The 941,957-nt window shown below is 35.3% G+C and overlaps 25 protein-coding genes and 2 long non-coding RNA genes across 43 annotated transcripts; 13 read left to right on the top strand and 14 right to left on the bottom strand.

Moving 5' to 3' along the window:
* The first annotated feature begins 10,293 nt into the window (after positions 1 to 10,293).
* On the top strand, positions 10,294 to 453,570 carry Tbc1d22 (TBC1 domain family member 22). 2 transcript variants are annotated; one of them, XR_015071133.1, is made up of 4 exons: positions 10,294 to 10,980; positions 12,817 to 13,299; positions 15,527 to 17,100; positions 452,397 to 453,570. XR_015071133.1 is itself a non-coding variant. In XM_085950125.1 (3 exons), exons 1-3 carry the CDS (start codon positions 10,390 to 10,392, stop codon positions 15,941 to 15,943), a joined length of 1,491 nt encoding a protein of 496 aa, XP_085806251.1. In that variant the 5' UTR covers positions 10,294 to 10,389; the 3' UTR covers positions 15,944 to 18,665. The 2 variants fall into 2 exon arrangements, 1 of the variants encoding a protein (XP_085806251.1); XM_085950125.1 differs by lacking the exon at positions 452,397 to 453,570 and having other exon boundaries at positions 15,527 to 18,665.
* Positions 30,267 to 72,948, bottom strand: LOC147069427 (uncharacterized). The gene is made up of 19 exons (XM_085950724.1): positions 72,757 to 72,948; positions 70,967 to 71,080; positions 69,272 to 69,407; positions 64,631 to 64,752; positions 62,083 to 62,233; positions 59,794 to 59,902; positions 55,794 to 56,067; positions 54,157 to 54,263; positions 52,573 to 52,737; positions 51,800 to 51,901; positions 44,471 to 44,612; positions 41,940 to 42,077; positions 40,320 to 40,467; positions 37,726 to 37,860; positions 36,621 to 36,808; positions 35,205 to 35,407; positions 33,121 to 33,275; positions 31,053 to 32,310; positions 30,267 to 30,334 (listed from the first exon to the last, which is right to left on the bottom strand). Exons 1-18 carry the CDS (start codon positions 72,946 to 72,948, stop codon positions 32,186 to 32,188), a joined length of 2,706 nt encoding a protein of 901 aa, XP_085806850.1. The 3' UTR covers positions 30,267 to 30,334; positions 31,053 to 32,185.
* On the bottom strand, positions 208,943 to 218,591 carry LOC147069426 (uncharacterized). The gene is made up of 3 exons (XR_015071134.1): positions 218,314 to 218,591; positions 212,285 to 213,001; positions 208,943 to 211,753 (listed from the first exon to the last, which is right to left on the bottom strand). It is a non-coding gene; the product is annotated as an uncharacterized LOC147069426 (long non-coding RNA).
* wus (TM2 and DnaJ domain-containing protein wurst) lies at positions 223,483 to 235,901 on the top strand. 5 transcript variants are annotated; one of them, XM_085950131.1, is made up of 7 exons: positions 223,483 to 223,537; positions 224,706 to 224,969; positions 225,753 to 225,900; positions 230,400 to 230,604; positions 232,479 to 232,622; positions 234,520 to 234,643; positions 235,027 to 235,901. In XM_085950131.1, the coding sequence occupies exons 2-7, from the start codon at positions 224,709 to 224,711 to the stop codon at positions 235,243 to 235,245; spliced, it is 1,101 nt and encodes a 366-aa protein (XP_085806257.1). In that variant the 5' UTR covers positions 223,483 to 223,537; positions 224,706 to 224,708; the 3' UTR covers positions 235,246 to 235,901. The 5 variants fall into 5 exon arrangements, with proteins under 5 accessions (XP_085806257.1, XP_085806259.1, XP_085806256.1 ...); XM_085950133.1 differs by having other exon boundaries at positions 223,494 to 223,537; positions 224,674 to 224,969; XM_085950130.1 differs by having other exon boundaries at positions 223,505 to 223,824.
* Positions 254,941 to 262,379, bottom strand: LOC147069424 (apoptosis-inducing factor 3). 6 transcript variants are annotated; one of them, XM_085950367.1, is made up of 4 exons: positions 262,159 to 262,379; positions 261,454 to 261,532; positions 257,494 to 257,831; positions 254,941 to 256,558 (listed from the first exon to the last, which is right to left on the bottom strand). In XM_085950367.1, the coding sequence occupies exons 1-4, from the start codon at positions 262,228 to 262,230 to the stop codon at positions 255,260 to 255,262; spliced, it is 1,788 nt and encodes a 595-aa protein (XP_085806493.1). In that variant the 5' UTR covers positions 262,231 to 262,379; the 3' UTR covers positions 254,941 to 255,259. The 6 variants fall into 6 exon arrangements, with proteins under 6 accessions (XP_085806493.1, XP_085806494.1, XP_085806495.1 ...); XM_085950368.1 differs by having other exon boundaries at positions 262,087 to 262,244; XM_085950369.1 differs by lacking the exon at positions 262,159 to 262,379 and adding an exon at positions 261,908 to 262,037.
* LOC147069423 (uncharacterized) lies at positions 283,639 to 366,841 on the bottom strand. Its single transcript, XM_085950122.1, has 8 exons — positions 366,452 to 366,841; positions 293,868 to 293,978; positions 292,981 to 293,298; positions 291,236 to 291,576; positions 290,722 to 290,960; positions 288,989 to 289,173; positions 285,741 to 288,006; positions 283,639 to 285,219 (listed from the first exon to the last, which is right to left on the bottom strand). The coding sequence occupies exons 1-8, from the start codon at positions 366,611 to 366,613 to the stop codon at positions 285,158 to 285,160; spliced, it is 3,684 nt and encodes a 1,227-aa protein (XP_085806248.1). The 5' UTR covers positions 366,614 to 366,841; the 3' UTR covers positions 283,639 to 285,157.
* Positions 369,849 to 382,580, top strand: LOC147069422 (CDP-diacylglycerol--inositol 3-phosphatidyltransferase-like). Of its 2 annotated transcripts, XM_085950137.1 has the most exons (5): positions 369,849 to 370,073; positions 370,156 to 370,290; positions 380,222 to 380,539; positions 380,629 to 380,757; positions 381,393 to 382,580. In XM_085950137.1, exons 1-5 carry the CDS (start codon positions 370,034 to 370,036, stop codon positions 381,401 to 381,403), a joined length of 633 nt encoding a protein of 210 aa, XP_085806263.1. In that variant the 5' UTR covers positions 369,849 to 370,033; the 3' UTR covers positions 381,404 to 382,580. The 2 variants fall into 2 exon arrangements, with proteins under 2 accessions (XP_085806263.1, XP_085806262.1); XM_085950136.1 differs by lacking the exon at positions 381,393 to 382,580 and having other exon boundaries at positions 380,629 to 380,939.
* LOC147069421 (CDP-diacylglycerol--inositol 3-phosphatidyltransferase-like) lies at positions 388,923 to 395,745 on the top strand. The gene is made up of 4 exons (XM_085950659.1): positions 388,923 to 389,088; positions 389,170 to 389,304; positions 393,396 to 393,713; positions 393,807 to 395,745. Exons 1-4 carry the CDS (start codon positions 389,049 to 389,051, stop codon positions 393,965 to 393,967), a joined length of 654 nt encoding a protein of 217 aa, XP_085806785.1. The 5' UTR covers positions 388,923 to 389,048; the 3' UTR covers positions 393,968 to 395,745.
* CCT6 (chaperonin containing TCP1 subunit 6) lies at positions 403,052 to 407,472 on the bottom strand. Its single transcript, XM_085950658.1, has 5 exons — positions 407,246 to 407,472; positions 406,339 to 406,538; positions 405,757 to 406,044; positions 404,301 to 404,494; positions 403,052 to 404,147 (listed from the first exon to the last, which is right to left on the bottom strand). The coding sequence occupies exons 1-5, from the start codon at positions 407,380 to 407,382 to the stop codon at positions 403,371 to 403,373; spliced, it is 1,596 nt and encodes a 531-aa protein (XP_085806784.1). The 5' UTR covers positions 407,383 to 407,472; the 3' UTR covers positions 403,052 to 403,370.
* On the bottom strand, positions 410,474 to 414,526 carry unc-45 (unc-45 myosin chaperone). The gene has a single exon (XM_085950189.1). The coding sequence runs from the start codon at positions 414,255 to 414,257 to the stop codon at positions 411,426 to 411,428; it is 2,832 nt and encodes a 943-aa protein (XP_085806315.1). The 5' UTR covers positions 414,258 to 414,526; the 3' UTR covers positions 410,474 to 411,425.
* Hsc20 (iron-sulfur cluster co-chaperone protein HscB-like protein, mitochondrial) lies at positions 414,781 to 421,150 on the top strand. The gene is made up of 3 exons (XM_085950138.1): positions 414,781 to 415,289; positions 419,279 to 419,364; positions 420,269 to 421,150. Exons 1-3 carry the CDS (start codon positions 414,868 to 414,870, stop codon positions 420,568 to 420,570), a joined length of 810 nt encoding a protein of 269 aa, XP_085806264.1. The 5' UTR covers positions 414,781 to 414,867; the 3' UTR covers positions 420,571 to 421,150.
* On the bottom strand, positions 428,605 to 503,677 carry Usp32 (Ubiquitin specific protease 32). Of its 3 annotated transcripts, none has more exons than XM_085950114.1 (26): positions 503,485 to 503,677; positions 503,162 to 503,399; positions 484,494 to 484,667; positions 483,126 to 483,264; positions 482,748 to 482,976; positions 481,163 to 481,750; positions 480,792 to 481,016; positions 479,716 to 479,867; positions 479,262 to 479,402; positions 479,075 to 479,174; positions 476,921 to 477,081; positions 475,720 to 475,940; positions 474,667 to 474,790; positions 474,238 to 474,363; positions 472,286 to 472,495; positions 471,359 to 471,445; positions 465,959 to 466,061; positions 465,316 to 465,642; positions 464,134 to 464,222; positions 455,547 to 456,271; positions 449,814 to 449,959; positions 448,234 to 448,511; positions 443,031 to 443,216; positions 441,277 to 441,846; positions 438,756 to 439,012; positions 428,605 to 428,807 (listed from the first exon to the last, which is right to left on the bottom strand). In XM_085950114.1, the coding sequence occupies exons 1-26, from the start codon at positions 503,540 to 503,542 to the stop codon at positions 428,726 to 428,728; spliced, it is 5,736 nt and encodes a 1,911-aa protein (XP_085806240.1). In that variant the 5' UTR covers positions 503,543 to 503,677; the 3' UTR covers positions 428,605 to 428,725. The 3 variants fall into 3 exon arrangements, with proteins under 3 accessions (XP_085806240.1, XP_085806241.1, XP_085806242.1); XM_085950115.1 differs by having other exon boundaries at positions 464,188 to 464,222; XM_085950116.1 differs by lacking the exon at positions 428,605 to 428,807 and having other exon boundaries at positions 438,619 to 439,012.
* A 3,206-nt stretch (positions 503,678 to 506,883) lies between these two features.
* CBP (sarcoplasmic calcium-binding protein) lies at positions 506,884 to 551,380 on the bottom strand. Its single transcript, XM_085950113.1, has 6 exons — positions 551,045 to 551,380; positions 522,881 to 523,132; positions 516,171 to 516,332; positions 512,633 to 512,773; positions 509,913 to 510,032; positions 506,884 to 508,749 (listed from the first exon to the last, which is right to left on the bottom strand). Exons 1-6 carry the CDS (start codon positions 551,153 to 551,155, stop codon positions 508,639 to 508,641), a joined length of 897 nt encoding a protein of 298 aa, XP_085806239.1. The 5' UTR covers positions 551,156 to 551,380; the 3' UTR covers positions 506,884 to 508,638.
* A 13,580-nt stretch (positions 551,381 to 564,960) lies between these two features.
* Positions 564,961 to 581,674, top strand: LOC147069414 (epithelial serine protease-like). The gene is made up of 7 exons (XM_085950751.1): positions 564,961 to 565,011; positions 566,352 to 566,400; positions 572,482 to 572,635; positions 575,547 to 575,704; positions 577,499 to 577,597; positions 579,284 to 579,429; positions 581,477 to 581,674. Exons 1-7 carry the CDS (start codon positions 564,961 to 564,963, stop codon positions 581,651 to 581,653), a joined length of 834 nt encoding a protein of 277 aa, XP_085806877.1. The 3' UTR covers positions 581,654 to 581,674.
* A 6,668-nt stretch (positions 581,675 to 588,342) lies between these two features.
* On the top strand, positions 588,343 to 608,165 carry LOC147069413 (epithelial serine protease-like). Its single transcript, XM_085950750.1, has 6 exons — positions 588,343 to 588,352; positions 593,047 to 593,200; positions 596,062 to 596,219; positions 598,340 to 598,438; positions 601,920 to 602,065; positions 607,963 to 608,165. Exons 1-6 carry the CDS (start codon positions 588,343 to 588,345, stop codon positions 608,137 to 608,139), a joined length of 744 nt encoding a protein of 247 aa, XP_085806876.1. The 3' UTR covers positions 608,140 to 608,165.
* A 5,159-nt stretch (positions 608,166 to 613,324) lies between these two features.
* Positions 613,325 to 629,320, bottom strand: LOC147069412 (epithelial serine protease-like). The gene is made up of 7 exons (XM_085950265.1): positions 629,254 to 629,320; positions 628,581 to 628,629; positions 627,343 to 627,496; positions 617,818 to 617,975; positions 616,794 to 616,892; positions 616,021 to 616,166; positions 613,325 to 613,830 (listed from the first exon to the last, which is right to left on the bottom strand). Exons 1-7 carry the CDS (start codon positions 629,302 to 629,304, stop codon positions 613,654 to 613,656), a joined length of 834 nt encoding a protein of 277 aa, XP_085806391.1. The 5' UTR covers positions 629,305 to 629,320; the 3' UTR covers positions 613,325 to 613,653.
* An 8,853-nt stretch (positions 629,321 to 638,173) lies between these two features.
* Positions 638,174 to 646,977, bottom strand: LOC147069411 (epithelial serine protease-like). The gene is made up of 5 exons (XM_085950749.1): positions 646,970 to 646,977; positions 645,828 to 645,943; positions 643,342 to 643,487; positions 642,654 to 642,819; positions 638,174 to 638,265 (listed from the first exon to the last, which is right to left on the bottom strand). Exons 1-5 carry the CDS (start codon positions 646,975 to 646,977, stop codon positions 638,174 to 638,176), a joined length of 528 nt encoding a protein of 175 aa, XP_085806875.1.
* Positions 646,978 to 686,238: 39,261 nt separating this feature from the next.
* LOC147069410 (epithelial serine protease-like) lies at positions 686,239 to 697,177 on the bottom strand. The gene is made up of 5 exons (XM_085950747.1): positions 697,140 to 697,177; positions 693,163 to 693,320; positions 691,686 to 691,784; positions 689,164 to 689,309; positions 686,239 to 686,415 (listed from the first exon to the last, which is right to left on the bottom strand). The coding sequence occupies exons 1-5, from the start codon at positions 697,175 to 697,177 to the stop codon at positions 686,239 to 686,241; spliced, it is 618 nt and encodes a 205-aa protein (XP_085806873.1).
* Positions 697,178 to 704,271: 7,094 nt separating this feature from the next.
* On the bottom strand, positions 704,272 to 713,667 carry LOC147069409 (epithelial serine protease-like). Its single transcript, XM_085950746.1, has 4 exons — positions 713,511 to 713,667; positions 712,258 to 712,356; positions 710,086 to 710,231; positions 704,272 to 704,986 (listed from the first exon to the last, which is right to left on the bottom strand). Exons 1-4 carry the CDS (start codon positions 713,665 to 713,667, stop codon positions 704,810 to 704,812), a joined length of 579 nt encoding a protein of 192 aa, XP_085806872.1. The 3' UTR covers positions 704,272 to 704,809.
* A 25,745-nt stretch (positions 713,668 to 739,412) lies between these two features.
* LOC147069408 (epithelial serine protease-like) lies at positions 739,413 to 756,455 on the bottom strand. The gene is made up of 7 exons (XM_085950444.1): positions 756,400 to 756,455; positions 752,575 to 752,623; positions 751,759 to 751,912; positions 749,489 to 749,646; positions 748,712 to 748,810; positions 745,233 to 745,378; positions 739,413 to 739,759 (listed from the first exon to the last, which is right to left on the bottom strand). The coding sequence occupies exons 1-7, from the start codon at positions 756,448 to 756,450 to the stop codon at positions 739,583 to 739,585; spliced, it is 834 nt and encodes a 277-aa protein (XP_085806570.1). The 5' UTR covers positions 756,451 to 756,455; the 3' UTR covers positions 739,413 to 739,582.
* A 20,373-nt stretch (positions 756,456 to 776,828) lies between these two features.
* Positions 776,829 to 793,826, top strand: LOC147069407 (epithelial serine protease-like). The gene is made up of 5 exons (XM_085950744.1): positions 776,829 to 776,900; positions 787,508 to 787,556; positions 788,778 to 788,931; positions 791,783 to 791,940; positions 793,714 to 793,826. Exons 1-5 carry the CDS (start codon positions 776,829 to 776,831, stop codon positions 793,824 to 793,826), a joined length of 546 nt encoding a protein of 181 aa, XP_085806870.1.
* A 109-nt stretch (positions 793,827 to 793,935) lies between these two features.
* Positions 793,936 to 798,437, top strand: LOC147069406 (epithelial serine protease-like). Its single transcript, XM_085950743.1, has 3 exons — positions 793,936 to 793,942; positions 796,031 to 796,176; positions 798,261 to 798,437. Exons 1-3 carry the CDS (start codon positions 793,936 to 793,938, stop codon positions 798,435 to 798,437), a joined length of 330 nt encoding a protein of 109 aa, XP_085806869.1.
* Positions 798,438 to 841,254: 42,817 nt separating this feature from the next.
* Positions 841,255 to 855,060, top strand: LOC147069405 (uncharacterized). Of its 2 annotated transcripts, XM_085950112.1 has the most exons (9): positions 841,255 to 843,416; positions 844,453 to 844,600; positions 846,473 to 846,646; positions 847,168 to 847,365; positions 849,192 to 849,298; positions 849,712 to 849,870; positions 852,011 to 852,130; positions 853,116 to 853,173; positions 853,632 to 855,060. In XM_085950112.1, exons 1-8 carry the CDS (start codon positions 843,252 to 843,254, stop codon positions 853,125 to 853,127), a joined length of 1,083 nt encoding a protein of 360 aa, XP_085806238.1. In that variant the 5' UTR covers positions 841,255 to 843,251; the 3' UTR covers positions 853,128 to 853,173; positions 853,632 to 855,060. The 2 variants fall into 2 exon arrangements, with proteins under 2 accessions (XP_085806238.1, XP_085806237.1); XM_085950111.1 differs by lacking the exons at positions 853,116 to 853,173; positions 853,632 to 855,060 and having other exon boundaries at positions 852,011 to 852,632.
* LOC147069404 (uncharacterized) lies at positions 844,596 to 862,164 on the bottom strand. Of its 2 annotated transcripts, none has more exons than XR_015071132.1 (2): positions 861,561 to 862,164; positions 844,596 to 845,875 (listed from the first exon to the last, which is right to left on the bottom strand). It is a non-coding gene; the product is annotated as an uncharacterized LOC147069404 (long non-coding RNA). The 2 variants fall into 2 exon arrangements; XR_015071131.1 differs by having other exon boundaries at positions 861,572 to 861,867.
* A 23,357-nt stretch (positions 862,165 to 885,521) lies between these two features.
* LOC147069403 (epithelial serine protease-like) lies at positions 885,522 to 897,701 on the top strand. Its single transcript, XM_085950742.1, has 6 exons — positions 885,522 to 885,566; positions 886,065 to 886,218; positions 887,807 to 887,964; positions 895,625 to 895,770; positions 896,338 to 896,503; positions 897,688 to 897,701. Exons 2-6 carry the CDS (start codon positions 886,130 to 886,132, stop codon positions 897,699 to 897,701), a joined length of 573 nt encoding a protein of 190 aa, XP_085806868.1. The 5' UTR covers positions 885,522 to 885,566; positions 886,065 to 886,129.
* A 4,336-nt stretch (positions 897,702 to 902,037) lies between these two features.
* Positions 902,038 to 940,324, top strand: LOC147069401 (uncharacterized). 2 transcript variants are annotated; one of them, XM_085950109.1, is made up of 9 exons: positions 902,038 to 902,504; positions 928,170 to 928,475; positions 929,921 to 930,111; positions 931,368 to 931,515; positions 933,851 to 934,027; positions 936,718 to 936,939; positions 937,673 to 937,779; positions 939,338 to 939,496; positions 940,057 to 940,324. In XM_085950109.1, exons 2-9 carry the CDS (start codon positions 928,178 to 928,180, stop codon positions 940,105 to 940,107), a joined length of 1,353 nt encoding a protein of 450 aa, XP_085806235.1. In that variant the 5' UTR covers positions 902,038 to 902,504; positions 928,170 to 928,177; the 3' UTR covers positions 940,108 to 940,324. The 2 variants fall into 2 exon arrangements, with proteins under 2 accessions (XP_085806235.1, XP_085806234.1); XM_085950108.1 differs by lacking the exon at positions 902,038 to 902,504 and adding an exon at positions 923,851 to 924,012.
* On the top strand, positions 907,038 to 923,842 carry LOC147069402 (uncharacterized). The gene is made up of 8 exons (XM_085950110.1): positions 907,038 to 907,049; positions 908,236 to 908,383; positions 909,797 to 909,970; positions 912,613 to 912,717; positions 913,993 to 914,190; positions 920,387 to 920,493; positions 921,992 to 922,149; positions 923,284 to 923,842. The coding sequence occupies exons 1-7, from the start codon at positions 907,038 to 907,040 to the stop codon at positions 922,025 to 922,027; spliced, it is 780 nt and encodes a 259-aa protein (XP_085806236.1). The 3' UTR covers positions 922,028 to 922,149; positions 923,284 to 923,842.
* Positions 940,325 to 941,957: the final 1,633 nt, after the last annotated feature.

Raw genomic sequence — 941,957 nt, 5'->3', positions numbered from 1 at the left:
CGGACGTATGAAAAGAAATTGTGATTTTTTTAAATGAAATATAAAGAAAATAATGTACATAGATTGCGAAGAACCTAACCTCAAATTTTGATTGGCCCGTTTCTTATTTTTTACACGTGGTAGCATGATAAAAAAAGTCGCCAATCAAATATTCTGAGTCTTGTAAAAATATTGTTTGATTAAATTATAATGAAAAATGCTTGGTGATTATAAAATGTACTATTAATGAATTGTTATTTATATATTTTTAGAGTTAAAAAAAATTTAATTCATACTTTGTGTGTTATATTTTGTTTCACTTGTTATTTTGAATTTTAATATAAATTAATAATCAATATTTGTGTATCATTTTCATGTCCGAGCAGTGGTATATTATTATAGTTGGAATTTTATTATCGTATTTAATTAATTATTATTCATAGAATGCACCCATTTTATTTATCATTCGTTCATTCCCTTCGCTCATTTTTCAAATGCAGGTTTATTAAAATTTAATTAGAGTAATATAATTTATTTGACACAATACGTGGGGTGAAATTGTACCATTTAAAATAGTGTAAAACGCTCCTTTAATATTGACAAGATTGTATGTCACAATTTCTCTATGATCGTGCTATAACACTGTTCACAAAAGAAAATACCGTTGGCGCTATGAATTTATTAAAAAATATATGGCACAAATTCACCCCATTTTTAAAACAATTCTGAACATCCTGAATGGAAATACTATAGTATATAATAATCAAATCGCATTAAAAACAGTACAAATCAAATTATTGACTACACATTTTCGTATAAAATGTATTAAAAATTAACCCATGTAACTGTGAAACGATTTTAGAATTATTTATTTATTTGCTTATGGCAATATTTGAAACAGATTTAAAATTGAAATTTGAACTGCTGTCATATAATGGGTTTGTTCCTCCCACACGCAAATCGGAAACTGCTCTCAACCAGTTTGGTATTTATTTTATGATCATATTACACTGTTTTAATCTTGTTTGGATTGCTGTTGATTTGGGATATACATCACCATGTTCGATCCCGAGATGATCGTATGAGCCTCCGCACAGTAGACATATGTACAAGAAATGTATGTTAGTCACTTGCTCGACCTATTAGGTCCGTACTCTTGACTCCAATCCCGCATTGATAAACAATGTGTAAATTTGCCAGACACGGTATTTAAACCCAGGACCGATAATACTATCAGCTGACATATTACCGCTCAGCCATTGTGTCAATAAACAATTCAGACACTTACGGGAACAAACCTAATAAGACAACCTCTAAAATATATTAATATGCTTATTGAAAATGGCTGTTGGTTTCGTGATTTCAAAATTTATTGGTGTTTTTGTAATGGTGATAAACATACTTCTTTGTTAAGGATGCAGATTGCAGTGGACATGCATAGACGTGCATCGACGCAGGGTCTTAGATTCCAATTGCAACCGATTAGATTCGTTTTATTCAATTGGTGATTCAAATCGGATGCAATTAGAATCAAATAAGACCCTGCGTCGACGTATGTCCCCTGCAATGCCGTGTGTCTGCAGCCTTAATACGTTTATTCTAAATCCGCAGAATTTACAAAAAAATTTGTTTCAAGAAAAAAAAAATTCAGAATATTCCTGTGATAGTAAAATATTCTTTTTATTTAGTACTTTTGAAGACATTCTTTATTTATACCACATAGTAAAAACACTGTTTAATGTTTTTTTTTTACATACTATTATGTATATTTGGCTTGGATTATATAAATTAATATTACATTATAAGAAATTAATACATATTGTACCCTCCCCCCATGCTTTTCGGATAATAACACAATTATAACCTCGCATTTCATCTGTATTGTTAATATTTTCATTTTATATGTTATAATATATATGTTACATTTAAATTATATGGATTTAATTCACAAGTCCGCTACTGTATTTTTTTTTGTAAATCACTGTTGAAATATAATATAATAAAATCAAAATTGTATGTAAGATTTATAGTTATTATACTTGTATATTTCATTACGATTATTAGTATATTACATATTATTATTGAGAATTTTTCTTTTCCCCCGAGCCCGGGAGAGTTTCTCTGTCTGATTGATTGAACGTAATAATAATATTGAATATAAAAACATGAATTATTATTATTATATATTATGATGTATATTTAAAAATGTTGTTTCTTGATTAACTCTTGTACGGAGAATGACATTTTGAACAGATAATAAATGATATAACTGAATAAGTAATGCAGAGTTTTATTTAAATAATTACCTTTTCTTCATTTTAAAACAGGAAAATAATCGAACATGTATTTTCCGACAACAAGAAATCGCTGTAGTCGCATAAATAAGACTTTTCAGTGACGTGTTTAAGTAATATATCGGCTCTCCTTTTAGATACGACTCTTTTCCTTCTTCGCAAAAAACCTAAAGTTAACTACTAATAATTTTAACATCACTCCTGATTGTTTTAGACATATTTTTACTATAAAAACCTTTAAATTACGTAAATTGATAGAATCGTACACCGCTGGAGCGTAAAATGAAATTATAAATTTGGAGGCGTTCCTCATTTGAAAACGGAAGTGTGATTAGCTGTACTGGAGGGGATTGTTAATTCACAGTTTTTTAACACATGGGCAAGAAATTCTTGTTTGACAATATTTATATCCGTGGGGCTACTGCTAAAAATTAATGTTAAGGAGTTATTATTGCAATTTGAAGTCTGACATGCCATCTATATCGTATAATGTTAATTTCTTTGTGCTTTATTTGCATGTTGTATATCAGATGACCTTCAATTTTTTCTAGATATACCTAGACAATCCGTTGTTTAGTGCATAATCTATTTAAGTACTTACATTTAGGATTCAAGTTAATCATACAATGTAAAGCTATTTTATTTAAGTACTTGTTCAAATCGTGAGTGGAGAACTACAAGGCTCTAAGTGTTTGTCCTTGAAGAAACAAAAGTAACAATGAGGCAGCTTAGAATACTACTTTATTGTTGGGTTTGTTTTCTCAAGGACGAATACTTAGAACCTTGTAGTATTAGGCTCGCGAAATGCAAACTCGTGTTTAGTACGCGTCGGCGGGGAATTCACCTTTGGTCGTCATTTACACATGGTGACCTCCGCTAACAGACGCACGAGCCGAGTATCAGATTGATTAAAAAGCACATTCGTCAGAATTTCTATCTTACGATGTATCACGGAACAATCGAATTACATCTTTTTAAGCGAATTCCACTTGTAAGCAAATATGAAAACAGTGTCTAGACTTTTGACCGCAGGCGAGTTTGTTCATCGACTCAGGCGTCGCCTCGAGAGATTCCCATTGTATTCAAGCAATATAAAAAGGCGGGGTGGGGTTTCTACCCACTTTTTATCAGTGTCAATCAGTCATCCACATCTTGTCGATGTAACAACGTCTGATCGGTCTAGTAATTTCCTAGAAACGATATCATCGAATCGTATCTTGTAAACACTGTCTGTAAAGATTATTTATTGTTGGTGATAATAAATGGGGTACAACTTGTAATCACGCAACCAAAGCCTTCTCATTCTTGGAGTCAACTAAACCTACCTTTCCCCTCTCCACGTTCATTCTTTACAATAACTCTAAATACCTAATTCATCAACTTTACAATCCCACAATATATTTTATAGAGATGGAGCCTAAATGAATGAAATTTACACAATAAAAGGGCCCCTGCAGAACTATAGGGTAATTTTGCCGCAGAGGTGGCCATGAACTTTTATAATTATTTATTTACGTAAACAGTTTATTCCATGTAGACAATTATAATAAATACCTTTTTCTGTCGGTGCATCGGCTTTTCGATCCAATAATCGTTAATTGAAAATTTGAAATTTTCATACTTACATTTTGATACACCATTATCACTAAATAAGATAATAATATATGAGGTAATATTAGGTTAGGTTAGGTCTAAAAAGAAAGTTGTAAAATCTCATGGCCACCTCTGCGGCACATTTACCCCGGAAAAGATTAGGGAATCAAGTAGAAAACTTTGACGCCGTAATTGCATATTATGGGTAATAATGTTTTATTAGGTGGATATACTTCACAATTTGATCCAAATTCTACACATCGTCATTAAGACGCCAAGCTGTCTGCAAGACCTAGCAAGACAGCTGGCATCGGTGGAGATGGAGATACAGGCGACTACGGCAAGAGAGCTGGGAATTGATGTGTAGGTTGTGATGATGTAATGTGGTTGACAGATGACCGTTCTCTTGCCCTATTCGCCATGTACGATCCGTCTGCGTCCAGGCTGTTCTCCCACTCAATGCGGCGATCATCAGCCACAGACGCAAACGCCACAGGGTTCTTCACAACCTTCATGCGTGTAGGCCTACAGTCCTCATAAGACTGGCTCTTTCGGCTGTATCCGGCTTCCTGGTAATGTACCGCATCTGATTCCAAAATTTCCTCAATGCGTAGTGAGTTCGCTGAAATTAATGTGTTCATTACTTGGTTTATCTTGAAATGCTCCGTAAAGAAAAGGGTAAAGATATACAATAGTTTTTGTGGTTGTGGTCTTTATTGGCAGAAACAAAGCAAATCTAACAACACTGTAGATATTATAGGAACAAATAATAGCAGTAGGTTTTGCTGGACGACACTATATATTATGCATTGCCGCTTTACATGATAACGAAAGCCATGTATCTACCTATATTAGATATAAATTGGTAATAGGATTGATATGCTTTGTAATATTTACTGGTGTTACACCAGGCATGGAGTTAAAAAACGCGGCAATTCTTTCCCATGCGGCATGTTTCGTTTCGTTCGATTCTCCATCTGTTATCCTTGAATTGATGACATGTTTTTCCCTTTCCACACAAACAATGAGGGCAGATTTCTCCAGCCCTGTAAATTTCGCGGCACGCTCGTTCATTTTATACATATTTATAAATTATTGTGTTATAAAAATAATGATCCAGCACGAGCAAAGTGGAGTCCATAGACTAATATACTTTTGAAGAAGGTTTTGGCGTTGTCCAGTGTTGCCATCTTTTCAAAGTGGAGTTATAGTACAGAGCCTCCAAAATTATAGTATTTGGAGAAAAGGTATAGTACGCGTTGTCATCTGTTGAAAATGTATAGGGTTTTTGTTTCTCTCAGAAAAAAAAATAACGGAGAATTTGAGCAACTCCGAGACCCTTTTTCATTTAGGTACCTCTTCCGACCAAAAATGCTTGGCGAAGAATTCAAGAAATTTCATTTTAAACCAAAGTCAAGAGTTTTTTTACGTTTTTCGAGCAATTGTTTTCCAAGTTCTCCAAATCTTTTTATATTGCGAAATTATAGTACTTTGCACCAATCTATCGAACGAAAATATCAAAATTTTAGTACTTTATACATACTTTTTCCGATATTCAAAATTATAGTATTTTGGGAGTACTATACCCAAGGCCTGAACAAAAACGATGCATGAGCGTGAGTGAGAAAGTATTCGGCACCCTTACAATCTTTGCGACACGCGCTAGAGTAAGATAAAAGGTCTACACATGTGTTGGTTAGTTTCCAACAATGTCGCTGGAAAATCGTGGTGAAACGCTTCAGAAAGCGTCCATAACCGCGAGCTCGTGTTGCTATAATTGCTGTTTTTTGTGGTAAACATAAAGTCAGTGGTAAATATTTTTAGTTAATTAAGTAGAAAAGATGGTTTTGTGTGTTGTCTTAAAATGTGGTAGCCGTACTGATAAGCAAGAAGATGGTATTACGTTTCATAGGTAAGTTGATACATGTTCGTGATAATTTATTTGTATATTATTATATATTTTAATATCAAGTGACCTAGTGTTTTTTTTGAAATAACTTTAATTATGCATATCTTTATCTAATGGGTTGCATTTTCACCGCTTAACAATACTATATAATGTAAAAAAATAGAAAATTATATTTTAATGTTTAACGTCTAGTGCGAGCACTTTGGGCGAGCACTAGCGAAATGATTATTCATAGGCGTCCGCAAAAAGTGGGCATGTGGTTAAAGTAGAAGTAACAAAAAACTGAAAAAAAATATTAGTAAAGATTACCTATAGTAGGCAATCATTTTATTGTTTTGCTAAAGAAATGGAATTTAGTATACATGTTGAAAAACTCCCGAGGAATAATCGATTTAGTGCCCTGTTTGTTAACATTTTTGCTTCGTGATTTCCTAAATGTAATTGGTTTATGAATGTTATTGTAATGTTGCTCCCTAATGGATTACAGATTCCCAAAATATTAACCAAAAAGGCAGGATTGGATAAATCAAATACATCGTGTCAATCCTTCCAGCTGGGCTCCGACTTCCAGTAGTTGTATTTGTTCCAAACATTTCGAAGCGGCATATCTTAAAAGAACGAAAAAAAGGGTATGCTTAACGTATGACGCATTGCCCACGCAATTTGAAGGATGCACGTCCTTCAACTTGTGTTTTAATAATCTGAATTTTTCAAAGTGATTTTCTTTGATCCATATTTTGTATTCGATTCGCTATTGTGCATGTCTATTTATATACTCTGTAGGTATATATTTTTACATGATGTGATTTCATACCTTTGAATTATTGATACTTGTAAATTAATATGATAATTTGTCAATTTAATATTGATTATACTCACGTACCTACTTAGTTATTTACTTTGTTAATTTTAATGTAAGTACCATATTATTATGATAATTAAATAATAATACATTTTGAAGTTTCTGTATTTATTATATTGAAGATATCCACCAATGAACATCAATGAATATTAATAATTTTAATAATATTCCGTTTCTCCCGCACGCCTATAGTCTCAAACGTTTGTATACGCATATGTCCACTCACTCACACAACCAAACACACGGCACGCAGCTTCACTTACCAAGGCAATGTGAAGCGTCTATCTGTATCTATTGTCTAAGACTATACCTGTTTTATATCGTACATAGTACGCGGACCAAAATTATAGTACAAATACTATAATTATAGTACGGTTGGCAACACTGGTGCACGGCTTGAAACTTGAAGCTAGTGTTACCATGTTAAAAAAATATCTCGTGGTGCATGCGAAATCACGTTTAATGACTGATAATGGAAAAATAAGAGAATTATAATTAAATATTAGTTATGTATATATAGTTGTAGCATTAATAAAGTGTAGTTGTCATATTTTTGTCATCGTTTAACAATTACAAAATAATTTACCTAAACTATAGGAAAGAGAAATTTTAAATATGGTATTATTTTCAATTGTAAAAACGAACGAAGCGTTTAAGACGAGGTGATAAAATGAACGAAGCTTTGAAGACGAGGTGAACCATAGACAACATGATCAAAAACGCGATGCTCAATCGTCTGTCATAACTAAAATTTATTTACAACAAAACACTATCCAGAAAGCCTTTCATAGTTATGATCGAGTTGTCTATGGTCTACCAGATCTGCAGAAGCTTCGTTCTGTTTTTCTATTGAAAATAATACCATATATAAAAATTCTCTTTTTCATAATTTAGGTAAATTATTTTGTAATTGTTAAACGATGACAAAAATCTGAAAAATATACAAAATAAATTCAATAACTATAAATATACAATTAATATTTAATTAAAATGATTAAATGTCTCCGCAATTAGTGAATAATATAAGTTAGTTTTTGACCCATGTTTTTCCCGATACGGTAACACTTGCCGTTGAAATGTCAGATTTTGTCATTTACAATTATTGCAAATATGCCATGATGTGAATAATTATATAGAGTGATTAAAACTAATATTACCATGTTGGTGTGTATGTAACTAAGTACTTATATATTTCAACTACCTATCTATTGGTTTAATATTACATAAATATCTAAATCCGAATAAGAAAAGTTAATTCATAATTCATTGACACTGACATTTGAATAATTCGATAATCGGTTTTACTAAATTAAGACATGTACAGAATCAACGAAAGTAAAGGAAAATATGTCGTATTAATTGTCACGGATATTTAATAGTTGTTCAATACCCATATTGAGATCAATTGTTAAATGAATTTGAGTGTATGGGCTGTTTTATAGACACGTAAATTTATTTTGACAGCAGCTGTCAGTGGTAAATGGTAATACAGAAGGGGGCGAGTTCATAACAAAAGTAGTCTATGATTAAGGATTCCTTATCTCTATAATCTATAGTTAACAGATGGATTTCGGCTACTTACCAATTTTACTGTAAGTTTGTGGTAAATACGAATTGAGCATTACGCCCTAATATTATCGTAAGTTTTGTTTTTCAATCGAAAACAAAAGATCTCGGTTCTCTATTATCGAGATTGTCCAATATCGGCATTTTGCGCGAATTCTACATGCGTACATCATTGCTCGCAATAACTGCAAACTCCAATATGCAATATCCATATTGAGATCAATATTGTTAAATGAATTTGAGTGTATGGGCTGTTTTATAGACACGTAAATTTATTTTGACAGCAGCTGTCAGTGGTAAATGGTAATACGGAAGGGGGCGAGTTCATAACAAACTTAGTCTATGGTTAAGGATTCCTTAACTCTATAAGCTATAGTTAACAGATGGATTTCGGCTACTTACCAATTTTACTGTAATGCCAGCGCTCCATTGGCACGCAAGTCAGACGATTTACAGTCTTCGGACTTTTTTTTCGCGTGGAGCACCCCAGATCTGCAGACTTTTTAATCCGCAGACCAGGCTCGCTGGATTTCAAACATGTTTGATATTTTTGCCAGACTTCGTCAGTCGATCACTAAGCGAATTCGATTTGTCATTAATACGCAATCATTCGGACCGGAAAAAAATCTGTAATTGTTTTAAACATTTTTATTGATTAATTTGTTAATTTACACATTATAAAATGAGAGATTTACAATTAATTTTTTTATTTGTATTTATGAAATTCATAAAATAAATCGTAAAACTTGTGTTGTTTTCACTGCTATATTATTTTATGCAAGTCTACATATAAATAACACAAAATTATTGGATTATCGGAAGACATTACGAGAATCATAACTTTTCACTTTTGACAGCTCGACTTTTTTATTCGTTCGTTGATCAGTAGCAGAGCATAGACAAATCGGACGATTTATTGTCCTCGGACTTTTGGCTCGCCAATGGAGCGCTGGCATAAGGCCTACCGCGCATGAACGATTTCCTATCGTACGGTCAACAATCGAGGAGTTGTAACCATCGTATTGCAATGCAACCCCGCACATGGACGATCGAGCGAACGGCCGAATTAAAAATCTGTGTTCAGACACAAAATTTTACACCAATTCGAACCGGCCGAGGTCCCATTGGCAATGCTTTTAAATGAGAGCCCGCACATGACAAGTCATGGCCGGCCGAGAGTGCACTCATACATGCACGCACAAGTGACGCGGTCGTATGTAGCGTACGCATACATCGAACCGCCACATTTGACTTGACAGTTCATCGATGCGTACCTATTGGCTTTGCATGCGCGTACCAGTCCCATTTTTTCAGTTTCTTTCTTCATAAATTAATAATATATACACCCACGTTTTAAAACAGTTTGATAATCTATACAAAACCTCTATATATTATATAATATAAGCTCTACAAAATCCATTTTGACGTTTCTTATATTGCGTCCGCCATTTTTCAGTGCGGAAGCATATCTTCAGTGCGCGCGCATTGCCTCCGATCTATATCACGCCATGCGCGCTCAAACATACTGCCCGGTAATAATTTATTTGGATCATGCCCGAGCAAACCAACGATTGTCCGAATGCTACCGGCCGGTTATGTAATCGTCCATGCGCGGTAGGCCTAAGTATGGTAAGTACGAATTGAGCATTACGCCCTAAGCTTATGGTAAGTACCAATTGAGCATTCCCTTAGCTAAGGACGATGTGTGTGCATAATGTTTTGTCCTGAGAAAATCTTAGTTAAGACAAATATTTCTGCATCAGGCTCTAAATTTAACAGCAGCCGGCGGTTATTCTACCTTGTCGTCATAAAATCTCCTGGGTCCCCGGGTTTGAAAATAAAAGATTAATAAATCAGTAGGTAGCTACCTACACTCGCAATAGTTCATATTTTTTAGAAGTTTGGAATGAACTGGTTTATATAGTATCAAAAGATTATACATTTTTATTTATGTTTTTTCAAATTTATTTAGATGTTTTTTTTACGGTGTACACATTTTTTTGTGTACAAATAATTTATTTTTTTGAGCGAAAATCAGGCGGCCTGTTATTAACCAGAGACACGGTTTTGTATTGTTATGCACTATGCTCAATGTTTTGTGCTTATGACAGGTCACCATACAGACTTAATAATGATGAACTAATTCGCTGGCCATCGGAGAGCCGAACGAATGGAGCTTGTCTGTTATGGAGGGAAGAGTTGGAGAAAGTTATGAGCAATATCAGAAGAATTCGTTCTGGAAGAAAAACAATCGCGCCGTGCCCGGCAGACTGAGTCCTCGAAAAGAAGGCGTTCGACTGGGAAAGGTTATGTCGGGGTCGTCGTCTTTCCAGGACTTCCAGGCGTCCGTGAACGACGCCTGGGACGCCGGAGACGATGATATCGTCTCAGGAATGGCCAACACTAAGATATCCAAAGATATATCGCAATCTGCGGCTTTGAACGTTATAAATACCCACAGGAGTGAGGTCAAATCGAATGCTTCTACTCCGAGAGGGGAGTATGTTAAAAATGTTGAATCTTCAACGTCTGGGGGGTCGGTTTTGGATAATTCAAAAGCGAAACAGTTGTCGCCGAGTCGAGCTATGCCCCCGATGTCTCCGACGGCCCCGTTGCGCCACTATCCCGGCAGGCCGAGGGCTGTCAAAATTCCGACTCTCGCCGCGAAGGAGGAAAATTACGAATCTAAATTGGAGAGATTCAATCAATTAAGCGAAAGCGAGGTTTTGGATTTGAATGAGCTCAAGAAGCTCTGCTGGTCTGGTGTTCCAGTCAAGGTATTTATATAAACATATTAATCCACAGAAATTATCACTACATTATTATTTAGATAGGAACCTACTTACTTCTTTTGACAGGCTTTTTGTTGTTGACATAAAATAGGTAGGTAAATTTTTTACATGCGGTACAACAACCCGGTAGACTGAATCCGCCTGATGTGTAAACGAAAAAAAACTTGCTTATTAAACTTGATAAGGTACTGTTCGGTTAAAGCGGATACAGCGGAAAACGCATTTTGAAAATAGCCGATAAACTGGATTATTTGTTAGTTTAGGTTAGGTTGGGTTAGGTTAACCTAACAAATAATCCAGTTTATCGGCTATTTTCAAAATGCGTTTTCCGCTGTATCCGCTTTAACCGAACAGTACCCTTGATAATTATGCACATACATCTTACATAATCGTATACCGGTGCTTTTTACTGGTTCTCCGTCGTCTCTATCTGTCAGTCGCCATTTTGGAATTCAGCTATCTTTTTGACATCGAATTATAGTACGCGGTCCAAGACATTATAGTATTTCGGCAAAAATTATAGGACGTGTTGAAAATGTAAGTTTTGTTTTGTCACATAAACATAACGGAGAATTCAAGAAATTCCGGTGCCCTGCTTCATTAAAACACCTCTTACGACCGAGAAATGCTAACACCGGCCGCCGTCATTAACTGTCACGTTAGTTTTTTAGAGTATACAACGCAAGACTACGTCCATAGACTAATATCGCACACTGAGATCTTATATTATTTATATTATATAGATTATACTTACTACGTCCCTCGCTTCACGTTATTACTAATTGCTGTGATTGAAGTACGAACATTTTACGGAACTTTAAACGTCGACAATATAGACAACTTTTAAACGTAATGAAATAAGCAATGGGGAATATTCGCACAACCGGCGAATTCAATTAATTCCATTTTTCAAAATACGCGGACGAAAATGTTACTTTTTTAATAGTACGCGAACCAAAATGTACTATAATTATAGTTCGATTGGCAACACTGCAGTCACTGACAGATGACAGTGAGTGGTGGCGGAGAACCAGTAAAAAGACCCTAACTTGTTTATTAAACTTGATAATTATACACATACATCATCTGATGATTAAAAATTGCTAACTATCTTCTTCCACCTTTTTTTTGACCACATCCGAGCCTAATAGGGCTATAATATAATAATAATATAATAATATGGGCCTCCACTGAGTGGAGGTTTTTGTATTAACATATTTTGTTTTTACGAGAAATGGATGTTAGCCACTTGCTCAACCTATTAGGTCCATACTCTGACTCATGCACAAATTGAAAAACAATATGTGTACTTGCCAGACCCAGGATGCAAACCTGAGACCCACGACATTATAAGGCCGTTATAAGGAGAAATGGTAATTCGTAGGGAATTTTCCATAGTTTCCATTGAAAAGCATGACTTGTGCTTATATTTTATTATCGGTAATGACGTTTCACATAGGTATGTTGTCCCAAAAGGAATTATGGTTACCAAAGCTGCTTTTGCAATAGACAGATGTTTTTGCTGTCGCTCTATTCAAAATTCTGAAATACTTCTTTCATTAAATTCCACTTTAAGCAAATTATTTAACTTTATATCGGATCAATTCTTTTTGAACGAACTAGCAAATGGCATTCTTATCCAATTGTACTTTTTTTGACCCTCATTGTAGTTTGTGAAATATTTTTTCAAAAATCGAGATCGATATTTTCTCTCAGGGTGCCGCGACCCATGAGTTTCGAAAGCACTGGTTTATTGTGATGTGTGAAAATTTTATTCTGATAGTAATATTTACATTGACAAATTATTATTTATGTCCACAGATCAGAGCTATAACGTGGCGTTTATTATCCGGATACCTCCCGGCGAACGCGGAACGTCGCCAGGAAGTACTCCAGCGAAAACGCCTGGACTATCTCCACCTGGTGAAACAGTATTATGAGGCGGAAAGAGATGACGAAACCTACCGACAGATACACATAGACATACCGCGGATGAGCCCACTGGTGGCTCTGTTCCAGCAAGAAACTGTCCAGATAATGTTCGAGAGGGTTCTGTACATTTGGGCGATTAGACACCCCGCCTCGGGGTACGTCCAGGGTATCAACGATCTCGTCACTCCGTTCTTCATGGTCTTCCTGCAGGAGGTGGTGCCGATCGGGGAAGATCTAGACAATTGGCAGGTCCATACGTTGACGGAACAGCAGCGGCAGGTCATCGAGGCTGATTCTTTCTGGTGTCTTTCCAAGTTCTTGGACAGCATCCAGGATAATTATATATTTGCACAACTCGGCATACAACACAAGGTGAATATCTCCTAAGACTACGCAATGCTCGCGAAATCATTGGAATTGGCCTATGCCCTGTCGAACAACGCAGACGAAAGGCGGGCAATGGAAAAGGCTTGGACGATACTATAGCCAATATAAAATAGTCTCAGAATACTGCAATAATCAATGTAATTTTGAAGTGAATCAAAAAACAAAATGGTTAAATATTCTAACGATATAGTAGGTAAAAAAACTAGATGATTATTGCTTTTATTTCTTCGATATTGCGATACATTTGGGAACTATTTGACATTGAGTCCAGCGCATCTAAATGAATGTATATATATTCAAAAAATACACCGCTGTAAGCACTGGAGGGCACTTTAGGCTTAAATACCTACAGCGTCAGGTCACGTGATAGTATGACACTGGTTTGGACATTGTGCATGTGTTTTTTTTACAATATGTGTCTAATTGTATGTATGTGTTGTATTTGTGTCGTGTACGTGTCGGTCTGGTTAGGAAGCGGACAATCAATTCGTAATACATACTTACAGACAGATGTCGTCGGTAAATTATATTATATTTTTTAAATATGAAATAATTATTTAAATATGTTATTCGACAATTAATATATATATTTTTGAAGATTGGCTTTAAATAATCGCCCAGTATGGGGTCTTCGCCACTGTAAACTATTTAATATTCGCATAAACGTATTTATCGTTTGAAAGAATCATATTTTGTTTTATTCTTCAGTTCTTTGTTACGAAAATGCGTGTCTCGTGACATTGTATTTTTTTTTGTGTTTCAATCGTGTATCGTCTTTACCATTTACAATATTCATTCATATTGATAAGACAATTTTATTATTGACTGATAAAATTATTTTGTGTATTATAAATATTATTTATCTCTCTTTTTTTAAGTTGATTGTTATGTGGTTTTGATTATTTTATTTATTGGAGTGTAATAAGAATTACTTAGCGGTCGGCTTATCACTGATGGATGATAATTTGTAAATATTCTTTAAATTCAGAAATAATGATACATAAACAGTGATAAATTGCTAAAAACAAAAGTTAGGCAAGTGGTCTTCAACTGATTCCTGATTTAAATTATGTATTCCAAGCGTTAAGTATCTTGCAGTGGCGAAGGGTGGAGGTAGGCTGTTAAGATTCGCTATAAATAGTGCACACTAAACTTTGTTAGTCATATGTATTTGTTTTTATTGAACTAAGACTACAATTTACAGATGGTGTTAGTTAGTTTTTGAAAATCAATTAAACCCTGCCCAAACGAAACCATAATAGTTTTGGCCTAATTTGGGCGATACGACAAAATTGTGCATACTTTTTCATTCATAGTTATTTGTTTTCGTTGGATTAAAAATACATATTACACATATTGTTGGTTCATTTTTTTTATTTCATTAAGCCTGCCTAAACCAAACTATAATAAATAAAAAATATTATTCTATCTATAAAATATTCAAAGTTATGTATGATTTAATTGCATAATTTTAGATATTTTATAGATAGACATGTATTTTTTGACTATTATCTAATATCGCTTGGTTTCTCAGGGTTTAATTTAATTTTAAAAACTAACTAACACTTTCTGTGAATTGTAGTCTTATTTCAATGAAAAAAAATATGTATGTCTGAAAAAGTTTAATGTGCACTATTTATGGCGGATCTTAACAGCCTACCTGCACCCTTCGCCACTGGTATCTTGGTGCTATGAAACATCAAAAACAATATGTTTGTTGACATTATCTCTGCCGGCCGCGTTAATTAGATAAGCCAGCAAGCTGTCGTTATTATGCAAATCAAGACTTCACAGGAAAGGTGGAACATGAGTATCAACTTAAAAATTCGCCTGATGCCTTGCTATTAATTATTTTAGATACGTCTTGCACACAGAATACATCCTTAACAATGAGGTTATCTGAGATTCAGACATATAACAAAAAGGTGTTATGATGTTACGTGGTTGGAATAGATCTGCGGAAGTTTTCAGTATTACAAATGCCTACCATGTTTCAATGCTGCACCACTAATTCAATCACTTAAAAAATATTCTGGAACCACTATCGAGTGTTGTAGTCATGAATTGTGTGGAAATATGATAGAAATTTCTGCAGTTTTGGACAGATGCGAAAATAGTTAATTTAAGCAGTAGACTAAAGTGCTTGTAGTAGAGAAAATTTTCGTCAATGGCTTAGTAATAAATAATCGAATGTATGTTTGAAATCTTTCAGGTAAACCAATTGAAGGAACTGATCCGCCGCATAGACTTACCTCTACACCAGCACCTCCAGGCGCACGGAGTAGATTATCTTCAATTCTCGTTCCGCTGGATGAATAACCTGTTGACGCGCGAGCTTCCACTCCCCTGCACTATCCGTTTGTGGGACACGTACCTGGCGGAATCGGACGGCTTCGCCACCTTCCAACTGTACGTTTGCGCCGCTTTCCTACTGCACTGGCGCGAGAGACTGATGCAAGAGAAAGACTTCCAAGGCTTGATGATACTGCTGCAGAATGTTCCCACTCACAGCTGGCAGGATTCACATATCGAGGTTCTCGTGGCGGAGGCCTACCGGTTAAAGTTCGCCTTCGCGGACGCCCCCAATCATCTGCAGAGCCCGGAGAATAACCCCGCTGCTTCAAGATGACGTGCGCATTCTTCACCAGGTTGTGAGATTGTGTGGCTCCGTATTCCGATTATATTTTTGGATCTGCTGTCGCTACTTATGTATGTGAGCCCCGATGACACGCGGGAATATATCAACTCGTGAACGGCTCGAGATTTTTTCGTTTGAATTTAGTGATATTCTGGGCATATCAACAACTCTGGAGTTTCTTCAATACTTAGAGCGCGATGCAGAACCATACTTAGAAGCGTAAGTTTCTAAGATAAGCATATATCTTTAGGAGACCAATATCGGCAACTTAGATTGCGTCGCCTGCGGTATCCATACATAATAAGTCGTCCTATAACAGGTAGTTAATGTACAGAAAAAAGACAGTGGCCCAGAACGAAATTATTTAAAATATGGTCAAGACACATCTAACTAAGTCGAGTTAAATTAGCAACTCTGGATGGTGTTTATTGTTAAGTGCAACTTAGTTAATTCAGACGGTTCTGCATCACGCTTCAAATGTCACAGTACAACAGCTGTATAAGCATTATCATTTCTTAAGTGGAACTATCAGTGTGTATAGTGATTAAGAGCTCCAAGTTGCCGTATTTGCACTGCGTTAACGCGGATACTCAATCTGTCTGCATTAATAATGAAATACACATCTGGCTAAACCAAACTGACATAGTATCTTAGCCCTAAAATATCAGCCATAATCTATCCACTTCAGAGTGAAAGCGTATCCAAGCTGATTTCACTCTTCACAGTCCATTATGTTGCCATATACTTCTGCAGAACTTCGACTACATTTTCGTTACAGCGGTTTCTGGGTCCATGTGAGAGATCTGCTCAAACTCTTCCTAACCACACCTTGGCTACTCTCCTGTCCACTTTCATATCTTCTGGTTACTCCGAAACGCAAACATCTATTCTCAAAGCTCTTTACATATGCGGTTGCTCTGGACCTTTATTATCCGAGTCCCCGCAGTTACGAATTTGCAGAAAAATGCAAAAAATTATATAAACACAAGCGTAATAGCACACAGTCGTTTACTGTCACTTTTAATCCGACACTCCTATGCTATTTCTGTCTTGCTCACGTGTCTGTGTCGCGACGACACGAACGTGTCCCAATTAAACCCATTTACTAAGTAATTTTAGTCTCCGTTTAGTAATAATTTGAACGAAATGTGCAGTCGAAAATCTTCATTTATTGCAAAAAAAATTTATAACTAACACTACCATTGTAATTCGCAGTTCAGTATAATACCGCCTGTACACGTGCATGGATTTACTGTTGACAATAAATATTATCGTGGCCATAAAAAGAAAATGTATGGGTGAACATTTATTATCCTGCAGTACCATTGCATCTAATAATATTATATGCAATGGTAAGACTGCAGTAATTAATCTAATATTAATCTTGCCATTGTATGCATGAATCAAAAAAGTTTGGAAGCTTCTGAATTTTCATGCGACAGTAGGATTTTTTCGATTTGCGCCTGCGCATTTGAACGATAGTGGCGAACCTGCCGGCAAAAAAACAAACTATGAATGAATTTTCAGGTTAACCGATTTTCACTATCTGTCAAATAGTACCATAAAATGACAACATCGCGTCTCGCTTGCTTAAAGAATGAATTAGAGAGACAGTCAGCACTTTTACGTGTAAACAGTTATTATCATGATGTTTAAAATACTCACTATTGCTGCCAATAAATCCATGCACATATACAGGCGCTATTAAGCTTGAATATAGTTGGCCTTGTTTGCACGCATATGTGGTACACACTGTTTGCGTTTTAGGCACAAGACAGGTCACTTTGAAGATATTATTCTTGTGGCCAAAGCCACTCTTCTTCTTCTTTCGACCATGTCCGATCCTAATAGGATCATATGGGCCTCCACAGAGTAGAGGTTTGTATTAACAGACTTTTGTTTTTTTACGAGAAATGGATGTCAGCCACTTGCTCAACCTATTAGGTCAATACCCTGACACACACAAATTGAAAAACAATTTGTGTACTTGCCAGCCCCAGGATTCGAATCTGGGACCCACGGCGTTATAGTCCAACGCTTAAGCCGCGCGGACACTCGAACCCGGCTTTATTCTGCGAACAATTTCATCGAATATACATACATCCATATATTGACACCAGTTGTCCGTGTAGTGTGACAGCGTAATATTAGTAAGCAAATGTAACTTCTACAGGTGAATAAAAAAACCAATCATTCTTTACAACCCGTCAGTCAAAACTTCACCATTTTTAGAATTACATAACTGTGTGCAATTATTAGTTTGTTTAAAATTAAAGTTATCGTCAATTATTTTATAGTTCTTATAGCTAGATAAAAAATGGTTTTTTCGATTTTGTTTGTGTTAAAAGAAGATCTACATTATATATAATTATCTGCTCTCTTAAATTAAATAACTCTTAACAAATATTAATCCATTAAATGTCAGGAGGCAGTGGCGAAGAGCGGAGGTAGTCTGTTACGATACAACATAAATAGTGCACACTGAACTTTGTCAGTCATACGTATTATGTTATCATTGTTTAGTTTTTAAAAATCAATTAAACCCTGCCTAAACAAAACGATTCTAGTTAAGGTATGCTATGGGCGATCTGACAAAAATAGTGCATTCTTATTTGTGTTGAATTAAAAATAGGTACATATTACAGATAGTGTTGGTTAGTTTTTAAAATTCAATGAAACCCTTACGTGAACTAAGCCATAATAGATAATAGTCAAAAAATAGTTGTCTATCTATAAATTATCTAACCTAACACGACCTTCGACACAAACCAACACATATCAGACCTCCCCTTATGATGTGACGTCATATATATATATTATATAAGTATATTATTTTTTTATCATGTTCGATCCAAAGTGTAAGGCCTGAGTGGACAGCATTCGGTGGGGCGGCGTGCGCAACTCAAACATATAACTGTGAAATGTTTGTAGAAAATGTCTTTTTTTGGTTATACGTTTGAGTTGCTCACGCCCCGCCGAACGCTGTCCACTTAGGCACACTAAGAAGATCAATAATGTGGAGGTTGTATTGATAAATTTTGGTTTTTCGAGAAATGAATGTTAGCCATTTGCTCCATACTCTTGGTCCAAACACACATTGAAAAAGAGACCCAAGACATTATAGGCCGACACGTTACCCGCTTGGCATGGGGGCCTAAACCCTAAGATAAATGAAATTAAACACTTTATCACTTCTATTACTATTATAACACTATAATTAATACATAACAAACAAACCTAACTCCATTTTGACGGAAGTGTTAGTTGAGGCTATTCATTTTTTGAGGGCAATATTTGGAATACTCTGTTGTTGAATTCATGAATGTCTTTTTAATTGAAATGTGATTGAAAAGAGTCCCAACTTTGTTGTTGCGTACGTACGCATGCGTGATATGCAACACCATTTTGTAAGACACTTCACCATGGCCATTAAAGAAGACGACTCGATATGATTTCACATAACGAATACTGTTGCATAGATCACATGCGTTGGGAGTTTACGAGTTGATATAACATAATTAGCGATCGCAGAACTAAATATGACGGAAGATTGTTCGTAGAGAAGTTGTCATAAATGATCTTTTCCAAGACCTGATAAATACATATTTATAGAAAACCTTCCCCCATGAACATAGTAAAAAAAACTGAAATTTGGTGCGCTGCTTCTAAACTATATTTGCATTGTATTGTGAATCTTTTTAATGGAATTGTCCGTTCGAGTTAATCTGAAATTGTGTTGAAACACTTGGACGATAACATTATTATACGATTAGTACAAACAAATCCGCAGTGTGAAAAAACCTATTGCCAGTGGCGACGAGTGGAGGTAGGCTGTGGATATCCGTATTGTGCATACTACACTTTTTCAGTCATACTTATTTGTTTTCATTGAACCTAGAATATAAATTGCGGATGGTATTGGTTAGTTTTTAAAATATCTATTATAGCCTACCTCCACACTTTGCGACTGCCTGTTGCTAATTTAAATGTTATTCTATTAGTATTTTTTTTTTCAGATTCACTTGTGTGTATTTAGATTCCGTCTGATAGCGAAGGTTTTCTTCAATTTGTGGTTTGCTTACGAGGACAAATTTACACCGTAAGTGAAGCGCCAAATTTCAACTTTGTGCTCTGTTTGTGGTGACAATAAAACCGCATTTAGACCAAGCGAGCGAATGTTTGTTCTTCCTCTACTCCAGTGAAATTATCTTGACGTAAACGCTTTTTGTTGAGCGAGCATAAGAATTTCGCTGGTGTGGGGGAAGAACAAACATTCGCTCGCTTGGTCCAAATGCGGCTTAAGGCTTACGATTGATAATAAGATTAGTAAGAATACTAGAATCTAAGTGTAAATTACACAACCAAACTCGCAGATCCAACGTCTCACTCTTGACTGTCTGCCAAATGTCATTTTGAATCATGTTGCCTGGAGTCGTGGCCGAAACAGAGTTATTTCTATTTTCCGGAACGATTGAATCAACAACCGTGTGACAATTGGTTCGAAGATTACCGAGAACATATGAAAATATCAAAAGAAGGCATAAGATTCCTGCTTTCGACTTGTCCAAATGCAATCTTCAATAGTTTCCATTGGTATTTAAAGTTAACAACATTACATTGCATTACTATGTTCGATCCTAAGAGGATCATATGGGTCTCCACAGGGTTGAAGTTGTATTAACAGATTTTTGTTTTTACGAGAAATGGATGTTGACCACTTGCTCAACCTATTTGGTCCATATTCTGGGATTCATATTAAAAAACAAGATGTGAATTTGCCAGACCCGGATATCGAACCCGGTAACCATGGCGTCATAAGCCGTTACATTACCGCTCCGTCATCGTGGCAAGTATCACACAATTTTGAAAACAGGCTTATTTAACATCATATCTTTTCACTGTCTCGATGACCTCTGAGCTACCGGCCTAACTATGATTCAAGCAAATTAAATCTCATATATTATAAAGTATAACAATCTTCCAATGGCGAAGGGTGGAGGTAGGCTGTTAAGATCCACAATAAATAGTGCACACCAGTGTTGCCATATTTTTCGAAGCTGATTATAGTACAAAGGTGTAAAAATTATAGTATTTCTGTAAAAAATATAGTACAGGAACATTTTTCGGCTCGAATCCTTTAAAATTATAGTATTTTGGCATATTCGGCGTAAAATTATAGTATTTTATATTTTTTGCAGAATCAAAATTATAGTATTGTACTATAATTATAGTATGGCAACACTGGTGCACACTAAATTTTATCAGTCACATGTATGTATTTGTTTTCATTGAAATAAGACTACAATTTACAGATGGTATTGGTTAGGTTTTAAAATTCAATTAAACCCTGCGAAAACCAAGCCATAATAGATAATAGTAAAAAAAATACTCGTTTATAAAATATCTAAAATTATGCAATTAATTAATACATAACTTTGGATATTTTATAGATAGAATAATATTTTTATCTATTTTATTTTGCGTTAGGCAGGGCTTTAAATTTAAAAAAAAAATAAACCAATATGTGTAATATGTATTCTTAATTTCAGGGTTTAATTGATTTTTAAAAATTAACCAATACAACCTGTAAATTTTGTTGTCTTAGTTCAATGAAAACGAATACTTATGACTAACAAAGTTTAATGTGCACTATTTATGTCGGATCTTAACAGCAGCCTCCACCCTTCGTTACTGCAATCTTCACCAAGTTATGGTAACCGGCTTTGTAATGAAATTGAGATAATCATTATCAACACAATTTATAGCCAGTGCTAAGCGGTTAAGCGAAATTATTTATGATGTCTGTATAAGAACATTCTTAAATTTTTTAAGTAGTAAGTTTTTCGTTCTGTGTATCGCAATTTAAAGTTGTCAATTGATGTGAGTCGGATCTGCGTGCTGTCGGTGTAATTGGGACTTTATTAAGACACTTTGTAATAAATACTCAAGGCCGGTGGCTAATCTTTTGAATGTTTCAACTGAAGCTGTCTTAATCTCACTTTGTAATAATTTTATTATTATGTGTAACCATCACAAAATGGCCATAAAAATAACAAATAATTGAGAAAAAATTGTAATTTCTTTGATATTTTTATATATATTATAATTATTATTATATAATACGATAATTAATGATTATTATGAGACTAAGCATAATCAAAATATTTATATATTATACACTGTTCATATATTATTAATTACCTGTGCAGTTTTGAGGCCAAAGTTCATTTACTGCCGCATGTGTGAGGTTGTCTGAAATCATGGACAAACACCAATTTAGTATATTTTTTAAATTCGTTTCGCCTTTTTGTTTTCGTGTTGTTTTTCCCCACACTGTTTATTATAATTTTTAAGAAATAAATATATGTTAAATAAATGATAAACATGACTTTTTTAATGGCTCCGAAATAAAATAATTCAGTGAGTCCTCGACTTAAGTGATTAATTCGTTCCGAAGATTTTCGTGTAAGTTGAATAAAACTAAAAATCACACATTTTTTAAAATAATATGTGTTAGTTTCCAAAGATAAGTGAAAATAAAATAGATCATTTAAGAAAACATTATTGATTGATGAAGTGGTTTGATTTTGCAATCCCCAGCAGCATTTCCATCAAGTAAAAGAGTTAGCCTATCTTCAGACATCTTAAAATCTGGCATAGACTTTTCTAGTTGGGATATATTATTATAATATGACTGATCTGGCATTTTTTTCCAATAAGCCCAGTTTCGTCTGCATTGAAAATTTGTTTTGGCAGGTAATCCTCATTTTTATGATTTCTGCTAGACTCTTGATAAAATTCATAGCTTCCTCTGTATCTGCATAACTCGGCAGCCTCACCTGTTACTTTGAAGTTGTGTAGTTTTATTACGGCTTTTAAATTTTTGAAACCGTCCGTGGCTTGCAGTGAATGTATTAGTATCAACACTATCATCATTTTTACACTTTATGTCTTCAAAACGACTCAAGGCTTTATCCTGTATGAGTACAAGGCTTATTGGAATTTGTTGTTGCTGCATATCTTCCATCCATATAACCATTATTTCCATTTCTTCTATTAATATTCTTCTTTTATTGGTAATTATCGTAGATTGCATAACTACTATTTTTTTTACATGATCCATATATAACATCTATCTATCTAAACACAAGCGCAGAGAAACAAACTGCAGCAAAAAGGCATGTTTTAAAAAATCATATAAGTAAGAATTCACGTAAGTCAAGGACTTACTGTAAAGATATATTAATTATTATAATAATTGGCTACTACAATCCTATGCGGATCTGGGTCACCTCACAAAATGTATTCATGACAGATTTTTGTTCCACGAGAAATGGATGTCCACCACTTGCTCAACCTATTAGATTAGATTATGCTCTGGGTCCAAACACACATGTGAATCCTCCAAATTCGCGACTTTATAAACTGGCACGTTACCTTTGCCATTGTGGCCCAAATTCAATAAATAAGGCACTCTGGCATACTGTATCGTCTTTTTCCTAACATACTGAACTAGACTCGGGATCGTCCGTATACTACATCATGCCCTAAGGGAGATATAATGGTGATATGGATAGGTGGGACTGTAACAACTTTACTATTTCATGTAAATCGTAAACAAATGGGGAGGGAGCTCTAGAATGGCACGTAATTTAGATAGGGGGTATAAGATTTAGTGACAATGGGGGGAGATGGGTCAAAAAACACTGAAAGTCATTTGACATCAATCATAGACTACCATGTCATGCATTTTTTTTTTGTATTACTAATAACCATGTCCTTGCTTTTTCGTACAAGGTTGTAGTAAGTAATTTTGAATAATCACAAACACCCAGGCTTTTGAGAAAAACACATAAATATTGTGTCCTCACCGGGAATCAAACCCAGAACTCTCGGGTGGAAGGCCAGCGCCTTACGCACTGAACCACGAGAGCCGCCCCTGGAACATACGGCAAACATAAATTCGCCCCATTTCTATCAGTTTGACAGTATGGTCCCTCACCTGTATGGTGAATAGCATGGCGACAGAATCTGTTGCACTCTCGGCTGGTATCCGGAGTATATATCACATCTGTCACAATATAGTGATGTGTCAGTTCACGAAGTTGAGTGTTTGCAACGTGGTGTTTTCAGTGTACTCTAAGTTTCATTGGACATATTGATTCTCAAAGTTGTTTAAAAAGTCGAAACGCCATGCCTCACAACTATACAGACGTACAATTTAGGACACACGTATCGAACAACCGTTATTAGGTCATTATGGAATTTATTGATGCAAGTACACTGTGGTGCTGTACTTGGTTCGAACATTTGAATAATTCCAAGAAATTTAAATGCAAATGTTCGATCACTTGTTTCTTTTACTGAGTGTCAAAGCTCTTTCTGTTGTCTGAGAGATACGCCTAAACTCTTCCAAACCATGCCTTAGTTACCGAGATGGCTGGATCAACGGTGCAGCTAGTTGGAACGAGTGGACAGACCATCACATGTTCCGCAGTTTAAAGGATCATTGGAGTATCAAAAGCTTTGATTCTGGTTCTATTTGCAACGATTTTACCTTTGCGAAGATGGGTGTTCAGTTATGGCTTTAATTAACACCACATATTGCTTAAAACTGAATGTGAAATGACAGTTAGCTGTGTCTTTTTCGATTCTATGATTTGAGAAACTGTGTTGGACAACATTTCACTTATTGCTATTTTTAGAACAGCTGTTCAAGCACTGTGACCAAGACGGATGGACACTACTGCTCCCAGAACGGGTATGTCACTTGTCATCCAGCAACACGTCATTTGCGAAGCTATTCTAATATATCACTTAACACCCAAAAAGAACTAAATGTGATAAATATATCACTTTCTATTATACAATAAGTTAACCGTCTGAACTGCCAAAAAGTGCTATTTTTTAACAGCCCTCTCTTGTGTTAACTTTTAGAGCGAGATAGAGTATGTCAATTACATATTGAGAATTGAGATGCAAGATGCGGCTGTTTTGAAAAATAATTACATCACGGCCGTTAATTGTATTATTGATTAATATCGAGTGACTAGTAGTAACATAATATTTGTTTTACTACATGCTGTAATGACATGACTAATAAAATTGTAGGTTATGTTACGTTTCAATCAAAATTTTGAGGTTTGCGTATGAGAAAAACGTAAATACATCGACACGAACAAAATAAACAAAATTAACTAAATAGAGATATATTTCACACTCATGTGTACTAACCTAAATTTTCAGCGTATTACGAATTTACCAATTATTGTAGACAACCATCGTTAGCTACTGATAACTGCCTTGTGAATTGAATGGATTCCGTGTTAATTTGGATGTAATGGAAATGGGTACAAGTCGGTTATGGGGATGCCAGCGGTAAACACATTTTGAAAATAGCCGATCTACTGGATTGTTTGTTATTTTGGGTTAGTTTAACTCATTTAGTGCTGACAAAGGTGGCCATTCGATATAATTATCATGCTATTTAAATGTGGTAATTAAAAAGTAATTATCTAGTCAGCAGTCAATGTCAAATTCATGTTATTTAAATGTGGTAATTAAATATTAATTAACAGGTCAGCAGTGATTGTGTTAAGTTAGGTTAGGTTTTCATTCTTGAATTTTGCCCAAAACCGAGTATGACAATTAGCGTGGTTCCCGCCTGGCTTCGCCATAACCAACTTGTACCAAGAAATGTGCTAAACTGGTAAGACTGTTGACACTAGATCTCTGTAAATACTGTCGTCAGTTTCTGCTACAGTGCTTGATCAACTAGCTTTATTAGATACATTAAGGGCACCGTGAAACAAACAATATTAAAAGTCTATTGGTATAAATATATATTTTTTTTAGTGGACTGTATGAACGGGGTTAGGTCAGTAGTGTGGGAGCACGAGCATTAACCCTGATGTTGTCTATGTATGATGAGAATCTCATTATGTCCTTTTCGCTTATAGTTCACTGTCAGAAGGCAGATCAAACTGTTAATAATTATAGATGCATACATGACGTATACATGTTGTGTTAACTGCCGGTAGAACACTGATTTAACATTGCACTTGTGTGAAGATTTTTATAGTGTATTGTTGTACCGCCGTGAAGATAATAAGGAAGTTGGACATGTGTATTTGGCACAAACAAACGGTAGGTAATAATTAAATGTGATGGTAAATGAACTTTGGCTTTTAGTTAATTTAGGAACGTCGAAAAATATGAAAGTTTCAATCAGTGATATAATCGGATTCAGGGAACACCTTTAGTAAAAAAAAAAATGATTCGCAGAGAGTTAGTTGGTTATATATTATAATGTGTTGTCCCTCTAAAATAGTAATGCGTCTATTTTGTTGTCGTTGCTCCCTCAGCCCGATTTATGATAATAATATCGCACCTCCGATAAAATAGAGTCATAACTCAAAATTAGATTTTTCTTTAGAGCAACGCCCATGTATTTATATATTTGGATTCGTCGTGAAAAATGCTATGTTACATTGTAAAAAAACATATCTTACAGAAAGAAAATCGTGAAAAACTTGTGTGAGTGTGAGTTGTGACTCTTTTTTGAATGTTTCAACAAAAAATATTCAATTCGAATTATGACAATATAGTCACTTTCCACTTTATGACTATATTTGAGATACAAAATACAATACGTGCACACACCGAAACGTCGTAAAGTAAAAAATGACGCTGATCGAGAATGAACACGTACAAATTAGCCTCAATGTAATACCATCACAATTCTATCTTTTAAATTAAATATTAAACCTAAAATTATGACTATTTTTTAGCAGATGGAGATTTTTTTTGTGATTATTTCTGTATACTTAACTCAAAATCATGTTTTTTAAATTTCACGTCAGATTTATACTTTTCAATGTCATCTATTTATTATATTTTTACAACGTTTTTATTAGCTCGTATTCTTGTTTGTCCGGTGGTTGTTTGTCCAGTACAAATCTTGCATCGATTTTTAACTAACTTCCCGACTAGCTAGACATTTGAAACTTTTAGAATATATCAGAACACGAACGATGCCAATGCATTCTTTTAATACTTTTAGCCATCTTTAAGCAGAATTGAATTCATTTTCAGTTAATTCTGTTTTGTATGGAAAGTTATTTCAGAAAAATCCGTAAAAAGTAAAAGACTATTATTGGTTGCTAAGGGGGTGGTCCTAGCAACTAAAATATATATATATATATATATATATACGTGCGTTATTATGGAAATCAAAATGAAATGTCAACATGATATTTCAGTATTCTATATTTGTTCGTTTTTTATTTATTTCAAATCAAGTACAAGTTTCAGCATATTGAGCATAATAATTCAACAGAAAATATAAAAACGTTGTAATAAAAAGTTCTTTTTATCTTGTAATTATTTTTTGTTTATTGTTTCTGTGATTAACATTTTTTTGATTTAATTATAATACGAGTATTATATAGTGCATACAAGAAAAATCCCATGCAGGTTTTGTAAAGTTTTTTTTCTGTGGAGGAGGCTCATTAGTGTTTTAATAAATTATTATGATAAAGATCAGAGACTTTTATTTTTAACCAAAACTTCTATACTTAGGTATCTAATAAAAACTGTCAAACCAAAGAAATTGGACTGTAAATAGAAATGATGTCATGTCGTCGCTATAGGAATGGTTTGTCGAATATCCGTTTTTGTCGAAATCGATCTTTTAATGCAGAATGATTTTTTTGTATCTAAATGGACCAGAACCATCCTTTTCTTTAAAATACTTACTGTAATGAATACAGCATTCATATACCCTGTAAAAACAAAAATTTAAATAGGTATTTAACTATAGGATAATGTAATTTGTTTTTCGTCTCCTGAACAATTGACATTTTGGTCTATTCGACAAACCAATCCTACAGCGACGATGTGTCACACCCCTAAATTGTCCCAATTTGGGGATGTCTCCTCTGGGGGCCTAAGAGGCCCGAACCATTTTCGAGCGGACCCATAGTAATATGAGCAGGAGTCGATTATGAGACGAACCAATTTCTAGTACGAACATTTGTTGGTTTTATACCTCGCTGTTGCTGTTTGCACGCAGGAGAAGGTGTACGCTTCTTGCCTGCAGCGGGGGGAAGGGAATACAAGAGACACGTTGATTGTATTGTCGCGAGATATTTTTTTGGAGGCAGAATCCTCTTCTAGAGGTATGCAAACTATAAAGAGTGTCAATCTCGCTTTCCCGCAAGTCCTAATATATAAGTGTATAAAAATGTAATTTTTTAACCAGTATTATGTAAATAAATCTCGCCGTTTTCGAAACCATCATCCGAGGTCTTTATTTTGTTATTACTCCGAAGTCTCCAAACAACAGATGATGTGCTCAACCACCCAACTAAGCGAGATGGTAAACGCATATTCTCCTTGCTCTGCATATTCTGCATACTCTGGATCCGAGCCACCTGCAACCCACAACATTATAAGCTTGACGTGTAGCCTTTCGGCTCTCTTGGGCGTTTATTCAACATCGTTTGTTTTTCATAATTTACAAATGTTTTAAATCACCCCGATAGCTGGTAACAGCAACCTATCGCCTTCGTCTTCGTCCTGGTGCTACAACCCCATGTGGATTTTACCACCTATAGTATCTGCCTCCATTCAGGTCTATCCAAAGCAGCTACTCGTCAGTTTTACATCCTCACCTATCTAAAAAGGTCTTTATAGTAAAAAAGTCATCTCGGGGGACTCGTAGGTGAAATCCAAAATCGGTGTTGCCAAATGCGTGTGGGATATGTTAAAAAAATAAAAATAGTTTATTTACTGTCCAAATATTTAATTTTTAATAATGTAAATTTTATATAAAAAAAAACAACTTCTAACAACAAATTACGGTAAATTTCACATGACAAAAATGGTAAAATTCCAAAAAATGGTGGTGTTTTATTTTCAGACATAAATTATTCTACTGACTACAAAATAGTAACTATCAATGTCATAAGATAAGAGTCGAGAAACTAAATTAAATAAACAACTTGTTGCTTTAAAATTTAAATCGTAGCATGTATATGACACCTTTAACCCCTCCACTATTAATGCGATTGAGGCCACACCATGGTGACCATATTTTTATTGATTTATATCAACCCCATATCGACGTGTCATGTGGTGTTGATTGAAGAAAGTGGCCATCCATAATTTTAGAGTGTAGGTGTAAATAGGGCTCCCAGGTTGTTTAAATTTTTTATGTCATGAAATGCTGATGTAATGAAATCTGCAATTCCCATTGATAATTCCCTAAAGAGGAAGCTTTGCATAGCATAGCACTAGTTGTGCTACTGCCGCAAATTCAAAATTTCACACTTTTCCCAAAGTTTGGTAACCATTGCTGAGATGTAATAAAAATTATTCCTATTCCGAAAGTGTATTTTGTACCACTCTTCAACTTTTACTTTTAACATTTTAACATTAGGCATGACTGAAAAATTAAAAATCGTCTACCAGTTTCCAAGATGGCAGCCGTAGCATAGCAATAAATGAGTATTGATTTTAGGCAAGCATATGCAAAGCGTCGTCTTTAAGGGAATTACTTCCAGGTAAGATTTTAAATCTACCTAGAGACTGACAACAATAACTTGAGATGCGGCACTTTTGTGAACTAATAGCTCGCAATACAATGGCAATACATACTCACATCGTGACACTGGCGCCAAGATCACGCGTCAAGTTATAGTTGTTGGACTGGAAAATAATTCGAATTATAAATTCTCTCGACGAGATATTTTTCACACATATATCAAGTGTTCAAAAAAATTCTTTTATAAAATATCATACAGCTATACATCTATCGTGTTTTACTCGAACGGCAGTTATCGTAGGTAAGGTTATATTATGTGCATATTATATTTATAATATTATATAGTACCTACCACAAACCAAAATTTAACAGCACCTTGCAACCAAAATTCAATAAATAAAACACTGGTATTTTTATCGCCTTTCTAACACAATGATATTGTTAACATGACCGTACAGCTTTGCGCTTATAAATTTGGCGCAATTAAAACCCATCGACTCTGTCTATGTGCTTCAATTGACGTTCACAAAACACACGTAAATTACAACGATGCACAGAGTTGATACTGCATTATTTGTTGGAAAAAACGGCAATTGTTCACGCATGCAACAAAGTTGTCAGGTGATTAGCAAGGTTGTCGCTTTCGGTGAAATAAAGAATCAAATTGACAGTCGCTGTCAACAGCTGTTTTATAAACAGATATAGTACCGATTATCGTTGCAAACACCAACCAAAAAGAAATGAATAATTTGATGATTTTTTTTTTTTCATATCGATGAAGTGAACACACTTTATCAGTGGTGTATGCATTTACAATTAAAATACTGATAAAGTAACTGATACACCCCTGTTACAGGCGGGCTTCTCCCGGTGTAAAATAATCGTTTAGTAGTCATAAGTCGAAACGTAACCCTGACCTCTAGAAACGGCTTCATAAAACATCTAATCTGATTCCTTGCTCAACTACGTAATTTTATTTTTTTTATTCATGAGTAAAGGCCTTCGTGCGGTGTGTGAAAATCACATACTGGGCGGAGGTGTAATTAAGATAAATTTAATTTGATTTAAAAAGTATAAATGATGATGGATGAGAGAGATAATTTTAAGACTAAAAAATATAAGTATTCATATATAATAAATTTTGCCGCGCTTGCCGGCAACGTTAAAATCTCCACGCGCCTGCGCCGGGGTGGTCCTCGTGATTCGTCAAATCAAAAGCATCACGCGATAAAATTTGGCCAATCACGAGAGTCCTTTTTGCTGGACGGCGTGGGTACGGGGAATGTGAAAAGGAGAAAAAGAAAGTTAGTAAGCGTCCTTTGTAAACCGTGTACGGACCTGCGTAACTATTTGTAAAAACAAAATATGTAATGGACTATAAAGTAACGTTGTCCAACCAAATATTAAAATATATGACGCTAAGACCGCACGAGAAAGCCTTAGTGTTTTATTTAATTTTACCAACATATATAAATCCTGTTTTTATCTTTTTTTGTGAATCCGGGGTTCGATGGACACCTGAGCTAGCCGCTGGAACCCCGGGCATCTCATAACCATTACATTATTTAAAGTTTAATTTTCTTAACATCAATTATTTCGTGTGCGGAAATTTGTACGTATGCAGTTCGCCGTATTACACTTCACCATGAAATGTTGTATCGGAAATATATGGCCGTATATTAAAAACCGTCCAACCTCTTTGGGTCGTATAGTACTGACATAAAATTCATGTCTAAATAAAACACAGTTCTTGTCGGTTTACAAAAAAACCAGCGGCAAACAAATTTTTAAAATAGCCGATATACTGGATGGTTTCTTAGGTTAGGTTAGGTTTTCATTCTTGAAGGAACATTATTGTCTGCAATGCTCCACGAAAAATGCATATTTTTTTCATCTTGGTGCTATAGAGATGACCGTATAGTATACGGTCTCTACGATAAGAAAGCTCACAACGAACTGTGCTACAGTGAAATGTAATACGTACAATTTACATGTAACCCAATAATTTATGTATTATTCAATTTATATGATCCAGTTTTCATACGTTTATTGTTTGTCTGTCGATTAAAAAATATTTTAATAATCTCCGAAAAATCGTGATTTCAAAAAACACTTCTAATCGTGAGAAGCAACGTTGTCATATTAACTTGTTTTGCTTATCCGTGATTACACTGTCTTCTTTGCATAGCGTTCTTAACCTTTTCTATGCCTCACGATACACTACTATGGCAGTATCTGACAGGCTGCAGATTTTTGACGACAAACTTTAAATGTAGAGTGAAGCTCTTACTACAATCGTTGTACTACCGATAATTTGTGGCTTAGTATTTCATTATTACTGCATATTATTGCAAACAGATGTCACTGTGTGTTTAATTTTTTAGATTATGCAAATCAATCGACAGTGGCAAGTAATTTGGTTTTAAAGTCGGACGAGATAACTCGCGAAATTTGTATGTTGCCTGTCGATCACGGCCTCATAGAGCAAGAAAACTCGCTTAAGGAATAGAACCGGTTAACTAATCAGTTTTATATAATGTCGATAGTCTATGCATCCGGCCCTAAGGGTCAGAGGTATGAGGCATGAGGCAGTGTACACAAATATTATTAAATTACAATTTTAAAATGCTACTAAAATTCGGTTGGTAAATAGGTACAACGACAAAACGGATGCGTAGATTAATCATTTATTTGGTTTGCTTGGGTCGAAACGATTTGGCAGAATACAAATGGCGGGGAGGGCGAGCGACGGCAGGCGGAGCGGGCAGGGAAGATTCCCGCCATTCGGCTTCCAGGCGGACGTACACGCCACCTTAAAACAAGACAAAAATTTGCACTGCAGAAAAAATAAGTATAACTTGACCAGACCTCAGATACAAACTTATAACAATTTAGGTTTTCAGCTTGATTAGAGAGAACACTGATTGTATAACTCCTGCACATCTTATACACAAGGCTGCTATTGGCGGCTATTGAGGATAGTTTATCATATTTATGTATTGAGGTATTATAATTGTTACAATAAGTTAGCCGTCAAAACTTTCTATCTCGTTAACACAGCCAAGAAAGGTGCTGTTAAAACATATTACTTTTTGACAGTTCAGACGATTAACTTATTGTAACAATTAACCGCCTATAGATAAATATGATAAACTACCCTCGATAGCCGCCGATAACTGTCATGTGTATAGAATAGATGTGCTGAATATTAAAAAATAAAAATAAATAATAGAAAAGAGGGTGCTGTAAGCTAAAAGGTATTGGAAGAAGGTAGGGCACTTAGTATGCTCAAAAGGGCCAAAAATTGATGTCTCTCATCTTCCATCTGAATTAATTATCTTATGTATCTTAGCGTCCAGAAGTCATACGATATTTCTTCATGAAACGTATAAACATCTCATTTAATTTTTTTTTCTCCTTTATACGTAATTGTAAGTGTTTTTAAGTGGTGAAACCGTCTGCTTGTATTTGAAAAGAATCATCAACATTGAATTTAAATAGTTTTTCACCAGTATGTCTCATTTTATGTGCGGTGATATGTTTCTGCTTCTAACCAGAAAAGGTTTAGGAAACTCCCAAGAGAAAAAACATTATATTACAATATGTTTTATAAGGTGGATACCTAAAGGCTGCGATTGTTTGGGGTGGTGGTGGGCAGCCCGGCGCGCCAGCAAAGCTCTCATCTGGCGCGCAGCTCTCTCCTCAAACTGGCGCTGCTGGTCTTGGTTGCTCCGGGCCGACAGGGCGGCCGCCCACTGTCTGCCGCATCCTGCCCTTCTGACAATCAAACACAAATATTTCCTTTACAGGGGGCTCAAAGCTCTGGATGCTTACCACATGTTTATCTTTAAACTTATGAGGCTTAGGAATAGGCAAAACATATCAGCGCCACAGCTCTTTTTCATTCCTAAGCAATGCATGACCTGCCGTACCCCCCTGGGACATTACTGCTACAAAGACTTTGAACTAATAAAGAGTTAGCCTGACAAAAATTAAAAAAACGTTCGATAGAAAACTATAGAAACATCATTATTCACTATGGTGGCAACACTGCGCGAGCCTAATACTACAAGGTTTTAAGTGTTCGTCCTTGAGAAAACAAACCCAACAATGTAGTACTATTCTTAGCTGCCTCATTGTTACTTTTGTTTCGCCAAGGACAAACACTTAGAACCTTGTAGTTCTCCACTCGCGAGTGGCAACTAAGTACAATAAATTGTCTGTGAATAAAATTCAAATGGCGGCAAGCTGTATCCTTTTGCTTTGGTTACATAATAATATGTAGCAGTAGCGAGGGGTGGAGGTAGGCAGTTAAGATCCAACATAAATTGTGCAAACTAAACTTTGTTAGTCACACTTTTTTATTTTCATTGAACTAAGAATACAATTTGCAGATGGTGCTGGTTAGTTTTTAAAATTCAATTAAACCCTGCCTAACCAAACCATACTAGTTTAGGTATGCTATGGGCGATCCAACAAAAATAGTGCATTTTTTTTCAGTATAGAATTGAGAATACATATTATTACAGATGGTGTCAGTTAGTTTTTTAAAATTTATTAAGCCCTGCCTCAACCAAACCATAATCGATAAAAAATATTCTTCTATCTATAAAATATCTAAATTTATGTATGGTTTAATGGCACAATTGTAGATATTTTATAGATGGCTTGAATTAGGCTTAATTAGGGTTGAACACTATCTACACATTGTAGTCTTAGGCCCTCCGCCGACGCAGCAACTAAAATCCACCGGAACTGAAACTCCAGTATCTAGAAACTGGCCTGTGGGAGTGCTTTGCACACAGCGCTACTGAAACTCTAATATCATAACCTCAAACTGTCAAACTGGGCCATCAGCCTGTTTTGTACACGATGCCGGTGTTGCAAATCGTACCAAAAATTCGACAACACGCACGCTGACGCAATTACTAGAATACATCACTCTCTTTAGTTTATTATCCTGTCCATCGAATATTTTATAAATAATGTCTTCGGTACGATGCTTTGGTACTATACCAATATTACAGATACAGTAGACAAAATAAAAGAAGATTTTGGATACATCCTTATATTATTGCCTTCTTCGACGTCTTGGTTTGTAATCTTGTATAATTTGATGGTTTATGTTTATGGCATGACGTTGTTAGAAGTACTACCAATTTTGGTAAGAAAATATGATTTTTTTCATCGAATCTACAGATATTGGTACCACTGTTTAATAGATGACTGGCAACTGAGAGTCTGGGAGCCTAGCATGTCGCGTTTCTTCAAGTTCAGTTGCGGATACTTTGAAACTGAGAGACTCCAGTCTTACCGTCAGCGAGCCGCCATTGAAATAGGTACATTAGCTAGATACTAGAGTTTCAGTTCCGGCGGATTTTTGTTGCTGCGTCGGCGGAGGGCCTTATGCAAATTATTCAATAAAAATAGAAGACAAGCTGTATTTCTCTACCTTCTTCTTTCCCATAAATGAGAAATAACGAGAGAAATAAAAAATGTATTATTTCAATACGTATAGATTGTCATTTTCATGCACAATCTCAGCGGTCAGGGTTCTTTTATTTTAAGACCTCTGTATGCCATATGCACTTCTTATTTTCAGAGACTTCAAATAATGTTTTTTCTTTCTTCCTTATTTTTAACACCACAACAGGTCATGAGATCCAGTGACATTAGTGAAATAGATATATCTAACCCAAAACTAACCTTCTGGTCAAAAACCTGGGTCTGTTTCTCAATGGCACCCTCCGATTGGGCGGCGACCTTGGTGGACTGCTCTCCTCGCTGTGGCTTGACTCTGCGCTTGAAGAACTGGATTCCTCGACATCTCCGGCATCTGACGAAGAATCGTCTTTCGATTCAGTCGTAGTTGCCACTGCTTGATCCTTGGTTTCCGCCGCCAACGGAATCTACAATATGAACAATAATATTATGTTATGCATTTTTATTACAGCAAAGGCATTTTCAATGATAAAATTACATCAACTATAATAGATAATGATCTCTCACACACAGTGACGTCCCCAAGTAAAGTGCCGTTAATCTAAGGCGTAGGTGAGCACCAGAGACATTACAGAAAACTGTAATGATATGGCATGGATCTCGGAGGGTCTGCCAGCATTATAATGTTTTAATGCGCCAACATACAAAATATGTTTCAACGGCTACCAATTCAACTAAGTATACGAAAACTGTTCCAAAATTGCCATAACATACTGTAATACTTAATGTTCATAAGGCTCCCTCTTGCGATATTGTTTTAGTTTTTTCTTAGCAGCAACGTGTCAAAAGATGTCGTGATCATGTCATTGTTCCATTGAGAGAACAGGCAGACATTTTTTCTTTTTATACCATGTCAGTGACGTCCCTAGACAAAATGCCACCCCATTACAGAGTATTTTTTATTATCCTTTCATGACTTCAATATCTAAGAAATACATTATTAAATACATTATCATATGAGTCCACGGTTTCAAAAACATTTAAAAATACACCTGACAACTTTCAAAACTCGTGAATGACTGGTAAAAATATTTGGATAAATTAATTAGGTACCTAAGTATGTACCTACCTATAATTCAAATATAATTCGCAAATCTGCACATGTCATTGCTGGTCATCAAGGAGTGATGTCCAAAGACAACGGAAGTAAACTAGACATCGCGAACACGACGAAAAAAATACAGTCCTGTCAAACCGTTTATGCTAATTAATAGGTACATTTTGTTTCCAACCAGTGAGCTGAATATTTTAATTGAAACATATTTCCGTTATTACTAATGTTATGTATCTATTCCTATATATATTTATTGATTCTCCTCGATTTTCCGCCTTTCGAGTAACTGCCGCCCCCAAGCGACGCTCAATCTGCCTACCCCCACGGGACGTCACTGTACCATGTCCAATCCTAAGATTATATGGGTCTCCAGAGTGGAGGTTGTATTAAAAGATTTTTTTTACGGGAAATGGATGTTAGCTACTTGCTCAACCTATCTCTATACTCTGGGTCCAAACACACACTGAAAAACAAGACGTGAATTTTCTTGACCCTGGATTCGAACCCGGAACCCATTGCCATTGTGGGTGTAATTTATTTTTATAATTGATGGGATAATAACTAACCTTAGCCACTGGTTTAGGCTCCTGATTTCCATCACTGTCGGGATTATTTATTCCATCGGTCTGATTGGAAGAAGGCGAGACGCAATTCGTCACCTGAGTTCCCGCCACCGGAGATATGCCGATTTGGCCTGGGGCTCGACCCGCCGAATTCAAAGGTGCCGCCTCATTTCCTGGAGGCTTATTTCCAGCTAAAAGCATAAGAATAACGTACATTTAAACTCTTTCTCTACAGAAAAAAGTTTTTTCAACATCTTTATGATAATAATATCGTCACTGTTCTGGCAGAAGACACTAATTCAAAAAAAATGACATATTGAGTTAGTTATACCAAAATGTTCCTTATTTCAAACTTTACCGTCTGGAAACCTTCTTAATAAATAAACAGTCTTTATTTTAAAGTCATCCTTCTTACGATTACTTAATAAACTCACATGATAGACCATTTCAAACATTTTAACAACTTCAAAGTCAAATAACTCAAAACTAGTATTCTCCAGTTAGTGTGTTCTGCCAGAACAGAGATGATATGCACTTTTCGATAATTATTTGGCAATACCCAGGGGCATTGCAAACATCGTTTGATAACATTAAATAATTTTAAACAATATCATAATACATCATGGTGATGCACGATCGCAATGATAGACATCATTGTTGCATCAGTTTTGAGACCTCCACTGCTTCCTCTCGCGATATAAATATCTCATTTTAGCAAGAAAGATAATACATACAGAGAAGTTTGGAAGTGGAAGTAGTTACAGTGACGTCCCATGTGGCTATGATGTTGCTTGGGATTGGAAAATTGATGACAAAATACGAACTATATAACTTTGAAGAGTAGATTCCGTTGAGTCAACAAATTTTTCGCCTACAACTAAAACATAAATAATCATGAAACTCCAAAGTTGAGCAAAATTGAGAAGTCTTGCAAAGCCTGCCCACTTCATAAATCATACACCACCTGATATTCTTGATCGACAAGTGAAATTCATGCTGTATCCACAGCATCGAGACTTTCTTTTACTGGTCCATACCTACATTACAAAATGAAGTAGAATTTACTTAATATTACTAAAACTATGACGACGAATATAAATGTACCTACGTTGTATTTTAGGAGTGGGTGTCCCTGAGTATAGTTTACCGAGAAGTCCGAGGGGTTGCCTAGGGGGCGCCAGTCGAAGCCCGTCCCACCAGAAGACTTCCTTGCCTGCCAGCCTTCCGCTCTCATCACCCATCTCTGAACAAACAATGTATTCAGTGAAACTATTCCATGACTTGATCTAAGAATTTGCAAGTATATTACCTATGTAAATAAAAATAAAGTAAACTAACATATTCGATTCTAGAGTGGAAATTGTATTTTCAGTGGTTTTTAAGAGAAATAGTTAACCATTCGCCCAAACCATTGGGTCGTCGCACTGGATCAAATACTTTTCTTTTATACTCTCTCTTCTATACTATCTTATAGTACTTAATGCTTTTATACTATCTCTTACTTTCCTTTCATACCTTCCAGGCCATTGCACTAATAATACTCGCGCAAGTGACAACAAACAGTGTGAAAGTCAAAGCCTTACAAGCCGTCAGCACAAAAACTACTCACAAAACCAGGAACAAATACAACGGGGTAATTCTAAATACTGTCAACCAAATATGACGACGGGATTAGTTTCCACATGGAAGTACGACATAAATAAAAGAATATTTCCAATATAATACATATTCTTCGATCTGTAAACTAAGCAATGATTGGCCAATATTATGAAATGATTATAATATTATTATCTATATAATTAATTATATATAAGGATATTATCAACTGTCGATTAATAGGCAGAGCGACAGCACCGGGTCAGGAGAAAAAACCGAGACGGTAGCGTGTTATTTCATGTCCCAATGCATGACTTCATGATCACTCCATCTGTATTATTATTTAATCCATGTACTACATAAAATATGTTTTTGTGATTTTATTAAAATAATTATGTATTTCCAACGTAAGAATTTAAAAAGTCAGTCAAATTCTAAGTTTTATGTTAAATAACAGGTATATCCAATTTCGAACAGGCTTCTGATAAGTTTTGTTCTTCTTTTGGGTATTCATCGTCAAACTATTAATTCTCCTACTATGCTAAAAGCCTACTGCGCGATGACAGAAGAAACTACACCTCAATTTTTAAAGCATGTGTATTCACATTATCTCTTTCTTTCACTTCTGGCAGCAGTCTGTGAATAATACAATACGAATCAAGTGACACGACGAGGTCACGCGGGCTTCTTCACGGTTAATTTGAAAAAGACTTTCACATAAGCCGGTAAGGAAATAAAAATAGGAATGGTTAATGCTTCCCCTTCTGTCGATGAAATCATATTACATATCTATATTACAATTGAATCCACACGCTTTATACATTTTCACAATTCAATTTGTATTCTTATTTCAATTTATTTTTAACATATTGTGGACATTACAAATTATAAGTTTAAGACGTTCACAACACGACATTTAGAAACAAAGAAATATAAAACAGTATTACATAAAAAAGAGATAGATCAGTATAGAGATAGATAGTAAGTTATTAAACAGTAGAAATGTGTACATTCAAAAAATATTAATTAGATAGGTACAAGGAAGTACACCGGATGAGTTAAGCAGACCCTATTTTAAGAATTTATAAAACAACGTCCACCTATACTCATTCTCACGTAGGTGGAATATATCAACACCCAAAGCAATTTCGTTGAACATAGTTATCACCCCCCTCCCCCAATTGGCATTACCAGTGGCAGGTTGGTTCTGCACCTTGGGAGAATAAACAACTGATGCTCTCTATTTCTCAGATAGTTATCAGGGACACACAGGTCAACACTGCCCAGAATGCCAGAGTTCTCATTTATATCTCGTATAAGTCGAAAAAAATACATAGCTAAATAAAGATTTCTTCTAAATTGCAGACTGCAGTATGTAAGCATGCCTAAAAGAAAGTCAGTTGGATAAAGCCACGGATAGTATCCATACAACCTCAAGTAAAGGAGTCTCAAGAATTTCTTCTGAACCCTCTCCACCATAAGGCCATACTTCAACTGATGCGGTGCCCAAACAATAGACCCACTCTCAAGTCTGCTTCGAACTAAAGAATTAAATAAAAGTTTTAATACCGTAACATCCGAAAATACCCGGGAAGTACGCATGACGAAGCCCAACATTTTAAGCGCCTTGTTACAAATGATAACTATATGGCTAATAAATGTCAGTTTACTCTCAAACGTAATGCCAAGGTCCCTTACAGATGATATTCATGACAGAACTCTGCCATGCATCGAGTATTGGAAAAACAACACTTTTAAGGCTCTGGTAAACAACAAAAGATTGTATTTATCAATATTGAATTCTAGTTTGTTACGCCTGCCCCAATCGAATATATTATCTATATCAAGTTGGAGCTGACGACAATCGTCCAAGGTGACAACTTCCAAAAAGATTATAGAATAGTGCCTGATTACTCGACATTCTGGACGTATAAAGCGCCAGGTCTGTGAGATTCTATACCTATGCATACGGAGATCTATATTTCAATTAATGTCACATAAGAGCTTCTTCATTTTAATGAATGCCATTTTAGACTGCTCTACACGGCATTCTGTTTCTTGGCTATAATCCCATGCGTATTGAAAATCGAGTAATAATATTTTTACCTCTTGCCATCAGTCGTGTGAGGCGCTCCGGAAAGATGAGCTGGGGTGGCTCCAACGTGATAATTTCTTTGAAGTTATTGTAGATAGTCAGCACGGCTACATCGCAGTCTGATTTCTGATCAGGGGTGTGCTCGCGGAACTGACAGCCCTATATATATGAAACAAGACACATTTACTATCAGAAATCTAATATTTACTAAGAATAATATAATAATTTATTTAATTGCTTAATACATAGATATACACAAGGTGTGGAGGTATTATGCCCATCCAGCCAACTTGCTTTACCAATTGATCCACCTGCGCCCTACTTAATAATTATAACGAAATTAACTAGCTGTACATAATATACAACTGAAGCGCTTATCAAATTGTATTAATATTGGCAATTGACTTTCGTGGTTTAAATCAAGATACCAATGATACCTCGATTCTTAGCCGACATCAGGATCACTCCAAATTGAAGATATTGGCATAAAATGCCATAAAACATCAAATGTCCACTTTTTTCCATTTTCATTTTATTGCATTTCTATATTCCCTGTGTATGATTACATACAACTGTGCAAAGATATATTTAAAAAAAAAATCATAAGTCTCTCAAATCTGCTCTCAAAAATACGCCACTTTTCTATTAAAATCGCAATAGTCCAGGCATTTTAGTGTGAAAACAGCAAAGGTCCAGTAGTTCTACACTTTTATCACCAGGCGGCGTTAGTAATGTTAGTATACATTCCATACTATTGAGTGTCTGAGCTGTCAAATTATCTTTGATTAGTTTAATTATTGCTTTTTATAACGTTTTCTTATGATTGTTTTTATATTGTATCATGGATATTACTAGCATAGACATCTGAAACGTCTCGAAAGAGAAAAACTAACAAAACCAAGCAACGTTTTTACCAAATAACGGTTACTTTCATGATTGTTCAGCAATGCAAGAAAAACAATCTTTTCAGACGCGCCAGAGGATTGGATAGGGTGGTATTGGATGCAATAAGGAAAATTCTGGGCCCTTCATTCTAAAATCTAAAGAGACCGGAGAAAAAGATTTTTTTAATGTCAAATATAGGTTAAAACTTTGGCAATTTTTCCCAATCTCTTTCTTTACACATATTTTTCCCTGTTTTTTCTTTTTCTTTTTCTTTCGACCATGTCCGATCCTGATAGGATCATAAGGGCCTCCACAGAGTGAAGGTTTTGTATTAACAGATTTTATTTTTACGAGAAATGGATGTCAGCCACTTGCTCAACCTATTAGGTCTATACTCTGACTCATACACAAATTGAAAAACAATATGTGTACTTGCCAGACCCAGGATTCGAACCTGGGACCCTCGACACTATAGACCGGCGCTCAAGCCACGCGGCCATCGTGGGTGTTCCCTGTTTTAGTGCTTGATAATTTTCTTTTGATAATAGTTATTTCCATTGTTTATAATTACTTTAAACATATTATTATGTAATATGATTTATCCTCATTTTTTGCGTGACATGATCGCTGTGGACTTTCTTTCGTCAATAAGGAGGTTCACGGATACATTCCTGAAAAATTTTATCTCCTTTCCTCTCATCTCATGTGGCACCACAAATGAAAAATTGCATCAGGATTCCACAAACCGTGTTATTACTGAGGACTTGAAACCGGTACGCCCTCTCGCTGCAGCAGGGATATCGTCCGATGGGAAGACACGTAGGCCTGGCCGGCTCCAGAGTAAAGAACTGGGGCACGTCAGCGTGGTAACAGCACCATTCCATCTGAAACGTGCACATTTAATTGGTGGCCCATTACTAATACGACACTGTCTCTCGGAAGGGAGAAGAGGGAGCTGAGGGTATTTGCTGAAATCGTCTTATTGCGTTTTTCAATAAAAAAAAATGGTGTATAAGTTACAGCATGGCCCCCACATCCTGAAGCGGGCCCCCAGGCTAGGATCTTTGGCGGGCCCCCCTACCTATCGCTAAATATAACGGTAGTGTGACGCTCTACAGTAGCGTTTTCCAAATGGTGTACGCGGTAAAATTAATGTGTGTATTTAATGTTTTATTATGTATTTCAGTATATCCATTTGAATTACCTATAGAGTTCTCGAGTATTGATAAACAATTAAAAATTGTATTGTACAGCCCCATAAATTTTAATATTAATATTATTTGAGGAGAATAGCGCCTAGCGACTTTTTTTTACAATTAAAGTAAATTTGTGATGTGTGTTTATCTCACTTATCTGGTCGACTCGCCTCACTTCGCCGGGCCCCCAGGCTAGAGCCCTGTCAGCCCCCCCCCCTTGTGGGGGCCATGAGTTACAGCGTATTTGCTAATAAAATATCTGTAATATTGTAATTTCACCGACAAACACTGCTGACGTGTTGAAAGAACTGACACCAACTTCGATCTCATCTTCACAGAAAAATCTGTGAGTGATTAAAAAAATAAATGCAGAGAGTCAGTCTCTCTCTACCTGCAGTCTGGAATGCCCTATCTCTTTACACTCTGATGGCAGGTCTTTACCACCTTGTCTGCATCCAGAAATTTCTTAGAATTTCGTCAGAGCTTGACAAATTATTTTGCCAGACCACATTATTATTATTACTTATTACTATTTAAAAATCTATGTATTTTATAAAATCTTTTAGACTAAATACATTGTTTTTTTATGTTATGCCTCCTAGTTAACCCTGCTCATATTGGTATGAGTCATCTCGACAACGATTCCGGCATCTTTAGGAGTCGGGAGTAGATTTCTCTAACGGATTAATGTCAATACAATGGCTCCGAACTTTTTTGTGCCAAGACTCCATTTTGTAAGAGCCAAGTAATTTGCAATCTGCAACATTTTACCATGATCACTGGTTTGGGAACAACGTTTTTATTAGTTTTAGGAAGGCCGCTAAATACTATCAAGATGGTTTATTCATCAAAGCAGACCCGGGATGTTTTCAGAAGACCACCTTGAAGCACCCCGTAAAGGCGTATGCTCCGCGCAGGAAGAGGACAAATACCCAGTGGCGCACCCAGGGGGGGGGGCAAGTGGCCTTGCCCCCCCCCAAAAACATTGAAATTGAAAGCCAATAGATTAGACAAATAAAAACACGGCAAAAAATGATTCAAAATTCTCCAGCACCCTCTTTAGAAAAATTTCTTAGATTTTAATTTCTAACACAAAAATTTTTAGAAACTCAATCTCTAATAGAAATGTCAAAAAATTCTCGGTGTCCACCCGAATTCCGGAGTGGTTTACACCAGTGGCGCACCCAGAGGGGGGCAAGGGGCCCTGGCACCCTCCAAACATGAAAATTATCAGAATGATTTTAAACATTGACATCGAAAGCCAATAAAACACGGCAAAAAAATGATTTGTAATAATTCTTCAGCACCCTTTTTAGAAAAATTTCTTAGATTTTAATTTCTAGCACAAAAATTTCGAAACACTAATTTCAGGTTTTTTTAGAAACCCAATACCTAAGGGAACTGTCAAAAAATTCTCGGTGTCCACCCGAATTTTGGAGTGGTATAGGTCATGGCTGGGGAGGGCTGACAGGGCTCTAGCCTGGGGGCCCGGCGTGTTGGGTTGACCAGATAAGTGAGATAAACACACATCATAAATTAGCTTTAATAGTAAAAAAAAGTCTATTACACTTAATGGCCATGAACATTTTCAATTACTTATATAATTGTGCAATATATTTTTTGATTATTATGTCTCGATACTCGACAGCTCCATTATTAAAGTAGATGTATTAAAAATCGCCAATAATTCACTGTATAAGTACCGTTAATTTGAACTAAAACACAATTTGAAAAAAGTTAATGTAGTGTTTCACACTGCATTTAATCTTAGCGGTAGGTAGGGGGCCCGACAAATATCCTAGCCTGAGGGCCCGTTTCAGGATGTGGGGACCATGGTATAGGTACACCGAGTGCAATGGACAAAAGACCGATAAACGAGAAATTAGGCTGTGAAGAAGAAAAAGAGTCTATGGGACTAATTTACATTCTCCTCCTTGCCCCCCCCCCAATATTAAATCCTGGGTGCGCCACTGCAAATACCAATAGTAGATCATTGGACTTCTTAAATGTTAACCAGACACTCAGTACGGCCGAGATATAATAGCAGAGATGTAAAAAGAGAAAATTAAAAAATCACTCACTTGATAAACGGGAAAATAGTTATCGCATGTGCTGCATTTAAGGAAATGACACTCCCCCCACAGCCTCCAGTAGACTTTGCGCCAGGATTTCATCTCCGTGTGCAGGCTGCTTATGTATTCGCTCAAATTCCAAGTTAGGTCCCTGAAAACATCATTGGTAATAAAGATAATCAATGGCTTGACAGTTTTTAAATAATACCTAGGTGTCTAGGTACTCCTTTTTGGTTGCAAAATCATTTATTATTATTTAATCAAAATAATTACCATCATTTACGTTAGGACTAATGCGGATGATCAGGAGAAGTAAAACAGTGTGTAGCAGTGTTGCCATCTTTTCAAATTGGAATTATAGTACAGAGCCTTCAAAATTATAGTATTTTGGGAAAAAATATAGTATGCGTTGTCGTGTGTTGAAAACATGGTCCCCACAAGGGGATGACTGACAGGGCTCTAGCCTGGGGGCCCGGGCTCAGGAGGGGCCCGGCGAGGCCAGTCGTCCAGATAAGTGAGATAAACAACAAAACACAAATTTGCTTTAATAGTAAAAAAATATTATTAATTTATTTCTATTTTCCTTCAATAATGTTATTACTTAAAATTATATGGTTATACGAAAAATGTTTAATAATTGTGTATCGACACCGTTTGAAAAATGCTACTGAGGAACATCACACTGCTTTTATCCTTAGAGATAGGTAGGGGGCCTTCAAAGATCCCTGCATTGGGGCCCGGTTCAGGATGTGGAGGGCCATGTAAAAATGTATAGGTTTTTTGTTTCTCAGAAAAAAAATAACAGAGAATTTGATAAACTCCGAGACCCCTTTTTATTTAGGTACCTCTTCCGACCAAAAATGCTTAGGTACCTACTTCTAGAAATTTCATTGTAAATCAAAGTCAAGGATTTTTTTTTACGTTTTTCGAGCATTTTTTTCCAAGTTCTCCAAATCTTCTTATATTGCAAAATTATTTAATACTTTGCACAAATTTATCGAACGAAAATATCTAAATTTTAGTACTTTTTACATACTTACAAAGTACAAAAAAGTACAAATACTATAATTGTAGTACGGTTGGCAACACTTGTGTGTAGTAGCTACGAGCGTCACAAAGTCACAAGAGAGTAGTACAGAGCCTCCAAAATTATAGTATTTGGAGAAAAAATATAGTACGCGTTGTCATTTTTGTTGAAAATGTACCTATCGGTTTTTTGCTTCTCAGAAAAAAAAAATATAACAGAATTTGAGAAATTTCAATATAGTACCTACTATCTACCTATATTATATTTCGTGACAATGAATGTTCATTCTTTCGTCTCGGCGATTCAGTCGCAGGTATATCCGAAACATTTCTTAAAGCGATATGAAATATACTTAGAAATCCCATCTTCTAGAATCTAGAATCTAGAATCTCGAACATAGGTTGGTACCATAGAGGTATTAAATAAAAAAAGGGGCAAGCAATCGGCTTTCTCATACAACTGAATGAAGCAGGCGAAAAATAGCCGACAACTTATGAGAAGTAGCAACGCGATAAAAAAATGCAGGGCATCACGGAGGATTTACTTTGGTCATTATAACGTACCCATATAATTAATAATGTTAACGTTAATTTTGCCGCAAATCGATTACCAGCCTGCCTCACCATACTTTTTTATATAACCAGCCTAGGTACTTCACCATACTTTCATATAACCTGCCGCCCCTAAGTTGGTACATATTCCACTTCCACAAGATTTTTTTGTGAATCATTAAGTAGGTACCTACCTACCTAATTCATGGCTCCCACATCCTGAAGCGGGCCCCAAGGCTATGATCTATGTCGGGGCCCCCTACCTATCGCCAAGGTTAACGGCAGTGTGACGCTCTACAGTGGCGTTTTTCAAATGGCGTTCACGGTAAAATTAAGGGTATTATTTAATATATTTTTAATACTTACATATCATTGCTTACAACCACTTGAATTATGGAGTTAATAATTATTATCGTGTACCTAATGACACAATTAAAAATTCAATCGCACAATCACATATACTAAAATATAATCATTATTAAAGGAAAATACCGCCGCAGGCGACTTTTTTTTACTATTAGAGTAAATTTGTGATGTGTGTTTATCTGACTTATTTGGTCGCCTCGTCGCGCCGGGCCCCCAGACTTGAGCCCTGTCAGCCCCCCCCCCTTTGGAGGCCATGACCCAATTAGTAAATATTTTTTTAAGTTCCGATGCCCCTACTAATTTGGATCCCTAAACTATAGCCCCTTTAGCCTAATGGTAAATCTGAACCTAATTCCGAAGCAGAGGTAGGTTTTATAACTTTGCACTTTTCTTTTTAAAACATGTCCGATACTAATAAGATCATAATATGGGCCCCCACAGAGTGGAGGTTTTGATATCAACAGATTTTGTTTTTACGAGAAATGGATGTCAACCACTTGCTCAACCTTTTAGGTAGGTACCTACCTAGATACTCTGACTCATACACAAAATTGAAAAACAACATGTAGGTATACTTGCCAGACCCAGGATTCGAACCTGGGACACACGACGCTATAGTCCGACGCTTAAGCCGCGCGGCCATCAAGGGTGTTTTTACTACACTGATAAGCCTCTTTGACTGATTATCTTGTATAAAATTAGATCAAATCGTCACTGTTCTGGCAGAAGACACTAATTCGAAAAAATGACATATTGAGTTAGTTATACCAATATGTTCCTTATCTCAAACATTACCGTCTGGAAACCTTCTTAATAAATAAACAGTCTTTATTTTAAAGTCATCCTTTTTACAATTACTTAATAAACTCACATGATAGACCATTATTTCAATCATTTTAACAATTTCAAAGTCAAATTACTCAAAACTAGTATTCTCCAGTTAGTGTGTTCTGCCAGAACAGAGACGAAATGATATTCACTTGAAGAAAATAAACAGATAATAATTATATCTAAAAAATATATGTAGGTAAATCATTTTCACCCTAGAGCGGAAGTGCCAAGTTATGAAGTTATGATGAAGTAGCAACTCTAGTGGGCTAATGCTTGTAACTTTATCATATCATTATAATCAAATCACTGATCACAGGGTCAAACCAATGACATTTGGGTCAAACACATAAAAATCGTGTGCAGCGTACGCTAATAATTAAGTATACCTACTGGAGAATAGATTCATATTACATTTCCTAAAATATTAAATCAATCACTTTTATCAGACTACATATCAATAAGTAGGTACTGTATTATTTATTATGGGCTATGGTATTTTTACAATCCAGCATGCGAAACAAAAGAATATATTATACTTAATAAAAATAATGTCCAACAGCATGCTTCAAACAAAAAACACTCTGGAAGGAACAATCGGTGCATTCCAATTATTAAAATAATCAAACAGGAATCAAATTACGAGATTACAGTAGCATACATTTTAGCAGGTTTGATCGAATTATAAAAACAATCTGCAATATAGGTAGGTATTGTATTCTTAGTTCAATGAAAACAAATTTAAATAAGTATGACTGACAAAATGTGCATTATTTTCGTGAAATTTCCACGCTGTATCTTATACTGTTATTATGGTTTGGTCTAGAGCAGAGGAGGGAAAACTGCGGCCCGCGGGCCGCATGTGGCCCGCCGGGTATTTTTTTGCGGCCCGCCATCATTAATTGTACTTCTGATTATGAATAACTTTTTTTATAATTTTTTAAAAAATATTGACAATAGATTAAAATTTGAAGAATTTGTTGTTTCGTAAATGTATTATCTCAGTACGTCTTCCTTGCGTCTCGTCTCACACTATGTACCTAACCACTATTTTCTACGTTGAACATCGATTTCAATAGATATTGATAGTGTACCGACAGAGCTACAACTTGAGATTATTGATCTGCAGTGTGATACTGATTTAAGAGAATTGCATCGTCGTGAAGAAATCTCCAAATTTTACAATGTCATTAATTCAGACAAATTCGACCAACTTAAAGATTATGCAAGAAAAATTTTCGTTATTTTTGGATCAATTTATATATGTGAACAAACATTTTCGATCATGAACCTCGATAAAAATTCTTTACGATCAAATATCTCTGATGGCCATTTACAAGCAGTTTTGAGAATATCAACAACAAAATTAACACCTGAATTTAAAAAAATGTACAACAGTTTCATTCTTCTCACTAATTTTTTTGAAATGTTTATTTTTCGTGATAATAAATAGTAAAATGGTATTTTACTTGCGGCCCGCCGCTCATTTTGAATTCTTGAATTTGGCCCTCCATCCAAAAAGTTTGCCCCCTCCCTGGTCTAGAGTCTAGACACTACTTATGTCGGATCTCTACGGCCTACCTCCACCCTTCTCCACCGGAGCGGGCGAAAGTAAATGAAATCTAAATTTTAGCTAAAGCCTAATCAAGTGGAATAGAGTATATTCTGCTATGACAAGCCACACGCAAAGAGCACGTGACGTAACAGTGTCAGCGGATGCAACGCTGTGGCGTAGAGACTCGACGTAGAAATAAAATTGGTCTATAAGCAAGTGATAAGTGGCCAAATGGAACATTTAATATTCCGATTTTTATGACCTCATACTTTTGCCGAATCAGTTAATAAAAATAAAAAACTTAAACTAGATTAGTCGTAATAATATGTGGCATACTATCCAATCTGCATACCTACCCTCCAGAGAAAATATGGTAAGTATTATAGTTTGCACCGAATAACTTAGGGCCGCATGTGGCCCGCCGGGTATTTTTTTGCGGCCCGTCATCATTAAGAATAACATTTTTATAATTTTTTTTAAAATATTGACAATAGATTAAAATTTGATGAATTTGTTGTTTCGTAAATGTATTATCTCAGCACGTCTTCCTTGCGTCTCGTCTCACACTATGTAACCACTATTTTCTACGTTGAACATCGTGACACATTTAAATACTTTTAACTCCGCGTTGCAAAGAAAAAAATATGTGCCCATGATATGATAAAAAGTTTGAATGGATTTCAATTAAAACTCAAGTTATTCCTTCGACAAATGTCGAATAACAACGTGGACCATTTTCCATTTCCCTGAATGACGATTTTTCATAAAGATTTGGTGACTTCCGAAAAATTGAGACAAGTTTAACAATAGTGCGCGATCCATTTTCAATAGATATTGATAGTGTACCGACAGAGCTACAACTTGAGATTATTGATCGCAGCGCTCAATATGGAAAATTTTACGAACCGGAGCGCTCAATAATTTTACGAAAATATCAACTAAGGTGAGTTAGGGTAAGTGCGTCTACGGGGTAAGAGCGTCTATAGTCAATAACTTTTTAGTGTTTTAAATATAAGTTGTGACATCTGTGGGTATCTATTACACATGTAAATACACACACACCATCTAAAGATGGCAGTATAATAGCATTGTTTAAGGTCAGTATGACATTTCAAATATTGTCAGTTATTTGAAGTCAACGGCCGAGATCGACACGTTTTTTTAATCGATCTGTATCTCGACAATCTTTCGTCCTTATTCGTCCTCCATTATACCATACTACATTAATTGTAAAAGTGATTTATAAAAATAAGGGTGTTATTTTTTATTATATGAAATATCTAGCTCAGACGGTCTAATTAATATTTCCACGAGACGGAGCGATAATTTTGTGGATTTTATGAACCAGAACAGCGCTCCGGTGCGTTCCGGTCCATTTCGAGCCCTGCATCGTCGTGAAGAAATCTCCAAATTTTACAATGTCCTTAATTCAGACAAATTCAACCAACTTAAAGATTATGCAAGAAAAATGTTCGTTATTTTTGGATCAACCTATATAAATGTGAACAAACATTTTCGATCATAAACCTCAATAAAAATTCTTTACGATCAAATATCTCCGATGCCCATTTCCAAGCAGTTTTGAAAATATCAACTACAAAATTAAAACCTGAATAATAAAAAAAAATGTTAAAAAATGTAAGTACAACAGTTTCATTCTTCTCATAGTTTTTTTTTGTAATGTTTATTTTTCGTGATAATAAATAGTGTATATTATCTAAAAATGGTATTTTACTTGCGGCCCGCCGCTCATTTTGAATTCTTGAAGTTGGCCCTCCATCCAAAAAATTTTCCCCCCCTCTGGTTTAAACTTTGCTTTTCCTTGTGATTTTAGTGCTTACATCTATTATTTTTGTATATTTTTCTGATTTGAAATACATAATGTTCAATATTATTTAATTTTTTTTTATATTATAAGTAAGTAATTACCAATCTATTCACTAACTAATTAAATAATTAAACGTAATAATTACAAGATAAAAAGAACTTTTTATATAACACGTTTTTAAAATTGTCTGTTGAATCATATAAACTTGACAATTCTGTGTATTAATAAATACTTTTTTGTGTACTTACTTGATAGAAATACTGAATAAATATTAAGTAGGTATAGAATACTGAAATGTCATTTTGACATTTTTATATTGATTTCCATAGTAACGCACGTATATATTAATAATTTAGTTACTAGGACCCCCTTAGTAACCAACAATAATAACTTTCCATACAAAACAGAATTAACTGAAAATTAATTCAATTCTGCTTGAAAATGGCTAAAAGTATTAAAAGAATGCATTGTCGTCGTGTTCTGATATATTCTAAAAGTTTCAAATGTCTAGCTAGTCGGGAAGTTAGTTAAAAATCTTCAATCGTCCAATACAAATCTTGGACAAACAAGAAAAAAAATGTACTGGACACACAATAAAAAATCTGTACCGGACAAACAAGAATACGAGCTAATAAAAACGTGGTAAAAAATATATAACAGTTGCATTGATATTATTTATTAAATTTTATCACGTTGAAGTTAACGATATTTAAAATAGTTACTGACAGAATGCATTAAGTCAGCGGTCACATTAAAATTACATTGTAACTTATCGACATCGAATCTTATGTTTTGCATGCCGAAAAGGTTATTCTAATCTATATTATGTAGAAAAAATATTTTTAAATCATAAAACAATCTACATATGAGAACGCTTTGAAAAAAAAATAAGTCCTTTTTGCGATTATATCAAAACTTGTTTTAATGACTTAATGCTTTTTGTCAGTATACCCTCGAATTAAAAAAAAAACCTTATTTTGTCCTTATGGATTTATTGTTTGAGTAATTGCGGATTTTTGAATATATTTAATATTATTAAGTATAATATATTAATATATTTAAGTAGTGAGGATTAGGCCCCACAGATTTCGGTACAAACTTAACTTATTATCGACAAAATTGGTTCTCGAGACACTCTTGCTCTGTAAATGCACGCGCTGATTCAATCAATTAAAGCACATACCTTGTATGAGAGCTCAGGATATTTCCCCAACGATCGATGCTCATGCTGGAAGGTAGGCAGGGAACTCTGTCGGCCGTCTGTCTTGGTAGGATTTTATTGCACCTGTAATTATTAAAGATGCATTATGTCAAATCGGATGCAATTGGAATCAAATAATACACTGCGTCGACGCACGTCAACTGCAATGCCGTGTGTCTGCAGCCTTAGGACGAAGATACAAATCGATGAAGACTGCGGTGCCACAACGCAGGCCTTGCTTGATTCCAAATGGATCTAAATGAAATGAAGCAAGAACTATCGTAATTCGCATAAATTGGATACCACGAATTTACTTTTATTAGATTTATATAAAGATTTTGGCATGCAAACTACCTACTCTACTTGGTGCCAAGTCAAAGGAAATTTGTGCCGGCTGAAAAAAAGTGTTATTGAAAATAATTCGTCTACCGCATCAGATATTGCTAATTCGAATTTGGCCGTGGCCTATGACACCATTTTACAAAAACCCTGGAAAATTCTTCGCGCAATGCGGTGGTCGGATTTCATACATATTTTACAAGGTAGGTACGTCGGTAGTTGGAATGTACCTATATTTATTTATTTCATTTTTTATCGTGGAAATCATTCAGTGCATCGGGCATCCACGTCCCTACACACGCCACCGCACGCCGGGATATTGCGGCATGAATGACGATTGTGATGATTTTGTTACATACTGAAAATAAAAATGTCGTAAAATGGATTTTAAATTAAACATCATCTGGCGCTCTTACTTGCTGCACTTGAAAATGGTGGCCAGCGATGAGTAGTGTCCCCGAAGAGTCTCGGAGACAGGCTCCCCCAGGGACATGATCATCTTGCAGAAGAGGCGCGATTGAATCTTGTCCTTACGATCCTTGATTGCTTCTAGTTCAGAGTTCGTGTACATAGCTCCCAGTCTGCAATCATTTTCGTAGGCACCTAATTACTTATATCCCTGTCTACATTCGAACATTCTTTCGTTCGCTAGATGAACGCATCGCAGTGCACACTAAAGCCTAGTACCAATGCACGTTCTTACTCGATGGTTTTGCTCGATCGAGCATGTGGACTTGGAACATTGCCGACTCAAGTAGAAAGCCGATACATTCACAACGACTGGTCTTACTTTTTCCGCCCCTCCCGTTGTTGTCTATGGATGACCTGTCATTGTTCTATAGAGTGCTCATACTGATGCATCTGTCATGATCACACAGGGAATGGTTTGATTTGGATATGTGAGTTACAGGATAAATAATACACTAGCATTAACACACCTTCTACAAATGTAATGCATATATCAATGCAACATATTTTTTGGAAATCGATGTTACCACCGGTTTTTGTGTGAAGGACTAGTCTGACTTTGACAGCTGATGAATAACAGGAATGTATATTATTTATAAATAACATTGATGGTTATTATTTATTTGATTTGAGAATTTTTTATAATTCAATTTGAAACGAGAAAGAGCGAATCAATATGTCAAACAATCTGGGATCTGATTTTGACAGCTGAACAGTGGACCACCGATTTTAGCAAAATTAATGAATTCAAGAATGAAAAAAAACCTAACCTAACAAATAATCCAGTATATCGGCTATTTTTTAAAAAAAATGTTTGCCGCTGGCTTCCTGTAATCCGACAAGAACCGAGTTTTATTTAGACATGAATTTTATCTCAGTACTATACGACCCAAAGAGGTTGGACGGTCTTTAAAATATACGACCATATATTTCAGATACATTCTCCGATACACGGCGAACTGGGACACGGGGGAATATTATATAATATGAGAGCAGCGAAGTGAAATACTCTGTGAAAGTTTTGAAAACAACGAAAAAATTACCCAAAGAATAGAAGATATGCCTTCGGCTAGAAAAACGATGAAAGACTCAATCTCAAGAACTCAATAATAATTGTATTTTTTTAACTTTTTCAATAGATTTCTTACAAGCTTTTTTTTCCTTATGAAAAACTGGTCGGTACGTCAGACAGTCGAAAAATAATATTTGGGAAATTTTGCGCACGCAAAGATTTTCGTCAAAAGAGTAGATGGATAATAATCGTCACTGTTCTGGGAGAAGACACTAATTCGAAAAAAATACATATTGAGTTAGTACCAAAATGTTCCTTATTTCAAACTTTACCGTCTGGAAACCTTCTTAATAAATAAACACTCTTTATTTTTAAGTCATCCTTTTTACGATTACTAAATAAACTCACATGATAGACCATTAATTAGTTCAAACTTTTTAACAACTTCAAAGTCATACTACTCAAAACTAGTATTCTCCAGTTAGTGTGCTCTGCCAGAACAGAGACGAATGTGGGATACCTTGTCAAAATCGTGTCGTTGAGGCACGCCAGGTTAGTATTAGTCTTGACAATATCACTCATGTGGCTATGACAGTACATCAGGCAGTCGTGAAGCAAAGGATCCATCTGACAAAAGACAAAAAATTACCTCAATCATTCAATTTTTTACAATATTATTGACTGATATTGTACCAGCAACTAGAACACGTATGGCATAGGTATGAATATTTTTTTAAGAAAACATAAGACATTTTGTTATTCTCTTTCCTGGGGTGAAGAGTACCTGTTGGAGGTAAATAGGCCATAGGCTACCGAAACAAAGTGCTATGGATATGGGTACCTCTTAACAGGACTTTAAGTTTAATATTATTTCATCTTTAGTATTTTACTGATACAATTTAAATTATATCAATAGGGGGCGGATTTATATGCTAATGCATGTTTTGTTAGGGTGTATGCACAGATGCACAGAAATCCGTTTTGAAAGACACAGAATCCAAAAATAAAATTTTATTGTGCATATAAATGGATATTTGAGACGTTAAGCATATTTGAGACGTTAGTGCATATTTCATAAATAAATGCATATTTTAGGGCTTTTGCATTTGTAATATTTTTTAAATTATTTTATCGAAATATAACTAAATTAGGTAGGTAGATAGTTTAGATGTACTTGCATTTTTAATGGCATCCCAGAAAATCAACTCGGGCACCTTTATTTAAATTTTGCCAAATCACCCTTGTGTGTTTGACGTTGAGAGGTCGTTTTCCGCATAGAAACAAAATACTGACAGATTTTCGGAAAAATTAAATGTCTAAACATACTGAAAAAAATATTTTAACTTAAAAAAACAGCAAAAATAATATTTAGGAATACCTAGTTAAGTGTGTCGTTTTTGTTTTTTTAAATGGTGTTTAGTTTACATTGCATATCTTATTCAATCATTTTTAGTTAAACAAACTTTTTGAAAATTGTAATTGATTAACTTTATATTGATTATTTCTGTTTTTTTGTTATTGTATTATATTGATTAGGATTAATAATTTGTTATTCGATTTTATATCAGTACTATTGGGTGAAGTGAGTATTTATAATTTTTTTCATAAAAATGTCAATTTTTAACTTCATATTTCTTCGGTTTTAGTGCATATTTTAATGATTTTAAGTGCATACCTGCATGCATATAATCATGTTTTTTGTTGCATATAAATCTGCTCCCTATATATCACCATGACTCTACACACATCACTGAAAAACATCAAGTGAATTTTATTACCTGACCCAGGATTCGAACTTAATGAAAACATATTATTCTTACAGTATTTATCAAGGTAGGCTCTCTAAATAATCGCATTTGGGTTAAGACACGGGACAACGTTAATGCCATTAGTCAAAACATGTCTTACATGATTCCAAATGTATTCAATTGTAATCAAGCAAGACCATTCCAATTGCCTACAATAATTCCAATTGAATTTATTTGGAAGCAAGTAAGGTCTGCTTTGACGCAAAAACATGTGTGTGTGTCGTGTGTATTACCCCCTTCACACAGATTGTTTTTTTGCAGTATGACGGTGTCATACACTTGTTTGGTGTTTTTGAATGTCAAATAATATAACCTTCTTAAATTACTATGCGAAACATTCAAGACTCGCCTGAAGAAAAGATGCAGACACCAGAATAGGAACGACATTACTGGGGTCGAGCAGGGGCCAGTCGGCGACGAGGATCGAGTCCTTCTTGACCCACCGCATGAGCCAGTCGAAGATCTGAATGTCGCAGTGCACAGAGATGTCCATCTCCTCCAGCTTCTGGCCGGACGTGACGTCCGCGAAGTAGCCCATCTTCGACACCAGCAGCTTCTGCGGGCAGCGGAAGTCTCTCTTCATCCCCTTCACCTCGTCGCACACGTGGATCTCCACTTCGCCACTGAAATGGATTGTCACAAACTACTGGCAAATGGAAATGGTGCCTCATTAAGACTAGGTATAACTTTTTTTCAAAGTCTTCTGATAGTTGATAGCAGTAGTGAAGCTGGGGAGGTAGGCTGTTAAGATCCGCCATGAACAGTGCGCATTAAACTTTGTTAGTCATACGTATTTGTTTTTATTGCACTAAGACTACAATTTACAAATGGTCTTGGTTAGTTTTTTATAAATTAATTAAACCCTGCCTCAACCAAACCATAATAGTTTTGGTATACTTTGGGCGATACTACAAAATTGTGCACACTTTTTCATTCATACTTATTTGTTGGATTAAGAAAACATAGGTAGGTATTACACATAGGTATTGTTGGTTCATTATTTTAAATTCATTAAGCCCTGCCTAAACTAAACTATAATAGATAACAAATATTATTCTATCTATAAAATATCCAAAGTTATGCATGATTTAATTGCATATTTTTAGATATTTTATAGATATAATATATGAGTATATTTTGTCTATTACAGATCACGACACTAAAGCGCAAGATGGAAGTATCGTGCGTAACTGGGATCATCTACTAGACACTGTTGTAGAGTTTTACAGCGCTCTATACAAAGATGACACTGACATCAACTCAGATCTTCCGGTGAACGGAGAATATGGAGATCCTCTTCCCGAGGTTACTACCACAGAGGTGGAATATGCTATAATGTGCATGAAGAGTGGGAAAGCCCCGGGAGAAGATGGGCTGACTATCGATGTTCTCAAACGGGCCGGGAGGACGGTGAGCGATGTGCTCGCACGTCTGTTCACGTCTTGTCTGCACGAAGAGAACATCCCAGAGTCATGGAAAAATGCCTCCATTATTATTCTCCATAAGAAAGGAGACACTGAAGATCTGAAAAACTATCGACCAATTAGTCTACTGCCAATTCTGTATAAGGTTTTCACGAAAATACTCTCAAACCGTCTCGAAACCGTTCTAGACGAGAACCAACCAAGAGAGCAAGCCGGATTCAGAAGAGGCTACAGTACTATGGATCATATACAGGTCGTCAGGGAAATCATAGAGCGCTACCAGGAATACAAACTGCCATTATATCTTGGTTTTATAGACTATGAAAAGGCGTTTGATTCCATCAAAAAATTCTCAATTATAGACGCCCTTAGCAACCAAGGAATTTCCAGACGCTATATAAACATATTGAACAGTATGTACAGTGATGCCACAGCATGCGTGAAACTCCACAAACGGTCGTGTAAATTTCCCATTAACAAAGGTGTCCGGCAAGGTGATACCATTTCACCTAAACTATTCACCGCTACTCTTGAGGACTTATTTAGGAAACTTGATTGGAAGGAAAAAGGTGTTCCAATTAATGGGGAGCACCTCAGTCACCTGCGCTTTGCATATGATATTGTTATACTCTCACAAGACCCGAAAGAACTCCAAGGTAGAATGCAAGAACTCGCGGATGTCAGTCAAACGGTCGGTCTAAAGATAAATGTCTCAAAGACAAAAGTGATAAGGAACTGTTTTTCGGACCCTGCGATTATCTGTATTTCTGGCACCCAACTCGAGCAAGTCAGCAGCTACGTATATCTCGGACAGCAGGTGTCCATAGACGGAAGCATGCACGATGAAATTGCTCGAAGAACAAAGCTGGGATGGAGTGCTTTCAGACGTCTGAATATTATCTTCAAGAGTGACCTACCATTATGTCTTAAGCGTAGGGTGTTCAACCAATGTGTGCTACCCGTGCTCACGTATGGCTGCGATACGTGGACCCTCAACACGAGAGATGTCCAAAGGCTAAGAGTCACACAGCGAGGCATGGAGAGGTGCATGTTGGGCATCACGCGAAAGGACCGTAAGAGGAACGAATGGGTTAGGAAGCAGACAAGAGTACGCGATGTAATAGACGTTGCCAAACAGCTGAAATGGAGATGGGCGGGGCACATTGCTCGCCGAAAGGACGGCCGCTGGACAAATGCCGTCATCCAGTGGTACCCAAGGGGTACGAAACGGCCACAGGGTCGCCCTAAAAGCCGCTGGATTGACGAACTGGTAAAGTTCGGCGGAAATACGTGGCAGCGAACGACACAGAACCGAGAGAGTTGGAGAAAGCTTGGGGAGGCCTTCATCCAGCAGTGGATTGACCCCGGCTGATGATGATGATATATTATGGCTTGGTTTCGCAGGAATTGAATTTTAAAAACTAACCAACATCATCTGTAAATTTAAGTCGTATTGCAATGAAAATAAATATGTATGACTGACAAAGTTTAGCGTGCACTATTTATGGCGGATTTTAAAAGCTTACCTCCACCCTTCGCTACTGGTTGATAGCTATGCGTTTAAAGATGAAGCGTTGTTTTATTAAACAGAAAAATATACTTCCACTTTATTCATTGGCGAACTACCATCAAGGGATGTTTCTGGTAAACGAAGTCCTGGCAGAAAAAGAACGTAAGAACGTGTTAAGAAACTCAGAGACTGGTTTGAACCCATTGCTCCATCCTGTTTAGAGCATAGACGACACCCAGGGAAAACATATGCGATGATTTTATAAGAAAGAGTAGGAAGACATTGGCCGCCTTTTCTCGAAATGAGAAAGTCTACATTAAGACGACGTCAGGAACTGTGGAATTTACGAGGGAAATTCAATTGAACGACAAAAATCGCCGCATGAGAACGCGGCATTAGGTTAGGTTAGATTGCGTGGATACGGACAGTCAGATTCATGGCCCCCACAAAGGAGGGGCTGACAGGGCTCTAGCCTGGGAGGCCGGGCTTGAGAGGGGCCCGGAGTAGCAGGTCAACCAATTAAGTGAGATAAACACACCATAAATTTATAAACTCTAATAGTAAAAAAAGTCGCCTGCAGCGCTATCTATAACATGGATAGAAATTTATTTTATAATTACTTTAGTGTGTTTCCTGACTAATAAAAATGACTATTTATCCAACATGGCGAAGGGTCACATGTAAACTAAAACAAAAGTGGTACTAATTCGTGTTGTGGCACCAGCGGTACTGGTGGGAGTATTGGAATGTGGCCCTTTCTACCACTCCCACTACCCCTCCCCCCACCCCCACGCACCATCTGGAACATTGGGCCCATTGACCGTAAAGTCTAGTTTGTAACCCCAAACTGTTTATTTGTAAGATCTTAAGTTTATTATTGTATTTCTTCTCATTAAAGTTTGATATTTACTAAAACGCGTTTTTTCGAATACATATATACTGTTTTCAACAGCAATTATCTCATAAATGGTCAGGTCAGAAAAAAACGTATTATATAAAAAAAATTAGGAAATTTAATATGCTTTAAAATTGTATATAACAATAGTTTTGCTACGACCGACCGTTTTTGAGATATAAGCGAAAAACCAAAAAAAAACCAAAATTTTGCGGTTTTTTGCCCGCCAAAAATTGTGCCGAAGTCATCCGAATTGGCAAACTCGTTTTTTTCTTACTCATTATCATTATATACAAGAAGGGAAAAAAATCTTCTACCCCACCTTTTGCAATTTTTTCGGTGTAATTTGACTGGACTAATAACAAAAATGAGCTTAATATAATACAAAACAATACGGACATTGACATACAAAACTATGTCAAGAGATCTTCACGTCCGCAATAAGATGTATGTAAGTATGACCAGCATCTTGTCATTTCATGAACATAACAGTTGGTTATTATTTTTGGTGAATACTTACTCTCCCTTGGGCATGGCTTTCTCTCCGCCAGTGGAAGACTTCCTGCGGCCAAGTTTGTCGCGCGATGGTATGCCGAGCTTCTCTTTGGATTCCCTCTCCGTCAGAAACCCTAAAACAGGAAATTAATAATAGATTAGTTTAAACATGCCAATTTCAAAATAAACCATTACGCACGGTAGCACGTTTTCTTGTTCAAACAGTGACGTCCCGTGGAGGTAGGCAGATTGAGCGTCACTCGGGGACGGCAGTTACTCGAAGGGCGGCAAATCGAAGAGAATCATTAGACATATATAGAAATCTGTACTAAAACTTAGTAATAACGGAAATATCTTTCCATTAAAAAGATCAGCTTACTGGGTAGAAACAAAATTTATTAATTAACATAAAAGGTTTAACAGGGCTGTATTTTTTTTTATTGGGTTTATAATGTCTAGCTTACTTTCGTCGTCCTTGAACGCCACGTTCTTGATGACTAGCAATGACACGTGCAGATTTGCGAATTATAGATACATACTTACCTAATTAATTTATCCAAATATTTTAGCCAGTCACTCACGAGTTTTCAAAGTTGTTAGATGTATTTTTTAATGTATCTAAAACCGTGGAAACTCGCAATATTGTCTATTGAAGTAGAGGTGACATTTAAATTAGATTTAGTGATATATATTTTATTAGTATTGTATCTTACACATTTTATTAGATATTTGAATCATGATAAGATGATAAAAATACTGTATAAAATGGGGGGGGGGGGGCATTTTGGCGCTTCCTAGGGGCGGCATTTTGTCTAGGGACGTCACTGGTTCAAATACTATCATTCATGTTAGTTCACCAATTTCCAGTCCAGGGTGGATTCTGACTAGTAATTTAACGCCCACACCGCAGGTAGGTACGTCAAATTAACGTTTTTTTTTTTTAATTACATACGGATAATTAGTTATAAAACGTTGATTTGTTGGAGCCCCCCAAAAAATTAACTCGTCGAAGCATGTATGTCGTGTCAGGCCATGGACGAGTTAATTCGCACGTTCTTATAAACGTCACAACTTCTGAATGTGTATATTTTCTAAACAATATTTATCATTTTAGTGTGAAAATATTCACGATAAACTCGAGAAACAATACCTCATGTTGATTTGGTAAGTTTTCACAAATATTTATCATTCTGTTCTTATTTCATATTTTTAATGGATTTATTTTATTCCAAAAATAGCCGGCTTACAAGTGTCCACCTAGTAAAAATTGGCTTGCAGTGAATAGCTAAATACCGATAGGAGTAAAGATATTTAGCGGATGCCTTCTTCCGGTAGTGGATGGTGTTATAATAAATAAACGCATTGCGCAAACAGCACCAGTATTTTGCGAGGGATTGAAATGGCAACCTCGTTTGATTTTACGATAATTATGATAATTATCGTAAAATGTAATGAGGTTGCCAGCAACTTGTTGCCAGTGTAGACACGGCATAATAGGTTGAGCGAGTGGCTGACATCCATTTCTCGTAAAACATAATCTGTTAACACAAAACCTCCACTCTGCAGCTATTTGATGTTATTAGGATCGGACATGGTCGAAAGAAAGTAGGGGGTTTCAGTGACGTCCCGTGGGGCTAGGCAGATAGAGCGTCGCTTGGGGGCGGCAGTTACTCGAAGGGCGGCAAATCGAGGAGAATCATTTGGTATATATGGAAATAGCTACCTAAACTGAGTACTTAATAACGAAAATATCTTTTCTTTAAAAATTCCGCTCACTGGTTGGAAACAAAATGTATTAATTAACATAAAAGGTTTAACAGGACTGTAATTTTTTGGCGGGTTCACGATGTCTAGTTTACTTCCATTGCCTTTCGACGTCATTCGTGACCAGAAACGACACGAGCACAGATGATAAAAAATATTGTATAAACAATGTGGCGGCATTATGGCGCTGCCCAGGGGCGGCATTTTGTCTGGGGACGTCACTGGAAGGTTTAGTTGTCGCAACGTCCGCAGTGAGGCCAATTGAGGACCACATAATATTAAAGTCGCACTGTACTGTCCAACAAGAAGATTTAGGCACAACTCGGAAGTCGCTGTCGTCAACTAAATAGAAGAAGCTTGTTCAGTTCACAGTTTTAACAGGTGGACAACTCGTCGCTAACCGGAAGGCGCTATAATCGAAGTGCGGTTAAAAATGGGAGGAGCTTGTTAGTTCACAGTTTTAACACGTAACCAAGAAGATCTTGTTCGACATTACATAGGTACATGCTTCATGATTACTTATTTAAAAATATGACTATAATATGTCTACCGCTGAAGCTGGCTGGTTTCTTGACATCGACACTGGTGGAGAAGGAGACTGGCTTCTTGATGATGGACTGATGACTGCTGCAAGTCTTGGCCAGCTTCGCGTGTCCCACCATGTACGGCAGTACCGAATCCAGTATTCCTTCATTGAGGACCTAGCACAAAAGATAAAATCATAATAATATGACATATTTAATTGAACATACATACATAATTTTGAAAATACATTATAACCTCTGAGAAAATATATTATAACCAATAGAAAAAATCTTTTTGAAAAAAGCAAGATATAGTAATAGAGTAATTAATAAAGTAAGAAAGGATCGAACCTGCATCTCTCGAGTATCGCACCCACGCACATAGATAACTTTGCTAAAGGCATGGCCCCCACAAGGGGGGGGTGACAGGGCTCTAGCCTGGGGGCCCGGGCTCAGAAGGGGCCCAACGTGGCGAGTCGACCAGATATATTAGATAAACACACACCACAAATTTGCTTAAATTGTAAAAAAGTCGCATGTGGCGCTATTTTACTTCGATTGTGTGATTATATTAAAATATATGGTTGTGTGATACAATTTTTCATTGTGTGTTGATACTCGGCAACTCCATATTTCAAATGGATGTATTAAAATACACCCTAATTTTACTGAATACACCATTTACAAAATACTACTGTAAAGCGTCACACCTACTTTACCCTTAGCGATAGATAGGGGGCCCGCCAAAGATCCTAGCCTAGGGGCCCGCTTCAGGACGTGGGGGCCATGGCTAAAGGAGTCATACATTTTAACTAATTGCTTTTAATATTCTCTGAAGCGATTTCCAAATTGAGCTACTATTGGCGATCGGCTTTTGTATTTTAAATCAAAGTAGGTATTACTTTAATGACTAACGGACGTTAAGGATCACTCCAAGATTCTTTGTTGAAACTTACTTGAACTTGCTAATAATTGTTAAATAACTATTTTGTTGCGATATGTAGTTGTGGTCGTTGTGGATACATATTTAATTGTTTATTTTGGACGCTATATTTGTCATATTTTTCAACTTGGAGATGTGAGGATATATAGCGAACGACCCTAGTAAAAATGTAACTCTTGGAAAAACAATATGAATAAATTATGAAATTTTTTTGAAAATAATCGAAAAAGCTTATTCCAGTATCTGCTAAACAGCTAAACTGTATGCCGCAAAAGGGCCGCGAAAGGAGAATTATATTCTTCTTTTATCTACATCTACATTTAGATTGTAGGTACTGTAAATCGGTGCGTAGCAAAGAGATTGGACTCCTCCGTGCGTAGCAAAGAGATTGGACAGTCTTCCAATCTCTTTGGTGCGTAGCATGTATTACACCAGCTATGTATTTTACATGCCATTTTACGTCATATTAGTATGGATGCATAAAAAGGCAACCACAGACGGCGTTAATGGGCGCGCACTATATAACCAAAAGAAACACTTTCAGAAAAACGCAATTTATGATTTTTCAGAAATTTTAAATTTTTTTGTTTTAGAAAATTCAGGCTTGTGTTATAAAAACCTATTGGCTCTTGAATGGTGAATTGGCTCCCAAATATTATGTATGATACAAAATGTGATACACTGGCTCTGCGCATCTATTCCATACACAAGGCTGCTATCGGAGGCTATTGGCAGCTATCGAGGATAGTTTAAATTGTTAAAATAAGTTCACCGTGTGAACTGTCAAAAGACGTTATGTTTTAACAGCACCTGTCTTGGCGGTGTTAATTTTTAGACCGAGATAGACAGTTTAGACTCCTAACTTGTTGTAACAATTATAATACCGCAATAGATAAATATGATAAATTACCTTCTATACCCGCCGATAGCAGCCTTGTGTTGTGTACGTATAGCATAGATGCGCTCAGGTAGGTAAGTAGGTTTTTGGTTATACCCCGTTTACGCGTGCGTGGGTTTACTGTTGACAGTAAGGATTATCGCGGCCATAACAAGAAAATGTATTTATTATCCTTCAGTTACGGCTCGTCTTACGTGAGCGACGTCGGCAAAGCGATGAGCGGCGCGCGCAACTCAAACGTATAACCGTATAAACGTTCAACCAAAAAAATACTGTTTACGAACATTTTCACACACGGTTATACGTTTGAGTAACGCGTGCCGCTCAACGCTTCGCGCGCCTTCGCCCACGTAATACGCCCCGTTAGCAAGATGCATGAATCAAATAAGTTTGGAAGCTTCTCGATTTTCATACGACAGTGGGATTTTTTCGATCTGCGTCTGTGCAGTCGAACGATAATGGCAAACCTGCCGGCAAAAAACGAACTACGAACGAATTTTCAAGTTGACTGCTTTTCACTACCTGTCACATAGTACGAAATAATAGGTAAGTATCATAAAATGACAACATCGCGTCTAGTCACTCTTAAAGAATGAATTGGAGAGACAGTCAGCACTTTTACGTGTAAACAGTTATTGTTACGATAGTTTAAAATACTTTTGCTGTCAGTAAATCCATGCACGTGTACAGGCGCTATTACATTTTTTGACCATCTCACAATCTCCCAACTTACGTCTGACAGCTTAGTTTTGAGAATGCTGTCAATCTGATTCTCGTCAGAGTCAGCTTTGGAGTCTCTTCGATTCGTGTATGATCTTCGGCAGAAGGTGCTCACAGAGTTTCGTCTCGGCTCTCCTGAAACCATTAAGAAAGACATTTCAGATTAGATATTTCAGTTCCCATTATTTCTGAGTTCCCTGGTATTTTTATTTGATTTTTCAATCGATAACAACAGTTCGATACAGGCGTGCGTCTCTCTCTGGCCATATCTCGCCTCACCCGTCCACCGCTACAATATGAACACTGTACTTAAAGGCCTAATTACACCACTAGCAGACCCGGAGACCCAACGAGGTTCAACGATCGTCGTGGTGAATCGTCGACTTAAAATGGAAATTACACAGAACGATTCCGCTACCAACTCAGATGTATTGACGCTTGATTTGATTTGTTCATAATATCCGTTCAATTATAAGTTATAAGTAAAGTAACACTGATTTGAGTTGCCCCATCTCCACCCGCCATGTATATGCAGCCGCGGTTTTTGCACGGACGCTATAAACGTGTCAATATGAAAACATTTTAGTGCCACACTACCTTGTCTCGAATCGATGCTGCACGGGACTGATGTAGCAGTTTTAGAAAATAAAAGGAATCTTGACTTGCTCTGCTGTCATTTATCTTTCCCTGCGGATCTATTTTATACACATACAAGCCTGCTTTCGGTCCGCTACGGCAGCTAAATAGGGTAGGAAAGTATCGAATTATTAAAACGTATTGTAACAATTACAATTATTTAGTTATAATTGTTACAATAAGTACTTACTTACTACTTTTTAATAGCACCTCTCTTGTCTGTGATAAATTTTAGACCGAGATAGATAGTTCTGACAGTTCAGCGGCTAACTTATTGTAATTGTTACCGATACTTTCCTACCCTATCTAGCTGCCGTAGCGGACCGATAGCAGGCTTGTGTATAGAATAGACCCGCTAGTTATTTCAATGAAAACAAAATAAATACGTATCGTATGACTAACAAAGTTTACTGTGCACATTTATAACAGTCTACCTCCACTGAGTTATTGACGTTATTGTCAGCTTATTATTAATAATAATAATTGTAATCTACCAAAGTCGGCAAGCTTCAATGCTTCAACTTGTAACCGATCCATTATATTAAGAACATAAAAGCATACCCATTTATTTTATTAGTATGTAGGCACGCAACAAGGCATAGTGCAGGATCCCATAGACTTTTCGTATACATAATATGCGGAACGCATTCTGACAATTGGAATGAGTTTTTGGGGTCACAAAGATATATAATGTCGATGTTGCCGTGCGATATTAGTGGTAATTTTTTTTTTTATTAAGGTTTTAATTTTTTTTCTTATAATCCACCAAAAATTGTTCTGAGTTCTTCAATAAAACCAAAACCAAATCAGGGATTGATTGAAAATGCAATAATTGTACCATGCTATCGGCATGGTCGTAGAATGATGCCATTTGGCAGCTGAATCTCTTGGCGAAAATATTTGTAATATTTTGCCAGCATTACATTCTTTAACCGTCTGCGAGAGCACTCGTCGCATAGGTACAAAAAAACAGGCTTTAACCATCTCGTCAATGAGTTTTGTTCCGGAATTCAGGATGCACTTTCAGCTTTAGGAAATGGTTTGTTGGAGACCACTGCAGTTTCAAGACTTGTAAAAAGTTTGCACTTTGACAAATGACGAATGAACCTCTACCAAATTAAGCCAATTTACCAAGTTAAGCCATGCAAATGTAATTCTAACTGCCGTACATTATCATGTAGTTATAAGAAATCGGCTTTGACATCTATATCATTGTGCAAATCTGTAAGTAGTGTTTGTAAAAACTATGATCATGATACTTAAAGCAGTTTGCTTCTTGCTTCTTTTTTTGAATAAAGTGCACTTATTGTGGTTAGTGGTTATCGTGATTTCATTTATTCACCTACCTATATGTGCAACCTACACTGTTTCTGGATTGACCATTATACTAAAACGAATGTCATATGCATATATATGGTAAAGAAACCAATCTGGGTGATTCTATACAAAAATATTACTTAATAAAATAATTTAAGCCGAGGATCCTAAGATTCGATAATTTTGAACACATTGCACTACCCGCTATTTTTATTTTTTCAAATGGGACGAACCGTTCTACGACGATGCCAATGGCATGGTACAATTATTGCATTTTCAATCAATTCCTGATTCGGTCTTGGTTTTATTGAAGAATACAGAACAATTTTTGGTGGGTTATAAGAAAAAAAAAATTAAAACCTCAATAAAAAAAAATTTTACCACTAATATCGCCTGGCAACATCGACATTATATATCTTTGTGACCCCTAAAACCTATTCCAATTGTCAGAATGCGTTCCGCATATTATGTATACGAAAAGTCTATGGGATCCTGCACTAGCACGGACGGTGTCACTGATTAAAAAAATAAGAATTGTTATTTTATTGTGCAAGAACAATCGCAGTAAATGCAAATGCTATCAAAACAAAAGCCCCATGCAAAAAATAGTATTTGTTTTTTATAAAATCATTGTTAACTGAAAGCAGATAAAGATAACTTTACTGTCGCGCGCCACAAGCTATGAAATCATAAAACATAGGCATTTTTACTACCTGATTAGTAATATAAATATAATATGTAGGTATATGGGTATCAGCGGCGAAGGGTGGAGGTAGACTGTTAAGATCCGATATACTTACCTACCTACTTAAATAGTGCTCACTAAACTTTGGCAGTCACTCGTATTTGTTTTCATTGAGACTACAATGTGTAGATAGTGTTTGTTAGTAGGTAGGTACCTATTTAAAATTAATTACTTAAACCCTGCCTAATTCAAGCCATAGTAGATAATAGTCAAAAAATATTCGTTTATCTATAAAATATCCAAAATTATGCTAAATTTGAGATATTTTATAGATAGAAGAATATTTTTTATTGATTGTGGTTTGGTTAGGTTGATGGGTTGATGACTTAAAAAAAACTAACTAACACCATCTGTACCTAATTGGTAGGTACATATGCATTCTTTTCAACGAAAACAAATAAGTATGACTGACAAAGTTTAGTGTGCACTATTTTATGTCGAATCCACCCTAGGGGTGGCAGGTTATATGAAAGTATGGTGAAGCCGGCTAGTATGGCGAAAAAGTATGGTGGGGCGGGTTGGTAATCAATTTGTGGCAAAATTTGAACGTTAACATCATATTATTATATGGGTACGTTATAATGACCAAAGTAAATCCTCTGTGATGCCTTGATTTTTTTTTATCGCGTCGCTATTTTTCGTAAGTTATCGGCTATTGTTGGCCTGCTTCATTCAGCTGTATGAGAAAGCCGATTCCTTGCCCCTCTTTTAATTTAATACCTCTATGAATCCACCCTTCGCCACTGATACACATTAGTAATATGTATATAGGTACTACTTATTATATCATCATCAGCAGTAGCGGGGTCGATCCCTTGTTGAATGACGGCTTCCCCTAGCTCCCTCCATTCTTGTCGATCCCTAATTCATCGCTGCCGCCTAGTCATAAAGTTCGATGGGGGACATGAGGTAGGTAGTGTGTGCAAGTGTGGCACTCTTTGGAACACGTCATGTCCCAGCCAAGTAAGTTTAGCTTGCACTATGCCGAATCTTAACATCCCACTTCAACCCCTCGCAATTGATTATTTGTATACCTACTTAGGTACCTATATTATATTATTTATTGTATAAAAACATCAGTTGTTTATACTTACTTACTTAGTAAACATAATTACAAGATAAAAAGAGCTTTTTATATAAGTACTTATACCTATAACGTTTTTAAATTTTCTGTTGAATTATTATGCTCAATACCTATGCTCAAACTTGTACTTGATATGAAGTAAATAAAAAACAAACAAACAAACAAAATAGGATATAGAATACTACTGAAATGTCATTTTGACATTTCATTTTGATTTCCATAGTAACGCACGTATATATTAATAATTTTGTAGCTAGGACCACCCCCTTAGCAACCAATAATAGTCTTTTACTTTTTACGAATTTTTCTGAAATAATTTTCCATACAAAACAGAATTAACTGAAAATGGATTCAATTCTGCTTAAAGATGGCTAAAAGAATTAAAAAAGTGCATTGGCACCGTGTTCTGATATAGGTACCTATTCTAAAAGTTTCAAATGTCTAGCTAGTAGTGAAGTAAGTTAAAAATCGATTGCAAGATTTGTACTGGACAAACAAGAATACGAGCTAATAAAAACGTTGTAAAATAGCATAGAATTATAACGCTTATTCATTTTATAACATTATAAATTATAAGATAGGTACAAAACATTGCCCAACAATGTATTAAGTTAAGTAGCTACTGCATTATTTAGCTAGGTAGGTACTAACTTGCATTGTAAAAATGTTCATTGTTTTGAAAATCGAACACCTACCTAAGTAATTAGTTTAATCTAATTTATTAGAATGGCCATTCCGCGATTTCACATGTTATTTTACATGCCTCGCCATCGACCACCCCGAGACGAGCTAAAAATAGACATTCTAACTAACCGATAGTGTGCAGGTGTCAAATTAATAATAATATCACAGACGATCGGCAAAAATCAAACCTTTCTTCGCCTTGTTGTTCTGCTGTTCCTTCTGTTCGAAGTCGGCCGACGTGAAGCGTCCAGGGGCGCAGTCGGAATGCTCTGCTATCGCGCCGCCCTCGGATCCGCGACGGATGCAAGAGGGATCGTCCGCTCCCTGCGATCGCCGCCACATACGCAAAAACGATTATTATATTATTATCCACACTACCCATTAAAAATATCGACCGTGTTTAGGAAAAAGGAAGTAACCCTTACGGAACAAATTTTACAGGAGGGGCAAAAAACGTTTTTTTTTAATGATTTTGGTTCAATAGGTATTACAAAAAATGGCACAGATATTGGGTGCATGATGATTGATGATTTGGTGTAATATCTTTTAATAATAATTAGAGAAGTTATTACAGAAAAACCATTAAAATTAGGGTAAATGCTTTTTTCCTTAGGCTATACTTTACCTGGGGCACGGTCTAAAACGATCGTGACCACGCGACGCGAAGATTGTGCAAACGACGCGTGCAGAACAAAACATAATTTGTCATAACAATTCAACAAGCGTCCATTAATGTTATGTTTATTGTTATATTAGTAATAATAATATATTCGTTGACATGTTTTCTTTTTCAAGTAAATGAGTAACGTTTTTAAGTCATCTTTACACGATTTAAGAATTAATTCCCCCGACGCCATCACAAAACAAATAGACGTGTTCACAGGTCGACTATCGCTCTCCGACTGGCAGCGAGTCCGAAATTTCGTCGCACCTATAGTTGAAAATTATTTGAGGTTTCACTGAAGTATGCTCTTGAATTAAAAGTTAATTAAAGCTCAATTAAAACCTGAAATTAGATTCTAATAGTTCGGCATTTGCTTAGTTGTATACATTGTTAATATCTAATAAAACGACTTTTCCGAAAAATCGAGGGTTACGCCCTTTTTCGTAAACACAGTCGATATAATGAGCTGATGAGGATTGTAGTAATACAAGTGCACCAATAAGTATACAAGCCGATTAAATCGACTTTAAAGTTTAAATAATATTCAATTGTAAATGAGTATTGAATATAACTACTTAGGTACATACTTAATTTGAAAACATCTCATACATATACACACTAGAACAGATCTTTTTGCAGAAAAAAATACGACACCCGACGGGATTTGAACTTGTATTGGCTGGATTCGCGCCAGTGTGCTTTCCCAATTAAGCTACGGGCACCCTAATTAATTACAACGATTTTACCTAGTAGTTGTTATGTGAAAATGTGTCGTATTTGAATTCTTTAATATCAATTAGATGGAAAACGGTTAGTTGTAGTCATACACACACCTTTATCCACACCCATCCCAACACTCCACCGTTACTATCTGAGTAGATACTTTATCTAAATACTTGTAATGAATTGTTGCACGTGCATTTTTTATCAACAAAAGTGTGATTATTTATTTACCCATACAAATTATAATCATAGGGTATATTCAATTATCTACAAAAAAGATCACATCTCCACAGACGCCGAGAAGATAATTGTATGTACCACCTATGTCATTACATGGTGGGTAAGCCATACTCATCATAACCATCCGCTGCTAGATGACGGCCTCCACAAGCCTTAAGCTGTAGGCATCACTGCGTGTTCTGCCCTGTGGCCGTTGGTGCGCATCCAATGAGGGCACTACTTGAAAGATGAAAGGATTTTAAAAATAACAACTCGCCTGAAGATTAGTATCCATCAGCATTTTGATTACTGCGTTCCTCTCCAGATCATCCCAGTCCACCCTCATGCCGTTGGGGATATCGTCCTCGTTGCCCTCGACGCATTCATATACCTGACAATCATATATATAGGTTTTATGTAATAAGTGCACTAACAGAACCAGACTACCTACTTATTATTTTGGATTTACTCGGAGCTAAGACAGGGGTTCCCGACGAAAGTCTGGTTTACTTTTTACTTTCTAGCGTGAAACAATATGAGGTTCTGCCGACCCGGAATCATGGCCCCCACAAGGGGGGGGGGGCTGACAGGGCTCTAGCCTGGGGGCCCGGCGTGGTGGATTGACCAGCCAAGTGAGATAAACACACATCACAAAATTGCACTTATAGTAAAAAATGTCGCCTGCGGCGCAATTTTACTTCAAGCTTACTAAAATTTCAAAATATGTACTTGGGGGATGCAATTTTTGATTATTAATATTCGATGTGGGTGTATTAAAAAATACAAAAATCGCTATAAAATACCGTAAATTTTATCTTGAAACACAGCCTTTCAACTTAGAGATAGCTAAGGGGGCCCGCCGAAGATTCTAGCCTGGAGGTCCACTTCAAGATGTGGGGGCCATGCCCGGAATATTGCCTTTATCAATCCTGTGTATAAAGCTTTCATTGTCCCCTCTTGTCGTGCAGTTGTGCAGCAATAATTATTAGCCACAATGGCCTCGGACAAGGCGATGCACTCGGGTGCTTACTATTTAATGTCGCACTCCAAAAATAAATACAATCCGAAACTACAAATTAATTATTCCTTTATGACCATTTTCATAACATAACTATTTATAGCTTCTGGGGTACGCGGATGATGTTATTCATCTCATCAGTTAATTAATAAAAGATGCCATTAACGCTTTCGTTGTTCTGCAGCAAACCAGGGTCTATGACTAGTCCAGATCAAGTCATATCGATTTGGTGAACATTGAATATTGTAAACTGTTCTAAAGTTATATTAAACTTGTTTTCCGAACATTTACGTACATAAGTAAACATTGTTCATATAATATCTACTTACATTGTTTTTGGTCTCTAAGGTTGATTAAGTTTTACCTTTCCAGTTTGTATACTAATCAGAGGTCCCAGATGTCCTTTTATCCTCATTTTCATATAATTAGGCTCCGTGTATAGGGGAGTCTGTCTCCCACGTCATTGAATTTGACGATTTTTTACGCGCTCTATCATAATTTACAAACCATAGTTGTTTTTAATTTCAGATAAGATCGTGGACCGTCGACATCCACGATGGCCGCGTGGCTTAAGCGCCGGCCTATAGAGTCGAGGGTCCCAGGTTCAAATCAGATAAGAACACATATTGTCTTTCAATTTGTGTATGAGTCAGAGTATGGACCTAATAGGTTGAGCAAGTGGCTGACATCCATTTCTCGTACAAATAAAATCTGTTAATACAAACCTCCACTCTTTGGAGGCCCATATGATCCTATCAGGATCGGACATGGTCGAAAGAAGAAGATCGTGAAAGACAAAACTAACACAATTCCAAATAGTATAGTTTTGATAAGTATTATTAATCAAAAATAACATAAACAATGATTGAATTATTTCATTGCAAGAACTCCACATAAAAAAGTTGACAATCACCGAGATAGCAAAGTATACGATAAGATAACAATAATTAGACAATCAATTACATGACATTAGTTTGGATTTCGCTGGAGATCGAGCTCAGAACTCTCTACACACTGGTTAGGTTAGGTTAATTTATTAATTTATCTACCTGATATGCAGTTTTCATGAAGTCAAAAAAATCCTTAATCGTGATATCAGAGGGTAATCCATTTTGCGATGACCCTTTTGTCTGTCCGAATTGTTGTTTTTCTTTGGGCGCCTCGTGGTTTTTGTGCACTTGTGGCTTTTGGATACCAAACAACATAGCATTCAGATTATCCTGAGTGTTTTGATTAGCCATTTTTATAAATAAAAACAACTAACTGATTTCCCACCAGAGACACGCCGAGAAAATGGTTCATGAATCTGTCAAAAATTCAAATAAAGAACACGTTTATGAATTGTTCATAAATAAACTACTTTTAATCGTCAAATTATTTAACAAATCGTAAAAAATATTTTCTTCCAATATTACGGGCCCAAATGCCCAACGTAGGTCAAAATTGAGGTTTTATGGTATTTTTAGAAAAAAAATCGTTTTATTTTTTTTAAACATGATCTGACTCCCTACTTCATTTATCGTTTGTCAATTTAAGGCTAATGCCGTATGTTGTAGCTTAACCACTGGGAAATACTTCAAAAAAATACTACCTATCGTTAGGTCAATAATTATTATAAAACAAGCGGTATTCGTAGGATATTTATCACATTTGAATGGTCAAATACATTGCTTATAATCAGTACCTTTAGAATTATCTTCAAATGTGTAAATCGTGTCCATTTTTTGAATAATAAAATGCCTAATTCCTGTCAAATTTGGGAACACAGAGATTATAAAATATATTTTTTTATCGTAAATATTTTACTATAATAATGTCAACATAAATTTTACTAATGATTTTATATATGCGTTTAAAAATTAATAAATCTAAAAAATCTTAACACCACTGCAATGGATGTACCGAAATAGGTATGACTATATTTTAAATGATTAGATCGAGTGAAAAGAATACTATTTTATGTAAAAAAAATACTTTATACAGTCATCAAATGTTTACAATAAATATAAAGGATAATAAGGCTTCAAAATTGTATAAATAGATTATCTACAAGGTTTAAGGAATGTTTAGGCTAATGCTTTGAAAATACCATCAAATTTCCATTTTGACCTACGTTGGGCATGTGGGCCGTTACACTAGTTTAAAATAAAAATAGTAATATTATATAAACAGTAATATTTACGATAGCACGTGTTAAATATTGTGGTTTTTGACAGCCTAATGATCTAATCATAACAACAATATTGCACAAACACACACCATTATAAAATATAAAATGTCACTGAAAATTTCTTCCAAAAAACCACGAGTTCCATCGAGTTCACGAAATATTTTAATGCCTCCAATAAAGCAGGGCGTGTGTCTGGTTTATTGGAAATTATTGATCAAACAATACTACATATTATTGCCAATCATATGCGATTTGCGAAATCAGTGAGCAGGGAGAATGAAAGATTTTAATATAACTAACATTGACATGCGATTTTCAATTCAAAGTGGATAACAACATGACAACATAAACAAAATGTCAGTTTTGTGGTGGTATTGAAAATGAAAACAATTTAGCTGTTGCTAAGCAACGCTTGAACTAATAAATGTGTTTATTGTAAAATAAAAAGTTACACTTTTTAGTAATAGCATATGGCAATTTTTTAATTAAAATTAACTTAACTGTCATTGTAAAAAATTATAATATCAATTTCGACAATTTTTCATTTAGCCAAAAGCTAAGCCCTGGATATTAAAAACGTTAGTTTGAATATATGTAGACATTTTTGAGATAGAGTATTATGACAAAATATAACCATTTTATTCCCGATGTAGTTATTATTTTCATAGCAACCGTAAGTAATTTGAATCTTTTGACTTGCCCAAGTCACTAAATACATTAATCTACACACATAAATCTCAATATTTGATACATATATATCACCTAATACAGATTATTTGACAAGGTTTCATTTAGAGCTTGTCCAGATGATGCGTGTCTCGCCGAGAGAGCGTGTGGACAGCTCTTTGAGGTCACATATACCTTGACCGCGCGCGAGAAGTGACACGCTGCGATTATTATTATTATGGACGGCTCAATGATGTCCCATGTACTACTAATGCGAAAGAGGCAACAGTTAAAATGCAGAATTTACAATCGTATATTATTATTGAAGTATATATATTATATACAATTTCGTCATCGGTGCACTTGTTACTTCAGTGCTCCAATATTATATTTCTATTAGGATATCTAGCGACATCAATCATTCAAAAGAATAATAAATAATATACTTTTTAATTCGATTAAATTTTAATTTACGGTTTAATCTTAAACGTTCATATAATGTCCGTTCGTTGAATTCTCTTTTATTTATATAGGTATCTTGTAAATAAATTAATAACAATTAATATAATTGTACCCACTCAAAACCAGTCTGCCTCAAGTCAGATTTTGACGATAATAAATGAAATCCAGACAGATTTCCACGGAAAATTCTCATTTTGAGTCTTATAGCTATCGCGGTTCCCCAACACTTCTTTCTGTGTGTCAAAGAGATTTTTTTAATAATTTATTGATTTATGTAATGTATTTATCTATTTAATTCAAAAAAAATATCGACCTTTGGTATCTACTTATTATTACTAAACTCGATTCTATGCCTATATGTAGGTACATAATTCAAGAAAGGACTTGAAGTTATAATAAAGATGTTGAATTTTCTTCCAGATACCTATAGCCCTTTTCTACTTCTTTTCATGCCATCACCTATCGGACGCCGGCTACCACCAAGGCGATCTTGCTCCGGTTACATGTGAATTGTACGTATTACATTTCACCGTGGCACAATTCGCCGTGAGCTTTCTTATCGGAAAGAGATGACCATATGTGTCGCTAGATTTCAAAATCAGTCAAGTCCATAATAGATGAAACGGAGAAAAACAGCTTTTTGTTTTCTCAAATACACAGTCACAAGGGTGAAAGTTTATATTATTTCCAATATAGAATATTTAAACTTAATAAATTCCATATTTTGATGATGCAGAAATGTTAGAAAGCAGTAGTTCTTCAGCAATTCACAAAAAAGTCAAAAATACCTAAAGGTGGACTTGGCTGATTTTGAAATGTAGCGACACATATACTAAACGGTCTCCAATTTTATTGCATTCAATATGAACTTTAATTCAATTTTCATAGCTGATTTTGGCAAAATTCATGAATTCAAGAATGAAAACCTAACCTAACCTAACGAATAATCCAGTATATAGACTATTTTCAAAATTTGTTTGCTGCTGGTTTCCTGTAAAATGTAAACCGACAAGACATGGATTTTATGTCAGTACTATACGACCCAAAGACGTTGGACAGTCTTTAATTGACGGCCTCATATTTCCGAATGTGGAAGGACGGAGAAGTTCTACGTAGTATCAAAACCAGGAAACTACAGTACCTCGGCCACATTAGCAGAAGTGAAAAGTACAGCATTCCCCAACTTGTCATTCAAGAAAAGATCAATGGTAAGCGTAGCAGAGGACGGCGCCGCATTTCGTGGGTTAAGTACCTCCGTGATTGGTACGAGTGCAGCTCCACTGAACTGTTCCGGGTAGCAGACGACAAATTTAAGATCGCCTTGATGGAAGAAGAATATTTCCGTTACAATTTCACGGAGAATTGTGATACCTACAAGGGATTACACATGGTAGGCAGCGTGAGTAGGTGTTTTAGTTTTCTGGTTATTATACTACGAATAACTAATCGGCTCTTTGCCATTCGTTTGAGAGTATGAATCCCATCTTCATGGTATATTTAGACTCTGTTTATCTGTATTAAAGGTTTCTCCAATATATCTGGTAGGTTGAAAAATAAAAGTAAATGCCACTTCAACATCATAATGGGAGATTTCAATGCACGTATTGGATCATACCAAAGAGATGACGTAGCGGTCGGACATTTCGGACATGGCTCAAGGGATGGTAGAGGGGACATGCTTGTGGAGTTTGCTGAAACCAACAATCTTCACATCATGAATTCCTTTTTTCAACATAAACCTACACGTAAATGGACGTGGAGAAGCCCGACAGGAAGGACCAGCGAAATCGATTACATCCTCACTGACAGAAAATATACATTTTTAAACTGTAAGGTGATCAATCAGTTTAACACCGGCAGTGATCACCGGATGGTGAGATGTAAGATAAGATTGAACGTCAAATCAGAAAGATCCAAACTGCAGAAGAAGTCAAATGCTCGCGTATACCTGCAGAACAATACTGAATTCCAAAATGAACTCAAAAATGCACTATCGGCTTTCTTAGATGAGAACGAAACCGTTTCCCTATCCAACGCGGAGGATATAACGAATATTATTCTACAATGTGCAGAAAAAACAGGCGTAAAAAGCTCAGAAGTTACACCTTCCACCAAGCTTTCGAAGGCAACATTGAATCTTATGGAGCAGAGAAGGAAAACCAAGAGCGATAGACAGGCGCAAAACGATATGGAGTTTTCATCACTTTGCAAAACCCTCCGAAGGAAGATTAGAGAAGACCTTCGTAAATTCAATGTAAACCTCATACAAGCAATTGTGAAAGCAGGCAGAAGTTTAAACAAAAACAAGCAATGCTTGTCGATAGGAAAACGTCAAATCACAGCACTAAAAGCAAAAGATGGTTCTATCGTCAGAAATTGGGAACACTTGTTAAGCCGAGTTGAAGAGTTCTACAGCGATCTCTACAGTGATGACACTGACAATACGACTATAGACTTAGATCTTCAGAGAAATGGAAATTCGGAAGACCATACTCCCGAAATTACATCCTGGGAAGTAACCCATGCTTTAAATTACATGAAAAGTGGGAAAGCCCCCGGGGAAGACGGTTTAACGATAGATATCCTCAAAAAAGCAGGAAAGGATGCAAATGAAGTACTTGCACAATTGTTCACAGCCTGCATATGCAAAGAGGATATCCCAGAGGTATGGAAAAATGCCAGCATTGTCATTCTTCACAAAAAAGGTGACAGAGAAGACCTAGCAAATTATCGTCCAATAAGTCTACTCCCTATTCTCTACAAGACGTTCACAAAAATTCTCTCAAACCGTCTGCAAAATGTACTAGACGAGAACCAACCGAGAGAACAAGCCGGATTTAGAGGAGGATACAGCACTATGGACCATATCCAAGTCGTCAGAGAAATCATAGAGCGGTACCAGGAATACAAACTGCCACTATGCATGGGTTTTATAGACTATGAGAAGGCGTTTGATTCGATAAAGAAATGTTCAATACTCGACGCACTCAGAAAACAAGGAATCCCTGGACGCTATATAAATATTTTCAATAATATATACAGTAGCGCAACAGCATCTGTAAATCTCCATAAACCATCGCGCAGATTTCCTATCAGCAAAGGAGTCCGACAAGGTGATACAATCTCACCTAAACTATTTACAGCTACCCTTGAAGACTTATTCAGGCAACTTGACTGGAATGACAAAGGGATCCCCATAAATGGAGAATACCTGAGTCATCTGCGCTTTGCCGATGACATAGTAATTTTCTCGCAAGACTCAGAAGACCTCCAAAGCAGAATGCAGGAACTCGCTGAAGTAAGCAACAAAGTAGGTTTGAAAATAAATGTAACAAAGACGAAAGTCATGTTCAACTGCTTTGCAGGCCAAAAAGAGATCCTCATCAATGGCACTCAGCTCGAACAGGTGAAAAGCTACATCTATCTGGGACAACAAGTATCTATAGATGGATGTATATTTGATGAAATTGTTCGCAGAGTAAAGCTAGGCTGGAGTGCTTTTGGCCGCCTGAATAATGTCTTCAAAAGTGACCTTCCACTGTGCCTAAAGCGCAAAGTGTTCAACCAGTGTGTGCTTCCCGTGATGACATATGCGTGTGAAACATGGACCCTAAGTAAAAGAGAGATCCAGAAACTTAGAGTAGCACAACGTGGTATGGAGAGGTGCATGCTGGGCATAACGCGAAAGGACAAAAAGAGGAATGAGTGGATAAGGAAGCAGACAAGGGTTTGCGATGTAATAGAGTTTATTAAAAGCCTTAAATGGAGATGGGCTGGACACATAGCTCGAAGAAGAGACAATCGTTGGACAAATCTAGTCATCCAGTGGTATCCAAGAAGTACAAAACGTCCACAAGGTAGACCTAGAGGCCGCTGGATCGATGAAATGATAAAGTTCTGCGGAAGTACGTGGCAACGCAATGCACAGGACCGAGAGAAGTGGAAGCAACTTGAAGAGGCCTTCATCCAGCAGTGGATAGATTCAGGCTGATGATGATGATGATGATGATGATCTGGTAGGTCAGAGGGGGGGCAAACTGCGGCCCGCCGGGTATTTTTTTGCGGCCCGCCATCATTAATTGTACTTTTGATTACGAATAACTTTTTTATATATTTTTAAAAAATATTGACAATAGATTAAAATTTGTTTAGCAATAGTACGCGATCCATTTTCAATGATATTGATAGTGTACCTACCGACAGAGCTACAACTTGAGATTATTGATCTGCAGTGTGACACTGATTTAAGAGAAGTCGTGAAGAAATCTCCAATTTTACAATGCCCTTAATTCAGACAAATTCGACCAACTTAAAGATTATGCAAGTAAAATGTTCATTATTTTTGGATCATCCTATCTATATATGTGAACAAAAATTTTCGATCATGAACCTCAATAAAAATTCTTTACTATCAAATATCTCTGATGCCCATTTACAAGCGGTTTCGAGAATATCAACTACAAAATTAACACCTGAATTTAAAAAAAATGTAACAGTTTCATTCTTCTCATTAATTTTTTTGTAATGTTTATTTTTCGTGATAATAAATAGTGTATATCAAAAAATGATATTTTACTTGTGGCCCGCCGCTCATTTTGAATTCTTGAATTTGGCCCTCCATCCAAAAAGTTTGCCCGCCCCTGTGGTGGGTGATAGATATTATTATTCTTTAGAATAGTCAATAACAGGTAAATATTTATATAATATTATTCATAGCTTACATTTTAATTTCACATTCTTTCTCCACCCCTGGTGAACAACTAGACAGTTTTATTTTTTTATTTTTTGTGATTGCGACATTGATTATCGAATGCATGTATAATCTTTTATTATATTGTGCGCGATAAAAAACCATTCATTGGTTTGCAGTTACAATAACTACTAACTCGATGTATTAACTACACGAAAGAACAAAAGATCACATCACGTAAATCAAAACAATGTAAACTATAATACATAAAATCATTTGAAATTTCAACTAGATATTTAATTTTTAAGTAACTTTATCACGTTGTTTTTATAATTTATCTATGTTACATACTGGAACATTCTCTTGGCAATTAAATAAAATCAGAGATAGGAGTGATTGCATGTAAGACCGACTAAGACGCTATTTTTTTATCTGACCCTTGAACTTCCAGGAAAAACAATGTGCTTATGTACCTATAACTTTTCACTGCACGCGTGTTTATGCACACACTCACACTTGTATAATTGATATTTTTGAAAAATATGATGACCAATACGTATAGTTATTTGGGAATAGTTCAATTTCGATGGAGAATTCCTAATAAGACTGGCAACTGTTTCGGGTCTAGGACGATTTGGCGCCGGGACAACTGGACCCCACGAAATTCGAAAATAAATAGACGTTAGGTACTTATACGTACTTAAAAAATATACTTATTTAATATTATTATTTATATTTAAATTATTATATTATGATTTAATAGCTGGTGAGAATTTAAATATGCACACGAAAATAATGATTTAATCGTGTATATCAGCGCTCCGCAACCTTTTCTCACCCACGGCACACTAAAGGTCTTCCAAGAATTCCGCGGCACACCACACGTTAAACATTTTATATATCAAAACATGGAAACCAGGCCAGATTATTTGCCCCCCCCCCTACCTATCGCTAAGGTTAAAGACAGTGTGATACTTTAAAATAGCGTTTTTTAAATAGTGTTTGAGTCAAAATTAATCGTATTTATTCTATGTATAGCGATTTTTTGTATTTATTAATACATCTACTTGAATTACGGTTAGTTGTAAGGTTAACAATAATTATTTGTAGAGTATTGACACAATAATAATAAATTGTATCCCACAATCGTATGTGTTAAAATATAAATGCCAACGAAGTAAATCAGCGCCGCAGGATACTTTTTTTCTATTAGAGCAAGTTTTGTAATTTGTGTTTATCTCACTTATATGCTTTACCTGCCATGCCGCCCCCCCCTGAGCTTGGGCCCCCAGGCTATAGCCCCCCACTTTTTGGAGGACATGCACCAAAATTACATTACATACTTATTTAATAAATATTTAAATATACATAACACACAACGAAGAACCAAATGTTCATATTCCGATGTATTGTATTATCAATAAAATAAATAATTAATATGACACCTGACTTGTTTCAATGAACGTAAAAAATTTTAGCCTTAGTTTGGTAAGCCTTGTCAGAAATATGAGGATATTCTTTATTAACCGAAATCCAGAAAGTAGCATAAACGCTTCTATAGCATTTTCGGCATTGGTTGCAAAAGGGTTTCGAATTCAGTCGTATTGATTGTATGAAAGTTATGATGAAATTTCTTTTGAAGCAAAGTTAAATGTTTTTAACGGACGGATCCAAAATTAATTGCTTGTGTTCATTTGTGGTATGGTAGGTCCTTTCGTACATTTGTAAAGATCCTTGTCTTCTCCTTCTAATTTATCAGATCACGTCAATATATTTTCATTCTGACCTAGCATTGTTTTAAACTCATGGAGGTGCTCAAATGTATTAACCAGCCATGTACGCAATATGGCTATTAAGTAAGTATTGTACTATAATATACAAAATTATTAGTGTTTTTTTTAAACCAATGCTCCGCGGCACACCTAGCATCGTCTCGCGGCACACCGGTTGCGGAGCACTGGTGTATATATTTAAATTCTAACTAAAAAAGAGTTTTTTATTTTTATATAAAGCTTAGGCATGGTAATTCTCAATCCGCAATAAAAAAACATTATGTTAAGAGTAAAATGAATTAAAACTACCAAGTAGTAGATAGAAACTGATTAAAATTCATCGTTTACGTTCTGTTTGCGGGTCTACGACAGTGCGGCGTCCATTTTTCCTGGGGTCCAGTTGCCCATTCCCACTGTCTCGGTTTGATCAGGATCGTTCCGGATTTGATGACCTTATCCTTGTCCAGGATACCGACGCATAATATCACGGATTTAAGAATAAAACACCAATAAACGGAAATTCTTTAATTTCCCGGAAAAAAATCAATTCTCATCGTGGACCGTGGAAATTTAAACATTCCGTGAAATATATTTTGGCCGGAATAGCTTTAAAGCTCTTGACTCTCACCTTGGCCGGAATTTTCGTGAAATAATATTCTTTATACTTAATTCTTTTTAACACTACCACAGGCTATACGGGTGTATGTCCAGCAATCCAATAGGGTAGAAGAAGAGGCAGGCCAAAGATTAGCTGGTTGAATGGAGCTGTCAGTGACTGCCGTATTCTGGGGATACTGAATTGGAAAGCGGTCGCACTGGATAGGGACAGGTGGACGAAGCTGTTGGAGGAGGCCGAGACCCACACCAGGTTGTCGCGCTTCTGATGATGATGACAGGCTATACGGCCCAGTGACAGTATAATTATTCGTATTAAAAGAGAAATAATCACAAACACCCAGGATTTGAGAAAATTACAAACTTAAATATCGTCACTGTTCTGGCAGAAGACACTAATTCGAAAAAATGACATATTGAGTTAGTTATACCAAAATGTTTCTTATTTCAAACTTTACCGTCTGGAAACCTTCTTAATAAATAAACAGTCTTTATTATTTTAAAGTCATCCTTTTTACTATTACTTAATAAACTCACATGATAGACCATTTCAAATATTTTAACAACTTCAAAGTCAAATTACTCAAAACTAGTATTCTCCAGTTAGTGTGTTCTGCCAGAACAGAGACGATATGTTTTGATCTCGCAGAGTCGAACCCGGTGCCCCGGGGTGAAAAATCATCGCCTTATGCACTAGACTACGAAGGTATCTCTATTTGCTAGTGCATACCAAGATACCAAGCCTACATATTATGTGCATGAACGTTGTATAAAGATACGGTAAATGTGCCGCAGAGGTGGACATGAGATTTTACAACTTTCTTTTTCGACCAAACCAAACCTAACCTAACCTAACCTAATCTAGCCTACCCCGACCGAATATTACCTCATAATATAATCTTAATTTGTGATAATGGTATATCAAAATGTATGAAAAATTCAAATTTTCAATTAACGATACTTGGATCAAAAAGCCGATGCGCCGACAGAAAGAGGTATTTATTATAATTGTCTACATGGAATAAACTGTTTTCGTAAAAAAAATATATAAAATCTTCTGTCCACCTCTACAGCACAATTACCAAAGATAGTTTAAGAACATTTAAAATAATATCTTGATACGAATGTTCATTTAATTTCGTTGACAGATGAAAAAAATGTGCAAAAAAATACTGCAAGCGTACTAAGCGTACAAACCGAAACGCAATTTTCAAATTTTCTGATGCGGTCCATTTCAAACTCTGGATAAATGTCGAATTATTTCAAAGGATACTTTATTTTGTTCATTTCGCTTTGGTAAGACTTAGTTAGGTTAGGTCGGCAAACTCATTAGTCAAAAGAACCAAATATCAATATTACAACGATTGAGAGTTCTTTTGAGAGCCAAATTTCTTAAACTTAAACTATATAAATGTGGGTATACTGTTTATTAACTTAATAAACTTTAATTAAAGTTTTAAATCTTAATTAAACTATAAGTACACTGAATAAACTTTGATATCCTACTAAATAATGATCTTATTTATTGATAAAAAATAAATTGTAAGTAAGGTATCCATACAATTAAATCATGACAAACACTTAATATCCATCTTCTTGAAAAGTTTGGGGAAGTCAGGTCTGTGTGTTGTTGTTTTTAATTTTAGGCACGATTCCATCAATAAGACACCTTCTCAATTTACTCTTGATGCTTGAAAATGATTATTCGCATGAATATGTAGAACCGGAGAGGGAAAGTACAGCAAACGCTTTTTCAACTGATCATATGAGTTAGGAATACTATTCCAGGTGTTAAAAATCATCATGTCTTCCTTCTCCAGGTCTTTCAAAGCAGATTACTTGTGCTGTGAACCATGTTCATATTTGTTTTTCTCCAATATGTCCATATCAGCACAGAGACGTTCAAATTTAGACTTCCATAATTCTTTATTTTTAAATCCAGCAATTGCAATTACATTAAGGGGAGAAAAAATTAATTCTTTTACCGCAGGATTAAGAGGTTTTTTTTAACAAAGACTGATGTCGCTTTGCTGTTTCTGAATTCCTGAAACCTGTTGAGAAAAGCTTCCCTCTTATTTAAAATTGTTGTTTTGAAATAGCAAATGTCAATATCATAATTATTTTCTTGGCGATGTTTCAGCAGGCTTAGTTAGCAAAGATTCTCTTCAAAATCTTGAGCAAAAAGGGATACCTAATTTGTTTTCGAATGAAATAACTTCTAGCATTGAAAAAAAATGTGTTTCTGTCCCCTCGCAGTTTAAAATTGAGCTGATTTAGATGAGACGTAACGTCAACCACGAAATAAAATTTTTGGATCAACTGATCGCCCGTTATTTCTGGATAATGAACACCCTTCTCAAGGAGTTAATAAGGAAGCGAAACATTTAAAACGTTTCCTCTTGATAACCAACGTACCTTGTTATGCAGCAGAAGATCTGCGTACTCACTCTCCATTTCAACTAAAAAATCTTTAAATTGGCGATGATTAAGAACTTTAGCTATAATGGAGTTGATAATGCAATTTTCTTCTGGAAATGTCTGCTCACAAAGCGTTTCTTGGCGAATGATCAATGGTAAGCAAGTATCTCGTGATTATTTTTTTCTTTCAAATAGTAACAACCCTCTTTCTTACGCCGGTCATACTTTTCGCCCTGTCTGTTGAAATTGACATCATTTTATCGAGAGGAATTATGATGTTTTTCCATTCACTCAATTACAGCATTTGCAATATCCTCCCGACGTGCTTGACCTTTGAGTGGCAATAATCCTAAAAGTTCTTCTTTAAGACCAGTAGATGAAATAAATCGTACAAATTTGTGCTGTATCATTTATGTCACAAGACTCGTCAACTGCTATTGATAAAGCTGAAACCAATTTAAGATCTTCGACTTGCTGGTTGGTTATATTCAAACTGTTCTTATATTTCACTATTTTAGACCGAACGTGGCATTGATATACTACTAGATCAGTGGTCGGCAAACTCATTAGTCAAAAGAGCCAAATATCAACAAAATAGCAATTGAGATTTCTTTTGAGAGCCAAATTTTTAAAACTTAAAATGCCGCCCATGGGGAGCGGCAAAATGTCAGCCCATTTTTTTATACAGTATTTTGTATCATCCGTGCACGATGTCGTTTCTCGTCACCATGGATGTCGAAAGCCAACGGAAGTAAACTAGGGATCGCGAACTCGACAAAAAAATTACAATCCAGTTAAATCTTTTATGTAAATTAATACATTTTGTTTCCAACCAATGACCTGTATTTTTTATTAGAAAGATATCTTCGTTATTACTAAGTTTAGGTAGCTATTTCTATATTTACCAAATGATTCTTCTCGATTTGCCGCCCTTCAAATAACTGCCACTCCCAAGTGACGCTCAATCTGCCTACCCCCACCGGACGTCACTGGGTACACCGTACATGGTACACTGTTTATTAACTTTATAAATCTTAATTAAAGTTTAAAGTCTTAATTAAACTATAGGTAGGTACACTAAATAAAACTTGATATCAGACTTAATAATGATCTTATTTGTTGTTAAAGATTAAATTATTAGTAAGATATCCATAAAAATAAATTATGACAATAACTGACATACACTCAATGTGAACAATGGCCTTGCATCTCCTTTGAAAGTTTTAGTAAGTCAGGATTTTAGGTTGTAGTTTTCAATTTTAGGCACGATTCCAGGTTCTCATCAACTATATACTATTCCAGGTGTTAAAAATCATCATATCTTCCTTCTCCAGGTCTTTCAAAGCAGACCACTTGTGCTGTGAACTAAGTTCAGATGTATTTTTCTCCAATATTTCCATATCCGCATAAAGACGTTCAAATCTAGAGCTCCATAAATCTTTGTTTTTTAAATCCAGCAATTGCATTTTAAAGTTGCCAATGTCAACATTAAAGGGAGATAAAATTAATTCTGTTACAGTAGCATTAAGAGGTTTTTTAACAAAGGCTAATGTCGCTTTGCTGATTCTGAATTCCTGTAACCTGTTGATAAAAGCTTTCCTCATATTTAAAATTGTCATTTTGAAATAGCAAATGTCAATATCAGAATTACTTTCTTGGCGATGTTTCAGCAGACTTGGAAAGTGAATCAAAGTTTCTCTTTCAAAATTTTGAGCAAAAAGGGATAAGTAATTTGTTTTCGAATGAAATAACTTCTTCTAACATCGAAGAAATTGTGTTTCCTTTCCCCTGTAGTTTACGATTAAGCTGATTTAGATGTGTAAAGTCTACCATGAAATAAATTTTTGAATCCACTGATCGTCCGTTAGTTCTGGATAGTGAATACCCTTCTCAAAGAGAAATGCTTTAATTTCTGTTATTATTCCTTATGGAAGCGAAACGTTTCAAAACGTTTCCTCTTGACAACCAACGTACGAGGGTGGGTCAATAATTCCTTAGAAAAAAGCATTAAAACAGTTTTTATTTTTGTATTTTTTTTTTTATTTCTCAACATAATCTCCTTGGAGCTCAATACACTTGGTTAGACGTTTCTCAATTTTTTTTAAACCGTCAGAAAAATAAGTTTTCGGAAGGTCCTCAAAATAAGCATTTGTCCGATGGATAACTTCTTCATTTGAAAAAAAACGTTGTCCACTTAGCCATTTTTTTAAGTTTGGGAAAAGGAAAAAGTCACTGGGGGCTAAATCTGGCGAATACGGTGGGTGGTCGACCAATTCGAACTTCAATTCTTCAATTTTAGCCATTGATCGTAAACATGTATGAACACGGGCATTGTCCTGATGAAAGAGGATTTTTTTCCTGTTTAAATGAGGCCGTTTTTCTTCAATTTTGTTTTTTAGCTGGTCCAATAAAGATGCATAATAATCCCCTGTTATTTTTTTTCCTTTTTCCAAATAGTCAACGAAAATAATTTCACGTGCATCCCAAAATACAGTAGCCATAACCTTACCAGCTGATTTTACGGTTTTCGCCTTCTTTGAACATGGTTTGCCTTCGCAATCCACTGCTTTGACTGTTCTTTCGTCTCGGGAGTATAGTGGTGTATTCATGTTTCATCTACAGTCACAAAGCGACGAAAAAATTCATCCGGATTGCGTTGCATGAGCGACAACAGGGCTTTAGAGGCCACCACCCTATTGCGTTTATTGTCGACTGTGAGCAAACGCGGCACCCATCTTGCAGAAATTTTTTTCATGCCCAATTTGTCATGTAAAATAGAAATGACGCTACCTTTTGAGATCCCTGTAACCTCAATTATCTCACTCAACTTTAATCTTCGGTCACTTAACACCATATCGTGGATTTTATTGATCATTTCTGGTGTAGTCACTTCTACAGGACGTCCTGAGCGTGGTTCATCTTTTGTTGATGTACGACCACGTTTAAATTCATTTAACCAGTTATAAATAGTTGCAAGTGAAGGAGCAGATATGCCGTGAACTAAATCCAACTCATTTTTTATTTCCTTTGCTGTTAACCCTTTTATATTAAAATGTTTAATAACAGCTCTAAACTCAATTTTCTCCTTTTTTTTGTAAACAAGCAAATTTTTTTTTAAATGTACGAGAAACACACAACATCCCGACCAATCTGATTGAAACTTCGCAGCATACTGAATCGGTAGTGCCGCTGCATGAAAACAAACCGCTTACAGTACTAGTCGCGCCACCTGTCGGCTTTTCTAAGGACTTATTGACCCACCCTCGTACCTTATTTTGCAACAGAATATCTGCGTACTCACTCTCCATTTCAACTAAAAATTCTTTAAACTGCCGATGATAAAGAGCTTTAGCTATCTATAATGGAGTTGATAATCTTAATCACGAATTCCATAACTTTGCAAATTTCTTCTGGAAATGTCTGCGCACAAAGCGCTTCTTGATGAACGATGCAATGGTAAGCAAGTATCTCGTGATTATTTTTTCTTTCATAATAACAACAAACCCTTTTTTATGCCGGTCATACTTTTCGCCCCGTCTGTTGAAATTGACACATTCTTATCGAGTGGAATATGATGTTTTTCCATGCACTCAATTACAGCCTTTGCAATATCCTCTCCACGTGTTTGACCTTTGAGTGGCAATAATCCTAAAAGCTCTTCTTTAGGACCTGTAGATGAAATAAATCGTACAAAAAGTGAAACTTGCGCTGTATCATTTATGTCACAAGACTCGTCAACTGCTATTGATAAAGTTGAAACCAATTTAAAATCTTCGACTTGCTGGTCGGTTATATCTGAAGACATTTTGGCTATTCTATTTTTGACTGTTTTAGCAGACAATGGTAACTCTTTATTTTTTTTTAGAATATCTGCTTTGTTATTAAAATCCCGAAATAACTTTTCGGATGCATGTATAAAACAGCTTTTTATGTATTCGCCGTCTGTGTATGGTCTTCCTCTCTTGGCAATCTCTTGACTAACCACAAAACTTGCAATATTAACATTGTTGGGTGATTGTATCCAGTAATTAAATACAGAACTTAATTTTTCTTGACTCTTCTGAAGTTCCGCGACTGCTTTCTTCCTTGCATCACCGACAGGATATTTAGCGCTAAATAACACGTGTTTAGTTGTAAAAAGTCTCTCCAAATTTGACTTCTTATTATGCGCCAATTTTTCCTGACAAATAAGACAGGTCGGAGCTCCATTTATGTTTTGAATAAACGCAAAAGTCTCAGTCCATTCAACTTTAAATTCACGGCTTTCGTCATCCGTTTTTCTTTGCTTCTTCTTTGTAGCCATGTCAAATAGGGAAAAAGTCACCAACACAAAATAATTATAATTTTTAAATTGATTACAAAAATACCTGTAGGATTTGCAGTTTGTTGGAAGAAATAGGTAACTTTATGCTTCGAGTAGGAACTTTTCCTCTGTGCCACGTACCCATCACCCGACCGATCGACACCCCGCGCCCGCACGTGGTCATTTGTCTCGAGAGCCACACTCAAGGGGCCAAAGAGCCACATGTGGCTCGCGAGCCGCGGTTTGCCGACCACTGTACTAGATGATGAGTTCCCATACAAGTGTCATTTTAAAAATGTACCACAAAATAAGATATTACGAATATCGTCTTATAATATTTCCTTGTAGGTATAATGCGTTAAGACCGTTAACATGGATTCCCGAATTTCACCCGTATTGCCCTGGCTGTAAAACTAAATTTGCGTTCTTGGAATAGTGATCCTAAGGGTGTCTGCAACCCAAAGCTTGCAAGCTACCAAAAATTCATGTCTGAGCGGACAGAGCAAGTCGTCATGCGCTGACTATTAGTTAGAGTAAGATGCAAGCTAGATCGGGCTTCATCATAATTATTGCCAGGTCGTTTTCGAGACAAATATTAAGTGAGCTTATATCTACTTAAGTCCGCTGACATTAAAACAGTAAGTTTTAACACTGACCGAGTCGCTGAAAATCGGGCGTCATTTTAAGAAGCATATGATTCATCCAGTAGTATATCAATGGTACGTGGTAATTCATGGTAGAGCCAGACTCAAGGGGCCAAAGAGCCACATGCGGCTCGCGAGCTGCAGTTTGCCGACCACTGGGTTAGGTTGTAGTATTATTTTGAACTCATTATATCCATATAACGTTTGAGACTTTCGCGGTTGTTTTTTTTTATCGTAATAGATTCATGGGGTTTCACCGCGTGTACTTCTTCCTTTTTCCCTCGACGTTTCAGGCTCGTTAAAGGGGCTATTCAAGAGAGATCAAGAAAGATCATCTCTTGATAATGGCCTCTGCAACGAGCCCGAGAAATCGAGACAGTGACGTCCCTAGATAAAATGCCGCCCCTAGGCAGCGCCTGAATACCGCCCCATTTTGTTATACAGTATTTTTATCATCCTTTGACTCCAGTATCTGAGAAAGGTGTTGTATGGATACATTGCTAACAAAATATACCACTAAACCTAATTTAAATGCCATCTCTACTTTAATAGACTCTCAATATTGAGAGTCGACGGATTTAATACATTTAAAAATACTATACCTGACAACTTGCATGTGTCATTGCTGCTCACCAACGACGTGTCGTCTAATGACAACGGAAGTAAACTAAACAACACGAGCCCGACAAAAAAATACCGTCCTGTTAATCCTATTATCTTAATTAATACATTTTGTTTCCAACCAATGAGCTGAATTTTAGCTAAGCTTAGGTACCTACCTATTTCTATATATACCTAATGATTTTCCTCAATTTGCCGCCTTTCGAGTAACTGCTGCCCCAAGCGATGCTCATTCTGCCTACCCCCACGGGATGTCACTGCATCGAGAAAAGAAGGAATAAGTACACGCGGTGGAAACCATCATCATCATCAATCATCATCAACCAAGATCATTAATAATCCATTGTGTAAAAACAACTTTTTATTTTTTAGTTAGGTACATGTAAATTGTACGTAAAATATTTCACCGTGTCACAGTTTGCTGTGAGCTTTCTTATCTGAAAGAGAAGTCCGTATACTATACGGTCTCCAATTTTATTAGATTGAATAAAAACATTAATTCAATTGTCATCGTTGATTTTGGCAAAATTCATGAATTCAAGAATGAAAACCTAACCTAACAAATAATCCAGTATACCACTGGCTTCCTGTAAACCGACAAGAACCGTGTTTTATTTAGACATGAATTTTATCAAAGTACTATACGACCCAAAGAGGTTGGACGGTCTTTAATATGCCGTCATATATTCCCGATACAACATTTCACGGTGAAGTGTGATACGTCGAACTGCATTCTGTACCATAATATTTAGCCAATATTAAGGAAGTCAAGTGATACTTAACAATATAATAGTTTATTACTGACACTAAAAGAAGTCCCGGTATGTACACAGCAAAATTTTATAATGGTCACCCTATTATAACTGAATCCGCGGCAATCTATCCCCTCCCTATAGATCGCAATCCACTCTGGTCGAGAGCGAATTATGAAATTATGATTTAAAAAATTATTACACCCTCGAATTAGTCGCTCTCTGCGCTTCGAGTTGATCGGTTGCCTTAAAAAAACAAACTGTCTTTTCTAACATGGCATCTCTGACTTATACCCAAGTGAACGGACAGAGAATTTATTCTCCATCATCCCAATGGATCGGCCAACCTCCAGAAAAAGGCTCTGAAATCTTCGTCGGACGCTTGCCCAGGAATAGCTTTGGAGAAGAACTTATTCCACTATTCTGTTCTGTGGGTGAAGTCTATAAATTACGATTGATGATGGATTTTTCCGGATACAACCGAGGATACTGCTTTGTCATGTTCAGATCCAAGCGACAGGCTATGGACGCCATCAAAATCCTGAACGGTCATAATATTCGCCCCGGTCACTCGATCGGGGCATGTATTTCCATCGACAATTGCCGGCTGGCAGTCAGCGGTATACCGGACGGTGTGCAGCTATCGGAGATCATCGCGAAGTTCCAAGGGATGGTCAGCGGTGTGGTCAACGTTGATTATCCAATCGGTGAAGATCGGTCTGCCGTGATTAAGTTCACCGATCACATGGCGGCTGCGATGGCGCGACGTACCCTCATCCCGGAGTCGGTCACTGGCTGGGGACAGAGCTTGCAGGTCGACTGGGCCGAACCGGAGGAAACCGACACGAATGTGAGTAGCCTTTTGTGATTTAAACTATTGTAATATATTTTCATGATGTTCGCGATTTCTAACTGTTGCTGTGATTGCTCAATGTACCTACTTATCAGTGGCGAAGGGTGGAGGTAGGCTGTTAAGATCCGCCATAAATAGTGCACACTAAACTCTGTCAGTCATACTTTCTTGTTTTCATTGAAATTAGACTACATTATTACAGAAAAGGCGATGTCTTTACCTACCAGAGGCACCTAGCGGAAAAATACGAAGCTTACAATTTGAGACATTTTTTTGATATTTTACAATTTCAACTGTATTAATGAATAAATATGTATCTGAAAACATTAAAAAGACAAATATTTTTTATTTTAAGTCAAAGATAAACTTACAATTGTAAAAAATGTAATAAAATGTATATATTTTATGGTTGTATTTATTATTAAAATTTAGTTTATTAAGTTTTCTAAGCATCACCTAAGAGATTTTGGACTAATTCATAGGTGATGCTGAGAAAACTTAATAAACTAAATTTTAATAATAAATTTGACCCTAAAATATAATATAGGGTGCGGTCCGATTCAACAAATTCACATTTTATTACATTTTTTACAATTGCAAGTTTATCTTTGACTTAAAATAAAAAATATTTGTCTTTTTAATGTTTTCAGATACATATTTATTCATTAATACAGTTGAAATTGTAAAATATCAAAAAAATGTCGCGAATTGCAAGTTTCGTATTTTTCCGCTAGGTGCCTCGGTGCTTTTTACTGGTTCTCCGTCATCGTAATCTGTCAGTCGCCATTTTGAATTTTAGCTATCTTTTTGTCATCGAATTATAGTACGCGGTCCAAGCCATTATAGTAATTCGGCAAAAATTATAGTACGTGTAGAGAAAATGAAAGTTTTTTGTTTGTCACAAACATAACGGAGAATTCGAGAAATTCCGATGTCCTACTTAATTATAACACCTCTTACGACCGAAAAATGCTAACTTCCGCCGCCGTCATTAACTGTCACGTTAGTTTTTTAGAGTAGGTATACAACGCAAAACCATGTCCATTGACTAAAATCGCACACTAAGATCTTATTTATGCTATTTTTATAGTACTTATTCCACTTTAATTAATATATTAGGACCGGTTTCGTCCGCCTCAGTGGGACATTTTCAACGTTGAAAATGTCCCACTGAGGCGGACGAAACCGGTCCTAATATATTAATTAAAGTGGAATAAGTACTATAAAAAAATAGCATTTTTTTAATTGTGGTATTTTTGACGTACTATACTTTTTTAATAGTACGCGGACGAAAATGTAACTTTTCGAATAGTACGCGAATCAAAATGTACTATAATTATAGTTCAGTTGGCAACACTGCGCTCACTGACAGATGACAGCGGCCGGTGGCGGAGAACCAGTAAAAAGAACCAAGCTTATTACTAATTCGCCATGTACTAATCATTAGCACTAAGAGCGGAATGCACAATCTAAGATTTCGTTCCTAAGGATAAGTCGCCGAAAAGCATGACTTAACTATAGACAATCCTGAGTATAGAGTTAAGGAATCCTTAACCATAGACTACTTTTGTTATGAACACGCCCCCTTCTGTATTACCATTTACCACTGACAGCTGCTGTCAAAATAAATTCGCATGTCTATAACACAGTCCATACACTCAAATTCATTTAACAATGTATCTCAATATGGATATTGAGAGTGTTAATTCGTTTGGCATGTACTTGCAGAATATTATTTTATTTTTATACGCCAGCCCGCAGAAATACAAAATACCAGATGAAGAATGACACTTGATGCTAGTGTTACCATGTTAAAAAAAAATCTTGTGCCTGTGGAATCACGATAATGACTTATAACGGAAACATAAGAGTATTATGATTAAATATTAATTGTATTTATAGTTATTGCATTTATAAAATGCAGTTGTCATATTTTTGTCATCGTTTAACAATTATAAAATAATTTACCTAATTTACCTAATGAGAATTTTTAAATATGGTATTATTTTCAATAAAAATGATCTTAACTAAGGACAGTGTTTCTGCATAGTGTTTTCTGCTAAGGAAATTTTAGTTATGACAAATGTTTCTGCATTCCGCTCTAAGCCTGTACAAACTAGCTGCTAGTGAGTACTACTGATTCGTACTAAGTCTGTGAAAACAAGCTTGAAATTTTTGCTATATTCTGGAAAACGTTGGTACCTACTTTTAAATACCTAACTATTTATAATCGTGCGGACATTCCGGACAATATAATAGTTTCAATATTATTGTCCTGGTTTACTGCTTGTGTTCATTTTTCAAAGGCCATAATCCTCCATATAATTTTTTTAATCAAGTATTGACGAGTGACATCTATCTATCTGTGTTTCTATCAATTAATATGTATTATTGCAACCAAATTTTATCTTGCGCGCGAATGAAACTGTTATTTTGCAGGTAATATGAAGTAAGTTATCATAATTAGTGTTTCATATTTCGGTACTGTGATGGCAAACGGTTGTAACTGCGGTTTTTTCACTTTTAAAATTTTCTTCCATAATATGTTCCAAATTTTATTGTACATTCTTTGATGTGGCAAAATATTAGAGCCGCAACTTTATTGGTCACAAAGTATCTTTATAAGATATCAGCAACTGTAAAAAAAAGTTGATATGGCAAAAAGATATAGGTATCTGCTTAAAATGCAAGATACATAAAATTCAACCTCTTTCAAAGAATTGACTTGAAGTTTGTGTTGGAATGCAAATTCCGCTTACTTTAATATCAAAATATCTCATAAACTAACCCTTGTCCGATTGATTTTAAAACATGTTTTTACTGTTCTGTAATTATGTAAACAGCAGTTGTAATCGTTTGTCACCACAGTACCGATTTGTTATATAAAATGACTTTTTGGTTTTTAATATTCTGGATTGTCACATATTCTTACTGTTTTCTTTTATATAAATATCTACCTATTTACTGTCTTGAGTCATGGCCCCCACAAGGGGGGGGCTGACAGGGCTCTAGCCTGGGGGCCCGGGCTCAGGAGGGATCCGGCGAGGCTAGTCGACCAGATAAGTAAGATAAACACAGCACAAATTTGCTTTAAAAGTAAAAAAAGTCGCCTGCATAATAATGTTATTACTTAAAATTATATGGTTGTAAGATAAAAATTTTAATTGTGTATCGACACTCGACAACTCCTTAATTCAAATGGATAGGTATTAAAATATACAACAAAAAACACTAAATATACACATTAATTTTACCGCGTCCACCATTTGGAAAACGCTACTGTAGAGCATCACACTGCCTTTATCCTTAGAGATTGTTAGGGCGGCCCGCCAAAGATTCCAGCATGGGGCCCGGTTAAGGATGTGGGAGCCATGGTCTGGGTATGTGGGTTTTGTACAATTTTGACTATAAATTGAAGGGGCTTTAGAAAAATTATCTCATGAAGCATGGTGAAGTTCAACAATCAATATTGATATCGGCTCAGTTGCCATTTCGAGTTGTTTTTATACAAAATGGCTGCCATTTTTTATGTTCATTGTGATGACCATGGCCCCCACATCCTGAAGCAGGCCCCAAGGCTAGGATCTTTGTCGGGCCCCCGTAACTATCGCCAAGGTTAAAGGTAATGTGACACTCTTCAGTAGCGTTTTCCAAATTGCGTTCACGGTAAAATTAAGGGTATTTAGTGTATTTTTAAGCAGACTTAAGCAGACAAGGGTTTGCGATGTAATAGAGTTTATTAAAAGCCTTAAATGGAGATGGGCTGGGCACATAGCTTGAAGAAGAGACAATCGTTGGACAAATCTAGTCATCCAGTGGTATCCAAGAAGTACAAAACGTCCACAAGGTAGACCTAGAGGCCGCTGGATTGATGAAATGATAAAGTTCTGCGGAAGTACGTGGCAACGCAATGCACAGGACCGAGAGAAGTGGAAGCAACTTGAAGAGGCCTTCATCCAGCAGTGGATAGATTCAGGCTGATGATGATGATGATGAGTGTATTTTCAATACTTACATCCCACTTGAATTACGGAGTTATCAAGTAATGACACAATTAAAAATTACATAACACAATCACATATTTTTAAATATAACCATTATTAAAGGAAAATAGCGCCCGCAGCTGACTTTTTTTACTATTAGAGCAAATTTGTGATGTGTGTTTATCTCACTTATTTGGTCGACTCCAGCGCAGTTATAATCGGTTTTACACGATTTTTTTCCGGAATGTTTTGACTAATTAATAATCGTGATTAGTTTAGTGGTGCCCATTTCTATCTCATCTACTATACTAACTATACTCATGGCGGATTGTTTTTTATAGCAGTGGCGAAGATTCTATACTAGGCGATTATTTATAGCCTACCTCTTAAGAAAAATATTTTTTAATTGCATATTGACGCATTTTATAATCACTTGATTATTTTATATTCTATAAAAATAATTTAATTTACCAACATCCTATATGTTGGAATGTATTGTACAGATAACAAAACAATCTGCAAATGTTTAAAAATATGCGCTATCTGTCTGATGTAAATAAATGTCAGATTATTTCTCAAGGAATTGTGATATTTTTTCATATGGACTTTACGTCACGTAACCTCAGTCAGTATATCGAATTGTATGAAATATAGTAGGCTCCCATCGCAGAGCCTACCTTCACGCATAATATTATTGACTGCACTTTGTCCAAAATAATTAATAATAATTAGATAATTTAAAAAATAATTTCTATGTTGTTTAATCGCATATCTAAGCTTAAGCGTCGGCCTATAGCGTCGTGGGTCCCAGGTTCGAATCCTGGGTGTGGCAAGTAGCATTCAATTTGTGTATGAGTCAGAGTATGGACCTAATAGGTGGAGTAAGTGGCTGACATCCATTTCTCATAAAAACAAAATTTATTAATACAAACCTCCACCCTATGGAGGCCCATAATATGATTTTATTAGGATCTGAAATGGTCAATATTAGGTAGATATGTAGATTGATTTAAAAATAAAAAGAAATTTTATCTAATGATTTTTTATGTGTATAAAATCCCCCTAATCAGCATCGTTTGATGATGACTTGAAAGTATTGACACTTTTTGAAGGTTACTTTGACACTTTGATACTTCGACGTTGATGCTTTTCTTCCGATATGATAATGATTGCAACCACTGCTATAAATCCTCTATTTCACATTCATCTCTATTCCCTTATCTCCTGTAACTGTCAGCTCTAACTACCTCCATACTGCGCTATGATGTGTCAGCCATGATATATGCGTCGGATGTTGCGTTTATTTTGTTGCTATTTTCTGTGTAGAAGCGAATTTCAAGAAGAACAAGAAATAGATTTAAAAAATCGGCACCTGTGACCAAGACTGCAGAAATGGTAAAGAGTAACGTGGATGTTAGGACTATCCCGAGCACGTTACCACTCGACGAAGATGTTCTCCTAAAAAAGTTATGGACCCCACAAACTCAACTTGACCTGACTTGCCGATAGTGAGATCTTTTTTATATTTTTCCATCAGTTTTTAGTTAATGTGAACGAATTTAGTTATATAAAATGTCCCCAGAAACCAGTCCAATCTATTAAATAATAAAAGTAGAATATGTACTAAAAGTTTTTGCATTTTATTAAATTAACCAATAATAAATGTCAATAGTAGTCAATAACATTTAATAGATTGCATGTAAAATGATCTTTCTATCGGAAAGAGATGACCGTATCAGCGGTGGCACAAACCGTGGCGCATGTAGCAAACCTGCCGCATTGGATGATTACAAGTGGCGCATTGCATATTTGCGCCTATTAATTCTTTTGAAATAGGCGCCATAACTGAATCCATCTTCATATTTTCAACACCAGAGTGCACTCAGTCCAAGTTGTACAGCCTTCTTACGCATCAGTTCATCCCATTTTTGGAGCATTACACAGACGAGAATTCGGAGAGTACTGTAAATTGTTAGATTTGGAATATGGTGAACTTGTCCTTCATTGTGAGGTGCGCTGGCTTCAGTGTTGCCAAACGTACTATAATTTTGATTCTGCAGAAAATGTAAAATACTATAATTTTACGCCAAATATGCCATAATACTATAATTTTAAAGGATTTAAGCCGAAAAATGTTCCTGTACTATATTTTTTACAGTAATACTATAATTTGTATGCCTTTGTGCTATAATCAGCATAGAAAAAGATGGCATCACTGGCTGTCTTTCTAGAGGACAGGGTCCTGAGTAGATTTTGGAAATTGAAAAATGCTGTTTCTAATTTTTTATAACAGGAAAATGAACTAGGTACCTGATGAAAGAACCCTATTAGTTGAAAACAACTGGCTATTTGATTTGGCATTTTTTAGTAGAGATTTCTAGCCATCTCAATGATCTAAATTTAAAAACTATAAAGCAAGAATAAATAATTTCCGAGCTTGGTAAATAGCATCAGTTCATTTAAAATGAAATTAAAACTGTTCATCTCTCGGTTAGAACATGAGGATTTGAGTCAATTTCTACACTTGAAAGAGCAGAATGAATGTGCTGCGGATAATAGCAATTCAAATATATTGAAAAAATTAAGATATTGATTTAAAAACATATTAATTATTGAAAATGAAATTTGATGAGCTTTATCCAGATCAAAATGCTTCTGACATAATTAATTTCTGGTGTTCATTACCCTGTGAACATTTCCCAGAGCTTTTTTTAAAGTTATATATGTTGCTTTGGATCAACATACAGATGTGAACAAGCATTTTCATCCATGAAATCTGTAGCACCATCAGTGGGGTCCACGACAGCGTTCACCCTCTCGTCCAAGAGATCATTTCTGACTATTGTAGATTGGTGCTCCAATAAACATGTGTTTTTTGAATTGGAATAAATTAATTAATTTAATTGCGTGATTGAGTTATTCCTTTTCCACCCCTAAGCGAAGCAGATCTTTCCCTCATCGTAAGAACGTAAGAAGGTAGAAAAGGTGCTCGAGTTGTATGGAGCATCTGAACTAGTCTGTGAAAAAAATGAAAATAATCCAGTATATCGGCTATTTTCAAAATTTGTTTGCTGCTGGTTTCCTGTAAAATGTAAACCGAGAAGACATGAATTTTATTTTATGTCAGTAGTATACGACCCAAAGACGTTGGACGGTCTTTAATATACGGCCTCATATTTCCGAACGGGGAAGGACCGAGAAGTTCTACGCAGTATATCGGCTATTTTCAAAATTTGTTTGCTGCTGGCCTCCTGCACAGTGTGAGCCGACATTAAGACATGAATTTTATGTCAGTACTATATGATCAAATATATTTCCGATATAACATTCCACAGTGAAATGTAATACGGCATACATAGAAGTTTCTGAATATGACACTAATATTGCGACTTGCAATCATCATTCATCTTTCCAATGCCAACTGTATGATTGTGTTGGAAATTCATGTTTTTTTTTTTTTGCTTAGCTACAATTGGGGAGATCCAGTATATCACATAACCGCCGCAGGAGAGTACTACGGAGGATCAGTGGTGTGCCTGGTGGGGAAACCGCTTCACCCGATGTTGGTACAATACGGCCCGTTTTCCGCCAATAGTCGATGCAGATTCCAGTCAGACGTGCGTGTGCTTGCTGCAAATCATGCGTTGCGCGCGATTAACGTAAGTTTAATGGCCAACTGAGGTGTATATTCTTGAAAACCGCAAAGTCCACACATTGAATATAATATTACGAAACCTGCCATAAACACATGAAAGTATTGTATTGAACATCTATTGGCTTTAAAATCATACAAACAAATGTGATAATACATCCAATTTTCTTATATTTATCAGCTTTAAATAAATGTGTTTATTTTACCATTTCCGCCCCTCAGGAACAAAGAAACATAACCTCATTTTTTCTACTTTCTAAGAGACACCAAACAAGTAAATTACATTCCACTGACAAAAAGAAGGAAAGTCTTTTTAGGAGATACATATTGAACTATGTATCAGTGATATCTGAATACCGGAAACTTAAAAGGGTGTAAGTGCTATGGCATCAGTGGCACTTGTACCCTTCTATAGGACATTGGCCTTGGCACATGATATCCATTTCCTAAATAAAACCATTTTCATAATTTCTCGCACTTACAGCTTTTTAAGTTTCCGGTATTCCTGTTGATTTTTTTGATAAGTCTATTTGTCACTTAACATAATAATGTTATTTTAAGTCCACGTAACTTAAAATTGGGATAAGTTTCTTTGGTCTTAAGGCTCAACTTTAAAAATCAAAACGGTGTGAAAAAATATTATCTTTCGAAACAGCAATTGCATGAACCACTTACTTGTTGTTTACCATTAAAAATATTGAATCGGGGGACATTACGGTTTTTCGGAACAGAGCCTCCTTTGATTGTCTATTTGATTGCGCTTGCTTGCTAATATAGCGAATTGCAGATTGACATGTCCTCTGGGAGTTTGAAAGCGATTCGAAAATCAAACCATTCTGATTTGGTTTCTACGCCAGTCGACTTTCCAGCTTTTAGAATATTTACGGTGCGGCGTTTTAGGGTAAATGAAAATGTTGCATCTCACCGAGGATTGACCTTGAACAAATGAATATGAACAGGAATCGCATTTTAGGTTGTCCCTGCAGCCCGATTTCCTAACTATCGTCTCGTGTGGCACCAGACGACATGACGTAATTGTGACGTCAGCCAATACACGCTCGAGCGGGCGGCATGTATTGGCTGACGTCACAATTACGTCATGTCGTCTGGTGCCACACGAGACGATAGTTAGGAAATCGGGCCCCTGGGCCACTACCAATGCAACTTTCAAGAGCACTTGATTGCCTGTTCTACCATGGTAATGGTATAAACACGTGTCTTTATTCCGAATTATTAGAAATTAAATATTACAGTAAACTACCGATTATCCGTGAGCGGATTATCCGGTTTGCAGATTATCCTGTTTGCAGGGATTATCCGTGCATGAATTTAATTTTAAAAAAATCACTCGCTTTCGTAAACATGAACCATTGCTTAGGAAAACTAATGCAAACAAATTAAAATCACAGATTTTCTCATTTAATAAAGAGTATTAACCCAACGCACCCTATCGGCGCAATTTGGCGATGGTGTTACAGGATGCAGGACATGATGAAATTCAAAAAATTTTAATCATATTTTGATTTTTTTAAAAGTTGAAATTACTTAATAATATATGTAGCTATCATTTTATGATGTTAGTTATATACAGTCCAATATATTTTTTTAGAAATATTTGATTTATAAAATCTATTTTTATTTAAATTTGTCAAAATAATGATCAGTTCGCTAGGTATGATTGTTTGAGACAGCAAAAAACAAAATGGCCCTCCATCTTATAAACAACTTTAAGAGTATTATATTTAGCTCCAGTTTTAGCATATCTTCCTTTTATTATTTACTTCTATCTTGGACATTTTATCTATGTCATTTTGTATAAAAAAAGGCTAAAAAAACCCAAAAAAACTATATTTGACATTTTTTTTTATTCCACTTATACACAAAGTTTACTTAAAATGTAAATACTTAATAGAAAAATTCAAAACCTATAAACATTTAAAAGATTTATCTGAATTGAATTTTAGTAATCAGTGTGCCTTTTTAAGTGATCCTGAAAAATTAATCCTGTCTGCAATGGGTTAAACATGTTAAAATAATATTGTCTGCTTTAGAAGTGTATATTATGTGATATTTAAAAAAAAAAACCATAGTGCGGATTATCTGTGTTATTCGTCTATCCGTGATGCCTCTCCCCACCATTAGCCTGGATAATCGGGAGTCTACTGATACGGCGAAAAGTGAACATAGACTATGGAGATCTGACATAAATAGTGCACACTGAACTTTGTCAGTCATACTTACTTATTTTTATTGAACTACGAATACAATTTACAGATGGTGCTGGTTAGTTTTAATATTCAATTAAACCCTGGCACCAAACCATAATGAATTTAAGCTAAACAAATATTATTGTAAGTGTAAAATATCTATAATATATTTGTCATTAAATCATAGGTCATTTTAAATATTTCATAAATGAATATTTTTCTATTGTGGTTTAATTAATTAGTTAATTGTTTAAAAACAGCTAACAAATACAATCAATTATTTGCATTCTTAGTTCAATTGGTAAACAAATAAGTGTTTGTGTATTATATATGTGAGATGTTGACAGCCGCCTACCTTTGTTTAGGTTATCCCACCTAAATTGAATTTTAAAAACTTATACAATCTGTAATTTGTATTATTAGTTCAATGAAAACAAATAAGTTTGTTTGACACAGTCTAGCATGCTCTATTTTTGTCTGATCTCAGCAATGACATTAATATGGACGAAGCATCTGGAAAAAAAATGACTCACTTTTTTGTCGGGTCTGCCGAATGGCATAATCTGTTCTAACACTCCCTTAGCTCTAATGCTAATAAATAAATTCCCGATGCTTTTTGTCGGGTCTGCGCAATGGTTCGGTTCGAACGGGTTCGCTCAAATGAACATTGACACTAGAAACACTGTTCTAATGGCATTACAATAAAAGTGATATTGCTATAAATTCCCGATGCGTGATATCGCATAATGGAAATTGCGTGACATCTACCTATACATGTGCGAATGTCGCTATGAGCGAATTTACTTGCTAGCTACTGTATTGAGTGCGTTGTCCATTAATAATGTCATTGGATCTCAGCCTATTTCAACCTTTACCACTGTTGCGTAGAATTACAATAATTGATGATAATTGTTATGGGAAAAGTGTATTATTATGTTTGTCTTATTGCGCCAAACTTACATTGTTGGAACGTATGTGAATAAAATGTACCTGCAGCTCGCCTGCGATGACCTTTCAGCCCTAGATAGACATGCTTTTGACTTTTTTAAGGTATCAAATTGCATACCAGGAGCATGTGTATTTGGACAAAACCCTCTATTGCCTTATCTTTCCTAATCATTCATAGTGTTACCCTTTAGCAATGATATTTTTTTGTTTATTATGGCTTTGTTTTGGCGGGGTTTAACTGAATTTTAAAAACTAACCAGCGCATCTTCTAACACAAGGCTGCTATCGGTGGCTATTGACGATAGTTTATCATATTTATGTATTAAGGTGGCTAATTGTTACAATAAGTTAGTTATAATTGTTATAATAAGTGGTATGTTTTAACAGCACCTCCCTTGGGTGTGTTAATTTTTAAAGCGAGATAGACAGTTTTGATGGTTTAGACAGCTCCCTTGGGTGTGTTAATTTTTAAAGCGAGATAGACAGTTTTGATAGTTTAGACAGCTAACTTATTGTGACAATTATAATACCTCAATACATACATATTATGATAAACTACCCTCGATAGCCGCCTTGCGTATAGAATAGATGAACTGGGTAACAATTTCTTTGTGATGTGACGTGATTGTGACGTATTTGTAGAGTGCTATCGACAACACGCGTCAACGAAAGTACCCATGCAAAATAGTATCGTGGAACTCACGAGTATGGCGAATAAGTGTAGTGTATTAACAACGATTGACTGTCGAAACCAAAAGTGAAAAACTATCCCAATTGTACTCGTATTGCGAGAATAATTGATATGTTATTATTTTATATATTGCGAAGGTATTGGTACATATTATCGTAGGATCCATTCAGTTGTAAAAATGGCAATTCAAGAAATAAGGTGCCTTGCAGCAGTTTTGTGATTACACCTAATAATCCGTCACACCGCCCACAATGGCCGAGTGGCTTAAGCGTCAGCTTATAATGATGTCGTAGGTCCCAGGTTCGAATCCCGGGTCTGTCAAATACATACATTATTTTCTAATTGTGTGGACCAAACCCAGACTTGTCCAACCCACAATTATTCAGTTCTGAGATAATTAGTGTTATATTCATTGAAAAAAAACTAAATATTGTTTCAGCAAAATGCCTTATTATGTATCAGATGAATCACTTGAAGGCTTGTATTCACTGTTATCTGTTGAAAAATATTCATCTGTTTCTTCCAGAAATTCATGATTGTCAGACTTGTCCGCCATTTTTATGTGGAATAGACAAATATGGCACTCTTAATGAATTGTTTTATGTGATTGCAAGAAATTACTGTAGATGGTAGTGTCATAAGACAACAATTTTTAGTGATAGTCATATTTGAATCTGACAAAAAATGAATGTTTAAATCACTATTAGGATTACGAGATGTCTAACTCAGTTTTATTCATTTTTGTGGGTTGGACAAGTTTGGTTCTGATCCATACAATTTGTGTTTTGAGTCAAAAGTATGGACCTAGTAGGTTGAGCAAGTGGCTAACACCCATTTCCCGTAAAAACAAAATTCTGTTAATACAAACTTTCACCCTGTGGACGCCCATATAATCCTGTTAGGATCGGACATGGTCAAAAGAAAAAGAGTATTATCCATCAAACAGATATAATGCTTACTCTCATTGGCGGCTTAATCCGGAATAAGCTAGCAGGTCAATTTTGAATATATTATTTTAATTTACTTTTTCGTTGTATACTGAAAAGACGTATTGCAAATTGACTTTTTATACATTATAGAATAAATGCTAGAAATTGTTATAGGTAGGTACCTACTTACCCTTCAAAAAATGTCCGTTTTTCATAACGCCAACCCATCGTTAACCGAAATTGCACACAACGCGTTATAATTTTTTGTAAATTAGGTCCACTTTTCTTTCTTTGTTTTTTGAAAAATCATCAATCACACGATTATAAAAATTGTCTATTTTTCCCACATATTTTTTTTCAATACTGAGCATTGCAAGAGCGGTCAGTCTATCCTGGCCCTATTGCGTAGAAAGGTTTTTATTATTTTGAGAGTGGAAAAACATCTTTCACTTTCAACTGTTGTCATTGGTATGACGCAAATAAATTGGAGAACTTTGATCGACTCGGAAAATGTTTCGTTGAAATTATTGCTGAGTAAAAAATGTAGAAGAGAAACTGCACTATTAGCACCATGCAAATCATCTCGTTGATAAAACACCAATAATTCATTTTTTAACTTGATTATGTTTATTTCTTCAAACAGTTTTACCAAATTTACTTGACGTGTGGGAAAATTATTTTTAAAATCAGTGTAATTTTCTTTATTGAACAAATCGGATATAATGAGATGATCGTTGGATGCGAATCGTGCTTCCATTTCCATTATAATTGTATCACAGACTTCAATTGCTACTGCGTGCGTACTAACTGCTTCACAAAAATGTTATAAATCACTAAAAACCAAACGTTGTGTGTATATGCAATAATTGCACCAAAAACTCCTTACATATGATTAAAATAACCAAAGGCATTCGTCAAAACCTGTCAACGAATCCGAACCGCATACACAGTTGCGTCTTGAGACCAATTATCTAGTCAGTGTTATCATTCTGTTTCATTTAATTAGGTGAAAAAATCTTTTGTCTCACACTCGGGCATTGCCGATATTACAGTAATTCACGCACCGTTACAAGCTTCGATCGTATTTTGTGTTATATCGATCTCTGTTTTATGTATGAGAAACGAGAGAGAAAATTTTATAAAAATATTCAATTTGGGTCAATTTTCAGACTGCCGGCGAACACAATATTTTTGTTCGGGGAATTATCGCCCAAACAAAAAAAAACCCAATAGACTGGGTCGACACAATATCGCGCGCCCTATAATTTCAAATCCACTGATTATTATTAATATTATTATATATGACATTGCACATATTATTAATATTATTATGTCGATTGTAAGGTATTTATTTTGGCAGGTCAATGACCGAATGACCTAAGCAAGAAGCCGCCAGTGCTTACTCTATCTTTGCAACCTAACCTAACCTAACAAATAATCCAGTATATCAGCAGACAAGAACCGTGTTTTATTTAGACATGAATTTTATCTCAGTACTATACGACCCAAAGAGGTTGGACGGTCTTTAATATACGACCATATATTTCTGATACTTACAACATTTTACAGTGATGTGTGATACAGCGAACTGCATACGTACAAATTTCCTAACACAATGTTACTTATGCTTCAAATACATTATCATCACGTTACGTGCTGTCACATTAAGTTGCCGTTACGGGAAAAAATGTGTAATGTCGTTTTTCATGGTATTTAAAATGATATCAGACTGATTATCCCATCCCGTAGTACATTTTGAACCTTTAAACGAACATTGTTTGTTAATTTAACAAAAACTGCCGAAATCACCATTACAACAATGCGGTCACCTCAAGTGTATCGCGCTTCATCATGAACTGCACTAGTCAGTGAACGTTTTTTCTATAATCTGCAGGCCTACACATTTTCGACTTGCGTTTTTTGTTTTTAGTGGTTTTCTCCGTGGAATTTCTATTAAATTATTTTATATGTCTGCTGTTAACGTCTATTATCTATGGTTCCGTTTAAAATATTATCTATGGATGCAATATCGCAAGTTATTTTAACGTACGCACACGTAGAAACTATTAAAATTAATTGAAATTAGCATGAATTATGCATAATAATTCAAAATACTAATTCATTAGATTTGGCACTCTCTCTCATTGAATTTATAGAGAGAGTGATCATTCAAAATATTCTACAGAATGACAAAACCATAGACTTAATTTTACACATAAGCACATAAGGTGATGATAATGTATTGGAAGCATTACTGTCTACTCTGTTGTTTTTGGTTGAATTGTATTAATGAATTCAAATTATCGTTTGTAATAAATATTAAAATTTGTTATTGAAAAGCATTATGTCCATTTTATTCAATCTTGTTTTACAGTGTAATAATATATGGTTTTGAATTTATGTGAGGTTATTTTCTAAATAGCTATATCATAACCATAGATGTCTATTTTGCCAGATTCGCCCTTTTTCTAGGACAATTCTGGCGACGTTTCCAATTCGTCGCGAGTTAAATAAATCCTATTCTAGTACGTCCGGTTCCTTGACTGAAGCCTTGACTGCAAAACGTATTTGGCAAGTGTTCAGACAATACACCGATCAAGAGTTGCGGAATTGATACCCAGCGCCATCTGCAATTTGTATGCTTAATTCAATATAAATAAATAAGTATGACTGAACTTAAGTGTGCACTTTTCGAAGTTGATGTAATTTTGTACAGACAGTATCATAATACAGGCATTTTTTTCTAAAGATTGTTTTAATTATTTCAGGACTCGTTCCAACAGATGTGTTCTGCGGAGCCACGTGCAGGGTCGAGTCTAATTCGGACAGTAGCAACGAATATGATGACTACCATCGCTGAGACACTTCCCTGTAGAGAAGTCTCGCAGCTTCAACGACCGGGTGGCACTTGGACATAAACAATTAATTTTAGTGATTCATTTTACATTGTTGTCGATCAGGCAAGTCAGACTCTTTCAATATGTTTTTAGTTTAAAACAAAATTTTGTCGCCGACTTGAAGTGAACTGTATGAGTTTAATCAAGGTTTAGAATATGTAATCTTTACCAGTCATAACCCATGTCCTTTTAACGACTGCCTGAGCGGGGACAATGTACACCCGATCCTCTTTTTGCACGGGGATACGTTCCAAAGACTACCGTGCAAAAAAAGATAAGGTGTCCATACAAAAATGGTAGATGGGTTCCATTACAATCAACTCAAAATACGAAATTCTTTCTCTCTCAAAATCTCGAAAAACTCAAAAATAAATCGAATTTATTTATTATTTACGCTTACATAAAAATACATAGTTTTCGAATTAAATTAAATTTAGCAGAGAGAAATATATTCATTAAGTGTCACTACTTGACAATAAACGTGCCCGTTTACTGCTGTTTTCCGCTGGCGAAAAATCACTCATCGCTGGAAATATTTAATGACGCTGACTCCGAAGCACGCGGCACGTCTCTCGTATCGAACCCGAAGTGACTGACTAGTGGCGCCATGTATGTACGTACCTATGTATATCTGGGCGGCATCCGGTGACAACATATGTATGCACCAGTGGCGTGCGGTCCATTGCAACGCAATTTCTTGATTAATATGTACATACATGCGTATATTTATTCTTTCAAACCGTATTAAAGCGAAAAAAATAATCACTACTTTTTTAAACCGTGTTATTTCGAAACCGTGCAAAAAGAGGATCGGGTGTATTATATCGATAATTTTTTTTTTCTTTGTTTCAATATACAAAATTAGTATTGGTTTGATTTTCTTTTCAGGCATTATGTCGGCTATCAGATATCACAACGACACCGCCAATTTTATAGAATTAGTTACATTTTTTAATATTAAATTTAATTACCTATTGAATAACGGCTGTCTACCGAAGAATTAACACCCAAAGACACCGCTGTATTGGTGAATCTTTTAGAAATAGTTACGTTATTAGTATGTGACTAAAAGAAAAAGAATTAAATTAGAAATGTACCTACTGTTGGATTATTACTGCTAGATTATTTTATGAAACAATGTAGAGATATATTTAATAATGATATTATATAACTATATTCAGAATATTTAAAAACCTAATTGTTTATAAAATCAATTGTGGGACTGGGAATTTTACTCACTATATTGAAAAGGCTAAATTGTACAAAATGAACTTTTTTGTGTTGGTGTAACGTCGGGTCAGGAAAGAATTGAATAAATTTAAAGTACAGATAACCCCCTGTTCATCGCCGTGATAAATTTTGGACGGTCTCGATAAGCGAAATTTCCCCATCAACAGAGGATTTGAAAAGCAAAGTAATTTAAAATATGAAAACACTTTATTAATACACAAAACTGTTTTACAAAAAATAAAAGTAAAATAACTTTACAATAAAAATGAATTTAAATAGTTGGCACTAGGGATTCCAATCCCGGGATCCCGAGCTATTTTCGATACCTATGAATCCCGGGATTGATAAACATAATCCCGGGATTTCGGGATTAATTTTTTTTATCAATTTTTATGGAAAATGAAATAAAAGCGAAAATATAACAGAAAAAATACTTTTAATAAATTATATTTTTAGAAATAAACTGAGTTTAAATGAAGTTTGATTGATACCCATGTGTAGGTTGTCGATTCATTTTATTTTTTCACATAATTTATAAAAATGGAAAGATTGCAAAAAACAATGCTTCGCACTTCTAACAAAGTAATTCCACCATGATATCATACGTTTTACGGCAGTTTCATATTTGGCTGACTAATTAGATTTATGAAGCGGAAAGGCCATAAGTACGCCATGATTATTTGCTTTACTATTTTAAATCTCGCTAATCCATTCATTAAGTCTTTACTATCAGAAACAGCAAACTCCTATTAAATTCACATTATTATTTATATTACAATATTATTTACTCCATTAAACTTGTGTATTTCCAAGATTGAAAGTATACAATATTAACAATAAATGTCTTAAATAGTATAAATTATACTAGATTTATTTTTGACCGATTTTATCAATGTTATTTGTAAATATAAAAATTTTGTATTAACAATGGAAAAAAAGACAATCCCGGGACCAGTCCCGGGATTGTCAAATTGTAATCCCGAAATCCCGGGATCAGAATTTTGGCTCGGGATTGAATTCCATAGTTGGCACTGCTTGGTCTGTCTGCACTTAAAAGTTGTCAATAATTTATTAATGTCTAGTAATCTGCCAATGTCAAAATAAGTGCAGGAGGAAACAATAATAATTTAAAAAAAATAGATTGCAATATTGTGGGGTGGTTGCTGCCAAACGAATTTGCACTTGCCGAGGTCGCGATGAACGAGGGTTACCTGTATTACTAAAGCAAACTTATTTCCTACTGTAAAATACAGTTGTATGATATGAAAAAAGGTTAGACGAATGGGTTAAATTTAAAGTAATGAGTTTTTTAAAATTAATATTTCGTCTAATAATGTTTTGTAAAAAGTAATACAAATTTCGTATATATTTATAACTCCTGAAACGGTTTTACGGCTGGATGCTCTTTTTGATGGCATATCGACTGTTTAATCTGCGAACTGGCTAACTCCATAATTTTTAACTATCGCTCGGAATTGAACAATAAATTCCGTAAATACACTTGGAATTTTACAAATTTGATGAATTATTATATATATTATGAATTAATACACTAGTTTTGCTTCCCTTTTATATATAAAGAAAATTTATATAAAGAGCGGAGTTATTCGATATTGGAAATTTGGCACCTGCAGTTGGCTGTTTTATTTGAAGAACGATTAACGCATTTATTCATATGTTTAGGAATTTGAAATTTTGTGTGAGCATAGAAAACATGATTTATAATAAAATGCCATCAAAATTTCATTTTTAGTCAAAAGTGCAGTTAGCTGGTTTCAGATTAAAAAGTCGATATGGAAGAATTAATATTTTGTAAAGTAAAAGTTCACTCTAAGAGGCCATCCATGGACTGAAACCGTATACGGTTTAGATCCGTGTGCCATACTAAACTTATGATTTTTGATCATGAAAATATATTTTCACTAAATTTGTAAGTGTAAGTGTATGGTATGAACGGATACGATCAGATGCTTATAATATACTTTGTGGAAAAATATTTCCATGACCAGAAAAGATAAGTATCATAAAACTGATCGTTAAAAAGCACCTTTACTTCCCATTCCCTTCAATCTCAACTATAACCTACAAGTTGTAGATGTAAATTGTTGCCATATTATTACTTATTGATTCCAATAGTTTTGCTTTATATGGCTAATAAAAGACTTTAAAATTCTTAAATTCAATTATTAGAATATCTGGTAAACCGTTTCAGGCTAATTTTGGTGCCGACTGTCACTTTTATCCCTCGGTGAGAAAACCCACAGGACGCGGCGTGGTTTACGAGGCATTCCTCAAACACACCAGATACTCTCACGCTGCTCATGTCAGTATAAAAGTAGTGCAGAATTTGCCTGTCATTATTTCAAAAAGTATCATAGCATATATACATATTTTTTACATTCGCATTGGAGCAATTGGCAAAAGATTCCAATCAATAGTAAGACCGATAATTAAAATGATGTAGCAGTCTGGGTTTTGTAGCCCACCTAATCGATCTGAATGATCTGTCTGCCCCGCTGCTTCCCGTGGACAGTATTATTTGTTTGTATTGGACAGTATTTTTGTTTTGAGTCCACATGATTTGCGACTTGAGAATTGCATTGGGTTCATGAATTAACCACGAAAATTACCTTATTGATTTGATTTTATACCATCACAAATTACCTGGACAATTTATATTAATGGAAATTTATGACATTTATTGTGTCACCACGAATGAGGCTATTCATTTCAAAGTTCCCACCCATTTTTTCTTATATTTTCCTTGATTCTGTTTTTCCAAAATACTTCATGTGTATCATAAACTCTTTAATCCGGCTCCCTTGATTTTGTTATTATTGTATTGATGTAATAACTACATATATAAATCAAAATGTATATTATAATATTATCCTCAGTGTTCAAGTCAAGCTGTGTTATGAAATGTTTTAAATTTCCAGTGTATTGTCAAAATATGTTGAGACAAAATTTTAGCTTATTCTTTTTTCTCATGAGTAGGTATGCAAAATTATATAATATTATATTAAGATGTCATTTATAATTTGTGGGTAATTATATCTACTGGCCATGCAACAAGAAAACATACGCCTAAGATGGCCGAGCGGAAACTTCACATGTTCAAATAATTTATTGTAACACCCATCGGTATTAATTAATGTTTATTGTAACCTACAATTTATTTTAGCAGTTAAGTATTTGAAATTTTAATAAACAATCTTATCTTACCATTGGTGTTTCATTTTTTTTATTATTATTCATTGCAGTTAATATGGCGATTGCCGGAAAGCTGCTAATTTTTTAGCAAAAATAAAATCTAATAGAATGTATTTTGGATGTTATCATCACTGTACAGGCCAATAATAAAGACATTTTTATGGCAATGGACTTATTGCATACTCGTACACGAACTGGCCAAGTATCATAAATCCCAAAAAAATATTTCAAAACTATTTTTGTAGCCATTTGTAACTTGACTAAAAATATTCAAACAAAATGCTGTAACCCCTAAGCGCAAGCCACCGGTGTGTTAATAAAAGTAAATTCTCAATTTGTAATAAAATAATAAGTAAATCCAATGCCCATAGTTTTTTTCACTTCCTGAATTGATATTTGAGGGTTACGCCAATTGGCCTGTACAGTGACAATATAATCAAGACTTGCCAAATAGAAAATGGCCAATGTAATATAACATGTCGAGTTACGTGTTCACTATAGAATTATTAGATTATTATTAACACATAGTTCCTTGTCTGCTCTCCGAAACACCTACCTTATTGGATATCACTATGTGATGCAGAGCATGAGGTTCTCTCTCAGGTGGTGGCTCCGCGCTCTGTCCAAAGCAGTGAAATCCACGCTAGGAATTAGTTTCCATGGTGTGGATTCCCAGACTCTAAAGGAGTCTGGAATGAGTGTTGCATGTTTTATCGACCCTTGAGGCGAACTCTATCCTTTTGGATGAGCGCCAGGTAGTTTTTCTCTAACTTAGACCGACTCAAATGATTTGGAAGAACAAAGGTTTGAAATAACAAGAACTTATAAGGATCAAGTCGCTATATTGAACAAAATAACACTTTAAATACAGCGACACATTAATTAATTTAGAACAGGGTTGACATGGACAGATTTCGCCCCGCACGCTTCTCCGTCACTAACTTAACAGTAATCCTAGGTAATATTTAACATTGATACAACATATCGTCTCTGTTCTGGCAGAACACACTAACTGGAGAATACTAGTTTTGAGTAATTTGACTATGAAGTTGTTAAAATGTTTGAAATGGTCTATCATGTGAGTTTATTAAGTAATCGTAAAAAGGATGACTTTAAAATAAAGACTTTATTTATTAAGAAGGTTTCCAGACGGTAAAGTTTGAAATAAGGAACATTTTGGTATAACTAACTCAATATGTAATTTTTTCGAATTAGTGTCTTCTGCCAGAACAGTGACGATATATATATTTACAAGTGCCCACATACGGAGGTATGTGGGCTCCACAGCCAACGTAAAATGGAGTTCTAAATACTGACTCAATTAACTTACCAAATAAACAATGTGTCATTTGTACTGCCATTCACCAAAAAAAGGGCTAGTATAATCCATCCAATATCAATATTTCGCACCATCCTTGTGACGTTCATATCAGCTTACGAATAAGATCAAACTTGGACAAGATTGAAGTAAATTGCTCACCAAACCACACCAGCGCATTTATTCCATACACAAGACTGTTATTGAGGGTAGTTATGTATCAAGTATTAGCACTTGTTGTAACAATTACAACTAACTTATTGTGCTATGTTTAAACAGCACCTCTGTTTGGCTGTGCTAAATTTTAGAGCGAGATAGACAGTTTTGACGGCTCACTTATTGTAACAATCATAATACTTTGATACAAAGATATGAAAAACTACTCTCGATAGCAATCTTGTGTATAGAATAGATGCGCTGGTGTGGTTTGGTTACAAAATAAAAGACTGCGTTTTTTAAGAGCTTCCAAGGTAACGCTATCTAAAATTCTCCTTAGGAGATGAAGGCAGATTTCCTCAAGCATGGAATAAACTTTTGGATGACCTGAGATTTATGAAAAAAAAAGCTTTTAATGTCTACACATATATGGCAGTATGCTCCTGGTATGAGTGCTTTTAAACTGGAATTTTATGGATAATGTAGCTTGCATGAAATCTGTATTGTCATGACTCCTTCCACAGAGTTGATACGTATGGTTGCTTCCCCAACTCATATTCCCTCTGGTGGATTCCACACCACTACCACTAAATACAATGGGGTGTTGCAATGTCTCAAAAAGGTCAAATAAAATAATATATTAATATAAAGAAAAAAATGTTTCCACACCCCAGTAAGCAGTTTATGTAATTAATTCTGCCTTTCACTGATAGATGGCAGTATATTGCGTAGTTATCATTTATGCATTAAGAGATTTTAATTCACCATCTGCAAGATTGGAAGTGACCCGATAGGACAATAAAGCCAAAATTAAGGTAGTCAGACATAATTAATTATCTAGGAAAGGCTTGGATCCACAGCATGGCCCCCACATCATGTAGCAGGCCCCGTGGCCATGATGTTTGGTGGGCCAAGGATAGGGCAGAGTGTTGCCCAAATGGTATTAGGTGTATTTTTAAATAAATCCACTAGAATCATCAGCATTCGGCATCATATTATGAAGTGCTGATCGCTGCACACTTTTGCGATAGCCAAGTAATATGCGACCTTTCGCCATATTGGATAAAGACATTTTCATTAGTCAGGAAACACTAAAAAGTCTACTCGTGAAATAGTTCCGAAGGCGACTTTTTTTTCTATTAGAGCAAATATGTGGTGTGTTTACCTCATTTAACTGGTCACGCCGGACCCCCAGGCTAGAGCCCTGTTAGTCCCCCTCTTGTGGGGACCATTATCCACAGTTATGGTATTAAAAAGAATATAATATTAAGAGTGTGTTCTAATTGATTTATTTAGATTGAGCTTGATTGAGACCTAGGGAACTAAAATGCACTCGGTATTGATAAAAAATATTAAACTATAATAAGGGTATAATGAGGGTAAGTGTTGCCGCTGTGGAGGTCTAGGATGTATTGTTGAAGCACCTGCTAATCTCATATTTGCAGCTGATTTCGAACATTGTTGATTTATCTTCGAAAACAGTTTGGTCAAAAATAAGATTTTTATTAAACACACTAGTAGTAAAGTAAGACATCAGTTATCCGAACTAATTGGCGATGAACATAGTCCGGATAACGATAAATCCTGATAATCGAAAAAAAAATGTGAAATGTCTATATCGCTGGTGTCAAAAATTGGTAAGTCGATAATTTAGGTACGTATGCAAAAAAAAATTCAAAATCATCCATCCAATATAATTTTATTATAGAACATGGGCACAAAGAAATTAGCCTGATTAGGTCATGTCAAACTTTCAAATAATTGCAATTATTGTCCGGCAACTTCATCTTGGCTACGTGGCAAATCTGTGAACTACAATCCACTCCAGTACAGCTAATCGAACTTCCGGTTTCAAATAAGGAACGCCCCAAATTATTCATTACATTTTTGACACTTCGTATTGGACGCATCTTTCTATTTACCTAATTTGAAGCTTTTTATATTCAAAAGATGTCTAAAACAATACGAAATGATGTTCGAATTATTATCAGTAAACTTTTGATTTATTGCGAAGAAGAAAAAGAGTCGTATTTAAAAGGCGAGCCTATACAATACTTTAAACAAGCCCATATTACGGGTTCCTGTCATGTCAGGTATGTCAAAATTCAGTGTTGTAATACTAGAAATATTTCCCCAAATGCTGGTAATTATGTTTGTATATTATAAATTTATGTGTATCGTAATCTATTTTATCAATATTTTTAGACGTATAAATGATCATTAGTTAGTTAATGAATTGTCCTTGTATTTTTAAACCGATAAGTAGGTACATATTGTTTTAAAATTTATGTTAGGTGGATATAATTTAAGTTATAGAAAATTATTTTCACAGTATGTGTTTCTACAACAATTTTACTAAAAATACGATATAAAGACATCATTTGTAAATTATAAAATATGTGATTGGGTCATCAATATAATATTGAATATGTTATATCTTTCATTTCTACTTATTTAGTCATAATTTGTGTTCTAATTATTTAATTAATAAATACCTGCAGCAATATTATCAGTTAATGTGGGTTCAATGATACATTTCCTTCCAAATTCAATAATTGAGAGGTGAAATTATTTGAAAAAAAATTTCTATTGATATTTATTGAACAATAATTAGACTTATAAATTAATGTACTTCTAAACTTACTGAGAATAGAATTGATATAAACTTAAAACCTAATTTCGCGGGATTCGTTTTCTCAAAAAATGACAACACTGAGAAATATTCAATACGCGACTTCCTGTTGTCGCCTAAATAATGTTGTCGTACAGTACTCCATAACATGATCTCGAGACTAACCAACTTTTGGCACTTCCAGAATAAACATTTTTAATAGTAATTTATGGAAAAAAAAAATTTTTTTACTTATTCTTATAATCATAATAATTTAGAGAGTGGGTATTGTTCAGCAAAATAAAGCTGCGTTTCAACTATGAAACGTTATACCATCGTGTTGTTTCTCAGTACGGCTATTAATATAAACTAAGGATCTATAGTAACCAAAGTGATAAGTACTTGAAAATGACACAATATATTGCACTTGCGGTACATGAAATAAGGCTGCTGGTTCCATTTGTGATGACTTACCTTTGCGAAGCTGGATTTTCGGTGGAAACTGCAACTGAAGCCATACAGTGGCGCACCCAGGATTTAATATTGGGGGGGGGGGGGCAAGGAGGAGAATGTAAATTAGTCCCATAGACTCTTTTTCTTCTTCACAGCATAATTTCTCGTTTATCGGTCTTTTGTCTATTGCACTCGGTGTACCTATACCATGGTCCCCACATCCTGAAACGGGCCCTCAGGCTAGGATATTTGGCGGACCCCCTACCTACCGCTAAGATTAAATGCAATGTGAAACACTACATTAACGTTTTTCAAATTGTGTTTTAGTTCAAATTAAGCGTACTTATTATTGGCGATTTTTAATACATCTACTTTAATAATGGAGCTGTCGAGTATCGACACATAATAATCAAAAAATATATTGCACAATTATATAAGTAATTGAAACTATTCACGGCCATGAAGTGTAATAGCGCCGCAGGCGACTTTTTTACTATTAAAGCTAATTTATGATGTGTTTATCTCACTTATCTGGTCAACCCAACACGCCGGGCCCCCTGGCTAGAGCCCTGTCAGCCCTCCCCAGCCATGACTTACACCACTCCGAAATTCGGGTGGACACCGAGAATTTTTTGACAGTTCCCTTAAGTATTCGGTTTCTAAAAAAATCTGACATTAGTGTTTCGAAATTTTTGTGCTAGAAATTAAAATCTAAGAAATTTTTCTAAAAAGGATGCTGGAGAATTATTACAAATCATTTTTTTGCTGTGTTTTATTGGCTTTCGATGTCAATGTTTAAAATCATTCTGATAATTTTCATGTTTGGGGGGTGTCAGGGCCCCTTGCCCCCACTTGCGCCACTGGTGTAAACCACTCCGGAATTCGGGTGGACACCGAGAATTTCTTGACATTTCCATTAGAGATTGAGTTTCTAAAAAACCCGACATTAGTGTTTCGAAATTTTTGTTAGAAATTACAATCTAAGAAATTTTTCTAATGAGGGTGCTGGAGAATTTCAAATCATTTTTGCTGTGTTTTTATATGTCTAATCTATTGGCTTTCAATTTCAATGTTTTTGGGGGGGGCCAAGGCCCCTCCCTGGGTGCGCCACTGAAGCCATATATCATTCAAAATTCAACGCGGAACGGGGGCAGTATTCAATTAGGTTCTAAGATTTGTGGTGTTGACTCTAGTGCATAATGGGGCATACTTATCCTATAAATTTTTATTCTTTTAGGAAATAAAAGTTTGAAAATTGCCAGTGTAAGTATATGAATCCAGGTCCTTGGCGGTGGTAACACAGGCGGTCCTCGACTTCAGATAATTGATTGATGAAAATGTGTACATAATATGTTGAATGTGCGAAAGTAGAGCAATGTAAAAAAGATCAGTGTATTTAAAAATATTTTTGACTTTAAGGCCTTCCCCGCTCACGATACATTCCTGCCAATATCTAGTTAAGGGCGGACTTGCTCAGCGTGGGTCAAAATGGAGCTTTTTTTCTATTTTCAAAGCATGATCCTGGCCATTCCTTAAACGTTGTAGATAATCTATTTATATAATTTTGAAGCCTAATTATCCGTAAAAAATCATAGCACCACTGCACATTTATGTACTGAAATATGACTATATTCTAAAACATTAGAGCGAGAGGTTTAAAAGAATACTATTTTATGTAATAAAAATACTTTATGCAGTCATCAAATGTTTAAAATAAATATAAAGGATATTAAGGCTTCAAAATTATATAAATAGATTATCTACAACGTTTAAGGTATGTCCAGGATCATGCTTTGAAAATAGAACAAAAGCTCCATTTTGACCTACGCTGAGCATGTCCCCTCTTAATGTATTTCTAGTCTCCCAGTTTCCAGTCACCCATAAAAGGTTTGATGAAAAATCATATTTTCCTACCAAAATTGGTAGCACTGAACTGAACCGAACAAGCAATAAGAAGTCGAGACTGTTTAGGTTAAAGATGGGTGAACTTATTTTTAATTTAAAATTTGTGGCAGAAGTTGAGAAATACTCCTGCTTGTATAATTACAGGCTGCCAGAATATTCCCGTAAAGATATTACGGAAAAGGCTTAGAATGAAGTAGGAAAGACTATGGGTATGACATTTTGAGGTTATGAGATTATTATTGCAAGTTGGTTACAGTAGCGCCGTGTGCGAAGCATCAGTCATTGGCCAGTTTATGAGTTTCATCAGCGACCAGTTTGTCAGATTTTAGTTTCTCCATGAGCGAACGGCCAAAGGAGAGAATTGATTTGCACTGGCAGCTTCTCCAGTGAATTTTATATTATGTACAGAAAATCTGTTTAAATTTGTCAAACAAACCTTTATTTGTTTGACAAAATTCAATGTAAAATCATCTTTTAATTGAGTCTCAATGCAAACTAAGAACCTTAGCTTGAATAACTGAAAAACTCAAAAGGGACATCTTTTTGATGTTGACCATCTATCCAAGATGATAAGATTTCACTATTTCATCCATCGGTATGCCGTGTCTTTTGGAAACAATCTTTCAAGATATAATTCCACAATTTTGAAAATATTTCTTAATAGTTTTTTTTTTGAAAATTGAATGTATCGTAGACTGACTTAAGTCGTACGAAGGGCTATTGAAGCAAAAGATTCTCCGCTTTCAGAACGCCTAATTATTTCCATCTTCGTCTCATTCGTATGAAGCTTACGAGTCCTTGAGTTCTTTTTGTCCATGTCAACACTGTAGTTTCTCCGCTTCTCACTCATGTTTATAAATCTAAAAGGGTTAATATTTACACACACATAAACAAATAATGTTTATTTGAGAGGTGACAGGGAATGAAGGATAGGGGAACGACTGCATGGTGCGTGACTACGATTCAAGTTCATTATAATAAATTATTTTGGGAACTTCATACTGAGCTATTTATTATCACACTGACTATGATTAGGTTTACTTTGCACATTTAATTTCTTTTTTAATAGTTATCCATAAAAGGGGAAATCCATGTACCTACCAGTGGCGAAGGGTGGAGGTAGGCTGTTAAGATCTGACGTAAATGGTGCAGCACACTAAACTTTCTCAGTTATACATGTTTGTTTTCATTGAACTAAGACTACAACTTACAGATGGTGTTGGTTAATTTTTAAAATTCAATTAAACCCTGCGAAAACCAAGGCAAAATAGATAATAATCAAAAAATACTCATCTATCTATAATATATCTAAATTTATGCCATTAAATCATACATAATTATGGATATTTTATAGATATAATATTTTTAATGGTTTGGTTAAAAGCAGGGCAATGAATTAAAAAAAAACTAACCAATATGTGGAATAAGTATTCTTAATTCAACAAAAAAAAATCAAGTATGTATGAGTGTCCACAATTTTGTCAGATCTACCAAAGCATGCCTCCAGTACATCCTTATGGTGATAGAAAGTTATGAAATATTTATTACATCAGATTTATATTATAAGAAATTAACACATCAAAAATAAAACCAGAATTAATATGTCAAACAGCATTTAATTTATTCTTATTAGGTACATACAAAATTAAAACAAAAGATTTAATAGAAACAAGAGAAGAGATTTAATAAAACTATATTTATACAAGACAGATTGTTGTCTTCTTTATGGAACATGTATTTGGAACACCTCACAACACTCAGGTTATGTATCTTTGGAAAGTTTCAGCATGATTAATGTAATGATTACATCGATACCTTAAAATGGTAATGCACAGAGCCTTAATTACGATGGCCCCATTTTCGGTCAGTCCCATTCAGTATAGATATATTACTAATAGTATTCACGAAGAGACGCTTCACGTGGTTGCGGTACAATCTCAAGGGTCCCGTCGCCGACGCCTTCCCCAATCTGCAGCGGTGCTACAAAAGCAATATACGTATACGCTGCACGTCTCACATAGCGGGAGGCGCGTGACATGGCAACAGACCGAGGTAAGTGTACTTGCCGTATGCTCGAACACTCGGGTGTGACAGAGTGAAGTAATAGTATTCAATTTTATTGCGAGATGTTCCAAATTATCAATTAAGATGCCGAGTTGTCATAATATACTCGTAATGAATAGATTAGTTTGGAGCAGTTATCATTGCTTGAAAACAGGATACGAATATATCGACACCCCCTACATATAAGGTCGGAACTGCAAAACGATAACTTTTCAGTAATACGATTACAATAAATTTTAATGACACCATAATGTCAATTCAAATGCTGGAAATGCTTATTTTTGATATACTAACTGTTTTATAATCTTTAAAATTATTTAATAAAAGTCAACTAAGTCAAAAACGCAGTTCCGACCTTTTAAATAGGAGGTGTCAGTCGATAACACTAATTGTTTTGAATGATGGTGTATAAAATGTTATTATTGTCATAGCAACCATATATAATTTGACTCTTAGAGTACGGACTGAGTGGACAGCGTTCAGCGGGGCGTGAACATTCAAACGTATAACCAAAAAAAGACATTGTCCAAGAATATTTCACACACGGTTATACGTTTTGTGTTGCGCATGCAGTTCACGCCCCGCCGAACGCTGTCTACTCAGGCCGTACACTTACTCTTTCAAACAATATTTTTTCATGGAACAGTAAATAATGAATCATTTGCAAGCGAGACCTAATTTACAATTGTATATTTAATGAATTAATTAAAATGCTCAGCTTCCTAATAAAATTGCTATAAAGATACATATTGTGATAATTTAAAAAATGCAGTACATATCCATGTTTCAGTTCCATAGTACGATAAGTTAAAAATTTCAAATTTTGGCTTATAACTCAAAAGGACCGATGTTTTAGTTAACTATCACGTCAGTTTAGATGAGTCAAAACTACTAATTCCTAGTTGTAGCACCATGGAACTGAGTCATCATTATATATATTAATTTTAGGATGTAAGGATTTTCTCACTTCATTGTAAAACAGTGGCGATGATGGGCGGAGGTAAGCTAAAGAGATCTGACAAAAATAGTGTACACTAAATTTTGTCGGTCATTGTTTACATCGAATTAATAATATAAATTTCAGACACTGCTGACCAGTTAATTACCACAATTTAATATCATGTTAATTCAACTACTGCTAACGCGCCAGTCGCATTGTTAGCACTAAATGAGTTAACCAAACCATAATAGATAAAAGAATATTTTTTATCCATCATGGTATAGTATGACTGACAAAGTCGTAGTGTGCAGTAGTCATGTCAAATCTCCAACGCCTACCTTCGCCCTACGCCACTGTAATACAATGATATTCACTTTTAAGTTGTTCAATATAACACCATAAAATAAATTATATAATATATATTTATTTTAACAATATGTTTTCAACAATTTAAACATTATAAAATAAAAACAGTAATAAACAGGGCTTATGTTACAAAAACAATATTGAAATCTTTAGATTGTTTCAGTGTTGACCAGGGGTTGACATAGCATTTGATAAACAGATTTATTTAATTGTAAAATCTTAATTTTTTGTTTTCGTGTATTTTTATTTATTTACCATTGTAACTCCATATAGAAGACAATATATTACAGAACTCCAATTTTGTGTCTAAAATCGAAATAATAACATTTTATTCAAACTCCATTAATGCTTAAAATTTTTGTTCCATAGTGTTCAAACTCCGTGAGCAAATAATGACACGTGACTTTGCCTATTAGCCTGCTGTCAAAACGGAATAAAATAATTAAATGTGTGATAATATTGATTATTTGTCATCTTTAGTCATAGTAGTAGACGCACATATTGAATTCATTGATCAGACAATAAAAGCGTGGAATACTGTCATGTTACATTTCACGTGACATGTCTACATTTCAAACGCAGACTTAAATAAATAATGTTAATTTAATTAACAATAAATTTGGCACAACCTTGTTAAAAGTATGTGTCAACCTTGTTTCTAAAACAATGACGGTTAAAAATAGGCCAATGAGGTTTCTTCCCGCCTTTTTGAAAGCGTCATATCAACAAATAACTTATTTCCGCCCAGAAGATTTCACTCCAAGATTAGATTCAGTACTGATCGGACGTGCTCGTTTAACATAATAGAGACAGTTTCAACGCAGGATGACGCTTCTTTCTTTCGGACGGGAAGGTAGAAGACAAGGCGGCAGATTCCAGCCATCACACTTTAAACAAAGCTAAGTAATTATTACCATCTTAAAAGTAATAATATTCTAATTAGCGATTCCAATCCCGGGATCCCGGGATCCCGGGATCCCGAACTATTTTCGATACATATGAATCCCGGGATTGGTAAACATAATCCCGAAACTTTCGGGATTGGTTTTTTATCAATTTTTATGGAAAATAAAATAAAATACTTACTTACTAATAAATAATAATACTTTTAATAACATAACTACATTAATCTGAATCATTTCTTTGGCGGCACATGCCTACTTACATTCTAAAATAATAATTATTTTAATATTATTATTACTAATTTGCAAAGACTTTGAAAATATTGCAAGTGCACATGTTTTTTATGGATGCAAAAAGCATTATAGTCAGAACTCTATCATCCAGAAGTTAATGCATTTAAAAAAACAGCATCAATAAAAACGTTATTTATTATCTCTCTTTTTAAAATAATAACAATTGAAATTATGACGAATCAACAAAAAATCACTCCTTTCAGATACTATATAAATAATCTGGCATCATTTTTTATTTCAATCAGTTCTAAGATCGCACTTCAACAGGACACCTACAGAAAAATGAATGAACAATTAAAATATCGCATTCACAAGAAAGATGGTGATATCAATTCAATATGGAAATACTATTTGACATCAGTTGATGGAGCTACAGCTAAGTGTAAAACATGTAATGTGGTGTTAAAAACTGGCGGAGGAAGTACCAAAGGACTGCACACACATTTGTTTTCAATACACAAGATGAAAATTTATGATCCAACTTCTGTCAATAATTCTCTTCCATCAAGCACATTCAATCCTATTACGAAAACCACCGAAACTCCTGAACGACCGCTGAAGAGAAAATTTATATCCGATTATTTTTTAACCAAAGAAGATCAATCACTTGACGCTGTGCTGGCACGGATGACATCGCGAGATGGTTTGCCATTCAGTGTTTTTACTACATCGATTGATTTGAGATCAGCTCTGTTGGCTAAAGGATACCAGTCCCTCCCTTCTTCTGCTACTTCAATAAGAAACCGTGTAGTAGATTACAGCAAGAAAATTCGAAATAAAATTATCGAAGAAATTTATGAATATAAGAAAAACGGAAAGCGTTTTAGTTTGACATTGGATGAGTGGACATCGGGGGCCAATAAACGCTACATGAACATTAATGTGCACAGTGAAAATGGTAAATTTTGGAATATTGGTTTATCCAGAGTGTATGGATCAATGCCAGCCGATGCTTGTGTAGAATTAATAAAGAAACGCCTAGAAAAACACCGTATTTCATTGGATAATGATATAGTTTCCATAGTAACCGACGGTGCAAGCGTTATGGTGCGCGTTGGAAAGCTTGTCATCTCAGAACACCAATTATGTATCGCTCATGGAATTCACCTTGCTATTTCTGAAGTCCTTTATAAAAAGATTCCAGCTCAATCCACAGAATCATGCTCTGAAGAAAATGACGAATTTACTGATGGCTATGAAGAAGGAGGATTTACCATAGCTCACTGTGAACCGGAAAATATTATTTTATCGGAAGAACACTCTATCAGCGATATAGTAAATAGAGTCCGAAAATTTGTAGTATTATTTAGAAGATCACCCTCTAAAAATGATGCTCATTTACAAAAATTCGTTAGAGATGAACACGGGAAAGAACTTTCACTTATATTAGACTGTAAAACAAGGTGGAATAGTCTTTATAATATGCTGGAGCGATTTATATATTTGAAATCAAGTATACAAAAAACACTAATAGATTTGAGGAATTTCCCCGTGACATTTCATGAAAATGACTGGATGAAAATTGCAGAAATTATAGAAGTCTTGAAACCCTTAAAATTAGCTGTCGAAGCACTCTGCCGACGTGACTCCAACTTGTCCGCAGCCGACGCAATTTTAAATTTCAGTTTCAAGCAATTGACCGAGCTTAAATCTGCATTAAGCAAAGATATGTCAATTTCTCTAAAAAAACACATTCAAAAACGAAGACGAACCGATTTAACTGATACACTTAAATATCTAATAAATCCTCAATCATTCGATGATAATGAAAATGACAAAATGTTTTCGACAGCAACTCCTAAAACTATGAGGGAAACAATTAAAAAATTAATTGAAAGATTAGCTGAAAAAAAGGAACAAGGTATGCTGCAAATACCAGAGCCACTCGATCGTACAGCATCTATTGAACCCTCTTCAACACAGTCATCTCGTATAGAATCTTTATCAAGTGAACAAATAACGATGAAAGAACAGTTACAAGACGCAATAACAAAAAGCATGATGACGTGCGAACCGAAAGTTCAAAATGATACTGGCCTCATGTCTGTAATAAAAAAAGAAATGGTATTATTTGAAAATGGGGGTTCACGTGGTCATCACCTTGAATTGGTATATAAATATCTGATGACGATACCCCCAACGAGTGTGGAAGCTGAACGTGCTTTTTCAGCAGCAGGCTGCCTGGGTACCAAAATTAGATCCAGATTAAATGACGAAACAATTGATGCGTTGGTATTATTGCGGGCATATTATCGGGAATAATGTTTAATTTCTTAAATCTTTAATTTTTTTAAATTGTTATTGTCGACACAATATGTTATTTTAATTGAACTTGTATTTCTATTTGTTATCTTTTCATAAATAAATACAATTTTTTTACTATGACATTATTATATTATTACAATATTATTTACTCCATTAAACCTATGTATTTCCAAGATTGAACCTACACAATATTAACAATACATGTCTTATTAAATAGTATAATTTATACTAGATTTATTTTTGACCGATTTTATCAATGTTATTTGTACATATAAACATTTAATATTAACTATCGAAAAAAATGCCAATCCCGGGACCAGTCCCGGGATCCCGGGATCGTCAAATTGTAATCCCGAAATCCCGGGATCAAGATTTTGGCTCGGGATTGGATTCCCTAATTCTAATGTACCGTACCAAAGAACGCTTCTCAAATTTGTATTAAAATTTGTACCTATTTGTTTTCGTATCATTTTAAATTTCAATGTAAATTGGTTGTGTGTAATTAAATAACACTTTTAACGATTAGCTGTGTTCTTATTTTTATACTGTTATATTTAATTTGTAAATACACACTTTTAAGGCGCCCAAAAATTATAATTTAATATTTCAACGAGTTTACAAATGACATTTTATTTGAGGTAGATAAATGATTTATAAAGCATTCTTTACAGAAGGTTAAGTTGGCAGAAAGCCGAATCTTATACGCTGTGAGATTAATAGTACTAAATATTTCATGTTTTATTGATTGAATTAGTTGGCACTCCATGTTTAACGATTGTGCATTACAATTATTAAACTTCTTTTACTATTATCATTCTAACGATACTATTTACATTTTACACCCTTTCCATTTTTTTAATTTGACAATACTTGTGACGTTGAAAGAAATGAATCATCATTACCAGTTGTACTCAATAAAGGAAGAGACGATTTGAGGTTAGATTTTACGTTTTCACATGAAAAGGAATTTAGAATTACCAATAAAGCCATAATTACTTTTCTAACAATATTCGTAATAAGTGTAACGTTATTTATAACCACAAATAATTATGAATACGTTACTAACTGGCAATACCAAAAACTAACGCAAAGCAACGGCAGTGTTGGTAACTTGTAATATATTTTACTTTGGCTGTCTTGCGCCTTGAAGAAGAAACAATCGGTCACGCGATCGATGGCGTCACTTGTACTCGGACGACAGCGGGAAGCAGTCTACTAGTGATTTGTGCTCCGTCTTATACTGCCGCGCGGTAGGACGAGTGGCTTTCTCCAAAATGGACTGGGGTTATTTTGTATCACAAACTTTTATGGTGCTAACTTCTTTTATTAATTAACATTTCCATCACCCCCCACAAGTTTCAATAGAGAAAATGGATTTAGGATTTTGTTCATTCTTCGCTTCGAATGTTTTGTGTTCCGGCTTGTATATTCTAAATGTTACAATACACGCCCTTGTTTCGGATAACTCTTTACTAAATTCTTTTCTTATTTTATTTCTTAATTTGTCCCATGTGTCTTGTCAATAGGGCTCTACGGATAGATTAAGATGGTGCCCGGCATACTCAATGATAGGAGTTGTGTTGCATGTATTGTTCTAGAATTCACCGCAACTAAACATGTTCCCACGCCCTTCCTGCAAATTTACTCCTTTGTCTCATTGCTCTGAGTGGTTGGTTTGCTAGCGAATAGGTGCATTTTTTCCTCTCTTACACACTCGCATCTATAAGACGAGTACCTTTTTAACTATTATTCACACCACGCACCGTTTTGTTACACGAGGCCATTTTTTAACAGGGATTATCAACGCCTGCTTAGAACTCCACTACTTTCCAAATGACTGGAAATTAGCGGATATCATCCTTCTACAAAAATCCAAGGATCACACCCGCTCCGAAAACCACAAGCATATCAGTCTGTCTCCTCCCTATGATAAAGAATTATAAACTCCAGGTTTCAAATCACTATCAATGAGAAAAAACTCATACCAGACGAGCAGCATGGGTTTAGGGCTGGTCACGCCACTAACCACTAGCTGCTGCACGTGACAGAATATATAACTGATGGATTCAACCACCACAGGCACACATTTGGCTTGTTCCTAGATATTGCAAAAACTTTTGACAAAGTTTGGGTCGAAGGCCTTATAATTAATCTCTCAGAGGCCGCAATAGACCAGCCAACCATTAGGATACTGCACTCATTTCTCATCAACAGACGCTTCTCAGTCAAACTGTACGGAGCCAACTCTGAAATCACACCAGCCATCGCCAGAGTCCCACAAGGATCAGTACTCACCCCATCCCTGTGTAATCTATACATCCGGGACATCCCAATTCCTCTTGATACCTCAGCAGATACATGCATATAAGGACAATATGCAGTCGATACAGCCATCCTCTCCCGATCGCTGAATAGGAACAGAGTTACAGAATTAGTCCAAAAATCGGCCGGTCAGATGTCCGCCTGGTGTGATAATTGGCGTATAAAAATAAACGCAGACAAAAGCAACGCCATCTGCTTCGCGCGCCGTCACAAAGGACAAAAGCACCCCATAGACGACCTGATAATGCATAACTCTAAAATGCCTTGGACCAATTTTTAAGTCTTATCTTGTTCTTACTGATACACCCCTGTTACAGGCGGGCTTCTCACGGTGTAAAATAATCATTTAGTAGCTATAAGTCGAAACGTAACCCTGACCTCTAGAAACGGCTTCATAAAACATCTAATCTGATTCCTTGCTCAACCACGTAAGTATTTTTTATTCATAGGTAAAGGCCTTCGTCCGGTGTGTGAAAATCGCATATTGGGCGGAGGTGTAATTAAGATAAATTTAATTTAATTTAAAAAGTAAAAATTATGATGGATGAAAGAGATAATTTTAAGACTAAATATAAGGATTCAAAAATAATAAATTTTGCCGCACTTCCGGCTACGTCGAAATATCTGCGCGCCTGCGCCGAGGTGGTCCTCGTGATTCGTCAAATCAAAATCATGCGATAAAATTTGGCCAATCACGAGAGTCCTTTTTGTAGAATGGCGTGGGTACGCGAAGTTTGAAAAAGAAAAAAAAAAAGGTTAGTAAGCGTCCTTTTTCCAATAGGATAGGACCTGCGACTATAATCGTAAAAACCCAGATATAAATTTGTGAAACTAAAAATCATAAGAAAATATAAGACCACGTCACTAACACGAAAGACCGAGTTTTATTTATACTCCAACCGTTTAATTTTTTTTTTGTGAATCCGGGGTTCGATGGACACCTGAGCTAGCCGCTGGAACCCCGGGTATCTCATTACGCTAGACAAAAAACTCACCTTCTGTACACATTGGCGGAAAAAAAAGGCCAAACCGATATAGTTTTAGCCAAGCTCAAACCCATGATAGGTAATAGGAGCAATCTTGCCATCCGCAGGAAATTGCTATTATACACAGCCATCAACAGCCCCATCATGACCTAAGGCCTATGGTCTTATGGACCTATATCCAGATCATAAAATGGGCCTCGGATCGGTCGCGAAGCCACCGAGGTCCAATAAACACAGAAGAGGTGAATAAAAACCCAAAATGCTATACTTCAAATACCCACTACATATAACGGGGATAGCTAGTAATAGCTGGTGCCCCATAAGTTTAAGCCAATATCCCAAGCAAGCAGGTATTTACTTGTCTGTTATAGATATCTCGCAAACATGAACCGAATTTCCATCCCACCGGGCGTCGACACGTTCCGCGGCTGTTACCTAGAAACCTGGAGAAACGGGGACCTGTAAAATCAAGGACGGGGAGTCGATTTATCTGGTCTGCTTCACCTTGACGATACTCAACGCAACTTGATAGCTCCCGGTGCCGCCGAAGCCGACGTAGAAGACAGGAATGACAGGAATGCGGGCTGAAACAGAACCCATTCACCAACCTCCCATGCAGCTAGATGACCAAAGATTTCGCCCGAGGACTCGACTGACAACCTAAAAGGCCCTCTTCAGGGCCGCAAATACTTTCTTAATTCGACTGGTACTCATGTCCGATCTCCAGCATGAGGCCAACCTAAGGATTCACGAAGCCAGCATCTTGGATCCCCCTGACAAACAACGAACGAGCGCAGCGCCGGTTGAACGACCTTAGCGGATGCCCACTTTGATGACCTGACTATCTCTACCTAAACCTAACCCTATACCAAGATGAATGACCAAATATTATAAACAAAAGCCCTAAAAAACCTTATTAAAGCCTTGCTGGTTGAACCGCCATAACACAATCATGAAAAACCTTATAGTGCAGTAAATGCCCCTACAAGGCTAAACAACAATACTGCATCAAAAAACATGAAAAGAAGCCATAGTGCTTAACTTTCATAGAACATTAATTCAAATGTCAAAATAACTAGATTTGTCTGTTGGATAGCAACTGGAAAATATTACAAATTGACAATAAATTGCTTCAGTTAACTTATTCAGAGAACCAAAGAAGGCTCATGGGCGTCGTATATACAACTGGGATCTACCGGCACTTTCGTTGGGACATTATAAATATCATTGACGCTCAATCATCCGTATTACGCCGCATTTAGACCAAGCGAGCGAATGTCTATTCTTCCCCCACTCCAGCGAAATTAAACCTTTTTTGTTGAGCAAGCTAAAGAATTATGCTGGAGTGGGGGTAGAATAAACATTTGCTCGCTTGTCTAAATGCGGCTTTATGGAACATCTTAAGGCAAACCATTTAATTTTGGTATTAAATGTAAGTTACCGCATTGCAGGGTAAGAGCTACCTATTATGGGCCAGCTTCAATTATTGGCCACTTGCAGATAAAATCTAGTTTTTTAAGATATGTGACACTTCACGACGCGACGACAGCTGTACCGGTAAAAAAGGGTAGGCGAACCGAAAACCGGATAGAGAAGCCAAAATGCGTCATCGATTATAATAAATCCATGGGCTTGGTATTAGTAGACAAAGCGGACATGATGCTGAGTGGAATGAGTTGCATGCGGAAATCGTCGAAGTGGTATAGGAAAGTTTCTTTTCATATATTTGATCTGCTTATACGAATCATGTGGCAAAATCAAGCTCAAGTGAAAAAGTTGCTTCTTTCTATGCGCAGGGTCATGTTTCTCTATTCGGCCGACCCAGTAGACTTTGAATAGAGTTTTATAGTTACGTGAAGTAGATGGTAATACCGACAGAACTGTCTACGGCCCCTCTAGGGTACGAAAAGACCGGATCATCGCCCTCCAGTCTATTAGTCAGCTGGTCTTGAATAAGTAAGTAACCCTCCTCCTAGCTACCATTCAAATATAATAATAATATTAAATAAGTAGTATTAATTATATTAATATTAGTCAGTCAACCTTAAAGGGTTAGATACATCGCATGATGTATACAGGTCGATCGGGATTGGTTGAGATACCTCATACGATATGTCGCATAGCCTGTCGACGCTCCAAGGACAGGAGCAAACAGGATAAAAAAAATCAAAAAAAAAGCAGTAGAAAAAAGACCTTTCGAGCGAGATGACGTTATGTTAAGAAGGAGTTGTTAAGTTGCGAGTAAAGATAATAATGTTAAAAGATAAAGCTATTGTATTAAATTTAAGTTATTGTGAAGTTATTTTATATTTAAATATAACAGTTTTAACGTACGCTGAGTTATTTATTGTGAACCCTTCCTTACTCCCGGCGAGTTAAGAAATAACGGGAAAGATGTATAAAAAAAAAAATGTGGTGAAATGTACGAGGTAGCAGTGGGTATTCCCTTAACTCACTGAAATGTGTAGATTCCAAGCATATCAATCAACTACTAAAAAACACGGGAAAACAGCTAGAATTCAGAAACATCACTGCCAGGATGAAGAAAACTATTGTTTATGTATGTAATTATATAAACCTGTACCTAGCCAAACCCTACAAATGCCAAAATCACAACCGAGACCAAGGAGATAGGGGGCCCAGCCCCGGAGCTCAAAATTTATGTATAAGGCTATACACAGAAGAAGAAGTGAGGTGTGCGAGTCGATGTGAATCGTGCACCGTGGCAGCAGCCTCCCCCTTTCTTTTATCATCCATGGTATACTTGTCGTTTATAATGTACCCTGAGATGTAGATGGTATTGAAGAATATATGTGAGAATCGGAGAAATCTACTGACGTCTTATGATCTTCAGTGGCGTACAGTGACTTTGGTTGATTATGCTTTAGAGTCCAGTGTTCCCCAACCTTTTTATACTTAAAAGAGTATTTCTTGGCCGGACCTTGAAATCACAAAATGTATTCCGCTTAAATATTCGAGTCAGCTGGTCCTCGTCGCGAGAGGAAATAAAATAAGAGATTGTGTTTAGATTAAAGTGTAAAACACTATTAAAAGATTCATAAATTAATGATTACTCGTGATTAATATCCTTGTTAAATTAAAGCATTTGCATATTTAATTGTAAATGTTGGGTATATCATTGTAATGTAAAAAACTTTCCTTTCTCCTGAATGCATAAAAATGTACAAAATTAACTATTTTTGGTGAGTCATTCTAAATGCGTATTTACTAGACATGTTCCGGAGGCTATGAAAATAACCACGGCCGACATATAATTTTGCAAAAATAACGTAAAGTAAATTCAGCTCAACTTTATTGAAAGTTGTCTCTATTCAAAAGGTGTCTTAGATAAAAGATATACCGAAACTGTATCTTGGGCGAAGGGTGCGCGAAAGGGACGGATTCGCTGTGCCTTTCGGACTATTTCTTACTGGACTTCGATCCAGAGGGTATAAAAAGTGACCCTTTTCCCATACAAGCGACAGTTCACCAGTTCATCAGCTCTCAAGTCGTCGATCGTAAGACCTCCACCGGAGAGGCGCAAATCGTACGCGAAGTCGAATTTAAAAGTCCTTCTTTCGAAAGGAGGCGAGTAATAACGGGAAAAACCGGATACCAGTTAACGGTTAACTCGTGACGTAATCGGCGGAGTAATTCATTTTTCATTCCGTTCCGAAGTGAGACGCGGGGATTTTTGTTTCGTATTTCTCAGGATGACGTAATCGAAATAAATCGCGCCAGAGTTTGTTTTGAAATAAAAACAAATTAATAAATCGAGTTTGTAATAATAATAACAAACTTTAGAAACTATTTTATAGTTATAATAATAAATTTTAGAAACTATTTTATAGTTATAATAACAAATTTTGAAACTATATTTGTAAATAATAAACAAACTTTCTGTCAATAAGTTTGTAAATATAAATAAACTATTAGTGAATAAGTTTGTAAACATTAATAAACTTTTAATAAATAAGTTTATAAATATAAATGAACCTTTTATAAGCGGTTTATGAAATAACAACTATTTTTCAAACCTGATATTATGTGAAAATAATACGATTGTGACATTGTATAAGAAAATATTTTACGAAATAAAAATATTTATCGAACATTTGCGTATACTTTCCTCAGATTGAGTGTGACATTTCGGAACTTTTTGAAAGGTTTCGCAGAGGTTATATAATAATCAAATAAATAGTTTACGGACATCTTTACAAGTTTTAATTGTTTGAACAATAACAAATAACTTAATTGTGACACTGTGAACATTGAACCTGAATAATATCACACCAACCAAGAGTTTTATTTACGGATAATCAAAAGTTGTGTTACCACAAGGGAGATCCACCCTCCTAGTTCATCCCTAGTCTCCTTAGTGACGGCCCGGTTACATTAATGAGCTAGCCGCGAGCCGGGTCACGTCACCACGTAACTATAATAAGATCATCCTAATTTCTGATGGTTGTAATTACCAAAATCGGAATCGAATACTGCAAGAGCTTTAAGTGACTACTCAAAAATGACATCAGTCACTGTAGAACAGATATTAACGGAAGAATTTTATTGAGAAGTATTTTCGCGATCTGATTCGTGCTTGGGTATCAATTGTGCAATGGTCGATTGAATGTTTGTGATAGTTTGTTGACACTTGATAGCTAACCTCAAAATGGACATTCAGTTGAATAATGTAATTCAGAATTACAAAACCTAACCTAACCTAATAATAATATTATTATATTATGTCCAATTATAACCAATAAAACTATCTGTATTAAATTTACTTTTTCTTCTGTCATGTTGACAGTTCAAGAATTCCATACCGTGGCGAATTCATGTACTTAGCAGAAAAATTACCTAATTCATGAATAAGGCAACAGGCTTGACTATTACATGAATTAGCCAAAATTTTGCCCATTTCATGTAATAGTCAATTTCGCACATTCGGTGGAACATATATATCAATATTAGTTTACAGGGCCGCCAAAATTCTCTCGATTCGACCGTTTGCGACTCTTATGTTGACTTTTAAATAAAGTCATGTCATCATATTCTGAACACAATTAATTCTTTCGTTAATACATTTTTTATTTATTAACAAAATTAAATAAACGACCAACCCTCAGGACCTTTAATGACATAACAATTCAAATGGGTAGTGAAAATAACGTTATTTTGTCTAAGGTCATATTGCTAAGCAATGCCAAGAAATTGGCAGCTGCGAGACTTCTAAATCCGTGTTATAAGAATTTTGGTTTTATTGAAGACAAATCCTACGAAATTGCAAAGATAACTTGACAAAGCTTCCGAGAAATGCTCCAATAAGGTCTGCCGATATTACTTCAAATTTAGTAATTTCTGAATTAGCTGCTCCCCCTCTGGAAAGCTCTTAAACGATATGGGATGATTTCGATAAGCAAGTAGCCAAAGTAAACTAAGACGACCGTCCACATGCTAGTGCCTTAATCAAAGTGAATCAGTATCTGAAAGAACCACTCTTAAAATGACATTGTGCACCTCTCGAATGGTGGTATAAAGAATTTTACCCTGGACATAGGTGGGTTGGACAATTAAAAAAAACAGTCAAAATAACAGTGACACGAACCCAAAATGCTGACCTTCAGTTAGCATTCGTGAAGTATATTTTAACGACGCATCCATTTTAATTTGGCCTCCTAGTCAACTCCACCACTAGATAATAGAACGCCAACCCCATGACACGGCAAAAATAAAATATATATAAGTCCCATAGCCAAACTGACAAGTTAAAACAACTTCTCAGAGTGAGCTACGGATGGCAAAACAGTCCGCCAAAAGGCCATGAAGAAGCAATACATAAGTATAATCACTTAGTGGTTAAGAATAAAAATGTTTTATTAATTGCGTTAAGAAAATATTTAATATAAAAATATTTACGGAAATAACATATAAAATCAAAAGTTACACCTTTAGATAGTAGATAATTAGCATCAGTGATCATAGACGTTGACATAGTCAATCAAAAATCTATCTGATGTAATTGATCAAAAGAGCTAGTGGTAATCGATTTAGATTTCATACAAACTAGCAGCTCAGTTATAGTACCCACCAAGGGGCTGGGCTGGCCTAGCATCATCAACTTGGCCATTCTCCGTAATAAAAACTTCATACCCATCATTCGAACGGTAGATGAATTGAATTCAGATCACAAACCGGTCCTAGGATTTACAGAAACCATATGGAGGAACTATTAACTAAATTTGTCTTAGGGTAGGGTGGTACAAGAGCGCGCAGTTTTGGGTTTCAGAATTTGTGCAAATAAAACTATACATTTTAGGAAAACAAAAATAAGTTTATTTCAACTCTTGGTTATCTATCTATTACAAGAAAAAATAAGAATCGTCTAACTCTCACCTATTACAACACATAATAAAAAAAGTAAAAAAACTTAATGTGCGCACTCATGTGCACCCTGCAGCCCAAGAGTGCGCAGGAGGGTGTACACCAGTGCGCAGACACTATATGATGGGATAATCAGAGGCAAAGATCACAAATATAATCTCCAGATCCCAAATAACCAGTGCATTTCTCGTGCCACTATTCTTGGCATATTTTGCACTGAATCCAGTCCTCAACTGTAAACAATAATAACAGTAGCAATTAACGTATCGTGCAAGAGTGCGCGCGTACTCCTGCACATTTCGTCCCAGCGCACTCATGCACAGCAGGCGAACATTTCGTCAAAAAGATACTACTATCGCCATCTAGGGCAAACTGTCAAACTTTTGTCGTGTAACTGCTAATTAAGTAGATTTGTAATATAAATAATAATACAAGAACACTCTATTGCAATGGACCTCCATGTGAGAGAGTTTCCAGAACAGTTAAATATTATAACGAACAAGCAAAAAAATGATTTTGTTACCTGGAATCGTAAATAATCGCCTAGTTACACACAGCTCGCGACGGCGACACATCACAACTTCACGCTAGCATATAGCGACTGAATTTATCAGCTAACGTCAAATGCGGTAAGTTTAAAACGAATGCGTACTCTTGCACACTGCGCGCTCTTGTACCACCCTACCCTATTTGTAATTTTATTATGCGACCTAATAAGTTATTTTTAAACAATCCTCTCTTTTGCAAATATTAAACATCAATAGATTATAATTTTAGTCTATTTTTTCGAATTTTGACAGCCATAGATAAAATTTAATACGATTGATTACAAACGTCAAAGCGTGGCTCGAGAGGGGTCTGAATAATAATTTACGTACACTAATAAGACGATTTTGCTTACAAGATTACTTCCAACATGGAAAACGGGAATGGAAAGGTATGAATTAATTACTTGATAAGATGTTAGTGAAGTTTTGCGTAAATGAATACACAATCGCCGATTTTTTTTACCCGATCTTCAAAATATATGAAATTCAAAAGCTCGAAAAGAATTCTCATTTACTATATAGCTAAGCAACAGAATTGTTTGTAAAGGCAAATCCCGCGACTGGTAGGTAAATATTTTCCCAGTAGCTTACTTGAATTGTTTTTCCATGGCTTGAATGTTTCCGAAATATACGAATCATGGGAACAGTGTTGAACACTACTTATTCACTCTTGTGCTTGTATAATTAGCCAGCCCATAGTAAATTTAGTAAAAGGCGAAGAAAACCAACGTCTTGAGTAATAGCTAGCACCTGTCCTGATCCAGATTTCCCTCTGATTAGCGACGGACAAAACATTGAGAGCGTCGACAGCTTCAAGTACCCGGGGGTGCACATCATGGGAGATGGCATTTTGCAAAAAGAGTTGGCTATCCGAATGGGAATGGCTGGAGCAACATTCAACTCGATGTGGAATGTCCGGGTCTGTACGATTGTACTCGGTCAAAACCAAATGCCGCCTATTTGACGGTGCTGTTTTACGGTAGCGAATCATAGCACCTTACGAAGGTTCAGAGCAACCGTATACTGAGCTTCGAAAACAAATGTTTGCGACGAATACTGGGTGTGCGGTGGTATGACTTTAGGAGCAACGCACCGAGCAGTCTCTCATCACGCTGAAAGTGAAGAGGAGACGTTGGACCTGGCTTGGCCACGTGCTGCGGATGCCAGAAGAGAATTTCAACCTGGCTTGCTGTTCTTCAAGCCGACCGGATTCCGGCGTCCTGGAAGGCCGCTAAATACAATCTACAGTGTGTATACGGCGGAGCTACGGGATGCTAGTTTAACCTGGAACGAAGCAAGAAGACTGGCGAGCGACAGGGATTCTTGGAGGCGCCGCGTGGTGTCCATATGCTCCAGTTAAGGGGCAGATATGGCAAAAGAAAGAAGAATTGTTTTTCTATATTCAAAAGCTGTTTGATAAAAAATTGTCTGGTAATATTTATCATATTGATATCTTCTTCGCCAAATTCCATATTGTAAAATGATGCTTCATTCGAAATATTGTATTTTATGCTACATAAAATTATGTGATCCGAACTGGGTAAAAACTATTTAACAAAAATTTTGTCAATACTCATGTCATACATGCAATTGATTTTTTAATCCTTTTGTTATAATTGGAGTTACTGATTAAGACCTTATAAAACCAACAAATAGCACAAAATAAATATACAATTTCTGGCGCTAATTTCAGGGTAAAATGTTCGAATTGCACTAACATGTGGCAAAATCAAGGTTGCTTCTTTCTACGCGCAGGGTCATGTTACTCTATTCGGCCGACCCAGTAGACTTTGAATAGAGTTTTATAGTTTTGATTATTCAAAATACTACAAAATAAATAAAAATGATATAACTTCGATAGAACCATCACAGGAACTCCAAGCTATATTTATTATTATTTTTTTTCATGGCTTGAGAATGAATTGCTCAGCTATTGGCAGAACGGCACCATACATGCGTAGGAACCGAAAAAAAACATCAATTGATTGCAAGTTACATAATTAAAATACACACATATTTATACATGAAACAGGAACCAAAACCCACAGCTATTTGATGAAATCAACAGCTTGTGGTAATTTACTACGAGTTTTCATTCAAACTAGCAGCTCAGTTACAATACCCAACATGTTCCCACCAAGGGGCTGGCCTAGCACCATCGACTTGACCATTCTCTATAACTCTCCAACAGTACAGTAGATGAATTGAATTCAGACCACAGACCGGTCCTAGTGTTTTTCGGGGGTCTACTAGACCAGTGTTTCCCAATGTGGGGCATACGCCCCACCGGGGGGCAATTTGAATGTTTTGAGGGGCAATGTGCAAATCATTGATATCTTATAATTTTTTTTTTGTTTTGACTTCCCGAGAAAATTATGGCTGGCATTCCATAATAATAATATAATATTTAGCGCTGTAAATGATTTGTTACTAAAATAAAAGAAATTGTTTTGATATCACAAACTGTGGAGATTTAAGATTAAAATTGACCAAATTAGTACCTCATATAAAAGCTCTTTGCAGCTCACATCAAGCACAAGGATCACACTAATTTTCTTCCGAGTTGTACATCTAATATAGGTACTTAATAAACATAGGTACTTACTTACGAAAGTTAAAATAAAAATAGTTTTTGCATAATGTGCATAATTTGCAATATGCATTTTTTATTTGATGCAATTCATTTTTTTCAGAATTTGTAAGTTAACTATGAAATTTTGATAGGGGGGGGGGGGGGGCATGGAGATTTTTGAAGCGTTGAAGTGGGGCATGGCACAAATAAGGTTGGCAAACACTGTACTAGACCCACTATTAATCAATTAATAAGCCACCATGGCTCGCCATTTAATTGTAATTCATCGCATTTGGAATTTTTTGGGGGAAAACAGGTAAATTTTAACACAACTTTTTTTATCCAATATAATCTTTGCAGTAGAAAATTAAAATTATATACCACTGAAATAAGCGAAAACATAATGTATTTGTGTGACGCATTTGTTCCCAGTATAATCGGTATTGGCAGTGGATTTTCAAATCTGGAAGAAATGTGTTCAACAATTGACATACCATCGATCACAACAAGAGGATACAGATGGAGTCGAAGGTGTACGAGTGGTTTGAAGAAACCAAAAATAAGAGTATGGAAAACGCTGCGAAAGAACAGCGACAACTTGCAATCGAAAATGATGACGTTGATTCTTCTGGTATTCCCACGATATCAATTGTTGCAGACGGCTGTTGATCAAAACGTTCATACAGATACAAAGTATCTTGGGAAGACTTCGGAAACCATACGGAAGAACATGTCACACTCTCAACAGACCTAACCACTACAAATAAAATAGACCCCGCAGTGAGGGATTTGACGTCCCCAATACAAGAGGCCGTCAAAGGCACCTCACTTTGATCAGCCTGGCTGATAACTACGAACGGTAGATGAATTGAATTCAGATCACAAACCAAGGTTGCTTCTTACTACGCGCAGGGTCATGTTACTCTATTCGGCCGACCCAGTAGACTTTGAATAGAGTTTCATAGTTTTGATTATTCAAAATACTACAAAATAAATAAACGGTAGATGAATTGAATTCAGATCACAAACCGGTCCTAGGGTTTAAAGAAACCATATGGAGGAACTATTTAGTAAATATGTCGTATTTGTAATTTTATTATGCTACCAAATAAGTTATTTTTAAACAATCCTCTCTTTTGCAAATATTAAACATCAACAGATTATAATTTTAGGCTATTGTTTCGAATTTTGACAGCCATAGATAAAATTTAATACGATTGACTACAAACGTCAAAGCGTGGCTCGAGAGGGGTCTGAATAATAATTTACGTACACTAGTAAGACAATTATCATCACAAGATGAATTCGAACGAGAATGGAAAGGTATGAATTAATCACTTTATGTTCGTATCTCGATTACATCGTATGGCAGAGCGGACTGAATCTCAACAAGTCAGGTTGGGTATGCTGAACTTGATGTCGCAAAAAACATTCACTTCACCAAATCCGCTTTAGAACCTCCGCCACAATGTAGGGGTGACTATATTAGGGACACTAACTTCATACCCAACATTCGAACGGTAGACGAACTGAATTCAGATCACAAACCGAGGTTGCTTCTTTCTACGCGCAGGGTCATGTTACTCTATTCGGTCGACCCAGTAGATTTTGAATAGAGTTTCATAGTTTTGATTATTCAAAATACTACAAAATAAATAAACGGTAGATGAATTGAATCCAGATCACAAACCGGTCCTAGGGTTTACAGAAACCATATGGTGGAACTATTTACTAAATTTGTCTTATTTGTGATTTTATTATGCCACCTAATAAGTTATTTTTAAACAATCCTCTCTTTTGCAAATATTAAAAATCAATAGATTATAATTTTAGTCTATAGTTTCGAATTTTGACAGACATAGATAAAATTTAATACGATTGACTACAAACGTCAAAGCGTGGCTCGGGAAGGGTCTGAATAATAATTTACGTACACTAATAAGACAATTTTGCTTACAAGATTTTTTGATACCTTGTTCGTATCTCGATTACATCGTACGGCAGAGCGGACCGAATCTCAGACAAGTCAGGTTGGGTATGCTGAACTTGATGCCGCAAAAAAACATTAACTTCACCAAATCCGCTTTAGACCCTCCCCCACAATGTAGGGTGACTATATTAAGGTATACTATGTGGCACACTAACTTCATACCCATCATTCGAACGGTAGATGAATTGAATTCAGATCACAAACCAAGGTTGCTTCTTTCTACGCGCAGGGTCATGATACTCTATTCGGCCGACCCAGTAGACTTTGAATAGAGTTTTATAGTTTTGATTATTCAAAATACTACAAAATAAATAAAAATGATATAACTTAGATAGAACCATCACAGGAACCAAGCTGTTCAACGTCTATTAATGAAAATAAGTCTACCAGAATTATTGCGAAGAAATTATGCTTTAATAAAATTACATTAATTCCGCGGAAAATGTCAAGAGACAATTGTTACGTCTGTTCCCATTTAATATCAGACAGAACTGATTTTATTACACTGTATGTAAAAACAAACATAAAACGATTGACCCTACAATCGAACATATAGTTTTTCGCCGATCGTAACCGAAACAAGATGGGATCTCAACAGACAAAGAAATTCCTGACCACCCAACAATATTTTATTAAAAAAAATACCTTCTCTGATTCTCCTTTAGCTGATACAATATCACTCCGGCGAACAAAATTGACAGCCATACTAAAAAAAAGTAATTTCTCCATTTTAAAAAGACAACTTGGCAAATATTCTCAGACACACCAAATTTAGTGTATTGACTGATGAGCCCACCGATATTTCTTGTCAAAAAAAACACCGTGCATCATAGTTAGATTTTAGTTTTAATTTACTAATTGATTAATGAACATATATAATTTAGAAAAACACTTTCCGAGTTCCGATTCTTAAATCTTGTGAATTATTTCATTTGAATAAAAGAAATAGTTAATTATAATTGATTAATTTTTAGAAAAACGCCGGACTGGTAAAGTGATAAATAAATTTACTACCTGTGGGAGTTGATACAAGTTTTTCAAGTACAACAGCAGAGAGTTTGTATAATTTAATAATAATTTCCACATATACAAGCAGAAATATTCTGATGGATAATATTGGATTTGCATCGGACAGCTGCAATAATATAATGTGAAATTACAATTCGGTGGCGACTCAGTTAATGGACGGACAGCTGCTTGGGATCATCATTTTATTTGCCACTCTGCACTCCTTAGTGCCAGTGAAGCCTCCAACTGGTGTCTGCCAAGACGCCGTCAAGGTTTAGCTTGAAATATTTACAACCATTTTAAAAACAGTTCAATACGTCAATAACAATTACGGGGATCCCAACACTTTTTGACTGTAAACGTCCATAGAATGTAACATCCAGCGCAGACCCGCTGGCATGGCGGGGGGCCCCAGGCTCAGTAGGGCCCGGCGTGCCGAGTCGACCAGTTAAGTGAGAAAACACATACCACAACATCGTGATATTTTAAATTGTTTTGTAGCAGTTACTGAAGACTTTTTGTAAGTTTTAATACCTTCAAAAATTTTATACTTTCTGTTACGACTGAAGGGTATTTCGATACGTTTGGCGGAATCGTCTAGCAAATTACCGGCGTACGTCGAAATGTAATACTTAATCTTTTTTAAGAAGTGGGTGGAACCATGTGTTTCCAAGATGTATATTTTTATAGCCTGTAAAGATGCTGATGACGAGAAATCGACATTTGACCATTGAGCACTGGTCGACAGATCCGCTTCTTCAGAGTCCCATTTTCGGACATAATATAGGGGGATCGGACTTCAGATGTGTTTAAAAAAGGGCTAAAGAGGCTACAGGTCCGGGACCTTAAATTAGTAGGTCCCCGGAACCTGAAAATAGTTTTGCATTGATTGCAAATGATTTTGCAAAAATGAGTAGTGTACCCATTTAAAAAAAAAACATTACTACATTTTAATGTTGTATTGGGGGGGGGGGGGTAATGTGTATTATTAGCGCAGAGCCCCTTAAAGTATAAATGAAACCATGATTATTAGGCATATCGCCCTTATGAGTTTAGAACTCATAAGCCTTTAATTCAAAGCTTCATATAAATATGAAACCTCTAACTGGTATTATAATACTTGCAATAATATTAAGGGTGGCTTATGCTTGTAAAATTCCCAGAGTTGTGTCGAAGATTCCTAAAGATATTAATTATTGTATATTTAATACACCAAATAGTTATGGAACAATTCTGCACAAGAAACTTTGCAAGCTTAAAAGTAGTTCATTATCGGGATGGATAGGAGAGAACAAGAAAGATCCACATAATTTAAAGGATAATCAGTGGTTCTTTCAACACTTCCCATTAGATTCATTGGATTACCCTATTTTTGAGCATACTTTTTTAAATGAATCTATAGGCTGCACCCATTATTCGGAATATTATATAAGAGGATATTCTCAAGGCTATACATATGATGAATGGTTGGCCAGACTTAAAGATTGTAAATTTTCAGATGCTATTTATGTGCATTCTTGTGTTTATATGGATTCTCTAGCTACAAATTGTGTCTCCACCTTATCAACTACTCAATTAACAGATATAGACCCCATAGGATGTATTCCAGGGGAAAGTTATGTTGTGTGTTGCCCCCTGAGGTTCAATACCTTTGAATCTGATTACCAAGTAAACTATCCCAGAACAGTATGGGTTCAAGTTCCTTTACAAACGACATCTATTATAAGTAATCTTAGTCTCTCTCTTAATAATAATAAAATCGATAATATGGTAGCTTTTTATAGAGCTGATGGTGTAAAGAAAAAATGATGAATCGCATTACAATTAGATATAAATTGTAAGAACATTTAAAAATTTATGGCTCAAGAGTTTTTGTCCGAATTCCGGAAATAAACAGAAAAAAATGGGACGATAAGTCACAAATCGGAGTACTCGTAGGATATACACATTTCGGGTACCGAGTTTTGGTTAAAAATAAGGTGATCGAGGCAAGACACGTGCAGGTTATCGAAAAAGGTACAAGACTAATATGCCTAGAAAATCAGACTAATGAAAACACTTTCGACGGAAATAACGAATCACAAAACCGTGTAAGGGCATTTTCGCCAAAGTTTGTACATGTTTGAAATTTGGGTAATATTATTTTTTCACTCAAATTAACCATTTTTATATAGCTAGCAGATTCCTTGTTCTATTGCTGAATTGGTGATAGCAATTTTTCAGCAAAATATTGATTAATACAATATTTATATCATTTTTATTATGAAATTGGGCATAAGTTTCCGTTCCGTGACTACGAAACTTAGCTTTTAAAACATGAATGAAACACTTTTTATCACTTAAAAGAGCTCTATTAGATTAAAAAAACCATACACTTCAAAATAAAACTACAAATAGTCAAAAAATATTATTGAATTTTAATTCTTGGGCACATTTCGTTCCCCTCCGTTACCCTATGTCTATAATGGCAGAGCATTTTTCCTTTAGTATTTGAAAAAACCAATCAATGTTCGTTCTGCTATTTTTTTAAAGACAATAATCACTTTTACTAAATTTTATTGGAAAAATAAATAAGTTTCGTTATTTAATAATCAAATGAAAAATAGTTAACGTTCAACTTTTTTGGGGACATTTTCGGAATGGAACGAAATGGTAACGGAGTGTAATTTGTAAAGCTTAAGTTACATGTTACCATAAAAACAAATTTTTGTTTTATGAAATTTATTTGAATTTTTTGATAGACAGATAAATATTCAACGTGCGTCAAAATAACAAAACAAATCAAACTTAATCACTAAAATAGACATATTTTATAATAAATTTCACAATACTTGTAAAATAAGGTAGGTAATAATTTTGACACACTATACATTACCATAACTTTATTTGGCATTTATATTATTTGTAACTCAGATAAAAAATATTTTTAAGCAAATTAACAATATATGAAAAAAAAAATCAGCAAGGGATTCAGACGCGAGTTCCTAGCGCGGCACGGAGTATATAACTTTTACGAAAATAATTATAGTCAAACTCGGTTATTACGATCTCGGACATAGCGAGATCTCGGATGTAATAACGAAACATTTGTTGACAATTGGTTTATGATTTTCGCCATACATTTAATTTTTTCACTGTTATAACGAGCAACTTATCGGATATACCGAGCTAAAATACTGTTAATGTGTCGACCGTTTTAAAACATTTCGACCCTAAGCAATAAAATCCGATTGGACAGGATGCCGCCGGGGTCGGATTACGTTTATGACACTAGTAAAGTGTCTAAGTACCTACCTTATTGGTGTTTCACCGACAATAATAAAAAAGTATCCACGCATATGGTTGAAAAATCCAAGGTTTGTGAAGTCCGTAGGTACCTACCAGCGTTAATTACAATAAACAACTTCTTTTGTAGTTTATGAATGCCATGCTCGTTTCGGGGATTATTACGATGGTTTCCAAATTTTTTATTTTCGACTTTTTGTGTAATGTGACATGCTCATTTAAAAATACCTATTCTCTGATATAACGAGTAACGCTTATAACAAGCAAATTCAGTCGGTCCCATCTTCCTCGTAATAACCAAGTTCGACTGTATGTTGTCTTGAAATTTACTTGTATTCATCAACATAAAATGTAGCTATACAGATTGATTGTAATCAAGACGTACTTTTCTGACATTTCGCGAATACCTACAGTTCCAGGTATTAAATCTAATAGGGTACACATTTCTGTTAAACGTGACAAAAAAATACTTTTTCATACATTTTTATAAATTTCTATGCCTAAAATGTATGGAGAAGTTTTAAAATTTTGGTGGCGTATAACAGAAAGAGTATGACAGAGCCAGTGCCTGTCTCGCAATTATTTCAGTCTGGTGTTTTTTCTTTTCCTTCTGTTGTTTTTTTTTATCTCCATACTTTTATGTGCGCTATTTTTGCGTATTCAGACATATCACATACTTTTTTAATCTTTATTATATTATTATATTATAGTCAGGTTATTTTCTATATTTTTTAATGAAAATATTTTTGTTTTTCATACGAACAGACAAAATAAAATTTTTTATAATCTATGAAGAACTAAACACACACTGTAAACCCAACTTTATGCATGCCATTTCGTTACTTTTACATTCCACATATACGTTACCACCAATATAGTTTCGGAATGGAAGTAACGGATTCTGTTTCAGAAGTGTTTGAAGCCAAAATTTAGCTTAGTTTTATTGTTAAACCTGCTATATGTTTTATTATATCTGTAGTATGAAAGATAAGCTCCATATGTGTAGTATGTGAAATAGAAATATGTGTTTTCTTACCTTATAAATCGTGGTAACAGTAGTGGAACTTCTTAAATGACCAACCCAGAAAGCAACCTGTTCCGATAGCGGTACCGACACACACCAACAATTTAAAGTGTACATGGCGATCAGTGTTATACAAAAATGTTGCTACATTAAAAAAAAACATATTTATAGTGAAAATTTTTCGCCTTCATGCTAAAATCGTGGTAACGGAATGTGGAGTTCCACTTTTTCAAATATCCCGGGACACACTTTAAACGTGATTTTTTTTCAATATTGGTACAAATTTACGAAAAAACTATATATTTTCCAAAAATATATAATGTAAGCTGTTGAAAACACTACGAATTTAATTTTACACACTCAAAATTAATGACGAAATCAGACTTTGTTTATTTGAATTTATGGGTGGGACATGGTAAAAACGCACTACCTTTCGATCTAAATAATCAATTAAAAATATATACAGGTCAGATAGTTGTATTTAACTGATTGAATAGAGTAAATTAATAAATTTGCATGTTAAAAGTACATAACTTTCCAACATTTTATAATATAATAACTATGAAAAAATCAATCAAAGTCATGGGACATGCCAAAAACGCAATGTACAAACTTTGGCGAAAATGCCCGTAAACATTGATCTAAATGAGCAGGGCTCGGAGATCGAATTGAGCGAAAGTGAAAATGAGCGTGAAAATGATAATGATAATGAAGTATTTGTTGAAAATGAACAGGCGAGCGAATCGGTCAAAGTTAAAACTAGACGAGTATCCACACGCGAAAAAAAGACAGTCGAGCGTTACGGAAATCCTATAGCTCACTGTATATACGTAAATTACATAAACGCAAATGCGCCAAGTACATATGAGGAAGCTATAACCTCGAAAGACTCTGACCATTGGCGAACGGCGATGGATTCAGAAATAAACTGTCTAAATAAAAACAAAACATGGCGTCTAGTCGATAAGCCGACTGATAAGAAAATAATCGATGTAAAATGGATATTTAAAAGAAAGAGCGATGATACATATAAAGCGCGTCTAGTAGTACGCGGCTTTCAACAAAGAGAACACTTGGAAAACGTTTATTCCCCCGTGGGAAAAATGTTAACTTTTAAAATTCTTGTGAGTTATTGCACAATGAATAATCTCTTCATTGACCAGATGGACGTTGAGACCGCATTTCTCAATGGACCAGTTAAAAGCGAAGTTTATATTTACCAGCCAAAAGGCTATCAAAAAGAAAAAAATAAAGTCTGCAAACTAGAGAAAGCGTTATATGGTTTGCGAGAAAGTCCACTTGCGTGGTACGAAACATTCGATGAATATGTAAAAAAATTAGATTTCAAGAGAAGCGAATACGATAATTGTCTTTATGTAAAAACCGAAAATAAGGAATCAATATATCTCCTGGTATTCGTAGACGATCTGTTGATCTGTGGGAAAGACAAATTAAAAATTGACTTAATTAAGAAAAGTTTAATGAAAAGATTTACGATGAAAGACCTTAATGAGGTTAAAAGTTATATAGGCATCGATATTGATTACAATAAAGATCAAAACAACATGAAGCTAAGCCAAACAAAATATATCGAATCCTTAGCCTCTAAATATCAGTTAGAAAATTCTAAACTATACGAAACTCCAATGGAGACAAACCTAAAAATCGATCAAGCGAGCGAAACAGATGAATCAATAAAATACAGAAACTTGATCGGCGAACTTTTATACATAAGCTCAGGCACTAGACCTGATATCGCGTACAGCGTTAATTACCTAAGCCGTTTTCAAAACTGCTACGACAAAACCCATTACAAGTATGCGATGCGAATTCTAAAATACTTATTTAAGACCAAAGATCTAAAATTAAGATATGGCAAAAACGAAAAGAACGATAAAATTGATTGTTACGTCGACTCAGACTATGCGGGCGACAATATAGACAGAAAGTCGACGAGCGGTTACGCAATTCGACTAAACGGAAATTTAATTTTTTGGAAGTCAAAAAAACAAAATGTGGTTACAAAATGCTCCACTTTCGCGGAATATATAGCACTGTCAGAAGCAGTCACAGAAATTTTATTTGTGAGAAATATATGTAACGAAAGTTTTGATTTAAAAGTAAACACACCAATCAAAATTCACGAGGACAATAGCGGAGCGGTCGCTATTGCAAAGTTTGGAAATTTTACAAAAAACTCTAAACACATTGAAATTCAATTTCATTATGTAAACGAACATTACCAAAACAAGACGATTGACATAGTAAAAGTTGATTCAAAAAATAATATAGCGGACATCTTTACCAAAGCATTAGATAAAACGAGCTTCCTGGAAAATCGTCAAAGACTGAAGTTAATCTAATGTACAAATACAAAAGTAATTAAACGGCTAAGAGGCGTGTTGATATATAGCCGTCTAATATAATAACATAACTAAATATTATAAGTAATAATTTAAGAATATTATTAATACGTTTAACTATGGCACTGGCTGTCCGCCAATGCTAAATACTAATTAATACTAATTACAGTTCTATGTTCACTTGGGTATCCGGCGTGACAACAGTGTGTACTCGAAGGTCTATTGTAACGGTCGCATAACAAAATGTAATCTATTACTCTGTATATTATTATTCATGAAGTTGATAATAATAAAGTTAATCATTCAAATAAAACTATGTTGATAATTTAACATCCTCTAAACGATCCATTATTCTCAACATATTTAACATAATTTGACATTTTTGAATGATTATTCAGCGCTCCGGTTCGTAAGATTTTCTATTTCGAGCACTGGAAAGGGCATTAATGTACTCACAAGACCCAACCCTAGAAATAATAGTCAGGAAACAGAGGTCTGCCTCGCAGAACTCACAAGGTCTTAGTTAAAAGAAAAAGTTGAGGGGAAAATTAAAAAAAAATTAAAATACATGATTCATTCGCGCTCCGGACCCGATACGAACAACAAGGTAAGCCTACTACGAGACTTGAGCAATCTCCTTCGATCAGCATCCTGCCTGTCGTCTTGTCTGAAAAAAAAACCTGTGTGGCAACTCAACTGAGTCCTCAGTCGAGTCGCCCGAAGGGTACAGCCGGTTGATCTGCAACGGAAGCAATCCGCCGCAATCGCCAGTACCGCCGCGAAATACATACCCAAGTTGGTTGCCCTGCGACGGTAGCAATCCGGGATTACCGCAATTCTCTAAATTGAAAAAAGGTGAGATTGAAACATTCAGTAAGGGACCATTACTGGCATTGGAATGGTGTGATAAACACCATGTTCACATGATCACCACACTTCACGACGCGACGACAGCTGTACCGGTAAAAAAGGGTAGGCAAACCGAAAACCGGATAGAGAAGCCAAAATGCGTCATCGATTATAATAAATCCATGGGCTTGGTATTAGTAGACAAAGCGGACATGATGCTGAGTGGAATGAGTTGCATGCGGAAATCGTCGAAGTGGTATAGGAAAGTTTCTTTTTCATATAATTGATCTGCTTGCCACTTATACGAATCATGTGGCAAAATCAAGCTCAAGTGAAAAAGTTGCTTCTTTCTATGCGCAGGGTCATGTTTCTCTATTCGGCCGACCCAGTAGACTTTGAATAGAGTTTTATAGTTACGTGAAGTAGGTGCTAATACCGACAGAACTGTCTACGGCCCCTCTAGGGTACGAAAAGACCGGATCATCGCCCTCCAGTCTATTAGTCAGCTGGTCTTGAATAAGTAAGTAACCCTCCTCCTAGCTACCATTCAAATATAATAATAATATTAAATAAGTAGTATTAATTATATTAATATTAGTCAGTCAACCTTAAAGGGTTAGATACATCGCGTGATGTATACAGGTCGATCGGGATTGGTTGAGATACCTCATACGATATGTCGCATAGCCTGTCGACGCTCCAAGGACAGGAGCAAACAGGATAAAAAAAATCAAAAAAAAAGCAGTAGAAAAAAGACCTTTCGAGCGAGATGACGTTATGTTAAGAAGGAGTTGTTAAGTTGCGAGTAAAGATAATAATGTTAAAAGATAAAGCTATTGTATTAAATTTAAGTTATTGTGAAGTTATTTTATATTTAAATATAACAGTTTTAACGTACGCTGAGTTATTTATTGTGAACCCTTCCTTACTCCCGGCGAGTTAAGAAATAACGGGAAAGATGTATCAAAAAAAAATGTGGTGAAATGTACGAGGTAGCAGTGGGTATTCCCTTAACTCACTGAAATGTGTAGATTCCAAGCATATCAATCAACTACTAAAAAACACGGGAAAACAGCTAGAATTCAGAAACATCACTGCCAGGATGAAGAAAACTATTCTTTATGTATGTAATTATATAAACCTGTACCTAGCCAAACCCTACAAATGCCAAAATCACAACCGAGACCAAGGAGATAGGGGGCCCAGCCCCGGAGCTCAAAATTTATGTATAAGGCTATACACAGAAGAAGAAGTGAGGTGTGCGAGTCGATGTGAATCGTGCACCGTGGCAGCAGCCTCCCCCTTTCTCTTATCATCCATGGTATACTTGTCGTTTATAATGTACCCTGAGATGTAGATGGTATTGAAGAATATATGTGAGAATCGGAGAAATCTACTGACGTCTTATGATCTTCAGTGGCGTACAGTGACTTTGGTTGATTATGCTTTAGAGTCCAGTGTTCCCCAACCTTTTTATACTTAAAAGAGTATTTCTTGGCCGGACCTTGAAATCACAAAATGTATTCCGCTTAAATATTCGAGTCAGCTGGTCCTCGTCGCGAGAGGAAATAAAATAAGAGATTGTGTTTAGATTAAAGTGTAAAACACTATTAAAAGATTCATAAATTAATGATTACTCGTGATTAATATCCTTGTTAAATTAAAGCATTTGCATATTTAATTGTAAATGTTGGGTATATCATTGTAATGTAAAAAACTTTCCTTTCTCCTGAATGCATAAAAATGTACAAAATTAACTATTTTTGGTGAGTCATTCTAAATGCGTATTTACTAGACATGTTCCGGAGGCTATGAAAATAACCACGGCCGACATATAATTTTGCAAAAATAACGTAAAGTAAATTCAGCTCAACTTTATTGAAAGTTGTCTCTATTCAAAAGGTGTCTTAGATAAAAGATATACCGAAACTGTATCTTGGGCGAAGGGTGCGCGAAAGGGACGGATTCGCTGTCCCTTTCGGACTATTTCTTACTGGACTTCGATCCAGAGGGTATAAAAAGTGACCCTTTTCCCATACAAGCGACAGTTCACCAGTTCATCAGCTCTCAAGTCGTCGATCGTAAGACCTCCACCGGAGAGGCGCAAATCGTACGCGAAGTCGAATTTAAAAGTCCTTCTTTCGAAAGGAGGCGAGTAATAACGGGAAAAACCGGATACCAGTTAACGGTTAACTCGTGACGTAATCGGCGGAGTAATTCATTTTTCATTCCGTTCCGAAGTGAGACGCGGGGATTTTTGTTTCGTATTTCTCAGGATGACGTAATCGAAATAAATCGCGCCAGAGTTTGTTTTGAAATAAAAACAAATTAATAAATCGAGTTTGTAATAATAATAACAAACTTTAGAAACTATTTTATAGTTATAATAATAAATTTTAGAAACTATTTTATAGTTATAATAACAAATTTTGAAACTATATTTGTAAATAATAAACAAACTTTCTGTCAATAAGTTTGTAAATATAAATAAACTATTAGTGAATAAGTTTGTAAACATTAATAAACTTTTAATAAATAAGTTTATAAATATAAATGAACCTTTTATAAGCGGTTTATGAAATAAAAACTATTTTTCAAACCTGACATTATGTGAAAATAATACGATTGTGACATTGTATAAGAAAATATTTTACGAAATAAAAATATTTATCGAACATTTGCGTATACTTTCCTCAGATTGAGTGTGACATTTCGGAACTTTTTCAAAGGTTTCGCAGAGGTTATATAATAATCAAATAAATAGTTTACGGACATCTTTACAAGTTTTAATTGTTTGAACAATAACAAATAACTTAATTGTGACACTGTGAACATTGAACCTGAATAATATCACACCAACCAAGAGTTTTATTTACGGATAATCAAAAGTTGTGTTACCACAAGGGAGATCCACCCTCCTAGTTCATCCCTAGTCTCCTTAGTGACGGCCCGGTTACATTAATGAGCTAGCCGCGAGCCGGGTCACGTCACCACGTAACTATAATAAGATCATCCTAATTTCTGATGGTTGTAATTACCAAAATCGGAATCGAATACTGCAAGAGCTTTAAGTGACTACTCAAAAATGACATCAGTCACTGTAGAACAGATATTAACGGAAGAATTTTATTGAGAAGTATTTTCGCGATTTGATTCGTGCTTGGGTATCAATTGTGCAATGGTCGATTGAATGTTTGTGATAGTTTGTTGACACTTGATAGCTAACCTCAAAATGGACATTCAGTTGAATAATGTAATTCAGATTTACAAAACCTAACCTAACCTAATAATAATATTATTATATTATGTCCAATTATAACCAATAAAACTATCTGTATTAAATTTACTTTTTCTTCTGTCATGTTGACAGTTCAAGAATTCCATACCGTGGCGAATTCATGTACTTAGCAGAAAAATTACCTAATTCATGAATAAGGCAACAGGCTTGACTATTACATGAATTAGCCAAAATTTTGCCCATTTCATGTAATAGTCAATTTCGCACATTCGGTGGAACATATATATCAATATTAGTTTACAGGGCCGCCAAAATTCTCTCGATTCGACCGTTTGTGACTCTTATGTTGACTTTTAAATAAAGTCATGTCATCATATTCCGAACACAATTAATTCTTTCGTTAATACATTTTTTATTTATTAACAAAATTAAATAAACGACCAACCCTCAGGACCTTTAATGACATAACAATTCAAATGGGTAGTGAAAATAACGTTATTTTGTCTAAGGTCATATTGCTAAGCAATGCCAAGAAATTGGCAGCTGCGAGACTTCTAAATCCGTGTTATAAGAATTTTGGTTTTATTGAAGACAAATCCTACGAAATTGCAAAGATAACTTGACAAAGCTTCCGAGAAATGCTCCAATAAGGTCTGCCGATATTACTTCAAATTTAGTAATTTCTGAATTAGCTGCTCCCCCTCTGGAAAGCTCTTAAACGATATGGGATGATTTCGATAAGCAAGTAGCCAAAGTAAACTAAGACGACCGTCCACATGCTAGTGCCTTAATCAAAGTGAATCAGTATCTAAAAGAACCACTCTTAAAATGACATTGTGCACCTCTCGAATGGTGGTATAAAGAATTTTACCCTGGACATAGGTGGGTTGGACAATTAAAAAAAACAGTCAAAATAACAGTGACACGAACCCAAAATGCTGACCTTCAGTTAGCATTCGTGAAGTATATTTTAACGACGCATCCATTTTAATTTGGCCTCCTAGTCAACTCCACCACTAGATAATAGAACGCCAACCCCATGACACGGTAAAAATAAAATATATATAAGTTCCATAGCCAAACTGACAAGTTAAAACAACTTCTCAGAGTGAGCTACGGATGGCAAAACAGTCCGCCAAAAGGCCATGAAGAAGCAATACATAAGTATAATCACTTAGTGGTTAAGAATAAAAATGTTTTATTAATTGCGTTAAGAAAATATTTAATATAAAAATATTTACGGAAATAACATATAAAATCAAAAGTTACACCTTTAGATAGTAGATAATTAGCTAAGCACAGTGATCATAGACGTTGACATAGTCAATCAAAAATCTATCTGATGTAATTGATCAAAAGAGCTAGTGGTAATCGATTTAGATTTCATACAAACTAGCAGCTCAGTTATAGTACCCACCAAGGGGCTGGGCTGGCCTAGCATCATCAACTTGGCCATTCTCCGTAATAAAAACTTCATACCCATCATTCGAACGGTAGATGAATTGAATTCAGATCACAAACCGGTCCTAGGATTTACAGAAACCATATGGAGGAACTATTAACTAAATTTGTCTTAGGGTAGGGTGGTACAAGAGCGCGCAGTTTTGGCTTTCAGAATTTGTGCAAATAAAACTATACATTTTAGGAAAACAAAAATAAGTTTATTTCAACTCTTGGTTATCTATCTATTACAAGAAAAAATACGAATCGTCTAACTCTCACCTATTACAACACATAAAAAACTTAATGTGCGCACTCATGTGCACCCTGCAGCCCAAGAGTGCGCAGGAGGGTGTACACCAGTGCGCAGACACTATATGATGGGATAATCAGAGGCAAAGATCACAAATATAATCTTCAGATCCCAAATAACCAGTGCATTTCTCGTGCCACTATTCTTGGCATATTTTGCACTGAATCTTGTCCTTAACTGTAAACAATAATAACAGTAGCAATTAACGTATCGTGCAAGAGTGCGCGCGTACTCCTGCACATTTCGTCCCAGCGCACTCATGCACAGCAGGCGAACATTTCGTCAAAAAGATACTACTATCGCCATCTAGGGCAAACTGTCAAACTTTTGTCGTGTAACTGCTAATTAAGTAGATTTGTAATATAAATAATAATACAAGAACACTCTATTGCAATGGACCTCCATGTGAGAGAGTTTCCAGAACAGTTAAATATTATAACGAACAAGCAAAAAAATGATTTTGTTACCTGGAATCGTAAATAATCGCCTAGTTACACACAGCTCGCGACGGCGACACATCACAACTTCGCGCTCTTGTACCACCCTACCCTATTTGTAATTTTATTATGCGACCTAATAAGTTATTTTTAAACAATCCTCTCTTTTGCAAATATTTAACATCAATAGATTATAATTTTAGTCTATTTTTTCGAATTTTGACAGCCATAGATAAAATTTAATACGATTGATTACAAACGTCAAAGCGTGGCTCGAGAGGGGTCTGAATAATAATTTACGTACACTAATAAGACGATTTTGCTTACAAGATTACTTCTAACATGGAAAACGGGAATGGAAAGGTATGAATTAATTACTTGATAAGATGTTAGTGAAGTTTTGCGTAAATGAATACGCAATCGCCGATTTTTTTTACCCGATCTTCAAAATATATGAAATTCAAAAGCTCGAAAAGAATTCTCATTTACTATATAGCTAAGCAACAGAATTGTTTGTAAAGGCAAATCCCGCGACTGGTAGGTAAATATTTTCCCAGTAGCTTACTTGAATCGTTTTTCCATGGCTTGAATGTTTCCGAAATATACGAATCATGGGAACAGTGTTGAACACTACTTATTCACTCTTGTGCTTGTATAATTAGCCAGCCCATAGTAAATTTAGTAAAAGGCGAAGAAAACCAACGTCTTGAGTAATAGCTAGCACCTGTCCTGATTCAGATTTCCCTCTGATTAGCGACGGACAAAACATTGAGAGCGTCGACAGCTTCAAGTACCCGGGGGTGCACATCATGGGAGATGGCATTTTGCAAAAAGAGTTGGCTATCCGAATGGGAATGGCTGGAGCAACATTCAACTCGATGTGGAATGTCCGGGACTGTACGATTGTACTCGGTCAAAACCAAATGCCGCCTATTTGACGGTGCTGTTTTACGGTAGCGAATCATAGCACCTTACGAAGGTTCAGAGCAACCGTATACTGAGCTTCGAAAACAAATGTTTGCGACGAATACTGGGTGTGCGGTGGTATGACTTTAGGAGCAACGCACCGAGCAGTCTCTCATCACGCTGAAAGTGAAGAGGAGACGTTGGACCTGGCTTGGCCACGTGCTGCGGATGCCAGAAGAGAATTTCAACCTGGCTTGCTGTTCTTCAAGCCGACCGGATTCCGGCGTCCTGGAAGGCCGCTAAATACAATCTACAGTGTGTATACGGCGGAGCTACGGGATGCTAGTTTAACCTGGAACGAAGCAAGAAGACTGGCGAGCGACAGGGATTCTTGGAGGCGCCGCGTGGTGTCCATATGCTCCAGTTAAGGGGCAGATATGGCAAAAGAAAGAAGAATTGTTTTTCTATATTCAAAAGCTGTTTGATAAAAAATTGTCTGGTAATATTTATCATATTGATATCTTCTTCGCCAAATTCCATATTGTAAAATGATGCTTCATTCGAAATATTGTATTTTATGCTACATAAAATTATGTGATCCGAACTGGGTAAAAACTATTTAACAAAAATTTTGTCAATACTCATGTCATACATGCAATTGATTTTTTAATCCTTTTGTTATAATTGGAGTTACTGATTAAGACCTTATAAAACCAACAAATAGCACAAAATAAATATACAATTTCTGGCGCTAATTTCAGGGTAAAATGTTCGAATTGCACTAACATGTGGCAAAATCAAGGTTGCTTCTTTCTACGCGCAGGGTCATGTTACTCTATTCGGCCGACCCAGTAGACTTTGAATAGAGTTTTATAGTTTTGATTATTCAAAATACTACAAAATAAATAAAAATGATATAACTTCGATAGAACCATCACAGGAACTCCAAGCTATATTTATTATTATTTTTTTTCATGGCTTGAGAATGAATTGCTCAGCTATTGGCAGAACGGCACCATACATGCGTAGGAACCGAAAAAAAACATCAATTGATTGCAAGTTACATAATTAAAATACACACATATTTATACATGAAACAGGAACCAAAACCCACAGCTATTTGATGAAATAAACAGCTTGTGGTAATTTACTACTAGTTTTCATTCAAACTAGCAGCTCAGTTACAGTACCCACCATGTTCCCACCAAGGGGCTGGCCTAGCACCATCGACTTGACCATTCTCTATAACTCTCCAACAGTACAGTAGATGAATTGAATTCAGACCACAGACCGGTGTCCTAGTGTTTGTCGGGGGTCTACTAGACCAGTGTTTCCCAATGTCGGGGGGCAATGTGCAAATCATTGATATCTTATACATTTTTTTTTGTTTTGACTTCCCGAGAAAATTATTGCTGGCATTCCATAATAATAACATAATATTTAGCGCTGTAAATGATTTGTTACTAAAATAAAAGAAATTGTTTTGATATCACAAACTGTGGAGATTCAAGATTAAAATTGACCAAATTATAGATCTACCATCGTAAGTTGGCAGCCGGTCGAATTTGAAACTAAAATTGTCAATCGAGGATAAATTTGTCACAAACGCCATTTAATTGTACAACATGTTTCTCGAATTATGGATTGCGCTTGCGTTTATTTAACTCTCATGGCGTCAAAATATAAAAAAACACATTATATTTAGTGTTGATACATAAAATATACTTACAAAATATAAAAAAAGATCAACAAGTAAAAAAAACTTTTTCCTTCTAAATAAGAAATGTACCTAATACATAATTTTATATTTGATATAGTATTTTATAATCAAATGTGTGTTTGTTTTTCTTGCTCGCAAGATTTTTATTGTTTGTACATTTGTAAACATAAAAAGAGCATTTTAGATTATTAATAAACGAATGTGACCTTATAATATTTGACATTATTCGATAGCTACTTAGCACCAATTAATTTGTAAGTATTTGAAGTAAGCTATATTTTAATATAATCTACAACCAATCATAATGTCTCCACGAAAAAATGAAGCAGACAAAGCACAATCTAAAAATAACTCAGTAGCGTTTACTGATTGGACGTTATGACAAATTTATTCCAGACGGAGTCAAATGTTTACATTGTCAAACGTCAGCGTGCAGAATTCGGGATATATATTTTGTTATTGAAAATACAGAAGAAATAAGTATAGTGCATAATGGCAAGTAGTTCTAAAACAGTTCGTGGGAATGCCAGAGACATAATTCTAAAAGTATTGCAGTTCTGCGATGACGAGAAAAGACAAAAGGGATTGATTATTCCTATTGATAACGCGATACAACGGGTAGCGGCCATGACAGGTAAAGTGTTATTTTCAGTGTTACCAAGTTGCATTTATATTACAACGCAAGTAATTTATTCTGTTTTTTAGTTTTGTTCAAAGTTATGATATAAAAAAATATTAATGTCGGATAGCAATATAAATTAATACTTATTATTTGTGAATGTAAACGGATTTACAAAATTTTGTATATTAATTAAATTGACATTTACAAGTTCGAATTCCATAATAACGCCTCGACAGAATTATCGACATGTATTAAATTACGATACTTAGATATATATTATTATTCTATATTTCAGGTGTATCAAGTAGGACAATTAACCGAATTAAAATTGAAGCATCTAAGACGACAGATGAAAGACCGAAAATTCCTACGCCAGGGAAGAAAAGGACAAGGAAGAAGATAATAGAGCTGGATAGCTTTGACCAATGTGCCATACGCCATAAAATACAAGAATTCTATTGTGTCAGAAAAGAAGTGCCAACATTAAATAAAATTTTGGCTTCTATAAAAGAAGATATGGACTATAAAGGAGAACGAGAGACGCTCAGAAAAACGCTTCTTGCAATGGGATTTAAATTTCAAAAATGTCAGTCCAAAAGAAAAATTTTGATTGAGAGATACGATTTTTGTGCATGGCGAGCAAGATACCTAGACATTTTACGTAAAAATAGACAGTTAGGTAATCTAAAGCGCCCAGTAGTATATATTGATGAAACTTACATTCATCCTACATACGCCGTATCAAAATGCTGGCAAAGTAATGAAGTTCACGGCGTTTTAGCTTCTGAATCTGTCGGGCAAAGATGGATAATTCTGCATGCGGGTGGAGAAATGGGTTTCATCAAAGATGCTTTATTAATTTTTAAAGCAAAATCATCCACAGGAGATTACCACGATTCCATGAATGCTGACAATTTTAAAAAATGGGTGACAGAAAGACTTTCACCCAATTTACCCGAAAACTCAATCGTTGTAATGGATAATGCATCTTACCATTCGGTGCAGCAAGATAAATGTCCAACAATGGGTAATCGCATAGGTGAAATGAAGAATTCGCTTCTTGAACATAGAATTCCAGTTGTTGACGAAATGTGAAAAAGCCAACATTATGAATTAATTTTGTCCCACAAAGGTCCAAAGAGATACGTCATTGACGAACCGCTTGCCAGTCATGGTCACACGGTAGTAAGACTCCCACCATATCACTGTGACCTTAATCCGATAGAATTAATCTGGGCCACAATGAAACGGAGGGTTGCTCAAAAAAATGTAGGACAATTGAATAGCAATATATGTGGATTAACGGAAACAGCCTTTGAAAGTATTACCACAGAAGAATGGCAAAATGTGTGTAAGCATGTCATAAAATTGGAAGAGCAATATTACGCCAGAGATGCTATTATGGATACAGAAATGGATGGTTTTATTTTTACCGTAAACGGTCCTGAGAGTGACACAGAATCGGATGATAGTCTATCTGGAATTGAACCATTATAATAGTAGTTATATAATTTCTACATTGTTTGTGTAATTTATAGTTTGTTATCGTGTTTTATTTAAAATTCCATTGATTTTGATACTATTTTACTGTCTTTAGAGTGAATTTAATTTATTTTCGCCTTTTTTATTATATTTTTTCCATGACTAAAATATACACAATACTACTTTATATTTTACAATTTATGATTTTTCCAACTATGCATTTCTTCCTCATGGTTATAAAGAAAGTAACGCGTTTTTATTTTGATTGTGTTTATTTTTTATTTTAATATTTTTGTACATAAATCTACTACCAATAAAAATGTATAAATAACCATTTTTTTGTTAGTTATGGCAACATTCTCAATGTCATACTAGCGCCCTCGCTGAAACGCCAATTTATGATGGTAGATCTATAGTACCTCATATAAAAGCTCTTTGCAGCTCACATCAAGCACAAGGACCACACTAATTTTCTTCAAGTTGTACATCTAATATAGGTACTTAATAAACATAGGTACTTACTTACGAAAGTTTAAATAAAAATAGTTTTTGCATAATGTGCATAATTTGCAATATGCATTTTTTATTTGATGCAATTCATTTTTTTCAGAATTTGTAAGTTAATTATGAAATTTTGGGGGCATGGAGATTTTTGAAGCGTTGAAGTGGGGCATGGCACAAATAAGGTTGTGAAACACTGTACTAGACCCACTATTAATCAATTAATAAGCCACCATGGCTCTCCATTTAATTGTAATTCATCGCATTTGGAATTTTTTGGGGGAAAACAGGTAAATTTTAATACTACTTTTTTTATCCAATGTAAACTTTGCAGTAGAAAATTATAATTACAGTATAACCTCGATAATTCGAAATCCAAGGGACCCTGAAAATTTGATTTCGAAATAGCGAAAATCGCTATAAATCGAATTTTTCGAAAAAAAAAAAAAAAATTTCATCAATTTGTATGGAGACGATGTAGTATTGTTTGTGTTACGTGGTATTTACCAGTGAAAAAAGTAATTCAATGGTAAACTAGGTCGAAATATGTGTTTTTTACACTTTGTAATTAAGTACTAATTACTGAGTAATCAGACATCCAGTTTGATAGGTACCTACCAAGAATAAAAATTCTTAAATAAGAATGTTGTTCCTTACGAAAATCTAATCCAGATTCATACAAATTCACAGTAAAAACGGGTACCTATCAATGTAGGTGTGTATTGTATTTAAAATAAAATTCTTATTCTATAAACAATAATAAAAATGTCAAGTGAACTCATCAAGTCAATTAGTGAACTAGTCCTGTCAAACAAAGGGTCACTGTGTATTCATTATTGCCAGTTTAATCTAAACATTCAGTTGTTCTCAACTTAAATTTTAAAAGAAAAGAAACTCATTGTTTATTAAAATACATATTAAAAACGTAATTCTGTCAGTTATAAAAAAATGTCACAAGTTAGTTACCTACTTAATAATTACAAAATTTCGTGAATAAATGTTTTTTTTCACTGAAAACCATTTGATGGCTATGTGCTAAGATAACCTTGTAAAACAATATTTTTCACATTAATAAAATAATGGATTCTGAATTTACATGAATGACAAGTAAATGAACCTTGATTGACATCCACTGCAATAATATTGATGCTTGGATAAGTCATTTGTGTCATAGTACCTACATTAGGAGTTTTTGGGCTTTTCCACAAATTAAACTTTGGGTTTTGCCTCCCATCAGTAAATTTGCAGGTGTTTGCCTACTTAATTACAGTCATGAAATTTAATACTTTCCAAGAAAATAAGTATTTTACTATTATTTATTTCGATTTATATTGATAAAAATGGCCTTTGGGACCAAATTCCATTTCGAATTACGAAATAACGAAAATTTCGATTTATAACAAACTTTTTGTATGAAAAATGATTCTTGGGGGTTAAAATTGAGGAAAAATTCGAAAAACGGCGAAATTCGAATTATCGAGGTTCTACTGTATATACTACTGAAATGAGCCAAAAGAAAATGTATTTGTGTGACGCATTTGTATCCAGTATAATCGCTATTGGCAGTGGATTTTCAAATCTGGAAGAAATGTGTTCAACAATTGTCGTACTATCGATCACAACAAGAGGATACAGATAGAGTCCAAGGTGTACGAGTGGTTTGAAGAAACCAAAAATAAGATTATGGAAAACGCTGCGAAAGAAGAGCGACAACTTGCAATCGAAAATGGTGACGTTGATTCTTTTGGTATTCCCATGATATCAATTGTTGAAGACGGCTGTTGATCAAAACGTTCATACAGATACAAAGTATCTTGGGAAGACTTCGGAAACCATACGGAAGAACATGTCACACTCTCAACAGACCTAACCACTACAAATAAAATAGACTCCGCAGTGAGGGATTTGACGTCCCCAATACAAGAGGCCGTCAAAGGCACCTCAACCTTGATCAGCCCGGCTGATAACTACATACCTGGAGAAAACCCCTAAATTTACAAAAAAATTACACAAACCAAGGTTGCTTCTTACTACGCGCAGGGTCATGTTACTCTATCCGGACGACCCAGTAGACTTTGAATAGAGTTTTATAGTTTTGATTATTCAAAATACTACAAAATAAATAAAAATGATATACCTTAGATAGAACCATCACAGGAACCAAGCTGTTCAACGTCTATTAATGAAAATAAACCTACCAGAATTATTGCGAAGAAATTATGCTTTCATAAAATTACATTAATTCCGCGGAAAATGTCAAGAGACAATTGTTACGTCTGTTCTCATTGAATATCAGACAGAATTGATTTTATTACACTGTATGTAAAAACAAACATAAAACGATTGACCCTACAATCGAACATATAGTTTTTCGCCGATCGTAACCGAAACAAGATGGGATCTCAACAGACAAAGAGATTCCTGACCACTAAGGCTAAAAGGCTAAAACCAGTATGTTCAAGTATATGTGCATAATATACTAGAGGACAAAATACTAGAGGATTCGAAGACTGCATTACAGATACTGCATATGAAATTTCGCGGAAAATGCGTTACTCTTCTCAGCACCATTGCAGCCACCTTCGGAGTATTAGCTACGGAGATTTCTTCTTTAAAATTTTTAACATCGATCGTTATTTCTGAATACTCAATCACCCCATCATGGTTAACATCACTTGTGGGTGAACGGCCATGCGTTTCACTATTTACATTGATATCAATGTGAATAGTTTTATGTATTTTTAAAATACTAGAGGATTCTAAGACTGCATTACAGATACTGCATATGAAATTGCGTGGAAAATGCATTACTTTTCTCAACACCGGAGTAGTTTTTGTTGATAAAAAGAGCCATCTGTGAACAGCATCCTAGATGTTCCGTACCGTCGGGTCCCAGGGCGAGGTATCAACATTATAATCCTGAGAGTCAGTTTGTTCTCGTTCATGAGGAGCAATAGATGTGGTTTCCTGAGGAGGCAGTTCTTCATCCCATGAAGGCTCATCAATCCACTTGTGATTTTTCAACTGTAGTGTCGAGTTCAGGAGTAGTTTTTGTTGATAAAAAGAGCCATCTGTGTGACATTAAAATCTCAATTTCGTCAAAACTGGAGTTAGTGACTTCTGCCCGTACGCCCACGACATTGTCTGTTCATCTTGTAATATTAAAGTATTTTTGTCAAAAATGAGATTTCAATTGATTATATGTACCTACCATTACTACTGTATACGTTATACAATTGCATTATCAGGGGATTACAGATCTTTTCGTGACTATTGTACAACTTAAATATCCTGGGTAACGATAGACCAATAAATGATAATAATTTGAGATTTCTTTGTGAAAAGTGATAATTTTGTAAAATTACAAAAAATACATCTAAAATACATAATTATACTTTTTTTTGTTCTTTAAAATGACTATTCAAAAGTAACAATATAAAGTTAGCTTTTTATACAGTTAAAGTTTTATTTTGAATTACCATTCAATTTGTACAATATATCAATATTAGTTTTCAGGGCCGCCAAAATTCTCTGATTCGACCGATTGCGTCTCTTATGATGACTTTTAAATAAAGTCATGTCATAATATTCCGAAGACAATCAATTCTTTCGTTAATACATTTTTGATTTATTAAAAAATTAAATAAACGACCAACCCTCAGGACCTTTAATGACATAACAATTCAAATGGGTAGTGAAAATAACGTTATTTTATCCAAGGTCATATTGCTAAGCGATGCCTTATAGAAATTGGCAGGTGCGAGACTTCTAAATCCGCGTTATAAGAATTGTGGTTTAATTGAAGACAAATCCTACGAAATTGCAAAGATAATTTGACTAAGCTTCCGAGAAATGCTCCAATAAGGTCTGCCGATATTACTTCAAATTTAGTAATTTCTGAATTAGCTGCTCCCCCTCTGGAAAGCTCTTAAACGATATGGGATGATTTCGATAAGCAAGTAGCCAAAGTAAACTAAGACGACCGTCCACATGCTAGTGCCTTAATCAAAGTGAATCAGTATCTGAAAGAACCACTCTTAAAATGACATTGTGCACCTCTCGAATGGTGGTATAAAGAATTTTACCCTGGACATAGGTGGGTTGGACAATTAAAAAAAACAGTCAAAATAACAGTGACACGAACCCAAAATGCTGACCTTCAGTTAGCATTCGTGAAGTATATTTTAACGACGCATCCATTTTAATTTGGCCTCCTAGTCAACTCCACCACTAGATAATAGAACGCCAACCCCATGACACGGTAAAAATAAAATATATATAAGTTCCATAGCCAAACTGACAAGTTAAAACAACTTCTCAGAGTGAGCTACGGATGGTAAAACAGTCCGCCAAAAGGCCATGAAGAAGCAATACATAAGTATAATCACTTAGTGGTTAAGAATAAAAATGTTTTATTGCGTTAATAAAATATTTAATATAAAAATATTTACGGAAATAACATATAAAATCAAAAGTTACACCTTTAAGCCTCAATTACATTGAGCTTTTTTACGAGCTGTTTATTGGCGAATTTATAATCTGCCTGTAAATTCGCCCAGTGTAATCATCGAACAAGCTAATAACTTCACCGAGAAAAGTTGAAAGCCGGTCAACTTTATAAGCTACATGCAGGCTTGCGGGCGTACCGCGTCTGCACAGTAGAGCGTTGGTGGCGGGAAAAATGAACTACTCATTTTGAAATTTACCGTTTTGACGTTTAATGGAAACATTGTTCGGCAAGCATTTTTGCTAATTTTAACTAACTACAAGCAGTTGAATTCAATACATTACATACAGTATTATATTATACAATCAGTAGTACCTTTTCAAAATGTCGACGGAAGTAATTCGCACGGGAGTCATTATTTTAGCTCATGCTATCAAAAAGGAATTAGAAAGGAAAGAAAAGCAGAAATTGAGGCACAAAAGATTGTGGGTAAAATCATGGATAGAAAGACGTGAGAAATATGGTGCATTGAGCAATTTACTGAAAGAGTTGAAAGACGAAGATCATGTGGCTTATCGAAATATTTTGAGATTAAACTGTACTCATTTTGACGATTTACTGCAAATGGTAGATGGAATGCTCAAAAAACAAGATACGAAAATGAGGATGGCAATCCCAGTAGTCACAAAACTGGAAGTTACACTACGTTATTTAGCAACTGGTGATTCATTCAAGTCTCTGGAATACCTGTTTCGAATTCCGGAACCAACAATATCGAAGTTTTTGCCCGAAGTGCTTACGGCGATTTCTCGCGCCCTTCAACCATTTATTGAGGTGAGTGAAAATTAATTTACTACGAATAATTATTAACAACAACGAAATAAAAATATTTATCGAACATTTGCGTATACTTTCCTCAGATTGAGTGTGACATTTCGGAACTTTTTGAAAGGTTTCGCAGAGGTTATATAATAATCAAATAAATAGTTTACGGACATCTTTACAAGTTTTAATTGTTTGAACAATAACAAATAACTTAATTGTGACACTGTGAACATTGAACCTGAATAATATCACACCAACCAAGAGTTTTATTTACGGATAATCAAAAGTTGTGTTACCACAAGGGAGATCCACCCTCCTAGTTCATCCCTAGTCTCCTTAGTGACGGCCCGGTTACATTAATGAGCTAGCCGCGAGCCGGGTCACGTCACCACGTAACTATAATAAGATCATCCTAATTTCTGATGGTTGTAATTACCAAAATCGGAATCGAATACTGCAAGAGCTTTAAGTGACTACTCAAAAATGACATCAGTCACTGTAGAACAGATATTTTTAACTATCTATATTTCGATAACTATGATAGAAGCCGATAATGTCCATTGGGTGGTTCACGGTGGTATTTTTTGCAACTAAACTAAATGTATCAAATGCTCATGGATTGGTCAAAATGTACATTTATATTATCTATGGTCAAAATAGATGATCGCGCTCCGTGGTGTTTTTTGCAACTAAACAAATGTGTCAAATGTCATTGATTTGAATGACGTTCATATCCATTTACTATGCGCAAAAAAATTCTAGAACTATAATATGATAACGGAAGAATTTTATTGAGAAGTATTTTCGCGATTTGATTCGTGCTTGGGTATCAATTGTGCAATGGTCGATTGAATGTTTGTGATAGTTTGTTGACACTTGATAGCTAACCTCAAAATGGACATTCAGTTGAATAATGTAATTCAGAATTACAAAACCTAACCTAATAATAATATTATTATATTATGTCCAATTATAACTAATAAAACTATCCATATTAAATTTACTTTTTCTTCTGTCATGTTGACAGTTCAAGAATTCCATACCGTGGCGAATTCATGTACTTAGCAGAAAAATTACCTAATTCATGAATAAGGCAACAGGCTTGACTATTACATGAATTAGCCAAAATTTTGCCCATTTCATGTAATAGTCAATTTCGCACATTCGGTGGAACATATAAATGCTGACCTTCAGTTAGCATTCGTGAAGTATATTTTAACGACGCATCCATTTTAATTTGGCCTCCTAGTCAACTCCACCACTAGATAATAGAACGCCAACCCCATGACACGGTAAAAATAAAATATATATAAGTTCCATAGCCAAACTGACAAGTTAAAACAACTTCTCAGAGTGAGCTACGGATGGTAAAACAGTCCGCCAAAAGGCCATGAAGAAGCAATACATAAGTATAATCACTTAGTGGTTAAGAATAAAAATGTTTTATTGCGTTAATAAAATATTTAATATAAAAATATTTACGGAAATAATATATAAAATCAAAAGTTACACCTTTAGATAGTAGATAATTAGCTAAGCACAGTGATCATAGACGTTGACATAGTCAATCAAAAATCTATCTGATGTAATTGATTAAAAGAGCTAGTGGTAATCTATTTAGATTTCATACAAACTAGCAGCTCAGTTATAGTACCCACCAAGGGGCCGGCCTAGCATCATCAACTTGGCCATTCTCCGTAATAAAAACTTCATACCCATCATTCGAACAGTAGATGAATTGAATTCAGATCACAAACCGGTCCTCGTGTTTACCAACCAGAAACCATACGGAGGAACTATTTACTAAATTTGTCTTATTTGTGATTTTATTATGCCACCTAATAAGTTATTTTTAAACAATCCTCTCTTTTGCAAATATTAAACATCAATAGATTATAATTTTAGTCTATTGTTTCGAATTTTGACAGCCATAGATAAAATTTAATACGATTGACTACAAACGTCAAAGCGTGGCTCGGGAAGGGTCTGAATAATAATTTACGTACACTAATAAGACGATTTTGCTTACAAGATTGTTTGATATCTTGTTCGTATCTCGATTACATCGTACGGCAGAGCGGACCAAATCTCAGACAAGTCAGGTTGGGTATGCTGAACTTGATGTCGCAAAAAACACTTACTTCACCAAATCCGCTTTAGACCCTCCCCCACAATGTAGGGTGACTATATTAAGGTATACTATGTGGTACACTAACTTCATACCCATCATTCGAACGGTAGATGAATTGAATTCAGATCACAAACCAAGGTTGCTTCTTTCTACGCGCAGGGTCATGTTACTCTACTCGGCCGACCCAGTAGACTTTGAATAGAGTTTTATAGTTTTGATTATTCAAAATACTACAAAATAAATAAAAATGATATAACTTCGATAGAACCATCACAGGAACCAAGCTGTTCCAACGTCTATTAATGAAAATAAGTCTACCAGAATTATTGCGAAGAAATTATGCTTTCATAAAATTACATTAATTCCGTGGAAAATGTCAAGAGACAATTGTTACGTCTGTTCCCATTTAATATCAGACAGAACTGATTTTATTACACTGTATGTAAAAACAAACATAAAACGATTGACCCTACAATTGAACATGTTTTTCGCCGATCGTAACTGAAACAAGATGGGATCTCAACAGACAAAGAAATTCCTGACCACCCAACAATATTTTATTAAAAGAATACCTTCTCTGATTCTCTTTTAGGCCCTGAGGACAAAGAAATGCCCCATAACTCCTATGAAAGGTACATCTCTTCTCTTATCCCTGCACACCAGTGATATTATTAAAAAAAAAAAAAAAACGCATTCTACTAGTACTGTAGGATCAAATGTACTACTTATATTATAATATGTAGTGACCGAAATAGAAAACGAAAGCAAACTATTAAAAACTTTTAGTGAACATGGATTTTGGAATATTTTTATATAGACTTTTTCCAACTTCATAACGAAGCATTTCGCCCTATTGTACAGCCTCATACACCAGAATGTGATAAATTGTAACTACTACCAACTAGTACAGGAGGACCTCGACTTTCGCACATAATTGGATCCTAAAAGTGTGCGAATGTTAAATGTTCGGAAGTAAAGGGAAGTAAAAAAATATTTAAATTGTGTGTATTTTGAAATATTTATTTATCAAGTAAATATAAGATGTTTAAGAGACATGTTTAAGTGGGGTTTGCGGGTGTTTCCCTTAAAAAGTAATCAAGAGTTAACTGTTTGCCACTCTTCTTTTTCATATTTTAAATGGTAAATTATTAACTTTACAATATTGCTTAACTGCTGGCACAAAATTTAAAGTGAACCAACCTTTAAATATTAACGCAGTAACCCAGGGGCCTTATGTTAGAACTTGCGAGTCGTGTGAAACAACGTAGTCATTCGCGAAAGTGACATAGGTTATCGAAATAAGGCATGTCGAAACTTATCACTACCTGAATTAGTCATAATCTGTGTCGACAATATTACCCATACCAAAGGGCACTCGTGACCATAGTCCCCCATACGAGTTGAGTATGTGAGCATGCGCACTGATGTCTCGCGCCGATAACGCAGTTTAGTTTTCAACTGTCAAATAAAAGTGAAAGGTTAGGCTGCGAAAAGGTAGTATTTTATTATTGGGCTCGCGAGAATAATTACCTACATATTATTATTTTATATTTCGCCAAAGCATTGCTATAGATTTGTATCGTTCACCCAATTATTGTAAAATATGTCAATCCCATAAATAGTTACTTTTGCGGCACTTTTAGGATCACGTAATCATCCGCGAAACAGATCAAATAATTATGTTAACTTATTGTCACCACCTACCTGTAGGTAGGTGCCTTCGCATAATAAATTGATTAGTAATAAGCCGACATGTAAACCTGATCTCTAACTATACGGCTTAGTAAAACGCCTAAAAACGCTTCCTTGTCGAATCACATATAAATTGTTTATCTGTTCACAGGTTTTTACGCTACCCGTTCGGTATGTAAACGTATCGAACGGGGCGTCGATAGCTACGAACAAGGTAATATGGTATGCAAGAATGATGTATGTTAATTGCCTTGTTCCATAAGATAAAACCTGTGATTATGTAATATAAAATGTTAGATATAAATTTATTATGTAATTGTATATTAGTATAAATGGGGAAGAAGGATTGCCAACATAAAGACGAGGAATGCCGTCGCGAGAGATTATTATAAGAGTGTATAAGTGTAATTAATATATTTTGTAATAGTATGAAAGACTGTTAACATAAAGAAGAAGAACGCGGTAGCGAGTGATTAGTATTAAAAGTGTATATAAATAATTAATATGTCTTGTGGGACACACTAATCGAATAATATTTCAATCCGTAAAATCGTTAATATTAAATTAATAATTATAGAATCAATGTATAACATGGCAACACCAGCCAACGCGTGGGTATGTGTGCACGTCGGTGTAAGTATGCGAGAATGCTGCAAATGGCCATACTTAATGTATAACATGGCAACACCAGCCAACGCGTTGGTGTGTACGCAAAAATGTCTCGCGCATAGTAACAGAAAGCCAAACATGTCGGGACATGTTCGTATCGTAGATACACGGGCATAGCAACGCACCAACAGCCGGCCGATACATTGGTATGTGTGCATCGGCGGGCCTACGCAATAACTTCAGTAGAGTCTCTTAAATTTAATTTTTATGAAATATTGTTCGATTGTTGTGTTCATAATTAATATATTTACCGTCTGTAATATAAAGTATGAGGAAATTCGCATATTTAAAAACGAGTAAATTCTTGATGGCAACGAGCGGGAGCTTCGCCAATTTCTGATCAAATAAATTAAAATCATGACTTATATAGCTGCGCGGGAAAGAGACAGCGATATAAATCGGGCAAGGTGGGGGCATATCGCCGGTCGATATACTCTTGCACATTGACACCGGATTTCCTTTGCCAGAAGTAGTATTTTGCTATTTTTTGGAAATAGTAAAATATTATTTCGTATTACTATATAAGACTTAGTTTTAAGAATAAATTGTTATCATTGTAAATGAATAATTGTTAAAGGTCAAGGCAACAGACAGGTTTTACGTCGTAAAATCATAAATGTTTATGTGTAGGTCGATGGATAATAATTACAGGGCCTATTATTATGTCAATAGGTACCTAGTAAGTAGTTGTAAATGCATGTAATTTAAACGCTAATCAAATCGTGTGTTTACTCCTGGCATAAGGCTAAAACCGTGAGTTTATGCCGGAGATAGCTATTTAAATGCTCTAAATAAATTCATATAAAATCCATAGAATTAGATAGACGATATTTTATAACGTCAATATATCCATCCACGTGCACAGAATATATCATCTCTTGATACTTGGTCCTTCTGACAAACCAGTAAATTCTTATTAAATAAACAAGAGATATTACGCAGTACGAAATTAACGGACACAGTAGAATCTTTGGTCACCCCTTCTCAAACTCTTTGGACCAATTAGAATAAGGGAGGCTGCTATAAAAGAGGGCGCATCCGAGAGATTTTTATCAGTCTACCGGATCTTCTCTCAGGAACAACATCTTCTCTACTAGCAGCCTCTCTTCAAACACTCTGGACCAGTCTCACCAGTTTTGCCACGCATCTCTTCGCTTCTTGAACGCCAAAGTACTCCCCGGTGAGAGTTTCACATCCCGTTTACCTACGGGTGGGAAATATCTCTCGCGTTCGCTGTAATCGGTCGTCACGTTACTTGTCTGCCGCCTTCACCTACATTGGCCTGTAAAAATATTATCTACTGGACGCTACATACTGAAAATAAACCGAGTCATTACCGACTTTTTCAAAAGGAAACAGCGTTATTATTAATAACCCCTCACCGACTGAGCTAGGAAAATTAATCAACGAAGTGCGCAGTGGCGTATCGTTGAGGGGGTGTTGTTAATTTGGCGCCAAACGTTTACGGGCTCAGAAAAAGCTTCTTTTTCTCGAATCCACGACCTGACGACAGATACGAGGAATATATATATATATATTTCATATATATATTATATGAGAACTAGATCGCAGACAAAGGACCCACACACATCTAGCGAAGAGATGGCGGACCCTCCACTGGTGGAGCCGATCCAGAGGAATGAGGAGATGGAAGAAGGTATGCAAATACCTGAGCGCAGTATACCAGCATCCGAAAACATGGATCCATGTATCAGACAAGGACAGATTCCACACGTGACGATGCTAAACACCACAGGAGGCGGTCGGCTGGTAATCTTCTAATACCAGGCGCACGCACCATGCACGTGCCAGGAGCATGGTCACGGACGCCCTGAGCCAAGAGAGAGCGGTGAGGAGACGAGACTGGACGAGGACTATGAAGAGGCCACCTGCCTGCATTGGCGAGGAGTCACCATCAGGAGGTGCTGAGGATGAAAAGGGGACGATGCCGAGATCCTGCAGTACTGCCTCGGAGGACCCCGGCTGATGAAGAAGAGGGCTGATCCAGTGGGTGATGTGTTGGAACGATCTTCTGTCGTCCATAAATAAATAGTGTGTAACTCTCTTCAAGAACCACAACAGTTTTATGTATTAATCGTTAGCCCTAGTGGCTGTATTATAAATGCATCCACCGTAAAGCAAGGTTGATCCGCTTGTAATGCACCGGCGAACAGAAAAAGCGAGGAGGTAAATATAACGGTTACGCAAAACGAGACGTTACGTATATTGCATAACGGCCAGTGGCGTAGACAAATTTATAGCGCGCGACAGCGGCTAATTAATAAATTATCTTGCCGGGCATATTAAGTGAAAGCGATCAACTTTGCTCAACGGTGTGATTAGAATTTAGAATAAATGGTTGTATAACAGATGATGAATGTGTAAAAAATGGTTCAGCGGCAGAGAACTCCGTAGATGCTGGAAAAACTGTAAGTACCTACTTAACCGACTCTGGTAAATAATTATTTAACCAAAAAAATTAGCCTTTTAAAATAAGGAAGAATTTTAAATAATGTAAATAATAACATTCCTTAAGAACGTTAAGATTTTTAATATTTTTAAAGGTTTAATATTTAATTAAACCTTTTAGATACCGAAATAGATAAATAAATAGTATGTATTTAATAATAGGAACAGAAGGCGATGCTGCCAACGTCCGCGATTAAATTAACTACTTAAATATAAATATTGATAATAATATAAAAGGGCTCGCGGACATGCACGCCCCTGCAAATAAGAATGCATAAACATCAGTGTTGCCGTGTCTACATAAAATTCAGGAAGTCTACTGAATTTCCGTGTCGGAAGCTACTGAGATTTTAAATTTTGACTTGGCAACGCTGCATAAAAATAATCGGGTAGTTTAATAACTTATAATATAAATTGACCAGATGGAGTGACCATATTGCGACGTATAAAAATATGCTATCTCGTCACTTATCATGGTCAATTGTAATAATAAATAAATATTAATATAAAACTGTGTCAATTATATAGTTAAATATTAGTGTATATATAGATAAAATAAAAGAAGTGAATAATAGCGTAATAAAAGTGTGATATATTGAATTATAATAGTTACCAAGTGTGATTAATAGTGAGAAATATATTAATGTAGTAATAAAATAAAGTCAGTAAATAACACATTGCGGGTTAGAATCGTGTATTAAAATATTTCTTATAAACTAAATAAACACAAAATAATCCGGGAAAAGACTCCGACAGAATCTCTTGGGACGTGATGGCCTGATGGGTGGACCACTCCCTGTACGAGAAGCCCACTTCTTGGACCACAAGACCGTAGGAAGGCAACATTTGACCTTCTGCCGATCGCTCTTAAACCCTGAGGGGGTTGACTTGGAAGGGTTGGGGTGGGGTTATGCCCTCGCTTGAACTACCCCAAGAGAGGAAGACGAGCACTAGCGCGAAAAGCACATAGCAAACATAATTATGATAGTGATGCAACAGCGCAAATGGAGACTTTACTCGAGAACCTGATACTCTGAGTGACAACCTGGACGGCTCGCGATGCCTGAAGATGTGGAATTGGTATGTGCAACGCCAAACCACGTTAACACGTCGTGAGTAATCCAGGGACAGCACATCTTGAATCATCGGGGAAAACGAGGAAGGGTGCTCCGGAAACATAACCGCAAGGAAGGAAGAAATAGCAGAAATGGAAAAAAGGATATACACTCTAAGAGTGATATCTAGTATCTGTGAAGAGGCGATGCCGTTGACTAGCTAGAGCCGAGCTCAGCTCATCAGCATACGACCTACTCACCAACATGGGAACGGATGTGGCCACACCTATCCCTACGGACATCCCTGGATAACAAACATGCGGCCCCGCGATGGTCGATCGAAAGTTATACCAGTGGATAGTCCAGCTATAGAAAAGAAATCGTCAGAATAAAGAGGATCGGACGTCTTTGGGCGTACCACCTCACGAAACTGGCTAGCGAAGAAGTCGGCGATTCAAGCAACGCGACATTCTATCGACTAGCACAGTAAAATAAAAGGACGAAGGCGGAATAAATAAAAGGAAGAAAAATCATAAATATGTGCTTAGTAGCAGGGGTAAAATTTTATTAAAACGAAATGTAATACGGACCCAGACAGTATGACAAAACAATTGCCATCTATCTGGAAGACATGAAACGAAAACCACCCATAAAATTAAGTTAATTACTGTAACGTTATTTTTCACAAGACTTGTGAATAATAGACGTTTAAACACTTGCAACATTCAATGAGGATTTTTTGAGACGTCGCTAGATTGGCGATACTGTGAACGGGAGAACTTTTAAGTTGGCAGCTTGGCCACGCGTGATTAAATAGGCGTACGCTTTACTCTGAAGATAGCGGACAGTTGATAGTGAGGCACGAGCAAGGAAAGACGTTTCTCGAGCAGGCTGCTCGGCGAGCCTGCCAATCAAGATGGCGACAAGATTCTACGGTATTTATAGTATCGAATTATGTTTAAAGGACTAGACTCCTATCTCTTAAATTGTATTAACCTTCCCCCGGTATCTCTGGTAGTGTGGTTAGGGCTTTTGGCATTGGTTACGAACCTAATAATGTAATTTTTATATTGTTACCTCGGCCTTGGCCGCGTGTTTTTTTCTAGTACCAATAAATTGCTTAGTGTCCATTTTGGACCATCCTCAAAGGAGTTTATTATTTTTCTTGCCCTGATTTGTTCCTTATATAGTAATATGCCAGGAGAGGAGTCAGGCCAAGTGGCGCCCCTATAATAATTTGTGATTAATTGATTATTTCCTCATAATACTAAGTGCTGGACGCTGGAAGATTTATAACCAAAGACTGCGTGGAAGCCCACGACCAACTGTTGGTAGGTATTAAAAGCCTACGGAGATGAGATTCTCATGTTTTTACCGCTGTTTTGCATAGAGCTAGATCCGGATGTGTTAAACGTACGATTAATATCTATTTTAGCCATGGTAGATGTAAGGTGAATCTTTATTACGTTTCATTACGTAGTTATAAATATTAAAAATACCATAAATAGTAGTGTTATAGCGTAAACATATTCTGAAATATGGCCCGATGTGTACAGAACGAACGAATAATACTCCCACAACGGGCACAGAAGCGAATATAAGCAATCCGAGGCTGGAAAATTAAACTAAAATAAATATCATATGTGTATGATGGTTAAACAAGGAAGGTATAGGCGGCCGATGAGGTCAGGCTGTACATGTCAGCTTTCATCGGAGGGGGCGAATTGTCACCACCTACCTGTAGGTAGGTGCCTTCGCATAATAAATTGATTAGTAATAAGCCGACATGTAAACCTGATCTCTAACTATACGGCTTAGTAACGATGCTCGCTGTTCGGCGGCCAATAGAAGAAGAACCTTTTCGCGCGTGTTCAACCGTCAGATTCGGCGTCATCCCGCTCTCGGTCGCGAACCTCCCTGTTTTACCGACAAATTGACCGGTGGCGGCGCTATCGGCAGGCCGCGTCTGTTTTGGCGGGATTCTGACGAATTTGGATTTTTGATTTCGAGGCGGGCTCCGCTCGGCCGAGAACCGCGAAGAGTGTACGTAGGCTGTGGTGTTCTGGGAAAGTTGATGGTTCGGTCCGCCCTTTGAGGTAGTCTCCTGTGGGAGACTTTCATCTGGTATCAAACTGCTGTAACATACTATTGTACCAACCATTACGCTGCAAATAAAACTCGCTCCTGCATACATCTTCGACCTCTCTATCAGAAGGACAACACCCACAGTGGTGAAACCGACTTCACGCAACCTTCTGACCAAGCAGTTGTGACATCACGACATCGACATCATCACTAGGACAACATGGGCTTACAAAGGCCTTCGAAGTTAACCAAGCCGCCGGACGCATCCCACCCTTCTACCCCGAACCAGCATCAGGAGCAGCAAACTTCACTTGGCGAACCAAGAGCCAGATGCAGCCACCCCTACTCCAGACGTAGCCACATCACACCATGATGTGAGCGACTGTAAGAGGATTCCAAACATTGCACATCGACCGGCATCCGAACATTAGGACTTCAGCACTAGTAGCAGCACCGATTCGGAAACTCTTCAACCCTGTACTTCCACGAACCATAATGCCGCATTTTCTTACTGATTGACTAATACACATACATTCACACTCTAGTACACAAACAGACTTCATCATTCACAGTCTAACTTCCGCACACAGGCAGTATTATCAAGATCACTGACATGTAGAAGCAACTGACCCATGACCTTCGTCCATTAAAGCGATGGATCTTCACTAACACTGAGATTTCTGAGACACTTTGATATTCCAAACACGAGATTCTTGACACAACCAAACATTTTTCCCGTTCTTCGTAGTTTCGATAGCTCACGCCGAAGCCACCAAGCCTCATTTTGATAAGTACATACATCGTCGCATACGTACTAACATCCTTCCAGACTACTGGCAACACATGCCGTAGTCTACAATCTCTCTAGTACTTGTGAACCCATGCACAGCTAGAGATACCTTTCCACACTACTGGACGCCGGAAAAAAATCATTTCACGAGCAGTTGAGCACGTGTTCCCTTGTACAAATGTCTTGATGGCCCAGCAAACGCAATTCATTGGTTATACGGACATCTACATTGGATACACATCAACGCAAACAATCTGTGGATGCGGTTAGCCATATAAGACTGACTACCATTATAATAAAAGGCCAGGACTACATCTTCTACATTATCATCATTCGATACATGCCTCAACTAAAACAAGTAGAAGTCAATTAGCGAAAACACAAACCAGGAAGTGCTCACACAACGACCGTGCAAAAATTCCAAAGTGCTACGAAATATAAATAATATCGTTTATACAGTAGTCAATCGTTTTAGGTCACCGTGTAATTAAAACCAGCAAGAACCAGGTATCCATGTTTTTTTGCAGAGAAAAAAAACTCGTCAATATCTTGAAGCAATTAGAAATTAGCTTAATCGGGGTCTCTCTGGTATTCTTCATCTTATTCTTGGTATTCATATTAGCTAGGTGGCTTATTTGATATAATTGTATTTTATATTATATAATTGCAATAGTGTCGAAATTTCGTTATTTCTGGGAAGGGGGTATGTAGCTGGCAGTATATTATTGATCAAATATCTATTTTTAATGTATCAAATTATTTGATGGCAATAATAATTTCTCAGCGACTCACATAACGGTTAAACAAGTTTACTGTTTAGCTGGATCAGCAGATTGATTGGCAAAATGAAATACATAAATAAATATATCGCAATGGAAAATTAGTCGAATAATCCTTTCCCATAGGAACGGGAAAGGAACATATGTTTTATACCATGTGGACACATTGTGTCTTGCGCACACTGTGCGATTTCCATTACTGAATGTCCTATTTGTCGTCGACCGTTTAAATAAATATATCGTAATGGAAAATTAGTCGAATAATCCTTTCCCATAGTATCATATTATTACGACTGTAATGATAAATAACATTCACAGGTACTCGAATTTAAACCGCTGACTCTTCCAAGAATAATTATGTACTAGAATATAATGTTTATGTATTACTTTCGACTGTATAAATTACGAATAATGATTTATCAATTCTCACTCAAAGATACGTTTCCAGTCTGTTACCATCGCAGTCTCTATATCGCTTCGCCCAACATCTGATTGTAACAAGGTGCGGACCTCGGATCCGTACCTATCATAAGTTTAGAATTGTAACATGAACTGCTACATCTTCGACTTCTTCATCATCATCCACAACACCCAAATATGTATGTATTTATAATTAACACTGAAAAAAAATATGAGCAATGTGAATATGCACTTGCAATTAAATAAGCTTCCACCCACTGAGATTTTTTTTTCTCTTTCTTTTCTTTGGAATTCACCAGAGATAGTGCGACAACCCAATACCCTGAGCTAGCTGTGCCTGTTATCCATGTAAGTTTGGATAGCAGTGTTGGTGGCGAGCTGGTCTGATGATACTAATAGAACACCCGCATGCCTAAAAAAGCTTTCAACCGATACGTAAATCTAATGAAACAGCGAAAGGAAACAATTAGTCATATTCAAGTATCAAACGATCCCAAATACTCTACCCTTTGCAAAACTCTCCATAAAATACAGGCTACTGTGACATTGTCAAGAGAGTGAACGAAGTGCTATCTCGGCTGTTCTTACAACCTGCCTGAGCGAAGAAAATGTCCCAGAGCCGTGGAAAAGTGCCTCGATCATCATCTTCTATAAAAAGGAAGAATCAGCTTATTGCCAATTCTGTACAAAGTCTTTAAAAGAATACTCTCCAACCGCTTAAAAGAGAATCAACCGAGAGAGCAAGCTGGGTTCAGAAGAGGCTATAGCACGATGGATCACATCTAAGTCGTCAAAGAAGTTATAGAACAGTATCAAGAATACAGACTGCCACTATACCTTGGTTTCAATGATTATGAGAAGATCATTTAAAAACGTTAGTATCATAAAACTATATTAGACGCATCGACAGGGAGAAGAGAGAAATCCTTATCAACGGAGAATACCTCACTCACCTGCGCTTTGCAGATGACATTGTTGTCTTCGCGGAAACTCAAGAAGAACTCGAGGGCATGATGCAAGAGCTCGCAAATGAAAGCTTGAATGTAGGTTTAAAGAATAATGTCTCAAAGACAAAAACCACTTCGCTGATCCAAAGTCCTGCATAGTGGCGCAGTACGCGGATGACACCGAAATCTTAGCAAGATCAGTACGGTAAGCTAGACCTTACCGTAAAAAGGCGCCCAGATATTGCAATGCCATATACCGTGCCTGGAACAGCGCCAGTATTACTTCCCGTGGCAAAACAATCTACAAATTTACCCAAGACACGTCAATGTAGCAAGTCATAGTAGCTCCATCAGAAGCCACCATACGTGTCCCAGGACGACCCCCCAACGCCAAAGACTTTGCAATCCTACGGAACACTAGCTGCATACCTATAATTCGGGTAACTTAATTCAGATCATAAAACCATCCTACTGAATTCAGGAGACCCAGTAAACGATTTCGCCACACTGCCGGATACCAATTCCCGAATGAAGCACTACCGAAGTATGGTCGAAGTGAGTATCAAACCTGCTTCATAATGCGATCGTGTGTTCTCTGACGCTTTCGCGGAAGTATACAGCTTCGCCCAGTGTCCAACAATGCAACTAAATTATCTGTACAACATCGCCAAAAATTGGGTGTACATTTATGATCGCCTAAGAGTTTGCATTATATTTTTGTCTATGCCCTCACTGACAGCAAAATTTGGCGCGCAGAAGTTTTATATGAACAGATACGTCGGTAAGTGAACATTTATTCCAGATATATTGCGTCTCTTTTATAGAATAGTATGTAGAAATCATACTAAAAGTGTATTTATTTATTCCTTTACAGAATTTACAAATACAGAAAGAAAAGATACAGAAAAAAAAGATATAGAAAGAAAGGAAAAATGGCAATCGCAAATCGAGTGCAGATGGAGATGCCTATAGAATTAATGGAATGTAAGTACTTTACACAAAAATTTTATTCATTTCATTGTAAACATATCTCATATACTTGTAAGAAATGTACCCTACTAAAATAATGCCAACATGTGGTAGTTAACACAGTTCGAGACAGCCTGTATCATTTTTCTCATACAGCCAAGTATGGTTACTGGTGAGCACATTGAACAGGGGAGTTTCTCTGGGGTAGGTCATTCATAAAATGCTATATTGATTACCAGTATAAAAGGATTTATCTGTCGCATGTTTACTTATGATGATTACATTTAATTTACAGTTGCGTCATGATGTTCGGCAACAGCATGCTGAGAGAGCACCCTGCAACTCTTTCTTCTACATAAGAATGGCATCTGCAACAAGCTCAAAACGTCAAGGAAGGAAAGAGAACGGAATAAGCATGGGTGTAATATAAAAACAATATGATATATTAAATCTCATGGGTATAAATAATTTTATGAAAAAAATATATGTGAAGAATGCAAATTCCTTTCATTCACAAATTCAATTTTTTAATAAAAAATATTTTTTGAGAAAAACCGCGTTTATTTATTTCTTTTTATTAAGATAATAAGATATATTTATTTATAACCAGTGCATGCATCTTAAAAGAAAATTTATTTAAAATATAAACAAATCAGTATGACATACCTACCTACATCAATTAATAGAAGTAAAAGCGATAAGACAAAATACACAGAGAACATTACTATCAGGCAAATTAATAATATCGACACTTCCTACGTCAAGTATTGTAACTTCAAAATCAGAACATTACTGGAGAGCGGTTCAAAGATACAAAAGCTTGGTATAAGTCGACCTTTTGAATGTTTTGCACCAAATTTGGGATGTTCCTTGTCAATTATAAATAGATTTGTTTTGCATTAAAGGATATCTAATATTTTTTGTGGTTTATCTGAAAATGCTGTTACAACATTATACTGCAGAAAAAATTTGTTCCAAGTATTGTATGAAGCACATACAATAGTTTACGGCTGCGTACTGAGTACTCGGGCAACACCATACAGAGTCGGAGCTTGGAATATGTCACCATGTCGAGTGACATATTCCGAGTCATCAGATGCAGACATGGAAGACCCCGAATGTGCAATCTTTGCGACACCACGGGTCACCGCTGGAACTGTTGCACAAGAAGACAGTGCTGCTACACGTAAAGGCAGTGCTGTCTTCCTAGTAACAGTGAGAAACCTGCAGGCTCTCATTGTCCCAAACTTCTGTGGCAACGCAGACGATGGGTCCGGTGCCCATGTTGAATACCATCCTTGAGAGTTGCTGCGTTCAAATCTGAGATTGTGGCTCTCAGCATTGCAACCAGGTCAGAGATGCAGGCTCTCAACGTTGCAACCAGGTCAGAGTTGAGCGCACTAATGTTAATGCTCGGTGCAAAAATAGACAATCTGGGCAATGCACCGTAATCACATCTTTGGGGTGGTTGTCACTATTTCGGGGGTTTCACTGAATCATAATTACCGTGTTGAGCCGAATATAAAATAAGATTTTACAGCATAGTGTATCTCAATATAAGTCGTCCCATGTTTAATCAGAACTTATGTTTAATGCATACGGCGATATTATGCTTGTTCACTTGTTACATTTTAAACCATGCATGAAATGCATTTAAACCATGCAAATGCATGAAACTCTGCTGCCTATTCGTCATCAGAAATCCTGACTGCAGCTTCGTCTGGGTGGCAATTCTCTCGAATCCACAACAGAATACCTTCAGTCCAGCCGATATGCAACCAAGCCACCTTGCCGGTACATACTTTGGGCGTTAACCCATTGCATCCCCGAGGTGCAGATAACCCATTGCGGCCTACGTACTGATTCTCGCCTATACCCAATCTAATCACTCAGATTTTGTCGTTAGCTGTGTGGTTGGTGAAAGTATTTGGCTGGATACCGGAGGGTCGTACTGACACACCGATTCTGCCGAATGAATGAAAAAATTGCTCTCACTTCCGGGGCTAAGGGCAAGGAGGGCCTTGCAGGTTTTACTGCCAGACGATAGGCTTCACGAAAAACCGGTGGACTTGATTGACAACCTTGATCAACCCGGCCGATAACTACAGATTAGGTTTACCAAGCGCCACTAGATTAAAAATCAGAGAAAAACCGCATTAGAAAGATCGCGATCAACCCTCTGATACCCAGTTTGGAAAAACATTGGAAAATAACTGGAATAACTCAGGGATCTAGAAAAGGGTAGTGACTCCTACTGGAGACTCTCTAAAGCCCTGAGGACAAAGAAATGCCCCATAACTCCTAAGAAAGGTACATCTCTTCTCTTATCCCTGCTCACCGGTGATATTATTTATCAAAAAAGAAAAAGAGGAAAGTATTTTACCGGTACTGTAGTATCTAATGTACTACTTATATATAGCATCTGTCAGGATACTGTTGGCATACGTGTCGGTAGCACTCTATGGTAGTACACCACTGTGTAGTTGTAGTATAATAGCGATCAAATATCTATTGTTTAATGAATCAAATTATTCTGCAATTATATATTCCCAGCGAATCAATTTCCAGCAAACGACTCTTAGCTAGATCAGCAAGTTGATTGACGATATTAGATACGGTATATTATTACATCATATCACAGCACATTATATCATTACTGTGTATTAGCCGAATAATCATTTTTCATGGTATCATATTTTCTTACGACCGTAATAATAAATAATATTTCACAAGATACTTGATTTAAAACGCTGACTCTATAATTAGTCCAATATGATTGTGTACCAGAATTTTATGTTAATGTATTACTTTTTATTGTATAAATAATTTATCTAAATGTCACTCGAATCCAAGTACCTAGCTCATAACTATCTCAGTAGATTATATGTACTATCATTGTATAATATACTATTGTACCGATACGCTGCTAATAAATCTCAGCCTGCTACATCGTAGACTTCATTATCATCATCCTCAACCCACACACCGCATACCAAAATAGTGACCCAACAACTGGATTAGTTTATAGACGCCACCCGGTATTAGAAATATGTCAGAAATCGTATGTATTACTATTATTTTATCGGTCACCGCGTAAATAACATCGCAGAACAGCTGTCCACTGTTACGGTCGTGAAAACTCAAGTTCAATGTCACCGTAAACTATTATTGGCCGAGATCGGGGCCGTATAGTGACACTAATTATTTTTGGATGCGCTAAGGGTTTACATATTATGTAGTGACCGAAATAGAAAGCAAACTGTTTAAAACTTTTAGTGAACATGGATTTTGAAATATTTCCCGGGTAAGAATACCCACCGCCCTCTTTATCGCGAGTGTAATGCACGACGCGACCTCCTGCGACTCGCTGAGTATGCTGGCCGCATCAGGACTCAGCTCCTCTTGAGAAGTAGACGCCGATCTCAGGTAAGGTTCAGGTACAGCGTAAGTACGGTACGGTGGCGAAACACCGGCCGCGTAACGAAATTATCACTAATAACTACGTAAAGTTTGTGTCTTTTCACTTTGTTTCTTTAGTGTGTACGCACTAACTGCCCAGTGGCGAGTAATATCGTCCTTAGGGTTTAATGGCTCGCGGCCTTAAGCCTTCAGTTCACTTTCACTTTTGTCAATTGTCTATTGTTATGGCACTTATTGTTTTTGATCACGTAACAAATATTAGAATATAGAAGATAAAGCATTTCGCCCTGCCGTACAGCTTCATACACCACAATGTGATATATTGTAACTTCTACTAACTAGTACTACTAACAGAGATACATATAAGTGGTCAGTAGGTATAAAAAGGTTCACTACCCCTGATCTATATGAACATACATTGCATTTATTAGTAGCTTGACTTCGATTCACAACTCTATCCGTGTGAACCATTTTGTGACTTTTTAGAGCACTAATAATTTAGAGCACAAATAAAATTATATGAGAAACGTATTACTCTTCTCAGAATAGGTCGAAGTTGCTTCGGAGGATCTAGTTTAGAGTTATTTTCATCTATAGTCACTTCTGAATACTGTATCATTCCATCGGGTGATGATTGTTGACTAATATCTGTATTGTAACGCCTTGTGAAAAATCGTAGAAAAACCATATTAATCCAAAATCAAATGCATAAAATACACTTTCATACAAGTTACATACATATTAGACTCGAGAAGAATTATAAACGAGAAAAATCTCATACCAGACAAAGAGCACGGGCTCAGAAAAGTCCACTCCACCAACCAACAGCTGTTACGTACCACAGAGTAGGTACATTGCAGACGCACTCGATCACAAGTTCACATCATGATTGTTTTTAGATATTGCCAAGGCCTTCGATAAAATCTGGATCGAAGGCTTAGTAGTCAAACTATCGAGAGCCGAAATAGACCCCCACAAAAAGACAGTTCTAAGAAAGATACGGCACCAAATCCACCATAATGACTACCAATGCCTGAGTCCCGTAGGGATCAGTACTAGCCCCTACGCTGTACAACCTATTTACCAGAGATATACCCATCTCTCCAAATAGTCCTTCATAATGGCGCAGTACGCGGATGATACCGCAATCTTAGCTGGATCAGTACGGTAAGCTAGACCTTACCGTAAAAAGGCGCCCAGATATTGCAATGCCATACACCATGCCTGGAACAGCGACAGCACTGCTTCGCGTGGCAAAACAATCTACAAATTTACCCAAGACACCTATTCAGTCATAGCAGCTACATCAGAAGCCACCATGCGTGTCCCAGGACGACCCTTCAACGTCATAGACTTTGCAATCCTACGGAACACTAGCTACATACCTATAATTCGGGTAACTTGATTCCGATCATAAAACCAACCTATTGAATTCGGGAGACCCAGTAGACCAGGGGGGGGCAAACTTTTTGGATGGAGGGCCAAATTCAAGAATTCAAAATGAGCGGCGGGCCGCAAGTAAAATATCATTTTTAGATATACACTATTTATTATCACGAAAAATAAACATTACAAAAAATTAATGAGAAGAATGAAACTGTTTTAATGTTGTTGTGAAAATGTTGTAATGAAATTAATGAGAAGAAAATTTTTTTTTTTTTAATGAGAGAGGAATGCAGAAACATTTGTCATAACTAAAATTTCCTTAGCAGAAAACACTATGCAGAAACACTGTCCTTAGTTAAGATCATTTTTATTGAAAATAATACCATATTTAAAAATTCTCGTTAGGTAAATTAGGTAAATTATTTTATAATCGTTAAACGATGACAAAAATATGACAACTGCATTTTATAAATGCAATAACTATAAATACATATTAATATTTAATTATAATACTCTTATGTTTCCGTTATAAGTCATTATACGTGATTCCACAGGCACCACAAGATTTTTTTTTAACATGGTAACACTAGCACCAAGTGTCATTCTTCATCTGGTATTTTGTATTTCTGCGGGCTGGCGTATAAAAATAAAATAATATTCTGCAAGTACATGCCAAACGAATTAACACTATCAATATCCATATTGAGATACATTGTCAAATGAATTTGAGTGTATGGACTGTGTTATAGACATGCGAATTTATTTTGACAGCAGCTGTCAGTGGTAAATGGTAATACAGAAGGGGGCGTGTTCATAACAAAAGTAGTCTATGGTTAAGGATTCCTTAACTCTATACTCAGGATTGTCTATAGTTAAGTCATCCTTTTCGGCGACTTATCCTTAGGAACGAAATCTTAGATTGTGCATTCCGCTCTCAGGTGTTAATTTTGTAGTTGATATTCTCAAAACTGCTTGTAAATGGGCATCGGAGATATTTGACCGTCAAGGATTTTTATTGAGGTCCATGATCGAAAATGTTTGTTCACATATATAGGTTGATCCAAAAATAACGAACATTTTTCTTGCATAATCTTTAAGTTGGTCGAATTTGTCTGAATTAAGGGCATTATAAAAATTGGAGATTTCTTCACGACGATGCAATTCTCTTAAATCAGTGTCACACTGCAGATCAATAATCGCAAGTTGTAGCTCACCAAAAAATCTTTGTGAAAAATTGTCATTCAGAGCTTTAATAATTTTACCATATTCTTCAAATTTATATTCAGGTATATTCAGCAACTTCAAAGTTGGAAAGTGGTCCTCGTTGTTATTCGATATTTGTCAAAGGAATAACTTGAGTTTTAATTGAAATCCATTCAAACATTTTACCATATCATGGGCATATATTTTGTTTCCTTCCAACGCGGAGTTAAAAGTATTTAAATGTGTCACGATGTTCAACGTAGAAAATAGTGGTTACATAGTGTAGACGAGATGCAAGGAAGACGTACTGAGATAATACATTTACAAAACAACAAATTCTTCAAATTTTAATCTATTGTCAATATTTTTTAAAAAATATATAAAAAAGTTATTCGTAATCAGAAGTACAATTAATGATGGCGGGCCGCAAAAAAATACCCGGCGGGCCACATGCGGCCCGCGGGCCGCAGTTTGCCCACCCCTGCAGTAGACCCTTTCGCCACACTGCCGGATGACACCAGATTCAAAGTATTTGAGAGAAAAAAATTGTCAAAATCAAAGATTGACACATATCTGGAGAAACATCCCACACCACTCTTCTCAACAACGAAATAGATATAGATTCGACAATTGAAGATCCAACTACTACACTACAAGAGGCTATTAAAGCAGCCTCTACCCCGATCAGTACAGACTACAAATACAGACTAGATGTACCCAAACACATAAATTAATTCACTGTTTACTTGCTCGTAAACTTCATCCCATTGAATTTGATAGCTTAAATAGGGAGTTGAGATATTGTCATGTTATTTACACATGACACTTTATTTATGATGCCAACACAACGCAAAGGACGACCTCAGTATGCATGCGCACTCCGATAGTTACAACGCAGTTCGTCTAAACTATTTCCGGCGCTAAAAAAGCAAGGCGGCTTTTTAACTTCAAGGCGAAGCGAAATTCTCTCTCAGTTCTAATCGTTCGGACGAAGCAGACGTGGCTCTCAGTTCTGAACATTCGTGTGAAGAAGACCTCTCCCCGAAGACCGCTCTTAAGTTACGAGCCTCGGACCGGGGCACATGGCTTTCATTTCCTGACGTTTGGAGACGATTATTATGGCCAACCGAAGGACGTCCCTCTCAGGCCAGGAGATCGAAGGAAGCCCATGGTCCCGAAACATTTGAAGATGCACTCCTCGATTCCGCCCTGGAAGGAATCGAGGGCGGCGAACAGCTGAGATCATATTTGTATTGTGGTATTTATTGTAATTTCATTACGTTACGGTCCACCGAATTAGCCTTTTATTTGTGTTCTAAATTGTTTAAATTATACTACGCTAGGCGCTCGTAATCGATTAACTTATTTTACACGTTTATACACTCTCGCCCACTAGTAATTTTTATATCTTAATTATACTTCTGTTAAAATTCTTTACCCGCGTTTTATTTAAATTACCTTTATCATTGTCTCTATGCATTTCATAGAGTGGCGCTCAAACCGAGATATTCATCATTGCATTTCTATGTCTTTTATTATTACAGGAATAACCGAATGAGTAAACAAGCAACCGGACAGGTAACTGAGGTTTTAGAGGTAATGTCCCTAACCCTAACTACCCTGCTTCCCCTAGTCTCATGCTCTGCCGCACCCCTATCCCGTCCCATTCCATATCCCATCCCCACGCTCCCCGTACCCAGGCGCACCTGCCTATATTTCCCCTCCAATTCCCTTCCTATCCATACAATCCTACCCATCCCTTTTCTTATATGACAATATGTTTCAGTAATAATCCAAGCCAAATACGAGAAACAAGCTTATAAATTAAAGAAACTTATAGATGATAAATTAAAAATTAATAGTGAACGTGTAACTCACACATAGAAGTAATTCTTAATTTATTGATATTGGGACAATTGCTTACAATATATGCCAATTGTGTTGCTTTTTTAAGTTCTATGATTTCAACGACTGTGTAGCAACCAGCATGACCAAAACTAAAATAGAATTTTTGGATAGAATAGTTAACCTTTCAAATATTAATCTAAATAATGAAGAGACATCCGTTTTATCTAAAGGTCCCAAGTATTGTCCGTTATCAAACAACCAAAAGTCAGATTTTGAAAACTTAGCGATTGATCTGGAAATGGCCTTACATAAGGATTTGACAGGTTAACAGATTTGTTCCAGAATTTTGAAAACAGATTGTAAAAATGCCAATGAGAATAAGCATTTTAATTCAGAATTAGTGACACTTAAAATATAAAAGGAGGTACCATGTAAGAGTATTATTAAAGACATGTCCAGGATCATGCTTTGAAAATAGAAAAAAAGCTCCATTTTGACCCACGCTGAGCACGTCCGCCCTTAAAAACTCTTCGTTCAATGTATCTGCCTCTGGTATCTCAATTATATTTTTTTTCTTCGCATGATTTGAGTTGTCCAATCTAGATGGTATATTATATGAAATGTTCAAACTACTTCTAGAGCACGTCTCTCTTCTTCAGTTGTCTGTTGGAAACAAGAGTAAAAAAAATTTTATCTCTGAAAAAATCTACCTCATGAGAGATCATTCTTAATTAGTCTCCTTTTCTTAATAAAAATTTTCAATTTTATTTCAGTTTTTTAGCTGTTCCGGTTGCTTGTTTTTGTATTTCTTAATTTTGAAAACCACCAAAGACAAATGGACGGTGTTATGCAGTAACCAGTTAAGCGACACTTTTGTGTTTTTGCGTTTTTCGTTTTAACAACAATATGAATATGTTTTCTACGTTTTGCAAAAAAGATCGTGGTCAAATTCGGTCTGTAATGCCATCTATGAGACTTTAAAAAAATGTGTGTATACAATAATAAAAAAATCGATTTTGCAGTAAACAGTCATCCACCAAACAACATGGCCGCTGTTGTGAAACTGGGATGTCAAACGTTGTAGTTTTTTGCATTTTCTTACAATATCTGCCTAGTTATCGTCGCCCCACTTACTTAAATTCATTATAATTATTGTTTTATAAGTTACAGTGGAAATATAAGGCTAAGACAAGCTGAATTGAATAATAAAAATGGGTTTTTTAGAATGTGTCACTTTCAGCCTTCACTAAACTGATTATTGCAAAAATTATGTTCCCACTTTTATGGTGCATAATCAGTTGCTTAACTGATTATTGCGAAATGTGATTCGCGTTTTTCATTTTATTTGGTGCTTAACTGGTAGTTGCAAAATGATTTATTGAAATATTTGGTTGATAGATAAATATTGCCTTAACAATAAAAATATTGTCTTGAACAATTTATTAGTGTACTATAAGGAATTTTTTTATAAAAATAAATTTATTTATAATATTTGGTTGATAGATAAATATTGCCTTAACAATAAAAATATTGTCTTTAACAATTTATTAGTGTACTATAAGAAATTTTTCTATAAAAATAAATTTATTTATATGTATGTAAATGGGGATTAATGGTGGTAATATATTTTTTCCCTTATTTCCAAGATGAATAGAGGCAAACTCATGGTTGCTATGGCATGAAATGAAATGGCTTTGAAAAATAGAAGAGACATTACCAGCTCGGCAATGATTGAAGAAGATATTGTTGTATTATCAGTATATGATAATGTAATTGAAGATGCCGTTTTTAGTTTTGGAGGCACATCAAATTATAATAATACATTAAATAGAAAAATTATCAGCAGAAAAAAAAACTGATCTAAAAAAATTACTAAGCTTGGCCAAACCCTTCTACCAATTTCTTAAAAATGACGGTGCTGATTGTACTGACAATGTAGAAGGGTTTGGATTATCTTTGGATTTTGAAATCGAATAGAATTCATATTTTGACACTAATTTTAAGTTTTACATTTATTTTTACTGCTTCCTTTTTTATTATTACTCTTAGTGTGGTAATATTTAATTTAGAATAGTACTTAGTTTATTCAGCTATTCATACTATATTGTAATGAACACATAATTTTGTAATAAATATTGTATTATTGTTTTTTTAATAAGCAAAACCAAATTCGTAAATAATTGATATCGACCGTGTTTAGGAAAAAGGGCGTAACCCACACAGAACAAATTTTACAAGAGACAAAAAACGTTTTTTTGAATGGTTTTGGTTTAATATTAATAAAAAAATAAGCACGGACATTGGGTGCATGATGATTGATGATTTGGTGTAATATCTTTTCAATATACTAATAATTAAAGTTATTACAGAAAATCATTAAAATTGAGGGTAAATGCTTTTTTCCTTAGATTAAAACTTAATTAATAAAGCTCAATTAAAACCTGAATTTAGATAATAAATCGGCATTTGCGGCTTACTTCCTTTTTACAGAACGTGTATTTAGTTGTATACATTGTTAATATCTAATAAAAGCACTTTTCGAAAAATCGAGGGTTACGCCCTTTTTCCTAAACACAGTCGATATGTTAATGGAAAATCAGTTAGGTCACACTTTTGGTGCATAGTGGAAATACTGCAAAACTAATATATTTTTTTTTGCAACGATTACAATTTTTGAATAACCATTTACCTAATATATTATAAACAATGGATCATATTATTAAAAAAGTCTTTGTACAATCACAAGGTACGTTTTCAAGTAATAATTTACAAAAAAAATTATAGCTATTCATTATCTTGACTAAATGGTGTACGTTTTAACTTCAAATGCTTATAGCCCAAAACTCCATTTTGGTGGATAACTGGTTACTGCATAACACCGTCCAAATGAGAACTGCTTGCGAACAGTATACAGGACCAATTCACTCCGACCACATAAGACACACACACTAGACGAGACGTAAACTTAGAGAAGCCAGCGCAACCGTCAACGCCACACCTAGTCCTCCACCGACACCACTAGAAGCAGTCTCCACAGGAGAACAGAATATCTTATAAAACGACAGGCAACAATGGGATAAGTAACCTTACCCTGATATGGCTCCCAGACAAAGGCATTAATTCACTAAGAAGCATCAACAATGCCTGCCTAGAACAGCAATATTTTCCAGACACCTGGAAAAATGCTGATATCATACTCCTGCCCAAACCAGGCAAGAACCTAAAACTCCCACAGAACGATTAATTTACACTCTACAATGAGTAAAATTCAAAGAAAGATATTATATTTTAGAAAAACCTCATACCAGATGAACAGCATGGATTTAGACAAGGCCATTCCACCAACCACCAGCAGTTAAGTGCCTCAGAGCACTCTTAATCCCCTTAAGCCTTTTAATCCATTTAATATACTTTTTTAGATCCACAACTCAGGTATATGGGAGATAGTTTTAAGTTAAACAGTTTATTTTGGGATAGCAGTTGGTTTTGTTTAATTTGTTTTATTGCAGAGATACAAACATCTCAAACAAATAAAATTTTGACGTTTGCGTTGTATACAATATTACATGGACTGCGAAAATTATATCTTGAAGTGTCATGGCCGCTGTTGTGGCGCTGCGATGTCAGATTTGGGAGACTTTTTCAGATTATAGGAAATGAAATACAAAAAATTTATAAGTAATAAATTTAAATTTCTGCACGGCATAGGTATCCGAATAGTGTCTTCAGATCCTTTTATATTTTTTGTTTACTTGTGACAAGACACATTTCCTCTGACCACCCTCCTCAGCCCTTCGTTACAAATCAACACATTATATCAGACCCCCCCTAGAGCGTGACGTCATATATGGCTCCTAAACAGTTTTATAAATTAATATAAGTTTAGTATAGTAAAAACTATAGTACTTATAGATATTTCCGCTATAAATTAAGCTAACTAATTCGCTGGTAATAATTGTATTAATATAACAATGCTTATGTTCCAAATTATAGTAATACAAACGAGTATGCAAAAAAAAAAACTTAATTAAGTGTCATAAATGTGTTGATGTAAGTGATAAATAAATGTAATTGTTTTCTTTGACCTTATATTATTACATATTATGAAGATAAGTTCACAATGCAAGAAATAATATGTTAAGAAAATTCATACAAAAATGCAGTTTAACAAAAACTTGTTATGGCAACATTTTGAACAGGTTATTGAAAACCACATTGTATTGCAAAGTGCAATGCTGTGGTAATTGAGGCTATTAGTTTCAAAGTCACGTTGTTGTTGTTGGACATTTGTCCCACTGAGGCGGACGAAACCGGTCCTAATCTATTGATTAAAAGTGGAATAAGTACTACAAAAAAAAATGCGTTTTATTAAATAAAAACAACAATACCTTCGTAAAATTAAAAGAAAAATTAAAATCGTCTTTCATCAAATTAAACTAGATAAAATGCTACTAGATAAAACTGCTTGTAAATGTTTATCGGTGATGCTTGATCGTAAATAATTTTTATTGAATACTACGAATTAATTGAAAATGTTTATTCAAATAGATATCCCACAGGTTGTTCCAAAAATAACCAACATTTTTCGAGCAGATTCTTTAAATTATTCGAATTTGTCCGAATTAAGAGTGTTGTAAAATTTGCAGATTTCTTCTCGACGGTGCAATTCATTCAAATTTTATTTTTAATAAGGTTTCAACATGTAGAAAAAGTAAACTTTTTTTAGAAGTTTTACGATTAAAGCTCGAGAGCCCCACAGAAATACTTAGACGAGTTTTAAAGATATCTGAAAACAACGTAGGTAGTGACATCGCTTACAAGGCACCACCCCTATGGATGCATTTCTAGCTCACTCTCGCTCGTAAAGCCGATTCGCTATTTTATTCTGTCCCCCATAGGAACATAATATTATAGTTTCAAATCAAAACAGACCTCCCAGTATAAAGCAATGTGACATGTTTTTGACTTAGTTACACGCGTTGTATAAACATAATAAGTACATATTATACATACATTTCTATTGTATCAATAAATCATTTTTACTAAAACAGTGTGTACACCGTGACATGACTATGATACAACCGAAGAAATTCTGCAGCAAGCGATCCAAATTTCTCCGCAAATAAATCCGTCTCCAATGGGTTAACATCGAAAAAAACTAGTATAATGTACCTACCTATCTACTCTTTATTTTATATCATCAAATTTATCAATTCCCCACTCATTACATTTGTCTCTAATCACCCCCCCCCCCTCGTCATCTATTCTATCTACAAAGCTGGGTAAATAGAGTCAAGAGACAAAATAATTTATTTAATATAAAACCTTACAGTAAACACCATTTTTTTTAGCAGAATCAGGTAAAAGGGCATTAGAAACAAATATTAAATAAATGATGTTTACAAAAATCATCTTAATTAACACCACTGTCTCAAAGTATCAAACCCGTCTCTATTCCCCCCAAAGCACGGTACCTTACGGCTAGACGGCAGCGACTTGCCTGTGCGGTACAGTTTGTGCGAAAAATACGGAACACTTCATGATGTCCACACACCACAAAGAAGTTTGCGCCATTCTCACTACGACGGACGTCATCGTCATGGAAATACTGTTTCGCAGTCGCAGTTCAAAATTGCAGTTGGCAAGTGACGCGTTATTCTATTGTTTATAAGTTAAAAGATAAATAAACGCTGAATCCAATTGCGCCATACAATGGCTATTAAAATAACTCCTCCCGTATCAATTTACTCAACGATTCAACAGAAGTTCCAGCTGACTGGTGGAATTATTTAGGAATGGATGAAAATGCATATAATGAGTTATGACATTTGGACACGCCTTTAATTGAACGACAGAGCACTGTGATGCATGAATCTACATCTTCTCATGAATGATTGACATGTACTTTGAGGTTTCTAGCTACTGGAAGAGCATAAAAGGATTTGTCATAAATTTAAACAACCTGCCACTTACGCATTCTGTTCAGGGTCTCCAAAAACACCTGATGACAATGGAAGGTGTCAATTCAACTGGACCAAGAGTTATTGCAGCTCATTTGTACTTATGTAATTTATCAATTTTAGGTGAAAAAAGAAGACTTGCTGTAGACAGAATGGAGAAGGAAAACATCTCAGCTACCTTTTATAGAAGATGCGAAGCTAGTGATCTCATGGGTGCCAGTGACCCCGAACCAAGTCATTTACCATCATTAAATTCTCTGCGCGTTGCAAAGAGTTTATATTTAAAACAGAAGACACTCCACGATGATCCAATAATTGCACTTCCCGTTATGAAAAACCAATCGGCTGCTAATATCATAAGAGACATAGGGGGTATGCATTCTTTGTCCATTATTGGAGATCACTACAAACAAAAGTTTACAATTAATCTTATGCGTCAAATTCTGAGACTACCAGAATTAGCATTGACGCTACTGGGGGCGTAGTGAAAAAAATATCTTCATTGTGGGGAAGGCAGACAAAAAATATCTATTTGTATGAAATCATAGTACGTGATCACATGTTGGATTTACAGTATCCAATTACACATATGCTTTCTGAACAGCATTTTCCACTGGTTGATGGCATAGCAACTCATCCAGCAGACTCAAAGATCGTATCGGAACCAGCTCATTACTTTGGGAAAAAGGTAATATTGTCATTTGATACTCATCGTTTAAACTGACAAGCTTCATGTGGTGCCGGATAAAATCCCAGGGGTGGAGGAAATCCAATGCCAATTCCAGGACCACACAATGCATTCATAAATAAAGAAATATATTATGTAATCACAATTTAACTCTTAGCACTCTGTTGGCCACACAGTCTGGCCCGAACGATTCTAGAAGGGAGCTCAAAAGGCCAGGGGGTCTGGCCCAGAGCAGGTATACATTTACTCCCCGATTTATCAAAAGCGCAAGCGAATTCTACAAAATATTATTGTCAACAAATCCAAACTTTTTTTACGTAAAACGATCATTGAGTATTGTTATGTTACATATCCAGTGACAAAAGACCAAAAAATATTAAAATAAACTAGTTTTAAGTATATTTTTGTTCCAAATCCATAAAAATAATACAAACAATTGCATTGGTTTGTTCCATATCCGGATATAGAACAAACCAATAGTATTAATTTGGTATGCTATATTATAAGTTGTATTGGTTTGTTCCATATTCTTTTCGACCAATGGCATTGCGCATTTTATCTGGAAGAATGTGGACAAAGAACAAAACAATACCTAATTTAGTCAGTTTATTTAGTCATAGCTACATTTAGTTACGTGATGCATAACGTTTGACTGGCTTTAATTTGTTTGTGATTCGTCTTGTATTATCATAAATAGATGTTTTAAAGTAAATAATGGATTTTTCTCCATCTCCCCGTAGAATTTCTGATAACATTTGATTTGGAAAATGTTTTTTTTCTCTTCCAAAGGCAAACGTTTTTTTCTCTAGTCTAAGCTACAGCTTATTGCAATATAAATAAAACTGATTACGATTGTATTTGGCACGAATTCCTGAATGGCAGGTCAGGAAATATTTTAGAAATACTGACGCAGATCATTCGTGACATTCCAACCATAAATCATATAGGTACTTAATAATTTTGTGGCCGGATAAAAATGTGTAGGTACCTCTTAATAAAAATTCCTGCTCTCCTTAATATAGGTATATTCAAATATTAACGTAATTGAACAAAAGTTTTCTGAACCTGGGCATGGAACATTACAAGAGGTAGATACTGCTCATAGCATAATTATTGAACGTTTCCTAAGAAATTGGGAGGTTTATTCTCCATTTTCATTGATTCGGTAGGTACTAAGGTATATTGAAAATTTCATCGAAAAAAAATGTTTTTTTTTAAGTTTTACAGATTTTAGAGGCTGATTTTTTAGACTACCTCCCAAGCCATTGCAGCAGCCTCTTATGCTTTTACCAATATTCATTTCACAAAATTAAAGCATTTAAAATAGGAAAGACAATCTCTTCTGTCAAATGTGAAATGGTAAATGGATTTCAATGACGACTTCATTGATTGATGATTTGTCATAATATAATTATCCCTCCCAGTAGCTCTAGAAAAAAAATTGGTTCCACTTCCTATACAAAATAGTAATTGCATTATTTTACCTCAAATTCCTATTTAAAAAAAATATGTTCCAACAGGAAACAAGAAAATCGTTAACATTAAGTCACAAAATGATAAGGATTTCTTCAAAGCATTATTTGCATTGCATGCAATAGAATTTTTCTTTTTCTTTTCTGGAAACGTTCAATTGCGTTATTTCCCTTTATATTTCTTATTTTTTCGATGATATTGTATTATAATTTACATTATGTCCCTTTTCTATCATTTACCAAGATTAAGTATTTTAATATTCTTATTGTAACAATTTTTCTTATCGCAATTAGTGATAAATATAATGACCTAAAATGTGTCTATTATTATTGACGAAAACACAGTAACAATGAAATATCACGCGCGTTTTAACACAAAAATAGGAAAAAACATTATCTTGGTTTGTTCCATATCCACAAAAACGAAAAACATTTTGCATTTTGTGGATATGGATGGAACTTACAAGAATGTGAAGTAAAGCATTACGGGAATGCGTACACATTTTTTTAATTATTTTATATATCCGTGTTGAATAAATTCATGGAAAAATTGATGTATCTATTCACCTGATTAAATATTTGCATTGTCAAAATATTTTTGAGACAGTCTATCGTAATATATTTACTGACTTTTAATGCTTTTCCCACATACAGTGACCATATTTGTTTGTGAGTTACACTTCTCTTATCAATCAAAATATCTAACAATGCACTGCATATGATTATTTATAATCTTAGTACCTTTTCAAATTCAGTATTGTCTCGACCATGATCGTAAATACATGCATCTAGTAATGGTTAAGAAATAATTGTCCCAAGAGAATATAATCTATTATAATTATTATTAGGATGCCAACCAGCTGCTAAAGGTCGGGAACTGGAAAGGACGTGCGGAGGACCGTTCCGGCTGGAGGAGGCCAGGGCTCGACTTGAGCTGTAGCGCCATCGAAGAAGAATAATTATTATTACATTCTAATAAATCCAGTTTAATTAATATAAATTCGTGTTTAATGAAGTTCATCTCGCCCTTCCATAACAGTACCTAATAATAATAATTATAAATATCTACAGTAAATAACGTGATTAAGAAAATAATTAAATAACAATCACCATGGAAAACACCAAAAAAAACGATAGTGATCATTTCGATACAAGTGACGACGAAGATTTGTATACTTTTGATAATATTGATTTTGATAATGTTGAGCGTGTATATAATCGAAATTCAAGAAATATCGAAAATAGTCATAGAGACGCGGATAGTGGAAGTGTCATTATGAAGAAGAGAGTTTGATCGGGAGGGCCGTTAATTATCATAATGATACAGATAGTGAAAGCGATATCATCCCGCCCAAAAGGAGAAGTGCATATCTCAGCGATGATAGTGATGAAGAAGATATAAGACATTCAACACTCATCAATCCAGATACCACCAACCCAACACCCGTTAATCCTACCACATCATGTAACTCAACGAAAACATGATACTCATTGTCTACTATCATTTCACCTAAAAAAATCAACTTTTCTATCGGAAATAGAATAGTTGGGCCGAATATACCAACAAACTGTTTGGAGCCCATAGACTATTTTCAGTTATTTTTTACAAGTTCCTTAATAAGTAAAATTGTTGAAGAAACAAATAAATATGCATCCTCCAAAATTAAAAGAATTAACCCAGGTAATAATTCGATGTGGAATTCGTGGGAAAATGTGGGCGATGAAGAATTTAAAGCCTTTTTAGGTGTTATTTTAAATATGGGGATTCAACCGCATCGTTCCCTACAAGATTATTTCTCCACAGCATTTACAGCGTATTCGCCATTTTTTCGATTTATTTTTAAGAGAGAGCGGTTTCTTCAGATATATTGGATGTTACATTTACATGACAACCAGGGAACCAACCGCGAGGATGGAAGTCTTCAAAACAGAATTAACAAAGTGGATATGTATATGAAACACATGGATGAGAGATTCCGTGAACACTTCTTTCCGGGAAGAGAAATAGTTGCTGATGAATCTGTCGTGAATTTTAAAGGGAAAATTTGTTTCATGACTTATAACCCAAATAAGCTGACTAAATGGGGTATTCGTTTATATGTATTGGCTGATTTGAGTTGTGGTTATATTTATTCTTTTATTCCATATTACGGGTCACTTACAACGGAGAAACTAATTAGACCTGGTCTTCAATTTACATCCAGAATAGTTTTACAATTGTATACAAATCTATTGAAAACTATTTCGGAAGCAGAAGGCTATCACATGTATACCGATCGGTTTTATACCAGCCAGCGCTTTCAGATGAACTATTAAAGTTGAAAACACATTTAACAGGGACGATAATGACGAAATTCTTCATAGTCGTAAAACGTTGATTCACACAAGTAGGTAGAACAAAACAACGCCTTCATTTCATTTCGGAGTCCAATAATAAAATATGAGAGGCAAATTTATAAATATGATAAATTATCCTACGCGAGCTACCGGTAGCTCGAGAGCGACCACTTGGCGATCACTGGTATAGACCTAAATTGACAGGTTCCCGACTCCGAGGCCTGAAAATAAATAACCAAGATCGTCTTTTATCAGATTTGTCTAAAATTAAATAGGTACCACTGGTCAACATTGATCATGTCCATTTCCTCTAATGTCAATAGACTAAAATTTTTTGGGACAAAAAATAAAAATACCGCCATTACTCTAATAATACCTATAAGTGCGTAGGTATTATGTACCCACAATATGTGTTGGCCCCTTAGGCAAATGCGGTCCTGGATAAGGGAACATACTAGGCACATTGATTAATAATTAAAATGACATCAATTGAAATCAATGTCCAAAAAAGCAATATTTTGAACATAAATCTATGTAAGTAACTAGTTATGATGCAGACTGCCTAGAATTGGATTTCAATTGGTTTCTTATTGGAATCGTGATGGAATTATATTTATAATATTTTTTTAAGATTCTAGACTATATATTTATAAAGTGGCAGGTGTAGGTACCATCTTCCACACAGTATTTATAATTTAAACAATAGGTACATAGAGGTAGATTCATATTGATTAAAACAGCGTCCAAGTTTGAAGTTCATCTCAACCGTATGGAGTAATTCTAAAAATAGCAGATAACAATATCTACAAAATAAAGAAATATATCATGTCAACGAAGTTTTTTGCAGTTTTTGGGATGGGTAAATACTACATAGCTATGCCGTAGTAAAAGTTTGTCCATATTGTTTACACAAAAATTGGCAACCGCCTACCAAAGAATTTGTTGTTTTGCTTGACGTTACATCTACCTGTTTATCTACCTATAACATTGTGACAGGATGCGGGCGTAACAAAATAAACATTATCTCACTGCATACGAAGGCACAAAGTGTGAAACGACTGTATTTGGACACAATAATAAACTAATTAACCAACACATGGATTCCTACACAAACATACTATAAAACTAAATCAATGTTAAACGAAAATTTTCCAACAGCCATAAAAAAACCAAAATTAAAACAAAGTGAAGTATTATCATATGGAAGTGATGACACAATGGTTCTTGCGTGGACAGATAAAAGAGTTGTGACAATGTTAAGCAATTGGCATTCTAACGAAACACGCGTAGTAAACCGATTCAAAAGAGGTGGAATAGAAGAAGAGATTGTTAAACCAGAAGTGGTTATTGATTATACTAAATATATGGGAGGTGCAGATAGAGCAGATCACTATACTTCAACATACTGCTTCCTGAGGAAGACATTAAAATGGTGGCGAAAGCTCTTTTTTTGGGGTTTAGAAGTTTCGGTGGTCAATTCATATATTTTATACAAAGAAAATAAGAACAAAAACAATGAAAAACCATTGAGTCATCTTCAGTTTGTAGATAAGCTAATTAATCAGCTGGTCGGAAATCATAGAGAAGGATTAAAAACAAGAAGAGGAAAACATTCAATAGATCTAGAACAGCAGTTAAATCACATCAATCTACATGTCATTATACCTGATGTACAGAAAAAATATAGGGATTGCGTTGTTTGCGGTTCTAATAGGAAAGAAAATCAAAGAAAACTAACAATATATTATTGTAAAACTTACGATAACAAACCGGCACTTCATGTGGGCGAATGCTTTGAAAAATATCATACTTTAAAAAAATATTCTGATTAGTGCAAAGTTACATTGGTTTAAAGTTTAAATCGTTAACTATTTTTATTGTTATAACATTTAAAAAAAAATATCATTAATTAAGTGCATTGTAAATGTTATGTGTTAAACACCGTGTACAGTGATCAAAACTTGTGGAATAGCTTGTTTATACTTTCTACCCAAAGATACGCCCCTTTTACGTAAGTAACCTATAAAAAATTAATACAAGAAGTCATCTTGAATATTACAGCCAATTAATAGTTTGCATGCGAAAGAAATCGCACAAGAGTCACAGGATAATTAAAAAGAAACCGCTGCAAGAATTTAAGTACCATTTACGGTTATATTACTTGTGTTCTGAACTATTCACATAATATATTGATAATTAATATATGACTATACAACATATTAAAAGCATATGTATTACTTTTAGTAAATTTAAGTCCCATAAGGCATTTTTTTTGCGAACCGTAGCAAAAACCAATAGCATCGGTAATGGTCATACGAATCGTCAAACACGGTGTCCAAAATCTAATGAAATTTTTTTTTAAATATCAAATTTAGAAAAAATAGTTTTTCTTGTATATTCAGCTACTACAGACAAATTTATTGACATTTTTCACTTGCTGGATCAGTATTAAGTCATTATTTAATATAAACATCACATGTTTTCTACTTTAAACATGTAGAAGAAAGTCACGAAATTAGATCAGAGTAGCTAATACGTTTTGAAAAAAGAAGTGGAAAAGGTTAAACATAAAGATCCAATTAAAATTTTCAATTAGAAGTCATTACACAGATTGTTAATAAAGAATTTACTGATGAGGAAAAACATGAAATTGGTAATCGTCTATCTAAGATAAAGATAACATTAGATATTCTTTTTCGCCGACTTTTTGGCTTTATTTTTAATTTTGCAAATTGTTTTACTTCCGGGTGATTCCAATTCCATCACTGATTTATGATTTTTTTTATTTTTCAACATTTTCTTACATTTTCCTTTCCTTTCATCCAATGATAAAACACCATTATCACTATACACTCCATCTTTACTTCAAAGAACGTTGAACTTGTAGCTTAATCGTACGTTTCGTTTTTAATGAATTTCTCGGTAAAACATTTCTTTGTTAAATCGTGTGCATATTGGAATCTTAGCGGAACCCTCCGAGTAAACACCAATTAATGGTTTCACGTTTTTTTTCCAAACACGGCTTCTTTTTGGTTTCTTCATTAAGTTGACTGAAAAGTGATGGTTTTTGGCAAACATTTCAGGGTTCTTATGGTCTCTGGAAAAGAAACGGGAGACAATACAATACCAATAGGCTATATTTAGGTGAAAATTTTCAACAGGATGTTCTCCATATCAGAAAATATGTATTGATGAAAGTTTACCGTTATTCAAAGGTCGACTGATTTTTACCGACAATTCATTACATCTGTGGGCAGAACAAGATTTCTCAGACAAAGCGCACCGTGTTAATTAGCATTTTAAGTCATAGTTAAAAGCCTAAAAATATGTACATTATAAAACTAAATCTTAAATGTCTCTCAAACCAATAATTGTCAGTAATATAATTTTACGGACTCGATTGTGTGAAAGGAGCAAGAATCAATGGAATGTCAAAGCATCAAATTTCACCCATTGTATTACAAGTAATCAGTGAGTAAATAATGCATTTTCTGCAACATTGTAACAAGAAATACATTATTTAATTGATAACGTTTTGTCATAGTCAAATTTCACAGACAAATTTCTAAGAAATGATCCACAGGGTGTGAACCCATGGTCAATCACCCCACGCCGACTCCGTATTTCCTTTGTCTTCATTTACTATAAAAACGAATGTGGCAATACATCAATAATTAATATCTTAAAATCGTTCAAACTAGCTACAAGCATCTACGCTTCGACATTAGTAATTTTATCGCAAACACAAATCTCCGTAATTATTATTGTAAAATTCACATTGTACGAACTGCACTAGACTGCAATTCACTTAAGTCTTTTCTACGCATCGTAACCTACTGCGTCATCCCTTACCTTCAGCGGTGACCCGTAAAGTAAACTTCTCATTGTACGAACTGTATTACGATTGTATCTTTATTGGCTAAGGAAAAATAAATTGGGCTACTTTATCACGCAATAAACCCTTCTACTCATTTGAACATACCTACCCATCATCGGCTCCCTTACCTACACATCCAAAGCAAGTCGTTTTGGTAAAAAATTATTTGTTCTATGCGATTGCATAACCGGTAATGTTCTCGATATAATTGTGTACACTGGAGCAACAGAGTATGGATATAGGGCTAGTAGGAACTATTGTCATGACTCCTATCAAAATATTTAGATGCTGGCCATACTGTCTACTTAGACAATTGGTACACAAATCCCAAATTATTTCAAACTCTTCATGAGAAAAAAACTAATGCCGTCGGTACAGTACGTACAAATCGCATTGGAATGCCTACATTTCCAAAGATGTTGAAACAAGGCGAATCAATAGCACTTCATACTGACACTATCTATGATGGCTCAAACATGGAGAGATAAACGAGACGAGACAATGCTTTCTACTATTCATACCGCAGAATTCGTTAAAGCAGGGAAGACTAACTATAAATCTGGTGCTCCCAAAACACAACCAAGTGCTCCAGATTAAGTGATGATGATATCATTCGTAAAATCGACCAGAATAACCATGAAATGGCATAAAAACTATTTTTGCATCAGATAGACTTGTCGATGTTCAACGCTGTACATGAAGAAAAGTGGAACACTGGGATCATTTACACTAAAATCCATCAAGCAATTGCTACTGTTTTGTAATAATTGTTTTTCAGCCATTCATAAAACCTATCCAATAACTGTTGTGTATGGTGAGGATTCGATCCATATACTTGTGGGCTGAACAAGATTCCGCAGACAACGTGCACCGTGTCAACTAGCATTTAATTCATAGTTAAAAGTCTAGAAATATGTACATTTTAAAACTAATCTTTAATGTATATCAAACCAATAATTCCCAGCAATATAATTTTTACGGTCAGTAAACTCGATTGTGTGAACCGACGCATTTACATTTCCCGCAGTTCAATGAAATGTCTACGCGTCAAATTTCATCCGTTGTATTGCAAGAATCAACCAGTAAATAATGCATTTCTGCAACATTGCAGCGAGAAATACATTATTTAATTGAAACATTTGTGTCATAGTCAAATTTTACAGACAAATTTCTAAGAAATAATCCAAGTGGTGGGAACTACGACGGTCAGCCAACCCACGCCAACTCTGCATTTCCTTTGTTTTCTTTTACTATAAAAACAAATGTGGCAATACAACAGCAACTCGTATCTTCAAATCATTCAAACTAGCTACACGCATCTCGCTTCGTTAAATAATTTTTATCGCAAACACAATTCTCCATAATTATTATTGTAAATTTCACATTGTACGAAATGTAATTATTGATTGTATCTTTGTTGGTTAAAGGGAAAATAAATTGGGCTACTTTATCACGCAATAAATCCTTCTACATCCCTTACCAATATACTAATGGAGTCGATGGAAGGTGGAACTCTGCAAGACAGTGTTAAATTCAATTAGACTTTCGAATTTTAGAATTCAACTAAATGAGAGGACTGCGAAGACAATATTTCGACATATCACACTCGCAATTAAATATCTCCACAGTCATGGAGTAATGCACCGGGATTTAAAGCTAAAAAGTGATTTAAGGTTCAAATACATTATGATCACGTTATGTGCTATCACATGCTGTCACAGTAAGCTGTGGCTGAAGCCGTTATGGGAAAAAAGTTACGAAAAAACTTAAGTTAGTTTAAAAGGTTAAAAAACCCGAACCGCGTTCTATTTTACCGAGCTAGCTCGTGTAGTAGTAGATAAACACATGGCGGCTTCACAAGAGTCTCGCGTAAAACAATAGTGGTCTCAGCGTGTCACTGTTAGATTCATTGAATTTTAGGAAGCGGAAGAGGTTATCTGAATCGTAAACTTGTACGATTATAGAAATAAAGAGGCTTTTTAGTTCTCCAGCCGGCGACTTTTGAGTGACAAAACTGTCACCATGCCTGGACTTTTATATGGGCGCACGGGTGAGAAATTGTCGCTCAGCGACGCGTCCGCCGCTCAGTTCAACACACTACGCTGTGACGGGAGGACATAAAAATGGCGTAAAATTCTTCATAAAATATAGCTCACGTAGGTGAGTGGTATGTTGTGCCATAAAAACCCACCAAGATTGATTACATCTGTAATCACATGAATCGCATTTGAAAGGCTTTTCATCAATACAAACTATTTTATGGACGAAACTTCAAGCACAATCTTGTGGTTTATTAGAATTTTTTCAAATGAGAAAAAAGCGAAGCACACGCCGCATACAAAATTATTTTCATAAAATAAAGCTCACGTAATGAGTGGTGTGTTGTGCCGTAAGAACCCACCAAGAACATTCAATTTACCTATATCAAATTCTACAGGTTTAGTTAATCTTATTTTGGGGACAACCAAAATACCTATTGATTAATAAACCAACATATCGATGGTAACCAAAGCAGGATGGCGCGCTAAATCCAAGACTACCTCGGAGAAGTATACAACCACGACGTATCATCATGAGTTCTGGATTCTGTATGCACATCTGTTTTTGGAAATTTCCTTTTCAACAGATCTTTTGCGCTAACCAACGAGGAACGAGGGTTCAGTTTGACGTAACGCACTATCAGTGCCAACCTTACGATGAAGCTGAAACAACCGCAGACATTGATGCAGATACTGGTCTGCGTATAATTTTTTGATAATTTTCAATTTCAACTGTATTAATTAATAAATATTATGTATCTGTAAACATTAAAAAGAATTTTTTCTTTTTTCTTCTTTCGACCATGTCCGATCCTAATAGGATCATATGGGCCTCCATAGAGTGGAGGTTTGTATTGACAGATTTTTGTTTTTACGAGAAATGGATGTCAGCCACTTGCTCAACCTATTAGGTCCATACTCTGACTCATACACAAATTGAAAAACAATATGTGTACTAGCCAGACCCAGGATTCGAACCTGGGACCCTCGACTCTATAGGCCGGCATTTAAGCCACTCGGCCATCGTGACTTTAAATTTTAATTTTAAAACTTTAAATAATTTCATGGTTACTTTATCAGTGTTTTGATTGTAAATGCACGCAAGGTGATAAAGTATACCTTCATTCATTGACATGTCAAGATATTGTCAAGATAGAGAACCTTTTTTGACACCTACAGTTGATGAATTTTAAACACAGCAAATTTTTCAGTGATAAAGTTACCCCATCTCATAACGTACATATCTACATAAATCAGTCATTTAATAAATAAGTACAAATATCACCAACCAGTTAGTTTTTTTATTAAAGTTAATTTGTATGTACGGAACAATATGCACCTATATTTTTTTAGTGTTATTCAATTGAAAATGACCGTTACGATAAAATATGTTGTATATCAAAATTACAAAAGTACAAAAAAATTTAAAACTTTCATGCTTTAAAATGCAAAAAATGCATACATAAAAAAAATGCAAAACTTTCAGGAATGTGTCTAGATACCTGACGTTATATATCATGAATCGTTTTTTACACTTTATATGCATTTAAATCAAATAATAATACCTAAATACATGAATAAATGGGCGTGTCTGGAAATCTGTTGGTACATAATATGCAGTTCGCCGTATCCGAAATATTGTATCATATTGTATTGGTAATAATATATGGTCGTATATTAAAGACCGTCCAACCTCTTTAGGTCGTATAGTACTGAGATAAAATTCATGTCTAAATAAAACACTGTTCTTGTCGGTTTACAAGAAGCCAGTGGCAAACAAATTTTGAAAATAGCCGATTACTGGATAATTTTTTGTTAGGTTAGGCTTTCATTATTGAATTTATGAATTTTGCCACACGACATCGACTATGAAAATTGAATTAATATTCATATTGAATCTAATAAAATTGGATACCTTATAGTATACGGTCATCTCTTTCCGATAGAAAGCTCACCGCAAACTGTGCCACGGTGAAATGTATTACGTACAATTTACATGTAACCTTAAATGGGACAGGCGGTGACTTTTTTTAAAATTAACGGCAACCTACATTTTATCTACTTAAGGTTTTATAGCTAATTTAATCACGGTACTAAGTAGTAAAGTGTGTGGCATTGCGGATTAGTAGCTCTGTAATATTCTAAATCTAAATGTATTAACGTAATATTTATAATGAACGTAAGTGAAAATCTGAAACATTGTTATATTGCAAAACCTTTAGAACAATGCAATTACGGCTGATGCAATACACAATATGTTATAACATGTATTATAATTATTCAAACGAATATTTCCAGAGAACCTATTGTTTTGATACTATACACATACTTGGTAATGGTATCAATATGATACTTTTAGAATATTTCAAGATGGTCCACGGACAAAATCTTTCAATATTTGTAGGTATCTAATAATTAGTATGTGTATGTATAGTAGTTGTACGTACCTATGCAAAAGTTCTTACGAGATATAATTATTAAAACATGTATTTTACACGCATTGTATAAAATGGTTCACTATTGCTTACAATACAATTGCTGCAATAAAAAGAACAATAAAAGTAGTCACCCTGAGTATTTTAATTGCTCCCCGCGAACATCAATACTTTGCAATACGCCGCTCAGCTAAAATTATTTTCGCAAGATAATTATGGTAAGTACCTTCGCACCTGAGCTGGCAGAAAAAACAACTGACAAATTGTAGAAATCCATACTAAGAATAATTAGGGCAAAATTCTCCTTAGGATATTGGATTCGTCCACCAATTTAATGTGTTTTTTTATGGGTTGACGGTTAAAAACGTCAACAATCCGGCGTCTACTTATTACGAAAGAAACCGAAAAAAGTGAATGCCGCATGTTATTAGTACCTACGAACTTGGGTAATTACGATCATTAGGTATTTACATAGTAAAAGTAATCATTAACAATTATCGTGTAAATAAATATAACATTTGATGTGCGTACTTTTGACCACTCAGTAATCCGTGGGCCGTGCAGCAATACGCTACGGTCTTAAATCCCGAACATCCTTGTTTTGTGTCAAATATCCATTATTCTGAGAGAGCGCTAAAAATTTCCCGAATATCCATGAGTACTTGTAAATAAAACGCATTTTCTGTGCATTCAATGATTTATACCAGTATATTATTCTTGGAATCTATTCTTAGATAATGTTGCAATCATACAGTGTAGAAAGAATGATTGATACATCTACTGATATGTAAATATACGACAATGAAATTTGTTTTTCGTCTCCTGAAAAATTGACATTTGGTCTATTCGGGAAACAAATCCTATAGCGACGATGTAACACACACGCAGTTCCCGTGGAACAAAACAACCAGGTAGTGAATATTATGCGCATCAATGGAAAAACACTGAATGCAACCATAAATTTTACAGGAGAACACTTTTAGATAGTGTATAATATAATATGATGATAGCTACAAGATATCGTCATATGTAATAATATTTAACCAATCATTAAAGATGAAGAAATTTTACAGGAGAACGCTTTTAGATAGTGTATAATATAATATGATGATAGCTACAAGATATCGTCATATGTAATAATATTTAACCAATCATTAAAGATGAAGAAATTTTACAGGAGAACGCTTTTAGATAGTGTATAATATAATATGATGATAGCTACAAGATATCGTCATATGTAATAATATTTAACCAATCATTAAAGATGAAGAAATTTTACAGGAGAACGCTTTTAGATAGTGTATAATATAATATGATGATAGCTACAAGATATCGTCATATGTAATAATATTTAACCAATCATTAAAGATGAAGAAATTTTACAGGAGAACGCTTTTAGATAGTGTATAATATAATATGATGATAGCTACAAGATATCGTCATATGTAATAATATTTAACCAATCATTAAAGATGAAGGCGCAATCCAGTCTTTTTTATAGAACTCTCTATATAACAACAATTATGGAACATCGATTTGCTTTTAATTTCAGACATGGTTATAAACATCTGAGCATGCTGCAAAGAGATTATAAGACAGTTCGCATTATGGCGCTCACAGCCACGATAACTCCTCGTGTCCAGCGCTATATTTTTGACCAGCTCGGAGTTTCAACCCGCGAGATGTTCCTGTGCTCTGTTGACAGGAACAATTTAAAATTCAAAGACAGGAAAAAATCTAATGTCAACTTCCAGATCGTGGATCGTGTTTTGAGGCCAATTGCATTGTCGGCCATCTGAGTGGTTGCGGACAGACGCCTACGGATTTCTTTAGATACAAATGATGTTTTATGTTGTCTTTTTACCACAACGTACATGTCTGTTCTTGTTAAATAATTAAATTTACACCCGAAAGTGGTTTTTTTCAACGTGGTTTCAGATAGTGAAACAATCACAGATCCGATCGAACAATTATTGTGAAAACCGCTTGCCTGGAATGATGGATGTTTCATCGTAATTCGCGATCCTACCCTCTAGGAAATTTCCCAACCTATGGTTCGCCAAACTGATTTAAGACTTTTAGGAGAAAGATGTTTGGAAGGGGAAAAAAGTAGGACCTGTCTAATTTGCGTGCAGGAAAAAGGAGTCAAACCTCATTCACGGCATTATTTATCCTTCAAGTGATATTTGACGGCGTGGAAAAAGGCGGTAAGCGGCGTACAGCGTCCATGTATCAAAATAACTCACTATTTACAGACCTCCGCCGGCCTGTTAGGAAAGGTTATCGCGCCGACTCACCGACTGGTTGTAAGCCACTTACATTACTTATATGAAATATTATTTCAAATATGGCTATATGGAGATTGTATATGGAAGAAAGTATTCACATTTGAACATTCCAATTATGAATCGAAGAAGACCAACATCGCTAACTAGGTGAAGATGGAAAACAATTTTTCAATTTTCCATCTGCCAAGCCACTATCTTTCAAAGCAAGATATTACGCACCACCTGCAGAACAAAAGTTACCACAGTTACATCACGCAAAATATAATATTACAAATAATCATACATATTTGGTTTTGCGACCCGGCTGGACCAATGTTATTTTTGAACATTTTTGGTTGTTACATCACTCAAAATATGATTTTACATATAATCATACATATTTGGTTTTGCGACCCGGCTGCCCTGCACTTTAAAATTTGACCACGCAGTAATTACTGTGGCCGGTACTAATTATCTATAATTATAAGAGTACTTTCAAAGGAACAATCGAAAATATTCCTTAAGGGTTCTGATAGATTGCTCGTATTCTGGAATTTTTAAATTGTGTACATTTGGTTTTGCGACCCGGCTGGACCAATGTTATTTTTGAACATTTTTGGTTGTTACATCACTCAAAATATGATTTTACATATAATCATACATATTTGGTTTTGCGACCCGACTGCCCTGCACTTTAAAATTTGACCACGCAGTAATTACTGTGGCCGGTACTAATTATCTATAATTATAAGAGTACTTTCAAAGGAACAATCGAAGATATTCCTTAAGGGTTCCCGGAAGGGTTCTGATAGATTGCTCGTATTCTGGAATTTTTAAATTGTGTACCTATTATGCTGCGAAACGTCTATTGAAGGGAAATATTGGGCACAGATATTGTATTTTTTTATAGGTCACCACAGGGTGAAGGTTATATTAGCACACCTTTGTTCACAGGGAATGGTTATTATTGTTAATCATTCCCCAAACCCATCAGGTGCTTAATCTCTACCAAATTATCCATATTGCTACCTACTTTATCAATTTATTAATACGGGCTCTACCAAACCATTTTATTAGCCAGTAAAGGCAGTAACATAACGTATGTTAAAGATATAAAACATGTTATGAGCCCTTTGTTCGGGACTTGATAAATGCCGTATCATTAATGAAATATTTTATTATTAAACTGACGTTTATTATGTTAAATGTTATAATTTTTAGAGTTCATTATTTCCGCGGTAGTTGGCATGCAGCGCTCCCTCCACCTTTGCATTGCCGTGTTGGGCTAAGGCTTCCCGATGAAGCCATTCCCAAACAATATCCACCGTTGTCATGTTACATTTCATTGTGAAATGTCTACGATCATTTTTAATGCTCCTTTTTACCAAATACCGTTCAACTAGCAATAATAATTATTAATTGACACATCCTTGTTAATAATGAGTGTCAACCCTGCATAAAAAATATCTGTTATAAATAAACCAATAGGGAATCTTCCCGCCAGTTGTGGCTGAAGCAATAAATCTGCAAGTGGAAAGGGTCACGGCCAGTTGGTTGCTTCCGCCCAAATAATACGTTGATACCAGATGGAAGTCTCCCACAGGAGACCACCTCAAAGGACGGACCGAATCATCAACTTTCCCATACCCCACAGCCTACGTCCACTCTTCGCGGTTCTCGCAACCCGAGCAGAGCCTGCCTCTTCAAATCTGAATTCAAATTCGTCCACGGTCCCGCCAACACAGACGCGGTATGTCGAAAACGGCCGCTCGCGCCGCCACTAGTCACTATATTGTAATTGTGTTGTATTATTAAACAACCACATTGTGTTTTCTTTAAATGTTCATTTCTATTTGTAAAAAAATATACTTTCTAAAAGCGCCCAAATATAATATTTTTATAACACTTGAGGTTACGATGGGCAATAATTAGTCAATTAAAAAATGAGGCATCCTATACGGAAAATTTAAGTTCACAAGATTAAAAAGTACTATTTCTTTCATGTTCTATCGACAAACTAGCAGACATTTCTTTTTAACTTTTATTCTAATTTAACACTAAATTTATTTCATTCCACCAGAAATGGAGCACCATAGCAAATTTATTGCCTTGTGAAATAGTGTTTTCTAAAAGTGGTCAAATAATCTGTGAGACATGATGATAGCCTACAAATAAGTGTTTTAATTAAAATCACTCAGTACCTGGAAAAAAAAAACCATTCTCGAAATGAAATTACGATCCTCTCAAATGTGGTAAGTTCGAGAAGAATTTACTAACAAAAAGCCCGTCAAAAAGCGAGGAATAGTGTTTTCTAAAAGTGAGACAAGACGAAAGCCCATTGTAAAAGGGTTGATTTGTTAGCGATATGCAGATGGATTATTGAAACACGTAAGCGGATCCACTTCAGGCTTCGAGAACATTAGGTGCATATCGGAAAAGCCCTGTTGAGTGAGTTGAGAAAAATAGGTATGAAAACAATATTCCTAAACGAGAAAAAATATTGCAGACCTACTACAAAAATATAGAACTAAAATAAAGCCCTTTACCAGATATTGTCATGTTACATTTCACGTGACATGTCTACATTTCAAACGCAGACTTAAATAAATAATGTTAATTTAATTAACAATAAATTTGGCACAACCTTGTTAAAAGTATGTGTCAACCTTGTTTCTAAAACAATGATCATTAAAAAATAGGCCAATGGGGTTTCTTCCCGCCTTTTTGAAAGCGTCATATCAACAAATAACTTATTTCCGCCCAGAAGATTTCACTCCAAGATTAGATTCAGTACAGATTGGACGTGCTCGTTTAACATAATAGAGACAGTTTCAACGCAGGATGACACTTCTTTCTTTCGGACGGGAAGGTAGAAGACAAGGCGGCAGATTCCAGCCATCACAATTTAAACAAAGCTAAGTAATTATTACCATCTTTAAAGAAATTATACTCTAATGTACCGTACCATGGAACGCTTCTCAAATTTCTATTAAAATTTGTACTTATTTTCGTATCATTTTAAATTTCAATGTAAATTGTTTGTGTGTAATTAAATAACACTTTTAACGATTAGCTGTGTTCTTATTTTTATACTGTTATATTTAATTTGTGAATACACATCTTTCAAGGCGCCCAAAAATTATAATTTAATATTTCAACGAGTTTACAAGTGACATTTTATTTGAGGTAGATAAATGATTTATAAAGCATTCTTTACAGAAGTTTAAGTTGGCAGAAAGCCGAATCTCATACGAGTGAGATTAATAGTACTAAATATTTCATGTTTTATTGATTGAATTAGTTGGCACTCCATGTTTAACAATTGTGCATTACAATTATTAAACTTCTTTTACTATTATCATTCTAACGATACTATTTACTATTTTACACACTTTTCTCCCTTTTATTAATATGACAATATGCCGAGCAGTTTCACTTGGCAGGTGGAGAACCGCTGGACAAATATGGTCCTACAGTGGTACCCGAGGGGCACTAAGCGTCCACAGGGACGCACTACAACCGGTTCGGTGGACAAACTCGTCCCAAGTTTAATTATTCTATTCCTAAATTGTTGCGTAACGCACCTCCATGCGCAGAAATACCAACTCTGCCGCTGTAGAGCTACACTTGCTACGTTTTAAATAGAATATTCACACGTTTACACATATAGTAGATGATCACATAGTTAACCGTCATTCCCTCGATGGAACACATTTTTTAATTTATTTAAATTTAAATACTTTCGATCTATTTTTCTTATTCCACATTTACCCACTTTAAAGTGGCTTAACTCTCAAATGACGAAATACTGACGGAACTCTCTCTTATATATTCAACTGATGGATATTACATAATCGGTAGGCTTGACTTACTTTAAAAAAAATATGCCTTTCTGAATGTAAAACAACCTGTAAATATGACAACGCACATTATTCATCAGACCTAAACACACAATTATTAAAACATTTGTCAACCCCTGGTTTACATAGATATAATATAGTAAACATAGGAAAATAAAACAAAAACATATATTATAAACATGTTAGGCACACAAGGTGTTAATTAACTTTAGACGAGTTTCACTGCAAGGAATATATCACAAGATTGTATGACCCAATTCTCATTAGTGTCCTCCCATTTTTCTTAGCGTTCATATGAACATCAACAGTAAATAAATGAAAAGATCAAGTTACTAAAAATAATATGGACTCTCAGTAAACAAGTCCAGACACTCGGGATAACACGGCATAACCCGTAGAGGACAAAAGACAAAATAAGTAAGTGGATAAGGCAACAAACAAGAATGTGTAATGTAACTTTACTTAGAATCATAAAGCAGGACGGACAGAAAGAAGAAAAAAACATTAGACAAATCTACTCCGAAAGCTAGACGTAGCGATCGACGAGATAGTTTGCTGAAATAAGCGCCAGTGCAACGCACATAACCGAGAGGAATGCAATCAGCTTGGAGAGGCTGTAATCCAGGAATGGATAGATTCAAGTTGATAACAACAATGAATTTAAGGTCATTTACAGGATAAAGGTGTCTATACCTGGTACCCCGAACCCACAAGAGGGTCCCAATATTACCGATCTCATTTTGAAGCAAACGTGACGTGGGTAGGTACCATACAACCTTGGAATTCCGAAGCAGTGACACAATATCGTCAAGTCAGACATTGAATCCACATTTATTTCACAAACTTGTATGAATAGATGCATCAGTCCGCTTCTGCTTCCTCTTCGTCGTCCGGCACGGGTGGGATTATGTGGTACTCGATGAACATCTGGTGCTGCCCTTCCTTTTCAATCATCTCCTGCACCAGCAACACTCCTCGGGAGTCACACTTCATAGCCACCTGAAAGTAAACAAAAAGCTCAAAAACTGTATCTACGAAGAGCATTGTGAAGTTTTGTACTCGGTGGCATATCTGCACCTTTATACTGCCTGCTGTCCAACATAATAAAATCGAGGTTCTACTGTGCGTTATACGCAAGAAACGCGGCTTCATTTTGATGAAAAATTGGCGCAGCCATTACTCTGAGGTTGGAACTGATCCTATCGAAATAATTGTATGGATTTATATGGATGTGATTTGTCATGTGGCATTTTGCTTTACGGCGCCAACCTTCCAGTATAGTCCTAATTCTTCACTCAATACCAAATCCATTTTTAAAATGATTGGATTAGTCCAACCTTTCTGCTTTTATGAAAATAATAATGATATTTAATACACAATGTCATGTCCATAGGATATACTGCAAGGTAGCTCAAATGCCTAAAAAACGTATATCCTTTCATACATAGCAGTTATATATGTTTGAATCCTGATCAATGCATACATGAAAAATGCCCATTTAATATAATATAATTTTGAATACTTACTGACCTCTTGAAATTGATGGCCTTCAGAACAAAGCAGAGCATCTTCACATCGTCGAGAAGCGCAGTAAAAATGTATTCAGGACCTCCCAGAAATTCATCTTGCGTATCAAACACCATCTTGATGTTTTATAAATTGTCTATTATAATCTCTGGTGCGATAAAAAAATATTTTTGCTTGTGGATACTTCGATTGTTTGTAAGATATTAAAAAAATCAGAACCAAGTAGTGATAATGTTTTTTTTAAATTCTGAAGCAAATCATCAATTGCATATTATGTATATAGAATTCATTATGGTATCGTACTGGATCTGCGTAACGCTCTGCTCCACGCACTTCCCGATACTCATTCGAGCACATGTTCACATGTAAATTCCGACGCAGACGTCAACACTTGGTATTGCAATGCGGGACACGGGAAGTAGTTAATCTTCGGAACAAGTCGGTATATTTCGTCTGAGTGTCCCTTGATTTCGGCAGCGATACGCAGGCTGTCTTCTAGCAAGTAAACGGTGATTGCGTCGGGTCTATCGATGATCTCGCACGCGCGTTCAAATATGCTGCTGAATGTTGAATAGAGCAGAAGGACATCGTCGTCAGAAGGAAGACCCGGTAACTGGAGAAGTGTGGCAAGAGACCGGAGTGAGTGGAGAGCGGTTGTGAAGGTGGCCAAATCTCACCCCGGGATGTAGCGCCGTGGAAGAAGAACATCATCATCAGATACTGAAAAAAAAATGAAACAAATCCAAATTACTTGAGTTTTATAAAAAATTTTATTTTTATAACAGCTTCTAAATTCCAACATCGGGAAATTTGTACGTATGCAGTTGGCCGTCACAATCGTGAGATGTTATATTGGAATAGTATAGAGATGTTATATCGGAATATAGATAACTGTATACCTAGTAGAGATCAAAACCGTAATAAAATGGAAAAACAGAAGAAAATAGATAGATACCAAGTAAATTAGAAATACAATAATATCATAAATTTATATAAAATTCTGTTAGGCGCTCGTAAGTATCAAGTTGTACCTGAGTACCAAATATCTGATAATGAGTGCATCAGATATCTGATACCTACCTACTAATCAATACTAAATTAATGTTCTTATTGAATCTAATAAAATCGAAACTGTGCAATACTCCATGAAGAATGCATCATTTTTTATACCTATTGTGATGCACCAGGCTTGGCTACCGCAAACCTGCTGGTGGTCAACAAAAAGAGGAGTCAGGGAGTAGTGCAGCTGATGATGAGGCGTGGCACATTCATAGTATAAAACTTTATTATTAAAAACATAACTTTTTAACTAAGCATTTTCACCGGTTTATTAGGTCCACGTTGTTCACACGAAGCATATAAGTAGCAAAGAATGTTTATATGGTTTTTAAAAAAGTTTGTCAAGAGACTATAAAACACAATTTGGTATTTTCACCAATTTATTACAGTCCACGCAAATAAGTAGCAAGAATGTTTTCAATGTCAAGACGAAAATTGACGGTAAAGTTCATAAATATTGGTGTCTGTTATCACTGCGTACTGACACGAATCGACAGGAGACGAGAGTTTGCCGCCGAATATTTGCGCGGGCTTAATAATTAATTAAAACAACATTTTAAAAAACAAAGGCAGTTAACGGCCCAGGAGCAACTCATATGTTGAACCCAAGAAGCGCTGAGCCATACTGCCTGAATTCCCCCAAGGGACCCCTTGGGTTTAGTTTTTTTGATTCTAAGGGCTTGCGCAGACAGAGAGCGGTCGGAGTTCTGCGTTCAACCGACCGTTGACCGCTAACATTCAGGGACAGCAGACAGGTGGCGGTCAACAATAAGCGTTCCATTTGTTTACAAACGTTGTACTGACACAAGCGCTGCATAATGCTTGACCGCTATATTCCGACTGCGAGTGGAAGTGAGAAAGCACTGCTGTTGCGTACTCACTCCCCCGTGTGGTTTCGCTCTATGTTGTGTGACTGCTCAGCGGAGGTACGGCGTTCTTTGTAATTCCGGGCATAGAACTCCAGCGTTCCAATTGACCGGCGCGGTCTGACCACCGGCTGTGTACCCATACAGTACAAAGAACGCCGAACTCCGAACGCGGAACGCAGACTGCCTGACCGCGCTCTGTCTGCGCAAGCCCTAAGAAATAGTGTGTGTGAAGAAGCCAGATGGCAATTTTTACCCAAAATGAACAAAAAAAAATGTTTTACCTTACAGCAATCAGATATTTCTTAAAGCTAATAGATCAAGTTACTAACTATTTATGCAGAAATGAGGAAACAAAAAAAAAAAAACTTATGAATAACATATTATTATCTCTTACAGCCAACAGACCAAGTATCATATTCCTCTGTCTGTGGGAATGTGTCAATTTATTTTTATTTATAAGTTGCTTTGCCAAGAGCCTGCACATTTATGCAGGTGGGATGACACATGCTTACATTAATAATAATAATAAAATGTAACATAATCCTGAACCCAAGGATTTGTAAACAGTGCAATAATTCTGATTGTGGAATTTCCATTAGAAGTTCTGGAATATTAAAAAGCCAATAGGTACATATTTTAAAATGGATCCAATTCACACAATGGCATGATATCATTGAAATGAATTCCAAACAATATGCTCTATTTATAGATGTGATGCAGGTCTCAGACCAAAGTTTGCTGTTTTTATTTTATTACCCATTGTAATGGTCTCAGAAAAGAAAAGAATTCTTGGTTCAAAATAAAATAAGAACATTCTCGAAAAAGAGTGGAAAGAACATGTAAACATATTTTTATGCTTACATGTTCCCCATAACCAATTTGAATTATCCCGTTTTCAGAAAGAGAGTAACCCATGGAAACATTGGACATACAGTCGAACTCGGTTATTACAATCACGGATATAGCGAGATCTCCTATGTAATGAGGAAACATTCGTTGACATTTTAATTTATGATTTTCTCCCTACATTTATTCACTTTTATAACAAACTAATTATCGGATATACCAAGCTAAAATATCGTCTTAAAACTGTTACATGACGTGACCATCGTTAGCAATAAAATCCGACGGGACAGGATGCCATCAGGATCGCATTACTTTTATGACACTAGTGAAGTGTCAAGTACCTACCTGATTGGTGTTTTCGCCGACAATATTGAAAAAGTACCCAAGCATATGGTTGAAAAATCCAAGATTTGTGAAGTCCGTAGCTACCTATCAGTGTACATTACAATAAACTTCTTTGTAGTTTAAGAAGGCCATGCTTGTTTCGGGGATTTTTACGATGGTTTTCAGATTTTTAATTTTCGACAAATTCTAATTGTTTATTTTTGTTTAAATTGTGACTTTTTGTGTTATGTGACCACTCGTTTAAAAATACCTATTCTCTGATATAACGAGTAATGCTTAAAACGAGCAAATTCAGTCGGTCCCATCTTCCTCGTAATAATCAAGTTCGACTGTAGGTATATGAATGGGTAATTTTAACCAATGGATGTATTGATTGAAAAGGAATTTATTAATAAAATTATTTTAACCAAGATATAGAAGTATAGGCTAGCCGCGGCGGCCTGCCGCCTATCGTTTTTTGTATGCAAAGTGCGATATGCGGCAGGCCGCTGCGGTTAGCCGGCATGCAAAATACGATAGGCGGCCTGCCGCAAGTGCGTATGGGCACAAAAGCATTGAGTGAGATGGTACATACATGTTCGAATGAGCGTAAAACCATCGCGTAGCACCTGTACACATGCATGAAATTATTGTCGGCAATTGTGCTTATTTTTAACTGTCATGACAATAACTGTTTACACGTAAAAGTGCTGACTGTCTCTCCAATCTCATTCTTCAAGAGTAAGCGAGACGCGAGGTTGTCATTTTATACTACTGTCTGACTGGTCGTATTGAAAATCGGAGCTCAAAATGAGAAGTTCATTTGTTTACCGGCATGTTCGCTCTACTTAGATCGAAAATAATCTTACTTGCTCGCAATAAATCATCACAATTTGGAATCTTCCAATCTTATTTGATTTACGCACGCAATCTTGCCAACTGCAGGATAATACATGTTTCCCCATACATTTTCTTACTGTGCACAGTACATCCATGCATGTGTAAACGGGGTATCAAACAAGATTGGAAGATTCCAAATTGTGATGATTTATTGCGCGCAAGTAAGATTATTTTCGGTCTGCGCCTGCGCAGTAGAGTGATAGGGGCGAACATGCCGGTAAAAAAACGAACTACTCATTCAGAGCTGCGATTTTCGACTGAATACGACCTGTCAGATAGCAGTATAAAATGACAACATCGGGTCTTGCTTAATCCGCGTTGACACGGTTTTAAGTACATTTTGACCGAGTGCCATCCAAGTGACAGCTTCATACCAATTATTCCTATCCAAGCTACTTGTCCGCGTCCTACTCATCCAAGTTAGCTTGGATAGGAATAATAAGTATGAAGATGTCTCAAAAGAGTGCACTTGGATGACACTCGGTCCAAGTGTACTTGGGACCGTGTCAACGTGGCTTTACTCTTGATGAATGAGATAGAGACAGTTAGCACTTTTACGTGTAAACAGTCATTGTCATGACAGTTTAAAATAAGCACAATTGCCGACAGTAATTCCATACATGTGTACAGGCGTACAGGATCGGGGAATTTCGATTGCCACAAAAATGATGCTTGTGCAAACATTAGTGTTCTGGATATTTCTATACGGACCCTGAAGGCAAGAGAACGGAAGGCAAATGCTTCGCATTTCTTGGACGGAGCACAGGACGAACCAGTCAATCATCCCGAGACTGAAGATAAAGGAACGGCTCTCGACGATGTCTGAGAAGAATTCTGCAGTTTTTTGGACATATTGTCAGGCGCAGACCGGACAACCTGGAGAGACTGGTAGTTTTGGGTAGCTTCCAGGGATGGACATATTGTCAGGCGCAGACCGGACAACCTGGAGAGACTGGTAGTTTTGGGTAGCTTCCAGGGAAGGCGAAGCAGAGGAAGAGCGTCTGCGCGATGGAGCGACCAAGTGAAAGAGCTGACTGGGGGCACCATCCATTCTGCATTGAGAGAAGCGGAAGATCGAGAAGGATGGAAAGTCTTGGTCGCTCAAAGGATGTAGAAATTTAAATGTGGTCACGATCCTCAGCCATGAGTGCACGACCACGAAGTACAGGCGCTATAACATTCTACAATTTTCGCGAAATCATTAAGTTAATAAACAATGATGTCATGTTGAAAAGATGTGCAAGGTGTGCATTGGTAAAGAGAGTTGTGGCCTAGCACCTCAATCACGAAAAACGGCCATTTTGAAAACGGTTTGAAAAACGCGAGCATGGTGGAATACGGGGTCAAGTGTTGTGAGACCAAAAACCAAACCAAAGTTACAGCAGGTTGTTAGGTTTTTGGTGTTTGGTCTCAAAAGACCACATCACAAAATGATAATATAGAGTAAGTACCTATGTATTATAAAATTATCGGCTTTTCGTCCACCGACACGAGGGCCAGTCGCTGCAACACGTCGCAACGGCTTGTGGATGGACTATTTAGACGCACCCGTTCGTTCACCTACGATGTCTGATGCAATTCATTCACTGTCGAATACAATATTAATATTACTTATGCAGCGGGACCCCGCTTTATCTCTTAATACCCAGATAATAATTATATATTACGTAGGTATACACACACTGCGTTTAAAGAAGCCCAACAGCAATTACGACTCGCTTACGACGCCATCGCGTTGGCGTCGGTAGACAAAAATGGCGGGAATTACCGTTTGGGATCAGCTAACGTTGTGCATTTGTGCAAATTTAGAACACCGGCAGTAAAATACGACGCGCCCCCTAACAGACACAACGATAAAATCATTAAAAATCAAGAAACCGTTAAAACTAACCTCAGTTTTTTCACCTTAGCAGCACTAATTTCAAACTGACCAACGGCCGTACGAAAGAAGCCGATGGCATCACAGTTTCCATAAATAGGTAAAAAAAGACTACAAAAAACAAAAGGAATGCATTTAAAATGGTGGTAACTTACATTTGGAATCGGGCAGCGATTTCTTCCCCAAGGAATTCAGAACACCGGCAGCGTCTGCTGTACTGCAAAATACGACGGGGCGGTCATCGCGGCATGATTCTATCGGAATATGACTATTTCAGTTATTCAAATAAGTTTAGATTCATATGAACACTGTTAAAATATACACAGATAAACAAAATGCGACTTATTATAATAATATACAGAACAATAACAACGCCAGGGTCCGGACGCCGGACTGACACGTCCGCCCACTCGGACTGTTTTGTTGTTACCATAGACTAATATGGTTTGTTTGCAATGTTTGCATTTGAAGCATCCGGTTTTAAGGCCGTCAAGAGAAAGTATCAATACTTTTTAATCGGTACTTCAATACTATTGAATCGATACTTTGATACTTTTATACTTTTCTTTCAATGCGATACCGTTTATCGGTTTAATCAGAAGAAAAGAGCAATAATACATGTTCTTTGAAAAAAACCACGAATAAAATAATTACAAGATAAAAAGAACTTTTTATATACCACGTTTTTAAATTTTCTGTTGAATCATATAAACTTGATAATTCTATGTAAGTAATAATAAAAACTTTTTATAGTACTTGATAGAAATAGGTACTTACTGAATAAATATTATAGAATACTGAAATGTCATTTTGACATTGCTTATTGGTTTCCATAGTAACGCAGGTATATATTAATAATTTAGTTGCTAGGACCCCTTACCAGCCGATAATAGTGAGTAGTTTGACACCCACGGTGGCCGCTCGGTTTACGCGTTGGACTATAAAGCCGTGGGTCCCAGGTTCGAATCCTGGGTCTGGCAAGTACACAAATTGAAAAACAATATCATGTTATGGTATGGACCTAATAGGTTGAGCAAGTGGCTGACATCCATTTCTCGTAAAAAACAAAATCTGTCAATACAAATCTCTACTCTGTGGAGGCTCATATGATCCTATCAGGATCGGACATGGTCGGAAAATAGTGAGTAGTAAATATTACTTTTATCGATTTTTTCCGAAACATACAAAACAGAATGAACTGAAAATGAATTCAATTCTGCTTAAAGATAGCCAAAAGTATTAAAAGAACGCATTGTCATCGTGTACAAGACTCTTCGAAATCTAACGAAATCCTATCAACCCAGATTAAACTCCTATAGTGAAGGACAAATGCTGATCGAAAAGGAGGACATTATGGAAAGATGGAAAGGCTATTTTACAACACTTTTAAATCAGACTTATAGTAACGGTTATGAGGAAACGGAAGAAGTATTGTACCACACTGCTGAGGAATTTATTGATGAGCCTCTATTGACTCTGACTGAAGTAAGAAGAGCATTAAGAATGCTGAAAAACAATAAAGCACCTGGAACCGACAGGATAACAGCCGAGCTGATAAAGAGTGGTGGCCCAACACTGGAAGCAAATTTAATATCCACAAGAAAATTATCAATATTTAAGAAAAAGAAATTCTACCTGAGGAATGGAGGATGGGTATAATCGTGCCTATTCTGAAAAGGGGAGACATAACAATGTGCGATAACTACAGAGGGATCACAATTCTAAACACAGCTTATAAAGTTTTCTCATCTGTACTGTATAGCAGGTTAATGATCTATGGTGAGGAAATCCTGGGAGAATACCAATATGGCTTCCGACCAAATAGATCCACCACAGATCACATCCATCTCATGAGGCAAACTATGGAGAAAACGCACGAATACAACCTTACACTCCACCACCTGTTTATTGATTTTAAACAAGCTTTCGACAGCGTGAACAGGGATAAGATGCTGCAATTTATTATTATTTATTATGCATATTATTATTTTTGGGTTGGCTATGAGATGAATTCCTTCGCTTCAACGTCATTAAAATTATTTAATTATTGTAAATACATTGGCGGGTCACGTTGAAATTTTAATTTTTTTATTAAATGCGCCCAAAATTGAATTGAAATTTTATCTGGTGGCTCTCTGCTTGATTAATGAAAACCAGAGAAGAGGTTTCACACTATCTAAACATGTGTGAAAAACATTTGAAATCAATATAAATTAATATATTAATCACACACCCACGATGGCTGCGCGGCTAAAGGGTCGGTCTCTATAGCGTCGTGGGTCCCAGGTTTGAATCCTGGGTCTGGCAAGTATACATATATTGTTTTTCAATCTGTGTGTGAGTCAGGGTATGGATCTAATAGGTTGAGCAAGTGGCTGACATCCATTTCTAGTAAAAACAAAATCTGTTAATACCTTTACTTTGTGGAGGCCCATATGATCCTATTATGAATGGACATGATCGGAAAATAATCTCTTGATAAGTGGTGAGAACTATTTCTTTCCAAAAGCGAAAATCTATCATTTGACAGTGTTGGCGATCATTTGTGAAAACCTTCCATTTCCGATGTAAATTTTATCTTTTTCAATGTTGTCGTCACTTTGTGAAAACAGTCTATTTTAATGCCATGCCCACGGTGCCGAGCGGCTTGCGCGTCGGTTTATGATGTCGTAGGTCCCGGGCTCGAATCCTGTGCCTGGCAAATACATAGTTTTTATATTGTTTTTCAATTTGTGTTTCAGTTTATGGATCGAATAAGTTGAACAAAAATGATTAACATCTATTTCTCGTCAAAATAAAAATATGTCAATTTGTGGAGGCCCATAAATGATCGTATTAGAATCAGACATGGCACAAACAATACATAGGTATATTTATATTATATACAAAAGTACCTACCCAAATTCCCTCTACAAAAAAGGCATAAGTATAATAAGTCAAAATGGGAGTTGGTTCAGTGATTTTATAGGAAAATCGCCGAAGACGTTTGGAAGAAGATTCAACTTCTACGTCTTTGGTACCTAGGTACCTACAATCTCTTTCCCCGCGGACATGAATTATATTTTGATATCAATCCTTTGGCATCGATATTTTTCTTTAGAACGCCCCTAAACCGGATATGATATCTTTTTGTGGTTGCATTGCTCTATTGCCAACATGGTGACGAAAATATTTGATAAAGAAACTCTTTGATGTGAAGCTGTTTATTTTTCATTATCTATTAACATTTCAATTTTACCTCGCGTCTGATTCATGTGAAGTTCAGAGATTGGAAGTTTTTTTTTTGCACCGCGGATAGCAAAATTAATATTGTTTACGTATCTACCTAATAAGAGATTATATTGATCTGTATTAGTACATAATAATTGGTGCACAGTAAATTTCACAGAGTTTGGATGTTACATTTTTATTGAAATCCATCAACTTGTGATTTCAAGATTAAAAACATAGGGTGAATGCTATAGTAATGGGACATTTAAGGAAATGACTTAATGACCAAAAGCATTCATTAGAAATTTTTATTCTTCGAAAAAAAATGAGAAAACATAGTAATAAGACACCTTTGACATAGTAATGGGACGCCAGTGGTACAGTTATGGGACACAGCATTTAAATCAAACTACAGATTAGTTTAGATACCTAAAGTCTTAGCATGAAATAAATCTTGAAGGCTATACCTAAATATATACTTAATTAAATTTTTCACACTTACAAAAATAAAACACATTTGATGACAAAAATTATAAATAACCTATGTTGTAGAATCGAAACTCAATAAAAAAATTGTTTTAGTAATGGGACAGTACAGTGTTATAGTAATTGGACACCCGATCAATAACTGAACGCAAATAGTTAATCAACTGAAATTTTGTAAATAAGCTAATAATAAATAAGCACGAACCATTAAAGTCCACAAAAATTCATTATTGTTAAATAAATTTAAGTAAACACGGTAATCGAACAGGCTGTCCAATTACTAAAAATATTAAAATCTGTTCTAGTAATTGGACACACTTACCTTTAGGGTTATTTTTCGAGCTGATAAGTAAATCTCAATGTATATATATATTTCGTAGTCCCTCGCACTTCCCTGATAAGTTTCTTCCCGAAATTCACAAAACATGCATTTAAAAAATGCCACCGAATGATCACCGTTCCTTAAGGGGGTACATGCTCGTCGTAGGTCAAAATTGAGTTTTTATTGTATTTTCAAACCATGATCCTTGATACTCTTTAAACGTTGTAGATAATCTATTTATATAATTTTGAAGCCTTATTATCCCTCATATTTATTTAAACATTTGATGACTGCATAAAGTATTTTTGTTACATAAAATAGTATTCTTTTAAACCTCTCGCTCTAATGTTTTAGAATATAGTCATATTTCGGTACATAACTGTGCAGTGGTGTTAAATTTTTTACGTTTATTAATTTTTAAACGCATTTATAAAACCATTAGTATAATTTATCATGAGATAATTTTTGTAAAATATTCACGATAAAAAATTATATTGATAATCTCTGTGATCCCAAATTTGACAAGAATTAGGCATTTTATTATTCAAAAATCGGCAAGATTAACACATTTGAAGACAATTCTAAAGATACTCATTATAAGCTATGTCTTTGACCATTCAAATAAATTATCTACAACGTTAAAGGAGTGTCCAGGATCATGGTTTGAAAATACAATAACAACTCAATTTTGACCTACGACGATCATGTGGGCCGTTAAAGGAAGTGATAGTACAAACGCGTGTTTTTGCGATTTTGAGGTGACTTCAACTAAGAATTATACTTTGTAAGTAGAGCCAACAACTAGCGACGGAAAAATACAAATGCAGTCATATAAAGAGGTAATGACAGAATAGATCTGTTTCCTTTACACTTACAGAAATGCTTAGGTAGCTAATCTTATTTTGGGAGTTTAAAATTGAGGTGTCCCATAGCTAATCCTGTCCCATTACTATAGTAGTCACCCTATTATAAATGATTTTTGTGTCGATTAAAATCAACTCTTTCTCTTTGGATGATGCTAAATTTATAAAATTAATGCATGAACTGATAAAAAATAACTTCACGTAAAATACGAATCAAAATAATGGAACGAATAATGTGAAAATCTGAATCAGTCAAATGCGTGGAGTGAACCTATAGTATTATTAATTATTTTAATCATAAAATTTCCATTTTACAAACGTGAAATATATAAATACGACAAAACGGCAGTTATACCTATTATTAATTTACCTACCTACCTATTTGACGTTTATTCTTTTCTCTATGTATTTTCCGCGAAGCTATGACGTGTATATTGATGTTTAGTCTATGGTTGATGTAAAGCTGAATATTGAGAGAAGTAGGTTATAAAAGAAACGGTAAATTCATACATTCCAATAATAATAAGACATAACAATTATATAGTCATCATTTAGATGTGTTTCAAATTGACGATATGTTGACTAGCTATCTTCAAACTGTCATAGTTTATTTATTTTACATGGAAGAAGCATTTAACAAAAAGTATCCAGTGAAGCCAGTATAACCGAAACATCCTTAAATCGCACAAATTAAATTGTCGTTAATGTAAAATATTATTCTCCGTGTCTGAATTTTAATGTAGATTAGATTGTTCGCTACGTAATCAGTGCGACGGAAAATTAAGGTAATTTTGACCTACCTAATCAAACAGTGAGTCGTAAATCCGTGAGATAAGAGTTTTATAGAAGGCTTATTTTGTTTTTAATTAATTTTCTGACTGCGAAGTTCACTGCAAATACGTTATATTGTGATAAACGATGTGTATTAATTCTCTTGAATTGATTTTATTTCCGTGTTTTGAGTTTATACTCGATTTACCGGCGAATTGAATCAACTAAACTGCGACCGGGCAGTTAACGTGACCGATGCCGCCGGGATCGGAATACGTTTATGACACTAGTTAAGTGTCTAAGTACCTAATTGGTGTTTTCGCCGACAACATTGAAAAAGTATCCACGCATATGGTTGAAATTGCATGTAAAAAATACAAGCTTTGTGAAGTCAGTAGGTACCTACCAGCGCCGGCACAATATCTTTTTATGTAGTTTATGAATGCCATGTTTGTTTCGGGATTTTTTACGATGGTTTTCAGATTTTTTATGTTCTATGCTTAAAAAGAATGTGGCGCGAAAAATGTTATGTAACGATATAACGAGTAATGCTTATAATGAGCAAATTCAGTCGGTCCCATCTTCCTCGTTCCAAGTTTGACTGTAATATAAACCATTCGTGAATACTAACGAAATATTTTTTCGAATTCTGATTTAGCCATCCAATGCTCAGAAGTCACTGTACTGTTTTAAAAAAAAATATCAAATCAATCACAACACCGAGTAGATCTCGTTTTTCAATAAGCTCCAGCACACCCTCAAAAATTTCAACTTAGAGAATCACCGGCCGCCACTGCTAATGGCGTCGTGCCATAAATTGAAACAATTTGAAAACTAACGTAAACAATATTCATTTTTTCCAGATTATCTAAAACATTTTGATCATATTATTCAGGAAATGGGGTACACCAAGAGTCAGATTAAGGGCGAGAAGAGTCTTGTGATAACGTTTATCTTGTGGCTGTTTGGAGGCTTATTCGGACTTCATCATTTTTACTTGCATCGGGATCGGCAAGCCTTTGTCTGGTGGAGTACGCTGGGCGGGTGTGGCTTGGGTTGGTTCTCTGATCTCTTCCGGCTTTCGCGATACGTCAGGGACGCTAATGAAGACCCTAAATTTATATCCGAGTTCATCGTGCATCTCCAGAAGAATAAAAAGGTTTGTATGCAAATTAGACGGAGCGAGCTATGAGATACTGGCATGAAAGGGGTTCTTAAAGCTTACAGCTAATTTTATCATTAACTTTTGTAACGCAATCATTTGCAGTGTTTCATCTAAATTCTAAACTATATAATCATGCGAGAGATTCATAGAAAAGGGAGCGCATTTGAGAAATATATTGCCTGTGCTATTTTCATTATATCGTGGGCCCCGAGATCGAATCCCGGATCTGGCAGATTTACATGTTGTTTTTCAATGATTGTTTGGACCCAAAGTGTTGAGCAAGTGGCTAACATTCATTAATCGTAAAAAACAAAAATCTGTCAAGGTTCTACCTAAGTTGAGGCACGGTCTAAAAAGATTGCGGGTCGCGGGTGCAAATGACGCATGCCAAACGAAATATAATTTGTCAAATAAATCCAACATACGTCCATTTTATGTTCTGTTTATTGTTCTATTAGTAACAACAATAATATATTCATTGACATGTTTTCTTTTTAAAGTAAATGGGTAACGTTTTTAGTCAAATAATACGCCCGTCGCCATCACGAAACAAAGTGACTTGTTCCAGCTCGACGTTCTCTCTCAGAATGCGAGCGAGTCCAAAATTTCATCGCGCCTATAGTTGAAAATTATTTGCCATTTCACTGATGTATCACCTTAATACAACCTCCACACTGTGGAGCCTCCATATGATCTTCTTAGGATTGGAAACGGTTTAAAAAATAATCTTTCTTATTGTCAACCGATATTTTCATTTTTGTGTGGGAATGATTCCAGCCGCCATTCTCGGGGAACCGCTTCTCAGCCGCTATCTTGGTTGCCTACTCTTGGGGGCAGATGTTCATATCAGCAGTGCCCATCGATGACTTCGCCGGAATCAATTGGAAGTTTCTCTACTGGCTTACTCCGTTACCTGTGGCGTTAGGTATGTCACATTACCTAAATATTACCATCATTTCGTCACCGTTCAGGCAAAAGTCACCAACCCTCAAAAAGGCAGCTTTGAGTTGAGTATGTCACCCGAAACGTAAAATTATATTCTTTAAGAATCAAAAGTCACCACGGTACATTAGTTAGTAAAATGTTGCTTAAATCCGAATTATTTGATTCTCACTGAATGACTTTCGATAAAATCTCAACAAGCATAAGTCATTATAAGCGGATAGACAGTATTGACACTATAAAAAATAAATCCTTCGTTGTAAACATAGAAGCAAAAGTCACTAAACTATGTATGGTGACTTAACTGATTTGTAATTTGAAAATTTCTAATACTCGTCTGACACAGGCAACAATAACTAAACAGGAATAGTTACTTTAGCTTGTCATAATAAGATCGCTTTGGTCCAGGTTATTAACAAGCAAAAGTCACCAAACCACATTTCAGCCATCTTGCCTCTTTCAAATCTTTCCAGATGTATTAATTAGCATCAAAAAGTAAAATTAACCTAAATAACTTATTAAGAAGACATGAGAAAATTATGTAATGTAGATAAAACCTTAAAAACAGAAAAATCTGACATTTCCTTCATCTCCAAACGTTCAAATTACGATATCTTGAAATGATGTTTTTTGGGTTGATGACTTTTGCCTGAACGGTGACGATTTGTATATTGCAGGGATGGCGAACCTACGACGCATGTTTCACCAAAAGACGTGGACAAAGCTCAAACTTTTAAAGTTTAAATCGAATTGATTTTTGAAAATAAAAATTTAGTAGGTATGGACATAATCGTGGTGGCCAAAAAATTAGCAGACAATAGTATGACATTATTTGAGTCAACATAATGCTTGTTTAGAACTATTTTTATAGATAGATTATGTCCAATTTTTAACAATTAAACCTTGCTAAACCAAACCATAATAGTTTTGGTATACTTTTGGCGATATGACAAAATTGTGCACACTTTTTCATTCATAATTATTTGTTTTCGTTGGATTAAGAATACATGTTACACACATTGTTGGTTCATTTTTTTAAATTCATTAAGCCCTGCCTAAACCAAACTATAATTGATAAAAAATATTCTATCTATAGAATATCTAAAGTTATGTATGATTTAATTGCATAATTTTAGATATTTTTGCTTGGTTTTCGCAGGGTTTAAATTGAATTTTAAAAACTAATCGACACCATCTGTAAATTGTAGTCTTATTTAAATGAAAACAAATATGTTTGACTGACAAAGTTTAGTGTGCACTATTTATGGCGGATCTTAATAGCCTACCTCCACCCTTCGCCACTGGACTATAGAAATAGTTTTTTTTCAGGTTCGTAGTGTATGCATAAAATATTGCTATAATTTTATTGCCTCCTCCGCATCTATTCTATAGACAAGACTGCAATCGGCCGCTACCGGCAGCTATCGAGGGTAGTTTATCATATTTATTTATTGAGGTATTATAATTGTTACAATAAGTAAGCCATCTAAACTGTCTATCTCGCTCTAAAAGTTAAATTGTAACTATTGCTAATTAAAAGTTAGGTAACTTTGAAATTAATTCATAGCGGTCAATAGCAGTCTCGTGTATAGAATAGATGCGCTGGTTAGTCGCAGATAATCATCATCATTATCGTCTTCTTCCTATAGTTTTTGATGTTCCAATTAAATGACTTCAACAATTGCATCATCAGTCTTCATTTTAATAATGGTTAATGTGTATTGTGATCTTAATTTTACTGCCCCAATTAAGCATATAATATATATCACTGTTAGTTCCTTGGTTTGGTTTCCGTTCCTTCAGATTTGACCAAAATAAACAGCTGCCCCAATTAACCTGTGGCCCAATTAAGCAGAACTTCATTATATTGGTGACTAACGTTTTTCGGTACAGTTCGGTTATGAACTAACTAACTAACTAACCCAAACTAACAAATAATCTAGTATATCGGGTATTTTCAAAATGTGTTTTCCGCTGTATTCCTCATAACCGAACTGATGACGAAAATCAATAATATTATCTGTATTGTCGATTTCCTGGAAGTCGAAATGTGATCACTCACACAATCTGCTATTATTTGTAGATCTCCAGTTGCATAAATATTCTTTCTTTACAAAGGTGAATTTTTCAAACACTTGCACAAACATATTAAACTGACATATAACTATGTACTGATATAATATACTTACTAATCTTGAAAACATATTACATATGAGTCCACAATTATTATTTTGTAAGTTTTTCAATTTCTCACTATGTAGTATTTAAATTTTAGGTAAATTTTTCCAAATACAATCGATTCCGTTTAATTGGGACACATCGGAACCTGGTAATTTTCCCTCAATTAAAACCATTTCTATGCCTCACAATATTACTATGGCAGTATCTGACAGGCGGCGGAGTATTAACGACACACGTTGAATGTAGAACAAAGCTCTTACTGATATAACTGTAATATCGGTAATTTTTGGCTTAGTACTTCATAATTATTCAAATTAATATTTCTTCCATAAATAATTCTTCCACGCCGCTACATCCCGGGGTGGGATTTGGCCTCCTCCACAAACGCTCTCCACTCACTCCGGTCTCTCGCCACACTTCTCCAGTTACCGGGTCTTCCTATATGAAGCCAGTCCACTTCTACGGCGTCAGCCTATCTCCTTCTTGGACGGCCTCTGGGTCTCTTCCGTTGGGGTAGCCACTTCTTAATGATTCTTGGCGCTCTAACTTCCGGCATTCTCTCCACATGTCCCGCCCATCGTAGTCTTTGGTACTTACAGTATCTTATGATTGTTTCCTGTTCAATCAGCTCTTCCAACTCGTGGTTCATTTTTATTCTGTAGTTTCCATTTTCCAACGTGGGTCCAAAGATTTTTATTTTATATTTTGCATTCGAAAACAGCACCAAGTCTCACAGCCATAAGTGACCACTGGCCTTATAATTGTTTTATATATTAGAATTTTCGACCCCACCAGTCACTTGTAGGCCTGCCAGCATTTATTCCCGGAGATAAGGCGGATTTTTATCTCCTCTGCTACCTTATTTTGGGTATTTAGGCTGGATCCGAGATACGTGAATTCAAACAGAAATCACTGTGTGTTTAATTTAATTAAGTAATTTGAGTTTAAAGTCGGACGAGATAACTTGCGAAATTTGTATGTGTGGCTTGTCAATCACGGCCTCATAGAGAGAGAAAACTCGCTGTAGGCATAGAACCGGCTAAGCGAATTCCACATAAAATTAAACAATGAATATTTTATATACATATTTACCGGAGAATAATAAATATTAAAACAAAAATAATCAGTAGGTACCAATGGAGATGGGTGGAGGTGGACTGTTAAGATCTGACATAAATAGTGCACACTAAACTATGTCAGTCATACGTATTTGTTTTCATTGAATTAAGTCTACAAATTGCAGATAGTGTTAGTTTTAAAAATTCAATTAAACCCTGCGTAACCAAGCCTTAATAGATAATAGTCAAAAAATATTGGTCTATGTATAAAATGTGTAATGCCATTAAATCATACAACATTTTAGATATTTTATAGATGGAAGAATGTTTTTTTCTATTATGGTTTGGTTAGGCAGGGTTTAATGAATTTAAAAAGACTTACGAACACCATCTGTAGTATATATTCAACGAAAACAAATAAGTACAGTAAAACCTCAATATAACGGACTAATGCGGGTGAGGGGAGGGGGTGTCCATTAAAGCCGAAAGACCGCTATATTATACAAACACATACAAAATCCTGTTTATTCGCTTTCTTCGTCTTCGTCTGGCGAAATATTCAATATACATAATATTAATGCATTTTGCAAATTGGCCCCTATTACAATGCAGGTAGAGTTTATTTTTCCAACACTTTCGTCTGTATTTATATGTTTATTACAAAAGAATAATATCCCGTTTACACGTGCATGGCTTTACTGTTGACAGTAAGAAAATGTAAGAGTAAACATGTATTATTCTGCAGTTGGCAAGATTGCATGCATGAATCGAATAAGTTTGGAAGCTTCTGAATTTTCATGCGACTGTAGGATTTTTTCGATCTGCGCCGTCGCAATAGAACGACAGTGGGGAACCTGCCGTCAAAAAAACGAACTACGAATTAATTTTCAGGTTGACCAATTTTCACTACCTATCAAACAGTACGAAATAGTATCATAAAATGACAACATCGCGTCTCGCTCAAACTTAAAGAATGAATTGGAGAGACAGTCAGCACTTTTACGTGTAAACAGTTATTGTCACAATAATTTAAAATACTCACTATTGCTGCTAGTAAATCCATGTACGTGTACAGGCACTATAAAATTTGTATCAGAGGATTGTGGCAGACTGAAATGTATGCGGCGTGATGTCATTTTATTTGTCACAGACTTCGTCCGTATTATAATACGACAATGTTTCATGCGAACAAAGTTATAGGCTTATACGCTAGTCACGTCATATAATTGTTTTTTGTTGGCAGGCGTGTGGACAGTGGGCAACATCGGGCGTCAGAAGGGTTCCCTGAAGTGGGCACTGGTGTCAGCATGCATCTGCCAGCCGCTGCGCTACTTCATCATCGACGACACCGTGTGGATCACCCTCATGGTGTTCTGCTCCGCCCTCGTCTTCGATACCTACTCCAAGGAGTGGCGCAGAACACCGCCCAAGCGGAATAGAATGCTTAAGTAAGTGTGGCATATTGAGTGTGGATATTTTCACTGCTAGGTACTTTCACAAACTGGGTCTCATAGCTCTCCTTTTTTATTTCTCCGAAAATGAGGTACCTACTGCTCATCCCCATATCTCAAGTTACATTGATGGAGCTGCTCCTCACACGGTCTGTAGTGCCGCTCAAAGGTCGGTAAAGATAGCCATTTCCGCTGTGTTTTTATTTATATATTATTAGGTGGTTGGGCCAAATATGGTGGCCGTCATTCCTTATTTCCCCACCTTACCTCATACCCTTATAATTATTGTCACAAGACCAAGTGATCAGCAGTTACGGGTCATGAATCGACCGTGATTGCAAATAACATTTAGTTATCTCAAGACAATGAATAGTTTACAGCGCGTTAAATACCGAGTGACGCAAAATGTATCTGTTCGACCTTCGTTGCACTAAATCTGTTACGGTCTGAGTAAACGTCGCATCTATATCATCCATCGTGAACTTACCATCATCATTCATCAACCTCATATATCATCCATCAAAGTGTACCGTCCGTTTACCACTGCATGAGTGCGTGAGTGCGTGAACACCGAACTGGCCCAGTTTGCGCCAGCCCTCAACATAAAAGCTGGCATCCTGTGTAAACGACCCCCTCCCTAGTTCTGTAATCCATCCACCATCACCTTCAAATTACAGTCCACTGCTAAAAGCGCCACTATTAAGCATTGACATCTGCCTTCTATTCAACGCTATATAAATCATTAGTAGCCTTTTGCCCGATCACACATACTAAATCGTCTCGACTACGACATGGTCATAAAGCCGGCAATGTTGCAACACTTTTCCACACACACCGGTGGGACCGTGCCGGGATAGTGACATCACGCGGCTAGCCGATACGAATGACTGAACGTGATAATTGGCATTTGCGCATGCGCCGATGCTACATTTTGCTATTGTGCTTGTGGCACATGTCAATTGAAATTTAGTACATTAAGTTACATGTGCTTTGTTAATGACAATAAAATCACATCGACAAATTTGACGTGTTCCAGTCGAGACTAGTTTGTATGTGCGACCGGGCTTATAGTTTCCGAGCAATAGTTTTACGTATGAGAAATTCTGCATATATCCGGGAAAGAATGTAGTTATACATTAAAATGAGATGAAAAGATTCACTTTATAAATTAGTAGATATTATATCGATGGTCTACCTTTATGACGTAAATGACTTTGATGATATAAACAACAAAAATACTGCCCATCGACTGCGAAATTCCCATATCTGTAGTTATTTTAACAAAAATGATACACCCATTTTAGTAATTTTCCGTATCTGAACATTGCAGGAATAAACCTGTAATAGTCCTTATCTTGCCTCTAACGTGTGTTGAATTCAGCTTCAAAATGTCACTTTCGAATTATTTAAAAGGTAAAACAGTAAGTAAGTTAACAAATTTTGATGCTTATCATTATATTAAGCGTTATGTCCTTTGCTTTACCACTTTTTACGTTACGTGTTATTGGCATGCTATGTAGTTACAATATGTGTGAACTATAAACAGTCAGATACGGGATATTAAATATTTACTTTTTTTAGCTTCCTGCTCAATTTGTAAAAAGTCACGTACGGGATATTAGCATTATGCCATCGATAGTTCATTGTTATGGTAGCAATGGAGTGCTGCTGCCCTGTTTAGAACAGCGACAAACAGCAAGATGATGGGAGATGTATTACAATTTAGTCACCAACGCTGAACAGAAGACAGCATAATAAGAAGAAGACTATGTATTAGTAAACGATTCTTTTCGTTCACTAATTGTTTCAATCGATCAGACATGCAATCTACTTGTGCTAACTTAATGATTTTTTTTTGTTTTACCTTACAGGAGATTAACCATATTAGGATTCTGTGCGTGCCTTTACATGTCGTTGTGGGTGGGTTTCTTCTTCTTCAACGGAACTGTTACGGACAGCGAGGGAGACGAGATTCCAATACACGAAGCCGTCTACCACTTCTTCAATAGTCCTTGGTAAATAAAATTACTTTGATAGTATAAATACCACTATTCAACGGAGGATAAGAAAGCATCCTTAGTAGAGGTGAGTTAGAAATACTGTCACCAGTTTGTGTACTCAAGTCTCGGCATGTACTACCCATACGAAGTACGTGTGGCCCAATATACTTGTTATAACATACTTAGAAGTTCGAACGCATGCTATGAGATCTCGCCGTCCGCTAGCTAGTTGATACTGTTGCTACATATGACATCATCACCGCGGACGCAGCAACTCACTTATGTATATCGTAAGGAATAAGGAGTGGAGAGGTAGGTTTGGTTGATTCCAAGAATGAGAAAGCTTGGTTGCGTGATTATAAATTATACCCCATTTATTAATCCCCAACAATAAATAATATTTACAAACAGTGTTACAAGTACAATTCAATGATGTTATTTCTAGAAAGTTACTAGACCAATCGGACCGGGTAGAGGGGTTACCCGATGGTCGTGGTTACGTTGATTGACTGTGAGTGCTGAGTGATAAGAGAATGATAAAGTAGGTAGAAATACTTCCTTTATATATTGATCGAATGCAATGGCATGTATCGAGGAAACACTGTGGTCAGCAAATTCTTTTTGTCGCCCGGAACCAACTTGTCAGAGGTCTGAGTATATATATATATCTTCATATTGCTTCCGAAAGAATTCGTTTACGAGGTGATATTTGATTTGTTCAATTAGATTTGTTTCAAAAATATATTGTAATAGGATGTCGCGAATTAAGCGATTTGATAAAGAATCTGCAGACTTGCGTCTGAAGCAAATGTCACTTTGTGTAGATGACGACAAAGGTGACTTCTGGCGTACGTGTTCAAACATGATTTTGATGAAGGGTACATAAATGATATAGTTTACATTGTAGGTTCAATTTAATGCTATGTAGGTATTACTTAAATAAATTAGGCATGTTTGACATTCACGATGGGCAGCCACATGTATAGACAATAGGTGATAAACTTTGTGACCATAGGCCTATTATGACAGCTCAAAACATGTTTGAAATAAAAAAAATCATTGTATATTCATTCAAGAATATTATAACCTAAAATAAAAACAAAAATTTTTAAATGTGTTTAAAATCGGCTCAGCGCTCAGTGTATTTTTAGCGATTTTATTAAAGCCGATAGCCGAAGCCGATTCAAATCGTCATTTCTCTCTCTTTCTCCCCAATTGTAAAGTTGATATAGTGAAGGACAGAAATGGTGACTATACTGTAATAATATGGAGTGAGTTTTAGTTCCAGTTTAGTATCTATTACTAGTATTTTGGAACAAGTTTCGATACTAAGTATTTTTTTATACTGGTAGTAAGTATTAGCAAGTAATATACAAGTAATACATTAAGTAAATTAGGTAGTAAGCGGCACCCACGGTGGCCGCGCGGCTTAAGCGTTGGACTATCACGCCGAGGGTCCCAGGTTCGAATCCTGGATCTGGCAAGTACACATATTGTTTTTCAATTTGTGTGTGAGTCAAGGTATGGACCTAATAGGTTGAGCAAGTGGCTGACATCCATTTCTCGTAAACAACAAAATCTGTTAATACAAACCTCTACTTTGTGGAGGCCCATATGATCCTATTAGGATCGAACATGGTCGGATCGTAAGTATAGGTATTTAGTCTTCAAAATCTACCAGTTTTCCCACTTCTAATCCTTAGGGCTAAAGCTGTGGGATAACCCTGTGGTGTACAGAGGATTTTGGAGAAGATTCCTGGACATATTGTAGACTGATTTTAACTGATTTTCATTGCTTTTAAACAATTTATAGTACTCGTGATTGTAACGGCTTGAGTGAGTGAGTGTTCAAATATTTTTATGTATAGGTATTTTTAAAGTTGGTTTCTTCACATTATAAATCATTTTTCAGGTGGGTCGATTTGCAACAGTCTCTCTACGACACCTACCAATACGCTCAGCATCACGGTTGGTACGAGATATGGAAACAAATTATAGATCTATCGGATCCCTCGGGAGAACAAAACGCTTATAAGGTGTGTATATTCGTACAATGTAATTTTGTGAGTCTCATATGGAAATGGTCAATGTATGTATGTAGTAATTAACATGCATTGCAGATTCATTGCAAGAAAGAAGCTTCAAACATATCATTCTCTGAGACTCATTTCCCAAGTTCACTAATTTCTATAAGTTTAGTTCTAACCTAAATAGTTTTTTTTATACAATTCACCAACATTATTTAGATGAATAATCACATAAAATTGCGATTAAGACTGCAAGTAAAGCTATCTTTTTATCCGAAAACAATGCCATTCTATAACCATACTGAAATCATTCGGTAAATGTATAGTAAAATCTCTCCATAAATTTTGAATCTAGTTTCATATAAATGGTCACTGTCCAATTATTATTACAGGTCCTCGGAGTAGGAAGAGACGCGAGTCAGCAAGAAATTACCGCAAAGTGGCGGAAGCTGTCCAGGGAGTTCCACCCTGACAAGGAGCGGGAAGCGGGGAAACGGGAGCAGCAACAGGAGCAATTCCTCCAGATCCAGCAGGCGTATGAGATCCTCTCCAATACCAAGTCCAGGCGGAACCGGAAGAATAAAAAAGACAACGCTGAGTTTGCTCATTAGTATCATGTCTGCCAAACTTGTCAAATTATAACATGTACACTGTATTGTTAGATATGAGAAGAAACTTCGAAAGAAACCTTTTCTACTAGACGGAAGCTAAATATGTGAAAGTGAAACTGTAAAAAAAGGACTACTCACTACTGTCTGTTTCTGTCAAAAACGTTTCAACAAATTTTAGATTCATTCAAAAGAGTCAATTCCATTTATTATTAAGGGACTAATGCGAAATTGGTCCACGTTTTGTAAAACTAACTCATTGTAAAGCCTCTGGTTGACAGCTAATTAAAACAATAAACAACATGGCAACATTATTTTCCGCAATCTAAAGTGTTGCCATAGTTAAAATTACAATTTTCTGTAAATTACAGAAATGTGTTTTTATTGACATGCAATTATTGTAAAAGAATAAAAACTGCACAGTATGAATTGAATTATTCTAAATGATCAGTTAATATAAATTTTATATATAATTTAATGGTTGCTTTGACTTGACTTAGGATCATCCTTCAGTAGTTATGGGGCTCACATACGTTAAGCATTATCCCCTTCGTCTCTATTATTTGGTCGCTGGTGAAGGTTTCTCTGAATTTACGTGTGCGATTTTACTCCGGGTCTTGAGGAGACCCGTTTATTACGGGGTCTTGAAGAGACCCGTTCGGGTCTTGAGGAGACTCGGGTGAGGTTTTTAGATCCTCTATATTATGGCAAGGGGTGTTGTTTTGAAAATGAATTTAATTTTAATTTTTAATCTTAGTTAAAAATGAGAAAAGTTTTTAACTAGTGATGAATATATTCGTTTAGCATTCTCGCTCGAGCCACAGCCCGGACCTCCGTCTTCACCGTCCGAGTTTTTTCCCATCAGCCGACCATCAACCGCCAAAGGCCAACGGCGGTATTGCCTTCTTGTTTGATTGAAGACGCCAGAGGAGGAGGAGTTTGAGTGTAGCATCGGGACATCGGAATCATGCACGGGGCGGAGTTCATCGTTGTGAGTCCGCCGCGCCAGCTTGTCGTCCCATCCGGTTTTAGCGGGCTTGCCAGCACGCCATCTCAGGAGGCCTGTCATGCTCGTTCCGAAGCATACACCACACCAGTCCAAGCGAAGTTGAAGAAAGAAGAAAGACAAAAACGTTAACCCATCGTATAGGGATGTTAAGCCCATCGTGTTTGCTCATCAAAATTCGAGCCGCGGTGGGGTGAAAAACTCCGGGAGTGTTTGTGAGACTCTCCCGGCCAAAAACCCTGCCGCTGTGATTTGTATCTGTAAGCTTTATTGTAAAAAGAACAGGTTAGTAAGAAGAAAGAAAAGGTTGCGATCTGTGCGTTCGAGAGAGGTGTCATCTAGTACGAGTCTTGGGCTGCTACCCTCTAGTCATCCATCTATGTGGGCTGTGCCATTTGACGCTCGGCTCAGAGTTTTGAGGGCGGTTCGCGGCAGCTCGAGACGACAGAGAGGGGCAGCTTTGGATCTGTATCTGTAATCATAAGTGACATTTTTATATTTGTTATATTTATTATCTGTTCCTGCGTCGTAGTTGTTTGTTTTTGTTTTTGTTTATGCTGGGTCCTGCCTTTATTCTCCTAAGGAAGGACCTGGGTCTGTCATGGTCCATGACTGTATTCTCGTCGTAGTCGTTGAGATTTTTGATTATAGCGTTTGGATGATTATCCATTGACGCGTAGAATTTTATCGCTAGTTTTCCTATGTGCTCTTCTAGCGTTTCCATTTCTAGGTCTCTATGTAGTATTTTATTGCGGACGTAGTTTGGGGCGCCTGTAATCGATCTTAGGACTATGTTTTGAACTACTTGCAGCTTCTTGATGAGGTTTGGGCTGCCGTGTGCCCAGATGGGGCAAGCGTAGGTCATGATGGGTCTAATTATCGCTGTATGTAATAGCAGTTTGCCTCTCATGGAGACTTTGCTGCGCCTACCTAGCATTGGGGTTAGTCTGGCTTTTACTATTCTAGCTTCTCTGTCTTTTGAGTTGATGTGTTTAAAGAATGTAAGATTCTTATCTAAGTGAAGTCCTAAGTATTTGACCGTGGTTGACCACGGGATTAGTTTGTTGCTCATGACGAGTTGATTTCTGATTTTACAGAGCCTATCGCCCCTATGTCTGAAGATAATTGCCTCGCTTTTGCTGGCATTTAGTTTGATGCGCCACTTGTCGCACCATTTAACTATTTGGTTAGCTGCTAGTTGAACTAATTTAGTGGCCTGGTTGAGTTGGATAGATCTAGCTAGTATGGCGGTGTCGTCTGCGTATTGAGCGACTATACAGGATCTTGCGGAGGTGTTGCTTGGGATGGGTATGTCTCTGGTGTAGAGGTTGTATAGGATGGGGGCTAGTACCGATCCTTGGGGAACTCCAGCTTTAATGCGTCTGATGGAAGATTTGATTCCGTGGTATTTGATAGAAAATTGTCTTCTGGTTAGGAAAGAGTTTAGGATCTTGATCATCGGCAGTTCGATTTCTGCTCTGGAGAGTTTGACGATCAGTCCCTCGATCCAAACCTTGTCGAAGGCCTTCGCTATGTCCAGGAACAGTCCTGTGGTGAATTTGTGGTGGTTGAGTGCATCTTTGATGTACTCTGTGGTGCGTAACAGCTGGTGGTTCGTGGAGTGGCCTTTTCTAAAACCATGCTGCTCGTCTGGTATGAGTTTTTTCTCATCTATGGTGATTTGAAGTCTGGATTTTATAGCTCTTTCTAGAATTTTACTCATTGTGGGGAGTAAACTAATTGGCCTGTGGTTCTGGGGGAGTTTTAGGTTCTTGCCTGGTTTAGGCAAGAGAATAATGTCAGCATTTTTCCATGAGTCAGGGAAGTACTGCTGTTCTAAGCAGGCGTTGAGTATGTTGGTTAGGTACTCTACGCCAGTGTCTGTGAGATTTTTAAGGGTAAGGTTACTTATCCCGTCTATGCCAGGAGCTTTGCGGTTTCTTAGTCGCTTAATTAAAAATTCGGTTTCGTCTATTGTGACGGCTACCATTGGTGTTGGACATGGTTGCTTTGTTAGTGTTTCATTGAATAAATAAATGCACAGCGTACAAGTATCCCATGTATTTTGACAAATTATTCTTCAAGAATTACAACTTTTGACTAATGTGTATAGCTGATATCAAACTGGTTTCAATTGTTTGAATTTTATGAAAAATGGAATGTATTACTGATAGTTTTTCGTATTTTCGTAGATATTTTGTTCAAATTATATTTACTTGATTTCTGTGTTTAGCTAACCCGAAAAAGTGGTGTTTAAAAGAAGTAATTAAACATGCAAAAAAATTGTAAACCGGTTTAATTAAGGCGCAATAGGTAATTCCTGAAACAATTTACCATTTTATGACAACATAACAACAAACGTTGTTAGCATTTCTCACTGTTATTATGAACAATGAAAAATATCATTGTTTAGCATTCAATGTTGTATTGCAATATAAATGCAAAACTGCTACTTTGCCGATTCTAAGTTATCTACCGCAAATGCAGTGTTTGTTTATATCGACTCTAGAAAGCAGAAAGTACATAATCCACATAAATTAAATTTAACAGGAGGCACAAAAACGTTTTAGTTATGGTTTTCGGTCAAAGTTAAAATACAAAATAGACATAATTTTGAAATGCATGATAATTTATAATTTGGTTTTTATATCCTTATTCTGATATTAATTAATGAGTTAATTAAAGAAAAACTAACAAAAATGATGGTTAAGTCATTTTTCCCACTTCACTTCTTTTTTTAAAAATTGCCCGCTAAATTTAGATAATTAGTCGGCATTTCGCGAGTGGAGAACTACAAGGTTCTAAGTGTTTGTCCTTGGAGAAACAAAAGTAACAATGAGGCAGCTTAGAATACTACTTCATTGTTGGGTTTGTTTTTTCAAGGACGAACACTTAGAACCTTGTAGTATTCGGCTCGCGATTTGTAGCTTACATCCTTCGGACACAACATGTATTTAGTCGTGTACAACGTTATTATCCAATAAAACCTATTTTGAAAAACTGAGGGTTATGTATGTCCTTTTTCTTTTCTACAGTCGATATGTAATTGTTAAAAAATAACATTGGCAGTTTTGCGTGCGATGTCTTCAGTTATTTTAAAACACCCCCATACTATGTGAACTCTCCTTGTCAAAACTATACGAATTTAAAGTAGACATAAATAGTCATCTTGTGTACGGATACGGATTCTAGCATATCAAAGATAATATTGTATTTTTTGTATTTTTTTAAAGATGTATCATATCTTATCTAGTGTTTGTAATTACTTTAACTCAATACCTCTAGCATTTAGGTTTGTTTATGATTGTGACTACATGTAATATGTGTTATTTGTAAATTTTAATATTTATTTAAGTATTACATATTGACAGCTTAATCTGCATACCGGCTAACTTCACAATTGTTCAGCGCATGTGTTCTATACACAAGACTGCTAACGGCAGCTATCGAGGGTAGTTTTTCATATTTTTGTGTATTATCACTTGAATACATGTATTAATTAAGGCGCTAAGTACCAAAAAAATAAAAACTGACATTTTTATGGAAAAATGTTCTATATACCAACGCCAATAACCTATGGTCTAAGTCCCTCAAGCAAGTCAAAAAAATACAGCAAAATATTTAAACCTGTCGACGTTGTAAGTCCGTTGGAGTGTTTTATTTATAATGGTGTAAGTACCACTGCAGTGGTCAACGGCATTCAATATAAAATGGCTGACGATGGTGTGTTGACACTCGCGGGTTCTTAATACCTAAAATTATGGAAGCTGCCGTGATTGCTTCACACTGTGAAACCACATTTTTCATAAGATCTGCTTCATGCAATTTTACTGCAATGACTCGGTATTTTGTAACTACAGGCAATACTACTTTTTGGTACTTAAAGCCTTAATTAATACACGTATTCACTTATTGTAACAACTACACTAAGGTAGTTGTAATTATTAATACTATCGACCGAAGGTACTTGTACTATTCTATTTAAGGAAATCAAATGACTCAAATGGAATAGTAAAAAACTTAAATCCATTAGAATTCTAGTTGTAATTTTTACAATAAGTGCTATGTTTTAACAGCCCCTCTCTTGGCTGTGCTAAATTTTATAGCGAGGTAGACAGTTTTGACTGTTTAACTAATTTATTGTAACAATTATAATACTTCGATACAAACATATGAAAAACTACCCTCGATAGCAGTCTTGTGTATAGAATAGATGCGCAGGAAGGAGAAAAAACTTAATATTTTAACTATCGAGCGGAATTTAAAATTCCATAAATACACATAGAAATTATTATACAAATAAGCTGCACTATGAATAATTAATACACTATTTTAGCTTCCCTTTTATATATAAAGGAAATATATATAAAGAGCAGAATTGTTCCATTTATGATATATATAAAGGAAATATATATAAAGAGCAGAATTGTTCCATTTATGATATATATAAAGAGCAGAATTGTTCCATTTATGATATATATAAAGGAAATATATATAAAGAGCAGAATTGTTCCATTTATGATATTGGAAATTTGGCATCTGCAATTGGCTGTTTTGTGTGAGCATAGAAAACGTGCTTTATAACAAAATGCCATCAAAATCATATTTTTGGTCAAAAGTAAAAGTGCAGTTAGCTGGTTTGCAGATTAAGTAGTCAATATTGCTTGTTTCTTTAAAAAAACAAATGCACAATTCAAAGACTTTTATGTACTTAATAATGTAATTTTATGATTCAAGAAGAAAATAGGTATAGAAAATGCCACATCAAGAGTCTGGAGGCATTTTTCTCCCAGTCTCCCAGTGCATCGTTATCCCTTCGACTCTATTGACATTAAATACTTCAACGCTGATGTATTATTCATCCTTTCCATGTATCACACTCAAAAATATCAAAACATAATTCTTTTTCATCTTTAACTGTGTCCGCCCTTAGCATATGGACACCACAGCGTGCTTCTAAAAATCCCTGTCGCTTGCCAGTCTTTTTGCATTATTCCACGTTATACCAGTAGTTTTGCTGTATTTAGCGGCCTTCCTGAATGCCAGAATCTGGTTGGCGTAAAGAATAGCAAGCCAGGTTGTAATTCTCTTCAGTCATCCGCAGCACGTGGGCCGAGCCAAGTCCAACATCTCCTCTTCACTCTCAGCGTGATGAGAGATTTCTTGGTCCGCTCGCTTATCTCCTAAAGTCATACCGTACACCGAGTATTCTGTTCTCAAAGCTCAGTATACGGTGGCTGTGAACCATCGTAAGGTGCCTTGACTCACTACAATAAAGCAGCACCGTCAGCGTTTATATCAGCATTTATTTCATTCATATTTATGATCCCGGAGACTCATTAAAATATGTTATCGTCCAGTAACTTAATGTGGGTAATAGTGCATGATGCTTTCCCTAGAACCACCAGTGCGTGGCGTGGCGATTGTACTTAGTAGTGATTGTCAAGAGTTGCTATCACAAATAGACTTAAATAAAAAAACGTGTGTCAAATTTTTCACACGGATATTGTATTGTTAAAATGTATGTTTTGTTATTTTATAAATTGGTCAATTTTCTACGATACAGGATTATTAATTTTAACCTAGTTGTTGATATTGTATTTATAAAATATTTATAGTCCAGTGCGTAAGATGCCGGCCTTTTATCTGACAACTCCGAGTTCGATTTCCAGTGAGGTCACAATTCATTTAAGTGCTTTTCTAAAAGCCTAATTGTTTGTAATTGTGTCATTTCTATTATTGATTCACTGCACTACTGTCATATTGGTCACTTTATACGAGACTTTGAAAGATACTTTAAAATAATAACAATTATATCGCGCTTTTAAGGCCACTAATCAAATTTTTATCAAGTAAAATTGTTGATTTTTATTCATTTTTGTACTCTACCGAATATTTATAATTTCATCTGGCAACGTTATGAAATACTCAATACACTAGACTAATATTTAATAAAGGGTAATGTCGTGCTATTACTTTTTATAAAATATTACTGTATAAAAGATTTTATAAAATATTCTTCATAAAAGATATTTGTCAAAGATTTTTTATAGTGGTCCAACAGATAGCAATGTTGTTGTTTGTTTGAAAATTTAATGTTTGGGCGTAACATTCCAAATTTAGATAAATATGTTTTATGAATTAAGTAATTTATATTGGTTCAGATCTTTTGATAAGACAAGTAATAAAATGATTTTTAATCTTAGTTAAATTAAAACGTCTATGTACGATGGTGAATCAGGAGTGAACTAAAAAGTTTCACTTGTATCGTTTGCGTTTGTCACACTCATTCATTTTTTAATGCATAACCTTCTCGTGACATCAGGTATAAAGAATAAAGGCTCTGGCACACAGAACGCAATTTGTCGCGGCGGGCAGCGATCTCTGCTGGCTCGCTGCGACAGATCGCCCTGTCTGTAGCGGGGATGATGCAATCGTTGTATACAACTAGATCGCGTTATGTGTGCCAGAGCCTTAAAAGAGATAGAATATCAAGTATGTTTTATTTATTGAATGATGGTTGTGCGGTGCCAATCAAATTATCTCAAAAAACAGTTTTAACTATGTAACTGATATGTTATATTTATTAAACTTAGCTGTAGGGTGCCAAAAAAAACTGTTTCAGCAGATCTATTCCAATTACGTAGCACTATTACAAACTTTCCTTATTATTATGTTTCTGAGATAACGCCAATATGTTACGTATGTATTCAAAGTGTGCAATTGTTATCTAAATTGTGAAGTTAACACCTGTCAACTGAAAATGCTCATTTATTACAGTAAGATTTGGCTGAAGCGGTGCTGCGTATGCGTAGTGCCTTTCTCTTTTGTTACTTGACGTTTGGCTATCCTAAAAAACTATCATGCATGTGCAACGCAAGAAACATGCTGATCTATTTATGCCTTCTTTATTTCAATATTAATGAAATTCGGTGTTATTTGGGCATAACCTGTAAACTGCAAAATGTTGAATTTACAAGAAACCAATTTTATTTTAAGCTTTGAATTGCGCACATTAATCTCGGTTCATTTTTTTGTCTTGTATTGAGAAAACATTCAAAAATAAATAACTGAAGATGAATGTGACAATAGTTCGATTGTTAATTATTCCACTAATTAGGAAAATAATGTCACTTATCAGTGATCAAACTATGATAAGGTCTTTGGTCATGTTTTGACCAAACTAATCGCTGTGTTTGTTCACATATCATATTATTACCATAGCGTTTTGACCATTTTAAATGAAATATAGATATTGAGTTATTATCAAATGGAAGATAATACTATAGAGACCCAATTTTTATTCTTGCCCAAACACGATCGAATTAAATCAGATTTTGATGTCGCGTTTAATATAATATTATATCAAAATATGAATATAAATCCACATAATTACGTCAATGACGAGGTACATTGCCATTCTAATCTGTATAAAATGACTACTCACCGTTATCAGAGGCGGTGTTATCAAATGTTGACATTTACTAACCCGGGATACTTAACACTTGGAATACATCATAGAATATTTATCAGAACTCTTATTGATTTTGATGTGAAGAGTTATGTTGGAATAAAGCTGTTGATAATGTGTAACACATTCCCTGTTTGTTAACTGTTAAAGTTTTTCATGATATTATAATGTATGTATATTAGGCAATTAGACGACATTTTATTAGTATATAGGTATTAGATAATATACTTATTGAATCCTTCCATTAAAAGATATTCAACATCTTGACTGTACCAATGTTAAGATTAATTATTATGTATTTTGATAAAATATATTTATTAAAGAATTGTTTTAAGAAAAAAAAACCTTGTTTTATTTTATTTATACATAGTGCAATTTAGAAATCGTGACAGATTGTCATTTCATACTAGGGCTTCGAACCGGAACTGAACCGAAAACGGAAAAAACTGTTATTTATTAATAGTTAAAATTTGTCGCAATTAGTATGTCACTGCGTAGCATATTGGTAAATACGACGGATGGGGTGTAAACCCGGGAGATACAGGGTTCGATTCCCTGTTGGGGTGGCTTACTTTTTTCAAAAAAGATTTTATCTATTGGTTATAATATACTCTCTCAGAAAGTGTTTTTTCAAAATTATGTATGTTCAATAATTAGAATGATACATTCTTAAATCTTGTGAATTATTCGTTGAATAAAAGAAATAGTTAATTATGTTATTTATTTAAAAAAATATCAGTTTTTTCGGTTAGGTACATGTTCAAACACATGCGTTGACACGATCTTACTCCCCACTTCAGTTATCGTAGGTAGGTCATATGTATCAAATTCAAGGTGCAAAGAAATCATTCACGATCGTGTGACGCATCTTGACATACCTAATTCTTATAAATTATATCTAAAAAGTTATGGCTACGGCCATGCGTTGTAGCATAACCGTTGGTTTCGGAGCATGGCGCCGGGCTATCATACAAGTACCATAAAATGTTCTCAGTTCTGGTAGAAAATATATATCACTCGGAGCTGAACAGAAAACCGAATCCCGGAACGAAAAATGGAACTGAACCAATATATATATTTTTTACTTGAACCGAAACGAAAACCAAAATGAAAGAAAATTACGGTTCGAAGCCCTGTTTTATACGCAATGCAAATTGGCAACTAAATCTAATAGCAGTAGTGTGAAGTCTTGTAGCTAACTTAATCGGTGGAAAGCTATCCAGGTCCTTCTTTTGCTACAATTTCATACATTTAGAGTCAATTTTTATAGAAGAAAATTGTTCGACATCTTTATACTTCGTTTACACGTGCATGGATTTACTGCTGACAGTACGTATAATCGCAGCCGTAACATGTCTTCTCGTGCATGTTGCAAGAGCTTCTGAATTTTCATGCGAAAGTTGGATTTGTTCGATATCTGCACCTGCGCAGTAGAACGATAGTGGCGAACCTACCGGTAAAAAAAGCAACTACACCGTGCAGAGACTCATTTTGGGGTTAACCGATTTTCACGACTGACAAATAGTACCATAAAATGACAACATCGTGTCTCACTTATTCTTGAAGAATGAGATTGGCGAGACAGCGAGTATTTTTACGTGTAAACAGTCATTATCGCGATAGTCTCATTTAGTGCTGACACCGCGGCTGGCGCATTTGGATTAGTTGACCATTAGATATAATTAACATGATATTTTAATGTGGTAATTAAATATTAATTAAAAGGTCAGCAGTGATTGTGTTATTAAAATATACACTATTGGTGCAAGTAAATCCATGCATGTGTACAGTACTATTAGTTTTACCTAATTTTTATTACAAATCGATTTATTAAAAACATATTTACGGCTTTGAGGTCAAATATTATAAATTTTAGGATGTTTTTGTTTTCTTTTTTATATCAAACCAACAATCTATAAAAAATAAATGTAATATAACATATTATAATGTTGTGGTTATAATGACCAAAAATGTTAGTTTTTAATTATTTTATTAATTAGAAGATTATCTTAAATGTTGACTGTTTTTAAGGTACCTAGGAACTAGGTCATTGTTTTCGATAACAATGATAACCACATTTAATTACTTTAACGTAATACACATAATATCGAAAATAAAATATTGTGTTATAGTATTTGGCTACAGCGGTGAAGAGGCTAGAACATTAGTCCCTTGTTACAACTGTTCTCAGTATCAATCCTAAAAAAGATTGAGGGTTTGGAGCAAGGCTTGATCAAAAATGAACCATAAGTGTTTGTGAGAAAGCATTCGGCACGCTTATATCTCCGCAGTATGCATTAGAGTAAGATAGACTTTCTCGTGTCCGGAAACTTGTACGAATGCAGTTTGCCGTATCGCACTTCACTGTGAAATGTTGTATCGGAAATATATGGCAGTATATTAAAGACCGGCCAACCACTTTGGGTCGTATAGTACTGACAAAAATTCATGTCTAAATAAAACGTGGTTCTTGTCGGTTTACACTTTACAGGAAGCCAGCAGCAAACAAATTTATCTCATTTCTTCTCCATCTCAAGTCTTCTCAGGTCAACTCTTTCCGATAAGAAAGCTCACGGCGAACCGCGTGTCAAGGTGAAATGTTTTATGTACAATTTACATTTACAATTTGCTTTAACAAGCCTAGGCGCGTCCGCCGTTTTGTGGTAGCTTGAGCTAACTATAATGTTCTACACGGTCGACTGATCACCCGTAACTAAGCTGTACCAGGATTTGTGTCAATAACTGGGGATTTGAGGTAAGAGGAAATATAGGGATGAAAGCGACCATAATTGGCCCAACCACCATGACATATATATTCAATATAACAAGTAAGTTGTTGTTTCACATGAAATACACAGTTTTAAACATTGTAATAGGTATGTATCGGTCATACATTTGTTTAAATGTGAACTTTCAAATTTCTAACAGTGTATGCATTCCATGATGGTCGAGCGGCTAACGTGTTGGCTAATAATGTCGTGGATCCCAGGTTCTAATCCTGGGTCCGGCAAATACATTTATTATTTTGCAATATGATACAGTGGTACTGCAGGGTTACTAAATAACCACACGGTTATACTGAATCAACAGATTTATTAAGTTCGATGACAATACAAGTGAAAAGGTGTAAATCGTTAGGAGTAGGAGTTAAGGAGAGGCCTCACAGAACATAATATGTTAATATTAATAAATAGAATGCCTATAGGCTATATACTAATACAGTAAATTTTGACGCAGGCAGCACTCGAAATAGAAAATTTTACGAACCGGAGCGCTTGATAATTTTACTAAAATATTAACATATTGTACGACAACATCTTCTTGGCTACGCTTCTAGGCGCTGCTGTCTACTAAATGGGAGGAGCTTGTTAGTTTATAATGGAATTCCGGGTAAAAATGGGCGGAGCATGTTAGTTCACAGTTTTAACACGTAGCCAAAAAGATGTTGTCGTACTATAGCTATTTAATTTTATCAAAATAAGTATGTTAGATTTGTTGTTATATTATACATGGCATATCTAGCTCAGATGGTCAAATAAATAATTCCACGAAACGGAACGATTGTTTTGGGGATTTTATGAACCGGAACGGCGCTCCGGTGCGTCCCGTACATTTCGAGCCCTGGACGCAGGGTTTTGAATGTGTGAGTGTCCTACAAAAATGAACCACACATTATAGATGTGCAATAATTTTTGTAATACACCAATATTAAATGAGCATCAATGCATAAACCAAGAGAATGATACACCCCTGTTACAGGCGGGCTTCTCCCGGTGTAAAATAATCATTTAGTAGTCATAAGTCGAAACGTAACCCTGACCTCTAGAAACGGCTTCATAAAACATCTAATCTGATTCCTTGCTCAACTACGTAATTTAATTTTTTTTATTCATGAGTAAAGGCCTTCGTCCGGTGCGTGAAAATCACTTACTGGGCGGAGGTGTAATTAAGATAGATTTTAAAGTATAAATGATGATGGATGAAAGAGATAATTTTAAGATTAAATATAAGTACTTATTCATATATAATAAATTTTGCCGCGCTTGCCGGCAACGTTCGAATTTCCACGCGCCTGCGCCGGGGTGGTCCTCGTGATTCGTCAAATCAAAAGCATCACGCGATAAAATTTGGCCAATCACGAGAGTCCTTTTTGTTGGACGGCGTAAGATAATACCAAGTTACGCACGAGACAGACGTGGTTTCATTTAATTTCTCCTCAATTTAAAATATCTTTTTTTGTGAATCCGGGGTTCGATGGACACCTGAGCAAGCCGCTGGAACCCCGGGTATCTCAAGAAGTTGTCAGTATTCGACGTATCACGTATTCTTAACACGTGTTTAAATTTATCCCGCATTCTTCCTTATTCGAGATCGGTTGACTGCTTCTCCTTACCCGTTAGGTATTTCAGTTCCCATTATTTCTGAGTTCCCTAGGAGGCCTTCATTCAACAGTGGATCAGGTGGAAAAGAAATAAAACATTTTCAAATATGCATAAATAAGAAATTATATATTTATATAATTTTACAAGATATATTAAAAATTATATTACACATCGATGAGGCACTGTCAGTTTTTGACTGCATAATAAAATGAATATAGTATTTTTATGTTATAAAGACCCAAACTCACTCTTCTAACAGATACTGTGTTCATCTCAAATGTATTTCAGGCATGGCTTCAGGTATATGATTTCTAGTCAGTTGAGTGGGGCTGTGTCTTTGATATATAACACATTTATAAATAAATAAATTAGACAGTATAATAATTATTATAGAAAAATAATAGTTTTTTGAACAATCTTTAGTTTTGTCAATACATATAATCTCATTTTATGAATAAGGAAAAATCTCTATGGTCATTTTTTCTTTACAATACCGTTTTATGAGCTTTGGATTCCTAAGTATAGTCCATGCCATATACATATACCTGCACACAAATTATATAACGGTTTACAAAACCTGCAAACATTGCAATCAAATTAAATGTATTTTGGACAGTCCACATTGCACGCTTTAATTAAAACAATATAACAAAACACCACGCGTTGCTACTCTTGGTGAATTAGTACAATTTTTCTCACAAATATGACCAGATTTGGTTTTTTGTGCTGTAAATTTTATACAATTTTTTAATGAAGTTTGATTTTTACGCTGTGTTCATTTAAACGTCTTTACAAACAAAAATCGTACAATGCCCACCTTCAGTTTGGAGAAACCCGATATAAAATCGCATTAGCTGGAAACCAATTCACACTAATCAGTCGTTACCGCATTGGTTGCTAACCGTCTAATACTAATCAACGACCAATGAATGGCTCCGAATGCTTCAGAAACTGTCAGAAATCTATATGAATTTAGCTGAAGGTAATCCTAGGCAGATGTAACATGGTTTGGACAAAACATTAATTTAAAAAAAATTGTAAATGTTAACTTTATGGACGTAACATCTTAATGGTAAATTGTGCTTTTCCTTAATGTAACAAAACGGTAACAGACAAAGGTGAATGGATAATAAATTATTTGTAACAACCTATTGAAACTAATATATATCACATTGTAAATTGGTTTAATAAATAAATGGAATTTATTTTAAGATTCTTGTAAATAATATAGTAAAGTTAATTGTGTAAATACTGGCTTAATCCATGTATTAATTCACATGGCGGCAGGTTGACGATAACGAAAGAAGCAAAAACACTATAGTAAATAACAAAAAAAAGAAACTACAGAACTGAAAATAATGCCTTTTCACAGTTAAAATAAAATGCGTATGCAAATTGAAATTAAATAGAATTAATATTACTTTGTATTGGTAACGTTAATACGTTAATACATTAATGTATTGGAGTTATATTGCTATGGCTCCACGGTTCAGGGTAGACCACGACAGTAGCGGAGGGTGGAGAGTATTTGTTTTTATTGAACTAAGACTACAATTTACAGATGGTGTTGGTTAGTTTTTAAAAATCAATTAAACCCTGCTTAACCAAACCATTATTTCGTATACTTTGGGCGATACGACGATAAGTTGTACACACTTTTTCATTCATACTTATTCGTTTTCGTTGGATTAAGAATATATATATCGTTAATTTTTTTAAATTCATTAAGCCCTGCCTAACCAAACTATAATAGATAAAAAATATTGTTCTATCTATAAAATATTCAAAGTTACGTATGATTGAATTGCATAATTTTAGATATTTTATAGATGGACGAGTATTTTTTGACTATTATTTATCATGGCTTGGTACCGCAGGGTTTAATTGAATTTTTAATACTAACCAATACACTCTGTAAATTATTGTAGTCTTATTTCAATGAAAAGAAATACGTATAACTGACAAAGTTTAGTGTGCACTATTTATGGTGGATCTAACAGCCTACCTCCACCCTTCGCCACTGGACCACGGACATGCCAAGCCGGTGAAGTCTATATGTGGTAGATATTCAGACTATCGTAGGAGTTTTATTTTTATTCGAATACGATGATGTTAGACTCATTAAAAGATTTTATAAATAAACCTCACGATTATACCAATTAACTAACATTGGAAAATAATTCTTAATTCTAGTTAACATTTCATAAAATATTAATTCACAACAAAACGACATAGAGTTACTTTTGATATTTCAATATTGAAAATTTTTTTAATATACATATTATTACAATACGTGAAATATATTTATATTTTGATTGGCGACAGGAAAATCATTGAGTGTTGACAGTTTCAAATGGGGTACACACATCACGCGGAAGATGGTAGATTCCAAAGAGTGCTCGTTACTGAATGGGAATGATTACAGCAACATTTAATGCATTGCGGAGTAGGGACTCACGACTGTACTCGGTTAAAACCAAATGCCGCTTATTCGACGCTTGCATTTTGACGGTGTTGATTTACAGTAGGTAGTGAATCTTAGGCGTCATATTTTTTTCAAGTGAGTATACTGCCCTTGCAAGGAAGAAGGCAGTAACTCGCAAAATTTGCAAATTTGAGCTATGAATGTTAGGTAATTTTAAAAGCTATATATTCTGTTTACTTTAAAATCAGTATTATCACTAAAATACTATTTACGATAATTTGCGGGTCACGACATTGAAAACAAAATATGATATATTTACGTGCGGATTAGTAACGCATTAATAAACGATGCAGCGCATTTGCAGGTAGACATATTACGACAATTGTTACATTATAATATGTATTGATGCTTCTCTTGGTCTTATTATATCGTATATTTTTTATTAAGGTAGGCTTTAAATAATCATTAACTGGATGGCTGTCAATGACGTCTTAAGACGTCCCCGCTTTAAACGGGAAACGGGGGTAAATCGGAAATCAATTATTTTAAACATACAAATATGTTGAACACACAATGACATATTATATTGGGAATGTCGTCACATACTCAGAATTGAAACAGAATTCGTTTTTACCACTTGAAGCAGTAAAAAGGTTATGAGTCTTAAACACTGCATTCAATTATACCAATGTTTCAAATCGTCAGATTTCTCTACCAGCAAAGTGTAGATGTTTGTTTTTAACACAGTTTTAAATAATTCTAAGTACAATCGAATAAAAAATACTATTAACTTAAAATGCGTTGTATGGAATTAAAAATTTAAGAGAATGTGTAAAATTTTATTTCTATTATCCACAGTTATTATTATCAGTGGTGAAGGGTGGAGGTAGGTTATTAAGGTCAGACATAAATAGTGCACACGAAACATTGTTAGTCATACGTATTTTTTTTCATTGAACTAAGACTACAAATTGCAGATCGTATTAGTTAGTTTTTCAAATTCAATTAAGCCACACGTAAACCAATCCATAATAAATAATAGTAAAAAAATATTTTATAGATAGAATAATATTTTTTATCGATTATGGTTTGATTTAGGCAGGGCTGAATGAATTTGAAAAAACTAACTAACACCATCTGTAATATGTATTCTTAATCCAACGAAAACAAATAAGTATGACTGAAAGAGTGTGCCCTATTTTTGTCAGATAGCATACCTAATCTATTATGGTTTAGTTTAGGCAGGGTTTAAATGAATTTTAAAAACTAACCAGCACCATCTGCAATTTTTACAACGTTGTTATTAGCTCGTATTCTTATTTGTCCGGTGGTTGTTTATCCAGTACAAATCTTGCAATCGATTTTTAACTAACTTCCCGACTAGCTAGACATTTGAAACTTTTAGAATATATCAGAACACGATGCCAATGCATTCTTTTAGCCATCTTCAAATAGAATTGAATTAATTTTCAGTTAATTCTGTTTTATATGAAAAGTTATTTCGTAAGAAATCTGTAATCCAATCCACTATTATTGGTTGCTAAGGGGGTGGTCCTAGCAACAAAATTATTAATATTACTATGGAAATCAAATAGACATTTCAGTATTCTATATTTGTTTTTTTGTTTGTTTGTTTTTTATTTACTTCATATCAAGTATCTACAAGTTTGAGCATATTGAGCATAATAATTCAACAGAAAATTTAAAAACGTTGTATATAAAAAGTTCTTTTTATCTTGTAATTATATATTATTAGTTCAATGAAAACAAATATACATAAGCATGACTGATAAAGTTTAGTGCGCACTATTTATGATCATAACAGATCATCACAACAGTCAGATCGTAACAGGCTACCTCTACTCTTCGCCAAACAAAAAGATGAGATTTGTACACAATAAGACGAATAAAAAATAATTCTACTTTTAATCCATAAAATACAATATTAAATAATCTTACTGTAAGTAGAAAAAAATAGCAAAATATTGATATAACATTAATGTTATTTGCATAAAGCCGTGTTTACACATGAGCTAAGCAGTGTACATAATGACGTAACATACTGTAATACTCAGTATTTGTACAAACACAACATTTTCTATATCTAATGTTAAAATTAGTCATCATTAAACACGCCCTATGTAAACTACTCTAACTGCATGATTTTGAGTTTATACGTTCACGATGAGTAACTAAAACGGTAAAGCAGTGATCCCGCGGAATTTTACCAAAATCAAAGTGAAAATTGGTATCATTCCTAATTATTTATTTACTTAATTTTTGAAGTCATACTTCTTTAGGCGCATTTGGAAAATCAGATCAGAGTGTATTTTTGGCGTGTGACATGTAACACATAATTTATTTTTTCACACAAAAATAAACGCACTCGATTGGATTCGAACCACGGATTGTTCGGTTATCAGCCGAACGCATTACCTTTACGCCACAGTATGATACTCCAATCGTGGCGATTATACAGTATAATATTATAGTTTAGAATTGTTCCGTTGCCTAGGCAGTGAATTTATTATTGTCGGCCATTTGCAATTCCTTACGTAAACAAACTATTAAACGTCATAGTGGCAGTTGTTACTTTAAAAATAAAAACAACGATAAATAATTATATAATTTAGTAATATAAGTTAAAGTGTATAGAAATAAACCAACGGCGTTTCAATAAGCGGTCCTTTTTCTTGAGTGTGTAATTTAACAAGATAATTAAGAGCTAGTCGTTATCACAAGTTTTTGTTATGTTACGCCAAAGAAGTATAACTTCTAACGCGCGTACATAAGTACACACCGATTTTTTCTATATTGGTCGGCGCGTATTTTTGACTTTGCAAGTGGAGAATAACATAGTTCTAAGTGTTTGTTTTCGTCGAAACAAAAGTAGCAATGAGGCAGCTTAGAATACTATTTAATTGTTGGGATTGTTTTGTCAACGCTGAACACTTAGAACCTTGTAGTATTAGGCTCGTGACTTGTTTATCCTATAAAATTCTTTCAATATTGTAAATAGATTTGATAGTTTCGTCTTGTAGGCCATCAATATAAGTTAAATAGCTTTTTAAGTCCTCGATGTACTTCATAGCATTTTCTAATACGTGCTCATTCTGCATCTTAATTTTAAAATATTTCAGGCGTAAATTGCAGGTGTAATTTACAGTGTCGGCCTATAGTGTCGTGGATCCCAGGTTCAAATCCTGGATCTGCCAAGTACACAGATTGTTTTTCAATTTGTGTATGAGTCAGAGTATGGACCTAATGGTTGAGCAAGTGACTGACATCCATTTCTCGTAAAAACACAATCTGTTAACACAAACCTCCACTCTGTGGAGGCCCACATGATTTTATTGGGATCGAACATGGTCAGAAGAAGAAATTGCAGGAAACAATTTTAAATTGGAAATTAAATCAACTTATGTGAAACAGGTCTGCAGAAACAACACGCAAATAGTGGAAAAACATGATTACAACGTAAAATCGGGGTTCCACTATTGTATTGTTTCGAAGATTGTCACATGACATGTTTGCGTTTCAAAAAGTGAGATGTGCTTATATTTAGTCTCTGATCTAGATTTCAAACCCCTTGCGACAAGTGACAAATCGTTTAAAAAATCTAAAATATTATTTTCTCTTGATAAAGAAGCCCTCGGATGAAAAATACACACAACTGCTATTATATAGAATAGGCTTAATCTTGCCTGTTCCGTGATGTAAAGTCACATTACAATTCTAAAATATTGTATATTTTAATTAATAAGTAATATGTACTATATTCGCCAGTGGCGAAGGGTGGAGGTAGGCTGTTAAGATCCGCCATAAATAGTGCACATTAAATTGAGTCAGTCAAACGTATATGTTTTTATTGAAATAAGACTACAATTTACAGATGGTATTGGTTAGTTTTTAAAAATCAATTAAGCTCTGCCAAAATTAAGCCATAATAGTATTTGTAAATTTTAGGGGATACGACAAAATTGTGCACACTTTTTCATTCATACTTATTTGATTTCGTTGGATTAAGAATACATATTACACATATTGTTGGTTCATTTTTTTAATTCATTAAGCCCTGCATACGCCATACTATAATAGATAAGAATTATTATTCTATCTATAAAATATCCAAAGTTATGTATGATTTAATTGCATAATTTTAGATATTTTATAGATAGATGAGTATTTTTTTACTATTATCTATTATGGCTTGGTTTTCGCAGGGTTTAATTGAATTTTAAAAACTAACCAATACCATTTGTAAATTGTAGTCTTATTTCAATAAAAACATATACGTTTGACTGACAAAGTTTAGTGTGCACTATTTATGGCGGATTTTAACAGCCTACCTCCACCCTTCGCCACTGATATTCGCATATCTTTTAGCTATTTCGAGAATTAAAAACAATTATTTATGTAGAAACAGTTATGAAATATTTGCCAAAATCAGCATTTTTATTTTAAAATATTGTCATATCATTAAAATAGTACGGTAACACAATGTGACAGAATTTATTAATACAGTAAGAGAAGGGTTAATGAAGTCATAAAGATGAGACGTAAACAGAATTATTTACATTATGATTTCAAAACGGACAACGTTAAAAACATTATCTAAGTAGTCTCTTGTAAAGCAAAAGAAACTTAGACATTTTAGAGTAGGTACTTAAAATAGGGCGCAAAGAATTTTATTTTACCATGTTTACTACAATGCTTAAAAAATACAGATCGACTTAATTCAAGTAATTTTTGGTCCACGCAAACGGATCTCCGAGCAAATCATCAGCGCATAGAGATTTACCCTGGTTCAACAGCTCTGCGAACTGTGCCACGACCGGATCCCTCTGACAGGAAGCCATCGCTATGACTTTACCGCCGGCGTCAAAGTAGAATGCCACAAACTTGAGACCTTCCACGTCGCCTTCGATTCTCAGACTGGCGAATTTACCGTGCCCGCAATAACGGATCGATTTACCGAAGAGCAGAGTCCAGAAGAACGGCGTGGCTTTGAGTGGGGTGCTGTTGCCGAGCATGTTGAGGGCGGCGATCCTCCCGTGGTGATGCGCGAGTCCGATATGACCGATGGCCGCGTGGACACCGCCGTGCGAATACACCGGAGCATGCGCTATGTCTCCGCCCGCGAAAATGCCGGGTATATTCGTTTCGAGTTTATCATTAACAGAAACGGCGCCATTCGGCTCTAAATGAATACCAGAACCTTTCAAGAACTCTGTATTGAACGTGGATCCGAGCCCTACGATTAAAACATCAGCAGGTAAGATACTACCGTCGTTTAATTCGACGGAGACAAGTTTACCGCAGTCTCCGATGCATGTTTTTATGTTGGTATTCATTTTAAATTGAACACAATCGCTTTGTCTTTCAAAAAGCCTCATAATACTACCGCCTACTTCTGTTCCAAATGCCGATTGGAACGGCACATCGCCTCGTCCAATTATGGTAATGGTTTTTACTTTGTTGACGCAGTACGCGGCAGCTTCCATACCGATGAAACTGACACCGAGGACAACAACATTCTTTTCAGGACCCAGGTGAGCGAAGATAGCGGCACCGTCTGCCACGTCCCGCAGAGTAAAAATACCATGCAAATCGCTGCCAGGAATACTCAACTTGCGCGATTTTGATCCGGTACCTAAGAACAGCGAAGCATAATTCAGACATTCGCCATTCGAAAGAGTCACGGTTTTATTGCTCGGGTTGACGTTGATAGCTTCGACTCCTTTGTGGACTTCGATATTATTTTTTGCGTAGAATGCGTCGTCTCGGAATTGTAGCTTCTGAGCGGTGAGATCGAGACCTTTGGAGATCTTGATTCTGTCGTAAGGGAGGGCATTCTCTTTGGCGACCATGACCACGCGGCCGGGGCATCCATTTTGGCGGAGCACCTCCACACAGGCGGCGGCGGAAGGGCCTCCTCCCACCACTACAAACATTGAAGAGTCTTTCGGGCAGCCCTTGAGGGATTCTTTCACCCGCCGGTTGGCTGCCAGGTCTGATTTCTTGCCCTTTACCTGAAATTAAATATAAGAAATTCTTTAATGACAACATCCGATGGTAAGGTCACAAAGATTTTGAGGAAAAACATTTTTTATACATGTAAACCTTTAGTGTACGTCCTGAGTGGCAGCGTTCGGCGCAGCGTTGAGCGTTTTGCGCAACTCAAACGTATAACCGTATAAATGTATAACCAAAAAAAGACATTATCTACGAACATTTTCACACACGGTTATACGTTTGAGTTGCGCAAAACGCTCAACGCTGCGCCGAACGCTGGCACTGAGGCCTCACACTTAGGGCGAAGTGTAGTGTTTGTAACTGTAGATTTAGTGGAGGCACCTAGCAACAACACGATAGGTGCGATTTAATCAAAGTTGTTGAAAAAACCTTCTTCAATAGAGATAGAGCGTGGATGTATGAAATTGAAGCAAAAAGAGGACCACTCATTAATTAAGTTAGAGTGCGAACATTGTAAGTGGAAGTGTCATGGCGCTGCGATATATTGTGAAAGGATTATCAGTATTGTAGTTCTCGAAACGGTAACGCTTCTCGGTAAACTTGCCGCAGTCTAGCTATAAATGACTTTGCATTGTAGGTTTATTTGAAGAGAACTTCACACTACTGCTATGACATTTATTTGCCAATTTGCATGGCATCACAATGAGTAAATAAGCACTCAATAGTACTACACGTTGGGATAATTATTTAATTGAAAAATCATGCCATAATCTGTTTATAACTGTTTATCGATTTGCACTCGAATAATTAATACTAAAATCAGAATGGCAACTGAGAAATTGGTGTACCAAACTGGAAAGCGGCCGCTAGCATAAGAACGGAGAGAATGGAGAGAGTTGCTGGAGGAAGCAAAGACTCACCCTGAGTTGTCGCGCTCCCGATGATAAAGTTGCTATATGGAGTAAGACGGTCATAATTATTGACAACTCACCAAGACATTTCCGTCCGGCATCACATTGACCTCGTAGCAGGGCACAGAATCGAGTCCAGGAGAGTCTTCGATGTCTCCGGTGGTTGCGTTGAAACAGGCCCCGTGCCACGGGCATCTGACCCGGTTGTTTCCGAGAGCTCCCGTGTTAAGGGGCGCCCCGTAATGCGAACACTTGTTTCCGATGGCGCTCAAGCATCCTCCCTGCTTGATGAGGAGGATCTTGGTGCCGCCCAGGTCGAAGGCTTTCATCTCATTGTCCTTCATCTCCGACTCGTGGCAGACCACGCTTTCGATGTAATCTCCGTGCGACGACATGCCTTTCGGTTCGGGGGTACCGGCTGAATGAAATTGAACAATAACAAACATTAACAACCGATTGGGAGATGATAAGTGTTAATTAAGCTGAATTTCGTGAATTTAAACTGAGTCGTAACTATATTATTAATGAAATTGATATTTGGCATGAACCGGATTGATTAACATGAACCAGTTGACTCAGCTTATCTGTCTATTACCTTAATTAAGACGTTGAACACGAGTATGATAACACATTCAATTCGTAACTCCAACTGATTTCTAAATAATTTATTAATATATGTATTCCAGATGCGCTCAGAGTATAAATGCCTGTGATATCGTGCACGCTTGATGCAAAATACATCATGCGGGTACATATTGTAACATACTGCCAACACACATTGCATAGAAGAAGGACAAATTCTTGTGGCATTACGAACTCCAACGAAATCACTTTGCAACGGTGTTATAGCCCGTTTACACGGTATATCACCATACAATGACAACAACGCGTCTTGCTTACATCTAACGAATGAGATTGGCGTAACAGTTACCTCTTAACATTATTGCAATAGTTTAATTTACACGCTATTGGTGACAGTAAATCAATGAACGTGTACAGGCAGTATTATACCCCATTTACACGTGCATGGATTTTATGCTGACAGTACGTATTATCGCGGCCATAACAATAAAATACACGTGTAAACATGTATTATCATGCAAGTTGCAAGATTGCATGCATGTATCAAAAAAGTTTGGAAGCTTCTGAATTTTTACACGATAGATTTGTGCGATATCTGCGCCTGCGCAGTAGAACAATAGTGGCGAAGCTGCCGGGCAAAAAAAGAACTACGCCGCACACTCATTTTGGGGCTAACCGATTTTCACAACTGTCAAATAGTATCATAAAATAACAACATCGCGTCACGCTTACTCTTGAAGAATGAGATTGGAGAGACAGTCAGCACTTTTACGTGTTAACAGTTATTATCGTGATAGTTTAAAATACACATGATTGGTACAAGGAAATCCATGCACGTGTATAGGCGCTATTAGTGCCATTTGAAAGAAACAATACCAACACCTAAATGAGTCACCGGCACTGCCGGAAGAATCTGACACCATTCTACCAGATGTATTGTAGCTGTTAATAGTTAATTTAACAAAGTGTTATGTAGATAAAAGATAAATAATTAATATAATAATGATGCTATGATGTTTGAAGTCCTGAGAATTAAAGACAGGCCCTGTGTTTGGATTGGACTGATTAGGCTTTTTTCTCTAAGGGGCTTGAAGCAGAGTAAGTAATCTTGATATATTTACAAAATATCGAAAATATTGTAAATTTAAATAAATAAGTAAGTTCCTACTAATCTCACTGTTGCAGTCAAAATAAGGGCCTCGCACTTGTTAGGACCGGCCCTGGTTAAAGGTGTACAAGAGACATATAAGTAAAAAAAGAGACGACAGTTTCCACATCATGGCATACCTATGTCTTCTTGAAAAAGGATTCGACCGTGTAACTGGTTTGTATAAAAATTATAATAATTTTATTCCTACCAAGTTCTCAATCGAATGGGGAAGTACTGAAAAGTTCTACGTAGTATCAAAACCAGGAAACTACAGTACCTCGGCCACATTATGAGAGGACAAAAGTACAGCATTCCCCAACTTGTCATTCAAGGAAAGAACAATGGTAAGCGTAGCAGAGGACGGCGCCGCATTTCGTGGCTTAAGAACCTCCGTGATTGGTACGAGTGCAGCTCCACTGAACTGTTCCGGGTAGCAGACGACAAAGCTAAGATCGCCTTGATGGTGGCCGACCTCCGATAGGGGATGGCACAACAAGAAGAAGATTCCTACATAATTGGATTGATGTGTAAAAAAATAGTATTATAGGAACTTACTTATTTAAATTGAAGGTTTCGGATTGACTTATACGCCTTACAACACTAAAAACACCAATGAACATAAAAAAATATCAATATTTTTGTTTGGCATGTACCTAGTCATAGGTAGGAATAGGTAATGTTGTATTATGAATTTATAATCACATTGGAGTTAGCTCGATTACCTTGGATCCTTTGACTCCTTGAGAGCTTCTAATTTATTAGGTAGGTACGTAGGTATTATAGTATTAACGTGCCTATATAGGTACTATAATATTTACTTTTATATAGGTAGGTAGGGAAGAGAAAATTTCTAAATGACTGCTGTTTATCTTTCAATAATTCTAACGTTTGATCTTAAAATCAGATAACAATAACTATTTCTATAATATTAATCGTAGATAACAGAAAACATTAATTTCAATTAAAAGCGGTACCTTTAGAAAATATGATATTAAAAATCAAACAATAGACATCAAAATTCACGAGACCGTTCAAATATTATTCGATTTCGAACATCGAATGGAATTCTTGTTTTTTTGACAGCTGCGCACAGTGGTGGCGTCCCTATTTCACATGCGTTAACAATGTGTAGGTAATAAAAATAATTAACTTAATGAAGGTCAACAGTACGAAACGCACACCTGCACGCCGACTCCGACAAAAGTCTATGCAAACTGGAAGCCAAATACACCATAATCATCTTATAAAAGTCGTGAGAGAATTTTTAATGCGGTAATATTACAACATCGCGGTTTGACTTCCTGTCAACCACTTGAAATAATAGAATACTTAAGGAAGTTTGTGTTTATTATGTAGATTGTTATTCCCTTTATTACTAAACTAATCATTGTCTTAATCTTAATCAAACAATTCAATTAATTATCACGATTTTACCATTATTTACGGTTTATTGGTGATTTATCAAATAATAAACATTAGGTAGGTAGTTATTATGTTTGCGGTTGAAAAACAATTTTTAAATTCTATGATTTAGGCCAAATAGATAACTCTCCGTAAACAGATACCGAACTAAAAAAATACCCATTTGTATATATATCTATCTCATGATTTGATTCAATCGAATGCCCAATACTAATTATAGGTATATTATAATTAAACATTTACGACGGCAAGGTCGTGTTCGGTCTGTTGCACTGCTAAAATAAAAGATGTAATTACGTGGCAATCGATTTACATTTATGACACTTTTAAATTAATGACACTGCAGTGTAGATTGAAGATAAATTTGGGGGAGGCCTTCATAGTGGATAGACATAATGCATATTGTAATAAATGACTATAATTTTATATTATTGAAAACCTCTCCCCCACACAAAAACATACCTACGACCCTGAACAGGATGTAAATAAATTATTTCAAGGAGTAAAATGGCGGTAAAATTGAACATTAGAATATTCGCCCCCCAATTTTTATTTACGTAAAATTTTATGATATCGACACGAGATCTTAAAATAAAAACAATCTTTTGTATTTCTGGATAAGGTCAAGGAGAGCAGTTTATAATATATGCTTGAATTTAAAATAAGTAAGTATAAAACAATTAATTATTAAAAACCCAGTTACATGGTACCTACTTATTGTGAATTATTATTGTTTATCAAGACTCCCTAAAATCTGTGTCGGATGTGACCATAAACATAAACAACACCCACCTGTTATTGTATTAGTATGATGTCATAGGGACTTGATAATAAATAGGTAATAGGTATAAGAATTCACTGGAGAAATAAATTAGATAAATCTTACCTTTGCCCGATTTTCCGGATGCCGAATCATTAGGGCTTTGGTTTAGGGTGAATGATTTAGTATTTGAGGACCCCATTTTCTGAAACACGTAATAAAAACGATACAGCTAATAACATATAAAGTGAAAAAATGACGTTTACTACAAAATTAGATTCGGCAATTTTATTTGCAAGTCGTGTTTATACAAAAAACGCAACAGTTGGTCATGTGCGCGACAATGTATGACTCACTTCACGTATTTCCCACTTTTCGGACACAGAATTTAATAATCAATAATGTTTAGCATAAATTACGTAGGTTTTGTGCGAAAAATTCAAACTGTGTGAAGTAAAATATTCACACTGTTTTGAAACGACAAATCGGATGCATTTATCCAGTTGTAGCAGGAATTGTATCCTAGTTTGACAAGTATAAGAATAAAACTGACTCTAATAATATTATATAGGTAACGAACCTATTTTGATCCTCGAAGTAAAATTAATATTCTACGTGCAACTGTACCTATTAGTGACTGAATTATTTAGCAAACATGTCACACTTTCTATTTCTTCGGCCGGCTCAGCGCTCAAGGCAATAATACGCCGACCGAATCGAAAGGGATATCATTGACCCACAGAATTTAATATGACAGACCTAATATTCGTTTATTTCTTGGAATGGCGCTCGTTTAACTGGTTAACGAAATTTTTGATAAAGTAAACTCACTGCACTTGTTGGAAAAGTTGCACGATAAGGAGATAATCTAGCGATCGTCAGATAAAAATGTCTCATGAACATTATTTTTGTGATTCATTTAATGCCTAACGTGCAAACATTGTTATCAGCTATCATTTAATTCTCTTCACTGAATAAAAACAGATTTTTCTAAAAATATTCTTTAGGTTATAAACTGTCATCTGTCAAAGTGAAATCTTACCTTCGTTTGTATCATCTATGTTTGTATCTACCTAATTATCTATACATACCTACCTAGATTGAATAATATTATTATTAAAACCAGCCAACGTATGTATGTAATTTAAAATACCTATAGGTAACACGCAAGTAAAATTCAATAACGACATTAATAATGTTCCAATTATTAATTAAACTACAAAACTATCGGCAATGGCATTGGCATGCATTATTATTTTGGGTAGTAGAGGAAAGAGTTGTACATTGGGACACTTGCTCTAGAAATTAAACCACTATACCTATAGCGGCGACAGTAGAAATTACACATTGTGTTGGCAACTTGTTCTCGTTTAAGTTTCGGTTATTTTATGAAGCGCCTAGTCTCAATTATTTACTTTTGCGCTAGGTATGTAGGTACATTCGAAGGACATTTTAACTACCTATCATTTCCGAAACGTACCTATAAAAACAAAGTACCTAAGCATAATTATTAGGTATCAATATTTTCTTATGTAGTACTGTCGCAGCATTGTTTAAGTAAGCAATCTATCAAATAGGTATGTAATTTGTTAAAAAAATTATGTCTATATTGGTTAGGAAATTTACTTTGTCACATGTATGCTTAGTCGTACCTTGAGACGCTATTCTGGTTTTACCTTGAGACATGTCTCAATGTACTGTAAAATTCCTAAGAAAGCAAAGGACTCATTTTTTTTACGTACCTTTTCTTTTAACTGAGACTTTGTGATGTCTGAGAGGCAGACCTCGGTTTCCTGACTATTATTTCTAGGGTTGGGTCTTGTAAGTACATTAATGCCCTTTCCCGCATGTAATCTGGCTAAGTATTGAGCTGTTGAATTTACATTTACCTTCGCTTTTCAAACAAGTCTTTCGAGGGAAAACAGTTAAGAAAAACCCTCTTCCGAATATTGTCCTTATGGGTCTAACAAACAAAAAGTTCATCCTTTAGCGGGATGTTCGGCTTGAAATTATGATCGTGTGTGGATCATTTTATAACATCAAAGATGTTTGCCCAGTCCCTAGCGGGTATACCCCGTTTTCTGTTTTCTACAAGTTTAGCTCTCACCTGGGCTTTGAGCCCGAGTCTCATTCTGATGTACATTCTAAGGCTACCTAGTTTAACTCTTAGGGTTTCCAAACATTCTTTTACCTCTACCGCTAGACCCTGGAAGGGATCCGGCGGGGTCAGAGTACTGCCGGCCGCATCCGCTGTGGAAGAGGTACCTGTAATTGAGTGAGGAGGGGGTGGATCATCAGGATTTGGAGAGTCAGGGGGTATCATCTTATGACGGAGCCTAGCTTCCTTGCGCTTGTGGTTAAAATTTTGAATTTTGTTGGCAAATAGTGTAGGTTTCTTATGAGGCCATTCTGTCAGTCTATTCAAGAAGGTCACTCTGTATTTAGTTATGGTTTCGGCAATGTCGATTCCATCGTGTTTCGCATTGATGTGTTTGATGTTATGATGAGGCTTGAGTTCGTAGACGATTCGAAGGCATCTGTTCTCTATTGTTTGCAGCGTCTTTAAATTGGATTTGGTGATGTCAGTAGTCCAAATTGGGGATGCATACAGCATGGTTGGTTTAATAACCATGCTATATGGTGCCTTTTTGTTTTCTTCTGAGAGACAACTTCTACGGTTGAAGATGGGTCTAAGAACCCCCATCTCCATAAAGGCTTTTCGCCTGGCTTCTAATAGGTGAGGTGTCCAGTTCAATCTATGGTGAAGGTAGGTATACCCCGAGGTATTTCACAGTGTTACTGAATGAACAGGGGATGTCACAAACAGTAATTTTTCCTTTATAGGATTTTTGGCTCCGCGAGAAGAGAATCGCCTCCGTTTTCTCCGCGTTAACTTTAAGTCTCCAGCGAGTGAAATAATCAGTTAGCTGTCGAGTGCCCTTTTCTAAGTTCCTAATCGCCGTGTCAGTCTGGCGGCTGGTGGAAAGGATGGCTGTGTCATCTGCGTATAGCGCCAGTGTGCAGTTGGCGGGGTTTGGCATGTCACTTATGAAATTATTGAAGAGCCTGGGCCCCATCAAACTGCCCTGTGGTACCCCTGCATCGATAGTGCGGTGAGATGAATTCTCCCGTTTGACCACTGCAAAAGCGCTCGACCGCTCAGGTAGTTCTGGATGATTTTTGTGATGTACACGGGCATGTTCGTAATAAAAAGATTGTGGATTAGACCGTCATGCCATACCACATCAAATGCCTTTTCGAGGTCCAACAGAACCATACCAGTGGTCTTGCGCTGCCTCATATCGGCCATCGCAATCCCGGTAATTCTGGAGAGTGGTAGGGTCGTTGATAGACCCTTCCTGAAACCATATTAAGTGTCCGGGAGGACTTGATTGTGGGATGGGAGAAAGCGGCGAAGGATCACTTTCTCGAAAAGTTTGCTTATGCCATCTAGTAGACTTATAGGTCTGTAGTTTACAGCAAAAGAGTGGTCCTTCTTGGGTTTTGCTACAGCGACAACGTGAGCCGTTTTCCAGGTCTTTGGAAAGTATCCGCCAGCAGACATGCATTAAGATATTAGCAATATGTATCCGCGCCTTCTCGGGAAGTCGTTTTAACATGTAATTTGTGATATTGTCTCGTCCGGGTGCCTTTCTGGCGATCAAGGTATTGATAGATCTAGAGATCTCGCGCGGTTCAACAATTTTAACATCATCGGGATCGATGTCTTCTTTCGCAAGTGCAAGAATTGAGTTGTTCACCAAGGCTTTAGTAGCTGAATCGGTGTCCGACTGGATTTTAGTATTATTGACGAACGCATCGGCAAGTGCGTCTACTTTTTCGAGATCTGAGTATACGAAATTTCGACTAGTCGCAGTCTGTCTGAGGGGCTTTATGACAGACGGGTCCGTTTTAATCGCTCTGGATAGTGCCCAGAGCGAGTTCCGCGGGTCGTCTGTATACATTCTGCAGTCCTTGAGTTTATTGTCCCAATGCTCGGCTTGTAGTTCTGATACTATCTTCTTGATTTTACCTTGCAAAGTATTGATCTCACGTTTGATGAAGTGATTTGTACGTCTAGTTTTGTTCCAGTCCTTGTGTAGCTGGTTTCTAGTATTGATGAGCTCTCTGACCTCATCAATAAGATCCACCGTGATGGGATTTTTCTTGATTTTCGGAATATAGCGACGTCTCGCTGTGAGAATAGTCTAAGTGAGTTCGACGGCCGCTGTCTCTATCTCTACCTCTGTTTGAAAGGTTCTAGGCGTGAGATCAATGCATCGATTAATATGCCTCTTGAATAGGTGCCATTTGGCTTTATAGTAGTCAAATTGGATTTTACTTTCTTTATCGTATTCGCCTCCAACGTCGAAATAAATTGGCAGGTGATCCGACTTCAGAGCATTAACAACTCTCGGGACACCGGATTGAACTTAGAGGTTAGAACTGCGGGGTTTCAACGAGCTTGGACACGAGTCGGCTCGTCAGGATGTGAGATTGAGAAATCGTATTTCTCTGTAATCTTTAAGAGGGCATTGCCACGGGCGTTGTTGGAATGGCAGTTCCAAATCTTATTATGTGCATTAAAATCACCTGCTAGGATGACTGAGCCTCTGAGGTTGGCAAGGTGGACCACCTCTGCCTCGATCACTTTTTCTTTGGCATGCCCATATACCCAATTTATGGCATGTATGCGTCCATTTAAGTTTACTTCAACTGCCGTGGCTTCAAATCCAATGAGTGGCTTAATTGAGATGTGAGCATGTTTTAAGTCTTGATTGACTAGTATCATGATATCCCCCACCCTTCGCTGGGAGAGGGCGGTCCTCACGATAGCAGTCAAAACCGAGAACGGAGAAACGGTCTTTTGGTTTAAGCAGGGCTCGAAATCGACCGGAACGCACCGGAGCGCCGTTCCTGTTCGTGAAATCGGTAAAATTATCGCTCCGTCTCGTGGAATAAATAATTTGACCGTCTGAGCTGGATAGGTCATATAATAGAAAATCTAACACACTTTATGAAGAAAAAAAAGACATAAACTTTGATAACTTTACTATGTAAAAATCTTCAGAAAACTGTCGAGCGCTCCGGTTCGTAAATTTTTCCATTTCGAGCGCTGGGTTTAAGGAATGTCTCCTGAATTGAAGCAATGTCCACGTCTAGCACCCGGTGTAGGTTAGTCAACTCCGGTCGCTTATCGCGCTGAGCAATGCTGCTGGCGTTCTAGGAGATTATTTTTAGTGGGCGCATGTTGGCCATTTAGGGCAACATGCCGCATTTATTAAGCAGAGATTCGGCTCTGTCAAGCCTTTCCTCCATGGACAGGGTAGGCTCTGTTCGAATAGAGCGAGTCATTTTGATATATTCCAGTATGGCTGGAATGTCATCTATGGTGACACCATCCTCTCCGTGAATTCAGTGCTTCCACCAGAGTTGAAGGAATGGTCCTACTGTGGGGGCTTGACTGATTGGCTGCTGCGAAAGCAGATGTTTGCGGTCCCGTGAGAGCTGCCGTGTATGATAGAGTTTGGGGGTCTGCAGCTCGGAAGTCTGATTTGTGCGGCATGGCTTTGGTCTTAGGAGTCGCTGAGGCTGCTTTGCGAGCTGCTATTGCCTTTTTTTCCGACCATGTCCGATCCTAATAGGATCATATGGGCCTCCACATGGTAGAGGTTTGTATTAACAGATTTTGTTTTTACGAGAAATGGATGTCAGCCACTTGCTCAACCTATCAGGTTCATACACTGACTCACACACAAATTGAAAAACAATATGTGTACTTGCCAGACCCAGGATTCGAACCTGAGACCCACGGCGTGATAGTTCAACGCTTATGCCGCGCGGCCACCGTGGGTGTGCTATTGCCTTAGCGTAGGCAATACGCTTAGGGCATTGACCTAAATTGGCTGGGTGGTCCTCGCCGCAGTTGCAGCACCTGACTCCTGGGGAGCCTATGGCACTACCTTTAGGGCGGTAGCATTCTTTGGATGCATGTGCATCCATACATTTGACGCACCTTGCGTCTTTATTGCAATTGTGAGCCGAATGACCGAACTGTTGGCATCTATAGCACTGAGTGCCTCCATTGTTTGACTTACCCCTGAATTTCTCCAGGGACACCTTAACATGACAAATTTCTCTAACTTTGTTTGACATATACTGCATGTCGGAGCCAGGGGGCATTTGCACCAGGAAGAGGGGATTTCTGGTGGAGGTCGGATTTCTGGATCTCATTAAAGAGACTGATTTTACCTCAAAGCCGTTCGCTCTGAGGTCCTCCGAGATTTCTCTCGGTTCTATGCTGGGAAGTCCCTTTATAACTCTTTGCAGGTTCTATCTTCTGCAAGGGTGAATGTATGAAAAACGGCTCCAGAATCTCGTAGACCGTTTACAAGCAGTTTGTGCGCAACTACTGATTCCGTTTGCACGGAGTAGTTTGGTCCTCTAATTTGGATGGAGCATTTATTTTCACCCAGGAATGTATTGAGACTATCTATTGCCGTCTTATGGTTTTCTCCCATTACTGAGAGAATGACAGGAGGAACTCGGGTTTTGCGAACCTTGGAAGGATTTGCAGAAGAGGGGAGGAGTTTTGGTGGGGCAGTTGGGAGTATTTCCTCTGGGTTTAATTACATAAATTTGTTCGCTGTTGGCACAAATGTTAGGGAAATCGAGAGCGGCCGTCTTGGGGCCTTTGCAGTGACTCTCTGCCACTTAAAAGGAAATTTGGGAACCTGAAGTTCCGGAAATTCCGTCTCCATATCCTGGGAGAGGCTATTGAGGGTGGCCTCAATAGGGTGTCCTCAATGGGGGCTAGAGACCTTGACGAAAAAGTAGGGGTTATGACTCTATCATGGGGTTTTATAAGAGGGGGTATTTCGAGGGGTTTCCGCACTGAAGATAGTGGTGCTTTTTTCAAATTTTTCTCCATCGTAGTTTTTAGAGATCTATCCTAACCGGCAGCTTGCTAGGCAGGCTACCGGTGAAGGCGAAAGGGGGAGGAAATGTGCCATTGTATTCCACAATGTTGACGACATCATCGTTGGTCGCAGTGGTATAGTCACAGTGAAAGTGTTGCCAACTCCAACAATCCGCCGCGGATTTCATTCGTGTATTCATTCAGATATCACACACGATCTAATTTTAAAATAAACTAGGTGCAATAAAAATGCAAGATATTATTTACCTAATAAGAACATTTATTCGGTACCTACTCAAGTTCTGGTTCATTTTAACATCATAAAAACTTCAATGTCCCTATGTCCCAAGGTATAGGTACATACCTAACCATTATTGTGCCCAACTTGTGGTAAAAATAACCAACTGGTTCAACGGTGAGTAGTTATGTGAGCTTTGATGATAGCATAAAAATGATTGTTAGCTAAAAGCTACCTACAGCTACTGCCTATGCAGGGCCAAAAGGTTTTCTTACTCGAACAAAAGATGGCCGTACAATAATTTAAAAAATGTCCCAAGGTACAACCCTTTCCCCTACCTATATAAAAGTGCTGCATTTAAATTTCCTATTACAGATCAATAATTTCGATAGCATAATGCGTCGATAAGATTAATGTATTATTTAATTAATCTATGATTACATATTATAATACCTATATAGATATCCATGTAGGCAATTCAATTGTTTACGATTTCGCGGTATGATAAATCAGTGCTGGGGAAATCACCAAATCACCACAAAAATGGAAAATCTGACAAATTTACTAACATACCTACCTACATTAATGTCATTATCTATTTGATCGTAAGATAAATAAAACCTCACTTCAAAGATAACACTGTGTGCCAAAGACTAACAAAAAGTGTCATATTATTATTTTCTAATAAGATTCAGTCACGAATCTAATTGGCAGGTAACAATTTGGATTTTTGCTAAGGTGACTTTGAAGGGAATCCAAATAGGATTCAATTTTACTTATAAGTAACTCCACAATGTTAATGTTTCAGGATTTAAACTTAGAACAGTTAAATTTTCAGTCCGAATGTATCTACCTACTGTCCAAAAAGAACTTCTTGGCTACGTGTTAAAACTGTGAACTAACAAGCTACTCCCATTTTTAACCGCACTTCCATTATAAACTTACAAGCTCATCCCATTTAGTCGACGACAGCGCTTTTGGCTTGTGCCTAAATCGTCTTGTAGGACAGTACTAGCATAAAACTATATTACTCGACTATAGATATATTTGCTTAGGTACCTGTTGGCTCATTCGTTATGCACCGAAAATGTTGAAGAAACTTGTTTTATGTAGATTTAGCTATTATCATAGATTAAATAAAATTAGTAGTCATTTATCATTGCAGATTTATTAGTATAACAAAGATTAGGGCCATACTGAAATCAAGACACCTTGCATAAGTGTTTCAAGTTTAAGAAATTCACAGAGTAGGTAGAGGTTATCTCAGCAATCATTTAGTAGATAAAGTTGAAGAGTGTTGATACCTTCTTTTGACCATGTCCGATCCTAATAGGATCACATGGGCCTCCACAGAGTAGAGGTTTGTATTGACAGATTTTGTTTTTTTTACGAGAAATGGATGTTAGCCACTTGTCCAATCTATTAGGTCCATACCCTGACACACACAAATTGAAAAACAATACTATGTCGATAGGTACCTATGGTACTAATATTTTGGAAAATACCTACTATCAATCACCCAAAAATATTGAAATCCAGTAGATTAGACAAATAAAAACACGGCAAAAAAATGATTTGTAATTCTCCAGCACCCTTTTTAGAACAATTTCTAACACAAAAATTTCGAAACACTAATGTCAGGTTTTTTTAGAAACCCAATTCCTAATGGAACTGTCAAAAAATTCTCGGTGTCCACCCGAATTCCGGAGTGGTGTGTCATGGCTGGGGAGGGCTGACAGGGCTCTAGCCTGGGTGCCTGGCTGACGAGATAAACACACATCATAAATTAGCTTTAATAGTAAAAAAAAGTCGCCTGCGGCGCTATTAAACTTAATGGCCATGAACATTTTCAATTACTTATATAATTATGCAATATATTTTTTGATTATTATGTGTCGATACTCGACAGCTCCATTATTAAAGTGGATGTATTGAAAATCGCCAATAATTCACTGTATTTATTACTACACCCTTAATTTGAACTGAAACACATTTTGAAAAACGTTGATGTAGTGTTTCACACTGTCTTTAATCTTAGCAGTAGGTAGGGGCCCGCCAAATTTCCTAGCCTGAGGGCCCGTTTCAGGATGTGGGGACCATGGTGTAGGTACACAGAGTGCAATAGACAACGAGAAAAGAGCCTATGGGACTAATTTACATTCTCCTCCTTGGGCCCCCCCAATATTAAATCCTGGGTGCGCGGTGCGCCACTGGACTGCTCCCTCTCAAATGGTATGGATATACCATCATAAATCATCAGGTGTTCAAATTTAGAACTAAGCTCATGTCAGTATAAAATGGCATGTTAAATTTAGCATGTGGCGCCCTCACTCAGCAGACAGTTGGGTCTGTACGATGCGGGATGTCCAATAATACTTACCACAGTTCAGCTGTTCTATTTTACCACATTTTTATTAGCTCATATTCTTGTTTGTCCAAGATTTGAATTAGACGATTGAAGATTTTTAACTAACTTCCTGACTAGCTAGACATTTGAAACTTTTAGAATATATCAGAACATGATTACAATGCATTCTTTTAATACTTTTAGCCATCTTTAAACAGAATTGAATTCATTTTCAGCTAATTCTGTTTTGTATGGAAAGTTATTTCGGAAAAAAATCGTAAAAAGTAAATCACTATTATTGGTTGCTAAGGGGGTCCTAGCAACTAAATTATTAATATATACGTGCGTTACTATGGAAATCAATATGAAATGTCAAAATGACATTTCAGTATTATATATTTATTCAGAATTTCTATCAAGTACAAAAAAAAGTATTTATTAATACATAGAAATGTCAAGTTTATATTATTCAACAGAATATTTAAAAACGTGGTATATAAAAAGTTCTTTTTATCTTGTAATTATTTCTAGTAGCTACAGTGACTAAACACACAATTTAGTTTAAAATTATGGAAATCATCTTTGAAGATTTTTTAAGCTAGACACATTTCATTGAGGTTTAAAAAGGCACTCATTAAACGGAGATGGACAAGTCAAGTAAATCTTCAACTCGATTGGGAATTGAACCCAAGACCTCCTAGTATGCTTAACACAATCACTGCTTTTAACTTTTAATTACCACATTTAAATAACACATTAATTATATCTAATGGCCAAGTACACCAAACACGCCGTTAGCACTAAACGAGTTAACTAAATTGTGAATCAGTTGACCGATAAAACCATTATCTATGCTGAAAGTAAGTAATAATTTGAAAGTGGGCTGGCAACATGGTGTATAATAACTTCTAATCTGTGTTCAAGGGGTCATCCATAAATGATGTCGTATAATTTTCGATCTTTGAACTCTACACTATTCGTTTAAAATGATCAATTATCACATTATCTACAACTAACAGGCGTTGACATCATATTAATATGGATGACTCCTAATAAAAAGGGTGTATTTCTACCGAGTTATAGCCATTCTATATGAACAGGTTTAGCTGTTACTTACAGCCCTTAAATCATAAAAACTACACGAGACTGTTGACACAGCATATTATGAAGAGCGGCTAAAATGTGTGCGCTATTCAACATGGGCAGTCAAATCATGTCCATTAGTGTTCAATAAGGACACGCTACAGCAGTTGTCTTGTACAAATATTACTATTAAATGAAATACTCAAACAAAATTGCCAAGTCACATTAGCCTCATGTAGTTGGAGAATGACTCACCAGCCGGCCGCTTCTCGAACACCTCCTCCTGCAACCAGTAAAACTCATTGATTCTGTATTGACAGTATCAGTCAGTAGTGACTGAATCACGGCTTTTCACCTGCTTTAACGGCCCTTGTGAAAAATTGTATTCTGATATATAACATAACAGACGCCATTCCATCAAACATATTAACACAATGCTTACGGGCCCTTTTAATTAATTTTGTAATTAACGTGTTAATTTGCATTTGAAAAGTAATTAGCAAAAACACAATTTTGTGCGGCCCGTAAGCATTGGGTTAAGATGACTCGGACACAATTTGCTTTGCTCCTATAATTTTTATAAAACAATTTTGTACATATAACTCTTGACTTTAAATGTGCTTAATCTGCAAACCAGCTATCTGCACCTTTGATCAAAAATGAGATTTTGACGGCATTTTGTTATAAAGCATGTTTTCTAGGCTAACACAAAATTTCAAACTTCTAAACCGATAAATAAATAAACGTAAACCAGACCACCATTGAAAACAAGCAATTAATTTTGGATCCGTCTCAAAAATATTTAACTGTGCTGCAAAAGAAATTTCATCATAACTTTCATACAATCAATACGACTGGATTCGAAACCCTTTTGCAAACAATGCCGAAAATTCTATAAAAATGCTTCCCTATAAATTCGAGAGGAATTGGTTGAATTGAGAAACGACAGGACGCTAAAACTGAACTTCGCCGATGTTCCATTGGCTATTTTCTGGATTTCGGTTAATAAAGAATATCCTCGGATTTCTGACAAGGCTATCGCAGTTCAGCTCAGTTTTTCAACAAGTTATAATTAAAAATAATAAGCAGTCTTCAACTTCAGGCTGCTCTTAAAATATCAAGTAAAAATATGTAAAACTTTTATGTTCATTGAAACAAGCTCAGGTATTACATTAATTAGTTCTTCATCGTGTTTTATGTATATTTAATTATTTATCAAATAAAAAAACATAAATCAATGTAATTTTGGTGCATGGCTCCTACAAAGGGGGTGGCTGACAGGGCTCTAGCCTGGGGGGCCAGGCTCAGGGAGGGCGGTGTGGCAGGTCAACCAGATAAGTGAGATAAACACAAATTACAAATTTGAATAGTCGAAAATCCGCCTGCGGCTATGTTATGCTTTTACCATGCTAGTATTAATATTTTAAAACGTGTGATTGTAGGATACAATTGATTATTATTGTGTCAATATTCAACAAATAATTATTCTAAACCGGACAACTAACCATAATTAATTCAAGTGGATGTGTATTAATAAATACAAAAAATCGTTAAACATACAACCAATACCATTAATTTTACCTCAAACACCATTTGAAAAATGCTATTTTAGAGTATCACACTGTCTTTAACCTTAGCGATAGGTAGGGAGGCCCGCCAAAGATCCTGGCCTTGGGTCATGCTTCAGGATGTGGGGTCCATATTTTGGTGTATACATTGTTTTACATGTGTGCCACGGAATTCTGGGAAGACCTTTGGTGTGCCGTGGGTGTGAAAAGGTTGCGGAGCACTGGTCTTATGAGTAGCAATGTAGATTCTCACAATCTCGTATCGTCAGTCATTCATAAGAATGGAACCTGAAATGACTTTAAGACCTTAAGAATACAATTACCCACGACAAATAGTCGTTCGTTGCAGTGTCTTAGAATGGATTTCAAAACAAAACTGCTTGTTTTATTCAGTTTTATTTTATTCCCCCAAGCAGATTTTTTTACATTTTTCTTTTCAAAATGTTGAACACAGCCAGTAGCGACAGAAGTAAATAAAAAACCGCCACATTGGTTTCCTTTCGTAATGTTTTTATTTCTCTGCTGAGAACCACCGCCCGGAGGGGTCACGCCATCCCCGCGGCCGCATATTGCACCCTTGCCACACGGCGAGTGCATTCTCAACGGCTCGCGGGGATTGCACATTCCCGTCCGGACCCACTCATAATATATACCAAGTGTCAATATATATGTATATTTATGTTATATATATATATTTTATAAGATTTTTTTTTTTAATAATCTATTGTAAAGGGCGTTTCAATGATATGCAAAAATATCAACATCAAATCAAACTTGCCACCATAGAAATTTTGTAAGATAATCATGCACACTTTGAGATATATAATATATTTGAAACGTTGAAATAATAAATTACAAGAAGCAACTCACAATGTCTAAAATGTTACATAATATCTTTTGAAAACGTTACAAATTTAAAAAATAATAATTATAAGTCGTCAATCTAAAAAATGAGAAAAAGAATTAATTTGCTACCTTAGTTCAAGAAGTCATTAAGTAACAGAATGATTTTATAAGGCATGGCTATTAAAAAAAAGAGTCGTTCGACACTTCTTTCATTCGTGGATTCCCATAAAAAAGAATGTTTATTATTATTCTTATAAGTACAACTAGTTAAGGATAACTCAACGTCGATGTCTTTGCATTTGATCATTAGAAACTAAGAACTCAGATTTCACCAAAATGTCACTTAGTGACTTCTTGCACTATGGTATTGCTCTCTCAATTTAAAACTTCTTGAACAGAATGTGTTCAAACTCATATAAAAAAAAAGAAATAATCTTTTCTGTGTTAATTAAATATAAATACTATTGTCACAAGAGTTTTACACAAATTATAAAGTACAATATTTTAACATATTAGAAAGTCATTATGTAAAAAATGTACAATTTAACAGATGGATGTAACTCTGAATTGACAATACAGAACTATTGACAGATTCCATTATAAGCTAGATGTCATTATAAAAACCATCTCAAAGTGTGCTTGCCAATAATAAATCAACCGGTGACAAAATGATCAGCTCAACGAAATGTCGTATATTTACATGTTTACAAATAGATTATCCCACATGATGACGGTTCGATTAAAGTAATCGATACATTTTTTTTGCTTCTCGTAAAAACGATTTTAAAAATAAAATGCAAAAGAACAATAATACAATATAGTAATTAAATATTTTTTTTTCTGAAAAAAAAATGGAGGCGGGAGAAGAGCACAGAAAACGGTGGGGGCAGGGTATCATATATGTACGCAAGCGGGCTGTGTCATCATGTTGGAAATTGTTTTTTTTTCTCTTTCAAACATAATTCAAAAATATCAACAATTACTATATTATGCACTTATTTCATCTTTTCTATTGGTAACATTTTTGATGTGTTTCTCTCTCCGTTTATTATTATTATTATTTCACATATTATTTTTTATAAACAATTAAAAAAAAAACATAATTTTGTATACACAGAAGCTGTTTGGATAATACAGTAAACAAATAGTTACGATAATAATAGTAAGGTAGTAAATAATAATCTGTCATGTTGAGAGGAGAGATCGCCTATTGTGAATCGTAAATTTCAATATGTATTGTGTCTTTTCTTAGGAAATTCGACAATGTCATGTTATCGAAAACTCTTTCAAAGCATTATTGATTGTCTATATAAACAAATAATAGCATATGAAATTTATAACTCACTCCGACTGTACTAACAATTCAATAATTTTGTCATATAAAGCTCTACTGAACCAAGGAACTAAGAACTAACTTTTTGTGAAAATGAATTAACATAATATAATATTATATTGTTCGATGTTGCAAAAGCATACAACTGCAACTATTATAATATTTTAAAATACAAAATGTCTGACAAAAGAATTTAAATTCAATTCTTCCATAAAATGTGGTTATATAAAACTGGATGCTAATTATGATGGTCATCTTGATATTGAGTGCTCTTAAAACTCTATTTTTGCTCTACTGTAGTAAAATAGCATTCAAGCCATATAGTTACAGCCATTTGCAAAATGTGGGATAGCTCAGTAACGCTTTACACGGCCTAAATAAATACATTTTTATATCACCACCCAGGTGTTACCAAAACCATACATCTCTAAAAACACAGATATCATGAGTCACAAAAAGCATTTATCTATTCGCCAAACCAAAGAGCGCACGTGTCGCAAGGAAAGAATAAGGCTTTTCAAGTCATAACAATCAATTAATTCCTTTCACAGTTTTCATTTGCGATTTATGTTTGGCGATGAATATTGGTACCTATATGACTTATTCAGGTATAATATATGAATATCAAATAATGAGAGAATTTTCATTTTTTTTTGTATGACTATTTTTATATTTTCATTACAATATGTGGGTATTAACTATTCTTGTCCAAATATACTGCATGTTGTAATGAAATCATTATGTACATAAACATTTCTTCATAATAATAATTGTATACTGTGTTTTTGTGGACATACAGACTTATTTCGACAAAACAAAACCTAAAAGTAAAACATAATATTTTTGTAAGTAGATTACAATAAAAACTCAGTAAGTGGATGGAATAGAAATGATAATAGTACAGATTATGTATAGAGTTCTTTAATGCCGTTCAGTGTCACTTACTGAGTTTATAATCATTCATTTTTAATTTCATCCGTTGAGACTCTCCTGACAACATGACAGAACACAATATAGCCATATATTTCGGAAACGAAAAAAATCAAAAGATTTGTTTTTTTTCATTTTATAATATAATTAATTAGTTATAAATATAAACATTTTTTCATAATAATTATAAGAAAAAGAATAAAATGTTGAGGAGAATTTTTGTCACTTTGTTAATCAATAATTAATTAAACTAAGTTTCCCGATGTTTACAAATTTACACATTGGTTACCTTTCATAAATATTATTATTTTTGTCTATACAAACACGGCCCTTAGTAATTTTACACAATCTCCTCTTTTCACTATATATGAGACGAGAGAATCAATAAAGGTGCATCGGCAAATATATATATACGTATATACATACAGAGGGGTCCCCCAAATTCATCGATTTACATTGTTGCGCGCTGCGGAGGCGCCGGACCCTTGCCGTCTTTTAAATATCGATTCTACCAATCGCACTAATCCACTATTGTTACGCGTAGCGCATCAATCGTCAGTCAGCGTTGTCAGTATTTGGTTCGACTTGTCCCTTACCGATTATAGACTTGTAAAAACTATAAATGATGAATTTCATTTTGTAAAAATGGCTTAACTGTAATATCATTCAAATATACAAATGTAAAAATAAATTGAAAAATAAGTTGATACCAAATATCATATTACAGTGTAAAACTCATTAAGTACAATGTTAAACTAGTACACATAATCTGTTTTACCCTCCGATATTATATTTTAAACTAGGAGGGCAGTTTACTCAAAACTCTGGAGTTACTGTAACTTATCAAATTTCCCCTTGTTAGATTTACTGCAAATTAAAAAAAAACGTTTATATTGCAATTTAATGGTTTTAAAAATTTGGATTTATCAAAGATATAGAAGAACATAAAAATAGGCATAAAAAAAGGATGTTTTGAAATAATTTATCAAATGAGTATGTATATGTTTTTCATATAAAAATCACATGTCAATACGTGCTTCAGTGATTTTTATGGGAAAACCACAGAAGACTTCCATTTGGAAGAAAATCCAAAGCCTTTGGTATTTACTGACTTGCGACAGTTTTGGTTAAAATATCGAATTGATAGTTTGATACGTACATGGGTGGTTTAAAACAAAGTAATGTGGTTTTCTTTTGTCCTGTAATTCAGTAAGGAACGTGCCGAGTGCCAATTTTTAAACGGACCAATAGCAAAACTCTGATCGCATGCTGCCGAACGTTACGGCAGCATTCTCAGCCCGTTCAATCTTTATCCTACAGTGGCAACACTGATGATGACGAGTCGTCGCTACATTTTCCATCACAGCAAAAGTATACTAATTGAAGGTTCGGGTGATACAAAAAGTACTTAAGTTTTAATAAATTAACCTTATTCATTTATGTCCCGGATGCAAAGTTCAATTTGGATATTTTAAAACTCCACTTTAATTTTTAGAGTAGCCTAATAATAAGAGATGCCGCGGTAGACTATCGATTTTCCAAAACTATTAAATCAAGCACGGAACCAATCATCAAACAAAAATCTATTATTTCCACAATAATTCGTAAAATGTCATAACCTATATTCTGCCGTAAGTGAAAAAGTGAGTTTATATTATATAACTTTTAGAAAACTATAAATGTTCGATATTAAGCAGAATGCAGGGGTTATTATCAACAGACCTGTTTTAATGATGAATGGTTGTTAGCCATTCGCATGATCGATCAGGTCATTGCTCTGGATCAAATATATGCAGTTTTTTATGTGTTCAGCTGTGTGATCGAGCCCATGACCGACGACTTCTTGGCTTATAACACATCTTTCATTTGTCATTTTAATAAATATTAGCAAGTTAAAGGATGACACAACTAGTAATTGGAGCGATCCTGACGCGACTATAAATCATTATTAGAAATGCCATCACTATTGAGTTATGAAGACGGTAGGACACTGTTGACGGAATTTGAAACATTCCCACTGGCTAAAGCACTAATTGTATTAAATATGCGTTAAAATCCTAATAGACAGGTATGTTTCTGAGACTGACAGGTTATGTATTTTAATTATTATTGAACAGTCACCATTCATAATAGCCTAAATTAAAGATATCGTTGGTTTCTCTACCAAGTAGCACAAATAATTAGTAATAAACTGAATCACAGCATTAACGGGTCAAAAGTAAATACCAATATAAAAAAATAACTTATGACTGCCATCTGTCAAAAATATTGATTCGTGTTTCATGGGAGTTTTGAATTAAGTGCCATTCCGAATATACGGTTAACTAATTTTAAGGCAGGGCATCATTGTATCATGTTTTTATTTTATTATGACATTTTGATTTAGTTATAATAATTATGTAATAAGCTGTGAAGAGTCTTGCAAGTATTTCAATGTTTTTCAATGGCCTACGACGGAAAATCGACAGTCTACGGCACATTTCGGTTTAAAATGAACTTAAAACGATAAAACTGTACAGATATGACAGTCTTCGACTCGGTTTCCTAAAATAAATTATACCCACTTAACGCCATTTCCATACGAAATGCTTTCGTAAAATATGCAGAAGTATAGCAAGCAACCTGAAGCTGGCTCACTTCGACAGACGGAAAACAAAAAAAACTTTTACAGAACTAGAATCGTAATATCTACCCAGCCGCATCTATTGACAGTTAGAAAAGAACTCGGTGTAAGGTCACAGTGAAAAAATACAAACAGTTGTTTGATTGACTTGTGATCACCATAGATATGCAATTTTTATGTCATCACAGATGTCAGAATTAGAAACTGACATAACACAAATTATGCTACCCTGGCGATTAGTTCAAATGATTTTTAACTGTATTCATAACGCAGCTATCAAAAAAACAGAATACAAGATATAACTATCATCTGTGTAATCCAATATGGTGGTATTTTACCAGTCTATTATTTAGTATTTATACATTCTGTCAGTTGTATACTTGACACATAGAGCCTGAAGATGCCGAAAGGTGAAACCGTGATCGATTAAACCATTTCCAAAGAAATAGTACAAACATCTCGATAAGAATTCAAAGTATACAACAAACAAACATGTTTTGCCAAAAAAAATAATTATATTTTGAGAAACATAAAATCAAAATACACGTTTCGTCAATGACAAGTTTCCATTACGAAAGGATGCGAATGGGTCGATATACGTTTACATACAATTTTATTCGAGGAACACAATATTATATTCAAAATGTATCTGGGAATATTAAAAATAGGCTAGTAACATACTTACAGTAAAACTAAGCGATGGTTTATTGGTTATTATTATTGCGTTATTGAAAACATTATATTTGACAGGAATATACAAATGGTATGTGGGAAGTGTTTGTTTGGCTTATTCTGTTGTCTTTTATTGAAACAGATTGACGAATCATTACGAAATCTATTAATTCGTTGTGAATATTACGAATGAGATTACAATTTTAATATTGAAACGCAAATAATTCACGTTAACTATGCAATTTTATTTTGCCAGTATTTGAAATTGGCTTCGATTAACGTAAATACAAATTAGTTCGATTCAATTAATCTTGGTTATAATAATTGATAATTTTATTGTTAATTTAGTCCGATTTTATAACAATATTCAAGTCTAAAGAGATACAGAACAAGCCAGTTTGTTTACATCGATAAAACGATCAATGGACACTATTATCGAAAGATCAATATAATACAGTGGAGAGTTATATCAAAATTCCAATATTGTCCTTGGATTATTAGGGAAAAGAAATGTCAGTAAAGCGGCAACAATTTCAAAACTTGTGTAGAAAAAATATATAATATATATTTTTGTCACGGCGATAACGCCAGTTTTAATATTTTGGTGTACACATACTTTTGTTTATTAATTTAATTTATATCAGTGCGCTGTTATGAGATGCTTGATTAAAATATTAATAACAATTAGAAATATGTGCATGTTGTTTATTACAAAAAGAAATTGACCTATAAACAATATATATATAGCAAAGGATACTTGAACATGGGTAACCAACCCTGTATGGACGACACACTTTAAAAAGACATAAGGAATTGTTTTTTTTTTGTTCATAATTTAAATATATGTACACACTTTTACTAATAAACAAAAATTCTCTACCGAAGTCCATATTATTCCTACGAAGCCAGTCAAAACAATGTACTTTCTTTGTATTAGTGACGACTGTAACATTTACATTCTGATATACACATCAAATGGTGAAAGTACAGTAATGTCAGTCTTCATAGTTACAATATGTAATTCTACCAAGCACCCTCAAGAGTTACTGTTATCATTTATTACTACGTCAAATTTTCTCGATTATTACCAGCAACAATTCTACAATTGGACCTCGTTGAACCATCATTCGTGTTTATTTTTTTAATTATAATAATAATTAATTAAAGACAATATTTACTTTTACAGGGCAACCCTTTGCGGAATAGGAATGTTTACGAGAAATTGTGCGCTTATCGTTCAGTGTTTTTTTATTGCACTTGTTCATAAATGACTAGGCGGGCGCGTTCGTAGGCTCCAAAGTTTACAAGATAAAAGCGAGATCAATTCTTGAACATGTTACACAGAGGGGGATCTTTGAAAATGTTCCTATTTCAGTTAGACACGATTTGAATAATTTACCTGTTTTAGTACGCAATGCAACATTGTTTCGATATAGAAATACTCAGCGTTAAATATCTCGTAAGCTAACCCATTTATGCACCTACAATACAAATAGATAATAAGTCATTTATTTTTATAGATGAAATGAGAATGTTGCCATTTCTAATCTGAGATAATTGTCCATGGATTATATTAATTTGTTTTGTAGGCACATTTTACATGATTGGAATAAAACAAAGAGGTTTTATAAATGATTTTGTAGTTTTTTTCTTTATTTAATTAATTCTGATTGTGCGATATTATATATTAAAAATGGGCGACAGGATACAACATATTTCGATGGTTGTTTTACAGTTGAGAACAGATACATTTTGAATAAACTGTAAAAATAAAATAAAAAAACAAAAAAATGTGAAAGGAGAAAAGATTTAAATGTCTTTGTTAAAAAAACACAGCGCGCACACACTTATGAAGCGTTTTATTTTTTATGGATGTTTTCCAATTTAATTTTTTTTTGTTTATATTTAAATTAATTCGCCCCATATCCACGGGACAGACGCGCGTCTGCCCCGAACACGCCGGCTGGGTCCTTACAGTGATGGATAATCATCGGCAATCAACGCGCCGTTTCCGCGACCAGGGAAACGGCCTTGATATATAAGAATAAATATACACACAATATATATATTATAATTATCATCAATGATAAAGAGACCAGATATATATTATATATAACATTGTTTTGTTTTCTCACGCCCGCGACTGATAAAACAGTTACTTCACTTTCACGTTTAAAAACTATTCGAAACGCCAAACGTGACAATCCGGCACGAGTACCGCACAGCGCCTGACGTTATTATTTATTGTTCCTTACGCACTCAAATGAAAACTTATGCATGAGTAAACAAATTGATGGTTTACTTAGGTTACCTCCAGAAATGCACTTGTTTTAAAGTTAACCATCAGAACGACAGAAAACATTTATACAATTTTTGTTTTTTTGCTTATTTGAAAATTAAACACATTCACTTGTTTTGTTTTTTTACCTGTTTAGTAAATGGAGTCCGTTTCAATTATTTAAATTGTTCAATTAAAATCGCACACGCATTCATTTAAAATTTTTAGTCCATTCAATACGCAATAAGTATTGAGAGAAAAAAATAATTTATGTAGTATGTTCAGATAATATAACAAACCTCATATTATTGTCGATATACGAATATATATAATATATATATTATTAGAAACACTATTTATAATTATTTAATGTTTAACATCGAAATTATGTTACAGGTTTTGACAAGAGGATTATTAAATTATTATTTATTTATGCCTTGTATTTATTTACAAGAAGCGGGTGTTGCCATTACATACAGATATATTTTTTATACAAGGCAATTTTTAAATTACAGCTTTAAAATAACATATTTAAAAAAAAAAACATACTTCAAGCATGAGGAACTAGGGCATCCATTTGCATTATCATATCGCGCCTCATCAACAACAAAATGGAGTGTGACAAAAACGGCCTTAATCAATTACAGTAAATCCCCGTCGACGAAAATCGACGCTATCGAAAATCGAATTACGAAAATACAAAAAGTATGGAAAAAAATAATAGTACCTACATAAACTTTTTTATTTTGTTTCAAATTTGTAATATTATTTGTTTCCATTTCTTAGATGATGTGGATGCGGAGCATGCCCAGATATACTGATATGACAATATATTTAACTATGCAATCGGGTATGGTATATTAACAGCACTTTGTGCATAATTTTGTGACATCCATTTTGATTTTCTGTTTCCCAAATGATGTAACTGAATATAATTTTATTTACAAACCCAGAGAGTTCGAGAGTGATGATAATATGTAATAAATGTGTTTTTCCAACAGCATACGCACGAGCAAACCTCACCGCACGCCACTGTGATATAGATTCATTTGATTTTGAAAAATGTGATTATTGTTGTGTTAAATAAGATAAAAATGTATATTGATCAAGGAAACAATTGAATCGCTAGAAAGCTGATTTGAAATACATGTAATTTGAATTAAGTAATTTGATTTTTAAAATGACCTCCATTTTGCAGTAATGCCAACACGCGTCAATAAATAAACAAATATCATTTATCGACTTCGCAGTTATATATATAAAAAAAAAGTATAATATTATATAAGATTAATCAATCAAGGTAACAACAAACAAAAATCAACAACGGTGCAAAATAATAAATTTAAATAAAAACCAATTGACAATAATATTAATAATAACAATTGCTAAATCGAACGGGCCCCCCTTGTCTATTCTCTCTTTGTCTCGGCCATTTTTTGCTTAAACATAATTATTATTTCAATATTTACTTTTTGATATTCTGCCGCGCCGCGCCACTCACGGCCGACACTTTTCGTAATCACAGACCGTTTATTATCCAAAACACATTATTTTTTTTTAAATCACATTCTTTATACTATGCGTCCACATGGTCATGTTATTTACAATGATAATTATATTCCCCGGTTGAGGTATTAAGGAAAGGTCGACACATACGGCATTTGAACGCGGCGGTTGAAGCCAATTTATTGTTCCACAAGCGTCCATCAGACGACCGTAACCTAACCCATACCACTAACGAGACGCAGTTTTGGCGGTCTATTTTGATTAGATTTGCCAATATTATGTTGTCACTTAAACAAACAATATTGCCACGTAGAAAAAAACCTTCAAAATATTAATAATAGTATTTGTGATAATTTTTATTAAGCTGAGCAAACACACAATGTATACAGTAGCCAAATGGACACACCGCTTTGACATGTGCATAATTAATAAAATGGCAGTAAATTCATGAGGAGAATTAACCCATACAAATCGGTGAAAACCGTATGAAGACCTAACAATTACATGTATTATAGATCCCAACGAAAGAAATAATCATTCAAAAATGGTAATATAGGATGTAGACTGTAGTATCTCGAAAATCATTGAATTAAAACAATATTTCCTATCGAATGCGTGAAATGATGTCATTTTAAAAATCTTATTTCTATTTGTAACTGAACCTGCCATGTTAAAATTGAATATCTCAACTGGAATACCCAAGATGTAAATGAGATCTGAAAAAACATTAAAATATAATATTATCTATTGTTGATTTTCAAACTGCTACAACAGCATAATTCATTTATCATGATAAATTATTATTGATTGGGTAGATTAAAAAAAAATATAAAAAATGTTAACTTCTTATGGTAAAAACAATTTTAATGCAATTAATTTTTGATATCAATGATACGAAATGTGAAACCGGGAAATAATCAATCACAGTCGATAACGGCCAATCAGAATCCAATAATCACCAGCCCTCCGTTCGGCCGCCGCGGACGTCCACTCCTGCGGCCGCCAATAATTTATCTACACTCTAAAATCGTCCAGACGCCGACGGCCGGGAATTCAAAATCCACGCGTTCAAAGTTCCCGCCGCGGCGCATTACTACACGACGCGCTCGATAATTTAAATTTCACTACGGTCCTCAACATTTTACGCGCGCGCGAGACGCGTAACCGACACGCTAGAGTATCGTCAGTCGTACAAAATGATAATATATTACAAATTGTTAATAATATAACATGTGAATATTATTACAATCGTCCCGTCCGAGGGTTACGTCGGATCTGCGTTTTTCGTTCACTTAACAATTAATTTATCATCACAATAGGTTTTGATTTTTGTTCTTGCGTTTTTTTATATTTTATGTGTTCACTTTGGTCGTTAGTAGTTATTATAATAATATATATATGTCTTGATATATACAGATTATTAAATGGATCTATTTTATATTATATGCATGTGGGGCACACGCGCGGGAGCATCCGGATGAGCTGGACTACTGCTGTTTGCTGTAGTAGGGCATCTTGCTGCCTGACGACTTCATGATGTCCTCCCAAGCTGGAAATATGCAACACGGATAATATTAGGTATTTGAGGGGCTGAGGCAGTGATGTAAAAAAATGTGTGGCTCATTCACAGAAGTAAAAATAATTCTTGATGATGAAAATCAACCATTTGAAATGAGTTGAAATATTAAAAAAAAAATCATTAGTCAAAAGTACAAATAAAACTTATTACCTATATTCATAATAAAAATTTATATTTAATAAAAAAAAATGTTAATGACTGCATTGGTATTCCCACACCGAAGAAAGATTTATAAGCATTGTTGTCACAATAACTTGTTTTGTATGTTTATAAAGTTTGGCTTTATTTTGTCAGATATTTTCAATTCAGAATCGAATAGATCCTCGCATACAGGGCTGGATTTACCCTTAATAAATACTTATCAGCGACTCCAAATATACATATTGCTAACCTGATACTTGAATAAGAATACCGTGGCTAAATTGTATAACTTTAAATTACCTATGTATAACAGTTTGGGAAACAAAGAAATGGTAAAAAATTTCTCTCACCCATTCCAACGTAGCGCACGATGTTCTCCAGATTGTAAGCATCCTTGGGGTTAGCGACCGGCGCCACATACCTCAAAGACTTGGCTTGTCCCACCAGCACGTCTTCCTTGTGCCCCTCTACATCGGTCTCCGTCGTCTTACTGCCTCTGCTCTTCGCCTGGGGCTTCCCGTCTTCGGCGGGCCCGGTCGGTGACTTATCCTTAGCCTCTTTCCTGCTGCTGCACTTTTCATTGATAGCCGGGAATTCAACGTTTAAATTGTACAGGATCGTGACAGATCTATCCTCACCGGACGCGATCGGAGTGTCGTCGATTCTCGGCTGGCCGTTGTCAGTGTTTATCGATACATCTCCGTTCAGTAATTGCTCGTTGATATCGAAACCGAAAGTGATTCCGTCTATATTGTGAATGCGTTCAGAAGATTTCTTCAATTCCTCGTTCATGATGATAACAGCAGGTCTGTTATCTGCCTGAGGTAATTCCGTTGAAGGTAAGATGACATCGGGGGGTTTCCCGGTGAAATTGTCTAATTTACCAGCGATGAAACTCACTTTGGCAGCGTTATTATTGTCACTTCCGTAGGCTGCATCGGTTGCAGTGACGCTGTTCGTTCCGCCACGGTTCACAATTGTCAGATAATGTTCAGAAACCTTTTCAACGTCTTCGTCTACGGCACTCTCTTCTATCCGCGTCTGTTCGTCTTGCGCTGTGATACTTTTCGATGATGGAGATGTTTTCTTTTCAACAGGAGGCGACCTGACCCTGACTGCGGCGACCTGCGATGCTATCTTGCCGTTTCCATTATTATTATTGGCCACGATTGTCGAGAGTTTAGTTTCAATTTTACTTTTAGAGTTGGCTATTTTACCATCGACGGGACGAACAGATCGGGGCTCGAGTGCAGGATACTGTTCATGATTATAAATAGGATTCGAAACATCCGTCGGCTCAGTTTGCATGTCTCCTTCGATCGTAACCCCGTTGTTTATCTTTGTCTTGACGGAATCCATCGCCAATCCTTTCAGTAGCAGATTTTTAGTGTTCTCTGTAGAGACGTCCAAGTATTTGTCCTGCGACTGTCGATCGTTAGGATAATAATTGCAGGATTCGATGAGGTCCGGAAAGTTGCGGTGTCCAGCTGGAGTAGGCGGCGAGACATTCGAGTGGTTTTGAGCGGCAGGGGGCGGAGGAGACGAAGCAGGCGGCGGTCTGACAGGTGGGGGCTGCGTTGCGGCTCGCGCCATGTCCGCGTAGGAAGCTTGCAGTCTCTCCCCTGACGCTTCGGCGGGAAGAGAATGTACAGAGTCCAGGTCGTCGTTCGAATCGTTGCTTTTATCGGAAGGAGGGGAAGAAGCGGAGGGGTGCCTCCTTTCAGCAGAGCCTGCCCTGCCGAACCTCCTGTATAAGCCGTCTCGATCGTGAGCGGTGAAATTGTTGCCAAAACGTGGCGGATTCTTGCCGTATGAGTTAGGATGGCCGTGTGGGTTGTTGGAGCGACCGCGACTATCGTCGCAGGGGCTGTGTCTCTTTCTGATCTTTTTCTTATTGGTGACAGTTTGAAAGTCAGAAGTTTCAACAGCGAGCGGTTCTGTTACCGCGGCTTCAATATCACCACCGGAAACACGGGGGGTTTTGGGCCTCTTCGGTTTGACTGCTGTATTAGTAATAACAGAAGAAGTCGATCCGTTGGATGCATTGGCGGAGAAACTGTCGTCGGCGTCATCCGAAGGGCCGTTCTGTCGGCCGTAGTAAGAATCGGAGCCGTCGTTTCCCCAGGATCTCCTGTCAGTTCGTTTCGCATCAACGTCCGGCTGCCTGAACACCGTTCGCTTATCGATGTGATCGAATGAAGGATCGGCCGGTTCGTCGGTCAGATCGTGCAGCTTGCTTCTAGATAATTCCTCCATGGAATTAGCCTTCTTGAGCTTATCATTCTTGGTGTCCTTGGATCGACGTTCCGTAGAGCGTTTTTTGGCCGCCTTATCGTGCGCCGCGTCGTTGTCGTCGCGAGCCTTGCCCTCTCTGGTGGGGGGTTTCCCGGCCAAGCCAGGGGGGTTTGGCTTGGCCTTGCCGTTCTTGGCGCCTCCCTCAGTAGACTCGATGAACTTGAGAATGACGTCAAGTGTTTCACTCCCCCGGTAGCCGACGATCTCGTTGGAGATGGTTTCTGTCTCGTTCTTGCATTTCTGTTTCCGTTTGTTGTGTCCCTTCTTGTTATGCTGACTGCTGCCACCCTGCACAGTGTTGCCGTTCTCGTCAAATGACTTCTGAAATTAAGCATTCGAAACATAAATCTAGAAACGTTTACTATTTATACTAGAATATTGATTGTCATTTACTCAATATGATTGTTATAATAATGATCACTGAACGGTTTTAGTCAGTATACAAAACATAACGACAAATTAATATTCACAAGCATTTTTGTCTAATTACAGTTACATTAAGTCTCACTGACTGCTAACAATTATCATGAGAAGTCATTAACCTTAAACACCAATTACATCATGGAAATATCAGGTAACAATTGGATTCTATAGCGATCAATCGTTTTCCCCTTAATTACCCTCGACCAAAGGATTTAAACTTTACCTAGAGGTTCAAATGACATTTTTTGTGTGGTTTAATTGATAATAGAAAAATAAATATCCCAAGCCTTGGCAGCATTGAAACATGGTAGCATAAAAAAGACTGCGGACCTCAGAGTAATCATATATAGAGAACGGCTATTTTTCGGCATAATGAAGCCGTGTTTCTTGCGTATAACGCACAGCAGAACCTCAATTTTGTGATGATCAACTTAACTATGAAACATGTTGCTTCTCAGTACGGCTACCAAAAAACACAACATAGTAAACAATAATAATATGTTCTACTAAATACTAAAATAACTAAAAATAATCACCACTAACTTTATATTTAACACAAAAACAATAAATTTTAGTAACACATGCTCGCAGTTTTTAAATGAATGTCATCAGTCTAATCCATTTTTACTGGCGACGTTTTGAAAAAATATTTAATTCAGCCGTAGAAATTCCATCTTACTGTAACGCATAGTGCGGACATATAAGCGTGTCGAATACTTACTCACTCGCACTTATGGTTCCTTTTTGTTCAAGTCTTGCTGCTATGACGTTGTGTTTTGGCTTGAATCACTATATGAGATTTTCTTTAATGTCTTTACATAGAAACTAGTTAATTCAATGGGTCGGCGGCTAATAAATGAAACATCATCCATAGGAGTACCTTCAAATCGGCGTGATCGTGTTTAGGCGTGCAGGCCAGCCTGGAGCACGAGGTGATGTACGAGAGCTGCGAAGAAGTCCCCGCTTGCCCGCCGCTCCCTCCCCCTCCGCCGCCTCCCGCAGAGCTGGAGCCACAGGAGCTTGACGAGGAGGACGGGGAAGCCGTTATGCCGACCAGCGACGAGTCTGCAACAAAGGTCAAAAGAACTCATTTAACCGGATCGCTGCCAATGACGTCATAAGACGCGAACTTTTCTGTGAACGGAACGCCGCTCATACAAAAATGACATCTTTGGACGAACGCCGCTCATACAAAAATGACATCTTTGGACGTCCCGCTTTAAACGAGATTTTACATAAACGTTTAACGGAAATCAATTATTTTAAACATACAAATATGTTGAACACACAACGACATATATTGGGAATATCGTCACATACTTAGAATTGAAACAGAATTCGTTTTTACCACTTGAAACGTAAATTGATTTAAATTTTTTAATTTTGCAATAAAATTTGCGACGTGCAAGGTACTGCCATACATACACCTATCGGCAATAAAATTTGCGACGTGCAAGGTACTGCCATACATACACCTATCGGCAATAAAAAGGTTAATAATACATTTTTGATGCAGATTCTTTCATACATAACGTGCTATGTAATTGGACCTCATTACGTGACACAGTGGCACATGGGGAAAGCCAAATGCAGTTTTTGACATCATTTAAAACCAACTAATTATGAACCCTATGCTTGACACTTGATTTAGCAAAACAAATAAATGACATGGCAATATCGCCCCTCTCACAATCTGAAAATCCCAATTTTTCATAAATGTATTTTTTTTTAAATTTACATACAATGGTGGCTAGAATTAATATATAAATTGAATATAAAGGAAGAGTTAATTTGTATAAACTTTTAATAATGTAATGGTCGCTTTGGCAGCGACTTATTTGAATAAATGGATGCACCACGGATACAGTGTGCCTAGCATTCTTTTAATTTATTATTAAAATGGCAATTCACTCGTCGTGTTCATTAGGTCGTTTAGGTCGATAATTGGTGCTCAAAACTTAACTCAAGGCTTATTTATGTTCGTAATGTTTACTTGATTCCTGATTACAATACGTATTTATTTGACACCGTGTGACTTTAATTTCAATTTCACCAATGGGGGAGCCACTCATGCGCTTGAAAAATGGCTACATAATACGGACTTATGTCCGCATCAAACATTAAATACAACCGAACCCATAGGCATTAATCAACCGTAAACATGAAGAAAAAAATACATCAAAACCCCCAGGCATACAAAACTGGATTTAGCCGCATCCCCCTCCAACTGCATCCTACCGCCATATTGCTCTAGGCACATATACAAGGAAGTAATCGAACATTGAAAAATCAATTACGGTTTTTCTAGACTCAAAAGTCTTTAAAATTTGAGCGTTGCTTGCCTTGACATTGCAAGTCTTCGCCACTCCATATTCTGTGCGGGAAGATATCGTTGACAACTGTGTCCAAGCAATTGTTTTCTTCTTACTTCCCCCAACCGAGCTAGTCTCAATGCATAAGCCCACATTTAGTATATTTTAGGCAAAAATATTTTAGTTTAAATTGCTCCGCATTGACTGTGGGCGCGCTTTGGGTAGTTTTGTCATTCTATCAGAATACTATTTGTGTATATTATAACGCAGAAAAATCACGAATTGATAAAACACTACATACCTTTGGAGAAGTTGACAGAAGCGAGATGGGAGGAGGGCACGACCTGCGACGAGGATATGCAGCCGTGCGAGGAATCCACATACGAGGTGGAGCACGTGGATGAGGAGGCGTGCGATGAGCCCGCCCCCGAGCTGTGGTTGGACGACACCGTCAGGGTCGTTATCGACGAGGAGGTGCCGGACGACCCAATCTCCAGGGTCGTTGTGTAGTTCACAGGAACGCGGGGGCTCTTTGGAGATCTGCAATCGAATAGAAATCACATTAAGTACTTCTCTCATTGAGAGGTTTTAATATCACTGATAATCCATTATATATTATGGTATACTTACTAATTATGTCATTGTATTGGGTATTTAAGTGGTGATAAATTATGCGTGTACAAGAACAGAGAACACGTTTTAAATAGCTTTGCTTATAAAAATTAAAATGCTCTAAAGACAGCGTGAGTTTGAAAAGTTCTGGGAATTATTGATATGGATGAATAAAGAATCACATAATGTGACCGCTCGGGTACCTTATCTCCAAGTGTGAGCCGCCGAGACGGAGATGGTCATCAGAGTCGTCATAGTAGCAGGTGGCGTCGTGTAGGGGCAGAGGGGCGGGTTCAGTGGGGAGGCTGGCTGAGGCGGCGCGGGAGTGGGGGGAGCGGTGCGGCGAGGCGGCCCGCCGGCTGCCCGGGACTTCCACCAGCATGTAGTCCAGTTGGCGGGGGGAGGAGGAGGGGTAGGGGTGGGTGTGAGAGGGCGGCGCGTCCTTGCCCAGTGGGGGCGGGTTCACGCAGCACACGGTGGCAACGTATGCAGGGCTCACGTCGTCCAGGAAGTTGCGGCCGCCCTCCACCCCGCCAAAGTTTTGCTGCAAAGAACAAAGTAACATTATAACTCCAATATTGTTATGGAATGGTTTCGTTTATTTAAAACATATTAATATGGTAGTTCTCTCATTGTTCCTACCATGGTCCCCACAAGGGGGGGGGGGGGGCTGACAGGGCTCTAGCCTGGGAGCCCAGGCTCAGCAGGGGCCCAGAGAGGCCAGTCGACCAGATAAGTGAGATTAGCACACATCACAAATTTGCTTTAATAGTAAAAAAAAATCGCCTGCGGGCGTTATTTTCCTTCTTATAATATTATTATTTTAAATTATGTGGCTGTACAATACAATTTTTAATTGTGTATTAATACTCGACAACTCCATAATTCAAATGGATGGTATATATACAAAAAAAAAACCAAATATACACATTAATTTTACCGTGTACACCATTTGGAAAACGCTTAGGTCACACTGCCTTTATCCTTAGCGATAGACAGGGGGGCCCACCAAAGATCCTAGCCTGGGGGGCCATGGTTCCTACATTCGGTGAGAATCTTTCTTTATGAGAAATGGACGATAGGCAATTGGCGAAAATTTTAAAATAAAAGGATTTTCAGAATTTTGATTATTGAAATGTCTAGAAGTGTTCTGGGCATAAGAATCTTACACAGAAATGATCTTATCTTTTACTAAAAAGGGATTTATGAGTTTTACAATAGTATTACATGTGTTGATTGATATAAAATCATATTTGATTACATATAAAATTGAGGTTTGCCTAATTTAAAATCATCATGGACTACATATTATATCGTGGCAAATATAGATCAAAATTTTAAAAATCACCTGCCCCGATAGGAAGTTTTTCCGACTATATTTTACAGAATAATGTATGGCCGATTGATATCTTATGAAAATAAATATGGCTTCATTCTGAAGTTGAGAACAAAAAGGTTTAGACTAACAATAATTTAGAAGATCCTAATTAATGAAGTGAATGTAGCGGTCTTGGACTTTCGTACATAATTTTGTAATATCTCCAGTGAATTAATAAAGAATACCTAGGTTAAAATTTGTCGACCCAGTCTTTATTTACTTAAAATTTTATGTTAGAATCTTCGTTTAATTGAGTCTTTCAATCTTCATGCAAACTGAGAGCCTTAGCTTGAATAATTGAAAAACTCAGAGTGACTTGATCATCAATCCATGATGACAAAAATCTCTCCATGTCATCCATCATTATGCCATGTCTTTTGGAAACGACTTTAAAGATATATTTCCATCGGAGAAGGGCTTGTCTTACGAACCGTTGATTGAAGCACGCTTAATTATTTCCATAATTGTATCGATCGCATGAAGGGAGTTCTTAATTCATTTTTGTCGGTACCAACTCTGCAGTTTCTTCGTTTCTCACTCATCTTTATAAATTTATACCTGATAGTATACCTGATCAACATTAGCGGGCAGACTGCCCCCCTGCAGTGACCTGGCGGAGACGGGCACGACGTTGTGGTGAGCGTTGGCCCGACGGCGGTTGGAATGGGGAGGTGCGTGCTGGTGCAGGGGCTGGTGGAGCGAGGAGGAGAGGGATAGGGCCGAGTGGGCTAGGGCCAGGTCCTGCAGGGAGCCGCTGTGGGCCAGAAGAGCTTGTGGGCCTCGCCGCGACGCACGCCTCCGAGAGGACGCACTGGCGCACGCGCGCGCTCCCCACGCGCAGGAAGGCTCGCCGGCCCCACCGTCCTGTTCTACCTCCAGAAGCAGCTCCTGTAACCGACAAAATCTCATTAATCCCTAATATTTCAGGCCGTGCAATATGTTTGGAAAACCACTGGACCAAGTATGCAACTCTAAGCCTGGTCGCGCACTAGGCAGCCAACATGATCTTCGTATTTGAATTAAAATGTATTCAAGCGAACGCACTAGGCAACCAAATATCGTTAGCTTATTGTGGTTGCTGCAGCCTAACTGTCTACTGCGCTACCAGGCTAAAAGTTACTTTGTTGATGGACCGACGTAAGTGGCGCGAACTTGTGCTTGCCAATGCTGGGGCATGACAGGGTAAAATAATATTTCATCTGTCACTCATACAAATAACAAACTGCACATGACTTAATTGTCAAATATTAATATGGACGTCAATAACGTGTGGTATTTTTCCAATTCTAAGAAAAATCTCATCATCCAATAATTAAAACACAATAATTATTCTGCTGTCACTAATTGAAATAGAATTACGAATTATACAATTATGATTTGTCCAAGTGCGAGTCATAACTGAGGTTTTAATGGGTATTATTTGAACGATTGAAGAATAAATGAATGTCGGCTTGTACCTTGAACAGTAAACTCTTCCCTTCCCGGTCCTTAGGTCGCTTGTAGTTGACAGCTTCGTCGAGCAATGCTTTGAGCTGACCCTCGTCTAGGCTCTCCAGCTGCCCACTCTCCTGGAAATCAAAGAAAACAACATCGATTAATCATCACAGTCAATCAACACAAATCGAAACAATGTCAGTTCTATTACATAGGAAATTTTTGGTCGATATCACCATTGCATTGAGTCATTTAAATGTAAAAAGCGTATACATTCCAGCTGCAATATAATACGATAGCATTGATATTATGAAGAGATCCTTAGGCCTTAGGGACCACATTGTAACGCTTATTCATATTGCGTCATTCACGACCCTGCCGCAAGAGTAAAAGAAAGCGAATATGTAAATGCCTCGCTTTCAACTGGGGCGTAGTCTCCCTTTACTATTGCGCATTAAGCTCTTTGCACCGTATGAGAATAGTTTAACGATGAGTATAATGAGTGTCCAAAAGAAGACGAATCGGATATTAATTAATTTCTTTATGGTGGTAAAAGACAAATTTAATGTTGTATACAAATATAATATGTTTATCAAGTAGATTAATAATAATGGGAAGTGTGGTAGATCCAGTAGATCTACCATCTACCACCAGATCCATCTACACCAGATCCACTACCAATTATTATACTGGATACTAGATCACAGCCTTCTAGAAGTTGGACATGCCTGGATTAGATGACAATATTTGGGATATCCACATCAGAGATGAAAGTTTCCATTAAATGAGGGTTTGGTGTATTACAGGTCTTTTTATGAAAGACAGCAAAATAATTGTATATTGAAAGGCAAGATTCTTATGGCTCGAACGTGACATTAGTCTTGTTGACGTTGGTTACACGTAATAATGAACGAATTGTCAACTGCAATTAAAATTGACTGCGGTAATATGAGTGAGATGCTTGATAAGTGAGCTGACCATGCGACTTCTTCTCAAATTATTTACCAAGCTTTTGGAAGGAAAGGGAATAATATTTAGTAAACTATGGGTGATGGCATGACCTGGAAAGAGACAGGTATACATATCGCACCGTGAGTGTAAAACCAAGGCAAGTGCAAAAAGACATATTTTGGATATATAAGGGTTTGAATACCCAAGGGTTTGATCACCCACGGTGGCCGCGCAGCTTAAGCGTTGGACTATAAAGCCGTGGGTCCCAGGTTCGAATCCTGGGTCTGGCAAGTACACATATTGTTTTTCAATTTGTGTGTGTCAGGGTATGGACCTAATAGGTTGAGCAAGTGGCTGACATCCATTTCTCGTAAAAAACAAAAAAATCTGTCAACACAAACCTCTACTCTGTGGAGGCCCATATGATCCAATTAGGATCGGACATGGTCGAAAGAAGGGTTTGAAGTCTTCGTTTTGTTAGGACAAATAGTTTCTAAAAAAAAAACAATATTTAGTTTATATCTACATTATATTGCATGTCCTTTCAGTTACTTCACTTTTACATTATCAAGTTTACGACTTTTGCAGTTGTTTTGCATTTAATCTCGAAATTGAAAAATTTGCAGATGCCTTGGTTTTACACTCACGGTGCGATATTATCAGATTGGAGACTAATTAATGCAGTGGCAGCATATTACTTTTAAAATAAAATATTTGGTAACTGTCAATAATAATTATTGCTTCTTGTTGTCTACATATGAAAGAGCTTAGTTACACACCTAGTTTTCACCTGACACCCTTCCACAGGTGTTTACTGTGTTATAACAAACATTATTCGCCCTTCGGTTGGCATGCGCTAGCAGTAGTGTACATAATTCTTAAGCCTCGGTTCAGACACGGCGGATTGGACCACGCGGAGTCAATTTGAACTAGCTCTGCCTCGGACAAGTGTGAACGAATATATAGAAGCTAGTACAAATAAATCTAACTCGCATATTGCGGAGGTATAAATGTGCCGAATGCTTTCTCACTCGCACTTATGGTTCGTTTTTGTTCACGCCTTGACCTGACTACTGTCCTTTGGAAATCAAAGTCACAATGACTGACATATGGAGACACACGCATGCCCATAAAATACGATCGGAATCTTACAATTTGTCACATATTGCCGACAGATGCCTTTAGGCCAAGCCAACAGAGCTTGTGACAAAACCGTGGTGTCCGGTGAAAAATTTAGAAGTTCAATGGTCTGAAATTTTGGACTGCCAAATTTCTTTATGAAGGGGGGAGGGAGGGATGAACTCAATTTTACATTTTACTTCCCTTGCAAAAAACACAATATACGCTCAGTGTGTAAATAATACATTATTACATTGTGTGTGCGAATAACAGCCAAGTTAGCTAAACTACGAATAAAAAAATATAAGATTATGTATTTTGAAAGCAACCTTGCAAACTCATTGCACACAGCAAAGTATTAAAATGATAATTTAGTCAAACCATGACGGCCCGGTAATTAATTTACAACACCCAGTGTTGTGTATTTTATTTTACCCAACGTTACATAACAATAATTCACAGTGCTTAATTTTAATTCCTTTAATTAGCAACATAATACATATTAAGTCGGGCTACAAATTGATTTTTCTGCGACACAAGCGATGAAATGAATCGCCGAATTTGGCAGGTGCTATTTTGGTTTCCGATAGCATATTAAGAATAAGGTCATCCTCAATCAAAACATAAGACAACCCTCCCGATATCAACAGACCAGCAGCTTTATTCTAGCTATATAATACCAAAACAACAAAACCTAATTTTTCGGGATCCGACATAATACCCTGTGTACACATGTACTACAAAGTACTAAATAAATATAAAAAAGTACAAAATACCAAGTAATGTGGAGTAGTAATAGAGTAGCAATAAAGAAATGTAGAAAAAAAAATGTTTTTGTTTTAAATACTCATAATATGCAATTGAATTAAATCAAAACCACACCAGTTTCCTGTTTGGAATGAATTAATACAATATCAAGTTCGTATCATTGAACCTGAACTGAACGAATCAAATGGCACGTTGGATTTATTTGATTTGGAACCGTTTGGTAGAATGTCCACGGAAACGCTTTTCTGACAACTAATTAGTGTTGCCAGTACTTAAAATTAATTCATAATATATTAGTCTCTAAAACAGAAACATATTTATTGAAACGTCAACTTGTTCTAAATTCTAACCTCCTATCGTGGTTTACAATAATACAAATTTAACAAACTGTCGTATTCATTCATTTTAAATATACAAATATACATTCATGAATAGGTAGCCATTTAGTTAATTTATAGGTATGACGAGTTTTTAAAAATTACTTTTGATTAGAGCTTTTCATAATTGACTACTTGTTCATGTCGACAGTATGATATTGTGACTTAGACAACAATCGAACATATTAAATTCGTTAGGTAATATAAAGATCATTCCTATATAATAATTATAGTAACTAATGATATTAAATCGAACTCTTTACATAGAAAACATGGCTGGATTTTGAGATAATAAGACCAAAAGCGGCGTCTTGTTCGCGTATGGTTACTTATGAATAATAGGTATTGATTATTAATCTATAATATACATAATTCAAGTGAACTCCTATGGTGTAAATATCCGACACCTCACGATATAATATAAATGCCGAATAATGCTTATCAACACTTCGACAGATTGCCATTAGTCTATGGATCGTCCGAATTGGTTTGACGTTTCATGTCAAACCATTTCTGATGGTCCGAGAACGGTTTGATTTTCAATGATACACTGAACCAAACGTCAAATCTCAAACCATTTCCGTTCAACTACAATTTGTATGTATATTGTCTATGGTTTAATTTGATTTGTTTCGTTCAGGTTGAAAGAAACGAACCTATCTTTTCACCGGATGATTTGTTTTTACTCACTCTCCTGAAAGGTAGCTAAACACGAGATACGCAGTGTTATACTCTAAGTGACCTTATACTCCCCCGTTTACGTAAATAAAATGAAGTAAAGTCATAGTGTTACAATAAGACCTTTGCAGTGTGCAAGCAATAATGGTGATTTCTGTTTGATATTGGAAGGAAATGAACAAAAGAAAATATTTCCATTTGTTCAGTTGACGACACAAGTCAAACTGTAGAAAAACTTTGACCTTTGCAACAATAAATTATTTAATATTAAGTAGGTACTAACCACCGAGAATATTCCACAGGCAATGATTGCTTACCTACCGTTAGTACACTTTTATATTAATAAAAGCCGAGACCATCTTGGACATCGCAAATTCTTTTAAATACCAGTAGGTAAGGATATAGCAGTAGTTATGATGAAAGACATTGAAAAAACCTTCTATAAAGATAGAGCCTAAATATATGAAATTGAAGCAAAAAAGACCTCTCATATGCAGAGAACTTCACACTACTGCTATGACATATATTAACCGATTTACAGGGCGTATAAAAGACAATCCGTTACGGTGAGTAAATAAGCAGCTAATAATACTACACTTCGGCATTATTATTTGATTGAAAAATCCTGTAAAATTTGTGCTGAATGATTTATAACTGCGTCGTGTAAGTAATCACAGTGATCATAAAAATGGCAGCCATTGCATGTGTCAGAAAATCGGAATGGCAATAGAGTGATGTTAATATTTGTGTGGTTTACCAACTTAGCCATACTTCATAGGTTTGCTAAATAATTGTAAATGTCCTTCCCCTACCTCAGTCATAAAGAGTGGAGGTAGGCTGTGGAGATTCGGCATAAATAGTGAATACTAAACATTGTCATATTTATTTGTTTTCATTGGACTGCGAACTTGCAGATGGTTTTTAATAGTGTAGTGTGAACTATTTGTGTCGGATCTCATTGGCCTTCCTCCACCTTTCGCCACTGGTGCCCATGTAATTATCTAAACGGGTGAATCTGGAATAATAGTGGAATGTCATAGTAGAAGTGTAAATTTCTCTTCAAAAGAAACTGAAATATGAAATTATTTGTAGTCAACCTAAACTGGAGATCCCTCTTGCTTGAATGTCATTCGTCTAGGCTCCATCTTTACAGATAGAAGAAGGTTTTTTCGACATTTTTACACTGATCACATATTTTTATGACTAACTGAAAATTTTGAATTCAGAAAATTGTTGAGACACTATTAATATGTTGGCCTATTGTCAGCTGACAGGTAGGTTCTGTGCATTTAAATTTACAAATAAATACGTACCTACCTGTCAAAGCCAATATGGATTTGCTGTTCTTTCGTTATGATGGTAATATTGCAGCCATAAGCCAAAAAATAAAGGCTAGTGTGGGAAATTAAAATTATCTCTCTGCTGCATGTGTATATTTTTTGCACAACAATGTCGGGGAGTTTCAAATTTCGAATACATGGAACAATATCCGCAATAATTGACGTTCTATTTTCAAATCGGCGAGCCGAATATTATCGCATAATAAACAGCATTAAAATGCCTACAGGCAGAGATCGCGAACGGCGATACGGAAATAGTCGCCCGACGTAAAAATGACATTTGATGTAGGTACGTTTTATTGCGTGAAACAACAACCCGTCAATTGCGATTTTAATATAAATAGATTCGGGCGAAATTCATTCGATGCGAACGTATTTGATTGATTTAAAACTGCACACAATGTCAACATAACGATGACAACACGTTTTGCGAGATGATTCGCAAGAATATTAGCGGCGCGCTATCGCAATAAAGGTATAATTTAATCGAGGAATCGGGGACACTCGTCATCGAGCGAAAATTAGGAAGTAAAATATTGCGAATAGGAACGTTAAATGAATCTACACAATTGGGAGACGGGTTTAAATGTTGCGAGGGATAGTTTGTAGGGTCATCGGAAAATATCCAACTGCATTTCGTGACGTAATTGGATCTTTGCAGATTTCGTGGTGGTGTATGTCCGCCATCGAAAAACGTCATGTCATCATGTAACTAATACGCCTGGACAACACTGATTAAGCGTACAAATGAATATCTACCTTTGAATTAGGATCGATTTTGAACTTTCACAATAACCGGAGACACATTTACGCCGGCACCGTATTCAGGAATGTTAAATTCGACGTTCTAAAAAACATATTGCATGGTCTGAGAACGTTGAAAATATGCGAATGTCACTGGCGAAACGTCCAAATAACTGTCTTTTTTCAGTAAACTTATATAAAACACGACAAAATTGCACAAATTAACACGTAATTTAGCGAATAAACTTCTGACTGATACGTTTAATGTAAAGACACTCCGGGATGAATTGCGGCGGCCATGTACGACAGTTTAACAATTCTTCCGACAGAGGCGCTCCGAATTGTTGTGTTGCCAAGCGGCGGAAACAAAATATAGGGAACCGTTTTTTCAGGAACAGGAAAATATTTTATTTACCCTTTGATAGACTTATATTATTTTGTCGTCACAAGGTTAGATTATACAATTCCGAACTGATAAATTACCGTATCGTTATAAAATGTAAATAGAGTATAAACAAACAACCTATTCGTGTATAAATATGTTGAAGGCTCATAATATTATTATTCAATACTTTAATAATTCGCATTGCAAAGCGGTCAAAGGTTAAATTATATACATAAACAAAATACAAGTAACGATTTCGAAGAGATCGACCTTAAACTAAATTAATCTCATTATCAATATGCATGCATGTTATAAATAACTCCCCGATAATATATTCCAGGTAACGATCAAATAAAAAACAATCCAATGCCATTTAGTAAAATAATCTGGAAAATGGATGTTGAACGTTGAAGAGAACCTTCTCAACTAGACGAAGCCTGGAATATGCCCTACATAGTATGTAATTGAGGCATTAGAAATGTATTGGCGGTCTAGCGGTTAAATTTAACTGTAATTAATCTCGCATTGCGTATTAGTTTGCAGCAAACCGTAAGCAAATCAACAAAATGTCAATACAATTTTAGATCCAACACCCATCGCCATCCAATGTCGATATTCGAGTATTAAGACGGCATATGCATGCACATGTGAGACACAGCCTATCCTGAAATTGTTGGGTCGGTGCCTACCTAAGCTCTAGTCTAATCCAATGATACCTATCAGGTAAGGGATTCATTTGTTAAATGTATTCAGCAATGTGTATGTATATAGAGATGATTTAGATCAGGGTTGGGAAACTTGTGGCCTTGGGGGTGCATTCGGGCTTGTAGATCAATAAGTGTGGTCTTTCGAATGTATCAATTTTTTAAAGGTTATTAATATGTAAATAGGTACATATTCGATTTAAGAAAAATAATATATACATATTTGAAGTTTATCGAATGCGGCGTTATTGAGAAAGACGAAGGTTATAGGTATACAAAGCCACCAAGTTTCAAATCCATCGACATACAAATTTTCAATATTAATCTGGCTACCAAATCAAACCACGCTGAAAATATTCCAGAAATCCCATCGCGTGTTTTAGTCATGTCTCCATTATGGTCAGTCTTTGAAGTTGTATCCCCATGTCGCTGTTATTTATAACTTGGAAACAACCGAGAACCAATAAACTGGTCATAAAATGCTATTAGTCAATTAAATTGCTAAGTGATTATGGGATAATGTATTGATTTTTAGGATCCAGTCGTTTCGATTACTTGTATATCGATAATCTTTGTCATTTTTGTAAATATTAAAACGTGTGCTTTGGAAAAGTGGTTGGGAGGGGTTAAAAACTGCGATCCGGTAAAATTTTAATTAGCATCACACCACTGATAACCACCGATATAGCTAACTCACCATGTGAGTTACAATAATTTACTTTGAATATTTACTGGAATAATGACATAAGAAAAAATAAAACATGGACATAGATATTCTACTCACGTTTCCAGACAACTGCACCAATGCTATCCACATAGCGTAACTCGATCAAATGCGAAATTAATTAAATTAAATTTGATAACATTATAATAACATTAATTATTTCACACGTCTATCACACAAACAGCAACGTAATGAAATAATGTAAGGCACCCGATCGATTACCTATAATAAACAAAAAAAAACAGTAGGCCGACCACATAGCGATATATTCAAAGAATGCGATGGTCTGTGTAAAAAAATCTGTAAACTGTGAAAATAATAAATTCGTTGAAAACGAGAAACAGAAAACATCTGGCATTCATTTTACTCTTCGATTAGTAGGTAAAATAATACAATTAAATACCACTATTTTAATTCTCGTGATAAATATTAGTGTTGTATTAACAATTTATCAACATAATAATATGTTTATGATTATTTTTTCGACACAGAAGCCAATTTGACAACTTGACGCGGGTGTTGATTATTTTTTTAAATACAGAATAGTAATATTATAATGAGATGGTGGCTGTCAGTGGCGTGGGCCGTGGGGTCCATCGATGCTGTAGATACGAAGCACCCCAGAAATTAATCGATAAAGAGTAATGTAACAATAGTATGTATTCGTTTATGGCGTGTTTTTGGTTTTAGTGAAATGAGAACCCAAGTTTTAAACTACCTTTTCTCTTATATTACGTAAAATTATTTGACTGTTTTGACAAATACTCTAAATATATAGACAGTGTCTATGAACTTGGGTTCTCATTTAAGTAAAACCAAAAACTTTTTACTTAACAGTATCTTGACTTTGTCGAGCGCGCCATCGCTAAGTTCGTTCGTTTGTTAAGCTGCAACACTCAACTGATGGTTCTTCCTTAATCATATTTCGATTTTTTGATTGACTGCATACGTCGCCTAAGGTTACCGTAGATTATAGCAACGTATCCCTAATTTAATTACTAAATTAAGTTGGCGATGGCCCGAGGGAAGTGGCGTGAACTTGTGATTGCAAGCCGTTGCTTACCGCAAGCCACTGGTAGCTGTGACGCGCACAGACATTTGGGGCATGAGTTCTAAAGACCATCCATGGACTGAAACCGTATGCGGTTTAGATCCGTGTGCCATAGTAAACTTATGATTTTTGTTCATGAAAATATATTTTCACAAAATTTGTAAGAGTAAGTGTATGGTATACACGAATACGATGAGATGCTTATAATATACTTTATGAAAATATATTTCCACAAACAGGAAAGATATGCTTAGTATGGCACACGGTTCGAAACCGCATACGGTTTCAGTCCATGGAAGGCCTACTAGTCCCAGCTGGTGATATTTCACACGCTGTTCTTTTTTTTAACATAAAATGTCATACATATCGGTACGTAATATAGGGAGGTTCACCTAGGCCAGGGGTTGGCATAAGTGGCTCGCGAGCCGCATGCGGCTCTTTGCATATACGTTTTCGGCCCTTCAGATATAAACTCCAATTTCACCTCATCTCAAGCAGCCTTATAACTTATGAGTTTTGATTTATCAGCACAAGTGGACAGCTATAAAACAACTGCCTAAAATAGAAACAATAATATTTGATACAAGGAATAGTTTGCCTGAAACATATTACGAAGTTTAAAAAAAACCAGCTTTTGGTATTCTCACAATCTTTGGCTCTACATAACAAACATTCTCATCTATGAACAAAATAAAAAATTAACTTCGAAGCAGAATAATGGATGATAATTTACAATCATGTATTCAATTAAAAATAAGTAGCTATTTGCCAGATAATAGTAAAGCTATCAAAAACGATGTATAGACGCCGTTATTTTCCCCCCTAAAATCTATATCCATAATCATACATAAATGTATATTACATAATATATGCGGCTCTCTGGTAACTTTGTAATCCTGTTTCCTTGACAATTTGGCTCTTCTCACTTGACAAACTGCCGACCCCTGACCTAGGCACTCACGGTATCAGACTTTCGCGTTAATATACCATTGGTCACAGTGCTCCTCGTCTACTCCGATTAGAGCAATGGACGACACATATATTGTAAGGTGAGGAAAATGCCTACACACTTAAAAAGATTCATGGAAAAACTTAACATTTTAAAATATGTGTAGGTACTTAGATTTTTTAAATAATTATTTTTAGTGTATATCCTGACTAATAAAAACCGTCAGTGGCGCAAAGTGTCTGTTGTAGTAGGTAGCTGTGGGCCCGGCGAGGCGAATCGACCAGATACGTGAGATAAATACCATCACAATTTTGCTTTAATAGTAAAAAAAAAAAGTCGCATGCGGCGCTATTTTCCTTTAATAATGTTATAATTAAAAATTATGTGGTTATACGATAAAATTATTAATTGTGAATCGATACTCGACAACTCTATAATTCAAATGGATGTATTAGAAAACACTAAATATACACATTAATTTTACTACGTACACAATTTGGAAAACGCTACGGTAGAGCGTGTGCCTTTATCCTTAAGCGATAGGTAGGGCGGCCCGCCAAAGATCCTAGCCTGGGGGCCATGGCAGATATATTTATATATATTATATATTTATAACATAATATATAAATATATGCTATGCTAGCCAAGGTGCGACTCTAGGATAGCAAAAATATTTATCAACCGATCGATATATTTTTCTCACGCTTTTTGGCGCACTTGGGTGCGTGCAAAAGTAATGTTTGTAAAATGGTAAAATAATCATCGAAGCGGTAAGGTAACCCATTGGCAACAATAGAAGCCGATCGCTTATTGATTGGGTGTGTACGTATTTTCGATCTGGGGGCGTTCACCATCTCCTAGCACTATGCCATATAGCAGGGATGGCGAACCAGTGGCACGCGAATGTTTCATTTTGAAAAGAAAAGAACTATTACTATTTTTTCCTATACATATTTGAAAAATGTTTCTTTTATAAAAAAAAGTTTTACAAATTTAATATTTATTATACTTACTTAAGCACCTACTTATAAGTATATAATATTAAAAAAGAATGACGACATAGCCATGTGTATTTTTTTCTGTTTTTCATATTATGTTTAGGTACCAATCGATGCGCAAACGGAAACGACGAAATTCATGCATAAATAATGACAAATCGCATTGTATAAAAAATTGCAGGCAAATCATTTTAATGAATAATCATTACATTTAATGTAAATATACGATTACATAGGTCGGTCTTTAGGATCGGGGAATTAAACATAAAAATATAAAATTAACAAACATTATGACATTAATTATCGGCAGTCATTCAAATATAATCATCATCATCATCAGCCGGGGTCAATCCACTGCTGGATGAAGGCCTCCCCAAGCTTTCTCCAACTCTCTCGGTCCTGTGTCGTTTGCTGCCACGTATTTCCGCCGAACTTTACCAGTTCGTCAATCCAGCGGATTTTAGGGCGACCCTGTGGCCGTTTCGTACCCCTTGGGTACCACTGGATGACGGCATTTTTCCAGCGGCCGTCCTTTCGGCGAGCAATGTGCCCCGCCCATCTCCATTTCAGCAGTTTGGCAACGTCTATTACATCGCGTACTCTTGTCTGCTTCCTAACCCATTCGATCCTCTTACGGTCCTTTCGCGTGATGCCCAACATGCACCTCTCCATGCCTCGCTTCAAATATAATAACTCCTTGTTATTTTACCTCAGACAATTTCTAAAAATGGAAAACCGCTCAGTGATGGAGAATATAATATGAAAGAAGAGTGAATTGTTTAAATGCTTCCACGATGTCTAATTTGAAAACAAGAAAAAAATATTCAAAGAATAAAACATATTCTTCGGCTAGAAATACGGTGAAAGGTATAATATCAACAAATCAATTGTAATTTTTAAACCATTTTAATAGAATTCTTTTATTTTTTTTTGAAAACTTGAAAAAAATCGCCATAAAAAAAGTGCTTGGCACGTCGGACAGTTGAAAAATATTATTTGGGAAATTTTGGCACGCGTACTTAAAAAGGTTCGCCATCCTTGCCATATAGGCATCCCTGCTGCGCTCATACTGCCGTGCTGTTACAGCCGTTCTCAACATTCTAAATAACGAGAAAATTGCTCACAATTTAGTGTTCGTAAGCACGCTTTTAGATAAATCGCAATGCAAAAATACTGCCGTGTTTTCTCTCATCATGAGCAGGTTTAGTCTAGAACAGTTCCAGTCAAGTTTAGTGTTGACATCAATAATTCCATGTACTTACTCATGCGCGCACACAAGGGGGGGGGGGGGTTCGTGTCCAGACACAAGGAAGAAGAAGACGTTGTAAAGTTAATTAATTGTGGGGGGGGGGGGTGTGTAAATTTACCGCACCGGGTGACACCCCTAGTTATGCCACTGCTCAGATGCGTTGATGATCCGCAAACACAATAGACAAATTAGAGGGAACGTTGGTCGTGATTCGTGGAGGCGGAGAAATGAGGAGGCCAGGGATGAATATACGCGCGGAGTCCTTAATGAGGGAGTATGAAAATCAAACATAATAATATACGCAGTGTCCAAAATGCGGGAGTATGAATTATTACGATTATTACGAATGTTATGATAATTCGCTGCGACATGGCCGATTGGGCGCTGTGGAAGCCAGGGTACGTTAGTAGGTGGGGAGCTAGATTACGCGAGAAATGCCAAGTAACATACTTTTGAATGAATGCAAAGCTTCGAAGTTACAATTTTTTAAACACGCGTGATTGCGTGACGGATTCTTTCGAAGATTCATATTAAAAACGAAATAAAATTTAATTATTCGGTTACATAAAATAATTTTAACGTCCTTGCATCTAATGACGGCAAAGCATGTCAAAAATATCATGTGGCGTGGTAAAGTTTTTAGAAGCGAACGACGCACTAATTAGAGCAAGCGTTCCCAACAGCGCGCACCCAACCTATTTCAATGCGACCATTATGATAATTATATAACATTTTTAATTTCGTATTAAATATTGTACAACTTCGTCAAAATATAGCATATTATGTATATATATATATATAGCGATACGATATGTGACAGCGAAGAAACAGCGACCAAGAGGAGTGGAGGGAGAATACATCAAAGTGGCATGTGGCACTATTTTGCTCGATTCTTAAAGATCTTCTCGATACTTCAGCTGAGGCATGGTTTAAAAAGATCGTGACTACGCGACGCGCAGATCGTGCAAACGACGCGTGACGAACAAAACATAATTTGTCATAAAAATTCAACATGCGTCCATTTAATGTTATGTTTATTGTTATATAAGTAATAATAATATATTCATTGACATGTTTTCTTTTTCGAGTAAATGCGTAACGTTTTTCAGTCATCTTACACGATTTAAGAATATATTCCTCCGACGCCATCACAAAACAAATTGACATGCTCACAGCTGACTATCGCTCTCCGATTGGCAACGAGTGCGAATTTTCGTCCCACCTCTTGTTGAAAATTTTTTGCCGTTTCACTGCTGTATGCTCTTAAAAAACAGTGATAGCTTGATCAAAAAATAAACAAGGCAAATTATTCGTAAAATTGTGGACAATGTTTTTGGGAGAAGGTATTTTTGGTGTGAGACTTTCGAGCTGCCTATTAAAAGTTTCTCTAACAGAATCAAACGTAGGTCGTATTTTATCCGTCTCAATAATTGTGATACGCGCATCACAATTTGGGAAAGACTGGACTCTATGGTACGCATTTCAGTTAAAGTCGCATGCGATTAGCTCGATTAAAAAAGTTGTGATTTTTCAATTACCCAGTTTACCTGTCGGGTTCAGATATACACATTTTAATTCCTTTTTATGTTTGCATGGACAGGGCTCAGTTGCTATAGCGGCAGTCACTGACAAGGTGGGTCCCGGGTTGTATGCTGCGTCTAACAAAAAATGCAAGCAGTTTTTCAATGCGTGTTTGATCCAGTGTAACGCCCCAGTGGGCCGGGCAAACGTCCAACACTCGTTCATCATAAAACTTCACTCTGTGGAAACCCATATGCTTCGTTCATGTACAAAAATGATTAATTACTTTTTACTTAATCTACATAACAACAAACCACAGTGCTGTATATTGTCGAAACAAAACAATTATTGTCAGCACTTAGTATTACATAATCCACTAAATACCGGCAGCACAATAACAATGTCCACAGAATAACCGTGTGTTCGGTTGGATTGTTGCCGGTAATTCTATGATCGTGTTTCTGGCATAAATATTGATAAAGCGTCAATTACATTGAGCTTCTTTACGAGCTGTTTGTTGGCGAATTTAAAAGCGGGCGATTCAGCTACTGCGATTTGATGATTACACACAAAACTTTCCATTCGCTGAGAAGCCACAAGCCAGCGACTATTTTGACAGGACGTAGTTCGTTTTTTTACCGGGAGGTTGCTACTGCGCTCTACTGCACAGACGCAGAAGGCCCATACGCCGGCGTGTAGCGTGTAAAGTTGACCGGCTTTCAACTTTTCTCGTTAGAGTGTTTACAACCTGCTTGTTAGCTTATTCGATGATTAAGCCTCAATTACATTGAGCTTCTTTACGAGCTGTGTGTTGGCGAATTTATAATCTGCCTGTAAAGTCGGCCAGTGTAATCATCGAACATGTTAGCTTGTTCGATCCAATCCTTGTAAAGTATTGAACTCCCTTGAATATTAATGAGTGAGTGAGTCGATTTACATTTTTTTTAAATTTATATAATAGAACTTATAAGGTTGCAGACACACAGCACACTATGAGAAATAGAGCTCACTGATTGGTTATGAGTTATGACACCAACAGTCAACTTTGTCAACGATTTTCATATGGTTTAAAGTGACTTTTGATGGCAAACTATTTTTCTTCATGCGTCCTCACACAAAATCTGTTAGTACAAACCTCTACTCTGTGGAGGCCCATATGATCCTGTTAGGATCGGACATGGTCGGAAAAAATAATAATAATACTGCAACAGCCCATGAGGACCAATGACACACTCAGGCTTTGAGGAAATCACATATTATGTAGTGGGAAGTGGAATCAGCTTGGAGAGGTCTTCATCCGGCAGTGGATAGATTCAGGCTGATGATGTAACCATATTCAACAACATTGATATTCCAGAACAATGTGATTTTTGAATGTGTGATTTCGTATGAAGACATACGAGTCACCTAGAGTCGTAACTCACATTTTGCAATTTTGTCATTTTTTAGTATACCAAGTGATTCTAAAGGCATTAATCTAATAAAGAAAAATAGTTTGCCATCAAAAGTCACTTTAAACCATATGAAAATCGTTGACAAAGTTGACTGTTGGTGTCATAACTCATAACCAATCAGTGAGCTCTATTTCTCATAGTGTGCTGTGTGTCTGCAACCTTATAAGTTCTATTATATAAATTTAAAAAAATGTAAATCGACTCACTCACTCATTAATATTCAAGGGAGTTCAATACTTTTCTTCTAATTACAAAAAACAGTGCCCAGGTAGTTTATTGCGATTATCTCAAAACTCGATTTTTGGAATACATAATAATATGTGAGTTATGACTCTAGGCAACTAACGCATATTGATTTTAGCTATTTTTGTCTTTACGAATGCCCGTAGACGAAAATGTTGTGTAGGGATGCCATCGCAGTCGGTCGCTGAAGCCGAAATGTCGGTCACAGCGGCGCGACACCACACCGAAACATGGTTCAATGACATCTCCCATTAGCGCAAAAACAAGCGAAAAATAATATGTATCTAACTATGATATTGGCAAGTGCTGATACATATTGTTTCAATGAATCCCGGAACAATAAATACCGGGTATGCTGCGGCCGGTTATTCTAATACCGGAAAACCGATATCGAAATGAATATTTTCACGTTTTCATAGACATCTATAAAACTTATTGATATTTCAGCGGTAACCAACGTATTTGATGTTCCGATCGACGTTTTATACAAAAAAATAATTTCGAACAGATTCGCAGAATTTATAAAACTAACCTCGCTAGGTATACAGGGTGGGCCAGAGATTTCTGATATTTTCACATGGTTACTTCCCACTCAGTCACCATTTTGATAACAGTGGTAGTAGGGAGGGATGCAATACTTCAATCAATGTCATTTTAACTGTGGAAGAACTTTAAATTTCGGTTACTGTCAGCAGCTTTGCCTAGTAAGTGACAATTTCTCAAATTTTTGAGAATCTCGTTGTGGGTTTCTTGCGAAATGAGGATTATCGAAATTTAGGAAAATTGATTTCTCGACATTCGAAATTGGCCTTTTTTGATTATTTCTCTAAAATCCTCGATGCGAGATTTCTCGATCACAACCTCTAGTTGCGAGTTGTAATGGTGCATGTATAATCAAACATTCCGCTGCTGGTCTGCTGTACCTAAATCCAAGAGAGCACCATTGTCGTCCTCTTCATAGAGGAAAGGTGACTGTGGGATGTAACGCAGTTTGGACTAATTGACTGTTATTTTTTTTCAAGGCGCAGGCGTAGTTGTTACACCAAGCCGTTACGCTACTTGGCAATTCTTTGGAACCACAGTTACGGCGGTTGAAAATTTGCATGGACCCCATGTGGTTCCACATACAGCATGAGTGTAAATTTCGGGAGGTCAACTTTTATGGAATAGCGATATCAACTTACATTGTCTTAAAAAAATATAGCGTCCGCGACTACTCAAAACACGCACAGCGACTGAATGTCGTTTGGAGAGGGATTCAGTGGTAGAGGTGAGCGTTTAAAATGACGGTGGTATCAGTGGACGGTTTATGTAAATAATTATTTTTTTAAAATAAGCTTCTATTATGTCCGCGATCGATCAGCTGGCGATCCAAGCGGACGAAAATGTTGACCGGCGCTGCCATTTCGCCCGCCCGCTTTTGCCGAAATGTCGGTCAGAGTGGCGCGACAGTGGTTCAATGACACCACATCGCACAGTAACGCGAAAAAAACGTCAAAAATGAGCGTGTACCTAGCTAAAGTATAGGTAATCGCGATTATGACGAGGAGAGAGAGTGAGAGGTATGCAGGCATTCGGTATTACATTATAACCACAGCGGGTGGACACACGCGCGATGTGAGCAACTGCTAATTAAAAATCGAAATCAAACACACGCCCACATGGTCTTGAGTTTTGACTCTTGTGGCATGGAAGTAATGTCCAATTGAAAACATACACAATGTTTCCCACCTGCAGCGGAATAAAAACATTTTACATGTTCCTATACAAATGTGTGTAAACATTTTCTATACAACTTTTGTTGTATGTATATTTCTTGATCTGAAATTTGATTGTTTTTATACGCAAGCGATTTGCAAACTACAAATAAAATATATAGTCTCCAGTTTCAGTTAATGTAGTAGTCGCAGCGTGGTTACACGTGCTGTACGCAAGCTTGTATAAACATCTGTTGTGTTTTTTAATCTGTGTGTGCATTTCGATGTTATACGCATACTTAAAATAATTGGTATTTAAATGCACCATGAATTTGGTTAGTTTTTTAAAAGGAGCTTAAAAGAAAAAATATGGCTACCTACTTGAAATTGTGCTATATTTACAGAAACTGAGAAAAATACAAGGCAATAAATAAATAAAAATAGATCCGAAGCAATGGAATCATTACTGCATGAGGTTACATTATATATTATGAAAAATGTCACTTTCAATTATTTAAAAGTATGTATCTGTATGCGCTTCGCTAAAATGTTTGGGTTCTGGTAAAAGGAATGCTGATATATGGAAATTGTTGCTTTCAATACTGCAAACCTAGGATCCCGGTCGATTTCTACATCACAAATCTTGATGTACCTACATGCACTTTGCACATACACATGATGCACATTCCGCCTAACGAAATACGACACACATTAACTAAGCATACCCAGCAATATGAATGAATAAGACCATAATTCGGTACTATCAGTAATATATTATATCAGGTTTGAAAACATTGAATCTTCCTAGCAATGTCATGACACCGGACGCAATATGTGTCGCCATCTGGACGTGCAATATTGCATCTGAAAGTAGCAGTGTGTTTTTGGTGCACATGTACTTGATATATCGCAATGGGCAGGTTTCTAATTTGATATAATAATGAATTAACTTACCGGTGGGCTGTTTCGTGAATTGAGTACATCAACATTATCACTCTGGATAATTTTTTGGTATTAATTAATTGTTGCGCTAGGATTAGGTAATGCCGCCTGACACCTACACAATATAATATAGAGACACACTTGCATTTCCAATTACCCGCCCCTTTCAAACACGGCGTTGCCAAAATATTGGAGTTATATTATGTATACAGGCGAGCACACAATGGTGGGGTTTTCAAGTCCTGACCCCCCAGTGTCGAAAAAATACAATTTAGGGCCCATCGATGGCCACGTAACCAAATTTAGTAGAAATATAGCGGAGGGATTTTCCAATATTATGCCGTCTTCAAATAACACAATTTGTTTCTTGTGCGGTTCTTTAAAATTTATTTTTAGCTGTGTTTTGAAATAAGAATATTGCATACGTTAAATCGAGTCGCACATTTTTATTGCAGTGTTATTATAAACCCTAGGTAGGCAAGTATATCTATTGCATTATTTTTAGAACAAATCCCATACTTGTGCATTAGAAAGCAAGCAATATCTGATTTATATTGTAGGGGTCCTAATTTACATTATTTCTGTTTCACCATGCGCTTATCAAAAATAAAGTTTTTGTCCATCGATGATTTAGGGGCGAATAGAATATCATTCTTTCTTCCACTTCGTCAGGACCTCATGACCGAGGATCGTGTCCCGAATAATTAATTTAGCTGTCGAAAAGTCTTCTCAACGGGTTGGCCTCACTCATTTTACCATTCTACGACACGCAAGGCCTGTGGTCACTGGAAGACCAGTGGCATTCATGAATCGGTCCAATGTTTGCTTTAATATTCCGATATCTAAAAGACAAAACAGCGCGGACGACACAAACGGACACTAACGATCCTAATAATTATGACTGTTAAGCCACGCGCATTCGATAATCAGTTATAGATGCGACAGCTGGCAACAACTCGTAGATGAGCATCTTTAGTTATACCCGTAGGCCAGATGTTCATCAATAGACGCAGAGTGTCTGGGTATGGAGAATGTACCCTGAAACGCACGATTGAAGCGACGAGAAGCTTTAAATGTGGAAGTTAACCACACCCTTCCTCCGCCTTAAAAATAATAAATACATTATTTTGGATATTTTTTTTAATGAACCCCCCAAACCATTTTCTTTGTGCGCGCCTGTATGCATACATTACAATTAATTGAGGGGAGGACTACGGGTGACCGACGTGTTGTGACAATTTAATTCCCGTAATGCACCTTTAAAAATACAATATGTATGGGTGGAACTGGGGTGGTTCATGACTCCCCCCATGTTCGTTGGCCCCACGGTGCGGCTTTGTATGAAAACAATTTAAACATTTAGTTTCTAGCAGAGGATTGTTTTCTATGCACTCTAGTATCTCTCTCTCTCTCTTTTCTTGGCTGAGGATCATGACCACCTTGAAATTCTGTAATTTTTTGAGACCGAGGCTTTCCACAGCTCTCGATCATCTGCTTTTTCTAAGGGCAGAGTGGATGTTGTACCCAGTCAGCTCCTGCGTGCCTGTTCTTCCTCGGCGTTGCCTTCCATGGATGTTACCCACCAGTCTCTCTAGGACATAGGTTATCCGATCCGCGCCGAAAAATATGTCCAAAAAAACAAACATATTGTCGAGAGCCGTTCCATTATCTGTAGTCTCTGGATGATTAACTGGTTCGTTCTATGCTCTTTGTTCAAGAAATAAGAAGCATTCGGAGCCAACACCACATATTTTCGAAGGCATCAATTGCCTTCCACTCCCTCTAGTATAAAATAATTTTACAACTCTAATAAACAGATTATTTACTATCGGTTGAAATAGGTAGCATCTTATTTTATGGGTAAGAGATGAATAAAAAATATAACTCCATAGCAACTGTAGTTTTATTATGGAGTTGGTTTCACGGTTGGCGAACGTGCATTCAACCTGGGGTCTTTAGCATCTCACGTTTCCTATAAAAAAATGCATTATTATTTTTATTGCCTACATTTTTTATATGTATCAATTATTACCAAAATTATAAAATAATAATCAACAACGAGAAATTTGTTATATAAGGCGTGTTAAAAGTTATGGGCGCATCCGGTGGTCGTTATTTATTTTGTTATACATATATCAACCTCAAACACAGGCTTTCTTCTTCTAAATTAATATATAGTCACTGTACAGGCCAATAATTGTCGTAACCCTCAAAATATCAAATTGTTCAGAAATGAAAAAAACTGTGGGCATTGGATTACTGATTATTTTATTACAAATTGAGTGGCTTACTCTGTACCTACCCTGTGGCTTACTTTTAGAGAGGGTTACACTCAGTTATAGCATTTGGCTAGAATATTTTTTGTCAAGTTACAAAGAGGCTTAAAAATAGTTTTGAATTATTTTACTTGGTAAGAGTATGCAATAAGTCCATTACCATCAAAATGTCACTTTGGTGAAAAGTGAGGGTTACGGCAATTGGCCTTTAGTGACAATATAATATACCTATGTATATATCAGTGGCGAAGGGTAACTTTTGGAAAGAGGTAGGCTGTGAAGATCTGATAAAAAAATACACTTGTCAGGTATACTTACGAGAAATAAGAAGATAATACGATATTACTACTAATGAATAGGTACACACTAATGACAACGACACACTATTTTAATGAAACTTCAAAAACTCACTGACAACATAAAATTAAGCGATCAGTTTAAATTACGTATTTTTTCAACACACATTCAATACACATCAAAAATCATTAGATAAAAGTTCTTTTTATTTTTCAAAACAGTCTATGTTTATTAATATTCGATTAAACACCATAGAATTTTTTGTTCGGTTTTAGGCTTTGCGATCAGAGCTTACCTTAGTTCATACAATTCGATAGACTGGGCGGGGCTACGTGTCGTAAAGTCCATATGAAAAAAAATGAGAATTATTTGAAACATAATCCGACCTTTATTTACGTCGAGATAAATGGCACGCTGTGGTATATTTTTTAAAACCTTTGCAGATTGTTTTTTAATTATATGTGTAATACATTCCTACACATACGGCATCTCTCGTTGGCAAAATAAATTATTTTATAGAATATAATATAATCAAGTGATTATATAAATAAGTCAATATGCAATTAAAAAATATTTTTCTTAAGGTAGGTTTCAAATAATCGCCTAGTATGGAGTCTTTGCCACTGGTATATATGTACATTATATTTAAACAAGCCAACACAACAGCAGGCCATAAGGCGTTATGAAAAATGTGCACAAATTATCATTAAAATGTTAAAACCTTAAGTTTTTAAAGTAAATGTGTTTATGTTTTATTTAGTTCTAATGAATATAGCAATGGATAATGGAATTTTACAGTTTAACAAATAATCAACCCAGACATTCCCGTTTCTAATTGAATTAATGATTAATCGTAGAAAGGGTTAATTGATTTTATGACCAGTTGAAGAAATTTTAGATTTTTTTATTGAATAATAAAGAAAAGGCCTTTCTACATCGAATGGCATTATTAACACCTTGATTTTTTGAGTCGTATAGAACTAGACCCCAGGGCAGTGATGGCGAACCTGTGGCACGTGAATGTTTTATTTTGAAGAGAAAATTTACAAAAAAATAGATTAAGTATATAATATTAAAAATATAATGACGACATAGCCATGTCCTTCATCATTCAAATATAAACAGCTGATTGTTATTTTGCCTCAAACATAATCGCTAAAAATGGAAGACGAAAAGAAGAATATATGAAGGAAGCGTGGTTAAAATGCTTCCACGATCTCTTTTACAATTAATAAAGAGGACAAAAATATTCAAAGAATAAAAGATAATATATACATTCGTCTAGAAACACGGCCGGCGAAAGATAGAATCTCAAGAACTCAATTGTAATTTTCAAACGTTCTTAATCGAAATCTCCTTTTTTCAGAGTCGAAAAATAATATTTGGGAAATTTTGGCAAGCGTACGTAAAAAGGTTGGCCAACCCCGCCCTAGGGTATCGAAAGGTCGATGGATGCGTATATCAGATTGTTTCCCATGTTGCTATAAAGAGTACATGAAAAAAAAAATTGCCTAAATATAATTAAAGACTTATACTATAATATTGTAGGACCGTCACTGGACTGGCGAGTTTCGCGAACACGGAAAATAGAGATGAAAAAGAAAACAATCATTTAGGTACCCACCCCTACCGAAAGACAAAAAAATATTTTGCTTATCCAAAGAAATAAGACAAAATAAAATACGAAGGCTCCCGAGATAAGTTAACGATAATTGCATTGGATTATATTATTAGACGTGGAAGAAGTTTGGACGCAGGCCTCTGGGGGAGTGAAGTATGTAATGCTATTACATACTGTATAGCTGTTCGTCACGAAGGAGACTACCTTCCCTCTACTGACTACTCTAATAAAATACGTTGTATAAGCGCCACAATGTTATAGCCTCGCAACTTTGAGCCGATCTTTGTATTCTTCTCAAGTATTAATAAGCAGCAAAATGAATGTCTGGTAATGCGTTTGATAAAGATTTGATTTATCGCACCATTATTTTTATCAATCTTATAAACGTCTGGAATGGAATGCATGTTTATCGCTCGTTGGTTCAAACTTCTTTCTAACGGATATTGTTATACATAGGTATATAATTCTATTATCAAACTAGAACGTCTGAGAATCAAAATAGCTTTTTAATCCAGTTTTAATTCAACCTTTAAGAAGGACGCATCGACTGCATTCAATCGCTGTATCAAATCATACTGTTGATAAGTTATTGTCTAAATCTAAAACATAATCTATTATATAAATATATCATCGGTGTTTTGTAAAAAGGGAGAATAAACCAAAATGCTAATAAATGAACTAAATGATTTTTAACTTTTTACATTAATTGATTATAAACGTCTAACAAGTTTATAATATACTTAGCTTAGAAAGAATTTCCGACCATGTCCGGTCCTGATACGATCATACGGGCCTCCACAGAGTGGAGGTTTGTATTGACAGTTTTTTTTTTACGAGAAATGGATGTCAGCCACTTGCTCAACCTATTAGGTCCATACCCTGACACACACAAATTGAAAAACAATATATTGTGTACTTGCCAGACCCAGGATTCGAACCTGGGACCCACGACTTTATAGTCCAACGCTTATACGGCGCGGCCACCGTGGGCGTGGGCGAAAGAATACTGTCCTTATAATAAGCATTATAATAATAATAATGCCTATTATAAGGACATAAAATAATTTATATTTTAAAGGGCCTCTAATATGTCACATGCGCTTTTTATTCGTAATAATACTAAGTGGATATTCGCCCTTACGACTATTGTTTTTAGTACTCTCCTGTGGAAAAACAAATTCGCCGTTTTTATACAACAATGCTAGTGAGGTAGATATTGTTATTTCATTAAAATCTCGATTACGCCAAAATGGTTGATTCGCCCTTTTTACAAAACAACGACGATATATTACCTTCTAATAAAGCTAGTTTAAATATAAAAGCTGTTTATATGAAGTTGATCCCGTCGTTCCATAACAAATAGTGCTGTCCGGGAATTTCCCCAAACCGACAATACTTTACCGATCGGTTATTACCCGGATACGTTCGCGGTTACAATACCCGGTATCAATTACTACAATCAAAATACAATTATTGAAGAGCCGGTTGAAGGGGTTTCTAAGTAAAATTGGGGCGTTCTGGTGGACAGATCTTTTAGAATGGCTACATATTATGTATTTTAGTCCCGGATACATGCGAGCAGTCGTCAATCCTTGGACTTGGAGGTGTAAAGAAATGAATCATGTTGAAAAAAACTGTTTTATGTTATTATTTTACCTATTCTGATTCAAAATGGCCGTTTTTCGTGATGAAAATGCTAACGTAGCTCCATCACTTGTGGATTTCTTTTCAACATCACGATTCACGTCACTGTTACTTGACAACTAATTGAGGGGAACAAAAACAAAGACAGCAATCTCCCACTTTCATGTTTTTGAGAAAAAGCACAAAAACTTATAAATATTAAAGGAGATTTCGTCGGAATCTAAAAAAAATATATGATTTTAGTATTTTGATATCAGGGAACAAATTCATTCTCAGTTTTTCTTTAATGTGAGTCTATAAAAAGATAATTAGTATTTAAATCTGGATATTGCTGCTTTTGCTACCACGCGGTGGAGATTGCTGCCTTTGCATCTTACAAAATTGGAGATTGCTGTATTTGCCATAAAACTTGATAAACTGCAGAAAGATTTGTTGTGTTAATTAGCTCGAAGGAAAACCTCATAACTTGGAATGGGATATTAAAAAGATTTTAAATTAGCACCGACAAAAATCACCGCCAACTGCATGTTTAGCATGGAGCGTCCATCCTGTGACGTGACATTCCCTTGCATTTGATTGGTTGAAATGGAGATTGCTGTGTATGCTTTTGAAAGGATATTACTGCCTTTGCTTTAAATAGCGATTTTCTAAGATGCGTTTTGACGAGAGAATGCTGGGTTTGCCACTAAATATTGAATTTATTTGGTTCACAATTATAATCTCTATGGAACTGTATTCACAACTTTTTTTGAGTTTTCGTAGTTTGTATTAAAATCAGCATTACAAAATTTTACAACACTGTTTTCCGTGTAAAATTGAAAATTGACATGGCAAATCTACCCAGTGTTAAAACCATAATTAAAAAAGTTGAACTGAAGTGGAAGATGGAGTGATCAAATGTAGACATAGTTAGATATCTATTTTGTTTTAATGTAAACTCGATGTCCGTCAGACCGGTATCGGAAATGTGAATCCAATCTGCGAAAATTATATAAATGTAGCTCATTTACGTGCTGTAATTTAACCTAACCTAACCCGACCGATATTTTGGTCTTAAATTGCATACATATTATTTAGTCAGCTGTTCATGAGCCTCGTGATTAGGCACGTACTTGCCTGCCAACGAATTTGACTTAAGTTACAATAGCCAGTAAAGCTTATAAGGCGCAGCTACTCAAGTATAACCCACCATAGTAAGAGTTAATGTTAATATTATATTACAAGAACAGCCGGTCGCCGATCGAGCCATATATGACATAGTGGCTGGCAGACGAGAGACGAAAATCGATAAATCACGACGCAATCAAAAAGTGGGTCGCCAGGTTTGTTTTCTCGGAAAAGAGGAGATCATAATCTGGGACAAACCTCAGTGAGATGATATTATCAGGCTCAGTTCAATATTATTATAAAATGATTGTTCAAATTTCATTAGTTTTAAGTACTACGTGTGTACAATCAATGTTGTAGATTCTCAGGCCAACCGTTTGACCCGACCGTTTGCCATCCGATCCACCCGATCGTGAAAAGTTACTTTCGAGTTTGTTCCCCGGAGTCGTGACCGAATTGGAACAATTCATATTTTTGAGCACCGTTCGAAGAATACCGAGAACATACGAAAATATCCGAATTAACCTTGAGCTTCCAAGTGTGACCGCATGTAGCGTGTCCTGTCTTGCGTTTGACATAACAAAACAAATTTGACATTTTCATAATGAAAGCTGCCTGATTTTATTAATTATTTTAACAGACAATAATAATAACAACTAGCTACTTGTATTAATTCCATTTGTTGCTTTACTTATAATTGTTCACACAAGCAGCTGGGCGTATATTATGAACCAATAAATTCAAACGTCAACACGATTGAATTGGCAGCTGAATCGTTCCGTGCAATTGCTATTTAAAGTCGACTATTGCTCACGACGATCGTTGACTCTTTGGGTCTCCTGGTGTAATTAGGCCTTGTCTTGGAATGGTAATTAATTACTAATAATGAATCATTTGAGAACAAATAAGACCCCATGTACCTACAGTATGTTAACGCGTACTGTCACGGCGATAGATTTAGTCTATGGTTTCGTCATTTTGCTGAATATTTTGAACGATCACCATCTCTGTAAATTCTATGATGGAGAGTGCCAACTGCTATTAAATGTATCAGTATTTTGAATTATTTATTCATTATTCATGCTAATTTCAATTAACTATAACAGCTTCTACGTGTGCGTACGTTAAAATTACTTACGATATTACATATATAGATAATATTTTGAACAGAACCCAACCTGCAGACTATAGATAATAGACAACATTCTTATAGAAAATACATAGTGCCAACCGCTAAAAACAAAAAACACGCGATTTTGACATGAGTCGAAAACGTGTAGGCATGTAGAAAATGATAAAAAAACGTGCATTGAGTCATGCAGGTGTCGATGCAGTGCTGTACAACGTGAGATGACCCCATTGTTGTTCTGGTGATTTCGGCAGATTTTGCTAACTGACAATGTTCGTTTATTAAAGGTATAAAATGTGCTACGGGATGCGACCATCAGTCTGATAACATTTTAAGGGCGGACATGCTCAGCGTAGGTCAAAATGGAGCTTTTATTGCATTTTCAAAACATGATCCTGGACATTCCTTAAACGTTGTAGATAATCTATTTATATAATTTTTGAAACCTTATTATCCTTTATATTTATTTTAAACATTCGATGACTGCATAAAGTATTTTTATTACATAAAATAGTATTCTTCTCTCGCTCTAATGTTTTAGAATATAGTCATATTATTTCAGTACATGCATGTGCAGTGGTGTTAAGATTTTTTACATTTATTAATTTTTAAACGCATTTATAAAACCATTAGTGTAATTTATGTCGACATTATTATAGTGAAATATTAACGATAAAAAATTATATTGATAATCTCTGTGATCCCAAATTTGACAAGAATTAGGCATTTTATTATTCAAAAAAAAATGGGCAAGACCGGTTCACCCCAAACACATTTTGAATTCAAATGATTTCGAATTGACAATGCACGTAAATTTACAAGTGCGTACTAATAATTTAGTGACCAGCCCCGCGGTCTATTAAATCGAATCGAATGCTGTCCCCAGGGCCGGGTCATGCGAGGGAGTCACTTCACCCCCGTCGCCCTTGGCCCGGCGTACCCCATCGCGGGTCAGGGGCGCCGATAGCGACCCCCCTTTTCCGACGACGCACGGCAAGGATTGCATCCTTCCCAGACGACGGGGAATCAACCAGTGGCATTTTCCCGGGAGGGTCGGAGGGCTGGGTACACGCGGGAGCCATCTATCCCCGGCGCGGATGGCATTGGACGTTGCATTGATCGATGTCAACGCGTACATGTACATATTATTACATCTAATAACAGGTTACGAGCACTATCGACATGTCAATTAAATAAAGTCAAACGGTATCCTGGAGGGAATAATAACTTGGAAAGCTTTAAGGTAGCCACTCACCGGTGCGAAACGTACGCAAATACTCGTATCCGGAAACTTGTACGTATGCAGTTCGCCGTATTGCACATCACCGTGAAATGTTGTATCGGAAATATATAGCCGTCTATTAAAGACCGTCCAACCTCTTTGGGTCGTATAGTACTGACATAAAATATTATGGTTACATGTAAATTGTACGTAAAAAAATTTCACCGTGAGCTTTCTATCGGAAAGAGATGACCGTATACTATACGGTTTCCAATTTTAATAGATTCAATACGAACATTAATTCAATTTTCATAGTTGATTTTGGCAAAATTTATGAATTCAAGAATGGAAACCTAACCTAATCTAACCTAATAAATAATACAGTACCTAAATCAGCTGTTTTCAAAATTTGTTTTCTGCGGGCTTCCCGTAAAGTGTAAACCGACAAGAACCGTATTTTATTTAGACATGAATTTTATGTCAGTTCTATACGACCCAAAGAGGTTGGACTGTCTTTAATATACAGCCATATATTTCCGATACAACATTTCGCGGTGAAGTGTGATACGGCGAACTGCATACGTACAAGTTTGCAGACACGAACTTTTATTACTCTTTACAGCAAGCCAGCAGCAAACATTTTTTGAAAATAACTGATAATATACTGGATTAAATGTTAGGTTTTCATTCTTGAATTAATGTTCATATTGAATCTAATAAAGTTGGAGACCGTATAGTATATGATCATCTCTTTCCGATAAGAAAGCTCATGGTGAACTGTTTTTTTATGAAAGTATTGCGCTTGCATTTGATGCGAATTTCGTCTTTGGCATAATACCAATGCGTCAGTTTCGCAGCCATAGTAATATTATAATACATTTTACGTGAAGTGCGTAAAAGTTATAGTAATTCTGAAAACGCTGTAGTGTACGTATATTTTTCATATTTAATTCATAAAAATTATAGAATATCAATATTATTTACTATTTAACATCTGACGCAGGAATACAATCATTTAGTATAATATGACTGCGAAACTGCAACCAGAAGCGCTAGTCCTTAAGATGAGCATCTATCCTTAAGAGGCCGATAACGACATCGGAGATAGCGTCATCTACTCACTACTGTATCCATACATAATAATACGCCATATAGAATATATACAATGTACGGAAAAAGGCAGTGGCCCAGAACGAAAGACACATCTAACCAAGTCGAGCTATATTATTTGCAACTCTGTATGGTGTTTATTGCCAAGTGCGATTTAGGTTAAGTAATCCAGATGCTTTCGTATATTGTGAATAAGATTGTGGATTTATTCTTTTGATCAAAAAATCATTTACCTATATTAATCCAAAAACAAAATGGCGGACGACCAAAATTCAGAACGCGTAGGTACATCATTGCACGTTGTTTCATTTTCGATCTTGATTTAATGCAACAGCTGCAACAAACAAAAAATGTGACATCTACATAAATATAAAATATCTAAAGTGTAATTGAATTTTAAAAACTAACCAGCACCATCTGCAAATTGTATTTTTAGTTAGTAAATACAGTGAAAACATTCCTGAATGTTACAAAAGGAGTTTTAACTTTAGGTCTAAATATCTAAGGATCAATTTTGATGGACTTGATCAATAATTACTATTGTGAACCACTATTTCGACACCGTAATGGAATGTAAATGTGAATTACAGCAGAATGCCAAAGAAGTGACAAACACAAATTTCCTTTGTGCTAAAAATAACATAATATAAATGCGATGCAATTTTCGCGGGGGTGAGACGTCACAGGACCGCGCGAGGAATAATATTGTAGGCATTACAGTCATAGCAGTGACGGAGGGTGCGGTAGAAGGGGAGGGTCACAGGGGGTGCCGTAAGAAGGACTGTGACGTCACGCAAGGCAATTCCCCGGCCCACCCCTCGCGGCCCTCGACTCACGCGTGACCGATATAATCGGGAAGGGACGGGGTCCCTCGGACCGAACGAGATGAACTGGGTCGACTGGTGTGTCAATTTTGCGATGCACTATTCCACTAATGCGTTATCGACGACTGAACATTGGTGAGATAATTATCCAACATAAAAAACATCAACTTTTGTAAACGGCTTCCGCGCGCGGTAGACATAAAGCTTGATAATGAACATTGGAGTGAAAATTATTATCTAACCATTTCAAACAAAATACGAGTTTTGGTGCGATCACAATATACCAAATCGCTCAAATCAATATACCTCCATAAATAGGATTTTAAGTACTATAAATTCATATTTTCTAGAAAACAATTTTAATTAAATAAAACATATGATATGAATTACTAAAAAATCTACCTTCGAAGCAAGTGTCCAAGAGAATTTATTATTTAATGATACCATCATCATCATCAGCCGGGGTCAATCCACTGCTGGATGAAGGCCTCCCCAAGGTTCTTCCAACTCACTCGGTCCTGTGTCGTTCGCTGCCACGTATTTCCGCCGAACTTTACCAGTTCGTCAATCCAGCGGCTTTTAGGGCGACCGTGTGGCCGTTTCGTGCCCCTTGGGTACCACTGGATGACGGCATTTGTCCAGCGGCCGTCCTTTCGGCGAGCAATGTGCCCCGCCCATCTCCATTTCAGCTGTTTGGCAACGTCTATCTACGTTCTGGCCTCAATGAAGTATGCTGATGCCAATAAGCCTACTTCTATAAAATGTTGAGTTGCTACCCATTCACGAACCGACAAATCCTATTTCTGGCCTCCCCGCGGCGTCACCCGGGCAATGTGGCAAGACAATGCAGTAAATCCATAGCTGACAGAGAAGGGTGAAAGGTGAATCTCTGGCGCCTAAAAACGAGAGACCTTTGGCTATGGGATAGAAACCCAGACAAAAACCGCACACCAACCCGTCTGGACAGCGTCGTGTGCTTTGTCCGAAAACCCCCGGATGAAAACCAACAACAATATTTAATGATATAAATATAATTTCTTTTATTTTGTTAACTGTCAATTCATGGCGGAACTGCATTGTATTGTTGTTTTTATTTAATAAAACGCATTTTTTTTGTAGTATTTATTCCAAATTTAATCATCATCATCAATCAAATTTATTGAAAATGTCCCTCTGAGGCGGACGAAACCGGTCCTAATCTATTGATTAAAAGTGGAATAAGTACTACAAAAAAATTTCGTTTTATTAAATAAATACAACAATATAAATATAAATAAATAAACATACAATAAATGTAAAAATGAAATGAATTTTTAATTAACTATTTGTTTTATTCAACGAATATTTCACAAGATTTAAGAATGTAACATTCTAATACGGCGCGATACCCGGGAGACGCAGGTTCGATCCTGCGGGGTGTCTTACTTTTTTCAAAAATATCTTTTCTATTGCTTATAATATATTTTCTCAGAAGTGTTTTCAAAATTATGTATGTGAAATGAATTTATTTAACAAACACATTTGCTTCAGTATTCTTTCTAATTATAACTCTATACGTATTAATTATTTAAAATGACGATTTCAAATTGCAATAAAATTTTCACATTTATTTACTCGCTGGAGGCATTACCGGCCGCTTCGTTCAAAATGTTCGTTTACCTCAGAATCGAATAGTATCTTCCCGAATATAGAAGGTGCTGCATTGACATTTTTTGTGACGAATTGTAGTCTCATATCCCTTTTATTTTGGCGATTTTATACTAAGTACATTGGCTAAAGAAACATTAGGTACATAAAAAAACAATGGAAGCACTCTCAAACTGGAAACGTAGGGTTGTAGAGTATGTGCTTCGTAACTTTGCACTCCGGCTCTAGGATGAAAATTATGTAATATATTCTAAAAATACGTTTTTTTACATATATTTATCTACTAATTTATTACTACATATGTATAAGTACGAGTAAATAGTATATTATGTTGGTACAAGTAAATATCATGTGATCTAATTTTAGTTTAAATAGTTTAGTTTAAGAGGCGAATCAGTATAATAAAGAGTAGAAAAAAGTGCAAAGTTATAAAACGTAGAGTAGTGAGTCTAGCTCTAGCATGTCAAATATTAAAATAAAACACTATGGGTATAATATTATTTTAAACCGAATGCAGAAAGGTTATTCAACAATTATTGCAATTAGCGAACAGAAATTAAATGCCATTTCTCGAGATATTTATTAGTATTAAAAAAAAAATGTCAAATTCAATTCGAATCTCCCAATCTAAAAAAGTGTATATTCCTGATATGTATTTAAATATCGAATTCCAAGATTTTCATTGATTTCAAAATATTTGAAAAAGTCTAGAGAAACGAGAATCAATTTTCCCCTCATTTCTAGAGAATTCAAAAGAAAAAGTGTCGATACCAAAAAGTATCAATTCTTTTTTGACGGCCCTAAGAAACAACCTTTATGTATGTATATATTAGTAGCGAAGGGTGGAGGTAGGCTGTTAAGATCCGCCATAAATAGTGCACATTAAACTTTGTTAGTCATACGTATTTGTTTTTATTGAACTAAGACTACAATTTACAGATGGTGTTAGTTAGTTTTTAAAAATCAATTAAACCCTGCCTAAACCAAACCTTAAATTGTTGGTATATTTTGGACGATACGACAAAATATTGTGCACACATTTTCATTCATACTTTGTTCTTTGTTTTCGTTGGATTAAAAATATTACAGATATTGTTGGTTCATTATCCCCTGCCTAACCAAACAATCCAATATATAAAAATTAATATTTGTGTGTTTGTTTGTTCGTATTTAATGCGCAGCCATACCGTTCATCCGATTGCGATAAAACTTTGTAAACTTATTGCTTGCACTTGCGGGAAGAGTATAGGCTATACTAATATATAAAAATGAATGTCTGTCTGTCTGTGTGTCTGTCCCGTATGCGTTCCTATACCATTCATCCGATTGCAATGAAATTTTGGTGAGTGGTTGCATGCACATCCATGAAGGTTTCTGAATTAGAAAAATCATCATCTTCTTCTTCTTCTTCATTATATTTTCTTTTATTCGTATGGTTCCTATACCATTCATCCGATTGCAATGAAATTTTGGTAAGTGGTTGTATGCACACCCATGAAGGTTTCTGAATTAGAAAAATCATCATTTTCTTCTTCTTCTTCATTCTATCTTCTTTTATTCGTGTGGTCCCTATACCATTCATCCGATTGCAATGAAACCTTCGTCAGTTGTTGTGGTAACACCCGCGAAGGTTTCTGAATTAGTACAACCATCTTCTTATTCTTCTTCTTCATTCTATCTTCTTTTATTCGTATGGTCCCTATACCATTTATCCGATTGCGATGAAACCTTCGTCAGTTGTTGTGGTAACACACGCAATGGTTTTTGAATAAGTATAACTATCTTCTTCTTCTTCTTCTTCTATTCGTATGCGTTTCTATTCCATTCATCCGATTGCAATAAAATTTTCGTCAGTAATTGTGCCAACACCCGCGAAGGTTTCTGAATTAGTACAACCATCTTCTTCTTCTATTCTATCTTCTATTCGTATGCGTTCCTATACCATTCATCCGATTGCAATGAAATTTTGATCACTGTGAAGTGTTGTGCTCACGCCGCAAAGGTTTCTGAATTGTTACAACTATTTTCTTTTTCTTCTATTCTATCTTCTTCTATTTGTATGCGTTCTTATACCATTCATCCGATTGCGATGAAATTTTGACCAGTTGTTGTGAGCACGCCCGCGAAGAGTTCTGAATTAGTACAACCATCTTCTTCTTCTTCTATTCGTATGCGTTCCTATACCATTCATCCGATTGCAATGAAAATTTGATTAAGTGTTGTGTTCACGCCCGCAAAGGTTTCTGAATTGATACAACCATTTTCTTCTTCTTTTTCTTCTATTCTATCTTCTACTATTCGTATGCGTTCCTATACCATTCATCCGATTGCGATGAAACTTTTGTCAGTTGTGTGCGCACACCTACGAAGGTTTCTAAATTATTATTATATAACATACAAAGTTTGTTGTTTGTTTGTTCCATCCAATTTTGATTTTTTTTTACTACATATTAATAACATTAATAACGTTTTCATATTTTGGATTCGATTTTAATTTAGTGTTCTTATATTTGACTTTTACTGCTATTAGAATTATTTTCATATTGCCATATTGTATTACACAGATATTTTAATATTAAAAAAATAATTACCTCTTATTATTTTTCAAATATCTAAGATAAATATAACCACGAAGCGACCCTGTGCGAAGCCGGGTACTTCAGCTAGTAGTCGATAAAAAATATTATTCTATCTATAAAATATTCAAATGGCATAATTTTAGATATGTTATCGTAGTGTTTTTAGACTATTATCTATTATGGCTTGAATTTCGCAGGGTTTAATTGAATTTTAAAAACTAACCAAAACCATCTGTACGGTGGCTCTCGTGGTGCAGTGGGTAAGGCACTGGCCTTCCGTCCGAGAGTTCTGGGTTCGATTCCCAGTGAGGGCACACTGTTTCTATGTTTTTCTCAAAGCCTGGATGTTTGTGATTGTCCAAAATTACTAACAACCACCTTGTACGAAAAAGCAAGGACATGGTTATTAATAATTCTTAAAAAAAAACACCATCTGTAAATAAATTTAGTATTATTTCAATGAAAACAAATACGTATAACTGGAAAAGTATAGTGTGCACTATTTATGGCGGATCTTAAAAGCCTACCTCCACCCTTCGCCACTGGTATGTATGTATGTACTTGTTGATGACACGTTGGAAACAGGATAATAATATGTATAAAGCTCCACGATGAAGCCCACATCTCTAAGGCATACAGATAATGCAATCAACCCTTAACCGCAATTGAGATCTTTCCGGCTCCGATAAAACAAAACACTACACGTTCCACCTAATCCAGGTGAGTATGTTCATAGAGAATTGCGTGCGTGGAGAAGGTGGGCAGATTTGCGATCCTCGGTGAGTAACAATAGCCCCAATCTATTCGGAATGAATATTTCAAGGGGCGAGCGGTCGGGGTGGGTCCACTCACCGGCGCCTCCACCCCCCTTTAGCACCAACCCCTTCGCGTTGCAATAATAATGAGAGCCCTGCTAAAAGCGGAAGATGACTCAGCGGCTTTCGAATATGACGCGTTTTAATTAAATTTCGCAATGTTTACTCAACTCGTTCATTCACTCACTCACATGATGACAGGCTGTCACCGACAAGAGATACAGTAGATCTCGGTTATTACGATCACTGATATAGCGAGATATCGGATGTAACGAGGAAACAATCGTTGACATTTTAATTTATGATTTTCTCCATACATTTATAACGAGCTACTTATCGGTTATACCGAGCTAAAATATCGCCAAAAAAATTCTTAAAACTGTTAATGTGTCGATCGTTTAAAAACATTTCGACCCTAACCAATAAAATCCGACCAGACAGGATGCCGCCGGGTTCGGTTTACGTTTATGACACTAGTCAAGTGTCTAAGTACCTACCTAATTGGTGTTTTCGCCGACAATATTGAAAAAGTATACACGCATATGGTTGAAATTGCATGTAAAAAATCCAGGGTTTGTGAAGTCACTAGGTACCTACCAGCGCTCATTACAATAAACATCTTTTGTAGTTTATGAATGCCATGCTTGTTTCGGAGAAAAATTCTAATTGTGTATTTTTGTTTGAATTGCGAGTTTTTGTGTTATGTGACCGCTCATTTAAAAATACCTATTCCCTGATATAACGACTAACGCTTATAACGAGAAAATTCAGTCGGTCCCATCTTCCTCGTAAGAACCAAGTTCGACGTACATGAAAAACTAGTGGTAAAACAGTGCTTTTTAAAGTCTGTGCCGTGACCACAGAACAGAAACCCCCAAAAAGTATCAATATAATATTACTTGAACAGACGTTTACGTGATAGAACTCCATTATAATGGTTTTGAAAAAAAGTTATATATTTTGTTAATATTCTACTTCAATCAAGTCATTTACGTTGACAGTTATTTTTCGCTATAAACCCATCTTCCGAATGGTCGTACAATAGCTATGTTATGCTATGAGTGCAGAAACAGCTATCAACGTAAATGAGTCAATTAAAGTGGAATTAACAAAAATAACTCTGTTTCAAAACTGTGTTGTGCAATTTTTTTCGAAAAATGCAAATGACAAACGTTAACGCATAGTACGCGACGTAACTATCGAAATAACACATTCTTGAACACGTGTTTATCACATAATTATCAACATTCGAGAATTTAACCTTGTTTCAGCCTTACCCAAAAGACATTATTTTTGTGTTTCCTGTCCGCGACGATTCTCCAAAGACCCTGCAAACTGTTTTTAATACCTACAGACAATTTAAATTTAATGAGCTGTTCACAACAACATGCATTGCAAAGACAATAATAATTAATATGTTGTTAGAATTTTTTAGGCATCTGACTATTTTTTAAACTAAGATACTTCCTAATGAAGCGGCCGTATCATCAATCAAAAGTTGTAATATTTGTATTCGTCTCTTTATTCGCCGCCCCTGTGCAACGCATGACCTGCTTCCCCCACGGGATGCCACTGTATGTAAAGATGATTTTAAACTATATTCATCCTTGCTTATTAATTGTTTGTGAAAGAATGAAAAGTATATGACCAGAGTCGTTTTGTGAGGGGCTTTTTACTCTTCGCATTATGCTGCGTCCATTAGCAGGTCAATGCTGCTAACCAACTAACAAAGGAATAATACTATGTTGTGGCACATTGAATAGGTACCCACCTTCAGGGGGAAGTAGGGAGGTCCATCACTGTCGCCTCTACCCTTCCGCTCTGTAATAATAATGAGACCCGAAAAAAGGTAAACGAATAAGCCTTTTTTAACGGGTTTGTTTTTCGAACAGTGAGTGTTCAGAAATTTATTTATTTTATTTTGCCTTACATAATTAAAAAAACAGATACCCGAGTTAGGTACTACGTTAATTATGTATTGTCTATGAAAGCCGGCGTAAGGGTCTTTGCACACGCATGGATTTGCTGTCAGACAATACTCACTGGCGCGCCAGTAAAAAATAAAATGGAGAAACAAACACTCACTGAGTGTATGTAAATGTTGACATTGCATGCAATAAAGTTAGCCGTCTTCTAACCTCTTTCTGTCGCGAAAGTTCAACTTATCAGCACTGTGGTAATGCCCCTGTAGCGATCATGCTACTCTGCATACACACTTTAATATGTAGGTTTTGTTTTTAAAACAAAACATTAACAATAATAATTGTCAGCATTTCCTTAATCATAGCCAGCAGTGTTTGTTTTGATTTAAAATTACGACAACATCTGTGTTAATATAAATAAGAAGAACAATCTATGAACTAGCACTCAACTCACCGAGTCCGTCACAAGACGTGCTGCTATTGTCACGAGTTTCTTCACTCGACATAGTACATCCGTTATTCCACTCGAATCAAGTCTCTCGGTGCATTCTTATAATTAATCACTTGCTCATATCGATCTCATCAATACACCATTACCTCACGATTATAATCTTACGTCATCATCCCTATTATTGTATCAACCAATAAACTCTCATCTCAACAACCAAGCAACAACGACTCTTCATACCTCCAAACCCCGTTACCACAAGTCTTCCCCTATTTATATCAGATGTCACCGTAAACTCTTGGTGATTGTATTCGTACAAGTAACAAGTTGCTTATTGTATGACACACTAGTTGACTAGCATAATATAATGTTTCTTATTATAATGTATTGTCTATTCTATTCGAATAATTTATCAAGTCCGGCGACTAAGGCCTACCGCGCATGGACGATTACATAACCGGCCGGTAGCATTCGGACAATCGTTGGTTTGCTCGCGCATGATCCAAATTATTACCGACCAGTATGTTTGAGCGCGCGTGGCGTGATATAGATCGGAGGCAATGCGCGCGCACTGGAGATATGCGTCCGCACCGAAAAATGGCGGACGCAATATAAGAAACGTCAAAATGGATTTTGTAGAGCTTATATTATATAATATATAGAGGTTTTGTATAGATTATCAAACTGTTTTAAAATGTGGGTGTATATATTATTAATTTATCAAGAAAGAAACTGAAAAACTGGTACGCGCATGCAAAGCCAATACGTACGCATCGATGAACTGTCAAGTCAAATGTGGATCTCATAACGGTTCGATGTATGCGTGCGCTCCATACGACCGCGTTACTTGTGCGTGCATGTATGAGTGCACTCTCGGCCGGCCATGACTTGTCATGCTCGTCTCTCATTTAAAAGCATTGCCAATGGGACCCCGGCCGGTTCGAATCGGTGTGAAATTTTGTGTCTGAACACAGATTTTCAACTCGGCCGTTCACTCGATCGTCCATGCGCGGAATTGCATTGCAATACGATGGTTACAACTCCTCGATTGTTGGCCGTACGATAGTAAATCGTTCATGCGCGGTAGGCCTAATAGTATCAGGGCAAACGTCTACATGACAGCACAGAATGTCTTCGAGCCAATCATTGGCCTCGGTAGTCGGGTTGGTTACAAAATAAATTTACTAAGCGAACAATAATTCAAAGTCGCGTGCCTCGGCCGGATCAGACGGTCTGTGGGATCGGCCAGCCTGTTGTGTAATTTGGCCATTATAGGGTAAGGTAAGGTAATTTGGCAGTATTTTGAGTAAATGTAAAAAATGAACACTTTATAAGAAAAAGTTTTATTCTTTTTAAGGAATGGCATAAAGATTATAATGTTAAAAATGTATGAATAGAAGAAAATATTGATAAAGTTATTTGTTTAAACGTAATATTAAACTTATTAATGTATCATCAATGGCTAGGTAATTTGTCAATAGAGGGGGTTAGGTAATTTGGCACTATGATAAAGTATACAAATATTTAAAATATTATTTCGTTTATAACTACTATTCATCATTATCCGAATTCATGGATCCACTGCACTTATCACACATGAAAATATCTTCTTCTGTGGACTCGTCTTGGCAACGTACATGATAAGGAACATAGCAAAACGAACACTGAATCCATGAAGTAATACTTTTCTTTCTGACATCTGAGAGATACTGGGTATGAAAAATCTCAACCATTCTTCAAATAGTTCAGCATTTTATTAGAATTAGGCAAAAAAAAATTGTTATGCTGAAAAAAAAATAGCAAATGTGCGTAGTATAAACATGATAGGTAATTTGGCAATAGTCTTATTTAACTCAATTGTGATGAAATATCATTAAATATGTCGTAATACATATAACAGTATTTTATACTATCTAGAAATTAAATAAAATCGATAAAATTTTACCTTTGAAAAATTATTATATCGGGCACTTATAATTTTGAAGTTAAAAAGTTAATATTTTCACACTATTAGCTAAGCAATCACAGTAAAACACTAAATGTTACAAACAAAATAGTTTCATAACAAAAAAACTACGTTTATGTCTTAATCGCACTAGTATAAATTGATTTCAGTTGTAAAGGTCATGACATTACAGTAAATTAAATAAAACAGGTCTCTACGAAATCAACAAAATACGTATGTTTCAACAAAACAAACGCTTTACTGTTTGTACGAGCGAAGACGCGTGTGATAATCGTCGTCTGTAAATTATTTTAATATTATTAGATATTTTTCCATCTATCAGTGAGTCTTTGAAGCATATATAGCGATAGGTTATTTAGCAGTCATTTTTTCAAAAACTACTGCCAAATTACCTATACTGCCAAAATACCTTACCTTACCCTACACACGATTTAACACCCACCATGTAGAATTGTAGATATATAATCTCTTCGTATTTCTAATCCTGGGTTCAGGAGGAAGGTTGAATATTTCAGCCAACCCGGGTTGCCTACCGAACACCTTGCCGGCCACAAAGTATGTCATCCGAGTCAAGATAGAGCACCTCTCGTCTCTACCTCAACTGCCTGCCGGAGGAGTCAGGTAATTGAGGTTTGATATATTTACGAAGCCTATAACGTCAGGTAATACTATCAGCAGGTAATCCATCAAGTACCTATTCCCTTTCAAATATCCTGCGATACATCGTTAATTGTTACGGTACGAAGTTCTCAATGATCACGAGATTAAATTTAACGTCTGATCAGAATAAATCATATTAATTTAACCCATAGAAAAGAGGGGATTCTCAACAGTTGGCACAACATATTCGATCAAATGTAGATGCTCGCAACAAACGCTTACCGCAGTAATATTAATTGAAGCGAATTTTAACATTACAACATAGGTACTTCTTTATAAGAAAAGTTATAAGCATTGTAAACCTAAAATTCGATTAAACTCCACGAACGTCATTGTATAAAATGCAATTTTCATAGCATTCTTCTTTCGATGTCCATACCATGTCCGAAACTAATAGGATCATATGGGCCTCCACATAGTAGAGGTTTGTAGTGACAGATTTTGTTTTTTACGAGAAATAGATGTCAGCCACTTGCTCAACCTATTAGGTCCATGTCCATACCTTGACACACACAAATTGAAAAACAATATGTGTACTTGCCAGACCCAAAATTCGAATTCCCTGGGACCCACGGCGTTATAGTCCAACGCGGCTACTCTACATAATATGGATAGTTTTTGCATGGTGAATTCAAACACTAAAAACCAAAAACACCAATAAACGTAAAGAAATATTAATATTTTTTAATTAGAATAATAATAAAATAAGTAATGAATCGTTTGAGAACAATGGCCATTTACAGAATGTTAAAAACAGTAAAGTTAGGTATGTACAATTTACAATTGATTAGGTAGGTATTTATTTTTTAATTGAACTTATACAGAAGTGCACTTATATTCCTTCAATCCTAATTTCGTCAATAATTACTACTTTAATATTGATAACAATAACTTAGGGCCAGATGCATGGAATGTTACGAATCGTTATTAGCTATTTAGTCGTAGGTAGGTATATCGTAAATTAAATAAAAAGTTTTGAATGTAACATATTATTATGTAACACTTATGAACCGTACCTACCTACTAGCAATATTAAGTAAATACGTCTATTATTATATTAATTTTTACTATCTAAAACTTATATAGACAAAGGAGCCATTTAAAAAAAGTGCACTGTGAAAATTTTCTTGCCATATTAATAATAAAATAATTACAAGATAAAAAGAACTTTTTATATACCACGTTTTTAAATTTTCTGTTTAATCATGTAAATTTGACAATTCTATGTATTAATAATTTAGGACAAATAAGGCAATTGTCAATAAATCCTTTTTTTTGGTATTATGCAACAAACAAATATAGAATACTGAAATGTCATTTTGATTTCCATAGTAACGCACGTATATATGAATAATTGAGTTGCTAGGACCACCCCCTTAGCAATCAATAATAGTGGAAAGGATTACGGATTTCTTCAGAAATAACTTTTCATACAAAACAGAATTAACTGAAAATGAATTCAATTCTACTTAAAATAGCTAAACGAATTAAAAAAAATGCATTGGCACCGTGTTCTGATACATTCTAAAAGTTTCAAATGACTAGCTAGTCGGGAAGTTAGTTAAAAATCGATTGCAAGATTTGTACTGGATAAACAACCACCGGACAAAGAAAAATACGAGATAAGAAAAACGTGGTTAAATACGGGTTAAAAAAAACTTTATCTCACTAGGAATACTGTATCCACAACGCGTGATAATTCAGTTAACCACTGATAAAGCGATTATTAAATTATTTAAAGTTTATATTAACCATTAATTTTATATGGCGCCGTTTGTATATTTTTATCATTCTTGACAATTAAAAAAATCAGGAAATCAAGATTTAAAACATGGCTAATAGTTACATAATAGTTAAATAGTTAATTATAAATTATTAGCAAGTGCAAGTAGTTACATCTAAAAAATATTGGAGAAATTCCACGACGTCGGTTAGTAATCGAAGTAATAGTGAATAGTTACCTACTTTTATTTAAGAAACAAAAATCGATTGCTAAAGTAGCCTGATTTGGAAGAGCGATGATGAGTAGGTATTAAAATTGACCAATAGTTAAAATTTGTCGCAATTAGTATGTCACGCCGTAGTATTTTGGCTAAATGCGACGGATGGGGCGTAAACCCGTGGAGATGCAGGGTTCGATTCCCGGCTGGGGCGGCTTACTTTTTTCAAAAAAGATTTTTTCTATTGGTTATAATATACCTACTGTCTCAGAAAATGTTTTTCTAAATTATATATGTTAATTAATACATTTTGTTTCCACTTTCAATACCGAATTACCGGTATTGTCCGATTTTTAAAATCGGTATTTCGGTATCGAAAAATACTGGGATACCGGTCTTGGAATAGCGGTATTGCAATCCCTAGTAATAAGTAATAACATTGACTATTATCAACTTTACTCGGTGACAGCCAGTGAACACAGGAAGACTGCCATATCACATTACGAAGATGTTCATTATGGCAGATGGATATCATGGCTGTAAGTTTAAAGTCGTAACTTACAACACTCAGTAAGTATATTGGAAATTTGATAATTAATAGGAACATTGCGTAACAGCTTTTAGTAAGAAAAGCAATATGCCAACAATATGCAAATGGCAGTCATATGAAGATACGAACACATAGTAAAGAGATAAACCTTATTAACCCAGTTTTACACTGAGTGAGAAACCTGGCAAAGGACGACATCTACAATAAATTTACATATAAACTACACACTCTCGACCGGGGATGGCGAACCTTTTCTACAAGTGTCCAATTATATGGAAAAATGTTGAAAAACATAGTCGCATACCAGAGTTATAATAAAAGAATTACAAGATAAAAAGAACTTTTTATATACAACGTTTTTAAATTTTCTGTTGAATCATATAAACTTGACTTGACTAGCTTAAACGATCAAAAAAATTTGCACTTGATAGAAATAATACTGAAATGGCATTTTGACATTCATATTGATTTCCATAGTAACGCACGTATATATTAATAATTTAGTTGCTAGGACCATCCGCTTAGCAACCAATAATGGTGTCGAAATAACTTTTCATACAAAACAGAATTAACTGAAAATGAATTCAATTCTACTTAAAGATGGCTAAAAGTATTAAAAAAATGCATTGGCATCGTGTTCTGATGTATTCTAAAAGTTTCAAATGTCTAGTTAGTCGGGAAATTAGTTAACAATTGACTGCAAGATTTGTACCGGACAAATAAAAATACGAGCTAAGAAAAACGTTGTAATATACTTCACTATTTTTATACAACGCTCTACAGTAGATTTACAAAAAAAGAAGAAAGTAGATACCATATCGCCACCTCAATACTACAACTAGATAACTTGATTTTCACTGTTTTTGAGATAGCTATTGTATATGATTCTACATTTCATTATCTATAAAATGATAAAACTAGATACCTAAGTCAGAAGTTAATGGGAACTGTATTAATTTTGTGTTTGAAAATATTAGATAACTTTAAAACCATAAATGCATCAAATAAATAAAATAATATATGTACATAATAATATATCTACAATATTTTTTCATACAATTGAACATTATTAGACAAACACACTTTTTCATTATTTTTTTAAAAATAATAATTATAACCTAGATTTACTTTTGTTAATCAAGTTAAGTTTAAATTTCATTTTCCCAACAATGGCCAAATAGGAGTTATCTAGTTGTAGTATTGAGGTGACGATATATTCCCCAAATTTACAAGCTAAAATACACAAAAAAAAACGTTTTTATGGTCGACATATTTGCTGTTTGTCTGATGTGAATTCATTTATTTGTGCGGTAATTGAAGACTTTTCGAGGATAACTGAAGATGCGGTCTATAAGAAAATTCATTACGAGGGCGATGTTTTATTTTCGATTTGAAATAATTCATCGACAAAAATAGTTGTTCGCAGTCAGCCGATTTTTTTGCATCATCAAATGAAACGTATCGAGCAACGAGTTCCATTACGACTGCTTAATATGTAAACCAGCCAACTGCAATTCTGACCAATAATGAGATTTAGGTGGCATTTTGTTATAAAGCATGTTTTCTATATAAATATCTACCTATACATAACTGCGTCATCGTTCTTAACAACAAGAAAAACTTAAAACGTTACCGTAGATTTGTAGAGCGTCACACTGCCTTTATCCTGGGCGATAGGTAGGGGGGGGGGGGCTAAAAAGATCCTATTTTATAAAAGGGCCATGATTGTGAGTACCTATAAATATATATTATCAAGTCGCAGATGGTAGGTATACTGTCACCTAGCAACGGTGGTAATAGAGGGATTTACGAGATGCAGTGTTGACGTGCGAAGACATGCAACAAATGGCACTGCACCGATGGGAATCGCGTGACCGTGAGTGAGAAGATTTTTTACATGGGTATTGTGCTTTACATTTTGTTTTTTTGACAGTTGGCGGGAGGGTTGTGTAGTACAACAATTTGCACAAATTATAAGGGCGGATCGATCGAAAACCTTCACAACTGGATTCCTTCAGGCGTCGGCCGAATATTATATAACGACGTTGTGGCATTTTTAATGAATTCAGAAACGAATACTAATGCCACAACTTTATAATATTTAACATATTAATAATATTATGTCGGCATCGATGCAATCATTAAAGTCAGAATTAGTCGTATCTATGACGACGACGCATTTACAATAATTTCAGCTTCAACTCAATATGATATAGGTACTTAACAAAGTTGTAGCATTTTTAAGAAGTACAGAAACGGATATAAATGTAAATGTCACAACTTTATACTTAACAAAAATAATTATGATGTCGGTACTAATACAGTAAACCAAGACAGACTCCACATCTATGACAATGATGCATTTATGATGCGTCTATTATTTGTTTACATTTAAAATTGATCTCAATATTTATTTGACATATTGTGATAATATATTATGGTACTGTTCGGTTATCAAGAATACAGCGGAAAGTACCTACATTATTATTAATGTAGATCACTTTCTAACTTACAAACTTTTAACTTTCTGATTTATTAGTTGTCTTATATACTATTCGTGAACTTGAAGTGTATGTATACCAGTGTTGCCATCTTTTTCTATACTGATTATAGTACAAAGGCGTAAAAGTTATAGTATTTCTGAAAAATATGTAGTACAGGAACATTTTTCGTCTTGAATCCTTTAAAATTATAGTATTTTGGTATATTTGGCGTAAAATTATAGTATTTTACATTTTTCGGGTAATTAAAATTATAGTACTGTACTATAATTATAGTACGGTTGGCATCACTGATGTATACCAATATGATTGAACATAGTACAAAAAAATCATAAAAAAGTTTTGAAAAAATCATGATCTTTTATTTTATTTTATGCAAGTAGAGAAATATATTAACTACGGAGCCTATTATAAAAAAATTATCTTATGTTATTAATTAAATGGTTTTCCTTACTATTTAACTCCGTCCAAGACCACAGATTCTCTGACTTTAGATATCGCGGGCGGAACACTAAACAAATCGCGGGTAATGCAAGAGCTGAACAATGGTTACATGTAAACTGTACGTAAAACATTTCACCGTGGCACAATTCGCCGTGAGCTTTCTTATCGGAAACATATGACAGTATACTATACCATCTCCATTTTTATTAGATTCAATATGAACATTAATTCAATTTTCATGGCTGATTTTGGCAAAATTCATGAATTCAAGAATGAAAACCCAACCTAACCTAACAAATAATCCAGTATTCCTATCGGCTATTTTCAAAATTTGTTTGCTGCTGGCTGACTTCCTGTAAACTTGTAAAGTGTAAACCGACAAGAACCGTGTTTTATTTCGACATTAATATTATGTCAGTACTATACGACCGAAAGAGGTTAGACGGTTTTTAATATACGGTCAGATATTTCCGATACAACATTTCATGGTGAAGTGTGATAAGGAGAACGGCATACGTATAAGTTTCCGGACATGAACAACAACAGGGGGGAAACTGTATGTTATCTGTATGGGAAGTATTTATTATGTGGCAAAAAAGGTAAATGAATAAAACCTCAGTTGAAATTTTCACGTGTAGGGAAGGTTTCCCATTGTACAGTTAAAAACGCGATATTATGATTAAAACATACGCATATTAAAAAAAACACACTTTGTTTATTTTATCGATAAATGCATAACATATTCTAGATATTATAAAAAGTTTGAATGAAAAACGTTCTGCCTACTATAGTTTAATACTTATCTCTTAACACAAAGCATAACTAAATAATTTAAGTGACGTTTTATTTTATAAAATCGTGAGGAGTGCAGTGCACTTGAATGCCATTACAGCAGCCGCCACTGTCCGCAGGTATATAGTTGAAATTTATATAAATCTGTTGAGATGATAAAGCGCAATTAAAAGGAATCGACAGATTACAAACAAATTTCATAAAAAATCTATAATATTGGAGTGCCGAGCTTTGCGAAGCAGTGGCGTGCGTCGCGGGTTCGCTCGAGCGGGCGATCTCGTTAGCTGTGGTCAGTGGCGCGCGCCGCCCGGCAATTAACACAGTGTCTCCCGACGGCCGCCGGCGATAAGAGAGAAATAAAAAAATGAGCCACGGCCGCTGAATAGGACCATTCATCGCTGCCAATGTACTGGAACAAGCCGCGTTTCGTTTTATTACGCTATTGTGATTCGCGAATTAAAACCAGCGCGCGCCAGACAATTTTATAATTGAGTGTATCAAAATAATTTCAACGCTTTCTTAAAATATCGTGATCTATGATAGAACTATCACCCAGCTAATTGTATGATCCAATGGTTTTCACCATTATCAGCCGGAGTCAATCCACAGCCTTTTCTAGTCACTAGCTTTTCGCTGCCATTGGCTTGACGTCGTATTTAATCGATCCAACTGGGTTTATGGTGACCCTGTGGCTGTTTATTATGTCGTTCATTGCGATATTTACGATCCAAAAATCGGCAAGAGAGTATTTAGTTATAATGAAGAAGAGTTGAATATAGTCCAGACCCTGACCAACAAACATGTGCCCGTATACAAATTAACATTATATTAAAAAAAAAACTGTTTCAAGTTTTTCGTAGAAATTACCGCTTTTTCGCCCCGGATGGAAGACGTGTGCAAATAAATGTACTGTGAAACAATCGAGTGTGGCCATATTTCAGTTTTTTTTACTGCTTCATCGGAAGTAGCGACACGTCGTCTTGTGGAATGTTTTTTTATTAAAGTGCGCAAATGTATGCGACATGGGCTGCCCAATTTGATAGCAATGGCATCAGCACCGCGATTTCCTAACTATCGACTCGTGTGTCACCCGACGACATGACGTAATTGTGACGTCAGCCAATACACGCGCGAGGCAAGCCGCCCAACACAGACTGCTCACCATAGATATTATTATGATGAAACACCTATTTGTGTATGGTGACAATGAATAACGCCACTGTTTGACCAGCGTTATTTTCTCGAATGCTATTACCACTCCGGTAGTACGTCACAATGGTGTCATATGACGTCATGTCGACCGGGCGGCTTGGACTCGCAAGTTCTAACATAGGGCCCCTGGCCTAGAGATGCGTTGAATTTCAACCAAATCAATTTATACGCGCATTTGCGTAACCACGAAGGTTTACAAACAATCGTATCACTAATTGTGTGCGGGCATATGTATGTACGAGGGTGGGTCAATAAGTCCTTAGAAAAGCCGACAGGTGGCGCGACTAGTACTGTAAGCGGTTTGTTTTCATGCAGCGGCACTACCGATTCAGTATGCTGCGAAGTTTCAATCAGATTGGTCGGGTTGTTGTGTGTTTCTCGTACATTTAAAAAAAAAATTTGCTTGTTTACAAAAAATGGAGAAAATTGAGTTTAGAGCTGTTATTAAACATTTTAATATAAAAGGGTTAACAGCAAAGGAAATAAAAAATGAGTTGGATTTAGTTCACGGCATATCTGCTCCTTCACTTGCAACTATTTATAACTGGTTAAATGAATTTAAACGTGGTCGTACATCAACAAAGGATGAACCACGCTCAGGACGTCCTGTAGAGGTGACTACACCAGAAATGATCAATAAAATCCACGATATGGTGTTAAGTGACCGAAGATTAAAGTTGAGTGAGATAATTGAGGTTACAGGGATCTCAAAAGGTAGCGTCATTTCTATTTTACATGACAAATTGGGCATGAAAAATATTTCTGCATGATGGGTGCCGCGTTTGCTCACAGTCGACAATAAACGCAATAGGGTGGTGGCCTCTAAAGCCCTGTTGTCACTCATGCAACGCAATCCGGATGAATTTTTTCGTCGCTTTCTGACTGTAGATGAAACATGGATACACCACTATACTCCCGAGACGAAAGAACAGTCAAAGCAGTGGATTGCGAAGGCAAACCATGTCCAAAGAAGGCGCAAACCGTAAAATCAGCTGGTAAGGTTATGGCTACTGTATTTTGGGATGCACGTGAAATTATTTTCGTTGACTATTTGGAAAAAGGAAAAACAATAACAGGGGATTATTATGCATCTTTATTGGACCAGCTAAAAAACAAAATTGAAGAAAAACGGCCTCATTTAAACAGGAAAAAAATCCTCTTTCATCAGGACAATGTCCGTGTTCACACATGTTTACGATCAATGGCTAAAATTGAAGAATTGAAGTTCGAATTGGTCGACCACCCACCGTATTCGCCAGATTTAGCCAGTGACTTTTTCCTTTTCCCAAACTTAAAAAAATGGCTAAGTGGACAACGTTTTTTTCAAATGAAGAAGTCATCGATCGGACAAATGCTTATTTTGAAGACCTTCCGAAAACTTATTTTTCTGACGGTTTAAAAAAAATTGAGAAACGTCTAACCAAGTGTATTGAGCTCCAAGGAGATTATGTTGAGAAATAAAAAAAAAATACAAAAATAAAAACTGTTTTAATGCTTTTTTCTAAGGAATTATTGACCCACCCTCGTATAATGTTATCAAATTAGTATTATTGATTTTTAAACGTCACAACAGCCATTTTTTCGGATATTTACAAAAATTGAAATTTGTGTTCAGTGTCGTCTGGCAAATCATCGAAGGATACACAGTTGTACAGAGTACTTACACAAATTTCGGACATTATGTAATTCTATATTGGTCTGGATTAAACCTTTTGAATATTAACCCCACACACATCGAGGTAAACAAAAACAATTTACCTATCTCAAGGTCAAGATTGAATAAATTAAGCATTTAAAAAGTCACGCATGCTATAATATTACTAGCAAACAATAATAATATTATACAAAAGCACGTAAGGCCCCGGTAGTCCAATGCGTATATCACTGGCTTCGCATCGGGGGTTTCGGGTTTGATTACCGGTAATTTTAGATAATATTTTACGAGTATTTGTTCAATATTATTTATTAAGGCTATACTTCAGCTGAGGCATGGTCTAAAAAGATCGTGACTAGGCGATGCGCGGATTGTGCAAATGACGCGAGCCGAACGAAATATAATTTGTCATAAAAATTCAACATGCGTCATTTTAATGTTATATTTATTATTATATCCGTAATAATAATAGTATATTCATTGGCATGTTTTCTTTTTCAAGTACAAGCGGAACGTTTTTTAGTCATCTTTACACGATTTAAGAATATAATCCTCCGACGCCATCACAAAACAAATTGACGTGCTCACACCTCTACTGTCAGTCTCCGATCGGCGACGACTGCGAAATTTCGTTCCACCTACTGTTGAAAATTATTTGCCGTTTCACTTATGTATGCTCTTAAGGCTTGGAAGTTCGCAGGGTTCAATTGAATTTTAAAAGCTAACCGACACCGTCTGTAAATTGTAGTCTTATGTCAATGAAAACAAATACTTATGACTGACAAAATTAAGTGTGCACTATTTATGGTGGATCTTAACAGCCTACGTTCACCCTTCGCCACTGCTTTACCATATGGCTTGTATATGTACATTACATGAATGTATATGTACATGAAATAGTGCACATTAAACTTTTCATTGAAATAAGACTACAATTTACAGAAAGTGTTGGTTAGTTTTAAAAATTCAATTAAACCCTGAGAAACCAAGCCATAATAGATAATAAGTCAAAAAATACATGTATATCTATAAAATATCTAAAATTATGCAGTTAAATCATACATAACTTTGAATATTTTATAGATAGAATAATATTTTTTATTTATTATAGTTTGGTTTAGGCAGGGCTTAATGAAATAAACCAATAATATGTGTAATATGTATTTTTAATCCAACGAAAACAAATAACTATGAATGAAAAAGTGTGCACAATTTTGTCGTATCGCTCAAATTAGACCAGAACTATTATGGTTTCGTTTAGGCAGGGTTTAATTGATTTTTAAAAACTAACTAACACCATCTGTAAATTGTAGTCTTAGTTCAATAAAAACAAATACATAATATGACTAACAAAGTTTAGTGTGCACTATTTATAGCGAATCTTAACAGCCTACCTCCACCCTTCGCCATTGTTGTATAAGCAATAACTAGCACTATCATCGTAATTCGAAATTCAGTGCCACGGTTTGAATATAGTAGACCTCGCTCCAAACCGAGGAAATTCATGTATTCTGTCTTATAGCGGAAATTCCATTTTCTCATTCGTTTCCAACGCTGAAGCGTATAATAATAATGCGTACACATCGATAATTGTATATAGACCAATTCTAAAAAAATCCGAATGGCGCAGTTTCCACCGCACAACTCTGAAATACGCCTACGGGGCTGCGACTAACTCGAAATGAATGCGGATGTATCATAATAATATCATCAAAAAAGTAATAGGTATTTTTTCGTTCGCAGGCAGCTTTCAATGAAAAACAATAAGGGAAGCGAATAAATAGGGTTGAAAGGTCATCGGACGCCCCCTAATAAATAATTAATAACTCACCCCGAGATGGCTTCCAAAAACTAGTCACGATTAGGGAATCCAATCCCGAGCTAAAATTCTGATCCCGGGATTTCGGGATTACAATCTGACAATCCGGGGATCCCGGGACTGGTCCCGGGATTGGCATTTTTTTCAATTGGTAATATAAAATTTTTATATTTACAAATGACATTGATAAAATCGGTCAAAAATAAATCTAGTATAATTTATACTATTTAAGACATTTATTGTTAACATTGTATACGTTCAATCTTGGACATACCTACACAAGTTTAATGGAGTAAATAATATTGTAATATAAATAATAATGTGAATTTAATATGAGATTGCTGTTTCTGATAGTAAAGACAAGATGAATGGATTAGGGAGATTTAAAATAGTAAAGCAAATAATCATGGCGTACTTATGGCCTTTCCGCTTCATAAATCTAATTAGTCAGCCAAATATGAAACTGCCGTAAAACGTATGATATCATGGTGGAATTACTTTGTTAAAAGTGCGAAGCATTGTTTTTTTCCAATCTTTCTCATTTTTAATAATTTATGTGAAAAAATAAAATGAATCGGCAACCTACAAATGGGTATAAATCAAACTTCATTCAAACTCAGTTTATTTCTAATGTAGTTATTTTTTATTAAAAGTATTTTTTCTGTTATATTTTCGCTTTTATTTTATTTTGCATAACAATTGATAAAAAAATCAATCCCGAAATCCCGGGATTATGTTTATCAATCCCGGGATTCATAGGTATCGAAAATAGCTCGGGATTGGAATCCCTAGTCACGATAATAGTATATTATTATAAGAGGCTGTGTTTCTCTAGCTAGAGTCTAGGTTAGTGGTTTCCGCACACTTGAGGGGGTTGGAAGACTAGAGAGTGATAAGGGGGCACCTAGGCTAGTGAAAATTGGCAATAATGCGATCCCTCCGGTTTTTCCCATGTGCATATTATTATGAATAATTTGTTTTGGCATCATGAGACATGCATGTAAAAGAACAAGCATAGCATTTACATAAATGATTTTCCTCCAGTATGTGTGATTCGATGATTCGATTTCTCCAGTAGTCATTTTGGCGGTCAAAGCTTCTGCCTGTATAGTTAGTAGGTACCTATACGTTTTATCACTTTGCACTTTTTGCATTCTTTACTATACTGACACACCTCTTTGCCTGATTACCTCTTACCTCGTATAAAATTAGATTAAATGATATTTGCTTGTATTATGGTTATGTAGTAATAAATAATAAACAGATAAAATATAATAAAAAAATATTTTTAGAATATATTAGGTACATCATTTTCATCCTAGAGCCGGAGTGTAAAGTTATACGGAAGCATATACTTTACACTTGCGAAAAGACATTGAATTAATGAGGTCTCGCCAGCATCTGTCATTTATATATTTTCAAGTGGTGATGGTATATAGTTTCAATATTTATTTTTTAAAATAATTTTTGCCTGACTTTGTGGTGGTCCCCGTTAATGAATTATAATATGCTCTAAATGTCGCGGGATTATGAAAAGACACTCCGTAAAGATATAGATTGAAGCCAGTAGCAATTGAGATTCGAAGTTTGATATTAACGGTGTCAGCGGAATCTGACAATCTGGCTTAGTCACATCCTATGACAGTTGCAATCAAACTACCTCTGTACTATCTACCTACAAACTTATCTGAATAATGGGATGGGGGAGCCACTGTCGAAAACTACCCAATCAAGACTCGTAACTGGACAAGATCTGACATTCGAATTACATTTAAAAAATGGCGTCCTATGGTAGTTCGTAGTTCCATTTTTGGCCATTCTACAGATAAGTTTGTAGGTCTGTAAGTTTGACCGACCTTCAGTTGGGCCGATCTTCTATTGGGTTTCCTATAGTTTCCAGTAGGGACAATTAATTAATAATCATAATTTTGCAGCGTCATACGATGTAAGATGTTTCATCTTCAATTCTGGCTTCTTCCCGACATTATTATTTGTCCTGGCCCTTTAAAACACGGGGTTCTTATTAAATATAAAATTCTTGAAAAAACTTCAAAACAATAATTTTCTAATGAAGATAAGTATTATTATTCAGAATTGAAAAAAAATGTTCAAAATTACCTCATTAGCATCATCGAAGATGAAGTACAAAACAATACCTATTGTTGGTCGAATAAAAACAGCCAGACTTTTGTTGTCTTGCAATTTCATCTGTTGAGCAAGTCAACGGTAAACGTAGCAAAGGCTGACGGCACATTTGGTGGCTTAAGAACATCCGTGATTGGTACGAGTGCAGCTCCATAGTACCATTCCGGGTAGCAGATGATAAGACAAAGACCGCCATCATGGTGCCCGACCGCCACTAGGGGATGACGCGTCCTTCTCGGTAGGATTATTTTTAATGTTATTCGTAATTTTTATTCTAATTAATATTAGGGTTTCTTTATTTTGTGGTCCAATAATTGACACCCATCAATTTTAGGGATACATATAAATGTATTATCACGAAAACCGTTCAAATCTACACTCTAACTGAGTCTAATGCCGGGTCCACACTGGCAACATGTCGCCGGCAACCTCGTTAAATTTTACGATAAGTATGATAACTATCGTAAAATTTAACGAGGTTGCCAGCGACATGTTGCCAGTGTGTACCCGGCATAACATATATTATTAGATACATGTGAGATACCAAAAAACTGAAGTAAAAACATACTATGTAATAATTCTTACCTGGATGAGTGAGTACCTACAGCGTTCCTAACGGATATGGCAAGAAATTTTGAAATATGGGCTCACTCTGTCACACTGTTTACAAAAACATTTGCCATTTTAACCGTTTGGCTCACAAAGAAATGAGTTTTGAACATAGAGGTATTAAATAAAAAGAGGGACAAATAATCGACTTTCTCATACATCTGAATGAAGCAGGCCAACAATAGCCGACAACTTACGAGAAATAGCGACGCGATAAAAAAAAATTACGAGATAAAAAGAACTTTTTATACCTATACAACGTTTTTAAATTTTCTGTTGAATCATATAAACTTGACTTGACTAGCTTAAACGATCAAAAAAATTTGTACTTTATAGAAATAATACTGAAATGTCATTTTGACATTCATATTAATTTCCATAGTAACGCACGTATATATTAATAATTTAGGTGCTAGGACCCCAGACCCCTAGCAACCAATAGTGTTTTACTGTTTACGGATTACTTCCGAAATAACTTTACATATGAAACAGAATTAACTGAAAATGAATTCAATTCTACTTAAAGATGGCTAAAAGTATTAAAAGATTGTATTGGCATCGTGTTCTGATATATTCTAAAAGTTTCAAATGTCTAGCTAGTCGGTAAGTTAGTTAAAAATCGATTGCAAGATTTGTACTGGATAAATAACCACCGAACAAACAAGAATACGAGCTAATAAAAACGTTGTAAAATAAACCAACACCATCTGTAAATTATTGTAGTCTTATTTCAATGAAAACAAATACGTACCTATAACTTTACTAACAAATTTAGTGTGTGTGTAGGCATGCAGAAATGCAGGGCATCACGGAGGATTTACTTTGGTCATTATAGCGTACCCATGTGAGTAAGAATGTTAACGTTAATTTTGCCGCAAATTGATTACCGGCCTGCCTCACCATACTTTTTTTATATAACCTGCCTGCTTCACCATACTTTCATACAACTTGCCGCCCCTAGGTTTTGACTGATTCATCGCAGATGCACGTGTGCATATTTTTAAGCTATTTTCGAATGGATACACGCAGTTTTTTTTTTTAAATCTTAATTAATATATTCCATAAGTATCAACCATTAGTGCCGTTACCATACCTATGTTATATTTTTATCTTTTTATGTCTTTATTGCGAATGCTATTATGGTCGATTTTAATAAATAATTATTTAAGCACACCGAAGATTATTTACGATGGTAATACATTTCTTTAATGTGTTCCGTAAGTAGATTTGAAAACAGCTGATCTATATAATATAGTTACGTAATTCAAGGTAAGCAGTCTTTTTTATTATGACGCATTCATTAGTGTGCGCAGTTTATAACTTCGTGATAAATTTGAAATGCAAAACGTACAGGTAGCCATATAGTCTGGCCAGTTTCCCCAGTCTAGACGTTACGTGTGGCGTACTCCGCCGCACAGTCGAGTCGCAACGGGGGGGTGATAAAAGTATGGGAGGGTGTTTTGGCGCACTGCACATTACCGACTACTTACCCCCCCCCCCCCCCAAGTACACGCCACTGCAAGCTGAGTGGACAGAAATTTGGCATGGTTTTGGGGGATGCCCGTTTTATAAAGGGGGGCTGCGGAAAAAATGACCTGATTGACATCGAAAAGAAGTGAATATTAACACATTGCACACATGATAAAGCTTATGGACTATGGAGTTTGGACAAAGCCCACACCATGACTTTCGACTGATACATTTTGAATGCTAAACAATGATATATCGTTGTTTATAATACCAGCGAGAAATGCTAACCACGATCCTTGCTGACGTCACAATGCACATTGCAAGTGCATTTTTGCGGGTTAGATGATAAATATTTTTTGAAATTGAAGTTATTTATAGAAGGGGAAATCCATGTCTCAGTGGCGAAGGGTGGAGGTAGGGCTGTTATGTCGGCCCTCGTAGTCAAGTGCGTAAGGCGCTGGCCTTTCATCAGGGGCTCCGGGTTCGATCCGGTGAAGTCACAATATCTCATAGTCTGGGTATATGTGATTTTTTCACTTCTATTACTAACTACTCTACCGTATTTGGACAGTGTAGTTTAAAAAAATTTGCAGTGGCGGAGGGTTGAGGTAAGCTGTGAAGATCCGACATAAATAGTGCACACTAAAATTTGTCAGTCAAACGTATTTTTTTCATTGAACCAAGACTACAATGTATAGATAGTGTTTGTTTGTGTTTAAAATTCATTTGAACCTTTCCTAATCTAAGCCATAGTCGATAATAGTCAAGAAATATTCGTTTATCTATAAAATATTTAAAATTATACCATTAAACAATTCATAATTTTAGGTATTTTATAGATAGAAGAAAAATTTTAACGATTATGGTGTGGTCAGGGATTATTTAATTTTAATAGATTCACTGTCACCATCTGTAATATGTATTCTTAATTCAACGAAAACAAATAGTACATTTATTATGACTTAAAAAGTGTACACTGTTTTGTGTCGGATCACCTAAACTATTATCGTTTGTTTTAGGCACGGCTTAACTGAAATTCTAAAAACCAACCAGTACCATCTGCAAATTGTATTCTTAGTTCAATGAAAACAAATAAGTACGACTAACAAAGTTTAGTGTGCACTATTTATGTCGAATCTTAACAGCCTATCTCCACTGCCATGTATGTACCTACGTCGTATCAAAACGCGACAATTAATAATTCTTTGCACTTGAAAAGTCATTGCTGTTATCAATGTTACGACATATCTATTATTATTATTAGTATTATGTCGAATTCTGGATACAATACAATCAAAACGTAAATAAATAACGTAATCAATTAGTGTAAATAATCTTGAGGTTATTGGCAATTATTATCTAAAGGTTCTAAAGTTTAGATAATAATTGCAATAATTCTTAACAATGCGGTCGGATGCTCCTGGGAATTTATTTTCAACATAGACTAAGAATGACCTTCGAAGAAACTTTTCGAGTCGAGCAAAGAAAATATGCATGTGTGACAAATTATAAAAAATAGCAGAAGCGTGAACAGGGAATGTAGATTCATCTACCCTCAAAAATTGACAAAAGTTTTCAGGCAATCCAATCTATCGCTAAGTATTAAAATAATAATCAGCTAACAATCAATAAGAAAAAGGTTTTACGCTATAGTCTAAGGTTTTACGCATTATCAACGTTAATAATAAAATTATAAATGATGCATTTCTCTAGCAGCCAAAGGGGTTTTCTTAAATTAATTATTAATAGCCATGTCCGTGCTTTTTCGTACAAGGTGGTTGTTAGTATTTTTGAACAATCGCAAACGCCCAGGCTTTGAGAAAATCACATAAATATTATTGTCTACTCACTAGGATCGAACCCAGAGCTCCCGGATGGAAGGCCAGCGAATTACGCACTGCACCACGAGAGCCACCTGCAGCTACCAAAGGGTTATTTAACAGTCACTGTATATGTGTTTGTTTGTTAATTCTAAGTATATTTAAAATTTGACAGCTGTTTACTTCACTTGGTCATGTAAATTCAGTCAAAGCACACTTGAGTACGTGGCGACCTAAGTATTGGATGACTGTTCCTGCGGCATTCCCAGTCATAAAAATACTAATGCTTCACAACAAACGCAGGGTCCCTGATACGCCCAATTAAAACCGGATGTAGTGCGAGGCATATGTGGTTTGATGATGTCATTAACTTCAATGATATCTGTGTCGGGCTATAAATAAACACATCCTCAAAACGATTTAAATATGTATAAATAAAGCTAATATTCAAATAGCAAACGTTCACGGTGAAATTTATGCTGGAGGCTGGTGTGCTGAGAGTCTCGTGGATGGTCAAACTAACCAATTCTAGCATCGACGAACTAAAAATTTGAGACTATACCTATTCTCATTGGATTGCCTACTTCCGGACTGTAAATGTTTGGTTATGGTCTAATCACTCTAATCTAATCTAATTATTATTCTGTGGACGGTGCGCTATTGGCGGTTACATGTAAGTTGTATGTAAAACATTTCACCGTGGCACAGTACGTCGTGAGCTTTCTTATCGGAAAGACATGAACGTATAGGTACTATACGGTCTCCAATTTTATTAGATTGAATATGAGCATTAATTCAATTTTCATAGCTGGTTTTGGCAAAATTCATGAATACAAGAATGAAAACCTAACCTAACAAATAATCCAGTATAACGGCTATTTTCAAAATTTGTTTGCTGCTGGATTCATGTGAAGTGTAAACCGACAAGAGCCGTGTTTTATTTAGACATGAATTTTATCACAGTACCATACGGCCCAAAGAGGTTGGACAGTCTTTAATATACAGCCATATTATATTCACGATGAAGTGTGATACGGCGAACTGCATACGTACAAGTTTCCGGATACGGCTATCGGCCGGGCAACTCATGCAGGCCACGACCCTCAATCATGAAGTCCCGACGAAGAAGAAGTAATAGGAACAGGTCTCACTCAACGTGAGATCATTTAATAAATTCTATCATCATTGCCAGTGCGTAAATATATATTCGAGTAGTAAAGGTGAGTTATATTTTGTTACATAAATATATATACACGGGAGGGTGAATCATTTGGGTTATTATCGCACTTCCCCGCTACAAAGTATGCGATAATATTTTATAATAGCATTTCTCCGTCTGGCCGTCAGGAGTTTTCAAATGCGGCCCTACCCTAGCAATTTTCAGCGTGGCAGCGGGATATTAAAAAACGTTGAAAGTAGATACATATCGTGAAATCAATTGCCCTGCCCTTCAGTGTCAAAGACCGCCCGTTGGAAGGACCACCGTCATCTTTAGATTAATAAAGCCTGAACATAACTTTTTGCACAAGCAACGAGTGGTCCACTGCCATACTATTTATTGATACGTACTTGCAAGCAGAGTTTGGTATTCTATAATGACTGAAGAGTATAAATAAGTTATTAGTAGTTATTGTCGTTTAGAATCGACTGTCACATTGACAAACGTCGTAGTGTATTATGATATTATTATACACAGAAGAAGTTTACTTACTTCGATCGTCACAACACATAACCACGAAACCAGATGAACTCCAAGGTCTCCAAGATACGTTAAATTAATCTGAAAGAAATCTGAAACTAAAAATACTCCGACAAGTGAAAACGACAGACGCGTCAGTATGAGCACTCTATAGACAATGACAGGTCATCCATAGACAACTGGAAGGACGAAAAGAAGGACCAGTCGTGTAATGTATCGGCTTCCTTCTTCAGTGGGCCATAATGGAAGGACGCAAACGAATCGTAATGAAAAAAGAACAGGTAACACATGGAGAGTAATGAACAATGATTATTATTTTAGGAAATACAGGTAAGTAGGTACTATACCGATGATCTGCGCATCTATTCTATGCACAAGACTGCTATCCGTCGCTATCGAGGGTAATTTTTCATATTTTTGTATCGAAGTATTAGCACTAATTGTAACAATTACAATAATTACAAGATAGAAAAAACTTTTTATATACCAGGTTTTTAATTTTTTTGTTGAATCATATAAACTTAACAATTCTATGTATTAATAATTTAGGACAATTAAGGCAATTGTCAACAAATCATTTTTTTGCTATTTTGCAACAAACGAATATAGAATACTGAAATGTCATTTTGATTTCCATAGTAACGCACGTATATATTAATAATTTAGTTGCTACGACCACCCCCTTCCCTTAGCAACCAATAATAGTGGATTGGATTACGGATTTCTTCCGAAATAACTTTTCATACAAAACAGAATTAACTGAAAATGAATTCAATTCTACTTAAAGATGGCTAAAAGTATTAAAAGAATGCATTGGCATCGTGTTCTGATATTATATTCTAAAAGTTTCAAATGTCTAGCTAGTCGGGAAGTTAGTTAAATATCGATTCCAAGATTAGTACTGGATAAACAACTACCGGACAAACAAGAATACGAGCTAAGAAAAACGTGGTAATAAATTAGTTATAATTGTTACAATAAGTGCTATGTTTTAACAGCACCTCTCTTGGCTGTGCTAAATTTTAGAGCGAGATATACAGTTTTGAATGTTTAGACGGCTAACTTATTGTAACAATTACAATACTTCGATACAAACATATGAAAAACCTACCTCGATAGCTGCCGATATCAGTCTTGTGTGTAGATTAGATGCGCTAGCAGTAGTCAGGGAAAAGAAGGCACATATCGTAATTCAAGGGGTTGCAGTCAAAAGCTGGAAAGTCGACATTTTAGGTATTTTGAGTTAACATCAATTACACGTACCAAATATTTATTTATGTCACAAAAAAAACAATCTCATCCGACCAGAGGTACTTTTTTAAGTACAGGGGGCCCTCGACTTTCGCACGTATTGGTTCCTGAAAATGTGTTCGAATTGTGAATGTTCGACTTAGGGGGATGTAAAAAAAATCAAAAAGTGTACTTTAAAATATTTATTTATCGATGAGTATAATAAAGTTAACGAGGAGTAAGTATTTTAGCAATCGGGTGTTTTCTTTATAATCTTGTCAAGAGATAGTTGAATACCACCCTTTTACGTAATTGAGGTGACGGGGAGCGGAGGGGAGACTGCATGGAATCGCACAGTTGTTGCACTATCAAAAAAATTCTAAATTTTAAGAAATTTACGAAATAGCGAATTATGCGAACGTAGAACTTAAGTTTAGCGTTTACTATTTATGTAGGGTCTTAACAGCCCACCTCCACCCTTCGCCAATGCGCGATGGTAATGTGTGCTCTAGCTTATAAACTACAAACCGTTGCAATATTATGAACGGTACGGTGCAGCGATGATGAAATACGTGGCACGCCAAAAAATAAATTCCTTTTAATTTTTAATATTCAATATAAAAATATTAAAAGCATGGAGAAGCATGCCTGATACTTTAATTTAATATCTGTTAAAAACTGGCAATCTTGTTGTTGACCATTTTTTCTTCCACGTACTCATGTGAAAGAATTTTTTCTACATTGAATCATGTACCTACATTCAAAGACTATATTAAGTAGGTTGACAAAGGAAGATTCAGCAGAATACATATTGTATGAAGTTGAAATCAACGACATTATCAGCCTGATATAAAAAGTCTCGCAAATAACACGAAACAAACATTAGTGTGTTATGAATGTTTTTATATTTCCTAAGTTTCTTTAATTTTATGTGTACCTATCAATTTTTTATACGTTTAATAAATGTGATTTAGATATCATGTGTAAGTACACCTAAAAAGGAATGGCACGCGCCACGAATTAAAAAGAAATCGGCTTATTTTGGCACGCCGATCAAATCCAATTTGCCATCCCTGGTATAGTGTGACCTAGTCGTACTTATACCTATTATATGTGTATAATACACCCCGTATACAATGTCTCGTTTAAATATGCTAATTTTGGGATTAACTGCTTTAAAGAGCTAAACACGAAAGAAAGGTATGTTTCAACGTATGTTGGGTAGAACACTGCCATTATTGATATGTGTGCCCCTGGTAACTAACTGTCTATGAAATCTTTTGTTAAATTCAACTTATTACATTTTCGGTCGATGGCACGACCATTATCAAAGACCAACTCGATAACGGGACGACAACCGAAATGTAACACAAAAGCCGATGAAGTAACAAAATAATTAAAGTGTACAAACACTGTATAAATAATATGCTACAATACATCCGTGGGTATAGAATATAATAGATAGACTCACTCAGTAGGTGTGGGTTTGCATGTCATATAGAGTTATAGACCGTGGGGTTTCAAAGGAATTCGTTTCTAAACTGACCCAAGTTTACATGAATTCGATAAACTCAGGGCGCGTGCATTCCATGGACTGTTAAATGTATCGAAAAATTGTACGCACCGCCAGCCAATTATGATAAAAGGGTGATTAATTTGCTTTGATACTCAATAAAATAGTGCCCACCGTTTAGTAGGTACTCAGCGCCAAGTTGTAGGTTTGGTATAATGATGGCTTAATTAATCATTAAGTGACGTAAATAACAATATGTATTTACAGTCATAAACGAGTAGGTACATTCCTATTCATGAACGACACACTAATTGAGTTAGCATTTTGATACATTTTGCAATACATAGTCAAATAATGGGAGGTCCACATACGTACTGTTCTAATGGAGGAGTTTGAAATGAGTATAATATTTTGTGACAAAGGCCCGTTTCAGACGGGACACCGGTGTCGCGCTCGTATATAATAAGGCGGCCTTCGTATTCGAATAAAAGGGCCTCTGTATTATGTTTATGAACGCCTCGAGCTAATGAGTCAAACCGTGTCCGGTACACTTTTCCGTCGGCCGCTATGTTCTCAAGCCGCCGATACACATGTTTTTATGACCGCAGCCAGTTTTACCCCCGTTTCAGACGGGACACCGGTGTCGCGCTCGTATATAATAATGAGGCCTTTGTATTCGAATAAAGGGGCCTTGGTATTGTGTTTATGAACGCAAAGAGCTAATGAGTCAACGCATAATAATTTCGCAATATAAATTAGAACATAAAACTGGCTGCGGTCATAAAAACATGTGTATCGGCGGCTTGAGAATGTAGCGGCCGACGGAAAAGTGTACCGGACACGCTTTGACTCATTAGCTTGAGGCGCTCATAAACATAATACAAAGGCCCTTTTATTCAAATACAAAGGCCTCCTTATTATATACGAGCGCGACACCGGTGTCCCGTCTGTAGCGGGCCTTATGTTCTAATTTATATCGCGAAATTATGCGTTGACTCATTAGCTCTGGGCGTTCATAAACATAATACATAGGCCCCTTTATTCGAATACAAAGGCCTCCTTATTATATACGAGCGCGACACCGGTGTCCCGTCTGAAACGGGCCTTTGTCACAAAATATTATACTCAATTCAAACTCCTCCATTAGAACAGTCCGTCAAGTTTATATGATTCAACAGAAAATTTAAAAACGTGGTAAGTATATAAAAAGTTCTTTTTATTTTGTAATTATTTATTTAAATATTGTTAACACTTACACTTATGTTACTTTATGTCATGCCGTGAATGCTTTGAATTTGAAATATTATGTCATGTTCATTATATGTAAAATAAATTTGAATTGAACTGAAATTAGCGTGGATCATCGATCGGAGTGGACATGAAAAACTAAATGCCGGAGTTAGCGGCGTGTGGTGGACATGACAGGGCGCACGCGTGACCGACAGGACGCGGCAGGTGAGGCCCGGGACCGTTGCCAAAAACACCTGCACGAAGCATGATGAACCAACTTATTCCGATCCATACCGACTCCCACACATGCAGTATGACATGATTCGAGATAGAAATAATTTCATACTTATGTGCAACGAATTGTATTACTTATTCATTTTTGCTTTCACCACATCCGTTCTTATACAATACACACCAGGCATGCCCAACATTGAGTAGGCTGCGATCTACTATCCAGTAACAAGACTGTCGTGATCAGGGAACACAGAAATAATGGGAACTGAAATACATAACGGGTAAGGCGATAGCAGGTAATTGACTCGAGTAAGGAATAATTCGGGTTAAACTTACACACGTGTCAAGAATACGTTATACGTCGAATACTGAAAACTGCTCTCGGTTTATGCATTTACGCTCATTTAATGTTGGTGTATTACCACTATTGCACGTGCATAATGCGTGCTTCATTTTCGTAGGACACTCACAAATTCAAAAACCCTGCATCAACATGCGGCGTATTGAATATAACCTATCGGTATTATATTTATAATCTGTTCTGTGGTCGTGACCTACCACACTATCCCACTGCCATTCATCGAATTAAATAAATAGTAAATATAACTCAATTTGGAAAGCGCTTCAGAGTATTAAGAGCCATTAGTCGGTATTCTATAAACTGGTGAACACGTCACACGGAAAGCATTGTGCCATCGCGTTCAACTGTTGCAAGTTTGCAATGCTGCGAAACTTACTGGATATCTGGCTCAATTTTTGTGAGGAACAAACGAAGGTCTCCTCCTTTGTAAATATTTAGGCGGTTTCTTTCTTTGGTCAAAATATGATTAAGGCTATATCTCAGTTGAGGCATGGTCTAAAAAGATCGTGGCTAGGCGATGCGCGGATTGCGGGTGCAAATGACGCATGCCGAACGAAATATAATTTGTCATATAAATCCAACATGCGTCCATTTAATGTTCTGTTTATTGTTCTATTAGTAACAATAATAATATATTCATTGACATGTTTTCTTTTTAAAGTAAATGGGTAACGTTTTTAGTCATCTTTACACGATTTAAGAATTAATACCCCCGTCGCCACCACGAAACAAATTGACGTATTCACACCTCGACGTTCGGTCTCCGAGTGCCAGCGAAACCAAAATATCATCGCGCCTATACAGTATCGCCTTAACAGCACTAAAGCCTGATTCCACAAGATATGAGGTAGGGAAATGTATCAATGAACTGAATATCCTTTTCCACATATTTGGATATAAGACAGGCATTTTTTTTTTGCCATAGGTTTTCATATCCATCACTATCGAATTTATGTTTACTTTCTTCAGTGGCGGTAGGGACCAGGTTGACTACCCCATCATTAAATAATAGTTTGGTACTGAATTTCGGCCACTGCTGTCGAGCAACGGCATGATAATATTTTTAACGTAGAAAATTTATCCACAGATGTCGATAAGCCCGTTTATCTTTCCATCTCGCGGAAAGCCAACAATAATATAACTTATGATATTTTTTTACGATGATTTGTGTCCGGCGGCTGTCCGGAGAAATTCCTGGCTATTTTTACCACGAAAAAGTGATAATGTGGAGTATCCATCGAACGGCATTGACGAGATTTTGTAGACAGCCGGTTACAAAGTATGAATAATATATTGTTTTAAATTCACCCCGCTTACAAATTTATGAAGATCGCGAAAATGTATTAACTTTTTATCCGAATTCTGCGTATATGTTACGCCGAATGTGCGCTATTGACTATTACATGAAACGGGCAAAATTTTGCCTAAATCATGAAAAATGCAAGCCCGTTGCCTTATTCATGAATTAGGCAAAATAACTGCCGAGTGCGTGAATTCGGTAGTCATTTTTCTGCCCAGTTCATGCATTGGGCAAATTAGATAGTAGCGCTACGGTGGTTATTTTTTGCAACTAAACCAAATGTGTCAAATGCTCATGCATTGGTCAAAATAGATGGTCGCGCTCCGGTGGTGTTTTTTGCAACTAATCAAACTAACCAAATGTGTCAAATGTCATTGATTATATAAAAATATACCAATCAATAACTACAATGACGTTCATATCCATTTACTATGCCCAAAAAAAATCTAGAACTATAATATTATGATAACGGAAGAATTTTATTAAAAGGTATTTTCGCGATTTAATTCGTGCTTTGGGTATCAGGCAATGGTCGATTGTTTGTTTGAGATAGTATGATTTGTTAAGTTTGTTGACATTTGTTAGCTAACCTCAAAATGGACATTCAGTTGAATTCAGAATTACAAAATCTAACCTAATAATGATAATATTATATTATGACCAATTATAACTAATAAAACCATCAGTATTAAATTTACTTTTTCTACTGTCATTTTGACAGTTTAAGAATTTCATACCCTGGCGAATTCATGCACTCGGCAGATAATTTACCTAATTCATAAATAAGGCAACGGGCTTGACTATTACATGAATTAGGCAAAATTTTGCCCATTTCATGTAATAGTCAATTTCGCACATTCGGCGTAACATATACATAGGTACTGTATCCAATATAAAGATAACGAAGAAACTCTACTGTCAGATTGAGCCTTATGCGGTTTCTCTATCAACGTTTAAATTGTCCATAAGTCCCATCTATCAAGGCAACAAATCATTATGAAAATTATTAGACAGGCAGCCTTATTTCAACCTAATTAAGTACACAAACTAATTAACCTTATCACGATTCAATATTCAAATCGTTTGCAAGAAAAGTGGTGCATATCGATGATTAATACAATGAATACGTCACAGATTGACTGTACGTTATATAAAAGTATGTTGTCGGGATATGAAGCACCATTTTGAAAATTAAAATTTGCTCGATTCAAATTGGAGACATTTCGGGAGTGATATAAATCTAAGTGAAGGTGTTAAAAAATCAACAAATTGGCATTCGGATAAGAAATTAATATATTATTTAAGGACATCAATCTCGTGGTGCAGTGCGTAAAGGTTCAAATAGACTATATTATGACGATCGGGCACATATATGCTAAGAGCGTTTTAGTGTATATGATCAAATCTATGCCATTCCGACATTTATACGTACATATTGTATGACAGCTATGACATCGTATTTACACTCTGTGACACCCTGTGACACAGGACGCCAACATAAGAAACGGGTTTTTCGACATATATATGACCGATCGTCATAGAGTGTATTTGAAGCATAAGGCGCTTGCCTTCCAGCCGAGAGTTCTGGGTTCGATCCCGGTCAGGACACAATATTTATGTGCTTTTCTCAAAGCCTGGGTGCTTGTGATTGTTCAAAATTACTAACAACCACCTTGTACGAAAAAGCAAGGACAAGTATTAGCTATGTGAGTAAATTCACACGATGTGTGCTTTAAAATGGAACATGTTTTACTCATAATCTCCGACGCAAAAGCGTTACGAAAAATAGACGTAGAATAACTATAGACGCGCAGGCCGCCCCGATTACATACGCGCGCCGATTATTTTAATTTTACGTTCAGTAGCCTACATTCTGTGCGACGTATTGTTCGTCTGTCATTTATTATTATTTCTTTAGTTTTATTATTGTAATTAATAATTTTCAGAAAACTAAAATTGTTTGAATCCTTTGGATTCGGTTACTTTGACAAATAAAATTTCTTTCGAATTTGGACAACCAGCATTCAGAGAATCAGTAAGCGAAGCTTGTTCCATGTTTAATAATTTTAGCCGCCGTGGTTTAAGTAACCATTATCTGAAGGGCCCAGGGGGGCAAAGCCCCCCCCCCCCGCCCCGCGAGGCGCAATGCGCCGAGTTTTTTGTTCGTTCTATATACCAGATGCGTACGCAGAAAAATGGTATGGGGGGTCCATTTCAAAAAAATATGTTAAATAATTTTATTATTGACTAAGACGGCTGGAGCGGTCGGGGTAAACAAAATCTTGCTTTTTGCAATGACTTCCGCATTCACCCCGCTTTCTACATTTAGCTTTTCGTCATTTCTACTTCAAATCATTCGAGGTCATGACGAAGAAGAAGTAGTAGTAATATTCCATTCATAGTTTAAATTTTTTCGTTCCTGGAGGGATCCAGACCCGAAAACCCCACTTGTGTGCGCGCCTGTTATATGCCAAATAAGAGGCGTTTTTGGCTTATCGACAATGAGTTATGTTAGGTACATATTTTGGAATACTTATCTCTGATACGTGTAAACAATGTAGAAAACGCACATGTTCAAAGGATACTTATACAGAAAAAAACATCAATAATCTAAAATTGGCTCAGCAACACCAGCTTAAAATCAATTAATTATCAACCAATATTATAATAGTGAGTGTCTGAGACGGGCACCTAATAAGGAAATACATTCAAAGAGGTAAAATGCAGTCGCTGTTATGTATGCACTTGAAAGGATTGTATGAAGTGTTTGAGGAACACTAATTAACGTAATAAAAAAGTCAAGTACCTATACCTATGTATTTATTTTTATTATGTTTACATTGTCATCTCATATCTCATTTTACTAATGTGTTTGAACATGTATCTAACCGATTTTTTTTTTAAACGGTACATGTTCAAACACGCGCGTCAATATCATTTTACTCCCTACTTCAATTATAGTTTGTCAATTTATGGCTACGGCCGTATGTTGTAGCTTAACCACTGGGGAATGACAAAAGAAATGGCGTATTTCAAAAAAACACTACCTTATTCATAGGTCAATAATTATTATAAAGCAATCATTATTCATAAAATGTTTATCACACTTGAATGGTCAAAGACATAGCTTATAATAAGTATCTTTAGAATCATCTTCAAATGTGTTAATCTTGCCGATTTTTTGAATAATAAAATGCCTAATTCTTGTCAAATTTGGGATCACAGAGATTATCAATATATTTTTTTATCGTGAATATTTTACAAAAAATATCTCGTCATAAATTATACTAATGGTTTTATAAATGCGTTTAAAAATTAATAAATGTAAAAAATCTTAACACCACTGCACAGTTATGTACCGAAATATGACTATATTCTAAAACATTAGAGCGAGAGGTTTAAAAGAATACTATTTTATGTAACAAAAATACTTTATGCAGTCATCAAATGTTTAAAATAACTATAAAGGATAATAAGGCTTCAAAATTATATAAATAGATTATCTACAACGTTTAAGGAATGTCCAGGATCATGGTTTGAAAATACAATAAAAACTCAATTTTGACCTACGACGAGCATGTGGGCCGTTAATAAGAAATTAGAAAAAATTGACATAACGTTGTTTGACTATCATGTAGCCGTAAATGTAAAATAACGTTATAATCGTTAAAACACTTTTTTGTAGATAACGTTGTCTGACTTTAAGCACTCAATATCTTGGTAAAATAACGTTATCTCAAAAAAAAAAAAAAAAAACACTTTTTTGTAGATAACGTTGTCTGACTTTAAGCACTCAATATCTTGACACGCTATCACACTGAATTGCGAATTGTGATAGTAGAGCTAGTTATCATTGATTATCTTCGAATGCAATGCGGTAACCTGTTAGTAATAATTGAAGATTTTATATTGCATATTTCGTTAAAATTAATACCATTTATTGCAACAATCATGATTTTCTACCGTTCTTGGATCATTGAAATCCAGCGGCAAACAAATACTGAAAATAGCCTATATACTGGATTATTTGTTAGGTTATGTTAGATTACGTTATCATTCTCGAATTCATGAATTTTGAACAAACTTGTACCTTTTCTACAAACAATTAACCATATTATTACATTCTTGAAAGTATAAGCAATAACTGGCACTATCATCGAAGTTTAAAGTTTCTTGCCACGAGCTGAATATAGTGGGACATGGTTTAAGCTTTTTAACCTATAACGAGCAGATTGATTGATCTTTGCATTTGATCGCTTTGATTTTCCAAATCCACGATCCAGATTGGACGTGCAGGATTCAACTCATGCAACTTCGTGAATTTAACCATAAAATACAATACTAATTCATCGAATCGAAAATTGTGTCAAAATTCCTGCGGTTTTCACAGGCGGGAGAATATGTTAGTTTGCTACGAAATTAATTGTAATCAAATAAAACAGAAGTCCATGGGTTTATTTTTCAGCTCATTTCCGGTAGAGAATGTTTTCGCCGCGACGTTTTGGGTGACCATCCGTTTATTTCGAGAATTTCAACCCGGCTAGCCTGTTCTTCGAGCCACTCGGATTCCGGCGTCCTGGAAGGCCGCTAAATACTATCCACATAGCAGTGGCGAAAGGTGGAGGAAGGCTGTTAAGATCCGACATAAAAAGTTCACAATAAACTTTGCGAGTCATATGTATTTGTTTTCATTGAACTAAGAACAATTTATTTACAAATGGTGTTGGTTAGTTTTTTTTTTTAATTCAATTAAACCCTGCGAAAACCAAGCCATGATAGATGTTAGTCAAAAAATAATCGTCTATCTATAAAATATCTAAAATTATGCTGTTATACCTTACAATGTAAGGCTTACATAATTTAGGATATTTTAAAGATATAATATTTTAATCTCCTATGGTTTGGTTAGGCAGGGCTTAATGAATTAAAAAAAAAAACTAACCAAGACATGTGTAATAATTAATATGTACGTAAACGTAAGTATTCTTAATTCAACGAAAACAAATAAGTATGAATGAAAAAATATGCATTATTTTGTCGAATAGCCCATAACACAGGTACGAAAACTATTATGGTTTGATTTAGACAAGGTTAATTGATTTTTAAAAACTAACCAACCGCATCTGTGAATTTTATTGTAGTCTTAGTCCAATAAAAAACAAATACGAATGACTGACAAAGTTTGATAGGTACGAGGGTGGGTCAATAATTCCTTAGAAAAAAGCATTAAAACAGTTTTTATTTTTGTATTTTTTTTTTATTTCTCAACATAATCTCCTTGGAGCTCAATACACTTGGTTAGACGTTTCACAATTTTTTTTAAACCGTCAGAAAAATAAGTTTTCGGAAGGTCCTCAAAATAAGCATTTGTCCGATCGATGACTTCTTCATTTGAAAAAAAACGTTGTCCACTTAGCCATTTTTTTAAGTTTGGGAAAAGGAAAAAGTCACTGGGGGCTAAATCTGGCGAATACGGTGGGTGGTCGACCAATTCGAACTTCAATTCTTCAATTTTAGCCATTGATCGTAAACATGTGTGAACACGGGCATTGTCCTGATGAAAGAGGATTTTTTTCCTGTTTAAATGAGGCCGTTTTTCTTCAATTTTGTTTTTTAGCTGGTCCAATAAAGATGCATAATAATCCCCTGTTATTGTTTTTCCTTTTTCCAAATAGTCAACGAAAATAATTTCACGTGCATCCCAAAATACAGTAGCCATAACCTTACCAGCTGATTTTACGGTTTTCGCCTTCTTTGGACATGGTTTGCCTTCGCAATCCACTGCTTTGGCTGTTCTTTCGTCTCGGGAGTATAGTGGTGTATCCATGTTTCATCTACAGTCAGAAAGCGACGAAAAAATTCATCCGGATTGCGTTGCACGAGCGACAACAGGGCTTTAGAGGCCACCACCCTATTGCGTTTATTGTCGACTGTGAGCAAACGCGGCACCCATCTTGCAGAAATATTTTTCATGCCCAATTTGTCATGTAAAATAGAAATGACGCTACCTTTTGAGATCCCTGTAACCTCAATTATCTCACTCAACTTTAATCTTCGGTCACTTAACACCATATCGTGGATTTTATTGATCATTTCTGGTGTAGTCACCTCTACAGGACGTCCTGAGCGTGGTTCATCCTTTGTTGATGTACGACCACGTTTAAATTCATTTAACCAGTTATAAATAGTTGAAAGTGAAGGAGCAGATATGCCGTGAACTAAATCCAACTGATTTTTTATTTCCTTTGCTGTTAACCCTTTTATATTAAAATGTTTAATAACAGCTCTAAACTCAATTTTCTCTATTTTCCATTTTTCCATTTTCCACAAGCAAATTTTTTTTTAAATGTACGAGAAACACACAACAACCCGACCAATCTGATTGAAACTTCGCAGCATACTGAATCGGTAGTGCCGCTGCATGAAAACAAACCGCTTACAGTACTAGTCGCGCCACCTGTCGGCTTTTCTAAGGACTTATTGACCCACCCTCGTATGTCGAATCTTAACAGCCTACCTCCACCCTTCGCCACTGCCACATAGTAGGAGCCAGTGGCGCACCCAGGATTTAATATTGGGGGGGGGGGGCAAGGAGGAGAATGTAAATTAGTCACATAGGCTCTTTTTCTTCTTTATATAATTATTTTTACATATTTTCACAATACACGGCGGTATATTTGTACAGTTTCTCATAGTATTTTTTATTAAATTGGAGGCATAACGGCGGTAACCGTTGAGCGTGTCATCAGCGACTGGCGGATTGGAAGTGATTAACAGCGACCATGCTGGACATGTGCGCCTAGTATGCCAAAACATTACTCAAATATTATCGGCTGTGCTACCCGCTTGGCCCAGAGAGCTACAATATGTATGCCGAATTCCACTGGGGAAAAAAATGTTCTTTTGACTTACACTACCACCGACTTCTTTTCGCCGAATGTTTATCATCGATTTTTGATTTTTTAATATTGAGGTTCCAAAATATTAATTGAAAATGGACAAAAAAAGTATTAGTGCATTTAACTTATACACAAACCTACTCAACACAACACAGACTAATTTCTCGGCCCCCTACCTACCGCTAAGATTAAAGGCAGTGTGAAATACTACATTAACGTTTTTCAAATTGTGTTTTAGTTCAAATTAAGGGTACTTATACAGTGAATTATTGGCGATTTTTAATACATCTACTTTAATAATGGAGATGTCAAGTATCGACACATAATAATCAGAAAATATATTGCACAATTACATTATCTAAAATGTTCATGGCCATGAAGTATAATAGCGCCGCAGGCGACTTTTTTTTACTATTAAAGCTAATTTATGATGTGTGTTTATCTCACTTATCTGGTCAACCCGACACGCCGGGCCCCCAGGCTAGAGCCCTGTCAGCCCTCCCCAGCCATGATCTACACCACTCCGGAATTCGGGTGGACACCGAGATTTTTTTGACAGTTCCATTAAGGTTAGGTTTCTAAAAAAACCCGACATTACTTAGTGTTTCGAAATTTTTATGTTGGAAATTAAAATCATTTTTTTTTCGTGTTTTTATTTGTCTAAGCCCGTCCATATGCTCCAACTAAGGGGCGGACATGGTCGAAAAACACTGTGCCGTAATTATACAGATTTTTTTCTATACATAAGAAATACATTATTAATTATCTTTGCCAAATTATCTTATCTAAAGACTATCTAAATTATTAAGTATGGATAAATGACAAGATAACATCTATAATTAGTTGCATCGCAGCCTTATCTGTTATGACAATTGTAATTACATATTTCAATTACTTATCAGCATTGAATAAATTGCTGTTAATAGTACTTACCTACATAATAATAATATTACAACATTGCGAAAACCTCTGTATTGCAAAATTTTACTATTGGGACATCATTATAATAATTAATAGCCATACATAAAAAGGAAAAAAAATATATAGGTAGGTAGAATAGAAAACAACAAGATGGCCATTTCTGATTGCGCTGACAAAACAATAATAAAATTGGCTAATAATATTATTTATTACATTCTTTTGTTAGATATCAGGAGAAAGATACAATATTATGGGATGTGTTGTAAATATTATTTTGGCAGTTAATATCCGACGTCAATAAATTTAATGTTAGAGAACTTATTTGATGCAATGATAAAGTCGCGCGATAAATAGAACATAATAAAAAAACTTGCTGCAATAAAATGTATATTTTATTATTGGAATAATGGGTAGGTAATTATTATAATATTCCGTTAATGGGAGGATATTTTTTAGAGGATGGCAACTGCCAAAAAATCGACTACCGGTGTACACAAAAATTAAATTTGTATTTGATGATTCGCTAGGTACAAACATGAATTCATGAATAACAAAACTTGTTTATTGCCCATTTGAGATTTTATCGTCTGACGGAGATATGCTATTTGCATAGGGATGAAGCAGTGCGTTTTTAATAATAAAAAATACTCGTAAAAACCAAATAAATCCGACTTGCGCATTCATTATTTTAGTGGGACAAAGAGGCGATCTATGGCTTTAGATGATTTTTATAAACAACGGTGGGTCATTTTTATCCAGATGACATAACCTTGACCTTCCAGAAGTATGCAACCCTTATCTCTGTTATCACTCCATAGGGATGGAGACCTGTAGCATGTGATAAAACCTTCAAAGGGAAACGAAAAGTATACCTATCTTAGCACAGACTGTCGTATGGCCGTATATCGCTAATTGGCTACCAGCCATCGTTATCTGGCAAAAAATTCAATAAACAACTAAGAACGCACACCGGGCATCGTTGCGTGCGGAAACACTATCGCAAATTCCTCGAAACACCGCAAAAACTGCGATAATTTCACAAAAATGGCTGCATACTTCAACAATCGAACACAACGTTATAAAGAGGTCAGGGAATAAGTTACCTCCGTATCGGCGCTAGCTCCGGGGGCGGCGGGTATGGTATCCGAATTTTGTTGCGTTTCTGACACTTGCACTAGATTGTCACCAGAATTATTATCACTGGGCTGGGAATGGCCTTTGTCAGGTGCTTTTGGCTCCTTATCGTGCTCTGGAGAGGGAGCCATTTTGGACGAAGAACAGTCAGATGACAAGTCTTATGACCTTACTGCACCCTGCGCTCTTTTGGCCCCCGCACACCCGTTTGCCACCACCAGCCGACACTTAGGGAATCATTTTGTTCACTTATTGTTAGATTTGATTCACTTTTCTTTTATATTTCTTTACGATCATGATTATTTTGGAGGAGAACCGACCATCATTTTTCACTACTTGCAAATGTGCCCTCTACAGGTAAAATTTGGAACTCACAACTGTAGTTATATCAGACATACGTCACCTTCTAATATATTATCTACCTCTTTTACGCATCGACTTGTTTTTCGACGTACGCTAATTTGTATTCAGGCAGTGTTTATCTGTCATTTTATATTGGTATTACCAGAAGAAGACATTTTATACCGATACAATTGTATTATCACTGCTTGTAGCATTACGAAATTATAATAATTTTATCTACAACACTATAAGTACGGATACGAAAGTTATATTGTCGCTTTCCTCCTATAGATTGTTGAATATAATATTATTTATGCACGTAACAAATATTATACCGTGAAATCATCCAACTTTGCCCACTTTTTGAATATAATTGTTGATTTTTACCAAAAAAAATATGGAACGTCGGCATTTTTATTACAAAATTATCACTAATTCTATTATTGGTTTGAAAAACTATTTAAAATACAAAACAACCAATTATTTAGGAAATGTTTGAATTTTTTGGAGCCAGCAATATTATCAGCTATTGCTGTCAACATTGCCCATTGATCTTATTCAAGTCAAGTCTACACTCGGGACTTTTCCGTACGTCTCACGAATTCAACACAGGGCATGCGTCGTCGGCCCTCAAATCGGTTTCAAAATGGCCGCCATTTTGTGATGAAAGTACTAACGCACTGCTATCCGACCGCCTTGGATTTCTGTTCAACACTCCAGAAACTTCGTCTTTTTTCGGGAAGATTCGGGTTGTTCGTGGAGTTGCTAGTCGATTTAGTCGAAGTAGACAATTTAGTTGATCATAATTATTATTGGTAGGTAATAAAATAAGATTTTTTTTAAATTTCAAAATGTCGTCTAAGATGACATTTTAGCTTTTATTAAAGAATACAGGTCACATTGCGCTTTATGCGATATAGGTAACCCATAAAGACTACACTAACAATCTCAAGTGAAATGATGCATACCTACATACTGTTGGCAGGAAGATTTGGCATGTCGATAATTGGGGTTAAAAATAAAATTAAGAGCTTGAGGTCGTATTTTTCAAAGGAGTTCCACAAGACTAAAGAAACAAAGAGTGGAGCTGGGGCTGACAGCAAACATGAACCCTCGTGGTTTGCATACGAGTCACTGTTGTGTTGTATTGTATTTGAGGCGTCTAATTACAAAAAGCGACAAGTCCAGAATTCAATATTTTCGGGAAACAACGTTTTTATGTTTCAAGTTTCAATTATTTGTATTAACATGAGATTATTTTTTCCGTTGTATTCTATGTCGAAATTAGAACCAAATGGCCATTTGTTTCAGCTGATAAACTCTTAAATGTAATAAATAAAAAATCAACCAAGTTTTAAATATTATGAAACACGGACTTGGCGCTTTTTGTAATACATCGAGACTCAAAATATTTTTTTTCTTAGGGTTATGTCGCGTTTTGGAATTTATAGATCAATACATATTGTGTAAAATTATACTAAGAATACGAGCGTATTTTTTTCTCGATTTTGACCAAATATGGACTTATCGCTTTTTGGAATTAGACGCCTCATTTATATTATCTAGTTGTAGTATTGAGGTGTCGTATTATGTACGTACTTATAGAGACCTATCAATAAACCAATTACCTTGACGTAATCTTTCAAACATTCAATTACCTATTGCTTTTAGCACCTCTGGAAGTATCGAAATAAACTGCTTTGATAGGTACTTTAAATAAATACATAAGCGACATGAAGGAATCACCGGTAGGTAGCCAAATACCGAAGGGTGATAGCCAAATTTCTTCGGGCGGTATCGCTTCCCTTAAACGAGTATTTTGTTTTTCTATCTTTCCTTTTACCATTGCCAACATGTCAAAGTTTGCCTTCGACATTTGTGTAAAGTTCTGAAAAAATGACGTTTTCATTGGATTCTATACCCCTCATTATTGCGAACAGTAGTCAGAAACATTATATCATTAAATTTAAATCTCTTCAACATAAATTGATGTAATTACAATATACTTAGTATAATTTTTCTATTTATTTTGACAATCAGATGACGTTCGGGCATAGACAATTTTATTTGCGAGGGTGAATATGCATACAAGAATATTTTTCATTAATGTAATACAAAGTACACCGATAGATGGTACTAAACTCTAGATCCATGACTGATTTTGTCATTAGGACACAGTCAATTATACTTATTTTTCATAAATATAATTGTGGCAATAAGTTAAAAAAATAGGTAATATTATTAAGTATTTGTAAGTCCAAATCTTACTGTTTTCTTTTAACTTTTTACACTAGTTTTCCAAGTACGCTCCGTGGTGGCGCTGTATTACCGTGAATAATTTTATTAATCACTTGCGAATCTAATTAGGTGTATCATCTATGACTTCACGAAGTGAAAGCTGTGATGAACGGATGTAGACAGTAAAACGGATTCATCTCCTTTGCGCATGCACTAAACTTCTAAGTGTAAAACCAGAATTTAAAAGTTGAAGAGGAAGTGGGTGATGAAGTGACTAAATGTGGACTGATTAGACTAATATATCTGTCCAGACGAGTCTAGATTAGGTAGTTTTCGACAGTGGCTCCCCCATCCCATTCTTCAGCTAAGTTTGTACTGTTTGCAGTGTTGCCTGTTAATTATAGTATTTGTACTATAATTTTCGTCTGCGTACTATGTATGATATAAAAAAGGTATAGTATGTACGCCCAAAATACTATAATTTTGTAAATTCGGAAAAAAACGTTGGCAATTGTAGATAAAAAAATAGCGCTAAAGCTGTTCGGGAGAACTAAAATACTTAACTTTTGCGTTTCTGTCTAAAAAAGGAGACGTTACTCACTTCACATTGAATATTTTGTCTAAAAAAAGACATATCCATTTGAATTTTTGCCTAAAAAAAGGTGACGTTAATTATTACTTTCCGCGTAATTTTTTTGAAAATGCAGAAAAGTATTAGTCATTCAATGCGTACTATATTTTTGCCGAAATACTATAATTTTGGAGGCCCCGTACTATAATTCCACTATGAAAATATGGCAACACTGACTCAACTGACTGTTTGTAGGTTTGTAAATGGAGTTTTGAATAATATACTGTAGCGTGAGTGTTTCGTCGAAATTTGGCCTCGTGGAGATTTGCGCTTTGGGCGTGGAAAAAATTGACCTTTATATCCAATCGAACCCGTGTTACGACATAAAAGAGATGACACAATGTCTGAGAACATCTTCCTCTTCGTTCCAAACATAATCGGTGAGTCTTTTGACAGTTCTAAACACAGAAAATGACACTAATTGAATTAACGTGTTTCGGTTGTAACGTAGTTTGTTTTCAGGATATGCTCGAATTATCTTGGCCCTCATATCCTTCTACTTCATGCCGACAAATTATGCCGTGGCCTGCTGGTGTTATGTCTTATCTGTCTTGTTGGACGCCGTCGACGGACCTGCTGCAAGATACTTTAATCAATGTGAGTTTATTGTTATTTTTTGTTTTGATAATTTATTGACAAGTCGCGGGCTGAGGATCAACATATCGATGGTGAAAAATGGACTACTCGTAACCCAGTTTCGCGTTAAAATTGACCACTCGTAACCACCATTGGGTCTTGTGATTGGATTACTGGTTATCCGCCGTCCAGTGTTGCCATATATTCAAAGTGGAATTATAGTACAGAGCCTCCAAAGTTATAGTATTTGGGGGAAAAATATAGTACGCGTTGTCATCTGTTGAAAATGTATAGGTTTTTTGTTTCTCAGAAAAAAAATAACGGAAAATTTGACAAATTCCGAGACCCGTTTTTATTTAGGTATCTCTTCCGACCAAAAATGCTTACCGAAGAATTCAAGAAATTTCATTTTAAACAAAAGTCAAGGGTTTTTTCCGTTTTTCAAGCATTTTTTTTCCAAGTTCTCTAAATCTTCTTATATTGCAAAAGTATAATTTTGCACCAATTTATCGAACGAAAATATCGAAATTTTAGTACTTTTTACATATTTTTTCCGACATTCAAAATTATAGTATTTTGGGCGTACTATACCTGTTTTATATCGTACATAGTACGCGGACCAAAATTATAGTACAAATACTATAATTATAGTACAGTTGGCAACACTGCCGCCGTCGCGCACTGCCATCCGTCAGTGAACGCAGTGTTGCCAACCGAACTATAATTATAGTTCATTTTGGTCCGCGTACTATTAAAAAAGTATAGTACGTCAAAAATACAACAATTTTGAAAAATGGAATTATTTGAATTCGACGGTTAGGTTAGGGGGAGGGGTCATATGACTTGTACGCCGTCGGGCGACGCCATTAACTGTCACACGTAATTTTTTCGTTATTCGTACTTCATTCACAGCAAATCGTAATAATGTGAAGCGAGGGACGTAGTAAGTATATTAGTCTATGGATGTAGTCTTGCGTTGTATAGGTACTCTTAAAAACTGACGTGACAGTTAATAGCGGCGGCCGGCGGCGTACCGCCGGTTAGCATTTTTCAGTTGTAAAAGGTGTTTAAATAAAGCAGGGCACCGGAATTTCTCGAATTCTACGTTATGTTTACGTTACGTCACAAACAAAAAACTTACATTTTCAACACGTCCTATAATTTTTGCGGAAATACTGTAATGTCTTGGACCGCGTACTATAATTCGATGACAAAAAGATAGCAGAATTCAACAATGGCGACTGTCAGGTAAAGATGGCGGTCGACCAGTCACAAGCACCCCACCATTTTCACTACTTTAAAGCATTAAAACTGAATAAAACAAAAAGTATTGAAAATAAAGCAAAACCTAAAATACGCATTGCTTAAATAGTGAAACAATGTTTTTATTTATCAGATAATGTTAACATTTTGATGAAACATAGAAGTTATTGACGAAAATATATCTTACGAGGTTACAATATACGACAAAAGGAGCTTAATTCTATGATACGAGGAAACAGTTCATACTAAATGGAACCTCTCAATCCCATGTCAATCAGTTTAATTTATTGTGATGAGGGAGACTATCAGAGAATGTGTGACATTCATTCTACAGGTATTATATTTTTTAATTCCTGCAAATCTTGAAATTTTTAAAACACTTTGAAAAAACTGCCTAACGTGTCACATACGAGCTACCAACTTTTAAAATGTGTCATTCTACAATGCAATTAAGATATAATTATAATGTTGACACCTCGTAAGCCGTATTGTTGGTTCCTCGTAACTTAAACTTTTTACAGAGCAATGTTCCCTCTAATTTTTCTGTTGTGTGTGTGCATCATCAACGCATTTCAGCAGTGGCGCAACCAGGGATGGTGTCACCCGTCAGTGACGGGCCGTCACACGGGGCGGTATATTTACAACACCACCCCCCCACAAACACACACACAATTGTTCATTAAAACTTATATTTTAAGTTATTTATTAATTTCAGCCTTCCGCCTTTCGAGAAATGAGTCGAAGAATTGTGCATGTGATGGTTTCGTGCATTCGAGCAAAACTAAAATCTGGCAAAGGAAACGTTCTTTTACAATATTTTAAGTTGAGGACCGTGCGGGGGATGCAAACATGTGTGCGGTCACATTTTGGTAGGTGTGCACACGCGCACATCTTACAGGGAACATTGGTTACGAGGTAACTACTTTTGTTATTATGATCAGTTTTATGACGTTTCTTGTAACATTGAGTTAACAGATAGGTAGGTATTGAAAATCTGAACAAGTTGGCATTCATACTCCATTTTGGCCAAAAAAATGGTTACGAGGGGTCAACTTTAACGCGAAACTGGGTTACGAGTAGTCAATTTTTCACTATCGATATTCTATGTCCATATTTCCAAATTTTACACCAGAGCCATTTCAATATTTCAGAGCTCAAATTTTTCAAACAATACACGATATCTCTTTCATTTTTGGATAAATTGTAATTTAAATTAATTCTTAAGGCGGGACATGCTCAGCGTAGGTCAAAATGGAGCTTTTGTTCTATTTTCAAAGCATGATCCTGGACATACCTTAAACGTTGTAGATAATCTATTTATATAATTTTGAAGCCTTATTATCCTTTATATTTATTTTAAACATTTGATGACTGCATAAAGTATTTTTATTACATAAAATAGTATTCTTTTAAACCTCTCGCTCTAATGTTTTAGAATATAGTCATATTTCAGTACATAAATGTGCAGTGGTGTTAAGATTTTTTACATTTGTTAATTTTTAAACGCATTTATCAGTATAATTTATACAATTATAGTGAAATATTTACGATAAAAATTTATATTGATAATCTCTTTGATCCGTGTTTTCGCGTGTTTGAACATGTACCGTTTAAAAAAAAAAAAATTCGGTTAGGTACATGTTCAAACACGCGCGTTAACATCATTTTACTCCCTACTTCAACTATAGTTTGTCAATTTCACTATAATAGTATTGAACATACATAATTTTGAAAACACTTCTGAAAAAATTTACTATAACCGATAGAAAAAATCTTTTTGAAAAAAGTAAGACAACCCGCAGGAATCGTACCTGCATCTCTCCAGGTACCGTGCCCGCCGCGCATAGACCACTATGCTAAAGCTGTCGTACTAATTATGACAAATTTTAACTATTGGCTCTTATAATACTCTCTGAAGCGCTTCCCAAATTGAGCTCACTCTTTTACTGGCTTCATAAAAATGTACTGCCGCAGCAAAACCTACATTTGTTTTGACAATCTTTACTCACTATTATCGTTCTTTGCGGAATTTGAACACCTTTGTCTTTATGTATTTTTACCAGATTGTTGGAAGCGTTTTCCGTTGATTTATTTTCCACCAGTAGGAGTCCTTTTTCTTTTACGGCTATTCTTTTCTTCTTCTCAGGATGTGGTCATCTTGAAACATTAAAAAGTAGCGGATTTAATAATAAACATTACAGTTATAGTTGATATAACGGTTTAAAATCATTAATCAATCAAAATTATCATGGACCAACTGTCATTTCAAAAGCAAACATTTATAAATAACTCACAATGCTATCAGCTATGAAACTATTCATTTTATAATAAAGATGTAAAATATGTATTTGAAACTTACCCGACAAGGTCGAAAGATGAAACTTTCACTTCATATTCCTTTGTATTATCCATAACAGGTTTTTCTTTTTAACTAAAAATGCATGCTCTCTTGCAAGTTGAACGCAGAATGATCGAGTTGTCACGAATCATGTTATTCCATGTCTAAAAATACTGAGTGCTGATTGGTCGATGCACAAAGAATAGGTTGAACTGAACGAAAATGTTAGGGGTAATCTTATTTTTTTCAAATAACATTGTATAGAGCATGGTTTCCCAAACTATGGGTCGCGAGCGAATATTGAGTGGGCCCTCGCCACTGTATACATGGATTTAAAAAAATAGTGATAAATTTGATATTTCATTCAAAAGCAAGTGAAGAACTCATTGATTTATCAGAAGATACGTCACTGAAAAATAGTTTCAATCGTAAACAGTTAACGAAATTCTGGCTCTCAGTTGCTGATAATTATCTTTGCCTGTTCGATGAAGCTATGAAAGTCCTCCTCCTCTTTACTTCCTCATATCTATGTGAGGTGGGATTTTCGGCTATGGTTAACATTAAAACTAAATACCGAAATAAATTGGATATATCAAACTCACTGCGATTAAAAGTAACTAAAGTTGAAGTTGATGCTAAAACTGTAATGAAGAAAAATAAGAAACAAATACACCCTTCCCATTTAAATAACTTCGTAAAAAAACCTTGCAGGTGTAGGTATGTAAGTAATATTTTTTTATTTATTTAAGTTGTGTTTCTTATTTCAACAATCTTTCATTCGTATTGGTAACACTTATAAAAAAAAAAAATATATCAATTAGAACAAATAAGACAGCATTAAGTAGTTCCTCGACTCGCCACTAGGGAATCTGGGCATTACCAATATTTATGCCCTCTTTTCTCTAAGACAGCTAAGAGGTGGGTCCCAAGATTGGAAATTTTTGTTAGATGGGTCGGAGCCCAGCAACTTTGGGAACCACTGGTATAGAGCATTCATGGACATAGGATAAAATTACTGCCAGGAAGAGTTTTCAAAGCCAAATAATCCTGCATTCATAACTTGTTTTTGATAAAAAGTGGACATAGAATATGTTGATCCTCACCCAGCGAAGTGTTGGGTTACAAAAAAATGGTATGTTTGTTTCCTTATAGGTCTCATTAAAACTAAATCAATAAATATTATAGTGCAGCAGATGACCGCATCACCGTTTACCATTTTTTTTGGCGGAAACAGTTTATCCCATGCAGACAATTATATTAAATACCTCACAGAGTAATAATATAAAGAGAGTGTGTAATGTTTAGCTATATGAAGCCGTGTTTCTTGCGTATACCGCATAGTAGAATCTTACTTTTATTATTATTAACTTAACTATGAAACGTTATACCATCATGCTGCTACTCAGTTCGGCTACCAAATTTAAACACAACATAGTTAACCATATTTTTTACTAAATTCACTAAAAATAATTACCACTAATTTTATATTTAACATAAAAACAATAAATTTCAAGAATGCATGCTTGCAGTTTTTGAATGAACGGAATCATTAAAACTAATATTTACCAGCGACGTGTACAAAAAATATTTAATTTAGCCATAGAAATTCTCTTAACGCATATTGTGGAGAATATAACCGTGCCGAAAGCTTTCTCACTCGCACTTATGGTTCGTTTTTGTTCAGGCCTTTTTAAATACCTTTTTCTGTTGCAGGAGATGCTTTTCGATCCAATATGAATAATAATAATAAACATTTGATATATTCATACATTTTGATGTATCATTATCACACACTAAGATTAGGTTAGGTTAGATTAGGTTGGGGTAGATTAGGTTAGGTTAAGTTAGGTTTGGTTTAGTCTGGTCTAAAAAGAAAGTTATAAAAAGTCACGCAGATGACCGCGGCACCATTACCAATATTTTTTTTGCGAAATGTGTAATAATTAATAAGGTAATTTTATTTTTTAAAATGATTTTTTCTAATATGTATAGGTATACAGTGAAACCCCGATCTACCGGTCTCGCATAAATCGTTTTCCCACATGGATCGTTCTTTTTTGAAAGTCCCGCTAAACACCCATAAGAACAATGTTAAATAATCCCGCATTAACCGTTCCCCGATTTATCGTTTTCCTCGATATATCGTCTAAATTTTATGGTCCCGTCACAAAAATTATCCCGATTGACCGTTTTTCTTGAATATCTTTCATTTCGCTGTCGTAGAATTGTTTATGATGCATTGAGTGCAAATATTATAGTCCGGTCCAGTGGCGGCCGGTGGTTTCCAAATTTGCTTTCATTGGGGGTGCACTAAAAACTTTCTTACCTTATTTAAAAAGAAGATCAATTCGTTGTTTCTGCTTAGCGAACACCTCAATCACTTTCTCATTAAAGTCTGGAACTGTTTGTAAAAATTTTTTCTCGATGCTTAACACAGATAGACAATTAAGTCTGTCCTGATTCATGGTATTTCTTAAAAACGATTTAATTCTTTTAAGAGTTGAAAAACACCTTTCACTTTCACTCACTCTTCTGTGAACGAGTCCCTTCGACCGACAGCGTCTGCAAAATGCAATAAAAAAATTTCGCCCGTCAGCATTGTTAAAAATGTGACAACATGGCAAAATAACATAGTAGCTGACATATTATTTTTTTATAAATTATATTCAAATATTTGCAAAAATAGAACGATTTAAGAATCTATCGTATCCATAATATTTATGTTGATAATCAATTTGTATTCAATATCAGTCTATATCCAATGAATTTATATGAGATTAAAATTTAAAAAAATCTATTTTTTTATCAATCCTGCAAAATCTTGAAAAAGCCGAAAAAGTTTGAGCGACGACCCAAATGCCCATAATATTTTAATGTGTTTATGTGTTCGGCTTGCTTGTAGCGTTATTACACTATACAGTATTAATGACAAACTAAGATCAATATTAGGGCGCTGACCACGTTTGCACGTTTTCGATGACTGTTCAGTATATTTTGTACCAAAATGTAAAATTGTAAATTTGTACCAAAAGCATGTACCCATGCTTTTGGTACAAATTTACATGGATTAAATTGCGATAATCGAGTGATGATTTATGAATAGCAATGATGCACATTGAGTGATGTTTTAGAAAATGGAAGGGGTGCAGCGCACATGCATGATGTTAGAGAAGCCACCGCTGGTCCGGTCACAAATATTATCCAATATTATCCCGATTGACCGTTTTTTTCATTTCCCTTTCGTAGAATTGTTTATGATACTTTTTATTATGCTTTTTTTGCACAGATCGGTCGGCTTTCAATCTTGCCTGACCTTTCAGTGATTCAGTCGCATTGCTTTGTTTGCACAGCCAGCTCAGGCTTGCTTGGCATCTTGTATCACGAATTTTTATAAGTCGCAACTAAAATGCATATGTAACTTAGACTATAGATACATCTAGACGCCACCCATTGTATTGCTAAATGAAGCTGCGTGCCGTGCGTTTGGTTTGTGGGCGAGCGAACGCATTCGTACAAAAATGTTTGAGACCATAGACCATTTCGCTAGTGCTCGCCCAAAGTGCTCGCATTAGACGCTCAGAATTAAAATATAATTTTCTATTTTTTTACATTATATAGGATTTTTAAGCGGTCAAAATGCAACCATTAGGTAAAGATATCCATAATTTATGTTATTTTAAAGAAACACCAGGTCACTGAAATTAAAATATTTAATAATATACAAATAAATTATCACGAACATGTATCAACTGACCTATGAAACGTAATACCATCTTCTTGCTTATCAGTACGGCCACCACATTTTAATACAATACACAGAACCGTCTTTCCTACTTAATTAACTAAAAATATTGACCACTGACTTTATGTTTAACACAAAAAATATCAATTTTAACAACACGCGCAGTTTATCGACGCTACGTTAAGCAACATACTTAGTTTTGGCGGCGACACCACAACAAATCATCTCAAACATCTGTAAACCTTTTATCTTACTCTAGTGCGTGTCGCAGAGATTATAAGGGTGCCGAATACTTTCTCACTCGCACTTATGCATCGTTTTTGTTCACGCCTTGATATGTAAGTATTTAAAAAAAAAAAATTATATTTAAAAAACCCGCATTTATCGGTTTTTTTTAGGGTCCCTTGAAAATTGTAGAATCGGGGTTTCACTGTATTTGGTAACAACAGAAGGCCAATTCTTGAATGAAGCAGTAAAAAACACCGCTTTAATGAAGCATTAATGAAGCACGTAAAATTTTTAGTTTTACAGGAGATATTGTGTATATACAGCTTCGAACGACTTGCATTCGTGCGAGTGAGAAAGCATTCAGCATGCTTATACCTTATATCCATGCGTTAGAGTAAGATAGAAAGTAAACATGCCAAAACGTACCGTTTGTGAATTGTTGAAGTACGTAGCCAATTAATCAGTTATGTCTCCAATATAACAATATTACAACACGGAATTTCCGTTGTATTTTGCAAACAAACCTGTGTGTTTCTGTATTACAAAATCACAATAAATATTTAAGTGAGAATTTAAACACAAACTAATACTTTCAGCGGTAATAGTTGTGTAAATGATAGAAAAAATAGAATAACAGCCTGCTCACTACGTACAAATTTTTGACGTTTAATAATATGTCAAAGTCAAATGGAGAGTTACTAGCGCCTCTATCGGCAAAGCGTGTATAGTTAAATTGCATACTGTAGTCGACACCACCGGTCGACATTTTATATACTTCGTTGTAGCAGGTTTGCGCTTAGGTTGTGCAACCGGTAATACTGCTTCATTCAAGAATTGGCCTTCAGTGAGACTCCAATATTCTGTTTTTGAAGGAACTAACAAAAACAATTATTATAAATATAATGGGAAAACGTTACTGGGAGTTTTGTAAAATTAAAAATAAAATCTTAAAAAAGCATAAATTGGAGCATATTACGTCAATGTGTTCTTTCACTTTTTCGAGAACATTGCTCTTCTCTTGAACTGATAATATTTTTCATTGGCATTATTTTAACGAAAAGCCGGAAAACAGTCCGGTTGCGTCACATTGGTCTTACGCACTGCAGACATGCCTATAAAGTAGAAATGCATGCATGTATTTCATTTCAATGATTACCATGCATTGAATGGAATGTGTTTAAGTAAATTGAATTTTTAGTTTTAATACGTAGGTAGTTTAAATTTAGTTTTGAATATTTCAGACGTAATTTACCGGAAATATAAACATACAACTGAGAATTAAACGCACTGAAATGTGACGGGATTGCAGAAATCACATGCAATATCAGAAAAATGTGAATTCTTTAGTTACTATTAAATAATATTGTAAAAGTGTGTGATTTTGAAATATGTACTTATCTGCTTTTTGAATGTTGGGTTTTGGCACAAAATCCAGTTTTTTGAAATTGTTGTCCGGCTTAGACTATAGATACATCTAGACGCCACCCGTTGCATTGCTAAATGAAGCCGCGTGCCTTGCGTTTGGTTTGTGGGCGAGCGAACGCATTCGTCTACAAATGTTCGAGACCATAGACCATTTCGTTAGTGCTCGCCCAAAGTGCTCGCACTAGACGCTTAGAATTAAAATATAATTTTCTATTTTTTTACGTTATATAGTATTTTTAAGCGGTCAAAATGCAACCATTAGGTAAAGATATCATTTTAAGACAACACACAGAACCATCTTTTCTACTTAATTAACTAAAAATATTTACCATTGACTTTATGTTTAACACAAAAAATATCAATTTTAGCAACACAAGCTCGCAAGTTATCGACGCTATGTGAAGCGTTTCGCCCCAATTTGATGGCGATACTTTTGGAAACTAGCTAACACATATGTAGACCTTTTATCTTACTCTAGCGCGTGTCGCAGAGATTGTAAGGGTGCCGAATACTTTCTCACTCTCACTCATGCATCGTTTTTGTTCAGGCCTTGTTGTCCGGGTTTTTTTTGTTCTGTTATAAGTCAAAAATTACTAAACCAATACTGATAGAACTTGCACAGCGTATTGCATTGGTGATAACAAATTTTGTAAAATTTTATATCAATGTCTCAAAAGGTTCCGAAGTTAGGCTTCTCAAAAATACCACACTTGCAACAATTCATAATGAGTAAGTCTAGTGGTCAGATAGCAGCGGTGGAGTAGTGAGCTGAAGTGCTGGTAGAGAAGCGGGTGCCAACCAACCGCCCAATTGTTGTTTATATAGGTGGAAAAATTACATTACAATCGAATAAATCCTATTTCTTCATTGTGTTTATTCATCTACACGCAGACAAAGTCTCGGGCGGTCATTGTTGGAATGTAAAAAAATATGTATTCATTACTAATTATTTTCAGGTACCCAATTCGGAGCCATGCTCGATCAGTTGACGGACCGCGTCGGAACCATGTGCCTCTGCGTGACGCTCTCCGTGTTCTACCCTCACTACATGTTCTTGTTCCAACTCTCCATGACCATCGACATAGCCTGCCACTGGCTGTACCTCCACACCACCAACCTCCAAGGGAAGCAGTCTCACAAGTTCATCGACATGTCCGGTAATCCCATCATGAGGCTCTACTACAACAACGAGCTGGTGCTGCTCACGATGATCTTCGGAAACGAGGCTTTCTACTCCTCTCTGTACCTGCTGCATTTCACCGAAGGACCACTCAGTAAGTTAGCAGATTCACTTAACACTAATCCGATGTAACTATATATTATATAGGATTTGTTCCATTCATCTTTTTTCTTATTACAACAGTTGCAGGATTTGGTCTTTTCCGTCTGGCAGCATATATATCCGCACCAGTGGCCATCGTGAAGACACTGATTTCAGTCATCCACGGCTTCGTGGCATCCATGAACCTCGCCACCATCGACGTAAACGAACGTGCCGCCATTGCTGCTAAACATGCCAACTAAATGACGCCGGTTAACATTAATCCTTATTAAGTTTTATTATTTTTATTTTGTGTTGTGATTATAAAATATCTCTATTTTCTCACCTTGACCATATTGGCTCGTTAAATGGGACATATTATGGTCACCTCGTATGGTTCAAGAAGCTCTGTCTCTCGGCAGTTTTCCAGTGCCAGTGCATACGCATAGTTTCATCAAAAGTATGACTGTATTTTTGCGAATATCTCCGGAATAATATTGAATCCAGATACAACAGTTTTTCTGTTGGATAGAGGATTGAAAACTGATAAAAGTATTATAGTTAACTCAATACTGCATTTTTTTGAGATACTACAGTCTGGTTCCAGGACGGCATTATGTATATTATGTGCATTTTTGGCACTTTTTACACGTTTAGTTTATAAAAATAAAGGTACTGTTCGGTTATACGGAATACAGCGGAAAACACATTTTGAAAATAGCCGATAAACTGGATTATTTGTTAGATTAACGTAACCAAACCTAACCCAACCTAACCTAACCTAAACTAACCCAAACTAACAAATAATCCAGTTTATCGGCTATTTTCAAAATGCGTTTCCCGCTGTATTCCGTATAACCGAACAGTACCAAAATAAAATATGAATAATTATTGTTCATTCCTTTTCTTTTTGTATACAATTATTATATCTTGTTTTTTACTTTTGAATGATTTGATTTGATGTACTTTCTGTATAGATAGATTTTGAATATGTACCTGTTTATTAGGATTTGCGATCCTGGAATTAGTTTTAACATTATTCGTGTCGTAAAACAATTTTTATATCTGGTGAATACCAAGTGATGAAGAAGACCTTCTTCTTTCACCAAAAGATATTACGAACGACTTAGTGCTCTGATCTTCATGCTTTTATATATATTGTCACCTCAATTAATACTACAACTAGATAACTCTGATTTGGTCATTGTTGGGAAAATGAAATTTAAACTTTACTTGATTAACATAAATCTAGGCTATAATTATTATTTAAAAAAAATGGAAAATTGTGCTTGTCTAATTGGGAACAATTAAATAGATAATGTTCAATTCTAGGGCGGCTCTCGTGGTGCAGTGCGTTAGGCGCTTGCCTTCCACCCGAGAGTTCCTGGATTCGATTCCCAATCAGGACACACAATATTTATGTGTTTTTCTCAAAGCCCGGGTGTTTGTGATTGTTCAAAATTACTAACAACCACCTTGTACGAAAAAGCAAGGACATGGTTATTAATAATTCTAAAAAATAAATAAATGTTCAATTGTATGAAAAAATATTGTAGATATTTTATTTTATGTATTTTTTAGAGGTTTCGTATAACTCTACAAACTGTCATGTTGTCTGTGGTCATTGATAGACCACAGATAACAACGCAACGATAATCAAGCAGTTGCATTTTGGCCATCGACTAATATACTTTTATAGATCGGCCACTCAGGTGTACCAAGTAATTCAAAGTTTCATTAATTAAATGCCTTTTTAAATTTGTGCAGCTGGTGTGTTTTTTTAATAATCTGCGGTGCATTATAAGGGTAATAAAAAAAGCCATGAAATTAATATAATTATTGTTTTTATTGCAGACATACAAATCTACAACAAAAAACAATATTACATAGCATGATAAATAAATAATATTCTAGACATGGTATATAACAGTAGTTTCCAAACTTTATGTTACTACGCCTCCCTTTTCAAAAATTCTAATCTTGGCGCCTCCCCCCATCCCCCCAACATTAAATAATACAGACATTTTTTCAAATAGTCAACAATGTACTAATACAAAAATGAAAAAGGTATCACATCAAATTGCAATGCACAGCCACATATTTAAAATAGTTAATAGTCCTGAAACAAAGCAGCGCCGCAGGTGACTTTTTTTTACTATTAATAAAATAATGTGAAAAGTGCATTAGCAAACGAACCAAGAACTCATACTTAAATAAATTTTTGTTTGCTTTAATATATCTGGCGCAGAAATTTATAAGTGGAAACATGGCGAACTTATTTTTTTTTGTAATTTTGATTTCCAAAGTTCCAATTTTTTATGAATGCCTTCACTTTGTCTTTTTAAATCAGTGAATGCCTTAGTGGTCCTTGCATTGATTTTTTTACTCAATTTTTTTTAAATTTCAACCGAACAGAACAAGCCTAACAACAAAATTATCGTTCCTAAACAAATTTCCCTCAGATTTCAACATTATGATTTGACCCTTTTATTTCATTTTTCACGAGATAGCCCGAGCGCTTCACAATAGTACAGAAGTGAGGTATTATAAAATTAGTCTCCATATTTTCAGACAGGTTTGCAACAACCTTTTATAGGACTGTTTTTTTATGTAGTTTATAACTAGCGGCCGTTTTATAAACTATGCATTTGCAAACTGAAAACCTGTGGCTACATTAATAATAATCGTGTAAAACTTTTCGCGCCTCCCTTTGCAACACTCCGCGCCTCCCAGTTTGGAAATCGCTGGTATATAATATTACATAGCATGATAAATAAATAATATTCCAGAGATGGTATATAATATTTCATAGCAATATAATGCAAACGGGTTACAGAAAATTAAATACAAAGAATTTATGAACCAAAGTATGATCAAAATAATTATTTGTTATTGTATTTAGATGGTATATTTCTATTTGTAATAGTTAAGTAATAGACTACACTGTCATACATCTACAGCTGGTCGGAAAATATTGCACGTAGAATAATAAAATTTCATATATCGAGGGTATACTGACAGAAAGCATTAACTCATTAAAAAAAGTTCTGAGATAATCGCAAAAAGGACTTTAATTTTTTTTTCAAAGCGTTCTCCCACTTAGATTTTTTTATGATTTAAAAACAGTTTTTCTACATTATAAAGACTAACCTTTATGGCAAACACAATATACGACATGTTACAAGTCCTGTATTTTGTATACGCAGAACGCGTTAGGTCATTATCATGCTTTCTATCAGAATAAAAAAATAACAATATGATTTAATAATGTTTCTATTTTCTCACCATTATATCCTATGCCTTTGTGCTTTTTACCAGGACGTAGAGCGTAAAATTGTATACATTTTGGCATTCAAAACAGAAAAACAGCAAAAACTGAAATAATGCATTCTGGCAGTATACCCTCCATATTATTGTCAATACCTCAAGTAAAGTTATCACGTAAACTCAGAATAAGTAATTATTATATAGAAGTAAAAGGAAAATTACTATTTTAACCTCGATTGTTTGTTTAAAAATGAATAATATCAAAATATTGACGGCAGCTGCTTATTATTTAATATTGTCTAATTTGACTATTTGGTTGCTCTGCATTTTTCGCTAAATGATGATATCTTATTTCTAAATATTTTTTGAAACTAGTTTGGTTTGTTAATGGTGAAGTATCATACATATTGTGATCATCTAATTCTCTAAATATCTATCTGCTATTAACAAAAAAAATTAAAAGTTTATTATTTAAATATTCTAAACTAAAGTTTGGATGCATACTGTATGCCTCTGCTTTGATGCAGGGCTTCTCTAAAGATTACAAATTTGCTACATAATAATATTATACTCCATTACATACTTTATATAAATACAATTTTTTTGTTTGGTATTCTTAAAAATATATTTAACTCTGAAATGAAAATTTGTGTAATGTAAATAATGTAAATGTAATGTAAATATGTAATGTAAAAAAATAATGTAAATAATGAATGTCATTAACTAACACTATCAATTTTTACTTTGAAAAATGAATCGTATATTTTGGGTTCAAAATAATATTATGCCCTGGACATTTTTCACAATAAACAACCATATTTTAATATTTGTTGTAAAAGTTGTGAATTTTTATTGTAAAAGATCTTTTAAGATAAACTATCAATGTATAAATTAATAGTATGCATATCGTCACTGTTCTGGCAGAAGACACTAATTCGAAAAAATGACATATTGAGTTAGTTATACCAAAATGTTCCTTATTTCAAACTTTACTGTCTGGAAACCTTCTTAATAAATAAACAGTCTTTATTTTAAAGTCATCCTTTTTACGATTACTTAATAAACTCACATGACAGACCATTTCAAACATTTTAACAACTTCAAAGTCAAATTACTCAAAACTAGTATTCTCCAGTTAGTGTGTTCTGCCAGAACAGAGACGATATATTGTTCTGAAATGCTGTTACTCCTTTGTATACTTCCATTAATAAACACTTTTTTAGCCGAATAGCGTGTGGAAAATATATCCGGTATCTGCCATGTTTTTTTTACGACACAATCGTCTTTCGCAGACCGCAGCTTCCAGTAATAGAGACCGAAAAGTTTAACGTGAGGCAGTGTTGCCATATTTCCAAAGTGGAATTATAGTACCGAGCCTCCGAAATTATACCTAGTATTTCGGCAAAAAATATAGTACACATTGAATGGCCAATACTTTTCTGCATTTTCAAATGGTGTAAGGTTTTGATGTCTCGTTTATTTGGCCGTGTATTTTCCGCAGTGGGCTGCAGACTGCTCTTTTTCTCAGGTGGCTCGTTTTTTTTATGACGAGAATTCCACGTTGGGCCGCAGTCGGCTCATTTTTCCCCTTATTTTCCGAAATTTTTAAATTATAGTACGCGGCCCCAAATCATAGTATTTTCAACCTTTATATCGTAAGTACGCGGCCCTAAATTATAGTACAGTTGGCACTACACCAATCCGTCAGCTACGCAGCCATAGACTAAATAAGTTTATTTCCGAAAACAGTTAATAATATTAATATTTTACGCCAAATATTCTATAATTTTTATGAATTAAATATGAAAAATATACTGTCAGATTTGCTATAACTTTTACCAACTTTGCGTAAATTGGGTTTTAAGTTTTTTTTATCAATAAATAGTATGGCAGTGGACCACTCGTTGCTTGTGCAAAAAGTTATGCTCAGGCTTCATTAATCTAAAGATGGTGGTTATTTTGTCCATGGTAGTGATTGCTTCAAAATGAATTGTGTTCATAGATACTGTGTTTATGTCAGCATTTTTGCCTATAATATACTGATATATATAAAGATACGGTGGCCGCATGGCTTAAGCGTTGGACTATAACGCCATGGGTCCCAGGTTCGAATCCTGGGTCTGGCAAGTACACATATTGTTTTTCAATTTGTGTGTCAGGGTATGGACCTAATAGGTTGAGCAAGTGGCCGACATCCATTTCTCGTAAAAACAAAATCAGTTAATACAAACCCCTACTCTGTGGAGGCCCATATGATCCTATTAGGATCGAACATGGTCGAAAGAAAATATATAAAGAAATGTGAATGATGTTTAGGCAAAGGTTGCATCTACATCGAAACAAACATTGAGGTGTAATGTTCCAGCTGATTCAGTAGAAGAGTATTTCAGAAGAACTATCTTTTTTCCATTTATTGACCAATATTAAATCAGCTCAATGAACAATTTTTCATGCGACATCGCGAAGTACTGAAGCAGTTTTTAAATCTTCTTCCAAACCGAAAAGATGCTCCAACAGTAAGTGCATTCGGAGAATTTCGTGACCTGTGCAAATTTTATGACCGTGATATGCCTTCTACAAATCTTGCAATTTTGAACGCCGAATTGAAATAATGGTATAAAAAGTTTGATAAGTACCTAAATCAAATGCAGTCACTCCATGCAGAAATGCTGTTGATGCCATTTCAAAATGCGACAAAATGATTCACCCCAACATCTTTAATTTAGTTAAAATATTTGGAACACTTCCCGTCACAACATGCGGTAGTGAAAGATCATTTTCAACCTTACGCCTTTTAAAAACATACCTAAGATCTACCATGACGCAGTCAAGATTAAATGGACTAGCATTTCTTTATATACCTATACAGAGAGATTAAAGTAACCGCGGCCGGAGTAATTCAAGAGCTTTGTAAAAAGAAAATAAAACTTGATTTTGTTCTGTAAATAAAATTTTCAAATTCTACTGTTTTTTTTCATTTGCATGAAAAATATATTTTAACCCCCCCCCCTCCTTCTTGGCTCCCCCAAAATATTAAATCCTGGGTGTGCCACTGACCTAAATAAACGAAAAAATCATCTTTTTGTTTAATTCTTTTCGTGTTAGACACACTCCCTAATAGCATCAATATAATATATAAATTCTTTTATATCACCTGAATAATGAGATATGTATCAGTTTTTCCCTTTTTCTGAAGAATGGGCAAATGTGGACAAAATACGATTGGATAAGTTGCTCCTCATATATGAGTTTAATTACCGATTAGTAAACATAGATGGATTATATTTTCAGTATAAGTACCTACTTCTTAATTGAACTCGGTTACGTTAATTAATACGAGGTGTCATGATTGCATTAATATATTTGGAAAGTTGAAATAAGTATGTAGGTACCTCACCAACATTGTAATATTTAGTTAAAAAATTTAAATAATCGTGCGAATCTGCATTTTTTCCAAACGATTAATGAAATATTGGCTTTCGAGTAGTATTTTCTTTAAATGATACATTGTTGTTATCTAATCGATTACGTAGAGTTTTATTATAAACTATGTCAAAGAAGCATCGTTTACTATCAGTGTTGTCATTCATAACACTTTATTTAACTTATTTTGATCGATCTACAAAATTTATAACTCCGACCGAAACTTTGATAAAATAATAATTACTCTTTATACTAGTTTTCATATTTTAAAACAATCGTACTCTAAATTAATACTAGGTATGTATGAGAGAGAGAGCCGCCAAAGAGTGCGACACAGCCTCAAGGGTTCCGTTGTCGTGGCCGGCCCTCCCTTACCCAGCAGCGGTGCTACAAAAGTGATCTACGCGCTGCAGGTCTGGCATGGCGGGAGGCGCAAGAGTTGGTGATGGATCGAGGGAAGTGGTGCGAATTTGTGCTTGCCCTATGCCCCAACACTGGGTCGTGACAGGGTGAAAGACGAAGAAGAAGATATGAGAGTAGACATACTAGATTTTTTGAAACCAATTGATATTTTGTTCGATAGGCTACCGGATACCAAATAATGTTAATCCCTTCTTATATAATATTATTTATCTAGATTCGAATCTCTACCATGAGATGTCATGGAGACTTGAAGCTTTCGAGATGTAGCTATATAGACACATCCTCAAAATTCCTTGGACTGAACGTGTGGCAAATTTTGAAGTTCTCAATCGAATGGGGAGGGACCGAGAAGTTCTACGAAGTATCAAAACCAGGAAACTACAGTACCTCGGCCACATTATGAGAGGACAAATACAGCATTCCCCAACTTGTCATTCAAGGAAAGATCAATGGGAAGCGTAGCAGAGGACGGCGCCGCATTTCGTGGGTTAAGAACCTCCGTGATTGGTACGAGTGCAGCTCCACTGAACTGTTCCAGGTAGCAGACGACAAAGATAAGATCGCCTTGATGGTGGCCGATCTCCGCTAGGGGATGGCACAATAAGAAGAAGATCTAGATTCTAGACAACAATAATTATTGCTTCATAAACTGACTGAGTAGAGAGTATTACAGCGGTATTGGATGTTGTGCAAGACTCTTGTCAGGACCTTTCGTATGGATGCAGGTGCTTTTTAATCGGGATATTTTGACAGGGCACTTACAGAAATTACAAAAATGCGAATTTTTCGCGTAAATTAAATGGAAAAACAATAAATTAATAATATGCAATTCATTATAAATATACATAATCGTATGCAGTTAACAAAAAAATCAATTTTTTTCAAAATTTTATTCAAAAATTTACTTTAATTTTTTTATTTACAATTTTATTGAATCCTTAATTTCATCAGTTACAAACTCTACGGAGTGTCAATAAACATGGTAGGTATTAATTATTATTATACATAGGTACATACCCTTTTGATTATATAAATAATACAGTTTTTTACGCAATGTTTAGGGCCTCCACAGAATGGAGGAGGTACGACGAATCAACAGATTTTTCTTGTTACCTACGAGACATGGATGATAGCCACTTCTATTAGATCTATACCCTGACTCCAAATACTTTTACTTTTGTAGTTTTCAATAAATACATTATTCAGGAATGTGACATACCAAGTATCAATTGCGTATATAATTTGTAAATGTCAGGGAATTGAAAATACACACAATGGCAGCCCTAATTCTATATGTCAAATTTGTCCTGGGACCTGGAAATTTGCGCTTTGGGGGTGGCTGGAGAGTACACAAATATTGACCTTTATATCCAATCGAAGTCGTATTACGACATAAAAGAGATTACACAATGTCTGAGAACATATTCCTCTTCGTTCCAAATCTAATCGGTGAGTTTTTGACTGTTTTAAACGCAGAAAATGACTAATTGAATTAGCGTGTTTCAGTTGTAACGTAGTTGTTTGTTTCAGGATATGGTCGAATTATCCTGGCCCTCATATCCTTCTACTTCATGCCGACGAATTATGCCGTGGCCTGTTGGTGTTATGTCATCTCTGGATTGTTGGACGCCGTCGATGGACATGCCGCAAGATACTTTAATCAGAGTGAGTTTATTGTTATTTTTTTGTTGTGATATTTTATTGACAAGTGTGGGGATACAAAATTGTTTGTTTGTTTCTGTATATCATATTCCGGAAATCAATAAAATATTCATAGGTCATCTGCGGCACAATAATATTTTTTTTGTGAAATGTATATTATCGGTTAGAACAGAGATACTCAACCTGCGGCCCGAAACACATTTATTATCAGGAATTTCGTATATCTTGAGATTCGTTTCGACTTTTTTGACACCTGAAGAGGATTGTCATTATGGTCCACATCAGATCTGGTATAAGAGTGTTGCTATTGCACACGATTAATTTAAAAAATACGCATCATTTTTAAAATCTCAAAAATGTTTTATAAAAAAGGGGGGTTTTGATACACCCCTGTTACAGGCGGGCTTCTCCCGGTGTAAAATAATCATTTAGTAGCTATAAGTCGAAACGTAACCCTGACCTCTAGAAACGGCTTCATAAAACATCTAATCTGATTCCTTGCTCAACCACGTAAGTATTTTTTATTCATAAGTAAAGGCCTTCGTCCGGTGTGTGAAAATCACATATTGGGCGGAGGTGTAATTAACACTATACGGTCCGCGAATTTTCGCGAAGAACCTACGCCAATATCCGGTATTTTTTAATGAAAATCAACAAATTTCGATCGCGAAGTTAAAAATGATATAACTTTTGAACCTATTGATATATTTCAATAAAATTTTCAGAAAATACTTAAAATATATCAATGCATCAAATTGTGTCATTTATTCAACACTTGTCAACCTCTGGCCCGCGTTCCATAAAGGTAAAGTATATAATTTGTAAATTTTCGTATATTATTTATTATATGTTATTAGATTAGTTCAATTTGTTAAATATAATGTAAAGGAAACAGCCTATTGATATGAAGCATCACAATATATTATTTTTTAATTAAAAAATATAATAAAATATTCAAATACAAAATGTTTTACACCGCTATAGAATACGTATCAATTCATTTTTAGCGCTAGCTACTCATATCTCTGATTATCAAATATAATAAAATAACAAAGACTTCACACAAACTGTGAAGTGTTTAAAAATAAATGCACATTCATTCCCGAACTAACACTTACTAGTGATTTATTGGTTTTATGGCCTAGCCGATAAAGGCAGTGGCAGTGGCGTGCATATTTTCGAGTAAATTCAAATAAATAAAATGCACGCATATACATTCCCACCGCTTATTAAAATTTGGTATTATTGTAGGAATCGAGACAATCCAATAACAGTGCAGAGGCGTGCGTAAAAAATTCATATAACAAAATCTATGAGCAATAGAATTGTAAAACAAACATCTACATTCCACAAAAATATTTGAATCAACACTCAATCTTATGGATAATACCTTTAGATAACTGGCTAGGCACGAAATAATTATTATCACACTAAAGCTGAAATTATTTGAAATAGTTTATAAAACTATGAATGTAAAATGAACTAACAACTAATACACTTTTTTTTAAATTATACGAAGAAAACCAATTACCAATATGTAGATGTAGAGGTACTTTTCACTCTTTGGACATGTAAATAGTTTCTTTTCGAAGTTTATGTGAGGAACACACTTTACACTTTCTTCTTAAACGTTTATTAGTTGCGGAAATCCCCGGAAATATTTGATTGTGATTGAAAATTACACTAAAATCTCCGATATCTTCAGTCACTGGGAATATCTGACATACAATCCGCATAGTTTTCCTCTGTTTAAAAACGAATGGTCCTCCATTTTAAAAAGTTTTTTTGGAGATAAAACTAATAAAAAATATATATCCTAGCTAAAATATACTTAGATTAATTATTTTTTCAATGAAATTAGTGCAATATAAATAATAATAGCTATTATTTATGCAGTTACACAAGCAATAATCTGCCGAAAAAAGCGAACGAAAATGACAACGCGATACAAGTTCACATTTATAACTGTTCTCATTTTCAAGTTAAGATTTCTATCATGGATGATGAAGCATGGTGGATGTTTCATGGGTAGTAAACCATTAAAGACAAATTATCAAATATGATGCAATTTCATAGCTAAAAATCGCGTTCATTAAAAAAAAAAAGAATGCAGGTTCATAAATGGTAGACTACCACTGAAAAGGGTCGACAATTAAATTTCGAAGTTGAAGTGACGACACTGGAATATAACATTCGAGTGTTTATTACCTTTTTTGTTTACGTCTCGTGATTCACCCGTCTAGAAATGGGCTTGTAACTAATAAAAAAAAATGGTATAGGTACGAAAAAATACTGAATGGTTTACGTCCGCCATCTCTGTAAAAACCCCGAAATATTTTTTTTCCATCATGCTTTTACTTCTTGCACATGTCATTCAACCATCTGTCGATAGATCTTGCAACCAAATATTAAATTTCATATTTATTTTTCACAGTAAAGATATGCCTATGTGAGGACGCCACGTAGGCGTCACCGGATCGTAACGTTCGGCTTGCAAAGGACGCCAATGTGGCGTTACCGGACCGTAAAGTGTTAAGATAAATTTAATTTAATTTAAAAAGTGTAAATGATGATGGATGAAAGAGATAATTTTAAGACTAAATATTAATATTCATATATAATAAATTTTGCCGCGCTTGCCGGCAACGTTAAAATCTCCACGCGCCTGCGCCGGGGTGATCCTCGTGATTCGTCAAATCAAAAGCATCACGCGATAAAATTTGGCCAATCACGAGAGTCCTTTTTGCTGGACGGCGTGGGTACGGGGAATTTGAAAAAGAAAAAGAAAGTTAGTAAGCGTCCTTTGTAAACCGTGTACGGACCTGCGTAACTAATTGTAAAAACAAAATATGTAATGGACTATAAAGTAACGTTGTTCAACCAAATATTAAAATATATAACGCTAAGACCGCACGAGAAAGACTTAGTGTTTTATTTAATTTTACCAACATATATAAATCCTTTTTTATCTTTTTTTGTGAATCCGGGGTTCGATGGACACCTGAGCTAACCGCTGGAACCCCGGACATCTCAGTTTCATGATTTTTTTCGTCACACCAGTAGTGATGCGGCCCGCGTTACTTTACAAATATGTGTATTTGGCCCGAAGAAAAAAAAGGTTGAGTATCATTGGGTTAGAAGATGCCGTCGAAATATATAAAATACAATAAGTAATAATTAATAAATCTTCACGGGTAATTTTATTTCTGGCAATAGTGGCGCAGATGCGCGCATGAGCTTTTATAACTTCCTTTTTAGACCAAACCAAACCCAACCTAACCTAACCTAACCTAACCTACCCCAACCTAATATAATCTTAGTGTGTGATAATGTTCGAAATGTATGAAAATTTCGAATTTTAAATTAACAATATTATTGGATCGAAAAGCATCTGCGCCGACAGAAAAAGGTATTTAATAATATACAGTCGAACTCAGTTATTACGAGGAAGATGGGACCGACTGAATTAGCTCGTTATAAGCATTACTCGTTATATCGTTATATGACATTTTTCGCGCCACATTCTATTTAAGCATAGAACATAAAAAATCTGAAAACAATCGTAAAAATCTCCGAAACAAGCATGGCTGGTAGGTATCTACTGACTTCACAAAGATTGGATTTTTTACATGCAATTTCAACCATATGCGTGGATACTTTTTCAATGTTGTCGGTGAAAACACCAATTAGGTACTTAGACGCTTAACTAGTGTCATAAACGTGATCCAATCCCGGCGGCATCGGTCTAGTTAACTGCCCGGTCGGATTTTATTGCTTACGGTCGAAAATGTCGTTTTTAAACGATCAACACATAAACAGTTTTGCTCGGTATACCCGAGAAGTAGCTCGTTATAAAAGTGAATAAATGTATGGAAAAAATCATAAACTAAAATGTCAATGAATGTTTTCTCATTACATCCGAGATCTCGCTATTTCCGTGATCGTAATAACCAAGTTCGACTGTAGGTGGAAAAAATACATTAAAATCGAATCAATATATTTCTTCGTGTTTATCCATCATTTTTGATTTCCATATTCTCGCAGACAATGTTAGAATGTAAAAAAAATATGTATTCATTACTAATTATTTTCAGGTACCAAATTCGGAGCCATGCTCGATCAGCTGACGGACCGCGCCGGAACCATGTGCCTCTGCGTGACGCTCTCCGCATTCTACCCTCGCTACATGTTCTGGTTCCAACTCTCCATGACCATCGACATAGCCTGCCACTGGCTGTACCTCCACACCACCATCCTCCAAGGGAAGCAGTCTCACAAGTTCATCGACATGTCCGGGAATCCCATCATGAGGGTCTACTACACCAACAAGCTGGTGCTGTTCATGATGTGCTTCGGAAACGAGGCTTTCTATGCCGCTCTGTATCTGCTGCATTTCACCGAAGGACCACTCAGTAAGTTAGCAGATTCACTTAATACTACATAACCCGATGTAATTATATATTATATAGGATTTGTTTCATCCATCTTCTTTCTTTTTACAACAGTTGCAGGATTTGGACTTTTCCGTCTAGTAGCATATATATCTGCACCGGTGGCCATCGTGAAGTCACTGATATCAGTCATCCACGGCTTCGTGGCATCCATGAACCTCGCCACCATTGACGTGAACGAGCGTGCCGCCATAGCTGCTAAAGCTGCCAACTAAATGACGCCAGTTAACATGAATCCTTATTAAGATTATAAATTATTTTGTGTTGTGATTATAAAATATCTTTGTTTTCTCACCACGACCATATTGGCTCGTTAAATGGAACATATGGCCACCTCGTATGGTTTTCAAGAAGCTCTGTCTCTCGGCAGTCTTCTTGCCTCATCCAGCATTCCGTTGCTCCGCTGAATACATCCTGGCGGTGATATTTAATTGCATTCTATAGTTTAAAGACTTAATGAAGAGATATGCAAGGTGGAGTCTCCTTTCTTGCTTTAATTACAAAAGTAGACTCATGCCAATCGTCATTACTCATTATATATCAGACATGTCCAACTAATCGATCGTATTGTAAATAAGAATTGAGGAATTGATGGCTCAGTTGTGATTTCTGTAACAATGACCGTATAATATAGTTAATTTTGGCAAAATTCACGAATTTAATAATGAAAACTTAACCTAACCTAACAAATAATCGAGTATATCGACTATTTTCAAAATTTGTTTGCCACTGGCTTCCTGTAAACCGACAGGAACCGTGTTTTATTTAGACATGATTTTTATCAGTACTTTACGACCCAAAGAGGTTGGACGGTCTTTAATATAAGACCATATATTTTCGATACAACATTTCACGGTGAAGTGTGATACGGCGAACTGCATATTATGTACAAATTTCCGGACACTGTTAGTTCAAACACTCGTGTGATTTTGATATAATTATGTCACAAGCGACACTACGCGACCATTCCAGGAGTTATATTGTCACATTAGAACGTTGTGTTGAAAAAAGATTAGTAAAACAAAAAATATCTATTGGTCAACTTGGTGACTAAACTAAACAGTTTTCCCTCATAATTTCTTACTTGAAATCGCTGTAAATGATTGAAGATTGCATTTACTTTGTCTGTTAAAATAATAGGTAACTATCATTATAAAATCAAATGTAAAATTGACAGCGTTGACAAGCTCTTCAAATTGACCCCAATTGGTGAAGATGAATCGGGCAAAAATATATATTATTTATTCCACCCGCAACATGAAATTGTGTGAAATGGCTTTTCTCGATCGGGCCAGACGGTGTGAGTCTGCTCTTGTAATTTATGCTTCGCTCATCTATCGTAACTGGGAACAACGTCAAATCGTTTTTCCCAACGTTACAGGAGGCTGCGTGTTCTTTGAAAACATCTAATATTGAATATTATTTTGAAAAGTTTACTCATCATATTTTGCCAAGAACAAATCTATGGAGATATGAATATCTAGGGGTTTATTCAATTTAGTTTAAAATTCAGAAATAAGTAAGTATTGTACGACAACATCTTCTTGGCTACGCGAAGGAGGGCGCTGTTGTCGACTAAATGGGAGGAGCTTGTTAGTTTATAATGGAATTGTGGTTAAAAATGGGAGGGGCATGTTAGTTCACAGTTTTAACACGTAGCCAAGAAGATGTTGTCATATAGTAGTTTGATTCGTTTGAGATGTTTCCAAATACTGGTATGATGTATCCACAATTAAATATTTGTATAAAATGACATTGTTGGATATCACAATAATTCCTATTTTCTGTCATATTGTATTTTGAAATTAGAATAATATTCCTATTTTTACTAGCGGATCAACCCCTAATTACAATTTTATTAATATAAGCATAATACAATTTGATATATTGGCATTCGTTTGAATCTTTTTAATTCATAATTTTCTGTCGCTTAGTCGTTAAGTTTTTAAACATTTCTCTTTTTGTGTTATTTGATTGGTTTTGGAAGTTTTATATTAAGGCGATACATCAGTGAAACGGCAAATAATTTTCAACTATAGGAGCGACGAAATTTTGTACTCGCTGCCATTCGGAGAGAGAACGTTGAGCTGGGAACACGTTAATTTGTTTTGTGATAGAGACTATTAATTCTTAAATCATGTAAAGATGACTAAAAACATTACCCATTTACTTTAAAAAGATAACATATGTATGAATATATTATTATTGTTACTAATACAACAATAAACAGAACATTAAATGGACGCATTTTGGATTTATATGACAAATTATATTTCGTTTGACATGCATCATTTGCACCCGCGACCCGCAATCGCCTAGCCACAATCTTTTTAGACCGTGCCTCAACTGAGGTATAGCCTTAATCATACATACAGAATATGTACGTACAGTAAAATCCTCGATATAACGGACTGATGCGGGTGAGGGGGTGTCCGTTATAGACGAAAGTCCGTTATATGAAAATAGGTTTTCCGAATGCGTTTTTTTATTAAGAAAATAAACGGCACAATACAAGGCCAGTGAAGTTTCAATAAACGAATTGAAAGTATTATGTAATTTTAAACAATAGAAAGAAAATACACTATTTGTATGTAGGTAACGATACAGTTTGATTTCTTATACCATATTGTTGACATATACGAGACACAGATACTCCAACTTTTGTATGTCTTCTAGTTAATAATTTAACGTTCAATTAATTATTTACCGTTTATCCGTAGTTTAAGATTAGAATTACGACGATGTGTTTGATTGTAATTTACAGTTTAAACTTATTGAGTCGAGTAATAAATGCATCCATTCACTTCGAGTAAATAAATTATACTGCTGAGCAGCTGTGTGAAATAGCGGCCAGCGTTGCAAACGTCAGTGCTACGTTTAGTCTACGAGCAGGATGGTATTATGACTCGGAATTATCATGCGCAGAACATTGTTTACAAGCAGTGACACTTTGATTTAAACATGTATAACATTAACAAGATGTTTTAAACAATTTTCACATTTGACTGGCCTTTATACATATCCGAAGTCTGTTATATCGAGATTTTACTGTATTTTTGATAGATTTTGGTAATATTGTTAGACTAATATGTGGACTTTATTGGCAATGGGTACTAACCCATCATTTAATTAAATTTAGGTTTTTCTAACTGTTAAATTAATTCGTTTGCATAATAATATTTTGTAGTTTATTTAGTTGGCTATCAAGTTGATAGCATAATATAAGTTTCTGCAATGTTATACCGTCGATATTATGCAGTGGCGAAGGGTGGAGGTAGGCTGTTAAGATCCGCCATAAATAGTGCACATTAAACTTTTTCAGACATACGTATATGTTTTCATTGAAATAAGACTACAATTTACAGAAAGTGTTGGTTAGTTTTTAAAATTCAATTAAACCCTGAGAAACCAAGCCATAATAGATAATAGTCAAAAAATACATGTCTATCTATAAAATATTTAAAATTATGCAATTAAATCATACATAACTTTGAATATTTTATAGATAGAATAATATTTTTTATTTATTATAGTTTGGTTCAGGCAGGGCTTAATGAATTAAAAAAATGAACCAACAATATGTATAATATGTATCTTTAATCCAACGAAAACAAATAACTATGAATGAAAAAGTGTGCACAATTTTGTCGTATCGCCCAAATTAGGCCAAAACTATTATGGTTTCGTTTAGGCAGGGTTTAATTGATTTTTAAAAACTAACTAACACCATCTGTAAATTGTAGTCTTAGTTCAATAAAAACAAATACATATGACTAACAAAGTTTAGTGTGCACTATTTATAGCGAATCTTAACAGCCTACCTCCACCCTTCGCCACTGATATTATGTTTCGTTTCGCGTTGTTCTCGGAATACGTGTCAGTGGTGAAGACTGCCTTTTGGATGAGAGGTAAACAATTTGAATTTGAAACAGTTAAATTATAGGTTGGTTACCTACCATAGGTATCATAATTATTAAAATAATAATATAAATATTATTACATACTGCTAATTGATGAATGTGTAATACGACATATAAAATCTATGTCTCTCAATTTGTGTTTCTCTTGTGACTACGTATATCAAATTGTACTGGCGATTTTGTTGCTCATTTCAGGTGAATGTGTGAATTACATTCGAAATAATCTATAGAATCTATTGACATCTACAGATGTCAATGTTTTCTCGCGTTGCTTGTAATTTAAATACAAACTATTTGAAGCATTAAATGGTGGTAGTAGTTAATTTCTTTACATAATCAATAAATAAATATTTGCCATCGAGTTTTCACCACTGATACGTGTTGTAATATAATAAAGACATCCCGAAATGAATATATTGACAGTTGAAAGGCAAAACCACACATGTGATGACTATTGGTGATATTACAGTAGAACGAAACGAAAAAATTCCATTATAATCTGAATTTAAAATCATATTATTATCTGTTAATTCTTATAGTCAAAGCTTACTGGAAGCGACGTGCGCGGTGCAGGCGTAGGTGCTTTAAACCGCAGGAGCAAACTAAATGATGAAGTGTGTAGTATAAAAAGTGGTTTCGTGGGAACCGACGTAATGACATCACAGATGAAGTTAACAAGAAAATAACATCAGCGAACAAATGCTAAAAGTCCCGCCTGCTATCTGACGAAACTAAAAACACGCTTTATAAGCCATTTGTCAAGCTAGTGCGTACGTACACCTCGGATACATAGACATTAACTTTGCTAAATCAAAGATGGTAACAATTGGTAGAGAAGAAACATTGTTGAGCTCTTTTTAACTGTCTGTACGAAGATTACCTGTCATGTTCACCATATTAACGACACTAAACCGGCAAAGAGAGTACTTTTGTGCAATACTGTAGGTCGCAGAAGAGGCAGGCCAAATATTCCCTGGTTAGATGCAGCTACCGATGATTACCGTATGACTGGAAAGCGGCCATTATGGAATTGTGGGAGAAACTAGGATCTTCACTGCGTTGTTAAAATCAAGGAAAAATCGCAAAAATCACTTGTACCTACTTGCCTTTCAGCAGTCCATATATTATTACTTAATAATCATTTGAATTATTGTATAATTTTACATTGTTGATAAAACTCTGTATGTATATTATGTGAAAGTTTTGTTGCATTTGTGCATTTCTGGCACTTTTTACACGTTTAGTTTATAAGAATAAATTATGAATAATTGTTCATTCCTTTGTTTTTGTATAAAATTTTTATATCTTGTTTTTTACTTTTTGAATGATTTGGTTTGATGTACTTTTTGTACCTATAGATAGATTTCGAATACCTACATGTTTATTAGGTTTTGTAATCCTGGAATTAGTTTAAACATGATTTTTGTCTTCATCTTTAATAAAATCTGTGAGCAGAACACGTGTCGTAAAACAATTGTTATATCTAGTGAATATCGAGCGATGAAGAAGACCTTCTTTTTTCACCAAAAGATATTATGAACGACTTAGAACTCTAACTTTCATATAGACTCTGAAATGAGAGAGTTCTTTTATATATCGTCACCTCAATACTACAACTAGATAACTCTGGTTTGGTCATTGTTGGGCAAATGAAATTTAAACTTGATTAAAATAAATCTAGGCTATAATTATTATTTAAAATAAAAATGGAAAATTGTGCTTCTCTCAATTAAATAATGTTCAATTGTATGAAAAAATATGGTAGATAATTCGTGGGTATTCTGCGAATAAGCATTAAGTCAAAAATACTAGTTTTGAGATAATCGAGTTTGAAAGTTTGGACGGTCTTAACTTTTTTTATATATATAAAAGGCAAATTCCTTTCTGCGATATTGCTTTGAGTATGACTTAGTGCAGTTTCGCACGCAGAATTTTGTGAATATAGCCTGAGAATGAGAGAAGCAAATGCACTAAGTCCATTTAGTGCTTTTTCTCTGAATTTAGATGTATGTCTTTTTGACTTATAACATAAATTATCTTCACCAGTTTTATAGATATGACTGTGTGTGTTTTTGTAGACTATAGAGCGTATTCATAATAAGATTACCTCATCATTAAGTCAAAACAGCGAAATTTTGACTTAGTGCTTTTTCGCAGAATACCCACGAATATTATTTTATTTATTTAATGCATTAATGGTTTATCTTTATTAGTTCTATCTATCTTATCATTAGTTATCTTTTTCAAACACAAAATTAATACAGTTCCCATTAACTTCTGACTTACCTAGTTTTATCATTTTGTAGAGAAGGAAATAATGTAGAATCATATTATTCAATAGCTATCTCAAAAATAGTGAAAGTCAAGTTATCTAGTTGTAGTATTGAGGTGACGATATTATTGTATAAAACAATGCTACATAATTCAATCCGGAACGTGCTTAACAATATTTATAGGGAAAACCACAGAAGATTAAGAGATGATTCAACGTCGTTGTGCTAAATACATTTTATAAATTATCACTAACTAAAGCCGTATCATCTGATTCCAATTTTTTGTGTGTGCGATTGCATCCCGATCGTGAATCCAGGTTGAGAGAATGATTGATGATTATTTCTCGTAAAAAAACTGTGAAGATACCTCTTCGGGAGGCAGTGATGATGAAATGTACTCATACATACATTGTAACGTAATTAATTTTTATTTTACTGTACTGCCAGTTTTAATTAAATAAAAGATAACGCTTATTATGTATAAATCTGTCAATTATTATTACCTACCATTCAAAGCATTAATATTTCTGTTTAATGGGGTAAATCTTTATTTTCATATTGCAACATTTCAGATTTCATATGCATGCTTGCCATAAGTTTCATGATACAAAAAACATAATATGTATACATATTATTAACTTATTATAGTGGAACAATTTAACCTTGTTCTTCACGTGCGCAGGAATTAGTCAGGTGTGAATGCTTATATAAACATTATTACAATTGCTATTCTCGACTGTACTTAATCAAGCCTATTGCATTGCTTTCTCTCAATGTCTTGCTTTGTGGCAAAATTGTCGAACCTCATGTTAATATGGTATGTTATTAATTAATAGCTGTTTCGGTAATCACACCATTACCAAGAATGCAAAAATAAACGATATGTCTCTGCTTATGTTAATTATTTCAGAAATGATACCTTTATAATACGTATTTTTGGAAACCATATTAACTTAATTACAAACAATAAGTTCGCCAGAATCGATTAGATTCCAGATATTAGGCATTTCTTGACATTAATATATAAATAAATTAAAAATTATAGCATAAATCTTGTGTGATTGAAAACTGTAATATTGTCATTCTTGTAAACTTCGTAAATTCAAAACCTTTTATTTTTCAGGAGACAGTAACACCCGTCTAAATTTAGTTTTAAATAGACTTTAGAAATTTAAAAAATGAATAGAAATTGCAACCTATAAAAAATGAAAAGAATTCCTGGCACACATTTTACGGGGTGCAAAATTCTTAGACAGGTGTAAGAATGTATTAATCAATAAAAAATCTCATTTTTGACCAAAAATGGATTTACATGTTTAATAAGATAAATTATGTATGTATAGAAAACGTTGGTGAAATTATTGATATGTTGTGAATACGTTATGTTTTATATATTAATGTTTTTTTGTTTTAAAATATATTTTTAATATACCTACACGTTTATAATAGACACAACATTAAGTCGTAAACTCACACCGTTCATGCCACTTGCGCCAAAAAAATGTGCAAGTTAGCAGTTACATAATTTGTCTGAAGCCTGACTATGATAAATGTTTATATCAGGAAAGTCAATAAAATTAGTCTATTGTGTAGCTAATAATTTTTGTTATAAAAAAATTTACGCTTGTGCAATTATTGTATTATGACAGCCTTTGCATTATATAGACGCATGCGACTAATTTGTGATTGTTTTAGTGCAGTAGAAATTGTCACCCCTGCCAAATATATAATATGCTATATTATACTGATTTCCTGTGTATACATGTACTTATTGACGATAATATGTTATTGTTTTTCGTTGTTCGAGACACAGGAATTTTAAAATAAAAATTTAAAAAACTTCCTCTATTTTATGATATGTCTAGTCTGATATAATTATTATGAACACATTTGATGTACAATCCCTAGGGCCAAAATTAATAGAATATACCTATTATAATAAAAATATATTGTTTATTGATAATTATTATAACGATTGTTTAATGTTGTGCCCCAACACCATTTGTGAAAAAAGTATAAAAATAAAATGAGATATATACTGAGAAATAAATCTTTCTTTAATCATCCTTCATTATGGTGTCCCCTGTCCCCACTCATTATTGATGTCCAGAAAGGGGAGCCACCTGAAATTTATCCCCTCAACAAAATGGTGGCCTTGTTTTCCAAATTGTCCCGCATAAAATTTTAACTGTTTCAATATGCCAGTATCAAATTATCTAATGTTTGAGACTTTCTAGGAATAGATTTTTGGGTATCCACCGCGTGTACTTCTTCCTTCTTTCCTCGACATTTCCAGCTCGTTGCAGAGGCCATTATGATCAAGAGATAAATGTGTTAATCTTTGGTCGTAACGATTGACACATTACTCTGAGCAACGTTTGTTCTTAGCTAATCGGATTCCTTTTGGCATTCATACACTTCATTATAACACATTTCTCTTGATTATGGCCTCTGCAACGAGCCTGAAACGTTGAGTGAAGAAGTACACGCGGTGGAAACCCAAAATTTTATTATGATCAAATTATCTGTTTTCAGAGTTCAAAAAAATGCTTTAAATTTTGTTGGAAGTCCATAGGACGAGATATCCAACATGGCGACCAAAATTACGAGTGTTTTTTTAAAACGTCAGCGTTATAAAAGATGGTTTTTTTTCCTTACCCGTAAATGCCGAAAGGGAATGTAATATTATATAGCAATCTTCGTACAGCTTAAGATTTTTTCATGGCATCCAAAGATACAGATATTTATTTCAACCAAATAGACAAGTTTAAAAACAAAATTATCGTTCCTAAACAAATTTGCCTCAAATTTCAACATTATGATTTGACTTTTATTTAATTTTTTCACGAGATAGCTAGCGCGCTTCATAATAGTATAGAAGTGAGGTATGTATTATAAAATTAGTCTCCATATTTTCAGACAGGTTTGCAAACAACCTAATAATAAGAAATAAGAAACAAATAATCAAAAATTTTTAACTATTTTACGTGAAACTAGTTGGTGATCAATGTGTTAATGTATTGACCCCCTTGACAGAACTTCTACGATACATTGAGGTTTTACTGTACACAGGGAAGGAAATTCGAGGATAAGTATCAAAACACAGTTCTTTATTATTAATCAGTGTAGTTTATTAAATTAAAAGCATTGTTAAAATATACTTAATATAACATAAAGATGTGTTAATTACGAATACTTTATAAATCCAACAGGCATTGTGAATTTTAATTTCCAAATATCACTTCTAGCAGATTAATAATTTTGTAATCGGAGGCTTTGATCGTGTAGTGCATTCTTAATTATTAATTACGAAGGAGTAGGCATTGGGTGAACGGATAATAATCATTCATATTATCATATAAAAATACTTGTGGAGATATCATTAAAAAGCAAAATAAATGCAAATGGGACAAGAATAAATCCGATTATCCCTTCAAGCTACTCATTCCAGCTCTCATTACTTCATCGACTAGGAGTAGGTTACAGGCGATAACGGAGCAAGAATTAATAATCTGCTTCTTAACGATGTAGTTATCGTAAACGCCTGCGTCGGTCGGTTTCATCGGCTCGCCGGTGCCCAGATCTACTCCGACGGGATCGGGACTCAGCCGCGACTCTTCTTGTAGTTTCACAATAGTATCTTGAACGTCGTACCCTGAATTAACAGCCAGAGTCTTCGGAATTACCAGCAGAGCTTCGGCGTAAGCCTGCACGCCCAATTTGGCTTTGCCTTTCACGCTGTCTTTGTATTTTACTAATTCGTTATAAGCCTTGATTTCGAAAGCGCCCGCGCCTGCAATAATACACTTGTCTTCGATAGCATTGTTGATAGCTCTAAGTCCGTCCCTTACGGCGTCCTTAATTTGAGTGAGAGTATGTTTATTGGGTCCCTTAATCAGAATAGTAACGGAGAGTGGATTCTTGCAGTCTTCTACGAAAGTGAATTTGTCTTCTCCGAGGATGTGTTCGTACATGGATCCGGCGTAACCAAGGTGGCTCTCTTCGATCTCGTCGACCGAGTTAAGCGCGGTGCCTCCGCATGCTAATGTGAGTCTCTCCATGTTGCGTCGCTTGGCGCGTCTCAAACCGAGGATACCTTCTTTGGCGAGGGCATCCAGAGACATGGGATCGATGCCCTTCTGGTTGATGACTGCGAAAGTCTTGTCAGTGCCGTCGCATAGTTTCTTCTTCAGGGCAATGATCTGGAATGGGAAATTGAAAATATATTATTTAAATTGTTCCAACACAGTAAAACTCCCGTTAATTTCAGACTGAGTAAATTGGTTCTGTGCGATGATTCCGATTGCATGAAGAACACTAAAATTTTTAGTAATGTCAGATGTCTATATACACACCTTCTTTACTCTCTGATCGATGAAGTCTCTCTCGGCAGCAACGAGCTTCTCCCTGTCTTCAGCAGACTTGTAGAAGAAGCCAGAGTTGACTTCAGACTTCTCGTACTCGAGGGAGACATTGCAGGTGAGGATGTAAGCATTCTTCAGACTCTTTGGCATGTCAGGGTGGCGGGCTCCGTGGTCCATGACAATACCTGGACACAACATCAATTTAATTTTAATTCAAATGCATTTGATATTCAGCAAACCAGAAACACGTTGGCTGGTTGCTATCTGATGTTATGAGATGATCCATAATACAATTCGTTATTATGACTCAAATAATCATTTTTGGTACACATAATCAAATCAAAAAATCCTTTTGTTATTTGTTATTGTTATTTTCGAGTATCGATTGTAATGGTTTATTTTTCGAGAGCAGTTTAACCATTCAGTTTACGATATAACGAACAAAAAAAATTTTGCTTCTGTGATGCTGATTGAAAAATTCAGTGAATTGCATTGCAATTAATAATAATGTCTCAGCCATTTAAAAAAACACGATTACCATTTTTATTTCTTCAATATTTAGATGCAAACTTTTGATATTTCGTTTGACATGGCAGCTTTTAAAAATAAACCTCCAAATAACCATAACTAAAGGAAAATTCGAAAAAAAAGAAATATTCATGGAAATATATTATTATATAACATTTGAGAATGTAACATTATTTATTGAACATACACAACAATGTGCTCTACCAACCAAGTTATGTGCGTCCCATCTAATTGAGACAAAATTAACTAGTAGTTTTTTACATCTCTCTAAGGCGTTGACACAACACAAATTGTGTTAATTTTGGTAGTCGGGTTTTGTATTTTAAATCAAAGTATTATGTAATTACTTATAAACTGGTGTCATGATCTCTCCAAATTTTAGTTATAATGTACCTGCACTTACTAATAAACAATTATTTTATTCAACGAAATTCGAATCAAATTTGCATTTCAGAGCATACTTCAGTGAAATGGCAAATAATTTTTAACTAAAGGTGTGACGAAATTTCGGACTCGCTGGCAATTGGAGAGCGAAAGTGGAGCTGTGGACACGTCAATTTGTTTTGTGATGGCGACGGGGGAATTAATTCTTAAATCGTGTAAAGATGACTAAAAAACGTTACCCATTTACTTGAAAAAGAAAACATGTCAATGAATATAATATCATTATTACTAATAGAACAATAAACATAACATTAAATGGACGTATGTTGAATTTTTATGACAAATTATGTTTTGTTCTGCACGAGTCATTTGCACAATTTTCGTGTCGCATAGTCACGATTGTTTTAGACTGTGCCTGCTGTGAAGTATAGCCTTCACTGAAGTTTCCACTGAATATCAATTATGTCATATATAATTATGTAGTAGTTAGGATAAATTTCAAACAAATAATATGTCATTGAAAGTAAATACTGACCTCTGACAAGCTGTGTTTCAGTGGCAGTTTTATGCTGCATCTCCATCAGTTCGACCATGTGAAGATCGACAGGCTTGTCGTCGTGCCTGATTGCCAAAATGGCGTCCACGCAAGCCTCCGTCAGCACGTCAGCCAATTTATGGTGGACCTTGGTCTTTAGAGATGTCCGGGCGACATCCATGAGATTCTCTTTCTTGATTTCGATTGGGATCTTCATGGTTTCAAGGATCTCCAAGGTCTTCACGCGGGCCATGTCGTACCCTTCAGTCAGGATTCTTGGATGAAGACCTGGAAATTGCATTTGACACTAAGTTGTTGCAAATAGTATTTTGATTGATAAGACACGTCGTGTTGTAAACAATTTTGTCCGAACTCGGTATCATTTCATTAGAAAGATGCCATAGATCTACCTTATCTATTGCTAATGGTTATCAACTGTTCATATCACGGCACCACTGCTTGAAGAAAACTGAGAATCTATGTTGAATAAAGAATGCACGTTATTGTAAAAAATTTCACGTATCCCGTGTGATTGGGAAGGCGCACACGTTGAAAATTTCTGGTAAATGCAATAATCACTACCTTCAGAAATGAACAGATCAGCCTGCTTGAGAAGCTCTCCAATAAGCAAGACAGTGGAAGTAGTGCCGTCTCCGGTGGAGTCGTCCTGCGCAGTACTGGCTCGGGCGATGAGGGAGGAAGTGGGATGCTGGATTTGCATCTCGTGAAGCAGTACATTGCCGTCTTTTGTGATTTTGATGTCGCCAGCCCCGGATACCAACCTGACAAAACAAATTATGTTATTATAAGATTATGTCATTCGAGTGCATCGACTAATAAATTAAAATATAGGTACTTGAAAGTCTACCAACTAGCGAGCGACTCTTGTGATCTCATCGCATGCATTCGGACAAGTTTTTTGGAACATGTTTATTGGGCCACATGTACTGAGTGTGGGTAGTTTGCATCCGAGACTCGAGTACCTACACAACTGGTGACAGTATTTCCAACTCGTCTCTAATACCTACTCTTATTTGCTTGGTATAAAAACCAGAATACAATCAAAGAAACGGACGACGATGTAAAAATAAAGTGAAGAAATATAATAATATTGTTATCAGGGATTTTTACAAAAGACAATGCAGTGAACATGAAAACATGCCTTAAAAACGTTAAAAAAACTAATACACACGAAACCTTACACGAAAAGCAAAGTTTATCATATAAATTCTGCATTACAATGGGAATAATACTAACTTTGTGTTGAAATGTAGGCAAAAAGTAAAAAATCGGATCATAAGGTGTGACAAATCACTTTTGGTGTGGGTGTATGAGGTTAACTTCTTCTACGCCAGTCTTAGAAAATATAATGTTATTTACACGTATATCTTCATTTTAATATACTTAAATGTTCTACAATGGTTAACAACTGTTGTGTAGATTAATTAAAGTCAGATCTGGTGCAGAATAATAAAATAAAACATCATACATTTTCATGGTTCCTTTGGGTCCAAGATTAGTTTTCATGACATCCTGAATTCCCTTTGCGGCAGAGATATTGATGGCCAATGCCTGGGCGGCGCGAGCAACCTCGGCTTTAGGATTTAACAAACTTATAGCCGACATTTTCTTTGATAAAATGAAACAAATTCAATAACTTTAAAAAACTACGAGAAGGTTCCACTGACTCAAGCACGAGGTAAACGAAACGACGACAGGCCGGTTTTTTGTTGCCAATCTATAAAAATCAACAAAAAGCATACCAACTAAAAGGTTAAAAACCCCGAAAAAAAATATTTCAGTCAAAAGTTATTGTTGATACTTGGACTTGGCCGCATCTATTTTTCACTATTTTTATTTGAATTTTTTAAATCAATAATCTAAGAGATTCGTTTGTCAATAATAAACTAGCAATCATTCCGCACAATTTAAAATGTAATGCTCGAAAAACCCTCCTTTCTAATAATATTGACAGTTTCTTCTAAATCAGGGTTTCTAAAACCCTTTAGACGAGACCCTCGAGGCGTTTTCCCTATTCTATGTAATTCGAGATCATTTTGCGAAGACTAGTAATTCTCCACGATGGCCGAGTGGCTTAAATGCCGGCCTATAGAGTCGAGGGTCCCAGGTTCGAATCCTGGGTCTGGCTAGTACACATATTGTTTTTCAATTTGTGTACGAGTCAGAGTATGGACCTAATAGGTTGAGCAAGTGGCTGACATCCATTTCTCGTAAAAACAAAAATCTGTCAATACAAACCTCCACTCTGTGGAGGCCCATATGATCCTATTAGGATCGGACATGGTCGAAAGAAAAGAAAGAAAGTAATATAAAAAAATATTATTGTTATTACCCCGTTTATACATATATGGATTTTACTGCTGATAGTAAGTATTATCGCGGCTGCAACAAGAAAATGCAGGTGTAAACTCAGAGATTGGACAGTCTAATCTCTTTGTGTAAACAAGTATTATCGTGCAAGTTTGCATGCATGTATAGAAAAAGTTCAGAAGGTTCTGAATTTTTACACAATAAAATTGGTACTTGCATGGTGGTGCGTATGCACAGTAGAATGATTGTGACGAACCTGCCGGAAGAAATACAAGCTACACCGCAAAGAATATTTTTACCTTTACCGGTTATCTACAAACCTGTCAAATAGCACCATATAATGACAACATCGCGTCTCGCATATATCACCAGATTGGAGAGACAGTCAGCACTTTTATGTGGAAACAGTTATTATCGCGATAGTTTAAAATACACACTATTGGTGCAAGTAAATCCATGCATGTGTACAGGCGCTATTAAGTTAAAAACTAATGATTTACCATAATATGAAATAGGCATTTAGCTAAATGCACATAGATTTGATGTGTACATAAATTCCATCAGTTCAATATGCGATTGGAGCCATTCATCCGTCGGCTTAGTGGTATCAAATGATATGCAGCCAATGAGGTAGGTATCGACTGATTAGTATGGAGTGGTTATGAGCTAATGAGATTTTATATCGCGTTTGACCAAACTGAATGTAGTCAATGTGCGATTTTTATTTGTAAGAATGTCTCCGACAATTGAACTCGGGGCCTCCGTATGAAAGGCTACCGCATTACGCACTGGACTACGAGGGAAGTTAGTGGTTACGGATAACTGAAATTTAAATGAATAATCACAAAAAACGTGCATGTGAGTAAGTAAATAAAATGAAATATTGAAACAGACAATATCATTTTTCTGGTTTACAAAGAATGCTATCAAAAAAGAGAATAAAGCCTATTATAAACAATATGCTCGTTCCACCGGTAAAAAGTGTGTAATGTCATTTTACAAGGTATTTAAATCTATCTGAACTTACTCACGTACTGAAGTCATGTCATGCGGGTCACGCCATAGTGACAGCCTCATACACGGTAAAACATTTATTATTTTCTGGAAATTTACACATTTTCGACTTAAGTGATCTTTGTTTTTAGTGGTTGGAAGGGTGCTACGAATGACAGGTAATTATTGACAAAATGTTTTTGTGGGTTTTTAGTTTTTATTATTGAAATGGATGTTCACATGGTTCTAGCATGAGCTTACGTGACCTGCTTATTTATTCTATACACAAAGCAACTATCGAGGGTAGTTTATCATATTTATGTATTGAGATGTTAACAATTATTGTTACAATAAGTTAACCGTCTGAACTCTATGTTTTAACAGCACCTCTCTTGGCTGTGTCAACTTTTAGAGAGAGATAGACAGTTTTGATGGCTAACTTACTGTAACAATTATAATACTTCAATACATAAATATGATAAACTACCCTCGATAGCAGTCTTGTATAATATAGAATAGATGTGTTTCTGTCTTTATATTATTCTACACTTACCAATTGTTCTGGGGCCCCTATGTCATATGTAAAAAAAGTTCTATATCAGTGGGTCTATTCTATACTTATCGACCGCTAAAGTGATAAATAGTATGAAACTTAGGGTAGTATTGTAACAATTACAATAAGTTGGTTTTTATTGTAATTGTTACAATAAGTGCTAATATTTTGATAAAAACCTACCTTAAGTTTGATAATATTTATCACTTTAGCGGTCGATAAGTATAGAATTTAAAAAAAAAAAAAAAGTATAGAATAGCAATAGACCCACAGAAGGGCTCAAAATATTTGATTAACATAATTGACTCATAGTTCGAAATGTGTAATAAATAATAAAGATTGTGTATTCATTTATCCTGGAATTTTTTTGGATACCATATCGAGACTAAATCAAAACCAATATGTATTTTAATTAAACGAGGTAAATATGATATTACTTAAGGGCGGTCGTGCTCAGCGTGGGTCAAAATTGAGCTTTTTTTCTATTTTCAAAGCATGATCCTGGACATACCTTAAACGTTGTAGATAATCTATTTGTATAATTTTGAAGCCTTATTATCCTTTATATTTATTTTAAACATTTGATGACTGCATAAAGTATTTTTATTACATAAAATAGTATTCTTTTAAACCTCTCGCTCTAACGTTTTAGAATATAGTCATAATTCAGTACATAACTGTGCAGTGGTGTTAAGATTTTTTACATTTATTAATTTTTAAACGCATTTATAAAACCATTAATATAATTTATGACGAGATAATTTTACTAAAATATTTACGATAAAAAATTATATTGATAATCTGTGATCCCAAATTTGACAAGAATTAGGCATTTTATTATACTATATTGTAACGTTTAAAAAAAAAAGATTTTTTTTCGGTTAGGTACATCATCAAACAAGCGCGTTAACATGATTTTACTCCCTACTACAGTTTTAGTTTGTCAATTTATGGCTACGGCCGTATGTTGTAGCTTAACCACTGGGGAATATCAAAAGAAATGGCGTATTTCAAAAAAACACTACCTTATTCTTAAGTCAATAATTATTCGTAGGATGTTTATCACACTTGAATGGTCAAAGACATAGCTTATAATTAGTATCTAGAATTAATGTGTTAATTCTGCCTATTTTTTGAATAATAAAATGCCTAATTCTTGTCAAATTTGGGATCACAGAGATTATCAATATAATTTTTTATCGTAAATATTTCACTATAATAATGTCGACATAAATTATACTAATGGTTTTATAAATGCGTTTAAAAATTAATATATGTAAAAAATCTTAACACCACTGCAGATGCATGTACTGAAATATGAATATATTCTAAAACATTAGAGCGAGAGGTTTAAAAGAATACTATTTTATGTAATAAAAATACTTTATGCAGTCATCAAATGTTTAAAATAAATATAAAGGATAATAAGGCTTCAAAATTATATAAATAGATTATCAACAACATTTAAGGAATGTCCAGGATTATGCTTAGAAAAAACAATAAAAGCTCCATTTTGACCTACGCTGAGCATGTCCACCCTTAATTTTTTAACAGATTGTGTATAGGTATTATTTTGTTAAATCAATAATAATACAAGTCAAGGTAAAAACTTTATTAATTAAAACTACTAATATTCCATATGGATTAAACATCATATTTTTTGTCGACATATCATTGTTAAAATATCTTTTTATTACAAATAATATATTTGGTGTAAAATGCCAATATTTAACAATATAATATATATCCAATTAAGTACGAATCATACACAGTTCATTAAAAAAAAAAACTTCTATTCTATGTCATCCTCATCGTCTTCATTGATTTGGCTGGTGGATGGAACGGGCGGCGCGTCTTCAGGTTTCTGAATCAATTTAAGCTCCTCGGCAGTCTTCAGACATCTCTCGGCGTATTCCTTCACGACGTCCCTCGTCTTATCTTCAATTTTCGTCAACGCCATTAGCAATTCCATAATGTCAGTCGATATAATCTTTTCTGCGTTTTCTCTGCCGCTGTTTAAGACATTTGACAGGATGTAAAGGCCTCGGTGTTGAACCTGCACGCTCGGATTAGCAAGAAGGCAATGGAAGATTTCGAGCCACGTTTCATACTCGAGGATTTTTTTGCAGCATATTTGACTTTCGGATGTCAGCATCGCCAACGCTCCTGACGCAGCGATTGCTGTATCCTCATCTTCTTCCTGTGTTAAAATACAGAGGAATTTAACTTTGTCATTTTCTTGTTCGTGTATTTTAACAACGTCTTCTGACATAACCATATTTGTGATAACTTGCGTTGCAGCTCTTCGTAATAATGTGTGATCTTCTGATAAATGCGCTTCTACTCTAGCCAATCCACACTCTTTAAGTATTCTCTGTCTCGTAGTTTCGTTCAACGCTGCCAAATTGCACAGACACATTAACGCTTCGAAATTTTCTAACGCTGAAAGATCGGCGTGGAGCAATGCCGTAAGAGGCCTGACAACTTCTAGACTTCTCTGACCGGGGAACGCCACTTCAGGATTGATGGTTATGCCGATTCTCGCCAAAGCCTGCGCGGCTTGGTTTTTACCTTTTGCCGTACCCTCAATAGCCATCGGTAGCAAAACTTTAACGCCTCCCTGTTGCACAACGAGACCCCTCAACTCTTGCTGGCTACACATTGCGTTGAAAACTCTGGCGATTAACTCTTTAGAATTATGGCTTTCGGTTTTGGACAGAGCTACAAGAGCCGTTGTTGCGTTTTCTTTTGCTAGAATGCAGATACGTTTATTTACGAAATCTGGATCGTCCAATTCATGCTCTTCAGGTATGTGATGTTTAGCGAATTTCGCGAGTTCTATCATCTCCGGTACAAGTTCTTGTTTTTCATAAGCGTTACACAAGTTTACTAGAGTCGTGACTACGCCGTATATCGCTGATTGGTCCTCTGTCTTGGCCAATTCTACCAAAGCTTGTATAGCGGCTTTGTCTTCAACAAGTTTTTCTTTTACATCGGCATCGAGAGTTAAATAAGAAAGACCTTCTGCCGCCCAGCGTCTCATATCTCGATCTTTGGCTGGGTTAATCAAGAATCGTCTGCAGGCTTCGGCCAGTTTTGTTGTGGATCCGTCGGCAAACGGTCTGATGGAAGCGTCCGAACCTCCAGAGCTGCCCAATTTGCACAAACCGACGAGAGCTCGTACTCTAATACTGTCATCACTCGACTTGTAAAGCCTCTTCAAAATACCAACGCCTTGGTTAATAATCGCTTTCGCTTTATCTTTCTTGGATGCCGCAGCAATTAAACATTCACAGGCAACTTTTTGCTGAAGATAATCTTCCGAGCCCGCCATTACAAGGATCATCTCGACGATACCTTCTTTAGAAATGATTGCGTTACCGACATCCAATGGTCCAAGAAGGAGGGAGGTAATAGCTACAGTGACACGTACTTTTGATTCAATATCCGGTGTAAGCAGTTTTTCTTTGACGAAATCATCGACTTGCGTTGTGAACCTCTCCCTGGCTAAATCGTAGTACATGTTTTCGTAAATCTTTGAAAGACAGACGGCAGATATGGTTCTGGATGACGGAGATATCTTCATGGCCGATTCGTATTTATATTCTTCGAGTTCACTGCAGACATCCAAGAGGCGAATAAGTCCTCTAATTTCAACGAATCGTTCGGCCCAGCTGAGTGCGGTGTAGTGACAATTCTTCATGATCAGTTCAATGATCGCGTCTCGTGCGAGGCCGCTGATTGTTCGGTTAGTGATGGAATACGTCAAGCAAGTTAGCAGTGTATCGATTTCGCTTTTGTGTTCATCGCAAAGTTTCTGATCCGGCTTACTATCCGGTTTATTATCCATTCCTGAGAACGTGTTGAGGATGGACTGCATGCAGTATTGCGCCGCGTTGACTCTGTCAGACTTTTCAGAGTCAATTATCTCCAAGAACCAGGGAATACCGCAGAGTTTTAAGACTCCTTGCGCTCGTTCTTCATTCTTCTTGCAAAGCTGTCCGATAATTCTCACGGCATTTAAATAAATCTGATCGTTCTTTTCGACTTTTAAAAGCTTAAATACCTTTTCTGCGATCCCCGTCTTAAACATAACATCAGCACCTGCTTTTTCTTTTGATAATACCAAGAGATTATTCATTGCCATTTCTCGTTTCTCTGTATCGGCTTCGAGATCAAAAGCTAGTTTGAACATTTGATCAACCTTGTTGACAGTTTGCGAATTTTGTCTTGACCGTTCTTGCACAATATTGAACAGTCTTACCAGCACGGGTTGTATAGCTTTGTTAGTCGGTTCAGCATTTAATACACCTCTAGCGTCCCTGTAAGCTTCTTCGAATCTCTCCAGACTCTCCAGGGCTTGGGATCTCCTGAAAAGTGCCTTGGGATCCTCTGGCACAATCTTCAAAGCGATGTCGCAATCTTTGATGGCTTTATCGTACTCCTTCATCTTGAGATAGGCGGCTGCTCTGTTTTTCAGGTAAACGCACAAATCCCTGCTGTCTTTCTCGGCAATTTTGATAGCCTTCGAATAGAGGCTGACGGCGTCGTCGTAGTTTTCCGACTTAAAGGCGTCATTGCCTTTAGTCTTGTAGTCTTCGGCTTCGATATTCATGACAACCATCGGACCGCGGCGAAGCCTAGCAAGTTCAAAAAACTGGGTCGACTTGTTAACTTTGAAATTGATACTCGTATCACTTAGAGCGCGCGAGCTGGCGGCGTTCGGGTTATATACTATCCCACATGCTTCAGGAAGCTTCTAGACAGGTCGAAAGCATGGAGATTAAAAATAAACTCGGTATTTATATCACAGTCAACACAGACGGCATACATACAAAAGTAGATCTTCGATTTCGAGGTGTGCTGCTAGAAATTCATACAAAATAATCCTCATACCAATCTGTCAAATAATGTTGACAAAAATAGTTTCCCATTTTGACCTACTTTGAGTTAAAAAAAATTATAATGCAAGGCTTTTATTCCTTGATAAAAAAAGGTAAATTAAAAAAAAATGTATTTAAATTTAATCGGTAATTTTATAATCATTATAATAAATTATTTCAAATTATTGTTTCTAAACAATTCTAAAAGTATGATTATTAGTGTTTACGAATCTAGCAATACTAGAAGAAATACGCTAAACAACTGTCAGTGTCACGGGTCAAAACATTACGTTTTATCAAGGAAAATTCTATATCTTATTTTGGGAATATATAATTTAACAATCCATTATAATGCTTGCCAGCTCATGCAGAAACGTATTTCGTAATGCTCTTAACCAAAACAAATGCCAGAGAATGTTGGCGTATACAACAAATCCTTCAAAATGTAAATATTTAGATTTGGAAAATGCTGGTGGAAATATTATTAATTTAAAATACAAACCATATCACAATATAAAATGTCCCAAAGAATCAAACTATACAAAACGATTCATGAGTTCGTCCGGCAGCGTAAAATGTTGGGATTGTGGTAAATCAAATGATATTGCGGCGATGTTTTGTGCAAATTGCAATGCTTTACAGAAACCGAATTCGAAATTAAATTATTTCGAACTCATTGGAATAGCAAAGAGTTTCGACGTAGATGAAATCGAAGTCGCAAAGAAATATAAAAACCTTCAAAAGTTACTGCATCCAGATAAATTTAGCAGCAAGTAAGTATTTGTAATCGATAATATAAATTCTCTATGCATTACTGCTTACTTATAGAAATATCTATAAGATTGTCATGCTAAATTACGACTTAATTCGCCATGGTAATAAACATAATTGCAACATAAGCTATGTCTTCATTTTCGGTAAATATGCCGCAGATGCCCGCATGAGATTTTATAACTTTCTTTTTAGACCAAACCTAACCTTAGTTTGTGATAATGATGCATCAAAATGTATGAAAATTTCAAATTCTAAATTATTGGATCGAAAAGCTTCTGCGCTGACAGAAAAAGGTATTTAATATAATTATCTACATACAATAAACTGTATATGTTAAAAAAAAATTATAAAAGCTCATGCGTGCATCTGCGGCACAATTACCCCATTTTCTTCCTCTATTTCAACTTTTTAATTCTGCTGTTTATAAGTGCCTGTACACATGTACGGATTTACTGCCACCAATAGTGTGTAAATTAAACTATTGCGACAATTACGTAATAGTGCTGACTGTCTCGCCAATTTCATTCTTCAAGTGTAAGCGAGACGCATTGTTGTTATTGTATGATGCTATTTGACAGGTTGTGAAAATTGATAAATATCAAAAATGCTCTGCACAGTGTATCTCGTATATTTTCCGGCAGGTTCGCCATTATCATTCTACTGCGCATACGTCATATATAAGTTCCAACTAGCATGTGAAAATTAAGAAATTTCGGAACTTGCACGATTTCACGTGCATTTTCTTTTATGGCCGCGATAATACGTACTGTCAGCAGTAAATCCATACACGTGTAAACAGGGTACCTAAAAACAATAATATTTTTGTAAGTGTATTTGTGTAAGTAATAGGCTGGATTTAATGCCAGATGTAAAGTTTTCTCTTCTGACTTTAAACTTTTCTGGCATAGAAAAGGTTAAGGCTATGGTTCAATTGAGGCATGGTCTAAAAAGATCGTGGCTAGGCGATGCGCGCATTGTGCAAATGACGTGTGCCGAACGAAATATAATTTGTCATATAAATCCAACATGCGTACATTTAATGTTCTGTTTATTGTTCTATTAGTAACAATAAGTACCGTCTTAAGTGTTTTGCATTGTTTTCTCTCACAAAAACTATGTCACATTTTCTGTCAAAACGATCGAACATCGCGCTAATGTGGTTTGTTTTTAGTTGGCAACACTGTCCGAAAACATGTCCAAGCCTCTGTAAGATGTTTTAATCTCTCATGATAAATACTACAATAAAATTGTTAAGATGATACATCAGTGAAACGGCAAATAATTTTGAACTTTAGGCGCGACAAAATTTTGGACTCGCTGGCATTCGGAGAGAGAATGTCGAGCTGGTAACACGTCAATTTGTTTCGTGATGGCGACGGGGGTATTAATTCTTAAATCGTGTAAAGATTACTAAAAACGTTACCCATTTACTTGAAAAAGAAAACATTTCAATGAATATATTATTATTGTTACTAATAGAACAATAAACAAAACATTAACCTTTTCCACTCGAAATTTTTTTTATAGGTACATACCACCCACTCGAGACTTTTTTCCGTAAAAAGCATAATTTCAATATAAAACATTTAATTGGTGAAAAAAATGTAAAATTTTTTTTTTTTTATTATTTCTGTAAAATAGATTTATAATGAATATACTGTACTTATTTTTAGTTTGTTTATAATTCTTCATTGTTTGGTATTTCACAAAGCAATCTCCAATATGTAATCCTGGCTTATCACAGAATCGTAATGAAATAGCGGTATGTAGAGAAGTGGCTATAAAGTGTAAATCGTCCATACATATTATAGTTACGACTGTAAATATGATCCAAATGATTTGCCTTCAAATACACTTGTAATATAAGCGGCCGTCTCGTAAATTTCCTAAACTAGTTTCGGGCTCATAACAACTCATTCCCAGTGCGGTACCTACACATTACGAGGGTGGGTCAATAATTCCTTAGAAAAAAGCATTAAAACAGTTTTTATTTTTGTATTTTTTTTTTATTTCTCAACATAATCTCCTTGGAGCTCAATACATTTGGTTAGACGTTTCTCAATTTTTTTTAAACCGTCAGAAAAATAAGTTTTCGGAAGGTCCTCAAAATAAGCATTTGTCCGATCGATGACTTCTTCATTTGAAAAAAAACGTTGTCCACTTAGCCATTTTTTTAAGTTTGGGAAAAGGAAAAAGTCAATCTGGCGAATACGGTGGGTGGTCGACAAATTCGAACTTCAATTCTTCAATTTTAGCCATTGATCGTAAACATGTGTGAACACGGGCATTGTCCTGATGAAAGAGGATTTTTTTCCTGTTTAAATGAGGCCGTTTTTCTTCAATTTCGTTTTTTAGCTGGTCCAATAAAAATGCATAATAATCCCCTGTTATTGTTTTTCCTTTTTCCAAATAGTCAACGAAAATAATTCCACGTGCATCCCAAAATACAGTAGCCATAACCTTACCAGCTGATTTTACGGTTTTCGCCTTCTTTGGACATGGTTCGCCTTTCGCAATCCACTGCTTTGACTGTTCTTTCGTCTCGGGAGTATAGTGGTGTATCCATGTTTCATCTACAGTCACAAAGCGACGAAAAAATTCATCCGGATTGCGTTGCATGAGCGACAACAGGGCTTTAGAGGCCACCACCCTATTGCGTTTATTGTCGACTGTGAGCAAACGCGGCACCCATCTTGCAGAAACTTTTTTCATGCCCAATTTGTCATGTAAAATAGAAATGACGCTACCTTTTGAGATCCCTGTAACCTCAATTATCTCACTCAACTTTAATCTTCGGTCACTTAACACCATATCGTGGATTTTATTGATCATTTCTGGTGTAGTCACCTCTACAGGACGTCCTGAGCGTGGTTCATCCTTTGTTGATGTACGACCACGTTTAAATTCATTTAACCAGTTATAAATAGTTGCAAGTGAAGGAGCAGATATGCCGTGAACTTAATCCAACTCATTTTTTATTTCCTTTGCTGTTAACCCTTTTATATTAAAATGTTTAATAACAGCTCTAAACTCAATTTTCTCCATTTTTGTAAACAAGCAAATTTTTTTTTTAAATGTACGAAAATAAAAAACAACAACCCGACCAATCTGATTGAAACTTCGCAGCATACTGAATCGGTAGTGCCGCTGCATGAAAACAAACCGCTTACAGTACTAGTCGCGCCACCAGTCGGCTTTTCTAAGGACTTATTGACCCACCCTCGTATCAAAAGATTTCTCAAAAAATAATAAATCGATACGTAATAATTTTCATTTGACTCATTAGAGTATTTCACATTATATTTGTAAGGTTCCGAATCGGCATAATATACTAGTAAGTATTGTCATCAAAAACAGTCTATTCAAATATAAAACTGTAAACTATACGAGACGCCCCTGAGCAAGCGAGAACCAATAAAAAATATAAACACACTTCAAAATCATGCGTGACAAACACTTCAGTTCACGGAACATTCAATAAATAAAATTTATGTGACAAAAAAACATTGCTTGCAAGCGTCGACCTACGAATAAAAAAAGAGAAGATTCCGATAAAAATACTATATTGAAATTACGCACGCAGTATTCTTTTGCCGACTTCTTTCTCAGATAAATGTAATAACCTATTATTATTCATTCTAACTTGATTGAAATCGCATTATAAAAATTTCTGAAAATATTACAAAAAATGACTTTATAGGCGTGCCGCCGCTACGGCGGCACTCGAGTAATACGGGAAACTTCTAATGCCGCCGATATGGCGGCACTCGAGTGTTAAGGGTTAAATGTACGCATGTTGGATTTATATGACAAATTATATTTCGTTCGGCATGGGTCATTTGCACCCGCGACCCACAATCCACGCATCGCCTAGCCACGATCTTTTTAGACCGGGCCTCAACTGTGGTATAGCCTTAACATCTAAACTAATCTGAGTGACACCTGACACATTTTATAAAGTTTATCTTTGCTTTCTTCAATATTACAGGAAGTCATCGGAGCAGGAAATATCTGAAGAATACTCATCCCTGGTTAACAAAGCTTATACAACGTTACTGAATCCACTTTCGAGAGGTAAAAAAATACACTTAAGTCTGTGAATCTTCCGTGTCCTTTGTGTATTTTTGGCGTCTTTGAATATTGTTAAAACACGACAGGAAAAGTGACAAATAGTCGATACTTAGACGTTATTATTTAATGTTCATCTTGACTTGTAAAACTAATTTAGATAGAATTTTCTAGACTCATTACCTACAAAGCATTTGTGAAGAGATAGAGGTCGTGATCGAGAAAAGCTGATTCTTATTTCTAAAAATGATTTAATATTTGTTTGGACAATGGGTATTTTAAAAATGGCATCAGTCTTGATTAAGGAATGCGACATTGCTTTGATAATTAAGTTTTTTGGATTTGTCACTCTAGTTTATATATGTGTGGGGTCGACAACCCTAGGCCATGTCAGCAAAATAAATGCTCCGTGGTTACAATGCGAATTGCCCAATTATCGCATGACTTCATCTACGGCCATCACATTCTGCAAGTGTGACGTATGTTGGTGAGGGTTGACGACTCCAAGTCTTGTCAGTGAAACGTTGTGAGTTAGCAGCCGGCATATTACCCAATTACGACCGACATCAATAATAGCTTATTGAATATTCATTTCAATAAATAGCGGGTCACAATTGATGGGACATGGCACTCTACCAACACGTCTCGGACTGAGCCATCTTGTCTTAATGGTCTTACAAATATTTTGCTTTCTGTGTAGGTATATTATACATTTAAATTTAAAGCATAGCTTTAAAATATATGTATGGTGTTTGCCACCCCACATTGAGCGAATGGTTAACAACCGATCATCGCAATATCACTGCTATAATATTCCAGCCGTGAATTGATATGTAGAAATAAAGCTGAATTATATCCTTATATATTTGGTTTTTTGTTCATAGATTTATAATATATCATTTTTCACCAGGTACTTACATGCTGAGCTTTCATGGTTTGGAGCTGCCAGAAAAGACAGAGCTGGAGAATAAGTTCCTGCACGAGATCATGGAGAGGAATGAAGAAGTGGAAGAAGCCGACACTCCGGACGCCATCCTCAAAATTAGCAAAGAAAACAAGGAGTTGATTGCTATGACGGTGGAGCAGCTGTCGAAAGCGTTCAAAGCCGATGATATGGACGGAGTTGTTAAGATATTGATCAGGATTAAGTATTACGTCAGTATTGAAGCCCAAATTAAAGGGATTATTAGGAAAATGGGTATAGTTGAATGATGTAATTAAATAAATAGGACTATAAGAAATCAACATGTACTGTACAGGCTTATATACATATACATAACTTACCTGAAATTCTTCATTTTTGACCTTTATACGGAACTCTGACTTTTAAACAGTAATATTGATTAACTAGGAAAAAAAATTATTTAAGAATAATAGCCCGTTTACACGAGTATGGATTTACTGCTGGCAGTACGTCTTTTTGCGACCTTAACAATATGATGCATGTGTAAACAAGTTGCAAAGCTCTATACATGGTTTAAAAAAATTTTGTGGCTTCTGAATTTTCACGTGATATCTGTGTATGCATAGCAGAACGATAGTGGCGAACCTGCTGGAAAAAATATGAACTACACCGCACATTACAGAAAACACACCCGCAACAATAACCAATGCGTTTCGCTTGAAAAATGAGATGTGCGCAACAATTAACATTTTTGTGTGTACACAATTATCGCGGTAGTTTAATTTAGTCTATTGCTGGCAGTAAATCCATGCACGTGTACAGGCGCTATGAATTCAAGTGTGTATATTTTGTGATACAAGAATATAATATATTAAACTAGGTATTTTAAAAATAACTATGAGTGTTATTATTATTTTTATAATATCCTGTCCACGCAGCCACATTAGCTGATATCGTAGAGCAGTTGTCTATTGAAGCCAGTGGCGAAGGGTGGAGGTAGGCTGTTAAGATCCAACATAAATAGTGCACATTAAACTATGTCAGTCATTCGTATTCGTTTTTCTCTTATTCTTGCCCACTGATTGAAGCCATCGGTTAGGTGGAAATATTGCACGAGTAAAAGTTGGGATTGTATAGAAAGGGCACAAACCAAAACAAACAATATTGACTAAGTAAAAGTAAGAGAAGCTAAAAAAGGGGAATTTAAAATAGGGAAATGCAAAAAAGGGTAACTTAAAAGGGGGGTAATTTAAAAAAAAGGGTAAATAAAATAAAATAATCATGTTATCAACAATATATAACAACTCAGACTGAGTATGTGCAGTATTTTTTTATTTACATAAAATTCACATTGCAAAACATATTTCCAACACAATGTACAATATACAATAATAATATAAGTCAACAAGATGGATTTGCATTTTAAATATTGCACCATTAATTAAAACAAGAAAGGAAAAAGAAAAAAAATGCTACAAAGGCCGACTTATTTTACAATACTCAAATGTATTAAAAGATAAATTATAATAATAAAAATTAATAAACAATATATTACAGTAACGTAAAAATAATGGTTATTGACAGTTGTTATTAATAATAATATTTTATAGTTAAAAATTATATTATATTTCGTAATGTTGAGAATCTTTCGACTCTTGATAGAACATAGTAAAGCGGTTACAGTATTCAGAGGCACCGGACGATGACAGAAATTAAATTCAAAATGGCGTGTTAACCTAACAGCAGATAATATTATATAAAGATAAAAATCGACATTGCAGTTTTTATCAGTATTTTAAAGGTTACATCCAATAATTTTTAACGGCACTCGACCCTCGAGTTATGCTGTAAAATAAAGATGCCATTTCGGATTGCATTGTCGATATCGCCGCGGTGTATTTAAAAAATATTAAACTATAAAGCTACATAATAAACAATAATAGCTTTTAATAATTAAAAAATAACATGATTAAAACCGGTAATTCAATCGACCGATATGATTATTTATTTACGGTACAGCTAAACTTACCGATAATTGAAAAATGAAATAAAAGGTAAATTACGATTTCAGCTCATAGACAGAGACAATTATTGGACTTAGAGTGGAAGTAAGTATTGACCCTTTTTTATGAAGAACGTGTCTATGTCCTGGATCTAAGGTCGTAGATAATATAGAAAAACATGTGGATTTGACACAGCAGTAGCAGGATTTGAAGCCGCAAATCATTGATCAAAAAGTGAATATCTAACACACTAAAAACTATTTCAATTAAGATTTTTGAAATTATTTGGACATTATCATGGGTGCAAGAAACTTATGACAGAGGTAAATAGTTGATAATATTTTATTCAATAAAAATCTATTTGTTTGACCAAAATGGGATTTATGAGTTTAGCGCATATGTTTTTGTTAATGTTCAAACCTGTCTATAGTCAGGCCGCGGCACTACATTACGAGTTCCAATGGTAGTGCTAGTTATTGCTTAACTTTGTTCGCAATAAATGAAGATTTTCGATTGCATTTTTCATTCAATATATTATCATTTATTTAAATATGTAACGATCATCATTATTTATACAAACAGTTTGCCGTATTGCGTAATATGACGTATGCGTAATAACTAGCATTACCATTGAAGTTCACAGTTTCGTGTCACGGCCTGACTGTAATAGGCCAGCCACTGTTTGGCTTCTATATATTGACATCTACGTCATGGCACTGTTTGCGATTTAAGTATTACGCCACGCACTTTTTGCATGCTGGCGGTATTGCAACGGTTTTAGCTCCAGAAACGGCCAATGCACGTCTCGATATAGAAGTCGAAGTCTACCAAACATTACATTTTATTGTTACAATTTTCATACAAATACCATATCCGCCGATCAAAAAAAAAAACCTCCAACGTAACATAGATTATATTAATCAAACAGTTTAAACCTATCTATAAATTAAACAATATGATATGGCCAAAAAATAATAAAGACATTTCTTAATAATAAAATATTAACAATGGTAATTTATTTAAAAAATAATTAATTTTTAATACAGCTAGTTGATTATTACAACAGTTTTGCAACCAAAAGTAGAAAACCGACTCGCCAATCCGCACCTCTATTCAGATCAGTCTTTAAAACTAATTTATAACATAGCACCTCAAACTGTTAACGCTCATACACAATACATTGTTAATAATACAAATTTTTAATATTTAATGATTACTATCGCGGCCTGTTCGCACATCTCAGTTCTAGCGTGGCACATTTCGACACCCCAGTAGTGAATTGATCTATTTGCTGTATGCAAAATTTGGAGACACGTGGCGTTTCACAATAGGCGCACAAAAATGTTGTTTACCACTAACATTGAATTGGGGTCGTATCAATTTTTGTACTTTGATGCCTCATTCGTGGGGTTGCTGCCAAAAGTTGGTAAGTCAATAATTTAGGTACTTATATGTGTCTATATATAAATATGTATGATAGAAAAAAAAATACGAGGTGATCCGATATATTATTCAACATGCACACAAAGCCTGATTTTAGAGGGCATGTCAAACTTCGAATTGTAATTACTCCATAACATGATTTAGAGACTTTTTGACTACTTTTGGCAGTAACAGCACGATATGGGCATTTGTATATTTTAAATCCTACTTAACACGAGCGGCGAAGAGTAGAGGTAGGCTGTTAAGATTCAACATAAATAATGCACACTAAAATTTATCAGTCATACTTGTATATCGTCACTGTTCTGGCAGAAGACACTAATTCGAAAAAATGACATATTGAGTTAGTTATACCAAAATGTTCCTTATTTCTAACTTTACCGTCTGGAAACCTTCTTAATAAATAAACAGTCTTTATTTTAAAGTCATCCTTTTTACGATTACTTAATAAACTCAGGAAATAAAAACTAGAATTGAGATCGCAAGGAGCGCCTTTCTCAAAATGAGACGCCTCTTTAGCAATCAAGATCTTAACATAGGTCTGAGACTGCGTATGGTACGTTGTTATGTGCTCTCAATTCTTTTCTATGGTATGGAAGTATGGACGCTAAAGAGATGTCACGGAGACTTGAAGCTTTCGAGATGTGGCTGCATAGACGCATCCTTAAAATTCCTTGGACTGACCGGGTGACAAATGTTGAAGTTCTCAATCGAATGGGGAAGGACCGAGAAGTTCTACGTAGTATCAAAACCAGGAAACTACAAAACCTCGGCCACATTATGAGAGGACAAAAATATAGCATTCCCCAAATTGTCATTCAAGGAAAGATCAATGGGAAGCGTAGCAGAGGACGGCGCCGCATTTCGTGGCTTAAGAACCTTCGTGATTGGTACGAGTGCAGCTCCACCGAACTGTTCCGGGTAGCAGACGACAAAGATAAGATCGCCTTGATGGTGGCCGACCTCCGCTAGCGGATGGCACAATAAGAAGAAGAATAAACTCACATCATAGACCACCATTTCAAACATTGTAACAACTTCAAAGTCAAATTACTCAAAACTAGTATTCTCCAGTTAGTCTGTTCTGCCAGAACAGACGATATTTTCACTGAACTTATAAAACTAATAACTGCAGATGGTGTAGTTTTTAAAATTCAATTAAACCCTTAATTGGTAAGGCATCCAGAGGATGTGGGTTCGAGTTACACTGGGCGTTCTAGTATCTGCATATTAAGTGTTTTCAAATTATGTATAATAAGATTTAATTTAGGCAGGGTGTTATTAATTTTTAAAAACTAACCAACATCATCTGCAATTTGTATTTTAAGTTCAATGAAAACAAAATGTAGGTATCACTAACAAAGTGTGCACTATTTATATAGGATTCCCAGTCTATCCTGGAAGACGTTCACCTCGCCACTTCACCTACTTACGATGAATTGTTGCTAGTGAGTTATTTTCAAGAAGTCTTTTTTATCTTGTAACTTCGGAACTTTTTGAGATATCGAGATGATAGCTTTTACTAAATTAGTACCAGCAATATAGTCTATAGACTGTGCAAATTTCATCAATATTGGTCTGGTAGTTTTTGAGTTACAACGGAACAGACACAAATAAAAAGAAGTTTTGTCCTTAGGTATCATGGAATATTGATCAAAGGGCAAACATTTCAAAACGACAGACAGATATGTCATTTTATAATTAGTATAGATTGAACGTAAAATATGCAACAACATGACAATAGTGATTTTAAGCTAGCACTGAGATGTGTAAATAGACCATTGTTAAGTTGATAACTGATTAGCTTATAATCGAAACGGTTATTCAAAAACCACAGACAAAACCGGTGCTATTTTTATGGTCATCACCAAAGCCGACATTTGAAGAGCATAGCCTAAAACAGTATCAACCTTCAAATACTTAGTTTCACGAAAAAATTGAATTCATTTTACGCTCACGAGGCGTACAAATTTATTTACTCAATTTGAAGTTTTTTATAATAAAAATATGTCTAAAATGATCAGGAATGATGTTAGAATTATTATTAGTAAACTTTTGGTTTATTGCGAAGAAGAAAAGGAGTCACATCTAAAAAGAGAGCTGGTAACATTATTTAAATACGCTTCTAGCACACGTTGCCGCCATGACAGGTACGTCACTGAGAAGTCTTCTATATGCGACTACAGTAACTTCCTATTATCGCCGATTTCTTGTTGTCCATCTAGAAAATTTTGTCAGGCAGTGTTAACGAAAATGGGGGTTGATACTATTATAGGCCAGGCAATTCGTTGAACATCAGCAAATTATCCAATAATGTAATTAGTTCTTTTTACGTGTTGCCGCTTCAAAATTAAAATATGGATAACAAATATTTTAATACGTTAATATAGTACAAATTAATTATGTTAACTTTTTATAAACAAAGCATGATTATATAGTCATCAAATGTTATAAGTTTATCATTATGGTATCCAAAAAAAAATAATTTTCACTTGAACAATTACTGATACGCCATTCTACACGAGCAGGTAAAAAGCGGCTACTGATTATCCTTTAATTTTACATACGACACGTGACTGTCAAAAAGCTGCAGTGTTACGCTAGTATTTTCGTCGAGTGGCAAGTAATTTAGTAACTAAACGTGAATGAACAGATAAATTTTGTTGAGTAATTTATTAAAATCAATCCATTTTGTTTTAATTTTTCGGTCGAGTAGTGATCCTCACCACACCTCACTAAATACCAAATAAATCTGAACACGTTATCTTTAGTCAAGTTTGCAATTAGTGAGTGTCAGTCGAGTAAAATAATAGCATTCAACAAGACTTACGAGTGCCAAAATTAACACAGTAAATTAAACAAAAACGATTGTTTAAGCAAAACAACCGCGAAAATCTCTATCTCATGTAGTTAAGTTCACTGTTTTCCAGCCAGTAGGAATAGTGCCTATCAAGGCATCTCATCCGCCGACCACTTCTCTTTGAGATTGATAAAATACTCAACTAGACAAGCCGATTCTATACAATTGGTTCTGTCTGATGACACGGTCGATGCCGGCTAATTTGCTGATTTCTACCTGCTCATGCAGAATGGCCGTAGATAAAACATTTTTCACTTGTACCTGTACCTCACTATACAGTTTTTAGCAATAATGCCCATTTTAAATCACAGCGCAAACATTGAATAAAGAAAATACTGCATATAAAAAATTATGAAATTGTGACACATGACGAAGACGACAGTTGAACTTTGAAGGATTTGTAAAAAGCGCTTTCTTATTTCGAACACAAAGAATGAACATCCCTACGAAGACTGCATTTAGTATTGCATTGGAAATGTGATTTTGAAACAAATAAAATGCGATTTCAACTGAAAAATATGAGATTTGGCAATAATTGTTTTCTAAAATTTGAAACCGATCCTATTAAAATTGTGTGAAAATATATCGTCGGTGTTTTGTAAAAAAGGGGAATCAACCATTTTAGCAAAATCGAGATTTTAATGAAAATACAATATGTACCCCACTAACTTTGTTGTAATACTTACATACACTAATTTGTATTTCCTTAGGAAAGTATTTAAAAACGATAATCGACTAAAATTAAATTAATTAAAATTACGAATAAAAAGCGAATGTGACCTTCTAGGCCTTTTAAAATATTATATAATGATACCTATTATAATGACAGTATTCTTTCTAAGCTTTATTATAAACTTGTTAGATATTTATAATCATCCACAGGTCAATAGTTAAAAATCTTCCTCCTATAAAATAGCATTTTGGTTAATTCACCCTTTTTACAAAACACCGACGATATGTAAACTGGTTATATGCCTTCAACGAGTAATCTCGCTCTATGAGGCCGTAATCTACATGCGGCACATACAAATTACGTGAGTTATCTCGTCTGACTTTAAACTCAAATTACTAGCCACTGTCGATTGATTTGCATAATCAAAAAAATGAAATACACAGTGACATCTGTTTGAATAGTTATGAAATACTAAGCAACAGATTGAACAAATATGGTTATAGCATTTTGAATTACAGCAATTTTCCAGGAAAGTATCTCGGCTGTAAAGTGAGGTACATAATAATATTTATTAATTAAGAAAATATTTGATGGATTTGTTGTATATAACAACACCTTATATACAACTCTTGAGTAATTTGAATTGTTTCTATTGCACTATGACTCACATGGTTTTTGATAATATTTACGTACATATATATATATATATAAATAATATATGAAGTATGTTATATTATCATATTAATACAGACACATAAGAAATTCATTATCGTTAAATAGTTGAAAAAGAATGTACATAATACAGGTATCAACAGTTGTTTTATCGCCATGGTCTTTCATAAGGAATGTATAAATAATAAGCTAAGTGCCTGATGTATAGAACATCAGTGTTATGTAAATCTAATTAATTAAGATCCTTATGCATGGGTAATAAACAGTTTATTTAGTTACTGAATAATTAATTAAAAAATTATAATAATTTAATGGTTACTTTATCAGTGTTTTAATTATAAATGCATGCCTTGCGGATTAAGTATTCCCAGTGCGGTTTTTATTTATTATTGAAATGGCAACACGCAATCGATTAAATGCTTGCAAATTATTCATTCTTTTCTAGTTGGTAGATAGTCGGTATTCAATACAATCATGATTTGTCCGGAAGCTGTCAATATTGTTTTAATATTTTGCCGCCACTTAAGCTGACTTAGTTATATATTTGCTACTATGCATAGGACTCGTATTATTTTTGCAATTGATGGCATGACTCTAATAATAAAAAAAATACACAAACACGGTGATTTTGTTCCGGGTGAGTTACTTTTTCTCGGGAACGCTTGTATACTTTAAGAGTTAGGAAATATACTGATAATAATATAAGAAATGACAGTGCAGTATATTGATTTGATGAAATAATAATAAACAAAAATCTTGAATTAATTACCACATAAAGGATTCGCCAAACCGATGTGTAATATTGCACGTGTTCACACCGACGCAAAGATGTGCGAAACGATTTTCGACAGCGTTCCCGACGCTGATTGTGATTGAGTTGGCGGTAATTTTTTACTGGAAAACAAATGAACAACACTTTTAATTTCGAGTGCTTTTAAAATTACCAAGAACTACTACTTTACTCAGTTTTAAAAAAATAGTTCTAATTGATATGAGTGCGCTGGATTGATCATAGAATGTCGAAGGAGTTGCCTACAAGGTTGGGCTTTGTACGCATCCTTTTGGAGGAAGTGAAGACCTAGATGGCTGGACTGCGCCACGCGTCAAAGCGACTGCAAATCACCCTGGATTGAAACGGTTTTTGGAGGAGGGTAGAGTCCAAGTGTGATTAGTAATTGAAAATTAATATAAAATCATTCATAATACAATTTAAATGAACTGGGAATCGAAACATAACACTTTCCATGCTCTATAGAATTACATAATATTATCATGTTACGTTTTATAATTAAAAAAACAAAAAACCATGGCTTTCAACAAGATTGAAAAATACCCGACAATTATTTTATATTAAGTTTATATTATAAGAAACAGTCAATATCAGTTGTATGTACTTATTTCACAATTTATTTATTATAATATTGTAAGATCTAAGTATTTAAATTTAAAAATTTAAATCTTTAATTCATTAGTTTTTTCAAATCCTTTTTTTTTTACCGTGAATAAAGTTTTAAATAAAAATTATAAAATTGGTCCAATGAGCATTCAGTGGAATTTTTTTAAATACATTTGTTATTTCGAATTGCAAAATTCATATGAAAATGATATAATATTGTCATATGCTTATTTCCAATATCCGCTATATCTCTGCAAATACCAAAGATAATGAAAAAACTTTCTTCTGTATACACGAAGCCTAAACATGAAATGAAAATGAAACAAAAAAAAAATGGATCCCCAGTCTACTGATTAGGTTAGACTCTAACCGTTAGAGCCTGTCCAGATGGCGCGATTTGACTCACGTGTTTCCCAGAAATAGGTGATTCTATTGAGTCGTTTTCGTACAAAACGCAAGCATCAGGCTCTCGAGTACGCGTGAGTTGTGGTACTAAGGCGATAATAATTGCCGATAGTTGCATCTATCTATTGAATACTGTCTAGTATAGTAAACTCACGCTTATGAAACAACATATGGACGCAGCACACAATTAGTACTTGAGACACGCGCCATCTGGGCAGATTCTTAGCTACAAGTGACCGCATTGTAGGTTCATTTGAAAACAACTTCACACTCCTAATATGAGGCTTATATGCCAATTTGCAGGGCTGATGAAATAGATGCCACGATGAATAGATTATAAGCCAATAATACAATGGATTTACTGGCAGCAATAGCGTGTAAATTAAACTATCGTGACTATAACTGTTTACACACAAAAATACTCATCGTCTAACTAATCTTATTTTCAAAGTGTCAGCAAGATGCGATGGTTGTTGTTGTGTGCTGCATACATTTGTTTGTATAGTTCACCACGATCATTCTACCACGCATGCGCCCATGTAATGCAAATTGCACAACAATAAATGTTTACATTTAAATTTTATTGTTATGGTTGCGGCAATACGTAATGCCAGCAGTATATAAATGTATAAAATTGTTTATAACTGTGTAAACACAATGAATATCAAAATGGCACAGACATTACTTCAGGTAAGAAATTGGAATTGTCAACATTGCCATGTTATTATTTATACGTTTTACTATTTTAACCATCCTAAATAAATGCATTCTATTGTCATAATAGAGAAAATGTACAGTAAAACCTCGTTAGTAAGAACACTGATAATTCAAAATTTTCCCGTAAAAAAAGTCCCTTGAACATTATTTTCATATAAAACCATACCTTTAATTCGAATTTCGTAATTCGAAATGTTTTTAGAGTCCCTGGCATATAAAAATATTCAATAAATTGTAATAAAGTACACTATTTCATTAGCCAGTCATTGAAAATTATGACAGACTTTTCGTAAAACATCAAAAATTACTTATTTTTTGATGGTAATAAAAATAATCCTGACATTTTATGACCCAATTCGGTAGGCACATCTATGATCAGAAACGAAATTAATGAAAATCATTTTTTTTTCTTCTTCAAAATATTAATATTTTTCCCCCATACATTTCGTAAGTCGTAATTCGATTTTTTTTTCGATTTTCGGTCCCATGGAATTTGTATTAACGAGGTTTTACTGTATAAGACTCCTTCTATATAGTTAAAATTCTTCGAGAGATACAGTTTTACAAATAAAGGTTTAAAAAATCACAGTTAATCCGCCATCCGGTTAACATGAACGCAGTGAAGTCAAATATGTTAAGTCATATCTGAACAAAATAGATTCATTCAGTTTAGAATGGTTTTGTGACGATATTGATTGTTGGTGGGTTTAGCAGACATTGGAAATATTCATTAACAAAGTTATTGTGGATAGGTCAGGGATGTGTAATTTAAATTACTAATGTTGAAGTCTTAATGCCGTTACATACGATAAAACTATTTGCTCATCACTGAATGTTGTTGAATGCTTTGACTGTATACAGACACAGGTGAGATAGACGATTTCGTAACTGTCACTTTCTGTTAGATAATAAAAAGAAAATTGTAGTCAATTAAAATTTTTATAACATTAAGACTTCAATAGTGGCCCTTCCGAACAACGCTCCCTCTGAGGTGTGCGCGCGCAAACTTAATTTTGCGCATTCTTTACGGACTCATTATTTTATCACAGGACGCGAATGTTGTCATGTTATAGCGCATGTGCACGTGCATGGATTTACTGACACAAATAGTATGTAAATTAAACAATCGCGATAATAACTGTTTATATGTAACAGTGCTGACTGTCTCGCCAATCACATTTTTCAAGCGTAAACGAGACGCATTGTCGTCATTGTATGGTGCTATTTGATAGGTTGTGAAATTGGTAATTGCCATTATTGTTCTACTGCGCATGCGCATACATCATGCAAGTTCCAACTATCGCATGAAAATTCAGAAACTTCTGAATTTTTTTTTAGTTTGTAGGCTTCGGTCGTAATCGATTTACATTAAAAATAATTAATTCATTGTTAGGTAAGCATTTTCTTTCATGGCATAATAATTTGACGGGTTCATTTATCTACGCAAATAATTTTCTTGTACAACATTTACTGTTTAATTCGCACGCACGAACAAAAAAAATTAGAGGGAACGTTGCATCCGACGTTTACATTGATAATCAATTTGACATATTCAATTAATAAATGCAGTATTAAAATTACACAAGACAATAGCGTGTTTGACGAGTAAAGCTTTAATGTTTTCAGTATACAGTCTCACATCGGTGTATATTTATGTAAAATGCAAAACTTCCAGGCACTTAGCCGTTACATTCAAAAAATCCTCTAATATTATAATATTTTTTTATACAAATCAGCATTTACAATAGAAATGCTTGTACGTGCAACATCTATTTACACAAGTTTTATGATCACACTGCATGTACGTATGAAAAAGTTAATAAATGGAAATACAGTCATCTCTATAGGTACTATAACGATGTAGTTAGCAAGTTTTAAACATACATGTTTTTATCAAACTTTAAGCATTTGCCACAAAAATGCTTGATACACTACGACTTAGCGATTGATTGCAAGGGCTCAACTTTGGAAAATCTACTTATTATTATATAACGAACTTCAGGCTTTAACAGTCACCCCTTCGTTTGAATTAGTCTGTTACGTCAAGGTTTTAGTGTACGTCCACAGTGGAACCCCGATTTCGAGTTGCAGGTTTTGCAGTCTCAAAATAAAAATTCAATTTGTTTTAATACATTCGATTAAATGCATTTAGACAGACGCATTTATATACACATTTGCAGTGCCCAAGGCCAAGGTTACACGTTATTGGTAGGTGCTCTTTTATTTTACAACGTTCTTATTTGCTCGTATTCTTGTTTGTCCGGTGGTTGTTTGTCCAGTACAAATCTTAAAATCAAAAAGCTAGACATTTGAAACTTTTAGAATATGTCAGAACACGATGCCAATGCATTCTTTTAATACTTTTAGCCATCTTTAAGCAGAATTGAATTCATTTTCAGTTAATTCTGTTTTGTATGAAAAGTTATTTCGGAAGAAATCTGTAATCCAATCCACTATTATTGGTTGCTAAGGGAAGGGGGTGGTCGCAGCAACTAAATTGTTAATATATACATGCGTTACTATGGAAATCAAAATGAAATGTCAAAATGTCATTCCAGTATTCTATATTTGTTTGTTTTTTATTTAATTCATATCAAGTACAAGTTTGAGCATATTGAGCATAATAATTCAACAGAAAATTTAAAAACGTATATAAAAAGTTCTTTTTATCTTGTAATTATTAACCAATTAGGAGTGGTCATTGTTCGTTATTCCGCGTTTCGGCTCGAAGACATATGCGCCGAACCTTGAACTTGAAAGATTTTTTTTTAATAAAAAATAAATAAAATTTTCCAATATGCCCAATTTACAATAACATAAAATCGGAGTTTCACTGTATTTACACATATTCAGAGAGTTTTTAGACATTGGTTTTTTTTTTCGAAACAGCATTCACAATTAAATGCTTGTATTACAATATTTTAATCACATATTATAATTAGACAGTTATAATGCCAAAATTTGCCATTAGCCGTCTCCACGGACAGCGGATTATGAAACAACCCCCAACGTCATCATTTAATTTCGTCTTGAGTAAATACATTCAACTTATTTTAAGTATTGAACACGATAATACTGTAAAATACATTGCGTATCCAAGTAAAATAACACTATTCGAACAAAGAGCAACTCTATTTTTGCACTTCCGAATGACAAAACAGTTTTAGTCACAGAATTCTTCATTCACATAAATGCAATCAACACGTAACATAATATTGAATAATGTGAGATATATCATTTTGATCTCCGTATTTTTTAGGAATGTAATACGTCAACAGTAAAACCTCGTTAATACGAACACGGTTCATTCGAAATTCATATTATAATTTCTTTATAGCGAGATTTCCATTGATTCAATGTAGGGTTTGCAATACCGGTATTCAATTATTTATCGATACCGAAATACCGGTTTCAAAAATCCAAAATACCGGTATTTTCGGTATTAAAAAAGCATACACGTTTATGTTTTTCAATAAGAATTTAATGTTATTCTTTCATTACTTACTAATATATTATTGTATATTAAATTTAGTGTATAAATTTTATGATGCCAAAACGCAAATATATTGACTGAAACCAATGACATTAATATGGACGAATCATATGGAAAAGAAAATGACACTTACTTTATTGTCGGTTCTGCCGAATGGCATAATCTGTTCCAACGCCATTACAATAAAGGTGATATCGAGGGTATACTGACAGAAAGCATTAAGTCATTAAAACAAGTTCTGAGATAATCGCATTATTAGCTTAATTTTTTTTTCAAAGCTTTCTCCCACGTAGAATGTTTTATGTTTTATATATTTTTTTTCTACATTATAAAGAATAACCTTTTTGGCATACAAAACATAAGATTTGATGTTGATAAGTTGTATGGATATTTTTTTAAAAATGTAAATGTAAGTGACCGCTGACATAATGCATTCTGTCAGTAACTATTTGCTAACTTTGACATATTATTAGATAAATGACAATGCATTATTGTTATATTTATTTATGTTAATGATTAGATTGGTACATAATAATACAAATAAAAATAATATTTTTAGTGAAAATAACATTATTTATTTCAAATTAGAGAAATATAGAAAAAATACAATGAAAATAATAATAAATCACAATAATTTTTAAACAGATTTTTTTTAGAATTAAATTATTTACCGTAAACTACAATAACATTTCTCTGAAGGGTATGCAGATTGGATAGTATGCTACATATTACGACTAGCCTTAATTCTGATTGACATTCTTTGCACCTTGCACTTGCACATTGCACTTATTTATGAAAACAATTAGATTAGTATCAGTATTAATATTAAAAAAAAGAATGTTCATTATTATTTGTCGTTTTTGGCATCGGAATCATTTATATCGGGCTCCGGAAGTAAGTCTGGATGGCTGTTATTCTCGGCAGATAATTGTTGAAACCACCAATGAAAAATGTCCAGTATTACACTTTTTTCACACAAATCCTTTTTTTTTGCACAACTTATTTTTAATGGATTTTTATATTAGAATTGTGGAATGTTTTCGATTTCTACAAAACAAATTTGGTTGATACGCGAAGCATTTCTAATTTTTAAAACGTTTATTGTTTCGTACACATCACTAAAATTATATTTATATTGAATGGTAAATGGTTTTTCCTTTTCATATTTAAGACATTTCATTTTTAGCCAATTTACGCCAAGTTTTTATTTTTTATTAACTGATTCGACAAAAATTTGAGGTCATAAAAGTCAGTATATTTTAGCTCGCTTGCTTCGTATGGTTTCTTTTTCGAAATGAAACGAGACATTTAAAAATCATTTAGTCATTGGCACAATAAATCGACGCAAACTTTTGCCTGTTTTCTATGGCACTATGCATAGAATCGCATTCCATAGATTCAAGAAAAGAGCAGATACTTGCAAATTTCTATTATGGCCTCCGCATGTATCGGAGAAGAAAGATATTTCAGTTACACTCGATGGAAGCTGCTTGAGATACCACATGAGACAACTTCCTATTTCGCAACTCCCTCGTTTTCCATTTATTTCGGTCCAAGCCAAACAAAATCCTTTATTCGGCTTTGGACCTTCGTAAATAGTTAAGTTAAACATATTTAATTTTCTTTTATAATAGAGCAGTGAAACCTCTGTGGATAGTATATGTAACACACTCTGAAGATAGTATGTTACAGTCATGAATAAGGACTCATTATTAGACATATCCTTATCTTTTTCTTTTTCAGAATGACATTCATTTTTCCTTTTCAAATGACTCTGAAAATCCTCTTCCATTATGATGTTGTCTTCGGGGCAACTTACTTTGTATTTATTACAAAATGTGCACTGGTCCTTTTTTGGTTTGAAAAACGATAAATTATAATTTTTGCAGAACACTCTATGATAGGTTATCTGTGTCAATAGTCTTTACACAGGCTATACATTTTGCAAATTGTTAATTTACTGTCTAAATATTACCTTATATATATATGTCCTTTCTCGTGTAGTGACTCCATAAACGGGAAGGATTCTATGTGAGACTTTATATGGATTAAATTCTCATTGCTTGTTTTGTGAATAGGGGGATGTTTACCTCTACGATCGTGTAACGTAAACTGTACTTCCACGTCTTCTTGTTCTTTAAATGCGTGAATTACTGATCTATTTGAAATGTGTAAAGTACTCTAAAAAAATATTTCAGACTCTGACTTTTTGTCCACTCTTGAAAAAGAAATAACTCTTTAGTTTTGTCTGGATTTCCTTTTTTCATTCCTTGGTTTTCTATCAACGGGAATTTCAATCTCAACATTTTTTAGAATGTAATCTTTTTTGCGATCATAAGAACAACTCCAACACATCTTTAATATATTATGTTTAGCTCTTTGAGACGAAGCCATTCTAATAAATTCTTCAAATGGTTCAATGTATTGTTTCACTAATCACTAAAGACAGATGAATTAAAATTGCAAAGGTATGGCCTATGCCCTATGGTGACATCTATTGACAAAATTTGTACTGACAGAATGCATTATGTCACACTTAATGCATATGCCATGTTACAAGTCCTGTATTTTGTACACACAAAACGCATTATAGGTCATATAATGCTTTCTGTCAGTATAAAAAAATAACAATATGACTTAATGCAGTTTCTATTTTCTTACCAGTATATCCTATGACTAAGTGCGTTTTACCAGAACGTAGAGCGTAAAATTCTAAGAATTTTGGCATTTAAAACAGAAAAACAGCAAAAACTCACTTAATGCGTTCTGCAAGTATACCCTCGATATTGCTATAAATTCCTGATGCTTTTTGTTGGGTCTGCCGAATGGTTCGGTTCGAACGGGTTCGCTCAAATGAACATTGACATTAGAAACACTGCTCTAACGCCATTACAATAAAGGTCATATTGCTATAAATTCCCGATGCGTGATATCGCATAATGGAAATTGCGTGACGTCTACCTATACATGCGAATTTACTTGCTAGCTACTGTATTGAGTGCGTCGTCCATTAATAATGTCATTGACTGAAACCAACAAAAGTTAAATAACATCATTAAAACAAAATCCCTCAAATATACTTATTGAATTGTTCGATGAATTAACGTAATATTTCAAAAAAGAAAACATTCGTAGTAAATAATTCCAATTATTCTATTGATCCAACGTTGAATTTCAGAGAGATTTTTCTTTACCCGGACTTATAGGTACTATTTGTAAAAATTAGCAGTTCTAAAATATTATGATCTATGCATATTTACAAAGGTCAACATAATAAATGTAGATAGGTACTTTATGTTGCTATAAAATAGTGTTCGAAATAGATTTTAATGGTTTTTGACAAATACCGGTATTGATATATTCATTCGGTATTGCAATCCCTAATTCAAAGAATGAACCATAATAGGTCCCTACTGTTACAATATAGGTATACAATGTTACAAAATGTTTTACTGTTTTTTGTAATACATTCGGTATTTTATTTCGTAATTCGAATTTTTTTCCATTTTCGGTTTCGCAGATTTCGAATTAACAGGGTTTTACTGTACTAACCTACAAAAAGCCAAGCATTTTATTCCATTACATACATATTATAATATCAATATACCTACAAGATTGATAAAATATAATTATAATTTAAAAATAGCAGATTAATAATATTTACAAGGATAAGAGTAGTTTGAATAAATCTTGCCATACAGCAAAAATGTAATATTACCTAAAAAACAAAAGACAGTAAATCCATTTCATCTAACGTTTCACGTTTGATATATTATTAAATATGCAAATAACATGTTTCATCATAAATGTCCGTTCACATTAGACGGCCTAAACGACATAGTTTCGATATTTGGCGTTTACTGGTATACAACAATAATTTGAAATGTACATGCTTAACAAAAAAAAAAAACTTAACAAAAATCAAAATCCGCCAAGTCCAAAATATTAAACGATGGAAGCAAAAGATCAGCTCAGATACCGACAACTATAATTTGAGACGCGGCGGTTCGAAAAAAAAATGTTCTTTAGGGCACGACGTCCAATATCAGTAAAAGAAGTGAAACAATCACTTAAGACACCCAGGCCTTTAGAAGATCACGTAAATGTATCGTGACCTCACACGGCGTCTCTGGATGTGAAACCGGTGCATTACACACTGGACTACGATGGTCACCTAATAGGTCGCAATACACTGGCAATATTCCCATCGCAACACTAGTGCTACCGTGTCTAAAATTAAAGTTGTCAGTATCTAGATATTTTATTTCATCAACACATGACCTTACTCTTCCAGATAAAATCTGCAGGATACCGATCAGATCGTCAGTAAGTGACATCCCATATTATATCAGCTGAGAGTGAAGAGAAAAAGGCTTTGAATGAACTACAGTATTCTACATTAAACGGGTTTCTTTTCATCAAGACAACGTAACAAGAGTAAGTTGTCCCATGGACATACCTGGCGCAATTTGAAGGAAGCTGCATGTTTATTATGCTACGGTATACACACAGCATAATGGGTAGCAATGGTAGAGCAAGCCAATATAATTAATAGCTATTGTCAAACTGCATCCTTTATAACACTGGAATTTCTTGGCTCCGAAACCTCCGTAAGTGGCTCAATATCTAAGGTGATCTGACACGATTGAGCGAGTATAGTGAGATGTACTTCAATTTGTTACGCCGACCTTCAATAGAAGATGGCGCCAAGGGAAGAAGGTATTTCAACAAAGGTTTAAAGTGTAAGAATATTAACCTGACAATATAACGCAGGTGTATGATATAAATAATAATAATTATAAGGCAACATTCCAACTACGCAATTACGCACATTTTTTTAAGGTCACTATTCTCTCCGTCTGAAGGATCCGAAAGTCCTGGCACTGGTGTTTTCCCCTCAGTATCTGGCAGGTACGGTTTGTAGTCCAGGCCTGTCCTCTGGTAGAAGAGCATATAGGCGGAGCTCGGGTCGATGGATGGCGGCGACGCAAGGTCCTTGCATGAGCTGTCATTGTAGCAATACCACGTGCCGTTCGGGTTCTGCGCGTACGCCACGTAATGGCCCCCGTTCATCATTCCCGAGTGACTCTAGAAGATTTTTAATTCATTAGTAATTATAGTGGAGCAAAGATGTCGAAGAGAAACATTCTTCTATGAAAACGGTGCTAAAGATAATGATTAAATTTTGTCACACTTTCCAACACAACTGTACCTGTACAACACGTAATTAATATGAACAGGCTATATTAATTTCCGACAGACATACCGTTTACATTGAACTAAGAATACAAATTGCAGATGTAATTGATTAGTTTTTAAATTTCAATTATACCCTTCCTAAACCAGTAGTGTTTAGCTCGAAGATATTCTGTGCTGCAGTGGCGAAGGGTGGAGGTAGACTGTTGAGATCCGTCATAAATAGTGCACATTAAACTTTTTTGGTAATACGTATTTGTTTTTATTGAACTAAGTCTACAATTTACAGATGGTGTTGGTTAGTTTTTAACCCTTTCCCGGCGACCGTATTCCAGTAGGATACGGCTAGTACGTAACACATGGGCGACCGTATAGCAGTCAGATACGCAAACCTTGACCTGTGGATAACGCAAGAAATATTTTTCATGCGGCATTGAGAATTTTATTAAAAAATAGCCCGATCCATCCGCCTACTTCCACTTATATAACTTTGTCAAAAATATGTTGTTTTAATTTCATAATCATCGATCTTTCGAACCCTCTCGATATATTGAGATTCGCCGGTACGATTGCATCAGTTCAAATCTACGCGGTATTTTACAGCGCCTGCGCACTAGGCATACAAAATATTTTCATTCGAGTTGAGTGTGCGCCGAGTGATTTATCGTGTCAAGTTGAATATTCACCGCGATCTTTACAACACCATGTTTGCGGAAAAAAAGACAACCAAAAAACCGAACCGAAAACAATAAATAATGTGTGTCGAAATATTTCTAAATATGTACTTGAACTTGTGTTCTGGATTATGTCATTTATTTTTATTACTCATGGTCATGTCATCATGTGTCACCCCAATTGTTTGAAAGTCATAAATCGAGCTCATTATTGAAAGTCATAAATATTTGTAAAGATGCGTCCACACGGAATGAAAAAATATAATATATTATTTAGTTAGGACGATTGCGAGTTTTACCAATAAATTACGAATTACTATGAAGGAATATATAAAGCGTATAAATAAACGTAAGTATAAAAAAAACACACGGGTATACAACATAATATAAAATATAAATCATGGAATATTGACTTTTCAACTATATTACATATTATCTTTGCATGCAATTTAATGTTTATAAAATTTTAAAACCTCACGCAAAAAATGTTTTTATAGCACTTAAGAAAAAATTACGCAGATTTTACAAAATAAATATTGTTTTTTTTATAAAACATAAAACAACAATCACTAACATAACACAATGCTCAATAAAACTGAAAAGTTAAATCTAGTAAAAATCCAAATTTCACTCAAAAAATAACAAAAGAAATTATTATAATATTTCAACCAGTGTGGACTCAACTTTACGCGAACCATAAAATATGTAATAATATGCGACACACACATAAAAGCTATTATTTTCAATATTTTTAATGGCATTTTTAAGTGTTTCTAACATGAGTAAAATATTATAGTGAGTGATTTATTAATTTTTATGGGCGCACAAGCGTGTCTACGTCATCAAACATGGCTCCGTGATTTTTCAATACAAGGGACTATCAATGATTTTATTGAAGTATACACAGCTAAATTCAACAATCGATTCTATTTTTTAGTGTGGCACTTCGAACCTTATGTATCTAGGCATGATAACAGTTATACCAGCTATTTTTAATTGCCGTATTTATCATAATACAGCGAAGCACAGCATTTACAAAAACATTACCGCAGAGCGGGCTTCTTTCATATTGAAACTGACGCGGCGGCCGGGTTAAAAATCAATTAAACCCTCCCTAAACTAAACCATAATAGTTTTGGTATACTTTGGGCGACACTATAAAGGCATGGAGCCGATTAATTGAATTTTAAAAAGTAACAAAAACTATCTGCAATGAAAACAGCTGCTGACAAGGTTTGGTGTGCACTATTTATGTCGAAGATCTTAACAGCCTACCTCCACCCTTTGCCACTGATTTCCGGTAAGCAAAACCGTGGCGGAAGAAGAATGTGTTGGTTCAAGAATCTCCGAGACTGGTTTGAGCTCCGAACTTCAATCCTATTTAAAGTAGCAACAGACAGGGAAAAGAAAGCCAAAATCATCGTCAATGTGCAATAATAGGTAGGTATGGTACAGAAAGAAGAAGCTATATTAAATACTCACCACGACACTGTATAGCTTATACTTCAAATCAAACGGATCCTCGTCAGGTTTCAACTTATGCTGGTGATAATCCACGAAATTATCATCGATAATCGGTGTTCTAATCAGGCTCGTTGACTCCAGTCTCTCCCGCGTAGAAACAACGACAGATCCTTTTCGATTACCACTACCGCGCCTCAATTTCTCCGGGACACTCGAAGCTATACTCAAATCCTCGTTGATCTTACTAAGAGTATCAGATTCTTGGTCGTTGGAGTTGACGGACCGCTTTGGTAAATTCGACGACACGTTCGATATCGAATCGTAGTTTTTGTTGGTAGTCAATTCGCAACTGCTGGTGATTTCGCCCTCGGAGTAGTCCACTTCTTCGGTGGACTCTTCGTTCTCGTTGGGCGCCAGCAGGAGTTTGTTGGCACGGTGAATGGAGAGGTCTGCGTGCCTGAGGATGGTCTCCTGGGGTACGGAGGCCAGAAACGCTGTCGGGTCGAAGTCTTCGTACGGGAAGTTTACCACTTTTTGAGATTTTATCCATTTGTTATTTACATACTGGAAGCGTTTCAGATGAATTATCTGCAAAAAGAAGTATTAGATATAATTCCGCCTATTTTTTATTTTAATAAAGCACATTGGCGCGAATCCTGTGGTTACAGGTTCCAGTCCCATCAAGCGTCATATTTTTTTCTAGTAGGTATATATCTGAGGTGTTTCCAAATGATGTATATTTCTTATTTTCACAACTGCCAATACAAAATCACCATTTTTTATCTGATGCACAATAATGTGTCCGGAAAATTGTATGTATGCAGCTGTATCCATTGATATACTACTAGATGAGGAGTTCCCATACAAGTGTCATTTTAAAAATGTACCACAAAAGAAGATATTACGAATATCGCCTTATAATATTTCCTTGTAGGTATAATGCGTTAAGACTGTTAACATGGATTCCCGAATTTCACCCGTATTGCCCTGGCTGTAAAACTAAATTTGCGTTCTTGGAATAGTGACCCTAAGGGTGTCTGCAACCCAAAGCTTGCAAGCTACCAAAAATTCATGTCTGAGCGGTCAGAGCAAATCGTCATGCGCTGACTATTAGTTAGAGTAAGATGCAAGCTAGATCGGGCTTACTCATAATTATTGCCAGGTCGTTTTCGAGACAAATATTAAGTGAGCTTATATCGAGTTAAGTCCGCTGATATTAAAACAGTAAGTTTTAACACTGGCCGAGTCGCTGAAAATTCTAAGAAGCATATGATCGCATTTTAAGAAGCATATGATTCATCCAGTAGTATATCAATGACTGTATCACAGTTCAACGTGAGATGTTGTATCGGAAACCGATGGCCATTTAGCATTGAGATCAAATTCACGTCTAAATAAAATAGCTAAAAATACGTAATAAAAAGCACAGGACTACAACGGAAAGACGGAAAAAAATAGGTAGGTAAATGCAAAATTCTGAATGATCCAAAAGTAGGTTAGCCATAAGGTGCTTTTAAGTATCACAAATATCCAATTGAATCTAGTAAAATTGGAACATTATTGTCTGCAATACTCCACGAATAACGCGTCATTTTTTGATATCAATGCTATAAGACCATCTCGTACTGGTACGACAGCTCATGGTGAACTGTGCTACGGCAAAATGTAATACGTACAATTCACAAGTAACCGCACAATGACGTCTATCCTACCTACCAAATAGGGGACTATCTATGTATTTTGAAAGTAAATCCGACGATTTATTGACTTACCAATATAGGAGGAAGCCGCCATATCTGAAGTTTTTTGGTGGCGGGTTGGTGATCTTGGCAGATGGCGCATTTGTATCTCTCCTCCAGCCGTTCCTCGGAGGTGAACGCACGCAGGCAGTGCGAGAGCTCAACAGGCGCAGTGTGGAGACGCCGGCATTCGCTCACTGACTTGTGGTCTATGTACGCCTGGAATAACAGAAAAATACATATCAGTATCAGCCTTATGGTGGAGATGGTGCAGAACTAAGAGCTTGACTATGACAGGAGAGAGCTTTATAGAATTCAAGATGACATGTAACGTTCTTGGTGTGGTTGAAATGGTATCCGTGTATGATTCATGCGAATTATTTCTAATGACTACACCTTCCAATCGGCAGAATTTGAAGTACCTCAGATAAATTGTAGTAATTTGAAATAGTTTGCATCAATCATACACCGATCAATAGCTTAAAGCAGTGCTCCTTAACCTTTTCTCACCCACAGCACACTAAAGGTCTTCCCAGAATTCCGCGGCACACCACACATAAAACAATTTATACACCAAAACATGGACCCCAGGCCAGAATCTTCGGTGCCCCCCTACCTATCGCTAAGGTTAAAGACAGTGTGATAAGTCAAATTAATCGTATTGATTCTATATTTAACGATTTTTTGTATTTATTAATACATCCACTTGAATTATGGTTAGTTGTCGGATTAACAATAATAAATTGTTTGTCGAGTATTGACACAATAATAATAAATTGTATCCCATAATGTGTTAAAATATTAAGGTTAGCGAAGTAAATCAGCGCCTTTTTTGCTATTAGAGCAAATTTGTAATTTGTGTTTATCTCACTAATCTGCTTGACCTGCCACGCCGCCCCCCCCCCTGAGCGTGGGCCCCCAGGCTAGAGCCCCCCACCTTGTGGGGGACATGCACCAAAATTACATTACATACTTATTTGATAAATAATTAAATATACAAAACGCACGACGAAGAACCAAACATATTCCCATGTATTTGTATTATCAATAAAATAACTAATTAATAATATGATACCTGAGCTTGTGCCAATGAACGTAAAAGTTTTTAGCCCTACTTTACTTAGTTTGATGGCCTTGTCAGAAATACGAGGATATTCTTTATTGACCAAAATCCAGAAAATAGAATAATTAAGCGCTTCTATAAAAATTTCGGCATTGGTTGCAAAAGGGTTTCGAATCCAGTCGTATTGATTGTATGAAAGTAATGATGAAATTTCTTTTGAAGCAAAGTTAAATGTTTTTGACACGGATCCAAAATGTATTGCTTATTTTCATTGGTGGTCTGGTAGGTCCTTCGGTACATTTGTAGAGATCCTTGTCTTAACGCCTTCTTATTTATCAGATCACGTCAATATATTTTCATTCTGACCTTGCATTGTTTTATGAAGTTCATGCAGGTGCTCAAATGTATTACCAGCCATGTACGCAAACTTGGCTATTAAGTAAGTATTGTATAATATACAAAATTATTGGTGTTTTTTTAAGAAATGCTCCGCGGCACAACTAGCATCGTCTCGCGGCACACCGGTTGCGGAGCACTGGCTTAAAGCACGGGTTCCCAACCTATGGGTCGCGAACTGAAATGGGGTCGCAAGTGTTTTTTAACCAAATCGCACCCCTAATGACAACCAACCAATAAAATTTACTTTTTGAGTTAGTGTTCGGAAAGTATTTCTCTTATCTATAATTACGACATGTTTTATTTTGTTTCTGTATGTTGAATCTGAAGGTGCCGGTGTCGTAGATAGGAATTTATCATCTCGAATCCCTTGAAAACAAACTCCAGCATAGGGATTGCAATACCGAATGAAAATGTCGATACCGGTTTTTCAGTATTTCTTGTTGAATACCGGTATTTCTTAAACATTAAAAAAACAGAGGTAAAAAACAGAGGTAAGTGCTTATCAATAAATATAGCTATTAAAATCTTATTTTATAGCAAAAACCTACATACCTACATTTATTATGTTGACATTTAAAAATATATACTGATCATAATTGTAGAACTAGTGATTTTTTACAAATTATTTGAATATATTGATAATTTTAACTAAAGCCCTCAAAAGTTCATCAAGTGCAAATAAGTTCGGCTGCAGGAAAAGCTTCTTAAATTCAACGCCTATACAGTCATCAATAATTACAGAATAATTGTTTTTGTCACGATGTTTTATATTTCGAAATAATATTATGATAATTCATCGCGACAATTACTTATATAAATATATTTGCATTTAAGGGGGGACATGCTCAGCGTAGGTCAAAATGGAGCTTTTGTTCTATTTTCAAAGCATGATCCTGGACATTCCTTAAACGTTGTAGATAATCTACTTATATAATTTTGAAGCCTTATTATCCTTTATATTTATTTTAAACATTTGATGACTGCATTAAGTATTTTTATTACATAAAATAGTATTCTTTTAAACCTCTCGCTCTAATGTTTTAGAATATAGTCATATTTCAGTACATAAATGTGCAGTGGTGTTAAGATTTTTTACATTTATTAATTTTTAAAAACATGTACCGTTTAAAACTTTTTTTTTAGGTTAATAATTATTATAAAGCAATCATTTTTCGTAGGATGTTTATCACACTTGAATGGTCAAAGACATAGCTTATAATTAGTATCTTTAAAATTATCTTCAAATGTGTTAATCTTGCCCATTTTTTGAATAATAAAATGCCTAATTCTTGTCAAATTTGGGATCACAGAGATTATCAATATTATTTTTTATCGTAAATATTTCACTATAATAATGTCGACATAAATTATACTGATGGTTTTATAAATGCGTTTTAAAATTAATAAATGTAAAAAATCTTAACACCACTGCACATTTATGAATCAAATGTTTAACATAAATATAAAGGATAATAAGGCTTCAAAATTATATAAATAGATTATCTACAACGTTTAACCCTTTATAGGACAACTTTTTTTTTTAAAGATATGTGCTTAAATTTTTTTTTTATGTATTCTATATTTATTTTGATGAACAGAAAAATATTTTTTTTTTTGAAATGTATATAGTTTTTTCGTAATTATCGATTTCCCAGCGGTCAGTTTTCTGACCGGTGTCCATTTAGGTAAAAAAAATATTTGTTCACAAAAATTTTTTTTAATAATTTTTTTTACGAAAAAATTATAATTTCATTTATTTCTGTAACAATAATAATTACTTTATCAATTTTACAGAAATTTCTCAAAATAATAAACATTTCTAAGGCCTTGTTGGCTTTTTCTTTTGTTCAGATAATTGATACGGCATAAAACACGGTATGCAAAGGGATACTTTGCAATTTGTTACTGAGCTTCGTATCACTTTCAGCATAGTGCTGCAATAACCACATCTACGAAGTGTACATTTTTCTGGATAATGATTTGAATTGATATCGTCAGGAAATGGAGGTCGACCAACCCTTTTTCGTGAAGTAAAAGATCCTATCAGCTGATCAGCCAACTTGTTTCTAAAGTGAAGATGTGTAATAGGTTTTTTTTTCATTATCCAACACACATTGGTATTCTGTTATTCCTTCAAATAATCTCAGGGATGCGTCTTTACCCATGTCTTCAAGGTCTTTCGCACTAAAACCTCCGCTTCTCCCATTTTCCATCCTCAGACAATAAAAACAAAATTTTGTTCTGCAATATAGGCTTCTACTTATACATATAACATTCCATAACTATTTTATTTCATTCTGAGATATGTATTTCAAAAAATTATTACAGTTTGAATGAAAACAAAAACAATTATTTTTACCCGCGATTTTTATGGAAAACATTTTTTCAAAGAATGACACATATCATCAAATAACTCGATAGCGACTAATTATGACGTATTGTGGTTTAGAAATTATTTTTAGTGTTTATATTATGTAAATCAAAAAGGATCCAAATTATACAATTTGAGGTTAGATTTTCGACATGCCACTCAATAATTTGATATTATTTTACTATAACACATACAATTTATAGGTGAAATACAAAAAACTATATATTTGTATGTATAGTATAAATGTGCATACTTTGTTTTTAGTAAACAAGTCACAATTTTCAAAAAACAAGAACTTAAAAACACTGTTGTTGAAAAACTGGCAGCTATCATGTCGCTAAATGGACACCGGTCAGATAACTGACCGGGATACATTTTTCGTAATATACTCAATATGTGCGAACTTCAGGGCGATTGGTCAGATTCAAGACCTCTGTGCATTATCTGAGAATGATTAAAACCCATAAGGGTGTTTATAACTTGTAAAATTATAGAAATATAGACCTTAATGTTGCTGGTCTCAAAACTATCCGTTTTTCGCTTATGACCTATAAAGGGTTAAGGAATGTCCAGGATCATGCTTAAAAAATCGAAAAAAAGCTCCATTTTGACCCACGCTGAGCACGTCCGCCCTTAAGCAGCACATAACTAATAATTCATTTTCAAAAACGTGAACGATTGTGCTTTCTTAATACCGAAAATTCCGGTATTGATAAATACTGGAATACCGGTATTGCAATCCCTACTCCAGCGCTACTTCTCTGAGCTGACAGATCATGAAGAAGCTACACTGGGACGAAATCCATTTTTTGCTTCCCTTGATGTATGTAGCAAGTAACAAATCTACAAAATGAATTCTTGGAACTGTAAAATGATTCCTCGGCACGTAACGTATTCCATGAAAAAATTATGAATCAATTCTGGTGTGCCATGTAACAGTCATATCCAAATGTTACCATGCCTTTCGAGTTTTACTACCATTTGCTTATACGTATCTCTGTGAGAGTGGATTTTTAACCCTTTTTCATTTGAAAACCAAAACAAGAAACAGATTAAATATTGAGAATGACATTAGGTTGGCATTAACAAAAACTCAACCATGAATTTTCAAGCTAATTATATTACACTGAAAATCTATTTTCGATGCGTTTACTTTACCCTATTACAAAGCCTTTTTATAATTATTTATCGAGGTCGCCGGTCACTTGGGTTCTATAAAATGGGGTCACAACCGGAAAATGTAAGACATGAGCTCCAGTCCAACTAAGCCTAATTTTTTTTGAATATTTTATGTTGATTGCTTTTTTTGGCTATAACTCCATTTGTAAGATTGATAAGTAATTTTGAAAAACACAAACTGAACGCTAGCAACATCAAATAAAAATTTTTGATCGTCAACATACCCTCTCCCGGTTACTCTGATATCTCAGATGCAGAGCCGTGGGATCCCAATCAATAGCGATCAGAGTATCGCTCCCTTTATCGGGGAGCTCCGCAAAGTCCAATCGATCCAAGATGGACTCCTCGGGACACCTCTCCAGCTCCTCATCGGTGGCTGTTTGATCGGCGACTCCTTTAAAGCCCTTTCCGCCGGGGTAAGGCCTGCCAAGTCTTGGAGACGCGGGGGTGGATGGCGGTTGGTGCAGGGTGTCTGATGCAGTGCTCGGGGTGACCGGTAATCCTGCAAAGTGAGTCGCGGTTATGTAAAAAGGAAAGTGAGTAGAAAATTGAGTCCAAAATATTGTTGATATCAATTTTATGGTTGGATCTTTTCCAAACAGATATTGCCGGTGTATAATGCAGTGATCTATACTAATGATAAAATTAGTGTCTGTGATTTTTAAATATTTGCCTTTTACCAAGGCCTGAACAAAAACGAACCATAAGTGCGAGTGAGAAAGCATTCGGCACACTAATATCTCCACAATATGCGTTAGAGTAAGATATAATTTCTACGGGTGAATTAAATATTTTTTGTAAATGTCGCTGGTAAATACTGATTTGAATGACTACATTCATTTAAAAACTGCGAGCAAGTGTAGCTGAAATTTATTGTTTTTGTTTTAAATATAAAGTCAGTGGAAATGTTTTAGTAGAAAATATGGTTAACTATGTTGTGTTTAAATTTGATAGCCGCACTGAGAAGCAACAAGATGGTACAGCGTTTCATAGTTAATTTAATAATAACAAAATTGAGGTCCTACTGTGCGTCATATGCAAGAAACACGGCTTCATTTTGCCGAAGAATACCCATTCTCTTTATATTATTACTATGAGGTTTTGACTATTTTCGAGATTCCTGTTCTGTTCAGGAGTTTCACCTCAATATCTCAAAAGATTCCAGATTTACTATTTTTTTATCATGATTAGGTAAAATTGTCGGATAGCAGTAGTGGTGTGGTGAGGTGAGGTGTGCGTGCCTGCATCTAACCATTGTCAATCGCACGGGTTCAAAGCATGACACTAACATACGTAAGCAAAGAAGCGAACTGGATACTCTTAGAAATGGAATGACACTTTAAAGGGGTTGCACAAATGAAATCAGAACATTCCTTTAATCATTTTATTTCTGTATTTTACTCGGACAAAAAGTATGCAACGATAAGTGAGTGTCGTTGTCGAGTCCATACGGGTAGGGGACAGGGGCCTTATGTTCTAACTTGTGACATTAAGTCACCTGCCGACATGACGTAATTGTGACGTAAGCCAATACACGGTCGAGGCAAGCCGCCCAACGCACACGGCTCAAACATGCTGAAACACCTATTTGTGTATGGGGACAATGGATAACGCCAGTGTTTGGGCAGCGTTAATTTCTCGAATGCTATTATCACTCCGGTAGTACGTCACAATGATGTCATATGACGTCATGTCGACCGGGCGACTTGGACTCGCAAGTTCTAACATAAGGCCCCAGGAGACATATGTGAGTCGCTTATTAGTTGAGTGTAAGTTTATAGCTGTGATCAAAGAGATTTGTTACCGTCGATGTTGAAAAGCAGCGGTTCATCGGTGCAGGGCAGGGCGCATCCTCGACAGAAGCGGGTCCATGGACACACGGCGCACCGCCCTCCGCCCCGACTGACCACCCTCAGCGTGAACGGAAAGGTGTAGCCCAGGCTGTCATCACTGGAATGGTACCGAATACAGTACATTTTATATGGGGCCCATTTTAACTAGGCGAGTCGGTCTACTTTGTGCAATTATTACATCCATGTCCTGCTCGTCTATTCTATACATAAGGCTGCTATCGGCCGTTATCGAGGGTACGTTTAAGTTAGTTGTAATTGTGACAATAAGTGCAATGTTTCAACAGCACCCCTCTTGGCTGTGTTAACTTTCAGAGCGAGATACAGTTTAGATCAGGTGTAGTCAACCTGGTCCTTACCGCCCACTAGTGGGTGTTCGAACTTTCATGGTGGGCGGAAGGGGTTTTAAAAACATTTTTATAGCCAGATATCCAGTATTTAGTTTCGCAGCATCAGCCTCAGGGATCGCATTAATAATTAAATTGATTAAATGGAATTTCATCAGACTTCATGCTTCTATGTATGCAAAGTATAAATAAAAAGATAGATTTAACTACAGTAAGTTGTTTTATAAAGATTTAAACTGCCAAACTTAGCAAAAGTCTTACATAAAGTATTTGTATTTGGTAAGTAATTATTATTATATCGTCGTTGCGCCTGCAAAATCCGACAAACATTTTTTTTGCGTTTTTACATTTTTACGCTATGTGATAGAATGAGACGCGACGGACGGGCCTGTAAAACCCGTTTTCTAATATCAACGCTAGTTTAGAAAAATGCAAAATAAGCTATGTATTTTCACTTAAAAATGGCTTGCAAAATACGCTATGAATATTCCGGTCACATATCACATTTTAAAGTAAAAAAAGTTACTATTAATTGCGCCTGTTAATGACACATGACGGAGTTTGCACTGACCTTTACTTCAGAATGCGCCTTTTACTACAAGCGCTAGTGCACATAGCGGATTATTTAGGTTTGTCGACAAATAATATTTAAACAATAAAAAATGTGAAATTACATTACATTGCACAATCATTTGTGTTTACTTAAAGAAGAGTGTTAATTTTAAAAACCCGATAAGTAGGTTGGTTATACAATTGTTTATTATAATCCAATGTAACTTTCTTGATGTGCTATAATAAAATTGTTTAAGGGGGGACATGCTCGTCGAAGGTCAAAATTGAGTTTTTATTGTATTTTCAAACCATGATCCTGGACACTCCTTAAACGTTGTAGATAATCTATTTATATAATTTTGAAGCCTTATTATCCTTTATAGTTATTTTAAACATTTGATGACTGCATGAAGTATTTTTGTTACATAAAATAGTATTCTTTTAAACCTCTCGCTCTAATATTTTAGAATATAGTCATATTTCGGTACAGAACTGTGCAGTGGTGTTAAGATTTTTTACATTTATTAATTTTTAAACGCATTTATAAAACCATTAGCATAATTTATTACGAGATAATTTTTGTAAAATATTCACGATAAAAAATTATATTGATAATCTCTGTGATCCCAAATTTGACAAGAATTAGGCATTTTATTATTCAAAAAATCGGCAAGATTAACACATTTGAAGATGATTCTAAAGATATTTATTATAAGCTATGTCTTTGACCATTAAAGTGTGATAAAAATCTTATGAATAATGATTGCTTTATAATAATTATTGACCTAAGAATAAGGTAGTGTTTTTTTGAAATACGCCATTTCGATTGTCATTCCCTAGTGGTTAAGCTACAACATACGGCCGTAGCCATAAAATGACAAACTATAATTAAAGTAGGGAGTAAAATTATGTTAACGCACGTGTTTGAACATGTACCTAACCGAATTTTTTTTTATTTTTTTTTAAACGGTACATGTTCAAACACGCGCGTTAATATCATTTTACTCTTTACTTCAATTATAGTTTGTCAATTTATGGCTACAGCCGTATGTTGTAGCTTAACCACTGGGGAATGACAAAAGAAATGGCGTATTTCAAAAAAACACTACCTTATTCTTAGGTCAATAATTATTATAAAGCAATCATTATTCATAAGATTTTTATCACACTTGAATGATCAAAGACATAGCTTATAATAAATATCTTTAGAATCATCTTAAAATGTGTTAATCTTGCCGATTTTTTGAATAATAAAATGCCTAATTCTTGTCAAATTTGGGATCACAGAGATTATCAATATAATTTTTTATCGTGAATATTTTACAAAAATTATCTCGTAATAAATTATGCTAATGGTTTTATAAATGCGTTTAAAAATTAATAAATGTAAAAAATCTTAACACCACTGCACAGTTATGTACCGAAATATGACTATATTCTAAAACATTAGAGCGAGAGGTTTAAAAGAATACTATTTTATGTAACAAAAATACTTCATGCAGTCATCAAATGTTTAAAATAACTATAAAAGATAATAAGGCTTCAAAAGTATATAAATAGATCATCTACAACGTTTAAGGAGTGTCCAGGATCATGGTTTGAATATACAATAAAAACTCAATTTTGACCTTCGACGAGCATGTCCCCCCTTAACCTTTCTAACGCGGCAACTGACTTTAGTCAGCCTATACGCGCGAGTCATCCGCGCGTCAGCTGACTAAAGTCATTTCGATTTTCGTTTGCCTAGTACTGCTTTCCGCCAGGCGCGAATAATTCGAATATTGATTTAATTTATTCAAAAATCATCCTTCTCTTGACATCTGTCAATGGATAGCCTAAACTTTTGTTCTATCTAATTTAAATAAATATTTTTCGGGAGCGTGTCTTGAATAAAAATATATCAGTCATCGGGCCAATTCAAATTTGCCGCGTATATAGTGTCTTATCGCTTCTTAGTGCATGTGCGCCGAAGACATTTGACTGACGTGTTTGTAACGATACGAGTTTGCGATATAATAAGTTATATTGTTTTTTAGTGATTGAAAAACTATTTGGTGCGTAAACTGTTAAATAGAATATTCGAAAGTTACATTGATCAAAGTGAATTTACAAAATATTTTTACAAAAGGAATGCTTTTGGAGATTGCATTCATTCGCCTATCTGCCAGTATATTATCCGCGAGTTTATAGTTTCGGAAAATAATTTGAACCAGGTGTCATTTAAATATACCTAGAAGTCCGCGATTTAATATGTCTCTTTGTTTATCATTGATTAACATTTTTAAATACTATTTTCTGGTTATAGTATTACCTAGGTGAAACAGACAAAAATTATTTATTTACCCTAGTTATCAGCCATTTATAAAGAAAAGACACGAACACTCAGACGCCCGTTCCCGCATAAATGCGGAAATTGTCGTATTACGCAAACACCAGGTCCCGCGCTACTGAATTTTTATACACTGCGCGGCAAATCATCGTCTGCTGGTGTGAGACAGACACTTGAGAATTATTTTTTTCGTAATACTATTCAAAAGGGTTTGATTCATGACTACTATTTTTTTTATGTAGAATTCTTCTTATATTTATAGTCGAAAATAACTCGAGTTACTTACTATCACGTCATTATAATAAAATAAGAGATTACCTATTCTAGTACCAGGTTATTGAAGTAATATAATAAAAAAAAAACAAATGAACTTGAAAATAAAATTGTGGTGACTATTAAGCATTTAGAAGTGCAAAAAGTGTTTGAAATTTAATATTTTACGAATTGTAATAGGTATTCGAAAAATAAACCATTTTGTTATATAAACTATGTGTCATTCGATTCCATTCAGTTCGGGGTCAATGGTAGGTACAAACCAGGCACTGGTGGTAAGTACATCACTCTCAAATAGCCAGTAGTTCTCAAGGATGATTTATTTATACTCGGCCTGCAGTGCTGCAATGTGTATGCGAGTTCAAACAAAAGTTACACAGTTTGAGATGTCCTGGATGCTATAAAAATGAGTTATTTATGACTGATATTTTTTCAACACACTCAACAAAAATGCTCATAAAAGTCATAAACCATATTATTATTCATTATGTGTATGACATATTTGTCGAAATGGTAGCCGGTAGACTATAAGAATACTGAACTGTTCTTACACTTGTTAATCTGTCATCGACGCATTAGTCCAGCACCATTTCGTAAGTGTCATGGCGCCGCTCGAGTAAGCTGGCATTTTTTCAATGAAGAAGTCTTGTTCGTGATTTCTTATCAGATTTAGGCGACGAATGTTTATTTTTAGAGTCACATAAAATATTAGGTTCTGTCATAATCATTTTTGAACTTGACTCCGATTTTTTACTACTCTATTTGTGTATGTTTGACTGACATTTATTACGATTTATTGATGCTTGAAATCACAACGCGCACTGTTGTACTAAGTCGGGATTCGTAACGCTTAGAAAGGGTTAATTATTTATCCATCTTACTCTGGATATTTTTATTTCCCCTTCACTCGATAATTATTACTTATTTATATGTCAAATTTTGGCTGGGAAGATAAAGGTTTGTTCGATACAGACTATTGGCTTGGTTAAAGATGTTTTACGCATAGAATTAATATCATTAAATTATGCAATTATCATTTTTTACCCGGGGCAAAATCCGCTATGTCTAAAATACGCGTTAATTTAAATCCGCTATGTGCTGCCTCAACCACAAAATGGATTTAAAGACCCAAATAAAACAAGCTATGTGCCTTTTAACCACAAAAAAAAAAATTACTACGACTAAAGTGTTAAATATTGTATTATAAAATATCATTTATACTGAATCCGAAGTAATTTTCAGTTTATTTGCTTTTTAAATAACGTAAGGCATTGTTGAGTAAATCAGTTTTTTCCTTCTCCTGAAAAATTGTGTTTTATTACATAGCGGATTTTGCAAGCGCGACGACGATATGCTTTAACTTACTGTAACTCTGCTTTATAAATTTTATGAAGTAAAGTAACTTCTTTACTTTATAAATACCATTACTGTGGAACCGGTGGGCGGTTAGAAAATTTTACTACTAACAGAGACACAAAAGTGGGCGGTAGGTATAAAAAGGTTGACTACCCTTGGTTTAGACGGCTAACTTATTGTAACAATTATAATACCTCAATACATAAATAAGATAAACTACCCTCGATAGCAGCCTTGTGTATAGAATAGATGCGCTGGAGCCAAATATACGCATCGATTGGCTAACATAATATGAATATCATGATGTTATCAACATACTGTCAATAATTCTTGGTGTAAACAGTAATTTAATAAAATATGGAAGTTTTGTCTCCTTCAACAGATAATGTCAAACAGTGGCGAAGACTTGGTACCAAGCGGTAATTTAACGTTAATCTTAACTAATAAAAACAATTAATAATACAAAGTATACTCAAAGCCTAGAAGTGAGGATACTCAGATCCCATTGCAGGCAAAACCCCTAAGAGATTATGTGAAGATTCGATAAGTCAGAGAGAGAAGACGACGTTTTCCCCACATCGTGGTGCATGGAAGACCATTACTTATTATTCCATTATTATCATTATTTATAAGAAATGTAATCACTGAGTGAGAATCTAGCGATAACTTTACATACTCTGAAATTATTGGGGCTGTAATAGTAATTAATACTTGTATTATTATACCTATTAGTTTTCATTGAACTAAAAATACAAATTGCAGATGATGTTGGTTAGTTTTTAAAATTCAATTAAACCAAAAAATGATTGTGATATTAAAAGACAACTAACCAATCAGTAGCGTGATTGGCTTGATCAGGCGGGACCGGCGGAGGCGCGCTCAGAAGCCTTTCCACCTGCCTCCACACCCCCGAGTACAGACTCCTTCCGCTGCAACCGCTCCTGGCCTCAACGACCAACGGACACCCGAACACCTCCCATCGCCGCTTATGCTGAGACAGAAAGTACAACTCCTGCCTGGACTGCTTGCGGTGGACCGCCATCAGGAAACACTTCTTCGAAATCCTCTTTAAATTGTCACCCATTTGTGACAATCTAGACGCCGAATTGTTGGTGCTCAACGCGGGTTTTAACTCGACTCGTAAAACAATGTCTTTTGCGGATTCGTTAATGAATTGATCCATTCTCGACGCAGTATCACCGCCGAAAACTCTGACATCTTCTCTAGACAAATTCTTATTATTATTTCCCGTCGATATTTTGTTAAACGCATTCCCTAATTCACCATTTTTTGTAAATTTCATTTTGGCGTTAGGACTGTTTGTTTTGTTAGCCAAATCTCGGACGATAGGCAGTGGGGAACCCCTAGGGCTATACTTCCTAGAGTCGTAACTGTTAAGTCCTTTGTTTTCGACGGCGGTTTTTTTGGTTGCATTCTCATTGTTGTTTTGTCCGGGTTTTTCCTGGATGGAGGTGTATCCCGGTGATCCGTTGCTGGTGGGTTTTATGGTCTTAGAGTTTCCGTTGTCATTGCTTTCGCTTGAGGAAGAGAGTCGCTGAAATTTGAAAGTAATGTATAATTCGGTTCGCAAATGTTGCACTGTCAAATTATATCAATCGGATGATTTTTAAAACAACATATAGGTACAAACACCACATTAGAATACAAAATGAATATTGAAGGAAATTGAAATTACACTCAACAGAATCCTTTCAGTGTTTCCCAAACGTGCAACACGTTTATACTTTTAGATGAAACAGTGGTTTGGTCGGTGTGGAGATAATGAAAATACAATTGAGCGTAGTTATGCACAAAGCAGCCGAGCCACACAAACTTCAAACAGAGATAGAAGCACTTTTATGTAAATTGTGTTTATTTAAATCAGCAAAGCCTCTGTATACTGTTTATACTTATTGAATGATAGATATTATACATATATATGATATTTTATAACTTTTGAAGAGATAAAAGCATATAATCTATGAAATTTTGGTGTTTTAGCAGTCCAGGGTGTTTTGTGTAAAACGATTTTTTTTAGAATGTTCATTCTGCAGAATGCAGCCATCTCTTATTTTTGTAAGAAAAGTCTTTATTTTTGATTATTTTCTTTAAAAATAGCCTTCTAAGTTACTAAATTATTATGGGAATTTCAAAATTCTGAAAATAATTCAAAAAACTTGTAAATTATACATCAATATTTAGCTGCCTGGCACTATTTTTTATATGAAAAATCTGTATATTATAATATATATAATAAAATGTAATTGAGAAAATAATATTTATTAATTGAATGTAGAAAAACACACCTTACAGTCACGATTTTAAAAATTAGGTAAGTACATAATATTATCCACTGTCTGCTTTTTGCAGAACGAATATGGCACATTTTTAGAACGCATTTATATGACATTTTTGTATGACAGCAGCTTGGTTGCTTTATGCAAATCGAAAATGTCATATTCTGCGATTTGCGAAATCTTTAAAACGCATTTATATGAAATTTTTGTATGACAGCAGCTTGGCTGATTTGTGCAGAACGTAAAACAAACGTGTGAGATTATGGAAATCACAATAACTCATTTTTTTCAAAATTGTGGCTTGGCTGCTTTGTGCATAACTACGCTCAATTTAGCTACTGCGCATCCAGCTTAGTAGAGAAGGGGTGTGCATTCGACAGGCAGTTAAAATTTTCTTTCTATATTTTGTAACGTTAAAATTATTTTTTCGATTTTAAAAGTACAAATAGTACAAAAAAAATTATTAGTGTTCTTTTTTGATATACTTCACATAGTATAATATGCCTACCACAGATGGCAATATTGTGTGAATCACTGTAGAATCAAATATTTTTATGAAAAAGAAAATTCAACCCCTTCATATCTCACGCATAACCACAGTTTGGGAAACACTGAGTTTTATTTCATTGATAAAAAAAAATGTATATTTGTGCACAATTTTAGCCTACAATATAAATAATGAATTACAGAACTGCTCTTTTCTCTACACACTAAATACTGTTTGAAATACGTAAAAAAGAACTACAATCGCTATTCAAAACTAAACAAAATGTATGGAGATTCATAGTTTCTATCGATATAGTTATATATAAAACCATCTATAACCTATTTGAAGAATTATAGCTTCCGAGTAATTCGGCTGCTCTAAATATAAACACTGTATATAGACAAGCAGACTCGACGACTCATGCCGATTGTCAACCTTTAATAACAATTATACTAACGATTCAGCTACCAATTCGATTGATAGGTTTATATAGTGTGTTGCTTGAGGTCAAAATTATAAGGAAGGCAAAAAATATCTATATATATCTAATATCTAATATTTTAGGTATACGTGCGCGTGTTTGTTTTCAATCTCTGCTTCACTTTTATAGAAAGTAATATATATGTACCTGATTTTTGGTTTGCATAGACTAAAAACTTATCAACATTTTATTACCTCTTGGAACATACAGTGTTTTTACTTGGAATAGCTGAATAGCTGTAGTGAAATTTTCTTTTTCTTTTTTCTATCAATTTTTTTTTCGAAATAACGTTATATTTTCGGTTAAGGTGATGCCTTTACTGAGCCTGAGAGGTACCTAGCGGAAAAATACGAAGCTTGCAATTTGAGACATTTTTTTGATAATTTACAATTTCAACTGTATTAATTAATAAATATGTATCTGAAAACATTAAAAAAAAATATATTTTTTATTTTAAGTCAAAGACCTACAATTTACGAAAAATGTTATAAAATGTGAATTTGGTGCAGGGTCTCACGTTATTTTTACATAGTTTATTAAAAATATTTTCCTTTTTAATGTTTTCAGATACATATATATATTAATTATAATTAATACAGTTGAAATTGTAAATTATCAAAAAAATGTCTCAAATGGCAAGCTTCGTATTTTTCCGCTAGGTGCCTCTTTAAAAAAGGCTCAGTAAAGGCTTCACCTTAATAACAGTTTTAAGCTGAAATATGTATCAATTTAAACGTAGCTAATTTTGTAAATATTTCATTATTTTTATCGTGAGAGTTAAAACCTTGTCAACTATGACTTTCCAGACAGTCTTGTTTGTATCTACTTAAAAAAAATGTTTGTATACATGAAGACGATCGCTCATTAAAAAAAATGTGTACAAAAGCGAATACATATTTTGAAAAATAAAATTTTAAAACAATCCATCTACCGTGTACGATTTTTATCGTAAAATTGACTATGAGTGTTTCTAGCATCATAAGAGTGTAACTACAAAAACAGTCAAATTTAATATGTATACTTGATGAAGATTTTTTTTTTACTGAATACTGAATGGATATATTTCAAGAATATTAAATTCTTACCTAATCAAAAAATTTGTCGCTTTACCTCGGTGAAATTTGATACAGGTCCGACGGCATAAATATTTGATTTAATCCGGATGAGTCATAGCTCAAAAGACAAAAGCGCCCAGCCGAACAGTGAAAAATTTAAGATTAGAGTCCCACTTGGTCTACCTTTTTCATATTAGGATTTTTCCTAATATGTATGTTTTCTGCGATATATATACATTTACCGTTTTCGTGAAAGTCCATAAGTGCCTGTACAGCCATTACGCTAAAATCTAAGCACGGTCTTGGAGAAACACTACTTTGATACTAGAAAATTATAACTGAAAATACCTGACCACCAATCAAAAAACATCTATATACAGGAAGACATCAGTACATATTGGATTTATGTAATAAAAGATATTTTAGGTACATAGTTCGTTATTGCACATTGTTGGTTAGACTTTTATTGCGTATCAGTAATTTCGATTTACAGTGTTATACAAAATAATTATAGGATTTTGCGTATTGACAGCATAATATTAATCCTAATCGTAAGTAAACAATTATATACAACATAAATCGCGTCAGCCGATCGCATTATTACGATGATTTGTTATTCTCAACACTTATTAACGCTACATTAATAACGAAGTAAGAAAAAGTATTATAGGTTATTATTTTAACCACGGTAGTAATTATTTTTATGTTATGCAACGGGCTTGGCAATTTATTTAATACGATCAACGTTGACAGTCTTGCACGGGTTTGGGTGAATTAAGTATTTTGAAGTGAAGTATTTATTAGAAATGGCAAGTAAAAGTAATTAATATTGATTAGTTTACAGTCACTTAGTCCATTCGATCAGGAATAATTCATTAGTTATATATATTAAATCATTTACACTTTCTTCTGAGCCTGTTCCCAATTTTGCTATTGCGTTCAAAGAACGTGATTTACGCACGTCAGTGGTCTTCTTCGAGGGACATTTTCAATTATTAACCACTCGACTGTTTATCCCGAGTGTGACTCGGGCGCGGATTTACTTCACACACTGACCAGCCCGAGTCTCACTCGGGCGTTTTTTTTTTCTTCTTGACAGGAATGTTTATCACGAGCTACATTCGGGAAGATCGTATTTCAACTTGTCACACAGTTTATTATTTGTTTTGACTGGTTATACCAAAATGTTCCTTATTTCAAACTTTACCGTCTGGAAACCTTCTTAATAAATAAACAGTCTTTATTTTAAAGTCATCCTTTTTACGATTACGTAATAAACTCACATGATAGATCATTTCAAACATTTTAACAACTTCAAAGTCCAATTACTCAAAACTAGTATTCTCCAGTTAGTGTGTTCTGCCAGAACAGAGACGATATTAATGTACACATTAAATACATCAACGTTTTACACGTGCGTCAGTGGCGAAGGGTGAAGGTAGGCTGAAGAAATTAAAGAGTATATTTACGGTTGCATATCACTCGTGGATCACATATGTTGAACATAACGGCGAAGTTGGGAAAATACGTTGTATGAAATTTGTACAAATAAAAAAAGAAATAATTATCAAACATTTTACCCTCTAGTAACCCAGGAAATAATTATAATTATAAAGTTACAATACCTCCCAAGCGACACATGGTAAGTGTATATTATTATTGTAATCATCTTTTATACAGTTATTCTTTACCGGTATTTTTGATGTGTAGATATCATCTGTTTTTCATTCTACCGTCGAATTAGGGGGTCCTAAAGCTTCTTTACAATCATGGCAATAATCAAATTATAATAAACCGTTACATAAAATTTTTCACATGAAATAGTATATTATTTTTAGACGAATTCATTAATATTTCAGTTATTGAGGTGCCAAGGATGAAACGGATACAAGTGACATAATTAAAAAATAAGTTAGGAGCAGTTTTCACATTACACACATTGCATGTAAATTGTACGTACAACATTTCACTGTGGCACAGTTCACCGTGAGCTTTCTTATCGGAAAGAGATGACCATATACCATACGGTCTCCAATTTTATTAAATTCAATATGAACGTTAATTCAATTTTCATAGCTGATTTTGTCAAAATTCATGAATTCAAGAATGAGAACCTAACCTAACAAATAATCCAGTGTATCTGCTATTTTCGAAATTTGTTTGCCGCTGGCTTCCTGTAAAGTGTAAACCGACAAGAACCGTGTATTATTTAGACATGAAGTACATGTTAGTACTATACGAATCAAAGAGGTTGGATGGTCTTTAATAGACGGCCATATATTTCCGATACATTTCACGGTGAAGTGTGATACGGCAAACTGCATACGTACAAATTTCTGGACACGTAAAAATATATAAGCATTTTATTTCCAACATTTAAGAACGTGCCGTAGAAATGACGTATACAATGTCATAGCAATCTTATACAATTAGAATGGTTTGGGTTGACTTGTCCATCTTCAGACATAACGCATAAAAGAAAATATTTTTATCTTTTTTCTTGGAATAGCGACAAGGAAAGAAAGGAGTTGAGACGAAACCTCATTCACGGAATGTTCAAAACGGTTATGTAAAAATTTACAATCGCACCCAGATTGGTCACCACCAGTGCACTTGTATTCGTTCAATCCTCAACATTTCAATTATCAATAATAATGTCATGACATTATATTCAAAGTTGAATTTTAAATTACACGATAAATTATGTTTATTTCTATATAAATGAAACAATTAAAATGTTGCACACAATTAAAAAACAAATTAAGTGCAAAAATTCATTTAAAAGTTACAAAATAATAACATAATGTTATGTGTACCAACTTTATCAAATCCTTGCTCTGTCAAAAGGACACGGGACAAAATTCCATTCACCAACGGTATATTCCATCGGTCCATCTTGCAAACCTCGCAAATCCGTTTCACTTTTGTTTTACATAGAATTAAAATTTAAAAATATGAATAAAAAACAAACTCTTAAGGCAACGATTCCAGGCATTTACGAACATTATTAGCCAGTCCAGAGCGTAAAGCGCTGGCCTTTAATCCGGGGGCTCCGGGTTCGATCACGGTGAGGTGAGAATATATTTATGTATATATATAATTCGAAAACACCTCAGAGAAATATATAACTAATAGAAAGCATATTTTACAAAAAAAAATTATACCCAGCGGCACTTGAACCCGCAGTGTGTTTTCAAATTATGCATATTCAATAAAAAAAACATTCTCAAAACTTGTGAATTATTCATTGAATAAAAAAAAAAGTTTACTATATTAGGTATGCAGGTATGCATGTATATTTATGTGATTTTCTCAAAGCCTGGGTGTTTGTTATTGTTTCACTTCAATTACTAACTGCACTACTGTTTCACTACACTACTGTCATTGGGCCTCGTGGCCTGGTGTAGTGTTGACAAGAATATAATATATATATTTTTTTTTACTAAAATTTAATTCAATTCAAATAGGCACCTTATTAAAAATGAATGGTTTGCAAATTTTGATTGGATTGATTTTTGAAACGGTTAGACGTTGTTTTCTGTGCAAGAATCTTAAACAGACATAATATTAACTTATTCAATAAAATCGCATCTTTACGAGTTTTACAAGATAGAACGATGAAGTCAACTTGAAAATACACTATGTATTTGTAACTCTACATCTATGGTATGAATATGAAAACAATAATATTATATGAACCGCATAAATGCAAAATCACCTATGTCCATGGATTTGTCATTAGAGAAACAATGTGAACAGACATGTGTCTTGTTCTAGTGGCGAGGGGCAGAGGTAGGCTGTTAAGATTCGACATAAACAGTGCACATTAAACTTTCTTAGTCATACTTATTTGTTTTCATTGAATTAAGAATAAAATTTGGAGATGGCGCTGGTTAGTTTTTAAAATTCAATTAAACCTTGCCTTAACCAAATCATAATAGTTTAGGTATGCTATGGGTGATCCGACAAAAATAGTGCACACTTTTCAGTCACGCTTAATTGTTTTCATCGAATTAAGAATAAATATTACAGATATTGGTTAGTTTTTTAAAAGTCCTGCTTACCAAACCATAATCGATAATAATTACAAGATAAAAAGAACTTTTTATATACAATGTTTTTAAATTTTCTGTTGAATCATATAAACTTGACTTGACTAGCTTAAACGATCAAAAAAAATTGTATTTGATAGAAATAATTCTGAAATGTTATTTTGACACTCATATTGATTTCCATAGTAACGCACGTATATATTAATAATTTAAAGTGGATTGGATTACGGATTTCTTCTGAAATAACTTTTCATACAAAACAGAATTAACTGAAAATGAATTTAATTTTACTTAAAGATGGCTAAAAGTATTAAAAAAATGCATTGGCATCGTGTTCTGATATATTCTAAACGTTTCAAATGTCTAGCTAGACAGGAAGTTAATTAAAAATCGATTGCAAGATTTGTACCGGACAAACAACCACCGGACAAATAAGAATACGACATAATAAAAACATTGTAAAAAGTATTCTTCTATCTATAAAATATCTAAAATTATGTATAGGGTCACGGCCTAATTTTAGATATTTCATATTATATAAATGAATATTTTTTGACTATTATCTACTATGGCATGAATTAGGCAGGGTTTAATTGAATTTTAAAAACTAACAAACACTATCCAGTTGAATGAAAACAAATATGGTTGACTGACAAAGTTTAGTGTGCATTATTTATGTCCGATCTTAACGGCCTACCTGTATCCTTCACCACTGTCTTGTTCGATAGCTCACGGGTTTGAATCATAGAATCGGGTGAAATAAAAATGTGTCTTAATTAAATTGCCTGAATGCATCCAGCATACATAACCCCACAATGCAGTTGTCTGTATGTTTTTATGCTCTTGGATTAGAAATGGTGAGTAACCACCTTCACTGGGAAGATTTCTACGATAAAGTCGACAACGTAATGATGTAATTGCATAATATCATATTGCAAGTTTCGATCATAGGTGATTTTGCAGTTGTGGCCGATTCGGACGTGTGAGAGTGACAGCGAGATGGCGGGCGTTGGGTGAGTGAGTGAGCGGGAGGTATGATAAATACCTTGAAGCAGAAAAGAGCAGGCATGCACAAGGAGGAAGTGTTGGGTCTTCTTACCTCCGCGGGGGGCTCTCCGACAAGCGCATTCGCATCTGGAAAAGACAGGAGATAACCAATCAACAATCGATAATACTGGATGAGAGATGACTGGTAAAAAAATGGAATGCATTGGCATATCGATGTAACGGATTTTTATATATTTTGGCATCAGACTTAACCCTTTGGCTGTTACGATGTCATGAAAAATCCGGTCGAGGATTGCTACCAATAATTGTCGATAAATTAAAGTATTGTATTATTTTTAGACACCTTACCACTCTAATTGATTCTGCGAAATCGGAATATTATGAAAACACGTTTCGTAATTAATTTATTGTTTTGAATAGATGAGGCAATTAGATATCCCGAGCTGCATCTACTGTTAAAAGTAATTGACATATCTCTTTCTCACTCGATCATATGGGCGATCGCGAGAGCGAGCGAAATGCACGATCCGCTCACAGAGTTTTGATTTTTACCAGTTACTGGAAACAATCGGTTATCCCACACGAGTACATAAAAAGTAGTGGAATTAGGAAACTACGAAAGAAAAATTTTGCTTGGTGGCCTCGTTAAAAGATCTCGTACAATATGCGTGATTTGTGAAAAAAGTCTTTATGGTGTTTGTTTATTGGAACATTTAAAATATGTATTGCAAATGATTTTATTTCATTATTTTTTTATAAATGAAACTGTTTTTATATAGCACAAATCCACTTTACTTAAAACACTGAGTTGAGTAAAAGACTTTCCCATTGTTTCAAATCCATAAAATAAAATAAAACATTGTCCTTCCACCAAGAATTTGACTGTAAACAAATTTTTATATTGTAAACTCAAATTTGTATTTGGAATTGTTTTTATTATAAAAAGGGTGATGCCATGAAAAAAATATACAATAGTTATAAGTTCTAAAACCTACCCAGTCACAAAACATATATGAATCGGGTTATATTACACAACAATAAAACTAAATAGATAAAACCATGTTTCGTACCACTGGTGCAGTAGTATGTTCCCAAATCAAGTTAACATTTCAGGCATCAAAAGCAAAACGACAATCGTTGTTAGCATTTCTGACCATTATCAAAAACAATGATATATCGTTGCGTAGCATTCTATCGTAATAATCAATCGTAATGTTACCTATACATTCGTCCTCATTATTGGTACCGGAGGCGTCCCCTGCCGCGCCCGTATCGTCCGGTGCACCAATAATGTCTCCCCCTTCATCGAAGAGCTCGTCTTCATCCGGCAGTTCGTAAGCCAATAATCTCCCGGCGCTGTCGGGTTTGACTCGGCTGGTGTCGTTTGGCGATTTGAAGATGGCCGCGCAGCCGCCTTCGGCCAGCAGGAGTCGGCTCGGAGCGACGCTGCACATCGGCGACAGGTGGAGCTTCAGGTTCCGGTAGCTGTCTTCGGAATTCAACCGAATGCCGTATTTAATCGGGACTGATCCGTCGAGAAGAATTACTGGAATGTGAAACGAGAATTTGGGGTTTATGTTATTGAGATGGGCCTGGGTTTCCAAGAATCTATAACTTTTAAAAGTGAGTAATCGGATGGATCGTCAAGCTGGAAAACATGGGCTATTTTTTTATGTAAAGGAAGCGTGTGATACAAACATAAAAGATGTAAAATAAAGGAGTCTTTTCCAATTGGAGAACTATCAGGACTCCCCTTTGTCGCAACTGTCAACTGATGAATTGCCAACTGCATATTTTGCCTTACCATTGTGACTGATGGTGAAGAGTCATCTGTTTAGAAGTAGCTTGCGATGGTGACTTACCCAATACTTCCACCAGGATATAGCTCTCCATTGGCAGCGGTAAACTGAGCATGTTGAACGCGTCGAATCTGACTGATTCGTGACCGCACGATGCACATGTCACCTGAAATTTGACAGATCTTTATTATCACTATACTCACACTATTCACACGTTCCATCTTCGATCAGAAATGCTGATTCCCCTTTGTCAATAATATACTAAAATTTCAACATAGTGGTATCACAATTAGATATCGTTCACCAACCAAATTCTCCTCGCACCACACAGGTCTAAATCTGGCGTATCCCGAGGAGGCACAAAGTGTTGTGATTTAGAGTTGTCTATGTGTGGGAGTGTTTCAAGAGCAACAACCAGCAAAGACTTTGCCATGAGAGGTCGCCATGCACTCGAGTGGGTTTTAAAGAATTTATTATTATACGCCGTAAGAAGTCAGATACCTAAAATTGACACACTGTCCCTGCTTTTTGACATAATATGTAACATTGTATCTAGGTATCTTTGACATAATAATATGACAATATATCGTCGGCTTAACTAGAAAACTGCTTATCTACAGTTTAGCAAAATGTTCAGGAGAGCATAAAAACTGAATAAAATCAGTTGTAACCAATATCATGTTGTGAATTTTACATATGTTACGTAAATAATAATTTTTGTTGATTTGGCATTCAAATATTAAGAAAAATTTTAACCTGTCTCCCAAAAAACACAAAAAATGCAGATACGTATTATTCTCTTTTCCTTACCAACATAAAATTTGGAGATACGCAGTTTGCGTAACTTATTTTAAGTATGCAAATTTAGTGTGAGGATACTAATACTAATATCACACCCACGGTGGCCGCGCGGCATAAGCTTTGGACTATCATGCCGTGGGTCCCAGGTTCGAATCCTGGGTCTGGCAAGTACACATATTGTTTTTCAATATGTGTGTGAGTCAGGGTATGGACCTAATAGGTTGAGCAAGTGGCTGACATCCATTTCTCGTAAAAACAAAATCTGTTAATTCAAACCTCTACTCTGTGGAGGCCCATATGATCCTATTAGGATCGGACATGGTCGGAAAAAAAAAAAAAAAATACTAATATTACCCAATTATCAACACACAATGAATGTAACAGCATGATATAACAAGCTGAAAGAAGTACCTACATAGCAAGCTTTTCTCCTACCAAGTATAATCATAGGAAAATAAGTTTGAACTATTAACTTATGGAAGAATAATATTTTATTAAAATGTTAACATATAAAATTTTTACAAAAATAGTTTCTTGCACACTCTGACATATCTATTTCTGCATTTTAAGGATAGCACAGTGGAAGTTGATCTTCTTGATGCTTTTTTCGTACTGGTTTTTCTATTTGTTGCATTAACTGTTACAAGCGTATTAACCAACACTTTCTTTTCTGCCCAAGATAACTTCCAAAAAATCATTAAACATAACTCTCCTCTCTTCTGATATCGACTGATATTTTATAACAGAGTGATCTTTCTTTGAGGAACTGCAATTAAACCTTTCTTTCAGTGTTCTTTTCTCTTTGCCGATGCCATACTTCCATTTTCCATTTATTTTCTTTTTTCCTTTGTAAGATTCACCCTTTTCTCTCTTTTTTGCGATTGCCCATTGGTTTTTATCCATCTGACCCGTTTGAGATCTTCGTTTATCAACTGTGTTATCTTCAGTTGACAGACTAGCATTAATCTGTACCTCCTTTTTTGTATGTATTCCTTCCACCTGCTCTGCAAAGACTAACACATCGTCTAGCGAATTGTTATTCGAATCCATTTGGATGTAGTTTTGAGTCTCCACTTGCTCAATCAAACAATGAGTTGTCTCTAAAATGTTATTTGACTCCATTTGGATATAGTTTTGAGTCTCCGCTTGCGCAAACAATGAGTTGTCTTTTCTTCATAACCATTTTCCACCTGTGCTACCGAAATGCAAATTTCACCTAATTCAAGATTGTTTGAATCAATAATTGTATTTACAGTCCTTGTCTCCACTGGCTCAATTTTCTTTGTGAGACTACCATCATCATTGACGACGTAATTTTTAAGGGCATTCATAATTTTATGGGCTCTTAACGACGACATGGTTGATTTCTGTAACATAAAAATTCAATGTGTCACTAACCCCTTCCGTGAATTTTAATAAAACAAGTAAATAACCATAATAATATTTATTATCAAACTGTAAATTATTTTCTATACTTTTGTAGTGTCAGTAATTAAGTTTTAGTACAAGAAATGGGATCAACAAAAATAATAATATCATATTAATCGTATTACAAACGCCCGCAAACTGCGTATCTACTGACACACTCTTATGAGAAAAGTAGGTATCTACCACAGTGAATTTAAAGTTCATTTTAAACATGTAAACAGCACTTTTTCATATAAACTTAATATTTAATGATATTATAATGACATAACATACCTCGAATAATGTGAAGATTCGTTTAAAAACACCAAATTTGAGCAATTGAACTAGTCTGAACAGGAACGTTGCTCGCTGCTCGCCAAACTTAGAGCGAATGAAAGCAGATACGCACTTTTCTTGTCACTAATATGATGTTAGAAGTTACGCATTTTTCTAAAGCGAAGATTGTGCAAATGCCATATTTTTTTTAATTATACATAGTTTGCAGTTCGATGACGTATAAAATTCTCTACAAAATGGCGTTCTCAACTTTTTTTCGACCAAATACGTAGATAAGTAGTTTTCTAGTTAAGCCGACGATATATTATATAACATCCACAATCAGACAATCACATAGTTTAACCCGATCGGCGCGTTAAGTTTCCATACAAAAGATGTGCTGTCCGCGGTAGGTTTTTCGAAATGTTATTCTTCGCTGTTTTATAATAAATACGGCAGTTAAAAATTGTGGGTACAACTGTTATCATGCCTAGATACATAAGGATCCAAGTGCCACACTAAAACACATAATAGAGTGTTGAATTTAGCTGTGTTTACTTTAACAAAACTACTGTATTGCTTTGTTCGGATAAACTCTGTAGCCATTTTCGATGACAAAGCACTTGACTTCAAAACAAGTGCGCCGATGAAGACAATTAATCACTGACTAATTTTATTTTACTCGTGTTAAAAACACTTAAAAATGCCATAAAAATTATTGAAAATAATAGCTTTTATTGGTGACTTATGAATTATTGTTAATTAGTGTAAGTTTTATTGATGACAAATCCATTAAAATTGGATGGTAGTCACCAGTTTTATTTCGTGGCATAGATTGTGTCAGCATTTTACATGTTTTATGGGCCATTATAATTTAAGCGTAAAGGTGAGTCCACACTGGTTGAAAATATTATAATAATTTTTTTGTTTTTTTTTTAGTGAAACTTGGATTTTGTAGATTACTTTTCAGTTTTATTGAGCATTGTGTTATGTTAGTGATTGTCATTTTATGTTTTGTAAAAAAAACAATATTTATTTTTTAAATTTCGTAAATTTTTCCAAGTGCTATAAAAACTTTTTTTTGGGTAAGGTTATAAAAATTTATAAGCATTAAATTGTACGCGAAGATAATATGTAATATAGTTGAAAAGTCAATATTCCATGATTTATATTTTATACCTACCCGTGTGTGTTTTTTTAGCAAAAATTTATACGTTTTATATATTCCTTCATAGTAATTCGTAATTTATTTATAAAACTTGCAATCCTCTAAAATATAATAATATATATTTTTTCATTCCGTGTGGACGCATCTTTACTAAATATTTACGACTTTCAATAATGAGCTCGATTTATGACTTTGAAACAATTAGGGAGACACATGAGTAATAAATGACATAATCCAGAACACAAGTTCAAGTACATTTTTAGAAACATTACGACAAATTTCTTTTCGTTTTTTGGTTGTCTTTTTCGTATTCCCGCACATGATGTAAAAATCGAGGTGAATTCAACTTTACACGGTAAATACTCGGCACACACTCAACTCGAATGAAATATATTTTGTATACCTACTGCGCAGCCGCGAAAAATACCGCGTAGATTTGAACTGATGCAATCGGACCGGCGAATCTCGATAGATCGAAGGGGTTCGAAAGATCGATGTTTATGAAATTAAAACAACATATTTTTGACAGAGTTATCGATATGGCGGTACGAACACGAATCAGAGCATTTTTCAGTACAAAAATTAATACTATGCGTGAAGTATTTCCTACTTTACCGACATTTCAATTTTCGATATCAACAGTTGCGACATCCGCCCAGTATCAGAGCTTATGTAAAAAACAACATATGTCCCATCCGCGGCGATCGGGTTAACTATGAATTCAAATTCATAATTTGTTTCTTAACAATCGGTCTAATTATCAGAACACAGCTCAAGAACACTACAAATAAAAAAATAAAAAACTGTTTAAAATTAAAATGCCACTGACGCTGATAAAATGTTATATCGTATTGACAGATATTGTTATTAGATACCACGTAGTACAGCACTAAATTCTATTGTTCATTGCATGAGGGCAATATTAAAGCGGGACAGCATGTATATTCCAGCTTTTAGCCACCCTAATTCGGATAGAATATTAACAGAAGAAAAAGAAAACAAAAGGGGGTGATCGAGCCAATTAAAAAAAAATCGGTGTGTGTACTTATGTGCGTGCGTTAGAAGTTATACTTCTTTGGCGTAACAAAACAAAAACAAAACTTGTGATAACCTAGATTCTTCGATTAGCTCTTAATTATCTTGTTAAATTACACCCTCAAGAAATACAACCGCTTATTGGAACGCCGTTGTTTTATTTCTATACACTTTAACTTATATTACTAAATTATATAATTATTTATCATTGTTTTTATTTTTCACGTAACAACTGCCACTACGATGTTTGTTTACGTAAGGAATTGCAAATGGCCGACAATAATAAATTCGCTGCCTAGGCAACGGAACAATTCTAAACTATAATATTATACTGTATAATCGTCACAATTGGAGTATCATACTGTGGCGTAATGGTAGTGCGTTCGGTTGATAACCGTACAGTTGGTGGTTCGAATTCAATGAAGTGCGTTTATTATTAAATTATAAATAAATTATGTGTTACATGTCACACGCCAAAAATACACTCTGATCTGATTTTCCAAACGCGCCTAAAGAAGTATAACTTCAATAAGATCCCATATGACATTCCACAAATTTGAATGCAGTAAAATAGTCGTACCACAGTAATAGTAAAACATGCGGAATCCATTTATTCCCATGCGCAATGACTCGCTGGAATTTTGAATATGGTTACATCGCTTCTGTCGTATCGTGTCATCTTGCTCTAGGTCTTATTACCGCTCGGACTATCTAAACACGTACATCGTGGTACAAGACTATTAAAGCAGCTCTTGCAATGTTAAAACTATCTATACCTTTGATTTAAGTTGGCCGTAGAACAGTTCGGTGATGATGGACTGGTTCCTGGAAGTGTGCTGGTCCCAGGCTTCCTGCGCCACAATCTGTAATGTACATTATTGGAAATGATCTCATTATTGCAAAATCTGATCAACGACGAAGTGATGATTTAATATTGTTATGTTAGAATCTAGAGTTACTCAACCATTATGTATGTCTGTCATTTTAGGTCTGTCCTGAAGTATCCATTTTCACATTGGGTGTCACCACTTTAGCGTAGTGACACCTGATAAATAATATGGTAACGATTAAGGAATCTAAGATAGATGTTTACCGTTTGAGGCGCGGCGCGGAAGAATGTATATCCAATATCTAGCGATCAGCTATTTATTGACGTATGCAACAATTGAATAATGCGAATATTCGACTGTCGCGCAGCGTTCGCACACTGCATTCCAGTCTGTTGCCTGCATCTCTTATCTTATAAGGTAAAGTCCGAGTGCATCAGCTCGTATATATAGTAATGCATGCAGTTCGACTGGCGTTTGCTGACCCCCACATTAGTAATATAAGTCCTATAATTTCATCATATAAACAATTGACAAAGTGTGCACTATTTTTGTCGGATCTCCACAGCCTATCTCAACCCTTCACCACTGGCATACACATACATACCTCATCAGAATGACCAAATGTTGGCTACAATAGAGCCTCATCTGACTCATTCTGGCATAATATTCAAGATGCAAATGATCTTGAGAAGAATTTTTGTAATAATACAAGAAAATGGTGTCGGGCCAATGACACTATCATTCGAATGAATGTACCCTATCACTTGTGTGTGGAGCTTAACATAGCACATTTTGTTGTCTGTTGTGTAACCAACCCTAAGAAACAATTTCAAGTCATCATTATGGCAAAGGAGCATTGCAGTCTGAACCCACCTCATCAGGTCTACCGTCAGAGTCTCTCAGCTCGGCGTAAGGCATCCCAATGGAAGAGATCCGGTTGAGGTCTTCATGGAGGGCGTCCAACAGCCACGCAAGGAGCTCCTGAGAGTCGTGTTGTCCCCCTCCGCTGAAACGGGATGCGTGGCGCGCCACACACCAGCGCACGCGGATCGGGGCCACGGATCTAGCGCCGGAACTCCACACCTGGAACAGTTATCATTAGGTTTTGATTCTGCTACCATTAGGATAGATATATATATCGGATCTATCTTGTCACTAATGATACTTTTGGACCATTTATCTTGATCCAAAATAACACAGATATCACTAGGGGCAGTTTCGTATACAAAGCTCTCTACAAAAATTGGTAACACAGTGATAAGCGAATATACCGCATCTCTTTTTTTGCAGTGCTCGGCTGATTTCTCGTGAATCCGTGCGAAGCTTCGTGCATTAGAATCTATGGTGTTGAGTTGAGGCAGCGACTGTAGTGCTAGTGTTGGAAATTAGTGTTAACTTACAAAATCGCCACATCTCATTTTTCAATATGTAATTGTCATATTCTATCTCGCTCTAAACCAGTTAACGCGGCCATCTCGACCAGTGTTAAAGATTATCACACCTGACAGTTCATATCCCGGGATAATTAACTGTCGGAATACGACATATTATATTTAACACTATTTATTAGAATTGTCCTGCTACGAGGGTGGGTCAATAATTCCTTAGAAAAAAGCATTAAAACAGTTTTTATTTTTGTATTTTTTTTTATTTCTCAACATAATCTCCTTGGAGCTCAATACACTTGGTTAGACGTTTCTCAATTTTTTTTAAACCGTCAGAAAAATAAGTTTTCGGAAGGTCCTCAAAATAAGCATTTGTCCGATCGATGACTTCTTCATTTGAAAAAAAACGTTGTCCACTTAGCCATTTTTTTAAGTTTGGGAAAAGGAAAAAGTCACTGGGGGCTAAATCTGGCGAATACGGTAGGTGGTCGACCAATTCGAACTTCAATTCTTCAATTTTAGCCATTGATCGTAAACATGTGTGAACACGGGCATTGTCCTGATGAAAGAGGATTTTTTTCCTGTTTAAATGAGGCCGTTTTTCTTCAATTTTGTTTTTTAGCTGGTCCAATAAAGATGCATAATAATCCCCTGTTATTGTTTTTCCTTTTTCCAAATAGTCAACGAAAATAATTTCACGTGCATCCCAAAATACAGTAGCCATAACCTTACCAGCTGATTTTACGGTTTTCACCTTCTTTGGACATGGTTTGCCTTCGCAATCCACTGCTTTGACTGTTCTTTCGTCTCGGGAGTATAGTGGTGTATCCATGTTTCATCTACAGTCACAAAGTGACGAAAAAATTCATCCGGATTGCGTTGCATGAGCGACAACAGGGCCTTAGAGGCCACCACCTTATTGCGTTTATTGTCGACTGTGAGCAAACGCGGCACCCATCTTGCAGAAATATTTTTCATGCCCAATTTGTCATGTAAAATAGAAATGACGCTACCTTTTGAGATCCCTGTAACCTCAATTATCTCACTCAACTTTAATCTTCGGTCACTTAACACCATATCGTGGATTTTATTGATCATTTCTGGTGTAGTCACCTCTACAAGACCTACAACCTAAAGCCAAAAGTCCATGATAATATAATATAGTAGGTTTTCCGAATGCGTATGTTAAAAAGTTAAAAAATTAAATAGTTATCTTCTTTTTAATTTGTATTACAATGTATGACTAAACAAATAAACAATCTTGTTAAAAACAAAACAATATTTCAATTCCATTGACACAGAAAAAAAACAATTAACACATCAAAACATTGGCCGGCACGCATTAAAACTACTGCAGTCACGCCACATGACAAGGATCCAATAAACGCACACAATGCTGTGTGAACAAGTCAATCGTAAGGCAAAAAAATGACTTGTAACCTGTTTGCATAATTCCCCGTATCTCTGCGCCAGCGCACCGCCTGTCCCGTGATGGTTGTCCAGGTTCAGCTCGTATAGATGCATCTCATGGATGAAGTACATCGTCAGCGGGCCAGTATTCCACACCTAAACCGAACCATAGATATCATATGTGAGTAAAAGGTTCTTACAAATCTGTAGGAAAATGACGAACCTACATCACAATCTAGTTGAAAGGTTACCAATTAAGCTACCATGTGTGTTAAATATATAGAAATTAAGACATACAGTAGAACCTCGATATAACAGACAAAATATCCGGTCAATATAAATATTAGTCAATATAATTATAGTAATAGAAATATTCTAACAAATTTCTAAATAAAAATAATCCGACAATAACTATTCTGGTATCCATGAGAAAAATATCAGAAGATTATTGGTACTAACGGCTTGTAAGGCGGCATTCATGAAGCAAGTATTTCCGAGGTTATTGAGGCCAGTGGCACCGGCCGGGTGCAGGGCACTCACTCCCGACCCTACCGGCAATCCTCGGTTCTCTACGGCCTGACGACTGAAACACAAATACAAATACAAATATTATTAAATTAAAATCCCAGGTGAGACCGTTCGATTTATTCCCTAAATGTTAAGCTGGTAAAGGTAAACCACCATTTATACTATACGATTGAACAAAGTAACCTTTACAGTGTAGAACAGAGATTCCCAAAGTTGACTGAGCCGCGACCCAGTAATGTCTCACTGGTATATATGCCTATAAGAGTAAATTACATTCATTGTTTACATTAACCAATAACTTCGAAGAGAACGAGATGAATCTCAAACTCGCCAGAAGACAGGGAATGCGGTGTTTCGTAATAAAGGGTCTATTCATGTCCAAGCTGTTGTCAAAGAAGAGGAAATTCCGGGTATACCACGTGACAGTGAAACCAATTAGTTCTATGTGGGTGTAAAACTTGGAGTTTAACAGATAAACAAGATAAGTCTATCCAAGAAGTATTCGAAAACAAAATTCGTCCCACATTTGTATGAACGCTCAGTTTTTCGAACATTGGAGTTAATGGCCCTACCAAACCTCACCCGGTCTCAATCAGGTGTATCACGGGACCCTATGTTATATAGTTGTAAAGCACCAGTATTTTTTTTGACTGAAAATGTCTCAGGAGCAGTTACCCAAGACTGAGGTCGTTATGCACTCAAGTGTGCTTTACATGAGTTTTCATGGCTTCAAGTTATGAGTGCCCATGGGAGAGAGGAGCACATAGAAGCAAAATTAAAAATTGTAGTAAATAACAAAAGCTAATACAAAACTGTTTTTAGAGGTTTTAAAGAGAACTACACTCTCAATGCCCCCGAACCTGCTTCAGTTCTTTATACTGCATGTTTATACTATGAAATCGTAGCCAAGACATGTTGGTTGTAGAATACATTTAGAAATCATCTGGACAAACTTTCACACAAATGAATTAACACTATACGCACCTCAATGCTCTCAATTCTTCCGGCCACGTGAGATCCTTGTTCCTGACTTCGACGAGCACTCTCTGGCCATCAGCCGCATTCAGTTCACTCAGCGTTATGGACTCGTCTTCCAGTAGCTCGCCAGCTGATCCCCCTATCGAAGTGCCTGAGCCGGGCGGTACCATCCACAGACGGACGTCCTCACGAGCCAGATGGAGTTGACTGCAGATGAATTCGCACACCTTTGAAAGCAAACATATTTCGATAATGTGATATACAGTAGGCGTTCGGTAATCCGGTACCCATATTTTTTCACCTATGCCGGATTGTCGGAAATGCCGGATTATTGGATTTCTATAGGAAATAATTTTATCACAGATTTGCACAGTAAAAATCTCGACTCTCCGCTCTGTAATCCGGCAGTTTAATGTGAAACCTGCCGGATTATAGAGCAGGCGAGCAGAGTTGCAAAATGCCGGACTATTGGATGTGCCGGATTGGTGAATGCCGGATAACCGAGCGCCTACTGTAGTCCAAAAAGTTAAGACTAAAATAAGAAAGTCTTTTAGGATTCTAGTGTCGAAACATTTGATGGCGTTTCTGAACCACTTCGCTTATAGAAACATCTTGCATCAGTGTTGCACATAGGTGGGTGACCTCGGCTCTCGCAGAATCAGACTTTCGGGTTATCTATGTTTATGCATAGTGCAGTGATCGATATATCATTTGAGAGGTAAGAAATATGCCTACACCAAAATGGTGACCAAGTCAAAATCACTATCCAACACATTTTAATGTTATATGCTAACAATTTTTTTTTAGAAAGTTTTAATGATGCCTAATGCCACTGTAACTAATTTTATTTTGCAGGTTTACATGCCGAGACTAACTGCCACACAAAAAAACTAACGAAAACAAAAGAAAGAGACAGAGTGAAAAAATTAAATCTCTACTATACGGTTTACATCTTTCTTTTTTGTCATTCTCTTAGCAAAGCATCCAAAACATTTAAAAACCCGCCAACAAAGATCATCGATATTTAACTTGTCGGCGTGATATTATATTATGTAAAATAAAAATATATCGTATGTCAAAACAGGCCGCAAACTTGTTTGTAATTGACAATTATCAAATTGCTTAATGGAGTATTGTAATAGAAAATGTTCATATGAACTCCCTCTAGTCGTTGGAAGAAGAGTGTAAGTTAAGATGAAAATACTACCTGTCTGACGGTGGACAGTCGTGAAAATGCAGCCGTATAAGCGAGGTATCTGTTGGGAGTGGCAGGGGCCGAGTTGGGGTAGGAAGCCATTCCGACACTGGATAGCGCTGCGGCTCCATATCCACCCACCATTCCTGACCACGATGACCCTGACCCAGAAGCTGAAAGAAGTTGTAGTATATCGATCGATAAGTAGATCATGACATTGTAGTTTGTACATTTACAGTTTGGTATATTTCGGTTTAATTTTTCAGAATAAAATGTTCAAGTTATTTTAGTAGTACAGTGGAACTTCGATATAACGGACTAATGCGGATGAGGGGGTGTTCGTTAAATCGAAAGTCCGTTATATAAAACGACAAACTCCTGTTTATTCGTCTTCGGATGATACCACACACCCATTGTGGAGTGATGTTAATGTTCGATGTAGACACACTTTTTTCGGTAATCCTGCTTTGAAAAAAGTATCAAGTTTTGTTTGCACTTTTGAAGTCTGCTGTTTTTTTTTATAATTAACTCTCCAAAATTACGAAAATGCATGTAATATAGTTGAGATACCATCTTATCATCGATAACTTTGTTTTTTGGTGTGTTGTATCTTCTTCATCGCTATCTTCAATTCCATCCTCATTTTCCAAGATCATAACTTCATCTGCTATTTCACTTTCATTCATGGTATGATAACCATTGTAAACTTATTGTTTGGAGTAATAGATGCATCTATTCACTGTGAGTAAACAAATTAACGTGCCGTGCAGCTGTGTGAATTATCGGCCATCGTTGAAACGTCAGTGCTACGTTCAGTTTACGAGCAGGACGGCATTATGACTCGGAATTATCATGCGCAGAATATTGTTTACAGGCGGTGACACTTAGATTTAAACATGTATAGGGGAGCGTGGGGTAATGGGAGCGACTGCAAAACAGGTACCATCTAACACTAAAATGACTCGGAAATAACCAAAACATCTTCGTCAATCATCGGCTAAGCCCGTCGATCGCTGTCGGCTACTTAGTGGCACGTGCACGCGCGTGGCGAGTGGAAGTGTGTTTTGGGCTAGGTGCTTATATAAATTTACAATACATAAACATCAACGTAAGTACTTAAAATTTTACTTATTTTATCATATTTTGTGTCTATTGTATAGCTAGATACATGTATTTTTGTTTAGTAGTTTCAGAATCAAGGTTTAAAATGGTTTGGTTATGTTATTTATCAACCTTCAAAGTGGTTGACATTCGGGTAATTGGAGCCTAGGTGGCTCCCATTACCCCTATATAAATTTCACACCTCTTTTACTAGTAGACAAGATTTTAATTGTTCCAGATGCCCAGAAATAGAAAGCTGACGACTTTCAAGGCTGGTTGGACGGTGACTTCGTTGGAAAATGCCCTCCGAAACCAGAAAGATTATATTTGTGTTTTTTGCTTAGTTCCATCACATGACGTGTTGATTCTTTTGATATTTTTAGTACTAGAGCATATTTTTGTTGAATTACATTAGTAAATATTTAACATTTTATTGTACCTATGTCTGTTATCATGTGTATAAGTGTTTGTAAGCATATTAAAATATGAAGCTCCCATTACATATTTGGTAAATTTTTGGCTCTCATCACCCTACATGTGGGGTAATTGGAGCCAAATATGTTTTTTGGGAAAACGTTTTTTTTGTACTTTAGTTATAGAATTTTTGAGTGGAAATTGCAGTAATATTATTACTATGTAACCAAAGGACTCATTTCAAGTCTTAATAATAAACGATTAGAACATTTTGTTACTTTTTTTCAACAATTTCCTTAGTAGGCTCCAATTCCCCCTTGCTCCCCTACCATTAACAAGATGTTTTTTTAACAATTTTCACATTTGACCGGATATTTTGTCCGTTATAACGAGATTTTACTGTACATATTTTTCTTAAATTGTTTTGGAGCTTAAGATAATAATGAGTAAATGGTTTCCAAAAGTAACATAATATGCTATTCATATGTTGAATTATTTCAATATTTTATACATGAATAGAATAATTGAAAAAATCTACTTTCCAACAAAGTATACAGATTGTTTAGGCTCCACAAGTTATCCGAAATCCTTCATCTTAAGACTTTTACAAGGCATGTGGGCCCTTAACAAAAAAATATTGGGTTGCCTTACTATTGTTATTAATTGGTTCAGGAGCCGTATGCCGGAGGAGTCTCAGGATCCTCGGATAGAGTTCCAGCTCCACATCATCAGAGTTCGGCGGTTTGATAACCTGCAATTAAAATAATATAAGCCAGTGTAAAAAGTTTTATATACACAGTGAAGTATTGTTTGACATTAAACATTTGAGTGCAGTAACCTGTCTTGGAAGTGGCTGCGGTCCTCCGTACCAGTGGGCCAAAGCTTTCCACAGGGAGTCAGGCACCAGCTCAAAGTCATGGTGCTGGGACAGCGTTAGATCTGTGCGCAGGTGACCTCCTTCTCCAGTTAACGTCTTCACCTGATGATAAAACATTATTTATTTTTATTGCTGGTTCGAATTCAGTATGATACTGTATTTTTTGCATATTATGTTCAATAAAGACTGTTACATTCTCAAATCCTGTGACTATAACTGAGTTTTGCCAAAAGCGCTTCAGAGAGTATCGTAAAAATCACTAGATAACTTTGTCACAATTAGATAGGACACGTATAGCTTAGTGGTCAGACCACATGGGCGTGAATCCTAGGGGGCACAGGTTCGATTTCTGCTGGGTGCCATATTTTTTCAAAAAGATTTTTTCTAGCGGTTATATATATCATGAATTCGTCACCTGGTAGGGATTTCTAGCCAGTAATCGTGAATTGTCAATGTGTCCAGGATGTCGTGAACTCTTGGAACTGCTGCTACTCGACACTCCACTACTGCTCGATCCACTTCCTAGAGAACCAGTCTCCGCCCGCCCTAATAGATCTCCCATCGACTCTGTATGTGATAAACAAGAAAGAAGTGTTAGGGCCAGATGTTTAGTCATATTTATGTAAATAAGTGGTCTTATGCGAGCCGAGGTGCCATGTTGTAATAATTGAAATTTGCAGGTCTACTTCAACATAACATTTAACTCTGAAATAATACAAAATTGTGATAAAGTTGCTATGATGTATTTGTTTAGTGTGAAATGTTAAAAATCGTCTCCAGAAACTTGTACGTATGCAGTTCGCCGTATCACACTTCACCGTGAAATGTTGTATCGAAAATATATGGCCGTATATTAAAGACTGTCCAACCTCTTTGGGTTGTATAGTACTGACATAAAATTTATGTCTAAATAAAACACAGGTCTTGTCGGTTTACACTTTACAGAAAGCCAAGAAAGAGCAAACAAATTTTGAGAATAGCCGATATACTGGATTATTTGTTAGGTTAGTTTTCATTCTTGAATTTATGAATTTTGCCAAAATCAGCTAATAGTATACGGTCATCTCTTTCCGATAAGAAAGCTCACGGCGAACTGTGCCACGGTGAAATGTTTTACGTACAATTTACATGTAACCGTAAAATAGAACACTTTTAATGACAGCCACGCCGGGCCTGTTAATTAGAACTCCTCGAACTGTCATTTATTGTCACGTTAGAGATAGCTCAACGTTAAACCATGCACGAGTTCGAACGAAGGATGAAGCACAGGTACTGACTCAAAGATTTGTCTTTTTGATAACTGTTTTGCACACAGAATACATAATGGGGAACTGGTGTTATTTGGGTGTTATGGAGTTACATAGTTGGAATAGAAATATATTGAAATGTATCATATACAAAACACTAATGATTCTCGGATGCTCTAAATGTTGTTCATATCCTCAATCTAACTATCAGACATGGACAAAAGAGAAGAACCTTGATTCTTACCGGCCGAATTGAAGCTCTCATCACAGACGATAGCCTCGTCGAGGGCGTGTGTTCCGGACGCAGTGGCATTCCTTGCTGCAGCCCGACCACACGCCGTACACGCAGTGGCCGTCGCTCCACTGTTAGAATAGTTCAGCCACAGCGACCACCACTCTGTCGATACCAGGTACCAGAACTGCCCCACTGAGTATCCGCGTTTCACTTCACGCAATAGCCAACCGAGAACTAGAAAGAGACAGATAATTAATCAACAATCGAACTGGATTTAGATACATAACTGAATTTGGATTTTATAAGGTAAGTCAGTAAGACATTATGATGATTCTAGGATAATAATCCTATGTAATCAAAAAAATTAAGTAAAAACTCACCTATATCCTGTTCCTGGTGTTTACACTGCGGTCTGAGCCCCAAAACAATATGGCAGACCTCAAAGATAAGCTGCAAGAACGGGGCGACGAGAGCCTCCGCCCTAACAACACTCCAAATCAAGAAATCCTCCTGCGAAAGCCCCCATTCTTTCTCGCTATCTTTCTCGAGTTCCGCTTCAAAAGATTCCTTTTCCCGGAACTCCAGAGCTCCTTTACTATAGTCCAGCCTCGCGGCGTAACCTAGCATGGAATCACCACTCGATTCGATATCAATAAAGTCTTTTGAGAATCGCGAGAAATCTTCGAGGTTTCCAACATTATTAATCACTTCGTTCGTAATATTTTCGTCCGCGTAATTGTTGGTTGTTTCCGTGCTGTCGCACCTGGCGTTTTTGTCATTGTTCTCATTGCCGCATATCCGCTGCCGCAAAGCCTCGAACACGACGGCAGGTTGGTAGAACTGCTGCGTGTGAGTGTTTTGGTTACGTAGGGACTCGTTGGCCACGAAGCACAGTATGTTGACCATGTGCTGGAGCTCTGACTGGTTGAGGAAGCCGTCGCGGTCCGTGTCAAACACTTTGAAGCAGACTAGAAAGAGAAAATAGCTTTTATAATAATGCCCTTTTTATATGAGCAGACTTGTAGACTCAATGACTGACGCTGATCATTGTGAGCAATCGTCAACCTTAAATAACAATTACACACGAGTACCGATTCAATTGCCAATCTATCATGATAATTTGCCGGTAGATGACATGATATATTTACATACAGATTATTAGTCTTTGAGTATTGATGGAAAATATACAACGCAACGCATCTGTAGCAGCGGCAGCCAGTGATTGAGGGTGGGCTGGTAGAGTAAAATCTATTCAAAAAATTTATTCAAAAAATCTGAGTTAAATTTTACACAAACTATATATTGACAATTTTCGCTCAGATGGCGTATGCAGTGAATAGCAGTGGTGAAGGGTGGAGGTAGGCGGTGGAGATTCGGCATAAATAGTGCAAACAAAACTTTGCCAGTCAAACTTTTTTTGTTTTCGTTTGCTTTAGGCAAGGTTTAATTGAATCTGAAAAAATAACCAACACCATCTGCAATTTGTATTCTCAGTTCAATGATAACAAATATGTATGGCTGACTAGTGTGCACTATTTATGTCGAATCTCCGCAGCCTACTTCTACCCTTCGCCACTGATGAATACTGACTGTAAATTTAATATTGGTGTTCACCCTACAATAACTGAGTGATGATATTGAAACCCTATGAAAAAAAATGATCCACGACGTTAGGTGATGTTTCAAAAAAATGCAAGCAGTGCAGTGCACTTGTATGGTGTTAGACCAGCCGCCAATGATCTGTAGGTAGATATATTGCGACAACTATTACAATATGTACATTTTGAATTGACACTTATGTTAATCTGTTACTAATGTACATATTGCAATATAACATTTATATTTATTTAGGTAGGCTTTCAATAATCGTCTATTCGAGTCTTCATCACTGCTTCAATGCTTTCATCACTGTCAACCAGTGTTCAAATCAACTCCATAAACTTGCTTGAGAGAAATTCAACTCACATTTGACTCGTTCACATGTGGGCCCCCGGCACGCCGCGCTAAGCCCGCAGCACAGTTCCTTAAAATCAATATGACCGTCCCGGTTCTCGTCTAAAGCCAGTAGGAGCCCACGAAGAGCGGCACGTGGCACAGGCGGGGACAAAAGGGGGGCAAGGACTTCCGCATCCAGCTGTCCACTGCCAGCCCTGGCTCTTAGGCCCCAAAAGCATTTCTCTAAGGCACATATATCCTGGAAATTGAATGAGTATTTAAAAAATAAATATCCATGTTCACTTCTAAGTGGTAAATATGGGCCTATGCAGAGTACATGTTATGTCAACACACACATACTTGTAACGCAGACTACATTCATAATAGAAAATTTGTCTTTGGTCTTACCCTTTCTTCTAAGTGCGTCACTCCAGCCAGCGTTTGATAGAACGTCGGCGTCTCCAAATCTGACGTCAGACTGACGCATGGCTCGAGTAACAGCCATCTTGATAATACTGTAGCATCCTTCCTCATCAGCAACCATGATCTTAAAAACATGAGAAAATAATAAATTAAATTTATTCAAAACATTGACGCCCACATTGGCCAAGCGGTAACGTGGCCCGTGGGATCCCAGGCTCAAAACCAACGTAGGGTAAAAAAATAATATGTTATTTTTTTTAAATATAGCCATAGATAGTATGGACCTGATATGTTGAGCAAGTAGCTAACATTGATTTGTCATAAAAGCAAAAATGTGTTAAGACAAATCTTCCACTGATGGGCCCATATTATGATCTTGTTAGGATCGGACATGTCGGTCTATTCTATACACAAGTCGGGTATCGACGGTAGTTTATCATATTTATGTATTTTTTTTTTTTTTTTAGAATTATTAATAACCATGTCCTTGCTTTTTCGTACAAGGTGGTTGTTAGTAATTTTGAACAATCACAAACACCCAGGCTTTGAGAAAAACACATAAATGTTTTTGTCAAGACTGGGAATCGAACCCAGGAACTCTCGGGTGGAAGGCGAGCGCCTTACCAACTGCACCACGAGAGCCGCCCATATTTATGTATTAAAGTATTATAATTGTTACAATAAGTTACCCGTATAAACTGTCAACATCCACGGCATAAGCGTTGGACTATAAAGCCGTGGGTCTGGCAAGTACACATATTGTTTTTCAATTTGTGTTTGAGTCGGAGTATGGACCTAATAGGTTGAGCAAGTGGCTGACATCCATTTCTCGTAAAAAACAAAATCTGTCAATACAAACCTCTATATATACCACAGGTCAAAAAAAAGTACACTATTTTATTATGTAAATAAATAAATTTGAAATCTTTCCCGACACCCTGAAACACCATCAGTTTCTGACAATCACTGGAGCACAACATTTATGTGACAGCGTTGGTCCCACAAAAGTGTTGTCTTTTGATTTAAATTGTTTCACTCTGTGGAGGCCTATATGATATTCTTGGGATCAGAAATGGAAAAAAAAACATGTCATGTATGTTTGTGTGATCTACTTTTCCTACTATTAAATTTGATTCAAATAATTTCTTGAAGTTTGCCTAGGTTTTTATGTAAGTTAATGTGGCCGGCTTTAAAATTAACTTGGAATATGTACTCAATAAGTTGCTAACACGATTTATAAACAGTGCTAGGCGGTGAAGCTAAATTTATTTATGACGTCTTAACGAAATTTCACATGGTCGACTTACGACGAAAAGGGCAAAACATGGAAGAAGAAAATAGAGCAATATTCACCTGAATTGATCCTGGTCCACTCTCTCTCCTCTGCCGAACAATGCGGTGAGCGAGTCTGTTGTGATCCACGCGTGGTTTGTCTGCAGTGATGTGCTTTCGGCTTGCAGCGCTGTTATCAGGTCCCATTTTACGATGTGTGTGCCCGCCTCGTTGCAGTACAGTGTCCATAGGAATCTGGAATTGACGAACGATATAAGATTACTTCCGTAAGTGGAATTGAGACTGTGGTTTTCAAATTTTTTCACTTCGCGGCGTCTTCAATGCAGGGGTTGTTGACATGTGGGATTTAAAATTAAATCGATTGGCATATTGTGAGTGGGTCTTGAAATACTTTCGAATAGCTAGAATATTTTTGAGATAATAAAATAAAAAGAATTTGAAGTTTTTTTTTATAAATAAATAAAAAAAAATATTAAAACTATGAATTAGTCAAAAATCTCTTTGATACATATTAAAAACTTAATAAACTAAATTTTAATAATAATTATGACAATAAAATAATATGTAATAAGATAGGGTCTTTTTACAAATTCACATTTGACTTAAAATACAAAATATTTTTCTTTATAATGTTTTCAGATACCTACATATTTATTAATAATTAATACAGTTTAAATCGTGAATTTAAAAAAAAATATCTCAAATTGCAAGCTCCACATTTTTCCGCAAGGTGCTTCTGGTAGGTAAAGGATTCGCCTTAAGGAATTAAAAAAAAACTAACCAACACCATCTGTAATAATATGTATTCTTAATTTAACAAAAACAAATGACTGTATGTATGACAAGTATGACTGACAAAGTTTAGTGTGCACTATTTATGTCGAATCTTAACAGCCTACCTCCACCCCTCGCCACTGCGATATACCATTCGTACCAAAATGAAAATCTAACCCAGAATCCTCCGTGATGCTAATTCAAATTAAATTAACCACATCCCGTCTGTCATAATAAAAACAATAATTAGTTTTATTTACATTATCAAATGTGCTCTTCAGTTTTAATCAAACAATCGGCGAATATAGCAAGTGCGAGACCGGGCCGTTGTTGAGATAAGCAAAGCTCTTTGATAAGGCTCTACGGCCACACAGATTCTCCACTTTATGGCGACATTAACATCACTGTAGTGAGATGCAAATAAATTACCCGATTCATAGGATTCAAAAAAAAGTTTTTTTTTTATGCCTAATAGCGCCTGTACACATGCATGGATTTACTGGCAGCAATAGTGCATATTTTAAACTATTGTGACAATAACTATTCATACATAAAAGTCCTGACTGTCTCTCCAATCTCATTCTTCAAGAGTAAGCAAGACATGATGTTGTCATTTTATGGTACTATTTGACAGGTAGTGAAAATCGGTTAGCCCCAAAGTGAGTTTAGTTCGTTTTTTGCTGGCAGGTTCGCCACTATCGTTCTATTGCGCAAGAGCAGATTGAAAAAATCTCTACTTTCGCATGAAAATTCAGAAGCCACCAAACTTTTTGATTCATGCATGCAAGCTTGCAACCAGGATAATTCATACAGTCAAACTTGGTTATTACGAGGAAGGAGGGACCGACTGAATTTGCTCATTATATTGTTATATAACATTTTTCATGCCACATTCTATTTAAGCAAAGAACAAAAAATCGGAAAACCATCGTAAAAATCCCTGAAACAAGCATGGCATTCATGAACTACAAAAAAAGTTGTTTATTGTAATGAAGTGCTGAGCCGCCGGCGCTGGTAGCTAACCTACTGACTTCACAAAGCTTGGATTTTTGACATGCAATTTCAACCAAATGCGTGTATACTTTTTTAATGTTGTCGGCGAAAATACCAGTTAGGTACTTGGACACTTAACTTAACTAGTATCATAAACGTAATCCGATCCCGGCGGCATCGGTCGGATTTTATTACTTAGGGTCGAAAATGTTTTTACATGATCGAAACATTTTGCTTGGTATACCCGAGTAGCTCCCAAGTAGCACCCAAGTAGCTCGTTATAAAAGTGAATAAATGTATGGAGAGAATCATAAACCAAAATGTCAAAGAATGTTTCCTCATTACATCCGAGATCTCGCTATTTCCGTGATCGTAATAACCAAGTTCGACTGTAGTAGTATTCACATATTGAAGCGCGTTAATTTTTAGCAATCAAATTTTGTGACTAGATGATACCACTTGCCCGTTCTCAAAAGTCACCGCACGCCACTGTTGTGTATGCCCGTATACGAAACGAATGGCTTTCGGCGAAGAGTTGCATCTGCACATGCGCTGTTGAAAAATGGCAAGTGTGGCAGCAGATATTATTTTCAACCAAATACAATAATATTTTGTAAATGACAACAAAATCAAAATCATCGACAAATCGTCGGTAATTTACAACAAACAAGTATCTCAAAAAAACTTTTCAGGAGAGGCAAATAACAACTTTATTCTCTTAGTTTTTAATTTAGAAATAAATTTTCTTCTATGAAACATCCATTTAGTATAGTTACACATATTATCATGAAAAAAATGTTATGATCAGTCATATTGTCGAAAATACGAGAATGTGTTGCAACTAAGGATTCCAATCCCGGGATCCCGAATCCCGCGCTATTTTCGATACCTATGAATCCCGGGATTGATAAACATAATCCCGGGATTTCGGGATTGATTTTATTTATCAATTTTTATGGAAAATAAAATAAAAGCGAAAATAAAACAGAAAAAAATACTTTTAATAAAAAATAACTACATTAGAAATAAGCTGAGTTTGAATGAAGTTTGATTTATACCCATGTGTAGGTTGCCGATTCATTTTATTTTCTCACATGAATTATTAAAAATGAGAAAGATTGGAAAAAAACAATGCTTCGCACATTTAACAAAGTAATTCCACCATGATATCATACGTTTTACGGCAGTTTCATATTTGGCTGACTAATTAGATTTTGCAGGTTGAGCAAGTAGCTGACATCCATTTCTCGTAAAAAAAAAACAAAATCTGTTAATACAACGTCTACTCTGTGTAGGCCCATATGATCCTATTAGGATCGGACATGGTCGAAAAATTAGATTTATGATGCGGAAAGGCCATAAGTACGCCATGATTATTTGCTTAACTAATTTAAATCTCGCTAATCCATTCATTATGTCTTTACTATCAGAAACAGCAATCTCGTATTAAATTCACATTATTATTTATATTACATTATTATTTACTCCATTAAACTTGTGTATTTCCAAGAATGAACGTATACAATATTAACAATAAATTTCTTAAATAGTATAAATTATACTAGATTTATTTTTGACCGATTTTATCAATGTTATTTGTAAATATAAACATTTTATATTAACAATGGAAAAAAATGCCAATCCCGGGATTGTCAAATTGTAATCCCGAAATCCCGGGATCAGAATTTTGGCTCGGGATTGGATTCCCTAGTTGCAACTTTACTGTGAATATTACTGCAGTAAACACGTATCTTGACTTACGAGAAAGAGCTTCAGTATAATCATCTGAGTTCAGTATTCTGTATACTTACAAACACGTAACTCAAGATACGAATTTATAATATTTATAAAAGTCTTTTATTGTGATACAAGTTTTTTGTCATTGCTTAAATCTATTATGTCCTAAAGTATATTTTCAGATACGTGTAAGTGGAATATGTGCGTATTCAAATTCTGAATTCATTACATCAAACAACTCAAAACTAACAAAAAATGAGATACGTGTTTGTAGAAAATTAGCGACGAAATTCAACAAGTTGCAATCGGGACGAGTTCGTGTGTGCAAGCCGTCTTAGCAGTTTTTGCGCAGTAAGCGTTTTTTGGCATATCCGAAACATCTTAAGCACCACTTCATACATTTCCACGTCGAAACGAAAGATAAAAGTAAAAAAAAACCATAGTTTGAAAACCTTTCAAATCAGAGATAAAATTTAATAACTCTTTTATTTATCTCAAAGTCACGGTGGTTTTATAGCCGACTGCCTGCTTATATTTTTATAATGCGCGGGTCAAAAATGGGAAAGAAATAAATAGTTATCACACATTTCACTTTATTACAGCAATGTCCTTGTGAGGAATCACTAACTGATTAAAATACATCACTTTCCGAGAGAGAAAAAACACCAAAAAGTGTCAAAAGAATTATCTCGGAATATCACAAACAAAAAGTTAACAATTTCATTTAAATATATAAACCGAACAAAAATTGATAAGATGCAATGTATTGCATCAATAATTGGTCAGTTGAAGATTGACTATATCCGCTCCTCAGTCAGAGTATATGGACATCACATGACAATGGCGAAGGGTGGAGGTAGGCTGTTAAGATCCAACATAAATAGTGCACACTAAACTTTGTCAGTCAAACATATTTGTTTCTATTGAACTAAGACTACAATGTGTAGATAGTGTTAAAATTCAATTAAACCCTGCCTAATCCAAGCCATAGAAGATAATAGTCAAAAAATATTCATTTATCTATAAAGTATCTAAAATTATGTCATTAAAGTATACATAATTTTAGATATTTATAAATAGAAGAATATTTTTTATCGATTATCGTTGGTATAGGCAGGACTTAATGAATTGTAAAAAAATAACCAACACCATAATTATGTAATATGTATTCTTAATTCAACAAAAACAAATAAGTATGACTGAAAAAGTGTGCACTATTTTTGACAGATCACCCATAGCATACATAAACTAATATGGTTTGGCATAGGCAGGGTTTAATTGAATTTTGAAAACCAACTAGCACAATCTGCAAATTATATTCTAATACCTCGTTTACACGTGCATGGATTTACTGTTGACAGTAAGAAATGTATGGGTAAACATGTATTATCCTGCAGTTGGCAAGATTGCATGAATGAATCAAAAAGGTTAGGAAGCTTTTCATGTTACAGTAGGATTTTTTCGATCTGCGCTGCGCATTAGAACGATAGTGGCGAACCTGCCACCAAAAAAATGAACTATGAACGAATTTTCAGGTTGACCGATTTTCACTACCTGTCAAATAGTACGAAATAGTATCATGAAATGACGACATCGCGTTTCGCTCACTCTTGAAGAATGAATTACAGTTATTGTCACGATATTTTAAAATACGTACTATTGCCGCCAGTAAATCCATGCACGTGTACAGGCGCTATTAGTTCAATGAAAACAAATAGTTAGTATGACTGACAAAGTTTAGTGTGCACTATCCACCCTCCAACCCTCGCGACTGCCACATCCAAGAATTCCTGTCGCTTGCCAGTTTTTTTGCGTTCTCCAATAACGAAAATCATCGGGGGGATGGCCGCGCGGCTTAAGCGTTGGATTATAACGCCGTGGGTCCCAGGTTCGAATCCTGGGTCTGGCAAGTAAGTACACATATTGTTATTCAATTTGTGTGTGAGTCAGGGTATGGACCTAATAGGTTGAGCAAGTGGCTGACATCCATTTCTCGTAAAAACAAAATCTGTTAATACATACCTCTCTACTCTGTGGAGGCCCATATGATCCTATTAGGATCGGACATGGTCGGAAGAATAACGAAAAAAAGAATTTTTCTAAATGATAAACTTACCTATTCACAATAATTATTTTTCCGACCATGTCCGATCCTGATAGGATCATATGGGCCTCCACAGAGTGGAGGTTTGTATTGACAGATTTTGTTTTTTATGAGAAATGGATGTCAGCCACTTGCTCAACCTATTAGGTCCATACCCTGACACACACAAATTGAAAAACAATTTTTGTACTTGCCAGACCCAGGATTCGAACCTGGGACCCACGGCTTTGTAGTCCAACGCTTATGCCGCGCGGCATAAGAAAATACTTAAATTTACTTAAGAAAATAGGAGAAGTACTAAGACATGCATAATATTTTTAGATACGTAATTTGTGATAACAAGTGTTGTGTAAAAGTTAGAGTATTTTTTTTAAATTAATAGATAAAAAAATAGTAAAATCAAGATACCAGATAGTGTCACATTTTTACTCTTAGATAGATAAAAGAAATGGGTACACAACTCACTCATTTCAACGTATTTGATGAAAAACTGGCTTTTCCACTTTTGTAAAATAAGGGAAGATATTTTAAGCCGGGAAGAAAATGTCTGTTTTGGTTATTTGTCCTATCTAATCAATTCGTACCGTGAGTGTAAAACCAAAGCATCTGCAAATTTTTCAATTTCGAGATTAAATGCAAAACAACTGCAAACGTCGTGAACTTGATAATGTAAAAGTGAAGTAACTGAAAGAACCTGCAATATAATGCAACCAAATATTATGGTTTATATATGCTCTATTTCTCCTAACAAAACGAAGACTTCAAACCTTAGACTATAGATACATCTAGACGCCACCCATTGCATTGCTAAATGAAACTGCGCGCCGTGCGTTTGGTTTGTGGGCGAGCGAACGCATTCGTATACAAATGTTTGAGACCATAGACCATTTCGCTAGTGCTCGCACTAGACGCTCAGAATTAAAATATAATTTTCTATTTTTTTACGTTATATAGTATTTTTAAGCGGTTAAAATGCAACCATTACGTAAAGATATCCATAATTTAAGTTATTTTAAAGAAACACTACGTCACTTGATATTAAAATACATAATAATATACAAATAAATTATCACGAACATGTATCAACTTACTATGAAACGTAATACCATCTTCTTGCTTATCAGTACGGCTACCACATTTTAATACAACACAAAGAACCATCTTTGCTACTTAATTAACTAAAAATATTTACCACTGACTTTATGTTTAACACAAAAAATAGCAATTTTAGCAACACGGTTATCGACGCTGAGTTAAGCAACAAACTAAGATTTGGCGGCGACACTAGAGCAAACCATCTCCCACATCTGTAAACCTTTCATCTTACTCTAGCGTGTGTCGCAGAGATTATAAGGGTGCCGAATACTTTCTCAATCGCAATTGTGCATCGTTTTTGTTCAGGCCTTGCTTCAAACCCTAATATATCCAAAACATGTCTTTTGCAGATGGTCCTGATTTCCATCGGATTCCGAAAGCTGCTGCTTTACCAATTTTGCCACCTCAACCGCAATTTCATTTTAAATAACACACGAAAATGCAGGTTTTACTTGATTTTAAATATATCCAATTGGAATGATCACTAGGGACCATCTGTGGCTTTCTCTTAACATCGCATACACTGCGGAGCTCCCTCTTGTTTCCAATTGGATACATTTGGAATCAAGTAAGACCTGCATTGCCGTGTGTCTTGGTCCTAAGATGCATGGTTTTTAAGAAATGTTGGCACGGCTAGTATTTGAACCGGTAGCTTAATTTGTAAAGCTGCTGACGTCGAGGCGATAGCCGAATGATAGATTCATGGGTCATATTGTTTTTGAATCTGTGTTTGGAGTCAGAGTAGGACGTAATGTGTTGAGCAAGTGGCTAACATCCATTTCTTAACGTAAAATTTAACTGAACATGTTGAATTCAATGGCAAGACAAAAGTTTTTTGTTGTTTACACCAAAAAAAGAAACATTCTCAAAAAGGTGAAATAACACGTTGATATAGTTGAATATAGGTATATACTCCAATCGAATTTGTTTGAGTAAAGGCATTCACAAAATGTAAGTTAAGATTTATAAATATGCTGTGATCCCATTGTTCTGGACTTGATATCTGGGTAGCGAAGGCAGGACAGTATGTATGACGGAGTGCCCCAGATCCTTGTCGATTTCCATTATACCATATAATTAAATACCTAATGAAACTACTTATTGTAACGAATGTTAAAATAACTTGCAATTAAAGCATGTGATTGTGAGTTCATTTATTACCACAATAGTTCACATGCAGCGTTCCTGTCACCCAATGCTTCAAATACATTATCAACACGTCACCTTTTTGTCACAGTAAGCTGCCGCTACGGGAAAAAAATGATGTTTTTCTTGGTATTTAAAATGTTATCAGACTGATGCTCCCATCCCGTACGTATTTTGAACCTTTAAACGAACATTGTCAGTTAGCAAAATCTGCCGAAATCGCTAGAATAACAATAAGGTCACCTCACGAGTATCGCGCTACATCATGAACCGCACTAATCAGTGAACTTTTTTCTATTTTTTGCAGTGCTACACTTTTCGATTCATGTCAAAATCACGTGTTTTTAATGGATTTCTCTGTGAATTTTCTATTAAATTATTATCTATGTGTAGTGTCTACGTCTATTATCTATGGATGCAATATAGTACGTAATTTTTAACATACGCACACGTAGAAACTGTTAAAATTAATTGAAATTACCATGAATAATAATTTAAAATACTAATACATTAGAGTTGGCACTCTCCATCATTAAATTTATAGAGATAGTGATCATTCAAAGTATTCTGCGAAATACGAAACCATAAACTAAATTTGTCAATGTGCCAGCACATGACGTGATCATAATGTAATCGCCGCTTTAGTGTTGCCGTGTTGGGCTAAGGCTCCCAGATGAAGCCATTCCTAAAGGCTATACCTCAGTTGAGGCACGGTCTAAAAAGATCGTGGCTAGGCGATACGCAGATTGCGGGTCGCGGGTGCAAATGACGCATGCCAAACGAAATATAATTTGTCATATAAATCCAACATGCATCCATTTAATGTTCTATTAGTAACAATAATAATATATTCATTGACATGTTTTCTTTTTCAAGTAAATGGGTAACGTTTTTAGTCATCTTTACACGATTTAAGAATTAATACCCCCGTAGCCATCACGAAACAAATTGACATGTTCCCAGCTCGAAGTTCTCTCTCCGAACGCCAGCGAGTCCAAAATTTCGTCGCGCCTATAGTTGAAAATTATTTGCCCGTTTCACTGATGTATCGCCTTAACAAGAGCTATCTTTCGAAAAAATCATATTTTGTTCCATCCATATGACGTTTGCTAAGAAAAATACCATCTCGAAACCCTGAGATCATCAATCGTGTATCACACGTGTTTACTCTTAATAACGGAATCAATAGATCGATGGAAAAACAACAATAAAACATGACAAAGCGTTAAGCCATTAAAAGTGTTATAAGGTGATAATTGACTGGACGCCTGATAACGTGACAACTCAAAATAAGCAGGTAACATTCCTTTATCTTTGAACATAATTATCAATTACATACGTACACCTCTGAAGATAGGAGATAACAAAAAAAATAATAATATGGCCATTGCGAGCAGGTGACAATTTTATTGTATAAGCCCCGCAATGATAATTACCATATTCATGATGTGCACCGGTTGTGAAGACTGCCTGTTAAAGGCCTGTTAGAGGTAAACACTTACAACGGAAAGAATCAATACAATTAAATCTCTAAAGTCTCTTGGATAACACACAAATTTCTAATTTAAACGACACTTTGTTAATTCTTTACCACGTTCTTCTTAGCTCATATTCTTGTTTGTCCGGTTGTTGTTTATCCAGTACAGATCTTGCAATCGATTTTTAACTAACTTCCTGACTAGCTAGACATTTGAAACTTTTAGAATATATCAGAACACGATGCCAATGCATTCTTTTAATACTTTTAGCCATCTTTGAGTAGAATTAAATTAATTTTCAGTTAATTCTGTTTTGTATGAAAAGTTATTTCGGAAGAAATCCGTAATCCAATCCACTACTATTGGTTGCTAAGGGGGTGGTCCTAGCAACAAAATTATTAATATATACGTGTGCTACTATGGAAATCAAAATGACATTCCAGTATTCTATATTTGTTTGTTGCAAAATAGCAAAAAAATGATTTGTTGATTATTTGTCCTAAATTATTTATACATAGAATTGTCAAGTTTATATCGTCTCTGTTCTGGCAGAACACACTAACTGGAGAATACTAGTTTTGAGTAATTTGACTTTGAAGTTGTTAAAATGTTTGAAATAATGGACAACCATGTGAGTTTATTAAGTAATCGTAAAAAGGATGACTTTAAAATAAAGACTGTATATTTATTAAGGAGGTTTCCAGACGGTAAAGTTTGAAATAAGGAACATTTTGGTACTAACTCAATATGTCATTTTTTCGAATTAGTGTTTTCTGCCAGAACAGAGACGATATGATTCAACAGAAAATTTAAAAACGTGGTATATAAAAAGTTCTTTTTATCTTGAAATTATTTAACATAGTGTTCGCACTTCGATTTATGCAGTTCCGATATTTATTCAATTTGAATACAAGTATATTATTATTCTTGCAGAAATTGACATTTTCAGAGATGCATCATTTAAAAAATTGTGCTTTCTATCCGGCACTATTTTGATATCTTTCTGTGAATCCGTCACAAATAACAATTATTATTTTAGAAAACTATTTAAATCTGAACTCGGGGCACTGACGAATGATAAGCTTTTAACCATAAAAAAAGGATAATCCCTCACTAGGGAATATAATCTGTCATGTCGGAATACATCGAAAATTATTGTAACGTTTTTATTAACGTAATAATAATCAATTTAGACATTTATCGTAATATGAGTATATCATATTCATATAAGTCACTAGTAACATGGATTTACTGGCACCAATAGTATGTAAATTCGCGATAATAACGGTTTACAAGTAAAAGTGCTGACTATCTTGCCAATTCTTCACGCGTAAGCGAGACGCGTTGTTGTCATTTTATGGTGCTATTCGACTGGTTGTGAAAATTGGTAAATGTCAAAAATGCTCTGCGCAAATATCTCGCAAGTTCCAACTGTCGCATGAAAATTCAGAAACTGATAAACTGTTGTGATCCATGAATCTTGCAACTTACACGATAACACGCGATAATAATGTTATTAGATCCTAACCTAACCTAACAAATAATCCAGTGTATCGGCTATTTTCAAAATTTGTTTGTCGCTGGCTTCCTGTAAATCGACAAGAACCGTGTTTTATTTAGACATAGATTTTATGTCAGTACTATACGACCCAAAGAGGTTGGACGGTCTTTAAAATACGACCATATCGCTTTCCTACTATGCAAACCTTCTATGTTTGTTTTATATAAATGTTCAGGAGAGACTTTTATAAATAAAAAAGTTTTAAATTTATGATATATCAAAAAAGAGTGTACTTTAAATAATATCGTAGAAAAAACTTTTTTTATTTATAAAAGAAATGTATTAAATAATACATTTTAACTCTCTCCTGAACATTTACACAAAACAGACAGACAGAAGGTTTGCATAGTAAGCCGACGATATATTTCTGATACAACATCTCACGGTGAAGTGTGACACGGCGAACTGCATACGTACAAATTACCGGACACGACCTCCGACTACTTACTTTAGACCAATTTCATTTTACAGATACGAGTTATTGTAATTTTGGTAGCAATGATAAGAATAATAACACGGTTTTTATTATGTTATTGTTACAGATAAGCGAGAGATATGATAGTACATAATTATAATGACAGGTCTGTGCGAACAGTTCTAATAATAAAACGGAATAGATTCTTTGCAATACAATCATGTTATCAATTTTCACATTAGTCATCTATGGTAATAATAATTATATTAATAGCGCTACAGCCTAGAGCAGACCCCAGCTGCTTCGAACATTGCTCTCCACCATCTTGTCTCACATGTCGTGGAACACCAGTACGACGCACCGAGTCTGGAGGTCCTTTTTCACAACGTCGTCATCTGGCTTTGTCGATGTTAGTTTTTAAGCTTCCATTTAACACTGCGTAGACCAAATCATAATCAATTTTTTTTGACCATGTCCGATCCTAACAAGACCACGTTAAAACAAATAATTGAAGCTTGAAACATAAAAACGTTGTTTCCCGAAAATATTGAATTGTGGACTTGTCACTTTTTGTAATTAGACGCCTCATATTATATAATATTATGACGTACTAGATTAATGATATTAATACTGAATATAGAATGCCGTATGTATATAAAAGATCAATATTGTAACGGTGACACATCATCTTTGATTTTTGAATTAATCAAAATGAATAATTAGCCAGATTATTGAAATCACGTAAACCTTGAAGTCTCTCAATAACAATCGCACAAAGACAAACAATGACAGTATTGTAGCCAGATATTCACGGTAAATTGATATTTTTTATCAAGTCATAAAATTACTAAACATTTGCCATGCGTCAAATGACAGACAATGTAAAAAATATATATAATAATATGTATGAAGGTGATAAGAATATTCGCAAACGTAAATAATGATACCGAAAAGCAGATGCGATGACTACTTTATCTATTGAACATACATAATTTGAAAACATCTCAAACATATTTTTTTCCAACCATGTCCAATCCTAATAGGACAATATGGGCCTCCACGGACTGGAGGTTTGTATTAACAGATTTTGTTTTTACAAGAACTGGATGTCAGCCACTTGCTCAACCTATTAGGTCCATACTCTGACTCATACACACATTTAAAAAACAACAGTTATTATCACGATAGTTTAAAATACAAACTATCGGTGCCAGTAAATCAATGCACGTGTACAGGCGCTATTAGACTAGCTATTTCTTTTATTCAACAAATAATTCACAAGATTTGAGAATGTAACATTATATAATATATTGTACATACATAATATGAAAACATCTCATGCATATACTGCCGTACTAAGCACAGAGGCCGTAACTGACGTATTTAGGTATTTTCATGTTTTTAGATATTTGGATTCTGCAGAGTTTTTGTATAAGATCGGTGAATAAATCCAAGCCGTAACTGCTATAGTTACGGAGAAATCAAGGGTTTTAATAGCCGTATCTACGGAGTTTGAGAAATAAAATCGATAAATACTAAGCGATTTGGTTGTAACTATCATTTACTAAGGCATATTAGCCGTATCTGACATATATATGGCTAATATCAATACATAATAATAATAATAATAATAACATAAATCAAATTTTCAAGGTATGTAAACAAATCTTAAACCAAAATTAACTATTATAGGCAAATAAAATAAATAAAAAGTTCCCCAGTATTAGCAGGAAAAGTAAAATAATATGAAAGCTCAGATCTCCCACTTGCCTAAAATGCAGATACGGCCTCTGTGCTTAGTACGGCAGTATACCCACTAGAAGAAAATCATTTAAAAAAAAAATATGACACCCGACGCGACTTGAACCTGTATCTAGTACTCATGTTTATAACCATTATAATAACAACCTTAGTGGTCGGTGTGTAACGGAAACTTGTCCACTTTTGAATGCCTTAAACTCCAAGGCAGCGGAGAGGACTCCATACTAGGCGAATATTACAAGACTACCTTCCTAATATAAATATTTTTTCATCGCATATTTATGAAAGATCATTTGCAGTTGATTCACTCAACTTGGTAACCGGTGTAGTGACAGAGGTTGCCAAGCTGATGAAAAGGAAATGTAAACCGCTGGACAAGTGCAATACAGTGGTAACAAATGGGCACTAAACGACCACTCAAACTCAAATGAAACTCAATAAAGCTGTGCAGATGTAAGTGGCGGTGAATAACTAGGGACCGATAAGAGTGAAGGGGAGGCTTTCATCTGTCAGTGGATCGTCTCCGGATGACAGTGATGAAGTAATTCACCCAATCGTCAAAAAGAGAAGTAGTGATTAATCATCCAAGTAGCGATTTCACTTGATATCTTCCAACAATAACAATAATTATCGATGTCATATTCCTTGTCAATACTGATATGCTTAGATATATAATATTTATATATATTTGTACCTTAGAGCTGTAAGCCTGGAAGTCACATATTCAATATTTTGCAAAAGAGCAGTTTTAAAATAATTAATCTAATCTAGTTAAAATACTCACTTGCGTTCGGACTAATACCCCGTATGTCGGACTTCCGCACTTTTGCAATTAATCTTTTTGCTATAGCTCAAAGAAAAAATGACTTAATTTGGACATCCACTCTTTCAGCTCTAAAGTATAATAATTGGATTACCATCGTTTTAGAAGTATTTTGAAAACCGTGTGACATTGGACTCCCAAATTTTCAGCATTAAGAGAACGTGAATACACATTTAAATCTGCATACTCAACTCAAAAATAATAAAAATGTGACTTCCGCACTTTTAGATCTAAGGTACAGATATGTTTTGCCGTGTTATCTATGCCTTGTACCGATTCATTCAAGACCGAATCGGCAATCATTACGGAACCATAAATAGATCAGGAGATAACAATAGTAAGATACGGGGTATCATGCATAGGCTGACCACATCTCCTGTTTCGTTATTATTATTGCAGCGGTGACAAACTTATGGCATGTGTGGCACGTTCAATTCACTAATAATTATCATGAACAACGTACCGCTACAAATTACAGCGTTGCCAACTGTACTATAATTGTAGTATTTTATAATTAAACTCATGTGGGTCTATTCCAGACGTGGGCAAATGCGGCTCTCCGTTGGGTTAAGTGCGGCTCCCAATATCTTTTGATAAAAATATAGGTATTTTCTTTCCCCATTATACTTGTATTTTCGCGAGTTTTCTTATATATGTATTTTTATACTTTATATAGTAAATAAGATTTGTGTAGAAATGTAATTAAATTTGAATTTGTGTATTTAATACTATGTGACAACGTGACTATGGTGTGGCTCCTTATATATATATATATGTAAATCCAGAATGTGGCTCTCGTTGACCTCATCCTCATGTATGCCTTTCCATAGTCTATTCTATACACAAGGCGGCTATTGGCGGCTATCAACGGTAATTTATCATAGATATGTATCGAGGCGTTATAATTGTTACAATAAGTTAACTGTCTAAACCAGGGGTATTCAACCTGGTCTCTACCGCCCACTAGTGGGCTTTCCAGCTTTCATGGTGGGCGGTAGGAATTTAAAAAAATACTTAAAACTACTTTAAAATTTACTTCCCTACTTTATAAATCACCATTACTGTGGAACTGGTGGGCGGTTAGAAAATTTTACTACTAACAGAGCTATAAAAGTGGGCTGTAGGTATAAAAAGGTTGACTACCCCTGGTCTAAACTGTCAAAACTGTCTATCTCGCTCTAAAAGTTAATACAGCCAGGAGGGGGGCTGTTAAAACACAGCACTTTTTGACAGTTTGAGACGGTTAACATATTGTAACAATTAACCACTCAATACATAAATGTGATAAACTACCGTCGATAGCCGCCTTGTGTATAGAATAGCTTCAGATCCTAATGCTGTTTATCAGCATCAAAGCACCCATTGAAAAAAAATATATTCAAAAGTACAAGACATGGTTAGATACCAAATATAACAGAACTTTATATAATACCAGACCAGAGATTCCCAACCTGGTTTCACGAGAATTTCGACAGATTGCTAAAAAGTATAATTCAAATGTTATGGCCAAAATTTTCCCAGTTATATCAGCTGATTTAATTGATTTTCAGTGTACACTGTCCCAATGCATGAACTCACTCTATCTGTTTTATATTACAACGTTTTTATTAGCTCTTATTCTTATTTGTCCGGTGGTTGTTTATCCAGTACAAATCTTGCAATCGATTTTAAACTAACTTCCCGACTAGCTAGACATTTGAAACTTTTAGAATGTATCGGAACACGATGCCAATGCATTCTTTTAATACTTTTAGCCATCTTTAAGTAGAATTGAATTCATTTTCATTTAATTCTGTTTGTATGAAAAGTTATTTCGACACCATTATTGGTTGTTAGGGGTCTGGGGTCCTTGCAACTGAATTATTAATATATACATGCGTTACTATGGAAATCAAAATGACATTTCAGTATTCTATATTTGTTTGTTTGTTTTTTATTTACTTCATATCAAGTACAAGTTTGAGCATATTGAGCATAATAATTCAACAGAAAATTTAAAAACGTATATAAAAGTTCTTTTTATCTTGTAATTATTTTAATCTAAGCATGATGAAAACACCGTATAAGTTTAGTAAGCCCCATGACAATTTTGTGAATTTTATTTGACAGTAGAAAATAAACAATCGTATTGGGACTGGACAACAGAGCTGTTCCATTTTAGTGAAAGCAAAATATGGTCGGAACAATCGTACAAATGTGGGATATCTGAATATTAACCCTTAAAATGCTACGCAACGATATATCGTTGTTTTTGATAATGGCCAGAAATGCTAACAACAATCGTCGTTTTGCTTTTGATGCCTGAAATGTTAAGTTAATTTGGGAACATACTACTGCACCAGTGGTACGAAACATTGTTTTATCTATTTAGTTTTATTGTTGTGTAATATAACCCGATTCATATATGTTTTGTGACTGGGTAGGTTTAGAACTTATAACTATAGTATTTTTTTCATGACATCACCCTTTTTACAATAAAAACAATTCCAAATACAAATTTCAGTTTACCATATAAAAATTTGTTTACAGTCAAATTCTATGTGGAAGGACAATGTTTTATTTTATTTTATGCATTTGAAATAATGGGAAAGAATTTTACTCAACTCAGTGTTTAAAGTAGAGTGGATTTGTGCTATATAAAAACAGTTTCATTTATAAAAAAATAATGAAATAAAATCATTTCCAATACATATTTTAAATGTTCCAATAAACAAAAACCATGAAGACCTTTTTCACAAATCACGCATATTGTACGCAATCTTTTAACGAGGCCACCATGCAAAATTTTTCTTTTCAGCCGGGTAGTTTCCTAATTCCACTACTTTGTATTATCTCTCGTGTGGAATAACCGATTGTTTCCAATAACTGATAAAAATCAAAACTCTGTGCGCGGATCGTGCATTTCGCTCGCTCTCGCGATCGCCCGTATGATAGAGCGAAAAAGAGATATGTCATTTACTTGCCTCGTTATCTATTCAAAACGATAAATTAACTACGAAACGTGTTTTCACAATATTCCGATTTCGCAGAATCAATTAGAGTGGTAAGGTGTCTAAAAATAATACAATGCTTTAATTTATCGACAATTATTGGTAGCAATCCTCGACCGGATTTTGCACAACATCGTAGCAGCCAAAGGGTTAAACATAGATATACCAAGGTTTTGTTTATTGACTCACTTATCTTGCATGATGCTTCCTCAAAATTTAAGATAAAACAATGATTTCGGATGACAATATAAATATGGCCACCGACAACAAACTAAGCAGTAACTCACTTTTGGTCATTTTGCAAGTGAATCATAATAATATATTACTAACAGGGTTTGAAGCCTAAAAAAGTACCGACAATCAAATGAAATAATGATATACAGTCGAACTCGGTTATTACCATCGCGGACATAGCGAGATCTCGGATGTAATGAGGAAACATTCGTTGACATTTTAGTTTATGATTTTCTCCATACATTTATTCACGGTACTGTTCGGTTATACGGAATACAGCGGAATATGCATTTTTAAAATAGCCGATAAACTGGATTATTTGTTAGGTTAACCTAACAAAACCTAACCTAACCTAAACTAACCCAAACTAACAAATAATCCAGTTTATCGGCTATTTTAAAAATGCGTTTTCCGCTGTATTCCGTATAACCGAACAGTACCTTATTCACTTTTATAACGAGTTACTTATCGGATATTCCTAGATAAAATGTCGATCGTTTAAAAACATTTCGCCCTAAGCAATTTTCACGCGACAATTTGATTATGCAATATCTGCGCCAGCACAGTAGAACAATAGTGGCGAACCTGTCGGTAAAAAAATGAATTAAGCCGCGCAGAAACTCATTTTGTGGTTAACCGATTTTCACAACCTGTCAAATAGTACCATAAAATGACAACATCGCGTCTTGCTTACTCTTGAAGAGAGAGACAGTCAGCACTTTTACGTGTGAACAGTTATTATCGCGTTAGTTTTAAAATACACACTATTGGTGCAAGTAAATCCATGCATGTGTACAGACACTATTACATTTTTATTTCCCCCTTTACTTCTGAAATATTTACTTACTACCATCGATAATGTACATGAAAAAACATTCAAATTAATTTATATGTTGTATTGAACAAGCCAAAAATATGCAGGCATCAAACCAATTCGGTATGGTTTTTTTAATATTTTTTCTTTCAATGCTCATAATATTTTTTCATAATATAGGTAGGTACACAGTTACATGATTGAATTTTAACCTTGAACCTTACTCATTATTTTAAAATTATATGCCACTTGTACTCGTTTAATCCTCAGCATCTCAATAACTGTTTTTGGTATGAATAGAAAATGAAGTCTTGCAAAAATTATTTAATTTGAATATTTTGTTTGGTACCTACCTACTTAATAATATTTGTGTTATTATTAAGTATACCAAAATGAATTTTATGATAGCAAATAAAAAATAGCAAAGAACAAAGCTGTGAATATTTTGCAAGAGTTCTTTTTTTGAAACTGACATTTTCAATGACATAATAATATGGAAGCTAAATTATTATCACACACAAGTCAATAATAAAAAAAACATGTTTCTAGATGTTTACATTTGACATCAGGCATTTGAGTAATTAACTGTTTTGCATAATAAAATTATACCTAGTTATTTCTAACTGTTCTCAAATGCGAAATAAAATGACTTCCCACAAAACCGGTTAAAAAGGAAAACAATAAATAAATTCAAATTAGGAATCATTGTCACGTACCTACCTGCTATAATCGTAAAAAAGCATGTCATTTTTCAGACTGACGTATTTTCAAGTGATTTTTAACGTATTAATAAAAAGACGTACTTGATTCTTTCTTCTTGCGTTCCCTTCGTCAGCACCACAAGTCCGCACAGTAAGTCTTTGAAGGCGATTCCTCGTCTGGTGCCCCCGCAAGGCGCAAAAAGCCTGTCTCCGACGATAGCTGGTACTCCGTCGCCCAAAACGTCATGTATGAAGGCATCCTTGCTCAGAGGGACGTCTGTGGTGGAGCCGGTAGACTTCTTGAAAGCCTCTCTGATCCTCCTTAGCTCGCTTTCAGAAACTGTAATCACAATATATACAAATCATTCACTCACTGTCACTTCTGAGATCGAACGCAATTGATTTGATCGGATATAACTACAGACCGCGTTTGACAGCTTCGTCGTACGTGATAAAGCACGGCTTGGAGTCTTTGGCACCCATTTCCGAAACTTAAATTTACGCCAATTGCACTTGGCATTAGTATTTTGTGATTTTTAAACAATAAAATAACCGTGACAGCTCAAATCTCATGATCGCTAGTAGACATATTTACGTCGTCATAATCCTGGTAACACAGTCATTATCGGAAGATGAAAATAGTCAGTGTTGTATGTGGAAAGAATTCAATCAAGGTTGTCGAATAATCTAGCTGTGAATACTTGGTATATTTGTATTATTTCGACCACTTAAAAAAAATAAGGTAGGTAGGTACCTATTAATATTATTTTAATTAAAAAAATCTAAAATATTTGTTTTTAATGAATTTTTAAAAATCAATTATTACGAATGTAGGACACCATCAAAGAGATGGAGATCTTTGGACACCATGCTTTTCAATTCTTATTTTATTTATTTGCCAGTTAGAAGTTAAAATTTTAAATATCAAGCGTCTCCAAAAATATTCTTCATTCGTTTTATTGCATTTTTCCAGGTTATGCCAGCTCCTCACAGTTCTGCTGTATTGTGAAACTGTGGATAGTATTTAACGATCTTTCATATCGCCAATCAATTTGAAGAAACAATAGATTGAGACTCTTTAAGGCATATTTTGTAACACGTCTAACATTTATTATATCTTCATCTTAGACGTGACAAGACGCAGCATGATCCACTCTCTTAATTCTTATCGTTGCTGACAAACTCGCTCTTACCCTTCGTAAGGTGTCAGGATTCACTACCGTAAAGCAGTAGTTGAACAAGTGACATTATTTGCTTCTGCGTACCTACCTGCCTATCGAGATAGACATAATTAAGTTATCATCCTTTGAGAGCTCATCTACACAATATGTATAATTTGTTGCAAAAAGCCACCTAAGACAACAAATTAATACGAAGATAATATTATATTCAACGTTTTGGACAGGTTTTTAAAATCCATTGATTTATTATGGAGTGAATGCATTGAATACCTCCTACCTTCAATGACTGGTTCAATCAATAGATATGTATTGTTCATGATTGAGCTGAAATAAACGCCAATGTGTACACATTCTAGCGACATTTTCAATAAAAAATGGGGTTGCAGGATTAACTTCCGCGTTTCAAGGCCCTGTACGCGGCGGCTTTTTTCTGCAAAAACTGTCCCCGGGGTGCAACGGGTTAAATCTGAAATTCGAGACCCCGACCACGCACTCCGGCACATCGGCCGCTGTCTACTGTCCAAATTTTGTCGAAATCCGACTGCGCGTGTGGATTTTTATAAAGAAAAACGGACACGACGCGACGGTACAAATTATAGTATAGATAATAAAATGTACCTACCTAACATTTGTTGGACTTCCGTGTTTATGGAATTATTATTAATGGTTTATTATCATTTTCTTAGAGCATAAACATCGTAAAAAGGACATCCGTTGTTCATGCCCTAAAGATAATTGGACTTCAGTGATTTTTTAACTAGTTATATCGGTTAATTTACTATTTATGGACTTCAGTATTTCATTCATTTGTGTAATGAAATAAAATAAAATTTTCTGCATATTTAATTCAGAAACGGTGAAAACTGGACTTCCATGGTTTATCCTCTAATGCAGGATTTCCCAAACTATGTTCCGCCGAAACTGAATAGGTGCGACCTTTTGGAAAGGTTTTATACACTGCAACACATTTAAAGATCTTAAGTAAAATAAGTAAAACCAAAATAATTAAAGAATCTACTTCATATTGAAAGGCGAGTGATGGTCATGTTTAATGTTTTATGTCGATGGTGTGCCATGGGAATTTGGCAAAGTGTGCACCGTTTTAGTTTTTTTTTATAGATGCCTTTGTCAAACTATCAATGTTTTTTTAAGGATTTTAATACGCAAACTACTCTAGTTGATACTAATTCAAAAGGAAAAGGTCGGTTTAAGGGGTGGTTCAGAGCTGCTGACCCTCCCTTGTGTGAGCATCTGTTTTCACCTAATCAGCATTCTCTTTCTGCTCCTTTTAAGCAATTGACTAATCAACGCTTTCTGGGCCTCAGCGAATAGTGTGTTCAAAGAATCACATACAGTGGATTTTTGATCTATTGCTTTCACGTATTTCTCTAGATTAATTATTGTTTTAAATATGTACATACTGGGGTACAAAAACAATAAAGGTTTTTATTTGCTCTATAAACTGAAAATATAGCTGTCACTGACTTCTCACATCATTAACCGCAGTCATCCATGTTGTAAACAGCATATTGATTGATATCTCGTGGTTTTATCAAGTCATATTGCATCCACTCTCATCAAACTCCATATATTAATACAATAGGTTTTTATTGAACAACTGTAAATTGTCAAGTAGGTACATGTTATAGGAGAACCTCTATTATCCGGACTGATTGGGGGTGAAGACAGTTAAGATAATGATAAATTCGGGTAATTGAGAACTAATATGTATGGAAATCTTTCTATATATTTTTTAAGACTCCCATTACTGTCATGTCACCTTAGGTTACCCAGCCCAATTTCATTTAATATGTACTTAATCTTAATATTTTAACTATAACTAGAATCATCAATATAACATCCAATTAAAATCGATAGCATTATCCAGGAAATACATAATATAATTTTATTGTTAGATATCAGTCAGCATTCATTTACCATACATTATAAATGCACATTGTAAATAGAGCGTTGTATTCCACTTCAAACAAAAGTGATAGATATAGGTACTCAATTGTGACCAAGAGATACAAAAGTTAGCGGTGGTGTGATCAAGACAGTATTATGATCCGCCTTTTTGTAGGCTGTAAGAATAGAAATATTCATATGATTGTAATTAAGTTTTGATTCCATTTTATGGATAAAATAAATAGTAAATAACAATGATGAAAGATTATGAGACTTATCCATGTTGCCAAAATAGGCATTTCCTTTTTACTTACTGTAATATTATCAACTCTTCTACGGTAGCCGAAGGTGACATCACGGGAACGAATGGAATTTATTAGCATCGTAGAAGGAGGGTTAAATTACAAATCCGGATAATCGAGCTTCTACTGTACAATAAATAAAAGCCGGAAGATTTTTTAAAAAATTTATTTTAATAAAAAGCATTATAATAATATTTTATACAATGATAAACGTTATGAAAAACACTTAACAGCCATATTATCAATCACCGCTTATACAAAACATATTATTATTCGTTATTACTAACTGGTCCCATTTGAGATCCTATTAATCAGATCTTTAATGTGTAATTAGGGTTTGTCCACACATGGCGTCACCCCCTATTGTCACATTTCATCGCAAGACTTCTACCCCATGTCTAAATTATGTCACATTTTCGACCCCTTTCTGTTTGCTGAAATATTCTTGAAAAAAAAAACCACTTTATATTTTCTTGGTTTTGTGCTGTCATATTTTATACCCCCTTATCCCCCTTCCCGTAGGGATTTTATACAATCGTCATAAACAAACGACCCCTTATTTTATTGTCTTCATTCAACAGTATTCGAAAATTAATTATTTAAAAAGAAGGCTGGTAGTGAATGATATCCAATATTCATAATATAATAATGTGTTAGGCAAATAATGGCAACCATTCCTTGCATAAAACAGTCCCATATATTCCACTTAGGAGAGAGCATGATTATTAATAATTATAAAGTAATGGATACGATAGAGTAGTCAAAGAATTACATTAATTAAAAAATGTATCGTTGGTGTTTTTTCAAATGTCAATGTTTGTTTTAATTTCCCACAATCTGGGAACACTGCGCTGATGTTTGGTGAGAGAATAGAATTGTAAAGGTCGTTATGTATCTTTTGTACTGTAATTATGAAAGTAACATTATAAATTTACATAAAAAAATACGCTACAGCTAAGACCGAGAGGAGTGGAAGTTGATAAGGTTTGCTTTTATCCAGCAGTGGAATCAACTCCGACTAAAGATTGTTTTATTTTGTTATAATTCTGTTAAGGTGTAGCTAACACCGTGTCAAAGAGTGTAATTACATTTATAAACCATGGTATACCGAATAGTAGTACTGTCAAGATTACCACACTAGCATCCTAAACGGTAGGTCACGAGTTTGAATCTCAGTATGCACTCGGTAGACTAACTGAATGTAAAAGTAAATGTCCAAGGAATGTAGCATCAAAACAGAAGTGAAGCAGGGATGAGACACTTTTGAACTGTAGTGCTGTAGGTACATGTTAAGAGTCTCATGGACAGATGTGAATGTCACTGAGTTTAACGGCATTTACATGTGTGACACATTGATTTATACACTACAGTACAGGATTTACGCATAAGTTACTTTATAGTGTTTTGTCATGTAGATAGGATGCGTGACTTACGTATGGTGAGAAGACTGATTTTCGGGCAGTCAAGAGAGTCAATAGAGAGCCTGTTGTCCATGTATAAGATGGATGTACAATTTTAGAGTTGGAAAGTATTGTCAGCAGGCATTTTTTGATAGACCTGGATGAATGTTGAAATGTTATGTTCTATTAAGAAATGTCCCGCCTACTATCTTATCAAACCAAATCACGCTTTGAAAGATACTTTTATAACCACCTGTACTCACCTACGTCTCAGAAATTGAACTGAAAGAGCTGTAAGGATTCTCAAATTGCCTATCATGGACGGCAACAGTTTTACTGTAGGAGAATATATAATGCTGAGTTCTAGTCTGTACGAAGATTGCAGTGCAGTTTGATGAATTACGATTAAGAGACTACGGCTAGGTCATATTCACCGTATGGATAACAATGAACCAGCAAAGAGAGGTAAGTCGAGCAATCCAATAGAACACGGAAGAGGCAGGTCATAATTTGCTGGCTTGCTTTGGATAGGGACATATGGAGAGACATTTTGGAGGAAGCTAGGACCCATCCGGGTTGATAGGACTGTAATGCCAAGCGAAGAAGAAGATATGCACATCACCGGTTACGAGGAAGATATACACAGTATAACTATAGAAAGTATAATTATTAACACAATATTATATTAATGGTCAGCGAGTATTCAATGTCAAAAACACATTAAATAGATAGCCGCCGTGTTGTCGAGTTAAAAAAATAACATATTTCAGTATGAAATAAACATGAAATCAGTGGGTGATGAGAGGTCCCCAGAACATCTTGGAGACACGCTTCTCGTCTTCTGTGAAGAAGAAGTCTTTGCCCAGTTTCACAAACTCTTTCAAGGTCAATTTTCCGTCCTGGAAGAAAGAGAAACATTCAAATTAGTTCATTTCGTTTAGGAGTAAATGGTTACATTACGTAAATTGTACGTAAAACATTCCACCGGAGCACAGTTCACTGTGAGCTTTCTTATCGGACAGAGATGACCGTACACTATACGGTCTCCAATTTTATTAGATTCAATATGAACATTAATTCAATTTTATTAGCTGATTTGGGCAAAATTCATGAATTCATGAATGAAAACAAAACCTAACCTAACCTAACAAATAATCCAGTATATCGGGTATTTTCAAAATTTGGTTGCTGCTGGCTTCCGGTAAAGTGTAAACCGACAAGAATCGTGTTTTATTTAGACATGAATTTTATGTCAGTACTATGCGACTCACGGAGGTTGGACGGTCTTTAATATACGGCCATATATTTCAGATACAACATTTTACGGTGAAGTGTGATACGGCGAACTGCATATGTATAAGTTTCTAGACATGAGAGTATATATGTAAGTTGTCACTCTGGGACAATAAATTTTTAACTGTCATAGTAGCAATAGGAATCTAAAAATACTTTATAATTTTTGAAAAGTTAACGAGTGCATTTAAATATATATATATATATTATTTTATTTGCATGTTAAAATTTCTGCCCGGAAAATTGTACATATAGAGTTTTCCGTATCAAAGTTTATCGTGAGCTGTTATAGAAACAAATGGCTGTATAGGACTGAGATCAAATTTATGTCTAAAACACTTATGTCTATCACAAAATATGACGTCTAAATTACAAATACAATCACATTGAGAGAAATCAATCATATAAGAGCACATATTTTGACTTAAGTCGAAAATGTGTAGCATGTAGAACATAATAAAAAACGTTCATTGAGTCACACGGTTGGCGATGTAGCGCGATACGTGTGAGGTGACCTCATTGTCTGGCCATTTCGGCTGAATTTGCTAACTGACAATGTTCGTTTAAAGGTTCAAAATATGCTACGGGATAGGAGCATCAATGTAACATTTTAAATACCAAGAAAAACGACATAACACATTTTTCCCCGTATCGGCAGCCTACTGTGACAGCACATAATGTGATGATAATGTATTTGGACCTTAAGTTGCAGGCGATCATTAGTCGAACATCTAGAGCCCAAAAGAGGCTTAAAAAAAGTGGCACTCACTCCATTTTTGTCAATAATGGCAAATGAGACGGCTGCAGTCTCTTCGGTGAGTCCAAGACATTTGAAGAACAGTTTGAATTCAGCAACGGCGATGAATCCAGAGCGGTCTTTGTCCACAGCCTTAAACATAAAAAAAAACGATAAGTTTCAATGAATAACCTCAAAACAAGGGGTCAGAAAAACAGACTCTATCATGTTCGATGAAAGAAACCATATTGTCATTATTAAGATTCTCTTTAATTTAGTTACATTAAGTTAGATGTGTTTTGTGGATACCAACAAAATCACATCAACGTATTCAACATGTTGGAGTTGAGACGAGTTTAGATGACGATTACGATAAATAAAAAAGTAGTGCAACGAGGCATGGAAAGGTGCATGTTGGGCATACCGCAGAATGGATAAGGAGGCAGTATGCAACATGATAGAGGTTACTAAGCAGATAAAATGGCAATGGACTGACTACGTCGAGTGGACAACTGCCGGACAAATGCCGTCAGATAGATGTACCCAAGGGGAACTAACTGATTGGATCGACGAACTCATAAAGTTCTGTGGATGTAGAGTATACGTTTTATATCTTTGCACTTTTTACTACACTGATTCGCCTCTTTGCCTAATTACCTCGCATAAAATTAGATCAAATGATATTCACTTGTATTAATAAATGTAGTAATTAATAGATACATCTCTATCTCTATATATATAAAAATCTCGTGTCACGGTGTTTGAGGTCGCATTCCTCCGAAACGGCTCGACCCATGTTTATGATTTTTTATTATGTATATTTGTTAGGTATGAGAATAGGTCATAAAGTATATTTCATACCGCTATGTGATTAGGGTATCTCTATCCAGAAAAAATTTTCTTTTATTCTTTTGACAATTTTTTTTTTATTTGGCATCAAAAAATACCTATAACCCTAAATTTTCACCCTCCTACCCCCACCCTCCCATTTTTTAATCGCGATTTTAGTATTGTTGTATGAACAAATTTAACCGTCGTTCGTATTTCAAACAGAGCGAAATTATTTATGTTGTTGAATGACAGATGGCGCTACGTCCGAGAAGAATTCAAGAGAAGCGTCGTGTCATTTTGACATTTCATTCGCATATCACAACGCAGTGCATGCAAAATTTTGTACGATTTATTTTATTTTATCTATTTGTGTGCGTGTATTACAGTGAACAATGCCAGCTAGACGCAAGGGGGTCTATTTGGGCCGTCGAACGAATAAAGCAACAAACATGCGAAATAGTAGAGCAGAAAGAACAGATGAACAAATCCAACAAGATAACGAAAATGTGCGTGTGAGCATGTCGCAATTGCGTGCATCTTAATCACAAGAGGCACGAGCTGAACGAAATCAACAACAACAATTGGAACGGAGCCAAGCGCGCCGGTTCGTAGTTAACACACGCAGAGCAAATGACCGACAACGCCAACAAGTACATCGAGCATTTACACCCGCTTCGTTCCTTTGTCTCGCATTCCAGTATGAGCCAGATATTGAATATTCCGCTCATCCGAAAGTGCTGATTGGTGCTATGGACAAAGAATGTCCCCATTGTCATGTGCTCAAATTCAAACATGAGTCAGCCGGGATGTGTTGCGCATCAGGAAAAGTGCAACTACCAGAAATTGAGACACCACCAGAACCATTGAATGGCTTGCTCATCGGCACTGTTCCAGATTCAAACCTGTTTCTGAAGTCCATTCGCACATTTAATTCATGCTTCCAAATGACTTCGTTCGGAGCAACAGAAATAGTTCACAATACTGCGGCAATGGTCAACAATTCCATTCTACGTTCAAAATCAAAGGCCAAGTGTACCACAAAGTAGGCTCATTGCTGCCAATGCCAAACGAACCACATAAATTTTTACAAATTTACTTCATGGGTGGTGAAGACATCAATCGTGTAGATGCACGTTGCGGCTACAATAACCTCAATTCGCTTAATGCCAGGCGCATCGTCGGCGAACTGGACGCCCTATTCAATGAGCACAATGAATTATTGAAATTCTTCAAATCACACATGCACGAATTGCAAAGTGACAATCACGCTATTGCCATCAATTCTGATAAAACACCAGCTGGAGCTGTTGTTGACAACGTTGCTGGAATCATGGTTGGCGACCGCACATCTACGCGAGAAATCGTGATTCGAAGAAGAAAAAATAGTCTGAAATAGGCTGACACACGCCGTTCATACGATGCTCTCCAATATCCGCTAATTTTCTGGAAGGGACAAGACGGATATTGCATAAACATTAAATAACGAGATCTCGCCGCAGGTAATTCATTCATTATGAACATCATTACTCATTTTGAATTGAGAAAATGAATGGTTGGTGTTTTTTTGTTTTTATCGGCGGTCATCGTCTACAGCGCTCCATTCCTCATTCTGTCATAGATCCCATCCCCACACACTTACAATACATTCGTTATTTTTTATTTAACAATCAAAATATTCACTAAAAATAATTTATATGGCAGAACAACGTTTGCCGGGTCAGCTAGTAATAATATATTATGTAAAACAAATATTATTAGAATATATTACATCATTTTCATCCTAGAGCCAGGAGGTCAAAGTTATGAAGAAGCAACTCTACATGGCGACAAAGAATTAATGACTGAGAAGAGTGGAAGGAGATAGGGTGGGCCTTCATTCAGTAGTGGATCGGCCCCAGCTGATATTATGATAAAATTCTCACCTTAAATAAATATGGAAGGAATGTATACGCCCTCTCCTTGAGGGCTTTATCACTGAGGATATGGTTCATGTCTGCTAAGTACTGCTCCACTGTCACCAGATTGTAAGGAGTTATCTCACCCCATAACTCTTCCCACGTCAACTGCAACAAAATGAAAATGAAAAAAAATAATTTAATTAATGGAAAACAAATCATAATAAGTATAATGTTCTATGTATTAACTTTTCAATTTACGCCACTGCTTTCAAAGGTTGTAATATTCATATTCGTTTCTTCATTTACTGCCCCTAAAGGCCTAATTATACCATTAGACTCGCAGACCCAACCAGACTCAAAGATTGTGGTCAGCGATCGTCGAGTTAAAATAGCAATTACAAGGAACGATTCAGCTACCAACTCAATCATGTTAGCGCATTTAATTGATTCATAGTATACGCTCAGTTGCTAGTGTGAACAATTATAAGTAAAACAACAAATGAAATTTAAACATGTAACGATTTGCTGATTGTATTTACTAGGGTAGTATTTTTGTTTTATATCATTATTGTCTTTTAAAATAATGAATAAAGTAGATAGCCTTCAATATGTAAACGTCAAATTTGTGTTGTTATGTCAAATGTAAGACAGGACATGCTCGCGCGGCCACTCTTGGGAGCTGAAGGTTAATTCGAATATTTTCGTACATTCTCAGCACGGAACACAAAATTAATGGCAACTGGCTTACCCTACTGGGTGTGGCATAACAGACTACGGATCTCGAGTGTGGACAAATATGGGATAAACTTAAACACGTGTTAAAGAATATGTTGTTTTAAATATCTGTATTATAATAATATGCATTTTAGTTTGTCACATAAATGTAACATGCTTTCAACATTTGGGGACAGTCGAGCCCCCGACCGTCATAAAGTACCTTGCTTTAAAACCTTGCTCCATGGCAATGGCTTTTACATTTCTATCATATTAATCTGTTCTGTGGGTCTTGGTAATCTTTGACATGATCGTGCTGAAAAAATAGGAATTGTTTCAATTCGGTGATGACTCAAAAGTGACTTCTCACTGGCGACTGGCGATCGTGGCAGACAGTTGGCCCGAGAATCTGCCAATTTAATTTGTGCTTAAGCAACGCATGACCTGCCTACCCCCACAGCATGTCGATAGTTTTTACAATTATCTTTGAATTGTAAAAGATCTACTATTAGAAGCAAAAAACATTTCGCAGTAATAATTTCATCGCATAATACGTATTATGTTAGTTTACGCAGTTGTAAAATGCACATCTGTTTCAATGACATAAAAAAACAAAAACAATCAAAGGAATGTTTTTTCACTTTGGTATGTTACATTCCGAGGTGTCATATTTAACCATATGTAATTAGAAGGTAAGTACTGATAACTCCTCCAAACTGGATTCAGTGTAAGGATCCTCAAGTCCTTCATTTTTGGTATTAGAGTGAAGGGGGGGTGTAAGGGTATTATGGCCCCAACATCATGAAGTGGGCCCCTCTACCTATCGCTAAGGTTGAGGGCAGTGCGATGTTCTACAGCAGTGGTCCCCAAATGGTATTCTGCAGAACCCCAGGTTTTCACGAGGTAAAATTAAGGGTAATCCACGTATTTTTTGTATTGTTAATTAAATCCATTTGAATTACTGAGTTGTTGGCACTCGTCATCATATTATGAAGCACTGATCGGCCAAGTAACATGCGACCCTTCGCCATATTAGATAAATAGCCATTTTTATTAGTGGCGAAGGGTGGAGAAAGGCTGTGGAGATCCGACAAGAATAGTGTACACGAAAATTTATCGGTCATACTTATTTGTTTTCATTATTTTGGTTTGGTCTACGAAGGGTTTAATTCATAGACTATAGATATATATAGACGCCACCCGTTGCATTGCTAAATGAAGCTACGTGCCGTGCGTTTGGTTTGTGGGCGAGCGAACGCATTCGCCTATAAATGTTCGAGACCATAGACCATAGACCATTTCGATAGTGCTCGCACTAGACGCTCAGAATTAAAATATAATTTTCTGTTTTTTTACGTTATATAGTATTTTTAAGCGGTCAAAATGCAACCAATTAGGTAAATATATCCATAATTTAAGATATTTTAAAGAAACACTAGGTCACTGATATTAAAATAAATAATAATATACAAATAAATTGTCACGAACATGTATCAACTTACCTATGAAACGTAATACCATCTTCTTGCTTATCAGTACGGCTACCATATTTTAATACAACATGCAGAACCACCTTTCCTACTTAATTAACTAAAAATATTTACCACTGACTTTATGTTTAACACAAAAAATAGCAAACTTAGCAACACGAACAACACGCTACGTGAAGCGATTCAGCACAATTTTCCGGCGATATTTTTGGAAAACAACTTAAAAATATGTAGACCTTTTATCTTACTCTAGCGCGTGTCGCAGAGATTATAAGGGTGCCGAATACTTTCTCACTTGCACTCGTGCATCGTTTTTGTTCAGGCCTTGGTTTAATTGAATTTTCAAAACTAACCAATAATACCATCTACAAATTGTATTCTTAGTTAAATGAAAACGAATAAGTATGACTAACAAATTTTACTGTTCACTATATTTCTGTCAGATCTCCACAGCCTACCTTCACACCGTCCGCAATTGTGTTCTAATGAAGATGCTACGTTCCAAGGCATTGAGTCGACACTTGAAATACATCTTCTACGAAACACTAATAGGACCAGATATCATGTATGACTTGGAAACCTGGTGCATGATCAAAAACATGGAGGTAAAGTGATGGGCGTTGGTCACTTCAACAATCCATCAATGAGATGGTCAGGACGGAGACAAAGATACAAGAATGAGCTGTATGCTTTATAGCCCACACAATGTACAGTTCATGATATCAGGTCATCTTAGGTGATTGGGCCATGTACATAGGGTAGATTAGTCATGCGTAACAAAGAAACTGACATTAAAGAAGCCAGAAAGCAAAGACCTGGTCGACCTCGCATAAGATAAAAGGATTGTGTAGAGTTGGAAAAGACGTTGGACGTCCCAAACTGGATAGTAGCAGCTTTGGGCAGACCTGGATGAAGGCAGATGCTGGAGGCGGCCAAGACTCACATAGGGTTGTAGTGCCAGGAAGAAGAAAACAATATAAACAGACAAGCCAAAGTCTGCAATATTTTTCTGCTAGATTTTTATGTCACTATTTTCACTTACTTCCCGTATACCTAGACATAAAATATAGTAAACAGCTGCTAATGCGGTGTCAATACATTACATTATATTAAAATTTGGGGGCGGTTCGGTATTTCAAACATGGGGTCTCGATACAACATTAAAGAAAAAAAACTAACTTTTCCTCTAATGATCCTATCGATCTGAAACCTTCACTGGAGAAATGAAAAAAAAAACATGAGTATCGTCGATCTGCTTTTAGAGATAATGAAACTTACAGATTGTATTAGTGCACAATGTCGTTTTGCACGAGTAGCAAAGGGCAGCAAATGCTTCAATAATAAATGATAATCCTTACCCTGACGACAGATCTGAATTCCTCGGCTTGAACCTCGTCAAGGTGCCCCAGGTCGGCGAACCTAGATGCCAGTAGTGTGAAGTCGTCGTACGAGATCACACCATCCTTGTTGACGTCCAGCAGGCCGTGGAATGTTCGTATCTTGCGGCGCCAGAACTCCGACTGGAAGGTAGAAGAAACTATTTAAGAATCAGTGTTGCCAACTGTCATTGACAAAAATATGTCAGACGGAATAAGAAAATAAACTAGGTAACGGAAAATGACAAACTTTCTTGCATTTTAAACAAATACGTCACAAATATGAAAAACAATGTTTCGTAGGTAACTGATGGTTCCATATCTTCACCCCTGCCGTGAATATATACTATACAGGGTCGCCTTCCATGACACTTAAAACGTGTCTGTTAGAAAAGATTTTACATGCTCACTCTGCTATCAGGATAGGGATCCTTCGGTAGGAAACGGTACCAAAAGAAGAAGTACAGCTTTTATATTTTGGCCAACACGTCATTGTACTGTATGTAGAGGGTGGATTTGGAGTTTAGTTAATTTCTCGCATGGACAGGACAGAAGAAGAAAAAACTAGCCAATTCGTCAGCTTAATTCTCTATAACTCCTTAGTTAGAAGCAGACTTGAGAGTGGGACTATCGTTTGGGCCCCGCATCAGTTGAAGTACGGCCTTATGGTGGAGAGAGTCCAAAAGAAATTTTTAAGACTCCTTTACTTTCGACTGTATGGATGTTATCCGTGGCTCTATCCGACTGATTTTCTCTTAGGGATGCTTACATACTGTAGCTTAAAATTTAGAAGGCATCTTTATTTAGCTACATATTTTTTCAGACTTATACGCGGCGTAAATGTGAACTCTGCCATTCTTGGTGGTGTTGGCTTGTGTGTCTCTGATAATTACCTTAGGAATCGAGGGCATCCGTTGTTTGTTCTCCCACGGTGCAGAACTAACCTGCCATTAGTAATGCCAATTGGGAGGGCAGTGACCATGTTTAATGAAATCGCTTTGGATATTGATATATTCCACTTACGTGAGATGAATTTAGGTGGACGTTGTTTTATAAGCTTTTAAGATAGGGTCTATCAAAGTTCACTTTGTGTGCTTCCATTACTTTTATTTTGTTACTTATTTTATTTATTTTCTTATTTTATTACTTATTCTCTGTATTTTTATTTTTAAAAATTATTAACACTTATTTTATGTCATGTCGTGAACGCTTTGAATTTATAATTTGTTATGTTCATTATATGTAAAATAAATAAATTTGATTTGATTTGAATTTGATTTGAATGCAGAACTATTCTAACTTACATTTGAAATTTTTGAGGAGAGTTTTTTGAAACCACTTACTGAAATTATTTATTATCTTTATGGATAAATGGATGCATCATATTTTAGTAGGATTATTGATGAAAAAAATGGTGCATATACTTGTCCATATAAATAATAAATAACTGAAGTAGGCTGTTTCAAAAAACTCTTCTGCAAAATATTTCAAATGTGAATAGTTCTGCATTCAGCTGATGAAATATGAAAATACTATAATTAACTAAACTTGCTTATGACTGTTATTGTTTACATTTTTTTTACATTTCGTTGCGGTCATGGACTGTCAGTGATTTTCAAACTTTTTCGTTTTAAGGCGCCATTGGCGTATAAAGAATTTTTAACGACGCCTTAAAAAATCTACCATTTAGATCAGTGTTTCTCAACCTTTCTACATCTGCAGACAACAGAAAATAGAATAAATGTTTTACGGACCACTATACAGAAATAAAAATATATTATTTATAATAAAAAACGCCTGCTTGCAGTTGATTTTGTCACGTAAAGCTATTAATCTATTTTAAGAACAAAAACACTTGCAGGTGCACGGGTTATGAAGATTTTATTGGAATTTTTAGCATATTATGCGTTTGGACGCCGAAGATTCGCGGACCACCCAATTGAGAAACACTGATTTATAGGAATGGGTGTGCGCCTCAGGGAAATGTGGTATAAACTTAAACAGGTGTATAGACTGTTATTTTTAATAGTTACGCCTAATATGCATTAGGTAACTACAGTTTGTCACTTAAACGAAGCACGCATTCAATAATATATTTGAGAATATTCAGCGGGCCTTGTATTTCTTGCGTTTTATGCCCGGAGCGTCATTAAATCGTAAAACAAAAATGGTTTCTACACTAACTTATTGATAGTTTAATAATTTTTATCTTTTATTCAACGAATAAGACACGGTTTCAGAACGTAACATTCTATATACTGAATAGATATCATAATTTGAAAACATCCAAACACCAAAACTATTATGGTTTGGTTTAGGCAGGGTTTAATTGATTTTTAAAAACTAACCAACACCATCTGTAAATAATTATTGAAGTCTTAGATTAATAAAAACAAATAAGTATAACTAACAAGGTTTAATGTGCACTATTTATGGCGGATCTTAACAGTCTACCTCTACCCTTCGCTACTGGTGTGACCATTATGACAGCATTTAATTAAGATTACCTGGGTTAATCAAAAATGTGTCGCTAGATTTCAAAATCAGCCAAGTCTATAATAGATGAATAGGAGAAAAACAGCTTTTTGTTTTCTCAAATACACAGTCACAAGGGTGAAAGTTTATATTATTTCGAGTATAGAATATTTAAAATTAATAAATTCCGCATTTTGATAATGCAGAAATGTTAGAAAGCAGTAGTTCTTCAGTAATTCACAAAAAAGTCGAAAATACCTAAAGGTGGACTTGGCTGATTTTGAAATGTAGCGCAAAAATATCCTGCGGCCCATGTTTGAGCAACCTCTGGCCTAAGTAATAAAACGTGATTGCAACGTAGTTATTATGATGAAACAATGTTTTTTTTTTCATTTTACTACGGTGAGAAAAGCAATCCATTTACAAATAGAACTGTTACAAAATAGTTTATTCATTCATGAATCTTCAGCACCAAAATTACTTTCGAGAACAACGCCATAAAAATATTTAATGCAAAAAATGATTTACTGAAATACTTGTGTAGTATTTTTTTTAAATTGTTGTCTAGACTAGACTCTAGTATACGATCTGGGCATTGCCGACTGAAGAAGAAAGCCGATACATTTCACGACTGGCCCAACCTTTCCGCCCCTCCCGTTCTCTATGGATGACCTGTCATTGTCTATAGCAGGGTTTCCCAAACTTTTTCTGCAATGGAACACGTCGCAAACCCGGAAATTTTAACGGAACACAGCTTATTTTTTAGTTTGGGTAATTCCTACAAGTGCATTTTTTAAAAAATTAAAACACAATATTGATTTAGTAATTATTTTTAAACATACAACTCTAATATAATATAAACAAAAAATATGAATAAATAAAGCACTTAACGACTGATGATTTTGAGTCCTTGAATTGCATTCATCTTCTTGATATCAGGCACACTATTGGTAAGTTGCGTTCTAATATCTGGTGTGGCGTCTTTCTAGCCTGTTCCTGCACTTTGACTGCAGCTTAAAAGCAGTATAGTTGCAGCATAAAAAGAAAATCCCACTTCGCATAAATAGGTCGTAGAAAACGGAAGTAAAACAATAATAGTTTGTTTTGAAAAATTGGGTTACCCTTTTGACAAACTCGCCCAGAAATTATTTAAATGCTGATCTTTGTATTTTCGTTTCAAATCAGAGTCACTAATTAAATCAATTAGATTTTCACGGAAAACGGATTCCGAATCCAGGAATCGTCCTTACTAGTTTCTTTACTTATTTTACTTCTACTTAGTAGAAGATCTTTAAATGTGTTGCAGTCAATGACATTTATACGGACGAATCATCTGGAAAAGAAAATGACACTCACTTTATTGTCGGGTCTGCCGAATGGCATAATCTGTTCTAACGCCATTACAATAAAGGTGATATTGCTATAAATTCCTGATGCTTTTTGTTGGGTCTGCCGAATGGTTTGGTTTGAACGGGTTCGCTCAAATGAACATTGACATTAGAAACACTGCTCTAACGCCATTACAATTAAGGTCATATTGCTATAAATTCCCGATGCGTGATATCGCATAATGGAAATTGCGTGACGTCTACCTATACATGCGAATGCGCGAATTTACTTGCTAGCTACAGTATTGAGTGCGTCGTCCATTAATAATGTCATTGGTTGCAGTGTATAAAACTTGTATAAAACCTTTACAAATTGTCGCGAAACACCTATTCAGGTTCGGCGGAACATACTTTGGGAAACCCTGGTCTATAGAGTGCTCAAACTGACGCGTCTGTCGTGTTCACTTGTCGGAGTATTCTTAGTTACAGATTTCTTTCAGATTATTTTAACGTATCTTGGAGACCTTGGAGTTCATCTGATTTAGTGGTTCTGTGTTATTAATAATTGGAAGTGACGATCAACGTAAGTAAACTTCTTCTGTGTATAATAATATCAATATCATAATACACTAGGACGTTTGTCAATATGACAGTCGATTCTGAACGACAATAACTAATAACTTATTTATAGTCTTCAGTCATTATAGAATATCAAACTCTGCTTGCAAGTTTTTTTTATTAATAAATAGTATGGAAGTGGACCACTCGTTGCTTGTGCAAAAAGTTATGCTCAGGCTTTATTAATCTAAAGATGGCGGTGGGCTGGGCCATACCTATTTGGGGACTCCCTTTCACACCCTTCCCAGGGGGGAGGTACTTACTAACTCTTGTTTAGAATTAGGGCGGTCTTTTATCGGAATTGAGGATCGGATTAATTTGATTTAATGAGGAAACATTCGTTGACATTTTGGTTTATGATTTTCTGCATACATTTATTCACTTTTATAACGAGCTACTTCTCGGGTATACCGACCAAAACTGTTAATGTGTCGATATGGTGTCGATCGTTTAAAAACAACATTATCGAATAAAATTCGACCGGGCAGTTAACTAGACCGATGCCACTGGGATCGGATTAAGTTTATGACACTAGTTAACACTATAGTATGACACTATGACCTAATTGGTGTTTTCGCCGACAACATTGAAAAAGCATCCACGCATATGGTTGAAATTGCATGTAAAAAATCCAAGCTCTGTGAAGTCAGTAGGTACCTACCAGCGCCGACGGCTCAGCACTTCATTACAATAAACAACTTATTTTGTAATTTATGAATGCCATGCTTGTTTCGGGGATTTTTACGATGGTTTTCATATTTTTTATGTTCTATGCTACGCTTAAATAGAATATGGCGCGAAAAATGTTTTATAAGGATATAACGAGTAATGCTTATAACGAGCAAATTCAGTCGGTCCCATCTTCCTCGTAATAACCAAGTTCGACTGTATATTAGGAAGGTCGTTTTTCAGTAGTGAGTGTTGCATACCACGCAGTGACGTCCCGTGGGGGTAGGCAGATTGAGTGTCGCTTGGGGGCGGCAGTTACTCGAAGGGCGGCAAATCGACATTTGGTATACCTACTGTCACCAGACGAAAAAAACCCCTGGTCCGCAGTTTCAAATCACAAATCCACAACCTAATCAAACGCCCCCGAATTAGGGTTCACCACCCCTGATTTACGAAATAACACCGTCACGGCGCATTTCGACAGCGACGAAAAGGGAAGTACCTGAGTCCAGCTACCAGGAAATGGTAACTTGCCGAGAGACAAACAAAAATTTACCGTAATTTTGTTTCATCCCTTTGCCCCTCCCTCCTGTCTCATCACCCATAGATCCGTCGTAGATAATTGCTGGCAGTACAAATTCTCCCGGGAGAGTGGAAGATGTCTAGGACCACGCGCTCGGCGTGGCCTGGCCGGCCCTCCTCAACGCGAAGTGCAAAGCCACGCTTGTCTCAATATGATAAATTAGTGAATCTCTTTCCCCGTTATTGTGTTAATAATAATCCCTATAACCACCTCAAAACCACGCGTCGCGTCCTCGATAAAACGCTTTCGCGCCAGTTTGGCTAATGTGTTCAAACACGTGCTCCCACATAGTGACTGTGCGATAGCTAAATCTAAGACTCCTTTAAGTGTAATTAATAATGTAAAACAATCGATGTCCACCCTAATGTTATTACAACCCACGCTTGTATAATTTAGTGTAATTAAATATATCCTCTGCGCGGAGGTTTTGAATCGAAGTTTCTGTGTTATAATTATGTCCTATGATGTCACACCTTTCCCCCTGGTCTAAGTGATGCTGATGAAGGATCCCACCAGCCTACATGTGAGTCCGACCATTCTTATCGGTATCACTACTTATAGAAATAGCTAAAAATATTTTGTTTACATGTTGTACCTACCTAAAAATGGTGTGGAAATAACAAATCTGTGTATTGCCAAATGGTACAAACCAAATAATGTGTCAGAAATATCAACCAAATACGATATCAGACTTTGATGACTTGGGTAAGTGTCTAACCTAAATATATTTATTCGCTTTTTATATCTAAATTTAATTTTGTATGCTTTATTGGTGTATATTTTGTAAATAATGTATCAATACAACACATTTCTTAGATACTGTAGTCATGAAGGGTGATAAAAATACTGTATACAAAATGGGGCGGCTTTTTGGCGCTGCCTAGGGGCGGCATTTTACCTAGGGACATCACTGATACCACGTGGTCACAGGCTGAGGGTGTTAAATAAATGCTTGAATCAAATAAATAAAGCATTATCGGCATATCTAGGAGTGTTGGTGTATTTCTTTAGACACCTACCCTCTCTTTCCCCTTGCACTCGGTATCCGAATCCGAGTCGGACCCCGAGTCACTGTCCTCTTGCCTTCTCTTCCCCTCGGCCTCCGGTCTCTTGCTGAAGTTCCTCCTCACCATGTGGGTGCTGATAGAGGAGGGCGCTGATGACGCGAGGGTTCCAGACAGGCTGGACCTGCGCAGTGAACTGCTGAGCCTGGAGATGTCCAGCGGACAGCTGATGCCGTTGCAAAGGCAGCTGTGCGTTGGGAAACTCCTCTGGAATAAAGATAAATATAACAGTATTAATAATTATTGTATAGGAACACAAGTTCTAGAATCTAGATCAGAGGTTCTCAAACGTATTTCTACCGCTGCCCACTTTGAGATTTAAAAAAAATCTAGTGCCCCCCCATATTTTTTAACTTACCTTTTTTACATTACCATCTGTTGCGTATCTTAAAAACAGTTATTGTAAATATAATTTTTAAGCATGCATTATTATTTGGATAGGATAGATAGAGTGTGTGTGACCCATATCCTATTTCTGAAATCAAAGAATGTTTCAATGAGAGGAAACAAAACTTATACTTATTCATATTTAGAAGTATTTTTATTAACATTAAAAGAAGGCTTTGAATTTCAAACTTATCTAATGCGAAGGATGAATCTGATGCATTTCGACGAGCTCATTAATATCAGGTTCGAATTCACCTAAAAACAGCCGAAGTCATCGCGCGTTCAGTAACTGGCTGGTACAGAGAGATAAAAATGTGTCAAACGTTGTCTAAAATTCTCTATAGTCGGGCTGTGGCACGAAGCTGAATTTAATCGTAGTGCTATTTGTTAACTATACAGTATTGTAAACTGTTTGTAGAAAATGTGTATTGTTTAATAAATGAAAAAATAGTAATCTTCCGAATGAAATATGCAATAGAAATCTTCATTTATTGCAAATGGGTCACGGATACCGAAGAAGATCCTCGAAGGATACCCAGGGGGGAAAAGGCCAGTGGGAAAGCCACACACACGATGGGGTGATAACATTGCAAAACATGCCAACCAGCTGCTACAAATCAGGAACTGGAAAAGACGTGCGGAGGACCGTTCCGGCTGGAGGAGGCCAGGGCTCGACTTGAGCTGTAGCGCCATCGAAGAAGAAGAAGTTGTTGACTATACAGTATTGTAAACTGTTTGTAGAAAATGTGTATTGTTTAATAAATGAAAAAATAGTAATCTTACGAATGAAATATGCAATAGAAATCTTCATTTATTGGAAATGGGTTACCGCATTGCATTTGTAGTTAAACAAACCATAAGAACTTGTGATTTAGTGCCGCGGCCCTGACTATAGGTATATATACGGTCTTTTATGAATACCAGATGATTTCGTCGTAATTAGGAAGGGCACAGGTGGCTCAATTGGTAAAGCACAGTGCTGCGAATCCCCATAAGATGCTCAAATCAGTCTAATAAACTGTTGAGCCTATCGGATTGTCCGACCTGGTCGCCACAAAAGGCCAATTTTGTTGCGTTTAATAAAATGCGGCATCTTATTGCGGAAGTGAAGATCTCTTCACTTGGTTTTTTAAGCTATGTTTTTGTATATGTGCCAACTTAATATTAATTAACTAGAATTATTCTTTTAGATAGTTCACTGTGCTCCTCTCTCACATAGGTACTTTTATTAGAAATCAGTCTTAGGTATCTGCTCCTGAGACATCACCGGGCGAAAACAACTGCTGATGCATCACACAAAAGTAGGGCCTTGTGGTACGCTTAATTAAGACCGAGTATGGTACGGGGCGGGGTTGGTTTGTAGGCTTCTTTGTTTGTGTTGGTATGTATATATCTGAGGTGTTTTCAAATTATGTATATTAAATAAAGAATGTTATATTCTCAAACATTGTGAATCATTCGTTGAATAAAAAAATAGTTTTAGTGTTATAATTTATAATTTAGAGTATTTGGTTCATTTACATATTTATCGTCAATTGAAATGTAAAACTCACTATGTGACTTAAAAAATATGTATCTACCTATATCTAAATCTAAATGCTTTGATGAAATCGTATTCTCAATAGAGAATATGGGTCAAAGTTACAAAACACGAGTTCGTATCATGTACATATCTGTTTATCACCTCAAGAGAACAATAATGTACCTATTGAGAAATTAAATTATATTCATCTCAATAATTTAATATTGCACTGTCCGGCCTTGGTGTTGAGTTGTTATCCATCTGGCAACATTGCACGTTTTGTAGTGCCTTGGTCAGTTATGCTAGATGACATTTCCAATATTCAATATATAGTAATATTCTTCAATTTCTTTTATTTTGTTAACTGTCATTTCATGGTGGAACAATTTTTTTTTATAGTACTTATTCCACTTTTAATCAATAGATTAGGACCGGTTTCGTCCGCCTCAAAGGGGCATTTTCAACTGAATACATTTTTTTAAAACAATATTTATCAAACAAATTCCAAAGCGATAGAAATAATAATATAACAATAGGTACATAAATAATTATCCATTATAGGTTCTTTCTATCGCTTTGGAATTTGTTTGATAAATATTGTTTTAAAAAAATGTATTCGGTTGAAAATGTCCCTTTGAGGCGGACGAAACCGGTCCTAATCTATTGATTAAAAGTGGAATAAGTACTACAAACAAAAAATGCGTTTTATTAAATAAAAACAACAATGTAATATTCTTCATTGATAAAACATAGCTTTGCATAGACACAGAAACTGGCGAGCTCACAAGGGGGAGGAGTTTCAGGTGCGTAGCCCCCCGAAACGAAAAAATACAAATTACTTGGGTGAATAAAATATTACTTCTTCTTCATCAAGACCTCATTACTAATAATTATTATCGTGATTCGGACAATATGACTGTCGAACAGCCTTCTCAATGGATTGACATCAATCCTCTCGGCATTTTACGAAAATCGACATTATATTATACGAAGGCCCATGGCACTCATGAGTTGTTGCAACCTTCTGGGGCATCCAATTTTTGCTTTAATATTCTGAAGCGGTATATCTAGGGTCAAAGCACACTGCGAGTAGCCATGCGATGCGCGCGTGGTGCGAGACGCGTAAAAAGCAAGTGTTGTGAGCTTTTAATTTTTATCGATTGTTGTGTACCTATTCATCAGTAGTAATATCGGACAGTCCCACGATGGCCGCGCGGACGACTTAGCGTCGGCTTATGGCTTCGTCGGTCCCAGGTTCGAACCTGGTTCTGGCAAGTACACATATTGTTTTTCAATTTATGTATGTGATCAGAGTATGGACCTAATAAGTTAGGCACGTGGCTGTCGTTGTCATTAGTGTGTAACCTATTCATCAGTAGTAATATCGGACAGTGACTATGGCCACGCGGCTTAAGGGTCGGCCTATAGCTTCGTCGGTTCCAGGTTCTAATCCTGGGTCAGGCAAGTACACATATTGTTTTTTAATTTATATATCAGTCAGAGTATGGACCTAATACGTTGAGCAAGAGGCTGACATCCATTTCTCTTAAAAACAAAATGGTCGAATAAATAAATAAATATCGGATTATCTTTTTCTATTATTTCCCATAAGTATACCTGACAATTAGTGTACCTTCTCCACAGCCTACCTCTTTCCAAACGTCACCCTTCGCAACTGCTATGCGGTTTAAAATGGGAGTCAACTGTTTGCGGACTGGCGGTTGAGAAATACTGGTTAATAGACAATCAATTTTATTGTTTATGATCATATTTATAGAAGTTTTGCAGAGAAAATGAGAGAATAGAGAAATAGAACAAACATCATTATTATTTCTAAAGGGTTTACTAATATTCCCTGGTAGTATGAAATGAATAAGTCATAATGATTGTTGAATAATTTTGATATAATGTTAAAACCCCTTTGTGTTTATATTTTTCTTCTTATGGGATTGTTTTGATGTCTTTCAGTTTCCAATGACACGCAGTTTGTTTACCCTTTCATGATTCACGGGAAAGCGCAGTCACCTGTTTTGTTTTGTATTCGTTTTGCACGCATGCAAAAATGCATTTTTAACCCACGCAAAGTTTACATTATTATTAATCATAAGAATAAACGTTTGTAGAATGCTGATAAATAAAACAATATAATATGGTCACATTTGTAAAATGATTCTAAGTGCACGCAGGGTCGCGACAAGTGGGGGTTCGCAGTACCCAGGCGGCAGAATTCAGGGGGCGGCAAAATACCCAAAAAACATTATTATGTTAAGCCGTGTCCACATTGGCAACAAGTTGCTGGCAACCTCATTAAATTTCGATTAAAATAATATTTGGTCAAACAAATTTTGATAATTATCGTGAAATTTAATGAGGTTGCCAGTGTAGACACGGCATTATGTATTAAGTACCTAAATATTAACAAATATATTAAATTCAATTACGAATAAAAAAAATTACAAAATTGAAATTGGCGTGTATGACGCACAACAGAAGAGTTTTTAAAGTTGTGTTAGAAGTAAGGGCATTCGGTTTATTTTGAGCGATGTTATGTAGTTTTAATACAATATCTACTTGAATTATCAACACAAAACATTCATATTGCATCTTACAACCTCAATTTTTAAATGTTAATATTCTTTTCGTGAAATAGCGCCGCAGGCGAGTTTATTTTTACTATACGAGCAAATTGTAATGTGTGTTTATCTCACATATTTGATCGACCCGCCACGCCAGGCCCCTAGACTAGAGGCCTGTCAGCCCCCGCTTGTGAAGCCTGTTCGGAAACTTGCACGTATACACTTCGCCGTATCACACTTCACCGTGAAATGTTGTATCGGAAATATATGGCCGTATATTAAAGACCGTCCAACCTCTTTGGGTCGTATAGTACTGACATAAAATTGATGTCTAAATAAAACACGGTTCTTGTCGGTTTACACTTTACAGGAAACGAGCAGCAAATAAATTTTGAAAATAGCCGATATACTGGACTATTTGTTAGGTTAGGTTTTCATTCTTGAATTCATGAATTTTTCCAAAATTAGCCATGAAAATTGAATTAATGTTCATATTGTATCTAATAAAATTGGAGACCGTGTAGTATACAGTCATCTCTTTCCGATAAGAAAGCTCACGGCGAACTGTGCCACGGGGAAATGTTTTATGTACAATTTACATGTAACCCTTGTGAGGGCCATGATTGTAAGCCTAGTTGCCCTAGTTATTATTATCATCATCATCATCATCAGCCTGAATCTATCCACAGCTGGATGAAGGCCTCTTCAAGCTGCTTCCGCTTCTCTCGGTCCTGTGCATTGCGTTGCACGTACTTCCGCAGAATTTAATCATTTCATCGATCCAGCGGCTTCTAGGTCTACCTTGCGGACGTTTTGTACTTCTTGGATACCACTGGATGACTAGATTTGTCCAACGATTGTCTCTTCTTCGAGCTATGTGTCCAGCCTATCTCCTTTAATAAACTCTATTACATCGCAAACCCTTGTCTGCTTTCTTATCCACTCATTCCTCTTTTTGTCCTTTCGCGTTATGCCCAGCATGCACCTCTCCAAACCACGTTGTACTACTCTAAGTTTCTGGATCTCTCTTTTACTTAGGGTCCATGTTTCACACGCATATGTGATCACATGAAGCACACACTGATTGCACACTTTGCGCTTTAGGCACAGTGGAAGGTCACTTTTGAAGGCATTATTCAGGCGGCCAAAAGCACTCCAGCCTAGCTTTACTCTGCGAACAATTTCATCAAATATACATCCAACTATAGACACTTGTTGTCCCAGTTATTATAACTAGTAGGTATCCCTAATCTTAATTGCCAAACAGCGTCTGGAGATGGAAGAACGGAAATAAACAATAATCCAACTGTCTCTCATTTACGCCTGCGATCGCTATACAATATGCATATATTGTAAAATTACTCCATGCAAGGAAATGCAGCAATGCAGTTCAGTACATTGACATGGCCGCACACGGGTCGTACGTAAATTACACGATAAATAAAATGTCTGCTCACTCGCAGTAATAATTTTTCATTTCCTGACGTAACGATTGGCTAGCCTGGCACACTCTCATTCTTATCATGGAATAATAAATTTGTTTTATGATTTTGAATTTAGTTTACAACACTGTCCATTATAGATACAATTTGCTGTTGACAATGCATTTCTTGTCTATTCATTTGTGCAGAGACGTCCCGTGGGGGTAGGCAGATTGAGCGTCGCTTGGGGGCGGCAGTTACACAAAGGGCGGCAAATCGCAGAGAATCACTAGGTATATATAGAAATAGCTACCTAAAAATTCCTTAAAAAATTCAGCTCACTGGTTGGAAACAAAATGTATTAATTAGGCACTATAAACGTTTTAAAAGGATTTTCTTGTCGGGTTCGCGATGTCTAGTTTACTTCAGTTGTCATTGAACGTCACGTTCGTGGTGAACAGCAATGACAGGCGCATTCCTAATTTAAAATGTATCCAAAAATATGTTTGCCAGTCACTCACGAGTTTTGGAAGTTGTCAAGTGTATTTTTAAATGTACCTATCTGAAACCATAGACTCCCAATATTGTCTATTGAAGCAGAGATGGCATTTAATAAATTAGATTTAGTGGTTTATAATATATTGTTAGTAATGTATCCATACAACACATTTCTTAGATATTGGAGTCATGAAAGGGTGATATAAAGTACTGCATAATTAAATGTGGCGGCATTTTGGCACTGCCTAGGGGCGGAATTCTGTCTAGGGACGTCACTGCATTTGTGGCAAGGTTAACGCATTAATTTCAGGGCCGGGAGATAAAAACAACCAGTGTAACCATTAGTGTTACATGCATGAAAAAGGGTTTTTTAAAAAACATAAATATACCCTATAAGAAACACAGACCAGATTAATAAATAGAATTCCGATAGGCTATACCCTGATATTGGGGGTTACATGTAAATTGTACGTATTACATTTCACCGTAGCACAGTTCGCAGTGAGCCATCTCATCTCTATATATATATAGATGAAAAAAATACGCATTGTTCGTGGAGGATTGCAGACAATAATGTACCTAACCTAACCTAACCGAATAAATAATTTAGTACATAGGCTATTTTCAAAATTTGTTTGCCGCTGGCGTCCTCTAAACGTAAACTGACAAGAACCGTGTTCTATTTAGACATGGATTTTTATCTCAGCACTATACGACCCAAAGAGATTCGATGTCTTTAATATACGAACATATATTACCGTCATTACCGATACAGCATTTCACTGTGAAGTGTGATACGGCGAACTGCATACGTACAAATTTACGGACATGGATACACTACATTTTGACTCAGGGTTTTGAATGTGTGAGTATCCTACGAAAATGAAACAGACATTATAGACGTATAATAGTGTGTGTTCCAACCTTCAAATAAACCAATATTCAATGAGTGTCAGTGCATATACCGAGAGCAGTTGTCAGAACGAAAGACAAGCGTATTCTTTACACGTGTTTAAGTTTATCCCATTTTCTTCCACACACGCGATCGGTTGCTTGTTACTCCACAGTCCACACCCGTTAGGTATTTCAGTTCCCATTAATTCTGAATTCCATGAACTGTTGTTTATTCAACGCCTGTTTGATCCAGAGCAACGTCGCAACGGCTAACAATATAATTCATCATATATATAAAGTGTCAAAAAAATCTTCATGTGCCCAGGTTCGAATCCTGGGCCTGGCAAGTACAGAATATATTGTTTTTCAATTTGTATATGAGTCAGAGTATGGATCTAATAGGTTGAGCAAGTGGCTGACATCCATTTCTCGTAAAAAAACAAAAATCTGTTACTACAAACCTTTACGCTCGCTTCACATTAATACCATCACACGGCGACATTCTTTTAGTGGCGTGAAGATCTTGTTGCCGATTCGGATTTTGACTTTTCGGTTTTTGCCGTACGACCAAAACCGTATAGTGTGAAAGGAGGGTTACTCTGTGGAGGTCCATATTATGATCTTATTAGGATCGGACATGGTCGGAAGAAAAGATTTTTAATAACACCATATTATCTACAATATTGTTAAACACGATACATGTCTATAGTGTATTGTTAATTGATTTTTCAATCATTTATAATCGGTAAAATTTCCTAATGTAAAATACTAGATAGCCTAAAATGTACGTAGATATTATTTAGTCATTTAGATCAATGGCTTCAGGGGTAAAGCTATAAAAGATCTTCATGATGTAATTACAAACAATAGGAAATATCAATAATTAAAATGCAACAGCGCAAACCCGTATCTAGACAGAGTCTGCCATTTTATCAAACTGATGACTTGAACCTTGGGTTGTATTTTTTTTTATTTTTATTACATTGACTGCGTTCGAAATTCGAATGCATTTCTGTATGCAGTTTTCAGCTGATGAAAACCTGTGGCATATTTCCGACCATGTCCGATCCTAATAAGATCATATGGGCCTCCACAGAGTGGCATATTGTTAAAAGTAAAGTTTACATAATTTTTAAACAACTCAGATATACATACTATCTAGTAGCGGCATGCATAATCTAAGATTTCGGTCCTAAGGATAAGTCGCCGAAGAGGATGACTTAGTATAGAGTTAAGGAATCCTTAACCATAGACAACTTTTGTTATGAACACGCCTCTTTCCGTATTACCATTTTACCACTGACAGCTGCTGTCAAAATAAATTCGCGTGCTATAAAACAGTCCATACACTCATATTCATTTAACAATTTATCTCAATAAGGATATTGATAGTGTTAATTCGTTTGTGCATGTACTTGCAGAATATTATTTTACTTGTATACGCCAGCCCGCAGAAATACAAGATACCAGATGATAAAATGACACTTGACGCTAGTATTACCATGTTAAAAAAATATCTTGCGGTGCCTATGGAATCACGTATAATGACTTATAACGGAAACATAAGAGTATTATAATACTTACTTATCGTGTCCGGGATCACACCGCTCCTTTCCAAAACGTTGCAGCGGAGACCGCCCTGTCATTGGCCTTCAACAGGTCCTCCTCAACACACTCAATCCCAATTCGAGGGCAAACCAACATATGCTTCGCATCCTGCACCTCCCCACACTCACATGAGACATCCTCGCCGGTTAAGACACCACACTTCTTGAGGTTTGTCTTGCACCTTGTGACACCGACTCTTAGTCTGTTCAGTGCCTTCCAGACATCGAAGGGAAGTTCGTGTCCCGGCGAGGGTTCCTCTGTTGGCTCTATCCAAGGATTGCAGAGTCTTTCTTTCCATTTCTGGATACGACTCTCTTCTGGGAGGCAATCCACTTCCGTTGTCCTTTTAAGGAAGCTTTTTCTGGACTTGAGCCTTGAGGTCTCTGCTTGATGTCCATGGAGTGGATGTCTGGGATCATGCGTCTGCTTCCTTCTTTCGACATTCGCCGCTACTTCTCTTCGTATATCGGGAGGAGCTATGCCTATGATGGGGTATATTTTATCAACGAGGGTCGGTCGCAGGCATCCCGATATGATGCGACCTGTCTCGTTGATTGATATATCCACATGTTTGGCATGCACAGATGCGCTCCATACTGGTGCCGCATATAATTAAATATTAATATGTATTTATAGTTATTGCGTTTATAAAATGCAGTTGTCATATTTTTGTCATCGTTTAACAACTATAAAATAATTTACCTAAACTATAGGAAAAAGAATTTTTAAATATGGTATTATTTTCAATAGAAATGATCTTAACTAAGGACATTGTTTCTGCATAGTGTTTTTTGCTAAGGAAATTTTAGTTATGACACAAGTTTCTGCATTCCGCTCTAGAATTTGAAAAAATATGTCCAGCTGGGCGTCGTATTTTAATATGTGTAATATTATTTACGTTTAAAATTATGTAACATATTCAATAAAATAATGTTATATTCTCAAATCGGTACAAGTCGGTTATGGGGAAGCCAGGCGGGAACCGCACTAATTATTGTCATAGCCGATTTTGCAAAATTCATGAATTCAAGAATGAAAACCTAACCTAACAAATTTAATAATCCAGTATATCGGCTATTTTCAAAATCTCACCCTCAAATCGAGGGCTTAGTGTCAAACAACACTATCTACAAAAGTGCAACTTTACAGGAGAGCCAAAAATCGTTATTTTAGATTCTTGTAACTCAACAAGGGAAATGTTTATTTAAAACCTAATGTTAATATTTTATAATTTATTGTGTATTGTACATTTATCTTGCTTATGATGATGTTAAAATTTATAGGGATAGTTTAAAAAAAATATGAAAACAAGGGTAACTTATGTAGTTAGCGTTAAACTTTACTGACGATTTAATAAGAAATTAGAAAAGAATGACATAACGTTGTTTGACTATCATGTAGCCGTAAATGTAAAATAACGTTATCTCAAAAAAAAAAAAAAACACTTTTTGTAGATAACGTTGTCTGACTTTAAGCACTCGAAATATTCTGAATTATTCGTTAAATAAAATAAATACTTTATTACATTATTAGCAAGTGCAAGTACTGACGTCGGCTAGTAATAATTAATCGATTTAAGCCACAAAAATTGACGCAATTTGTTGATCACTTCAATAAATAAATACTATTTGTTAATTTCGTCGTAATTAGATAGGGCTCATATGGCTCAATTAATGCGAGTTCATGTCCCGCTTGGTTAAAAAAGATTTTTCTAATAGGTGTGTATATGAGGTGTTTTCAAATTTTGTATGTTCAATAAAAGAATGTTACATTGACAAATATTATGAAGTAATCGTTGAATAAAAAAATACTTTGTTAGGTTCGCACAAAAGTAACAATAAAACCTATTGTACATCGACTTGCCGTTTATGCCATGGCAAATAGTTTTCACTTTTAACTCATGTAAGTATCAAATATTTTTTACAACGTTTTTATTAGCTCGTATTCTTGTTTGTCCGGTGGTTGTTTGTCCAGTACAAATCTTGCAATCGATTTTTAACTAACTTCCCGACTATCTAGACATTTGAAACTTTTAGAATATATCAGAACACGACGTCAATGGATTCTTTTAATACTTTTAGCCATCTTCAAGCAGACTTGAATTCATTTTAAGTTAATTCTGTTTTGTATGTAAAGTTATTTCAGAAAAATCCGTAAAAAGTAAGACTATTATTGGTTGCTAAGGGGGTGGTCCTAGCAACTAAATTATTAATATATACGTGCGTTACTATGGAAATCAAAATGACATTTCAGTATTCTATACTTATTTGTTTGTTTGTTTGTTTTTTATTTAATTCATATCAAGTACAAGTTTGAGCATATTGAGCATAATAATTCAACAGAAAATTTAAAAACGTTGTATATAAAAAGTTCTTTTTAACTTGTAATTATTTAAATAGTCAGTTTTAAAGATTATTAAGTGAGTCTTGGTATATTAAAGAATTCGGAACGCCCTTGAGACTGGCAAATGAAATCTTGTAAGGTGAATGTATAAAATAGTGTGGCAGTTTAGTATCTCTCTCCCGTCGGTTGCTTATCGCTGAAACAGATTACGAACGAACGCGCTTATATAGAGGAGAAAACAAAAACATGATTAAAACAAGTTAACGCATTCGACGTTGCCAATATTAAAATTATAATATTATTATTATACTTGCGATAGCCCGCGACTTTGTAAGCGTGAGAAAGGAAATAAGAAGTCGACATAATAATAAGTACCTACCTACATATAGCTCTAGTGCAGTGTTTCTCAACCTTATTTCTGCCAAGCCCCACTACAACGCTTCAGAAATCTCCATGACCCCCTATCAAAATTAGTCAATTAGCCAGAGCGTTGTAGCGGAGCTCGGAGCAGGAGCACTGGAGCAATGCGATTTTACCCTGAGCAGGAGCGAAGCCGGAGCACCGAAAATTTGTAGTGCTCCACTGCTCCGGGTGTTTTTTATTATTAAAATGTCGTCCTAAAATCCAATGAAAACAGTATATTTTGACACTAGAATTAATAATGAAAATGACGATTATTTTAAAACTAATTATTTTTTATTTTATTTAACATTTGTATACATATAAGTACTTAATACTTATTAAAACTTTTTACCCGGAGCGGAGCCGGAGCAAGTATTAGGTCCCGGAGCGGAGCAACTCAAAAAAGGATCCGCTCCAACGCTCTGCTATCAGCAACCCATCTCAATACTCCATTGCTGTTATCTGACCACTTTACATATTCGTGATTCGATTTCATTATTAGCTCCGACTAAGCCCGTGCGATTGACAACGGCTGGAGCTAGTCGAGTCCTTTCTACCCGCACCCCACCTTACCATTCCACCGTTGCTATCTAACTAATTTCGTGATGAATTGTTGCAAGCGTTATTTGCGTTATTTTTGAGAAATACCAATAATGTAGTCCAAGCATATCCAATTATTATATGCCTATAGGAATGTGTACATTCAGTTGTAATATAAAACGATTTTATTGAGGTTTTGAAGGCAAAGCATTTACCATCTTCATTTTTATTTCCAGCTTACGTGAAAGTCATTTTAAAATTAATCCTTCCCCTCTCCAAATCTTCTGACGAATCGATCGCGTCACCTGCGTCAAAGAAAATCGCCACTAAGAAATCTTGACTCGGGGCAGAGTGCAGACACGCTTACATTAGACTTGGTCCTTACATTAGAAAACAACATGATAATATCGCAAATATTTAATTATTAAAAAAAAATAGCAGGCGACAGTGCCACTTGTCACCGTTACATGTGAAACTATGGTGTATCCTATCATTATTGTTTTCTTTCACGACCCAATTAAAATAAACGATTCCTTTATTAACAATTGTGAGTCAGATTATTTTTCAAATTTAGTATTTGCGTTGATGTGTAGGTACCTATGTTTTCTACCACATTACCCATTTTAGTATGTCTTATCCCTGTTTCGCTCTCTCCTACACGTTTACACATTATGTGGTCTTTCATATTGTGTTACCGATAAATTAAGACCACAGAACATATTAATAAATATAATTCCGATAGGCTATAATACACTACATTTTGACGCAGACTCTTGAATGTGTGAGTGTCCTACGAAAATGAACCACACATTATAGACGTGCAATAGTGTCTGTTGCAACCTTCAAATAGGTACACCAATATTGAACGAGCTTCAGCGCATAAACCGAGAGCAGTTGTACTTTTTACTTTACTTTTCATTCTGTTTTTGTGATACTTCATAATATATTTAATTCTTCTTTACACTATTTAATACCATTTCTTTGTTTTTAAATGTGCTGTTGTGAACGTCTTAAATTTATAATTTGTAATGTTTATCGTACTTATGTAAAAATAAATAAATTTGAATTTTGACGCACGGTTTTGAATGTGTGAAAAACGAAAATGAACCACACATTATAGACGTGCAATAGTGGGTATTGCAACCTTCAAATACACCAATATTGAACGAGCGTCAGTGTATAAACCGAGAGCAGTCGTCAGAACGAAGGACAAGTTTAGAATGACGTATTCTTGACACATGTTTAAGATTATCCCATATTCTTCCACACTCGAGATCGGTTGCCTGTTGCTCCAAACCCGTTAGGTACTTCAGTCCGCATTATATCTGAGTTCTCTGATCAAGATATATACTATATTATAATATACTGAAGAGCGTACTTCAGTGAAACGGCAAATAATTTTCAACAGTAGTTGCGACGAAATTTCTCACTAGTCGCCAGTCGGAGACAGACAGTCGAGGTGTCCGTACGTCGATTTGTTTTATCATGGCGTCGGATGAAAATATTCTTAAATCGTGTAAAGATGACTAAAAAACTTTACGTATGTACCTACTTAAAAAAAGAAAACGTCAATGAATATACAATTATTATTAGTAATATAACAATAAACATACCATTAAATGGACGCATGTTGACTTTTTATGACAAATTATGTTTTGGTCTGCACGCGTCATTTACACAATCCGCGCATCGCCTAGCCACGGTCTTTTTAGACCATGCCTCAGCTGAGGTATAGCCTTAAGACGATACATCAGTGAAACGGTAAATAATTTTCAACTATAGGCGCGACGAAATTTTGGACTCGCTGGCATTCGGAGAGAGAACGTCGAGCTGGGAACACGTCAATTTGTTTCGTGATGGCGACGGGGGTATTAATTCTTAAATCGTGTAAAGATGACTAAAAACGTTACCCATTCACTTGAAAAAAAAACATGCCAATGAATATATTATTATTGTTACTAATAGAGCAATAAACAGAACATTAAATGGACGCATGTTGGACTTATATAACAAATTATATTTCGTTTGGCATGCGTCATTTGCACTCGCGACCCGCAATCCGCGCATTGCCTAGCCACGATCTTTTTAGACCGTGCCTCAACTGAGGTGTAGCCAATGTAATAACGTAATTAAATTTTATTGTTTATGTTATTAGAATCATTATTGATATATTATTCTATTTACGAATCCATTTTGTATCTATTTTTGTAATGCGATACACTGAATGCACTTGATGATTTGTAAACATTGCAATATTATCATAATAATAATATTGTATAATTTGTTTACTATAGGTACGCACTATTTATAAAATAATAATATGCTAGTCGTCTTTATGGCGATGGACTAATTTTATTATTGTTTTTATTGCTATTTATAGAACATTTAAAGGGGTTACTTTGGTTTATTCACTGTCTTGACTAGGGAATCCAATCCCGAGCCAAAATTTCGATCCCGGGATTTGCATTTTTTTCCATAGTTAATATAAAATTTTTATAAATACAAATAACATTGATAAAATCGGTCAAAAATAAATCTAGTATAATTTATACTATTTAAGACATTTATTGTTAAATATTGTGTACGTTCAATCTTGGAAATGCATAGGTTTAAAAGAGTACTTAAATAATATTGTAATATAAAAAATAATGTGAATGTAAAGTTTTATTTATTTATGAAAAGATAACAAATAAAATAGTTTCAATTAAAAAAAAATATATATATATTGTGTTGAAAAAAAATAAAGATTTAAGTAATTAAAACATTCTGAATAATATGCCCGAAGTAAAATCTCCAGAATAGCATTTTCTGGTAGTGTGCAATGAATGGTTTACTTTCTGTAAAAAGAAGACAGCTTAGGCATAAAGTCCACTAAAGCGGACTTGCGGGGCGCTAGCGCATATTCTATGTGAATCATCGAAAATACAACGTAATCAAATACGCCAGCGCACACTGGACTTGACGACGCATTGTGCCCGCGTGCCCCATGATTCATTGTTTTTTGGCTTCTCAGCGATACGAATTAACGAAAATACAACGTTGTCCATTCATTGAACACGGCAAGCAAAATCACGCTCCTTGAAGCGTCGTAGATAGACGGGCGAGAAGCCATTATTTAATAACAGTGAACCCATTGTTTAGTTTGCTGCGTGTCCAATATTTCGCTGGTAGAATGATGTCATCGTGAATATTAATTACAAGCCCCGAGAAATAATATAATATTTTTATTGCTTTGTTATGAGAGACGCTGATAATAATAATTATTTTTTGCTTCTTGGGCCCCTTATTACATAGGTGAAGGGTAATGCGCGGGTGGGAGGGGGCCTACTCAGTAGTGAGCGCACCGAGTGCTTTTTTGGTGGGCTTTATGCCTTTAAATGACTCAAACGTCTAACTAAATGTTTCTTTTTTTATTTATTCTATTTCTCAAATTCATTTTACGGATGTTACCTGCATCGTACATATTATCTGGAATTTTTAATGTGTATTAAACTATTTACAAATCTAAACGATTTACTGTAATTCCTGTGTTAAAAGTGCGAAGCATTGTTTTTTCCAATCTTTCTCATTTTTATTAATTTATGTGAAAAAATAAAATGAATTGGCAACTTACACATGGGTAATAAATCAAACTATATTCAAACTCTGTTTATTTCTAATGTAGTTATTTGTTATTAAAAGTAATTTTTCTGTTATATTTTCGTTTTTATTTTATTGACCATAAAAATTGATAAAAAAAATCAATCCAGAATGTTTCGGGACTATGTTTACCAATCCCGGGATTCATAGGTATCGAAAATAGTTCGGGAACCCGGGATTGGAATCCCTAGTCTTGATGACATCGTGTAGGTAAGTATTAGTACAGACAATGACATTAATATGGACGAAGCATCTGGAAAAAAAATGACACTCACTTTTTTGTCGGGTCTGCCGAATGGCATAATCTGTTCTAACGCCATTATAATAAAGGTGATATTGCTATAAATTCCCGATGCTTTTTGTCGGGTCTGCCGAATGGTTCGTTTCGAACGGGTTCGCTCAAATGAATATTGACACTAGAAACACTGTTCTAATGCCATTACAATAAAGGTGATATTGCTATAAATTCCAGATGCGTGATATCGCATAATGGAAATTGCGTGACGTCTACCTATACATGTGCGAATGTCGCTATGCGCGAGTAGCTTGCTAGCTACTGTATTGAGTGCGTTGTCCATTAATAATGTCATTGGTTACAGATAACTGATACCTTGCACTCAGCGAACTCAGAAGTAATGGGAACTTAAATACCTAACAGGTGTGCAGTAACAGGCAACCGAACTCGATTGTGGAAGAATATGGGATAAACATAAACTTAAACACGTGTTAAGAATACACTTGTATTTCATTATAACAACTACTCTCGGAGTATGCAATGACGCTCATTCAATATTGGTGTATTTGAAGGTTGTAACACACACTATTGCACGTCTATAATGTGTGGTTAATTTTCGTTTTTCACGTATGCAAAACTGCGTCAAAATGTAGTGATATGCCATCATATTACATTGTACGGTGTTCGAATTTAGAACTAGCTTGTCATAGTATAAAAGTATTACATCGTATGTCAAATGTTAGCATGTGGCTCCCTCACTCAGCTGACAACTTATACTGGTGGATCATAGCAGTGGTGCACAACCCACTTCTCACTTAGCGAATACGAATAATCAATCATCATAATTTCCATCCACGGGTTGTTCGATACAAAATTTTATGAATAAAGACACATAGGCACCAAGCGACAGTCGCGCATAAGCTCTGTTTAGTACACTGACACTGTTTAGTAATTGAGGTACATAATTATTAATACTTTGATTTAAAATGCACAACGAAATAATTTTAGAAATATTTTTTTCTAGTGATTATATTATATTTCTCTGAGGTGTTTTCAAATTATGTAATACTATTGACTTTTTAAAATACAAGGAAACGAATTATCTGTCATACAAGTATACGCACCCACAGAAATAGCGAAAGAAGAATAAAATGATACTTTTTATACACATGTAAACAAAGCTATAAATAATGGGCTACCTAAATGAAAAAATATGCCAACCCAGACAAGACGAATACTTAGATACGAAATCAAACGGGCATGGAGAAAGAAACCAGAGATGCCAGAGATTATCACTTTGGAGGAGGCCTTCACCCGAAGAGGGGTTCTTACAAACCAAACAAACTAATTACATACCATTGTTCAATTTATAAACATTATCTAATAGTATTATTTACAAAAAATAAAAGAAATCTTAATATAATGTATTATACAAAAAATATAAAAAAAAATAATAATTAATATTATATAAACTAGAAAATAAGTAGATAAAACAACCATAGATAGATATATATATGCCACAAAAATGATGCTTGTGCAAACATTAGTGTTCTCGATATTTCTATACGGGGTCGAGTCGTGGACCCTGAAGGCAAGAGAACGGAAGGCAATTGATGCCTTTGAGATGTGGTGTTGGCGCCGCCTTCGCATTTCTTGGACGGAGCACAGGACGAACCGGTCAATCATCCAGAGACTGAAGATAAAGGAATGGCTCTCGACGATATGTCTGAGAAGAATTCTGCAGTTTTTTGAACATATTGTCAGGCGCGGACCGGACAACCTGGAGAGACTGGTAGTTTTGGGTAGCCTCCAGGGAAGCCGAAGCAGAGGAAGAGCGTCTGCGCGATGGAGCGACCGAGTGAAAGAGCTGACTGGGGGCACCATCCATTCTGCCATGAGAGAAGCGGAAGATCGAGAAGGATGGAAAGTCTTGGTCGCTCAAAGGATAGCGAAATTTAAATGTGGTCACGATCCTCAGCCATGAGTGCACGACCAAGAAGAGATATATATTTATTAGATATAGTCATTTAACTGTCATTTACTTTTGTTTGTAAGAAATAAAAAGGCTTTTTATTTTATTTATTTATTTACTATTGACATAATATATACTAATCGACTATTAATAACTTGCCGGTGATTGTAGATTGTTGAATATGTAGAAGCTAGTACAATCACACCGAGCGACTTGTATTTTTAATAAAAGCATCGATCGGGTTTATCCGAAGTTGACCTCCGCATTTTTTTACATAATCGAAAAGTTATTGTAATGTCCAGATTACCATAGACACAATATGTGTACTCTCTTTTCGGCACGTATACCACGATCAGCTGTGGCAGAAAATATGGCGAAGGTTGTCTATGAGCAACAATTTGTTGTTTTGTTATTGTTTGTAATCTGTTTATCCGAACAGCAGCGTCTGACTCGATTAATTTATTTACAATGTGACTCCACGCAATGTGTGTCTGGAAATGCACGTAGGTACACTGTATTTTTTACCACCAACCTACTGGAGGTAAACTACTTGGCCACGGTCCACACTTCACAGCAAGACTTCCGGATTCTTAGAGACGGTTACATTTACATGCACTGCATATCAGAGCTGTTTTTATTATTATTTAATTTTACCGAAGCTTTTGTATTAATGCATCTACTTCTCTGAGTGAGGATTCCATGTTCAGACCCTTCCTTCAAATTTGTTAAAGAACTTTTCGACTTTACGGAGCTCATCTGTCTATTCCACAGAACAGATAATAAATAGAATTCCGATAGGCTAATACCAATACAGTAAAGTTTGACGCAGGGTTTTGAATGTGTGAATGTCCTACGAAAATGAACCACGTATTATAGACGTACAATAGTGTGTGTAATACACCAATATTAAATGAGCGTCAATGCATAAACCGAGAGCAGTTGTCAGTATTCGACGTATGACGTATTCTTGACACGTGTTTATATTTATCCCGTATTCTTCCTTACTCGAGACCGGTTGCCTGCTTCTTCTTACCCGTTAGGTGTTTCAGTTCCCATTATTTCTGAGTTCCGGAAATCTGTACGTATACAGTTCGCCGTATCACGCTTCACCGAGAAATGTATCGGAAATATATGGCCGTATATTAAAGACCGTTCAACCTCTTTGCGTCGTATAGTACCTACTGACATAAAATTCACGTCTAAATAAAACACGGTTCTTGTCGGTTTACACTTTACAGGAAGCCAGCAGCAAACAAATTTTGAAAATAGCCGATATACTGGATTATTTGTTAGGTTAGGTTTACATTCTTGAATTTATGAATTTTGCAAAAATTGGCTATGAAAATTGAATTGACGTTCATATTGAATCTAATAAAATTGGAGACCGTATAGTATACGGTTATCTCTTTCTGATAGAAAGCTCACGGCGAACTGTGCCACGTTACGTACAATTTACATGTAAAAATAAAACCCAAGTTAGAAAAAGCATCACGACTGTCCCCAAATATTTAAAGCACGTTGCTTAATGTGACTAACTAAAATGCATTGTAGGTATTACTTATTATTATTATAATACAGACGTAAGTATTTAAAACAACATAATCTTTAACACGTGTTTAAATTTATCCCATATTTTTCCACACTTGAGATCCGTTAGCCTGTTATGCTACACCCAGTAGGGTAAGCCAGTTTCCATTAATTTTGTGTTCCCTGCCAAGAATGTACGAAAATATTAGGATTAACCTTGGGCTTCAAAGAGTGGCCACGCGAGTGTATCCTGTCTTGCATTTGACTTTGAGTGACAACACAAATTTGGCATTATATGACCTGCCTGCTCCGTAGGACGTCACTTGGAAGATGATTTAGTTTAGACTTTAGAGAGAGGGTTGTTCAGCGTATTTGATAATATTTCACAAGTGGGGCAACATTCACCGAATACGTGGCCACCATAATACTGTTTACATCGGACGTGGTGAAATGATATAACCAGCATACTCACAACTATATAAGTAACTACATCGAATCGAAGTAAACAAAGTCGTGGTACATATTTGTTATCTACCTATCCACCGAGGTCGTTTCTCTCACTCGAGTCTGCAGCACGACAGAACACCGGGCAAGTAGATTGCGTTTCAACGGAGCGGTGTGAATAACCTGAGGAGGCAGTCGTTGCGAAATGCGGCACGCGGAACTACATGTAGTATGTATAATAGGTATGTGCCAATGTAAGTCATCGATTGGTAGACTTTGTGATATAAAGTCACTGCTATTAAAAAACATGTCTGCAATTGAGTGTAGGTACACAACATATTATTCATTTAGTAAATACAACGCAATAGTATGATAAGATTGCGTTTTATTTAAATGAATAATACAATGGATTTCCACCACGAATTGACAGTACAACATAATAAAAAAGTGCATAATAGAATTTGACTAAAATCACACAAAGAAAGATAGATTTCACATCTAGTAAATATATTAGACATAATTAAAATTCATCATACATGTCGTTCGACAAACAGCAATAATAATATTATGTAGTAACTCACCAATTTGGATAAATTTACATTGTTGTTGATTCGAACATCAGTGTAAAATATCAAAAAGTTTTGAAGAATAGCTTTAGAAATATATTTTTAAAGTACTTAAGCCCAGTTGTCCCGGCGCCGAATCGTCCTAGGACCTAGACCAGTGGTTCTCAGGTGAAATTTAACTTTGGCCGCACATTGACAGTTCTATGGAAACGTCCGGTGGCCACATCAAATCTCTCTTTTGTTGTGATTGAAAAAATTAAAGCTAAATTTTATTTACAAAAAAAAATGGATCAATTTATTTATAGACAAGTCCATTTAATATCCGCGGCAGCATATACACGGTGGGTGGAGGTGGGGCAACTCAAATCAAGTGCATTTAATAAAATACATTTTAACAGTTTAGTACATACTATCTATTTATTTAAAAATAATTCAAACGGAAATTCCTCAATACTCCTTTTTTCCAATGCGAGCCGCATGGCTGCTTCTAAGTTTACATCATTCTGTCAACTGGCTTCGATATTTGTTTTTTTATGAAGTGCATTACACTGAATGATCTTACACAGTATACAGTAGTAGGAAAAATTGACATTAATAAAGCAATTGTTGCCAATTTTTTGAATTGACTTGATTATTGGTCAACGTATGACTTCGTCCAAAGATTTTCAACCGTGGTATTATTAGAATGGTTTTTGAGTACTTGGTCATGACATGACTCATTTCCAATAACGCATATTTAACGTTAGCCCAGTTAATTAAAATAAATACTGAAAATTATGTTAATCTCGTTTGTAGTCGTAGTCCTATGAAATTTTATCTGAAAAGTTACGAAAGAAAGAGTTTTAAAAAAATCAATTCTTTGAACCTTTTATCAAGTTCCAGATTTAGAGATTGAAGACACTCTATTATTTTAAGCTTTAATTTTAATTTAGAAGTTGTGTTCGTAATTTTATCTATGAAATCGCTAAAAGAAGATAAAATAGAAAAAATGTAATTTTCAACATCTGACAAGAGAATTTTCACTGTGTTTTTTTAATGATGAACACGGTTACTATTATTGTTAGATTACTTTTTTGTAGTTGTTTATTTATCGAACTATTATTCTGTAAAGCGCTGGTGGCCGCACATGAGAACCACTGATCTTGACCCTTATCCAGTTATCGAAATTGCAGTTTTGTGGTTTTCATTCTATTTTCGTTTCGTCATTATCATATTATGCATATCGGGCTGATACTAAATTATTAAATGAAAAAAGATTCGCAATGACTGGTTTCTTGCACCAGCTTCAATGAATACCTAATAGCTGCATCGTAGCAGTTGCATTACTACCCACTGACGCTATCTTTAAATAGCCTGAATGCATTATCAACTAACCGCCAGTGCGTGCATTATTCTAATATTAGTGCACAATGCATACGTATTATACAACCACAAGTGTTATTTTGATCGATGTAACCTTGGATAGAATCGTGAGTGGTCTGGTGGTGATATAACATTGCAGACACCCATTTAAGCCATTTAAGGCATAATCATCTGCTCCAAAGTGGGCCTATTGTTTGGGCCCCGCATTAGTCTGCCTCATATTGAAGAGTGTTCAACATAAATTTTTGAGACTCTTACTTGATGCTGTATGAATCGTGAGCAGTTGTCAGAACGAAGGACAAGCGTATTGTTAACACGTGTTTAAGTTTATCCCATATTCTTCCACACTCGAGATCGGTCGACTGTTACTCTACAACCGTTAGGTATTTCAGTTCCCATTGTTGGGGACATTTAATAGTTTTTGTTGGATACCAGTATGATTGCAACTTTATAGCGATTTGGGTTTCTGTCGGAAAAAAATATATGCTTAATATAATGTTTTAAATCAATTAAGTGTCCTAATTGTCCCGTAGGGCCTTGTAAAAAAAAGATTTTTTCTAGTGTAGATAATATTATATAGATACTTATCTAAGGTGTTTTGAAATTATATAATATATTTATAATATAACAGTATAGCAGGCATAACTTCGAAAAGAGACCCATAAATGGCGCGACCCATTGACTAGACATCGCAAGCGCTATGTAGACAGATTAGGATTTAGCTCTATGTTGAGTCCGAAATTGGTTTCTCTCACACGCCAAGTTTAGTCTGATTAGCTCTGACCCTTTTGATCATACAGGTCCTCTATTTTGAGACTAAGTACCTTACACTATCGAGATTCGTTTCTAGTGATAAGTGTGGTATCTCGTTTTCAAATGTGATACTTACCTGAACTGAACTAAAACTTTGGCAAGTTCATCTGGTTATTTAGTCGAGCGAGTCATCTACTTATCTTGTTAATCTATTTTCGTGTACCGTTTGAAGTATTCTCTGTTATTGTTGATTATTCTCTGTGATCTGTGTTTCTATTTTACAACTAAAACATATTATAACTGGCGACCAACGTGGGCCCAAAGTGTTTCTAAATTATACATAAATAAAAACCATCATATAACAGTTTATTTCTTGCAATGGCGTCCGTGCAATATTATGCATAATAATTATCGATCCAAGTGACCTTCTCTTGTGTTATATCTACTTACGTGAGTAGATAATTTCAACGAATGCAAAACACATAATATGCGTTAAATTAAGGACATTGTCCCATTTACAGTTCAATGGTTGTTTACAATATTGTTCGATTTATAGTAGTTTTACTCACCGAGGTAATAGTGAAATCAATTAAACGAGTTTGTGGTCAGCTTGGTGTAAAAGCATTTATCAACACCAGTACCTAGTGGTGAATGGTGCCTGTTGAAGGCAGGCAGACTGTAATAGATAATTGAAAAAGATCCTAGCACAGACATATTTACAAAACTTAGTTGAATTTTATTCATCTTCAATATTTTACTGAACAAAAAATATTATATTAATTATATCTTTTTATGATAGATGTTTCATGAAAAAAAGACAACACGCACGATAATGGATATAAAAAAGGTAATGTGAAACCGTACTAGAACTGGATACATGTAAATTGTACGTACAACATTTCACCGTAGCACAGTTCGCCGTGAGCTTCCTATTGGAAAGAGATGACCGTATACTATACGGTCTTCAATTTTATTAGATTCAGTATGAACATTAATTTAATTTTCATAGCTGATTTTGGCAAAATTCATGAATTAAGGCGTCTAATTACAAAATAAAAAGTCCACAATTCAATATTTTCGGGAAACAACTTATATTTCAAGCTTCAATTATTTGTTTTAACGTGAGATTATTTTTTCTGTTGTATTCTAAGTCGAAATTAGAACCAAATGGCAATTTGTTTCAGCCGATAAACTATTAAATGTAATAAATATATGCAAAATAAAATTGGACGTAGCGCTACTTGTACCTCACTTTTTAATTTATTCCGCTTAAGGCACATATTTCCGTGGCACTGTCATGAGTTTACCAGATGCTACAGCATGGGAGACGCCCTTTTCAATATTGAACGTTCCCTTATTGGTTGACTTAAACACGAGCGAAATAAACCTAGCTTTAAATAATATGAAACACGGACTTGGCGCTTTTTGTAATAAATTGAGACTTGAATTATTTTTTTTCGTAGAGTTATGTCGCGTTTTGGAATGTATAGATTAATACATATTGTGTAAAATTATACAAAGAATAAGTACGTGCGTATTTTTTCTCGATTTTGACCAAATGTGGAATTATCGCTTTTTGGAATTAGACGCCTCAATTCAAGAATGAAAACCTAACCTATCCTAACACATAATCCAGTATATCGGCTATTTTCAAAATTTGTTTGCTGCTGGCTTCCTGTAAACCGACAAGAGCCGTGTTTTATTTATACATGAATTTTATGTCAGTACTATACGACCAAGAGGTCGCACCTTCTTTAATATACGGCCATATATTTCCGAAACAACACTTCACGGTGAAGTGTGATACGGCGGACTGCATAGGTACAAGTTTCCGGACACGTTTAGAGCTTGGGCTAGAAAATTGTACCGTCACGAGACTATTTGGGATCGAGCCCAGCACGTCTACATAATATATGAATATGTATATATATTTTACAAAAATTACATCGCTGTAAGGACCGGAGGGCCCGTTAGGTTTTAATACCTACATCCTCAGGTCACGTAATAGTATGACACCGATACGTGTGTATCCGTTGATTTTCTGGATACAAAAAGTCAGCGCCCATGTAAACGAACCTGCTCATACCAAATTTTATTTATTCGTCAACAGATGAATGTGGATTATTACAAATTCGCATTTAGGCCGTTGAGTTATTTTGCTAACGCGCTCTTCTGTCTAATAGTTATGTATTGAGATTTTTTATATAAGGATATTTTGTCTCTCGTATACGTGAATGGATATCGCTTATTGAAATTTATGTTTTTATGTGACAACAAACTTAAACCTGCTTATATTATTACAACAGATAGGTACAAGTCAAGTTTTTGTGATCAAATTTCAGGGTAACCTATTTCTTCAAACGGCATCCTTGACATATTTTCAAATTTGGAACACACTTAAAATTTGAAATTCAAATTTATTCCGAACAATGTTTCTATTAGTAGTTTTTTTTTAACCAAGAGGTTGTGACGAGTTAATCTTATATTTATAATAGAGCGAGAGAGAGAGAGAGAGAGAGAGAGAGAGAGAGAGAGAGAGAGAGATTTGAACCATTATGGCGAATCCTCTACCTACAAGTGACACCTAGCGGAAAAATACGAAGCTTGCAATTTGAGACATTTTTTTGATAATTTACATTGTAAATTGTAGACTGTATTAATCAATAAATATGTATCTGAAAACATAAAAAGAACAAATTTTTTGTGCCTCATTTCAAGTGCCTCTGGTAGGCTGAGGATTCGCCTTAATATTGTCCATTTATTATACCAATCATTGTCCACAATTACTGTTACAAATTTCAAGACGATTAGCAGAAAACGTCATTATATTCAGGATACAAAGATTGCTTTCAAAACAACCCAAATCCATAAATATGATTGAATTTCACAACCTAATCAAATCCAAATTTTGAGTTTCAGAACCCATCTAAGTGCATTTTAAAACACTAAATAACCTTTTAAAAAATGCTTCCACAATAAAACGAGACGCGAATGGTGTCATTATTTATTTTATTTCTTCATTCAATATTTTTAGCATTTATATTATTCCTATTTGTCAACAATCTGGTTAGTGGAGTTGGGCAGGTTTTGATAATAAGGTGTTCATAATAAAATAATATTATACATATTGGGCAGCGGAATAATAATACTGTGATAAGATAAACAGTTATAAACAAAGCTTAAAAAATATTCGTCGGATGTAAAATTTTAAAGATAGACGTTTTTTTAATAGGCAATACAATAATAGCGGTTTTTATCATTAAAAAAATAATCAAATAGCAGACTGGGATATGGGTACAAACGAGTCGATAGCGTTTTTATCACCACCCTCGAGTGATAACTAATGTCAAATGTGGAAACGTGATAAACTATGACCCCGGGCGACAGGTTTGCACATTTACTGCGCATGTCCCGGTCCCGCAAGGTAAATAAGATAATATAATACAAGTGATACATTAACAATAATATTAATATGATAAGTACATAAATAGATTCTCGATGAAAAATACTGTTAATTATTTATCATTGTTTACATACGCATGTGCCACAATTTTACATCGTACTTAATATCACTTGTTATTTCTGTTTGTTTCTAAAACCGATGTTTAAATAAATAGAGCAATGACTATAGAGTATGAGGTATTATTATTTATGACTATTGATTACGCTTTATAACAACACTCTATTGAAGCTTATATGTTGCAAATACAAATACATAATGGGTACTAATACCAATTATTACTGGGTGTGTTACAGGGAGGAGTGGAGGTAGGCTGTTAAGATTCGACATAGACAGTGCATACTAAACTTTGTCAGTCATACTTTTTTGACGTGGCGAGTCGACCAGATAAGTGAGATAAACACAAATCACATATTTGCTCTAATGGTAAAAAAATGGCGCAATTTTACTTTAATGGCTCATTCACTGCGAACATGTTAATTAGTAATTAATTACCACATTTAAATAACATGCTAATTATATCTAATAACCAACTAATTGGAAACGCATCTGCTGCGTTGGATGCACGGAATGAGTAAAGTTAATAGTAAAATACAAAAAAACCGCTAAAAATACACCTTAATTTTACCTCGTAGTACCATTTCGAAAACGCTACTGCAGTGCGTCACACTGCCTCTACCCTTAGCGATAGGTAGGGGGGCCCGTTTCAGGATGTGGGGGTCATGCTTATTTGATTTCATTGAAATTAAGAATACAATTTGCACATGGTGCTGGTTAGTTTTTCAAATTCAATTAAACCCTGCCTAAACCAAACCATAATAGTTTAGGTATGCAATGGGCGATTCGACAATAACAGTGGACACCTTTTCAGTCATATTAAGAATACGTCATACTATTACAGATGGTGTTAGTTAGTTCTAAAAAAATCATTAAGCCCTTCCAACCAATCCATATTCGGAAATCCATATTTATAAGATATTTTATAAATAAACGAAGACTTTTCTTCTATGGCTTGGTTTTGGCAGGATTTAATTGAAAGAACCATCAATAATGAAAACTCTGTAACCGCATAAATTGGGGTTCCGGTTCGGGGTTCTCAACATTCAAAATCAAAAATTTCGGTTCCGATACTAGTTCGAAAATAATGAAGGTTTTCAGGGATCGGTTCCTGTTCCATTTCCAACTCTGATTAAGAAAGATGCTGACTATTTGACTTGTTTTAATATAGGTATAAAAATGCTATCTAAATTATAGGAGTAGGTAATAATTAAAATTATAAACCATTGACATTTATTTAGCTATGCTGGAACATTTATCTTTCTTTGGGCTTTTTTTTAATATTTTAAACTTGTTTGCAAACGGATTAAATACTTGCGTTTCGAGTTTTTAGCAGTTGACAACTAACCGGCTTCGTGTTTTGAATATAAAATGTCGATTGATTGTATAAATTTAAATTTAAAAAAAAAACTTCGTACCTATGCCGAATTTAGACTGGCAAAAAAAAACAACAAAGGCGGGATATTTGAAAGTTACGAATAATATTATTAAGTTGCTAGGTAGCACAATACCTATAAAACGTATTTTTTTTATCAAGCGGCCGGTTACCAGAGTTTAAGGGTTAAGTCAGATAAAGATGAATAACGTAATAGCCATAAATAATATTTATATTGTCTTAAGTGCGGTAAATAAATATTGCCAAATATTTGAAATTCGAACCTGGAACAGACTGGCTGCCAAAATGGCGACTGAAAAATTGACACCTCGTCAAATATGATAATAATAACATCAGCTGATAATATTATTTGTATGCACGTTGCACTTCGAGCGAAAGTTTCGAATTTCGAACGTAAAATATGTCGAAAATAATAAATAAACAATTTAATTATGATGAGTCAAAATTAGTAGTTGGGTGAGATGTTGATGTGTAAAAATAGGCGTTATTTGAAGGGGAATAAGGGTTATTTGTTTACCTTTGGTGTCGTGTCAGTTATGTTGCTAATGGCTCCCGTGAGAGCGCTTCGTTCCATGGCCGTCCCGAAGGACGACGCGCGCGACCCCAGGCGAAGGAGTGAAAACGCCATGTTATTATTTTACTATTCGCAAAATAACGATTAATATTATTTGAAACACTTCGATAATATTGCACGCACGCACGCAATTATGAGCACTCTGTCACGTAGTTCACAATATAGTCAAGAGAAGCCGGCCCGCGTGGTAATGCGGCCTGGACTGTTCGTTGAGAGCGCACTCGATTTACGTCCGCACCATAAGCCGTGCAAGAAAGTTTTGAATCGAATGTTTTGACTAAAAACTTTTGTAAACAACTCCGGGCTGCATATACCAACCCCCTCCCTTCCCGGCAGCCATTGTTTTCTTGTCAGTTTAACCAACATTAAAATAGCGTCAAATTTACATTTTAAATTAATTGATTTATTTTTATTTATTATTTAATTTATTTTATTAATCCTCCAGTCTGAAAAAAATATGGAACTACAAAAATTAAGGTAGCAAACAGTGTTGCAATCTTTTCAGAGTGGAATTATAGTACAAAGCCTCCAGAATTATAGTATTTAGGAAAAAAATATAGTACGCGTTGTCATCTGTTGGAAATGTATATGTTTTTTGTTTCTCAGAAAAAAAAATAACGGAAAATTTGAGAAACTTCGAAACCCCTTTTTATTTAGGTACCTCTTCCGACCAAAAATGCTCACCGAAGAATTCAAGAATTTTCATTTTAAACCAGTCAAGGGATTTTTTTAAAGTTTTTCGAGCAATTTTTTTCCAAAATCTTCTTATATTGCGAAATTATAATACTTTGCACCAATTTATTGAACGGAAATATCGAAATTTTAGTACTTTTTACATATTATTTTTTCCGATATTAAAAATTATAGTATTTTGGGCTTAGTATACCTGTTTTATATCGTACCCCTACGATACAAAAGAGAATAAAACCACAAATTACACCATTTAATCCAGTGCTCCGCAACCTTTTCCAACCCATGGCACACCAAAGGTCTTCCCAGAATTCCGCGGCACACCACACGTAAAACAATGTAAACGCCAAAACATGGACTCCACATCCTGAAGGGGGACCCCAGCCCAAGATCTTTGGCGGCCCCCAATACCTATCGCTAAGGTTAAAGACAGTGTGATACTCTAAAATAGCGTTTTTAAAATAGTGTTCGAGGTAAAATTAATGGTATTGATTTTATGTTTAGCGATTTTTTGTATGGTTATATTCTATTTATATAATAATTATGGTTAGTTGTTGGGTTAGGAATAATTATTTGTCGAGTACTGGTACAATAATAATAAATTGTGTCCTACAATCACATGTTTTAAAATATTAATACTTACTAGCGAAGTAAAATAACACTGCAGGCGACTTTTTTTGACTCGAAAATGGGAGCTGAACTGCGATAGCCTTGTCGGAAATCCGAGGATATTTTTTATTAACGAAATCCAGAAAATAGCCAATTGAACATCGGCGAACTTTTTTAGCGTCCCGTCGTATATCAATTCAACAAATTCCTCTCGAATTTATAGGAACAGCGCTTCAATAGAATTTTCGGCATTGGTTGCAAAAGGGTTTCGTATCCTATCGCATTTATTGTATGAACTGATGAAATTTCTTTTGCAGCAAAGTTAAATGTTTTTGAGACGGATCTAAAATTAATTGCTTGTTTTCAATGGTGGTTTGGGAGTTCCTTTGGAACATTTGTAGAGATTCTTGTCTTAACTCCTTCTGTCAAAGTTCCATTTTATTTTTGACTTCTAATTTATCAGAGCACGTCAATATATTTTCATTCTGACCTTGCGTTGTTTTATTAAGTTCATGCAAGTGCTCAAATATATTACCAGCCATGTACGAAAATTTGAATATTGCACCGCGGCACACCTAGCATCATCTCGCGGCACACCGGTTGCGGAGCACTGCTTTAATCAACATGAATTATGATTGAGAATGCCAGTGATGTCACATAATACTATTACTTAGTAGTTGTTACCCGTTGAATGTTAGTTGATGGGATTTTACAATGTTTTAGTTTAGGCAATATCTTATACCTACTCATTCTGGGAAATAGGTAAGCAGTTTTTTAAAAAGACTGGTATAATTTAATAATTGTATTGAGGGCCTTTTTTAAATATTCTGATGAATCGATTGTCAAAGAAAATGCCTGCGATATTGTGTGAAATGTAAATAATCTTAACGTGAGTAAATGACGCACGTACAATGTGTGATGGTACTTATAAACTGCATTGAGTACCAACTGCAAAAGTGCAACCTATAGTCTATGTGTGTAGTGCAACAGTTCGATTAATAGGTATGTAATATTAAAATACCTATAGGTACATTAAACGGTGGCGTCCTCAGATTATTTGAGAGGAGGAAGTACAACACGTCATAATAAAGAAACTAATCATTTTCATCAATAGTTTTTAAATTTTTATACCCATTAAGTAATTAGAATGCTGTCCCTTTCATTTTTAGTTTCAAATTGCCTACACTCCTAATCACCTAATTTCAGGGCTCTAAATGGACCGGAGCGTACCGGAGCGCCGTTCTGGTTCATAAAATTCCAAAAAACTATCGCTCCGTCTCGTGGAAAAAATATTTGATCGTCTGAGTAGATAAGCCATATAACAAAAAATTAACACATTTATTATTTTTCTTTCCTTTATCTGCCGCATATAAGCAGTGCATGATTTGTCTACCCCGCGGGTCGTATAATGTATTATTTATGAACGTTTAATTAGTTAAAATAGTAATGCCATAGAATATCAACAGACATGTCGAAGAGCGAATCCTCGATTTTTTTTCTCGACCATGTCCGATACTAATAAAATCATATGGGCCTCCACAGAGTGGAGGTTTGTATTAGATTTTGTTTTTACGATAAATGGATGTCAGCCACTTACTCAACATATTAGGTCGATACTTTGACTCACACACAAATTAAAACAAAACAATATGTGTACTTGCCAGACTCAGAATTCGAACCTGAGACCCACGACGTTATAGGCCGACGCTTGTGCCGCGTAGCCATCGTCGAATACTAAACCCAAATTCTATGGAATGTTACAAAAACCCCCATTAATCAGAATTTATATTATGCCTAATATTTGTATCAAAACAATCTTATTGTTGCATGTAGAAATAGGTGTAGGTATACAACATATTATATCATGTTTAATATTAAATTTTATTAAAAAATGTATGATTTTCATAACAATTCCCGAACCGGAGACAGAATGGTAGTCTCGAAAATTTCAGGAACCGCAGGAGTTACACTCCGGTGCGTTCCGGTCCATTTTGAGCGCTGGCTCAAACAGTGGTGTCTTTAGGTAGAGTTTGTGGTACTGGCAGATTTGAAGGTTCCCTTGTGAAAATGTTGCCTGTGTGATAAACCGCCATTACAATATGTAGGTATTACATAAGCATCACAATACAACAATGTTATCAGGATTTTTTATACTTCGATAATTTTCTTAAATTAAGACGTCTTTACTTTCTAATGAAGCGTCCATATTGTCACTTCATGTAAAACCTCCACAGCTTTCAAAAGTATTAATATTTATATATTGTGTCCCTCCATTCACCACCGTTTATAATATACCGCCCCTATGCAACGGATAACCTGCATAACCTCAGGGGACGTCACTGTACCGGTCTACTGATTTTATTAGGTATCTATTTATTTTCGGCTAACTTTAATGAACAACTGCAACAAAAATGACAAACACATCATCGGTTTTAGATCATTTTCACAAAACGTATTAAAAAAGAACGGTATTTTAGGTACGTGGAGGTCTCAGACGCAGACAGATTTAGAAGCTCCTGGTAAAAATATGTCTATAAAATAAACCGTCATTAGGTATTACAATACAAAAATAATGTTACCGGAATTTTTTATGATTCCATTATTGTATGTATAACTAAGGCGCGATGCAGAACTGTTGACGTAAAGAAGAAGCCATTTTAAGAAGAAAAATACGTTACATGTTCTTTCTCTCTTCCACTTAGGCGTTTTAATAAGAATAACTAAATTCGTCGAAATCGGCCCCTTAAAGTTAGGCGCGTAAGTCCGTAAGTATGGTTCTACGTCGGCACTTTCAACTATTTTATAATGTACCACGCCTTAACAATGCATGACCCGCCTACTCCCACGGGACGACACTGTACATGAACCCGGACCAAGGGCGCCGCATTTTTATATACGGCGGTTCTCGACTTTCGTACGTGAAAATGTGTATGAATGTGAATGTACAAAAGTAGAGCTATGTAAAAAAAAGCATAAAAAAGTGTTCAAGACAAGTGTAATTTAAAATATTTATTATTAATGGTATAATAAGGTTAACGAGGCGTATTAGCAATCAGGTATTTTCTTTATAAATTTGTCAAGATATAGTTGGATACCCTTTTTTACGTGTTTGAGAAGGTGACGGGGAGCGGAGGAGAGGAGCGACTGCATGGAAGCGCACAGTTTTTGCACTATCAACAAAAAGCTAAATTTTAAGAAATGTACGAAATAGCGAATTGTGCGAAAGTCGAGGACCGCCTGTACTACGTGTGAAAGAATCTTTATACGCTAAGTGCGCCGTGAATAGAAACAGTTTGAAAACCATTTGAAGTAGGCAGTTCATGAATAATGCCATGACGACTGGAACCCTGGACCATGGGCCCCACATCATGAAGCGGGCCCCCAGGCTAGGATCTTTAGCGCCCCCCCCTACTTATCGCTAAAGATAAAGGCAGTGTGACGCTCTACAGTAGCATTTTCCAAATGGTGTACGCGGTAAAATTAATGTGTATGTTTAGTGTTTTATTGTATATTTTAATACATCCATTTGAATTATGGAGATGTCGAGTATTGATAAACAATTAAAAATTGTATCGTATAACCACATAACTTTAAATAATAATATTACTGAAGGAAAATAGCGCCGCAGGCGATTTTTTTTACTGTTAAAGCAAATTTTTGATGTGTGTTTATCTCACTTATGTGGTCGTCTCACCTCGCCGGGCCTCTCCTGACCCCGGGCCCCCAGGCTAGAGCCCTGTCAGCCCCCCTTATGGGGGCCATGCCCTGGACACTTACTAAACCAATTTTATTTTATGACAGCGACTATTAAATACATTAGTCATTACTCTTTAGTGTATTAGGATGTTGTGTAGGTTTTTAAAAATACGATAAAACGGATTTTTGATCAAAATTTAAAATATTACCTAATTTCAAACCCCGCTATAACACTTTTTTGAAATAATGAAGATATATATATATCGTTGGATTCGTTATTAAAATCTCTAAATGAAAATTTTATCGCCTCTTTCAGATCCGCTACGATTAACTGTCATTTATGAAACAAAATCAATGCGTCTATCAATCCCCGCTATAACACTACTGAAACATTCAAAAACCTTTTTGGTTCAAAAACTTTTTATTGATTTTCTCAACATAATGAAAAAGTGTTATAGCGGGTTTTGAAACTCAGCGACACCTATATCCCTTGCAATGATTAAAATTTGGACAGTCGATTGTTTATGTTTATACTATTGACAACTGCCATCTGTGGAGGAAACAATGTAATGTTACGACAATTTAGATTTTTTCCATACTAAAATAGATTGAATTTAATTCGACATCTATGATTTTTTTCTGGCAACTGTTTTATCCGAGAATATTTTTAATTAGTAATCATTAATTACATTCAAAGTATAATTTTTATTTTCATTTTCAATAGCGTCTCGAAAAAAAAATTATCGTGACAATCTTATCGACATAATATTATATCATCTAATTAAGTGATGGCCACAATATTGGAACTCGATTTGATATAAATAAAAAGGATTTCGTGTGCCTCTGCTGGGTGAAGTATTCACCTTTATTCAATCTAAAAATGCGATAAAGTAAGCAGGTGATAAGTTTTCTATCTGCAGTCGATATAATATATTAATATTCGGTTATTTTTACGATAGGGTGAAACAATTAAGTCTCTCAGGACCAGGAGCGCAACTAGGTATTATACCGCCAAGGGTAGTAAAAATTTATCTCCAGCTCAACAGAATTATCTGTAATATAATTGAAGCATTGGAACTCACATAATATGTAAACATAGTTTAAATTAAACGGTAGGTACCTATAGTAGCATAGGTGGACGCTGAATTCTCCTCCATGATTGGTACGAGTTAAGCTCCACAGAGCTACTCCTCATAGTAGACGATACAGTGTAGATCACTCGGTCACATCCCTAGGTACAATGCTGCCCTTAAGCAGATCTGGTTATCCTTTAATTTTTAGTCTCAGATTGTATGCAAATTTGTTAAGAGCGTACATAAGTAAGTGAAACGGCAAATAATTTTCAACACTATGTGGAACGAAATTTTGGCCGCGTTGCCATTCGGAGAGGGATAGTCGACCTGTTCGCACGTCAATTTCTTTTGTGATGGAGTAGGATGAATATATTCTTAAATCATGGAAAGATGACTAAAAAACGTTCCGCATGTACTTGAAAAAGAAAACATGTCAATGAATATACTATTATTATTACGAATATAATAATAAACATAACATAAAAAGGACGCATGTTGAACTTTTATGACAAATTATATTTCGTTCGGCTTGGGTCATTTGCACCTGCGACCCGCAATCCGCGCATCGGTGTTTTTTAGACCATGCCTCAGCTGAGGTACATAATAATATAGCCTTAAGTATAGATATTATATCAACATATTTTATTAGTCATCCGATTAGTCCACGAAATCAGCGGTATTTTTAGGTACGCAGAGCAGGGTTCGAAATGGATCGGAGCGCACCGGAGTGCCATCCGGTTCGTGAAATCGGTAATATTATCGATCCGTCTCGTGGAAAAATAATTTGATCGTCTGAGCTAGATATGCCATATATAACAAAAAATCGAACACACTTAGTTTAGGTACAATTTGATAACTATGAAAATTGTCGAGCGCTCCGGTTCGTAAACTTTTCCATTTTGAGCGCTGACGCAGCGGTCTGAGTCGATGACAGGTTTGGAGGCCCCCTTTAGATTTTGTTTCCTTGGGTGTGTGCTTCTGAGACATTCCCAGACGTTAAACTGCTGATGCTTCACAACAAACATAGGGCGTAGGTTATTTGGAGGGGTCTATATGTTTGTGCTGTTCTGTGAATATCACGCATTATAATTGTATTTATTTTTTGTAAATTACATAATTAAATTTTGAAAATGCCACTCCCAAGATCACTTTCTGGATCCCCCAGTGATTTGTGGTGGGGGACTAAGAACTCACAAGTTAAAATTATCTAAACAAAGAGAGATGTTTACGTATGATATTAGATTAAATATTAATTCCATAGATATATTGAGATTATTATCGTATTAAAATTAAGATTAATATGAACAGATGTCAAAAAGTTATCAAGACACAATATGCGTTGGATTTGAATGTCAGACAGGATTCTATTTTGTATCATTAATAAAGTAAATAATAATAATCTTTGGGTTTCTTAGGATGGCAACACTGTAGTAATTGTTATATTGATTAGATAAGAATATTAGTATGATTATTGATTTGGCAGTTCAACAATAAATAATTATCACGTAATAGGGGAGCAAGGGGGAATTGGAGCCTACTAAGGAAATTGTTGAAAAAAAGTAACAAAATGTTCTAATCGTTTATTATTAAGACTTGAAATGAGTCCTTTGGTTACATAGTAATAATATTACTGCAATTTCCACTCAAAAATTCTATAACTAAGGTACAAAAAAAACGTTTTCCCAAAAAACACATTTGGCTCCAATTACCCCACATGTAGGGTAATGAGAGCCAAAAATTTATCAAATATGTAATGGGAGATTCATATTTTAATATGCTTACAAACACTTATACACATTATAACAAACATAGGTACAATAAAATGTTAAATATTTACTTATGTAATTCAACAAAAATATGCTCTAGTACTAAAAATATCAAAAGAATCAACACGTCATGTTATGAAACTAAGCAAAAAACACAAATATAATCTTTCTGGTTTCGGAAGGCATTTTCCAACGAAGTCACCGTCCAACCAGCCTTAAAAGTCGTCAGCTTTCTATTTCTGGGCATCTGGAACAATTAAAATCTTTTCTACTAGTAAAAGAGGTGTGAAATTTATATAGGGGTAATGGGAGCCACCTAGGCTCCAATTACCCGAATGTCAACCACTTTGAAGGTTGATAAATAACGCAACCAAACCATTTTAAACCTTGATTCTGAAACTACTAAACAAAAATACATGTATCTGGCTATACAATGGACACAAAATATGCTAAAATAAGTAAAATTTTAAGTACTTACGTTGATATTTATGTATTGTAACCTAGCCCAAAACACACTTCCACTCGCCATGCGCGTGCACGTGCCACTAAGCAGCCGACAGCGATCGACGGGCTTAGCCGACGATTGACGAAGATGTTTTGGTTATTTCCGAGTCATTTTAGTGTTAGATAGTACCTGTTTTGCAGTCGCTCCCATTACCCGCAAGCTCCCATTACCCCACGCTCCCCTACTGAATAAATCTTTTGTGAAGATGAGTAAAAATGCAAGAAATAGGTGGATAACACGATTACTAAACAAGACTAAATTATGACATTGGCTACAACATTTAAAATTTCAAGTCCATTTGTACAAAGATTTTAACCATAGAGGTATTAAATAAAAAGAGGGGCAAGAAATCGGCTTGCTCGTATAACTGAATGAAGCAGGCCAACAATAGCCGACAACTTACGAGAAATAGCAACACGATAAAAAAAATGCAGTGCATCACGGAGGATTTATTTGGTCATTATAACGTACCCATATAATGAATGATGTTAACGTTAATTTTGCCGCAAATTTATTACCAGCCTGCCTCACCATACTTTTTTTATATACCCTGCGTGCTTCACCATACTTTCATATAACCTGCCTCCCCTAGATTTTAACACAGCGATGGTTTAGTGCAGGGATCGGCAGAAGCGGCTCTTTGCATAGACGTTTGCGGCTCTTCAGACATAAACTCCAATTTCACCTCATCTCAAGCAGCTTTATAACTTATAAGTTTATGAGATAGAGCCGCGGAACAAACGTAAACTCGTACGGCATACTCTCGACCACTCTTTACTCTACTCATATTTTGGTTCGCTCCAGAAGCAGTTAATAGATTTAAAAAACAAGAAACTGTGGAGCAACAGATTCACAGGTCTGACCAGCCGCTATATATGCGAATAAGCATTCTCATCTATGAACCAAATAAAACATAAACATAGAAGCAGAATAACAGATGAAAATTTACAATCATGTATTCAATTAAAAATAAGTAGCTATTTGTCAGATATAGTAAAGCTATCTCTGGTACCTTTGTTATCCTGTGTTCTTGACAATTTGGCTCTTCTCACTTGACTTGACAAATTGCCGAAAAATCGAATTTTAAGATTTAAGATGCATGAGAAATGGACATATTATATATTTGAATCATACAATATCTTCTCGAATATCCTATGTTGACGTAATATATTTTTACAGTATAAATATACGATGGAGACGAATGTTTTGTGAATCAATTTCAACAAAAACTAGACATACAATATCTTCGCATTAAGCCATCGATCATCATCATCATCATTTATGGTACTACAACCCTTGGCTGGTCTTGGCCTCCTTCAAAAACTTCCTCCATCCTGGACGATCCAGTGCCGACACTCTCCAATAATTGGTTTGACCGAGCATTTTTAAATCTCCCGTAGCACAGTTCAGCCATCTCAATTTCGGCCGACCAAGTATTCTCTTGCCATCAGGGGTTGCATACATAGCTCGCCTCGCCGGTATATCCTCCGGCATTCTATGCACGTGGCCGATCCAGCGCAGTCTCTGCATTTTCATATGCCACGTGATATTTTCGCCCCCATAAAGTGTGTATGGCTCCTCATTATACCTTGACCTCCAAATGCCACTTCCTTGAACAGCCCAAAGATTCTTCTCAAAAGTCTCCTTTCAAAGATATCCATATTTCTCTCATCCTGTTTGCTGAGTGCCCAGCATTCTGACCCATATGTTAATACCGGGCGCAGGAGGGTTTTAAGCCTTTTTTTTCAGGAGAGGGTAAAAACATAATATTATCTTGGTTGTCAAAAAAAAAAATTATTAATCTGACAATGAGAAATTATAGAGAAACCGTATATGCACTATATGAATGTAAAAAAAATATTAAATTTATTTCGGTTAAATAGATATTTAAAAAAGAATGAGTGTGACATTTGCTGTTTTTACACAATTTTTGGACATTTGTTGTTTTTATTGCAAAATTGAAAAGATCGAAATGTAAATAGTATGACTAAAACTATAATTTTATTAAATAAAATAAAGAATATATATTTCTGTTAATTTTTAATCATAATACAACTTTTAATAAGGTTTGGACATATTATTTACCAATTAACAAACGACTTCAATGTTTCTAAAAAATCAAGAATTAAATATTTGAAAAAATGTTTTAATCATGTGCGGGTTTATACTGATTAGCTTCATATTATTATTGTTGATTTAATTTAATAAAACACATTTTTTAGTATCTACTTATTCCACTTTTATTAAATAAATCTGGACCGGTTTCGTCCGCCTCTGTTTTTCTGCCAACTGTTTTCAACAGTTGAAAATGTCCCTCTAAGGCGGACGAAACCTATTCAGATTTATTTATTAAAAGTAGAATAAGTACTAAAAAAATGTGTTTTATTAAATTAAATCATTAACACAATGGATTTCCACCATGAATTGATAGTTAACACGAAAAAAGAAAACCGATAAGCCTCGTCTGACACCATCACTATCAGCAAATTAAACGATACATTTATTGGGTTTTGTAAATATTTAACTAATTTAAAAATATTTTTTTATTTAGCTCCTTTCAATGGAACTAATCCACTATATGTTGTTTTAAATGCAATCGTGACTTGCATTTGATTTTTATTCACTACATTGAATCTATCCCACAGCCTAGAGAGAAACTGAAATGTTCGCAAAGCACTTCTCCCTTACTAGCCTGGTCTAGTTTGTACATTATAACTAGCCTACAAATTTTTACCGAAAAATGCCAAAGTTTTAACCTATATTTCATATTAAAAAAATCTTTTTCTCCGGTCTCTAGATTTTATAATGAAGGGTCCAGAATTTTCCTTATTGCATCCAACTGAACAATAATGAAAGTCACCGTTATTTGGTAAAAAAGTTGCATGGTTTTGTTATTTTTTCTCTTTCGAGGCGTTTCAGATGTCTATGCTAGTAATATCTATGATAAAATATAAAAACAATCATTAGAAAACGTTATAAAAAGCAATAATTAAACGAATCAAGGATAATTTGACAGCTCAGACACTAAATTGTATGGAATGTATACTAACATTACTAACGCCGCCTGGTGATAAAAGTGTAGAACTACTGGACCTTTGCTGTTTTTACACAAAAATGCCTGGACTATTGCGGTTTTTAGAAAAGTGGCATATTTTTGAGAGCAGATTTGAGGGACTTATGATTTTTTAAAAAAATATATCTTTGCACAGTTGTATGTAATCATACACAGGGAATATAGAAATGCAATAAAATGAAAATGGAAAAAAGTGGACATTTGATGTTTTTATGCCAAGATCTTCAATTGTGATGATGACACACAAAGCTTTCCATTCGCTGAGAAGCCAAAAAGCTAGCGACTATTTTGACAGAACGTAGTTCGTTTTTTACCGGGAGGTTGCTACTAAGCTCTACTGCGCAGACGCAGTAAGCCCATACGCCGGCATGTAGCGTATAAAGTTGACCGGCTTTCAACTTTTCTCGGTAGATTGTTTACAATATGCTTGTTCGATGATGACGCTGGGCGACTTTACCGGCATATTGTAAATTCACCAACAAGCAGCTCGTAAAGTAGCTCAATGTCATTGACGCATTAGACGCCGTTCCCGGGATTCACGTGTATCGAAAATTGTCCGGGATCCCGGGATTCGGATTCCCTACATATTACTGATTTATCGATTGCTAAATATACATATAAGAGATTTTGTTATACCGTTTACGTTTACATAATGTCATATTGTATTATTATTACTAACTAAGTATAAGTACATATTTTATTAACGATGATCACAATCAAAATTATCAATAAGATGGTAAACAGGTGATAAAAACATATATAATAAGGTACCGAGATTATCAATCACTTTTTAACAGAGTAGGGTAAGGCAATTTTATACATAATATTATCTGTAACCATTAATAATAAATTTAAATATATGTTTAGTAGAGTTCCAAAATTTATCGAAAACAAAGCACTTATATCTATTAAGAGATTGATTAAGAGGGTTCAGAAGAAATTCTTGAGACTCCTTTACTTGAAGTTGTATGGATACTATTCGTGGCTTTATCCAACTGACTTTCTCTTAGGCATGCTTACATACTGCAGTCTGCAATTTAGAATAAATCTTTATTTAGCTACGTATTTTTTTCGACTAATACGAGGTATACATGAGAACTCTGCCATTCTGTGTGTCCTGTGTGTCCTTGATAACTATCTTAGAAATAGAGAACACCAGTTGCTTATTCTCCCAAGGTGCAGAACCAACCTGCCACTGGTAATGCCAATTGGGAGGGAGATAACTATGTTCAACGAAATTGATCGGGTGTTGATATATTCCACCTACGTGAGGATGAGTATAGGTGGACGTTGTTTTATAAATTCTTAAAATAGGGTCTGCTTAACTCATCCGGTGTACTTTCTTGTACCTATTGATACCAAATATCATAATGCCTAAATCCCCCATCAAAAATCATCTAATCGAAAGAGTTGGGAATATAATGATAATATTATTGTAACTGTAAATGAGTCAAGGCTAGACCAGGATGCACAGCGAAACAAACAAAAAGAAAGTTACCGTTATCTGTTTCTGGGCGGACGAAGGATCGACAGTAGGTATGGTACGGGCAGTCGGTAACCTACCCTTGAGCCTTGAACATCGCCTTTAAAATACAATTTGCTACCTTTTTCGCGCTAAAGCGTGCGTTTACAAACGTTATTAGTAAAAAATTGTTACTTTTCAAGCGAATTATACGTAATGTCCCTGAATCAGTGTTTTTAATAAGTGAAAAGTATAAATCAACACCCTACGTAAACCCATATACTCATCACTATCTAATTTATATTTTTTGTATGTACATATTTCTACTGTTTAATAACATACTATCTATCTCTATACTGCCCTTCCAAAGAAGAAGGCAGTAACTCGCAAAATTTGTGAAATTGAGTTATGAATGCCATCCGTTAGGTAATTTTGAAAGCTATATATTCTGTTCACTTTAAAATCAGAATTATCACTAAAATACCGTTAAAACCCTTAGTGAAAAAATGGACATCTGCTAAAATAATACAAATTTCTTAGCAAAAAGCCAGTAATTGCACCTATTTATTGCAGTTACTGCTTCTTTATTATTACTTTATTTGTATTTTAACATCCTACTAATAAAAATTATCACCGTTTTTTATTAATTCACAGTAGGTACTAAAGTTGGAACAAACCACATTATATAATTTATCTCGAAAGTGTGTGAGAGTCAGTTACTACCTTCTTCCTTAGAATGACAGTATACTGATCTATCTCTTTTTTTTTATGTAAAACTGTTTTATATTTCTTTGATTCTAAATGTCATGTTGTGAACGTCTTAAACCTATAATTTGCAATGTCCACAATATGTTAAAAGTAAATGAATTGAATTAATAATTCGAGTAATGGCAATAATATTCCCGATGCCTTCTCTGTTATCTTAAACTTGAAATATATAAATAATAGCACATATTAATCGATTCCATCAGTCATTGATTGCAAAATGTCGAGGTTTCATAGTTTGGGAGTATTGGTGTTTTTGACCTTTTCACAGGTAAGCCAGATTTTCATACAATCACAAGTGTGTTTTTTTGCCGAAATGTTCTTATATAATAGGCACAGTTTCCGTCCGGCAGGTCTATTCTATACACAAGGCTGCTATCGGTCCGCTACGGCAGCTAAATAGGGTTGTAAAGTATCGAATTACCACCAAAAACCTTAAATGGAGATGGGCTGGACACATAGCTCGAAAAAGAGACAATCGTTGGACAAATCTAGTCATCCAGTGGTATCCAAGAAGTACAAAACGTCCGCAAGGTAGACCTAGAGGCCGCTGGATCGATGAAATGATAAAGTTCTGCGGAAGTACGTGGCAACGCAATGCACAGGACCGAGAGAAGTGGAAGCAGCTTGAAGAGGCCTTCATCCAGCAGTGGATAGATTCAGGCTGATGATGATGATTGCAACAATTACAATAATGTAGTTATAATAATTGTTACAATAAATACTATGTTTTAATAGCATTTCTCTTGGCTGATAAGTTTTAGACAGTTTTGACAGTTCAGAAGGCTAACTTATTGTAATTGTTACAATACCTAAGTGTTAATAATTCGATACTTTCATTTCATACCCTATTTAGCTGCCGTAGCGGACCGAAAACAGGCTTGTGTATAGAATAGACCCGCAGATGTATCGAAAGCAAAGCTACGAGAAGAAGCATTTTCTAAAGAAATTGCGACGATTCGAGAAGTTACAATGGGAGAAGAAAAATGAAAATATTTATATCAATCATCATTATATCAACATTTAAGAGTGTAAATAAAGTAAAAGTAGAACTGTAGATATACGAATTATGTTACCTTCTTGGTCGTTCCCTCATCATGGCTAACGGTCATTATTACCTTGAAATTCTGTTATCTTTTGAGCGACCAAGACTTTCCACCCCTCTTTATCGTCTGCGTCTCTCAGGGTAGAGTGAAGGTTGCCCCCAGTAAGCTCCTTCACTTGGATTTGATATTTGGCCGAACTATAAACATCTCAAGATTAAGTGGTAATTGATAATTTGGATTTCTTAATCATGGCTGACGGTCATTACTCATTAGTACCGTTAAATGCTGATATCTTTTGAGCGACCAAGACTTTCCACCTCTCTTTATCATCATCTTCTCTCGGGGTAAAGTGAAAGCTGCGCCAGTAAGCTCCTTCACTTGGCTTTGATGTTTGGCTGAGCTATAAACATCTCAAGATTAAGTGGTAATTGATAATTTTGATTTCTTAAATCTTCAATAAGCCTTCATATTTGATCACCGTAAAACGGAAATTGTGTTTGTGGTTTCAAAGGACGTAAACAACTTTTTATATTATTTATATTTAAAAAAATGTAATATTTTTCAGGTCCTGGCGGGAAATGGAGGAGCCACATTTTTGGAATTCGTGAACCGAGGTATTTTCTTGATTAATATTTCATTTCAATAATGTCTTGCATTTATTTTATTATTATCTGCTTACCTCCAAATATAAAAAAACTCCATTTTTTGCAGTTGAGATTGTTTAGCCTACGATCACACATTAGATAGTGTTTTTATCTCAGAGTAAAGATATATAGAGAGCGTCTATTTTTCGGCAAAATGAAGCCGTGTTTCTTGCGTATAATGCACCTCGATTTTATCATTATCAACTTAAATATGAAACGTTAGTATTTAACACAAAAAACAGTAAATTTCAGCAACACGTGCTCGCAGTTTTTAAATGAATGTAATCAGTCATATCCATTTTTACCAGCGACGATTAGGAAAAATCTTTAATTCAACCGTAGAAATTATATCTTACTCTAACGCAGTGGTTTCCAAACTTTATGTTACTACGCCTCCCTTTAAAAAAAATCTAATCTTGGCACCCCCCATTATTTCATTAAATAATACAGACACCTTTTTAAAAGACGAAAATGTACTAATACAAAAATGAAAAAAAAAATAATAAAAATAGACAAGGTTTTACTACTTATATTATATTCATTTTAAAATTAATTTGTTTTTCATGCGATGAATGTGCTTGTTTATTAGCGCAATCAATTTCAATAGTAGTCAATCCAAAATCGTTAATTGACAAATGAGTTCTATTATGGGCCCCACATCCTGAAGCGGGCCCCCCCAGGCCAGGATCTTTGGCGGGCCCACCTACCCATGGCTGATGTTTAGGGCAGTGTGGTGCTCTAAAGTAATGTTTCCTAAAGTATACACGGGAGTTATCATTTAAATATAATAATCATGTATCACATCAAATTGCAACGCACAACCACATATTTAAAATATTTAATAGCTTTGAAATAGAGCTGCGCCTTTTTTATTATTAATGAAAATAATGTGAAAAGTGCATTAGCAAACTTACCAAGTACTCCAAATAGTTTTTTTTGCTTCAAATCTGGCGCGGAAATCATTTAAAAGTGGCAACATGGCGAACTCAATATATTTTGTAATTTTGATTTCCAAAGCTCCATTTTTTTATGAATGCCTTCAATTTGTCTTTTTAAATCAGTAAATGAATTATTGGTCCTTGCATTGATTTATTCTCTCATTTTTTTAAATTTCAACCAAATAGATAAGTTTACCAACAAAATTATCGTTCCTAAACAAATTTGCCCCAAATTTCAACATTATGATTTGACCCCTGTATTTCATTTTTTTCACGAGATAACCAGCGCGCTTCACAATAGTTCCTATAGAAGTGAGGTATTATAAAATTAGTCTCCATATTTTCACACAGGTTTGCAAACCTTTTATATACTGTTTTTATGTAGTTTATAACTAGCGTCCGTTTTATAAACTAAGTATGCATTTCCAAACTGCAAACCTGTGGCTACATTAATTATGTTAAACTTTTCGCGCCTCCCTTTGCAACACTCCGCGCCTCCCAGTTTGGAAATCGCTGCTCTAACGCATACTGCGGAGATATAAGCATGCCGAATGCTTACTAACTCGCATTTATGGTTCGTTTTTGTTCAGGCCTTGCTTTATACACATTAAAATGATATGACGCGATAGAAAATAATGCGTGATTTTGGGCACATTCTAATATAATATTATCAATCTAAGGTTATTTCGTTTTGTGTTATTTCCCCCCCGGATTATGTTCTATATTGTCCGGTCGGGTTTTTCGAATACACAAAATAAACTAGATTTCTGCTTTACCATTTTTTGAATGAAGTTTGCTTGTTAAAATTTCTGTAATATTCTGTTAAACATGTCCTATCTACTTAATATCTACAACACAACAAAACAACAATGACCATGTCCGATCCTAATAAACTCATATGGGCCCCCACAGAGTAGAGGTTTGTATTAGAAGAATTTTGTTTTTACGATAAATGGATGTTAGCCACTTGCTTTGCGAAGGGTGGAGGTAGGCTGTTAAGATCTGACATAAATACTGCACACTAAAATTTGTCAGTCAAACGTATTTGTTTTCATTGAATTAAGACTTCCATCTGTAGATAGTGTTTGTTAGTTTTTAAAATACAATTATTAAACTTTGCCCAATCCGAACCATAGTACGAGATAGATAATACTAAAAAAATATTAGTTTATCTATAAAATATCTAAAATTATGCCATTAAAATTAAACCATAGATAATTTTAGATATAGGTATTATAGAAAGAAGAATATTTTTTATCGATTGCTGCTTGGTTTAGGTAGGGATTAATGAATTAAAAAAAACTAATCAACACCATCTGTAATAATATGTATTCTTAATCCAACGAAAACAAATAAGTATGAATGAAAAAGTGTGCACAATTTTGTCATATCGCCCAAAGTATACCAAAACTATTATGGGTTGGTTTAGGCAGGGTTTAATTAAATTTTAAAAACTAACCATCACCATCTGCAAATTGTATTCATAGTTCAATGAAAACGTAAGTATTAGGTACTGACAAATTTTACTGTGCACTATTTATGTAAAATCTTATCAGCCTACCTCCACCCCTCGCCACTGAAACTCAAACACAAATTGAAAAACAATATACCTATTGTATTTGCCAGACGCAGGATTCGAACCTGGGACCCATGACGTTATAGGCCGACGCAAGCCGCTCGGCCATCGTGGGCGTATATCTATAGTAGATGATTTTCACAGGAATTAATAATAATAGGTCTTTATATTTTACAACATCCATGACGATATCTTGGGTGTAAAAAACATATACTTACCGATAACTTTCATTTGTTATACTAGAGTAGTAAACCGCCATTTTATTACCACGTTTTTCTTAGCTCGTATTCTTGTTTGTCCGGTGGTTGTTTATCCAGTACAAATCTTGCAATCAATTTTTAACCAACTTTCCGACTAGCTAAACATTTGAAACTTTTAGAATTTATCAAAACACGATGCCAATGCATTCTTTTAATACTTTTAGCCATCTTTAAGTAGAATTGAATTCATTTTCAGTTAATTCTGTTTTGTATGAAAAGTTATTTCGGAAGAAATCCGTAATCCAATCCACTATTATTGGTTGCTAAGGAAGTGCTCCTAGCAACTAAATTATTAATATATACGTGCGTTACTATGAAAATCAAAATGACATTTCAGTATTATATATTTGTTTGTTTGTTTGTTGCAAAATAGCAAAAAAATGATTTGTCGACAATTGCTTTATTTGTCCTAAATTATTGATACATAGAATTGTCAAGTTTATATGATCATGACACTAAAAGCGCAAGATGGAAGTATCGTACGTAACTGGGATCATCTACTGCAGTGCTCCGCAACTTTTTCTCACCCATTGCACACCAAAGGTATTCCCAGAATTCCGCGGCACACCACAGCTAAAACAATTTATACAACAAAATATGGACCCCACATGCTAAAGCGGGCCCCCTACCTATCGCTAAGGTTAAAGACTGTGACATTCTAAAGTAGATAGTGTTTTTCAAATCGTGTTCGAGGTAAAATTAATGGTATTCATTGTATGTTTAGCTATTTTTTGTATTTATTAATACAAACACTCCCCAATCGCATATTTAAAAATATTAGTAGCAGCGTAGTAATATAGCCATTAGGGAAAATTTTATTTTGTGTTTATCTCACTTATCTGGTTGATCTGCCACGCCCCCCTTGAGCCTGGCCCCCCAGACTAGAGCTCTGACGAAAGAGAAACCCGAAGTTCTTATCATTTTTAATTATAGCTTGAGTTGAAAAAAGTTGCTCACATAGGTATATGTCGTATAAAATGGGGCTGAACTGCGATAGCCTTGTCGGAAATCCGAAGATATTCTTTATTAACCGAAATCCAGAAAATACCCAATGGAACATCGGCGAAATTCATTTTTAGCGTCACGTCGTTCCTCAATTCAACAAAATTCCTTACGAATATAAGTATAGTGCTTCTATAGAATTTCCGGCATTAGTTGCAAAAGGGTTTCGAATCCAGTCGTATTGATTGTATGAAAGTAATGATGAAATTTCTTTTGCAGCAAAGTTATAAGTTTTTGGGCCGGACCCAAAATTCATTGCTTGTTTTCAATAGTCGTGAATTTATTTAATACTCCTATGGTAGCGAAGCATATCAATATATTTTCATTCTGACCTTGCATTTTTTTTATTAATTTTATTCAAGTGCTGAAATATATTACCAGCCATGCATGCAAATTTGGCCATGAAGTAAGTATTGTATAATATACAAAAATATTTGCATTTTTTGACACAATGCGCCGCGGCACACCTAGCATAGTCTCGCGGCGCACTAGTGTGCCGCGGCACACCGGTTGCGGAGCACTGATCTACTGGACACTGTTGTAGAGTTTTACAGCGCTCTATACAAAGATGACACTGACATCAATTCAGATCTTCCGGTGAACGGAGAATATGGAGATCCTCTTCCCGAGGTTACTACCACAGAGGTGGAATATGCTATAATGTGCATGAAGAGTGGGAAAGCCCCGGGAGAAGATGGGCTGACTATCGATGTTCTCAAACGGGCCGGGAGGACGGTGAGCGAAGTGCTCGCACGTCTATTCACGTCTTGTCTGCACGAAGAGAACATCCCAAAGTCATGGAAAAATGCCTCCATTATTATTCTCCATAAGAAAGGAGACACTGAAGATCTGAAAAACTATCAACCAATTAGTCTACTGCCAATTCTGTATAAGGTTTTCACGAAAATACTCTCAAACCGTCTCGAAACAGTTCTAGACGAGAACCAACCAAGAGAGCAAGCCGGATTCAGAAGAGGCTACAGTACTATGGATCATATACAGGTCGTCAGGGAAATCATAGAGCGCTACCAGGAATACAAACTGCCATTATATCTTGGTTTTATAGACTATGAAAAGGCGTTTGATTCCATCAAAAAATTCTCAATTACAGACGCCCTTAGCAACCAAGGAATTTCCAGACGCTACATAAACATATTGAACAGTGTATACAGTGATGCCACAGCATGCGTGAAACTCCACAAACGGTCGTATAAATTCCCCATTAACAAAGGTGTCCGGCAAGGTGATACCATTTCACCTAAACTATTCACCGCTACTCTTGAGGACTTATTTAGGAAACTTGATTGGGAGGAAAAAGGTGTTCCAATTAATGGAGAGCACCTCAGTCACCTGCGCTTTGCAGATGATATTGTTATACTCTCACAAGACCCGAAAGACCACCAAGGTAGAATGCAAGAACTCGCGGATGTCAGTCAAACGGTCGGTCTAAAGATAAATGTCTCAAAGACAAAAGTGATGAGGAACTGTTTTTCGGACCCTGCGATTATCTGTATTTCTGGCACCCAACTCGAGCAAGTCAGCAGCTACGTCTATCTCGGACAGCAGGTATCCATAGACGGAAGCATGCACGATGAAATTGCTCGAAGAACAAAGCTGGGATGGAGTGCTTTCGGACGTCTGAATAGTATCTTCAAGAGTGACCTACCATTATGTCTTAAGCGTAGGGTGTTCAACCAATGTGTGCTACCCGTGATCACATATGGCTGCGAGACGTGGACCCTCAACACGAGAGATGTCCAAAGGCTAAGAGTCACACAGCGAGGCATGGAGAGGTGCATGTTGGGCATTACGCGAAAGGACCGTAAGAGAAACGAATGGGTTAGGAAGCAGACAAGAGTACGCGATGTAATAGACGTTGCCAAACAGCTGAAATGGAGATGGGCGGGGCACATTGCTCGCCGAAAGGACGGCCGCTGGACAAATGCCGTCATCCAATGGTACCCAAGGGGTACGAAACGGCCACAGGGTCGCCCTAAAAGCCGCTGGATTGACGAACTGGTAAAGTTCGGCGGAAATACGTGGCAGCGAACGACACAGGACCGAGAGAGTTGGAGAAAGCTTGGGGAGGCCTTCACCCAACAGTGGATTGACCCCGGGTGATGATGATATGATTCAACTGAAAATTTAAAAACGCAGTATATAAAAAGTTCTTTTTATCTTGTAATTATTTTTATACGGAAACATCTCTTTCAAATGTTTAAATGTTTGAAATACATTTGATTTTTTAATGTGGTAATATGTTGTTTTATTTAAGGTGAACGCATCATTCTGGGCTCTCCAGCTGCCCAGAACCAGTTCCCCCATCAGGTGAACTTGGAGATGGTGACGAGCACTGGATCGAGGTCAAGATGCGGAGGATCTCTTATCAGCCCGAGATGGGTGCTCACGGCAGCCCACTGTGTTATTGCGTAAATATTCTAACTAATATGGCATGGCTGTGCACATCTTTTCTGTGTTACTTTATTACATTTGTGTTACTATTATCAAAAACGGCCAAATGCAAAGATGTGACTAACTAATTATAAACTCTGTGCATTATTGATAGTTTAGCAAAACAATATTATATACCGTGGCAATGTCGCTTTTGACGTTCGAAAGTACATACTATCATTTTTAAATTCCTCTTTTCCATGAATTTATAAAATATTTTTAATTTATATGCAATAGAAAAAGTATGAATAATGCACAATATAAATATATAATTATAAATTTGTAGAGATAAAGGACAACAATAATTATAACTTGAAGTGCGGTGATTTGGAAAATGAACGGTTTTGAAACAAACATATTTTTGTTAATTCTACGGGTCATTTACATTGACAGGTTTTTCGGTCTATAAAGCAATATTAGAAATAGTGAACTGTAACTTAATTATAGTTATTGAAGATGGGTTTATAGCCTGAAACAGATGTCAACATAAACGACTCGCTTAAAGTAGTATTGTCAAAAATAACTTTGTTTCAAAACCATTATAATGAAGTTTTACCACTTAAACGCCAGTTCAGTGATTAAAACTCATCCAATGGCCCCGAGTTCGATTCGCGGTGAGTTCCCAATATATCGTCACTATTTTGGCAGAAGACACTAATTCGAAAAAATGACATATTGAGTTAGTTATACCAAAATGTTCCTTATTTTAAACTTTACCGTCTGGAAACCTTCTTAATAAATAAACAGTCTTTATTTTAAAGTCATCCTTTCTACGATTACTTAATAAACTCACATGATAGACCATTTCAAACATTTTAACAACTTCAAAGTCAAATTACTCAAAACTAGTATTCTCCAGTTAGTGTGTTCTGCCAGAACAGAGACGATATTTAAGTAGGTAGGTACCTTACCTATATGATTTTCTGAAAGTCTGGGTGTTTGACATTGTTTCTCATATATTACTAACGATACCACTGTCATTGGACCGTATGGCCTGTCGTAGTGTTAAAAAAGAATATATATTATATAATATACGAATAGTTCTCGTATTAGACGTTTTAACAAATTTATTACGAATTTAAGAATTTTAAAAAATGTAAAAAAACGCCCACGATGGCCGAGCGGCTTAAGCGTCGGCTTATAGTGTCGTGGGTCCAGGCTCGAATCCTGGGTCTGGCAAATACACATATTGTTTTTCAATTTGTGTTTGAATCAGAGTATGATCCTATTAGGTTGAGCAAGTGGCCAATGTCCATTTCTTGTAAAAACAATATTCTGTCAATACAAACTTCCACTCTGTGGAGGCCCATTATGATCTTATTACGATAGGATATGGTCAAAAAAATAAAATAAGGATTACACAGGTAGTATGGACAAATCTGAAGGGTTTGCTTGGAACCAGTAATACTGAATACATTCAGCTAGTCTTATTATAAATAATTACAAGATAAAAAGGACTTTTTATATACCACGTTTTTAAATTTTCTGTTGAGTTATATAAACTTGACAATTCTATGTATTAATAAAAACTTTTTATTGTACTTGATAGAAATACTGAATAAAATAAATATATAATACAGAAATGTCATTTTGACATTTCGTATTGATTTCCATAGTAACGCACGTATATATTAATAATTTAGTATGCTAGGACCCCCTTAGCAACCAATAATAGTGTTTTACTTTTTACGATTTTTTTCCGAAATAACTTTCCATACAAAACATAATTAACTGAAAATGAATTCAATTCTGATTAAAGATGGCTAAAAGTATTAAAAGAATGCATTGTCGTCGTAACCTGATATATTATAAGTTACAAATGTCTAGCTAGTCGGGAAGTTAGTTAAAAATCAAATCTTGGACAAACGAAAAAAATTTGTACCGTACACACAAGAGAAAATCTGTACCGGACAAACAAAAATATGAGCTAATAAAAACGTGGTAAAATGTCATGACTCGTATTCATGTCGCAAAAATTACTCTAATATAAATTATATATGTTACGAGGAATGTGCGAAATTGAATATTAGATGAAATGGGCAAAATTTTGCCTAAATCATGAAAAATGCAAGCCCGTTGCCTTATTCATGAATTAGACAAAATATCTGAAGAGTGCGTGAATTCGGCAGTAATTTTTCTGCCTAGTTCATGTATTGGACAAATTAGATAGTAGCGCTACGGTGGTATTTTTTGCAACTAAACTAAATGTATCAAATGCTCATGCATTGGTCAAAATGTACATATATTATCTATGGTCAAAATAGATGATCGCGCTCCGGTGGTGTTTTTTGCAACTAATCAAACTAAACAAATGTGTCAAATGTCATTGATTATAATATAAAAATATACCAAACAATAACTACAATAATGTTCATATCCATTTACTATGCGAAAAAAAAATCTAGAACTATAATATGATAACGGAAGAATTTTATTGAAAAGTATTTTCGCGATTTGATTCGTGCTTGGGTATCAAACGTGCAATGGTCGATTAAATGTTTGTGATAGTTTGTTGACACTTGATAGCTAACCTCAAAATGGACATTCAGTTGAATAATTTAATTCAGAATTACAAAACCTAACCTAACCTAACCTAACCTAATAATAATAATATTATATTATGTCCAATTATAACTAATAAAACCATCCGTATTAAATTTACTTTTTCTTCTGTCATGTTGACAGTTCAAGAATTCCATACCCTGGCGAATTCATGTACTCAGCAGAAAATTTACCTTATTCATGAATAAGGCAACAGGCTTGACTATTACATGAATTAGCCAAAATTTTGCCCATTTCATGTAATAGTTAATTTCGCACATTCGGTGTAATATGCGTATATCTTAAATTCTATTATTTATTATAATATTCGAATTTTTGTTCAAACAGGATGAAGCAGATATTCGTGCGGCTCGGCCACATCAACACCAACACTCCTCAGGTGTTGGTCGACACCAAAACATTCTACTACCACGAATTCTATAACCCACTCAACTTCAACAATGACATTGGTTTAGTGGACCTAGGAGGCGATATGCCCTTGTCAAGTAAGCAAAAATTTCTTCTTTCTAAATGCTTTATACGCCATCCATGCACTGAAACCGTATGCGGTTTCGATCCGTGTGCCATACTAAGATTATCTTTTCTGTTCATGGAAATATATTTTCACAAAGTATATTATAAGCATCTGATCGTATCCGTTTATACCATACACTTACACTTACAAATTTAGTGAAAATATATTTTCATGAACACAAATCATAAGTTTAGTATGGCACACGGATCTAAACCGCATACGGTTTCAGTCCATGGATGGCCTCTTAGTTGCCAACGTTTTCAGCAGCCTAATAGGTACTTAAATGATAATTCACCTGTAGAATTTTATTTCATAATTTTTTTCAGTGTGTTTTCCTGATTATAACAATAATGGCTATTTATCCAATATGGCGAGGGGTCGTATGTTATTTGGCTTTTGGGTGGTTCATATTATCGTATCTGGAAACTTGTACGTATGCAGTTCGCTGGATCACACTTCACTGTGAAATGTTGTGTCGGAAATATATGGCCTTATATTAAGGCTATACTTCAGTTGAGACATGGTCCAAAAAGATCGTGGCTAGGCGATGCGCGGATTGTAAAAATGACACGTGCCGAACGAAATATAATATGTCAAAAAAATCCAACATGCGTCCATTTAATGTTATGTTTATTGTTATATTACTAATAATAATAGTATATTCATTGACATGTTTTCTTTTTTAAGTACATACGTAAAGTTTTTTAGTCATCTTTACACGATTTAAGAATATTTTCACCGACGCCATGACAAAACAAATCGACGTGCGGACACATCGACTGTCGTTCTCCGATTGGCTACTAGTGAGAAATTTCGTCGCACCTACTGTTGAAAATTATTTGCCGTTTCACTGAAGTACGCTCTTAAAGACCGTCCAATCTCTTTGAGTCGTATAGAACAGACATAAAATTCATGTCTAGATAAAACAAGGTTCTTGTCGGTTTACACTTTACAGGAAGCCAGCAGCAAACATATTTTGAAAATAGCCGATATACTGGATTATTTGTCAGGTTAGGTTGGGTTTTCATTCTTGAATTCATGGATATTGCCAAAAATCAGCTGTGAAAATTGAATTAAGGTTAATATTGAATCTAATAAGATTGGAAACCGTCTGATATACGGTCATCTTTTTCCGATAAGAAAGCTCGCGCTGAACTGTGCCACGGTGAAATGTTTTACTTACAATTTACATGTACCTAACCACATATTATTATGATGCCGAAAACTCAATTCTTCAAGTGTAGTAAAACTACAAAAATAGACAGAATACCTTTAGTTTTACCTGCAGACTACCAATCGAGAAACGCTGCTGGAGAGCATCACACTGTCTTTAACATTAGCGATATGGTGCCCTATGTTATAGCTTGTGACACGATGTCACCCGACGTAATTGTGACGTAATCTCAATACACGCATCGAGGCGAGCCGCCCAAGCACACGGCTCACCATAGATATTATTATGCTGAAACACCAATTTGTGTAATGTAGAATATGTGTGAATAATGTATGAATAACGCCAGTATTAGAGTAGCATTAATTTCTCGAATGCTATTGACTCATTCCGGTAGTACGTCACAATGATGTCATATGATGTCATGTCGACCGGGCGACTTCAACTCGCAAGTTACAACATAAGGCCCATGTAGGGGTGCCGACAACATCGTGGCCTGTGGGCCCACTTCAGGAATCCTCAGGATGTGTGGGCGATGACATTCTTCATAGATATTGTAATTTTTTTGTTATTTTATTATGTTTTAATTTTCAGATAGCATCAAAGTCATTCGTCTTCCGAAGAGATCGCAAGTCTCTAACACTTTTGCTGGACAGCAAGCCACAGTCAGCGGTTGGGGTTTCACGAAAAATGGTAATCATTGGTTACTTTATTTAAAATAAATGTGTTAGCTACACCACGACATCTACCAAATACTTTAATGGGTAGTTTTTTACTCTGCATCGCAATTCTTTTGACTGCACTCACACTTACCCACCAAATCAATTCGCCCCGCACCACACTCGGTCTTAATCGAGCGTATCACGCGATTGGTAATATTAGTATACCTCGCTGTAACTCTTTGAAGCAGAATGAAACGTATGTAAGTTTGTACCTACTACAAAATAAATTTTTAATTAAATCATTTAAAAATATATATTTTTCGAACTTTTGCTGCCCCCTCAATCCTAACACCCACGTATTTTACATTCCCAACACCCCGCATGGCGCACCCCTTTAAGAAAATATCCTCATGCCCGAACTGTCTTTGAAATATTCACTTAGGCTGCTACATCCTGCGATTTGATATTTGTCTTATATGATATTTATAGATGCCATTCAGTATTTTATTAGGTACTTACTTACACCAAGTAGCGTTTTTACTTGCTGTGGATATTAAATAATTGCCACTATTTATTAAAATACTAAGTACATATTATATACTATACTCTAATAATTAGAAACATTCAAAATATAATATATACTTAAAAATATCAAGTCGAAAACTAATCTAGAATCCTCGAGAATTAAATATTGTGAAATTATAGAATCTCGAGAACCGAAAAAATTCGAGAAATCCTAAACTCTAGTTACGATTGGTGATAGGATTGCCCACACCAGCGCAGTTATTCTTTAGTTAGCACTTTAGCACGTTTCCGTTATTTTCATTGGTCCAAATTAACACGAAAGGCATTCGATACACAAGAGGGTTATCGACGGCTATTTAATAGTTATCTACAATAATTGGTTACGAATTTACCAATTATTGTAGAAAACCGCCGAAAATACGGCGAAAATTCAGATTGGTAGACATGTCAGTAAAATTCGGGTATGTTCGTGCTGGCGGGTACGTCCGAACCCAATTGTTTTATTGAAACGTCAAACATATTAACATAACATACAATTTTATTAGCCATGTCATTACGATTGCAACATGTAGTGAAAACAAATATTAGGTTACTACTAGCTGCTATAAGCCACTCGATATTTGACAGCTCGCAGGGAACTATAAATTAAGGCGGCAGTCGTGACGTAATTATTTTTCAAAACAGTCGGATCTTGCGTCTCAATTTTCAATATGTAAAATCGCTCTTAAAGTTAACACAGCTAAGAGAGGGGGTGTTAAAAGATAACACTTTTTGACAGATGAGACGGTTAACATTTTGTAATAATTGACTGCCTGAATACATAAAGTGATAAATGTGATATATTTATCACATGCTGGTCTTTTGGATTTTAAGTAATATGTTAGAATAGCCTCGCAGTCTGTATTCTATAAACTGGGGTACAGGTCACACCGAAGGCATTGTGATATCCCGTTCAGCTGTTCAAGTTTTCAATGGGAGGGAACGAGATGGATGGTGAAGCGGAGGTAAACTGGCACGCCAGCTTACAGAAGGCAGACTCTAGCTGATGAGAATGCGAGTCTATCAACGGACATATTGTATGCTCGCAGCTCGCTTCTATCAGATAACTTCAAAACAAACTTTTTAAATTGGTACCCATGTGTATTATAGTTGTTTAATAAATTGTGAGTACAAATGTCATTTAAAATTTTAGAAGGCCCAGTGTCAACCACTTTGAACTTCCTCAAAATGAAGGTCATCACCAACGACCGCTGCAAAGAGGACTACAACTCTGGCTTAATAAAATCATCCACCATTTGTACATCAGGCATCCAGAGTCTATCTCAGGGAACATGCTTTGTGAGTAATCTCTTTCGTAATTATTTATGGCTAGTCTAAAAATATTTAACTATGCCACGCAGGACACGAATGGACGTTAAGTTTATAAATTACCTATGTTAATTATTGAAGTTCCTTATAAGGGTATCAAAGGGAGACGGAAACGACAGACCAAATCATAAAAAATACTAGGACGGGAGGTTATCCACGCGTGAAGAATGTCGATGGTCTAATGTCAATACCCCGTATCTGACCTATATGCCGAAAATGACTTTTTGATGTACTAAAAACAACAAATGTTCTGTAATATGTAAATACATTTTTAAGTACTATTAATAACACCGCTTATAACATTAGGAATATGACGTGTATGCCAAAGATGTTGAAAAAACCTTCTTCTATAATAGAGCTTCAAATTTATATTTTTGCGCATTGTCACATAATGCCGTATTAAAGTAGATATTTGAATATAAAATTTAGCTGTATACTCCCTCGTAAATGTATGTAGGTATAAGCGGCTAACGCGTCGGTTTATAATGTCGTGAGTCCCAGATTCGAATCCTGGGTCTGACAAATACACATTTTTTTACAACGTGTGTTTGGAGCATAGCCCCCACAAGGGGGGGGGGGGGGGCTGACAGGGCTCCAGCCTGGGGGCCCGGCGTGGCGGACCGACCACACATCACAAAATTTCACTAATAGTAAAAAATGTCGCCTGCTTCACGAGTATACTGACATTGATTATTGTTTGTCGATATTCGATAACTCCACAATTCAAGTGGGTGCATTAAAATACAAAAAATCGCTATGAAATACCCTAAATTACACTATTTGTATTACAAAACTGTAGATCGTCACACTAATTTTAACCTTAGCGATAGGTAGGGGGGCCGCCAAAGTTTCTAGCCTGGGGCCCCGCTTCAAGATGTGGGTGCCATGGTTTGGAGTATTGACCTAATAGACTGAGCAAGTGGCTAACATCAATTTATCGTACAAATAAATCTTTTAATACAATCCCCACTCTGTGGATACCCATTAATGATCTTCTTAGGATCGGACATGGTAAAAAATGTGGATGAAGATCAAAACAATACGTTGGGCAATATTTCAATGGTAAATCTCGTAAAACACCGAGAAATATGTGCATAGATTATGTAAACGTACACGAAGAAACAGATTTCAAACCAGAGCCGCCATTTTGATTTTGACGCTGCCAATATAAGAATAAAATACTGAAGTTGTTACCAATATAACCACACGCACTGTCGCTCGATTCGAAAATCGAATTACATTCAAAATTCCTAAGGCCCCGTCCAGGGTAGGCGCATTCGGCGGAGCATTGAGCGACACGCGCAACTCAAACAAACGTATAACCGTGTGTGAAAATGTTCGTAGACAATGTCTTTTTGTGGTTATACGTAGGTATATGCGGTTATACGTTTGAGACGCGCAGATCCAACCAGATCCAACGATCGACGCCGACCGTCGTGACCAACGTCTTTACACTATAAGCAATTACACGCAACGATTCGGTCGCATCATTGCTTTATATTCGTTTAAAATAAACATAGTGTTGCTATTATTAAAAATATAGGCTGCCCGAAAACTATTGCTTCGTTATATTGGTGGCTACACTAAGCAGTTTTCCTTCGCAATTTTATGTCAAAACTAATCTATCAAACTTAATCTCGCACGCGGGCGGTATTTTCGTTCGTTCTCGGCAATCTTCGCTGGTATCTTCATGAATCGCAGCAGAAGGAAATATGATTGGTTTCAATTTGCTCACGATCGTTCACGATCCCAGAAAACCATAGATATATAGATTTTGGCAATCGTGACAGACGATCGGGCCAGACGCAATCTGTCAATGTAATTTGAGCATAATACGTAATGGTGCAAGACTCCTTATAATATCTAAAGTTCAATTTCTTTGGTTTTCATGTGTAATAAAAGTAGAGAAATTCAAAGGATCGCTGGTGCAGAGAGACAAAAAATACCTACGTATATGGATGCGGCATCCCTGATCATCTAAAATTATCTAATCATTTGAATTGTTTTTCTTATTCAGGGAGACAGCGGTGGCCCCCTTATTCTGAGGGAATCCGATGGCTTGGACACACTCATCGGAGTCGTCAGCTTTGTCAGTAGCTATGGATGTGACGCCAACTATGCGTCCGGATTTGGCCGAGTCACCAGCTTCTTGGATTGGATCACGTTGCGTACCGGAATTGTCATCAAGCCATAATTTCGACTTATGCCTTAACAATAATCGTCTACTTTAAAACTGTGTTATGTATTGAATTTTGTTTAATAATAAAACACCTTTCAAACATTATCTGACCTAGTTATTGAAGATTTTAACATGGAACCTGTTTTACTCATGATCTCCGACGCAAAAGTGTTAAGAAAAATAGACGTAGAATAACTATAGACGCGCATTCTACCCGCGGCCCGCACCCCGCCTTACATTCAGTTGCCTACATTCTGTGCGACGTATTGTCCGTCTGTTATTATTACTTCTTTAGTTTTATTATTGTAACTACTTTTTTAGAAAAGTAAAATTGTGTGAAACCTTTGGATTCGGTAACTTTGACAAATAAAATTTCTTTCGAATTTGGACAACCAGCATTTAGAGAATCAGTGGGCAAAGCATGTTCCATGTTTAATAATTTTAGCCGTCAGGGTTTAAGTAACCATTATCTGAGGGGCTCCGCCCCCCTGTGAGGTGCAAGGCGCTGGGTTATTATGAAACTTATTTATATATAATTAAATAGTTTGTATCTGTTGCACTATAATTCAGAAATACTAAGATTTTAAATTAATTCATTTTGCCCTACCTGACGTAAAAATATTCTTTGTAATTATTACTAACCATCTCCTTACTTTTTCATACAAGGTGGTTGTTCGTAATTTTGAACAATTATAAACACTCAGGCTTTGAGAAAATTACATAAATATATTGTGTCTTCACCGGGTCGAAGTCAGAGCTCCCGGATGGAAGGCCAGCGCCGTACACACTGCACCAATTGAACATTGGAATGCATTATGCTTTAAGTTTGTCGACAAGTCCAGGTTTATCATATGAGAAAACGGTTTAGGGGAGAGTGGGGTTCATTAAAAATATTTTTTAGTATATTTAAGATGGCGGGGTTAATAAAATCTAGAGGGCGCCACTCACCTCCATATTTATCCCACCTACTACTTATAGCCTCTCGTTGCTTCAACTGAAAAATACCGCACTTTTCCGGGTACCTGTACCCAGACCCTCCACACCTTGAGTATATCAACACATATCTGCAGATATAATAAAGTGTACCTATGAGTTATTGCGATCTGTCGCACCCACATGTGGTTATCGAATGCGCGTGGTTAAACAGTCATACTGAGTCCATTTGTGTCGTCCATGGTGTTTTGTCTTTTGGAGATATAAATAATAAATAAATAAAAAGCCTCTATTTCTTACAAACAAAAGTAAATGACAGTTAAATAAGAGTTAAGACTATATCAAATGAATATATATATATATAACCTATGAATATATTTATTATGTATATATATCTATCTATGGTTGTATTATCTACTTATTTCATAGTTTATATAATATTAATTATTATTATTTTTTTTTTTAAATATTTTTGTATAATACATATATTAAGATTTTTTATTTTTGTATATAATACTATTAGATAATGTTTATAAATTGAACAATGGTATGTAATTAGTTTGTTTGGTTTGTAAAAACCCCTCTTCGGGTGAAGGCCTCCTCCAAAGTGATAATCTCTGGCCTCAATTGTTTCTTTAGTCTTTAGGCGCCTCGTTTGTCTTTTGGAGATACCGTATCGTAATATTAAAGCAAACATTGGATGCCCCAGATAATTGCATTTCCACAGATCTTGCGTGCCGTAGAATGCCGAGAGGAGTTGGGCCAATCAGTTCAGAAGACGACAGCCAAATCATCCGAGTCACGATCCTCAGTCTTGAGGGACTGATAGTAAAAATACATTTTCTCAGAAATGTTTTCAAATGTTGTATGTTCAATAAAATAATCTTAAATCTTGTAAATTAATTATTGGTTGAATAAAAAAAAATAGTTTATTAAATTATTAGCAAGTGCAAGTACGTTATCACAAAAATTTGGAGTGATCCTGACACCGGATAGTAACTAATTAAAGTAATAATTATAATACCTACTTTGATTTAAACTACAAATATGCTGATTGACAAAAAGTAAGGCATTTGGAAATTGCTTCATATAATATTGTAAAAACACTAGTTAACTTCGGTCAGGGTACATGGGCGCGGATCCCGGGGGGCACAGATTCAAATCCTTCACTATGTTGTATTTTAAAATATTTTTTCCTTTAATGCGTTCTTATCTACTATAATATTTTGATTAGATAAATATAGGTTAATCAGTTGGTACAGCGACACCGTGGGCACGGTAAAAGAGCCTTGAAGTTGTAGTAGTATTGTTTGCTAGAAGAAACAGGCTGTGCATTAAACACTTCATATACTCGTACGAACCATATATGGTACCCAGTAGCGAAGGGTGGAGGTAGAGTTGGGTTTCGGGAATTTCCTGACGGGAATTCTCGAGAAATTTTAGAGATTTTCCATCCCGAATTTCGAGAATTGAAATTTTTAGCATTTCGGGAAATCCCGGATCTCGAGAATATTTTCTCGGGATTCGGGATTTTTTTATTATCAAATATTAATTGAAAAAAAAAACTATTTTCGATATGAAAAAAGTGGACAGAAATACAAAACGCTCAGACTGGTCGGGGCATTTAAAGCAATAACTTAAACTAACGTCGACTCAAAATGAGCGCAATTTTTGCAGCATCAGGGAATTTTGTGTGTCAAAAGCGTACGCGATTGTCAGACGCAGTGATTGAGTCTGTGTTTTTTTAAAATTCTATTTTAATAAGCAATGTGTTGAATTATTTTTGTTTTCCTACTTCTATTTTGTATGTCTTATTACATAAATAAAAAAAAAAAACATTTTTGGAATTAGTTTTTACACTGATTTTAGGATTTTCCAGGTTTTTTAAATTTCCCAATATCTCGAGAATTCTCGAGAATTCTTTTCTGGAAATCCCGAATCTCGAGAATTCAAAATTTCATCATTTCGGGAAATCCCGAATCTCTCGATTCTCTCGGGAAATACCCAACTCTAGGTGGTGGAGGTAGGTTGTTAAGATCCGCCAATAATAGTGCACACTAAACTTTGTCAGTCATACGTATTTGTTTTCATTGAAATAAGACTACAATTTACAGATGGTGTTGGTTAGTTTTAAAAGTTAGTAGTTAAAACCAAGCCATAATAGATAATAGTAAAAAAATACTCATCTATCTATGAAATACCTAAAATAATGTAATTAAATCATACATAACTTTGAATATTTTATAGATAGAATAATATTTTTTTATCTGTTGTAGTTTGTTTTTGGCAGGACTTAGGCCCGTTTCAGACGGGACACCGGTGTCGCGCTCGATATACTATAGGAGGCCTTTGTATTCGAATAAAGGGGCATTTGTATTATGTTTATGAACGCCCAGAGCTAATGAGTCAATGCATAATTTCGCGTTATAAATTAGAACATAAAACTGGCTGTGGTAATAAAAACAAGTGTATTGGTGGCTTGAGAATGGGCAGTTCACTAACATCATAAACATCATAACATAATACAAAGGGCCATTTATTCGAATACAAAGGCCTCCTATAGTATATCGAGCGCGACACCGGTGTCCCGTCTGAAACGGGCGTTAATGAATTTAAAAAAATGAACAAACAATATGTGTAATATCAAATTACGATTGAAGTGGAGAATTTTGTAAAACTCTTTACCGGAATTCGATTATATGTGGGAGTACAGGGCGGCAATATATTTTTTATCAAGATTTTTTATAATAGAGATGTTTCTGAAGTGTTTCTGAATTGTGTATAATAAATAATTGATTTTTTTTCGATTTTTGTCGATTGCTAGATATTCATATAAGAGATTTTGTTATACAGTTTACGTTTACGACATATTATGTCTTAATTATTGTATTATTATTACTAAATTAGTATAGGTACATTTATCTACAATGACCACAATCAGAATTATTAACAACATGGCAGTGGCGCATGGTGACTTTTGGAAAAAGGTAAGCTGTGGAGATCAGAGAAAACTAGCACACTTGTCAGATAACTTACGGGAAATAAGAAGATAATACTTACTAGATAATACTGAACATGCACCGTTTAAAAAAAAAGATTTTTTTTCGGTTAGGTACATGTTCAAACACGCGCGTTAACATGTTCTTACTCCCTTATTCAGTTTTAGTTTGTCAATTTATGGCTACGGCCGTATGTTGTAGCTTAACCACTGGGGAATGCCAAAAGAAATGGCGTATTTCAAAAAAACACTACCTTATTCTTAGGTCAATAATTATTATAAAGCAATCATTATTCGTAGAATTTTTATCACATTTGAATAGTCAAAAACATGGCTTATAATCAGTATCTTTAGAATTATCTTCAAATGTGTTAATCTTGCCCATTTTTTGAATAATAAAATGCCTAATTCTTGTCAAATTTGGGATCACAGAGATTATCAATATATTTTGTTATCGTAAATATTTCACTATATTATTATAATGTTAACATTAATATAACTAATGGTTTTATAAATGCGTTTAAAAATTAGTAAATGTAAAAAAAGTAAATGTACTGAAATATGACTATATTCTAAAACATTAGAGCGAGAGGTTTAAAAGAATACTATTTTATGTAATAAAAATACTTTATGCAGTCATCAAATGTTTAAAATAAATATAAATGATAATAAGGCTTCAAAATTATATAAATAGATTATCTACAATGTTTAAGGAATGTTCAGGATTATGTTTTGAAAATGCAATAAAAGCGTCATTTTGACCGACGCTGAGCATGTCCCCTCTTAATACTCGTATATAACTGCCAGTTAAAAACGAATATTTATCATATAAATTGTTGTGAAAATGTCTAATATAAGTTTTTTTTTGCTGTATTCAAATCTAAATGAACCCTTGGAAGGTCAAGCTTTAATAATTTTTGATTTTTGAAGAAACGTCAAACTCGGGAATGATCGCACAAAAATTTTCAACTTCAATCGGAACACTTGACAATTTAATAAATACTTATTATATTTAGAGCACTGACGAATGATTTCGGTACAATATGAGATTATTTATCCACATTCAAAACACAGTAATACACTGAATTTTGTAGAATAAAATAAAACTTTATCACCGTCTTTGAAATGTCAATATGACATGAACTGTGAAAAGCATGTTATGTTTGTCTATGACTGAAGTAACTACATAATAATCACGAAATACAATATTTATTTTTAATAACAATTTCTAAATTATATCTGATCGAACACAATAGTATTTTTTTTAATCATCCCTATTATTTATTATTTGCTTAAAAAGATAGTCATCGACAATAAACAAATCAACATAGAGTATAAGCTTGTCCTGTAGCGCTTATAAGTCTGGAACAAATATGCAGACATGTATGAAGCAGGCGACGGAATCGCGGTAGAAATAACGGCGATGATTATGTTCGACATAATCCTAAGCACTAGCACTCACGTCTGTGACCTTATTTTTGATTCGAAACTTGACTAAATTAAACGCTCTACTTCTAAATCCTGACGATAGATGACACTCAATATTTTAATTATATTACCTAGTCCTAGACAATATAGATATTTATTTATTTAAATTAAATACTTGAAAATATAAGGTAAGCTTTAAATAATCGCTTAGTATGGAGCTTTCGCCACTGCAACATGGTAAACAGGTGATAAAAACAATATAATATATAAAAAGGTAGGTACCTAGATTACCAATCACTTTTTAACATAGTAGGATAAGGTAATATTATCTGTTACTACTAACTACTAATAATACAATGTAAATATATGTTTAGCAGAGTTCCAAAATTAATTCGTCACGATTATTGGCAATAATATTCCCCAAGCCGTCTCTGTTATCTTAGACTTGAAATATATATATACTGGCACATATTAATCGATTCTAACAGTCATTGATTGCAAAATGTCGACGTTTCTTTGTTTGAGGTTATTCGTGTTTTTAACCTTTTCACAGGTAAGTCAGATTTACATATAATCACAGGTGTATTTTTTTGCCGAAATGTTTTTATATAATATAGGTACAGTTTCCCTCCAGATGTACCGAAAGCAAAGCTACGAGAAGAGGCATTTTTTTAAAGAGTTTAAATAAAGTAATACGTAGAACGTATGTTACCTTCATGGTCTTTCCCTCATGGCTGACGGTCATTATACATTACTACCTTTAAATTATGTTATCTTTTGAGCGACCAAGACTTTCCACCCCTCTTGATCATCTGCTTCTCTCAGGGTAGAATGAAGGCAGCCTGCAATAAGCTCCTTCACTTGGCTTTGATGTTTGGCTGAGCTATTATAAATATCTCAAGATTAAGTGGTAATTGATAATTTGGATTTCTTAATCATGGATAACGGTCATTACTCATTACTACCTTTAAATTCTGTTATCTTTTGAGTGACCAAGACTTTCCAACCCTCTTGATCATCTGCTTCTCTCAGGGTAGAGTGAAGACAGCCCCCAATAAGCGCCTTCACTTGGCTTTGATGTTTGGCTGAGCTATAAATATCTCAAGATTAAGTAGTAATTGATAATTTGGATTTCTTAATCATGGCTGACGGTCATTACTCAATACTACCTTTAAATTCTGTTATCTTTTGAGCGACCAAGACTTTTCACCCCTCTTTATCGTCTGCTTCTCTCAGGGTAAAGTAAAGGCTGCCCCCAGTAAGCTCCTTCACTTGGCTTTGATGTTTGGCTGAGCTATAAACATCTCAAGATTAAGTAATAATTGATAATTTCGATTTCTTAATCATGGCTGACGGTCATTACTCATTACTACCTTTAAATTCTGTTATCTTTTGAGTGACCAAGACTTTCCAACCTCTTGATCATCTGCTTCTCTCAGGGTAAAATGAAGGCTGCGCCAGTAACCTCCTTCACTTGGTTTTGATGTTTGGCTGAGCTATAAACATCTCAAGATTAAGTAGTAATTTATAATTTGGATTTCTTAAATCAATGAGCCTTCGTATGTGACCACCGTAAAACGGAAATTGTGTTTGTGGTTTGTGTTTGTATTCAAAGGACGTTAATAACTTTTTATATTATTTATATTTAAAAAAAATGTAATATTTTTCAGGTCCTGGCGAGAAATGGAGGAGCTACATTTTTGGAATTCGTGAACCTAGGTTTTTATTCTCTTGATTTATGTTTCGTTTCAATAATTTCATGCAAACCGTCACTGTTCTGGCAGAAGACACTAATTCGAAAAAATGATATATTGAGTTAGTTATACCAAAATGTTCCTTATTTCAAACTTTACCGTCTGGAAACCTTCTTAATAAATAAACAGTCTTTATTTTAAAGTCATCCTTTTTATGATTACTTAATAAACGCACATGATAGACCATTTCAAACATTTTAATAACTTCAAAGTCAAATTACTCAAAACTAGTATTCTCTAGTTAGTGTGTTCTGCCAGATCAGAGACGAAATATTTTATTATTATCTGCTTACATCCAAGTATTTTAAAAAAAATCTCCATTTTACGCTGTTGAGAATGTTAACCCTACGATCACAAATTAAATAGCGTTTTTACACATTAAAATCACATGACGCGATACAAAATAATACGTGATACTGGGCACATTTTAATAAATATTATTAATCTAAGGTAACCGTTCCTTATTACCCCCCCTCCCCGGGATTATGTTCCATATTGTCCGGTCGGGTTTTTCGAATATACAAATTAAACTAGATTTCTGATTTACCTTTCTTGGATGAAGTTTTCTTGTTAAAATTAACTGTTGACAGTTAACTGTTAAACGTTTTCTATTTACTTAATATCTCTAACACAACAAAACAACAATAACCATGTCAGATCCTAGTAAGCTCATAAATGGGCCCCTCCACTTACTTACTTTTGATATTCCTTGGATTCCCGGGGTCCTAGGGCACCTGGGTTAATCCTGCATCCTCTCCATCTTGTGCTTCTGTCTGGAATGTAGGTTTGAATGATTTTACGTGGATATTTTTTCCCGGTTCTTGACGAGGACCGGAAGAGGCTGCTGCCTCCAATTCAATGGTGTTGTTTTTTATTCTTCATTCTTCCCTGGCCATCCATTTGGATTCGCGTTGTATGTTTATCGTCTGTTCTTTCTTCTTTGCCTCTTCTTTTTCTGTTTTGATGATGATTGTTCTGGATCTGTGTCTGGTTTAGATGGTGCGTCTTCTATGTCGGGATCCGGTTCAGTTGGGGCGTCAATGTCGTGTTGTTGTTGGTTTTCCTTGATCATTTGGCGACTGAGTGAGGCTTGTATTAACAGATTTTTGTTTTGACGAGAAATATATGTTAGTCACTTGCTTGGAAAAGGGTGGAGGTAGGCTGTTAAGATCTGACATAAATACTGCACACTATAACTACAACTATGTCAGTCAAACGTATTTGACTTAAGATCTTGAGATTGGCTTTGATCTTAAGGATAAGTTTCAGAAAAGTATGACTTAACTATAGACTATATAAGTCAAGGAATCCTTAAAGCTATACCTCAGTTGAGGCATGGTCAAAAAAGATCGTGGCTAGGCGATACGCAGATTGCGGATCGCGGGTGCAAATGACGCATGCCGAACGAAATATAATTTGTCATATAAGTCTAATATGCGTCCATTTAATGTTCTATTAGTAACAATAATAATATATTCATTGACATGTTTTCTTTTTCAAGTAAATGGGTAACGTTTTTAGTCATCTTCACACGGTTTAAGAATTAATACCCCCGTCGCCATCACGAAACAAAATGACATATTGACACCTCGACGTTCGCTCTCCGAATGCCAGCGAGTCCAAAATTTCTTCGCGCCTATAGTTGAAAATTATTTGCCGTTTCACTGATGTATCGTCTTATGCGTCAATTACATTGAGCTTCTTTACGAGCTGTTTGTTGGCGAATTTATAATCTGCCTTTAAAGTCGCCCAGTGTAATCATCGAATAAGCTAACAAGCAGGTTGTAAACACTCTACCGAGAAAAGTTGAAAGCCGGTAAACTTTACACGCTACACACCGGCGTGTGGGCCTACTGCGTCTGCCCAGTAGAGCGCAGTAGCAACCTCCCGGTAAAAAAACGAACTACGTTCTGTCAAAATAGTCGCTGGTTTGTGGCTTCTCAGCAAATGGAAAGTTTTGTGTGTAATCTAATCATCAAATTGCAGTAGATGAATCACCCACTTTTAAATTCTCCAATAAACAGCTCGTAAAGAAGCTCAATGTAATTGACGCTTTAACCATAGACTACTTTTGTTTTGACCGCGTCGCCACCGACAGCAGCTGTCAAAATATCAACGGAAGCAATGAAATTTGATTGATAATATTCGCTGCGAGAAATATATCTAAGGCATAAAGCCCATTGATGCAGCGAGTGCGGTGCTCGCGCAAAATTTCTACAAGTGGCGCGTAAATCATCGAAAATACAACGTGATCAAATACGCCAGCGCACACTGGATTTGACGATGCCTTGTGCCCCGCCTGCCGCATGAGTCACCGTTTTTTGCTTCTCAGCGATACGATTTAACGAAAATACAACGGAGTCCATTCATTGAACACAGCAAGCAAAATCACGCTGCTCGAAGCGTCGTCGATAAGACGGACGAGAAGCCATTATTAAGAACAATGTACGCTTTGTTTAGTTATTGCGTGTCCGATATTTAATTACAAGCCCCGAGAAATAATATAATATTTTTATTGCTTTGTTATGAGAGGCGCTGTAATAATAATTATTTTGTGCTTCTTGGGCCCCTTATTACATAGGTGAAGGGTAATGCGCGGCAAGAAGCGTGTGATTATGGTTATGAATATACGCTTCTTACGCCGACTTCGCCCGCTTGTCCGTCTTGGTGGGCTTTATGCCTAATATGTACGAATACTTTTCAGGTTTATACTATCTGGGAAGCAGTAGAGAATATAATAATTATTATTATTATTATTATTATATAACTAGTGTAGTAGTTATTACGTGATAATGAATTGGTTAGATGCAGCGCTCGAAATGGACCGGAGCGCACCGGAGCGCAGCTCCTGTTCGTGAATATATCGAGATTATCGCTCCGCTCCGTCTCGCGGAAAAATGAAAAATTGCATCATTTACGTATTTAAATATAATTTTTAAAGTTTATACGAAACCGAAAACTTAACTCAATTTTCATCTACCTTGCCGACAACATTATGCCCAAATCTTGCATGCCACAAAACTGTCCCAGCAAACCGTCTAATCTTGGCAGGTATATAACAAAACATCTAGTAAGTACAAACACTCTTTTTATATAATCTTACATAAATATTTTAATATTTTCGGAAAATTATCGAGCGCTCCGGTTCGTAAAATTTCCCATTTCGATTAAATAATTAGCGATCACAGATCGGACACCTCGCAAATAGAGAACAGAGATCTTTTGTTCTCGATTTAAATACATTACTTACGATAATATTATGTCAATAATTGTCAACAGTCGTTAAATCATAAGGTAGTAAGTACATATTATTATTATAATGTTATGATTAGGTGCTTGAGTAGGTACAACTTCATAACATAACATAACATGTCGACAAAAAAGTCATTGAAAAAGATTAGGTACGTTGGTAGGTAGGAATACGATATTTTAATTACCTATTGCAAATTAAAACTGTTGAACAACTATTAAATATCCGTGAAATACGTCATATTTTCCTTTACTTTTGTTGATTCTGTACATGTCTTATTATGATTTTTTTTTTTTGAAATATGACAATATTTTCACTAGAAAAAGCGAACGAAGCCATTTAACCATCATAGACAACACGTTCATAACTAAGACGGGCTACGATAGTGTTTCTGCATAGTGTTTTGTGCCAAGGAAATTTTAGTTATGACTGTGATTATGATGGGGCTGACAGGGCTTTAGCTTGGGGGCTCGGGGTCAGGAGGGGCCCGGCGAGGCCAGTCGACCAGATAAGTGAGATAAACACACAGCAAAAATTTGCTTTAATAGTAAAAAAAAAAACGGCAGGGTTTAATTAAATTTAAAAAACTAACCAGCACCATCTGTAAATTGTATTCATAGTTCAATGGAAACATTTAAGTATGACTGATACATTTTATTGTGCACTATTTATGTCGAATCTTAACTGCCTATCTCCACCTCTCACCACTGAGTTGCTCAATCTATTAGGTCCATACTCTGACTCAAACACAAATTAAAAGAAACAATATTGTGTATTTGCCAGACTCAGGAATCGAACTTGGGACATACAAAGTAGATGATTTTCACAGAAGTTAATAATAATGGGCCATTATATTTTAGAATACCCATGACGATATCTTGGATGTAAAAAACATACCTACGTACACCTATCACTTTCACTTCTTAGACCAGAGTAATAAATCAACTTTTTTATATGGATACCTATATATCTTTCAAATATTAATTAAATATTTGAAATACATATGGTTTTTACTGTGGCAATAATAAATGTTGTCTTATTTAAGGTCAACGCATCATCCAGGGCTCTCCAGCTGCCCAAAATCAGTTCCCCCATCAAGTGAACTTAGAGATGGTGGGGAGCAATGGATCGAGGTCAAGATGCGGAGGATCCCTCATCAGCCCGAGATGGGTGCTCACAGCAGCCCACTGTATTATTGCGTAAATATTATAACTAAGTACCTACAACTTTTCTGTGTTACTTCTTCTATTCTCAAAAACGGCCATATTATTATGCAAAGATGTGACTAACTAATTATTATAAACTCATTTCATATAATTAATTGATAGTTTAGAAAAACAATATTATATACCGTGGCAACGTCGCTTTTTGAGTTCGAAAGTACCATTTTTTAAATTTTTAAATTTACAAAATATTTTTAATTTATATACAATAGAAAAGGTATGAATAATTCACAATATAAATAGATAGTCACAAATTGATAGAGAAAACAACAATCATAACTTTAAATGCGGTGATTTGGAAAATGAATGTTTTTGAAACAAAGCTATTTTTCTTAATTATACTTTAATTGGGTCATTTACGATGAACTGTAACTTAATTATAGTTACAGTCGACCGTTTTGAAGATGGGTTTATACCACGAAAGAGCTGTCGATGTAAATGACGGTATTAAAGTAGAATTAGTAAAAATAGCTTTGTTTAAGAATCATAATAATGGAGTTCTACTATCTCAATAATTAAAACACATCCGGGGTTCGTGCTCGGTGAGTTCACAATATATTTAAGTAACTAAGTACCTATATGACTTTCTGAAAGCCCGTGCTTTTTTCATTGTTTCTCATATATTACTAACTATACTACTGTCATTGGGCCACATTGCATGTTGTCGTGTTAAAGAAATAATATATACCTATACATATGTTACGCCGAATGTGAAATTACATGAAATCGGCAAAATTTTGCCTAATTCATGAAAAATAAAAGCCCGTTGCCTTACTTATGAATTAGGCAAATTATCTGCCGATTGCGTGAATTCGGCAGGGTACGGAATTCTTAAACTGTCAACATGACAGTAAAAAAAGTAAATTTAATACGGATGGTTTTATTAGTTATAATTGGACATAATATAATATTATTATTAGGTTAGGTAAGTTTTTGTAATTCTGAATTCAACTGAATGTCCATGTTGGGGTTAGCTAACAACTGTCAACAAACTATCAAATCATACTATCACAAACAATCGACCATTGCCTGATACCCAAGCACGAATCAAATCGCGAAAATACCTTTTAATAAAATTCTTCCGTTATCATATTATTGTAGTTCTAGTTTTTTTTGGGCATAGTAAATGGGTATGAACGTCATTGTAGTTATTGATTGGTATATTTTTATATAATCGATGACATTTGACACATTTGGTTAGTTTGATTAGTTGCAAAAAACACCACAGGAGCGCCACTATCTATTTTGCCCAATGCATGAACTAGGCAGAAAAATTACTGCCGAATTCACGCACTCGGCAGATATTTTGCTTAATTCATGAATAAGGCAACAGGCTTGCATTTTTCATGAAATATGCAACATTTTGCCGATTTCATGTAATACGCAATTTCACACATTCAGCGTAACATATATAGATATAATATGGTTATATTAGACGTCCACAAATTACGCGAAATATTTTTAACAAATTACAAAGATACCTAGTGACATAATTATTACGAAGTAAAGAATTTGATGGCTCCACGATGGCCGAGCAGCTTAAGGGTCGTGGATCCAGGCTCGAATCCTGGGTCTGGAAAATACACATATTGTTTTTCAATGTATGTTTGAGTCAGAGTATGGACCTATTAAGATGAGCAAGTGGCCAACATCCATTTCTTGTAAAAACAATATTCTGTCAATACAAACCTCCACTCTGTGGAGGCCCATATGATCTTATTACGATCGGACATGGTCAAAGAATAAATAAAATAAGAATTACATAGGTACTATGGAAAATCTGAAAGGTTTGTTTGGAAATATCGTACATTAACAAATATGCACTATTAATAAATTCAAGTAGTCTAACCATGCCGAGAAAATGACTCAAATATATTTGGCGGGTATGATGATCATGGCCCCCACATCCTAAAGCGGGCCCCCAAGCCACAATGTTTGGCGCCCCCCCAAAATATCGCTTATGTTAAGGCCAGTGTTATGTTCTAAACAAGAACTCCAGGATTTCGTGTATTTTTCGAGATTTTTGGCGTTTTTAAATAAATCCATTGTCGGCACTCTGTATCATATTAAGAAGCACTGATCGCGACCCCCTTTTGTGATAGCTAAGTAACATGCGACCTTCACCATAAATAGCATAAATAATAATTTTTGATAGTTAAGGAACCCACTAAAATTAATTTAAAAATACAACTATATTTGTGAATTAGCGCCGCAGGCGACTTTTTTACTATTAGGTCGAATTTGTGATGGGTGCTTATCTCACTTAAGTGGTCAACCCACCACGCCGGGCCCCTCCTAAGCCCGGGCCCCGAGGCTAGAGCCCTGTCAGCCCCCGCTTTGTGGGGGCCATGATGATGATGTTGGAGGTAGATGAAGAGACGTTGTTGCTTGGTTATTGAGATGACGGTTTAGTGGTTGATACAAGAATAATAATAAGGATTATAATCGCAGGGCAATGAAGTATTGATGTATTATAGATGAGATCGACATGATCAAGAGATTAATTATAATTATTAACTCCACTGAGAGACTTAATTCGAGTGAAGAACTCGTGACGTGACGATAGCAGTACCTACGTCTCGTGACAGACTCGATGAGTGGAGTAGTTCATAAATTGTTCTTCTTATTTATATTAAATGCATATTGTCGTAATTCTCAATCAAAACAAACACTACTGGTCTAGTTATGGTTGAGCAAACGCTGACAATTATTATTGCTAAAATTTTGTTTTAATAAAACTTACATATTATTGAAGTGTGTCACTAATTTAATGCAAAGTACTATGCATGTATAAAATTCTATTAATTATTATATTATTTGCATTTTTGTTCAAACAGGATGAAGCAGATATTTGTGCGGCTCGGCCACATCAACACCAACACTCCTCAGGTGTTGGTTGACACCAAAACATACTACTGCCACGAATTCTATAACACACTCAACTTCAGCAATGACATTGGTTTAGTAGACCTAGGAAGCGATATGATCTTGTCAAGTAAGTACCCTTGTTCTTTTTAATGTTCTTAAGGGCCCACATGCCCCACGTAGGTCGAAATGGAGATTTTATGGTATTTTCAGAGCATAAGCCTGGACATTCCTTAAACGTTGTAGATAATCTATTTATATAATTTTGAAGCCTTGTTATCCTTTATATTTATTTTAAACATTTGATGACTGCATAAAGTATTTTTATTACATAAAATTGTATTCTTTTAAACCTCTCGGCCTAATGTTTTAGAATAGAATAGAAGTGTTACCTATAAATTAAATTTATAATTGTTTTTATCATTTTACTTTAATATTTACATAGTGATAGGTATGGGTTTACGTAGGGTGTTGATTTACACTTATTAAAAACACTGATTCAGGGACATTACGTAAGTATATTTCGCTTGACAAGTAACAATTAATTATTAATAACATTTGTAAACGCACGGTTTGGCGCAAAAAGGTGGCAAATCGTATTTACAGGCGACGTTCAAGGCGCAAGCGTAGGTTACCGACTGACCGTACCTACTTTTGATTCTTCGTCCACCCAGAAACAGATAACGGTACTTTCTTTTTGTTTGTTTCGCTGTGCATCCTGGTCTAGCCTTGGCTCATTTACAGTTACAATAATATTATCATTATATTCCCAACTCTGTCGATTGGAGGATATTTGATGGGAGATTTACGCATTATGCTATTTGGTATCAATAGGAACATACTTTCTTTTCTATATTCTTGTTATATTGGTAGTTATTCGTAATTATATTTTGTGTTTATATACAGTGAAACCCCGATTTACCGTTCTCGCATAAATCGTTTTCCCGCACGGATCGTTCATTTTTGAAAGTCCCGCCAAATACCCATAAGAACAATGTTAAATAATCCCGTGTTAACCGTTCCCCCCCGATTTACGATTTTCCTCGATCTATCGTCTAAATATTAGTGTCCCGTCACAAATATTATCCCGATTGACCGTTTTTGCTGAATATTTTTCATTTCACTGTCGTAAAATTATTTATGATACATACTATTGCAGACTTTCAGTCGCGTCGCTTTGTTTGCACAGGTCGGTCGACGCTCAAGCTTACCTCGCATCTCGTATCACGAATTTTTATAAGTCGCAACTAAAATGCCCCCCATGCAGAAAACTAGAACTCTAGCTAAGAAACTGAAAATAACTCAAGACGTCGAAAAATACCAGGAGAAAAACGAGTTTTTTTTTTAAATTGTATATCCCGCATTCATCGTTTATTTCTAGGGTCCCTTGAAAATCGTTGAATCGGGGTTTCACTGCATTATGTATTATAATATAATATTATGGAGCATTAAGCATAATATGTTTTTTCGAAATAAATTTAAAAAATATGTCGCAGGGGCGGATTCAATCAATACAGAGGACCCTATCTGAAGTACCATTTTCCCGTACACTCTCAGTAATCCGCCGCTCGATTATCCGACAACTACTATAATCCTCCCTTATTTTTACTAGTTGAAAGCACAAAATCAAGCTCTATAATTCACCGGTATTCGATTCAACCGGGACACACAAAATGAAGCTTTAGTCATAGGGAAAGCCAGGAATCCTAAGCCATTCAAGAATATCTGCCTCACTGAAAAACTGGTTGTGTCAAGTGATTCACTGTGTAATATTTAGTTAATATACTTAGTTTATAAATATGTATAATTTAGTAAATAAGTACTTGATTTTGATTATAAATAAAACCGTACTTTGCTAGTACAAATTTCTCAAAAAAAAACTATTTTTACGAAATACCTGTTTTAATTTTTACCATATTTTGTATGTATGCACTATAATCCGCCGCTTTCACTAATTGGACACTTGTCTGGTTTTTGGGGTGGCGGATTACTGAGAGACTACTGTATTTATATTTTAAATAAAATTTATCTGTTTTATGAAGTTGGCACAAAATCCGCACTTGTCAAAATGTTTTTTTTTTTTTTTTAAATCGACGCATTTTAATATTCTCTGAATAATCTAATTTATTTTGCCGCATTCGCATTATTAACATAATATGCAAAATGATGTGAAATTGCCCAATATCGGTCTGAAGAATTTCTTGTTTGTGATTTTTTTGTTATTTAATATGTTTTACTAATTATTTTCAGAGAGCATCAAAGTGATCCGGCTTCCGAAGATATCCCAAGTATCGGATACTTTCGCTGAGCAGGAAGCCACGGTCAGCGGTTGGGGTTTCAAGGCAAACGGTAATCATTGCATACTTTATTACTTATTTAAAAAAATGTATTAATTAGCTAGACCACGACACCTACCAAATACTTCAATGCATGGGTGGCCAACCCGCGGCCCGCTGGGTGTCAACTTGTGGCCCGTGGAGCAGTGAGAAAATAAAAATAATATCAAATGCTGCCGCTAGATGTGCTAATTTCGCAAATTGAGATTCGATATTGGCTCAAGATTTTAAAAAGCACCGTGTGCTTTTTGCTGCATTTATAACGCCATTCCCCGTAGACGTGAATTTATTACCGGGAAATTACAAATGGAACATGATGAAATATGTTGCGATGAACATTTAAAGGAGATATTCCATCTGGTTGGTTTGAAAGAGTTTTACAAAACATATTTGGACAAGGAGAAATGTGTCGCTAGATTTCAAAATCAGCCAAGTCAATAATAGCTGAATAGGAGATAAACAGCTCTTTGTTTTCTCAAATACACAGTTTCACAAGGGTGAAAGCTTATATTATTTCGAGTATAAAATATTTAAAGTTAATAAATTCCACATTTTGATAATGCAGAAATGTTAGAAAGCAGTAGTTCTTCAGCAATTCATAAAAAGGCAAAAATACCTAAAGGTGGACATGGCTGATTTCTAAATGTAGCGACACAAATGGCTGGCTCAGGACCAGACATGACTATCCCACATTAAAGTGATTCTGAGATAATAATTTTTATTTTTAATAAATACAGAAACATAAAAGTTATAAAACATTAAAGTCACTAACTTTTTTTTGCGTATTTTTTATTTTAAATTTTAATGAAATAATGTGGGTTAGTCATGGGTTAGTCATTTTTGGTGTTTCAAATATTTTGTTTTCTACTGTTGGTCACTTTTACAGGTTTATTTTTTGTGATAGAATTTTGAGAACCCACGGCTATTATAATTGTTGTTCTTCTTCTTCATTATGTATTACATTCTAAACCATCACCCAGAACTGCATTGTTGCCTTTTAAATTGTTATAAGAGTTGTGATGAATCGCGGAGTAGGTATGTAATGTAAATGGAAGTAAATCTTTTCAGTTTCAAATCCCTGCCAATATCCTGCATTTTACAAACATGCTCTAATGGTGACTTTGCTATTTGGAAATACTTTTAAGTCGGATGAAGCATTTCAACTTTCAAAATTAATACCACATTCGGTATTAATCTAGCGTATCACGCGATTGGTAATATTAGTACATGAAAATTCAATATATGTGTATTTCGAACTTCTGCCTCCTCCTGAATCCTACCGCCTTGATGTATCACACTCCCGACACCCCCACTTGGCGCATCCCATCAAGAAATATCTTTATGCCCGAACTGTCACTGAAATGTTTACTTAGAGCCGAGCCACACCGGGCGACTCTGACCGATGTATGCTTGCTTGCGCGACTACTAGGCGACCAGGTGTGGCATGGTCCATATAACTGCATACATCGGTCTGGCCTCGAGACCAGAGTCGTCCGGTGTGGCCCGGCTCTTGGATCGCTGGAGTATACGTAACTTTGCACTTTTCTGCACTCTTTACTAATAATACTGATACGCCTCATAGCCTGATTACAGCGCATTAAAGTTAGTTCAAATGATATTCACTTGCATTATTATATGTAGTAATAAATAAATACACCCACGATGGCCGCGTGGCTTAAGCGCCGGTCTATAGTGTCGAGGGTCCCAGGTTCGAATCCTGAGTCTGGCAAGTACACATATTGTTTTTCAATTTGTGTATGAGTCAGGACCTAATAGGTTGAGCAAGTGGCTGACATCCATTTCTCGTAAAAATAAAATCTGTTAATACAAACCTCCACTCCTTGGAGGCCCATGTAATCCTATTAGGATCGGACATGGTCGAAAGAAAGAATAAATAAATAGATAAATAATATTATATGTAAAGTAAATATTTTTAGAATAAGTATATTACATCATTTTCATCCTAGAGCCGGAATGCAAAGTTATGAAGCATAATATACGCTACGTCAGGGTTGGCGAACCTTTTCACGTATGCGTGCCAAAATTTCCCAGACTATCTGACGTGCAAAGCAGTTTTTAAGTTTTCTTAAAAATTAGTTTTTAAGAATTGCATTAGAAAAAGTTTCAAATTACAATTGAGTTCTTGATATTCTATCTTTCATGGTATTTATAGCCGAAGGCATATCTTTTATTCGTTGAAATCTTTTTCCTTGTAAATTAGTCAAAGAGATCGTGGAAGCATTTAAAACACTCTTCTCTCATATTGTATTCTCCATCACTGAACGGTTTTCCATTTTTAGAGATTATGTTTGAGGCAAAATAACAAGCAGTGAATGATTGCCGATAATTAATTAATCATTTTATAAGGTTTGTTAATTGAATATTTTTATTTTTAATTCCCCGATCCTAAGGACCGGCCTAGGCAATTGTATACTTTGCATAGCTGCAATTTTTATACAATGCGATTTTTCATATTAAATTTATGCATGAATTTCGTCGTTTCCGTTTGCGCATCGATTGGTAAACATAATATGAAAAACCGAAGAAAATACGCATGGCTATGTCGTCATTATTTTAAAATAATTATATTAGTAAGTACCTGCTTATTTAAAAAAAAAAAAACATTTTTTAAATAAACATAAAATAGTAATTTCTTTTCACTTCAAAATTAAACATTCGCGTGCCATGCAAAATCATCTCGCGTGCCATAGGTTTGCCATCCCTGCTCTACGTTCTGCGATTTGATACTTGTACGATATTTATACTTGCCTTTCAGTATTATTTATTTTTATTATTTCTAAATGGTGTTTTTACTTGCTGTTGATATTAAATAATTTCCGCTATTTCATTAAAATACTTATCATATATTATTATAAACTTACGAAGAAACATTAAAAATATAATATATTATTATATAAAGCCAAAAACTAATCTAGAATCCTCGAGATTCAAATATTCCGAAATTATAAGATCTCGAGAATCGAAAAAAGGCTTGCCGACACCAGCGCAGTTATTCTTTAGTTAGCACTTTAGCACGTTTCCGTTATTTTCATTGGTCCAAATTAACACGGAAGGCATTCAATACACAAGGCGGTTATCGACGGCTATCGGCGGTTATCTACAATAATTGGTAAATTCGTAATGGCAAAAAATTAGGTTGGTAGACATGTCAGTCAAATTCGAGTATGTTCGTGCTGGCGGATACGTCCGAACCTAATTTTTTTATTGAAACTTCAAACATAATATTAACATAACATACAATTTTATTAGCCATGTCATTGGGATTGCAGTATGTAGTAAAAACAAATATTATGTTACTAATAGCTGCTGCTAGCCACTTCCAGAGAATACATGATAAATGTGATGTATTTATAACATGCTGCTCTTTTTGGAGCTCGCTTCTATCAGATAACTTCAAAACAAACCTTTTAATTGGTACCCATGTGTCTAGTTGTTTATTAAACTGTGAGTAAAAGTGCCATTTAAAATTTTAGAGGGCCAAGCGTCAACCATTTTGAACTTCCTCAAAATGAAGGTCATCACCAACGAACGCTGCAAAGAGTACTACAAATCTGACTTAATACAATCATCCACCATTTGTGCATCAGGCATCCAGAGTCTATCTCAAGGAACATGCTGTGTGAGTAATCTCTTTCGTGATTATTTATGGCTAGTCTAAAAATATTTAACTGAAAGAACTAACTATGTCATGCAGGACACGAAAGGACGTTACGTTTATAAGTTACGTAGGTTAATTATTTAAGTTCCTTATAAGTAGAGTTGGGTATTTCCCGAGAAAATCTCTCGAGATTCGGGATTTCCCGAAATGATGAAATTTTGAATTCTCGAGATTCGGGATTTCCAGAAGAAAATTCTCGAGAAATCTTGAGGTATCGGGAAATTTAAAAAAAAACCTGTAAAAATCCTAAAATCAGTGTAAAACAGACAAATTCCAAAGAAATATGATTTTTTTATTTATGTAAGAAGACAAACAAAATAGAAGTAGGAAAACAAAAATGATTAAAAACATTACTTATCAAAATGGAATTTCAAAAAACACAGATTGTCAATCGCTGCGTCTGACGATCGCGTTCGCTTTTGAGACACAACATTCCCTGATGTTGCAAAATTGCGCTCATTTTGAGTCGACGTTGGCGTAATTGTGTTAAATGCCCTGATCAGTCTTTGAACGTTTTGTGCTTTCTGTCTACTTTTTTCATATAGAAAATCGTTTTTTTAATTAATATTTGATAATAAAGAAATCCCGAAATGCTAAAAATTTAAATTCTCGAGATTCGGGATGGAAAATTTCGAAAATTTCTCGAGAATTTCCGAAACCCAACTCTACTTATAAGTCGACATAATTAAAGGTATCAAAGGGAGACGGAGACGACAGACTAAATCACATTGGCGAAGACTCCATACTAGGCGATTATTAAATAATTCAGAAGGTAGGCTTTAAATTTTAAAGCCTACCTTCTGAAGAAAAATATTTTTTAATTGCATATTGACATATTTATATACTTAATCACTTCATTATTTTATGTTATATAAAAATAGTTTATTTAGCCAACGAGAGATGACGTATATGTAGGAATGTATTACTGTATTACACAGTTTACAAAACAATCTGCAAAGGTATTAAAAAATATACCACAGCGCGCCGCGCCGTAAATAAATAACAAACGCCGCGACGTCTCGATGTAAATAAATTTCCGATTATGTGTGAAATAATTCTGAATTTTTTTCGTATGGACTTTACGTCTCGTAACCTCAGAAAGTCTGCTGATTTGTACGAAATGAGGTAAGCTCCTATCGCAGAGCACATTCGCGCATAATATTGTTGTCACGACTGCGCACTTTGTCCAAAATCATTAATAATTAGATGATTAAAAAAATCATTTCAACGGCGTTTAATCGAATATTAATAAATAAGTATAGATTGTTTTTATAAATAAAAATAAATTTTATCTAATGATTTTTGATGGGTAATATGTTTTGAAAAATACGTATTTTAAACACATCGCTCATTTTTATGTCATCAATGTGTTTTTGAAGTTTCATTGAATCAGTGTGTCGTTGTCATTTATTAGTGTGTACCTATTCATTAGTAGTAAATATCGTACTATTCTCGTAAGTATACCTGACAAGTGTGCTCTTTTTATCAGATCTCCACAGCCTACCTCTTTCCAAAATTCACCCTTCGCCACTGCTAAATCATATTATATACTAGGAGGGAGCGGGGGGGTTAGTCCACGCGTGAAGAATGTCGATGTTCTAATATCAATCCCGTATCTGACCTATATGACGAAAATGATTTTTTGATATACTTACTGAAAACAACAAAAATACTGCTCATCGACTGCGAAATACCCATATCTGTAGCTATTTTAACAAACATAATACAGCTATTTTAGTAATTTCCCGTATCTGAACATTTCAGGAATAAGCCTGTAATAGCCCGTATCTTGTCTCTAAGCCAGCGGTTTCCAACCTTTACGCTACTACGCCTCCACGAAGAATTTTTTTTTCCGCGCCTCCCTTACCTTTTATTCTTTTAATAGATTAAATAATATAGAAACGTTTTAAATAATAAAAACTTTATTATAAAAAAAAACTGAAAACTACAATTAACAGAATAATAACAAGGTTTAACTATAACATCCACATACGTGTAGATTTATTTTTTATAAAAAAATATTTATTTGAACCAACTACATTGGCTGTGGCCCAGAAATCTTTTAGCAGTGAAGACATGTCCAACTCATTCTTTTGTAAATTTGACTTCCATAAATTCAACTTTTTAATGAAAGCTTTTACTTTGTCTTTTTGAACAAGTGGATGCATTTGTGATCCCTGCATTGATTTATTCAAACTGCTCAATTTTCCAAAAATTTCAACCAAATGGACAAGTTTAACAAGGAAATTATCGTCCGCCTACAAATGTGCCTCTTCATGGTGATTTCCTTCGAGAAAGGTTGCTATTTCTTCTTCGAGTTCAAATACCCTTTGAATCACTTTTGCACGAGATAGCCAGCGAACTTCACAATAATACAGAAGTGAGGTATAATTAGCTTCCATATCTACACACAACATTGCAAACAGCCTAGATCTCAACGGACTGTTCTTAATGTAGTTTATAATTTTTGTAAAAATGTTGTTAAGTTCCTCGCTCATATTTTTTGACACTAGAGCTGCTCTATGAAGCATAAAGTGCGTCCAGATAGCATGTGGTGCTTTATTTTCAACTAATGCTTGAAGACCTGCTATGTGTCCGGACATTGAGTGAGCACCGTCAGTACACAGTCCAATGCAATTATTCCACGTTATGTCGTTTTCTTCAAAAAAACTGTCCATAATATTAAAAATTTCAATGGATGTGGTCCTTCCAGGAATGGGTTTGCAAAATAATATATCTTCTAATATATTATTTTCCCCAACATATCGAACATATGCAATTAAATGGGCATCTTTAGCTATATCAGTCGCCTCATCTACTTGTATGGCGAATTTCGAAGTACGCAGCCGAGAAACTAATTGATCGCAAATATCTTCAGATATATCATTGATTCTTCTTCCGACTGTATTATCAGCAAGCGGAATTTGTCGCAACTGTTTTGCATATGATTCGCCGAACATTATTCGAACCATATCAATAGCTGCTGGTAAAATTAGAGTTTCTCATATTGTATGTGGTTTCTTACATTTTGCGATTCGGTAAGAGACATGGTACGAAGCCAATAATAATGCATTTGGTGTTACAGAAAATATTTTTTTGAACGTTTGCTTTTGGTTATTAAGCTCATCCAATTTTCTTTGAAAAAATTCTATGGGCTTATCAACATATTCAGAATGTAGAGTTTCATGGTGCCGTTTTAATTTGACTGGTCTCATACTATCTGAAGCCAAAACTTTCGAACACAACAAACACATTGGTTTTTCCAAGCCATCTATACTAACACTAGTGAATCCTAATGATAAGTAGGATGAACTGTATTGTCTTTTCTTGGGAGCTTTACTTCCTTGTTCTATTCCAGTTTTATTCCCACTAGTATCAGCATCTTTTCTCTTACAACCACTCAAAAATGTATCCATTCCACTAAAAAATATTTTATTATTATATTATATTAAAGAAATCACGTCAAAAACAATTTAAAAAAACAATATCACACCCTGCCTACACGCTTCAGTTGACACTTTAGCTACGAGTGACATTTAAATTTGAGGTTATTGTTTTCATGCAACCAGCGGTCGTTTTGTGCATTACCGAAACAGAGCGTTTCCAAAAGCGCCATTTTTAAATTTCTCCGCTCCAAATATTTTTTAATAGGATTTAAATATATGTATTATGTATTATATATTAAAATAAACATTCATGCACTGAATTTTCACTGTTACGTTAAGATATGAAGTTTTATTTATTTGTAGATATTATGGTATAAAAATTAATTTATTAAAAAATTTTGGCGCCTCCCCTGGCAATAGATCACGCCTCCCCTGGGAGGCGCGCCTCCAAGTTGGAAACCGCTGCTCTAAGCTGTTAAGCGTGGTGCATGACGTGAGTTGAATTCAGCTTTAAAATGTCACTTTCGAATTATTTAAAAGGTAAAACAGTAAGTAATATAACAAATTTGGATGTTTCTATTTATATATAAGTATATAAATCACATTTAATTGGATATTATATTTTAAAGCATTTTGTACTTCTTCGTGGGTTCATTTACAATCCGTATAATATACTTACTGGCAAATATTAATTTTCATGTTCCCACCAATATCACTCGTAACTCTACGGTCTTCAAGATACCTCGTTGCACGACAGATGTTACGTTTCATGATGCTGTGTATCGTGTGATTAACTTATTTGATGGCACCATGAAGGTTGATTTATTTTTTATTAAGTGTATAATATTTGTGGACGTGTTAAATAGGTTAAATTTATAATTGTATATATTATCATGTTTCTTTAATATAACACTATAACTACTGCTATAAACACATGCTGTCTTTTCTACTTTCTTGTTATATTAGTTGTTATTTGTAATTAAGACATTTTTATAATTTTGTATTTATTATGTATTATGGCGCATTGGCCAATCGCTGTGATGTGGACATTTCTGGATTTGATTTCATCTGATCCACTATTTCAGCCAATTGATTTCCTATAATTTGGTTATGAGTTACGAGAAAATAATTTGTATCCAAGACAAAATGACGAATGAACCTCTACCAGATTATTTAGTTTAGCCATGCAAATGTAATTATCATAATATAGTTATAAGAAATCGGCTTTCACATGTATATCATTGTGCAAATGTGTAAGCAGTGTTTGTAAAACCTGTGCTCATGACACTTAAGCAGTTTGAACACTTGATATATTGTTGTTTCTTATTTTTTTTAAAATAAATGTGTACTTAGTGTGGCTTACGTTATTTCACTATATATGCAACCTACCCTGTTTCTGGATTAACCATAATAGTAAAACTAATGTCATATGCATAGATGTAGTAAAGAAACCAATCTGGGTGTTTCTATACAAGAACGTTACTAAATAAAAGAATTGAAGCCAAGGAGGATCCTAAGAATCGAAAATTTCGAACTCATTGCACTACCCGCTATTTTTATTTTTTCAATGGGACGAACCGTTCTACGACCATGCCGATGGCATGGTACAATTAATGCATTTTCAATCGATCCGTGATTCGGTCTTGGTTTTATTGAATAACTTAGCAAAATTTTTGGTGGGTTTTAAAAAACGGTGTGTGTACTTTTGTACGCGCTTTAGAAGTTATACTTCTTTGGCGTAACAAAACAAAAACAAAACTTGTGATAACCTAGATTCTTCGACTAGCTCTTAATTATCTTGTTAAATTACACACGTAAGAAAACTGGCCGCTTATTGAAGTGCCGTTGGTTTATTTCTATACACTTTGACTTATATTACTAAATTATATAATGGTTTCTCGTTGTTTTTATTTTGAAAGTACCAAATATCACTCTGACGTTTAATAGTTTGTTTACGTAAGGAATTGCAAATGGCCGACAATAATAAATTCGCTGCCTAGGCAACGGAACAATTTTAAACTATAATATTATCCTGTATAATCGTCACGATTGCAGTATTATACTGTGGCGTACAAGTAGTGCGTTCGGCTTATAACCGAACAATCAGTGGTTCGAATCCAATTTAGTGCGTTTTTTTTCTGTGAAAAAATAAATTATGTGTTACATGTCACACGTCAAAAATACACTCTGATCTGATTTTCCAAACGCGCCTAAAGAAGTATAACTTCAAAAAATTAAAAGCTCAATAAAAAAAATGACCACTAATATATCTTGGTGACCCCTAGAACCTATATCAATTATTGTCAGAATGCGTTTCGCATATTATGTATACGAAAAGTCTATGGGAACCTGGTCTATAAGGAATGAATCATTCGTGAAGACCACAGATTTAAAGTGTCGCTGGTGAAGAGGAGTAAATTACGTCTATGGACCCCTGATTATCTAATCATTTGAATTGTTTTTCTTATACAGGGAGACAGCGGCAGTGCCCTTATCCTGAAGGAAACCGATGGCCTGGACACACTCATCGGAGTCGCCAGCTTCGTCAGTAACAGTGGATGTGACGCCCACTATGCGTCCGGATTTGTCCGAGTCACCAGCTTCTTGGATTGGATCACCTTGCACACCGGGATTGTCATCAAGCCATAATTTAGACCTAGGCCTTAACAATAATTGTCTACTCTAAAACTGTGTTATGTATTGAATTTTGTTTAATAATAAAACACTTTTCAAACATTATCTGAGATAGTTATTGAACATTTTTTTTGGTAATTATTAGATACTAACCAGTCCTTACTTTTTCATACAAAGTGGTTGTTTGTAATATTGACACCCAGGCTTTGAGAAAATTACATACAATATATTGTGTCTTCACCGGGTCGAACTCAGAGCTCCCGGATGGAAGGCCAGCGCCGTACGTACTGCACCAATTGAACATTGGAATGCATTATGCTTTAAGTTTGTTGACAAGACCAGGTTTACCATATGACTAAACGCAGGCGCGCACAGAGAGAAAACGGTTTGGGGAGAGGGGGGTTCATTAAAAATATTCATAATATTTTTATTATATTTAAGAAGGCGGGGTTATTAAAATCTAGCGGGCGCCACTCACCTCCATATTTATACCACCTACTACTTACAGCTTCTCGTCGCTTCAACTGAAAAATACCGCACCTTTCCGGGTCCATTCCCTGTACCCAGACTCTCCACACCTTGAGTATATCACATATCTGGACTGCAGGTATAATAAAGGGTACCTACGAGTTATTGCGATCTGTCGCACCCACAAGTGGTTATCGAATGCGCGTGGTTAAACAGTCATAATGTGTTCGTTTGTGTCGTCCATGTTATTTTGTCAAACATACCGTATCGTAATATTAAAGCAGACATTGGGTGACCCAGATAATTGCATTTCCACAGACCTAGCGTGTCGTAGAAAGTCGAGAGGAGTTGGGCCAACCAGTTCAGAAGACGACAGCCAAATCATCTGACGAATAATAAGATGATGTAATTTTCTATAAACTTACTTAAATAATATATATTTTTTATCCGTTTATGGGGGGGGGGGGGGGCAGAAAAATAATGTATATTTCTCAAATTATGTATGTTCAATAAAATAATGTTACATTCATAAATCTTGTGAATTATTCGTTGAATAAAAAAAATAGTTTATTAAATTAATTATTAGCAAGTGCAAGTACGTTATCACAGACATCTGGAGTGATCCTCACACCAAACAGTAAGTAATTAAGGTAATTATAATACCTACTTTGGTTTAACTACAAAAGCTAAAAAAGTAACGCAATACAATTTAGAAATTGCTTCAGAGAAAACTGTAAAAACACAATTTAACTTCGTTGCAATTAGAAAGGATACGTAAAGCTTAGTGGTCAGAGGAAATGGCCACGGATCTCGGGGGGCGCAGGTACGATTCCTCTTCTGTGTCGTATTTTCCAATATTTTACCTTTAATATCTATTATAATATTTTGAACATACATAATTTTGAAAAATACTTTCTGAGAAAATATATTATAACCAATAGAAAACATCTTTTTGAAAAAAGTAAGCCACCCCGGCAGGGAATCGAACCCTGCATCTCCTGGGTTTACGCCTCGTCCGTCGCATTTACCTCTATGCTACGCAGTGACATACTAATTGCAATAAATTTTAATAAACTATTTAATAAATAATTTCAATAAACTAATATTAAATTTTTTCAGCATGTGATTATTTATGCAATTGTTTGTTTGAAACTAAATCCTGCAATCTAGGCTCAAATTTTGTGGTGTGAATAAGACACTTCCAATACTCGTGCGAACCATCTATGGTACCCAGTAGCGAAGTGTGGTAGTAGGTTGTTTAGCATATCCGTAAATTTGTACGTAAACAGTTCACCGCAGGACACTTATTCGTGCGCCGCAGTACGTGAACCGTGAGTTCGTGTAACATTTAATCAAATGACGAGTTCTTCGTTGAATATTTCATCGTGGAGTATATTTGTACGTATGCTACAACATGTGGCAAATTTTATGAGATGTATTCACTAGGTTAGGTTAGGTTAGGTTAGGGTGAATCAAATCCGAACAGTACTATTTGCAAACTATCGCCTCATTTTGTAAGATACATACAAATGTATTCCACGGTGAAATGTTCAACGAAGAACTCGTTAATACGAACTCATGTTCCACGTACTGCGGCGCACGAATAAGTGTCCCACGATGAACTGCATAGGTACAACTTAAATGTAACCGGTTGTTAAGATCCGCCAAAAATAGTGCACATTAAACTTTCTTAGTCATACATATTTATTTCAATTACAATTTACAGATGGTGTTGGTTAGGTTTTCAAAAACAAATAAACCCGGCCTAAGCCAAACCATAATAGTTTAGGTATATTTTTGGCGATATGACCGATTGTGCTCACTTTTTCATTCATACTTATTTGTTTTGAATCCGAAATATTACACATTTTGTACATAAAATTTTTTTTAATTCAATAATCTCTGCCTAAACCAAATTATTGTAGATAAAACATATTATTCTCTCTACAAAATATCCAAAGTTATGTAGTTATGATTTAATTGCATAATTTTAGATATTTTATATAGATAGACGAGTATTTTTTGACTACTATCTGTTGTGGCTTTGTTTTCTCGGGGTTTAATTGAATTTTAAAAACTAACCAACACCATTTGTAAATTGTAGTCTTATTTCTATGAAAAAAAATACGAATGACACTAATGGTATCACTGTATACTGATTTACATAATATTATATCTTTTTGAATAGCAGTAGTCACTGACCGTTGGAAATTGTGGTATTTTATGTAAACGGATTGGAATTGTTGACCGCCCTCCTGCAATGCACATTTCGCATATGCACGCTGTGGGCCTGATCACCTGGAGAGATCAAATCTCACATTAAGACAGTGGTTTCTAAACTATATGTTACTACTAATTTTAGCGCCTCCCCCCTTTATTTCATTAAATAATACAGACACCTTTTTAAATAGTCAACAATGTACTAATAATACAAAATTGAAAAAATAAAATAAAAATAAACAAGGCTTTACTACTTATATTATATTCATTTTTAAATTACTTAATTTGTTTTTCATGCGATGAATGTGCTTGATTATTAGCACAGTCAATTTCAATAGTAGTCAATCCAAATTTATCATCGTTCATTGACACACGGATTCTATCATGGGCCCTACATCTTGAAACGGGCCCACCTACCTATTGCTGAGGTTAAGGGCAGTATAGTACTCTAATGTAGTGTTTCCTAAATTATACACGGAAGTTATCATTTAAGTATATCAAACATCATATGTAGGTACGAGGGTGGGTCAATAAGTCCTTAGAAAAGCCGACAGGTGGCGCGACTAGTACTGTAAGCGGTTTGTTTTCATGCAGCGGCACTACCGATTCAGTATGCTGCGAAGTTTCAATCAGATTGGTCGGGTTGTTGTGTGTTTCTCGTACATTTAAAAAAAAAAATTGCTTGTGGAAAATGGAAAAATGGAAAATGGAGAAAATTGAGTTTAGAGCTGTTATTAAACATTTTAATATAAAAGGGTTAACAGCAAAGGAAATAAAAAACGAGTTGGATTTAGTTCACGGCATATCTGCTCCTTCACTTGCAACTATTTATAACTGGTTAAATGAATTTAAACGTGGTCGTACATCAACAAAGGATGAACCACGCTCAGGACGTCCTGTAGAGGTGACTACACCAGAAATTATCAATAAAATCCACGATATGGTGTTAAGTGACCGAAGATTAAAGTTGAGTGAGATAATTGAGGTTACAGGGATCTCAAAAGGTAGCGTCATTTCTATTTTACATGACAAATTGGGCATGAAAAATATTTCTGCAAGATGGGTGCCGCGTTTGCTCACAGTCGACAATAAACGCAATAGGGTGGTGGCCTTTAAAGCCCTGTTGTCGCTCATGCAACGCAATCCGGATGAATTTTTTCGTCGCTTTGTGACTGTAGATGAAACATGGATACACCACTATACTCCCGAGACGAAAGAACAGTCAAAGCAGTGGATTGCGAAGGCAAACCATGTCCAAAGAAGGCGAAAACCGTAAAATCAGCTGGTAAGGTTATGGCTTCTGTATTTTGGGATGCGCGTGAAATTATTTTCGTTGACTATTTGGAAAAAGGAAAAACAATAACAGGGGATTATTATGCATCTTTATTGGACCAGCTAAAAAACAAAATTGAAGAAAAGCGGCCTCATTTAAACAGGAAAGAAATCCTCTTTCATCAGGACAATGCCCGTGTTCACACATGTTTACGATCAATGGCTAAAATTGAATAATTGAAGTTCGAATTGGTCGACCACCCACCGTATTCGCCAGATTTAGCTCCCAGTGACTTTTTCTTTTTCCCAAACTTAAAAAAATGGCTAAGTGGACAACGTTTTTTTTCAAATGAAGAAGGCATCGATCGGACAAATGCTTATTTTGAGGACCTTCCGAAAACTTATTTTTCTGACGGTTTAAAAAAAATTGAGAAACGTCTAACCAAGTGTATTGAGCTCCAAGGAGATTATGTTGAGAAATAAAAAAAAAATACAAAAATAAAAACTGTTTTAATGCTTTTTTCTAAGGAATTATTGACCCACCCTCGTATCACATGAAATTCCACCACACAATTACATATTTTAAATATTTAATAACCCTGTAACAAAGCAGCGCTACAGGCGAAGTTTTTACCATTAATAAAATAATGTGAAAAGTGTATCAGCAAACTAACCAAGAACTCAGTAAATAGATTTTTGTTTGCTTCATATGTCTGGCGCAGAAATCATTTAAAAGTAGAAACATGGTGAACTTATTTTTTTGTAATTTTGATTTCCAAAGCTCCATTTTTTATGAATGCCTTCACTTTATCTTTTTAAATCAGTGAATGCATTAGTGTTCTTTGCATTGATTTATTCACTAATTTTTTTTTAATTCCACCCAAATAGACAAGTTTAACAACAAAATTATCGTTCCTAAACAAATTTGCTTCAAATTTCAACATTATGATTTGACCCTTTTATTTCATTTTTTCACGAGGTAGTTTTGAAGTGAGGTATTATAAAATTAGTCTCCATATTTTCAGACAGGTTTGCAAACAACCTTTTATATGACAGTTTTTTCTGTAGTTTATAACTAGCGGCCATATTTTAAACTATGCATTTGCAAACTGCAAACCTGTGACTACATAATTGTGTGAAACTTTTCGCGCCTCCCTTCGCAACACTCCGCGCCTCCCAGTTTGGAAATCGCTGCCTTAGGATATGGTACCGAAAGCGAAAGAAAGAAAATACACTGATATATAAAATGGCACATACATTTTATTGGTTCATAATTTAATATTATGGTGTAGGTAAAAACAATTCATAGATCAAATTATTTTCGTAATAAAGAAATTCTGTCAAATGAATTTTAGCAATATAGACAGAAAGTCTTATTTTTGTCTCGAATAAGTTATTTTGTTTCACAAATTAACCATTCAGTTAAAAAGAAGCGATGTATCTCACTTTTGATCTTAACCAAAGAAGATCAAGGAGGTAAAATTCACTGCATATTATTTATTGGAACCTACATAATATTAGTTTTAGATTTTTGTAAACACCAATATGATTTTAAATATGTCAATTTTCTTAAGGCCTGACTGCGATTCCAGTCTTCTGTTGGATCCAGTCCACGAAACTGGATGTGCGGGCGAATCCTGATGCAGAGTCGGCTTCGCATCCTGCTCCGCTGACGAAGCTGACAACACCGATCTGGGTGTCCAAACCGTCGCTCTCTCGTACGATCATTGGACCGCCACTGTCACCCTGGAAAGAAGAAGAATATAATCATTAAAACAACGGAAAACATGCACTACTTTGGTATTTTATTAGATTTTAATTGGATTACAAAATAAAGTTAATCGTACTACTATGTCCCTCGGGAAGGAAGGCGAAGGAAACAGGTAGCTTGGGTTGACAAGAACCTGATGTGGCGTGATGGTACAAGTTATTGCTCTCGCAATTGACATTACCAATAGCAGGTTAACTCTGCACATTATGACAACCAGTGTTTCCATCTTTTCGAAGTGGAATTATAGTACAGAACCTCTACAATTATAGTATTTGGGGAAAAAATATAGTACTCGTTGTCATCTGTTGAAAATATATAGGTTTTGTGTTTCTTAGAACAAAGTAACGGAGAATTAGAGAAATTTCAATGCCTTTATTTATATAAGTACCCCTTCCGACCGTAAATGCTTAGCGGCGAATTCAAAAAATCCATTTTAAATCAAAGCCTAGGATTTTTTCCCCCTCTTTTGATGAACTTTTTTTCTCGGCTCGCCAAATTTTCTTTTATTATAAAATTATAAGACTTTGCACCAATTTATAAAACGGAAATTACGAAATTATAGTACTTTTGGCTATTTTTTTAATGTTGAACTTAAGATAAGAATACATTTTTTCCGATATTAAAAATTATAGTATTTTGGGCGTACTATATCTTTTTTATATCGTACACAGTACGCGAACCAAAATTATTGTACAAATACCATACTTATAGTACGGTTGACAACACTGGTGAGAACAAACCACTGATGCTCCCGATTTCTAAGAGCTTTATCAGACACATAGGTCAATACTACCAAAAATGGAAAAATTCTCATTTTCACCACGTATACGTCAGAAAAAATACGTGGCCAAGTTTTAAACCACAGTATGTAAGCATACCTAAGAGAAAGCCAGTTGGATAAAGCCACGGATAGTATCCATACATTATTTGTTATTATTATTGTTATTTTATATATATTTCTTTTTCTATATTCTCTTCTCTCTTGTGAGGGTAATGTTTGACTTATAATGTAAATCTCATGTTGTGTACGTCTTGAATTTAGATTTGTTATGTCCACAATGTTTTGTATTCTTAAATAAATAAATAAATAAATAAATTACTGGTGAACTCACTCCATAATAAGTAGAGTTGGGTTTCGGGAATTTCCCGACGGAATTCTCGAGAAATTTTCGAGATTTTCAATCCCGAATCTCGAGAATCTTTTCTCGGGTTTCGGGATTTCTTTATTATCAAATATTGATTGAAAAAACGATTTTCTATGTGAAAAAGTGGACAGAAAACACAAAACGTTCAAAGACTGATCGGGGTATTTAACACAATTAAGGGCGGACGTGCTCAGCGTGGGTCAAAATGGAGCTTTTATTCTATTTTCAAAGCACGATCCTGGACATTCCTTAAACGTTCTAGATAATCTATTTATATAATTTTGAAGCCTTATTATCCTTTATATTTATTTTAAACATTTGATGACTGCATAAAGTATTTTTATTACATAACATAGTATTCTTTTAAACCTCTCGCTCTAATGTTTTAGAATTTAGTCATATTTCAGAACATAAATGTGCAGTGGTGTTAAGATTTTTACATTTATTAATTTTTAAACGCATTTATAAAACTATCAGTATAATTTATGTCGACATTATTATTGTGAAATATTTACGATAAAAAATTATATTGATAATCTCTGTGATCCCAAATTTGACAAGAATTAGGCATTTTATTATTCAAAAAATGGGCAAGATTAAAACATTTGAAGATAATTCTAAAGAGACTAATTATAAGCTATGTCTTTGATCATTCAAGTGTGATAAACATCCTACGAGTAATGATTGCTTTATAATAATTATTGACTTAAGAATAAGGTAGTGTGTTTTTGAAATAGGTAATTTCTTTTGGCATTCCCCAGTGGTTAAGCTACAACATACGGCCGTAGCCATAAATTGACAATTGAATTCTTTACTGGAAATCCCGAATCTCGAGAATTCAAAATTTCATCATTTCGGGAAATCCCGATCCTCGAGATTGAGATTTTATCGGGAAATACCCAACTTTAACCATAAGGTCGTATTTCAACTGATCCATCATGTGTGGTCGAATGAGCCAATATGTACATTTTGACTATTGTATTAAGTAATGAATGAATGAACAATGAATGTACTACTCACGAAGCAGACTCCTTGGGCTCCACTCTTGATGCCCTCAGCGCAAATGTTGGAATTGATGATGTAGACTGGTCCAAAGTATTCGAGGCACTCGGCGTTAGTGATCACGTTTAGGTTTACGAAGTTCAATAATGGAGATACTGGGCCATCTTCAAGTAGAAAATGCAAACATAAATAAACAACCCTACATAATCCCTACGCAGTGACATCCCTAGATAAAATGCCGCCCATAGGCAGCGCCAAAATACCACCCCATTTTTTTAATACAGTATTTTTTTATCATACTTTCATGACTCCAATATCTAAGAAATGTGTTGTATGGATACATTACTAAAAATATATATACAACTTAAACTAATTGAAATGCCATCTCCATTTCAATATACAGTATTGCGAGTCCACGGTTTCAGATACATATAAAACACATCTGACAACTTTCAAAAGTCGCGAGTGACCGGCAAAAATATTTGGATAAATTAATTAGGTAAGTATGTACCTACCTATAATTCAAATATAATTCGAAAATCTGCACGTGTCATTGCTGGTAATCAGAGACGTGACGTCCATGTACAACGGAAGTAAACTATACATCGCAAACCCGACAAAAAAATTACGTAAGAGTGCGTAACAGAAAGTGCAACGCATCATTCTTAATCTACCCATGTTGGCCACTATTGGATTTGTTACACTTTTTGTTATGCTTGGATTTCTATTAAACGATCTTACACAAAATTGTGACATAAGATATTTAACTTTGCAAATCGCTTTGAACTTACTATTGTTGGTGAATCCCCAGCCGCTGACGGTAGATGTTTTACCAGCGAAGGATACAGTTGCTTGAGATCTAGTCGGGAGACGAACGGGCTTGATGGTGTCTGCGAATTTTAATACATAATCGAGTTATAAAAACGTAAAAATCTTAACTTAAGGGTTATTATTGTGAGCTGATACATCCACAAGTGGTTATCGAAAGCGCGGGGCATAGAGCCTGTCCACATGGCGCGTTAACAAGTTGCCCGTTCTCCAGGTATATGTGACCTCAATGAGCCGTCCGAATGATAGTGATAATATTATCATGTCTAGGGAATCCAATGCTGAGCCAAAATTCTGATCTCGGGATTTCGAGATTACAATTTGACAATCCCGGGATTGGCATTTTTTCCATTGTTAATATAAAATTTTCATATTTACAAATAATATTGATAAAATCGGTCAAAAATAAATCTAGTATAATTTATGACATTTATTGTTAATATTGTATACGTTCAATCTTGGAAGTGCAAGTCTAACGGAGTAAATAATATTGTAATATAAATAATAATGTGAATTTAATATGAGATTGCTGTTTCTGATAGTAAAGACTTAATGAATGGGTTAGCGAGATTTAAAATAGTAAAGCAAATCATGGTGTACGTACGGCCTTTCCGCTTCATAAATTTAATTAGTCAGCGAAATATGAAACTGCCGTAAAACGTATAAGATCATAGTGGAATTACTTTGTTAATAGTGCTAAGCATTGTTTTTTTCCAATCTTTCTCATTTTTATTAATTTATGTGAAAAAATAAAATGAATCGGCAACTTACACATGGGTATAAATCAAACTTCATGCAAACTCAGTTTATTTCTAATGTAGTTATTTGTTATTAAAAGTATTTTTTCTGTTATATTTTCGTTTTTATGTTATTTTCCATAAAAATTGATAAAAAAATCAATCCATTATGTTTATCAATCCCGGGATTCATAGGTATCGAAAATAGCTCGGGATCCCGGGATTGGAATCCCTAATCATGTCGTCTTACTTGACACTGGGACATCGCGTCCAAGATCGATGACTCCGACGTCGTTGTTGAGAGTGGTGCCACTATACTTCTCGTGGTGGACGAATTTGTTCGACGAGATCAGTATCTGAGGAGTGCCAAAGTTCACGGAGCCCAGGCGTACATTAATGCTCGCCTGGCTGAAAGAATGAAAGAAGAAAACTATTAGGTAACGCTTTGTTCACATTATACTGTTTTGACCGTACGGGAAAAATCAAACGGCGACATTCTTTTAGTAGCGTGAAGAAAAGCATGGCCCTTTTCACATTACACGGCGACGGTTAATAACCGAATCGGCGCCGTATAGCAGCCGTTAAATGTCACGAGGGATTGCAATACCGGTATTACAGTATTTATCAATACCGAAATACCAGTTATAAAATTCCAAAATACCGGAATTTTCGGTATTAAGAACACTCGTTTACGTTTTTGAAAATGAATTATAAGTTATGTGCTGCTTAAGAGGACGTTCTACAGAATTGGCCTTGAGAATTGAAAATATGATTTTTTAACATGTGGTCCATAATATCTGGTCTACTAGTTAATATAAAAAGGTCGTGTCAAAGTTGTTTGTGTTAATAAATTTGCTCTGTGACTGATCCGACTCATATTTCACATTCATTTCATCAGGGCTGTCGAAGACATAAATCATAATATATATTTATAATTTTAAATTTCTATTTATAATATATATTATTTAAGTTTTGTGCATCTAATGCCGGGTCCACACTGGCAACAAGTTAATTTGCTGGCAACCTCGTTAGATTTTACGATAATTATTGTAAAATTTCTTAAGCAATTATGGTAAGTATCGTAAAATTTAATGAGGTTGCCAGCAACTTGTTGCCAGTGTGGAAATGGCTTAATATCCACTGTGGTTCACGTAGTGGCATGGACCTGGGGTTAGCTAATTCAGGAAGTCAACACCCATGATAGAATTTTTTCCAGTTTTGGTTGCATTATATTCCAAAACTCTTCTGTAAAAATCGTTTCCGAGTTTATAAATGGAAATTTCTCGGTGTACATAGTAAACAAACCTACGAATAAAAAAAGACAAAAAGGAACATACTGATTCATCGCAGTAAAATCTGGTAATCAAATTCGCCATTTTGAAAAGCGACGATTTTGCGTAAACAAATATCACGTGGTCTGTACGTGTGCGGCAAACTTCGATTGTGTTTGTAATTTTGTGCAAAGTGCGAATGTAATGTTTTCAAATAATTGATATGGATTAATTATACCATCGTATTATTTTCTCGAAATCATAAACATACTATAATAGTATTTGAGTATCAACCTATGTTCAATTTGAATTGGGTTATAATAATAATATACCCGTATATATATCAATAGTATGTTTGCTACAAAATCCACCCAAGTTATCAGTACGTACTTGCACAGGTTTGATTAAAAACCATGATGAAATTAACATTTAAAAAATATGAATGCTTAATATTATTTTGACAGCCCTGTTTTCTGATCGGCTTCATCTAGCAGGTGTTCATAAAATAATAATAATTCTCCGCGCGGCAGAAATTATCAGTAATAATAATAATATTTCTTGAAATAAAATCTCCGATGATTAGTGATTTTTGCGAAAAGATCGATTTAAATTGACGTAGTTACGACGCCGAGGTCCTTTTTATACTAAATTATATTTGAACGGCGGGCTCTTCAGCGGGCCCTTAAATGCAAATATATTGTGTGAATCCAACAGAGGTGAACAAAATATTAAAAAAAAATTCATCAAATATATTTATATAAGTATTATAAGTAATTGTCGCGATGAATTATCATAATATTATTTCGAAATAAAAACATCCGTGACGAAAATGTTCTATTCTATTTATTGACGACTGTACAAGCGTTAAATTTAAGAAGCTTTTCCTGCAGCCGGACTTATTTGCACTTGATGAATTTTTTAGGGTTTTTGTTGAAATTATCAATATATTCAAATTATTTGTAAAAAATCACTAGTTCTACAATTATGATCAATACATATTATTAACTGTCAACATAATAAATGTAGGTGTTTTTGCAGTGCTCGAAATGGAAAATTTCACGAACAGGAACGCTGTATAATTTTCCGAAACTAAGTACTTATGCTAATCCTTTCTTTACGTACGTACGTACTTTTGATATAAAAATGCAACAATAAACTTTAAACTTCTTACGTGGATCTATATTGGGCAGGTTGGTAAGGATTGTCAGCGCCGCAGGCGAAATAATCTTGTTTTAACAAAGTATACCGTCAAAAATTGTATTATTCTTTATTTTTACTTTATCTACCACTATAACCAGTGCATGATACCTCTACCACCACTCGTCACTGATTATAACTTACTGTCTCATTTGGGATAGATAAGTTTGTAATTAATTAGTCATAACAAACAACATATCCACATAAGTACCTTATAGATTCAAATTAAAAAAATATTTACGTAGTTATAGAAAATTTTACAAATTCCATTTAAATACGAGCACAGAATATCAAACATCAAGAAATAGTATTAAAATAGTGTTTAAAAAATAAAGAAATAGTATTAGAAAAAACAGTAAGTGCCTACCTATACCAAGAATTTATAAAATAGCGTTCACATAAACTCGTTCTCACGCAGGTGGAATATACGATTATCCGAAGCGATTTGGTTGAACATAGCTATTTCCTGCCCAATTATCATTAGCAATTATTGCACCTTGGCAGAACAAACAACTTAGATTATCAAGAAAGTTATAAAATAATATATAATAAAATCAATACTAAGTACCAATAATGGCAGAGTTCTCATTTGTACTGGGTAGATATAAGTTGGAAAAAGTACGTAGCCTAAATACCTAGCTCTCTTTTTAACTTTCAGAATGCAGTATGTAAGCATACGTCTTGAGAAATCAATCGGATAAAACCATGGATAGTATCCACTATCCACACAGCTTTAAAGGATTCTCAAAGATTTATTTTGAACCTTCTCCACTATAAGAAGGCCGTACCTACATCTAATAAAAGTTTCAAGTCATCCAAACAACGTAAACATAGCATTATTTGTAATTAAATTACCAATGGTGTGTCATTTTCATTTATATAAGATAAAACATGACGGAAGGTGAAACTCAGGTTGCTAAGCGCGATTCTTATAGAATAATATAAAATTGTCATTAATTAGTACCTACTATATTCAACATTATAAGGACTAATATTGTATTGTATGCATGTTATGTTACAATGGTGATGCTTTGGTTACAATTATTGTAATATACATCTACCACCGTATTTATTTAATAATCTATGACTAACACCACCTAAGATAATTAGATGTCCGCACTGGACACATAGGTACCTAATTTGTTAGTACCTACTTATTCTAAACGATTCAATCTATATTGTTTGTCCTTCCCTACTCACGTTATTATTGCCATGGAAATGATAATAGGTACCTACATACAATACAGATATTATGATAGTCGTACATTTTTATTAAAGGATATTCCTATATTTTTTTTAAACAAATTTACAAACAAAAATTAAGTAAAAGTTCTCTCCACACTACCTATGTATTATTTCTATTATTTTTAAAGTCACAAGCTACAATGCATGTAATAATAATTGTAATACAATAGGAACGTCCCAAATAAATAAACTCTGCAGAAGGCTATTCAATATTTTCTGCCCAAACCATCAATGGCCCAAACACATTTTTGTAGAAAAAATCATTCATTATTCATTGTGAAAATTGGGGTTTACGACTTATCATAAATATTTTTTTAACACAAGTCAAGTTGTTGAGATAATAATAATTATTGAATCACAGAACAGATGTTGCCACTGTATTGTCCACCGGAAAGAATTCCTAATGTTTTAGCAGATTTACACGAAGTACCTACTACGTAATTAAGCCTTCATTATTTTTATAAATATCCACAAAATTATCAAATTGTGCGTGTGGCCAGAATTATCTTAAATCAGTTTGGATACCAGCGACAATAGTATATAGGTATATATGTAATAATATAATTAAGTATGTAAAAATGGCGAATTTGTATCCCACAGGAAAGTACTTATTAAAAACGATAATTGTAAGGGTGATTATCCACTTAGTGTTACGAAGAAAAAGCGAATTTAACATAATAGACTTTTAAAAATATTATATTATAAAGCCTATTATAAGGAAAGTATTCATCCACAGGTACTCATCATGACCTATGGCAAATAAATGAATGAATGTAGTAGTTATATCACAAGATTTATTGTACTATAGTCGCAATTCAACAATAATGTAAATTACAAAACAAATGTAAACATCGTAAAAAGAGGGGTTTACGACACGTCATAAGCTTTTTTTAAGAAAAGTTAATTGTTGAGATGAATACCATCTGTTGCCACTTCAATGGTTATTGGAGTGAATTCCTAATGTAATGTAATGTGGTTTTAGCAGATTTACACGAATTACCTACTACTTTATTATACCTTCATTATTTTTATAAATAACCACTCAATATCATTTTTTAAATGATCAAATTGTGTAGGTATGTGGCCAGCGTTATGCCGGGTCCACACCGAAAACAAGTCGCGCGACAACTCGTTAAATTTTACGATAAGCATGATAATTATCGTAAAATTTCTTAAGCAATTATGATAATTATCGTAAAATTTAACGAGTTGTCGCGCGACTTGTTGCCGGTGTGGCCGCACTTTTACGTTACCTGCGACAAAATATTTTTCAATAGTTTCGGTTAACACGATTCGCCTGATGACATTTTTGACCAACTTTTAGAACAATTTTTTATTAAAAAATCAAGTTAAACACACAGTTAAAATTAAAACACAAAACTTACTAGAATGTAGCAAAAAAACACCAAACTAATAATATAAACAATTTTGTTTAGAAACGTATTTATATCTTAAATAATACAAAATATTTTAAAAGGCAACTAATAGGAATATTATAGCGGATTGCACGAGTCAAATTATCAAACTTTTTTGTACTAATTTAACCATCGAAAACACAATTCATTCACCCGAAAATAAATGGCGAAGTAATAATTTTTGTCACTCCGAATAAAATAATATAATAAATTAGTAGGTAAGTAAATTAACAATGCGTAAGTCAAAGGCAAGATTGTATTGAGATTTGAAATGTTTCATCCTTTAGAAATTATTAAACAATGTATACTTTATTTTTCAAGAGTTTTCAAATAGTGTCAGCAAGGCACATTTTTTTGGGTAATAAAGTAATTTACGCTTGCAGCTGGTTGTTTCTTGTTATTTAGACAATGCATTTAGGCATGGACATATCGACACAAAATAAGAAGGTTGAAAGAAATTTAGGGATGTCATAATTTTTATTTTTAACCCTTGCACGCCCGGCATAACATAACTTCGTTAATTTTTAATTTTGAGAAAAACTTTAAAAGATACATTCATATATAATTATCTCAATCTAACGAACCGCAACGCAATTTTAAATGAATCCACGAGCCGGAACGGTATATTTTGGAATTCCACGAACCACAACGGCGCTCCGGTGCGTTCCTGTCCATTCCGAGCGCTGTGTTTTTGTTATAAAATAATATTTTTAAATGATTTTATTAGCTATATTTTTATTGATAAGCACGTACTTCTGTTTTATTTTTTACCACGTTTTTCTTAGTTCGTATTCTTGTTTGTCCGCGTGGTTGTTTATCAAATACAAATCTTGCAATCGATTTTTAACTAACTTCCCGACTAGCTAGATATTTGAAACTTTTAGAATATATCAGAACACGATGCAGATGCATTCTTTAAATACTTTTAGCCAACTTTAAGTAGAATTGAATTCATTTTCAGTTAATTCTGTTTTGTATGAAAAGTTATTTCGGAAGAAATCCGTAATCCAATCCACTATTATTGGTTGCTAAGGGGGTGGTCATAGCAACAAAATTATTAATATATACGTGTGTTACTATGGAAATCACAATGACATTTCAGTATTCTATATTTGTTTGTTTGTTGCAAAATAGCAAAAAAATGATTTTTTGATAATTGCCTTATTTGTCCTAAATTATTAATACATAGAATTGTCAAGTTTATATGATTCAACAGGAAATTTAAAAACGTGATATATAAAAAGTTCTTTTTATTATTTATTCTTAATTCAACGAAAACGAATAAGTATGACTGTAAAAGTGTGCACTATTTTAGTCGAATCACCCATAGCATACGTAACCTATTGTGAATTGGATTAGGCAGGGTTTAATTTAATTTTAAAAACTAACAAACATTATCTATACATTTTAGTGTAAGTTCAGGGGTTCACAAAGTGTGTCCCGCGTGACTTTTTGATGTGCGAGATTAATTTATGTTATTTTTATTCTTCATATGTTCAATGAGCATTAATAAATCAAATTTACGATCAAAATTAACAGATAACTATATCGCATCTGTTTTTGCGTATTCACACCATAACATTTGAGCCTAGATTGCAGGATTTAGTTTCAAACAAACAATTGCATAAATCACATGACGAAAATATTGAAATATTATTTTTTAGTATATTAATAAGAGTAATAATAATGTATATTTAGTTAAAAATATAAGTTTACACAATGAAATAATTTTTTATTCTTTAAAGTTTAAAGAAAAAAGGCGGCTCGCCAAATATTTTTGAATTCAAAATAGTCCCTTTGACGAAAAAGTTTGTGAACCCATTTAGTTCAATGAAACAAATATGTTTGACTGACAAAGTTTAGTGTACACTGTTTAAGCCGCGTTGCCACGATCCAAGTTGACTTGGACCGAGCGCACTCGTACGAGACATCTACATACTAATTAATCCTATCTATCCAAGCTACTCGTAACTTAGATGAGTAGGACGTGGTCCGAGTAGCTTGGATAGGAATAATTAGTATGAAGCTGTCTCGTACGAGTGCGTTTGGATGGCGCTCGGTCCAAGTGTACTTGGATCGTGGCCAGTGGCGGCTCTAGCATCTTTTAGTAAATGGGGTCAGATGGCGTGAAATATCTAATAAGTACATATCTAGTCAATGTTAATCAAAGCGTAGAAAACATATCTTTTGTAGCTATTAGATTTATTATTATTTGGACCCCAAAAGTATCGTTGTATATGTACAATGTAGGTAGAGCCAAAACTCACATAGTGCATGAGGGTTGGGCCAAGAAACAAGAATCAATGATGGGCAAACGGTACAAATAAAATATATACTTAATTAATATACACAAAATCAATGTATTGTGGTAGGCACGTATAACATGAATATTCAATTGAATATTGACTACAGAATGATGAGGGGACCGGGGTCCGTCCCTTTGGTACCTTAAGGAAGAGCCACCTCTGATCGTGGCAACGCGGCTTTATGCTGGGATCTTAACAGCATATCTCCACACTTCGCCACTGATACATACCTATTATGCAATAATATGATTCTCATAGCCTGCCTAAGTCAAATAACAATAGGCACTCCATTTCTACCTATCAGTAGATTTAAACAATGTTATCTAATATAATTATCTTATATAGTTATACATTATTATTTTGTTTGTCAATCAATAATCTTCATACCTACATGGTTAGTTAAGCATATTTGGCATTACAAGAATAATCACGGATATAAAATGAGATTGAACACAATTTTATTAATCCGATAATTGATAATAATTGATCAATATTATCAGCAAGTATAACCTTTTACTGTTGTTATGGCATTTTGTTATACTTATCAATGGTGAAGGGCGACGTTTGGAAAGAGGTAGGCTATGGAGAAAGGAGAAAAAAATACACTTGTCAGGCACACTTACGGGCAATAAGAAGATAGGGTACAGTTCGGTTATGAGGAATACAGCGGAAAACACATTTTGAAAATACCCGATATACTGGATTATTTGTTAGATTAGCCTAACCAAACCTAACCTAACCTAAACTAACCCAAACAAATAAATAATCCAATATATCGGGTATTTTCAAAATGTGTTTTCCGCTGTATTCCTCATAACCGAACTGTACCGAAGATAGTTCGATATTACTACTGATGAATACAATAATACACTGACGATATAAAATTGAACGATGAGTTTAAATTTAAAATTATGTATTTGCCTAAACATTCATACACGCAACATACGCTCTTAAGGTGAAGCCTTTAGTGAGCCCTTTTTTTAAAGAGGCACCTAGCGGAAAAATACGAAGCTTGCAATTTGAAATTTTTTTTTTGATAATTTACAATTTCAACTGTATTAATTAATAAATATGTATCTGAAAACATTAAATAGAAAAATATTTTTTATTTTAAGTGAAAGAGAAAACTTACAATTGTAAAAAATGTAATAAAATGTGAATTTGTTCAATCGGACCGCATCTTATTAAATCATATATTTTATATTATTATCATATAAAATCGTATAATCGTAAGTCATATTTATTATTAAAATTTAGTGTATTAAGTTTTCTAAGCATCGCCTAAGAGATTTTTGACTAATTCATAGTTTTAATATTTTTTATATCTATTTTAAAAAACATCGATTTAAAAAAAAATATAAATGTGTATAACTTGAAATCTTTTTTAATTATTATAGTTAAAATTATAAATTATCAAAAAAAAACTCAAATTGCAAGCTTCGTATTTTTCCGCTAGATGCCTCTTTAAAAACGGTTCAGTAAATGCTTCACCTTAATATGTTATATTTGAAAAAAGCCGTCGTTATGTACCTATCTGTTCCACAATTATACCAGTATTACTAGATATTTTGAAATATTTATATATTTAAAGCATTGATGAATGACTTATGTACAATATCAGATAATTTATACACATTCAGAAAACACAATAATACGCTGAATTTAGATCACAGATCAAAATAATGTTCATCAATATCTCAAGTCTCAACTGACATAACTGACTGAATAAATTACGTTAGTCTATGACTGAACTAACTGATAAATAAAAATCACGAGATACAATTATTTTTTTATTTTTAAAAACAATTTATAATTATATCTGATTGAACCCAATATAAATTATTTTTTTAAATCATCTTATTTATTTATTATTTGCTTAAAACGGCAGTCATTGACAATAAACATATCCATACAGAGTTTAGGCTGTTCGCCTATCGCCTATAAACTCCATACAAATTTCCAGACATTTCTAAAGTCACGTAAGTGACGGGCCATATAAAATAGACCTGTAGGTCTATTCTATACTTATCGACTGCTAAAGTGATAAAGTGATAAATATTATCAAACTTAGGGTAGGTTTGTATCAAAGTATTAGCACTTATTTTAACAATTACAATAAGTTGGTTGTAATTTTTGCAATAAGTGCTATATTTTAACAGCACCTTTCTTGCTACCATGTCTAGCACACAATACAAAGATTACTCGTATACCGAATGCTTTCTCTCTGGTAATTAATTATATTAAAATTTTGTTTTTGTATTCCAGATAAGACTTTCTTTATTATCTTTTGAAGCGGATAATATGAAGTAAATGATAATGCGAGTGGTTAAGGAGTCCTTACCCGACAAGACAATGTGCAGCAGTGAGCACCCATCTGGTACTGATAAGGGATCCTCCGCATCTAGATCTTCCGCCGCTGGGGTTTATCATCTCCAAGTTCACCTGGTGGGGGAACTGACCCTGGGCCGCGGGAGAACCTTGGATGATGCGCGCATCTGCATCAAGAAAACAAAATTAATATTGAATAGTTTTAGTTACAATTTCGCCCATTTCCTACGCGATAAACTACTATTGTGGGTTGAAAATATGTGTAGCAATAGTTGGTTTAACCATTTTTTTACACTCAAGACTGTAAAAATATAAGTAGAGTTGGGTTTCGGGAATTTCCCGACGGGAATTCACGAGAAGATTTCGAGATTTTCAATCCTGAATCTCGAGACATTTTGGGAAATCCCGGATCTCGAGAATCTTTTCTCGGGAATCGGCATTTCTTTATTATCAAATATTAATTGAAAAACGATTTTTCTATACGAAAATAGTAGATAAAAAACATAAAACGTTCACAGACTGGTCGGGGCATTTAACACAATTAAGCCAACTTTGACTCAAAATGAGCGCAATTTTTCAACGTCAGAGAATTTTGTGTCCCAAAAGCGTAGGTACGCGATTGTCAGACGCAGCGATTGACAGTCTGTGTTTTTTGAAATCCTATTTTAATAAGTAATGTTTTGAATTATTTTTGTTTTCCTACTTCTATTTGTTTGTAACACACATTTACATAAATAAAAAAAAAATCATATTTTTTTGGAATTTGTCTGTTTTTACACTGATTTTAGGATTTTTTACAAGTTTTTTTTAAATTTCTCGATATCTCAAGAATTATTTGCTGGAACTCCAAATCTCGAGAATTCAAAATTTCATCATTTCGGGAAATCCCGAATCTCTAGATTGAGAAATACCCAACTCTAGTTATAAGGTCTTGTTACCAAGTGAACGCCTCATTTGCTTCACGAAGAAACGGTAGTTGTATTAGGGGGATGGACGTTGGGTTGTTCTTACCCCCGATGTTATGTTTAATCGACAAAGGTTGCTTAATGTGTGTGTGACGTGGTATGTTCGGGCAGTGATGAATAATACACGGAGTTGGTATTTTCTTGGTTTTATATTGTAATAATAAAGTTTGGATAAACACGGCATAACGGCTCCAAAGAACCAATATAATGCTATTTCAAAGGTCTTATGTGGTTTAATTTGGCAGTTAACTATCAATTTTATATAGACATTTAAAATTAAATTTACCTTCACCGAAGGACTCCAATGTTCTGATTCCTGGATTCCTCGACGCACCCTGGAATGATATAAAGGTAACGATGTATCAACCAGTGGCGAGGGGTGGAGGTAGGCTGTTATGATTCGACATAAATAGTGCACACAACACTTTGTCAGTCATACTAATATGTTTTCATTGATTTACAATGTGCTGGTTAGTTTTTTTTTTAAAATTCAATTAAACCCTGCCTAACCAAACCGTAATAGTTTAGGTATGCTATGGGCAATCCAACAAAATAATGCATTAATTAATTAATTAAGAATTTATATTACAGATGGCGATCGGCTTTTGTATTTTAAATAAAAGTAGGTATTACTTTAATCACTAACCGACGTCACGGATCACTCCAATTTGGAAAGCGCTTCAGAGAGTATTAAGAGCCATTAGATAAAATTTTTCGCAATTAAGAATGACGCCTACAGCATAGTGGTCTATGTGCATGGGCGCGAAACCGATTCCTGCTGGATGTCTTACTTTTTTCAAAAGAGATTTTTTATTGGTTATAACATATTTTCTCAGAAGTGTTTTCAAAATTATGTATGCTCAATAATTAGAATGTTACATTCTTAAATTTTATGAATTATTCGTTGAATAAAAAAATAGTAAAGGAATTTAAAAATAACAATAATTTAAATTACTTACCTGTGACAAGGCCACGAAGGCTAGTAGCCCCAACAAAACGAATTTCATCATTGTAATCAAAAATATTGACTATAAATAAACAGATTCGATTGTATTTATATAGTCACACACAATAAGCAGGGTCGCAGTAGGAAAGAATAAAATGCCAAATCGATTATCTATATGTGTAATAATACTTCCAGGTAACCTTACTCTGTTATCGGAAGTTAGCATTAAGTTCAGCAATTTCTCCCTGTCCATCAATTTTTCAAAGTACTAAATTTATTGTTCTGTTCACCTGTTCATCGATTTTAAGGCAGCTTATGATAGCATTAATCGAAACCGGTTATACGAAGCAATGCGAGAATTTAAAATTCCGACGAAAATAATTAAACTTGTAGAGATGACAATGACACCAGTACAATGCCGGGTGAAGCTTCAAGCGGAAATATCTGAGCCATTTATATCACTGAATGGCCTCAGGCAAGGTGACGCTCTGGCATGCCTTCTTTTCAATATTGCACTAGAAAAGGCGATACGGGATGTAAAGATTGATGCCCGTGGCAGCGGCACGATATTTACTAAGCCTGTGCACCTGTTGGCGTATGCCGATGATATCGACATCATTGCCATATCAGAATTGGCACTGAAAAAGGCATTCACAGCACTAGAAACCTCTGCCAAAAGAATGGGTTTACAAATAAACGAGGCAAAAACTAAATACATGCCTGTCTATGTCACACCACGAGAAGTCACACCAAAGTTAGATATTGGTGCATACAAGTTTGATATGGTCGACAATTTTATATACCTTGGTTCTCTTGTAACTCGACATAATGATATTACAGAAGAAATCAACAAGAGAATCATATCTGCGAATAAATGCTACTTTGGCCTGTTAAGACATTTTAAGTCCCACATACTATCTCGCCGAACTAAAAGCACTCTTTACAAGACACTTGTGAATCCAGTGCTCACCTACACATCGGAAACCTGGACATTAACTCTGCGAAATGAACGAGCCCTGAACATCTTTGAAAGAAAAATTCTCCGCCGTATATATGTACCAATCAGGGACGGCACCAATTGGAGGAGAAGATAATATAATGCTGTGCTTTACGGGCTGTACGAAGATTGCAGCGCAGTTCAATCAATTAAGATTAGGAGACTGCGATGGCTAGGTCATGTGCACCGTATGAATGACAATGAACTGGCAAAAAGAGTGATGTCCAGCAATCCAATAGGGCGTAGAAGAAGAGGCAGGCCAAAGATTCGCTGGTTGGATGTTGCTGCCAGTGACTGCCGTATTCTGGGGATACCGAATTGGAAAATGGCCACACTGGATAAGGACAGCCAGCCCTCAGCCCCCTTTGTGAGGGCCATGCGGAGCATGCATCTGTACATCCACATTTCATAAGCTAAAAGTTTTCTGAACGTCGTTTCTGTGAGTGTCCACGCCTTCATTCCATATAATTGGACTGAAAGACATTGTATCTACTAAAGCCCCGTTTAGATGATTCACTTTTGACGGTCATCGCGGAGGAATCATCCCCAGTGACCCGCGTGAACGCAAATTCGTCAACGAATCATCGAAAGTGATCATCCGGAATCAAAAGTGAATGAAGTTAAGCTTGTTCGACTTTTGAATCATTTTGTGTTCACTGCAGATGATTCCAAAAGTCCTGCGCATGCGCACTTCGTCCCTGAGTACTGTCATCATATCCCCATGGTATTACGTCGCATTACCCATGTATATTAGTCTATGGTTTTATCCACCAACGACGCTTTTTTCTATTTGTCTTTCTCTTGATAAAATTTCTGCATTGATATAACATACAATCACAAATTGTTTGCATTCCAACCTGCAGCGTAATTTCACTTGACGCCATTTTGGATGAATTGTGTATTTCACTTTCAGTGATACGTCGTATTAACAAAAAATGAACGTCTGCATTCAATTCACTGCGGATGATCATCACGGACTCGTCTAAATAAGCCTGTTCGTATTCTGAGTCGCAATCGAACAATGCCCACTTAATAAAACTAGACTGTCTGATTTAACGTCTCCGTCTTTTCCGTTATAACCCAAAACTACTGGACCAATATTGATGAAACTCCCATAGTTATATCCACATTTTTGACCATGTTCGATCCCAAGAAGATCGTATGGGCCTCCACAGAGAGGAGGTTGTATTACCATTTTTTTTTTTACGGGAAACGGATTTTAGCCACTTGCTGAACCTATAAGGTACTCTGCTCCCTCTCGCTACATCTAAACAAAAAACAAATATGGATTTTTTTTTAAAATTGACTCCCCAAACGATTTTTCTGTGTTTTTCTGTTTGCAATATATCAGCAACAATATTAAAATCTGTCTGTAACGCAGCACACAACCTGTCTCTCCGCCTTCTCCCTTTTTGTCTGCGCACTGTACACAGATCAAAAAACTGTATTCAATTCATTAGTGGCCATTATTAAAACGATCTTATTAAAACAAAACACAAAATTATGTAGGTTAGGTAGTAAATATTATCGTTACGTATTGAAATTTGGTATTAAACTGTGGGTAGGTAAATGCATATATTAAACATTGAGCGCATCGACAACAATTTTGACAGGTGGCACTGCTACCTAGTATTTATTTATAGTGAAATATAAAAGGTAACCAAGGCCATCCGCTCACGCAGAAACTAAAATCCGACAAACTGGTTGCTGATGGAACTCATCAACTGACCAGTGACTGATGCTTCGCACACGGGGCTACTGGAACCTATTATTCTCATAACCTCAAACTGTCAAACCCATTGTCTTCCTACTTCATTCTAAGCCTTTCCCGTAATATCTTTACGGGAATATTCTGGCAGCCTGTAATTATACAGGCAGGAGAGGGAACACCTGCCACATATTTTAAATTAAAAATCGGTTCGCCCATCTTAAACTTTTGACGTCTTGACTTGTTATTGCTTGTTTAATTCAGTTCAGTGCTACCAATTTTGGTTAAAAAATATGATTTTTCATCGCATCTACTAATATTGGTATCACTGTTTTATGGGTGACTAGAAACTGAGAGACCGAGAGACTAGCATGTCGCGTCTCTTCGATTTCGGTCGCGGACATTTTGAAACTGAGAGATAACAGTCTTGCCGTCAGCGAGCCACCATTGAAATACATTAGCAAGATACTGGAGTTTCAGTCTCGTCTTTTTTGAGTATTCACGTGAGCGGATGGCCTAAAAGTAAAAAGACCGCATCACGTCAACGACGAATAAGCATAGAACAGCATTTATGACTACGGAATGCTTTGAATGATTTGCATAAGAAATAATTAATATATTAATTAATTACAACGTGAATCCGATCCTGAATTGAATGTTACCTATTGTTGTTTATTGATATAAATCTTCTGTTATCGTCCAAGTGTTTAAAAAAATATATCAACGACTTACAAAATATAAAACCCACTCGATCATCGAGGTAATCTTTGTTAAACCGATTACAATAGAATCCTGTCTAGATTATCGATCTTTACCTGCCAGCCAGTGTGTCTTAAGTCCAAAAAGAACACAAGGTGTTTCATGCCCTTAGCCGGCTCTCGCATCTAAACTCGCCTAGTCTGCCGCACAGCCATAAATCAAACCTTCCAAGAACGTCGATCCGGTATTGGATATGAAGATCGCATACATCTACCTAGCGACAGTCGCACGTAACCTTCGAAACGTATAGATATTTGGATGCGGCGATCGGCGAGCTGGTATAGGAATGACCAATTCCGAGAAGCATGCGACTTGTCGATTTTTTTTTCTAGACGCCTTTATGGATACCTCGCATTTACTATCGAGGTTTCTTAAGAACTTTGGCACGCAAACTACTCTACTTGATGCTAGTCAAATGAAAATTGTGCCGGCTGAGAGAATATGCCTTATTGAAAACTATTCTTCTACCCGCATCGGGTATTGCTAATTTGAATTCAGCCAGGGCCTATGTAACCGCCTTGCAAAAACCCTGGAAAATTCTTCGTAGCGCAAGGCGGTGGTGATTCTGATGAATATTTTGTCATATTCATTGGGAACTGAGGACTGCGATTTGTAGTCGAGTTTTTTCCCGTGGTAAAAGAAATGTCGCATAGGACTGATATTCTGAGCATATACTTATCCTATCTTATATGATTGCAGCCACTGGATCTGAAAGGCATGAATTATCATTACATGTCACCATTTATTATTTTTATTACATCAATACTGAAATTAAAAAGTGCATCTCTTCCGGCCTCGTTTGCCATGGTCCCCGGAAGGTCTCGAATGTCTGCATCTGCCATCTGTAATAAAAAGTTCAGGTTGTGCCGCTCCTTGCTAAAGGTGCTTGCTAAAAGCTTGCTCCTTGCTAATTTGACAATCTAGGAGTAAATGTAGGACGTCCTGGTCGCTTCCGTCGTCGCATGGACACTTTCCATCAGATGTTATTTTAAACCGGTGCAGGTATGCTCGCATGACTCCGTGACCTGTAAGAATCTGAGTCATCTCAAAACACAGCCCTTTATGCACCCTGACGTCACGTGCTGCTGAAATCGAAGGTAAAAACTTTCGGGTCAACTCCCCTGTCGATGAGTTTATGTATCGTGAGTTCCATTCGTTTTTCACCATATCTGAAATTGTAATTTTCGCGTAGCACAGAGGAAATTTGTCATAAGCTATCGCGGTCTTGGGTTCAGAGGCACCATGCCGAGCCAATTTGTCGGCTCTTTCATTTCCTTCTATCCCGGTGTGTCCCCTTATCCACTTGAAGTGCACCTCGGGATCCCGAAGGCCGAAATCCCGAAAAATAATTAAGAGATTCAGAGAGATAAAAAATTGTTTTTTGCCTCTCCTGTAAAAAATTGCGCAATCGTAACACTTATCTTGAATTGCGAAAATTTTACAAGAGAGGAAAATAATTAAGAGATTCAGAGAGATAAAAATGGTTTTTTGTTTCTCCCGCAAAAAATTGCACAATCTTAACACTTTTTGACACTAACAAATTTTAAAAGAGACAACAATCACACATTTTGTAAAATTTGCGCAATTTAAGATAAGTGTTACGATTGCGCAATTTTTTGCCGGTGAGACAAAAAACTATTTTTTTATCTCTCTGAATCTCTTAATTATTTTTCGGGATTACGGCCTTCAGGATTCCGGCCATTCGGGATTTCGGCCATTCGGGATTTCAGCATTCGGGATTGCGGCCTTCGGGATTTCGACCTAAACCCATCTCATCTTAATCAATATATATAATATGTTCAAAATGATTGGGTGACTAGGTACAACGAAATAATGACCTAACTTAACCTAACCTAACCTAAATAGATTCCACATAAATTAATGTTTAATTTTTCCCCTGGCTGTTCTGTTTTGTCACTGTTCTGTTTTGTCACTGTTCTGTTTTGTCATGTTCTGTTTTGTCATGTTCTGTTGTTCATGTCAATCGTCATGTATATCGCTAGGACAATTTTAATTTAATTATTAGTTAATTCAATTATGATAACGAGAGAAATAATATATTTCATTAAATACATCATTATAAGTTTGTTAATGATTTACAACAGTACTTTTCAAACTGGGGGGCCGTGGAGCTCCTGCCAGGGAGCGGCGATATATTTCAGTATTTGAAAAAACAAAAATCATAACCTGATCACTGGACGATTCTTCTTCTTCTTCCACCCTGTAATGTCCCAACATATGGGCATAGGGCAAGCACAAGTTCGCGCCACTTCCCTCGGTCCATCGCCAACTCTTGCGCCCCTCGTCATGTCAAGCCTGCATCACGTCAGTCGCTTTTGAAACACCGCTGCAGGGTGAGGGAGGGCCGGCCACGGTGATGGAATCCTTGAGGCTGTGCCACAAGGGTACGAAGTGTCGCACTCTTTGGCGGCATCCGAAATACGTGCCTCAGCCACGTAAAGCGTCTCTTCGTGATAACCTCAATCACCGAAGGCTGCTGTGTCTGTACACGAACTCGAGTGTTTGTAATGCGGTCGTACCAATGTACCCCTAAGATTCGGCGGAGACATCGATTCTCAAAGCTCAAAAGCCGATACTCTTGAAGCTTAGTAAGATGCCATGTCTCACAGCCATACAAAAGCACAGGTAACACGCACGCGTTAAACAAACGACATTTGGACCTCACAGAATACAGCCTTGACCTCCATGCGACTCCAGGTTGGTTGAATGCGGATCCCGCCATACCCATGCGGATTCCACGCTCACTAGAAATACCACCATCGTCGGCAACCGTGGCACCCAAGTATTTGAACCTGGACACCAGCTCGACGGGTAGACCGAAAACTGGACGATACCTGATACAAATCAGTCAAAATCTCAAGGTCGAATTTTTACACGATCACAATATGGATAGGGATAAGAATTGTAGAACTTAGTGATGAACTTCGCCTCCTCTTTCTTCATGACACAAAATTAGACCTTTCTTCCCACTTTACTGATGAAAAATGGATGTGCTTTGTTTTATATTTGGCGGATTAGTAAATTAATTGAATCTTTCTCTTCAGAGAAAAGATATCAACATTTTAATTCTGAATATCAAACTTCAAGCTTTCTAAAAGAACTTTCTTCGTGGTCAAAAGGTATTAATCAAGGATGCACTGACATGTTTTCATGCTTGATTGATAGTGTCTTACTACCAATGAAATATCACTCTCGACTTCAATAAAAAGTGTTATACTTGATTACATTCTCGAATCACAACAATGTTTCAACATATATTTCCCAAAAATGAACACCAATAGTACAATTATTGCATAAGAACACCATTTGCTAAATCGTTAAAATATGATCATATTACGTGGGCAGCTCAAGAAGAATTGGTTGATATCAGATCAGATAATTCCCTTAAAGTCGAATTTAATGAAAGAAGTCTTGCAGAATGTTGGATAAGGCGACAGGAAGAATATCCGTCAATCGCAAAAGCAGCATTGTTAATCATAATTCCTTTTGCGACAATATACCTTCCTATGCGAAACAGCATTTTCCATTACTGGTAATAAAAAAGAAACACAGGTCGTATCTTTCAACGGAGACTTTGGAGCAAACCCTGCAAATTTTTGGGAAGGGGAGCCTTGGATTTATTTTTTATGATTTCGGGGGTCGGGGTAAGAAAAAGTTTGAGAAGCACTGGTCTACAATGTAATTTCGGACAAACACAGTATTCGTAGAATGACTATTCAATGGAGAGATTATTATTGTGAACTGCTTGATTGAAAGAATTGATATCGACTAATAATTATTATCTAATACAATATAACAAGTTTAAGTGACGAGTACTCAATTATCCAATCTCAGGAAATAAAAACTAGAATTGAGATCGCTAGGAGCGCCTTTCTCAAAATGAGACGCCTCCTTAGCAATCGAGATCTTAAGCTAGGTCTGAGACTACGTACCTATGGTACGTTGTTATGTTCTCTCAATTCTTTTCTATGGTATGGAAGTATGGACGCTAAACCAAGAGATGTCACGGAGACTTGAAGCTTTCGAGATGTGGCTGTATAGACGCATCCTCAAAATACCTTGGACTGACCGGGTGACAAATGTTGAAGTTCTCAATCGAATGGGGAAGGACCGAGAAGTTCTACGTAGTATCAAAACCAGAAAACTACAGTACCCCGGCCACATTATGAGAGGACACAAAATACAGCATGTCATTCAAGGAAAGATCAATGGGATGCGTAGCAAAGGACGGCGCCGCATTTCGTGGCTTAAGAACCTCCGTGATTGGTACGAGTGCAGCTCCACTGAACTGTTCCGGGTAGCAGACGACAAAGATAAGACCGCCTTGATGGTGGCTGACCTCCGCTAGGGGATGGCACAATAAAAAGAAGATTCAATTATCGTCTGAGATAATTTGTTATATTTTATGTTGATAAATGTTACTGCAGTGTCTTTCTTATAATAGATACAATAAGATAATTAAAATTATTTCAAAAGCATATTAATGTATTCAAAACTAATTACCATTGTATTTCTACTTTATTTCAGAGCATAAAACAAATTTTGACTAGTAAATAAATAATGTTTGAACTTTATCTACACTTGTGATAAAAAAACAAGACAAGAAATAGACAAGGGTATTCGATGTAATAGAGCAGTGATTTTCAACCTTTTTTGGATGGCGAAACCGGTGGAGCATTTTAGAAATCTGCAATAATAATTGTATTTTGTCTAGAGAGAAACCACACGGACGCTGCGTACGCGCTGTGTCGCGAGACCGCTGTATTCCGACTGCGAGTGGGAGTGAGTACTAGAGGTGAGTTGGAAATACTGTCATCAGTTTGTGTAGGTACTCAAATTTCGGATGAAACTACCCATACTCAGTATGTGTGACCCAATAAACTTATTCCAAAAAAAAACTTGTAATGATATCATCACGAGTCGCTGTTCTGTGCACTCGCCAGTTGGTAGACTTTCAACACTATTGACATTAAATGCGCGCGAACGAAATAGCACTTGAATATTGGTATATTTTAATTTATTAGTCTATTGCGTTCGAATGTTTGAATAATATGTCATAAATTTTGTGTCGCAGCACAGTGGTGAGATGACGTACAGGCTTAGGCTTGTTATACGACCGCTCAAAACATAAAATTTAAAAAAATCACTGTTATTCATTTTTGTTAACAAGAATATTGTAACCTAACAGAAAAACAACTCATAAATTTAAAATGTGTTTAAAATTTTATAATAAATGGGACTTTTCGACAAGCGGAGCTCAGCGTATTTTTAATGGAGTTAGTTTTAATTTCAGTTGAGTATGAAACTTTTGTCGCATACGCACGCCAAACGCTCTATATAGTATTCCAAATACTAGTAAGTATTTTTTTATACTCGTAGTAAGTATACTTAGTCTTCAAAATCGACCAGTTTTTCCATATCTAGTAAGTACGCAACAGCGGTGCGTTCTCACTTCCTCTCGCAGTCGGAATACAGCGGTCTCGCAGACGCAGCGCCCGTGTGGTTTCGCACGTGTGACATTGAAACATATATATCGCTGGCTGAGAGCAACAGTGGGATAAGTCTAAAATACTAGTTTCGAGATAATTGAACTTTAATGTTTATGTCAAACTAATGAAATAATTAAGTATGTGGTTATTTGTTTTGTCTGTGGTTTATAATAGATGATAATGGTAGTGTCTTTGGTTTTCATTATTAACAGTGGGAAATCTCAATTATCCCACTGTCGGTTTGATATTACAGGTCAATTTTAATAAATACAACAGTGGATTTTTTCTTTAAATTGGGTGCAAGCGACCTGCATTCCACGCATCGCCTAGTCACGATCTTTTTAGACCATGCCTCAGCTGAGGTATAGCCTTGTCAAGTTTACATGATTCAACGGAATTTAAAAACGTGGTATATAAAAAGTTATTTTTATCTTGTAACTTTTTTAGTTTCAAATTGTCTGCAGGATTGTTAGGTATGTATCTATTTTCCCATACTCATTCTGTATTTTCGGCTATCTTAATCAGACAAATACACCAGGAACCTTCAATGAACATACATGTCATCAACTGAGAATTAGAGCATTGCCACGAAACCACCTCTCAAACATATATGATTTTTTGGTAGATACGTGATGGTCTGTGGCTTGGAGGCACCCTTGTAAAAAAACCCCAGTGCGATTAACCGCCATAACTATTGTTGTATTATAACGGGTGTCATAATACAACAACAGTTAAGTTTTTTTTTTGTTTTTTCCACCATGGGATCATATGGGCCTCCACAGAATGGAGGTTTGTATTGACAGATTTTGTTTTATACGAGAAATGGATGTCAGCCACTTGCTCAACCTATTAGGTCCATACCAGTGGCGCACCCAGGATTTGATATTGGGGGGAGGAGAATGTAAATTAGTCCCATAGGCTTTTTTTCTTCTTCATATAATTATTTTTACATATTTTCACAATACATGCCGATATATTTGTACAGTTTCTCCTAGTTTTTATTAAATTGGAGGCATAGTGGCGGTAACCGTTGAGCGTGTCACCAGCGACTGGTGGATTGGAAGTGACTAACAGCGACCATGCTGGACATGTGCACCTAGTATGCTAAAACATTACTCAAATAATATCGGCTGTGCTACCCACTTGGTCTAGAGCAGTGTTTTCCAAAGTTTGGTACGTGTACCCCCTGGGGTACGGGAAGTGTTTGCTGGGGGTATACGCTGCACCGAGCTATGGCTGCGCCTGGTGCAACAAGCATTAATACAACATCCATGCTAGAAGGTTTATCGCATGCGGAAGAAGAGCGATTGTTGGAATTATTAGCTTCAGAAGGAATCTTGCAAAATAAATATAAGGAGTGTACTTAAACATCATTTAGGTTGCAATTGCAACATGTGTATTAACCAAATTACGATGATAATAACCATTGATGTTACGAGTATTTTTCTAAAAATCGTAAACTGTAATATCCTTAAGGCAGTGAACAGGCTTAGTGACATACCTAATTCATTTTTGAATCTGCATAAAAAACAAACGCGAGCGCGAGAAGAAAGGCCAACAACCCTTGCCATTGTCCAACCTAGGTGACGTAATTTAGTTTAAAATGACTGGAAAACTGTCAAATTGCGCCATCTGGACAAGGTTTTAAGGAGCATATTGTAATCCCTAAGATGCGCACCTATCTTTAGGAGGCCAATATCGACAACAGATTGCGACACCTACATAATAATACATCATATATTTTTAAAGCCATGTTTGATCTTCAAACACTCCCAATACTGTAATCAGAGTCCTTGAGAGCGCTAAAGCGCTGAACACCCACCAAATTTATGCGAAAAGAAAATATATTTTTTTTAAATATTTCATTTATATTTGATTTGATTAAGTCATTAATTCATATACAAAAACAAATTCTAATATGTGTTTTAACCGGCTATTTTAAATCATATATACAATGTCCATGGGAGCGAATTTTCAAAGCGCTCCAGTAGCCCTGATTTGAGATAATGAGAATGAGTGAAATAGCAATACTCATAATATTTCCATAGGTGAATTTGCTTATTGGGAGCACCGCTCTCACCTTCGAATTCGGATTCGTATTATGTCGTTAAGTCTCGGCGTCAAAACAAGATAGAGCCCGTATTACACACGAAGACCACAAGGAAATATAATTCCAACTCCATTTTTTGTATAAAATTAACTGTTAATGCCATCTTGTGGAGAATTTCTTATCGTATTTTTCTGTGTATAAACATTTTCGGGAAAATAAATCTTTGTCCTATAAAAACTTGGTCAGGAAAAGACCATTCCATTTGCATGAATACTGGGTAATATGTATTGTATTTTGTCAATTGAGTAAAATTTTAATATACATGGTAGTGTTTATTAATCATATTTTAATGTTACCTAACACTGTATCTCAATAAAATATAATAATTAAATAATAAACAATTGAAATATAGCATTTTTTGACCGATGTGACCTTTTTTACTTTGCATAATAAATAGATTTTTATCCATAAATACACTTTTGGAATAAAGTAGATACTTACATCTAGACATGATTGCCCATTATTTTTTTAACTGGAAAAAGATTTTTTTGGAAATGGAAATATTATATAATATTTTTAAGTGATTGTCCTATTATGCAATATAATCTAATATATAAAAATCAATATTTGTTGTTTGTTTGTTTGCTTGTTTGTTTGTTCGTATTTTATGCGCTGCCATACCATTCATCCGATTGTGATAAAACTTTTTCAACTTATTGTTGGCACTTGCGCAAAGAGTATATATAGGCTATATCTTATATATAAAAATGAATGTCTGTCTGTCCCGTATGCGTTCCTATACTATTCATCTGATTGCCATGAAATTTTGGTAAGTGGTTGTATGCATACCCGCTAAGGTTTCTTAATTAGAAAAATCATCATCTTCTTCTTCTTCTTCATTATATTTTCTTTTATTCGTATGGTTCCTATACCATTCATCCGATTGCAACGAAACTTTCGTCAGTTATTGTACGCACACGCGCAAAGGTTTCTAAATTAGAAAAACCATATTATTATTCTTTTTCTTAATTACATCTTCTTTTATTTAATTTAGTGTTCTTTTTTTTGACCTTTACTCCTATTAGAATTATTTTCATATTATATTACACAGATATTTTAATATTAAAAAAAATTATTACTTCTTATTATTTTTTAAACATCTTAGATAAATATAACCACGAAGCGACCCTGTGCGAAGCCGGGTACTTCAGCTAGTAACAAATAAAAATCATTTAAAAATTATAGTGAAAGATTAATTGTAGCAAATATTCAGAGTTTGAAACTTTAAAAATCGATTTCCTCAAAATGATACAGCTGACGTAACATAGAATGATATTTGCTTGCGGTTTTCATATTGAGTCCCGCGTTGGGAACTATTGTACCGTGTAAAACGAACTTGACATCACATTCACATCGTAATCTTCACTCACAATCTGCCAGCTTCAGCTTATAGGCCATCCATGGACTGAAACCGTATGCGGTTTCGAACCGTGTGCCATACTAAGCTTATCTTTTCTGTTCATGGAAATTTATTTTCACAAAGTATATTACAAGCATCTCATCGTATCCGTTTATACCATACACTCACACTTACAAATTTTGTGAAAATAAATTTCCATGAACAGAAAAGATAAGCTTAGTATGGCACACGGATCTAAACCGCATACGGTTTCAGTCCATGGATGGCCTCTAAGTCTGATTAGCTCTGACCCTTTTCATCATACAGGCCCACTATTGGGAGACTAAGCACCTTACACTACTATTGAGATTCGTTTCTAGTGCTAAGTGTGGTTATCTAGTTGTCAAATGCGATGCACACCTGAAGTGAACTAATCCTTTAGGTAGTTCATTTGCTCATTGGGTCGAGCGAGTATCTTATCTTGTTAATTTATTTCCGTGTACCTTTTGAAATATTCTCTTTTATTGTTGATCAATCTCTTTGAACTTTGAATAAATATGAAAATCGGAGGTGTTTCTATTTTTTTTTAATAAACAATCGTAATTATAACTTATTTATGTTACAAAATAAGTATTTCTTCTTTATCTACTGTCATATTGTCAATCTCGTACGGTAACCTAAGGTGACATTATCGGAACGGACGGAATTTATTAGCATCGTAAAGGAACGTTAAAAAGATACTTATTATATTTTATTCTACACATGCATTTTGTTGAAAAGATTTAAAGTAAATAATAAATTTTAATTAAAGATAATTAGTTACAGTAACCACTGGACATTATCTTGGATTAAAAATACAATAACAGTTTACTAATATATTAATTTATACAAACTCATGTGATTATATTTAATAGCTTAATATATTATTTATTAAATAAATGTAGATGAAACATAAAAATAAATTTCCAATGTTAGATGATGTTTGTTGACTTATGGAAGGAGTATTTTCAGAGATCCAATCCAAGTGGCTAGTGACGCGTTGGAAGCCTGATGGCAAAGCCTTGTCGCAACCCACGGTCGCAACAAAGCTGACGACTCCGATGAGGGTATCTTTGCCATCGCTTTCTTTGAGGACGAGAGGTCCGCCGCTGTCACCCTGGAGAAAAATTTAAACAATTAATTCATGGTTACATGTTAATAATATGCTGTCAAATACGACATAAATAGTGCATACAAAACTTTGTCAGTCAAACGTATTTATTTTCATTGAACTAATACTATGAATTTTAAATAGTGTTGCTTATTTTTTAAAATTTATATATACCTACCCTCCGTATACCAAGCCATACGAGATTATAGTCAAAAAATATTTTATAGATAGAAGAATACGTTATATTTGGTGGTACGTTGAAATACGTTGATTAGGCAGGGCATAATCAACACCATATTTTCATTTTGTAATATTATGGTTTCAATTCAACGAAAATAAATAAGTATGACTGAAAAAGTTTGCACTATATTTGTCGGATCTTAAAAGCCTACTTCCACCCTTCGCCACTGGTTAAAACATGCCATAATATTTATGAATCTATTTACGTAAGATAACAATAATCCAACTGGCATTGGTCGAGAAAGCAGCGGTAAATTGATCTAAGTAAAAAATGAAGGTTGTATTTACAAAGCACGTTCCTTGGGATGGGTCCTTTGCACCAGCAGCACAAAGAGTCGAAGCGATAACAATACTATCGCCAAAGTCCTGTTTGCATCGTTCATTTGTGATGACGTTCATATCGACCCAGTTGAGTGTATCAGATACTGGACCGTCTGCAATATTTAAAACATTTATAGGTTTGGTATGATTACTAGAAAACCACTTGTACGCATTATCCAATAAAAATAATTAGAAGCATGCTTTATAATGGAGAATTTACACAAGCGATATTAGTGCTATTTTGGACAAAGAAACATAGCGGACTGACATGCCCATGAACTTCCCGTCTTAATGGGAAGTCAGAAATAAGGTTTTGTAGGCCTAAAGTGCGGCTCTTGATCTCCTAAGTCAATTAGCGGAGCAGAAAAAAACCTATGATCGTATCACTTGGTTGTCTAGTAGGAAATTGTGTTTTTTTTTTATTTCAGGATGAGCCCATATTAAGTTTTAGGAATGGTGAAATTGTAATTTACCAGTATGCGATTTAATATGTAAGCTTAGACTATAGATACATCTAGACACCACCAATTGCATTGCTAAATGAAGCTGCGTGCCGTGCGTTTTATTTGTGGGCGAGCGAACGCATTCGTCTACAAATGTTCGAGACCATAGACCATTTCGCTAGTGCTCGCCCAAAGTGCTCGCACTAGACGCTCAGAATTAAAAAAATATTTTTCTATTTTTTTACGTTCTATAGTATTTTTAAGCGGTCAAAATGCAACCATTAGGTAAAAATATCCATAATTTAAGTTATTTTGATGAAACACGGTCACTGGATATCAAAATATATAATAATATACAAATAAATTATCACGAACATGTATTAATTTGCTTATGAAACGCAATACCATCGTCTTGCTTATCAGTACGGCTACCATATTTTAATACAACACACAGAACCATCTTTTCTACTTAATTAACTAAAATATTTACCACTGACTTTATGTTTAACACAAAAAAATAGCAATTATCGCAACACGAGCTCGCAGGTTATCGACGCTAAGTTCAACAAGCCAAGATTTGCCGGCGACACCTTAGAAAACCATCTCACACATCTGTAAACCTTTTATCTTACTCTAGCGCGTGTCGCAGATATTATAAGGGTGCCGAATACTATCTCACTCGCAATTATGCATCGTTTTTGTTCAGGCCTTGTTTGTAAGATTTAGAATAAGAATGTACCGTATAAGTCGGTGTACAAAAAACAGCCAGAAACGATTTTAAAATCGGTCATAATTCAGCGAGCTCGTAATTTTCATGGTATCTGCAAACGCAATCTCTTCTGGATTAAAATTGCTTATTTTTTAACACCTCAACGAGCTGATTCGGAGAAGGTTCATTTTTTCGGGATGTTTCGTCTGATTTTCAAATCAGTACACCCACTTATATGAAGGAAAACAAAAAAAACTACGGCCTTTAGAAGGGTCGGGTTGCTGCACAAAGTGGAGAAAACAGCTCAGCATTTTGTAAACACATGGCGTGTTTAACGGTCGCTTTGGAATCGACCAATCACAAGACCGCCTACTTTTTTTAAAAATAAAACAGTTATAAATTACCACTCAAAGGGAGACCACGTCTTTTTTCTCCAAGAAAGAAAAGAAAAACATCGCGGATATTTTGCACACCCGCCACATTCGTCGTATAGTAAAAAAACAAGCACCTGTCACTTGTCACATCGACAGTTCATAATTTAATTACTTTCCGTTATAAATATTCGTGTTGTTAAATATAAATTTCTATAAGCGAATAAAGACGATTAAGTTATTGATAATATTATTAATGTAAATAAATAATAAGATTATAAAGTTAATCTGTCGCGGATAAACATAGTTTCAAATTTAATAAATATTAAAATACGCTGAAGGGTAAACGATATAATATTAACCAGCGGTTTCTAACTTTGGCTCCACACTGTAAAGGAGTTAAAATTTAATAAGCTATGACAACCTAACCATAATAAATACGAACATTTTAAAAGTGTAACTGTGGGAGTAATAAAATAAACAGAAAAAAGTTGACTTCTAAAGAGTTTTTTTATTTCTTTAAATACCTGAACCTCTCTGAAAAACTTTTATAAAAATATTTGTGCTATCGGGAGTTCTAAAACAAACCACCTGAGCTAGCCTAGAACTCCGAGATATGTCACGACACGTCTTATCGTGTTAACTAGTTGGAATAACCTTGCTGGTTGTATTTATAGTATCCGTCGTTTCTCATTCCCGCCATTCCACGAAATCAATACAGTCCACTAATTTTATCAAATATTATATTGTAGTATTCAACAAACTCTTAACCCTTTACTATTGAACTACAAAATTGAACAAACAGTATGTATGGGCCAATAGTCGAGCGAGTTCATCTCTTCCCTACGGTGAGCGTAATATGCTGTAAATTGAATGAAATTTAATATAATGGTGAATCAATAAACTAATATGATTGTAATAAAAATTTACCATTATTGGTGTACCCAAATCCGCTGACAATGACAGCTCGTCCTGCGAAGGAGTCCGAAGCTTGGGATTTTGTTGGAAGTCGAATGATTTTGATGTTATCTGTAAAGTAAAAAAATCTGTAATCGAATTCATTTATTTATATGATTGCACAGATATTCACATCAGGCAACACTAATATCACGAAGATTATCATTTCCGATTTTGTTTATATTCATACTACCGTCATATATATTAGGTATATCACGTCTGAAGGGCTATTCTAACATATCACTTTTCTCCTACACCAATAAAAAATGATAAATAATTTGATAATTCTTCTTGTCCTGATGTCCGATCCTAATAGGATCATATGGGCCTCCACAGAGTGGAGGTTTGTATTGACAGATTTTGTTTTTACGAGAAATGGATGTCAGCCACTTGCTCAACCCATTAGCTCCATACTCTGACTCATACACAAATTTAAAACAATATGTGTACTTGCCGGATTCCTTTTATTATACATTAAATTACAGGATTCGAACCTGGGACCCACGGCGTTATAGTCCGTGTTAATTGATAATACGGGATAATTATTATCCCGGGAAGTCAACTGGCTGTCAGGGGTGATGTCTTTTTTTTTTTTACCATGGCCGATCATGACGGCGACAACAGCGAGCTGTCAAACGTCGTTGGATAGTACTGTAAAATATTATTAACACGACATACTAATTATTCTAATCGTATGAATTTTGAGAGCAAGTAAGACCCAGTGCCGTGTGTTCATAACTATTATAGATAACCGCCATGTTGCGATAGTGTCGTCGGCTCGTACCGTTTTTGGTACCAGAAGGAGTGAGCAGCCAAAGTGGATGTCCGACGAAACATGGGATGAAGTTAGAAAGCGAGCCAGGCTGAAAGCCCTGAGAGATGAGGAGACAAACCCCGACCGTACCTAGGACCGCCGGACTGACTACCAAACACAAGGCAGGGTAGTCAAACGATCCGCTCAAACTTGGGGCCATTGCTGTTCATGATTTTAGTACTACATGAGTAATTAAAAGTGCTATGTCTTTGTTGTTTGCTGATGACTTGAAACTCTTCATGGAGGTTGTAACCTTGGACGATTGTTGTCAACTCCAACTTGATATAGATAATATTGATACCTCCACATTTCTACGTGGATGGAAGACCCCTTAAGGGAAAAGTACGAGCGAAGATATAGATGCCACATTCATGGTTCTTATAGTCCGCCAAGCCAAAGTCCTTCTATCGCCGCTGTATGAATAGGATGCTTTGTATTAATTAACTATAAATGTTGTTTCTTTTGGGCTCAATTCTTCGAAATCGCTGTAACTTTCAACTACCTGACAAAAAGGTGACTTGGACGACCCTTACGGTAAAACCCAGGCAAAGGCCAAGCATTCTGATGCGGGCAAGAATGACAGAGAGGGATGAGCGTTCAGGGGTAGATTGACAGGGACAGCGATAAAACCAAAAGAAGGACACATGGCCGCGGCACGCAGTAGGTGTCCAGGCTGGCAAGGCAGTAAGCCCGAGCCTCCGACTCAAGACGGACTTTGTGTCTCGCTGAAAATCAACTTCGCGAAGAATATAATTTGTTGATTGTGTACCTACCTTTTAAATCGATATTTGTATCGACAGGAATCGATCAAGTTAGCCGAAACCTCCGATACGCGACGTCGGCGACTTTGTGTCACGTTGATTCTTAAATTTTAATTGTCACAGCCTACGGCGCCCATCATTAATAAATTTAGGGCTGTTGAAAAATTATATACCGTGTAAAATTTAATACTGTGTATCTGTGTGTTATGTACGTACCTTTTTTTTGTGAACTATAAGTTAAAAATAAAACTTTATGCTACGAACAACGTGTGTTTCATTGTGAGGATCCACCATAATCAACTGTCAAGGCTTAACCTTACACTGAACGTGCTCTACCCAAACACAAAACCCAGCTTCTATTGACCGCCCTAAACTATTTAAATCACTGAGCTAGTCGAAGGGTGGAAGCTGGTCGTGTGACTCCCACGTACCGACCGAAGGCACGCTACCAGGGCGTCATCGGACGTCGGACGGCTGTGCGGCCCCGACTCCCCTCCCTACCCGGACTTCCGGGGTGTCAATATTATATTATATTGGGGCAGGCGTAACAAACTGTACTTCAATATTGATAAATGCAATGTTTTATCGTTTACTTAAGTCTCACGAGTATTGTTTTTCCAGTATTCGATGCATGGCAGAGTTCTCTCGCGATTATCATCTGTAAGAGATCTTAGCATTACGTTTGACAGTAAACTGACGTTTAATGGTCATATAAGTACTTTAAAATATACTAAAATATACTTTAAGATATTTGTAAAAATGCGCTAAAGATGTTGGGCTTTGTCTTGCGTACTTCCCGGGTCTTTTCGGGTATTTTCTCTATAACTCCTTAGTTAAATTCTCTACAACTCCTTAGTTAGAAGCAGACTTGAGAGTGGGTTTATCCTTTGGGCCCCGCATCAGTTGAAGTGCAGCCTTATGGTGGAGAGAGTCCAAAAGAAATTTTTGAGACTCCTTTATTTTCGGCTGTATGGATATTATCCATAACTCTATCCGACTGATTTTCTCTTAGGGATGCTTACATACTGTAGCTTAAAAATTTGAGGGGATCTTTATTTAGCTACATATTTTTTCAGATTTATTCGTGGCGTAAATGTGAACTTTGCCATTCTTGGTGGTGTTGGCTTGTGTGTCTCTGATAATTACCTTAGGAATCGAGGGCATCCGTTGTTTGTTCTCCCAAGGTGCAAAACCAACCTGCCATTAGTAGTGCTAATTGGGAGGGCAATAACCATGTTTAATGAAATCGCTTCGGATATTGATATATTCCACTTACGCGAGGGTGAATTTAGGTGGACGTTGTTTTATAAGTTTTTAAGGTAAGGTCTATCAAAGTTCACTCTGTGTGCTTTCATCTATTTTTTTTTTGTTATTTATTGTTATTTAATTTCTTTTCTTTTTTTCTTATTGTATGTATTATTAACTGACACTTCTCTGTATTTTTATTTTTAAAAATTATTGACACTTATTTTATGTCATGTCGTGAAAGTTATGAATTTATAATTTGTTATGTTCATTATATGTAAAATAAATAAATTTGATTAAAAAATTTGATTTGATTTGATTTGATCCGTGCGGCTCGACAAGCAAAAATTCATGAACCGGCAAATTGAAGCAGCAAAGGAAGCAGCAAGCAGAAATTTAAATAACACTTCTGTAAAATAATTCAAATGTGAGTTAGAATGGTTCTGCATTGGCAAACGCGTTGTCAGTTTTTTAACACTAAAACAGGCAATGAGGCCTAATAAAAGTAGTATAGTTAGTTAGTAATAAAAATGAAACAATCATAAACGACTGATTACGAAAAAATCACACAACTATATTGTGACCTCACCGGGAATGGGGAATGGTCGCGATGATGGTGAAAATAACGTTATAGCATTACGCTGACGAGCATTGGTAGTGAGGTAGTAGTATAATAGTAGTGCATGATTAGATTCCAAGTCTTACCTGATGTTGTAACGTTTCGGCCAAGGTCTATCAGACCAACGTCGTTGTTGAAATTTTTGCCATTATAATTCTTGTGGGACATGAAGGCTTTCGCTTTGATTTTCAAATCGTAGTCCTCGTAGTCGATGAGGCCGAGCCTGACGTGAATTGTCTTCATGCTGTTTTAAGAATAAATTATATACGAATTAAAAAAGATTACAATTGAAGTGTATTGTAGATGTGTGATATTCGTGCACGAGTCAGAATCTACCAATTAATCAGTCATGCTCCGTCTTCTATGCATGAATCATGACGCCTTTGCAAAAAAAAAACCTCGTTTTCCATAGCCAGAGTCAGACTTGTGAATGCAACACACAGTTTCATGCCGTTGTAATCAAGTTTTCATGATTCATGACTTCATAGTAAGACGTCATGAATGATGAAGATAATAAAACAGATTCGCGCGTTAAAATACTATCGTGCAATACGATCGTATTTCCAATTGATTCAATTACATAATGACTTAAATGAACTAACTAATCAGAACGAATCATTACCTCTAATTGAACGAGTCTCCAAGTCATTACTGAGTGACTTGATTCTCATGGCTACATTACAATAGATTACTATTGTCGTAACTTGCAGAATCGGTTACGTCTGTATTATTTTCGTTGTTTAACCCGTACATGTAGGTACTGTGAAAGTCTGAACGACCCCCTTGTATATTTTGGCTGATGATGGTGTCTTCAGGGCAGAATTGGGCGATTCAGTCTCAAGAATAAGTTCGACAGACAGCATGTACGCCGTGTAAAAGACACGATGGTCAAGTCCCATAATTTTAATACAACATATCACATTTATGGCACTACAATCATTGGTGGGCCTTGACCTAATTCAAAAACTTCCTCCGTCCTGAAAGATCCAGCATTGACACTCGCCATTTGCTTTTGCTTAGCATTCTTAAATCTCCTGTGGTTTAGTCCAGCCATGTCATTTTTGACAACCTATATCATCTTTTGTCATCGGAGGTTGCGTACATAGTATTAGTGATATCTCCAGTATTTTATGTACGTGGCCGATCCAGAATAGTCTCTGCATCTTCATATGCCACGTGATCTTTTCGCCCCAATTAAGAGTGTATAGCTCGTCATGTGACGTGACCCAGGATGCATGAGCGATTGGAATTCCAGATAGGAACAAAATTACGGAGGATAGACCGCACTGGGTAATACGACTTAAAAAGGTCAGGACGAATGATACCTAATGATAGTTTTTAGCAGTCAACTTTCAATTGAAATCACACTCGGTGGCTTAAAACCAAACGAAGATGGGATGTGATAATACGTACCCAAAAACACAATGCGCCGCAGTAAGAATCCATCGTGTGCTGATGAGAGATCCTCCACATCTTTGTTGGACTCCGTTCATCGTCTCCATTTCGAGAAGCACTTGATAAGGGAATTGTTGCGGTTTGGCTGGCAAACCATGAATGATGCGGGTATCTAAATAAATAAGATTTTGTGTCAATAAATGTAGCAATAATGGGGAACGTCCTTACGACTGTAAAATCAAAATAATTTTCCCATACGTTGTCTCCTCGATGTGCTTCCAATACAATTCTTGTACACACAAGTTATCTTCTTATTATTATGCATAATATGCTTAGGCACTCATACAGAGAAATGGTTTGGGGAGGGATACATTTAGAAAAAAGTACTTTCACATAATTCACTGATTTCAGCGCGGCGGGAGGAGGTGGGGTTAATAAAATCAGCAGATTGTCATGTTACATTTCATTGTGACATGTCTACATCTTTTTTAACGCCATTTTTAATAAATACCGTTAATTAATTAACAAATAATAATAATTACACAATATCCTTGTTAATAATGAGTGTCAACCCTGCTTAAAACAATAACCGTTATAAAAAATCAACCAATAAGAAATCTTCCCGTTTCTTGTGGATGATGCAATAATCTTTACATGGAGGGGGTCAAACCCAAACCACTGTTTCCGCCTAAGAAACATGACACTCCATAATTGGTATTGCAACAGGACGGATGTCTCCCGGTTAACTTTAAATAACAGTTATACGCCATTTTGATGATTCCCTTTCGGACAGGGACAAGTTAGCAAACCAGAGTTCCAGACAAGCTGAGTATGCAGAATTCAACATAAATTAAAGTTAAGTACAGTTTAAAACCAATAAGTCTCAATTTCACTGTACCAACCGAATATATTTCATCGTTGTATTATTTTTTTATTTTTCTGTATCATTTCAAAATTTAAATGTTGTATCTTATTGTGTTGTATAATTAAATACTACTTTCTATAACAAATCTATGCAGTGTTCTTATTTAATTGTTCATTTTTATTTGTAAAAAATACACTTTATGAAGGCGCCCAAATATTATATTTTAATATTACAATCGAGGTTACAATGGGCATTTTATTAAAGTTAATTACGGGATGAGGCATTCTTTGCGGAAAGTTCAAGTTAACCGAAAGCCGAGTCTATACGCTTTGAGATTAAAAAGTACTATTTATTTCATGTTCTATCGATAAACTAGCTGGCATTTCATTTTAACTACATTACAATTATAACACTTTATTTAATCGTAACCTTTCAAATTCCAAGCATACCAAGGTGCCAATGATTTACAAATTCATCCACCTATTTATTCCCGGATACATTCCCCATACCCAGACACTCTAAACTTTGAGTAAAGCAATAAACACCTGGCCTGCAGGTATCACTAAGAGCGCTCATCCATGAGTTATGGCGAGTTGTCGCATCTAAAAGTAGTTATCGAATGAGTATAGCTTAACGGTCATCATTATTAGGATCGTTGGTGTCAGTTTGTGTTCTCTGTTAGACAATCAATTGGTTATTTCAGAAGATATTAAAATGCATGTCAAATACTTACTATTTTGCAGTCTATCGGGGGACATAATTCCTCCATTGTTACCTGGAACCTAAAAATAAAAAAAAAGCACAAATTATATTATAAGATTAGATGAATCACTTTTTACTTACCTAACCGTTTTTTTTTAAACGGTTCATGTTCAAACACACGCGTTAACATGATCTTACCCCCCACTTCAGTTTTAGTTTGTCAATTTATGGCTACAAGGGGGCCCATTTGAGCCGTCGAACAAGGAATAAAGCAACAAACATGCAAAATAGTAGAGCAAAAAGAACAGACGAACAAATCCATCAAGATAACAAAAATGTGCATGTGAGCATGTCGCAATTGCGTGCATCTCAATCACAAGAGGCACGAGCTCAACGAAATCAACAACGACAATTGGAACGGAGACAAGCGCGCCGGTTCGTAGTTAACACACGCAGAGCAAATGACCGACAACGCCAACAAGTACATCGAGCATTTACATCCGCTTCGTTCCTTCGTCTCGTATTCGAGTACGAGCCAGATATTGAATATTCCGCTCATCCGAAAGTGCTAATTGTTGCTATGAACAAAGAATGTCCCCATTGTCATGCGCTCAAATTCAAACATGAGTCAGCAGTAATGTGTTGCGTATCAGGAAAAGTGCAACTATCAGATATTGAGACACCACCAGAACCATTGAACGGCATGCTCATTGGCACGGATCGAGATTCAAACCTGTTCCGGAAGTCCATTCGCACATTCAATTCATGCTTCCAAATGACTTCGTTCGGAGCAACAGAAATAGTTCACAATACTGCAGTAAATGGTCAACAATTCCATTCAACGTTCAAAATAAAAGGCCAAGTGTACCAAAAAGTAGGCTCATTGCTGCCAATGCCAAACGAATCTCATAATTTTTTACAAATCTACTTCATGGGCGGTGAGGACATCAATCGTGTAAATGCACGTTGCGGCTACACTAACCTCAATTCGCCTAATGCCAGGCGCATCGTCGGCGAACTGGACGCCCTATTGAATGAGCACAATAAATTATTGAAATTCTTCAAATCACACATGCACGAATCGCAAAGTGACACAGAGCGGGACAAGGTGAATTCTTTTGTTTTTGGATGCATCAGGTGGAAATACGTTGAAATAATAGCATCGCATTGGCCATTGCATCATTTGGCATTGCAGTAACATTATTAGATGGAGGCAGAACAGTTCATTCAGCATTTAAGCTGCCACTGCACGTGCAACATAAAAAAACAATCGTCCATGGCCACAGTGCTGAAAAAATGCAAAATTATCATCTGGGATGAATGCACTATGGCATACAAACATTCTCTTGAGGCGTTGAATACTCAAAGATATAAAAAAAAACAACGACAAACTATTTGGCGGCACTCTGTTACTCCTTTCAGGTGATTTCAGACAAACACTTCACATCATTCCACGTTCAACGTACGCTGATGAGATCAACGCTTGCAATAATCGCCACTGTAGCGTAATGTTCAAAAAGTCTAGCTAAAAATAAACATGCGCGTCCAAATGCTTCGCTGACATATTCTCGAACCAATTGTTAGATATCGGCGATGGAAAAGTTGCTGTCTATGAAAATACTGGATGCATTAAATTGCCCACAAATTTCTGCACAATCGTAGATTCGCAAAATGCTCTCATTGACCGCATATTTCCGGATGTACGCACACAATACATGGTTCTATGACAAAACAGAACATCGATAAATATAACTATGACCTTTCAGGAAAAATATAAATTTAATATTGAAATTGTCCTATCTCTATTATGTTGATAGATTTTTAAAAGCACAGATTTTCAATACGGCATAATAAATCAAATTATATACAGTGTTGCCGTACAGTATATCGTCTCTGTTCTGGCAGAACACACTAACTGGAGAATACTAGTTTTGAGTAATTTGACTTTGAAGTTTTTAAAATGTTTTGAAATGGTCTATCATGTGAGTTTATTAAGTAATCGTAAAAAGAATGACTTTAAAATAAAGACTGTTTATTAATTAAGAAGGTTTCCAGTCGGTAAAGTTTGAAATAAGGAACATTTTGGTACTAACTCAATATGTCATTTTTTCGAATTTGTGTATTCTGCCAGAACACTGAACAGTGACGATATATAGAGTTGCCGGCAAGCTTAGGACATCTCATCTTAATCAATATAATATGTTCAAAATGATTGGGTGACTAGGTTCAACGACATAATGACCTGACCTAACCTAACCTAACCTAACCTAAATAAATTCCACAAATATTAATGTTTCATTTTTCCCCTGGCTGTTCTGTTTTGTCATATTGTTCTGTTTTGTCGGGAATAGGAGACTGGGTATGCAAAAACTTCAAAGAAGGAAATTTAGGAGAAATTCTAGGGGAGGTTCTGCAACAAAATGGATAAGAAAAAACAAATTAGGATTTTACAATGGAATGCCAGAAGTATAAAGCAAAAAAAAGAATGATTTAGAACTTTACTAAATAAGACAAAAAATAACAATAGCATTAATCTCAGAGACTTGGCTGAGGTCTGAATTAGACTATCTGAAATTCAATGATTACACGATGTATCGAAAATATAGAGGGGATGGATACGGAGGAGAACGATTCTGGTGCATAAAACACTGGCGTCTAAAAAAGAAAGAAAGAAAGACGGAAGAGCTAGGCAAAATAACTATAAAGTATTTAACAGAATAGAAGTGAGGACCTGATCGACGGATCCCCTTCTGGAAGAGAAGAGGCGATATGTCAGCGAGTCGCAGTCAAAGCCTCGGTAAAATCACAAAAAAAAAATCAGTTTCTATCTACTACTTAGTAGTTTAAATTCATTTTATTCTTAACATAATGTATTCTTTATCGCGGATTGAGAATTACCATGCCTAAGGCTTTATATTAAATAAAAAACTCTTTCTTCGTTGGAACATATACACGATTAAATCATTGTTTACGTCTGCACATTTGAGTCGCTTAGAATCATAACTCACATATTGCAATTTTGACGTTTTTTAGTTAAATATGCCAAGTGATTCTAAATGAATTAATCTATATACCGAAAAATAGTTGAGTATTAAAAGTCAATTTAAACCATGTGAAAATCGTTGACAAAGTTCATTGTTGGTGTAATATGTCGTATATTTCAAAGAATAGAGTTTTGTCACCAACGCCTTCCTAACCAATCGGGGAGCTCTATTTCTCATAGTATGCTGTATGTCTGCAACGTTAGGAGTATTAGGATGATAAATTTTGGAAATTTCGACATCCTTTTTAAAAAAACCCACTTAGGGTTTTCAAAGTATTAATAATATTACAATTAATAATAATGTAAAAATTCATAATATTGCTGGAACGAATAAGAAAATGTATTCTGTCTCTATCTATACACGTATAGTATTTAAGCAAAGGCAAACGGCCTATCTGAATAGTCTTGATAATGGTGTTACAACCGAAATAGCTATCGACAAACCTTTTTAAAAAAAAAAACCTGTAGAATTTAATATTAATTATATTTTCATTTCTTGTTCAATACTGTTCTTCTAATTACAAAAAATAGTGCTCTGTTGGTTTTTAGCGATTATCTCAAAACTTGATTTTTGGAATATGTGAGTTATGATTCTAAGCGACTCATTTACATTCTCACCAACTTATAAATCATAGTATAATCATTGAAATATAAATAATAATATTGAATATTTTTTTTAAAGTACCTATAAGTACATAACGTCTATTTATTTTCGAATTCCGTGGCGTCCAGTTGTCCGGTGCCAAATCGTCCTAGACCCGTTTCGTCCCGTTACTATTATAATGTTCCATGCTGATAATTCTATAAAATGGAGCTTTGGAAGAAATACAATGAAAAAAATCTGGTGGATGATTATGTTATTATACAGTGGTTGGAGATGAGATAAAAAAAGCATTTAGATATTAAGTTAAACTCACCTGTGAAATGCTCAAGAAGGCCAAAAACCATACATGCAAAGTGTTCAACATTTTGCACTTCTGCCAAAATAAAATAGATTATTCACATTTATATTATGTAAACTTATATTATCAGTGTCAGCTTTAGAGTTAATTCTGCCCATTTCAAAAACCATACTAGATATATTAGGGAGTATTTCAGTAAATATTTATATATTATAACTTGAATTCATAATAATTAAGTAGTGCAGTTTATTTGTTCTTCAAATGACGTAGATTTTTGGAATTTCGAAAAGATCGCTATCCATTATTACTTGATACGGAATTTAAATAGAGACATTTTTGACGTCGAATAACGTCTTCACATAATTTTGTTGATCCGTTAAAGATGTAACCGGTTATTAAAGAAATATAAAATGATGCAGGTACGGTCATAAATTCAAATTTTGATAATATATAGGAGATTTTAAATAATGTTCATATCTCGTGAATTAAATAAACCACACAGCAACCCCAAACTTGCATGCATGCATAGAAGTGAACACAGCTAACAAGCATATTACCATAGCAACATGCGTGTTAGCCGTGTTCACTTCTATAGGATAACAACACGTAAACCGGTTGATGAGAACGGTAAAGTGAGCTAATGACTTGGTTCACTTCACCATTTTACAATATAATACGTAGCTCAATGAATATTTTAATTTTAACAATAAAACACTATTTTAGTATATATTTACATAGCTCACTTCACTTTTATGATAGTTTATGACATGTAAAATACCATAACGCACCTAACTCATTTAAAAAAAAATGTCGGTTGGCTCACTCGACTTCTCCTTGGCTCATTTATATCTAGATCTGGACCTGACAATATTTTTTGATGATTATAAAAGATATTATTATATGTTTGAACACCGACCGCTTATCAGAATCTATATATCTAAACTTTATCTGATTACATATTAATCATTAAAGTCCATTAGGCAATTAATAATTACAGGAGAATCCAGTGGCGTCTGGCGAAGGTAGGCTGTTAATATCCGCCATAAATAGTGCACATTAAACTTTGTTAGTCATACGTATTTGTTTTTATTGAACTAAGACTACAATTTACAGATGGTAGTCTTATTACAATGAAAACAAATACGTATGTCTGACAAAGTTTAGTGTGCACTATTTATAGCGGATCTTAATAGCCTACCTCCACCCTTCTCCACTGGTAGAATTTCGATTATCCGGATTATTTTCTGAAATGTTTATTTTTGTGATTCAAATATTTATTTTGAATAATATCGATATGCTATCGAAAAGAAAACGGGCTGTACTGTCATTAATTAATAAAAATACAAAGTGGATATTGTATTCAATGCTTCAATTGCAAGGATTCCAAGTTTTGAATGATGAGGAAATAATTATTGAGGGACTATCTGCCTTAGAGGAACAAAATCGAGAAGACAAAGAGAAGCTTCCCGATAGGGAAAATATTGGTCCTACACATTATGAAGCTTTCCAATGCTTAGGTATCGCCATGAAGTGTTTTGGAACCTAGAAGAATGTAACTCAAGATAACCTATATGTCTGAAAAGCACTATTGATTTGGCACATTCGAAAAGGACAGGTACTTTAACACATTGACAGCTTAGTAGATAATTACTTTTTAATTATCACATTTAAAATGCATGCTAATTTCATCGATCGGCCGCCTGATTGTTACGCACCAGGTGCGTCTTTAGCGTCCAATGAATTTCCCACTAAAAAATAATTACAAGATAAAAAGAACTTTTTATATTACGTTTTTAAATTTTCTGTTGAATTATTATGTTCAATATGCTCAAACTTGTACTTGATATGAAGTGAAAAAAAAAAAAAAACAAACAAACAAACAAATACAGAATACTGAAATGTCATTTTGATTTCCATAGTAACGCACGTATATATTAATAATTTAGTTGCTAGGACCACCCACTTAGCAATCAATAATAGTGGATTGGATTACGGATTTCTTCCGAAATAACTTTTCATACAAAACAGAATTAACTAAAAATGAATTCAATTCTATTTAAAGATGGCTAAAAGTATTAAAAGAATGCATTGGCATCGTGTTCTGATATATTCTAAAAGTTTCAAATATCTAGCTAGTCGGGAAGTTAGTTAAAAATCGATTGCAAGATTTGTACTGGATAAACAACCACCGGACAAATAAGAATACGAGCTAATAAAAACGTTGTAAAATATTTAAAAATGAAGCTAGTATATATAACAATAAAAATTGTTCATACAGAATGTAATGTTCTTTCCGTAACAATTGTGATTTTTTTCGATTATCCGGATTTCTCAATAATACATAATATACAACAACGGATATTTTCATAGATGATAGGTAATATATTTTGAGCGTATGTTAAGTTTATAAATGTTTAGTAAAATACATAAGTAATTCAAACTGATTGATTATTTTTATGAAGTGATTATAACAAACCAATTAAGCTTTTGAAATTTCTTCGTTTTAGCGTACCTATTCATCAGTAGTATAATATTGGGTTATCTTCTTATTTCCCGCAAATATATCTGACAAGCATGGTTACTCCCACAGCCTACCTCTTTCAGAAAGTCACCCTTCGCCACTGGTACCTATGATAAAAATATCTACAACAATGGATGTAAAAATAACAATATTATATAATATTAAATTATATGAACTGGAAAATGTATTTTATAATTTATTATCTAGATTAGATGTAACGTATAATTTTGATATCGTATCTATAAAAAAATATTTATTCATAGAAATTATAATATTAATACGATTGATATGTTTTTTTTTTAGATGATTATTATCAAATACTTACTTACAAACATAGATAATATCGATTAGCTATATTTTTTATTATTGACGTTTTTTTCGGAGAAAAGATAAGGAGATAAGAGTAGGTATTGTAAAATTACTCTTAAAATCAGACCCAGATTTACGCTTGAAAGGGATATAGACTAGGGATTCCAATCCCGGGATCCCGAGCTATTTTCGATACCTATGAATCCCGGGATTGATAAACATAATCCCGAAACTTTCGGGATTGATTTTTTTATCAATTTTTATGGAAAATAAAATAAAAACGAAAATATAACAGAAAAAATACTTTTAATAACAAATAACTTACATTAGAAATAAACTGAGTTTGAATCAATTTTGATTTATACCCATGTGTAAGTTGCCGATTTATTTTATTTTTTTCACATAAATTAATAAGAATGAGAAAGATTGGAAAAAACAATGCTTCGCACTATTAACAAAGTAATTCCACCATGATCTCATACGTTTTGCGGTAGTTTCATATTTGGCTGTCTAATTAGATTTATGAAGCGGAAAGGCCATAAGTACACCATGATTTGCTTTACTATTTTAAATCTCGCTAACCCATTCATTAAGTCTTTACATAATAAAATCAATATTATAAAAATATCTTAAGGTGAAGCCTTTACTGAGCCGTTTCCAAAGAGGCACCCAGCGGAAAAAATAAGAAGCTTGCAATTTGACTTTTCATAAATTATTAGTGAGATGTGAATAAGGACGGACATGGCAGCAAGAGCATGTAAATATTATTTCTGTATCCATGTTTTAGTTATAAGTATTATGATTGTTAGTATAGTAGCATATCAGTGTGCTAAGGTTAGTCTTACAATGTTTTCCCCTTGTAGCTTAATATAATATCGCTGTATTTAATTTGTACTTTCTTTTGTTCAATATAGTGACTTTATTTAATCTAAATCTTCTTATTAATTCCTTGAAATATGCCAATTTCTTATGTCGGGCTTTTGCAACTGTTTCCACGTTAAGCGTCAATTACATTGAGCTTCTTTACGAGCTGTTTGTTGGCGAATTTATAATCTGCCTATAAAGTCGCCCAGTGTAATCATCGAACAAGCTAACAAGCATGTTGTAAACACTCTACCGAGAAAAGTTGAACGCCGGTCAACTTTACACGCTACACGCCGGCGTGTGAGACTACTGCGTCTGCGCAGTAGAGCGCAGTAGCAACCTCCCGGTAAAAAAACGAACTTTGTTCTGTCAAAATAGTTGCTGGCTTGTGGCTTCTCAGCGAATGGAAAGTTTGTGTGTAATCATCAAATTGCAGTAGCTGAATCGCCCGCTTTTAAATTCGCCAACAAACAGCTCGTAAAGAAGCTCAATGTAATTGACGCTTTAGTGAAAAACTCACTGGCGCTCAACTGGTATTGTAAGGCTGGCTACAGGTGTCAGTAATTCATGCAAACACTCATTCCGGACTCATATTAGGTTGCCATAGACGTACAGTTTGAGTAACAGGTTGAACATGCCAGTTAATACGTAATGGCGGCCATACAGTTATTTTTGGTAGATAATCTGCTGCGCCCATAGACGGACAGATTTCAACCTGCCAGATGTCTGCCAGGCTCAAACTACCGGCGACCCCCCACTCCCGTGTTTTTGTAAAACTGTTGGAATTTCGACTCGCCGAAAGTTCTCGGTTGACGCTAGATGTTCATGACCTTAAGTAGAATATACCGCGTAATACAGCTGCGGCTGGTGTTGCTTGTTATAAAATACAAATTCATTTATTATTAATAATAAAATAATATGTACGCGGAGATCGAAAATATTTTATTTTATTTATTTTTACGAGGGTAAAACAAAGTTATAATTAGTTATGTAAACATATTATTTTATAAGTACAAAATACTATTAATGTTAAAATTTTAGAGAGCGTTATAAATATTAAGTTATTGTGAAAATATAGACTAATAATTCAGTATTCAAATTTTATTTATTGTATGTAGTGAATATTACAAATTATTAATTTAAGACGTTCACAACAAAAATTAGTATACCTAATTGTGAATGACAATGTCGGTAAATCTAAATAAAATTTACGTAGGTATATATTTTAATAATATCATAGTAATTAATTATTATACTGATGATTGATGTAAATATAATTTTGTGGCATGTTTAAATTTATTGTATATAAAATCAATACCTATATAAATATTACCGTATTCTAAAAATATGACCAAATAGATAATTAATACTGTCCATTAAAGGGAATAATTTATTCAAAAGAAAAGATTATATTTTATATTTACACGAATGTGTATAATATTGTTTCGGCGAATCGATAAAATACACAATCCACTAGCAAAAAAATGATTTATTTTACCAACGTCATTGGTGTGTATTTTATGTCAATTTTTTTCTAATAAAAACAATTATAATCATAATAAATTCAAAGTAAAATTATTCGTGTATCAATATCGTTCAAGTATACCCTAATTAAAACTAATTTAAACACTGCTCCTGTATATTATCTCCGCGAACTTAACCTCCATAGTCTTTGACACTTGCTCTGCCACAGACAATAACTGTACGTATATGGGCACATCTGTTGACAGTTCGACAAATTTAAATGGGGTAGTTAAACTGATCTGTGATGTGCCCACTAACGTACAGTTATTGTCTGTGCCATGATCAACCTGCTACTCAAACTGTACGTATATGGGGAGCTATTGAGTCTGGAAGTCCACACCATGGAGATTAGTTCCAGGTGTGGGTTTCACTGCACTGAACAGAGCATGTACGCACCACCTGAGAAAGCTAGTCTCGTGCTCTACACCACAGGTGGTGGCAAAAGGGTAGGTGAGTTGGAGGTAAATTCGATAGTATTGTTAATATTGCAATAATAGGGTTCAGGACTTCAAATGCTCGCTTACATTTGAATTTTTATATTTGTAAATATAAAAATGTTATATTAACAATGGAAAAAATGCGAATCCCGGGATTGTCAAATTGTAATCAAGAAATCCCGGGATCAGAATTTGGCTTGCAATTGGATTCCCTAATATAGATCCCTATCGGGGAACCAAAAAAAAAGTTTTTTAAGATAACACCCTTTCTCTCCCACATTTCTTTTACCACGGGAAAAAACTCGACTACAAATCGCAGTCCTCAGTTCCCAATGAATACGACAAAATATTCATCAGAATCACCTCCGCCTTGCGCTACTAAGAATTTTCCAGGGTTTTTGCAAGGTGGTTTCATAGGCCCTGGCCGAATTCAAATTAGCAATACCCGATGCGGGTAGAAGAACAGTTTTCAATAAGGCATAGTCTCTCAGCCGGCACAATTTTCATTTGACTAGCATCAAGTAGAGTAGTTTGCGTGCCAAAGTCCTTAAGAAACCTCGAAAGTAAATGAGAGGTATCCATAAAGGCATCTAGAAAAAAAAAGTTCCTTTGTGCATAAATCTCTTCTGGGCCCACAACAAGTAACTGAACGACTTCGATGCTGCGCGTATCTGATTTAAGTTCACTCTGTTGGCTATTAGTTGTTCATACGTAACATTCACTCATAGCACCCATAGTGAAGCGCTTGCCTGCGACATACAATACCTGGTGAGTGCCTGGGTTCTTCTCACTCCCAATACATACGAATAATACATTCCACTTATTGTCAAACCTCACTTAAGAGCGTTGCGACCTCAGTCTTGGGTATCTGCTTCTGACACATTACCAGGCATAAAAAACTGCCGATGCTTCACATCCAAACGTAGGGCCTCGTGAGACGCTCGATTAAGACCGAGTTTGGTGCGGGGCGGGTTGGTTTGGAGGGGTCTTTGTTTGTGTAGTCCACTTATTAATTCATCGCCCCTGTCTGTTTGTTTGCAAAATTACGTACTATTTTTAACATTATTTTTTTTGACTATGTCCGATCCTAATAAGATCATCTGGGCCTCTACCGAGTGGAAGTTTGTATTAAAAGATTGTTTTACGATAAATGAGTGTAGCTACTTACTCAACTTAGGTCCATACTCTGACTCCAAACACAAATTAAAAAACAAAATATGTATTTGCCAGACCCAGGATTCGAACAAGGGACCCACAACATTATAAGTCAACGCATAAGTTGCTTGGCCATCGTGAGGCCGAATAAAGTTTATCATTTAATCTTATTAATCGAGGTAGCATTTACGTGGTAGAATTTTATTGCGTTTTTTGTGGATTTTTTCAATATGTTGTAATGAATGCATTATTAAAATGACATTTGAAAGTACAGATGAAGCAGCCATTTTGAATGGCGTGTGACGTCAGATTGCTTACGTCACAAACAGTGCTAAACACTATCTTTAATGTGTTGGTGAGAGATGCATGTGTGTGGGTTTTGATATCACATAATATTAGGCATAAAGTATAGTGTATGCACACAGCAATTTAATTTGATAGCGCACCGCGCAGAGCTACATGGAGGTAAACATTAATTCAGCATGACTAAGGTAAATTGTAGTTATTACAGGGCACATGATTGGTGCTAAAAATCATTAAATTGGCATGGGTTATGGGGGTTGATTATTTAGAGGCACGTAACAATTGATTGATTTGCATTTCATTTGCATTTTTGCGCGGCACGGCCATTTTAAGGGGTTGGTTCGTTTTGGTACCTTGCGGTGTTCACTTTTTATCACTAAAGGATTGGTTTCACTATATCGTTGACGGGTCACTTTTAAGGGTGGCTAGGTGAATTATTATTAACACAATAACGGTAAAAGGGGTTCGCTGATTTATAATATTGAGACAAGCGTGGCTTTGCATTTTGGGTTGAGAAGGGCCGCGCTCGGTGTGACCAAGTGGTACTAGCGTTCCACTTTCGCGCCGAATTTGTACTGCCTTTCTCTTTGGTTTTTCGAAAAGGACTCGATATGGGGTGATATGAGAGGGTTGTGGGGCGGGTTACTTGTTAAAGCTTCGAAACCTTAACTGTAAATTTTGGCTCGATGTCTTCTCAGTCGGAGTCCTTTCCGAGAAATTCTCGGTTTGGAGGCGCATGGAAATGTGCGTTTGTTTTTGGAAGATATCGTTTTCGAAATATTGTTTTAGTGATATCTCTCAGGGGTTGAAAACTTGCGGGGTATATAGTGATTTTACGGGACGGTAGTCGTTGTTTTATGTAAGGTTTCTGATATGGGATTGGAGACGTCACTTCGCGAGGGGTTGTATTTGGTATCAGTAGGTAATAAGTTTTTTTCATTCTTGAACTGTATTAATTTATTGTATAAACGAGAATTAACTGTAGCCGTTGTTAATGTAAATTTACCATTGGTGAATGCACACGGTGTCTGAAGATGCCAAAAGACGAATCCTGGTTCAAAATTGATGTGGATGAAAATGCATATTTGGATAAGTTAAGGCCTGACTGCGACTCCGCTGTACCGTTCAATCCAATCTAAATATTTGGAGGTTCTAGTAAATACTGAAGGATATCCTCTCTCACGATGGAAACCAGCGATTCCAATCTGTGTGAGAGTATCGTCTTTTTCTCTCACCACAAAAGCTCCACCATCGTCACCCTGCGAATTTTAAAAGTTGTCATTAGATGGACATCATTTTGAAAAACCTCAGTAACAAAATATCAAAAACACATAAATATATTATAATATATTATTCTAAGGGATTTAAGTTTTGTACTATTCCATTTGAGTCGTTTCTTGCGACCCGGGTTTAGCCTTTCGGCATCTTCAGGCACTGTGTACATTCACCAACAGGCAAATAAACACTGACAACGAATACTATTAACTCTAACTTATATAACAAATCAATACAATAAAGTAGGTAAAAACTCATCTCCCACCTATTAAGTCAAGGGTCATAATAAAAAAATATAATTATAATATAATATATTATTGATAAGGAAAGAGGTTTTTTACAAACACTTCAACTAGTCATAATTTGTTTGTTATATTTTTAAATTGTGAATATACTATTTGTGTATATTTTCTAAACAATATTTATCATTTTAGTGTGAAAATATTCACGATAAACTCGAGAAATATGGTGATTTGGAAAGTTTTTACAAATATTTATCATTCTGTTCCTATTTCATATTTTTTTAAGGGATTTATTTTATTCCAAAAATAGCTGGCCTACAAGTGTCCACCTAGTAAAAATTGGCTGGCAGTGATAAGGTTAACACGGTTAACACGTTTTACTTGATTCGAAATGGAATCTTTAGAATCTCCAATAGGACGTTTTTAATCAAATCTAAAACTCTTATGTGATGCATTTGGAATTAAATAAGACGTGTTAATTATTGTGCTAACAAAAACAATATTGTAGATAACTGCCTTGATTATAGAATTGCTTCGAGTGCTATCTGTAATATTTTGTAGTAGGTACCTAATAAAATTAACGGAAACGTGTTACCGTGTTAATTATTTTAAATATTTCTGCAGATCTACCTAACTGAGAGTCAAATAGACTTTAGAATAAGATAGAGTAAACAAATCTTAGGTACCTCTGAGAATCCTGGTTCCGGGTTTGGAATACCAGCTCCGCAAATAGTCGTATTCGTGATCAAACCTGGCCCAAAGTAGCCGACACACTTCTGGTTCGTGATTACTTTCAGTACGACATAATTCAATTGCAACACCGGTGGGCCATCTATGAAAATACAATGATATTTTAGGTTCGTATCTTTCAACCCGAATCAAACAAATCAAACTAAACCATAGACAATATACGTACAAATTGTATGAGTAGAAAGTAGACCGGAAATGGTTTGAGATTTTACGTTTGGTTCAGTGTATCATTGAAAATCAAACCGTTCTCGGACCATCAGAAATGGTTTGACATGTGGGTCTATTCTATACTTATCGAACACTAAATTGATAAATAGTATCAAACTTATGGTAGGTTTGTATCAAAATATTAGCACTTATTGTAACAATTACACGAAGCTGGTTTTTATTGTTGCAATAAGTGCGATATTTTAACAGCACCTATCTTGCTGCTGTTAAAATATCGCACTTATTGCAACAATAAAAACCAGCTTCGTGTAATTGTTACAATAAGTGCTAATATTTTGATACAAACCTACCCTAAGTTTGATAATATTTATCACTTTAGCGGTCGATAAGCATAGAATAGACCCAATGATACGTCAAACCAATACGGACGATCCATAGACTAATGACAATCTGTCAAAGTGTTGATAAGCATTATTCGGCATTTATATATCGTGAGATGTTCATATTAATATGTTAGGCATTTACACCATAGGAGTTTACTTGAATTATGTATATTATAGATTAATAATCAATACCTATTATTCATAAGTAACCATACGCGGACAAGAAGCCGATTTTTGTCTTATTATCCAAAAATCCAGCAATATTGTCTATGCAAAGAGTTCCATTTCATATCATTACCATAATTATTATGTTAGACCAAGAATTTATTTTCATTTTATTCATATTTTGTAACGGAGTTTCTAAACTACAAACTGTTTACCGTTTAAAAAATTTTTTCCGTTAGGTACATATTCACGCGTTACCATCATTTTACTCCCTACTTCAATTATAGTTTGTCAATTTATGGCTACGGCCGTATGTTGTAGCTTAACCACTGGGGAATGCCAAAAGAAAAGGCGTATTCCAAAAAAACACTACCTTATTCTTAGGTCAATAATTATTATAAATCAATCATTATTCGTAGGATGTTTATCGAACTTGAATTGTCAAAGACATAGCATATACTAAGTATCTTTAGAATTATCTTCAAATCTGTTAATCTTGCCCATTTTTTGAATAATAAAATGCCTAATTCTTGTCAAATTTGGGATCACAGAGATTATCGATATAATTTTTTATCGTAAATATTTCACTATAATAATGTCAATATAAATTATACTGATGGTTTTATAAATGCGTTCAAAAATTAATAAATGTATAAAATCTTAACACCACTGCACAGTTATGTACTGAAATATGACTATATTCTAAAACATTAGAGCGAGAGGTTTAAAAGAATACTATTTTATGTAATAAAAATACTTTTTGCAGTCATCAAATGTTTAAAATAAATATAAAAGATAAAAAGGCTTCAAAATTATATAAATAGATTATCTACAACGTTTAAGGTATGTCCAGGATCATGCTTTGAAAATAGAACAAAAGCTCCATTTTGACCTACGCTGAGCATGTCCCCTCTAAGTCAAAATATTTGCATTTTGGCATCATAAAACTTATAAAATAAATTAAATATTCAATATAGTAGCAAGTAATGAAAAAAATCATTAAATTCATCTGCGAAAAATATAAACGTATAGGTATCTACTTATGTTTTCTTAATACCGAAAATACCGGTATTTTTGATTTTTTAAACAGGTATTTCGGTATCCTTAAATAATTGAATACCGGTATTGCAATTCCTAGACTTAGCATGACTTACCATTTTTTTTAGTTTCAAATTATCTGAAAATGTAGGTAGGTACTGACACCTCCAATAAGTGTTATCCCCGAAGGATCTCATTCCTACAGTACCCTAACCAAACACAGCAGACGATGGCAGCCCCTCTCCCCCCCTTCGGAGGTGATAGTACCTACTCGTACTTAACTATTTTAGGATATCTTAAACAGACATATTATACACAAAAGCATTACATTGACGTAGGTACTCTGAAAAATTGAGCACCACAAGCCTACTTTCGAATATTGGTGATATAGGTACGTACCATTATGAAAATTTTTCCCGTACAATAAGCCTCCATTAGAATATGTACTTCATGGCCCCCACAAAGGGGGGCTAATAGGGATCTAGCCAGGGGGCCCGGGCTCAGAAGGGCCCCGGCGTGGTGAGTCAACCAGATAAGTGAGATAAACACACATCACAAATTCTACTATTTTTCTTCAATACTGTTATTTAAAATTATGTGGTTGTACAATACAATTTTTAATTGTGTATCGATACTCGACAACTCCATAATTCAAATGGATGTATTAATTAAAGTATACAAAAAACACTATAATATACACATTAATTATACCGTGTACACCATTTGGAAAACGCTACTGTAGAGAGAGCATCACACTGCCTTTATCCTTAGCGATTGGTAGGGGGGCAAGCCAAAGATCCTAGCCTGGGGCCCCGCTTCAGGATATGAGGACCATGATGTACTTATTACAATATCTATTAAAATACAACAATATATTATGTTGTCAGGATTATTTATGTTTCGATTATTTTTTAAACTGAGTTGTCAATTCTTTTTAACGAAGCCACTATACCGTTTCTTTCATGGGAAACCACCACTGTTATCAAAAATTTTAATATTTCTATTCCTTCTTTCATTCGCCGCCTTTTATAATGTGCCGACCATATACAACACATGACCTGCTAACTATCATGGGTCGTCACTAATTTTCACGTAAGTTATATAACTGACATTTTTGTTTCAGTATTATGGTTACTTTATTATTGAAGTATATTATATATATTCGACTGTTTAATCTGCAAACCTGCTAACGTCTCTCTTGTAAAAGTGGCGCAATTCAAGATTGCGCAATTATTTATGTATTTTTATTTTTTGTTTTTTTATATTTCCAGAAAAATTGGGCTTTTGTCTCTCCTGTAAAAATTGCGCAATTCAAGATTGCGCAACTATTGATGTTTGTATTTTTTATTTTTTGGGATTTCAGCCATTCGGGGTTTCAGCGTTCTCGATTTCGGTATTCGGGATTTCGGCTTTCGGGATTTCGGCTTTCGGGATTTCGGCTTTCGGGATTTAGGCTTTCGGGATTTCGGCCATTCGGGATTTCAGCATTCGGGATTTCGGCCTTCGGGATTCCGGCCTTCGGGATTTCGACCCAAACCCCAAATTTCCAACGACATTAATATGGACGAAGCATCTGAAAAAAATTTTGTCGGGTCTGTCGAATGGCATAATCTATTCTAACGCCATTACAATAAAGGTGATATTGCTATAAATTCCCGATGCTTTTTGTCGGGTCTGCCGAATGGTTCAGTTCGAACGGGTTCGCTCAAATGAACATTGACACTAGAAACACTGTTCTAACGCCATTACAATAAAGGTGATATTGCTATAAATTCCCGATGCGTGATATCGCATAATGGAAATTGCATGACGTCTACCTATACAAGTGTGAATGTCGCTATGCGCGAATTTACTTGCTAGCTATTGTGTGAGTGCGTTGTCCATTAACAATGTCATTGAAAATTTCCAATATCGTACATAGAACAACTCCGCTCTTTATTTAAATTTTCTTTATAAAAGGGAAGTTAAAATAGAGTGTAAATTCGTAGTGCAGTTTATTTGTAAATAAAAAATGTTACCAAGTGTATTTTTGGAATCGTTGAATTCCGCTCAATTGTTGAATTATTAAGTTTTTTATATTTTCTGAACAATTTTCCCAAATGCAGTTAGCCGGTTTGCAGATTATGCAGTCGAATTACAACTTGCAATAACTAATAATTATTGTAAGTATTACTTAATGTGAGTAAATAAATTAACACAGTGTTCATGGAAATATTGTTGTATTTTTGATTCTATGTTTCTAACTGGCTCACGCGGTTCGTAACATTATGTTGGGTGGATCGACTTGTAACACAATGGAATCCCATTCGAACATATGGTGACCCCGACGTGGTTAAAGGCATGTGGATCATTATAGTTCATTGGTATCGTTGATATCTCTTCTATAAAATATTACATAATAAATTATGTGTAACTTACTCTGAACGATCCTTCCCCATCCACTAATGATGGCTTCTTGGTCGACAAATGACTCATTTACTTGTGACTTCTTTGGTAGGTTAACAGGTTTGGCTATGGCTGTAAAAAAGACGATTTAGTTGAGCGGTTTCAAAGAACTCTTCTGGAAAATATTTCAAATGTGAGTTAGAATAGTTCTGCATTCAGCTGACGCACTGATCTACACATAGGCCTTTCTGAATATGACATGGTTTTACCTGAAATTGCGATAGGATTTTCTGTTTTCAGGAGTGCGATGTCATTTTTTCCGGTGAACGGGTCATAAAAAGCATGTGGAATGATGTATACGCCTTTGACGGCCAAGGTGGATTTGTAGTCGAGGGTTCCGTAAGTAATTATGACTTGTGTAACAGTTCTGGAAAATGAAAAATTGATTAAAATACTTACTGAAGCCTATATCATTATCATCTCCAGCCTCGAGGACCTGGACAGGCACACATATTTGTTCTTTCCGAATCTACAATGGCGATTGGAAATAATCAAACTGACTCCTGACCATTATATCAGTCAGTTTTTGACAAGTCATGGTGGATTTACTGTCAAGCTCTATTAGCTTGGACTTGCTACCAGGCCAATATGTCCATGTGGCGGAGAACTCCAGGATGCAAACCAAATCCTCTGGGAATGTCCAAGAACGTGCTCCGAGAGATAAGCGATTCTTAAGTCTGTCCAATTGAATTGAATTGAATTGAATTGGTCTATTTATTATTATTATCAACCTGGTCGCCATAAAGGCCAATTATATTGCATTTTAAAAAATTGAGGCGTTTTATTGCGGACGTGAAGATCTCTTCACATAGTTTATCTGTCCGTATTGTTTTAGCTTTGTTTTTTGTATCTTATATATAATTCGTCGCGTGGATCCCAGGTTCGAATCCTGGGTCTGACAAATACACATATTGTTTTTCAATTTGTGTTTGAGTCAGAGTATGGACCTAATAGCTTGAGCAAGTGGCTGACATCCATTTCTCGTAAAAACAAAATCTGTTAATACAAACCTCCACCATGTGGAGGCCCATATGATCTTATTAGGATCGGACATGGTCAAAATATATATATATATATATTGTGAGGGGAAGAGGAGGTTGATGGATATGGTAGGTAGATGGACTTCAATGAATCGAAGGTGGATGCGTGTTTGAGTAATTACCAATTTATTCCCTTCAACAATACTTGATACAATTATTACAGATAGATATTTATGATTAATATTAAATTGACAAATTTAAATTACGATCAGAGATTCGACCTTAGGTTAGCAAGAATTTGCGTCGTATGATAACAGATTTGTCCCGCTCCGAGCTTTTATATGAATTTATAACAAAGGAAATTCATCATAGCTCAGGAGAAATGACCTGTGACTACATGTCACTTGTTTACTCCATGAACCGCCTAGGTTCACGCAAATCTGACACTTCAGCACATTTCCGGATTGCCTTTTATGATAATGAAATACTTAATCGAGACATTATTAGCTACAATGTTGTTGAGCAAGTATTATGAATAATTACATTTTATCAAGAAAGCGTTGTTATTATGAAATTTGATGACTGGCAAATTGCTGAGTTGGTTGACTGACCTCTGGTTCGTGCCGTCAAACCAGATTGAATGAATTATGAAACACGCCTTTCTTATCAATTAGTTTATATAGTAGCATACATTATTTGGTACTTAAATAGATTATAATAACTTATATACTATGGTGAGATTACATGCTAACCTCACATATATATAATTAAATTCATTTATTTCTGACAAGTCTCCGTGCGTTTCTCTCCCGTGGCACTTTTTATTAAATTACGTCTTTAAGTAAACTCAGTCAAAGCTCACTTGAGAGCGTGGCGTTCTCAGTCTTGGGTATCTGCTCCTGAGACATCCCCATGCGTAAACAACTGCTGATGGGAGCCCAATTTTTGAAAACAAGCAGCAGGTATCTTTGGCTTTTAGTCGTCGTTTCACGTCAGGACGATTTGAAGATCAGAATGTTGCATGGATGTTTGGAGGAGAGTTTTTTTTATCGATACAAGTATAAATAAGTATAATTTTAAGATGACTGCGTGATTGTTATCGCGAGTAATGGTGTACTGGTAAGATCGATGTGATCAAGGATTGGTCTAGATTGAATGCAGAGTGGTATGATTGCTACACATACCCCATTCCCGATGGTCGACTATGTCGAGTGAAGGACTCATGACGATAGTAGTGCGTCTCGTGACGGACTCAGTGAGTTAGTGAGGATTCACGCATTGTCCTTCCAAATATTATATATATATATATTTATTACAAGAGATATTGTCGCAATTAACAAATCATAATAGACCCTACTGATCTAGTTATGATTTAGGAAATGCTGACGATTATTATCGCTCTTTTGTTTTGTTTTGACAATAAAACATACATATTAAAGTGTGTCACCCATTTAATGCTGAGTGGCATGATTGCCGCAGATATTATAATTAAATGTGTGTATTTCAAATACTTATATATAAAATCCTTCCAATATCTAGCAAGATTTTTCAAATGGGTGTAATAATCCCTAAAGCTGACACTGGCCTCAACTTACATATAAATATAAATATTTTTTTAACTGTTAGCTAAGCTATTTAACAACAGTGGTTCAATTTTGTATGAGAAATTTTATTTCTGATTTATACAACTGCATCTGCCGTGCTCAAAGACGTGTAGGCTTTCAGTTTCACACGCTCTTCCGGTAGAGGCACTTTAGTTTGTCGCCGGCGGTAATTCATTTTAATTTTTACAAATCGAAAACAAATTAAATGTCATAAATAGGTACATAGATATTATATTAATGTTAGGTTTGTAAAATTCATCGGGAGTTCTATTTTTACAGTCTCGTATTTACCGTTTTGATATCAATATTATAGGATAAATAACTGATTTATATTGATTGAAGTAGCTTCTGTAAGGATAAATAAATTAGCTACGTACTTACGCACGAAGAATAACTCGTTTTAATAATGCTACTATAATGGTTACTAATAAAATATGATAATGTCATTGTCATATTTTAGGTTATTTTCTTGTTTACATGTTAACTTTAGCTGTCATGGAGTCCATAGACTAAAATATAATGCAAACTCTTACGTGACCATAAATTTACGCCAATATTTTAGTGGCATTTTCTGAAACCGTTTGAAGCACCGTGCTTACTTTTCAAGCTATTTTGCGTTTGAAAAATTGGTTTTCTGGCAAAAGGGCAATTTTTGAACGAAGCAGTACGGAAACAAGAAGAAAAACGCGACAGTATCTTCAAAGGAAATATAGTGCTTCGAACGGCGTCCAATAATGCAACGAAAATATTGAACGGACATTTATGGTCGCGTATTATATAATATTATGTCTATCACTCAAAATTAATTCATTTTCGCACACGCAGACGCGAATTTAACCGGTCGTGTGAAAATTTTAAAGAAATTCACAATAATTAAAATATGCAATCTTCAGCACTTACCGATCTAAGCAATGCGCTGCGCTGAGCACCCATGAGGCGCTAATGAAAGATCCCCCACAGACCTTGTATTTACCACCTGTCAAATGAAGACCCACTTGGTGGGGTAGGACTTTAATGTTGAGTAGCGGAAAACCTTGGGTGATGCGTACATCTATCACAGAAAAAATGTCATCGAAGTGAATTATTACAGTGGATAGTGTTACACCCACGATTGGTTCCCATTTAGGGATGTCTCCTCTGGGGGTCTAAAGAGGCCTGAACCATTTTTAAGCCGACGCATAGAAAAAAAAAATAATAAATAACAGACAATATTTTAAAGATAGATATTATGTGACGTTATTTTTACAAATAATTACAAAATAAAAATAACTTTTTATATACAACGTTTTAAATTTTCTATTGAATCATATAAACTTGACTTGACTAGCTTAAACGATCATAGAACACTGAAATGTAATTTTGACTTTTCATATTGATTTCCATAGTAACGCACATATATGGTAATAATTTAGTTGCTAGGACCCCAGACCCCTAGCAACCAATAATAGTGTTTTACTTTTTACGGATTTCTTCCAAAATAACTTTTCATACAAAACAGATATCACTTCCCTCCATTTTGAGTGGAGAATGATTTTCAACTGTCACTTTTATTTTTAATTTCTGGTTTATCGTCTGCGTTTTAGGATTTGGAGGTAGATAATTGATACACCGGAATTGTGGCGGGAAACGGCGAGTTTATTTACGTTAATATACTATATGGTTACATTTTTTAATAATTTTATTCTACGGAGGGCGAAATGTACGCGTTCGTGATTTTGCTGCTTGTCGCGATCTCCGCGCCATCTTGTGATTTTTTCCAACGAAACCGTCGTCAAAAAGAAAGCGACGTTGCAAATCTCCAACGGTTTTACAAAATTTACGGCATTGCCGGCTGGGCTCTTTTATTATTATTTATTTTCGTAATCAGCGCCTTATTATTTGCTGGCTTCGATACCGATTCGGGCGTCTCCAGATACACAAAGACATCCCCAAATGGGGACCATACGGGGGTGTCACAAGCGCACCTCTCCGGAAAGGCCCGAATGGGGATCGGGCCAACTAAGGGCTGATTACGATAGCGTGTGTAACTGGACAGTGCGGCGGCTTGATAAGGGGGGGTTGCATTTCTAGACGTTGAAGGATCGAAGCCCTCCCGGTACGTCGGCGGCTGGAGAGACTCGGATGCAGCACTGTAGCATAGTGGTTCGCGGTTCCCAGGCCTACCGTAAAGCTGCTGAGAGAGGAGGGCGTCGCGCCCAGCCCTCTCAACACCCTCGGACCGTCGGCAACCGGAGAGTTTCGGATGCAGCACTACGCCGCTTTGTGGGCGTAGTGGTTCGCGGCTCCCCATGTCTACCGTACGGGCGGATGCTGAGAGAGGACGTCGCACCCAGCCTTCCCAACAGCGACCGTCCGAAAATCAGTCGATCCCTCACGAAAATGCATACCGGCGCATTACTCGACCCCCTTTTTTGCTCGCTTGCCCTGCCGCGGCTATCGAATTACACGCACTGCACTGATATTATACTAATATAATATGCGAAAACTTAATTTTATACTTAAAATGGCTTTAGAGTTTATAAAAATAATTTTAAAAATATATCAGGGCCCGAAATGGACCGGAACGCCATTCTGCCTCATACAACCGCTCCGGGTTGTAAAATTTTCCACTTCGAGCACTGAAATAACTTATTATACATCGCTTCCAAACACAAAACACAAAACACTTAAAACTAACTAATCTATGATGCTAATGGCTGAGGATGCTGCTTGGCTGCTATCTGCTGATGAAGGCTGCTTTGCTCAGCTGAAGAAGGCCGCTTTGCAGCTCTCTTCATCCTGGTGCATCTGGGCCAGGGCTGATTGCAAGGCTCACAGACACGCTGCTGTTGACGAAGAGGGCTCAAGCGGCTGATGATGCAGGGCATTTGACGCCGTTTTCCCTCGTTGGAGCCAGGGTCTTGGCCGATACACTCGTCCGTGGGCCAAGTTCGCTGGCGGATGCAGTTGGTCGGGAGTACATCGGGAGCCATGACTTCGCAATCCGGGTGTTTCTGCTCTTTTCTTCACTGGCTTGGCTTTGGCAGCATCCTCTTTCTACTGTTTATTATTATACTTTTGTTGAGCGCCACCAGAGGCAAGCCTCTCGATGTTTCTTCCTCGCCGTTTCCTATTCCGGTGTTTGGATCTCAGGGTGTGTGTCCGGGTGAAAGAAATTTCACCTGCTTCTTGATTCCAGACGATTAAAATCAAGAAGCGTAGTCCCACGTTGACTGGGGCCACTTATCACTTCCCTCCATTTTGAGTGGAGAATGATTTTCAACTGTCACTTTTATTTTTAGTTTCTGGTTTATCGTCTGCGTTTTAGGATTTGGAGGTAGATAATTGATACACCGGAATTGTGATGGAAAACGGCGAGTTTATTTACGTTAATATACTATATGGTTACATTTTTTAATAATTTTATTCTACGGAGGGCGAAATGTACGCGTTCGTGATTTTGCTGCTTGTCGCGATCTCCGCGCCATCTTGTGATTTTTTCCAACGAAACCGTCGTCGAAAAGAAAGCGACGTTGCAAATCTCCAACGGTTTTACAAAATTTACGGCATTGCCGGCTGGGCTCTTTTATTATTATTTATTTTCGTAATCAGCGCCTTATTATTTGCTGGCTTCGATACCGATTCGGGCGTCTCCAGATACACAAAGACATCCCCAAATGGGGACCATACGGGGGTGTCACACAGACTTAACTGAAAATGAATTCAATTCTACTTAAAGGTGGCTAAAAGTATTGAAAAAATGCATTGGCATCGTGTTCTATTCTATTATTATTCTAAAAGTTTCAAATATCTAGCTAGTCGGGAAGGTAGTTAAAAATCGATTGCAAGATTTGTACTGGACAAACAACCACCGGACAATCAAGAATACGACCTAATAAAAACGTTGTAATTTTAAAATACGTGGAACGTTGTTTGTCAAAAAAAAATGCAACGCCGCAATTGTATACCACTTTTAGCGGAAGAGATCACTGAAAGCGCTATCAAAAAAGGCGCTTCTCGTTGTAACGGGGTGTTTTATGTGGGCAACGTCGGCGCGGAGCGGAGCGGCGCGCGCAACTCAAACGTATAACCGTGTGTGAAAATGTTCGTTGACAGTCTTTTTTTCGCTATAAGTTTATACGGTTATACGTTTGAGTTGCGCGCGCCGCTCCGCTCCGCGCCGACTTCGCCCACGTATGACGTTGTGTAAACGACATCGAAAACGCCTGTTTTGCCGGACAGACGCTTCTAGATATCGACACTATAAACACGTGTCAAACTCGTCCTCCTTAAAAATGATTAAAAATAATTGTATTAAAAAGTAGCACCAAATAGTATTTTTTCTGAATAAAAATGGCCGAATTCTACAATTCCGAGGTGTTATTTGTTGACAGATGACAGATGATGATCAGCAACCAGCATACTGAGCGAGGAGAGGAATGCATCTTCTCGCCCCCGACTTGGTTATGACAATAGGTAGTCCATCTTTTTTAGTAGATTTTTTCCCAATATATTGTATGTTTCTGAGGTATACACTTTATGTATAACATTGGCGAGTAGTGGAGGTAGGCTGTTAATTAAGATTCGACATAAATAGTGCACACTAAATTTTGTCAGTCATACATATTTGTTTTCATTGAACTAAAAATACAAATTGCAGATGGTGGTGGTTACTTTTTAATATTTAATTAAACCAAACCATTATAGTTTGTGTATGCTGTGGACAATCCGACAAAAATACTGCACACCTTTTCAACAATACTTATCTATTTTCGTTGAAGTAAGAATGCATATTACAGATGGTGTTAAGTAGTTTTTTTTTTAATTCATTAGCCCATGCCTATACTAGACCATAATTTACTAGAAACTATAAAATATCATAAACTATGTATAGTTTAATGACATAATTTTAGATATTTTATAGATAAACTAATGTAAATTCTAAAGGATTTAAGTTTTGTACTATTCCATTTAAGTCGTTTTTTGCGACCCGGGTTTCGCCTTTCGGCATCTTCAGGCGCAGCGTACACTCGCCAAATACACTGACAACGGACACTCTTAACTCTAGCCTATTATAATAAATATGATCTATATTAAGCTTTGACAATTTAATTTAATGATGCTTATCGAGTTATGGGGTTTTTACTAAATAGGTTTTTTACTAACACTTTAACTATGCATAATTTGTTTGTCGTAATAGTTGTTTTTTTGAAAATACATAATTTTGAAAAACGCTTCTGAGAGGAATAGGTATATTGTAACCAATAGAAAAAATCTTTTTTGAAAAAAGTAAGCCACCCCGGCAGGGAATCGAACCCTGCATCTTTGGGTTTACGGTCCGCGCATTATCCTCTATGCTACAAGGCGACGTACTAATAGCGATAAATTTTAACTATTGGCCTTTTTAATACCTGCTCATCAGCGCTCTTCGAAATCAAGCTACTTTGGCAATCGGTTTTTGTTTATTAAATCAAAGTAGGTACCTAATCATGGCCCCCGTATCCTGAAGCGGGCCCCCAGTCCAGGATCTTTGTCGGCCCCCCTACCTATCGCTAGGGTTAAAAGCAGTATGACGCTCTACAAAAACTTTTTCCAAATGATGTTCCAGGTAAAATTAAGGGTACATATTCAGTGTATGTTTAGCGATTTTTTGTATTTTTCACACAATTTTTTTACACAAATTTTCGAATATCGACATACAATAATCAAAATTTGCATCACACAATCATAATATATTTTAAATGTTAATATTCTTAGAGGAAAACAGCGCTGCAGGCGACTTTTTGACCATTAGTGCAAATTTGTGATGTGTGTTTATCTCATTTATAAGGTAGTCGCGCCACGCGGGGCTCCCAGGCTAGAGCCCTGTCAGCCCTCCTCTTGTGAGGGCGATGTACTTAATACTTTAATTACTAACCGACGTCGCAGTTTTTTTTTATTGATAGGTAGGTAATAGAGTTTTTACCTACTTTATTGTATTGATTTATTATATAAGTAAGATAAGAGTGTTCGTTGTCAGTGTATGTTTACTTTTGGTGAGTGTACACTGTGCCTGAAGATGCCGAAAGGCGAAACCCTGGTCGCAAAAAATGACGAAACAGTACAAAACTTAAATCCATTAGAATTTAAATTCAAATTCCATCAAGTACTTTCGGTCGATAGTAAAGTGTGTTTTTTTTAGAGGTATAGAACTTTAATTGGCAGCCATTTTGTCAGTTGTTAAGTGATTTATGTTTAGTTTGGTTTGGCATTTCAACATGAATAGACTGACGCCTGAACAACGCTTCCAAATTGTGAAAATTTATTTTAAAACAAGATTGCCGTTGATCCCGATTTTCATAAGCGAATTTTGTTTAGCGATGAAGCTCACTTTTAGTTGAATGGATACGTCAATAAACAAAACTGCCGTATTTGGAGTGATGATAATCCTCAAGTGTATGTTGAGACACCGTTACATCCAGAAAAATTGACTGTTTTTTTGAATGAAAAATTGTTGTTTGTTTTTGTGTGCTTTATGGGCTGGTGGAATAATTGGTCCGTACTTCTTTAAAAACGATGCTGGCCAGAACGTTACAGTCAATGGTGACCGCTATAGAACCATGATTACTGACTTTTTCGTTCTTCAATTGAACAACCATGATGTGCAGGAGCTGTGGTTTCAACAAGACGGCGCAACATGTCACACAGCTCGTGCCACAATTGATTTATTGAAGGAAACGTTTGGTAACCGCATAGTTTCACGTTTCGGACCCGTGAATTGGCCTCCAAGATCGTGCGATTTAACGCCGCTTGACTATTTTCTGTGGGGATATGTGAAGTCGCTAGTCTACGCCGATAAGCCCGAAACGATTGACCACTTGGAGGACAACATTCGCCGCGTTATTGCCGATATACGGCCACAAATGTTGGAAAAAGTCATCGAAAATTGGACCTCCAGATTAGACTACGTCCGAGCCAGCCATGGCGGTCATATGCCAGAAGTCATATTTAAATTATAATGCCAGAAGAGCATCTTTCGAATAAAGTAAATGTCATGTCAATATCGAGTGCTTAAAGTCAGACAACGTTATCTACAAAAAAGTGTTTTTTTTTTTTTTTTTGAGATAACGTTATTTTACATTTACGGCTACATGATAGTCAAACAACGTTATGTCAATTTTTTCTAATTTCTTATTAAATCGTCAGTAAAGTTTAACGCTAATTACATAAGTTACCCTTGTTTTCATATTTTTTAAAAACTATTCCTATAAATTTTAACATCATCATAAGCAAGATAAATGTACAATAAACAATAAATTATAAAATATTAACATTAGGTTTTAAATAAACATTTCCCTTGTTGAGTAACAAGAATCTAAAATAACGATTTTTGGCTCTCCTGTAAAGTTGCACTTTTGTAGATAGTGTTGTTTGACACTAAGCCCTCGATATATAAAGTCATCTTTGTTTTATTCCATTTCAAACCTCTAAAAAAACACCTATTATTATAAACATTATATACACTAATATTATAAACTAATGTTTTTGACTCTTATCTACTCTGGCTTAGGTTAGGCGGTGTTTAATTGAATTTAAAAAAAACTAGCAGACAGTATCTACAGACTGTAGTCATAGTTCAATGAAAACAAATACATTCGACTGGCGAAGCACTTCTTGTATCCAATCTTTACAGCCTACCTCCACCCTTCACCACTGATGTATATTCAGTATTGAAATAAAAAATAATGATAAGTTAATGGTTTAAAATTATTACATATAATTTTAAAAAGAAACAATGAATAATATACACAAAAATATACCTGGGCCCGAATTTTCCAACTTGAATCCTGGACTAGTCGCCGCAACCTAGAATTGAATAATATGTAAATATCATTGAAGAGAATAGAATTATGATCAGGCTATACCCCAATACATTACATTTTGAAGTAGGATTTCGAATATGAGTAGAGGTTTTGTATAACCCTACAACTAACAACTATGGTCATTTTTAGACCATAGACAATTACGTAACGGAAATGACACAGTCGTTATTGAGCTTTACAAAAATGTAGTCGACACGCGCCGCTCGTCCGTGTCTCTTTTAATATCTAAATTCTAAAGTGTAAATTAAACCTTTAGACTCAAACTAGAATGACTGTACTTCGTGGTGCCGATGTTGTCAAGAAAATACGAACTCGTGTTTCCATTCATCACTGCCCGAACATGTGTCACACATACGCGACGCAACCATCAGAACATATACGTATCACATCTTATTACTTGGGAGCAAGATTATATGCAACAAAAAACATGATTGCATGCATGCACATATGCACTTAAAATCATTGAAATATGCAGTTAAAAATTGTCATTTTTATGGAAAAATATTGTAAATACCAATTTCACCCAATATTACTAATAAAAAATCGAATAAAAATTAATAGTCTTGAGCAATATAATACAATCACAAATAATCAATATAAAGTTAAATTTTCAAAATAGTTTGTTTACAAGTAGGTACAAATAATTGAATAAGAAATGCAAAATGTAAATGTTAACTATGGAAACTAAACACAACTTAAAAAAACAGAAACGACACACTTAACTATTCCCAAATACTATTTGCTGTTTTTTTGTCCGAAAAAATAAGTTAGAATATTCTCTGGCATTAAATTTTCCGCATATCTGTCAGTATTTTGTTTATATGCGGAAGATGATCTTTCAGCGTCCACAGAGGTGCTAGCGCAAAATTTAAATAAAGGCCCAAGTTGACTTCACATTTCCTGATAAATTAATGAAATGCTCGGGGATGCCATTAAAAATGCAAATGCATCTACCTGATTTAGTTTTGTTTCGATAAAATTATGCAAAAGCTCAAAATATGCATTTATTAATGAAATATGCACCAATATCTCAAATAATACGCTCTAACGTCTCAAATATGCATTTATATGCAAAATAAAATTTTATTTTTGGATTCTGCGTCTTTCGAAACGGATTTCCCAGATACCCCAATGACATTATTAATGGACGACGCACTCAATACAGTAGCTAGCAAGTAAATTCGCATGTATAGGTAGACGTCACGCAATTTACATTATGCGATATCACGCATCGGGAATTTATAGTAATATGACCTTTATTGTAATGGCGTTAGAGCAGTGTTTCTAATGTCAATGGTCATTTGAGCGAACCCGTTCGAACCGAACCATTCGGCAGACCCAACAAAAAGCATCAAGAATTTATAGCAATATCACCTTTATTGTAATGGCGTTAGAACAGATTATGCCATTCGGCAGACCCGACAATAAAGTGAGTGTCATTTTCTTTTCCAGATGATTCGTCCATATTAATGTCATTGATATACCCTAACAAAATATGCACTAGCATATAAATCCGGGCCCTACTTATTACATCCCCCCGATGCAGCAAAATTAGTACAAAACAAAAACTATGAGCTAATAGAAAATAAAATCGTATTTTTTTTAAATATAAACTTACCAGGGAGATGGTCAAGCACGAAACTATTAGTACAAATAATGCAAACTTTGTCATTTTAAAATTTGTTTATTGTACCAACAAAGTAACTGGCAATCGAATCTATTTGTACTTAGTAAAGCCACATATAGAAGCAGAATACTTATAGTAATATGATTTTTGTGAAGTTTGTTTTTTATGCTGTGCAAGCTTATCAGTCAGTGACGTCCCTAGACAAAGTGCTGTCTTTAACCAGACGTAGAATGGCTTACCCTTTCATTTTTAGTTTAAAATTGTCTGTAAATTCGTTAGGCGTCTACGTACTTACCACAGAACAGATAATAAATAGAATACCAATAGGCTATACCGCTATATTCAATACGTCGCCTGGTGAAGCAGGCTTTTGAATGTGTGAGTGTCCTACGAAAATGAAGCACGCATTATGCACGTGCAATAGTGTGTGTAATACACCAACATTAAATGAGCGTAAATGCATAAACCGAGAGCAGTTTTCAGTATTCGACGTAAAACGTATTCTTGATACGTGTGTAAGTTTAACCCGGATTCATCCTTACTAGAGTCGGTTACCTGCTATCGCCTTACTCGTTGTGTATTTCAGTTACCATTATTTCTGAGTTCCCTGGTACTTACCTATTTTATTAGGTGGCATGTAAATTGTACGTAAAAATTTTCATCGTGACACACTTCGCCGTGAGCTTTCTTATCCAATTTTATTAGATTCAATATGAACATTAATTCAATTTTCATAGCTGATTTCAGCAAATTCGTGAATTCAAGAATGAAAACCTAATCTAACAAATAATCCAGTATCTATATCGGCTATTTTCAAAATTTGTTTGCTGCTGGCTTCCTGTAAAGTGTAAGCCGACAAGAACCGTATTTTATTTAGACATGAATTTTATGTCAGTACTATACCTACGACCCATAGATGTTGGACAGTCTTTAATATACAGCTATATATTATATTTCCAATGCAACATTTCACGGTGAAGTGTGGTACGGTGAACTGTATACGTACAAGTTTCCGGACACGATTTTATTACGCATAATGGCATCTCACCAAAATAAAATTGTTAACTTTGATCGACAATATTACAGAAGGTAAAACAGTTATCGTATCTATGCCAGTCGATAGTGCATTTTTCTACCTAACTGGGCATGTCAAAGGTTTTCGTTAAAAATACATAGATGCCACTATAAAAATAATTATTTAAAAACACGCGGAATAACGGAAATCTCCGGACGCTGTACTTTGCGTAATGTTTGCTAGTCCAGAAATTTCCGTTTGTGGTCCGAGCGTGTTAAGCAAACACATATCCCAAAAATATTTAAATTGAAAAATACACTATCTACTGACAATTAAGAGCATTTTTACGAAATCCAATCTTAAACAGTGGTTTTTTTAGGTACCTACGTGGATGTATATGGCGCTTTCAGGTCGGGGGGGGGGGGGGGGGCACTTTTATGAAAAAAATGCTTGTGCGATAGATAAGCCGCCATCACAATATTATGTATTATAATGGTATTACAATACAAAAATGGTTATGTTGTCAGAATGTTTTATAATTTACTAGTGAGTACACGGCATGCGTTGCAATGCCACTCAAAGGAAGAAAGTGTTTGTGTTTTAATTCTGTTTATTGAAGTGTTTTTGAATGCACAATATTTTTTGTTTTTCCGTCTGATGCGTACACGAATAAATCAGAAGGTTTTCTAATAGTCCACAAACTTGTAGCGATTGTCCCTATGCTTTGTTGATGAACGTTGCAAATTTGATATGAATTTGTTTAAGTCATGTACAAAACCTTAATGCAGTCCTGAAAAGGAATTGAAGCCAGTTATTAATTATTTCAGCTACATGTCTTAAGTATTTTTTCATAAAATTTTTGTTGTTTTTCTAAAAAAAATCGTTGATAGTGAAACAATTATTATTGAATGTAGGAGCTTTGACAGTACATTACAATCCATGTTATTATCGTAGATATTTTCACGTTTTCTAACACCAGTGACTAAGGATTCCAATCCCGGGATCCCGAGCTATTTTAGATACCTATGAATCCCGGGATTGATAAACATAATCCTGAAACTTTCGGGATTGATTCTTAAAAAAAAATATGGAAAATAAAATAAAAATGAAAATATAACAGAAAAAATACTTTTAATAACAAATAACTAAATTAGAAATAAACTGAGTTTGAATGAAGTTTGATTTATACTCATGGATAAGTTGCCGATTTATTTTATTTTTTCACATAAATTAATAAAAATGAGAAAGATTGGAAAAAAACAATGCTTCGCACTATTAACAAAGTAATTCCACCATGATCTCATACGTTTTACGGCAGTTTCATATTTGGCTGACTAATTAGATTTATGAAGCGGAAAGGCCATAAGTACACCATGATTTGCTTTACTATCCAGAAACAGCAATCTCATTAAATTCACATCATTATTTATATTACAATATTATTTACTACATTAAACTTATGTATTTCCAAGATTGAACGTATACAATATTAACAATAAATGTCTTAAATAGTATAAATTATACTAGATTTATTTTTGACCGATGTTATTTGTAAATATAAAAATTTTATAATAACAATGGAAAAAAATGCCAATCCCGGGATTGTCAAATTGTAATTCCGAAATCCCAGGATCAGAATTTTGGCTCGGGATTGGATTCCCGCAGTGCCGGGGAGGAGATAGGAGTGTCTACTACCTCTATTAATTTACTTACGTAATTTTAATACAATTATGTCATGGGTAGGGAATACAATCCCGGACAATTTTTGATACCAATGAATCCCGGGATTAGTAAACATAATAAAGAAGCTTACTGGATTGATTGTTTTATCAATCACAATCAATTGGTTTGTGTACAAAATCATTATTTTAATGACGTCTCTCATGCATGGGAATCGCCCACAGAGCAGAATTTTAAATATAATACCGATAGGCTATATTCCAATACATTACATTTCGACGCAGGTTTTTGAATGTGTTAGTGTCCTATGAAAATGAACCCCGAATTATGGACGTGCAATTGTATGTGTTGCTATCTTCAATACACCAATATTAAATGAGCGTCAATGCATTAACCGAATACAGTTGTCAGTATTCGATGTACGACGTATTCTTGACACGTGTTTAAGTTTATCCCGTATTATTCCACACCCATTAGGCATTTCAGTTCCCATTAATTCTGTGTACCCTGGTAAATATATTGTTAATTAAAGGTATGTATTATTAGTTAAAGGCTAGATATTAAGTCATAAATATACATTGGATACATACATACGATTGGATTCTTTATTCATGGGTAATAATAATAATAAAAAAACTCGGCGCTCGCCTCTCGGGGGCCCCTGTCCCCCTGGGTTCCTGCCCCCCTGGGCCCCTCAGATGATGGTTACCCGATGGGGGCCCGCTTTAGGATGAGGGAGCCATGTCCCAAGCCATTTCGTTGAACAGAGATATTGCCCGCCCAATTGGCATTTCAAATGGTAGGTAGGTCTGCACTGAGAACACAATTAATGTTGACCCGATTAAGATAGTTATCAAAGACACACAAGTCAACAATATCAAGAATGGCCGAAATCGCATTTACAGCCCGTATTAGTCGGAAAAGTACTATTTAATTACTAATAAATCTCTTCTTACTTTTAGACTACAGCATAAAATGTCCCTCTGAGGCGGACGAAACCGGTCCTAATCTATTGATTAAATATGGAATAAGTACTACAAAAAAATGCGTTTTGTTAAATTAAAAACAACAATACAGCATAACAGATTAACTAAGATAAACTCAGGGGCTCGAAATGGACCGAAGCGCCGTTTCGGTTCATAACATTCTCATAATTATCGCTTTGTCTCGTGGAAATATTAATTTCTTCACCATCTGAGCTAGAGACATGTCATATTATAAAAAATCGAACACATTTTTGTAAAATACACATACAATTAGATGTTACAACTATGTTAATATTTTCGTAAAACTATCTAGCGCTCCGGTTCGTGAAATTTTCCATTTCGAGTGCTGCTCAGTTGGATATACTCCAATTACGTTCAAGTGACACGTCTTGTACCTATATGTACCTGGGTCTCACAATAATTATATTAACCTATGCCAGAGCGAACTATTTGATAGAATGGTATACATTTAATAAATAAATATTAATATAAACAAATAATTGATAATTTGGTAAGTACTGCACTGTTATTTTTATTCGATAAGATAGATATAATATATAGATAGATAAGATAGTCTTCCATTAAAAATATACATGGCAATAATATAATATTTATGTTTACTGAATTCGATTAACAATTGTATTAATTATTTAGATTTTGATTAGATAAGAATAATGTTGCTATGTTTTTTTTATAAAGCATAAAGAAATTCTTGTGTAACATTAATTACGGCCTGATGACGATTCCAGTATTTTGGGAAATCCAATTCAAGTAGCTGGAGACACGTTGGAAGCCTGACGCGAACCCTTTATCGCAACCCAAGGTCGAAAGGAAGCTGACCACTCCGATGAGGGTATCTTTGCCGTCGGCTTCTCTAATGATGACGGGACCGCCGCTGTCGCCCTGGAAAAAGAAAAAAAAGTATTGATGTACAATTCACGGCCCTTCCTGCTATTCGTTGAAGCACACTGACAAAATCACAGGTTCCCAACAGTTTCCGGGTCATGATCCTCTTTTTACAATAGTAAAGTAACCATTTTCTTATCGTGCCATCCCCTAGCGGAGGTCACACATTACACTTTGTTAGTCATACGTATTTTTTTTTTTTTTTTTAACTAAGAGCGGAATGCAGAAACATTTGTCATAACGAAATTTTCCTTAGCAGAAAACACTATGCAGAAACATTGTCCTTAGTTAAGATCATTTCTATTGAAAATAATACCATATTTAAAAATTCTCTTTTCTATAGTTTAGGTAAATTATTTTTAAATTGTTAAACGATGACAAAAATATGACAACTGCATTTTGTAAATGCAATAACTATAAATACATATTAATATTTAATTATAATACTCTTATGTTTCCGTTATACGTCATTATACGTGATTCCACAGGCACCGCAAGATATTTTTTTTAACATGGTAACACAGCGTCAAGTGTCATTCTATCATCTGGCATCTTGTATTTCTGCGGGCTGGCGTATAAAAGTAAAATAATATTCTGAAAGTACATGCCAAACGAACTAACACTATCAATATCCATATTGAGATACATTGTAAAATGAATTTGAGTGTATGGACTGTTTTATAGACATGCGAATTTATTTTGACAGCAGCTGTCAGTGGTAAATGTTAATACAGAAACGGGCGTGTTCATAACAAAAGTAGTCTATGGTTAAGGATTCCTTAACTCTATACTCAGTATACCTAGTCTATAGTTAAGTCATGCTTTTCGGCAACTTATCCTTAGGATCGAAATCTTGGATTCTGCATAGGGCTCTAAGACTAAAATTTACAGACGGTATTGGTTAGTTTTTAAATCAATTAAACCTTGCCTAAACCAAACCATAATAATTTTGGTATATATTGGGCAATACAACAAAATTGTGCACACTTTTTCATTCATGCTAATTTGTTTTCGTTGGATTAAGAATACATATTAGGTACCTACACATATTGTTGGTTCATTTTAATCTATTAAGTCCTGCTTATTATATTGATATTTTATAGATAGGCGAGTATTTTTTGACTATTACCTGTTATGGCTTGATTTTCGCAGGGTTTAATTGAATTTAAAAAATTAACCAGCACCATCTGTAAATTCTGTAAAGTCTTATTTCAATAAAAACAAATACGTATGACTGACAAAGTTTAGCGTGCACTATTTATGGCGGATCTTAACAGCCTACCTCCACCCTTCGACACTGCGTATACTATACGGTCTCTGATTTTATTAGATTCAATATGAACATTAATTCAATTTTCATGGCCTATTTTGGCAAAATTCATGAATTCAAAAATGCAAACCTAACCTAACATAACAAATAATCCAGTAAATCAACTATTTTCAAAAATTGTTTGTCGCTGGCTTCCTGTAAACCGACAAGAACAGTGTTTTATTTAGACATAAATTTTACTGTATGACCCAAAGAGGTTGGACGTTTTTCATAATATACATCCGACACAAAATTTCACGGTGAAGTGTGATACGGCGAACTGCATACGTATAAATTTCCGGACACGAAGAAAAAATGTCCACCGTTTTTTAAGCCACTCGCTATGACAAATTGAATATGTGTTTGCGCCAATTATCCAAATTAATCTTTACTTCTAGTTTTAGTTTCTTTGCTGATGAACCTGTGCCTTACAGATGTTTATGTATGTCGATTGGTTTTACATCTTATAACTATGTAAATTAATTGGAATAATGGAATAATTTTTGTTAATTCTCAGTACTCCTCTCGCCCATGGGCACTTTTTATTAAATTAAGTCTCAGTAAACTCAGTCAAAGCAAACTTGAGTGCGAAGCGTTACTTGGATATCTGCTCCTGAGACATTCTCATCCGTAAACAACTGCTGATGCTTCACAACCAAACGCTGGGCTTCGTGATACGCTCGATTGAGACCGAGTGAGGTGCGGGGCGAGTTGGTTTGGAGGGAACTGTTAATTAGTGCCCCACAGACCTCGAGACCGTCTACAGATCAACATTCAAATGGTAAACAACAGAGTGCAGGGTGATTTACCCACAGCGTTGGAGCGGAGCTTGGAGCAAGAGCACGGAGCAGTGGAGTAATGGGGTTTTACCGGGAGCACCGAAAATTTATATTGCTCCACTGCTCCGGATGTTTTTTTTATTAAATTTTCGTCCTAACATCCAATAAAATTATTATATTTGACACTTTGCAACACTGGAATTATTTGACACTGCCGCGTGATAAATAACCTCACTTATTTGACAGAAGAGGCAGATAATGAAAAACGATTTCCTGTCGGTAATCTTGCTTAATAGAATTAATAATGAAAATGACGACCCGGAGCAGAGCAGACCCTGTAGCGAAGCTAGAGCAAGCATTAGGTCCCAGAGTGGAGCAACTTAAAAAACGATCCGCTCCAACCCTCTGGATTTAACAACATTAAAGCCGCACGCATGCAAAGATGGTTTAGTGAACCCTATGTGAAGGTGTGTGACTCTTGCAACGATGCTTCAGAGAACTCGGAAGTCGGAGTGCTTACCAACAACTTAAGGCGAGTGCCCAGGGTTCCCCAGCCTACAATACCCATTCAAATAATTTAGTTTTTTAGCACCTAAGGACAAAAGGGGTATAAGGGTTTAGTAAACTAACGCGAAAACTAAACCTGAATATACTTACATAGCATGTTCCTTGGGATGGGCTTTTGGCACCTGCAGCACAAATCGTGGAATTGATAACAACACTACCGCCGAAGTCTTGCTTGCACCGTTCGTTGGTGATGATAGTCATGTTGACCCAGTTGAGTATATCGGACATTGGACCATCTGTAATATTTAGAGCATTTTCAGTGTGTTATAATTCACTATAATTATTATCCCATCAACGATGGCCGCGCGGCTTAAGCGCGAATCAGTTTATGGTGCATGTCGCTGACTATCACGGGACGTCACAGTAAGCTGCCGCTACGGGAAAAAATGTGTAATATCGTTTTTATTGGTGCTTGAAATGGTATCAGACTGCTGCTCCCGTCCCGTAGCACATTTTGAACCTTTAAACTAATATTGTCAGTTGGAAAAATCTGCCGAAATCACCAGAACAATAATGAGGTCACTTCACGTTGATCTGCACTGCATCGACATCCGCCTGACTCAATGAACGTTTTTATCATCTTCTACATGCCTACACTTATCGACTGTCATGTCAAAATCACGTTTTTTTGTTTTTAGCGGTTGGTACTATGTATTTTCTATAGGAATGTTGTCTATTATCTATGGTCTGCAGATTGGGTTCTGTTTAAAATATTGTCTATGGATGTCATGTCGCAAGTAATTTTAATGTAGGTACGCACACGTAGAAACTGTTAAATTTAATATAGCATGAATAATTAATAATAATTCAATATACATTAGAGTTGGCACTCTCTATAATTAAATTTAGAGAGCTGGTGATCGTTCAAAATATTCTGTAAAATGACAAAACCATAGATTAAATTTGTCGCAAAGACAGAGTGACAGTGACGTGACATGCATCTCATATTGATCACAACCAACCTACCTAACGTACCTCCGCACACAGCTCAAATACGACATTTAAGTTTGAAAAAAAAAACAGCTGGTGTCGCAAGCAACAAATTTCGCTTGACATAGTAATGGGCGCCAATATAAAACCAAAATTTCGCAACGGCACATGCGCAGGGATTACCTTTTCATTAGTTTTAGCTACCTCCCCTGTGTCATCACAGGTAAAAAACCTACTGATTCTTTTCATCAAAACGTATTGTCTCCCGATACGCTCGATTAAGACTGAGTATGGTGCGGGTAGGCTTGGTTTTGAGGGGTGTTTGTTGGTTCCATGACAAAACAGAAGTGACAAAACAGAACATGACAAAACAGAAAATGACAAAACAGAAAATGACAACAGAACAACGATAAATATAACTATGACCTTTCAGGAAAAATATAAATTTTATATTGAAATTGTCCTATCTCTATTATGTTGATAGATTTTTAATAGCACAGATTTTCAATACGCCATAATAAATCAAATAATATACCTAATTTCTGTATTCCTAATCGCTAGAAAGCCTCAAATAAACGGAACTTTGTCGGCAAGCTTATGATATCTCATCTTAATCAATATAATATGTTCAAACTCATTGGGTGACTAGTAGGGAATCCAATCCCGAGCCAAAATTCTGATCCCGGGATTTCGGAATTACAAGTTGACAATCCCGGGATCCCGGGAGTGGTCCCGGGATTGGCATTTTTTCCATTGTTAATATAAAATTTTTATATTTACAAATAACATTAAGAAAATTGGTCAAAAATAAATCTAGTATAATTTATACTATTTAAGACATTTATTTTTAATATTGTATACGTTCAATCTTGGAAATACACAAGTTTAATGGAGTAAATAATAATGTGAATTTAATATGAGATTGCTGTTTCTGATAGTAAAGACATAATGAATGGATTAGAGAGATTTAAAATAATAAAGCAAATAATCATGGTGTACTTATGGCCTTTCCGCTTCATAAATCTAATTAGTCGGCTAAATATGAAACTGCCGTAAAACGTATGATATCATGGCGGAATTACTTTGTTAAAAGTGCGAAGCATTGTTTTTTTCCAATCTCTCTCATTTTTAATAATTTATGTGAAAAAATAAATAGAATCGGCGACCTACACATGGGTATAAATCAAACTTCATTCATACTCAGTTTATTTACAATGTACTTTTTCTTTATTAAAAGTATTTTTTTGTTATATTTTCGTTTTTATTTTATTTTCCATAAAAATTGATAAAACAAATCAATCCCGAAATCCCGGGATTATGTTTTACAATCCCGGGATTCATAGGTATCGAAAATAGATCGGGATCCCGGGATTAGAATCCCTAGTGACTAGGTATGTACAACGAAATAATGACCTAACCTAAATAGATTCCACAAAAATTAATGTTTCATTTTCCCCTGGCTGTTCTTTTTTGCCACTTTTCTGTTTTGTCATGTTCTGTTTGTCATTTTCTGTTTTGTCATGTTCTGTTTTGTCCGGTTACCGTATTTGTTTGTGTTGTCCAGGCATGTCCCTGCTTGTGCGGACAAAAGACAGTTGCAACATTGTGTCCGATTTTGTGACTTATTTTAGACACTACTCTTTTGACATTTAACTACATATTTTACTGAATCAAAATTTTACCATTATCGGTGTATCCAAATCCGCTGACAGTTGCAGCTCGTCCAGCGAAGGTGTCCGAAACTTGGGATTTTTTCGGCAGGCGAATTACTTTGATGGTATCTGTAATAAAAAAAAATCTGTTTAAATTCGAATTCAGTTATTCGTATGAAAACATATTATTATAAATAAAAGCTTAAAATGTGAATGCTTCGTCCACCAGAGGCACCTAGTGGAAAAATACGACGCACGAAATTTGAGATCTAAAAACATTAACAAGAAATATATTTTTTATTTGAAATCAAAAATCTTACAATAAAACAAAGTTATAACATGTCAATTTGTCAAAGGATGACATATTTTTATGGTCATGTTTACAGTAGCGAAGGTTGGAGATAAATTATGCTGTTAAGATCCGACATAAATAGTGCTTACTTACGAAACTTTGTATACTTACTAAACTTTGTCAGTTAAACGTATTTGTTTTCATTTAACTAAGACTACAATTTACAGATGGTGTTGGTTAAATTTTAAAATTCAATTTAACCTTGCGAAACCAAGCTATAATAGATAATTATAGTCAAAAATACTTGTCTATAAAATATCTATAATTCTGACATTAGGTAAGTCATATATAATTTTGGATATTTTACAAACAGAAAATTATTACAAGTTTTTATTAGCTCGTATTATTATTTGTCCAGTACAAATCTTGCAATCGATTTTTAACTAACTTCCCGACTAGCTAGACAATTGAAACTTTTAGAATATATCAGAGCACGATGAAAATGCATTCTTTTAATACGTTTAGCCATCTTTAAGCAGAATTGAATTCATTTTCAGTTAATTCTGTTTTGTATGGAAAGTTATTTCAGAAAAATCCGTAAAAAGTAAAAGACTTTTATTGGTTGCTAAGGGGTTAGTCCTAGCAACTAAATTATTAATATATACGTGCGTTACTATGGAAATCAAAATGACATTTCAGTATTCTATATTAATCGTTTGTTTGTTTTGTATATACTTCATAATTATCAAGTACAAGTTTGAGCATATTGAGCATAATAATTCAACAGGAAATTTAAAAACGTTGTAAGTATATAAAAAGTTCTTTTTATCTTGTAATGATTATAACTAGTGTTGTTGTTATTAGTCTCCCACACGCAATGTGTTAATATTATCAACATTACAATGGTTGAATTTCTTACTGGAAACATCATAGCAGCTAAATGTTTGTTTTCAAAGCTGTTGTAAATTAATTGTAGTCTTAGTTCAATACAAACAAATACGTATGACTGACAAAGTTTTATGTGCACTATTTATGTCAGATCTTAACAGTCTACCTCCACCCTTCGCCGCTGGTAGTTATATTGTGACCTCACCGGGGATAGGGTCGCGATGATGGTGAAGATAAGAAGATATGGTTGTAGCATCACGCGGGACGAGCATTGGTAGTGAGGTAGTAGTATAAATTAGTAGTGTATGATTAGATTCCAAGTTGTACCTGATGCTGTAACGTTTCGGCCAAGGTCTATCAGACCAACGTCGTTGTTGAAATTTTTGCCATTATAATCCTTGTGGGACATGAAGGATTTCGCTCTGATCTCCAAATCGTAGTCCTCGTAGTCGATAAGGCCGAGGCGGACGTGAATCGTCTTGATGCTGTTTTAGAAGAAGAAATTATATACGAATTAAAAAAGATTATAATTGAAGTGTATTGTAGATGTGTGATATTCGTGCACGAGTCAGAATCTACCAGTTAATTAGTCATGCTCCATCTTCTATGCATGACTCTGACATCTTTGCTAAAAAAACCTCGTTTTCCATAGCCAGAGTAAAGTAAAGTAAAGACTTGTAAATGCAGCACACAGTTTCATGCCGTTGTAATCAAGTTTTCATTATTCATGACTTGATGACATGATTGTTTCTTTGAGAATAGTAAGACATCATGAATGATGAAGATTATAAAACAGATTCGCGCATATTTCGCATATTTTCAACTGAATAATCTTTATACAACAAGCATTAAATCAAAACAAATTCAAAAGGTGACACAAATAATTTACCGATACATTGAATTGTCGATCCAATAATATTCTGACAATAATAATTAAATTTAAAATAATGAAATTGGATGCCGATGATACTGTGCTGATTGCTGATAGTTTAAAGAGTTTAGGTCAACTGGTAGAAAGGCTTAATGAGGTCAGTAATTCTTATGGTTTAAAAATGAACCTCAAGAAAACAAAACTATTACTAGTATCAAAAACAGCGACACCAGACACCAACACAAATTTTGTCATTAACAGCGAACCAATCGAACGTGTGACCCATTATAAATATTTAGGTACATGGGTCAATGAGAAATGGGACCAGTCTCAGGAAATAAAAACTAGAATTGAGATCGCAAGGAGAGCCTTTCTCAAAATGAGACGCCTCCTTAGCAATTGAGATCTTAACCTCGGTCTGAGACTGCGTATGGTACGTTGTTATATGCTCTCAATTCTTTTCTATGGTATGGAAGTATGGACGCTAAACCAAGAGATGTCACGGAGACTTGTAGCTTTCGAGATGTGGCTGTATAGACGCATCCTCAAAATTCCTTGGACTGACCGGGTGACAAATGTTGAAGTTCTCAATCGAATGGGGAAGGACCGAGAAGTTCTTCGTAGTATCAAAACCAGGAAACTACAATACCTCGGCCACATTATGAGAGGACAAAAATACAGCATTCCCCAACTCGTCATTCAAGGAAAGATCAATGGGAAGCGTAGCAGAGGACGGCGCCGCATTTCGTGGCTTAAGAACCTCCGTGATTGGTACGAGTGCAGCTCCACCGAACTGTTCCGGGTGACAGACGACAAAGATAAGATCGCCTTGATGGTGGCCGACCTCCGCTAGGGGATGGCATAATAAGAATAAGGATACCTATTTTTAATATTTCGAAAAAAAGATGAAAATCTTTTCAATGTAACTTTTCACAATACACAAAGTTTGAATTCACTACTGGTTAATACTAAAGATAAATTAGATAGACTTAGCTAAAGTGTACTATAAATTAAATTAATAATACTGTCATATTGTCAATCCCGTACGGTAACCTTGAGTTAGGGATTGCAATACCGAATGAAAATATCAATACCGGTTTTTCGGTAGTTTTTCTTGAATACCGGTATTCGTTACAATATATAAAAAAGCAGAATTATTTATCAGTACATTATAGCTATTAAAATCTCTTCAAAACATTATTGGAGGTGTAGCAAAAACCTACATACCTACATTAATTTATAAGCTGACATTTAAAAATATTATATTGATCATAATATTGTAGAACTGGTGATATTTACAAAATAATTTGAATATATTGGTGATTTTAACTAAAGCCCTCCAAAAGGCTAGTTTATCAAGACTAGTGCAAATAAGTCTGGCTGCAGGAAAAGCTTCTTAAATTCAACGCTTGTACAATATGTCACGGATGTTTTCTATTTCGAAATAATATTATGTTAATTCATCGCAACAATTTTAAAAATATATTTATTTTGATGTATTTGAGGAACTGGAAGGAATAAAAGCCCGAACAACCGCTGCAAATAAATCGTACTTCTCATTGCTGCCCATATTCAAATCCAGAAATGTCCACAGAAAAACTAAGACCCGGCTCTATAAAACCGTCATACGCACAGTCGTTGCATATGGGTGCGAGTCATGGACACTAAATATGAAAGCAGCTGAAATGGTGGACTGCTTTCAGAGAAAGATCCTGAGGCGGATATACGGACCCATGAATGATGGTGGGGAGTGGAGAATTAGGTAAAACACGGAACTATACCGCTTATACCAAGATTCAAAACTCTCCACCTTCATAAAACTCCAGAGGCTAAACTGGGCAGGCCATGTCCAGCGCATGCCTGAGTCACGGATACCGAAGAAGATCCTCGAAGAAAACCCAGGGGGGAAAAGGCCAGTAGGAAAGCCACGAACACGATGGGGTGACAACATTACAAAAGATGCCAACCAGCTGCTAAAAATCATGAACTGGAAAAGACGTGCGGAGGACCGTTCCGGCTGGAGGACGGCGGTGGAGGAGGACAGGGCAAGAAGAAGAAATTTGATGTATTTTGTTTCATTACTATTTCACCTTGATTTAGTCAATATATTTCAGTTTGTCATTTTAGCAGCACATAACTTATATACCTTCTCAATTGTATAGTCAAAACAGTACAAAGTAATGGAAAATAACATTAAATTCATTTTCAAAAACGATGAGTGTGTTTTCTTAATACCAAAAATTCCGGTATTTCGGATTTTTAAAACCGATATTTCGGTATTGATGATTACTGGAATAGAATATAACAGATAACAGTACAACACAGATGTGCGCTTATGCTGACGACATAGTAATTACAAGCAGATCCAAAGATAGGATGATCGACCATGGTGGCACTATGAAAATAAAAGCAGAAGATGCTGGGCTGCAAATAAACCAGTCAAAAACTAAGTATATGGTCAGCACACGCGATCAGGTACCGCTGCAGAATATAGACATAGGACAGCATGCATATGAAAGGGTGGACAAGTTCACGTATCTCGGATCCAGTCTAAATACCCAAAATAAGACAGCAGACGAGATAAAAATCCGCTTTATCTCCGGAAATAAATACTGGCATACCTGCAAGCGACTGGTGGGGTCGAAAATTCTAGGCCGAAGAAGTAAACTTCTAATTTATAAAACAATTATAAGGCCAGTGGTCACTTATGGCTGTGAGACTTGGTGCTTAACTCAAAACGAGGAAAACAAATTAGCCGTCTTCGAGCGCAAAATACTCCGAAAAATCTTTGGACCCACGTAGGAAAATGGGAACTACAGAATAAAAATGAACCACGAGTTGGAAGAGCTGATTGAACAGCAAACAATCATAAGGTACTGTAAGTCCCAAAGACTACGATGGGCGGGACATGTGGAGAGAATGTCTGAAGTTAGAGCGCCAAGGATCATGACGAAGTGGCTACCCCAACGGAAGAGACCCAGAAGCCGTCCAAGTGATGACGCCATAGAAGTGGACTGGCTTCATATAGGAAGACCCGGTAACTTGAGAAGTGTGGCGAGAGACTGGAGTGAGTGGAGAGCGGTTGTGGAGGAGGCCAAATCCTACCCCGGGATGTAGCGCCGTGGAAGAAGAATTACTGGAATACCGGTTTTGAAATACCGGTATTGCAATCCCTACTTTAGGTGACATCACCGGGACGGACAAATTTTATTAACACCGTAAAGGGAAGATTAAAAAAAATATACAAGTAGCATGAGAGGCACTTGTCATTTAACAGAATCTCTACAGTCAAAAGATATTAAATGCATGAACGATTTGTCCGAAGTACGTACCCAATAACGCAGTGAGCTGCAGTAAGAACCCATCTTGGGCTGATTAAAGAACCACCGCATCTCAACCAGTCTCCTTCCAGAGTTTCCATTCCAACACTCACCTAGTGAGGGAACTGCCCCGATACAGCTGGCAAGCCATCAATAATGCGCGAACCTAAAAATATAAGATTTTGATAAATAATCGGAACCTACACAACCCTAGTCACGACAAAACATCTGGTTGCATTTTTTCAGTGTGATGTGGTGTCGGCACCGAATGCTTCGTATTTCTTGGAAGGAACGGCTCTCGCCAACATGTCTGAGATGAATTCTGCAGTTTTTTGGGCATATTGTCCGGCGAGGACAAGACAACCTGGAGAGACTGGTAGATTACGGATGTAGGGGGGAGGGGGGGTGTTAACAGGATGCCAGACACCGAGTCTCTGTTAATTATATAATATTTTAAACAGAACCCAACCTGCAGACAATAGATAATAGACAACATTCTTATAAAAAATACATAGTGCCAATCGCTAAAAACAAAAAACACGCGATTTTGACATGAGTCGAAAATGTGTAGGCATGTAGAAAATGATAAAAAACGTTCATTGAGGCATTCGGGTGTCGCTGCAGTGCAGTACAACGTGAGGTGACCTCATTGTTGTTCTGGTGATTTTGGCAGATTTTCCTTGTTGATAATGTTCGTTTAAAGGTACAAAATGTGCTACGAATTAGGAGCATCAGTCTGATCATTTTAAACACCAAGAAAACGACATAACACACTTTCTCCCCGTAGCGGCACGTCACGTGATGTTATGCGACGTGCATCATAATATAATCACAACGAACCCAAGGCCAAGACCCAAGGCGTAAGACGTGTTGCATCTACGACAACTGAACAACAGATGAAGTGGGGAGTAAGATCATGTGCGTGGTTCTGGTTTTTGTTCCGATAAAAATAACGGGTTTTCCGATTTTCGGTTCAGTTTCGGCTTGAAGCCCTGACATATAATATACATCAAAGGGTTGCCATCATGCATTACATTTAAGGGTTAGGGTAGACAATAATTTTATCTGCCATCTATACTTGTTATCATTGTTGTAGTCGTCATATGAGGATATCAGGAGACCACAGTGAAATCTCGTGATAGGCAGGTCATGCGTTGCTTTGCGGAGCAGTGAGAGCAGTGGTAGCTCTTTCTATGAAGCAGACAATTCGGTGTCTTCATTAGAAAGTATCTACGTATTAGTTTAAAAAATGATAGAGGCATAAAGAAATCTGACATCATAACTGTTGTATAACATATTGTAATGCATCATGTATAGATAAGGATGTGAGTAGGTAAGGTCGGAATTGTGACAATTGATAATAAATAATAATAAAGATAAATAAAACGCGTGTAAAGAACTTTAACAGATGTATAATTAATATATAAAATTTACTAGCGGGCGACAGTGTATAAAGGTGTAAATTAATCAAATTAATTACGAGCGCCTAACGTAATATAATATTCAGACAATTTAAAATACAAATAAAATGCTAGTTCGGTGGACCGTAACATAATGAAAATATTAATAAATACCACAAAACAAATAATATGATCTCAGCTCATCTTCAAATGTTTCGGAACCCTGGGCTTCCTTCGATCTCCCTGGCCTTGAGAGGGTCTTCCTTCGGTTGGCCATAATAATCGTCAGGAATGGAGAGCCATGTGGTCCGGCCCAGGGCTCAAAACTTAAGAGCCGTCTACAGGAGGTCTTCTTTGCTCGAACGATCGGAACTGAGAGACGTATGCCTCGTTCGAACGATAAAAACTGAGAGACTTGAATCCCGCCTCGCCTTGATGTTAAAAAGCTGCCTTGCGTCTTTAGCGCCGGAAATAGTTTACGAACTGTCTTGAAACATAACGTGGTGCGTATGCGTACTCAGGGTGTCCTTTGCCATTTTGTTGCCATATGAATAAAGTGTTTCATGTATAAATAACATGACAAATGGCAGTTTATCGCACAGGTACAGACCGTGTCCGGAAATTTATAAGTATGCAGTTCACCGTATCACACTTCACTGTGAAATGTTTTATCGAAAATGTATGGTCGTAGGTATATTAAAGACTGTCCAACCTCCTTGGGTCGTATAGTACTGAAATAAAATTCATGTCTAAATAAAACACGGTTCTCGTCGGTTTACAGGAAGCCAGCAGGAAACAAATTTTAAAAATAGCAGATATACTGGATTATTTTTTGTTAGGTTAGGTTAGGTTTTCATTCTTCAATTTTGCCAAAATCGGCTATGAAAATTGAATAATTAATGTTCATGTTGAATCTAATAAAATTGGAGACCGGAAGTGGAGACCTATACGGTCATCTCTTTCCGATAGAAAGCTCACGGCGAAATGTGCTACGGTGAAATGTTTTACGTACAATTTACATGTAACCATAGGCAAAATTTTCACAAGGGTGCTCGCAAACCTAGCAAAGCAATAATTATTGCAACCGACAATTTTAATATTTACAATGATATTTCAAATAAAAAGATAGATTAAAAAAATGCTTACTAATTTGTTCTCTCCAGGGAGACACGATTCCTCCATTGCTTCCTGGGACCTGAAGATAAAAATAATTACAAGATAAAAAGAACTTTTTAAATACAACGTTTTTAAAACTTTTAACTGTTCTAAAAAATAATATTGTAATGACAGTTTATCGCACAGGTAACATTTTCACAAGGGTGCTCGAAAATCTTGCAAAGCAATAATTGCCACCAATATCTATTTGAAATGGTATTTAAAGTAAAAATACAGATTTAAAAATGATAACTAATTTGTATTTTCCCGGGAGACACGACTCCTCCATTGCTACCTGGGACCTAACTTTTAAATTTTCTGTTGAATCATATAAACTTGACTTACTAGATTAAACGATAAAAAAATTGTACTTGAGAGAAATAATACTGAAATGTCATATTGATTTCCATAGTAATGCACGTATATATTAATAATTTAATTGCTAGGTCCCAGACCCTTAGCAACCAATAATGGTGTCGAAATAACTTTTCATACAGAACAGAATTCACTGAAAATGAAATCAATTCTACTTGAAGATGGCTAAAAGTATTTAAAGAATGCATTGGCATCGTGTTCTGATATATTCTAAAAGTTTCAATTGTCTAGCTAGTCGGGAAGTTAGTTAAAAATCGATTGCAAGATCTGTACCGGACAAAAAACCACCGGACAAATAAGAATACGAGCTAATAAAAACGTTGTAATTATATATAATAAAATAAAACATTCGCTAGGGGTTGATAACAGTTTTAAAAATGTGCAATGCCTAGGCATCAAGTTATAGGGTTAGACTCACGTGTGAAATGGCCACAAAGACCAAGACCCCTAAATGCAAAATATTCATCATTTTGCCTTCTGCTAAAAATAAGAAAAATATTGATATTTATATCTAAGTTGAGGTCAGTGTCAGCTTTAGGGATTATTATACCCATTTCAAAAATCTAGCTAGATAATGGAAGGTATGTTTTATAGATAAGTAATTGAAATACACACATTTAATTATAATATCTGTAGGAATCATACTACATCATTTATTACATGAGTGACACACTTTTATATGTATGTTTTGTTGTCAAAACAAAACAATAGAGCGGTAATGATTGTCAGCATTTCCTCAATCATAAATAGATCAGTAGGTTCTGATACGATTTGTTAATTGCGACAATATCTCTTGTATCAATCCATGAATCCTCACTCACACATCGAGTTCGTCACGCACTACTATCGTCACGAGTCCTTAACTCGATGTTCCACTCGAATCGAGTCTCAGTTCATTAATATAATCAATCTCTTGATCACGTCGATCTCAGCAGAACATCCGTATCCGCGATTATAATCTCACACTGTCATCCTTATTATAACAATTATACAAGAATAGACTCTCTCCTCACAGCATCCAAGCAACAACGACTTTAACTCCTTTACTTGAGGTTGTATGGATACTATACGTGGCTTTATCCAACTGACTTTCTCTTAGGTATGCATACATACTGCAGTCTGCAATTTAGAAGAGATTTTTATTTGGCTTTACTTATACGAGGTATAAACGAGAACTCTGCCATTCTGGACAGTGTTGACCTGTGTGTCTTATATCTTAGAAATAAAGAGCATCAGTTGTTTATTCTCCCAAGGTGCAGAACCAACCAGCCACTGGTAATGCCAATTGGGAGGGCGATAACTATATTCAACCAAATTGCTTCGGGTGTTGATATATTCCACTTGCGTGAGGGTGAGTTTAGGTGGACGCTATTTTATAAATTATTAAAATAGGGTCTCCTTAGCAAACTCGGTATACTTCTTTGAACTACTATATATGTATAACTGCGTTTGTATGTTTATATTATGTTCTCTTTTTATATTTTAATTTTTATCCCTTTTATTACTTTTCTTTTTTTTCTTCTTTATAATACAGTTTCATGTCATGTTGTAAACGTCTTAAACTTATAATTTGTAATGTCCTCAATATGTAAAATAAATAAATTTAATTGAATTTAATTGAAACTCCTAAACCTCATCTACCATCGAATATTATTTACCTATATGCAGCGTTTCTGTACTCGATCCGAATTAGGATAGCATATAGCCCACGAAGGACGAGAGGCTTAAGCGTCAGCTTATAACGTCGTGGGTCCCAGGTTCGAATCCTGGGTCCGGAAAATAAACATATTATTTTTCAATTTGTGGTAGGAGTAAAAGTTTTATAGGTTGAGCAAGAGGCTAACACATATTTCTAGTAAAAACAAAAATCTGTAAATACAAACCTCCACTCCGTGAAGGCTCATAATATTATGATCTTGTTAGGATCGGACATGGTAAACATATAATACTTATATATTATTATGATATATTTTTTTTAACACCAGACTCTCACATTGAAATCTCGCTTAGGGACTCTGCCTGTCACGTGAAAGGTAACCGAAGTCGATAAATTATTATAATACGTAAAAATGATAGATAATATTTATATTGGACTTGTTTGGCTTGTCAATGATGGCGCTTTTAGCAGTGGACTGTAATTTGAGGGTGATGCTGAATTGGTGGAATACGGATCTAGAAGGAGGGGGGTTTACACAGGATGCCAGACACTGACCTTTATCTTGAGAGGCCTGGAGCGCACTTGGGCCAGTTCGGTATTCACGCACTCATGCACTGGTGAACGGACGGTACGCTTTTGATGGATGATAAAATATGAGGTTGATGAATGATGATGTTCAAGATGGATGCTATAGAAGCGACGTTCACTCAAAACGTAACAGATTTAGTGCAATGAAGGTCGAACATATGCGTTTTGAGTTACACGGTAGTTAACGACGGCTAAGCTATGACGCTTGCCCACGTCCGCTTTCTGGATATCACTTGAGCTAACTTTTGAAGCAGTCTGTTTAATTAAATTAGTCAATAAACTGTGGTTTAGCGGTAACAGGCATACACGCACCTGTTGTCTTGAGCCAACTGAATGTTATTCAATCACGGTCGCCTGATGATCCGTAATTGTTCGTCGTCTGGTCTTGTGACACTAAAGCGCGAACCAAATTGAGGTGCATGTCATGGTGCATGTCGCCTACTGTCACGCTGTCGCGGCGACAAATTTAGTCTATGGTTTCGTCATTTTGCCGAGTATTTTGAACCATCACAATCTCTGTAAATTCACTGAAGAATGACACTGATGAAAAATGCCTACTATAATGTATTAGTAATTTGAATTATTACTAATTATTCATGCTAATTTCAACTAATTTTAACTATTTCTACGTGTGCGTACGTTAAAATTACTTTTGACATGACATCCATAGATAATATTTTGAACAAAACCCAACCAGCAGACCAAAGATAATAGACAAAATTTTTATCGAAAATACATTGTGGCAACCGCTAAAAACAAAAAAACGTGATTTTGACATGAAATTCGAAAAGTATAGGCATGTGGAATATGATAAAAACGTTCAAAACGTCATGCAGGTGCCGATGCAGTGCAGGTAAACGTGAGGTGACCTCATTGTTGCTTTCGTGATTACGGCAGATTTTGCCAACTGACAATGTTCGTTTAAAGGTTCAAAATATGCTACGGGATGGGAGCATCAGTCTGATAACATTTTAAACACCAAGAAAAATGACATTACCCACTATTTCTCGTAGCGGCAGCTTACTGTGACGTCACGTGATAGTCAGCGACATGCACCTCAATTTGGGTCGCGCTTAAAAAATAAGGGATTTGGAAGTAAATGAGAAGAGGGCTAGCATATTTGGCCCAACCAGTCTATTACAACTTGACGATGGCCATTCTCTACCTAAGTTAGGATCTGGAAATAGATTCTTTGATCACCGATCGATGATCAGTATCAATTTATCTTATCATTATTCGATTACATAGTAATCATTGAAGTAGGTACATTGACCTATAGTTTCAATTAGTCACGTGTGTTAATAAATATTGTTATACCATGGGTGGGTAACCTTTTTAGAATAATGAACCTCATCATTTTATGTTTGTATTCATTTTCATATAAAATCAGTGACGTACGAATCTTTTCTTACAATTTTAATGTAGACACCAATAATAATAATATAATATATTAAATCAACTATAAATAGAAGTTTTGTAAGAACAATACTTTAATTTTAATAAACTTTTAAATAAAAAATATCCATCAAGTTCATCTGCTCATTTGGTCGAACGAGTCATCTTATCTTGTTAATCTATTTCCTTGTACCGTTGGAAGTATTCTCTTTTTTTGTTGATCAATCTCTGTGAATAAATATTAAAACCAGCCAAAATAGGTATTTATGTTTTTTTAACCATGTCCGATTATAATAGGATCATATGGGCCTCCACAGAGTGGAGGTTTGTATTAACAGATTTTGTTTTTACAAGAAATGGATGTCAGCCACTTGCTCAACCTATTAGGTCCATACTCTGACTCATACTCAAATTGAAAACGAAACGACAGAATTCAAACCTGGGACTCACGACACGAAAGGCCAACGCTTAAGCCGCGCGGTCACCGTGGCCAATATTGTACGGTAACCTAAGGTAACATCATCGGAACGGACGGAATTTATTAGCATCGTAAAGGGAAGGTTAAGAAAATACTTATTTTATTATATATTTTTATTCTCCACAAGTATTTTATTGGAAAGATGTAAGTAATAATATATTTACATAGTATTTCATTTTATTTTATTTAAAGTTAATTAGTTACAGTAATCTTTAGACATTATCTTGGGTTAAAAATACAATCAGTTTACTAATAATCGTATATTAATTTTGTATACACATGTATTTTTATTAGATTATTAATTATTTATTAAATCAATGTAGATGAAACACAAAAATAAATGTCCAATGCTAGTTGGATGGTATTATGCAAGAAGGAACCAACCCTCAACATGTTACAATATGAGTTAGCACAATAAGAGTCAATTTGTTAGGAAAAAAATGCCACACGAGTAAGTAAGTGAACGTCACTGCCATCAATCATTGTAAGAACCAACCAACATTCATCTATTTAAATATTATTACTATTAAAAATGCATTAATTTCCCCAAATAAAGTTAATAAGTCAAATAAATTAATAAATAATTACTTTCAATCTTTTTGAAATCTCAAAATATTTGTTCATCAATATCACTTTGTTTACCAATACATAAAACTTAAAGGCATTTATCTCAGAAGTAGATTTTTGTGGATTGGTTCTTTGTTGCATAATACCGCCCGTTTGATGTTTATTCACTTATGGCTTGATGACAATTCCAGTATATAAAGAGATCCAATCAAAGTAGCTAGTGACGCGTTGGAAGCCTGATGCGAAACCCTTATCGCAACCCTTGGTCGCAACGAAGCTGACGACTCCTATGAGGGTATTTTCGCCATCGCTTTCTTTCAGGATGAGGGGACCGCCGCTATCACCCTGGAGAATTAATTCATGGTTACATGTTAATAATATGTAGTGATGTCCCTTGACAAAATGCCGCCCATAGGCAGTGCCAAAATGCCGCCACATTTTTTATACAGTATTTTTATCACCCTTCCATAACTACAATATCTAAAAAATGTGTTATATGCAAGGCCTGAACAAAAACGATGCATGAGTGCGAGTGAGAAAGTATTCGGCACCCTTACAATCTCTGCGACACGCGCTAGAGTAAGATAAAAGGTCTACATACGAAAATCGGGGCGAAACGCTTCACATAGCGTCGATAACCTGCGAGCTCGTGTTGCTAAAATTGGTATTTTTTGTGTTAAACATAAAGTCAGTGGTAAATATTTTTAGTTAATTAAGTAGAAAAGATGGTTCTGTGTGTTGTCTTAAAATGTGGTAGCCGTACTGATAAGCAAGAAGATGGTATTACGTTTTATAGGTAAGTTGATACATGTTCGTGATAATTTATTTGTATATTATTATAAATATTTTAATATTAGTGACCTAGTGTTTCTCTAAAATAACTTCAATTATGGATATCTTTATCTAATGGTTGCATTTTGACCGCTTAAAAATACTATATAACGTAAAAAAAATAGAAAATTATATTTTAATTCTGAGCGTCTAGTGCGAGCACTTTGGGCGAGCACTAGCGAAATGGTCTATGGTTTATTTGTAGATGAATGCGTTCGCTCGCCCACAAACTAAACGCAAGGCACGCGGCTTCATTTAGCAATGCAACGGGTGGCGTCTAGATGTATCTATAGTCTAAGGTTATATGGATAGGTACATGGTACATTGCTAACAAGATATATACCACTATCTAATTTAAATGCCATATTTTCTTCAATAGACAATATTGCAAGTCTACGATTTCACATATGTACATTTAAAAATACACCTGACAACTTCCGAATCTCGCGAGTGACTAACAAACATATTTGGATACATTTTAAATTAGGTTAGTATATTATAATAATTAAAATATTATTTGCAAATCTGCACGCGTCATTTCTATTCACAAAGGACGTGCCGTCCAAGGACAACGGAAGTAAACTAGACATCGTGAACCCGACAAAAAAATAAGTCCTGTTAAAACATTTATAGTAATTAATACATCTTGTTTTCAACCAGTGAACTGATTTTTAAATGGAAAGATATTTCAATTATTACTACGTTTAGGTAATTAGCTATTTCTATACATATATAATGATTCTCCTTGATTTGCCGCCCTTTGGGTAACTGCCGCCCCCAAGCGACACTCAATCTGCCTACCCCCACGGGACGTCACTGATAATATGCTGTCAAGATTATTTACTTTCATCGAACTAATACTATATATCAGCGATTTCCAAACTGGGAGGCGCGCCTCCCTGGGGAGCCGCAGACTATTGCAAAGGGAGGCGAAACAGGATTATGACTCTGGATTGACTACTGTTGAAAAGTAGAAATTGATTGGATTATCATGCGATATTTCGTTGAAACAAAAATTTCAGATTTTCACCCTTTTCACTATGACAATTTTGGTTGAATGGAAGTGAAGAATGTAATATTTTGTGAAGCAAAGTACAAAATGCAAGTACTGCTCCCATTCGTAACATCATATTTATGCGAAACGGGATTTTCTGCATTAGCTGCAATGAAATCCAAATATCAAATATATCGTCACTGTTCTGGCAGAAGACACTTATTCGAAAAAATGACATATTGAGTTAGTTATACCAAAATGTTCCTTATTTCAATTCAAGCTTTACCGTCTGGAAACCTTCTTAATAAATAAACAGTCTTTATTTTAAAGTCATCCTTTTTACGATTACTTAATAAACTCACACGTTAGACCATTTCAAACATTTCAACAACTTCAAAGTCAAATTACTCAAAACAAGTATTCTCCAGTTAGTGTATTCTGCTAGAACAGAGACGATATTTAGTAGAAGATAAAGAGCTATGAGTAGTACCATTGCCGACTCAAGTAGAAAGCCGATACATTCACAACGACTGGTCTTCTTTTCCCGCCTCTCCCGTTGTTGTCTATGTATGAACTGTCATTGCCTGTAAGTGTTCTATATACAGCTCATACTGACGCGTCTGTCGTGTTCACACAGGGAATGGTTTAATTTGAATAGATAAGTTACATGATAAATAATACACTAGCATTAACACACCTTCTACAAATGTAATGCATAGATCAATGCTACTATTTTTTTGGAAATCGATATTACCACCGGTTTTTGTTTGAAGGACTAGTCTGACTTTGACAGCTGATGAATAACAGGAATGTATATTATTTATTAATAACACTGATAGTTAATATATTTGAATTGAGATTTTTTTATAATTCAATTTGAAACAAGAAAGGGCGAATCGATATATCAAGTAATATGGGATCTGATTTTGACAGCTAAAAAATGGACCACTCGTTGCTTGTGCAAAAAGTTATGCTCAGGCTTTATTAATCTAAAGATGGCGGTGGTAGTACTCTTCTCAATGACACCTAGATGTGATAAACAGTGTGATAATAAACAAACACATCCATCATATTAAAAAACAATTAATTTAAATATGAGTATATGCCAGAGCTCGAAATGGAAAATTTTACGAACCGGAGCGCTTGATAAGTTTACGAAAATATTAACACTGTTACTTATCTAATTCTATACATATATGTATTAAAAAAAACGATAATATGAAATATCTCACTCAGACGGTCAAATTAATATTTACACAAGACGGAGCGATAATTTTGGGGATTGTATGAACCCGAACGGCGCTCCGGTGCGTTCCGGTCCATTTCGAGCCCTGGTATATACCACATAATGTATACAACGTTGCTAATAGGTGTGTTAAAACTTTTATTATTTTTTGTGTTGATACATTTTTTATCATTTAAAATGGGGAGGCGCCAAAATTAGTTTTTTTTAAAGGGGGGCGTAGTAACACGAAGTTTGGAGATCACTGCTGTACATTGTAAATTGTGTTGATTGATTTTTTTAATTTCATATAAACTCCGCGTAAATAAAGCCATACTAGATTATAATCAAAAAATATTTGTACAAAAAAAAAAAAATCGGTTAGATACATGTTCAAACACGCGCGTTATCATCATTTTACTCCCTACTTTAATTATAGTTTGTCAATTTATGGCTACGGCCGTATGTTGTAGCTTAACCACTGGGGGATGCCAAAAGAAATGGCGTATTTCAAAAAAACACTACCTTATTCTTAGGTCAATAATTATTATAAAGCATTCCATATTCGTAGCATGTTTATCACACTTGAATGGACAAAGATATAGCTAATAATTAATATCTATAGAATTATCTTCAAATGTGTTAATCTTGCCGATATATTGAATAATAAAATGCCTAATTCTTGTAAAATTTGGGATCACAGAGATTATCAATATAATTTTTTATCGTAAATATTTTACTAAAATTATCTCGTCATTAATTATACTAATGGTTTTATAAATGCGTTTAAAAATTAACAAATGTAAAAAATCTTAACACCACTGCACATTCATGTACCGAAATATGACTATATTCTAAAACATTAGAGCGAGAGGTTTAAAAGAATAGTATTTAATGTAATAAAAATACTTTATTCAGTCATCAAATACTTAAAATAAATATAAAGGATAATAAGGCTTTAAAATTATATAAATAGATTAGGTACTGTTCGGTTAAACCGGATACAGCGGAAAACGCATTTTGAAAATAGCCGATAAACTGGAGTATTTGTTAGGTTAACCTTACCAAACCTAACCTAACCTAACCTAACCTAACCTAACCTAACCTAACCCAACCTAACCGAACCTAAACTAACCCAAACTAACAAATAATCCAGTTTATCGGCTATTTTCAAAATGCGTTTTCCGCTGTGTCCGGTTTCACCGAACAGTACCATAGATTATGTACAACGTTTAAGGAATGTCCAGGATCATGGTTTGAATATACAAAAAAAACTCAATTTTGACCTACGACGAGCATGTGGGCCGTTAAATCATATTATATAATTTTAGATATTTTATAGATAGAAGAATGCGATGTATCTGATACGATTTGATTAGGCAGGGCATAATGAATTGAAAAAAAATAATCAACTCACTATCATTATGTAATATTATGTATTATTATTAATTTAACGAAAACAAATAAGTATAAGTGAATGTCGGATCGCCCATAGCATACCTAAAATATTATGATTTTGTTTAGGTATGGTTTAATTGATTTTTAAAAACTAACCAACACCATCTGTAATTTGTAGTCTTTGTTCAATGGAAACAAATACGTATGACTAATGAAGTTTAGTATGCACTATTTTTGTCGGATCTTAACAGCCTACCTCGACCCTTCGCCACTGAAGCAAAGAAGATTTGATCTCGCTCGAATAGTAGTCCATGTCCTACTCATTCGAAACATGCTGTTTGTTCATTAAGGGTTAGCTGAGATACCTACCTCAATGTTTGATAAAATTAGTGGACTGTATTGATTTCATGGGATGGTGGGAATGAGAAACGACGGATGCTATAAATATAACCAGCAGGGGTATTCCAACTAGTTAACACAACAACACGTGTCCGAAATAACACGAATGTCACTCGTGTACGTTCTAAGTTATAAAACATGTTTCTAATTGTTTTTATTGGATAACGCGTACAAATGGTTGTCTAGTCATCATCATCATCAGCCTGAATTTATCCACCGCTGGATGAAGGCCTCTTCAAGCTGCCTCCACTTCTCTCGGTCCTGTGCATTGCGTTGCCACGTACTTCCGCAGAATTTTATCATTTCATCGATCCAGCGGCCTCTAGGTCTAAACTACTTAGGTCTAACTAAAAACTAACCAACATCATCTGTAATTTGTAGTATTAGTTCAATAGAAACAAATACGTATGACTAATAAAGTTTAGTGTGCACTATTTATGTCGAATCTTAACAGCCTACCTCTACCCTTCGTTACTGATTAAAACATGCCGTAATGTTAGTATTTATCTTTATCAGCGCCGAGATGAAAATAGTCCAATTGGCAATGGTCGAGAAGGCAGCGATAAATTGATTTAAGTAAAAAATGAAGGTTCTATTTACATAGCAGGTTCCTTGGGATGGGTTCTTGGCACCAGCAGCACAAATCGTCGAAGGAATTACAGCACCATCGTTAAAGTCCTGTTCGCATCGTTCATTTGTGATGACGTTCATGTCGACCCAGTTGAGTGTGTCAGATACTGGACCGTCTGAAATATTTAAAATATTTGTAGGTTAGGTTTGATTAATAAATGTAACAAAGACGAAAGTCATGTTCAACTGCTTTGCGGGCCAAAAAGAGATCCTCGTCAATGGCATTCAGCTCGAACAGGTGAAAAGCTACATCTATCTGGGACAACAAGTGTCTATAGATGGATGTATATTTGATGAAATTGTTCGCAGAGTAAAGCTTGGCTGGAGTGCTTTTGGACGCCTGGATAATGTCTTCAAAAGTGACCTTCCACTGTGCCTAAAGCGCAAAGTGTTCAACCAGTGTATGCTTCCCGTGATCACATATGCATGTGAAACATGGACCCTAAGTAAAAGATAGATCTAGAAACTTAGAGTAGCACAACGTGGTATGGAGAGGTGCATGCTGGGCATAATGCGAAAGGACAAAAAGAGGAATGAGTGGATAAGGAAGCAGACAAGGGTTTGCGATGTAAGATAGTTTATTAAAAGCCTTACATGGAGATGGGCTGGACACATAGCTCGAAGAAGAGACAATCGTTGAACAAATCTAGTCATCCAGTGGTATCCAAAAGTACAAAACGTCCGCAAGGTAGACCTAGAGGCCGCTGGATCGATGAAATGATAATGTTCTGCGGAAGTACGTGGCAACGCAATGCACAGGACCGAGAGAAGTGGAAGCAGCTTGAAGAAGCCTTCATCCAGCAGTGGATAGATTCAGGCTGATGATGATGATGACTAGACAACCATTTTGTACGCGTTATCCAATAAAAATAATTAGAAACATATTTTATAACGTAGAATTTACACGAGTGATATTCGTGTTATTTCGGACACGTGTTGTCGTGTTAACTATCTGGAATAGCCCTGCTGGCTATATTTATAGTATCTATCGTTTCTGATTCCCACTATCCCATGAAATCAATACAGTCCACTAATTTTATCAAACATTGAGGTAAGTATCTCAGCTAACCCTTAATGAACAAACAGCATGTTTCGAATGAGTAGGCCATGGACTACTAGTCGAGCGAGATCACGTCTTCTTTGTGGCAGTGGCGAAGAGTGGAAGTAGACTGTTAAGATGCAACATAAATAGTGCACGTAAAACTATGTTAGGCATATGTATTTGTTTTTATTGAACCAAAACTACATTTTACATAATATGGTGTTGTTTAGTTTTTTAAAAATTAATTCAATCCTGCCTAAACCAAACCATAGTAGTTTTGGTATGTTATGGGTGATCCGGCTAAATAGTGCACACTTTTTCATTCATACTTATTTTATTTTCGTTGAATTAATGATAAAGATAATTAATTTGTTTAGTTTTTATTAAATTCATTAAGCCTTGCCTAACCAAACCATAATCGATAAAAAATATTCTTCTATCTATAAATATCCAAAATTATGTTTGATTTAATGGTATAATTTTAGATATTTATGAGAACGAATATTTTTTGATTATTATCAATTATGGCTTAGGTTAAGCAGGGTTTGATTAATGTTAAAAACTAACAAACACAATTTGTAAATGGTACCTAGTCTTAATTCAATGAAAACAAATACGTATGAATGACAAAGTTTATGTGTGCACTATTTATGTCGGATCTTAACAGCCTACCTCCACCCTTCGCCACTGCTCTGCGGTGAGCGTAAGGCCCGTTTCAGACGGGACACCGGTGTCACGCTCGATATAATATAGGAGGCCTTCGTATTATGTTTATAAACGCCCCAGAGCTAATGAGTCAACGCGTGTTTGGTACACTTTTCCGTAAGCCGCTACATTCCTGATCCGATACACTTGTTTTTATTACCGCAGCTACTTTTACGTTTTAATAATTTATAACGCGAAATTATGCGTTGACCCATTAGCTCTGGGGCATTCATGAACATAATACATAGGCCCCTTTATTCGAATACAAAAGGCTCCTATATTATATTGAACGCGACACCGGTGTCCCGTCTAAAACAGGCTTAATTTGGTATAGATTGAATGAAATTAGAATGGTGAATAATTAATATATTATTATGATTGTAATAAAAATTTACCATTATTGGTATATCCAAATCCGCTGACAGTGACAGCTCGTCCAGCGAAGGAGTCTGAAACCTGGGATTTTGTTGGAAGTCGAATGACTTTGATGTTATCTGTAATGTAAAATAAATCTGTAATCAAATTCGTTTATATTATGAGTGTACAGACGTTCACAATACGAGGCAACACTAATATCACGCACACTATCATTTCAGATTTTGTTATTCTTACTGACGTCATACGAACTCTGCCATTCTTGGTAGTTTTCCCATATGTGTCCCAGATATTAGAAATCGGGAGCATCAGTTGTTGGTTCCACCAAGGTGCAGAACAAACCTGCCATTGGTGATGCCAATCGGGAGGGCAATAACTCTCTTCAACGAAATCGCTTCAGATGTTGATATATTCCATCTACGTGAGGTTGAGTATTATATAGGCTGGAGTTGCTTAATAAATTCTTAAAACAGGGTCTACTTAGCTCATTCGGTGTAACTTCGTTTTATCTACTTTATAATTTTTGTATTTACTTTTTCTACTGTTTATTAAATACCGCATCTATTTCTTTGTTTTTTTTTAAACTGTTTGATACTATTTATTTGTTTTTAAATGAAATTTTGTGAATGTCTTAAATTTATGATTTGTAAAGTTCACTCTGTAAAATAAATTTGAATTTGAACAAGCAGGGTTATTCGAATATTTATCACTTAATTCCAAAATCAATAAAAAGTGATAAATATGATAATTCAGTTAATTATCCTGGGAAGTTACCTAACTATCAGGCGTGATGTTTTTTTAACACGGCCGGTCATGACAGCGTTCACAGGAGTTCAAACGTCGTTGAATAGTACTGTAAAATATTTTTAGCACGACACACTAATTCTAATCGAACGAATTTTGAAATCAAGTAAGTGCCGTGTGTTACTATCACAACTATCAATTGTAAATAACCCCTTGTTTATGAAATTGACTGGAGTGATATCCTTGTTATTTAGGAGTAATAAAAATAACAGAAACGTGTTACGCTGTAACCATTTAAAATAGCTCTGCAAAAAATTCAGAAATAATATGTATAACATAAAAGCGTGTTAGTTAAAGGTCAATAAATTATGTCTTAAATCTACTTGCAGATAAGAGGTTATTATTACAAATGAAACACTCATAATGACTGCTCCTTGGTTCGGCCGCTATTTTGCGTCGCAGACATTGCACGCAGGTTCGCAGCACTCCTGGTTGTGCATGAACAAGTTTCAAGATATTTGATTTTTACCTGATGTTTTAATGTCCATGCCAAGATCTATGAGACCGACGTCATAGTTGTAATTCTTGCTGTTGAAGTCCTTGTGGTGGAAGAAGACCCTCGTTTCGATTATCAAATCGGCTGAGTTGTAATCGATGAGGCCAAGACGGACGAACATCCTCTTCATACTGCGTTGGAAGAAGGAGAAAAAACGATTACTATAAAATCATCTGAGAGTACACCCCATAAGATGTCAGTTGAATGGAGAAATATCTAACCCGGTTGAAACTCGGTTGGACCGGTTGGTGTTTTGAACTTAATTTTTATTAAGGACAGCAATAAATACATATTTGTGGCTGTCTGACCACATTTATGGGGTATCCATCGAAATAAGCCAAACCGAATCGTTTATTACCCTCCAAACTTACGCTGTTTCCGTTTACAACCATTAACTAGTCGAGCGTTCACGGAGCTGCGTACGAAACCGTATACAGAAATCGCTTTGTGTTCCATAATGCTCCATTCAAATAATGGTGTTTGTACATGCACATCTATTTGAAACAAGTATTCCTTATATAAAAAAAGAAAAATATTTTTCTCTATGGTCACTTTTTGATGTCTATGGGCGCTTAACTGTCAAATAAAAGATAAATTTTTGCGTTTTGCCGCTAGATTCTCTACTCCCTAGTGGTCCCTATATGTTGAACTCGCTATTACATACTTTCATATTTCTTTTATTTTTCTATTTAATACTACATTATGGCCGGATATTCCGAATGCCGAATAAATGTTATTGAATAAATATAATCATTACAATATTTATTTATAGGAAATCTCTTAACGTGGAGGGTAAAAACATAAAAGTAAATGGTTATCGTGATAGTGTACCTACCTACCATATAATTATTATGCATACGTCTATATAGGAGTCATGGTATTATGGATGAAGAAGTCGTCAGAAGGAGAGATGAGAAGTCGAGATTTGGTGGTTGCTCTGATGGATGGAGGAGCGAGTTTTATTTGCAGTTTTGCAGAGTATGTTACAGTAATTATGTTATAATACTTATGATACTGTTCCGAGGTCTGATCTCGGTAGAATGAGATTTTGTGCGGAGCGATTCTGAGACTGAGATACTAACTATTTATTGACGTACTCACAATCAAAATAATTTCTTGAAAATAATATTTAGGAAATAATTATTAGAATTGAGTCAGCTACTATATGGAGTTTACGTCATCGGATATAGCTGACTATGTGTAAAAATGGATATCGCGGAAACAATCATTGCAATCAGCTATCTACTGAGTTGCCATAATTGGACACTATGGGAAATGGGGGAAAAATAAAAAATGCTTATGAGGTCAGTGCTCATATTATATGGATCAGAATTTTGGGTCGTCAGCGATAAGTCTGAAACGATCTTCTGATGTTCTAACAAATGTTGCTGAATGAAGAGTCACAACCGCGAAGTCTCCTATAGATTTGGGGAACTCAACATAACCTAAAAAATGCCGACTAAAATGGGTCGACCAGTCCGAAAAGTTTTGATGCGAAGCCGTTTGTACGGATCTGTGTTAGGAAACTCAAATTACGGTTGTTGGATGACGTGAGCCAGAATGAATTCCAGATAGGAAGAAGATTGCGGAGGATGGACCGCACTGAGTAATACGATATAAGAATGTCAGGAAGAATGATAATGATAGTTTTATGTAGGCTTTCTGTCGAATCGAAGATAACCTGAAGATGGAATGCAACAATACGTACCTACCAACACAATGAGCCGCAGTGAGGACCCAACGTGTGCTGATGAGTGACCCTCCACATCTTATCCAGCCTCCGCTCATCCTCTCAATTGCGAGGTTTGCTTGATGAGGGAATTGGTGCGATTCAGCTGGCGAACCCTGAATTATGCGGGAACCTAAACAAATAAAATTTTTGTGTCAATAAATTTAACAATCATGGGGTAAATAAATGTAACATTACGAGGGTAAAAGTCAAAATATTTTCCCCATACGTTGACTTCTCGATGTGCTGCCAATTGCTGCTACATCGTCCACACACATAGCACTCGTCGCGAGCAGACGTCCTTACATGCGCTCCGATACCTGCCTAGAACTTCAGCCGAGACCTTCACTCACAACAAGATACCGCATAGAAAGCAGCCGACAAAGAAAATTATTACCTACTTTCACCGCCGCAAGTGACCAGCCAAGATACTTACCCGCTACCAACAGCAATTCATCCACACGCCAACCGATCAACATACCTACTTGCCACCAACAGCGCAAATGTATAGACGACCATCCACCGACTTCACAATGGAGCAAATCTGCAGCGAGATCACCAGACTAGCTGCATACAAACCTACCAGACTACGCGACTTCATGACACTACACTTCCTGCTCTTGACGGCGTATCAAGACGAAGCCGCGGTAACTATCCACGCCGCGTTGCCCGCCCTACCTCACACCTGGAGGACAAACAACGCCAGCACCATATCATCACACACATGGACCAACAAGAGCAGGAAACACCAATACAGACCACCATCCCGCTACTACAGATCTCCATCACACCCGCCGATCAAGGAGGCAGACCCCGTCATATACACAGAACAAGAAAGCGACCGGATATCCGTCGTTATCAGGGGCCTCCCGATCGGCGTACACACGGAGGACATCACCAACGACCTCCTCCGCAAAGGCTTCCCGATCATCAACGTCAGGAGGATGACCCGGGGCAGGAGCCAGCACCCGATGCCTCTTGTCCTGGTCAGCCTCCTCGACAACGACAGAGGGAGGCTGATACACAATCTACATCACGCACTTCACCGCAGAATCACGATATAACTGCCGAGAGGGAGCAGTAACACACAGACTGAGCCCCCAATACGCAACCACGGACAGGAACATATTCGGAGCTCCCCAGTCCTCTCAGATACTCACTCACCGACCAGATCACACAAAGCCAGCGAGCCCAAGGAAATACAGGTCGCCAACATCCCGGCGCCAACTGCATCCCCACATACCGCCAACAATGAAACACAGACGGATGTACTTCCACCGGACAGCCCCATGCCCACATCACTTCAGCTCTCAACCACCGACGACTCTAACAACAAACTCAACACAGACGAACCCACGGCTGTGCCACCCTCGCCCATCCAACAACATGATGACGACCCTAGCAGTGACGAAGGGGAAGCCTTGTTCACTCCGGCGAGCTCCCCTATTACGTCGCCTACCGGAACAACCCAAAATACCGAAGAGACCTTAGACACAGACGAAATCCAGGAGTGCTATGACGTCGTGTTGGAACTAATGAAAAAACGCGAACTCTCAATACAACACGATCCCTCACAATCAGAAGCTCTTACAAATCAATTTCTCCAGGATGCATACGATATCGCGCACAAATGCGTGACCGATCACAATCTCCAACACATCACAACTCAAGTCAACATCTCAACCAGCCCCGAACCGAGCACTCCAACACGAAAAAGAAAACCAAGAAGAAGGACAAATCGACGATAACCAGATACAATAACGAAGCTCATGATCTCCGCCCATACCATAACTGACCACGGAAATAGACGACACACCAACCAATCCAGATTCGGATCCAGAAACAGACGCTGATCCGGATCTACACTCTGCAACCAGGAGACAAAGAAGAACGAAGAGAAGATAGAAGAAGCCGACAGGACAGAAAAGGTCGCGAAGCAAAAGAAGCGAACGAGGTGCCGAATGGATTGTCGAGATCGCAGGAGTCGAAATTAAACTAAATTCAATAGAATCAACAACACTTGACCTTGGGGGCGTGCAGCCTCTCCTGGTCATCATCAAAAACCGGGAGCAAATAACATCACCACGTAGAAGCAGCCAAAATCAACAACACTTGACCTTGGAGGCGTACAGCCTCTCCAGGTCCTCATCAAGAACCGGGAACAAATAACATCACCACGTAAAAGTAGCCAAAACCAGCCTACAAGATATAATTACAAGATGAAGTGGATGTGGGACTATCCCGGGTGCCCCGAATTCATGGAATATCAAAAGTCAAAAGGTGCTTACACATACAAATGGTTGGGGGGGATTTTAGCGCGGCGGGTGAAGATGGGGCTAATAAAATCTAGCAGGGGCCCGTGATTTACGCATTCATCCAATATTTCCCCCCGGATACATTCCGCATACCCAGACACTCCAAACTTTGAGTTCAAGTAAAAAACACCTGGCCTGCAGGTATAACCAAGATTGCTCATCCATGAGTTATTGCGAGCTGACGCATCCACAAGTGGTTGTCGAATGAGTATGGTCCAACTAACGGTCATCAGTATTAAGATCATTGGTGACCGTTTGTGGCATCCACGCTGTTTTGTCGATCACAATCAATTGGTTATTTCAGAAGATATTGAAATACAGGTCAAATACTCACTTTGCATTCTATCGGGGGACACAATTCCTCCATTGTTACCTGGGATCTAAAAATAAAAAGGACACACAAATTACGTTATAAAAGTAGATGAATCACTTCTAAGGGCCGTATGTATGAGATTCCCAAATTCTTTGTAAGCTATTTAACCGATTTTCCATCATGTAGCGTATAGCACTGTTTGTGACATAAGCAATCTGACGTCACACGTTATTCAAAATGGCTGCTTCATCTGTCACTTTCAAATGTAATTTTAATAATGCATTCATTACAACAAACGTTTGCTTGGGGCCCTCGTTCATTTTGTAGACTCTGTAAAACATTTGCGAACTAAAATGCGAGCGAAAAATAGGTAAGTACCTATTGCTGTATCTGCCATTAAAATATGCAATTGGAAGCATTCTGCATTCTTCAAAATATCATGGTACTCGTACCTACCTACCTAGTTAATTATTGTAAGATAACTGTAATAAACAAGGCACAACTCTCAAATACACTGGAAACATCAATAGTGTCATACGGTGATTGGTATAAATGAAAATATTATACAGAGATCATTACATATTATTATCTAAATGCATTTGCATTTCTGTCATTTATTCTTATTCTGTTTTGACATCTTATAATTGAAGTGAAGTTAGTCGTAATAATATGTATGTATTCAGTATTGTCACCAAATGGAAATGTTTACTGGCAATACTTTATCCTTTCGTACAGTAGAATTATAAAATAAATGTGATAAAATAATTGATAAATTATTTAAAGTTCATAATAATTATTCATGTATAATTATTAAATTTATATGGTACCGTTCGCACACTTTCGGACACATTTACAATTTTAAATTAATGGCCGGGGAATGAAATTTTATAAGCTTGCAATTATTTTGATGCCATGACACATTATGACGTCACATCGCTAACCAACAAATTACATTTTGCACTCATGCATACAAATGAGCAGTATATAGCCTATAAAGTATTTGGGAATCTCATGCATACGACCCTAAGCCAGTAAATTCTGTTAATTAACGATTATATTATTAAATTGGATTTTTTATCCCTTAAATTTTTAAACCTTCCGGGAAATCGGGACTATCGACTCCCGGGTTTAAAACACATTTAAGTGATTGAAACAAAAAAATGTCTATTTACCCTGCATTTGTTTGAATCTGCACACTATTAAACTAGAAACGACTGATTTATTTTAAGCTTAACAATGAGTTTAACAACGAAGTAAACAAATAATATAACAGTTTCAGCTTGGAGCAAGTCAGTGTTTGAAATTTAAAAAAAAGTACGAACCGGAGCGCTCAATAATTTTCCAATTGTAGGTATCAAAGTATATTAGAATTATTACCACGTTTTCCTTAGCTCGTATTCTTGTTTGTCCGGTGGTTATTTATCCAGTATAAATCTTGCAATTATTAATATATACTTACGTGCATTACCATGGAAATCAAAATGACATTTCAGTATTCTATATTTTGTTTGTTTGTTGCAAAATGACAAAAAAATGATTTGTTGACAATTGCCTTATTTGTCCTAAATTATTAATAGATAGAATTGTCAAGTTTATATGATTCAACAGAAAATTTAAAAACGAGGTATATAAAAAGTTCTTTTTATCTATATTGTATAATATATCCTTTATTGCCTTCATATTACCGTAATAATAGACAAAACTCCAACATGTTCAATACCCATTAATAATAATATTTTTATGAAGTCACAGGTTATTTAACAATCATTACAAGATAAAAAGAAATTTCTTTTTCACTTTTTTTTTTTAAATTCAAATGTCTAGCTAGTCGGAAAGTTAGTTAAAAATCTATTGCAAGATTTTTACTGGATAAACAACCACCGGACAAACAAGAATACGAGGTAAGAAAAACGTGGTAAAAATCAAAAAAACAATGTCGGTTCACTGAAAGCCAAACTTGAATATAAATTTTAATCGCCTAAAAAAATGTGGCAAAATAACACAGAAGCTCATTATTTTTTGTAGAAATAGGGATGCATGACATATAAAATAATAATTCGTGTTAAGCATTGCGAAAAAATATCTATGTAAAGTAATTAATAGTGTATTTAAGATTTTCTACGAGACGGATCGCTAGTATTGAGGACTTCATGAACCGGAGCTGTGTTTCAGTCCAATTCAAGTCCTAGGTCATGTTTATTTATGTCGTGTGAATTAGGATTAGAACCCATGAGCTATAAGTACAAGAAACGAGTGTTTAGAGTCTTATCGACGGTGGGCACAAGATAGATAATGATGGAAAAAAAATAACAAAAGCTGAAATATTTTGACCATTCCACGAGAAGAAGGGGCCAAAGCAAAGACGAAATAGTTTCATTTGAATTGAAAGCCATAGTATATTATAATATGTTCTAAGGCGAAATGGAGTTATGGAAGAAACACAGTGAAGAAAATCTGGTGAATGATTATATTAGTATACATATTATACACCAATGGTTGATGATGAGATGAAAGAAAGGATTTAGATATTAGGTTAGACTCACCTGTGAAATGGCCAAGAAGGCCAAAAGCCCTACATGCAAAATATTCACCATTTTGCACTTCTGCCGAAATACAATGGATTATTCACATTTATATGTTAACTTATATCAGTGTCAGCTTTAGAGTTTATTCTGCCTATTTCAAAAACCATACTAGATATTATATGAGGGAGTATTTCATTAATAATATAACGTCTTGAATTCATAATATGAGCCAAGGAGAAGTCGAGTGAGCCAACCGACATTTTTGAAAAAAATGAGTTAGGTTAGGTTAAGTGAAGTGAGCTAAGTAAATATATACTAAAATAGTGTTTTATTGGTAAAATAAAAATATTCATTGAGCTATAGTATTATATTGTCAAATGGTGAAGTGAGCCACGTCATCAGCTCACTTTACCATTCTCATCAACTGGTTAACGTGTTGTTATCCTATATAAGTGAACACGACTAACACGCATGTTGCTATGCATGCTTGTTAGCTGTGTTCACTTCTATGCAGTCATGAAAGTTTCCCACGTAATGGTGAACACGACTAAATTATCTAACAGTGAGCCAAGTACTATTAGTATGTAGATGTGAACACGACTAACATAGGCTAAAGTGAGCCTAGTGACATTAAAATTAATAATAAGTAAAGGTGAAGTAAACTCACCCCTTTTATTATGTTATTACAATCAATATTATCCATAAATACTTTTTTCTATTTGAATATGTAATAAACTTCCATTTAATATAAAAAAAAATGAATACAGCTCCATACAAAAAAATATGTAAAAAGTTCATTAAACTTAAACCTTCAATAAGAAAATTTCACCATTTTGTCACTTGGCCTACTTCACTTCTTGAGGGCTCATATAAACTAGTCCAGTTCTTTTGCTGTTCGAATGATGTATATTCTTTGAATTTCCATTATTACTTGAGTTGGAATTTAAATCAAGATATTTTTTTCATGTCAATTTTGTTGTTCCGTTACATATGCTATAGGGATATACAATGAAGCAGGTACGACAATAAATTCAATTGTTGATAATATATTTTTTCCGACCATGTCCGATCCTAATAGGATCATAATATGGGCCTCCACAGAGAAGAGGTTTGTATTAACAGATTTTGTTTTTACGAGAAATAGATGTCAGCCACTTGCTCAACCTATTAGTTCCATACCCTGACTCACACACAAATTGAAAAACAATATGTGCACTTGCCAGACTCAGGATTTGAACCTGGGACTCACGGCGTGATAGTCCAACGCTTAAGTCGCGCGGCCACCGTGGGTGAAATTTTAAATAATGTTAATATCTCGTGAATTAAATAAACCACACAAAACCCCGAAAATATATGCGTTGGTGCTAATTTTTGCAAAGAAATCTTCAGTAAACAATTTAGTGCATAAGAGCCTGCCATTTTGGAGCATTTGAATCCCAAATAAACGTTGTATTTCATAGGATCAGTTTTATCTTCGCTGAATTTACTGTCGATCAGAAACTAAATACATTATTTTAACATAGCTCACGGTATGATATAATTTTAATTGGTTAAAAACTAAAGCATGGCATATTTATATCTAGATCTGGACCTGTCAATAAATTTTTTGATCAACATAAAACGTGTTATTATATTTTTTTGAACACCGACCGCTGATCAGAATCAATCTATGTTAAATTTATCTGATAACATATTATCGTGAAAGGGCATTAGACAATTAGTTATTGTTGTTTTCATAAGACGCTTGTGTAAATAAACATAATACGTAATTACGTAACAACATTAAACGTTGACCCTTTTAATAATTCACCTGTTTCATTTAAACATGCTACGAGGGTGGGTCAATAATTCCTTAGAAAAAAGCATTAAAACAGTTTTTATTTTTGTATTTTTTTTTTATTTCTCAACATAATCTCCTTGGAGCTCAATACACTTGGTTAGACGTTTCTCAATTTTTTTTAAACCGTCAGAAAAATAAGTTTTCGGAAGGTCCTCAAAATAAGCATTTGTCCGATCGATGACTTCTTCATTTGAAAAAAAACGTTGTCCACTTAGCCATTTTTTTAAGTTTGGGAAAAGGAAAAAGTCACTGGGGGCTAAATCTGGCGAATACGGTGGGTGGTCGACCAATTCGAACTTAAATTCTTCAATTTTAGCCATTGATCGTAAACATGTGTGAACACGGGCATTGTCCTGATGAAAGAGGATTTTTTTCCTGTTTAAATGAGGCCGTTTTTCTTCAATTTCGTTTTTTAGCTGGTCCAATAGAGATGCATAATAATCCCCTGTTATTGTTTTTCCTTTTTCCAAATAGTCAACGAAAATAATTCCACGTGCATTCCAAAATACAGTAGCCATAACCTTACCAGCTGATTTTACGGTTTTCGCCTTCTTTGGACATGGTTCGCCTTTCGCAATCCACTGCTTTGACTGTTCTTTCGTCTCGGGAGTATAGTGGTGTATCCATGTTTCATCTACAGTCACAAAGCGACGAAAAAATTCATCCGGATTGCGTTGCATGAGCGACAACAGGGCTTTAGAGGCCACCACCCTATTGCGTTTATTGTCGACTGTGAGCAAACGCGGCACCCATCTTGCAGAAATATTTTTCATGCCCAATTTGTCATGTAAAATAGAAATGACGCTACCTTTTGAGATCCCTGTAACCTCAATTATCTCACTCAACTTTAATCTTCGGTCACTTAACACCATATCGTGGATTTTATTGATCATTTCTGGTGTAGTCACCTCTACAGGACGTCCTGAGCGTGGTTCATCCTTTGTTGATGTACGACCACGTTTAAATTCATTTAACCAGTTATAAATAGTTGCAAGTGAAGGAGCAGATATGCCGTGAACTAAATCCAACTCATTTTTTATTTCCTTTGCTGTTAACCCTTTTATATTAAAATGTTTAATAACAGCTCTAAACTCAATTTTCTCCATTTTTGTAAACAAGCAAATTTTTTTTAAATGTACGAAAATAAAAAACAACAACCCGACCAATCTGATTGAAACTTCGCAGCATACTGAATCGGTAGTGCCGCTGCATGAAAACAAACCGCTTACAGTACTAGTCGCGCCACCTGTCGGCTTTTCTAAGGACTTATTGACCCACCCTCGTATCTCAAAAATTTTGTAAAAATAGATAAATATAATGTATTTACTTATACATATATATTAATTCTTTTATTTTTTATGTTACTTTTTTATTTTTCTTTTTTATCTTTTGTATATTATTTAATTATTCATTATTCTTCCTCATTTTTCTCATGTAATCTTCTTATGTAATTTCTTTATATTTATGTTATTTTAATCTCTATCTCGTTAGGCTTAACTATATTATAATGTATATATGGAAACTTTGCTGGTTGCATTAACTTTTTATTATTATATTATAAATTTCTGTAATCAATATGTAACTGTTTGTTTTCCTTAATAAATAAAATAAAATAAAAAATAAAAATATAAAAATATTCCTGATTTATCTTGCATACTTATAATATTACCTAATAATATATTGAAATATCTTCTCGTAGAATTTTATTTTGTTAATAACAATGTCAATCAGTGGCGGGGGGTGTTTTCCAACATTCATGTAACTGGGAGTGCACTGAAAAACCTATTTCATTTTAAGGGCCCACATACCCAACGTAAGTCAAAATGGAGATTTATTGTTTTTTCAGAGCATAATCCTGGATATTCCTTAAGCATTGTATATAATCTATTTATGTAATTTTGAAGCCTCATTATCCTTTATATTTATTTTAAACATTTTTGATGACTGCATAAAGTATTTTTATTACATAAAATAGTATTTTTTTTAAACCTCTCGATCTAATGTTTTAGAATAAGTAATATTTCAGTACACCCATGTGCAGTAGTGTTGAGATTTTTTAGATTTATTAATTTTTAAACGCATTCATAAAACCATTAGTAAAATTAATGTTAACATTATAAAGTGAAATATTTACGATAAAAAAATATATTTATATTCTCTCTGATCCCAAATTTGACAAGAATTAGGCATTTTATTATTCAAAAAATGGGCATGATTAACACATTTGAAGATAATTCTAAAGATACTGATTATAAGCTATGTTTTTGTCAATTTAAATGTGATAAAAATCCTACGAATAATGATTGTTTTATCCTAATTTTATCCTATTGACCTAAGAATAAGGTAGTATTTTTCAAGTGGGTATTGTCATTGATGCCAGGGATGCTGAACCCCATTAGGATGACATAGAGTTATGGAATTTCAGATAAATTCTGTATTGTGTAACGATAATTATACTTGATACCATAATGCATGGTTTCCCAAACTATGGGTCGCGACCTACCAGTGGGTCGTGAGCGAATATTGAGTGGGCCCTCGCCACTGTATATGTACATGATTTTTTTTTTCTTTATTTGGAAGCAATTGAGCTCTTCTCTGAATGGAAGGCTATTCTGCTTTACAATGGTTTACAAAAGTATACATACATTTTTTTTTAACGACAGGCATAAATAGTTACATTATTAATGATACAGAATTACATTTTTGTTACACTATACACTAGACATTTACGTTACATTTTTGGAGAAATTCATGTACAATTTTCATAACTGAAATATTTGGTTTTGCCAGCAACGAATTAATCGTAAAAGGAGGGTATAACCTGCATTTCCCCAACTTATTCAATAACACTTCTCTCTCCTGGTCATAGGCATCACATTGCCAGACAATGTGGTTAAGATCTTGAGTGGGATGTCCACACTGACACTGAGGGCTATCTACCACTTTAATTTTGTACAATGATTCGTTGAGACTGTAATGCCCTGACCTGCTTCTAGCTATTGTCACTATTACATCTCGCTTTATTTTACAATGTTTACTAAACCAAGTTTTAGGAGATCTACTATAAAAGTTTTGATAGTAGTGTGTTCCCCTTTCTTTCCCAAGATTTTCTAAATATTTACCGTTATTTTCGCTCATTGTTTGTTTAAAATGGGCTTTAAAATCTGTGTATGGAATTCTTATATTTTCTGATGGGTATTTTACAGATTTTTTTGCCAATTGATCAGCAATTTCATTGCCATTAATTCCTTTATGTGCTGGAATCCAGTATATCTGTATATTTGTACCGTGTTTGTTACTATTGCTAAATTTGGAAATGTTGGTTCTAATATTAAGAATGTAGTCATTAGTTTTGATAATGAAATTTGGATTTTCGAGCGAGTGAATCAGACTTAAGGAGTCAGTGAAAATGTTGATATTTTTATTTTTGTAATTAAGTGCAATTTTAGTGGCTTCGCATAAGGCTAAGCACTCTGCTGTATAGATGGAAGTGAATCTGTGGATACTTTTGGCAACCGAAGTGTTGGATTGGGGGAAGAACACTGCTACACCTACTGAAGGTGAATCGGGAATTTTGCTTCCATCCGTAAAAATTTGGACTACATTTTGATTGCTAAATTTGGACTTGAATAATAAGTCGGGAGAGTCGGAGTGCGATAGCTCCATTCCTATTTTTGTATTAGTCAAAACGTTATATATAATATCTTCATAGGTATAATTAAAAAAGTTGTAGAAGTCTCTTTTTAAAATCAGATGATCAATACAATTTACAGCTTGGATACTTTCTTTTAAAATTTGAAATCTCTTCGGAGTACGATCTCGCGTTATAGTTGTTTGTAGAAATCTGTTGACATTGTATCTCGTATTAGAAGTACGGTTTGACATACATTTTACCAAGAAGTTTTTACATAGAAATTTAGATCTTTCTTCTAGTAATGTTATCTTGGCTTCGGCAAGTAGTATGTTAGTAGGTGTACTTTTTCTTAGGCCAAGAGCCAATCTAATAGCTTGGTTCTGTAGTCGTTCTAACTGTAGCTTTGCTCCTTTATTTTTTGGGAAGTAAATATAGCTTCCATAGTCCATTATGGATCTGATGTAGCTTTTATAGAAAGTTATTAGAGTGGAAGGGTGTGATCCCCACCAAGTACCTCTGAGGAACTTTATAATGTTGGTGGCTCTATTGACTTTCTGGGCAATGTAATTGACATGTTTATCAAAAGAAAGCTTGAAGTCAAAATAAATACCTAGAAATTTGGCTGAGTCAGTTGATTTAATCATCATATCATTCAATTTAATTTGAAATTCTCCCGGCAGTATTTTGTTTTTGTTGAAATGTACAAAAACCGTTTTCTCCGGAGATAGATCCAAGCCCAGTTTAAATAGATTATTTCTAATTGTTTCTAGTGCACATTCCATTATATTTTTATCCTGATTGGGGTCTTTAGTTTTAAGGAACAAAGATATATCGTCTGCAAATTGGGAGACTGTTATAGCTTTCGGTATATTGCGAACAATGTGGCTAACGTATATAATGTAAAACAGCGGACTTAAAATTCCTCCTTGAGGAACGCCTTTATACAGTGTCCTCGGGAGATCTATGTTTGAATTAGTATAGATTAATCTCTCGTAGACAAGAAAAAAACAGAATTTAACGAGTTTAAAGGGGCACCCTATTTGTGCCAATATTTCAACGAGAATATCTGATTGAACGTTATTGAAGGCTCCAATCACGTCCAAAAAATACCTAGCGTATGTTTTTTTTCATTAAAAGATTCTTCAATATACATTGCAACATTTGTTAGGTTATCCGCACAGGAGAAACCTTTCCTGAATCCAGTTTGTGTATCTGGGATAATTTTTTCTCTTTCCAGCCACCAGCGAAATCTATTTGCAACCATGATTTCTAAGATTTTGCAGACACATGAGGTCAGTGCAATAGGTCTTAAGCTATCCGAATTAGGTTTATTAATAAAATGTATAAATATGCTTTTCCATTCGTCAGGGAATTCCATGCTATGAAACATGAGGTTAAAAATGTCAAGGAATATATGTTTTATTGGAGTGGGAAGCATATTAATGACTTCATACGTTATCCCGTCCGTTCCAGGTGCGGAATTATGTTGACGAGAATTTAATGCTATGCTGAATTCTATGAAACTAAAGTGAGTGTCGAATAGCGTGTTATTTTTGGTAACAGGGAAAATGTTAGGGTTACTTGGAACCCACGGTGGGCATAGTTTTTCAAGAGCAGCTTCAATTTTCTCTTTATTTTGCATATTTTGTTCAATACTATCGGGTCTAATTTTTATCCATTTGTTTTTAGAAATTTTTGCTTTTTCCCATGTATACTTAAGGTCTGTGCTAAAATTGATGGTCTCTGCAAATTTTCGAAAGCAGTCACTCTTTTTCTTTTTAAAAGTTTTTTTAGCTATGGCAGCATTCTTTTTGTATTCAATTAAGTCTTTAAAATCTAAGGTAAATTCCCATTTTTTTAAGGCAGCTTTTCTTTTTCTCTTTACCTTATCACACTCTGAATCCCACCATTCTACTGGATTGCTATGGCGAAATTGAGGATTATTCCCTTTTTTTGGGGTGCAGTCTATGACTGCTTGTGTGATTTTTTTAATGAGGAATTTATACTGCGAGACTGAACTTAAACTGAGAAAAGAATCTGTTTTGAATTCATTAATATTTTCTGCCATTGTATTTTTAAATTTAACCCAATTGGTTTTTTTGGTCTGCAACTTGAAAGTCTTTTTGAAATAAATTGCTTTTTGTACAGATAAATTAATACGCACTGGATAGTGATCCGATCCCCGGGGGTCTTCATCTATATTTAATACAATCTGTTGTAGAAGATTAGGAGAAGAAAAAACTAAATCAATATTTGATTTTGTACCTCGTCGCAGATCAATACGGGTTTTAGTATTATTGTTTATAAAAATTATATATACTATACTTTAGCTGATTCTAGAACCATTTATATCATTTCTATTGCAATTCCACGCGACATTGTGGGCATTGAAGTCTCCCACCAATATGGTTTTATCATCTAATAGAGTATTACTAAAAACTTGATCCCATTCCTGAAGCGACAGATTTGTATTATTTCCGCTATTGCTCGGGGGCCTATAAACTGCAATGATATTAATTTTATCTTTAAGGTTAGTCAGTGTAATGCCCAAAACTTCAGTGGATATGTTCGGAATGATGAGGTTGTTAATAGCTTTGTAAGCTATAGTATTTCTAATAATGAAAATTATACCTCCTCCTCTGGCGTGGGTCTTGTCTCGCCGAAGCACCATAAAACCTGGGAAGCTAATAACTATGTGAGAAATGGTGTCGTTTAACCATGTTTCCACGCCTATAAAAATATCAATTTCATCTAGCATCACTCTAAGCTCCTCTAGTCTATTAAGAATGCTTCTTGTATTCCAGAAAACAATACTTATATCAGATTGAATAAATTGGTTAACTTTGTTGCTGGAATTATGCATTATGTTATTGTTCCTCTTGTCCTTCCAACGAACTAATATCTTCACTGGAAACTTTTAATTGTGGATTACTGAGTCTTTTCTTGATCCTTGTTATGCGACTTTTAATGCTGCGTTCTTTTAAATGACTATAGATTTCTGTTAACATGTTATTAAGAGCTTCTATATCAGTAGTAAATTCATTAACAATCATTTCGGTATTGGGATTTCCATGTGTTTTCACAAGGAAACTGAGTAATGTTTCATAATCAATTGGAAATCTATGACGATTACTTTCAACATGTTCCTTGGCAGGTAACAAAAGTTCATTTGTATCCTCAGTGGATACTTTTTTTTTCTTTTTTCGATTTTTTTGGTGTCTGTTGGAGTGCAGAAATGCGTGAGATTGCATTATTTTTCACTGTATCTTCAAATTCAAATTCTACGCTGCTGATATCAGTTGGACTGGTCAACGGCCTTTTTGAACCGATTGGCGTATCCTTGTTGATAATAGAGTTGTCCGACTCTATATCTGCGGCTAGTTCATCCTCCTGGAGTGTATTTTCTCTCTCTAACGAAAGAGAGGTTAACATCTTTGGTACATTGAGAGAGTCAGGCAATTGTACAGTGTGAGGTTCATTATTTCCAGTTGTTTTACAATATTTGGCCAGATGGCCCTCTTCTTTGCATATAAAGCATGTCAATTTTTCAGTGGAGAAGTAAATCCAGTACAGGGTATTATCAAAATTTATTTGCATCGACTCTGGCAGTTTAATTGTGTCTTCTGGGTTTACATAAACCTGTCTCCGGAAACTTAAAATATGTGCATAACCCGGTTCGTTAATACCAGCTCTGATGCTTGTAATACGTGAAGTAGTTTTTATGTTTAATTCGTTGAGTTTTGATTCCAGAACGCTGTGTGGGATTATAGGACACACGTTTGATATTATTATCCTCTTTGATTTGGTGATCAGCGGCCTGATTTCTAGTACGTGGTTTCCAATTTTAACTGTTTCTTGATTTACTGTTAATTTATCTGCTTGTTCTTCACATCTCAAGTATATACATATTCTTCCCTGGGAAATCCTAGATACATATCTTATATGACATGGACCTACCTTATTCCCGATTGACAGTGTATATTCTCGTATAGAGATGCCATCGATAGCATCTAGAACGATGGCTTGCTCCTTCTTCGGAAATTGCATTTTTTGAGCAATTGATGCATAAGACATTGTTTGTTGGGTTTCTTTTTGGTGATCCATTGCTGGCAACGTTGTATTTTTTGATTTTTAATAAGCGCCCCTGTAGTCAGAGACACTTAAATGTAAACAACTTTGTAACAATAATTTATAGTTACGCCGCACGCACAACTGGTTATTATTAATTTGTAAACACTCGCTATCTCGTTATTGGTGACGTCCGACTGTCGTCGAGCACACGGAACAACTGTGATACATGAATTTAAAAAAATATAAAAATTTGATATTTCATTCACCTATTTATAATTCCTAAAAATTGAAATAAACTTAAGTTACGGAAAATATTATGATAAAATAATAATAATTTGAATTGCCAATGCACTACAGATGGCAGCACAGTCGCGGAATATCGCCAGCTAGCGCCAGCCATACTGACAGCTCAGTCGGCGACAGCGCGGCGAACGAAACACATGTTGTGAGCCTGTCTCTAGCAAAACGTCCCGAGCGAGACGGATATTTCAATTAGAACAAATAAGACAGCATTAAGTAGTTCCACGACTCGCCACTAGGGAATCTGAGCATTACCAATATTTGTGCCCTCTTTACTCTAAGACAGCTAAGAGGTGGGTCCCAAGATTGGAAATTTTTATTAGATGGGTTGGAGCCCAGTCAACTTTGGGAACCACTGCCATAATGTATAATCATTACTAACGTCTGGCAATACTAAATTACGCACCGCGGCCTTATTTAGAACTTTTCGGACTTGTTATGTTGCCTGTCCTCGGACGACGTGTCGAGACAGCGAGACTTGACTTCATCATTGACCGGTAACATAGTATCGCCATTAAGGTGAAGTCTTCACTGAACCTTTTTTAAAGAGGCACCTAGCGGAAAAATACGAAGCTTGCAATTTGAGACATTTTTTTGATAATTTACAATTTCAACTGTTATAATGAATAAATATATATCTGAAAACATTAAAAAGAAAAATATTTTTTATTTTAAGTCAAAGATAAACAGCTTACAATTGTAAAAAATGTAATAAAATGTGAATTTTTTGAATCGGACCGCACCCTAATATTACATATATTTATTATTAAAATTTAGTTTATTAAGTTTTCTAAGCATCACCTAAGCGATTTTTGACTAATTCACAGTTTTACTATTTTTTATATTTAATTTTAAAAACATTGATTTTTATTAAAAATATAAATGTGTATAACTTGAAATCCTTTTTATTTATATCAAATTTTATTTATGTATGGTCCCAATATTGAAACTTGATTTGATATAAATAAAAAGGATTTCAAGTTATACACATTTATATTTTTTATAAAAATCGATGGTTTTTTTAAATATTAAAACTGGGAATTAGTCAAAAATCGCTTAAGGGGGGACATGCTCGTCGAAGGTCAAAATTGAGTTTTTATTGTACTTTCAAACCATGATCCTGGACACTCCTTAAACGTTGTAGATAATCTATTTGTATAATTTTGAAGCCTTATTATCCTTTATAGTTATTTTAAACATTTGATGACTGCATAACGTATTTTTGTTACATAAAATAGTATTCTTTTAAACCTCTCGCTCTAATGTTTTAGAATATAGTCATATTTCGGTACATAACTGTGCAGTGGTGTTAAGATTTTTTACATTTATTAATTTTTAAACGCATTTATAAAACCATTAGTATAATTTATTACGAGATAATTTTTGTAAAATATTCACGATAAAAAATTATATTGATAATCTCTGTGATCCCAAATTTGACAAGAATTAGGCATTTTATTATTCAAAAAATCGGCAAGATTAACACATTTAAAGATGATTCTAAAGATACTTATTATAAGCTATGTCTTTGACCATTTAAGTGTGATAAAGATCTTATGAATAATGATTGCTTTATAATAATTATTGACCTAAGAATAAGGTAGTGTTTTTTTGAAATACGCCATTTCTTTTGTTATTCCCCAATGATTAAGCTACAACATACGGCCGTAGCCATAAATTGACAAACTTTAATTAAAATAGGGAATAAAATTATGTTAACGCGCGTGTTTGAACATGTACCTAACCGAATTTTTTTTTATTTTTTTCTAAATGGTACATGTTCAAACACGCGCACAAAGCTTATAATAAATATCTTTAGAATCATCTTCAAATGTGTTAATCTTGCCAATTTTTTGAATAATAAAATGCCTAATTCTTGTCAAATTTGGGGTCACAGAGATTATCAATATAATTTTTTATCGTGAATATTTTACAAAAATTATCTCGTAATAAATTATACTAATGGTTTTATAAATGCGTTTAAAAATTAATAAATTTAAAAAATCTTAACACCACTGCACAGTTATGTACCGAAATATGACTATATTCTAAAACATTAGAGCAAGAGGTTTAAAAGAATACTATTTTATGTAACAAAAATACGTTATGCAGTCATCAAATGTTCAAAATAACTATAAAGGATAATAAGGCTTCAAAATTATACAAATAGATTATCTACAACGTTTAAGGAGTGTCCAGGATCATGGTTTGAAAATACAATAAAAACTCAATTTTGACCTACGACGAGCACGTGGGCCGTTAAGTGATACTTAGAAAACTTATTAAACTAAATTTAAATGATAAATATATCCATAAAATATATGTAATAATAGGGTGCGATCCGATTCAACAAATTCACATTTTTTACAATTGTAAGTTTATCTTTGACTTAAAATAAAAAATATTTTTCTCTTTAATGTTTTAGATACGTTTAATTAATTAATATACTTAGTTGAAATTGTAAATTACCAAAAAAAAATCTCAAATTGCAAGCGTCGTATCTTTCCGCTAGGTGCCTCTTTAAAAACGGCTCAGTAAAGGCTTCACCTTAATCACGTGTTTTAACTTATTTCTATTCTAGTTCTTGGCCATCCACAAGATAATTCACGAGGAAAATATTAGAGTTTACGTTCGTTCTCCGTCTAGAAAATGATTGTGTGTTTCGGTGTTGTTGTATAACTTTTCTGTGCTAATATACGCCATTGTCTGGACTTTACTGTACAATTTTTTTTAATTTCTTATTTTATCCCTTGATACTCGTATATTAATGATGACAGGTTAAAATAGGTGACGCCAGCAACTTGATATAAATAGGTATTTGCTCTGATTCTTTTAGAAGCACGCGGGATGAACAGGTTTGGCACCACGACGATCAGTTCCAACAACCCTTCCATGAATCTATACCCATCCTAGATTTCATACCCTTTTAAGTCTCATTGCTCTGCTCGTTTCACGATTAGGTGGAATGTAGCCTGAATTAGCTGATTGTTTGTGACAAAGTTTTCTCGCGGCATTACCCGAGCCGCATTATATTTCTCCCATACTTCCTTGTACTCTCTTACTACTCGGGCTTTGTTTCAACTGTATATAGATTGTCTCTTTTACAATATTTCTTAATGTAAATGTTCTGCCTACTAGAGTACCTACTCAAACAAGTATTTTTCAATTGGCTTTCTTCAAGGCATGCTCGCCTTTCATTGTCTTGAAGATCGTAGGTCACCCTGCTCTCATGTGGTATGGTTTTCAATACTGATAATCTGGAAAATTTGAATTCGTATGCACCCGTCGTAGCCGTGACTTCTATTGGATGAAAACCGTTTCCTCGTGTCAGGCTTTTCTCGTATCAATAGCGAGGGCTATGCGGCTGGTCAATGCACACCCTAGAGACGTATACATTTTTAATGATGCGCTATGTATTTTGTTTTAAAATTCTATTCTATTGTTTAATTTGTATTTTTATTGAATTATTGTTATTTTTTATTTAATTTTTTGGCTTGCTTTCTCTCTCTAATAACTTGATTTAAGTACCTGTTATTTTCATTCTAAATTTCATATTGTGAACGTCTTGAATTAATAATTTGTTATGTACTTACTTAATAAGTTTTTAATAAATAAATAAAACACAAAGTTTTCAATTTAATACAATTTATATTTCTATGGAGGAATGAGTGGATAAGAAAGCCGATAAGGGTTTGCGATGTGATAGAGTTCATTAAAAGCCTCAAATGGAAATGGGCTGGACATGTAGCTCGAAAAAGGGATAATCGCTGGACAAATCTAGTCATCCAGTGGTACATAGGATGTACAAAACGTCAAACGATAGACGTAACGGCAAGTGGGTCGATGAAATGTTTAAGTTCTGCGGAAGTACGTGGCAACAAAACGCAACGACCGAGAGAAGTGGAATCAGCTTGGAGAGGCCTTAATCCAGCAGTGGATAGATTCAGGCTGATGATGATGAAACAAATAAAATATAAAGTTTGCAATTTAATACAGTATTTATTTCTAAATTATCAGCTTTTAAATGTCATCATCATCATCAGCCTGAATCTATCCACTGCTGTATGAAGGCCTCACCAAGCTGCTTCCACTTCTCTCGGTCGTTGCGTTTTGTTGCCACGTACTTCCGCAGAACTTTATCATTTCATCGATCCAGCGGCCTCTAGGTCTACCTTGCGGACGTTTTGTATTTCTTGGATACCACTGGATGACTAGATTTGTCCAACGATTGTCTCTTCTTCGAGCTATGTGTAACAGGGGCTATTTATTACAAATTTAATAATATGCGTTTTGATGTTATCATTTGTATGGTAAAATGCCTACAACAATGGATGTAAAAATAACAATATTATATGAACTGATTATATGGCTGCGAGACGTGGACCCTCAACACGAGAGATGTCCAAAGGCTAAGAGTCACACAGCGAGGCATGGAGAGGTGCATGTTGGGCATCACGCGAAAGGACCGTAAGAGGAACGAATGGGTTAGGAAGCAGACAAGAGTACGCGATGTAATAGACATTGCCAAACAGCTGAAATGGAGATGGACGGGGCACATTGCTCGCCGAAAGGACGGCCGCTAGACAAATGCCGTCATCCAGTGGTACCCAAGGGGTACGAAACGGCCACAGGGTCGCCCTAAAAGCCGCTGGATTGACGAACTGGTAAAGTTCGGCGGAAATACGTGGCAGCGAACGAAACAGGACCGAGAGAGTTGGAGAAAGCTTGGGGAGGCCTTCATCCAGCAGTGGATTGACCCCGGCTGATGATGATGATGATAATAACTGAAAAATGTATTTAATAATTTATTATCTATATTAGATCTAACATCTAACGGATAATTATTGATATCGAATCTATAAAACAAAATATTGATAAGAATCATAGAAATAATAATATTATTATTATGAATATGATTGAAAATTTAGATAATTATTATAACATGGGTACTTACAATCTTAGATATTATAATTAATTAGCTAATTTTGTTGGCATTATGTGGAAAGAACCCATCCCACAATAACTATTGGTTTTAAAACGAATTGAATTGAAATTTTTCGGGTCTATTAGGCACCATTTGGCACTAAAATCTGGACGCCGCCATTCTGAGCGCCATCGACTGGGCGGCGCCGACTGGGTAGCATAATACGAGTAACTGAACGACGAGAAGCTGGCGTCACACATACAAAGACGTCCCATGGGGGTAGGCAGATTGAGCGTCGCTTGGGGGCAGCAGTTACCCAAAGGGCGGCAAATCGAGGAGAATCACTAGGCAATATATCGTGGGTTTACTGCAAAAAAGCATTAAGTCAAAAATACTAGTTTTGAGATAATCGAGTTTGAAAGTATGCGTGGTCTTAACTTTTTTTATATATATAAAAGGTCATGTAGTTATGGATCTCAAATTACAGATCGTTTTATTGGCTACAAATTTTTGAATGTGGTACCTACTAAAAAATAACCTCAGGTTTGATACTTTTTGGAAAAAATATGAAGGTAGTACTTGACTTAGTGCATTTTTGGTGACAAATTAAAGTACAAAAAGAGAAAACACAGTATATGGCGACCATGTCATATATTTTTTTTCAAACAATTTTGCAATATTTACAATGGTTTCACAAACATATTTTATCAATAGTATAAAAATCAGAAGAAAAACATATTTTTGTCCCTATTAGTAATATTTTTTTATACATGTTTGTTCAAAAGAAATACTATTTACTTAACTAACCTTCCTTTAATCATTGTTCTCATCCTCGTCAGATACTACGTTATCTCTGTTAATTTCACTACGGATGGAACGGATCTTTCCCCTTCTTTTCTCAATCTACGAGATTTGGGATCTTCACTCAAAACATTTCGTTAAAATGAAATCCTTTTTTCTCTCGTGAGATACAATGGCCCAATACATTTTAGATGCATTCAGACGCTCATTTTCTGAAAAATTAGCAGAACACTGATAGCGGCATTTAGCACAATCGATTGATTGTGCTAAATGCCGCTATTGTAGTATTACCTATATGCTGAGGTTGGATAGACGGATCATTAGAATTATTATCTTCAGCAGTATAAATCATAGACATAGGTACCATGCTCTTGTTCGTCAGGTTGAACAATAGCATTTCCAGAATTATTGTCTTCTATGCCATTAAAGGATCCAAAGAATCAGATGGGCATGGAATGTAATCTTCATCAGCAATATCATTGTCACTAAAGTCTACAAATGTTTCCATCATTGTTAAAACCTGTATTTGGCTATCATCCAACAAACTATCTTCATTAATTGGCAAGTCCATTGAGGTGCTGTGTACATCTAAGACAGATTTTTGTAGTTATAATTAGTTTATTTCACAAAAAGATTTTACAAGAAAATACATAGTGTTAACCGCTAAATACGAAAAAACGTAATTTTGACATGAAATTTGAAAAGTGTAGGCATGTGGAATATGATAAAAACGTTCAAAGCGTCATGCGGTGCAGTTAAACGTGAGGTGACCTCATTGTTGCTTTAGTGATTTCGGCAGATTTTCCCAACTGACAATGTTCGTTTAAAGGCTCAAAATATGCTACGGGATTAGAGCATCAGTCTGATAACATTTTAAATACCAAGAACAACGACATTGCCCATGTTTTCCCGTAGCGGCAGCTTACTTTGACGTCACGTGATAGTCAGGGACATGCACCTCGATTTGGAAGTAGGTGGGAAGAAAGTAATAAGAGTTAGCAAATTTGGCCCAACCAGTCTATTAAAACTTGACTATGGCCATTCTATACCTAAGCTAGGACATGGAAATAGATTCTTTGATCACCGGTCGATGATCAGTATCAAATTTTCTTATCATTATTAGTTTACATAGTAATCATTAAAGTTGGTACATTGACCTATAGTTTCAATTAGGCACGTATGTTAAGAGTGAGCTGAACAGGGATAAGGTCATTCATAGTTTAGTCGGAAAGTAACCTCAGCGTTGAAAAGACGTCATTTTAATTCAGTCTTACCTCAAAAACCATCGGGGATTTATTTTAAGAAACGCAATAATTATTAATTACAATTCTCGGTTGAATGAATAATCATTATTATTATTATTATTACCTTCAAACATAAAATGTACACAACGTAACCTGTCGCCGGCCAAAGAAATACAGGGCTGTCAAAATAATATCAATCTTATGGTACGTTTTAAAGAGTTACAAATTTAAAGTTAAAAATAGCTTACTGTACAGATGGAATAATTACATATTTCCAAGCGTCAAACGGTATACAACATTCATCTAAAATAAGTATGAAAAGACTAGCTGATTATGTTTTGTTATTTTTGTATTGTTATTATTTTTTTGCTTATCAATATATTTCACATAATATTATCTGATGATGTGTATTTTGAGTATATCGTAATATGTATCTTGTGTCATTAAAATTGCTATTAAGTTGATATAACATAGGAAAATCTGTAAATCATTAAAATGTTAATTTAGTTATAGTTTTTAATTAAACTCGTGCAATTATATATTAGATTTAAACACTGTTGTACTGTGTGACTTTTATAATATCAGAGATCTTACGCGAGATGGGCAAGATAAAAAATAAAACTGTAGGATGTCGGCAGAAGATTAAACAAAACCCAGCTCATTGGATAACCGAATGGTAAGCAACTGTATATATTATATTTTTCCGCCAAATTGCACACAATTAAAAACAACTTATCATAAGAATAAGTGATACGTGACAGCCCTGGCGTGATTGAATTGTCGGTACCTTTGTTATGTTTTCAGCGCTCCGCTAGCTTTGAATACAAAAATAATCTGTGGGTGCCTCTACGTTAATAATCATTTTTTATATAAATTATTTCTTGCATTGGCTTTACTCACCAACAAAATACAATAATTATTGTACCTACCTCTTGTTTCACTAGGATAAAAGTTGCGTTACTTGTTTGTAAAAGTGTCAAACTAAATTTAAAGCAATCGGTAAGTAATTAAAAGTCACTTTCTTTTTATAATAAACAGACATCACTATATTCCACGTTTTTTTAAAATATGCATTAGAATTAAACAATATGTACCTATTTTTTTAATAATTATGTAATAGGTCTTACACATTCAAAATAAATACTATTCATTAATAATGTTTTTTGGATAGCACATGAAATAAAAATGTAGGTAGATATGTATTTCAACATCCTTCGTATGTTTAGTTCTCGGATAATTTCAGGTTAAAACGTTATTAATATATTATTAAGTTTATATCGTGGCTATCCATCATATTGGTTGCAAATACTTCCCACCTAACAGCTGATTAACAAATTGAATTTATTAACATTTACTTATATTAGAAGAAATCATTTTTTGGTCACCCCATACTTTCTTCACTTCGACAGTGTTTATGATTTAAATTTAATTAAGAGATCATTATTTACTTTTAGACCAAAGCATTGTCGGCGACCTTTGAATATTACCAGTAGAGCAAAAATTCCGGACCACATGTAAAAAAAGTCATATTTTCAATTCTCAAGGGCAATTCTGTAGAGCGTCCCCTTAATTACCATTATACCATGGGTGGGTAACCTTTTCAGAATAATGAACCTCATCATTTTATATTTGTATTGATTTTCATAAGAAAATCAGTGACGTACGAATGTTTTTTTACACTTTTAAAGAAGACACCAATAATAATAATATAATATATTAAATCAACTATAAATATAATTATGTAAGAACAATACTTACTTATAATAAAATTTTAAATAAAAAAATATCCGCTAAAATAACCTTTGGCAAGTTCATCTGCTCATTAGGTGGAGCGAGTATCTTATCTTGTTAATCGATTTCCGTGTACCGTTTGAAGTATTCTCTTTTATTGGTGGTTAATCTCTGTGAACTCTGAATAAATATTAAAACCAGCCATAATAGGTATTTCTCTTTTACCTACTGTCATTTATTGTCAATCTCGTACGGTAACCTAAGGTGACATTACCTGAACGGACGGAATTTATTAGTATCGTAAAGGGAAGGTTACGAAGATACTTACCGCGTGGCTTGAGCATCGGTCTATAGCGTTTGAATATAGGTAAAATAATATATTGACATAGTATTTGAGGCGCTGAGTCGCTAAACTAGCTCCTGGCGATTTTTCGATAAAATTAGTTTTGAATGTACATAATTTCATTTTATTTTATTTAAAGTTAATTAATTACAGTAATCTTGGGTTAAAAATACAATCAGTTTACTAATAATTATACATGTTTATTTGTTTGATTATTAAATTAACGTAGATGAAACACAAAAATAGATATCCAATGTTAGTTGATGTTTGTTAACTTATGGCCTGATGACAATTCCAGTATATTCAGAGATCCAATCCAAGTAGCTGGTAACGCGTTGGAAGCCTGATGCGAAACCCTTATCGCAACCCTTGGTCGCAACGAAGCTGACGACTCCTATGAGGGTATCTTCTCCATCGCTTTCTTTCAGGATGAGGGGACCGCCGCTGTCACCCTGGAGAATTAATTCATGGTTACATGTTAATTGACGGTTAATTAAAACCAGTGGAGGTGCTGCCAAGATCCGACATAAATAGTGCATAGGTACGAGTACAAACTTTGTCAGTCATTCGTATTTGTTTTCTAATTTGAAAACACTTCTCAGAAATATATCAGTGGCGAAGGGTGACTTTTGGGAAGAGGTAGGCTGTAAAGATCGAAGAAAAAGAGCACAATTGTTAGGTGTAATCACGGGAAATAAGACGATAATATGATATTAATAGGTACACACTAATATCAACGTCACACTAAATCGATGAAATTTCAATTGCTCACTGACGATATAGAATTGAGCAATGATTATAAATTATGTATTTGTAAAAATATATTATCGGTAAATATAGCGGTATCAACAACCCAATATGACAAACAACTGAAAAAAAAATATACTTATATGTTAGTCTATGACTGAATTAAATCCCTATATAAATATAAAAATCTCGTGTCACGGTGTTTGTGGTCGCACTCATTTTTATGATTTTTTTTTATGTATATTTGTTAAGTATGAGAATAGGTCATAAAGTATATTTTATACCGCTAGGTGATTAGGGTATCTCTATCCAGAAAAATTTTTCTTTTATTTTTTTGACAATTTTTTTTTGTATTTTTTTTATTTGGCATCAAAAAATTTCTTTAACCCCAAATTTTCACCCTCCTACCCCCACCCTCCCATTTTTTAATCGCGATTTTAGTATTTTTGTATAAACAAAATTTAACCGTCGTTCGTATTTCAAACAGAACGAAATTATTTATGTTGTTGAATGACAGATGGCGCTACATACGACAATAATTCAAGAGAAGCATCGCGTCATTTTGACATTTCATTTGGCATATCACAACGCAGTGCGTGCAAAATTTTGTACGATTTATTTTAATTTATCTATTTGTATACGCGTATTACAATGAACAATGCCAGCAAGACGCAAGGGACCCCATTTGGCCCGTCGAACGAATAAAGCGACAAACATGCATGCACAAACATAGTAGAGCAGAAAGAACAGACGAACAAATCCAACAAGATAACGAAAATGTGCGTGTGAGCATGTCGCATTTGCATGCATTTCAATCACAAAAGACATGAGCTGAACGAAATCAACAACGACAATTGGAATGGAGCCAAGCGCGCCGGTTCGTATTTAACACACGCAGATTAAATGACCGACAACGCCAACAAGTACATCGAGCATTTACATCCGCTTCGTTCATATTGTCATGCGCTCAAATTCAAACATGAGTCAGCCGGGATGTGTTGCGCATCAGGAAAAGTGCAACTACCAGCAATTGAGACACCACCAGAATCATTGAACGGCTTGCTCATCGGCACGGTTCCAGATTCAAACCTGTTCCTGAAGTCCATTCGCACATTCAATTCATGCTTCCAAATGACTTCGTTCGGAGCAACAGAAATAGTTCACAATACTGCGGCAATTGCCGGCCACAGACGGACAGTTCTCGTAACAGGTTGAACATGCCAGTTAATAACTATACAGTTATCTTTGGTAGATAATCTGCTGCGCCCATAGACGGACACTTTTCGACCTTTTAGATGTGTGCCATGTTCAAACTGCCAGCGACCCCCCACTCCCGTGTTTTTGTAAAACTGTTGGAATTTCAACTAGCCGAAAGTTCTCGAGTGACATTAGATGGCGGTAACGTAAAGTAGAATATACCGCACGATACAACTACGGCTGGTGTTGCTTGTTATAAAATACAAATTCATTTATTATTAAAAATATAATAATATTATGTACGCGGAGATCGCAAATATTATATTTTATTTATTTTTACGAGAGTAAAACAAAGTAATAGTTATTTATGTAAACATATTATTTTATACAATATAATATAAATGTTAAAATTTTAGAGAGCATTATGAATATTAAGTTATTGTGAAAATATAGACTAATTTTATTTATTGTATGTAGTGAATATTACAAATTATTAATTTAAGACGTTCACAATATAAATTAATATACCTAATTGTGAATGACAATGTCGCTAAATCTAAATAAAATCTAAGTATATATTTTAATAATATCATAGTAATTAATTATTATACTGATGATTGATGTAAATATAATTTTGTGGCTTATTGTATATAAAATCAATACCTTTATAAATATTACCGTTTTCTTACTTAATTAATACTGTCCATTAAAGGGAATAATTTATTCAAAAGAAAAGATTATATTTTATATTTACACGAATGTGTATAATATTGTTTCGGTGAATCGATAAAATACACAATCCACTAGCGAAATCATGATTCATTTTACCAACGTCATAGGTGTGTATTTATGTCAATTTGTTTCTAATAAAAACAATTATAACCATAATAAATTCAAAGTTAAATTATTCGTGTATCATCGTTCAAGTATACCCTACCTAAAACTAATTTAAACAATACCCCTGTGTATTATCTCCGCGAACATAACCTCCATAGTTTTTGACACTTGCTCTCAGTGTTGCCATATCTACTGAAATTTCAGTAGATCTACTGATATTTTTTGACAATATACTGAATTTTTGATTTTTTTTCGAAATTCAAGAAATCTACTGATATTTGTGTTTCTCCATAATTGTAAGTTTACTGATGATTATTTTAATAATAAACTTGAAATGATTTACGCACGATATATTTTAATGTGTTACACTTCTAAATTGACGAAGAAAGCATTGTAACTCTACCCAAGAGCGCCATTTTACCCATTAATATCATCATTGTTTACAATAAATTAATATTATTAGTTATTTTTATCCTTATTAGTTTTAAATTATATCTAATATACTACATTTTCCAAAATCTACTGATATTTTATGAAATCTACTGAATTTTTTGTGAAAATCTACTGAAATTTTAATTTTTGACTTGGCAACACTGCTTGCTCTGCCACGGACAATAACTGTACGTATATGGGCACGTCTGTTGACAGTTCGACAGATTTAAATGGGGTAGTTAAACTGATCTGTGGTGTGGCCACTAACGTACAGTTATTGAACAGTTATTGTCTGTGCCATGTTCAACCTGTTACGAGAACTGTCCGTCTGTGGCCGCCTAATGGTCAACAATTCCATTCAACGTTCAAAATCAAAGGCCAAGTGTACCACAAAGTAGGTTCATTGCTGCCAATGCCAAACAAATCACATAATTTTTTACAAATCTACTTCATGGGCGGTGAGGACATCAATCGTGTGGATGCACGTTGCGGCTACAATAACCTCAATTCGCCTAATGCCAGGCGCATCGTCAGCGAACTAGACGCCCTATTGAATGAGCACAATGAATTATTGAGATTATTCAAATTACACATGCACGAATTGCAAAGTGACAATCACGCTATTGTCATCAATCCTGATAAAACACCAGCTGGAGAGCACGTGCGTCGATTCGATGCGCCTGTTATTGACGACTTTGCTGGAATCATGGTTGGCGACCGCACATCGACGCGAGAAATCGTGATTCGAAGAAGAAAAAATAATCTGGAGTTCATCGATGACATACACCGTTCATACGACGCTCTCCAATATCCGCTAATTTTCTGGAAGGGACAAGACGGATATTGCATAAACATTAAACAACGAGATCCCGCCACAGGTAATTCATTCATTATGAATATCATTACTCATTTTGAATTGAGAAAATTAATGGTTGGTGTTTTTTTGTTTTTATCGGCGGTCATCGTCTACAGTGCTCCATTCCTCTTTCTGTCATAGATTCCATCCCCACACATTTACAATACATTCGTTATTTTTTATTTAACAACCAAAATATTCACTAGAAATAATTTATATGGCAGAACAACGTTTGCCGGGTCAGCTAGTAATAATTAATAATCACGAGATAAAATTATTAATTATTTAAAAAAAATATTTTATCTTTATATGACGTGATTGAACAAAGAAATAATTTTTTATATTTTTTGCATTATTAATAATTATTATTTGAATAAAGCGCCAAAGCGACAGTTTTCGACACTAAATATATAAGCTTTGCCTTTTCAGCTTAGAGATTCGTATGAATAAAACCAAACAACCCTAATGCCCTTGAGGTGCAGTTCATACAATAAGTATTTAAATACTTTCTATCTTCTTTTATTAGAAAGTAGGCATCAAATAATCGCCTACTATGGAGCCTTTGCCACTGAAATATATACATATAACCAAAAGAAAAAATCATTTTTGAAAAACATACGTCACCCAGCAAGAATCGAACCTGTCTCTGATTCACGCCCACGCACATTAACCACAATGCTATAGGCATCTTATCTAATTGCGACGAATTTTAACTAATGGTTCTTTGGCAATCGGTTTTTGTATTTTAAATCAAAGTAGGTTTTAATAACTAATCGACGTCTCGGATCACTCCAAGATTTTTTTTTTGTAACTGACATGAACTTGCTAATTTAAAATTATGTGTGTTCAATAGAAAGAATGTTACATTCTTAAATCTTGTGAATTATTATTTGGTGAATAAAAAAAAGTATTTATTGTCATTGAACTAATACTATAAATATAAATTGTAAATAGTGTTGAATATTTTTTTTTAATTCATATAAACCCCGCGTAGACCAAGCCATACAAGATTATAATCAAAAAATTATTCGTATATCTATAAAATATTTAAAATTATGCCATATCATCCATAAATTTAGATATTTTATAGATAGAATAATATTTTTTAACTGGTATGGTTTGATTAGGCAGGGCATAACGAATTAAAAAAAATAATTAACACCATTTTGTAATAATATGTATTATCAATTCGACAAAAACAAATAATTACGAATGATAAAATTTGCAAAATCAAGTGTACTATTTGCACTATAAGTGCAGTCGAGTATCAGTCAGGTATCAAGTATCAAGTCAAGTGTCAAATATCAGTTGGACCGTCATAGCATACTTAAATTAAAATGATTTGGTTTAGGCACGGTTTCAAAAACTAACCAACACCATCTACCTTAGTTCAATGAAAATAAATACTTATGGCTGATAAAATTCTTCTTCTTCGACCCTATCCGATCCTAATAACATCATATGTGCCTCCACAGAGTAGAGGTTTGTATTAACAGATTTTGTTTTTACGAGAAATGGATGTCAACCACTTGCTCAACCTATTAGGTCCATGCTCTGACTCATACACAAATTGAAAAACAATATGTGTACTTTCCCAACCCAGAATTCAAACCTGGGACCAACGACGCTTAAGCTGATATATCACTGTTAAAGTTTAGTGTGCACTATTCATGTTGAATATTAACAGCCTTATTTCAACCTTCGCCACTGATTAAAACATGTCGCATTATTTGTGAAGGTGTTTATATAGGTATTTCATTTATCTTTATCGGTGCCGAGATGAAAATAATCCAACTGGCATTCGTCGAGAAGGCAGCGCTACATTGATTTAAGTCAAAAATGAAGGTTTTATTTACATAACAGGTTCCTTGGGATGGGTTCTTGGCACCAGCAGCACAAAGCGTTGAAGGAATTACAGCACCATCGTTAAAGTCCTGTTCGCAACGTTCATTTGTGATGACGTTCATGTCGACCCAGTTGAGTGTGTCAGATACTGGACCGTCTGAAATATTTAAAACATTTGTAGGTTAGGTTTGATTACTAGACAACTATTTGTAATAAAAATAATTAGAAGCATGTTTTATAACGTAAAATTTAGACGAGGGATATTCATGTTATTTCAGACCCATAAACATAGCGGACACATTATGTCGTGTTGACTAGTTGGAATGGGCCTGTTGGTCATATTTATAGTTTCCGTCATTTCTCATTCGCACCATCCCATGAAATACTCCACGCATTTTATCAAAAATTGAGGTAGGTATTATATTAATACTATCGACCGAAGGTACTTGATGAAATTTGAATTTAAATTCTAACAGCGCTCGAAATGGAAAAGTTTACGAACCGGAGCGCTCGACAGTTTTCTGAAGATATTTAATAGTTCTCAAATGTTATGGGTATTTCATAAAAATAAGTGTGTTAGATTTTCTATTTTTGGCCTATCTGGTTCAAATGGTCAAATTATTTTTTCCACGACACGGAGCGATAATTTTACCGATTTCACCAACAGGAACGGCGCTCCGGTGCGCTCCTGTCCATTTCGAGCCCTGAATTCTAATGGATTTATGGCGAAACTATAATTTTATGGTCAATGGTAGGTATTGATATATGTACAACATTTATATAATATATATAAATGTATGGATGTGTAAGTTTGTCAATTGACTTCCGCTTACCCCGCACCCCATGGTGCAAAGATCTTATTTGAAAAATAGTTTTGTGGGACAGTTGCGGAAACTCTCCGCCAGGTAAAACACGATGCTTCGGGCATCGGCCCTTCAAAAAGTTAGCTTCCCGCATTTACTACCCTATAAAGTTCAAAATAAAACCTTTTGCTTAATAAAATACATACATTGCCGTGTGACGCCAACTACGCAAGATCGTAATAAATAAAAGTTGTTCCGTGAAACAACAAGTGAATACTGTGGAATGTGACAAAAATAAACCCACCCTTGTAATGGCATTGCCGTGCGAAGTGAAAGTTCTCGGCAGACCGTTTTAAAAATCAATGTTTATCCTAATGTACTAATACGAATACTTGTCCATACTTAAGTGTAAATAAATCCAGCTCAGCGTGGAGCTTTCAAATTAAAAATCTGCTTTATCAATATTTGTACATGTTATAAAATGAGTAACATAAGCTTGAACTGCGATGTCACCTCAACCCACCAAAATACTAGGACCCAGGGAACTCAGAAATAATGGGAACTGAAATACACAACGGGTAAGGCGATTGCAGGTAACCGACTCGGGTAAGGAAGAATCCGGGTTAAACTTACACACGACGTGGAATACGTTTTACGTCGAATACTAAAAACTGCTCTCGGTTTATGCATTTACGCTCATTTAATGTTGGTGTCTTACACACACTATTGCATGTGCATAATGCGTGCTTCATTTACGTAGACACTCACACATTCAAAAGCCTGCTTCACCATGCGGCGTATTGAATATTGCCTATCGGTATTCTATTTATTATCTGTTCTGTGCTAGGACCTGAACAGAATCATCACACGTGAGTTCATCGTCTTCCCTCGGAGTTAAAAGATACAATATTTATGCCGAATTGCACTGAAAAAATGTTCTTTCGATTTACACCACCATCGACTGTAGTGGGTGTAGTCATTCTTTTCGCCGAAATGTTTATCGTCGATTTTTTTTTTTTTTATTGAGGTTCCAAAATATTGATTGAGAGCTCTTGTCCGGAATAATGTTGTATCCAACAAAATTATCGATGTTGAGTTATTGATTGAGCATCGTATGACAAAGAAAATACATTTAAGCTTGTGGCAGCATTTTAAAGTTATTGGTTTGTGGAAGAACGTTAAAATGGCTTTGCCGTCCGTCAATATCACGGAGAGTGGTATAATTCACTTGAATAAAACTGGAAAATATCAAAGCTAGGAAGCTGAAAGATGTAGAGAAAGAGTATTTTTCCAGAAAAAATATTATTAAGCCTGCAATTGACCCGTCGAAATAGTTTTGTGGAATAATGTTGTATACCATTTGACAGTTCTGTTAATCTCATGAATAAAATTATTATGTCGAACGTTAATCGATTGTATTCAATTGATTTATCCATATTATTATTGGAAATGTTGTTTAATAGTAATGCTAGCATTATAGTACTCTTTATATTATAACTAAATCTAATACCGTTTCAATTTTTTAACCGTTCCTAGTTCTATTTTGCAAGGTCGCATTTGTGCCAAAAAAAAATTGAATCCGGGATGTGTTCTCGATTTTAATATCAAGACAAATAATCAACTAGCATTCAGGTTACTGAATCACAATGAACAAAGTCATGATCTCGTCTCATGTATTGATAATCGAATGTCGGACGCTTAGATTATAGAAAAATATAGATAGAGCTATTACATGTGTTTGTCCTTCAAAACATGACGAACTTTTTCACGCACTTACCTCGCCCCCTTCACGCTTCCTCCGCGACCCTTTCCTGGGTTATTCGAAAATATGTGTGACAGTGTGCGTGTCGTAGTGTTGCCAGATATCGAATATTTATTCCAATGTTATAATTTTACAAGCGATGTTTTTTTAAATTATATTATGGTAACACTGGCGTGTTGGCTATGCACTTGGTAAAACATTACTCACTAAAATCGGCTCATGCGGAGGGCTTGGTCGGACGCTATGTTTAGAAAGCAGACGGAGATAATTTTTAGCTCAAAGACCTCAATGACATATGTGAATTCATGTTAGATGAGCATGTTGCTTTTTTAAGGCACTCTTGAATTGAACTGGTTTAATTTTTTCCATTTTTCTCAAAACAAGAATATTGTTGGATACAACGTTATTCCGGGCAAGGGCTCGAATATGGACAAAAAAAGTATTAAGTATTGCATTTAACTTATACACAAACGTGAGTGTCAGTGTTGCCATATTTTTCTATGCTGACTATAGTACAAAGGCGCAAAAATTATAGTATTTCTGTAAAAAATATAGTACAGGAACATTTTTCGGCTCGAATCCTTTAAAATCATAGTATTTTTGCATATTCGGCGTAAAATTATAGTATTTTACATTTTTTGCAGAATCAAAATTATAGTATTGTACTATAATTATAGTACGCATGGCAACACTGGTGAGTGTACACAGTACCTGAAGATGCCGAAAGGCGAAACCCGGGTCGCAAAAAATGAGTCAAATGGAATAGTACAAAACTTAAATCCATCTGAATTGAGGTAGGTAGGTATTTCAATTACCAATAGTCGAGCGAGATCACCTCTTCTCTACGGTTAGCATAATTTGCTGTACATTGAATGAAGTTTAATAGAAAAGTGGATATATTAATGTGATTATAATAAAAATTTACCATTATTGGTGTATCCAAATCCGCTGACAGTGACAGCTCGCCCAGCGAAGGAGTCCGAAGCTTGGGATTTCGTTGGAAGTCGGATGATTTTGATGTTATCTGTAATTAAATTCGTTTATATTATGAGTGCATAGATGTTCACAATACGAGGCAACACTAATATCACGCACATTATCATTTCCGATTTTGTTTATATTCATACTGACGTCATATTATATATATATCACACCTGCGCGTCTATTCTATATACAAGACTGCTATCGGCCGCTTTCGACAGCTATCGAGGGTAGTTTTTCATATTTTTCATGGGACAATGTATATGATATCAAACTAGCACTGCATATGTTAATGCGTGCATGAAAACTAAAGTGTTTAGTACAAACTACTAGTTGTAAACTATTTTTAATTGAGAGGTTTAAACAAATACTATTTTATGTAATAAAAATACTTTATGCAGTCATCAAATCTTCAAAATAAATATAAAGGATAATAAGGCTTCAAAATTATATAAATAGATTATCTACAACGTTTAAGGAATTTCCAGGATCATGCTTTGAAAATACCATAAAAGTTCCATTTTGAGCTACGCGGAACACGTGGGCCGATAAGCTTAATCTATGGTCTTAAGTCTACTTGCGATAAGAGCTTATTACTACAAATCAAACACTCGTGATGACCGCTCCTTGGTTTGGCCGCCATTATACGTCGAAGATATTGCACGCAGGGTCGCAACGCTCCAGGCTGTGCATGAACAAGTTCAAGATATATGGTTATTACCTGATGTTTCAATGTCCTCGCCCAGATCTACGAGACCGACATCATAGTTGTAATTCTTGTTGTTGAAATCCTTGTGGTGGAAGAAGACCTTCGTTTCGATTATCAAATCGGCTGAGTTGTAATCGATTAGGCCAAGACGGACGTAGATCCTCTTCATACTGCGTTGGAAGAAGGAGAAAAAACGATTTCTATCAAATCATCTGAGAGTACCCCCTCCATAAGATGTCAGTTGAATGGAGAAATATCTAACCCGATTGAAACTCGGTTGTATCGGTTGGTGTTTTAAACTCAATTTTTATTAGGGACAGCCTTAGATTATAGAAAAATATAGATAGAGCTATTGCATGCGCTTGTCCTTCAAAACATGACGAACTTTTTCACGCATTTGCCTCGCCCCCTTCACGCTTCCTCCGCGACCCTTTCCTGGGGTATTCGAAAATATGTGTGACAGTGTGCGTGTCGTAGTGTTGCCAGATATCGAATATTTATTCCAATGTTATAATTTCACAAGCGATGTTTTTATAAATTATATTATGGCAACACTGGCGTGTTGGCTATTCACTTGGTAAAACATTACTCACTAAAATCGGCTCATGCGGAGGGCTTGGGGACAGCAATAAATAAATATTTGTGGCTGTCCGACCACGTTAAGTGTTTTTGTTATTATAATTATGCAGGCACTTTATTCCAAATCATGGCATACACGGGTGACCTAGACATAATAGGCCTATTGGAAGCTGACTGTACGAATACATTTGAGAAACTGGTATACAAAGCAGAGAAGGTTGGCCCCAAAGACGAAATATATGATATTCTCCAAACTCATAAACCCACCATTAAAATTGAACGATTCAGAATGATTCGATAAACCCTAGAAAATCACTTATCTGGGTTTCATTGTCAGCGACAACAAACCATGTAAAACCATAAATCAGAAGACAAATACAGTTAACCAACAAATTGGAAAACACTTTGTAATTTGTAAAGATCTAACATTCAAAGTGTCATCTCAGAATACAAAATTCCAAACATTTAAAAGGCTAGTGAGGTTGGTTACATGTAAATTGTACGTAAAACATTTCACCGTAGCTCAGTTTGCCGTGATCCTTCTATCGGAAGGAGATTACCGCATCCTATACGGTCTTCAATAGATTCAATATTAACATTAATTCAATTTTCATAGCCGATTTTAATTCATGAATTCAAGAATGAAAACCTAACCTAACGTAACCTAACAAATAATTCAGTATATCGGCTATTTTCAAGATTTGTTTGCTGCTGGTTTCATGTAAAGTGTAAACCCACAAGAACCTTGTTTTATTTAAACATGAATTTTATCTCAGTACTATACGCCCACGATGGCCGCGTGGTTTAAGGGCCGGTTTAGAGTGTCGAGGGTCCCAGGTTCGAATCCTGGTACAAGTACAGAAATTGTTTTCAATTTGTGTATGAGTCAGAGTATGGACCTAATAGGTTGAGCAAGTGGCTGACATCCATTTCTCGTAAAAATAAAATGTGTTAACACAATGCTTACGGGCCCTTTTAATTAATTTTGTAATTAACGTGTTAATTTGCATTTGAAAAGTAATTAGCAAAAACACAATTTTGTGCGGCCCGTAACCTATGGGTTACAAACCTCCACTCTGTGGAGGCCCATATGATCTTATTAGGATCGGACATGGTCAAAGAAGACTATAAGACACAAAGAGGTTGGACGGTCTTTAAGGTGATACATCAGTGAAACGGCAAATAATTTTTAACTATAGGCGCGACGAAATTTTGCACTCGCTCCCATTCGGAGAGAGAACGTCGAGCCGGAAACACGTCATTTTGTTTCGTGATAGTGACGGGCGTATTAATTCTTAAATCGTGTAAAGATGACTAAAAACGTTTCCCATTTACTTTAAAAAGAAAACACGTCAATGAATATATTATTATTGTTACTGATAAAACAATAAACAGAACATTAAATGGACACATGTTGGATTTATAAGACAAATCATTATTCGTTTGACATGCGACATTTGCACCCGCGACCCGCAATCCGCACATCGCCTAGCCACGATCTTTTTAGACCGTGCCTCAACTGAGGTATGGCCTTAACATATGGCCGTATATTTCCGATACAACATTACACGGTGAAGTGTGATACGGCAAACTGCATACGTACAAGTTTCCGAATACGCAGAATAAATGATAATGATTGAATGAATTGAAATCACACTCGGTGGCTTTACATCCAATCGAAGATGGGATGTATCAATACCTACCCAACAACACAATGGGCCGCAGTAAGGATCCATCGTGTGCTGATAATAGATCCTCCACATCTTTGCCAGTCTCCGTTCATCTTCTCCATTGCGAGGTTCACTTGATGAGGGAACTGCTGCGATTCAGCCGGCAAACCCTGAATTATGCGGGAACCTAAACAAATAATTATTTTGTGTCAATAATTAACAAGTTATCTTCTTATTATTATGGACATTCTCATTTTCTTACACATAAAAATGGTTGGGGGGGGGGGCATTTTGAAAAAATACTCATAATCTATTATTGATTTTAGAGCGGCGGGTGAAGGTGGGGCTAATAAAATCTAGCAGGTGCTCGTGATTTACGCATTCATCCTATATTTCCCCCCGGATACATTCCGCATACCCAGACACTCCGAAATTTGAGTCAAGTAAAAAACACTTTGCCTGCAGGTATAACCAAAAGTGCTCATCCATGAGTTATTGCGAGCTGACGCATCCACAAGTGGTTGTCGAATGAGTATGGTCTAACTAACAGTCATCATTATTAAGATCATTGGTGTCCGCTTATGGCATCCACGCTGTTTTGTCGATTACAATCAATTATCGGTTATTTCAGAAGATTATTGTTGTTTTAATTTAATAAAACGCAATTTTTTTATAGTACTTATTCCACTCTTAATCAATAGATTAGGACCGATTTCGTCCGCCTCAGAGGGACATTTTGTTGAAAGTTGAAAATGTCCCTCTGAGGGACTCTGCAGTTCCACCATGAATTGACAGTTAACAAAATAAAAGAAATTTCAGAAGATATTAAAATACAGGTCAAATACTCACTAATTTGCATTCTATCGGGCGATACAATTCCTCCATTGTTACCTGGGATCTAAAAATAAAAAGGACACACAAATTACGTTATAAAAGTAGATGAATCACTTCTAAGCTATATCATTCTGCTAATTTAAGATTATATGTTGGATTTTTAAACCTTCCGATTGACTATCGAATCTCGGGATTCAAACGAATTTAAGTGATTGAAACAAAATTATGTCTATTTGACCTTATAGTATGGTTTGAATTTACACACTATTGAACTAGAAACGACTGATTTATTTTATCCTCAACAGTGAGTTCAACAACGAAGTAAACAAAATATAATATAACAGTTTCAGCTTTGAGCAAGTCAGTGCTTGAAATTTAAAAAAAATACAAACCGGAGCGCTTAATAATTTTCCAAATGAAGGTATCAAAGTATATTAGATTTATTACCACGTTTTTCTTAGCTCGTATTCTTGTTTGTCCGGTGGTTGTTTATCCAGTACAAATCTTGCAATCGATTTTTAAGTAACTTCCCGACTAGTTGAAACTTTTATATGTATCAGAACACGATGCCAATGCATTCTTTTAATACTTTTAGCCATCTTTAAGTTGAATTGAATTCATTTTCAGTTATTGGTTGCTAAGGGGTGGTCCTAGCAACTAAATTATTAATGATAATATATACGTGCGTTACTATGGAAATCATAATGACATTTCAGTATTCTATATTTGTTTGTTTGTTGCAAAATAGCAAAAAACTGAATGGTTGACAATTGCCTTATTTGTGCTAAATTATTAATACATAGAGTTGTCAAGTTTACATGATTCATCAGAAAATTTAAAAACGTGGTATATAAAAAGTTCTTTTTATTTTGTAATTATTGTTATTTATATCTGTGGCATAGTGCTAGAAGTGCTTATGTCAGATTTTAGCCATTTTGGGTTAAGCATGCGAAAATACTTTAAAATGTTCCTTCTTTCGATGCTAGAAATGCTTATGTCAACCAATGTAAGATAAATAAAATAAGATTAAGTACATATTTTAAAGTGTATGTAAAAATAGTGTGTCGGCATATTTTAGACCAAGAAATGCCTATGTTGACAATTGAATTTTAATATTTATTCATTTTCCAGTATATTCAAAAAAAAAACTGTCTGATTATCTGCCTTAAGTTTATTGGTTTATATTTTTTTTAACCAGGGTTTTATGATGTGTATTGTAAAAAATAATAATATTAATTGTTGATGAGAAATAAACAATCGCCTGTACTGAACAATTGATATTATATATATATATATATATATATATATATATATATATATATATGACATAGGCATTAAGCCCGAGATAATATATATATGTATATATTTTGACTATGTCTGATCCTAATAAGATAATAATTACAAGATAAAAAGAATTTTTTATATACAACGTTTTTAAATTTTCTGTTGAATCATATAAACTTGACTAGCTTAAACGATCAAAAAAAATGTACTTGATAGAAATACTGAATAATGAAATGTCATTCCATATTGATTTTCATAGCAACGCACGTATATATTATTTAATAATTTAGTTGCTAGCACCCCCTAGCAAACAATAATGGTATCGAAATAACTTTTCATACAAAACAGAATTAACTAAAAATGAATCCAATTCTAAAGATGGCTAAAAGTTAAAAAAAAAAATGCTGGGCTGCATATAAACTAGTCAAAAACTAAGTAGGTATATGGTCAGCACACGCGATCAGGTCCCGCTGCAGAATATAGACATATGACAGCATGCATATGAAGGGGTGGACAAGTTCACGTATCTCGGATCCAGCCTAAATACCCAAAATAAGACAGGAGAGGAGATAAAAATCCGCCTTATCTCCGAGAATAAATGCTGGCATGCCTGCAAGCGACTGGTGGGGTCGAAAATTCTAGGCCGAAGAAGTAAACTTCTAATTTATAAAACAATTATGGTCACTTATGGCTGTGAGACTTGGTGCTTAACTCAACACGAGGAAAACAAATTAGCTGTCTTCGAGCGCAAAATACTAAATACTGCAAGAGACCGGAGTGAGTGGAGAGCGGTTGCGGAGGAGGCCAAATCCCACCCCGGGATTAAGCGCCGTGGAAGAAGAAGAAGAAGAAGTAACGCACGTATATATTATTAATAATTTACTTGCAAGGAACCCCTAGCAAACAATAATGGTATCGAAATAACTTTTTATACAAAACAGAATCCAATTCTACTTAAAGATGGCTGAAAGTATTAAAAAAATGCATTGGCATCGTGTTCTGATATATTTTAAAAGTTTCGAATGTCTAGCTAGTCGGAAAGTTAGTTAAAAATCGATTGCAAGATTTGTACCGGACAAACGACCACCGGACAAATAAGTATACGACCTAAGAACAACGTTGTAATAATTATGAGCATCTACAGAGTGGAGGAATGTATTAACAGATTTTTGTTTTTACGAGAAATGGATGTCAGCCACTTGCTCAATGCAGGTCCAGACTCCAAACACAAATTGAAAAACAATATGGATATTTGCTAGAACCGGGATTCAAGACCTGAATCCACGATATTATAAGCCGATGCGTAAGCCGCTCGGCCATTTATATATAACAGCATTTAAACATCTAACATTAATGTAGACAAGGACTACAAATAAAAAATCTTATTTCTATGAAATATATCAAAATGGTATTATTATCTCATTTCCATATCTACAAACCATGAGAATGCAAAATATTATACACTAGGGCATGGGATGTCATTGCATTGTATTTTTAAGTAATGTATTCACTTATATCCTTTATTGCCTTAATACGAGTATTATCGTAATAATACACAAAACTCCAATATGTTCAATACCCATTAATAATAATATTTTTATGAAGTCACAAGTTATTTAACAAAAATCAAAACAACAATGTCGGTTCACTGAAAGCCGTACTTGAATATAAATTTTAATCGCCTAAAAAAGTTGTGGCAAAATAACACAGAAGCTCATTATTTTTTATAGAAAAGGTGAGTATTATATATAAAATAATAATTCGTGTTAACGGCCCACATGCTAAGCCTAGGTCAAAATGCATAACCCTGGACATTCCTTAAACGTTGTACACAATCTATATTTGAAGCCTTATTATTCTTTATATTTATTTTAAACATTTGATGACTGCATGAAGTATTTTTATTACATAAAATAGTATTCTTTTAAACCTCTCGCTCTAATGTTTTAGAATATAGTCATATTTCAGTACGTCTATGTGAAGTAGTGTTAAGATTAAGACCTTATTCTTAAGTCAATAATTATTATAAAGCATTCGTAGCATAGTTGGGTGTTTTGTAAAAAGGGCGAATTAACCAAAATGCTATTTTACAGGGAGGATTTTTAGCTTTTGACATTTATTTGTTTATTACCTCTGGATGATTATAAATATCTAACAAGTTTATAATAAAGCTTAGAAAGAATACTGTCATTATAATAGGCATTATTATATAATATTTTAAAAGGCCTAATATGTCACATTCGATTTTTATTCGTAATACTAAATGGATATTCGCCCTTACGATTATCGTTTTTAAGTACTTTCCTGTGGAAAAACAAATTCGCCGTTTTTACACAACAAAGCTAGTGGGGTACATATTGTATATTCATTAAAATTTCGATTTCGCCAAAATGGTTGATTCGCCATTTTCACAAAACACCGACGAATCTTTCAAGGCGAAATGAAGTTATGGAAGAAACACAGTAAAGATAATCTGTTGGATGATTATATTATTACACAACAGTGGTTGATAATGAGATGAAAGAAAGCATTATTTAGAGATTAAGTTAGACTCACCTGTGAAATGGCCAAGAAGGCCAAAAGCCCTACATACAAAATATTCACCATTTTGCACTTCTGCCAAAAGAAAATGAATTCTTCACATTTATATGTAAACTTATATCAGTGTCAGCTTTAGAGTTTATTCTGCCGATTTCAAAAACCATACTAGATATTATATGAGGGAGTATTGCATTAAATATATTATTATAACGTCTTGAATTCATCATATAAACTAGTCCAATTCTTTTGTTGTTGGAATGATGTATATTCTTATAATTTCCATTATTACTTGAGTTTGAATTTAAATCGAGATATTTTTGTCACGTCATGGACAAGACAATTTTGTTGTTCCGTTACAAATGTAGCAGGCTATAGGAATATACAATGAAGCAGGTACGACATTAAATTCAATTGTTGATAATATATTTTTTCCGACCATGTCCGATCCTAATAGGATCATATGGGCCTCCACAGAGTAGAGGTTTGAATTAACAGATTTTGTTCTTACGAGAAATGGATGTCAGCCACTTGCTCAACCTATTAGGTCCATACCCTGACTCACACACAAATTGAAAAACAATATGCGCACTTGCCAGACTCAGGATTTGAACCTGGGACCCACGGCGTGATAGTCCAACGCTTAAATCGCGCGGCCACCGTGGGTGAAATTTTAAATAATGTTCATATCTCGTGAATTAAATAAACCACACAAAACACCGAAAATATATGCGTTGGTGCTAATTTTTGCAAAGAAATCTTCATTAAACAATTCAGTGCTTAAGAGCCTGCCATTTTACAGCCTTTGAATCCCAAATAAACGTTGTATTTCATAGGATCAGTTTTATCTTGAATTTATTGTCGATCAGAAACTAAATACATTATTTTAACATAGCTCACGGTATGATATAATTTTAATTGGTTAAAAAATAAAGCATGGCATATTTATATCTAGATTTGGACCTGACAATATTTTTTTTGATCAATATAAAACGTGTTATTATATTTTTTTGAACACCGACCGCTGATCACAATCAATCTATGTTAAATTTATCTGATCACATATTAATCATGAAAGTGCATTAGACAATTAGTTATTATTATTTTCATAAAACGCTTGTGTAAATAAAAATTATCATAAAAATATTCCTGTTTTATCTTGCATACTTATATTACCTAATAATATATTGAAACATCTTCTTATAGAATTTTATGTTAATAACAATGTCAATCAGTGGCGGGGGGTGTTTTCCAACATTCATGTGACTGGGAGTGCACTGAAAAACCTATCTCATTTTAAGGGCCCACATGCCCAACGTAGGTCAAAATGGGGGTTTTATGGTATTTTCAGAGCATAATCCTGGACATTCATTCAGCATTGTAGATAATCTATTTATATAATATTGAAGCCTTAGTATCCTTTATATTTATTTTAAACATTTTTGATGACTGCATAAAGTATTTTTATTATTTAAAATAGTATTCTTTTAAACCTCTCGATCTAATGTTTTAGAATAAGTAATATTTCAGTACACCCATGTGCAGTGGTGTTAAGATTTTTTAGGTTTATTAATTTTTAAACGAATTTATAAAAACCATTAGTAAAATTAATTTTAACATTATATAGTGAAATATTTACGATAAAAAATTATATTTTATAATCTCTGTGATCCACAATTTGACAAGAATTAGGCATTTTATTATTCAAAAAATGGGCACGATTAACACATTTGAAAATAATTCTAAAGATACTGATTATAATCTATGTCTTTGACCATTTAAGTGTGATAAAACATTCTACGAATAATGATTGTTTTATAATAATTATTGATCTAAGAATAAGGTAGTATTTTTTTTAAATACGCCATTTCTATTGGCATTTCTCAGTGGTTAAGCTACAACATACGGCCGTAGCTATAAATTGACAAACGATAAATTAAGTAGGGAGTAAGATCATGTTAACGCGCGTGTTTGAACATGTACCTAACCGATTTTTTTTAACAGCATAAAAGCTCCATTTTGACGTACGCTGAGAATGTCAAAATTAAGGCCTTTTTTCATGTTAAATACACGCCTAAAAAGACACCAAAAGCACATGTTTTTTCACGTTAAAAATATTTCATGTTGAAAAAAACCCATGTTTTTTCACGGTTGAAATACATGCGTTTTTGGGAGTCATTTTAGGCATTTTTTTATGTTAAAAAACGCCTAAAAAGATACCCAAAAAACGCATGTTTTTCACTTTAAAAATACATTCGTATTTGGGATTCTTTTTAGGCCTTTTTTTCGTGTTAAATACACGCCTAAAAAGACACCAAAAGCACATGTTTTTTCACGTTAAAAAGCGTTAGCTCTGTCGTCATTTATCTTTGATGACATGAAGTATTCTCTGTATCCGTGAACTGAAAGTCTGCCGAAACAGAGGAATCAGGAGTTGAAAGTGATGAATCTAAGGAGGGATCGGAATATATAATATTCCGTCCTCCGTATGACGCAGCAAATTTTTCAAATGCCTCAAAGTTGGCCTTGGTTGATATCAAGTTGGCGTGGCCAATCGGTCCATATGAACATCAATGGTTTGTGCCTGGATTGAATCCCTGTTAAACCGCTCCCCCGTCCACCGCATCTAAATTCCAAGCCATCTCCCTTCCTACAGTCCACTAAAAAGCGCCGCCATATTATATCGGTTACATGTAAGTTGTACGTATGCAGTTCATCGTGGGACACTTATTCGTGCGCCGCAGTACGTGAAACACGAGTTTGTATAACATTTTATCAAATGACGAGTTCTTCGTTAAACATTTCACCGTGGAATACATTTGTACGTATCTCACAAAATGCGGCGATAGTTTGCAAATAGTACTGTTCCAATTAGATTAACCATAACCTAACCTAGTCTAGTAAAGACATCTCCACATGTTGTAGCATACATACAAATATATTCCACGGTGAAATGTTCAACGAAGAACTCGTCATTTGATTAAATGTTACACGAACTCATGTTTCACGTACTGCGGCGCACGAATAAGTGTCCTGCGGTGAACTGTTTACGTATAAATTTCCGGATACGTATTATATCAATTTAATAATTTCCAATAATACGCATTTTGAAGTTACAATTCCAACGCCAATGATTATATAATACTCGTATCTACAATCATAAGATTACTATGAATTAAAAAACGTTTTGAATGGTTGAATATGATTTTAATCTATTGAATCTTTGATACTGAATCTATATTAAAAGATGATTCATTGATTATAATCATATTAATGAAGATATTATGAATACGACAGAGAGATATTATTGAAAGTATTATCTGAATTACTTCGTAGGTATATTATGACAATGATACAAATATCTGACGTGTATTTTTAACATGATAACCATATAGGGATATTCTGAAAAATTTGAATTCGTATGCACCCGTCGTAGCCGTGACTTCTTTCTGATGAAAACTGTTTCCTCGTGTCAGGCTTTTCACGCACAAATAGCGAGGGCTGTGCGGCTGGTCAATGCACACCCTAGAGACGTATACATTTTTAATGATGCGCTGTATTTTGTTTTTAAAATTCTATTTTATCGGTTCATTTGTATTTTTACAACGTTTTTCATATCTCGTATTCTTGTTTGTCCGGTGGTTCTTTGTCCGTTACAAATTTTGCAATCGATTTTTAACTAACTTTCCGACTAGCTAGACATTTGAAACTTTTAGAATACATTATCAGAACACGATGCCAATGCATTTTTGAATACTGTTAGCCATCTTTGAGTAGAATTGAATTCATTTTCAGTTAATTCTGTTTTGTATGAAAAGTTATTTCGACACCATTATTGGTTGCTAGGGGTCTGGGGTCCTAGCAACTAAATTATTAATATATACGTGCGTTTCTATGGAAATCAATATGACATTTCAGTATTATTTCTATCAAGTACAAATTTTTTGATCGTTTAAGCTAGTCAAGTCAAGTTTATATGATTCAACAGTAAATTTAAAAACGTTGTTAGTACTTATATAAAAAGTTCTTTTTATCTTGTAATTATATAAAATAATTTTTGGCTTATTTTTTTTCTACAAACTTAATTTACCTATTCTTTTCATTCGAATTTTCACGTTGCGAACGTCTTGAATTAATAATTTCTTATATACTTACTCAATATTTTAATAACGGCCGCATGAATAATGACCTCCCACTGTGCTCAAAGCGCAAAGTGTTCAACTAGTGTGTGCTTCCCGTAATCACAATATATGAGTGTGAAACATGGACCCTAAGTAAAAGAGAGATCCAGAAACTTAGAGTAGCACAGCCCGGTATGGAGAGGTGCATGCTGGGCATAACGCGAAAGGACAAAAGGCGGAACGAGTGGATAATGAAACAGACATGGATTTGCGATGTGATAGAGTTCATTAAAAGCCTAAAATGGAGATGAGCTGTACATGAAGCTCGAAGAAGGGATAATGGCTGGACAAATCTAGTCATCCAGTGGTACATATGATGTACAAAACGTCAAAAGATAGACGTAGAGGCCACTGGATCGATGAAATGTTTAAGTTCTGCGGAAGTACGTGGCAACGAAACGAAAGGACCGAGAGAAGTGGAATCAGCTTGGAGAGATCTTCCTCTAGCAGTGGATAGATTCAGGCTGATGATGATGATCATATTTCTAAATTATCAGATTTAGAATGTAACAGGGGCTATTTATTACAAATTTAATAATACATGCGTTTTGATGTTATAATTTGTATGGTAAAATGCCAACAACAATGGATGTACAAATAACAATATTATATATTATATTATTAAATGAACTGAAACATTTATTTAATAATTTATTATCTACATTAGATCTGACGGATAATTATTTATATCGAATCTATAAAACAAAATATTGATAAGAATCATAGAATTAATAATAATATTATTAAGAATATGACTGAAAGATAGATCTGTTGTTTTAGATAATTATTATAACATGGGTACTTACAAACGTAGATAGTATTAATTAGATAATTTTATTGGCATTATGTGGAAAGAAACCATCCCACAATAACTATTGGTTTAAAAACAGTTGAAGAAGATTGTGGACAGTAATTTAGAGCCGAGCCACACCGGGCGACTCTGGTCTCGAGACCAGTCGCCGAGACCAGACCGATGCATGCAGTTATATGGACCATGCCACACCTGCAGCCCTATGTTCTAACTAGTGATATGAAGTCACCCGACGACATGACGTAATTGTGACGTCAGCCAATAGACGCTCGAGGCAAGTCGTCCAACGCACACGGCTCACCATAGATATTATTATGCTGAAACACCTATTTGTGTATGGGGACAATGGATAACGCCACTATTTTAGTAGCGTTATTTTCTCGAATGCTATTATCACTCCGGTAGTACGTCACAATGATGTCATATGACGTCATGTCGACCGGGCGACTACAACTCGCAAGTTCTACCATAAGGCCCCTGGTCGCCCAGTATTCTTGCGCTCGGTCTAGACCGGTAACGATGTGTGAAAACATATAGCTATGTATTGAGTGCTGCCACACTAGGCGATCAGTCGCGAGAACCACGCCGCGTAGGGAACGTATTTTTTGCATACTTGCGTAGGTACGTACATTCATTATTATTATTTATTGACTGCCTCTCGCCGGCAGAACGTATTTTTTGCATACTTGCGTGTACATTCATTTTTATTTTTATTATGGTCGCCGGCAAGTCGCCCGAGTAAATCGCCCGAGGAGACCAGAGTCGCCCGGTGTGGCTCGGCTCTTAGGCCATCCTCCCACGGCGCAATTGAAGTCCGACGGAACTGAAACTAAAATTCCAGCCAGTATCTAGCTAATGTATTTCAATGGCGGCTCGCTGACGGCGAGACTGGAATCTCTCAGCTTCAAAACGGTCGCGAAGAGACGCGACATGCTAGTCGCGCGGTTTCTGAAGTTTCCGGTCACCGTAAAACAGTGGTACCAACATCATTAGATTCGGTGAAAAATCATATTTTCTTACCAAAATTGGCTGCACTGCGAACATGTGTCATGCTATAAAAATCATTAACAACCCAAAACGTAAAAAGTACAAGATAAGCAAAATTGAAATAATTTAATTCTATTTGAATAAACGCAGCAGCGTGCGTGTTGTCGGTTTTTGTACAAAACAGCTGATGATTCAGTTTGACAGTTTGAGGTTATGTGATTATTATTTCAAGTGGTTTCAGTAGCATCGTGTGCGAAGCATCACATTGGCCAGTTTATGAGTTCCTTCACAAACCAGTTCTGTCAGATTTCAGTTGCGCCGTGGGAGGAGGGCCTTAGTATCGAGCCACACCGGGCGACTCTGGTCACGAGACCAGTCGCGCAACTGGTCTCTTCGGGCGATTTACTCGGGCGACTTGCCGGCGACCAGAGAGGCAGCCAATAATAATAATAATAATGAATGTACACGCAAGTATGCAAAAATACGTTCTATCCACGACGTGGCTGCCGGCGACTGGTCGCCCAGTGTGGCAGCGCTCAATACATAGTTATATTATGTTTTCATACATCGCTACCGATTGCCCGACCAGAGAGACCACAGAGACCGGGAGACCAGACCGAGCGCACGAACGAGATTTTACTGGTCGCCCGACTTTATTGCTTGCGCGACTACTGGGCGACCAGGTGTGGCATGCTCCATATAACTGCATGCATCGGTCTGGTCTCGGCGACTGGTCTCGAGACCAGAGTCGCCCGGTGTGGCTCGGCTCTTAATGTTTGATGGAAAACCTGGTAAGGCATTGGGATATGTTTTATTGAGAGGAAGCTAAAGCCGACGGTCGTTGGATCTGGTTGAGTCTGCGAGTCTGCCGGTGTAAGTAGGCCTTTATACTGATTCTTTAATAATACTGTACTGACGCTGAAGTCTGTAAACAGGACATTACAGTAATCACTGTAAACACTTGATAATTTAATTCAAATGAGCGACGTTTATCCGAGATAACACTTTCAAAGATAAGAGAAGGTATTGTAAAAGTACTCTTACAATCAGACCCGGATTTACGCTTGAAAGGGACCTGGGCCCGGTGGCGAAGGGTGGAGGTAGGCTGTTAAGATCCGACATAAACAGTGCACACTAAACTTTGTCAGTCATGCTTAATTATTTGTTTTCATTGAACTAATACTAAAATAATTACAAGATAAAAATAAGTTTTTATATACAACGTTTTTAAATTTTCTGTTGAATCATATAAACTTGACTTGACTAGCTTAAACGATCAAAAAAAATTGTACTTGATAGAAATAATACTAAAATGTCATTTTGACATGTCATATTGATTTTCATAGTAACGCACGTATATATTAATATTAATAATTTAGTTGCTAGGACCCACTTAGCAGCCAATAATAGTTTTACTTTTTACGGATTTCTAACTTTTCATACAAAGCAGAATTAACTGAAAATGAAATCAATTCTACTTAAAGATGGCTAAAAGTATTAAAAAAAATGCATTGGCATCGTGTTCTGATATATTTTAAAAGTTTCAAATGTTTAGCTAGTCGGGAAGTTAGTTAAAAATCGATTGCAAGATTTGTACCGGGCAAATAAGAATACGAGCCAAGAAAAACGTTGTAATGAGTAGATGGTGCTGATTAGTTTTTAAAATTCCTGTCTAATCCAAGCCATAGTATATAACAGTCAAAATATATTCGTTTATCTATACAATATCTAAAATTATGCCATTAATAGTTTTGGATATTTTATAGATAGAAGAATATTTTTATCGATTATGGTTTGGTTTAGGCAGGGTTTAATAAATTAAAAAAAACTAACCGACACCATCTGTAATATGTATTCTTAATTCAACGAAAACAAATAAGTAGGTATGAGTGAAAAAGTGTGTCCAAAGCTTATCTAAACTATTATGGTTTGGCTTAGTCAGGGCTTACGTTAATTTAAAAAAAACTAACCAGTATCATCTGCAAATTGTATTCTTAGTTAAATGAAAACAAATAAGTATGACTGACAAAGTTTATTGTACACTATTTATGTCAAATCTTAACAACCTACCTCCACTCCTCGCCACCGGTGTGTAGTGGGTGAAGGAATAAAAAATAAGAGACAATAAATTTAAAAATTGACAATAATGTTTAGTGTGCCATATTTGCATTATTTATGTCGACTTTGAACAGCTTACTGCCACCTTGGGCCGGTGTAAGGGGAATTAAAAACATGTTATTAAAACGAAGGTAATTTACAAAAAATGTTGTTTTTTATAAATATCAATCTTTCTTCAATTCCCATTTTAAGTTCCTTTGTCCATATCTCTACTGGGTTCACAATAAGTGACGACTTCGATGCCGTATCTGATTTAACTTCACCCTGTTGGCTATTAGGCACATAACATTAACACCATACAGTGTGATACAAAAAAAATGATATAAACTGTGTGTGTGCGGCTCTCATAGTGAAGCACTTATCTACCACGTACAATACCAGGTGAGTGCCTGGGTTCCCTTATTAATTCACCATACAAATCCAAAACAGTCCACTTATTGTCAAAGCTTACTTCAGAGCGTGGCGATCTCAGTCGTGGGTATCTGCTCCTGAGACATTATCAGGCGTAAAAAAATGCTGATGCTTCACTTCCAAAATCGTGATACGTTCGATTAAGGCTGGGTGTGGTGCGGGGCGGGTTGTTTTGGATGGGTCTTTATTTGTGTAGTCTAACGACCTTGCTTGTTAGCGTGCAAAATTACGAATCATTAAATTCTTTTTTTTTCTTTTGACCATGTCCGATCTTAATAAGATCATAAAAGTGTCACAAGAGATCACAGAGTACCTAAAGGTTGTATTAACAGAGTTTTTTTGTTTTTGTTTTCGAGAAATGGGTGTTTGCCACTTTCTCAACCTATTAGGTCCATACTCTGACTCCAAACCGAAATTAAAATAAAATGTGTATTTGCCAGACCCAGAATTCGAATATGGAACCTACCACATTATAAGTCGACACGTAAGCCACTTCGCCGAACGAAGTTTATCATTTAATATAATTAATTGAGGTAGCAGTTTCGTGGCAGAATTCCATTCCGTTTTTGGTGTTTTTTTTACACCATGCTATAATTTGGAAGCCTTGGGAGCCCATTTAGCCATATGGTAAATTCGACCCTGTTTACAATAAATCGTAATCAGTAGTCAAGCCCTTTAACTTTGCAAATGACTATATAAACGTATGTTAATAATCGCAAATAAATAGTGTCATCTTGTATTATATTTTAGGAAAATGAATAAATTATTATTTTTTATAGTTACTGTTTGTTCGTTGGTTGCTTTTTGTGAGGTATGTCTTTATTTAAATCATTAATTATATCAGTGGCGAAGGGTGGAGGTAGGTTGTTATGATCCGCCATAAATAATACACATAAAACTCTATCAGTCATACGTATTTGTTTTTATTGAAATAGGACTACAATTATTTACAGACGGTGTTGGTTAGATTTTGAAATTCATTTAATCACTGCGAAACCAAGCCATAATAGATAATAGTAAAAAAAATACTTGTATATATATAAAATACCTAAAATTATGCCATTAATTCATACATTACTTTGGATATTTTATAGATAGAATAATATTTTTTATCTATTTTAGTTTGGTTTAGGCAGAGCGTAATGAATTTAAAAAAAAAATAAACCAAGAATATGTGTTCGCAATCCAATGAAAACAAATAAGTATGAATGAAAAAGTATGCACAATTTTGTCGTATCGCCCAAAATATACCTAAAAAAACAAACCAATACCATCTGTAAAGTGTGGTCTTAGCTCAGTAAAAACAAATAGGTATGTATGGCCGATTCGCTGAATGCTAAATTTTGACAGAATATTCTCTTGGCTACTGCTCCTTAAGTGAGTCAATGTTCAATGTATTGGTGATCTGATACGAATGGCACAAAATCCACAACTTGGTTTTTTTATATATAGATTAAAATATCCGATGGATTAAAAATGATGGTTTTGCAAAAAATCTTGATGTCATGGTGATGGAATGATTTGGCGCCACCAAATAGACTTCGATTTACTTTTCGACGCCCAGACAACTGAATTATTATCATCTTATCATAGATTTTAGAGTCATGTCTCAGACGGCCACAGAACATAATTTCTGAGTTCCCTGCAGACGGCCATACGAAAAAATGCAACCGCTTCAGTCGTTTTCCTGTCCGTTCTATCCTCTGTCCCGCCCAGTCTCGTATCTCACAGCGACCGTGCTGGACATAGCACACAGCATGCTATATCATTACTCACATAACATTGGCTGTGCTACCCGCTTGCATCTTATATACCGCCAATTTTTATAATAAATTTCGACACTTAGACTCGTTTCTCACGAGACACATGTGGCAAGCCACCCGCATTAACATATAAATTATCGCAAAACTCGTGTGTCCCCATCTGAACGCACCCATTCAGTTATGTATAAATGCAGCCGCTTGCCACATATGTCCAGCCACTGGTGTGTCGAGATGCCGCATTTACACATAACCGAATGGGAGCTTTCAGACGGAGATACTCATGTGTCGCGCCATGGACACACTTTCCCGTGTCGGCGCGTCACTCATCCAGCCGCCGAAACACTTTATATTACCACAGCCAGTTTTATGTCTCCATCTAATATATAACGTGAAAATATGCGTTGAATCATTCGCTACAGAGACGTTCATATAAATAAAACAATAAAGGAAATGTGACATGTGCAAAACCGTGGACATGTAATTTTCGCTCAGACGCTAGAGACAAATTAGCTATTCGGTGGCTGCAATCGCCACTGCAGTGTCGAGTGGCTGGATACTTCGGTGTCTAGATACCGGTGTCCCGTGTGAAACAGGCTTTAGGTGTGTCGATGATGCATTCGAAATACAACAAATTTATTAATACTTACTCAATTTATTTTACTACAGGCAACTGGCAACACAAAAACGCTTCTAGGAAAAGATGGTAATGTACAAAATTTACTAAAATAATTATACTATGTAATTTGATCAGAAATGTCGAACAACCCAATATAACTACTGAGCCTAGGGCTTATGAACATTTTTTCCGACCTAGTCCGATCCTAATGAGATAATAATTTATGTCCTTGGTTTGTATTAAGAGATTTCGTTTTTACGAGAAATGGATGTCAGCCACTTGCTCAACCTATTAGATCCATATTCTGACTCATATACAAATTGAAAAACAATATTTGTGTACCTACTTGTCAGACCCAGGATTCGAACCTGGGAATCACGACGCTATGGGCCGCCGCTTAATACTTTGGACGCGGAAGACGCATACGGCGCGTAATGACCAGGCGGCCGATCGATGTAATTAACGTGCATTTTAAAGGGGGCAATTAAAATCTCATTATCTCTTCAGCAGCGAAAGCGTTAAGCCTACGAACCTTTCAGGGCCAATAATATTAGAATATTAATTTTGTTGAGTATGTACCTACTGAATAGTCCCAAATTTTAAGTATATTATATTATTCTTACTGCAATACCTCAAGAAGCGTATGTTATATTAGATTTAAATCGATTCTCTCGTTTGGACATGACACTGAATTTCAGTTTGATTCCAATTCTTTCATCACGTATTATTTTATTTTCCAGTGTCTCGTATCATTCAAGGATGGCCAGCTACTGATCATCAATTTCCTTATCAGGCTCACATTCTTTCGGTGTCCAACACTGGAGGCTACGTTGAGTGCGGAGGATCACTCATCAGCCACAACTATGTCCTGACATCAGCGCAATGTATTGATTCGTAAGGAACTTAAGTTGTGATTATATTGAGATGCACGTCGCATACTATCACGTGACGTCAAAGTAAGCTGCCACTACGGGAAAAAAGTGTGTAATGTCGTTTTTCTTGGTGTTCAAAAAGTTATCAGACTGATGCTCCCATCTCACATATTTTGAACCTTTAAACGAACATTGTCAGTTAGAAAAATCTGCCGAAATCACCAAAACAACAATAAGGTCACATCACGTTGTACCACATTGCATCGACACCTGCATGACCCAATGAACGTTTTTTTTAAATGCCTACACATTTTCGATTCATGTCAAAATTGCGTGTTTTTTTGATTTTAGCGGTTGGCTCTATGTATTTTCTATAAGAATGTTGCCTGGTCTGCAGGTTGGGTTCTGTTCAAAATATTATCTATGGCTATAATATCGCAAGTAATTGTAAAGTATGCACACGTGGAAACTGTTAAAATTAATTGAAATTACCATGAATAATATTCAAAATATTAATTAGAGTTTGCATTATCCATCATTGAATTTACAGAAATGGTGATCCTCCAAAATATTCTGCAAAATGATAAAACCGTAGACTAAATGTGTCGCCGTGACAGCGTGACAGTACGCGACGTGCCGGTACTTTAGAGAAACTAGACAACTTTAAGTCATTGGACGCTAAAGACGCACCTAGCGCGTAACGATCAGGTGGCTATTCGATGTAATTAGCATGCTATTTAAATGTGGTAATTAAAAAGTGATTATCTAGTCATCAGTCTAAAATGCTTAATTCTTGTCAAATTTGGGATCGCAAAGATTATAAATATATTTTTTTATCGTAAATATTTCACTATAATAATGTCAACATAAATTTTATTAATGGTTTTATAAATGCGTTTGAAAATTAATTATTCTAAAAAATCTTAACACCACTGCACATGGATATACTGAAATATGACTATATTCTAAAACATGATCGAGATGTTTAAAAGAATAATATTTTATGTAATAAAAATACTTTATGCAGTCATCAAATGTTTAAAATAAATATAGAGGAAAATAAGGCTTAAAAATTATATAAACAGATTATCTATAACGTTCAAAACTCATTTAGTGCTAACACCGCGACTGGCGCATTTGGAGTACTTGGCCATTAGATATAATTAACGTGCTATTTAAATGTGGTAATTAAAAGGTAATTATAAGTTCAGCAGTGATTGTTTTAAGGAATGTCTAGGATTATGCTCTGAAAATACGATAAAATCTCCATTTCGACCTACCTAAAACAAACTAGGTATAATCGATGAAAAAATATTCTATTTAAGTAATAATATTCAAAATTTTGTGATTTAATTGCGTAATTTTAGATATTTTATAGATAGACGAGTATTTTTTAACTGTTATCTATTATGGCTTGGTTTTCGAGGGGTTAAATTGAATTTTAAAAGCTAACCTACACGATCTGTAAATTGTAATCTAATTTAATTTCAATGAAAACAAATACACCCGACTGATTCATGTTTACTATTTATAGTGGATCTTAACAGCCTACGTCCACCCTTCGCCACTGTATGATAGGTGTCAAATAAATTGTATTCTAAACAGAAATCAAGTAAATATAGTTCATATTATGTAACTATTGTTTCCTCGTTCCAATGAGAATATTTTTTTTCTAGAAAAATATGGGCGTTCGTTCGACTGGGACATTCGAACATGACTACTCCAGGGCTCGTATTGCAGGTTAACAAGTTTACGAGACACCCTAACTTTGATAAGTATTCTTTTTTAAACGATCTTGGAGTAATAAACCTGGATAGATACGTACCCACATCAGGTATGTGTACAAATACTAACATTTTTTTCTAATGGATTTAAGTTTTGTACTATTCCATTCGAGTCGTTTTTTTGCGACCCGGGTTTCGCCTTTCGGCATCTTCAGGCACTATGTACACTCACCAAAATGCAAATATACTCTAAAATTTACTCCCTACTTCAATTATAGTTTGTCAATTTTTGGCCACGGCCGTATGTTGTAGCTTAACCACTGGGGAATGCCAAAAGAAATGGCGTATTTCAAAAAAACACTACCTTATTCTTAGGTCAATAATTATTATAAAGCAATCATTATTCGTAATATGTTAATCACACTTGAATGGTCAAAGACATAGCTTATAATTAATATCTTTAGAATTATCTTCAAATGTGGTAATTTTGCCCATTTTTTGAATAATAAAATGCCCAATTCTTGTCAAAATTGGGATCACAGAGATTATCAATATAATTATTTATCGTAAATATTTCATTATAATAATGTCAATATAAATTATACTGATGGTTTTATAAATGCGTTTAAAAATTAATAAATGTAAAAAATCTTAACACCACTGTACATTTATGTACTGAAATATGACTATATTCTAAAACATTAGAGCGAGAGGTTTAAAAGAATACTATTTTATGTAATAAAAATACTTTATGCAGTCATCAAATGTATAAAATAAATATAACGGATAATAAGGCTTCAAAATTATATAAATAGATTATCTACAACGTTTAAGGTATGTCCAGGATCATGCTTATAAATAATAGAAAAAAGCTCCATTTTGACCCATGCTGAGCACGTCCGCCCTTAAGTCAAGGATCATAATAAAAAAATATATACAACAAACAAATTAAGAATATTAATGGCTTTAATAATATTTATAATATGCTTATCGAGTGTATTATTATTAATAAGATAGGGGGTTTTTTATTAACACTTCAACTATTCATAATTTGTCATATTTTTATTGTGACCTATGACTTGATAGGTAGGTAATGGAGTTTTTACCTACTTTATTGTTTTGATTAGTTATATAAGTTAGATTTAATAGTATTCGTAGTCAGTGTTTATTTGCCTTTTGGTGAATGTACACAGTGCCCGAAGATGCCGAAAGGCGAAACCCGGGTCGCCAAAAACGACTCAAATGGAATAGTACAAAACTTAAATCCATTAGAATTTAAATTCAAATTCCATCAAGTACCATCGGTCGATAGTATTAATATTAATATAATAAAAATAAGAATAGTTGAAGTTTTTGTAAAAAAAAAACCCCTAGGTACCTTATCAATAATAAATAATACACTCGATAAGCGTATATAAATCGTCAAAACCTAATAATAGATCATTAAAAAAACTCACAAAAAAGACTCAAATGGAATAGTACAAAACTTAAATCCATCAGAATTTCAATTCAACTTCCATCAAGTACCGTCGGTTGATAGTATTAATATTATAACATTTTTTCTTTTGGTATTGAGAACTTTCAGTAGAATATCCTGTCCTGGGTTAATCTTATCAACCCCCAATGCCATGGATATTAAGCGGAGACTTTGACTTTATCTTCCCCTACATTATGAGCAGGGCTCGAAATGAACCGGAATGCACCGGAGCGCCGCTCCGGTTCATACAATCCCCAAAATTATCGCTCCGTCTCGTGTAAATATTTATTAGATATTAACAATGTGTACACCTAAATACACGTTCTATAAAAAGGAAGTAAGCCGCAAATGCCGAATTATTATCTATTAAATCTACTAAATTCAGGTTTTAATTGAGATTAATTAATTTTTAATTTATGGAAAACTCATTTATCCGCAATTTTATTGATTTTTCTTAACTTCTTTAATTATTATTAGATCGAAAATATATTACACCAAATCATCAATCATCATGCACCCAATGTCTGTGGCTATTTTTTAAAAAATATTAAACTAAAAACTCTCAAAAAACGTTTTTTGCCTGTCCTGTAAAATTTGTTCAGTGAGGGTTACGTCCTTTTTCCTAAACACTGTCGATATGTCTACAAATGTTAAAAAAATAAAAAAGTAGATTTCAGATAAACATCATTTTCATTAGGTACCTACCTATTAATCCTATTAAACAAAACCGACAGCAAATCGTCTCTCATTATTTGCCTCTTCTATCAAAAAAGTGAGATTATTTATCACTCGGCAGTGTTGGCATAATATTTCAAATAATTCCAGTGCTGCAAAGTGTCAAAATATACTATTTTCATTGGATTTTAGGACAAAAATTAAATAATAAAAAAAATATCTGGAGCAGTGGAGCACTACAAATTGTCGGTGCTCTGGGTAAAATCCCATTGCTCCAGTGATCCGTGCTCCTGCTCCGAGCTCTGCCCCAACGCTCTGTTAAAATCTCAATAATTGAACTGAATTAATGCTATGCCTTTTTTCAGGAGGTCCTTCTACAGAATATCTTAACTACGTGGATTTAAGAGTAATTTTAAACAAACGTTGCGTAAAATACTACTATCCCAGTCTTATCAAAGACACCACATTATGTGCTATTGGAACTGGGACTGGAACCGAAGGAACATGTTTCGTAAGTATCCTCCAATAAATCCTTTTCTCTTTACAATATTTCAGCTCACGCCACGAGCGCAATTTGATAAGTAGATAATACCTTTAGCAGCTTTATACCAACTAGAAACTCTACAACATCTATTCACTATTTTTATCGATTCGAGATAATTCCGGTAACTTCTAGAATCTAGACTAGATCATACATAATTTGAAAACATCTCATGCATATACACAATAGAAAAAAATTTTTTGTAGAAAAAAATACGACACCTGATGGGACTCGAACCTGTAGCTGCTAGATTCGCGCCAGTATGCTTTTACAAATTAAACTACGGGTGGCTTAGATAATTACGACGATTTTAACTAGTAGTTGGTATATGAAATGCTTATCGAATTGCGTTATAATGGTGGCTATAAATAGGTTTTAGTATATTATCAAATTAAAGTAGGTATCAATTAATTCCTTAATTACAAACCGACGTCGCGGATTACTCCATTATTTAGTTTTTATAACGTACTTAGACTTGCTGATAATTAAACTATTTCTTTTATTCAATGAATAAGCCACAGGATATTGTCGTATTTTTTTCTAGTGTGTATATGCACGAGATGTTTTCGATTTATGTATGTTCAATATATAGAATGTTACATTTTAAAATCTTGTGTCTTATTTATTGAATAAAAGAAGTAGTTTATTAACTTCTAAATCAATTATTCTGTTTACAAGGTAGTTCCCTAAAGTGCAAGTTAGCACTTAACACCTATTAACATAACCTGAAAATAGTAACTGTTTAAAGGAAGCATAATAATATGTATATGTTACGCCGAATGTGCGAAATTGAATATTACATGAAATGGGCAAAATTTTGCTTAAATCATGAAAAATGCAAGCCTGTTGCCTTATTCACGAATAAGGCAAAATATCTGCTGAGTGCGTGAATTCGGCAGTAATTTTTCTGCCTAGTTCATGCATTGGGCAAATTAGATAGTAGCGCTACGGTGTTGTTTTTGAAACTAAACCAAATGTGTCAAATCTTCATTCATTGGTCAAAATAGATGGTCGCACTCCGGTGGTGTTTTTTGCAACTAATCAAACTAACCAAATGTGTCAAATGCCGTTGATTATATAAAAATATACCAATCAATAACTATAATGACATTCATATTCATTTACTATGCCCAAAAACAATCTAGATCTATAATATGAACGGAATAATTTTATTAAAAGGTATTTTCGCGATTTGATTCGTGCTTGGGTATCAATCGTGCAATGGTCGATTGTTTGTTTGTGATAGTATGATTTGATAGTTTGTTGACACTTGTTAGCTAACCTCAAAATGGACATTCAGTTGAATTCAGAATTACAAAACCTAACCTAACCTAACGTAATAATAATAATATTATATTATGTCCAATTATAACTAATAAAACCATCCGTATTAAATTTACTTTTTCTACTGTCATGTTGACAGTTTAAAAATTCCATACCCTGGCGAATTCACGCACTCGGCAGATAATTTACCTAATTCATGAATAAGGCAACAGGCTTGACTATTACATGAATTAGCCAAAATTTTCTTTTCGATGAAAATTACTGCCGAATTCACGCACTCGGCAGATATTTTGTATAATTCATGAATAACAATGGGTTTGCATTTTTCATGATTTAGGCAAAATTTTGCCCATTTCATGTAATAGTCAATTTCGCACATTCGGCGTAACATATACACAGTTTTATGTGGAGTGCATTGCAACCATTGTTGTTTTAGCGTGACACCGGTGGACCAATGACAATCGTAGACGACGATGGTGAGTTAACTCAGATCGGCATCATCAGCTTCGCAGCAGGACATAGCAACTCAGCATGCGCTTCCAAAATACCATCAGGATACACCAGACTTTCATATTATGTTCAATGGCTCGAGGTTATAACGAAAATTCCAGCAAGACCTTAAACTAAACTACTGTTTATCGACTAATTTAAGTTATATGCATGTTTCGCACAATATAATAATAGTCAATGGCGAGGGTTGAAGGTCGGATGTTAAGATCCGACATATTAAACAGTGCACACTTTTTCATTAATACATCTTTGAACATACATAATTTTGGAAAACACTTTCTGAGAAAATATATTATAACCAAGCCCTCCGCATGAGCCGATTTTAGTGAGTAATGTTTTACCAAGTCCATAGTTTAACACATCATAGTTTTAACACGCTAGTGTTGCCATAATATAATTAATAAAAACATTACTTGTAAAATTATAACATTGGAATAAATATTCGATATCTGGCAACACTACGACCGCAAACAGTCACACATATTTTCGAATAACCCAGGAAAAGGTCGCGGAGGAAGCGTGAAGGGGGCGAATGAAGTGCGTGAAAAAGTTCGTCATATTTTGAATGACAAACACTTGCAATAGCTCTATCTATATTTTTCTATAATCTAAGATTATAACCAATAGAAAAAATCTTTTTGAAAAAAGTAAGCCACCCCGACAGGGAATCGAACCCTGCATCTCCTGAGTTTACCGTCCGTTGCATTTACCTCTATGCTACAAAGCAACGTAATAATTACGACAAATTTTAACTATTGGCCTTTTTAATACCTACTCATCCGCGTTCTTCTAAACCAAGCTACTTTGGCAATCGGTTTTTGTTTTATTAAATCAAAGTAGATACCTATTATTTCAATTACTAACCGACGTTGTGGATTTCTCCAATATTTTTTATGATGTAACTTACTTGAACTTGCTAATAATTTAAAATTAACTATTTCTTTTATTCAACGAATAATTCACAAGATTTAAGAATGTACCATTCTGGTTATTGAAAACCCCTTTCTGAGAAAATATATTATAACCAATAGAAAAATCTTTTCAAAAAGTGTTTTTCAAAATTATGTATGTTCAATAATCAGAATGGTACATTCTTTAATCTTTTGAATTATTCGTTGAATAAAAGAAATAGTTAATAATACATATTTGTTATCGTTGAATTAAAAATACATAATATTACAGATGTTGTTGTTTTTTTTTTAAATTCATTGATCCCTGCCTAACCGAATCATAATAGATAAAAAACATTCTTTAAAATATCTAAAAATATGTATGCTTTAACGATTTTGTTCACTATGATGTATTATGGCTTGATTACGCAGGGCTTAATTGATTTTTAAAAACTAACCACCACTATCTACAATTATTTGTAGTCTTTTCAATAAAAACAAATACATATGACCGACAAAGTTTGGTGTGCACTATTTATGTCGGATCTTAACAGCCTATCTCCACCCTTCGCCATTGATATTAGCTTCAAGTATGTGTACCTCGATATTACGTGCCGTAATTTATGTTTTCCCGCTATTTGTGTACAATTTTACATTTAATTCCCAGTTTTACGTTTTATTACGTTAATATTCAAAATAAATAAAATTAAAAATTTAATTAATTTGATCACATTCAGTTACGTGTGTATTATAGTAAAATCATTCAACATAAAATAGAACTATAATCTCATACGATAATTAAGTATTCATCAATCGAACTCTTCATATTCTATTAGTCGATATCAAACCTTTCAATCGATCGTTCACAAAAAATATTCTCCGAGTTGAACAATAGTTCCTTGCATAATGTGTTTGTCCATTGCCGACTCAAGTAGAAAGCCAATACATTCACAACGAGTGGTCCTTCCTTTTCCGCCCCTCCCGTTGTTGTCTACGAATGACCTGTCATTGCCTGTAATTGTTCTATAGACTGCTCATACTGACGCGTCTGTCGTGTTTACACAGGGAATGGTTTGATTTGAATAGATAAGTTACATGATAAATAATACACTAGGAATAACACACCTTCTACAAATGTAATGCATAGATCAATGCTACATATAAACCACCGGTTTTTGTGTGAATGACTAGTCTGACTTTGACAGCTGATGAATAACAGGAATGTATAGTATTTATAACTTATTAATATATTTGATTTGAGAATTTTTTATAATTCAATTTGAAACGAGAAAGGGCGAATCAACATGTCAAGCAATCTGGGATCCGATTTTGACAGATAAACAGTGGACCACTCGTTGCTTGTGCAAAAATATATGCTCGGGCTTTATTAATCTAAAGATGGCGCTGGTTTGTTCGAAAATGTGAAACTATTAAATACTAAATTCACATATAACTAAATTATTATTATCTAAATTATAATATAAATCCTCAAAATGTAATACAGTGTACAAGACCATAAAATAAATGACCGTTAAAAACAGTTCTGTGTTATCAATCAAATTTGTACCCTCATGAAAACAGCTACAAATGGTTCAGCACATGGCTCTGGTGGAGAAGACATCAAAGGTTGAGAGGATTTATCCGCACACGCTCGTCCGGGTAGGAAACCAACATGGATTTCCTAATGATGTGCATTATTGGATCATTCCAGAAAACTTTGTGACTAGCAGATGGAAATTAAGCCACACATAATTTTTTGAAATTAAATTATTATGTTGCCTCTAGCGGCAATTTTAAAACTACATTCTAACCTAAGGCTTGAACAAAAACGATGCATAAGTGCGAGTGAGAAAGTATTCGGCGCCCTTATAATCTCTGCGACACGCGCTAGAGTAAGATAAAAGGTTTACAGATGTGTGAGATTGTTTGCTATGGTGTCACCGCCAAATCTTAGTTTGTTGCATAGCTAAGTGTCGATAATCTGCGAGCGCGTGTTGCTAAAATTGACAATTTTTGTGTTTAACATAAAGTCAGTGGTACATATTATTTTTAGTTAATTAAGTAGAAAACATGGTTATGTGGGTTGTATTAAAATGTGGTAGCCGTACTGATAAGCAAGAAGATGGTATTACGTTTCATAGGTAAGTTGATACATGTTCGTGATAATTTATTTGTATATTATTATATATTTTAATATCAAGTGACCTAGTATTTCTTTAAAATAACTTAAATTATGGAAATATTTATCTAATGGTTGCATTTTGACCGCTTGAAAATACTATATAACGTAAAAAAATAGAAAATTATATTTTAATTCTGAGCACTTTGGGCGAGCACTAGCGAAATGGTCTATGGTCTCAAACATTTACATACGAATGCGTTCGCTCGCTCACAAACCAAACGCACGGCACGCAGCTAGGGGCGGCAAGTTATATGAAAGTATGGTGAAGCAGGCAAGTATGGCGAAAAAGTATGCTGAGGCAGGCTGGTAATCAATTTGCGGCAAAATTTACACCTTACCATTATAATATATGCGTACGTTATAATGACCAAAGTAAATTCCCTGCATTTTTTCTTATCGCGTTGCTATTTCTCGTAAATTGTCGGGTATTTATTGTTGGCCTGCTTCATTCAGTTGTATGAGAAAGCGGATTCCCTAGCCCTCTTTTTATTTAATACCTCTATGGCATGCAGCTTCATTTAGCAATGCAATGGGTGGCATCTAAATGTATCTGTAGTCTAAGTCCCAACCTCTAATTTTTTGTCGACAGGTGTTGCTATAAATTGATTTAATGTAATCTCAATCAGATTGAATTATCTATTTTTAATCAATCTAAATAACATATTTTTCCATTTAATCAACGGCTTAAAAATGAAACCATCAGAAGCTGATCGAAATAATATAAAGTAGAATGAAAAATCTCCCAAAGAAATAATGCTCCATGAAACCTCAGTGTTTTGAATGCATACATAATTTAGTAATAACGTACAAGAGGTATGTCCACATAAGTATCATAAAAATGTTGGTAATCTAATAGAAAGTTATTTAATTATTATAAAACCAGAAAGGCCCGGCATGGTGGGTCGAGCAGTTAAGTGAGATAAACTCACACCAAAAATTTGCTCTAAATGTGCTTTTGAACTGACGCATTGCAAAACTGAAGCGGTTGACTGAAACCGAAACTGAAACGAAACAGGATGGGTTTTCAGTTATCGTATCCGTTTTTAGAGTTGCCAGCCACGTTCACACTATTTTTTCTATTGTGCGTGTGAATCATCAGCGCATCTGAACAGTGGTGTAACTAGGGTCGGTGTCACCCGGTGCGGTAAATTTACACCCCCCTCCCCACAAACACACATATACAATTTTTCATTAAAACTTGTATTTTTAAGGTACATGTGTTTGTGGTACAGGTTTGTGCCTGTGATAGTTTCGTGCATTCGAGAAAAACTAAAATTTGGCAAAGGAAACTTTATTTTTCAAAGTGTGAGGACTGTGCGGGGGATGAAAACATGTGTGCGGACACATTTTGGTAGGTGTGCGCACGCACACGCACACACATTAGATGGAAAATTGGTTGCCAGTTAAAGTGACGTGTACGTGTACACGGTGGCCGCGCGGCATAAGCGTTGGACTATCACGCCGTGGGTCTCAGGTTCAAATCCTGGGTCTGGCAAGTACACATATTGTTTTTCAATTTGTGTGTGAGTCAGGGTATTGACCTAATAAGTTGAGCAAGTGGCTGACATCCATTTCTCGTAAAAAACAAAACCTGTCAATATAAACCTATACTCTGTGGAGGCCCATATGATCCTATTAGAATCGGACATGGTCGTACCTAAATTACTATGTTGCCGTATTTTATACTACTTCTCTCATTTATCTTTAATACTATTACCATTTCTTTAATTATAGATACTGCATTATATCAACTAATGTGTTTAGAAAGTTTAATACTATTAATATTTAGTTGATAAACAGACGTGCAAACAGAATATTTCCCAACTTAACTGTCAACTGAGATTGAACGGACAACTTATTAAACTGATCGTCTAACAGGGTTAGTCAATCTGGTCCCTACCGCCCACTAGTAGGCGTTCCAGCTTTCACGGTGGGCGCTAGGGGTTTTAAAAACTACTTTAATAGTTACTTCCTTACTTTATAAATCACCATTACTGTGGAACCGGTAGGCGGTTAGAAAATTTTACTACAGCAGAGATACGAAAGTGGGCGGTAGGTATAAAAAGGTTGTCTACCCCTGGTCTAAATACTGTAAATACACCGCCGTTTCAAAACTGAACGGACGTTTCAAAACGGAAACACGACTGGACGGACAACAAAACTGACGTCTAAAAGAACCTGAATAGTAAAATAATTACAAAATAAAAAGAACTTTTTATATACCACGTTTTTAAATTTTCTGTTAAATCATATAAACTTGACAATTCTATGTATTAATAAATACTTTTTTTTGTACTTGATAGAAATACTGAAATGTCATTTTGACATTTCATATTGATGTCCATAGTAACGCACGTATATATTAATAATTTAGTTGCTAGGACCCCTTAGCAACCAATAATAGTATGTAGTAAATATTACTTCTAAAGTATTTTTTTCCGAAACATACAAAACGGAATTAACTGAAAATGAATTCAATTCTGCTTAAAGATGGCCAAAAGTATTAAAAGAATGCATTGTCGTCGAGTTCTGATATATTCTAAAAGTTTCAAATGTCTAGCTAGTCGGGAAGTTAGTTAAAAATCATAGACAAACAAGAAAAAAATTATACTGCACAAGAAAAAATCTGTACCGGACAAACAAGAATACGAGCTTATAAAAACGTGGTAAAAAGGCGCCAACGGCGCGGCGCTTTTTTGCTGAATAGTATATTAACATTAATTAAAAATGTGAGTTTGCGATGTAATTTGATGTGATATGATAATTGAAATAATAATTAATAGCGATAATTCAAGACGTGTAGAATTTTATTTTATAAATTATTTTAAGTGTGTTGGGGAAGTATGGGGAAGGGTCATATCTTACTTGGATACGACAAAAGAGGGTGGGGACCAGTGTTTAATAATAGGTAATATGAAGACGAATACCGACAATTCAATTATTCAAGTAGATCTATTTATGAATACAAAAAAAATCACTAAAAATACATGGGGTTCAATCATTTGGGGAACACTGCAATAGAACATCACACTGCCTTTAATCTTTTGATAGTTAGGGGGGGAGGGGCGCCAAATATCCTGGTCTGGGAGGCCGCTTCAGAATGTGGGGGCCATCCCCAGCAGACCTATTCTAATTTATCTTCTTCTTCTTCTTTGGCCATATCCGCCCCTTAACTGGAGCATATGGACACCACGCGGCGCCTCCAAGAATCCCTGTCGCTCGCCAGTCTTCTTGCTTCGTTCCAGGTCAAACCAGCATCCCGTAGCTCCGCCGTATACACTCTGTAGATTGTATTTAGCGGCCTTCCAGGTCGCCGGAATCCGGTCGGCTTGAAGAACAGGCAAGCCAGGTTAAAGTTCTCTTCTGGCATCCCCAAATTTATCACTTAACGTCAAAAAAGAGATATCTGTGATAAATATATCACATTTATCACTTTACGTATTCTGGCGGTAAATTATGTAAAAAAGTTAACCGTCTGAACTATCAAAAGGTGACCTTTTTAACAGACCCTCGCTTCAACGTGCTAACTTCGAGAATGAGACAGAGTATATCAATTATACATATTGAGACGCAAGATCCGACTGTTTCGCTGCAATCGCAATGATATGACGAACAAAATTGTAAGTTATGTTTATATATTATGTGACGTGTCAATACAAAATTCGTGTGTTCATGGGAACATAAATAGTTGCATCGCATCATAAATTAATAGTCCATTTTTTAGCTATGCAGGTATTTATTTGAATAACATATTAAAGTAATCTTGGAAGAGCTCTTGTTAAAGAGTTAGAAAAATGTTATAATTAGATTATGAGTGATCCGTGAATTATAATTTATTTATATTATTTAGATACATGATATTTTTTTAATCTCTCTAACTTTTAATCTGTGAATTATTTTTTGCTTATCTTCAGGTGCAAAATTAATATAAATATCTAGATTTTATTTTCAATCCAGCATTGTCCATTTGTATCCAGATTGTAATAATTTAATAAAATAGTTTAAATATGAAATATATTGTGATATTACTAACCTTGGCATGTGGGGCTCTAGCAGAGGTAAGCTGTGCATACTATACCTAATATTTATATTCGAAAGAGCAAGTGTCATAAGTGAAACACATAACCTTGGCATGGTCTAAAAGGTCGTGGCTAGGCGATGCGCGGATTGTGCAAATGACGCGTGCCGAACGAAATATAATTTGTCATAAAAATCCAACATGCGTCCATTTAATGTTACGTTTATTGTTATATTACTAATAATAATAGTATATTCATTGAAATGTTTTCTTTTTTATGTACATACGTAAAGTTTTTTAGTAATCTTTACACGACTTAAGAATATTTTCATCTGACGCCATGACAAAACAAATCGACGTGCGCACACTTCGACTATCGGTCTCCGATTGGCGAGTCTAGGCGACGAGTGAGAAATTTTGTTGCACCTACTGTTGAAAATTATTTGCAGTTTCACTGAAGTACGCTCTTAAGCCGGATGGCACATCAAAACTCGTCTCTGTCTGCAACGTGTCGAATACGCCGAGGTGATCATCGTTATCCACAAAACACACATTGCCAAATGGAGCTCCGCAGATTGGTCGAATGCGACTTTAAAAAAAAAAATTTTTGTGCTGCTAACGACAAAAATCGCATGTGTTTTGGGCTGCGAGTCGAAAACGCCAAAACGCATACCTACACCTACGAATGGGTCATTCCTATACCGGCTCGCCGATCGCCACATCCAGATACTTTCGAGTTGCACAGAAGTCCAGTCATTGGTAAGGAGACGAAAAAAGGATAACACCATCAAACCGCATCAGGTTCCTGTCAACCCAAGCAATCTGTTTCTTTTGCCTTCCTACCTGAGTAGGGATTGCAATTCCAAATGAAAATATCAATACCGGTATTTCGGTATTTCCTATTGAATACCGGTATTCGTGAAATATAAAATGTATCCATTAATAAATTTAATATAGGTATATATAAAAATCTCTTTTGAATATTAATATTTTATAGCAATAATATCTAAATATGTACATATATCGTCGGTCCCAATTAAAAAAGTCGGATCTGCAAAATGCTACTTTTCAGTACGAGCAATCAAAGATATTTTTATCCGTTAAATATCCGTAAAATCGCCAATTTATGAAATATTGTTACCAAATTTGGCAAAAACACTTATTTTTAGGTGGTTCAAATATATATATTACAATTTTTGAGAATTACTTATAAAAACTCGAGAAAAGTCACATGCGACATTTTTAACTGGAATAAATTAAGTCATTTTGTCAGAAGTGTCAGTTATGACAATTTTAATGGGACTATGTTAAAATTAATATGTCGAATGTGTCAGTTCCGACTATTTTAACTGGAACTTGATAAAAATTTTATGTCGGATCTGTCGAATAAAGCAATTCCAAGTACTTAATTTAAAGAATGTATGTATAAAATCGAAATCACAGATAGATATAAAAGTAGCTACTTACAAAAAAGAAAACATAATCATAAATTTGACATTGTAAACATAAAAAATATACCTCATAATCATAAAAACTGGTCATTGTTGTAGCTTTATAAAACTCCTATATATTTAAATATTTTTTTTAACTTAAAAATCCCCAAAAACTATAGTTAGTAATAGTTAACTTTGTTTTTTTGTCACTATTACTATCAATGATATCCTCCGCTTGTATTTTTAAGAATCTTTCAATATGGGCGAGCTCCATGTAAAAGTTGTGATATTTTTCTGGAATAAGATTACTCTTACACATATCTTGCAAATTTTCATACTTATAGTAACTGACAGGAAGTGAGCCATCATAAGCTTCCTTCAGATTTTCAAGAGAATTTGATCTGAAGGAAGCTTGTGAAGTGTTTCGTGTTGCACATCTTAGCACAACTATAGCTTTTACAGGTTCACTTAAATCATATTTATACTCAATCGTGTCGCATTGTTGTGCATTTACCTTTAGTTCTGTTACACGAGTCAATTACATAAATTCACGAAGTATTTTTTGTCCAATTTTTGTTTGCGAGTAATGATTTAAAATCCTATAGGTACATCATTGTAATGACTTTCTTTACTATGTATGGTTCACTTTCAGCTTTTGTCCAACGGATTAAGCAATACCTACCACTTCTTAGGAACATACAAACATTTTGCGATCACTAGCTCTTTCAATGGTTGAGTGGACGCTGTCATTCTCATTCTGAGTGTGGTCCTTTTCCATAAATCTATGAGTAATGGTGACATTGAACTTCTTGACTGCAAGCATATAATGGGTAAATACGATGCGGTTTCTATTTTGACCACCACAATTATTGTCGGACCAAAATTTAAATTCTTTTACACCGATAAATAATGCGGTTCTTTTATAAAATTATACAGACAACTTACTAGAAACCTCATTTGCTCCCCGTTTTGCAACTCCTTCGTGCCACATATAAAAAGTTCCGATTTTCATTGCCATATTATACACAGTAACATTCAAAGTTGGTAATTTTCGTTTGTAATAAAAAATACGTCATACTTCCCCATGAAGAGTCGTTAGTACTTTTTGAAAGTCAAATATAACAATTACAATACTTTTACTCTGTAAAGCCTCGTTTTTATCTTCATTTTTAAGTGTGCGATGTGCCTTCCTAAGGGCTAAATGTTTGCCCTGTCTTTTTTTATCTTCGTCTGTTGGACCGGTTTTGATCGAAAATGCATGACAAAGGCAATTTTTTTTTGGCCGGTGAAATGCTATATTGAACTTTTCATTTACAATATTTCTGTATTACCCTTTGGTTTGTGACTTGTTAGAATATTTATTCAGATCAAACCACTCGCGATATAAATTGAACATTCAAGAGTCACTTACAGTTTTTTAGAATCTTTTCGAATATAGTGCGATTCTACCAGAGGAAAACAGTTTACGTGATCGCATATGCTTTTCACCACCGTTATCTATGACGGTTTTTATGGTCGTATTTTCCACGTTGATCAGGCTCAATATTATTATCTCCATCATATTTCTTCCAAGCAGTGCTTATAATAGTACGTTTTCCAGATGAAATAGTATTCAGAAACATAGTCTTACAAAATATTTCTTTTTCTTATCCTCAATAGGCACATAATAAACAAATGTATTTCAACGATCATGCTTGGTGACTACAGTTTTTTGACGACGCTTCAGAATTTTCTCGGTATATTTTACGTCTAGAGACCAAAATTTGTGAAAAATGTGTAAGCGTTGCTCTTCAGAAAAAAAATCATAGCACTTCAGTCGGCATTTTGGCATGGATTCTTCAAACATTTTTCACTAGCTGAAAAATAAAAATAGTCATTCTTAACGATATACTAAACAAAATAATGAAGAATAATATGTAAATTAGCCATTTTATATATATTACCCGTAACCCTCAGAAGCTAGCTTAAACATTTTAATAAAAAAATAATTTAATCAAGGAACATTGTCGGTACTACAATAATTTTAAAACACCAGTCCCATTAAAACTGTCGGTTCTACCACTTAACACAAAACAGAATTGTTGATGTACAGTGAAAATAGTCGGTTGTACCACTTATGACATTAGGCATAAAGTTTTGTCCAATTAAAAACGTCGGATGTCCCACATCGGACAGAGATCTTATTAAAATGTAGGTTAAAATAGTCATATCTTCCACAACCGACATTATTACTTGGAAACACCTAGTTGTGAACTATGTTAAGTAAATATAAAAATATGACAATTATAAAATATCCACTTATTTAATTTTATAAGAATGCCACTTAAAAATAATATTTTAGTAAAATTTTACTTAACCTACCTTTTCTGTCAGAATGACCGTTGAGATTTGAATTTTCAGTGTTCATTTCTTTCTTTTTCTCCGGAAATTTGTCACTATAATTTGAGCCTATAGCATTTTTAAATATCCTTTGTGACCTATTGCTTGCTATGATGAATAAAAATACGGATTATAGAAACTTTTCTAAACTTTTATAAAAATATCCGTCTGTCCGGTGAACATAGCAGCAACTGTCAGATCCGACGCATCTTGCTCACCCGCGCCCAGCCAACAATGTCGGTCGGTAAGAACCGACATTGTTATTCGGACACTGTTGGTAGATCTGTCATTTTTAACTTGAGTATCTCGGAATTTTTCAAACAAACAAAAAAAACTGTGATTGTGGTATAAATATTTAAAGTGTTTAAATAACTTTTACGTAATAATCCGAAAATGACAAAAATTCAGATCCGACTTTTTTAATTGGGACCGACGATATGTAAGCCTTTAAAATTTGTATGTAATGGTAACATACGGTGGAATTAGTAATTGGTGTTTACAAAATACCTAGTAGTTGAACGATTGGTACTTTCTTCTTCGAATGATCTTTCAATAAAATTATATTATCAAGTTGTTCTTAGGTATGTATGTGCTCCACTCAATGACATTATTAATAGACAACGCACTCAATACAGTAGCTAGCAAGTAAATTCGCGCATAACGACATTCGCACATGTATAGGTAGACGTCACGCAATTTCCATTATGCGATATCACGCATCGGGAATTTATAGCAATATGACCTTTATTGTAATGGCGTAAGAACAGTGTTTTTAGTGTCAATGTTCATTTGAGCGAAACCGTTCGAACCGACCCATTCGGCAGATCCGACAAAAAGCATCGGGATATTATATAGCAATATCAGCTTTATTGTAATGGCGTTAGAACAGATTATGCCATTCGGCAGACCCGACAAAAAAGTGAGTGTTATTTTTTTTTCCAGATGCTTCGTCCATATTAATGTCATTGGCTCCACTGGTAATTGTATATATTTTTTGCAATTTCTTTACTTTTACCCCAAAAGAAGTAAAACCGCACACAATGTTGTTGACTGTTTCAACAAAATAATATTTCTTCATTATTGTATTAGCAACTCTTTAGTAGATAAACATCAAAAAATTAAACACAGAGAAGTCCATTATAATGTATAATTATTATTCTACCATGAAATATTCGCTACTGGGGCTGAAGTTACTAATGCTTATACAAACGAATGACCGTAACCCATCAAAAATGTACAGTGCTCATAAACCTCCCATTTTAATTAATACATTTTCTTTTCACTTTAAATAGCGAATATATCGGTATCGTCTGATTTTAAAAACCGGTATTTCGGCATAGAAAAATACTGTTATAGTTTAGAAATATTAGTTAGTTTATTAGAAATATAGTTTTGAAATACCGGTATTGCAATTCATATCCCTGAGGGAAATAGCGTTTCCTCGTGTCAAGCCTATCAGGCACCATTAGCGAGGGGTGCAAGACTAGTAAATGCGCTCCCTAAAGACATAGACATTTTCAATGATGTACTTTTATTTTTGAAACTGTATTTTTCTGTATAAAGTTGTATATGTCTGTATAAAGTCTGTATAAAGTCGTATACGTTCTCAAAAATTATATTTTTCTGTATTAAATTGTACTTAAGTATGTTTTGATTATTTATTTTTTTGTTATTATTATTGTTATTATATATATATATATATTTATATTTCTTTTTCTATATTCTCTTCTCTCTTGTGAGGGTAATGTTTGACTTATAATGTAAATCTCATGTTGTGTACGTCTTGAATTTAGATTTGTTATGTCCACAATGTTTTGTATTCTTAAATAAATATCAGTGCGATGAACCAAAATTCACCCGGTGATCATAACATGCTCGATCTAACCGATCATAAGGTTTGCCATAATATGTGTATAAAAACCAATAACGTAAATGTTGTTTTAATTTAATAAAACGCAATTTTTTGTAGTACTTATTCCACTTTTAATCAATAAATTAGAACCGGTTTCGTCCGCCTCAGACGGACATTTTCAACTGAAGTCTGTGTCTGAACTGTCAGCTGAAAATGTCCCTCTGAGGCGGACGAAACCGGTCCTAATTTATTGATTTAAAGTAGAATAAGTACTACAAAAAAAATGCATTTTATTAAATTAAAACAACAATACAATGCAGTTCCATCTGACAGTTAACAAAATAAAAGAAATCAATAACGTAATATTACAATAATTTATTAACTGGTTTTCATTTGTTTCAGGATCATTTCAATGGAATCGACACAATTGAAAATCAAAGAAGCAATTTCGGTAAGTACAATCAAGAGACATTGTAGGTCTTTTATTTTATTTCTGCTTCAGTCGAGATCATTATATATCACCACAACTATTGGTACCAACTTTGGAAATCGTAGACGTCTGTAATCCAGAGTGCTATCATGGAACACAAAAATCTGGCTGAAGGCTGTTATGTTTTCGGCAAAGGAAATCCTTACCAACGGCCCCCGATCCTTCACGTGTCCCGATGGAAGGTGTATGTCGGCAATGACACTCCGTGGATGTTAATCTTCAGTATAATAAAATGGAAAGGACTCGATTCGACTCGAAAGGAAGAGTTCGATCCGCAGTGAGGAGAACAACTCGGAGAGAACCTAGTGTTAAGTTTTAACAATTTGAATGATATTAGAATCATTTACAATGTTATACAATATAAAAAAGTAAGTAAGTAGATGGTTGGGCCATTTATATTCCCATTCCACTCCTTATCTCCTCACCCACCTAATCCCCAGTGTTATTGTTACCAGACAATCAATAAGCAATTATGGACCATGAGAGACGGCGTTACAAAGAACATGGCAGTTGCATCTCGATAGCGGGCATGAGCAGGCTTCTAATAGCTTTCCGTCGCTTAAGTGATTGACTCAATAGATACACTCATTCAGAATCTATCATCATCATTCATACACCCTCACATATAATCCATAAAACTGTGTCACAAAGTGCGTGAGTGTACGAACCGGGTGACCCAAAACAACAACACCGCGCGAGTGAAAGTTGAAACCAGACCACGGAGCCATCATACATCATCACAAAGGTCGTCTGGCATTCTGTTCCATCGCCCCCACCCCTAGATCCGACCTCCTCATCTTCCCTTAAAATTATTACAGTCTACTTAAAAAGCTCAACAAGTAGGTAATAATATTAGTGGCGCCTAGTTAATGTAAAAGGGTTTATATGTGTGTAGTAATACAGTTAGATAGAGCGGACAAGTTAGGGTCTATCAATAATACAATATTGAGCTGGTACCTACATTGCAATAGTCAAAATTACACCAAACGATTATTTTTAACCGGGTTCCAAGTAGTTAATAATATTATATTGTTCCGGTTTTTAATAAAAAATTTTGTTTACAAAAATAATATTGGCATCAAAATGTATATTGGAGTTCTACCACGTAAACAATAGTTTAAGTAATATCATATTATTCATAGTATTATATTTTTACTAAGTTATAGTATTTATTCGATTCAGAGTCTCGCATAGTCCAGGGCACTCCGGCCGTGAACGGTCAAATCCCTCACCAAGTTCACCTTCGAATGACGGCTCCCAATGGAAAAACTGGTGGATGCGGTGGCAGCATCGTCTCCACACAATGGGTTCTCACCGCAGGCCACTGTGTAAATGGGTAAGCATTTTTAGTTTGTTTTGTCTTCTGATCCACCTCATTTCAAATGATATACATATATTAATACTCAGTGGCGGCTCGATGACTTTCGTGGTGGTGGAGTTTAGCCATTAATTAATAAATATACATACCTACCAACTTTCTCATAATATATATTATGTACCAAGCTACTAATAATAATATAATTTTATTAATGAAGCAATAAGTGAATTTTCAAAATAAATAATATGATTATCTGAGTCGTTACTTAATCACACCTAAAAATTGTGTTTAAAAGTATTAACTTAATTCATAATAACTATTACTATAGGCTTAACATTATCAGTTTTGAAAAACGACATCGAGCGAGCGTTTTTACTCACCTAGGGGTTTTTTAATTCGCTCCTCAGTACATATACCTGATGGGACTGAGTGACCCCGATCAACGAAAAATAGACGCCATAGCTTTCTTAAGTTGTATGTAAGTGTTACAGTGAAATAAGGCGTATTTAATTTAATTATTTATTTTAATACCGCGTAATCATCATTATATTATTACATAATTTACAATCATTGCTATAAAATTGCGACGGGTTTAAATGGATAAAATAAATTAAATAGTTTATTTAACGTGTAATTAAGTATGTATATTATGACAATGATAAAAATATCGGATGTGTCGGACATGATAACGATGTGGGATTGGTCCTTACGAACCCTTAAGGTAGACCCGCCACTGTTAATACTATCGACCGAAGGTACTTGATGGAATTTGAATTTAAATTCTAATAAATTCAAGCTCTGTACTATTATGATTCCATTTAAGTCGTTTTTTTGCGACCCGGGTTTCGCTTTTCGGCATCTACAGGCGTCGTGTACACTCACTGAAGGTGAACACACACTGACAACGAACACTCTTAACTCTACCTTATATAGTAAATCAATACAATAAAGTAGGTAAAAACTCCATTACCTACATATCTAGTCAGAGGTCGCAAAAATACAATAAACAAATTATGAATAGTTGAAGTGTCAGTAAAAAACCTAATTAGTAAAAACCCTAAATTATTATTAACAATACACTCGATAGCATACTATAATAAATCGTCAAAACCTAATAATAGATCATTATTCTTTATAAACAATAAAAATACTACACCACAGAGGTGTAAATCGTCAATTCTAAGAAAAATAATTGATCGAGTTGTTGGGTCACTAGTGTGGTGTTCGATGTGTAGGAAGAGGATGATGATAACGAAGTCTTCGATGTAGCAGGGTGAGATTTATTAGCAGCGTATCGGTACAATAGTATATTATACAATGATAGTTACGAGCTAAGTACTTGGATTCGAGTGACATCTAGATAAATTATTCTTCGTTATTTATACACTAAAAAGTAATACATTAACATTAAATTCTGTTACATAATCATATTGAACTTAAATTAAATTGAGGAGCAAAATGAAATATTATTTGTTATTACAGTTTTACGAAATTATGATACTATAAAAATGATTATTCAGCTAATACACCGTAATGATTTATGATGTGCTGTAATATGTAATAATAAACCGTATTTATTGTCGCCAAACAACTTGCTGATTTAGCTAAGATTGTTTGCTAGAAATTGATTCGCTGGGAATATATTACTGCAGAGTAATTTGATATAATAGATATTTGATCGCTTATTATTCTGCAGCTACAGAGTTAGCTAATGAGAATCTCATTAGTTAACTCTGTAGCTGCAGAATATTATCTTTAATAATACTCTTACATGGTACCTACTTTTATAACATTATTTTTTATTACATTACTTCCATGAGACTCGACGACTCACGCTGAAAGTCGTGAAAAATCGTCAATCTTTAATAGCAATTTATTTATTACATACAACGATTTAGGAAACAGTTCGATCCTCTCAACACCAGTAGCAAATGTTGGAAGTAGGCTGTTAAGATCCGCCACAAATAGTGCACATTAGACTTTGTTAGTCATACGTATTTGTTTTTATTTAACTAAGACTACAATTTAAGCTGGTGTTGGTTAGTTTTTAAAAATCAATTAAACCCTGCCTAAATTTAACCATAATAGTGTTGGTATACTTTGGGCGATACGACAAAATTGTGCAAACTTTTTCATTCATACTTATTTGTTTTCGTTGGATTAAGAACACCTACATATTACATTGCTGGTTCATTTTTTTTTTAAATAAAATATCCAAAGTTATGTATAATTTAATTGCATAATTTGAGATATTTTATAGATAGACGAGTATTATTTTACTATTATCTATTATGATTTGGTTTTCGCGATTAATTTGAATTTGAAAAAATAACCAATACCATTGTAAATTGTAGTCTTATTTCAGTGAAAATAAATACGTATGACTGATAAAGTTATGTATGCACTATTTATGGCGGATCTTAACAACCTACCTCCACCCTTCGCCACTGCTCGATACTAATTATTGTGATTAGTCACAGCTGCCTTCATTAAAAGCTGTATACAAAGTTTTGTGCCAAACTCCTTAGGCCATATATTTGAAAAGAATTAATAATTTAACCGGATTTTACATATGTGTTATTATTTATTCAATGAATAAGTCACAAAATTTAGATTAAGTAGCGAAGGGTGGAGGAAAGCTGTCATAAATAGTGCACACTAAACTTTGTCAATCATACGTATTTGTTTTCATTGAACTAAGACTGCAAATTGCAGATAGTGTTGGTTATTTTTTTTTAAATTTAATAAAACCCTGCGTAAAACAAATATGTATGTTTCTGAGGTGTTCCAAATTTGGATAATGTTGAAAAATCGCTTGTTTTGTTAATGCGTAATGCTCTCCGATTTAAAACACTGTTTTATTTATTAGAATGCAATCAGCCACCATTCGCCTGGGAGGTGTTGATGTTGAGAAATCGGAGCTGATCCTGGAGTCTTCAGAATTCGTGATCCATCCAAACTACGACGCACTGAGCCTCAACAATGATCTTGGACTGATTAAATTGCCTGTCACTCTGGTTCCAAACGGTAAAGTATTGTTTATGAATTTACATTGTCTTGAACCAAAACATTATTTACTACGATAGATAAGGCATCTCTAACCCGACGGTTTTTAAAGCTGTCAATCATAGACTATAGATACATCTAGACGCCACCCGTTGCATTGTTAAATGAAGCTGCGTGCCATGCGTTTGGTTTGTGGGCGAGCGAACGCATTCGTCTACAAATGTTCGAGGCCATAGACCATGTCGGTAGTGCTCGCCCAAAGTGCTCGCACTAGACGCTCAGAATTAAAATGTAATTTTCTATTTTTTTACGTTCTATAGTATTTTTAAGCGATCAAAATGCAACCATTAGGTAAAGATATCCATAATTTAAGTTATTTTAAAGAAACACTAGGTCACTGATATTAAAAAATATAATAATATACAAATAAATTATCACAAACATGTATCAACTTACCTATGAAACGTAATACCATCTTCTTGCTTATCAGTATGGCTACCATATTTTAATATAACACACAGAACCATCTGTCCTACTTAATTAACTAAAAATATTTACCACTGACTTTATTTTTAACACAAAAAAATAGCAATTTAGCAACACGAGCTACGACGCTACATGAAGCGATTCACCACGATTTGTCGGCGATACTTTTGGAAACTAACTCAAACATATGTAGACCTTTTATCTTACTCTAGCGCGTGTCGCAGAGATTATAAGGGTGCCGAATACTTTCTCACTCGCACTCATGCATCGTTTTTGTTCAGGCCTAGCTGTCAATCCTTCTATGATCATGCGAAATGTTTCTCTTCTACGTTTTAATCAAGATACTTCTGATTACGACAGTCAGGGGAAAATCTGCTTAATGATCAATTAAGGCTAATAAAAATACTAACCAATTAGTAACAGATATCCGGCGCGAGCCAAATTTTTATTATTTGCGTTTTTGTACTTATGATAAACAGTTTAAACGGAATTTAAAGAATTTTTCTAAGATGTATGTTTCAGTTTTTTTAAATACTTTTCATTCAAGCAATTACGTCTTTGGATCATATTTCCAGTATAAATATTAATGTAATATAGTAATCTCAATCTCAAAAACCAGACAATTGTCAAATTAGTAAAAGCGGCGGATTATAGTGTATACATACAAAATATGGTAAAAATTAAAACAGATTTCAGACAGTATTTCGCAAAAAATAGTTTTTATTGAGAAATTTGTACTAGAAATTTACGGTTTTATTATAATCAAAATCAAGTACCTATGTATTAAATTAAACATATTTATAAACTAAGTATATTAACTACATATCAAACAGTAAATCACTTGACACAACCAGTTGTTCAGTGATGAAGATATTCTTGAATAGTCTAAATTCCTGGCTTCCCCCATGACCAAAAGCTTCAACTTATGTGTCCCGGTTGCATTGGAGCACGGCATAATTATTGTGATGCTGTCCTTGGGCACTTTCCTCCCTTGTGCATTACTTTTTTCGCGATGAACGTAAGTTTTACGAGGGAGACGTTTTCAAAGTAAACCCGTCTCATCTGCGGTGACTACACGGTGGACTACTGAATTTGATATACGAATACCGGCGGATTATAGAGCTTGATTTTTTGCTTTAACTAGTAATAATAACCGCGCATTATAGTAGTTGTCAGATAATCGAGCGGCGGATTACTGAGAGTGTACTGTAATGTAAAAACTGGTCCTAATATGATTTTTTAAATTGAAAATTTCACTTTTATCTATTAGTGTAGCTTAATCCTTATAAACACAATTTCGGTTTTCAGATAATATGAAGTTGGTACGCCTCCCCGGGAAAAGTCAGCTGTCTGAAACACATGAAAATGAAATCGCTACAGTTAGCGGATGGGGTTACATTAAGGACGGTTCGTTTCACTGATTTTTTTTTAAATTAAGTCATTGCTAGTTCTTTGCGCTTTTTGCAGTGGACTGTAATTTCAGGATGCCTATGGATTACGGATCTAGGGGGGGAAAGGAGTTCAAACAGGATGCCAGGTATTGACCTTTTATGTTGAGAGGACTAGCGCGCTGAAGTTGGTGTTCACGCACTAACGCACTGGTAAACGGACGGTTCGGAATGTCATTCTCACGGTTTCACTTGGATTTTAGATTTTGGATGGATGATAGACGCGACGTTTGCTCAAACCATATCAGATTTGGCGCAACGAAGGTGTCACTCTATGGTTAACGCGGCTTTGCTCATATCGTATCAGATCACGGCGCGATAGAGTCTGTATAATCGAATTAATCAGCTAACCACGACTTAGCTTTAACAAGCCTAAGCGTGTCCGCTGTCTTAAAGTAACTAAATGAAACTTTAATCACGGTTGACTCATCAGTCACAGGACTGCTGGTCGCGTGGTCTTGCGATAATAACTGGGAGTTTTGGTAGATATGAAAAAAGGAATGAGAGCCACCATAATTGACCTAGCCACTAGTATCATTTTGGTTCCATCCACTGCTGGATGAACATCTCTCCAAGCTGATTAAAGCGAATTTTGTATGTTCAAACCATACTCGGTTCTAGATTTTTTCTAAATTTCTTGTGAGGCTGTTTCATGGGATCCAGGATGCACACTGAACTCTTGGATAACTAAATGACGAGACAACTGGGCGCTGCACTGATTAATAAAATGCGTGAATAAATACACGTATCAATGGCCTAATGTCAATATCCCGTATCTGACTGTTAATAGTTCACAGATGTTGTAACTACATAGCATGCCAATAATCCGTAACGTAAAAAGTGGTAAAGTAAAGCACATAACGCCTAATATAATGATAACATCCAATTGAATGTGACATTTATAATATATAAAGATAAACATACAAATTTGTTATATTAATTACTGTTTTACCTTTTAAATAATTCGAAAGTGACATTTTGAAGCTGAATTCAACACACGTTATGCAACACGCTTGACAGCTTAGAGGCAAGATACAAGTTATTACAGGTTTATTCCTGCGATCTTCAGATACGGGAAATTACTAAAATGGCTGTATCATTTTTGTTAAAATAACTACAGATACCTATGGGAATTTCGCAGTCGATGGGCAGTATTTTTGTTGTTTTCAGTTAGGGAACTCAGAAATAATGGGAACTGGAATACTTAACGGGTAAGGCGATAGCAGGTAACCGACTCGAGTAAGGAAGAATTCGGGTTAAACTTACCCACGTGTCAAGAATACGTTGTACGTCGAATACTGAAAACTGCTCTCGGTTTATGCATTTACGCTCATTTAATATTGGTGTATTACACACACTATTGCACGTGCATAATGCGTGATTCATTTTCGTAGGACACTCACAAATTCAAAAACCCTGCATCAATATGCGGCGTATCGAATATATAATTATTATCTGTTCTGTGTTTTCAGTAAATCAAAAAGTTATTTTTGTCTTATATGTCAGATACCGGTTATTGACATTAGACCATCGATATGTTACAATTTGAATCAGAAATAGAAACAAGTCAAATATAAATATTGAAATACTTTTAATAATGCAAGATTTATGACTGTTAAAAAGCTTCACTATTGCGCCCAAATTACCATCTTCTAGTTGTCCCGTCACCCAAATGTCCTGGTGCCCAGTGCACGTTCTTTGGAGTGTCGCATTCTCATTTTAAGCGAGTTTCGATGTTGTTATATCTGAATTGGTAAAATGGTGATTATCAAAACATATATTTTTCCGTATCCAAAAATTTGTACGTAAACAGTTCACCGCAGGACACTTATTCGTGCGCCGCAGTACGTGAAACATGAGTTCGTGTAACATTTAATCAAATGACGAGTTCTTCGTTGAACATTTCACCGTGGAGTATATTTGTACGTATGCTACAACTTGTGGAGATGTCTTTATTAGGTTAGGTTAGGGTTAATCTAATTGAAACAGTACTATTTGCAAACTATCGCCGCATTTTGTAAGATAGGTACAAATGTATTCCACGGTGAAATGTTCAACGAAGAACTCGTCATTTGATAAAATGTTATACGAACTCATGTTTCACGTACTGCGGCGCACGAATAAGTGTCCCACGATGAACTGCATACGTACAACTTACATGTAACCATATTTTTCAGGAGGTAACGAGACGCGATTTCTAAACTACGTGAACCTGAAGGTCATCTCCAACAAGAAGTGTGTGGAGGACTTTGGATCCGAAATCGTGATTAACACAACTGTCTGTGCGGCCGGAATTGACAGTCCATCGCAAGGAATTTGCACTGTAAGTATAAATGGAACCACTATCAATTCACTAACAGTTGTGAAGTGTAGGGGCAGGGCTCATCGGATCGGAGATCCGGCCCTTTTTTCCAGATTAAAACGCGCTGTCTTACGTCTTCAATCAGTTTTTGTCGATATTATGATACACGTGAATGTAGATTTTCTTCAACTAGAGAATTCTAAAACTCTGTTTGCGGTCAGCAGATTATTCCTAGATGCCTTTATGGATACCTCGCATTTACTATCGAGGTTTTTTTAAGGACTTTGGTACGCAAACTACTCTACTTGATGCTAGTCAAATGAAAATTCTGCCAGCTGAGAGAATATGCCTTATTGAAAACTATTCTTCTACCCGCATTGGGTATTGCTAATTTGAATTCGGCCAGGGCCTATGAAACCGCCTTGCAAAAACCCTGGAAAATTCTTTGTAGCGCAAGACGTTGGTGATTCTGATGAATATTTTGTCGTATTCATTGGGAACTGAGGACTGCGATTTGTTGCCGAGTTTTTCCCGTGGTTAAAATCCTAGTAACAATTTCTCGAATTCTCGAGAATTTCATCGATGATTTCTCGATCACAACCTCTAAGGGCTAAGACACACGACAACGCACACGCCATTTCAAGCATACAATAATTCCAAATTGAATTCATTTGGAATCAAGTAAGACTAATACGAAGTCTTAGCCGGCTCGCACAGCTAAACACATCTTGTTTGGAACGTGTCTAATACGTATATATGACGTCATCGTTATTCATAAGACACACGTTGCCAAATGGAGCTCCGTACATTGGTGGAATGCGACTTTTTAGTTTGAAAAAAACATCTAGTGCAGCAAGCAACAAATCGCATGCGTCTCGAGCTGCGAGTCGAAACCGCCAGAACGCATACGCATATGCTATGAATTGGTCATTCCCATACATCCATTTTTTGAGAGGTTAGTTACTGGCGCCTATGTGCGCGGTATTCATATGCAACATCGGTGCGACGTTCCTAGAAGGTTTGATTTATGGCTGTACGGCAGACGAGGCGAGTTTAGATGTGCGAGACGTCTTATTTGTACATGAACAAAGAGAATATTTATTTTAATCATATTATGGGTGGTTCACAATAATTATGGATCAATTCCATCAAAATGGGTCCTGAGATATTATTTGGACCTAAAGATAAAACTCCTTTTGTAAAATTCAGGAATGTTGGAATTCACTGTAAATACTTACCATATTTGATAGTACATGGATCAATTTAAATAAATAGTCGAAACATAAAGTATATTCAGGCTTTATTAGTTTTAGCAAATACCCTTTTGTACTGCTGAAGGAACTGTCAAAATGTACATCTCATTCAATTTGATGTCTTATTAATCCTAGTATTGCCACGTATGCGGAAAATTGTAAACCTATGATTGTGATATTAACACAGAATATAGAAATAAGTTTTATCTAGCCACTAAAACAAAAAAAAACGAATTTTCTGAAAATTGGACTTGATCCATAAGTATTGTGAACCACCCATATAGATTTCGGAAAATTGGTGGTCAGTGGTGACCAGAATCAAAAAAATAGATATACAAGGTACTATTTTATTTAGCGCATTAAACCAGCGGAGCTCGGAGCAAGAGCATGGAGCGCTGGTGCAATGGGATTTTACCCGGAGCACCAAAAATTTGTAGTGCTCCACTGCTCTGGGTGTTTTTTTTATTATTAAATTTCGTCCTAAAATCCAATGAAAATAGTATATTTTGACACGTCTTTGCAACACTGGAATAATTGTTGAATAGATAAATAACCTCACTTTTTGAAAAAAGAGGCAAGTAATGAGAGACGATTTGCTGTTGGTAAGTTAGCTTAATAGAATTAATAATGAAAATGACGATTATTTTAAAACTACTTATTTTTAATATTTGTATATATAATAAAACTTTTTACCCGGAGCGGAGCTGATCCTGGAGTGGAGCTGGAGCGGAGCAACTCATAAAAGGGTCCGCTCCAACGCTCTGCATTAAACCACTGTCCACTACTGGATGGAGGCTTTCAGCATTTTTTTTGACTCCCGTTACTTACGTCGACACTTGGAATTCGTTACAGGGTGATAGTGGTGGTCCATTGACGGTGGTTGAAAAAGACGGCGAAAGAACTCTGATCGCAGTCGTGAGCTTCGTCAGCAATCTTGGATGTGAGACAGCTGAAGCGTCAGGATTCGCAAGGCTCGTCTTCGACTTGGCGTGGATCGATCAGTACACTGGCATTGGGATCAGGCCTTAAAATAAATAGTTGGATATCTACTTACAGAAAGCATTATTAAATTTGATTTTTAATATTATGTACTATTGGTGTATTTTGATTGAAAAATAAAACACTAATTCCATATATTTATTGATTTTTTTTTATTATTTATTTGCGGTTTTGAGGAAAAACATTCTTCTATAATGTATGACCTGTGCGAATGATTTTTTCTTTTCCTTTATAACAGCGCTGTCCAACTGCGGCCCGCCAAAATTTTTTAAGTGGCCCGCGATCTGTAGGTACAGCAAATTTTTCATCAAGTATTGGGGAGAGACCTATTATACATTGAAGTTAAAGTCCCTCCACCAAACCCGCCCCGTACCACCCTCGGTCTTAATCGAGAGTATCACGGGACCCATCAATTGGTGATGTGAAGCATCTAAGAATTGGCCTGGGAGTGTCCTGGGAGAAGATGCCCAAGACTTAGATTGCTACGCTCAAAGTGAGCTCTGACTGAGTTTACTGAGTTTACTCTAATGCAAAGTGCCAGGGAGAGAAAAAGCACATGGAAATTACTAAAAAGAAAATGAACCTACTTGTTTATTAAATTAAAGAACGAAGCTAATCATACAGGCAGCAAAATTTATGTGAAGAGATCTTCACGCCCGTAGTAAGACGCCGCAAATTTTTTGAAAGCAAGATAATTGGCCTTAGTAGCAACCAGGTCGGACGGGCCGATGGGTCCAACAGCTGGTTGGACCGACCTGAGCATTTCCTCCCGTTCGGAGCACATACTCAGACACTCCCATAGGATGTGGTTGGCATCCTGTATTTCCCCTCCGCATGGACATGTCGGACGGCTTACAAGTCCAAGCTCGAAGAGCTTGCCAGCGAATCCACCATGACCAGTCACAAATTGACTGGTGTAATGGTCTGGAGTCAGATATTTGGTTATCTCCATTTGCCACTGTATGTTTGGAAAAAACGTATATGTGTCCCACTTTCGCTGCCAGGTCGTAATGGCCGCGTTGAGCGAGATGAGTCTAATTCTGCGCCTCAATAATGCTACTCTTTCGCCAGCTAGCCGAGGGGGAGGGACGAGGTGAAAATCACCAACGTCGGCCTCCTCGCCCTTGAGGAGCAATATTGAAGCGCCGCTGACCTGAATATGCAGGTCAAGTGGGAGAATGCCGGCCAGGACCGGGAGCGCGTCAGTTGAGGTAGTACGGTAGGCTTTGGTAATGGACAGAAGCGCGATGCGCTGTCCTCTTAAAAGAGAGATTCTAAGTTTGACACTTTTGGGAATGCGCGGGCACCAAGCACTGGCGGCATAAGCCGCGATTCCCATAAAAATGGCGCCGTAGGCGATCTTGAGCGCCCTTACTTTTAAGCCCCATCCTTCACCAGCCATGCGGCCGATCCTCTGGAAGGCCACCCCAGCCTTGTGGACTTGGGTTTCGGCATGGTGTAGGAAATTTAACATTGTGTCCATTTTGACGCCTAGATAGGTGACGATCTTCGACACTTTCACTCTCGTGTCACCGAATCGGACTGTGGGTAGTCTCGAACAGCTAAGTCGTCTCGGTCCTTTAAGGACAATGGCTTCTGTCTTGGAAGGTGCGAATGATAGTCTAGTTAATCTACCCCAAGCCTCAATTGATGCTAAAGCTTTGCCAACGGTGCTCTCAATCTTCGCCCTGCTGTCGGCCTCGACCAGCAGCAGCGCATCGTCTGCGTAGGCAATGACAGTACAGTCGGTTGGAAGCGGAATTCTAAGGAGATCGTCGAAGAGTACGTTCCAGAGAAGGGGCCCGAGGACTGAGCCCTGGGGACATCCCATGCTGGTGTTCCTCTTTATTGTGGTTGAACCAACTCGAAACTCGATCGATCTATTGGTGAAATAACTTTGAATTGACGCGAACAAATTTCCTGGTAGTCTCTTCAGCCGGAGCTTTCGAAGTATAAGAGGCCAAGACGCACTATCAAACGCACCTGCAATGTCCAGGAAAACTCCTAGGACGTATTTACGGCGAGAATTTTCAGCAATGGCAATCACGTTCCTTATGGCGTCGACTGTTGATTTGCCTCTTCTGAATCCAAATTGCTTATCGGAAAGCGGCGAGTGTGTCTCCAGGTGGGCTTCAATCCTGTGGCACAGTAGATTCTCCAGCACTTTGCCCAGAGCGGGCAGAAGTGTTAGAGGGCGGTAGGCTTTGGGGCTAGACGGTTCTCGGCTGCCAGTTTTGGGGATTACCTTAAGTAAGCCCCTCTTCCAGCAGTCGGGGAACGTGCCGCTTCTGATGCAGTCACTGAGGAGGGCTGTAATCTCTGGCGCGGCGATGGCCCATGTGCGTTTGACAAGTAAATTGTCAATGCAGTCCGGGCCCGGGGCCTTGCCAGCAATCAACGTGCGTATGATGTGGTTGATCTCCTGTTCGGAAGGCAACGATGAGTGATCCGTGTCGATGGGAAGAAAAGCCTCAAAGCGGGCCATCCTCATGGCGTCATCATCCCTGGATTCGTCATCCAGGGGGATGAGGGCCTCGAGTAGGACCGCAGCCGTTTCAGACTCGGTACTGGTGAATCCGCCACCCGGTTTCTCGATGCCGCACGGGAGGCTCGTTGGTCTGAGTCCCAGCCTCAATGCGCGGTATGGAGGACCCCAGGGGTCCGAACCTCCCTCAATGGTGACGAAGTTACGCCAGTAGTCTTTCTTGGCTTGAGTAATCGCTTTCTTGTATTCCATTCGGGTGGATTTGGCCATGGTTGCAAGGGGATCGATAGAGGCAGGTGGTTGCTTGCGCAGGCGTGCACGTTGATGGGCCTTGCGCGCTTTTCTGAAAAGGTCACGCAGGCGCGAAACATGCTGCGTCCACCACGGCGACTGGCTTGGTGGCTTGGGCTTGCAGCGTCCAAGTGAAGCTTCGGCTGATCCGGTGATGTCTGCAGTCAGTCGTGAGGCGGCTGAGTGCAGGTCCGGAAATCGGGGTCTAATGTCCTGTCAAGCTTTTTGGAGAGCACCTCTTCAAACTTTTCCCAATTCCCGTCGCGCGTTCTAAATCGCGTGGGCGGGGTTGGGGATACGTCAGAGACGCCATCGTGCGAGGAGACAGTGGCCAGCTCAAAAGTGATCAGCCGGTGATCACTCATAGAAGCGCTCTCATGGACTTTCCAGCCGCTGATTCGTCTCGCGACGGATTCAGTGGCCAGGGTGATGTCGATGTGGGTGCTTCCGGAGTTTGCGTGCGACACGAAAGTCGGCAAGCTGTTGGGGTCGTTGAGGACGACCAGGTTGTGCTGGTGAACCAGCTCCTCGATGACGTCCGCGTCGCATAGGGGGATATCCACGGGCGCCCAGAGGGGGGATTGCGAGTTTGCATCCGCACAGATGATGACATCCCTGCCACCAACTGCGCGTAGGATGCCGTCGAGCACTGATGCCACGTGTTCTTTTGTGCTCTTAAAGCTGAAGTAGGCGGAGATAACCACCACACTGCCTCCTCCGGGAAAGCTTATGTCTGCACATGCGACTAGCTCAGTTGACAGGTGCGAGAGCGAAAGCACGCCAAGGCGAGGGTCAAGAGCGAAGACGCAGGCCTTTGGCTCTGTACCCCTGGCGCTGACGACAAGGCCCGCGCACCCGAGTCCCTTTTCAGTGGCCTTGGGGCCCCTTTTAGAGCCCCAGTGGTGCGGTTCCTGCACCAGCGCCAGAGACAAGCCTGTGGCCCGCATGGTCTCAATTAGCTCCGCCGAGCCGGCGTCGCTCAGGTTGACGTTCAACTGAGCGAAAGTAATCATCGCGTGGCAGTGTAGTCCACCATAGCCCTCTCGCGCAGCTCAGCGTGTAGCCTTGCTGGGCAATCGAGACTGCCGGTGGAGTGGTCAGACGGTTGCTTGTGTTTATGGCAGGCCACGCATTTGGGTGGGTTTCCTTTGTTGGGGCAGTCCTCGCGGTCGTGGCCGGAGATGGCGCAGTGGCTGCACGTCGGGGTTTTGTTAGAACAACCTTTGGCCATGTGACCGAAGAGGTGGCAAATATTGCACTTTACTACCCCAACGTAGTCCCTAAGAGGGAAGGATTCCCACCCCATGTAGAGTCTGTCTTCTGCTATTAGGGCAGACCAAATGGCCGCCGGGGCGAAGACCACAAAGTGGCATCTGCCGGTTCTTGGCCCGGCTTTGTGGCTCAGTCTTATTTCCTGGTATGCCTTTTCTGGCAGGCCGGTCTGTTCCCTGGTGGAGGTGAAGATAGCTTCCCGGAGTTGTGGTTCCGTGAGAGTCGACGGTAAGTTAAAGATAATGACACGAGGCTGTTTTTTCCCAGCGAGCTCGGCTCGTAGGGCAGCCTCCGAGGTCTCCAGGGCTTTCATAAGGGCCTTGGCCTCGACTTCAGAACGGGGGTGAACAATTACACCTCCGTTCCTTATGTTACGGATACCCGTAATTTGAACCCCAAGGGACCTGGGGTCGAAGGCCTTCTTGAGGATCTCCTTCGTGGTATCCGACTTCTTCTCCCCAGATCCGGTCGGGAAGAAGAGAACTCCCAGTCTGGGGGCGAGGGGAAGCAGGGACGGAAACTGTTGGTTGGCGGATGTTGAGGTGGAGGGTGGAGCAAGTGTTGCTGTAGTCGCCGTAGGTGGGCGGCTCTTCCTGCCCAATGCTGTGGCCCATGACATTGCAGGTGTCGTTGCTGTAGGTAGGGCGTTTGTGACCGCTTGTGGCTGGATAGTTTTTAATATTTTAGACTGAGCATGCAGGTCCTTGATAGCCTTTTTTTGTAAGTTGAGGCCGGAGGTCCTGTCTTTCAATAATCCTTCAAGGTGCAGGATCCTAGCCTCTTGGACGATTGATCTCCGCTCTAGCTTGGCCATGGCTAAATTTTGTCGGCTGTGGGCTTCCGACATGCTCAGGAGGGCATTTGTTATGCGCTCTTTGGCGCCGGCCTGTTTGCCGCGGAAGGCCGTAATAACCTCGTTCAGGCATGTTGAAACCTCAGTGTATATGTCCTCGTGCTAGTCGGGGTCTATCCTGGAGAAGTCCACCTCGTAATCCTCGCCAGAGGAGGAGGAGTCTTCGTCTTCTTGTGGGGGGGCGGCTGATGGTTTCTGGATTTGGGTTTTTTCGCCTCTGGTTCTGTGATTGTTGTCGGAGAAGTATTTTTTGATGTTTTTTTTGTTGTTGGTGATTTGGGGGAACGTTGTTTCGTTTTGCTAGTTCTGGCCGAAGATGGGGGCGTATGCTGTGGATCCCGAAGTGGATGCCGCGAGGGTTGGGGAGTTGTCAGTCTCTGGAGGATCAGGACCCTCCTGGGGAGGAGTGCGCATCATATTCGGCATGCAGTCGCGTGATGGTGTGTAGGCAGGGAGAGAGAAGACGAGTGGAGTTTATATTGGATTTGGTTGTCCGTCACACGGCCGGTAGCTTGACGTTTAGATAGTGTTTTAACACTTTGTCGGGGGTGGCCGAAGCGAAGCAGTAGTTATGTATACAAAGTGGATACCTACTTGGCTATCAGGGGTGCCCAAGTCAGGGGTCGGGGTCCAGATGGGGTCCCTTGACTTCCGGTCAGGGGAGGTCAAGTTGGGCCCGCGGTCCAAAAATGGTCCCTATCCAAAATTGTACAGGGACACGGGGGGGGGGATAAAGCGGACCTCAGAGACAATAAGTTGTCGAAGTTGGCGCGAGTATATGCTGTATTGGGTGAAAAAATGGGGTGAAGGGAGAAAAAGCGTTGTCTGGCTAAGTGCCGTAGGTATTGAGTTGAAATGAAAAATTTGAGAAAAAATTACAAGTCCAAAATTGGCTTGATGTAGGTATTGAGATGAAATGAAAAATTTGAGAAAAAAAATTACAAGTCCAAAATGGGCTTGATGTAGGTATTGAGATGAAATGAAATATTTCAGAAAAAATTACAAGTCCAAAATGGGCTTGATGTAGGTATGGAGGTGTAATGAGTGAGAAAATAAAATTACGAGTCGAAATCGAAATCAGAAATTAGATGCGGGTGGGGCGAAATGACCGCCCGCTCTAGTCGGCCGCCAAAAAGCGACTGACGCAAGAAATTCAAAAAGTGGGCGTGGATTTTGGAATATGGGATTAGGTTGGAAGGGGTTTAATTGCTTTGTTTACTTCCTCAGTATTAGCCTTCAAGTCGTTAGCAAGAGAATGATGGTGATAAATCTTCGGACTTGGTCGGTGATTGGAGGTCACTTGTGAGTTCTTGATGATTGCTTCTTAATGTTGCTGTAATGGCAGCAGACGGAGAGTTCAAAGTTCAATGTTTGTAAATCTTGACAGCGTATCACATGAAAAAATCGTGAAAAACACACCGTGGTTATAACACAATCACTTATGAAAAGCAATTGTTTCGTAGGGCAAAAACAGTAGAAAGCTGGGTCAAAGATAAAATGTTAACGAAAAGCGGTGAGTCGGCGTAAAATAGTTGCGGAGCGAAGCAAAAAACACGTCTGCATTCGGCAAGAATATTCTGGACCTATTATACAATAAAATATGAAAACATTTCATTAAAATACTAAATTTTAAATATACTTTTTCAAAACAAATATAGGTATATATTGCTTAATTCAGGCTGACCCATTTATTGCATCTAGTGGAGCAACTCGTCAGCTGAATGCAGAACTATTCTAACTTACATTTGAAATTTTTGAGGAGAGAGTTTTTTGAAACAACTTACTGAACTTATTTATTATCTTTATGGATGAATATATGCATCATATTTTAGTAGGATTATTGATGAAAAAAATGGTGCATACACTTGTCCATATAAATAATAAATAACTGAAGTAGGCTGTTTCAAAAAACTCTTCTGCAAAATATTTCAAATGTGAGTTAGAATAGTTCTGCATTCAGCTGACGAACTGGAATAGAAGTGTTCAAACTTTTGGATATAGAAAAATACCCAAAAAATGAGAGATTTTGTACTTTTCAAATCATTTCTATGCTCGGAAGTACTTATATCTACGAGCGTGTCTTCTCTGACATGAAATACATCAAAATATAGCAACAGCTTGAAGTACTCGACGCTTGAAAATATGATTAGACTTGCCACAACAAATGATGATATTGACATAAAAGAAATTGTTGCTCAATAATTAAGGCCACAATGCTCTCATTAAATAACTTATAAGTACGTATAAGTATAATCTTTTTTTTCTATACGTAATTAATTTATGATGAATAAAAATGTTTACAAAAAAAAATTAAATAATTTAATAATATTGTTGTTTTTATTATTTCTAGTTATGTGTTATTTTTGATTTTTTTTGTGTAAAAAATTACGTTTGAATTGGCATTAACTGACTTTTCATTTACCTATCCTTTTTGACCCCAAAATGTTTGCTAAAGAAAAAATGGCCCGCGGCCTAAAAGAAGTTGGACAGCGCTGCATTATAACACTACATGTACAATATGTCACGAGGCACAAACACACGTTAGTGGGAGAGTCTTCTGGTTCAGACCCCTCCCCTGGAACGAAACAAGTATTTGGCGAATATAATATTACTTACTGCATCCTGTTATGCTCCAGCATTGGTCGCGCCACTTTCCTCGATCCATCGCCATGTCTCGCATCTTCCACCATAGACCAGGCTCCCATAGACTTTTCGTATACATAATATGCGGAACGCAATCTGACAATTGGAATAGGTTCTAGGGGTCACAAAGATATATAATGTCGATGTTGCCAAGTGATATTAGCAATACAAGTTTATTTATGGAAAAGCTCATCTGATCCATTTTTTGAGCCTATTGATTTCCTACAACTTGGCTATGAGTTACGAGAAAATATTTTTGTATTCAAGACAAATGACGAATGAACATCCACCAAATTATTTAGTTAAACCATGCAAATGTAATTCTAACTGCCGTACATTATCATGTAGTTATAAGAAATCGGCTTTGATATGTATATTATTGTGCAAATGTGTAAGTAGTGTTTGTAAAAACTGTGATCATGATACTTAAAGCAGTTTGAACACTTGACTTGTTGTTTCTTTTTTTTTTTTTTAATAAATGTGTACTTAGTGTGGTTAATGGTTATCGTTATTTCATTTATTCACCTACCTATATATAATGCAACCTACACTGTTTCTGGATTAACCATAATACTATAACTAATGTCATATGCATAGATATAGCAAAAAAACAAATATGGGATATTCTATACAAAAATGCTACTAAATAAAATAATTTAAGCCAAGGAGGATCCTAAGAATCGATAATTTTGAAAACATTGCACTACCCGCTATTTTTATTTTTTCAAATGGGACCAACCGTTCTACGACCATGCCGATGGCATGGTACAATTATTGTATTTTCAATCGATCCGTGATTCGGTCTTGGTTTTTTTGAAGAACTCAGAACAATTTTTGGTGAAAAACTAACCAACACCATCTGTAAATTGTAATCTTAGTTCAATGTAAACAAATAATATGTATAACTGACAAAGTTTTGTGTGCACTATTTATGGCGGATCTTGAGAACTACCTCCACTCTTAGTTACCCTACTTTTATTGTAGTATTCAGTAGTTTATTTCAATCTCTTTGCTGAAGTCACATTTTTATCACAGTGATTTCATCGCAGTCGAAAAAATATTATTTATTTAGTACAGAGGTAGTTAGATATTTTATCAAACTGTACAATCTTACCAAAACATAAACATACCTACATACTATAAACCTTAGTTACATAGATAACGATTAGAAAATAATTAATTATTATCATGACTGACAGCACACTATTAAAAATATACACCATTTCATTTTCCGCATTATTATAGAAAAATATTCATTTGAATTGTGTTGCCTACTTACATAGTAACAGTGTTGGTTTATAGAGCGCACAGCCACGATTACTAACCTCAGCCACCGGTGGTAGGTAACTATACACTGCGGACTGCATTTGCCATACTTTTTATACGGTGGTTTCTAAGCTAGAAGGGTGTCAGTACTGTTACAGAATATTAAATGGCGATTGGAGATAACCAAATATCTGACTCCTGACCATCACACCAGTCAATTTGTGACTGGACATGGTGGGTTCGCTGGCAAGCTCTTTGAGCTTGGACTTGTAAGCCGTCCGACATGTCCATGCGGAGGGGAGATTCAGGATGCCAACCACATCCTCTGGGAATATCTTAGAATGTGCTCCGAACGGGAGGAGATGCTCAGGTCGGTCCAACCAGCTGTTGGGCCCATCGGGCCGTCCGACTTGGTTGCTACTAAGGCCAATTATCTTGCATTTAAAAAAATTGCGGCGTCTTATTGCGGGCGTGAAGATCTCTTCAAATAATTTTTGCTGTTTGTATGATTAGCTTCATTATTTTGTTTTATATACACTAGAATCATTTTTATTTTCATAATTTCCCTGCGCTCTTCTCTCCCCGGCACTTTGCATTAGAAAGTAACTTTAAACTCAGTCAGAGTTCACTCTGAGCGTAGCAACCTTAGTCCTGGGTATCTCCTCCTAGGGCATTCCCGGCCTAAAACTTAACTAGATGCTTCACATCGCCAATGTAGGGCCACGTGATACGCCCGATTAAGACCGGGTGTGGTGCGTGGCGGGTTTTGGTTTGGAGGGATTAACTTCAATGTTACAGAAAAATGAGTTAATTATGGGATTAGAATACAAATACATTTCATGCGTGTACACACTAGAAAAAATCATTTTGTAGAAAAAAAAAAATACGACACCCGACGGGACTTGAGCCTGTATCTGCTGTATTTGTGCCAGTATGCTTATTATGCTCCGTATTACACCTGATAAAGACCTGCACCACGCGGGGTGGTATGGTTTGGTGAAGCCATTAAATTCAATGTTGACTAAATACATCCAGATTTCCAGTGCCAACCTCAGGTTTTTTTAGAGTTTTTAAATTAAAATTAAAATATCCTCAATCGAACCAAACCCGGAAACCAGCATTCATTCAGTATTCAGCTACATGAAATCGAAGCCCATTTTTGATTTTGCATTAGAACCGGATCCGGAATCTAACCTTTAAAAATGGTGATTCTAAAAGTTTGGTCCAGCCTATTTTTGCATTTGTTTTATCGCAAACTCTTGAAACTATTGGAACTATAAGCGTTGAAAATCTTGGGAGATATGGACATCTAAAGTTTGTGTACCGTTTCCGTGCCCATATATAGAAATCTCTCTCAGAATCATAGTTATGATTGACTTCCTTGTATGTACCAAGCCTGTCACAATTTTTCGAATTCTGTTGTGAGTAATTTTGTCAGTGTTTAGTAATTGTTTTATTGAAGGACTCGCATTCCTCTGTCCGGGATATATTTATATGTCTGTCAGACGTAGCATACGGCATTGAGAATGATTTAATTGTTGACTTTAGTGAAGTATCTAACTCATTGCTCACATAAAATAATTATTTATAAGTTCTTGGGCCGTTGCATTGGAATCAAATGAAAGTTTTCCATTCCGATGTGGATCTTGGTGGAATGGCTTGTGGCTGCCAAAATTATGTTTTTTTGAAATGGATGAAAGTCAGAACTCGTGAACTATTTTTGGTTCTTGGGTGGTCAAAATCGGTTGTCAGTTATTTGTTATCAGCTTAGATGGTAACTTTTAGTTATATTATACAATTTGTTTTCTTTTGTTTGTTACAGAATAGGTTGACTATGAGCGTAATTATCGAAGGTTTGGTTGCATCTGACATTTAGGAGTGGATGTCCAAAGATTTTAAGCGGTGACACCATTGGCTGGTGTTAATCTATTGCATAATTTATGAAGAAAATATAACTGGGAAATATGAAAAACAAAATAGCACCGTATATTGGAAAATGGACAAAATATTTTCCCAAAAACCAGACGGCTCCGTTTGGAGAAAGGGTGCATGTGGAAGTCAGTTTCGTCATGGTCACTCTAATGTTCGTTTGCCGTTCACTCTGCCTGTGTCCCGTGATAATCAAGAGAGTGATATCTGAAGAAACTGGTGACACGACGTGGAAAATCGCCTACTGCTGGAAGTGGAATTTATTCAACTCAGCGTTCAGTGTTGTATATGGTAAATAATATGTTCCCTTTTTATTAACTTCCGTTGTGCACCGTACCGGTTTAATTTTGGAATAATAAGTTTTATTTTGTGGCGGTCAACAACTCCAGGCCACGTAAGCGTTATTGCAACGACAATCTCTATACCAGGTTTCTTGACATGTTGTTGTCAGACCTCAAAAGACTCTTGCCTTGTCGGAATTGCCGACGAAACCAAAGATCGACAAATCAAATTATTGATGGCAGAATGACGATATATCTCCCGGCCATGGCCACCAGGGTTAAATAATCATCATAGTCAAATTTTTTCGTAATTATTTAATTAAAATTATTAGCAAGTTCAAGTAAGTTACATCATAAAAATATTGGAGAAATCCGTGACGTCGGTTAGTAATTGAAGTTAGTAGCAGGTACATACTTTGATTTAATAAACAAAAACCGATTGCCAATATTAGTGTTGGGTCACTAGTGTGTGGTGTTTGATGTGTATGTTGAGGATGATGACAATGACGAAGTCTACGATGTAGCAGGGTGAGATTTATTAGCAGCGTATTATACAATGATAGTTACGAGGTACGTACTTGATTTGAGTGACATTGAGATAAATTGTTCTTCGTTATTTATACAATAAAAGTTAGTACATTAACATTAAATTCTGTTACATAATCATATTAAACTAAATATAGAATCAGCGTTTTAAATTGAGTAGCGAAAAGAAATATTATTTGTTAATACAGTTGTACGAAAATATGATACATAAAAAGTGTTTATTCAGCTCATACACCGTAATAGTATAATGTATGATATGATGTAATAATACACCGTCTCTTATTTCGCCTAATCGACTTGCTGGTCTAGCTTGAGTTGTTTACTGGAAATGGCTTGGGAATATTTTACTGCAAAGTAACTTGATATTTTTATAAACAATAGATATCTGATCGCTTATTATTCTGCAGCTACAGTAGCTTGATTTGGAAGAGTGCTGATGAGCAGGTATTAAAAAGCCAATAGTTAAAATCTATCGTAATTAGTATGTCACCTCGTAGCATAGTGGATAATGCGCGGACTGGGGCGTAAATCCAAGAGATGCAGGTGCGATTCCTGCCGGGTGTCTTACTTTAATCAAAAAGATTTTTTCTATTGGTTATAATATATTTTTCAAAATTATGTATGTTCATTAATTAGAATGGTACATTCTTAAATCTTGTGAATTATTCGTTGAATAAAAGAAATAGTTAATTAAAAATTTATAAATACAATTTTATTACTTTTTTCAGTAAGTTTATCAATATACGGCATAAGCCAGTCAATCAACTTGATGTATACTCGAACCGAAAAATTCAACTCAACATACATATACTTAGTCATCATCAATGCGACTATTCTGAGCCTCTTTTGTTCCATCGGCATCATAAGGTGCGGTGCACACGTCAAGGATCTGGTTGCTGCGTTACGAATGATTGAAAAAGTAAGTTACTCAATAAATAGACCCCCAAAACCGTCTTCATACAATCTTATAACTAGCAGTTAGCTTAAATTTATTATCATCATCAGCCAGAGTCGATCCACTGCTTGATGAAGTACTCCCCCAGCTCCCTAGTTCTCAGTTGAAGTATGGCCTTATGGTCGAGAGTAGGGATTCCATTCCCGAGCTATTTTCGATACCTATGAATCCCGGGATTGATAAACATAATCCCGAAAGTTTCGGGATTGAATTTTTTATCAATGATATGGAAAATAAAATAAAAACGAAAACATAACAGAAAAAATACGTTTTAATAACAAATAACTACATTAGAAATAAACTGAGTTTGAATGAAGTTTGATTTATACCCATGTGTAATTTGCCGATTCATTTTATTTTTTCACATGGATTAATAAAAATGAGAAAGATTGGAAAAAAATTTTTAGCACTATTAACAAAGTAATTCCACCATGATCTCATACGTTTTACGGCAGTTTCATATTTGGCTGACTATTTAGATTTATGAAGCGGAAAGGCCATACGTACACCATGATTTGCTTTACTATTTTAAATCTCGCTAACCCATTCATTAAGTCTTTACTATCAGAAACAGCAATCTCAACTTAAATTCACATTATTATTTATATTACAATATTATTTACTCCAATAAACTTATGTATTTCCAAGATTGAACGTATACAATATTAACAATAAATGTCTTAAATAGTATAAATTATACTAGATTTATTTTTGACCGATTTTATCAATGTTATTTGTAAATATAATTTTTTTATATAAACAATGGAAAAAAAATGCCAGTCCCGGGATCCCGCGATTGTCAAATTGTAATCCCGAAATCCCGGGATCAGAATTTTGGCTCGGGATTGGATTCCCTAGTCGAGAGTGTTTAGAAGAAATTCTTGAGACTCCTTCACTTGAGGTTGTATGGATACTATCTGTGGCTTTATACAACTGACTTTCTTTTAGGTATGCTTTTATACTTCAGTCTGCAGTTTAGAAGAGATCTTTATTTAGCTATTTAGAATTGATAAACTAATGATCCTTGCATTTGTATCATTTCAGGCTGACACATTAGTTTCGTGGGCACCTCATAAAATAAAAAAGAAAATGCATTTCAGAATCATTGCCTCTTCGCTGTTCCTATATTGGATTTTTATATTCTTATTAAAAATATACAAGGGTCCGCAGTCTTTGGAGAGAAGCCAATTTCTACATAGTAAGTATTGACAATATTGACAATGTCTGTCTTAATTTTTTGTCTCTTAACCGGCTCGCACATCACAACTCGCCTTGTGTGCCTGACGGCCATAAATTAAAACCTTCGAGACTGCCGGCGAATGTTGCACAATCACAACCTCGCACATCTGCCTAGCGCTGCTAGCTCTAGCTCTACCAAACGCAGCGACAGTCTGGAGAAAAATGGCCGATTCGCCCGATTCTGCAGCTGTGTGCATGCGCGGAGTCGATATTGGCCGGACATCGACATGCAGGCTTTGGCCAATGCAACTAGACGAATGTCGCAGGGTCGCAGAGTTGCAGTTGCATCGGCCAATCTTCGAAGCTCCATTTGATAACGTTTGTTTCTTGGTTTACGATGACGTCACATCGACGAATTCGTCGTAAGACGCATGCGGCGAGTTCTGATGTGCAAGCCCTCTTAGAAACACGTGATCTGCCTATTCTTATAGGAATGTTTTAACAATGTTGAATGTTAGTTTAGCGTGTGCTCTGTGAAATTTACACTGATATCATTAATAAGATAAAAACATCAATTATATGATAATTCTTTTACTTATTTGAACTGTTTAGAGCAGTGGTTTCCAAACTTTATGTTGTTATGCCTCCCTTTAAAAAAAATATAATCTTGGCGCCTCCCCCGCCTTTATTTCATTAAATAATACAAACACCTTTTTAAATAGTCAACAATGTACTAATACAAAAATGAAAAAAATATAAAAATAAACATGTTTTCATGCGACGAATGTGCTTGTTTATTAGCACAATCAATTTTAATAGTAGTCAACCAAATTCATCATCATTCATTGACAAATGGATTCTATCATGGGCTCCACATCCTGAAGTGGGCCCTCAAGCCAGGATCTTTCAACCACATATTTAACATATTTAATAGTGTTGAAACTAAGCAGCGCCGCGGGCGATTTTTTTTTACTATTAATAAAATAATGTGAAAAGTGCATTAGCAAACTAACCAAGAACTCAGTAAATAGATTTTTGTTTGCTTCAATATATCTGGCGTAGAAATCATTTAAAAGTGGAGACATGGCGAACTTATTTTTTTGTTATTTTGATTTCCAAAGCTCCATTTGTTATGAAAGCCTTCACTTTGTCTTTTTAAATCAGTGAATGCATAAGTGGTCCTTGCATTGATTTATTCACTCAGTTTTTTTTTTAAATTCAACCAAATAGACAAGTTTAACAACAAAATTATCGTTCGTAAACAAATTTGTTTCAAATTTTAACTTTATGATTTGACGCTTTTATTTCATTTTTTCACGAGATAGCCAGCGCGCTTAACAATAGTATAGAAGTGAGGTATTACAGAATTAGTTTCCATATTTTCAGACAGGTTTGCAAACAACCTTTTATAGGACTGTTTTTTTGTGTAGTTTATAACTAGTGGCCGTTTTATAAACTATGTATTTGCAAACTGCAGACTTGTACATTAATTGTGTTAAACTTTTCGCCCCTCCCTTTGTAACACTTCGCGCCTCCCAGTTCTGCAATCGCTGGTTTAGAGGTTCCCTTATAAACTACATATCTGACGATTCAGTTGCGTCATCTGCGTCAATCGCATGTCTGACTAGCAGCTTATTTAATGATGCTTTAAACGTGATGTTTTTATTGACAGAACACCTTGCATCGAGCATATATGTGGGAATGTATTTCTCACTTCATCTGTACGGTGTATTGACAATCATCCTGATGTCCAGTTACGTATACATTTTAAAGGAGAAACTTGACATGGTAAATGACACCCTACGGATGCTTAGCAAAGATATAAATGCTCCAAAATGGATATACGGTACGTAAGCCATGCCGCACATACAAACTCGTCTCGACTGCAACACTTGGAATTTATCGACGTGATTTTGTTATCAATCACAAAACACATATTGTAACTTAAGGGGGGACATGCTCAGCGTAGGTCAAAATGGAGCTTTTATTGCATTTTCAAAGCATAATCCTGGACATTTCTTAAACGTTGTAGATAATCTATATAATTTTGAAGCCGTGTTATCCTTTATATTTATTTTAAACATTTGATGACTGCATAAAGTATTTCTATTACATAAAATAGTATTCTTTTAAACCTCTCGCTCTAATGTTTTAGAACATAGTCATATTTCAGTACATGCATGTGCAGTGGTGTTAAGATTTTTTACATTTATTAGTTTTTAAACGCATTTATAAAAACATTAGTATAATTTATGTCGACATTATTATAGTGAAATATTTACGATAAAAAAATATATTGAATGTGTATGTAATAAAAATGTTATGTGATAAAAATACTTTATGCAGTCATCAAATATTTAAAATAAATATAAAGGATAATACGGCTTCAAAATTATATAAATAGATTATCTACAACGTTTAAGGAATGTCCAGGATCATGCTTTGAAAATACAATAAAAGCTCCATTTTGACCTACGCTGAGCATGTCCGCCCACTGCCGTTCATAGCGTCGGTGCGATATTTTTCACTCCGCTGGTAGAATAGCAATATGTTCCTAAACTACTTCTCGCTTTCAGTCATACGTTTCGGCTGGCCACTATTTCAGTAATCAGCATGGTTCCACCTGTCTGCATGGAAGATAGTTGTAAGATTGCTGGACGTTTTAATTTATGGCCATGTCCCAGTCGAAACGAGACGATTTTGTATACGCGATCGGGTTAAGATTCAGTGAACACCTATGGGCTTGCGCAGACAGAGAGCGGTCGGAGTTCTGCGTTCAACCGACCGTTGACCGCTAACGTTCAGGGACAGCAGACAGGTGGCGGTCAACAATAAGCGTTCCATTTGTATACAAACTTCGTTGTGACACAGGCGCTGCATAATGCGAGACCGCTATATTCCGACTGCGAGTGGAAGTGAGAAAGCACCGCTGTTGCGTACTCACTCCCCCGTGTGGTTTCGCTCTATGTTGTGTGACTGCTCAAATTCCTATGACGGGACTGGACGGGAGGTATGGCGTTCTTTGTAATTCCGGGCATAGAACTCTAGAACTCTAGCGTTCCAATTGACCGGCGCGGTCTGACCGCCGGCTGTGTACCCATACAGTATGAAGTCCATACAGTACAAAGAACGCCGAACTCCGAACGCGGAACGCAGACCGCCTGACCGCGCTCTGTCTGCGCAAGCCCTATACAATTAAGACCTTCTATACCAGGGGTAGTCAACTTTTTATACCTACCGCCCACTTTTGTACCTCTGTTAGTAGTGAATTTTTCTAACCCCCGACCGGTTCTACAGTAATGGTGATTTATAAAGTAGGGAAGTAACTTTACTTTATAAAATTTATAAAGCAGAGTTACAGCAAGACAAGTTAAAGCATATACGTAATAATAATTACTTACCAAATACTTTATATCAGACTTTCGCTAAGTTTGGCAGAATAAATCTTTATAAAACAAATTACTGTAGTTAAATCTATCTTTTAATTTATACTTTGCATACATATAAGCATGAGGTCTGATGAAATTACATTTAATTAATGGAGAATGGGGGTCATGGGGAATTTTATGAAAACATTAATGAAAATGTTTTTTAAAACCCCTACCGCCCACCATGATAGCTGGAACGCCCTCTAGTAGACGGTAGGGACAAGGTTGAGTATTAGTATAGCATCTATACTAAAACTATATTTTTAAATTTCAAGTTTCGCATTCCTTAACTTTTACAGAAATGGATGCGAGTTCGAGTCCTGCTATTTTAATCTTTATATTCTTTGTCTCATTACTGTGGATGGTGACCAGTGAATTAACAAGCGTTGCCAACAATTTTCTTTCATTTGGAGAGATCCTGCACTGATCTTGTTGTTTCCGTTTTTGTCTCGCGATTCAGTCACTTTCTTGATACTGTCAGCCCATCTGGAGGCGCCGGCCCTCGTGACCTCTCCTCCATTCGATGTCACCAATGATCACTCTTCTCTCCAGGCTGAACAAATCTCTTCTCTAATTGAAACGCCTAGTTTCAAAAGCCCCTAAAACGGTTTTTGAAAATTGTTGAGTTAGATGTGTGTTTAGATGGATATTTTTGTTACCTATATTATGGCCAAAGATTGATCTTTATAAAACGCCAAAAACCGTTAATACGTATGATCAAAAATTAGGGTAAATTTCGAAACCTGCTAAAATGGGTGGGTGTGGTTTTCAAATACCCCTAAAATGCAAAGCCAAAATACTATTTAGAATGTAACAAATTAAAAAATAAATACATAAAGTTCACAGATTTAGTAGATATGATTTTTTCTCATTTTTCTCAAAACTACCTAAAATCGTTTTTCTCATTTTTCTCAGAACTACCTAAAACCGTTTTAGGGGCTTTTGAAACTAGGCGCTTCAATTGAAGAACGCGTCTCTTGCAATTGCATATACCTACTATACTATAATTGGATATATTATATATATACCAATGGCGAGTGTGCACTAAACTTTGTTAGTCAAACGCAGTTGTTTTCATTGAACTAAGTAAGACCAAAATGTTTAGATGGTGTTTGTAAGTTTTTAAAATTCAATTAAACCCTGCTTAATCCAAGCCATAGTAGATAATAGTCAAAAAATATTCGTACATCTATAAAATATCTATAATTATGCCATTAAACTATAAAAATTTTCAGATATTTTATAGATAAAATAATATTCTTTTATCAATTATGGCTTTGGTTAGGCAGGGCTTAATATATATTAAAAAACTAACCAAAACCATCTGTAATATGTCGTGTCCGGAAACTTGTACGTATGCAGTGCGCCGTATCACACATCACCGTGAAGTGTTGTATCGGAGATATCATATGGCCGTATATTAAAGACGGTCCAATCTCTTTGGGACGTATAGTACTGACATAAAATGCATGTCTAAATAAAACACGGTTCTTGTCGGTTTACACGTTACAGGAAGCCAGCAGTAGCAATAGCCGATATACTGGATTATTTGTTAGGATGGGTTAGGTTTTCTTTCTTGAATTTTACCAAAATCAGCTATGAAAATTGAATAATGTTATATTGAATCTAATAAAATTGGAGACCGTATAGTATACGGTTATCTCTCTCCGATAAGAAAGCTCACGGCAAACTGTGCCACGGTGAAATGTTTTATGTACAATTTACATGTAACCCAGTGCTCGAAATGGAAAATTTCACGAACAGGAACGCTCTATAATTTTCCGAAAAAACGGTATGCTTAATTTTTTTCTTTACATACGTACGTACGTTGGATGTATAAATGCAACAATAAACTTTGAACTTCTTACGTGGATGTATATTGAGCAAGTGGCCAAGGATTGTCAGCGCCGCAGGCGAAAGAACCTCGTCTCAACAAAGTATACCGTCAAGAATTGTATTATTCTTTACTCTTACTTTATCTACCACCCATAATCAGCAGGCATGTTACTTCTACCACCACTCGTCACTGCTTATAACTTATATTACTGTCTCATTTGGGATAGTTCAGTTTGTTAATTAATTAAACTTAAAAAACAACATATCCACATACCTACCATAAAGATTCAAATTAAAAATTAATTTACATATAACAAATTTTACAGATTATAGATTCAAGACGAGCACAGAATATTTTTAAAAAAATCAAAGAAATAGTAATAAAATAGTGTTTAAAAATAAAGAAATAGATGCAGCAACTATTAGAAAAAATAGTAAGTACCTATACAGAGACGAGTAAATACAAAATTTATACAGTACATATCTGTACACCGATAGAGCTAACTACGCCATTTAATTATTTAAGAAGTTATAAAACAAAGAATTTATAAATCGTTCACCTAAACTCGTTCTCACGCAGGAGGAATATACCAATATCCGAAGCGATTTGGTTGAACACAGTGTGTAAGCGTTCTTAAGATAAATCAATCGGATAAAGCCATGGATGGCATCCACACAGCTTCAAACAAAGGATCCTCAAAGATTTCTTTTGAACCTTCTCCACCATAAGGGCCATTAGGCCATACCTACTTCTAAGAAAAGCTTTAAGCCATCATCACCAAACTACGTAATTATAGCATTTTAAATTACCAATGGTGTATCATTAATTATCGGCTTTTGAGCTTTGAGAATCGATGTCTCCGCCGAATCTTAGGGGTACATTGTTACGACCGCGTTACAAATACCCGAGTTCGTGAGCACAGCAGCCTTCGGTGATTGAAGTTATCACGAAGAGACGATTTACGTGGCTGGGACACGTATTCCGGATGCCGCCAAAGAGTGCGGCACTTCGTACCCTTGTGGCACAGCCTCAAGGGTTCCATCACCGTGGCCGCCTCTCCCTCACCCTGCAGCGGTGCTACAAAAGCGACCTATTTGCTGCAGGTCTGACATGGCGGGAGGCGCATGGCGATGTTCCGAGGGAAGTGGCGCCAATGCTTGCCCTATGCCCCAATATTAGGACATGACAGGGTAGAAGAAGAAGTATCATTAATTATATAAGATAAAACATGACGGAAGGTGCAACTCGAGTTGCTAAACACGATTCCTATAGAATAATATAAAATTGTCATTAATCAGTAGGTACCTACCTATATTCAACATTATAAGGACTAATATTGTAGTGTATGTATATACCTATACCATAGGCCCCACATCGTGAAGCTGGCCCCCAGGCTAGGATCTTTGGTGGGGCCCCCTTCTTATCGCTAAGAATAAAGGCAGTATGTACGGGGTAACAATAATCTGTATATTTAGTGTTTTATTGTATATTTTAAAACATCCATACGAATTAAGGAGATGTCGAGTATTGATAAACAATTAAGAATTGTTTCGTATAACCACATAACTATAAATAATAGTATTGTAAGAAAATTCTTTTTTTTACTATTAAAGCAAATTTGTGATGTGTGTTTATCTCACTTATCTGGTCGATTCGCCTCGCCGGGCTCCTCCTGAGCACGGCCTCCCAGGCTAGAGCCCTCTCAGCCCCTCGTTGTGGAGACCATGACCTATATGTTACAATGATGATGCTTTGGTTACCATTATTGTAATATACGTACACTTACCACCTCAGATTAAAGAACTTACCACCGTATTTATTTAATATATGACTACCATCTAAAATTATTAGATGTCCGCACTGAAGACGTACCTACCTAATTTGTGAGTGTATTTTAAACTAAACGATTCAATTTGTGATGTTTGTCCTTACCTAGTCTCATTATAGTCATTATTATTGCCACGGTGATGAATAATGATAATACAGAACAATAATTTATTATTATGATAGTAATAAAATTTTATTGGAGGATATTCCTTTTTTTTAAAACAAATTTACAAACAAAAATTAACTAAAAGTTCTCTACATAGTAGGTATCTATTATTTCTATTATTTTTAAAGTAGCAAGTTACAACGTATGTAATTATAACACAATAGAAACGTCCCTTAAAAATAAACTAATTACGGTAGGCTATTCAATAGTTTCATACCAAAAACATTTTTGTAGGAAAATGGCATAATGGTGCATTCATTTATTATTTATTGTAAAAATAAGGGTTTACGACACGTCCTAAATATTTTTAAACACGTCGAGTCAATTGTCGAAATGACATTGAATCAGAAAATCCTGTTTCAACTGTATTGTCGATCTTAAATGCTTATCGGAGTGAATTCTTAATGTTTTAGCAGATTTACACGAAGTACCTACTACTTTATTAAACCTTCATAAAATTTATAAATATCCACTCATATTTATCATTTTCAAAACGAAAAAAATCTGCTTGTGGCCACTGGTCAACAGCATTATATTATGTTAAATCAGTTTGGATACCAATGACAAAAAATATACTTATATGTAATATATAGAAAGGTATCGCCTGCTGAGATGTTTAACCAAATTTTAAGAGAACAAATTTAAATAATACAAAATGTTTTAAAAAACAAGCGATTATCACTAATAAGTAGATTTTAGCGGAATTGTATGATTTAAATTACCAAACTTTATCATATTAATTTTACCACCGAAAATTTTGCCCGCAAAAATAGACGTGGGTATAAAATTAACACGGCGATTAGATGGCGATGAAAATAAATAAGTTTTATCACTCACAATAAAATATAAGTAATAAATTAGTAGGTAAGTAAATTCGCAATGCATACCAGTCAAAGGTAAAAGCGAGACTGTACTGAGATGTTTCATACTTTAGAAATTATTATACAAATATGTAGGTGCCAACTTTATTTTTTATTGAATTTAAGTTATTTAAGTACAAAAGGTTTTCAAACAATGTCAGCAAAGGCACAAGTCTTTTGTAGCTTGCAGCTGTAGTTACTTTTTTTATGTAAGTATGCAATTATTTGGAGTGTTTAGACAATGCATTTAGACACGGATGTATCGACACAAAAAGAAAATTGAAAGAAATTTAGGGATGTCATAAATTTTATTTTTAACCCTTGCACGCCCGGCATGACATAACTTCGTTAATTTTTAATTTTGAGAAAAACTTTAAAAGATACATTCACACATAAATATCTCAATTTAACGAACCGCAACGCAATTTTAAATGAATCCACGAGCCGGAACGGTATATTTTGGAATTTCACGAACCACAACGGCGCTCCGGTGCGTTCCTGTCCATTTCGAGCGCTGATGTAACCGTAATATGTATTCTTATTTCAACGAAAACAATATAAGTATGACTAAAAACTGTATGGTCTAGGCAGGGTTTAATTGAATTTTAAAAACTAACCAGTACCTTTTTTTTTCGACTATGTTCGATCCTAATAGGATCATATGGGCCTCCACATGATAGAGGTTTGTATTAACAGATTTTGTTTTTTACGAGAAATGGATGTCAGCCACTTGCTCAACCTATTAGGTCTATACCCTGACTCACACACAAATTGAAAAACAATATATTGTGTACTTGCCAGACCCAGGATTTGAACCTGACACCCACGGCGTGATAGTCCGACGCTTAAGCCGTGCGGCCACCGTAGGTGTACCAGTACCTACCATCTGCAAATTGTATTCTTAGTTCAATGACAATAAATAAGTATGACTGACATAGTTTGTAGTGGATTAGTATGCCTATCTCCACCTCTTGCTACTGCTATATACATACTTAAATAATGGAATACTTTTAGGGAAGTCCGGAATAGTTTGTGTCAAAGCGAAAATGAGGGAATTATTTCCATATTCGATTAAAGGAAACGATAGCATGTCGACAAAATGCCCTTCGTGGACTCGTGAGCAAGGTAAGAACCAGCATTGCCAACTTAGTATTATCCTTGCCAGATCTAGCATTTTTGAATATGCATCTAGCTTGCAAAATACGCGTGCAGCCTTAGACTCTAGATACATCTAGACGCCACCCATTGCATTGCTAAATGAAGCTGCGTGCCGTGCGCTTGATTTGTGGGTGAGCGAACGCATTCGTATACAAATGTTTGAGACCATAGACCATTTTGCTAGTGCTCGCCTAAAATGCTCGCACTAGACGCTCAGAATTAAAATATAATTTTCTATTTTTTACGTTATATAGTACTTTTAAGCGGTCAAAATGCAATTATAAGGTAAAGATACCCATAATTTAAGTTATTTTAAAGAAACACTAGGTCACTTGATATTAAAATGCATAATAATATACAAATAAATTATCACGAACATGTATCAACTTACCTATGAAACGTAATACCATCTTCTTGCTTATCAGTACGGCTACCACATTTTAATACAACACACAACCATCTTTTCTACTTAATTAACTAAAATATTTACCACTGACTTTATGTTTAACACAAAAAATAGCAATTTTAGCAACACGGTTATCGACGCTTAGTTAAGCAATAAACTAAAATTTGGCGGTGACACCATAGCAAACCATCTCACACATCTGTAATCCTTTTATCTTACTCTAGCGCGTGTCGCAGAGATTATAAGGGTGCCGAATACTTTCTCACTCACACTTATGCATCGTTTTTGTTCAGGCCTTGCGTGCAGCATATCAGCGACGTCTCTAGACAAAATGCCGCCCCTAGGTAGCGCCAAAATGCCACCCCATTTTTAGACAGTATTTTTTTATCATCCTTTCATCTCTCCTATATCTAAGAAATGTGTTGTATGAATACATTACTAACAAAATATATACCACAAAATCTAATTGAAATGTCATTACTCATATAAACAATATTGCGAGTCCATGGTTTCCGATACATTTAAAACTACACCTGACAACTTTCAAAACTCGCGAATCACTGGAAAAAATATTTGGATAAATTAATTATTTTGTTATACTTGTATATTTAAATTCATTTTATTTTTTGTAAGTTCCCTGTGCCTTTTCTCTCCTCGGGCACTTTTCATTAGAGTAAAATTAGTAAACTCAGTCAGAGGTAACTTAGAGCGTGGCTCAATACTTGGGTATCTGCTCCTGAGACATTCTTCTTTAACCAAATCCGATCCTAATAGGATCATATGGGCCTGCACAGAGTAGAGTTTTTATTAACAGATTTTGTTTTTTACGAGAAATGGATGTCAGCCACTTACTCAGCCTATAAGTTCCATACCCCGACTCACAGACAAATTGAAAAACAATGTGTACTTGCCAGACCCAGGATTCGAACCTGGGACCCACAGCATGATAGGCATAAACAACTGTACAGATGCTTCACATCAATTAAGCTACGCTCGATTAAGACCGATTGCAGTGCCGGGCGGTTTGGTTTGGAGGGCGTGTTTGTTCATTATAACCAATATTCTGAGTATGTTATAGATTCCAGCACCAGAGCTATCCTTCCCGTCACACCGCATGTAAATTTCGACTTCGGCGACTACAGAACAAAGATGTCCGCCACACTCCGCGCGCGGGAATTCCTCGGGAAGGCTGCTCACATCCTCGATTCTTCATTTGGGCTGATTCAGCTGGTCTTCTTCTCTACGATTCCTATGCAAACTGTGATAGCGATATACAGCGTCATCAGTGGATTAGGTAAAGCATAATGCTAGAAACACATTACCATCATGTCACGTGAGCGCATGTGAGCAAAAATCAAAAATCGAAAAATCACCGGACGATACCTGATAAATCAGTCAAAATCTGGAGGTCGAATTTTCACATGATCGCAATACTTTATCCGAAAAGGATAAATAATTGTATTGCATATTGATTTATTATGTCAAAATATGTAATCGTACCCCTCTCATTAAATTGTTTTGTAAGCTGTAGCTGTAATAAATTTGAAGTTAATTTTTATTTTGCTTTTTTTTTAATATTTGCTTTACAACCAAGTAGTAAATGAAATGTTCTATTATTTTAAATACAAATCTACCTATAAAAATAATTAATGGTAAATAAAGTACTTTTGGTCACTAAAGACCAATTTTTTTAGAATGGGGAGCCATGGATTTGTTTTTTCTGGTTTTGGGGGCGTGGTATGAAAAAGTTTGAGAAACACTGCTTTAATCGACGCATCCTTATGTCTAAAAGATGCAAAGCAAACTTTTTGGAAAAAATACTTTCTCGATTTCTTTAGTCGTGAAAAATTAAGTAGGTAGGTACCGCGAACGAGCAGGTGGTAAAATAAATTAATATTCGGTCGTACACTGTTTAAAATGGATGCCTTACTAGAACTTTCAATAGATACGTGATATTATGTGAAAATAAACAAGAGCCGAGCTGTCAAATTTTGTATTTTCCCGTGTTTCTAAAATTCTGTGACTACATTGGCAAGTACGTACAAGTACGTTGCCATATATCATCCTCTTGACTCAAGGAGTCCCAAACAATGTTCCCTCTAATGTTCTATTGTGTGTGCGGATCATCAACGCATCTGAGCAGTGGCGTAACTAGGGTTGTTGTCACCCGGTGCTGTAAATTTACACCCCCCCACAAACACACACATACAATTTTTCATTTAAACTTCTATTCTTAAGATATAATAATAACACTTACAACTAGAGAATCGAATCCCGAACCAAAATTTTAATCCAGGGATTTTGGGATTACAATTTGACAATTCCGGGATCCCGGGACCAGTCCCGGGATTGGCATATTTTCCATGATTAATATTAAATTTATAGATACAAATAACATTGATAAAATCGGTCAAAAGTAAATCTAGTATAATTTATACTATTTAAGACGTTTATTGTTAATATTGGGCATGTTCAATCTTGGAAATACATAGGTTTATATTAGAGTATTAGAGGTTTAAAGTAAATAATATTGTAATATAAATAATAATGTGAAAGTAAAACAGTTTTATTTATTTATGAAAAGATAATAGATAAAATACAATTTCAATTAAAAAAAAAAAATAAAGATTTAAGTAATTAAAACATTATTCTGAATAATATTCCCGAAGTAATCTCCAGAATAGAATTTTCTGGTGGTGCGCAATGGTTTATTTTCTATAAAAAGAAGACAGTTTAGCTGCAAATGGCTGAAACATCTAACTAAATGTTTCTTGATTTATTTAATATTATATTTGTCAAATTCACTTCACGGATGTTACCTGCACCATTGTACATATTATGTGGAATTTTTAATTTATGTTAAACCATTTACAAATCTAAACGATTTTCATTTATAAAATTTCGTAAAATCAATATTGTGTTTAGTTTTTACATAATATATTATTATATTGCTGTTTCTGATGGTAAAGACATAATGAATTGGTTAGCGAGATTTAAAATTGGAAAGAAAATCATAGTTTATGCCCTTTCCGCTTCATAAATCTAATTAGTCAGCCAAATATGAAACTGCCTTTGAGATGATGGTGGACTTACTTTGTGCGAAGCATTGTTTTTTTCCAGTATTTCTCATTTTTATCAATTCAAAAAATAAAATGAATTATTGGCAACTTACACATGGCTAATAAATCAAACTTCATTCAAACTCAGTTTATTTTTAATGTAGTTATTTGTTATTAAAAGTATTATTTTCTGTTATATTTTCGTTTTTATTTTATTTTCTATAAAATTGATAAAAAAATCAATCTCGAAAGTTTCGGGATTATGTTGATCAATCTCGGGATTCATAGGTATCGAAAATAGTTCGGGATCCCGGGATTGGAATCCCTACTAACAACGATAATTTTTGAAGTAACTAAATAAAAAAATAGGAAATAAAGAAAACAAAGTAATTCGTTGATAAAAATTATATTAAATACATACTAAACTTGCAGAACGTATATTTATATTAAATCTATATATTTGTATGTTGTATTGTTTTTATTCAATACTTTTAAAACAAAACACTTTTATGCAAAATAAACATTAATACAAAATGTGTTTCTTTTCACCCTGATGAATGGGGTGATGCATCAAATATTTCCTATTATATAAACTAAAATATGGCAAAGGAAACTTTCTTTTACAATATTTTTATGTGAGGACTGTGCGGGGCATGAAAACGTGTGTGCGGTAACATTTTGGTAGGTGTGCGCACCCACACCTTACATGAAACATTGCTGCCAAAGAGGCCGAAGTGACGTCTTCATCTATCGATGAATTACAAACGTGGAGAATTTATAGAATCTAATGTATAATATCTTCTAACATTTTTTTCTTAACTTTATTCTAGTAAAGTCGAACCCTTCTACACTCATAGCTCTCGACATTTTGTGGAGTATCGGACATATATTCAAGGCATTGTTTCTCGTCGAGTGCTGTCACATTATTACAAAAAGTGTAAGTTTTAGAAAATTTTGCATGCAGTGGATGGACCCTTGATTTTACTTGCCCTGAATTCGCGTTTTCTCCCTATTAGCAAATATACACCAAAACAATTAATTTTTCTTTCAATACATCCCATTTACATTTTTCTGCAATTTACATTACTTTTGACTAGGGATTGGAATACCGAATGAATATAAAATACCGGTATTTCCTATTGAATACCGGTATTCGTCAAAACATATTATAGAAACGAAGAAGTCCTTATCAATAAATATAACTAAAAGCTATTTAAAACACTATTTTATAGCAATTTGAAGTACCTGCCTACATAAATTTGTAAAAATGTATAAATCATAATATTTTAGATCTGATAATTTTTACAAAAAGTCCTGGTACAGCAAAATCTCTCTGAAATTCAAGTTTTTTGGTTGTACTATCGACGATGGACCAAGACTTATAGATTAATTGGAAATATTTTCCTTTTCGAAATAATATATTAATTCATCGCGACACTTTTATAAATATATTTGAGGGATTTTGTTTCAATGTTATTTTAATTTTTGCTTGCTTTCAGCCAATATAATTATTTTCGTTTTGGCAGCATAAAATTTACACTAAATTTAATATTACAATATACCGAAAAACCGGTATTTTGTAGTTTTGAAACCAATATTTCGGTATCGATAAATAGTTAAATACCGGTTTTGAAATGCCGGTATTGCAATCCATACTTTTTACTGTCCCTTCAAAAACCTTTAAATTGGGGTTCAGAATAAGTATATCCACACTAATAAAAATATTCGGTACTGTTCGATTATCAGGAATACAGCGGAAAATACATTTTGAAAATAGCCGACAAACTGGATTATTTGTTAGGTTAACCTAACCAAACCTAACCTAAACTAACCTAACCCAACCTAACCTAACCTAATCTAACCCAAACTAACAAATAATCCAATAGGTATATCGGGTATTTTCAAAATGTTTTTTCCGCTGTATTCCTGATAACCGAACAGTACCAAATAGTCTTTTTTTCAAATGGGTTGAATGAATAGCTAATTAACTCCATAAAAAGGATCTTAAGACATCGTCCAATCTGTGGTGACCAATGAAATTCTCAATGAAACTCACGAAATGGTTGTCGTGACAAAATTTCATAATGTTAATTATTTATTATTAAATGAATCATATTATTTTCAGGCTAAAGAAACAGAAAGCATTATCACAAAGGCTTTGGCTATCACCAAAGACAGAGTGATTAGAGAAGATTTAAAAATATTTCTGGATATGCTAAAACAGTGTCCAATAATTTTTACTTGCATGGACGTTAGAGTCATCGATAGGGGAGTTCTTGGAGATGTAAGTTCATATATGTATATACATCTTACATGCTAGACCCGGATCCTTAAAAACAATCTTTTATCGTCCTTTCACATTATATGGTTTTGGACGAACGGAAAAAAAACCGAACGGTCAAAATCCGAATCGGCAACAAGTTCACTCTCTTTTCACACTATACGGTTTATGCACGGTTTTTTTCGTCACCAGCTCGGGTTTTGGTTGAGTGTTCTGCTGTTTGGTTAAAACCGTCCAGTAATAATATTATTATGAAAGCGTGCATTAGGTCACCTACACCACTGAAGTATGTCCGGCCGGCGCCATTTCGATTTTTAACCGTCTTCGTGTAATGTGAAAAGGGCCATGCTCTTCTTCACGCCACTAAAAGAATGTCGCCGTTCGATTTTTAGCTGTACGGTCAAAACCGAATAATGTGTAAGGAGCGTAATACTCATGAACTTGTGCATGAAATTTTGTAAAACTTCAATTATAAGGTATCGTGATTGTTTAATTTCAGTTATCTGGTGCTGTAGTAACGCTTCTGGTCGTCTTAGTGCAGTATGCATAATAATCACGGAAGAAAGAAAGAAAGAAGAAAGTCATAATTATATAGCAGTGGCTAAGGGTGGAGGTAGGGTGTTAAGATCCGCCATAAATAATGCACACTAAACTTTTTCAGTAATACGTATTTGTTTTCATTGAAATAAGACTTCAATTTACAGATGGTATTGGTTAGTTTTTGAAATTTAATTAAGCCCTGTGAAACTAAGCCATAATAGATAAAAGTCAAAAAATACTACTTGTATAGGTACTTAATATAAAATATCTAAAATTATACAATTAAATCATACATTACTGTGGATATTTGAATAGATAGAATAATATTTTTTTATCATTATAGTTTGGTTAGGCAGAGTTTAGTGAATCTTAAGAAATGAACTGATAATATTGTGTAATAATTATGACGTTTTCGTAATCCAACATAAACAAATAAGTATGAATGAAAAAGTGTGCACAACTTTGTTGTATCTCCCAAAGTAAACCAAATCTATTATAGTGTAGTGAGGCAGGGTTTAATTGAATTTAAAAAAAACTAACCAACACCATTTGTAAGCAATTAATTGTAGTCTTAGTTCAATAAAAACAAATACATATGACTAACAAAGTTTAATGTGCACTATTTATGGCGAAGCTAATGCCTGGTCCACACCGAAAACAAGTCGCGCGACAACTCGTTAAATTTTACGATAAGCATGATAATTATCGTAAATTTTCTTAAGCAATTATGATAATTATCGTAAAATTTAACGAGTTGTCGCGCGACTTGTTGCCCGTGTGGACCAGGCATGAGAAGCATAAAATACTATGGCATTTTTTATCATCGGAAAGACCTATACGGAGCACAGAAGAAGAAGAAGAATAGAAAATAGGACAGTAAACTTATATCGACACAATAAAGAAAAACATATTTTTATTGTGGGCATAATGTAATTTATATTAGAGTAGTGTACTAATTTTTTGTAAGATGGCATGACAATTTATAAAGTAAATTCACCGCTGATAATTAGTACCTATCATTCTTCAAACGACTTCTAATCTGTTAAAATTTTAATCAAGTTTGACGTGTATTTAACGGTTGACAGCCATCTGAATAGCACACGTTCGCATTTGCTGCAGAAATGTAGAACACCTAGTTGTGTGTAGTTCTTAAGTGATCTGATAGACATTATACTTTCACTGGATGCTAACACATGTGGACGAGAGTATGCACCCTTGCCTAGCACCCTTTTGCGCTTTGAACATTAATTTCATACTTGGCGTCGTTCATAGCTTTTCGTATGTTAGTTTACAAATCTCTGAGATTTTCGGTTTTCGTTAGTTGGAGTAAATATAATATTATCACTTAATAATAATTATTACAGTTGGTACATTTTTCTTTAACGTTTTTATGATTTTATTGTCGATAATATAATATGCAATATCTAATATTGAAGTTTTAACACTGAATTATGCTCTTATTAGGCTGACATCCATAAATATATATTCGAAATAGTGACAGCAAAAGAAAAACAAAAGAAAACAGATTTATTTTGAAAACAGAACAAAATAGTGTTTATATCATTCAGAGCTGTGTTGCCAACTGTATAACATTTATGTGTGAAAATGCAATGTTTTTTCACGAACACTGTACCGTACCTATTATAATATAGAGATGCAATACCGAATGAATATTATATCAATACCGGTATTATCAATAAAATATATATAATATATTAAAATATATTTCAAACATTATTTTATAACAACCTAAAGTACCTACCTCATGGCCACTACCATGACCTCTACCTACCTGAGGCCTGACCTACTACATCCTGAAGCGGGCCCTCAGTCTAGGATGTTTGGCGGCCCCCCTACCTATCGATAGAGATAAAGGCAGTGTGACGCTATGCAGTAGCGCTTTCCAAATGGTGTACGTTGTAAAATTAATGTAATATTTAGTATTTTTTGTATATTTTAATAAGTTCATCCATTTAAATAATGGAGTTGTCGAGTATCGATACACAATTAAAAATTGCATCGTCCAACCACATAGTTTCAAATAATAATATTATTGATGAAAAATAGCGCCGCAGGTGACTTTTTTATTATTAGAGCAAATTTGTGATGTGTGTTTATCTCACTTATTTGGTCGACTTCACACGCCGGGCCCCTTCTGAGCCTGGGCCCCCAGGCTAGAGCCCTGTCAGCCCCCCCCCCTTGTGGGGGCCATGACTTACCTACACATACATTAATTATGTTGACCTTTATAAATATGTATAGATAATAATATGTTGGAATTGCTAATTTTTACAAATACTGTAAGTCTGGATATAGAAAAATCTCCGTAAAATTCAACGTTTGTTGGATGTGCTATCAACGTTGGACCAATAGTTATAGAATAATATTATTATAAACATTTGCCACGAATGTTTCAGAACAATTTTATTCTATAAGTATAGTGAGGGATTTTCTTTTACCTAATATTATTTAACTTTTGATAGATTCAGTCAATATTTTTGTGTTTTGACAACATAAAACTTAAACACTAAATTTAGTATACAATACAGTAGAAAGCAATGAAAAAATAACTTAAAATTCGTTTTGAAAAACATATACGTGTATACTCTCTTAATAAGGAAAATACCGGTATTTAGAATTTTTGAAACCGGTATTTCGGTATCGATCAATTATTGAATACCGGTATTGCAATCCCTAATTGTATCTATATAGAAATAAAATATATATCATTTTAACGATTTGTTGCGTTTTAATTAATCATATACTGCAGTGGTTTCCAAACTTTATGTTACTACGCCTCCCTTTAAAAAAAATTTAATCTTAGAGCCTCCCGCCCGTTTATTTCATTAAATAATAATACAGACATCTTTTTAAATAGTCAAAAATGTACCAATACAAAAATTAAAAAAATATAAAAATAAACAAGGTTTTACTACTTAGGTATATTATATTCATTTTTAAATTAATTTGTTTTTCATGCGATGAATGTGCTTGTTTATTAGCACAATCAATTTCAATAGTAGTCAATCCAAATTCATCATCGATTATTGACAAATGAATTCTATAATGGGCCCCACATCCTGAAGCGGGTCCCCAGGCCAGGATCTTTGCCGGGCCCACCTACCTATTGCTGAGATTATGTGCAGTGTGGTGCTCTAAAGTAGTGTTTCATAAATCATACACGGGAGTTATCATTTAAGTATTTATATCAATCATCATATAGGTATCACATCAAATTGCAACCCACAACCACATATGTATTTAAAATATTTAACAGTCCTGAACAGGGAACTCAGAAATAATGGGAACTGAAATACACAACGGGTAAGGCGATAGCAGGTAACCGACTCGAGTAAGGATGGATCCGGGTTAAACTTACACACGTGTCAAAAATACGTTTTACGTCGAATACTGAACACTGCTCTCGGTTTATGCATTTACGCCCATTTAATGTTGGTGTATTACACACACTATTGCACGTGCATAATACGTGCTTTATTTTCGTAGGATACTCACACATTCAAAAGCCTGCTTCACCATGCGGCGTATTGAATATAGCCTGTCGGTATTCTATTTATTCTGTTCTGTGGTCCTGAAACACAGCCTTTTACTCTTAATAAAATAGTGTGAAAAGTGCATTAGCAAACTAACCAAGAACTCAGTAAATAGATTTTTGTTTTCTTTAATATATCAGGCGCAGAAATCATTTAAAAGTGGAAACATGGCGAACTTATTTTTTTTTGTTATTTTGATTTTCAAAGCTCCAATTTTTTTATGAATGTCTTCACTTTGTCTTTTTAATTAAGTGAATGCATTAGTGGTCATTGCATTGATTTATTCACTTTTTTTAAATTTTGTCCAAATTAATAGACAAGTTTAACAACAGAATTATCGTTCCTAAACAAATTTGCCTCAAATTTCAACATTATGATTTGACCCTTTTATTTCATTTTTTCACGAGATAGCCAGCGCGCTTCACAATAGTATAGAAGTAGTATAATAATTAGACTTCATATTTTCAGACATGTTTCATGTTACTTTATAGGACTGTTTTTATGTAGTTTATAACTAGCGGCCGTTTTATAAAATATGCATTTGCAATCTGCAAACCTTTGGATACATTAATTGTGTTAAACTTATTTTTTTTTGTTATTTTGATTTTCAAAGCTCCAATTTTTTTATGAATGTCTTCACTTTGTCTTTTTAATTAAGTAAATGCATTAGTGGTCCTTGCATTGATTTATTCATTTTTTTAAAATTCGACCAAATAGACAAGTTTAACAACAAAATTATCGTTCCAACAAATTTGCCTCAAATTTGAACATTATAATTTGACCCTTTTATTTCATTTTTTCACGAGATAGCCAGCGCGCTTCACAATAGTATAGAAGTAGTATAATAATTAGACTTCATATTTTCAGACATGTTTCATGTTACTTTATAGGACTGTTTTTTATGTAGTTTATAACTAGCGGCCGTTTTATAAAATATGCATTTACAAACTGCAAACCTTTGGATACATTAATTATTGTGTTAAACTTTTCGCGCCTCTCTCTGCAACACTCCGCGCCTCCCAGTTTGGAAATCACTGGTATACTGAGACAATGGTCGATGATAGGATCTTACATAGATATGGTATTCTGCTTTGTATTAAAATAATGTGCCTAGTAGGTATAAACAATTACTCTTCGTTTAACGAAAAAATCGAATAAGTTTTCCATTGGTTACCAATTATTGCAATAGCATTAAACTTGGTACTAATATAGTTTTTTATATAGTCTGATAACCTCGTTAGATTACTTATAGCAGGGTTTCCCAAACTTTTTCTGCAACACTTCGCAAACTCTGAAATTTTAACGGAACACTTAGTTTATTCTGTAGGTTATTTATTAGCGCAGCTAACCGTTCTGTCAATTTTGGCAACTGTCGTTAAACTGACAAGACTTGTCAGCCGGTCAGTTAAAAACAATATAGGTACCACATCTTTTTCATGCGCACGGTGTGAGAAAAGATGTTCCTCCGTCTGTACCTAGATCATGGCCCCCAGGCTAGGATCTTTGGCGGGCCCCCTACTTATCGCTAAGGTTAAAGGCAATTTGACTATCTACAGTTGCATATTCCAAATGGTGTTCGAGGTAAAATTTTTCTTATGCACAATATTATGGACATGTCAAATATCGACAATTATCAAAAATTGTAAGTATGGCAAAACCACATATTATTAAATTTTAGTATGCTTGAAGTGAATCAGCGCCGCAAGCGACATTTTTTTACTATTAGTGCGTGTTTGTAATGTGTGTTTATCTAACTTGGCTGGTCGATCTCTCACGCCGGGCCCCCAGTAAGCCCAGGCCCCCAGGCTAGAGGCCTGTCAGCCCCTCCTCCCTTACCCCTTGTGGAAGTCATGACCTATCTAGATGATTGACGTCATAAACATCAGTGGAGATTGATCATCACTCGCCTTTCAATATGAAGTAGATTCTTTAATTATTTTAGTTTTACTTATTTTACTTCTACTAAGTAGAAGATCTTTAAATGTGTTGCAGTGTATAAAACCTTTCCAAAATAGTCGCGGAACACTGGTATTCCGCGGAACATAGTTTGGGAAACCCTGACTTATAGAATGGTAAATTAACTATATATCCTTTTACGATCTAGAATATTTTAAATTAGTAATAGTAAACGTTTTATTGATTAGATTTATTAAAACTCAGTTTTTATTATAAGTACTATGATTTATTATTATAGATGTTTATTATTCTGTGTCAAATTCAATTATCTTTTAACAAGTCAGAGCAGAGCATAACACGAGAATTTGTCGGGACAAAATAATATTATGTATGTAATATTCTTATATACATATTGTGTGTGAGAAAGTGGATCAGAAGTGAAAATAAGCAAGCAAAGATAAATAGGATGTTATGCCGGGTCCACACCGAAAACAAGTCGCGCGACAACTCGTTAAATTTTACGATAAGCATGATAATTATCGTAAAATTTCTTAAGCAATTATGATAATTATCGTAAAATTTAACGAGTTGTCGCGCTACTTGTTTCCGGTGTGGCCGCACTTTTATAAACCAGCGCTTGAAATGGACTATAACGTATCGGAACACAGCTCCATTTCGTGAAATCCCTAAGATTATCACCCCGCCTCGTGGAAAAATTAAATAATCCATTCAAGTTCATTAATTATTAAAAAGTAATATAATTAACTTACTTTCCATATTTTTTTAGAAGTTTAAGCAAAACTTCTCGGAAATATAGTAAAAGAGAATATTTATGGCATGACGTCAATCACGATGTTTGTCTGTGGTGCCGACAGCACTATGCCCTAAACTTGCTTGGCACAGAGTTAAAGACAATTAGTTACCGTATTTGACCACCTAAGCTTGACAGGGATATTTCCATATTATAATAAGTTCAACTATTATAATATACATATCGACTGCTAAATCTAAAAACCGGCTAACTCCACTTGGGCAAATTTTTTAGGAAGGAGAAAACACTTAATAATTTAACTATCGAGCGGAATTTAACAATTCCAAAAATACACTTGGAAATATTTTTTTTTTACAAATATGCTGCATTATGAATTAATAAACTATTTTAGCTTCCCTTCTATATATATAGAAAATTTATATAAAGACCAGAGTTGTTTCATTTACGATATTGGAAATTTGGCACATGCAGTTGGTTGTATTGTATGAAGAACGATAACGCATTTATTTATTGGTTTAGGAGTTTAAAATTTTGTATGAGCATAGAAAACGTGCTTTATAACAAAATGCCATCTTATTCTTCTTCCACGGTTCCCGGGGTGGGATTTGGCCTCCTCCACAACCGCTGTCCACTCACTCCAGTCTCTCGCCCCACTTCTTTAGTTACCTGGTCTTCCTATATGAAACCAGTCCACTTCTACGGCGTCATCCCATCTCCTTCTTGGTCGGCTTCTGGGTCTCTTCCGTTGAGGTAGCCACTTCGTCATGATTCTTGGCGCTCTAATTTATCGCATTCTCTCCACATGTCCCGCCCATCGTAGTCTTTGGGATTTACAGTATCTTATGATTGTTTGCTGTTCAATCAGCTCTTCCAACTCGTGGTTCATTTTTATTCTGTAGTTCCCATTTTCCAACGTAGGTCAATAGATTTTGCGGAGTATTTTGCCCTTGATGACAGCTAATTTATTTTCCTGGTTTTGAGTTAAGCACCAAGTCTCACAGCCATAAGTGACCACTGGCCTAATAATTGTTTTATGTAATAGAAGTTTACTTCTTCAGCCTAGAATTTTCGACCTCACCAGTCGCTTGCAGGCATGCCAGCATTTATTCCTGGAGATAATGTGGATTTTTATCTCCTCTGCTGTCTTTTGGGTATTTAGGCTGGTTCCGAAATACGTGAAGTTGTTCACCCCATCATATGCATGCTGTTCTATGTCTATATTCTGCAGCGGAAACTGATCGCCATCAAAATCTCATTTTCAGTCAAAAGTGCAGTTAGCTGGTTTGTTATAATGCTGTTGACAAATTATTATAGACAAGTCGATCGTAAATATCTCCTTACATTTAAACGCTTTTCTTTTTAACTCTTCTGAGCTTCCAATCATACAAATAATGTAGATAACGACTAAATCCAAAGTACACCGAGCTAAAATAGTTAACTATCCTTAAATTGAAACAGTGCGTATACGCCATGACGTGTTAATGATCTATGGGTGTATGATATATTACACCGAATGTGTGAAATTTCGTATTACATGAAATCGGCAATATTTTGACTAATTCATGAATAAGGCAACGGGCTTGCATTATTCATGAATTAGGCAATTGATCTGCCGAGTGCGTGAATTTGGCAGGGTATGGAATTCTCAAACTGTCAACATGACAGTAGAAAAAGTAAATTCAATACGGATTGTTTTATTAGCTATAATTGGACATAATATAATATTATTATTATTAGGTTATGTTAGGTTTTTTAATTCTGAATTCAACTGAATGTCCATTTTAAGGTTAGCTAACAAGTGTCAACAAACTATCAAATGTTACTATACAAACAAACAATCGACCATTGGCTGAGACCCAAGCACGAATCAAATCGCGAAAATACCTTTTAATAAAATTCTTTCGTTATCATATTATAGTTCTAGATTTTTTTGGGTATAGTAAATGAGGTGCCCAAAAGCAAAGGCAGCTTTCTACCACGTGGGTAGTTTTGAGAAAAACGTCAAAAACTGATAACAAGTCTTACAATTTAATTTAATTTATGTGAGCTATACATTATAGTAGAATATTGTGTTTCAAAGTCAATTTAACTTTTAAAACTCATTAATTTTATTACATGTTTAAGATAGATGCATAATAAATATCAAGAAGGCTGCATTTGCTTCTCACCCATCAAGAAGTCTGACTTTGCTTTTGACAACTTGAAAGAAAGCCATGTTTGCTTCTTAGATTTTAACTTGTCGGCCATGTTTTTTATTGTAAAAATACTCAAAGACAAATATTGTAACTTGAATAAATGAAAAAAATCTTTACGTGCACAAAAAAAAACAAATTTATTAAAGTCATTTATTTCTAATTATAAGATATACCTAATAATATTACTTACAATGGAAAGGATTTTTTGTTTGCATTACACATGAAAATAAGCATCGGTTTGTATGCGTACGCATTCGATATACTTGTGTTAAAATACATGACAGTGGTAGACACAAAACAGTGTTTTACTTCAGTTTATATAATAATGATTACAATAAATTGCCAGAATGTTAATCCTATCTATATCTATAATCTAGTCTAGCCTATGAACTACTGAAATAAAGATATTCTTAAAGAAAAAACATGTTACAGTAATAATTATTCCTATAACATAATACATACATTTGGTAAACAATGATATTAAGAGCGTACATAAGTGAAACGGTTGATAATTTTCAAGACTATGTAGGACATAATTTCGGCCGCGTTGCCATTCGGAGACTGACCGACAGTCGAGGTGTCTGCACGTCGATTTGTTTTGTCATGGCGTCGGATGAAACTATTCCTAATGATTTTAAGTACTTAAAAAAGAAAATATGTCAATGAATATACTATTATTATTAGTAATATAACAATAAACATAATATTAATGGACGCATGTTGGATTTTTATGTCAAATTATATTTCGTTCGGCACGCGTCATTTGCAAAATCCGCGCATCGCCTAGACAGGATCTTTTTAGACCATGCCTCAACTGAAGTATAGCCTTAAATTAAAAACAATTAATAATATTTAAAATTAGTTTCACATCGTATTATCCTTCATCTTTAAATTGGCACATTTTAATGACTTTTGGTTGTGGTCGCATGTCGGCGCAATCGGCATCTCCTTAGGACTGTACCTTAAAAAAAAAATTGTAAGAATTACATTGTTCAAAAAAAGTTTTGATGCTTGTCTTATTGGTCAAGTGACAGTTACATACCTCGAAATTTTAGTCATATTTCTCTTCCAGTTTTCTGGACATCTTGAACGTTTCCTAGCTTTATTTGAAGCTATTTACAAAGGGTGACTCTCCATCTTTCAAAATTTTGTAACTTAACACTTTGATTCACAATTTTAGCACAATAATCACGATTATAAGCCGTAGCGAAAACTCGCGCGGCAACCGCCAAAATGTACTGAGCCGCCATTTTGTCACGTGACTTTTTGTATGGGATGAAACATTTAGAGTGAAGAAAGCTGGGTTTGCTTCTGAAGCTAATTTTTAACAACGATTTTCTATGGTAGAAAGCCAAGTTTGTTAGTAAAACATCAGCTCATAACGTGCAGAATTTTTAGCTTTATGATTCTGCATTCATAGGTTAAAAAGTCATTTTTTGTCAGAAAGCTGCCTATGCTTCTGACCCCCTCAAATGGATATGAACGTTATTGTAGTTATTGATTGGTATATTTTTATATAATCAATGACGTTGGACACATTTGGTTAGTTTGATTAGTTGCAAAAAACACCACCGGAGCGCGACCATCTATTTTGACCAATGTATGAGCATTTGACACATTTGGTTTATTTATTTATTTATTTATAAAAAAAAAGTATAATGGCATTACAGCTATTGGCCAATGCGCCATAATACTTAATAAATACAAATGTATAAAAATATCTTAATTACAAATAACAATAAAAAGACAGCATGTGTAAATATTAATGAAATATGATAATTTATACAATTATAAATTTAGCTTATTTAATACGTCCAAAAATATTATATAGTTAATAAAAAACAAATCAACCTTTATGGTGCCATCAAATAAGCTAATTGCACGTTACACAGCATCATGAAACATAACATCTGTCCTGCGACGAGGTATCTTGAAGACCGTGGAGCTACGAGTGATATTGGTGGGAACATGAAAATTAATATTTGCCAGTATATACGGATTGTAAATGAACCCACGAAGAAGTAAAAAGAAATGCTTTAAAAGAACAATCACTCTTCGAGTAGACAGGGATTGCATTGATAGCATACCCAGAAGAAAACGAGTCGGGAAATTCATTTTATTGTCATTATCATAAGGAAAGAACCCGTATGTTCTTAAGTAGAGAAATCTAAGAAATCTATTGTGGACTCAATCCAACTTAATTGTGTGGATGGACCTAAAAGGACTCCAAATAATGCTGGCATATTCAAGAATACTCAACAAAAATGATACGTATAATGTACGTAGCACTCGGACGTTTTCGAATGATTTTGAAACCCTCAGTACAAAACCAAGCATTTTGCCAGATCTAGTACTGATGTCAAGAATATGCTGATTTTAGTTGCTAAAAACACCACCGTAGCGCTACTATTTAATTTTCCCAATGCCTGAACTAGGCAGAAAAAATACTGCCGAATTCAAGCACTCGGCAAATATTTTGCCTAATTCATGAATAAGGCAACGGGCTTGCATTTTTCATGAAATAGGCAAAATTTTGCCGATTTTATGTAATACGCAATTTCACACATTCGGCGTAACATATACAATTACTTCTAAAACGTACACGATATTTTTTTCAAGATATTATGTGTTTCGATGATTTTGAAGAATTTAATCTCGCAAGAGAACCTCCCGCACGTAAAACACGTGTGAAAAATAAAAAGGACAATACAATGTCATACCGTCAATCGATTAAAAAATTATTTACCCCAGATGACTCTGTGACCAAAGTAAATAGAGAATATGTCAATGTGGACAAGTTCACCGCATTTATTCTATGGATGTGTCGCCTGTTCTGTTTTTGTCCGGTGACAATAATACACAGCGTGCAAAGCAGAGATAAAAAATCGACAACATCGTGGAAAATTGCATACTCCAAGAAATGGCATATCTACAGCGTCATATTTATGCCATTTTATTGTAAGTATTGTTCTTTTCTTTTGACCATGCCCGATTTTAATAGGTTCATATTATTATTGGCCTTTTGCGGGGTCTCGTGGTTGAGGGACGAGACCGCTGTGATTGGGGATGACCAGGAAGTGTAGATGGAGAATCGTCAGGAGGAGAGATGAGATATCGAGATTTGGTGGTTGCTCCGATGGATGGAGAAGCGATTTTAATTTGCAGCGTAAACAGTCGGTACAAGAGTATGCATGTATTATTATATGAGTGTTATGTTATTGTTGGGAATTGTGGATTGTTTTGAGGATCGTAAATAAGCAACGTAGTTTTAATATACGATTAACTTTATTTATATTAAACTGCATGAATATTATTATACAGAAGGATTACATTTTATATGCGCGTGTTACAAATAACTGTTGAGAACTAAATACTATCACGCCACACACACAGGTGCGGCATAAGAGGAGGAAGAAGAATCTGTCTCCCTCTTACAAACAATAGTCGGTAACTAGCTTCGGCGGAGCGAGCGCTAGATGTCGATACGTACTTCTTTATTCTATTATAGTATTCTATTAGACGGTTATATCTCAACAGTTACAATACTGTTCCGAGGTCCGAGACTCGGTCGAAAAGAATGCTGTGCATACTCGTGACATTATTTGATGGGATCGAAACGTTCGAAGAGCAATAATGCAGAGGCCAGTAGATTTCTCAATTGAAAACTTCATCAACAATAACTCGCAATTTATCGAACATTCATGCATATAATTAGCAGGGTATAATTGATGAGTTAGTCAGTCTAAATACCTATTAGCATCAATCATAATCTACGTCCGATCAGTAACCTTTGTGTCAGTCGCTCCGCACCGCATTCTATTCCACCGAGTTTGGACCTCGGAACAGTACGCGACCCGAGAACTACAGGGTTCTAAGTGGACAACTGCAGCAAAAAAGTTATGGGCTGTTGAAGTTTTGAACGCTTGTATTTTGTTAATTGTGAATGTTTTCAATTATTTTTTTGATTGAATATATCAATGATGGTACTGCTATGGTGTACCTGTCAATAAAACTACGTTAAAACTAGTTTTTAATAGCTAATTTTACATGTCATAAATTCAGTTAGAACCATGTCCACCTGAAACTCAAACAAATCGCCTTTACTACAAGGTTCTAACTGAAATTTGTATGGAAATCCTAGTGATTAAGGATACATAGTTTCACTATTCATCTAAAAATAAATAAAATTCTTGAAAGTTGTCGAATATAATATTTTTTTCCGGAGAAAATGTATGGAAATTGTTGGGAAAATGGGAAATTCGGAAAAACTTAAATCTTTTTTCTATTTTGTGTTTATTACCATTTTAAAATGAAAAATATGTTGAAAATATAATATAAAATACAAAACTATTGTTGATGCAACAAGCCCAATGTTGATGGTTCAATTTCAACTGGCCTGTTCTCTTAATTTTTTATACACGATTGTTGTTACTAATGGCTGAGGGAATGTTGTGTAAAAAATCTTCTATTAAATAATTATTCGCCTCAGTTTTAGAATAAACTTCAAGCCAAGAAGAGGCATATCTTTCAGATCCATCATTACATCATAATATCATAATGATATTTTTAATTAATATACTCAATCTCTAGGGAATTCTCAGGAATATGGATTGTATAATACAACATATCCATTTCTTCACCTCATCTACTGAGATTTGAGACATCTCAAACATTTATATCACTGTAAGTGGGTCTATTCTATATTAATCGACCGATAAAGTGATAAATATTACAAAACTTAGGATAGGTTTATATCAAAGTATGTATAAAGTGTAACAATTGCAATATGTTGGTTATAATTGTTGCAATAAGTGCTACATTTTTACAGCAGCGAGAGAGGTGCTGTTAAACCTACCCTAAGTTTGATAATATTTATCACTTTATCACTTTAGCGATCGATAAGTATAGAATAGACCCACAGGAAGACTTAAACGTGAAACATAAAGTCAATGAATGCAATACTATTAATATTTAGACATAATTATTAACAAAAGGTCGAAGAATAAAATGTACAATGTTCGTTCGACATTCAAATTATGAAAACAATTAATAATGTAAATTATAATTAACGGTTTGTGAATATGTAACTGTAACGGCGTTTGTAACAAAATTTAAAAAAATTAAGATAATATAATTGAAGCTTACTTACGTTTCATAATATTATAATTCATCTAGAAGTAAGTTCACAATTTACTGTTGATATCAAATATCACGAAACATTTTTTTGAGGTTATGTATCTCGAAGCTATAGTAGTTTATGTAAATACTCGTGGTTTATATAGTTAAAGACACTGCATGAAGTCGTAATAATAAATTTAAAATACAAAACAACAATATTTTACTCTTCATATTGAAATTAAAACCATTTTAACAGCTTTAAATGTTTCCACAACCGCGAAATGTCAAATCACATAGAACTTTGTAGAACGACGAATCTTTTTAGATTATGATAGAACTCTGTAGTATCCCAGATATTGTGTAAAGTGCACATAGAACTCGGTAGTATTGGGGTTTAATGAAAAAATATAAGAAATATCGACTTCATATTAATATATTATGTAGATAATGTGACTTGGAAGACTTCCTCATCATTACTTTAGTTTGGCCAAAAATCGACACTTAGAACCTTGTAGTTCTCGGGTCGCGAGTATCATAAGTATTGTAACATAACGCTCTTGCACTGCAAATAAAACTCGCTCCTCCATCATCAAACCAACCACCAAATCTCGACTTCTCATCCCTCCTCCTGACGACTCTCCATTAGGGATTGCATTACCGGTATTTCAAAACCGGTATTCCGGTATTTATCAATACCAAAACACCGGTATTAAAAACCACACTCGTTTACATTTTTGTAAATGAATTGAATGTTATTTCTAAATTACTTTATACTCTATTGTCTATTAAATTTAGTGTGTAAGTTATGTGCTGCTAAAATGCAAATATATTTACTGAACCTAACAAAGTTGAAATAGTAATAAAGCTAAATCCATCAAATATACCTATTTATAAAATTGTCGCGATAAATTAACATAACATTATTTCGAAATAGAAAACATCCGTGACAAATGTCCAATTTTATTATTCTATAATAAAATTATTGATGAATGTACAAGCATTCAATTGAAGAAACATTTCCTGCAAACACACTTATTTTCACGTCACACTGAACTAATGTGTTAGTTAAAATTATCAGTCTATTCAAATCATTTGTAAAAATCACCAATTCTACAATATTATTTATCAATACATATTTTAAACATCAACATAATAAAATAAAAATGTAGGTAGGAGAAGATCTATGCCTTCAATGGATTCCATCGCACATGGGTATTGAGGGCAATAAAAGGGCGGATGATCTGGCAAATGAAGCTGGCCATTCAGGGGTACCATATCAGTGGATACCAGAAAACCTGGACTGGAATGAAGCTATAAAGAAAATGGGCCAAAGTATGTGGATAGATTTTCACCATAGGGCATCATTAGAAAAGGGGAAATGGAGTAAGTCTATTCTACCATCACCACGAGAAGTGCCCTGATTTGTAGAGTCTCTTTTGATGAGGAATGAACTTAAGTTAATATTTGAGTATAAGAACAGGGCACACAATGGGCAAAAAATTTGATGTCCTCATGGGAAGAAACGAATCGCAACTCTGCAATGAACATCATGTTTTACAGGACATTGTACATATAGCTCTACAATGCCCTAAATATGAACTTCACAGAGTACAGCTGCAAATTGCGGATATATATGAGAATGTCGACGAATTGAAGGGTGTCTTGGCGGTGGGTAAGACGGAAGAGCTAGGCAAAATAAAATTGTAGAGTTATTTAACAGAATAGGAGTGAGGACCTGATCGGCGGATCCCCTTCTAGAAGAGAAGAGGCGATATGACAGCGAGTGGCAGTCAAAGCCTCAGTAAAATCACAAAAAAAAAGTTTTTGCTATAAAATAATATTTTAAAGAAATTTTTATAGCTATATTTACTGATAAGTACTGTTTATGTTTCAACGAATATCGGTATTCATTAAGAAATACCGAAAAACCGGTTTTGATTTTTTCATTCGGTATTGCAATCCCTACTCTCCATCTATACCTCCTGGTCATCCCCAAAAGTAATTAACCTCAATTTGTTTATTTTCAGTAACCATCACCACATACGCTATGGTTCAGTCGATGTACATTCTGATGAGTGGTGACGTTTTTGAGACGTTAACATACCTAACTATATTCAATGCGATAATGTTGTCAACATTTTCCTTAATATACACATTAAGTGCTGGCATGTATGTCAACACTATTATTAATACCATTAGGATGTTGCAAAAGGTAATTATTATTGTTTACTATTCCATCAGGGCTATTCTAACATGCCAATCCCATAGCTTACGGGCTGCACAAAATTGTGTTTTTGCTAATTACTTTTCAAATGCAAATTAACACGTTAATTACAAAATCAATAAAAAGGTAATAAACATGATATATCGTATTCGGTCAGTTAATTTCCCCGGAAAGTTAATTACTGTCAGGCGTGATATTTTTAACACGGCAGCCGATGACCGCGTTAACAACGACCTGCCAAAAGATATCGCTGAGTAACACAGTTAACACGTGTCGTCTGATTACAAAATGTACCCTATTATAATCTCTATTTGGACTTTTTTTATCCAATTGGAGATTTTAATGGGATGCACTTGGAATCAAACAAGACGTGCTAACTGTGCTAACAATAATCATTGTAGATAATTACTGACTAGTTTGTAGAATTACTCCGAGTGATATCCGTGTTATTTTGGAGCAATAAAATTAACGAAAACATGCTACCGTATTAACTATTAAGAATAGACCTGTTGGCGTGATGGTTTTTAACACGGCTACCCATGACTACATTAATAAAAAGCAAGGGTATGGTTATTTAAAAAAATATATGGTACAGTTCGGTTATGGGGAATACATCGGAAAACACATTTTGAAAATTCCCGATATACTGGATTATTTGTTAGTTTGGGTTAGTTAAGGTTAGGTTAGGTTAGGTTTGGTTAGGTTAACTTAACAAATAATCCAGTATATCGGCTATTTTCAAAATGTGTTTGCCGCTGTATTCTTCATAACCGAATTTGTGCTGAGGTTTCGGTTGAATTGAATAATTTATCACTGGTTTGAACTGTGTCGATGTCCCCTTTCTGGCATATATTCTGACAAATTAATTGTGTCATCTGCGTCAGGTAATATTGCCGTGGGTGTAAAAACCTGCCCAGCGGGATCGGATCCGACAGGGAAGTATAATATAAAATATAAATACAATGTCGTTCTAGCATTTAACTATATTGTCATGTCATATAAATAAATAATTACTATTTTTTAGGTTGACAGTTTACTATCGTGGACGCCACGTAAAAAAGAAAAGAGTATAAAATTCATCCTCTGTTGTGTGACCTTGATAATTTTATTTTTGGTGTTTCTCGTTCAGAAAGTTATGATTTCTAAAAGTAATGCATTCCATGACTTATACTGTAAGTAACATTCGATTTATTTATTGAAACAAAATATTGATTATGATTACTAGTATATTGAACTTTACAACTATTTCTATATTTACCACATTGATTAAAGAGAGCATTGCATCAAATACAATCAATGACAATCAACAAACGCGGCCTGTAAATCACTCAATCAATCGCCAGAAACAGATACATTCACTAATTGATTCCTCGTGGACGGTTTGCATTTATAAATATATAAAACAACCATAATGGGTTATCGTTATGCTAAGTTAATTTCAATCTGGTTATGAAAGAAAACAAATGAAACTTTAACGATAGTTTGACAGGTGATTACAGTGCAGTAATAGCATATCGCGTGATTAAAGTATCGATAAATTAGTGTTTTATCCAAGACACTAAGTCGTAATTAGGGAATCCAATCCCGACCCTAAATTCTGATCCCGGGATTTCGGGATTACAATTTGACAATCCCGGGATTGGCTTTTTTCCCGTAATTAATATTTTTTTTTATATTTACAAATAACATTGATAAAATCGGTCAAAAATAAATCTAGTATAATTTATACTATTAGAGACATTTGTATTGTTAATATTGAGTACGTTCAATTTAGAAAATAAATAAGTTTAATGGAGTAAATAATAATGTGAATTTAATATGAGATTGCTGTTTCTGATAGTAAAAACTTAATGAATAGGTTAGAGAGATTTAAAATAGTAAAACAAATCGTGGTGTATGGCCTTTCCGCTTCATAAATCTAATTAGTCAGCCAAATATGAAGCTGCCGTAAAACGTATGAGATCATGTTGTTAAACGTGCGAAGCATTGTTTTTTCCAATCTTTCTCATTTTTGTTAATTTATGTGAATAAATAAATTACGTATGGGTATAAATCAAACTTCATTCAAACTCAGTTTCTTTCTAATTTTGTTATTAAAAGTATATTTTCTGTTATAATTTCGTTTTTATTTTATTTTCCATAAAAATTGATAAAAGAAATCAATCCCGAAATCTTCGGGATTACGTTTACCAATCTTGGGATTCATAGGTATCGAAAATAGCTCGGGATCCCGGGATTGGAATCCCTAGTTGTAATAATTATAATATGTATAGGGTTCTGTAATATACTGCAACCTTGGGTTACATACACAATCAATCAAAAAATAGAATCATTATGGACGAGGAAGGACCATCAGTTCATTCATGACAAATGAATGGATTCAGCGATGGTGGGCTCGTTAAGTCAGAAGCTGCAACTCCGCCAGGCTGACAGACACATAATTCAGTCTGAAACACAAGAACAAAGACAGTAAGATAGAACATACATGTAAACATATGAAAGAGGGGGAGACAGGGAGAAGACGTATGTAAATGTTGACAGGTGGTACCATGGCCCCTACATCTTGAAGTGGACCCCTAGGCTATGATTTTTGGCGCCCCCCCCTACCTATCGCTAAAGATAAAGGCAGTGTGACACTCTACAGTAGCGTTTTCCAAATGGTGTCGCGGTAAAATTAATCTGTATATTTAGTGTTTTTTTTGTATAAGTAGTTTAATACTTCCATTTATTGAATAATTATGGAGTTGTCGAGTATCGATACACAATTAAAAATTGTATCGTACAACCATATAATTTTAAATAACAACATTGTCGAAGAAAAATAGCGCGCAGGCGACTTTTTTTTTACTATTAGAGAGAATTTGTGATGTGTGTTTATATATATATATCACTTATTTGGTCGAATCGCCACTTCACAATTGGCCCTTCTTGAGCCCGGGCCCCCAGGCTAAAGACCTGTCAGCCCCCCCTTTGTGGGGGCCATGGGTGGTACTATCATCTGAAATATTTGCTAGTTTTGTAATAATCTTGTTGCTTTCTTTCAGTCAGAGTTATAAACATCACCTACATGTCAATGTTTTTCTTAATATACCTGTTTGGAGTTCTATTGGTAATTATGCTGTCTAACTTTATATACATGTTCAAAGAAAGATTTGATTCAGTCAACAATGCTCTCAGGATCCTTACGAGAGATTTAAATACGCCGAAGTCGATTTATGGTAAGTAAATAGCTTTAGTGGTTTTTTTAAATCCTGGCAGTGACGTCCCTGGACAAAATGTCGCCCCTGGGCAGCGCCATGATGCCGCCCCATTTTTTAATCTAATATTTTTTAACATCCGTGCTCGTGTAGTTTCTGGTCACCAAGAGCGTCGAAGGGCAACGGAAGTAAACTAGACATCGCGAACCCGACAAAAAAAATTCAGGCCTGTTAAACCTTTTATGTTAATTAATACATTTTGTTTCGAACCAGTGAGCTGATTTTTTTAATGGAAAGATATTTTCATTATTACTAAGTTAAGGTACCTATTTCTATATATATCTAATGATTCTCCTCGATTTGCCGCCCCCAAGCGACGCTCAATCTGTCCACTCCCACGGGACGTCACTGAAATACGACACCCAATGGCATATATTTTTTTCTAAAAAAGATTTTTCTATCGGCTATAAATATTCATGAGATGTTTTCAAATAATTTATGTTTAATACCATAAAATTGACTCTAACGCTATTTGTTTTCAGATTCAAAGCACAACGCTGATTTTAATGAATGCAGCCACAACCATAGATGCAAAATGGCAGCTACATTAGGAGCTAGACAGATCCTCAGCGACGCAGCACGAATGTTCGACGAAGCATTTGGTCTCACGCAGCTGACAGTATTTATTTCCTTGCCAATCCATCTGGTGATTGGATTTCATTGGATCCTTGAAGGAATAAGTATGTTCAGGGCTCGAAATGAACCGGAACGCACCGGAGCGCCGTTCCGGTTCACACAATCCCCAAAATTATCGCTAAATCTCGTGTAAATATTAATTTGACCGTCTGAACGAGATGTCATATTATAAAAAATCTAACTCAATCGTTTTTTTTTTAATTCATATATGTATAGAATTAGATAAGTAACAGTTAATATTTTCGTAAAATTATCAAGCGCTCCGGTTCGTAAAATTTTCCATTTCGAGCGCTGAGTATGTTATATTATTTGAGTCTAGAAACATTCTTCACCATAATTCTTCCCGGCTACATTTCATCGCGCCCACAATTATACGCCTAGAATATTCTAGAATATTGCACATATCGATACCTTCGTTCTATATGAAATAACTCAACATTCTTTGAACGGTTCCATGACAAAACAGAATACGACAAAACATAACATGACAAAACAGAACAGTGACAAAACAGAACAACGATAAATATAACTATGACCTTTCACCCGGCAGGATTTGAACCCGTATATCCACTGGGTCTCGGACGATTTGGCGCCGGTACAACTAGACGCCACGCAATTCGAAAATAAATTTACGTTAGGTACTTATAAGTACTTTTTAAAAAAATATTTAATATTATTATTTATATTTAAATTATTATATTATGATATAATAGTTGGTGAGAATTTAAATATGTACACATAATAATGATTTAATCGTGCATATTATGTTTAAGTCCCGACGAAAAAAGAGTTTTTTTTATTTTATATAAAGCCTTAGGCATGGTAAGTCTTAATCCGCAATAAAAAAAACATAATGTTAAGAGTAAAATGAATTAAAACTTCTAAATAGTAGATAGAAACTGATTAAAATTCCTCGTCTAAGTTCTGTATACGTGTCTACGACAGTGCGGCGTCCAATTGCCCTGGCGTCCAGTTGTCCCATTTCAATATCCACTTGTATTGCGCTAATATGCATAACAGTTACTTGTACAATTAAGTAACTGTGTTTATTTTTTACTTAGTTTAAATGAACTCAGCATTGCACAATGAACTTGTACCTAACTAAAAATAAAAATATTTTTTAAAAACCGTACAAGTTCAAACACGCGCGTTACCATGATCTTACTCTCTACTTCATTTATCGTTTGTCAATTTTATGGCTACGGCCGTGTGTTGTAGCTTAGCCACTGGGAAATGCCAATAGAAATGGCGTATTTCAAAAAAATACTACCTTATTCTTAGGTCAATAATTATTATAAAGAAAACATTATTCGTAGAATTCAATGTTTATCACATTTGAATGGTCAAAGACATAGGTTATAATAATCAGTATCTTTAAAGTTATCTTTAAATGTGTAAATCTTGCCCATTTTTTGAATAATAAAATGCCTAATTCTTGTCAAATTTGGGATCACAGAGATTATCAATATATTTTTTTATTGTAAATATTTCACTATAATAATGTCGACATAAATAATTTTACTAATGGTTTTATAAATGCTTTTAAAAATTAATAAATATAAAAAATGTTAACACCACTTCTCATGGACGTACTGAAATATGACTATATTCTAAAACATTAGATCGAGAGGTTTAAAAGAATACTATTTTATGTAATAAAAATACTTTATACAGTCATCAAATGTTTAAAATAAATATAAAAGATAATAAAGCTTAAAAATTATGTAAATAGATTATCTACAACGTTTGAGGAATGTCCAGGATCATGATTTGAAAATAGCATAAAAGCTACATTTTGACGTACGCTGAGCATGTGGGCCGTTAATACATTAATTTAAACATTATGTTTTATTTCTGATATTTTGTGTAGATCAGTCGGATTCGACGTACCCGATGGCTGTCAACGCAATCTGGAACGTTTGTCTATGTTTAAAAATTATATTGATAATGGAGTGCTGTCATATAGTCACTAAAGAGGTAGGTCAAAGCAAAATCTTATAATAATGTTTATTCATAATAAGCTGAAGTACCCGGCTTCGCACAGGTCGCTTCGTGGATACATTTATACATTATCTGCCTCTTCTGTTAAAAAGGTGAGGTTTATCACTTGGCAATGTTGCCGTATTTCAAATAATTCCAGTGGTGCAGTGTCCAACATCATAAATTTTCATTGGATTTTAGGACGAAAATTAATTAATAAAAAAAAATATCCGGAGTAATGAAGCCCTACAAATATTCTGTGCTCCGGGTAAAACCCCATTGCTCCACTGCTCCGACCTCCGCTCCAACGCTCTGTTCACATATTTTGCAGGATTATTTATTTATTGTAAATTAAAGTACGCAAAGGATATTATAGTACCATAAGTAATGATACGTATGTATGTTTACAGGCAAAGGAAAGCGTCATTATTGTCACAAAAGCATTAACAGCAACTACCGATCAACACATGAGAGAGGACTTAAAAATATATCTCGAAATTCTTAAGCAAAGTCCAACGCTTTTTACCTGCATGGGGATGAGAGTGATTGACAGACGCGTTATAGCAGACGTATGTATTTTACAACGTTTTTATTAGCTCGTATTCTTGTTTGTTCAGTAAAAATTTTGCAATCGATTTTTAAATAACTTCCCGACTATCTAGACATTTTAAACTTTTAGAATGTATCAGAACACGATACCAATGCATTCTTTTAATATTTTTAGCCATCTTTAAGCAGAATTGAATTAATTTTCAATTAATTCAATTTTGTATGGAAAGTTTTTTCAGAAAAATCCGTAAAAAGTAAAAGACTATTATTGATTGCTAAGAGGGTGGTCCTAGCAACTAAATTATTAATATATACGTGCGTTACTATGGAAATCAAAATGAAATGTCAAAATGACATTTCAGTATTCTATATTTGTTTGTTGGTTTTTTATTTACTTCAGATCAAGTACAAGTTTGAGCATATTGAGCATAATAATTCAACAGAAAATTTAAAAACGTTATATATAAAAAGTTCTTTTTATCTTATAATTCTTTAAATCTAGCATTAATTTTGATATACATACAATTAGAACAGTGTTTCCACGAGAGCCCTTACGATGTTTGTAAGCCCAAATAACCACGTAAAATAATAATAGTTATGTATATTTTGATAATAATAGTAGGTACCTATGTAACAGAAGCAAAAATACAAAACCAATTGCATTTTTTTGATTTATAAAGTCTTAGCAATATTAATGTTAATTTCAAATTAAACTGGCAGATCCATGTCGATAGTGTACCCTGATCGTAAAATGTCAATTATTGTTCACTGGAATCTTCGGCAAACAGACAATTCATATTTTTCACTCATGACTCAATCGACGATCGGTGACATTTAGCCAGCTCTCACATCAAAATTCGTCTCGCCTGCAAAGTGTCGAACACGTCGATGTGACGTCATCGTTATTCACAAAACACACGTTGTCCCGCAGATTAGTCGAATGCGACTTTTTAGTTTGGAAAAACATTTATTGTTGCAATCGACAAGTTGCATACTTCTCAGGCAGTCGAAATCACCAAGAGGCATACAAACACCTACGAATTGGTCATTCCTATACCGGCTCGCCGATCTCATCATCCAAATATCTTTACGTTTCGAAGGTTACGTGCGACTGTCGCTACTCGCTAGGTAGATGTGCGCGATCTTCATATCCAATACCGGATCGACGTTCTTGCAAGGTTTGATTTATGGCAGTGCGGCAGACGAGGCGAGTGTAGATGTGAGAGCTGGCTTAGGTTTACAGTACGCTTTTGGTGATTGTCGACCTAACTGTCACCCATCGTCGATTGTGTCGTGGGTGAAAAATATGATTTTTCTATTCCGGCCACGACTCCATGGGACGATCCAAAATAACATTTCACAATAGTGCGCAATTGTGAAAGTGTGGGGTCTAGGACGATTTGGCGCCGAGACAACTGGACGCCACGCAGTTCGAAATTAAATAGACGGTCTTCTTCTTCTTTTTTCACCCTGTCACGTCGCAACATTGGGACATAGGGCAAGCACAAGTTGGCGCCACTTCCCTCGGTCCATCGCCAACTCTTGCGCCTCCCACCATGTCAGACCTGCAGCACGTAGGTCGCTCTTGTAGTACCGCTGCAACGTCTCTTCGTGATAACTTCAATCACCGAAGGCTGTTGTATCTGTCGTTACAAGCACCCAAGTAGATAAAGTAGTAGAGTAGTAAATAGATATTAGGTACCTACTTATAGGTACTTTAAAAAAATATTTAATAATATTATTTATATTTAAATGAGTATATTATGATTAAATAGTTGGTGAGAATTTAAATATGCACACGTAAATAATGTTTTAATCGTGCATATGTTTAAGTTCAGAGGCATAATTATTCTCAATCCGCAATAAAAAAAATTATATTAGGAGTAAAATGAATTAAAACTACGAAGTAGTAGATAGAAACTGATTAAAATTCCTCGTCTACGTTCTGTATACTTGTCTACGATAGTGTGGCGTCCAACTGTCCCGGCGTCCAGTTGTCCCATTCCCGAAGTGTGCCAGTATAATTTGAGCTTTACCAATTTCACCGGTCTTAACGAAAATCGTCCGGGAATCGGAAACTGCTGTCAACTATACGATTCGCTCTTGGTGTAGTCATAGGACATAGATCTTGGCAAATTATTAAAATATTGTGTTTTACAGGTGGCCGGAGCAGTATTATCCCTGTTGATAATATTGACACACTATGAAAAAAAACTTGTATTAGCTATTGAGAAAATAGGAAAATTATTTTCCAAAAATGAGACTGCGTGTGGCTCGCAAGTATGTCCCCCTAATCCTTTTCTATAGCGTGAATGTATGAAAGCTAAACCAGGAGTTGAGAGTTCCGAGATATGGCTGTATAGACGTATCCACGAAATTCTCTGGACTGACAGAATGACAAAAATATTAATTATATCCTCAAGCGAATGGGAAACGACTAAAAAGTTCAGAATAGTATCAAAACTAGTGTAAGGTAAATCATGCATTACACAATAAAGCATGATTATCAAAATATTCAAGTACCTAGTTGATAGCACCATTTTCTATGGCATCAAATCACTATAAACCACTCAGTAGAAGAAATCAACAGAGTCAGTCAGTTATCAAAGATTTAACCGTAAGGTTATCGTTCAGCTTCGCCCGGCCGATTTCGCAATTCATCAGAACGCATACTCGTGATTTCACCCATCTAAATTATAATCTATAAACTTATCTGTAATAATTAAATCAATATTTATTTGGAAGGAGATAATAAAATCAGGGTTCATTTCATTCACGCACCAAATTCTGAGTTATTCATTTGGGAGTCAAACCAACCTACCCTCCGGTTCCCTATTCCATCTCACTTCGAAAACTAGAAAGCTACTAACTGTACCTCGGCCACATTATGAAAGGTAAAATTGCAGTATTTATTAGACGGTGCCGCATGTCATCGGTGATTGGTAAGAGTGCAGCTCCACCGAACTATTCCGGGTAATGAATGATAAATTTATTGAGGATCACCTTGGTGGTGACCGATCTCCGATAGGGGATGATACAATAATAATAACTGTACCGTAGAGCTGAAAGTGCGGAAGTCACATTTTTATCGTTTTTAAGTATTCAGATTTAAATGACTATTCAAGTTCAGTTAATGCTGAAAATCTGGAAGTCCAATGTCACATGGTTTTCAAAATACTTATTTCTAAAACGACGGTAGTCCAATTATACTTTGGAGCTGAAAGAGTGGATGTCCAACTTAAGTCATTTTTACTTTATGTTATAGCAAAAATATTAATTGCAAAAGTGCGGAAGTCCAACATACGGAGATTTAATCCTAACGAGTGAGTATTTTAACTAGATTAGCAACGCTGAAGTCACACTTAGACTGTGTTTTTGACTGTCACCCGTCTCGTCTAATATTTTAGTGTGTTTAAGGTTTAAAAATTAAGCTATAATCAAATATTATTTGGCTTGGTTTTCGCAGGGCTTAATTTTTTTTTTTTTAAACTAACTATCACCATCTGCCTATTGTTGTCTTAGTTCAATGAAAACAAATACTTATGACTCGCAAAGTTTAGTGTGCAATATTTATGTCGGATTTTAACAGCCTGCCTCCACCCTTTGCCAGTTTTAAATAATATGCTTTCAAAAAGGGCATTCCTTATTCGGTGATTCAGTGATAAACTAAAAAAAGGTAAGTTATCGCCCAAAATACATTTTCAACCATTCGTTTATGGACCATAACTCATAGATTAAATTGTAGTTGTAATATTATAGTGTTCCTAACTTTTGTTTACAGATAATGCTAATACTAATAACCTAACCCAGTGGTCGGCAAACTCATTAGTCAACAGAGCCAAATATCAACAGTACAACGATTGAGATTTATTTTGAGAGCCAAATTTCTTAAACTGAAATTATATAATATTATGTACACTGTTTATGTTAATAAACTCTAGTTAAAGATTTAAGCCTTAATTAAACTATAGGTACACTGGATAAAACTTGATATCATATTTAATACGATCTTATTTATTAATAAAAATTAAATTGTAAGTAAAATATCCATAGATTTTAATCATGACAATAACTGACAAACACTCATTGTGAATAATGGCCTTGCATCCCCTTGAAAAGTTTGTGTAAGTCAGGTTTTGTATGTTGATATTTTTAATTTTAAACACGATTCCAGGTTCTCATCAATAAGACGACTTCTCAATTTACTCTTGATTTCCTCTTACTAAATACAAAACATGCAATATTAACATTGTTGGAAGATTGTATTCAGTAATTAAATACAGAACTTGATTTTTCTTGAATCTTCTAAAGTTTCTCAATTGCTTTCTTCCTTGCATCACCGACAGGATATTTAGTGCTACATGACGCGTATTTAGTTGCAAAGTGCCCCTCCAAATATGACTTCGTATTATGCGCTAATTTTTCCCGACAAGTAATACAGGTTGATAGGCCATTTAAGTTTTGAATAAACGCGTAAGTCTCCATTCAACTTTAAATTCACGATTTTCGTCATCCATTTTTCTTTGCTTCTTCTTTGTAGCCATGTCAAATAAGGCAGAGGGCATTTATGGCAGAGCCACACTCAAGTGGCCAAAGAGCCACATGTGGCTCGCGAGCCACGGTTTGCTGACCACTGACATAACCTAACAAAATGGTGCAATACTTCATGAACCAATCAATAAGAATGCTTTACTATCTTAATATGCGAGTTCGATTAATCAAGATATGATTATGTATATCATACAAGTTACCATTGTCTTGTTATGTTCATTTTTAAACATAACCAACTTTAACCCGCTGGCAACTCGAATTATTATCGATGGTCAAATTGAAAGAGCGTTCGGCGAATAAACAGATGTCGCTGTTGGAATTTCCGGAGACAATGCCAGGTCGCGTGGTGTGACGTTAGAAACATGGCTTTTTAATTTTGTCTGCGCCAGTACAGTCGTGCTCCGGTTGGGTCTACCCAATAGTAATCATGGACGTCACCTAACGGTGCAAGATGAAGCCGTCATGTCAAGACTATCTAATCGTTCCAATTGGGTATTTAAAACTATTTAATTGATCCACCATTCTTGCTTTATTTCTTTTCAAACTTAGCCGCTTGTATTTAAAGTTAGATATTTCAAATGTCAATATCGAGCTACCTAATATCCATTTAATGTATTTTAAATTATTTTCTTTGCGATTATATAGTTTCTGTCAAGTATAAATCGCTCTTTTATTTTATTTGTTCCCATATTCCACACTGTTAAATATTTATTATATTTCACGGTCATAAGATCGTGTGGCGCTTAGAAATTTATTATGTTATTCCTAACCCTGGATTCCACGAGCTTTCAGCCGTGCGAATCCCTTTTTTAAATCCAAATTCCAGTTATCACTTGCGAGATTTCTGAAGGAGTAGCAGAGTTCGGCTTGGAAAAGATCAGGTAACTTCACGACCCGGTTTCATGTATCATGCTCATGTTTGCTTATTTACTTTTATTAGAGATTCATTTATTTTGTAATTGTGGCATCAAAAATCACAATTACAAAATCTTATATATAACAGTCTTTCCATAGTGGTGAATGACGACGTAATTTATGTTTATTTAATTTTAAGCTAGCTTCTCAACGATGTAGTCCAGCGATTCGGATGACACGATTAACATTGTTCATTGCAGTTATACTGAAAAGAATTATCTGATTCTGCGTAATCCGAGCTCATATTTATTTTTTTGTTTTATAATACTAAATCTTCTATTTAAATCAACTTATAACTTGCACTTAAATCTTTCTCCTTTGACACCATCTCTCAACATTACTAATGGATTAGAGATTTTAACTATGCTTAAGAGGACGTTCTACAGAAATGGCCTTGAGAATTGAAAATATGATTTTTTAACATGTGGTCATTTATAATATATATTATTTAAGTTTTGTGCATCTAATGCCGGGTCCACACTGGCAACAAGTTAATTTGCTGGCAACCTCGTTAGATTTTACGATAATTATTGTAAAATTTCTTAAGCAATTATGGTAAGTATCGTAAAATTTAATGAGGTTGCCAGCAACTTGTTGCCAGTGTGGAAATGGCTTAATATCCACTGTGGTTCACGTAGTGGCATGGACCTGGGGTTAGCTAATTCAGGAAGTCAACACCCATGATAAAATTTTTTCCAGTTTTGGTTGCATTATATTCCAAAACTCTTCTGTAAAAATCGTTTCCGAGTTTATAAATGGAAATTTCTCGGTGTACATAGTAAACAAACCTACGAATAAAAAAAGACAAAAAGGAACATACTGATTCATCGCAGTAAAATCTGGTAATCAAATTCGCCATTTTGAAAAGCGACGATTTTGCGTAAACAAATATCACGTGGTCTGTACGTGTGCGGCAAACTTCGAATGTGTTTGTAATTTTGTGCAAAGTGCGAATGTAATGTTTTCAAATAATTGATATGGATTAATTATACCATCGTATTATTTTCTCGAAATCATAAACATACTATAATAGTATTTGAGTATCAACCTATGTTCAATTTGAATTGGGTTATAATAATAATATACCCGTATATATATCAATAGTATGTTTGCTACAAAATCCACCCAAGTTATCAGTACGTACTTGCACAGGTTTGATTAAAAACCATGATGAAATTAACATTTAAAAAATATGAATGCTTAATATTATTTTGACAGCCCTGTTTTCTGATCGGCTTCATCTCGCAGGTGTTCATAAAATAATAATAATTCTCCGCGCGGCAGAAATTATCAGTAATAATAATAATATTTCTTGAAATAAAATCTCCGATGATTAGTGATTTTTGCGAAAAGATCGATTTAAATTGACGTAGTTACGACGCCGAGGTCCTTTTTATACTGAATTATATTTGAACGGCGGCCTCTTCAGCGGGCCCTTAAGGGGGATGCTTATACCAGCAGAGGCGAAAAGAGTCACCTAGCGAAAAAAGACGAAGCTTGCAATTTGAGATTTTTTTTGGATAATTTACATTTTAACTGTATTAATTAATTAATATGTATCTGAAAACATTAAAAAGATTTTTTTTTAATTTAAAGATAAACTTACAATAATAATTGTAAAAAAATGTACTTACTTAATAAAATGTGAATTCGTTGCAGGGTCACATCTTATTATTGCATTATATTTTATGGTCATATTTATTATTAAAATTTAGTTTATTCAGTTGTTAATTTTTTAACATTTAGATTTTTGACTAATTCAGCATTTTAAAATTTTTTATATTCATTTTAAAAAATATCGATTTTTATAAAAATATAAATGTGTATAACTTGAAATCCTTTTCATTTTCTTTTTCAAAAATCTAAACGTTAAAAAATTGAAAACTTAATAAACTATATTTTAATAGTAAATATGACTATAAAATATAATGTAATAATAAGATTTGACCCTGCAACGAGTTCACATTTTATTACATTTTTTTACTATTATTTTAAGTTTATCTTCGAAATAAAAAAAAAAATTAATGTTTTCAGATACATATTTATAATTAATGCAGTTGAAATTGTAAATAACCACAAAAAAAATCTCAAAATGCAAGCTTCGTATTTTTCCGCTAGGTTCTCCGCTGGCATGCATCTCCCCCTTAATTCACATGGAAATGAATCGATGGATTTACTAAAGTGTTTGCCAACACCACTGCTAAGCAATAGTCTAAATTTCTACAAAAGATAGCTATGGACATTTAATTTGACAACACATGACGATAAAACTAGTGACACATCATGCATACTATGGGACGAAAGGGATGGCGTGGAGGTTCTTAATTAAATTGAATCATATACTTTGAAATTGGCAGATTGTTTTAATCTTCATGCATTGTAGGTATAAGTCACTATCTGCACTGTGAGTGTTGAGGAAAATGGGAATAGATGAACAGACTTCCAAATATCGCAGTCAGTTTGGTTGCAGGCAGTGACGTCCCTCGATAAAATGCCGCCCCTAGGCAGCGCCAAAAAGCCGCACCATTTTTATAATACAGTACTTAGATACTTTTTATTATCCATTCATGACTTATGTAAGAAATGGAGTATGGATACATTACTAACAAAATATATACCACTAAATTTCATTTAAACGCCATCTATACTTCAATAAACCATATTACGGGTCCACGGTTTCAGATACATTTAAAAATACACCTGTAAATTTTCAAATCAAATTCACGTCACACTGTACTAGTCTTTTTGATGGTGTTAGTTAAAATTATCAATCTATTCAAATTATTTGTAAAAATCACCAATTCTACAATTATTTAACAATACATATTTTAAATGTCAACATAATAAAATAAAAATGTAGGTAAGAGGAGATCTATGCCTTCAATGGATTCCATCGCATATAGGTATTGAGGGCAATGGAAGGGCGGATGATCTGGCAAAGGAAGCTGGCCATTCAGGGGTACCATATTAGTGGATACCAGAAAACCTGGACTAGAATGAGGCTATAAAGAAAATGGGCCAAAGTATGCGGATAGATTTTCGCCATAGGGCATCATTAGAAAAGGCGAAATGGAGTAAATATATTCTACCATCACCACGAGAGGTGCCCTGGTTTGTAGAGTATCCTTTGATGAGGAATGAGCCTAAGTTAATACTGAGGATAAGAACAGGGCACACAATGAGCAAAAGATTTGATGTCCTCATGGAAAGAAGCGAATCGCAACTCTGCCATGAATATCATGTTTTACAGGACATTGTACATATAGAACTACAATGCCCTAAATATGAACTTCACAGAGTACAGCTGCGAATTGCGGATATCTATGAGAATGTCGACGAATTGAAGGATGTCCTGGCGGTGGGTAAGACGGAAGAGCTAGGCGAAATTGTAAAGTTATTTAACAGAATAGGAGTGAGGACCTGATCGGCGGATCCCCTTCTAGAAGAGAAGAGGCGATATGACAGCGAGTGGCAGTCAAAGCCTCGGTAAAATCACAAAAAAAAAAATTTTGCGATAAAATAATGTTTTAAAGAAATTTTTATAGCTATATTTACTGATAAGTACTGTTTATGTTTCAACGAATACCGGTATTTATTAAGAAATACCGAAAAACCGGTTTTGATTTTTTCATTCGATATTGCAATCCCTACTCTCCATCTATACCTCCTGGTCATCCCCAAAAGTACCTCAATTTGTTTATTTTCAGTAACCATCACCATATAGGTAGGGTATGGTTCAGTCGATGTACATTCTGATGACGAGTGGTGACGTTTTTGAGACGTTAACATACCTAACTATATTCAATGCGATAATGTTGTCAACATTTTCCTTAATATACACATTAAGTGCTGGCATGTATGTCGAAACTCTCATTAATACCATTAGGATGTTGGAAAAGGTAATTATTATTGTTTACTATTCCATCAGGGCTATTCTAACATGTCAATTAACCCAATGCTAACGGGCCCTTTTAATTAATTTTGTAATTAACGAGTTAATTTGCATTTGAAAAGTAATTAGCAAAAACACAATTTTGTGCGGCCCGTAAGCATTCGGTTAACTACAAAATCAATAAAAAAATAAATAAACATAATATGTCGTATTCGGTCAGTCAATTTCCCCGGAAAGTTAATTACAGTCAGGCGTGATATTTTTAACAAGGCATCCCATGACCGTGTTAACCGCGAGCTGCCAAAACATATCGCTGAGTAACACAGTAAACGTCGTTGCTATAGGAATGGTTTGTCGAATATCCGTTTTTGTCGAAATCGACCTTTCAATGCAGAATGATTTTTTGTATCTAAATGGACCAAAACTGTCCTTTTCTTTTCATTGCTTGGTAATGAATACAGCATTCATATGCTGTAAAAACAACAATTTAAATACCTCCATGTATTTAAATATAGGATAATGAAAATTGTTTTTCGTCTCCTGAACATTTGACATTTGGTCTATTCGACAAACCAATCCTACAGCGACGACGTGTCATCTGATTACAAATGTACCCTATTATAATCTCCATTTGGACTTTTTTTTTTATCCAATTGGAGATTCTAATGGGATGCATTTGGAATCAAACAAGACGTGTTAACTGTGCTAACAAATATTATTGTAGATAATTACTGACTAGTTTGTAGAATTACTCCGATTGATATCCGTGTTACCGTATTAACTATTGTGCGTGATGTTTTTGAGCACGGCTACCCATGACTACACTAATAAAAAGCAAGGGTATGGTTATTTAAAAAAATATATGGTACAGTTTGGTTATGAGGAATACAGCGGAAAACACATTTTGAAAATACCCGATATACTGGATTATTTGTTAGTTTGGGTTAGTTTAGGTTAGGTTAGGTTGGGTTTTGTTAGGTTAGGTTAGGTTAACCTAACAAATAATCCAGTATATCGGCTATTTTCAAAATGTGTTTGCCGCTGTATTCCTCATAACCGAACTGTTCCAAAAATATTTTATACTAAATGTGTGCTGAGGTTTTGGTTGAATTTAAGGAAAAGGGGTATAGATGAACAGGCTTTCCAAATATCGCAGTCAGTTTGGTTGCAGGCAGTGACGTCCCTAGATAAAATGCCGCCCCTAGGCAGCGCCAAAAACCCGCACCATTTTTTTAATACAGTACTTAGATACTTTTTATCATCCTTTCATGACTTATCTAAGAAATGTGTTGTATGTATACATTACTAACAACATATAAACCATTAAATCTAATTTAAACGCCATCTATACTTCAATAAACAATATTACGGGTCCGCGGTTTCAGATACATTTAAAAATACACCTGACAACTTTCAAATCTCGTGAATGACTGGCAAAAATATGTGGATAAATTAATTAGGTAAGTACTTATGTACCTACCTATAATTTAAATATAATTCGAAAACTGCACGTGTCATTGCTGGCCATTAAAGACGTGATGTCCAAGGACAATGAAAGTAAACTAGACATCGCGAACCCGACAGAAGAATTACAGTCCTGTTAAATCTTTTATGTTAATTAATACATTTTGTTTCCAACCAGTAAGCTAATTATCTTAATGGAAAGATATTTCCGTTATTATTAAGTTAAGGTACCTATTTCTATATATATCTAATGATTCTCCTCGATTTGCTGACCTTAAAAATAATACGTAATTTTGCAAACAAACAGACAAGGGCGATGAATTAATAAGTGGACTACACAAACAAAGACCCCTTCAAACCAACCCGCCCCGCACCACACTCGGTCTTAATCGAGCGTCTCACGAGGCCCTACATTTGCGTGTGAAGCATCAGCAGTTTTTTTATGTCTGGTAATGTGTCAGGAACAGATACCCAAGACTGAGGTCGCAACGCTCTTAAGTGAGCTTTGACAATAAGTGGAATGAATTTGATTTGTATGTATTTAGAGTGATAAGAACCCAGGCACTCACCAGGTATTGTATGTGGCAGGCAAGCGCTTCACTATGAGTGCTATGAGTGAATGTTACGTATGAATAACTAATAGCCAACAGAGTGAACTTAAATCGGATACGCGCGGCATCGAAGTCGTTTAGTTACTTGTTGTGGGCCCAGAAGAGATTTATGCACAAAGGAACTTGAAGTGGGAGAGAAAGAGTATCCCCGATAGGGGTCTATATTAGAGAATCCAATCGCGAGTCAAAATTCTGATCCCGGGATTTCGGGATTACAATTTGACAATCCCGGGATTCGCATTTTTTTCCATTGTTAATATAACATTTTTATATTTACCTCCAACTCACCTGCCCTTTTGCCACCACCCTGTGGAGCATGAGACTAGCTTTCTCAGGTGGTGCGTACGTGCTCTGTTCAGTGCAGTGAAACCCATACCTGGAACTAATCACCATGGTGTGGACTCCCAGACTCAATAGCTCGCCATACACGTACAGTTTGAGTAGCAGGTTGAACATGGCACAGCCAACAACTGTACGTTAGTGGGCACATCACTGATCAGTTTAACTACCCCAGTTAAATCTGTCAAACTGTCAACAGATGTTCCCATATACGTACAGTTATTGTCTGTGGCAGAGCAAGTGTCAAAAACTATGGAGGTTAAGTTCGCGGAGATAATACACAGGAGTAGTGTTTAAATTAGTTTTAGGTAGGGTATACTTGAACGATATTGATACACGAATAATTTAACTTTGAATTTATTATGGTTATAATTGTTTTTATTAGAAACAAATTGACATAAAATACACACCAATGATGTTGGTAAAATAAATCATGATTTCGCTAGTGGATTGTGTATTTTATCGATTCACCGAAACAATATTATACACATTCGTGTAAATATAAAATATGAACTATTATCTTTTCTTTTGAATAAATTATTCCCTTTAATCAACATATTGTCACCTCCGAAAGGGGGGGGGGGGGTGTATGATGATGCGCTGGCCCTCCCCTGATGATGTAATGGTCAAGGGGATATCGTCTGCTGGCTTCTTCTTCCGGGGACATGATTGTTGATTGACAACGCGGAATTACAGGCGAAAACAGGGCGTTTATTTGTCCGGAATACATTTACAGTTACAGCGTAGAAAATATTTAACAAAAATATTAAAAAAAAAAAGTTAGAGTCGGCGAGCGCGGCGCCGGCCGACGTCACCCTCGAAAGTTCGAAAACCGATTGACCCTTTTAGGGGCTGGGATAGTATCGAAGTGGGTAATAACAATACACAACAAATAATTCACAAATATATCACTGAAAAGATGACAAAAACAGCCTCTGGCATATGTACCTGGCTTGTAGGTAGGTACCATGGGTCTCATATTTCAGACCTTTTCTAGGTACATGCTTTGAAAAGGGGCTGTGAATTTCTTGAAATTATTACTACTGCATTTCTTTGCTTGGTAGGTACTAATACCGGGGGTGGAAGATGAACTCACATGTCTTCGAGGTAGATGTCCCGATCCGGTATCAATTCGGGCTGCAGAGTAAGTGTGACGTCGGGACAAACAGGATAAATTATAACACCAATTCTAGATTTAAAATCCTGCGCAGGACAACAATTTATTTAAGTTAAAACATGGGCAAACATCGATAATTTTACAATATAGGCTACAACGAGGGTCTTACATTAACACAACACTAGCGTTACATTTGGGATCAATTTATTATTGTCATCCCGCGCACGAACACTGGTTTGCTTTGATGGCAACTATATGGATTATTATTTACACGACAACGATAAGGGGTGTCACTTTTTCTAAGATATGATAACTTTTGATTGATTATTTTTAACGCGAGGATCCTAACTGAAACACGTGTAAAAGGTATCCGCCGCGCCGAGGACGGCGGGGGAATGTTTTTGCCAGCTTCACTGCCAGATCGGAACTGACCCTCGCTTTCAAAAAATATCGAAAAAAAAATTAACGGCGAGGGGTACTTTAATGCCCCGAGGGCGCGATATCCCAGTGGTGCGGGCGGGTTGTTTGTCACAGCTCTGAACTGTAAATTTTTGGGCGCGCATCGGCCGGAGAGGCTCTTCTTAGAAGTTATCGGTCAAGCCGGGGCACTATCCCGCACGGCAGAAGAACCAAACTTTCGGTCGGGGTCCTCCTGACTTTGATTAAATTGCGGATTCGGAATTTGAAATTGTCGCGCCACGGTCTTTTTTTCGTCTGGTAACAGTACATAATATTTTGAAATATCTAATCAAAATGAACACAGACATATTCTTATAAATAAAATCTTAATATACATAATTTTAAACTAAATAAATTAGACATTGAATGGCTTGGAATGAATGAATTTATAGGTATTTAATCGCTAGGTAAATGATTTTTTTTTATTGTTATACTATGCTATACAATGCAGTTCCACCATGAATTGACAGTCAACAAAATAAAAGATTTTTTTATGCTAGGGACGAGTTTAATGGCAAGGCTTCTGATAAAATTATTAATGCTGAGAAAGTAATTATTCTTAATACCCGCGTATTCATGGAATAATACTTATTTAGTTTAGATTTTGTTGGCTAAGTTTCTAAAGGGTGACTATAAATTTTCATACGTTTAAGCTTACGGGCTAGAAATTTGTCTCGCAGTCGATCTGATCATGTTTGCATGAATCCGCCCAATGATGATTCAGGCCTCATGGCCTTGGATCCTCTGAGGATGCCATGGTTTAGGCGGTAACAATATGAGTCAGTATTTATCCATTTGGTCATATTTTTAGAATACGGTAATATTTATATAGGTATTGATTTTATATACAATAAATTTAAACATGCCACAAAATTATATTTACATCAATCATCAGTATAATAATTAATTACTATGATATTATTGAAATACTAGCTGATCAGGCAAACGTTGTTCTGCCATATAAATTATTTCTAGTGAATATTTTGGTTGTTAAATAAAAAGTAACGAATGTATCGTAAGTGTGTGGGGATGGGATCTATGACAGAAAGAGGAATAGAGCACTGTAGACGATGACCGCCGATAAAAACAAAAAAACATCAACCATTCATTTTCTCAATTCAAAATGAGTAATGATGTTCATAATGAATGAATTACCTGTGTCAGGATCTCGTTGTTTAATGTTTATGCAATATCCGTTTTGTCCCTTCCAGAAAATTAGCGGATATTGGAGAGCGTCGTATGAACGGTGTGTGTCAGCGATGAACTCCAGATTATTGTTTCTTCTTCGAATCACGATTTCTCGCGTCGATGTGCGGTCGCCAACCATGATTCCAGCAATGTCGTCAACAACAGTCGCATTGAATCGACGTACGTGCTCTCCAGCTGGTGTTTTATCAGGATTGATGACAATAGCGTGATTGTCACTTTGCAATTCGTGCATGTGTGCTTTGAAGAATTTCAATAATTCATTGTGCTCATTCAACAGGGCGTCCAGTTCGCCGACGATGCGCCTGGCATTAGGCGAATTGAGGCTATTGTAGCCGCAACGTGCATCCACATGATTGATGTCCTCACCGCCGCGCCCATGAAGTAGATTTGTAAAAATGTATGTGGTTCGTTTGGCATTAGCAGCAATGAGCCTACTTTGTGGTATACTTGACCTTTGATTTTGAACGTAGAATGGAATTGTTGACCATTTGCCGCAGTATTGTGAACTATTTCTGTTGCTCCGGACGAAGTCATTTGGAAGCATGAATTGAATGTGCGAATGGACTTCAGGAACAGGTTTAAATCTGGAACCGTGCCAATGAGCAAGCTGTTCAATGGTTCTGGTGGTATCTCAATTTCTGGTAGTTGCACTTTTCCTGATGCGCAACACATCCCGGCTGACTCGTGTTTGAATTTGAGCGCATGACAATGGGGACATTCTTTGTCCATAGCACCAATCAGCACTTTTGGATGAGCGGAATATTCAATATCTGGCTCGTACTCGAATGCGAGACGAAGGAACGAAGCGGATGTAAATGTTCGATGTACTTGTTGGCGTTGTCGGTTATTTGCTCTGCGTGTGTTAACTACGAACCGGCGCGCTTGGCTCCGTTCCAATTGTCGTTGTTGATTTCGTTCAGCTCGTGCCTCTTGTGATTGAGATGCACGCAATTGCGACATGCTTACACGCACGTTTTTGTTATATTGTTGGATTTGTTCGTCTGTTCTTTCTACTCTACTATTTCGCATGTTTGTTGCTTTATTCGTTCGACGGCCCAAATGGCCCCCCTTGCGTCTTGCTGGCATTGTGCACTGTAATACACGCACATAAAAATATATAAATTAAAATAAATCGTACAAAATTTTGCACGCACTGCGTTGTGATTTGCCGAATGAAATGTCAAAATGACGCGACGCTTCTCTTGAATTCTTCTTGGACGTAGTGCCATCTGTCATTCAACAACATAAATAATTTCGTTCTGTTTGAAATACGAACGACGGTTAAATTTGTTCAAACAAAAATAATAAAATCGCGATTAAAAAATAGGAAATTGGGGTAGGAATGTGAAAATTTGAGGTTATAAGTATTTTTTTATGGCAAATAATAAAAAAAATACAAAAAAAAAATTGTCAAAAAAATTAAAGAAAATTTTTCTGGATAGAGATACCCTAATCACCTAGCGGTATGAAATATACTTGTTGACCTATTCTCATACCTAAAAAATATACATAAAAAAATTTATAAAAATCGGTCGAGCCATTTCGGAGGAGTTCGACCACAAACATCGTGACACGAGATTTTTATATATATAGAGATATACGTAAATTTTATTTAGATTTACCGACATTGTCATTCACAATTAGGTAGTACCTATAATAATTTATGTTGTGAACGTCTTAAAATATTTATAATATTCACTACATACAATAAATAAAATTTGAATACTGAGTTATTAGTCTATATTTTCACAATAACTTAATATTTATAACGCTCTCTAAAATTTTAACATTTATATTATATTGTATAAAATAATATGTTTACATAAATAGTTATAACTTTGTTTTACCCTCGTAAAAATAAATAAAATATACTATTTGCGATCTACGCGTAAATATTATTACATTATTAATAATAAATAAATTTGTATTTTATAACAAGCAACACCAGCCGCAGCTGTATTGCGCGGTATATTCTACTTAACGTCATGAACATCTAGCGTCACCCGAGAACTTTCGGCGAGTCGAAATTCCAACAGTTTTACAAAAACACGGGAGTGGGGGGTTTCCGGCAGTTTGAACCTGGCATACATCTGGCAGGTTGAAAACTGTCTGTATATGGGCGCAGCCATAGACTATAGCTGATACATCTAGACGCTACCCGTTACATTGCTAAATGAAGCTACGTGCCGTGCGTTTGGTTTGGGGGCGAGCGAACGCATTCGCCTACAAATGTTCGAGACCATTTTGCTAGTGCTCGCCCAGAGTGCTCGCACTAGACGCTCAGAATTAAAATATAATTTTCTATTTTTTTACGTTATATAGTATTTTTAAGCGGTCAAAATGCAACCATGAGGTAAAGATATCCATAATTTAAGTTATTTTAAAGACATACTAGGTCACTGATATTAAAATAAACAATAATATACAAATAAATTGTCACGAACATGTATCAACTTACCTATGAAACGTTATACTATCTTCTTGCTTATCAGTACGGCTACCATATTTTAATACAACACGCAGAACCACCTTTCCTACTTAATTAACTAAAAATATATACCACTGACTTTATGTTTAACACAAAAAATAGCAAATTTAGCAACACGAACTCGCAGATTATCGATGCTACGTGAAGCGATTCACCACGATTTGCTAGCGATACTTTTGGAAACTGACTCAAAAATATGTAGACCTTTTATCTTACTCTAGCGCGTGTTGCAGAGATTATAAGAGTACCGAATACTTTCTCACTCTCACTCATGCATCGTTTTTGTTCAGGCCTTGGGCGCAGCAGATTATCTACCAAAGATAACTGTATGGCCGCCATTACGTTTTTACTGGCATGTTCAACCTGTTACTCAAACTGTACGTCTATGGCTGCCTAATATGAGTCCGGAATGAGTGTTTGCATGAATTACTGACCACAGGGGTCAGCCAGCCTTACAATACCGGTTGAGCGCCAGCAAGTTTTTCACTAAAGTGTCAATTACATTGAGCTTCTTTACGAGCTGTTAGTTGGCGAATTTAAAAGCGGGCGATTCAGCTACTGCGATTTGATGATTATACACAAAACTTTCCATTCGCTGAGAAGTCACAAGCCAGCAACTATTTTGACAGAACGTAGTTCGTTTTTTTTACCGGGAGGTTGCTACTGCGCTCTACTGCGCAGACGCAGTAGGCCCACACGCCGGCGTGTAGCGTGTAAAGTTGACCGTCTTTCAACTTTTCTCGGTAACACCTGCTTGTTAGCTTGTTCGATGATTACACTGGGTGACTTTACAGGCAGATTATAAATTCGCCAACAAACAGCTCGTTAAGAAGCTCAATGTAATTGACGCTTAACGTGGAAACAACTGCAAAACCCCGACATAAGAAATTGGAATATTTCAAGGAATAAATAAAAAGATTTAAGTTAAATAAAGTCACTATATTGAACAAAAGAAAGTACAAATTAAATACAAAGATATTACATTAAGCTACACGGGGAAAACATTATAAGACTAACTTTAGCACACTAATATGCTACTATCCTAACAATCATAATACTTATAACTAAAAAATGGATACAGAAATAATATTTACATGCTCGCTCGTGTTGCGAGCAAGCTTGCTACCAATTCCGTCCTTATTCACATCTCACTAATAATTTATGAAAAGTCAAATTGCAAGCTTCGTATTTTTCCGCTGGGTGCCTCTTTGGAAACGGCTCAGTAAAGGCTTCACCTTAAGATATTTTTATAATCTTGTATTTATAATGTATTATGGCGCATTGGCCAATCCCTGTAATGCCGTAATACTCTTTTTCTAAATAAAATAAATAACATTGATAAAATCGGTCAAAAATAAATCTAGTATAATTTATACTATTTAAGACATTTATTGTTAATATCGTATATGTTCAATCCTAAAAATACAAGTAATATAAATAATAATGTGAATTTAATATGAGATTGCTGGTTCTGATAGTAAAGACTTAATGAATGTGTTAGCGAGATTTAAAATAGTAAAGCAAATCATGGAGTACTTATGGCCTTTCCGCTTCATAAATCTAATTAGTCAGCCAAATATGAAACTGCCGTAAAACGTGTGAGATCATGGTGGAATTACTTTGTTGATAGTGCTAAGCATTGTTTTTCCAATCTTTCTCATTTTTATTAATTTATGTGAAAAAATAAAATGAATCAGCAACCTACACATGGGTATAAATCAAACTTAATTCAAACTCAGTTTATTTCTAATGTAAGCTTTTTGTTATTAAAAGTATATTTTCTGTTATATTTTCGTTTTTATTTTATTTTCCATAAAAATTGATAAAAGCAGTCTATATAGTCCCTAGTCTATATCATTTTCAAGCGTAAATCTGGGTCTGATTTTAAGAGTACTTTTACAATACCTACTCTTATCTTCTTATCTTTTCTCGGAAAAAACGTCTATAATAAAAAATATAGCTTATCGATATTATCTATGTTTGTAAGTAAGTTTGTTACAATAATTATCTAAAAAAAACATATCCATCGTATTAAATATTATAATTTCTACGAATAAATATCATATCAATAAATATTTTTTTATAGATTCGATATCAATTATACGTAACATGTAATCTAGATAATAAATTTTCCAGTTCATATAATTTAATATTATATAATATTGTTATCATAGGTACAAATTTAATTATAACATCAAATTATAACATCAAAACGCACATTATTAAAGTTGTAATAAATAGTCCCAGTTTCATTTTAAAGCTGACAATTTAGAAAAATATAAATTATATTAAATTGAAAACTGTGTTTTATTTATGTGAATATACATCATTTGAAAACTTCTCATGCATATACACAACGGGTCTTTTCGGATGTTATGGTATTAAAACTTGTATTCAATTCTTTAGTTCGAAGCAGACTTGAGTGGGTCTATTGTTTGGGCACCGCATCAGTTGAAGTATAACCTTATGGTGGAGAGGGTTCACAAGAAATTCTTGAGACTCCTTTACTTGAGGTTGTATGGATACTATCCGTGGCTTTATCCAACTGACTTTCTCTTAAGCATGCTTACATACTGCAGTCTGCAATTTAGAAGACATCTTTATTTAGCTACGTATTTTTTCGACTTATACGAGGTATAAATGAGAACTCTGCCATTCTGGGCAGTGTTGACCTGTGTGTCCCTTAGAACTATCTTAGAAATAGAGACCATCAGTTGTTTATTCTCCCAAGGTGAAGAACCAACCTGCCACTGGTAATGCCAATTGGGAGGACGATAACTATGTTCAAAGAAATTGCTTCGGGTGTTGATATATTCCACCTACGTGAGGATGAGTATAGGTGGACGTTGTTTTATAAATTCTTAAAATAGGGTCTGCTTAACTCATCCGGTGTACTTCCTTGTACCTATTGTCACCAGACGAAAAAAACCACATGTCCGCAGTTTCAAATCACAAATCCACAACCTAATCAAACGCCCCCGAATTAGGGTTCACCACCCCTGATTTACGAAATAACACCGTCACGGCGCATTTCGACAGCGACGAAAAGGGAAGTACCTGAGTCCAGCTACCAGGAAATGGTAACTTGCTGGGAGACAAACAAAAACTTACCGTAATTTTGTTTCATCCCTTTGCCCCTCCCTCTTGTCTCATCACCCATAGATCTGTCTTAGATAATTGCTGGCAGTACAAATTCTCCCGGGAGAGTGGAAGGTGTCAAGGACCACGCGCTCGGCGTGGCCTGGCCGGCTCTCCTCAACGCGAAGTGCAAAGCCACGCTTGTCTCAATATTATAAATAAGTGAATCTCTTTCCCCGTTATTGTGTTAATAATAATCCCTATAACCACCTCAAAACCACGCGTCGCGTCCTCGATAAAACGATTTCGCGCCAGTTTGGCTAATGTGTTCGAACACGTGCTCCCACATAGTGACTGTGCGATGGCTAAATCTAAGACTCCTTTAAGTGTAATTAATAATGTAAAACAATCGATGTCCACCCTAATGTTATTACAACTCACGCTTGTATAATTTAGTGTAATTAAATATATCCTCTGCGCGGAGGTTTTGAATCGAAGTTTCTGTGTTACAATTATGTCCTATGATGTCACACCTTTCCCCCTAGTCTAAGTGATGCTGATGAAGGATCCCACCAGCCTACATGTGAGTTCTACCATTATTCCTGGTATTACTATCTAATTTATATTTTTTGTATTTACACATTTCTACTGTTTAATAACATTATCTATCTCTATTACTGATCTATCTCTTTTTTTATGTAATACTGTTTTATATTTCTTTGTTTTTAAATAGCATGTTGTGAACGTCTTAAACTTATAATTTGTAAAAATAAATAAATTGAAATTGAATAGAAAAAATCATTTTGTAGAAAAAATACGACACCCGACGGTACTTGAACCTGTATGAATAAAAGAAATAGTTTATTAAAATTATTAGCAAGTAGGTATAAGTACGTTATAAAAACTAAATAAAGGAGTGATCCGCGACGTCGATTAGTAATTGAGGAATTTATTGACACCTACCTTAATTTAATATACGAGGGTGGGTCAATAATTCCTTAGAAAAAAGCATTAAAACAGTTTTTATTTTTGTATTTTTTTTTTATTTCTCAACATAATCTCCTTGGAGCTCAATATACTTGGTTAGACGTTTCTCAATTTTTTTTAAGCCGTCAGAAAAATAAGTTTTCGGAAGGTCCTCAAAATAAGCATTTGTCTGATCGATGACTTCTTCATTTGAAAAAAAACGTTGTCCACTTAGCCATTTTTTTAAGTTTGGGAAAAGGAAAAAGTCACTGGGGGGCTAAATCTGGCGAATACGGTGGGTGGTCGACCAATTCGAACTTCAATTCTTCAATTTTAGCCATTGATCGTAAACATGTGTGAACACGGGCATTGTCCTGATGAAAGAGGATTTTTTTCCTGTTTAAATGAGGCCGTTTTTCTTCAATTTTGTTTTTTAGCTGGTCCAATAAAGATGCATAATAATCCCCTGTTATTGTTTTTCCTTTTTCCAAATAGTCAACGAAAATAATTCCACGTGCATCCCAAAATACAGTAGCCTTAACATTACCAGCTGATTTTACGGTTTTCGCCTTCTTTGGACATGGTTCGCCTTTCGCAATCCACTGCTTTGACTGTTATTTCGTCTCGGGAGTATAGTGGTGTATCCATGTTTCATCTACAGTCACAAAGCGACGAAAAAATTCATCCGGATTGCGTTGCATGAGTGACAACAGGGCTTTAGAGGCCACCACCCTATTGCGTTTATTGTCTACTGTGAGCAAACGCGGCACACATCTTGCAGAAATTTTTTTCATGCCCAATTTGTCATGTAAAATAGAAATGACGCTACCTTTTGAGATCCCTGTAACCTCAATTATCTCACTCAACCTTAATCTTCGGTCACTTAACACCATATCGTGGATTTTATTGATCATTTCTGGTGTAGTCACCTCTACAGGACGTCCTGAGCGTGGTTCATCCTTTGTTGATGTACGACCACGTTTAAATTCATTTAACCAGTTATAAATAGTTGCAAGTGAAGGAGCAGATATGCCGTGAACTAAATCCAACTCATTTTTTATTTCCTTTGCTGTTAACCATTTTATATTAAAATGTTTAATAACAGCTCTAAACTCAATTTTCTCCATTTTCCATTTTTCCATTTTCCACAAGCATTTTTTTTTAAATGTACGAGAAACACACACCAACCCGACCAATCTGATTGAAACTTCGCAGCATACTGAATCGGTAGTGCCGCTGCATGAAAACAAACCACTTACAGTACTAGTCGCGCCACCTGTCGGCTTTTCTAAGGACTTATTGACCCACCCTCGTACTAAAACCGATAGCCAACATTATAACGCAATTCGATAAGCATTTCATGTAACAAGCACTAGTTAAAATTGTCGTGATTAAATAATATTCCGGTAGCTTAATTGGATAAGCATACTGGCGCGAATCCAGCGGATACAGATTCGAGTCCCGTCAGGTATTTTTTTCTACGAAACGATTTTTTCTAGTGTGCATGAGATGTTTTCAAATTATGTATATTCAGTACCTATATAGAATGTTACATTCTGAAATCTTGTGTCTTATTCGTTGAACGAAAGACATAGTTTATTATAATTGTATTTACTTATTTATTTAAAAAAAAAACATATTGAGTAGGTACATAACAAATTATTAATACAAGACGTTCGCAATATGACAAAACAACTGATAAATGAAGTTAGTAGAGAAAAAAAACAAGCCAAAAATAATTTTATAAAAATACAAATGAAACGATAAAATATAATTTTAAAAACAAAATACATAGCGCATCATTAAAAAGTCTACATTTCTAGGGAGTGCATTGGCCAGCCGCACAGCCTTCGCTATTTGTGCCTGATAAGCCTGGCACGAGGAAACAGTTTTCGTCGTGCTGCGACCACTCATTTAGATGACGGGTGCATATAAATTCAAATATTCCAGAATAACAGTATTGGAATCTATACCAAATGAGAGCAGGAAAAAATGCTGTAAGAGCAGAAGTGAACAACGAGCTTCAAGAGAATGAAAGGCAAGTAGGTATGCTTTGAAGAAAGGTGGTGTTCAATTACTTCCTCTAGTGATAAAAATAGGACTGGCTTATTCGAAAAATAATAAGAAGATAAAAAACTTTTTATATATAACATTTTTAAATTTTCTGTTGAATTATTATGCTCAATATGCTAAAACTTGTACTTGATATGGAGTAAAAAAAAAAAAACAAACAAACAAACAAACAAATATAGAATACTGATAGCTCGTATTCTTATTTGTCCGGTGGTTGTTTATCCAGTACAAATCTTGCAATCGATTTTTAATTTAATCCCGACTAGCTAGACATTTGAATATATACATTTATATCAGAACACGATGCCAATGCATTCTTTTAATACTTTTAGCCATCTTTAAGCAGAATTGAATTCGTTTTCAGTTAATTCTGTTTCGTATGAAAAGTTATTTCGGAAGAAATCCGTAATCCAATCCACTATTATTGTTTGCTAAGTGGGTGGTCCTAGCAACTAAATTATTAATATATACCTACGTGCGTTACTATGGAAATCAAAATGACATTTCAGTATTCTGTATTTGTTTGTTTTTTTTTTACTTCATATCAAGTACAAGTTTGAGCATATTGAGCATCATAATTCAACAGAAAATTTAAAAACGTTGTAATATAAAAAGTTCTTTTTATCTTGTAATTATTTTTTAGTGGGAAATTCATTGGACGCTAAAGACGCACCTGGTGCGTAACGATCAGGCGGCCGATCGATGAAATTAGCATGCATTTTAAATGTGATAATTAAAAGGTAATTATCAACTAAGCAGTCAATGTGTTAAAGTAGCTGTCCTTTTCCAAATCAATAAAGCTTTTCAGACATATAGGTTATCTTGAGTTACATTCTTCTAGGTTCCAAAACACTTCATGGCGATACCTAAGCATTAAAAAGCTTGAGAAAATGAGTAGGACCAATATTTGCCCTATCGGGAATCTTCTCTTTGTCTTCTCGATCTTGTTCCTCTAAGGCAGATGGTTCCTCAATAATTATTTCATCATCATTCAAAACTTGGAATCCTTGCAATTGAAGCATTGAGTAAAATATCCATTTTGTCTTTTTTATTAATTAATGACAGTACAGCCCGTTTTCTTTTCGATAGCATATTGATAATATTCAAAATAAATATTTAAATCACAAAAATAAACATTTCAGAAAATAATCCGGATAATCGAAAATTCGGATAATCGAAGTCCGGATAATCGAGATTCTACCAGTGGAGAAGGGTGGAGGTGGGTTATTAATATCCACCATAAAAAGTGCACACTAAACTTTGTCAGACATACGTATTTTTTTTTTCATTGTAATAAGACTACACTTTACAGATGGTGTTGGTTAGTTTTTAAAATTCAATTAAACCCTGCGAAACTAAGCCATTATAGATAATAGTCAAAAAATAGTCGTATATCTATGAAATATCTAAAATTATGCAATTAAATTATACATAACTTTGAATATTTTATAGATTGAATAATATTTGTTATCCATTATTGTTTGGTTTAGGCAGGGCTTAATGAATTTTAAGAAAGATATAAGTATATACAATATGTGTAATATGTTTTTTTTAATCCGACTAAAATTAATAATCAAATGAATGAAAATGTGTGCACAATTTTGTCTTATCGCCCAAAATAGGTAAACATACCAAAACTATTATGGTTTGGTTTGGGCAGGGTTAAATCGATTTAAAAAAAACTAACCAATACTGAATTGTAGTCTTAGTTCAATAAAAACAAATACGTATGACTAACATAGTTTAATGTGCACTATTTATGGCGGATCTTAACAGCCTACCTTCACCCTACGCCACTGGATTCTACGGTACTCAATAATTTCCTAATGCTCTTTAATGATTAATATGTAATCAGATGAAGTTTAGATAGATAGATTCTGATTAGCGGTCGGTGTGCAAACATATTATCATGATATGTTTTATAATCAACAAAAAATATTGTCAGGTCCAGATCTAGATATAAATGAGCCACGGACAAGTCGAGTAAGCCAACCGACATTTTTGAAACAAATGAGTTAGGTGCGTTATGGTATTCTACATGTCATAAACTATCATAAAAGTGAAGTGAGCTAAGTAAATATATACTAAAATAGTGTTTTATTGTTAAAATAAAAATATTCATTGAGCTATCGTATTATATTGTAAAATGGTGAAGTGAGCAAAGTCATTGGCTCACTTCACCGTTTTCACCATCTGGTTAAAGTGTTTTTATCCTATAGAAATGAGCACGGCTAACACGCATGTTGCTATGGTAACATGCTTGTTAGCTGTATTCACTTCTATGCATTCATGCAAGTTCTCCACGTAATGGTGGACGTGACTAACTTATCTAAAAGTGAGCCAAGTACTATTAGTATGTAGAGGTGAACACGACTAACATAGGCTTAAGTGAGCCAAGTGATTAATAAGTAAAGATGAAATAAATTTTTACCCCTATTATTATCTTATTATAATCAATATTATCCATAAATATTTTTTTTCTATTTGTTTATGTAATAAACTTCCATTTAATATAAAAAAATGAATACAGCTCCATACAACAAATTATGTAAAAAGTTCATTAATCTAAAACCTTCAATAAGAAAGTTTCACCATTTTGTCACTTGGCCTACTTCAATTCTTGAGGGCTCAAATATTCCATGCTTTAGTTTTTGGCTATATGAATTATTGGACTCAGTTATATGATTAGAACTAGTGATAGAAGAAATGCGTTTAGTTTGTGATCGACAGTGAATTCAGCAAACGTGGTTAAAGGTAAAACTAGATACTATAAAACACTGCGTTTATCCGAGATTCTATGGGTCTACGGCAGGCTTTTAAGCACTTAAATGTTTACTGAATATTCTTTTGCAAAAATTAGCATCAACCCTTATATTTTGGGGTTGTTGTGTGGTTTATTTAATTCACGAGATATGAACATTATTATTGAAATCTCCTATATATTATCAAAATTTGAATTTATGGCCGTACCTGCATCATCTTATATTTCTTTAATACCCGGTTACATCTTGTAACGGATCAACAAAATTGTTTGAAGACGTTATTCGACGTCAAAAATGGATAGCGATATTTTCGAAATTCCAAAAATCTACGTCATTCGAAGAAGAAAGAAACTGCATTAGTTAATATTATGAATTCAAGTTATAATATATAAATATTTAGTGAAATACTCCCTCATATAATTATCTAGTATGGTTTTTGAAATGGGCAGAATAAACTCTAAAGCTGACACTGATAATATAAGTTTACATATAAATGTGAATAATCTATTTTATTTTGGCAGAAGTGCAAAATGGTGAATACTTTGCATGTAGGGCTTTTGGCCTTCTTGGCCATTTCACAGGTGAGTTTAACTTAATATCTAAATGCTTTTTTTATCTCATCTCCAACCGCTGGTGTATAATAATATAATCATCCACCAGATTCCTTTCATTGTATTTCTTCCAAAGCTCCATTTTATAGAATTATCAGCATGGTTTTCATCTTACGCATTAGAACATTAAAATGGTAACCGGACAAAACAGAACATGAAAGACAGAACATGACAAAACATAACAGTGACAAAACAGAACAGCCAGGGGAAAAATGAAACATTAATTTTTGTGGAATCTATTTAGGTTAGGTTAGGTTAGGTCAGGTCATTATTAAGTTGTACCTAGTCACCCAATCATTTTGAACATATTATTATATTGATTAAGCTGAGATATCCTAAGCTTGCCGGCAACACTATATATATATACTGTACGGAAACACTGTATATAATTTGATTTATTATGGCGTATTGAAAATCTGTGCTATTAAAAATCTATCAACATAATAGAGATAGGACAATTTCAATATTAAATTTCCTGAAAGGTCAGGTAGTTATATTTATCGTTGTTCTGTTTAGTCACTGTTCTGTTTTGTCATGTTAGTGTTGTAAGTCAGTAAAAATAAAAATTGCATTGCGGTTAATACACTATCAATAATTACTTTACATATATTTTCGTAAAGCTTAATATGGATCATTCACCTCTTTTTCTACAAAAAAAAAATAATGAGATTCTGTGTTATTTTGCTACAAAATTTTTTCATTTGTTTTTTGGTTCAATAAATGCTGTATTAAGGTGAAGTCTTTACTGAGCCTTTTTTAAAGAGGCACCTAGCGGAAAAATATGAAGCTTGCAATCTGAGATTTTTTTTTGATAATTTACAATTTCAACTGTATTAATTAATAAATATGTATCTAAAAACATTAAAAAGACAAATATTTTTTATTTTAAGTCAAAGATAAACTTACAATTATTGCAAAAAATGTAATAAAATTTGAATTTGTTGAATCGAACCGCACCATATTATTACATATATTTTATGGTCATATTTATCATTAAAATTTAGTATATTAAGTTTTCTAAGCATCTCTTAAGAAATTTTTGACTAATTCACAGTTTTAATATTTTTTATAACTATTTTAAAAAACATCGATTTTTATAAAAAATATAAATGTGTATAACTTGAAATCCTTTTTATTTATATCAAATCAAGCTTAAATATTAGGACCATACATAAATAAAATGAGAATGATGATGAAGAAGTCGAAGATGGATGTAAGAGCGAGTTTTATTTTCAGCTTAAGAGTCGGTACAATAGTGTGTTACAGTAGTACGGTCCGAGTCCGCATCTCGACACAATGACATGCTGTACGGCACGGTACAGAGACTGAGATAGTAACGGACCAGGTGCTTATATTCGATTGACATTTTCGATGAAATATTATTCGCTATTTATACAATCAAAATAATATTCTTTTTATTGAAATAATCGAGTCAGCGTTCTGGCTAAAAAGCGGATATGCGAAATTTATTCTTGCGGTCATTATAATTTGATCAATAATGTGCTTATAGCTACAAGTACGATGCTGTGGCAATCCATGGGACTAGTGTATAACATGCATACTCATGGATAATGGAATTAGAGAATAATATCATTTTAGTATATATTTCATAGAAATGAGATTTTTGATAATCTTTGTCAAGATTAATTTTAAAAGCTGTTAGAAACGTAACAATAAATCGAATGCGCTTGAAAATTATCGATCGCTCCGGTTCGTATTTTTTTTTCAATTTCAAGCACTGACTTGATCAAAGTTGAAGCCGTTCAACTATTTTTTAATTTCCCTATTGAATTCATCGTTAAGCATAAAATAGATCAGTCGTTTCTAATTCAATTGTATCCGGGCTCAAACCATACTGCAGGTCAAATAAAAATTTTGTTTGCAATTAAATGCGTTTGAATCTTGCGAGTCGATAGTCCACCTGAAGGTTTAAATTTAAAGGATTAAAAATCCAATATTTTTATTTAATTTAATTTATTGAGGAAACAAAGCTACATTTTGATTACAAAAATATGTTTAAAAATAGAATAGTGAAACGATATTGCAACAATCAAAGTTTCCATATATCTCTATATATATAAAAATCTCGTGTCACGATGTTTCGGTCGAACTCCTCCAAAATGGCTCGACCGATTTTTATGAATTTTTTTATGTATATTTTTTAGGTATGAGAATAGGTCAACAAGTATATTTCATACCGCTAGGTGATTAGGGTATCTCTATCCAGAAAAATTTTCTTTTATTTTTTTGACAATTTTTTTTTTGTATTTTTTTATTATTTGGCATAAAAAATACCTATAACCTCAAATTTTTATTTTCCTACGCCCATCCTCCCATTTTTGAATCGCGATTTTATTATTTTTGTATGAACAAATTTAACCGTCGTTCGTATTTCAAACAGAACGAAATTATTTATGTTGTTGAATGACAGATGGCACTACGTCCGAGAAGAATTCAAGAGAAGCGTCGCGTCATTTTGACATTTCATTCGGCAAATCACAACGCAGTGCATGCAAAATTTTGTACGATTTATTTTAATTTATCTATTTTTATGTGCGTGTATTACAGTGCACAATGCCAGCAAGACGCAAGGGGGGCCATTTGGGCCGTAGAACAAATAAAGCAACAAACATGCGAAATAGTAGAGTAGAAAGAACAGAAGAACAAATCCAACAATATAACAAAAACGTGCGTGTAAGCATGTCGCAATTGCGTGCATCTTGATCACAAGAGGCACGAGCTGAACGAAATCAACAACGACAATTGGAATGGAGCCAAGCGCGCCGGTTCGTAGTTAACACGCAGAGCAAATGACCGACAACGCCAACAAGTACATCGAACATTTACATCCGCTTCGTTCCTTCGTCTCGCATTCGAGTACGAGCCAGATATTGAATATTCCGCTCATCCAAAAGTGCTGATTGGTGCTATGGACAAAGAATGTCCCCATTGTCATGCGCTCAAATTCAAACATGAGTCAGCCGGGATGTGTTGCGCATCAGGAAAAGTGCAACTACCAGAAATTGAGATACCACCAGAACCATTGAACAGCTTGCTCATTGGCACGGTTCCGGATTCAAACCTGTTCCTGAAGTCCATTCGCACTTTCAATTCATGCTTCCAAATGACTTCGTCCGGAGTAACAGAAATAATTCACAATACTGCGGCAAATGGTCAACAATTCCATTCTACGTTCAAAATCAAAGGTCAAGTTTACCACAAAGTAGGCTCATTGCTGCTAATGCCAAACGAACCACATACATTTTTACAAATCTACTTCATGGGCGCGGCGGTGAGGACAGCAATCATGTGGATGCACGTTGCGGCTTCAATAGCCTCAATTCACCTAATGCCAGGCGCATCGTCGGTGAACTGGACGCCCTGTTGAATGAGCACAATGAATTATTGAAATTCTTCAAAGCACACATGCACGAATTGCAAAGTGACAATCACACTATTGTCATCAATCCTGATAAAACACCAGCTGGAGAGCACGTACGTCGATTCAATGCGACTGTTGTTGACAACATTGCTGGAATCATGGTTGGCGACCGCACATCGACGCGAGAAATCGTGATTCGAAGAAGAAACAATAATCTGGAGTTCATCACTGACACACACCGTTTATACGACGCTCTCCAATATCCGCTAATTTTCTGGAAGGGACAAGACGGATATTGCATAAACATTAAACAACGAGATCCTGTCACAGGTAATTCATTCATTATGAACATCATTACTCATTTTGAATTGAGAAAATGAATGGTTGATGTTTTTTTGTTTTTATCGGCGGTCATCGTCTACAGTGCTCTATTCCTCTTTCTGTCATAGATCCCATCCCCACACACTTACGATACATTCGTTACTTTTTATTTAACAACCAAAATATTCACTAGAAATAATTTATATGGCAGAACAACGTTTGCCTGGTCAGCTAGTAAATTATAATATTATAGTTAAGCCTTACAAGATAGAAAGTAAAAAAAACATAAATATAAATAAATTACATAAGAAAAATGAAGAAGAATATTGAATAATTATAGACAAAAAAGCTATATTATAAAAATCATTTTTTAAATATATAAATATATATCTAACATACCGGGAAGAAGGATTTACATGTACTTGTAGAACCCTTCGTCCAGCATTACTTCTGGGTCTATTCTATGCTTATCGACCGCTAAAGTGATAAAATGATAAATATTATCAAACTTAGGGTAGGTTTGTATCAAAATATTAGCACTTATTGTAACAATTACACGAAGTTGATTTTTATTGTTGCAATAAGTGCTATATTTTAACAGCACCTATCTTGCTGCTGTTAAAATATCGCACTTATTGCAACAATAAAAACCAGCTTCGTGTAATTGTTACAATAAGTGCTAATATTTTGATACAAACCTACCCTAAGTTTGATACTATTTATCAATTTAGTGTTCGATAAGTATAGAATAGACCCACTGGTTGGAAAAATGTGTGAAATTCGATTCAAAACCTCCGCGCGGAGTATATTTAATAACACTAAATTATACAAGCATGTATAGTAATTACATTAGGATAAACATTGATAATTTTACAATATAAGTTACAACGGAAATCTTAGATTAGGCACGGCACTGACGTTATTTCTTTTGGGCTGATTTAATTATGTACCTTTTAGTATTCACTATTTATTGGTGTCACTATATCACTATTTATTAAATTGCACGGACACTTGTTATTTTGTGTATAAAGGGGATCGGTAATCGGACCTGTCTGAATGACAGTCGTCCAGCGACACGTCCCGTTGCGAAACATTTACTTAGCTTTGTCAGAGATTCTAAACATTCGTCAGGGGTATGCGAATGATGTTTTTGGTTAAATTGCTGATTTGGAATATGGAACTCTCTCGCGCTAGGGTTTTTCGTTTGATTACACTATTAATACTGTTCAGAACTTACGTGCGTGTTGTAGTGGAGTCCTTCCTTCGAGCATTTTTGATGTTTGGGGAGTGAAAGACATTGTATAACGGGCAGTAATTGAAAAATGGATAAGACAGGCGTTTAATTTATGATTCCGCGCAGAATTACATTTTATTACACTAAAGCATGGACAAAGCATTGGACTTGTTACAATAATTAATTTAAAGAGGTCTTAGATTAGGCACTACACTGACGTTAATTTTTTTTGGGCTGATTTATTTAGGTACCTTGCGGTGTCCGCGGTGTATTAAGTTCACGGATCACTTATTATTTGTTTCGCTCTTACGTGGTAGGGGTTATACGATTATTTAATAACATGAGAACACTACGAGAGACAAAGGGGGTGCGTGAGACGTATCTCCTGGCTTCGCGGGCGAAATCGTACGACTGAATTATTTTCGTCTACCCCCTCGTAAGATGCGGGAGAGGAGCTGGCAAGGTTTCTTCCTAAATTTTGCGGAATTGGAGTCATTCCTTTGGTAGGGGTTGTATTTGGTATTACTATACCTATATTATGTTATACGTGTGTTAAGAAAAAAATATACAAATATGAATGATCTAAGATAGTAATAATAAGAAAGAAATAAAAATATATTGTTATTTAAACACCGAATAAAAGAGTTTTGTGCATAATAATTAAGAATCAATATGACTGAAATGGTACCGTCAAACCCCCTAACTTCGCCCGAAAACCCCTTAACAGAAAATCGTTTTGCCACCAAAATATTCACCAATATGAAGTCTTATATACCTTTCGTCACTGTTATGGCAGAAGACACTAATTCGAAAAAATGACATATTGAGTTAGTTATACCAAAATGTTCCTTATTTAAAACTTTACCGTCTGGAAACCTTCTTAATAAATAAACAGTCTTTATTTTAAAGTCATCCTTTTTACGATTACTTATTAAACTCACATGATAGACCATTTCAAACATGTTAACAGCTCCAAAGTCAAATTACTCAAAACTAGTATTCTCCAGTTAGTGTGTTCTGCCAGAACAGAGACGTTATGTAATGCACAATGATAGTATTTATTATAATTTATATTGAAGTAACACCCTTTTCATACTAACTAATACAATAAATCACTATTTTTCATATAGACGAAGTTACGGCACATTTCCCTTACTTCGCCTAATGTGGTTTAGTAGGTCCACTACGAAATTATTGTTTATGGATACTCACGAAATGTATTAAAAATGACGCTAAACAAATTTAGGTCTTATGCTAGAGACAATTTGACATATTTTAAATAAATATCTACGGTGGCGAAGATAGGAATCACTTCAATGAGTGTTCATACAACCTACCAATTTACACTAGGGCTGCCAAAGCCCAAAGTAATATAGAATCAATTTTATGTATTGATTTACATAGTAAATTTTTAATAAAGGAAATATGATAAAAATTGTTAACTGGTGATTCAAAGTGATGAATAATAGTTTTTAGTCTAAAAACCATAAAAATAAAAAATAAAACACATCTATTTCAAGAAAAACATTTTTTGTGACAATCCTAAAGCCAGGGGAAGTGTAGAAACAAGTAGTTCATAAAACATAGCCTGACATTGCATACTCAAATAATTGATGTTTTATTATAAATATCGAAAATCGCACGTTACATTTAGCAAGCAGACTATATCACTATATATATTAAAAATATGAAGAACCTACATGTACAAGATTCGTAGAAATCAGCAAAATTTCAGAGGTATTCCGAAAAAATCTCTTCAAGCCTGACTCGAAAAATCGTTACTAACACAAACACGGCGAAAATAATGGCGGTTTGAAAATTTTGTGGTGACAGGACGAACATTATCTTTAAAATCGCCTTACAGGTTTTTCATGGAAATAGGCCATCGAATGCCGTTTATTACGGTCTAACCTTACACCGATTCCGTTTATTACCAGCCGAGTGTTCATGCAATGTCATTATCCCGCATGCAAATTTGGATGCGGAACAGGTCTCATGTTTCGTTATGCTTCACTCAAATCATAGTGTTTGAGTCTGCTCGCATATTTGGATCAAGTATTCATTCTACCAAAATCAGAAGAATATCTTTCTCTATGGTCACTTTTTAACAAGTTTGATGTCTATGGACGTCTAAACGTTAAACAAAAACGACACAGGATGTAATTTTTGCATTTTGCTGCGAGATACCTCTAGTAGTAATACAATGCCAATATTGAAAATGAAAGATGTTAAAATCGCTACGTCATTTACATACTCATTATTTCTTATATTTATTGATTTATATTACATTATGGCCGGCAATCCGATTGCCAAAGAAACGTTATTGAATAAATATAATCATTATATCATCATCATAATCAAATATAATACTCTTGAGAAGTAGTGATACAAGGTAGAAGGACACAGGTGTATCTGGGTAGGCCCTCCATCCAGCATCACTTCGAGTTGGGAGAAATGTGTGACGTCATAGGGCGTAATTATTGATAACACATATTTTTGTTGATTTATGATCCTGCGCAGGACAGCAATTTATTCGGGACAACGCATAGAAAAACAATGATAGTCTGCAAAAGAGGTTACATCGAAGATCTTTAGATTAAGCATGTTATTTTTACGGGCATATTGTCGCGTCACCGTTAATTTATTCGGCGCCGACATTTCAAGGGTGAGTTCGTTTTTGTCACATTACACAATATTCACTCTTTGTTTCACTAGAGAACTTTTATTTATTACGATCTTGCGCTCGCACATTATTTATCTTTGGGCTGGGTGACCCCGCATGGGTCGATAACGGTAGGCGGAGTCCACATGGGTGGTCGGCGGCAATGGGTGCGAAGCTCGCGGCGGGTTCTAGGATCACGGTAGGCGGCAAAGGGGCGCGAAGCACGTGGCACGTCTCAGTAGGCGGCGAGTAGCTGGATGGTCGGCAGGACGGCCGCGAGGGCGTAACATCAGAGGCGCGCAGGAATAAAAATTCCGCACTTCGGCTTCGCTAAGAGATGGCACACGCGTGGCTGACAAGATGGCGTCACTGCGCTCTGGGCGATCGTTTCTCTGGCTGCGCGGGCGCAGCCGCACCCTGCCGCGGTTGGGACGAGAAGCCCTTCTGCGGGGGGAGTCGGCGCATTTTTCGTCGGCTTGCAGATATCCGGCCTCTCTTTTTAATCGCCATTTTCGGGCCTGCCACCCGCAGTGTCGATTCTGGTTCACGTATCCATTACCGGCCATCATATTATATTTTAAAAAAATGCTACTGTTCGCAATAATTATTTAATGAAGTTTGCAGAAATAGTGGTGCTTGTTTTATGTAAGGTTCCTGATAGGGGATCGGCGGCATCCCTTTGCGAGGGAATTGTCTCTGGTAACAGTAGGTACACGATTACTATCGCGGAAGGTAGGTTCCTATCTAAACAAATAAAAGTAAATGCTGATGGTGATAGTATACCATGTATTATGCATAAATCGTTTCCAGCACAATTATATGAATTGAGTTATTAAAATATATATACATTAACTTGATTTTCATTCATCTGCGTCTGATGTGTATTTACTAACGAAACTTTTGAATCCGAAAGCATTATCGCTTTTACGAAATTTACGGCGTTGTAGATTAGTTTCATCCACGAAAGCAAAGTTTAGTAATAAAAAAAATAATCATGATTGAATAAAATGAAGCACCAATTATAGGATCAATTGTAAAATAGATAATACCATTAGACAATAATCAAAATAATTCACTGAATCATAATGAAATACGGAAGAAAACCAGTACGAATGACAATATTATCAACAAACGCGGACTGTCAGTTGCAATCTGTCAAACATCGACTCTGCCATATTTATCAATCGGTTCGCTAAGCTTATGGTAGAGGGGTATTCTGTGTGATTCGGCGAGATGCTTATATACAAAATCTGGATGAACGCAATCATACGTTTTGCACGCCATCTGGCGTAAAATCGCATTCGAAAATATTGGGTGGATGGCCTATTAGTGACTTATAAGGGTGCGATAGTAAAACATGAGTTTCTAGTGTTTAATTGATTTAGGTGAAGTTAGGGACACTTGGCAAAGTTAGGGGGTTTTACCAAAGCTCGGTTTTGCGTAAATCTTTTACCCATACCTTTAGATTTCTTTACTTAAGAAGTGCTTCATCTACTTTTATAACATAATTTGTGTGTGTTTTTTTATTTTTAGGTTTCAGGTAACAATGGAGGAATTATTTCCCCCGATAGACTGCAAAATAGTAAGTATTTGACAGGCATTTTAATATCTTCTGAAATAACCAATTGATTGTCTAAAAGACAACACAAACTGACACAAACTGACACCAACGATCCTAATAATGATGACCGTTAGGCCATACTCATTCGATTACTACTTGTAGATGCGACAACTCGCAATAATGAGCGCTCTTAGAGATACCTGCAGGCCAGGTGTTTATTGCTTGACTCAAAGTTTAGATTGTCTGGGTACCTGCTGATTTTATTAACCCCACCTCCTCCCGCCGTGCTGAAATCAGTGAATTATGTGTTTTTTTTTCTAAATGCACCCCCCCTCAAACCATTTCTCTGTATGAGCGCCTGAGCATACGCATAATGATAAGAAGATAACTTGTGTGGGCAAGAATTGTATTGGAAGCATATCGAGGAGACAATGTATGGGAAAATTATTTTGATTTCACCGCCGTAAAGAAGTTCCCCATTGTTGCTACATTTAATGACACACAATCTTATTTATTTAGATACCCGCATCATTCATGGTTTGCCAGCCAAACCGCAACAATTCCCTTATCAAGTGCTTCTCGAAATGGAGACGATGAACGGAGTCCAGCAAATATGTGGAGGATCTCTCATCAGCACACGATGGATCCTTACTGCGGCGCATTGTGTTTTTGGGTACGTATTGTCACATTCTATCTTCATTTCGATTTAAGCCTCCGAGTGCGATTTCAATTGAAAGTTGACTGCATAAAACTATCATTACGTATCATTCATCCTGACCTCTTCAAGTCGTATTACCCAGTGTGGTCTATCCTCCGTAATTTTCTTCCTATCTGGAATTCCAATCGCTCATGCATCCTGGGCATGGCCCCCACATCCTGAAGTGGGCCCCCAAGCTAGGATGATTGGCGGGCCCCCTACTTATCTCTAAGGGTAAAGTCAGTGCGACGCGCTGCAGTAGCGTTATAAAAATATTGTATTTCTAGCGAATTTTTCGTATTTTTAATATGTACGAGTACATCCATTTGAATTATGAAGTGGTCGAGTATCGGTACACAGTAAAGATTGCATCGTATAACAAAATAGTTATCCAGGAATAATAGCGCCGCAGGTGACTTTTTTTTTTACTATTAGAGCAAATTTGTGCTCTGTGTTTATCTTACTTATCTGGTCGGCTCGTCACGCCGGGCCCTTTCTGAGCCCGGGCCCCCAGGCTAGAGCCCTGTCTGCTCCCCCCTTGTGGGGGCCATGATCCTGGGTTACGTCACATGACGAGCTATACACTCTTAATTGGGGCAAAAAGATCACGTGGCATATGAAGATGCAGAGACTACACTTGATCGGCCACGTACATAAAATACTGGAGATACCACCAATACTATGTACGCAACCTCCGATGACAAAAGAAGATATGGGTTGTCAAAAATAACATGGCTGGACTAAACCACAGGAGATTTAAGAATGCTAGGCAAAAGCAACTGGAGAGTGTCAATGCTGGATCTTTCAGGACGGAGGAAGTTTTTGAATTAGGTCAAGGCCCACCAATGAATGATTGTAGTGCTATAAATGTGATATGTTGTATTAAAATTATGGGACTTGACCATCGTCTCTTTTACACGGTGTACATGCTGTCTGTCGAACGTATTCTTGAGACTGAATCGCCCAATTCTGCCCTAAAGACACCATCATTAGCCAAAATATACAAGGGGGTTGTTCAGACTTTCACAGTACCTACATGTACGGGTTAAACAACGAAAATTATACGGACGTAACTGATTCTGCAAGTTACGACAATAATAGTAATCTACTGTACTGTAGCCATGGGAATCAAGTCACTCAGTAATGACTCGGAGACTTTCGTTCAATTAGACCTAATGATTTGTTGTGATTAGTTAGTTCATCTGAGTCATTAGGTAATTGAATCAATTGGAAATACAATCGTATTACGCGAATCTGTTTTATAATCTTCATCATTCATGACGTCTTACTATTCTCGAAGAAACAATCATGTAATCCAGTCATGAATCATGAAAACTTGATTACAACGGCATGAAACTGTGTGTTGCATTCACAAGTCTGATTCTGGCTATGGAAAACGAGGTTTTTTTTTTGCAAAGGCGTCATGAGTCATGCATAGAAGACGGAGCATGACTGATTAACTGGTAGATTCTGACTCGTGCACGAATATCACACATCTACAATACACTTACTTCAATTGTAACCTTTTTTAATTCGTTTATAATTTCTTCTTCTTCTAAAACAGCATGAAGACGATTCACGTCCGGCTCGGCCTCATCAACTACGGGGAATCCGATTTGAAAATCAAAGCGAAAGCCTTCATGTCCCACAAGGATTATAATGGCGAAAATTTCAACAACGACGTTGGTCTGATAGACCTTGGCCAAAACGTTACAACATCAGGTACAACTTGGAATCTAATCATACACTACTATAATACGACTACCTAACTACCAATGCTCATCAGCGTGATGCTATAACGTTATCTACATCATCATCGCGACCCATTTCCGGTGAGGTCACAATATATTTGTGTGATTTTGAAGTCGTTTATGATTGTTTCACTTGTATTACTAACTCACTACACTACTGTCAATAGGCCTCATTGCCTGTTTTAGTGTTAAAAAACTGACAACGCGTTTGCTAATGCCGAGCCATTCTAACTCACATTTGAATTTTTTTTACAGATGTGTTATTTAAATTTCTGCTTGCTGCCTCCTTTGGTGCTTCAATTTGCCGGTTCATGAATTTGTGCTTGTTGAGCCGCACGGATCGTTTGACTACCCTGTCTTGTGTTTGGTAGTCAGTCCGGCGGTCTTCGGTACGGTCGGGGTTTGTCTCCTCGTCTCTCAGGGCTTTCAGCCTGCTTCGCTTTCCAATTTCATCCCATGTTTCGTCGGACATCCACTTTGGCTGCTCACTCCTTCTGGTACCAAAGACAATACGAGCCGACGACGCTATCGCAACATGACGGTTATCTATAATAGTTATGAACGCACGGCACTGCGTCTTACTTGATTTCAAAATTCATTCGATTAGAATAATGAGTATGTCGTGTTAATAATATTTTACAGTACTATTCAACGACGTTTGACAGCTCGCTATTGTCGCCGTCATGATCGGCCATGGTAAAAAAACAACATCACCCCTGACAGTCAGTTGACTGTCCGGGATAATAATTATCCCGTATTATCAAATTATTTATCATTTTTTATTGTTGTAGGAGGAGAGTGATATGTTAGAATAGCCCTTCAGATGTGATATAATATAATTATATGACGGTAGTACGAATATAAACAAAATCGGAAATGATAATCAGCATGATATTAGTGTTGCCTGATGATGTGAATATATGTGCAATCATATAAATAAATGAATTCCATTACAGATTTTTTTACATTACAGGTAACATCAAAATCATTCGACTTCCAACAAAATCCCAAGCTTCGGACTCCTTCGCTGAACGAGCTGTCACTGTCAGCGGATTTGGATACACCAATAATAGTAATTTTTTATTACAATCGTATTAATATATTCATTCTCCATTATATTAAATTTCATTCTATCTATTGTGAGGGATAAAGAGTGGAGAGGTAGGTTTGGTTGACTCCAAGAATGAGAAGGCTTGGTTGCGCGAAGGGGGGACATGCTCAGCGTAGGTCAAAATGGAGCTTTTATTGCATTTTCAAAGCATAATCCTGGACATTCCTTAATCGTTGTAGATAATCTATTTATATAATTTTGAAGCCTTATTATCCTTTATATTGATTTTAAACATTTGATGACTGCATCAAGCATTTTTATTACAAAAAAAATCTTTTTTTTAAACGGTTTAAAAAAAATCGATTAGGGACATGTTAAAACACGCGCGTTAACATGATTTTACTCCCTATTTCAATTATAGTTTGTTAATTTATGGCTACGGCCGTATGTTGTAGCTTAACCACTGGGGAATGCCAAAAAGAAATGGCGTATTTCAAAAAAAACACTACCTTATTCTTAGGTCAATAATGATTATAAAGCTGTTTAAGGATGTTTATCATACTTGAATGGTCAAAGACATATCTTGTAATAAGTATCTTTAGAATTATCTTCAAATGTGTTAATCTTGCCCATTTTTTGAATAATAAAATGTCTAATTCTTGTCAAATTTGGGATCATAGAGATTATCAATATAATTTTTTATCGTAAATATTTCACTATAATAATGTCGACATATTATTATGCTGATGGTTTTATAAATGCGTTTAAAAATTATTAAATGGAAAAAATCTTAACACCACTGCACATTTATGTACTGAAATATGACTATATTCTAAAACATTAGAGCGAGAGGTTTAAAAAAATACTATTTTATGTAATAAAAATACTTGATGCAGTCATCAAATGTTTAAAATAAATATAAAGGATAATAAGGCTTCAAAATTATATAAATAGATTATCTACAACGCTTTAGGAATGTCCAGGATCATGCTTTGAAAATACAATAAAAGCTCCATTTTGACCTACGCTGAGCATGTCCGCCCTTAATCCCCAACAGTAAATAATATTTACAGACAGTGTTACAAGTACAATTCAATGATGTTAATCTTAGGAAGTTACTGGACTGATCGAACAGGGTAGAGCGGTTACCCGATGGTCGTGGTTACGTTGATTGACTGTGAGTGATAAAGTAGATAGAAATACCACCTTTATATATTGATCGAAAACAATGGCATGTATCGAGGCGACACTGTTGTCACAGCGCTCGGAATGGACCAGAACGCACCGGAGCGCCACTGCAGCTCGTGAAAATACCGTTCCGGCTCATAGATTTATTTAAAATTGCGTTCCGTTTCGTTACATTAACATATTTATGCATGAATGCTTCCTTAAAAGTTTTTGTCAAAATTAAATATTAACGAAGTTACGTTGTGCCGGGCGCACAAGGGCTAAAAATAAAATTTATGACATCCCTAAATTTCTTTTAATCTTCTTTTTTTGTGTCGATATGTCCATGACTAAATGCATTGTCTAAATAACAAGAAACAACCAGCTGCAAGCGTAAATTACTTTCTTATCCAAAAAATGTGCCTTGCTGACATTATTTGAAAACTCCTAAAAAATAAAGAATATATTGTTTACTAATTTCTAAAGGATGAAAGATTTCAAATCTCAATACAGTCTTGCCTTTGACTATTACGCATTGTTAATTTACTTACCTACTAGTTTATTATATTATTTTATTCGGAGTGACAAAAAGTATTACCTCGCCATTTATTTTCTGATGAATGAATTGTGTTTCTTTTCTATGGTTAAATTAATACAAAAAAGTTTGATAATTTGAATCGTGCAATTCCGCTTTAATATTTCTATTAGTTGCCTTTTAAAATACTTTGTATTATTTAAGATATAAATACGTTTCTAAACAGAATGGTTTATATTATTAGTTTTGTGTTTTTTCGCTACACTCTGGTAAGTTTTGTGTTTTAATTTTAACTGTGTGTTTAACTTGATTTTTTAATGAAAAAATGTTCTCCTAAAAGTTGGTTAAAGTCTCATCAGGCGAAACGTGTTAACCAAAACTATTGAAAAATATTTTGTCGCTGTAACATAGCGCTGGCCACATACCTACACAATTTGATCATTTTAAAAATTATATTGAGTGGTTATTTATAAAAACAATGAAGGTATAATATGTGTCGCTGAGTTTCAAAACCCGCTATAACACTTTTTCATTATAAATAGTTCAAAAAGTTTTGGTTGATTTTCTCAACTAAATCTTTTTGAACTAAAAAGGTTTTTGAATGTTTCAGTAGTGTTATAGCGGGATTTGATAGACACATTGAGTTTGTTTCATAAATGACAGTTAATCGTAACGGCTTTTGAAAGAGGCGATAAAATTTTCATGTAGAGATTTTAATAACAAATCTAACGATATATATATATCTTAATTATTTAAAAAAAAAAAAAAAAAGTGTTATAGCGGGTTTTGAAACTCAGCGACACATAATATAGTAGTAGGTAATTCGTGTAAATCTGCTAAAATCACATTAAATTAGGAATTCACTCCAATAACCATTTAAGTGGCAACAGATGATTTTCATGTCAACAATAATTGACTTGTGTTAAAAAAAAATTTATGACGTGACGTAAACCCCTATTTTTGCAATGTTTTCATTTGTTTTGTAATTTACATTATTGTTGAAATGCGACTATAGTACAATGAATCGTGTAATTTAATTACTACTTACATGCATTCATTTATTTGCCATAGGTTAGGATGAATATACTTTTTTGTAAGTGCATTTTGTTGCTTCTGGTAAGTTTTGTGTTTTAATTTAAAACAGCAGGCGATACGAATACCTTTGTATCGTCGGTGTATTGTAAAAAGGGAGAATTAGCCAAAATACTATTTTTAGTATAATAATATATATATATATATATATATAATAATGTAATAAGAGGATTTTTAACTTTTGACATTTATTTATTAATTACTTGTGGATCATTATAAATGTCTAACAAGTTTATATAAAGCTTAGCAAGAATACTGTCCTTATAACAGGCCTTATATTATAATATTTTAAAAAGCCTATTATGTTAAATTCGCTTTTTATTCGTAACACTAAGTGGATATTCGCCCTTACTATTATCGTTTTTAAGTACTTTCCTGTGAGATGCCAATTCGCCTTTTTTACATAATTATATTATGTATTATATAATTTATATTATATACTATTGTCGCTGGTATCCAAACTGATTTAAGATATATCTGACCACACGCACAATTTGATAATTTTGTGGATATTTATAAAAATAAGGCTTAATTACGTAGTAGGTTCTTCGTGTAAATCTGCTAACACATTAGCAATTCTTTCCGGTAGACAAAACAGTGGCAACATCTGTTCTGTGATTCAATATTATCTTCTCACAAAAATTTGACTCGTGTTAAAAAAATATTTATGATAAGTCGTAAACCCCTATTTTTACAATGAATAATGAATGAATTTTTTTACAAAAATGTGTTTGGACAGAAAATATTGAATAGTTTTCTGCAGAGTTTATTTTTTTGGGACGTTCCTATTGTATTACAATTATTATTTCATGCGTTGTAGCTTGTGACTTTAAAAATAATAGAAATAATACATACTGTGCAGAGAACTCTTAGTTATTTTTTTCTCTTTAAATTCTTTTCTTTGTAAATTTGTTTAAAAGAAATATAGGAATATCCTCCAATAACAATTTTCGACTATCATAAAATCTGTATTATATGTAGGTACCTATTATCATTACCATGGCAATACTAATGAGAGTAGAGAAGGACAGACAACATACATTGAATCGTTTAGAATAGGTAGGTACTCACAAATTAGGTACCTGCGTGTCCAGTGCGGACATCTAATTTTAGGCGGTAGTTAGTCATGGAGTATTAAATAAATACGGTGGTAGATGTATATTAAAATAATGGTAACCAAAGCATCACGTTTGTAACATAATATAGGTACATGCATACACTACATTATTAGTCCTTATAATGTTGAATATAGTAGGTACTAATTCATGATAATTTTATATTATTCTATAAGAATCGCGCTAAGCAACCTGAGTTTCACCTTCCGTCATGTTTTATCTTATATAATTGAAAATGACACACCATTGGTGATTACAAATAATGCTTGTTTACGTTGTTTGGTGATGACTTGAAACTTTCATTAGAAGTAGGTACGGCCTTATGGCCCTTATAGTGGAGAAGGTTCAAAATAAATCATTGAGGATCCTTTAAAGCTGTGTGGATAGTGGATACTATTCATGGTTTTATCCGACTGATTTCTCAAGACGTATGCTTACATACTGAAAGTTACAAGAGAACTAGGTATTTAGGCTACGTACTTTTTTCAACTTATACCTATCTTCCCAGTACAAATGAAAACTCTGCCATTATTGGTACTTAGTATTGACTTATATTATTTTATAACTTTCTTAAAAATCGGGAACATAATATAAGTTGTTTTTTGCAATAATTGCTAATGATAATTGGGCAGGAAATAACTGTGTTCAACCAAATCGCTTCGGATAATCGTATATTCCACCTGCGTGAGAACGAGTTTATGTGAACGTTTTTTTATAAATTCTTAGTATAGGTAGGTACATACTGTTTTTTTTCTAATACTATTTCTTTATTTTTTAAACACTATTGTAATACTATTTCTTTGATGTTTGATATTCTGTGCTCGTATTTAATTTGTAATTTGTAAATTTTTTTATAAGTACGTTAATAAATTTTTAATTTGAATCTTTAAGGTATGTGGATATGTTGTTTGTTATGACTAATTAATTACAAACTTATCTATCCCAAATGAGACAGTAATATAGACTCGTTAACACGATAAGACGTGTCCTGACATATCTCGGAGTTCCACGCTAGCTCGGATGGTTTGTTTTAGAACTCCCGATAGCACAAAAAATTTTATAAAAGTTTTTGAGAGAGGTCCAGGTATTTAAAGAAATAAAAAAACTATTTAGAAGTCAACTGTTTTCTTTCTATTTTACTCCCACAGTTACACTTATACCATGTTCGTATGTATTATGGTTAGGTTGGCATAGTTTATTAAATTTTACCTCCTTCACAGTGTGGAGCCAAAGTTAGAAACCGCTGGTTAATACTATATCGTTTACCTATCAGCGTATTTTAATATTTATTAAATTTGAAACTATGTTTATCCACAATAAAATTAACCTCTTCAGAATATTCAACCAAAGTTGGAAACCACAAGTTAATATTATATTGTTTGCTCATCAGCGTATTTTAATAATTATTAAATTTGAAACTATGTTTATCCGGGACAGGTTAACTTTATAATATTATTATTTATTTACATTAATAATATTATCAATTAAATTAATTGTCTTTATTCGATTTTATATTTAAATAATCAACACAAATATTTATAACGGAAAGTAATTAAGCAATTATGAACTGTTGATGTGACAGGTGCTTGTTTGTTTACTATACAAATCTATAGTCTCTAAAGTCTATGATACGAATCCAATGTGGCGGGTGTGCAAAATAGCCGCGATGTTTTTTTTTCTTTCTTGGAGACAACAGACGTGGCCTCCCTTTGAGTGGTAATTTATAATTGTTTTATTTAATAGAAGTGGGCGGTCTCGTGCGTCCGCAGCGTCCATTGCAAAGTTGTGATTGGTCGATTCCAAAGCGACCGTAAAACCGTTTTTTACAAAATGCTGCGCTGTTTTCTCCACTTTGCGCAGCAACCCGACCTTCTAAAGGCTGTAGTTTTTCCCCCTTCATATAAGTGGGTATACTCGATTCAAAAAAAAAAATCAGGAAAAGGTTCATTTAAATTCTTTTGAAAATCAGACGAAACATCCCGAAAAAATGAACCTTCTCTGAATCAGCTCGTTGAGGTGTCAAAATATAGGCAATCTTAATCCAAGAAGGGATTGCGTTTGCAGATACCAAGAAAATTACGAGCTTGTGGAATTATGACCGATTTGAAAATCATTTCTGGCTGTTTTTTGTACACCGACTTATACGGTACATTCTTATTCTAAATCTCACATATTATTATATCGCTAATTATTGCTTCCGCTCATTCCTTACACACCAGCACAATTTTTCATACAACGTCACAAACACATTTTTATACGACTTAAATGGCCAAAGCCTAAAATCATTCTTCATCTATCATACTATTTCTTTCCCGTTTCATGTTCCCAGCCTCAAGAACACAAAACATGGGCTCATCCTGAAACAAAAACAACAATTTCCTGCTGGACAACCAAGTGGTACGATCATAGGTTTTTTCTGCTCCGCTAACTATTGACTTAGGAGGTCAAAAGCCGCACTTTAGGTCTACAAAACCTTATTTCCGACTTTAAATTTAAGACGGGAAGTTCATGGGCATGTCAGTCTATTATGTTTCTTTGTCCGAAATAACACTAATATCGCTTGTGTAAATTCTACATTATAAAGCATGATTCTAATTATTTTTATTGAATAATGCGTACAAGTGGTTTTCTAGTAATCATACCTAACCTATAAATGTTTTAAATATTGCAGACGGTCCAGTATCTAATACACTCAACTGGGTCGATATGAACGTCATCACAAATGAACGATGCAAAAAGGACTTTGGCGATAGTATTATTATCGCTTCGACTCTTTGTGCTGCTGGTGCAAAGGACCCATCCCAAGGAACCTGTTTTGTAAATAGAACCTTCATTTTTTACTTAGATCAATTTACCGCTGCCTTCTCGACCAATGCCAGTTGGATTATTGTTATCTTACGTAAATAGAACGTTACGTAAACATTACGGCATGTTTTAACCAGTGGCGAAGGGTGGAAGTAGGCTTTTAAGGTCCGACAAATATAGTGCAATCTTTTTCAGTCATCCTTATTTATTTTCGTTGAATTATAATATTACAAAATATGGTGTTGATATATCTTTTAAATTCATTATGCCCTGCCTAATCAAACTATATCAAATACAACTTATTATTCTATCTATAAAATATTTAAAAAATGATGTATGATGTAATTTTAGATATTTTAAAGATATACGAAAAATTTTTCACTATAATCTCGTATGACTTGGTACGCATGGTTTTAATGAATTTAAAAATCAAGCAACACTATTATTATAATTTATAGTATTAGTTCAATGAAAATAAATACGTTTGGCTGACAAAGTTTTGTATGCACTATTTATGTCGTATTTGACAGCATAATATTAACATGTAACCATGAATTAATTGTTTTAATATTTCTCCAGGGTGACAGCGGCGGACCTCTCGTCCTCAAAGAAAGCGATGGCAAAGATACCCTCATCGGAGTCGTCAGCTTTGTTGCGACCGTGGGTTGCGATAAGACTTTGCCATCAGGCTTCCAACGCGTCACTAGCCACTTGGATTGGATCTCTGAAAATACTCCTTCCATAAGTCAACAAACATCATCTAACATTGGAAATTTATTTTTATGTTTCATCTACATTTATTTAATAAATAATGTATTAAGCTATTAAATATAATCACATGAGTTTGTATAAATTAATATATTAGTAAACTGTTACTAGTGGTTACTGTAACTAATTATCTTTAATAGAAATAAAATACAGACTCAATTTATTATTTACTTTAAATCTTTCCAACAAAATGCATGTGTAGAATAAAATAAAATAAGTATCTTTTTAACGTTCCTTTACGATGCTTATAAATTCCGTCCGTTCCGACGATGTCACCTTAGGTTACCGTACGTGATTGACAATATGACGACAGTAGATAAAAGAGAAATACCTATTTTGGCAACATAAATAAGTTAAAATTACGATTTTTTATTAAAAAAAATAGACTAGTAGAATTTTTTTAATGAAATTTTTATTATAGGTGTGTACCTATTGTTATCACAAAATTTCTATTTATGGTTGATTTAATATTACATATTATTATTATTATTGGTTTTTTACCTCGAACACTATTTGGAATATGCAACTGTAGATCGTCACACTGCCTTTAACCTGAGCAATAGGTAAGGGGGCCGCCAAAAATACTAGCCTGGGGGCCCGCTTCGGGATGTGAGGGCCATGGTGTACACAGTGCCTGAAGATGCTGAAAGGCGAAACCCGGGTCGCAAAAAACGACTCAAATGGAATAGTATAAAACTTAAATCTATTACTAAACTTTATAATGCGAAAAATATCTGCCAAATCAAAATTCATCAAATATATACAATATCATACAAATTTTTGATATTTTTGTAAGTATTATTTTTTTTATGTTTGCATCGTGTGTAATGGCTTAAAGTATGCCTGTAATGATTATTATTGTAAACATGTAATTTTAAACGATATTATCTTATTCGTTTTATTACATATTTAAAATCCCAAGTCCATAGTATAGAAATTATAGTCATTATACAATAGACACTTTAGAGCAGATGGTGCGTTAGTCCAATAATTTTCCAATTATGAATTAATTAAAAAACAATAAATTCTAAGCTCGAATGGCCTTTACAATTTACAAATTTAGCAAAATAATCGAGGGTATTCGAAAAGTTTCATTTGTAGAGACATTTGACTGATGGTTAAAACTGCTTTCCTGGAAAATATTAAATTTGTGACTTCCAGACTTTCAGCTGTAAGGTACATTAGGAAAGACCGAACCAAACATTGCTGGTTATTGTTAAACTGTTATCGATATGACATCTTCAATAATACCTAGATCCCTCGCGGACGGTTTACAAATAGAAATGTCAAAAAAAAAACACCATGGATTTTGTCGGTTTACTTTTCGAGATAATTTAACTATTACATTGCATCCGTGTACGTTGGCTTCAGATAATAAATTGTATATATAATACAAATAGCAATCATAATTTTTATTATGTTATAAATATTTAGGTATTAAATATTCATCATCTTGTTAGTGTACCTACTTAGCAAGTAATACCAAATTGCAATACATAAAAATATTACTTAATATAAAAATATCTTCGTGATTTTTTTATCCCCATATAAAATCGATATGACTTATCAGAAAAATTCACTACAGCCCAGTCGTACATAGAAACTCGTCTCGACTGCAACCCGTCGAATTTGTCGATGTGATTTTGTTTACCTACATTCCCAAAACACATGTTACTAAATGTTCTGCCATACATATAGCTCGAAGTTACTTTTTGGTAGAAAAAAAATCTGTTTATCAGGTGTAACAAATTAATTCAGTCGACACGGGGGCTAGGTCAAATTGTAATCCCGAAATCCCGGGATCAAAATATTGCCTCGGGATTGGTTTCCCTACTTACGACTGCTCACGACTCCAGGGATCTCAAGGATCGGGGAGGATCGTGGCAAATAGTCGGGCCAGACCAAGGCCTGAACAAAAACGATGCATAAGTGCGAGTGAGAAAGTATTCGGCACCCTTATAATCTCTGCGACACGCGCTAGAGTAAGATAAAAGGTTTACAGATATGTAAGTTGATTTGCTATGGTGTCACCGCCAAATCTTAGTTTGTTGCTTAACTAAGCGTCGATAACCTGCGAGCGCGTGTTGCTAAAATTTATATTTTTTCTGTTAAACATAAAGTCAGTGGTAAATATTTTTAGTTAATTAAGTAGAAAAGATGGTTGTGTGTTGTATTAAAATGTGGTAGCCGTACTGATAAGAAAGAAGATGGTATTACGTTTCATAGGTAAGTTGACACATGTTCGTGATAATTTATTTGTATATTCTAATTTATTTTAATATCAAGTGACCGTGTTTCTTTAAAATAACTTAAATTATGGATATTTTTACCTAATGATTGTATTTTGACCGCTTAAAAATACTATATAACGTAAAAAAAATATATTTTATTCTAATTCTATGGTCTCGAACATTTTTGTACGAATGCGTTCGCTCGCCCACAAACCAAACGCACGGTACGCAGCTTCATTTAACAATGCAATGGGTCTAGATGTATCTATAGTCTAAGGAAAATACCAGTTTTAGAATTTTTGAAACCGGTATTTCGGTATCAATAAATAATTGAATACCGGTATTGCAATCCCTAATTGTATCTATATAGAAATAAAATATATATCATTTAAACGATTTGTTGTGTTTTAATTAATCATAGAATGGGAAAATGATTAATGATGGGATCTTATATGGATATAGTATTCTGCTTTGTATTAAAATACAACTACCCTTCTTTTAATGATAAAATCGAACAAGTTTACCATTGGTTATCAATTATCAGTGGCAAAGGCTCCATAGTAGGCGATTATTTGAAGCCTACCTAAAATTGATAGAAAGTATTTAAATTTAAATAAATAATAATAACTACAAGATAAAAAGAACCTTTTATATACAACGTTTTTAGATTTTCTGTTGAATCATATAAACTTGACTTGACTAGCTTAAGCGATCAAAAAAATTTGTACATGTTAGAAATACTGAATAAGTATACCTAGAATACTGAAATATCATTTTGATATTTCATATTGATTTCCATAGTAACGCACGTATATATTAATAATTTAGTTGCTAGGACCCCCTTAGCAACCAATAATAGTGTTTTACTTTTTTACGGATTTCTTCCGAAATAACTTTTCATACAAAACGGAATTAACTGAAAATGAATTCAATTTTACTTTTAAAGATAGCTAAAAGTATTAAAAGAATGTATTGGCATCGTGTTCTGATATATTCTAAAAGTTTCAAATGTCTAACTAGTCGGGAAGTTAGTTAAAAATCGATTGCAAGATTTGTACTGGATAAACAACCACCGGACAAACAAGAATACCTACGACCTAATAAAAACGATGTAAAATGTGCGGGAACCAATTGAATATATCGTCAGGATAATTAATTCATATTTAAAAAATATGAATGAGAGCCATCTATCGTCAGCATAATGTATAATAAGTAAAAAAATAAGTGACAAAGCAGCGCCTCTAGCGAGTATTGAAATATCGATTCAGTCGATATCGATGTTTTTGGCGAGCATATTGAATGAACTGCGTGTCAAGGGCATCGAGGTTATCTGGTTTTGTTCATACGAATCTATAAGCTTATAAGGCAAAGCTTATCTCCGGATATATTTGGTGTCGAGGACTGCCGCTTTGGCACTTTATTCAAATATTAATTAATAATGCGATAATAATAAAAATATATTTCTATGTCAACGGTTCAATCACGTAACATAAAGATAGAATATTTAAAAAAAATAATAATAATTTTATCTCGTGATTATTATTTATCAGTTAATTTAGTCAAAGACTAACATATATTATATCCCTTTACTGCACAGTGTCGGAAATTTGCGACATTTCAAACTATTTAGATATAGCCAATGCCATCTGTGTAAATTATCAAATAATATCCTTTTTCGATGCCTGGAAAACTGTTTTACCAACATCCCACTTTACCGATTTTGTTTGGACAGTTCAAGAAATAAAGCATTTCTGTATTATAGTCTTTGTATTTCTGCTTTGGCAGTTGACGAATTCGTATGTACGCGAAAATCCGCATTTGTAAATAAATAAAAAAAAATGTACAGAAGATTGAAATTAGTTGTATTGGGTCACTAGTGTGGTGTCGATGTGTAGGTAGAGGATGATGATAATGAAGTCTTCGATGTAGCAGGGTGAGATTTATTAGCAGCGTATCGGTACAATAGTATATTATACAATGATAGTTACGAGCTAAGTACTTGGATTCAAGTGACATTTAGATAATTATTCTTCGTTATTTATACAATAAAAAATGATATATTAACATTAAATTCTGGTACATAATCATATTGGACTAATTATAGAATCAGCGTTTTAAATTAAGTAGCGAAATGAAATATTATTTGTTATTACAGTTGTAAGAAAATATGATACTATGAAAAATGATTATTCGGCTAATACACCGTAATGGTACAATGTGCTGTGATATGATGTAATAATACAGCGTCTCTAATTTCGCCAACCGACTTGCTCAGTTGTTTACTGGAAATGGATTCGCTGGGAATATATTACTGCAGAGTAATTTGAAACCTTTAAACAATAGATATTTGATCGCTATCACTCTGCAGCTACAGTTGAATAAAAATATCTATACATCAAATGAGGTGTGTACATTAGTTTTTTATAATTGTTATCATTCGGTTTTGCATTTTGTCATACTGAAATGTAAGATTTCAAAATGTCGTAAATCTGCGACACCACGCAATAACGTGCAAAATTTAATGTAATTTTGAAAAAAAAAAATCGTGCAGTGAAGGGATATATTTTTTTTTTTTGTTTAGTTGTTTGTCATTTTGAGCTGTTGATACCGTTATATTTACGGATGATACATTTTTACGCGTATGTTACGTATAGGTATATGAACATACATAATTTATATTAATTGCTCAATTCTATATCGCCAGTGAGCTATTGAAATTTCATCGATTTAGTGTGACGTTGACATTAGTGTGTAGGTACCTATTCATCAGTAGTAATATCGTATTATCATCTTATTTCCCGTGAGTATACCTGACAAGTGTGCTCTTTTTCTTTGATCGCCACAGCCTACCTTTTTCCAAAAGTCACCCTTCACCACTGCCAATTATTATTGCAATACTATTAAACTTCAACCTGTTAGTAACAGTATGGTATCTACTAATATAGTTTGTATAGTCTGATAGTTAGATTACCATAGAATGGTCGATTAACTATTGTTACCAGACATAAAAAAGACTATGGTGCGATAACGTTTCAAATTCCAAATCAACAATTTAACAACAAAAATATCCAGCTCCCCTGTAGAATGTTTAGAACCTCTGACTTACACGAAAATATTACAAATAACATTTCGTAAACGGTCATTCAGAAAAGATGCATTTTATTACCTGGCCCGAAGATAGAAGCGACCGGTCCCAAAATGTTTGTCCCGTTAGTCGGTGACCTGCCCCTTTCTCTTCCCCTCCGTAGAATAGACCCGCCAAAATTAAAAGATGCCTTTGAAAAATAAAGTCAGTCGTGATCTACCCTACAATGAAGTGACAACATAAAACAAGTGTTACGCCGGCGCGTGGCGTCACCCGCGTAAATCGTATAATCAACCGTGCTTCTAACCAATTACGATATCAATGTTTAATTATCGACCCATATTGCGACAAATATCAAGGTGCTCGCGTAACTAAATTAAGTGATACGTAAATATGTCCCCGTGAAGAAAACAATACTGTGTAACGCGTCACAAACTAACCTCCCCTTGAATGTCGGCGCCGCGCGAGGTGAAAGCTCTCGGCATCCTATTGAAAAATATTTATCCTTCTGTAATCTAATCGATGTCTGTATAATTTAGTGTAAATAAATTTAGCCTGCGCAGGCTGTTAAATCAAAAAGATGTGTTTTATATAATTAAACCCCGTGATGCCACACATCCCTCGATCGAAGTAATGCTCAAGAAGAACCTGCCAGTCCACATGTGAGTCCCACCTTTCTTCTCGGTATTACTATCTAACCATTTACGGTCTAGAATATTTTAAATTAGTAATCGTAAACGTTTTATTGATTAGATTTATTAAAACTCAGTTTTTTTGACCTACTGCAGCGCCATATTTAGATTAATAAAGCCTGAGCATATCTTTTTGCACAAGTAACGAATGGTCCACTGTTCAGCTGTCAAAATCAGATCCCAGATTACTTGACATATTGATTCGCACTTTCTCGTTTCAAATTGAATTATAAAAAATTCTCAAATCAAATATATTAATAAATTGTAAATAATATACATTTCTGTTATTCGTCAGCTGTCAAAGTCAGACTAGTCCTTCACACAAAAACCAGTAGTAATATCGATTTCCAAAAAAATATGTAGCATTGATCTATGGCTATGCATTATATTTGTAGAATATGTGTTATTATTTATCATGTAACTCATATATTCAAATGTAACCATTCCCTGTGTGACTACGACAGACGCGTTAGTATGAGCACTCTGTAGAAAATGACAGGCAATGACAGGTCATCCTTAGACAACAATGGGAGGGACGGAAAAAGTAAGACCAGTCGTTGTGAATGTATCGGCTTTCTACTTGCGTCGGCAATGCCTACTGTCATTTATTATTGTAAATGTTTATTATTCTGTATCAAATTCAATTATCTTTTGACAAGTCACAGTATAACACGAGAATTTGTCGTCACAAAATATATTATGTAATATACTTACATATTGTATGTGAGAAAGTGAAACAGATGTGAAAATAAGCATCGGGAGACTAATTTTACTTTAGTGGTTGGGCTTTGTGGAAAGATAAATAGCATGTAACAAACCAGCGCTCGAAATGGACTCGAACGCACCGGAGCACAGCTCCTGTTCGTGAAATCCCCACGATTATTACTCCACCTCATGGAAAAATTAAATATTGCATTCCAGTTAGTGAATTATTAAAAAGTAATAAAATTCACTTGTTTTACATATTTTTTTAGAAATTTATACAAAACTTAACGGAATTATAGTAAAATAGAATATTTATGGCATGACGTCAATCTCGATTTTTGTCTGTGGTGCCGACAACATTATGCGCTAAACTTGCATGCCACAAAGTTAAAGACAATTGGTTACTCTATTTGACCACATGAGCTTGACAGAAATATTTCCTTATACTTAATTAATTCAACTATTACATACATATCGACTACTTAATTTGAAAACCGGCTAATTCCACTTGAGAAAATTGTTCAGGAAGGAGAAACAACTTAATAATTTAACTATTGAGCGAAATTTAACAATTTCAAAAATACACTTGGCATTTTTTTTTACAAATAAGCTGAATTATGAATTGAAACACTATTTTAGCTTCAATTTTATTTATAAAGAAAAAATAATATAAAGTGTTGTTCCATTTACGATATCAAAAATTTTGGACTAGCAGTTGGCTGTTTTGTATGAAGAACGATAACGAATTTATTGATAGGTATAGGAATTTTTATGAGCATAGAAAACAATATGCTTTATAATAAAATGTCATCAAAATCATATTTTTGGTCAAAAGTGCTGCAAAAAACTGGTTTCTAGATTAAGCAGTAGATATGTAAATATTTAAAAAAAATTATCGAGCGTTCCGGTTCGTAAAATCTTCCATTTCAAGCGCTATAACAGAGGGGAGTGACATTCTTGGAAGAGGCTAAAACCCACATTAGGTTATAATTCCGTTGATGAATTATTTACCCGTCGATCGTAAATGACTCTTTACACCTAAACGCTTTATCTTTAATTCTTCCGAGCTTCCAATCAAACAAATAATATCAAATTTTAAAATACGAGTAGGTAAATCAGAAGTACATTGAAGTAAAAATAGAGAATTATCCTCAAATTTTAACAGTGCGTATACGCCATAATGTGTTAATGATCTATGGGTGTATAGGTACCAGTGGCGAAGGGTGGAGGTAGGCTGTTAAGATCCGACATACATAGTGCACACTAAACTTTCTCAGTAATACAAATTTACTTCCATTTAACAAAAACTACAATGTGTAGATACTGTTGCTAAGTTTTTAATATTCAATTAAACCCTGCGAAAATCAAGCCATAATAGATAATAGTCAAAAACTATGCATCTACTTACCTAAAACTATACATTTAAATCATACATAACTTTAGATATTTTAAAGATAGAATAATATTTTTATCTATTATGGTTTGGTTGGGCAGGGCCTGATGAATTTAAAACCAATAATATGTGTAATATGTATTTTTAATCCAACGAAGACAAGAAAAAGTGTGCACATTTTTGTAGTATCGCCCAAAGTAGGTACCTATACCAAAACTATTATGGTTTGGTTAAGGCAGGGTTTATTTGATTTTTAAAAACCAACCAACATCATCTGTAAATTGTAGTCTTAGTTCATTAAAAACAAATACATTTGATTAACAAAGTTTAGTGTGCACTGTTTACAGTGACGTCCCTAGATAAAATAAATGCCACCCCTAGCCAGTGCCGAAATGCCGCTTCATTTTTTTATACTAAACAGTATTTTTATCATTTCTTCATGAGTCCAATATCTAAGAAATGTGTTGTATGGATACATTACTAACAAAATATCAGACTAATTATTCGCAAATCTGCACGTGTCGTTTCTGGTCATCAAGGACGTCGAAGGGCAACGGAAGTAAACTAGATATGGGGGACCCGATAAAACCAATGAGCTGATTTTTTTAATGGAAAGATTTTTAGATATATGACTGCGCGGCTGAAGCGTCGGCCTACAGGCCTATAAAAATTCGTTATAAGTTTAGGTAGCTATTTCTATATATTCCAAATGATTCTCCTCGGTTTGCCGCCCTTCGAGTAAATACCGCCCCCAAGCGGTGCTCAATCTGCCAACCCCCACGGGACGTCACTGACTGTTTATGTCTGATTTTAACAGCCTACCTCCACTCTTCGCCACTGGTGTATACAGTAATTAGATCTAAAACGTAAACGACATTTTTTTCAAGATATGAGTTACCAATATTGTGTGTTACGATGATTATGAATGTACGAATTTGATCTCATAAGAGAACCTCTCGCACCTAATACACGTATGAACAATAAAGTGGACAATACAATGTCATACCGTCAATCGATTCAAAAATTATTTACCCCAGATGACTCTGTGACCAAAGTAAATAGAGAATAATATTATGTCGATGTTGACAAGTTTACTGCATTTATTCTATGGATGTGTCGCCTGTTCTGTTTTTGTCCGGTGACAATACACAGCGTGAAAAGCAGTGATAAAAAATCGTCATCATGGAAAATCGCATACTCCAAGAGTTGGCATATCTACAGCGTCATTATTATGCCATTTTATTGTAAGTATTGTTTTTTTCTTTCGACCATGTTTGTATGATCCTAAAGTTGTGATTATACTGAGACGCATGTCGCGTACTGTCACGCTGTCACGGCAACAACTACCATAGTCTATGGTTCAGCGCTTGAAATGGACTGGAATGCACCGGAGCGCAGCTCCTGTTCGTAAAATCCTCGAGATTATCGCTCCGTCTCGTGGAAAAATGAAAAGTTGCACTAGAATTCGTGAATTATTAAAAAGTAATGTAATTATTTACATTAAATTAAATTAAAGTAATATAATCGTGACGTAAACCTCAATTGTCGATTGTCGCATGCCACAAAACTGGCCCATTAAACCGTCTAATCATGTATATATAATATAATAATTAAATTATTACTTAAATATGTTAATATTTTCGGAAAATTATCGAGCGCTCCGGTTCGTAAAATTGTCCATTTCGAACACTGCTATGGTTTCCATAAAGGGTAACCGGACAAAACGCAACATGATAAAACAGAACATGACAAAACATAACAGTGACAAGACAAAACAGCCAGGGGAAAAATGAAACATTAATTTTTGTGGAATCTATTTAGGTTAGGTCATTATTTCGTCCCTAGTCACCCAATCATTTTGAACATATCATATTAATTAAGATGAGATATCCTAAGCTTGCCGGCAACACAGAGTTAAGTTCCGTTTATTTGAGGCTTTCTAACGATTAGGAATGCAGAATTTAGGTATATAATTTGATTTATTATGGCGTATTGAAAATCTGTGCTATTAAAAATCTATCAACATAATAGAGATAGGACAATTTCAATATTAAATTTATATTTTTCCTGAAAGATCATAGTTATATTTATCGTTGTTCTGTTTTGTCACTCTCCTGTTTTGTCAGACTTCTGTTTTGTCATGGAACTCCATAAAGGCATATTGAAAAAGTCATCGAATCATATTGAATACCCACTAATTAACCTAAATTTGTTTATTTTCAGTAACCATCACCATATTATATACAATGGTCCAGTCGACGTACATGCTCATGACGAGGAGCGCATATGTTTTTCAGACGTTAACATACCTAACTATATTTAATGCGATAATGCTGTCAACATTTTCTTTTATATACACATTAAGTGCTGGCTTATACGTCAAGACTCTAATTAATACCATTAGGATGTTCGAAAAGGTAATTACTATTGTTTACTTTTCCATCAGGCCTATTCTAACACATCACTTAACTACAAAATCAATAAAAAAGGTGATAAATATGATATGTCGTATTCAGGCAGTTAATAATCTCCGTAAAGTTAACCGCCAGAAGGGCTATTCTAACATATTACATAAGTCAAAATCAATAAAAGAAGGTTATAAATATGAAATGTCATATTCAGCCAGTTGATTATCCTGGAAAGTTGTCGTGGTGTTGTGGAAGTAGAACTGTCAGACGTGATATTTTTAACACGGTACCCATGACCGCGTTAACCGCGAGCTGCCAAATGTCGCTGAGTAACACAGTTAAAACGCCTTACAAATATATCCCATCAGAATCTTCATTTGGACGTTTTTATCCAATTGGCGATTCTAATGGGATGCATTTGGAATCAAATAAGACGTTTTAACTGTGTTAACAATACAATTATTGTTTATAACTGACATGTTTATGGAATTTCTCCGATTGATGTCAGTGTTATTTTCGATCAATAAAAATAACGGAAACGTATTACCGTATTAACTATTATCTAAGAATAGACCTGCTGGCGTGATGTTTCTTAACACGGCTGCCCATGACAAATAGCAAGAGCATGGTTATTTAAAAAAGAAATATTATATACCAAATTTTTGCTGAGGTTTGGTTGAATTTGATAATATATGACTGATTTGAACTGCGTCGATGTACTGTTTCATATCTTCTGACGAATCAAGTGTGTCATCTGCGTCAGGTAAAATCGCCGTGGGGAAAAATACCTGCACAAGGGGATCGGAACCGATAGGGAAGTAAGTATATAAAATATAAATACAATGTCGTTTTAGCTTTAGATTATTGTCATCTACGGAGAACTCAGAAATAATGGGGACTGAAATACCTAACGGGTGTGGAGTGTGGAAGAATATGGGACAAACTTAAACACGTATGAATAATACGCTTGTATTTCGTTCTGACAACTGCTCTCGTTTTATACACTGACGCTCACGCAACACACACTATTGCACGTCTATAAATGCGTGGTAAATTTTCGTAGGACACTCACACATTCAAAACCTAGCGTCAAAATGTAGTGTAGTATATTGGGATATAGCCTATTGGAATTATATTTATTAATCTGTTCTGTGGTCATGTCTTATAAATATTTGTTTTATTATTATTATTTCAGGTTGACATTTTACTATCATGGACGCCACCTAAAAAAGAAAAGAGTATGAAATTCGTCCTTTGTTGTGTGACCTTGATAGCTTTATTTATGGTGTTTCTGGTGCAAAAAGTTATGATCACTAAAAATGATGCATTCCATGACTTATACTGTAAGTAACATTCGATTTATTTATTGATACAAAATATTGATTACTATTACATTGGACTTTTTACAATTTTAACATAATATACTTAACATATTAATTCTCAGAGAGCATTGCATCAAATACAAATGACAACTAACAAACGGAGGTCTGTAAATTACTCTGTGGTTCAAAAACTTCCAGGGCTCGAAATGGACCGGAACGCACCGGAGCGCAGTTCCGTTTCATAAAATCGCTAACATTATCGCTCCGTCTCGTAGACATATTAATTTGACCGTCTATGCGAGAAAAAATGGCATTTAAAAAAATCTTATTTTTGTTACACACTTATTTTTATAAAATACAGATACTATTAGATAACTATGTCAATATGTTCGTAAAGTTATCGAGCGCTCCAGTTCGTAAAATATTCCATTTCGAGCGCTGGAAACTTCACTAATATGGAATTATATAATACGGAAACTTATTCGTACGTATGCAGTTCGCCGTATCACTCTTCACCGTGAAATGTTGCATCGGAAATATATGGCCGTATATTAAATACCGTCCTTACTCTTTGGGTCGTATAGTACTGACATAAAATTCATGTCTAAATAAAACACGGTTCTTGTCGGTTTACAGGAAGCCAGCAGCAAACAAATTTTGAATATAGCCGATATACTGGATTATTTATTAGGTTAGGTTAGTGTTACACCCCCGAATGGTCCCCATTTGGGGATGTCTCTGTGTATCTGGAGAGGCCCGAGTCGGTATCAAACCAACAAATAGTAAGGGTAGATTGAGAAAATAATTAAATAATGGTAAATATCTGACGGGCAACATTTTCTGAATGCCGTTAAAAAAATACGAACGGCAATGCCGCATTTGTACCGCTCGTAAGCGGCCGTTTGTTTTAGCGCAGGAGAAGCATTTTTGACAGCAACGCAGTAAGCAGTATTAACCTCGCTATCCGCCAAAATTAAACTGAAAAGAATTTGTATAAAAATGTAACCATTAGAATATATTAACGTAAATACATCTCGTCGTTTCCACCACAATTCCGGTGTGTTATTTATCCACCTCCAAGTCCTGAATCCAGACGAAAATCCATACGAAGAAACGAAGTGACAGCGTGTTTTCACTTTCGAAAATGGAGGGAAATGACATTAGGTTTTCATTTTTGAATTCATGAATTTTACCAAAATCAGCTATGAAAATTGAATTAATTTTCATATTGAATCTAATAAAATTGGAGATATTATGGTCATCTCTTTCCGATAAGAAAGCTCATGGCGAACTGTGCCACGGTGAAATGTTTTACGTACAATTTACACGTAGCCATGAGAGAGGGAGAGACAGGACGAATAAGAATTTTGACAGATGGTACTGCCATCTAGTAATATGTGCAAGTTTTGTAATAATCTTGTTGCTTTCTTTCAGTCAGAGTTATAAACATCACCTACATGTCAATGTTTTTCTTAATATACCTGTTTGGACTTATGGTGGTAATCATGCTGTCTACCTTCATATACATGTTCAAAGAAAGATTTGATTCAGTCAACAAAGGTCTCATGATCCTTACAAGAGATTTAAATACGCCGAAATGGATTTATGGTAAACGGCTTTAGATGTTTTTTAATCTTGATCGATACAGTAACAAAATACTCTCATTGCAAATTTCAAACGTGGAATAGTTTTATTCATTATACGCATATAGAATGTTCATAAGTCCTGGGATAATAGAATCTAGATTTATCTACAATCATGATAATAGATTGAAGTAGTAATTTTTTAAAAACGATCTATTTGAAGAACTCGACATTGTTGAGGATTTTGTTTATATAGTCATAAAGAGGTTGTATATTGGAAGATAACAATGAGAGCAATGACAGGCTTGAACAAAATATGGAATTCTAATATCATATCAAGATGGACCAAAGATTAACTAATAAGATATCTGACATTCTCCATTTTCTTTATGGTAGTGAGACTATAGCGGACAATTACCTCGGGCATTTGTCAGCATTATTTCAACAACGTAAGAATAATTAGCAAGTCATTTAACTATCAAATAATCGTTGCATCTACGGTCAGTATATTCTACATGTGTAATGTCCTTCAATGGAAACGCTCGAAGTTGCAATAATGCAGAGGCCAGCAGATTTCTCAATTGCAAACTTCATCAACAACGACTCGAAATTTACCGAATATTCATGTATATAAATAGCGGATCATCTTAATCCATCAATATAATCAATCTTAATCTTAGTCTGATCAGTTATCTTCGTGTCAGTCGCTCCGCACAGTATCTCTTCCGCCGAGCCTCGGACCGCTAACGCAACTATTGTACCAATACGCAGCAATAAACTTTCGTTACTTCATTCATCGGAGCAAGCTCCAATCTGACTTGCATCTCAACTTCTGGTGTCCTCCTAAAAGTGGTCTTGTTCCTTTACACTTTACAACAATACCACGAAAGATAGGAAAATAATGGTATAAGATTAATGATTTTGAGGGAGATATATGCTAATAATTACGCTATGGACGGTGTTCTGGATTAAAATGATGAACAGTCCCTTCATAACAATAATTATTGTCTACGGAGAATTCTGCATTTTGTTGGTATATTTTCAAACCTTTCCTGGCTGCAATTACGTCCCTCGGTAAAGGGACGCCCTTAAAGAGACTCAAAATGGCGCCCCATTTGTTAAGTTGTGACTACATATATTATTTTCTTTAAATTTTATTATTTCTTTGCCGATATCTTAAGGCTATACTTCAGCTGAGGCATGGTCTAAAAAGATCGTGATTTTTTATTCCAATCCTTATACACTTAGGCTCCATCTCTATAGAAGACGGTTTTTAAATATCATTGTTTTTTTTTCAATTATAAAAATATTACAAGAATTTAATATAACTACGTATATGTACATAATTGAATATAATAGACAAACTTCGTTTTGTTCAAAATCAAAGTGGTAGGTATGTAGTTTGGAATGGAAGGTGGTTTTCGTTAAGACTATACTTCAACTGAGGCATGGTCTAAAAAGATCGTGACTAGGCGATGCGCGGACTGTGCAAATGACGCGAGCCGAACGAAATATAATTTGTTATAAAAATTCAACATGCGTCCTTTTAATGTTATTTTTATTTTTATATTCGTAATAATTATAGTATATTCATTCACACGCTCTCTTTTCAAGTACATGCGGAACGCTTTTTAGTCAACTTTACACGATTTAAGAATATGTAGCTGCAGAATAATAGCGATCAGATATCTATTGTTTAATGTATCAAATTACTCTGCAGTAATATATTCCCAGCGAATCAATTTCCAGCAAACAACTCTTAGCTAGATCAGCAAGTCAATTGGCGACATTAGATACGGTATATTATTACATCATATCACAGCACATTATATCATTACGGTGTATTAGCCGAATAATCATTTTTCATGGTATCATATTTTCTTACGACTGTAATAATAAATAATATTTCACAAACTTCTTGATTTAAAACGCTGACTCTATAATTAGTCTAATATGAATTTAATGAATTGAAAATTAATGAATTTAAGCCAGAATTTCATGTTATGTATTACTTTTTATTGTATAAATAACGAAGAATAATTTAATATCTAAATGTCACTCGAATCCAAGTACCTAGCTCGTCACTATCTCAGTAGATTATATGTACTATCATTGTATAATATACTATTGTACCGATACGCTGCTAATAAATCTCACCCTGCTACATCGTAGACTTCATTATCATCATCCTCAACCCACACATCGAATACCACAGTAGTGACCCAACAAATATATTCATGCTGTTGAAAATTACATACTGTTGAAAATTATTTGCCGTTTCACTTTTGTACGCTCTTAAACAGATAAATAAATGTAATGAAATAATTTACGATTCCAATAGACGCATTTAGAACTTAAGAATCAGTACACATTGTCATTGCACAAAAATGGTCATCGCCACCGAATCTACCATCAAAAGTAGTATTATTTGCAAACCATCTTTAATTTTCCGCCCTTAATCAACGCATGATCTGCCTACCTCGGATAGACGTCACTGACTGCTGTCCTCAATAATCACTGTGTCGTCAGAATATCGCAAATAAAATTATTGACATTGACTCAGTTTATTTTATTCCCTGTCGTTTCGTCGAAAATATTTTCTGAATATAATAATTATAATATTATGTTTTAAGAAATTAATTATTTTAATTACATTTTAATGTTTAGGTAAATCTGGTGTTATTTCTGAGCAGACAGACAATTTTAAATGCTGTTTAGACAACTGCAATGAGGAAGATGTCCCAGAACCAATGACATTCAATCCGTCAGACTGTTAATAAAAAATGTATATCTTTGCACTAAGCCATCGACATAATGTGAGTGGTTCACAAGCATAGTGAACCAAGTCCATTCTGGTTATTTTTGAGTAACTAGGTTCAAACATAATATTTGAGTATTTATTATTCTCTAAGGGTATCATTTTCGAACAGTTTCTCATATTGCGTTCGAAGTTCTCTGATTGTTTTTATTATCTTTCCACCATGAATTATTGACACTGTTACTAATACCATTAATAAATTATTTTCTCTTATTCAATGTACAATTCACAAGATTTGAGAATGTAACATTCTATATATTGAACATAACATACATAATTTAAAAACATCTCATGCATATACCCACCAAACACCCGACGGGATATTTTTTTCTAAAAAAGATTTTTTCTATTTGGTATATGCATGAGATATTTTCAAATTATCTATGTTCAATAGGTATATAGAATGTTATATTCTCAAATCTTGTGAATTATTCGTTGAATAAAAGAAATAGTTTATTAAATTATTAACAAGCGCAAGTACGCTATAAAAAATAAGTACTTGGAGTAGTCCGTGAGGTCAGTTAGTAAAATTAAGGTATTTGATTTATACTTACCATGATTTAATATACAAAAACTGACAGCCAACATCATATCGCAATTTTATGAGCATTCTATGTAAGAACTAGTAGTTAAAAATCGTCGTAATTAAGTAGAATGCCCATGGCTTAATTTGAGAAGCACACTGGTGCTAATCCAGCGGTTACAGGTTTATGTCCCGTCGGGTGTTGGAAAAAGATTGTTTTCTAGTAAATAGCTATATGCATGAGACGTTTTCAAATTATTTATGTTTCGACCGTGTTTAGGAAAAAGGGCGTAACCCGCACAGAACAAATTTCACAGGAGAAGCAAAAAACGTTTTTTGAATGATTTTGGTTTAATATTACCTAATAAAAAATAGGCATAGACATTGGGTGCATGATGATTGATGATTTAGTGTAATATCTTTTCGATCTACTGATAATTAAAGATTTTATTACCGAAAATCATAAAAATTGAGGGTAAATGCTTTTTTTCTTGAATTAAAGGTTAATTAAAGCTCAATTAAAACCTGAATTTAGATAATAAATCGGCATTCGCGGCTTATTTCCTTTTTACAGAACGTGTATTTAGTTGTATGCATTGTTAATATCTAATAAAAACACTTTTCGAAAAATCGAGGGTTACGTCCATTTTCCTAAACACAGTCGGTTTAATACCATAAAATTGACTCTAACACTATTTGTTTTCAGATTCAAAGTTCAACACTGATTTTAATGAATGCAGCCACAGCCATAGACGCAAAATGTCAGCTACATTACGAGCGAGACAGATCCTCAGCGACGCAGCACGAATGTTCGACGAAGCATTTGGTCTCACGCAGCTGACAGTATTTCTTTCCTTGCCAATCCATTTGGTGATTGGATTTTATTGCATCGTTGCAGGAATAAGTATGTTATATTCAGATATAGGAACATTCGTCACTGACAATATTATTCAGGGCCAGAATAAAATTCTTCGTGCCCACAATAATTAATTATATACCAAGAATATTCTTTAAGGGTACCTATATTAAAAAAATATATGTAGCAATTATACCACTTACCATTACAAGGGTGACACACTTTAATATATTGTATGTTTTTTTGTCAGAATAAAACAAGGTAGCGGAAGCGATTGTCAGCATTTCCTCAATCATCGCCTAGATCAATTATGATTCGATAGAGGGGTTGGTAATTGACGAACTTTATTTTGAATCAAACACATTTATTTCGGTACAAATTTGATATACGGGGATCGAATTGATTTTTATTTTATTATTGAAAGGGATTCGATATACCTAATACATTCTCAAAATGTCAGAAATCAAAGACTTCATTATTATTTGTTTTCGCCACAAGGAACGCGCGTCTTGGTAAAAACACGGCAATTTTAAATAAAATGATACCGACATTGCTTTGGTCAATCGATCACAGCCACAATAATACATCGATTCGCATGAGGCATCGATCTATTATTCCCATGGTAACAGTACATGTACATACTTATCTAGTTTTATTTCTTTTATCAATTTCGTTAGGTATATTGTTAGTTTTATTTATTAATACATTAATTTGTAGCAATCATGCCACTTAGCATTACAAGGGTGTCACATTTAAATGTTCATCTTTTGTTGTTGAGTGGCGGAAGCGATTGTTATCATTTCCTCAATCATAACCTAGACCAACAGTATCAATTATTATGTATTTAATGGCGAAAATTGCTCTTGTAATGTATTGATTTCATTTGTATAAATAGCAAGCGCGACCCATAACTCGGCACCACTCATTTTTAGCCTATCACTCGACTTACTACTGCACCAGTGTTGCCAACCGTACTATAATTTATAGTATGTGTACTATAATTTTGGTGCGCGTACTATGTACGATATAAAACAGGTATAGTACGCCCAAAATACTATAATTTTGAATATCGGAAAAAATATGTAAAAAGTAGGTACTAATATTACGCTATTTCCGTTTGACAAATTGGTGCAAAGTACTATAATTTCGCAATATAAGAAGATTTGGAGAACTTGGAAAAAATTGCTCGAAAAACGAAAAAAAATCCCTTGACTTTCGTTAAATGAAATTTCTTGAATTCTTCGGTAAGCATTTTTGGTCGGAAAAGGTACCTACACAAAAAAGGGTCCTGGAGTTTCTCAAATTCTCCGTTATTTTTTTCTGAGAAACAAAAAAGCTATACATTTTCAATAGATGACAACGCGTACTATATTTTTTCCCCAAATACTATAATTTTGGAGGGTCTGTACTATAATTCCACTTTGAAAATATGGCAACTCTGTACTGCACTCGAGTCCGTCAGTCGACACAGTCACTCCTGACTCGTCACGTCTCGACACAGTCATCTGCTTAACAGTAGATCGGTAGTCGTCGCTACGAGATCGCGGGTCGGTCTGAGCACCAAGCTCACCGCTACACCTACACCGTTAATCTTATTCCGACCATTATAACTCTCTGCACTACTGCATCAAGCAGTAGCGCACCCAGGGGGGGGGGGGCAGGGGGCCTTGGCCCCCCCCAAAATATGCAAATCATCAGAATGATTTTACACATTGAAATCGAAAGTCAATAAACTATACCTTGGGCTTAGCCTTAGACAAACGACACGGCAAAAAATAATTTGTAATTCTCCAGCACCCTTTTTAGTAAAATTTCTTAGATTTTAATTTCTAACACAAAAATTTCGAAACACTGATGTCAGGTTTTTTTAGAAACCCGTTCCCTAATGAAATTCTCGGTGTCCACCTGAATTCTGGAGAGGTATAGGTGATTGTTTGGGAGGGTTGACAGGGCTCTAGCCTGAGGGCCCGGGCTGTGGGGGGCCGGCGTGTCGGGTTGACCAGATAAGTGAGATAAACACACACCATAAATTATCTTTAATAGTAAAAAAAAAGTCGCCTGCGGCGCTATTACACTTCATGACTATGAACATTTTAAATTATATAATTGTCCAATATATTTTCAGATTATTATATGTCGATACTCGACAGCTCCATTATTAAAGTAGATGTATTGAAAATCGCCAATAATTCACTGTATAAGTACCCTCAATTTGAACTAAAACACAATTTGAAAAACGTTAATGTAGTGTTTCACACTGTCTTTAATCTAAGCGGTGGATAGGGGGCCCGTAAAATACCCTAGCCCAGTGGTCGGCAAACTCATTAGTCAATAGAGCCAAATATCAACAGTACAACGATTGAGATTTCTTTTGAGAGCCAAATTTCTTAAACTGAAATTATATGCGTAGATAGTAAGTAGGTACACTGCTAATTTACTTAATGAACTTTAGTTAAAGTTTTAAGTCCTAATTAAATTATAGGTAGGTACACTGAATAAAACTGAATATCATACGTAATAATGATCTTATTTATTAATAAAAATTAAATTGTAAGTCAGGTATCCATAAAATTGAATCATGACAATGACTGACAAACTCAGTGTGAATAATGGCCTTGCATCTCCTTGTAAAGTTTGGATAAGTCAGGTTCGTATGTTGTTGATTTAATTTTAAGCACGATTCCAGGTTCTCAACAGTAAATCGATTTCTCAATTTACTCTTGATTTCCTCTCTTGGAAATCTTTTTACTAACCACAAAACTTGCAATATTAACATTGTTGAAAGATTTTATTCAGTACCTAATTAAATTCAGAACTTTATTTTTCTTGACTCTTCTTCTCAGCTGCTTTCTTCCTTGCATCATCGACAGAATATTTAGCGCAAAATTACGAGTTTTTAGTTGTAGTATCTCTCTAAATTTGAATGCGCTAATTTTTCCCGACACATAAATAAAGGTCGGTAAGCCATTTAAGTTTTGAATAAACGCGAAGTCTCGGTCTATTCAACATTACATTTACGGTTATCCTCTCCCATTTTCTTTGCTTCTTCTTTTTAGCCATGTCAAATATGGCAGAGAGCATCTGTGGCAGAGCCGCACTCAAGGGACCAAAGAGCCGCAGTTTGCTGACCATTGCCCTAGCCTGAGGGCCCGTTTCAGGATGTGGGGGCCATGGTGTAGGTACACCGAATGCAATAGACAAAAGACCGATAAACGAGATATTAGGTTGTGTATAATTTAAAAGCAATAATACTTTTTTTGTCCATTTTCAATTAATATTTTGAAACCTCAATATTAAAAAACCAAAAATCTGCGATAAACATTCGGCGAAAAGAACGACTACACCCACTACGGTGGTGATGTCAATCAAAAGAACATTCTTTTCGGTGGAATTCGGCATAAATATTGTAGCTCTCTAGACCAGTGTTCCCCAAACTTTCGACATCTGTGTACCCCTTCTATAATTTTCGTAACACTGAGTACTCCTCATCAAAGAAAAATGCATATAAGTACTTTAATAACAATCAAAATATATTCCTTTTGTAGTATATGAACAAAATAATAATATTCGAAAAATAAAATTCATTCATAATAAAATCTGTACCTCAGAGGCAGACGGATGCAACTCCGTTTTTGGGGAAAATGAGTTTTTTTAAGAATCGTCAGCATAAAGGCTTTATTTATTAGAGGCAGAGAGATGAAAGTCCTAGTTTCTATAATAAAAAAGATATAAAGAATAGCATAAAGATGCAAATGCCATACCTACCTTAGAAGCAGAAAAATGCAAATCCAATAATCTGCAATATGTACTAAACGAGAACCAGCCGGGAGAAGAAGCCGGCTTTAGAAGACGATACAGAACTATGGACCATATCCAAGTCATCAGAGAAATCAGAGCGGTAACAGGAATACAAGCTGCGCTATCCATGGGTTTTATAGACTATGAGAAAGCGTTCGATTCTATAAAGAAATTGTCAATACTCGATGCACTCATAAATCAAGGAGTCCCCGGGTGATATATAAATATGTTCTCCATAAACCATCAGCAAAGGAGTCCGACAAGGTGATACGATCTCACCTAAACTATTTACAGCTACCCTTGAAGACTTTTAAGGCAACTTGACTGGAATGGCAAGGGTCTCCGTAAATGGAGAATACGTGAGTCATCTGCGCTTTGCCGATGACAATACATAGTAGTTTGCAAGACTCAGAAAACCTCCAAAGCAGAATGCAGGAACTCGCTGAAGTAAGCAACAAAGTAGGCTTGAAAATAAATGTATCAAAGAAGAAAGTTATGTTCAACTGCTTTGCGGGCCAAAAAGAGATCCTCATCAATGCCATTCAGCTCTAACAGGTGAAAAACTACATCAATCTGGGACAAGTGTCTATAGATGGATGTATATTTGATGAAATTGTTCGCAGAGTAAAGCTAGGCTGGAGTGTTTTTGGGCGCCTGAATAATGTCTTCAAAAGTGACCTTCCACTGTGCCTAAAGCGCAAAGTTTTCAACCAGTGTGTGCTTCCCGTGATCACAGAAAACGAGATCAAAGAGAGATCCAGAAACATACGAGTAGCACAACGTGGTATGGAGAGGTGCATCCTGGGCATAACGCAAACGGACAAAAAGAAGAAAGAGTGGATAAGGGAACAGACAAGGATTAATGATGTGATAGAGTTTATTAAAAGCTTTAAATGGAGATGGGCTAGACACATAGCTCGAAAAAGAGACAATCGTTGGACAAATCTAGTCATCCAGTGGTATTCAAGAAGTACAAAACGTCCGCAAGGTAGACCCAGAGGCCGCTGGATTGATGAAATGATAAAGTTCTGCGGAAGTACATGGCAACGCAATGCACACGACCGAGAGAAGTAGAATCAGCTTGGAGAGTAGCGAGGCCTTCATCCAGAAGTGAATAGATTCAGGCTGATGATGATGACATAATAAAATTAAAAAAAAAAATGTGTTTTGCTTTGTTATATTTATACCTATAAGTTTTTCTAACTTACAAATTGTTTTATTTTGGCTAGATAAATAAGACACTAGTCCACATTAACAAAATATCTTTAGAGGCAGAAGGATGCAAATCCATACTACGTTTTTTATTTTATTTTTTAGATATAAAATTGTATTATATTTCTTCCTTTCTTACATATTCCAGAAGTACTTTAATTGAATTAGAATTCAAAAAATAATGATCAATCTATGTATATTTTCTTGGGAGTTATGAGTATTCGTTTAAAATAAAAATTGTTTTTGTTTGTTTTCTGGCTTTCCTGAACAATTGGGTATTTGGCACTTGCATCCGTCTGCCTCTAAGGTACAGAAATATAAATAAAAGTTATAGTATAAAAAATAACATTCATTATAAACCATGAGAAGGATGAAATTATTTTTGTTGAAATGACAGATCATCATAATTTGGTTCCCTGGTTATTAATTTTAATCTGAGATGCGATTCCACACCCAAAGGCTGTTCCTTTTTTTGACTTAATGTCTACAAATGCTGAAAAAGCAACTTCACATAGATATGAAGTTGAAAAATGCAATGTATTTCAGGAATTTCTCTGTTAAAACTGGATACACATGTTGCATTTGCAACCTTAATGATGTTTAAGTACACTCCTTATATTTATTTTGCAAGAATCCGTCTGAAGCTAATAATTCCAACAATTGCTCTTCTTCCGCATGCGATAAACCTTCTAGCAACATACATGTATTGCTTGTTGCACCAGGCGTAGCCATAACCCGGTTCAGCGCGTACCCCCACCAAACTCTTCCCGTACCCCAGGGGGTATGCGTACCACAGTTTGGGAAACACTGCTCTAGACCAAGCGGGTAGCACAGCCGATATTATTTAAGTAATGTTTAAGCATACTAGGTACACATGTCCAGCATGGTCGCTGTTCACTTCCAATCCGCCAGTCGCTGATGACACGCTCAACGGTTACCGCCACTATGCCTCCAATTTAATAAAAACTAGGAGAAACTGTACAAATATATCGCCGTGTATTGTGAAATTATGTAAAAATATTTATATGAAGAAGAAAAAGAGCCTATGGGACTAATGTCCATTCTCCTCCTTCGCCCCCCCCCCCCCCCAATAATAAATCCTGGGTGCGCCACTGGCATCAAGACAATAAACATCCACATCCATCCACACCACTGCTGCATTTAACACATCATCACACTCTCTCTCATCAATTCCTTCAAATTTAAACAGAAAGTTTTATTTTTGTTTGTGTAGATCGCTCGGATTCGACGTATCCAATGGCAGTGAACGCAATCTGGAGCGTTTGTGTCTGTTTAAAACTTATGTTGATCATAGAGTGCTGTCATATAGTCACTAAGATGGTAAGTTAAAGAAAAATCTTACATTTATTTTTATTCGTAATAATATGTAACATCAACATTGACAACCACAAATCAACCCTTTGAACGCTAAACAACGGTATATCGTTGTTCATAATAACAGCGAGAAATGCTACTGACGATCTTTGTTGTCGTCATTATGCTTGAAGTGGTAAATTATTTCGGGAACTTTGTTCGTTTTTCACATTTAATTGCCTTCACGAATTTTGCGGGTTATAATTATTATGATTAATTTATTGGAAATTAAAGTTTTTATGGATGTGTAAATCCAAGTACCTAGTGGATACTAACACGTTAACTTCTCCGAGTAATTGAAGTGCCTAGTTTCTAATCTCCCTAAAACGGTTTTGAATAATTTTGAGTTAGATAATATTATGTATTTAAAAAACGCCAAAGTAGATTTTGAAACTAGGCGCTTCAATTGTCAAAAAAACACGCAGTCGGCCATTAGTATTATCAAACTTTAAGCTGAAATACTTGTTTAATGTGTTGTATATTTGATTTCGGTACAGTTCGGTTATGAGGAATACAGCCGAAAACACATTTTGAAAATACCCGATATACTGGATTATTTGTTAGTTCGGGTTAGTTTAGGTTTGGTTCGGTTAATTTAGGTTAGGTTAGGTTAGGTTTGGTTTGGTTTGGTTAGGTTAACCTAACAAATAATTCAGTATATCGGCTATTTTCAAAATGTGTTTTCCGCTGTATTCCTCATAACCGAACTGTATCTTTATTTCTAGTATTGTTGTTATTAGTCTCCCACACGCAATTTCGGATAACCAATAAAACGGTAGCATTTCTTATTGGGAATTTCATAACAGCTAAACGGTTGGTTTCAAAGCTATTGGTTTCAAAGCCGGTCACCTTCGTGTATCTATCTTCGCTTTGCCCAAGAGTGCGGGATAAAACCAGTGGTAACAAACCATGTCTCGAAACAAGTATATTAGTTAGGTTAGGTTACATGAGATTCTTCATGAAGAATTGAAGCACCTCTTTAACATTAAATTTGGTACTCTCATTAACAAGGCACTCTCAAGGAAAACTAAAACCTTATATAAAAGTCAAGTATTAACGTATGGATAATATTGGGCACTCAGCAAACAGAATGAGAGACATATGGATATCTTTGAGTAGAAGTTTTGAGAAGAATCTTTGGTCTATTCAGGAAAGTGGTATATATTTTGGATGATTAGGAGCTTAACATGCATTATAGGGGTGAAAATATTACGTAACATATGAAATGCAGAGACTACGCTGGATCGATCACGTGCATAATGCCGGAGGATATACCACCAAGGTGGACTATGTACGCAACCTCTGGGGATAAGAGAAAATCTGGACGGTCGAAATTGAGATGGCGGGACTGCGCCACACGGGATTTAAGAATGCTCGGTCCAGGAAGGAGAAAATTTTTGATGGAGGCTAAGATCCACCAAGGGAGTGCCATAAATGATGATATATATCTATGTATGTTTTCAAGCAAAGGAGACTGTCATTATTGTCACAAAAGCGTTAGCAGCAACTACTGATAAACACCTGAGAGAGGACTTGAAAATATATCTTGAAATACTCAAGCAAAGTCCGACGCTCTTTACCTGCATGGAGATGAGAGTGATTGACAGAGGTGTTATTGCAGACGTATGTATTAATTTTAAATCAAGCATTGTTTTTGATCTTAATATTAGATCAGTGTTTCCCCGAGAGCCATTACGAGGCATCCAAAATAACATTTCACAATAGAGCAAAATTGGCGCAGATGATCACCTTAAGTGTCTGCCAGCGTAATAATTTAACCTTTACCAAATTCACCGGACTTACCAAAATCGTTCAGGAACCACAGTTAACTGTACGATTCCCTCTTGGCTACAGTCATGTAAATTGTACCTACGTAAGGTTTCATGTAAGTTGTACGTATGCAGTTCATCGTGAGACACTTATTCGTGCGGCGCAATACGTGAAACATGAGTTCGTATAACATTTTATCAAATGACGAGTTCGTCGTTGAACATTTCACTGTGGAATACATTTGTACGTATCTTACAAAATGCGGCGATAGTTTGAAAATAGTTCTGTTCCAATTAGATTAATCATAACCTAACCTAACTTAACCTATTAAAGACATCTCCACACGTTGTAACATATGTACAAATATACTCCACTGTGAAATAATGTTCAACGAAGAACTCGTCATTTGATTAAATGTTACACGAACTCATGTTTCGCGTACTGCGGCGCACGAATAAGTGTCCTGCGGTGAACTGTTTACGTACAAATTTCCGGATACAACCTACGTAAAACATTTCATCATAGCACAGTTCGCCGCGAGCTTTCTTATCGGAAAGAGATGACCATATACCATGCGGTCTCCAATTTTATTAGATTCAATATGAACATTAATTAAATTTTCATAGCTGATTTTAGCAAATTTCATGAATTCAAGAATGAAAGCTAACCTAACCTAACAATTAATCCAGTATATCGGTTATTTTCAAAATTTGTTTGCTGCTGGCTTCCTGCAAAGTGTAAACCGACAAGAACCGTGTTTTATTTAGACATGAATTTTATGTAAGTAGGTAGTTACTATACGACCCAAAGAGATTGGATGGTCTTTAATATACGGTCATATATTTTCGATACAACATTTCATGGCGAAGTGTGATACGGCGAACTGTATACGTACAAGTTTCCGGATACGTTCCCTCTTGGTGTTAGTCATAGAATGTCATAGATCTTCACAAATTATTAAAATATTTCTAATATTGTATTTTACAGGTAGCTGGAGCAGTATTATCCCTGTTGATAATATTGATACAATACGAAAAATAAAACTTTTATTTGTTATTGGGAACACAGGACTATTTCCCATAAAATAAGACAGCGTATGGCTCGTAATCATTATGTTCTCCTAATCCTTCTCTATAGTGTGAATGAATGAAAGCTAAGTCAGGAGTTGAGGGTTCCGAGATATGGCTCTATAGACGTATCCTGGAAATTCTCTGAACCGGAAGAGTGGCAAATATTTACATCCTCAAGCGGATGGGAAACGACCGAAGTACCTCGGCCCATGGCCCCCACAAGGGGGGGGGGGGGCTGACAGGGCTCTAGCCTAGGGGCCCGGACTCTGGCAGGGCCCGGCGTGGGGGTTGACTTGATAAGTGAGATATATACACATTACAAAATTGCCCTAATGGGAGAAAGTCGCCTGCGGCGCTATTTTGCTTGAAGACTATTCAAATTTCTAAATGTCTATTGTGTGATGCAATTTTTGTGTGTCGATATTCGACAACTCCATACTTCAAGTGGATTTATTCAACAATACAACAAAATCGCTAAAAATACACCGAATACCCTAAATTGTACCCAAAACAACATTTAGAAAACGATTATGTAGAGCGTCCTTCTGCTTATAACACTACCGATGAATAGGGGGGCCCGCCAAAGATCCTAGCCTGGGGGCCCGCTTCAAGATATGGGGGCCATGCCTCGGCCACATTATGAAAGGTAAAATTGCAGTATTCCTAAATCAGCGCCGTATGTCTTGAGTTAAGGACATCCGTGATTGGTACGAGTGCAGCTCCACCGAACTATTCCGAGTAATGGATGATAGATTGAGGATCACCTCGGTGAGGAGATGGTACAAGAAGAATATATTAAGAAAAGGCCAAACCAAACATTGTTGGTGATCGTTCAGCTGTTATCGATATGATATCTACAATAATACCTAGATCCCACTGATGATGGAGGGGTGGAGGTAGGCTGTTAAAATCTGACATAAATAGCATACACTACACTTTGTCAGTCATACGTATCTGTTTTCATTGAACTAAGAATACAGTGTGCAGATAGTGTTAGTTAGCTTGGTTTGGTTTACGCAGGGTTTAATTATTTTTTTAAAACAAACTAACGCTAAAAATCAAACAACAAAACCAAATAAGTGTGACTGAAAAAGTGTGCATTATTTTTGTCGGATCGCCAATAGCATACCTTAACTATTATGGTTTGGTAAGGCAGGGTTAAGTTGAATTTTAAAAACTAACCAGCACCATTTGCAAATTGTATTATCAGTTCAATGAAAACAAATGTGTATGACTGACAAAAGTTTAGTGTGCACTGTTTATGTCGGATCTTAATAGCCTACTTCCACCCTTCGCTATTGTTAGATCCCTCGTGGACGGTTTATAGATAATATAAATGTAAAAAAAACACGATGAATTTTGTCGGTTTACTTTTCGAGATAATTTAACTAAAACATTGCATTAGTGTGCGTCGGTGTAAGATAATAAATTGTATAGGTAATACGAATATAATAGCTATAATAATTTATATAATATTATTTAGGTATTAAATATCCATCATATTGTTAGTGTACTTAGCAAGTAATACCAAATTAAAATACATATAACATTACTTAATACAAAAATGTATAAAAAAAAAATTATTGAAATCTTTTTGTGTTTTTTTTATCCCCACATCAAATCGATGTAACTAATAAAAAAACACACTATAGCCCAGTCGCACATAGAAACTCATGTCGACAGCAACCTGTCGAATTTGTTTACATTCACAAAACACATATAACTCAATGCACTGCCACACGTCATAGAACATCGGTGCGTCATTTTTGGTAGCAAAAAGAATGTGCTTCTCGCGCGAACAAATTTCACTCGACATGGGTTGCAGGTAGAATAGCAAAATATCGCATCGGCGCATGTGCAGAAGCTGATTTTTCATTAACACAATGCTTACGGGCCCTTTTAATTAATTTTGTAATTAACGTGTTAATTTGCATTTGAAAAGTTTTTAGCAAAAACACAATTTTGTGTGGCCCGTAAGCCGTGTGCCATGTGACGTCACTGTCCCGGCGCGGTGGATTTTCTACCAAACTTTATGAGCAAATAACACGTCCATGTGGCGGAGAAATACAGGACGGAAACCACGTTCTCTGGGAATGTCCTGAAATATGTACGGAAAGGGAAGAGATGCTCAAGTCAGTTCAACCGGCTGTTGGACTCATCAAGCCGTCCGATCTGGTCGCTATAAATAATATCTTAGTGATGCCACATAACCGCTAAACCAAGAGATGTCACGGAGACTTGAAGCTTTCGAGATGTGGCTGTATAGACGCATCCTCAAAATTCCTTGGACTGACAGGGTGACAAAATTGAAGTTCTCAATCGAATGGGGAAGGACCGAGAAGTTCTACGTAGTATCAAAACCAGGAAACTACAGTACCTCGGCCACATTATGAGAGGACAAAATCACAGCATTCCCTTGTCCCAACTTGTCATTCAATGGTAAGGACGGCGCCGCATTTCGTGGCTTAAGATCATCCGTGATTGGTACGAGTGCAGCTCCACTGAACTGTTCCAGGTAGCAAACGACAAATCTAAGATTGCCTTGATGGTGGCCGACCTCGGCTAGGTGATGGCATAATAAGAAGAAGCAGATGCCAAACAATAATATTAATGGTTCATTTGTTAGAACTTGTACGCATCTGCTTGAATGGTTACGTCATGGACCCCTTTGGTTTTAGTTGCAGAGATTTTGTTTAATAATTATATGACTAGTATGAACCATTACGAGGCCCCCTTTAAAATCTTTTGATCAATAGATTGCGTCAAAGAAAATAACCGTTAATATTAGGATCAGAGTCCCATTAACGCCATTTTGTGGTTATGTTTTTATTTAAATATTCCGCACCGAGTAGCTTCTATACATATTTCCTACGGTAGAATAGTCGACAGGCGACACAACCACAAGACAGCATTAATGTGCGGTGAGCCTTAAGTCAAAGTGAATGACTATTAGCGTGCTGACAGTGTCGACACCGGAGGATTCTAGCTTAAGATGGTAGATGATATGGAGAAGGTCATTGCCGACTCAAGTAGAAAGTCCACAGCGACTGGTCCTACCTTTTCCGCCCTTCCCGTTGTTGTCTATGGACTATGGATGACCTGTCATTGCCTGTCATTGTTCTATAGAGTGCTCATACTGACGCCTCTGTCGTGTTCACACAGGGAATGGTTTGATTTGGATAGATGAGTTACATGATAAATAATACACTAGCATTAACACACCTTCTACAAATATAATGCATATAGCAATGCTACATCTTTTTTGGAAATCGATATTACCACCGGTTTTTATGTGAATGACTAGTCTGAGTTTGATAGCTGATGAATAACAGGAATATATATTATTTATAAATAACACTGATAGTTAATATATTTAATTTGAGAATTTGTTATACTTCAATTTGAAACGAGAAAGGGCGAATCAATATGTCAAGCAATCTGGGATCTGATTTTGACAGCTGAACAGTGAACCGTTGCTTGTGCAAAAAGATATGCTCAGGCTTTATTAATCTAAAGATGGCGCTGAAAAGGTTCATGCTTGCTATTACCCCGCCAGGAGGGCGATTCACGAATGAAGCAGTATGACCGGTTGCACAACGTAAGCGCAAACCTACTTCAACGAAGTATATTAAAAGTCGACCGGTAGTATCGAGTACAGTATGCAATTTAAGTACACACGCTTTGCCGGTAGAGGCGCTAGCAACTCTCGGTTTGACATATTATTAAACGTCAAAAATTTGTACGTAGTGAACAGGCTGTTATTCTATTTTTTTCTATCTTTTACATAACTATTACCGCTGAAAGTATTATTTTGTGTTTAAATTCTCACTTAAATATTTATTGTGATTTTGTAATACAGAAACACACATGTTTGTTTGCAAAATACAACACGGAATTTCCGTTGTTATATTGGAGACGTAACTAGCTTGTTTAAAGATTAATTAGCTACGTACTTCAACATTGAATGATTTAATCATGCAACGTTAACGGTAAGTACTGATTAAATATGAAGTCATTACCAAAATGAATAAAAATGTTATTTAATTTCTATGAAATTCACAAACGGTTCGTTTTGGCATGTTTACTTTCTATCTTACTCTAACGCATGGATGTAAGGTATAAGCATGATGAATGCTTTCTCACTCGCACGTATCCATTTCGTTCGAAGCTCTATACACACAATATCTCCTGTAAAACTAAAAATTTTACGTGCTTCAGTTAAAGCGGTGTTTTTTACTGCTTCATTCGTGAATTGCCCTTCTGGATTATTAAGCCACTTGTTGATGTTGATGAGGTAATTGATCGACCGCCTAATTCGTCGTGCGATCAATTTTTTCTTGAATCATTTTTCAATATTCATTCCCGATGTATTTACCTAGTTATCTATGTATCTATCTACTAATGAAATACTGTCCCGAAATATTAAATACAGATTGAAGATATCATAATTATTATAAGTAAATAAAAAAGCGATGATTTATTAGGTTGATCTACAAAATGATTTATGGTTTTTGAATAAGTTTATCCTAAAATAATTTTGATACCAGTTTGAATTGACAAATGGATTACAACTACAATGAACACTTTACTAGTATTAATGGCGGTTTATTAAAAAATATATTTCATAACTTATAGATAATGTTTACAATTTTTCGTTGCTAGACAATTGAATTTGTATAGGTCAATACAGGGCATAGAGTAATATAATATAGTAGTAAGTAGAGAGACATCAGAGATAATATAGACATTAATAAAAACGAAAGAATTCTATAAAATAAGTATCATATTATTATTTTCTCGCAGTTTATAAAATGGGTTTGAATTACAATACAACCAAAATCCAAAAGAGGAAAAATAATTGGCCATTTTCAGCGATTTGGAACAGATGGACAAGGTTTTGGAAAAGAAACAAAACTATACAAAAAGAGGACATCAAATATGGAAAGATTGATTCATTTATGTTCGCAATTTTGTGGATATCCCGCGTCATTTGTTGCATTCCGGTCAGGTTTAAAAGAATTGCAACCAATGATGTAGAAAGCCCAACTTGGACAATCAAATACTCACCGGGCTGGTTTATTTATAGCGTCGTTGTTGGATGCATTTATCGTAAGTGATATTTGGAATTGTTTTACTGTTAAGTTTTTACTGTCATATCTACTCCTCCAGTTGCTCTAACGTCACATACTTAAATTTACATAATTTGAACACACACATAAATATAGATGAGTAGAAAAATCTTTTTGAAAAAAATACGCCCATCTGGATGCAAACCCACGCCCCTGGGATTTGTGCCCAAGTCCTCTACCACAGTGGTTTCCAAACTTTATGTTACTACACCTCACTTTTAAAAAATCTGATGTTGGCGCCTCCTCCTTTTCAAATAGTCAACAATGTACTAATAGAAAAATGAAAAAGATATCACATCAAATTGCAACGCACAAACACATATTTAAAATATGTAACAGTTCTGAAACAAAGCAGGGCGACTTTTTTTACTATTAATAAATTAATATGAAGAGTGCATTAGAAAAATAACCAAGAACTCAGTACATAAATAGATTTTTGTTTGCTTCAATATATCTGGCGCAGAAATTTAAACGTGGAAACATGGCGAACTTATTTTTTTTTGTAATTTTGATTTTAAAGCTATAATTTTTTATGAATGCCTTCACTTTGTCTTTTTAAATCAATGAATGTATTAGTGGTCCTTGCATTGATTTATTTACTCATTTTTTCAAATTTCAACTAAATAGACAAGTTTAACAACAAAATTATCGTTCCTAAACAAATTTGCCTCAAATTTCAACATTATGATTTGACCCTTTCATTTTTCACGAGATAGCCGCTTCACAATAGTATAGAAGTGAGGTATTATAAAATTAGTCACCATATTTTCAGACAGGTTTGCAAACATCCTTTTATAGGACTGTTTTTTTATGTAGTTGGCCGTTTTATAAACTATGCATTTGCAAACTGCAAACCTGTGGCTACATTAATAATAATGGTGTTAAACTTTTTGCGCCTCCCTTTGCAACACTCCGCGCCTCCCAGTTTGGAAATCGCTGCTCTACAAACTAAATAATGTGCGTAATACATTACATTAAAATTAACTAGTAGCTTTTAAAATACACTCTGAAGCGCTTTCTAAATTTCTTTAATTTTTTGGAGTTGGCTTTTGTATTTTAATCCAAAGTGTTAATATTACCTTAATTATTACTAACCGGTATCAGATTCTCTAAAATTTTTAGTTATAACGTATTTGCACTTGCTAATAATTTAATAAACTATTTTTTTGATCAACGAATTATTCACATGATTTAATCCTTTCTATGCCGCAATTAGTTAATTGATAGTATTTAACATACAAATTGGTGTAATTAGGGCGTCCAAAGACGCTTTGGGCACTTAACCGGTTAAGAATGTAAAGTTCTTTTATTGAGCCTCAGAGATAAATATTTTTGGAAATTTGACCCAGCGGCATCAAATTTTTTTTCTAACAGAGAAGTTTTGAAGTTTTTCAAAATTATGTAAGTATTTTAATGTTATTTTAGTTGCTGTAGGAACGTACGGTGTGTTTGAACCAAGCTTTGTATCGAGTGACCGGGATACTGGATTTTATAACACCTTAAAATTTCTCATCAGCTTTGACGTCATCTTCATAAGCACTGCATCTTTGACCGGAATCCTGAGGAGCGGCTGCCATGTGAAAGATCTCATAGATGCCTTGCAATTGATTGAAAAGGTAAGTGTGGATATACGTCTTATCGATCGATACATTGTCTAAAAAGTAAGGTTGTGGATCAACTAGTTCCCTAGAAAGTTGTTTAGGGTAACCAAGGTGATAACAACTACTTGTTTCGATATGTCAAATTTATTTGTTTCACTTGACGCCATCTTGATTACGATTATCGGTTCAACATTCAACAGACAGTTGAATGACGATATTTTCCACATTATGACGCGGCAATAAAGTTGTGATCAAATTGAGATGCATGTCACGTCACTATCACGCTGTCACGGCGACAAATTTAGTATATTTTAAATGATCACCTCCTCTCTAAATTCAATTATAGAGAGTGCCAACTGTAATGTATTAGTGCTTTGAATTATTATTAATTATGCATGCCAATTTCAATTAATTCTACGCGTGCGTACGTTAAAATTACTCGTTATATTATATCCGTAGATAATATTTTGAACAGAACCCAACCTACAGACCATAGATAATAGACAATATTCTTATAGAAAATACATAGTGCCAACCACTAAAAAAAAACAAAAAACGTGATTTTGACATGCTTCGAAAAAGTGTAGACATCTAGAAAATGATAAAAACGTTTAATGAAAAAAAAATGTAGGTGTCAATGTAGTGAGGTGACCTCATTGTTGTTTTGGTGATTTTGGCAGATTTTGCCAACTGACTGTGTTCGTTTAAAGGTTCAAAATGTGCTACGGGATGGAACCATCAGTCTGATAACATTTTAAACTTTCTTATTATTTTTTTCATTCACAACCCGTAAATGTGGTCCTGAGTAAAAATGAACGTGGTTATGCAGAATGTAGCCAGTCCACATTAATATCGAGCTGAGATAATGGCACTTTAGCAACAAAATGATATTAAAAATGTATTTAAAATTGTAAATAGTATTTTATTTCAAGAATATTTTTTTTGCGGCTTGGCTATTTTCAACAGAACGTAGAGAAAACCTTCTCGCATCTGATCTATATCATATCTCATTTTTTTTATTTTTTGTGGACTGGCTACTTTCTGAATAACTATGTCCAAATATGCTTGCAAAAAATGAAATGGTGTCTGCTTACTTCGTTTATCTGTACTATCGACAAAGTGTGAGCGGTCGATGCTTCCCAATTTATTAATTATAATAATATTTTGCAGGCATGAGCTAGGAATATGTAAACACATCTCTCGCAAAGACACGTGACACGTGACTATATGACAGAAGAGTATTAATTATGTTAATTATTTTAATTTTACAGAGTAATGTGTTACTGTCTTGGGTTTCGTCGAATCCAACCAAAACTAACACATTTGCAAAAATTGCCGCCTTCGTAGTGATTCAGTGTGCTGTGACAATTATAGCTCAATTGGCACTTGGGCGATATTTGGACCAAATTACGACCATTGGTAAGCTGTGCAAAACATAATTTTCAAGAATGTTGAACAACGTATTTATTATAGAAACATTGCATCGGCGGGATAATGCGAAATTCATGTTGAATTCCTGTCAGCAGGCTCCACATTTACAATTTCTACAATGTTTAATCTTTAAGATACATAATTTTGAAAAACACTTTCTGAGAAAATATATTATAACCAATAGAAAAAATCTTTTTGAAAAAATTAAGACATCCCGGCAGGGAATTGAACCTTATTAAAAAGGCCAATAGTTAAAATTTATCGCAATTAGTACGTCGCCTTGTAGCATAGAGGTAAATACAACGGACGGGGCGTAAACCCAGGAGATGCAGGGTTCGATTCCCTGCCGGGGTGGCTTACTTTTTTAAAAAAGATTTTTTCTTATTACTTATAATTTATTTTCTCAGAAAGTGTTTTTCAAAATTATGTATGTTCAATAATCAGAATGGTACATTCTTAAATCTTGTGAATTATTCGTTGAATAAAAGAAATAGGTAAGTTTAATCTTTACTTAATAAAAATATACAATGTATATTGTCACGATGGCCGAGAGGCTTAAGCATCGACTTGTAATGTCGTGGGTCCCAGGTTCGAATCCTGGGTCAGGAAAATACACATATTGTTTTCAATTTGTGTTTGGAGTCAGAGTATGGACCTAATAGGTTGAGCAAGTGGCTAATATCCATTTTTCGTAAAAACAAAATCTGTTAATACACCCTTCATTCTGTAGAGCCCACATGACCGTCTTAGGATCGAATATGGTGAAGTAGTATATATATTAGGTCCAATGAGAATAGTGTAGTGAAAGGGAGTAGCCATTTTTGTAATAGAAGAGAAACTATCACAAATACCCAGGCTTTGAGAAAGTCACATACATAGATTGTGCCATCACCGAGGATCGATCAGGACCTGAGGGTGAAAACCTAGCGTAGTAATACCTACATCATAGTTGTACCTATACGAAAATACCGCAAAACATTTTCTCAAAACCTCAATGAGGTAAAACTTGCTCTGTTGAAGTTTAATTATATGATAGGAATGCAGTGTTTTGATCTGTCTAGATTGATAACCGGGTGGTTCAGAATAATTATGGATCAAGTCCAATTTTCATAAAATTCGATTATTTTTTGGTTCAGTGGCTAGATAAAAAAGATGTCTATATTGTGTGTTTATATCACAATCATAGCTCTACAATTTTCGGCATAAATGGTAATAATAGTATTGATAAGACATCAAATTGAATGTGAATCATGTTCATTTTGACAGTTCCTTCGGCAGTATAAAGAGGCATTTGCTAACATTAATTTGCTGATATTAATTTGCTAATATTAATAAAGCCTGAATATACTTAATGTTTCGACTATTTATTTAAATTGATCTATGTACTATCACACTAAGTATCAGGTAAGTATATACAGTGAAAAAATTCGTGAATTTTACAAAAGGTTTTAATTTTAGGCCCAATTATCTCAGGATTCATTTTGATGGACTTGATCCATAATAATTATTGTTAGCCATCCAACATCACTCGAGTTTCTGCCCTTCGGCACATCGGTTATAATTACGATATTATGAATAGTGATTATTGTATACACTGTAATAATAAATAAATATACTCAAGTATGTATTGTGGAAAACAAAATACACCGCTTCTCTGCAAAATCCATTGTTAATCAATAATATGTCCCCAAACAAGATAAAGCAGAAACGATAAATAAGCATTCACATTGGACTGGAATGAGGCTATAAAGAAAATGGGCCAAAGTATGTGGATAGATTTTCACCATATGGCATCATTAGAAAAGGGGAAATGGAGTAAGTCTATTCTACCATCATCACTAGAGGTGCCCTGGTTTGTAGAGTCTCCTTTGACGAAGAAGGAGCTTAAGTTAATACTGAGGCTAAGAACAGGGCACACAATGGGCAAAGATTTGATGTCCTCATGGGAAGAAGCGAATCGCAACTCTGCGATGAATGTCATGTTTTAGAGGACATTGTACATATAACACTACAATGCCCTAAATATGAACTTCGCAGAGTACAGTTGCGAATTGCGGATATCTATGAGAATGTTGATGAATTGAAGGGTGTCCTGGCGGTGGATAAGATGGAAGAGCTAGGCAAAAATTGTAAAGTTATTTAACAGAATAGGAGTGAGGACCTGATTGACGGATCCCCTTCTAGAAGAAAAGAGACGATATGACAGCAAGTCGCAGTCAAAGCCTCGGTAAAATCACAAAAAAAAAAAAGCATTCACATATCAAACCGACTACATTCGTAGATGACACCATATTGTATATAGTTTAACATTTTATATTTTCAGGTCGCCTGCTATATAATATCTGCGTTGTAATGTTCTTCACCCTGTACGTGTGCACGTGTTTTCACGTAGTTATGGTATCCAGTTGTATCTACATGTTAAACGAAAAGCTAGCACTAGTTAACATCGCACTCAAAACTTTAACCGTACATATGAACCCTCCAAAATGGTTGGACTGCAGTAAGTGTAATCGATTAATTAATTGATTTATTCAGTTATAGCTTAGAGCACATTTTTAGATAATTCGCCATATTATATTGCACAATAATCAATATCGCCAATCAATATGCTGACACGGGTTGAGTTGTTTATCCCCATAGTGATATACAGTTGATATTATTTATGCAAATTAATAGAGGGGAGGAGCAGTGAATGGGATGATTTGGCGTCACCTACTGGACGTCAGGACAAATCGATGATGGTTTATTGAATGGGAAACAATCACAATAGATATTATTATTATGCAATTTAATATATGACGGAACGGGACGATTTGGCGCCACCCATTGGTCGCTAGAGGGAATGGGACAACTGGGCGCCAAGACAATTGGGAGCCGCACTGTCGAATGAGATAAATAGACGTTCGTTGCGATTTTATACAGAAAGTAGAGATGAATTTTAATCAGTTTCTATCTACTCTTAGTAGTTTTAATTCATTTTACTCTTAAAATAATGTTTTTTTATTGTGGATTAAGAACTATAATACTTGAGGCTTTATATTAAAATAAAGACAATTAAATCATTATTTACGCGTGCCTATTTAAATTCTCATCAAGTATTAAATAATAATTTAAATATAAATATTAATTAAATATTCTAAAAGTACCTAACGTCCATTTATTTTCGAATTTCATTCGATTGCGTGGCGCCCAGTTGTCCCGGTGCTGAATCGTCCTAGACGCTCACCAGGAGAGCAATTTTTGAATCAAGCAGTATCATAAAATATGAATACTTGCTTGAAAACGCGAAATAGCTTGAAAGTTAAACATGAACTTACTATGCCCCAAAATGCAAAGGAAATATTGGGAATACATTTATGATAACGTAAGAGCTTGCATTATTTATTTTAGTCTTTGACCGCCAGCGCCTCTGCTGGGGAAATGTGAAACTTAAAAGCCTCCGCGACCGTAAAAGATCGAAGCAGAAATAAAATTTCTCATAAGTACTAAATCTAAGCAGGCTGCTTGAACAGCTTTGAAACTGCACGATTCAAAAATTGCATGACAACTCGGCGACGGTATATTGAATTGAAATAAAACAAATGGGAAACAACAAATCTCAAGATAATAATATACAGTTTCCTCTCTACCTTAGGGGCTCACGGGGATTATACAAGGTAACAATTAAATGAAAATGACGAAAGAATATAAATATTTGTTTCATTGTCATCATCGATTTCTTCTAACTTACGACGTTACAGCGCTCGAAATAGACAATTTTACGAACCGGAGCGCTCGATAATTTTCCGAAAGTATTAACATAGCTACTTATCTAATTTTGTGTATATTTTATAAAAAAAAAACAAGCGTGTTAGATTTCTGTTATTAAATTTGTCCTATCTACCTCAGAAGTTCAAACATTTTTTTTTCACGGGACGGAGCGATAGTTTTGTGGATCCCACGAACCGGACCGGCGCTCCGGTGCACTCCAGTCCATTTCGAGCCCTGACGACATATTTATTGTAAATCAAACAAATTAATGTAGGTACCTACCTACTGTACGAATTAATTAAACATGTATGTACCTACCTAAATTCATTTATATTTTGTCGATGTTTACATAGTAAATTAATTTTATTAAGTATTTAAAAATAATATATTTTAGGGATTTATTTATGGTGTGGACTACTGTTTCGTAATATCTGACCCCACCATCTTATAAGCTATAGCCGGCACTATTATAACAACAGTTGCAAAGGGTGGAGGTAGGCTGTTAAGATACGATATAAATAGTCCACAATACACTTTGTCAGTCATATGTATTTGTTTTCATTGATATTTATTTATTTATATTGATATCATTGATATCATTGATATTTATTTATTATTTTATTGATATTACAAATTAAATACTGCTAAAACCTAGCCATAATATATAACAGTCAAAAAATAATAGTGCATCTATAAAATAACTAAAATTATGCTATTAAAACATACATAATTTTGGATATTTTATATAAAGAATAATATTTTTTATCTACCTACTATGGTTTGGTTAGGCAGGGCGTGACGTGTAATATGTATTTTTAGTTCAACGAAAATAAATAAGTATTAATCACCCACGATGGCCGCGTGGCTTAAGCGCCGGCCTATAGTGTCGAGGGTTCCAGGTTCGAATCCTGGGTCTGGCAAGTACACATGTTGTTTTTCAATTTGTGTATGAGTCAGAGTATGGACCTAATAGGTGGAGCAAGTGGCTGACATCCATTTCTCGTAAAAACAAAATCTGTCAATACAAACCTCCACTCTGTGGAAGCCCATATGATCCTATTAGAATCGGACATGGTCGAAAGAATTAATGAAAAAGTGTGCATTATTTTGTCGAATCGCCCATAGCATACCAAAACTATTTTGGTTTGATTTAGGCAATGTTTAATTGATTTTTAAAAACTGACCAACACCATCTGTAAATTATTGTAGTCTTAGTTCCATAAAAACAAATACGAATGACTGACAAAGTTTAATGAGCACTAGTTATGTCGGATCTTAACAGGCTACCGCCACCCTTCGCCACTGCATAACAATATATATCATACAACTTCCACTAAGTTAATCCCCCATTTGGAGATTAGGTCAGAACCGTCTTATAACGAGGCTAGTACTACATTTATCATTATTGTGTTTTATTTAAGTAGTGCCCGTAATTTTTAGGATTACCGCGACACACGATTCGAGACCTCTTACCTTATCCAAAATGTAGTAACACTTACGGTGACATAAGCGCCAAGATGTCCGCCGTTTTGCGGTCCCGAGAACTTCTCATGAAAGCAGCGAGAATCTTCAATCAGTCCTTCGGGTTGGTCTTCACGATCGTCTTCATCTTCACGCCCATGCAACTGGTGATATCAGTTTACTTCATCATCAATAAAATAGGTATTAATATTTGCACATAGTATGCCCAACATGAATACTATATTATGCATTGTAATGTGGATCATTTAAAATTTCAACATATTGTTATATTATAAATAAGGTATTCTTAATTGTATGGGTTCTATTAACGAAAACCATCCTCAACTCCGACTACTTACCACATTTAATATTGACCAAAGCAAAGTTTGTATATTATATTCAATTATACCTATTGGTTGAGTTTTTTAAGTGGACTGTAATTATTTTAAGGGGAGATGAGGGGGTCGGATCTAGGGGTAGGGGTGATGGAACAGAGTACCAGACATTGACCTTTGTGATGGTTTATGATGGCTCCGTGGTCTGGTTTCAACTTTCACTCGAGTATCGGTATTGTTGTTTTGGGTCACCCGGTTCGTACACTCACGCACTTTGTGACACATTTTTATGGATTATGAATGAGTCTGTATCTGTTACTAATAGAACAATAAACAGAACATTAAATGGACGCATGTTGGATTTACATAACAAATTATATTTCGTTCGGCATGCGTCATTTGCACAATCCGCCCGTCGCCTAGCCACGATCTTTTTAGACCATGCCTCAACTGATGTATAAAATAGCCTTAACTTGTTCAATCACTTTGGTTATAATATGTACTTAAAAAAAATATTTTATTGATTCACAATTTAGCTAACATTGATTATATTGTTTATACAACGAATAATAATTATTTATTTCGTTTCTTTTCGACAGATTCACCAGATATAGTGGAGTATACTCTCATGAACATATCATGGAGCTTTGGATACATTTCAAAAATAATATTCATGATGGAAAGCTGTAATAGAGTTTCAACAACGGTACGTATTATTTATAATCAGAGCTGATAATACCCCCCATCTTATTAAGGGTTGGGTTTCAGTGAAAAGGTCGAATATGGGGGTTGGTTCTATGAGTGAATAATGAAAAAAAAACGACAATGGGTTCTTTGGAACACCGATATTATTTTTTAAGATGTACCAGTTTCGATTAGAGGTGCTCAATATTTCAAATCAAGTGTTGCAATGATTTTTCCAGCTACGGTTATTATTATACCTATGAATATTTGATTAAAATTAGTATGTACTATTCTAATTATTGAACATACATAATTCTGAAAACTTCTTCCACGGCGCTACATCCCAGGTGGGATTTGGCCTTCTCCACTCGCTCCAGTCTCTCGCCACACTTCTCCAGTTACCGGGTCTTCCTATATGAAGCCAGTCCACTTCTACGGTGTCAGCCCATCTCCTTCTTGGACGGCCTCTGGGTCTCTTCCGTTGGGATAGCCACTTCGTCATGATCCTTGGCGCTCTAACTTCAAGCATTCTCTCCACATGTCCCGCCCGTCGTAGTTTTTGGGATTTACAGTATCTTATATGATTGTTTGCTGTTCAATCAGCTCTTCCAACTCGTGGTTCATTTTTATTCCGTAGTTCCCATTTTCCAACGTGGGTCCAAAGATTAATTTTCGGAGTATTTTGCGCTCGAAGACAGCTAATTTATTTTCCTCGTTTTGAGTTAAGCACCAAGTCTCACAGCCATAAGTGACCACTGGCCTTATAATTGTTTTATATATTAGAAGTTTACTTCTTTGACCTAGAATTTTCGACCCCACCAGTCGCTTGCAAGAGGATACGAGATAAGGCGGATTTTTATCTCCTCTGCTGTCTTATTTTGGGTATTTAGGCTGGATCCGAGATATTAATCATGGCAGTCGTAGCATAGTGGTAATGCACAGGGCGCGAAACCCAAGAGACGTAGATTCGATTCCTGCCGGGTGTCTTACTTTTTTCGAAAAAGATTTTTTCTATTGGCTATATTTTCTCATGAGTGTTTTCAGAATTATATAAGTTAAATAATTAGAATAGTACATTGGTAAATCTTGTGAATTATTCGTTGAATGAAAGAAATAGTTAATTAAGAATTACTTTTGGTTCAGTAAAGCAGTTTATCATTGATTTTATCTTTGAGATATTTACCTTTAAACCTGTTTTGCGCCTTTCATTTGCAAGCTCCTGCGTTCTGTTCTGAAGGTTTTTGTATTGTTAACTATATTGTGCTTAAATTTGGTAGCCGTACTGAGAGCAACACGATGGTATAACGTTTCATAGTTAAGTTGATAATAATAAAATCAATGTTCTACAGTGCATTATACGAAAGAAAGACGGCTTCATTTTGCTGAAAAATATGCGCTCTCTATATATTATTACTCTGAGGTACTGCCACTTCGCACTCTCCAGTCCTCTTTCGGAGTACCAGGGCTGGGAGGTATCATCTATTCCAACAATTTTAATCGAAATTTAGCATATTTGAGTGTTTTAAGTATGTTTATTCTTTATTGGAATAAAATATTGATAATTACAATTTTATTCTCAGGCTAAAAAGGCAGAGCACATCGCCATAAAAGCGCTTGCTGCGACTACTGAAAAATGTCTAAGAACTGATTTAAAGATATGTTTGGAGGTTATGATACAACGTCCAATCGTCTTCACTTGTATGGACATGAAGAATATCGATCGATCGGTTATTGCCAATGTAAGTATTGTATCGTTTAGAATTATCGTTACCCTTCAATGAACGACAGAAAGTTTTGAGTCGTGATTGTATTTCATGAGGGTGGACTGATTTTTTTTCTGGATGCATTTATGAATACACCGCGGTTATTTTCGAGGTATCTTTATAAATATATATAAAAGCTTTAAATGGAGATGGGCTCGACACATAGCTCAAAGAAGAGACAATCGTTGGACAAATCTAGTCATCCAGTGGTATCCGAGAAGTACAAAACGTCCGCAAGGTAGACCTAGAGGACGCTGGATCGATGAAATGATAAAGTTCTGCGGAAGTACGTGGCAGCGCAATGCACAGGACCGAGAGAAGTGGAAGCAGCTTGAAGAGGTCTTCATCCAGCAGTGGATATATTCAGGCTGATGATGATGATGATATATAATGCATTTATATATTAGATATTATAACATAATTTTATGCATAAGAGGCGCATTTTTTGATACTGCCCCGGGCGCTAAAATACATTGATACGGCACTGCATTTAATCCTCGGTCTCTCAATTGATTAAATCTTTTAATATTTTTTAGACTGTCGGACAAACGATCACGTTGCTAATAATATTGGTACAATATGGATGAGCATTCAAAATAAAAAGTATAGAGCCACAATATGGAAGCACAGGATAATTAAAAATGACTGAAGATGGAAAGAAACATAAATCAGCCATCGATAAAGCTTTAAAGAAAAGCTTTCTTCAATACAGTACCAATGTAGAATCTTTAGAATATCTATGTATTTATTTGTGTGTTGAAAGAATGGAATAAATTCAAATAAATACAATTTAATGTTTGTTTCTGTAAGTGTTTAATTTTTCATATTGGTGTTAGTCTAGTTTTTCATCATTATCATTATTTAACCCATCAACCCATGTCATAGCCTCTGTCTAGAACTGTCTCCATCTCCCCTAACCTGGCCCAGTGCCCTCTAGGTATCTGTGCCGGATGTGCTAGCATCTTTGTTGACACGGTCCAACCACTGGAGTCTGTGCTGCCAAACGACCTCCGATCATCCGGTCTAGTATTATACATAACGTGACCATTTATTTTTCCCCCAAAGGTAGGTACTTATCCATTTTAGGTGCCTCACACTTTCGTACAATACAATTGACAAGATAGTAATGTTTTTTCATGTTATATTATTAGGTTACCTATTTTATTTATTTATTTGAAGATTATCGGTAGATATGTTTCAGTAGGCGCATACAATGCTTGAGTTCTTACATATTTTTTTAATAGTACATATTATTTTATTTAATAATGAAAAGTACACACAGGTACGAATACATGAAAATTTATCTGATGTTATATTTTTCCGAAGAACAAATTTAGTATATCTGGTGTTAATTTCAAAAACGAATGTATTTCTACTGTGTTTTTTCACTCGACTACAACTTATGCATAAGAGAGAAGACCATTATTTATACTGGTGCATTAGTGCCGGGCAGTGGTGAAGGATGACTTTTGGAAACAGGTAGGCTGTGGAGATCTGACAACGACACACTGATTTAATGAAACTACAAAAACTCACTGATGACATAAAATTAAGTTTAAATTAAGAACGTATATCTTCAAAACATTTATACACATCAAAAATCATTAGATAAAAGTTCTTTTTATTTTTAAAAACAGTCTATATTTATTAATATTCGATTAAACACCATAGAAATTATTTTTTAAATTATCTAATTATTAATTATTTAATTTTAGGCTCTGCGATCGGAGCTTACCTTAGTTCATACATTTCGATAGACTGGGCAGGGCTACGTGACGTAAAGTCCATATGAAAAAAAATGAGAATTATTTGAAACATAATGCGACTTTTATTTACGTTAAGACAGATGGCGCACTGTGGTATATTTTTTAAAACCTTTGCAGATTGCTTTGTTATTATTTTGTAATACATTCCTATACATACGGCATCTCTCGTTGGCAAAATAAATTATTTTATAGAATATAATCAAGTGATTGTTTAAATAAGTCAATATGCAATTAAAAAATATTTTTCTTAAGAATGTAGGCTTCAAATAATCGCCTTGTATGGAGTCTTTGCCACTGGTGCTGGGCAGGCATAAAATATATTCAATAATTATACGAAAATTTTTGTGATCCAAATTATTGGCGCGAAAGTGTCTGAACAACTCCACACAACGACTTTCGGTTGAAACATTCCCAGTGTTCCATTCAAACACTTTTGCGGTGTATTGTAAGTAATTAGAAAAAAGTGAATACTCATCAAATATTTCTGTATTTTAGTCACAAGTTTCATTCTTTTCGGAAACGGAACATTTTGGCGTCCCAAAGCTGTGTTCGGGGACACCGGGACACGCCGCCTGAAAACGGGACACGTCTGGTCACATTAAGTATACATGATTTCATTCGCGGTTGAGCACTGTCCATTCTTGATACATGGCCCACCCATCAGAGTCATA

The sequence above is a fragment of the Rhyacophila brunnea genome, unplaced genomic scaffold, assembly GCF_057557595.1.
Source record: "Rhyacophila brunnea isolate RB1 unplaced genomic scaffold, BYU_Rbru_1.0 scaffold_23, whole genome shotgun sequence".
Taxonomy (NCBI): Eukaryota; Metazoa; Arthropoda; class Insecta; order Trichoptera; family Rhyacophilidae; genus Rhyacophila; species Rhyacophila brunnea.
This window is presented reverse-complemented; position numbering and strand designations above follow the sequence as displayed.

Bases quoted from the DNA above. Each gene is read 5' to 3' on its own strand.
- LOC147069407 (XM_085950744.1), top strand. From the start codon at position 776,829: ATGGTTCAGCACATGGCTCTGGTGGAGAAGACATCAAAGGTTGAGAGG. The intron at 776,901-787,507 runs GTAGGAAACCAA...CATTTGTTTCAG, and splicing joins ATCCGCACACGCTCGTCCGG to GATCATTTCAATGGAATCGA. The intron at 791,941-793,713 runs GTAAAGTATTGT...TTCGGTTTTCAG, and splicing joins TGTCACTCTGGTTCCAAACG to ATAATATGAAGTTGGTACGC.
- LOC147069422 (XM_085950136.1), top strand. From the start codon at position 370,034: ATGTCTGAGAACATCTTCCTCTTCGTTCCAAACATAATCG. The intron at 370,074-370,155 runs GTGAGTCTTTTG...GTTTGTTTTCAG, and splicing joins CTTCGTTCCAAACATAATCG to GATATGCTCGAATTATCTTG. The intron at 370,291-380,221 runs GTGAGTTTATTG...AATTATTTTCAG, and splicing joins TGCAAGATACTTTAATCAAT to GTACCCAATTCGGAGCCATG.
- LOC147069401 (XM_085950108.1), top strand. The intron at 934,028-936,717 runs GTAAGTGTAATC...CGTAATTTTTAG, and splicing joins TCCAAAATGGTTGGACTGCA to GATTACCGCGACACACGATT. The intron at 939,497-940,056 runs GTAAGTATTGTA...AATATTTTTTAG, and splicing joins ATCGATCGGTTATTGCCAAT to ACTGTCGGACAAACGATCAC.
- CBP (XM_085950113.1), bottom strand. From the start codon at position 551,155: ATGGCGTTTTCACTCCTTCGCCTGGGGTCGCGCGCGTCGTCCTTCGGG. The intron at 523,133-551,044 runs GTAAACAAATAA...TCTTTATTCCAG, and splicing joins TAACTGACACGACACCAAAG to AGGAGTTTCCCAACGCACAG. The intron at 512,774-516,170 runs GTAAGGATTATC...ATTTTGTTGCAG, and splicing joins AATTCAGATCTGTCGTCAGG to TTGACGTGGGAAGAGTTATG.
- LOC147069424 (XM_085950367.1), bottom strand. From the start codon at position 262,230: ATGTTCATGAGACATTTTTATCTGACGATCGCTAGATTATCTCCTTAT. The intron at 261,533-262,158 runs GTGAGTTTACTT...TACGTGTTTCAG, and splicing joins CAACTTTTCCAACAAGTGCA to AAAATGGGGTCCTCAAATAC. The intron at 257,832-261,453 runs GTAAGATTTATC...AATTTCATTCAG, and splicing joins ATCCGGAAAATCGGGCAAAG to CCGGTACCCCCGAACCGAAA.
- LOC147069421 (XM_085950659.1), top strand. From the start codon at position 389,049: ATGTCTGAGAACATATTCCTCTTCGTTCCAAATCTAATCG. The intron at 389,089-389,169 runs GTGAGTTTTTGA...TGTTTGTTTCAG, and splicing joins CTTCGTTCCAAATCTAATCG to GATATGGTCGAATTATCCTG. The intron at 389,305-393,395 runs GTGAGTTTATTG...AATTATTTTCAG, and splicing joins CGCAAGATACTTTAATCAGA to GTACCAAATTCGGAGCCATG.
- wus (XM_085950131.1), top strand. From the start codon at position 224,709: ATGGGGTACACCAAGAGTCAGATTAAGGGCGAGAAGAGTCTTGTGATA. The intron at 230,605-232,478 runs GTAAGTGTGGCA...TTTACCTTACAG, and splicing joins AAGCGGAATAGAATGCTTAA to GAGATTAACCATATTAGGAT. The intron at 234,644-235,026 runs GTGTGTATATTC...TTATTATTACAG, and splicing joins GAGAACAAAACGCTTATAAG to GTCCTCGGAGTAGGAAGAGA.
- LOC147069403 (XM_085950742.1), top strand. From the start codon at position 886,130: ATGGAGACGATGAACGGAGTCCAGCAAATATGTGGAGGATCTCTCATC. The intron at 886,219-887,806 runs GTACGTATTGTC...CTTCTAAAACAG, and splicing joins GCGGCGCATTGTGTTTTTGG to CATGAAGACGATTCACGTCC. The intron at 895,771-896,337 runs GTAAATAGAACC...ATATTTCTCCAG, and splicing joins CATCCCAAGGAACCTGTTTT to GGTGACAGCGGCGGACCTCT.
- LOC147069410 (XM_085950747.1), bottom strand. From the start codon at position 697,177: ATGGCTTGCCAGCTGTATCGGGGCAGTTCCCTCACTAG. The intron at 691,785-693,162 runs GTACAACTTGGA...TTTTTATTACAG, and splicing joins CCGAAACGTTACAGCATCAG to ATACCATCAAAGTAATTCGC. The intron at 689,310-691,685 runs GTAAAATTTTGA...TAAATATTACAG, and splicing joins ATTTGGATACACCGATAATG to ATGGTCCAATGTCCGATATA.
- LOC147069411 (XM_085950749.1), bottom strand. The intron at 643,488-645,827 runs GTAAATTTTTAT...TAAATATTGCAG, and splicing joins ATTTGGGTACACCAATAATG to ACGGTCCAGTATCTGATACA. The intron at 642,820-643,341 runs GTAAATACAACC...ATTTTTCTCCAG, and splicing joins CATCCCAAGGAACGTGCTTT to GGTGACAGCGGCGGACCTCT.
- LOC147069427 (XM_085950724.1), bottom strand. From the start codon at position 72,948: ATGGCTAATCAAAACACTCAGGATAATCTGAATGCTATGTTGTTTGGT. The intron at 69,408-70,966 runs GCGAGTTGTTAT...CGGCGATCGCAG, and splicing joins TGATGGATACTAATCTTCAG to GGAGCGGACGATCCCTCTTG. The intron at 52,738-54,156 runs GTATCCCACATT...AAATGATTGCAG, and splicing joins AACGACACGATTTTGACAAG to ACTGGGAGCTATGTACACGA.
- Tbc1d22 (XM_085950125.1), top strand. From the start codon at position 10,390: ATGGAGGGAAGAGTTGGAGAAAGTTATGAGCAATATCAGAAGAATTCG. The intron at 10,981-12,816 runs GTATTTATATAA...TTATGTCCACAG, and splicing joins GGTCTGGTGTTCCAGTCAAG to ATCAGAGCTATAACGTGGCG. The intron at 13,300-15,526 runs GTGAATATCTCC...GAAATCTTTCAG, and splicing joins AACTCGGCATACAACACAAG to GTAAACCAATTGAAGGAACT.
- Usp32 (XM_085950114.1), bottom strand. From the start codon at position 503,542: ATGGGTGCCAAAGACTCCAAGCCGTGCTTTATCACGTACGACGAAGCT. The intron at 465,643-465,958 runs GTAAGTCACCAT...TTCACATTCCAG, and splicing joins TATCCTGGTGGAAGTATTGG to TAATTCTTCTCGACGGATCA. The intron at 448,512-449,813 runs GTAACAAATCTC...CTCACTTTGCAG, and splicing joins GCTGCTTTTCAACATCGACG to GATTACCGGTCACCCCGAGC.
- LOC147069402 (XM_085950110.1), top strand. The intron at 908,384-909,796 runs GTAAGTAACATT...GCTTTCTTTCAG, and splicing joins TGCATTCCATGACTTATACT to TCAGAGTTATAAACATCACC. The intron at 912,718-913,992 runs GTTAATAAAAAA...ATTTGTTTTCAG, and splicing joins GACATTCAATCCGTCAGACT to ATTCAAAGTTCAACACTGAT.
- LOC147069406 (XM_085950743.1), top strand. The intron at 796,177-798,260 runs GTAAGTATAAAT...AATTCGTTACAG, and splicing joins CATCGCAAGGAATTTGCACT to GGTGATAGTGGTGGTCCATT.
- CCT6 (XM_085950658.1), bottom strand. From the start codon at position 407,382: ATGTCGGCTATAAGTTTGTTAAATCCTAAAGCCGAGGTTGCTCGCGCC. The intron at 406,539-407,245 runs GTATGATGTTTT...TTGTTTTGTCAG, and splicing joins CCCAAAGGAACCATGAAAAT to GTTGGTATCCGGGGCTGGCG. The intron at 404,148-404,300 runs GTGTGTATATAG...TTCCCATTCCAG, and splicing joins TCGATCAGAGAGTAAAGAAG to ATCATTGCCCTGAAGAAGAA.
- LOC147069414 (XM_085950751.1), top strand. From the start codon at position 564,961: ATGTCGAGGTTTCATAGTTTGGGAGTATTGGTGTTTTTGACCTTTTCA. The intron at 575,705-577,498 runs GTAAGCAAAAAT...TTTAATTTTCAG, and splicing joins AGGCGATATGCCCTTGTCAA to ATAGCATCAAAGTCATTCGT. The intron at 577,598-579,283 runs GTAATCATTGGT...TTAAAATTTTAG, and splicing joins TTGGGGTTTCACGAAAAATG to AAGGCCCAGTGTCAACCACT.
- LOC147069423 (XM_085950122.1), bottom strand. From the start codon at position 366,613: ATGGCTCCCTCTCCAGAGCACGATAAGGAGCCAAAAGCACCTGACAAA. The intron at 289,174-290,721 runs GTATGTAGTGTT...CCTTTGTTGCAG, and splicing joins TTCTGTCAACTTCTCCAAAG to ACTCGTCGCTGGTCGGCATA. The intron at 288,007-288,988 runs GTACTCCTATGG...GCTTAATTTCAG, and splicing joins ACGATCACGCCGATTTGAAG to AAGTCATTTGACGAGAACGG.
- LOC147069409 (XM_085950746.1), bottom strand. From the start codon at position 713,667: ATGAAGAGGATGTTCGTCCGTCTTGGCCTCATCGATTACAACTCAGCC. The intron at 712,357-713,510 runs GTAAAAATCAAA...TTTACATTACAG, and splicing joins CATGGACATTAAAACATCAG to ATAACATCAAAGTCATTCGA. The intron at 704,987-710,085 runs GTAAATAGAACC...TTAATTCTCCAG, and splicing joins CATCCCAAGGAACCTGCTAT to GGTGATAGCGGCGGTCCCCT.
- Hsc20 (XM_085950138.1), top strand. From the start codon at position 414,868: ATGCTTGCCAGCTCATGCAGAAACGTATTTCGTAATGCTCTTAACCAA. The intron at 415,290-419,278 runs GTAAGTATTTGT...TCAATATTACAG, and splicing joins CCAGATAAATTTAGCAGCAA to GAAGTCATCGGAGCAGGAAA. The intron at 419,365-420,268 runs GTAAAAAAATAC...ATTTTTCACCAG, and splicing joins ACTGAATCCACTTTCGAGAG to GTACTTACATGCTGAGCTTT.
- unc-45 (XM_085950189.1), bottom strand. From the start codon at position 414,257: ATGGTTGTCATGAATATCGAAGCCGAAGACTACAAGACTAAAGGCAAT.
- LOC147069413 (XM_085950750.1), top strand. The intron at 596,220-598,339 runs GTAAGTACCCTT...AATTATTTTCAG, and splicing joins AAGCGATATGATCTTGTCAA to AGAGCATCAAAGTGATCCGG. The intron at 602,066-607,962 runs GTGAGTAATCTC...TTTCTTATACAG, and splicing joins TATCTCAAGGAACATGCTGT to GGAGACAGCGGCAGTGCCCT.
- LOC147069405 (XM_085950111.1), top strand. From the start codon at position 843,252: ATGGTTCAGTCGATGTACATTCTGATGAGTGGTGACGTTTTTGAGACG. The intron at 849,299-849,711 runs GTAGGTCAAAGC...GTATGTTTACAG, and splicing joins GTCATATAGTCACTAAAGAG to GCAAAGGAAAGCGTCATTAT. The intron at 849,871-852,010 runs GTATGTATTTTA...TGTGTTTTACAG, and splicing joins ACAGACGCGTTATAGCAGAC to GTGGCCGGAGCAGTATTATC.
- LOC147069412 (XM_085950265.1), bottom strand. From the start codon at position 629,304: ATGATGAAATTCGTTTTGTTGGGGCTACTAGCCTTCGTGGCCTTGTCA. The intron at 628,630-629,253 runs GTAAGTAATTTA...ATATCATTCCAG, and splicing joins CCTTCGTGGCCTTGTCACAG to GGTGCGTCGAGGAATCCAGG. The intron at 616,893-617,817 runs GTAAGACGACAT...TAAAATTCGCAG, and splicing joins ACGCGATGTCCCAGTGTCAA to ACACCATCAAGCCCGTTCGT.
- LOC147069408 (XM_085950444.1), bottom strand. From the start codon at position 756,450: ATGGTGAATATTTTGTATGTAGGGCTTTTGGCCTTCTTGGCCATTTCA. The intron at 752,624-756,399 runs GTGAGTCTAACT...TTTTATTTTTAG, and splicing joins CCTTCTTGGCCATTTCACAG to ATCCCAGGTAACAATGGAGG. The intron at 739,760-745,232 runs GTAAATAAAACC...TTAATTCTCCAG, and splicing joins CATCCCAAGGAACCTGTTAT to GGTGACAGCGGCGGTCCCCT.